Source organism: Muntiacus reevesi, chromosome 15, assembly GCF_963930625.1.
Source record: "Muntiacus reevesi chromosome 15, mMunRee1.1, whole genome shotgun sequence".
Lineage (NCBI taxonomy): Eukaryota > Metazoa > Chordata > Mammalia > Artiodactyla > Cervidae > Muntiacus > Muntiacus reevesi.
Window position 1 is genome coordinate 44,184,079 of NC_089263.1, and position 1,153,433 is coordinate 45,337,511.

General features: G+C 38.3%; 5 protein-coding genes, 1 non-coding gene and 3 pseudogenes across 15 annotated transcripts; 5 read left to right on the forward strand and 4 right to left on the reverse strand.

Moving 5' to 3' along the window:
- The first annotated feature begins 31,841 nt into the window (after positions 1-31,841).
- PAX9 (paired box 9) lies at positions 31,842-45,015 on the forward strand. Its single transcript, XM_065906066.1, has 4 exons — positions 31,842-31,920; positions 32,177-32,803; positions 35,751-35,893; positions 44,761-45,015. Exons 1-4 carry the CDS (start codon positions 31,842-31,844, stop codon positions 45,013-45,015), a joined length of 1,104 nt encoding a protein of 367 aa, XP_065762138.1.
- Positions 45,016-47,989: 2,974 nt separating this feature from the next.
- Positions 47,990-546,692, reverse strand: SLC25A21 (solute carrier family 25 member 21). 3 transcript variants are annotated; one of them, XM_065906189.1, is made up of 10 exons: positions 546,540-546,692; positions 254,718-254,766; positions 192,363-192,446; positions 107,432-107,498; positions 99,493-99,552; positions 95,333-95,440; positions 77,223-77,387; positions 53,477-53,658; positions 52,520-52,572; positions 47,990-49,257 (listed from the first exon to the last, which is right to left on the reverse strand). In XM_065906189.1, the coding sequence occupies exons 1-10, from the start codon at positions 546,607-546,609 to the stop codon at positions 49,196-49,198; spliced, it is 900 nt and encodes a 299-aa protein (XP_065762261.1). In that variant the 5' UTR covers positions 546,610-546,692; the 3' UTR covers positions 47,990-49,195. The 3 variants fall into 3 exon arrangements, with proteins under 3 accessions (XP_065762261.1, XP_065762263.1, XP_065762262.1); XM_065906191.1 differs by lacking the exon at positions 546,540-546,692 and adding an exon at positions 546,263-546,281; XM_065906190.1 differs by lacking the exon at positions 546,540-546,692 and adding an exon at positions 539,923-539,962.
- A 149-nt stretch (positions 546,693-546,841) lies between these two features.
- On the reverse strand, positions 546,842-563,775 carry LOC136146973 (serine/threonine-protein phosphatase alpha-2 isoform-like; annotated as a pseudogene).
- Positions 563,776-564,509: 734 nt separating this feature from the next.
- MIPOL1 (mirror-image polydactyly 1) lies at positions 564,510-848,411 on the forward strand. Of its 8 annotated transcripts, none has more exons than XM_065906169.1 (12): positions 564,510-564,715; positions 619,581-619,659; positions 637,510-637,741; positions 639,448-639,583; positions 640,716-640,821; positions 654,696-654,825; positions 664,495-664,528; positions 664,788-664,958; positions 696,330-696,437; positions 749,031-749,125; positions 798,907-799,137; positions 846,932-848,411. In XM_065906169.1, exons 2-12 carry the CDS (start codon positions 619,641-619,643, stop codon positions 846,996-846,998), a joined length of 1,329 nt encoding a protein of 442 aa, XP_065762241.1. In that variant the 5' UTR covers positions 564,510-564,715; positions 619,581-619,640; the 3' UTR covers positions 846,999-848,411. The 8 variants fall into 8 exon arrangements, with proteins under 8 accessions (XP_065762241.1, XP_065762243.1, XP_065762240.1 ...); XM_065906166.1 differs by lacking the exon at positions 564,510-564,715 and adding an exon at positions 589,712-589,814; XM_065906167.1 differs by lacking the exon at positions 564,510-564,715 and adding an exon at positions 614,856-614,872.
- Positions 841,603-842,323, forward strand: LOC136147306 (transcription factor BTF3 pseudogene; annotated as a pseudogene).
- A 39,111-nt stretch (positions 848,412-887,522) lies between the features above and the next one.
- On the reverse strand, positions 887,523-892,621 carry FOXA1 (forkhead box A1). The gene is made up of 2 exons (XM_065906571.1): positions 892,504-892,621; positions 887,523-890,159 (listed from the first exon to the last, which is right to left on the reverse strand). The coding sequence occupies exons 1-2, from the start codon at positions 892,573-892,575 to the stop codon at positions 888,822-888,824; spliced, it is 1,410 nt and encodes a 469-aa protein (XP_065762643.1). The 5' UTR covers positions 892,576-892,621; the 3' UTR covers positions 887,523-888,821.
- Positions 892,622-920,707: 28,086 nt separating this feature from the next.
- On the reverse strand, positions 920,708-920,814 carry LOC136147726 (U6 spliceosomal RNA). The gene has a single exon (XR_010659373.1). It is a non-coding gene; the product is annotated as a U6 spliceosomal RNA (small nuclear RNA).
- Positions 920,815-925,301: 4,487 nt separating this feature from the next.
- On the forward strand, positions 925,302-1,108,875 carry TTC6 (tetratricopeptide repeat domain 6). The gene is made up of 31 exons (XM_065906884.1): positions 925,302-926,246; positions 976,055-976,147; positions 979,345-979,554; positions 985,591-985,724; positions 991,323-991,517; positions 1,008,774-1,008,915; positions 1,022,993-1,023,097; positions 1,029,358-1,029,450; positions 1,031,842-1,031,916; positions 1,035,033-1,035,406; positions 1,037,904-1,038,354; positions 1,038,651-1,038,780; positions 1,040,006-1,040,178; positions 1,044,071-1,044,207; positions 1,055,605-1,055,774; positions 1,058,637-1,058,757; positions 1,060,162-1,060,312; positions 1,063,023-1,063,105; positions 1,064,021-1,064,097; positions 1,065,124-1,065,284; positions 1,071,789-1,071,923; positions 1,074,609-1,074,758; positions 1,075,584-1,075,724; positions 1,077,211-1,077,324; positions 1,080,448-1,080,567; positions 1,087,123-1,087,196; positions 1,092,792-1,093,002; positions 1,096,244-1,096,396; positions 1,097,240-1,097,410; positions 1,108,005-1,108,230; positions 1,108,739-1,108,875. Exons 1-31 carry the CDS (start codon positions 925,302-925,304, stop codon positions 1,108,873-1,108,875), a joined length of 5,652 nt encoding a protein of 1,883 aa, XP_065762956.1.
- On the forward strand, positions 1,051,450-1,051,825 carry LOC136147185 (thymosin beta-10 pseudogene; annotated as a pseudogene).
- Positions 1,108,876-1,153,433: the final 44,558 nt, after the last annotated feature.

Below are 1,153,433 nucleotides of genomic sequence, written 5' to 3' on the forward strand. Positions count from 1 at the left end.
TAGATGCACAATAATTTACACCAAACAAACAGCAAAACACTCTAGTTCATTCAGTTCTAGATTTCCGTTAGAAATAAGGGGCATCTGAAAACTGACCAGTTCAGTGTCTGGTCAGTCAGCTGTTGGGCCTCATCTATTTAAGAGGCTAGAATTAGGTACATAAATGAGAAAACTCTGCTTCTGTATCAAGGGAGGTAATAGGGCAATAATAGGAAACTGGTTAGAATGATAACTAGGAGAAAGGCGTGATAAATGAACAAGTCCATAGCGTATCTTGGCCACCCAGAAAGGTATGAATAGTAATGTACTCAGGGAGCAACAAAAGATGACAGACTTGTGTGTGACCGTGAAATAAGGCAGTGGACGGACAGGGGAGGGGTGTAATCTGCTGTAGAAACAAACTGTATTTAATGTCAGAAAATCTGGGATCCAGTTATGCTTTTCCCGTTAGTAGTCATGTGGCTTAGGCTTAGTCACCTCATCTACAATCTTATGATAATTGCTCCTATTTTGGATGCTTGCTGAAGAGACCAAGGAGGCTAAGAGGCTTTGCAAGTTGTAAAGTATTCTGTGCATTTGCCCTATCAGAGTGGGTGACATTGTATAAACAGGCAGCTGACAAAAGTTTTTATTTTGTCAAAATCTGGAACCCAGTTTCACTTTTATTTATACCTAACATATACCTAAAAAGATGTTGTCCATCTCTCTATCTGTTAAATGGGGGTTGCAATATTTGTCTTACGTGGTTGTTGCATAAATAAATGAGAGCCATTAGAGATTTGTAGAGGATAAGGTGCTACTCAAACTCAAGGCTTCATTACACTTTGGTGAAACACAACACATGCTCATTCATTCATTCACTTATTTAACAGACATCATTCTTGAGCATTAAATGACACCAGGTTCTGCCCCACTCAACAAATATTATGGTGAATAAGACCTGACCTTATCCTCATAAGACTTTAGTCAAGTTTCTTAAGCAAATGACTTGCAAAGTAGAAGACCACATTTTTAAACCACAAATATTTATAATATCTCACCATACATATACTTTAACACAGAGTCAAGAATATTTAGTAGAAAAATAACTAGATAAGAAATCAGGAAAATAGATAAGAAATTAGGAGATGGGGATTTGGTTTCAGATCTTTAAAGGTACATCAGTCAAAGTCTTTGTACCCCTGTTTTTCCATCAATAGGAAATCAGGGTCTATGTGATTCAAAGGCATTCTCTTAAGTGGGTAGGTGCCTTTATTCCAAATTTAACAGATTAGACTACTGGACAATGGATCTGATTTCTTTAACAAGTCAATGGCTTGAAGAAAAAAGGAGAAAGAAGGAGGTATTAAAAGAAACCTGAGATATATAACAACCAAATAACATGTAGACTTTAAATAACCACCTGTAACAGAGTTTCTGAAATAACTGTGGAAATTTGAACACTGTCTGAGTTTTGGATGATACCACAGAAACACTGATTATTTTTTGTTAGGTATGATAGTAGCAGTATGAGTTTATAAGAAATGGCCCATGATTTTTAGCATCTGTAAGAATGAAATGGCTTAACACCTGGACTTATAGAAAATAAAATACTAAATAATCAAAAGGTTTATTATATAACAAGAGAAAAGAAACTAAAGTCTTCCACAAACATGTGCATATACAGACCGATCTTACAGCCAGCATTACTCTCATTTTTTTCTCTCACCTGATACACAAAATATATTACCAAACTCATTGAGGTGGAAATACTTTCCTAATTACTTGAGTTAAATTTGATGTGGGGAAAGAACATAGGAAAGAAAGTTTCCAAACTCACTTCTTTGTGATAAGATTTCATTAAAGTCATGGGTGCTAGACTTGAACTGGGTAATTGAGGAAACATGGATGCTTCTAGCACTATATCTGGCTTTGGTATGGTTGCAAAGTTGTGGGAGGGAGGATAAAAGTAGTCAAATTCTGCCACAAATGCCTTCTGACTCAGTAGATCAAAATTAGTGATGCATTTTTTGAGTTTGCATATTTAAACTAGACATATGTATGTCTTTGCTTATCTAGGACTGACTGGCTGCTGAAACAGGGTAATTTGCAATGTCTTACATGGTCACTACTCCAAGGGTAGTCCTTTCACCAGCAGTATTGGCATCACCTGGGAACTTGTTACAACTGCAGTAGGTATGACTCCACTCCAGACTTAATGATTTAGAATCTACATTTTATCTAAAAGAAAACAATTTAAAAATGGGCAGAAGACCTGAATAAACACTTCTCCAAAGAAGACATACAGATGGCCAACAAGCACATGAAAAGATGATCAACACTGCTAATCATCAGAGAAATACAAATCAAAAGGAGATATCACTTCATACCTGTCAGAATGGCTACCATCAAAAAGTGTACAAACAACAAATATTGACAAGGATGTAGAGAAAAGTGAACCCTCACACACTGCTGGTGGGGATGTAAATTGGTTAACTATGGAAAACCATATGGAGGTGACTCAAGAAACTAAACACAGTACTACCATATGACTCAACAATTCCTCAGCTGGGTATATATCTCAAGAGAGTGAAAATATTAATTCAAAAAGATACAAGTATCCCAATGTTCACAGCAGCGTTATTGACAGTAGCCAAGAGAAGGAAGCAACCTAAACGTCTACCAGCAAATGAATGGATAAAGAGGTGGTATATATACAATGGAATACTACTCAGACATTAAAAAAAGAATGAAATTTGCCATTTGCAACAACATGGATGGATTGAGACGGTATTATGCTTAGTGGAATCAGAGGAAGACAAATAGTGTATGCTATCACTTATATGTGGAATCTAAGAAAATAAAACAAATGAATGAAAACAACAAAACAAACTCCCAGGTAACAAACTAGTGGTTACCAGTGGGGAGAGGGGAAGGAGGAGGGGCAAGATAGGGCAGAAGATTAAAAGGTACAAACAAATATGTAGAAAATAAATAAGTTACAAGGAGATATTATACAGCATAGGGAATATAGCCAATATTTTATAATAACTTTAAATGGAGTATAATCTTTAAAATTTCTGAATCACTACATTGTACACCTGAAACCAATATCAGTAAATCAATTATACCTCAATTTTCAAAATGCAATGTACATTTTAACAAGATCTCTAGTTGTCTTATGGTCATTAAAGTTTGAGACGCTTTGCCTTAGAATCTAAGACTTGGATAATTATCAAAAAAGAATACAAAGAATACATGTTATTATTGTTATTTGTGTGAAGCAGCTTCCAGGAGAATCATATCAAAACAGCATTCAGGTTTTGAAATAATGACACAGTGGAAGAGTTTGCCTTTCATGTATAGTCTCCAAAAATTATCCACCTATATTTATGGACGTAGCTGCTGTCTGTAGTCTCCCTGCCTGATAAATACCAAACCACCTCAGCATTCATTACCTTCACCCCAAGTGTCTCTCTTTTTAATGTCTGAAATCATTGACTACTCTTAGATTTTAAGGCAGAAGCACCAACAGTCTTGGGAAGACACAAGACTTGTCTTGAAGGCTTATCTCTTTGTAAACTTAGAAGTTCCCCAGAAGTGTTCTTAAAATATCCTGATGTTGATTTACTCAACCTTTTCAGTGATCAAAATTGTGTTCCTTATGGATTTTTCCCTGCACTATCGCAGGCTAGAGCAGAGAAGGGCCTGCTGCGGTCACACACTGGGCAGCGCTCCCCCCACCACGACAATGTCACCACTTTCTCCTTCACCCACCACCTCTGGGCATTTTGTACATGGCTCCCCGGAGCAGCACAGCCTTTCCCTGACCTTTTGTCAGAGAGTGTGGCTGCGAGGATCCCCCAGACTTGATGCACAGAAGGGAGGGCCCTCTCTGCTCCACACCAGGTTATCATCCAATTTCATTTATCCTGCTAAGGTCCACTGTGAAAGTTCTACATGTTATTCTTTGTCTGGTGACATTTAGGAAATGAATCATATAGTTACCAGCTTGCTACTCCACTTAAGGCTGCTCAAAGGCCCTTTCTACTTCTGTCCCTCTGTATTAAATGTGGGTGAAGCATCCTGAAAGTAGAATTAATGCTGAGTTCAAAACTGAAAGACAACAGTGTAAACCCAGTCATCTGTGTTACAGGGAAAAGCACATCCCACTTTAAAACATCTCAAGTCTGTCCTTTTCTGTGGTCCTGGAGGTTCAAATGGTGAGTATAATAAGAACATCCTAGACACCATAACAGCCCCATAAATATCTCCTGAGCAGAGCACTGCATCTCTCCCTGGACTCCAAGAGACTTCTTTGAAGTCGCAGGGCATAAGTTGTGCATGTGGAAGAGGTATGCAACTTATTATCATTACTTGCCACTGCTTTAGAAGCTTTTAAGTAATGCTAGATTTATCACATTTTTCTTACAGCAAATTTTAGCTTCATCTAGTGTTTCTTCTGAAGCCTGAACCAATAAACTGGTTTGTCTTTGTAGTTGATCTGCCACAGTAGTTCCCGTATTTTTCTGCCAAGAAGCCCTTTTGGAATCCTATTAAATGGGTAACATGACATTTATAGTCTCAGAAATTAGAACACCTGGAAAGAGGCCCAGAACTTACCCGGTCTCTTGGGGGACCCTCTAGCACAAAGCAGGCTGGACCTTGCTGCTTTGCTGCTCTTTCCTCCTGAGGTCCACTCTCATCTGGAGCAGCCCCTTTAGGCTGCATTGCTGAGTATTGGGCAGGGTAAATATTTCATATTCTTGTTTGATTCTGCTGAGGGACTGATGTAAAGTTAACCTGCCTGTAATCAGCTAGAGAGGGCTTCTCTGATGGCTCAGCGGTAAAATATTTGCCTGCAAAGCAGGAGACCCACCAGACGCACAGGACACACGAGACGCAGGAGACGCAGGTTGCATCCGTGGGTTGGGGAGATCGGTGGGAGGAGGAAATAGCAATCCACTCCAGTATTCTTGCCTGGAAAATTCAATGGACAGAGGAGCCTGGTGGGCTACAGTCCTTACGGTTGCAGACTCGAACATGACTGAGCGACTGAGGACGCACGCAATCAGCTTGCACCACACTATAGCGGAGGAAAAGGACAGTTCCACACCAGCCGAAAACCAGCATTCCTGTGTAGGTTTATACCCTTGCTCTCTATCTGTATATGACAAAACGATCACACACACCTCACTTTCTTTATCATTACAAAAGGAAATCATGCTCACTGTAAAAAAAATAATAAAATAAACAAGCATTTATTTTTTAAATTTATTTAAATAAAAAAGCATTTATTTTTAAAATTTACTTAAATAAATAAGCATTTTTCTACTACTGAATACCCACTGTTAAGTTTCAACCACAAAACTACTATTCCAATACTTCTCTATATGTGTGTGCATGTGTGTACACACTCTTCCATATGTTTCAGTTAACACCTGTCTTGCATTTCTACACACATCGACGCTCTCTGTACCCAGAGGTCCCACTGAAATGATAAAAAGGTTCTTTTTAAAATTCAAAGCATTACCGCAATGAAAAGCAAGAAAATAAGACCAAGGGTCTTCAACAGTTTGAAGGGTTCTAATCAATAGAAAAGAAAAGGCAAATGGTAAGTGGAGGAGTTGCCCTGGAGGCAACAAAAGCCCAAACTCAGACACAAAGGAGGAGTCCCTTAGATGATTCTAATTTGAAATTGACAAGTTAGTCTGGGATGTTAAAGAACTGCATTTGGGACAGCTAGGTTGGTGGGGCTTGCTCTCTTTCCTTCTCTAAATAGAATGGCTAATAAGGCCGCTTCTGTGTTTCAGAGGAGGGAGTATGTCTGGAAGGGCTACTGGCGAACAAGATGGGGACTAACAAATGCAACGTCAAGTTGGAGATAGATCTGTACTTCCACAGCAGCTCAAAAAAAACGCAGAGCCACCCAGCAGTGGATAACTCTGAAGGCCTCCACCCTGCAGAAAAGCCCACCTGCCTGTGGCAATTGTCAAGGAACCACAGCCCAATTGCAGACTCACACTAGCATCAGGGAGCTCCAGACAGCAATGGTGGAGTGTCTCCAAAGTCCTCAGGGAAACTATTTGGAACTTAGCTTTCTACACTCAGCCAAATTTCAAGTGTGAGGGCTAGAGAAAGGAACTTGCTACTACGTAAGAATTCAGTAATGTTTAGTAATCACACAGCCAGGAAGAAAAAATTACCTCTGAGGTAACCCAGCAAAAGCTAAAAATAAGCCAAGAAAGAAAAAAACATGAGATATAAGAAGCTGCAGCTACCTGATATGACCCAAGGAGGTTTACAGAGATTAAAAAGAAAATTAAAGGTGAGCCCTTAGACAAGGGTGTGTATAAGGTTCTTGTTTGCGGGACAAAAATGTTCAAAATTGAGGATTACATTTGCATCTCTCAAGAGATTTGTGGTGGTGATGGTGGTTTAGTCGCTAAGTCGTTTCTGACTCTTTTGTGACCCCATGGACTGTAGCTGGCCAGGTTCCTCTGTCCATGGGATCTCCCAGGCAAGAATACTGGAGTGGATTGCCATTTCCTTTTCTGGAGGATCTTTTTGACTCAAGGATTGAAACTTCATCTCCTGCATTGGCAGGTGGATATTTTACTGCTCAGCCACCAGGGATGCCCAGAGAGATTTGTACTCAGGTATTAATTTTATAAATGTTTCACATTGGTTTTAATAGTATAATCAACCTTCTGAAAAAGAACATAAGACTAAGTTATGGTTTAAGAGCTTCATTTTGCTGACAAAGGTCCATACAGTCAAAGCTATGGTTTTTCCAGTAGTCGTGTATGGATGTGAGAGTTGGACCATAAAGTAGGCTGAATGCCAAAAAATTAATGCTTTCAAATTGCAAATTTTCAAATTGCTGGAGAAGACTCTTGAGAGTCATTTGGACTACAAGGAGATCAAACCAATCAATCCTAAAGGAAATCAACCCTGAATATTTATTGAAAGGATTGATGCTGAAGCTGAAGCTCCAATATTTTGGCCACCTAATGCAAACAGCCGACACATTGGAAAAGATCCTGATGTTGGGAAAGATTGAAGGCAGGAGAAGTGGGTGGCAGAGGATGAGATAGATAGTATCACCAACTCAATGGTCATGAATTTGAGTAAACTCCAGGAGACAGTGAAAGACAGGGAAGTCTGGTGTGCTGCAGTCCATCGGGTTAGAAAGAGTTGGCCACAGCTTAGTGACTGAACAACAACAACAACAAATTGCATAAATACTAATGCAATTTAAAAACAGGAGTTAAATAGGAGGAGAGCTGAGAAGACATTCAAGTTACAAATTCCTCACATTTTTAACCTTGGAGCCAGTGTATATGCCTGAATTTGATAAAAACAAGAAATAGAATAATTATATACTTTTTAAAGTGAAAACTGTTAGATGTAGAAACAGAAATTGTTTGTAGAATAGGAAGACACTGGGGATTAAGGAAAGGGAGATTTTGCTTTTTATTTTAAATATGCCTATGTGGTGTGATAAAAAACAAAACAAAACATGAGCATGCACCACCTTTACGATTATGTATCTTGAACATCTTTCCAGGTGTAACCCAAATGTTACCAGCCTGCTGATATAATTGAGATCACATTTATATTTACGTTTGAAATGTGTGTGTGTGTGCTCAGTCACTCAGCCGTATCCAATTCTTTGCAGCCCCATGGACTGTAGCCCACCAGGCTCCTTCTGTCCAACTGGAGCGAGTTGCCATTTTCTCCTGCAGGGGATCTTCCAGACCTAGGAATCGAAGCCAGGTTTCCTGTGTCTCCTGCGTAGGCAGGCGGGTTCTTTACCTCTGAACTATCTGGGAAGCCCAGGAAGGCAGAGATTGTTGGCTAAAAAGGCAAGTACAGTGTGATCTCATTTAGCAAACACATGCACATAGATATACAGAAATAGATCTGGAAGAATATATACTGAACATTGATATCAACCACAGAAAACTGATAGTGGTTGTCTCTGGTAGGAATGTTTTAATTTTTGTTAACTGAAGTATAGTATTTTTGTTAATCAAAGTATAATAACATATTATATATATAATACATTATTAAAACATATATAATACATCGTTAAAACATTATATATAATAAATACATCATTAAAACATTTTATATACAATGTTATAAAACATATAATATATATAGCATATATGTATAATAATATGTTCCAGGTTATTTTCATTATAGGCTATCACAAGATATTGAATATATAGCATTTTAATTTTTTAATCTATGTTTATTTTCATTTTCTAATTTGCCACCATATGTACTGCTTTTGTAATAATAAGACTTGATTTTAGAATTCCAGTTTCTGTTTCCTTAGCCTGGAGCTTGGATTCCCTTTCTCTTCTATCAATATCTAACTCATAAACAATGTAATGGCTCCTCCCCTCCATATTTTCCCTCCTCTCTATCAACAATTTTACTCTTGGAAATACAAAGGCTATATAGATAAGTAACATGGGTAATTAAGGCTGGTGAGTCACACCACTGGGATTCTTCCAAATTCACACTGGTCTAGGTAGACTCAGACGTCATGTGCACACCTTGTGTTTTTAATTTCTCACCTTCACCATGGGAAATGAATGAATGCCTGCAGGTCAAGACACAGCACATTCATTCCTCAGATTACAACAATGCACCTGAGTTAAGATGGACTATAACATCTCTGTGCTATTGCTGACAAATAGCTGATGGAAACCTTAACGCTTCCTCTGTCAGAGAAAACAGCACTAGTTCTGAATGGCACGTGAGACTTAGTGAGAGGCCTCGCTCATCTCACAGTGTGAGCTGCACATGTGCACCCACACTTGACTCTGACCCCGAAGCATTTCCAACACCAGAGATGTTAAGGGTGTGCTTTTTTTTGAAACAGCTCTGTCCCAGGTATTCACAAAAGACAGAAAGAACAATGGTGTGTTTATAACTCTCTGAAACCAATAAGAGTTCCACATGGGGAGAAAGAGGGGGACTATCACAAGATTAATCGGCAACCGTTTATATTGTTCACACAAATGTTTGGTCTTCTGGAAAAGTGAGTAAGTAAAGCCCCACAGCTGAAAGCAGCAGCACATCGTAAGTCCTGGGAGATGTGTGCTGGATGGTGGGAGGCTGGAAGGGACAGAAAGGATAAGAACGAATTTAAAGTTTTAAGAAAATTGAAGTCTAAGTGAAAATAGTCATTCTTTATGAGAAAAGCGATGATAAGAGAAAATAACTTAATAGGTTTTCCAAATCCTTGCATTTAGAGAAGAACTCATACTGTAGCCTTCCTGTACAAATGTAATGTACAGTTCCAAAGAATTAGGACCTACTTGAAATACAGCTAACCATTGGATTCTTTTATAGCATCCCTGTCTTATCATGATTCAGGTGCATCCTGATTCAGGCTATTACAACTAGATCCAAAAAAAGATTTTTGATGGAACACCTAAGCAATAGCCTGGATAGTAACCCTGATCTCCAACATCTCCATATTTTCCTCCATTCTCAACATTAGTAGTCAAATCTAGGGACCTTACAGGATAAAAATGTCTTTCAAAACGTCTCCTTTCCCCCCGTTTTTCTCCCAAGATCATCTCAAGGCATTGGAGCTTAGAGGGTCCTTGTGGGTCATTTATTTAAGCCTCAGATTTTACAGATGATCCAGAGAGAGAATGTGGTTTCCCAAAGTAATTGGTGACAAAATCCAGACCTGTATCCGGCTCTCTTAAATCCCAAGCCCAAACCTACTTATGATGAACCCCACACAGTTCATGATCACTTACAGATCGGGTATCTTACATTGTGCTTAATTTAGTTCTCTTCTCAGTAAAGCAATACCAAGCAAAACAAAAATGAATGAAAATCCCAAGAAGTGCACGCCCCTTCACACACACCCTTCCCTTAAGGACAGTCATAAGATTCTGCCACAATGACATGTAACCAACAAATACTTAAACGTGAGAATATCCTTAATGTATAGACTCCTTTGATTTTAGCCTGTCAGAACTAATCATGTCTTTCTATAGCTTCTCATAGAAATGTTTAGCATATTGTTTGTCTCTTCAAGGTAAACATGGCATTCTTTATTATCCTAAAGGTTTGCACTCATCATTCCATTATTTGTAATTAGCTGTTTGCGTGGCTATTCTTTCCATGTGCTGTAAGACCGTGACTAACAGGCATTTGTCAAGTCCATCTCTTTGCCCTCTTACACCTGCACAGAGGAGAAAAATGAACGAATTAGATCAATAAGTAAGCCAACACAGTCCACATGTTTGGATGGCTCTTTCTTCTTTTTCAAGAAGACAATCTATTGTAGTCATCAAGAAATTATGTTATACACAACTCTAATTTAAAACCTGACGTTTTTGCCACTTAAATACTTCTAAAATAGGTAAGATTTAGTAGAGATTTTACAACTACTGGCATTTAAAAGCTAGAGGGTGTAGTTAATTGTCAACTGCAAGTCTCTTCTATCTTGTGAACTGTAAAATGTTTTTTTAAACTACCTTAATTTAACTTTTACTCTGCCTAGCTTCTAGCACAGAGTAGGGGTTGAAAATGCCGAGGCGATAAATTAGCTTTTTTTTTTTCTTTCTACAGCCAATAAGTGATCAAGCCATGATTCAAATCAGGTAGTCAATCACCAGAAACCACACTTCTAAAATATTCTTTGACTTCATCTCTCTATCGGTTTCTCAGGTTCTGTGCTTATAGCACTGGGTCTGGAATTCTACTTAATAATATAGACCTGGCTCTCTGGGGGATGAAAAGCCCTGTTTGAACCAATTGCTGGTTTCTGTAGTGTAAATACCCCCACCATAGCAAATTTAAAGCTACTGACATGATGTCACTGAACAGAGAGTTGGAAAGAGGTAAATGGTAGCACACTATTATATTAACATAAATTATTATATGGTATTCTTGCCATATGTGCATAGAAGACACAAATAACCACCTAGTGATAATAGTAAAATACAAAAATATAATTAGTAATAAATATTAAACATTTATTACCTGTTTTTAAACAATTTTAAATTTATATAATTTGGTTGTAAATAATGGCTGAGTTTAGCAATTGCCTCGTTTAATTTCTAAAAATGTAATAACTCTCTCTCCTGAGCCCACCACACTCAATTGAGTCTATCCCTAAAGTGCCAATATGTATCTTATGTGAACGTAAGCTATTTGATCTTTATCACCTGTTTTCTCACCTGTAAAATGAGACTAAATAATGATAATGCCTACTGTGTAGGGGTTTTTTGAGGATTAAATACATAAAGTGCTCAGAATTGTACCTGGCATAAGGTAAGTACTGCATAAGTTTATCTATTATTGCTATTATTCCCGTTAATAATAAACCAAAGGCACAGTTTTTAGGATTCAGAAGAATAAGCGGTTTGGCTATCTGAAGACCACTGACACTCTGTGATGATCGCCGAGACAGAAAACAGATACAAAATGTGATCAGCCTGGATGTTATTTCATCACATCCAACACTCTCTGGACAGAATTACATATTATAGAATGCATCCTCTATTCTGAGTAATTGAAACCAGCTGAAAAAAATATGAACTCTACTATGCAAAAAGATCTTTTAACAACAATAAATTTTTAAATAAAAATAAAATAATGGTTAAAAACAAGTTGTACTTCTTTGGTTTCCATCTCTCCATGATGCCAGCATCAGTCAAGAATAACAAATAAGGTAACTTCACCTTGTGATAAAGACACTTTGAATTATTATTCCACTGTGTAACACCTATGTCACCTCAAATGAGTTACTTAGCTTTCCTGCATCTGAGTCACCTCATCTATAGCAAGAAGTTCATCAGAGTCTGTCCCTCATGGCTTTGTTATGAGGATTAAATAAGAAATGTTATGTGCTTAGCACAATGCCTGGCACAGAGGACAACCTAATTATATTAGCTTTTATTACTGTGTGTCTTCTCATTGCTGAGATAGTTACACAGCGTCTAAGCAATTATTTTGATAACTAATTCTGTGCATTGGGGAAGATGGGAGGTAGAGGACAATAACATACTTTATTCTCAGCAAAATGGGGCTACTGATGTCTTTTCTTCAACTGTAATGTTAATCCACAAGCATTTTAAGATGCTCAATAAAAAGAAAATGTTACTGCTTTAGGAGACAGACAGTGGGGGAGCTGATGTCTGACACACTTCTTGACTTTGGTAGGATGGAGAAATCAAGTTAAGTCTGTGATTAAGCATTCCTTGGCAACTGAGGAACATTCCTCATCACCCCTCCTCTGACTTCATGAGCATAAGAACTAGCAAGCCCCCAAGATCTACTGGCCAACTACAACATATTTGGTTAAGGGACATACTATCTGCTAAAACTCTGAATAAAGACCAGTATAGAGAAGGTAGCGACATAGGAGTATAAAATAGACAGGTTGGGGTTTAATGAGAGCTAGAAGCTCATTTCACCCAGCCTGAATTTCATACTGTGGGCTGGTCAGGGCACAAGGCCATAATATCTGGGGTAAAATAGGCCTGTGGTTTACAGACTGAATTCTCTAGAACCCTAGGGCCACTTAATTCTTCTATGGTTCCACAACCAGCATTTATTGCTATCTTTTTTATACCATATGCAAGCTGTCCCTTTGAAAATGGTTTAACACACTGAATTAACAGATAACAAAGCCAAACCTAAACAACTCTTTTCCTAAAGGATCTATATATGCTTGGGACCACTACTTACAGGTTGAAATCATAGCTAAAATCAAACGAAAGCTAACCAAGGCCTTCCTTATGATCCTCCCATTCTTAGGACCTACATAATGGTGTGTCCTCCAGTATCAAGGAGCTAGAATGCCTAATAAGGGCCAGTAAGGCCATTTACTTACTTTTTAGTTAACATCCTTTGTGAAGAAAAAATTTAATAACAATAAATTTCCTTTCCAAACAGGTGAGTGCTGGTTGAAATTAAAAATCTGAATCATGCATCTTTACTTACATTGTTGATCCTAACTAATAGTCAAATTAATTGACTTCATCTGTCACCCTATTGTACTCAATTCACATGCTAGCAAGGTAATGCTCAAAATCCTTCAAGCTAGGTTTCAGCAGTATGCGAACTAAGAATTTCCAGACATACAAGCTGGATTTAGAAAAGACAGAGGAACCAGAGATCAAATTGCCAGCATTCACTGGATCATAGAGAAAGCAAGATAATTTAAAAAAGAAAAAACATCTGCCTCACTGACTACACTAAAACCTTTGATGGTATGGATCACAACAAACTGTGGAAAATTCTTAAAGAGATGGGAATACCAGACCACCTTACCTGTCTCCTGAGAAATCTGTATTCAGGACAAGAAGCAACAGTTAGAACTGGAAATGAACAATGGACTGGTTCAAAATTGCGAAAGGAGTATCTCAAGGCTGTATATTGTCACCCTGCTTATTTAACTTATATGAAGAGTACATCATATGAAATGCTGAGCTGGGTGACTCACAAGTTGGAATCAAGATTGCTGGGAGAAATATCAACAATCTCAGATATGCAGATGATGCCACTTTAATGGCAGAAAGCAAAGAGGAACTAAAGAGCCTCTTGATGAGGGTGAAAGAGGAGAATGAAAAAGCTGGCTTAAAACACAACATTCAAAAAACTAAGATCAAGGGCCATGGCATCACTTCATGGCAAACTGATGGAAAAAAGTGGAAACAGAGACAGATTTTTCCTTGGGCTCCAAAAATCACTGTGGATGGTGACTGTAGCCATGAAATTAAAAGACACTTGATCCTTGGAAGAAAACTATGTCAAACCTAGATTGCATATTAAAAAGCAGAGACATCACTTTGCCAACAAAGGTCTGTGTAGTCAAAGCTATGGTTTTTCCAGTTGTCATGTATGCATGTGAGAGTTGGACCATAAAGAAGGCAGACTGTCAAAGAATGGATGCTTTCAAACTGTGGTGCTGAAGAACACTCTTAAAAGTTCTTTGGACAGCAAGGAGATCAAACTAGTCAAACCTAAAAAAATCAACCCTGAATATTCATTGGAAGGACTGATGCTGAAGCTCCGATACTTTGGCCATCTGAAGAGCCAACACATTGGAAAACATCCTAACGCTGGGAAAGATTGAGGGCAGGAGGAGAAGGAGGTGACAGAAGATAAGATGGTTGGATGGCACCATTGACTCGATGGACATGAGTTTGAGCAAACTCAGGGAGATAGTGAAGGACAAGGAAGTCTGGCGAGCTGCAGTCCATGGGGTCGCAGAGAGTCAGACATGACTTGGTAACTGAACAGCAATGACAATTGACTTCATTTGTCACACAACTTAACACTTTTGTCCTTGAATCTCAGCTCTGTCCTTCTGAGTCACATGGAATAATTCATTCATTTGTTCCTACAACAAAATTTCCTTGGCTGCCCTCGAAAGGAAGGGACTGGAGTTACTAGGAGAGTAAGAAAGTTGTGGTCCCTATTCATGGAGTGTCTACCAAAAAAGGACTGTCAGACTCATAGAGGATGGCTTGCTCCATCAACCTCTGGATTACCAACTGAGAAAACCTTGACTGCATTCCTTTGACATAGTTCAAAGGAATAAATTCAATATCTTTTCTGTATGACAGCCTTTCAGGTATTTGAGGACAACTATGCTGTCCTTATCCAACCTGTCCATCCTGAAGGAGGTAAGTCCTGGGTGTTCATTGGAAGGACTGATGCTGAAGCTGAAACTCCAGTACTTTGGCCACCTCATGCGAAGAGTTGACTCATTGGAAAAGACCCTGATGCTGGGAAAAATTGAAGGCGGGAGGAGAAGGGGACGACAGAGGATGAGATGGTTGGAGGGCATCACCAACTCAATGGACATGGGTTTGAGCACACTTTGGGAGTTGGTAATGGACAGGGAGGCCTGGCGTGCTGCAGTCCATGGGGTCACAAAGAGTCGGACACGACTGAGTGACTGAAATGAACCGAACTGAAAGAGAAATTACCTCTGCTGTGGAGTGGTCCTGTTCTAGTGACCAGGACTAACTAACAGAGAAGCCCACGTTTTTAAACTAAGTCAAGGATGAAGCTAGAAAAAGGAACTCGAGCAGTGTGCCCCTGCAAGGCGTCTGTGTGTGTGTGTTACTGACGTCAGAAACCTAACTCTGAAAACTCTTCTTTCTCTATTTCTCAATATTTTGTTCCCATCTTTTGATTTAATCTCTTTTTAAAAAAATATTACTTTCAAAAATTTCTGTCCAAGTTGGTAGAAGTGGAAAGGAAACGCTTTCTCTTTTCCGCGGTGGTGCAGAGAGGCTGGGTAGTCTCGGGGAGGGTGCGGAAGTGACCGCAGACCGGCTGGCTTTGCTCGAGTCCCGTGAGCGGAGCTGGATCCCTTCCAGACGGCTGGACCCCACTGCAACCCGGTGTGTGGGGCACAAACACCCCCACCTTGAGTCACCTCTTCCTACGACTTCTGGCTGGAGTCTTGAGGACACGGCTCTGGTGTTAGTCATTCAGTTATGTCCAACTCTTTGTGACCCCATGGACTCTGGTCCACCAGGCTTTTCTGCCCATGGGATTCTCCAGGCAAGAATACTGGCGTGGGTTGCCATTTTCGTCTCCCTGGTGGACGTGAGGAGGGTCCTATATCCCCTGGAAGCTGATAGAAGGTCGTCGCGTCCCCGGGAGGCTGCAGCCTTCTATGCCTGCCCCAGGCAGGGGCCACAGGAACCGGGCGCCTGCGTGAGCGTGTGCAGAGCATCCCGGGGAGCTAGGACCTGCCCTCCGCCACTCGCGGAGGTCACAGACCAAGGGCTTAGTAATTGTTACCGCAGGCGTTTCTGGAGGCATTTCGGCGCGTTATTAGGGGAAATCGCTCCAACTGGGGGCGGAGGACACTCGCTCTCCCTCCAGAAGCCGCACTTCCTGGGAGGCTTCCTCGGGAGGTGGCGCCACAGCCCGGCGCTGCGCCGCGGCTGCCGCCTTTCCCCAGCGGAACCCGGGCAGCGCAAACACCAGGTGGAGCGCGTCGGTGGCCCCGGCCCGAGCCGCGGCCGGACCCCAGCAGCGCGGCTTCTCTGGCGCTCTGAGCTTTGGCGCGTTGCGATCGGAACCCCCCCTGAGGCTCGCCAGCGCACAGAGGCAGTGCAGGGGCCCAGGACGCGCCCTGATGACCCAGGAGCTCTTCGTTAGGCCACGGCTGCTCTTTATGCCTTGGTGGGAGCGCCCACGGAGGACCTCGGTTGGTGACTGAGACCCAATCCCCCACAACATCCATCTGCCGTGGGGTGCCCCAAATCCGCTCGCGAACACCATTAAAAAAAAAAAAAAAGCCTTTAGCGATTCAGAGCAGGCAGTTCTTAAGTCCTAAAAATCTACGGAGTTTCCCGCTTGCGGCGCAGCTAGACGTCGGTCCGGCAGCAGCGGCCGTGAGCGAAATGCCGAGCAGCTTTGGGGCACATTTCCCCAGGAGGAAAGACGTGTGTGGCCATCATCTCTCCGCGGCCAAGCTATGAGTTCCAGCAGGGGCTCGGGCCCTCTTAGCTCCGCAGATCCGGTTCAGGACCCGGTTCCGGGATCCGAGGTTCTGGCATTCTCGGCTCTCGGGAAGAGGACTCGCGGCCCGCGCGGTCGCTTCGGGCTGGAGGTCCCCCGCCGCGGCGCCTGCGGGACGCCGAGCCTGAGAAGGAGCCGATTCAGAGCGCTGGAGAGTTTCCAGAGATCCGGGAGAGGGCGATATTCGCCGATCCCTTCCCCCTAGAGCAACCGTGCAGACTGGGGGTGGCTGGGGTGGAGGACCTGCACGTGTCGGTAACGAAACTTTGGAGCCGAGGGCCTTCCCACCGAGGGCCTGCTAAACACGGGACCCAGAATGGGACCAGAGCGTGCGGCCAATTTTCCAGGTTTCCTCTTGCCTCTCCTCCGGTCACCGTTCTGATCAAACTCCAGCCACTCTCTCCCCGGGTCACGACCCTCACCCTCGTATGAAGGAGAATGTGTCCGAAGAGCTCTACGTATGAGTCCGAAGAGCGCACTACAGCAGACGCTTCGTTTTCAACTTTTCGTTACAGCTGTCTTCATCCAAATCCCAGGCCATTTTTCTCGGCTTCGTTTCCACGAATAGTTGATAGCAGACAAGGAAGCGCTAGTAGTGGCGGACTTGAACCTGAACCTGAGAGCTGACGCTGTGAATTTGGTATCTTTAATTCTTGGTTCGACCTTCGGGAGCGTTTCTAGGAATGTGTTTGGGGACAGTCCCGCAAGCAAGAGTCCTGCTTCAACCCTCTTTCCCTCCTTTGGGGCAGTTCAGAATAGGACGACATGTGAGGTCTCCTAAGCCATTAAGATCCTCTGGTCGGTCAGAGGAGTCTCAAGTAACTAGTTACTTTGTCTTTGAGAACCACTATCCATTTCTAAGCACCTACTTAATGTCTGTCTGTTCTCTGGGGTATGCAGATATCCATGGCGTAGCATTCAAAGACAGCCCTCCACCGACCTAAAACACACACACACATACATCCCACTGCCATTTATCTTACCTTCATTTAAAATCTAATTTTAGACGTTGTCTATTCTGTACATCATTTTCATCATGAATAAATAATTTTCATGTAGTCCTTGAACTGCCAGCTGATGGGGGAGAACAGATTTGAGGACTTTTCAACCTTCAATAAAAAGAGGAGGACTTTACGACTGGGGTGAAAAGGGGCTGCTGAGCTAAGCCAATGGGGCAGCCAGCCTTTACTGTGTGCAAAAGCATTCAGACACATGGCGACCCTTTCGCAATAAAACTTTATTGATGATCGTTTGAAAGTTATGGCAACTCCAAGGTTATAAAACCTGCCATAAAATACCAAACAGTCATTAGTTTACCTGACCTCATTTCAATATAAACTTCCACAAAACATTTTATTTTGTTCCTTCCTATAAGTGGGGAAAAGAAATTGAGGAGGCAAGACACAGTGGCCCGTTATTGAGGACCCAAGATCTGAAGTTTGACACTCTGATCTTCATCCCCACAAACAAAGCAGTGAAATTCACACTTTGTTATTTTCTATGACTATTACTGTAGAAAAGATGATAATAATAGCAATGTTTTTGTTCAATCACCTGTTTTTAATACATATCCAGGTTCTAGTTAGGATGAGAGTTGTTCCTCTTTGAAAGAGCTTGCAAGATACCTTTAACAGTTCTTAAAGTGCATTTGCTCCCTAACCTAGGTGTGAGAAGCCTAAGGGTAGCCACTATGGAAAACAACATGGAGGTTCCTCAAACGAATAAAAAATAGAACTATCATACCACCCAGCTATTCTGTGTCAAGCTATTTCTCCCTCAAAAACACTAACCCAAAACACTATGCAAAAAGATATATGTGCCACTATGTTCATTGCAGCATTATTCACAATACCCAAGATATGGAAGCAACCTAAATGTCCACAGATAGATATATATACATCTCATATCTTGTTTATATAAAAATTCCATTATATATAGTAGAATATTAATCATCCACAAAAAGAAGGAAATCTTGCCATTTGCAAAGATGGACAGACCTAGAAACAGACTCTTTGCTGGAGAGAAAAAACTGCTGGCTGTCAGAGGGTAGATGAGTAGGGGAATGGGCAAAATGGATGAAGGAAGGAAATTATGACAAAATTTCAGTCATAAAATAAATAAGTTGCAGGGATATAATGTACATCATGGGGAACAGAGTCAGTAACATGGTAATAACTTTTTATGGTGACAGACAGTAACTATACTTATCATTGTGATGAACTGGTAATGTATAAAATATTGAATCACTGTGTTGTATACCTGAAACTAATACAACATTGTAAGTTAACTAAATTTCAATATAAAAAAAAGTTTTTGCCTTCCCCCCAATAGTGCCAAATCCACATTGAGGGCACAGATTAGGCTGTTTTTGGTGTTTTACAAATAACATTCTAGCGACACAAGGAGGAGTAGCTGAAAAAGAAGAAGGGAGAGGAGGAGGGGGTGGGCTCTGGGTGGGAGGAGAAGCAGCAAATAGCCACACAGTATTTGGCAGGTGACCTGAAGAATGAATTGTGTAAAATAATCAATTTGTGTTTAGAGTTACTGAAAGGTCAGATGAATAATGAATTCCCCACCACAAAATCATGAACTTCAAAGAATGCATCTACTTTAACTGAGATCAGCAATTCGAATTATACTGCAGAAAAGAAAAAGTAGTGCTCCAGGAAAGCTCCAGGAGGTAAGGAGCTCAAGTTTGGTCATCATTGTTTCCAATACAAATGTGTACGTGTACCAGACTTACACTGCTGATCAGAGGAAGAATCAGCCACAAAACAGTGATAACTTTGAATAGTTTCTCATTTGTCCAGATTCCAATTTGGATGGACTAAGGCTGATATTCTCCTAACCCTGTATTACTAAGGTCAGCCTACCTGCCCTAAAAAGGGCAAAGAGATTTGTGAGCATGCCCAGACGGCAAAGGTTGACCTTGTGTGAGCTGTGTGCTAATTCTCCCCAAACAAGGAACAGTCTGGGTGTACTTTTCACGGATTGTTTAAAATACAAGCACCAAGATAGACCCAGGCATATATGCATTTATGATGGTTTAGGAATCTAATATGAAGAACGCTAACTGCTTTATGACCTCACTGGAACTCATCTTGGTAATTTTATGCTTAGTTTCCTGGTGTGCCTTAAAATATTTCAGGGATTTCATGGAATTTTAACTAGAAAAGAACATTTTAAAAATAAAAATCTTATGTAAAATGCTGCTTTCTTCTACAGAGTGTATAGGGGTGTGTGTGTGTGTGTGTGTGTGTGTGTAAGAGAGAAAAGTCATATATCAGAGAAAGGGAAAGAGGTGGAGCTGGAGAGAGAAGTATAGGATACAGTACTAATTAAAGGGCACATTTTCCTGGTATCCACAGCTTTCCCTGTTGGTGGGTACAAGTTCCAGTAATTTGGGTTACCATTTCATACTCTCAGGCAGAGTGATGCCAGGCATCAAAAGAAAGATTCTATTTTCCCAGTTTAGCAATGACTTCCAGGAGGAATAGAAGAAAATGACCTTGTGGACCTACAAAGCAGTCCATAGGCTGAACATGATGTTTTTATTGGACTTGAGAAGCAAATAAGAGATCTAAATTCAGATCTTTGAGCTTAGGATATTTTCAAAAGACTCCTGCAGTTATAAGAGATAACTTACTCAGAGATAAGTTGACAGACTGTTCTTATAATTGAGTTCATTAAATTTATTTGTTGAGATAGACACACATGCAGTACTGTATTATCAATATGTGTTGTAACAGCAATAGTAATGAATTTAGTTTGTAATGTTTGTATTAATATCTCTCTGCTATTAATCCTATTACTCATTTGCTTTTCCTGGATGTCTTAAAAGAGTGATATTAATATAAAGGAGAAAAGTATCTATTTTAATCTTTTATAAAAAATATTTCTCTCTTATTCTATTTTCCTTCTCAAAACAACTATTCTTCACCCAAAAAGGTCATTTTGACTCTCTTGAGTATTGTCACCTATCTTCACATTCATATGAATGATCTCCATTCAGCTCTGTTTAAGCATATTTACCAAAGAAGCACTCATTTGGACTCACTTTTCTGAACTCTCCCTTATACCATATTCTGGAAAAGGCATGGAAATTACCCAAGGATTTTTAAAATAGTTTTCATGTCAAAAAATTGTAAAAGGACAACACGTCATGCACACAGTTCTTTTTCTTATATCCTCCTCTGTTTAGAGACACAGAGGTCAATAGAAAACGTTCCCAAGATGCTATGTGCTCCTTCAAATTCCACCCAGCCTTGTTTTCCTAGGTGATCTGGTTCATTAAGGCTTAACTACATAATGAGAAGTATGTCTTCAACAGCGTGGCAAGGTGGGGGCTTATAAATATGTTTGTTTGAAGTTTTGGGGACAGCTGGGTGGTAGGATTGTGAAATCCCCAATTATGCCCTGAGTCCTGTACAGATGACATGTACAGGCTGCATAGCTCTGCCCTCATCATTTCTATTGACACAAGAAATTTTCCCTTATGAGGAAAAAGCACAGCTTTTATGTAGCATCATCCAAATAGCATTCATTCCTCTTATATAATTTAATATATCTTACCCCAAGGGCATATTTTCTACAATGAGACTAATTTGCTCTAATAGGAATAATAATGCCTCCATGTACCTAATACCTTTATCCCCCTCTCAAAACCCTCATGTGACTTAGCAGTTCCATGATGAAACACACAGATCATGTGCACGTGTGGCCAGAAGCTGTGGTTCATCTTACATACAACTCTACGGAGTTAACTCTCTAGTTTCTGTTCACTTTTCTCCCTCCCTCTCTCTCTCTCTTTTTTGGTCCTTTTTGACGTAGGGAACCCTTGAGAAACAGAAGATCTTTTTTTCGTTTCACAGTTAAAATATAAAAGGTCTAATTCCAAAGTATATTTTTTGTTTACCTTCATTGAAAGAGGACAAGTTAGAGAAGACTCTGGAAGTCATAATTCATACATAACTTAGCAATGTCTGAAATTCCAGCACAGAATTTAAATGACACATCTTTCTACTGTATATTCTCTTGGGGAGAAGAGTGGATGGACACACACTTTCAGTTTGAAAATAAAAATTGAAGAAATGATACATACTCACACAGGTTACCATTTGAGGACTTCATTTTATATCAGAGTTGAAGAAAATGTATAGAGCTGGTTTTGAATGATAAAACTCTCTGGATTGAGTATCTGGGAGATCTGAGAGGTATGTTAAGTACTTGAAGCTATTCTCTCTGTTGTTTTGAGTTGGCTTTTTGTTCCCTACAAGTTGATTTGCTTTCTTTAATCTTTAAATCCATTTATTAATACATGCAGTGCAGCACTTACAACTACCAAGTGAGCACTGAAACCTACTGGCATGAAACATTCAGATTGCAAATGGAAAATCTACCCAGTTAAGTACCGCAGTCTCCTTTAAACACAGCAGTGGCAGTGCTTGGTTGACCTTTCAGGGAAGCCTTGTAAAAGTACCCTGTATTATAAAGCCTGCACTGCAGGGTGATTTAATCCAGCTAAAAGAATTTTAACTTTTTTATTTCCTGACTTTCAGGGGTTTAAATTTTTAGCCTTAAACTGTCATTTTTGAAGGCTTTTTAACCTTGAGTAATGGAATCACTATTTCTCCCCCCACTGAAAGGGGTATCTCCATGCAGTTAGGCAGAATGTACTCCCAAAAGGAACTATGCAGGAATTGCTCAACCAATAAAAACTCCCAAGGGAATTTATGCTGTCAGCTCATCAGAACATCCAATTCACACCTCTAGTCCTGCAGGAAGAGGTTGGGGGCTTTTTAAAGGTCCCTTATTGACATGACCTTAGTTTTCTATCCTTTTAAGAAGTGGCTTCCAGCCCAGCCACTGTCCTGGGCTCACTTCTTGATCCTACAGAAAAGGGAACCCGCCTCTTCTCCCAACCTTCTACACTCTAGAGTCCATCAAGAATGGCAGCTGCACTCCTGTAGCCTTCACCTCACAGCATTTCTGCTGCTAACCCCTGGCTGGTGCAGTCCTCTCCCCTGCCCCCCAGACTCCTAGAGGCTGGATGTGATTCAGCAACAGAACCAAAATTGTAATGCCTTTATAGGTCAGACAGAAATAACAAAAAATCGTAGGGATTGGGATAAAATACAGTGGGCTGGCATTATCTAAAAACTTTTTTATTTGCCTAAATTCTCTCTTCATTTCTTTCTCTTTTGTTTCTCCTATACTCATCCTTAACTGATTATAATAATTTTTGTTAAAGTCTCTACCCAAAAAGTGATTTTTATTAAATGCACTACCAAAATAGATCTGCATGATAGGTGCTTAAACATCTTTGCATCCATTTAAAAATGTGTGAGTAGCTTTGAAATGTGCAAGTTCCTTAATAACATTTTAAAAAATCTTCATTGCTTTTCACATTTGCACATAGGATACATGTGTACAACACCACTTACTTGGGTTTTCTTGAAAAAACTTTGGACTCATTTATATGAATTTTAAAACCTACCATTTGAATGAAAAAGTCAATCATATAAAGGCAGTAGTTCCCTACCCCCTTCTCTTTTCAGAAAAAAAAAATTTTTTTTTGAAGTTTGTTTACAAAGATGCACGATATTTTATCTCTTGGCTTCGAAAAGAGGAGCTTTTGAGAGGTTACCTTTATTTCTTTTTTAGCTTTCTCTTCCTTAGCCTCTAGTTACTCACCAAAAACCACGTTGTTAGATCGCTCCTCAATTTCCCAAGAACCACTCTGCAGTCCTGTCTGCAGAGAGGTGGTTGTCCTCTCTGTTCCCACAGCCTCGGCACAAAACTGGTCTCAAATGCTACTGCCCTTGGGGAGGAGGTGAGAGGCCGGGTCTTTTCGCTGATCTTGGTGAGGGTAGTTCTTAGACTGACCAGATCCTCAACTGGCAAAGGGAGGAAACGAGAGAGCGCCCTGGACGCTGCAAGTGAGCCTCTTGGAGCCTACCCAAGCCTATCCAGTGGGGAGGACCCAGCACAGCCAGGAAGGTTTGTGGTGTAGGACCTTCCTCTCCCACGCTGGAGATTTTCTGAAATACCGGGTCTTGCCGCAGGAATAGGCTCCTGGCCTGTAGAACTCTGGTGATCCTAGCAAAGACAGATCCTAGTGTGGATTGCAGTTTCTTTCCAAAACCTGAAAGCCCCAGTTTGGGATTTCGCAGACCAGGTCTGTGGCTGGGAGGCGTCCTCCTTGTCCCCCCCTCACCCTCCTCCGCCCCGCGCGTCTAATCCCCACTCAAGGGACAAAGGCCAGGCCGAGGCAATTATGTGAGGGCCACAGCTAGAAAGCGTTTCCCCAAGCTAGTGAAAAATGACCCCTGCCCATAACGTGGGGGCTTTCTCCTCTGGTTACCACCTTTCCTAATGTGCGCTGAAATCCTTTTATCATTATTAATTCTATGAAATCATTTATTTCTCCACTGTATCTAAGATGACGAAAAGAGTTGAGCCGGACTCCAAGATGTACTCCAGAGCAAGGAAAACCTAATTATAACCCGAACTCCCGCGAGCGAGGGAGGCGAGCTGCCACGTCTATTTCCCACGCACTTGGGCCCAACTAGTTAATTATGAGTTCTAATTTTACTGCCTCTCAGCTCCTCCCGGTTTTCCCCACTATAGTGGTCTTAAAAAGAAACACCCACAGGGACACGACAGAATGAATTCCAAGAAAGACGAGCGTGGATTTCTCTGCCTGTAGATAGATTTGAGAGCGCACGCGGAACCAGACGGGCGCATCCTGGCAGCCGGGGAACGAATCCCAGGGAAGAGCAGTTCTTCCCATTCTTCTGGACTTCGCCGTGCCCGTCTCCCTGCGGTTCCGCCCGGGCGGTCCCCGGGGACGCCGCGGATTCCCGCTGTCGCTGCAGCTTCCGCCTCCAAACCCTGCTGCCTGGGCCGGAGGCAGGGGTGGAGAGCAGAGTACGCATCCAGCCTGATCCCGCTCTCCCGCTCTCGCCCGGTCGGTCCCGACCTCCTCGGCCGGCGCCGGGTCCGTGCCCACCGGGAGGAGTCATCGACGCCGGGGCTCTTTCCCGCAGGCTCTCTGCGCGTGCGGCCTGGGGCGGGTTTGTCTTCGTGAGGTCGTGGAGGGGGCAGACACCTACAGTAAACGGGCTTCTCTTGGGGCTTCGACGTGAACTGTCCCCGCAGAAGAGGGAAATTGGGAGAGCGACGACATTGAGACACAGTGGGGTTTATACACCGTGGGATCTCATTTGAGAGTCTTCTGTGCGCTTATATAACCCTAGTCTCTGATTTCCCTGAAAAAAAAAAAAAAAGAAAAGAAAAAAAGACAGACGGCAATACTGCCTTTGTAAGTTTATCGTGAATGCTTGGACGTTGGGAGCCCTGAGCAAATGGTAAGACGGGTTGGGCAAGGGTGGTCCCAACACTCCCCTTCGAGGCGCGGACTCGTTTGCAGTTTCAGCCTCTCCCGCCCCAGTGCACGCACAGCTCACAGCCCAGGGCCCCAGTACCTCCTGGGGACGGCAAGAGGATCCAGTCCGAACCGTGCAAGATGGGCTCTCCGGTGAATCATGACAAGAGTGATGATCAGGATTGCCTTGGACCATGATGGGTAAAGGTACGGAGGTTTGGAATTTAGTGGAGAGTTGAGGGTGGAGGAGGAATTGGAAGGGAGAACTAGAATTTTCGGGCTATGACAGTTTTATGGATTTTCAACCTTGCCCCATCGTGGTAAAAACTGTGCGAGCGCAATCAAATGCACCTGTAGGTGGCGCTATGATGAGGCGACTGCCCGCAGAAAGGTAGCCAGGGACTCAAAGCAAGCAGGACATTTTTCGTGAATTCGACCCTGACTTTCTGCTCTTAAACCCGGATTCCTGTTTTCGGAGAGAGAATGCGAGGACAGTGTAGCATGAGTCTCCGTTCTCGAGGTCAGCGCGGGGCTGATCAGTGGTGGAATTAGGCTGGAGAAGGCGACAGGTTGGAAATCCCGCATCTCGACCGCACGGCGCCAGGCGGTCCCATCACCCTGTCCGTTGCCTGGGTGTGAGGACTCACGGAGCTGCGCGGGACCCGAGGCGATTCGTGAGGACACTGTGCCAACTGCAACCTTCCCCCCCCCCCCCACGAGAGGACCAAGTCCTGGTTTTCTGCATCCCTGAAAACGAGAGGAACGCAGATGCTTAGCACCAAGGCTGGCCCGCACATTGCTTGCAGTCCTTTGAAACCAACAGGCAACCCCAACCACGCTGCGTTCAACAAAACCTGGACCCTGGTGGGGGACCCGAAGGGTTTGTATGTGCTTGAGATCTGAAACCTAGGCTTACAGGCACGGCCTGGTTCTCGTTTATCTTTTCTAGGAACCTTTAGGCCAATCGGGTCTTCAGTAGGAGGCAGTCCCACTGCCTTCTTAAAGACCGCCAGAGCCTGTTCTTCCCACAGGCAGCGGCAATTCTTTCAGGCCAGCGCTGCTCAGGGTGTAGTCACCGCGGACAGTGTCCTCGTCACAGCTCTGTGGCTTCTACAGATGCTTCGAATCAGGCAGGTCGAAGCGTCCCTTGGGCAGAACGCTCAGCCCGGCGTCTCTGCTGGACTCCACCCTGCTCGTGCCCCCAGCCGGGACCCGATCCTTGATCGCACTTGCCACTCTGCAGGCAAGAGTTTTGCCCCTTGCCCCCAAAATGTGTTCTTTCATTTGTGGATTTAATAAACAAATATAACCATATCACACGGGGGCAACGCACCGTCCTTCTGAAAACAATTCCGCTGTTGAAAACTGAAAAATGGGTGTAATTTGCGTTCAGAAAGTGATGTTAGGGTCACAGCAATTTCCCGGGCCGTTATTTATTTTTACTTTAAAGTCTTTAGGGAAGGTTTGCTTATATACTCAGGAACCTTCCAATGCGAGGGCACCAGCAATCCCGCTTGCCTTCAAAGCGGGGGGAAGGGGGTGGGGAACAATTACTGAGTGACGCTAATGTGGGGAAACTGAAAAGAAATGTCGATTGTTTTTATTGTAACAGAAGGAGTGTGCAAACAGAAAAACCAACCCCGGGTGATCGGAAACAGGCAGGCGGAGAATTAAAAGCGGGTTTCAGGCGGCGACAAGCCCCTCCCCTGCCCTCGGAAGGAGAAAGCGGGTGAGAGCGCTCGCAGCCCCAGGGCGGATCCCACGGCCAGCGGCGGGATTTCCGCGCTCCCGCAGGACCCCGCGGGCTGCTGCCCTCTGGGGAAAGGGTCTCAACCGTGAGCACCAGCAGCCGGAAGGCAGCGAGAACGCGGGGAGGCCTTAGAGACTTTCGGAGAATTTTCCAGGTTCCTCTTGGGGGCCCCAGCGGCCTCTACTTGGGCTGGTGCGTCCGGATGCGTCCGCAGCCCGGCGAAGTACAGGCTGGCAGGTCAGTGCCTGGACACCCCCTCCCCTCTTCAGCACCACCACCACCACCCTGGCCTGGCTGAGGCTGAGCGCCCGGGCGGGCGACCTCTCCCACACCCCCTGGCTCTCCCCTCTAGCCGTCGCTTCCAACCCCGCCCGCGGCCCCAGGCGCAGATGGGGTCCAGCCCGCGGCCCAGGGTGGACCCTCCCTCTCCTTAGGCACCGGGTGCGCTTCCGGCTGCCACGTGCGGCAGCAGACGCTGGGAGGTCCAGTGGGCGGAGGGGCGGCCGCTGACCCTATCAGGCCGGAACGTCGCATCGGGCCGATCCGGGTTGGAACCCGCGGCCCGGGCGTTGGCAGCGCAGTTTGGCGAGGACCGGATAAGTTCGGCCTCTTTTTCTCTCTACGAGGTGTGCAGCCCTTCACCTACTCTGGAAGAGGCGCTCCCGTGGGGGGACCGGATCGGAGGTCTTGCCTCTACCGTATTCTCCCTCAGACGACTGGAAGAAGTAACTGTGTTTTGAAAACCCATCCCCGAGCTCAGACTCTGGCTGCTGTTGATCCCCGAAACTCCCCCTGGCAGGGCGAGAGGCGGCCGTCGTCGCCTGAGCCTTTCTTTTCGGTCCTGTCTTTAACCGACAGAGGGGCTAGTTGAAGGAATCTGCTCCTTAACATTCTCCTCGGCAACTCTATATCCCTAAAAGCGCCTGGGAATAGCAAGACCCCTCTCCCGCGCATACACACGCCCCTCTCAACCCACCCTCGCGCTCCGGTCCCATCTGCGGTCGTCGCTAACCTGCAGGACCGGGAAGAGGAGCGAGGCGGGGCCGCCAGGGACGTCGGTCCGGGTTGGAGAGCCGGGAGGTCCCCACTCCCCGCGCAGCCTATGGCGCCTGGGTCCGGGCGCGGTCTGCCAGGGCCACGCGGGGGCGGCCTCGGAAGCAGCCAGAGTCCGGTTCCTTCCCCGCATCTCTTCCCAGACCCCGCTGGTGCCAGGAGCGGCACGCCGAAGGTGATCGCCCGAAGCACTGGGACCGCTGACAGATTTATGAATATTTTACGGCATCTGGCCGGGGCCCGCAAGGGCAGGGAAGGAGTCCAGCCAAAGGGGCGCGCTAAGTTCCCCAGCCGCGCGCCGGGACCAGGCCGTCTCTGATATCCCCGGGCTCCGACTCCCCTCGGGCCCGTGCCCAGGTCTGTCCCTGCCAGTGTCGAGCGTACGGAGTCTCTCCACCCCTTGAAGCTCCCTCCTTCACACGCTCCTGTCCAGCCAGCTTCCAGTATCCCACTGAGTAAATATTTACCCGGAGGACGGGTCGCTCCTCCGAGGAGATCTAGACAGTGACCTGGGAAGGGCTTTTGGCTTCTTCCCGGCCTGTGTCAGCTGCAGGCCTTACTTGTGTTTTGGTCTTAAATTTCTTTAGCCGAAATCCTTCCGATCTCTGTGTGATATCCCGGGTTCAGAGGGGGCAGTAACCAGGGGGCGCTGACCTCAACTGACCCTTGCTTTTTCTCTGCATCCCTACGCCCACCGTCAGTCGAGGCTTACTGGCCCTTACAGTTTCTCTCTCTCTTTCTCCCCCCGCCCCACACCACCAAGCCCCCTTTCCCGCTTTAGGTCGCTGTCTCTCGCCGGGTCTCAGGCCACCTGGCCACAGCGCTCAGTGTGCGGCCTGGCAGGGGGTGAGTGGGGGGGAGAAGGGAGAGTCTGCATCAGCCCCTTCATCTAGGGTGGGCGCCTCTGTCTCCTGAAGCTTCGACTCCTCTTGCCCCCGGAGCCCCGGCCTCAGGTTGCCGCTGATAATTAGTGCTCCAGAACAAGATCCTTCTCTCGCTCTCGGGAATGCACTGAGCTGAGAGGGCTGAAGATCCGCACTCGCCAGCGTTAAAGGGCCTGTTGGGTTGAAAGAGACGCGAGCAGGGGGCCGACACCGCGCGCGACCCCAGGTGGCAATGGAGAGGCAGCAGCAAACCTGTTCGTGTGGAGGCAGTCACTCAGTCCTGTCCGACTCTTTGCGACTCCATGGACTGTAGCCCGCCAGGCTGCTCTGTCCGGAGACTTCTCCAGCAAGAATACTGGAGTGGGTTGCCACCTTCTTCTCCAGGGGATCTTCCTGACCCAGAGATCGAACCCAGGTCTCTCGCATTGTGGGCAGATTCTTCATCGTCTGAGCCACCAGGGAAGCCCAAACCGGTTGGAGAGTCCGGGGAAATGTGAGGAAGCTGAGGGATTTGGGGGCGAAGGAGAGGGTGTAGTGTGTGAGGTCCTCCTAGCCAGAGCGCCAAACAATATGAATCTCTGATCACTCCAGGCTGGTGCCTCAGAATGCTAAAGCCCTCACAGAGCATAAAGAAGCACACCGCAGCACTAGATCTTGGCCAATTAGAAGGCAATCGGCCTTTTAACAACATCACAGCCCAGCAAAGTCCGAGAAGCCCTCACTGGACAGAGCATAGAGTCCGCGCAGGGGTCGCTTACTCAGTATGTGTTAGTGAGAGGGAAAGAGGGGTCAGAGGAACTCTTGATCAAGATGCCCAGCACATTCATTCCTTTGCACAAGCCTAAGGCAAAATCGTACGCTCCTCTCAGATGTCGCAGACTCAAACTGCCCCAACAGCGATCTGCTGCTTTTCAAAGTTGGGATACACAAAGGCCCTCCGAGTTGTAGAACACCTGCATTACATGTAGATGCCACGTAACAGGTATTGGGGGATTAGACCCTGGTGAAATCGCTGTCAAGTCAAACTTGGAGATTTTAAACAACTGAAACAGAAACAACCACCGCAAAGGCAGACAAATTCAAGTATGTCTAGTTGTGGGACTTTCCACAAGAAGCCGGCTGTAAAGAATTAAGGATGTTTGACTTCACTGTTCCTTTATCTTTCACATCCTTCATACCTGTACATTTCAACTTAGAGTGCACCCCTGCCATGGAAGTGTGAGGATCTGGAGATTACTGCTGATTTCAAAAAGCACAGCTGATCATGAGTTTTTCCTGGGCTCTTGTCACTTACCGGCCTAGACTGGGGCACAGTCAGCTTCCCTATGTGTAAACCGGAGCTCATCCCTCAGGACTGAAACTTTTGCGCACCAGGAGGTAACCTTATGACTGTCAAGAGGCAGTGTAAATAGCCTCGACCCTGAAGCAGTGCAAACTCCCAGGTTCATTAAAAATGTTTCCCACCTTGCTTTTAATTTTGATTCGCATTCTCCATAACCCATACTCAAAATGTGAATAACTTTGACCGCTAAAAAGACACTTTACATTAGAGTTAGCGTGACTGAAAAGGAAAATTAGGAAGGTAGGCTTAACTGCAGGGCCTCTGGCAGCTAGTGAGAAGATGTGGGACTCACACACATGTGCAGATTCGGTGTTCACATTCTTAGGAACGAGTCTTTCATGTTTAAACATAAGCCCTTTGCAGTGGTTCACTGGTGGGGGAAACCCGGCGAACGTCGTTGGCACCAAGGGCCAGCGAACCAGCAACATGACTGAGCTCTCCAGTGTACTGGGTTCCGCAGAGAGTGCCCCATGCCTGTCAATGGTTGAAGTTGGCTATGCGCTCGCTGTAGTCGCGTGTAATTACGTTCGTGCTTGGAGCCTAGGCTAATGTTTGACCCCGCGTTCCTGGATGAACTCTCTAGAGACTGTTGTGGGGAGTTAGTCACGAGGCGAGGAGAGCGGTGTCCACTTGGAGGTAACAGTGGCCTCCATCTCTGGCTCCTGCTCGTGTTTAGTCGCCCAGTTTCGTATCCGACTCTTTGCGACCCTTTGGTTGGTCTCCCCTATTCTCCTCGTCTCTCCGATGGGCCTTCCTTCTCACACCTGCGCTCTGGTCTCTCGGCGTAGGATGTAGTGCAGTAAGATCCGCTGGTAACAGCCATCCTCTCTTGACAACCTCTTGAAGCTTGCATGACAGGCTATTCTAAGAACCCCCGCCATGACCACCATCAAAGACAGCGGCGCTCACCTCCCACCTGGAGTTTTAACTTAAATTCTGAGATGTCTGCCTTCCCCCCAAAGAAGTCTTCTCGGCCCCTTCTCCCTTCGGGTCTCTCGAATTCAGACCAAAAGCTTTAGTTTGCTTATTCAGCATTTTTAAGAGCCTGATTTTGCTGTTTGCGCTGCCCCTGGGAAGGTGTCAAACACCTCTTGTCATTGTATTTAGTCACCCAGGTGCAGAGCGAGATTGAAAGAGACAGCGGAAGAACTTTCCCGGACTGTGCTGTCGCTCAACGGGCCAAACCAATCATCACGCAGCTTGCCTCCGGGCCCTCCTCTTTGGGGGCGTGCCCCTAGTGAGTGATAGACGGAGCCGCCCGGCCCCGCTCAGGCCAGCCCACGTTGCTGCTTAGATTGAAATGCAGAACTCAAGCCTCTTTCAACGGGGCACAGACTTCCTTTTACTCCTTCCTTTTGCACTCTCGCCGCCTCCTCCCGGGGAGAAGCGGAGGCACCGGCGGCCCGGGGCAGCAGCACGACGGGCCACTAAGGCCACGCGAAGAGTTTCTTTCTGGGAGTGCGGAACTGGGGCCCGGTTGGTGTACTGCTCGGAGCAATGGGTGAGTGGCGGCGGGGTACGCTGTCAGAGCCGGGAAGGGAGGGAGGGAGCGAGCGGGCGAGGGAGGGAGGGCGCGCTAGGGCGCGCACCACTGAGCGCTCACACTCTCCTTATTGACTTTGCTCGAGTTCCTACAAGTTGTAGGAACACGCTAAGGGTCAGCGGCTCGCAGCAGTTCAGTCTGAACGCTGGCTACTGGATTGCTGCTGTTGATGCCATTTTCTGATTTCAAGACTAGGGAGCAGTGGCATCAGGAAGCCCCGCGCCCCGGTGGCGGACCAAATTTTGTTTCGCGTACACAGGGTAAAAAAGCCAACCAGAAAAAAAAAACCTAGACTTTGTCTAATTGCGCAGGTCCCTAGGCGGGGCGCTGGGGATCGAGGGGGAGCGGCCCAAGGACATTAGCGCCGAATGGGCGAGAAGGAACCGCTTTGCAGGCGTCAAGACCGACTTCCCCGCCTGCTTCGGAGGCTTCTGAACACTCGGAGAGGCCCTGCGTGTCACCACTTTATTTGCTTGTATCGGCCGCAGGCACTGCCGGAATGAGGGAGGAGGGTCTGACTCAACCGCGGTGATTTGAGGCCGTTCCTCAAGGCTCGGGGACCGTATGGTTTGGTGAAAGCCCGAGTCCTTAGTCCCAGGCGGGTGCCTCCGCCTTGCCCCCTGACGCGCGCGGAGGCCGAGTGGCAAGCGGTTGTCCCAAACTGTGGGTGCGCGTCCCCGCGCGCCGTGTGTTCGTTTTGCAGAGCCAGCCTTTGGGGAGGTAAACCAGTTGGGAGGAGTATTCGTGAACGGGAGGCCGCTGCCCAACGCCATCCGGCTTCGCATAGTGGAGCTGGCCCAACTGGGCATCCGACCGTGTGACATCAGCCGCCAGCTAAGGGTCTCGCACGGCTGCGTCAGCAAGATCCTGGCGCGCTACAATGAGACAGGCTCGATCTTGCCAGGAGCCATTGGGGGCAGCAAGCCTCGGGTCACCACCCCCACCGTAGTGAAGCACATCCGGACCTACAAGCAGAGAGACCCCGGCATCTTCGCCTGGGAGATCCGGGACCGCCTGCTGGCGGACGGCGTGTGTGACAAGTACAACGTGCCCTCGGTGAGCTCCATCAGCCGCATCCTGCGCAACAAGATCGGCAACTTGGCCCAACAGGGCCATTACGACTCCTACAAGCAGCACCAACCGGCGCCGCAGCCGGCGCTGCCCTATAACCACATCTACTCCTATCCCAGCCCCATCACGGCGGCCGCCGCTAAGGTGCCCACGCCTCCTGGGGTGCCCGCCATCCCCGGCTCAGTGGCCATGCCGCGCACCTGGCCCTCCTCGCACTCCGTCACCGACATCCTGGGCATTCGCTCCATCACCGACCAAGGTAAGGGCGCGGGGGGCCGGATATGGGATTGTGCAGAGCTTCCTTCCACACCCTCTCTGGGGTTACCGCATCTGCGCCTCCAGGGGCCCGCGTCTGTCCCACCACCTGAGACTTTTTCCTTTGGAAACTTAAGGAGTCCTCCCAGGGGGTGTCCTGATCTCATTAACGTGAAATTCATGCCCTTCGTTTCCTTGCCACACACAGTCTACTGCCTCATCTCAAACTACCAGACCCATAACATCCCCCATCCCCAACACATGGTTCGCATTTTCCACCCTCCCCCGCCTCTCGCGCCGCGGCAGCCTCGGACCAGCTCGCTCACTTGGAGAGCGCGGCCGGGGCCGGACTTGGGGCGCAGCCCGAGAGGCCTGAGCGGGCCCGTGGAGCTGCCGGCTGCAGAGACGACTTCGGGCGGCTTGTCTGGGGCGTCGGGGACTCTGTAGAAATTGCAGTATTCTTCTTGCATTCTGGCAATCAGACCAAATTTGCTCAGGCAGGAAGTTCAAATGTCACCTAATTGGTTTCATTCTTATGCTTCACTTCATTTTCCTCGGAAACGGAGGTCCCGAAGTTACTACTAGTAACTTGCATGTTAGAGCACTGCTCATTCTGGGACTAATTTTCTGCTTTATTTCTCTCTTTCTCCCGCTCTCCTCCTCCCCGCCACCGGACACTTTTTACCTTAACAGATTTTAGCACATGTATATCCTAGGAAGTGACGCCAACCACCGCTATAATGAAGGGAAATGCACGGCGATTCCACGCTGTCCTCTCTCCTGTTCTTTCCCGTTTTCCCCAGCCCTGCCGCTTGCCTTTAGAGTCCCCCAGTCCCAGGGAATCCTAGTGGACATCCCGCCCCTGCACGCTTTCAGTGGTGCCACCCCACCGTTCCTTTCCTTTCTCACCCTTGACGTTGCGTGTTGTGAGTGTCTTATTCTGCTGCTAAGGACGGTTCCCCGCGCCCTTATGCTCAGTCGGGCTTCCGCAGGAGACCCGAGTTTGTTTTCTTTTACTGCGTTGTTAAAACAGAATATCACAAAACGTAAAACCGCGTTAACTTCTTTCTCAGTAGGGAGAAAACAAAGTCAAAAATGCCCTAGACGCAGAATTTAAATAATACAGATATAAAGAGCCTACCTTCTTAATTTCTCAGCCAAAACTTTAAAAAGAGCTGGGGGGGGGGGATTAAATAGGAAAAGGGGAAATAGTTCATTTAATTATTTCCTGCCTTTCTCGGTTGCCACCACATTGGCACAATTATCTTTTTAAATAATTAAAGCATAGCCCTGATTTCTCATCTTCTTGTTTTCTGACTGTGACTTTATAGGATCCTTCTAAGGGCCCAGTTTTGTCTTATTTGGAGCTGGCTGGAGCTTTAGTTGGAGAGAGTTTGCCCTTGATTTATAGGATAAACTGACCTCACTGACATTTAAAGGAAGCCCCTGTTCATGGGAAAGTGTGAGATCAGCAGAAATGGGGGCGCGCAGGGGGATCTCAATTTCTTAAGATAACTTCAGGCTTGTGCCCACCGATTGCCTTTTGTCTGGGAAGGCAAGGAAAGACTGGCAGTTCTGGGCCAAAATACTATTTCCTGGTGCAAATTGGAACACAATCTTAATTCTTTGGAGAGGGGGAGGTATAGTAAAAAAAGACTGACAGAGTTGAAAAGAAAACCTTTCTTCCCTAGGGAACCTACAATCAGACCAAATGTCAGTAGGAAAAGTATTAGATTATGGAGAGAAGCAACTCTTCATTCTACATATTGTTGATTCTGGGTGCCAGCTTTAACCAACCTGTTTTCTGACAAATCTGTGAATATAAAATGATTATTTCTACAAATGATCTTTCCTCAAAATGACTGCCCTGCTTTTGAAGCACAGTATCAGATGGAAGTGTTTAAGATCGTTGTAGTAGCTTTGTCAGACTTCAGTCCTCCACCCATGGGTCCCAACACAAACTGCTCCTCCTTTTCAAATATCTTCTCTTTAATTGTACTTGTTCACTTAAAGATGCGGATGATTCAACATGCACACCTCTTGGTATTGTGGTAATCGGTTTACATCATATAATTTTCTTTGCGTCTCTATAAAGAGCATAAAGGATAGTTGACAGCTTTACCTCTTGTCCAAAACACTTAATTCCACTTTAATTTTCCTAACCTTTTGTTTCATTGAAAAAGTAAACCTATGACCTTGCCTCTGACACTGGTGGCACTTACAGAGGTAATTGTACTACTTGTTTTTTGAGTCATATGCACATAATCTCAGTATTTAATGTATAGAGATAGAGCACGAAGGGCAGTCACACACAAGGGAGGCACACACCTATGCACTTATGCTTTGCATGTATATTGTGGGCATCCTTTAGTCATTTGTTTGCAAAAGACTTTACGGGTCTTTTGTTCCATCTGTTGACTTAAGTACTAGATCCCCACAGCACAGTGAGCACTTTCTGGATGTTTCTGAGCGCCAGAACAGGCATAGTTAGGCCAGCGCGACCCTCTCTCCCGTTTCAGCCCGCACCAGTCTCAGATTTTTGTCAACCCCCAGTCGACCCTGGGTTAGGATGGGGAGAACGGCGCATCCAGTTTCACGCGTTCTTTCCCCGATTTGAGAAAATTCGAGGGAAAACTTTGATTCCTTCCACTCGTTTCCCCGGGGGAGCGAGGACGGGAGGAGGTAATCAAAGGCCGGTTGAAAAAAGAAAAAAAAAAAGTCTTCCCGCGGGCGTGGGGCAGAGAGCCGGGAGAGGCCTACTCCGAGGCGTCACCTGGGCCGGGCCCCGGGCTGCCGGCCGGAGAGGCGGGCCCCGCGCCCCTGGGAGGCGGAGGGCAGGGGGCCGCCGGAGGTCGCGGCCCTGGCGCTCGCGGGTCGCAGGTTCCGGGCGGGTCTCAGGAGGGGGCGCGCAGTCGGCCGTCCAGCCTGACGCCCTCTCTTCCTCCCCCCAGGAGTGAGCGACAGCTCCCCCTACCACAGCCCCAAGGTGGAGGAGTGGAGCAGCCTGGGCCGCAGCAACTTCCCCGCCGCCGCCCCGCACGCGGTCAACGGGCTGGAGAAGGGGGCCTTGGAGCAGGAAGCCAAGTACGCGCAGGTGAGGAGGCGGGGGCCCCGCTGGGTGGGCCGCGGGGCTCGGGCGATGGAGGTCCGGGCCCTTCTTGGAGCCTCGACCGAGGAGAAGCCCCAGCCGCCTCCCCGTGGCGGCCACGAGCCCCAGGCCAGGGCGGCGGGGGTGGGACGACGCCCGACGCGCGAGGGCGGGGTGAGGCCTCGACCCCTCAGCCGGGGGCCGGGGCGGCGGCCCTGGAAGCGCCTCGGGGCCTGTTGGCCAAACGAGTTGCGCCCGAAGCCCTCTCCGCGGCCCGAGTCGGGGCTGCACTCACCGGGGAAGGCGTCTTCGAGGGGCCAGGCGGGCGGCCGTGGGTTCCCAGCTGCGCGCGCGGCGAGCGGCCTGCACGCCCGAGGGCGCGGCGCCGCGGCTCCTCCCGCGCGGACGGCCCGCGGCTGCCCGGGCACAGGCGCGCGTGGCGGGCCCCGCGACAGCGAGTAGAGGGCAGCCGGAGCAACTTCAGACAGTTCCCGCGCCCCGATTAAAGGTCACGTCGTCATCTCCCCAGGGAGGTTAGTGAGAAAACCTCAAATTATACGGACTGGCTGTCGACCGTTTAATTTTTCTTTCCCTCTGTCCCTCCCTCGACTCTCCAAAAGAAAACTTAAAACACCCCGTGTTGTTGTTTTTTTTCTTTTCCTTGAGAAAAGCTAAACAACCATAACAACAAAAGCCCCAGAGTTTTGAATCTAAATTCATCACCACGGTGGAGTCAGGAGTTCAAAGCTCTCAAAAAACCAAACAACAACAAAGCCGGACCTTCTTTGAACAGACCTGTGTAGGTTTGCAAATTTATTCATGCCAAACTCCTATTCCACAGCCTCAAAATACCCAGTTTTCTTTTATTATTTTGAAATTTTAAAACTTTCAATGTTTTCATATCTGTAAAAATCAGTTTTTTCCGCTCAATGGAACTTGGAACTTTTATTCACTTGGGGAAAAAAAAAATCCTAGTCTTTATTTTCTCTAACAAACACCATTTCCACTTTGTCTTCCCTCCTTTATTTTGTTACAACAGAATCCCGTATATATTAGTAGCTCTCCCATGACAAATATCACAGAAAATAGCAGCAAGGAAGGAGGGTCCCTTTCCTGAATCTCTATTTGTTAAGCATGCGAACGAGAAATCATAAGAAAGTTTGTCACTACCTTCTTCCGCAGAAGAGCAGGTAGGACAGAAGAGGCGTTATGATCAATAGCACCATTGCCACTTAAGCAAGTTATTTAACCTTTTAGAGTCGCTCTTTTTTCATCTATAAAACAGAGAAATAATAGGCCCAACCTCAAGCAGTGTGAAATTTCAATGTGATAATACAACATGGGGCACATAGTAAGTATTCATTATATATTGCCCATGGATAGAAATGGCGCTTAGAGATTGACTTAAAAACAAGTAGTTTTTTATTTTGTCAGAATATATTTTGATCAGGGAGTTCATAGAAAGTGTCAAGGTATTTTGTTACAAACAATAGAGTGTCTATAAAGCACCTAGCATATAGAGTAGTAAGCATTTAATAGGTGCTCAGTAATGTTTATTAGGTCATCATTTCCTGAAATAAGATTGTGAAGTATAGAGCTGAAAAAAAAGTCTCCCACATAGAGTTGATGAACCTAGTTTATAAATAAAGCAGTGTCATAATACAAGAATCTTCAGAATTACTTTTATTTTTACTCCCTTGAATTATAGATCTAGTGTTTAATCTTGTTTAGAAATGGTTAATACACACACTTCAAAATGAAACCAATCAATTTAAAATAAAAATAGAACAGTGTGAAGTAATCTACTTTGTATTTTCTGAACATTAAAAATCCATTACATTTTATGCAGTGACTATCAAATCATTAAATTATCAATTTATAAGAATGAATAAACAAGTGGCCAATAAGTATTGTTCTAAATGCTTGAGAAAAAATTAAAAATTTTTGAAGGAAAAGACATTTGTATCAAACTTTCATTTGGAAAGTTCTTAATGGCAATCCACTAACCTTCTGCATTGCCATGTTGTAAGATAATATAAATGATGTAAAATTTCAAAACTTGAAAAATTTCCATGCATAATTAAATCAGCAGCTACTCTATTATAGCTGTCAAAATAGTGCTTAATGCTGAAGGTGTGCTAAGTAGACACATATACTTAGAATGTGTCATTTTGTGAGCAGTTTTGGAGTTTAGACATTAATTTCCTTGAGGGTAAAGTTATACATTAAAATTTGCTCATCAACAGACTTGCAAATATAAGGTGTGTTGTGTGTGTGTATTACATATATGTTTATGCATTTCTCCTACAAATATTTGAAGGGTAATTTTATTTTTTAAGGTTATTTTTCAAAATGTTATCAGCATATGTATGTTTCTACAATCCTAGTGTAAACTTGGGTAACACTTTTCTCTGTGTTATGAACAAAAGTTGAAAGTCTTTGACAAAAAAAAAAAAACTTACCAAGATTTTTGCCCATAATACTTTTATGGTATTTATGGTTGTTATTAAATAGCGCACTATTATATGATCTCAGTTTCATTTTAGTTAATAAAGGAGGAAATTGAGAGTTCAGGATCATAGGACTTAGAGCATAATCCTTTGTCAGAATATACCTGTAAAATTACCAACAATTGATCATAGGGTCTATTGATTACTGTAATCTAGAGTTTCTGTTTTCAGCTTAAACTGCAAAGAAAGTTGCCCGATTGCTAGTAATTAGAACCTTATGCACACATCTATCTTGTTTTTAAAACATTAGAATATTCAAACTTGGACACATTACTATTATACTGCAATTGATATTTTATAGTGCCATTCAGAAATCCTTATTGTCTATCTTTGAGAATAGAAGAAAAAGGATATTTATTTTTACTTTTTTCACCTACATTTAATGTTGGACTCGAACTCTTTAATCTCATCTAACTCTCAATGACGATACTGTTTCTCTGGGTCCTAATGGCTGGCTCTTTTCTGTTGAAAATATAAAACTCTCTGAATGCAACTGCATGGCAAAAAAACCCAACAAACAAAACATATAGAGAAACATGCGGTTGGAATATATCTACCCTTTTATATGGTACTTAGTGAATTACTACCTCATTCTTTTTTTTAAAGAGTTCATAAACAGTTGTATAGGTGTTGAAATTTTCTTTGTATTATTAGGCATACTTTCTCAAGGAAAAGAAAAAAGAATATCTGGTACTCTGATTCAAGTAATCTGAATGGTAGATTTATAAGCTTTGAGTATCTTTATTTTGGGGTAGTGAAAACAACTTAGACAGCAAGTTTAATATAAAATTAGCTATAAATTGATCAGGAATGGAGAATAATGTATAAATACTTGAACTTAAGAAAAAGTTCAGAGGTAAATGAGATGTGAAAAGAGTTTAATTTGGAGACATAAATTAATCTGAAATTCTTATGAAACATTCATTTGTACATTATATTTAAAATATAGTATTTCCTGAGTATAATTTTCTAGTGCATTATTTAACAGACTGACTCTCCTTGCAGACATAGTGTTCTTGTGAAAATATAAATAAAGTTGCCCTAGATTTTCCTTCATGTTAAATAAAGTTATTTTGTGCTAAATAATTCATAATTTTATACAGAATCAATTTCAGGTAAATGTTAATAGTCTTTGAAATTCATATTACCTATTATGAAAAATATTCTTTGACCTGGCTAGCTTTTAACTATGTTTTAAAATTAGTAATTATGTATTGGTAAAACATATCATATGAAATACCAAAAAAAGCTATTTAAATTTTTTTCAAGGCTACATCAATTTTATTAACATTTTGGAAACATAAAATTTAGAAAAACATTTAAAATAGCAGCTTTCCATTACCTAGAGACAATTAGATCTGCAGTGTGATAACGAAATATAATTAAGATCCTTTTGGATGAATGTTGAAATCATATTTACAACTGTCATTTCATTTTGTCAGATTTATTTTACTAGGTTATTGCATAATGAATTAAGAAGGGTAGAACAGCAGCCAGAAAAATGACTTCACAAAAAAAAAAGAGAGAGAGAGAATCTTGTTTATTTTCAGATCTGAAGCTTTTTCTTGCTTATGATACCTAGGTGGAAATTCTAGGTGAAGCACAGCTGTTTGTGGCTGAACATACTTTATTATAAAGCCAGGGTAAACTCATTTTATCATAAGGGAAGGACCAGGTTGGGCTGAGGAGTGGATGAAAGATTGTGGATTGAAGACTTGGCACTACTATTTGCATTTTTGCAAGAAAGAAAATGTTGAGTAGACAACTCCCAGAATTTGAGGAATTGTCTATAACCTCTAGATGCCAGACAGTTGTCATACCAGTTTTTTTTCATGGTCTTGAGTGTTTGGAAACTAATGCATTTCCTTTTTCTCTGGGGGCAGTGGTGGGGGGAGGAGAATAAATGCAATGACCATAAATTAAATAATGAAATAGCTAGGTTACAACTTTTATTTACCTTTTCAACAGCTTTACTCATTTTGCTTACTTAAAATGTAATGCTTATTCTGTGATAAAAGGTGCCCAGTTTTTTTGTTTGTTTTGTTTTTTCTTGTTTTTAAAAAGCAAGAACATCACACGTTTTGCTTTCAAAAGGCTGCACTAACTTAAGTATACAAGTGATTATGAAACACCTATAATGTGTCCCATTTTGTGAGGACGAGATGATTAAAGGCAAGACCCTGTCCTCAGACTGTTTATAGTCTAACTCTCTGCCAATACAGCTTCTCAACATAGTCATTTGAAAATATTTTTAAAAACTGGCAAATCTGTGTAACATTTTAGAACAAATGCAATGAAAAGTCATACTTTCATTCATTCTTGTGATAACCGTAACTAGACTACATTGCATCTTAACATATTTTTTCCCTGAACTCTTTTGTTTAATGTCAGTGGGATAAAAGGTGTCTTTTTCTGGAAACATTCAACAAAACAGAAACTTACTTTTTCCAGGGTATGCAGTTTGGTCTATTTTACTTTGTATTAGTAAATCTCATTCTCAAAATTAGATTGAAGATAGTTTGTCTTAGGGAGGACCCTTGTACAGTTCTTTAGAGGAAAGGATTCTCTTGGCTTCCATGGAAGATCCACATGATCCACATGAAAAAGGGGTTGATAGATTGAGGTCTTATTTATGGAATCTTTAGGTAAAGTCATTTTCAGAAATGAGATTTCCATTACATGCCCATTGCTGGGGTTTCATTTGGAAAATTTGTTTACTCTTCCCTGGGGATTCCATATGTTGGTCGATTTATAAATCATATTTACAATCCAATTAAATAGAGTAATTTAGCATGTTTGCTCCCACGATATTTATGGTGTACATTTGGTAGTCTCTACTCAGCCTAACTAGCTTTTCAGATTAATTACATGCCCTTCACTGAAAACATTAAACAGATTTGGGAAGTTTAAGTCATGTGCTCTTTTACTGGAAAGAATAAACAAACATCAATGCTACCTGTAGTTGTTTTCCTTTATGGTGGAAAATTTTACTCTTTCAATGATTGCTTCATAAATAACAATTACTTTACCTGGTAGAGATTTATATCTTTTACTAATGTCATGTTTCAAAATTAATAGTGAGAAAATTGATGTGTTTATTGGGTCACTAGAATGAATGGTGACGGTGGCAGGTACATTTTATTTAAAGCATATTTGTTCTCTCATCTTGATTATGCCATTTAAAAGAAAATTTTAAATATGAACTTTAAAAGTAAAAAGGGAAATTAAGACAAAATTTTTCCACCCCAAATCTAGGTCATAATTTAACCTGAGTGAAAGCTAAGAGCTATTTCTATGCTGTTTAAAGATTTTTTTTTTTTTAAAGCAAATTCTTGAGCCTTCCCTTGCCTCCTAACGATGAAGAGGTCAAAGCTCTCCAAGGTCCCCTTCCCAACCTTCCTTTCTGCAGTATAGTGGGGCCTGCATCACTAAAATGACTCTAAAAATATTGCAGATTTTAGAGGACTTTGAAATATTTAACATAAAAAATAAATTTGGTGCCTTAATAGAAAATGGACAAATCTGGAAAGAATTATTAGTGTGTGTTTTTTTTTTTTTTTTTACAGTTGATGAACAAATGTAGTTATGGAATAAATAAGGCACCTGATGGCAACCTGGGCTTAAATTCAATGTTTTGACTTCCCACAAATCCTAGGAGCATTATCTAAAATGAGAATCCACTCCATCCTGACTTCTCAGGAGAACATCTCTGGGCAAAAAGAAGTGGACCCACATCAAGGATTGTAGACATTACATTTGAGGAGCTGAAGAGCCCCCAATAAAGGGGTAACATCAGAGCAATGGTTCTAGCAGCAAGGGTGTAAGGGAAGGAAAGGGGAAAAGGGAATATGATAAAGTATTTCAGAGAACTGTAAAGTTGAATGATAGAAAAAATATATATAAAGAAAAAAGAATGAGTAGGAAAAATTTAGCTGTGATGAAAAACAGAATTCACCAATACATTTTTTTTTCTGCTGTGTTGCTAAATATGTTGTTTCTGTAGAATACTACATAGTCTATCCCATGTATTGGTCAAATGTTGAGCAAAAGTTTTCATTAGCTTTAAAGTAATTTTAGTCTTAACACTTTAGTCTTAACATTCTTATTTTATGATACTTGGTGTATAAAATATTAATTAATGCTAGAATAGAAGAGACCAGATACAGATGCAGACACCTTTCCATAATTGAACTGGAGCAATTCCTTTCCAAACTAATTTCTTTTAGGTTATTGGGAAGATTCTAGATAATAATGATCAGAAATATAATCTCTGTGCAATGCTAAAGTTCTTCTGCAGGTTGCCAGTTCTTGATCTTCATACTCATTTGCTGAGAGAGCCTTAAAGTGTTTCTCCTCTGAGCCATTTTCTAATGAGCTATTCTCAGAAAGCAGGGAAAAGAGGGTTTTTTTTTAGAAGTTAAGAAACAGAATTAGGGCCTAAGACTGAGTGTCAGGTTCTAGAAGAGGAAAGAAACTTTTACCAGAAAAGATGCTCTAGTTTGGAATGAAATGGTATCTTTTAATTGTCCGGGAGAAACAGTATGATTTGCTGCAGAGAATCCTGTATCAGAAGGGGTGATAACTTCTTTTAACACATGGTCATGGACTTGCTGATTGATTGGCCTAGGGTAAATGGCTGAACTCCTTAATCTATATTCTCTTGTATAAAAAGAGGATAAGATTTCATTTATATTCAACAGTGATGTACAATGGCTTCTTTCTTAAAAATCAGAACATCATCATTTGTAACATATTTTAATTGCAATTAAACATAGAGTTTTACTCATTGTAAATTATTTTGTAATTATTATAAACTCAGTAGGTTAAAATGAGATACAGTTTATCAGTTTAATTATTTGATAAAATATGTTGGGTATTTCTTAGTGCCTGAGACATAGGAAAGATTCAGGAAACCTCAGTTTTTCTTCTTCCCCATTTTTTAAAGAACAAGCACTCTGACCAAAAAAAAAAAAGAACACGAGGTGTGTGTTCTTATAGAACTAGCTACATAAAGTTAACCCCTGTACTCTTATTCTTAGTTTGACAGAAATTCACAAGCAGTGTTAAATCACATCCATGTATATATTTTACTCCATGCACTACTCTACATTGAGAAAATAATTTTTGAGACCCCCACTGTTGCATTCTCATAGACATGGAAGTGAAAATAATAACCAAATAAATTACATTGGAAAACAATTTCTATGTTGCTGTTGAATAGGAAATAGTATCCAACATATGTCTGCTTTTCTTACCTCTAAGGATTAATTGGTTTTATAAATTATATTTCTATTATTTACATTATATTTTCATTAGGAAATATGATAATATGTTTATTTATTCAGATCACCACCAGGAAATGGCATTTTCCTTATTTCTAAACAATGTAGAAATTGAAGGGGGAAAATTAAGTTACTTGAAGAAGGGTGCTGAGTATTCATGCCAGAATCAGGATTAGAAATCAGGGTGTTTTTGGTGTTGTTAATAGTAACGATACCAACAATAATTTATTGCATGCCAAGGTTTCTAGGCAGACTTGCCTGCCAAGAGTTGCTGCGTTTTGTTTGCAAACTAAGATTTTACATTTAAATTCATTTCAAGAGATTTATCCACATGGCTTCTAAAACTTCAGATCACAGAGCCGAAAAACTTTTGCAAGCAAATTTTCCAATTTCAAAACCATGCATATGTAATCCTTTCATATTCTGACAGTTTCCTTTTTAATAAAGTAACTCTGGAAGAAATACCCCCCTCATCTTCATTAAAAAACCCTTATAGACAAACTGCCTAATCTTTGCATGTCCTTTGTCCAACAGGCATTTTCAACATGATGTTTTAAAATATGGCCGTGTTTTATTTAACAAAGGTCATGCTCATTTCGAGTTTCTAAAATGACAGCACACACTCTGCCCTTCTTTACTGGAAATGAAAGTACACCGACCAGGCCCTTCACAAAGATCTCAGCAAAAGCGCCAAACAGAACTGGAGTGTGGGGGGAAGCTGACAGAGGCGGACAGAGAGCTGCACAGATTCTAAGAGTACTTCATCACAATTCATTCTTTCCTCACCTTGTGTTTCCTTCCTGTAATTCCAAGTAGCAAAAGCAAATACTGTGGATTTTCTGGTTTTAGCCTCCTCAAAATCTTTGTGGAAAAAAATACATTTAAGTAGCAAGACTGAATGCATTTAGAATATAAACAGAGTCAAATCTAAGAAAAAAAAAAAAAGGAAATTAGAAGGTAGAGTCAGAATATTGTCAGTTACTGCTCAGAACTTACATTCTGCGTTTTTCTAAGAACTGGTGAAATATCAACCACTCTAATGTGATTATTTTCACCTCTTCTCTTTCCCGACTCCTTTTAGGCACCAAACGGTCTCCCAGCTGTAAGCGGTTTTGTGTCAGCATCCAGCATGGCTCCTTACCCTACCCCGGCCCAAGTGTCGCCCTACATGACCTACAGCGCTGCTCCTTCTGGTTATGTTGCTGGACACGGGTGGCAGCATGCCAGTGGCACCCCACTTTCCCCCCACAACTGTGACATTCCCGCGTCGCTGGCGTTCAAGGGAATGCAGGCAGCCCGAGAAGGTAGCCACTCTGTCACAGCTTCCGCGCTCTGATGGGAGATTCTGTCTGCAGCAGCCTCACCGTCTGCAGCAGCTTCACCCGAGGAGTCTCCCTCTCGGCACACCCTCCCCCTCTTCCCGGTCTCGGATCCCACCCCTCTGCCCTCCAACCCTTTTGCCGGAAAGCTGGCTTTATGGACTCACCTCCTTTGTGCTGATGACACTTAAATATTTCTCGCCATAACTTCTCTCTGACAGAAAACCTGACATGACTTTAGGATTTAAAAAACAAAAGCGATGTTAAGGATTGAATGAGACATTTGTGTTGCCCACACACTGTTTTTAACGTAGTGAAGAAACCTGCACCCCTCAAAGGGCTTAAGGAACTTTTTAAACTAGTCTTTGGTAAAACCACATGTGTATATTTATTCTAAATCAACCTGAACTTCTGAGATGTGCAATTGTTGAGATTCTGCAAAATCAATAAAAGAAAATACATATAGAAAAAGTTATGCTACACCCTCTAATCAAATAAGGTAATAAAATAAGCCTTAATTCATCATTAGGAAACCAATCAATAATTGACTTGAGTGATCCTTTATTTTTAACAGATGACCTGTTTTGTTGGAAAATATATGTATAACTTAAGCAATATCTGAATTTAGCTCCTCCTGGTGTTTTGACTTGGTTCCAAATACAATAATGTTTATATTTTCTATTAGTTTGTAAATACAGACTCTGGATGGTGCATTTGTGTTTTCATTCCATGGGATAACCCCCTCCCCACTCCTCCTCCCCACCTCTCTTTTTTTTTCTCTTTCTTTTTGCAAAGGTGACTTTCCGGCAATGTCTTTGTCTCTGTTTGGTGGTGGGCTGCTCAGGCTCCTGGGCCTGGACTTGCCCCAGATTTTGTGTGTGCAGTGAAGGCTTCGACATCTCATGAAGGACATTTTCTTTCTACAACAGAGGACTCAAAAACACAGATAAAACAAGCCAGTCTCCCATTTTGTATCCCAATCAACACACATGCCAAGCATATAAAGACAAGAGGGTGGAAATATCTGAACGAGGCTCTAAAGGAAGTCACTTAGAAACTTAAGTTTAATGTGAAATGTTTTGCAAAGACACTTAAAATGAACTTTATGTTAAAAAAACCACTGTGAAACTAAATTGTACTGTTATTGTTGGCTTACCTGTGTGTTCAGCAATCTCAGCCCAAAATTACATTGTAATTTAAAGAAAATGGAAAATTCCGCTCTAATGAATGTAAAAATGGCTTGCTGTGAAGTTTACATTGTTGTACAGAAGCATGTGTGTCTCGTGTAGGTAAACTGGTGATGGTATTAGAAATACAAATGCTATTTAATTTTTAAAAATTCCTTTTATTCATTTCTGGAGCTACAGGACATGGTTTAACTGATGGGTCTTTTGAAACCAATTTTCTTTTCACTTTAATCTTAATAATAGAACTGAGGGGTTATATGTGTGTGTGTGTGTGAGAGAGAGAGCATGTGATTATGTTTCATATTTTAAAACAACTGATTTTCTTGGGAAAAAGTCTACAGTTTTAATCTCTTCTGTTTAGAAAGTTCTTCCTGCTTGGCAGTATAGGCTTTAAAATACATTTTTAAAACATTGGTACAATTCATCTATTGGAAAATTAATATATTGTGGGGCTTTTTTTTGGTGTTGATTCTGTGCAATAACTAACAGGGCCCATCACTAGATATGGATGTTAGGTGGTTTTGATTTCTTCCTGTCTGGGCTGTGCACAGCCCACGGGGCAATCCACTTCTGTCACATCGGTTTCATGGCCTCATTTAAAACTCGGATGGCTAGATTAGCCAGGTTTTCAAATCACTATGATATAAACAGTAAGCAGATTTCTGACACACAAGTTATGTTCGAGGAATTGCTTTTTTCAAGCAGCAGATATCTCGTAGAGAGCTTTGAACTGCATTTATTTCTAAAGCAACTGAAATTCAGTGCTACAAACAGAGGATTATAACTTCAGGAGAAGAATAAGCAGAAGGAGCAGATGAACTCTCAGGGCCATAGTCATCCTTTGATCTTGTAAAACTCCTATTGACATCTGGAGTTCCCAGTCTGGTGAGAAAATAGAACTATAAACCAAATGGAACAAAATACCAGTCCGATATTTGGTGGAAACTTTAAAACCATACGGTACAAGGACTCTCCTGCCATGCAGAAAAACTGACACAAAGTGCAGAATGATTTCTGATCAGATGTTTTTAGAAGGCTATTAGGAGTCTTTAAACAATATCAATAATTTGTATGGAAATACAACTAAATGTTATTTTCCTTATCTAAATTAAGAAGTCTCTTGTTAATATGCTATTTATAATTTTTTTCTGATTCTTGTATCTTTAAAAATCTAATATTAATACTATAAAAGTTTTCCTTTTCTTTTCTCCCCCGGAGGCCTTTTCTTAGCAATGGTGAATTCACATGGAGTAAATTTTAAAAGACAAGAGAAAGCCCAAATACAATTTGCTATTCAAAGCACACTATGGATTTAAAACTACTTTTAAAAATAAGAGAAGGAAAGTGGGAGGGGAGATGAGGTGGTTTGATTTTTTAAAACATTATTATTATTGGTTAACATTGACTTTTTCCCTCTGTTTCTTAGGGGGTAAAAGTGTTGTTTTTAACCTGGTCAAATGCACTCTTCAGAGATCCTTTTCCATCTCATCCACATGGAGAGGTTAAAGGTTCAATTTCATGGCCTCTGGAGGCAGTGCTCTCTCAAAGGGTGCAGAGTGTTACCTACAAGGATAGAATGCAGTTGGACAGCAGGCATATTCTTTCTTCTCTTGTTTTGTCCTACTTTTAATGACCCTCTTACTAAATATTGGGCTGAAATATAAATTAAAGAACACGCTGGAAAGGATGTACAAGTGAAGGCTGTGTATGTATATACAGTATGTCAAAAGCCTTTATTTTTATACTTCAAATGCTCTAAATTAATAAAAAGTAATAACTACCATGTTATCTTTCATTTTTTATTTTCAAAATGTTTTAGTGATACAGCTTCATGGTAGACAGATCTTCTGGTTATAGTTAGGAACAGGTGTCATCCTAGAACAGATATCTTTGTTGACTCGAGCTACTGAAGGAGCATCACTTCAGGATACAGATATAAAATTAAGCTTCGTTACATCAACGTCAAGGAAATGTTTTTTTTGAGTGCATGTTAGTACAGGCATCTTTGGAAATGCTAAGAATGTACTTCTCTTTTGAAACATTTTCTCCTTCATAATACATATTTTAACATTGAAGTTGGTAGACTTCACATCTGAAACCATCACTTAAAACTAGTAAGCTAGAAATGTAGTTTTATTCTAAACATCCTTTTAAAAAAATGGCATAGATAAGAATTCTGAGAAAAGGTATCTGATGCAAACACAGACAGCACACACAGGCCTAAGGAGCAGTTCAAATTTTGATTTAACATAAAAATATTTCAGCATTAAAACTTGTTTTCAAAGGGAACTATGTGAAGAAAAGTAGTTTTAATATAATTTCATGTTTTATCTTTGTCACAAAAGACTTCAAATATAATTTAAAAATATGACCTGCTTTAACCAGCAGTGCAAAATATAAAGTAGGTTTAGGAAAATACAGATGAGATGTATATTATTACCAAAGGAAACCAACAATTCACATTTTAACATGAAATTTTAAAAAGGCCATTTTAGTACCCTTCAGAAACATTTTCCTTGTATATGATTAAATAATATTTATGGAAGAATTTAGTTCCTTATAAAACTTTAAATTTTGGCATTTTTTTTCACTTATAAACACTTCTTTACCTTTCTGGAAAAAATAATCATCAATACAATGAATTTTTATTGCAAAGCCACATAAGAGGAACATAGGTCATAAAATTTGTATTGTTTTTTATGGAATATATCTAATTTCCATGCTACTTTTCTATATTCAGTTTATATATTTCATTGCTTCACAGTATTAATTTTCTCCTAATAGTTTTAAGGATATGATTAAAATGACAGTTTCAAATTGTCTAGAGATAATTTTTGAAGTATCAAAATAGGTTTTGTTCTTGAACACTGTTTTACCCTTTACAACTGTATCTAAGTGTATAATTATAATTTATCATTGTATAGGCTTAACTGATAGATAGTCTTGCCTCCTGATGGTGCTGTCTAATGAAAATCCATTTTCACAAGGGGGGAAAATACACCGTAGGCAATCACCAGTTCTCCTGAAGCCATGAATAGGTGTATTCATAAACCAGCAGCATCACTGCACCACCTAGAAAAGAAAAGAGCAATTTTTAATCCTGTGAGATTGTGTTGTCTTTCCCACTGGGTTTCTGAATCCCCTGGAGTCTTAAGCAGCCTATCAGGCAGAAGCCATTCAGAATCATCAGTTCTCAACCTCCAATGCATAGACAGAAAACTACTGTGGAAAATTCTCGGAGCAAAATCAAGACCATCTTGAGCCTCCAAATACATTTTTTCCCCATGAGTTTCTGTAACCTTCATCATTTCTCATCAGATTCTTTTTCAGGCACTTTTAATTTTTAAAAGTAAATAAATACACATTTAGTCATGTAAGGGCATGTGACTTTCCCGTGAACAGAAACCTTCGGATTTGTCACATGCAGGCAAAGGATTTATCTTTTCCAGTTTATAATGAGCATTGTTGTAGCTGCATTCAACAGGGACATAGCATTCTAAGATGGTGCTTGATAGATGGGCCTGGTTTTCTCTTACAGCTTTCAACTGGATTGTAATGTGAAAAATAGCTTCTGAGTCCTTCTAAAATCTGTATTTCAAAACTTAACCAGCTTTCAGCCTCCTTTTGTTGCCTTCATTCCTTTCATCTGCCTCACATAGATATGGATTGCACTTGCAAATCTGGTAGTTGTATTAGGTGTCATAAGACCATCATTTATCTGGGAAGAGAAGAGTTATATAATTGGCTGCAAAAAGGCTTGCTATATAATATGTCAACAGGAATACGATATAGGAAGACAAACACTGAGGCTGCTGAATACCTAGACATCAGAAGCACGTGTATGTGAATGATTTTGTGTTCTCTCTGATGCGGTAAACAGCACACATCCTGTGCCCTTTAAAATGTTCTCTGTCCTTTCGTGTCTATGTGAACAGTGTTACAAAATCAAAATGTGGACAAATACCCAGAGCACATCTTAGAGAAGACTTGGCTATGTGAACAGAAGACTGACTTTTGACAGAAAGAAATAGAACTTGATTTTCATCTTATTTTGTACACACTGCCATATGCTTCTTTTTTTAAAAAAATCTACAGGCTGCACATGTTTGTGTAACCTTATGCCAAAGATAATTATGTGCCTGTAATTTTCATTTTTAACCCATGGAGATACTCTATTAGCCCCATCTTGGCTGCTGTAGCTCTCCTGGAGTTCTGGCAAACAAAAAGGGATGCACTACCGAGGGTTGTCATACGTATGTAATTGCTGTATTTCCTCTTATTAACCGTTTGCAGTGTAAGACAAGAACACACAGAACTGAGTACGTTTTCAGCCTAGTGATATTTGGAGTCTGAACCACAGACTTTAAAATTCTCCTTTCCTGGGAGATCCTGATCATTAGCCACAGAGAGCTGTTAAGACTTACAAAACTAAGGTGTTTTACCCTTCACAATTGTATATAAGTCGGGATGTTTCTCCAGAATGAAGGATGAGAATTCCAGGTTCAACCAGCTTTTCTTTTTTACCCTCTCTCTCAAAAACAAAACAAAACTCATATTTAAGTCTTACCTTCCTCTCTACAACTTTCTTTCCTTTGAGGCTGGTAGGACTTGCATGTTTGGGATGACAGTGCAGACCAGTTATTCACAATTTTGTTTAGCCTGGACAGTATGTTCACAACAACCCTTTTCATTGGATTTAACACCACAGCAACTCAGGACACCTCATGCAAAAACATTTAAAAAGCCAACCAAACATTTGTAAGCCTCTAACAAAACTTGGGGTCAGATTATTTAAGAGTTTTGGATTGAGGTTCCAGTCAATTACCATTTTAGCTAAACTCTCCCTGATCACTCTCCCTTTTCAGGCCCATGGCTTCCTGAGAATGCTGGAGGAGGGTCAGTCCTATGATTTTCTCTAATACTAGGTCTACTAGCAGGTTTTTACTGTGTGGTGAAGGAAAAATACCACATTCTTGCAGAGAGAGTTCCACAAAATCACCAATATTCTTTATGACTGAGTTCATTTTTACACATGGACCAGTAAGAGGTCTGAATCTCAAATGTGAAGCAAAAATCCATGCTTAAATGCCTAGGAAGTCTGGGATAGATGGACTGGGAATTGTAAAAGTGTTTTCTAAATATATGAAAGTATGAAGTGTTCAACAGCTTCAATTTACAGACTGCTGTTCTATATCTCAGGTTGGCAGAAAGGCTGAGATTTAAACGTAAATATGCACGTGTGTGAGTGTGGCAGGGAAGGGGCACATGGGGTGTTCAAAGGGAGGATGGAAGGGGAAAGGGAGAGGGGGGAGGAGCAGGGGAAGGTTTGGGGGAAGATTACCAGGATGTCTAAGTAGGTGAGTGTGGCCTGGTAAAAAAAATCTGTGTGGTCTAGTGCATACTTCTGCACTTATTCACAAGGTTGCTTATAATCCAAGACTATTTGCCCAGGTGGTAGAGTCTGCAGCAGTTGCTTTCTTATCTATTTACATAGAGGCAGCTGACTCTCCCTGTGGGAATGGCAGCCGGCTTTTTGTGGGCTGGCATCCTGAGGTAAGGCCCCGAGCCAATCCCCTCCGCCATCACGCTGACAGGAGCCAGGAAGGCGAGAGCCAGGCTGCAGCTTCCCTGCTCCCCTCCCCAGAGGCGACTGTGCAGAGATATGGCCGGCTCTTCATGGAGGAGAACTCCTGCTTTTCTCTCTGTCAAGCAAAGTTGAGGCAGGAGCAAGAACGAACTAGAACCAGAGAGAGGTTTATTGGGCTGGTCCCTTACTCAATGAAAATCCTCCCCTTTAGCCAGAAGCCACTCAAACTCCAACTGACTGTGGATCCTTTCCTATTGACTTAAGCTGGGCTTTGGCTTCTATCAGCCTCTAGCAAGGCCATAAATAATACTTTATAAACAAAAGTACAACACATCTAATGGACTCCCTTAGTGTCTTACTGCTACACAACTTTTTATTCTTAAGGTTTCCATGTTTCACAGTGTGACCAACTTTTATTGTGTTACTGCTGCTACTGCTAGGTCACTTCAGTCGTGTCTGACTCTGTGCGACCCCATCCCTGGGATTCTCCAGGCAAGAACACTGGAGTGGGTTGCCATTTCCTTCTCCAATGCATAAAAGTGAAAAGTGAAAGTGAAGTCACTCAGTCGTGTCTGACTCTTCACGACCCCATGGACTGCAGCCCACCAGGCTCCTCCGTCCATGGGATTTTCCAGGCAGGAGTACTGGAGTGGGGTGCCATTGCCTTCTCCGATAGACACAAATAAGAACAAGAAATATACTAGAACAATAAAAAAGGAAGGATATAAGTAATGAAAACATAATTACCTGGTCCGAGTCTCATAATCTTGGGAAGCAGGCCTTTATACAAAGCTAAAATGCTAGAACCGGAAGAGAAAGAGCACAAACATTCTTATTCTGAACATGCAATGGATTTGCACCTCAGCTTTATAGAGATGTTGACCCAGTATTTACCCAAACAAGTCATTTGAAAAAAAATTTTCAAATCCCCAAACAGATAGTATCTGGCCAAGTATTCCCTGCAGCAAATTGGATGAGAGGAAAGAGTTAATTCTTTATTACTCAAGCTATGCTGATCTTGTCTCATCAGAAATAGGACTTTCATCAGCGAGATAGTTTTTGTGTTCAAGACAGGCCTTACTTTTAAGACAGCTGTGTATATGGACAAAATGACTCTTGTAATTGAGTTTAAAAGACTTAGTCTTCACAAAAAGAAATATGATGCAGTTTAGATCAAAATTGTAAAACATTACTTGCCTATTGAGAATGAGACCTGGTAAGGAGGGGCAGAAAGACAAAAACAAGACTTAAAAAACTAAAAAACACCAGCAGAAAAAGGCACATACTTTAAAAGGAAACTACTTTCACAGAACTATCATGTTTAACTCTCCCAGGAGAATATAATTAGGTGACATTTTGATTAGGTTTATAGTCAGAGGACACTCGCTCTCCTGCCCATGTGGGAACAAGGCATATTATATGCAATAGCGTATTATGCAAACTGTCAAGCGGAAAGTTCACCTTGGCATTCTCGGACAAACATACTGCATACTGAATGATCGTGGCTCATGTTTCTTGGTGTAAGAAGGTTTTTGGCAACATCTCATTCCTGTGTTATCTCACAAAGTTCCTGATCTATTCCCTAAAGCTTCTCAGACACAGACCCAATGGAGGAGGGCTTAATGGCCCTCATCAAAATAGAAGTATAATACGGCTTTAGCAATGCTTTAGTCTTGCTCATTTATTAAAGTAAGAGTGTGTTACCCTTCTTCCTGATAGACCGTGGCCATTGTTTTAAAACAGGTTCTGTACTTGATCTCTCCAGGAACTGGCTGAGGCCCTTGAATCCGACTTTTGGCAACATCAAAAGGGATGTTAATGACTGAGGCTATTGTGCCTGAGAGAAGACCAATCCCAAATTTTCTCAAAAACTCCAAGGTTGGATCCTAAAAGAAAAGAAGAATAAAATAACAGAAAGGGAAGCGGAAGCCCCTAAATCGGTTAAACACGATAAAGCAATATGTATTTAAGCAGAGCATTGCGCTGCCTGGCACCCTCCTGTTATTCCAGCGGAACACATTAGGATTTCCTAGGCTGGAACTTGTTTTCTTGACAATCCCATTGGCTATGTTTTTACACATGGTCTAAATTGCTGAAGTACACATTTCCTCACACAGGATTTATAAACACAGTTCATAAAGAAAGACTGGTATGGCATATGGGGATGATTTGTATAATTGGGCTTCACAATGTACTTAGTATTACTGTATCAAAACAGGAGAAATCCAAGCACACTATTAGCTAATTGGCCAGAATATTTTACAAATGACAGCAACTTCCACCATGAAGCCTACTAAAATGCTCATTTGTGTGTGGACCCCCAAATGTTAAATTAAATCAAGGCTACTCTCGGTCTGCTGCTATTCCCCTCCAGGTTTTTTGCATTTATTTTCACGTGTAGCTGATCCACTGTACTGAGAAGTGCTAGCTTCCTGTTATTAACAAACCAACTTGGGGAGGCTGCAAAATAGCCTGTGACATTCTGTGCACTAGAAACAGTAGTAAGTCACTGGACTAATTGGCTGAAGAATTTATAGCCCATTGTTCCTCAATCGTATTCTTCCTTCATGGCAAAGGAAGAAAAGAAGAGAGAGAGAGAGAGAGGGAGAAATATTTCTTCTTTCCATTTGAATTTAGGTCCTTCACTTTGGTCTGATTTGATTTTCCACCCCTGCCTGCTCTGCTTTCTGACATCAAAGTATTTAATTAGGTCTGATGTTGAAGTTGCTTTCCTTCAGCCTATTTTTGTGCCCAGCGAGCTCACATTATACTGTGTTATAATGAATTTGCCGGGAAGTTCTCATTTTGCTCTCAACCTCAGTCCTTACCCAAAAGAAAGTTCATCTCACACACCGTAAGTTGCTGACAGGGACCTCCCCCATCCTCCCCCTGCCCTCTCTTTTGGTTAGTACTTCAGAAAGGTCTTCAGAGAGGAACAACACCGGGTTGTGCCGTGATGCTATTTTATCTAGCAGGAGAACTTAAGGGGGAACCATTCTCTGCTTAATTAAAAAAAAAATCAGGTCTTAGAATTGCATGCTTCTAACTTTGATGGAAGAAGAAAAATTCTGGAAACTCTGAGATTTTCAATGAAACCAAGAGCCAGATACCATCACAGAAACTCCTACGTGTTTAAATATAAAAAGCGAGGGGTTCGATAATAATTCTTGGATCTGGGCCATACAGGTGCCGAGTAGGTTTAAAGGGATTTAAAAACCAACAGGGTGTTTCAACAGGGAAAACAATGCTGTGATTGCAGTATGAGTGAGGTGTGTTTAAATAATTCCCCCTCCCCCATCTTCTTCTCTTTTACAAGGAGAGAAAAATGCCTTTATGTTACCCTCCTCCATGCTGGCACAGGAGCAAACCTGGAGCTCAGGAGGGTGGTGGATTCAGGGCCAGTTCTGGGTGTCTGACCATGCGCTGGCCACTGCATCCCATGGAGCCCAGCAGACAGAAGGGACATGTTTAACACCTACCCTACTCTTGTGCTGTATGGTTTCTCTGAAAAATAAAAACAACACTAATAAAAGTGCTATGAATATTGTGTGAGCCTGGCAGAAAATGGATAGTATTTTTATGTAGCCTGTTTTCTAAAGTCTCAAAACACCTGCAATGAGACCCTCATGGTGCTCCTGTGACATGGCCAAGGACAAGGGTGAAAGTGATGACTTGGATGCACACAGACCTTTGGGGACATTCAGGGGACCCTGTCAAGCACACAGCTCTCCCCCACTCCTGATGTGTTTGCTGAGGATTGGAGTTGAGGAGGGAGGCGTGGCTAAGACACTCAACGAGGGTCATTATGTTTGAGACAGTGTTGGGGACCAAATACTAAGGTCTTCAAGCCATCATAGTGTTCACTAGCACAAGCTTACATTGAACCCATGGTTTCTACACATTTCTCAGCTCAGCAGTAAGGTCCCACACTAGTTCCCAAATTCATCTGTGCATCAGAGCCACCTGGGAGCTTTACAAAATATGGATGCACAGCCCTACCTCATACCCACCTTAGATTCCCAGATCAGAATCACCTGGGAAAGTGCCTGAACATTGACTTAAAAGAACTTTAGGACTTCTCACCTGGCCAGACAAAGGGCCCATATCTGAGAACCATTGCTTTTGATTGATATTCCACACAGGCAAAGCAGATGGCCAATTGCTACCCCTCTGGACATTCTAGGGGGGAGAAAAGTCTTTGGGGATAGCCAAGAGGTGCCCCTCACCAAAGGCCTCTGGGCCCCTCTCAGCCTCTTCCTCTGAGCCTATGGTCTGCAAGAGGGAGCAACCCGGCTGGAAATTAGGTGCGCCAAGGAGAGCCTGGCCAGCTCCCCTCTGCTTTATTTGCTGCATGTCGCAGCCATCCTTGGATGAATGCAGTCCCTCAAATGTCCCTTCCCTTCATCCCCTCTGGCTGCTCTCACTTCTCTGGCTTTGGCTCATGCCTGTGACTTTCTAGGTCTTGCTTTCTTCTTGCCTCTGTCACCTGTTTTTCGCAGTGGCACCAGGGTTCTCTTTTTATAAAAACAGATCTGCCTCCCTACTCAAAGGCCCTCAACCCTTCCCCACTCCACGGAGAGTAAGGTCAAACAAAACTCCTTGTTGGCCTTTGCTTTCTTTCCCACGATATGCTTTCGAGCCTCAAATTCTACACCTCTATGCCCAACCCATACTATAGTCAGGCTGGTTAAATCTTAATTATAATCATGCAAATTTTCTACCAAATACTTTTCTAACTCCACATCTTTTTTCAAACAACTCACACAGCCTAGAATACCATTCACTATCATCTTCATGGACAGCAGCCCCACTCTTTACAGTACAGCTTAAATCCCAGCTTGCCCAAGAGACGTCTATGGATCACTTGAAACTGACTTCTCCCTCTCCTGCGCTCCTGAAGCACTGTCGCGATCATTGTTCTTGCTACACTTCTCTTTGTGTCTGGTTTGTTTTTGCTTGTATCCATGTTCCCTGTTGGACTGTGAGCTGATACAGCATGTATGCTGAGGAGCATATATTACTCCTCTTTGTGTCATCACTGCACAGGGTGCACAGTAAGTGCTAAACAAATGTCTGCTGATTAGCTTATCACTGCACTTATTATTATTATTATTTTGTACAAACAGTGAGGATCAGGATTTACTCTTAATCACTATTTCTCAAAGCTGGAATTTCTCTTCTACCCTGGAAATGAGCTCCTACTAGGACTTCACATTTCTGCCTTTCTGCCAGGAAGCATTAACATGGGGACATGACAAGGCATTGGACATTTGCAAAGTGGAATATTTCCAGGCAAATGAATTGAGACTCTCAGGTCACAGAGCCAGGCCTGGGCTTGCCAGACCCCATGACTCAGTGACTCACGGAGAGAACCATGATATGGCAACCTGTGACCAGATTTTAGCAAAAGAATGCAATGAGCATAGAGTAAAGTCTTGAAATATTACTTTTTGGGCTCTTCTTTCTTATACTTCCTGATCTTTCCCCTAGTGGGGAGAGGCATCCACTTGCCTCAAGAATGAGGATTGTTGTAGCAAGACTAGAAAGAGAGGGCAAAAGGTAATATTTAGTGGTTTTGGTTTTCAGATTAGCCTCTTCAGTGTACTATATCAATTAATCACTCTTTGAGGTAAGGACTATTATTTTTACTTTTATTTTACAAATGTGTGAACTGAAAGGTATAGAAGAAGTATAAGAAGAACTTGAGTGCAAATCCAAGCATAAGAAGAAATTTTTGTTACATCCAAGTGAACCCAAGACTTTGCCTTAAGGGGACAGTTTTTCTACTGATACTCTTATGGGTTGGTAGGTGGGCTGTGGGGGGAGGTACCTGAGAACCACCTGAAATTACAAGCAATGCTCTGTGTATGTGTATTTGGGTTTTTCTGGAGAAAGTTTCAATAGACTTTATCAGGCTCATAAAAGTTAAAAACAACTTCGTCAAATCATTTTTCCTACCAATAAATTTATAAAGTAAGAAGAGGACAATGCAGTGTTGAAAACAGGAAGCCCTCATTTTCATGGGAGTTATCAGGCAATTCACTGTAGTGAAAATATTTCTGCAAATATTCCCACTCTGGAGTTGGATTACTTATACCTCAACTGTATCGGTGAACTCAATGGTTCTCACAGCGTAGTCCTTGAACCATTACCATCAGTATCATGTGGGAACTTACTAGAAATGAAAACTTGGGCTTTACCAGGACTATAGGACCTAAAACTCTAGGGATGAAGCACAACAATCTATTTAAACAAGTTTTCCAAATTATTCTTATGGATGCGTAAGTCTGAGAACCACTGCTTAACAGAAGCTTATGGTTCTTTTTTTCTGGATCCTTGGCTAGATAAAGTTAAAGAAAACGAAAGTCGCTCAGTTGTGTATGACTCTGTGACCCCACGGACTATACAGTCCATGGTATTCTCCAGGCCAGAATATTGGAGTGGGTAGCCATTTCCTTCTCCAGGGGATCTTCCCAACCCAGGGATGGAACCTAGGTCTCCCTCATTGCAGGTGAATTCTTTACCAGCTGAGCCACCAGGGAAGCCCAAGAATACTGGAGTGTGTAGCCTATCCCTTCTCCAGGGGATCTTCCTGACCCAGGAATCGAACTGGGGTCTCCTGCATTGAGGGCAGATTCTTTACCAGCTGAGCAACCAGGGAAGCCTGGCTAGGCAAGTGATGCTCTAAAGGAACCTAGACGTACTGCGGAGCATTTTAAAGCCTTCTTTGGTGGAAACAGGTATTTGTTTCTTTAAGGCTCCATAACTGAATGCAACACTGTTAACTCTGTTCACCTTTTCCTACCCCAGCTCCATCCAAAGCAAGAATGCATATCTGTGAGGTTGTTCAGTGTGAGAGAAACCTATGACATAGTTTGAATGGGTCATTCTGTACTGGCAATCAGTAAATCATTCTTGTCAATAACCACAACAGGAAATAACAATAAAATAGTAAAAATAAACAGAAGTAATAAAATAATATACCTTATGATATTTGTGCTATTTTTCATAACTTTCACTAACAGAATTAATAGTACTGTTAATAATAGTTACTTATTTCTAGACAAGTTTATATGCAGAAAACATGTATAAAGCATATATAAGAACCCTATGAATTAGGTACATAACCCCTTTTTATAAATAAAGACATGAAACTTAAAGAATCAAGCCAATTGATCAAGACCGCATTGCTTATAAGAGGTTGAGCTTGGATTTGCACTCAAGTTCTTCAGACTTCCAACCATTACATTTTATTACAATTCATTCACTATGTTATATTGCCTCACATTCACCATTCATTTGTTGTATACTTATCCAACCTACACTTATTGTACGTTACAAGTTGCTGTGCATTAGCTGAATGCCTAGCCTTCTGGCTTGATTATCATATTACTTGGGATGTCATTTTGCCCTTTTAGTTTATTTTATTAAAAATTGAAAAAGCTGATGATGATAATGATAACACACAATCTGCTAGGCACTGTGTTAAGCACTTTCTGTATATTTAAAGCCTCACAACATTGCTGAGTAGATGAGGCATCTGAAGCTTACAGAAACTATCTTACTAATGAGTATAATTTTGAATTAACCAAAAAAGAGCCATGATTCTATTATTTGGAAGTGAAGAAGTCAAAATACTGGCTCTGAGATTGCCAGATATCAACCAGCAGAATTAGAGACATACACTTGCCTCTCAGGACTATACTCCACTTCAATAGTCAAGGAGATCACCTCTCAGTCCAAGAAAGATTTAAGTGGTGGAAAATAAAATCACAAGACTGGAAGTGAATTCAGAATGTCCCCTAACCTAAAGAGTGACATCAGCAAGGTGGCAGAGCAGGAAGACTTGAATTCTCCTTTTCTCACACAAACCCAACAATTCATGGACAGATTCTCTGCGTGAGAAATCTAGAAATCAGTTGAACATTCCTGTACCCTGGGTCCACATGAGCAGACTTACAGAATTCAGTAGGGAGATTCAGCACACCCTCCCACCAGAGTCCCTGCCCCTAGTGTATTGCCATATAATCAGGAAGACTCCCTAACTTCCTGCTTCTCCTAGGGGAGGGAAGGGATTAATTTGCATGTCCACCTTCTCTGGGGCTGAATGAGAAGAACTGGTATAGAGAAGAAGAACTGGAATAAAGAACTGGTATATTCCTTGCCTATCTTGGAGTTCTAATGGCTCCAGTAGAGTCTAGCCACCTTGGGGAGAGCTGAGATGAAGGGTTGGACTGTTAGAGGCCATATCTCTCCTTTTGCTCAGTACGGAGTAAGAAGACAAAAATGACAGCTGCCTGCTTCTTCCTGAGAAGGGAAAGAGTACAGGTACCCAGAATCTCTAGCCAGTCTGAATTGTGGGGGTCTTCTCCTGCATGGAGAAGGAAATGGAGAAGGAAATGGCAACTCACTGCAGTATTCTTGCCTGGAGAATCCCATGGACGGAAGAGCCTGGTGGGCTATAGTCCATGGGGTCGCAAAGAGTCGGCCACGACTGAGCGACTTAACTAACTTTCTAACTTTCTCCTGCATGAGGGCTTCCCTTGTAGCTCAGCTGGTAAAGAATCTGTCCACAATGCCAGAAACATGGGTTCGATTTCTGGATTGGAAAGATCCCCTGGAGAAGGGAAAGGCTACCCACTCCAGTACCCTGGCCTGGAGAATTCCATGGACTGTATAGTCCATGGGGCCGCAAAGAGTCGGACACAGCTGAATGACTTTCACTTCTCCTGCATGAGGCTAGTCTATGAAGACTGCCTTGTGTAATGCACAGACACCAACAAAGAGAGTTAAGGAAAATGAACAATCAGGCAAAGATGTTCCAAATTAAGAAACATGACACAGCTCCAGAAGCTGACTATAAGGAAAGAGAATGACATGATTTACCTGACTCAGAATTCAAAAAACTGTCATAAAGATGCTCACTGAGGTCAAAGGAACACGTGTGGATAAAGTGAGAATTTCAATGAGGAGACAGGAAATATAAAAAATTACCAGACAGAAATCATGGAGTTGAAAAACACGATAATTAAATAAAAAATTCACTAGAAGAACTCGGTAGTAGACTAGATCAAACAGAAGAAGGAATCAGCAAACACAAAGACAGACTATTGGATATAATTCAGTCAGAGGAGCAAAATGAAAAAGGAAGGAAAAAGAGTAAAGCTAGTCTAAGAGATTGTGGGAGACTATTATACAAAGCCCAAAATAAAAAATTTAGAAAATACCTCAAGCCAAATGAAAAAGAAAATACAACATACCCAAACTTATAAGATTCAGCAAAGGAGTACTAAGAGGGAGGTTCACAGTGATAAACACCTGTATTTTTTTAAAAAGGAAGATCTCAAACAATCTAATTTTATAGCTCAAGGAACTAAAGGGAACACTAAGTCCAAAGTTAGCAGGAGGAAGGAAATATAAAGATTAGAACAGAAATAAAATAAACATTCGAAAAACAATAGAAAAAAATAAATGAAATTGAGTTGGGGGTTTTAAAAGATAAAACCGACAAACCCTTAGCAAAACTGATTAAGAAAAAAAGGGAGAAGACTCAAAATCCAAAATGAAAGAAGAGAAATTATAACTGACATTATAACGGATGCCACAGAACTAGAAAGTATCATAAGAAGCTATTGTGAACAATTATATATGAACACACTGGATAATCTAGAAGAAATGGATGAATTCCTAGAAATAAACTACCTATCAAGACTAAATCACAAAGAAGTAAAAAGTCTGAATAGACTGTAACTAGTATGGAAATTACATTAACAATCAAAAGTCTCCCAACAAAGAAAAGTCCAGGACTAGATAGTTTCACTGGTGAATTCTACCAAACATTAATTCTTCTATTACTGCCAATGCTTCTTAAATTCTTACAAAAAATTGAAGAGGAAGGAACACATCCACCTCATTTTATGAGGCCAGCATTATCTTGATATCAAAGCCAAAGACACCACAAGACAAGAAAACTATAGGACAAGATCCCCAATGAATATGATGTAAAATTTCTCAAAAAACACTAGCAAATCAAATCCAACAGTGTGTTAAAAGGATCATAAATTATGACAAAGTGGGATTTATCCCTGGGATAAAAGGATGGTTCAACATATGACAATTGATTAATATGATAAAGCACATTAAGAGAATAAAGGATTAAAAAAACCACACGATTCTCTCAATACATGTAGAAAATGCACTTGATAAAATTAAGCAAGTTTTCGTGATAAACTCTCAAGAAAATAGAAACAGAAAGAAAGTACCTCAATGTAATAAAGTCCCAACATAAGTAAAGCCCACAGCTAACATCATACTCACTGGTAAAAAACTGAAAGCCTTTTCTCTAAGATCTAAGTAACAAGACAAAGATGCCTGCTCTTATCATAGTAACATAGTAATGGAAGTCCTAGTCAGAGCAATTATGCAAGAAAACAAAAATAAGAGGCATCAAAGTCTGAAGAAATAAAATTGTTTCTGTTATATATGACATGGTCTTATATGTAGAAAGGCTTCCCTCGTGGCTCAGACAGTATAGAATCTGCCTACTATGTGGGAGACCCAGGTTCTATCCCTGGGTTGGGAAGATCCCCTTGAGAAAGGAATGGCTACCTACTCCAATATTCTTGCCTGGAGAATTTCATGTTCAGAGGAGCCTGGCAGGCTACAGTCCATGGGGTGTCAAAGAATTGGACACAACTGAGTGACTAACATTTTCATTATGTGTAAGAAAACCTAAAGACTCCATAACAAACATTTAGAACTAATAAATTAGTAAAGCTGCAGTATACAAATAATCATATAAAAATCATTCATGTTTCTACACACTAACAGTGAACTATCTGAAAAGGAAATTAGAAAAGTAATCCCATTTAACAATAGCACCAACAATAATAAAATACTTAGCAACAAACTTACCTAAGAAGATGAAAGATCTGTATACTGAAAACTACAAAACATTGGTGAAGAATTTTAAAAGACAAACACAAAGACAGTTCATGCTCATGTATTGGAAGACTTAGCGTTGTTAAAATTTCCATACAACCCTAAATGATTTTCAGATTCAATGCAATTCCTGTTCAGTTCAGTTCAGTTCAGTTCAGTTGCTCAGTCGTGTCTGACTCTTTGGGACCCCATGGATTGCAGCATGCCAGGTCTCCCTATCCATCTCCAACTCCCGGAGTTTGCTCAAACTCACGTCCATTGAGTTGGTGATGCCATCCAACCATCTCATCCTCTGTCGTCCCCTTCTCCTCCTGCCTTCAATCTTTCCCAGCACCAGGGTCTTTTCAAATGAGTCAGTTCTTCACATCAGGTGGCCAAAATATTGGAGTGTCAGCTTCAGCATCAGTCCTTCCAATGAATATTCAGGACTGATTTCCTTTAGGATGGACTGATTGGATCTCCTTGCTGTCCAAGGGACTCTCAAGAGTATTCTCCAACACCACCGTTCAAAAACATCAATTCTTCAGCACTCAGCTTTCTTTATAGTCCAACTCTCACATCCATACATGACTACTGGATAAACCATAGCTTTGACTAGATGGACCTTTGTTGGAGAAGTATTGTCTCTGCATTTTAATATGCTGTCTAGGTTGGTCATAACTTTTCTTCCAAGGAGCAAACGTCTTATAATATCATGGCTGCAGTCACCATCTGCAGTGATTTTGGGGTGCCAAAAAAATGAAGTCTGTCACTGTTTCCACTGTTTCCCCATCTATTTGCCATGAAGGGATGGGATGAGATGCCATGATCTTAGTTTTCTGAATGTTGAGTATTAAACCAACTTTTTCACTCTCTTCTTTCATTTTCATCAAGAGGCTCTTTAGTTCTTCACCTTTTGCCATAACTGTGGTGTCATCTGCATATCTGAGGTCATTGATATTTCTCCTTGTAAATATTTCAATAGCATTTTTCATAGAAATAAAAAAAATACAACTCATATGGAATCACAAAAGACCAAAAGTAGCCAAATCAACCTTGAGAAAGATGAATAAAAGAGGCTCCTGTGTCCATGGAATTCTCTAGGCAAGAATACTGGAGTGGGTAGCCATTCCTTTCTCCAAGGGATCTTACCAACCCAGGGATTGAACCTGGGTCTCCTGGACCGCAGGCAGATTCTTTACTGTCTGAGCCACCAGGGAAGCCTGAGCATGTATGCTAAATGCTTATAAATGGTCAGCTAATCTTCAACCAAGGGGCCATTGGTCTTGGCAATGATTTCATCAATATGACACCAAAAGCACATAGACATGTGGGACTATGTCAAAAAAACTTCTGAATAGCTAAGGAAACAAAAGAGTAAAATAAAAACTTATGGAGTGGGAGAAAATATTTGCAAACCATACATATGATGAGAGGTTACTATTAAAATATACAAGGATCTCCTATAATTCAATACCAAGAAAACTAATAACCTGATTTAAAGATGGGCAAAGGACTTAAATAGACATTTTCCAAAGAAGACTTACAAATGACCAGCAGGCATATGAAGAAATGCTCAATGTCATTAATAATCTGGGAAATGTAGATAATCTGGGAAGCGTAAATCAAAAGCACAGTGAAATCTCATTTCACTTGTGTGAGGATGGCTACTATAAAAAAATACAAAAGATATGTGTTGGTGAGGACAACAACCTCACCAATCTCTCCAATGTGGAAACATTGGAACACTTGTACACTGTTGATAGAAATGCAAAATGATATAAGCTTTATAGAAATCAGTATAGAAGTTTCTCAAAAATTAGAAATAGAAGTATTATATAATCCAGCAACCCCACTTCTTAGTATTTCTCCAAACAAAATGAAATCAAAATCTCAGAGTAATATTAACACTCCTATATTCATCATTGGAGCTTCCTGGGTGGCTCAGTGGTAAAGAATTCACCTGCAATACAGGAGATGTGGGCTTGATCCTGAATCAGGAAGATCCCCTGGAGAAGGAAATGGCAACCCACTCCAATATTTTTGCCTGGGAAATCCCATGGACAGAGAAGCCTGGCGGGCTACAGTCCATGGGGTCGCAAAAGAATCAGACATGTCTTGTGACTAAACAACAACAACAAATTCATCATAGCAGTATTCACAACAGCCAAGATATGTATGCAACCAAAATGTACACTGACAGGTGAATGGATTAAAAATGTGGTATATATATATATATATATATATATATACAATGGAATACTATTCATCTTTACAAAGAAGGAAATTCTGCAATATATAACAACATGGATGAGCCTTGAGGGTACCATGTAAAGTGAAATAAGCCAGTCACAGACAAATACTGCATGATTCCACTTATATGAGATACCTAAAATTGTCAAATTCATAGAATCGAAGAGGGGAACAATGGTTGCCAGGGGTTGGGGGAGGGGGAAATGAGTTACAAACCAACAGGCATAAAATTTCAGCTAAGCAAGATGAAAAAGCTCTAGAGATCTGCTGTATAACACTACCTACAGACAACTATAATAAATTAAGCATTTAAAATTTGTTATGTGTAGATTTCAGGTGTTTTTACCACAATAAATTTTTAAAAATTTATGGTAAAACAGGTCACCTAGCCTAAGTAAAATATTTTTGATGGATCATATCTTAATTGTGTAAATGGATACTAATGTTGATAAAAAATCTATTCTGTTATTCAACATTTTCAACTAACTTCCATAATTTGTTCCAACTGTCATCAATCAGTAAACTTCCTTTGTTCCTAACCCACATTCCTCATGCATATGCCTATTATTTTACTCCAGTTTTTTGCTCCCTTGCAAGGGCAATCAGCTGTCACCATTCTCAATGTAATTCATCATGACTTAAAAACCATTACTGCAATAGCCTTTTATTCCACATGGTTAAAAATTATACTTCCTCTGAAGTATTTGAGTAGTAGTATTATTTCCCTATCTACAGATGAGTTTTATTCTTTTCCTCTAAATATTTTCTAATTTTCTCATAAAATATGGGGCTTTAAATTGGAGCTTAGTAGCCTGACATGTTAATGGCTATTATATGCATTGACCTCATTTTGTGACAGCAACGCCAAGTCCAACATTCAAAATTTTCAAACATTATTTAACTCCCCTGCAAACCTTTTAAGCATGATGTTAACATTTCATTTCACAAATAAGAAAACTGAGACACAGAGTCAGGTATAATTTGTTAGAGAGACATGGCTAACTAGTAAGTATCAGAATTGGGAATTATACTCAGGTCTCTTATTAGAACTCTCTGGCTGTTTTCATCACATTGCAATCTTGGAGTAAGTGCAGAGTTAAAGAAATGTGTTTACCAGCCTCTGTTTGGGAAGATCAATGAATTTTCCTGACAGGACATACTGTTTATAGACTCCACAGCTTGACAAAAGACACTAATTTAGTGGTTTAGTTGTTGCTCATATCCGATTCTTTACAACCCCTGGAATGCAGCACACCAGGCTCCTCTGTCCTCCACTGTCTCCCAGAGTTTGCTCAAATTCAGGTCCATTGAGTCAGTGATGCTATCTAACCTTCTCATCCTCTGCCATCCCCTTCTCTTTTTGCCTTCAGTCTTTCCCAGCATCAGGGTCTTTGCCAATGAGTTGGCTCTTTGCATGAGGTGGCCAAAGTATTGGAGCTTCAGCTTCAGCATCAGTCCTTCCAATGAACACCCAGGACTGATCTGCTTTAGAATGGACTGGTTGGATCTCCTTGCAGTCCAAGGGACTCTTTAAGAGTCTTCTTCAACACCACAGTTCAAAAGCATTAACTCTTTGGCACTCAGCCTTCTTTATGGTCCAACTCTCACATCCATATATGACTACTGGAAAAAACCATAGCTTTGACCATACAGACCATTGTTGGCAAAGTGATGTCTCTGCTTTTTAATACACTGTCTAGGTTTGTGATAACTTTCCTTTCAAGGAGCAGTGTCTTTTAGTTTCAAGGCTGCAGTCACTGTCTGCAGTGATCTTAGAGCCCAAGAAAATAAAATTTGTCACTGCTTCCACTTTTTCCCCTTCTATTTGCCATGAAGTGATGGCACCAGATGCCAAGATCTTAGTTTTTTGAATGCTGAGTTTGAAGCCAGCTTTTCCACTCTCTTTCACTCTCATCAAGAGGCACTAATAAGTGATCCCTAAACATTGGTGGCAGTAATGTTCCACAAACAAGTGGGAACATAAGACTCAAAATAGTTAACAATCAACACACTACCTATTTGTAACTAATTTAACCATCTAATCCAAACATATAGTAGTAAAGACTGCACCAATAATTTAAGGCAATGGCACTTAAGGAGTTAATATGCAGAGAGGCAAAAAATATCTTAATCAACAGAAGCATGTGCCTCCTTTTTTACCTTCCTTGGCAGGGACTCTGATGCCTTGGTTAGTGACTGGCCAACTGGCTGCTCACTTGATAAACAGAGAACCTTCGCCCATCTCACAGGCCTTTGTGATTAGGGTCTGGCATCTTCAAGAAGACATTCCACACAGAGGTATGCCAGATGGAGGGGGTTAAGGAAGATGGGAAAAGCAGGATTTGTTAGCTAGTGAGAACTAGGGGTGGTGAGGGAGACTGGCCAGGAAGACTGCTGCTTCCTACAAGGCAAGGCTGAGCAAATTGCAGTGATGGGCTTCTCATTTAAGGGAGCTCAGCATGAATATATACATTCAAGTCCACTCTTAGAATCCTCCTACCTCATGTCAACCCAAATCAACCCAAATTTGCTGCAATTCACTCACCCTTTAATACCTCCTGGTACTATACCAAACCTGAGGTCCTCTCTGATTTTAGCTTTGAGTCATTTTTACAGAGTTCCTAAAGACCCAGCTTAAAGTCACTATACCCTGCTTCCTCAGACAACCTTAGAATGAGCACACTGACAAGATTGTTCTCTGCTCAGGCTTGGCCTTGGATGATCCTAGAGTGGATTTCATGTTACTTGTCAAAAATTGCTAAACTGGGTTTGCCGTTTGAAGAACTAAAAATTACTGTTTAGAAGTGACTAAAAGAGACTGCTATAAAATGCTTTGGATAAGAAAATTAAAGACAATATGCTAGTCCTACGAGGAGTCACATGATTTTCAGGGTATTGCAAAGTATTTCTTTGAAGAACTCTTTTACTCACCTCCCTCCTCCCCCAGTGGGTAAGGAAACTTAATGATGTGAATGTTATAATCATAACAAGAGCAATTCAAAAAGAATCGAACATTTTGATAAATCAATTCATTAGTAATTAGATTACATATAAACATGTGGTCAAAACCAATTTTAATAGAATCCATCTATTTGTATAATTTTACAGATGGTCAGTCTGGACTGTCAGTGCACATTAATTTTCTGCTTAATTCCATCCCTTTCATAGCACATCATCATCAATAGTTGAAGGGCGATCGTGAAGGGCGATCGTGATGGAGTCCTTCATTTGTCAAGGCCACAAGTAAGAGGTAATACAAACATAAAGCTCATGATGTATCCTTATACAAAGAAACAGCAGAAAACCCAGTCTGGTAATAAATTTCACTCCAAAGCCCAGAGCCTCTTAAAGGAAGGGGCTGTGCCATGTCACATTCACCTTTATAGGTACACTGGACCTGACACATCATAGGTGTTTAATAAATGCTGTATCTCTCCTCTGTAAAGACATAATACACAAAGAACCAGGGTCTCAGAAGCAAATTGCAGAGGAGGTACCTACACACGCCGGTTAAGCACCTGCACAACCACAAGGCAAATAATAGCAGCCTAGCACTGCCTTTCCCACAGCTGGCTGCAGTCGTCATGAAAATGATGTGGTGTGTTGAAATCATAGTTGCCTCCTGGTAACTGAGCAAGAAGGCAGATTGAGTGAGAGTGAACTGCCTTTTTTTTTTTTTTTTTTTTTTTAAGAAGAAATTTGCATGTTAGACATTGTCAGTTTCAGTGGATCCAAGTCAACTAGTTAAAGTCAGCTCTTAATATGCACCTTTCATTTTCTCTAATCTTGGCTCTCTTTTGTTGTTTTGTTCATAAACTTTTGTTGTTTTGTTCATAAACTTTGACAAAAACATTTTTTCCCTCGATGTTATGGTATCATGCTGTTTTGTCCCCCAGTGAAAATAACTCTATTGGAGCTTAATTAAAAGTTACAGTTGTTTCCATTCACAGCTATCAGAAGAATCTATGACAGGGTTTGTTTTTTCTTCATGTGAGATAATTTGGGGAAATGCTAGCTCCTCACTCCACAGAAGGTCACTAAAATGAGATGGTTTAATAGATAAGCATTCTTTAAGGAATGTGGAATATTCCCAAGATCCTATCCTTGTAGGGCTCTGGGCTTTGGAATGAAATCAAAGCATTGTTAACTCAGCATCTGAATGTAGCCATTCAGAAAATAGCCATGAAAATTCCTTTCCCCTCCTAACATAACTGTTTTTTAAAGGGTTGTGATATGTAAAATAATTGTAAAGTTCTTACACACGTAGCCAAAATTATAAAATACATACAATGTCAAAATGGGTTTGGGTTTAAGAATAACAGTTATCACTTCATTATTTCATATATATATATGTGTATATATATACACATATATACATACCTCTAATATCTATTATTTATAAGTATCTCTCTATAAATAAATAAATGTAGAGAGATAATACCTTCTGAGAGTCAATTATATCACTGAGTATTATCATACAAAATGCAGGAAAGTATTAATGTTTCCTTGGGAACCCACTAGGATTTTTCTGTTTTTGTGTACTCTATTCCTTGCCTTAATAAAAGCACTGACCCAAAGGAAAACTAATAAACCAGGATCCCAAAACAAAATTCCAAATGCTGAGAAGTCAGGACAAGGACACCCTTGAGATGCTTTGAGGTGGAGTTAGGAACATGATCAAGAAGATGTCTTTGAACCAAGTTAATTTCAAGAGATTCTACTTCTGGACTTCTATACATGAGACTTCCCCATACCCATTTAGATGCACTAACGTGACGTGGCCCTCAGTTAAATCACTGAAGGGGACTCAGCTGCCTTACCACCATGACTCAAACATTCTGGCCAGCTATCCTCTGTAGCTTCCACTGCCTCCCCTCCCCCGGTTCAACACACACCAGCCACCCTCCTCCTCTCCATGCCTCTTTCTGCTTCTGGGCACTCACACATTCTGTTCTCTCTGGTGTCTGCTCATCCTCCTCATCTTGGCCTGACTAAGCCTCATCCTTGAGCTCCAGCCTGAACATCTCTTTGGAAGGAAAGGCTTTCCTATATTCTCACCCTACCCTGCCATGGGTTTAGTTAGGATCTTTGGTTACAAATTCCCACAGCTTCACAGTTGTCTGTCATGGCACTTATCACAATTGCCACAATTCAGTTCCCTGTGTAGTGACTTGTTTATTGTCTGTCTCCTCGACTAGAATGTAAACCCCATTAAGGCAGGAGCAGAGCTGACAGTGAGATGGTGCCCGGCCTCCAATGATAGATGTGCCATGAACACTTCTGTAATGAATGAATAGAAGCACCCACTGAGAATCTAAAGCCACTTGCACCTCATTTCCATCCACTTGGGTGGTACCTGACGGGAAACTTTTTGGCCTGAGGTTTATTTAAGAAAGTGCCTGAACCCCTGCCCTGCTCCCCTCCCCCAGGCCCTCCTCCCCCTACAACACACACACCACCCACCCCCAGGGAGACTGTGAAAACTGCCAATGAAAGATACCACTTTTTACCACAGAATCTTGTCACATGTCCTGGAATTTTCTAGATAATATATACTTGTAGTTTTACCCCAGTGGTGGTTACCAGAAAGGAGAGTTGTTCTTAATGAAACTTTAATGCTCTTGGCCTTCCCATTACCGGATGATTGGTAAGACTGATGATCAAGTAAGAGAGGATCAGAAAAATAAATGCTCATAAATTAAATCCTACTATGATCTAATCCTACTGAGATTCTTCTTTTCAAAATATAAACAGCTCTGTCTAAGTTCTCCACTGGAACCCAAAGGTGCATTTGTCATTCTGCTCCGTGCACACCTTAGGGAAGGACAGAGCTCTAAATCATGAAACCAACACATTCCCACATTTCTTCTGATAAATTGAAGTATGTCTAGCACCACCCCCAGACTTTCTACAGAATTTACAAAACAAAGAAAATGTTAAAAATCAAAAGAGAAACGTTTGTGTTGCTTAAAAGGCAATCTTTTATGAATATTACCTTAAGAGAAAATAAAATGTTTGACTTAATGCTGTCCATAGTAAAACGACCACAGGGACAGGTCTAAATGGTTTATTAAGTAAGAAAGATTGAACTTATGAAGAATTGTTCTCTCCTAGAATATTTCTAACCCACACCTGTAATTTATATCATGGCAGAATTCAACACAAAAGGTCTATTGTTTTTAGCAAGACAACCTGCAAACACGCTTAATTAGGATGCAAGCTAAAAGCACAGATAATACTGTTGACAGCCATGAGCTTTAGACAGCAGTTTCTACTGTTATCATTATTTTACTTATGGAAACATAGGAAAAGCAGTAAACAAGGAACTAAAAGATAAAAGTTATCAGAGCAATGTAACATTTAAATCTTAGGATTCCCATTTGTGTGCCACCATCACAAATAAAATGCTCTGAACACCCTATCTAGGAATGAAAATGAAATAAATTGGTTTTGCAATGAAAGCTTACCTTCATCAATATTTTAAAAAGATGTCAGTGTTTAAGGTAATCAATATCTATTTCTAGAAGGCTTTACTTTGAGAAGTGATGGCCTTTTTCAGAGAAGGGATAATTCTTTATACTGACATTGCATTCCATTTACTGAAAGATGAAAATGAATGTCGCCATTAAATGAATTCCATGGTCACTTACTATTCAAAGCAAACTTTTTTATTGTAGCCATCTATTCACTATCTTATAGGAACATCTAGGTTCTAAAAATAAGTCTGCTAGAATATAACATGGCACTATTTTCAAACTGGTAATGCCTAGCTCTTCCAGGGTCATGTCTTGTAATTCTTTGTTTCTATGGATCAGAGACCAAGGAGGTGAAAAAGGAGGACCAGTTTCCAGGTCTGAATGGGGCAAAAGTGGAATCTGGTTACACTGACTGGATAGTCTACCAAGTTCACTTACTTAAATTTTAGTAACCATTTTAAAGCGACAGTTTATGTGCGACACAAGTCAGGGTAAGATGCAGACAGCACTACAAGGAGTAGCAGAACGAGTCTCCCTCTGGTTCTTTCCTTCCCCCTGCTGTCTGCTGCTGCTGCTAAGTCGCTTCAGTCGTGTCCGACTCTGTGCGACCCCATAGACGGCAGCCCACCAGGCTCCGCCGTCCCTGGGATTCTCCAGGCAAGGACACTGGAGTGGGTTGCCATTGCCTTCTCCACCCCCTGCTGTATACCTTCAAATAAATTATGTCAGTAGCTTTCACCTCTGGGCCTTTACTTTCTGTTTCTATTTCCTCACCTGGAAATGGCAGTTATTGTGACAAGGATCAGGCAAAATCATGGAGTTTACAAAAATGATTTTAGTAGTACAGAATGGTATAGGAGGTCGGGATATCTCAGTGAAACAAGAAAAAGGAATCTACCAGAGATCATCAATCTGAGGAACTAAAGTTAAAACTTCAGGGTGGATATCTGACCTGAGTTATCTGAACTCACTGTTTCAAGTTCTTATTTTAACTCTGTAGACACAGGGTTGAATAAAATGTGAGAAAGTTAACTAAGTACTCTATAAGATTCTATTAAAATTTTCACTGATTTATTTACTATTATAAAATTTATACAGCCTTCTTGTAGAAGCTTTCAACAGCTCAGAATGCTATAAAGAAAAAGTACTTTTCCTACACTGCTCCTTGCTTTTTCTTGCTCTTCCCTTCCCCCAACTTAACACACACACACACACACACACACGGCTCTTGACTTCCACTCCTCAGATATGATCATATGGACAGTTTCATATAAAATTAAATACTTGGAAAATGGAAAATATTGGTAGACAGTTTATAAAGTTTAGAAAATATTAAAGAAAAATCTAGAATTATCTCATGCCAGTCAGAGTTGGTGAAATCTTAAATTCCCTTGGGACAACATAACGAACAATTTCTGAGTGAGGGAACTGAAACAACAATCCTGTAAACAAACTGTCCGGAGTGTATGGCTAGAGCTGGCCTAGAGTGAAGATAGAAAAAAGCCTTCAAGGAACACCACCTCCTCCTCGTGGTTAACAACTTGATGACGTTCTTCAACATGTTTTAATGATTATCATACCTTCCCCTGCACAAAGCATTGATTTATTATGGTTTAAATTTAAAGAATACTGGTTTCCCAGTTCTGAATCAGGCTTAGATTACAGAACACATAAAATCAATGACTTTGTTCTAGGCAAAAAAACCCTGGAAAACAAAACCCACAACGAACCCCACAGTGTTCATTTAAGTGCAAAAGGAACAGTTCTGGGGAAAAGCTCTTCACACATTCTACATGCTGACTGTTTCCACTACCCTCCTCACCACCTCTACTCCTCCCCCATCCCTGTCATCAGCAACCCCCACACCTAACACTTCTACGGCAACTTAAAGTTCACAAACTTCACTTGCCATTTATTTTAATCCTCAAATAAATTTGTCAGGTAGAAAGAACATTCTTAGCTTTCCAATTTACAGATTTAAAATACTCAGATGCTCAAAGTGTTAAAGTGATTGGCCCATGATTGTTCCCCAGAAAATGAATGTTTAAGTGTCTGTGTCTCTATTTCTGCTTTGCAAATAAGATCATCTATACCACTTTTCTAGATTCCACATATATGCAGTAATATATGATATATATGGATACCAAGGGGAAGGAAGGTGGGAGGAATTGGGAGATTGGGACTGACACATACACATCATTGATATAAAATAACTAACTAATGAGAACTTGTAGGGCACCGGGAACTCTCCTCCGTGCTCTGTGGTGACCTAAATGGTAAAGAAATCCAAAAAAGAGGAGATACATGTATCCATATAGCTGATTCACTTTGCTTTACAGTAGAAACTATCACAACACTGTAAAGCAACTACACTCCAATAAAAATTAATTTTAAAACAAAGTATGCTCGCCTCGGGTATACTGATGACGTCTGGCTGTCTATCTCCATCTCAGGGCTCTCCTCTTAAGATTCCACATGCAATCACTGCCTCAATGTCTGTACTTTGAGTTCAAATGTGGTTAAATCAGTTTTCCAGGCTCAGAAAATAATATTTTCCCCCAAATCTGTTCTTTTTCAATGGTTTTCTTTCCCAATCAATGGCACCATTATCCTTCCAGTTGTTCAAACCCCAAACCTAGGAATCATCCCTACCCATCACTCTTTTATCAACATGCACACAGACTCCATCACCACATCCTGCAGATTCTGCCTTCTAAACATTCCTCAAATCGATTCACTTCTTCTTGTCTTCACCATGAACACTAGTTCATGACCCCTGCATTGCACCTAACAATCATTTCAACGTTATACTCTGTCTTTTGCTCACTACCACACTATACCCATTTTCCACCCTGCAGCCAGAATTATCATGTAATTCCTCTGTTTAAAATCTCTTGTTGGCTTCCCAGTGCTCTTCAGATAAACAGAAGAATCCTTAGTGTGGCCTATAAGGGCCAATATAATCAGAACCCTGTAAACTGGCATGATAAATGAGCTCTTTCCATAATTTCAGAATACTATGATGTTTTTTAACTAATAAATAAATATTTAAGCTTCTGCTTTTTTCACAAAGTGTAAAATTTAGTAACTTAAGTGTATTGATTATTGTTAAATGAAGTTTGTATTTGTGGACTTTTTTTTTAAAGCATTAGTAACATACAATCAGGCTTCCCAGATGACTCGGTGGTAAAGAATGTGCCCATCAATACAGGAGACTTGGGTTTGATCCTTGGGTAGGAAGATATCCTAGAGAAGGAAGTGGCAACCCACTCCAGTATTCTTGCCGGGGAAATCCCATGGACAGAGCAGCCCAGCAGGCTACAGTCCGTGGGATCTCAAAGAGTCATACACGACTAAGTGACTAAACAACACAACACATAATCATGTATAAATCTTATTGATCTTTCTGAAATTCTTCCTTAGATATAATCAAATTCATATTATTGTGATAATATATGCATTAAAATAATGTACAAATAAATGTAATGAAATATATATTATTCATATAATATTTGTAAATTATATCATTCATTTCATTGTGTGTAATTTCTATTTGCTTCAAGTCTTTGGATAGCTAGAGAAAGAGGTATGGACATTTCTCCCACATTGTATGAATCACCCAACTCAGAGTTTAAAAAAAACATCAGCTTCATGGGTGTGTGACTTGTGCAGTTGCCCAGAGCCTGCACTTAGAGGAGCCCCATGCTTGGTTTATTGCTCCATAATTTTTTGTGTGCATGCTCAGTTGTGTTTGACTCTGAAATCCCATGGAGTGTAGCCCACCAGGCTCCTCTGTCCATGAAATTTTTCAGGTAAGAATACTGGAGTGGGCTGCTATTTTCCTCTTCCAGGGGATCTTCTCAACCCAGGGATCAAACCAGAGTCTCTTGCATCTCCTGCATTGGCAGGCAGATTCTTTACCACTAGCGCCACCTGGGACACTACGGTGTTGAAATTGTTTTGTTTTGTTTTTTCCTATTTTTTTTGTCGTTACCATGGCAGTATGCAGGATCTTAATTCCCTGACCAGGGATAGAACCCATGCCCCTTGCAGTGAAAGCATAGTATTTTAACCACTGGACTGCCAGGGAAGTCCCTTGAAATTCTTAATTTTTTAAAATTAATTAATTTATTTTAATTGGAGGCTAATTAGTTTACAATATTGTAGTGGTTTTGCCATACATTGACATGAATCAGCCATGGGTGTACATGTGTCCCCATCCTGAACACCCCTCCCACCTCCCTCCCCATCCCATCCCTCAGGGTCATCCCAGTGCACCGGCCCTGTGCATCCTGTCTCATGCATCGAACCTGGACTGGCGATTTGTTTCATATATGATAATATACATGTTTCAATGCTATTCTCTCAAATCATCCCACTCTTGCCTTCTCCAACAGAGTCCAAAAGGAAATTCTTAATTTTTGAACATTTTCATTTTGCCCTGGGTTCCACAGTTTATTTAGCTTGTTCCTGCTAAAAGCATTTTTTTAATGTATTGAGAGTTGAACTCTCTCATGTCATCCAGGACCAAAGTATTTATTGCACTCTATTTCTGTATTTCATGAGCTCAACAGGAGAAGAACACCGAGGACCACCAGTGTCAGAACTGTCACTCAATGGGGAAATCTATATATTCTGTGGTTATTCATTGATTTCAGACCAATAAAACATGAGCTTATGCTAAATAAGTGAGATTTCTAAATACAGTAAAACCTGGTTAACAATTTTGGCTAATGAGTGAGACAACGTCAATGGAAGGTTAATGGGGAACATGCCTTGAATTCAGCTGTTACTTGGAAGATCCCCTGGAGAAGGGAAAGGCTACCCACTCCAGTATTCTGGCTTGGAGAATTCCATGGACTGTATAGTCCATGGGGTCACAATGAGTCGGACACGACTGAGCGACTTTCACTTTCACTTTTTGAGATAAGTACTGACCTAGATTAAAAGGGATAACTGGAAAAAAAACAAGTACAACCAACATTACTTTACCAAATCAGGTGACAGCCATATTAGGAATATTTGTACTAGGCAAAATGAAGAACTGAACCCCTGTGGGAAAATGCTTGCATGTGAAAAATGTCTCCCTAGTTGGTGCTTCCAGAATTACACTTTTGATTGCAGGCAAGCAATATGATGGTGGGAGAAAAGTTTGTGATGTTCCAGTAAAAGATGCTCATTTTAAGTCACATGATGTGCTACTTTTATCTTATCAAAGTGGAAAGGCTGCTGACATATGTGAGTTACTGTTAAAAATTATTATTGTTATTTCATGTCAAAAGTGAATGATCCTAGAAGAGTTAATTTAGTACTTACCCTAATTAACTTAGGTAAATTTAAAAATTACTATCTATGTAAGATTTAAATTTTAGGCTGATAACTTTCTTTCAAAATGTATTTAGACTATGAAAATTTCAACTTTGAGAAAGTTATACTTCTGAGATAAAAATTAAGTAATAACAGTTTCTAGAAATTCCTATTAGTGATAAATGTTAAACATTCAGGTATAATGGCGTATTCTTCAAGAAGAAGAATTTTGGTGTCAGACTTGGGTTCAGGAATCTGCTTTGCTCTTTATTATGTGACTCTGGGCAATTTACTTGATCTTTTTAATTACGTTTTAGTTTCTGAATTCAAAATAAAGATAACAATACTCAATGAACAAGGCTGATATGAGGATCAAACTAGGTAACAGATGTAAGAGTTCAACACAGTGACTTGGAAGGATAAACACTCTATCTATGTAGCTACCATCATTGATAGGATTTTTCCTCCAGGATTTTAACCTATGAAATGGTTACCTGATTGACAGGAATAATGTTTTTGACATTGAAGTAGAAGCCAAAATAAACCATATTGAAAACTCCATGACGTCCCAAAGTTGCTGTAAATCCTTTGTTGAGGCCTCGGAGTCCCAAACCTTCCTTCTTAATGATGTGTCTTGCATAACTCACGGTGGATGGTTGCTGCAGGAGAGAGGAGCAAAGCCAGAAAGGTCATCTTTGGGACCGTGAAACAGGGCAAATTACCATTTCAGCTTCCCTTCAAGCCCAGAATTTTTAGGGACCTCCTCCTCCAAACATGAATTATCATGCCTAGATTCATGCTTTTTAAAATTAGGAAACCCCTAATGTAAATAAAATTGCATGCATGACAACAGGACTTAAAAGGAAGATTGCTGGCAAAGAAAAAATACCTTTGGTGGAATTAGTGAAACTAATGTCAGATAATGACTAGCATCATTTTCAACATGTCAATAGTTGCATCCAATTCTGGATCATCCACACTAATGGAGGGGATTAACCATGTAGATAAACTAGAAATCCATAACCGTGCATAATCCAAAAGGAATGTGTATTTGGCTCCTGAATCCAGTATATTTACCTTCCTAATTATGTTTTTCTAAAGCAAATGTTACAATTAGCCTTGATTCTATTGCCTCAATAGTTTAAACTGGCGTTAGGTTAGAATTCAGTCATGGATAAATAGCAGTTGATTGTAGACTTCCTCAAGAAAGTGGGCAATCAGTGTGTGTAACACTTGCTGTGATATATGATAAATCAATGGTGTTGAGAGGACTGGGTTACTTTTAATTTACTTCTTTCTAGCCTTTGATTGATTACCCAAGGTTGAAATACCTTGACTGCTAGAATCCAGTCTATGCTTCTTTTGGAAATTGCTAAAGAAATCACTGCAGTTTGCCCTGAGGTTTATAATTCATTACAATACAATTACAACACTTCACATAAGCTTTAAAATAAGTTTGAGTGACTGTTTCCTTTTTTGGAGGTACAGAACAAAGGATATCTCTCCCTCTTAAATTTTGAATACTGAATAGCAAATAAGGGGAAATGCTCAGCATTTAATTTTTTTTCCCTACAAGGCAAGCATTGACATGACATTTGTTTGAAATTTCACTGGAGCAGGTTGCTGGAGTGGTCATGGCAGTCTGATGCACTTACTGACTAAAAGTGTTTTCTTACATGTGCAATTAAGGCTGTGTCAGCCAAACAGAACAGGACAAATTCAATCAAGGCTTTTCATCCAACTTATATTTGTAGCTTAGGTAATTAACCTGATACATTTAAATGAGTTTGTTTATAGAGTAAAATCCTATAGCTTTTACTGGTAAATGTTTTAAAAACTCTAGCTACAATTCTACACTCAACTTCTTTTCATTTAAGAGGATTAATGACAATATATTAATCCTAAGAAAGCCCTTTTTTTGTGACATGAAGGAGAAAAAAAAAACCATAGGAACATATCTTAAAACAATAAAAGACATTTCATAGAGGAAAACCAAAAATCTCAGAAGGTAAAAATTCATTCTCTCTGCTACAAAATGAGATTTTGTTGTTGTTGTTGTTTGTGTTCTGGCACAGTAACTATCAGCTTAAATTATTCATTTTGGTTTTCAAAGGAGACTTGAAGACAAGTTGAGCCACAGTTCATTTCTGTTGGAAAGACTCCGAAGGTGCTGAGCAGGCTTCTGGGCACTGTGTTTGTGCTCTGAGAAATGCAGCCTAGAGGGCTGAGGAAAGGAAAGAGGCAGTTCTCCTGGGGGTGGGAGAAACAGGGCAGAAGTGAGGCTGCCTGGGTCCAGACTGGCCAACACCAGTTCTTCCTGCTTCTGGCCTAAGCTTTCTCTCCATCCTCACCCACTCTCAGTATCTGAGAGCAGGAGAGATGGAGAGCGTAGAGATCATCTAGATTCTTCAGCAACAGAGGAACCAATGGCTTTAATTGAAAGCACAGATTAACATGTTTTTTAAGATCATGACATCCAGGCCCATCACTTCATGGCAAATAGATGGGGAAAAAGTGTAAGCAGTGACAAATTTTATTTTCTTGGGCTCTAGAATAACTGCAGATGGTTACAAAGCCACGAAATTAAAAGATGCTTGCTTGGAAGGAAAGTAATGACAAACCTAGATAGCATATTAAAAAACGGAGACATCACTTTGCTAACAAAGGTCCATATAGTCAACGCTATGATTTTTTCCAGTAGTCATGTATGGATATGAGAATTGGACCATAAAGAAGGCTGAGGGCCAAAGAATTGATGCCTTCAAACTGTGGTGCTGGAGAAGACTCTTGAGAGTCCCTTGGACTGCAAGGAGATCAAACCAGTAAATCCTAAAGGAAATCAACCTTGAATATTCATTGGAAGGACTGACGCTGAAGCTGAAGCTCTAATAACTTTGGCTACCTGATGCAAAGAGCCGACTCATTGGAAAAGACCCTGATGATGGGAAAGATTGAAGGCAAAAGGAGAAGAGTGTGGCAGAGGATGAGATGGTTAGATAGCATTACCACCTCAACAGACACCAATCTGGGCAAACTTTGGGAGACAGTGAAGGAAAGGAAGCCTGGTGTGCTGCAGTCCATGGAGTCAAAAAGAGTCAGATGCAACTTAGTGACTGAAAAACAACAAAGATGTTTTTAATCATTTTAAACTCTAGTGTGCTAAACCATAAAAATTAAAAGAGAGGACTTTTATTAGGTCTTTTTTAATTAACTTTTATTGGAGTAGAGTTGATTTACAATATTGTGCTAGTTTCTGTTACACAGCAAAGTGAATCAACAATAAATATATCCACTCCTTTTTAGATTCTTTTCCCATTAGGTCATTACAGAGTACTGAGTGGAGCTCCCAGTGCTATACAGTAGGTTCTTATTATCTATTTTATAAACAGTAATGTCTATATGTCAATCCAAATAACATTTACTGACCTCTAACTGCCTGATTCCCACCAACTTGGGTGTTAGGTGGACATGGGAAAATGTAACATATGGATTTTGACTGAAGTGCTTTGCTGAATTTGAACTCAGTTGTGAATAATTAAGCAAATCAGTGGGTGGTACTGTAGTTAGAAATAGGGGTCAGGGCCAGACATTCCCAGCTTTGAGCCCCAGCAATACCATTTGCCAGGTTAAGTAGGTATTTTATTCTCTGGTTTATTCTCACTTTAGTCACCTGTAAAATAAGGATAATAATAGAATCATCCTCATAGGATTGTTGGGATGATAAATAAGTCAACGAACTTTGCCCTGTATAAGCATTTACTATACATTAGCTGTTAATAATAATGGCAGTTATGATGATAATAATAAAACTAGTTATCATAGTAAAATAACAGGTAATTCCTTTTCGTGGCTGAAGACAATGACAATCAAAAGGTGGAGGCTGATGTGAGGGAGGGGAAGTTATCTTCTTCCTGCTCATTCCTTCCGGCTGTTGTTTCCTTTGGCAGAGCCCTGAACCTTTGTGAGAAAGTCCTATAGAAACGTATCCAGAGTGCAAGATCATAGGACTGCTTCCTCTGAGACTGAACCATACCTACTCCTGGGCTAGAGATCTCTTTTGAGGGATAGTTCCTCAACCCAGGAAGCAGAAGATCCTGTAAACTGGTCTCTTCCCTGCCACTTGGTAAACATCCTCAGTAAGAACTGTCCCCTGGACAGGTCTATGGACAGTAGAAGCAAGGCCATCACACGGGCGCAGACTCTGAGAATGGAGAAGCGCACTGACTGGTCCTCCACCTCCCATAATGTGCTTACACCCTAGAGTGCACATACATGCAGGTTACCACATACCCGCAACACAAGAACTGCTCATTAGTGGCAGCCATTATCATAGATGCTTGATACTTTACATATATCGTCTTACTTAATCCTTTCAACAAGTGTATGGGGTGGGTATTATCATTACCTCCACTTAACAGATGAGGAAATTAAGCTACTTGCTCAAGATCACAGAATAAGTGGAGGTTCCAGAGCTCAAACTGAAGCCCTGTAGACTCAAAGTTCATATTTTAATACTCTGCATGGTTTTGTCATCTGAACATATCCGGTTGCCCCTCTTAACAACCTGTAAGATGGGCAGCAGGTATATTCTCTATTTTACAAGTGAGAAACCAAGGATTGAGTAATATTTTAAGGGGAAAGGACTGAAAAATGGCTTACGCAGAATTCTACATCTCAACCAATGGTGCTGTCATCCTCGTTGACTCATTCTTTTTATACCTATGCTGTAAGGTTTTCAGAGTCTGCTAATCCAACTGATGCAGGTAAGGGATAAAATACAAACATATATTTCTGGCAATTTGGGACCTTGAGATAAAGAAAAATTTAAACTCTAATTCTCATTAGAATTAGAAGTGCCCTTTTTGCTTCATTCAGAGACATTGTATCACACATGTAAGCAAATATTTAATTAGAAAGGCAAAACCTGACTTCCACTAGGATGCTTAAATAGGAAAATACAGAATCATTTTGACTAGATCTCTGTAAACACAAGGAATTTTACTAAACTTATTTGATTACTGGGCTTCCATTTCAAAACAAAATGGTGACTGATTAGCATCATCAGCCAAATGATTCCAATACTATCCAACCCAGCAGGTCACCCACCAATTCGGTTTCCTCCCAATATTTAGATTCACTACAATTTTCATATTTAGTTACCAGCTGTGGGCCAAATTGCATTCTAAGTTTCCTAGATATACTTTCATTGACTGCACCAGACTGCGAGTGTGGAAGAATAAGTGAGTCAGAATGTAGCTAATATTACCATATCACACTGCTCTCCACATTGGTTTAGAAAAATCTTCAGTTCATTGGTTACCTGTCAGAAGTATTTCCATTTGAAGGAACTCAGAGACTAACTCTGATGTCAGCTATTGCCAGTTGCTAATTCTGGGAACTCCCTGTTATTCCACGCATTCATTTATTTAACAAAGCACCTATAGAGCCCTACAAGGTACCGTGCACTGTGTTAACTATCCAGCATGGCACTCTGCTCATATTCTAGAAACAAAAACATTTTTATATTGCTTTTTATTTGGAGAGATATACTGAAAAACATTATCTCTATCCATGAGAATATTCTATAATGATTATGAACTAGAAATAGAATTTCTGTAATTGGTGCAATACTATGAAAAACAGTTTGGAGTTTCCTCAAAAAACTATAAGCAACAAGGATGTATTGTACAGCACAGGGAATTACAGTCATTATCTTGTAATAACTTTTCATGAAATATAAATTGCAAAAATACTAAATCACTATGCTGCCCACCTGAAGCACAAATAATATTTGAAATCAATATGCTTCAATAAAAAATTCTTTTAAAAATTAAAAGTCCTTGAAAGCGTTAGTTGCTCAGTCACATCCAACTCTTCGAAACGCCATGGATGGTAGCCTACCAGGCTCCTTTGTCCTTGGGAATTCTCCAGGCAAGGAAAGTATGGAGTGGGTAGCCATGCCCTTCTCCAAGGGATCTTCCCAACCCAGGGATCGAACCTGGGTCTCCTGCATTGAGGGCAGATTCTTTACCATCTGAGCCACGAGGGAAGCCCAAAAGTTCTTAAAAGGCTAAAGTAAAAGAGAAAATCTGGTGCTTAAACAATGCTCCCTGGCACCACTCTAGGGACTGATTCCTTCCTGAGAGCCCAGAATCACCAACATATCACTGAGATGACTTATGGCAGCCCAGGCTATTTTTCTTGGAGTTTTTCCATCAAGTACTGACCATAGCTGGCTCTGATTACCTTGTGAGATCACGGACAGAGGTTTTAGGCATTGTTCCTTGGGTAAATAACTATCAGAGCATGGCCAGTAGGCACAGGCATGGGGTGTGTGTCAGAGAGAGATATCCTCTCTCTCTAAAGTGAGAGAAGAGCGCTAGCCACACTGTGTCCAAAGACAGCATGCTCCACGTGCATCTCTTTACCTGCTTCCCACGGCAAGGGGAACTCGGGTGCATTTTAGAGCCAATGGGATAAGGATATTGCACTGGATTTCATCACATGACTAGAAAGCAAACCGGATGATAGCTTTATACAAAGAAGTGAGTGTACATATCTGGCCTTAAGAAAAATACTGCTTTGTTAAAAAAGAGGAGATCCAGTTGCTACACTTAGGTAGGAAAAATACCTTCGTTCCATTAGGAGATAGAAGATCACTGAAGCCTTTTGTTCCTCGAAGTCTTGAAGCATTTTCATAAATTAAAGAAAAAAAAAAAAAAAAACCCTTCCTTTTATTTGAAAACAAAATGTAAAAGAAGAGGAATTGGGCTCAAAAATCCCACAGTTACACATCTCTTTTTGCTTAGGTATTACACTAATTCGTCACTGCAGTTTATTTTACTAGGGCATGATTATGGACAAAAAGACATCCAAAATATAATTATATTCTTTCTAGAATTTACATTTGATGAGCAGGCCTATTTTTCAACAATCTGTGAGTGGAAAATAATTTGCTTTAAGCAAACTCTTCCAGATGCTGAGCTACGTCAACACCAAGTTGCTGCCCAATAACTGTCTGGAGGAACACGGGGCCTCCAGGTGACGAGATGCTGGCCCTGTGCTTTGCCCCAGCATTTCTGGAGGGCAGGAGGGAAGGAGACTGGGCTGTGGACACAGGTGTGACTGGCAACATGGAAGGCCCCGTTTGCTTTTCATGGTTCCCCAAACATTTGTGATTTCTCCTTAAGCTTCTTCATTACTCACATTTCTTTATCCCAATGAAAACAGTGTGGTTTCTTGAAGGAGACCTCTATGTTAATGCTCAGTTCATGGGAGCTAATAACTGATTAGGTTTTATTTCCATTCCCTATAGAGATAAAGTCACCAGCCTTACAGGGTAACGGGAGGATTTGATATCAGGTGTGTATGAGCACTGGAAAAGGTGGAAGGACCCACAGACGTTACCAGAGTGATTGGATTGGAGGGTGGTAGTGACAGAAGTCATCAATTATTTTTTCTCAACATAGCTCTGTATTACATAATTTGTGAGAAAAAGTTACTTTGGTAATTTATAAAAAATGTATAAATTTTAAAACTTAAATAAGGGAAAAAAACATGTGAGGCATCTTGCACAGTATCTGGCATCTAATGCATGTTCTGTAAATGGTAGCTATTATCATTACTTTAAAGTCTCAGTTCTGAAAGCAAAAACCTAGGGTTTCTGGCAGAGTCAAATGTAAGACTGAGATCTATTTTCTGTAAATGATAATAGAGAGGCAACTTGGCTGCTGCCTTAGGTATTGTTGAAAGATAACTATATGAAAGGATTCATATATATAATTCACTTTTCTGCCCACAAGAATCATAGACTGGAAAGAAATAATTTAGGTACTGAACAGCTTCCAGGCAGGATTTCACAGAGTAATGCAGGAAAAATTTGAACTTAACTCAATACATCATCATGAATGTTGACATGCCCTTGAAGCTGGCTTCTCACACTATCTGAAAACAGAGCCATACGTTCACTCTCTATTTAACTCAACTCCTCTCTTTCCTGAAAGTGAGGATCACAAAGTATCATCCTATTCACTTTGCATTGTGTCTACATAATACAACTAAGCTTAAGCATGTGTTCATTGCCTATGGGGAAAATAATCACTAAGCTTTGTGACACTGTACCTGACCTAACTGGTCTCTAATAGATAACTAGGCTTCCCTGGTGGCTCAGTGGTAAAGAATCTGCCTGCCAATGCAAGAAACATGGGTTCAGTCCCTGGGCTGGGAAGATCCCCTGGAGAAGGAAATGGCAGCTCACTCTAGTACTGTTGCCTGTGAAATTCCAAGAACAGAGGAGTCTGGTTGGCTATACAGTCCATGGGGTTTTAACAAGTCAGATATGCTTAGAGACTAAACAACAACAACAGATTATTAAGTTCACAGGATACAGTGTATAGAGCTATATTTAATGGTGTTATCCCAAACCAGAATCAAACCCTGAACTAATTTTTTTTTTAAATCCCTATCTTTAGAATCTATCATTGATGACACGTTTGCTATCAGTTCATTGATCCTTAACTTTTATCATAGAGCTTAGGTGGAAGACTATTCTCTTCTTGAGCTGAACATCTTCAAAGACTAAATAGAGGTGAAGCAGGCTTTTGCAATTTCCTAAAGGTTGAGTTTCATACTTGGGGTGAGAATGATTATGTTCATATGTAACATAGATAAAAATGACAGAGTAGAAGAAAAACCTGTGCCCCATCCACACATCAGAGGCAAATCCTATAGACCTCAAGGGAAGGAAAACATAATCCGTTAGCCAAATAATAACTTTGAAGTAGATTTCAAAGTGGAGAGAAAAACTGGGAAACAATTCATACAAGATTTTGCTCCTGGGGAGAAATTCACATTTTCCAGGCTAGCAGAGAGCATGCCAGTCAAACACCACTTGGCTTAACAGAAGTGATAGGGGACTTCTTTTTATATGTGTACAGAAAACAAACAAAAAAAAATGATACACTGGTTAGGAGGGAGCAGGGTCTTATAAGGACAATAAGCTATAAAGTCACACTTTTGGCAAGACTGGGTATACAAACCCTCTCCAATAGAGAAATACTCTGGCAAGTATAATCCTCAGCCAAAAAGACTACAAACCAGAACAACACTTTGCTTGGGTTTAGTTTGAAGGACGGGGGGAAATTTGGGTCTATCCCGATTTTATCTGAACATGTTTTTACACCCACTGAACCAAACCAGAGCATGACAAAGCTGTGATTACTTTGCTCCCCACAGAAGGTCAAGCATATTTAAATTAGAGACCGGTTTTCTTTATTCACTGTGAATTTTAAGATGCTGGCCAAGATTCTGGTATTGGAATTGAAAGAAGTGTGGCAGGGATTATAGTCTTTGACTGATATGGTGGTAATTTTAAAAGTGGAGGCAAGACAAGCACACCTATTGAAATACTTTATACAGAAGCTGGAAGGATATGAGGGAAATATCAGGAACCAAATTAACCACAATTTCCTTGAAATTTCTAGAATAGTTTAGGGCTAACCGGGAGGGAAGGCATATTTTATGGATAACATACCTCCGGCTGGCTAGAAAATCAGCCCTAGACCACAGAAAGGAGAATACAGGGAGCTGAAGCCAGCAGGGTGCCTACAATTGCTCTGAGAACCCAGCACATGCAGTCTCTGCTCTCAGCCAAGACTGTCCTTGGACCCCAGCAAGAGGGGCCCTTTTCCTGCACCCCATGCTTTAGGGGGCCCATTCTAGCCCTTTGCCAGCCATGTCCTCTCCACAAGGCCAAGTAGACATTTACCCACATGCCACAAGCTCCTTTTAGACCATGCTTTGCGCACCTGGGACCACGGCAGTCCTTTTGCTCCATCTTTATCACTTTACCACTGCCCGCAAGACTCTCACTGTAATAATTAAGAGTAATATTGACTACTGTTACCCTAGGCTGTCTTCCACTGCAGACGATTTCTGGGAAAATTTTTATGTTTAAAGGACTGTGTGGACTCGCGTTTCCTAGGCTGACAAATTAGGAGAATTCAGGATTCCTGTGTTGGAATCCATGGTGGTTAAAATATAAGGCAGGGAGGTAGAAAGGCTGAGCCGCAGACCTGAGGCCTGAGAAACTCACACTATTGGTGAAACAGCAGTTACCTTCCTGTGAAACAAGCCTCCAAGGAAACTGCTCTGCTTTTCGTAAAGGTGTTGTCAAGCCCTCTGGCAGTTCCACGTGCAGCTCATCCATTTAGTGTTTCCCCACAGCTGGTCAATCAGTCAGTTCAGTCACTCAGTTGTGTCCGACTCTTTGCAACCCCATGGACTGCAGCACACCAGGCTTCCCTGTCCATCACTGACTCCTGGAGCTTGCTCAAATTCACATCCATCAAGTCAGTGATGCCATCCAACCATCTCATCCTCTGTCGTCCCCTTCTCCTCCTGCCTTCAATCTTTCCCAGCATCAGAGTCTTTCCAATGAGTTAGCTCTTCGTATCAGATGGCGAAAGTATTGGAGTTTCAGCCTCAGCATCAGTCCTTCCAATGAATATTTAGGACTGATCTCCTTTAGGATGGACTGGTTGGATCTACTTGCAGTCCAAGGGACTCTCAAGAGTCTTCTCCAACACCACAGTTCAAGAGCATCAATTTTTCGGCACTCAGCTTTCTTTATAGTTCAACTCTCATATCCATACATGACTACTGGAAAAACCATAGTTTTGACTAGACAGACCTTTGTTGGCAAAGTAATGTCTCTGCTTTTTAAGACACTGTCTAGGTTGGTCATAGCTTTTCTTCCAAGAAGCAAGTGTCTTTTAATTTCATGGCTTCAGTCACCATCTGCAGTGATTTTCAAGCCCCCAAAATTAGTCTCTCACTGTTTCCATTGCTTTCCCATCTATTTGCAGGAAGTGATGGGACTGGATGCCATGATCTTAGTTTTTTGAATGTTGAGTTTCAAGCCAACTTTTTCACTCTTCTCTTTCACTTTCATCAAGAGGCTCTTTAGTTCTTCTAAGCTTTCTGCCATAAGGGTGGTGTCATCTGCATATCTGAGGTTATTGATATTTCTCCTGGCAATCTTGATTCCAGCTTGTGAGTCATCCAGCCCCACATTTCTCATGATGTACTCTGCATATAAGTTAAATAAGCAGGTTGACAATATACAGCCTTGATGTACTGTTTTATGTCTGGTTCTAACTGTTGCTTCTTGACCTGCATACAGATTTCTCAGGAGGCAGGTAAGGTGGTCTGGTTTTTCCATCTCTTTAAGAATTTTCCACAGTTTGTTGTGATCCACACAGTCAAAGGCTCTGGAGTAGTCAATAAAGCAGAAGTAGATGTTTTTCTGGAACTCTCTTGCTTTCTCTATGATCCAATGGATGTTGGTAATTTGATCTCTGGTTCCTCTGTCTTTTTTAAATCCAGTTTGAACATATGGAAGTTCTCAGTTCATGTACTGCTGAAGCCTGGCTTGGAGAATTTTGAGCATTACTTTACTAGCATGTGAGATGAGTGCAACTGTATGGTAGTTTGAGCATTCTTTGGCATTGCCTTTCTTTGGGATTGGAATGAAAACTGACCTTTTCCAGTCCTGTGGCTACTGCTGAGTTTTCCAAATTTGCTGGCATATTGAGTGCAGCACTATCACAGCATCATCTTTTAGGATTTGAAATAACTCAACTGGAATTCCATCACCTCCACTAGCTTTGTTCATAGTGATGCTGCCTAAGGCCCACTTGACTTCACATTCCAGGATATTTGGCTCTAGGTGAGTGATCACACCATCGTGATTATTTGGGTCATGAAGTTCTTTTTTATATAGTTCTTTAGTATATTCTTGCCACCTCTTCTTAATATCTTTTGCTTCTGTTAGGCCCAAATCATTTCTGTCCTTCGTTGTGCCTCTCTTTGCATGAAATATTCCCTTGGTATCTCTAATTTTCTTGAAGAGATCTCTAGTCTTTCCCATCCTATTGTTTTCCTCTATTTCTTTGCACTGATCACTGAGGAAGGGTTTCTTCTCTCTCCTTGCTATTCTTTGGAACTCTGCATTCAAATGGGTATATCTTTTCTTTTCTCCTTTGCTTTTAACTTCTCTTCTTTCCTCAGCTATTTGTAAGGCCTCCTCAGACAACTGTTTTGCCTTTTTGCATTTCTTTTTCTTGGGGATGGTCTTGATCCCTGTCTCCTGTACAATGTCACGAACCTCCATCCATAGTTCATCAGGCACTCTGTCTATCAGATCTAATCCCTTGAATCTATTTGTCACTTCCACTGTATAATTGTAAGGGGTTTGATTTAGGTCACACTTGAATGGTCTAGTGGTTTTCTCTACTTTCTTCAGTTTAAGTCTGAATTTTGCAATAAGGAGTTCATGATCTGAGCCACAGTCAGCTCCAGGTCTTGTTTTCGCTGACTGTATAGAGTATCTCCATTTTCAGCTGCAAATAATATAATCAATCTGATTTTGGTATTGACCATCTGGTGATGTCCATATGTAGAGTTATCTCTTGTGTTTTTGGAAGAGTGTGTTTGCTATGACCAGTGCATTCCCTTGGCCAAACTCTGTTAGCCTTTGCCCTACTTCATTTTGTACACCAAGGCCAAACTTGCCTGTTACTACAGGTATCTCTTGACTTCCTACTTTTGCATTCCAGTCCCCTATGATGAAAAGGATATCTTTTTTGGGTGTTAGTTCTAGAAGGTCTTTAGGTCTTCATAGAACTGTTCAGCTTCAGCTTCTTTGGATTAGTGGTTGGGGCATAGACTTGGATTACTGTGATATTGAATGGTTTGCCTTGGAAACAAACAGAGATCATTATGTCATTTTTGAGATTGCACCCAGGTACCGCATTTTGGACTCTTTTGTTTACTATGAGGGCTACTCCATTTCTTCTAAGGGATTCTTGCCCACAGTAGAAGATACAATGGTCATCTGAATTAAGTTCGTTCATTCCAGTCCATTTTAGTTCACTGATTCCTAAAATGTTAATGTTCACCCTTGCCATCTCCTGTTTGACCACTCCCAATCTACCTCGATTCATGGAACTAACATTCCAGGTTCCTATGCAATATTGTTCTTTACAGCATCAGACTTCCATCACCAGTCACATCCACAACTGGGTGTTGTTTTTGCTTTGGCTCTGTCTCTTCATTCTTTCTGGAGTTATTTCTTCACTTTTCTCCAGTGGCATATTGGGCACATACCAACCTGGTAGTTCATCTTTCAGTGTCATATCTTTTTGTCTTTTCATACTGTTCATGGGGTTCTCAAGGCAAGAATAAGTGAAGTGGTTTGCCATTCCCTTCTCTGGTGAACCTGGTGGTTCAGATGCTAAAGTGTCTGCCTACAATGTGGGAGGCTCAGGTTCGACCCCTGGTTTGGGAAGATCCTCTGGAGAAGCAAATGGCAACCCACTCCAGTAGTCTTACCTGGAAAATCCCATGGGTGGAGGAGCGTGGTAGGCTACAGTCCATGGGGTCACAAAGAGTCAGACACGACTGAGCAATTTCACTTTCTTTCTTTTTCCAGTGAATCATGTTTTGTCAGAACTCTCCACCATGACCCATCTATCTTGGGTGGCCCTACATGGCATGGCTCATAGTTTCACTGAGTTAGACAAGGCTGTGGTCCAAGTGATCAGTTTGATTAGTTTTCTGTGATTGTGGTTTTCATTCTGTCTGCCCTCTGATGGATAAGGATAAGAAGCTTATGGAAGCTTCCTGATGGGAGAGACTGTGGGGGAAACTGGGTTTTGTTCTGATGGGCAGGGCCATGCTCAGTAAATCTTTGATCCAATTTTCTATTGATGGGTGCAGCTGTGTTCCCTCCCTGTTGTTTGACCTGAGACCAAACTGTGGTAGGGGTAATGAAGACTGTGGGGACCTCCTTCAAAAGGTCTTATGTACACACTGTTGTATTCAGTGCCCCTGACCTGACCCTGCAGCAGGCCACTGTCGACCCTGTCTCTGCTGGAGACTCCTGAAACCTCACAGGCAAGCCTGGGTCAGTCTCTTACGGGGTCATTGCTCCTTTCTCCTGGGTCCTGGTATGCAAAAGGTTTTGTTTCTGCCCTCCAAGAGTCTGTTTCCCCAGTCCTGTGGAAGTACTGTAATCAAATCCCACTGGCCTCCAATGTCAAATTCCCTGGGGATTCTCGGTCCCTTTGCCAGATCCCCAGGTTGGGAAATCTGTTGTGGGTTCTAGAACTTTCTTAACAGTGCCAGAATTTATTTGGTAAAATTGTTCTGCAGTTTGTGGGTTGTCTGCTTGGCGGCTCTATGGTGGGGTTAATGGCGACCTCCTCCAAGAGGCCACATGCTGTGTCACCCAGATCTGCTGCGCCCAGAGCCCCTGCCCATGTGGCAAGTCACTGCTGACCCGTGCCTCCATGGGAGAAACTCAAACACTCAAAGGCAGGTCTAGCTCAGTCTCTGTGGGGTCTGGGTCCTAGCACGCACCAGGTTTTGTTTGAGCCCTCCGGGCTTCTCTGGTGAGCATGGGGTTTGATTCTAAATGTGATTTCGCCCCCCACCCCAATGTCTTGCTCGGGCTTCTCCTTTGCCCTTGACATGGGGTATCTTTTTTTTTTTTAAACCACAGCTGGTAATTGACTGAAAAGGCTGAAAATGAGCTTCGTTCACAACCTCCAGGTGAGGTGACCATGAAGCTTGATGAAGAATACATGCTTACTTTGTATGACTCTTCTGAAGGAAGAACATATTGATTGAGGTAGAATTCTTTCCAAAGTGGCTTCAAATGTTTTCAGTTTCCTCTCAAACTTTTGCTGCTACATGCAAGTTATTTACAGTAAACAGATAACCAACTACTACTGTTTATGATAACAGACCTCATTTGAGTTTAAAGACCTCAGTAGATACTGAAGCTGGGCTGCCTGCCCTTAAGAATTCAGGCTAAATGGATTGTATTGGCAGTTGGGAATGACCTAAGGGAACCATTGCCCAGTAAGCTGTTTTCTCACCCACAGCTGGAGTGGGCTGTGACTATTAACTGGAACATACCTCAAGATAGATCTATTTCTTAAACCTTAAGTGTTTATAGGATCAATTTACATCTAGAAATTGTTATTGGTTGAGTGCCTATAATGTACTAGACTCTGTTAAGCCCTTTGTGTATATTATCACATTTGCTATTGTTCAGTCACTAAGTTGTGTCTGACTCTTTGTGACCCCATGGACTGCAGCACACCAGGCTACCCTGTCCTTCACTATCTTCAGAAGCTTGCTCAAACTCATGCCCATTGAGTCAGTGATACCATCCAACCATCTCATTCTCTGTCGTCCTCTTCTCCTCTTGTTCTCAATCTGCACTTGCCCAAAATGGTAGTTGGTTTTAAATGACTAGATCTGAAATTTGCTGTTCTTAAGTAATGCTCAAAATTCTCCAAGCCAGGCTTCAGCAACACATGAACCATGAACTCCCAGATGTTCAAGCTGGTTTTAGAAAAGGCAGAGGAACCAGAGATCAAATTGCCAACATCTGCTGGATCATCAAAAAAGCAAGAGTTCCAGAAAAACATCTATTTCTGCTTTATTGACTATGCCAAAGCCTTTGACTGTGTGGATCACAATAAACTGTGGAAAATTCTGAAGGAGATGGGAATACCAGACCACCCGACCTGCCTTTTGAGAAACCTGTATGCAGATCAGGAAGCAACAGTTAGAACTGGACATGGAACAACAGACTGGTTCCAAATAGGAAAAGGAGTACATCAAGGCTGTATATTGTCACCCTGCTTATTTAACTTCTATGCAGAATACATCATGAGAAACACTGGGCTGGAGGAAGCGCAAGCTAGAATCAGGATTGCCGGGAGAAATATCAATAACCTCAGATATGCAGATGACACCACCCTTGTAGCAGAAAGTGAAGAAGAATTAAAGAGCCTCTTGATGAAAATGAAAGAGGAGAGTGTTGGCTTAAAGCTCAACATTCAGAAAACTAAGATCATGGCATCTGGTCCCATCACTTCATAACAAATAGATGGGGAAACAGTGGAAACAGTGGCTGACTTTATTTTGGGGGGCTCCAAAATCACTGCAGATGGTGACTGCAGCCATTGAAATAAAAGACGTTTACTCCTTGGAAGGAAGTTATGACCAACCTAGATAGCATATTAAAAAGCAGAGACATTACTTTGCCAACAAAGGTCTGTCTAGTCAAGGCTATGGTTTTTCCAGTGGTCATGTATGGATGTGAGAGTTGGATTATAAAGAAAGCTGAGTGCCAAAGAATTGATGCTTTTGAACTGTGGTGTTGGAGAAGACTCTTGAGAGTTTCTTGGACAGCAAGGAGATCCAACCAGTCCATCCTAAAGTAGATCAGTCCTGGGTGTTCATTGCAAGGATTGATGCTGAAGCTGAAACTCTAGTGCTTTGGCCATCTGATGCGAAGAGCTGACTCATTTGAAAAGACTCTGATGCTGGGAAAGATTGAAGGCAGGAGGAGAAGGGGACGACACAGGATGAGATGGTTGGATGGGTCACCAACTCCATGGACATGGGTTTGGGTAGACTCCGGGAGTTGGTGATGGACAGGTGCTGCGGTTTATAGGGTCATAAAGAGTCAGACACGACTGAGCAACTGAACTGAACTGAACTGATCATGTCACTTTTTTCTCTCAGAATTTTTTGGTAATAGGCATAACCCCATTACTTTATGTTGGGTGACTATGCACTACTTTTCAATTTGATCACTATTGCCTAGAAAGTGCCTCCTCTGATCAGCTACTGAATCCTAATAACTGCTGGAAATAAATGCTGACACCTGTGACCTACGTGATTCCTCTGTTACTAAGTTCTGACTAGTTGATGTCATATGACAAACATTTTATAAGGAACCTAATAGATTGTATTTTGTCTAAGTAAATGAATTCTGAATGCAGTTTAGTGAAATCTGCAAAAGAAATAACACCAAACAAGTTATCCTCTCTCCCCAACTTAAACAGTTGCATATACACCAAAAATTTACACAGACCACACTCGGTCAATGAACTAGGAGCACGTGCACATGCAGCGTTTTTGTGTTGGGCTGCAAGGGCATTTAATGCAAGGCCTTGGCACATGCAAAACATAACCAGCGCTTACATGGCCTCAGTGCAGAACCTCCTTGAAGGCAGAGGAGAGAAAAAGAACAATAGGCTTGAGTAGGGGTGCTATGATAATTTGTTATTTTCACTCCTGTGAATGCTTCTTGGTGCTCTGTCCCATTTTGTGTTTCTCTACTTACACGCTGTCTTGATGAAGGACTGCATTTGGAAGGCCTGTGTATTCTTTTGCTCACTCCTTCCTGCCCCAAGACATGCTTCCCAATGGGTAAAATGGGACGCTGATGAGGAGCTCCAAATCTTCTCCTAGCTGGTAATTCTCCCAGTCTAACAAATAAAATTTTCCTTGAGCACATTCTATGGGGGCTGTCTTAAATGCTCCATATTGATAGGACATTGAAAAAGTGTTTCTTTTTATTTCCTTCTGGTCCCTGCCATCTTTTCCCATCATTCAAGGAAGAACAGGAAAAAAAGCAAAACAGAATCAGAGTAGGGCAACACAGGAATTTTCAGCCTTTTCTAAAGTGCTGTGTATCTCTGCAATTAGGACAACCTTTTGAAACTTAAAAAAAAATCTCCCTTAATTAGGACTGACCTCATCTGAGGAGCTGTAGCAGCCCAGCTCTGTCCTCCGCAGGCCTTGGCAGCTAAGGTGAGTAGGGCTCTCTCTCTTTCCCATAGCCCCAGAGAGCTCTCAGGCAGTATCAGCAGACAGGAAGTGGGGTGGGAGTGAGGGGGTCTCCACCCATTAGCAGCTGCTTAAGTGGTAGGCAGGGGAGCTTTTCTACCAGAAATTCAGGTCAGCAGATACTCCAGACCAATTTATCCCACATGCTACCCAGTTGTGGAAATGAATTCAAACGCTAAGAAAGGACCTGAACTGTGAATCTCCTTATTTTTTTCCTACCTTTGGCTTGGCACCCGAAAGAATAAAAGAAGAACAATTGGACTTGGTGGTTTAAAGGGAATTATTAGGCAACTGGAAGGAAGTGAAGGCAGCACAGACCAAGGGAAGCTGTCTTCATGGAACATCATGTACCAGTGATTAAATGTCAAGACCCATCATTGTCCAAGTGGTGATGTCTACACAGGTTTGGTAACCCGCTCATTCAGATTTAACCAAAAGACAAGCTTGACAGATTATCAGAATCTTTGAGGGAGGGCAGTGGGTGGAGTGGGGAATGGAGTGAAGTAATTTTGAAAAAATGATTTCATAATTTTTTTAAAAAAAGCTCAACAATATTATCACCTCAGTGTTTTTTTGCTACAGTCTATTCTAGTAAAATGTGAAATAGAGGTTTTGCCAAAAGTAGAGAAAATATTTCCAAATAAGTCATTATATATTACATTACAACTCTAAAATAAAAATGTCTAAACATGTTTGTCCATCAGACTTTAGTGCTTTTTTGTTAGCACTTTCCTGTGGAAGAAATTGGACTTTTTCTTATGTTACTTCCTTAACAATAAGTTACTATGGCTTTAGCAAGTGGCTAGGAGCAGGGTTCATAATTTTATACTGTATACTGAAAAATAATTTTTTACATTCCCTCAACAATAGGAAAACATTAAATGATTACCTCTGTAAATCTGTTCCGATTGGCTTGCAAACCAACTTTTACTACCTCAAAAGGGTTGACCACGATGGCTTCTGTTAGTCCAGATCCCAATCCAGCAATGGCAAATGTCTAGAAATATTAAGTCAATCAATACTTTAAAACAAGTTATCATGTATATGAGGTTAAACATCTTACTCATTACACTATGCAGCTGAATGGTATAATGAGAATGGAGAAACTCAAATAAATGCACCATATACCATTACTAAACAGCTTTAGATCTTGATTCGATGCTGACAATTCATGAAGCAGAAATTACAGAAGCCACAAACCACATCCTAACAATTCAAAATAAAACGTCAAAACCCCATCAACAATGACTTTGTCCTTTAATGAAAAGCAAGGTTGTTTTATGTATTTAAGGTGGATACTAAAACATCTGCACATGTAACAACTAAGAGTTTGACTTAGTAAAAGGAGAGCTTCATTTTTAAACAGCTGCTTAAATATATTTAGTGAGCATATAAAAAATTCAAGGAGCAGAACCAGAAATAAAACGTTCATAAAAAGCTAAATTTCAGGTAACCAGAGTATAGTTGAAAATATTTAAATATATAGCTACATTCTTAGAGTCATTATTCTAGGAAGTTAAGAAACAAAAATAATTTTAAAATTCATTTTTTTTTAAATTGAGCCCTATTCTTCTAGACCTTTATCTGGTTTTTTTTTTTTTTTTTTTTTTTTTTTTTTTTTTTATTGAGCCCTATTCTTCTAGACCTAGAAGCTGAGGGATAAAGGCTGAGGTCAGAAATTGCTAGATTGTCTTGAAGGGCTCAAATAAAATCTAGAACATTCAGCAAGAGGCAGCTGTGTCTCACATTATTTTCTACCTATTAAGAATTTCTGCACTAGGAAAGAACAACTTTCTAGAATTTTCTTCTGAATAGAATGCTGAAGGGTTTTTTCAGAAACTTAAATAACTACAACTATTAAAACACACACACTTGGCAGGAAAACAAAACAAAACAGTCTCAAACCTTCAAAACAGATGCTGGAAAAAATAATTCTTTAGTGCTGAAGCTCTAGCTCCAGGAGAAGAGTTATACTATATACAACTAGGAGAAGAAAAAAGCCAATGAAGAGTAAAGAACAGAAGCTCTTATTAGGAGTCTGTAATAGGAGACTAAAAGAGAAAAGAGAAAAAACAATGTTCTATATCCTTAGAAGGGGAGGCAAGATGGAACCAGGGCAGAATCCAGAGCCAGGAGGTCTGGGTTTAGGTTCTGATTCTGCCATCTTATTGGCTGTGTGACCAGCGCTGCCATGTAGAGTAGTTTATGCACAAACGTGCATGTGGAGGCTGAAATCAGCCTGCACCCTGTTTGCCAAGTGGGAGTTCTGGAAAAGCACCAGTCAGGAGAAAGGAGCACCTTTTCATAATCCACACAAAGACACCATGTGTGTCAGCTGCAACTCTGTATATAAATAACTGAATCTTTTAAAGGCAATGTGGTACATATATACAATGGAATATGACTCAGCCATTAAAAAGAATGAAATAATGCCATTTGCAGGAACATGGATGGACCTGGAAATTACTACTAAGTGAAATGTGTCAAACAAAGACAAATCTCATAGGATATCACTTATATTTGAAATCTAAAAAAAAAAAAAATGATACAAATGAACTTATTTACAAAACAGAAACAGATTCATATACTTAGAGAACAAACATTATTATCAGAGGGGAAGGGAGGAGGGGAGGGGTTTGGGATTGATGTGTATACATTACTAATTGACGTGTACATATTACTATATTTAAAATAAAATGCCTTTCCATGAAAAAAAAACAATGAATTTTTTATATCACAGTTTTCTCATCTGTAAAATGGAGACTATAATATCTAACCTTTGTATTTAATAAGATTATTATGAGGGTCAAAGTCATGTGTGGAAGCCTCCTGTAAATTGCTGTTACTGCTACTAAAGACCTCTGTTACTGTTGTACAAAGAGGAAGAACAAAATTTCACACAGATTTCAGGAGAGAATAACTAACAATGTTTTCCTGTAATGCCCCTTTATCACAATTTTAAACATATCTGTATAGGGTAACAGACCAAATATTTTATTCATTTATCTCAGACTCCCATCATGGAAGCCAAAAGCAGAAGAAAAAGAAAAATACTAGTCCCAAACTCTTCTGACTGAAAAAAGCTAAAATCCAGATGTTCAGGTTTTTATTACTATATGCACCCTTCCAAGTAATTCACTTTTTTGTTCTTCTATAAAACTCAGCTACATTTGCTGTCAGAACTAGTGTTCAGCAGTCCCTTGTCAAAAGAATTGATCAGCTATCAGCATATCATGTTACTCAGGTTGTTCCAGAGATCAGCGGTGACCGTCAAGTTCCCAGCCTCCCAGGCTCTTCAAGTGAGAGCACCAAGGGACATTTAACGGCTGTTTAAGTGTCTAACTGCATCAAAGAGAAACTGAAATAAATGAGTTCAAGAAAAGAGAAAAACTGTATACAGTTTGCATGAATTCAGTGAGAGGATCTGGAGTGGCCAAATGCTTTTCTTTTTGAATTAGCAAGAAAGAAGCATGGTCTCTCACATGGTACAGATGCTCTACCCAGGAGCACCCAGCTGACCCGCTGGAAACCATCCTCTTTTTAACAAGATGTTTCCAAAGCGAAGGGAGACATTCAGGGAAGACACTGAGGAATTAACAAGAAATCTCAGCTAATTTTAGAACTCATGCTACCACTTCTCCTTCCAGGAGAAGCCTCCTCACAGCCCCCTTGTTTAAGCAGGACCAGAGGTTTCCTTGTCGTAACACAAAGCAACACTATTGGGTTTCTTAACTGGAGCCTTCCTAGAAAGGGAGCATGCATGATTTTTTTTTTTAATAGCAGTTAATTCTTAATCAGTCTTTGGTGTTGTTTAGTTGCTCAGTCGTGTCTGACTCTTTTGCGACCCCACAGACTGTAGCCTGCCAGGCTCCTCTGTCCATGGGATTTCCCAGGCAAGAATACTGGAGTGGGTTGCCATTTCCTTCTCCAGGGGATCTTCCAGACCCAAGGGTAGAACCTGCATCTCCTGCATTGCAAGTGGATTCTTTACCACTGGGCCACCAGGGAAGCCCACTGAATTACCGATTCCTGGTGGCTCAGCGGTAAAGAATCCCCCTGCAATGCAGAAGCTGTGGGAGGCACAGTTTTGAATTCCTGGATCCAGAAGATCCCCCGGAGGAGAACGTGGCAACCCACTCCAGTATTCTTGCCTGGAGAATCCCATGGACAGAGAAGCCTGGTGGGCTAGGATCCACAGGGTCGCCAACAGTTGGACAGTAAAGCAACTGAGCATGCAAAGTAAATAAAGAGCGGAAGCTCAGAACGCCGCCACTTTGGCTGAGTTCTGAGGTGATTCCATCAGGTAAACTGGAGGTTGGAAGGCACATTGTCACTTGGAGGGCCAAGGTAGAGTTAGTTTTGTTTAATCGTGTTTTGCAGATTTTGAGGAGAAATTATTGCACTGGCTCTTTCTGGGGCTCTTGCTGCACTCATACTAATAGAACATACTTGGCCAATATAATATAACTTGTTTTGTGAAAAGTAACAAAATCACTAAGAAAGAAAGGAGTGGTATCTACAAATGTTCAAATCACCAAATGACTTTTATCGTAATAGTTGATCTGACATGGTAAGATCACTATTCTCCCCAACTATAAAAGGCCTCTCAGTGGGCATCTGACCACAGAGTGACCTGAAGTCCTCTACTTACTACAGCTTGAGCAAGAGCTGGAAAAGTAACCCGTTAGGAAATAATTTTAGGTACATAGACTTTCACATAAATAGATATGTGTAGTATGTAGGTAAACACATGCATTTTGGGGGTTTAAAGGAGTCTTTGACAAATGCACCCTTTATTTTATATTCTTGACCATATCTCATATGGGCCTTTCCACACATATCATTATTATCATAAATTCATCACTGGGAGCTATAAAATAGCCAAATTGTGAGTTATTAGGAAGATGGCTTTCAACAAGTAGCTGAACATTGAATAACTCAAATTCATATTTTAGTAGCTGAGCTTGGGGAATCAAAAGGGTTTTTGTTTCCAGATTTTGCTTTATGAAATAACACACACACTTAAGTATAATAAATACTCTCACTTACCAATGCTGGTGACAGTGACACATATCCAAGCAATTTCTTGTACTGCTCAAAGGTGAAAAACTGTGAAACAAAACCAAACTCAGAGATTTATAACAATTTCCTGCAACAAACCTTTAAATTGACTCAAATTTCTTTAGTAAATCATTATATTCACTAATAACTTAAAAAATGATAAACCATTGAGCACAGTTTTTAATCCAGTCTTGGGTAGTTGCTATTGAATCTTACTTGAACATTCACACTTTTAAATGCAGCTATAATAACCTACAGAAGAGAAGATGGAATCCTTTATAGCAGTAAATGAACCATACAGCCGCCATTTACCATGACCATTTTCAGTTTCCCTAGACATCAATAGACTTCTTTTTTATGGCAGTGATTCAAAATTATAGGCATAGAGACCTGAAGTCTTCGGTCTCCTATGTTTTCTCTATGACCTGCTTTCCCAGTGAATGCCCAATTTTCTAACCCCCTTGTAAAAGACACCCACTTCTCGGCTGTAACTCGCATTTATATTGCTGTGTATCTCTATTGTCCTATGGGATTTCTAAACACTCAATAATGATGAAGATGCCATGATAAACTAGGAAAGGACCCAGCAAGGACACATCTAATCTGTCCCCTGCCTGAAAGTAAAACTGTCCTGAATCTGAATGAATAAACAGCTGTTTAATTTTCCCTTTAAAATCTGATGATGATGATGATGATGAAGATTTTGTTGGTTCTTTCAATAGTTGATGTTTAATATACTTTTCTCTGTGAAGGGATTTCTAGGGAGGCAAATCTAATAGGTCACTTCGTATAATATGCCCCAAATAAATTTTTCTCCTCTCTTTCTATCCTATGCATTTTGGACAACAATCTGGTTGAACATGATGTTTTGCCCCTGGATTCTCTGTTAGGTACCCTGCCAAAATCACCGATAAAACACACTCTTAGGTCCTGCTAGGGTCTGATTCTCAAGACTACAGAAATGGCATGGGCATTTTATGGTCTTAAATGTCTTCTACTCTATTACTTTATAACCCAGTACAATGGAGCAAGAAGAATATGTAGACTTGAAAGCCAGATAATATTCTGTTGTTAAAAAGAGGTAGTTACATGTAGACGTGGTTCTCTTGAATTTTTGGGCAGTTCAAAGGTCTTTATGTCACCAGATAGATTGATTCTTTTAAAGACTCAGGAGTGATTTTTGTGCTATGGTCTTTTAGATCACCTATGGATGTAGACTTCCACAGAACAGGAATTCATTCTTTCACTGATTTGACAAATATTTCTTGGTTCACACACTGGGGATGCAGCATAAACAAAGAGAAACCCTTGCTTTCTTGGTTTAACATTCTAGTGGATGGTAATAACCCTGAAACTATCCTGATGTTCAACTAATAACACCAAGAGCCACCACAGTTTTGATGAGAGATGTACTAGAAATGATTAAAAGGAAAAGGGTTATGGTCTTGGGTTTAAAAACTAAATTATGTTTTTCTTTCTTCTCATGGTCATCATCATAACAATTCTTTGATAATCACTTTGTGTGGATTTTGACATAAGCAGTCCTAGGTTTGAATCCTGACTTAGCTCTGGAAGCATAGCTTGACCTTTCTGACCTTGAGGACATAAGACTTCACTTCTAGAGTAGTCCTTAAATAAGAGAACTTGAGGAAGATTTCTTGACAGTCCCGGCACGCAGGAGACTTTCAGAAAATCATAGTTTCCATTTCCTTTCTTCACTTTGGGACTAAAGGAACCATAGATCCCTTATTGACATGGATCATTCACAAGAGCCTGCTGTGGTCCAGGAAACATGCTAAGGCCTTTGCACATGCTACTGCATTAAATTTATGAGACAGGTTATAGCACAATCATGATTCCCACTTGTAGATATCTGTCCTGCAGCTAGGGAGTCGAAGGATGGAGGTTTCTCGCTACGTCCAACTCCAAAGCCTGGGTTTGCTCTCAGCCACTATACTGCACTGCTCACTGGTGAGCCATGCTTTTTAGTGGTTTGGGAAGAGATTCTCTGTGCTACAGTTTTCTTCCTGCTGAAATCTCCTTGCCTTCCCTGACCCCAGAAGCTGAGGTCCTTAAGCAGAAGATTTCAAACTTTTCTGACCACAATCTAGGTAAAAATTATTTACCCAACTCAGATACATACATGCATGCAGCACACACTCACATTTATCACTGAAACAAAACACTGCTGTAAAACAGTGTTTACCACTTCACCTACGTGAAGAGGGGTAATGCATTCTGTTTCTACTCTATTTCATCAGAAATTTTTTTCTGGTGACCCACTACATTGATTTCAGAGCTCACGGGTCATGGTCCATATTTTGGAAACATGCTCTAAGGGGTCCATGTGAGTTCAGGGAAGTTCTGGGAGAGGATGGACCTTGCAGAATGCCTCACTACCTTGTTCCCTTCCAGTGTGAGTATGCATTTTTTCTTTCTGACTTTCTGTCATGAAAAGAAATTATAGACCAAACAGATCTTGAAGAAGTGTGGGAGCATAGACTTGACCTGTGATGTGTTGGGCTGTGCTTAGTCGCTCAGTCATGTCCTACTCTTTGTGACCCCACGGACTGTAGCCCATCAGGCTCCTCTGGGGGAGGAGATTCTCCAGGCATTGGAGAATTCTTGGGGATTCTCCAGGTAAGAATGCTGGAGTGGGCTGCCATGCCCTCCTCCAGGGAATCTTCCCAACCCAGGGATAAAACCCAGATCTCCTACACTGCAGGCTGATTCTTTATTGACTGAGCCACCAGTGAAGCCCAAGAATACTGGAGAGGGTAGCTTATCCCTTCTCCAGGGGATCTTCCCAACTCAGGAATCAAACCAGGGTCTCCTGCATTGCAGGTGGAATCTTTACCAGCTGAGCTACCAGGGAATCCCGGACTTGACCTGTAACTCTAAGCAGTTCTCACAGGGAATTCCAAGTCTACACTTTGGCGCAATTCTAGGCTTTTCATTTTCCTATCTCTAAAACTGCTTAAAAAAAAAAAGAAAAGCTACCACTAGCTGGTTGGTACTCATCAGCAGTCTAGCTGGAAGATTCTGGTTATGACTGGGATGAAGTGATTCAGATTCCTGGCAATAAAGAAACCTCATAGATCAGTGATAAGTTGCTAATAGATTAAATCCAAAACTAATGAACAATATATATTACATATTCTAATAAACAAATAGTGCTTTGAACTAAAAAAAAAAGACGTTTTAATTTCTACCTTTGCAACCAAAGTCTAAATTACTGGATATAAAATAAAATAATATCTTGAGAAAGGAAAAGTCAAAATCTTTTCAAATGGATTTCCAACAAAATTAAAATAATATAATGTCATTACAATGTGAAACCCATTATTAGCTAAAAATATTTGTTCATTCAACAGATATTTATTGGATGTCTCCCATGTGTAAAGTTTAGAAGATATTATACTAGACTACATCCTTAAGAACTAGTAGGTTAATTGTTATTGTAATTCCTTTCTATGCAGCACTAATACTTAACTGCCTTCATGATATTTAGTGCAGAGAAGTGATAAAGTTACCCTATCACATAAAATATGAGATTACACTCTAAGGATGAAATTAGGAGAGTCAACATGTTGAAGCTCCAGTACTTCAGCCACCTGATGTCAAGAGCTACCCAATAGAAAAGACCCTGATGCTTGGAGAGATTGAGGGCAGGAGGAGAAGGGGGTGACAGAGGATGAGATGCTTGGATGGCATCACTGGAAATAGTGAAGGACAGAGGAGTCTGGAGTGCTGCAGTCCGGCATTGCAAAGAGTTGGACATGATTTAGCAACTGAACAATAACAACAACATGTAGTAATGTTACCTATTCAAAGTCATGCAAATGTGTACTAAAGAGTTTTGAAAACATTTATAGCCAGTCAAGGTTTGGGGAATCTTGAATATAAAATCTGGAATCCAAACTACTATGGTATACATAATCTATCTATTGGAACCTTGAAATTGGTAGTCTGGTTGGGAGAGGGGTTGGACCTGGAGGACAGGCTGTGTGGTCCCTGGAGAAGTGTCAAGCTGTGGTTGGACAGGGGAGGTGGGCATGGTTTGCCTGGGTGACCCAGTCCTCTGGAGGGTGCTTTCATTGCTCACTAAACAATCTGATGACTAAGCTGACCTCCCAGATCATCTGTTCTGAGAGGCAGTTACATTACAGGGAAACAGTCTGATCCATTTGGGTCATACTTTTAACAAGTAGGCCCTGAGAAGTGCCCAGACTAGGACTGACTATTCCCCATCACAGAAGCAAGCCCTTCTGGGTACCGCTCTCAATGTCCTATACGTTTTGAAGCCTCCCAGTTTGGTTGGTGGTAACAGGCACTATTCCCAGTCCTGTGTGACTGCCCAGCACTGTTCCCACGAACGCTTCTGACCGCTCTTTCCAGGCCTCGCTAGTTTCCTCACGCGTGTGCTGGTCAGCTGGATACCGGAGGTGTCCCTCTGCAGATCTTAGGTGTCTCTCTCTGTGCAGATCTCTCTCTGGTGCTCTGTCCTGCGAACTCTAGATGCCTTTCCCTCCCAGCCTCTCAGCTCCTTCTCAACCCAGGGAGTCCACTGGTTGAGGGAGTCAACTGGATTTCTCCTGTGTATTCCTGAGCTAAGAACTCAAGGCAGTGAGTTGGGGCAATGTTTAGGGCACATCTCATCTGTTTTGCATCTCAGGTATGACTCTCCCTCTTTGTTTAATGTCCAGTGTCTTAAAAATATTCTGGTTTCATATATTTTGTTCATTTTCTGTTTTTGCTGTTTCAGGCAGCAGAGTAAATCTGGTCCCTGTGACTTCATCTTGGCTGGAAATGGAAGTCTCAGCCTTTCGGAAACTCTGAATAGTAGATGTGGGAATTTGGGGGAACAGGACAGGAATTCTCCTGTTATAAAGTAATAAATTTTCTTTCTGTTTCTTGTTACATGAAAGTGAAAGTGTTATTCGTTCAGTTGTGTCTGACTCTTTGCGACCACATGGACTGTAGCCCTCCAGGTTCCTCTGTCCATGGGACTCTACAGGAAGAATACTGGAGTGGGTAGCCATTTCCTTCTCCAGGGGATCTTCCCAACCCAGGATTGAACCCAGATCTTCTGCATTGCAGTCAGATTCTTTACCACTGAGCCTCCAGGGAAGCTCCTGTTACATATGTTTCATTTATTCATCTAATATCCATTGAACATCTACTTGTAAGCACTGTGATAAGTGTAAAGGATACAGAGGTGAATAAATAGACTTCACAATATATAATATTTTGTGAGTTTGGTTGGCATTAAGCAATCCTTGAGAATCTGACCAAGAACTGATGGTGTTTCCAGACCTGTGATGCTCAAAACTAGATCCTGGAATCCAGCATGCAGCACCTGCCATGTCTGAGCAACCAACTGGTCTCTTTCAGAGGTCTTCATTTCCTTTTGCTAATTCCAATACTCATTCTGTCTGTATTTGTGAAGGGGAGTTTTATTTATTTAGCATCAATGAATATTATTATTTTAACACTGAAATGAATTTCAAAGAATAAAGTACAGACAAAAATGATCTGTTTCTAGACATTGTCTCTGTTTCTATCTATATACATACACATACATATATATACATAATTTCAGAGACCATATATACATATGTATACGTGTGTGTATATATCTATGGCCTGAATATTTTTTCAAAGTAAACTGTGATGGCATACAATAAAGCAGTTTATGATGTATGAAATCGTTGCAATCAGATGATCATTTTCCTCACAAATCCTAAGATAAATATCTATAAAAGGAATGTTTTCATAAATTGTGTTGAAAAACTGGTGCTATCCATCTGGCAAAGATACACTTAACTCGAAGTCATACTTAAAAAGCCAACATACTTACCATATGTCTCAATAATTTTAAGGTAAAATCTACTTGAAACAAGATGTCTGGGACACATACACCATATCCAGTTGCCCAAAAGTTCATCTGTTAACCATTGTTCTGGCAGGGAGCATTGTTTTTTTAAAGTAGAGACAAGCTCAGTTTTGTAAAGCTCAACTTTTTTTCTTCCATAAAAGACTGTTCAACATTGATAAACGTTAATCCTCTAAAAGCTTAAATTGTCTCCAACGTATAGTATTAAGGAAAAATATTCCAGGAAAAACTGTAATTACAGTTTACTTTATTTATACATGTAAAACTCTGAACAAATGAATATATTATTCCATGGAGACAAAGTGACTTTCCTTGAACAGGAACTATGCTCTGTTTGTTTACTTGGGCAATCTTTTATCAAGTGAAGCCATTTCATAATTCAATTCAGCCCTCTTGTGTACTTTGGTGAACTTTTTCCAGATTCTCTATTGCGATTCAGATCCTCATAAAGAAATTTGTATTGAAGTAATAATGTAAAATCACAAAAAATATGGCAACGAAGAGGTGAATTTATAGAGGAAGTATGTTTTAAAGCTTTGCTTTCTGCACTCTAGACCGGAATTAAATCCTATTATATCTCTATTTTCACATGAGTAAAACTTTGGTGTCTGTGTTATATGTTGTTTTATTTTTTTAATCATAATTTTTAACTCAGTCATCTTCTTGACTGAGTATAAGCATATAAGCTGCATTTTATTACCTTTCAGGAATGTTGGGAATACAAACTGAGTAGTGTGTGTGAAAAAAGCTTTATGTCATCAGTTGGAAAGGAAGTCTTTAAGTTTATGTTATCTTTATTATGGAAAGATAAAGCTGTATTTGGTGATGGCAGTGGTTTTGGGAAGGGGATAGGGCCATCAGAGTCACTGTGATCAGGACTTCTGTCTGAAAGAACCTAGAAAAAAGCATGATCAAATTTCTTTCTTTTTCCCTTGGAGGTCCTGCTAGATCAGGAGGCTTCCCCAATGGCTCAGCTCATAAAGAATCTGCCTGCATAATGGGAGACCTGGGTTCGATCCCTGGGTTGGGAAGATCCCCTGGAGAAGGGAACAGCTACCCACTCCAGTATTCTGACCTGGAGAATTAGTCCTATATAGTCCATGGGGTCACAAAGAGTCAGACACGACTGAGTGACTTTCACTTTCACTTTCCCCTGGAGGTCCTGCTAGATCTCCATGTTCATATCCAGATACTGAACCAGCAGGGAGTGCATAAACCTCCATAGGTGGGACTTCCCTGGAGGTCCAGTGGTTGATACTTCACGTTTCAATGCAAGGGTTGCGAGTTTGATTCCTGGTCAGGGAATTAAGATCCCACATGCCTTGTGGCCAAAACACCAAAACAGGAAACAGAAGCAATATTGTAACAAATCCAGTACTTTAAAAATGGTCCACATTAAAAAAAAAATCTTAAAAAAACTCCATAGTTCTGTGGTTAAAGAATGGAAATCAATGTAGTGGAAGCATTGATAGTACTTTTGTGAAAACGAGTATAGAATATTTTAACAGAGGAGACCAGGGTGGAGAAATGAAGTTAGCACACCAAATAAATGTGTTATATAAGAACCACACACAAAGAAATATAATGTATTATTTCACTCTGTTCATAAAACGAGAATGATTTAGGGAAGGTTTTTCTACCTCTCCTCTCCTCTCTCTCTCTCTTTTTTTTTTTTTTTTTTTTACTAATTACTGCTCCAAAGGCAAGTTTACAAATTGCCTTGAGAAAAAGTCCAAGCTCTTTTGTGGCTGCTGTGGTTTGATTACATGAATTTCATTCACCATGGTAATTTTTGTGTAATTTTGTCATTAGAAGGGAATACTCTTTACCTGGAGAAAGAAATCCACAAACCAATATAGCAATATTTGAGAGAATGACCAAGTCTAATAATGATAAAAAATATAATTTCTATATAAAAATTTTAGTATTTCACATTAAATTCCCATTAATGTCCCATAGCTTATTGTGGGATGTGCTAATGCTGAAGCACTAAGTCCATTTTCACTTGATGGGAAGGCATATGTTGTTTACCTTTACTGCTCTTTTTGGTGTTTCAGCCAAGATGGGTGGTATAATCCCCTTGTAAAAACCGAACAACCTATTGGAGAAATGAAAAGATTTATGTAAGTAAGGAGGGCTTCCCAGCTGGCATGGTCATGGTCTCCTGCCAATGTAGGAGACGCAAGAGACGCAGGTTCAATCCCTGGCTCAGGAGGATCCCCTGGAAGAGGAAATGGCAACTCCCTCCAGTGTTCTTGCCTGGAAAATTCCATGGACAGAGGAGCCTGGCAGGCTACAGTCCATGGGGTTGCAAACAGCTGGACATGACTGAATGACTAAGCAAGCACGCACATATAAGTAAGGGAATTAGGATGGATAAAGCAGCTTATCTTAAAATATTCCCAACTATTCAATACAGCTCATTAGTCATGAAATCTTCCTTTGTTTTAATGCTAACGTGGAGAGACTATGAATTCTACATTTATACGTTCTATGACATTCAGAAGAGGAATAAATGATGCTGAGACTGGAACCCCTTAGGTAAGCTGCTAAAGATAATCATGAGTTGTACCTTAAAGATAAACTCAACCCTCCTTAATCTAAGGAATCTTCAATTTATTTTCTAAGTTGTGTGGTTGGTAGCCTTGAGCTCTCTACCATCTTATATCTCTCTCCTGTGGACACCAAATGAAGTGAAGGCTACACCTGAGCCCACTAGACTAAGACTTCAGAGGCTAACCAGGTGATGAAACCCTCAATTTTAGCTTCACTAACATAGGAGAAACTAACAAACTATATGGCTGTGGAACTAGGGCTCCTAGCCCTGTCCCAAATCAGTCATAATTTTTTTAGCTTCCTTGAGGGAGATGAAAGAAGGTCAGGGAGGGCTAATGACAGAGACATGTCCCTGACAGTAGAAGTATCAAGCTTTCCTGGAGGTGGTGCATGCTCGCTCAGTTGTGTCTGACTCTGTGACCCTATGGACTGGAGCTCACCAAACTCTGCTGCTGATGTGCAGTCTCACAGGGCATGGGGCAGCTGTTGTTTTCAATACTGACATGTGGTCACATATTCAGACATTTTTAGGAAAAAAAAGAGTGAGTGTCATAAGCCTACAAATTTTATAAAAAGTCACCATTTATTTCTCATTAAAATTTAAGATTCAAAATCTTAAATCTGTCTGCCCTGGAATTTACACACTCATATACACACATATATGCTATGACGGTGTAAAATCGAAAGTCGCTCAGTCGTGTCTAACTCTGTGACACCATGGACTATATAGTCCACAGAATTCTCCAGGCCAGAACACTGGAGTGGGTAGCCTTTTCTCGAGGGGATCTTCCAAACCCAGGGATCGAACCCAGGTCTCCCACACTGCACGTGGATTCTTTACCAGCTGAGCCACAAGGGAAGCCCAAGAATACTGGAATGAGTAGCCTATCCCTTCTTCAGCGGATCTTCCCAACCCAGGAATTGAATCGGGGTCTCCTGCATTGCAGGCGGATTCTTCATAAGCTGAATTATCAGGGAAGCCCCATGAGGGTATAGTGTAAATATATATATAGTATGAAAATATTTCAATAGGAAAGAATATTCTGCATCATTTTCTGAGATAATCAACTCCCCTGGTCAACCAGTAAGTGGCTACGGATAAAGGTAGGACTCAACCAGTCCCTATTTTAGGATAACCACTTAATATCCTAGAGAAGGCTAGAGCTTCTCTGATTAACCCATCAAACTTTACTCCAGCACCCTTAAGTTGGGTTCTGCTTCTAGCTATGCTCTGGATCAAAAAAGTTAAGAGTTTATTCAGACTAACCCACAGTGGCACTCAATCCAACATGGCAACCTCTTGCTCTTCCTCAACACACTGGCTGACACAGTACCTTTCAATGAAGGGAGCAAAAGCCTCATTTTACAGCTTCTAATTGTTAGTCCCTTGAGGGCTGGTGTTCCCTACAGTGCTTACCCCAGAGTCTTGTGCGTGTGTGTGCATCTGCATGTGTGTATGTAAACAGGACACAAATATTTGCTAAGCTTACAGATTTTATGAAGAGAAAGAAAGGAATCAAATGATCCCTTAATGTGGGCTTACTATGCCTGCTGTTTTTGACTTAATGAATAGCACTAGCATTTGTGTTCATATAAAGGAAGTAAAGCAGACGTGCTTTGAAGAACTATAAGAATTAATGAATTCCCCCACTTCCTTTCCATTTCAACTACTGAGGCCTGAAATTTACTTGTAAAATTTACATACTCTTTCTAATTTGAATTTCATTATAAATTATTATATAATTTTCAGCATGAGAATGATTCTGCCTAGGTTTGATCTTCCTAAAAGATAAATGTGATTTTCTTGAATAGCAGTTCTATATTTATAATAAAAAAGATTATTAGTTCTGTTCTTTTTGTTCTGTTTTTTTCACCCCTGGATGATTATGCCTGGTTATGGGGGAGGGCAGGAATGAAGAAGAACATTTAAGGAAGGAAAGCTTCTGGAACAGTGTCCCTGTTAATAGATCTACTTGAAATCCCATGCAACAGAGAACAGATATAGGACGAACAGTAGCTCAGCTGGAGAAGAAAGATCTTAGGGACAAACATCTGATGAATCTTCTGAAAAGTGAGCATGTAGGAAACAGATTAGACTTTTCTATTTGTTTCCAGGTGGTAGAACTAGGGCCAACAGGTGGAAGCAACAGAGAAAGACACATTTTTGGTTCAGTAGGAGCTTGATACAAGGAAGTACTTCTAACAGGCAGACCTATCTAAACATTGAATGGACTGTCCTGAAAAGTGGTGTGTTCCCTTTGGAATGTGGTCAAGCAGTGTGGATGACCACTCATCATGGATGCCAGAGATGGATGTACACAACAATGGAAGGATTTGATGGCCCTCAAGGTTGGTTTACTCCAATCCTCAGATTTTGTTATTCTAAGAGAAAGAACAAAAAGACATGGAACAGCACATTTCTGAAGACAGACACTCCCCATTACTTTAAACTTTTGCCTAAAGTGGAGCACTACTTCGCTGAAGGAGGACAGAAGTCTTACAGCAATGCAGAAGGTCTTCATTTTAAAAAATGATGAAAGAAAATATTAAAAAGAGGTGTAAGGCAGGAGTGAAGAGAGGCAGTAGGGGCAACCATAAGAATTTAATCTGAAAAGAGCTGGGAGGTCCAGAACCCTCGGCTTCACGTTGGTGATGCTTCCATGATGTGCGCGCTCTCTGTTCTGCTCTTTCATGTGCAGTGCTCCCTCATCAGCTCCAGCCAGCTCTTCATCCTGAACTCTCTAACGGTGAATGAACAGCTTTAACAGGAAATTCTCAAGGACCATAGGCAGCATTTGCTGACAAATGAGAAGTGAGAATCATTTACTTCCTTGCATTATTTTTACAGTATATCCATGCAACAGTGGGTATCTATGGAATAGCCAGGCTGGCAACTCTTCTGTTGAGAACTGTCCCACCCAATTTTTTAAACTACTAGAACCCATATATTAGTACAATATGATACTACTTGTAGGCAGTGGTTGATTGGGCAACTTGCTGAATGGATCCAAATGGTACTCCATTTCTTTGTTCCTGTTAATCTGATCCAAGTAGAGTTTTTCTCCAGGATTTTGGAATTGGAACTGAAGAGGTCAGCCTTGCTCTGTGTGGCTAAAGCTCTAAGATAATAAGGCTAGAATATTAACAGTAGTCATGTTTTCTATCATTCAGGGAAAGTCAATGTGCAGTGATAAGAAAGAAGGAAGCCATCATTCAGGAAAACAAAGAAGCAAGATGCAGAAGTTCTGGTACTATAAGTGTGATTCTGTGGCCAGGATTTCTTTAAGCCTCGTTACATCTTGACCCTTCTTGAATACTGACATTTCCCTTTGCTTTTGATTCTTTGAGATACCCAGTAATATCTATAATAATTTCCTTTATTTACTTACAAACCAAAGTCCTGGATCCAGAAATTGGCCTCTACAGTCAAAGTGACTGTTGCTGTTCCTCCATACTGTGGCCTCTCCTATGAAGAGCCTTTGGTCAGGTAAGCGTGGCACTTGGGCCAATTCAAATAATAACACCCAAAATGTGAGCAATAACGGGAATCAAAACTACAATGAGCTACCACCTCACACCAGTCAGAATGGCCATCATTAACAAGTCTACAAATAACAAATGTTGGAGAGGATGTGGAGAAAAGGGAATCCTCCTACACTCTTGGTGGGGATGAAAATTCGTGCAGCCATTATGGAAAACAGTATGAAGGCTCCTCAAAAAAATAAAGATAGAGTTGCCATATGATCCAGCAGTATATCCAGACATACCTATAATTTGAAAAGATACATGCACCCCCATGTTCATAGCAGTACTATTTATATTAGCCAAGGCATGGGAACAACCAAAAAGTCCATCAACAGATGAACGGATAAAGAAGATGTGGTATACATATACAATGGAATATTATTTACTCATAAAAGAGGATGAAATAATGCCATTTGCAGCTATATGGATGGACCTAGACATTATCATACTAAGTGAAGTAAATCAGAAAGAGAAAGACAAATACCATATGATACTATCTATATGTGGAATTGAAAATATGACACAAATGAACACATCTACAAAAGGAAACAGACTCATAGACAAAGAAAACAGACCTGTGGCTGCCAAAGAGGAAAGGGGGTAAGGGACGGAAGTGCTGGAAGCTTGGGATTAGCAGGTGCAAACTGGTATGTGAAGGATGGATAAAGAACATCTCTCCGTATAGCACAGGGATCTGTATTCAATACCCTGTGATAAGCCAGAATAGAAAAGAATAAGAAAACAAATACATGTAACTGAGTCACTATGCTGTACAGTAGAAATGTAAAACAACTATACTTCAACAATTTTTTTTTTTTTTTAAGTCTGAGCAAGAGAATGTGGGCAAGGCCTTAAGCCGATGACTTATTTTTTTGACTTGATTGATAATTACTGGAAGCTTTCCAAGTGTAAAAGTATGACATACAGATTCTAAAAAACAAAAAGGACTAGTAATATCTTATGAAGAAGATACTCGTTTCTGGCTAAAAAAAGCTGATGCTTATATTCACATGCACTGTTCATTCTGCCAATTTTTTTTTTCTGTGCTCATGTAGTCTTGGCTTGAAATACAGGGTATGTAGCTTATCAGGACAATAGGCAAGGAAGTTAAGAGATTTGCAACACTCATATCAACATGCTTCAACCTGCTTACTTCTCAAGAACCAGATTGACACATTTCGTCTACTCCCTGAATGAATGGAAAGTGAGATTCTAATGTCTGCTGAGAGGACAGCAAAGCCACTACTGTGGTTTTAAGTTTTGACCCGTATCAAGCCAACTGGGGAACTCTGTGGAAGAGACACAAGAACCAGTTCAAGACCTCCTATAAAACTGCACTATGAACTGTTTGGAAGACCTCATATTTTGTTTCTCAAAGTTATTACTTCTAAAAATTATCAGCTCGATGTTAACTACCTTGCATAGGAATATGCTAACTTGGATGTGTATCAACTTTTATTAATACTGTTATAAGTAAAAATAGTCAAATTTGGTGAATGCCTAATGTGGACTTGCTACTCTGTTAAGAATAAGTATATGAAGGCATATGGACAATTATAATCTCATTCAACTCTCACAACAATCCTTCCTTTGAGGAAGGAGTGATTATTTTCTTCATATTGTAGATGAAGCCTGTCCTCACAGTCTCTTGTCCTTGTCCACAGTCTTCAGTGCTTGTCTACTGAGGTGTAGAGGTATCGCAGTTTTTCTTAAAATAAAACTATTTTTACAAGCACATTTGAAAAGTCAAGTTATTTCTATTGCAAAAATGTCTTGTCATGTCTTATTTTAGGAGAAGCAGTTAAAAATCAGATTTCTATTCCACTTCCATTCTCTTTTAAAGTAATATGCAACATTTCCTGCATAACTGATAGATCGGGTTGAGATGAACAAGATCATTTTCTGGAAAAACTTTTGAGATGTTTATAAAATATTTCCTAGGTGAATCAGATGAGAAAAAAACTTAGGCTCTAGGATAAATTTTTTCCCCGTAAGAATCAGTTTTGCTCTTAAGACAAATATCAGGATAATTCTGTGTGGGAAAATACAATGCATAGTTTACTAATATGATAAAACAATGAAATATTCATACTAGATATTAAAATAAAAATAGTTGTCCAAAAAGTCAGTGGGGAGCACTTTTAGCTGTTGATTTAACAGATACCCTCCTCAACCGTCTTTGTTCCTAGAGGTGCAGGTATTCACCATTCCCTGCACTTTGGGAAGAGAGCACTTTGCCAGTCCAGGGGGCAAAGCAGAGTTCTTCAAGCCAATCATTGTGGTCCCATTCCCTTCCTAGCAAGGAGGTTAAACATGGACATACAACTCAAACCTAGCCCCTTGGACCAGCAAAGAGGGAGGGATGCATGCTGGAAGTCTTGAATTTCTAGCCTAAGGAAAAGAGTACATGGGAAAAAATGACCCTCTTTTTCACTAGATGTTGTCTGTGCTGTATGATATCCCTGTGTACTGCGGTCAAGTGAAATATCACTGCCTGCAAGCTGAGGATGTCCAGCAAAAAGAAAAGACCTTGACCTTGATGACATCATCAGACTGCTCAATGAACCAATCCTGGCACCCTACCTCCAGATGTCTGGTTACATGAAATTAAAAATAAACCTTTACTATTTGAGTGCTTTCAGTTATATCTTCTGTTAACCTACAGCTAAAAGCATTCTGATACAAATAGCTTTAACATTTGTAATTTTGAAAAAGTCCCAAATTCTTAAATCATAATATAATGAAGATAGCTGTTAAACGTTAAGCAAAGCACTTAGAAGGAGACTGTGAGAACCATTTTTAAAACGTTTTTAGGTTATTTCTTTCAGGAACCGTATCATATACTAAAACTCTATCCCATTATAATGATTACATATGAGAAACCCCCACACCAAAGACAGAACGTGGAAAAGTTCACAGGCAAAAATGAGGATGGGGTTCCAGTTTTTCAAAACCATTAGATCATGATGGTTCACATCCTGATTGAGAGTTGTTATTCAGGAATATAAGTAGACAAAGAGTATTACAACATTGGATCACATTTGTTTTTAATTGTATGATCAAAACAGGCCTTGTATTACTTATGTACATCTATAAAGTGAAGATCAAAACTGCACTGCACGTGTTCTTCTCAAAGACACAGCTCACACATAGCTTATTTGAAATACAGATTTATGCCAAGCCCCACAAAATAATTTTATCCCTCATTTCCCCCACTACTTTTTTAAACTGTGAAGTTATTTAACATATTGGGTGGCTCCAAGGTCGTAGACAAGCCAATAAAAAGATGTTGATTGTACAAATCAAGGAAATGCAGAATTTTCTTTGAGTTCCAGTTGGTGGTTCATTTACAAATCCTGGAGGAAGCCTTCCTGCTGTCTCTCATTAGTAGGGACCAATCTTAGGTTACCTTCTTTGGGGCCCAAACTTTAGAATCCTTGCCCCCCAAGGAGACCAGATAGATCCTTAATGAAACATGTTGTACCTGACAACATCTTTAGCCCATTTGGATGGCTGAAGAAACTTACCTGCTTTAAGTCAGCTACTGAAATCTGAAGACTTTGTGGTTAATAGTGGGTAGACAGGACAGGGCTTAACATTCTCAAAATTCAACACAGGTAAAGAAGCCAGAAAGGAATGGAAAAATGACATGTCCCTTCTGCCCCTCTTTTTTTTCCCTCTGAGTCACCTCCTTGTTGGTTTTGCTGTTATTTTTCTAATTTAGTATGTAGAAATGTTTGTTTGGAAGTAATTTGTACTGTAGAGCTGGACTACTCCTACAGGCAGGCTGGGAAATTTTTGAAGTTGCTAGCCTGGTAAACAGGATTTTGGCCTTAGAAGCCACAGCATGGAATCTTTTCTTCTTTGCAGCTCCCAAGGAGAAAGGGAAACAGTATAACTGCTTCACCAGTGACCTTTAGAGGGAGTCATACCACGTTGTCCATTAGAAAAGTTATCAACTCAACTGGTAGATTACTCAACCAGTTGATTATAAAACTCAACTGGTAGATTACTGAGAAATGAGTATAAGGAAATGGTGAATAAATTATCTTCCCTCCTAAGAGAGGAAAAAGATCACTGTATAAATCTGCTGCCTGGGGAAACCAGGCTTTCCCTGGTTGTTGGAGATGAAGGGTTTTGGGGGGTCCAAACTGCTGAGATTCATAATCTGGGCCCAGCAGCCAGGATAGCAGTGCACCTCATCCAAGCCTGAAAAGGCCAATTAAAGAAATGACTTCAAAGTTGAAAAGCCATTTTCAAAGCCACCTGCAGCATACTCACATGCAGCAAGAGACGGATGTTTTCACCTGGATCCCACTTCTTTGCCAAAAACCTGGCATTCAGTAAAAGTCCAGAGCAGCAATAATACTCATCGGTGAAGCATGAAATAGGAGAGACAGGGAAAGTGACACCAGATCCCCAGTTGGGGAAATTGGAAAGCATTAACGTGTCTGTGTACCTAACAGAGCACAATTACTACATTTTACTTCGTTTCAACAGTCAGGACCTAACTGAACATCACCATTCAGTTCTGTTCTGGGCAACGATCCAAGCTCATCTTTGGTACAGTTGATTTTGAAGCCTTACAGTCAATCATATTTGTTCTTCTTTCAGGCTTCAGGCATCCTCCTGATTTCCATTTCTTGTTTGGAAGTCTTGAGTCATCTGTTCTGGCAACATGACCAACCCAAATCAGTCATTTTCTCCAAATTATATTGAAATAGGGATCTTGCTAGTTTGTTTTCTTCCTCCCCCCTTCTTTCACATAATTTCCCCTTTAAGGATCTTCTAATACAAAGCTGATTGAAGGCATACAATATCCTCTTTCTTCTGCTGTTGTCAAATCCAAGTTTCTTACCCACATGCTATAGCTCTGTAATTAAAACAATGAGGGTGGCACTCAGCCCTGGGTTATGAGGGCATGGCTTCCATCGCTCGATGGGTCCCGTCTCCCAGGGCAGAATTTTGGCCTTGGCACTACACCTTTAGGGCAGAATTCTGACATCATTTACGCTCTGCAAGTCTCAGCGGTTCACAGAATCCAAATGAAAGACTGCAGTTCCATGGCTCTGTTATTTGAATTATGTAGAATCTGCAATCTGAAGTTCTCGAAATTGCATGCATCTTGGGGCCATTTTCAATTAGGCAAAGGAGAGAGGGAAAACTAGATAGCCTTCAAAGGAGAAGGAAAACAGCTTACAAAGAATAAGTGACACAGATTCTTCTTTCAGAAGCAGCAACCGAACTTTGAAGAAGGGCAGGAAGCATAAAGAAAGTTTCAGCTAAGATTCTAACATAAAACTCAAGAAAGTTTCCCTTGGTTCAACTCATATCAGGTCTCTGGGCACAAACAATATAGTTATTATTTTTCATTACAGAGAATTAAGTGAACTGAGTTTCTGCATATGGTCCTTGGATCTATTTGTTACCCCAAACCATACCACTTTCATTACATGCTATACGGAGGAATTCTTTAAAAGTTTTCCTCAACACACGTTTTTAACTGAACTTTCAGTATGATTTTACCACCACAATTAAACTTTGCTAATGGGTCTGAAATAAACTACAACCTTGATTTTCTAAGATATGAAAAATTAGTTTAGCTGTCAGTATCATTTAGGACGTAGGTCCATGGCTCCATTCCCTGGAAAGTTGGCAGGATGCTCAATGCACCAAGCATGTTGCACAGGGAAGGCATTAGTGTGATATAAGAACCAGAACCCTGATAGAAAACACTAAGGAAAGAAAGAGCAAAAAAGATATTTGAGAAGCAACTAATATGTAAATAATATGGGTAGAATGTGGTATTAGTTGCTGCATTAATCTATAAGTGAAGAGACTTATTTAGAACTGAATATGCAAAAAGTATAGTAATTTTCAGTGACAGCAGATTACCTTGCTTATAAAGATGAACGCATTTCCATTAGAAAATAAGAATCATGTAAGAGCAGTCTTTCACTCATGTGGATGCTAACTCTGAGAGAAAAAACTCAAAAAAAAAAAAAAAGAAAAGAAAAGAAAACCAAAACAACTCTATTTCTTGGACGGGGACTGAAAACTAGGAAAAAGGACCTGACTGTGGAGTCAAAAATCCTTTGCCAGCCAGTTCCCTGTTCTCTGCTGAAGAAATTCCTTCTCCATTCTACTCACCCCAACTTCTCACCAATCCCCCTTTTCTTATTTCCTCTGTTCTAACTTCTGTTGTTCCCACTCAAGGAGTCATCATTCATTTATTCACTCACTTATTCTTTCTGTATACTTTGTTCCAAGCACTAAGCTAAGCACCTTTTTCTGGGGTCAAATGTTAATAACAGAGTAGTTCCACTGTCCCCAAATCAAGTAAGACCTTAACTTTATCCAGGAAGCCTTCTCTGAGATGGTAGACAAAAATCTTGATATTGTACCTGCTGGCAATATTTGACCAAGATGTTGTCTTCATACATGCTTGGCACATAGCAACATGCAGATAACATTATATTGAATACACTGACATTAATAAGAAATGTATTTACTTATGCGTATATGTCTATACATATCATGCATGTGTGCTCAATTGCTAAGGTGTGTCCAACTCTTCTTCAACCCCATCTGCATATCTCAGAGGTAGCCCACCAGGTGCCTCTGTCCATGGGATTTCCCAGGCAAGAATACTAGAGAGGGTTGCCATTTCTTTCTCCAGGGGATCTTCCTGACCCAGAGATAGAAACTGCATCTCCTGCATTGGCAGGAAGATTCTTTACCACTGAGCCACCTGGTAAAACCATGTATATACATTTACATAGAGTATATATATATATATAGTCCATATTCATAGACATGACTCGGTATCCATATAAATAGTCTGAATGACTCGCATATTTTTAACAAGAGTATGTATTATTCACATGATTACCATATTTAATCCAAGTAATAAGTTGTTTGACAATGGTCACTCCTGTTCTTTATCACCAACCTCTAGCATTTAGCATTCATTTGAGTCTACCTGTTTTTCTGAGTCTACCTGTCAGGAAAGGCAATGTGATGTAGTGGGCAGGAATGAGGGCCTGCCCTCATTCCCAAATGGAGACACACTCCTTGGGTTGGAATTCTAGGTCAATCATGTGTTAGCTGTTTATGTAGCATGAAAAACTGTTGGCACAAAAGGTGAGTAAATTAATTCCAAAAGATAACTGCCAGAATAGAGATTTTTTAAATGCCAGCTCCCTCTACAATTGCTCATGGAACTAAGTCAGTACATTGTTGTAAGTTGCCTGATTTTATAGTTTGGTCTAGCTGAAAGGTTGCATATGACCACAGCTGGGGCAAAAAGCCTCAGAATTCAGAGATGTCCTTTCCAAACGGACCCTTACTTAAGTGTGTGACCTAGGGCCTCAGGAATTCACATCCTATTGTGGAATTCTGCCACAACCAATGCATACATGTTTGAGACCAAAGATGCTGGGCACTGAGAAGGCTGCTCCTACAGTAAAAGTCATATTTGGAAATGCATTAACTGTTTTTGAAAGCCGCTCAGTCGTATCCAACTCTTTGTGACCCCATGGACTATACAGTCCATGGAATTCTCCAGGCCAGAATACTGGAGTGGGTAGCCTTTCTCTTCTCCAGGGGATCTTCCCAACCCAGGGATAGAGCCCAGGACTCTAGCATTGCAGGCGGATTCTTTACCAGCTGAGCCACAACGGAAGCATTAACTGTTTTTAGTCACCAGTTATTACAGTAGGCTCCAGATTAATTTTTTGAGGTGCCCCCTAGTGGTACCAGAGTTAAATGCAACTCAACAGCTGCCCAACCCTCGATGTTGCTGTTCAGTCCCTACATGGTGTCCCACTCTTTTGTGGCCCGATGGACTACAGCACGCCAGGCTCCTCTGCCCTCCACTATCTCCCAGACTTTGCTCAGATTCATGTCCACTGAGTCGGTGGTGCTCTCTAAGCATCTCATCCTCTGCCGCCCTCTTCCTCCTGCCTTCAATCTTTCCCAGCATCAGGGTCTTTTCCAATGAGTTGGCTCTTCCCATCAGGTGGTCAAAGTATTGGAGCTTCAGCTTCAGCATCAGTCCTCCCAGTGAATATTAAGGACTGATTTCCTTGAGGATTGACTGGTTTGATCTCCTTGTAGTCCAAGGGAGTCTTCTCCAGCACCACAATTTGAAAGCATCAGTTCTTCGGTGCTCAGCCTTCTTTATGGTCCAACTCTCACATCTGTAAATGACTACTAGAAAAAAAACATAGCTTTGACTCTATGGACCTTTTTCAGCAAATTGATGTTTCTGTTATTTATTTATTTATTTTTTAGTTTTAAAAGACTTTATGCTTTATTGGGTATAGCTGATTTTTTTTCATTTATTTTTATTAGTTGGAGAATAATTACTTTACAATATTGTAGTGGTTTTTGCCATACATTGACATGAATCAGCCATGGATTTACATGTGTTCTCCATCCCGATCCCTGTTTCTGTTTTTTAGTACACTGTCTACGTTTGTCATAGTTTTCCTTCCAAGGAGCAACTGTCTTTTAATTTTATGGCTGCAGTCACTGACTGCAGTGATTTTGAAGCCCAAGAAAATAAAATCTGTCACTGTTTCCACTTTTTACCCTTCTATCTGTCATGAAGTGATGGGACCAAATGCCCATTTGGTTTTTGATCTTAGTTTTTTTTTTAATATTGAGTTTTAAGCTGACTTTTTCACTCCCCTCCTTCACTCTCATCAAGAGGTCTTTAGTTCCTCTTCACTTTCTGCCATTAGAGTGGTATCATCTGCATATCTCAGGTTGTTGATTTTTCTCCAGGCAATCTTAATTCCAGCTTGTGATTCACCCAGCCCAACATTTCTCGTAGAAGTTAAATAAGCAGGGTGACAATATACAGCCTTGTTGTACTCCTTTCCCAATTTGGAAACAGTCAGTTGTTCTATGTCCCAACCCTACCAAAGAACAAAGCCTTGGACCAGAGCATTTTGTAGGTTACAAATTATAGTCTGATCTAGCAGACTTTCAGTTCATCAAATGAGGCTCCAAAGGAACAGTATTTTAACAGCTTGGACTGCTCATGGAATTTAGATTACTGACAGAAACTTTAGACACAAAATCAGCAATGACTGTGCTTGATGCTTTACAAAATCATCCCATTCAACTTTACACGAAAGAGATTCTGCTCTTTTCCATTTTATAGAGAAGGACACAGAGACTTAATGAAGTTAAGCAACTTTCCTACTAGTCAAACAGCTTGTAGTACTCTTGCCTGGAAAATCCCATAGACAGAGGAGCCTTATGGGCTATAGTCCACGGGGTCACAGAGTCGGACACAAAACCACCAAGTGGGAGAGTTGTTATAAGAATGAGAGTCTACTGGAATCTAAACAGTCCACCTTTGGATGTTGTGCTCGCTTCCCTGTGTCCTCAGGCAGCGAGGACTCCCGGCGTCCGCAGTCAAAGTCAGGTCAGGGAGAAACGTCATTCCATCCCCTGGCCCTCGTGCTCCTCTGCGCCTATGTCTCCAGTGCTCGGGCCGCAGGTGCTGCCTGGTTTCTGAGAAGGGCTAAAGTGCAGGGTTTTGAACAAAGGAACAGATGAGCCAGAGTTTACAGCCCCTTTTGTCGTCCACAATCCTCTGCACCAGTTTTTTTTTAAAAGGGCCTGAGTTCTCACTTGCCTGATTTAAACACAAGATGAATGGGCAGTAACCAAACTTTCTGGATTTACTTTATGGATGTCCACAGTCTTCCAGGTCACTTTGAAAAATTGTTTCCTTCCTATCACATTATTATCAGTGAATAGTGAAGGGTTAACTATTTTCCTAACTCTTTCAGTCAATGTTCTAGAAAACTACAAGTTGGATAAAGTACATAGAATTTAAGACATTTGAGAAACAGTGCAGAAGCCAACCCTGGGGCTTAGTTTCTGGACCTCATCTATCTCTCCCTGGTGATTTCATCCAGCCATATGACTTTAATTACCATCCTTACGCTGTTAACTGCCATCCATCTCCAGTTCATCCAGTCACCTAGTCAACACCTCCACTTGAATATCTAGGAGGCATCTCATAATTAGCATGTTCAAAAGAAACTCCTGATTCTTCCTCCACAGACTTGCTCCACCCACAATATTTTCCAAATCACTTCACGGTAAGTCCATCTTTTCAGTCACGCGGGCCAGAAACTCCGAAAGCACATTTGAGTTCTGTCTTTCTCTTACTCATCTCTATTATTACACTGGCCCAAGCCAGAATCATATTGCATTTGAACCTTTGTGCTAGTCTCCTAACTAGTTTCTCTACACTCTATATCCTCAAAGCAATGACAGAATAGTCCCATTAGGGTAAAAGACAGGTCATGTCACTCCTTCGCTCCCATCCTGCAAGTGTCCGCCCATCTCCCTCAGAGCAAAATGAAAATCCCTTCAGAGGCCCCAGACAGTCTGCTCCTACACACTGAGTCACACGTTTCACCTCATCTGCTATGCCTTCCTTGGTTCACGCCCCTTCAGCCCCACTGACCTTAATCCTCAGAGCAGGCACGATCCTACTCCAGGGTTTTTGCATATGCAGCATCTCGTCTGAGATCCTCTCCCCCACTTATCCCCATGTCTCACTCCTCACTTCCTTAAACTACACAAATGTTACAGTCTCAGTGAGGCTTGACCTCACCTCTCTTCTCTTTATTGATAAAATTGCAACACCCTCACAGGAACACTACCTATTCTTTTGGCCTGCTTTATTTTTCTTTATTGAATTTACCCCTTTCAAACATGTTTATAGCTTATCTACTTGTTTTATATACTGCCTGTCTCTCCTACCAAGATACCAGCTTCATGAGGATAGGGCAGGTATTTTGTCTATTTGCTGATGTATCCCCCAGTTTAATATGGGAACTGACATATAACAGGTGCTCAGTAAATAATTGTTGAATGAAAGAATAAATGCATTATATTCCTCCTGACCAGTGCGGTGGTGTTGTGAATTGAAAGCTGGACCTGGCATTTTGAACTATTTCAAGATGAATCTTTTTTTTTCATTAATTTTTATTGGAGTATAGGTACTTTACAATGTTGTCAGTTTCTTCTGTACAGAAAAATGATGCATTCGTACATATACATATATCCCCTCACTTTTGGATTTCCTTCCCAGTCAGGTTACCACAGTGCATTCAGTAGAGTTTCCCGAGCTATACAGTATATTATCTTTATACACAATATCAGTAGTGTATATATGTTAATCCCAATCTCCCACTTCCTCCCAACTCTCTTCTCCCTTGGTATCCATACATTTTTAATCTACACCCGTGTCTCTATTTCTGCTTTGCAGACAAGGTCACCTATACCATCTTTCCAGATTCCACATATATGTGTTAATATGTGATATTTGTTTTTCTCTTTCTGACTTATTTCACTCTTACTTCATTCTCTAGGTCCATCCATATTTCTACAAGTGACCCAGTTTCATTCCTTTTTATGGCTGAGTAATATTTCATTGTATATATGTACCCTAGTTTCTTTATCCTTACCTCTGTTGATGAACATTTAGGTTGCTTCCATGTCCTGGCTATTGTAAATAGTGCGGCAATGAACATTGGGGTGCACGTATCTTTTCCAAGATCAATCTCTTTCACTCTCCGACCAAATGTCAATGCTTCCCTGTTTCTTTGGAGTCACTTAGACTTCACCAAAGAGCTTCCCTGGTGGCTCAGATGGTAAAGAATTTGCCTGCAGTGTGGGAGACCTGGGTTCAGTCCCTGGGTTGGGAAGACCCCCTGGAGGAGGGAATTATGCACTCCAGTATTCTTGCCTGGAGAGTCCCCATGGACAGAGGAGCCTGGTGGGCTGCAGTCCGTGGGATCACAAAGAGTTGGACATGACTGAGTGACTAAGCACAGCATAGACTTCACCAAAATGGCTATCAAAGAGGAATGCTTTGGGCATTTGAACTAGTGAACACAAATAGAAGTCAAGAAATAGTAACTGAGGAAGCCTAGGTTTCATGTGAGTTATTATCCCTTATCAGCTTGTAAGCCATGATAGCAAATGGTAATTTTACCCACCAAACCCACCAAACCTGTCATCACTCTCTGTGCTGGCAGGACCTAATTCTAGGGTTCACACCTCTGAGGCCATGTGCTCATGGAAAAGGAACTCTCTCCCACCTTGCCATGATGGAGTAAATCATCTGGTCTTATTCTCCTGGCTTGTAATAGTATGAGACATGAGCATGGAACTTAATTTTAGCCAATAAAACTTTAGGGGGCTTTTGAGAGAGGATTTTTTTCCCTTCCTAAAAAAAAAAAAAAAAAAAAAAAAGGATTCTTGTGCCTCACCTCTTAAAATTTGGATTTAGTAGGTCTGAGTGGAGGTTCAGGTATTTGAATTTTTAATACGATCCCCAATTCTGATGCAGAAGGTCCAGAAACTACATATTGAAAAATAGAAAGAAAAAAAAAAAAGTTCCCTATAAGATTAATGACCTGGGGCTGTTCTTACCCAGTTATCTGTTAGGAAGCCAGCCAAATACTCATTTCCATTATCAGGTAATTCCCCCAGGAAGGTCATGAAATCATCCTCACTTTCCTCTACTTTCGGGTCTAGAATGTACTCATTTTGTGAGCCAAAGACTGTTAATTGCAGGTGTGCTCCATCTCTGGCCTCCAACACCAGGAAGCTACAGATATTTTTACCATCAGTGACAGCTAAATAGGGGACCAACTTGCGTTCTCTCCAAGATATGCTTAGTTTAGAGGAACTTTGTTCTTACCTCGGTTTCCTCTTTGGTTTATTTAGGAACAATACTGAGACATTCAAAAAGCAGATTATTATCTTACCCACATCTTTTCAGAAGAGATTAATGTTTCATTCCACCTCCCACAAGACCTGCAGAAATCTTGGTTGGCAAAAGCATGTTTCACTGATTAAATATGAGAACAAAATTCAAATGAGGGTACTTTACTTTCATTCCCAAACAGTAATGCCCTCTGTAGAACAGGTACAACAGGAAGTAGCCCCTGGTGTAAAGCAAGCAGGACCACACCTATGGCTGTTTCAGCTGAAGAATGTAGGAAAATGCTTTCCTTATGCTTTAGGGAATGAACCAACAAAGAATGCAGGCTTCTCTGGGTTTTGCAGGGAACTGATTTTCAGAGAAGCGACATTGCATAGAGAGTGAGGCTACAGATTTAGCTTCTAAGTTGATTACTTACTTGAAGAAAAAACTTGTGAATTACTCAGCTGGTAAAGAACCCGCCTGCAAAGCAGGAGACCTTAGTTCGATTCCTGGGTCAGGAAGATCCACTGGAGAAGGAATAGGCTACCCACTTCAGTATTCTTGGGCTTCCCTTGAGGCTCAGCTGGTAAAGAATCCACCTGCAATGTGGGACACCTGGGTTCCATCCCTGGGTTGGGAAGATATCCTGGAGAAGGGAGAGGCTATGCACTCCAGTATTCTGGCCTGGAGAATTCCGTGGACTGTATAGTTCATGGGGTCGAAAAGAGTCACACACGACTGAGTGACTTTCACTTCACTTGATGTTTGTATTTTCCATCAAAGCCTTGATGTTTATAATTCACACCAAAGCCACTAAGTGTCTGGAGCTCTTTTGTCCCAAAGAGTTACATATCTTTTCAGTTCAGTTCAGTTCAGTTGCTCAGTCGTGTCCAACTCCCTGCGACCCCATGGACTGCAGCATGCCAGGCCTCCCTGTCCATCACCAACTCACAGAGTTTACTCAAACTCATGTCCATTGAGTCAATGATGCCATCCAACCATCTCATCCTCTGTCGTCCCCTCCTCCTTCTGCCTTCAATCTTTCCCAGCAGCAAGGTCTTTTCTAATGAGTCAGTTCTTCGCATCAGGTGGCCAAAGTATTGGAGTTTGACCTTTAGCATCAGTCCTTCCAATGAATATCAGGACTGATTTCCTTTAGGATGGACTGATTGGATCTCCTTGCTGTCCAAGGGACTCTCAAGAGTCTTCTCCAACACCACAGTTAAAAAGCATCAATTCTTCAGCGCTCAGCTTTCTTTATAGTCCAACTCTCATATCTATACATGACTACTGGAAAAACCATAGCTTTGATTAGATGGAATTTTGTTGGCAAAGTCATGTCTCTGCTTTTTAACGTGCTGTCTAGGTTGATCATAACTTTTCTTCCAAGGAGCAAGCAAGTTAAAAGGAGCAGCAAATTAAAACCAAGTCTTTTAATTTCATGACTGCAATCACCATCTGCAGTGATTTTGGAGCCCAAGAAAAGAAAGTCTTTCACTGTTTCCACTGTTTACCCATTTTTTGAAACAAAGTGGTGGGGCCAGATGCCATGATCTTAGTTTTCTGAATGCTGAGCTTTAAGCCAAACTTTTCACTCTCTCTTTCACTTTCAACAAGAGGCTCTTTAGTTCTTCGGTTTCTGCCATAAGGGTGGAGTCATATGCATATCTGAGGCTATTGATATTTCTCCTGGCAATCTTGATTCCAGCTTGTGCTTCATCCAGCCCAGCATTTCTCATGATGTACTCTGCATATAAGTTAAATAAATAGGATGACAATATACAGCCTTGATGTACTCCTTTCCCTATTTGGAACCAGTCTGTTGTTCCATGTCCAGTTCTAACTGTTGTTTCCTGACCTGCATACAGATGTCTCAAGAGGCAGGTCAGGTGGTCTGGTATGCCCATCTCTTGAAGAATTTTCCAGAGTTTGTCGTGGTCCAAACAGTCAAAGGCTTTGGCATAGTCAAAAAAACAGAAATAGATGTTTTTCTGGAACTCTCTTGCTTTTTCGATGATCCAACGGATGTTGGCAATTTGATATCGGGTTCTTCTGTCTTTTCTAAAACCAGCTTGAACATCTGGAAGTTCACAGTTCATGTATTGCTAAAGCCTGGCTTGGAGAATTTTGAGCATTACTTTACTAGCATGTGAGATAAATGCAATTGTATGGTAGTTTGAGCATTCTTTGGCATTGTCTTTCTTTGGGAATGGAATGAACACTGACCTTTTTCAGTCCTGTGACCACTGCTGAGTTTTCCAAATTTGCTGGCATATTGAGTGCAGCACTTTCACAGCATCATCTTTTAGGATTTGAAATAGCTCAACTGGAATTCCATCACCTCGACTAGCTATGTTTGTAGTGATGCTTCCTAAGGCCCACTTGACTTCACATTCCAGGATGTCTGGTTCTAGGTTGGTGATCACACCATTGTGATTATCTGGGTCGTGAAGATCTTTTTTACATAGTTCTTCTGTGTATTCTTGTCACCTCTTCTTAATATCTTCTGCTTCTGTTAGGTCCATACCATTTCTGTCCTTTATTGTGCCTCTCTTTGCATGAAATATTCCCTTCGTATCTTTAATTTTCCTGAAGGGATCTCTAGACTTTCCCATTCTATTTTTTTCCTCTATTTCTTTTTGATCACTGAGGACTTTTATTTACCATTTAGTTATCATTTTCAAGACCATTCACTTATTTATCAGCAAGTATTTCTTGAACACCTACTATATGCCTAGTACTAATTACCAAGAGTACATGGAATTTGGTCATTGAAATAGGAAACATGCTATAATTTTATCAAGTATCAAATGCATGAGACAGAGAGATCCATTTTCCAAGGAACACTGAATAATGGAAAGGTGACATTGACTATTATCTCAGGCAAAAAATTGAGTTCTTGAATATTAATCTGAGTTCTATATATAGGGGTTGTATTTTTCTCTCATGTAAATCCATCTTTTCATTCATTCAACAAATAATTGAGTGTCTGTTATGTTCCAGTCACGGTTCTCTGGGTTAGAGATAAGGCAGTGAACAGGTCAGATACAATTCTCAGACTCACAGAGCCTATGTCCTATTGAGGGTGCAAGACAATGAATAGGCAACAGACAAATGAACAAAATGACATCAAATCAACATCACTAATCATTAGAGAAATGCAAATCAAAACTACAGTGAGATACCACTTCACACCCACTAGGATGGCTGTTACGAAAAAAGCCTGAAAATAGCGAGTCTTAGGGAGGATGCAGAGTAACTGGAACTTTGTACATTATTAATGGGAGTGTAAAATGGTGCAGCCACGGCAGGGAACAGCATTAGCTTTTTCTTCATAAAAGTTAAATACAGATTTGTCATATGATCAAGCAATTCCACTTCTGGATATATACCCAAGGAATTGCTAGCAGAGACTCAAACAGCCATTTGTATACCAATGTCCACAGCAGCTTTTTTATTTACAAGGGCCCAAATATTCATCAACAGATGAATGGACAAACAAAACATACTATATACATACAATGGAATATAATTCAATGCTATAAAGGGAGCAAATTCTGATACATGAGACAACATGGATGAATTGAGGATATTATTATGCTAACTGTAGCCAGATACAAAAAGCATAAGTACTGTTACGATTCCACTTATATGAGATACCTAGAGTGGTCAGATTCATAGAGACAAAAAATAGACAGGTAGTTCCCAGGGACTAGGGAATGCGGGGAATGGGGAGTTAGTATTTAATGGGCAGAGTGTTACATCTGCAATATAAAAAGGGTTATAGAGATAGATGGTGGTAATGGCTGCGCAGCAATATGACTATACCTAATGTTGCTGAAATATACACTTAAGCATGATTAAAATAGCAGACTTTATATTATGGATATTTTACCACAGTAAAAACATGATGCCAGAGAGTAGAAAGTTATAAAGAAGGTAAAACAGGAGGGTAACTGGTTGCTCTATGGAATGGAAGGAGGCTACTGATTCTGGATTATTTACCACTGAACCACCAGGGAAGCCCAAGGTTTTGCTTTACTCTTCATGTAATCATGGAAGAAGCCCTGATTTCCAACATAGTCTCTTGGGATGTTCTAAAAACTAATTTTAAAAATAGTTCCTGCTCTTTAGAGTCATTTATATCCCTATAAGGAACTTCATGCATAGGAATTATACACTGTGATTGCACTGAAGATTTAAAACCAAATAACTAGGGAAGACCCTCCAGAAGCAAAGCTAATGTTGAGTATGGAATTACAGAACCATAGCATCTGGACTAGAAAGGACCCTTCAGAGTCATTAGCATTCTCTTCTGAAGTTGGAGTTCTCGCTATAATGTCCCTGCTAAGTCATCATCCAACTTTGGATTAGGCACCTCTAAATGACATTACTTTGCCAACAAAGGTCCGTCTAGTCAAAACTATGGTTTTTCCAGTAGTCATGTATGGATATGAGAGTTGCACTATAAAGAAAGCTGAGGGTCAAAGAATTGATGCTTTTGAACTGTGGTGGTGAAGAGGACTCTAGAGAGTCCCTTGGACCGCAAGGAGATCCAACCAGTCCATCCTAAAGGAGATCAGTCCTAAATATTCATTGGAAGGACTGATGCTGAGGCTGAAACTCTAATACTTTGGCCACCTGATGTGAAGAACTGACTCATTAGAAAGGACGTTGATGCTGGGAAAGATTGAAGGCAGGAGGAGGGGACAACAGAGGATGAGACAGAGGATGAGGACTGACTTAATGGATATGAGTTTGAGTAAACTCTGTGAGTTGGTGATGGACAGGGAGGCCTGGTGTGCTGCAGTCCATGGGATCACAAAGAGTCAGATATGATTGAGCGACTGAACTGAACTGAAATGCCAGGATCGTACATCCTTCCAGAGTGTCCATCTGATCCTGGGATGACTTTGCTGTTGGAGAGCCCCGTTCCATTTTTTAGGTGACCTTCATCTGATTCTATTCAGCAGGTGAGAAGGTTAATTTTATGTATAACTTGATTGGGCCAGGAAGAGATTGAGTAAAGCAGATTGCCATCCATAATGTGGGTAGGCATCACTCAATCAGTTGAAGGCATGAAGAGAACAAAAGACTGAGCCTCCCCCACAAAAAAGAAAATTCTTCTGCTCGATGACCTCTGAATTGAGACATCAGCTCTTCCTGTTTCCAGTCTTTGGACTCAAAGTGGGACGTTGGCTCTGCAATTTTGATACTTGCACATCATAATCTTGTGAGCCCATTCCTTACAATCTATCTGTCTGTCCATCTATCCATTCATCCTATTGATTTTGTTTCTCTGGAGAATCCTAACACACCAGGTTATATAAAATAAGCTTAATGCCAGTCCTCTTGAGGAACTGCCAAATATCTGAACGTGGTACTGAGCACCCTGATGCCTTTCTTCAATAACTAAAATATCTCCTGACTCCTTATCAGTCCACCTTGGGTTCCTTGAACCAAAATCCACATTTACTGTGGGCTGATCTGGGCACAAGAGAGGAAGATCATCATCTCCTTGTTCCATGTGTTATATTCCTATGGCAAAAGTCCAACTGAAGTTTGTTTCATCCATACCATTCTGTTGCTTATACGTGTAACACAAATGCACATATATGTACATACCATCTACTGCTGTAAACTTATCACTCTTCTACTTCCTTGAGGTCATGATAGAAGGAAAGGAGGATTAATAAAGACATAAATAAGTTCCAAGCACATTAAAGTGGAGTGAAATAAGATTTAACGAGTTGTCTGACATAGATAAACTTTTTTTTTTTTTTTTTTTTAGCATCTTAAGATTTTTATTCAGGTAAAAACTAAATCAACAAATAGAAAAAAAATACCACGCTTGATATTTGGTACAGCAGGAAGTAACCCGTTTCATTATTTTTTAGCATGAGACCTCTGTTTTTTGTTTGTTCTCCTCTAAACCCGTTTCTCCCTCAGCTTCACAGTCTCAGCAGCTCCAAGATTTTCATTTTTCTGGTTTCTCAGACCAAAATTTCTGAAGTCTGTCCTGATTAGCAAATTCTTTGAACTCTGCCATCAAAATACAATAATCAAAATCCAGTTGCATCTTATCAGGTCCTCATTCTGGTCCAAGCCACCATCACTCTTCTCCAGAGTTTCTGTAAAGGTCTCTTACCTGGGCTCCAGGCTGCTCCTCTGGCTACCACCTGTGCCTCCTCCCATCTTCATCAAGCACAGCAGCAAATTAGGACTCATTGTTTCCATGCTCTAAATTCTCCATAACATCTCCTGGCATTTAGAAACAAGCTGAAGCCCTTCCAAGGACCTGTACAGGGTGGACCCCACCCAGGTTTTCCTGTCTTTCATCTCACCCTTTGCTCTTGCCCTCTGGCTTCGGCGGCCTCTGTCTTGTGTTTCCTCTAATGGGCCAGGCTTGCCTTTGCTTCCCCATGTATCAACCTACCTTCTCCCCTCTACCCCCTCACTCAGAGAACTGTGCTTCTGGGTCACCTTTTCAGAAGTCCCAGTCTGACACTCTTTTTTTTTTAAAATTAATTAATTAATTAATTTATTTTACTTTACAACATTGTATTGGTTTTGCCATACATTGACTTGAATCTGCCATGGGTGTACATGTGTTCCCCATATTGAACCCCTCCTCCCACCTCCCTCCTCATCCTATCCCCCTGGGTCATCCCAGTGCACCAGCCCTGAGCACCCTGTATCATGCATCGAACCTGGGCAGGAGATTCGTTTCACATATAATAATTTACATGTTTCAATGCCATTCTCCCATATCATCCTGCCCTCGCCCTCTCCCACAGAATCCAAAAGACTGTTCTGTACATCTGTGTCTTTTTTGCTGTCTCACATACAGGGTTATCGTTACCATCTTTCTAAATTCCATATATATGTATTAGTATACTGTACTGGTGTTTTTCTTTCTGGCTTACTTCACTCTGTATAATAGGCTCCAGTTTCATCCACCTCATTAGAACTGATTCAAATATATTCTTTTTAATGGCTGAATAATATTCCATTGTGTATATGTACCACAGCTTCCTTATCCATTTGTCTGCTGATGGGCATCTAGGTTGCTTCCATGTCCTGGCTATTATAAACAGTGCTGTGATGAACATTGGGGTGCACGTTTCTCTTTCAGATCTGGTTTCCTCAGTGTGTATGCCCAGAAGTGGGATTGCTGGGTCATATGGCAGTTCTATTTCCAGTTTTTTAAGGAATCTCCACACTGTTCTCCATAGTGGCTGTACTAGTTTGCATTCCCACCAACAGTGTAAGGAGGGTTCCCTTTTCTCCAACCCTCTCCAGCATTTATTGCTTGTAGACTTTTGGATAGCAGCCATTCTGACTGGCATGAAATGGTACCTCATTGTGGTTTTGATTTGCATTTCTCTGATAATGAGTGAAGTTGAGCATCTTTTCATGTGTTTGTTAGCCATCTGTATGTCCTCTTTGGAGAAATGTCTGTTTAGTTCTTTGGCCCACTTTTTGGTTGGGTCGTTTATTTTTCTGGAATTGAGCTGCAGGAGTTGCTTGTATACTTTTGAGATTAATTCTTTGTCCGTTGCTTCGTTTGCTGTTTTCTCCCATTCTGAAGGCTGTCTTTTCACCTTGCTTATAGTTTCCTTTGTTGTGCAGAAGTTTTTAATTTTAATTAGGTCCAATTTGCTTCCTTTTGCTTTTATTTTCAATATTCTGGGAGGTGGGTCATAGAGGATCCTGCTGTGATTTATGTTGGAGAGTGTTTTACCTATGTTTTCCTCTAGGAGTTTAATAGTTTCTGTTCTTACATTTAGATCTTTAATCCATTTTGCGTTTATTTTTGTGTATAGTGTTAGAAAGTGTTCTAGTTTCATTCTTTTACAAGTGGTTGACCAGTTTTCCCAGCACCACTTGTTAAAGAGATTGTCTTTTCTCCATTGTATATTCTTGCCTCCTTTGTCAAAGATAAGGTGTCCATAGGTGTGTGGATTTATCTCTGGGCTTTCTATTTTGTTCCATTGATCTATATTTCTGTCTTTGTGCCAGTACTATACTGTCTTGATGACTGTGGCTTTGTAGTAGAGACTGAAGTCAGGCAGGTTGATTCTTCCAGTTCCATTCTTCTTTCTCAAGATTGCTTTGGCTATTCGAGGTTTTTTGTATTTCCATACAAATCTTATTTTATCTTTATTTACAGATGTAAGGGGAACAATAGACACTTGGAGCCCAAGTAACTTATCCACATCTTCATAGTTAAGAAGTAATTAAAATGGGGTTGAAGCCCAGGACGCTCTGATCCTGAAACCAATGGGCTGTCCACTGCCTCACACCATATAGCAGGCACATTGCGGGCACTTAAAATAATTTCCAGAATAATATAAGATGATGGCATGAAGCTATGAGAGAAAGTACCCCAAAGAGGAAAAAATGAAGAAAACTATAATGCAAGGAAAAATTAAGTAGCAAAGGTATTATTAATTTATCTATTAGTTCTTATATACTTTCCTATCCAATTCAAGAATTTTCCTAGAAAAATTCTCACCATCAATAGCAGAATGTGTGGCAAAGGAGGCATAACTATAGGTTTACTAGGTGAGCTAAGGGGTGAGGAAAATTGAATTTTAAAAAATACACACTCAATATGGTGATTGTTAACTTTAAAATTGATATTTATAATGAAAACTATCAGTGCTGGGGAAACAACAGTGCTAGAAAAACAAGTTTTAAATATAAAACTATGAACACCTATATACAATTCTGAAAAAATGGAAATAAAAGAGAAAGTCATTCAGTCTTGATCCTTGAAAATCAGTCCAAAACATACCCATGTACAGTAAATAATAATGAATGGGGACAAATCTGCTATCTGAATATATTTTAGAAAAATCTGATACTGAACAGTTTTCATCCAGCCATAGGCATCAAAGTTTCTTGTTCACTGAAGGAGGCAACAGCATGCTATCTGAGTAGAATTGTTACCATCCATCATGAAAAACCAAAACTGTATTCAGAAAGTGGGCATTCTGCACACAGAACAATACCAGGAATCACAGTGTGCACACACATAGGCACACTCACAGGCATCGGGGTCTTTCTCTCCATTTCTGTCGGTGCCGTATGGTGATGATCACTGATCTCCATGCATCCCACTCCCATGTAGCTTGCTTGGCAACACACCTGTTCTATATAGCTACCAGCTGATGTTCTTGGTGACGGCCTCAGAGCTGTCCCTCTCCTTTTGGAGACCAACTGGATTCTGCATAGAGGCCTGGCATCTTTATCAGGACAGCAGATGAGAGCATGGAACTCGGGGCTGAAAGTGGATTTCCTGCACAGCTGAGCCAAGGGCTTCCAACTGTCCAGCCAGATGTTTCTCTATATGGTCCTGGCAGCCATGCCTTGGGATAAGGCCAGAATCTGGCCTGATTTCTACACTGAAAAGCTTGATGGAATGCTGGGGTGGTGCCATCCCATAATAAAAGAAGTGGTCTTCCAGATTGGCATACCATTTCCATTTGCCTTGGGAGCCCCTCCAAAAGGAAGAGGGGTTTGAAGAAAAGTAGGTGTGTCCACCCAATTCATGCCAGGGCCTGGGCAGAGGAGGGGAGGGTGGGGATGGGGGATGGGGGAAAGTGGATGAAGAAAAGCTCTGAGTGACTGGAGGTCGGTGCCAGATGGAGCTGCAAGACAGCGCTTTGCCGCCTCCCTCCGCACATGTGTGGTCACCAGGGGATTGCCTGGCTATGAACACTGCTTCACATCTGTCAGCTAAATCAAAGATGCATAATTGAAGATGCAAAGCGAGAAACATTACGTGGTTCACAAGGCTCCCCAGAGAATTTCGGATCTATAATCCAGTGAGGAGATTTTAATGAGACATGAGCCTAGTGCTCTCATCTGTGAGAGAGGATCTCACTCCAGCTGTGCTCACGGATGTGGAAAACTTCTTTTGCAAAATACAGGCAGTCTTTCTTGATTGGTCACCTGCCTGCCCATTTCTCCTAGAAGCCTTTGGCCTTTCTGCCAAAGAAATGCTTTTGAAGCCTGGGCAATTTCTGAACATGAGGAAGGCTCATGAGTTGCTATGATTGAAGCTTTAGGACAAACATGTTAGGGAAAGGTGTGCTAGATAAGAACATGGACCTGGTATAATTTCTTAGACCCAAATTTAAGCATTTCCAAATGTTTAATCATAAAAGTAATTCAAGGTTTGACTTTTTACTCAAACAATACATAAATATGGCAAGTGTGAAGTAAACGTGTAAATAGGATTTCTTGCTCACATTCCTAGAACAGTGCTTCCCAGATGTTCTGAGGTAAAGGAATAAATTTTCCTTATCTCCAGTCCTCATGGGCCAGTACTTTTGAAAACACAATAAAAATGAATTACTAGAACAACTACCAAAAACCACCCAAAGGCATATAAAGTACAAACCCATCCAAAAAAAAAAAAAAAAAAAGAACATTTAAGTTCAACAGATCACAGGCTTGTATGTAGTGAAAATATCAATTTGCTGTAACATTTTTAAGGCCTCTCAATTTCTATACTCATTGTGGACCACACTTTGACAACTCATTTTCCACTGGAGATTCTTAAAAATTTCTACATATATCAAATATATGTACATTCAGGTATATGTTTTTAAACATAAGAGGAATCACAGTATACATATTGATATATAACTTGCCTTTTGTACTTAATATATTCTTACATCTTTCATATTAGTTCTTAAAAAAATCTACCTCATTCTTTTTTGTGGCTGCCAGGCATTCAATATTATGAATACACTACAATTATTTTTAGCTAGTCTCAATATTTATGGACATGAAGATGGTGTCTAGATTTTGCTTATAGTCAAAATTTGATGGCATGACCTCCAGAAATGGCATGGTATTAATTCCATATGCCTTTTGATGCCAGTGTCACCACTAGCACTTGTTAGAATTTAGACTTTGTGAGAAAAAGCAAAATTTCTTGCAGTCCAAAGGTTCTTTTCCCTCAAACCAGCTCGTTGGGCTCCTTGAGTCACATTGGTGGTGAAATGACTCAAATAGGCACTTGTCACCACAGGGTATTAAAAAGCAGAGAAATTACTTGGTCTAAAAAGGTCTATATTTTCTATATGGTTTTTCCAGTAGTCATGTACAGATGTGAGAGCTGGACAATAAGAAAGGCTGAGCACCAAAGAACCAATGCCTTTGAACTGTGGTGCTGCAGCAGACTCTTGAGAGCTCCTTGGACAGCCAGGAGATCAAACCAGTCAATCCTAAAGAAAATCAACCCTGATTATTCATTGGAAGGACTGATGCTGAAGCTGAAGCTCCAATACTTTGGCCATCTGATGCAAAGAGCCGACTCATTGGAAAAGACTGATGCTGGAAATGACTTAAGGCAGGAGGAGAAGGGGACAACGGAGGATGAGATGGTTGGATGGCATCACTGACTCAATGGACATGAGTTTGAGTAAACTCTGGGGGGTGGTACAAGACAGGGAAACCTGGCATGCTGCAGTCCATGGGGTCGCAAAGAGTCAAACACGACTGAGCGACTGAACAACAATGGCATAAGGCACCTTCTTCAGAGGTTGCAAGACTAAAGGTGGTGCGAATGAATACTTTAATGGAAAGGCTTTGCCTTTCCCATTAAGTGGCAGAAAAGTCACTATCCAACGAGAATGCAGGCTGCCTCGGGGGTCCTGCACACCACTGCCCCTCAGCCGATGCTCAGTTCTTAACTTGGTGGTTCAGAGTTCAGTAGAGAGCCTGCATGAAGGGGAGGTCTGCCTGGTGACTGACCTCAGCTTAGGGCCCAGTTCCTCTCTGGCAGTCTTTCCCCTGAATTTGGAGCTCCACATGATTACCTGCCTGAGTTTCTGCACTGCTGCTCAGGCTTCAGGTGGCCCATTGTGGGTGCAGTCAGCTTTGAGTGTGTAAACCACACTCCCAGGCAGGCAGGTCTAGTCAAGATGAACCCAAGCATTTGGCTCCAGTATTCTCGCCCCAGGCGCAGGGCACGACCCAGTGAGGGGTGGGGTGTTTTTGATGTTTATATTTCAGATATCTCCAACACAGCCAATTATGTCAGGTCCCCGGGCACGTATGGAGCTACTGGAAAGGGTTTTGTGTTGAAGGCAAAACTGCTCAAGTAGAAGGACAAGTTTTCCTTTCTTCTAGGTTATCTAGGTCAAAAGGAAAAGGAGGTTCTAGACTTGTACCATGAAGTTCATCTACTTGGGTCTGGTTAATCCAGATGGGGGAAATCCAGCAACAACTTCCCTCTGTGTTTTCCGTCAAGAAAAGAAATAATTTTGGATACCCCGAAGGCTCCCAAGACCTGACATTCTCGTGCATGAGAACTAAATGCATACTGCAAGGCAGTGAGGGGGCCTAATTCTTTGGTCTTGCTAAAACCGCCAGTGGTCCTGAGGAGAGCAGCCCTGAGTAGAAGCATACAGACTAACAACCAAGTGAATGGATGAGCTTCACCAAAGGCTGATCCACTTCCCTTCTGGAGCAAGCATTCTACATGTCAAAGGAGGCAGAAGAGAGTTTTGGGTAACAACCAAGAGACAAGGGGATGTTCTCATTGTGAACCCCTGTTCAGTCTGGGCTCTGAGGTGACACCCTGAGTCCCAGGCATCATCTGCACCGGTAGAGGACTCAGGGCTTGGCATTTCCTCTGTGACCTGCCAGCCCCTAACGTGCAGCTCCTGTAGGATTTTTCTTTGAAAACCCTGCAAAGATCCCTTTGAGCAGAAACCTGCCCCAGCAGGCCTGCCTTACACATCCCTTCAGAAATGTTTTCTTTTTCCTCTGAACATGCGCTTTGGCGAGAACAGCCTTCCCACTCTCAGCCTCTTTTGTGTGAAAGTAAGGTTGCCATCTAAATCCACAGAAAGTATTTTAAAATGTGTATCTAGTTTCCTTCTCAGAAAGGCAGGAGACCCTTTCCTTGTAAACATCATCTCCATTTTAAAGTTCTTAGAGGGACATTTTGTTGTGCTGACATGGAAATGCTTATTCCTGTCTTCAATCTCCCTGGTTCCCTAAAACTCTCCACTGATAGGCTCTAAATGTTTCACATTGCTGACATAACCCCTTGGCTCCAAGTGAGCCCTCATAGCCCTCATGATCTCTCTCTGCTGTTTGGTTTAAGATGACCTCATGTATGTCTTACGGGGAGAAAATCACATCCCAGAGTGGGAAAGGCCAGGATCAAAGAGCAACTCGGTTAATACAGGTAGAAAAAGATCACTCATTTCCCCCTCATAGCATATAACTCTCATTTCCAGATGACAGTGACTGGCGGCTCAGCAGCAAAGAATCTGCCTGCAATGCAGGAGACCCAGGCTCGATTCCTGGACAGGGAAGATCCCCTGGAGGAGGGCATGGCAACCCACTCCAGTATTCCTGCCTAGAGAATCCCACAGACAGAGGAGCCTGGCGGGCTGCAGCCCAGAGGGGTTGCACAGAGTTGGATATGACGGAAGTGACTAAGCAGCAGCAGCAAAGCAGTCACAAAAGTAAATTGCTGAGCGCCTGGGAAATTTCTTCCTTACATCATTTCAGTAAATAATTCAGTGGACATCTTTCCAGGCATGTGTTCAACCTGGGTGAGTGAGGAGAGAACCTGGCTGTTCACTGGCCGCTTACTGAGGACTCGTGCACCAGTGATGTACCCGAGACGTGGATGCTACATCCAGGGCAGCAAAGTCTGCCTCCCCTGTGACGGACCCTTCTCAATGCTTATTCCACATAATCACAAGCCATGGCAAAGTCAGCCCAATTCACATTTTACTAGGTACGACTAACTACTTTGTTGTTGTTGTTTAGTTGCTAAGTCACGTCTAACTCTTTGGTGACCCCGGGGACTGTAGCCCACCAGGCTCCTCTGGCCATGGGATTTCCCAGGCAAGAATACTGGAGTGGGTTGCCATTCCCTTCTCTAGGAGATCTTCCTGACCCAGGAACTGAACCCGGGTCTCCCTCATTGACAGGTGGATTCTTTCCTGCTGAGCCAGCGGGAAGTCCAACTAAATAATTACTGTGACATTGTTACCATGTTGGTTTATGAAGCTAGGGTCAAAGAAAAGGTCATGTAGATGGTAATATCTGAAGGAGAAACTCTACATTTCTTTTTTTTCTTGCACTGTCTTATGAAGGTGAGGAGAAGCTTGGCCCCAATGAAATCATCTCAAATTTTCTGGGAGTGAAAAATTAAAATTAAACACAAAACTAAGCCCATTCCCTGCCTGTCACTGGGGAGGAGCTATCAACTCCACACCAGCACACCAGGGTTCATCTAAGCACCTACAGCTTTTCTGTCCTACAGGGAACAGCTTAGCTAGAGATGTCTCAGAGCAAACAGCTACCCCAAATTTTTTAACCATCTGGGAAATTTATTGAATTCATAGATTAATTTCGGTAGATTTGACATCTTCCCAGCATTGAACATTTAGCTAAGTCATCTTTAATTTCTCTTAATATCTTGCAGTTTTCCTTGCAGAAACCTTGCACATCTTTTAGTTAGATTTCTTCCTAGATATTTAATATTTTTTTGAAGTCACTATAAATGCCATATTTTTAGAGCTTAATTTTCTGATTATTGCTGCTATATAGGGATGCAACCGAATTTGTTACATATTGATTCTCTATCCAGCACTGTTTTATTTCATGTTAAATTAACCTTCCACTAGGTTCATGATGTTTTATCTCATTTATAAGCCACCCATTCTGCTGGTAAATATTTCATTTAAACTTTTTGTGTCTAATTATACCAGTTATTCAGAAAAGTGTTTTAAATTGCTTCTAAATCCCTGGTGGTCCAGTGGTTAGGAATCCACCTTCCAATGTATGGAACACGAGTTCAATCCCTGGGGGGGGGAGCAACTAAGATCCCTCATTCCTCAGGGCAACTAAGCCCATGCACCATGACTAAAGAAGCCCATGGGCCACAACCAGAGCATGCTGGAACAAAGACCCAGCACAGCCGAAGGAAAAAAAATGTTAAAATATCTATGATCGTGGATTTATCTATTTCTCCTTTAGGTCTGTCAATGTATGCTTTATGTATTTTGAAGTTACATCACCAACCCATTTAAATCTCATTAATTTTTCAAAATGTTTTCACCTCCCGTCTAACTCCCTCTCTTATTTCCATATCTACTAATGACATGGAATACCAGGGTGTGTGTTTAGAAGAAAACACTTCCGGAGAATACTCAGCTCCTTCCCAAAGAGAGAGGGAAAGAGGAATGGAGGAAGGATGATCACAGAGATAAGAAAGGAAGGGGGAGAAAAAAAAAGAAGGAAAGAAGAGATAGAAAAGAAAGGAAAAAAAAGGGGGTATCAAATGGTTTCTGCCTCATTATTTTTCATTGCTGCCAAAGTTGCTGGCACATTCTTAGAGACTGCAGAGTCTGTTCCTTGAAAACCAACTGGATGTCTAGACCAGGCTTAAAGGCATCTCTTTAATTACAGCCACAGAGATGTTCCTCTTCCCTTTCATCTCAGGCTTTTCTGGGGCTCTGCTCTGGCCCTCACCATCATCTTCTGAAAGGTTAGATGTGCTATGGCACTATTCATTTTGTGCATCCAAACAGAAGCCTTGAAGCATTTTTCTCTTGCTTAGGTTGGCACGGCCAGCCCACAGGGTGTGACTTTGCTACTCTCTCTCATCCTTTTTTTGTTCTCCTCTTGAGCACATGTCACATTAGTGTCCTGCCTTGTGCCAGACGTGTCTTCAGGACAGCATTCACTTTAGACAGCTTCCTTGAAGGTGCAGTAACTCTGTGCCTCTCTCTCAAGAGAGGCAAACCAGGAAAATATTTGCTGCTCTCTTTTTAGAGTTGGCTCATTTTAAAGCCAACCCGATCAAGTCACACAGCCTGCTAATGAGCATTTTAAAATGATCTGCAACAACTACTGAAAATCAGTTAACCTGCACAAATGTTCACGGAGATCGTAAGCTGTATTTTGTAAATAAAGGAACAAACCAATAATCTTAACTGACTTCTCAGAGGTCACACAGCCGGTTGGAAAGAAGCCAGTTTAAGAGCTTAGTTTGTGAATCACTTTTCTGATCTATCAACATTAGGGTATGTTCGCATAGAAGCGACTTAACAATTAAAATTGGATTGATCTATAGAAATAGAAATGATACATGAAATATGAACTATGACAGCATTTAGTTTGATCAGATTATCAAGTCAGCTAACAAAGATATACAGATTGATGCATAACAGATCAGGATTCAAGGATATAGTGAATTCTGGTTATTAGGTGCTAACTATTCATCTTGTATGGATAACTTTTAGGATTTTTGTTGTTGTTGTTTTCTTTTTGTCCTTCCTACTGCCAGATGTCTGTTCATACTATCACTTAAAAATGGCACATGGGGACTTCTCTGGTGGTCCAGTGGTTAAGAATCCACATTGCGATTCAAGGGACACAGGTTCAATCCCTGGTCAGGGAACTAGGATCCCACATGCTGTGGGGCAACTAAGCTCAAGTGCTACAACTACTAAGCCCACACGCCACAAGGGCTTCTAGACAGAAGCCCTCATGATGAAACAAAGAGGCTGCATGTCATCATGATCGATCCCACATGCAGCAACTAAGACCCAAAACAGCCCCAAACAAAATAAATAAATAATAAATAAATATTTTTTAAAAGATGAAAAAAAATGACATGTAGATAAGAGAGGAGAAAATGTATAGCTTAAATCTGCTCATTTTTATTGTCGAAATGTAGGTATCATAAGGGATTATAGGTAGATTTCAATAACATGAAAGCTATATTTGCATGTGCAAGAAGGTATCATGAGTGATAAACTTAGCAAAGGCAACAGCTAATTAGACTTCTTACAGAACCAACGAGCTCTCTCTGCCAGTGGCAGTACAGAATAGATTCAGAAAACCTTTATCTCAACAGTAAAACTGATACTATTAATACAAATTCATATTGAAGCGCTTATTACATATCAGGCACTGAGTTAGTAAATTTATATATAATATGTCATCTATTTTTCATGTTAAGAGACTTGATTTTCTTAATTCCATTTTTACCAGCTGAGGAAATGGAGCCCAGTTAGCAGTACCAGTGGAGGAGAGAGAGGGGTCCTGGGTCAGAGTGCTGCCTTTCACTGAAGACTGCTCGCCTGGCCTGGGCCTCAATGGAAACTGGGTCTTTGTCCTGGGAAGGGCGGCTCTGAGGCTTGTTCTAAGTCACACACACAGCAAAAATGTGAAACTACATGTGTAATACCACAATCAAGGGGGTATTTAGGAAGCTCAGACTTCCCTGAATATTGCAAACTCATCTCAGCTTGAAAAGTCTAAACTCTAATCAATTCTAGTCTAACATGTGGTTATCAAGCATTTAAAGTCTATAACTGGGTCCTAGTTCAAATCCTAGCTCTGATACTTGGCAGCTGTGTAACATTGACATGGATCTTTCTAAGCTTTAGCTTCTTCATCTGTAAAATGAGATGTTATGCTGGCCTCGCTGAGCTGGTATGGGGGTTTGAGATAATGTTTATAAAGAGCTTATACCTTTGCCTGGTTCATGGTAAGCCCTTAATAAATGTTAGTATTACTACATCTCTGTAGCATAAAGGAGAGTTTAAGAATATGTCACTGAATTAATCCAACATACTTAGACAATGTAGCCAAAATAAACCCATTACCTAAATTACATAGACCCTCATAGTTACGTGAATGCAAACACACAAGTTTATAACTTACTATAAGGTGAACATCATGTGATAATTATCTTTGTCTAAGTTTTAAAAGCCTGCATTAAACCATGCAAAGCAAGGAGATTAGATCTTGGAATTTTAAAAAGTAACACTGTAATTTTATAAAATAAGGGAGACATGCTAATTAAATTATATTCAATGTAGGCTTCCAAACATCGAGTAAAAAATGGGCATACTGATTCTAGGATGAGATTGAATTAGTACTGCAGAGGCCCAGACCTGGGTTTTTCTCTGCAAGTATTTAGGACAGAGAGAACATTAATTTGCTTTTTTGTTCATTTACTCAGTCATTCTTTTGTTCATGTGACAAATATTTATTGAGTGTTGCTAAGCTATGCTCGGGTGGTGCTGGAGATACTGAGGTGAATCACAGGAGCTTTTCCCCTGCCCTTGTAGGGTTTATAGTCCATTGGGAGGAGAGCATATTCTGTTATTAACAAATAACTGATTTATTAGAAAGGTGATGAATGCTTTCAATGAGAACTATATGTCTCTTAGTCATTCCCCACTGGAGGTGAGACCAGGAAGAACTTTGAGCTGTTTGTGCTGGATAAGAAATGCTTGCTAGACCGCCTCAGGTACTTGGGTAGGAGTGGCAAGCTTGAAATAGTCTATGTTCAGTGCTGGGGTGTGGTCAAAGTGATTCAAAGTGGTGCTCACGTAGGAGCCAGACACAGTGGGGCATATTGAGACCAGAAAAAGAAGCCCCATCAAATTCACTACCATAGACACGGTGGAGCCTCTAAGGACTAAAGGCACACCAAGGGAGCAGCCTCCTAGGAACCTTCACTTGACCCAATAACAGTGCCCCAGCCTGGGTCAGTGCTGTCTCTCATTGCGATTGCTTCCCAGGCCCAGCCCCTGGTAGGAACTGGGGGTGAGTCCTGGGGACTCCTATTAAAAACAGAAATGATGGGAAAAAAAGTTAGTCCAAGAAGAGTGGTTTTCATATACAATGTCCATGAGCTGCACTGCTTGGAGAACAAGGTAACAATATTAATAACAAAAGTGATTCCAGATGCGCACTCCAACACACACACACACACACACACACACGCTCCTCTGGCACAGGACCCAGCATGGCTATGATATATCTGGAGCCCTAATAGTTGAGGTAGTGGCCCAAAATAAAGCACTCCACCAGCAGGAGAGACCGAGACCAGAGCTTTCTCAGTAATGGGCGACAACGCTGCCGAAGTGTTTCGATGGCAGGCCCCCTCGCAGGGTCCGTGACAAGCCATCGCACATGGTTTTGCATGTTGCAGGGAACCTGAAGATGAAAGGAAGAATGTGGTGGGCCACAAAGTAACTGGCCGTCTTGCTCTTAAGCACATCTGAGACCCTTTGTACAGACTCTGGGAACTCGTTGAATAGGAGGGTCTGCGTCCCTTCTCTTTCAGTCTGGGTGGGCTCTGTGACTATTCTGACCAATATAACATGGTAGAAGTGATGCTGGATCAGTTTGGGAGCACAGGCTTTATTCAACTAGAAGCTTCCCCTTCCTGTATTTTGAAACGGTTGCTTTTGGTACCTTGCGCTGTCATGTCAGAAGTCTGATGACCTTGAGGAAACCATGCTCTCAGGAGAGGCCCTGGAGGATGAGACCCCATGTGGAGAGAGTTAAATGCTGAGGTACCAGACCTGCCAGTGAATACACCATCTTGGAAAGAATCATCTAGCTCCCACCCTCATCTGACCAGGTGGACCCTTGCCAAATTCATGGCTCGCAAAAGGTCAAAGATAATATCATGGTTGTTTTAAGCCCCAATGTTTTGGAATAATTTGTTCCACAGCAGAAGATAACTAGAACCTAAGGGCTGAAGGAAAAGTACAAGTACCGGAGACTTCGCTGTTAGATGCAAGAGAGTAGAAGCCAACTTTGTTCGTCATCCTTTACTGTTTGGGTCCAGTCTGCTGTGGCCTGTCAAAGCTCAGACTGTACTAGAAAAGAGAAAAAAACTAAAACAGGAAGTTACCGACTGCAATGTCTGAGTTTTCTTCCTGCGTTTCAACTTTTCTGGCTCCTCTTTTGTATCCTTTTCCTCTGCTACTCCACAAACATATGTGCTCAAAAGGGTCTGTCCTTGGACTTCTCCCTTCTCTCACTTGGATATTATTGACTCTCTCTCTCTCTTTTAAACGTTTATTTTTTATATCTGTATTTGTGGCTGTGCTGGGTCTCTGTTGCTTTGCGGAGTTTTCTCTAGTTGCCGCTAGCAGGGCCTGCTCTCTCGTGGTGGTGCATGGGTTTCTCATTGCAGTGGCTTCTCTAGTTGTAAAGCACAGGCCCTCGGGTTCACATGGGCTCAGCAGTTGCAGGTCTCGGGCTCTAGAGCCTAAGCACAGTAGTTGTGCTACACGGGTTTAGTTGCCCCTTGGCATGTGGGATCTTCCCAGATCTGGGATTGCACCCACGTCTTCTGCATTGGCAGAATGATTCTTTACCACTGAGCCACCAGGGAAGCCCTATTTACTCTCTTCAACTTTAACTGCTCCTCTGTACGGATGACAATACACAATACTCAATACACAACATTCAATACAGAATACTCATTATACAATGTTCAATACAGAAGACTCAAAATACCACACTTGATATATAAAACTCAACATACAACATTCAATACAGGATACTCTAGCCCCAAAGTCTCTCCTGGCCTACAGGTTAGGGCAATTACTCAATTGTCTGCTTGATACCTCCTGGAACCCAAAACTCAGCACATCCAAAATCAAACTCTCATCCCACACAAAGCCAGTTTCTCCATCCATCTTTTCAACTTCTGTTGATGATCAGCAGCCTCAGAGCCTCTTGAAAATTGCCAAGTCATTCCCTTCTGAAATATCTTTTTTTAGGTGCCCCTCCCATTTCCCTGGGTCTAGCCTCCACTCCTGCCAGAATTTGTCATCGGTTTCCCCACCTTGTTCCATCTCTCCCAACTATGATCTAAACCCTTGTTTTTCTTACTGTGAGTTGTAACCCATCGCTGAGTTATGAAAATCAATTACAACTAGTACTATTTTTTAAAAAAAGAAACAAAGAATATAATGCAACAGAATAGAAAGCATCAGTGTTTTGCATATGGTAAAGATAATTGTCTTACACAATTTTGCTTCAATTTAAAACATGTTTTAAATGTATATGCACTAGGTTGCAATACTAAATGTATTTCTTATTACGGGTTGTGATCAAAGAAAAGTGAAATATATTGGTCTGAACTGTACATTCCTTTCAGACTAATGTTCCTAAAGTATAGATCTGGTCCTGTTGCTCTCCTCCTCAAGAGCCTTTGATGGCTAAGTATTGCTGACCACAGGAAGGGCCCACTCTCACTGGGTTCCACAACCTTCCTGATTTGGTCTAAGCCCTTTTCTAGTTTATCTCCTACTTGTCTTCACAAGCTCTGACCCAGAGTGGGCTGTTATGTGTTCCTTGAATCTACTCCAGGCTTTCTATCCTCTGAATCCTTGCTCCCTCTGCCTGCCCCAGACTCTCTGAGATACCCACATGTTGACTTGATTTCAGTGAGTCCACATTTCAGTGTCTGTGGTAAGGGATCAGGCCTTGGGAGTCACACCAACCAGAGATTGACTCCAGGTTCTGTCACTTACTCTGTGGGCAAGTTATATAATCTTCAAACTGAATCTCCTCATCTCTAACTGGGACCTTGGGGGAAGCCCCAGTGCAGTGGCTCAGGGGTAAAGATTCCACCTGTAGGAGATGTGGGTTAGATCCTGGGTCAGGAAGATCCTCTGGAGAAGGAAATGGCAACCAACTCCAATATTCTTGTCTAGACAATCCCACGGACAGGGGAGCCTAGTAGGCTATAGTCCATAGGGTCGCAAAAGAGTCGGACACGACTCAGTGACTAAACAACAACAAAAGGGACCTTGTAGGATTGGCATGAGGATGATATGAAATAAAGCACATAATGCATTCAGCATAGTGTGCGGCAGCCAGTAGGTATCTATGAATGGGAGTCTATGCCTTCAACATGCCAATACTGGGTGATGATATTTATATTTCTAATGGTATGTATGTATGTGTGTTTGTGTGTGTGCATGAGTGCTGTGCCCAGGTGTGTCTGACTCTTTGCGACCCCATGGCCTCTAGCCTGCTCCTCTGTCCATGGGATTTCCCAGGCTGGAATATTGGGGTGGGTTACCATTTCCTACTCCAGGGGATCTTCCTGAACCAGGGATCAAACCTGCATCTCTTGTGTCTCCTGCACAGGCAGGCAGATTCTTTATCACTATGCCACTTGGGAAGCCCTTCTAATAATATAGCTACCATTTATATTGTTATAAGTATAAACAAATATAACAAAACATCAGGCATATTGGAGAATCTCAAATATTGGAGAATCTTAAATATTTTTTTTGATCTCCAAGCTTTCTTTCTAATTTTATTGTTTTAAATTTTGTGATTCTTGTGCTTGTTAATCTTTCAGTGGACTTAATATTCCTAGATTAGGAATTAAAAAAATAATCTATCTGCTGTATCTTATAATGCTTTGGTAAAATGGCTTTTATACAGGTAGTATTAAAAAAATGGAATGGACTTGGAAGCAGAAATATTACCATGCTATATTCTGGCCAGAAAAAAGTTCTACATCTGCATGTGGGACCTGCATAAACCAACTGAGAGTGATTATTCTGATTTTCTTCTGAACTCACAGGATGGTTGCATGTATATAAAACTTAAAGTCTATGTCCAGGAGTAAGCAATAGGTTGTGGTATTACAATTTGCCTTCGAAACTATGACGATCGAAATCTATAAATTCTGTGTGGAACTTTGGGAAAGTCAGTATAAAAGTAAAAAGTGTGAGAATCTGAAGCTAGTTTTGTTTTGTTTTTAGGAGAAAAAGGAGCCATCAAATGTTGAAAAGTTGGAGTGAGTCAAATACACCCGAGATCAAATGTGTGAATCCCAGGGCTGCACTTACTCACTTCTTGCAGGGAATGCTCTTTTCCTCCTAATCCATTATGCTAATACATATGCCACATTTTATGAGGCCAAGGTGAAAACTAATCAGGCTCTATTGTAACTAAGCCTGTTTAGCTGACACATGACACCCACAAGGATTTCTAGCCCAGCAAATCAAGCCCGCTGGTATCTGCTGGGAGGTGATGAATAATGAGGTAATCACAAAGGATTGTCTCGCCAGGGCACTTTGTGAGGAGGTGGCAAAACAGGCTTTGGATCTGAAGTTTTAACCCTTTTTACTGGACATCTGGTGCTCCAGATACCGCTGAAATGAAGTGGCTGTAACCCTGACAGACATCTGGACCCACTACCTGGCACTGTTTCCCTGAGATCTGCCGTGGGGAAAACATGTAGCTGCCTGCAGGGCTGCACTCTAAGAATTTTCAGGATTCCAACAGACTGTTCACGTTTCTGTGGCCCTGGAATCACCCACCAGCAACAGCCTTTGTGGAATGGCTTCAGTGCATTTGGGATGGGCTTCGTAGTTTAAGCATCAGAGAAGGAAGGGCCCAATGAGCTGTTGACCTAGAGAAGGTGGTGAAAAGGAGCCAGGCTCAGGGTGAGAATGAGCAAGAGAGATGCACCTAACGTCAGTGTTAGGTGAACCAGGAGAGAAGTAATCATGTCTCTTCCGGTTCGTGCCGGCGGCGGCTTTAAAACACCAAGAGAAAACCCGAATCAGTAAACTGACAATGACGAGGGCTTAACTACCAATTAAGTAATTTTAAGGAATTAATGATTAAAATGATCTTCATGTCTACCCCCTCTTTCTTACAGTAGCACTGCTTGACTCTTATCCTGACTTCACAGTCACTGCTTCGGGCTTTCCCAAGCATTCTAATTGTGGCTGCCGCATCTCTGTTAGTTGCTCAGTCGTGTCTGACTCTTTGCGACCCCATGGACTGTAGACCGCCAGGTTCCTCTGTCTGTGGGATTCTCTAGGCAAGAATACTGGAGTGGGTAGCCAGTCCCTTCTCCAGGGAATCTCCCTGACTCAGAGATCGAACCCAGGTCTCCCTCACTGCAGGCAGATTCTCTACCCTCTAAACCACCAGGGAAGCCCAGCACCTAATCCCTCTGCCTGCGGCAAGGAGACGCAAACTGCTCTCAGTGGACCGAAAGCAGCTTTCAGACAGACCTGGGTTCAAATCTTTCCAGACTCTGTGATAACGGGAAGGTCACTTAACTGCTCTAAACCTTAGCTTCCATGTTTGCAAAATGAGATAAATAGAAACCATATTTTAGGGCTGTTTAGAAGACAATACAGATCATGAAAGCACAGCCTAGCGCCAAGGCTGGGGACGTACCCAGCAAACGGTAGCTAGTATTATAACCGGGCTTCCCAGGTAGCTCAGTGGTAAAGACTCTGCCTGCTGATGGAGGAGATGCAAGTTCGATACCTGGGTCAGGAAGATCTCCTGGAGAAGGAAATGGCAACCCACTCCTATATTCTTGCCTGGAGAAGTCAATGGACAGAGGAGTCTGGTGGGCTACAGTCCATGGGGTTGCAAAGAGTTGGACAGGACCTTAAAACAACAAGGTATTATGATCGCTCCAGGTGATAAAAACCTACATGCTAGATTTTCTTTATATTTCTTCACAAAGCAATGCGGTATCACTTGATGTGATGTCCCCTGGCATTGTTGCAGCTGAGGATAAGGGGAACATGTTGATAGGGTGTTACTAAATGTCCGGATAAAACAGATTTACTTGGAAGTGTAACAGTGGGGTTCTTTAGATAATGTGACTCAAGATTCCTTTGCCTTCATTTTCTTTCATGGTTCTAGTTAACATTTCTATCACACTTCCAACAATTACAAATTTTCCTTCTCCCTGACAATTGTTAGGCAGGCATATTTCTCCCTCTTTCTTCAGTATCCTCACAAAGGGAAGAGATTGTTTTTGAAGGAGTTTTCTCTTTCCTTTTTTTAAAAGTCGCTTTACTGAGGTATGATCAACATACAGAAAGCTGTATATGTTTGATGAGTCTGGAGACAAGTATACAGCCATGAAACCATCTCTACAATCTATGTCATAAACATATCCATTACCACCAAAAAGTTTTCTTCTTGCCTTCTTTATTTATTTGTTATTATTAATCTTTAAAGGAGTTTTTCATTGCCCTTCAAGTATTACTGTTGTTGAAACTGTATACGTTTTGAAGGTCATTCATAATTTGGAAATTTTTCATCTATCAACATTGGATAAGTATTTTAAAATAAAATACCAGTGATAACAAAACAGACCTAAATTTCTAAAATTCCCAAGGAGAACTGCTTATTTCCATATTATCCAAATGCTTATTAACAAGGATGGCAATTTATCTTTGGATGACCCATGTTTACATATTTCTTCTCCCAAGGGTGTATGAAGATTTTTAAACTTTCCTTAGTCACTTAAAATTCTTTTCAAAATATGTAGATCCTTTTTTCCCCCCACAAAAACAGAATTCATGACAAAGAAACTGAACACATCTCTGAGTAGAAAACCTCAAGTGGCACAGAAATACGTCAACTGCTGTGTCGTTGTCATGTTTACATTTCTTTAATGGCGACTTCTCTCTCTTAGACTTTTTCTGGGGCCACCTTTGTCTTCTATCTTATTTACTGTCACATCCTCAAAGGGCCTGGCATGGTGCCTTGTTTAAAGAACGAAAAATCTACATTTCCTGTCAGGTCAGAGACTATCTGTGAACATACCAGCTACATGTGTTCAGAGAGTTGTCTAGAATTCATCCTCCTCCAAGTCAAGGGCCTCTGGTCTAGACAGAGCTTGTCTCTATGCCTGGGACCTGAAGGATTGCCCTGCTTGGTTTATATCTATTTCAGAAAGCATTACGCCATGTATACACAGCATTTGCTGTTGATTATTTATGATTTGTGGTGATTTCTAGAAAACTTCAGGCATCAGGCTCTTGGTGAGGCATATAATCCCCTATTATAACAGTTTCTATGAGGAAATCAGATTTGACTTATGTCTTTTCTACTTACCTTGCCTTTACTGGGAGGATAGGTAGATTTGGAAGCTGCATGTGTTTCATTTTGCCATATGTAATTATATTATATATATAATCAGTCTTAAGAATTGGTTGGCTATATTCTATTTCTCCTGAAACTATCTCGACTTTCTGCATATCTGTTTTATTTAGATATTATTTATCTTGCATTCTGCTGTCCACCTTATGCTCAAATTTAAACTTAAAGGCCCTTCTTGGGGATCATGTCTAAGGTGCCGGATTCTGACTTCACAGAGCAGTAACTGATACGTCAACATTCCACTGTGATAAACAACAGGTGAAGATGTAGGTCTTCAAGAATAATCTCTTGTTAGCTCAAGTTTTGCTCTCTGACAGCCCATCTGGTTTTCGGTCTGCTGCTATATTTAAATCTTTAATAAACTTAAAAAAATTATTACTACCTAAAATTTTGCTTAATTTGTAAATCTCACCATTTCTTGAGTACTGTATGAGTTCTACAAAAACAGATACACTACAACCAAAACAACTAAAAAAGAAAAGATACAAAAATAAATCACTGATTCAATCTTATTTTTTGCAATTGTCATTTTTGGATGATAGTCAAGAATGAATTTTTTTTTTTTTTTGATGCAGCTTATGAATTCAAAGTACAACTCCTTCCATTGTTATCAGAACAAAGATCACTCACTCTGAATGGCTCAAGATATGTAAACACAGCTGGTCTAATAGCTTGAGTAGCAATGAAACACTACACAGAAGAGCTGGATTCAGGTGTGACCTAAAGACTCAGATGCTCTTGTGCAGAAAGCCCAGAGGCTGTGCATTCTATTCCTGATCTATACAATCTATTCCTGATTGAGAAGAAAAACTTATGCTCTCTAGAGAAGTTTCCTTCTTGATAAACGTTAGAACTATATTTAGCCTTTTGGATTTCCCAGATAAGTAAGATTTCAAAAAAATGTTGGGGGACTCAGATAAAACTGCCAACTTTCAATCATGCTTAGCAAGAAACCTAAAAAAATCAACCTTCTCTATCATTTTATGATAAAAGAACATTATAACATAAAAATATTAATAAAGCATACCCTTTTAAAATTGAATGCATTTAAGCTTTACCAAAATCTCTGTCTTCTTATTTTGCAGGGTACTAGAGAACAGTTTATTACACACAGTGTCGTGTTTGGGCCCAGGGGCCTCATCATCCTCCGGTAAGGGCTATTGACTGATGCGCTGATGTCTGAAGCCACAAGCAGCATCAGGTGGGGACCACTTTCCTCAGAGCCAGGCGAAGAGTGAGCTTGTAAAACCCTAACATTTCACAGAACGTGCCACTTCAAGGCCACACTTTGGCCACAAAGCAAGGCTCACATGATGCCTGGTCTCCTTCAGGAGCAAGTCATGCCACTGAGGGCCTCTGTGAGCTGTGAAAAGTGAGAGAACTCTTGTAGCCTGGCACTCGACACTCATATTTTAACTGTACCAGAAGCAAAGCAAGGGAATTGTTTTTAGTATTTTAAAATCTCATCCAGACCTTCCAAACTTCATGTTTTGAAATCCTTGATATTTGCAAGGGGTAAATCCTAAAACACACCAAAAAACAAACAAACAAAAAAAAACAAAAAACCTCCAAATCTGTGAATATGAGGATTTTTGCACAGGTTCCTCATGTTTTAAAGAATTAATTTGGTTTTTTGTTTGCTTGTTTGTTTTTTGAGACATATTTATTCCCAAAGTATATCATCTTCTGAAACCAGGCAACTTTTGAAAGATTTACTCACTTTATCTTTCATATGATGACTATTTCTCCTTTTCACTAAAACCAAGTTTTTAATCACCTCAAGAGTTACTGCCTCGGTCAGGAATAGAGAAGAAAGAAGTCTGATTGGAGAGGGTTTCAGAGTGGCCAACTAGGCTAGCTTACTAGCTCCTCAATCACCCCCAACACTGGCTTCAAAGTACATGTGATTCGAATTTGAACCTCAGAAAAACTGCCAATTAACACATCACAAACCTTCATGGTCGATTGCAAATATTCAAAACCCAGAGTGTTAAATCTGTGAATTCCAAGGGTCTCCTGCATAGTTCTCTGGCAGTTCAGTGTTACATAATTTGGGGTGAGAAACCCAGGCTCCTGCTGGAACGGTAATGATCACTAACGACATCTTCTTTTGTTGCAATTCAAAGCACAATAGAACACAAGTGAAATATATATATATGTATATATATATATATTTTGGAAATATATTTTTAAAAACGAACATGCCAATTGCCAACATGATCTTTGCTTGTTTTCACTATGCACTGGCATGGTGGTAAATGGGTATTATAAATTAAGAAACTGGGAGATGGCTGAACACTATTCAGGAGAAAAAACTGGTTAAAGGTCTCTTTAGTGCTGAGGTACTGGGTTAAAGAAAAAATATCTCACATTTACCAGCATTCTTGAGGATTTCATGTTCTTTCAAAATAAACTTAAAATACTTTGCCTGGTTGCATGCATGATGACAGATTTTGAGAAGAAAAATAGTTACCTACCAGCCACTGGGTGGCTAAACAACAGTGTGGAATGTTTACGTCTTTCCAGCTGTGAGTGATGAGTTAGTCCTCCCAGACACTGCTACGCTACAAAGCTCAGCCTTGAAGGCACCCATGTCACAAAGGCCATATCACTTCACTTTCCTCTGGAAAGACCCCTGATGGGCATATAAGTGCTAAGTCAGAAATAGAATATGTGATGGAAAAAGACGCCCTGCATGGCTCATCCTCAGATTGCATGGGTCTCAGAGGGAATACGTTCCAAAGTTTAAAAGTCCAAGCGATGTACATCTATTGAGTATTTATTTGAAATCTATAGTTGTTTGGAATAAGTTATGAGAGAAGAAAAATAAACAGTCCCTGTCCTAAAGGAGCTCAAAATCTCATTGTGTTGATAAGAAGCAACATGCTAACGGCAAATATAATAGTGCCATTTATTGAATGCTTACCAGATGGCTGCTGCTGTGCAATTTCATTTAATCATCACGATAATCCTACGTGGAGGATTCTAAGGCTGTCAACAGTTCTAAGGTTGTCTTGTCTAAGGTTATGGTCAAGAAAGCTGAGGTTTAGAGAAGTTAAGTAATTTGCCCAGTCAGGTGTCTCTGACTTGAAAGCTCATGTTTTTAACATTTCATGATACATACACACATACATATGTACATACATACACAGATGACACTGGGAAAAATAGAATTGTGACAAGGTGAAGAGTCACTGTTACTTGTTGATGCTTTATGTAATGAATGAACATGAACTTTACTAAATGTCCGTCTGATGGGTACTGGTAGACGTCTTAGTTTAATATGCCTACCTCTACTGAACAGGTGAGGGGAACATCCAGATACCAGCTCAAATTTCTCCTTTCCTTTATGACAGATCTTCTGAGTCTGCCTTTGTTCTCTTCTAATAATGCATGTCACCTTTTTGCAATTTATGTTTCTGTACTAGACTATAAGCTCTTGAGTAAAAAGGATATAGTTACTCTCTTAATACTTCTCAAGTGTTTTATATATAGTAGCAACTCAACATCTGTAAATTCTAAAAGTTTCATCCATTACTCAGCAAGTATAGGAAGTAGTCGCCTCATGGATGCTCTTGATTTCTTTGCTTATATTGTTAGTTTCTAGAAATTCCTTTGGTTTACATGTTATCAGATATTATTCCATGTGACATTGGAAAAAGATTCAGAAAGCAACAGAAAAGTTTTTTTCAATATTTTTCTTGAGATTACTTCAGGTAAACCAGTAAAAGGAAAAGAACTGACAGCTTGCTAGATAGATTTTGATAATGATATATTCTGGACTCCAAATTCTAAGATGAACAGAAGATTCTATATACATCTTATTAAAAAGGGTTGGGTTTTTTAAAAGACTGTTTTTTAAAGTCTTTACTGAATTTATCACAATATTGCCTCTTTTTTTCTTTTTCAAGGGTTTTTTTTTTTTTTTTTAATGGTCATGAGGCATATGGGATCTTAGTTCCTCGACCAGGGATCACACCTGCACCCCCTGCACAGGAAGGTGAAGTATTAACCACTGGACTGCCAGGGAAGTCCCAAAAGACTAAGTTTAAAGGAAAAATTTATTAAAGGGACAGTAAGAACTCACATTATCTGTTTGTCTTTGAGGACACTAACTCTGGAAACCTTTCTTTCCCTAATATAAAATTTCTCAATTATCCTCTTATTTAATTAAAAAAAACTGTTGCAAATTAAAGGGAAAGGCTAATGTTTCAATTTCAGAAATCACCACTTTTAAATTATTTTCATGAAAATTTAAAATAATTTAAAATTGATCCCAATGGTTCTCATGTGCAATAATTTTAATCACCTTTGCTAGATTTTATAAACATAACAGAAGTTCACATACTTTATTCCTATCACTCATAAGATTTTACTCCCCTCAGCCAAGAGTTGTCTATGAAAAAGTCTACAATTGTTCATTTCCAAATAACTGTTTGAATAGAAATTCATTCCCATATGACTTGTAAGAAGAAGTATGTCAGCTTTAGTGAAAGATGAACAATTGCCACTCAGGAAATCAACAGTAGAAAAGGGGAAGAGTAGACCCATGTAAAAGTTTGGTTCCTAGAATACTTCGATAGATTTACCCCCAGAAACTCAACATAGAATGGTTGAAAAGAACCAGGGATGTGAAGTTTGTATAGAGCTCTGCAAAAGATCTATTCCCAGCTAACTTGTATAATTTTATAAATTGTCAAATATTTAAGGACTTTGAAAGTCACACAGTCAACTCTGGATGTGGAAAAAGAAACATTGCTTTCCAGAGCTGGGTTTCTAGGAGGGCAATATATTTAGCTAAGCCAGGGGTTCTGCACTGCAAAGTCGCCAGCATAGACATTGTAGGCAAGGTTTGGAAGACTGGATGTGTATAAAACCCACTGAAAGAGAAAGAGCCTTCTCTACTCCATAATAAAACAACCAATAAATATCTGTTTCATGGCTGTCCCCAAGCAGAGAAGTACTCATCCTGCTTTCTCCCACTGTTTAGGGCTGGGAGTAACCTTTGCACCAGTGGCCCACATTTAGTGAGGACTGAAATTCTTTCACATCGCACTCATTAATACTAGCAATCACACTAAATAGTTCTCTATCCGCCCCCAAATGCCCTGGTCTAATATTTCTTTGACTTCCTCATTTCTAATTTTTTTTTTTTTTTTTTTTTACCACCACCTCATTTTAGCAAGCTGTTCCCAAGGTCTGGGATTTATATCACCTGGAATTGAGACATCTGGAGACACTAAGAGCCACCAGCCCATTTTTCCATCCTTGTCCCACCCCTCTCTCCATCTTGGTTTAGTAATACCTGCCTTTCAACCTCATCTGGATCTGCTCCTTTCGTCTCTCCCACTCATCTCAGTCTAATGAAACTTCTAGCAGGCTCTCCTCTTTCCTTATTCTTAGTATGTTCTTTTACTTTTTGCAATCACACTCAATCCATCATTTCTAAGAACTTCCACCAACTGCTTTCTTTGCTGCTATCCTCAGGTTCCAGCATCACTGGAGAATATCACATGGTCTGAAAATTGGTGCCACCTCAGATGTATGCCCCATGTCAACTGGGAACTTAATGACTCCTAATACTGCTATGAGTTCCTGGTCTTTTTTCTGTTCTCACAGGTGCTATTTCTAACCTTCACACCACTTTTCTCAAGTTCCCTCTTCACTATCAGCAGATAATCTTGCCTTCCATTTCACAGAGTCAATAATGGTTATCAGGGAGGATATCTGTCAACATCCAGTTCCCTACCTTTAACTCTATTTACCTTCACACATCCTGTCTCAGAAAACTGGAGACAGCTCATCCTGTTAGATTGTATTCTGCTACCAGCATCATCAACTCCTGCCTCCCTAGAGGTTTAGATCTGGAAATTACCTCTTTCTCACATAAAACCTAGAATAAATCCCTCTCATCTTAAAAAAAAAAAAAATGACCTCTCTTGTGGGTTGAATAGTGGCCCAAAGATGTAGGTCCAAGTCTTAACTCCCAGCACCTATGACTGTGACCTGATTTGGAAATAGGGTCTTTGAAGATATAATTAACTTAAGTATCTCACAATGACATCCTCCTGGATTTGAGTGGGTCCCAAATCCAATGATGGATGTTCTTAGAAAAGACAGAAAAGGAGAAGACACACAGAGGAGAAAGTCCTATGAAGACGGAGGCAGAGCATGGGGTTCTGCTGCCCCAAGCCAAGGAATGCCATGGACTGCTGGCAGCCACCAAGAGCCAGGAGCCAGGAGCTAGGTACAGAGTGGACTCTCTCTCAGAGCCTCCAGAAGGAACCGACTCTGAAGACACCTTGATCATGGCCTTCTAGCTCCCAGGCTGAGAGAGAACACGTTCCTGTTGTTTAAAGCCATGCAGTCTGTGGTCATTGTTACAGCAGCCCTAGGGAACAAATACATCCTTCCACAAGTCCTGCTACTTATCAACGATTTCATGATTTTCCTTTCCTACTAAGACTCTTTGCGTTTATACTCTATATCTTACCCTGCCTGTAAAACTGGAAGTGTGCTCCCCAAAGACATTATTTCCCACCACCCACATCCAATGGGAACTCCCAGTCCTCCCCTCACTGGGCTGTCTGCTGCATCCCTTGCTGTTTGTGGTCCCCTCCTTCACTCTTCACAGCTCTCTTCTCCCCAGGTTTCCGAGATACCTCCTGCCACTGCAGCACTTCCTACTTTTTGGTTGCTCCTTCTGGGTCCCTTCAGTGGACTCACTTCCCTCCTTTTTGTCTAAAATTTCAGCATACCTGAGCTTCTTCCTTGACCCTCTTCTCACTCTCCAAGGCATTCTGGCTCCATCTCCTATACACACGTCACGTCTAGACTTTCTAATGCAGTCAGAAAAGGATGATGTGTAGAAAGACCAATTTGTACAAACGTCTCTGAGCTTCAGTTTTTTCCTTTATATTATGATGAGGCCACCAACTTATAGCGTTGCCTCCAAGGCATGAAAAGTATGTAGTACCAGTGATGACTCAACATAGATTAGCTTCTTCCCCTGTCCATCTCCTTAGCTCAAGTTCATTTCCTCATTCATTCACTCTAGAAATACTTATTGAGTACTACCACGAACAGGTCTGCTCTAGCAACACTAGACAGACAAGGTAACTTATATTCTAGTGGAAGCAAAAGAAAATGAACAAATAGATACAAGGGAACATTTCAAATAGTAATGACTTCTATAAAAGATAAGAAAAATAGACTGATATATATTAGTGAATGATCAGGAACAGGGGGGTATTTCAACCAGTGTGCTCAGGGAGTATCTCTCTGAAAAGGCTATAAATGAGCTGAATGCTGAGTGACGAGAAGACAGCCTTGCAAAGAGCTGGCAGAAGGGACATTCTGGGTAGAAGGAACTTTGAGAACAAAGGATAAAGGTAGGAGTGAGCTTGGTAGGGTGAGAACAGGAAGGAGGCCACAGGTCTGCAGTGCAGTGAGCAGAGAAAGGTCACAATCTCTCATCTGCATGATTGCAATTGCTTCCGAAAGGACCTGTCCCTGTGGGTCTCTTCCCACTTTGAATCCTCCTTATTGTTGCCATTGTGATCTTATTAAAATAGTAATAATAGAAAACAGTGTGGAGCATATCAAATGTATCAGACATTGAGTGCTTTGCACACACTGAACAATTTAATCACATCCCAGCTACTCTCTGAGGTAAGTATCATCATCTATTTTCTCCATTTAACAGGTGCGAAAATGAGACACAGAGAGATTAAGTAACTTTCATGAATCCCAGAGAATGTCAGTGACAGAGCTGGGATCTGAATCCAAGAAGTGGGATTTGAACATATATCTGAATGTGTCACACTCCTGACCTAAATCCCTCAGAGGCTGCCCAGGACTTTCAGGATTAGAGTTGAGCTATTTCGTCATCTGCCCCGGGCTCCCTCCCCAGCTTGGGTTTCCCCTGAATACACCCAGATCACTTACTGGCCTGGAACATGCCATGTGTTCTCATATATCACCCCTTTGCATGTGGTCTGCCCTCTGCCTGGAACACTCTTTCTCCTCCTCTCTCCTGGCCGTTTCGAGGATTTGGTCAAGACTCAGCTCAGCTGTCATCTCTTCACTGACAGTTCACCCATCTTTCCTGTGACACAGTCATCATAACATACATCATTAAGTAATGTATTGTACCTACCTCCGGATTACACTGGGAATGGCTTAGAGGTGAACACTATCAGATTCACATTTTTAGCCCAGCACTTAACATAGTATCACACACATAGATGACTCTCATTAAAACACTGTTGAATAGATGAATAGGGACAGTGAGGGATGTACCACTATTTTGAGTGCTTACTTTGTGCCAGGAACTGAGTTAAGCTTTTTACATATTGTTTTGGACTAAATGGTTGTGTTCCCCCAGAAGCCCTATCCCCCAATATGATGATACTTGAAGACAGGGTCTTCAGTGACGTAATTAAGGTTAAATGATACCATAACGGTGGGACCCTAATCTGATGGAATTATGTCCTTTTAAGAGGACAGAAGACCAAGGAGTTCTCTGTGCTGCACAGAGAAAAGGCCATGTGAGAACAGAGTGAGAAGGCTGCCATCTGCAAACCAGGGAGAAAGCTCTCACCAGAAATCAGTTGTACTGGTACCTTGATCTTGGACTTCCAGACTCCAGAAATGCAAGAAAATTAATTTCAGTTGTTTAAGCCACCCAATCTGTGTATTTTGTCACATCATCCCAAGTGGACAAATACACACTGTTCGATTTGATGTCACAGTCACCTGATAAGGTCGGTACCCCCTTATTTAGAAAGAGACAAATGGAGGCTTAGAGTGAATGACATGCTTTTGATCACACATAGTGGTGCAGCCAATGATTTGGATTACTGAGCCCAACACTCAGGAACAAGAAAAGCAAAAGGGTCTGTTCATCAAGATCTTAAATTTCTTTGTGGTATAACTAAAACACCCAAGCAAGATGATGTGGGCAATGCCCAAATCTCTCCCTTAGTTTCCTGTTTTGTGCTTCTGGTAACCCAGACGACATGTCCACTTTGATGTCTCCTTTCCCTCCAGCTCAATCCAACATTTGCTCTTTCCTAAAAGCTTTCTTTACTCTTAGATGACACCGTGTTTCTCTTCATCACCCCAATAGAAGCCCTTGGGATCACAAAGCTGATTCATTTCTGTATTTTGTCACTTCATCCCTATTAACTGCTACCTCCCTACCCAAGTCCCATAATTTCTTGTTTCCTGATGTTCCTTCATAAGGCCCCTCCCCGATTTCCCCAGCACCCGTACCCACCACAGCCCACCTGATTTCTCTCCTAAGTTTCTGCAAAAGCCTTTGAACTGTGGCTCTGCCTTTAGCTCCAACCACCCAATCAAGCACTAAATTACAACTCTATTCAACTCTTCCATGTGGGGATAAGTGTGGCTCTTACTAAGACATCAACAGCACTGAGGCAGCGGCTGCACATTACCATTTCCTTCATACCTTTTAACAACAGCAGTGCTTCTAACCTCATTTACTTCCCCCTCCTATCAAGGATTGGGTTTCCCTGGTGGCTCAGTGGTAAAGAATCCACCTGCCAATGCAGGAAACACAGGTTGGATCCCGTGGGTTGGGAAGATCTCCTGCAGAAGGAAACAGCAACCCACTCCAGTGTTCTTGCCTGGGAAATCCCATGGACAGAGAAGCCTGGTGCGCTACAGTCCACGGGTCACAAGAGTCAGACACGACTTGGCAACTAAACAACAATCAAGAATCTTCCTTGAGAAATGAAGACTATGGATTCTTCCCCCAAAAAACACATGTACATACAAAAACTGGCTGATAGCTTCACACCTGCTGAGGTCTATGAACCCTAAGTTAAGATTCCTGCTTTCTGAACATTGATAACCAGGCTGGTTGGTTAGTACCTGTGCACTCTACTTTCTGCTCTCATCCCCTACGAGTGAAACTGAAAAGCTACATTGTATACAAAGGTTAGGGAGGGAAGAAGTCATTTGGTAAGGCTCAACTAAGGTGGGGAATGATCTAGATTTTCAGGTACGGTTAGAATTGAGAAAGCAGGGGGGAAATGGTATTCAAGGCAGGGAGAAAGGCATGAATAGGGTATGATGTGGAGACAGCAAGGCAACCCACTTGAGGAGATCTAAGAGCATGCTTGAGCAGAGCAAGGGATGGAAGAGGGTAAGGTAGCATCAAACCTGACCTGGCATGGAGAAGGCAGTGAGGAGCCTGTGGGAGTTTCTGAGCAGAGAAGACATGATGAGAGTGATGTTCAGACAAGTGGACACAGAAAAGAAGAGCGAGGGGTATTGGAAATAGAAAGGCTGGCCAAAGCAACTGCAATGATAACAGTGGGAATTGGAGAGGTAGAGAAGAATCGTTCCAGAAACAGAACCAGGATTTGGTGAGGGATGGTTTCAAGGATCTAGAGCTGAAAAGAGCCTGGAAGTTGGCAGGACCAGTGGAGCAGAGGGAGAAGCCACAGGATAGTGTGGGTGCACCAAATTAAACCAGCATACTTGCTCCCTTTACCAACTTACAGTCTAAACCAGACACCAATGTAGGGATCCGACATGCTTCCCAGAAAACTTGCAGTCAGTTCTACCAAGTTTTATTGAGTGAAATAAATACACGGGTAATGTTTCCAGGATGTACATCAAAATGCCCATGTTGAAAACATCTCAGAGAATCTCTCTTTTTAGCACATGGTGCCCTGCACGGAATGTGCTTTTAATGCAATAGCATCTCATCATTAGTCATGTTTTCATTTTGGTGCCTACAGAGTTCTCAACAATAGCAGCATTAATAATGCCCACTGGCATTTCTATTGGCTGTGCAAAACTCCAAGGGTTTCTGATCTTGGCATCATCTAAAGATGCTCTCACAGGAGACAAGTCACTTGTCACAAGCCTTTGCAAAGGCACAAAAGTGTGTTTAAGCAATAGCAGCAGCAGCATTGCTCATCCAGTTTCCCCACACACATCAAAATTGCCCTCCAGGGCCAACTTATGCATGTGTGTGCCTGGGTGCACCTGATAAGAGTTACAAGTAGAAATTAAGTGATTAGGTAACTTTATTGACTCTTGGATGATGCAAACTATTTCAGTGTCTAAAACCTTCTCCATTGTACTCAATCGTTTTAAGTGAAATTGAGCATGAACTTAAAATTGGGGGCAGGGGTGGGTGCGGAGATCAATTCACGATCACCGTGTTACTTAAAATCATGAGTTCTAATTGTTCAGAGAAGACCAGATTCAGTAAAGACACATTCAAACTACAGTTGGAAGGGGGGAGTGTGCAGCTTTACCATTAGAATGGAGGCCCAAGGGAGCCCAGAACTAATCCCAGACTGAAGAAGGAGTTGACACAATCAAGAACCAGCTCCTGGGTTCTGTTCTTCACCTCCCAGAGTCTTCACCAACCAGTGAGGCACACTGCCCAAACTTGTATCATGCTTCTGAGATGAGTAAATTTAAAAAAATATCAGAGAGTTAGCTCAAAATATGAAAGAATATTTAAGGGATTAGACATTCTTTTCACCTTTTTCGGTTGAAAGTCTCCCTGCACCACCAAAGATTACTCAGATTGGCAGACACTTTGTTGATGAAAATTATTATTAGTCCTTAGCGGAGGAGCCTAGGCACCATAGACGTGCTCTTAATGACAGATTTGAGGAATATTTAAATCAAGCTGTGGGGCATTCTTCAGCACAGAATCCAGAAGATACATTTGAGCTCCATGACTATTCAACTATTTGCATAAGAGACTGTGTTACTGATAGTTTAGCTTTCAGTGCCGGTGTCACTGGAACTGAAATTAGGCTTATTATGCAAGAAAGTCAGTGGTTCCCAATAGAAACATTTACATTCCCGATAGAAACAACAGAAATATGCTACATTTATGCAGTCGGGATGACCCATGTGCTACCAGAACATTGGCCCTGGTTGTTCCTCTTCTCTGGGCTGGAGATCTTGCGAGTTAGCTCATCGGTGGCAATAGTTTTATGTGAGAGATGCCTGGGACCTCCCCTAAGCAGAAATCTGTCTTTTCTAGAACTACCCTCACCCATCCCAGTCAGAACAAGCTAGACTGGGTTTGTAACCTCAGGTTTCCCCAGATGGGAGCACATCCCTTTCTTTCAGAAACAGAACTGTAAGCTAAGGCCAATTAGTTACCATCTGGAGGTGAGAACAACAGTAGTAGAATAAGGGGCTGAATCAGCTCAGTGCTTCTTTCCTGAGCAGGAGCGGGGGGAGATGTGGATGCAAACGTGACTCGAGGGCTTACAGGCACCACTTGCTATCTTACCCCAAGAGCCAGCTATCATGATTCCCACTTTACAGAAAAGGAAACAGAGTTCCAGTACATAAAACATGCTTACTATACTATCTATATTTGGCAGTTTGCGTCTTAAAAAAAAAATGTTTTATATGGGAAGCAGAGGGTGTGACACTGGAACTGAAAGCTAAAATGAACTCTTGGAAGCTTTGGGAATGATATCTCTCCTCACTGTTCCTGACCTGAGGGGCTCTCAGAAAAGTTGGCAGCCAAGGAAAGATATCCAATACAGTGTCTCAACGAGTTTCTCAACTCTCACGGGGTGCAAAGTTAACTCAAGGTCATGTGACTCAGTCCTCCTACAGGAACAGACCAGGGAAACACACTTTCTGGCCGTTCCTTTCTGGCTGGAAGCTGGGTGCTCATGAACGGGGAGCAGAGCCAATCACAATGTTCTTTCCTGTGGAACTGATTCCATTTGAAGCTTAGATTTGATAACCAAGTCAAATCAACTTGCAAACAAGCAAACAATAGTATGTGTGTTGGATTCACTGACATGTATTTAGTAGTCTGACACGTCCTTCTGCCTCTCATCTAGAGAGTAACCTTGCTGTGCCTGACTTCCTCCACGTGGGAAGTAGAGATGTACACATTTTCCCTCATCTGCCCCCGGGGGATGGTGAGAGGATTACCGAGACAATAAACATAAAGCTATTTGAGCTTCTTATCAAAAGGTGCTTCTGGAATACAAATTATTATTAGCATTACCATTGTTCTGTGGTTTAAAACAGTAATGTGAAAAGCAAGATCTGTAGATCAGTCAGCATCCAGCATAATTTAAGTTCAATCTGGAGCTGGCTGTCTTGGCAAGCTCAGGTCCCATACTAAAGCATTCTTTTGATGCAAGCACATGTAAGGGGCCAGATGTAGTCACCTTGCAAGAAGAATAATGAAGAAGCAAGAACAGGCATGCACAGGTAACACCTGTGCAAAATGGATGTCTGAGCTCTCATTTCTTTAACGCATGTTTATATTACAAAAGTCCCACCACGGTGAAGTTGGGGGACTCTTACAAGTCTTTATTAAGTGCTTAATGTGCAGATTATGTGACCTGGGACCAGCTGGAAACAGATACTGAAATTTTGCTTTGAGAAGTGAAGCACTTTGATAGAAATTAAAGATGTGGAATCACAGGACATTCATCTTGGGGACAAATGTGAGATTTCTGGTCATTGAAGACCCTGCCCATGGGTTTGATGCTCAAGAGGCATTCTGGTGTACAGGCAAGAGGGTGGGCTCTGGGATCAGACATGCCTGGGTTTATTTATTAGCTATGGGACCTCAGGTGCCTTGGTTTCCACTTATAAAATGGAGACAATAAACTCTACCTCAGAGATCACCTATTGTACTGTGTACAAAGAACCCAGCGCTGGAGCAGGCACTTGTTAAAGATTACTCCCGTTTCCTGCTGTTTGGCACATTTCAAGCATCTATATTGTTTTTTAAATATAATCGATATACTGGCATATAAAAAATACCTAATTTTGAATACCTGAATCTAAATGCTGAGCAATTCAGAGGTGCTTTTCTTCTCTAAAGATAACTCAGTAAAGGAGATGTTCTGCAATACTCCTGCAATTAGGACAAATCAGAACAGCCCCATTTGAAAAGTAATCAGGAGAATCGGCACTAAATGAATTCCAGGAGATTCCTAATTTGTGTCTAAATTCCCAGAGATATCATTCTGCTGGCAGAGCTTAAATTCTTCGACAGTTTGATCCCTCCAACTATGTCTGTGCAAAGTTCTTCCTTTGAGTCCTGAGATCACTCCAATTCTTTTCTCTTGGAGCACAGAGGTCTGATCTACACCTGCCCCCCTGCCCTGCATCCTATTAAATGGCCCTTGAAAAAAATGTCATGAAGATGGGGGTGGGGAAACTTTGAAGGAGCCTGGCATATCGCCCATAGCCCAGGCACCAGCCTTTGTACGGGAAACGGTCTGGGCCATGTTGTGGGCACTGGTAGCGGCTCACAGGCTCTCATAGCAATTAGAGCTGACAGAGGTGAGGCCCCTCACCTCTCTGATCATTATGAGCCTGCGGTAATAAATACACACAGCCCCTGCCCGCTATAAGTTTTCTTGCTCAAGGGTTGCAGAGTCAACACTGAAAGCCTTGATAATGAAAGAGTGTCAGGGCAGGGACTGGGTGGTATTCTTTCACATTTACTCAGCAGCCTGGATGAGACAGAGTCACACGTAACTCCAGGGACCTGCTCTCAGTGATGCGAAGGAGTTTTGCATAAGTTGGCAAAAGCAGTAAAGAGGAGAGTGGCCAACAAAAGAGAGTCAAGGGACTAGCCCTCCCAATACACTTTCCTCAGAATAGCCTGAAAGTGAAAGTCACTCAGTCATGTCCAACTCTTTGTGACCCCACGGACTACATGGTCCATGGAATTCTCCAGGCCAGAGTATTGGAGTGGGTGGCCTTTCCCTTCTCCAAGGGATCTTCCCAAGCCAAGGATCAAGCCCAGGTCTCCCACATCACAGGCAGATTCTTTACCAGCTGAGCCACAAGGGAAACCCAAGAATATTGGAGTGGGAAGCCTAACCCTTCTCCAGAGGATCTTCCCGAACCAGGAATCGAACCAGGGTCTCCTGCATTGCAGGTGGATTCTCTACCAACTGAGCTATCAGGGGAGCCCCAGAATAGCCTGAGATGCCATGAAAAGCATGGTGGGAAGAGCGAGCAGTCATGGATTCTAATCCTGCCGAATCCTCATTTATTACAGTGTTACCTCAGGACTGTCACCATTGATTTTCCTTTTCTTTGCAAAGGGGCCAATGGCATTTTCCAAAAAATTTACAAAAACAATAGCTAGAAATTTGAAGGGTTTAAATATACTTCGTATGCCAATTCTGGAATTTAATTTCTGGATATTTTCAAAAAGGATAAACTTTCTTGAAGAACCTCAATAATTAATAGTGAAATTGACACTAATATAGAAAAGATGAAAAGAGTGAAAACACAGCCCATTTCTACTATGTTTAGCCCATACTAAACCGAAATCACATCATTCCAAATAACTCTATACATATATTTACAAGACAGATGCAAATGTTGGGTACAAAATAATGTTGAAAACAATATTACTTTCTATACACATTTTCTTCCTGAAATATATCAAGATGTTTTAAAAAATTACTACTAAAAAAAAAAATTATTACTGCTTCCTGTGATGCAGAAACATGTCTGACTAATATAGGAATAACTAAGATGGAGAATTGCCTTGGCCTCATGCTATTTTAACACCTAAATTCCCTGTTTGGGTTTTTTCATGCAGGAACAAATGGTTTCTTTGAATAGTCCTTTGCAAGCATGCCTGTTTTAATCAGATTGCTTGCCCAACGCATAAACTTAGCTGTATCAAATCAAGGTGAAACGTGGTGTAGACACTCTGAGAGTAATTTGATGTGGACCCTAAGCAAACTACAAACACTTACTTAAAGTACATTGCTCTCTGTACTTTGAAAGGAAAAGACTAGCAGCTCTGGGGGCTCAGCTTTTATTTCTCAAGAAACGGAAGAAATAGAGCACCCATTTTTATAAGTTTGGACGTATTTACAGCATTGCTTTATTTTCTTAGCGCATAACAGCATCCATTCATCACTTGAGGGTAACAAAGCAGAAACCTGATATATGACAAATATTACGAGCTTAATGGCTGATGTCCATTACTGATGGGTCCCGCTCAGTCTTTGCGGGAGATTGGCACTGAAGGATTACTGAGCAAACAGAGCACCTGAAAAAACTTGCACGCCACAGTCTGTCGTCAGGGCCCCGATCGAGGGCACTACCTGAGAACGGCGGCTCTTATCTGAAGCTGCAAACTGCTGCCATTGCCAGCAATTCTCAACAAAGAGCAGCGGTCATGGAAGGCTGAGCCACCGAGGCAGGCGCCCAGGGACACTGCCTCCCAGAGCCCAGCCCCTTTATGGATCACTTGAGCCCAAGCATGATACTGCGCTTTACTCGTGGATGACCACGGCGACTGAGAACAGGGCTCCCACATCTGTACGTGTTAAAAAACAAAAAGGCTCCAAACATTCTCTTGTAACAATATAAAATATTTAGCATTTTAACTGCATCTTTTAATTTCACAACCAACTAAGGAATGAGTCTGTGTTTATGTTTGAATTCTGATGGAAATCTTTGGATTCTATCAACATTTAAAGTATGTGCTTTGCTGTCATCTATCTTTCTTCTCCTTTTCCTAAGAGGACCTCATATTCCTGAGAACTAAACTTGTCTTACTGGTTTGGCCCTCAAGAAAAGTAAGTCACTGCTCTCTCTTTAGTTATTTTACTTACCTAGAAAAGATCAATTTTCCAACCACAAGGGTTTATGGCTTAATGAACTTGTCAAATTTATAAATTCCAGGTGAAAACAGGATTTTTGAAGATTTGGTTTTACTCATTTTACTGTTTCAGCAACCAAACAAAATATCTAAAGTATCTACAGATTTCCAAGAAAAAGATATTTACCTAATGTTTCTTTGTTGCTTCTGTAGGTGTATTTCATTTCAATTATGTATTAACATTTGATTTCTTTGTTCATTTTCAATAAATTTCTTTATAATTGGTTGATAAATATAATACGTGCAAATATTAACTTTACGACAGGAATAAAAAGTACTAACTTTGTGACAGAAATTTTAAAAACATTATCGGAAGTTGAATTATTGGGAGTTAATACTGACATTGTATTACTATGATAATCTCATAAATAATTAAATTCAGTGAAATGAACAGAAGTCATTTGAATTTCTGCTACTGGGAATCTGTTTTCCTTAAAGTATTTTATAGTTTTTTTGAGGTGGCGGGGGCAAGAAGGTGGAAGCAAGTATCTTCAGAGAAGAAAGGACAAGTATTAGAGTGAAAAAAGAACATGAAATTTTGTTTTGAGAAAACCATTGAGAGCTTCATATACCTATGTATTTAAAGTGGTCACTATGCTTTCATTTTACTGACACGTTTCCTTCCTGAAAAAATTTAATTCTATCAATCCTCATTAAAGAAGCTGGGCAGCACTCAATACACCCTATGTCTGTCATTTGGCACAAACGCACATGAGGCAGAGTCGGATAAAAATGCAATGTTAGAAAATATATAGAAAACTAAAAGGTAAGCAGGAAAAAAAAATGTTCATCTTGTTCATATAAGAATTCATCTTCTTACTATAGTTAGGTTTATATACATATTTTTTCTCGTAGAGAAAAGCACTCTATCTAAATTAATAATTGATAAAAACAGAAAAGTATACACTAAGTACTGTTTAGGAGTATTCACGGTGAATTCTGCAGCTTCATGGGGTAGTAGTTAACATCTGTTGGCCCCAGGATCTAGAGGTGTTTTTGTTAAGGTTAAATTTTCTTTCTAAAGTATGGTGGCATCTTAGGATACAAATATATTTACAGTGATGATTCAAAGGTAATAGGTAGAATAACAATTATTAACTATCTCAAAGGAAATGTCCAAACCAAAATAAATAACCATCATCAATGTTTCTGATCTATACAAAAATTCCAATTATTTCCAAGCCTAATTTTTGAGGGCTGGTGCCATGTTCTGTTTAAGTCTATAAACTGTCTATATCTCTCCTTCTGCCTTTGAAGTTGTGCTACATCTGCTCTTGCCAGGTAAAATGCTGAACTTATTCTGCTTTAGCTAGTTAAAAAAAAGAGAACCATAGATTTTGTGTTGTGAATTCACAAAATCCTTTCCCTGAAGAACTTATACTATATATTCAAAATGGTCCCTGTTTGGTTTATATTTAAACAGAGAGTTTATTAAATTATGGATTATTGAGAAGTGTCCTCCAAAAAAGCCTGCAACACTTTTGAGGGTGTAAAAATAAGTCCTCTGTTAGAAAAGCCACAAAATATTGGATTTGGGAAATCTGGTTTAAGATGAAAGGTTAGTCAGCACACACAATCACACGATGATGACTGCCCCACTTTGAGAAATTAACTTTTCAAAGCAGGAATTTGGGAAAGTTGGACTATTATAAAATTACATATATAATGGCATCATAGTACTGGAAACCAGGGGAAGTATAACCAAAATCTATATCACGTCTTCCAAAGATAGTATTTCAGCCATAAAAGGAACATGCTATATATCAATTTTCATTTAATAACAGAGTTCAAAGTTAAATGCAGCAAGAAATACCACCAAAAGGTTTGTCCTTACTTTTTAAATTTTTCAAAATATATAGCAAGCAATCAAATGAACACAAGCAAATGACTACAGACATTAAAACTACTGTTTATATTAGAATGGCTAATATAATTAAACCATAGAAAATTTCTAAAAGGATCCTCTCAGAATTATTGATATCTAAAAATTTTTAAAGAGAAAATTATGCTATAAGTTGCTAATTAATAATTAAGCCCATTTTTTTCAAACTGAAGTATTTCTATGAGGCAACATTTTATAATGCACATATTAGTTTGCATCTAACTTAAAACTATACCAGTAAATCACCTTTCACAGGGAAACATTTTGCCCTTTACAATAATATTCTTATTCATTACTTATTACTTCCTCTATCTAAACAAAAACACTTTGCCTGCCTTTCAAAGTCTAGAAATTTCTTTGATAAATCTCAGTGAAAACTTCTAGGTTTTAGCAACTAATATCTATGAAGAAAAACCTGACTTAATTATAGTTAGCTCCACCAGCAGTCATTTTAAACAGAAACTGGTTTAGTTGTGTTGACAATCACATTTTAAACTGATTCTTTCCAGATGAAAAGATACTTTTTCAAACAATGTAATAAAAATGTAAACTCAGCTGTTTCACAGACATAAAAGTGATTTATATCACATGTACTGTGCTCATGGAGTTTTTCTCCTTACACAATGGAAGTTTTATTTTAAGGAAAAGTTAATAATTAACAGCTAGGAAAATCCCACAATGCAAAGAAGTCAGCTATAGGGGATTAACCACCCCCCTTTGCTTTCCCACAAAAATCAGCCAATAAGCCTGGTGAGAAAACAATGTGATATTTGAAAATTAAAGAGAGTCAACACAGGATGGTCCTTACCTATGGTGGGGGTGGGTGCAACAGTGAATGGAGAGAGGCACCAGGAGGATTCTGGGAGTGGAAAATAGGCTGTGTTTTGATCCGGATGCATGAGTATCTAGTTTGTGAGAATTCAGTGAAGCTAGACCTGTGCTTTCTGTATTATGCTATACTTCAATGAAAAGTTTTAAAAAGAGATTGCATACTTTCTGTTTTAATGACAGTATGAAAAAAATTTTAGTGTAATTAGATAAGTACTCGCCTTTTTATAAATACTCTGAGGTACAGTTGGACTATCAACTATTCTCCCATGAAACTATTACAAGACCTAAAAATTATGTCAGTGGCTCATGTGATGAGTCCCATGCTAGTCCTAAAGAAGCAGAGAATATTTTACATTTTAGGAGAGAAAATACATGTGAGAGGAAAAGAGCACATTATATCGGAGGTCTCATACAGGAAATCTCCACAAAAACATGATTTTGGAAGATACTTTAATCGCTTCTCGACCTTTTGGCTAAGATCAAGTGTGGAAGACACTTTAACAGAGGCTTGTAAAATTCACATTTCTAGCAGAGTTTTTCTATGACTGTGAATCTGTATTCTATACATCCAGTTTCCAATTATTCCTGTTAATGGGAGGCAGGCCACATGGGTATTTGAAAACCCACAGTCAAGAGTTGGAATATATCCTCTCCCATGAAAATAGGGACCCAAGTATACATAAATAGAAAAATTGTTCTATGTTTGAATTGCTAATAAACTGTGAAATGTCCAAAATTTAGGCCACTGCAGGGCAAGTAAAGAACACCATCCAGCTAATGATCCCCTGAAAACTCAAGCACTGGACACATTAACCTTTATGGAACAAAAGCTTAATTTTCATGTTTGCTCTATGGTGAATTTTGGTATTTAAAACTCTAAGGTTTAGTCCACCAGCACAAAAATATTTATTACTTCTATTTTTTCAACATCTCTTCTCTCATTAAAAAGCTAAAAACAATGTACAGGATTGAGTTTTGGTATCGTGAATGCTGAAATGGTGCCGAGCTGTCCAACACCACTAAGACTTCCCTCAAGGAAAAATATCTTTGCCCTATCACAGAACCTCCCCACCTTAGACTCCACATCTTAAAGGCAGTCCTCTCTGGTTCTCTCTTTCTAAAACTCCTCTTTCATGTTCTGATTTGCGAAACCTTGTCTTCCTGGAGTGTGCCCTTACCCTCTGAAATGAGGTCTTATACTGGCTTGATTTTTGCGGTTCTTTTTTTCCAAATCTGAGTAAAATAAAAATATCATCCTTAAACATACATACACATGCACAAGATCTGGATGGAAATAGACAACATACAGGCAAAGATACTGTGATCTGATTATCCCCCTGGAAATCTCCTATTAGTTATTTACTGAGAGAAAGTAGAGGCAAGGTGTGGGGGGAGGCAGCAAGGATAGAGGAGGTAGGTAGGCAAATTGCTTTTGGTTCTGGCAAAGTTACAGGAAAATCTGAACAAATAGAATCAATGGGAGAACCTCAGGTACTTAATTCTAAGCAACAAGGACGCTAATATGAATACATTATTCTGTATTAGCTCCCAGTCAGCCTGAAGAAGAAGCCTTCCCACATTGCTCTACTGGCTGCTGTCTCCCCCCACCTCAAAGACACACAAAAAATCCCCCAGCATGAATACCTTGATGGTCTCATCCACCTCATGCTAAGAACTAAGGAGAAGGATAAGCATATATATATGACGAACTCAAAGTTAAGGGACCAACTGTTTTCAGAGTTACTTGTGTACCCCAGGGTCAGATTCAACCCTCAGAAAGCCACGTGCAGTTTCCATAGAAATAACTATAAACATCAAGCAGGAAAAAGAGAGCTGCAGTCAGTCTCTTTCTCTGTATTGACATATGGCCTTTATTCTTTCCTGGCTTTATCTTTTGAGTGGCAAGTTTTGGCTTGGTTTTATTTATACAATGGAACTTCATCAACTCACACACACCTTCAAGAGAACCAGAGTAAAATACTCATTGTGAAGTTCAGCAAAGAACTAGAAAAAAACTTGGCAAGAAGAAACAAATCAAAGAAGTTCATGAAACACATTTATTTTATTGGGCTATGAAAAAAATACAGACTTGGAAAGTGAATATGATGTAACTTCAAAGGCAAATAAATAGTTAATAGAGATGAAGGTGTCAATCAGCAAGCATCAAGGCAAACATGTGAAAATAAAGGTCTATGGCCAAGTCTGGTGGAGATAAAATACCATGCATACAATCAGGGCAGGTGTGCGGAGTGTGAACAGGGGTGTAGGATGGAATAAGAAGTATTTTCTAGTTAGTGATGTTTACTTTTTAATTTCTCCCCAAGAATGGTTTTTATTTCCTCAAAAGAAGAAAGGAGAAGAAAACGAAACTTCTCCTTTAATAAAATTTAATAAATCACAATGCGTCTAGCAGACACGCAATACCAGTTTCTAACACGCTTGTTTCAGACTGAAACAGGGTTAGAAAATATGATTATGTAATGGATCAAAAATTTAATTGTAGACCTGCTTATTGGTGATGCATAAAAACATACTAGTAAAATAAGACTCTTGATCAAGTAGTAAAAACTAAAGCTATGTTTATGTCAGTGGATCAGTGCATAGAATTGACCAAAAAGTCAACAGTATAAAAATCTCATAAATTACCAATAATCTAAGTTTTACTTTGAGCATGAATTTATGCATTCGCTATATTTGTTTTTACCATACACCATGCTTACATTATTGGAGGCCACTGGACCATTCTGGTGAAAAGTTTATTTATTACAAAGGGAAAAGAGGAAATTCCCAGGTCACCCGACATGACTCCAGCTTATTATAATACCTTAAAGATACAATAACATAAATTAATCTATTTAAACTGTTCTTTTTGTTATGGGGGCTTTCGGGGAAACTGCTTTTTAAAAAACAAAATTGGAACATGATTTTAAAATGCTGCTGAGTGGTATACAGCTTGGAAAATGGATTTTAACTTTGTTATTAGGTCCTAAGGATCATAAATAAAGTGGTCAGTTTGGTCAATTTGTTACAAGCAAACCAATCCATTCTGAGCACAATTTTGCTCCTGGCAGAGTTTTATTGTGTTCCATGGCTCCTTAGGTCCAGTTCTGAAGTCTAGCTTCATGTGGTGAGAGCGCAGCATACCTCACACCACAATTCTGTTTGCCCAGCAGATTCTAACGAAGGTCCAGACATCTTCAAGAAAGTGTAAAATAAAATGAAAATTGTCCAGACTTAGCAGGCTGCTAGAGGTTTTTGGTTTGGGTTTTAAAGGAAGAATGGATTTACAAGTCGTTACTGGTAACCTCTAGATTTCTAATCGCAGAAGCCCAAGACTGCATGTGGGTATGTGAAGCGTCTGTGTAGTGTGACTCACACACCATGATGAAGCCCGTCAGCCGTTCCTGGGACGATACAGTGGTAGCCGACAGTTTGCCAAACCAAGATTCCTGTCACCAACCCCAAAGAGGAACCAAACTCACAGAGTAAGTTAAAAAACCATGGCGGGGCCTTGAGCTGAGCCTGAAAAGTAATAGGCAGCTAATGCAGACCAGCCCAGAGGGTGATGGGAAAAGAAACAGAATTCAATACATGCAATATGGCATGTGCATAACCTCCTCAGGACAAGCATATGCTAAATGCGACGGACTTGCTCCAGGGCATTGGAGTCGTGGGAAATGTGATAGATGTGTCTGATCAAGGGAGGAGATGCCCTCCCTCATTTATTAAGAAAGCGAAATACTGCACAGTGTAAATCAAAAGAAGGGCCCACAAGCATCTCAGTTTTGTGTTGGTGCTCTGGGAATGAAATGAAAATTCCATAGACATGATAACTAGCAACTTACTAGCAACTTCTGCAAGGCAAGACATTATGACGCTTTAAAATGGAAGCAATCATCATCACCATGGACATGATACAGAAAGGAATTAAGAATAAATTAAACCTATTGAGGAATAAATTACATGTTCCACTTAGTAAATTTTAAAAAATGTATGTTATTTTCTTTCTTTTTTAGAAAAGGGCCAAACCTATCTTTAAATAGAGTTAAAAATTATAATATGGTTCAGTGTGCTCAACAAACATTTGGCTGAATTCCGTCTCCGGTTCAGGCACCATGTCGGGTTCCAGGGACACCAAAATGGTGTAATCAGATCCTGACCCTTGAACAGCATAGTACTTACTGCCTGGCGCTGATGTGCTCATTAGCTTAGATGCATACTTGGTGTAAGATTCCTTGAAAAAACTACCTCTCAGCTGCTGGAAGCTTCTGACATTCTCATAATCTCTTTGGTCTACTCGTGTATATGATATATAGCACACTTGCCCAAAGACCTACCCATATCCATGGAGACAGTTAGTTCCGTTGATAAAGTTGAAAACTGAGCTATTTGTATGGTCACATACTAGCCTTGTCAGGAGATAAGCAGATTTTTCAAAGGGAAAAAGCTGGCGCAATTTAATTGCCTTGGGGCTCTGGACTCAGTAAACCTGGTTTCCATTTCTAGCTCTGCAGCCACTCTTTAGCAAGCAACCTTTAACAAGCTGCCTAATTTTTCTCTCCCTTTTATTTTCCTCAATGCAAAATAGGACCAAGAGAGGGTGAGGGTGGGGGGAGCATAGTGAAAAGAGGAATAGTAAGAGCTGATGTGAACACACTACTACGGTGAGTTAAATAGGAATAAAATTCTTCTTTATCTTTTGGTGGAAATATGTTAGGAAAAGAGATATTAGTGGTAATTATAATTAACATCAAGCTAAAAAAAAAAACCCTGAAGTCAAGCATTGTTAATCTAATAATAGTCTGATGAACTACTTTCAATTAAATAGATTGTTTTCAAAAGGGTAATATTTCCACTTACAGAAAGAACAATTTACTTTTAAAACATTTCAAATGTCTCATTTAAAATAAAGATAACAATCTAATAATGTTGATACTCGGCTAAAGGCAAAACTGAAAACAACTCCTTAACAGTTTAAAACCAGCTCTGAAACAGTTTAAAGTTATTTCTATTCCCTTTGTCCAACAACAATGATTCAAAATAACAAAAACCACGGAAAAAAAAGTTAGAGTTCTTACTATATGTAACCTATAGGAAATAGTAGAAAAAGTTTATATTATGAGCAATGTGGTTTAGATCTTGCTTTACTGTTAGCTTGCAAGTTTGCATGGCTCATGTAAATTCTACGGTACGGAACCTGTGAACGGTAGCATCCTCCCTTTCAAGGTTTTATTCACTTCGAAACCCCTGTTGTAAAATATCCTTTGAGTGAGGTAGCCAAGTGGAGGAGATTGAGTAGTGGGGAAAATTAAGGGAAGAGCGTCAAAGAAATCAACACAAAAAGTTTTTATGTAGTTGATCCCAAACCTTATTTGAAAAGTCTGAATAGGATGAAAAGGTTTTCTCTTCTCGGTAGTTTCACTTAATCCTCCATCCAAACATTTGCCCCAATAAACATTAGATTATTTTTATGTTAGCTGTAAAGCTGTCAGTCCTCAATAAACAGATACACTCCTGGTGGTTTTACCTTTGCTGTCAAAGAATTGTCAATATGCATACGGGCTCTTAAATTAAAACAAACACAGAGGAAGAGAAATGTAAAATAGAATCAGGCAGCAGAGTTTAACGGGAGGCTGTTGAAATCCTAAATAGTTGGTGGTGATTAGAAGTTCAATATACTGTGATATAAAGTAGTCATTGCGTTGTTAGCACCTTGCTGTCTCCTTAATGGAATGCTGTGACCTCTCCCATTCAGGTAAGCCAGGTCTTACTTTAGTGTGTCTCAATTAAATTTTATGTCTGATGTGTCCATTTGTTGCAGGAAAAGAAACAAATCCAATGAAAGGGACACTTTGAAGGTTTTTATTTCCTATGGGGACAGTTTACTTTTGTCTGGAAAGTCCCTTCACAGCTTTCGTGGGCCTTTTCCCTGTGATTGAGAATGGTTTTTTTAAGCGTGTTATGAGATACGGAGGTATTGAAAATGCAAACCGACTTTCCAACTGGTCAAATCTCTATCATTTATTTATGCTTTCGGAAGAATTTTTTCACAAAGGCTAATAGAGTCATGTGACTGAGACAAGAATTTTTGTTCATTACAGTCACTGCATTGCAGAATTAAGCTTTCAGAAGGCCAAAGTTGTGTCTCTTTTTATGTACTCTGTGTGCTGCGTAACAGAGGGCTGTGTATACATAGGCAGCCACTAAATACTATTTGCTTGGTGGGTTACAAGTGTTACTCTAAGGCTGGCAAAGAAACAACATCAGTCTCCGGTGGCAAAGTGTTAAAGAATCCGCCTGCAGTGCAGGAGATGCAAGAGATGTGGGTGCGATTCCTGGTTCAAAAGGATTCCCTGGTTTGAAAGGATTCCCTGGAGTAGGAAATGGCAACCCACTCCAATATTTTTGCCTGGGAAATTCCATGGACTGAGAAGCCTGGCGGGGCTACAGTCCAGGGGGTCATAAAGAGTTGGACATGACTGAGTACACACACACACATAGAAAAATGTAGAGATATCTGTTCTTAGCTGGCATAATGTTCACCACCTATATAAAGAAGCTTTGCAAACTTTAGGGAACTGGGGCCTCACACCAGAGAGAAATTAATATATACTTGTTAATATGATTATATATAATATCACAAAGAGTGGGTCTTTTAATTCTATTTAATTCTGTCTGAAATGAGTAGTTCTTTTTTCTAGAAAATGAGTGGGGAACAAAAGAGAAAGGAAAAGCAAGGGAGAGAGATAAAGCTCTTTTATATTGGACAGTCCGAAATAAGGGATCAAAATAGGATGTGCGGCACTCAGAGGTGTAACCCGGTTGAACAAAGAGTTTGAGGGAAAGAGAGCTGAAGGCAAATATATTGGGAATCCTAAGGTCCTGATGAATACTCCCTTTGTTCTATGTGCTAAACATATGATCTTCCCTGCCAAGGCTGAAAGAAAATGGATTTCCCCAAGGAATGTCCCATCACTGGGGAAGCGATCTGCCATCAAAAGCCAACATGCTCTTAGGTGCAGCAAGAAGATTAAACATTTCAGACAGATGATGGGGTAGAGGAAGGAGTAAAGACAGGGATGCAGGAAAGGGAAAAGGTCAGCATCCTGCAAGTGAGACCCACAAACATGAAAGGAGGAAATTGAGAGTGTCAACTTTAAACCCGCAGTTTGTGTCTTGTGGCCCTGAGCAACGCGGAGCTTCAGGAGAAAGAGGGACATTCTGTTCATTAGGGTGGTGTTTCTTATATGTCAAACATGCATAACGGAGCTCATGCCAAAATACATTAAGTAGTGCCCTGTCGTCCAGGAGGAACATCTGAAAAAAACGTAAAGGTCACATTACAAAAAGAGTTTAGTGCCCTAGCAGATGTCACCATGCAATTTGGTTTCTCAATTTTCCATTTATTTCTAAAATTTGCAACTAGCCCAGTCAGCCAAAGCAAAACAATCTATGTTCCTTTTTTTAAAAAAATTCTTTTAAAATGATGTAGATAGAGGTAAACATCTGGATCCAGGTCACCTGGGTTCAGATTTCTTTAACCTGTGAAACCTTAGACAAGTTACACAGAGTTTTTGGCCTTGGTTGTTTACCTATAAAATGGGAAGAGTGATAGTTCCTCTCTATAGGTTGCTGTGAGAGTGAACCTATTTACTGCATGTAAAGCACTTAGCAAAGTGCCCGGCTTCTGGTAAATTTAACTTTCTTCCTTTTTGGTTATTTAAAACGAGTTTTCAAAAAATTTTGTGATCTCCCTCATCAAAAGTACATGTATTATTATTTCTGTACTTATTCAATCAAGTAGTTGTAAATATTGAGTACGTACCACTGCACACTGGTAGGATAAAACATACCCTTTAATATTTAAGAACTAATAGAACAGTTAACAAGTTACATGCTGACAATGTAACATGCAGATTGAAAATCCCCCTACTGAATTCTTATTTTCTGTTATAGTATTTTTCAAGATTTCCACGTGAGTCTTTTATTACAAAAAATAAGATTTCAAATCTCTGGTGAAATTCTCCATCTTGTCTTTTACTTTCTTGAACATATTTACTGCATCTTTTTAAACAGTCTTTTTAATATTTGAATAAATATTTGTACACTTTTATTTATAGCAGCATTGTTCACAATAGTCAGAATGTGAAAACAACCCAGTGTCCACTGACATATAAATAAACAAAATATGACCTGTACATGAGTGTGTGCGTGCGTGCTAACTCTCAGTCGTGTCCAACTCTTTGTGACCCTATGGACTGTAGCCTGCCAGGCTCCTCTGTCCATGGGATTCTCCAGGCAAGAATACTGGAGTGGGTTGCTATGCCCTCCTCCAAGGGGTCTTCCTGACCCAGGGATCGAACCCACGTCTCCTGTGGTTCCTGCATTGCAGGCAGATTCTTCACCACTGAGTCACCAGGGAAGCCCAATCTGTACATACAATGGGATATTGTTCAGCCTTAGAAAGGAAGGAAATTCTGACACGTGCATGATCCACTCTTAAAGACTCCATGCTAAGTGAAATAAGCCAATCACAAAAAAGACAAATACTGTATGATCTACTTATATGAAGTACCTAGAGTAGCCAAATTCACAGACATAGAAAGTAGAATGTGTTTGCCAGGGGCTGCGAGGAAGGAAAAATGAAGAACTATTGTTTAATGGTTACAGAGTTCAGTTTGGGAAGATGAAAAAATTTTAGAGATGGATAGTGGTAATGGTTTCACACAATGTAAATGTAAATACTTTATGCCACTGAACTGTACACTTAAACATGGTTAAAATGGCAAAGTTTATCTTATGTATGTTTTACTACAGTAAAAATTCAATTTACTTTAAAAGTCCCTGTCTGATAATTCCAAAATTTGAGTCTTGCTGTCTCTGTTTCTCTTGATATCTGGTCATTTAGTCTTTCCCCCCAAGACCCTGCAACTTTTTATTGAATACAGGACATTGTGCATTAAAAAAATCAAAGAGCCTTTGGATGGTGGTATCTCCCCGTAAAGAGGAATAAATCTCTTAGCATATAGATGGAGTCTAGCAGGTCACCTTCATCTTTCTGAGAGCTGGTTATAGGCTTTGTTAGGAACAATGTTTGTGTTTTACTCCTAAGGTATATCCCTATCTTGAGAGTGGACATTTTGGGTTTCAACTGAAAACTCAGTGTTTATAAGAACTCTCCCACCTGGCTGGTCTCACCAGAATCATGGGGCTGCTGAAATCTCTGCTCATTTCTTGTCTGTTTTTGCTGGGTTTCTTGGAGCTTTTTCCTGCTCACAGGAAGCTTAGGAGTTGGCAAATCCCTCAAGGTGAAATTGCTTATAGATCTTTGGGTTCACTTCTCTGTAGTTCCCTCTTCTTTGTGATTTTTGCTTCTCAGGTCTCAGCCATTTACCAGCCCTGAATACCAACCTCCAATGCCTCTCCCCGCCTAAGACTTGGTCTCATCTGCCTCCCCTAACCCTTCCCCTCATGACTCAGCAACACCTTTATGGGAAAAGTCAGAGTGAGTGTAGAGTTCAATGACATGGGCTTCCTTCTCTCAGGCCTTATAGCTCCTTACAAGTTCTGCCTGGTTTGGAGATGCTCTATTGTCTTAAAAAAGTAGTCTGCGTATTTTGTCCAAAGTCTACAGTTGTTTTCAGCAGGAGAGCTGTTCCAATACAAGTTACTGTGGTTGTTGAAATCGAAAGTCTGTTAATTTTGCCTTTAAAAATTTTAACTCTTGATTTGCCTCTGATTCTGTTCTAAACATTCTTTTGCTTTCATTTTAATTCCTCTTTTTATGGACCTGAGTATTTGGTTTTTATTTTTAATTTTCAAAATTTTATTGGAGTATAGTTGATTTCAAATGTTGTGTGTTCTGCTGTATAGCAAAGTGAATCAGTTACACATACACATTTATCTACTCTTTCTTAGATCTTTTCCTACATAGGCCATTACAGAGTATTGAGCGTTCTCTGTGCTATACAGTAGGTCCTTATTAGCTATCTACTTTATATTATATATAGTAGTGTGTATATGTCAATCCCAATCTTCCAATTTATCCCTCCCCCACCCCCCTTGTTTTTATTCATACTGTTTTAGGTCCCCATGCTTATTAAACCTCAGCCAGACAGTGTCATAAGTGCAGTAGTGAAGACAGACACCTTCTAAGCAATAGGAGTAAATTGTTTGTCCTTCACTGGGAACATCAGCCCTTCAAATTTCCCTAACTAACCCCCCCAGTACCACCCAGCAGTGAGTCCCTTGAATCTAAAAACCCTCTGCTTTCAGCCACCACATCACTCCAAGGAGTTTAATAGTTATTTAAACCATTTTCTAACTGTACCTAAAATAATAGCACATCTTACATGGCAAATAGATGGGGGGAAAGTGAAAACAGTGACAGACTATTTTCTGGGGCTCCAAAAATCACTGTAGTCAGTGACTTGAGCCATGAAATCAAAAGATGCTTGCTAAACCTAGACAGCATATTAAAAAGCAGAGACATCACTTTGCCAACAAAGGTCCATCATAGTCAAAGCTATGGTTTTTCAAGCAGTCATGTACAAATGTGACAGTGGTACCACAAAGAAGGCTGAACACAGAATTGAAGCTTTTGAACTGTGGTGCTGGAGAAGACTGTTGACAGTCCCTTGGACTGCAAGGAGATCAAACCAGTCCATCCTAAAGGAAATCAACCTTGAATATTCCATTGGAAGGACTGATGCTGAAGCTTCAATACTTTGGCCACCTGATGCAAAGAACCAACTCACTGGAAAAGACCTTGATGCAGGGAAAGATTGAGGGCAAGAGGAGAAGGGGGCAAGAGGATGAGATGGTTGGCATCACTGACTCGATGGACATGAGTTTGAACAAACTCCAGAAGTTGGTGATGGACAGGGAGGCCTGGTGTGCTGCAGTCCATGGGGTCACAAAGAGTCAGACATGACTGAGTGACTGATCAACAACAATCCTGGGGCTTCTGAGAGAGCAACTTGTAAACATGGATGCAGACAGAAGCCAGATCACAAGGATTAAGGAGCAAACAAGTGGTTGAAACGTTTTGTAATCTAATGTATATTTTATTTTATATGTGAACTCAGATTTTACATAATTTATATGTCTTATTGCTTAGTGGATCACACTGCATTACTTGTCTAATTTTGGTTCTTTTATAAATAGTGCCAACTTCTGGGAATTTAATTTGAATTTTGAAATGCATATTGAGCTGTTCACTGAAAACTTAAAGGATGCAAAATGGTAATGACACCCGAGCACATTATTGTCTCTTATTGTGGTTCTTGATTCTTCTAATTTAGGAAAAACTTTACATAAGGAAAGCAAAGAACTCATTCACGTAACATAAACTTACAAACTCTTATCAGTTTCCAAAACTCATCTCACACTTTGCCTCATTTTTTGTTACCACTGAGACTGTGTCCACATTAGAATTCCTGCTAACTAGGGCTTTGTTTTCCCATGAGTTCTCCATGGCCACAGGAGAATTATGGACATAGTGTTTATCAGCAGGAGAACTAGGCTGCTGCATATGGCTGTCATCTGCTCTAGGTTTTGGTGACCGCATATTTCAACATATCTTGCAGTCATATGATGATTTCCACCCCATCTGACAGTTCATCCAAGGAACTTTGGTTAAATGTCTTATCTCATGTTTCATGAGGTTTTCCTGGTTATTATTCAATATTCAAGTTGAGTTAGGCAAAGTCACCAACAGGTCAAATAACAGTTAGTTTATGCAGTGAGGCTTAACCCTAAACTAATACTGTAACTTCCTTTTGGAGAGGGCTCTGTTCTGAGCTGACAGCTTTTATCGTGGTTTCATGGGATGATGGTACCACCCTTCAGAACATATATTTTTCTAATTTCATTTGCCTAAGATGTCCTCAAAAGGTCAAACCTTTGTATTCTTTGAGTACTGATCTTAGGATCTAATCTATTATTCTAGGAATCTCAATAAATTCCTTTCTGCCAAAACTTTCTGGTTTGTAGAATGTAACCAACCATACCATCTCTCCCAGATGCTCTTCAGACAAGTGAGGTATGTGGCAATGCTTTGAACTCATAATGGAAACAGTGTAAATTTGAGATGTTGCTTCTATTATTACTAATACTACTATTAAGTTATTGACAGAAGTGGGAGCATGATACAGGACGTACAAGACCATAGATGAATGCCTGCCCCAACAAACACCAGCAATGAGATGCTGGGCAAGGTTTTTAACATCTCTTATCAGTTTCCTGACCAGAAAAATGAAACATCATACTCCCCACCTTTCTAGCTGCTGGGTTCTTGTGGAGCATCAAGATAAGTAAGATGTACGGACACATTTCACAAAAGGGTAAAAATGGCAACAGTGATTTTGAATATAATCACTGTTATGACAACAGAGCCTGAACCTTTTCCTTTCTTTCAGTTTTAAACCCCCTGAAAGAGCTGGAGGAGACGTAAAGCTAGAGTCATGAGACTAAACAAAGAATTCACAGGCTGAGAACACTGCAATTGGGTACTAAACAGATTCCTAAGCAGCAACTGAGTAAAAGCCTGTCATAATTCACACTGATGGATTCTCCAGTGGAATCTGACCCATGGGATTTACAGAGAAAATGTAACAATCTAAACTATAAGCAATTAAATTTAGTTTAAACACATATATGTGTGCATATGTCTGTAGGTATTTTGCCAATGCTTTTAACAGAGTTCTTATATTCTAATATTAAGAATATTCTAATATTCTTAACAGAGCTCTAGAATATTAAAAATCCATGTCACCTTTTTCTAAGAAAAATAAAATAAGCTTAAATATTAATATTCTAGTAATAGAAGACTTCCTGCCAAAAAGATAGCATATTGAAAGATGTAATTCTAAAAAGTCAGAGACAATAGCTGAAATCAATGATGAAGATAAAATATTAACTCCTTTAACCTTGTCTATGTCAAATAATACCTAAGTTGTGTTGTGTGTTCTACAATAAGAGAATCAGACAAGGGTAGAAGAGTTTTTGGAGATTTTCTTTTTCATTCTCCTCTGAAAATGTTCAGTTTAACAACCTAGAAAAAGGATTCTGGTTTTTGTAAAGATATTTTTCCTCCCAAGGTGACTGCATCTAGCCCATCAGAAATCCAGAACAAGTCGAAATAAAGGCCTGGAAATATTTTCAAATGGACATCTCCCACTGACGATGAAATCCCCTCACTCCCCATTAACACTCTATAAAAACATGAAGAATATCTTCTAGGGCTCTGAACTTAGACACCGACCTTCCCAAAAGACAACTACTTCCACCCAAACAACTGGTCCTCCTTTCCTTCTTGTCAGCACTGCTTGCTGAGAATGGCCGTGTTTGGTCTCTTAATCAGACCTTGATGACGGGCTGACATCACTGCAAACGTTTTCACTTACTCTTTGGCAACACTTAAATCCTTGCCAAAGGCCAGTCAGTAAGTCAGAAAGCGTTGTTAGCGCGAGGCTGGTGGAGAGGGGTGTGTGACTGTCAGCTAGCAATCTATGGTGATGACAGGAGGGAAATTTAGGAGCTGAAACCATTTTAAAGGTCACTCAGTGTACAGAACAAAAGATCTCTAATTTAGAAAAGGAAACAGAATTCTGGGACATAGAAGCATCAGGATGCTGCTGTCTGAGTTCTCTGAAAATTCACTATCCGCGCCTTGCTTGCAAAGACCACTTTACAACCTGAAACAGCTTAAACCAACAGCTATTTTCTTCAGCAGCAGTGCAAAATAATCTGGCAAATAGGAAAGCTAAATAATGTACCAGTGGTTCAACTGCCTGTTTTTTAAATTTATTTTTCTGAGGTAACATTGATGTATAACACTGTATATGTGTCATATGTACATTATTTTTCTACTTCTGTATACACCACAGCATGCTTACCACCAAAAATTTAGTTACTATCCATCAACATGGAGTCAATTCCCTTTACCCATTTTGCCTTCCCCACTGCCCCTTCCCTTCTGGTAACCACTGTTCTGTTCTCTGTGTCTGCATGTTTGTTTTTGTTTGGTTTGATTTGTTCCTTTATTTACTTTGCTTGTTTTTTATATTCTACATATAAGTGAAATCATACAGTATTTGTTTTTCTCTGTATGACTTATTTCACTTAGCACAGTACCCTCAAGGTCCGTCCATGTTGTTGCAAATGGCAATAATTCATCTTTTTAAATGACTGAGTAGTATCCCAATGAATATATATATGTGTGTGTGTGTGTGTATATATATATATATATCACATCTTTATGTTTTAAAAAGATTCTTCTTCAGTATTCTTTCTCTTTACCATTCATTTTAAAAATAATTTTATTTATTTATTTATTATTTATTTATTCTTGGCTGTGCTGGGTCTTCATTGCTGCATGGGTTTTTCTCTTGTTGCAGCAAGCGGGGGCTACTCTCTAGTTGCATTGCTTGCAGGCTTTTCGTTGCAGTGGCTTCTCTCGCTGTGGAGCACGGGCATGTGCAGGCGTCAGTAGCTATGGCTCCTGGGCTCCCTAGCACAGGCTCGATAGCTGTGGCACAGGGGCTTAGTTGCTCTGCAGCATGTAGGCTCTTCCCAGATCAGGGATCAAACCCATGTCTCCTGCACTGGCAGGTAGACTCTTTACCACCGAGCCACCAGGGAAGTTCCTCACTTTTTAAAAAATTTTCAAACTTGAATTGCTAAATAGAGTTTAACATTCTTAGCAGAAGCTTTCAGTGAAAAGCTATTACATATATTGTTGTTGTTCAGTTGCTCAGTTGTGTCCAACTCTTTGCGGTCTCATGGACTGCAGCATGCCAGGCTTCCCTGTCCTTCACCAACTCCCAGAGTTTGCTCAAACTCATGTCCATTGAGTCAGTGATGCCATCCAACCATCTCATCCTCTGTCATCCCCTTCTCCTCTTGCCGTCAGTCTTTCCCAGCATCAGGGTCTTTTCTAATGAGTAGGCTCTTTGCAACAGGTAGCAAAAGTATTGGAGCTTCAGCTTCAGCATCAGTCGTTCCAGTGAATATTCAGGACTGATTTCCTTTAGGATTGACTGGTTGGATCTCCACCACAAAGTCATCAGTTCTTCGGTGCTCAGCCTTTTTTATTGTCCAGCTCTCATATCTGTACGTGACTACTAGAAAAACCATAGCTTTGACTATAAGGACCTTTGTAGGCAAAGTAATGTCTCTGCTTTTTAATACGCTGTCTAGATTCGTCATTACATATATACTTTATGACTAAAATTTTGGGAGTATAATATACTAAATCTTTGATAAATTATATTTAAAAGGAACATGAATCATTAGAGGCTAGTAATAGTAGGCCCATGCTTGAATTGAGATCATCTCTTTTCTCTAAAACAGGAGAAGGCCTGGGAGAACACAGTGGCTTCAGTCTACTGAACACCACATTCTGGACCTGGGTTGATCACTTATAAGACTTGTCAGAGAGATCTGCTATAGTTTTACTCTCCAAACCCTCACTGGCTGTGTTTTTTTCTTGTTTTCCTTTTTTTCTGAGCTAAAGAGGACACTTGCTCTGCCATCATTAAGAAGCCCAGGCAGGCCAGGGCTGAACTCTGCCAAGTGGAGGCAAGAACAACAGGGACCATCTGCTTTCCCTCTCATCACCACTTAAAATCAAGGAAGAAGGGACGTAATATACAGCACAGTGACTATAGTCAACAATATTGTATTGCACACTTGGAAGCTGCTAGGAGAGTAGATCTTTAATGTTCTTACCACACATAAAAATGGTAATTATGTGAGGTGATGGATGCTTTAACTAGTCTTGTGGTGATTACTTTGCATCATGTATCAAACCATCACGCTGTACACTTTAAACTTATGAAAGTTTATATACCAATTATATATCTCAATAAAGCTAGCAACAAAAGAAAACAAAACAAGGGAGGTCCAGCAGGTACCAGAAGGGGCTGCTTTGGTAAAGTAAAAAGGCTAGAAGAGAAGGTACTCAAAGGCACCAGGAAACTCATCATGGAAGGCACACCGCACTTCTAGTTCCCACTCAAGAGTGAATTCACTTGGGTAAATCAGTCTTGCAAACCCAGTCAACACCCAGTGACCTACACATAACTGATTTATACTATGGATTCTCTGCATAGGACCCTGGGGTATGGTCTGTAATTATTTATCTGAGTGAAAATTCTGCATTTGTAAAGTGGCAGTGAGTCCACAGTGATACGCGACCTCCACCGGATCTGTCGTCAGCTAAGAGGGACCAGCCTGAAGATCCAGAGACCCGAGGCCAAGAATCACCTGCTCCACTCCAGCTTAGCCACCCTGGGAAGGTGAGTGGGTTTCTGCTGGGTGAGAAGTGGGGTTGAGAGGAGAGAGAAAAAGCAGCAGCAACTGCTGGGCCTTGTGACATTGGAACTTGGCTGAGGTGGTGAGGACGCTGATTGCTCGGATAACTACAGTTTCTGGTAGTGGGAAGAGTTATCTCCTCCACCGTCTCCTGAGATCTAACGCTTCCCATCACTTCTATGTGCGAGTGAAAGACAGTTTCCAGACACCATTTTACTTAGAGGGTTTCAACAGGAGCAGGTCTTTCTATTTATAGTGTTACTTTAAAAATCACCTGGCCCTGTTAGACTAGGTGAACCACTATAAAAAAGGCAGACCCACCTAGACAACAAATTAAGCTAAAGACCCTGGAGTGAGTCTGCCTGTTAAAAGAAAATGTCCAAGTCTTACTCGGTTATTGTGTGTAGTGTAGACATCCTGCTTCCTTTGTCTGTGTCACAAGCCACTCATTCCCCTTCTTAATGAAAACAAGAGGGAGTGATTATACCTCCTGGGGCTGTGCCATTTATGCCGTCTGAAAGGCACTTAAACGAGTGGCACATTGTCTCACACATCTGGAGTTTACCAAATTAGCCAATTACGCTGGAGCTCATAAAACGAGGCCTTAAATGTCATTTAACTAGAAAATATTATAATCACCAAGTGGTCTGATTGTAAGATGATACTTGGGGCAACATCAGTGGTTACCAGAAAACAAATCGTGAAACAAAACACAGTTCAAATGCCCCCCAAATGCAACCACATATTTTCTACAGCAATACTTTCTGAGGAATACCATATTTCTGAAGGCACCAGCAATCAACATGTTTCTCATTTGAAACTAAGTATAATCTGACCTCCTTGTTTCCTAGTGATTTGCCTTGGGCAAACCAATGCCCAAGAATTTTTCTCATAAGAAAACTAAGGAATAAGCAGAAGGAGAGGAGACTGATGGAAACCCATGAATTCATCAGAGATATGGCGCTCTCTGCAAGAGGTGGCACAATGATTAGATTAAGAGTCTGGAGTTGTCAGAGGTTTGCGGTGCTGTCTCAAAATCTGCAGGATTTGGTTGACTGAACATTTACTGGTCTCTCATACTTCACTTGAAGGAAGAGATAAAAAACTGCTTTAAATTGCTATGTGATTTGAGGGTAGGAATAGCAAAGGTTTTAGAAAAGCTATTTAAAAATTAGAGGTTTGCACACTACTTCCACATTGTCTTCTTTTCATTTAATAAACAACGAACTTTGAGGTTTAGTGAAAGGCGATACGGTGTAATGGAAAAACCACGGTATGTCACTAGTACCTGTTTGACTTTGGGCAAGTTAACTTCTCTGATCATCAGTTATCTCACACAAAATACAGAAATACATAATGATGCTGAGTTGTGTTGAGACTAGTGCTGTGTTGAAATAAAGATATAAAAAAAGTCCTTAGCACAGTGTCTGGTACACTGAAGAAAATAAGCATTATTTTCACATCTTTCTTTACCTGCGTCACCAGGATATCTTAAGTTCCGTTTAACTCCCTTTTCTCTTCATGTCAGAAAGAATGGCCACTAGGCGCTTTTGTTAGGGGAACCGCTGACTGAAACTGACTGCCCTGACCAGTTACCACAGTAATATTTGCACGAGTTATCTTACAGGAGAAGGTTCTGGTAAGGAATGTGGAACTGACAAGCTACCGCCAACTGGAAGAATTTGGGAAAGGTTAAAAGGAGATAGTAGACTCCAGTCCACATGTCCTACCAACCTCCCAGAATCCTTCTTGCTGGAATCCATCTTGGCTGAGTGAATACATGCCACCAGGAATGACCCTGAGTCAGAGTAACTGGCTAGAGAGAAACCAAAAACTAACCTGGTTACCACAAAACCTGGACTGTGAGCCACATGAAAGAGCAGTTTTCTTGGGTTCCCTGACCCTGCTGCGCTCCACCCCAGTGCCCCTTCCCGGTAAAGACTCTTGCTTTGTCAGCAGTGCATCTCTTTGGACAATTCATTTCAGGGTGTTAGACAAGAGCCCACTCTCAGGCCTTGGAAGTAGTCCCACTTTCCTGCAATACTTTCAGAGTAAGGAGGTAGGCAGTCCTATTTGCATTTATTTTTTTTTAAGCAAAATTTATAATCCTTTCACCCATCTGGAAACATCTCAATCACTCTCTTTAAAGGAATGGTAAGTACAGCAAAAACTAGAGGAACACTCATGAGATACTTTGAAACAAAAGGAAATGAGGTATGATGTCTGAACGCATGGTAAATAGAGATACCAGCTACTCTTTTCCAGGGGAGTTTACAAAATGAAGATTATTGGTTTTGAAGGCACCTAATCAACTAGGCTAAATCTTTGTGCCTTCTGGGTTCATGATTACAGTAGATGGACGTGTTAGTCTATTTTGCCAAATCAGAGAAAGATGAAAAATCACGGTGAAGATGGAGGTGTTCTCAATAGTGACAAATTCCTTCCCTGTGAGTTTTCTACAATGATGGCCTTTTTGGTAAAATCTAAGTAAAAACCTAGATAGCATATTAAAAAGCAGAGATATTACTTTGCCGACAAATGTCCGTCTAGTCAAAGCTATGGTTTTCCCAGTGGTCGAGTATGGATGTGAGAGTTGGACCATAAAGAAGGCTGAGCGTTGAAGAATTGATGCTTTTGACTGTGGTGTTGGAGAAGACTCTTGAGAGTCCCTTGGATTGCAAAGAGATCAAACCAGTCAATCCTATAGTAAATCTATCATGAATATTCTTTGGAAGGACTAATGCTGAAGCTGAAGCTCCAATACTTTGGCCATCTGATGGAAAGAACTGACTCGTTGGAAAAGACCCTGATGCTGGGAAAGGCTGAAGGCAAGGAGAAGGAAACGACAGAACATGAGATGATTGGGTGGCATCATCGACTCAATGGACAAGAATTTGAGCAGACTCCAGGAGTTGGTGAAGGATAGGAAGGCTGGTGTGCTGCAGTCCATGGGGTTGCAAAGAGTCAGACTTGACTGAGTGATTGAACTGAAGTGAATACGATGATTCCACATAACAGAAATTCTTACTTAGAATTTGGAAGGCTTTTCAAAAGAAAACAAATTAACTTCACCTCTGTAAAACTGGGTTGAAAAACTATGCCTTTAATAATAGCACAGTGTATTTATACTTTAAAAAAAACCTTAGAAGCAGTAAAGGGATCCAGATTCATGTGATTTAAATTTAGCTATTGTCTCTTAGAAATGTGAATTCTGGTCTAAGAGGTGGGGAACTGCATCTCTAAGAATGGTGAGAAGCACCAATTCACTTTCTTAGAGTGGAGAAATGGGAGACTGTGCAGATTCTAAGTGCATTAAAGACTTTAATGTTTTTAAACAACACAAAAGGATTAGCTTTCAAAACTTCTAACTTGCAGGGGCTGGGATGAGGGGTTAGATAAGAGGAATGAAGAGAGATGAATTCTCCTAATTATGTAAATAGTCAAATTGACTAGCACTAGCCTCTCTGTAGGCCACAGACCAAACTGGCCTCTATGCACCTGAGTGAAAAAAACATCTTTGAAAGCAGAGTGTACTCTAAGAGCTAACTAAGAAAATAAAAAGGAATTGTTTTACTAGGAAAAAAATTCAACACAGCATGTGTTAAAAGGTTTTCTTTTTTTCTTTCTTTTTTTTTTAAACTTAAAAAGCTATAAAATGCTCTTGCTCTGTATCAAAAAGCAGCTTTTTCTTTTGTATTTTTACAAATATTTCCATCTTTAAGACAAGAGCTTTCTGACTTTTGTTAACAACGTATCCAGATCTAAAGGATTACAGAAAGAATGTCAATTTGCTTTAGAAGCAATTAAACGTACAGTTGAGGGAAAAGGCCAATTTTACTATGCAAGGACCACACATACTGTATGTTTGTTATATTACTTGATATCAAAGCAGAAACATCGAATTCTTCCTAAAACACACTTGAAATGAAGAGTCTGGCTAAGGAACTCCCACATCCAATTCAGAGATATCTGTTACTATTTACAAAACTGGGTAATGCTGACACTATTGTTTTACAGGAAAGAGATACTTTTACTGACTACATAATACACTATGGTTTCTTTAACTTTATATACATTTATTGGGTAAAATGAACATGATTTTGATCCTAATCGCCATAAATGCAGGTATATTATCAATGACAGGTACCACATCACCAGAGGAACAGCAAGAATTTGCTGATTCTCTGTCATTAGATGACCTCAAAATATTTAACCAGCCTTCATAGCTTCAGAGGAGGTGGTCAGTAGCAAGAATTATCATCTTTCTTCTTCATTTTGCATCATCATGATGTTGGTGTGATGACTTTCATTCATTTGTTCAACATACCTTTACCAAATATCTCTACTTAGTGCCAAACACAGGCATAGGGAATACGAGGGAAGTGAGACATGGCCATTAGCGAAATGTATTATTAGGGTGGGAGAGGAGACATAGAAAGCAAGCTCAGTAAATTAGGGTGGTGCCTGCTACATAACGGACTTGTGCATGGGGAATGAGACTGGAGAAGAAGGGAGGCTGTCCTAGGAAGGACTCTGTACACCTAATATGGACTTTAGACTTTACCCTACAGGCCATGTTTTTACATATTCCTGAAATACTCTAAAAATAAAATAATGAAAATAGTATGGTACTTGCATAGAGCTAGAGAAGTTAATGAAACAGAACAGAAAATGGAGAAACCAAATAGAAAATTTAGCTGATAAATATGTGCAAGTTTAATAAAACAAACAAACTAGCATTTCTAATTAGTGAATAAGGAATAGAATTCTTAACCAGTGGCATTTGGACAGTTGACTAACCATTTGAAAATAAAATTTGATTCCTATATGCCACACTGCACATCAAAAACAAATCTCAGCTAGATTAAAGATTCGAATGTTAATGTTTATCTCTTGGGGTTTGAGGATGTTCTTTTTTAATGTGCCATCAGATATCACAGAGGAAAATAGATATAATCACAAAATCACAATCTTCAAAGATCACAAATTTCCGAAAGGTTTATGATATTATAGTTGTAAGACAAAGAGCAAGTTAGGAGAAATATTTGTAATTTACATAATAGTTAAATAAATTAATAAAAATTAATAAAAGTATCTAACCTATGAGAAACGGGCAAAGGACACAAATATGCAATTCATGGAAAAAAATGACAATGATATAAAAGTATGCTCGACCTCAGTTACCATCAATGCAATTTTGTTATGACAGTTTTCTTTTGTATCTGTTAGATTATAAACAGGAGATGCACATGAGTAAAAGATATATCAAATAATGATTGATATTGTCCAGTGTTTGAGACACTGTGGAGAAATGAAAACTCTCAAATACTAAGTCAGTACATACTTTTTGGAAGATAATTTGCAACATATGTGATATAAGGTGTGCATATCATTTGATCCTATAAGTCCTAAAGCTGACAACTTTTAAAAACAGAAATTTTAAAATGTGAAAAAGTAGTATAAGAATATATACTGTACTGTTGTTTAATAGTAAAAATCTGGAAACAACCTAGTGGGCCACCAAAGGGGATTAATTTAGCAAACTGCAGTATGTAGATAAAGAAATTACTATGCTGTTGTTCAGAAGGACATATTGGCATGGAGCAACATCAATGACATACGTTTAACTGAAATGAACAATCCGCAAAACAATGTCCCCAGTAAATTCTGCTAAGAAAGATAGTGAACTACAGAGGTTAGGAACATGGGCTTTGGGGAAAAGTTGACTTGATTTGAGTCCAAGATTCATAATTTATCAGATATGTGAAAATTAGCCTTTCTGAATCTTGGTTGCTTCATCCGACTAACTTGAATGGATGCTCACAGAACCTACCTCAAAGAGCTATATGGAAAATTCCTAGTGCATAGTAAAGGCTAAATATATACTAATTGCTATTATTACTGTTATCACTTTGGTATAATTATTATTGTCAACCAATTCTCTTATGAAAACAACTGCAAAATGCAAATCTAAAATCCTTTGTAAAATTATTTATGCTTAATAGAATCTTTAACTGAATCTATATACATCAAAGAACATTTTAGTTTATGTAACTAAAATATTCTATTTATCTGATCATCTAATAGACAGGATGATGAACTTGACACATTAGTTTTTTGACAACAGTATGTTTTGATAGAATATTCATAAATCAGAATGCAAATAAGGAACACATATTTAAGAAACAAACAACTATCACATTTAGACATTTCCAGTTATAAGAACTTTAAAAAGCTTTAACAGCACAAATTAAAAATTGTCCTATAGTCATCAAATTATTTTTAATAAAGGATATTATTAATATCCTTTTCGAGGTAGTTATCATGTATGTGTGAGTGCTGAGTCACTTCAATCATGTCCAACTCTCTGTGACCCCATGAACTGTATGTAGCCCCCTCAGGCTCCGCGGTCCCTGGGATTCTCCAGGCAAGAATACTGGAGTGGGTTGCCATGCCCTCCTCCAGGGAGTTTCTATCATATACATATTTAATATTCAACTGTATTATCAAGAAAAACATGCACAAAAATAGAAAAACACTCTTTTCAATATTTTTCCCTAATAAGACTAGGAAAATAAATCATTCAAAATGAGAAAATGTGTTATGTAGTAACATATTAAAATGTCTACATCAACACAGAGATTGTGTGAAGAACCATACATACCCTTCTGTGTGCAAAATCATTCGAAAGCTGTCTCCTAAGCTTTTATAACTGTTTGGATCAGTTGCACATCTCTGAATCTGGAACCTAGAAACAAAATCAAACAAACAAAAAAATCCAAGTTAAAGATTTCACCAAATGGCTTTTCTTAGTTTTCAAAGTCTTAGGAGACTCAGCCTTTTCAGATTAACCTAAAATATTCTGGCTTTTGCTATAGATTTTACTGATTCATTTGCCTTATATAATCTTCACCTTATTTTTGTAGCCTTTAAAATTATGATATTTCTCTGTGCTTTAATAGAACTGCAAAAAGTGTGTTTTTCCATCTGTTTCTTAGGCAGATGCACCCTGAGGCATTTATGCTTTTTTCCTTTGTGAAAACCACATGTATATGTCATAGATTGTTTTAATGTATAATTCAGAAATCTGAAGATGCATATGAAACAAATAAGTAGCTCTATTTCTTATCTTAATTAATGCTCTTTGATGGTAATTTAATACAAAGGTTAAAAATACACAGCAGCTAATATGGCCTAACTTTGAGCCTGATTATTAATTTGGAATTCATTCTGGCAGACAGGAGCCCTTGTTTGGAGGAAGAGTTCAGGGCATACCGTGATGCCATTTACTACCACGACTTCATGATGGAGCAGAGTTGGTCGTTCGGAGTAATTCAGATTACTTGGATTTTCACAGAAGCACAGTGCTCCACATGTAGTTTGTGTGCAATAAACAAAATTCTTTTGTTTTCTTCTTCTTTTTGGGTATGAGCGTGCATCTCAGAATTCTAACCTTCAAAATGTGAAAGTTTCCAGTATGAAGGTATTAATTTATTATTTGTATCTTACTGGGGGGGTTGTTTTTAAATGAGATTTATGACAAGTGCTTTCATTTCGCTACATCCTGGCTCTTCATTTTTGATTTTCTTTAGTCTGCCTGTCCCTTGTGTTTAACTTCCTTGTCCCAACTCTAAGGTAAGGCCCTTCCCCCTTCTGTACATCCCTCCACAGTTTTAGCAAGTCTTTAAAAATAGAAACTCTCATATATACCTCTAATAGTGTCTACTCTGAGATGTTTTTCTCAGATTGTTGGATTTATGACATGATCACAACTTCTACCTCTGAGAGTGATTTATTTTATAGTTCTAGGCCCCAGGGACTTAAACTGAAAACTAACACATACATCACAGAAAAGAGAGACTATTTTGCTTTGTTTGAAGTGGTTGGAAAGAATAGTATATGATAAGACTGGCAAGTGAGGCTGGATTACATTTGACTTTGGAAAGTGGAGAGTTGCTGAATGTGATTGTGCAGGAGAGCTGCCATCCTAAGATGAGGGAATTGATTCTTCCAGTAGATTACTTGAAACATACAAATTCCTAATAAAATTATTGTCTGATTGGGTGGATTAGAATGGGAGTATGGAGGGCAGAACAATGATGAAGGCAATTATGACAGTCTGGGTGAAGATAATGATGCCAGAATATGAATGGAGGTTAAAAGAAGTGCCATAAAAGAGGTGAGCTTGTTGGGTGATCCTTTTTCTCTTTAAATCAAACTGGCTTTTTATATGATACATTTAACACGATCCTCTCTTGATCCTCATCAACCCAGAAAGCAATAACAGTAAGTCCTAGATTTAGTATTGCCCAAGTCTGCATGCATGTGTGATTGATCACTCAGCTGTGTCCAGCTCTTTCTGACCCCATAGATTTGTACGTGCTCAGTCACTCAGTTGTGTCTGACTATTTCTGGCCCCACTGTAGCCTGCCAGGCTCCTCTGTCCACGGAATTTCCCAGGCAACAATACTGAGCAGGTTTCCAATTTCCTTCTCCAGGGGATCTTCCCAACCCAGGGATTGAACCCATGCCTCCTGCATTGGCAGGTAAATTCTTTATCACTGAGCCACCTGGGAAGCCCCGAAGTTCATTAACCTCTGTCAAATTCCTTTCTAGATGCTTTTCTCCCAAATTACCAAGTTTTTTTTTTTTTTAATATTTGCCATATGAAATAAGATGCTATGGATTTTACAAAAACCCAGGGAATTATCCTCACTCTTGAGAAGCACAATAAATAAATGAGAAAAAAAAACAACTGATAAGGAAAACTATCCAAACTGTCAAATAGCATCAGCATAAGTTGCCCATGTGTTTATCAGAGGGAGCAATTACTGCTTTCTGCAGAGAGTCAGGAAGGATCTGAGTAAGCAGAAGGGATTGAAGCTGCTCCTATAGGATTCAGAGAGGCAAAAAGAGTCAGTGGGGAAATGAGAGAGGAAAAGATGTCCTCTTAAGAGATGTGAAGGAAAAGATCTCCTATTACGACAACGTCCTCCATTTCCTGTAGGATGGATGTTTCAGCACCCTGCTTGTGGCATTCAGCTGCCCAGGGTGGGTGGAGACCCGAGCAGGTTAGAGGATGGTGTTTATGAGATCAAGTCAGCAACCAATATAGAGCATCTGGCTTTTTCCTGCTCCTCAGCATTTCAGCTAACTCTGTGGCCATCTCACAGTCATGTGATCAGTCCTAGAAGGAACTGTGAGTCAGCAGAAGGACCAAAGTAAGTGAATCCTAATGACAAGAAAATCGTCCTTGCCTCCTCTCTTACTGATGGGGTTAGAGATACCAACTTTGTCTATGATGTCTGCGTGTTCCAGTAATCCCAAGGTGGGTCCTTTCTTAGTTTATGCAAAAATAAAACACAGGGTACAATTATTTCTTAAATAACTAGTTATCTAACTTGGCTATTGAAAGTTTAGTATTTCACTCACTGGTTGCGATTTCTTTCTTTTTTCAGTATCCAAACAGATATTTCCAATACACCATTTCCAGTTAATGAATTCCTGAATACTTACTACTAGGTACTCCACTATTTGGGGCATTCTGAAGGAAATTAGACATAATCCTGCCCTTTAGAAGCTTATAGTTAAGTGAGGGAGATATACAAATAGATGATTACTATGTGCAAGGAATCATGTTTAGGAATATATTTTGGAGTATCACATGTCAGCCAATGAGTTTTACTAGTGCTGAATAAACACTAGTATTACCCTTAGGAGAGATGATCTCCCATCTGTGGCAAACTTAAAATATTATTGTACTACACAGAAATATTGGAGGGAAGAAGGAAAATGAGAAATATATATTCCGGCTAAATAAATGTGATTAAACTTTGTGTGTATGTGTGTCTTAGTCACTCAGTCGTGTCTGACTCTTTGCAACCCCACAGACTGTAGCTTGGATTCTCCCCAGGCAAGAATACTGGAGTGGACTGCCATTCCCTTCTCCAGAGGATCTTCCTGACCTAGGGATCGAACCCTGGTCTCCTGCATTGCAGGCAGATTCTTTACTGATTGAGCTACAGGGAAGTCCTGTGATTAAACTTTACCCTCCCACTTCAAAACTGGCAGCAAGGACAGTTGGTGGAATCTTTGAGGAGTGTTCCATTTAGAAGCTATCGGCCTGATGAGTGATGCTGTGATCATTATAAACAGGAGTGGCAACATCAAAACAGTATCGCATGAGGAGGAGAGTCCACAGGCTATGTTGTAGAGTGGTGCAAAAGGATGGGCAGACATGGTAAACACTAACTCCTCCATCAAACCTCCCACCATCCCTTACTCTCCTGAAGCAGCTGGAGGTCCCATTAAGCAGGCTAGGGCAAGTACAGTGGTCCCTTCTATGCACATCTCACATATCGGCATGTCTACTCTCTGCAGAGAAGGTCCATACTGCATTTAGTTCCACTACACATGACTTATTCTGATCACAGAGTTATCAGTTCTTCTAAGGAATCTGTTTCAAGTCGATATAATTACAGTGCATTTTGGCCAATCATGTAAAATAGCAATTTCCTTCTTCCTCTCCATTACATTTCAGCAACTTAAAAGGTTTCTCTCTTGGATTGAGGCTTTACATCAGCATTTTCCAAGCTGCGTTCTGTGCTAACAAATTCTCTCTATGCTCGGGGAGACAATTTTCCAGTTACGTAATACAACTCTTTGTAAAATTACAAAGGCAAAGCCACACTACTCCTGATTGTGTTTAGAAGAAAAGATTGGACTTTCCCACTGTCCTAATAAAAGCAGCTTAGACACATCTGGAATCGCCATCTGAGTAACGTCTTTTTATTAGAATGAAAACTTGCTGCCAAATGGGCAAATTGGACAATGGAGTAATACTTAAGAAATATTCAGAGCCTAATATCAGGTCAGAATGAAACACAGGGAAAGGAGTGTGGCTCAGACCTTATGCCCCATTGCCCAGGAGTCAGCGGTCTCACACGCTGTGGGGCCAGGGAGCCTGGTATTTCACTCTCTTAGAGTTGGGAGGAAACAGCCCTACCAACTCCCGCACCATAGATGTTAGTATGAAGCAAGTTACTGTTGTAGTTTCCACAGGGCAAGGAAGAGCTGCTCCATGTTCATAAGCAAATGTATAAGCATATTTTTAAAAGACAACGAATGTTCTTACTCACTAAAGTATTTTTCTTTAAACTGGTCAAAAACGATTACTGCAGTATTTCCCCTAACTTACTGGTGGACTTAGTCAGTGATACCAAAGTCTGTTGCTGATTCTTAGCACGGTTAGAAATGCTGCTTTAGGCATTCAGCTTGTCTGAGCACTTTCTAAGATACCACAAGAGAGATAGTCTTGCCTTAAAAGCTGTAGAATGAATTCTTTGAAAATTCCTAAATCTCAAACTTACACAATGCCTTTATTCCCAAAGTAAATTTTATATATATCAACTTCATCTACTGTTGGTTGACAGTGTCTATACTGGGAAGTGGAGGCTTCAGGGCACACACACACATGCACATATATATAATGTATATGTGATCTACATACTTATATGAATGGTGGCAATTGAGTTGCAAAAAGTCAGATTAGGATAGGTGATAAGACTTGTTCTGAAGCTTTGCATAGCACATAATTTACAATTAGTTAGATTGTATGATTATTTGTGGTGCTTTAGGGCTGGGAAACGAAGAGTATTTGGAAGTCGGGCAAAAGCCATCCTAACTCATCTCTTTTGCACTGCCACCAATCCTAAGCAAAGCAGTGAGACAGGTGGGTTTTATTTTTAGCATGATCTCCAGATCCTTTTCTAGTCCAGGAATAACCTACTGCTCTCTCCTACCTTGCTCTCAGAAGAGCATTCACACCAATTATTCATCCCTATTGTGTCTTTTTGGGTTTCCCAGGTGACTCAGTGGGTAAAGACTCCACCTGCAATGCAGGAGATGCAAGAGATGCAGGTTCAATCCCTGGGTCAGGAAGATCCCATGGAGGAGGATATGGCAACCCACTCCAATATTCTTGCCAAGAATACCCCAAGGACAGAGGAGCTTAGTGGGCTACAGTCCATGGGGTCTTAAAAGAGTCAGACACAATCAAAGCGACTGAGCATGCACACATTGTGGTTTTTAATTTGATATGCTCTCTTTCAGAACTTGTCCCCTGTTATAGGGATTTCAGCTCTCAAGGAAGAGGCAGGAAGGTTTGGTTTTGTTTAGGGTGGGGATGCATGGGTACCTTTACCCCCAGAGACAGCCCCTAGTGGTTCTTTTCTCCCTGAGTGGACTTTTATGATATCATCATGCACTGCTCCATAAAAACTACACCTTTGTGTTAAAGGAGGTGAGGTACTTGGGAAACAGACACTGACTAGGAAACACTAGTTTCGCTTCCAGTGCTGCCGCCAATAAATAGTGTAAACTGGTGAGAACTGTAATTGAATCCCTCCTTGCCTTTCTCCTCAGTGGTAAAATGGCACCACAGACACTAGAGGACACTTGACTTTGAAGGGACAGTGACATACTGACTTAACATTGGACTTTGTTAGCCATAAGAGATAAGAAACATTTCATTTTGCTTTGTAAAACCCCAAATTCCATATTTTATAAGGGTGAGAGACTGCTAATAAAAATTGTACACTGACAATAAGGGGTGATGAGCCTAAGGAAACTCCCTGCAGAGATCTTTGTAAATGTGCTGTGAACAAAGATTACTAGTAATTACCAGAATGTTACACGTGCTCCTTAATAACACTTAAGAAACCCACTAATGAATCAGAGATTAACAGACTAAAGGTTTGCAATTACAGAACACATTAAAAGAATAACTGTAGGGAGATTAAATAAAGGTTCTAATTCACTGTAATTAGCCTATCTTACTGAAATAAGACGTTGTTCCTACAGAGTATGTTTGCTTGCTCACTGGTTGGTTGAGCATGGCCAAATTACTGAACAGGCAAAGACACGTCCAAGAGTTTGAAATTCAAGTGTGCATGCTTACCTTACAAACTTTGGAGAAATGCCCTATAAAGCGCATCTGTAGAGAAATCCCCACCAAGTATGTTGTTTCCTGTACTCTGAAAAATTACCTTACACTGAAGCTACCCCAAGAGTAGAAATACCCCTTCCCATGAAAGGCTAACCACTGAACTGAAGGGGGAAGGGGCCATTGCATTGGTCATCCCTGCAAAGGGACCACATCGGGTGGTGGAGAGTTAAGGCTGCTGATTTAGGAGATGAGTCTGTCAGTTTTCTTTACCAAGTGCTGAGGAGAAAGGTTTTCTTCTAACATTTCTCTATTGTCCATAGCCTTCTTGTTCTAATTTTAAGTCCCTGGTGATGATGAATGGTAATTTTAAAAAAATCTTAGCCATGGGTATTTTGTTTTACTTCAGATTAAATATAACAAAAATCCACGTACTGTTGCCTTAGCCATGATGAACATGAGAGCCCTTTAATCATGTTGGAAGGGTGTGGTTTACAGTTCTAGACCCAGATTTTGGTCTCAACTTTTCCCAAGACCTCGATCAGCACAAGAGGCAAGGTTAAGAGTTTGGGAGACCCAACAATGAACAAACCACAGGTCCTGCTTTCAGGAATGGAATAAATGTGGGCTGGGGGGCAGGTACAGGGAGATGTAGCAGTTAGTTATAAAATAAGAATAAGGCAGGACACAATATTTAATAGAGATTCTAGGAATTTAGTTCATCTGCAGTTTAAGCATTGCCTTTGTTTGCTGGGTTCACAATCTAGTCACAGTCTAGGCCTGGCATCAATTAACACCCTAAAATAATGCTAACAAATCCACAGGGTCATGCGTTTGGCTCTGCCTTAGCAGTGATTACTGACTGAAGTTCAAAAGCTGTACTCACATATTTGGCTGCTCATCAAATTATCCTGACAGTTCAAGGGGGGAAAAGATAACTGATGGTTGCTCAGTTATCTAAGAGAAAGTCTCTTTATATGAGAAGTAGGTGCCTTTACCTGGTAAAAATTAAGATGTCCTTTGTCTGTTTAAAGTCTGAATGTCTTTACTAGGAGTACGTGGGTTGGGCTATGCTTTGGCTTACTGTTTATGATATTGTAAAGAAGACCAATAAATTTATGTGTTATTATAAAACAGTTTATAATTTTGAAGAAACACGTAACCTGGAGTGCTCAGTCAACCTAGATAATTACTACAGATAAGGTAATAACACCTTGGCAAGGCCACAAAAGTGAGGGAAATCTTCTGTGCCATGTAATTTTGAACACGTTTTTGAACAGAGCCTCAAAAATATTATCTCTCTGAAATATCAGATCAACCCAGATAATCTGATTATACTTTCGGTGATTTCCTGTGACCCAAGACACCTCTAATTGCAGTCTCCTTTCACAAGCCAGGGAGATTTAAAACCTGATATCTTGTGACTGTACACTGTATAATTCACACTTCGACAGTACACTTAAATATCCAGTAAATGGCTCATCGTTTTGTTAACCACAAATTTTGTTACAATAAACATTTACCTATGTGTCCTGATTAATGTGATGAAATAGATCTAGTTTCATACATCTTACACAATTATAAGGTATTCTTAGTATTTAGGACCTGGGTAAAATTTGACATTGTAAAATGAATCGTGATAAGAGAGTTTATTCTACTGTCTGGCACAAGTTCTTCCAGTTGTTTATATTACTTAAGGGATAATAACTAAGTACGCTGACAATATAATTCTACAATTTATTTTAATGAAAATATGCTAGTTAACAAGTCAGAGACAAATGATCATTAGAGATTACAACCTAAATCTAATAATGTTAAACCACAAGCAGTAAAACAGGCTAATTGACAGAGCTATATGATTTAAATGCTCCAAGCATAAACTGGTCTCAATTAAACAAAAGCTTGACTAGCGTGTCTTTCAGTCATTTCACTTTGTAAACTACCAGTCACATTATAAAACTATGCTTAATATCAGATTATAGTGCTACCACTCTTTGAAAAGACATATATGTGTAGGTATCATATCTATATTGAATTAAAATTCACTCTTAATGCCAACAAATGACCTCACACCTGGACACACCTATCTATATTTCCCAAGTATATTAACCCAGGCTGGTCATTTACAGTGACTGACTAGCATGAAACCAAATTGTACTTGGGAAATAAGTGGGATGGATTACAGATTGGAAATAAAACCCATTACCAAGGTGATGAACATAGAGAGGGCAACATCAAATTCAGCAATCAAATATTAAAATAACCACAGTCATGATAAGTATCACAGTTTCTCCATAGTCCCAAAATAATTGCAGTTTTTCAAAATTTGAAACCCCCCCCCCAAAAAAAGTTAGCTATGTTCTTTCTCTCTCCAGGCCTCCCCTTTCCACCCCTCCCAACTTGGGTTCACAACTTTCCGTGATGTTCACCAATAGCACCTACCACCTCATGACAGCAGACAACACATCATTCTTAGCTCAGCATTCTTGAACCTTGGCTCATTGCTCTGGATGGTACTGAAATTCTTGGGTTTCTAGCCTTCATAAAAGATTTCCAGAACAGGGAATTAAAAAACAGTTAAATCTACCAGAATCTTTTTGCTGGCCCTGGGAACAAAGCCACTTGGCAGAAATTAATTATGCATTAAGGACCATAAGCCTGGGTCCCAGTGAGGGGGAATGTCAGAGAAGATGTCCCTAGAGACCTAATATATACAAGCCATGTTATTTTAACTTATCAAACGTGCCTATTTTATAGTTTACTTAGTATTGATAAGAAAGGCTGCTTTTCAATAATGTCAAAGAAAGAAAGATGAAAAGTGTGGGTGGTTTCTTTGTATTCATAAGCATAAATGCTTATGCTAGAAAGAAATTTGAAGAATGGAGATAACAAACTTGGCCATTAATGAAGAAAACATGCATATGCTTATCAAAGTTGAGGAAAATTTCAAGGGAAGTTTATATTTTTATACCAAGATTGACCTCATATGTTACCAAGATATGGGTGAGTTATTGGTTCCAAATGAGGACAGTTTTCAAAAGCATTTCATAGGTGGACAGGACCTGAAAATGACCCCAAAATAGTAATAATCCTTCTTACTTGTAAACCACTATTAACTATGATTGCATTTTTGCATTTTTCCTCTTATCTCAGAGTGGCCCTTAGTTTCATAGTTCCTTCTATTTATAGGGTTAAAATCACTTAAAAAAAAAAAAGAAAAGTATCAGCCTAGAGCTGCAAAGGCATAAGACTGAAGGGAGTAGGCTTCCCTGGAGTCTCTCAGTTGTACTAGAAATTCGTCTCTCTAACTCAGTGAAAGATCAGTAAAAATCACTATTCTGAACCCAAGCGTTTTCATTTGTTAAAAAGGGAATAATGATACGTGCACATCACCAAATGAAAGGCAACTATGTCCACTTAATTTGATCTCTCCTTGTCAGGGGTACACACTATGGATGGAGAGAAATCTCTGTCTGGGGAAAGTGGGCAGGACATCTTTGGTAGGAGAATTTCAATTCTATTTGAAGAGCAAAGACATCAAGTGATTCCTTTCAGGCCTCTCATTGTAGACAGCTGGACTGATACATTCTGAATCAAAAAAAAAAAAAAAAAAAACCTTTCTATGTTTATCTAGCATCTATTCTGTGGGATTTACTTCCAAGTGTTTTAAGTGCCCAATGTGTGCCTGGAAAACATTGTCAAGACCACTGTCTACTAACTCTGTAAATTCTTTTGCTCACTTTCTCCTTCTCTCAACTAATAACTTTTAAGGATGAATACTCCATTATGTTAATGAGCCCAAGGTCGAGAGTGCCCTTGTGAAAGGATGTGGTTTCATTATTATCATCAAATAACATGTTAAAAATAATTAATAATCACTTAGAATGCTAGCAACAGAAAAGATGTGAATTATTCCTACCCAGGAGAAGGCCTAACTTGTTCAAAGAACTTGTACAGAAATCTGTGTTTCACTAATTAACCAAATGTTTAATAAAATACAACTAATGCTTTTGGTTGAATTATAGATGGGCACTTCGGCAGGTAACAAAGCACTTCAAGACAGTGCAAGTCATTTAATTTTATAAAATGCTAATCGAATTTCAACTAAGCAGCTTCTAAATAAAGCTAACTTCACCTTTTAAAGCAATGAGTTTTTTAAATAATAACTCTCTGTTCTACAATTTAAGATCCAGATAACCAGATATTTTGGTTAATCTAGACTCCCTAAAATCTTAAAGACTAAACATAAGACATTCACATAAAATGATACTCACGTGAGAAACCTATAGTAAATATGTGAGTTTAAAATTCCTACTTCAGAATTTTGCTAGGGTGCGTTTTGGATGTCTCTAGTGAAACTCCACTTACTCTCTTTCATTTAATCATCATGAATTTAACCATCATGAATTCTAAAGTGTGAAAAATAGACAAACATTTGGAGCTTTAGTCCCTCCCATCACAACTGATATCTTAAAACTGAATATAAAGGAACAAAAGTGTTCTTTTATACAGTGAAATTTACAGAGAATTTAAGCCAACTAGCACTTATGGAATGCCTATTCTGTATGGGGCACTTGGGTGTGAGACACTGACCTTCTTACAGATGCTTGCATTCTAACAGGAGACAAACATGAAACATTAAAACATTAATAACAGGCAAGGATTCCCAGATTTGTTGTGTTCTTGCTTGCTCCCTTGAACAGTACACCAGGAACCCCTCCCCACACACATTTTTGTAGTGCCTGGGGTTGGAAGGGACCTTCTAAATAGGAACCACCCTCCCAGATCACCCTGTTGCACAGTGATCTGATCAAGCTTTGCAAAGTGTTGACTAGTCCTTGCACTAAAGACCCCATAATGCTTTTCTAGTTCTTGGTTTTCCTGACATGGTTTTGTTCACTCCCTTCTTGCTAGGCAATGAGCCTATCTTTTCTTGCCCATTGGTGTGTCTGCCCCTAAACACTCTCCTTGCTTCCCTCTCCTTCTCCCACTTTTCTCTCCTGCATTCCTCCCATGACCTTTAATTCATCACTTACACCCAGCAGTGAACCAAGGACCAGATAAACCAGCTGGGTCATGCCTCTCAGTGGGGGCTGGAGGGGCCATACCATGAGTCAGGCCCACGGACATCAGTACCTTCCCTGTAAAACATACAAGCTGGCTGTCCAGTGACCATTCCTATATCTGCGTCTCAGTTCTGTGTCAGAACTGAGGTCCTGAGATAAGTGGCCTCTGGCTGAGTTTGTACTCTCCTTGAGAATGAGCTGTGCTGAGAGGGGGAAGGGACAGCCAGCCTCTGATTTCCTCTGGTGTCTCTCCCCTGGTGCTGGGTCCCGCTGAGGGAGAGCCCCCCAGGCAGGTATAGTCTCTCCTCCTGGTGGAAGGATGGCCCCGCTGCCATGTGCCTATTTCTTTGGGATTCCTCCACTCTGAGGACTTCATAAAGAGTTCTGTGGCTCCTAGAAGCCAAATAAGGATTAATTTATAACACAATGAGGACATATAGCCCAGCTGACCTCAGCCACAATGATTCCTTCTGCATTCTGCTTCTCTATTTGTTTGGTGGATTTCATTCATTCGTTTCTTGAAATAAAATGCCCCCTCTAGCTTTTTTGTATGTTTGCTTTCCATTTCTGCATTATGGACTAGTAGTGTCTGTTATTTAGAATCTCATAGATGCATGTTTAGCCTGAAAATGTCTTTTTAAAAATATATTTATTTTCAGAAATCTGGCCAAATCCCTGTGGCTTTCTCTTGGCTCCAGTGGTACTGCACTAGGGGAGGTACTTGAAAGAGGAGAGGAAGGAAGAAAGGAGGAAGGGGACAGAAAGAGAGAAAGAAAGAAATAGAGGGAGGGAGGAAGGAGAAAAGAAAGAAAGGGAAAGAAACACTGTAAAATACTGTACTTTCCAGTACAAATACTTCTAATGCTTCTGGAACTGCTAAGCCCACTCTTACTCATTTGTGTTAGGTCAGATTCTGGCAAAAATAACAGGACAGCTGCAAGTCCATACTTTGAAATGTGTATTAAAAGAAATCTTGATATAATTTATAGAAGACATGGAAGGTAGTCTCTATTTTTTTCATTCCCTTGAATGCAGACAACTTTTTTGAATAAAAGAAGTAGAGAAATGAGCATTTTCAATGGTGAAGTCAGTATATTCACAACTTTAAATATATGATGCCAAAAGAACTTTCTGCAAAGAAGATTGGTTCATATATATATATATATATATGTATGAAAGTGAAGTGAAACTGTTAATTTCTCAGTTGTGTCCAACTCTTTGCAATCTCATGGACTGTAGCCAGCCAGGCTCCTCTGTCCATGGAATTTTCCAGGCAAGAATACTGGGGTAGGTAGTCATTCCCTTCTCCAGGGGGTCTTCCTCACCCAGGTCTCCTGAATCTCAGGTGGTTTCTTTACTTTCTGAGCCATCAGGGAAGCCCCTATGTATGATATAGTATGTTATGATATGTATGTATATATAGTAATATTACTTGGGTCAGGTTGAGTTTAAGCTAACTACATGAGAATTAAAAAGCTATACAATTTATGAAAGTTTACATGTTTACAGGTAAACAAGCATATAATCGAGATATCACACTTTTAGATACAAAGAAGAAAAACAAAATTTTCTTTAAAATATCAAATATAAACATTCTAGAAATTTGAAGACCATAAACAGATGCCTTTTTTATATTGCAGTACCTATGCTAAACGAATGTGGCTTCACCAAGGGCTTTGGTTGCCAGGACTGCCATGTGACACGTGTCACATCAGGGGGAAGTGGTTACTACAGAGACCATGTATGTCAAGGAGGTGCCATGAAATCTCTTGGTCTCCTGGGAATTGGGACTGGAAATGTGGGAATCCGTCAGGAGCTGTTGCGGAAGTGATTCATTGTGTAAAGTTGATGCTGGGAGATATCTACCCAACCAGAGAGTAAGTACATCTCCAGCCCTCTGTACATCCTGGTGTAGGCCATTTGACTTGTTCTCTTCAGTGAAAAAGTAATGTATGGTGCTTCCAGATTGAGGTTTTAAAGAAGTGAGTGGGGCTTCTCCAGTCTCTATCTTATTGCTCCTGTTGAGTGGTACTTGCAAAATACCTTTACATCAAGACTACCTGCATCTTACATCAAATCTGTATCACCTGCAAGAAGGAAGCAGAGAGCTCCCAAGCTTTGATGAGTGCAGAGACACCAGATGGAAGGAGCCTGGATCATTAAATCACACACTGAGGAAATCTCCTAAATTGGACTACTGTCTGAGTATACTTGGTGGAAGGCAAACCACTGAAGTTTGGTTTATTGGTTACTGCAGCTAGATTTGCCTTAACTGATCCAAAGATTAACACTGCACTCTCTCTGTCTCTCTCCATGTCCTCTCTGCAGACCAGCTCCTTCTGGTTACTCATACCTCCTTCTTCTCCATAGCGCTGACCTTGACGAAGCAACCCCCCTTGGTATAATAGGACACAAACCCAGGGCCCACCGCTTACTGTCTTCTGCCACTGCTTGTGCCAAATCCCTCCAGTCTGTTCCTTCAGACCCAGTCTCTACTCTTCACCCAGTTTGCTGCCCTGAGAGGTGATCTGAACTGATTACATCAAAAGACTGCTATGTTCTCTGCCTTCCAGTTGGATTTGGTCAATGAGAAGCCCTGGCAGGTGACAACAAGAAGGGAGGAAAATGAGTTGGGGACATTTATTTGTCTGGTTCCTTCCTGTGAGACTTCTTCAGGCTTGTCTCTGTCAACACAAGTTCACTGCTCCTCTCAAGGAGCTCTTTCTTTGTGACTTTCATCTTTCAAGTTTTGGTAACCTTTCCCTTCACACACACCTTTGAATTTAGGCATAGGGATCAGCTTTACTTCCTCCTGCTGGTAGCCCCAGAATCCTGAATTCTTCCTTGTAATTTCCTTATACTCTGCCCATACTCTTTATAATGAATCCATTTATAAACCCTCTTCAAATTGTCCCAATTTGAGAGTTCTGCTTCCTGTTGTTTTCCCACTGCAAAATCATATCACAGTTAATATTTTCTAGGGAGTCAGCAATCTATCCCTGCCTCACTTGGCTGCATCCAAGGGATGGAGTTATTGTACAAACATGGCCATCAAGCCCACCCCATCAGCAGAGCCTTTGAGTGATGGCAAATTGCAGAGGAGGAGCATGCAGGCAACCCCAGAACATGTCTACCAAATAGTACACCTTCATTTCTTCTGGTAAAAGTTTCCCTTCCTCTTTTCACTCCTCTTCAGCTATATGATTGCCATCATCTGTTCTTGCACCTTTTCCCCTTACTGGACTGCTTCACCACTGACAGAACACATCACTTTTCACGGGATCGTGCACTGTCAACAGTGTATATTCCCAGTACCTCACTTAGAATTCAATTCTTTACATTTAAAAATAGAAATGTTCATAAAAACAAAAAGGGAGAAAAAAGTAGAAATCACCACAGAACTACTGCTATGTTACTTCTTATGGCAAAACAAACAAAAAACAAACAAACAAACAAACTTTGTAACCAACCTGGATATGCTATGAATATGTCATACAGAATTTGCATCCAAAGATCTAATCACAATTTTCCCTTTCAGATTTTTCTGGTATTATGAACATTTTTTTACTGCCATTGTGCTAAGTCACTTCAGTTGTGTCCAACTGTTTGCAATCCTATGGACTGTAGTCTTGCAGGCTCCTCTGTCCATGAGATTCTCCAGGCAAGAATACTGAAGTGGGTTGCCATCTCCTCCTCTAGCAGATCTTCCTGACCCAGGGATGAAACCAGCATCTCTTACATCTCCTGCATCGGCAGATAGGTTCTTTACCACTAGTGCCACCTGGGAAGCCCCTCTACTGCCATTGGGTCCCAGCAAAAGATGCTACATAAGCATCAAATCGAATGGGAAAGTATTATTATTAAGCCAAACATCTCATCACTTCCATTCAGTGCGAAAAGTGCCTCATAGATGCGCGTGGGGGGGCAGGTAGTCTCAGTAATATATGTAACCTGAGGGATTATGAAGATTGTGTGAATATTCAGGTACAAACTCCAAACATTCCCTTTGAAGGGCTTATTTTTCTCTAAATATTTGATCCTGGTCCTTAGTAGCTCAGCCATGTCTGACTCTTTGTGACCTCTTGGACTGTAGCCAGCTGGTTCCTCTCTCCATGGGATTTTTCACACAGGAATACTGGAGTGGGTTGCCATGTCCTTCTCCAGGGGATCTTCCCAACCCAAGGATTAGACCTGTGTCTCCTGTGTCTCCTGCATTGCATGTGGATTTTTTACACTCTGAGCCATCTAGGAAGCCCCATTTTATTCTAGGTTGCTAGTTAAAACTTCGGTGATAACAGTTGTATCCTTTTTCTTATTTCAGGAAATGGGAACCTAGAAAGCACTTGCACTTCACCTCTGGGAAAACACAAAATGGGAGAAAATACATATTTTCATTCTACTTAGTTTTAAAGTTGCATGTCTTATATAGGATGAAAAAAGGTCAATATTGTAAGATAGGTGTTTTTCCAAATTAATATATTCTTTTTTTTTTCAAATTAATATATTCTTAAGGAATGTTGCCACTGCCCTTTGCCATACAGGAGAAAAGCCACACCAACCTCTTCTCAGCATCCTACATCATCAATTTCATTACTTGAACTGTAAGTGAAAGCTTAGGTTTACTAGAATTTCATGATGGGGTTGAAAGTGGGAGATGGTTATGTGGTTTTAAAAGTCACAGGCTGAAACACTCTCCGACATAAATCACAGCAGGATCCTCCATGACCCACATCCCAGAATATTCGAAACAAAAGCAAAAATAAACAAATGGGACCTAATGAAACTTAAAAGCTTTTGCACAACAAAGGAAACTATAAGCAAGGTGAAAAGAGAGCCTTCAGATTGGGAGAAAATAATAGCAAACGAAGCAACAGACAAAGGATTAATCTCAAAAATATATAAGCAACTCCTGCAGCTCAACTCCAGAAAAATAAATGACCCAATCAAAAAATGGGCCAAAGAACTAAACAGACATTTCTCCAAAGAAGACATACAGATGGCTAACAAACACATGAAAGGATGCTCAACATCACTCATTATCAGAGAAATGCAAATCAAAACCACAATGAGGTACCATTACACGCCAGTCAGGATGGCTGCAATCCAAAAGTCTACAAGCAATAAATGCTGGAGAGGGTGTGGAGAAAAGGGAACCCTCTTACACTGTTGGTGGGAATGCAAACTAGTACAGCCGCTATGGAAAACAGTGTGGAAATTTCTTAAAAAACTGGAAATAGAACTGCCATATGACCCAACAATCCCACTTCTGGGCATACACACTGTGAGGAAACCAGATCTGAAAGAGACACGTGCACCCCAATGTTCATCGCAGCACTGTTTATAATAGCCAGGACATGGAAGCAACCTAGATGCCCATCAGCAGACGAATGGATAAGGAAGCTGTGGTACATATACACCATGGAATATTACTCAGCCATTAAAAAGAATACATTTGAATCAGTTCTAATGAGATGGATGAAACTGGAGCCCATTATACAGAGTGAAGTAAGCCAGAAAGATAAAGACCAATACAGTATACTAACATATATATGGAATTTAGAAAGACGGTAATGATAACCCTATATGCAAAACAGAAAAAGAGACACAGATGTACAGAACAGACTTTTGGACTCTGTGGGAGAAGTGGAGGGTGGGATGTTTCAAGAGAACAGCATCGAAACATGTATATTATCTAGGGTGAAACAGATCACCAGCCCAGGTTGGATGCATGAGACAAGTGCTCGAACCTGGTGCACTGGGAAGACCCAGAGGGATCGGGTAGAGACGGAGGTGGGAGGGGGGATCGGGATGGGGAATACATGTAAATCCATGGCTAATTCATGTCAATGTATGACAAAAACCACTACAATATTGTAAAGTAATTAGCCTCCAACTAATAAAAATAAATGAAAAATAAATAAATAAAATAAAAGTCACAGGCTGATAACATGGCCACAATTTCTATCCCTCCATCCTTGTAAGCCTTCCAACACACAGAAGCAGGGGTTAGCTAAAATCATGGGAAATAAATGTGTGCTTAGAAATCAGTGCAGCACAAAAGAATTTTATTTACACTGATTTCCAGTGGACATATAGAAAGCAATTTATCTTTGTCTTATTGTGTTTCTTCTAAACAGTAACTACATACAAAAAGATCATTAAAATAGCACTAGAACTCTGAGTAAAATCCACAAGCTTGTGGATTTTAAAACTACCTTGTTCAATATAGCCACTAATCACATGTGGCTATTGAGCAGTTGAAATGTGGGTAGTGCAACTGGGCAAATGGGTTTATTTTAATTAATTTAGATTTAAATTTAAGAGCTCAAAAAGTATTAAATATTTTCCCATTAAACATAACTGCATCATTTTGCTAGGACTACATTTTAACCACTGGATCCCAAAAGATACACAGTAGTAAAAATCTAGTTTTTACTTTTAAAAAATGTGGCTAATAGCAAATTTTAAATTATATGTATGGCCATATTATAGTTCTATCAGAAAGCTCTGGCTAAAAAGTGAACACTTAAGGCTAAAATGCTAGTTTATCTTTTGCATGAAGCTGAACCCTGGGGAAGAAAATGTCAACCTGCTCCAGTATTCTTGTCTGGAAAATTCCATGCACAGAGGAGCCTGACAGGTTACAGTCCATGGGGTCACAGTGTCAGACACGACTGAGTGCACACACATGCATGCACGTATCTTAATATACGTAGCATTATCATTTCATCGGGAGACCATCTCTAACACATAGAGTAGGTATGATGTTGGGAAGAAATCCTGAATTTCAAATTCAACTCTCCTCGTATAAGTTTAGTGTTACTTGTTGTGTATAGTCCCCCCACTTACTTCAGTTGTTTACCTAGGTTTAAAGTAAAATGAGTTTCCACCACAAGTTAATTTTATTATGCCAATTTTGAACTGATTAAAGATGAAAATGTCTCCTTGATATTTCTCCAATAATCTTTCATGAGATGCATCAACCCTTAGAATGAAGCCACAGTGCCCATAAACCTGGCAAAAATGTTTTCTGAGAAATCCAAATTGGAATCTACTGAATTAAATTCCAAATCAAATTAGAAACATTGAAAAGACTCAAATACACAATGTTCTTTTCCTTCAAGTTATATGAGTCCCAGCTGAAGATACCAGTACAGTCTTTTCCAAGTATAAAACTTGAGAAAGATCAATACATAGATATGCTCAAGTCATTTCCCTGCTGTGTCTTTGCTAGGTAATCAAAATCTTCTAAACTTAAGGAATTGTCAGCATAGACTTAAAAGAAAACCAAATCCCTCACTGAAAAACAGAAAGAGCCAGTTTCTCAGGACGGTGCTGGAGAGAAATTGGAGCTATTTTTGGAGAGATGGTGTCTTGAAAATCACCAGAGTATAATGAAAATTAAAAGTGCTTTTTTCTTCCAAATCAGCCGACTGACTCTATAAAACAATACACTTATCTTCATTACAAGTCATAACAATGACTTGAGAATTTCCAATTTAAATGTAATGCCTCTTTGTTTTTCCTTAGGCAGGACAAGAGACGAAAACTGGAAAGTTTGGGTCATATGGATCATGGCAGTACTGCTATGTCTGGAATTTTCTTATAAATATCCTATTGCTTTGAGGCTCACAGGCCTGGCTAAAACAGCAGGGACAATCTCATTTGCACTTTTATAGTTGTAGAGGGATTTTCAAGAGTTAAAACAATTTTCCATAATATTCTGTATTAACTTAACGGACCTGAAGTGTGATTATTACACTTTTTCATGCTTTTCTGCAGGCTGACAGTTTGAAAGTAATTTTAGAAAAACAAACAAAATTATAAACAAATGCCAATAAGAAGGCATTCTTGGGTACTCAAAAGAATCTATCTGCAACAAATTTTTACTGCCTATTTTAGGCTTTATGACTTTTTACGTTTTTTTTTTTTTTAATACTATAAATGACTGTTTCTACCCTTATGAAAATCATCACTTCAAAGGAACACCTTGTGGCACTCTACAATGAGGAAACAAATTTCAGAAAGCCAAGTGGATGCCACTCTTTATTTGTGTGAGTAAACAATAAAGAACATTTTATCAGAATCTATAAACCCTAATAAAGTAAATATTCATTTACTAGAGTTTGAATAACTTTACTTTGCTTAAAATTAGAAAAAAATACTAATTTCACTAAAATGTAAAACTTCCTTATGTCTATCAAAGTTAAATTTTCAATTCATCTACAAAGTGCATAGCAAACTATACCAGCCATAAGAACACTAAAAATAGTTGCAAAGGAAGTTTGAAAATCAGTATGTGAGAATTCAAAATAGATATGCAGCACTATTAAAATAAATTTTATACAGAGAGACTATAAATAAATGCTTAAAGGAGATAGGATATACAAATTGAGTTGATGGACTGGAGAAAATATGGGGTTAAATGGAGAAAACTTATTTGAAGCAGTTAACTTGTAATGTAGGGAAGGACAGTTCTGGGCAATGAGCAAAGTGATTTCATGGGTAAATGGGAAGTTAAACCAGCACAGAAAAAAGCCTGTCAGAGTTTTTAAAGGAGGTATGTATATACCGGCAAGGACCGATAACTTTCTCCTAAGAACGAAGTTAATGATTTTGAAAGCTTAGGAGGAATGTTCGAGAAATTTATTTGGAGTCAGAAAGAAGTAAGTGTCTGAACAATAAGCTGAAGTGAAAGTAAATTATCAAATAGTTGATTTGCGTCTACTTAGGAAAGGGCATTGGCGTCCACTGAAGTTGGCTCTGTGAAGGGAAAACTGTGCCAGATCAATTTCATTTCCTCCCGCAGTAGAGTGACAGGCAACGTCAACCAACAGGAAGCAATAGCAAAAAAGGATGTTAAAATAGGCCAGGCATGAGAGAACCAAAATCTGGAAAACAAATTTGGTAAGGGATCTGGCAAAGTAAGGACTTATCAGGGGGCTCAATGGTAAAGAATCTGCCTGCCAATGCAGGAGGCACAGGAGACATGGGTTTGATCCTTGGGTCTGGAAGATCCCCTGGAGGAGGGCATGGCAACACACTCCAGTGTTCTTGTCTGGAAAATCCCATGGACAGAGAAGCCTGGTGGGCTATATGGTCCATAAGGGACTCAGAGTCGGACATGACTAAGCACACACACACACATATATTGGCAAAGTAAGGATACACACAAGGATAACAGTAATTCTTTTAAAAGTCCACCTCCCCTATGTAAAATCATTTAAAATTGTGGCAGTTGATAATGAAGCAAGGGTGGGCTTCTAACAATTGTGCTCAAATTGGCAACATCTGTTGGATCATCAAAAAAGCAAGAGAGTTCCATAAAAATATCTACTTCTGCTTTATTGACTATGCCAAAGCCTTTTGACTGTGTGGATCACAACAAACTGTGGAAAATTCTGAAAGAGATGGGAATACCAGACCACCTCACCCGCCTCCTGAGAAATCTGTATGCAGGTCAAGAAGCAACAGTTAGAACCAGACAAGGAACAACAGACTGGTTCCAAATTGGGAAAGGAGTATGTCAGGCTGTATATATTACCCTGCTTATTTAACTTATATGCAGAATATATCATGCAAAATGCCAGGATGGATGAAGCACAAGCTGGAATCAAGATTGCCGGGAAAAATATCAATAACCTCAGATATGCAGACAAAACCACCCTTATGGCAGAAAGTGAAGAACTAAAGAGCCTCTTGTTGAAAGTGAAAGAGGAAAGTGAAAAAGTTGGCTTAAATCTCAAAATTTAGAAAACTAAGATCATGTCATCCGGTCCCATCACTTCATGGCAAATAGATGGGGAAACAGTGGAAACAGTGACAGACTTTAGTTTTGGGGGCTCCAAAATCACTGCAGATGATGACTGCAGCCATGAAATTAAAATACACTTGCTTTTTGGAGGAAAAGTTATGACAAACCTAGCTGCTGCTACTGCTGCTGCTGCTAAGTTGCATCAGTTGTGTCTGACTTTACACGACCCCATAGATGGCAGCCCACCAGGCTCCTCCATCCCTGGGATTCTCCAGGCAAAAGTACTGGAGTGGGTTGCCATTGCCTTCTCCTGACAAACCTAGACAGCATATAAAAAAGCAGAGACATTACTTTGCCAACAAAGGTCCGTCTAGTCAAAGCTATGTTTTTTCCAGTGGTCATGTATGGATGTGAGAGTTGGACTATAAAGAAAGCTGAGCGCGAAAGAATTGATGCTTTTGAACTGTGGTGTTGGAGAAGACTCTTGAGGGTCCCTTGGACTACAATGACCAACCAGTCCATCCTAAAGGAAATCAGTCCTGAATATTCATTGGAAGGACTGATGCTGAAGCTGAAACTCCAATACTTTGGCCACCTAATGTGAAGAACTGACTCATCTGAAAAGAACCTGATCCTGGGAAAGATTGATGGCAGAAGGAGAAGGGGACGACAGAGGATGAGATGGTTGGATGGCATCACCAACTCAATGTACATGAGTTTGAGCAAGTTCCGGAAGTTGGTGAAGGACAGGGAAGCCTGGCGTGCTGCGGTCCATGGAGTCACAAAGAGTCGGACATAACTGAGCAATTGAACTGAACTGAGTAATTGTGCATTTCCTGAATTAAAACAACATGTAGTTCCTAACTTCAGGAGACCCTCAATTTCTTTGAAATACCTAAGAATAGAGAATTCTGTGAATTCTCATGTGCACCTATCCCCCAGTCTTGAGCCTTTTGGGCATTTATTTCACAACCACCTTATAAAGTGTTATGAGTGAAAGTATTAATTAATTTTGTAGTTATGCAGTATATGGAACTGTAAGCAACTTAAAAATATGGTAAGAATAAGTCATCATGTTGCATTAAAAGAAATCACAAATTAGCAGAAAGAGGCATTAATATTCTAGGCTGCAACTAGGTAAACTTCAAGGATTTCTAATATTTGGGGAGGGGGTTGAATTTCAATCAGGCAAGGTTTCATTGATTTTCCAAATCTTTTATCATTTCTTAGAATCAGCTTCTGTGATACAGTGGAAATAGAAAAGGTTATAGAGTTTTACAGACCTGTATTCAAATTTTGACTATGTCACCCACTATACAAACCTAGGCAGGAAATGTAAACTTCTCTGTTTATCTGGAAAAGTGATACCTACCCTTTGCCATTTGCAGTGAGGATTAAATAAGACAATGTGTGTAAAATGCTCAGTATGTATATTTCTACATAGTAAATATTGGCTCCCTTCCACCATGTCTCAATCCTAATCTCTCTTCTCCCTCTCTCCCTAACTGACCATACACCTTGGAAAGAAAGATACACAAAAAGGCTAAGAATAAAGCCCTGTCTTGTGAAACAGGAAAAGGGACACAGCCTTACTTCCTTTCACTCTTAAACCCTTGTTAAAGGTTTCCTGACTCCACAAGGAACCTTTCACACTTATTTGGCATTCTCCCAGTGTTTCCCAGTTTTCCCATGTCAAATGTCAATAAGCTGAAGGAAAGAGCCTCCTTGTCAAGTGATACATTAAAAAAAAAAATTCTTTATTCCTGCATATGTTAGGTAAAACATAGAGCAAACATGAGTAAGATCACCAACAAATGGTAACTCTATCAGGGCTAAAAAATACAGTCATCCAACTATGCCAGGTTTACAACTGCAACTTTGAACTGGGAAACCAGTCTCTTTGTTGAAGATTTGTCCAGTTTTCCCAAGTAAACAAAAATCAACTTCCTAGTGCGCTCTATAACATCTTGATAACAATTTAGCACCTATGCAATAAAGAAAGAATCAGGGATTATAAAATCACTTAGAATGTATTATTTTTAGACTGAGCAGACATAAGTCTTTGAGGATTAATTTCATGCTGAGGGTTAAATTTCACTTTCACGATAGGCTAACCATTGCCCGGGGCTGCACAGATAATGAACCTGCCAAGGGATTAGCAAGGAAACACTTGTGTTATTCTAAAGCGGGTACACTTCCCTTTCTGACCAAGTTCATCCTACATGACATTAACAAATTACTCCCTCTCTCTGCCCACATTTCAATATAATGTGAGCCAGCAAGTGACCCTGAACCAATAGGACACGAGATAAGATCTTCTCAGTGTATGAATGGCTATTAAACTCGTCTGAGAGAGCCTGACCTCCTGCAGGGAAACATAAGGCATTTTTATCTCCATAGGGCCCCTGCCTCCCTGCAGAAACCTTTCTTTGGTCATAAAGCCTCTAAATAGACACAACGCCAAGAGGTAGGAACATCTTAACACAAATATTTAGCCCACAAAAAAGGCACTCTCGGAAAAACACAAATGACACAATTCAATCTTAACAAACTCATAAGGACCTAGTATCTTCTAAATACAAATTTAATAGCTTATCATTCGTTAAAATATGTGTTCAGAGAGATTTCTGACTTTCCAGATAAAAGTATCCTTTTCTCAACACAGCCTTTTAAAAATAACAGGTATATGTATTCATAGGCATCAAATCTGTTGGCTTTTCTCAGTCTTCATTCTCAGAGGATCATCTTCTCCTGCTAGGGGTTAGAGTGGCCCCCTTCTTTTGGAGTGGTCCCTCCCTCCTCTGAATGGCACTTACCATTGCCTCCTTTCATTCGTGGTTTCTAAGCACTTGTCTTGTTTCTACTACTTGACTATAAGCTCCCTCAGAGTAGGGAGTTCATCCAATTTACTTCTGCATCTCCTCCCTCCAGAGTCTGACCAAATACCTTGACAGAGTGAACACACCTACTACTGGCAAAATCGAATCTAACCAGAATCAGCCATTTGACCACATCCTGATTCCACTGTACAACGTTTGGAGAAAGGAGAATTTAATGGATCCACAGAACATGTGGTTCCTGTTATCGATGAAGTCAAAATTTAGGAGTGTTTAGTATAAGTTAAGAGTGCTTATGTTAAGAAGCTGTTCTGTTGTTGAATGGACCAACTGCTGCCACAGTTAGACCTGCTACTTCTGCAACTTGCTAATAAGCGGCAGGAGGGGATGTGGAATGCCTAGGACACCCACTGGTATTTGCTACAATGCTACTTGGTTCAAACTATGACCCTTATGGGAAAGCACAATATTGTTTACTTATGAGGGTATCAGCAAGTCTCTGTTCAAAATACGGTCTTGTGAGCAGTAGATCACATTTCTATACATTCATTGGAAAAGACCCTAATGCTGGGAAAGATTGAGGGCAGGAGGAGAAGAGGGTGACAGGATGAGATGGTTGGATGGCATCACCAACTCAATGCATGAATTTGAGCAAACTCTGGAAGAGAGTGAAGGATAGAGAAGCCTGGAGTGCTGTAGTCTATGGGACCGCAAAAAGTCGGACACAACTTAGTGACTCAACAACAGCAACATGCATTCATGTTCTTATTTGCCGGCTTGAAGGGTTTACAATTGGGCCCATAAAGCTCTCGTTGCATTTCATGTATATTCTCAGACTAATACAGTTCAGTTCAGTTCAGTCACTCAGTCGTGTCTGACTCTTTGCGACCCCATGAATTGTAGCACGCCAGGCTTCCCTGTCCATCACCAACTTCCAGAGTTTACCCAAACTCATGTCCATCGAGTCAGTGAAGCCATTCAGTCATCTCATCCTCTGTCGTCCCCTTCTCCTCCTGCCCCCAATCCCTCCCAGCATCAGGGTCTTTTCCAATGAGTCAACTCTTCACATGAGGTGGCCAAAGTATTGGAGTTTCAGCTTCAGCATCAGTCCTTCCAATGAACACCCAGGACTGATCTCCTTTAGGATGGACTGGTTGGATCTCCTTGCAGTCCAAGGGACTCTCAAGAGTCTTCTCCAACACCACAGTTCAAAAGCATCAATTCTTCGCTCAGCTTTCTTCACAGTCCAACTCTCACATCCATACATGACCACTGGAAAACCATAGCCTTGACTAGACGGACCTTTGTTACAAAGTAATGTCTCTGCTTTTTAATATGCTGTCTAGGTTGGTCATAACTTTCCCTCCAAGGAGTAAGCATCTTTTAATTTCATGGCTGCAATCATCATCTGCAGTGATTTGGGAGCCCAAAAAATAAAGTCTGACATTGCTTTCACTGTTTCTCCATCTATTTCCCATGAAGTGATGGGACCGGATGCCATGATCTTAGTTTTCTGAATGTTGAGCTTTAAGCCAACTTTTTCACTCTCCTCTTTCACTTTCATCAGAAGGCTTTTTAGTTCATCTTCACTTTCTGCCATAAGGGTGGTGTCATCTGCATATCTGAGTTTATTGATATTTCTCCCAGCAATCTTGATTCCAGCTTGTGCTTCATCCAGCCCAGCATTTCTCATGATGTACTCTGAATATAAGTTAAATAAGCAGGGTGCCAATATACAGCCTTGACGTACTCCTTTTTCTTTTTGGAACCAGTCTGTTGTTCCATGTCCAGTTCTAACTGTTGCTTCCTGACCTGCATACAGATTTCTCAAGAGGCAGGTCAGGTGGTCTGGTACTCCCATATCTTTCAGAATTTTCCACAGTTTATTGTGATCCACACAGTCAAAGACTTTGGCATAGTCAATAAAGCAGAAATAGATGTTTTTTTGGAACTCTCTTGCTTTTTCGATGATCCAGCAGATGTTGGCAATTTGATCTCTCGTTCCTCTGCCTTTTCTAAAACCATAAATTCTAAAACTAATACAGTAGGTAGTTCATAAACACAGGTTGTGTTTAATGCCAACATGAAAGCATTATGTAATGGAGAGGGAGGGATCTGAACTTTGACCCTTGAACTCTGCTGGAGTGAAACACTCTAAAAGCCGTGTTGAGAAGGCAGCTTCTGTAGACTGGTGGAGGTGGGCATCAGAGTAACTGCATAAGAAATGGGCAGGTGGCATAGAAAAATAGATGTAGACAATATTCTTTGTCAAAAAGTTTTATAATTAAGAAAAAGAGAGGGCAACAAGAGGAACAAATAGGAAGATTTTTTTTTAACGATGGGAGAGATGAGTATATTTGTAGAGGGGGAAAACTAAAGAAGCCAAAGAAAGGAGGGATAGAGTTAATCCTAGAGGAGGAGTAGAATCAGGAGGAACTAATCTTAGAAAAAAGACCAGACACATACATCCTCTTAGAAACAGTAATAAAGAGAAACAACTCAGGTGTGAGCCCGATGAGAGGAATTTTGAAGGAAATCATATCAGAGGTTCCCACTTTCTTCAAGAGAATGCAAGGTCACCTGCAGGGAGTGATGGGAAATAACTGCAGGCCTGTGCAGTGGGAGGGAGCCCGGAGAGGCTGCTGTGGGAGTGAGATGCAGACTCAGAAAGAAAGTAGTCAGAGGCACTGCCGAGCTGCAGTAGAACCAGAGGATATGGAGCTAGAGTCACATGTGCACGAAAAGGCCAACTGTGGGCATCAATATGGAGAGCCAAGAGACATCAGAAGAGAGTGGAAGATGAGGAGGAGGAGGAGTTGAAGGGCAAGAGTCATGAACAGGAGGAAAAGGAGTGCCGCACATACAGAGGAGGGAGCGGCGGAAGAACAAGAGAGGAGATTTCAGATTTAACCTTAGGGAGCTGTTTCCTGTCACCACCTTGCAGGGAGATGAAGGTCAGGGTTGGTGCAGGAACTGTGAGCACTGATGCTCAATGTTTAGTGGTGCTGAGGATGATACTATCAGAGGGGAATTCTCTGGAGTCCTGGAGGGTTGTGCAGCCATGTCTGGCCAGTTGGTAAATGACCGAGGAATGAAAGAGATGTTGAGTGAAGGTCAAGGACGATGGCAGGTGAGGAACATGCCAGGCCCTTGTGTGCGAACAGGAGGAACAACCTTCTCCAGAGAGGTAGAAAGAGGAAGTGAGGGGGTGTCTGATGAGCAGGTGGGCGGGGCTGTGAGCAGTGGCTAGAGGCGGAGCACGTTCAGGGTGACCCAGGGTTGGCCTAGCCCGGGATCAAAGAGCATGAGGTCACGCTGGTTTTATAGTTCCTTGGTATCCCCAGCTCCAGAGCTATCTGTCTCCACACCACACTCCTGTGACTCCTCCATGGAGCTAAAGCTTGACCTGAGCACACCAGGAGACGTCAGTTTGCTGATGCCTTGTCTTGATTTTCCTGGTGAGTGAGCTCTTTGGGCCTGTGACCCAGTGCCCGTTACTATCTCCTCCACCCCACGCCTGGGCAAAGGGGCCTGCACATGGGCTCCAGGTTTGCACTAGCAACAAGCACTGGGAACCAGGTCATCATCAGGTCTACGAAGGGATTAGCGATCCAGGTGTGCCGCACCTTTCCCCATGTAAGGTTGACGTGGGCAAGTGCTTTAATGATCATGGTCCTTAAACTAAGTTGGTACCACAGACACCAAGGTTACTCATGGAGGGAATTATGTCAGACTCAAGAGGCAGGACTGTGAAGGAATGGGGATGGCCAGAGGTGGCAGAGTGCTCACAGCTGCCAGGGCTCTCCCTCAGCTTTCTCCTCTGGGTGAGGATTTGGACCTGCTAATGTGGAGTTCAAATGGAAAACAGACAGGCCCAGAGGACTGTAAAGATGTCCTACTGGCTCCAGGAAGAATGAAATAGTGCCAATTACAAAAGAACTATAGTTCAGCATATCGGTACCTTCTCCAACACCAGTCCTAGCAGCTGCACAGCCCCACTGGGGTCTGGGCAGCTACACCAGTACACACTGCACCTGCTCTGGCTGTCCACCTCACTTCTACCAGATCGTGTAGCTTTTGCTCAATAAATCAGAACTATAATACAGACTCACAGAGCATGACTTGAGGTAATGCAGATGGGGTGTAAAGAACAGGACATGACATCATAAGTTTGACATCCCAGAAAGATGGCCTGGTCTCCAGAAAATCAATTTTCAAGATGGGAAAAAGCAAATTTATGGGGGGGCTGGAAGATGGGAAAGATCCTTGTCAGAAGCAATTTACATGCCTTTGACTGATATTCCAGGCTACAGTAATAGGTAGATATTATTTGATACATTAGCTAGCCTGTCTATTCGTGGTAGCATGAAACAATGATGCTCATCTCTAAAGTTGAGTGGGAAGCCTTTTTCATTTGTTAGTAGGCAGTACTTGCCAGAAGAAACACACCTTTCCCTTTTAATAAGCATTTTAATTGGCTAAGTACATTATATCCAGCACATCTAGTAGTTTCAGTGGAAACTTCAAGTTGTTACAAGGCTAGTACCTTTGTCAGCATCTCACTTGCATGGAGTGTGCATTCTATAATCTGCCAAAAAGCATGCAGCTGAATGAAGTTCTTTAATCTACATAATTGCTACATAAAATATATTTACTATATTTTTATTTGATGTCTCCTTTAAAAGAGTCACTGGAGTTTTTCCAAAATCACTTACCTAATTTTCCATTTTCTGAAGGTTATTAAACCTTAATTAAAGTGCATTTACAGTCAACCATGAGAGGCTCTCATTTAAATTATATTGACAAATTTTATTATAAATCCCCATGGTCTTAATACATGAACGCATCTCTCAAACCAAATTCTAGAAACATCATTTGCATTTGTATGTATTGTACTGTGCTATGCTCAGTCATGTCCAACTCTTTTCAACCCCATGAACTGTAGCCCAACAGGCTCCTCTGTCCATGGGGATTCTCCGGGCAAGAATACTGAAGTGGGTTGCCATTTCCTCCTCTAGGGGGTCTTCCCAACCCAGGGATCGAACCCTGGTCTCCCCCATTGCAAGCAGATTCTTTACCATCTGAGCCACCAGGGAAGCCCAAGAATACTCGCGTGGGTAGGCTATCCCTTCTCTAGGGAGATCTTCCCAACCCAGGAATCCAACAGGGGTCTCCTGCATTGCAGGTGGATTCTTTACCAGCTGAGCTGACCAGAGAATCCCGTACTGTACTAGGGGAATTTAATAAACATTCATTGGGTATTTACTATGAGGTGAGTATTCTTTCCCAGGAACACAAAACTGGGAATGAAAACAATCAGTTTTGTTTAAATAATAACTGGCAGGTAAATCATCTCCATCGCTTAAATGGAACTCATCAAAGGGAACTAAATTAACTTCCCTAGAGGTCAATTTAGTAAAAGGCCACACTCTTAACTCCAAATGACACCCTTTTGCTCTGAAACATTAACATGACATATCTGAAACAAATTTCCCTGTCTGCCCAAATCCAGTCAAATGGTGACAATTATAACTAGGACAGAAAGTTCCTAAGCAAAAGAAAAGATCCTCTAGAGATTTAGAGGATCTTGTTCACTTCTAGGAGATGGTGAAAAGCTGGTGAGAAATGGACTGTAACCTGATGGCTCAGGCCCTAACCATCCAGCAGTGGCATCACAGCGGTGACCTTCCAGGAGGTTAACTGGGGTTCACCGAGCTAAGTCCAGAAGAACATTCTTTGATAGCCTTCACTGCCACATGTCAAAGGAAAACTAAATTCACCAAGTCAAAACAGGAATTTTTAAAGAAAAATTATTATCCAAGAAATCACTATGGAAAACTCAGGAGAGTCCATCCTCTGTGATTAGAGATAAGAAACTTTTCTAATGGATAATGAAAGGAGAAGTTTATTTCAACCACAAATATATTTGTTTGCCTTTATCTTTTGAATTTCTCAAGAAAAAGAACTGTTATCCTATCCCTAGTTGGAATGATCTTTTATCTACCAAATATTTCAGTGTTCTCACCAACATTAAAAAATAAGCTCTCCAAATGAGTAACTTGAGCAAATTCCTGACTAGCCTCACTAACAAGAAGAGAAGAATCCATTTGTTTTGGACAGACTTTACTCAGATAAACTTTCTTGAAATGTATCATCTTTCAGATGGCATGATAGCATCGGTTTCCTTAGCTTAGGCTTTGAATGACCAAATGTTGCTCTCCAAAAGTTCTTCCACAGGATATTATAAAATAGAACTGTGGAACCCACAAGGTTTACAGAATCTTTCTAAATTTTAATAAGCTGTGACTTTCAGAAACCATAGATGAGTAATTTTTCAATAGATCTGAAGATCTGATGAGCCAGAGAGAAGAGAAAAGGAACTGAGAAGCCAAGCAGCTTTGAAAAGAATGAAAAGAATGAGTGGCAGCTTTGACCTTAGTGTTTTGGGGTTTGAACGCTAGTTCAACCACTTAGCTGTGTAACTGAGGACAGCACTTACTGTTCTGAGTTTAAATATAAGAGTGTTGGAGGTTGAAATGAAATTGTCTGGCAATGTGTTGGTGTTGATTTATATTTTAGTTTATTGTTTTTATTGTGGCACAAATTAAATGTTAATTATTTTCCTTTTAGGAACTTTAGGTAAATGATATTACCTTTTTATGAAGAATTAACATAGCAAGCCTTGTGTTTTTCGAAGTATATTCAAAGTATCAATATGATCTTTGTCTACTCTCTCTCTCTGAAGACTTTACTCCTAGAAAGAATACAAACTACTAGGTATGTGCTAACTAGAAATACACATAGCTAAACACAGGAGCATAGTTCAGGCCTCAGTTAACACAACAGAAATACATTTGGGGCTTTCAATTGTTTAAGAATTACTTAATGTCTCTTGCTATATCTCTTCCACCCACTCTTACAGTTAGCTTCTCAAATGTACAATATCATCCAGAATTTGTAATTATCCGCTCAGAGTCATCTTGTATTTTTTTCCTTTCTTCTATTTCTTGATCATCATTCTACCTCAATTTTTCTTTCAAATATCTTTCAGGTTTATTTTTTCCCCTCAATTTCCGTTGATTTCTTTAACACGTGGTCTATAGTAAATCAAGACTGTACTTATTTACTAACTCAAGCTTCTTCACCTACTTTTATTTGCAACTAACAACTTCCTGAAAATGGCACTTCAATAATATCCTGCTCAAGGACCTATTAATACAATGGCTCCCTGGTGCCTAGTCCATCAGGACCAAACATGTGCCTTGGGTTAAATCTCCTCCATAATCCATACCCCTTCCACCTGACTCTTTAGTTTCTGCTTTTCTCCAGACCATGTCCTCTGTCCAGCAACCAGACCAAGGCACTGAACTGCAGCCAGTCTGCTCATTCTTCCTCTGCGCGTTACTTGTGCTCTTGCTTTCCTTAGGAAAATTCTCTTACCAAGTCTCTTATCTAAATCAAATCCAGAAAGCTTGCCTGAAAACTTTGGCTCTCTTTCCTTTGAGTTCCATTTAGATTAGCACCAAATTTTCTTCTAATTTCCCCCCACCTTTTGCCTCCTCTTCTAAGTTTCCAAGGGATTAAGAGGTACGGGAGATGTGTCCTATTTTTTATGCATCCCCCCTCAGCCCAAAGTTTATACTCAAACGTCTGACTCAGTGAATGATGTTCAGATGCTGGAAATCAGGTTGCTAGCCGCCTAGCCAGTGTTCCTTCTCCTCGTCTTCCTGATACATTTTCCAATTTAAGGGCAACAACGTGACCAGGGGAAAAACTACATTTCTCAACCATCTGTGCTTCTTGGCAAGATGCTGGCAGTATTTATTAGCTAAGACTCCCCAGAAACTACTTTGAATGGGGCTGACTCAGCTGGAAAGCATGTTCTTTTTGCCTGGAAGCTGGATATATAGATAGAGTTCTGGCAGCTACTTTGCACTATGAGGTGACTTTGCAAAAATGGTGGAAGGAGGAAAGGAGAGAGAAGTCATAGAGAAAAGGAGCTTGGGCCCCATATGATATTGTAAGGCTACACTCTTGATTGATTCGGCAAAGAGGGCTTCCTATTACTTACAGCTATTAGCACCTAACTAATTTGGTGTCAATGAAGGAGAAAGAGGCTTGAGTACAAGGTAGTATAAAGTGAGGAGAAAATCACAATCCTTGCTCTAAGTAGGAAAACAAAATTGAAAGGGTATAAAAACTGGGTAGAAACACATGGCGTATCAAAGGGTATGGCTCTCCATCCTGATGCCATAGAAGTAGAAACCTGGACTGAGGGAGGCAGGAAGACTGGGACTACAGATCTGATGCACCATGATCCATTATCCTGAGAGGGTTGACCCCTGGGTATTAAGAGGAAACAAATCACTTGGGGACATGTTTGGTACTGTAAGTGTTGGAGCCTGGCTAATTTTATAAAGAACCTTGGTTTAAAAATGCATCTGTCAAGTAAGACATTCACAATAGCTGTCTGAGAATTCTAATCAGGCAGGATATTGTATGACAGAAATTCCATGGCTGACCTAAAGGCCAGGCTATCATGACTTTACTGTTAACATCGTTAGAAATAGCGGCATTTTGCTAATCAGTGTGCTAATCACCTTGCTTATATAATTTTTATTTAATTATTAAAACAATGCTATGAGGTAAATATTATATGCCTCATTTATAAAACTCATCCAAAGTTATCTGTTTTCAACACTTTGCTACACATGTTTCTTCTCCCTCTCTCTCACTCCATATGTGTGTGTATCAATAGATATAGTTTTATAACATGAATATTTTACTGAATCACTTGATATTCAATAGAAGACATCATGATACTTCACCCCTAAATACCTCATAATGTATCTCCTAAGAACCAGGACATCTCCAACATAACCAAATGCTATCATTTCATTCACAAAATTCAGCATTGATACAATAATATTGGTTAGTGCATTCAACTATTCCCCAGTGGCGCAGCAGTAAAGAATCGGCCTGCTATGCAGGAGCTGCGGTTCTGTCCCTGGGTCAGGAAAATCCCCTGGAGAAGGAAATGGCAACCCACTCTAGTATTCTTGTCTGGGAAATTTCATGGACAGAGGAGCCCAGCAGGCTACGGTCCAGGGGGTCGCAAAGAGTCAGATATGACTTAGTGACTAAATAACAACAACAACAATAATAATATTATCCAATCTTCAATCAATATTCAAATTTCCCAACTGTCTCAATAACATCATGTGTAGTTTGTTTGGTTGTTGCAGCCAGTATCACATATTATATTCAACTGTCATGTTTCTTTAGTATCCCTTAATCTAAAAGAGTTCCCTCATCTTTTATTTGGTCTTTTAAGATATTGACCTTTCAGACTATAGACCAGCTACTGTAGAATGTCTCACAATTTGGATTTGACTGACTGGTTCCTTATAGCTCTTTAGGTTAAACATAATCATTTCTTTTAATAAAAATACAAACACAGGTGATGTTCTGTCCTTTTCATATGTCACAGCAGGAAGCACACAATGCCAATTTGTCCCATTATAAGCAGGCAAAGCTACAGCTTTTAATACTGTGCAATACTAAAGAAGTCAGTTATTTCAAAGGCATCGTACTTATTTGAATGCTAATCTGGCAATAACCAGGTTACTAATGATTTACTTAGCTTTTATTTTCTTGTCACATCTTAAGAATATGTCCTTCCAAATTTACAACTCCCCTTTATTAGAGACATGAATGCTTTCTTATTTCTGACAAGTCTTCTGTCACGGAGAACTGCTCCTGCTCTAGACAACATGTGAACACAGTATCACTCAGGTTCCCTTCCATGTGCCCTTGCTAGAAGGTGGCAACAGGTGGACACCAGCAATGCCAGCTGCAAACAAGGGGAGAACCCGGCAAACCACATAAAACTTTTGCCCAGAGAAGGTGTGAAGAAGAGATGAAGCCAAATCTGAACTATGATCCCCCCGAGTACTCATTTTCATTTTCTTACACCTAATGAGGCAGGAGTTGAAACGTTGGCTGATCAGAGTCAGATGGAAGCCTTAGAGGAGTGGGACCCCCCACTGCCCTCCTGTCCCGACACCCTTTGTTACCTCCAAGTGAGCTGAGACCAGGCTGTGAACCATGTAAATAGAAGGCTTCCAGGTTAATGAAAAGCTTCAGCACCATTCAAAAACCTGGACAGAGGGTCATGCCGTCTCCTAATCCAAAGCAACTTCATGCCGCTCGGTAATAAAGTTTAATGAACGCTGGTCATTTTGAATCATGAGCCTGAATGACTGGCCAAGGGCTAATAGTTTCCTTATAGAATCTCTTCTATAGCTGGGACACAAGTACTCAAAAGCTGTATGGGAAGCCAGAGTCCTGCATGAAAGGTAATATTACATATGCCCCAATCCAACGGGAAGTTTCTGAAAAGGGCAGTAAACATTTCTCATAAGCTGATGTTTTTATTAGGTGATGGCATGCTTTGTACTGCATTTCATTAATTATCTGCAAGAGAAACTTTCTTTCAACGCCATGTCAAATTTGACCTACTGCAATCATGTAACATTGTATAAAGCCAGCCTGCTAAACAGCTTCTGCATCTTTCTAGGAGCACAAGACAGGAAGGTAAACTAACAATTTCACTAAAACTGATCCTAGAAAAACTCACATCTCCCAGAGAAGCAAATAAGGATTTGTTTCACATTATTTTAAAAAAAAAATCTGTCTTAATTGGTTAGAAGAGTAATGCAGAAATGGATGGCTTTCTGAGGGGGAAAAAAAAAGTGTGCATCATTTTCAGAGTACAAGAAAAAGCCATACATACAGAAAAATGTGAAGACCAAATGCTACTTTGATGGGGGTAGATGCAAACCTTACATCCTTCAGATTCATTTTTAAATATAGTAGAAATTATATTCCAGTTACCTAGTACATAGATATTCCATAAATCAAATCACATTCTAAGAATGTTCTTGCTTGTACATGGCAGAAGTCTAAAATGTGCCAAGCCATGTATGAGGCACTGGGATTTTCAGGAATGCAGAGAACGTTTCCACATTTAAAAGAGCCTTAAATTGAACTATTTATTTCAAATAAAACTTTTGTAGAAGTGTATGATTCAACTGATGGCCAAATTATCCTATTTGCCTCAAATGCCTCTTTCAAGAAATAGGTCTTGCTATTGGTTTCCACCTATTCTTGCAAAACAATTAGCCAGAATTTTTAGACCTCCTCTTGACAGGCAAGTCTGGGAATTCAATGTAAATACTGGATTTGAAGATTTATGGGGCGGGATATTGTGATTGCACACCGGCGCTTCTCCAGTTTTCCAGAGATCATAATTCCTGCCTCTGTTTATTATTCAGTTTATGGTTGGAGCATAACAGATGATTCATTTTTAATGTGATAAATGTTTGGGGGTTTGTTTGAGGGAAATAAAAGTTTATAGTTCAGCACTGGACATGGATAGTAAACTGGAGTGTAAGGCAATATATTTCTAAAACATGGTGATTAGGATATTTATTTGCTTCTTTATACCCAGAGCTCTAGTGAAGAGTGACTGATAGTGTTTACCTTTAAACCCCTAAACCACATCACTCTGCTTGCAACTAGTGAACTTTCTAAAAGGAATTTTAATTTTCTTAAAAAATTCAAACTACTAGTTGTGAAAGGAATTTATAATTCCTTACATGAAGGCAGCACTAACTAAATCTACACAAAGCATCAAAGAACAAGATATGAACAAAATAAAGTATCCTGACCAGTAAGAACTCACAGTCTATGAAAAAGTGCTTAGAAACAATACTTTACATTATTTGGGTTATACCTCTTTTAAGTCAGGGTTTTGTCTAATTCATATTATACAACTACTCATTCATTCATTTGACAAAAATTTATTGAGCACATACTAGACATTAGAAACAGTCCTAGAACTAGTGACATAGGATTGAATAAGACAAAGTCTATGGCCCCAATGAGTTTATATTTCAGGGAAGGAGATGAACAATAATCAAATAGGCAAATTCATAAACAGGTCCTAGTCTCTTCCATAATTCCCAAACCCCAGTGCCCCAAACATTCAAAAACCATAGTTTTACCACTTATGGAAAACAAACTTAGTGGCAAAACCTCATCTAAAAAGAGGTGAGGCTACCTGTAGTTTTTCTTCCATTCAGTGTGAATGGCTATATGTTGAGTTACATAATTATTGTATTTGATTATGGGGTGCTGCCTGCACCCTACCCAGGTGTTTGTGGTACACATGATAAGTAAATGTACCCTACGACTTTTATAAAATACAAAAATGCCTGAATTCCAAAACTTATATGTACCTAAGAGTTCTCTAAAGACAGTTTTACTGAGGAATAATTGATATACAAAGAACTGCACATGTTTAATGTATACAACGTGATGAATTTGGACATCTGCAAACCCATGTCATCAGCACAATCAAGGTACTAGATATATCCAACACCTATAGAATTTCCTTGTGTCCCTTTGCTTTTGTGATAAGAACACAACATGAAATCTATCCTCTTAAATTTTGAAATGTACAATGACTATATTATTAACTGCAGGCACCATGTTGTACAGATCTCTAGAATTTATTCACCTAGAAAACTGAAGCTTCATACCTATTGGAAAACTCCCCACTGTCTCCATCTTCTAGCCCCTGGCAACTACTCTTGTAGTCTTTGATCTTGAGCTTGACTATTTTATATACCTCATATAGATGGAATCATGCCTGATTTGTTCTGTGACTGGCTTATTTCCCTTAGCATAATATCCTTCAGATCCATCCATGTTTTTGCAAATAGCAGGATTTCCTTCTTTTTTAATGCTTATAATAGTCTGCTGTATGTATCTACCATATTTTCTTTATCCATTTATCTGTTGGTAGACAGTTAGGTTGTTTATCCTAGCTATTGTGAATACTGCTGCAAAGAACACAGGAGGACCAATACCTCTTCAAGATCTTGATGTCAATTCTTTTTGGATATTTACTCAGAAATGGAATTGGTGGATCATATGGTAGTTCTATAACATTTTTAATTTTTTGATGAGCCTCTATACTGTTTTCCATTGTGGCTCTACCAACTTACATTTCCACAAACAGTGTACAAAAGTTTGATTAAGGAATTTAGATCTGTATATCATAACATCCAGAAGTGAATGAATAGATGCATGGACGAATGGGTGAATAAATAGATGTTTAGAATTTTTTTTTTCAGGTGAATCTGATCACACCATTAAAATACTTAGGCATCAGTAGATTTATACCTTTTGCAATGTCTACAACCTAAACCCAAGTTATTTGATATTTAATGGTTCATTTATTATACCTCTTTGGTTTGCTGAGGAGACTAAAATGAATGAGGCACAGTCTTTGTCTTTGTGACGTATAATCCAGTAAAGGAAATGGATATAAAAACAGAAGAATGTCACGCACTGTGATAAATGCCACAATCAACCTTCTTCTGCCTGGGAGGATGGGCAGAGGGGGTGACATTTGAGGAGTGTTGAAAGATGAGTAGCTGTTTTCTAAGCAGAAGTAAGAGAGGACCCTCCAGGAGGTGGATTTCTATGTTCAAAGGCTCACAGAATTTGAGAAAGACGGGGCTTGTTTGAGGAAAAGGTCAGAAGGTCACTGTGGTGGTAGCGCAGGGGGTAGCAGGTAGGCAGCTCCGAGGTGAAGAGACTGGAGCCACAGGACAGCCTGTCTGGGGCTTTGCAAAAGAGCATAGTTTTTTTTTGCAGGACATTTTCAGATCTGGAAGTAGGTGAAACTCTCAGCTTTTTTGCTTTGTTTCATTTACCGTTTCACAGAGATCACGCTGGGAGTAGTATGAAGTTAGGTTTGAATATGGACCAGGAGTGGAAGGCAGGCCCTGGGGAGGAGGTGATAAAGGTTGAAACAAGGCAAAGGCAATGAGGGCGGGAGGGGAGATTTAAGAGACATTTCCAAGGCAGATACAAAAGGGTGTGGTGACCAATGGGTGTGTGCAGTGAGGAAGAAGGAGGAGTCAGGGTGTCTAACCTGGAATACTAATGAGAAAAACACCATAACTGAAGATACTCATAAGGGCTTGCTAAATATTATCCATCAACACCCAGATGTTCTCCTGTTTTATCAGTTTACCTCAAAAGGTCAATTAAATTCTGTTTTACACCACTGTGGATGCTACTCATTAAGACACGATAAGATGAAAAAAATTTTTTTGTACTTAGGGATTTTCTAGTGGGACAAGCAGGAGGAGGAGACATTCAGTATATTCTCCATACTGTCAAGGACCAGATTCGTTTCCAGTGTCATAAATCATCATAATTAACAACCTTTCAACCAAATGGATCCCAAAGCACTTTCCAAATTATGCAACTCTGGAGGTGAATTGCCTCAGCTGTCCAACAGCTGTCAGCAGCACTCTGCCACGGGGACAGAACAAGAGGGAGGAGGCAGGGTCTCCGCGGAATCCCCGCAGCATTTAGGATTGTGGAATGCAATTCCCCAAAACAGAACTTGGCCCAAACAGGGTCTCATCTACTCTTCGTAGAAATGCAGCAGAAATGCATTCTTATCCCCAAATGGTCAACAAATTTCTCTTTCTTACAAAAGATACCTGTGAATGGAATCAATACTAGTCCTTTGCCTAAGAAAATCTTTTTCTTAGAATAGAAATAGAAGCTAAGAACAGCTTCTATTTGAGATTACGTTTTCTAATTTTGGTAGTGGCTTCCTTAATAGTTGATCAGGGCACAGTGGTTTCAGACAGAACCTCATTTCTTTTTTCACATATTAAGAGATCAATAAATAATTGTGGAGTTGAATTAAATCAAGCTGTTTGGAATCTCATGTGCTCAAATTCACTCTGTTTTTTCTTTTTTTCGTCTAAGTTTGAGTTTTTGAGAGAGTCATTTTTGTAACTGATCTAACTAAACTAACTTTTTCTCTCTCTCCCTGTTAGCTCAGGCCCAGTTGATCATAGTAAACCCATAGTAAACCCTTCAAAATATTCTCGTGATTCTGTGCTTTTCCAACTAATGAAGGCAGGGAATTTGCGAAGTCATAAAATCAACTCTTGGAGGTTCTAATTTATTCTAAGGTTTGAGATAATACCAAAATTGATATATTGTGAAGTGCAATGTAACATTAAAATAAGTTTTAAAGATAAAATACAGGAGTTTGAGTTTGTTGTGTACTACTCAGGTACATCCCTGGAGAGTTCTCCTCTCATTCCTCCCGTCCCCATATGTCCATTAGTATTTGTTTCCCTTTCATTTGATATGGAGAGGACTTTGGGGAATAATTTTATGAGATGCTCCCATAAGTACTTTTAAAGTATGACTCTCCTGAATAGCAGGGGAATTAATTACACATTTTTGAAATGACACCCCAATGCTGAGATTCAGCAAATCTCATGTTAAGGAAATAACAGCAATGAAAAGGGCTTATCTGTTTCATAATAAGAACTAACACGATCAGTCTGAGAATAATTCAAAACAATGTGACTCCAGTGACAAAAATTATTTTACCAATACCATTCTAAAGGGAAAAGCAAGAACATGGCATTTTTCATATCAATTCAACGAAGTGAAAGTTTCTGGATTGACCATCTAGTACAAATAACTGAGTAATGCAAGGTGCAAAAAGATATAAATGACATTTCTAAAGCTTTGGACTATGCTAATACTTGGGACAGTCTGTCTATATATCTCAGATGAATCTTGAAAAATCAGTTACCCAGAGCTTATTTCCTGCTATGCCAAAACTGTAATGGATGCATTAGGATCTGTTATCATGCTCTATTAACTTGGCAGAATCAAGAGCTTAGACTTTTGTAAACAATTGCACTTCTTTTACTTTGAATTATTTGTTAAATCACCAGTTAATTAATTAATTAATCTATCCATTAGTTCAAACCTCTATTGTTCTCCAACCATGTGCCAATTTCTGGGCACATTTATTTCTGTAATTGACATACAGTTTCCACAGCCACAGGACTTTCGGTCTCACATGAATACAGGTAAGTGAACAGATAATTGGCAATACTTTGCATATGAAGTGTGGTGATGAGGGTGGGGAGCAGCAGGTGGGTACCTGACCCTAACATCTCAGTGGGAGAAGGCCTTCCAATGGAAGTGATGTGTAAACAAGGACCTAAAGGATGGAGCATTATCCATGGGAAAGGGAAGGAAAGAGGAGGAGAGAGAAGAGTTTTCGAGACAGAGGAACCAGCATGCGCAAAGTCAGAGCGAAACAAGAGAAGTGTTTGGAGCAGAGTTCAGGATGGGAGAATGGCAGGAGAGGAGGAGGAAAGTCACAGGGCTGAGATTTGACAGCCCTGTAAATACGGCTGAAGAAAGTGGGCTTCATCCTGAGGGTAAGGGGGATCTGAGCCACGAGGATCAGAGAGGAGTCTGAACTTTATTTAAATAGCGTTATCCTGATGTCCTGCTTACAAAGCAAACAAGATATTCATGTAGGCTTCCTATCACACCAATACATGTTTGTAGAGAAGTAACGATTGCTACCTGCAACAGACTCTTTGCCAGAAACTGAATGGCATTTTACATATTTCAGAGCATTGAACACTATTTCATTAGGTAGGTAGGTATCACGACCTCTATTTTGCAGATTAGAAAACTGCGGATCAGTTAAGTAATTGGTGAAGTCATGCTCTAAGTTTCAGTCAGGATTTGAACCCAGGCCTGTCTTGCTCTATAACTGAAATTCCTTCCATACCTCAGCTTGCCAGCTACAGAAAGCAGTAGAAGATGCAAAGAAAGGTCCCACCTACAGTCTCTGTTAAGAAAAAGGCTTATGATTACAGAAAGCTATTTAATCAGAAGTCACATTTGACACTTTTTATTTTCAACCTCTCAAAAATGATATTCACCATAGTGTCTTGTAACCAGCCTTGAAAAACTGGCTGATAGTTCATTGCTTTGTTATTACGTATTACTTTCTCCATATTACCTGAACTTTCCAGGCATCTAATGGAGCTGCAGCACAGGGCACAAAAGCCTACTAAAGACTCCGAATGGATCTTAACACCATTCACTGAAAAAGCAGAGTGGGGATTTAGCATCTATATTTAGGAAGCAATATTTTGGTCTTGATTATGCTCCATGGGACTCCTTCATTCACTGCTAGAAATTCAGATTTAATGCATAATACAGAGTACACAGGGGGACCTAGGCAGGTGACAAAGATTCCTGTTTTCTACCTATTCTTTCCTTCTACTAGAAATGTTAGTGGTAAAAATGGTGATTAAAGGTTATGACAAGCAACAGTCCTCTTTAAATAAGATATACAATTTAAGTTTTAAAGTAGAGTGTATACTCTGTACGGGGGTTTGCTTGGTATCTCAAAAGGAAAATATTCTAATTCTGGACAAGCTCACGGGGGCTGGGTTACCAGCAGTTTATTAAACTTACCTTTGACTAGGCACGAAGTATGCAAGATAACCTGGGAACCATATGTGTCACATGATTTGTTAGGGCCCAATCACACCTAATTTCAGTGGCCGAAGAAAAAGAGGCAAACAATTAAGGGAGAGTTCGGTCAGCTTCTGTTCAACCAAGGACGGAAACCTGCACAGCTGGAGACAATCCTCAGCAAATTGATCAGAATTCCTTTACCTTAACTAGGGCCTGGCTAACAAGTCAATACCCATGAGTTTCTACAATCAAGCAGCAACAATTTAAGAACCCAGAACGGCAAGTCACCTTGGAGTAGGGAATAGCTCTCAGCCATGTTACTTTAAGGAGTGGAGACACCTGTTAGCTTGGGATAAAGTGGACTATTTTTCATGAATAACATAACTTTCTGGGTAACAACATGCTCACTCTGGGTGTCAGGAGAATTAATCAGTTGATCATTATCAGTTATAAAATAAACGGATAAATGACAAAAATGGGAACTAGGAAAACCTATGGAAATTATTACTCTCAATGGCATAATATCTGGGTATTCAGAAAGCTGTGTCTCCTATAAAAATAAAAAGAAAGACTTACATTTTAATGTATGTTCTCCACATGGGCAGCTAGGAGTCTTCTCTGAGTTGTTAATCCCCAGAACCCCACAAAGCGCTGTTTTATATATACTAATGTTTGCTTTTCTCTTGTTTGCCAATATGATGACCACATCTAAAAACAGTCTTTTCCTGGGACAGATCAGCTACTTTAAGGAGGTTTCCCTAATTCCTAAATAATGAACATGGTACTCTGGAAGGATACCAAGGACATTAAACATTTGGAAGAGTTAGAGAAAACACTGTTACATATTTTTTTAATAATAAAATAGATTTACCTCCCCTCAGCCGTATGATTATTTTTGCAGTTGCAGACTTTAACTCAAAGCCAAAAGTACTGGAAACACACTTGTTGCTATCCAAATGAGTGTATTGTGGATCCAATCCTTTACTGCACGGAGCAGGAAGAACCTACCAAGCAAAACTGCCTACATCCAGAGCAACAACAAAAACAAAGATAAGGTCCAATCCGTTTCCGCTAGCCAGCAAGAACGAACCTGGTTAGTTTGCTTTAGTGCTGAAACACTCTTCTTGGATTCTAGTCTTTTCTTAAATATACAATTGCCATTTGGGAAAAAAAGAAAACGAACAATTAGACACACCTGCTTACATCTGTCCTACGCTCTGTTCACTCTTCATGATGTATCTTAAAGTGACAGCATATTAAAATGTCAATGTAATTCTTGCGCATGATGTGGCTAAAATAGCTGAAAGTACAATTAGATTTCCTAGCATTATGTAATTAAACTTGAATCTTTTGGAGTGCCAAAAATTCATATATTATGTGAAATATGTAATTTTTATAAGATTATAAAAAATTGGAAAAACTGAAGTTGACATAAATTTATGAATTCCTATTGGCTTTTTTGTTTGTGCATTTAGAGCATGGTCCTAGAATTCTTTGGGAGTCTACCATCATGCATTAGGCATAATACAGGAAATTTTGGATAAGAAAATTGTCACTCGAATATTTCCAAGACAAACACACAGCTAGCCATATTCAGCTCTAAATATATATATTTAAAAACCATACAGGAAACACTCCTAAAATCTTACACAGAAACCAAATATACCGAATTTGACTATAATGAATATCATAAACATGAAATGGGATCAAATTGCTTCCAAGTACCGAAAAAGGAAAATTGTAAATCTGTTAGAACATACATTCTTGCTAGTAAATTGTGACATTCTTATTGTGAAAACCAGGAATGCAGCAAAATACTTATACTGTACAATTATTTCAGTAGCCAAAATAAAATAGACTATTACAAAGGAATTTGGAACAAAACAATTGTTCAGGGGAAAGCAATTTAATGAAATTGTTCTTTTGAAAACTAATGATAAGATATGAATCACATATTCCAGATAAATGTTTTGGTAGAGCTCTGCTTCTACTAAAATCTCCCAAGGACAAGCATAAAATTGCAAAATCTGAGATCCAAGTGAGTGAATATTGTACTCAAGTAAAGCATTTCATGGGCTTCACTGGTGGCACAGACGGTAAAGAATCTGCCTGCAATGCAGGAGACTAGGGTTCAATCCCTGGGTCAGGAAGATCCCCTAGAGAAGGGAATGGCTACCCACTCCACTCTTCTTGCCTGGAGAATCCCCACGGACGGAGGCGCCTGGTGAGTTTACAGTTTATGGGGTCGTAAGGAGTCAGATATGAATGAGCAACTAACACTTTCAAAGCATTTCACAGCAGATTGTCTGAACACTTCTCAGCATAATACTCCATATTTCAACTTATTACTCTCTTATAAACAAACACTTAGCCCTCTCTGAAGTGCGGTGTGGCTAGGGCACACTGTTTTTTTATATCTAAACTTGCATTTCTAACTTTTAGAAATCATTTCCTAATATGCCAAGTAGTGCCAGGACCATCTTAATTTCTCACCTCTCAAGACTACTACCAAGTCATGAACAGCTAGTTACTATGCAGGGCCTGCCTGCCTTCCTCTACCCATGTGGATAAGCAAACTAGCACTTACTCCAATAAATAACTGGTTATACAGGGGGACGTGCTGTGACAGCTGCAGTTGCTCTGGCTTGGCTACTCTGCATTTTGCTGGACCAGTGACAAATGCCACAGCTTTTTAATGGTCTGATCCCTGAGACTTTCATCAGCCAACACCCTATTTTTCAGAGGTCTTAGGTGTCCTCTGAGACCCTCCAACAAACACTGCTGCATTATGCAATCCAGTGCTTTTGTTCCACTTGGATTAGAGAGCACAGTTAATATATTGTCTTATTTTTTCCCTTCTTTTATACAAGAGTAGGTAGGGTGAAAATCTTTTAAACTATAGAAATCAGAAGTATATGTTTCAGTGTTCATTTCAACTCAGGTTTGACAATGGGTAGATTGGTGTGGACTGTGTACATTGAAAGCAGTATTTAAAGTTGGGATATACTATTCCTTTACTTATTCACTCCTTCAGTTAGTACATAAAGCTATATGGCACCAGCACAGTGATAGATGCTAGCAATATAAATATCAATGTGGCATGATCTCATATTTTAATAGAGGACTACAAAAATCTAGTAACACTATGATGTGAAATTTGTGTATTACATATACTGTAAACACATATGCACATGGCACACATGCCCTCATGCATGCAACATACACATGTACAGAATTTTACTCAGTGTCAGAGAAAGGAACTGTTCATACCATTTGGAGATACAGAAGAGGATTCATGTAAGTAGCTATATCTGAGCTGAATTTTGAAATACGACAGAATTTACCCAAGGAGAAGTTGGGTGAGAGTAAATTAAAAGATGTTTACTCCTTGGAAGGAAAGTTATGGCCAACCTAGACAGCATATTAAAAAGCAGAGACATTACTTTGCCAACAAAGGTTCGTTTAGTCAAGGCTATGGTTTTTCCAGTGGTCATGTATGGATGAGAGAGCACCAAAGAATTGACGCTTTTGAACTGTGGTATTGGAGAAGACTCTTGAGAGTCCCTTGGATTGCAAGGAGATCCAACCAGTCCATCCTAAAGGAGATCAGTCCTGGGGGTTCATTGGAAGGATGATGTTGAAGCTGAAACTCCAATACTTTGGCCACCTGATGCGAAGAGCTGACCCATTGGAAAAGATCCTGATGCTGGGAGGGATTGGGGGCAGGAGGAGAAGGGGACGACAGAGGCTGAGATGGTTGGATGGCATCACTGACTCAATGGACATGGGTTTGGGTGGACTCCAGGAGTTGGTGATGGACAGGGAGGCCTGACGTGCTGCAGTTCATGGGGTCACAAAGAGTCGAACACGACTGAGCGACTGAACTGAACTAAACTGAATCACTGCAAATATAAATAGTGAATATAGTACTTCACAAAGAAAATTAAAGATGAAAGAAAGAAGGCTTAAAGTGATTGTCATCCTCATCTGTAGCTACTTCACCATTGGTGGTAAAGTACCAATTCAGAAAGGTCCAGTGTATAGAGTCAGACTGCCTGGGTTTGAATCCTCACTCTCTCTTTTACTCATTTCTTGACCTAAGTTCCAGATTCCTATTGGTAAAAATGGGTATAATAATTCACAGGCTTGTTGGAAGGATTAAAATAGACAACATGGTAAAGATCAGTACACAGCACATGGTAAATGTTCAATAAATACTTGCTAGTTACTTTTATTACTATTATGACTATAATGTGTAGTTACAGGCCATGTTTAGAGAATAATAAATGACAGTTTGGCACAGATAGAACATATATATGCATCAGAGTCAGTGAAAACAGTGGATTCTGAAAAAGGTAAGTTGGGGTTCTCCACAAAAATCCTCATATGTCATGCTAAGGAATCTGGATTTGATCTAATCAACAAAGGGGGACCATGACTGGTCATAGAGTTCAGTAAAGTACCTGCTAAGAAACCTACAGTGTATAGACACTTGCAGTGCAAGAAGGTAATTGGTACCTTTTGTACTTCTCTAGGGCATGAGGCTGGGGAGGCTCATCCTTGGAAACTATCAAGGTAAAGTGATGATAGTAATTGCATCACATTATCTGTGCAGAGTTTTTAAAGATAATATACTTTGGCCTGCTTTTTATTATCACCATGCTCTGGCCATTAGGAACAATGTCACTGGTAAAATATGTTCTTCCTTGCTGGGTGGGCCATCTTCTCAGAATGCCACTGGTTGGTAGTTTATTTTGTGAAATCTAAGGAGGATTATCAAGCACTCAGAAGTGTCTATTAGTATTTCCTGACACATGAGTTTGGGTTCATTCAAGAGCAGGAAGTAGAACTGAGGAACCAACAGCCAAACTGAAAGCTTTCGTGGGGCCAAGTAATTGAGAAAAATTAGGGGCATCTCCCAAGGGAAAAAGGTCAAAGCGGGAGGCATCACCAAGCAGACCCTTGAAAAAAGAAGTCAAATGACACTGGATGGGGGCAATGACGAGGAAGATACAGACACAGAGAAGACTTCAAATAGTGTAGCTTACTCACCTGTAGCTACATCATCACCGATAGATCAGGTGCCAATCCAGAAAGGTTCAGGCTTGTGGTTTTCAAGAACGTCAACATCGGCAAATTGTCAAGAGTGCAAATTTCTGGACCCACCCAGAATGGGTGGATTAGTAACTCTGGGGTTAAGCCAAGACATCTGTCAGCCCTCCAGGTCTCCCCCCATTTGTGGAACAACTCCCTAAACACAGTACTATATCTTCTGGGTCATGAAATCATACTCTGATGCCTCCACTGGTATTTGTGACATTTACCACATATCGATATTTATGCCTGTTTATGCTTATTATGCATGAGACCAACAGATTTGTTCCTTTGTTTAACCCAGTGGTTTTTGAAGGAGGTGGAAGGTGATTTTTGGTTCCCTAAGGGGACCTTTGACAATGTCTGAAGACATTTTCGGTTGTCACACTGGGAGGAAGGTGCTTCCGGCATCTAGTGAATTGAAGCCATGGATGCTGATAAAACATTTTACAATGCCCAGGGCAGACCCCACACAACAAAGAAACAACCAGCCCACAGTGTCAGTAGAGCTGAGGTTGAGAAACCCTGGTTAACATCACAAAAAAAGAGGTTTCTTGAGGATCCCTGTTAAATTGGGGGTGGGGGGGTGAGGGGTGAGGGGTGGGAGGGGCGGGGGGTGGTGGGGAAGGAAAAGCAGAGTGGGGAAGTCAGTATCTAATCTGGTGTCTTCGAACACAAATCCCCACTCACGTGTGAGGAATGTTTACTGATTGATGACTGACTGTTTATTGTTGGTCTGTAAAGGAAGTAGGAGCTTTATGACCCTGACCAGCAACTGCTGGCTCTGTTTGCTCTCCCTCTCTTGAGCTTGTCCTTCTGTATATTGTTTCTACCCCAACTTCATTCTTTGATTTGAAAGCAGTCGGGCCAGTCCTGATCTGGATCTCAACATACCCCTTGGGTCCTGGCTGCTTGGACACGGCTTCTGAAAAGAGAGGGGGGCTATTGGCGACTGCCAGTTCCGGGAGTGGGCGCTGGGGGGACAATCTCGCTGAATTGCTGATGCCAAGATTCCTTCCTTTCTTAATTTGGGGAAAGCCAGTAAAAAGGGGGCCACTAGCACCACTGTGGAAAGATAGGAAGCTGGCGAGAGCTGTGCCAGACCCAGGAGGTGATCCATATGGGAAAGCAGCTCTGGGATCCCCACACCTTGGCACATGGAGACACAGCAGAGGTGGGCACACAAGCCACTTATTGAGTGAATTTGGCTAGAACTTGAATGAGGCAGGAATGGGGCTTAATTGTGGGACAGAGGGGCAAGAAGGAGACAGATCTATGGAGACTGAAAGCTGAACGTTGGAAACATGTCCCACACAAACAAAAATGTGGAATCAGAACAAGTGAGAGTCACAAATATTTGGCTTGCTTTCTTTTCATGTAATGTGGGGGAGGCTTGTCTGCTGTGCTGTCCAAGAGAGCTTGCTGCTGGTGCAAAAGGCCATTACATTCCTGTGAACAACTCTTGGCATCTTTTTTCACAATGATTTTTACAGCCCTCATATTTCCACAGGGTCTTTTCACATTTACCACTGTTTGATGTATCTATCATGCACTCCAGTAGCCAAGTGGAACACAGTTCTTTTTTAATTTTAAAGGACATTTTTTGCCTTTAGAGTCTAAAATGTGCTTTATCTTACACCTGGGTCTGGAGATGCCTGGGTTTGGGTCTCCAGTTTTCTAATTGTCAACTGCCATGGAGATGGGCAACAGACCAACACTGGAAGGCTCACTTCCTAAAAGACACCAAGTAAGGAAGCAAGAGGCTGGAGGATGGAAACACCTTTCAGGCAGTACCCTGGGAGTCTCTATTTAAACAGGTGACCTTGCGGGGAGAGGCTCCAGATCCCATTACCAACTGGCTGGTTGAGAGGCAGATTTGTTTTTATGGGCTCTCAAGGCACATGTGGGGGGCCAGGAGTAAATATGGAGAAAACTTGTTGAGGTCTCGCTCCTCTTACACACAATGTAAAGAAAAGAACATGATGCAAAGGCTTTTGTGAGAACAGCAACCTACGAATAAACAGCCAGCAAACCAAGTGGTCAGCATTTAATTAAAGTTTTAAATTGACTTTATGTAGTGCTATGCCATGCTTAGTAGTTCAGTCATGTGAGACACTTCGAGACCCCGTGGACTGTAGCCCGCCAGGCTCCTCTGTCCATGGGGATTCTCCAGGCAAGAATACTGGAGTGGGTAGCCATGCCCTCCTCCAGGGGGATCGTCCCAACCCAGGGATCGAACCCATGTCTCCTGCATTGTAGGCGGATTCTTTACCATCTGAGCCACCAGAGAAACCCATGAACATTGGAGTGGGTAGTCTATCCCTTCTCCAGGGTGCCTTCTTACCTAGGAATCGAACCAGGGTCTCCTGCATTGAAGTCGGATTCTTTACCACCTGAGCTACCAGGGAAGCCCTGACTTTATGTAGGGGAATTTGCAAAAGAAAAAAAAGTGTATGAGATATTTCAGCCTTCCTGCGTCCTTCAGGGAATGGTGAAAACAGGAAAACAGCTGCCTGTATATGAAGGAGTTTAAGGGTCAAATATTGCTCTGCCCAGTGGCGCTGACATCACTTAACTCTCCCCAGGAGAAGGGCACTGGCATCGCTCGCCAAGTTGGCCAACCACAGGCCTGAAGATGGGCTGCCCCAGCTCCCACTTTGTTTCTCCCTGAGTACCTACGGGGTCAACAACTGCAAATGAATATTGCAATTCGATTCTAAAACTTTGTTTTTATTGGCTTTTGGGGGCAAGAATTTTTTTTTTCACAATTTATGAAAACACAATGTAGCCAGTAAGTTATAATGTGAATGTGAGCTTCAAACTTTGCATAGTCATTAGGCTAATCATTAGTCATTTGCGGCTGACAAAGAGGGTTATAGTTTGACACCTGGCAAAAATCAAGCAGATTTCGGAGAATTTGGAGCTGGGAAATGAGATGGAAAAAACACCTTCTTTTTCCCTAGGAGGTCCCATGAAGTAACGTTTGCAAATCTCTTTTCTCTCCATAGAAGTGAACTGCCCATGATTCAGGGCTCTGATGTCTCTCCATCTCTGACTGTTGGACCCCCACCCGGCCAAGAGCCTTGTAAGCACTGGCCAAAGAATCCGCCTCCGAGGGTTCCCAGAAGTGAACCTCTGGGAGTTACGAGAAAGAGATAAATAACTTCTCAACCTGATGCTTAAGCAACAAGAGACCACCAGAAAGTTTCAGTGTCAATTCTGAAAATATTTTTTGAAACATCATAGAGTCATGGGAGAAAGGAGTTTTAGAATGACAGAATCCTTAGTTCCTAACATTGCCATAAAATTCCAGGTTTTCTTCTGTCCACTATCTAGCACCATTTTCTTTTGTGTAATGTGATCAAAATAGCGAACCCTGAGTTTGTCTTTTCTGACCTCCGACCTCTCACAGGTGTTCTGGCTCATTTCCTGAGAGTTATGTTTGATTTGGGAATGCTTCCTTCTTTTCTCCTGTTCCCTTGTTACAGTTTGAAACCTGGAACACACGCATACAAGACCCCGACTATCTCCCTGTGCTACCCAAAAACACTCTTAAATGTTCTCTCAGAACTTGGCAAGCATCTGGACAGGGACAGTTTTCTCACACTCTGGGAAATCAAAATGTAAAACAACAGTTCTTTTCCAATTTTTCAACCTGAGGATAAATTTCGAGGTCATTTCTTTTTCTTTTTTCTTTTCCTATTTAACCTAAAGGTTTCTCTGTTTTTTTAGTAAAAAGAAGTCAAATAAATAATCTACTCAAATTTTCAGTATGTATTAATAACAAGGAAGCAGAAGCGCTAATGTGAGATCCTTAGGACCAAGCATAGCAAAAGGCCAAAACTTATTCCAAGATTATTACTTCAGAAGCAATGATTAACATTTTCTTAATACATCTTTCTCTTCCTCTCCCTCTTCCTCCACCCTCCCCTTCCCCTTCCCTGCCTCTCTCAGATTCCAGGAGAAGAGACTAGAAAATATTACTTTTGGAAGTCATGCCTAATTTTTGTTTTGAAATGAAGCTAGAGCCCTGCTTGACACTACTGCTCTATTAATCCTAGTTGCTTTAAAAAAGAAAAAGCTTAAGGTACCTAGCAAATCCTGATAGAAAAGAGATTTCTATATTTTTTTAATTCAAGAAGAGGTCTGCCAATTTACTGAGCAATGCAATAATCTCTCCCTACTCCATCTGGCATTATTCATTAGAAATAAGCAAAACAAACAAAAAAAACTAGCCTCTTGAGCTGTGCAAATAAAAATATGATATTGTCTGCACTAAAAACGTTTCATTAGGAGTGTCCGGGCTGGCCTCTAGAAGCCCACCCATCACTAGCATCATTCTCACCAATCCTGTCATCACCCATGAGAGTCCTTTTTCTACTCTAGTGGGTGGGGTCATCCCTGCATTGGAAAGGAAGAAAGACCCTTGGACCTTGGCAGAGAAGAATGGACAGGACTGAGGGAGACACAGCTATCTTGGGTCTAGATGAAACCTTCTCAGTGTCAAGAGTAGTAAAGGAGCAGCTGGTGTAGAGGTCCTGGAAAATTCACTGACACAGAGTGAATTTACGAAAATCATTTTTAACTCTCTGTGGTATAAAGCTATAAACCACAAGTTGAGCACTGAAGAAAATACAGCATATGCTGTATAAAATGCCCAGGTTACGTGGCCAAAAGAAACATGTGAATTCCATAAAGTATGTGAATTGCCCTTGTGTGAAGCTTGGCTCATGATTGGAGCAAAAGACAGGTTTAGTGTTTTTGTTTGTTTTATTTTTCCAAATATATAATTTAAAAACATACATGCATCAATTTTTAAACTACCTTCATTCAATAAGTACTTATCAGGCACCTACTTTGTGCCAACACTCTTCTAGACACTGCATGCATACATCAGTAAGCAAAAGAAGGTCTCAGCCTACATTCCGAGGGAGCTGGACAGTTAACAAGTACACACAGAAATCAACATGATGAGATCAGAAGACTAGAGCAAAGATAAATGGGGTAATGAGAGCGAGAGAAACCCAGAGGTCACTTCAGATGAGGTGGCCAGGGAGGACTCTCAGTGGAGATGACAAGTGAGCCAAGGTCTGAAGGCTGAGATGGAGCCAGTCGTTTCAGGAGAAGGGATAGCAGGCACATGGGTTCTGAGACAGGAGAAAGCTTGGCATGTTCAAGGAATAGAGAAATCCCACAGCTGGACATGTCCTAAGATCATGCTACTTTTAGCCCTGAAGACGTGACTTTGAAAACATAGAATATCAGACTAGAAGAAGACTCCGAGATCATTTAGGGGAATAGCCTTAATTTCCAGGTAAGAAATCAAGTCCCAGGGCATTCCATTGACTCCAGCTACTCGAGCCAATAGCGTTGAACTAGAATGCTGGGCTCCTGCATTTATCTTCCTGCTTGATTAGATGTCTCTCTGAGCTAATGTTAATCACATTCTTGCTTGACACTTAAAGCCTGTCTACAGAGGATCATTTCTGCTAATCTATCCTTTTAGGATGAAAATGGGTCAGAATTCTAACCAGTTCCCACTTTAGGACATCTCAAAAGAAAATTTTTTTTAGGTATATTGGTTACTTTTCAGAATTTAAAAGGACACAAATATAGAAATTTAAATTCTAAAGACTCTTTTCCCTTAAGACTTCAGCAGTACTCAATTAGATCTGATAGACATTTGCCATAGTGTATCTTTTTTTTAAAAAAAGAGAAATGCATTTCCCAGATAGAGTTTGATTACCAAAAACTGAGGATATTCAGCTTAATTTTGGATTGTTTTTCCTATAAAAGTATGTAACTTATTCAGTACTCAAAACTGGAGAAAATATTATTCAATAACCCCCAAATGGGAAAATTTTATTCTGTAGGAACTTGGCCCAGACTATGTAGAGTTGTATCCAGAGAATATACAGCTCTATTTATCATCTTGCAAACTTCTTCATTATGTCAAAACTAAATCTCAGCTGTGCCCTGACTGCAAAGGAAAAGCAATACAGGCTATTTTAGCCATCTCAATAAGAATATTTTGAGAATTAATCGATTTTCCAGGAATGTTTAAACAATTTTATCAATTTTTGGTTAAGGTTCACAGTTCTGATATAACATTATCAGCCTTGAATTTAAGTTTGTCTCAAGAAATTTTTGATTTTTTTTTTTAATTCTTGGAAAGGAAAACCAATCTTCCAGCATGTCCACAACAACCACAGTTTTCAACTGCGCTACAACCCCAACATTTCTGATGCCATTCTTCATTCCCATTATATGCTCAACTCAAGAGGAGCTTTCCCACAGGCAGGTCCCCAGGTTCCAAGGGTCAGCTCACAGTTGTGCTTTCTCTTCTCAAGCAGCTTCTTTCTCAATGCTTTCAGGGTTCTTTTGTGATATAGGAAGAGCCCGAGTAAGTAACTCAAGTATTTTCTGCATGACACACGACTTTTAAGGGATATTGCAGCCCTCTATGACAGACTATAGATGCAGGTGAGGCGCAAACACCCATAATAAGACAATTTTATTTTCACTGGTGATGTTGCTTAGGGTTTAACTAGAAATCATTTAAAATAAGTGCTATAGTCAAATAAACAGCAAACATTCTGAATTTTTACTGTACTTCTTGAATTTAGAGTTAGAGCTTTTCTCAAATAGCCTTTGGATAGCTGCTGAAAATAGACGTGGCTATTAGTTCCAAATTCTCTCTTTCCCCCAAAACCTATGCTTAAAATAGATGATAGAGAAAAGTTTATGAATGCAATTTAAAAAAATACTTAAAATATCCCATTTGTTTTTTAAATCAAAATAATCCCAAATCAGTTTATTTTAATCCTATACTTTATGCTCATATTATATTCTAATAATCTAAGATGGGAATCTAAGCCATGGTTAAAGCAATATCTCATTATAGGGGAACCTGTCATAGGTATTGGCTAAATAAGTAGATTTATGAAGTTGATGAAAATTTTAAAGTGATTGCGATAAAACCCTGGATGGGGACTAAGGAGTGGGATGGGGGAGGTGAACAGAGGAAGCAGTCCTCATGCTGACACTCACTTTAGAAGCAATTCACTTTCCCATGACAAAGATAAGAAAGTCATTTAAGAACAATTTACCTTTCAGGTGAAAATAAAAAGGATGTCTGGAAAAGCCCATTGACAGGCATGAAGAATACATAGATGCTTTGCCTCATCCTCTTTGGGCTCCTCATAGAAGGAGAAGCCTTTGCAAATAAGCAGAAAGAAGACAGAAGTGTCAAAATAGAACACACCTTACATGTTAGCTAAGGGAGAATCTTCTAACTAAGCCCATGTCATCAGTTAAAGAATAATAGCTACTGTACTTTAAACAAATACCATATCTGTATTTTAAAATTTTTAGGCAAAAACATAAATTAAGGAGAAATGACATTTTACAAAGTTTCCAAAAAAAATGTGAGTCATAAAAACAGCATGCTTCTCTGGGGAGTGATTTTAAAAAGACTTCCATTTACAAAATAGATAAAAGAAAAGAAATTAGAAACAATATTTCAAGATTATGAAATGAATTACAGTGGATTTAGCCTGTTATTTTATGTAGGAGGAACTGCCTGGATTTAAATATATATATATATTTATTATTAAAATATATTTATGTTTATTATATATATATTTATTTGGTTTCACCAGATCTTTATGTGGCATGCAGGGTCTAGATCCCTGACCAGGGATCAAACCCTGGCCCCTTGCATTGGGAGTGTGGACTCATCCCCTAGGGAATTCCCATGGATTATTTTTTTTTAAAGAAAGGATTTGTTTCCCTTATCAATAAATCTGAAAAATAATTTTAGCCTATCGTAGCAAGATTATTCTTCATAAGATCTTTGAGACAAATTTTTTTCTTCAATGCTTCAGAGCAACAGGTCCTTAGACAGCCTCTCTTTCTGTCTACTCTTCATTATTATTGGGCTGCTGGAGAAATGATGAAAACTGTCCAGTAGCAACAAAGGCCCACATGCATGTAGCATTCACTATGGATTAGGCAACTCTTGCAACCAACCCAGCCAATGGCTTGGATTTATGTTCAGTGGAAAGGATTGCTGAACGTGAGGGAGGGGCCAAACTGTTTACTGTGGGCCCTCCTGAGTTTTCCACAGTGTAGATAAATGTGCTTATGGGGCTCCTTGTTTCCCAAAGAGAGGCAGAACATTGTCAAAGTAAAAAATCCCAGGAGTAATATTAATGAAATTTCTTCATGGGGTTACAGCCTCTCATCCCCCAACCTTCTATCTTTCTCAAGAAATCCACACCTATCTAGAACATCAGGTAGCATTCCTACCAGTGCACAAAATAGGACTATTTTCTCTTGTTTTAGGGTCAGGCTTAGGTTATATTAGTCTTTTTAATTAAATCACTATACAAATGTGGGACCTTTTTAAGTTTGTCTGAACTCACTGGCAATGACAAATTTAATTTGTAATAAAGCAATTAGGTGGGGGCAAATGGCATTTTAAAGCATTTATTCACTTAACACATATTCACCGCAGCCCTATGATATGCCAAGGAGAGCATAATTAATTGTCACCTCTACCCATTCCAAATATATTATCCATCCTGTGCACAGTTTTTATTTGATTATGTCAATAAATAAAATCTCAAAGGATGACTGCATGGAAAAAATGACTTACTGCATCAATGTGAATCTGTGGCGTGCCCACCACCCAGGACTTTCTGGCTTTGGCTCAGTAAGTACAGAAAGACATTTCAATTAAATAAAACAAATCCCAGAGAAATCCTGATATGCTCATGCAACTTCAAAAGCAAAGTTGAAGTTACACTCACAACGCCTTTTGGGAATTCTATAACCATTTTGTGCTATTATAAGTTGCCATTGATTGATTTAGCTAAAGGACAAAGACGAAACAAAAATACAGTTTATAAAAATGTGGTTCTACTCCTTGCTTGCTTTACTTCAGACACATTCTCTCCATGGTTAGAAACAAGCCATGACAGTGGTCTAGCCCCAGATTTCTACGCATGGTGAGAAATCAGGCAGAACCATGGTCTAACCCTGAATGTGATCTTAATGTTTTATACCACGGACAAATCATTAACATATGGAAATAACCCTCTCAGTTGCTCTATAATTGTTTTTAGACCTATAGACTCTACTGCCTCGACTTTGTACTCCATCTTGAATTTTTTGCACTGTTCTCTCCCAATTATAAAAGGATTTTCTTTTCTTTTCTTCCTTTCTTTTTTTTTTTTTAAGGATCTATTGGGGAGGAAAAAAAGTTCGTTCCTTGTTTCCACCCTGCTGTTCTGTTGGCCTCAGTGGCTGCTCAATGTCCCCTGTCCAACCTCTAAATTAAGTAATCATTTTCAAGTTCACTGCTCTGCTCCCCTCCCCCTGTAAAGGAAGGCTGTGGATGGTCTCCAGCCCAGTCCCTCGCTCTCTGCTGGGCTCCCCACAAAGCAGCCTCTCACCAGAGCCCGTCCTCAGATTTCTCTTTTTAATAAAGTTTATGGTGGGCTTACACCTCTAAATCATTTTTACTCATCAGGGCCGCTCACCTTCCCTCTGTAACAACCGACACTCACTCCCCTCCCATCACCTGGCACTGATTTTTTGCCCCTGTAACCTCTCTCAGTAGGACAGAGTGTGTTTTCTCTGGCTGGAGATAATATATTCCCATATCACTCTCACAAACCACAGAATGAGCTCCGCAAGGAAACTGCCCTTCCACTTCCCGTCATTGCTAACAAAGCAGTTTACAGAAATAAAACCAATGAGAACCACAGGTTAATGGAGATAGTTAACATACACACACAAAAAGAATTCTTTACATGAAGACTTTTTTTTACAGAATTGCCTGTAGGGTATTCAGCCATGGTTCCCAAAGGCTGACCCAGTGACCAGTCAGGCTTAAGATTCACCCAGGAGGGTGTTAAACATAAATATCCATAGGCCCCACCCCCAAAGTTTCGGATTCAGTGGGTCTGAGGTTTGGGAGCCTCAGAGAGAGACAGAATCTAAATCAATCTCAGCAGCTTGAGTAAAAGCCCCATAAGCACATATATAACAACACATGAATGCCAAATTTTCAAGCCATGTGAGGCCTTAGAATTCACACAGTGATTAATACGTTTGAGGAGAAGTATGATAAGACTTCTCAGTGCAAGTTAAGTCCTGACGTGAGGAAGATGAAAGCCAAGGTGTGTATCGGCCTGTCCACTCACCAGCAGCCTGTGCAATAAACTATGAGGATGCCACCTCACCCCTACTTCTCCCCGCCTTCCCCAGCACACCCCAAAAGATGTGCTGCACATCTCTTTGACAGGACATGTTTGCAAAGATCAGTCTTTATAGGATGGCCAATTCAGTTCATTTGCAACTGATTTATGTCCCATTCAAAAATGAAACAAAACAAAAATGATGAAAAATGACTCTGAGCAAAATAGAATGAACACCTCAGTAATTCTGTCTTCCTGAAGCACAATGAGCCATTTCCCTTCCTGGGAATAAACGTGTGAAGGGGATGTAAGCTAAAACCCCCGTGGAGTGTAACTTCGATAAATCTGTGGGGTTTTGAATATCACTCTTTCCACACCAGGACAGACCATCAAATGTGTATGTAGTAAAATTCCCTCCCACCTAGGATCTTGCTTATTTGCAACTGTCAACCTATTTTAAGCAAGTGTATTTTTCTTACTAAGGAACCACCGGACCACCTCTCTTTCCCCATAAAGAAGTCCTTTCCCCATTGCACTCTAGACTTGTGTTGTCTAATACTGTAACCACCAACCATACATGGCTACTGAGGATTTGAAATGTGACTGTCAATAAGTAGATGTATTCTAAGTGTAAAACAGGCACCAGATTTCAAGGGCTGAGTATAAAAAAAAAGAATACAAAACATTTCAATAATTTTTCCAGAGACTAATATATTGCTATGACAATGTTTTAGATATATGAGGTCAAATAAAATATAGGCAGATGAGATACATTGTTAAAATTAATTTTATAAAATATTTCTTTTTACTTTTAAAAATATAGCTTTTAGAATGCATTTTATTTCAAGTAGCCACTGCTGTCCTAGGTGAAGTCCAAGACATTACTTTTCATCTCAAAGCTTGTCACCCGTCCTCCACTGGTACCTTCAGAGCCATGTGCGGATTCACTCCACCCACCTCTCATCTTGACATACCTCCTGGAAACCCTCTCATCTCACTGTTACCCGGTCCCATCTCCAAAACTCCACCACAAGCTTGAAATGTTTTGCCCACCATCCTTATCAAGTAATCTCTCCCTTTTTATTTCAACAGATTCTTATTTCCCACATCTCTTTCATGAAATCATCAGTTTTTCAATGAAGAAAACACAGTTGCATATTATTCACTTCTAGACATTCCAGTTTGGTCACAGAACTCATAGGCCTCTTATTTCTGATTGTTTCCCAACACTCATTTATTCATTTGTTCAACAGCATTCACTGGGCCCCTCCTAGAGGTCAGGCACTGTGCGTGCCGTGGGGGTTAACTAAAGATGTCAGTGCACAGACCCAAGGTGATATGTAGAGTAACGTCAACAGGAAGTCATAGATAAAACTGATGCTCTCCTGTCCTCAGACCCAGGGGGACTCTCTACTTGCAAACACCCTTCTGAGGAAGGATTTAAATGCAGTGCTCATGTAACATAAGTCTTCCAACTTGGAAACCTGAAACCTCCTGACTCCATATTAAACATTTCCCCTCTCTCACACTTTGTATTCTCCCTAGTGTTTCCCTGACTACCTTATAAACTCCATTTGTCTTTGTAGTTCCCGTTTCCTTTGCTGACACAGTATTAAACACCATGCTTTCATATAAATAAATATACATATATGCATGCGTGTGTGCTAAGTCGCTTCAGTCATGTTTGACTCTTTGCGACCCTATGGACCGTAGCCTGCCAGGCTCCTCTGTCCATGGGATTCTCCAGGCAAGAATACTGGAGTGGGTTGCCATGCCCTCCTCCAGGGTAACTTTCCCACCCAGGGATTGAAATCACATCTCTTATGTCTCCTGTACCACTAGAGCCACCTGGGAAGCCCCATATACACAAATATATATGTTATATATGACTATGTATATGTATAGTCATTTATTTCGTACAATAAGGTAGGTACTATTACTCTTTCTATTTGAAGATATGAAAAACTGAGGCACATGGAAGTAACTGATGTTACATGGATAATAAAGAAGCAGAATTTAAACCCAGGCAGCCTAACTCTAGAGCCAGATTTCTTAAATACTAGGTAATCCTGTCTCAGAGGGAATACAAACACACACCAAGGAGCATGTAAGCTTGAAGCTGGTGAGGCCATCTGGTGCCAAGTGAGAAAAACCACACCAAAAATGAAGCCCATGTAGGGAAAGGAAAGCTCAAGGAAAAGAGGGAGAGACAGAGACTGAGAGACAATATGAGAAATGTATGAGATATTACTGATTATTTTATTTTTACTTATTTTATTTTATTGATATAAATCTTGAGGATAATAAGCCAGAAACTAAACTACCTTTAGTCCTCCTAGTTATACAAGTAAATAGTCATTTGTAGCTATGGGTTCTTAACTGGAAGTCCAACAACAATTGTACACAAAGTTCTTTGTATAAAAACAGAACTATGAAACAATGTACATGCATATCTCTGGGTAGAATCTCAAAGGAGACCTTGATTCTATCTAACTGCTATGCTTACAACATCTTAGCCAAATCTCCTCTGCCAGATCAGGTGGGGACACTTACAATAAGGTTGTTTTCATGTGATAGCCTATGCTCACATTAGGTCTATCCCTAGAGCTACACTACACTTAGGAGGAGGAAAATAAGTTATTTCTCATATAAAGCTGAGTGCTACGGTGCCTAAAATCTTTCCATAAAGGATTTATTAGTTATAATTTCTAATCATCTTTCAAAGTGCAAAGTGTGTTTCTGTTAAACATAACAGAATTGAAAATACATGCTTGCAACCTAAGGGTCCATCAATGGATGACTAGACAGTGGATGGAGAAAATGTGATACATCATACACACACACACACACACACACACACACACACACACACACACACACAAAATAGAATACTACACAGCCATAAAAAAGGAAACTGCCACTTGCAACAACACGGATGGAATTTGAGAACATTAGGCTAGTTGAAACAAATCAGGCAGGGATAGACAAATGCAAATGATCTCACTTATATGTGGAACCTGAAAAAGAAAAAATCAAACTTATAGATGCTGAGTATAAGATTGGTAGTTGCCAGAGCCTGGGGGTGGGGGTTGAGGAAAATGGATGAGTATAGTCAAAAGGTATAAACTTCTAGTTATAAGATAAGTCCTGCGGATATAATATATGGTTAGTAACACTATATTGTACATTTGAAAGATGCTAAGAGTAGATCTTAAAAGTTCTCATCACAATAAATAGAAAATTGTGACTATGTGTGGTAATGAATGTTAACTAGATTTATTGTGATTATTTTGCAAAATATACAAACTTTGAATCATTATGTACACCTGAAACTAATATGTCAATTACATCTCAATTTAAAAAATGAAAATGCGTGTTTATGTCAGTTCTTTCTCCAAATCCCGCTAAAATGACAGTGTGTCAGTTCTGAATATTTGTCTTCAGACCATTTCTCACTCTTCCCTTGTCCTCTGCTCTGTTATTCAGAGGGACCACCTTCTGCTGGGCTGAACCTCTCAGGCTTCCGTAGGTTCAGCATCTAGGAGCACTGATAGGAGACAGTAGAGAGAAGAGAAGCCAGAGGGTCTTCCCTCTCCCTGTCTGCCTCAGACAGGGAATCTGGCAGTGGTTGGGGCTCCTCTGAGACCAGCTACCACTAGACAGATGTCCTCTGGTTCTCCAGCTATCGCCAAGTAGTCCTGACCCTTGGGCTTAGGTCACACTACCACCTCTCCCGTCCCTCCAGCCAGGGGTAACAGAATCAGTAATTTACAGAGTGAAAAAAAAAAATAATGAAAAAAGATTCCTGTGAAGAAAGAACTTGGAAATATGTTTTTAGAATCTGCTATCTTTCATTTGACAAAGAAAAGGATTAGGTACAAACAGAACCCAAAAAGAAAGAACTAGACATATTGATTCTGCCACATCTCAGATGGTAAAGCATCTGCCTACAATGCGGGAGACTCAGGTTTGATCCCTGGGTCAGGAAGATCCCCTGGAGAAGGAAATGGCTACCCACTCCAGTACTCTTGCCTGAAAAATCCCATGGACAGAGGAGCCTGTTAGGCTGCAGTCCATGGGCTCGCAAAGAGTTGGACACAACTGAGCGACTTCACTCACAACACATGAGATGTTGGGGAAAATGAGGCCTTTCCACGCTCAGATTAATTCACTGTACCATTCTTCAAGCAATAATATCCTATGAGAGGCAAAAACAGCCCACAAAAAAAACTGAAGCCACGAGGTTTGGCCTGGTGTACCCCATGCCCACTTTGACAATGCTTGCAACAACTTAGAACCCAATGCCCTTGACTATCATCAAGGAAAGTAACCTGGTAAAATCACTAATGCTCTGTGGTTTCATGTTTTATCCTTTAGACTTTACAGTCTGTCTTATTCAGAAGCACAGTCACCTCCTGTACAACATAACAGTGACGATTTCAGCAATGATTTAGTCGGTCCTGTGCCTCCCTGTCACCTGCGTGTTAGTGCCTCGCTGACACAAGCTCGTGCTGCGGCGGGGGGGAGGAATTAGGTTTAGATGAGGTCATGGGGGACCCCATGATGATGAAATTTTCTTATAAGAAAAAAGACATGAGAGTTTCCTTTCTCCATCACCAAGAAAGGATACAGCAAGAAGGTGACTGTCTACAAATCAGGAAGAGGGTTCTCACCAAGAATCAAATTGACTGGCACCTTGATCTTGAGCATTCCAACCTCCAGAACAGCCTCCAGTCTATGTAATTTTGTTATAGGTGCAAAAGCTGACTGTGAAAGAGCCCACATTCTTTTCTTCTCTATCTCTATCAGAAATGCAATATTATTTGCATGTCACAGACAGCTTCCCTTACTTTCAGCCACCAGCCTAGATTCTGTTGCCTCTTCAGGTAAATTAAGCAACACGTCCATTCAGTGACCAGCCTGACTCATCAAGCATTCCCTAACTGTGGTCATGAGGGTTTGCTTGACCATCATTGTTGGATGGCACTTCTGCTATTAAGCTCCTCCCTAGGCATATTGTTGGGTTTGACACATTGCAAATAAATGGAAACTTTCACTACAGTTTCAGAGCTTTTAATTTGAAAAAATAGAGTTCAGTAATTTAGTCACAGATTTAACTTTAAAAAAAAATGCTCCAAATCATATTAAAACCCACAAGATTTTGCTTTCTCTTGGTAAACAGACTTAATACATTGCCTTGATTTGTATCTCCCTTTAAGAGCAAATGCATTTTCCAGGAAATACGGCACTCTGCACTGGCAAACAGATGTAGGAATAAATTCTTTAAGTACCATTTAAGAAGTTTACTTGAAATTTTGGAGTTTCACACCAAAATGCTAACTATTAAATAGCAATCTGCTTTCTATGCTGAGTGGAAGTCAGACCTGTATATGTCTGTATCCTGACAGGAGTTAAGTTTTTACATCATTTTGATAAATTTCCTTTGCTCACCAGTTAAGTCACAAATCATACCTTATGGTTGTCATGTGAAGGCAGTAAAATATTAGATACCTTCAGATGACCTCTATTGAGAAATGCTTTTCACTGCTCACATTTTATCTGTCAAATAGTATTTTCTTTAAGAAGTAAATACAAATGCCATTATTGGGAGAAGCTACCGGCCTAGGACAAGTTCTAGCATTTAGTGTTCTGACAGATCTTAATTTGAATATCAGCCAAAGTCAATAAAACTTGTTCATGCAGAATCTTACCGGGTTTTCACCACATCGAGAGGGTGCATCAGGCAAATTTCTACAAGACCTGAAAGATGATAAAGAAAAGTCCAATAAACACTTGTGCAAAGACTGGTTCCTATTTTCTTGACCCTATTGGTTTCTCAAGTATGAAGATTCAAATAAAACACTTGGAACTTTGGACATGACAGGTAACGGAGGCTAATAGCAAAAGGCTAAAGTACAACAAAATTTCATTTCAATGAGAGTAAGATATGTGACTACTGTTTTTAAAAAATGGAATATAATTGCTGTACAATGTTGTCTTAATTTCTACTGTACAACAGTGTAAGTCAGTTAAATGTATACATATATCCCTTCCTCTTGAGCCTTCCTCCAGGTCATCACAGAGCATTGAGCTACATTTTTATAAGTCTCTGGCACAAGCAGGGATTTTAAATAGAGGAGTGATGCTAACTTCTATGAATATGTACTCCCATCAATCTGATCATCTGTCCAGGAACGCTTCCACTGCTCCCAATCACATTTATTAACATGCCAACACATGAGTGGTGAAGCTCCAATCCTCTCCCCTTTGGTAAATACACCATCTCTCTCATCACAGCATGGAAGTTCTGGTGTCCCAAGCACCACTAAGTCTGAAAAGCCAATGCCCAACTAGAAGAAGAGCACAAATACCATCATGCAAGGATTAACTGTGAAGGGTGAAAGAACAGTTTCTTCAGTGTTCAATTCCCTGAGCTTTTCCTTCTCTCTGGAATGTGGTCCTCCAGTCAGGATACACACATATACACTTCTGAGAATCCTACTTACCCCAGATCTCAATTTGGGCAATTATTTTCCCAGAAATCCTGAGGCAGAGACTGTTAGTTGTCCACTAGCATTCATCCTCTTTCTCTTCCTGGTTGCCCAGAATAAATACATCATTTCCCAGCCTCACTTGCTGCTAGATCACCACGTGACCAAGTTCTGGCCCATGGGAATGTAAGTGAAAGTGGTTTAAGCAATTTCTAGGAAGTCTTTTAAAGTTACAGAGACTGCTCCTCCCCTCTCTTTTCCTACTTCCTTCTGGTGGAATGTGGACCTAGGGCAGGAGAAGTCACCTTGCACAATGAGGTAATTTGGGGTCTGGAGGTCATACATAGCACAGCAACAAGACAGAGGTAGATCTGACATTATGGAGTTCTGGTCTACCTTGAGACATTCATGTTAAAAATTTTCTATTTCTTTTAAACTATTGCTATTTGGGTTTCGTGCCACTTGTCCTTGAACCTAATTCTAACAGATACAGGTGCCCTTTGATGCGCTCCCGCAGTACCCTGGACTTGTGTTATTACATGGCACTGAAACAGTTTGCTTGTCCAAAAGCTCCATAAGGACAGAGATTCCACCTGCCTTATTCACCTTTACAATCCCACCACTTTGCACAGTAGCTGGCACTCAGTAAGCTCAAGAACAGTTTGTTGAATAAATAAATTAAGACTAATTAGGGTTCCTGCACATGCCATCATGCCAGTTATTTCTCCAGATGAATTCTTGAATTGATAGCTGCTTATTCTAGATTTATTTCATTAGTCTGAACATCATAAAAATAAGTAAGGATAGAGAAATATGGTAAATATTGGTAAATATGACATGAAATAAAGCACAGGAAGTACTTGAATGAAGAATCGCAGTACTGTCGATCATATATACATATGTTCAGCTGCAATGTGAATGAGAGAAAGTCACCAATGATTTAGCACCTAGTAGACTGACAAATGGTTTTTAGAGAGGAGTGCATGCAGGGTACTGTGCTAGGTGCTGGGACATAGCCTAATGTATAGTTAAGGGTGCCTGAAAGAATGAAGACTTTCAAAGGTGGGTACAGAAGTGACACTGAGAACAGTCTTACATGTAAAGGGAAAACAGTAAGCAGAGAACAGCAATATGCATAAAACTAAGTTTTAGGCCCAGTGGTGTAGCATTGCTATTTATAGTGTCAAATGTTGCTATTTATGTTCTGCACCAACTCTAGTCTTGCATAACGGTTTACTTTTATTGTCAAACTGTCAGTTGTCTTCAAGGAACTTTGTCTCGTTCTCATAAAATGAATGACAGAAAATACAAATGTTTACAATTTTTAAAATGTATTTATTTGACTGTGCCCGGCCTTAGGTGCAGCATGTGGGATCTAGTTCCATGACCAGGGATTGAACCCAGGCCCTCTGCATTGGGAGTGTGGAGTCTGAGCCACCAGACCCCCAGGGCAGCCCCAAACATTTACAATTTTTAAGTAAAATTTTAATTCAATTGTGGCCTCGATGTGCTTTATAACTGAGATTATTCATAGGATACAAGGCTGATGTCATGAGGTAAAGACCATTTAAAAATGTTAAAGATGTACATGTGTGTGAGTATATATATAGGCTTCTCTTGTGGCTCAGCTGGTAAAGAGTCTGCCTGCAATGAGGGAGACCTGGGTTCAATCTCTGGGTTGGGAAGATCCCCTGGAGAAGGTAAAGGCTACCCACTCCAGTATTCTGACCTGGAGAAGTCCATGGACTGTATAGACCATGGGGTCATAAAGAGTCAGACACAATTAAGCAACTTTCACTTCACTCACTTCACATATATATTTGTGTGTGTGTGTGTGTATTTCACCTGCAAGCATTTTTTTACAATTCTCACCTACTTGGCCAATAACCACTGGTGGATGACTCAATAGTAGTATTCTTAGAGCTGGGAACAGAAAAATCACATTAAAGGCATCACTTCACAGAAAAGATTTTTTTTTTTTTTTTTTTGAGATTATAATGCTTACAACAGAAAGTAGAAGATCCACTTTTTATTTTTTTATTTTTTAAATTTTTTCCATTTATTTTTATTAGTTGGAGGCTAATTACTTTACAATATTGTAGTGGTTTTTGCCATACATTGACATGAATCAGCCATGGATTTACATGTATTCCCCATCCCGATCTCCCCTCCTACGTCCCTCTCCACCCGATCCCTCTGGGTCTTTCCAGTGCACCAGGCCCAAGCACTTGTCTCATGCATCCAACCTGGGCTGGTGATCTGTTTCACTATAGATAATATACATGCTTTAATGCTGTTCTCTCAAAACATCCCACCCTCGCCTTCTCCCACAGAGTCCAAAAGTCTGTTCTGTACACATGTGACTCTTTTTCTGTTTTGCATATAGGGTTATTGTTACCATCTTTCTAAATTCCATATATATGTGCTAGTATACTGTATTGGTCTTTATCTTTCTGGCTTACTTCACTGTTTAATGCGCTCCAGTTTCATCCATCTCATTAGAACTAATTCAAATGAATTCTTTTTAACGGCTGAGTAATATTCCATGGTGTATATGTACCACAGCTTCGTTATCCATTCGTCTGCTGATGGGCATCTAGATTGTTTCCATGTCCTGGCTATTATAAACAGTGCTGCGATGAACATCGAGGTGCACGTGTCTCTTTCAGATCTGGTTTCCTCAGTGTGTATGCCCAGAAGTGGTATTGCTGGGTCATATGGCAGTTTTATTTCGTTTTTTAAGAAATCTTCACACTGTTCTCCATAGCGGCTGTACTAGTTTGCATTCCCACCAACAGTGTAAGAGGGTTCCCTTTTCTCCACACCCTCTCCAGCATTTATTGCTTGTAGACTTTTGGATAGCAGCCATCCTGACTGGCGTGTAATGGTACCTCATTGTGGTTTTGATTTGCATTTCTCTCATAACGACTGATGTTGAGCATCTTTTCATGTGCTTGTTAACCACCTGTATGTCTTCTTTGGAGAAATGTCTGTTTAGATCTTTGGCCCATTTTTTGATTGGGTCATTTATTTTTCTGGAATTGAGCTGCAGGAGTTGCTTGTATATTTTTGAGATTAATCCTTTGTCTGTTGCTTCGGAAGACCCACTTTTAAAAACCATTCCTTTATAACCTAAGCCACAGAAAAGAGACAATGGAGAGTGCAAGACCACACTGATGGACTGATCGTGGGACACAGCACCCCTGCTAACTCCTCGCAGAAACCCCAAGTATGGAAAACTAGAATGCTGTGGTCCTGTTGTCATTCCTGTGTCTTCCTTCCTCGTCCACCTCTGCCTTCAACCAAGAACAGTGCTGCAGTGGGCTTCGGTAGCCTTTTTAGCAATAGGATGGGGGAACTCAGGATACAAACTAGGTGCCCAAAGGTGGACTTGAATGTAGGTTATTAAAAGATAATGTCAAGTGATCCTTCAGTTCAGGTCTTAATTTCGATTTTAACTACACACAACATTACTATATATTAATCTGTTCTAAGATACATTATTTGAGAACAGAGTCTTCTAAATTTAACTCCATCTTTTTATTGTTGAGTCAAATCACATTTCCTTTCTCTACAATCCCATGACATATACCAATTCTACTACATTTTACATCATTAATATTATATTATATTACAACTCTACTACATATATCAAGAATAGCATTTATTGCATCATGCTATGGCCATTAACATGTCTAGTCAAAGCAATAGCTTTTCCAGTAGTCATGTATGGATGTGAGAGTTGGACTATAAAGAAAGCTGAAGAATTGATGCTTTTGAACTGTGGTGTTGGAGAAGACTCTTAAGAGTCCCTTAGACTGCAAGGAGATCCAACCAGTCCATCCTAAAGGAGATCAGTCCTGGGTGTTCATTGGAAGGATTGATGTTGAAGTTGAAACTCCAATACTTTGGCCACCTGATGCGAAGAGCTGATTCATTTGAAAAGACCCTGATGCTGGCAAAGATTGAGGGCAGGAGGAGAAGGGGAAGACAGAGGATGAGATGGTTGGATGGCATCGCTGACTCAATGGACATGAGTATGGGTAAATTCCGTGAGTTGGTGATGAACAGGGAGGCCTGGCGTGCTGTGGTTCATGGGGTCACAAAGAGTCAGACATGACTGAGTAACTGAACTGAACTGAACTGAACTGATGGCCATTAACATACAGAAATACATAACTGACTCTCCACACTGCTCCTTACATCCCCATACTGGCCATTGCAATATTCATCTCCAGACCCTACAGTCTATATGAATAGTATCTCCGGCACTTATGAAAATGTACAGTCAAATACAAACCATGAGTTCTTTGAGAAGAGGGCGTATTTAACTTTACAGGCCCATGGAGTAAATCATGCCAAATACATGAAATTCACTCAGGAAGTTCTCTATCTACACTCACTCCCTTGGTGATCTCATTCTAATTCATGGTTTTAATTATCATCTATATTCTAATGACTTGCCCAATACATGTCCAATACAGACTTCTCTTTCCAAGGCTAGACTTAAGTATCTGATTGTCTATTTGATGTCTGTACTTGGATATCTAACAACTTTCTCAAAATTCACATGTGTAAAACTGAACTCCTTCCCCAACACCCCTATTCAATAAAACAAAATAAAATAAACAAAACAAAAACCAACCTGTTCAACCTTAGAATCACTGTGGACTCCTCTTTCTCTCAAAATTCTCTTCCAATTCATTGGCTCTACTTCAAAACGCAAACAGACTTCTACCATCTCTCACTGCCTCTATTGCCTGTACTCTCGACCCTTTTCTAGTTAAGTTATGGTCATCATTTCTCAGCTGATTAACTGCAGCACCTCATTAACAGGTTTCCCTTCATCCACCTTTGACCCCTTCCATCTGTTCTCACCCAATGGCCCGAGTGATCCTTTTTAAAATGCAAGTCATTTCATGTCATCCCTCTGGTCAGCAATGACTCCCATCTCACTCACGGAAGGGCCATATATAATCCAGGCCTGCACTACTTCCCTCAGCAGCTCTCTCACTATCCTCTCCCTCACTGATTCTACTCTGGCCACAATGGTCTCTGCTGTTTCCCAAACATGCCAAGACTGTCTCAGCTTTCAGCCTTTGTGCTAGCCATTCCCTCTGCCTGGAATGCTCCTCCCTCAGATGCTACGTGACCAACTTCCTTCACATGGTCACTCAGTAATCTGACCACTCTAATACAGAGGTCTGCTCCTCCCAACGCCGGCATCAAAAAACAAAAAAACAAATAAACAAACAAAAAACACTTCTCGCACTGCTCTTTTTTTAACCAAAGTACTTATCAATTTCTAACATAATACTTTATTTACTTCTTTTTTATATTTATTGCTTCCTGTCTTTTCCAGTAGAATAAAGATTCATCAGGGCAGAGATCTTTGCATTGTCCACCAATATGCACTAAGTACCTAGAATATGCTTGAAACCTAGTAGTTGCTTGATAAATATTTGTTGACAAAAGAAATGGATTATATAGAATAATAAATTGCCACAATGATGGGACTCCTTTACAATGATATGTAGAAGATGAAATTTTCAGAGTTTAGCGTACATAAAGGGAACTTCACCCAGTTATTCAAGGAATCCATGATAATGTATAATATAGGAAGTTAGTCTTCCTATACTACCGAAACACTACTGAGTTTGTATGTATCCTCTAAGTAGGACGGATTATTCCAAAGATAATTTTGTTAAATAACTTTTTACGAATCAGAAAACATCTCAACACCCTCATGAAGATGAAAAGGAATAGTGATGCAGAGAGAGAACTGAAGCAGTCAAGCATCCCAAGATGTCAGTTACAAGTAAGACCTACGTTTTCCTTCCACCAAAGCCAAAAATTTTGCATTGTACTATAGCCCTTTCCTTGGCATTTTAAAATAAAACCTAAGTCTTCTATTTTGTCCTCTGAAATTCATAGTACCCTAACCATTACCCTGATTTTGGGTGACATTTTAACTCTTTAAAAATAAAAGAATTCTTAAAAAATTTTTAAAGAAAACCACGAGGGATAAACGGTCTCAAACTGTGCAAATCTGAAATTCAAAAATAGAACAGCTACAGACAGAACTAATATTTTTTCATCTATTCTACTAGTCAAGCAAATCATTACAACATCCTATTTGATAGCCTGCCCAGAAAATGTGGTAGCCCTACTGTATTATAAGCAATGTGAGACTCATAAAGGGAAATCAAATAAATACTTTCCCCTAATAACAGCTAAAGCGTACTACCTTTGTGGCACAGTAAATTAATATTATGCACACTGAATTGGCTAAATAGGCAATGTAATTTTGCAGGTTTGAAAGATGTTGTTAAAAGTCAAGCTTTGGGGCAAGCCACAGACTTCCTTGAAAATTCTGAGTAAATATTATCATGGAAGTTTACTATTAGTTTGTATTTTTCTAAAGAAACTAACTCCAAGCAATGGTCATTAGCACAAACCTAAAGGGAGTGCAGTAACTTCCTTGGCACAAACCTCTTGCTCTCATAAATTTTATTATTTCATTGACTTCAGAATATAGGAAAATATATTTCAGAGTTATAAACATATGCATACATTATGCATGAAATCATGGTAGATAGAGAATGTACAAGGAAGGAAGAAAAGCTGAGGCAGAGCTTAAAAACAAGTAGGTTTTCAAAAATCACACTTTGAATGAAAAGACAGAAAAGTTGAGAATTATTAAACTAATGAAAATCTCACTTGTAAGCAAAGTTTTTACTGAACTCAATTTCAGCTCAATGTAATATATTTTAAAATTATTGTTTGCTATTTTAATTCAATGGAAGCTATCAGTTTATTTTCCTTTACTTGCTATTAAACTTTATATTAGACCCCAAGTAAGCTCCAAGTGCACTTAGGTAAGTGGTTCAATTTTCAGATATGTTGTTGGTCTTTTATGGAAAGTTAACTGCTATATACAGGCCTTAATACAATAAGTAATGCAATGAGAAACACCAGGGGAAAAGTAAACTGTGGATTAGGTTGGCAGATGGTAAAATACCCCAGTTCAGTCCAGTTAAGTCACTCAGTCTTCTCCAACTCTGTGACCCCATGGACTGCAGCATGCCAGACTTCCCTGTCCATCACCAACTTCCAGAGCTTACTCAAACTCATGGCCATCGAGTCAGTGATGCCGTCCAACCATCTCATCCTCTGTGGTCTCCTCCTCCCACCTTCAATTCTTCCCAGCATCAGGATCTTCTCTAGTGAGTCAGTTTCTTGCATCAGGTGGCCAAAGTAATAGAGTTTCAGCTTCAGCATCAGTCCTTCCAATGAATATTCAGGACTGATTTCTTTTAGGATGAACTGGTTGAATCTCCTTGCAGTCCAAGGGACTCTCAAGAGTCTTCTCCAACACCACAGTTCAAAAGCATCAATTCTTCAGTGCTCAGCTTTCTTTATAGTCCAACTCTTACATCCATACCTGACTACTGGAAAAAACATAACTTTGACTAGATGGACCTTTGTCAGCAAAGTAATGTCTCTGCTTTTTAATATGCTGTCTAGGTTGGTCATAGCTTTTCTTCCAAGGAGTAAGTGTCTTTTAATTTCATGGCTGCAATCACCATCTGCAGTGATTTTGGAGCCCCCAAAAATAAAGTCTGCCACTGTTTCCACTGATTCCCATCTATTTGCCATGAAGTGACTGGACCAGATGCCATGATCTTAGTTTTCTGAATGTTGAGTTTTAAGCCAACTTTTTCACTCTCCTCTTTCACTTTCATCAAGAGGCTCTTTAGCTCTTCTTCACTTTCTGCCATAAGGGTGGTGTCATCTGCATAACTGGGGTTATTAATATTTCTCCTGGCAATCTTGATTCCAGCTTGTGCTTCCTCCAGCCTGGCATTTTGCATGATGTACTCTGTATATAAGTTAAATAAGCAGGGTTACAATATGCAGCCTCGACGTACTCCTTTCCTGATTTGGAACAAGTCTGTCTTCCCAAGTCCAGTTCTAACTGTGGCTTCTTGACCTACATACAGATTTCTCAGGAGGCAGGTCAGGTGGTCTGGTACTCCCATCTCTTGAAGAATTTTCCACAGTTTGTTGTGATCCACACAGTCAAAGGCTTTGGTGCAGTCAATAAAGCAGAAGGAGATGTTTTTCTGGAACTCTCTTGCTGTTTCAATGATCCAACTTATGTTGGCAATTTGATCTCTGATTCCTCTGCCTTTTCTAAATTCAGCTTGAACATCTGGAAGTTCACAGTTCATGTATTGCTAAAGCCTGGCTTGAAGAATTTTGAGCATTACTTTGTTAGCATGTGAGATGAGTGCAATTGTGTTGTAGTTGGAACATTATTTGGGATTGGAAGGAAGACGGACCTTTTCCAGTCCTGTGGCCACTGCTGAGTTTTCCAAATTTGCCCGCATATTGGGTGCAGCACTGTCACAGCATCATCTTTCAGGATTTGAAATAGCTCAACTGGAATTCCATCACCTCCACTAGCTTTGTTTGTAGTGATGCTTCCTGAGGCCTGCTTGACTTCACATTCCAGGATGTCTGGCTCTAGGTGAGTGATCACACCATTGTGGTTTCTGGGTCATGAAGATCTTTTTTGTATAGCTCTTCTGTGTATTCCTGTCAACTCTTCTTAATATCTTCGGCTTCTGTTAGGTCCATACCATTCCAGTCCTTTATTGTGCCCATCTTTCCATGAAATGTTCTCTTGGTATCTCTAATTTTCTTCAAAAGATCTCTCATCTTTCCCATTTTAATGTTTTCCTCTATTTCTTTGCACAGATCACTGAAGAAGGCTTTCTTTTCTCTCCTTGCTATGCTTTGGAACTTTGCATTCAAATGGATATATCTTTCCATTTCTCCTTTGCCTTTAGCTTCTCTTCTTTTCACAGCTATTCGTAAGACCTCCTCAGACAACCACTTTGCCTTTTTGCATTTCTTTTTCTTGGGGATGATCTTGATCACTGCCTCCTGTACAATGTCACGAACCTCTGTCCATAGTTCTTCAGGCACTCTGTCTATCAGATCTAATCCCTTAAATCTATTTGTCACTTCCACTGTATAATTGTAAGGGATCTGATTTAGGTCATACCTGAATGGTCTAATGGTTTCCCCTACTTTCTTCAATTTAAGTCTGAATTTTGCAATAAGGAGTTCATGATCTGAGCCACAGTCACCTCCCAGTCTTGTTTTTGCTGACTGTATAGAGTTTTTCCATCTTTGCCTACAAGGAATATAATCAATATGACTTCAGTATTGACCATCTGGTGATGTCCATGTGCAGAGTCTTCTCTTGTGTTGTTGGAAGAGGGTGTTTGCCATGACCAGTGCATTCTCTTGGACAAACTCTGTTAGCCTTTGCTCTGCTTCATTTTGTACTCCAAGACCAAATTTGTCTATTACTCCAGATATCTCTTGACTTCCTATTTTTGCATTCCAGTCCCCTATGATGAAAACGATATCTTTTTTGGGTGTTAGTTCTAGAAGTTCTTGTAGGTCTTCATAAAACTGTTCAGCTCAGCTTCTTCAGCATTACTGAAGGGGCATAGACTTGGATTACTGTGATATTGAATGGTTTGCCTTGGAAATGAACAGAGATCATTCTGTTGTTTTTGAGATTGCATCCAAGTACTGCATTTTGGACTCTTATGTTGACTATGATGGCTACTCCATTTCTTCCAAGAGATTCTTGCCCACACAGTAGATATCATGGTCATCTGACTAAATTCATCCATTCCAGTCCCTTTTAGTTCACTGATTCCTAAAATGTTGACATTCACTCTTGCCATCTCCTGTTTGACCACTTCCATTTTGCCTTGATTCATGGACCTAAAATTCCAGGTTCCTATGCAATATTGCTCTTTAGAGCATTGGACTTCACTTCTATCACCAGCCACATCCACAACTGGGTATTGTTTTTGCCTTGGCTCTGTCTCTTCATTCTATTTGGAGTTATTTCTCAGAAATACCTCAAGAAGTGTATTAAATGCCTCTAAGGGCTTCTCAGGTGGTGCCAGTTGTAAAGAACCCATCTGCCAATGCAGCAGATATAAGAGATGCAGGTTCAGTCCCTGGGTTGGGACGATCCCTGGGAGGAGGGCATGGCAGCCCACTCTGGTATTTTTGCCTGGATAATCCCATGGACAAAGGAACCTGGCAGGCTACAGTCGATAGGGTTGCAAATAGTCAGACACAACTGAAGTGACTGAGCATACACATACACACAAAATGTCTTTAAAGAGAAGGAAATGTGAAGAGAAACAGACGTTATCACTTGTTTCACAGACTGCATAAGTATATAATATATATACATTTAGGGAAAAGTTGCATTGTATTTTGTTTATCCAGAGTGAAAAAATGTTCATGGTGACTAGCATTTGAACACTGGAAGTCTATCAACATGCAGAAGGGTAGTTGTAGAAATTAGGACTCCACGCTATCTCTGCTGAGTACCAGGACGTCTCTTTCCACTCAGAAGAGACTTGCCCAATTCTGGGGATTTCTCTATCAGTCACAAAGATGACACAATGCTTTAACTCAGAATTTCTTTTTTCTTTAAATTTAAATATATTTGACATATGACACTATGTAAACTTAAGGTGTACAGCATGTTGATTTAATACATTTACATACTATAATTAATATGGTTGCCATTGTAGCAACAATTAGCACTTACATCACATAATTATCCTTTCTTTATAGTGGTTGAAATAATTAAATTCCAGCCTCTTCAAAAGTTTGATAACTTCTACACAGTTGGTCTTCCTTCCTTCTATTATTGAACTGTCTGGAAAGAAAGATCTTTCTATTTGTCACAAGACTCAGCAACAGAGCTTGGGCCCTCCCTGCCCACTCCTCCAGTTCTGTACTAAAGCTGGCCCTTACTGGCCAGATGCTACACCTCTCTTCCCAACCACACATTCAGTGGCATCATGGTGGTAGCATGAAACTGGCCACGGTAGGAATATTTACACTAAGAAAAATGCCAAAAGGTACAAATCAGAGTTTTTGTTTGTTTTCTAGAGAGCCAGTTATTAAACACTTACCAGAACAACACTGCCCAAATCCAACTACAAAGTCTGTTACCTATATTGCCTAGTCGGTCAGTCGTGTCTGACTTCTTGCGATCCCAGGGACTGCAGCCCACGAGGCTCCTCAGTCCATGGGATTCTCCAGGCAAGAACACTGGAGTGGGCTGCCGTTTCCTTCTCCAGTGTTACCTATATTAGGTTCAAATAATTTTAAAAGTATAGTATATGGAGAGTTTTTAATTACCAGTACTTCTTTAACTCAGGGGCTTCCCTGGTGGCTCAGTGGTAAAGAATCTGCCCGCCAATGCAGGAGATTTGGAGTCAATCCCTGGGTTGGGAAGATCCCCCCGGAGGAACAGATGGCAACCCACTCCAATATTCTTGCCTGGGAAACCCCATGGACAAAGAAGCCTGGCAGGTTACAGTCCATGTGGTTGCAAAGAATCGGACATGACTTAGCAACTAAACAACAGCAACAACTTCTTTAACTCTGCTTGTTCACAAATTTCCAAGGGTGCCATAAGTCAACCTTTAGCCTATATTCTCTGTTCATGATAATTTAACAATAAAATTATAATCCTATGCCAGAATTTTTAAAGAAATCCTTAGGAATTCATACCCAAGAAAACCAACCAACCCACCAAACTACCGACCACACATGTGATTCACAATGCTGTTTTCCCGATGCTTAGACCACATAGAGGTTTGGTAATGAGAGCAACAGTCTTCCAGGAAAACAGCTCCCTTCCCCTGCCCTCCTCCAAGGGTATGAGCACCTTAAAAGAGGGGGGGGGATGTTGCTTTAAAGACAGCTTCGCCTCAGTCACTGGATAGAAGTCCGGAAACAGGAAGAATTAGTACTATTTCTTGCAATCTCATTGCTCATCTTGATAGAGTAAAAGACTTAGAACTGTTAAAATATGTGCCACTATTACCTTAATTAATACATTGCCAAGTGTTTTGCACTTAATCACACTGCTTTAATACTTGCCTTTATGTAATAGCTCTTAATTTTTTATTTGCCAAATGACCTAGAACCATAGCTATAGAAATTATTAATTTTGAACTGCTATTCCATACCAGCCTTGGTACCATGTTTTTATGAAATCCAGCTTATTGGGATTTATTCTAGATAAATCCCGCTATGTGCTGTGCTTAGTCACTCAGTCATGTCCAACTGTTTGCGAACCCATGGACTGCAGCCCGCCACTCTCCTCTGTTCATGGGGCTTCTCCAGGCAAGAATACTGGAATGGGTTGCCATGCCCTTCTCCAGGGAATCTTCCCAACCCAGGGATCAAACCCAGGTCTCCCACATTGCAGGCAGATTTTTCACCATCTGAGCCACCAGGGAAGCCCATGTGCCTTATCAAGGTCTGGCTTACGGGGAACAAAGAAGAAAGCTGATTCATTTTCAGTTATGTAGCCAGCCATACAGTTCAATCACACAGAATTTTCACTAAGTTTGGGTTAAGTTAATCTTTACTCCCACATGAAAAACTTACAAAAATGAAACTGCCCTTCAAGCAAAGTAAGTATCAACTGAAAAACAATATTTAGATACCAAAGTGTGAGACATTACACAAACAAGACGGCAGATAGATTTTATAACACAAATATTTAATTGTAATAGCACTGAATATATTACTACTCACAGAAATATAATCTAAATAATAATCAATGTTTGATATCAGTTAATATGCTTAACTTACTAACTCACTGGAAACAATATCTGCCTTCATGGCTTCCATCCAAACAAGCACCGTGGTATGTGTCTCTGCTACTGTATAACATTAAACGTGCTTAAAGCCAGTGTTCTGGGAGCCAGACAAGTAGATGATCACGAGGATTTTCATTCATCAAATTTTTCTGAGTGCATACTGTGTTAGTTGTCCTAGCATAGTTCTAGGTATTGGTTCTCTTCTGCTTGCTTCTGTTTTCCATTTTCTCAGGAAGCAAGGCCATCAACTGAGAGTGAGGATAAGGAAGGGGATGTTGGAGAAAGCAGGGAGAAGGTATGAAATAGCTGTCGGTAGGAGTGAGGGGAGAGATGGATGGGGAAACATACAGTAGTATGATTACGAGGCAGCACTGAGGGTACACTTGAGGTCAGAGGTCATGACTTTAGTGTTATTTTCTGTAGCCACAATTTGGCTTTGTGTGTGCAGGCAGAATAGGCAAACCAGAATGAGGCTTTGCCAAGTGAATATGAGGAAGTGTCAGAGGGCAACGAAAAGAATGTGTGCCAGGAAATGATTATAATGGTCGACTCTGGAACTTAAGCTGAGAAGAGGGAAGTGAGGCCGAATGGGGATGAGGATATGGTGGAAACAGCATAGGCTTGCTAGTCCTGTTGGAGTCAGGATATTAGAGGAAAGCGTTAGAAGGATAAGAGGTGGAGTTAACACTGAGATAACTAGTGAATTCCTGTTTTTATGAATACATAGTAACTAAATAGCTTGTTTTTCTTCGTCAGTGTCTCCATCTAGCACAAGGTATGGTATGCCATCTATATACTGAATAAAAATGTTGAATGAACAAACTGTTGGTCATATTATTGAGTAATACCAAGTATGTAAAGAACAAACACACTGATGGAGGTTCACTATTCCCTGAACTAGATTCAGCAGATATTCTCTTTGTTTTGTTTTAATCTTCAAGGTTTCCTTGGGTTTATGGTTTGGTAAATATTTAACTAAGATCAGATAATGTACCAAAATGTGTACACCTTAAGCAGTTAATATACTTAACGGCCAAATTGCATCATATAGAAATGTAGAAAATTGGAAACATCAACTAAAATAATTATACAAATAAACATAGGCCTCTAAAGATGGGTCACAAACCCAATAAAACTACTTTAAGAAAATTTGAATCTACAGCATTAGTCCTCAAGTAAAAAAGGAGAAAAAGTTTAAAAAGAAAGTAAAAGGACACATGCATATTCTTATTCTTAAGCAAAGTTCAGTTCAGTTCAGTCGCTAAGTCATGTCCGACTCTTTGTGACCCTATGAACTACAGCATGCCAGGCTTCCCTGTCCATTACCAACTCCTGGAGCTTACTCAAACTCATGTCCATCGAGTCAGTGATGCCATCCAACCATCTCATCCTCTGTTGTCCCCCTCTCCTCCTGCCTTCAATCTTTCCCAGCATTAGGGTCTTTTCTAGTGAGTCAGTTCCTTGCATCAGGTGGTCAAAGTATTGGAGTTTCAGCTTCAGCATCAGTCATTTCAGTGAATATTCACGACTGATTTCCTTTAGGATGGACTGGTTGGATCTCCTTGCAGTCCAAGGGACTCTCAAGAGGCTTCTTCAACACCACAGTTCAAAAGCAAAGTTAGATAGCAATTAAAATGAAAGATTTTAAAGATGAATCATCTTTTCTAGGGAAGGCAGGTCTAACTTTTTGCCAAGCAATTTAAAATGCATCCTCACTAAAAGAATCTCTTGATGGATGAAAATTAAAACCTTGAAAATCTGCCCTGGAATTCTCAGGGTGTCTAAAAAGTCTGGAAACAGACAAATAAAATTTTTTCATGTGCTACTTTGGTGCTGCAAGGATCAATGTCTTCATTTTTTTTCCCTTATGCACCAAAGTAATGCATGTGATAAATGGACATGTGAAACAGTGGCACAGTCTAAAAGGATAAAACATCTCTGGAAACAATACCCGAGCTCCATAAAAATCCAATTTCTCTTTCTTCCATGATCCAGGATATCTCAGAAATATGGTAGTAGCATCTTTGTGTGTGACCATGTGACTAAGTTCTCCATCCATGGCATGTAAGAAGCAGAGTGCATAAGACCATGAGTATGCCTCTCTCCTACCTAATTTCCTCTTCCCACTAATTGGAACTTCAGGGTGATAGTAACTGAAGTTATACCTTACAGATGACCAGACAGTGCCCTAGGGGATGGCAGAGCAACCACTGGAAGGGACCCATGTCCCAGAGTGACTATGAGGAGCAAAGACTCCCTGATGAACTGAACTATTACCATCAGAACTGTCACATGAAAGAAAAACATTTCATTCTTTAAGCTGCTGAATGGTTGGGTCTCTCTGATACAGCAGTTAATCTTTACCCTGACACGTGGTTGTGGTGGTTTAAGTCGCTCAGTCACGTCTGAATCGTGACTCCATGAACTGCAGCCCAGCAGGCTCCTCTATCCATGGGATTTCCCAGGCAAGAATACTGGAGTGGGTTGCTATTTCCTGCTCCAGAAGACCTTTGCGACCCAAGGATCAAATCTGAGTCTCTGGCATCTCTTGCACTGCAGGTGGATTCTTTATCACTCAGCCATTGAGGAAGCCCTGACACATACAAATGCCAAATCAAATAGCATCAACACATAGTTGCTAGCTATATTATGAATTCATAAATGGCATCTTTTCTGAACTAAATTCAGCTTACAACCAACAAGGAGAGAGGATTCCCCTGTTTCCAAGGAAGAAGAAAAAAGACATTATGAAGTGTGTCAAGACCAACATTGTGAAATTACAGTGTGTGTATGTGTGTGTCTCTGTGTGTGTGCACATGCCTATGCTAAGTTCTTTCTGACTGTTTGCAATCCCATGGACTGTAGCCCATCGGGTTCCTCTGTCCATGGAATTTTCCAGGCAAGAATATTGGAATGGGTTGCCACTTCCTACACCAGGGCATCTTCCCAAAGCAGGAACTGAACCCTCATCTCCTTCATTGTCAGGGAGATTCTTACCACTGCATCATCTGGGAAGCCGAGTGAAATTACAGGTTTACTCAAGCTGCACCTAAGGCTTTCTCTTGCCTTGGAATGGGTTTTGGAGCACTTGTCATTGAAAATGAATTTAAGAACATGAGATTAAAAGTTAATATGGAAGATACAGCTCCAATTAGACCACAGTACAATTATTAAAATGAGAACAGAATCTAAAATGCCATTGTTCAATAAATGAAGCAATACTGTTTTCTCCATTGTGGTTTAATTTATTCAGTATTTGTTTCACGCAGTTTGAAAGATACTCCTACAAGGAGTCATTTGTGCTTTAAAGTGGTGTTTTCCAGGATGAACAAACACAGAGTTCACATTTTCTGTTTTACCTTACCAGTGAAAAGGCAGGAGAGTTGGTGTGAGAGAAACAATGCCTTTTATTCATGCAGGTAGTCAATTCCAACCAAAATCATTTGTCAGGGCTCTTTTGGTTGTTTAAGTCAAAATTCAACATAAATCAGCTTAAACACAAAAAGGGAATTCATTGGCTCATAACTGAAATGACGGAAATGGCAGGGATGCTTGGCTCTAAGACTCTCTCTCCCCTACCCTCATCTGCTTGCCTCTGCTTGTCTTTATTCACTCCTGCTACAGAGATTTCCTAACACAGAGAGGTATACTGCTTCTGAGAGCCCCTGATTCCCATCCTGTCACCTTTCAGATGCAGAAAGCAAGCAGGACACTTCCCTGCTGGCTCCAACAGAAAGGTCCTGGGAGGGCTCTGATAGACCTCACTTCGGTCACATGTGAGTCCCTGGGCCAATTGCTGTGGGAAGGAGGTTTGGACATCTGATTGGTGGGGATCTGGTCACACGTGAACCCCTGGATGGAGGGCTATAGAAAAGAGAATTTCAGAGTTTTAAAATCTCTTGGTAACATCTTCTTCTTTGTGTTTTGGAAAATAAGAGTGGGTTTGGAATGTTTAAACAACACTCTTGCGGCTTCCTTATCTAAATAATTAAGTTTTAATCCTAATTAACTGACTTATTTTCCACACTGCTGACCATCCAATAACAACAGTACTGGGACTAATTAATTGCACTTCATTTCAAAAAACACTTTTCTATTAGGAGCCCAGGTTTATGGTTTGGTTATTCTATATTCCTGTGAGATTCGCAAACTTGGAAAGAAAATGGAGTGGCTCAAGTTTTAAATAAACATATACTACATAAGATGTTAACTTGTGGATAGGGCCCAGCTCACCTAAACCTGTCATTTAGAAAGTATTTATTGTATAGGAAAGTTGTGAAGAAATAGGGAAGACATAAGCCCGGCTTGAAAGGTTTACATAATAACTCTGGAAGTCATCGCAATAGGGCATCATGGTTATTAAAACCGCACACTGCTTCCTAGAGGGGCACACAGAGGTAACTTTGGCTGCATGCTACAATCCACAATTCAGTCTGGCATAGCATCTTGCACAAAAGTGTATTCCAAACCACTTTACAGAAGTGAAATTTCCATTCTCAAGCCAATATACGCTATACATTACAGAGCAGCTGTGTGCAAACATTGCCTCATGGAAAAAAAGAAAACACCTAAGGCATTAGATCATGAGATGGAAATCCAGAGAAAAACTCAGGCGGCACTGACCACTACGGCAGGAAACAGGGGGAAGAGGAAAGAATGACAAGAAAGGAAACAGGCTAATTCGCAGGTTTTAGAAATGGATCCGTGATAAGCTATAGACACATCACATGCCTTTTCTCCCAGAAAAATTTGAGATTGAGATAATCTTTTATATGATCCAAAGGAAGTTAGATCAACATAAAAGCAGCAGAAGTTAAATAAACGTAAAAAGTAAGAAGTGAGGGCTAACAAACATTTACAGTAGTGTAATTACACAGGATTAGTAATCTTAACTAATATGGGACAAAGGCAATACAATGATGTATTTGAGCCAACGAATTATAGTAAGCTATTATCTAGAAAGGTTAGGGGATGAGATGTACTTTAAAAACTAATTTCATAAACATATACATTGCACATAGTTGTGTATTTAAAAATAAGTAGAATTTTATAAAATATTACTAATAATACTAAGATAATCCACATATGTTTAGAATCTCACTAGGTTTTAAGAAACCATAAAATATCAATTTTTATTTTATTTTTGAGTACTAGAGTACCAGATAATGGGTAATTGTAATATTTAACAGTTGGCAATAGAGAGTTAGCTGAACTTAAACTGGATTCCCAATATAAAATTTTACTTTTAAGTCTAAATTTTTTAAGTGAAAATTACTCCCAAGTATATAAAGGTACAAAATATTTGACTATGTTTCCCATCATTTAAATAACAATAAAATATGTTTTTTAAATTCAAATTCTCCATTTTGGATGTTTATTTGAAGCTTAAGTTGCTATTTTAAGTATCATCCACATAGCAAATTAACCTATATACTCTGTGTGTAACAAATATCATTCTAGTTACATAAACTCCAAGATTATCCACTTAACAGGGGTTTATATAACTCAGTAAAAGTTATGCACTTCTTTTAAGGCAATGTACTCTTGAGTACTGACGTTTTCCACATAAAAATATGATTAACTCTGTATCTTGTATAAGTTATTCATGTTTGGCATCTCCTCACTTTAATTTGGCAAGTATCCCATTTTACATGACTCATATAACACTATATATGAAAATGGAATAAATTAAATCTAATATGCATTATTTCCTCAAATGTTTAGAAATACTGAATACTCAGTTCAGTTGTAAATGAATTTGGTATCACTGACCTTTAAGGGACACTGAAAATAATGCAGTTTATCACTGAATTTGGCAGCTGAACAGGGTTTAGCAATAACTGATTATATATATGTCAGGGGAATGACAAGAGGATGAGATGGTTGGATGGCATCACTGACTCAATGGACAAGAGTTTGAGCAAGCTCTGGGAGAAGGCGAAGAACAGGGAAGCCTGGCGTGCTGCCGTCCATGGGGTCACAAATAGTCGGACACGACTGAGTGACCGAACAGCAACGTGTGTGTGTATACATACATACATATATATATATATATATATATATATGAAAATTCCCACCAGACTGGGTATAATTAAAGTTTTTCCTTTATCTTCTTAAATGCACAGTATTTTTCTTTAAGCCCATGCTATCTGGGAAAAAAAAATCATTGTATCTTAAAAGGAAAAACAACCTTTCAGGAATTTTTGTACTGTCATATATCTCAAGAAGGGTTCCCTGATGACTCAGTAAAGAATCTACCTGCAATGCAGGAGACGAAGGTTTGATTCCTGGGTTGGGAAGACCCCTTGGATGAGGAAATGGGAACCCACTCCAGTATTCTTGCCTAGAGAATTCCAAGGACAGAGGAGCCTGGTGGGCTATAGTCCATGGGGTTGCAAAGAGTCGGACATGACTGAACAACTAATACACACACATATCTAAAGAAGGATGACAGAATAAAGCATCCTCCCCTGCACCTTCCACTCCCTCATATGCTCACTCTACAATGAATAGCAGTATAACAGAGTGGCTAATGGTGTCAGAGCCAGAGTCAGGATGATCATCTTGGTTTAGCAGTTCCTTTAATCTGTGTGATGGAGGTAAAAACTGTACTGACTTCAGCACTCAGCACAGTGCCTGGCATATCACAAGCATGGGGTGAGTAGTGGCCACTCTTACTGTTGCTGTTACCATTTGTAACTCTGAGATGTCTCCGAGAACACTGAGAGGTTTTTCAGAGACTATGGTGAGGAGGGTTCTAACTGCTGATGTCTTCCTCCCCAGTCCCAGCCTCATCTCAGAGTCCAAACATTCCAGCGGTGGTGGCTTGCAAATGATTCTTCAGCCTGGGCAGGCTCTACTCTGGTGGCTGCTCTCTCAATTATTTGCTTCTCTAAGGAGGGAAGCATCAGGTAATAGGAAAAGATACACACACACACACACACACACACACACACACACACACACACACACACGGCTCTGAAGACCTTGGTTTGAGTTGTGTATCAAGTTTCACAGAACACTTATTCCAGGGGTTCTGTGGTTGGACTTTGGAATGAGGAAGGTGTCCTTGACCTCCCGGAAATTATGTGCTAAGTTTTTATTTTAATGTTCAACTTTATAGCAAGAGAAGTCTGTGACTTTCAACAATTTCTCCAAAGATTCTTCATCCTTAAAATGATTAAGAACCTCTCATTGAGTTTCAATATCCTCCTCTGTAAAACAGAAATAAAAATAATAGTCCTAATAGCCCAGCAGGGTTGACCTGAGGACTCCTCTAAATGAGTATGAAAGCACACTGTAAGATATCACCTACAAGCATTTGTTCTTCCTAACTTTGCTGTCACTATTTTTTAAATCAGTTTGTGCTACCATTTCTGATGACACGGTGCCATCCACTCAAAGTCTTCCATGTAGTTTTTGAAAGCCATGTCATAGCTTGCCCAAGCAGTAAGCGCTGAAAAGAAGATTGAGGCACTACCTCCAGAAAATAGTCTACAGATGTGCCTTGTTCAGTTCACATAGTGTTCTTTTTTAAAAATGATTTGGGTTGTCAACATTTACCTATCAGAAGTTTTCACATATAAGAAAATCAGACTTCCAGGTGATTTGAGAAACTGAAATATCTGGCAGCCCTGAATCTTCTTTCTGCAAGGCTGCAAGTGGCTGGAATTGAGTACAGGGACATGTACCACCACTCCATACCACTCCCAGAGTTGAATCTGGCTCTTTTGTTCCTCTCTTTGGACTGACTGGCCACATCATAAGTGTCCCTAGGCTTTAGATGTTAACTCTAAATCTTCACCAAGCATAATCATTCTGCTTTGAAAATATACAAGGTGCCTCCTGCTCCCTTTTTTGTTCTTATAAAGTCCTTTCAAACTTCAAGTATAGAACAGTCAGGATAGACATTCAGGTAGTTGAGGACAAAATGTCTATAATTTCTAAACATACGGCTTTTTTTATTAGTTAATTCTTGTCCTTTGAAAGAATGGGCTCTAATAGGAATATTGAAGGGCAAGACCCATGACGTGATTAAAAGATCCAAAAAAAGAGGCAAGTGATGCAACTGAGGAAAAGCCATTTTAGCCAAGGGGAATTTTGGACCGTGACTCATAATTTGGCCATACACAAGTCAATAGGTACAGAGAAATAGATTGTTGACATATCATTTGGGAAAACTCAAAGTGAATCAGCAACTCAGAAAGCCTCCTTAGTTTTATTCTGAGTGAAAATGTTACTTTTTAAAATAAGAGAATTGTGAAATACAGGATAGTGTTTTTCTCAAACTTCATAGGTTACAAGACATTGCATAAGGCTGACTTTTCTCTGAAACTTAAGAGGAGGAAGAGCACCTATAAAAATTGAACATGCATGGTAAAAATTGAAGGGTTGGGAAGTCCCTGATCTTCTTTTCTCAAATCAAATGTTCTCTCATGTTATTAAGGACCCCCAAATAATGATGCTATGGGTTATAATAAAGAAGAAAAAATGACAACAGGAAATTCACTTAGATATGGTTAGAATGGACTCCTTTCCAGAACAGTTCTTAAGCTCTAGTTCAAGATTATTGACTCTAAGGAACATTCTATTTTTTAAAAAATTGCTGATATTGGCATTTTCATTCAAATGAAGATTACATCAATCAGCTTGACTTGTGAAAGATTTCAAGATTTATGCAGTCATTACCAAAGTAAAATTTATGTTGGCTCATGTTCTACTTAATACATAGTAGATGCTTCAGCAAAATGATGTTATGGTATAACAGAGGCTGTCCATCCCATCTGTATAGACCATAGGAAGTTTTTCTAAACCTAATTGCAGGGGCCATTTGGGTTAGAGCAAGGGTGCACTGTAAATCTTCCATTCTTAGAGGGCCAACATTCTCAATGCATACTGAACCAATATTCCTGCTATGAAACTGTGTAAGCTAGATTCTGAGCCACTGTAGTAAAATGCCCCTCAATAAATCTGTTTTCACAAGAAGTTTGCCCACTCATGCATCCCAAAACTGTTGTAATCTTCATTGTTGAAGCTGATCTAACAGCAGGAACATTATTCTATTTCTTGACATGTTTAAAGTTCTCTAATGAATAAAGCTAACAGCTTATGGCTGCTTCCACTGTCACTTGATTACCCCGGAGGGATTTTCTTTTTCTTTTTTTTTGTCTTTAAAATGCCCTCCTAGTTTGTTTTTAACTACCTTGTGTGCAGAGGTCTGAAGGGGGAAGCAGATCAAAGATCAGCGTGCAACATAAAAAGCAGCTGCAGTTAATTAAAGGCAAATGAAGGACATCTGACCAGATTCTTTATGAGCCGCCTTGTCACACATTCAACAGTCCATAATCTCTGTGACCTTGTCCCTTGGTCCTGAACTGTCGCCAAACCTGAGAAATGGATACGTCTCAAATTATATACAAATGAACAAATGAGAGGAATGTTCAGGGTGTGGCTTAAGAAAGAGGAAGTAATATGGAAGAAGAATGCAAATGGAAGTGAAGTTAACTGAAAATACGCAGAAGTCACCTGAGTTTCCATTGGGAAAGCAGAGAATCTTTCCCCCATTAAAAATAAAATGGTTTGTTATAACATATGAAAAGATGCTCAACATCACTCATTATCAGAGAAATGCAAATCAAAACCACAATGAGGTACCATTACATGCCAGTCAGGATGGCTGCTATCCAAAAGTCTACAAGCAATAAATGCTGGAGAGGATGTGGAGAAAAGGGAACTCTCTTACACTGTTGGTGGGAATGCAAACTAGTACAGCCACTATGGAGAACAGTGTGGAGATTTCTTAAAAAACTGGAAATAGAACTGCCAATGATCCAGCAGTACCACTTCTGGGCATACACACTGAGGAATCCAGATCTGAAAGAGACACGTGCACCCCAATGTTCATCGCAGCACTGTTTATAATAGCCAGGACATGGAAGCAGCCTAGATGCCCATCAGCAGACGAATGGATAAGGAAGCTGTGGTACATATACACCATGGAATATTACTCAGTCATTAAAAAGAATTCATTTGAATTAGTTCTAATGAGATGGATGAAACTGGAGCCCATTATACAGAGTGAAGTAAGCCAGAAAGATAAAGAACATTACAGCATACTAACACATATATATGGAATTTAGAAAGACGGTAATGATAACCCTATATGCAAAACAGAAAAAGAAGCACAGATGTACAGAACAGACTTTTGGACTCTGTGGGAGAAGGCGAGGGTGGGATGTTTCGAGAGAACAGCATGTATATTATCTATAGTGAAACAGATCACCAGCCCAGGTGGGATGCATGAGACAAGTGCTCGGGCCTGGTGGGCTGGGAAGACTCAGAGGAATCGGGTGGAGAGGGAGGTGGGAATGGGGATCGGGATGGGGAATACATGTAACTCCATGGCTAATTCATGTCAATGTATGACAAAACCCACTGCCATGTTGTGAAGTAATTAGCCTCCAACTAATAAAAATAAATGAAAAAAATAAAAATAAAAATAAAATGGTTTGTTATAAAGAGGTAGTGGTAGATAAATCAGATTATAAAAGATAACATTTGACATGTGATAGCTATTCTGCTATGATTTGAAAGAAAATGAACTAATAACACTCTGATACTTATTTAAATTTAAATAAGTTTAAATAAGGATTTAAATTTTTAAAAAAATTACAATTGTTCTGAGTTTTTTAAATGTTATTAAATCTAAATCAGTCAAGTAGAACAATAACTTTCTATAATTTTGAAAGCAATGTATATTCACTCTAAATACTCAGAAAATCCCAGAGACATGGAAGAAAGAAAATGAAATTCTCTCCGAACACAGTCTCCGGGAGAATTTCATTATGATTTATATTTAAATCAAGAGAAAAAAATTGAATACTACTAATAAAAAACTGCAGTAAAGTTGCACAGTACCTGTGTTTGTAGATGGCCAAGACAGCTATAAAGCATGGATGACAGAGTGAAACTTTGGGTTCTGGCAAGTCATTAACCTCTACCAACACTAGAAAAATGGCTGTGAGGGTCTGAATTGATCCCTTAAAAGTCCATCTCCAGCATGGATAAAAGAAAAGCCACTGTATCCCCTATAATCCCCAAAATGATTGGATAGCTTTTAGGTCTGCCTGTTAGCATACATGCAATAGGCCCAGAATAGCAAGTTTCATACCCTGACTCCCACTTTCTCTTGACTGAAGATTAACGATCATAGAGAAAATGTCTAATTCATAGTACTACATAAAGAAATGTGTTGTTGTTGTTTAGTCATTAAGTTGTGTCTGACTCTTTGCAACCCCATGGACTGTAGACTGCCAGGCTTCTCTGTCCATGGAATTTCCCAGGCAAGAATACTGGAGTGAGTTGCCATTTTCCTCTCCAGGGGATCTTCCCAACCTAGGGATTGAACCTGAGTCTCCTGAATTGATAGGCAAATTTTACCTCTGAGCCACCAGGAAAGCCCATGTAAAAAAGAGATCATATCTCCGGGAATGCATTCAAAATTGCAAAGTATTATTTATTAACTATTATTAATAGTAATTGAAGTGTGGCGGAAGACACTAAAAATGAATAAGAACTTACCTTCCAGGAATTTTTATCATGTATCTAGAGGTACAATATATAAACAAATAAAATATTAGTTAAGGTTTGCACATAGGTTCAACTTACAGTGTGTCAGATAATCATCAAATGAAGTGTAAAAATCTGAGAAGGGATAATCAAGTATGGGTTTTGGGTTTGCTTATTTTTTTCTAAACAAACATCAGTACTAACACAAATGAATTATTCTTTCTGAAGCCATCACCTTCACCATCTACAAGTATACTAAAAAAGTATTGCTACTGAAACATTTCTGAACTTTATGAGATTCCCTTGAGCTTATGGTATATAATCTTTAAAAACCTAAAATGATAATTTTGAAGATAAATCCAATTACTGGAAAGAACCAAGAATTATTCAGAACCAAGAGTGGTGAATGCAGAGGTGATCAATTATCATACCAGTAGATCATACCACCTTAGATAGCAAAAACAGGTGGCCACAGAATAATGAAATTAATCACTGTATATAAGATAGTATTTCTGAAGAGTATTCCTAGAGTATCTGTCCCAAAAAGTATTTTGATTAAAGCAAGCCTTTAAAATAAGCTACTAGTTACAAGGGCAGGATTAAATGAAATGAATGTGAATAGTGATATCTTCATTAAAAAAACAAAAAACCTGGTTACTTTATAGTGACACTGCAGTTGCACAGGACTTTAGAAGAGAGAGATATGGAAAAGCTTTACAGTCTGATTTGGGTTTGATGTTACTGAAGGATAGACAAGATATTATTGGGAGAGTGGATGAAGTGTGAATCTCAGGGAGGTGGAATGGTGTATAAAAATTGATGGTGGATACAGAGGATTCTTGTGGCAGTGAAACTATTCCTTATAATACAACAATGATGGATACACATCCTTATACATTTGTCAAAAACCACAGATGTACATCACCTAATATAAATATGGGCTCTGGATGATAATGGTGTGTCAATGTAGGATCACCAAATCATAACAAATACACCACTCTGGTGAGGGGTGTTGATAAGTGGAAACTGTTGCCTGCGTGTATGGGCAGAAGGCATATAGGAATCCTATATATTTTCTCCTCATTTATACTCTAAAACCTAAAATCTATTTTAAAAAGGATGGTGGGAAAGCACAAGGCATTAATGGGGAATGTGAGGAAAGATCAATTAGAAAGCATTCCAGGGAAAGGATAAAAGACTATAAATGAGAGAAAAAGGCAGGGTTCAGGAAACAAAAGGATTTCAGTATGCATATTCCTGTCCAACAGAACTTTCTGCAATGATGGAAATATTTTATAATCTGGGATGTCGAGTATGGTAGCCACTAGCTTCATGTAGCTACCAAGCAAATGAAATGTGGCTAGTAAGACTGAAGAAATGACATTCTGTTTTTACTTACTTTTAATTAATTTAAATCTAAATAGCCACACATTGGTCATACTGAATAGTGTGAGACAGAGCATGAGTGATGGTCCTGTGAAACTCGGATGGACAATTATATGGAGGATAAAGAGGAGAGTTATATAGGAGATATTCAGGAATTATATAGGAAATTACTAGATACCAGAGGATCTTCCAGCTATGTTAGAGTATTAAATTTATCCTAAGGAACATGAGAAGCCAGAGAAAAGATTTAAGAGGGGTGGCAACTCACATGATCAAATTATTTGCTTTCTGACCTCAAACTACAGGCAAAAGAACAGATTAGGGTTGGGATGACGGTTTACCTAGGAGGCAAGGTACCAGCGAAAAGGCTATTGGATAATCCAAGCAAGAGATGTCATGACACAAAATGGTAGAAATAGAGGGACTTGAGGGACATTTGAGAGGTGGAGGAAAGGATGGATTAGTGGTAGAGGAATGGATATATGAGGCTTAAGAAAGGAAGATGGAGGGACTTGCCTGGTAGTCCAGTGGTTAAGAATCTGCCTGCCAATGCAGGGGACACAGATTCCATCCTTAGTGCAGGAACTAAGATTCCACCTGCCTGTGGGGCAACTAAGCCTGTGCCCCACAAATACCAAAGCCCATGCACCCTACAGCCTATGCTCTGCAACAAGAGGAGTCACCGCAATGAGGAGCCCCCACTCACTGCAACTAGAGAAAGCCAGCACACAGCAATGAAGAAGACCTTGCCACACAAAGAGCCAGCACAGCCATAAATAAACAAACAAGTAAAATACCAACGACTATTATTATTTTTTAAAAAAAGAATGGTAGATGGTGGTGCCATGATTTGGAGATGAATACAGGTAGAGACACATTGAGTGAGGGGTCTGCTAGGCATCCAAATGGGATGATACACATTTGGGAGGCATGTAAAGGCGGACGGAAGCCATGGGGTGGGGGGGTGGGGGCGGGAAATCCGACCATCCAGAGTGAGTCTGAAAGTGAGAAGAGGAGGCTGGGACAAAACCCCAACAATACCAATACCCTGACATTTTTCTTCTCCTTTAAGTCAGTTGCCTGTTTATTCCTATATACTGTAGTGAGCCACATTACTCTGCACTTGTGAGTCTTTTAAATAAAAGCCCTAACTCACTCTCAGCACTCCATGACTCTCTCTCAACAGGTTGAGATTCTTTCTCCCCAAAATCCCCCTTTAAGGACGCACTGACATATGAAAAGTATTATCCTAAATCCATTTTTTTTTCATGCAGAACACAACTTCATATTGAAAAAAAGTAAATCCCAAAAAAAGAGAAAAAAGTGAATGCTAATGTGAAAATAAAATAATTACTAGTAAAAGAAAAAAAATACTAGTAAAAAAAGACTATAATTTTCATAGGTAAGACATGTTTTAAAAGAAGCTAATAATACATTCATCAAGAAGAAAATCTACAAAAAAACTAGTGAACTATCAATAAAATCTTGAATTTAGTTAATAGTGATGCGCTAGTGTTGATTTCTTAGTTGTACTCTGGTAAGTTAATAACTTTAGGGATATATGGATCTGTAGTATCTCTGACATTTTCTGTAAACCTAAAGTTATTCTAAAATTAAAATTTTATTTAAACAATAAGATAAAATCCACAAGTGTTTATCTCTCCTGTAAATTTATTATCAAGCAAATGTCCAGTGCCTTCCTATATCTGGCGAGCCATCAAATAAAGCACAAACAACTACTTGTGGGAATATACTGATTTTTAAAAGTGGAAGCACGTCGAGCGGCAACCCGGGTGTATGCAGTGATGCCCGGCGCGCGCAAATGGAGGGCTGGGGCCCCGCCACAGCAGCTTCGTTCCTGGTGTATTCACAGTGGGCAGGGCTCTGCCTATAGGAGCTCTGGGAGCCCACAGGCATTGACATGGTTGCCCACATGCTGAGATGGGGCTGGCATCTGAGCCGATGAGCCATCTCCCAGCAGCCGTGCTACTCCCAGGCTGACGTGCCTCCCAGGGCTCTGAGCTGATCACTGGTGCTCCTGTGGATGGGGCAGGTCCAGGTTAGCGGCTGTGGGCTTTGTTACTCTTGGAGGCAGAACTGGGGTCTGGGCTGTAGTTTCAACAGCGGGTCCAGGCGCTCAGCTATGGTTATCCTAGTGCCTGACTTCAGCAGATCTGTGCCAACGACTCCACGCTGGTGGCATTGCAAGCACAGCACCTGCGGGACATCCAGGCTGATCGCCTGCATCCCCACAATTGAAGAGGGGCCAGGAGCAGTGCCAACAACAGTGTGTTTCTGAGCCCCCACAAGAGGTGGCAGGCAACCCCACAGAGCTCCTGTGGAGGGATCCTCAGTAGCTCCTCTCCCAGCGGGAGAGTTCCAATCCTGCCTACCTCACATCACAACTTATAAACAGATCTGGGGGCTTCTACTCCAACAACTAGAGAGCAGACCCTGCCCCCAACAGGACTGGGGCAACCACAGAGGGAAGAGGAGGCCCCTCTGGACATTTAGTGTAGGCTCTGGTCACCACCACACCAGTCACAGTCCCCATCGATGGGACAATGGCTAGCACACACCGAGGAAAGACATGGCAGACATCCATACTAAAAACTGCCCTCACACCAAAAGTATTAGATTCAGGCAGGCTATGCACAGATGCTCCCACATAAAAACAGCCCTCCAGGACCAGAGTAGGTAACTGTTTCTCCTAAATGTATACTTAGTATATAAGTCTTGTGATTTTTTTTTTAATTTTTTTTTAAGTCTTGTGATTATTATGAGTCATTCTTATTTCAAGAACCCAACTGACATTATAAATAAATCATGACAGAGTACATGTTGGGCTATTTCATCTAGCAACCTCTTATTAAGCATTTAATAAGTATAGTGGTTTTGAGCATTATGTTGTACAGTTTGGACTTCACAACTATGAGAAAAGAAGGCATCGGAGTGTTGGAGATGAGGCATCGTGTGGCAGTGATAGGATCTCATTCATGTTCTCAGAGAGACAGCATTGGAAGCAGAATTAGGGCAGAGAGACTGGCCTTGTGAGCCTCTTGACTACAGGTTTTTACATTAACTGGGATTAAAAAAAAGTTTGATGCCTGAAACTGAGAAAGGGGTATGGTAGGGGGGATGGGGAGAAAGAAATTAATCAGAAAGATAACTTAGAAGTTGATTTGGAAATTGAGAAATAATTCTGAGGCTATTATATGGGAGGATTGTGTAGATGTTTTTGATCCCAGGAAGTATCTCTAAAGATATTAATTATTTCTCAGTCTCTATTTGTGGTACTCCCCTAGAGGTACCATGGATGTGCTAAGTGCTCATTAGTGACTTATTTTGGAATTATAGTTATTTCTTCACTAAACAGCCTGTTAAGAAGTTAATGATCTGTAAAACTCTTAACTGAACCAGGAAGAGTTCTTTAAATTAATTCTTTAAACCAAAGATCCTTTCATTGTATTTTCTATATTCTGATTTGCTTCTCTAAATGAATTGTACCTATCTCTCAGGGTGTATTTTCTATTCCCTGAACTGTGAAGAAATCTCATTAGTCTTTAATATGATCCAGTGGAACTGAACTCAACCTGTTAGTTTTCTAAGTATCAACATATCAGATATTTTTAAAGCTCTAGTGGAACTAAATCAGCAGCTGTCAGGAAGATTTCTAAGATGATATTTCTTCTATACTCCTATTATTGCTACTACTACTAGTAATGCTATTATTACTCCTTTATAACTACTACTATCATCACCATCACTACTAAAAGTGGCTTACTTTGAGTGCTTTTGTGTACCAGAAATTACTGTATGAATTTTACATGTATTAATTCATTAACTCACTGCTGACTTACAAATACAACAGTACTCTGAAGGCAGTAGGGCTATTTTCCCTATTTTATTAATGAGAAAATTGAGGCACGGGGAGGACAAGTAACTTGCCCAAAGTCACACAGCTATTAAGGGGCAACCCAGCTGGAGACTGTTACTTTGATGGTCACCAATAACCACACCTCGAGGGATTCCTGCCCTGGTGGAATGCCCTCTAGCACTGATGCCAACCTTGGTCATGTGACTTGCTTTGAACAATGAGGCATTACATGTGTTATGCAACTGGGGTCTGATAAGTGGCCTGCACATTGGTGTGGTGTTTGCTCAGCTGGTATACTTCTTTTTGGGACTCAGCTGCCTTGTGCTGAAAAGCCCAGCCACTGGGAAGACGATAGAGGCTCTCCAGTCCCAGCCAACAGCCTGAACCAACAGCCGGCAGTGTGAGGAAGTCATCTCAGCCACTGCAGCCCCAACCACCATCTGACTGTAACTGCACGAAATACTCCAATCAAGACCAGCAGCACCGCCCGTGTGAGTTCACACAACCCACTGAATTGTGAGAGATGATAACAATGGTTGTTTTAAGCTACTAAATCTTAGGGTGACTTTTTATACAGTAATAGAAAGAGCAAAACCCAATCAAGTTTAGCTCCACATCTGTGCTCTTAACCACTTTGCTATCCTGAGCTGAAGTTCCTAAATAATCATTTAAAATATATAAATATAAAGACATAAATGTATATAATATATATTATATATGTAAATAACTTGAGTATTTACTGTATGCTTATCATAACTAATTTAAAATCCATGTTTATAAAATTTGTCTTCTCTGTGTTCTAATATATTACTTATTATAAATTTCTATCTTAAATCCCAAATGTATCCTGGGAATTAAACCTAACAACCTACCTGTCCATTGCCAAGAACGTTCAGTTTTACCACAAGAACTAATTTGCCGAAAGGATTAGATCTATCTCACTAACTCTTCTAAGAATTTATAACCGTAATATTCATTCATATATTCAATCATTCAACAAAAAGCTAACATTTATTGCACAAATACTATGTGCTGGTAACCATGCTAAGCAGTCTACATAGATTTGCTCCTCACAACTGAGGTTGTCCAAGAACTGGGAGGGTACCAGGAACCATGTCTGAGGTCACAGCCGGTAGGTGGCAGAGCCTGGGTCAAGGCTCAAGTCCATCTAACTTTAGAGTCCAAGCTCTTCTCTTACATTTTGCTGTACTTTACGCTGCCATACAGGCACTGTAATTCTCACAACTAAGAATCTGACTGAAAGCATCACTGAATATCCAGTCTTATTAAAAATATCTAATCCCCTGTGCTCCTAATGCAGGGGGCCCAGGTTCGATCCCTGGTTGGGGAAGATCTTGCATGCCAAACAGTGCAGCCAAAAAAAGAGAAAAGCATTCAAAAGTTCCTATTCTTAGCTTCCCTTTAAATTATATAGTCTACAATTTAAGACAAGTCAACAGATTATCTTCAAATTAACATTTGTTGTTACTATTGTTGTTTAATTGCTAAGTCGTATCCAACTCTTTGCAACCTCATGGACTGTAGCCCACTAGGCTCTTCTGTCCATGGGATTTCCCAGGCAAGCATACTAGAATGGGTTGCCATTTCCTTCTCCATGGAATCTTCCCCATCCAGGGATCAAACCCACATATGCTGCATTGGAAGGCAGATTCTTTATCGCTGAGTGTTTGATGCAGAAAACTCATTTGTGGGTAACAGTTTACTCACATGTTAATTTGCAAATATTTTAAGACTCTGCCTAGCTAACATCAATGCTTAAATTATTAGCTCAATCCTCCCCTACTTAGGCAACTAACCAATTTGGACTACCCCAGTCAAGGTAGATGCAATCTTATTTGTCATGTTAAGTATCATAGTAAATTCTAATGCTCTACTCACCAATCTACTTCCTAATTCTCTCCCACTCACACGGACTGTGAGGACTTTGAGAACAAGAAATATATATCTTTTAATCTATGCTGTCATAGTATCTTTGGTGAAAAATAAATCCCAGGGTAGAAAGAGGGCTTCCTCCATTTCCCATTCCTCTCCTCAGCAGCCACCCACTGGGGCTGCCCTTCTACTGGCCACAGTTGAGGAAATCTGTTCATTCAATTGAGAAATAACAGTAATAACATATCTTCAAGTAATAATGAAACAAAGTTTTAATTATTTTAAATCACTTTTTTCCTTTCCATTTCAAAAGACATTTTTAACTTACATGGTTTAAGATTCAGAAAACAATATATTGTTTTTTTAAAAAAGGAAAATTCCTAACACAAAGGCTACTGTGTGAGCCTCTGTATTTAGATAATTAAAATCCAAAACATATCTTGAGAAGGAAAACACCTTAAAGCAAAGGTAGAAGTAGTAATGTTTGAACCGAATTTTAAAGGATCGTTCAGTTCAGTTCAGTTCAGTGCTCAGTCATGTCTGACTCTTTGTGACCTGTGGACTGCAGCACGCCAGGCCTCCCTGTCTATCACCAACTCTTGGAGCTTACCCAAACTCATGGCCATTGAGTCGGTGATGCCTTCCTACCATCTCATCCTCTGTCTTCCCCTTCTCCTCCTGCCTTCAATCTTTCCCAGAATCGGGGTCTTTTCAAATGAGTCAGCTCTTCACATCAGGTGACCACAATATTGGAATTTCAGCTTCAACATCAGTCCTCCCAGTGAACACTCAGGACTGATCTTCTTTAGAATGGACTGATTGAATCTCCTTGCAGTCCGAGGGACTCTCAAGAGCCTTCACCAACACCAGACTTCAAAAGCATCAGTTCTTCAGTGCTCAGCTTTCTTTATGGTCCAACTCTTACATCCATATATGACTACTGGAAAAACCAAAGCCTTGACTAGATGCACCTTTGTTGGCAAAGTAATGTCTCTGCTTTTAAATATGCTATCTAGGTTGGTCATAATTTTCCTTCCAAGGAGTAAGCGTCTTTTAATTTCATGGCTGCAGTCACCATCTGCAGTGATTTTGGGGCCCCAAAAGATAAAGTTTGCCACTCTTACCACTGTTTCCCCATCTATTTGCCATGAAGTGATGGGACTGGATGCCATGATCTTAGTTTCCTGAATGTTGGGCTTAAGCCAACTTTTTCACTCTCCTCTTTCACTTTCATCAAGAGGCTCTTTAGTTCTTCACTTTCTGCCATAAGGGTAGTGTCATCTACATATCTGAGGTTATTGATATTTCTCCCAGCAGTCTTGATTCCAGCTTGTGCTTCATCCAGCCCAGCGTTTCTCATGATGTACTCTGCATATAAGTTAAATAAGCAGGGTGACAATATACAGCCTTGATGTACTCCTTTTCCTATTTGGAACCACTCTGTTGTTCCATGTCCAGTTCTAACTGTTGCTTCCTGACCTGCACACAGATTTCTCAAGAGGCAGGTCAGGTGGTCTGGTATTCCCATCTCTTTCAGAATTTTCCACAGTTTATTGTGATCCACACAGTCAAAGGCTTTGGCATAGTCAATAAAGCAGAAAAAGATGTTTTTATGGAATTTTTGCTTTTTTGATGATCCAGCGAATGATGGCAATTTGATCTCCGGTTCCTCTGCCTTTTCTAAATCCAGCTTGAACATCTGGAACTTTACGGTTCATGTATTTGTGAAGCCTGACTTGGAGAATTTTGAGCATTACTTTGCTAGCATGTGAGATGAGTGCAATTGTGTGGGAATTTGAGCATTCTTTGGCATTGCCTTTCTTTGGGATTGGAATGAAAACTGAACTTTTCCAGTCCTGTGGTCACTGTTGAGTTTCCCAAAATTGCCTGCATATTTGCCCACAGTTTCACAGCATCATCTTTCAGGATTTGCAATAGCTCAACTGGAATTCCATCACCTCCACTAGCTTTGTTTGTAGTGATGCTTCCTAAGGCCCAATTACTTCACATTCCAGGATGTCTGGCTCTAGGTGAGTGATCACACCATCATGATTATCTGGGTCATGAAGATCTTTTTTGTATAGTTCTTCTGTGTATTCTTGCCACCTCTTCTTAATATCTTCTGCTTCTGCTAGGTCCATACCATTTCTGTCCTTTATTGAGCCTCTCTTTGCATGAAATGTTCCCTTGATAGCTCTAATTTTCTTGAAGAGATCTCCAGTCTTTCCCATCCTATTGTTTTCCTCTATTTCTTTGCAATGATCATTGAGGAAGGCTTTGTTATCTCTCCTTGCTATTCTTTGGAACTCTGCATTCAAATGGGTATATCTTTCCTTTTCTCCTTTGCTTTTTGCCTTTCTTTTTTCACAGCTATTTGTAAGGTCTCCTCAGACAGCCATTTTGCTTATTTGCATTTCTTTTTCTTGGGTATGGTCTTGATCCCTGTCTCCTGTACAATGTCATGAACCTCTGTCCATAGTTCATCAGGCACTCTGTCTATCAGATCTAGTTCCTTAAATCTATTTCTCACTTCCACTATATAATCATAAGGGATTTGATTTAGGTCATACCTGACCTAAATTCTTCAATTTAAGTCTGAATTTGGCAATAAGGAGTTCATGATCTGAGCCACAGTTAGCTCCCAGTCTTGTTTTTGCTGACTGGATAGAGCTTCTCCATCTTTGGCTGCAAAGAATATAATCAATATGACTTCATTATCGACCATCTGGTGATGTCCATGTGTGGAGTCTTCTCTTTTGTTGTTGGAAGAGGGTGTCTGCCATGACCAGTGCATTCTCTTGGCTAAACTCTGTTAGCCTTTGCTCTGCTTCATTTTGTACTCCAAGACCAAATTTGCCTATTATTCCAGATATCTCTTGACTCCCTACTTTTGCATTCCAGTCCCCTATAATGAAAAGGGCATCTTTTTTGGGTGTTAGTTCTAGAAGGTCTTTTAGGTCTTCATAGAACCGTTCAACTTCAGCTTCTTCAGCATTACTGGTTGGGGCATAGACTTGGATTACTATGATATTGAATTGTTTGCCTTGGAAATGAACAGAGATCATTCTGTTGTTTTTGAGGTTGAATCCAAGTACTGAATTTTGGACTCTTATGTTGACTATGATGGCTACTCCATTTCTTCTAAGGGATTCTTGCCCACAGTAGTAGATATAATGGTCATCTGAGTTAAGTTCACCCATTCCAGTTCATTTTAGTTCACTGATTCCTAAAATGTTGATGTTCCCTGTTGCTATCTCCTGTTTGACCACTTCCAATTTGCTTTGATTCAAGGACCTAACACTTCCAGTTTCCTATGCAATATTGCTCTTTACAGCATCAGACCTTGTTTTATCACCAGTCACATCCACAACTGGGTATTGTTTTTGCTTTAGCTCCATCTCTTCATTCTTCCTGGAGTTATTGCTCTACTGATCTCCAGTAGCATATTGGGCACCTACCCACCTGGGGAGTTCATCTTTCAGTGTCCTATCTTTTTGCCTTTTCATACTGTTCAAAGGACAAGAACGTTTAAAGGACAAGATTGAGTTAATTGTATGAGTCAATGTTTACATTCCCTTCCACCATTAATAGTAGAAGAACCAGGGTTTGAAAGTATAAGAGAAGAGATTTCTTTTGTTGTTGTTCAGTCGCTAAGTTGTGTCTGACTCTTTGCAATCCCATGGACTGCAGCACGCCAGGCTTCCCTGTCCTTCACTATTTCCTGGAGTTTGCTCAAATTCATGTCTTTTGAGACAGTGATGCCATCCAACCATCTCATCCTCTGTTGCCCCCTTTCTCCTTTCTCTAGTCTATGGTAAATCATATGTTGTCCAAAGAACATTTTATAGATCATTTAATTGTCATGAGAGTAAATTAATCCAGCAAATGTTAAACATTAATTATCTTAAATACCAAATTAAATATTTAAACATGAATGAAAAGTGGTACATGAGTATGTCTTTGATAGACATGGGAATTCAGAATCAGATAAATCAGAATATTCTGAATTATCACAGCAAAGCAAAGTTTGAGGAGTCTTCTAAGAAGGATCAAAAGACTCCAAGAAATATTAGGTTTACAACATGTGATTGTTGCTAAGTCATGTAATAACAAGTCATAATAATATGGTACAGTCAATTCTATAAGGATTCCCTTTAACAAGCAACTTCTCCAAGGCAGATCTTCGACCTATAAGCTAAATACATTAACATCAGTTGGTGGAAGATGAATAGGAACAAACAAACATAAACTTTCTAAAACTCAGGAAGGCTTTAAGGAAATCTTCCAGCTTAGAATAAATATATTTAATTTGCTTCCAGATTCCCTTATACTTGACTGGTTTTAATCACCATAAGGATAATTAATAAATGATTTGTCAGTGCTCTAGGAGACAGTATAGTCTCCATCTGGTATATGCAAGGCTTGTGAAAACATTTTCCAGTACTACCCAGTGACAGAAAACATTGGAAAGGTAAGCTCTTACAGCTGAAATGCAGCAGTTGATTACCAATGGAAGCTACAGGAAAGGATGATTAATATAAACAGACTTTTGCCTGTGCTTCACAGCAACATTACATAAAGCAGTGCTATTTCAGGAGACTTTTATATTTTAATTTTGAAGAGTCCATAGGGTAATGGATTTTTTTTTCTTCATCTTGTTTGATCTTTGATATTTAAGACCAACTTCTGTGCTTTGTTTATTTTTTCTTTGCATTGGAAAAAGAACATAAAGTGAGTGACAACACATAATCAGGGCTAATTGGTATTTTTCAGAGAGAAAAAAAAAGAAAACACCTTTTATGATGAGCCAAATGCAAACATTTTACAAATAGGGTATCTTGCACCAAATAATCATGTCAGTAAAAAAAGTGGTTATGTTGCATGCATGAAAGTATTTGTTAGTTTCAGATTTAATCATAGCAAGTGGTTTTAATTTATATTTCCCTAAAATTTGGCTATTACACAAAGCAAGAACTTTAAAGGACTAAATGATTGTCTTTTCCCTGAAGGAAAGAAACTGAAAGTTGATTTCAGACTGCAAGGAGTAATAGAGACAAAGCATTTTAAATAAAAATAAATAAAGGGGGTAGGTAAACCATCCGGTGGCCAGCTTGTTTAATATAAGATGATTTAGTTTCCTTTAAAAAAAATTTGCTATTTTTTTCACTCAAAAAATGATCAGGATGATGCAAGCTACCTATTCCTCCTTAAAATACTATCAGATATGTTGGGGTCTTCTTGTTGCACTTTTGCTAAGATCTGTGTTGTCGAAACAGGTGATGACAGCAGTACTATTTTGTGTTATTTTAGCCGTCACTAGCCTTCCTAGTATTTTTCACCACTCCCACTTGCTGGCAGTATATCATGGCACAGTTTCAACAGAATTCTACTATGAGCTGTGAGCTAACTGGGAAATGTCAACATGTAAAGCCATGTCTAGAATTAACCTGTCTTTAGCTGGGGCAAACTCCCACACTCTTTCTTCTCTCTCAAAACTTAATTACGGCAGAAGTGCAGCAGAAAGGAGTGGAGAGGGTTGGATGAGGAGAGGCTAGACACTTCTATAACCAAAAGGTAAGATAATCATGCAAAATCCACCATGAACATTTAACTATGGAACTAGAAAACAATACTGTTTGTCTCATCAGGGAACAAACTCTTCTAATTAAGAACCACATGGCCTTCTGAGTAAGAGTCTTGATCCCTCCAAAGTGAAAGGATCATGCCCTTCAGCTTATTGTGATGCATGCCACATCCTTTCCTCTGTGGAACATCTGACTCTAATTGAACAGCTATTGAGGTTCCTGCTGTGACATCCTAGAGGCATCATCACACTTTCAAGCATCAGCCTTGGCTGTGATCTGCCCCTTGTCCCCTTTAATGACAAGAGGTCAACATTCTATCCCCTAGCCAAGTTACATACTATATGATGGCTCCTCTTAGTACTGCCCCATGCCTGTTGACCTTGAAAAATGACCAGCAGCCACAGGACAAATCTGCCAAGCTCCTGAAGGTCATGACCCCTATGTAACCTAATCAGCATCTCTAAATACTCTGTCAAGTTGAGAGTCATATACTAGGGGGACTTTGCTGCCCACATATCTGAAACCTTTCTCAGATAAGCGGATCCATAAAGATTTCTGTGGAAAGATCATAGAAACAAAAAAGAAATGCTCAAAACTTTTAAACATTTGAGAAAACAAAGAAGTAAAAGGTCATTTTCAGACTTTTAAAAAATCTATTAAAGCATTTCCTGGATTGTAAACAACAGAAAATTTCACCAAGAAAAGAACAGAGATCTAAAGATCTCGACTGTCTTCAATACAAGTGGTCTCTGACAATGCTAACAGCATCCCAGGAATCATAAAATGACATGAAAAAGATATCAGATGTTGTATCTTGTGGAGCTCACTTCTCATTTTGGCTATTTATCTTGTGTCCTCTCAAAAACTAATTTAACACCTCACTGTCAAGGAGAATAAATATAAATACTTCTCATTCTCTCTTGTGCTTATATAGTTCAGAGCTACTCATGCTGTTTAAACACAAAACAAAACAATGTATTTCCAACCTAGTTTTGATTGAGGTTTCATTTAAATTCACTTTTTAACTATGGATAATGTAAATATGGGCTTCCCAGGTGGCATTAGTGGTAAAGAACCAACCTGCCAATGCAGGAGACAGATGTTAACAGATGCAGTTTTGATCCTTGGATCAGGAATATCTCCTGGAGGAGGGCATGGCAACCCACTCCAGTATTCTTGCCTGGAGAATCCCTTGGACAGAGGAGCCTGGTGGGCTACAGTCCATAGAGCCACACAGAGTGTAGTGATTTAGCAGCATGCACACAATGTGAATATGCTGATGAGTTGACCAAATTATTGAAAAAGATGCTATTCACTTGCAAGCCATATGATGTACATTGTTGATTTTGTTTAACCAGTATAGATTTAAAGTTAAATTAGGTTTGATAAAATGGACACAGACTCTGATAGAATTATAGGAATTATTAAAATAGGTAGCTTATAATGACTGCCTTCTAACTGTTGACTTCCAGATCTATATTATAATATTTATTGACAGACTGGATCTCTCTAAGGCCCAGACTCAGCTTTTAAATTGCCTCCTGAGCCAGCTCCACCTAGATATCTCTGGAGCCCCCAAATCTCTATCTGACCAGAACACATTCTTCAGCTCTCTTCCCAGTCCACCATCAATCTGCTCTTCCTTTGACTTTCCCATATATTCTACATGCAGTAATTCAAATCAGAAACTGGTCTTCATCCTAGATACCTTTACCTCTCATTTCCAAGCAGGCTTTAAGTCCTGGGATTTCTTTGACTTCTCTCAAATCTTTTCCCTTCTCTGCATTTCTACTGTCTTTACCAAATGCCAGGCCTTCATTATTTCTTTCTTTTTTTTTTTTTTTTTTAGTTGGAGGTTCATTATTTCTTGACTGGACTTTAACAACATCCTCTACTATGGCTCTTTCTGCTTCAAGTTTCTCTTTACTCCTCATGCATTTCTAATGTTTCTATTCCATGACCTCAGTGGTTACCCACCACCCACAGGACGAAGACTCATCCAAACGCTATTTCTTTGTCTTGGACTTGGCCTATAACCTTCAACCCTCTCTCCTCAGTGCGTTTCCTGGTTTTGGTCCTAGAAAAGTAACTGCTGGTCCTGTTTGACTCTGGTCCTCTGAACATCAAAGGTTTGAATGCCCTGAGTTACTTATCTGCCTTCTGAATGCCACTGGGGCAACTCCAAAGAGAGTGAATCCCATTCCCACAGTTCCGTGTTTATGCCTTGCTTCTTATAATTTTGTACATATCTATTCCTTTCCCCACCAAACTGTGAGCTCCTCAGAAAATGGAATCCATGTACTGCCCATATTTCTGTCTTAGCACCTATCACAATATATGGTGCATAGGAGGAAACTTAATAATACTGAGTAGATAAATAAATGAACCAATCAAGCACTGAAAGATGCTTCAATTCTTGGATTCAAAGCTATATAAATAAGGCAGAAAATATAGAGGTAAACTGATGGTATTTCATAGTTCCCAATCAAACATTAGTGAAATATTTTTTGTAAGGAAGAAAATTAAGTTTCCTTAATTAAGAAACATAATGCTAATTACATAAAAATCCAGGAGGTGCCTTGCATTTGTATTGTAACATTAGTAGAAAAGAGTAAAAACATTTACAGATAAAGATTAAGTTTTAGGAAATCTGAATTTCATTTTCAGTCAACTACAACCTAAGGGCAAATTAAAGCTTCTCAACTGAAAAACTAAAAATTGGCATCATAATCCTATTACTTCTTTTTTTTTTTTCCTACCATTTCATGATTAGGTGTTATCATCAAAGTCTGTGGCTTAGCATCACTTTCTGTGTATGAATACCTAAAGCGATCAAGACGTTAGGCCTCAGGAGAGGGACAAAGACTTCTTAAGTGACTATGATGCAGAAGTACACTCCCTAAAAAGGAATATAAAATGGAAAGCCCCATAAGTTCCTTAGCTCAGGCCAGCTTTCATGTTGCATAAGATTTACTACAAAGATTGAGCTGAAAAAGTTGCAGAAAATCTTAACATCAGTATAGCAGATGTTAGACAATACTTTGAGCTCCAGATGTCCACAAACAGCCTTGTTACACTGAGTCAGACCCATGGGTCACCCATCCTAGAATCATATGTCTTTACAGAGATCAAGGGATGATTGTGGATGCCATGATTTTCCTCCAAAATGCCAAACTCAACAAGATAAGCAAGTATTTCTCAAATATCCCCAGTTTCCTAAATAACTTATTGAAAAGCTGACATCCTGAAGCTGATTTAAATCCTTCCTGAAAAACAAAATTTACCACAGACTCCTGATCTGGACCTGGGGAATTGGCTGGACTTGAATCAGAATTGCTTTCAGAACTGCAGGATGAGAAAGTCCAACACAGAGGACTTTAAAGGGATTTCATCAAGGGCATGGAAATACTGTCCACAATTCTGTGTAAATCTAGAGCCATTTTTAGAAATTATCTTCAATTTAATACAAATAAATTTCATACTTTCTCGTTGTAAATGATCAGAAACCAATACAACATCGAATGTAGAAAAAATGCAGAAGCTATAACTTTGTCACATATCTTTATTACCTTTAAAAATAACCAATGAAAAACAGTAACACACACACACACACAAATCAAATGGGGGTAAAAAAGAGAGAAGTTGTAAAAGGAAAAGCGCACCAGATCCTTTTAAGTGTAAAACACATAAATTTTTCTTTTTCTCTTTTTTTTTTAACAGCCCTCTTCTGTGGGAGGGGGAGTGGGGGGAGGTTTAATGTGATCAGTCAGAACTTCTAGATAGTAACTAAAACAGAGAAACGGACAGTAAAAAGAGTTAGCATCCAACCATGGAAACCAAAACAGAGTTCATGTTCTTCCCATCGCTCCTAGAAATAATCACCCTCAAAAGATAAGATAAATTTATTCTTATAACGTTGAATGCTATAGTTCTCTCTAAATCTTTTGAAACCAAAATTCTTTACCAAATCCACTTTGGCATCAGATAAAATACTTTAAACTGCTTCACAATGAGATTTAAACCTAATTCCAAGCTAGGAATTAGGAAACTGCTTATTAGGTTATATCTCCATTAGGTTTGTTTATCCATGTTTGAATATGATTTGTTTATGGAGTCATCTTTTTAGGTTAAAAACTCCTAATCCATCTTTAGAAGCACTGAATTATTTCTGAGTACAATTTAATCTTTGTATGAATACTTGTTGAGAGGTATAGCAGATTGACATTGGGACAACACATTACCCCAAAGTTAGAACTTCATAATGGCACTTTCTATGTCCAAAGCAATTTCTCTACCTCCTGAAATGAAGATGTTTCTCCTTGACATTCCTTTCACAGAATGGGAGAAATACATGTATGTGTACATATATACACATACATACATACATCAATACATACATATATATTAATACATATACACACATGTGTGTGTATATATATATATATATAAGCCCAAAGACTTGAAATATCACAGGGCCAAATTTTTTGTAATAATTCAGGGAACAGATAGTAGGAATTTTGGTTGAATCAGAGATATACACTCTCCTGATTTGCAATCAAGATGTTTCCTTAATAAAGACCACAGACCACATTATTATATCACATGTTTAAACACAAAGACAAATAATGGTGATGAATGAAAAAGTAACGATCTTGCCAAATGAATTTCATTCTCTGTAAATGAAATTACACCACCATGAAAAGTTCTTATTCTGTATAGATGTCCTGAAGATATTTTGTTTTGTCAGTTCTCTAACCCCTTCTTTTCTGATTACTAATTTTAACTCTGGAAATCAGTCAAATAACTAGAAACAAATACACAAAATGCAGTTGAAGAAGCAAGTTTAGAAGTTTTCGTGTATTTGGCAAGTAAACCAGATAACCTTTCTTCTAAATACTATGTTAATCTTAATTAGCTTTTTTTCTAGTTACATTTATGGCAGGAAAAAAGTGTTCTTTAAACAATATATCTATCCTCTTACAGAGATACATGTGTGAAAAATCTATTGGTTCAGGTAAAATAATTCTTGGCATCAATTACAGCTTTATTTTCACAGAAAATTTAGAATTATAAAACAGGCTCCCTGTAAAATTTTATGTTCACACACAGGTTATAGGAATGTGATATAATGTTTTAATATTTTAATTTAAGTCAGTTTAACTATGTTTATATTTACATAATTTTAAAATTATGGCAGGTTAAATATTCTTTATAATCAGGAAAGCTACCCTAATAGAATCTCTAAACAAACTAATGTAAATATTATTTGAGAGGCTCCCACATGATGAGAAGGTATCATATATCTTAAAAAGATTTGGGCCATTCTTAAGGAGTGACTTCATCATACCTCCTTTAAGTGTCCCTGGAAGAAGTGCCCCAAGAGAGAGAAAAGATCAACGTTTTATGTAGTAATGCTATACCAAATGAAAAATTTAGTATTTTACCTCCATTTTTCAATCTGGGTTTCAATTATAGTAGTTAAAAGTTACAAAAGTGGAAAAAGAGAAGCACTAGCAATTCCAAAGCTCTAATGCAAAATATTATGGCACTTAACCCAAAAGGAATTCTAAAATTAACCAAAGTTATTTGCTCATTTTTGTTCAATATATATGGTTACATACTACCTATGTATTAGGAAAACAAATTATATTGATAATTACTGACTCATGATTTACGGTCAGTCATATGGGAAAGTAGATCTGTTTGCTTTCAACTGTTCCACAAAACAGCCTATAGACTTTTAGGTCTGATGCATTCTTAAAAATTGAGTTCATCTTTAAGGTTGTTCAGATAGTAACATACAAGCTAGAAACTGTAGCCTAGTGAATTTTGCCCTAGACTAACAGAATTGCCCTTGTTCTATGTGAAATTCACCTCGCCATATTCTGGACCATACTCAAAGGAGACAATAGTGGTACTAATGATTTTTCCATTAAGGAGGGTGATATTTCATTTGTTCATTCAATGAACATACACTGAGCACTTTCTACATGCAACGCACATACTGGGTTCTAAAGTTACAAAAGTAAATAGAATCCTTTACACTCAATGAAATGACAATATAGTAGAAAAAATTACAGTATGTTTATGGAAATTAACATGCTAATTCTTGTCCCGAAGATGCAAAATCTACATGAAAATGCAAAAGCTCAGAATAGCTAAGTCTGCTGTGATAAGACACAAAGTTAGAAGACTTATACTACCATATATCAAGATATATGATAAAGCTATAGTAAGATAATGTGACACTGGCAAAAGAGTAAACAAATAGACCAGTGGAATAGAATTTTAAAATCTACAAGTACATCTATGCATATAGGATCACAGGATTTATAATTAATGTACCAGTGAAGAACTGTAAGGAAAAGAAGGTCTTTTCCATAAATGGTCTTGGGACAATTGGATATCCATACAGGGGAAAAAAAAAAAGTAATCTTGATTCTTAAAACACATTAAATACAAAAATCAACTCCAAATGGATTGGATATCTAAGCATCAAAAGTAAAACAATAAAACTTTAAAGGAAAACCATAGGAGATAATTTTCAGAAATTTGGGATGGACATGAGATGAAACAAGTTACAGAAAATGTTATATAAAAAAGAATAAGTTAGGTTACATTAATTGTTACATAATTTTTACCAAAAGATTAATCATAAGAGTGAAAAAGAAAGTCACAAGGTGGGGGAAGATATTTGCAGAATGTATATCAACAAAAAGCCAGGGGACAAGAAGACTTACAAGACTTACAAGTTATTTCATATAAACAAATACATGAAAAAGTTCTCTACTGTAATTATTCATCATGAAAATGCACATTAGACCCACAATACACCCATCAGAATGGCTAAATGAATAAACACACACACAAACATTACCACGTGTCATTGAGGATGTGAGACAACTGAAGTTCCCATATATAACTGGACTATTAACTGGTAAAACTAGTTTGGAAAACTGACAAGATCTGCTATGGCCAAATATGGACATGCTTTAAGACACAACAGTTCCATTCTAGGAATATTCCCAACAGGAAGATACATATTCACCAAATGCTGAGTATAAGAATGTTCATAAATGTAGCATCTTTAAATTAGACCATTAGGAGTAAAACAAATTATTTAATACTATAATACTACACTGCAATTAAAATGAATGAATGATAGCTATGTAAAACAAAATGGATAAATCGTCTAAATAGATTGAATTAAAGAATACAGACCCATACATACTGTATGAGTCCACTTCAGTAAAGTTCAAAAGAAGGCAAAACTAACCTAGGGTAGTATTAATAGCTTCTGGAATAGGGGACACCCTGTCTTGGGAGAAAGGAATATCTTGGAGGAAAAGGGGGTACTTGTTGGGTGCTGATTATGTTCTGTGATATATAGGTGTGTTCACTTTGTGAAAGTTTTATTAGGCTAAATATTTATGATCTGTGCACTTCTTGTATGTACTATACTTTAAAAGTCACTTTAAAAAATTACAGTATGAAAACTTTCAATTCTGGCTGTGATTTTGGTCTCCCACTATAAACAAATGAACTTGCCCTCCTACCAAAAACAACAAGAAAACTGGACAAAATACAGGGCAGCTGTTTTCAGAAAATAGATCAGTAGCAGTGCAGGGCTGTTTTCCCTAAAAGAAGGGAAACAAATTATCTCTATGATTGCCTCTGCATTCCTCTTGGAAATAATTTCTAGACAGCAGTGTAGGAAGGGGCAATCCAACCAAAGTACAGTAGTTTCTTAAATTGAGGAGACAGAGATTAGAACTCAGGAAGACCAAGGCAGCTCTAATGTGGAAGACAAAGCCACAGAGGAATCAGCTACGCAGCGAAAGAGCTCCGAAAATCTTCATGAGGGTCCATCCTGTTGCTATTTTTCTTTGCCAAATGTAGGATGAATATGGGCTTCTCTGGTAGCTCAGCTGGTAAAGAATCCGCCTGCAATGTGGGAGACCTGGGTTCAATCTCTGGGTTTGGAAGATCCCCATGGAGGAGGGCAGGGGTTCTATCCCTGGGTTGGGAAGATCCCCTGGAGGAGGGCATGGCAACCCACTCCAGTATTCTTGCCTGGAGAATCCCCGTGGACAGAGGAGCCTGGCGGGCTCCAGGCCATGGGGTCACAAAAAATCGGACATGACTGAGAGAGTTAACACTCAGCATAGCATGCATATATGCATAATAAAATTCTACGAGACCAAGCAAATTCCAATGAGGGAACTGGAGCTAAAATATTCTTAGAGCTCACATAGGGCTGGAAGATATTCACATGTATTAAACAGCCAGAATAGAGAGATATCATTGAAAGCAGGGAACATTGAGTACAGACTCCAGAAGGGTCACAAGTTTGTAGCAGGGCTAAAATAGTGGTAAGATAAAAGATACTCTAGATCCATTCTAAGTAATTTAAAAGCAAGCTTTGAGAGAATCAAGATGATCCACAAGTAACTTAACTACTTGAAAAACAAACTAAAAACACTTTAATGGAGAACAGTGAAATCCACTCAACAATGTAACATTTACAATGTTCACTATCCCATCAAAAATAACAAAGAGGCTGGAAAACATGACCCATATCCAGGAGAAAAATTAGTCCACAGAAACAGACCTAGGAATGACAGACATGATGAAATAAGCAAAAATTTAAAGCAGTTATAATAAATACATCAAGCGTTTAAAGGAAAACTATAAACTGTGTATTTAAGAAGCATAAAAAAATCTCAAGTAGGCTAAAGAAAAAATCATTCAAAGCTAAATTATATTCAAATTCCTGTAAAGCAATGAAAAAGAGAAAATCTTTATCTCAGCTGCCAAAAAAGACATTATATAAAGAAGAACAAAGATAAAAAATGATAGAAAAAAGTGACAACCTAGGTTTCCACATCCAGAGAAAAATATCTTTAAAAAGCAAAAGTAAAGTAAATATTTTTTCCAAACAAAATTTTAGAGCATTCATTGCCTGCACCTCTTTGTACTATAAGAAATACTAATGAAGTCCTATAGGCAGAAAGAAAATGATACCAGATGGAAATTTGGAACTCCACAAGGAAATGAGGAACATCAGAAATGATAAATGTGTGAGTAAATGCAAAATAATTTTTCTTATTTTCAAACTTTTAAAAAATAAATTTAAAAAACTTTCTTATTTCTTTAAACAACAGTAGACTGTTTAAATGTATTGTGGGGTTTACGCATGCATGCTAAGTCACTTCAGTCATGTCTGACTCTTTCCAACCCTATAGGTTGTAGCCTGCCAGGCTCCTGTGTCCATGGCAAGAAGACTGGAGTGGGCTGCCATGCCTGCCTCCAGAGGATCTTCCCGACCCAGAGACTGAACCCTCATCTCTGGCAGCTCCTGCATATCAGGTGTATTCTTTACCTCTGAGTCACGGGGGAGGCCCTGTGGGGTTTATAACAGATGCAGAATTAAGGGGCATGACAACAACAGTGCGAAGAACAGGCCACAAGAAGTGGAAACATTCTGTGGCGAGGTTCTTATGGAGTGTGGTGCAATATTAGTTGAAGGTGGACTAAATTAAGATAAAAAATACATGTTGTAAACCCTTAAGCAAGCACTTAAAAACTAAATTCGTAAACGTAGGATGCCTCTTTACTTATCTGTGTCATGTTAATTTCTTTCATCAATGTATTAGTTTTCAGTGTGCAAGGCTTTCACCTTTTTTGTTAAGTTTATTCATATGTAAAAAAGTTTATTCATATGTATTTTATTCTTTTAATGCTATTGTAAACGGGATTTTTTTCCTCAATGTCCTTTTCAAATTGTTCATTGTTAGTGTATAGAAATGCAACTGATTTTTATATGTTGATTTTGTATCCTGAAACTTGGCTAAATTTGTTTCTTAGTTCTAACAGCTTTGGGTAGAGTCTTTAGAGTTTGCTTATAAAAGATCATGTCAACTGAAAACAGATAATTTACTTCTATCTTTCAGATCTGGATGCCTTTTATTTCTTTTCCTTACTCTACCTAGTATTATATGTAATAGAACTGGCAACAGTGAGTATCCTTGTTTTGTTTCTGATTTAGAGAAAAATCCTTCAGCTTTGCACAAGCTGTAGGCTTGTCATGTACTACCTTTATTATGTTGAAGGACATTCCTTCAATAACTAATTTGTTCATCATTTTTATCAAGAAGGGTATAAAATTTTGTCAAATGCATTTTCTGGATCTATTGAGGTGACTATATGATTTTTATCCTTCATTCTGTTAATGTGATGTATTATATTTATTGATTTGTGTATGTTACGCCATTCTAACATCCCAGGGATAAACTCTTCTTGATCATGTTGTTTGATGCTTTTATTGTACTGTTGAATTTGGTTTGCTAGTATTTTGGTGAGGATTGTTGTATCTATATTCATCTGGAATATTGCTTGTAATCTTTTTTGTAACTGTCCTTATTTGACTTTGGATTGATTACAGAAATTAAGGAAGACACAAATAAATGGGATGACATCGCAAGTTCATGAATTGGGAGACTTAATATTGTTAAAATGTCTATATCACTTGAAGCGATCAAAGAAAAAATTTGAAGCAATCTACAATTTCAATGCTATTCCCAAACTCCCAATAATATTTTTTATAGAAATAGAAAAAAATTCTGAAATTTATGTGGAACAACAAAAGATCCAGTGGTCTTTAGAAAGTGACCAAAACTGGAAGCACCATATATTCTGATTTCAAACTATTACAAAGTTATAGTAAGGAAAATTATGGTGTTGGCATAAAGACAGACATATAGACTAATGGAATAGAATAGAGAGTCAAGAAAGAAACCCATTCATATAACTTCAACAAAGGTGCCAAGAATATATGATTAGGAAAAGATAAGTTTCTTTAACAAGTGGTATTGGAAAAACTGGATATCCAAATGCAAAAGGATGAAAGGGAACACTTATCTTACACCATACACAAAAAATCAACTCAAAATAGATTACAGACTTAAATAAAAGACTTAAAATTATAAAACTCCTAGAAGAAAACATAGTGGAAAAGCTTTAAGACATTGATCTTGGCAATGACTTCACAAATATGACACCAAAAGTTCAGCAACAGAAGGCAAAAATAGTCAAGTGGGACTAAAACAAACTGAAAAGTTTTTGCACAGTCAAGGACCAGCAATAGACTGCAAGAGAAGCTACAAAATGAGAGGAAACATTTGTAAACCATGTATCTGATAAGAGGTTAATTTCCAAAATACATAAGGAACTCATACAATTCAAGAACCAAAAAAAAAAAAAATTAACCCCCAATTTAAAAATGAGCAAAGGACTTTGAATAGGTATTTCTCCAAAGAAGATATGCAAATGGCCAGTAGGTATATGAAAAAGTGCTCAAAGTCACTAATCATGATGGGAATGCAAACCAAAACCATAGGGAGATATCACTTCCTACCTGTTAGAATGGCTATTATTAAAAAAAAAAAAAAGGTAAGTGTTGGCAAGACTGTAAAGGAACGAGATCCCTTACATACTGTTGGTGGGACTATAAAATGGTGTAGCAGCTATGGCAAACAGTATGGAGGTTCATCGGAAAATTAAAAACAGAACTACCACATGATCCAGCAATCCCACTTCTGAGTATATATCCACAAGAATGGGAATCAGGATCGCGAAGAGATTATCTGCACTCACATACTCATTCTACCATTATTCTCAATAGCCAAGAATATGCAAACAACCCAACAGTCCATCAAGAGACAAATGAATAAACCATGCAGTACATATGTACAACAGAATATTATTCTGCCTTTAGAAAGAAGAAAATCTACCATTTGTGAGAACAGGCATGGAACTGAAAGACATTATGATCAGTGAAACAAGTCAATCACCTAAAGACAAATAGTGCATGATCCACTTATATGAAGCATGTAAAATAGTCAAGGTATCTAAAATATTTTTAAAAGTTATAGAAACAGAAGATAGGTTGGTGGTTGTCAGGGAATGGGGGGTGAGGGAAGCAGGGTGTTGCTGTTCAGTGGGAATAAAGTTTCAGTTTTGCTAGATGAAAAAGTTCTAGATATGTGCTAACTCTAATTCTAGTGCCTATAGTTAACAGTGTGGTATTGTGCACTCAGAAATTTGTTAATAGTGTAGATCTCATGTTAAGTGTTCTTACTACACACACACAAGGAAACTTTTGGAGGTTATGGATATATTTAATACCATGGTGATCATAGCATGGGTGTATGTATATGTCCAAACCCATCAAATTGTATACATTAAATATGTGTTTTATATCAATTAAAACCAAATAAAGCTATAAAAATAAGAATGAAAAGCTACTGAGGTGATAAAGATGATACAGTACAATAGTAAAAAATAATCCTAATGAAACAAGAATAGAGAGATATAGGAACAAATTAAACTGAAACAAAGAGAAAACAAGTAGAACAGTAATCTTCAATCCAACTACATCAATAATTACATCAAATGCAAAAGGTTTAAACTATTACATGGCAGATTTTATCCACTTAGAGTAAATTAAAATGTAAGCCCCAATTATATGCTGCCTGGTAGATTAACTTTAAACATAATAACACTGATAGGCTAAAGAAACCAAAAAAGATATATTATGCAAATACTAATTATTACAAAAAATCAGAAATGACTATGTTAATAATATTAGACAATATAGACTTAAGAATATTATCGGAATAAAGAAAAACATTCTATAATGATAGAAGAGTCATCAAAAAACCCCACAGTAATCCTAAATGTGCATTCACCTAATAACAGAGCTTCAAAATACATGAAGCAATGACAGACAAAACTGAAAAAAGAAACAGACAAATTAAAAAATGTACTTGTTAGTTGAAGACAGGAAATCAGTAAGTATATTGACGAGGTGAATATCATCAACCAACTTGACTGTACTAACATTTATAAACCCCTCCATTTCAACAACCGCAGGATATACAATCTTTTAAGTGTATGAGAAACATTACTAAATGGTCTATTTTCTGGGCCATAGAAACTAGTTTCAATAATTTTGATGAAATTGAAAAAAAAAAGAGTACGTTCTCTGACCAGGACTGAATTAAAATAAAAATGAGTGATTGATAAATATCCAGAAAATTCCTAAGTATTTAGAATTAAAGAACACAATTCAAAATATATCACAAAGAAGAAGCCATAACAGAAATCAGAAATAAGAAATATTTTTAACTGAATGATAACAAAAACACAATGTATCAAAACTTGACCTTGGGTAGGCAACAATTTCTTAGCTAGGAGACACACACACAAGGTAACAAATTTAAACAAAGACATTTGAGGGAGAACAGAAGAAAACCCTTGGAAGAGGGAGAAGAAAGATTAAGTCAGTGTGGTAAGTGGGACAGTAGGAGGGGACTTCTCAGAACTACCTAGGGATACAGATGGAGTAACATCTATCTTAAGGTGCCAAAAATAAAACCAAGAAGTCAGGTAAAAGAGAAAGCAGAGAGGGCAACATAGTAATGAAATACATTAAGATTAGTACATGAAAGAGTACGGGCACCTGGCTGAGAACCAAGAGTGTGGACTTGGAAGAGATCATGGCTTAGAACAGTGGCCCCTACAGTAGCTCAGATACTTTACTACACTGGTTATGTTAAATATTATGTTAAATATGTTAAATATTATGTTAAATATGTTAAATATTTTGAACTACAGCCATAATGTTTGTGTAGTGCCCCCATCTACAAAAAGAAAAAAAAAAGTGAACTGTAAAGACTGTCTGCTGCTTCCAACTAAATCTAAAGAGGATACTTGTAGAGTAATTCCATATAACTGAAAAGTTATAATAACCAATCCCTTGTAGAAAGTCTCAGTTCTCCAGTTTGACACATTAGAGAAGTCCCTAGGTTGTATTGATGTCACTAACAACTTTTTTTAAAAAGCATGTAAAATTATTGAATTAATAAGAATTAATTATTGTTTAATTATTGAGTTGAATTATTATTAAATTATTATTATTGAATTAATTATTGTTTAATATTTTACACATTTGAATAAATTAGAAGATTTTCAATAGCTCTTTAGCCATATCAATCCAGAAACAGCCTGAACCTATTTTTTTTTTATCACATATTCTCTCTTCCAAGGGTCATCTTTATGTCTGGAGGTCTAAAGATGGGTAGGTGAAAACAGAGGGCTTTCTTTCTATTTTATTTTCCTGGACAACATGAAGGAAATTGGCAATTCTGCAGCAAGGCTAGGAATTTCCCATTGGAGTCTGCGGCAGCAGCATTCACTTGAAATGTTTGGCTGTGTCTCTGTTTTTATATAGATTCCGACGCTACCTCTAGCTAGATGATCAGGAAACAGGCAACTCTAGTAGCACGGAGAACCAGCCCAGGGTACAGTTTGTGTGGAGAAATACTTTACCTTTTAAAACAAATTCTCTATATCCACAGTCGCTGTTCAGTCGCCAAGTTGTATCTGACTCTGGGACCCCAGGGACCGTAACCTGCCAGGCTCCTCTGCCCATGGGGGTTTTCCAGGCAAGGATACTGGAGTGGGTTGCCATTTCCTTCTCCAATATCCACTGTATCCTTGTCTAATCATGGAAATAGCAACCAAAACTGACTTGAATCCAGCTTTGTGCCTGTCTCCAAAAATATTAATAATGAACTCTGTGGGGTCTGAAATCACAGATTCAACAGCTAGTAGCCTCAGGAGTGGTGTATGAGCAAATATTTGGTGAGGGAAATCTTCCTATTTTTTTTTTTTTTTTTTATTGTGTGGAAACCAGTCTTCATTAGTAACTCTTGGGACCTAGCACACAACTTGAGGCAATGGAAGCTAAGGTCCTAAAACACTGACTTCTTAATGACACCTCAGAGACCCAGAGGCATTAATGCTAACTTCCTAAAGCATCTAATCTTTCCCAGGGAGCAGTTTCCCTCCTGATATAGTTTGCCTCATTATGACAACATCGAGTTGATACCCTTATCTTTAACACAACTCAGAGTAATTCCTAAGTCCTGGAAACAGTCACAGCATAAGAATTTATAATAGTCACATGTGAAAAATAAACAGGTACTCCAAAGAGGACTAATTTACTTACGGAATAATGCCAGAAACATTAAACGTGATGGTTTTGCTTTTAAATAAAATGCAGTTAATTTGATTACTATTTATTTTATTTTTTGCCAGATTTCAATCAACTTTTATGGCAGGATTAAGCTTGTAAGTAGAGTGTTGTGTTTTTTAAAAAATAATGGAAGCACTTTTCCAAACCTCACCATGGTTAACTAATGGGAGGATAATGTTGTACATTATGGATCCGTGTTTATCCTCCAACGTATTTATCCACAATGCATGCGTGTTTAGGGTCTGGGTTAGAATGAGTAGGTATGTGTATTGCAGACTCTCATTAATTCATAACAGCTTAAATTGTGATTTTTATTTGGCATCCTACTGTGGAACCCAGTCGAGAATGCCGAACTACTCAGCTAAACATTTTCAAATCCGTGACTCTCCATCTGGTTATTCAATCAGAACAAAATCCCTGCAAAGAAAATCCTCTTCTTAAAATGTACCCCATTTTCCTGGCTAAGAATCATTTTGGAGAAATGTGAACAGTTTGCCCAGTTGTTCAAGGAGTTTATTTGCAGGAAAAACTAACACTATAAATATCAACAGCACTTAAATGGAAGTGAAGAAAGAATTCCCTCATCCTGCATAATGGCAGGTTTGTTAGAAGTAATTATACAGAGAAAATGGAAATGGAATTTATTATTTTGGAGCATTTTTTTTCAAAACGTGAAGTCACCATAAAACAATCTCATATGATTCCATTGACATATCAGGAGTAGCTATATTAGTATCATTATGTTTTATAAAAACTTCAAAGTAATGGTAATTTAGTACCTAACACCATATAAGGCCTTCATAAAAAATAAAAACTGCTCTAAACAAGCAAGAATATTCTTGTAAGAGTAAGCAATTCTACCAAGCAAGATTCCTGGACACAGTGGCCTATAATAAATATTTGTCAAATGAATACCGAAATATTCCACTCACAGTTCATGGGACTTTTGTTCCTATTAAAATGGTAGAGGATTAGACTCCCACCTAAAGTAGCTAAAACAGAGCCTTTTATAGATATATTCTGTTTTCAATGTGTTTTTCATTGCTTTAGTTCATTGGCTATCCCTATCTTGGAGAAAAATGGGAAAAGTAAACATTGTAATTATTTTTTTTTCTTCTTAAAAGGTAAGTCTGTTTCTAATTAGAGAATATTAGATAAAAGAAGATTTGGGGGGTGTGGCTATGGAAAAGTGATAGGAATTGTATAGGTTAGAATTAGCAGGCTTGGCTATCATGTTGAACAGAATAAACATCATGTAAACACTGGATGCTGGAAAACATTTTGTGTTTCTAAATAAAAAATGGTTCTGTAATTCCTTTACCATTAGAACAGAGGAAAAAAAATATTTAAGGGGAAATGGTGAAAGTCACCTTGATTCACTTAAGAACTATGACAAGAGGTTATAATATAGCTTTTCTCCAAGATGGCTAACCATGTATGTATAACCCTTACTTCTTTGAAAGTTGGAGTCAATTCTTCTATGCTCTTGAATCTCAGCTGGTCTATGACTACCATGATCAATAGAATATAACAATATATAACTTCTCAGATTAGGTTCTACGAAGACTTGCAGCTCTCACTTGGCTTCATGGAACAATCACTTCTGGGGGAAGCAACCACTCTGTAAGAAGTTCAGAGTACCATGCTGTGTAGAAATCCAACACAGCCACGCACAGAGGCCTCTTGAGAGAGAAATGTCCAACCAGTCCTTACAGCCTGGAATCAGATATGCAAGTTAAGAAGCCTTCAGATGACTCTAGCCCTACCTGCATCTAGCTGCACCCCAAGTGAGAAACACCTTGCTGAGTTTATGAAACCACTGCCAACAGAAGAAATATTAATAAATTGTTGTCTTAAGTCATTAAGTTCTGGCAAGCTAAAAAACACAGCATAAAACCACCAATAGTCAGGTTTTCAGCAAAACATTTAACATTATTCTATTGCTGAACATTTAAAGAAACAGTGAGATTTTAGAATAAAGTGGGAACCAAACTAATGTTCACCTTTCCATAAGTTGCTAAAATCAGAAAACCGAGCCATGTTAAACTCTCCCCATTCTTTCAGGCCCCTCATCCAATCACCGAGTTCTCCAGTTTACCTTCCTAATATGACGTGATTTTATGTACTCCTCCTCATCCACATTGTCATTGCCATATATGACATTTGGACTTCTCTTCTAAATGACACAATATCACTTCCCTCAGACCCTCTAAATCCACTTCATAGCTAGCTATCTTTCACATTATTATCCTAATAATCTTTTTACAGCAAAGTCCTCTCATCTTTCTATCTAAAATCCTTCAATGGCTCTCAGTAACAGTTACATGAATTTTAAATTCCTCAATCTAACACATGAGGGTCTTTATGTTCAGGCATCCTCCTGCCTCTCAAGTCTCATCCCCTACCATCTCCTCATATGTCCCTCCTATCATATTAAATCTCTTGTAGCCATCAGAGAGAGTTAGGTATCTCTGCACTGATTTACCCTAATGCTCTGCATTCTGCTTATAACATGCATCCGTCTGCTGTCTAACTCCTACTTGTTCTTTGAAATTCAGCTCAAAAATCATCTCTTTTTAGGAAGGTTTCCCTGAGCTGGCCTATCTCATTTTTCTCATCATTTTGAATTTTTGTGGTTGTTTGTTATTAAACTTTTTATTTGGTATTGGAATATAGCTGATGAATAATTTGTGATAGTTTCAGGTGAACAACAAAGGGACTCAGCCATTTTGGCTATCTAATTTTGACATCTCTCCTTCAGACTCCCATGGACTCATTTGTTTTTCCACTTGTGAGTTCAGTGCACCTTGAGTTAATTTCCTGAGTCCCTTATTTAAAGCAAGGGAGACTGTGATGACACCTGACACATATCAGGACTCAATAACACATTACTAGAGGGAAATAAATGGGTTATTGAAAGCCATGATATTTTCATTTATGCAGTGAAAATCATAAATATCACTTCCAACTGTGAGTATAAAGTTGTTTCTCTGAGGAAGGGCACGCAATTCAAACTAGAGGTAAAGGAGAAACTTGTCACAGGTCACCATGACAAGTATGAGGATAATCCAGCAGATAGAGTGGAGAGAAAAGTATCTTAGCAGATGGATAAGCCTTCACAAAAATGTAGAAGTAGAGAGTTCAGGAAGCATACATAAATCAATGTGGTGAATGCTTCACACTCTGAATAGCAGAATGTGAGGCCGGTATGATGGTCAGAAGCCAGAAGACGGGAGGCTCTGAGAAGGACATTATACTGAATTGTGCAGGCAATGGGGAGTCATCACAAGATACAAACCAGAAAAGAAACACTTTGGGTTCTATGTTAGAAACTTAGTTGTGGGAAATTGTTTAAAGGAGGGATACAGAAAAGAGAGAGGTGTGGTTAAGAGTCTAATGCAAAAATTCAGATAAATTTAAAAGACATGGAATTAGGATTCACAAGGTTTGTTAACTGTATAAATGAGTGGCAACTAGAATGCTTCTCAGAATTTTGCTCTGTGTCATTCTGTGGTGGTGGCAAATTAAACCGATTTTCAATGATTTTTGAGAATTTTACCATGCATTTTGAGCTAATTAGAGATGTTTTGTAATATGAGACATGATATTTTGAAAGAGATATTTCTGACACTAGTCTAGATTTGCTATGAAATAACCAAGAAATAGAATTCCTTTGGATTATGCCATAGAGTCTCCATGTAATCCCAAAGAGTCATTAAACTTTCTGCACTCCAATCTGGCAAATTTTTCCATATAAGTAAGAAAAAATAATGCCTCCCAGATAACTCAATGAAACAATTTATAAGTAAATTTGTCTGTTTGGTAATTTCTGTTTCTAAAAGGAAAATGAAATACAACCTCAATTTCCTCCTCTATTAAAGAATTTTTTTGAAGAGAAGGCTTAAATGATTTCAAATGGCCCTTTCAGCTCTAAGATCAATAACTCCATAAGTCAAAACACTTGGTTGGAGCTACATTCTACCCAGATCAGCAGCTGATCCTCAACAAGAACCAAGGGATTTATGGTGGAGGTAGGTTGTCCTATTTAGGCACTTCCTGCTGAGTAAAGTAGGACTTCCTTTTATTTGTCTTAATAGTCTGGTTCTTTATCGCGCTACTTTTTTAATGAGGTGTTTTCGTTTAACAACTATCTGTTGACTGCCTACTATGTGCCAGGCACCACATTAGGTGCTAGAGAAACAAAACTAAATGGCACATGTTCCCTTTTGTTACATTTGTTAACTGTAAAGCATGTTCAAGCCAAAATCCATCAACTTCTAAAGTAATATTTATCATGTACACGATCCTGCTCTAGGAACCATGCCAGGCTACCCCATTAAACTTGATGGGCCTGAGAACAGTAAAACTATACACTGTATAATGTATTTATAGTATATTGTAAGGCAACAAGGTCCCCTGAGAAGGGAGGGCAGGGAAACTGAAAAATCATCATAAGTGCACTTAGAACTCAGAACATACACAAAATCCCTGACTACTTCATGACTCTATTTCTTTACCTATAAAATGGAGATAATAAGGCCTACTTCTAATATTCTTCACAGGATAAGGATTAAATAAGTAAAAGCACATTAAATACTTCAAGCCTTAAGAAAGCGTACTAAATAAATATTAGGTATTGTTATTTGGTAGCATTACATAAAATTACATTAAAGTTAAAAGCCTACTGTAGTTATTCTAATGGAAGTTTAAATCCCAAAATGAAAGCAAGGTGAATTGAATAACTAAAATCAGGACACACCCCTAATCAGATACAGTTAAAAACTAAAATTAAAACTGAATGACTAATAAAAGATGGTTTCTTGCACAGGACAGAGCTTACAAGATGTTTACTTTGTGTCTATAAAGCTGGGGAGGAAAGCATGAGCCCTGCCGGGGTTGACCACTCTTGGATTTTAAAAATGAATCTTCAACTGGTGGCAGCTTTCAGAGAAACTCCTCATTGTTGGGGATCGTGCATCCACTGAAGATCATGCTACCAGCTCTCCAATGACAAAACAGGGACACCTGCACACCAGGGTATTTGATGAGTGTCAGCTTCAACAGCAGAACCAGTTGTTAATCTTGAAAGGTTGACTGTAATGGAAATCAGTTGTCTCTGCTCAAAAGCTTTAGTTAGGTTTTGTTCTAAAGTTCTATTATAAAATATCTAGGCCCTAGGAGGTGTGTTAGTTGCTCAGCTGTGTCCGACTCTTTTGGGACCCAATGGACTGTAGGCTTTTCCGTTCATGGAATTCTCCAGCAGAAATACTGGAGTGGGTTGCCGTTCCCATCTCCAGGGGATCTTCCCATCCCAGGGATCAAACCTGGGTGTCCTGCATTGCAGGCAGATTCTTTACCATCTAAGTCACCAGGCCCTAGAAGAAGACAATTTCTCATGAACATTTTTTGGTTAATATACCCAAAGCTAAGAACTTCCCACATGGCACTAGTGGTAAAGAACCCACTTGCCAATGCAGGAGATGTAAGAGAGGCAGGTTCGCTCCCTGGGTTTTAAAGATCCCCTGGAGAAGGGAATGGCAACCCACTCCAGTATTCTAGCCTTCAAAATCCCATGGAGAGAGGAGCCTGGCAGGCTACGTCCATAGGGTTGCATAGAGTCGGACATGACTGAAGCAACTTAGCACGTACCCAAAGCTAAGGTAGGCACTAATACCAAACAGAAAAGCTAAACTAATAAAACCTTCATCCACCTCCACATTAGAACTATCTTCAAGCTCAATAAGAGGAATCAGAATGCAGTTCAGTGCCCTTCTCAAGTCCCAAGATGGAAAGCTTCATGAATAGGGAAATAACGAACTTAGCAATACCGTAGTATTTCTTTCTCTTTCTGCTTCTGTGCTGTAGATAAGAGGATAAAAGAGAGCAAAGTGGAGTTTCCTTTAACTTTACTCACAACAATTGTTCTTTTAGTTTCCTAAAAAGGAGATGAATAGAAGAGATGGGTGAGGAGACGTTTGGACCCGAAGATTTTAGCATCATTAGGTTCTCAATGCTAAGAATGGCTGAACGTTTAAAGCAAATCTTCAGAAATGACTTTTGACTACAAGCTAGCTTTCCAGGAAAATAAATAAAGGGAAAATATTAGTTGGGAAAATACCAAAGTTTAACTAGATTTTTTAAAGCGCCAAAAGAGTATTTTTAAAATTCATATTTGTTTAAACCCAAATTGTTTTAAAAAGAGGCTCATTTGGATAAAAAGTGGAAATTACACTGCTATTAATCTTTAAGGAAATAAGTAGAGAACCACTGACTAAATCTCAGGCAAAACTATACCTTTTCTATTAAATATAATCCAGGGAACCTCACATACTTTATTTCAAAGGTGAATAAATCTCTTAAGAAAGGTGACTCTCTAATAATTAAAGGATCTAAGCAAAAGCAAGTCCACAAATTCTAGTGAGTTACGTAACTTTCTGAGTAACACATTCTAGAGTCTTAAAATTCTTAGACTCAAATTCTCCCTTACAACAAATCTGTATCTGTTTTATCTTGGGAGATAAAAAATATTAAAAGTATAAAATCCCTTGGGAATTAACTCTTCGTCTATATTAAAGCTATAAATCACCAGCTACCAACCACTGACCAAAATTAATGACACTAGACCCTATGCCATTTCCACTTAACTTCTAATTCTCTAAGACTTACAAGGTGAAAAGAAGATAGCACAATTTGGCTTTTAGTTTACAAAATACAACTGTTAAAACTCTCACTCTTGCTCTTTAATTAGATTCTACACAAACACACACACACACAGTAGAGGAGCTAAGATTTTGAAACTTTTTGTATACTTAATGTCTTTTATCCTCAAAACTTTAAGATTTATTTAACATTTATTATGTGGCTCAGTGGTAAAGAATCTGCCTGCAATCCAGGAGACACAGGCTCTATCCCTGGGTCAGGAAGATTCCCTGGAGAGGGAAATGGCAACCCATTCCAGTATTCTTGTCTGGGAAATCCCATGCACAGAGGAACCTGGTGGGCTACAGTCCATTTGATCACAAAAGAGTTGGACACAGCTTAGTGACTAAACAACAACAAAAGCACCTCCTACATTTTCTTGGCACTATTTCCATCTACTAAGATGGAAAAAGCCTTGCTTTTTCGCTTTTATGAGCTTCATTCCACAAGATACCTCAAACAACATACCACACCAGGCACTACCCCTGACAAATGAATGAAACCCGGGTGGGGAGATTCTTTACCATCTGAGCAACAGGGAGGCCTGAATAAATAAATATCAGCAGCTAAAATCTCATGGTTCTCCCCTCTTTTCCTCCTGAGGGCTATCACCAAGACTCTAATCTATCAGCATATTTTAAATAGGGAAGATAATTCAAGAAATCCCAGAAGGCTCTCAATTCAGTCTAAAATCCATATTCTGCCACTGACACCTCCAAACAACTTTTCAGGATCCTAAAGTCTTGAAGTAGTGTAGACTTTCTAGCTGCCTACATAGTATTTCAAATGCTGTTCTTGCTAAGCACCTTAATGTTTCACAGATATCTCCTAACAGGATAATTTTGAATCATAATTAAATTTCAGTTCCACACATCTTTCCATTTCGACTCATCCAGACACGGAGCAAACTGTTGCCAAATGGTGGGGGGTGGGACCTAAGGGAGAGTCTGACTTGAGAGGGCCCTCTGTTCCCCAACCCTGCCTCTAATATGGTAACTGTTTTCAAAGGATCCTCTCACCTGGACTATGTGAAAGATGATGCTTCTGTGCACACACTGATTTTCTTTCTTGGTTAGTCCTGAGAACTAAATTATTCTGTAGACACAAACAGGCTCATATGGGAGGCATCTAATATCTACATTCATCACAACGTCTTAGTGAAATAAATCCACATTACTTCATTATTGTCCTTCTTTAACGTTTGATTGGTTAGAGGATTTAACTCCAAATTTCCTCACTGTGGGCTTCGCTCATAACTCAGTTGGTAAAGAATCTATCTGCCTGCAATGCAGGAGACCCTGGTTCGATTGCTGGGCTGGGGAATCTGCCGGAGAAGGATAGGCTACCCACGCCAGTATTCTTGGGCTTCCCTTGTGGCTCAGCTGGTAAAGAATCTGCCTACACAGCAGGAGATCTGGGTTCGATCCCTGGGTTGGGAAGATCTCCTGGAGAAAAGAAAGGCTACCCACTCCAGTATTCTGGTCTGGAGAATTCCATGGACTGTATAGTCCATGGTGTTGCAAAGAGTCGGATACAACGAAGCAACCTTCACTTTCTTTCTTCACTGCCGCCCCCTGCAATATATCAGACTACAGTATATTTGAAACAGAATAAAGCACTGTTTGCAAACCTAGCAAAGAAACCTGGAAGTAACAGGAGGACACCCTTCAAGTACTATCAGAATAAATGTGGTTTATATCTAATTCTGAGATTCTGCTCCCAACCACTTCCCTCCAAAAAAAGTAAGGTCGTAGATTTTTCATCTTTCTCATTTTTAAATTTCAGACTGTCTGGAAAATAATATTTTTACACTTTCCTTTTAAAAGGCAAATACATTTAGATCCTTTGTTTTTAAAAGGACAACCTTAGAGAGTCCTAAGAGCTAAAAGAGTAGAATTCTGCCTGGATATTTCTTGGATTTATCCAGGATTTATCCAAGAATTTCTTGGATATCAAGAAAGAAACAATTCGTCTCTAAATGGTGGAATAGTAACTCTAGGGTAAATTATTCCACATTTCCTTCAGCTACTGGTACTGGGTTTTTATCTATGGGTACCATCAGTTTCACAAACCTCAGGCCAACAATCACAGAAGTTGAGAGAAGCCCATCAGGGGAAATCAATCCTAGTCAGGCTTAAAGAAATCTTTAGCATCTACATTTCTTCCAAGCTGAATCACAAACAGTCCACACCCATCATGATCCCTCTTCAAATAATTTCTTCATTTACCTGTGTGGCATTTCCTGAAAGTAAGGAATGGGCTTGACTGGATGAGCTATTATCTCATTAGGATTTGTGAAGGACCAAGCAGACTGGAATGCTTTTCATGATCCCCCCCTCCCATGTCCCGTCTCCATTTCCCATACCCTGGCCACCGTTTTGTACTGTTTGCCTTTTCTCAGTTTCTGTGTTGCTCAAGGCAGATAGATAAGCCCTTTAAATGATTACTACCACCCTGCATTAGCTTCCAAAGCCTCTGACAATTTTTCCATGTTTGGGAACTGCTTTGTGATAGAGGTGTTGACAATGTAAGGTGATAGCTCAATCACAGATCAGAACTTCTCAGAATAAGTGGAAATCACCCAAAGACTCCCTGGGAATCTTTTCCTAAGGATTTTTAGCCATAGGTCTGTCCAAAGCACATGTGGAAGGCAAGATCTGTTTTTCTTGTTCTTTAATCAGCAGAAATACCAGGAATAGTAATAAAGGTATACATACGAGTCTTTTGGGGGGTAGGTGTCAATATGATAGTTTTCACATAACTTTTATTTTTTCCACTTTCTCCTTTTAGATTATCCAGAAGAAAATCATACAATTTCTCAGTCTGGTATCCTAGAAGAATTACAAACTTCAATTTTCATGTAGAAACAAAATAAATGCTTAAAGGAGGGGGAGATCAAAGCATAATGCTTCCCCTCCGACCTGCTGCATGTATTTTCATGCTGCCTGAAGTTCATTCATATCAGTGTAACTGGAGGTACAAGGACACAGTCAGAACTCTTTCTCTGGTACAACAAGGACAGATAGGTATTACATTTCAGCTTGAGAGACAAAAAAAAAAAAAAAAAAAGGGCAGGGAGAATTTGCTAAATATTTGCTTCCTTCTCAGAGCACTGCTTTCTTTCGCTAGTTGATTGAATGCCTGTTGCTGAACAAAATCCTGCAGTTGCACTGTAAAAAACCACTGTGTCCGAGTAAATGGATGGATGCTGGAGCCACACTATCCCACCTTGCCTCACATCATCCCACAGTGCGTGGGGCTCCTAGAAAGAGCAGAGCCACCAAAGAACCCTCCACCCCCGAGAAGTGGTATTCCCACTTGAGCTAATTTGGAGTGGACAGGTGTGGAGAGTAGGAAAAAATAAAGGAAACCATGTCAACTTAATTTTGAATCATGAAGAAAACAAACAAAAAACAAATGACAGAGTAATGGGGCAGAGAGAGGACAGACTATCATAGATAAAGCACTCTACTAAATGGAAAAAGAGCTAGTCATGCAAAGAGCCAGAGGAGCAATCTGGGCAGAGAGCAAAGCAAACGTAATGGCCATGAGGTCAGAAAGAACAGAAAACTCAAGGCACAGAAGAAAAAGACTTTTTCTTGTTATTGTTTTAATGTTTAATTTTTAATGCATGGTCAAGAAATAAAACTATATGCTAACCAAGCATGGGTTAACTAACATGTTTACGTTTAAAATCAACCTAGTATTTCAGACATTTTCTGGAGAGAACACTTTATTATTATTATTACTTTAATTTATTTTTTTCCCAGGGACAAATTATGTCTGGCTTGTTGTTTCCTTTGAGAGCCCAGGAAACTGCTCTGATGAGGCCTAAGCAGTCTATACTTCTACTCCTGGTTCATTTTCTCAAACACCCCTGAAAACATGTTGTTAAGCTGTATATATAGGTCTGACTGTTAAATTGTGTTTTTGTTTTTGTTTTTTTAACTTTATCTTTCATACAGAAGCCTTCTCCTGGCAACACCTAGAAGCTGATTTAAAGACGGATGGCAACAAATCAGATCTTCATTCACAGGGTGGATGGTGCCCTGGGTTCTGACCAAGACTCCACAGGAGTCTATTGATGTAGGACTCTAATTAGCCAGGCTTACTTGATACCAGATGACACATCTCTTCACAAGGGCAAGACCACCTTGTTTGTGTGTTGGGGCAAAGTACTTTATTGGAGACTGTCAGACTCTGGATAGCGTTAGAGGAGCAGAGGGTTGGATCCCCGGCACCTCTGTGTCATCCCCTTTTACTCTGCATCCTACTCAACATTTGTCTGAAGTTGGGATCACACTGGCTTTCTTCTGCTTGACTGATTTTTATTTTTCAATACATAATAATAAATGATTGCCAACAATCAATGGGATCATTGCACAGCCAATCCAATTTAATCACAAAGATCACATCTGGTTATTTTACTCATTTTAATGATCAAACAAGATCAACCATGAAGAAATTTTGGCTCTTTTAGCAATCAGTTAATCTCATAAACTTCTAAACAAGAACCTGATGAAAAACAGTCAAGGTGGGTTGTGTATATATATAATATATATATATATGTATATATATACATATATAGATGGCTTATATGATGAGTAAAACAAATTTATTTAAAAATAAATTTATTTCTTTCACTGCATCATGGAAATAGATCAACTTATATTATATTCAGATTTAATGTTCTTGTGCTTAGATAATAATAGATTCATTCACTACTTTCAGCTTTCTAAAGTTTTATGTAAACCAAATTTTTGCAAATCTAATCATGTTTTAAATATATTAACAGAATTTACTACTTAAACTAAGAATCTGTGTATAATCAATGAAATTCCCTCAAACACATCTCTTGTGTAGAGGTGGAATTTCATATAACAGAGTTTGCTTAATAGTGAGTTTGGTTGCAAAATTCTGTTTCCCAGATAACTTGTAACAATTTTTAGTATATCTAAATTTGTCAGATTCATTTATGGAAAAACATAAGAAAATCATGTTTCTGTGTTTCAAAGAAGTGAAGGAGGGCGGCTTATTTTTTCCTAAACCAGTAAGTTGGATCCAGAGGGGGAAAATGTAAATATGAATTCTCTATCAAGCACATTTCCTTCTGTGAGGGGTTTCATGGCAAGATGATTGAAAAGAATATATTCACATACATTGCTTGTTAGAATAGCATTTGTTAAGTGGTTCTGTCACGTAAACATGACTTATGCCCCTCTTTCTCATCTCCATAATCTTCTTGTTGTCCACCTAAATCTTCCTGACATACCATCACCAGGTTACCTGAGCTTTGTTAGATATTTCAGAACCAATCCAGTCTCTCTCCTTTCTCTTACTTTCACAAAAATCTGCCTCCCATTGTTGTATGTGAAGAAGAAGCTATTTTAAGAAAATGTATTTTATAGCAAATAGATTAATAGGTTCCTCAAGGGGGAAATAGTCAGTGTTTACATACACACATAAATAAGTTGTATACGTACAGCTTTGCTTATGGATTTAGCAAAACGGAAAAAACAGATTTAGAAGACACAAGGAAATTTAAAGGATCAGCCACTGTTAGCAACACTTACCTGGAATTGTAAGTGAATGAACGGAAAACATGGACACTTTTAGTGACTAAGAATGTAAACTGTAAGAAATTAGGAAATCTTGTTTCTGATTATTGTGTTTTCATTTTTATGCTTAGTATCATTTTCTACTTCAGAGTTTCCTAAAGAAATCTGGATCATTTATAGTAGCTCTCCACAGGGCACAGAAGCAGACTTTAAAAACCACCTTAGTTCTGTAGATACCTACCTTCCCACACGGTTTTATAAAAAGAGAATCTAACAGGAAATTTTTAAATGTATACTCAAAAATATTTATTGTAAAAGTTTCATAATTATACTTAAATTCAACCAACTTTAAAAAAACTAACCCTGGCAGTCTCTTTGAATGAATATATTAAAACATATTTTCCCATATAACTAATGAAAAAGAACAGAAAAAAATGCATTCAAAACCACTGACGTTTTTTTCATTTGGTCTCTTCCAAATTTAAAACGATGAAACTGCCATGATTTCAAGTTTTTAGTAAAATTTTCTCTCAGATTAAAAGAAGAAATACATGAATCTGAATGTAGTTTTTTTTTTTTTTAAACGGTTGAGTTATAAACCAAAACTCCTAAAAATAGGAGTTTATGGTGGAAATGACAGCATTTTAACTATAAAGGCACGAGTGGTGTCCTTTTACAGACGCCTAAATCAAACACAGAAAAAAGTGCTGGGTTGCCAGGACATTCAGTGCACTTTCCTTTAATTGCCATATATAGTTAATAGCCTGACCTTTTTTTTTTTTTTTTTAAGAAAATAAATTGCAAAGATGGAAGCAACTCAATTACATAATATCTTCCCATGCAACATATCAAGAACAATGAATTTAATCATTCTGTGGTCTGGGTTGAATTCAACACTGAAATCTTTTATTGAACAGGAACAAAGAACTTCAAACTTACAGATGACCATGTTTGAAGTTGACTAGGACGCTGACCATACTATGATTGTCTGATACTAAAAAAGGACACAATAACAGTATTCCACCCAGGATTTGGGCTGATCTGAGAAACTCAAGAAAAGTACTGTGAAAGAATTAGAGATGTAGAATAACTGGAGAGGACATTTGATCTTGCTTCTGAGACTGAACTTAGGAACCTCTGTTTCAGATTAAACAGTATTTCATTGCTTTTCTTTTCCTTTTTTTTCCTGTCACAAAAGTACTTCTACAGATTAAAAGAAACAATCAGAATGGAGAAACAGAATTATGCAGGATGTATTACACCTACATAGGTCTGGAAGCTTCCTGATATTTGAATAATTCAAGCTTTACTCAAAATATTGATACTAAGCAGTATCAAACCAAACTCTGGGATCACGCAGTGGTCTTTTCTACAATGTGTGTGATCAGTAACAGCAGTGATCCTATCCTATAATACACCATAAAACAGGGGGTAAAAATAATCTCACATTTTAAAACTGCAACTGCCCCATTAACCTAAATACACAGTGTAGGCAGTCAACATTTTAAGGTTTTCATTATTTTCAAACATTATGTTGCAAAAAATTGCACAGAGAATGTTTTGACTATATATTTGACATTTAGAATAAATAAGAATGATGGCAACAATAGTATTGACTATAGCTTTAACTTACATTATCAAGGTAACTACATCAAATAAATTTGAAATTAATGTAATTTTGATATAAGTCTTGAATCATATTGTTTCCAACATTTAAATAAATATTTTCACCACATTAATTTGCATTTTATAGATAACCAGTGAGGAATTATACTCAATATTTTATAATAACCTATAACAGAAAAGAACCTGAAAAAAAAGTGTATGTACATATATATATATACACACACACATATATATAATACTGAATCATTTTGTTATACACCTGAAACTAATACAACACTATAAATCAACTATATTTCAATAAAAAATAAAATTTTTAAAAATGTGCACTTTTGATATTTTCTAGATAGAAGATCTGTGGTATATATTTAGTTATGGCATGGAATTTTTTATTGTGCTTCCTTCCATAGCTTAGGATATGCAAAATTAAATATAACTATGCTTTTGTTCATAGAATAATTTTTACATTCTATTATTACAGTTGCTAGTTATTGAAAAATTCAAGGTTTTCATTTTTAAAAATTAATTAAAAAATAATGAAATCTATGATGGTAGGTTAACAATAATGTGCTTAAATACATAATTTTAAAGCTTGTTACATACATAGACTTCTTAAAAAGAATGAGTGTAAATATGGTATTATCTTCATTCTGAATGTGTAAGAATTACTTCAAATAAATTTTATACATGTAATTGGGTGAAAGAAAACAAATGACACATTAAATTACATACACAACATTGAGAGAAAAATAACTGTAGCAAATTAAAAACAACTACTTGAATAACAAAACCAGTGAGCATCTAAAATTTTATTTTTATTACTTTAGATATATACCACCCAACTTTAAAATTATTTATATTATATGATTGTTTAGTTTTTAATTATATTTACTATTATTTATTTTCCCACAATTAATACTGAGCTTGTAAGCAAGAGCTCAGGCTAAAAATAGAAGATCTTGCTGCTGGTATCAACTTAAATTCATCGTACCTTGAATAATTTTTGAAAGTGAAATTCTTAGGGTTTAGAAAACCAATCTAATGAGACTCTTTTTGACTCAATTTAGTCAAAATTACCTAAACCAAACCAACCAAACAAGAATACACCATACATGCAAAACCCACGTTATTCAGGAGTCTGGAGCATTAGCTGAAATCACCAGAAATGAACACAAGCAGGCTGCGGGGCTGTGCTGGCACCTAGTGGAGAAGGCAGCAGAGGAGCCCTTTACCCGGCTGAGAAAAGAACACGTTTTAGTTATTTCAATCTACGCCTTCTTTCACACACCTCTGAAAAGACAACAAGTGACAAGCATCTGGGGTAATTCAACTTAAGCATACAGCCGAAAGTTACAATTTTCATTTTCTGCAAGGACTAAAAAAATTTTGGACAGGTGGGATGACTAGCTGTGGTGAAAAATATAACATAGGAAAAACAAGGATTGTGCAATTTTCTTCTCCCTTGATAAATTCTGCCAAACCTGGTCACACTAGTCTATTCTCTGTCAAGCAAAGAATTTTTATGAACTCAAGTGACAGGCTGTTTGTGAAGTTCAGTCTGTATTTGGGACATAAGTCACCAAACACTACTTAACATTAAATGTGGAATTTTCAAATGTCAGTATTACATGCAGAGTTATAATTATTTTTCCTTCTCAGCACGTTTAGGGGAAGGACATATTTAAAGTTGAGCCCTACCTTCTCTTATGTTTTGGAACTAGGGTACGGTATGTTTCTGGTAGAGAACTTCTGCCTTAGAAGGCAATGTGCTCCCCAATCCAATGCAAGCAAGTAAAGGCAGAATTCCTAAAACTTAGGGGGGAGTGTCATACATCAATTAAGTTCCCCAAGTGAATCAACGATCTCTTCCAGTTGGGAGATTCTATGATTTCCAAAAGGAAAAGTTTTCTTATATTTTTCTACACTAGGAAATTTATTTTAGTTCACTGTCTCTATCAGTATTCCAAGGACTGCACTGATCTCCTTATTTTTTGTTATTCTTGGAATGGTTGGTAATTATTTTATGATGAAGACAAAGAAGGATCAAATCATACTAAAGTCAAATCAAGACTGATCTTACGGTAGGTGAGGAGTCAACTTTTTCATAATTGCATAACTTAGGTTACTAAAGCGCAAGTACTCCATGATTTACTCCAGGTTCGCTTTGCTTTATCAAGCAGCTACACTGTTTTGTGAAAGTCGCTCAGTCATGTCCGACTCTTTGCAACCCCATGGATTATACAGTCCATGGAATTCTCCAGGCCAGAAAATTGGAGGAGTGGGTAGCCTTTCCCTTCTTCAGGGGATCTTCCCAACCCAGGGATCAAACCCAGGTCTCTCACATTGCAGGTGGATTCTTTACCAGATGAGTCACAAGGGAAGCCCTTGTTTTATACTGTTTGAGGAAGCTAGTTTAATTTTTAAGTAATACATGATGAGAGAGATTTACATACACAGTCTTTCTTCTTAATAACCTTTTCCCCTCATTTTTAATCATGGAGAGCAACCCGTTTCATCCTGTTGTATTAACCTGATGACATCTTGCACCTAGTCAGGTGCTAAGGCTTATCCTATATTACTGTATTGATGCTCAACTTTAAAAACTGATACTTTGGCTAACATAACTGGTTTGTCTTATATCATGTCTTAGACATCTAGAAGTTTATTTCAGAGCACATGGATGAACTATTCTGTGTATCACACTATTGGAGGGTTGGTACTGCCCTGGCATTCTCTGCCCTGCTGCAACACTAGAGAGAACAGGATCAGTGACCCCTTGTGACTCTGGTTCTCCTGAAATTGTAGGGAACTGCCGGACAATCCACATTCAGGGCAGCATTACTCTCCTGGCCCCATGCAACAGATATACTACCTACCCTCAGCGCTCTGCCACATCAGGTCAGGGTGGTTTCTCAAAACATAGAACAGGACTCATGTCCTGGACCACACGACTTGGCCTTCCAGTGAGCAAGTGTCCTTTGGCTGACTAGGAAACCTCTTTGCAACAAATGTGATTAATTGATTGAGAAAATAGTCACTGACTTTTTATACAAAGTTTGATATGATCACCACTAAATATATGAGAAAAATAAGAAATTCATTGGAAATTTTTTGCAGGTAGACACAAGTGTATTGGTGGAGCCACAGTAGAGTCCTCCTTCTCTCTGGGATAGCCAAGGGCACAGCGCCAACAGGGGAATGGACAGACAGACCCCAAACGGACACATGGATGGTCAAGTTCACTGGCGAGGGAAAGTTTCCTGTGAAGGACACCCCAATTCCCTTTGAAATTCTAAATTCAACCTCTTCCCTAACCCTGCTCCAGTCACATCAGAGAATCATGGTCTTGTGGCCATCTCTGTACTTTTTCAGGTGACTTTGCCTAAGAGTGACCAGAGGTCCCCAGAGATCAGTTACCAGGATCATGTCCTGAAGCCTGTCTACATTTGGGATCCTGGCCCAGCTGTGTGACAAGGACAAGGCTGAAAGATCAAAAGCCTGCCATGGATGTGAGGGAAGGATATGGGGACAAGTAGTAGGAAGAAAGCAATAGCCACAGTGGGTGCAGATAGATAGGCTGTCATAGAAATTGAGAGGGAGGGACCTGCTCCAGTTAAGGAGGGGATTTGGGGAAGATGGTATCAAGGAAGACTTCCTGAAGGAGGTGGCTGAGATGTGAGAAATGGTTAGGACTTGGGAAACCATCATGGTGGAGAAGAGCACACTTTGTATGAAGCTACATGGCAGACGGTGACAGGATTTTTTTTCTCTCTTAGACAGACAGCCTGAGGAGAAAGCCATCTGTTCCAACATCAGAAGGGTGGGGCTCCCAGCAGCCCGCCTGGACACAGGGATGGACAAGTGACTATGACCGCCCTAGTTAACCCACAGGAAAACCACTGCATATTGGTAACGTATTTCTAAGCCACTGAGTTGACCGGTGGCCTCAACAGCAATGATAAATTCCATCTTTCTCTCTTTCTCTCAGCCTATTCCATCTCCTATCATTTTCAAGTATAATGAACATTACTTCAGAAGCCAAAACAGAGAACCAAAACTGAGTGCCCTAAAATGAGGTCCATTGCCTGCAGCTGATTATCCCATCATTGTTCATTCTGTTGTGTGAATCAATTCTAATTTTCAAACTGAAATACATCATGCTTTGTCATCATTTTGTCCTTTCCATAAAAGCCCTGGAATAATTGTTAAGAACATGCCAAATCATGTTTGTCTCTCCAGATTCCTTTCTCCAGGAGTACCCTTCCCAGCCAACCTTCTTAGGACAACCAAAATCAAACCAAATAATAAAACTTCTCCCCTCTAACCCAGATTGCTATTTTTAGTTTTTAAGGACTACATGTGAGTGTAAGAGGAGGTGGTTATTCATTCTGCCTCTAAAATGTTCCCATAATCATCTCAAAACTACTGGGTAATGAGGACAGTTACCTTTATTTAAAAAAGAAAGTGAAACTTTGAAGTTAAGAATATTACTACAAAAAGAAGTAGAAATGTGAATTGGTACCATGTACTCAAGTGATAATATCTCATTTTTAGCCTGTTCAAAACAAACTTCAACCATATGACCCAGTGCATCTGCTTCTGGGCACAGGACCCAAAGAACTGAAAGCATGGAGTAGAAGAGATACTTCTATACCGATGTTCACAGCTGCACTATTCACAACAGCCAAGAGGAAGAAACAACCCAACTGCTCATCAACAGATGAATGGATGAACAAAAGGTGGTATATACATACAATAGAATCCAATCCAGCCTTAAAATGGGGAAGGAAATGGCAGCCCTCTCCAGTATTCTGGAGAGAATCCTGTGGACAAAGGAGCCTGGTGGGCTGCTGTCCATAGGGTCGCCCAGAGTCAGACACAACTGAAGCAACTTAGCATGCATGCATGCGTTGGAGAAGGCAATGGCAACCCACTCCAGTGTTCTTGCCTGGAGAACCCCAGGGACAGAGGAGCCTAGTGGGCTGCCGACTATGGGGTCACACAGAGTTGGACACGACCGAAGTGATTTAGCAGCAGCAGCAGCAGGCTTAAAAAGGAAGGAAATTCTGACACATGCTACAACATGGATAAACTTTGAGGACACTACACTAAATGAAACAAGCCAGGCAAAAAAGGACAAACGATGAATGATTCCACTTATATGAGGTACGTAGAATGGTTGCCCAGGGCTGGGAGGAGGGGAATGAATGAGGAATAACTATTTAATGCACACAGAGTCTCAATTTTATAAGACAAGAAAAATTTTAGAGATGAATGGTAGTGATGATTGCAAAACAGTGTGAATATATTAATACTTAATGCTACTGAACTGTACATGTAAACATGGCTGAGATGGCAAATTTTATGTTATGTATTTTATCATAGTGAAGAACATACCTAAATTTTAAAATCTGGCTGGCAAAATAATTTCACCATTCAAACTCAAGGAGTTTGAACATATGTATGTAAGCAACCTAGCCATACACTCTCTACTCCTGTGATATATGCATGCTGAGAGTGATGATCCTCAAGCTTCTGTGAGTACAAGATAAAGGCATCAGACAAATGATCAAACATCTCAAGAATGTTGTGAATAAACAGATAATACTAGATTTAGAACAAGAAATGAAGAGAATGATGTTATTATTATAAGTAATATATTTATTATTATAAATAAATATAATTATTATTATAAATAATTATAAACAACTCAATGAAACACATTTGCAAATGCCAATTTACTCCTGTGTTTCACATTGTACTAATATAGTAAAAGTTTATAATTAAAATACAATGTTAAAATCTTTGGCAACTCTAAAACGGTAGTGCATTCAAGAATTAAGTCCTCTCCCTTCTAAATTCTGTATTTACTAAAGCTATTAAATAAGTGTTAGTCACTTAGTCGTGTCTGACTCTTTGCGACCCCATGGACTGTAACCCACCAGGATCCTCTGTCCATGGAATTCTCCAGGCAAGAATACTGGATGTGGTAGCCATTCCCTTCTCCAGGGGATCTTCCAGACCCAGGGATTGAACCCGGGTCTCCTGCATTGCAGGCAGATTTTTTTCCTGTCCAAACCACCAGGGAAGCCCTTTACTAGCCATTAGCCCTTATCAAAGCAAAAGAAAGAAGCGTGTGTGGTTACTTTAAATGTAATTCATTGAATTTAACTATGCATACCACAAATAAACTCATATTTTGTCAGTTATTAATGCCAATAAATATATAGGCTCATAGGTAAATAACAGCAATGGTAATTCTAACAAAAGCTGAGTGTCTGCATTTTTAAATCTTTCAATAACATTAACATGTGCCTCCTTAAACTTCTATGTTATACATGCATCTGCCTGTCTGATACAATCAGCATTAAGAAAAAGACCTGCTAAATACCGAGTAGGTAAAATTTTTCTTCCATAAATCATGACTTCAAATGTGTTGTCACAATTCTCAAAAGTCCAATTAATTAAAATCCAAGTAACAGTTGGTTTTGCTCAACAACTGCCCGGGACAGCAGTCCTCTGAAAGATGGCCACCCCTATAATCTTACTAATACCTCTAGGCTGTCAGCGTGTCATGGCCCGAGCATGAAATCTAACTTGACAGATAATGGAAATGAGCTATTAACACAAACCAACCTATGCTCAGACCATGTTTTAGTATTTTATATGTGTTTATTTGGCATAACATTACAACTTTTCTCCAGACTGTCTTGGAGCAAACCCATTCTGGAAACTATTTCTCTTTTGTAAAAAATTTTTTAATACTGAGAAGTTTCTTAATTCTATATCCTCCAACCCTCCTCACTCTACCCTACATGTTCAGCAAAAGTTTCTAAAAGTTATTTAGCTCTCTAATCTTTAGGCTGTTTCAACTCTGGCCTTTTGAAACAGCCCATAAGTGATAATGAAATGCATAAAGGAATGAGAGAGAGAATCCAATTACATCTACCTGCATAGCTCAGCTGCACACCAAGTAACAATAAACAAGCATTCTTAAGTCACAGCATTTCACTGGAAATGGGGCAGAACTTGTGTATTTTAACAACTTTTTACAACTAGCAACCACTATAGCATTTATTTTACTTTCTCAAAGAAAACCAGAGAAGGTTCATAATTTAAACTAAAGGGTCTTTCAGCCTTGAAGACAAAAAGCACTTCTGCTTAGCACCTGAGTAATAATGTGAGATGTGTACAGGTGAATTAAGAAGACTAGACTCAAAGATAGTTTGTCTTTGGCCAGTCTGAAGCACATGACTCCTTTCCAGCCCTGCAATCATTTATTATCCAGCAAAGAAAAGCTGGGTTTTTGCTCCATAAACACAGTGGTGGTCCTCAGCTTATGATGATTTACCATGTCTGCTCTGAAATGCATGACACAGACTGTTCCAGAAAGGTCTCTCTCATATACAGACACACACATCTGACGGTATTTCAGGTCTGATTTACTTTTGTGCCACTAAAGCCAGAGTTTTGGTCACCTGCACACATTTTCCCTCTCAAATGTGACACTCAAAACAAATTTTAGGGTGTACTTTATTTTAAGCGATATATCTGTGAACATACACAGCAAAAGGATCTCAGGTTTTATGGGTTAGTAACCTGAGATTCATTTTTCCTTTTAAGAAGGGACTATTTTTAAGACTTAGAAGTACTGCACCCAAAACACATTTTAGGCATTACTCTATTTTAAATGATGTGTATGTGGAAATAAATAGCAAATGCTTCTCAGGGAACGTTGGATTAGTAACTAGATATTTATTTTTCCTCTAGGAAGGGACCATCATTACTCTAAAGTATGAATATTTTATAAGAGCACAGAAAAATATATAGTATTAATAAGAAGGAGCTTTAACTCTGATGGAAGTTTGGACACATTGCTTTAGAAATGCCAGTTCCTAAGTGTGCAATTATGACTTTAAATCTACATCATACATACATTCAACTATATACACAGTTATAAGTACTGCCTTATATATGACATATGTAGGTGTGTAGAATATCTAAGTCATAGGCTCCAGTTTGTTAAAATCGCCACCCTAATTAGTTGGTATAATAATACAAGTCAGAAAACACTAACTTTTTAAAATTAGCTATATACATATAGATTTATATACTTTCCAAAGATATTTACAGAAGCACGAGTTCTGACAATAAATTAGAATATAAATGGATTCAGTTAGGCTTGTCATCCTCAGCAGGGGTAAGTTACAAACCCAACACAGAGTCTGGCACAAATGACAAGTCTGCACTCAAAGAAAACTATTCCATAGTGAAAAACAGAAAAGAGGCAGGAGAAAAACCTAGTAAGCAATAATTTAATGAAAACCTCCTTGAAGATAATGACGGTAACTAGACACCTAGAAGTATATAATAAAACAACAAATACTGAGAAGCAGAGAAAGTTACTCTCTGGTACCGAAAATGATAAAAAGTTTGTCTTCCTAATGCTCTGAGCCTACAGCTGTGTAGCCAAATATGAGAGCCACTAGGCCTAAGTGGCAACTGAGCATGTGAAATACGGCTAGTTTGAGCTGAGATGTGCTGTGAGTGTAGAGTACACATAGGTTTCAAAGATTCAGTACTAAAAACATAATGTAAAATCTCATTAATGTTTTTAATGGATTCCATGTTGATAGGTTAATGTTTTGAATTAACTACATTAAATAATATAATCAATTCCATCAGTTTCTTTCAACTTTTTAAAAATGTGGCTATTCAGGACTTCCCTGCTGGTCCAGCGGTTATGGATTCACTTTCCAATGCAGGGGACAGAGGTTTGATCTCTAGTTGGAGAGCTAAGATACCACACGTCGCAGGGCAAAACAGACCCAGTGTGGCCAAAATAAAACTAAATAAGTAAAATTATTTTAGAATGTGGCTACTCAAAAATTTAAACTTACATATGTGTTTGCAATAATTATCTAAAGAATAAAGTTACAAAATGTGAATATTGGCTGAGAAATTACAAATCACCTAGTTCAAAGCCCCATATTTTACAAACAAGAAAACCAAGGCTTAGATAAAGTGATGGGTTCTGGTTAAGTCCAAATTGAGCTGTAGATTCTTTCACAGGCCAGTATTCTCTTCATGAGAGTATCATGAAGGAGAGACAATAATGTGACTTGTCTCTCAATCAAAAGTATTTTCACACAGGTTCAAAACCCTTTTCTCATTTTTTTTTCCTTTCCTCATTTTTTGAGCTGTGATATAAGAACTTTAAATTATACTTACCCCAAGACATGACTTTAACGTACCATTGACATTATTAGTATGCATTTCACTGAAGATTTTTAATTCATGTCACAAACTAACAAATTAATTAGAAGTTTGTAAGCCAAACCATTTAAAAATACGCTTTAAACTTGTCTTTAAAGCACAATAAAAGTTACGTCAGGGGATTCGCAGATGACTCAGTGGTAAAGAATCTACCTGCCAATGAAGGAGACACAGGAAACACAAGAGACACAGGTTCGATCCCTGGGTTGGGAAGATCCCCTGGAGGGGGGCATGGCAACCCACTCCAGTATTCTTGTCTGGAGAATTCCGTGGACAGAGGAGCCTGGCAGGGTACAGTCCATGGGGTTGCAATGAGTCAGACACGACTGAAGTGACTGAATATGCACAACACGTACCCTTGCCCCCTCTACCATCCCTCCAGGCCACACACCCATACAAAGGGCCTTCTCTTTTCCACAGTCACTCCCATATTTAGGAGATAATTTTTATCTTAAGAAAAAAATTTTTATTTTTATTGTTATTACCATGATACCAAGTTTAAGTTTATATATTAATGTCTATCTCTAGATTCCAATGCCCTGAGAGTCTGAAGTTGAGTTGAAATGGTAAATGGAAAACAGGATGGACCAAAAATTTCCATTTGCTCCTCCCCTTCCAACTCTGAGCCTACAGATATTACCCTTCAGCAGGGTTTGAGGCATTTTCAAAATGGGCAATAAATAGTACTAGTTTAAAAAAAAAAAATTGGAGGGAAGTTTCTGTATCCAATATGTGGAAGGAAAGTCTGGGCTAAATACAGTTAACAATTTTCTTTTCTGACATATCAGAGATTTTACTACACTAAAGTATAATCCAACTCTCCAAGAGAGGGATATAGTACATAGAGTTCTCCAAATGTATTTAAACCATGTAAATCCTATTCTCAGAGAGCATCTTGAGAGACTAGCATCCCATAGAATGCATTTGAGGAAACCCTGGACTATGGAACTTGCTGCAAGATACTTTACAAAATCACGTATCACCCTTAACCTTTGTATTATTGCTGAAATAACTACCATTTATCAATTCAATTATCAAATAGACTTTTATTACCTTGTTATGGATTGAATTACATCCCCCTCCAAATTCATATATTGAAGCCTGATCCCCAATGCGATCATATTTGGAGACAAGGACATTAAGAAGTTGTTGCTGTTGTTCAGTCACTTAGTCATGTCTGACTCTTTTATGATGCTGTGGACTGTAGTCCACCAGGCTCCTCTGACCATGGGATTTCCCAGGCAAGAATACAGGAGTGGGTTACCATTTCCTTCTCCAGAGGATCTTCCTGACCCAGGGACTGAACCCGCATCTCCTGCATTGCAGGAAGATTCTTTAAGGTTAAATGAATTCATAAAGAGGGCTCCTTATCTGATGGGAGTAATGTCCTTATGAAAAGGAGAAGAGATACCAGAGCCCCCTTTCTCTTTCCAAAGGCCACGTGAGGACACAGCCAGGGCACAGCTGTCTACAAGCTGGGAAGTGATGTCCCAGCAGAAACCCACTCTGCTGCAGCTTGTTGATGAACTTCTGGTCTCTAGAACTGTAGGAAATAAATTTTTCTTGTTCAAATCACCCAGTCTGTGGTATTTTATTACTGCCACCTTAGCAGACTAATCATAGCTCCTACCATGTTTTAGAAAGTGCACATGGTGAATAAATAGGCATAGTCCCTGGCCACTGGAAGTCTGCATTCTAGTTCAAGGGCAGTGTGGGAAACACTGAGGATCTTTCTGGTGTTAGACTAGTCAATTACTTGACTTGGCATCAACAACAACTTGCCCCACAGCCCAACCTCCAACTCACATTCTCATTTCAAGGGATAATCAAATGATTTGTTTTATAAATTCTTACTTGAAGAAATGGGCTAACGGGACCTCTTATTCCCTCTCATTTTCTGGAAAAACCTGGAATCCCAGGAATCAAAGTTTAAGTCCCTGCACCCTTGTTTTAGAATATGGAAGGATATTTCAATCAGGCAGCCAGGAATATATATTCCATGCTCCCCACCCCACCCCTCAACAGCTCTCCAAGAGACCAAACACTAGGCTTCATATCCTAACACCGATATTTCCTCCACCATGGTTGCTGAAATCACATTGTTGATACTCTCTGCCTTGACTCTACAAAATAAAAAAGAGGCAATCTGAAGCCGACCACATCTATCCACACCCTACAGAGGCAGCCTTCTCTATCTGTCTCAGGGACAAAGTTTTGGTAACCAAGTCACACACTATGAACTATGTCCTTCTTTAAAATTACACAAAAAGAGAAATAATTTGACTTCTCGCTTGTCATCACAAAGCAAACAAACAAAGCAAAGAAACCCCTAGTAGTTACCAAGACAAATAGTCTATTTTTAAGGAATCAATAATGGTGTTCCAAAACATGGTGTAAACAACATGGTAACTTAAAATAGTGATAACATTCAAAAATATATAACTTAGGAAATTTGGGGACTACTGATTAGTTACACTATTTCTACCACATTTTCCACTGCACTGCTCTGAATCCTTGCAACTCTCTGCATCTCAAATGCCAAGCTCCTTACTAACCAATGCACTACTGCTAAGTCACTTCAGTCGTGTCTGACCCTATGCGACCCCATAGACGGCAGCCCACCAGGCTCCCCCATCCCTGGGATTCTCAAGGCAAGAACACTGGAGTGGGTTGCCATTTCCTTCTCCAGTGCGTGAAAGTGAAAACTGAAAGCGAAGTCACTCAGTCATGTCCGACTCATAGCGACCCGATGGACTGCAGTCTACCAGGCTCCTCCGTTCATGGGATTTTCCAGGCAAGAGTACTGGAGTGGGGTGCCATTGCCTTCTCCAACCAATGCACAGACCTTGTCAATTCCTCTAGTTATGAGACTGGAGCAAATAAAAGAAATAGGACTTTCCTTTATCTACAGACCTATCCATTAGACAGAGTTAATTATTTTGTCTAAATATTTGTGCAGGAAATAATTTTTTGCAGAGAATTGTTTTTCAAAAATATAGACAAACAATTAAAACATATTGTTGTTCAGTTGCTAAGTCATGTCTGACTGTTTGCGACCCATGGACTGCAGCAGTAAATGCATTAGGTTGATCCAAAAGTAATTCCGGTATCAAACTGTGAATTTTAAGTTATTATAAATAGACGAAAACCATCTTTATTAATCAAAATAGGAACCATTAAAATCAACACATTTTTGCCAACAAGAAATAAGTTGGTTTATTCCTGTAGCATGAAAATCCATGCTTTAGGATTCAATGAACTCTTAGAAAGTTCATCCTCTGGTTGTGGAAGCATTTTCCACATCCTACTGTTTGTGGAAAGATTTTCCCTGCAAAAAGTTGTCGAGATGCTTGAAGAAGTGGTAGACAGTTGGCGAAAGATCAGGTGAATATGGCAGAGGAGGTAAAACATTATAGCCCAATTGGTTCAACTTTTGCAGTATTGGTTGTGCAACATGCAGTCTGACGTTGTCATGGGGAAGAATTGGGCCCTTTCTGTTGACCAATGCCAGCTGCAGGCATTGCAGTTTTTGGTGCATCCCATCAATTTGCTGAGTATACTTCTCAGAGGTAATGGTTTTGTCAGGATTCAGAAACCTGTAGTGGATCAGACACCACCAAACAGTGATCATGACCTTTTTTGGTGCAAGTTTGGTTTTGGGAAGTGCTTTGGAGCTTCCTCTTGGTCCAACCACTGAGTTGGTCATCACTGGTTGTCATATAAAATCTACTTTCTGTTTCATGATACAATCCGATCAAGAAATGGTTTGTTGTTGCTGTGCAGAATAAGAGACGATGACACTTCAAAGTGATGAGTCTTTTGATTTGCAGTCAACTCTTGAGGCACCCACTTACTGAGCTTTTTCACCTTTCCAGTTTGCTTCAAATGCTGAACAACCATAGAATGGTTGATGGTGAGTTCTTCGGCAACTTCTCACGTAGTCATAAGAGGATCAGCTACGATGATGGCTCTCAAGTTGGTCATTACCAGCTTCTGATGGCCAGCCACTCTGCTCCCCATCTTGCAGGCTCTCTTCTCCTTTGCAAAACTTCTTGAACTGCTGCTGCACTGTATGTTTGTTAGCAGTTCCTGGGCCAAATGTGTTGCTGATGTTGTGAGCTGTCTCCGATGCTTTACGACCCACTTTGAACTCGGATAAGAAAATTGCTCAAATTTGCTTTTTGTCTAACATCATTTCCATAGTCCAAAATAAATATGGTAAACAGCAAGTAATGTCATTAGCAAAAAAACATAAAACAAGAAATGTCCATTAAAATATGATGTGTAACATAACCACATTTATTAAGAATGTATTCCAATATTAAACAGCAAATTTCAAGATGCAAAAACTGCAATTACACTTCCACCAACCTAATAGTAATATTCAAACAAGTCAATTGGTATTAAAGTGATCTAGCTTAGATCTGACTGTCCTTCTTGAAAGAGTCACTTATCCTCTCTGAGCCTGCTTCCTCAAACTCAAAAAGAAAGGAAAAGTTTATTTGACCTCTAAAATATTCCTAAATGCCATTACTGAATAAAAGAAAGATGATTTCTTGAAAAAAATTAACTGTAAGAGCTATCTTTAGAACTCCATTCCTTTTATATTTAGCAGTGCTAAATTTTAGCCAAGTCATGATCCTCTAAGAAAATAGGCTAGCTCTACTTAACTTTTAGCCATTGCAAAACTATCCAGTTGAGCTGGTTTTTATTTAAATAGAAAGAAAAAGTAAAACAATGCTAACGGTATGCTTCTACTTTCTGTCTAGGCATAGAGACAAGACCAATCTCTTGGAAGGAATGAGTACGAGATTTGTGAAAGCTGATTATGTGTGTGCTTGTATAAAAATGGCTAATATATTTTTGTATATTATTGTACATACTCACATTGTTTTAAAATACTCTGCCTTGTGATTGCAGAAGAATTGGCAATTTGGTATCAATGCAGACCAAGTAAAATTATTCTATTCAGGACACATTAACCGCTCTTAACCTCTGTTCTGTCCAGTGTTCTGTACTGGACATGCCCAGGACTCAGAGAAGTAGGGCTATGGGGCCTGGCCCTTCCGTTTGGGCATTTACTGTCTGCACAAACGAAGGCTGTGGATGTAAGACTCGTAACCATTTGGTTGTGTCGCCAGAGTTCTGCCACAGGTGCAGATCACAGTGAGGAAAACTCTTAGCTTTTCAGATAAGTGGTAGGTGTTAGGAAATCTCATCCAATTCAGTGGTTCTTTATCAGTGAAGCAGATAAATCTGGAGTGTTTATAATTATAGTGGAAGCACAAACATATCCAGTTATTATAAGACTATATCTCATTGAAACAGACATTGGTCCATGCTACAGAATTTTCTGTCTCTGACATGGAACCAGGGTCAATTTTGTGGTAAAGTATGGTTGACAACCATGAGTTCACAAAAACGACAAGGAAAGGAACACTTGACAGAGCTTATTCAATGATGACTCTGTCTGTTTTGAATTGCCCATGAGGACACTTTACACTCTTTGAAACTAATTATCTTTTCAGATTCTCTTGCCATTTGAAAAATAATAGTTCTGGATTTACTAGCTTCTAACTATTTTCAGGATTTGGACAACAGGTAAACCTAAGCAAAAGCTAACCTCAAATATTGTTCACGTGGTTCTTAAATGATCAGACTTCACAAACCAGTAAATTAAAAAAAAAAAAAATTTTAACTGAGTTGCCAAATTTTCACTTTGCCAAGCAAGAAAAATTTTTAATTACCATCATCAACTCTTACCATTATTTCACAAAAAAGAAAGGACATTTTAATAGCACAGAAGTAGAAAGGACAGAATCTTAAAAATGACAGTTCCTTAAACTGATTAAAATTAATTATGATGATGCATTCTTTACTTTTCTTATTTCACACATACCAACAAAGACTCCATTATGGATCGGCATGCTTTTAGGAAAAAATTATTTGGGAATCACTGATTTATACTGTAAAGCTTTTCCTTATTTCTACTCTATCAGGGTATTTTCTTTCTCCATTTCCCTTAAGAATGTGCTCATATTAGTTCTATTATATTAAAGAAGTAATCATACTATAGTATATGGTAATAGTTGTTACATTGTAATATATAGTTGTTCTTTCTGTGTGTCCCACTAGACAAGGTTAAGAATCATTTTATTCATCTTCTGACTTCAATGCCTAAGATAACACATTCTGAATGTCTTTATAAATGAACAAATGAGTTAGTGAATGAAAAAGAGAATAAACCAGTAGAGGAATAAACAAATGAATGGATGAAAGTCAGGCACACCAAAGACACTTTCTTAATTCCATGGGTTAGCCTGTTTTTCCCTTCTATGGAAATAGATGGCTGAGAAATCCTGGCATATCCTACATCACTAAGAGAGAAATCTTGATCTGCCATTGTGGATGTATAGCATAGTTCCACTCAAACACACAGTATCAATTCAGAGCTTTGATTACAATCTTAGGGTTTTTCCAGAGATTTCACCAGTTAAGACTTTGTATTCTGGAACCCCACAGAATGATTCACTGGTTACATACACCCTAAGCAGAGGAATCCTGCAAAAACTTTGTTTTGCTCATGTTTCAGATAGTCTTGCTTCAGGTACAATAAATACAGGGTAAACTTGAACCAAAAAAAAAAAAAATCACAGTAGAATGAACAATTATCTTCTTTTCAGTTCCTGGCAGTACAGCTACTGAAGCAGAAAACAGTACATCAATTTTTTTTGGGGGGGAGGGTGTCTATTATTTTATGTTCTTAAAGATTCCTATATTTATATGTATCCATGACTATTACTATCTTTGTGGATAAATTTCTTGAAAGGTGGAATTATTTTCTGAACTTTATTACTATATATCACATACCACTGTGTTCCCTAAATAAATAGTGAAATTTTTATGTGGTGGTTTAGTCACTAAGTCGTGTCTGACTCTTGCAACCCCAAAGACGGTAGCCTGCCAGGCTCCTCTGTTCATGGGATTCACCAGGCAAGAATACTGGAGCGCATTGCCATTTCTTTCTCCAGGGGATCTTCTTAACCCAGGGATCGAACCCAGGTCTCCTGCATTGCAGGCAGATTCTTTACCGACTGAGCTAAGGGAAGACTCAGTAACAATAAGTGACATCAGGATTAGAGGCAAATCATAAACCAAAGAAGTCTAGATCTCATAAAGTCTCACCAATTTCCAGATATTTAGAGTTCAAACAGACAATTCTTGGGAAGTCTGTGCTTCTTCTGTGTTTTACACAATAAAGCCTGTGTTTTACACAATAAAGTGTAAAAACAAAACAAAAATCAGTAATGCCTTAACACCATAATAAAAATAAATCCTAAAAAGACAAATCCCCAAAGCACAATACAAACAAATCCCATTTTTACCCAGTATACAGGGCTGGGGTCTTGGGAGGAAAAAAGACTACACCTTCTAGAGTTTGGGCTTAGTCTACAAGTTGTCATGTTTCAGGTATGAAGAATGGGATATTTCAAGAAGACTTCTCCCAAATGGCTGGGTATTTACAGAACATTTAGATCTGGTTACTCATCTATCATCAAGCTGTGGCCACCCAGTCCTCTCTGAACCCTTCAGCAGTGTTGTGGAATTTGATTTTTATCATTTTGCTATTCTATCTCCACCTCTACTTATTTACTTTTGAAGTATCAATTGCCTGCATTATGGTCCATGTCTAAACAGTGTTTTTGGTTATCAGGGGTTGAATGTCAGAAAATATTTGGTTAATGATAATATGACATACTACATATAAGCTATTGCTAATCAGCAATGTGCTTGAACTTAAATACAGTGGGATACTTTTGGGCTACTTTCTGTAAATGGAAGGCTGGGCTAAATAACAAAGATTACATTAATATTTCTATTTTGTAACTCATAAGGTTTGTAACATGAAAACAGCATAAACGGCGTGCAAAATCAAGTTGGAAATCTTAAATGTATATATAAAGTTAAGGATACAGAATACCAAGGAAAAATCAAAATGGAACAAAATAGGATATAAAAGTTTGTAGGTGGTTAGCTCCAAACTAAAAAATATAAATCCATGCCTGCTAAAATTAATATTCAATAGATGTCAAAATGAACAGAGGTGAAAACTTTTGAATAATCATCTTTATTTGTTTGGCAAGCAAACGGCTAGAAGTGTCGTTTACTGCCACAGAAGAGGACACTTCACTATTGGCACCAACTTTTTTGGCATAAAATTTTTCTCAGCATAAGACCACATATTTCAAATATTGTGATTTGTATTATCTGGTAAAAAGGGTAAACATGTCATTTTTGGAATTATTACCACAATAAGAAAGAAACATTCAAAAATATTTATTTACTGTTTATGTACTTTAGCCACTCTCCTGGTTAAGAAATAAAACCTACTAGATATTTAACTGTATCCTACAAACAAGGCACTGTGAAGAGAGAAAATAAATTATGACTTGCCTGACTTTCCAAGTGTCTACTGAACATCTTCACATGAGATAATCTGTTTGTCAAATAACATTTCAATTTCATTCAGCATCCACATTTTGTTAGAAATTGGGGATTCAAAGATACATATACTATGATTCGTTAGATCCAGATTATCATACTGGTGTCCAGAAATGAACTTGGCATTTTACCCCTTCTAAACCTGCCCCCATTTTTTACTGACTTTCCTAGTCCTCAACTGAAATCTGAAAGTTGATCTTGATGCATCAGTCCCCTAAACATGTCTCTGACCCTCTGATGTGACCTCTGCCTCATATTTCCACTCCACTGCCCCCCTCTTTCTCTCCATGTTCTTTCACATGAATTCTTTCCCACTCATCAAACTAGCCTCCTCACCTTTGTTCTCTTTATCCTCCACCCCATTCTGGAGGCTCAGCAATAAAGAATCTGCCTGCCAATACAGGAGATGCAGGAGACGCAGGTTTGATCCCTGGGTCAGGAAGATCCTCTGGGGAAAGAAATGGCTACCCAATCCAGTATTCTTGCCTGGGAAATCCCATGGACAAAGGAGCCTGGTGGGCTACAGTCCATGGGGTTGCAAAGTGTAGGTCAAGACTTAGTGACTAAAAAACAGCCACCACTATTCTGGAGAGTGCTTTTCTAAGCACAGAGCTAATCAAGTTTGTTCCTGCTAAAGACTTTGAATTCCTCCCCACTGACTAAGGAAGAAGGCCTGAAACCTTTAGTTGGCCTCTCAAGGTCCTTGGTGATCTGGTCCCATCTTCTGTTTCCATCATTCTTTGGTTTCTTCACTTCTCCCTCCCTTCCTTTCCTCTGTACCTTTCTTCATTTTCCTTGTGCCTGTTGTGGCTTTCCAGTTCTCTGGAGGGGCAAATTCTAGGCAACCTTTAAAACCCACCTCAAATACTGCCATTTCTAGGAAGTTTTTCCAGAGCCCTCCAGAAAGAAATAATGGTCATTCCTGCATCTTCACCTCCCAGTGCTATCAGCAACAATCTAAGGATGTGTATCACATTCTACCTTATATGTGGAGCATTTTCACACCTGTTTTATTTACTCTACTGCTTTTTAAACCACTGGAAGTTCCTTATCTGATGCATTTTTGCCTCCTCCTAAAAACCTGGCACAGGAAAGGCTTCAGAAATATTTACCGAATAAAGTGAATAAGTGAAAGAATGAACAAATGAGCAAACAAACTAAAAGTGACTAAAGATGGTCATGGTAAAATTAACTTGAAAGGTGCAACCATCAGGAAAAAAGAATGTACAGCATTGCTCAAGAGGTTATAATAACTAGTATAATGGCTGACATCATGAAAGAAATAATTTATGCTAAGTACTTGGAAAATTTTCCCAAAGGGATTACTTTTGTATAGTGATAATTTCCTACTTAGTGGTGAAAGGAAATTATCACTTAGATTGATACTAAAAGTTTTTCCTATTTTTTATTTTAATTCTGTTTCCATCCATATGGGAAAGGGCACCATGGGGACAAGTCTATGCTGTCATTCAAATGGCCTGGTTGACTTGTGGGTCTCGTGATTTTATCTACAGGCACTCTCGGTAGCAACTCACTATTAATCATGGGAATTTTAACTGTGGACACGTTAGAGATGACAAACAGATTAAAGATATATGATAAATGTGTTAAAAATCTTCTCTGCCTAATTTTTCATATTTACTCATCAAAAATTTCACCTTTGGTAATGAATACTTAGGCTTAAGATATTTTTTAAAAGAGAGTAATCCATCTTGTGGAATGGTATCTGTGAAACAACTTAAGAACTATTGCCTGTGAGGGGGTGGGACATAGAAAACAGTTTTCACCAAAAAAAAGGTGGGGGGGGGGGGACGGTTCAAATCCCAGCCTGGTCCTACCCTTTGGCGCTGGTCAATAAACTTGGTACCAGATATAAACAAAACATTCCATTCAACACCATGTCAACCTTCAGCAAAAAGATCATCCATCACTGTACATTAATGTTCTGAGCACCTGTAAAATCCAATGTGCATTCTTTCAGGCCATTTTTTTTTCAACTGTGTGTCTGTCAGAGATACCCCCCACCATATACATATTATTTATGTTGGGAGTAGCTTTCTAAATGTCACCCAAATGAATTAGTATCACGCTGAGCCTCGGAGTTAAGAGAGTCGCCATGTGCATTTATGTGTTTTCTCTCCCCGAATACTGACACATTTATATCCCTGCCCCGTCTGCTCTGACTTTGGCAGGGATGCATAGTACAAGTAGTTTATTTTACTATGACATGGTGACAAAATAGAACTTTATTTATGTGAAGCTGGTTAAAAATGCCCTGGCCAAAAAAATATGACACCAGTTAAGGAAATCTAATAAAACCTCTTGTAGAAATGGTGTAAAGGATAGAGTTTTATTTGGAACTTAATGAGGTTAGCAATGCATACTGTACCTTACTGTGTCTACCAAATAACATTAGGCTAATGTTGCCAATTTTTTTTAAGCAGTCCAATCTCTGTTAATTTTGTCTGCCACTTTTAGTTCCCTAGCAGCCCTCATTCATTCATTCTTTCAACAAAGAAAATATTTATCACATACTTATTTTATGTAGCTGGAGAGGAATTATGTTAGTTTTTAAATATATGGAAACTCAAACCATTTTTATCAATATTTACATGTTCTCTAAGGGTCTCAGCTAAAGTAAGTCACTAATCACAGGGATATCCACTGAAGCTGAAAGCAAAAAGCCCTGAAATTCATAAAATTTTGTGCTAAATGCCCATCATCTAAAAATTATTTTTCCATTGGCCAAAAATAGACACTTCACTTATAGATCATGTCACATGGTTTGGTCATGGACATAAGCAACACGTACAAATAACACAAAAAAATTATTAGGTACCCCTAAGTTCATGACTCTGTCTGCACACAAATAGAAATGAAATAAAAGTTTTTCATCCAAATTTCTGTTGTTTTTGAAAGGCACTACACTGAAAGGCTGGATGCACTGTCAAATGATGCTATCAACTGCTTAAAGCATTTCTGGCTTTTGTCTTGGATTTGGCCATCAGACACCCTTTTCAGCCACTAGAGAAAGTCCATCTTATTATTTTACAAACAGGGCCACTCTTCTATGGTCATCTTCCCCCTCCCTCTTTTCTCCTCTTATTTCTTGCTTCCTCCTCATTCCCAGGCCTGTTGCTGATGCTGGCAGAGATCCAGAAAGTCAAAGAAGGGCAGCAACCTGCAGAGGCCCTTGGGAATAAGAGGGTCCTTCTTCAGTGTTCACTGGGAAGCCTACGGGAAGTGTTCGAAACTGATGCAGGGGTGAACCAGGCTGACTGTGGCTGGATCCTGAGTTCCCATCCCAGTTCAGTCACTGATATGCTACTTTAATAAGGGAACACCTCAATGGGTTTTAATTTCCCCATAAGATAAGGTGGTTGGGTATGGCAATGGGGGTACCACAGGTAATCTTTACAGATCCTTCCTGCTCCACAATTCTGTGCCCCACTCCCAGACAACCACCAACAGTCAGAAAGCATCCTGCATCAGCCCCAACAAAAATGACATAAAACTTCCAAATCTCAAAAACCAATCACATTGCCTGAACAAAATTTAACTTTGATTGGGATTTCAAGCGCAGCTGCCAGTATAAATACCCACTGAAACAGCATATTTCTGTTGAGAAACATGTGCCTACTAAATGGTTTCTCTTTCAACATTAATGCATTAAGTTCACTCTAACACTTAGCATTAGAGACTTCTGACCAGGTCAGGAAAAATGGATTTAACATACAGAACTTGTTCTTTAAGGATATTCATTTTTATTCAACGTTGTTTATGTCTCATTGCTTGTGTGTGTGTATATATATATATATATATATTTTATTTTTTTCCCCCTGGGTAACTCTAGATAAGAGTCTACTCTTTCCATTGGAAGTGATAAAATACAGTATTGACTAACCTGAACATACATAATAGCATAGGTCATGACTGGGTTACATGCTATCAGAAAATAAATGAAGAAGGTCTTCAGAAATTATTCTTTAAGGCTCATTTCAGCCAGCCATTAGGCTACTGTCATACATATATATAACTCCTGAGAATAATGCAACTAGGCCATTTCCAGGTGCATGTGCTCAGAACAGCCAAACTGCCAAAACTCCTCCACTGTCCCACTCTGCCTAACTGCCTGTGTGCCATAGGCACAAGTGAGTAACCATGCCCACCTTCCTCAGCTCTCCTGCCTAAGACAGAAAACATTCAGAAGCACAGACAACTACAGCTACGGCAACATTCAGTTTTACGTTCTGTCTTATGTAATCAGCACACACATTTATCTCACATAATGAAATTTAAAGTAAGTCTGAACAAAGTTTCATAATTCGGAAACCATTCAAGAAATTTTCCTCTTAGGAATCTCCAAGATTAAACTCCTTTGAAGTCTTCCTACAGGTATGTTTCATTATGATCCTTTATGCAATGAACACCCAGCACTAGTTCAGAGACAATCTTCCTGACATTGGAGATATTAAGAGTCATTAAGTGTGCCCTGTGGAAACTAGCCTTGTTACTAGGTGTTGAGGCCTTACCCAGATATGGGAGACTGACAATCTCCGCCCACATAACACTGTCAGACTCACACACGCATGTGCATAGGCACGTACGCATGCACGCGTGTACAAAGGAGCCAGAGGGAGGACACAGAGTGAAGCCACTTGGTTTTCAAGAGTCTACACAGGGCTGCCACACAAACGAATCCGAATGGAGTGGGAAGAGCCAAACCCACCCAAAGGATGCCACCAAAGACAAGACCACACTCCAAAACTGTCTTCTGCAACCAGCTTCTTGGTAGATTTGACAACACACTGCTTCAGGCTTCTTTGTTTAACCTTTCTTGCTAGACAGTGCATATTGACCCCACAAATTCTTAGGTTACCAATAAATAAATGAATCTGCCATACACAAATATGGAGTGGGGTAAACACTGTCATGTACTTCTTGTGGTTGCTTTGACTATAAGTTGAAAATGTCCTACGAGGGTGTTCAGAGTGTGTGGCATGAGTTTAAGGCTTAGTTTTGCTACTAGTCAGTATTGCTGCTGCAACAGATGTGCCCCACTCTTCCGGGGCACGCAGCATGAGGGCAGCGGGCTTGTAGGAGCAAGCAGTGTAGGAGCTGGCACTCCTCCCTTCCTCTCCTCCATCAAGAATCCTATGATGAAGTGAGGGCAAGTGGAGTCGGCTGATTTAATTGCCAGATCCCAAGCCCTTTGTATCTGATCCTACTCACTGAAACCAGGACATTCTTCTCTTTACTGTCTCTAAAAACAAACCCCAAGAAATGTCTTTAAGTGTTCTAATTCCCTGTAATTCCCCACTGACCGCAAGTGGAGGAGGTGATGTTTCACCTGCTTTTACAACCTGAGAAAAAGGCATCTGAACACGAGCACGGCCAGTTTTGCCTATGTTTCTAGGAGCCTTTAGAAAGGAAAGCTCTCCACAAAGCCAAAGAGATGGGGAAGAAAGGGCACAGGCCACCAGCTGACCTGAAACACGTATAGAAAACAATGAAAGGAAAGAAGCAACTAAGACCCAGCACAGCTAAATAGATTTTTTTTTTTTTTTAAAAAGGCAAAGGAAAAATAAAATAAAGTTATGTGGAATTTCTAGGATAACAATGGTGAATAAACCAGGATTGAGAAAATCTGTTTTCATAAAACAGAACTAGATTTTCATGTTCCAGGGCTTCATGTAATAAAGAGTTGAGAGAGAAGAGGATAGATAGAGATAATATTAGATAAACTACTATGTTTTTTAAAGCATAAAATATCAATATTTCTTTTATTGAGAATGAAAAAAAAAGTGAAAGTTAGTTGCACAGTCATGTCTGACTCTGCAATCCCATGGACTGTAGCCTGCCCGGCTCCATGGAATTCTCCAGGCAAGAGTGAGAATGCCTTTCTCATATAAATTTCCTATCTTACAATGCAGATTCTGTGATGTCATGCTCTCGCCGTCTCTTTCCTTTTGTCCTTTTCCCTCCTTGCCCCAACCTGCCACCTCAGTCCTTTCCTTCCCTCGCTCTCTGACCCACTCTCCCTGAATATGGCCTCACCATTATTTGGTTTCTTTGCTGGCCTGTACCTTTCCAACAAATCTCTTTTGAGTGAGAAATGTAGAGCGATGGGCTGCAGTTCCGTGCACAGCCCTGCTCAGCAGCACCAAACACAGTTACAGCCAAAACAAGCAAGAAAGTTCGTGGGAACACCTATCTAAACAGCAGCGGTGATTCCACTCTCCAAGCTACCCCAAGCATGGAGCCATTCTCATTATGTGTAACTCTTGCTTTTTGCCAATAATCAGAAAAATGAAGGTTCACACAATATAGAACACAATGGCCTAGTTGCTCAAATGGAATTCTGACAGCAACAGTGCTGCTATCCTCACTGTACTAATCACAATCTGTTAAGGTGAGGAAATTTTAGACAATGGTTCTCAAACTTTCAGGTGCAGAACTATCTGAGTGAGCTTGAAAAAAATCCACCCCCAGAAAGTCTGATGCTGAAGGTCTGGGATAAGACCTGGAAATTACAGCTTTAGCATGCCTTTCCTAGTTGTTCTGATAAAGAACACCCAATGGCCACACTTTGAAAAACATTGCTCTAAGGCTTTGCTGAGAAAGTGGCCACTGTTATAAGAGGCCTGGAAATTTTCTAAGAGGGTTACTTTGGCTCCAGGCCTGGTGCTGACCCCTTACTGTCCTTAGCCTCAGTCTTGACCCACAAGCTCGGGGCCATTCCTCTTCCTGCCATCCCTGCCCCAGTGCTGATGAGGAGCAGAGAGGCAGGGGGGCTCCCCAGTGGACTCCCAAGCTACGGCTGTGCGGGGAAAGAGCAAAGGAAATGCAGGCCCTTCCAAGGGATGTAAAAGTGTTCTACAAACGCCTTAGCACACAAATGCTGCGTAAGAAGTGGAGAGGTGCATCCTCTCCCTGGAGCTGGGCAGGTAAGAGGTATTCTCTGAATCCCTACTCTAAATGCTGACACAACTGTGAGAGCTCCCTCCAGGACAGACAGGTTTCCTCCTTGCTGTATGTCTTAAAATATAATTTCCCATACAAACAATGAAAGAAGAAGAATTAGAGCCCCCGGCCAGCCTATGAATGATGCCACATCTTGGAAGTATTTCAACTCCAGTTCCACAGTCCAGATGTGAGATCTCCTCATCTTTGTCTGGACAACTGGAGCACTTTCAAGGTGGTTCACTGCCTCCCTGTCTCTACCACTCGTCCTTTCTCTATTTTTCTATCAAAGTTATTTGTCTCACATAAAAATTGTTATTAGTGTTAATATTTTGCTTCTGGCTATTAGGCTCCATGCTATTCTTTGGTGTATATAATTTTCCAATAAACTATGGAAAATTCTGAAAGAGATGGGAATACCAGACCACCTGACCTGCCACTTGAGAAACCTGTATGCTGGTCAGAAAGCAACAGTCAGAACTGGACATGGAACAACAGACTGGTTCCAAATAGGAAAAAGAGTACATCAAGGCTGTATATTGTCACCCTGCTTACTTAATTTATATGCAGAGTACATCATGAGAAACTCTGGGCTGGAGGAAGCACAAGCTGGAATCCAAATTGCTGGGAGAAATATCAATAACCTCAGATATGCAGATAACACCACCCTTATGGCAGAAAGTGAAGAAGAACTAAAGAGCCTCTTGATGAAAGTGAAAGAGGAGAGTGAAAAGGTTGACTTAAAACTCAACATTGAGAAAACTAAGATCATGGCATCCGGTCCCATCACTTCATGGCAAATAGATGGGCAACAGTGGAAACAGTGGCTGACTTTATTTTTTGGGACTCCCAAATCACTGCAGATGGTGATTGCAGCCATGAAATTAAAAGACGCTTACTCCTTGGAAGGAAAGTTATGACCACCTAGATAGCATATTAAAAAGCAGAGACATTACTTTGTCAACAAAGGTCTGTCCAGTCAAAGATATGGTTTTTCCAGTAGTCATATATGGATGTGAGAGTTGGACTATAAAGAAAGCTGAGCACAAAAGAATTGATGCCTTTGAACTGTGTTATTGGAGAAGACTCTTGAGAGTCCCTTGGACTGCAAGGAGATCCAACCAATCCATCCTAAATGAGATCAGTCCCGGGTGTTCATTGGAAGGACTGATGCTGAAGCTGAAACTCCAGTACTTTGGCCATCTAATGTGAAGAGCTGACTCATTTGAAAAGACCCTGATATTGGGAATGATTGAAGGGAGGAGAAGAAGGGGATGACAGAGGATGAGATGGTTAGATGGTATCACTGACTCAATGGACATGAGTTTGGGTAAACTCCAGGAGTTGGTGATGGACAGGGAGGCCTGGCATGCTGTGGTTCATGGGGTCGCAGAGAGTCAGACACAACTGAGCGACTGAACCGAACTGAACTGAACTGAATTACTTTACAAAATTGTGATGGTTTTGCCACGCATCAACATGAATTGACCATAGGTACACATGTGCCTCTAAGGATGAGTCTCATTTAGGGGTCAGACATAAACACAATGAAACTCATTTCTAAAAATTTATAATTTTACTGCTTCCCTTGATTCTAGGATTTGGGGTAGAGGTAGTAGATATGAAGTTTTGACTGAGCCAGAAATTTTCTTTCTGTAGTGGGGCACAACTATTAATATGAATAGCAGTAATTTTAGTTTTTGGCAGAAAAGTTATTGTGAGACCTGAGTTGGCAGCCTTCAAGTTTTTATTTTATTATTCCATATTTCTTTTGAGTCATTTAAGAGGTTGAAAGAAAGTCAAAATGTTCCAGAAATATTTTCCATTTTCTTTTGGTTAGAAAATGGGCCCCCTCTCTACCAAAGGTTAGTGCATATCCCCCCATAGTATATTAAACTGGTTAAAGAAACAATAAGTGAAAAAGCCATTAAGCTTATTCTATTTTTAAAATTTCCCCCTTTTCCTGTTTTATTCCCCTAAGTCACGCAAAAATACTGCTTAGATCATGTGAACAGAGGTTATAAAATGGCCCTCCCCAGATTATGGTGATTCTGAACAGCATGATAGCAAAGAAGGTATTTATGGCTGACAGAGTAATGGGAAAACTTATATTTGAAAATAATAGATTATTCATGCAGGGACCATAATAACTCTGCCTTCGGCACAAAGATACAAGACCACGTATGAATCTGTGATCAAAATAAAGAGTTGAATCAATGTGCATGACCAATCAGGCCATTCTCCCTGGTATTCTGCACCCTCTTGGTTAGAGGGCATGTTTTGACTCTTCACCAGTGGAAAACTGAGCTGCTACAAACTTTAACCCTGCCTGCAAAATGAACTGCCAAAGGTACATGCACAGAAGTGCATCTATGCCCATTTCAAGCCAGGCCAATCTGGCTCCAAATTTGCAAGCCTACTCTAAGAGTGCCAGGAGCACCTGGTGACCTCTCATTATATGGCACAACCCTAAAGAATCATAGATAGAACATCACCATTTTTTCGTTTGTGAAGAAAGCTCCTAGCTAAAGTGGAGGGACAAAATACTCGGTGAAAAATGGCTTTTCCTGTCTGTCAGGATCGCTTGCATTCACAATTCCACAATACTCTTCCACATCTCTCCCTTGAAACCACTTTTAGAAACTGCACCTTTGCCATATTTGTAAACATGATTTAGTGCTTTTGTTTTCTAAGACTTCTTATGTAAACATATAATTTCCTAGTCTAAATAAATCCATTGAAAGCAAAATGAATAAATTTATTTTTAAATTAATATAGCTTTTCCACCTTCTCATAAATACTAATTATGATAGACTCAAACAAAATACCAATAAAATGTTTCTAAGAATATGCATCTTAATTTATGAATCAATAGCTTGTTTATAATCAGCATATTGAGTATAAACCAGTGCAGATGAAGTGCTTGGCAACCTTTCGGTGCAGCAAGTTAACCATTTTTTCTCTACATTTCTATTACTTTGTTTGCTCAGCAAACCCTTTCTGTATCAACTCTACAAAGTGGATCACTTGTGCATGTTCACAAATGCTTATTAATTTAATGGAGTCCACATGACCATTCTCTGGGTGAGAGCCATCACAGAATGCCTCCTTCAAGTGTTAATCTCGAGGGTGGAACAGTCAAGCCCTGGAATCAGGAGCGGCTTTGTAGCTACATTAGAGACTTCTTTTGCAGACTTTGAACAAGTTACTTATATCCATGGGAAGCAGTTTCCTCAGTTATAAAACAGGAAGAATAATCCTGGGAATAACACACTAATGTGAGTAAAGCTCTTAAAGATCCTCTCTTGAGAGGTGCAGTAAAAGGACAAAGTAACATTATTGGTACCTTGTCAACACTCAAACAATACACTCAGGTATTAGGTAAAAGTGAATATAAATATAAGTAGAATCAGCGCCTGCAGTATAATCACATAATCCCACCCAGTATACTTACCCAGAACTATAATTTAGCAGTGCATTTCAAGAAGATAAACTATTTATATGGACATATCTATTCCAATATCAGAATTACAGACTTGCTTGTGATGGGCAGAGTAACAATTTGCTTATTTCTGTCTCATCAATTTAGTTCTCATTTGTATGATTAGGTGAGTTTTTTCTATCCATGTAGATAGTTCTATAGATTGAGAAAAGGGTTTTCTAAGTTACCTAAAGGAATGGCTCTGGTTGGATCTGACTTTGTCTTCCAATTACCTACTCCATGTTCAGTCAGTTTTAAATGCTCATGGTTACTTTCAAAGGATAGGAATCAACTGGCTAGTAGATGTGCTCATTTGATTTTTTATTTTTGCAGATATTTGTTAGCCTTACTTTTCTTTTGGAATCTGACTTTTTGTGACCCCATGGACTATAGGCCTTCAAGTCTCCTCTGTTCATGGAATTCTCCAGGTAAGAATACTAGAGTGGGTAGCCACTCCCTTCTCCAGAGGATCTTCCCAACCCAGGGGTCGAACCTGGGTCTCTCACATTGCAGGCAGATTCTTTACCATCTGAGCCACCAGGGAAGGTCCTTTGGAGTCCTCAGAATTTATTAATTTGAAGGTGAAAATGCTCCCTTTTGATCCTGACCTATGGAATAGAGCTATGCTTTAATCACAGGACATCATTATTTCATATCATAATCACCATGACTTTCCATGTAAACATAATAAATTCATAATTTCACAGTTATCCATATTTTCCACTCCACTAAATTTAAAAGCTTAGGCTTCATTCTTTTTAAAATAATCTCTCCTCAACCAGATTGCTGAATCTTGGTTATGATTTTTGATATGTTTAAGACTCAAACGTTTGTTATTTTTAAAGACTGTCAATAGAACATTAAATTTCTTAATTTTTAACAAAGAACGAAGACCCCCATGAGATACAGAAATTTACAGAGAATTTTATAATCTCTAACATTCCAATGTTTGAATAATCTCACTTGGTTTTGGTATATAAATACACATGAACTATATATAGACATACTTTCCAAGTAAGAACTATAGCATTCCTATTTATTCCTATCAAAAATAAAAGCAAAATATTCTGGAGCAAGTCCAATATTTTTTGGAGACACTAAACCAGAAATATTTTCCTTCTGAATTTATTTCCCACTCTAACAGATTCTCATGAATTATGAAAAATAAATTTCATATTCTTATGAAAATACTATACTAACATTTTATTAAAATATATTTTCATTTAATTCAATTTTTAGTTAATATAATATTTAAACATAAAAATAAATCAGAGTATCTAAGACAACCCTAATCAACTGAGAACAATCTGTAAATATGCTTTTGGTTTGGGATAGGAACCATGTAGAACAAGAAAGTGGATGGCATGGAGGTGTCACAGTCATGAGAAAGAGCTGAATCTCCATTTTCAAAGTGACCTCTCTCTTTCCTCTGCTCTCTGCCTCATCTGCTATCTCCACAGAAACATTTCAAGAAAGAGTCCAAAAAAGGGAAGAGGGGAGTTTCCCATCAGCACAGCGATCTATGACTTTACAGACATTCCAGCAACTTCCCACTATTTCCACCACAGAGAATGAACCTCTAAGCAACATGAAGGCATGTTAGAGGAAATTCCTGAGTTGATCAAAGGAATTGCTCAAGAGTCTCTTTCTAGTCAACTCAGATACCTCAAAGAAGAGCCCTTGTGTATCCTGGAGCAGATTCAGCACAGCCTGACCTAATGTCTTCACTGATCAGTGGATCAGTGTTACGATCTTATCAATTCCTTGCTTTTCTTACAGGATATGTGACTATGTCTCTCTTTGTTGACACATTATACTCACACTTCCCTGCTTACTAACATTGTTCTCCTCCATCATTCAAATTCACTGACTTTTGTCATCTGCCCTGAGAAAGAATTCTTGAATTCTGCAGTTTAAACAAAAGTCCGCGAATCATGGCAGCAGAACTCTTTCTTCTAATGAGATTTTAAAATTCTAAAAAGAAGGTTTCAACACACAGCCCTTCTGGTTGAAGGTCTATTGGTGGGGGGAGGCAGGGGGACCAGGCCTTTATCCCTTGAGTTCCTCCCTTCTTGACCTCTCCTTCAGAAGCCTCTGCAGGGACTTCTCAGGGAATGAAAAGCCTCTAAATTAGACAGCAAGAGGAAACCTCCAAGTGAATTTTTATTTCCCTAAACACTTAATGCCATTGCTCTGTTGAAACACAACTGTCAACAAAATACACCTGCTGCCACACTGAAAATCTTGTAAGGAATCTTGATTTTTTTTTCCTTTTGAATATTGGGTTAATTTTAGAATGAAATCACAAGATTTATGGGTTGTAAATCTGAACAAATCACCACTAACCTAGGGTCAGTTACATTTTTATCTTTCTTGAGTCCACAGATCTGACCATGTAGAAGGAGAGAGAATTCAACTTTCTTCATATCTGTGATTCTCTCACATTTCCACAAGTGAACTTTTTCTTCCCTGGTCTTTATCTGCTATTTCTTATTTAGATGATAAGCCTCAGAAGGGTAGGCATTTTGTCTATATCAGACAAAAAAGCAAAGGACTCTCCTAAATAATAACCAGAACTTGATGACCATTGTTTGACAGGGTCAATAACAGAGAACTTTATGTGAAACATATATATTCATTTGATCTGAAAATACTGGACTCTTCAATCACAAAAAAGAGGGGTTGCTACACTTGTTACTAAGTAAGCAATTCAGCTTTGCTCTTAAAAGGTACCTCATACCATGAATGTTGTGTATCTGTTTATGCCTATAAAAAGGATATAATGACAAGTTTCTGCTTTCCTAATGATACAGAAATTAAACATCACTATATCCAGCAGTAACAAAAATGCATTGAGTAGTGGGCAATGGAAGTACAACGATGGAGACTGACAGCTAACATTCCTATCCTTGAGAAGCCTGAAGCTGGAATAAGGAGAACAGGCATTCATTGTGCAATCGTGTGCATGTGTGTGTGTGTGTGTGTGTGTGTGTGAGAGAGAGAGAGAGAGAGAGAGAGAGAGAAATAGACAGATAGACAGGGTACTTAATAATGTAGAATGTGAGAAAGACATCCATTGAATGGTCACTGAAACTGTGCTGCCAAAGAAGGGACATTGTCCTATGCACATCGCAAGCAGGAAGCTCTGACTTAACCAAGAAGTACAGGGGTTCCGGAAGTAATGAGGATGTTTCCTCTCATAATCTGAGAATAGAATGATGAGCAGCAGTTAAGAAAGAAGTAAAGCAAGGAGGGAAAAGCCTGCACAGTCAAGGGAACAGCATACACCAAAGTTCTGTGGTAGGAATGAGCAAGGCAAGTCTCAGGGCCTGAGAGAAAGTCAGGGAGGAATAATGTCTTAACATGAGGTAAAGTGAAAATGCTTCTGAAGGCAAAAAAGGTCAAGCAAACTCTGAAGTCACTTCTGTTATTTGACCATTGGCAACCTGATTCTTTTCCCTCACAGAGCCTCTCCCCTGCACCGACAGCACAGCTAAGCCCCTCGCCTGAGAGTGGGAGGTCCTGCTGATGGACAAGCAGCCACTGGTGAGTCATAGTCAGTCATTCCTGACAAACCCAGGTTATTATTAAATGTAGTGGAGCAGTGAATTCAATGGTTAGAAATGGAACGGAGAGAGCCTGAGAAACGTGGCGAGGCAGCCTAGAGGAAAGCCACCTCCATGGAACAGGAAGTCTTTTCTCTTTTCAGAGCATCATCCATCATGCTGGGGGAAACGGCAGGAACGTAACCTACTACTTCTTAATAGGCTTCTGCACAGAGAGTGGCTTTGAAGCAGCAGCTGCCCACAGTAAATTTCACTGACCCTTAGAGCCTTTCTCCAAGTTTTCCAACTGTTTTGTCTCCTGAGCTGCAGCTTGGTGTTGGGTCCAAGTTACAGCACCTGACAAAACTAAGGAGCCTCCGCCGAATGAGAAGGGAGAGCGTTCAGTGATGTTGTCTTTTCGTGCTACCCCAACAGTGAGACATGATGCCATTCCATCTGGCCATAAAGTGTATTCTTTCCCAGGGAGAAGACGCCCAGTGAGGGCTTTTATTTTAGGATCTGGTATTTTACTGTACATATATCAAAGAAAATACAGTGAAGTACAGCCTGATCCCAAGATAAAGCAGCCAAGGGGTCAAGTCTTCTCAATAAAGCAGAAATAATAAGTCTAATAAGAACACATGTTTTTAGAATTCATTTGGTCTTGATTTTTCTAAATTATGAAGTGGCAGAGACACAAAAATCAAAGGATGGCATCAGAAAAAAATATGAAAAATAAGAAAACATATCAGGGAAAAATTTAGCTGTTTCCTCTTCTGAAGAGGGCTTCCCTGGTGGCTCAATGGTAAAGAATCTGCCTGCAATGTGGGAGACCTGGGTTCAATCCCTGGGTAGGGAAGATCCCCTGGAGAAGGGAATGGCAATCCACTTCAGTATTCTTGCCTGGAGAATCCCTATGGGCAGAGGAGCCTAGCGGGCTACAGTCCCTGGGGTCGCAAAGAGTCAGACATGACTGAGTGACTAACACTTTCATTTTTCTTCTGAACAATCTCAGAACAATTACAATTAAATTTTGGGAAGCATGACTCATGTACAAAGCAGAAACAAATTAATGAAATAAAAAATATGTGGCTTCTGAGGCCCAAGATTGACGTTCCAGGGTCCTGCTCTAGGGTTTGTGGACTGCGCTGCTTTTCCAGGCGTGGGAATAGGTTTGTTTAGATCCTGCTATCCTGTCTCAGTCTGGTTTCCTCTGTGGGCTATGGAAGACCGTTGTGCAAAGAAAGGCTGAATCACACTGAAACTACTTTACACTTGACGGCCTGAAATCACACTCTTGTTTTTATTACCACCAACCAAGCTGAGGAGTAGAGTCCAAAGAAGCCCTAGACACTCACTTCTGTACTTCTGACCGCCTATCCCAGGCAGGCGATAGAGGCACATGCAAGCAGGACTGTTTTGGTGGTACAGGTTTTGAGCCATGCTCTCACAGGGAAAATGCTTCTTGGTGCTTTAGCTCCCGACAGGGGAAAAGTAGAAAGAGGAGTGAGGCTTCAGATCCTGTTGTCTCTGCCAACGTTGAGCAAAGATCCAAATAAACTTCTATAAAGTTGTCACAATAGAACATTTAGTGAATTATGACACCTCTAGATTCTTCTCATTCTCCTTAGTCACAAAAATGTCAGAAGGGAAAAAAAAGTATGACAGTAATTTTTTATTATTATGAAGAACAATTCTTAAAGTATAGCTTGCTATCACTTGGGATTATGACCATCATCATAATCATGATTATCACAGCGACTGTTCAGTGAGCAAAGATTATAGGCCAGGCACTGTTCATACCATCTCTCCTTGAGGTCAGGAACCCTATGTTATTTGAGGTGGTATCCCAGAGCAGATGCTCAAGAAACACTTGCTGATGGAATAGTCAATGAATGGATGAGCCTAAGAGCATAATTCACCAACACACATGAAAGTTACTGAGTCAGAGTCATGACATGGCATGTATATACCTTTAGGCCAACATGAAAGAAAAGAAAATACTCAATTAATTTTATATTTTAATTACTAGTATAATATAACCAACTAATCATGAATATGAACCTGTAACTAGAGAATTAAGCCAATAATTACCAGTAATGACTAACAACTAGCATTACTAATTAGCACTTTATTTTCATAGGCTGAGTCAAAAGTAAAGTAACAAACCAATTTAGAGTGAAGAAAGAACCAGATATATACAGACCCATGGTATTAATATTAAGTTCTATAGATTCAAGACTTGTCCCAATCCACACCTACATAGGTTGAGCCATGTGAAATTGCTGTTTTTGTCTAAATGCTCGAACGTCTCTAGTTTCATACAGTTCAAACTAATATTTTCATGTAGCTATCCTTGTGCTGAACTAAAAATAAAGGTAACTAATAACTACAGATTAATCATATTGCTAATCTTTTACTCTTTGAAGAGCTCTTAAAAGAAGTAATGTGAGAACATCCCGTTTCTTTTATATTTATACATTCTATATTTATACATTCATCTGTATATTCAACATTTACACATTGAATATATTCAATCAGTCTCTGCCTGCAGGGATTCAAAGGCTTCTTAGCAGAGGAGATAAATTTATAAGCAAATAAAGCTCTTCAAGATTTTTAAAGTTCAGATAAATAGGTAAGCTCGCCAGGCAAGGCAAACTGAAGTGAACTTTCGGAGTTCCTTCTTCATTTCTTCATTAATCCAAATGTGATAATAACTGGTTCTTTATTCTTTCCCACTTTCTTCTGTAAAGTACAAGTCCTAGTTGGGAAGGGGAAGTCTTGAATCTTGGAGTATCGCAACAGTAAAGACACACTAGTTGTGAAGATTATGTTAAAAAAAAAAAAGAAACAAGTAAGTGAAGATATTGGAGATTATATTTAATTATACACACACACACACACACACACACATATATTTTCAACATATATTTGTCAAGTACCAAGCATGTATTATGCTGGGACCCATGAGGAATACAAAACTAATTAAGGCAATGGTTGTCACCTTTGTGGGTATTAAATTCTAGTCAAAAAGAAAGAAATACAATAGGCTATAACAGAAAATAGAGGTTGACAGATGAGGAATGAGGAATAAGTATAGTGAGACTGGCCAGTAGGCTTGGGAAGCAATATAGCAGAACCACAAGGATGGCTTCCTGGAGCAAGTCTTGAAGAAATGACCAGTGTCCTTGTAGTAGTGATAGGGAAGGGAGGTAGTAGGTAGCAGAGAGGCATTGAAAGGTCTGGGGAAGAAATAAACTACTAGAACCACATATTAAGAAGTCTGGTAGCTGTGTGTATGATGGATTGGAAGTGGCAAGAAGCAGGAAAGCTGAGGGTGGGACATGTGGTTGGGGTGGTGGCAATGGCAGGGGCATGAGTTATAAGTTGGGAACAATGCAGGAGGAGAAAAGTAGTGAAGGGTTGAGGGAACTCAGTGATATAAGCACAGAACTGAGCACATCAATGAGAGAAACACACTGGAAGCTGACTTATAGGATGTGGTACCCAGTTGAATGTGAAACAAGAAAAGGAAGCATAAAATAAAGAAAACACCAAATCTGTGGGTTACGCTAACTGAGCGGCTCCATTACCAAACACAGGAACATCATGAACTTACAGCACTGGAGGGACACCAATATAACTGATGTTAGGTAGCCAAGGAGGAAGACAGATTCGAGTTCAGGGGAGAGGCCAGGGTCAGTTTTGAAGTCAACCTCCTTGACTTGGAAAACTGACAATTTATAGATTCAGGAAATGTTACATGACTAACAAGAGGAAAAGTTTTTTTACCATGAAAATTAAACTAAAAGTACAATAAATTGTAACAGGTAGTTAAATTGATCCAATTGAACTGTAAAATAAGTTGTAAGGCTGGAAGGAAACAAAGTAAATGAAGAAATGAACTGAAAGCTCTCAGGGGAAAGGGGAAAGAAAACAGCACAAGGGAATTCCTTTAAAGGACGAAGATCAGGCCTAACTCGGGCAAGAGAAGAAAGTCTGGCAAATCGAATTTTCAAATCAGAATTAGCCAGGACAAAGTCGAATGTGGTACTAAATTAAGAAAGCAGTTAGCTGAGGATAGGTAAACCTCTTTGGGGGACAGCCTTATTCCTAAGGCTACACATGAGGGGGAAAAAAGAGCAACATTTGAATAAGAAGATTTGACAAATCTCAAAAGAGTTGAGTGGAAGTGAAATAAAAGGACACTGGGATGGGCTCATCAGAAATATTTGTTTGAAAGATAGAAGGAGATTTGTTTTTCCAGTGTTACGTAAACTAATCACTGGTATTTAAACTTTACTGACTCTTGGTAATCCCAACTTCTAGAATGACTTAGACGTTAACAGACGTGCTTTTGGACTGTTTCCACACAAAGTTGGTGACTGCCTTTTCTTGTTAGGAACATGACTCATACTTTCTCTTAAATATCCCCTCTACTCCTCCCTTTTTATTTGCTAATATAATTCTGAAAGAGTAGCATGTACCAAGACCTTCATTTCTGACAACTCTTCTACTTTTGAGAACTTGTCTTAAAAAAAACAGTAGGCGCATGTATTATTTCTTTTTTCTAATCACTTCAGGTGCCTGCCAAGTATTCTACAAGATTTTACTTTCTGAGCCTCCAAATACTTTGCTGTGAAAAAGTACATATCCTTAAAGCCTGGGCCATTCTGAAGTCTGATCTGCAAGAATACAATAGATATTGCTGCTTCTGCTTAGTTGTCTCAATCATGTCTGACTCTGTGCAACCCTGCAGACTGCAGCCCACCAGTCTCCTCTGTCCATGGAATTCTCCAGGCAGGAATACTGGAGTGGGTTGCCATGCCCTCCTCAGGGGATCTTCCCCACTCAGGGTTCAAACCTGGGTCTCCTGAATTGCAGGCAGATTCTTTACTGCAGAGCCACCATGGAAGCCCATAACAGACATTAGTAGCTGCATAGCTGCATAAAACTTAAATTGAATGGAGGTACTACAACCTGGCCATCTGATACACAAGAAGCAATGAAGCATCCATGCACGCCTGCCATTTTGAATCATCACAGGCTGTGCAGATCAGAGAGGGTGAAACTCTGAGGAGAGAGTAGCAAACTGGAAATAGACGGAAAGGCATGGGATCTGTCTTCAGCATGTTTCAGTATATTTCACTCTCTCTGTGAAGGTTTAATCATGTGACTGTAGTTTTTTTTCTTTTGTGAACAATCAAAGGCAAAGATCAAAATAAATCTTTAAATGTGATAATTATTATACCATGTTAAAATTATAATATAAACCTGGGGATGCTTAGCCCAAAAAGCTATAATATTTATATCAAGTAAGACCAAAAACAGTTCAATAACTGTATCTGAGTATAGTTCTCTGGAGATATAAAACAAAAATAACGCAGAGCTGGAATACATATCAAGTAATATAATAAAAGGCAAACAAATTGGCCCTTACATTGAGAAAAAAGAGATAATAAATTATTAGTGCCCAACATTTCAGCAAGGAAACGATCAAGCTGAGTCTTCTAACACCTTGACCTACTAATGATGCAATGATGAGGAAGAAGATGATGATGAGTGCCACTTTGACAGCACTCTCTAGGCATACATTATCTCATTTAATCCTCATAATTCTATAAGGAAAATACTTTAATTATCCCCATTTTACAGATGAGGAAATTGAAGCTTTCTGGAACTCTGGGAAGGATATAAAAGATTAGGAAGAAGAAGTAAAGACATACATAAAGAACTTGACTGATGACATCAAAGAAGAAACACCCCTACCAAAGAAAGATGCTTGAGAATGAGGAAGCAGATGACTTAAGGTTACATTACAATGAAATATATATTGAAAATCCAATTTAATAAGGAAAAAGTGTAAGATTTTTTTTCTTCCAACCCACAGCAAACATCCTCAATGGTGAAAAATCGAAAGCATTTCCCCTAAAATCAGGAACAAGACAAGGGTGCCCACTCTCACCACTATTCAACATAGTTTTGGAAGTTTTGGCCACAACAATCAGAGCAGAAAAAGAAATAAAAGGAATGCAGATAGGAAAAGAAGAAGTGAAACACTCACTGTTTGCAGATGACATGATCCTCTACATAGAAAACCCTAAAGACTCTACCAGAAAATTACTAGAGCTAATCAATGAATATAGTAAAGTTGCAGGATATAAAATTAACACACAGAAATCCCTTGCATTCCTATACACTAACAATGAGAAAAGAGAAAGAGAAACTAAGGAAACAATATCATTCACCATTGCAACAAAAAGAATAAAATACTTAGGAGTATATCTACCTAAAGAAACAAAAGACCTATACATAGAAAACTATAAAACACTGATGAAAGAAATCAAAGAGGACACAAACAGACGGAGAAATATACCGTGCTCATGGGTTGGAAGAATCAATATTGTGAAAATGAGTATACTACCCAAAGCAATCTATAGATTCAATGCAATCCCTATCAAGCTACCAACAGTATTCTTCACAGAACTAGAACAAATAATTTCACAATTTGCCTGGAAATGCAAAAAACTTCGAATAGCCAAAGCAATCTTGAGAAAGAAGAATGGAATTGGAGGAATCAATCTGCCTGATTTCAGGCTCTATTACAAAGCCACAGTCATCAAGACAGCATGGTACTGGCACAAAGACAGAAATATAGATCAATGGAACAGAATAGAAAGTCCAGAGATAAATCCATGTACCTACAGACATCTTATCTTCGACAAAGGAGGCAAGAACATACAATGGAGAAAAGACAACCTCTTTAACAAGTGGTGCTGGGAAAACTGGTCAACCACTTGTAAAAGAATGAAACTAGAACACTTTCTAACACCATACACAAAAATAAATTCAAAATGTATTAAAGAGCTAAATGTAAAACCAGAAACTGTAAAACTCCTAGAGGAGAACATAAGCAAAACACTCTCTGACATAAATCACAGAAAGATCCTCTATGACCCACCTCCCAGAATATTGGAAATAAAAGCAAAAATAAACAAATGGGACCTAATGAAACTTAGAAGCTTTTGCACAACAAAGGAAACTATAAGCAAGGTGAAAAGGCAGCCTTCAGAATGGGAGAAAATAATAGCAAATGAAGAAACATACAAAGGATTAATCTCAAAAACATACAAGCAACTCCTGCAGCTCGATTCCAGAAAAACAAATGATCCAATAAAAAAATAGGCCAAAAATCTAAACAGACATTGCTCTGAAGAAGACATACAGATGGCTAACAAACACATGAAAAGATGCTCAACATCACTTATTATCAGAGAAATGCAAATCAAAACCACAATGAGGTACCATTATACGCCAGTCAGGATGGCTGCTATCCAAAAGTCTACAAGCAATAAATGCTGGAGAGGGTATGGAGAAAAGGGAACCCTCTTACACTGTTGGTGGAAATGCAAACTAGTACAGCCACTATGGAGAACAGTGTGGAGATTCCTTAAAAAACTGGAAATAGAACTGCCATATGAGCCAGCAATCCCGCTGCTGGGCATACACACCGAGGAAACCAGATCTGAAAGAGACACATGCACCCCAATGTTCATCACAGCACTGTTTATGATAGCCAGGACATGGAAGCAACCTAGATGCCCATCAGCAGATGAATGGATAAGGAAGCTGTGGTACATATACACTATGGACTATTACTCAGCCATTAAAAAGAATTCATTTGAATCAATTCTAATGAGATGGATGAAACTGGAGCCCATTATACAGAGTGAAGTAAGTCAGAAAGATAAAGACCAATACAGTATACTAACACATATATATGGAATTTAGAAAGATGGTAACGATAATCCTATATGCAAAACAGAAAAAGAGACACAGATGTACAGAACAGACTTTTAGACTCTGTGGGAGAAGGCAAGGGTGGGATGATCTGAGAGAACAGCATCGAAACATGTATATTATCAAGTGGAAACAGATCACCAGTCCAGGTTGGATGCGTGAGACAAGTGCTCGGACCTGGTGCACTGGGATGACCCAGAGGGATGGGATAGGGGGAGGGAGGTGGGGGGGGGTTCAGGAGGGGGAACACATGTAAATCCATGGCTGATTCATGTCAATGTATGGCAAAAACCACTACAATATTGTAAAGTAATTAGCCTCCAACTAATAAAAATAATTGGGGGAAAAAAAGATTTCTTTTTCTTCCAACACATTAGCATTCAAAGAAGAAATTTCTTTTGTGTCTTTGCACTGTAAAGATAACAGTTGTTCAATGGGTACAAACTTAAAGGAACAAAAACATTAAAGTTTTACAAGTCCAACTGTTAAAACTGTAATTTTAAGATGGTCTATTTGGCTTAACAAACACCTAGAAAAAGTTTAGGTGTTTTAGGTTCAGCTATTTCCCAGATACTTTGGCCAATACTTTGGCCACCTGATGCGAAGAACTGACTCACTAGAAAAGACCCTGATGCTGGGAAAGACTGAAGGCAAGAGGAGAAGGGGACAACAAAGGATGAGATGGTTGGATGGCATCAGAGACTTGATGGACACGAGTCTGAGCAAACTCCGGGAGTTGGTGATAGACAGGGAAACCTGGCGTGCTGCAGTCCATGGGGTCACAAAGAGTCAGACACGACCGAGGGACTGAACTGATTTCCCAGATAACCTTGTTTGGTCCATGGCACATACACATCCAGTGTCCAAATCCTGAGGGGACCCAGACTGACAGTTCTGTCTCCTCACTGGCAACAGAAGTAGAACCCCAACAAGTGACAAACGGGAAGAAACCTAGGAACTGTGACTGATACCAGTGAGGTGATCGGGCAACAATCACAGGAAGAAGAATCAAAGTTTAAGACACCCTGCTGAAGTAGAGTCCCAGGAAGAAATAAACTAACTATAAGTGTTGCAGAGAAGACAGCTGTAGGCAGTGCTACTGTTGGGGCAGTCCCTTACCAGGCAGGCAGTGTAAACCAGCACCTTAACCTTGGGGATTTTTGTTCCAGATCAAAAGGACAGCAGCAATGCCATCTGCTGTTTGCTTAGAAAAATGGTAAGAGCAGATGTTTTCATGTGCTGACCTGCCATCCTTTGACTAAGAGGCCACTTGAAAAATAATCATGAAATAGCACAGGAGAACATCTGTGCAGTTACAGCAGACCACCAATCGTGCAGCACAGGAGAGAAGGAATATGCATGAAGCCCATGAAATGATAGTAGGCAGGTCCCCAACAAGTGGTGGGGGCCCCCTTGTGTAAACGTCATATGAGAATATCTAAAAGTGAGATCAGTATTGGGCAAGGAGTGGCTGCAATGTACCCCAGGGCCCCGAGGAACTTCAGTGGCAAACCCTAACCTATTTAGAGTATCTTCACAAGGCTCAGAGCTACACAGCTACCCCTCAGACGTCTCTCTGCTGTTGCCTACAATATCATTTGATTTTGTTTAGCCCACATTTTAGGCATCACTGAAATTAAATGACTAGCGGCTCCTTAGGAACAAGCCATGGCCTGTAGATGAAAAAAGAAAAAAAAAATCAAATGCAAAATGCCGTGAAAAATGGGGTCAGGATATGGTGAAAGGATTTGCATCTTACCTCTCCTGCTAGCCCAAGCTCCAGAGGGACCTCACCCTCAGGGTGAGGCTGATTCAAACCAGGACTCTTGGAAATTGCTGAGTCACTCGCCAGGCACCAGATGGGACAGAGGAGGCTCAGCTTCAGGAGGAAGCAAGTTTCATTGAGGATTTGCACCTCAGGTGTGCTCCCCTTCCTTTGTGGCCACACCTGCTACCTAGCTGAGTTCATCCTCTTGCTTTGAGAGCCTTTCGTGAAAAGCACTAGTCATCTCTTCCTGCCTCCCGGCTGGATGCAAGGCCCTTTGCCCCATTTCCCCAGCAGCTAATCATCATGCAGCTGCTCAAATTGTTTACCAGATCACATGTACTCGGGACTCAATGTTATTCACAATTTTTCAAAATCATAAATTTTCCCTTTGTGCACATGGAGGACAAAATGTTTACATGACCTGTATTTCATCTCAAACATGTAACACTTTTCTATTTAGGACTCTGCTTTCAAGGCACTAATTTTTTTCTACTTTCATTTAAGTATTTGTTCCATCCTCTTTCCTTAGTTTATTTTTCTGACCTAGTGATTGATTGCCTAATCTCTCCTAAACAGTTTAGGTTTGGGTTTTGTCATTTGGGGAGGAGAAGATTTGGCTCATTTTTAAATGAACACTTTCTCTTCTTTTTCTTGATATAAATAAGGCATTTTGACTGATCAGAGAAGGAGGGTTCAGTCTTCTTTTCTTTCATCTGCAGACCTACTGGCACATGGTAAATGCTAAGTGTTTCAATAAATTTAAAAAAAAAAAAAAGATTTTCAGGAGAGGGCTTACTGAAAATGTCTGCTATATAATAAAACCACTGGAAATAATATATTCTCCCTAAAAATAAAACATAAATACCATAAAGTCTAGACCCCGGTGGGGACCTTAAAGTCTAGAATAGCTATCACTGCCTTCTCCCAAATTCTTGAGAAAAGATAATGTTTATTGATACCTCTCCTCTCTTACAGCAAGACAGCTTTTGGAGGAAAATGTTAAAACAAAATGATTTTCTATATGTTCTAATGCAAGTGGGATCTTTTAATAAAGTTTGTTTTCTTAGATACCATCAATTATACAGACTACTAATGACAGTATTACTTATACCACACATCATTCCCAAAGAGGGAAAGAAGACATTACTTAAAAGATAAAGATATTATTTAATTTTCAAAACTTAAAATAGGGTTTATCTCCTTTAAAGATGTGGTTTTCTTAAGGCAAATGCATATCATGAACATTCCCTTTGCACAGGGCACTTTAAGAATTCTCTTGGAAATGTCCTCAAAACTTTTTCTTTCCTTCTCCTTTTTTAATTTTCCTATTCACCTCAGTGGTCATAAAGTTTTTCTTTTGGGAATTAATTTGAATTTTGTAAATATTCAAATTTGGAGGCAACGATGGGCAATAACATGGTCAAGCTGGGTACCATTTGGTTAAAATCAAGGTATGATTGTAAAGTATTATATGAGTGATTAGTCGTCTTCTTCTGTAACTCAACCCGACTCCAAGAGTATAACAAAACTTTTTGAGCAGTGGCAGTACCGCAGCAACAATTCTAATATGACAATTTAGACGGATAATACTTAATCTGTATGTAAATAATCAGTGTACATACATGTACTTGAAAAAATACCTGTATATGTAAACTGAAAAAAAAAATGCACAACCTAAAAGTTGAGAATTACGTTTTATTTGGCAGACAAAACTAAGAACTTAAATCTGGAAGACAGCTTCTCAGATAGCTCTGAGGAACTGCTCTGAAGAGATAAGGGAGGAGCCTAGGATGCAGAAGAGTTTTGCAATAAAAAACCAGGTAATCAGAATATCAAAAGATTACTATTAATTAAAGAAAACGAGACATCTCAAATTCATGAATTTAGTGCTTTTGTAAGTTTGGGAGGATGAAAGAGTCTGGGCAGATTGAAATCATTCCTTTGACATGCACTTTAACTATCTACCGCACTGTATCTTATCCTGAATCCCCTAAGGGTGCACAGCTGGGGGTGGCTGCAATTGTTGATGGCTTGAAGGCTACAACATCCTGTGTTTACTGATCCATGTGTGTTAGTTGTTCAATTGTTTCTGATTCTTTACTGGTAAAGCTGGCAGCATTTTTCATCCATATACATACATACATAAATAAACTCTATTTCATGATGATGCTCATGCCCCAAAATAGAGTATAGAATCTAATGTAATATAAAATTACAAAATATAATACCCCCCTCTTACAGTACACTCTCAGTTCAATTCAGTTCAGTCATCAGTTGTGTCCAACTCTTTGCGACCCCATGAACTGCAGCATGCCAGGCCTCCTTGTCCATCACCAGGGATGGTGACTGAAGCCATGAAATTAAAAGATGCTTACTCCTTGGAAGGAAAACTATGACCAACCTAGACAGCATATTAAAAAGCAGAAACATCACTTTGTCAACAAAGGTCCGTCTAGTCAAGGCTATGGTTTTTCCAGTGGTCATGTATGGATGTGAGAATTGGACTATAAAGAAAGCTGAGTGCTGAAGAATTGATGTTTTTGAACTGTGGTGTTAGAGAAGACTCTTTTTTTTTTTTTTCATTTATTTTTATTAGTTGGAGGCTAATTACTTTACAATATTGTAGTGGGTTTTGTCATACATTGACATGAATCAGCCATGGAGAAGACTCTTGAGAGTCCCTTGGACTGCAAGGAGATCCAACCAGTCCATCCTAAAGGAGATCAGTCCTGGGTGTTCATTGGAAGGACTGATGTTGAAGCTAAAACTCCAGGACTTTGGCCACCTAATGTGAAGAGCTGACTCATTTGAAAAGGCCCTGATGCTGGGAAAGATTGAGGGCAGGAGGAAAATGGGACGACAGAAGATGAGATGGTTGGATGGCATCACTGACTCAATGGACATGGGTTTGAGTAAACTCTGGGAGTTGGTGATGGACATGGAGGCCTGGTGTCCTGCGGTTCATGGGGTTGCAAACAGTTGGACACAACTGAACGACTGAACTGAACTGAACAGTTACCATCTGAGTGATTTTGGAGCCCCCCAAAATAAAGTCTGTCACTGTTTCCACTGTTTCCCCATCTATTTGCCATGAAGTGATGGGACCAGATGCCATGATCTTAGTTTTCTGAATGTTGAGTTTTAAGCCAAATTTTTTACTCTCCTCTTTCACTTTCGTCAAGAGGCTCTTTAGTTCTTTGCTTTCTGCCATAAGGGTGGTGTCACCTGCATATCTGAGATTATTGATATTTCTCCTGGCAATCTTGATCTCAGTTTGTGCTTTATCCAGACTAGCATTTCACATGATGTACTCTGCATATAAGTTAAATAAGCAGGGTGACAGTATACAGCCTGACGCATTCCTTTACCAATTTGAAACCAGTCTGTTGTTCCATGGCCAGTTCTAATTGTTGCTTCTTGACCTACATAAGATTTATCAGTAGGCAAGTCAGGTGGTCTGGTATCCCCATCTCTTGAAGAATTTTCCACAGTTTGTTGTGATCCATACAGTCAAAGTCTTTGGTATATTCAATAAAGCAGAAGTAGATAATTTTATGGAACTCTTCTGCTTTTTCAGTGGTCCAGTGAATGTTGGCAATTTGGTGTCTGCTTCCTCTGCCTTTTCTAAATCCAGCTTGAATATGTGGAAGTTCATGGTTCACGTACTATTGAAGCCTGGCTTGGAGAATTTTGAGCATTACTTTGTAAGCATATGAGATGAGTGCAATTGTGTGGTAGTTTGAGCATTCTTCAGCATGGCCTTTCTTTGGGATTGGAATGAAAACTGACCTTTTCCAGTCCTGTGACCACTGCTGAGTCTTCCCAATTTGCTGACATATTGAGTGCAGCACTTCCACAGAATCATCTTTGAGGATTTGAAATAGCTCAACCTCCACTAGCTTTTTGTAGTGATGCTTCCTAAGGTCCACTTGACTTCCCATTCCAGGATGTCTGGCTCTAGGTGAGTGATCACACCATCATGATTATCTGGGTCATGAAGATCTTTTTTGCATAGTTCTTCTATGCATTCTTGCCACCTCTTCTTAACATCTTCTGCTTCTGTTAGGTCCCTACCATTTCTGTCCTTTATTGTGCCCATCTTTGCATGAAAATTTCCCTTGGAATCTCTAATTTTCTTGAACAGATCTCTAGTCTTTCCCATTCTATTGTTTTCCTCTATTTCTTTGCAGTATGCTCTAGAATATTACAATTATTTGGCTTGAAAGATTGAGTTTTGTGTATTGTACAACATTTCCTTAGTTATTCTCCACTAGATTAGAAGTGAATGCCCTTTCCCCAGAGAGTTAGATGATGTGAGCACCTAAGACATTCATCAACATTGCTAGGATCCTCGCTTTGTTAGCCAACTTGCTGGTCACTGCTGTTAAGCAGCTATTCTTAGTCTTTAAAAGACAGTTTCCCATAGGACAGCACTATGCCGTTACCAGGTTACACATCATGATTCTGGTACCCTTAAAACCCGAGAATTTGCCAAGTACCTGGTCCTCTGAGATATTCAAACTAAGTAGAATATGGAGCCTTTTACCCTAGAGCTTATACTACTATTTTGGAAAACAATCAACCAAAAATTTCAGTAAAAGTTAATATAGGAGATTGTGAGATAATCTGAACAACCTGCTGAGGTAGTACTTTTTAAAACTTACTTATGCAAACCTATAATCCAGCAAGCTCTAAGGCCACAGACATGAGTCTGAGTAAACTTCAGGAGTTGGTGATGGACAGGGAGGCCTGGCATCCTGCATTCCATGGGGTCACAAAGAGTCCGACACAACTGAGCGACTGAACTGACTGATGTGAAGGCTACAGAGATTCAATAAAGAAAACAAAAATTCATAACCTGTGGCCTGGAAACTATTTCTCCAGTAAACAATGAGATTTCCTTTTCAAAAACAGCCTCTATCCTGGTCAGCAGAGACAGTGTATGCTCTGATTATATTCCTTCCAAACCTACTCTATGGGCTTCCCAGGTGGCTCAATGGTCAAGAATCCACCTGCCAATGTAGGGGCTGCAGGAGACGCAGACTGGATCCCTGGGCCAGGAAGAAACCCTGGAGAAAGAAACGGCAATCCACTCCAGTATTTTTGCTGGGATAATCCCATGGACAAAAGGAGCCTGTATGGAGACCTAGACCAGTGCTTTAACCCCACAGTAGTTATCTATGGGGCAATTGGAAGGTCGCTGACATTTTTTTCTGGCTTGAAGGATGAGACCATCACAGAAGAAGGGGTTATTCTTTACCTTCTATTTACCTACTAAAGTGTATGCTGGGTATATAGAGTGAAAAACAACTACTTATAGAGAAAAAAATACTGAGCTAAGTATTTACTTCACTTAATACCCAACAAGCTTGTTTATAATTGAATTTACTCTGCATTTTTCATGAACTGAATGATTGTTTTGCTGTCAGGTAAAGAACACCCTGGGGCTTCCCTGGTAGTGGCTCAGAGGTAAAGAATCCACCTGCTAAGGAAGGAGATGCAAGTTCCATCCCTGGGTCAGGAAGATACCCTGGAGAAGGAAATGGCAACCGCCTCCAGTATTCTTGTCTGGGAAATCCCATGAACAGAGGAGCCTGGCAGGCTACAGTCCATGGGGTCACAAAAGTCAGATACAATTTAGCGACTAAATAACAAAATCAACAAAACAACACTCTGAGTTTTCTACTGACCATTTCTATGATTTTGTGCTTTTTTGAGTACAGTCAAATATTTTGAAAAGTGCTTGTAAAAATGCATGGAGAACGTCTTACTGTCAATATTATATAATCTTAGTGCTTATAGAAAATGGTAAAAGTTCAACCCAATTGAACCTAGAACTGATTTTGGAATCTTTTAAACTCATTTTTAAAGACTGTATGTCATATAGGAAGATCTCTTAAAATATACCATCACAGGGATTTCCTCCGCAGTCCAGTGGTTAAGAGCCCCACTTTGACTGCAGGAGGCACATGTTCCATCCCTGATCAAGGAACTAAGATCCCACATGCTCTGCAATAGGGCCAAAAGGAAAAAAAAAAAAAAGAAAATATACATCACACATCACACAAAGATATAGTTACACATCACAGAAAGTGTGACTCATTTAAGAATTTAAATTATTCCTTGTGTATTATTCATAATACCATTCTTAGTGTGAATAATCCTGAGTGAATAAACTTCCAGAGTCCCAAAATACAAAAATGTTACTCAAATATCACAACACAGTAACTCTATTTTCATCTTGCTGGGCTTGCACACATGAAACAAAAAGCAAAATTTTAAAAAGAAGCATGGCGGGGAGTGGGGGAGATAACACACAAACAAACAAGCACAGGAATACATGAATAATGGCATTTGATTCTAGCACATTTTAAAGTAGATTGATTTTTTTTAATTGACTAATATAGATATAGTTTACTAAATAACATTCCGCTTATTTAAGGAAGAACTTCCCAGGTGGTGCAGTGGTAAAGAATCCGCCTGCCAATGCAGGAGACACAAGTGACGCAGGTTCAATCCCTAGGTCAAGAAGATCCCCTGGAGAATGAAATGGCAACCCACTCACGTATTCTTGCCTGGAAAATTCCATGGATAGAGAGAGGAGCCTGGCAGGCTACAGTCCATGGGTCCCAAAGAGTCAGACAAAACGAAGCACACACACACATATATTTAAGGAAACATATTTTGCTTACTTTTCCAAGCCTACACTAAAGACATTAATTTCTTTTGAATTTTCTTCAAAATAGGCCAAAGGAAAGGCTAATAACCACCATAAAGTATGGCTGAATATGCTCCAAAATAAATATCTGATATTAAATATCCTTAGACTTGAATATCTATAAAGTTTTAAGAAGAAAGATATTTTGCTCTTCAGTTGACATTTAAAAGTCTTGAATATAAGACTCTGAAACATGGTATAAAAGTCTTCTAGATGGCTTATACTTATTGAGTGATTTTCAGTGAATAGTCTGTATTGCTGGGTTCACTGTTATAACTGCATCTTTCCCTTATTTTTAATCTAAAAACTAGACATTCAAGGAAAAAAACATAGTTTGGTTGGTATGGCTCTGATTTATTTATTTCACAAATATTTTGGGGTGCTTACCTATATTACAGGTATTGGCATAGGTGCTAATATAAAGCAGTAAACAAAACAGACAAAAAACCCTATGCTCATAGGTTTATATTACCTCTGCCTTTCTAATCCCACATGCTTAAGGGTAATACATTCCAAGTAATCTCAGAATAGTGGCAAAATTAATTGGATTCTGTAAAATTATCTCTTTTTTTATTTGCCTCATCAAGGCTATTTAAGGGACCGTGGTGTAAACAAGGAACTGCAGTGACTGGTATTATGTGAAATTGCTTACAATATTGTTTGAAAGATAGAAACTAAACAGTATGTCAACTAAAAAGTATGACATAATGTGCCCCCCAAAGGAAGGTGTTGTCACATTTTAAAATTTCCTCTTATCTCTGGGTCTTACCCAGGCATTTTAACTGGGTAAGAATTAAAATGCTACCCAGGCATTTTAACTCCTACACAAACAAGTGATGAATATGGAGTTAAAACATTGATGAGGATGACTATCCTTATATATTCAAAGAAACTATGCTTGCCTATGCCCAATTGCAACTTGTCCTGTGGAAATGATCCCATTTACCTATAGTTCAAGCTCAGAGGTGAGAGAAAGAGTAAAGCCTAACATTGCTTTTGATAAATGGGAAGACTAACTCTGTTAGTTTTCTAGAGTTACCATAACAAAATGCCCAAGAACAGGTTGCTTAAGCAACACAAATGTATCAATATTATCCCCCAGTTCTAGAGGCTTGAAGTCCAAAGTCAAGGTACTGGCGATGTCTCTGTCTCCTGAAGTTTCTCTCCTTGTTTGATAGATGGCTACTTTCTGCTGTCTTATTCTCACATGGTTGTCCCTATGTATATATAATATGCACCCCTGGTGTCTTTTTCTATCTTTTAGTGCCCTCTTCATATAAGGACACCAGACAGTTTGGATTAGGGTCCATTCTAAAGAGGTAATTTTAACTTAATTTCCTCTTTAAAGGCCTTATCTCCAAACACAACAACAGTGTAAAAATGTTATTCTACTATTTCTTGGCTTCCATTGGTGCTGTTGAGAAATCTACTGTTATCTAACTTTCATTTCTTTTTAGATTATTTGTCTTTTCTCTATGGCTGTTTGTAAGTTCTTCTCTTTGTCTTTGGTGTTTAGTAGTTTTATTATGATCTGTCCACACATAGACTTAAAATTTTTTTCTGCTTGGTATACAGTAGTGCCAACCTTTATTTGTAATGTATTTCATGTTTTAAATATTGTTGTTGTTCAGTCACTAAGCTGTGTCCTAGCTTGCAAACTCATGGACTGTAGCACTCCAGGCTCCTCTGTTCTCCACTCCCTCCCAGAGTTTGCTCAAATTCAAACTGGGTCAGTGATGCTATCTAAATATTATTTTAAATATTACTTTTTTAAAAAAAAGTATTGCTGCTCCTCTGTCCTCCTTATTCTATCATCTGGAGATTCTATTAAATGTATAGTGGACCTTGGCATTGCATTCTCCAAACCTCTTAACTTCTCAATTTTACTCTCAATCCTCTTTGAGTTACATTCTGAGTTACATTCTTTAGCTCTTTCTTCCAGCTAACTAATATCCTTTTAAACTTTCATCTTCTGTTTGGCCTTTACATTGAACACTTTTTTTTTTCTTTCATTTTTACAAGTTAAATTTAGTTCTCCTGTAAAACTTCTTCTGCCTAATGATTCTTTGAAAGACTTTTTTTCCTTATGTACTTCTTAAATTTCACTTTTTAGTTCTTTAAATATTTTATAACAGTATTTTATATTTTTATCTTTACAATTCAAATGCCTAAATACTTTGTAGGTTTGTCTCTTTTTTTGTTGTTACTACTGCATCTCAGTCCTCATTTGATGATTTAACTTGTGATTTTTTTTTTAATGTTTTATTCTGAAATAAGTTCAAACTTAGGAAGGGACAGCAAGAATAATACAAAGAATTTCCTTACACACTTCACCCAGAGATCCCAGTAGTTTCTCCAAGTGCCCCAGTTACGCACTCTACAGCAAAGAAGACAATCAATGATTACAATGCACTTAATTCCTATCTGTCTCCAATCTCCTTCAATCTCAAACAGTTCATCAGTCCTTCCTTGACCATTATGATATATCATTTTTTAAGGCTAAAGGTGAGTTTGTAGACTGTATTTCAATTGTGATTTTTATGATGCTCACTCATGATAAGACTCAGATTCTAAATATATCATTACTTCAAGGAAACAGATCAAGAGGCACATGATGCCAAGTTTTAACAAATATTGATATCTCTTGACTGAATTAATTATTACTATAATGGTTGCTATAATTTTCTAATTGCATTACTTCTTCTACACTTAATAGCATTCTACTATAAAAAAGAACTTTCTCTTGTCTCTACATATTTATTCATTCATTTACTCATATCAGTGAGGACTTGGGCTTCCTATTCTATTCAATGTGATAAAATTCATTAGTATCATTATTTTAATACTCAAATTGTCCCAGATTTGGCCAGTGAGAGCCCCTTCAAACTGTTTTATATGTCCTTTTCACATGTCCCCATCATTCTTTGAGTGTGTCCTTATTTTCTGATGTAAGACATTCTAATCTTATCTTATACTATCCCTGCCCCATGCCCTGAAAACGCACCATTTCTCCAGAGAGCCCTAGTTCCTTTTAGTGGAGAGCGGTGCTTAGAAACCAAGATTTACCTGTTAGGTGTGCTCTTTACTTGGTGGCTCAGACGGTAAAGAATCTGCCTGCAATGTGGGAGGCCTGGGTTCGATCCCTGGGTTGGGAAGATCCCCTGGAGGAGGGCATGGCAACCCACTCCAGTATTCTTACCTGGAGCATCCCCATGGACAGAGGAGCCTGGCGGGCTACAGTCCACGGGGTCGCAAAGAGTCGGACACGACAGCAACTAAGCACACAGCACAGTGCTCTTTACTACTGAGATCTCTCAGGCACTCTCAAGTGGACAGAGCAACCACATATATGCATGTGTATATATACACACTTATCTATGTACATATTTTTAGATTTATATTTATTCCTATATCTATATAAATATAGATACAGAAAGTCATGAGTTCACATCAGTATTTGCAGTTCCAACTCAATGCTACAAGGTTTACCCTGTATTCTCCCTTTTTATATTAATAACAACCATCTCCAAAAGTAAGACATTTTATTCCCATTATCCTCAATCCATCCACTTACGTGCTCATTCCCTGCTGTATGTAGCCAATGTCCTGAACCTCCTGGGCCTCCACCCCCATTTATCTGCTTGGTTGATCCTTATAATCTCGCATCTAATTGGACTTAATCTGTGGGAATTCTAAAGGCAACAGTGAGGTTGATTTCCTATACAGAAGATTTGCACTTACTTCTCCCAGGAGCCTAGGGCACAATCAGTGTGAGATCATGTAAACTCCCCTACTGAGAATTCTGGCTAATTCAGAAACTTTAGGTTAGCAATCTCATACTGCAGCAAGCCTCAGTCTAAGTCTCCTTATCCCACCATTTACTGCTCTCCTTTCCAATTTCAGTTCTCTGAGTATTTGGCGGAAGACTTTTTTGGAGGGTACGGTACTATTTGCTGGTTTGATTTTATTTTTTGTTTTGTTTTTGTGTTATTTGTCTTTTTGTTTGTTCAGGTGATCTTTGTTTCTTATCTTTTGTTTTCACCCTTAAAGACTTCCATTGGCTTCTTGCAGTCTCAGGAATGCTTTCAAAGTTAGCCTTCTATTTTATCCAGATTCAGGTGTACTAAGTAGTGGAGCCTTTCAGAGTTTCCATTTAGTCATAATTTGTCTTTATGTGTCCATATGATTATCTGAATTGATCGTCTCCTGTGCCTCAAAACTATTAATGCCCTTGAAACACCTTGGGAATTTCTGAAATAACCTAATTATTATTTCAGTGCAGAAAAAAAGTGAGACAAGAGAAATTATTGGGTAGCACTTCTATTTTTGTTCATATTGGAAAACAGAGATTCTTTACAGCAAGGTTGTGATAAGAATGTCTTTTTTAAAATCTTAAAGATAAAAAGGTTATTAACATTACTTTGATCTATCCCCCTAATTTGACACAAAGGGAAAATGTAGCCCAAATAGAGAGGAAGAATTCCTACCAAAGTATATTGTCACCCTGCTTATTTAACTTATATGCAAAGTACATCATGCAAAATGCCAGTCTGGATGAAGCACAAGCTAGAATCAAGATTGCCGGGAGAAATATCAATAACCTCAGACACGCAGACGACACCATCCTTATGGCAGAAGAGCCTCTTGATGAAAGTGAAAGAGGAAAGTGAAAAAGTTGGCTTAACACTAAACATTCAAAAAACTAAGATCATGGCATCTGGTCCCATTACTTCATGGCAAATAGATGGAGAAACCATGCAAACAGTGAGAAACTTTATTTTGGGGGCCTCCAAAACCGTGGCAGATGGTGATTGCAGCCATGAAAATAAAAGTCGCTTGCTCCTTGGAAGAAAAGCTATAACCAACCTTGACAGCATATTAAAAAGCAGAGACATTACTTTGCTGACAAAGGTCCATCTAGTCAAGGCTATGGCTTTTCCAGTAGTCATGTATGGATGTGAGAGTTGGACTATAAAGAAAGCTGGGCACCAGAGAATTGATGCTTTTGAACTGCGGTATTAGAGGAGAGTCTTGAGAGTCCGTTGGACTTCAAGGAGACCAAACCAGTCTATCCTAAAGGAAATAAGTCCTGATATTCATTGGAAGGACTGATGCTGAAGCTGAAACTCCAATAATTGGCCACCTGATGCAAAGAACTGACTCACTGGAAAAGACCCTGATGCTGGGAAAGACTGAAGACAGGAGAAGGGGATGGCAGAGAATGAGATGGTTGGATGGCATCAGAGACTTGATGGACATGAGTTTGAGTAAGTCCTAGGAGCTGGTGATGAACAGGGAAGCCTGGCATGCTGCAGTTCATGGAGCTGCAAAGAGTCAGACACGGCTGAGCGACTGAACTGAACTGAACTGAAATGGCATTTTGGTGAGTTTGCTTGGACTTATTTGGAACTCAGGACTCTGGTCTACTATCCTTAATCTATTTCTGTCCAATCCTTTTTTAATGAAACTCTATGATTATTTTTGAAAGTATATTTTAATGTGCTTCCCACTTACTAAAATAATACATGATCATTTTAGAAAAAAATTAAATGCATAAAAAGTATTTCAAACCTTATTTATAATCCTACTACCTGGAGATAAATACTGTTAACATTTAGGGGTTTTTAATGCTTACATCCTTTATTTTCATAGCTGAGATCATACCATATAGTTTTGCATCTTTTTTTCACATATCATTAAAATTTCCTCACCTCATTAAAATCTCTTCATAAGCATTATTTTTGATGCTACATAATATTTCATCATATGGATGTACTTAAGTATAGTGAACTATTCACCTTTACTAAATATTTAGATTGTCCCCCTTTTTCCTATTATATATAATGTTCTAAAGAACATTATTTTTACTCAATATTAGTTCACACCAATAATTATTCCCTAAAAACAGATTCCTAGAAGCAGATGTTCTAGGTCAAAGGATGTGAATGTAACTAAGATTCCTGATATACACTACCAAATTACTTTCTAAAAAGACAGTAACAATTTGTGCTACAAATTGTGGGTTTAAGAAAGCTGGTCTTATCATGTCCTTTCCATGGTTCTTCCATATGGGTTTGACCATTCTCAAGCATTCTTCTTCATTACTCTACTAAAGTTCCAAGTTAAAGGGTTCTTGAATTATGGAGTGGAGCCTGGGGATACCATGGATAGCCCTCCAACTAGATATACCTTGCAAGAATGACCCTGGAGTGCCTGAAAATCCCTGCTTATGCCGAATGGCCTTCTTCCCTTCTTAGCAGCAGCAAGGTCTTATGGGGAAACCACAGGTTCTGGAGTTAGACATACCTGTCCCATTCCTACTACCTGTGTAATCTTGAGTAAGTGAGATAAAACCTGACTTATTTTCCTTATCTGTAGAATGGACTGTTGATGCCTTTCTGATTACAAGGATTAAAGGTAAAGTTGCCTGATACTTCTTTATCCCCTAATTATGCCTCCCCATCAAGTTTGAATATCTACCCTTAAGACAATTTCATGAACTAGATAAAATAGGACAAGCTTCTTAAACAGGTCACAGTCTTCACACATCAGTTAGTATACACAGCATTCTACCACATATATGACAGGTGAGTTTATATATGGGATGCTTACATTTTGTAATGTAACGGCATGAAAGCATGGAACTTTGAAAGGACTGGCCTAGGAGAGAAGGCAGCCAGGATACAGAAGCCAAAATAGAAAGGTTTCATAAGATACTTGATCATGTTTTAAATGATCAGATCAGGTTGCTCTACCCAGGAATACAGAAGTACCTGGCGAGCAGTTAACTATTTATTGCAATCTCACCCACGGTTGTACATCTAGTATTTTTAAGCTTTAAGAGCTTCACCCAGACCTACTAAAGTGGAACTTTGTGGGATGGAGCCCAGGTATCTGTATTTTTCTAAAGCTCCTAAGCTGATTCTGATTCACTGCCAAGCTTGAGGTTTAATGGATAACGTGGTTCATAGATTCTGGAATGAAAGAACTGGAAATAGTCATCTAAACCTTTAATTAAACACCCTTGATTTATAGATTAGGAACTAAGGCCTACAGAGGTTCAATTACTTGCTAAATATCACTTAGTTTGGTAATAACAGGACGAAAATGTAGAATTCTAGCACACTGCCAGAATGTCTTAAAGAAGCTTATTAGATAGAAGACAAACATCTCATAAAATGCAAAAATCAATTTTTGAAAGCAATTACTGCCATTTGGCAAGGGGTTGTTACTGTTCTCATTTTTAAATTATCATATTTCATACTGTACATATGTGCAGGATGAAGAAATTGGATCTCAGTTCTCACCTGGATGGAGGGCCAAAAAACACTTGCCTTGCTATTTGCTCTCCCCCAGGAAGTGAGCAATGGTTGCTGCAATGCAGAATCTTTGTTAGTTCTCCTCAGTGCACTAAGTTCTCTTAACTGTTGGTTTTTAAAGCTGAAAATGTAATGGTTGAGGTGTAACTGTTGTCAGAAAGGTTCTCCATGAGCTGCCATTTCCAAAACTCATTTTAATTTCTAAAATGTAATTGCTATTGTTGCCATGAACATTGTGAAGACTCTCTCCCTTAACATATACTGTTTCTTCTTTAGATATTGGGGAAAGGGTGAATGTTTACTGTTGCTTGGGTCAGCAATAGTGGAGGTACGATGATCTTAAAGAACTTGGGTGGTAAAAGACCTTAAACAAACCAGTTTTTTTTACAGTTTAATTTTGACTATGGACGGCCTACTAATGAACTTTTAATCACATCATTAATGAAGTCTTAACTATGGCTTTGTTTTAACTTTTAACAGTTTCCAGAAAAAAACATCTAACCATACAAAAATGCCTTGCTAATTTTTATTCCTCTGGGGCCACGTGGGGAAGAGCTGGGTCCTAAAATACTGCTTAAAGGCCTTGAGTTCACAGCTGACATGTTCTTAACATTTAGAGTGATTCTAGAGACCCTTGGTATCTAGTGCTACAGTTCCTTCTTGCAGTGTTTTTCTTGGATTGGATTTACAGCCAACTGGTTGTAATTGACCCTCTACTGGGACAAGTTAGGATATGAGCATATGACTCTCCTTTAAAAAAAAAAAAAGAGCAAGAGAGAGTGACCAAGAAAAAAAATCACCGTTGATATTTATCTTAAACTTCCTTCATTTCCAGCTTCTCTGGCAGCAAGTCAAACTGCTGTCATAAAATAGAACTCTCAGTGAAAGAGTTTCTTAGAGGAAGGGCATAGTACTGCGTGCAGAACCACACAGGAGAAAGTATAATAGAAAAGACAAGCAGTTTCTGTCTGGTCGGGCACATAGCACCTGAGTTTTGTCACAGAAGTGGGATTTGTTACCTGAGATTCCAGGCTGGCACTTCCCCATAGGAAAACTGTTCATAAATAGTCAAAGGACAATGGGGACACTGAAAATCACTATCAATTCTTTAAAAAAAGCAAAGGCCTGTCCAATTACACAAGCCCTCCCAGCCCCAACTGCATCATCTTCAGCACTCCATGGAACTGTCCCCAGTTATCTCCATGGAACAGATTGGTGGATCCTTTTCTATTTACTCATTTAGGAGGCCACCTTCATAAAGAAAGAAAAACTAATTAAGGCTTTACACACTAAATGAGAGCCTGAAATTCTTTTCTGTTTAACCTATCATGGTTGGTTTTGAGGAAAGAGAAAAAGGAAACAGAAATAATTCTGTATTTGGCACACAACATGCTTACAGATTCATCCCCCAAGAAGTCTTCCCTATCATGGCCACTATACAAACTGCAAAGTACTGATTTGTAAGAATCTAAAGTTAGCCATGTTCCAAGCTTTTTAACTTTATGGTCAGTAGGATGGGAGTTCCCATCCCCATGTGCTGGAAAACAAATCAGTGCAAATCACTCTATCCAAAAGCATACAGTTTTCCCTTGAAATGGAATCTTTTAAAAAGCTAACTCAATCTGAAGCCTGTTTTATGTAAAAGTCCTAATAATGTAAACAGTCAAATGAGCATTTTTAGTCATTAGCACTGAAACCCACCTGGGTATGAACAAGGAGGGTTACTTTCTCTACGGAGAGGTTGATCACAATTGGAGTTGGGCCATCTATCAGATGGCTGAACAACATGGACCAGAAATGGGGAGACTATTAATGGGGACTGCTTGATGCAAGGCTTCAGCTCATCTCAGTTTTGGCTCCTCACCTTCACTCTCAGCTTTATAGTTTGTGAGACTGAAGCAGGCAAGAGGTGCCTGACACAAGGCATTATGACCTTGGCTGCTGGTTTGGAGAAGGGTACATGGAAGCAATGCCTTGCCACCACTGACTTCAGAAAGCATTTCTTAAGCACTCTGCTCTATTATGACAATCTTCACCCTCTAGTAATAAAAAGAACCAAGAAATTTTGAGTGCTTCATTGTGCTAAGGCCTTACCAGCATTACTTCGTTAATTCTTCATCACAGCACTCTGGATGGGAAGTAATACTATTATTCCCTTATAGTAATACTATCACAGAGGGAGAAACTAAGGTTTGAAAAAGTTAAGTAGCGTGCCCCAAGATCACACAGCCAGAAGGGCCCAAATTTAAAACTGGGCCTACCTTATTTAAAAGTCCAAGCTCTTAACCACCACACAATACAAGGAAGTTAACGGTCTCTCCAAGCTGCTGTCTCCTACCCTGGGCTCTTCCCTCACACAGCAGAAACACTGAGGCAGAAGGATGCCCACTCAGGAGAGACAGAAAGAATCGACTGCCTTGGGGCGTGTTCCAGTAACCTCAGTGCCCAGGACTCAGCGTACTTTAAGTGGGGCCTAGGTTTGACTTGACAAGATCCTTATAAGATCTGGGCAACATATCCCATTTCTACAGAAGTGGTATGGTAGTTGGGTGTTCTGTCAGTAGTTTCTCCATTTCTCATGTAGCAAGAGATCAAGTGACTCTTTTTCATATAAAGCAATATGAAAACAACATTGGCGATTTATTAACATATATATGTGTGAGGCCTTAGACTGGGGGAATGAAATGGCATCAATAATTATATGATCCTCGCAAAGCTAACCACCTGTGGGTGGAACCATCTACCTCCCCATGGATAAAACCCCTATGTTGATAGGCCAGAGAAGTCATATCCTTGATTCCCAGGGTATTAAGAATAGCTCTGTTCCTTGGTCACTTACTCCAAGAAAGGAGCCTTTTTTTACATCTGGTTCAAGCCCTGAGTCAGCAACTGGCTACATAAGCTCAAGGTATGCTAAGGAGAAACCATTAACCATGCAAACTAGCCCCAAATGGCTTTTCTGATTACTTGCTAGCATGCAGGTGGCTTGGAGAAGAGGACTGCAATTCTAGAATGTTAGTTTTTGTAGTATGAGAAAATCATAACTTTTTTTTTTCCAGGAACTTGTTTTGCCACAGATTTAAGGCAGTAATTTGTTACAGGCAAGACATTTCTAGGGGCTGCGTTATCGAAGCTAGAATCATCAAGAAATTCTATCAGAAGACACAATGTTTAAGTATAGGTCTAATTACCGCAATCATTTATTTTTTGTTTCCTTTGCAGAGATCCACTTAATCCCATCTCTTAGTGTGGGCACAAGCTGACAGTTGCATGACAAGGAATGTTTCCCTTTGTAAAAAACCCACTTCCTTTCTATGTAGTTTTAGCCTAATTGAAATGTTTCCTATTAAGCTCAATCAAGGCAGCAATTATCTAATTACTCACTTATGCTTTTCCAGCCAAAAATTTGCCTATGCTGGTATATCAGAATGAGGGAGAACATACTTATTATTGCTCTTACATTTTCCTGTTTGGCTTCAGACAACAATCAGAAACATTTACTTCAGCTCACCAGAATATATCTAATTAATACTGCTATTTTCTATAAAATTGTGTCACTGCAAGCTACAGCCCAGTGCCAAATGTGGCCCTGGCTACGAAATATGCTTTAAAAGGCTTGTGGTTATGCTACATGAATGGTGTCATTGGAGAAGGGTAATAAGGAAAGAGGGTAGTGAAAACAAATCACAAACATATATTCAATCAAAGCCATGAGTTTTATGGCTTTACAAAATAAAAAGTGAATCACAGATTTAATTGAGAAAATAATTTTTATAGCATCACTTTAAAGAAAGATGTATCCTGCATGTCTGGATTTTCTCCTGATACAAATCCCTTAGGTCTCAAGATGATCACAACCAGTCAACAACACAGGTGGTCCACACTTTTTGGGTATAAATTAGAGACATATATCATTAAAACCAGAATTAATTTTAGAGTTAGTGACCCTATGAGGTCACTCCTGATTAACTCCATTTTGATTGAGGTTGTACCAAAACACAACGGACAAATTGGGTATGAAAGATTGATATTTTCATTTCCAGACAATAAATTTTATCATTTTCATCAAAAATACTAACAAATGTGGGACTAATACAACTCTCTATATGAAAAAAACATTCCCTGGAAAACTTGTGTCCCTCTGGGTGAATTTGTCAGGAAGGACAGGAACACTTCATCAATCCCCCAAATGTGACCACTTGAGAGTCTTACACCTAAGTTTACCGTAAGCCCAGAAAATGACTACGCTCCATGAGAATTCCAACAACAAAATAAGTCTACAAGGAAAACACTTCATTTACTGGAAGGAGGTGAGTTTTTGCATTGAACTGGTAAACAGAAGAGCTTCTTTTCACTTACACATAATGATGAATGAGACATACACAATATTAGTAACCTCAGAGATAACAAGTTCTGTTCAAAGAGGACATTTCAGTTTCTAATAACTGATTTCTCTTAGTTATGCCCTGAGTGATGACTGACTAATAAATTAAACCTGAGTGGTCAGACATTTCCGGGTGGGGGAGATGTTGTTCTCCAAACCAAGTTAGGTCACCTGCTTCTCAGGTTGGAAAGAAGTTCAGAAAAAGAAAAATGCATTATATCTTAAAGGTGGTCCCAAAGATTCCACGTCTTATTCTGTTTATTTCCTTCAGGAGAGGAAGGAAGCACAAAAGGCACAGAGAAAGGAAGGAATCAACTTCTTTGCAGGAATGGGGGAAATAACCAGACACTTCCCTTTCACTGGTCCTTACTAAAGAACTTGGAAATTTGTGAAGTATTCAATAAAATGGTTGGAGAATGAATTTCGTTTCTTCATGTGCATGTTCATTGAAGAGGACAAGATGAGTATCCACATTCTGTCTGCAGTTGACTCATCCCCACTGTTCCCTGACCAAGCAGCTTTACGGACTGGAAACAAGGTGTAAGTCCACCTTACAAGAGGCAGAACGTGAGCCTGGGGCATGAGGTGAATCGTCTGAGAGCAGACACATAGAGACCAGCACTCTCCTACCTGTCTAGATCTGCTTGCAGCTGACCCTGAGCAGCACCAGGGCTGTGAAGGCAAGAACTCTAAACCTACCAGGACCTCTTACATACACGGGCCCATGGATCTCCTGCTTAGTGTTCAGCAATAAATAAAAGGAAACAAGCCATTAAACCAAGTGGTCCTTGTGTTGAGCATTATGGAGCTCTTGAAACTTTCAAATTGAGTCACTATTGCCTTTATTTTCCCTCTTACTTTGTACCAGTTCTCATATTTCTATCCTCCCTCCACTGCAATAATTCAATAGAACTAATTAGGTCTTTAAAAATAGTTACATAAGCAAATGACTGAAGTTCTCCTTCCGTTTTCCCTAATGCTGGGCAAATGGCTTCTCAAGTTTGTCTGAAATGATACTCTCGAAGGTCTGTCCTGGGTCTTCTGTTGGGATCTCTTCTTTTGATGTCTCATTATACTTCCCAAAGTGTGCTGAAGTGTGCTATTTAATTCAGCTTAAAGTAATAGTGGCTGGCAAGTCTTAAGATCACAGAAGTTTAACACTAACTTTTACTAAAGAGAAAATATCTCACAGTTTCTTAATTATAATTATGGATTATATACATGCTTATTCTAAATTTTCCATTTGTGAATTATTTTCCTATTTTGTGCAATTTTAATATCTGATTGGTCTGTCAGTTATTTTGTTCCTAAGGCCTTAATTTTCTATAACGGTAAAGACTTTGGAAGAGAGAATATGGAGAAAAGCATTATTTACCTTCCAGTTTTCTAAAAGTGCAAATTAATCATTGGCGCCTTCTGGAACCCGCCTTCCTCAGCATGGCTGCTGGCCCTGTCATGAGCCAGGAGCAGCTGTCGGGTGGTGGGGAGCATGGTCTCCACAACACCACACGGGAGTGCAGAGCAGCAGCAGAGGTCGTTCAGGCTTCAGGGAGTTGGAGGTCTGTGAGATGCACCACAGGGCTGGCAGCCATGCTGAGGAAGGCGGGTTCTGGAAGACACTGGGCTCCTCTGACTGCCTGTGGCGAGGCTCCATTTTGTGACAGTTTTCCTGCAAGCTGAGACGCTTCCAATCACCTTCTCTTCCTTCCACCTGCCCTCAAAGGCCAGCTCTGCAGGGAGGTCTGACAGAGTTGCTCTGCCTCTCCCGTCTTCCTTCCCATTTACTTTCACAGCAGTTTCCTCCAGGACCCACCACATCATTTTGAGTACAAAATCAAAATGTGGGGCGCTCTGTTGAAAAAGCATGAATTTTAAAAGACCGGGAAAGCAGAGCATTGAACTAATTGTTCTAAAACGGACGGTCTTGTGCAGCTGCATAGGTAGCTCCCCCCTCAGGCTGGCCCTGGTATCTTCTGGTGAAATCCTTGCATAGATAATATAATCCCAGTCTGGTGTCTGTTCAGAGAATGCTTACTAGGAGGACATTCTAGCACAATTCCCCTGTAGTTGCTTTGGGCATCAAATCTGGCTGTGATCAAGTAAGTGGAAGTCACAGAGTTTCACCCTGCCTTTCCAAGCCTCTGGTACAATTTTTAAATTAATTTTATTGGTTCAAGCTAGTTATTTTTGTTCAGTGTTGAGGTTTCCCTTTTCTCCAATAAATAACATATAATGTGTAAGAAGTAGTGTAGGTTTTTGAGCCAAGCTCATTGGGGAAAAAATATGTAGCGAGAATTACAGTTGTGATTGCAACATTTCACTTGAAATAAACACCAAGGCAAAATTCAGGCAGTAAAACTCAGAAACACATTCCTGCAGTTCATATTTAAAGAAAAGGAGCTGGAAACAACTAAAGGGCTACTTAGATGAGGAATAAAACTTTCTCCTTCTGCTCCCATTTGCTATTTCACGAGCAATTTTCTTTTCTGAGAAGGTGGTTTCCAAACATTCAGCAATTTTAAATATCAAGGCAAGCTCTGTGGCCTTTAGCAACTTCTCTAGGCCTCAGTGTAGCAAGCACATTGGACTCAGAGATTCTTTTTGGCAATAAAATTCTTCAAATTAAAAAAAAAAATCTGCTTTAGTTTAGTCTGTGAGTTTTTGTTGCATTATATTCTTCTTCAGTATATATTCTACCTGGAAGTGTATGTCTTTTCAGAGTGTTTCAAAGAAACTGATTTGTTTAATACTCCTGACATTAAGATTTGTTATGGAAGGCATTATAAGTGAGATAAAGAAACTAAAATGAAAAAATGCAGTTGATGAAATGTTCAAATCATGAGCCCAAATGCTCAGTGTTGGTTAGAGACAGACTCTGGAGTGGAACCTGAGTCTTTTGACTATTCGTCATATTTTCTTGTCTGTGTGATGCTGCCTTTTCATAATTTGTCATAATAAAGAGCCAAGCTGTGCAGTTTTACATTTTTGCAATACCAAGTTAATATATGAACATTTTCATTGGGAGTCGGGTGGAGAGGGAGGTGGGAGGGGGGTATCGGGATGGGGAATACGTATAACTCTATGGCTGATTCGTGTTCATGTATGACAAAACCCACTGAAATGTTGTGAAGTAATTGGCCTCCAACTAATAAAATAAAATTTAAAAAATATATATATATATTCCCTTAAATAGTGCACAGCTCTGACCAAGACACTGGATTCCCAAGGCAGGCTAATAATTTGGCCCCTTCAAGCTGATACTATTTATTCACCTAACACTGTTGTAAACTAAATGTGGGGGATGCAAGAAGAGGAAGACGGGGAGGCAGTGGGGCAGAGTGGGGAGGAAGGCCACCGGATCCCCATTTGTACACCAAAGGCCTGCAGAGAGCAGGACCCACTGTCCTTGGAAGCTGTATGGCCACTGTAGCTGCTATTGTTGTGTACCTTTCGTGGTCACCCCCTAAGCAACTCATTCACAGAAATGACCACACCACTACACAGAGTCATGTGTTGGTGCCCTGAATAGCTATCTGACTGCTCCTGTCCTCAGTCCAGCTTTTGATATTTTAAATGAGTTTTCCTTCAGGTCCACTTCACTTTTATAATTTGAGACGAGAGGGAATGAAATGGTTCCTACATCATATGCCCCTTGTGAAATCTGAAAACCTGTTTCAGATGTTTCTCTTTATTCAGGTTATCTGTTATCTCAGAGATTTAGATATGCAGAGAATTTATACATCTCGTTGAGTAAGAAAGAAAAAAAAAAACCTCAAGTCAAAGGCAAACTAGAGCCATACACAGCATTAAAAGACTTGCATTTATTGAGCTGAAACCTACAGAAACAATGTGTCTTAAATGTCAGGTTTTGAGACTATTTGCCTGGAGTGGGAATACGAACAGGAACACAGGATACTTACTTTTATGTAGGTTCCATGCCAGCTACTACAAACCATGCCAAACCTCTTTCCTCCTCATCAGGAACTGAGATGCTTTATTAGCTTACGATCCTGTCCCAAATACACTGATATACTTGCCAAGTATATCAGAAAATTGCATAGAGACTCTAAACACTTGGAAAAATCTCTAAAAAAGTAATAAATGATATAGAGTCAACATGTTCAGATCTTGTTCAACATATAAGTTCAACATGTTGTTCAACCACTGCATTTTGAGCATTACTGTAGGTAGGCCACCTACAAAGTCGACTAAAACTGGCAAAGCCTGGTTTCCAACCTACGCCTCCAAAAGTTCTTCACCATTCGGTGGCACTACCTTGCCAACCACTCTCTGTTCCTGTTTTTGCTACATCTGTTTTCACTCTCCCTGCCCTCACAGTTGATCACATCTCTTGTGCCATCTCTTGGTTAATGTCTTCATTAATATCAGAAATCTCTGTACCAGTATTCTTGTTCAGCTAACCTACATCTCCTGGTCTACTATAATTTCATCGTCTTAGTTACCTGCTTCACTTGATCATAATATTGAAGCCATGCTACCCAGCCTCAATTAGGTCCTCACAGATACTCAGCATCAGATATTAATGACAGACTGTATATGATAACAGTGATACCATGGTTAAAAGACAGGCCTCTGAAGCCAGATGCCCAGGTTTCAAAGCCTGGATTCTTTATATTCTGGCTTGGGCAAGTTAACTTTTTTGTGACTCCATTTCCTCATCTGCCAAATGTGGATAATACATTGTTGTGAGCAATGAATAGAAGCTGATTAATCACATTGGCTATGTACATCCTACTCCTCCTTTACACTGTTAGGATGTTTGCTCTCTTCTCTCCTTAAGTTCTCACACACTGCTGCCTGTGTGAGGAAATGGCATTGTGGAGAACTTACAAACAGTGAAACCAAAACAATCATGTGAAGGAATAAAAGAGAAAACAGTGGGATTAAAGAGAGAGAACAAGGTAAGAAATTAGCCAAGAAGTCAGCATTTTCTTAAGACTCAGGTGAAATGACTAAGCCTTGGGCTCTGTCTCCTCAAAGTGTCTTCAGACAGAAATGTGGTGACAAACACAGAGTACATGAAAAGCGGATAAAGAGGTTCAAAAGGAAGAGCTGTTCATTCAAATGAAAGAAGAAAAAAGGAAGCTTTGGAGTTGTTCCTACTTCTACTGATGAGAGATTGACTTCACTAAAAAAAAAGTTCAGGATGAGAGAGAAAGAACACCCCAAATCCTGGTGGGGAAGCAGGCAGTGCCCTGAACCACAGGACAATTTGTTCTCAGAACTAGAACCAAAGCAAAGCCAGTGAAGGATTATGCTGTGGGAATCCTGACGATAAACACACTCAAGATGAAGGAAAGAGGGCACCCCTCCCCCAGCTTCGTGGGTACCATAATTGAAAACAGGATGATGTAATCCTTAAAAATGGAACAATCTAGGATTCAGCTCAATAAATGCGACCCCTACCATGGGCCAGGTACTGACGATGTGGTCTGTGCCCTTGCAGAGCTACAAACCAGAGGAGAGGCAGATTTTTCTCAATGAATGACCAAAGGAGTTAAAAGGGGACAAATGAGAGAAGGCCAAACTGAGGATGACTTCCTATAGAAGGAGATGGTTTTCACTTGGCTTGGATCAAAGTACATACAAATTAGACTGTTGGTAAGAGAAACTTCAAAATAAAATTACTACATAAGTTAAAAATAAGTATTACTTCAGACTATGCATGAGATGGAAATTAAATGCTTGAAGAGATGCAAAAATAAGATTTAAAACTACATTATTTAAACTCATACAAAGTGCTTTCATTTAAACTTGTGCAAAGTGCTTTCATTCATGTTTTATACACTTAGAGGTACTGAGTAAAACCTGAAGCAAGCCTAGGAGGGCCTGTTATTATCACCATTTTACAAATAGGAAACCTAGGGAACAGAGAGGTTAACTGCCTTGTCTAAGGTTACACAAACAAAGCCAGCCTCAACACTGGAACACATTTCTCTGAATTTCTTGCCTATGATGCCGTCAACCCACTCAGCATTTCCCCAAGGTTCGAGGCCTGACACACAAGTTCTACAGAAGGTTCGCACGTTTCTGTCTCATAGTAAAGGAAGTGTTGGATATGCTGAGTGGACAGAGTTAAACAATTTCATACTGTGAGACTTCTCAGAGCCTTAAAAATGATCATGTACAATATGAATTTCCAAGTGGTTGTCACACGGAATGTGGCTTTCTTTAAACTTGTTTTATCATGGAACACATTTCTTGTGGTCTATCTCTTGGACTTAGAGTAATATGGAGCACACTGGAAAATGTTGCATCAGAGTGGACTGACTGTGAGCAAGAAGCTAGACAGGTTTTTAGTGTGAGCAGAGAAATATAAATTTGATGTAGAATAACTATGACAAGATGATTCTGGAATAAATTACTTACTTGGAACAACTTACAATTAAGCAGAAAGGAGCTGGTGCCCCTAAACTAGACCACCATACACCCATAAATATCTATGCAATGCTCAGTTTAGATAAGTGTGCATGTGTGTATTTCATTATGGAGAATTCAGATATAAATTAACACTAGAGATAGTAATTGGTATGAATTGTGTGACCAAAAAAAGCCTATTTATTGCATCTGAACAAGAATGAGGAGAAAAATGCAACTTGGAAGAAAGTATCATCAGACACAATGGAAAAGTTTGTGTCTTTTCCACTTAAATTCAAATCAACACCTTTAGAAGCAGACAGAGCTGACCAGGGCAGTGAATCGGTAATGGCAAATTCAACGGTGAATGAATCAATGAATAAAAGATTATACTGAAATCAGACCCTTTGATCCCTCCCAGCACCCAGAAGAAATCTTCCTCATCTTTTCCATCTTAGTTAATGACATCTGCAGTCACCCTTGTTCCTTGGACCCCAAAATCCTGGGGTTTACCTTCACTTCACTTTCTCTCTCACCCTCTTCCAATCAAATAGTAAACCAAGTCAAGTCTAAATTTATCTGTATCACAATTTTAATCTCTTCTTCCCATCTCCTCTACTACTACCCTAGTCTAAGCCATCATCAACTTTTGTCTGGCCTATCTTGATAGCCTCCTAATTATTATCCTTGTTTCCTCTGACATCTTGCTACTATCTTGTCTCACATAGCAGCCAGGATTATCCTTTACAATTATAAATCAGCTTCCTTTGCTCCTATGCCCCAAACCATACAAGTCTTTAAAGCCTCCTACCCCTTGCATCCCACTTATTGCTCATTGCTGTTCCAGGCTCACTGGACCCCTTGCTGTTCCTGGTTACATCCAGCACATTCCACACTACAAGGCCTACACTTACTGCTTCTTCACCTAGGTTTCTTCCCCCGGACATCCACACTCCATTTCCGCTTCCTCTAGGTCTCTCCTAGAGGCCACCTCACCACCATGATTCCTTCTGTGCTTTTATCCTTTTTTATTTCATTGCTCTCACCAGGCTCTGATTTTGTATGGCTATTCGTTCTCTGTCTCTATACCCTACTTGAATATAAGCTCCATAAAACCTGTTTGGTTAAATTCTGTAGCTTCGGCACACAGAAGAGTGCTTGGAACAGTATAGCCCTGATAAAAATATGCTAAATGAATTAATTGTTGGTGTTTGTCAAGTGCTTATTATACCGCCAAGACCTTTACAAGCACTGTTTCATGATCCTTAAGAGTCAGTTATTAATATTATTAACCCACTTTACAGATGAAGCAATTGATGCCCAAAGAAGTTAAGTAACTTGCTCCAAGAAAGAAGTCAAGATTTATACCCAAGCAGACCAGCTCTGGCTCTGAACCTCTGTGCTCTACACTTTCTTACATTGCTATGGTGAACATGTATCAGTCATTCCAATATTCTTATGAAAATTCCCAGAAATGTCTTTTCTCTCTTCCTCTTTTTCCTCTTTTTTTCTTTTGTTCTTTCATTCATTCATTCATCTGCCCACATGTTAAACACTGTGACTGACTGGCTCTGGGGATACAAATTTAAATAAGACACATTCCCCATTCATAACAAGCTGTCCTATCTAGAAAGAAGGAAGACATATAAATAAATAATTCCAAGATATGTATTTATTTTCTCCTAGAAAATAGGAACCATTTTACTCAACATATGTTCCACTTTGCATTAAGCTACAAGAAATTTAAGTCAGTCATTGCCTCGATGGTATATTCTGCTTATTTCAATTGCCATAAAACATGTAAATTCCATATTTTGCATTTTTTTCCTTGCAAGTTGTTTCTGGTTCTTCGGAAAGTAGATGCAGTTTAAATAGTAAATGTCATAAAATGCTAAGTATTTCACTGCTCCTGAAACAATTACTTATTGATGTTTATCATTAAGATATGCACTAGGCACCCTGAGGGATTAAAAATAACTATAATGTAGCACCTGTTCCTTAGTGAGTTCATGGTCAAGTAGAGAGACACAGGGGAAAAAAAATAACTGCAGTATAAGACCCCAGCAGAAAGCATCACAAGGGAAGTGCAAGGTCTCATGCATTTTCTGCAGAGAACTGGGTTCTCTGGATGGGCTATTGGGAATTTAAATGCAGACAGCCCAGTTCCAGGGCCTGTATTCTTAACCATGGCTCTCAACTATGCCCACTGAGGTTGGTACAGATTTAGCACTGGTAAATATCATATGGTAGAAATTTTTCATCTGATATTTTAAAATGTTTTTCCAGTTTTATTGAGAAATAACTGGCATATATCACTGTATAAATTTAAGGCATACAGCATGACACTATGGTTTACATGCTGTAAAATGATTACCACAATAGGTTCATCTAACATTCATCTTTTTTTCAGCATTCAATAGGTTATTATTTTTTATTGGAATATAATTGCTTTACAGTGTTTCATCTCAGATGTTTTAATGTATATTATCCAAATGCTTTGTCTTCTAAAGAATTATTAATGACTCTGCTGAGCTTATAAGCTTTCTCTGCATATAGGTCTGGTCTTCAGGATTATATCTGGTCAGACTTTTAAGATCTTGTTTTAAAGATGTTACATGTAAAGAAAGAGTGTATATTCTTCCCTACTTCCTACTATAGAATTTTGGGAAAGCTACTTCTCTGTACCTTTTCTCTAAAATGAACTTAATAGGAGTATCTACAAAATAGTGATGATGCTGAGGGTACAAACATGGTAAAAAGTAAGAAGAAAACTGAAGGCAGTTAGATAAAAAGCAATATTCAGGTAAAACTATTACAAACTATATATAACAATACTAGTAAATATAGTGCATATAGTGAATATAGTTGGAGAAGGCAATGCAACCCACTCTAGTACTCTCGCCTGGAAAATCCAATGGACAGAGGAGCCTGGTAGGCTGCCGTCCATGGGGTCGCTAAGAGTCGGACATGACTGAGAGACTTCACTTTCACTTTTCCTTTCATGCATTGGAGAAGGAAAAGGCAACCCACTCCAGTGTTCTTGCCAGGAGAATTCCAGAGATGGCAGAGCCTGGTGAGCTGCCGTCTATGGGATTGCACAGAGTTGGACACGACTGAAGTGACTTAGCAGCAGCAGCAGCAGTGAATATAGTATATGTCTATGTACAAACATGTCTGCATTAGAGTTAAAGGCTAGTGCATAAACTTTTGGTACAGTCCTTCCATTTAAGTCTATAATTCAGAAACCATGGTGCAGCAAGAGAGTTGCAGTGATTATTTGCATTTTTAAATGGTAATACATATGATGAAAAATTGGTAGTACCTACTAAAACTACCACACAATTTCATGCTAGTAAAGTAATGCTCAAAATTCTCCAAGCCAGGCTTTAGCAGTACATGAACTGTGAACTTCCAGATGTTAAAGCTGGTTTTAGAAAAGGCAGAGGAACCAGAGATCAAATTGCCAACATCCACTGGATCATCAAAAAAGCAAGAGAGTTCCAGAAAAATACATACTTCTGCTTTATTGACTACACCAAAGCCTTTGACTGTGTGGATCACAACAAACTGTGGAAAATTCTGAAAGAGATGGGAATACCAGACCACCTGACCCGCCTCTTGAGAAACCTATATGCAGGTCAGGAAGCAACAGTTAGAACTGGACATGGACCAACAGACTGGTTCCAAATAGGAAAAGGAGTACGTCAAGGCTGTATATTGTCACCCTGCTTATTTAACTTATGTGCAGAGTACATCATGAGAAACACTGGACTGGATGAAACAAAAGCTGGAATCAAGATTGCCGAGAGAAATATCAATAACCTCAGATATGCAGATGACACCACCCTTATGGCAGAAAGTGAAGAGGAACTAAAAAGCCTCTTGATGAAAGTGAAAGAGGAGAGTAAAAAAGTTGGCTTAAAGCTCAACATTCAGAAAACTAAGATCATGGCATCTGGTCCCATCACTTCATGGGAAATAGATGGGGAAACAGTGGAAGCAGTGGCAGACTTTATTTTTCTGGGCTCCAAAATCACTGCAGATGGTGATTGCAGCCATGAAATTAAAAGACGCTTACTCCTTGGAAGGAAAGTTATGACCACCTAGATAGCATATTAAAAAGCAGAGACATTACTCTGCCAACAAAGGTCCATCTAGTCAAGGCTATGGTTTTTCCAGTGGTCATGTATGGATGTGAGAGTTGGACTGTGAAGAAAGTTGAGCACCGAAAAATTGATGCTTTTGAACTGTGGTGTTGGAGAAGACTCTTGAGAGTCTCTTGGACTGCAAGGAGATCCACCCAGTCCATCCTAAAGGAGATCAGTCCTGGGTGTTCATTGGAAGGACTGATGTTGAATTGAAACTCCAGTACTTTGGCCACCTCATGCGAAGAGTTGACTCATTGGTAAAGACCCTGATGCTGGGAGGGGTTGGAGGCGGGAGGAGAAGGGGACGACAGAGGATGAGACGGCTGGATGGCATCATCGACTCGATGGACATGAGTTTGAGTAAACTCCGGGAGTTGGTGATAGACAGGGAGGCCTGGCGTGCTGCGATTCATGGGGTCGCAAAGAGTCGGACACGACTGAGCGACTGAACAGAACTGACTGACTGACTAAAGCTGAACATTTCTATGATTCTTAGTTAATTCCCCCTCATCATTATATACCCTCCAGAAATGTTCACATGTTCACCAAAAGACATTTATGAGAATATTCATAACAGCACTATTTATAATCAGTAGAAACTGGACACTACCCATATACTCATCAACGTAAACTGTAGTCTATTCATTCAACACTAGACATCAGTTATAATGAACAGATCACAACTGAATGTAACAACATGAATGACTTTAACAGATACAGTAATGAACAAACAAGCCAGATGGAAAAGTAAGCATGGTCTTTGCATCAAAATCAAGTTCAAAAGCAGCAATACCAGGATGTTAGAAGTTAGGACAATGGTTTCTTCAGGATATGTTGATACTAATTGGAAGGAGTTACAAGGAGAGCTTTTAATGGTCTAGTAACATCTGTTTCTTGCTCCTAGTCAGCTGGTCATAGGCAATTGGTAAATATTCAACAAACTGTACAGTTAAGAAATGTACTTTTCTTAATGTATGTTATTTTTCAAGAAAACACCCCACAAAATATTATCTTCCCCTCACTGTCCCAACACCCAGGCCACACATTCCATAGCTTTGCGTGTCACTCTACGCAAGGCCAGGCATTCTGAGAACCCACCCAACGTGTTAATAATCTTTCCCTCTGTAAGCATAATGCAAGTAGAGAGTACTGCTGCAAACCACTCTTAGAATCAATGTTTTCTTTGACTATGATTAGCTCATTGGTGCCACATGTTCCATGGGGCATTAAGACATTTTTTAAATGGCAAAATAATGAAAGAGTCATTTGGTGGTAAAGCAAGTAAATAGCTTGTCTTTATTTTCCAAAAACAACCTGCAGCCACCCACCAAATTCTATTTTGAAATGTCATCAATGCTTGGAAGAAAAAACTATCAACTGACAACTATTATTTATACAAGACCCTATAAAGGGTATTAAAGATGTCAAGAGTGTTTTATCTACTAACCTGAAACCTGACCGCAGAGCCAACACATGCATTTCATGTTAGTGCTGCATTTAAGGGCACCTGGGCCAAAGTTACGTGTTAAGTCAGTGAAAATGTATAATTCATGGGGTAACTGAAAAAGCCACTAGACAGGAAGATGGATGGATTGAACATTTTCTGTGCCACCAAATGGCTAATGATCAGGTAAACACCTCTGAGAAAAACAAGATCCAGAATTGTTCCACCCGTTCTCTGACCACCTCTTGCCTCTGGCATGAGCAGCCATTAGCCTGCTGAGGGTTCCTCCAGAAGAGAGACCAGCTGCTAAGCCCCTGGGAGGCCACATGCTCCCTCCCTCCCTTCAGAGCCCAGTAAATAGCTCATTAGTCAGAGGCACCTGCTGTGGAAACCTGGCATGGGCAGAGCCAGGGCTCAAACCAAATATGCTGATTCTGCGGCTGAGTCTCATAACTATTACATTATAGTGCTTCCTAATTTTAAAACATCTTTCTATGCCCTCATTCTACAAAGAGGAATAAGGACAGAGGCCAGACCAAGGAATTAATTATGATCCATACCCATCCCTTCCAATTCCTGCTCTAGATTCAACCAGCCGTATTATCAAAGGCAGCACTCCATGCAACACATGTATGTGGAACTTCCAAATACCCTAAGGATACTGCCCTCCAGAATATTACCTCCCCAATTACTTCATGTAAGTAGCCATCGTTCATACATCTGCACCTCATGCACATGCATGCACGCATGCACATACACACACACACAAATGCACACACACCACAATAAAAAGAATTCTGGAGACAGCAAAGGTCAGAGAAGCAAGTCTTCAGGTTCAATCCCCTTTTGACTGACTTCCACAAGAAGCTCAGACAGCTCTACAAAATTAACCTCTTGTTTTTGGTTCTTAGTTCCCATCTATAGCCAACATGGTATCTTGTTTAGTTTCTCTTATTTATACCCTAAAAATTATGTCAATTTCCATCCATGATATTTTATTAAATAGCCATGATTGGGCAGTAGAATGATACACAAAAGTTTTTTAAAAAAAGGTTTGTTACAAACTATGAAACATAATGCAGCATCTGTTAAGAATTGAAGTCACTTACCTAGTTATACATTTTAGTTTTTAAATGCTGGACTTATGGATTAGATTTGTTTTATGTATGTTTTGAAATTTACTTTCCCCTATAAATCAATATACTGTATACCTTTCATGCATATATATATGATGTGATTCAAAGTTAAGATTTTTCAAAGCTAGACATACCAATGCATGTGAAATTAATGCACATTACACACAAAATGAAAAGAACTATAGCATAAAACACAGAGTATGTTCCTTGCCTAAATAAAATATACAGTCATTGTATCCCTAGAATATTTTGTCTTTTTTCTTCTTAAAAAAATAAAGCCCATTATCCATTTATTGAGTAAATAACAATGTAATTTTCTTAAAAAAAAAAAAAAAAACTGATAGGTAATGGAAAATGTACTGTGTTCTGGGTTTTAGCCCACCAATTACTCCAAAGATATTAAGTTAAAAAAAAATACCAGTACATGAAAAACAATGTAAACTGTTCAGATAAACATGTTTACATTTAAATAACTGAAAAATATACAGAGTATCACATTTGCAAAGTGTAGCTTTCCCCACTGTTGTCTCACTAATGATAGAGAACAGTCATTGGCCTCCTTTTATAAGCTTTTTATAAGTATTTTTTTTATAAGTATTTATAAGTATTTTATAAGTATTTATATAAGTATTTTATAAGTATTTATAAGTATTTTCAAATGTTCATGAAAATTTTCCTATATTAGTTTTAGTATTTTGTTTTGAAATACGGGATGACCAAAAAGTTCATTTGGGGATGCCACCAGAAAACTCAAACTTTTTGGCCAACCCAATATAACATCTCGATTTTCTCCCCTTACCTCAAATCATACCCCATTCTTAAAATATTATATGTATGTAATATAATTAAATATATAAAATAATATAAAATAAAATATATAATATAATTAAAATATTATGTGTAACAGCATGCATATTCATGTATTTATTAAACAACTTGCTAAAAGAAGATCCCTGTGAAAAGATTTACCAACACAGTACAAAATCAAGAAGGAAACCTCTAGCAAAATCTTTCAACAATTTGTTTTACTGAGTGGCAAAAGCAGAGAGCCTGCAAAATTACACACCATCCAAGATTATCAACAATTAGTTTCCTAAAGTCCTGTGCCAGAATCTCAGCCAAACCTTAGCCAACATTATTTCCTTAATTTCCTTAATTCCTATTTTCCCCATATTTTAACGTTTCTAAAATTGGGATTATCTTACAAATAACATATATTTTATGTTAGTTCTCCTTTTAAAAAGGAAATAACTACACTAACTTGATGTCAGATGCAACAAGAGATAGAGGTGTAGAATCAGAGAAATACAATAAATATAGTATTACTCACCAAGGGTAACTCTAAGGTAAGTATTTTTTAATTTGCCATTTCTTCCAGTAATACGTGCTAAATTTACAACTCACCTTACCCAAAGTGGAGCTCTCACAATCTCCCAAAATAAAGAAATAAATAATAATCCTGCAACCAATCAATTTTTTTAAACATTTTTTTCCTATAGCAGCAACTAATGCCAAGTCATTTTATCACTTACCAAAGTGAAGACACCAGAGAGTGATTTACAGATTAGAAAGACAGATGATACAGACCAAAACTTACTGAAAAATAATGAGGTTAGTTGCTAAATCACCAGTATGAATTATCTGTTGTAGTAGGACTCTCTTATGAGATGACACGTTGTTATTTATTCCAAGAACTGGCCATTATACTAGCTTGGACAGATTACATGCAGCACTTCCAAGAACTACTCATGCAAAAACCTTGGCTAAAAATTACCTCTAATAGTCTGGAACTTATTTTTTTGGCATTAAAAAGCCAGAATTTTCAGACCACTCACCATAACTTGCCTAAGAAATCTATTTCTCTTGGTTAAAAAAAAAAGTGCTCATTCATCTACCTTGACTTTACTGGCACACTTTAAGGGAAGAGTTAATTTATTTAATATTCATTCATCTTTTCAACCAAAGTATGACAATCACATTAAAAAAAAAAATACCAATCCATTTAAAACCTCTACCATCTCAAAGTTTCTGCATTTACTTCTAATTATTTTAAAGAATGTGTCTATACGACTGCTACTCAAACTCCCAACATCACTTCTCACTCACTACACTCAAGTAAACCATCAGGCTGAAAGGACTGTACAGATTTTCAGACTGCTCAAAGCTGATTGCTGGAAGAGACAATCAAACCAGTTGCCAGGCTAGTCAATGCTTCAAAAATCATTGCATGTATTCTTTGCTCCAAAACAAGAGTTTATTCTGCTGAATTACTGAACAGAATTTTAGGCACTTGCATTAACTATCTTTATCCACATTTGTAGGAAAGTGCTACAGGTTAAATATATAATCTTGATGCTTCTCTGTCCCTATAGAACCCAACAAAGGAGGCTGGGATCGGGATAGGGGTAGGGGTAGAGGTGATGGAGTTTCAGTTATTGTAATAGATGTGGTACCCAAAGCTCATATAGTCTTCTGCAGCAACTGGGACCATGTCAATATAAAGGCACCACCTCTGCAATTGTTTTTATTTTTTGTTTTTTTTCCATTTTATATAACCCAAATTTTATTCTAAAGAGAGATCTGTACAGAAAGGTAACATTTGAAAAGGAAACATCTGATACAGTTTTACCCAAATTGGTGTTTCTAGTTTGCATAAATTAAAAATAGAAAAGTTGAAAGCAAAGTGATGGAAATCAAGCTTGACATTTTTACATGTAAATCTGATTTTTCTGTTCTACCTTTGAGTTTTAAACTATATCTTATCATTACTCACCATATCTACCCAGTCCACCTGCTAAAGCAACATTCCATGATTTTTAACTACCTGGTGTAATGCAGAGAGAGCCTTAAAAGAGGTACAGCCCATCCCCAATTAGGAGATGATACTAGAGAACGAAGAGAGGTTTTGATTAAGTGCTAATGTTCTGTTCCTTCTTCAGAGTTTTTTCCTCAAAGATTTATATCTCAGTTATTTTATGGGCAAGTTAAAGGACTGTTTACAAAAACAATTTTATATCAAGAGGCAGCACATATATTTTCCTATTTCTAGTACAACATCTGTGTAACCAAAGGAATCCAGCAAACAACAAGTGAAAATGGAAGACAATCTTAGTCCAGGAGAACAATTCTTTATAGACAGAAGTACGTGGAGATAAAACCTGCCCGAGGAACCCAGGGCCCGGGTGTAGGCAAGTGCATAGCACAGCAGGGCAAATACAAGTCTTTTCTTAGTCTCTCCAACACCTGTTCTCATTTCTCTCTTTCCTTTTTCTTAATCTCACTCCATCAGAGCCCATATGTATTCATTTACCTCAATGATAGGCTTGGTGCTTTTCCTTGGAAGTAAAAAATAAAGGATTTAGTTTAGAAGTCTTAGTTCAGAAAAATCTGGACAAAAGAAGGAAAAACAAAAAGGTTTCCACTTGTCCCTTAATGTTATTTTAGCATCGTTGGTGACATCTCTGAATTAGTGTTGGTGTCTAAACATAATGAAAACCCTGACTCATTTGTGGCCCTCTAAGCAAATTTCCCCCCCGTAAAAGCAACAACCTAGCCAGAGAATGCTCAGTGAAAGTTACAGACACACTGATGTCTTGACATGGTCCTCTCAGTGGCCCTAATAGGCCAGGTGTTAATGCTTAGAACACAGGATTGGACAGGCAAAATCAACCATAAATCCATGGCGCAGATAGCGGGAGAGGCAGGGCTCGGGAAATACATCATACCTTTGTATGTCTTAACAACTTAAGACATCTTGACATAATGTGAAAAATATCTCCTGTGCTCAGATAATCGTCTAGGTGAGTAAGAATTAAAATTTGAATAGAATGGTGGGTAGAAAACTCCAACTGAGTCAGAACATCTGGTTCAAATTTTAGTCTGCCACTTATTACCTGTGACTTTGGCTGTACTGCTTCTCTTAGCCTTAATTTCCTTATCTGAAAATTGGGAAAATACAATGACATACAGAATAGGATTGCTGTGAGGATTGAGTAAGATGAAGCATTGAGAAACAATAGCATAGTACTTGAAATGCAGTAGATACTCAATTGTTTTTACAAAAACTAACCACACTAATTCAAAGATATCACCAATGATGCTAAAATAACATTTAGGGACAAATGAAAGCCTCTTTATATTTTTTCCCTTTTCTAGGTTTTTCTGAATGAAGATTTCACTTACAAAAGTTGTTTTTACAAAAACAACTTTCCTCTACTGTTGCTATGTGCTATCAACTCATAATTTAAAATCTTTTTCTGGGGGATGGGGAGAAACTTAGTTTTTCTGATATGGTCACTGCCTGGCATCTGTATTGCTTGAAATATTGCTATTGTTGTGTAGTTGCTAAGTCATGTCCGACTCTTTTACAACCCCATAGACTATAGCCCACCAGGTCCTAGCCCACTAGGTCTCCCTTATCTCCTTTTGTCACATGTGAAATGATCTGAGGTTCATTCATTTAGTAAGGACCTACTTTCTTTGTCAACAGGCTTGCTGTCTAACATGATAAATGCAAATTATGACAATTCAGGGTATAACACAGCAAGGCAGACAGTGGAGCGCTGGCAGCATGAAGTCCATGAGCCGGGGGGAGCCTGGGAGACTTAAGCAGGAAGCAGGACTTGGACTCAGGCTTAAGGATCAGGAAAGGGATCTGCCAGGCATCCAAGACAAGGGGAAGTCTTTAAGACAGAACCTAGAGAAATAGCTAAACTCGATTTTTTAAATGTTTAAAATGCTCTTTTTAAAGGTGTCTAAATTCTAAATTGAAAGTGGAAAAAAAAAGTATTAAAAAGCAAAGACATCACTTTGCCAACAAAGGTCTGTATAGTCAAAGCTATGGTTTTTCCAGTAGTCCTGTATGGATGTGAGAGTTGGATCATAAAGAAGGTTGAGCACTGAAGAATTGATGCTTTCGAATTACGGTGCCAGAGAAGACTCTTGAGAGTCATTTGGACAGCAAGGAGATCACACCAGTCAATCCTGAAAGAACTCAGTCCTGAATATTCATCGGAAGGACTGATGCTGAAGCTCCAATTCTTTGGAAACTTGATGCAAAGAGCCAATTCATTGGAAAAGCCCCTGGTGCTGGGAAACACTGAAGGGACAAAAGAGGATGAGATGGTTAGATAGCATCACTGACTCAATGGACATGAATCTGAGCAAATTCTGGGAGATGGTGAAGGACAGGGGAGCCTAGTGTCCTGCACTCCATGGGATCGCAAATAGTCGGACACAACTTAGCAACTGAACAACAACAAATTCTCAATTATTATGTGTTCACATTAAACCACTCACAAATGTACACATTTTTCCCCAGAAACTCTAATTGAGATAATTTTAAAAGTAATGGAGATATTTATGCTTTTCAGATTCATGAGAACCTCTAAAGGAACAAGCAGTAATGACAATAAATTCATCAAACCATATCAAGCATTTTACTTTTGAATACTTCTTATTAACTGGGAGACATCACAGCAGACCCTTGATAACTGATGCATGCAAATACCTATAGAGGTCTTTGGTCTTCTCTCACAGTATCATCCAGAATTACATCATCATTAAAATCACCACGATCACAGCAGATAATATTTGCATGGTTTTTATGTGCTAAATACTGTCTCAAGTACTTGATAGATAAGAACCCATTTATTCCCCCAAATGGTGAATATTTATCATGCCAAAAGTCAATGGCCTTTTCAACTTTGCTCAAAATGCTTATTTGATGAGCAATTCTTATATTCTTATATTCATAAGTCATTTCTCTTTCTCTGTGGAGCATATAATAAGCTCACTTCATACACCTAAATCATGGTGAAATAAATAAACATCACTTTTCAGAGGCTTTTACATTCTCACTTTTATCATACTCACCACTTGGCTCTTAGTTTTTTTTTCCTCTGGACTACTTTTCACAAATACAGCAAATCTTTACTCTTCGGAAGAATTACCATATAGCGATGATCAAACTGGAACAACTAAATTGCCCTGAGAAGTTCTTGCACTGTAATTGGCTGGGCTTACTCTCTAACCACAGTGATTTGCTCCTACTCAATTTAAGAAATGCAAAACCATGCTTCAGCAAAGTGACAAATTAGTACCCATCACGACTTTGGGACTATGCATGAAGACTGAAGTCAAAGATATTAAATCCAAAGGTCTATTATTGCATGTGACCGCTGAAGTCAGGAGATAGCATGATGTACAGACTACATAATGAGAACACAGCTGTACTATTTAGAAATAAAGTTTAAAAGCTGCTGCTATCAAATGTCTTTTTTATGTTATCTTGCTGTATACTTTTTACATGTAATTCACATATTTCATCACACTTGCAATTAACCTACTATAAGAAAACTTCAGTACTATAACTTCTTCCTCTTCCACCCTTAAAATAAGATGATTAGGAAATTAGAAGCTAAATTATACGGCTGAGTAAGATCATGCCCACAAGTAATATAAGCTGTACATGCAGAAAGTAGTAAATAACTTGAAATTATCACTGAAAAGTTAACCTCAGTTTCAAGGCATTAACAGACATTTCATATTATCTTTAGTATTGGTAAATGTTAGTCAACTTCTGACTTTTATTCAGTTCATGATTCCATCATTTGGTACACAAAACATTTTTATAACAGAGTCTGCACATGTGTGGTAGCCAGATTTCCCAATTTTAACAATAGTTATTTGGGACTTCCCTGATGGTAGAGTGGATAAGAATCCACCTGCCAGTGCAGGGCACACAGGCTTGATCCCTGGTCCCGGAAGATTCCACAGGCTGCGGAACAACTAAGCCCGTGCCACAACTCCTGGGCCTGCGTGCTGCAGCTATTGAAGCCCATGCACCCTCGAGTCTGTGTTCCACAAGCTAAGCAGAGAAGAGACACCAGTAAATGAGAAGCCTGAACACCGCAACAAAGAGCAGCCCCTGCTCATCGCCACTAGAGAAAGCCTATGCATGGCAGCAAAGACCCAACACAGCCAAAAGAGTAAAATAAACTCAAAAATACTAAAAATAGTTATTTGGCTTAAAGGACTCAACTTTCCTAATAGACCCACCACTTAGGACATTCAGTGTAAAACAACTGCTCTTAAAGTTAGAGGTCACCACAAAGAATTCACAGTGCTGGGCTATATTTAACTTGTCATTCCTACTGTTGAAATGACAAAACTGATTTGATCATAAATAGTCTCCGATGAAGGCCAGTGTACTCTGGAGACTTGCCAACTTGGTCCAACCGCCATGAACTTGGAACTCTGAGAGCATAGTATCAGACTCCTTGTGGGGATAGTTGGAGAATATAGTGCTCAGAGTCTAGTTAAACAAAAGTTAAATTGCTTTGTAATTAAAAATATATACTCCAAGAACCCTAATAATCAGAGTAGTATTTGAAAATAAAAGCTTTAACAAATATGACTTTTAAAGACTTCTTGCCATTCAGAGCCACTATTCCACGGGTATGAAATGAAACAGCAAGCTTTATCCTACTGAAATCTGAGAGGCAAGGAGCTCATTTTAAATATTCGTATGTCTGTGTTGGCTTTACAGATAAAGATCAATTCAATGACATTTTAGAAAAGTAGTTGTGTCTAATCCCCAGTGTCCTAGTCAACATTTCCTTTATTAATAGAACAGGGTACACATGGCTGTGGGTGACCTCTTACTGGGTTTGCTCCGATTATGGTAGTAGCCTGCAAAGAACAGATGCTCTATGAAGTACACTGGGCTACTCCAAGGGAAAAAAATACTTCATGGGGCTCCTCGTTATCATTGTCTAATTTTACCATCAGAGCTTCTTGAGCATTTGCAGATTTGTTTTCAAGTCTCTTAATATATAGGTAATAATATTATATATATATGTATATAACATAGGTAACTAAAACAGACATTAAAACATTGATTTCCAGGGACTTCCTTGATGGTTTAGTGACTAAGACTCCACGCTCCCAATGCAGGGGACCGAGGTTCGTTTCCTGGTCAGGAAACTAGATACCACATGCAACTAAGACCTGCTGCAGCCAGATAAATAAATATTAAAAATCAATAACAACACTGATTTCTAAAATGCCTTCCAAACCCTACCTTTAATATTTTATTAATATATTTTCATACACAAAAGCATAACGTGATTGTCATAAAATATTTAACCCTCCTCCAACCAGTCACTCTTCAAAATTCTCATAAGTCACCTTATGAGACTATAACAAAAAAGCAAATAGTAATTAGGCCTCTACTTCTTTACTTTATGCTTTCCTGTTACCTTTCTTTCTTCTTTTCTTCCTTCATTTTTTAACTTCTCATTTTATTTCTCTTAAATATCTGAATTTTATTTTGCTTTTTCATTTCTAGAATGATTTCATATCTTTTTTAAAGAAAACAAAAAAATGGAATGGCTAAAAAAACATGAAAAAATGCTCAACATCATGGATAACAAGAAAGTAAAGTAAAATAACACTGAGATTACATTTTCCCCTTTCAGACTGTAAAGCATAACATAAATTGATGAGTCCAATGTTAGAGAAATTGGCAATCTAATACCTGGTTAAATGGTAGAGTTCTTTTCAAGGGCAGCAATTTCTATCTGAACTCAAAATGTGTATATGTTTTAATCGATAAATTCTACTTCTTTAAATCCTATAGAAATACTTGAAAAATTATGTAATAATATATATAATAATGAACACATATGTAAATTTTGATTATAGTACAGCTATACTATCATGCAACTTTAAAAAAAAATGAAGTAATTCTATATTATAGATATGGAAGAATTCTCATAATTTGGTTTCAATGAAAAAAATAGAATTATATGCATAGTATGATATTTCTTTAATTTATAAATACTTACATGTATATTACTTTCAAACCCATATATTTAGCTGTCTACTTAAAAAAATCTTATTTAGGCACAGATGTCTAAAATTTAATATCTCCAAAATTCAACTACTGATCTTGCCCCCAACACTGTCCCCTATTTACTTGACACCTCTATCTACTTATTCATTCAAAAAACCAGGGACACTTTCCTCTTTCATATTCCCCACACCCAGTCTAGTCCTAAACACTTAGAATCTGTCTACTCCCTACCATCTCCCATTGCCATTACTCTATGCCTCCATCATTTTCCTCTGATTTTTACAACAGCCTCCTGTCATATTTGTTATCTTCTGCTTTTGCAATTTTATAATTTACTTTTTACATACCTTTAAAAATTCTGAAGCGTGTCACTCCAGGCCTAAGACCCTCCATGGTGTCACTCTGTGCTTGGAGAAAATCTACTTTCTTCCCCTTGGCCTGTGCTACCTGCATGACCTCAACACTGACTACTTCTCTAGTCACGGGCATTATTACTGCAAAAGCAATAATAATATTGCCAAGTAATTCTTCACTTGGGTTTCAAAAGAACTTTTAAGAGGCATATAGTTGATCCCTGAATAGTCAAAAAATCCACGTATCTTTACACTCAGCCCTCCTTATTTGTGGTTGCATCTCTGAATTCAACTGATGGCAGATGATGTAGTACTGTAGTATTAATACATAATAACTGAAAATAATCCAAATGTAAGGGGACCCACATAGCAGAAACACAAGTTGATCGAGGGTCACCTGTAACTATTAGTAACTGTTCTGAGGATAGTAGGATCTCAAGATCAACTGTTTGAAAGTTATCCCTAGCCCAAACGTGTACAATAGCCTCCTTGCTGGTTCCCCTGAGATGCTTGCTCACCTACAATCTATTATACAACAGCATCAAGAAAGGTAAAATATCCACAACATTCCTTTACTTAAAAGCCTCCAGTGGTGTCTCGTATATAGGGTCATCGTTAACAACTTTCTAAATTCCACATATATGCATTAATATACAATATTGGTGTTTTTCTTTCTGACTTACTTCACCCTCTATAATAGGCTCCAGTTTCATCCACCCCATTAGAACTGATTCAAATGTATTCTTTTCAACAGCTGAGTAATATGTGAGACAGCAAAAGAGACAAAGATATAAAGAACAGACTTTTGGACTCTGTGGGAGAAGGCAAGGATGGGATGATTTGAGAGAAAAGCATTGAAACATGTATATTACCATGTGTGAAACAGATCGCCAGTCCAAGGTTGATGCATGTAACAGGGCACTCAAAGCCAGTGCACTGGAACAACCCTGAGGGATGGGATGAGGAGGGAGGTGGGAGGGGAATTCAGGATGGGGGACACATGTACACCCATGGCTGATTCATGTCAATGTATGGCAAAAACTACTATAATATTGTAAAGTAATTAGCCTCCAATTAAAATTAATTAATTAATTAAAAATTTTTAAAAAGCAACTCAAGCAGCCCTGTGGAGATGCCCACATGAAAAGAAAGTGAGGTCTCCCTTAGCAAGAACTTGAGAATTACACCAGGAAAACACCCTGAAAGTGTATCCTCCCACCCCAGTCAAACCTTCAAATGACCGTATTCTTATGAGATATCTCAAGTCAGAACCAGACATTCCTAAATTCTAGACTCAAAGAAACTATGAAAGGTATTAAGTGATCATTCACTTTGGGGTAATTTGTTATTGGCAATGGACAATAAAATGTGTGTCTATTGACTAAAAACAAAAAGTCTCCAGTGGTGTAGACCGACCTGGTCTGGCCTCCATTTAACTCTCCAACCTTATCTCATGCCATCATCCCCTTGATCACTATACTTGAGGCAAGCGGCCTCTTCTCTGGTTGCTCAGATACACCAATCTCTTCACCTTGGAGTTTTGTATGTGACTCTCTGCCTAAAACATTATATTTTCAGTCTCAGTTTAAATGTCACTTTGTAAGACTCTTTCTTGACCATTAAGTAGCCTAATCCTACTTTTCTTTCTCATAGCACCATACTAATTGCCTTTAAGTCACTTGACACAGTTGAAATTGTTTACTTGTCTGTCATCTGTCTTCCCAATACTCTGAACATTCTGTGCAACACAGCCCATGATGAGGCATTGGTAGGGGGAGCTGTGAATCACGGAAGACTTCTTAGAATATGACATTAAGTCCTGAACTTAAGGGCATGTGGTAAGAAAGGAAATGAAGAAAGTCATTCTAGGTCAAGAGGATAATTGATGAAGCTGGGCAAAAGTACTTAAACTCCAGAAGACTATATTTGGGACCTAAAGAGAAAAGTGAGGAGTGGGGCATTGAGGCTGAAGAGATAGGTAGGTATCATATGTACCATAGATACCATATGGTAAAGAACTAAGGAGTCCTTTTTTGTCCTATAAATGCTGGGGAGCCACAGGAAGCTTAAAAGAAGAGTAAAATATCAGATTTATGATTTAGATGGAAAACAGACTACAGAGTGTCTTCTAAAAAACAAATCTGTAGCCCCAGTTCTTCTTATTAACAAAATTAAGATATGTAAAATGTCTAAAATATGAAAGGTGAAATAAGTATAGTTTTTAATTAGAGTTGAGTAAGAAAAATGCATGTATATATTTGGTATAAATTCAAATATATTGTTGAAAGTTAACTCTTTTTAAAGTAATGCAGTTTTGGGAATGTCAGCTAATTTTCCAGAGAAGCCAGTGGCAAAACTGTGCTGGATAAAAGTCAGTCAATGTAGCTAATTTATAAGAACAGGAGCAGAGTAATTTGCCCTAATTTAAAAAGAAAAAAAAAATTTTAAGGATTATAATCCATGTATCACTTTGGTAAACCTTATATGGTAAGGTTGCTGGACTTATAGAAAAACAAATGACATCAAATATTTGTACATAAGCAAAAGTAATTAAGTTAAAAATAAATTAATTGGAAAATACGTGAAACTCAGTGTTTTCCATCTAGAGATTCATACAGTAATCTAGGGGGGAAAACTTAGCAAATATGAAAAAAGTCAAAACACAGAGTTTAGATATGACCTGATTTGACCCCAAATTCCACTGGACATTCTGCTACAAAGTAATTAGGAATACACAATGTACTTGTTCGATTTGTTTGTACTATGTAAAATTGATTTTTTTCTTTAATACTAAAATTTGGTCCATCTGTTGGGAAAACAGAAAATGTTCTAAATATATACAATGAGTGGAAATGCTTCATTCCACTGGCTGTATCCTGTGGTATATGCATTTTCATCAGTATGTTTGTCTTGCAGACAAAATGAATATCAGATGGTGGGTTTGAAAAAGGGCAGACCTAACATGAGGTGATTAGTTTCAAAAACAGATTTTTATTCTTGATAAATTATTACCAAATACAATCATCTGTTGATTGAGGATATAAAACAGATTGGTCATACTACAACCCACAGGTTAAATGAAAAACGGAAATAATAAGTTTATTTAACATGGTCTTGCATTAGGTTCCCAGCAGTGCAAATCTAAGGCAAATAATTAGATTTCCAATTTAAAGATATACATTTGTTAAGCCAGACATTTCCTGAGGTCATCTATTTCTCTGTTGGCTAGTCTCACTGCATTGGCAATGTGTTTAGGACATTTCCACTTAGAACTTTATATCACTACACCTTGTACATTACCCTGATCAAAACTGTATTATAGTTTGATTCAGGGACAACGCAGAGAGGGCGAAGGGCTGATTATAAAATCTTCTGGCTATAAATCAGATTCAAATATACAGTCACGCAGATTTAAAGAAAATGAATCCCCAAAAATAAATCCCAGGAGGAAAAAAGAGACAACTGGTAAACCAAACAAATCAAAACATCTAGGACAAGAAATACAGCACACTCAATTTCTTAAATATCCACTCTTCCTTTTCTTGGGACAACCACTTACTTTTAAGGTAAAAAAATAAAAAGTTAAAGACAACTGCTTTAATCAATAGTACATCCTATTTTTACTGAGCATACTCCTCCTCCCACCCCTTCGTCCTCCTCTATTTCTTGATTTACAGCTCTGCTATGTAATGTCTCTCCTGGGAGCAAAGAATCCCATTACAGATGATTCCTCTGTGCAGACTTCAGCTCTGTAAATCAACAGCTGAGCTCTCTAACAGATTTTAAATCCCTGCTTCAGTTAGGCTGGGACAACTTGCAAATTGGTAGGGCCGGAAGTAAGGGGAGGAAGGAGAGTTTGGTACCAGAATAAGTCCCAGAAAAAGCACTTATAACACAACTTGTACTTTGTTAACTTTCTCCAGTAACTATTGTGCCTTGATACAGAACACAGGAGGTCCAGAAATACTAGGGGTTGAAAAAGAACATACAAAGGAGAGTTTCTCCCCAGAACATTCTCAGGGGAGTCTAACAAGCCCAAGAGAATGTATCAGAAGCATAAAGTAAGCTGGACTAATGCCTCCTTAGAGATAAAGATTTCTGAATGGAACAGAGCACCTTAAAAAGATAGAGTGAAGTTGTATGACAAAGATGGTAGTGGGGAATATTTTTAAAATAAATCTCTGAGAATTAGATGGCTCATAGGGAATTTATTTTCCTATAGGGCTTTTGATGCCTTTATTACTCAGAAAGTGAAAAATTCTCTAGAAATCCACTGATGTGGTGGAAGACATTTGAGAGACTGCCATTATTTTTTGTATAGTGTAAGTCTCACTTAAAATAATGGTTATTAACGGTAACAAGGATGTAAAGCATAGGTAATTATGTAAAAACATATTTTATAATAAGAGTATCTTACACATATTATACCAACATTGGGGCTTCCCAGGTGGCACAGGGGTAAAGAAGCCACCTGCCAATGCAGGAGACTCCAGAGATGTGGGTTCGATATCTATGTCAGGAAGAGCACCTGGCAGAGGAAATGGCAACCCACTCCAGAATTCTTGCCTAGAGAATCCCATGGAGAGGAGTCTGGTGGGCTAGAGTCCAAGGGGGTGCAAAGAGTCAGACATGACTGAGCATGTAGCACATACCAACACCGATCATATTAGGAAATAGACTCTTGGATATTTTCATTAAAAATCCAACATGCTGTGGTTTTAAATGCTTCTATTAAAGAAAAAAAAAAACTATGTTCAAGATGAACCAAGTGTTTATTGAAATAGAACAACAACAAGAATAGGGACAGGGAAGCCAGTTCAATATTCCAAACCAAACTGTTTCTGAAGATCAGTGCCATATAAGACTCCATTACTTGAGTTTAACAAACTATTCTTTTATTGTTATCAATAACATAAGATAGATCTCTCTTTCTCTGCCCCACTTCTCTCTCTCTCTCTCTGACTCTCATAATCTCAGCAAATCTTTCCCTAGCTGGCCCTAACCAACACATCTCTTCTTTTCTTCTCAAATTATTTTCACTTTTTAAAGCAAAAACATTTATTTATTTGGCTGCCTTGGGTCTTAGTTGCCACAGGCAGGATCTTAGTTGCAGTGCACAGACTCTCCAGCTGTGGCTTGTGGCATGTGAACTCAGTTGCTGTTCAGTATGTGGGATCTTAGTTCCCTGAACAGGGATCAAATCCACATCCCCTGCATTGCAAGGTGGATTCTTAACCTCTGGGCAACCAGCAAAGTCCCTCTTTTCACTTTTTACCTTTTCCATTTGGCCATTTCTGTGACCAGCATTCCAACCCCTCTATCATTTATTCTATCTACATGCCATTGTTACTTAATCTTGTCCATCCTTCCTTTTGTATTTCTCTTATTTTGTTTTTTACTGTTTTTCTACCACCATTATCCTAGTACTAGGTCTCATCAACTCTACCCTGGATTACTACTATTTCATTCTGTCCAAACTCTTCTGCTTGACATTTTACCAACTCTTCAGCTTCTGCACACATCTCCAATTAATCTTCCTAAAACATTACTCCAATTATGATTTAATAAAACCTGGAATCTGAAATACTCCTTTACTTAGTTCTGTGGTGGCAGACAACAACTTTGACTATGCCCAATTTTTTATGCTGAAATCTAATGTCATATGTAAAGGGATAAGAAAATAAATGGATTGGGACAAATCTCTTCTAGACAAACTACTTCAAGCACATGCTTCTGTTAGTTGACATTTCCCCACTTCGTATAAAAAAAAATAGCATATAATTATTAAACTGGAAGAGGTTTAATGGAACCCTGATTATCAATTTAACTTCCTAAAGGATCCTTTCTGTTTTCCAGTATCACTTCTCCAGGTCACCATCCCAACTCTCAAATACTGCCTCTGATTGCTATGATTACCAACAGACTGAGATTACCTCCAGCACTGTTTTGCTCCTCTGGTGAAAACCCAAATGATAGTCTGTAACAATCTTTGATTCTGCTGGTTTTCTGGAAGGCATCTCACTGTCAATATTTACTCCAAAAGTGTTCCAAAAGTCAACATTTCCCTTAACATGGATTAGTATGTAGAGACTTGTCTGTGCTGCCAGGAAACTTCAGACTTTATTTTTAAATGGAAGAAAAAGCCTAGGCACAATTGTTCATCCTTGTGCTGCTTTAAAAATGATGTGTTTGTTTTAAATTGGTGCTCCATCACTAAAGTTCAAGAGGAATCTTTAAAAAAAAAAAATCAGTGTTTAAAACAACCCAATTTCTCTGCATCTTTGGTGAAGAGTTCATAGTTACTTCCCTTGTTAGGAGAACTAACTTATCCTAGCAACAGCAAAGAAAGTAAAAACCAATGGATTCCCTGTTCTCCATCTATTGATTGATCAATAAATTAACTTCTAAAACTATCTTTGCCTTTGTGTGCAAGAACTTTAATTCTCTACTTATTTGGCATTTACAATCTCAAATGTAAATAATGAGAACGTTCTTCCACCCTGTGCTCCTTCTTACACTTACTTCAAACAGTACTTCCTTGACTTCTGATTAACATTTCTCTTATGTGTACTTTCACAGAACAGGCTCCCTGACCCTCATCACTAACACAGCACTTAACACATTGTATTACAGTGGTGATACTACAATCTGCTTCCTCCTACCAGCATAGTCTGTGAACTCCTGAGAGACAAGACCACATTTTAGTCACCTCTGAATTTCAAAACACAGCATAGTAATTAACATGTACTAGGTGCTCCATAAATTTATTTGCTGAATTGAACTGGACTGACAAATTGTAATTCAGGCCATGTTAATTACTGGTTAAGGCCAGGCTCCCACAAACAGAGGATAGCAGTGAAATGAAGTAATTATCCAGATCACTGAGGACAAAAAAAAATGTGCTAATTTGGGCAAAGTGAGTAAGCAAGAGTTTGCCTAACTGAACTAATCCATCATTTCATTCCAATGCTTAGCTTTGCTAATGGAAATCTGACCTCTGTGGGGGCAGTCCTGTTCTCTCCTGTGCTTTTGTGTTATAATTCAGTCACCTGTTTTATATCGATGCTGAACATACCCTACACTTCTTGGGCACACAACAAAAATCACATCCTAATCCCTGTCAGTGTCTCATGGGAGCATCATTGGTTCCAAAGAGGATCAGTTGAGGGCAGAGTATAGCTAGTTTTGAGAAACCCACAACTGAACCCACACTTTAAAGACCATACCCCACTGATATATAGTGAGTCACTGGTATCTGTATATTAAAGTTAGCAAGTTGCATAACGGATTCAAGTTTTAGCACAAGGATTCTCCAAACAAATTCTGCATAATCCTCTAGACAAAAAGTTAGGTGGGTCTCTCAACACATTTAACTTTGGGATGAAGATAAACATCACTGGATTTGAAGGATTATTAGAGGAAGAAAATAATGTGGCTTTTTAAACAGACCAAAAGCTTTGTTATTTATACTGTATGTATTTGTTGGCATCTTTCCTTTCCCAGATAATTTGTATTTGATCTAAGCAGGAAAAGCAAAGTTACTCAAACAATTAAGCAACAGATTAAAATTTAAGTACTTTTAATCTTGTCATTCTGTGCCTGTAATTAATTTCCTTATGTACATGTGTCTAGCTTCAGAAATGGTGGAAAAGTTTTTATGTGTTTCATGAGGAAGCATAATTTTTAAAAAATACTTTGCACTTGTAAATTTAAATGTTTCAATTTGCAAGCAGTTGTTTACTTTGCAAATAGCTGGGAAAAAAACACCACTGAAAATATAACTATATTTGACATTAGCACTGTCAAACTTACAGGACTGTTTTTTTATATACGCTTAAGATTTAAAAGAAGGATGAGTACTCTTTTAACTTAGTGGCAGACAAAATAGTTAATGAAAATTACGGTAAGACAGAGCTTCCCACGTGGTGCTAGTGGTAAAGAACTTCCCGCCAATGCAAGAGACACAAGAGTCACGGGTTTGATCCTTCGGTTGGTAAGATCCCTTCAGGAGGGCATGGCAACCCACTCCAGTATTCTTGCCTGGAGAATCTGATGGACAGAAGATCCTAGTGGGCTACAGTCCATAGGGTCACAAAGAGTCAGACACAACTGGAGCAACTTGGCATCTATGCACACACAATAAGACAATACTTTAGGCAGTATAGAGAAGTAGAAAGAACTGAGGTCAGAAAAACTCTAGTTTGAATCTCAATTTTCCTGTCCTAACTTCATGACAGAGGACAAGTCACTAAAACTTTCTGAACCTGACTTTGCTCATTTCTAAAACAAAAATAATAGTTCCACTATTATCTAATTCTTGAGGCTGCTTGAAGAACATAAGGTAACATAAATAGAAGTAATTTTAAAACTATGGAAAGCTATACAATATAAAGACATTACTTTTATTATTTTGGCAAACGGCTATTGATGGTGATGATGGTAGTAACGGCCTGACATTTGCCATCAGATGTATCAGTAATGCTCTGCTGTTAATTAATGCAATTATCATAACGGCAAATTAATTTTGTTCAGATTCAACCAGCTGCAAGGCCAAAATATTTGTTTCAACACCAAGTGAAAACAATTTATAAGAGTCTAAACTAAGAATAATAAACAAAGGCTATAGTTCATATTTCTTCCAATTGAAGAGTCCATTTCTCACCTGGCTTCCTCTTCACTCTTATAGAATACACTTGTTAGTAAATGTCAATCATATTTTATTAAATTGACTGTGAAAAGAGTAAACTTCTGAAAGAGATTTGCAGTCTTCTGCTTCCTTGATTTGCTTGTTGCAGATGCAGTTTTAGCAACTCCTGTTCAAGTTTCTTTAAAAATAAAAAAGAAACAAAAGAAAAAGGAAAAAGAAAGAAAAACAGGGGTGGGGGCAAAAAGGAGTGAGATAAAGGGACTGGTGCATAAATTCAAACTGGAGTGGACAAAACTAGGTGGTAGATATCAGAACTTACAGTGAAGGAAAGAAGCCCTAGATGGAACATGCAGTCACTTACACTTCACATGGGAGTCAGGAACTGTCTCAGACAGAATCTTCTATGTCTTAGATAACAGGAAAGTGCCACAAGACACCAGCCATCTTCCTCAAGACTAGACTTCTTGACTCTCTGCTGGTCCCCTGGTGGTCCATGGTTAAGAATTCACCTGCCAATGCAGGCGACATGGGTTTGATCCCTGGTGCGGGAAGATCCCATGTGCTGCAGGGCAACTAAGCCCATGTGCCACAACTACTGAGTATACTCGCTGCAACTACCGAAACCCCACGCAACCAGAGAACCCACCACAATGAGAAAACTGTGCATCGCAACTAGAGAGGAGCCCCCGCTCACCACAATGAGAGAAAGCCTGTGAACAGCAACAAAGACCCAGAGCAGCCATAATAAATAAGTAAAGACTTGGAAAAGGACTAGACTTCTTAAATAAAGAAGCAATCTTCAAATAACTTTTCTTCTTTGTGAAGTACTAACATCTGCGATACAATCTATGGCTCTTTGTAATGACTCTGTTGCACCAGAGGAAATAATCTTTGTTTTTCTACACATCAGCAATTCTCAACTAGTGTCAATAAGACTCTTCTCCAACACTAACTATTATGAGTTGGCTAGAAAAAGGTAGAGGCATCACTGTAGTTCTCTGGGTTTTGTCAAAATGATTACCCTTTAATAAAGGTTCTTGTGAAGAGCCTTGACCAAGCTAGTAATCTTCCAAGTGTCTTTCTTAGCTAGCAACAGGAAGACCTCCAAATTATTTTGTTATTAAAAAAATAAGCACCAAAAAGAGCTTCTTGTCTCCACCAACTTTAAATTCCACATATTATGCATTTGAATAAATAATTAGATAATATCTAAAGGGCATATGCTCCAATGGAAACTAGCATCCAGAGCAAAACTGTTTTATGGGATATAGTGGTGTCACGTGAAAAATAAAAAGTGTTTCACACTCAAATAAGTTTGGTAAACACTGAATTAAACTAGGTTTAAAAAATTTTTTTCTCTGCTGGATTTCTCAGAACTACAATATACTATCATGTATTGTGATATTCTAAGGAAGTGTTTGAGCTTCCCCGGCAGATGAAATGGTAAAGACTGGCTGCAGGTAAAACCCTGGCGGGAGACCCAGGGTTCGATCCCTCGGTCGGGAAGATCCCCTTGAGAAGGGAATGGCTACCACTCCAGTATTCTTGCCTGGAGAATTCCATGGACAGAGGAGCCTTGAAGGCTACAGTCCATGGGGTCCCAAAGAGTCGGACACGACTGAGCTACTAACACATACGCATGGAAGTGTCTGCAAAATTTATTTGACCATGAAAGTCTTTTTCAGGGAACTTTAAGACTCTAGAGCTCTTTCAAATCCTAAAGGAATGATGCTGTGAAAGTGCTGTACTCAATATGCCAGCAAATTGGGAAAACTCAGCAGTGGCCACAGGACTGGAAAAAGTCAGTTTTCATTCCAAACACAAAGAAAGGCAATGCCAAAGAATGTTCAAACTACTGCACAATTGCACTCATCTCACATACTAGCAAAGTAATGTTCAAAAGTCTCCATTCCAGGCTTCAACAGTATGTGAACTGTGAAATTCCAGATGTTCAAGCTGGATTTAGAAAAGGCAGAGGAACCAGAGATCAAATTGCCAACACCCACTGGATCATCAGAAAAGCAAGAGTGTTCCAGAAAAATACCTACTTCTGCTTTATTTACTACACCAATGCCTTTGACTGTGTGGATCACAACAAACTGCGGAAAATTCTGAAAGAGATGGGAATACCAGATCACCTGACCTGTATCCTGAGAAATCTGTATGCAGGTCAAGAAGCAACAATTAGAACTGGGCATGGAACAACAGACTGGTTCCAAATAGTGAAAGGAGTATGTCAAGGCTGTATTTTGTCAACCTGCTTGTTTAACTTATAAGCAGAGTACATCAGGAGAAATGTAGGACTGGATGAAGCAGAAGTTGGAATCAAGATTGCCGGGAAAAATATCAATAACCTCAGATATGCAGATGACACCACCCTTATGGCAGAAAGTGAAGAAGAACTAAAGAGCCTCTTGATGAAAGTGAAAGAGGAAAGTGAGAAAGTTGGCTTAAAACTCAACATTCAGAAAACTAAGATCATGGCATCTGGTCCCATCACTTCATGGCAATAGATGGGGAAACAGTGGAAACAGTGACAGACTTTATTTTTCAGGACTCCAAAATCACTGAAGATGGTGACTACAGACATGAAATTAAAAGACACTTGCTCCTTGGAAGAAAAGCTATGACCAACCTAGACAGCATATTAAAAAGCAGAGACATTACTTTGTCAACAAAGGTCCTTCCAGTAATCATGTATGGATGTGAGAATTGAACTATAAAGAAAGCTGAGCGCCCAAGAATTGATGCTTTTGAACTGTGGTGTTGGAGAAGACTCTTGAGAGTCCCTTGGACTGCAAGGAGATCCACCCAGTCCATCCTAAAGGAAGTCAATCCTGAATATTCATTGGAAGGACTGATGCTGAAGCTGAAATTCCAATACTTTGGCCACCTGATGTGAAGAGCTGAGTCTTTTGAAAAGACCCTGATGCTGGGAATGATTGAAGGCAGGAGGAGAAGGGAATGACAGAGGATGAGATGGTTGGATAGCATCATCAACTTGATGGACATGAGTATGCGCAAGCTCTAGGAGTTGCTGATGAACAGGGAAGCCGGACATATCGCAGTCCATGGGGTCGAAAAGAGGCAGACACAATTGAGCGATTGAACTGAACTGAACTGAACTGAAGACCTTGGAATAAAAGTGGTTAAGAAATGCAGGTCTGTAATATGGCATAAATGTGTCAAAGAATTCATCATGACCATCAAAAAGTTGTCTCTGTGTAGTTCATTCTATTTACGCCAATCTGTGTAATCCATTGTCTTTACAGGTTCTGTTTATTTAAGGAGTAGATATAGACTGCTTTGAGGGAAGAAAAAAAACAGATTTAATCAGCACCAACAGTTCCAATCTTTTTTCTTTCCCAAGTGACAGTAATCTCAAGAAATGGCTTAAGCTACTTTTTCCATGATGTCACGAGGTCCCAAAACAGTAATCCCCCAAAATAGGAACCTTCAAGTTGCAAACTTCCAAAAATGCAAACGTGTGTTCATATGTCCAATCATGTAAGTTAGTTTATGTGTCTGGTGTACACTGTCATGTCATCCTCTACAAATGGTTGTGCTTTTGTGTATTTTACTGTACAGTTCTGTATAGAGTACAGTAGTACAGTATCTTTATTTCAAGTCCAGGATGTCTGGAAGCAAGGGTAAAAGCAGCAGTGATGTAACTGGTACTGTACTTACTGTACCTTTTAAGGTACTATACTATGAGGTTTAAAATGTTTTATCTCTTGCATTTGTTTTTGTGTATTATTTATGTGAAAAATATTATAAACCTATTACAGTATAGTACTAATAGCTGATTGTGTTAGTTGGGTACCTAGGCTAACTTTGTTAGACTTAAGAACAAACTGGACTTATGAACAGGCTCTTGGAATGAATCTCTTTGGGTGTAAGGGACTTACTGTATTTTTCACATTTTCACTGGGGATTGTGGGAACAGAATAGCTATGGAATTACAAATGGCATGATATAAACCACAAAATATTGCATCCACATTTTTAGAAATTATAGGAAAACTGGTTTCACCATTTAAAACAGGACATACTACAGCAAATAATAGATCAATTTTAGGGATAATGACTTAATATCTAATACATCTGAATCTAGCTATAAGTAACTCATTTGAATTCAAATGTCTTACCTCTGTGTCTCTGGAACATTCTTTTCTCTAGTTTCTAAGACAGTTACTATAGGAACTCAAATCAGTTCATTGATTTGAACTCATATCAATTCATTCCTAAAACCTTCTTTTATAGTCAGCCTAATGGTGATGAGTTTTGTTCTGTTTGTTTACAGGGCAGTAAGGAGGACCTAGATTTTATCTGTTTGCATGAAGCTCCTCTTTTCCCAGCTGAAGTGCAGCCTCCCCACAACACTACAGTAGCTCCGGAGCGTGTTCAGCGGCTGTGGCAGCTCAACCATGCAATTTTACAGCAGGCAGCAAACAAGGCAGAGAATTCAGGGTTAAAAACTCAAGTGAAGTTTTGTCTTCTACAGTAATGAAAGCTGACTAAAAGAGTAAATCAAATGGATCTCCTAACAAAATGAAAACAGCTGTTTGGCCTGGCTTGGTCTCTGATTTAGGTTAAGTAATTATTGCTCTAGTGTGGTTCAAGGTTGTTCTGTATTAGTGAAATAGGATATCACATGAAAATCATCCAACTTTTTAATTTACTGTAGCATCAGAAATTCCACTGTATAAAAAATTCCAGAAACGTAATCTTCTAAAAACTTTACCTATAAACCTTTTCAAATACCAATTGATTAAATCTTCCAAGGCATAATTACACAATACATAATTACATTATAGTAATAACTTTCAGTATCTACGCTGAGAAAATATTTAAAACTTAAAACACTAAGTTTTTCAAGTATTACTGAAGTGATATATTATAAGCCCATTCTCAAAAAACTGTAAAGATCATTTCTGAATAGAGATTTTACAAAGAGTAACTAATGAACAACTACTTCTTGAGTCCCCAAACAAGTCTATTTTAATAGTGTAAATTTAAAAAATTTTTTAATTCAACCTTTGTATACCAATAGTGGTTGAGAAGAAAAACAATTAATAAAGAACCACAACAAAGAAAGATTCTTGAGGAAGAGGCTTTTGTGTTTAGTACTACTCAGAGTAAGATAAATTATTCAAGTCACTTCAAATACCATTTCCTGTTTGTGGACTTTTGCTTTTCATTCATCTATCATCATCATCATCAATGCTACTCCTCTCTTACTTAAACACTTTATTTCTACTTCAGCTTGTCTATGATAACAAAGGACAAATCAATGGTTGGTTGCTGGTAGTTTTTTTTTTTAATGATGCTCCAGTAATTATTTTTAAATGATTAAAAGAAGCTTTAAATAGTATCTAATGCAGATGTTAAGTTTTTGAAGAAAACAAGGATTTAAGTCTTGGCCACTATTAACTTTTAAGTCAATCTCCATTATGTCACTAAATGGATACTTAAATGTATGAAGAAAAAAAAAAACCCATAACATTAAAATATTTTCTGATACTAACAACTATTTAAATTATAGGATAACATTTCTTCCATAAGGTGACATCTTTCAGTTCAGTTCAGTCGCTCAATCGTGTCCAACTCTTTGCGACCCCATGAATTGCAGCACGCCGGGCCTCCCTGTCCATCACCAACTCCTGGAGTTTACTCAAACTCAAGTCCATCGAGTAGGTGATGCCATCCAGCCATCTCATCCTCTGTCGTTTTCAGTTCAGTTCAGTTCAGTCGCTTAGTCCTGTCCTACTCTTTGCGACCCCATGAATTGCAGCACGCCGGGCCTCCCTGTCCATCACCAACTCCCGGAGTTTACTCAAACTCATGTCCATCGAGTAGGTGATGCCATCCAGCCATCTCATCCTCCCCTTCTCCTCCTGCCACCAATCCCTCCCAGCATCAGGGTCTTTTCCAATAAGTCAACTCTTCTCATGAGGTGGCCAAAGTACTGGAGTTTCAGCTTCAGCATCAGTCCTTCCAATGAACACCCAGGACTGATCTCCTTTAGGATGGACTGGTTGGATCTCCTTGCAGTCCAAGGGACTCTCAAGAGTCTTCTCCAACACCACAGTTCAAAAGCATCAATTTTTCGGCGCTCAGCTTTCTTCACAATCCAACTATCACATCCATACATGACCACTGGAAAAACCATAGCCTTGACCAGATGGACCTTTGTTGGCAAAGTAATGTCAATGACAAACCACTTCAGTATTCTTGCCTTGAGAACCCCATGAACAGTGACATCTTTAGAGCACTGTAATTCATTTAGATACATTCAATTTGATTCCCAACAAAAAACACAGAAAGAGGGAGAGAGAAAAGACTGAATCAGAAAATTAATATTGTGAAGAAAATTAATTAGGTGGTATAAAGCCCAGGGAAATATCTCAGATGCTCTTGTTGCAATTAGTATTGCTGGACACAAAACATGACATATTTACCTTTCCAGTGGGAAAGTTTTGTAGTTTTCCTAAGTCTAAAGAGTATTTCTTGCTGGTTCTTGCCAATTATTCCAACTAGTGCTTGCCAGCACATCAGAATAACAGAAACAACAGGGTTACATACGTTACTTCTCTAAAACGTTTCCACATTATGATCCTTCTTCGGGGTCAATATACCTTAAATAAAAGAATATATCATGTTTGGGGTTTCCATTCAGAAAATGTGCTGTGGAACTAGAGCAACAGGGTACAGTTTACTGAAGGATTAGAGAGGAACTCAGGGAAAAGCAGTATTTAAAAGGAAGGCTTAATTTTTCCTTTTCAGACAGTTAACGTAAATTCCACTGAGATCTTCAGAAATGATAAGGCACAAGAAGCCAGTATACATTCTTAGCTGTCTGCAATCCGAGGAGGGTAATATGGATGCATGGTCCCACCATTTTTGGCATAGGTGGTGTTTCCTTTTCAAGAAGCACAAAGCCTGATGTTGTTACTGTGTAAATCTGAAGTGATATGCAAATGTCATTAACTCAAATTTATAAAGAAAATGGAGCTACTTAAACAGTACCTCTTTAAATGCTAAGTATAAGGTCAAACTCTATTTAGTTCTCAGACATGTTTCCATAAGCAGTGTCAGAGCAGTGCCTCCAGACAGAATCTTTATGCTGGAAAGAGAATCTTTCTCCGTGAAAATTTTACTCTCAAATATGTATATGGAGTCCTGGTCTTCCTATTAGCTCTCAGTTACTCCTGATATTTTCTACTTCCTTTGCTTCTTTGATGATTCACACTTACTCTGAAGGTGAGCAGGACACCACTCTTCAAGGGAAATGGATTTTCCAAAGACTGACATTGTCTAAGCCTCTCCCTTTGCCTTCTTCCTCCTTTTCCTCGGGACTCCAGAAAAAGCCTGTTTACCACAATCCACAGCCTTCCGAGGCAGCAAGACTTTCTGCCCATTTGCACTTGAATAGTGAACATTACTTTTTACAATCACAGGGCTTACACTCTTACAGCCAACCATTTCAAAGCAGCTTTCCCACACATTTTTCCTTTTCCTCTTAAATTCTCTAATGAAAAATTCCTCTTTTAAAAAATTCGTTGGTTCAAAGTAACTACGTAAGCCCTTACGTAGTTAGGCTTCGAATTATTTCATTATAGATTATTTTCATTTGAAGTTTTAATAATTTAGAAATAAAATGAATATAGAATATAAAATACTGTTTATCACATCAACTTCAATAAAACTTTCATAGATCTTACAAAAAATGCTTTGGCAACTGTTCTACACTAATTTACAGATTACCTTGAATCATAGGTATTTTTTCACTTAATTTTGGCTATGATATGAGACGATATCTCAACTTACATAACCTGTGAATAGCGGCAACCACATCAAAAGGTAGGGCCTTTAATGGAGTAAATTCAGGCATGAATTTAATCTATTGAAACACTCTGTAGCAAAATATTCACTCCTACTCTCATATCATAGGATTCTTAAATTAGAAAACCCCTTAGCAACTATTCTTTCCAAAGCCAACTTTTTACATGAAAATGAAAGTGTTAGTCAGATCCGACTCTTTGTGACCCCTTGGGCTGTAACTAGGCTCCTCTATCCACTGATTCTCCAGGCAAGAATATTGGACAGGGTAGCCATTCCCTTCTCCAGGGGAATCTTCCTGACCCAGAGATGGAACCTGGGTCTCCTGCATTGCAGACGGATTCTTTACTGTCTTAACCACCAAGGAAGCCATCATTTTACATACGAAGGGATTAAGGCCCCTGAAAGATGAAGCAAATCACCCAAGGTCACAAGATTGATGGGTGGATGAACCCAGACTAGCTCTTTCTTCCTCTCTGGGCACAAGTGATGAAACAAACACATATTTTTTAAAAAGATTTTACCTCATATTATATTCAAAAAATATATAGATATTCTTCTTAAAGAATCCCCAATTCCTAAAATTAATATTTTAGTCCTCTTTCATACTTCCAAAGCAGGGCCAAATTAAAGTCATGAGGGTTTGATCATTCCCATTCAACATTCCTATTCCTGTAATCACAGACCTTCCCCCACAGCTTTTCCTACACAGCTATCTGAGTTTTATATTTGAAGCAATTAAGGTACAATAGAAAATATTACATTTAAATAACAAATATTTGTATATGTCAAGATTTTTAAACAATGCCCTCTGAGTTTCTGAAGTAAGTGCCAAGTCTATAAGTAAAACCTAATCTATTCATTGTTTCAAAATATTCCAGGAGGAATAAAAGGTGGAAAAATAGATGAAAATAGATTGGAAAAACTAAAACTGTAATTATAATCTAATTATAATTATAACATAAATTATCATTGGTAACAGATGGCTCAGTGGTAAAGAATCTGCCTGCCAATGCAGGGGACATGGGTTTGATCCCTGGGTCAGCAAGATCTCCTGGAGAAGAAAATGGCAACCCATTCCAGTATTGTTGCCTGGGAAATCCCATGGACAGAGAAGCCTGGCAGGTTACAGTTCATGGGGTCACAAAAGAGTCAAACATGACTTAGTGATCAAACAAAAAAAATTTTAAAGTGGAATATATATGGTTGATTATATTAACCCTAACAGAAGTAGAAGATATTAAGAAAAGGTGGCAAGAATACACAGAAGGACTATACAAAAAATATCTTTATGACCCAGATAATCACGATGGTGTGATCACTCAACTAGAGCCAGACATCCTGGAATGCGAAGTCAAGTGGGCCTTAGGAAGAATCACTATGAACAAAGCTAGTGTAGGTGATGGAATTCCAGTTGAGCTATTTCAAATCCTAAAAGGTGGTGCTGTGAAAGTGCTGAACTCAATATGCCAGCAAATTGGGAAAACTCAGCAGTGGCCGCAGGACTGGAAAAGGTCAGTTTTCATTCCAAACACAAAGAAAGGCAATGCCAAAGAGTGTTCAAACTACCACACAATTGCACTCATCTCACACACTACTAAAGTAATGCTCAAAATTCTCCATGCCAGGCTTCAATGGTACATGAAACATGAAATTTCAGATGTTCAACCTGGATTCAGAAAAGGCAGAGGAACCAGAGATCAAATTGCCAACATCTGTTGAATCATTGAAAAAGCAAGAGTGTTCCAGAAAAATACCTACTTCTGCTTTATTGACTACGCCAATGCCTTTGACTGTGTGGATCACAACAAACTGTGGAAAATTCTGAAAGAGATGGGAATACCAGACCACCTGACCTGCCTCCTGAGAAATCTGTATGCAGGTCAAGAAGCAATAGTTACAACTGGACATGGAACAACAGACTGGTTCCAAATAGTGAAAGGAGTATGTCAAGGCTGTATTTTGTCAACCTGCTTATTTAACTTATATGCAGAGTACATCATGTGAAATGCTAGGCTGGATGAAGCAGAAGCTGGAATCAAGATTGCCGGGAGAAATGTCAATAACCTCAGATATGCAGATGACACCACACTTACAGCAGAAAGCGAAGAGCTAAAGAGCCTCTTGATAAAAATGAAAGGGGAGAGTGAGAAAATTGGCTTAAAACTCAACATTCAGAAAACTAAGATCATGGCATCTGGTCCCATCACTTCATGGCAAATAGATGGGGAAACAATGGAAACAGTGACAGACTTTACTTTGGGGGGGGCCTCCAAAATCACTGCTCCCCTCATAACTCAGTTAGTAAATCATCTGCCTGCAATGCAGGAGACCTGGGTTCAATTCCTGGGTCAGGAAGATCCCCTGGAGAAGGAAATGGCAACCCACACCAGTATTCTTGCCTGGAGAATTCCATGGACAGAGGAATTGACAGGCTACAGTCCACGGGATCGCAAGAGCTGAACACGACTTAGTGACTAAACTACCACCACCACCAAAATCACTGCAGATGTTGACTGCAGCCATGAAAATAAAAGATACTTGCTCCTTGGAAGAAAAATTATGACCAACCTAAACAGCATATTAAAAAGCAAAGACATTACTTTGCCAACAAAGGTCTGTCTAGTCAAAGCTTTGGTTTTTCCAGTAGTCATGTATGGATGTGAGAGTTGGACTATAAAGAAAGCTGAGTGCTGAAGAAGTGATGCTTTTAAATTGTGGTGTTGGATAAGACTCTTGAGAGTCCCTTGGACAGCAAGGAGATCCAACCAGTCCATCCTAAAGGAAATCAATCCTGAATATTCATTGGAAGGGCTGATGCTGAAGCTGAAACTCCAATACTTTGGCCACCTGATGGGAAAAACTGACTCATTTGAAAGGACCCTGATGTGAGAAAGATTGAAGGCAGAAGAAAAGGGGACAACAGAGGATGCGATGGTTGGATGGCATCAACAACTCAGTGGACATGAGTTTGAATAGCCTCTGGGAGTTGGTGATGGACAGGGAAGTCCGGTGTGCTGCAGTCCATGGGGTCGCAAAGAGTCATACACGACTGAGCGACTGAACTGAACTGAACTATTCTATTCAGTGAATGTTTACAGTTTTTGATAATATAAAGTTTATTTAAAAAATTAATCCACATACTTCCCTTTGGGAGAACTTAACAAAATATCAAGTCACAATGTATACCAGTGGACTGTCGGACTGTATACCAGTGAACCAGCGGACTGTTGTAATCAACAATAATAAAGGTAAAGGAGAATGCAACCAATGTCTTCATCTTTTCTTTTAATTGTGTTTAAAACACACACACACACATATAACTTGAAGTTAAATAGCTTACCCATTTAAGTGACCTTTAATAGTGTTAGGTATATTGACATTGTTGTACAATGGATCTCCGAAAATTTTCCATCTCACAAAACTGGAATTCTATACCCACTGAACAACAGCTCACCATTTCCCCTTCCCTCAGCCCTCTGAAACCACTACTTTCTGTTTCTGTGAATTTGACTGCCTTAGAAATCTCAAGCAATGGAATCATACAGAATTTGTCTCTTTGTGACAGGCTTATTTCAGTTATCATAATGTCCTCAAGTTTCATCCATGTCATCCATGTGACAAGATTTTCTTCCCCTTTAAAACTGAATAATATTCCATTGTAGATATGTGCTACATTTTATTTTTTGTCCATTCACATGTCAATGGACATTTGGGTTACTTCCACCTCAAAGTCTTTATGTTAATATATTTTCTGAGGAAACTGAAATAAAATTGCTGTTAGAAAAACTCAAGTAAGCAATAAGAAGAAAGAATGCATAAACACGGCACATCTAATGGACATTATTGAGTGGGTCTAAAAGAAACTAAATTTATTATTTACTGACTTCTGTTTTCTACCCCCCCTCTTTATTTTGGTACCCTTTCTTGATGGAACTATTCGGAGGATGTTGATGGGTAGAAATACGTTTTTAGTCCCTTAGTAAGGGATAAAGCTGTAAGAGATGTAGCTAAACTGAGAAAAAAAGTATCACAAATGGATGGATGAAGACTGGGAGAGTGCCAAATATTTCAGATTAAAACTTTTCTGATTAATAAAAATTACATGTAAATCGTATTACAGGTGCTCCAGGGTTTATTTTGATGATGAATGTGCTAAACCATTTGATGTCTAAAAGATTCCATTTAACCACTTTGAAAACTTTTCTGAATGACAACATGATGTCAGGGGGGGGCTAATTATTTTATTATTTATTAGAAATAATGAACCTACCATAGAGGACATAGTTCTTCAGATGATTATATGCCGTCTGATTCTATGTGGATAAAGTCCATCCAAAGTCACTTGGGTTTCTTGGGCACTGAAAAGTCACTGCCATCTTATCTGGAGCCATTTTTCTATTTTATATTTTGCCTCTAGTTCACTTTCTCAGCTCCTACTCCAAGGGGTCATGGATCCCTTGGGTTCATTAAATTTCTGGCTTGGATTATGTGGAATGATTAATGGTAGTGGGCCTGATACATGTTGAGGTCAGCATGCTGAGCATCCTGTATGTCAGCGACAAATACAGCAGTGTGCATCCACTAAGTCACTTTGCCCCTTTGCAACTGTAATTTATTCATCCCAGAGTACACTCGACCATCTGCTATTTATTTTGTTTTCTTTAAGCATTATTTCCTTCGATTGGCTAAGCCAGGGCACAGGTGAAAAGTGGTAAGAAGCAAAGGGAAGTTGCTGTTGTTGGACACAGGAGGGGTGAGTTGAGCTCCCCTGGAGGAAGAGCATTCAGTTCCACAGAAAAGGCCTAACTGTATTGTTGAATACTTAAATCCCTGTCTAATAGGAGCATTTGGGCCAGGCCCAATCATAACTAGCTAAAGCTAGACCCCTGGGGCGAGAAGTGTAAAGCTGGGGAATTTTAAGCATCCTTAATAGTAGCCTTGTAATAAACTGATGCTCTGAATCTATGCTAGAGTATATACAAGACTGGACTATAAATCTTACATTTGGCTAAGTGACTCATAAAGAAACACCCACCTGATTTCAGACATGCATTTTTGGCAGTGAGGGTGCTATTTAAATTAGCTACAGTTCTATTTTTAGCTGCTTTCTTTCTCTGCCTAAAATACAATGATTCTATCTGTACAGTTTTACATCTGTGCCCTCCTCCACTACTTATTAGGCTGTCTCCTGGATTGGGAGATTGCTTCTTTTTTTTAATGCCCAAAACATGGGAATAAAATTTATTTTTTATTTTATCTATAAGCGTCTGACCCAGGAAGCTGTTTTTTTATGAGAGTAACAATAATAAACATTTATCAAAATGCATTTCAGCTTATTTCCACTCAAACAATCTCTGCTACTTACAGAGTGATAAAAATATAAAAACACTTTTTCTTCAGGAAGAGTTGAAGTGTCTCTTGTCTGGGGAGGTCCAGTGTTGACTTGAGGAACTTTGGTCAAGCTGGTATTTGACCTTTGGCAGGAGGCTGCCCTGGGTCTTATATTCTCAACAAACTGGACCCAAGACAATAGTGTGCTTTATAGCCCAGAGCCTGATCAGTGTGTTTCTCCAAGGAAGACCTCAAGCTGAAAAGCCAACATGCCTGACAAGCACCGTCAAGGTACCAAGGGCATAAGCACTAGACATTGGAAAACAAATGGAAAAGCACACACAGCTACATCTGGAATCCTAATGGGCCGCCAATGGTTCCCAGCTAAAGGAAGAATTACCCGTGTTATTTTATCATCCCTTGCGCTAACTTCGCTGTTTATGTACAGCAATAAATGATTTTTTAAAAACATATTTGGGTCATTATGTCATATACCACCAGCAAGTAAGGTTGTTTTATTGTGCTTGGAGTCAAAATACACTGCTGTACCCAGATGTACGGGAAGTTTAAAATCTCCTGTCCTTCTGTATTCATTCCTCCTGGACAAATGAGTTAAGTTTTTAAAAGGGAAATTGAGAATTTTTATGGCTTCTATTCCCACCTCGCCAGTAAAATTTGCACCAGTATTTTCCTACCCAGCAAAGGTGCTTGGCCAATGATAACACTAAATAGTAATGCAGAAAGCCAAACAGCTTCCAACCAACAGGAAATGCCAGAGATTTTTTTTTTTCTGGAACACTTTGAGCAAGTAGAAATTTTATGCCAAGGCTGCGCTACAATCCAAAAGCAACTGCACATGAGGAACACAGAGTGAAATCCAAAGGTTTAAGCAGACTCTTCCCATGTACTATGTGGATTTCTAGCTGCCTTTCTCATTGCTGCCAGCAGTTTTAAAATACACCTGCTCTGTTCTCATACTTACCCTACACTTACCAACAAAATGAAATCTCTTCTTAGTTAAAAAAAAAAAAAATCCAATGTGCCTATGTCTCTATAATGTAACCTTCTGCATGCTCTTTAATCAATGAATCTGATTGGTTTCTTTTTCTATCCCTTCCCCATACTTGCCAAAAAATATTTTATTGGAATATAATTGCTTTACAATATTGTGTTAATTTCTGCTATACAACACAGTGAATTGGCTATACATATATACCCTTCCTCTCCAGCCTCCTTCCCACGCCCTCCCCCATTTAAAGCTCAAGTCACCTAAACCTGCCTCCATTCTATTAAGGGAAATTTTTTCACATGAATAAAGTTAAAGACATTCTACATCAAGGGAGGGAAAAGCAGAGGAAGGCTAAGAAAAGCAGATGTTCAGACCTGACTGACCCACCTATCCAGAGAATCAGACCTTGTGTGAATGTTTGGTTTCTGAAGCAGAGGATGGTGGCCTTCCTGTTTACTTAGCTAGCCCTGTCTCTGGTTTACAGGTGGCCTGGAAAGAAGATTTAGGAAATGTTTTCTCTTTCCATAAATGAACATCAAATTATTTTACAATGTGCCCTGGTACATGCATCATGACAGGTTCGAAGGCAGACACAATCTCAAAAGGGGAGAAAGAAGTGAAGAAGTGGGGCAAGTTGAATGTTGTGGGATGAGGAGGGACGGTGAGAAACTTGACTGAGCTCTGGGTGAAACAAAATTATTTAAAGTTTTTCAAATGTTTTGCCAACAGATAAGTCATTTTGCCCTTTAACCTGGCACACCTTCCCTTCCCAGTCTCCTTCTTTGGCAGGATTTCTAAGTCCTGGTTCCTCCTGCAAAGTAACAGACAGATTTTCTGAAAGATCCTCTTTAGTACGCAGCACTGAGTTCCCTGAAAGTCTCACCATGATCTTACTTTTGCTAAATAATAGTCATTATTTTATTTTATTTTTTTAAAAAAGCAGTTAACTTGATTTTGAGTTAGTACTACTGAATCTTCTCAAAAGGGAAGACTAGAATCGCCAGCATTGCTTCCATATGGAAGAAGTCATTACCTGACAATTTATCAACTAAGGCTAGACTTCCATCTCTTTTTCCCTCCCTTTTCATGATACTCCATCTTTTCTTTTCTTTTATCTTATTACTTAACAATTTTTTTCACCAAACTTCATAGGTGATTTTTGGTGACTTCTTCCCTTCTTTCTTGCTTATTCTTGACCTTGTCCCTCTGACACATTTCTAGCCTGCATTTTAGCAGTATCTGATTCTTGTCATTTTTCATGTTTCCTGAGAGTTTTAGAATCTTGCTCCTAACTCTACATTCCCTCAGCCCAGCAGTCTTCACAGATCATCTCTGTCAATTCACGTCCCGCCTTCTTCAGAATGCTGCCAGGAATCATCTCTTAAACTAAACCCCCAGGGCTCTGCTCAACTAAATCCCTTCAACAATCCTGTTTGCACAATGTCAGGAGAAGCTGTCTAGAAAGAAGTTCCTATATTCTGCAGATGTTTATATTTTTTATATGACTCTTCTTTCATTTGCATATAACTTCTGGTCCTTACTGAAACTCAAGGCTCCTTGTAAGCACGGAATGATCTTATAACCAAGTACTTTTTGTGTGTTTCTAGAATTCTCAGTTCAGAGCTCACTGTATTATAATGGAGGAAAATCAAGAACTGTGGTTACCTGACTGAAGTCTGAAATTACTTTTCTGGCTATCATGCTATTTGACCTGTGATAGCAAAGCATCTCTTAAATTTAATACTCACTCACGGTCCTTTGTTATCAGGCAGGCTTATTGGTAACATCCACTGGACTCAAGATTTCTGAGGTGACATGGGGTATACTCACCTTCTATTTGTTGGCACAAAAATGAAGAATAAATAGAGCTGGCAAAATAATAACATTTGAAAAATATTTCTTTTGCTTCCAACCTTCCTTTCAACATTTGTGAGAGTCCTCTCTCCTTTCTCAATTTCAGATATTAAGTGCCTCCTTAAATTCTAACTTCTCCAATTAAAAGCAGCAAGATGTAGTATTTTTAAACTTTACCTAAAATTAATTATCACAATCTTAATATATTCACTCTTTTAAGAATTTTCCATTTTAAGCCTCATTTCCTGTTACAAAAGTATCTCCTGAGAGAGGAGTTTAGAGAATATTTAGGAAGCGAGAGGGCTTCCCTTGTGGCTCAGCTGGTAAAGAATCCACCTGCAATGCAGGAGACCTGGGTTCCATCCCTGGGTTGGGAAGATCCCCTAGAGAAGGGAAAGGCTACCCACTCCAGTACTCCAGCCTGGAGAATTCCATGGATTGTATAGTCCATGGGATCTCAGAGTCAGACACGACTGTGTGACTTTCACTCACTCACTCACTCAGAAAGTGAGAAGAATGTTATACGGGGAGGAGGATGTAGAACAAAGTCTTCTCCTTGACCCTAAAATCAGTGCTGCATTTAATTCCGGTCTTTGTAAGAGACTAGCATAGTCTCTGCCTTTCCTTAAGACAAAGATTCCTGTGCCAGAAGACTCATAAATGCCAGGGGGCTTGAGTCCTCAACCTGCCTGGGTCTTCCAGTATCACTGCCATTCACACAACTCCTCTCCCCCACCATGACAGGGACATGGGATATGCTTTTCCCCAACCCCCTCTTTGCTTCTTCTAGAATATTATCTATAATCCCAAGATTCGAAGTTCTAGTTACTTCCAATAACTTCCCCAAAAAACTGAGTCTGACACTGCCTTAGAAGCAGAGGACAGTTGCTAAGTAGTCATAAGATGAAGCAGAATGACAGTAAGGTGCAGCATGGGAACCATCAGCCCAGAGCACCACGGTTATTAGCAGACACGATCCTGCCTCTCTGTCAAGTCCCTGACTGCATATCCCAATAAAGTTTAAAGGTATTTACTGACTCTGTCTTATTGGTAGTGTTTTTAACTAAGGTACAATTGACATGCAATCAACTGCATATATTTCAAAAGTACAACTTGATAAATTTTGACATTTGTATATACCTGTGGAACCATTACCACAATTCAAGATATTAATGAATATATTCATCACCCTCAGGAGTGTCCTCATACTTCTTCGTTATCCCTCCCTTCCATTCCCAAGGAATTCCCTTGGTAAACCCAAAAGATTCTCTGGGAGCTCAGCTGGTAAAAGAATCTGCCTGCAATGCAGGAGACCCTGGTTTGATTCCTGGGCCAGGAAGATCCACTGGAGAAGGGATAGGCTACCCACTCCAGTATTCTTGGGCTTCCCCAGTGGCTCAGCTGATAAAGAATTCACCTGCAATGTGGGAGATGTGGGTTTGATTCCTGGATTGGAAAGATCCCCTGGAGAAAGGAACAGCTAACCACTCCAGTATTCTGGCCTGCAGAATTCCATGGACTGCATAGTCCATGGAGTCACAAAGAGGCAGACACGACTGAGTGACCTTTACTTGCACTTTCCTCACATTCCTGTCTCTTCAGCCACTATAGATTAATTTGTATTTTTTAGATTTTACATAAATGGAACCACATAGTATGTACTCATTTTCCTCTGGCTTCCTTCACTTGGCATGATTATATGGAGATTCATCCATGTTGTTATATGTATCATTAGTATATTTATTTGCATTGCTGAGTAGTCTTTCATTGCAAGGATACAACTATCTGAAAGGTGTTAAGTGGGCCTCTTCTTTGTGGTAGACACTGGAAGATAGACACTCAAGTCTAGGTATCCATTCTTAAGGATCTAATATGGTGTCTAGTATCTGTGTGTCAGTCGTGTCCAACTCTTTGAGACCCCGTGGGTTGTAGGCCACCAGGCTCCTCTGCCCATGGGATCTCCCAAGTAAGAATACTGGATTGGGTTGCCATTTCCTACTTCAGGGGATTTTTCTGACCCAAGGATTGAACCCCCACCTTTACATTACCCGCATCAGCAGACAGGTTCTTTACCACCTCATCATCTGGGAAGCCCATGGTGTCTAAGATGGAGACTGAGAAAAGAGTTGATGGTTATAGTAATGTGTGATCTTTGGTGTATGGGAGATAAGCATAGGGCTTCTGAGGCCTCAGCAAAGACCATGAAAATTAGACTTCAGGAAGAGTGGTTCAGCAAAGACTGTTGGAGGAATTAGTACTTGAGGTGGATTTTGGTGGATAAGCAGAAATTCGTTACAGAGTGAGGCCAAAGAGGTACAAGTAGTTCTATATGCCTGGCATGGTGGGGGCAGAGGAAGCTACTTAGAAGGACTTTTATATGCTGGGTAAGAAGCTTAAATTATATTGAGATGTATTAAAGTCATTTAAATAGCAAATGAATTCATAAGTAAATTTATTTTTTACTGTGTAGAATGAGCTAGAAGAAAACAAGACCAAAGATAGGAAGACTAATTAAGAGGGTATCAAAGTAGCCACCAGAGCAGAGGGGATGGAGGTGTAGGCTAAGATGGTGGATGCAGAGACTGGGGGGAAGTGGACAGACCACAAAGAAAGTAAAAAAGACAAAGGAAATAGAATTCTAAGTACTTGTTTTATTTTTATTTTATTTTTGTAATTTTTTTATACCAAAAACATTTTGTGTTGGGGTATAGCCAATTAACAATGTTGTGATAGTATTCTAAGTATCTGTTGATTCATTAACTGCATAGGGAAAAGTTAAGTAGATTCCCATATTTAAGGCTTAAGCAACTACATAAATAGACAATGGATTAAGAAGTGACAGTAGGATTTGGGAGGATGATAAAGTTCAAAAGAAGTACAGAACTTAGATGGATATAAACATGGGTTTAGACTGTGCAGGAGTTTAGAGATGGAGATACACTGCCTCATATTTACAGACTTGAAGGACGAAAAAGATAAAGAATGAAAAAGAGAAACAGGCTTAAAATGAAGATCTTAGAAACACTGCCTTTGTGGGGGAAAACTAGCTCACGTATCTCATACATTTATTTCTGCTCCTTAATTAGTTTAGAAATTCCTGAAGGAACAAGTTTTGCCTTAAACTTTTTAGTAACTTAGCCCCTGTGACAAAGAAGGAGTTCAGAACTCATTATTTGCATACTTACAAACTGGAAACATAGTCAGTCTGACTCTATAACCAGCTGTCTCTGAGAAATCAATCCATCTGGCATACTAAATGCTAAAATAATTATTTAATGATGCTTGGGCATGAGCTATCACCACCACCTAGATGTGGTCTATTTCTGTTGAGCAGAAACAAAAATTGCTAGTTACAGAATTTTCTGATATTTAACCACATATGTAAAAGGAAAAAACTGCTGCCAGTTTCAAATCTAGTAATGTGACTTAGGCCAAACCATGATGGCTAGGTCCAGCAGTGGGTTTACATATACAGCTAAATAAAAAATCAGACAACACATTGAACATTCCTTTTGCCATTTTTTGCACATCATGCAGAATTTAGCAGGTGACAACCTGGGATACATTTTTGCATAAATGATTAAGAATCCCAATTTTCTCAACAGCACCCCCACCAAAAGTGGAAAACTCTTCCTAACACAAATTAAATCTAAAGACTGCAAATATTATTGTATCTTTAAACTGGATTAACTCAAGGTAAATGAGTGTAAGGTGGTCAGGAAAACCTCAGTGAATCAATCCTCATTTTTCCTACCACATCAAGTGGAGAAGCTATGATTTAGGCAATTTCTGCTAGGGAAAGTGCTTCCCCTGTAGCTTTTTTCCTCCATGATTTCTCCCCCATAATACATTAAGGGGTAACCTTTACTTGCCATAGAAAAACAGACTTGTGAATTTGATACTCTGAGTTTGTTGATATGTTTTTAAAGCTGGCGAACAAATAGAGTGCAGAATGTGAATTTTTTTTTGCTTCAGCTGCCACATGGCTAGCTGGAAGCTGTGTTCAGGACATAGCAAAGTGTCTATTCTGATTTCCAAGAATAGCAAAAATATTAAGTTATGTTTAGGGAGAAAAATTCTTATTCTTGATATCATCAAACTTGTTTCTGAAATACCCTCCAATTTCTTCTAGGTGGAGAACCTCACAAGTGAAATAAAAACAACAAACTTAATTTGATCATCTCCAAAAGATGTCTAACAATTCTCATAGGAATTTCTCAGACCCTCATTTTTCCAAAGTTTCTTTTTTGTAAGTAGAAAACAACAATGTAGTTTGAGTTGTAAGTACATTTCCTAACTCTTTAAAGAAATATTCCTTGGATACAACTTGATTTCAGAAAACTTATATGCAAAATCTTTCTAAAGAAGATAAATTACAAAGATATTAATTGTATTAAAAAACTTTTTCACATTATAAGATCCATTAATATACTAATCTCCTTGGAGAACTTAAAAATTAATTGATGAAAGTTTTGTTCACTCAGTCTTTGGGAAAACACATTTATTGCATAATCCATGGCATGTGTGAATTTTTTTATAACAGTGGGTCTATGATACTTAGTCTATCATTCTCTTCTATTTCTCTTTACATATTCAATTTCCTTCTAATGTGCCAGAACAAGAGAATTTCAGAAAAACATCTACATCTGCTTTATTGACTACACTAAAGCCTTTGACTGTGTGGATCACAACAAACTGTGGAAAATTCTGGAAGAGATGGGAATACCAGATCACCTGACCTGTATCCTGAGAAATCTGTATGCACGTATGTATGTATGAGAAAACTGTATGCAACAGCCAGAACAGGACATGGAACAACAGTCTTATTCCAAATTGGGAAAGGAGTATGTCAAGGCTGTATATTGTCACCTTGCTTATTTAACTTATATGCAGAGTACATCATGAGAAACGCTGGGCTGGATGAAGCACAAGATAGAATCAAGATTGCCAGGAAAAATATCTATAACCTCAGATATGCAGATGACACCACCCTTATGGCAGAAATTGAAGAGGAGCTAAGGAACCTCTTGATGAAAGTGAAAGAGGAGAGTGAAAAAACTGGCTTAAAACTCAACATTCAAAAAACGAAGATCATGGCATCCAGTCCCATCACTTCATGGAAAAATGATGGGGAGACAATGGAAACAGTGACAGACTTTATTTTGGGGGGCTCCAAAATCACTGCAGATGGTGACTGCAGTCATGAAATTAAAAGACACTTGCTCCTTGTAAGAAAAGCTATGACCAACCTAGACAATGTTAGAGTTGTCTCAACAATGTGAGAGTTGGACCATAAAGAAAGCTGAGTACCGAAGAATTGATACTTTTGAACTGTGATGTTGGAGAAGACTTGAGAGTCCCTTGAACTGCAAGGAGATCAAACTAATCAATCCTAAAGGAAATCAGCTCTGAATATTCATTGGAAGGACTGATGCTGAAGCTGAAGCTCCCATACTTCAGCCACCTGATACGAAGAACTGACTCATTGGGAAAGACTCTGATGCTGGGAAAGAGTGAAGGCCGGAGGAGAAGGGGATGACAGAGGATAAGACAGCTGGATGGCATCACCGACTTGATGGACATGAGTTTGAGCAAACTCTGGGAGTTGGTGATGGACAGGGAAGCCTGGCATGTTACAGTCCATCGGATCACAAAGAGTCAGACATGACTGAGTGACAAACTGAACTGAACACTCACGTAATTCAACAGAAATTTCACTGCAAGTATACTTTGATAGATTACATAAAAGAGATTCTGAAAAATTAAGCAAGTTTTAGAAATACTACCAGCTTTGAATGTACCACTGGAATGTTGGCTTTATTATTTATAGGAACACAGGCTTTGTCTAATGCAATGAATCCTTCTCTTGAGTTTTAGAAACTTGAATTTCTATATACAGTCTTGGGTTTTCTTAAGGTAAGGTCCAGGGCTTCCCTGGTGGCTCAGTGGTGAAGAATCCACCTGCCAATGTGGAAGATATTGGTTTGATCCCTAGTCTGGGATAAGCCCACACACTGTGGAGAGCATCTAAGCCTGTGTGCACAATTGCTGAAGCCCACGCACCGCAGAGCCTGTGCACTATAGAGCCCATGCTCCAAAACAAAAGAAGACACTGCAGTGAGAAGCCCGAGCACCACAACAGGAACATGGCCCCACTCTCCAGAACTAGAGGAAAAAACCTGAGCAGTGTCGAAGACCCAACACAGCCAAAAATAAATAAATAAAAATTATTTTAAAATAAGGTAAGGTACAGTCACAAAGCACTATAATCCAAGGAAGACTTCAAGCTTGTGAGAAAAGGAAAAGTAGTAAATCTTGAAATTATATACTGAATAGAGTTCTCCTAACTTTGTCTTGACTTAAATCAATAACTGACCTGCAATTTTTGATTGATCTTGTTTTTAAATTTGTAGCACAATCCTAAATCTGAAAATTAAGGTATTTACTTGCCATTTGTTTCCTACTGGGCAAATGGGGAAACTGGGTTGGATCCATGTTCCCCAAATATGATTCCAACAGAGAAGTCTTTTCTTTCTTTAAAATAAATGTTACAGAGATGACCAATATATAAAAACATTTACAAAATTCAGTTGGGGAAATGAAAAAGGGAGATATTCTTGTTCCCTATCCCCTTTGCTCCATAGCACGTTGCTTCCGAAGTGCCAAGAGTTAGATGGAATACATCTTTAAAACCACTTGCCTGTGAGAGCTGCAAAGACTCCTTTCAAATCTGAAGCTACACAATTCTAAAATTTACAAACATTTCTATGTGTGCAGTTATCTAAAGAAGAAGGACTAAATAATCAAATCTCTATGCTGGGACTTTCTAGGGAATATGAAAGTGTTTGGTATAATATAGGTGTGATGCAAACTACTACAGTTATGAAGGAAAGCTCTCTGGAAATCATCGTCATAGAATTAATGGATTCTATAATGTTTCTGTAATTATTATTTTTTTTATCTAATACTTTCCATCATTTAAAGGAGTCCATGAGGGTATGTATAGTTGAATGAGAAAGGCAAACTGCTGGAGGAAAAAAAGTCACTAATATTTCAAAATTGGAAAGTGAAAAGAGTGAGTTTCAATGAGAACCACAAAATAATGACAGGAACTCAGTTTGAAGAAACCCCAAGACATCCAGAAACTCAGAGTAATGAGTTTAATTCCCCAAAGTCGAAAGCAGTTTCCACCCCAGGGTAACAAAAACAAGACCTCATGTTTGTTTGTTTTGGAGTCTCCATTTGGACCTGGAAGGTCAGGCTCTGAACAGCAGAGCCATTGTTCAATATCATTCATCCTGATCGTGGTCCAGCACCTGACCAGGAATTAGGAAACCTGGGTTCTCTATCTGATTCTGTGATTGACTCGCCCCTGGGGTTTTTGAAGAGTGATAGTTTCTTCCCTCTAGAGTATCTGTGAAATGATCTTTTCCCTCTGGATGACGGAGGAATTACAGAGATTATGCTGTCTCCTAGTAATACTTGGAAATATGCTTAACAAGGTTAGGCTGACACTTTATTACCAATGTTTTTCACGTCAGTACCTAAAACAACATCAGTGAGGGATTATTCTGTGCCAGGACCTTTTCTAAATTCCTTACATAAATTAACTCAATTCTCACAACAACACTATTACTTAGGTGTACTATAATCCTTGGCTTCCTGGTGGCTCAGTGGTAAAGAATCTGCCTGCCAATGCAGGGGACACAGGTTCAATCCCTGGGTCAGGAAGATCCCCTGGAGAAGGAATGGCAACCCACTGCAGTATTCTTGCCTGGGAAATCCCAAAAACAGAGGAGCCTGGATGGCTACAATCCACGGGTCACAAGAGTAGGACACGACTTAGTGACTAAAGGAACAACAACAACAAAAAAAAACAAACTATAATCCTCGTTTTGCAAATGAGGCAGCAAATTATAAAGAAGTTGAGTAACTTGCCTAAAGTCACACAGTTAGTAAGTGGTGCTCCCAGAGCTCTAAAGCAGGCATTGCTCTTCACACTGCACTACCTCTTCCCCAAAGAAACTGTCTGGTTTCCCCAGATTTGCTGCAATGAACAAGAAGGCTAGAGCATATCTCATCTTTTAATTGCCTGTCAAATCAGATTAGCTAGGTTTTCTCTCACACAGTCAGGGACTATGACATACATTGGCCTTACATTTTTTCCTACTACAGATGCATGTAGTTCAGGGAGGGTTAAATAACTTCACAATGGCATTGTAAATGAATTGGATTATCTTTCAATATGTTTGTATTTAGAACGAAAAAAAGGTTTGGAAAATTTTGTTAAAGTCATTTTAATAATAATGGCAAACCCTGAACTTTCTGTTAGAGATACTTTGCAATTAATATCAAACTACCAACAAGATATAGTGAAACTTGCAGATCAAGTTTCCATGAAGCAGAAGTTAAGTTGATTTTGTACAGTCTGTATGCCTTCATGATACAGTTCTGCCTTTACTGCTCTCCCCTCTCCCACCAATTAAATGTTCTATCATCAGATTGTACAGGATAGGGAATTCTTAGGTCCCAGCAGAAATGAGAAAACAACTGATAGTGTATTGTCTGTTGATCACAGCTAACTGCAACACTGAACTATTCCTGCCTCACACAACGCCGCTGGTTCCTACTCACCCAAGATTCCCTAGGTCTGTCTTCAATAGGAACCAAACAGGACAATGGTATCCGGAACATTTGGCCTTATTGCAGTTTGTTTTAAGACATTACAGTTCAAAAGCCTCTAAGCAACTACTGTGCTGCACTAATCACAAAGAGATCTCTCCTACAGGAACTATGAAATAAATTAACTAGAGTCTTCCTTCCAAGAGTTCAATAATTCTAAAAGTCACAGTGAGTCAAAGGACTTGGAAAGGCATTGAGGCTAAGGAAATGCATACTGGTGGGGTTGTATTAACCCTAAACCAATCTGGAAATCAATTCATGTGAGATTAAGAAGAGCACACTGCAGGCTAGAGGAAATGAAGTCTGGGTGTCAAGTTCAGACCTTTCAAACATGTAAATAAGACACTTGGTCCAGGCAATTGAGACATATTTTGAAGTGTACATTTTGTTCACTAACACAAGGATAACCAATATGAATCAACTGCCATGAAACCAGAGCAAAGTCAGAAGTATGGGAGCAAAAAGAAAAACATGACCTTAAGTGGCAATGTAGCAAAGAGCAGACCATGGTCCATTGCTGGAACTTTGCTAAGAGGCAAAAGTAGGAGGCTCTGGGTCTCACCAAACCCAGATGGCAATGTAAAAATAAATGAATGAATGCTGAGTAATTATTTATCAAACAGCACAATCATTCCAGAAACAAAGAAAATATGTAACATAACAAGAAGTATTAAATCAGTCCCAGCAGAGTTTTGAAATGGGGCAGTAAAGAAGTTCACATTGATTAAAAACCAAAATGTAATCTTGTGCTTTTGATTTGCTTTGCTCTTACAAAATAAAAGTGTTTTATTGATATCCATATGTGGAGACAGAAAGCAAAACCTTTCTTGAATTTCATGCAAAGTAAATGTGGTTTTCAATGTTTCACCCATTCCATGTCAGGCTTCCAATTAACTTTATCAGGCTTATCAGGAAAAACAATAAGAATATATTAATAGCACAGACTTGTGGGTGCTGGATTTCATGCCACTCCTAAAAGAAATATAAATATATACGGGCTTGTCCTTTTTACAGTGGAAAAAAAAACACAAACTTTAACTTACCACAATCACCCAAAGAATGAATACCTTTTTAGAAAGAAGATTATTCCTTAAAAACTTCTTTTCAGATCCACTCACAAAGTTCTTTCATTGTTTACAATGTTTGTGAACCTATTTAGGTTGTTTTGAAAAACAACCACTACTTCCATTCCTCTCTCAACATAATATCTGAAAGGAAGACAAGGAAAACCTTCAGGAAAAAAATTCTGTCTTCTAAAGCCTTTGACTATGTGGATCACGAGAAACTGGAAAATTCTTAAAGAGATGAGAATACCGGCCATTTTACTTGCCTCTTGAGAAACCTGTACGCAGGTCAAGAAGCATCAGTTAGAATTGGACATGGAATAATGGACTGGTTCAAAATCGGAAAAGGAGTACGTCAAGGCTATATATTGTCACCTTGCTTATTTAACTTAAATGCAGAATACTTCATGCAAAATGAAAGGCTGGAAGAAGCACAAGCTGGACTCAAGATTGCTGGGAGAAATACAAATAACCTCAGATATACAGATGACAGCACCCTTATGGCAGAAAGTCAAGAGGAACTAAAGAAGCTCTTGATGAAGGTAAAAGGGGAGAATGAAAAAGCTAGCTTAAAACTCAACATTCAAAATCTAAGATCATGGTATCTGGTCCCATTACTTCATGGCAAATAGATGGGTAAAAAATGAAAACCATGACAGACTTAATTTTCATGGGTTCCACAATCACTGCAGACAGTAATTGCAGCCACAAAATTAAATGACACTTGCTCCTTGGAAGAAAAGCTATGACAAACCTAGACACCGTATTAAAAAGCAGACATATCATTTTGTTGACAAACGTGCATATAGTCAAAGCTATGGTTTTTCCAGTAGTCATGTTAAGATGTGAGATTTGGACCACAAAAAAGGCTGAGCGCCAAAGAATTGAAGCTTTCAAACTGTGGTGCTGAAGAAGACTCTTGAGAATTCCTTGGACAGCAAAGAGATCAAGCCAGTCAATCCTAAAGGAAATCAACCCTAAATATTCATTGGAAGGACTGTTGCTTAAGCTGAAGCTGCAATGCTTCAGCCACCTGATTCGAAGAGCTGGCTCATTGCAAAAGACCCTGATGCTGGGAAAGACTGGGGGCAGGAAGAGAAGGAGGTGACAGAGGATGAGATAATTAGATGGCATCAGTAACTAAACAGAAATGAGTTTGAGCAAACTCCGGCAGATAGTGAAGGACAGAAAAGGCTGGCAGGCTGCAGTCCATGGGGTCACAGAGCTGGACAGGACTGAGTGACTGGACAACAAAGAACTCATGAGAACAGGAACACCTTTTGATTTTGCAGGATTAAGGCAGGCCATACAAATTCTCCCAGAGGCTGCGTCAATTTTAACATGCTAAACCACCACTTTCTAATAACATACAGGTGGGAAAACAACTGTCAGCATAACCCAAGTCATGTGTCTCAACCAACTACTACCTAAGGAAAGTTACATGACTTGGGGAGGGGAAGAGGCAGAACTAAATTTCTAAGCTTTCCTGGTCTTGCAGTAAAAAGTGTACCTCTGCACTTAAAAGAGAAGGTGCCAACACCTGAATAGATCTACACTATTCAATAGACTCAAAATACTGTAACCATGGAGATGTCACTGGCTACTTGCCTCTGACTTCTGACAGGTGAGACTCACTATTACAAATCTCCATAGAAAGGTCCAAAACTTTGCTATGGTATTTAATTGAGATCTTCCCAACCCAGAGATTGAACCCAGGTCTCCCACATTGCAGGTAGATTCTTTACTGACTGAGCTACCAGGGAAGCCCAAGAAATATGCAGTTTTATTAGAATTAATTCATTTACGGTAGAAGTAGATGACAAATCTGGCCCAACTTCTACACCTTCCAAGCCAAAGTCATCTCCTCCTTGCTAAAGTCGGTAATACAGAGCTGAAGCAGCAATCAAGTAGTTTTAAGATCCAAGGTAACTTCCTATGTAAATATTAACCCAAAGCCTCTACCAGTAGAAAGTTTGAATGGTTCACTCTCTGGGCATAAGGCAAATCAGAATTTTAGATTCCTAACCAAAAAATCTGATTAGCTACCTATATGCCTGGTTTTCAAGTATTTTGACCTTATTTCAGACAACACACAGATATCTACTCTTCAGGCTTCTTCATCTAAAAATAGCAGTTCCACTTACCAATTTAGACTATTCCATCTTTTTCACTGCATTTAGTACTATCTTAGTTACTTTGTTCATCTAATTGTTTACCTCTTTACTATCAGGGACCACCAGTAGCACATCTGGGATAAGTGAAGTCATTTCCACCCAAGAACCTAAAAGGGCAAGGAGGGCCAGATCCTGAAAGGACAGCTTCAGGGCAAGGGCTATCCAGAGCTGACAGTAGCTGTGGTCTTTTTCCTGAGGTCAGAGCCCAGCCACTGTGAGTAGGTAGCGAGGGACATGGTCGATAAACACTCTAACTTCATCCTTGCTTTCGCCTCCCTGGTCTCCCATTGGGACCTCCCATTAGATTAGACTCTGTGCTCTCACTGCCAGGAACCGGTTCTACTCCTTGGTTGGGGAATTGAGGTTCAACAAGGCATATGCTATAGTCAAATAATAATAATAATAATAATAATCACCTGAAGAGTGCTTTAAAACTAAAGATTCTGGGATCTACCCACTTGACTCCCCTGAACTCTAACTCTTCAGAAGAGGAGAGGGATTAGACACACAGATTTTAGAACTAATGTTTTAAAATGTCCCTTTCAAATATTAAATACTTGATTCTTTTAAAGTGTTTTTATTTTTCCATGCTTGTTTTTGTGCTGTTTTAAATTAAAGTATTCATCAAAGATAATTGGTTATTCAGATTTATGAAATCAATCAGTAAAATCATTAATAAACATAAGAATTTAATAAAAGACTTTTGGGGGTTCAAATCCAAGATGGTGACATGGGAGACTCCTGAATTCACCTCCTCCCGTGGCATTAAATATAAAATGATTTTCAGAACTAAGACCAAAGAAAGATGAAAAGGGAAGGTTAAAAATCATAGGTAATGGCTACACGATCTGACAATGTATATACAGTATTTTTTACAAATTAAGGAAAGCAAGTGTAAAAATCATTTTCTTAACTGTTTTCATAATCCTTTTGGTGGGACCATCCAATTTGTGGTCTTACAATATTATTTCCTACCATAACATACCAAAACGTCTTAGATAAATGGCTGACTCTAGGTTTAGGGAAGAAATCTAAAGCCTGAAACATTTTGTCATAACAGATAACATGGAAGCCATCACATGGTATTAGGATCAGGTCAAAAGAATCCAGAAGTCAACTTGAGGAGGCTCATATTAGTCAAAAATAAGACAATTTGAACATCAATTAAAAATAATAGCTTTGATGGATTGAAGCACATCGAATATATTTATACCTGAATTGATAATGATCCATTTTTTTTAAAGTTCATCTTAGAATAATAAGTATGGTAGATTAATATTACTAAAAAATCTCTGTTACTCTTCCCAATGAGAAGAGTAACAAAGAACTTATGAGTTACTCTTCCCTTGATATGGGTTGGTGTTAGCAATTGGCCTATGCAATAAAATGCAATGGAAGTTACATTCTGAGATTTCAAAGCCTAGATCAACATAAGATTTGCAACTTCCATCTTGTCCTAACATTCTCTAGGAACCCTGAGTTGTCATTAGTTAGACAATTCTAGTTGACAGTCCCAGCTAAGGCTAGCCTCCCAGCCATCCCAACCATCATCAGACGTGAACTCACATACACAGCACCTTAGATCTCTCAAACCATCTCATCTACAGCTAAATATCACCAAGTGACCTTAGTTGATGCCACATGAAAAAAAAGAATCACATGGCCAAGAACTGCCAAAATTCCTGACCTACGAAATCCTGTAATATAATAGTTTTTATTTTAAGCCACTAAATTTTGGAGTAGCTTATTATGCATTAATAAATGGAACATATTTTTATATCTGCAGTAACAAAAATCTAAAACGTGTTTAAAAAAATTGGTTTGGGGACCACAGAAGCTGGAAGAGCTTCAAAGAGACTAGCAATGACAGCTAAAAAGTTCAGAGAGACTTTGGTGAGGATTTAAAGGAGAGTGAGGAAAAATGCTAGGGAGTTTGGAAAAGGAGAGCACCCTCATACAGTGGAAGTTTGACAATATTACAGCCTTTAGAAATGTGGAATACAAAAGAGACTAAAAGAAGAATTGTTCGGTTTTTAAGAAATGTTTTGAGGGGAAAAAGAAGATCTAGAACTCTCAATGGTTATATAAAACTGTTTCTCATTTCTGTTTTCTCCAAGCAAAATATTCTTGTTAGAAATGACTTCAAGGCAAAAATCAAATCCAGAATCCAATAAGTAAAACTTGGTCTCAGATTAAAGCTGTCAAGTATGACTCCAAAACTCTCTCCAAAACATTTAAGGGTATGCTTTAGTAGAGTGTCTAAGAATCATATAGGTACGCTTCTTAGACCCTGTCTGCTAGACAATCTGGTGTCCAGGAATCTGAAAGGTGTGCCTCACAACCCTGTCTAACTAGATGATAGGCTTCTATTTTAAAGTCATTGTCCCACAGCACCCAGACATTCAGCTCAACACTGAGAAGAGCAAGTTTCTGGAATAAAATGTAGATGTTTCTTTTGACTAATTAAGTGAATTGTAACTTGATACACAGGAAGCCCACAAATGGCTTTAAGAAAGTGTGTCAGCTTCAACCAAAAGGCACAAAGACAATTCAAGAGAAAAAAAAAAGGAATTTGATTCCCTAACTTCTACTAGCAGGAATCAAGACTAGGAAAGGTTGTTCTTTTGCAAAGAGAAAGGAAAAGAAAAAATGACTCAGTGTGAAAACAAAATCCCAGAGGTCCATGCCAAGAGCTACAAAGAATCATTTCCAGGGGAAAGGACTGAGTCCTGATCAATGAACTGGTGACATCTGCCCAGCTGGAATTCAGAATTGCCATAGACCTTCTTGGCTATGCACCTCCTGTTTTATCCCTCTGTGAATGGAAATGTATACTGTAGACATCTTGTGCCTTTGCCAATACCGTATGTTAGGTATATGGGAAAGGGGGTGAGGGTTTGGGAAGATTTGATAAATTTGTCTCTAATTCACAGACGTTCAGATCAAAGGGAATGACATTATACCTGAGAAAATCACACACAAATAATTTCATTAGCATCTGGATTTGATTTAGATAATGTCTTAGTTCAGACTGTTACAACAAATTACCATAGACCGGGTAGCTTAAACAACAAACATTTGTTTCCCACAGTTCTGGAGGTTAGAAAGTCTAAGGTCAACATGCCTGCAGATTTGGTTCTGATAAGAACTCACTTTCTGGTTTGTAGATGGCCATCTTCTAGCTGTTTCATCACACAGAAGAGCAGAGAGGGAAAAAGCAAGCTTTCTAGTGTCTCTTCTTATAAGGGCACAAATACCATTCATGAGGGCTCTACCTTCATGACCCAATTAACCCCCAAAGGCCCCACAACCTGATATCATCACACTGGGAGTCAGGATTTCAACATAAGACTTCTGGAATGGACATATTCAGTCTATAACAGATAATGAGTGTTAGGCTTCAAAGAGGAGGCCACAGTGAGAAGAGAATTTGGAGGAACTGGGAAGAAGATAACTCTCTTTCGCACTTGGTAGGAATGTAGCAGTGTAGCCTGAAGCAAACTCTGTGTATGTGCATGTGCTCAGTGACCCAGTCGTGTCCAACTCTTTGTGACCCCATGGACTGTAGCCCACCAGGTTCCTCTGTCCATGGGATTTTCCAGACCATAATACTAGAGTGGGTTGCCATTTCCTAGTCCAGGGGATCTTCCCAACCCAGGGACTGAACCACTCATCTCTTGCATCTCCTGCATTGGCAGGCGGATTCTTTACCACTGCACCACGTGGGAAACCCCAGTCCCACCTGAGAAGTAGCTTCAAATTCTTCAATGCCTCTCCCATTGAAAGGTGGTATCTCATGTCTTCCCCCTTGAATCTGAACTCTTTAGTGGATTGCTTGGTCAAAGAATGCAGTAAAAGTTACACCTTAGAATTTCTATGACTTAGAAGCCTCCTGGCCCTTTTGAAACATTTGTTGGTAGACCTAACCTGTCATACATAGAAATCCAATTACTCAGAGATCCTTCTGCTAGAGGAGCAAGGAGTAAGCTCTCCAGATGACTGTCCTAGCTAAGCCTAGCCTTTCAACCATCTCCATCAATGCACCAAACACATGAATGACTGTCCAGAGCTATAGACTGGACACAAAGACTCCTATCTCACTCTGGTCTTTAAAAGATTAGGTAACAGCCTAAGTGAAGACACTATGAAACTTCAGCAAGTACTATATAAATTCTATAAAATAGAATACCCAATCTGTACATCCATAAAGTGACACATGTACACCTCTCTAATTTATGCATTCTCCAAATCTCTGAAATGACTCACACTCTTTCTTACCACGTCCACACACAATGGACCTGCACAGCTTTCTTCCTTCCATCCTGGCCACCCTGCTGTGCACTGACCTCCAACTACAGACTCGGAGTCTGTAGCCAAGTCAACATTGAAAGATAATTTATTTTTACATATGAAGGGGCAAGCATTCATCCATATCCATCACACCTTTGCAAACTATCCGGCTTTTCTTTCTCCCATACAAACTTCCGAAAATCTTTATCTAGACATGGTATTGATTTTTAACCCTCAATCCATAAAGACCAGAAACACTTCAGATTTCTCATTCCCCTCCCTGGAAGCATTTAAATACATTTCCACACACTGAGAGCTGGATTTTTTAACCATATCTCAAGAGAAAGTAAAAGACCATTTAAGATATATTTCACAAATGTACTTTTTATTTGAGCTTTAATCTAGATCCTCCTCTAAACTGTTACCACTATATCTAAAGTAATGCAGGACTGTTTTCTTCCCTTTGGATTTAGAACTTTCAAATATGTATACAAGCCTACAATAACCTCCCTTTAGTCACAGACTCCCTAACTATATTTAGCTTTTGCAGTCTTGACATTCCTCACCCCAGCTCTTTTTTTCGAAGCAATTTTGTTTTGCTTTCATCTGTGATACAGTGACAGTTGGAACCTAAAGCTGTATTCCAGGTGGGTCTTGAGTTACTTGCCCTTTACAAAGTATTTTTTTTTCTGGCCAATCAATTTTATGATAAATTCAAGTTACGAAACTTTTAGCAAGTTCAGCTAGAAAAAGGACAAATTGTTATAAATGGAGGATAGTCATATAAACTGTGCAATTTCCTTTGATTTTTCTAGCTCCCTTTTCATATCCTCAGCCAAAAAGTTACTGGATTTGAAAATCTTGTGAAATTCTCCCAGCTAAATCAATAGACATTAGCAACAATAAGATAAAATATAATAATTCTTTAACAATAAAAAGCTTATAGTACTGACTGAATCCAGTGAATACCCATGCACAATTGGAAGTAAACCCAATCTTATTCTCCTTTTTTCTTTATAATGATGAACTACATTGTTGTCTCTTTTTATGTTAACTTGAGTTTTCATACAAGTACAAGCTTTCCTTTGGTAAACATTTTATCCCAAGAGTTTTAATTCTATCTTGTCAGTGGATGCTTCCTTCAGAATTTTGAGTGCATTTTCCATTTTAACAACATATTCGTATTAAGATCTAGAACACTGATATCTTAACAAATTAACATCAAAAACCCAGATACTACGGATTGCACAGATGAACCTTCAGCCTAAATCTCATAGTGCCTGAAATGGTTCGCTTTTTTATATTTTCCATATGAACAGTTTTCTACCCACACAGCAATGATCATACCCATGCAATTTTGAATTTGGAATATGTTCATGGGATCCTATAGCCAGAACTTTCCCACATTCAAATAATAGCAGAACTATAGTATATTCATCCAAAACTTTCAAAATTCTATTAAATAATTTGAAAAATGATTAAAGCATAAAAATGGCAAATTATTCTCCATGTGTACTCTTTGTGTGTGCTAAGTCGCTTCAGTCATATCTGACTCTTTGCAACCCCATGGACAGTAGCCCACCAGGCTCCTTTGTCCATGGGATTCTTCAGGCAAGAATACTGGAATGGGTTGCCATGCCCTTCTCCAGGGAATCTTCCCAACCCAGGGACTGAATCATCTAAGCCACTCAATTCGATTAAATTTGTTGAAATCAAGTCAGCAAATATTTACCAAATGCCAGAAATTTGGGGCCTCCCAGCTGGCACTAGTGGTAAAGAACCCACTTGCCAGTGCAGGCAACATAAGAGCCATGAGTTTGATCCCTGGGTTGGGAAGATTCCCTGGAGGGGGGTATGGCGACCCACTCCAGGATTCTTGCCTGGAGAATCCCATGGACAGAGGAGTCTGGCGGGCTACAGTCTATGGGGTCACAAAGAGTCGGACGAGACTGAAGCAACAAGGCACGGCACAGTAAGAAATTTAATAATAAAAAAAACAATCTTTACTACATAACAAAGCCCTTATATCTCTACTACCAATAATGTGACCCTTCCTTTTCTGGTAGACTTTAAATTGGTAAAGATGCAACTCATTTGACCAACTTGTATATGCAACTGTTAAAGCAGACCTTCAGTGGCTATCTTTGTTTTATATCACTTCTGTGAAATAATCAAGGCATCTCAATATTTATTTCGGGTCCAGGGCTGCCAGGTATGTAATCAATCATTTTATAAAGATCACTTTTCCTCTGTGAGTTTTGATATTCTTGGCTGTAAGGTGAAGGGATTAGACCAGATGATGTCTGAGACCTTGTCCAGTTTTAGGGTACTTGGATATTGGTCTGTCTGGTTAGAAGGAGCATGACTTGGACTAGACAGATGCTGCTCTGTTATGCATTGTAACAATAGCTGAAATACTGACTGAATTTTGGGGACACTAGAGTTTGAAGACCATAGCAAGATCTGTTGAGGGCCTGTCACATTTGTGGCCAAGTTTTGCTAAAACTGACAGATCCTTTTCCATGCAGGAGTGTACAGACTAGCACCAGCTGTCAGTCTGCCCCTAAGAGCCTTGCTTGGCCTTGCACTCTTTGATCACATGAACGTACATGGTGTCTCAATTAATGGTGACTCCTTCCCTCTCCCTCAAATACTTCTCTCAAGAAAGGTTAAATATCTCCATGAAACCTTCCATGATCTCTGCAGATAGGGGTGCCTGCCTCCCAGGTCACTATTCTAACCTGAATGCATCTGTGGTATTACATTTATATAACAGTAAATAATGAATTACCATTATTTAAGTATATTCTCATATATTAAGCCATCAGCTTCTTCAGGGCAAGGATCATGTCTTATTTATCTTTGTATCTGACACAAGAGCCTACCACATAAGAGATATTCAAATAACAGTGACAGCCTACATTTACAGAGTACTTATTAAGTGGCAAACACTGTATAAACATCAGCTTTTAACCATTACAACAACCTATGAAGTATATACTGTTATCATCATCACTAAGTCAGAAGGTTAACAACTTGTCCACAGCTACACACAGCTAGACAGTGACAAAGTACGAATATGAATCCAGAGTGTCTGGCTCCAAAGTCAGTGCTACTAATTATTATGCAGTGATTATTACATGATAGTATCTTTCAGTATGTTATTGTGATATATATTATTTATCAAATTATTCTTCCCCTTCTTCTGAGGCAAGGCTTATTGTTTCTTAGTTGGATCTCTATATGATATATGGAAGTTTATATAGAATTATATGAAGTAGAATATTTTAAGTTTTTGACCATGCCACACAGCTTGTGGGATCTTAGCTCCCTGACCAGGAATTAAACCTGGGTCACTGGCAGTGAAAGCACAGAGTCCAAAGCACTGGATCAACAGGGAATTCCCAGAATCACACTTTTTAAAACAGCTATAACTCCATTCGGAATAGGTTTACTGAAACAAACAAAAAAGCTTGAGAAATAGATTTTTGGTTTTTGGCATTGGGAGAAACTGGAGGAAGAAATGGCAACCTACTTCCGTATTCTTGCCTGGAGAATTCCACGGACAGAGGAGCCTGTCGGGCTACAGGGGCTGCAGAGAGAGTCAGACTGAGTGACTGATCACACAGTGGGAGAAAATAACCACAAAGGCAAACCTGCAGGCATTAACTTCTATGATGGAAGTCTTCATAGAGTTGATAAACATAAACAGGGTCCTGTGTGGATGGAATCTGGCATCGTTATACACTGCCACCCCAAGGTAACTAGTCTGGGATTTCCAAGTGAGGGCAAGGGCAGAGAGCCAGCCAAAACTAGAGTAGCATCGAGTGACACCGTCTGGATCCAAACTTGGGCCTGACACCTAGGAAGTTCCACTCCAGCGAGGCCTAAGGAGTGGTCACAAGTCAATGCTTTTAAGGGATCAGGAAGCTAACAAGCTGAAGGATATCTTGCTAGAAAAACATTTACAAACACTGGGATAAAAGAAAATATACCATTTCTCTCTTTACTATATTAAAAAATAATAATAACCACAAGAAAAGCAAGAATGGTAGAAACTGCAGAGAACTAAAGAGGGAAACATACACCGTTCCAGGCATCAGCTGCCAAACCTTTCCATTTTTCATGGGACACCAGATTTTAAGGTGAAAGTTTTCAGTTCTGAAAATATTATTAGCAACCAATCCAATTAAAACACACACATGATGCAAATAAACTCTAGATGTGGCGAACAAAACTGTTGGTCAGATTTGGCCCATGGCACACAGTGGCAACCTTGGAATTACAGGCTCTGAGTTGCCCGGCATTTAGAAAAGAAGAAACAACTACATGGGTAAATATGGCTACTTGTAGTCGGAAATAAAACAGAGAATAGAATTCAACAAGTTAGACCAGGTGAGTAGAAGCAGAGAGATCTGGATGTAAAGCGGGAGAGAGCCCAGAAGTTAGGAAGATCAGTGGGTTAAGACAATGGTACCAGAAATCCAAACCACAGAGAACAACATGCTCTAGTGGGCACGTTTTGCCCACTAGAGCCTTCTCTTCTCCCTGTAAGCTGAGGCTGGGAGAGGGTGGTGGCCATCTCTGGACCCAGGGTACGCACAAGGAAGTCAATGTGGGTGGCTGCAAGAGAAAGTCCTCTTCCTAACAGGTGTGCTCTGATCCTGCTGGAACGGAGACAGTCCAGCTGGGATTCCAGGGAGATTCTTAGGTTAGGGCCCCTGAACTTTCTATTCTAAATAGGAAGCACACCTCAGAGACAAGAAGGTTAAGCCCTCCTATATTTCAGAGCCTGCCTTGTCTGCCAGGGTTCCTCACGTGTTCTACAGATTAAGCACATTTTGCTATGACATCAATGAACAGCACTGGTCCCAAGCAACAACATTCAGGTCGATTCCTCAAATGTCAGTTTGCACAATCTCCCGTCTTTCTTGTAGACCACCCAGTCTTCCTATAATGATTCTACATTGTCTCATTTATTTTCTTCATGGCAGCAGAGATCCCAATTTCCTTAGTTAAATTTCATTCCCTCCCTTATGCAACTGCTGATTTATTTGTAATTCCCTGACTCTCTATTAGTCAGTTCAGGATGATTTTTTTCTCTCTAATCAGCTGAGAAATATAGCAGAATCGATAGGCTTTTACTTTTACTTTCCTACTCAGAGAAAAGTGAGAAGCAAAAAAAAAGAGGGGGTGGGGGGAATGTAGGGGAGAAAAATTAAGTACAAAGCAATTAGAAGGGAAAAGAAACAAAGAAAGGAGATGCTACATGTAGGTAGTTCATAGTTCATAGTGTCCGTTTTGCTGAATGTTTTGAAAGAAATGGACAAGAAAACAGTCTTAATGAATTTACCCTATCATTTGGTGCAGCTCATGTTATTGCATTATTGTAATGAAAAACACATCAGAATATGTCTAGACATATGACATACTCCTGGTAGAGAGTTCCCTGAACTTCAAAAAAATTGTGGTTCAATTTCCTTCTGGGAAACGCTCCAATGGCAACATTTCAGGTTCTTGAAAGGCTCTTCAGAATGACCGCCTAAGGGGAGGCCACCTCCACAAGAAGACTTAAAGCACCAGGGCACTGTAAGGGCTGGCAGAGCTTTCCATGGGAAAATGGTCCGAACAGCATGGCCCCCCTGGATAAACTCCACGTACAATAATTCACTGATAGCTTTTGCTATGTACAGAGTAGCTGTGACAGTCTAAATAAAACACTAAAAAGAACCTGTAAACAGAACAGAAGTAATGAAATACTTTGTTTTGGTGATTCTTTAATTTTAACTACATATGGATTAAACAAATCCAATTGGTGTAACTTTCACCAATGTGTTGATTTAAATCAAATTCTATAGACACTGGAAGTCAGGAAAGGAAAACACCACCACATCTCCATGGTATACTACCTATTAGAGGGTAAAAGAGGCTACGCCTGTGCTCTCTCAGAAAAGTCAGGAGAAGAGTAAGTCCTAAACTGGAGTAATCAATGCTTAGACTGCAATTCTGGCTATGTCACTCCCAGACTTAAATCTCTAAATGCCTGAAGCTGGGAAAACCACATAATCTCCTCTTATACATCCGTAAAACAAAGAGTATAAAACAAAACAAAAAGGACCCTCTATTCAATCCAACTCCTAGAATTTTCTAGGATGCTATCACATACAGGACAGGATGATTTGAGAGGTATGGGGATACTGTCTGTCTATACTCTACAAGTCAAAAAGCATTTCTTGAGTGTATAAGTAGTACTACAATTAGCAATGAGCAATGAGCAATGAATGGCCCATTAGGTGAATACAATAGTCTCTAAGGAGTCAACAATCAAGACTGGGAAAGAGGATTAACCCTAGTTAAATAATTAAGAAGCATGACAAAACTGAATATAATTAAATGCAGAATGTTGAGAGTTTAGATAAGTTTATAGGAGTTTGGTCGATGGGCTAGATAATACAGAGGATATCTTATGAGAGGTGGAATTTTAGTTGGACCTTGAACCATGAGCAGATACAAAAAAACGTATTCTAGAAAGGGAAAATAATATAGCAAAGGCAAAAATTGGGGAATTTGTTGTGGAGGGAGGGCCAGGAGCAGCAATTACCATGGATTTAGGGATACTTCAGCTTGACTGGTACTTATTGGAAAGGTGCCAGGTAAATCAGGCTAGAAGGAGCCAAACTTTGAAGTTTTAAAAGCAGGCCTGGTAGAAGTAATCTCTCTCCAGAGAATTTAGCCCTCAGTGCAATAGCTAACCCAAAAGAAGTTTGCCTTACGCTAAGGATCAGCTCACGTGTTGCTCAATACACACAACAGTCAAGTTCAAGGCCAGAATGCAAGCCAAAGGCCTTTGCTGAAACCACCTCCACTTGTGCCACTGAGAGTCATCATCTAACTTTCAAGTTCAGGAAATGTTTGAACTGTGATTTCTACTGATCCTCTTTCCTAGTCTGTATCTCTGAACAACTGTGAATTATAAACCCCTAAACATTTCAAATTCACTTCTGTTTGGTTAGATAAACCAGAAGGTATCCCTTCAAGACTCCCTGTAATTCTACCACCAATGCTACTACCATCACAAACACCCCATCCTATGAATTAACCTGTTTAGGTCACCTGTCCTGTATTCTGCCCTAGTCGTTCTGTCCCATAGTCTATCTCAATTTCAAGGTGACAAAAAAGTCCTGTCAACAAATAATTATTCGATACCTACTATGTATCTGAGAACATCAGATACCTACTAATCACTGGGAACACAAAAATCTGCCAGCCACAATACTAGGTCCTGGGGGTACAAAAATGAACAAGATATGATACCTGTTCTCAAAGAACTCATAGTTTCTTTGGGAAAGACAGACAAGAAGGCAAACTGGATCAGAGAATAATCTATTGTACCTCGGGAGAGGGATTTGTTCAGAGGTATCTTAATGGAGGAGGCAACACTTCAACTGATATATGAAAACTAAGGAGGTATTTGAGGGACAGAACAGATGAAGAAGAACACTCAATATAGAGAATATAGTATGAGGGAACACCACAACTTGGGTTATTCAAACCTGTCTTCCCACTGAAAACAATGTTAGTCAATGCAGAAGAACATCTTAAACCCATTAAAAAGCTAACAAGTATAGAATAACCAGGCTAAAACTTAAGGAAAACAGAAACTCAGAGAGGTGAGCAGAGCTCTGGAATTCATTTTGCTCCAGGACATTTGACAGCTAGGTAACTTTGAGTTTTTATTTGTAGACCTCTTGGGATGAGACGAAATCGAAGCTCAGGTCCTTTAAGGTAGGGAGCCAAATCAAAGAGATCCCTACATTCAGCACTTTCCCCAAGGGACTATATTCTCAAGGAAAGGGTGAACTAGAAGTAAACTCACCCTATCCCATACCCAGCCATCCCATACCCATACCCCAGGGGACTGTAAAGAAACGTGTCTTTACTGAGCAGATTAGAAGGGAAGTCCTTAAGAAGCTGCAACCATAAAATGACCCTTGAGTAAATGTGAAGATCTGACTCACATCACTTTAAAAAAGTACTATGAGTACCATGAGAAAGAGTAAAATGCAGAAACAGATCTTCAACAGACTTCAGATAGTGAATCATTGTACATACATTATAAAACAGTTAACCTTACTGTATTAAAAGAAATTAGAGAAAAGTAGAATAAAATTTAAAAGGAAAAAGAAAATATCAATATGTGCCCTAAGCAAAACTGAAAAGAACAGATTTTATACAGTTGAAAAATAAAACTAATTTAAAGTGTTTTTGCAACAGTTGTAGTAAAGATTAGATCAGGCAAGAATCATCAGTGAATGCCAAATCTAGGGGGAGATTTTTATAAGGCAAAGACTATTTAGTTTTGCTGTTCTTGTTGTTTGTTTTTACATGCACGGCTAACTTATTTACTTGATTTTATTACCTTCTACAGACAAAGGGTTCATTTTTAAATTGATGTAAGAACTCTTAACATGAGACTTACCCTCTTTATTTTTAAGTCTACAAGAGAATATTGTTAACTATAGGCACAATGTTGTAAAGTAGATCTCTTGAACAGTCACCCTGCATGACTTAAATCTTATACTCACTGAACAGAAACTCTTCCCCATTTTCCATTCCCAGGGTGAGAATATTTGTATCATCTTAAAGTGTTACCCTGTAAACTGTTTATTAGTTGCAAGAGAGGGGGAAAAATAATTATACAGTGGAGAAATCAGATAAATTGACTGATCAAAATTACTATCACTACCTACAGATATAATACCCTGAGAAAGAAACGGCATCATTGATGTAGTCTTCTTGCCAAGAATGCATAACCTAACTCTAACCATGAAGGAACACTAGACAAACCCCCAAGTTAGAAATATTCTTTTCTTAAAAGGTGGGTATAGGGGCTATAGTCTTTTAAAATGCAACTATCATAAAAGACAAAGAAAGACTAAGGAAATGTTCCAGATGAAAGAAGGTTTAACAGACATGACAAATCAATACAATACCTGACTCCAGACTGGACACTGAAATGGAGGAGAAAAAATGCTATCAAAGACATACTTGAGTTAACTGAAAAATGGAATATAGCAGTAGGTTAGATAAAAAGCACTGTGTTTGTCAGTCACTTAGTCATGTCCAACTCTTCGCCTGTGGACTGTGGCCTGCCAGGCTACTCTGTCCATGGAATTCACCAGGCAAGAATATGGAGTGGGTTGCCATTCCCTTCACCAGGGGATCTTCTTGACCCAGGGATCAAACCCAGGTCTCCTGCATTCGGGGCAGATTCTTCACCATCTGAGTCACCAGGGAATCACTGTACCAAAACTCTAATTGTTGAAGTTAAATTTACCATGTCAAAATGTACTGGTTGATAACTTTACTGTAGTTACATGAAAATATCCTTATTCTTCAGAAACAAATAGTGAAGTAATCAGGGGTAAAGGACCATGATGTATACAAGTGCTACAAGTGCTTCTATTCTTGCAGCATCTTAAGAAAGAAAAGCTCTAGCAGGAGATTGATACAGATGTCCCATATGAAAGGAAAGCATGTAACAAAATGTACTACCCAGATGATTGTGCACTTTTATTTATTTACTTGGACTCCATCTTGTTAAAACTGAAGAGGCTTACAAAAATGAATACAATATGTAAAAACCCAACAAAAGAAAGTAAAGATGAAGCAGTATCTAGCAACCTAGAATTTGTCATTCTGAGTGAAATAAGTCAGAAAAGCAGAAACATTGTATGACACCCCTTATATGTGAAATCTAAAAAGACATAATACAAATGAACTTATTTACAAAACAGAGAGACTTGTAGACTTAGAGAACAAACTTATGGTTTTTGGTGGGGGGAAGGAATTAAAAAAAGCTTCAGAAAAAGTACTTACATATATATATACATATATGCACATATGTATATCTATATAAAAATGATTACTTATCATGTATATATACCTTTAATTTATGTAATATATACAATTATACATAGAAAGACAGAGCAACAGAGCACAAATGATTAAGCAAATGGAGTACAACCATAATAGGCATATCTGGGCAAAGAGTTTACAGATGTTCTTTGTACTGTTATTATTTTTTCTTCAAGTTATCCATATGTTTTAGATGTTTAAAGTTAGTTCCAATAAAAAGGTAAAAAATGAATCTCAATGAATAGATTCAACTGCAATCTAGATAAGAGGAAACAGTACACTAGAAAGCAGGGAAGGAGAAATTATTCAGAATCACATCATAGTGGGGAAAAAACAGAAATATAAAAGAGGGGTTAGGATACACGGGCTAAGGAAAGAGGGAAAATATATGTTTGGTTTAACTGGAGTTTAATTGAAAGAGAAGATAAAAATACTGAGGCAGGAACAGGGACAAAATTGAAGAAGTAATGACTAATATTTGTAAAGTGATAAAAGCCACTAACCCTAATTCATGAATCATAATGAACCTTGAGCAGGTAAATAAAATGCACCTAAAGGAACATCAGAGTAGAACTCCATTACACTAAAAAAGTGAAAGCAGCCAGAGGAAACAATAACAGATTACTTCCAAAAGAGCAGCAGTTTGGCAGCTGACCTCACAAAAACAAAACTGAAGTCCAAAAGTCAATGGAATTACAATACAATTGTGCTGAGAGAAAACTACCAACCTAGAGTTCTACACACAGCAAAATTATCTTTATTATAAAGATGTTTTCAGGCACATGAAGAAATTTTCCTTCTAGTACACCACAGATAAGGGAATTTTAAAAGAATATACTTCAGGGGAGAGAGGAGGGAGGCTCAAGAGAGTGGGATATGCATAATTATGGCTGATTATATGTATAATTATGTTGTTGTATGGCAGAAACTAACATAACATTGTAAAGCAATTTTCTTCCGATTAAAAAACAACTTAAAAAAGAATATATTTCAATGAGTGTGATCATGGAGGGGAATGTCTGAGATGCAAAAAGGAATAAAAAGTAAAAAGAATGCTAAATACATGAGAGGATAGCATGAACAAAAGCACAGAGGCCGAGAACAGTCTGGTACGTCCTGAAAAATTGCCAGAAGCCTTGGAGTAGGTGGGTAGAGCAGACAGTTAATCTCTCACATTTACCAAATACAAATCCTACAGTAAAAAATAATATTAACCATGTGCATGGCAAAGAAAATGACAACCCGCTCCAGTATTCTTGCTGGGAGAAGCCCATGGATGGAGGAGACTAGCAAGCTGCAGTCCATGAGGTCGCAAAAGAGTCGGACATGACTTCCCGACTAAACAACAACAACCATGCACTATGAATAGCCTAAATTTTAAAAGTCAGTATATTATGGTTGGGGAACTAGGATCTTGTATGCCACACAGCACAGCCAAAAAATAGATTAATAATAGTAAATAAAAATTAAAAAGCAACACATAATTTAAATATATATATATATATATACTATGTATAATATAAATTATACATAAAAATTTTTAAAGGATAGAATTAAAAACAAAATATAAATAAAATTTCTGATGATTTCTTCCTATAGTCTAAGGCATTTTTATTCTAAAATCAGGGTTGGCAAACTAGCCTGCAGGCCAAATTCTAGGATATCACCTTTTTTTGTAAATAAAGTTGTATCGGAACATGGTAAGACTCCTTTGTTTGCATATAATCTATGAGTGCTTTCATGCTGCAGCAACTGTTGTATAGACCATGAAATCAAAAATATTTGCTGTCTGGTGCCTTACAGAAGAAGTTTCCAAACCCTGGGCTTGAATATGGACAGGCAGAAGGGAGGCATAGACTCGTAAGTCACTACAATATGGACAGAAACACACAGGCAATACCAAGTATTCAAAGGAATTTAAGCAAGAGAAAGGTCACTCTAGCAGCCACATTTAGCAGATGTAAAAAGAACAGAGATCAGAAAAGGGAGACATTAGGAGATTTTTTTCTATGATGTTGATTAAAGTGCTTTCTCTGAGACTAGTTTCCCTGTCAATAAAATGAGAGTGACAATTTACACAGAGTTATTTTGTGGGCCAAATAAAATAATGTGTAATAAAGTGTGTCTTAAATGTAAAAGCACTATAACAAATTAAGGTATGATGTTTTTACTTGCAGTAGATTTTCATTAAATGAAAGCTTCACAAAGAGTTACATATGTTTTGTTCTCTCAGTTTGGGCTGCATTCTTTGATACTAATACAATATGTACTAGTATGATACTAATACAATATGTATCACATAGCTATATTGAAATCGTTTAGTACCATCTAATTTTAGATGTGATTTAATTGTATTAATTGACTTAAACTCACTAGTTACTTGCTTGGAAAAATACTTCCAGATGCTAATATCCAGTGTAATTTATTTGCCTGTTCAGTTATAAATGATGCTCCTCAGTTGAAAAATATATTGTATAGGCATTGGCTTCTTATTAACACCAAGCATGCATATTTCATGTAAAAGACATATGAAGGCCATAAAGAAATAATACAGCAGAAAAAGATCTGTAAACATAATCTTACATTTTCTTATAATTTTTGAGACTATCAAAACATTAGGAGCTAAATCAAGCATTTCAAGTCTTTAAAAAAAAAACAACTTTAAGTGCTTCTCTTATTAATACTTAACTATGATCATAGTAGTTGATCATTTTTCAGACTCAAGGATATGATTTTCAATAGCATCTATCTGCATCTACCATCTCATAACACAAAGTGCTGAGAACATTATCTGTGGCAATAACAGATTATGCTCTCCTAATTTTTAAATGCCTCTATCCTTCATGCATGTACAAATACGTCCTTATGAACACATGTGGAGATGTCTTTTTAAAACATGCCAGCAAACTGGTGAAAGAAAAAATACATTATTATCATCAGTGAAGATAGAAGGTGAGAAACAGTACCACATGCATCCTAATAGAACTGCAGGCTGTTTTAATTTAAATTAGTTTCAGCCTTCTTTGTTGAAAACAGAAGTAAATCATGTAAGGAACTAATTCATACTGGGAGAGACAACAAAGAATGCCAATAAAATTTATTTGCAAAAAAAAAAAAAATACTACAAAAATATTTCTACCACATTTCCCGTTTTGTTTTAAATAAAAGAATAGAGGCCCCCTTCCAGGAACATTTTAAAAGGATATAGCTTAAAGGAAACTTTCATTTCTTTTTTTATATGTATTTGGCTGGGTCTCATTTATTATGCATTAATTGCAGGCAAAATCTTAGTTCTCTGCAAAACGAGACTTGACACAAGCAACATGGTGGTCTATGAAACAGAAGGTTACATGATCCCTAATTCTGCCTGTGATCAACATATGCACATTATTGTTCGCTCCTCTGATAACAAAGATCAGATGCTCCCAGCATACAAAGTACACTCTTTCACAGAGGTTTTCCACCACCAAATGCTCTAGAATTCACATGCAGCTCTTTTACTTACATGAACCTGGATAATTTAATGAGCCCAATTTCCCCCACATTTTTGCAGTTGTCTTACCTGCCTAAACCAACTGCTATATATACATTCCCCATGGTCCATTTCATCACAATATTCCTTCTCTGATGGGCACACCAAGGGACATAGAATAGAAGAGTATGTCTGATCCCCTTTAAGAGTTGTGGACATACCCCCAAAGTGTCATTGTTTCCCCAATCTGTTATTCATGAGCTTATCTAACTTTTAATAAATCTATTTATATTTTCAATCTGCACCACATCCTGTGATAATGCATTCCACAAGTCTCTATTCATTGTAGACCTCTTTTAAGTTCCTGAGAATGCTCTGAGTCCTAGTATACCAGAATTCAATAAATAAGAAACCAGAGCTTTCATAATTTTATAGATTTTAATCACATCCTCTATCTCAACCTTCTTTTGTAAATAGAGTCCTCCTCTTTTTATGTTACATGTGGAAAAATATTTAGTGAATGAATTCACCAATTTAAGCTAATTAATCAATATAGAGGCCTATTCTTCTGCCCATGTTAGTTAACTTTCTCTGGACCCGCTCACTTTAATCACATCTTCGTTGAGGGTTGCTCACCAGAACTGCACACCATGTTCCTGGTACAGTGCATAATGAGACACAAAGAGAGATTGTTTATTCTAAAACAATTTATAAGCAAGCCTGGAAATGATTAAGACACTTGTGGAATCACCACATACCACCATGCTGGAATCAAGAAGGGCTTTGGGTGAAACGGTGCTTGTCAGTGAAGATAGGGTACAGAGGGGAGAAGCAAGCTACCCTTGTCAGGCTCACCTCCTCTTAATCCTGGGTTGCCCTCCTCACTGGACAAGCCATCACATCAGTTTCTCCAGGATAAGGCCTCTTCACACAAGGCTCTGAAATATCCAGAGTTTCCTTGAAAGTACAATTTTCAAATGATTTTATAAGACAAGATGAAGTACCATGACCATACATGCAGAAAGGTACTAGGATATTTGTCCGTTTGTGCTCATATTAAGCCACATTCCAAAGTGATTACCCATTTATGAAACGTCCAACAGAACTTCAAGGGCATAAATCCCCCGGAAAGCTAATTCAGAAGGTTTCTTGGCAAGTAGGGAATAAAAGCAAAGATGTTTACATGATATTGGCGAAAATGGAAAAGCATGTTACATTGATCCTACTGCAGAATACATCACTGTCATGACAGTGACAGACAACTTGTGCCCATCAGATACTATTTTTCAGAGACCTGGACAATGCCAGATAAACGGTTATAAGCTAGTGATTTCCAATTTCCTTTTCAATATAAGCCCCAGGTAGAGAATTTCTTTCCAATTACTTTATAGGAAAGAAGAAACATGCCTGGCTCATAAGTAGCCATCTTTCTAACCCCCACCCTTATAAATGGCATAGGCTCTGAGACAGAATGCAGTCTCAGAATGTCTCAATTCAGTATTTCTGGTAATCATTACAAAATTATTACTAGGTTACTGTTTTGAGGGGTTACATTTTAGTGCCTGAGATACATTCCAGTTATTGAAGATAGAAAAATACCCAAATTATATTTACAAACATCCTCCCAAGGTTCAGTTTTTCAAGGACTCTAAGAGGCCGTCAATCATCAAATGCACCATTGTTTTTATGTAGCAAAAGGAAAATGCAGCTACTTATTTGTAAGGCTTGTTGCTGCTGTTGGTTAGTTGCTAAGTTGAGTCTGATTCCTTTGAGACTGCACGGACTGTAGCCCACCAGGCTCCTCTGTCCATGGGATTTTCCAGGCAAGAATACTGGAGTGGGCTGCCATTTCCTTCTCCAGAGATCTCCTCGACCTAGGGATCAAACCTGCCTTTCTTAGGTCTCCTACATTGGCAGGCAGATTCTTTATAGCTGAGGCACCAGGGAAGCCCTTTGTAAGGCTACAGAAATTATACAACATACCCTAGTTTCAGAGCTATTACAGTGTGGGGGAAATGTATCTTGAAATCCATTTAATACAGTGTTTTCATTTTCATATTTTTCTCAAACCAGTCCCAAATTTTGAGAGCACTCTTCTTCTAGGCCCCGTGCTCTGATTTCCAAAGCTGTCTTAAAGGCCACTTCAAATTAGTGAATTTTGGGAAACTGCATCACTGTCAGTAGGCTCCCACACTCAGTCATAAGTAAAGGACAAGCAAGGGTTTTATTTGAGGTAAGGATTCTGGTTGACTGCAAACCAAAGAGCAAGAGTCATACGGAGAACAGTTTCTGGAAATATTGTTTAAAATGAGAAGTCAGGAAACGGTCTTCTTAAAAGAACCACTGCTTATGAAGTAGACCTTCCGGTCACACATGCATATATAGAAAACACAGTCACCATAAAGATATATAACCTTTAAACACCAACAATAATAATAAAAACCATACACACTTAGGTGACAACTTAGACCTGGGACAAGGCATCATTCTTGAGCTTGGTTCCCAGGTTCATTCAGTACAGCCCATCCCTGTTTCCCAGGCTCTCTTCCTGGCATTGTTCCTGAAGCCAACAGGCTTTCTTAGTGTCCAGGTTAAATGCTCTGCTACTGTGCACCTGGCATTGGTTCAGAATAAAGTGTGAACCTATCTTAGTTGAGCAAAACCCAGGGTGGCATCCTGGGAACACATGACTTGTTGGTTGACCATGGAACTCAATCATTTCTCTAGACTTCAGGGGTTTCCTGGTGGCTCAGTGGTAAAGAATCCACCTGCCAATGCAGCAGATGTGGGTTCAATCCCTAGGTAGGGAAGATCCCCTGGAGAAGGGAATGGCAATTCCAGTATTCTTACCCGAAAATCCCATGGACAGAGGAGCCTGGTAGGCTATAGTTCATGTGGTCACAAGACTGGACACAACTCAGCAACTAAACAACAATATAGTCTTGAAGCATATCGATAGTGTTCAAATCACCTCATGGCTTTCTTCTACATTAAAAAAAAAAAAAAAAAAACAAACCTCTTTGTGCAGCTGAGATATAAAATTCCTAGAAAGTTCTAGAAAGAGGCTCAGAAATCTGGCTCTTCAATCCTCTCTAGAACCAGTCTCCTTATCTCCCCAGTTGACCTCTGCCTAAATCAATCAGGTAGTATCTTCCTTTGGAAAATGGAAAGAAGAGCAAGCAATTACTCCAAAGACAACTTAATACTTTACTCATTTAATAAATCTTTAATTTTTTCTGGAGCATTGCCAACAACAAAACATCTCACATGCTGCAAAAAAGAAAAAAAAAAAACAAAAACCTGTGTTTTCTACAACAAAGAACATTGTTTCTCCTGATTTGGTATTCTTTTCTAAGGTTGAAACCAATGTTTTCTATATTTCATAACACATAACTTATATCCAGTATTGAATGAAATTGGACAGCGCTCCATTGTTTAATTAGAAATAAAGATCCTTAATTATGCTAATATTCTTCATTTGCCCCTTTGCTTCCTCTCTTCTCCACCTTTTTTCCAAGAGGCTAATTTCCAAGAACTATATCAACTATACTCCCTGTTTGCCTTCGGACAGTTAGATTTGACCAAAGGGAGATACTGATAAGAATTCAAAGGCAGGAGGGGACAGAGAGTTGAATACTTCTTTCCCAGCTTCCTCCTGTCCAAGCCTAGCTTAAAACTGTTTCTGCTGGTTGAGGCCAGAAAGCCTATAAGGCAGCCTTTTCCTGCTTCAGCTATGGCCAGGGTTGGGAGTGGTTTCCCATGGCTGTCAAACCCTGGTGCTTCACTCTCCCTTCCTTAAATATGCCCAGTCTTTTCATTAGTTCTTCAATTCATGTCTCTTCAATTATGCCTTTTCCATGAGCCATTTCCTCCTGGGACTTAATAGACTCAGCAGAGTTTACAATAATCCATGCTACATAACATTTAGTGTGCCTCTGTCCTTCAGTCTAAATATAAGGATATCTCTTCCTCAGACACTTGCTAATAATCTCAATTTTTAAAAATTAAAAGAAGTTTAACTATTCTTTTACTGTCAAATCTTGCCTGAAACATCTGGCAGTCAAGAGGATGGTCTATATTAACCACTCTCTCTTCAAGAGCCCAAGTGTTACCCTTGTTTTAGGCCAGATCAAAAGGCAGCTACATACCTCAACCATGTCTGTCTGTACACACCCTACAGCCCTGTTCTGGTCTCAAAGGATTTCGTCTCTCCCATTTCTTTGGTCTGCATTAGCTACTCTTCCTGTGGGCTCTCACAGCATCCTGAACTTATCTATCTGATTCTCTGTATTGCAACTGTTGTTGTTGTTTTTTTTTCTAAATTTTATTTCTCTATCTGCCCCATTTGATTATAAGCTCTGTGAAAGCACAAACTGTCTTAACTCACTTTAATATTTACAGCTTCTAAAATTATGCCACTAGGCACTTGCTAATACTTGTTTAAAAAAAAAAAGAAAGAACTGAACATTATGCTTTTGAATTTAATGGGTGATGACATAATAACACAAAACAATCATAGGTGGAACACAAATGCATTATAAATAAACTGCTAACAAGTACTGTGGTCACTCTCTCATTGCTTCATTCACTGTTTCACTCATTCGCTGTTTTATTAAATGTGTTTAGGGTCTGCTATTAGACAGCATAGGGACTTCCCTGGTGGCTCAGTGGTATAGAATCCACCTCCCAAAGCATGAGACTTGGGTTCAGTCCCTGGGTAAGGAAGATTCCCTGGAGAAGGAAATGGCAACCCACTCCAGGGGTTGCCTGGAAAGCCCATGAGCAAGAGGAGCCTGGCAGTGCTGAAGTTCATGAGGTCACAAAAGAGCTAGACGCGACTTGCCACTCAACAACTGGACAGCATGGTGCTGGGTCCTAGAAACACACATTTGTGTGAACCATCGTCCCTACCTGAAAGCGACATTGTTAATTACAAGGACCCTGTGAGGGTCATATTTTGACCATAGATGGATTCCTATGCAAATTCATCTTGAAAGAACTGGTTTCCTATTGCAACCCAGTAAGGAATTGGGAAGATCACTTTGAAACGGTGGGCAATGTTTTTTGCTTTGTTTTCTTTTTATCAAGCAGCACAGCTTTCTACCACCCCAACTTCTTGACTTAACATTCCCCTCTTCTCTATTTCCCCTTTCTTTCTCTTATTTACACTTTATGAGTGGTTCTTGCTTGTATTTTCCTTTGCCCTGGTTTTTTTTTTTTTTTTTGCCCTGGTTTTTATTGTAAGCTGTTTCAAATGCTTCTTGAAAAAAGTTGAAGCATGAATAACAAAACAAAACAAACTGCTTTATTTTTTCCCACTTAAATTTTATCTACCTTTGAAGTTCTTTATTGATTGATCCAGCTAATTTTTCACTTAAATTAGTTTTAAAAGGCCAAAATTGCATTAGTAAAATATCAACAATAGAAAATTCCATGAATGATTAAGAAGTAGCTGATACACACCAAACTGTTAACATGTCAAGTGATAGGGAGGAGCGGAGGCCCACACTGGAGATTTTAGCTATTTATATTATATCATTTTCAAAATTTTACAGGCATTTTACTTGTATATGCAGAAAAACACATTTAAAAGAAACAAAACAAAGAGAAGACAGCCTAAATTATTTTTGCTTTTCCATGTCCATATGGTGGTCAAATGAACATACAGATTTAAGATATATAGGGTGGTAATTTGATTATTGAGTCATATGTGACCCAGCTGAATGGATGTAATAACAGACAGATGATGGTTTATGTTGTTGATAGAAACTGATTTCCCTCGTTCCATATTTTAGCAGCCAGTCATTTCCAGAGTTGGCTTAGACCCTGAAAATAACCTCAGCAGGGATGCTGTTTTGAGCCCAGGACATTCTCTAACAGCTGGAAGACATTCAGCGACTCCAAATGATGAGGGCCGGTGGGAGCATGTGAGGATGGGCACCTGTCCTGGAGCTTCCCTGAGCTGGCAAACACCTTGCTCTGGCAATGAACTCCCCCTCGGGCTCTTTTAGGTATTAAGTTTCAGAACCAAATCTAAGGATGACAGTTCATTTGAAATAACCTTCATACCTAGAGACCACACTGTAAGACTTTTTAAAGTTTAATAAGCGTCTGCATTTAGAGAAGAATAGAAGGGAGGAGGAGAGCGACATAAATAGCCTTATTTTCAAATTCCGAGGCCACCTTCTTCAGAATAATTCCAAAGATTCACAAAGCAGGTTCTCTCTACTACAGAGTAAAACAAAGTCTCCATAAAATATAAAATTAAATGCAACGTGTATGAATAATGAAATATTGGGAATCCATGTTTGTACTCTCATAGCAAAATATCTGAACTGTTTAACATTAAACTCCAAAGATCTAACCATCTATATATCTGAGTGACTCAGATGTTGTAAGTCATTTCAGCATTGCAGTATTGTATTTGCCAGGAGATACAGTCAGTTCTTTCACCAACTGAGATATCATTTAGTCTACAACTTAAACAAGCATTGATAAAGTTTTTTACAAAAGATGCTATCAGGAAAACAAACAGAGGACTTTGTATTACTTCAAAGCTTACTTATAATGTGTTTAGAAAAATTTCAATGGAAACAGGAAAATAATGTCTTGGTTTTCTAAACTTTACAACATCTGCTTTTACTTACTTTTCAGCATTGTAAAGGTCTGTGGATTTCAAGTGAATTACTTTCCTTTCCCTCTGTCTCTTCCTCTACTCGGCTATCTCCACACTACGTTACATCCAGGCACAGTGTATGAACCCATGGAAATTGCTGTGGCATGAATAACAAAGGAATTTTAAAATATGCAATACACTACATGGTAGTATGCCTCAGAAAAAAGACCTGGTGTGCAGGAACAGATCCCTCTATAAAAACATTCAAAACTCTGTATTATTCTTTCTCATATCATCCAACACTGGTTATTTACATGTCATTCATAATCTTTGCTGGATAATATTAAAAATGTTTCCTAAAGGAAAAGAAAGGACTTTTACATATACATGTATACTTGAGTATGCTTGTGTGTTTTCCCCAAGTCTAAATGAAAGTATTAATATAATATTCAGTAAATCCACAGGTTTTGGGGGAAAAAAAAAAGCTACTAAAATCTGCCAGGAAAACAACCTCAATGTTAATCTAATCCATTGGGTTTTTGCTTTCCTTCTTCCCAAATTAAAAGAACTTAAAGCCAAAGACATTTTAGAAATGTTTTCTAATTTATTTTTTAAAGAAAGGTATTTCTCTATATTGAGTGAGAATTGCCCATAAAAAACACTATCATCCAACTATTTTGGAGGGCATGTATGTGTCTCACTCCTTGACCTTAGCCTGTCTAACTACACATTCATTTATTTCATTTAAAAGTAGTTACCTTAGAGAAATATAATGATTTCTTCTGCTATATTCCTGATTTCTTAAAATTTGAGATTTCAGTAAATTTTGCATCAATAGAAGGCAGTAGGTAAAATAAGAAAGTTGATATACTGCTCATTCATACAAACACAATTTTATTTAAGACTTTCTTGGAAACCTTGTTGAGATGCCTTAAACACTTGTTGGTGGCTTTTTGTGAAGCTGATTTAAAGGCTATGGGTTATTTGTGGTTAATATACAAAAGGAAAAAAGAAAAACAAGGAGAAATGGCCTTTATGGAGCACACTCCTGAGGTTTCACTGCTGGGTTAACTGACATTCTTTCCTTCACTTCCCCAGTTAGGCTGACCTCAACATTCTTGGTGTCCAAGACTTCCAAAAGAATGTAAACCACATTATCTTCCCCAGAGGGGAAAACAGAAACAAAGTTGGATGATATGTCAGGATAAGGAGTAGGTCCACCATGTGTTTAAGAAGGAGGAAGAGTTCTACTACAATCTTACCAAAAATCAAAGTTTTGCGGACATGGGTTTGTCCACATAAAAAAGAAGAGTGGCTCTGCCAATTACTCAAAGGTCCTTTACAAGCAGTTAAAGAGCAAGTTGGGAGCCATTATTCTTGGTTTTTGCCACACACCTGTGAGATCAAGATGGGAGAGAGAATACAAAGAGATCCATATCTCTAAAGGATTTTAAAAATGGCAAGATACTGTAAGTCAGTGGTGAAAAGAGGGAAAGGAAGCAAGGTTCTTCTTTGGCCATCACTGAATGTTGGCAACACTGCATTTTATGGTTGCTTTCATTATGCGCTAAATTCAAAAGTTTTAGCCATGGATAATTTGATGCTTTGATTTTACTTTATTCTCATTTTTTTCATTGCATGTTTTAAAATGGTTTGTGTTCAAGAATCAATTTAACCACAACAGAAGAGACTCTGATTGGAATTTGTATGACTTCACTCGAGGTGCAAGTAAAACGGGAAATCAGTTCTCAAAAAGAAAACTCTCAGGCTTGCAAACTTTCCTTTTTTCTTTAAAAACATTTTTAAGATGGTTTATCTTTAAACCATCACATTTTGAAAAAGATTCTTTCAATGTCAGTGTTTCTCTGAGGCTCCATCATAGGTCCTCCACTGTTCCCATTCCAGGCACTCTGCGTAACTAACAGCATTAACTTAGAGTCTCAGTTGGCATCCATGTACTGGTCACTCCAATATTTCATCTCAGTTCACATCTGCTGCTCTTTGGACTCGCTTACCTAACTGCCTGATGAACAACAGCCTACTTGGTATCTCATTAGCCCTCCAGTGCATCACATTCAGAAATGAAGTCACTGCTCTTCTTTACTCTCTATCTAAGCTTTCCCTCTGTGGCTTTAGAGTCTACCCAGGGAGTCCATATAATTAATCCAAGGATCTCTCCAACTCTTCTATCTCATCCAACTAAAGACAAAGTCCTGTCAAAATGCCTCCCCAACAGCACGTTAATATCCTTTATGTCCATCTCTACCACCACCCTAAGTCATTGCTATCTCTGACAAATTTTGCTTAAACAGTACCCTAACCAGTCTCCTTACCACTTACTCCCACCCCATTCATTTTCCCTCCACACAGCCCTCAGAGTAATCCTTCTTGAAGTGATCCCCATAAAACACAAATATGATCATACATACCAGATTAAAATCCACAAATAATTCTCATCATTCCTAAAGTCAAGTCTAAACACCTTAATTTAAAAGACACTTACTGTCTAATCTATTTCTACTTCTCCATTGAAGATTTTCACTTCTCCTTCCAGGCACACTGAGCATCTTTTCGTCCCTAGAACCTGCCATGCTTTCAGTTGGAACATGTAGTTTGCACTGCCCATTTTTAATCCAAATGTCAGTTTCCTAGGGACATATTCTTAACCTAAAATAGATCAAGGACCCAGCTATGTTTATAAAACACCCTAACTTTTAGTGCAACACTCATCATATATTAATTAATAGTGAGCAATGTCTCCTCCATGTTACTATATGCTCCCTAAGGGCAGAGACCACATTTGTCTTAATTACTACTCAGCACCTGGTACTTGGAAGCTATTTAATAAATACTCATTGAATGTATGTACATGTGTATTTCTTTCTTCATTGGTACATCAGGCCACATGATCTGCTATAAACTTACCAGTGACTGGCTCGTTCACCACAAAGGAAGTATGAACCATTCTGTATCCAGGATGCTCCATAATCAGTACATCACATAGAATTTATAGGTATCACTTGCCCCAAATTCTGCCTAGTTAATAGGACAGTAACAGTGTCATATAAGCTTAGCCAGACCCAAATACTTGCTTACCTTTGACTAATTCAAAAGTCAAGAGTGAAATAAATAAATAAGGTTGTTAAATGGTTATTTACTTCCTTTATTTATTCTCCTTGATCCTGTCACCTAGTTTAGAGAAAAGTAGGGAGTCATTCATAGAGAAGGAAATGGCAACCCAAGATGTTATTAAGCTGGAGGAATATTTTACCCATCCCCTGAGTACAACTGATAGTTACTACCAATGTCCACTTAGTTCCAAGTACCACTTAGACCCTGAGCATGTTGCCAGTGAGGCACTCTTGTGAACTTCTTCAACCTTGAGAATATGAGAAAAATCATGAGTTTATACAGGTATTACAGTGATACCTCAATCAGAAGAAGGTTTTTTAAGGCCTATTTTAACTCTCTCTAACCCTCGGGTATGTTTCCCCTTGATATCAGATAAAATATCAGGTATGATCTCTTGAGATAGTTTAACTGACAGAAGATGTGGTGTTAGTGATATATTGTGGAAAATGACAGAATTGTGCCAAAGGTGGGACAGAAGACATGATCGAACAAGAGGTATGCCACCTGCAGTGTCTCACCTCACGATAAGTGCTCAGTTCACCACTTATGTTCTGCTCCTTGCTGCTGTCTTCTCCAATCAAACAGGAATTTCTTACTGTCTCATTTACTCTTAAGATTTACTGATAGGATGCTATATTATTATGCCAAAATCATTATTGGCTTGACAGTTTTACTGCTCTATAACTGCCTAGGGTGATGAAATACAATCATAATTAGAAATTAAAATATCTTCAGTGGTCTCAATAATTCTGCAAGTCAGCAAGACATACTTCAAACCCCAGCACTGGATAGTGCATAAAGTAAGATGCCATAAGGAAGAGAAAACCATGGAATAGAATGAATTAGATCAACTCTGGATAAACACAAAGGCTTAGCAAGAATGCTGTGCTGTGCTTTTCTTAGCTGCTCAGTCGTGCCTGACTCTTTGCAACCCCATGGACCCCAGCCTGTCAGGCTTCTCTGTCCAAGGGGATTCTCCAGGCAAGAATACTGGAGTGGTTAGCCTATTCCTTCTCTCCAGGGGAACTTCCCGACCCAGGAATCAAACTGGGGTCTCCTGCATTGCAGGTGGATTTTTAACTATCTTATCCACCAGGGAAGCCCCTCAATCCACGCTTCCAATTCCATCACTGGGTATTGAATAAAGTAAGATGCTGCATAGAAGAGAAAACTAATGAAACGGAAGGAATTAGACCAACTCTGGATAAACCATAAAGGTTTAGCAAGAATAATCCTATTCAATTACTGTACTAGAATCTCTGAGGTACTTCAGTTGCTGTTAGAAACAAGCCAGGAAACTATGACAATGCAGCAACTTTGCTGGAAAACCATACGGTGACTTTCCATAGAAGAGCCCTTTCCAGAGGCAGTCGTAACAAAAGAGAATGGTGTTTACAGGGACACCTGGAGAAGAAATTTGGCCCCACCTATTTCTCCTTTTGTCTCTTTAAAGTGTCAGATCTCAGAAATGAACAAGGAGTGATGATACCTATCTCACACAATGGCTCTAAGCAATGAATTAGTACATGTAAATCTCCTAGCACATGGTGATATATCTGGCTCATAACAAGTATTCAAAAAATTTAGCTCCCTTCCTTCTTCCTTTCCCCACCCACACTCAAGTACCTACTTTGTGCTGTGGGAATCACACAGTCACTGAGAAAAACAGAAACCATTCTAACCTGATATTAGCAGGTCCTATTCTCTAGGTATCTTTTCACAATAATTTGATCTATCATTTGTCCTCTAGAAATAGGATCATCGAGGTGCATTTTTTACTTCTGTGTTTAACTCAGCTATAATTTAGCACAACAATCTAAATAAAACTAATTTTAAAGTATATAATTTTACAACTAACTCTAATTTGGAGATAATATAATAAGTTTAAAATTCATAATATATCAAAACACCAAGAAACTCCCAATGTATCTCATCAATTTCAAGTTTAAATCTATCCTAACTAGCTTAATACATCAAACTGTTTGCAGCTACGAGGCAGAATTTTCTTGTTTTCTTATTTTCTTATGCTTATGTTTCTTATTCTTACACTTAGCAGCAGGTAAGGTAGACTCTAAGAACAAGAGAGGTGTGATAGAATGGAAATAATTATTTCAGTCCACATAGTACTATTAAATGGATTCACAGTTTGTTAATTCGGCCAAGCACTATGAAGAGCCTGCTATATGCCACTGTTCTACGGTATGCAGTTGCAGGTATATATTTCTAGTGCTGATTCATAATGTGGCACTAATTCACCTTCCTAGTTTTATCTCATGAGTATTATCTTCTTTATAACTACAGTAATAACATATGCTAAATGTTTGTGATAATGTTAGACACAGTACAAGTGCTTTATCCCATTTACTCTTCACAACACTCATATGAAACAAGGATTATTTTAATCCTTATTTTGCCAGATGAAGAAAAGAGCTATGGAAATAATGTTTAACTTACCAAGCCCACCCAGTTAGTAACCAAAAAATCTGAAATTCAAACCAAGTATGTCTGATTCTAGAATCCACTCCCTAAAGTCTAAACCAATGCTACTCAAAGTATGGTCCTCCATGGACTGGCAGTATCAGCAGCACCTGGGAGCTTCTTAGAAATACAGGAACTACTCAATCATAACTTTGTGGAGCGGGGCATAAGCCCTCGATGCTAAAGTTTGATAAACATTACTCTAAACCACTACATAATACATATCAGTCTCCCTAATTCACAGTACACTAATGGTATCTGGTCATATTACTACTCACTTGTATTTAAGAATTTTTAAACCTCATCATAGGTGTCCTTCTGGGTAGTTGAAAAACAACTCTGTGCCATATCCTTTAAGCAAAGTGGTGATTCATCCTAATTCTCCTAGGAAAATCCCATTAATTAACAGTGGTCATGATATAATTAACAGTAACCGCTTTCACTCTCAGAAGTGCTATGGTCAGACCACAAGTCACATGGCAGTCCTAGCTATAAAACACTACCTACCCTGGTTGCCAGTTTCTCTAACCTCACCCCCAGCTTCTATTCTTTAGCTACAATAATGGCCTTCTTTCAGTTCCTTAGAGATGTCAAACTCATGCAAAGCTTTAACATTTCTGTTTCCCCTTCTTGGAAGACTCTTCCTCTAAATTTCAGAATAATTCGTTCCTCCTCAGTAGCATCCCGAGGGTGGGCTGGTGAAGTAGTCTGCACAGCATACAGGCAATTTTGAGAATTTTAAAACAATAGTAAAGCCAACTAAAAAAGTCAGCCTACTTTTCATTTATCACCATGTACCAGCAATTGTAAACAATGTTAGTGAGAAAACACTGCTCCCCCGAAAAAATACTTTGTGATTTGTCTTTTAATAATCATTGTATTCTACAGCAAAGTTAATAAGGAGAACCCTCAGGTATATAGGTAGCCCCCAACAGACACAAACACAGATATTTGTCTTGCATCATTTCAACAGTAAATTCCTAATAGTTTCAGGACATTCATAGTTTATTTGGGGTAGTTTGTGTCTCCAACCCCTGTGTTACTACATATTTCTTAATTTAAACAGTAGACTTGAAGTAAATTGTGGTAGTGATTATAAAGATGAAGAAATAGAACTTGACTCATTTGAATTGTCATCTTATTTGGTTTCCTGGAATTTTTATTTGTATTTAAGATTTTAAGCATAGGGAAATTCAGTGGGCCAGAGTAGCCAAAGCAGTCTTCAAAAAGAATAAAGATGAAGGATTCACACTCCTCAGCTTAAATACTCACTGCAAAGATATGGTAATCAAGATAGTCTGGTACTGGCATAAGGACAGTCACATATGTCAGAGTCCAGAAATAAATGCTCTCCTCTAAATCAATTAGCTTTCAACAAAAGTGCCAAAACAATTCAGTAGGGGAAAAAGCCTTTTCGATACATGGAGTTAGGACAACTAGATATCCATATGCAAAAGAATAAAGCTGGGCCCTCATCTCATATTAACTCAAAATGTACCAAAGACCTAAGTTCAAGAGCTGAAACAGTAAGACTTGTAGGAAAAATATAAGTGTAAGTCTTTGTAAACCTGCATCATGCCTTTTTTTTTTTTTTGTCACTCAGTCATGTCTGACTCCTTGCAACCCCATGGACCATACAGTCCATGGAATTCTCCAGGCCTGAATCCTGGAGGGGGTAGCCTTTCGCTTCTCCAGGGGATCTTCCCAACCCAGGGATCAAACCCAGGTCTCCCACATTGCAGGCAGATTCTTTACCAACTGAGCCACAAGGGAAGCCCAAGACTACTGGAGTGGGTAGCCTATCCCTTCTCCAGCAGATCTTCCCGACCCAGGAATCAGACCGGGGTCTCCTGCATTGCAGGTGGATTCTTTACCAACTGAGCTATGAGGTAAGTCCATATCAGGCCATAGTTATTTAGATAATGCCAACAGCACGAACAACAAAAGAAAACTAGAAATTGGACTTTATAAAAAATAAAAACTTTTGTGCTTCAAAGGAAACCATCAAGAACCTGAAAAGACAACCCATAGCATGTGAAAAAATATTTGCAAATCATAAATCTGATAAAGGACATAGCTAGAATATATAAAGAATTCTTACAACTCAATAATAAAAAGACATAACAGTTCTAGAAGGGACGGGCGTTTGGCAGAGACTGGATGCATGTATATGCACGGCTGAGTCCTTTCAGCGTTCACCTGAAACTACCAGAACACTGTTATTCAGCTATACTCCAATGCAATATAAAAAGTTTAAAGTTTGTGGAAAAAAGACAAAGCAATTAAAATGGGCAACAACTGTGAAAACAGTATGGAGGCTTTTCAAACAACTAAAAACAGAACTACCATATGGAGGTTTCTCAAACAACTGGAAACTAAAAACAGACCTAGCAATTCCACTCCTGGGTATATATCCAAACAAAACACCAAGTCAAAAAGATACATGTGCCCCAATGTTCACAGCAGTATTATTTACAATTTTCAAGATATGGAAGCAATCTAAGTGTCCATCAGTAGATGAATGGATAAAGAAGATGTGGTATACATATATAATAAAATACTATTCGGCCATTAAAAAAAAAAGAACAAAATTTTGCCATTTGTAGCAACATGGATGGACTTGGAGGGCATTATGCCAAGTGAAATACATCAGAGAGAGAAAGACAAATATGATATTATATTACCTATCTGTGGAATCTAAAAAATACAACAAACTACTGAATATAATAAAAAAAAAGAAGCAGATGGCCAGCAAACACACAAAATGATGCTCAACATCACTAATTATTAGAGCAAAGAAAATCAAAACTACAATGAGGTATCACCTCACACTGGTCAGAATGGCCAACATTAAAAAATCTACAAACAATAAATGCTGGAGAGAGTGTGGGGGAAAAGGAACCCTCCTATGCTGTTGGTGGGAATGTAAACTGGTGCAGCCACTATGGAGGACAATGTGGAGGTCCTGAAAAAAAACTAAACATAGAGCTGCCATATGACCCAGCAATCCTACTCCTGGCATTTACTGACAGAAAACCACAATTCAAAAAGATACATGCACCCCAGTGTTCATTGTTGCACTATTTACAATAGCCAGGACATGGAAGCAACTAAATGTCCATCAACAGAGGAATGAATAAGGAAGATGTGGTACATATATACACTGGAATATTACTCAGCCATAAAAAGAAACAAAATTGGGTCATTTGTAGTGACAAGGATGAACCTAAAGTCTGTCACACAGAGTGAATGCAAGTCAGAAAGGAAAAACAAATATTGTATATTAACACATATATATGGAATCTATAAAAATGGTACTGACAAACCTATTTGAAGGGCAGGAATAGACACACAGATGTAGAGAAAGGACTTGTGGACATAGAGGGGGTAGGAGAGAGTGGGACGAATTGAGAGAGTAGAACTGACATATATACACTACCATGTGTAAAATAGATTATCGCTAGTGGGAAGCTGCTATATAGCCTGGGGAGCTCAGCTGAGCACTCTGTGGTAACTGAGATGCATTGGATGGTGGGTGGGATGGGAGATGAGTGAGACCGAGGCTCAAAAGGGAGGGGACATATGTATATGTCTGTGTATACATCTGTACATGTCATAGCTGATTCATGTTCTTATACAGCAGAAACGAACACAACATTGTATAGCAATTGTACTCCAAATAAAAATTAAATTTAAAAAATGTAACGGACAAAGAAAACATACAAATAGCCAATAAAAAAATGAAAAGATGTTCAGCATCATTAGCCATTAGGGAAACACAAATCAAAATCACAAAATAACTACCACCTCACACTCACAAAGATGGACAGAATCAAATTTTAGATAATAACGTGTTGGCAAGGAGTGCTGGAGAAGTTAGATCCCTCATTCGTTACTAGTGGGTATGCAAACTGATGCAGCCACTTTGGAAAACAGTATGATAGTTCCTCAAAAGACATAACATAAGAGTTGCCACGCTGTTGTTGTTGTCGAGTCACTAAGTCAAGTCTGACTCTTTTAAGATCCCATGGACTGTAGCCCACCAGGCTCCTCTGTCCATGGGATTTTCCAGGCAAGAATACTGGAGTGTCCTTGTCCATGGAGTGCCATGTCCTTCTCCAGGGGAACTTCCTGACCCAGGGATTAAATCTGTGTCTCCTGCATTGCAGGTGGATTCTTCACCAGTAAGCCACCAGATACTATTGCACTCCTAGGAATATGTGTGTCTGAAAGTCATTCAGTCATGTCCGACTCTTTGTGATTCCCTGGACTGTAGCCTGCCAGGCTCCTCTGTCCAGGGAATTCTCCAGGCAAGAATACTGGAGTGGGTGGCCTTTCCCTTCTCCAGGGGATCTTCCCAACCCAGGGATCAAATCCAGGTCTCCGGCATTGCAGGTGAATTCTTTATCATCTGAGCCACCAGGGAAGCCCAAGAATGCTAGAATGGGTAGCCTATCCCTTCTCCAGCGGATCTTCCCAACCCAGGAATTGAACCAGGGTTGCCTGCACTGCAGGCAGACTTTTTACCAGTTGAGTTATCAGGGAACACCTAGGAATATACTCCACAAAATATAAACATATGTTCAAATAAAATTTTGCACGTGAATATTCATGTCAACATTATTCATAATATAAAAACAGTAGAAACAAACCAAATGTCCATCAACTGATAAATAGATAAATGAAATGTGGTATATTCATACAATGGTATATTATTCAGCAATAAAAAAATGAAGTATTAATAAATGTTACAACATAGATGAACACTGAAAACAAGATGCAAAATAAAAGAAGTTGGCCACAAAAGATTTATGATTTCATTTATATGAAAAGTCCAAAACAAGCAAATCTATAGACCCAAAAAGTGGATTAGTGGCTTCCTAGCACTGTGCAGAAGTGGTGATACAGGGAAACAAGAGATGATTTTAAAGAGAATGGAATTTTTCTTTTGGGGTGATGAAAATGTCCTAACATTGACTGTGAAGATAACTGTACAACTCTATGTGTATACTAAAAACCACTGAATTAACATTTTAAATAGGTGAATTTTATGGCATGTCTATCTCACTAAAGCTGTTCCAAAAAAAGGATTTATAATGTGAAATAGTGCAAACTGCATATGATATAGTTGTTATTTTTATCTTTTTATAGAAAAAAATACAATGATGTAATTTAAAAGTACTAATCCATTATTCCCTCCCTCTTTTGTACAGTATGATTATTTTATTTTTTAAATTTGTTACTGACATGATACTACTATAAAGCTTGATAACATTTTGTCATTGTCGCTGTCTTTTCTAGTCATTATTATCATTCTTTTCATTACATTAATATTACTAAAAATAATTTTATCTAAAGAGGATAGAAATGTTAAAAATTACTTATCCTAGGTGACAAATGCCACTAATATATTATTTATTTAGATTACTTAAGAGTTTAGCTCAAATTGTATCTCCTAACCATACCGTTAAGCCTATAATCCTTTTGTTAGGAGAAGGGAAGCCTTCTCCTAATCACTTTGTTTAAAAGAGTCCACTCCATGTCCCCAAAGACATCACTTTTTCTCCTCTTACTCAACTTTACATTTTTTATAACTTAAAATTATCTGACATTATATTATTTGTTTATTCTTGTCTCCTTCTCTAGAATGTTAGTTCCCCTGTTTTGCTCACTCTTGCATACTCAAACCACAGAACACATTCAATCAGTTTTGGTGAATAAAAAAACACAAAATTTTATCTACTGCTTAAATTTTTTCACATACATTTTATCCTTGTACACACTTTCTGTTTTTTACCTTGAGATGAAAGCACTGGTTCTCACCAGTGTCCTCATCAGAGTATTTCCTGTATGGACATTGTATTCTGCTAGATAATTCAGAGACGTCTGGCAATCAAAATATCTTTGTCTAGGAATTTGAAATCCCCCCAAAATTACACAAAGCATTTTATACCTCTGAATTATCTTCAACAAGGTTTATGAGCTGCAGTTCACCCAACTTTGCGACATTCTTTCTTAAAGTTATCAAAAAAGTATAATTTTTTAAGTTTAATCAGCTAAGATTATCCCAGAATTCATTACTCCTCTTTAGTGATAAAAACCAGTCTCCCTTATTGAACCTAAATATTGCTGGACTTTGTTAAACAGACTTCAAAACACTCACTTCTGAAAACTTGACAAATTTTTATAGCAACTACTTCTTAGAGCCTAGATTTTTTTTTTTTTTACTATTGTTTCTATCTCCTTTTCAAAATAATAGTTGTGTTTTTAAAACAAAGCAGAACCCTGTTACAATATGGCTTAATATTACAACTGCTTGTGTAGGCCATAAGTCAAATCCTGTCCCTCCCAAAATGCAACCACACATGGTAAAAACCTAACCACACTGTTAAGCCTGTAACCCTTTTGTTAGTCATGTTCTGGGATATGAAAGCTAAGAAAAAAGGATATTACTATGTATATAGGTATATTAACATGATATTCCTTCTGGAAAAGTTTCTCCAAACATAGTGAAATAATCTTTGGAACACCATTCCTGAAGTCTTGTGAATAATAAATTTGGTGGATTTAGATATTTGTGTATAGATCTTCAACAACCTAAACTAACAGCTGCACTGCAGAATGGTTAAGAGCCTTGAATCTGGAGTCAGAATGCCTATGTTCAAATCCCTAATCTACCATTTCCTAGCTGTGTGACATTGCCCAAGTTACTTATCCTCTCTATACCTCAGTTTTATAAGCTTTAAAGTGAAGATAATAACAGCACCCACCTCAAGGGGCTATGATGATTAAATGTTAATCATGTATAGTACTTAGAATTGTGCTTATGACACAGGACACCACCATTTTTAGGTTGAAAGGGAAAAAAGCATTTAAAGTCTTAGTTACCACTAAAGTATCAATTTAAAGTTTAAAATATAATTTCACACATTTTAATATAAAATTAGCAGGAACTTTATTTTAGCTTCAGGTTTTCCATGTAAAATTATATTTTATCTGTTCAACTAAAGTAATGACTTTCTGAAGTGAACACTTATGCAGAAGCCTAAGAGATGCAAGATTATTTTCTTATACTGTTGCAGCCTAGTAGGAAAAGGACCCATGGCCCTCCTGCTAAGTTTAGACTAGACGGTTTTCTTAAACAGTCACATATTTCTTCATTAAACTGTTTTTAATGGCCTTTTTGATGACTGCCAGTTTCCTCCACAATAAAGGGAGTTTTGACCTGTGAATTCATTTTTTTAATCTAGTAATAACTTTGAATACATTAACTGAACATTGTGGACCAAGTAAGGAGTCAATTACTTGTATTTTCCATCCTCTGAATAAAATACAAATGAACCAACTTCATCACTAAACTTAAAAGGTTGTCTTCATTGGCAAAGAAGTCTAACTATTTTCTGCTAACTCAAGTTCTTTTAAGAGAATAAAGAAAGTTGAATTATCTGTGACCTAAAAACAACCAAGTTTCATTTTCCCTTGCCTTCTGTGAACACCAGTCAAGTGACCTAGTACTGTTTCACAGTAGCGCTCCCCATAAAATTACTCTAAGAACTCATTACGTAGAGAGCTGCCTATAAATTACGATCCAGCACAGTTTTCATTTTCATAAAGAGATGCTGTTTATTTTTCCTTCCTCATTCATTCTTTATTTTCCTTTTTCACTCATCTAGCTATTGGGACGGCGTGATGAATGCATACTCCGCAAGTCCCTATCTTTGGTAGAGAGACCCCAAAGATAATCTCCTTGTCAACTAGTTATAACAAGTCAGAAGAGAGACAACCATGAATGAGTCTGAAATCTTAGCGCAAACACTCTCCAACCATGCTTGCTTTTTGTAAAAGGACATCCTTTCTCCTCAAGTGTTTAGTTTTTATAGATGCCAACTGAAAAGATTTCAAGCTACACACACACCAAACACCACATCACCATTTTGTGCCCATTCAGATAGGGTCTGTGTAGGACAGTAAGCATACAGGAAATACAGTTCATCTCACCAACACACATTGGAAAAGATCCTCATTTTCAGCATTTTCATGTGTACTTTCTTTGGAGTTTCAAAAGAGAAAGTGAAATATCAGTTTTAAGTTTAAACATGTCATCACAATTTGGGGGATTTTTCACATTATAAAAGTAAAAAACACAACTGGGATATACTAATCACTCACAATAAAATGTTTAAATGCATCTATGATGCATTTTTTCTCTTGAAAATATATCTTTAAAATTCTGATGACCTTTTGTTTTCCTAATTACTTCCTAATTACTTGCTTACACTGTTGCTAAAATATCACAATACATACAAGCTACAATTTTTAATACCCTGGTTTGAAAATATCTCTACAGCTGTTGCTTTTGTAGGAATCCCTTTTTTTAAAGTTGAGGAATAATGCCATAAATGAAATATAGATACTTAACAAACCATTTTTATGTTTAAAAGCAATTCATTAACTGGGCAGCTAACTAAAGAGAATACAAAAACCTCACTTTTAATACTCACAGGTTCTTATTGTGAATATTTGTTCTGTTGAATACTTTTCTGTCAGGCAAAGTCTCCAAGTTGGGAATGGATCCCTGCCAAGTCTCTGAAAATCGATTGCTCAAAAATCTTAATTATAAGAAAGTAAACAAAGAGCGGGTTGAAGCAGTGCAGAGTTCTAATGAGTTAATGTAACAAAACTCGGCAGAGTCAACTGTCTTCAAAGCGGCACGCTCGGCTCTGACAGTCATCCATCAAACTGAAGGTCTCCTTAATAAATGCCAATTATAGGGCACATATGCACAAACGTGGCTAGCCTAAGCTTGAGGATCATTTCCTTCCGAAAAAACTAGTGACCAGGAAAACACCAGGCAGTATGAGCAACCAGCCCACCGAAAGTAAGGTTTGCTCCTGATAGGAATAATAACCAGCATTATTTCTCTCTTTTTTTTCAACTTTGGAAAAGTTCAGAACCACACAGAATTTTGTTTGGGGTTATACAAATTCCTTCACAATTTGTATAGAAGTCTAACATAACTTTTTAAAAGCCATGACATGCCCATAATGTATACAGAGTCTCCGACTTCCGCCGTAAGCGAGGCTTTTTCCTAACTTAATCATACTCAAATTTCACCCCTTTTAAAGATCCTGATTCAAAAATGTTCACTCATTCTCCACAGTCCACAAATTTATACCATCTCTTCCTGTGGTATTTTATGTGCATAAATTAAAAAAGAATGGCCTCCAATGAGGATTAAAAGGTTGAAAAAAATCATAGACTTTCCAAATTTAGTTTCATTTTTTATTTTAACTCTCAAAATGTGTGTTAACAAAATATATATATTTTCCTATACTCTTACAAAATAATCCATTTATGTTAACCTTATTACCTAGAGGAAATGCTGAACTTAGATAGGAAGTTACATTGTAGGCTTAGGCTTAGCATCATATCACTCTGTAAGCCAGCATACATGAGAAATACATGTTTGAGGACTCCTGAGAAATAATGAAAATATTCCCCCACTAGTATATTAACTCTTACTGTGGAACTCAAACCATTATATGAATCCTAAGTTTCAAAAATATTTCTCTCCTGCCTTTTTCATTATCTACCTGGCCAGGCATGGAGTCCATCCTCAAACAGGTTTCTGAGAGGCATATGATGACATCAGGGGAAGGGAGGGAACTTTCTTAGCAAGATGGCCACAGATCTTTTGTTCAGAAGCCATGAGCCCCAATTTTATACCACAGCACAATTTATTTAATGGAGATAAATGGATTTTTCAAAAAGAAAGTCTGTATCCTCCTATGATGACAGAGATAATTAATGGAATAAATGAAAACGTTCATGTTTGATATTTTTATGCAAATGAATTAGAATAGTCTGCATTAGCCCCAAGTTGATGTCTTATCTAATTGCCGTTTAAAGTGATATCTTCCATTACACAAGCAGACCCGTGCTAAATTCATTTATTTCCATCTTGCCTGAAATTATGATGAATGGTCTGAGCTCCATTCAATTATTTAAAATGTGCAAAGAAACAGAAACAATGAAACTGGCAAAGCCCTCTACATTCTTAGGAACAATTTAGGCTAATTAGCATCAACTTCTCCCCCATTCATCATACCCCTTTAGAAATATAAACAAACTGTCAGCTCTAACCTAACAAACAGATCACTGAGCTACTTAACACAAATTATTCTTACATGAAAAGCTCCTTCTCAGGCAATATTCTCCTTTAGGGCATCTGGGAAGCTGAGCTATTAAAATTGAAGACATATGTTCCAGTCAAACTTAACTCCCGGATTGTAATGATCGCTGTTGTGACAGTTTTCAGTCAGCATACTTGCTGCTGGCAACACAGCCCAAGCTTGAGCGAAACAAAAGTCAAATGGAATGATGCACACAGAGTCCTAGATGCAGAGGACACCTCCTCATCCTACCCATCACAACTGACTTAGTGGGCCTCAACTCATGATCTCCAGTGGCAGCTCAAAGTTTCTCAAAGTTTGGTCTGGGAGCATTAGGGAAAGGAAGGCAACAAAGGTGGTCTTCGACAAGAGAGTGGATTTCATCATGTGTTACTGTTCGTTACATCCAGTGAATGAGACTGAAGCTATGGTCAGTGGAAGCCTGTAAATCATGAGCTTTCATTTCAGAGAAAGTAGAGAAGACACAGAAAGAAGAGTCCAGGTGGAGAGAAATGTAAATTGCAGATAGATTGCGTATGTCTCCTCAAGTGGACTACTTAGAAACTCTGAACTCTCCTTTTAACTAACAGGGATTAAAAATAAAGTGTTTACACACTAGAATTCTGTGACTGACTCCTTGCCTGGATATTGGACTAAGATATTTTTTTCATTTGTTAAGTGAAATCACATATATACAGTCAATTCTCATTACTTGCAGCAGTTACATTCTACAAAGTCATTGTGAGCACTGAATTAGTGAGTACTGAACCCATTACTCCTAGGGGAAGTAACAAGGCTAAGTTCCTGAGAGCCTCTGGATCACAACTTTTTCATCAACCAATCAGTACATTACTTTATGTGTGCCTCAGTTTAAACACACTTTACTTAATTTACAGTTGATTTATTAATACTGACCTCACAACAGCATTATAACTCATGCCTGAACACAGCTTACCTAACTGATGTGTTTTCTCATAAGGCACATCACAGCCTTCTTGCATTTAGAAACAATGGACAGCACTTCAGCACCATGCTTGGAGGCCATTTTAAATAGTGAAATCACCAACAAAAGGCACAAAAAATGTGAAGAACGTGGCGCTAAATAGACTGTGAAAGAGACATGTGTTTACAGCATGAGAGCTGAAACAGGAAGGCAGAGCATCTTCTCACTTGACCTCAGGTGGGAACGTGGGCTTCAGATGGCTCAAATTGCTCACCATCCTGCACATGTCTGCAAATGACCGTGAAAGCACCAGCACTGATTTTGAGGTTCCAAACAAATTTTAGCAAGTAGACAAATTCACAAATACTAAGTCTGCAAATAATGAGGATCAAATGTGTATACATTCATACACTCTTTTTTTCCTTCAGATTTTTCACGGAACGCCTCTGAGTTTTGTTTCTCTTAGTAAGCAAGAGTCATAACCTGAAGTCAAGCAAAGGCCTTCATGAGCTAACTGATAAAGCAAGTGGCCACATTCCTAATTAACATGATAAGCAACAAAGGCTTTCAAATATGTTTCTGTTCTTTAGCATCCTAGGAACATGAATATTGACGGCACCTATACTTCTACACTAAAGAAGTACAGAACTCGACATGGAACAATGGACTGGTTCCAAATTGGGGAAGGAGCACAAGGCTGTATATTGTCACCCTGTTTATTTAATTTACATGCAGAGTACATCATGTGAAATGCCGGGCTGGATGAAGCACAAGATGAAATTAAGATTGTCAGGATAAATATCAATAACCTCAGATATGCAGATGACACCACCCTAATGGCAGAAAGCAAACAGGAATTAAAGAGCCTCTTGATGAAAGTGAAAGAGGAGAGTGAAAAAGCTGGCTTAAAACTCAACATTCAAAAAGTGAAGATCATGGCATCCGGTCCCATCACTTCATGGCAAATAGATGGGGAAACAATGACAGACTTTCTTTTCTTGGACTCCAAAATCACTGCAGATGATGACTGCAGTTCTGAAATTAAAAGATGCCTGCTCCCTGGAAGAAAAGCTATGACCAACCTAGACAGCATATTAAAAAGCAGAGATATTACTTTGCCAACAAAGGTTCATCTGGTCAAGGCTATGGTTTTTCCAGTAGCCATGTAGAGATGTGAGAGTTGGACCATAAAGAAAGCTGAGTGCCGAAGAATTGATGCTTTTGAACTGTGGTGTTGGGGAAGACACTTGAGAGTCCCTTGGACTGCAAGGAGATCCAACCAGCCCATCCTAAAGGAAATCAGTCCTGAATATTCATTGAAAGGACTGATGTTGAAGCTGAAACTCCAATCCTTTGGCCACCTGATGCAAAGAACTAACTCATTGGAAAAGACCCTGATTTTGGGAAAGATTGAAGGCGGAAGGAGAAGAGGAGGACAAAGGATGAGATGGTTGGATGGCATCACTGACTCAATGGACATGAGTTTGAGCAAGCTCCAATAGATGGTAATAGACAGGGAAGCCTGGCGTGCTGCAGTCCATGGGGTCGCAAAGTCAGACATGACTGAGAAACTGAACTGAATACTTCTACAGTAACAGTGTTACCCCACACCCAGCCTGCCCTACACGGTACAGTGTACTATATCTCCTCCTTACTGCAGCACTTGAATTATTGTTATACGCTGCAGCGGATAGCTGTTGTTACCAGCATCCCTCTCTCTCTTCCCCCTACCTACCTAGGTTTCAGATTACTCACTCCCTGTATTTGCTGGGAAAGATTGAGGGCAGGAGGAGAAGGGGACAACAGAGGATGAGACGGTTGGATGGCATCACCGACTCAATGGACATGGGTTTGGGTGGACTCCGGGAGTTGGTGATGGACAGGGAAGCCTGGCGTGCTGCGGTTCATGGGGTCACAAAGAGTTGGACACGACTGAGTGACTGAACTGAACTGAACTGATATTTAAGTGGAGTTGTCTCTAGGACTAGAATACTGGCCTTTAAGCCAGTTAATGCATCCATCCCCTTGGCCACAGTAATTTCTTTGGGAATAAGTACATGACTCAGTCTGAGCTAATGACACACAAGGAGATATTTGCTGAGTTCATCTGGGAAAAACAGTTTCTGTTATGGCCATGATGGGAACCAGCCTCAGGATGAAGCAGGCACTACAAAAAGCAGAGCAGAGAAATGCAAAGAATCTGGGTCCTTGGTGACAGTATTGTGCTCCTGGAAAAAAGTCTCACATTTATCCCACTCTATTTTTTAACATTCAATTCAATAACTAATAAATACTAAAAATACCCTTCATTGTTTAAGACAACTTGGGTGAGATTCTCTTTTCCTTGTACCCAAGAGAATCCTGATATTTTTACATGCTATTTTTTTATTTCTCCTGCTTCTAATACACACATATACACACACGCACAGAAACATTAGTTACCTGAATTATTTTTTGCTCATGTTTTTATATACTCTTTACTTCCTGGCATCATGACTGATAATAGCAGCCACTGATAAACATTGGGTTGGCCAAAAAATTCATTTTGATTTTTCCATAAGGTGTTATGGAACACATAAGGTACTTTTTATGCCAATCCAATATATAGAATTCAATTATTAGAATGGAGACTTCCTCCCATGGATATAATCATAACAGTTCAGTTCAGTTCAGTCGCTCAGTCATGTCCGACTCTTTGCGACCCCATAGACTGCAGCACACCAGGCCTCCCTGTCCATCACCAACTCCTAAAGTTTATGCAAACTCATGACCATTCAGTCAGTGATGCCATCCAACCATCTCATCCTCCTCCCATCCACTTCTCCCACCCACGTTAACTGCACAATGGTTAACCAAAATGGCTGCTGTTACATTGCTGCACACCCATGAGAACAAAACTCTTGCTATGATCACCTTAAACATAAAGTTATTCATTTTACATTATACATATCTGTACCATAGAATGCTAAAATTTTAAAACAACCAACAAGGATCATCTTTTAACTTTATCAAGGAAAATTACAAAGAAAACACAATCATATTTCCTGTCCACTCCTCCCAATAGGACAACTTTGGAATACATTTTCTTCAGTATCCCTAACTCCAGTTTCTGAGGATTGGGATAAAGTGAATAGGACTGAATGTTACCCAAGCTTCATTCATAAATGCTAAGCAAAATGCCAACTTTTAAAAAAATTTCTATCCACTTTTTTTTTTTTTTCTCGATGGGTGGTTTTAACAGCCATGGTTATTTGTGGATGCAAAACTGCGTATAATAAATTGCAACTGCAATTGACTAACCTCAGAAGGATTGACAAGTGACTAATTACTCCCACAGGTGGCCAACTGCTTTGGCAATTAGCCCACTGTGGGCAAAATTCATGGCATGGAAAAAAGAGGCTTCCTTTTCAAAATATCCACACCTCTTTTCTGGAGGAGGAAAGGAGGGAAGAGGACTTATGCACAGGGGAGGGGAATGGTATGGGGAAGCAGGGATAAGGGATAAATGGAAAAATTAATGGTTTCTTCAACAATGACCAAAAAAAAATTTTAATCTGAATTTCTCTCCCAAGATGGTGGAATTCTACCCAACCACCTTCTTCCAAAATAACTTGAATAATAATTTTAGAGAGAAATCAAGCCATCTAGCTAGATATTTAAAATAATTATAAGGTCATCTGCCATGAACAAATATTTCCTCTTGAGTTTATTATATGTCTCAGAAATGTTTGAGTGATACTGTAGCAGTTTTGGAGACTCTGTTATAGGCCATTCTTCCCAGAGTATAGCAAATATATAGCAACAGCATAAAAGATTTGTGTCTAAATGTACATTTTTTTAATTAATCTATGTTTATACTATGTCATTAGCTTTCTACTAAAACGTCTCAAGATCCTAGATAACATTCCCATACCACAACAACATAGTCAAGAGAGGAATTTAGCTTTTTAAAAATTTATTTATTTATTTTTACTTTTGGCTGTGCTGGGTCTTCGTTGGTGCACAGGCTTTTCTCTAGTTATAGTGTGGAGCCTTCTCATTGCAGTAGTTTCTCCTGTTGCAGAGCATGGGTTCTTGAATACATGGGCTTCAGTAGTTGCAGCACATGGATTCAGTACTTGTGGATCACAGGCTCTATAGCACAGGGTCAATAGTTGTGGTGCATGGGCTTAATTGCTTCATGGCATGTGGAATCCTCTAGGATTGGAGATTGATTTCATGTCTCTTGCATTGGCAGGCAGATTTTTTATCACTGAGCCAACAGAGACATCCTGGAATTTAGATTTTAAAGATTTCTCTCCTAACAGGCTTCAATCAAGAATTAGATGTTTAAAATATTCATACTACCCAAAGCAATCTACATATTTGATGCAATTCCTAACAAAAATCTAAAAGCATTCTTTTAAAAACTAGAAAAATCGATCCTAAAATTCACATGGTATCAGAGAGGACCCTGACTAGACAAAGCATTCTTGAGCAAGAACAAAGCTAGAGATGTCATTCTTCTGCCTGATTTCAAAGTATACTACAAAGTCATAGTAATCAAAACAGTATGGTATGAGCCTAAACATAGATTATGTACATCAATGGAACAGAATAGAGAGCCTAAAAATAAATCTACACATCTACAGTCACCTGATCTTTGACAAAGGTGCCAAGAACACACAAAAAGGAAAGGACAGTCTCTTCAATAAATGGGGTTGAGAAAACTGGATATTCATATGCAGAAGAATGAAATTGGACTCATTTCACACCATGCACAAAAATCAATTCAAAATGGATTAAAGACTTAAATGTAAGCAGTGAAACTGTAAAACCACTAGAAAATAGATAAAAAGTTTCTTGACATTGGTCTGTGAAATGATTTTTTGAATATGAACCCCTGAGCACAGGCAACAAAAGCAAAAATAAAAAATGGAACTGAACCTAACTAAAAAGCTTTGTACAGCAAAGGAAACAAAAAAGTGAAAAGACAATCTACAGAATGATATAAAATATCCGCAAACCATCTGATAGGAGATCAATATCCAAAATATTGAGTTGGCCAAAAAGTTCATTTGCAGTTGTTCCTATAACATCTTATGGAAAAACCCAAACGAACTTTTTGACCAACCCAATACATAAGGAGCTCAAAGGACTCAGTAACAAGAAAACAAACAATCCAATTAAAATATGGGCAAGTGATCTGAATAGGTTTTTCTCAAAAGATGCTCAACATTAGTATGCATTCAGTTCAGTTCAGTCGCTCAGTCGTGTCCGACTCTTTGAAACCCCATGAATCGCAGCACGCCAAGTCTCCCTGTCCATCACCAACTCCTGGAGTTTACTCAAACTCATGTCCATCAAGTCAGTGACACCATCCAGCCATCTCATCCTCTGTCATCCCCTTCTCCTCCTGCCCCCAATCCCTCCCAGCATCAGGGTCTTTTCCAATGAGTCAACTCTTTGCATGAGGTGGTCAAAGTACTGGAGTTTCAGCTTCAGCATCAGTCCTTCCAATGAACACCCAGGACTGATCTCCTTTAGGATGGACTGGTTGGATCTCCTTACAGTCCAAGGGACTCTCAAGAGTCTTCAATACCACAGTTCAAAAGCATCAATTTTTCGGTGCTCTGCTTTCTTCATAGTCCAATTCTCACATCCATACATGACCACTGGAAAAACCATAGCCTTGACTAGACAAACCTTTGTTGGCAAAGTAATGTCTCTGCTTTTTAATATGCTATCTAGGTTGGTCATAACTTTCCTTACAAGGAGTAAGCTTTTAATTTCATGGCTGCAATCACCATCTGCAGTGATTTTTGAGCCCAAAAAAATAAATACTCATTAGAGAAGTGCAAATCAAAACCACAATGAGATATCACCTTACACTTACCAGAATGGCTATTATTAAAAAAATTAAAAGATAACAAGTGTTGGTAAGGTTGCAGAGAAACTAGAACCCCGTACACTGTTGGTGGGAATGCAAAATGATGCTGTTATGAAAACAGTAAGGTAGTTCCTTAAAAACTTCAAAATAGAGCTACCATGTGACTCAGCAATCCCAATATTGGGTATATATTCAAAGGAAATGAAATCAGTATCTTGAAGCGGTATCTGAACACCAATGTTCACTGCAGTATTATTCAAATAGCTAAGAAAGGGAAACAACCTAAGCATCCATCAATAGATGAATCAATAAAGAAAATGTGACACATTATGTATTATTCTATTGTGAAATGGAATGGAATAATATTCAGCCTTTAAAAAGAGTGGAATAATATTCAATGGAATAATATCTAGCCTTTAAAAAGAGAAAATCTTGTCACTTGTGACAACATGGATGAACATGAAGGACATTATACTAAGTGAAATAAGCCAGAAACAGAAAGACAAATACTGCATGTTCTCACTTATAAGTGGAATCTAAAAAAGTATAGCACTTAGAAGCAGAGTAGAGAGGTGGTTTCCAGAGACAACAGGGTGGGGGAAATGGGAAAATGTTCAAAGGGTACAAAGCTTCAGATACGCAACATGAACAAGTTTTGGAGTTTTAATGTACAACATGATGAACACAGTTAACAATATTGTATTGAATACTTGATATTTGCTGAGAGAGTAGATCTCAGTTATTCTCACACACAAAAAAAGTTAACTGTGTGAGATGGCGGATGTGTTCACTAGCATGATTGTGGTAACCATTCAACATATATCAGAACATTACATCATACATCTTAAATACGTACAATTTCTGTTTGTCAATTATATCTCAGTAAAGGTAGGAGAAAATGATTAGGTATTTTTTCCCTAAAGATATAAGTAATCACCTTGTGATCAGTCTCTCCATTCACCAGAGGTGGGTCTTATGAAGGACAATACTAGTAGCACTAGTAGCAACAAGCAAACAAACAGATACTTTACACGCCAGACTTGGAAAAAGCTGGAGCTACCTCATTGCCATCCTGCTGAGATGATCCCTACGTGCCACATACTCAGGTGCATCAGACTCTGCGACCCCATGGACTATAGCCCACCAGGTTCCTCTGTCCATGAAATTTTCTAGGCAAAAATACTGGAGTGGGTTGCCATTTCCTGCTCCAGGGGATCTACCCAGTGCAGAGATCGAACTTGCATCTCTTGCATCTCCTGCATTAGCAGGCAGATTCTTTACCACTGACCATCAGGGAAGCCCTAGAATGATTCCTACTAGTATGGAAAAGATGAAAACCTTTGACTGTGTCCAGTTGGTGAGGACTGGGAGAAATAAGCACTATACTGAAGACAAAATACACCGCACTGAAAACAAAAACTAGATGGAAATTGTAACATCTATCGGAATATAAAAAACAAATTTGTTTGGCTCATAAATTCTCTTTTAAGGAATTATTCCACAGATAAACAAGTTTATACACAGATATACATGCTTGCTGAAACATTCACACATAACTATAAACACACACAAACATTCATATATATGCACAGATGTACATACATACACACACATGCAACTAGATAAATATACTACATTGCAGGGTGCTGCTATAGCAGCATGGTGTGCGCATGCGTGCTAAGCCTTGTTCGACTTTGCGACCCTATGAGCTGTAGCCCACTAGACTTCTCTGTCCATGGTATTCTGTAGGCAAGAATACAGAAGTGGGTTGCCATGCCCTCCTCCAAGGGATCTCCCAACCCAGAGATCAAACTTGAATCTCTGCATCGGTGGCCTTTGGGAGGAGGTCATGAGGACAGAGCTCTCATTAATGGGATCAGATCTCTTACAAAAGAAATCCAGAGGACTCCCTCACCACTTTCTGCTTTGTGATGACAGAGTGAGAAGACAGAAAATCATCTATGAACCAGGAAGCAGGCCCTCACCGGACAATGAATCAGCAGACATCTTGATTTTGGATTTTTCAGCTCCAGAACTGTGAGAAATAAATTTCTGTTATTTGTAAGTCACCCAGTCTATGGTATTCTGTTACAACCCAACAGACTAAGACAGAGAGTAAAGGGCCAGGGTGTTAACTACTTACTCTCAGTTGGATCAGACAAAAACAGTATCAGTTGATGGATGGATGGACAGATAGATAGATAAATAGGTAGACAGATAGACAGAGAGGTGGACATAGAGAATAAATGGTAAAGCAACTTAGCCGAAATGTTAATCGCGCTGAATCTGGATAAAATTTTTATCATTCTTGCACCTTTTTTGCAAGTTTGAGTTTTTTTTCAAATAAAAACATTTTTAAAAGACACACTTACAGTTTCTGAAAGCAAATACTAAAAAATGTTTATAGCATTTACCTCTAGGAAACGTAACTAGAGGGCTTTGGGGCGACAGACAGCACAGGATCACTGAAAAGGAGGAGGATTCTGTTTTCATTCAGTATGCTTCTCTACTGTCATAATTTAACATGAACATATGATGCCTTTGTCATAAGAACATCTGATTAATCTAAAGCAGCGGTATGGAGTTGTAGAAAGTGTGTAGTCCTGGAGCCAGACAGATGTTAGTTGAAATCCCCTCAGTACCCACTTTACCTTGGGTGTGGCCTTGATGAAGTCAAGTAATTTTCTTGAGTGTGAAATTCCTTAACTGACCTGGTTTCCTGTCACAGCTCTGTCACAAACCAACTGGGGAATATTAAGTCATCTCACCTACTTGAGTCTCAAATCTCTTGTCTATAAAAGAACAGAACACAGCCATATTTCTTTTCAAGTTCATTTTTGCTGCAGAGAGGTTTGTATTTTCAGGACACTACCCTACCATTAACCCCTGCTTTTCGAACTTCCTCAATATTCGTCTTCGCTGTTATCAAAGACCTATGTCAGTACCTGTTTTCGCTAACTGAAAGGAACCCAAAGATTTTTGCTTTTATTCAAAAAGGTGAAAAGCGAAAATAGCATTCATCCTTGGTTTTGCAGGAAGTGTAACAGTACCCCTGAGTGAGAAGAATGTCACCGCCAAGCTCCTTCCCAGGGAACTAGACTCAGCCTTGAACTGTTGTGTCTGTGAGTATCTGATCCTTATCTCAATTATTTCTGTGCAACCATTAGCAAGGTGTGTCCTAAGGTAATTGCTTCTTTCGCTTTACAACACTTAGGAAAGGTTTCATAGGCACTCTTTGCTTTTGGATATCTGGGGAATCCTCTATCTTCTTTAACAGGAAGACTTTTTAATTTTACCATTCACATGAAGAAAAGATGATCTACCATCTTCTGGGCCGATGCTATTACCTAAACTCCTCCTGCTACTGCTGCTAAGTCGCTTCAGTCATGTGCAACCGACTCTGTGCAACCCCATAGACAGCAGCCCCCCGGGCTCCTCTGTCCACGGGATTCTCTAGTCAAGAACTCTGGAGTGGGTTGCCATTTGCTTCTCCCAAACTCCTAGTGGGACTTAAAATGTTTTTCATACTCTGGAGTTGAGGCCACACTGACATGTAATCTTTGCACTTCACCAAAGTTGAGGCTGAGGGTACAATGTCCATCCCTGATTCTTCTCCTCCTGACCTTCCCCAGGGTGCACTTCTGTCTTTGCTTTGTGAATCCACCTAAAACCCTGCTGAGGCAAACATCAGAGACTGCTTAACTCAGAAGGGCCCTGTTCTCATTTCTCTTTCCCGTTAACATTGAAACCAGTGCATTGCTCAAAGGAAATTTAATCCATATGCTTCTCAGTAATTCACACTTAACACATCACAGTATTCTGTTGTAACAGTCATTTGTTGTCCCAAGAATTCTCTCGAGTCTTTTTAAGGCCCTTTATTCTTAGCAGTCTCAGTTTAGCAGTCATAAATGGAATTTGAACTCCAGAAGGACAGTACTTTATCCTTATTATTCCTCACTTGTTTTGGTAGACCTTGCAGGCTTTTTTTCCTCCCCTTAGGTAAGAAAGTTTAGTTTTAAGATGCTTTTTACATTCTTTTAGTTATATAATCAGGGTATTAATAATTACTATTTGCTGGGTATCAATAATGACATGCTCTATACTAGGAACGTCTCTGTATCTTCTTTAACCTTCACATTGAAGTAAGCGTATTTTTTTCCTACTTTTCCAGATTCAGAATTCAAAGCTCTGAGAGATTAAGTAATCTGCATAAACCATACAGTTGATAAGAATCTAAGTGTGACCAACTCCAAATATTGCACTGTATATCTTCTTTTTTATCATTACAATTATTTATTTATATTCTTGATCAAAATAGTGTAAGTATTGCATATACTGTAATTTTGATGAAAAAGTGGAAGTAGTGGCAGATTTTATTTTCTTGGGCTCCAAAATCACTGCAGACAGTGACTACAGCCACGACATTATTATAAGAGATGCTTTCCATCTATTTGGAAGGAAAGCTATGACCAACCTAGACAGTGTATTAAAAAGCAGAGGCATCACTTGCCAACAAAGGTCCATATAGTCAAATCTATGGTTTTTCCAGTAGTTATGTACAGATGTAAGAACTGGACCATAAAAAGGCTGAGTGCCAAAGAATTGATGCTTTTGAACTGTGGTGTTGGAGAAGACGCTTGAGAGTCCACTGAACTGCAAGGAGATCAAACCAGTCAATACTAAAGGAAACCAGCTCTGAATATTCATTGGAAGGACTGATACTGAAGCTGAAGCTCTAATACTTTGGCCACCTGATGCAAACAGCTAACTCATTTGAAAAGACCATGATGCTAGGAAAGATTGAAGGCAAAAGGAGAAGAGAACGGCAGAGGATAAGTTAGTTAGATAACATCACCAACTCGATGGATATGAATTTGAGCAAACTCTAGGAGATAGCGGAGGACGTGGGAGCCTGGTGTGCTATAGTCCATCGGGTCACAAACAGAAACGATTTAGCAACTGAACAACAACATAGTACTTACTAAGTACTAGACGCTATTCCAAGAATTTTACTCATTCAATCCATATAACATTCCTAAAATGTTATTATTATTATTATCATCCCCATTTCACTGAGGAAGAAATAGAAGCAGAGGAAGGCTAAGATGCTCGAGGTACACCCAGAGCCCACAGTTATTAAATGAAGTTCAAACTCTGCCATTCTCTCTCATAATGTAACTATTATATTTATCTGCACATACTTAGTGAGAACAGAGGGGAAGTCTGAGAAACATTGAGAAATGGACATATGTGAGAATCAGTTTTGAATCCTAGTAAAAATGACGATAGGTCTCAGTTTCCCTCGGGACAATCTAAGCTCATAACTATTGTCTCAGTAATTATTAATAGAAATTCTTTCACTATCAACAGTATCCAAGTCTAGGCAATAACCTATAGGTCAAACTTTTAGAAAAGCCCTACTTTGCTACCATGAGCAAGGCTCTTAAGCTTTGTTATCCATGATTCCATCTGTAAAATGGGAATGCTCTCTTTTTGCCTCCCAAGATGATATTATTAAGGCATTATAAAGAAGAGTATAAATGTAAGATATTTTGCAGTGTTATAGACATCAGAGAGCTGCCAAGGGAGCTTTTATAACTGTGGAGCTCCCATCATGAACAGAGCATGAAGGTAGATGCTTTAGATTTCTTAGTTGACTCATTATCCTTGAGTACATAATGCCTTTTTTATTCTTATAAAACAAACATTTGTGATAGAAACCTTGGTGTCAGGATAGAGTACAAACAAACCATTGTCACTCTTAACCATCATTACTGAACTAGAAACTGTGACAAGAAACTTGAAAAGGAAACTGTGCTAATTTCATTATATAATATTCATTTTATGACTGACTCATTATTCCTATATAAGCAAGAAAAATGAGCAGAAGAAAAGAATAAACTGTTTTGTTATTTAAAATTCAGTTTAAAAAGCTAGTACTGCTAAGTAATTCATCAGAAAGAAAAGCTTATGGGTTTTGTTTTTTTTTAAAGAAAAAGTATACTGAGAACTTGCAGCTATAGAAATGAGTTGAAATTCAGGAAAATAACACACATAGTAGGAATTAAAGGTATGAGTTCTATCGTGTGTGTGAAGGGGGAGAGAGACAGCATATTCCTTTGTGTTCTGGCTTTTTGGTATAGAAATTCACAAAAACAAGAGAAAGATCATCTAAAATGGATAAAGGTATTAAATCCTTTTTATCTTTTTGTATTTCTCCCCAGTTTTCAAGTTTTTGTTCCCGGATTTCTATCCATTCATTTTGCCACATGCTACTTTCTGACTTATTGGTCATTTTATCAGTCTATCACTTTCCTTTGCTCCTCTTTATTATCTCACTAAATGTACTCATTTCTTTGTAAATAAGGGAAGAATAAGTATATTCCTTGTATTTTTTTCTTACATTTTGTCCCACTTTGTAAAAGCAGAGTTTGGGTTACAGTTTCCTTACCTATAAATTGAAATGTTTCATTTAGTTGATCCCCATGAAATTTACAGCTTTGCAGTTCACAATATATTGCATGAGTGGGGGGAGTTTAATAAATGCTTCAAACTGAGACAAGGATAGAAATTGCAATGGTGTGAATTATTCTATCTTCCTTTGGGAAGAAAAATTGCCATAACAACTAACTCTGCTTCAATTAAGCAATAAATCTCTGGTTAAACAGAAAAAAGAGAGGACTAAGGAAAAGAAGGAAAGGAGAAAGAAAGAGAGAACAGAAAAGAAGGAGGGGAGGGAAAAAACCTCTAGGTACATAAACATGGTTCAGATTTGTGGCATTCCCTTAATTTTTTGCCCCAGTGAAAAATTAGTCATTAGAATGTGAAATATGAAGCCAAGATACATAAATGCAACTTTGGCTTTTTGAAAAATTGTTTTATCTTTACCTGTCATAAAGAGTGGTTGTGAAAGTGAACAATGTCACGTAATTAGGAAACTCATATGCTAGCCTTAGCTCTATTTCTAACCAGCTTTCCAAGTCACTTGGTTTTTTTCAGCCTGGATTTTGTCATGGTTCCTGAGGCATCTCTCAGAGTGGGAAATAACGATAAGGATTATACCTTTGGTGCATCACAATTTTTTTCACATAGCAAAACTGCCATAGAATTGACTCTTTTTTTATAATCTGAGGTCTTTATAAAAGAAAATAAAAACAGAAATTTGATAAATAATATTTTTCTAGTTCGATTTCTCACAGATATGTGAAAATTAACACTGCATGTCTAAAACCAAAACAGCTTAAATGTATATAATGAAAGTAAACTATTACAATTTTATTAAATATCTTATGAGGTTTCTTTATAACATCATATTACAAAAACCAGCACTTCTGACTTTAAGTTGACCTGTGCTTTCCATGAAGAACATTTTCACACTTGTGAAAAAAAAAATGTAAAATTGCTGTAAAACAATAGTATGTGAACACTATTTCAGGCTTTCTAATCATGCTCCAGGGAATCCAAGAGCTCATTTCCTCTGAAGTTCTATTACTTATGTTTTATGTTAAGAGGTTATATTGGTTTGCAAAGGCATTAGTTAGCCAGAAAACTAGTCCCTAGAGAACTTGCTTTATTATTAAATACAAAATAAGATAGTAAATAGTAGGATGAAGGTAACTTTCACATTTATTTAATGCCAAAATTACCTAATAAGCTCATAGAGAACAGGTGAGTATCATTCAATTCTGAAGTATTAAGCTCATCCATTCAAAATATGGCACTTGCAGGGCCTTCAAGGGGCTTCCCAGGTGGATCAGTGGTAAAGAATCCACCTGTAATGCAGGAGACACGAGTTGGATCCCCGGGTCAGGAAGATTCCGTGGAGAAGGTAATGGCAACGCACTCCAGTATTTTTGCCTGGAAAATCCCACGGACAAAGGACCCTGCTAGGTCACAGTCCACTGGGTCACAGAAGAGTCAGACATGACTTAGCAACTAAACAATAGGGTCTTCAAAGCATGAAGGAGACTTCATCTTTTATTTCTCAGAACCCAAATCACAGGATGTAGAGATCATTTTCTATGATAAAGACACAAGGAAGGTACCTGCTGCTTGGGTTGAAGAGTTCAGAAGAGAAAGTGATGGGGTGACTCATTTCTTTGGAGGTCAGTCCCTTTGCTGGGCCTGGGTCATCTCCACCCACACAACCTCTACAGAACCATGATTCAGTGATATAAGGGACCTCACCTACTGCACTCAATAACTGCCAGGCAATGCCACAACTAAAAGACTCTTCATGCAGAAATGAAGATGGGAGATTCTGCTTGCCACAGCTAAGACCTGGTACAGCCAAATGAAATAAAGGAATATTTTTTTAAATTGTCAGTTAAAGCCATGACAATGAAAATACTTCATTCTCAAACAACCATTCATCAATAATAATAATAATTGATAATATAATTCAATGGAGGAATAACCTGTTTGAACCAATATTTATCATACATGTTATCTGGTTTTTATGAGACAATAACTATTGGAAGAACTTGGTTTCCTATTATATGCCAAACTTCATCATATAATTTTCCAAAAAAGATAACTACTCACTTTTTTGAACAAAGTCGCTAAATCACTAATAGAAGGATACTTTGGAGCCAGTACATGCACAGTGGGAAGATAACCAGCCCAGGAGTAAGGAGACTTGAATTCTAGACGAGGCTCTGCTTTAGAAATCTCTGAAAAATTAATTCTTTCTAGGCCTCTATGTTTTCAGCTATAAATTAAGGAAGTTGGGTTCAATGGAAGGACTCTAAGCTTTTGTTAGAATAAGACCCCTTTTTTCTTTCTTTTTTTTTTTTTCCATTGCTAAAGGTAGAAGCATTTATTTAAGGTGGAAAGATCAATAAATGACTAACCACATTTCAAATAAGGAAATGTAGATGGGTGTGGAACAAGCACAGCTAGAGAGAGAGAATGTGAAGAAAATGAAAACAATTGGAGTAGATTCTGGCTTCTAGTCCTACTACTCTTAAACTAACCTCTTGCATTTTAATAATGAATTCATTCTTGCCAATTCAAATGATCTTTTCTTAGTCTTTCTCACATCTCTAGATTTATGGTTTATATCTCCAGACTCTATGTGGCTTCATTCTACCTTGGAGAATTTCCAGTGATGCCCTGACATCATTTTCAAACACTTCTGTTGTTGTTCAGTCACTTAGTCGTATTCAACTCTTTGTGATCTCATGGACTGCAGCACACCAGGCTTTCCTCTCCATCACTGTCTCCCAGAGTTTGCTCAAACTCATGTTCTTTGAGTTGATGATGCCATCCAACCATCTCACCTCTGTCCTCCCCTTCTCCTCCTGCCTTCGATCTTTCCCAGCATCAGAGTCTTTTCCAAGGAGTCAGTTCTTTGCATTAGATGGCCAAAGTATTGGAGTTTCAGCTTCAGCACCAGTCTTTCCAATGAATATTCAGTGTTGATTTCCTTTAGGATTGACTAGTTTGATCTCCTTGCAGTCCAAGGGACTCTCAAGAATAAGACCACTTTTTTTCAAGAAAATTTATTAATGAACCCAATCTGCTAAAATGATGAGTGAATTTGCTCTGCTTTGAAAAGAGGGCAGGAAACCCAAGTTTTACCAACCACCTTCCTGTCAAAGAAAAGCCAAATTATGTTTAAGGTATAGGTTGCCTCCTGTATATTTTCTCCTTTACAAAATAATTCTATGTCAAATATCCCTTAGAGAAACAGCTAATTATAATCTTATTCAAAGATGAAATCCAAACTAAAACAAAGTTAAGTCTGACTATTATGTGGCAGTTTAAGACAATACTAAGTTGAATTTGCAGACAGCAAATTCCTACCACATTGCACTCAGGAAAGAGTTTTCAAATGGAAAACTAGTGCATATGTTGGATAAGCTGGAAGTCTGAAGACAAATCCTGAGGTGGAAAAATAAACCCATTCATTTGTTCACTTAACAAAGTTTGTTGAGCACTAACAATGAGCTGGGCAATATTCCATATGGTAGAGATACAGCTGTGAACAAAACAGGCAAAAATTCCAGCTTTCCTAAGGCTCACATTCTCATTTCTTCATTTTCTTTTCTTTTTCTCTTTCTCTCTCTCTTTCCTTCCTTCCTTCTTTCTTATTTCCATCCTTCTCCCTCTTTTTCTCCTCTCTCTCCTGCCCTTTTTCTCTTTCTCTTTCAATTCTTTCCTTTTCTACCAACTTCCTACAGAGCACAGGCTACTCGTGAACACTAGCTATTTACATTGAATATTAGCATTGTCATTACTGTAGATTAAAATAAGGGAAAGGAAGCAATAAGCAAAGAAAAAGAATAAAGAGGGAGAGAGAAAAGTAAAGAGGAGAAGAAATAAAGAAAATCAGAAATCTGAATTAGAGAAGATCAAAACTGTCAGAGATCGTTCTAACAGAGACCAATCCAATACTCATTCTATATACTCTTCTTCCCTTTTGATAATAGAAAACCCCACCATTACCACTTACTTTTAGCTGGACACATAATTGCCTATTTCCAACTACACTTCCTGGAGAAGGCAATGGCAACACACTCCAGTACTCTTGCTTGGCAAATCCCATGGACGGAGAAAACGACAATCCACTCCAGTATTCTTGCCTGGAGAATCCCAGGGACAGGAGCCTGGTGGGCTGCCGTCTAAGGGGTCGCACAGAGTCGGACACGACTGACGTGACTTAGCAGCAGCAGCAGCAACTACACTTCCCAGAGCCCTTTGCAGCTAGGAGTGGCCATATGACTAAGTTCCAGTCAATGGGATGTGAAAGAAAGTAATGTCAGTAATTTCCTTAATCTTTATTAAGGAAGTTGCTGCTTCTCCTTACTTATGACTACCCCATCACCAGTTCAGGCTGGGATGAAGACAGTGATGTTAATCATGCTTTTACCATGCAGATAGGGATCATATTCTAAGGAAACCAGGGAAAAATGAAGTAACCTATATTCCTTGACCTACAGAACAGAAACTCCTGTATGCCTTCCTTTTTGAGTCTCTGTATTTTAAAATCTCTTTGTTACAGCATCTTAGATTATACTCTAATTAACATAAGTTAGTTCTACTTTATTATAATTAAAAAACAGAAACAAAAATACAGGGATAGATGCAAAGAGAGAACACCCAACAAGTGGCTCTGCATTGATGTTATGAAGGCTAAAGTCACCAAGGAGTCTTAGTTTCTAGAGTGTCAAGTCACTGTAAGAAAGCTTCATAAAGTGACTCTGAGGGTTTCCATAGACACTTCAGCTACGTCAAATTTCAACAAACCAAAAGATATTTCAGCAGGAGGCTGAAATCATTCACCATGCTCCTATGTTGGCTATGGCCGTCTACTAGTTTCCTATTACATGGGGCTTAAAAACACACCTTTTTTTCCCCTATCACACAAACATCTCTACCTTTTTGAGGGATGGATTTGGGGTGGAACTGACTAAATATTTCTAGTCTCTTTTTACTCTTTAATTCCATTCCTTGTGACAATAAAACAGAGAGTGATAGAGAGTGTATACAAGCTAGGCAAATACAGACACAGCACCCAGAATATATGTAGGCACAAACCAATTATATGTTATTTTATCATTGTCATTGCCTTCTTTCCTCAGAGCCTTTTCTCTAGTTACTTGCAGAATACCATATATAATTATTGAAACTTTTGCTTTGAAATAATAATGCTAAACTTTCCTCTTCCATTAAATATATTTTATACCTGCTTGAATATCTGCTACCAAGATACATGAGAACTATTTTTGAATCCAACATGAAAAGGTATTTATATATATTTTAATAATCCAGGGACTTAAGCATTAAAAGTGGTAGAGAAAAATAGGTTGAACATGGTGATGTAATAAAAATATTTAGCATGTCTTGACATTACATTTTTCCTCAGACTCTTTACTGTTTGTATTTCCTCCTACATATGATAATAAAACATAGTTACAATTCGTGTGTGATGACAAATGGTCTCCGGGTTGAGTTTCCATTCTTCCAAATATATTGGCATTTATAAGTGGGAAAAGATAGATGTAATCAACCACCCTCAGACAAAAGCAGGATGACTATTCTGGCAAAATGTTCAAACCACATTAAGCCCTAATTTGAAATGATGTTTGAAAGAAAGCAATGCAACTAGGACCAATTTATTTGTACAGCAACTAAAAACTGAACTCACCAGACATATTTAAGAGATGGAAACAATTAAATACATTTGTTTTCTAAATAGACCAAGTATATTAGAAGGTAAAAAAAAAAAGCCGATTTTACTAGACACTATTATTTGTTGCTGCGTAATACTTAAATCATTTTCTTTAATGGTCCTCTGAGGCTGTTCTAATAAAACATGCTATTTTTAAGAGTGAGTAAACAATCTGTTTAATTTTACATTATCAATATATCACAGAATTTCATTCTAATTAGCAGCATATGAAAGGAAGTAGCTGTGAAGAAGTGTGGGACAACTTAATGTCATTTTATTGTGAGGAGTATTGCTGATTTTCACTTTTATTTTCAGAAAAACTGAATTTTGATGCTTTCTCCTTTGTATACAAATCAAGTTTCTACGGTATTCTGGTAAAATTATGTCAAGTGAGTTCTTTTGGGTACATATCTAGACACAATACGCACTTCATCTGAAGATAACAATTGTTCTGGCTCCAAAGAGATTGAAATAATGATGTTTCTATCCAGAATAATATTCTGCTCCAAATGCGGGATGGCCAGATACCAGCATATCATCAAGTCTTTGGCTAATATATGGACCCTGACCACTCAATCAAGGAGAGTTTCTTTAAGACCAAGTGTCCTAGACTCTCTGGCGTCTTCTCCCTTGGGCTACATCCTGACAAGCCTGGCTAAGAGAGGTGGCTCTTTATACACCATAATGAAGTACATGTCCGTGAGGGCAGCACTGCCAAGGCCCCACTGAAGTCTGCCAGGAATTGTACAGAGTACTGAAAACAGGACAGGGCCATTTTTAGTTCTCCTCTCTGCATCACTAGTTTATAGAAGAGTCTGATGAACATTTGAATAAATAAAGATCAAGAGGATTTTTTTCAAATAAGGATCACACATCACAAGCAAAGGATATAAGGCCTGCCCTAGCGTGGAAGATACCGGAAGGACTGGTGGGAAAGGTAGAACATGCATCAATTTCTTAATTGCATTACTACATAACTTCAAAGTACTGAAAGGCTCTCCTCAGGGCTTCTTCATTTTATGTAGAAACTCTAACAATTCAGTGCATAGCATTTTCCTAACACTACGTGTTCCTCTTAGAGATCCATCTAGGGTTAAGAGAGTGTATTTGACTTTGATGTTGTACCTTTTTGGGCTTCCCTGGTAGCTCAGCTGGTAAAGAACCCACCTGCCATGCAGGAGACTCTAGTTTGATTCCTGGATCAGGAAGATCTGCTGGAGAAGGGATAGGCTACCCACTCCAGTATTCTTGGGTCCCTGGTGGCTCAGTTGGTAAAGAATTCTCCTGCAATGTGGGAGAGCTGGGCTCAACCCCTGGGTTGGGAAGATCCCCTGGAGAAGGGAAAGGCTACCCACTTCAGTATTCTGGCCTGGAGAATTTCATGGATGTAAAAGACGTTTAGGGCTTCCCTGATAGCTCAGTAAAGAATCTGCCTGCAATGCAGGAGATGCAGGTTCGATTCCTGGGCTGGGAAGATTCCCTGAAGAAGGAAATGGCAACCCACACCAGTATTCTTGCCTGGGAAATCCCATGGACAGAGGAGCCTGGTGGGCTACAGTCCATTGGGTCTCAAAAGAGTTGGACCCAACTTAGCAACTAAACAACAACAACAATAACAACATTGCACCTATTCAGTTTGCTAGGAAAAGTTAAGGAGATTCTGCTGATAACAGCAGTTAGTCTCAAAGATATTTAAAAGATTTAAAAGATTACAATACTGGTGAGACAACTAAAGCATGACTGAAAAATCAATTCCAGTGAATTGCTTCACGGCATACCGGTATAACATATCTAGCAAGTATAAGGCACATTTCAATTGACCTAAAAACCAATGAACGCCTCAGATACTGTAACTGTAGCTATTCAGCACCTCAACTAAAATATTTAAAGATTTCAAGTGTTTCTTCTACCTAATAAATACATGAAGAATTAAAATACAAAGGAATTCCTTCATGGTCCAGTAGTGGGTTCAATAGTGAGGACTCCTCACTCTCATTACAGAGGGTATGGGTTCAATCCCTGGTGGGAAAACTAAGATTCTGTAAACCATGCAGTACAGACAAAAAAAAAATTAAAACATAAAAATACATATAGTAGAAATACATTTTAATGAAATTCATATCATAGATTTATTTATCTAAAATAGAACTTGTCTAGAAAGATGATCCTACTCTAACACAAAAGGTAAGAAAGTTCAAAAAGATTTTTTTTTAAAGGATGAGCTGCTTTAAAAAAAAAAAAAAGGTGAAATTTTTGAGCAAGAATAGTCATAAAATTTAAAGCAGCCAAAAAACATTAAGTGACCACATGTTATGCTTAAGACACTGTGTTTCAAGTACCATGGCACACAATATACAATCTCTCACTTCTACCCACCTCACAGGATGGGCTTGGTACTGAGTGTATAGACCTAAGCCCATCCAAAATAGCCAATCTTTAAGTAGGCTACTCTTAATTGGAGTTCTGAGGGTAGTATTAATATAAACTCCCTTAGCAGGCTTATGCATTCACTGTGTTGTACATCTTACAAAACACAAGACACACTGGTACTAAAGATATATGTTACATCCTCTAACTTCAGTATTACATTTTAAGTTCTTAGACATGTTATTGGAAGCCTTTACTCAGCAGACCTTTCCAAACTAACCAGAACATATCCTTTTAATAAAAAATAATAGCTATGTTCTCATTTTCAAAGTTTGCGATTAAAACCTACAGTGAAAGAATCCAGCTGAGAAGAAATTTCCTTTTGGTTAAAAAAAATAATAATGTCATTAAATTTATCGGAACAATATGAAATGAAGATGTTGTTGTTGGGTCCTTCACTTATAATGGAAACCAAATAGGCTTGTTGGCTTAGTTATATCCATAAATTATTCGTCACATAACATTTCAACAGTAATTTTAAGCATATAAAAATTAAGGCACAAAAGAAAACCCCACTATCAATGATAATCAAACAACAATTACACATATTTTTGCATATGGTTTAATTGCCCAGATTTCAAAGAACACCACATAATCTCACGTGTTAAAATATTGCTTTTACATGTTGTAAGCATGGCAGGACAGCTTTTCAAAATATAACTTGTAGTACTGGGTGCCATTCCAACTGCTGTTTCAGATCCTTTGACATGGCAGCTTAGTTTGCTAATCTTGGCTTATACTTTTAAAAACAACTTATTCCAGTTTTATGTGGTAGCATTCTATCTTTCTTATAGTTTATAACCTGAAAACGCACTGTTAAATTGCTTTTGATATTGACAAAGGGCACTGTTATTCATTTTATTTTTCAACATAGAGCTAAAAGGTATATGAATCATCCTTTTGAAACCTGGAATGCAGGCAAAACAGTGGATGTGAATGGAGACTAAGCAAATAATTCCTCTCATCATCTAAACTTTTCTTTAGGGCATCAGCCCTGAAAAAAAGTCATTTTCTTAGCAGTAGCCTACTGCCCTAAAGAAAGAAATGGTGAAAAATTTGTTCACAGAGAGCAGTTTATTTACCATAAGATGTGGCTCAGCAAAGGTTTTGTGTTCTGGAAATGTAAAGTTAATTCTTCCTGTCAAAGCCTTAGGAAAACAGGCACATTGTAAACATATTTGCACTTAAGAGCTGGCTCTCATTTTATTTCGGAAGAGGGTTGTTTCTATGTGTCCCATAAATCGGTGTTCTTAGATGTGCAGAAATGAGAATAAGTAATTTAATAGTATCTTTGTATGGCAGACCTAATATAACATATATTAGAGCACTCTTTCATTCTCCATATAGAATTACAAAGGGGAGTGTGGGTAGAAAATGAAATCCCAAGAGATGAAACTGAATTTAGCTAAAGTGATACTTCTTAGGAAGAATTTTAAACTCCTTCAAATAGTGTTAAAAGAGAGCTAAGGCTCAATACTGCCATCTCCTTCTTAAAGGTTGAAATACAAGGAGCAATCTCAAGATAAAAATACAGGATAAAAATAACAAAGCAAAAGGAAATAGCGATGACCACATAAAACTCACCAAATGCGTAATTTTTATGCTTGGCATCTTGGAGGGAAGATTCAGTCACTAAAGATAGTATATATATTTTACTAAATTAACAAACATTTTTAACTACAAAATGACTAATGTTTTGTGGATTCCCCTCTCCCCAAAAGGCCATATATACAATTAATTTATCCATCCTATTACTGACGAGAGTCCAACTTATTTTTATTTTGAGGATAAGGACTGAGACATCTACTAAGGAGTCAATAAAGCCAGCCTTGAATGTAGGCAGAGTAATTTCCTACTTCCCTAGTAGCTTCCTAGTGGCTCAGAGAGTAAAGCATCTGCCTGCAATGCAGAAGACCTGGGTTCAATCCCTGGGTCAGGAAGATCCCCTGGAGAAGGAAATGGCAACCCACTCCAGTATTCTTGCCTGGAGAATCCCAAGGACAGAGGAGTCTGGCGGGCTACAGTCCACGTAGCCCACCATGGGGTCGCAAAGAGTCGGACATGACTGAGCGACTAACACACACACAATTTCCTACTTATTCTTTGACTCTAATAGTCTCCTTACCTAGAAATTGATACCTGAAAATCCACCATTAGGATGCTCTTTTAACTTAAAGATTTGAGCTCTACTAAAATGCAAAGAGCTCACTGGGAGGTACATTTGTAAGGTATTATCAAGTTCGTAGAACTTATTGTGCACTGTTCTCACACAGGCTAACAGTTCAGTTCCTAGACAGTGCCAGTTGACACCTCTTGTCCTACAGTAATGATTTAAAACTCTGCTTTATCAGTCTTGATAAAGTATATGGTTATCCTAGTCTTAGGTCCTTCTTGAGGGTAGAGTTTAGCAGAAGAGAGGAGGCCAATGTGGCAAGTGGGGGGCCATTATCAAAGCAAGTGGATGAAGAGTAAGTAGAATGGGAAGGTTGAGTGCTTCTCAGGGAGTTATTTAGGTATTACATTTATGGGATTTAAGAGGTAAAATCCATGTAGTATGAAATGCAGCACAATCTTAATTAACAATGGTAAAAAATTAAATTCTTTAACATAAAATAAATAACATATTAACATAAACATATTAACATAAAATAAATGTTAAAGAACCATACTGGTTTTTTTTTTTTATATAGCCTTATTTCATTTTTTTTTTTTAATTTTATTTTATTAGTTGGAGGCCAATTACTTCACAACATTTCAGTGGGTTTTGTCATACATTGACACGAATCAGCCATAGAGTTACACGTATTCCCCATCCCGATCCCCCCTCCCACCTCCCTCTCCACCCGACTACCATACTGGTTTTATCACTAACTTCTTGAGCAATTTATCTTTTTCAAAAGAACAAAAATGCTAATTTAGAATCTCTCCCTTCCAAAATGAATAGATTACTGAATATATTCAGAACCAGCCTGAGAGATTCAGAGGCTTGGTGAAGGCACTGCTCCACCATATGTACTCTCACCCTGTTTAGAAAAACATCTTTTCTCCCCCTGGAATATTGAGATCTGCAAGAGATGTCTAGAAAGAACAAGGTAAGTTACCATCTTGTTAGCTGCTGGACAGGCTACTCACTGACAGAACAGCTCTGTTGCCATGGCTGACACACCATGGCCCACATCCTCAAAGGTGGGGTTCAAGCTCAAGAAGGGCCATTGACCCAAGGGGGGAAAAGGGAACGAGCTTACTCTTACAGAAGTAGTCATAACACACTAATACTCTAAGTAATAGAAGGAGCATTACTATTACTGAAGAATGCATTGCTTCTAATACATAACTAATAGAAGGAGATTGAGTGTTGAGACTTTAGAAGTAGAAAGTACAAAATAAGGGGAATTCCCCGGTGGTCCAGTCATTAAGAGGACCTTGCACTTTCACTGCTGAGGGTGCGGGTTCAATCCCTGGTTGAGGAACTAAGAGCCATCAAGACTCTTGGTGCAGCCAAAAGTACAAATACAAAATTAGAAAGTAGAAAAAAAGATAGAAACATCTCCATGACTCTATCCAATGAAGAACATACTTCTATAAGCTATAAGAATTATATTAAAATTTAACCACAAAAATATAGTAATAGATGTTTTTATACCTTGTAAATTTAATTACTCAAAACTTCAAGAAAGTTTTTCTATAAACAAACTGGCTATGAATCAGAATAAAGAGACATTTTCCCTTCTTCTAATAACTTAGAATTTTTACATAAAAGTTAGTGGAGCAAATTATTACCTCATCTACCACCTCCAAGTTCAATCAATCTGTGTTTTAAACATCTGGGCTTTAGACCTTTAGATAAGAACATGGACTTCACAAGTGGCTCAGTGGTAAAGAATCTGCCTACCAATGCAGGAGATATGGGTTGAATCCCTGGGTCAGGAAGATCCCCTGGACAAGGAAATGGCAACCCTTCAGTATTCTTGCCTGGGAAATCCCAAGGAGAAAGGAGCCTGGCGGGCTACAGTCCATAGAGTCACAAAAGAATCAGACATGACTTAGCGATTAAACAACAACATATATTTTACATGCATTTAATGTCTTTGGAAAGAAAATGTCTTGAAAAGTTATTATAAAACGTGTTACATGCATGCTCAATCACTTCAGTCATGTCTGATTCTTTGCAATCCTATGGACTGTGCCCACCAAGCTTCGCTGTCCATGGAATTCTCCAGGCAAGAATACTGGAGTGGGTTGCCAGGCCCTCCTCCAGGGGATCTTCCCGACCTGGAGATTGAACCAGTGTCTCCTGCGACTCCTGCATTGCAGGAGGATTCTTTACCCATGAGCCACCTAGGAAGCCTTTGTGTAACAGAAAGTATATGTCTGTGTATATATAAATACATATATAATAAATATAACTAATTTATGTATATATATTTATACAATTATATACATATATATGTTTATATATATACATGTATAATGTTTATATATGTGTATATATATATATAATTTTATTTATTTATTTATTTTTGGATGTGTTGGGTCTTCATTGGTGTGTGGGCTTTTCTCTAGTTTCAGTGAGCTGGGGCTACTCTTCATTCCAGTACACAGGGTTCTCATTGCCGTGGCTTCTCCCTGCAGAACGCAGGCTCCAGGGCGCGCAGGCTTCAGTAGTCGTGTCATGTGGGCTTGTCAGTTGCAGTTCTCGAGCTCCAGAGGACAGGTTTATTAGTCGTGGCACACAGGCTTAGCTGCTTCTTATCATGTGAGACCTTCCCGGACCAGGGGTCAAACCCGTGTCTCCTGCATTAGCAGGCGGATTCTTTACCGCTGAGACACCAGGGAAGCCTAATGACAAATGTTTTCAAATGACCAAAAAGGACTTCACCAATACTGCCTTTAGTTCTCTGAGAAAGCAATGCCAATTTTAAGTCCTCTCTCTTTTCATCCAGAGTTAGAAGCAAAGGATACCAAGCATAACTGCCCTCTCTGTACGATAGGTGAGGCCACTGATGCAGTGCAAGGAGCACCATCACTGACCACTTTCCCTTGACCTCTTGAATAAAAAGATGCTGCACACTAGAGTAGGTCTGCCAAGCCTTAAGTTTCGTTACCAGGTATGTTGGCTCAATTTGGCTCAAATTGTCAAGGAAAAACGTTCAGAGCTGTGATGTTTTTTCTAAGGTCTTCTTGGTGTTACTACATGGCAGCATTTCCAGCAGGCCCAGCAACACTACACAGAAGCTTTCCATATACAAATTAGTAGAAAAAAATATGTTCCACACCTCCAAGAGAGAAAATGCCCTAATTAGTATAAGCTCTAACAGCCTCATCTTTTTATTAGTTCCTCTCATAAAGGAAAAATTGAGAGAGCTGTTGTGGTGTTACAGAACTGAAGTGAAGTGAAGTGAAGTCGCTCAGTCGTGTCCAACTCTTTGTGACTCCGTGGACTGTAGCCCACCAGGCTCCTCCATCAATGGGATTTTCCAGGCAAGAGTACTGGAGGGGGTTGCCATTTCCTTCTCCAGGGGATCTTCCCGACCCAGGGAGCAAACCCAGGTCTCCCGCATTGTAGGCAGACGCTTTACCATCTGAGCCACTGTCCCTCGTTAAATGAGGACAGGACAGTCTGACGCTTATAAAAGGGCCAAATAAACATTTCTCTGCAAAAAGTATCCTGGCCAAGGTCTTTTAACCTTAGTGATTTCAGTAAACACCCAAAGGGCATAGCAGGTGGCCACATACCCTTTAAAACTGATTTTCAAACTTTTTCAGAACCCCAGACCCCTTGTGCTGGGCAAAAAGTTTAATAACCTCACTTGCTCTCAGATACAGCTCAACAAAATAATTGAAGATTAGCTTTGATGTTGGGAAAGATTGCAGGCAGGAGGAGAAGGGGACAATAGAGGAGGAGATGTTGGATGGCATCACCGACTCGATGGACATGGGTTTGGGTGGACTCCGGGAGTTGGTGATGAACAGGGAGGCCTGATGTGCTGCGGTTCATGGGGTCACAAAGAGTTGGACACGACTGAGCGAGTGAACTGAACTGAACTGAGCTTTGATGTTCATGATATCCTTATTGGAGAGATTGATCATGTCTTCAGTTATTTGGTCCTTTCTTTTGGCTGATTACATAATGGGGCATGATTTTTTACTTTGTGGTAAGTTGTGTGAATGTGGCTCAACTAATTCAGTGTTCTAATCTTACTCATCTTTCTTATGATCTTTCTGGATCATAGAGTACGTCAAAGCACCTTGCTTATTTAACTTACATGCAGAGTGCATCATGAGAAATGCAGGGCTGGAAGAAGCACAAGCTAGAATCAAGACTGCTGGGAGAAATATCAATAATCTCAGATATGCCGATGACATTACCCTTACGGCAGAAAGTGAAGAGGAACTAAAAAGCCTCTTGATGAAAGTGAAGGAGGAGAGTGAAAAAGTTGGCTTAAAGTTTAACATTCAGAAAACTAAGATCATGGCATCTGGTCCCATCACTTCATGGGAAATAGATGGGGAAACAGTGGAGACAGTGTCAGACTTTACTTTTTGGGGCTCCAAAATCACTGCAGATGGTGATTGCAGCCACGAAATTAAAAGATGCTTACTCCTTGGAAGGAGTTATGACCAACCTAGACAACATATTTAAAAGCAGAGACATTACTTTGCCAACAAAGGTCCATCTAGTCAAGGCTATGGTTTTAACAGTAGTCTTGTATGGATGTGAGAGTTGGACGGTGAAGAAAACTGAGCACCAAAGAATTGATGCTTTTGAACTGTGGTGTTGGAGAAGACTCTTGAGAGTCCCTTGGACGGCAAGGAGATCCAACCAGTCCATCCTAAAGGAGATCAGTCCTGGGGGTTCATTGGAAGGACTGATGTTGAAGCTGAAACTCTAATACTTTGGCCACTTCATGCAAAGAGTTGACTCATTGGAAAAGACCCTGATGCTGGGAAGGATTGGGGGCAGGAAGAGAAGGGGACAACAGAGGATGAGATGGCTAGATGGCATCACCGACTCAATGGACATGGGTTTGGGTAGACTCCGGGAGTTGGTGATGGACAGGGAGGCCTGGCACGCTGCGATTCATGGGGTTGCAAAGAGTCGGACACGACTGAGCGACTGAACTGAACTGAATCTTACTGACATTTTCCCCCTAATCCAGGAGGATCCCACATGCCATGGAGCAACTAAGCCTCAGAGCCACAACTATTGAGCCCGTGCTCCACAAGAGAGACCCACTGCAATGAGAAGCCCATGCACCACAACAAGAGAGTAGCCCCCACTTGCCACAATTGGAAAAAAGCCCACCCAGCAACAAGACCCAGAACTGCCAAATATAAATAAATTTTAAAACACAAAAATGTGAGAGAGGCACGTAATAATTAAGCAATACATGGATACCAGCATGCAATCTGTTTTAACTAAAAAAGTACTGACTTCATTAAACACCATGAGAAGAGAATCCATGCTGGAGAAGCTGACACCCTTCCCTATGCCCCATCTCCTCTCATGCTCCAATTTTTATCTCTTTCAAAAATTAGCTCAAAAGTCATGACCTCATCATGTCCCCAAAAGCCCAGAAACAAAGGTAAACTCTTCTGATCTCCACTGAAAATAGTCTTTCTATTACCCTTATCATGTTGTATATCTTACATTTTTCTTTCCTTTTCTCTCCCATTTTATTGAGATACAGTTGACAGGTAACATTGCATTAGTTTAAGGTATACAACATAATGACTTGATATAAGTATATATCATGAAATGATTACCAAAGTAAGTTTAGTTAATAGCCATCATCTCATAGCAGGCATTTTTTTTCCTTACTATGAGAACTGTTTTCTTTCTTGAGGAACTTAACCATCGTGGCTATCTCCAGGACAACTAGGATGATGTCTTACACTAATAGGTCTTCAAACTCCTTCCTAACATTTCTGAGAATGTCTCTTGTGATAAGAAATAATTCTTTTATTTCTTGTTGAATTCCTTTAATTGTTTATAAGCACTTCTTTATGTTAAATCACTTTGCAACTCTTACCTATAAATCCAAGTTATACATTCTACAGTTATACAAAAGCCTAATAATAAATCACAAAGAGTCAGACACGACTGAGCGACTGAACTGAACTGAACTGAATCTAACTATAATGGTATAATCCTTCAGTATTATTTCTAGACTAAATGCACTGTCCCAAAAGAAATGGCTTCTAGATCCTTCATCATCTTTGTCATTTATTTGAATGTGTCTTCCATTTCACTGATACCTTTAAAAATCTTTCCATAAAGATTTTTCTTTATTTCCATAAGAAATAGGAAAAGAAGATATATAAGAGAAAATAAAAGGACAAGTATATTAAATAACAAAATACTATAGAAGTACAGTGGAAGAAACAATCACCTGAGAAGTCACCAATAAAAATAATCAGTAAAACAATTTAGTAAGACTAGACCAAAGTCAGAGAATCCTATAGCACTCCCTCAAACACCTATCTGTGAGTCACTCTTTTCCAAGGTGTATAGCAAATAGTAAACAAATAACAACTTATGTTAACTGAGCATATAGCATGTACCAGGCATCGTCCATGCACTTTTTATGTTTTAGGTCATTTAATCCTCACAAAAATCCTTTAAAATAGATAAATAGACCCAGGCTTGGTGAGCCAGCTTTGAACCATCCTTCCAATTTCTCTCTTTCAATCATCAACAACTAAATGAAAACAAGCACATATAACAAATAAGAATGTTCAGGTGTATTGAAAGTAAAGAATGTGATTTTCCTTGTTATGAAGCAATTTTTAAAATCTAAAAAAAAAGAAAAAACTCTGCATATCAACATGCAACTTAACTCTGTTGCTCCATGAGACATTCCCTCTCACTTGGCTCTGAAATTTTCCTGTTTAATACAATGATGTGCTTTGTAAACAGTAAAAAAGCTAGAATGAACATATAGCCAACAATGGGAGTTTGATTAAATAAACTGTGAAATGCCCACATTAAAAAGTAGTATTTACATTCAGAAAACGACAGAAATGTCCTTAAAATTAAAATACAAAACTTTATAAAATGTATCATGAGAATATTATATATATCATTATAAACACACAAACTAAAGAAAAGACCATTAAGAAATAAATCAAGATAACTATGATTATCACTGGGTTGGAAAGTTACTAGTGATTTTCATTTTCTTCATTATATTTTTCAATATTTTTTAAATTCTCCAAATTAAGTTCAATTGGTTTTAAAAGAGAGAAAAATAATGATATTCTCTTAAAGATACTTCCTTCTAATTTTATTTCTCTACTGGGGCACTGACTTAGGACTTTGAATAATAACAGAATTTTCCATTTATAACATTTGCCCAAGGACATCTGTCAACAATCCTGTAAATAGAGTATTCAGCTTAAAGACTGCAGATCTGAGAAGAATACCTAGGGTTATATAACAGGGCATATATGACACTATATGTAGGCTATCCCAGTACATTATTGTTACCTGCAGCAAAGATAAAAATCAATTCCTGAACATATGACTATGTTATACTGATTCTTTTCTTAAGCTGAAGAGTTTTATTTCCAAGGCTGAAATTATCAGTAAGAACCCTCTTGGTTATAGATAGATGTCACTTATATGCATATATGGGCTTCCCTGGTGGCTCAGCTGGTAAAGAATCCACCTGCAATGTGGGAGACCTGGGTTTGATCCCTGGGTTGGAAAGATTCCCTGGAAAAGGGAATGGCTACTCACTCTAGTATTCTGGCCTGGAGAATTCCACGGACTGCATAGTCCATGGAGTCTCAAAGAGTCAGATGCAACCGAGGTTGCACTTTCACTTTCGTAATGCAAATATAGGGTAGACTCTGAATGGGACCTGGATGGATGGCCACCCAACAGAAAGAGCTGTGCACTAAGTCAGGACATCAAGACTCCTGTCCTGGTTATGCTACTAAAAAGCTATGTGACCTTAGACAAATCACAACTTCTTAAACTGTCAGTTTCCACATGTGTCAAATTGGGGAATTACACAATTTACTTGTTCAAGGAAGGACTCTGCTGAAAAGAGGGCTGCAAATACACAAACACTAGACAGTCACAAACAGAACAGCATGACACGTAGGTCAATACAGACAGGTATGAAAAGATTCTCTAGGGGTCCAGAATCTATAATTTCTGGTCTGCCACTAGCTAGCTGTACGATTTTCTGAAATTCACATGATCTCTTTGAAAGTGAAAGTGTTAGTCACATCTGATTCCTTGCGACCCCATGGACTGTACCCCACCAGGCTCCTCAGTCTATAGAATTCTCCAGGCAAGAATACTGGAGTGGGTAGCCATTCCCTTCTCAGGGGATCTTCCTGACCCAAGGATCAAACTTGAGTCTCCTGCATTGCAAGCAGATTCTTTATCATCTGAACCACCAGGGAATCTCTTTAAGCCACTACAAAACACAGGTGAGGGAACCAGATGATCTTTAAGTTCCATTTGACCTCTAAAATCTATCATTTGGAATTCAAATATGCATCTAGAGAAGACAAACAGGTTTAAAAAAAAAAAAGGACCGAAATTCTCTAACTTCCTTGTTTCTAAACCCGGTTAGATTTTCTTTAATTCTGTTATTTGGTGGAGGGATCAGTGGGAGTAACATACATTCTAACTGATGGTAAGATAGCAATTATTTTAAAAAATAAAACATAATAATTATGATTAGGTTAAGAGGCAGAAAATAAGTTCTATATTCACATATAACAATATGTGACTATATTAATATATACTAATAATTTGCTTCAGGAGGCAGAACCAACTTACATTTTTTGGCAACTAGAAAGTACTTCATATTTACTATATGTCACAATTACTATTATTCTACTTGAGTGAAGACAAACTAGAAACAGGCAGCCTTAAGTGGAGGATTCTAGTGTTTAGAAATCCCTTTCCTTTCTGTTTCAAAAGACTCCAAGTCTTTGGACCCATTAAACATCCATTATGTGTTTATGGTCTATCACAGTGAGAAGGAGTCAACTGGGACATACAGTACTTCTGTTACTTTGAAGGCTTTCCAAATCCTGTGGCAAGATCTCATTGTTATTGAGTGAGGGTCAAAAGGAACTCAGGGTACCTACCAATTCAAAAGAAATACTCTTTGCTCATATAAATTAGGAACAATTATATTTTTCAGCCTAGAGTCTGACAAAGGACTTTTTTAAAAAAATGGATAATATATAAAGATGTGGTCCTATAGTCTTTCACCACATCTCTTATTAACCTACATACCACTTAGGTTAAATATACTACCTATATTTTTATTTTAATCATAAATCAGGGCATTTTTCCACCATGGCCTGGCCGATGGCTTTCTTCCCTATACATGTGCTATGTATATACTACAATCAGGAGTTGAACAACTTTGTAGTAATAAGTACTGAAGTGAGCATTACTTGTTCTGACTGCCACAGAAGTGGCAGTTTACTAACACTGGCTCAACAAGACATCATCACAAAACCATCAGCCACAGTTTGGCAGCATGAGTACTTTACTAGAACCACTGAAACAGAATTATCAGTATCAATGCCCTTATCATTATACACCTAAATTAGAGGAGGAAAAGGAAACTCACTTGTAGAATTTATTTAATACTATTGAGTAGGCCAGGAAGTTCATTGGGTTTTTCTATATAATGGAAAAACTAGAAAACTCTTTCTGGCCAACCCAAATATGTATTAGTATTCATCCTTCATTTCATATTTGTAGTGCCAGATTACATTTCACATACAAGTTATTAAGACTATAAAAAAGAATGTCCACCAAGGAAGATTGTGCATGTGTATAATTTTATGTTTTTGGCAAAATTACATGACACATGCTATGAAACGTAAAAAATAAGAGGCTATTTGTCACCATGTTGATTTCCATAATCTCAACATGATAGTTCAATTACAGCAAAAAGTTTACATGAACATGTCAGTCTGATCCAATTTAACAAGCATTTACAAAGCCATTTACATGGCTTTAACAACCATTTTCATGGCTGCTAGATTCAGGGCACAAAGCAACATCCAAGATGTGTTCATCACTTCCCTACCTTCAAGGAGTTTATAAGGACATTTTAGTCTCCCTTATAAAGAAAGTCCTAGAAAATTAATGTTTCTTTTATTGTTTAACAGAGTTCCCAGGAAGAGGTTTTTCTGGAAGTTAATGAATCATAGTTTTGCTACAGGCTGGTTCTTCAGAAGATGCAACTGATGACTTGAAAGAAAATAGCAAGATCTACTGGAAATTCCTGAAACACAAGTTTCTACAACACTAATATTAAAGGGATATTGTTTGCCCACCCTTGTTCTGAAAAGACCAAATTCGATTAAGGTAAAACTAAAAAGAAAAACAAGAGAATAATAAGGGCAGCACTTCTATAAAAAGACAACCCTAGGTTAGGCAGGATTAATAATAAATACCATTTAATAAGTGCCAATTAAGTCCCAAGCACATTGCAAACATTATCCTACTAACCTTGCAAAGTGGGCATTTTTACCCTTGTTTTGCAGGATGGAGAAACTAAGGCTCAAAGGCCTTAGGAATTCTGTGTGAGGTCACACAATGAAGAGTGGCATAACCAGGATGCTAAGCCAGGAATGTCTCACTTCAAACACCAGGAATTTCATCAGCTGCCTCCACAGAGAGATACCTCTATAAATACCTATGGATATCTACCATTTGGCCAAAACAAATTTCTCTGACTTGAACTTGACCTAAGTGCTGCACAGTGCATTTCTAGCACCCTCTCAGTTTTCCCCTCCTCTGTAGCCAGATCTTGGCTTTGACTTCTAGTGCTTTTCTACCTTTTTTCTCTCAATGAAGAAAGCCTGAAACAGGGTGTGGCAATTACTAACTGTTGGCACAGAGTCGGAGTGGGTCTTGAATTATTCTTTTTAACTTGTACAAACCTAAAATATAGTATCTTCATTGAGCAAATGCAAAGTAAAGCTTCGAAACCAAAAAGTCCAGTTCTCTAGTTGCTACATTCAATTGTTCTTCTCAAATAATACACACACACACGGAAAACTAAAGACCTAATGAGGAAGCTGGAAGTAGCCTAAAACCAACATAATTTCTTACTTCAAACGATGGTGGAATTACTTTGGTAAAGTTGGGATAGACTGACACTAGGTAAAGCCCATATCAAATTGTCAAAGAAGAGGTTATTAAAAATTTTAAGAACTAAGAAAAGCCAAATATTTTGCTATTAATCAAAATGCTATGATAATGTGACTCAAAGGGACCTAAAAATTCAAAACACAAACTTTCCAAGAAAAAAGTTATGTTACAATCTATATTTAATAGTTAGGTGTTAGCTTTCTTGTCTGTTGTGCGCTAAACACAGCCATTCCTATAAAAACAGAAATGCCCACTCACCATCTCCTTATTCTCATGTCAACAGATATTCACTTTAAGAAATGCCCACACTACAATGATTTTTAAATATTATGCTGTTTAAGCCAAGGGAAGCCTAGCATTATCACCAACTATCAGAAGCTAGGAGAGAGAGGCTAGATTCTCCCTCAGACCCCCGCAAAGAACTAACCCTGGTGACACCTTGATTTTGAACTTCTAGCCTCCAGAACTAAGAGACAATACATATCTATTATTTTATGCCCAACAACATTATATTGTTCAGGAAGAATTTTATCTCTTAAAGTGAACCATAAATTAGACTGAATTATTAATATTTTGATGTGCTAACACAAAAGAATCTTCCCACTCCAAAGTAAATACACAGATCAATATGGTCCATTCTTCTACATTTTAAATGTTATTTTTTGGTTTCAGTTCAGTCAGTTCAGTTCAGTAGCTCAGTCGTGTCCAACTCTTTGCAACCCCATGAATTGCAGCACATCAGGCCTCCCTGTCCATCACCAACTCCCGGAGTTTACTCAAACTCATGCCCATCGAGTCAGTGATGCCATCCAGCCATCTCATCCTCTGTCGTCCCCTTCTCCTCCTACCCCCAATCCCTCCCAGCATCAGGGTCTTTTCCATTGAGTCAACTCTTCACATGAGGTGGCCAAAGTATTGGAGTTTCAGCCTCAGCATCAGTCCTTCCAATGAATACCCAGGACTGATCTGCTTTAGGATGGACTGGTTGGATCTCCTTGCAGTCCAAGGGACTCTCAAGAGTCTTCTCCAACACCACAGTTCAAAAGCATCAATTTTTTGGCGCTTAGCTTTCTTCACAGTCCAACTCTCGCATCCATACATGACCACTGGAAAAACCATAGCCTTGACTAGAAGCACCTTTGTTGGCAAAGTAATGTCTCTGCTTTTTAATATGCTATCTAGGTTGGTCATAACTTTCCTTCCAAGGAGTAAGCGACTTTTAATTTCATGGCTGCAATCACCATCTGCAGTGATTTTGGAGCCCAAAAAAATAAAGTCTGACACTGTCTCCACTGTTTCCCCATCTATTTCCCACGAAGTGATGGGACCAGATGCCATGATCTTAGTTTTCTGAACGTAAAGCTTTAAGTCAACTTTTTCACTCTTCTCTTTCACTTTCATCAAGAGGCTTTTTTCATTCCTCTTCACTTACTGCCATAAGGGTGGTGTTATCTGCATATCTGAGGTTATTGATACTTCTCCCGGCAATCGATTCCAACTTGTGCTTCTTCCAGCCCAGCGTTTCTCATGATGTACTCTGCATATAAGTTAAATAAGCAGGGTGACAATAGACAGCCTTGACGTACTCCTTTTCCTATTTGGAACCAGTCTGCTGGTCCATGTCCAGTTCTAACTGTTGCTTCCTGACCTGCATATAGGTTTCTCAACAAACCCATAACCTAAATGGTGCTGTCCAATACAGTAGCTACAAACCACATATAAAGAAAATACTGGATTCAGTAAAATAAAATAGACTTTCATATAGCTAAAAAAAAAAAAAAAACCACATATAACCATTTAAATATAAACTAATTATAGTTAAATAAAATTAAAAATTAATTTCTTCAATCCCACTGGCCACATTTCAAATGTTCAACAGTCACCTGTGGCTAGTAGCTACTGTAACGGATGGCACATTATAGAACATTTTCATCAACGCAGAAAGATCCACCAGGAGGTGCTGGTAGAGAAGAGTGCAACAGAGAATAGAGAACCACTGTGACAGCCACTGTTTCTGTTTCAAGAAATTTCTGGCTTCTCATCCAACACTGACTTCATAACACTCACACAAACAACTGCTACACTCCACAATCCCATAAACATCACTTTCCTGGATTTACATCCTAGAGAAACCAACAACTGGCACTTTATTATACACAGTGGCAGGTCAACATCTAGTTTGGAGATGCTATTGTCCTGACCTTTCTGTTGGCAAGAGTTATTTGTGCAGTTCCACTTGTCTGGATTAGAATACAGCTGGGTGAGAAAATGGAAAACATGACGCTCCCCTTTCAGCAATAACCCAGATGCACCCAGTGTTCTTTTCAGGACTGTTCCTAAGTGACTATGAAGTACATTTATGCAAGCAACAATCCTGCACTTTTCAAAAACCACAGTAAGCTCTCAAGATAACAAAGGATTGATCTTGGATACAGGAAAGCTGTGCATTTCCCCAGGTTCCATATTCTATCAATGAGATAGAAACACTGTGTTAAATATATTATACATAATAAGAGTGCTCAAAACAGTCCACCCAGAAAGTAGATAATCAATATTCCATAATGTGCCTACATGTAGCTCTTGAAATAAGTATAGTCTTTTAAAATTACATTATACAGTTTCAAAGTTCTCATAAACATAATTAAGGAATCTATATTTATCTCTTCCCTAAATTAAAGTCTCCAAATACACTTCAGAATTATTCCAATAATTTTGTTCTAGACCAGTTGCTTTTGACAGTATCAAAAACTTTTAAAAGTCTTTTTTTTTTAAAAAAAAAAAAAAAAAAAACAAGGACTAAGCATCCATAGTATCCTACTAGAATGACAAAGAATAAAAATAAAGCTGACTGCTACTATTAAGGCAGTCTATACCCATTTCATGGGCTTCTGATGTGGTGCAGTGGTATAGAATCCACCTCCCACGCTGGAGATGCAGGTTCAATCTCAGGTTAGGGAAGATCCCCTGAAGAAGGAAATAGCAACCCACTCCAATATTCTTGCCCGGGAAATCCCATGGACAGAGAAGCCTGGCAGCTACAGTCCAACGGGTCATAAAAGAGTTGGACATAACTTAGCAACTCAACAACAAGAAGATCCATTTTTATTACAGGTCGTCCCCAATCAGAGTCCAAAGAGATTCATGATATAAATCCTGAGACAGCAGCAAGACATGTTTGCTCTGCATTAACATGTAAACTGGATCTATCCTCCAATTATTTTTAACTTTTCTACTTATAACAAGCATATGCACTACAATATGTTATGTTGCTTAATGCATAAATTGAAGAAAAATAATAAAGTATATCACTAAAACTAGAAATATGATGGGAACTCTGACCTAAGCAAAAATTAAAGGGAAAAAAAAAAATGTTAACTCACAGCAGTTCATGTGCACGGCACGGCTCTTCTGAAAAACAAGGGTCCTGAGAGAAACTTACAGCCAAAGAAGATTTGGTGGTTTCTCATTAAGCCCCTGGCAGTGAGTATTTCAGAAAATTAAGTACTTTATGGAGCACATACTCTTGAGACATTCTCTTGCTTGATTAGATGAGGCAACAATACAATGTGGATGTGAATTCTAAACAGATGGGGAAAATAATCATAGAAAAAAAGCTGCTGGCTTTGGTCAGATTGTAAAAGGGTTCTCCTAATGGGCAAGCAAAACACACCTCATTGAAAAAGAAGTTTGAGGGGATCTGGCCACTATAAAGGAAAAGCCAAAGTTAAATGCCCTACTGTTGTAGGGGAGGAAGAAGGTAATAATTGGAGGGAAGAGTAAGGGGGGCTTCTAGGTTGCTGGTGATATTCTATTTATTAACAAGGGTGTTGGCTACACAAGTTTGTTTACTTTGAATGATTTGTCAAGCTCTATACTTAAAATTTGTATATATTTATGGGTGTCTGTTACACAAAAATATTTTTAAATGTAAAGAAGTTTAAACATCTCCCACTCCTCAACAGAGAGCCAAACAAACTAACCTCAGAATCTTCGTGGGTTTCTATGAAAGAAGCAACAAAAGGAATTTGTTTAATGTAACACTAGGGCATGTCATTGAGTTAGACACATGTTGTGGTGACATTTCATCTTATGAGGTCCCTTTGTGAACCTTTTGGTGTGGCATCAGTCCAAGTTCATTGGTGCACACTCAACAAGACGTTTTATGTTTGACTGGTACTTACCGATGCGGTTATCAGCCAGCAGACATATGCAGAAGACCTCAGAGATGCATAGCACTGCCTGTGCTGGTAAGAGAGATATTATGCCCACAGTGAAATAAAAATGACTGACCTTTTTTCCCCCATAATTAATACATCAGCAAGTTGCTGATTCACATGGATTTTAAGTGCTAATGGGAGAATGTTAATCATTTAGACTACTTGAATCAAAGATCTCTAAGAATAGTTAACTAGTTTAGGGCAATGATCTTAAGCTTGGCTGCTCAATGAAGTCACCTGGGAAAATTTTTAAAAACACTGACGCTTCGGTTCCACCGCCAGAGATTCTGATTTAATTAGTCTTGGGTGTGATCCAGCCACAGGTTTGGTTTGAACTCTCCAGACAATTCTAATGTGAAGCCAAGGATGAAAACTACAGCTCAGGTTGGGATGTAGGTTGATAGCCTACTGCAAAGCCATTTCATGTAAGAGTAACATCATGTAGAGAAACATGAGAATGAGTAGAAAGGTCTTGTGACTCAGAAGAGCCAGCGTACTTGACCAGAGACAAAGGTTCATATTGAAAGATCAGATTAAATCAGTGGTTCACAAAGTCCCAGGCAATTTCTGCCCTAGGGTAACAAAAAAACAAGAACTCCTTTTCGTTTCTTTTGGAGTCGCCATTTAGGCTTAGGAAGACCAGCATCATTCATCTTGGTTGTAGCTATCTGCATCTATGATCTGTGATTTCTGAGAGGGAAAATCACAATATTAGTCCAGAATAGTGTTTGTATTTTCTTCCTCACCTTAAATGATGGAGATATTGAGGATACTATGTTGCTAGTGAAGTGTTTTAGTACATGCTAAGGGTATTTAGGACAATACCATTCTACCAATGTTTTTAGTTTCGACACATAGAAATAATTGACTCAGGCACATTAATTGCATTAACTCATGTAATCTTCATAGCAACCCTATGAGACTGATAGCTATCCTAATCCCAAAATGCAAAAACTGAATCCTGGTGAAGTAGAACTTGGCAAGGTCACCCGTCAATAATTAGAGAAGCTGGGATTCAAAGCCAGACACTGATTGTCTTTCATTTCACTATACCCACAGGTGAGCTGGGAGAGTATGGGTTGTAGGAGCTACAAACTTAAATGTGAAAATTTTAAACACCAGGACACAGAATTTTAACTTACTGGTGACATACGTACATGGAGTGAAATGTAAAAACAAAAATGTTCAGGCAACTATTTTTGAATGGATTGGAAGTGCATTTGACACTATTGACTTCCTTGAAAAGTTCTTAGCTTTCAGGGCACTCTTCTGGTTCTCTTTCCATCTCTCTGATGATTCATTTCTTTAGACTCGTTTAATACAGCTGCTGCCCCTTCCTCTTCCTCTCTTTGTTCACTTACTCTAATTTCTGAAAGTACTTCTCTTCTTTTCTGGCTTCTCTAATAGTTGTGGCCGCAAAGGTATGGAATTTTTAAGTATCTCAAATAGAGATGTACTTTTTAATCCCCTCAAGTGATCCTGATACACATACCCTACCCCAGCATACAACACAGCTTCCCTGAGAACTCAGTTGGTAAAGAATCGACCTGCAATGCAGGAGACCCCAGTTCGATTTCTGGGTCAGGAAGATCCCCTGGAGAAGGGATAGGCTACCCACTCCAGTATTCTTGGGCTTCTCTTGTGGCTCAGCTGGTAAAGAATCTGTCCTGCAATGCAGGAGACCTGGGTTTAAACCCTGGGTTGGAAAGATCCCCTGGAGAAGGGGAAGGCTACCCACTCCAGTATTCTGGCCTGGAGAATTCCATGGACTGTACAGTCTGTGGTGTCGCAAAGAGTTGGACATGACTGAGTGACTTTCACTTTCACTTTTCTTCACCCCAACATACAAGCAATGTAAGAATAACTAACAAATATGCTGATAACTCTCAAAACTTCATAGACAACCCATCTATTTTCCAACAACTGAATGAATAATTCAAACCTCACATACATAAAACATAGCTCACTATTGCTGAGTTCTTCTTCTGATATTCCCTATCATCCTTAATGGCATCAGACATCAGCTTTACCCAGTCTATAACCATAAGGCCATTTCTCATTCGTCTTCCCATTTCAATCCCCTCCTAAATCCAACTGATTCTTCAAGCTTCCATGCCACTGCAATTACTACTTCCTCTGCCTAGAACATCCTTGCTCTTGCAGAAAACTCCTACTCACCTTTCAATACACAACACAATTATTTACTTCCCCAGTAAAATTGTTCCTGGCTCCTTCTTTGAGGTCTCACAGAACTGGCGTACTCCTCCAGGCCCAGGACTCACTTGTTTTCTCATTTCCAAGCATAGCACCTGGCACCAGGCAGGCACTCAGTACACTCAAGGTTTATTAAACGATGACCTGAGAAACTTGACCCAGGAAGCTAAGTAATTATTGAGGTCATCTAGCCAAGAAACTATAAGAAACCAAAACAATAGTGGTCAACATAGAGAGGAGGTAAGCCAGAGAGATTAGCAACAGTTTTGATGAGGGGGGCACACAGCAGCAATAATAGAAAAACTAAAGGATGAAATACACTTTGTTCCCTGTGATGGGTTTCACACCAAATCCAATTTTAATTTATGTGAAAAATATGTGAAAAAATGTTCAAGTTTTTGAGCTTCCTTGGTGGCTCAGTAGTAAAGAATCCACCTGCCAATGCAGGAGACACAGGTTCGTTCTCGAATCCGGGTAGGTCCCACAAGATGGCAGAGCAACTAAGCCCGTGTGCTGGCAACTATTGAGCCTGTGCTCTAGAACCCGGGAATCACAACTACTGAAGCCCATGCACCCTGAGCCTGTGCCCTGAAGCTAGAGGCCCCACGGCAATGAGAAGCCTGTGCACCACAACTAGAGAGTAGCCCTTGCTGTTGCAACTAGAGAAAAGCCCACGTAGCAACGAAGACCCAGGCCAACTAAAATAAATAACTAAATACAATTTTTTTTAATGTTCAAGTTTTAAATTTTTCAAATTTCAATCCTAGAGTTAAGAGAATCCTTAGGTAAAATAAGTTTCCTGAGGTCCTCAATGGTAGAATGTTACTAAAAACCAAGCATCCTGACGTTCAAAATTTCTTCCACGTGTAGTACACTGACTCTTTAGATTGGCTTAATGTTCTGAGCTTGAAAACTGAATAGTCCAGAAAAAAATATCTAAGCACAAGGAGTTATCAGACAGTTCCCTTAAAAGGGAGATTCATAATCAAATTTAATAATTCCTATCCTTTTGTCCCTTGGCAAATTTACTCAACATCATTTTTTTGGATCTCCTCCCTCCCAATTGAAAGCCATCTCCAAGCTTGTATCTTATAGCGCCCTCTTCACTGATTCAACAAATATATATACTTAACTCTTTCTGCACATAATTTAATAATTTAGTTTAACAGGCAAAATAGTAATGTTTTGTGCTTCTGGGTGAGAGCTCTGGAACCAAACCACCAGAGTTTGTTTAACAACATGAGCAAGAATTACTTAACTTTCTCTCTTCCTCAGTTTCCTTATTTGAAAATGAAGTTGTTGAAGTTTGTTGATAGGTGCCACAAAACCTGATTCCGCTCTCATCTCAGAATAGTACCTGACACATAGTAGTGTAGAGTGTGTTCAGCCATGTCCGACTTTTTGCAGCCCCATGGACTGTAGCCCGCCACCTCCTCTATCCATACGATTTCCCAGGCAAGAATACTGGAGTGGGTTGCCATTTCCTACTCCAGGGGAATCTTCCTGACCTAGGGATCGAACCCACATCTCTTTTGTTCTCCTTCACTGGTAGGCTGACTCTTTACCACAAGCACCTCCTGGTGCTAGGCACTATGATAATAACTATTGTTATATCATTTATATAGTTGTGATTCTCCTTGAATATTTGTATTTATATTATCTACCATAGCTTAAAATGTCCTCGGTCGGTCGAAGTAGAAGGATACACACACAACCAAAGATTTTGAATGATACCTAGCACGGAATCAAATTCTATAATTAATATAGAAGCAGACCATCAGTAACCAAGGGGGGCACTCCAATCTCCTGACTATATTCTAGTTGTCATCTTTTATGGGCTATGTTTTCCACTGTCTTTGAGATGACCCAACCTCAAGGATTAATTGTAATGGTCTTATCAAATTACGAGTTTATCTCACCTTGAAATCTCATCAAAAATCAACAAACATGGATTTGAATAGCTTTTCATGCCTATTGCATACTATGCAGGAAGAATAAAGTGAAGATTTATTTATCCTGAATTCAACTGTAAGAATCCAGGAAATACATTTTTACCTTTCCTAATAAATTAGCTTAAAATACATATATATTCTTCCTCAATGTTAATACCAGCACTATTTACAATAACCAAGACATGGAAGCAACTCAAGTGCCCATCATCAAACAAAAGGATAAAGACACAGTTTATATATACAAGGGAATATTACTCAGCCATAAAAAGGAAGAAAAGTCTTTCATTTGCAACAACATGGATGGACCTACAGATTATCATACTAAGTGAAGTAAGTCAGAGAAAGACAAACATCATATGATATCACTTATATGTGGAGTCTAAAAAAATGATACAAATGAACTTATTTACAAAGCAGAAATATACTCATAGACGTAAAAAACAAACTTATGATTACCAAGATGGGGATAAATTGGGAATTTGGGATTAACAGATACATACCCCTATATATAAAAAATAGAAACAAGGGCCCACTGTATAGCACAAGAGACTATATTCAGTATCTTGCAATAACCTATAAAGGAAAAAAAATTTTTTAAGGAATATATATATATATAGCTGGATTATTTTGCTGCACATCTGAAATATTGTAAATCAATTCTATTTCAATTAAAAATAATTTTAATTAATTAATTAAATTTTAAAATAAAATGATATGGACATTCTTAAATACTGAGATATTGCTACAGGTAAATTCATTTAAAAATATTTCAATGATTCAGAAATCACACTCCTACATATTTAACCAAATGAGTTGAAAACATATATTCACACAAAAATCTGCACACAAAAATTTACAATAGCTTTATTCATAATCGTCAAACTTGAAAGCAACGAAGATGTCCTTCAATAAGAAACTGATAAACTGTGGTGCACTCCATACAATGAAGGGTATCCAGCCATGAAAAGACACGGGGAAACTTAATGGTATATAGTTTATTGAAAGAAGCTAGTCTGCAAAGGCTCTATACTGTATGATTCCACCTACATGACATTCTTGAAAAAGAAAAACTATAGAGAAAATAAAAAGGTCATGGTAGGTGGGAGGGGGTTCAGGATGGGGAACACATGTAAATCCAAGGCTGATTCATGTCAGTGTATAGCAAAAACCACTACAATGTTGTAAAGTAATTAGCCTCCAACTAACAAAAAATAAAGGAAAAAAAAAAGTCATGGTTGTCTGGGGTTGTAGAAGGAGGGATAAATAGGTGGAACACAAAGGATTTTTAGGACAGTGAAATTATCTGTACAGTTCAGTGATGGTAGATATATATGACATTACTGACAAAATCAATATGGCATGAATTTTTAAGCACCAGTGTTAAAAGGTTACATTTATGTTTAAGTATTACTGTTTACTTACCTGTATCATTTACATTTCTTTCCAAAATTTAATTTTTCCCATAGGCAACAATCCCAATTTTAGTTCCCTGTTACAAGAATAGACACCAGCTGATTTTCTTTAAAATGTCAACTGCGTGGATATATATAAGCTGAAATATAAGTAAATAAGAAAATTTCCTTTAGTGGCTCTCAAATGCATTTTCATTTGAGATGTCAGCTGCCTGGTTTTTATACATCACTACATTACAGAATCTCAAGTAAAGCCAAAAGAAATGGTATGATATAGTATAAGCTATCACTACCATGTAGTCTGCCTTATCTAGGAAGTGGCAATTACAAGCACTATTCTCAAAGGCAAAAACAAAGGCTACATCATTAAAGGGTCCACAGGCATTGACCCTTCTTTAAACTTACAGTCTACTATAGTTTTAACATGTCTATATGTCAATGAACTCATTTTACAGATATTCATTAACTACTGACACTCAACAAAATCTGTAGAAAACAATTCAAGGATCATATAGATGGATCCTCCATTATTTTTTCATTGACATTATTCATCAATGCCAATAAAATAGTCTTTTATTTTTAAGTGCTTTTACTTATGATGCTCGCATTCCTAGATTCTTCTTGTCTTCATTTTGTCCCAAAACATTTTTCTTAAAATAGATTTCACATATTCCACTTGCTTTTCTCTCAAGTGACTATAAACCACTTAGGGAAATAAGAGCCACTCTGTTATACTGACAACAAAAGCAGACATAAGATCCCACCCCCAAAATGGCATTTATTGCCATGTGATTTTTAAAAAGCAATAGAAGAAACATGGTCTCAATTTCAGAAAACTGAGACAAGCAGAAAAACAATAGAAAAGATAAAGAAAAAGAAACAAATAACAGTTCTAGAATTTTTAACTCGTGAACTACCTCAAGTAAACTATGTACTTTGGTATTTAAAAGAGTCATATTCAAAATTCACATGATAAGGCCTTTAAATCTAACTTATTTGTAAAATAATTTCTAAAAGAAGTAATCCTTAATAACTGTTTAAAATTTGAGGGAAATGTAAAGGTTTTCATTGAAGACCATGTTTTTTAATTTATAATGTCCACAGCAATGTGATTTCCAGGATAACATTCTAGCTGATGATAAAAATGAGAATATGCTTATTGCTACATAGCTCTGCCTTAAACATATTTGTCACATACATTAATTTATTATCTCAGACAATATAGCTTATCTTTTATCTATTTTACTCTACTCAATTGCCTACACATTTCTAGTAGCTCCCTCTGCTAATTTCTCTTCATTTAAAATGTTAAACATTGTTTATGAGCTCCTTAAAAATCTTCCCCCCCAAATAGCTACATATTATACTTACATTGATTTTCGTAAGTATTTGATATAATTTTGATTTTGGAAAAGGAAAAACTATTTTAAATGTTTATATAATACTCTACAAAACAGTCTTCAACAAATTTTTTTTGGTAAACTATGGTTGCAGTCTTTTACCAGCGTTGTTTGGTTCAGTATAAATGATATGGTAAATTTGCATTCAAATTCATGGAACTTTTCAAATCTGTTTCCCATTTAGCTGACCAGCCAAAAACAATATTTTCATTTGTAAACAGCTGTTTCATAATCAGCTCTTTTGTACTATGTGGAATTCCATAAAAGATAGAAAATTTTATTTAAAATACAGGAACTGCATTAATCCACTGCAAATCATTGATTAGTTTTTGTATACTACCACACAGTTTAACTTATAAGGAAAGATTTTAAGGAAAATTTAATCTTGTGTCCAAATATAACATTACTTTAAACATGAGGTCATCTAAACATCTGTCTCCAATATATCACTGGGGATTTAAATCAAAAGTCTGCTAAACATGTACAATCATTTTGAAAATAAATAACAGGACAAATTTTGTCTTGATTATGATTATCATGCATTTTAAAAGGAAACATTTATTCTAATAAGAAAAGTCTGAACTAATTTAAACTTTATTGACATTAAGTTAAAATAGTTTCATACAAAAGAGATATATTTCATTTATTTGCTGTTTAACAATACTTATATTTTAACTTTTCAACATTATACACTGTTCCTTTGTCTCTCTGTATATTTTTAACTGCAAAATATTCAAGGAAAATTTTCAAGACATAAAATGTTTCCACTCAGTAACTGAAAAACTAATAATTTTCTTTCTGAACTTTTCTTCCTTTAGGGCAACTATGAATCCTCAGAAAGGACTAAAATAGTTCTATCCATTTAACTGACTCATGCTTTATACATTAAAATAAAATGAATATGGCCAATTACAAAAGACAAGGCAAAAAGTTCTCTTCAAAACTTTACAACTAGCAGGGAAAAAAAAAGGATTATTTTAAAGAGTTTAATTAAAACAAAGTATATACCTTATTGTAGAATTTGTGTCTAGTAAGCATGATTATGTATTTTAATTCAGCAACAGGATTACTTTAAAAACCAGCTATTCAATAAATACTTCAGATGAATTAGCATTAAAAATAAACCAAATGCTTAATCTTCAAAACAGTTTCTGCCAAAACCAAAATGAATGTTAGCACTTGAAAAGCCGGAGAAAGGCAAATTGAAGCATCACTGAATAATATATTCTTAGAAAAGCACTATAGCGTTTCCTTAATGTAGCAGAAATCACTAGAAAAAATTCAGCCACAAGGGATGTAAAGGATATTATCATGTCCAGGCTGATCATGCATCTAATAGGCTGTGACAAAATATAACTGTAGAAGGTGGTAGGTATGGATTTTGGAACTCCCACAATTCTTTTCTTCTTCCTGCCTATGTCTCAGAAAAGCTGACAGCTTTCGCCATGGTAATTTCAGGTCGTGTATTCTACTTTGGTGGACATGGGCTAAGAACTTTAAAATGCATTTGTGACACTGTGTGTGGAATTCCTTAAAAGCAAAAAGTGTGTCTTACTCATCTTGGATGCCCTTTGCCTACAGCTGCATCCGACTCATACTTACAGCTTGACAATGCTTTGTAAATGCATGAATTAGCTAATGAAAGGAACACCTGACTAAAAACCAAGAATTTTGCCCTGGGTCAGCTGGAACAGCCTACTATTAATAATAAACTGCCTTAGCTTTCCCACCTATTAAACAAGGCTAATTTTTGACCTGAACCCTCACTGAGGTATTATGAAAACTGAATGAGAACATATATACAAAAGTATACCCAGAACTAACAGTAGTAAACAAGTATAATTATTATGATGATTCTCAACAATCTATGTGGGTTAAAACTGTATACACAGAGAAACAGATATGGAGTGTGAGATAGAGTATTTATTAAAAACAAAGATTTTTTGAAGATTAAAATTAAAATAATTTGTTTACCAAAATAATTTGATATGTCAAAATATAAACAAATTCACTTTAGAAATGCAGTTTAAAAATTGAGAGCTAAGAAATCCCTCGGGAAAATCTGTCTTGTATCATTTTGTTTAACTTTATAGGATGTTGAAAACTTTATAATTAATGTCTTCTGGATTACCCATAAAATCAGGCTTTCTTATATAGTTAATACAAATGAGTTTATCCTACATATTAGCCTTCTCATTCAAAAGGTTTAATCCTATAATAGATGCCTACAGATGTTGATTCAGCATAAGCAATATAAAGTTATAATTCTTCTGTTGCCAGTGGTTTTCTTCAAAATTTAACCAAACACATATATGACCTAACTGGGAAGTATTTGAATTTATATTCATCTTTGTATTAAAATAGTACAGACTTATCTTTACAATCATTGCTGTTAATTCCATTTTTTTAAAAAACCACTAAAATAGAAAAATAATTTTGCCTCACTATAGTTTCTATTTGTATAACTTTCTAACATTTGAACTTTAGGTTCCTACATATAAGTTTCCTTTTCTTTCTTAGTAATTTGTTCTAGAATGATGTTGCTAGTAAGTGGCTCCTTGAAAAATCACTTTATTTGGCTTTTCCACATTCAGTTACTCAATTCATGCAAAGTACTACGTGTCATTTTTTTTCTAAATCATACTGAATTTTATTTTTCAAAACATCCATATTAACAAGATTTTCAAACATTCATCTAAGTTCTTTAATATGACACAGTCCCGACTTTCAGGGACCATATTTCTCAATTTTGACTGCACACTGAAATCAGCTGAAAGCAATTTTTTAAATGCTAATAAGTCCTAGTCTCAACCCCCAAAGATGCTGACTTAGTCTATCTGGGTGTGTGGCTCTGGTATCAGGGGGCTTTTAAGGTTCCCCAGGTGATTCTAATGTGTAATCAAGGCTGAGAATCATTGCTTTGGAAGTTTGCAGTCTTGTAGGGGAGAATTACTAATAACAGCAACAAACACATTTATGGGGTGCTTCCTCGTGACAAGCAACAGGCTAAGCTCTTATATGCAATATCTCATTTAACTCACAACAAACTAATGAGAAAAGACTCTGTTACTAATTCCTACTTTATGAATAAGGACATGTAGATTAAAAAGATTAAGAAGCTCTCCCAAGGTTCCACCACTGTTCACTGACTGAGAGAGAACTCAAAGACAGCTCTCCCCAACTCCAAATTCAGAGAGGGAAGTACTATCATGGTAGAAACTTAAGTCATAAACCTGATCTTTTAAAGGAGCAAGTCAGAGTACTAGTGAAAAGAAGTGACAGAAGAATTACTTTTGAAGATCTAAAAACAGTAAAATTACCAAGATATTGAAAATGTCCATTTTTCTCCTTAGCCTGATTGTCAGAATAAACTGCAAATGTTCTCAAAATTGTTGTATTGAAGGGAAAAATGAAAAAAAAAAAAACACACCACTCCCAGGCAGTGTCTTGATCTAGCTGCATACCTCTAGTTGTCATGGACACGAGAAGGAACAATGAAATCATTATTTGACTATTATTTTTCAGTTGCTAGTCAGCATATGATTTCGTCTGTAAACTGCATCTCTGTACTCCCTACGGATCAGGGGAGCTGTCCCTCCTGGTAGTGACAGAATAACCACAAACAAAACAATCCTTCTCAGGGGAAAGCCATCTTTATCTGTCAGTATTAGTCAGTTGAGAAACAGAGCTGCAGGCAGCTGAAAAAACAGTGTGACTGTTTTAAGTGTACAGGTGGCCTTATAATGGAAAGTTTTACATGCTGAAATTCCTTTTTCAAGTTAAAAAAGTGTGGATATAAAGGGACAAAATTTGGCAGTGTTTTAATGCAAAGCTTCTAACCAGCTTGCAAAAGCAGAATATCAAATTTTAGTGAAGCTTGGTAAACCAAGCCCCAGCCTTCTGGTAAATGGATTCAGTTCACGGTTAGTGTTTATGGTGTTAGCAGCTCACTCGTGTCTGACTCTGCAACTCCATGGCCTGTGGCCCACCAGGCTCTGCCATCCATGGAACTCATCAGGCCAAATACTGGAGTGGGTTGCCGTTCCCTTCTCCAGGGGATCTTCCTAACCCAGGAATTGAACCTGGGTTTCCTATATAGCAGGCAGATTCTTTACCATCTGAGCCACCAGGGAAGCCCTTGGTTAATAACTGTTACCACCCTTTCTACGCCACACACTCCTCATGGTTAAAGTCAGATCAGACACATGTACCTGTTATCACAGGGCCTGGTATATATAAGACACTTAAGAGATGTTTTCTGAATGAATTCATGGACATTGGGGAGAACTAATTCAAAAAATACTATTAAATAGCAGACTATATACACAGTGAATAATAATATATCAGTGTGTAAATAAATGGACAGCTGTTTAAAGTCCAGTTAGAAAGTATTCTGATGTGTATGTTTATTTGCCTCTGTGTGTATGTGTGTTTATGTGTTGTTTTTTGGGACAGACAAAGTTGAAAAGAGAAGGCATATGAGTAAATAATTCCATAACCATTAGTATTAAGGATCAGAAACTGGGGATTCTATGAAAGGCACCATCTATACTTTCTCTATCATGTGTAGAAGCAGATGGGGTGGGTTTATTTTACAGGTGGCTCAAAACACTTTGCCTGCTTGGCTTATCATAAGTTAAATGTTTTCTGGGGCAAAGGTACAGTATGGAGACTATCCCATGGTACAAAGCACAGTTAATTAAACTTAGCTACTAGAATAAAATTTCTTAGAATAAAATCAGGGTTTTAAAAAGTCAGATAAGGCCACCATTGATGAGTCAGAAAATACAGGGGAATTTGACGGGAAGCCCTGGACAGGCCCTGAGTGAGTACACTGAACCTTGGAGTTAAGGGACTGGAAAAAAAACACAGAAACTAATGAGAAAAAAACCATTAATTACAAACTTGGACAATAATGTTTCCTGGGAAAATGACTAACAGAACCTAATTAACCTATAAATCAGAAGTTGGAAGTTGTCGATCTGGTGGTCTCTTTATCACTGGTGGGATATGGAAATAACTACATTAAAGACAAGGTCTTTATTACTTGTCTTGATTAGTAATGCTTGACAAAATTTATTCCAAGCGTTACTATACAACTCAGATGCCAAAGTTTTTATGAATGATAAATATAATAGAATAACTACAAAAATATAAATGCCCTTCTCTTACAAAAAAGTAAGTCTTGGGATAAGGGAATAACCCAAGCTATTTGATAAGGAGACCACTGGATTATGAATTGAGAATAATCACTCCTCTACGCCCATGGGGTCGCAAAGAGTCGGACATGACTGAGCAACTGAACTGAACTGAACTGAAGGCCCCACTATGGAACACTAGAAAAAAGACTTCCAGAAGCAACCTAATGACTCCATCTGGGGAATAAAAAGACCACTTCATCTGATGAAAAATAGGATTATGTTAATGATATCCAGGTTTGAGAACAAAACTCTATCCCCCCAAATCAGTAGAGTTAAGCAAAATATGATTAGGTTTCTAAAAGGTAAACAGAAAAACAGAGTTTACATTATAAATTGTAGAACAGAATTATAGTTAGCATATATTCATATAATGTGTCACTCACCTATGAAGATTTTCTAAAATGTTTAGAATACACCTAAATACTTCCATGTATTCCCTCTCCATTAATAATAACTGCACTTACAGAGTGCTTACGTGGTGCTAGGTACATGTAGAAGCACTTGACAAGGGTCAGCCCATCTGACCCTTCCAACAGCCTTATGAAGTATTGCAATGGCTCTGTACTGTATGGATGAAGCACAGACATGTTAAACTGCCTGCCCCCAGTAACACATCTAGTGAGTATGCGGAGGACGACACCACCTTCCAGTACTACCCTTACTCTCTTCATGAGGTAAAGTTCACTACACCTTAAAACAGATGCCTCTTGATGGGGTGTCCTACTTTCTTCTTTTTGTTGACCTCCGTTTGTACCTCCCATGGTGTACTGAAAAGTTTGCCATCTATGTAATCAATTTTGGAAAATGATGTAATTTCAAAACAAAGCCCCAACAACAAAAGTATGGCAGATTAATGTTTCCATGTATTTTTTTTCCAAATACATATTTCATAAACACACACACACAAACGTGCTAAATAACTCTTTGGGACACCAGAGTATAAACTTAATAGACCAGAAGAGAAAATTAAGATTAGTTTGCTCTGACCGCACTGAAGAAATCCCCTGTCACGTGACCCCATGCATCTCTCTGTGTCGACAAATCATGTGGGAGTAACCCACCGGTTCCTGAGGCTGTTACTGGTGTGGGACAAGTAGGAAGACGACTGACTGGAAAAACACAACCAACACAGCGGCCCTTGAGCTTAGAAAATAAACTTACCTCCAAAAAGTAAATAACTCAACAGTCAGACAGTCGACACTTGTTACAGTCATTCCTGGGAAACCAGGTATTGGGAAGAAGTCAGTTTGCGTCTATGCAGTCAAGATCCAGGAAGACATACCCCAGAATCAATGGGACTTCCAGTATCGAGGATTAAAGTCCCTCCCAGATTGACTCCCACTTACAGCAATCAGGGCAGGAACACTAAGCCTCCTTGGATTTCCTTTTTCTTCCTTTGCAGCTGTTAGGAATAAAACGGAACAGTGCACCTTAGGTAGTGCATGGATCCTGGGGTAATGTCTCACTTTGGTGGCAGGAGAGCAGCAACGATTTTTCTCTCCATCAGTGACGTGTATTGGGCCTGGCAGGAACTCAACCAACTCCATCAGGTCGTTAAGTCGTAATATAAACTCTAGCATCTTGATGACACGCTTAGAATTTTTCAAATTAACATCCAAAATTGAAAACCAAAATAAATGTGACGTTCATTCATTCAGTCATCTACTCATTCAACAAATGTTCACTGAGCATCTATCCTGTACCAGATTTTATTTTAGGCCCTGGGGATACAGCAGGATACCAAGCAGTCAAGATTCTTATCTTCAGGGAGCTTATTGTTTCCTGAGAGAAATAAGAGTATGTTTTAATATGTCATTGTTCTACATGGTTTATCCAACGATTAATATTATAAATTCTTACATTTAAATAAAAAATAAATATGTCAATGTTACTGCTGCTGCTGCTAAGTCACTTCAGTCGTGTCCAACTCTGTGCGACCCCATAGACGGCAGCCCACCAGGCTCCGCCGTCCCTGGGATTCTCCAGGCAAGGACACTGGAGTGGGTTGCCATTGCCTTCTCCAATGCATGAAAGTGAAAAGTGAAAGTGAAGTCGCTCAGTTGTCTCCGACTCTTCGCGACCCCATGGACTGCAGCCCCCCAGGCTCCTCTGCCCGTGGGATTTTCCAGGCAAGAGAACTGGAGTGGGGTGCCAACGCCTTTTCCAGTCAATGTTACTTACAGATCAATAAAAATATAAAGGATATTTTCTTTTAATTTAATATATGGCTGTCTTCCCAGCTATGTAATGTTAATAAAACATATATTAAAAGTGTGATTTCCTCATGTTCATTCAAATCAAGCATACATAAATTCATATAAACTGCACTGCTGCTACTGCTAAGTCACTTCAGTCGTGTCCGACTCTGTGCGACCCCACAGACGGCAGCCCACCAGGCTCCCCTGTCCCTGGGATTCTCCAGGCAAGAACACTGGAGTGGGTTGCCATTTCCATCTCCAATAGACTGCACAAATCATAACAAAAAATGCGGGCATTTTCCAACGCAGAAAAAGCTAATTTCCTAATAACCTATCCATACTAATGACCACAACAACACTTATTTTACTCCAATCTTGAAGTTTCCTGTGCAACAGTTCTTCGGTTTGCGCTTTCTCTTTGGTCCTCCCCTGCTATCCAACTACTCAAAATCCATTTATCCATCCATTTATTTATTGCACAAATATGTCCAGAAACAAATGAAGTGAGAACCTCTAGGATCCACTTGCCCTTGTCCTTTAGGATCAGAGTTTCTCAGAAGATGAAAAAGATCTAAGGTCTTCTATTTTTTTTTTTTTTTAGATTCTCAGTTTACTTTATTAAAAAGTAAAGAAATGGCAACTAACAGAGTTATTAAGATGTAGCTGATCTTAAATGCTTAAATTTCACAGAGTAAAGCTTTTAAAAAACACAATCGCAATGACAGAAGCAATGACTTCATGTCTAGCTTTATTTGAAAGAAATGCCAAAGGTTTTTGGCATTACAAGGTCCTCTGTGAACTTGAAACTGCCTTCCAAGGGCCCTCCTTATCCTGCTGGCACATTTCTGTCTCATTGTTAAGAAGAGGCCACCAGGCTGTCTCCACCTATGACTGTCTTATTTTCATTCCCCAGTGCGTATGGCCCTTGGACCTCAGAAGGGCACAGGATCCTGTATTTGGGCTCAAAAGTCCTAAATATCCTAGGGTTCAGGGCTCCTGATAGTGATATCTCACTCCTATTACAGGTTTAAAAGAAGGATTTTTGTGGCCCACCTACAAATTTCATAGCATTGTTCTAGAACGAAATGCACCTTATTGCGAAAAATTAACTTAGAACTACAAATTTTTGAAATATGACCTACACATTTAGAGTATTACATGACATTCTATATTTTCTCAAACATGGTAACTGCATTTCTTCTCTTCTTGCCTATTTATCTTATATGTTCTTCCCATACATGGTAACTGTCTTTTTTTTTAACTTGCCCATGAAAAAACTTGCCATTCAAATTTGCCATCCATTTATAACTTATGTAAATAATGGAAAATAACAGACCTCCTTTTTGAGTTTACAAGGTAAAATATTTCTGTATATAGCTACACACAAGCGGCAAATATACAACTTATACAGATTAAATGTCAAATATGCCATTATAGAAAGCAAATCATACTGTTCACATAGGACTATTATCATTTAGACACTTTTGAGAAAAAACGTAAGTTTATTTTCAGTGCTGTCCTGACAAACTATCACTCCTATAAAGATCATTCCCTCCACCACTGGGAAAACGAAAGATACCACGAAAAAATTCAAATCACTTGGCTTCTAAACTAAAAGGTCTTTTTTTTGTAGGGGGGGTGCTGTGCTGGACACGGTCTGTGCAGATCTTAGTTCCCTGACCAGGGGTCAAACCCATGCCCCCTGCAGTGGAAGGGCAGTGTCTTAACCACTGGACCACCAAGGAAGTCCCTAAAAGGTCTTTTCTTTACCTCCTCCACACTGAGGGCTGCTTAGGCTACAAGGGGCACAAAAGCAAAATAAATCTCAGCAGAAATGTACTGTTTTGTGGCAAATGCAATTTAAAGAAAAACAGATTTACTGAGTGGTTACTATATTCTAACCACTGTGCAGGGTCTAGAGATATAAAATCAGTAAGACTTGCATGTATGTGTCCCTGTGACACATATACAGAGACCCATATACAGACCCCAGGGTCTCTGTGTGACCCTTTGGACTATAGCCCATCAGGCTCGTCTGTCCACGAGATTTTTCAGGCAAGAATCCGGGAGTATGTTGCCATTTCCACCTCCAGGGGATCTTCCCCACCGAGGGATCGAACTTGCATCTCTAGTGTCTCCTGCATTGCGGACAGATTCTTTATATGCAAGTAAGACTTGGTCTCTACTTAAAAGGTGCTCTGTAAGACTTAAAAAAACAAGACACAGATCCAGTGTAATCTTTTAAATGAATCACACAAAACAACTAAAGTAATTGTGAAAAGCATCTATGTAGGGTGAAACATAATATTATATAATATATAAACATACCAATGAAAACATTAAAAATACAGATACTACTGGATAGTGACATTTAAAAACCCAATGTTGAATGGAAAGATGATACATTTTTAGACTACAGAATATATAAATCCAGCAAGGGTCACTAGACATCATTACCACTGCCCGCCTCCCCACCGTCCCCCCACCGCCCATTTTATACTTAGGTGCCAGTAGCTCTACTTTTCATTCCTTTCTTTCCCTTCTTTGCTTCTCTATTGGCCTTCTAATCTCCAGTATATGTGTGCTTGAAAGACTAGAAGGTACAGGCCAATGCAGATCTTCATGAAAACATGAAGGAAACAAAAGTTTTATTTCCTGATGCAGCATCAGGCAAACATGAGACTATGTTTCACTGTAAAAGGAAGCTGCTGATATGCCCCTACGATTTTTATATCATGTTCCTACTTTCAACTTAAAAGAATATAAAATAAATGTAATGAAAACTTGCTCAATCAAAAAAAAAAAGCTAGTCTTTAGTACTTCTTATATCAATTTACTTTAAATATTCACCTTCTTCATTATTTTCCTAAAATTTCATAGCTGTATACATTTCTCATTAAAAAATAATTTGAGTCATCATTTTAGAAACAACTTATGAGGACATGGGAAAGTGATACTGCCATCTTGTGGATAAAGATTCATTTACAGCAACAAAGACTTAACTGGTATTTCCCACTAACTCCACAACACATTATGTATTAATCTAAAGAAAAATAATTTCCTGTTTGGAAGTTATCTTTAAGAAAAATATACTTTTCATACATCTCTCTCACTTTCTTATGTTAAATTCCACTAGGTTAAAACAAGAAATGGCATTTTGAGTGGCAGCCTCAGATAAATAAAAAGAACTGTGCATTTGGCCCTCTGGATCCTACTCACAGTAGCTGATCATTTACTTTCAGTGTAACACACACTCTAACCCTAGGAATTTAGAGAAACAAAAATATGGAATCTAGGAGCACTGTTTTCACAAAGTAATCTCCAAGACCTACAAGCAACTAATGTGATATTTATGCTAAGCTTATAAATGAGTTTTATTTGACCTAGGACCCTAAATTCAAAAGCACTACAGATAAAATAAACAATACAGCAATAGAAATACTTTCTTCCATCCGTCTTATATATGGTAGTGGTGATTTAGTCACTAAATTGTACCCAACTCTTGCGATCTCATGGACTGTAGCCCACCAGCCTCCTCTGTCTGTGGGGTTTCCCAGGCAAGAACACAGGAATTTACTTATGTACAGCAACCTATTTTTCCATATATAGCTAAGAATTATACTTAAATGGAAAAATTAATTCTAAAAGTACAGTCCTCTATATTTTTCTAGTGTGTATTCTTCTGTAATCTATGCAAGACACCTGTTGCAAGTGTTTTACAATGGTGGAATCTAACTGAAAGTCAGAACACTTCTACATCTAAGTCTTGTCATCAGAAAGTTTTCCGTTTTTTTTTTTTTTCCTTTCCTTTTTGAGCAAATCACCAAAATTATAGGAAGACAGCACCATCTATAGGTCTGCCCAGGTACAGAATAAAGTTATTAGATGTTACTACCCACTGTGATGGGCTTCCCTGGTGGCTCAGATGGTAAAGTGTCTGCCTGGAATGCGGGACACCCAGGTTCGACCCCTGGGTTGGGAAGATCCCCTGGAGAAGGAAATGGCAACCCACTCCAGTACTCGGAAAATTCCATGGACTGAGGAGCCTGGTAGGCTACAGTCCATGGGGTCACTAAGAGTCGGACTCGACTGAGAGACTTCACTTTCACTTTCACCCACTGTGATCCAGTAGCCAACCAAAGGTACCACCCCAGAAGGAAGTTCCAAAATAACCCTGTTTATTCTTGACACTCTCCAAAGCATTTTACTCTATCTCTACAACCATCTTCCAGGATAATAAGTGTAATATTCACAAAAACAGTCACAACAACAAAAACTAAAACCAAAGTTTCCCATAATTACATTATTTTGATTTTGATAGATTTGATTCATAAATAGGTAAGTTTTCAAGAAATATTAGGGCACTGGCATTTGCCTCTCCCTCTCTCTCTCTCTCACACACACACAAACACACAGACACACACACACTCACACACGCACAAAATGTAAAACTTTGTGGTAACAATTCTATTTTAGGTGTCATTGAATTCTATTGAAATACATATTTCATTATTCTTTCTCCCAAGTTACATCTTCTCCTTACAATAGTCCATTCTAGTTTCTTCAGACATTCAACTAAATTTACCATTGTGTCTAACCTAAAGCTACCAGACTCATACAAATGAAAAGGTCACGACAAATCAATGTTTTATGCAACTTAAATATCCTCCTTCACAGATAAGCTTGTCCAGTCGGCCCTGGGGTTGCTCTCACTCCAGTGAGTCATTCTAGAGCCTAAGGTGATTTATAACGGTTGAATAAATGATAACCTGAGCACCGAGGCTCAGCTCATTCCTAATCATTACTGGCAGAAATGATGTAGCCCCAAAGATGCTGAGCCCCCTGTGGGTAATATGGAGAGTTTTATACAACTGGTGGGGCTGGCACTTAAAGATCTAGCAAAAACAAGAAATGGCCGGTTGCACCAAAGGTAGACTCAATACTCAACCTACAGTATTTAATCCAACCGGATTAAAAGAGGGCTGAAGAAGGCAGTACTCTGTATGGGGCCGATAACCTGATATCTCATTCTGTATATTACAAGGCAGGGTGGGGTAGTAGGTAGGAGTATAAGCTCTGAAAGCAAAGAGAACAGAGTTGGAGCCTGGGCTCTGTCACTGGTCTTAAGCAAGTTACTTAATTTCTCTAAGCTTTATTTTCCTCATCTTCAAGAAGCTACAGATTAATATTGATGATTTAAGCAAAGTAAGGATTTTAAGTAAAGCATTGATATATTGAATAGTATACACATAGTAGGCATTCAGGAGCATTGAAGATGTATCTTAGCATTTCCTGTTTGTCTTATTATAATTATTGATTAGATAATTATGTAGGATCCACCCAACCCAAACAAATACTCAGAGAAGCTCATTTGCAACTTCTTAACAAACAGAATGAATGAGAAAAACTGGACTCAAAATAAGGATGAACACGGCTATATAACAAAGGGAAAATGGTATTTGAGGCTCTAATGTCAGTTTCAAATTTTAGCTCCAAAATGTTTTTTAAATCATTAGAATCCACATGACTCTTGATTTCCACATTATTTTTACTGGATAATTTAGAAATTTAAGTCTTCAAGGCACAGAGAAGTTAGAAATACAGATCAGAGAGTTACCTGCACCTGGATAGTACAGAAGCCAGAGAGCAAGGACACCTCAGAGTGGGAATGGGTAGAGAACTCGGAACCCTGCAGAACATCAATTCTCTGAGGAAACAAAGAAGAGAGAAGAACCAGCAATTCTTTGTTGCTGGTGCACAAGTCATCACGGTACACAAGTGATCATGTATGGAGAAAGGGCTGAAAATCAATAGCAGGGACAACTTTAAAGAGAAAAGTTGGTTACAGGTGTGAAATCCCACCAAGATTAGGTAAAATTAGGAATGAAAGTCAGTAGTTAACAGTTCCAGCAAAAAGGTAAATGCAGATATGCCAGTTATACTGGGTAGTCAAAACTAAGTGAGGAACTTTTCACAAAAGCTGACAATGAAAAGAAGAAAAATACAGGAATATGCAATATGAAGAGAAAAATACAATCAATTGTTTGTTGTGACTTGAACTGCGTCGCCCCCCCCCCAAAAAAGATATGTTCAAATCCTAACCCCTAGTACCTGAGAATGTGACCTTATTTGGAAATAGCATCTTTGCAAACATAATCAAGTTAAAATGAGGTCATGATGGAATGTAGTGGGCCACAATCCAATGAGTGGTGTTCTTATAACAAGAGGGAAATTTGGATACAGACACTGAGGCAAACAGGGAGAAAGCGATGTGACAACAAAGAGCCCAAGGATTGTGGGCAACTGCCAGAAGCTGGGTGAAAGGCAGACAGCAGACTCTCAGATTCCCTGCCCACACTTTGATTTCAGACTTCTAACCTCCAGAACCACGAGACCATGAATTGCTGGTGTTTTGTGCCACCCAGTGTGTGGTACATTGCTCAGACCGCTAGCAAACTAATAAACAAAAACTATTGATAACAATCAAAAGATACAGACCTACTAGAGTATCTGCCGTTGCTGTTGTTTAGTCTCTAAGTTGTGTCCAACTCTTTGCAACCCTATGGACTGTAGCCCATCAGGCTCCTCTATCCAAGGAATTTCCCAGGCAAGAATATTTATAAGCTGTATAAATCATGATCACATAACTAACACAAACATAATAGTTTAAAAGCAAAAGAAAACTGGTAAAAAAAAAAAAAAAAAAAGAGTTAAAATCTAGAACAATTACAAAGAATCCCGTAGAAGTCCCTTAACTTGGTTTCACGCATTGCCATTTCCAGATACCGCACACTTCAATCATAAAGGTGTTTGAAAACGATTGGTGCATCTCTTTTCAGTTTGGGGTCCTGAAACGAAAGACACATAAATTTTAAAAGTGATCACGGGGACTTCCCTGGTGGTGCAGAGGATAAGAATCTGGGCACACGGGTTCCATGCCTGGTCTGGGAAGATTCCACAAGCTGTGGAGCAACTAAGCCCCTACGCCACAACTACTGAGCCTGTGCTCAGGAGCCCTCGAGCCGTAACTATTGAGCCCTCGAGCCACAACTAGAAGCCCTCCCACCTAGAGCCTGCGTTCAACAAGAGAAGCCATCACAGTAAGAAGCCCTAGAGAGTGCCCTAGAGAGCAGCCAAACACAGAGAGTTGCAAACTAGAGAATGGCCCCCATTTGCCATAACTAGATAAAGCCCATCCAAAGCAATGAAGACCCAACACAGACAAAAACAAAATAAATAAATAAAAATTAAAAGTGATCATTGGCCTCTCAGTCAAAAAAAAAAAAAGGTGGCAGAGAGTGCAGACCTGAATGTTTTCACATCATTTATCAAACGACTACTATCAAATAAAATATTGTTGAAAGAAAATATTGTTGCCATATCAGTTGTCTGATTATTAGAATCCCAGAACACTTATCTTTCTTCAGAGTAGGACCCTAAGAATAATATTCTATGGCTTGGGCTTCTGATATCTATTCATTAATACAGTTAACAAACATTGCTGAGCACCTACTGTACTATACCTAAAACCCAGCTTCTCAATGGTCTGAGACGCTGTAGTCAAGACAGTGGTGGGACTCAGGGCCAGGGGTAGGGAGGTGAGGAAGCCCTGGTTTAACAAGGTGTATCTAAAATGTATAAAGTTGTTTTATGTTCTTACATCACTTGTGCCCACATACGATACTTATAGTTTTAAAACATGTTTCAGTGAAGGACAGTAAAATAAACCCTCTGAAATGTCCCATGTAATTCATATTTTATTGGCTCTTAAATTCATATTTTTGAGAACTAGATTTTCTTAGAGACAGACTATAATTCAATTAAAGCATATCCTTTAAAGGTATTTCATAATTAATTTGAGCAATAGAGTTGCTTCCTCCTATGTGGTTGAAATAAGGGGAATTTTCCCTCCCTAATTACCCAGATAATGGGTTCCAGCCTCCCTTTGATGTGTCATAAAGGCTCACCTGTTTCAATACAACCTGCTATTTATTATCAAGCCAATGCAGTTTGCCAAATCCTGAATTTCCAAAGGTGCCATTTATCCAAATCACATGTGTATCCCCTTTGCACCCATGCTGAAAAAGAATTCTCCTTGATCAAAATTTTAACCTTGATTACCCCCCCAGTGCATCAACCCTTTTATTACCAAGTCCAAATTAAAATCCAGAGAACTACTAGTATAACACTGCCTATTAAGGCATTTCTTTTAACTGTATTTTAACTGATTGGGGTTAGGGTAAGAAAAGGTAGAAATCTTGTGAAAATGGAGATATGTAAGGTATATAAGAGAGGAGTTTTGAAAATAAGATTCGAAATTATTCTACCTTTTTAGTGACCTTTTTGGGTTGAAAGCCTTGAACTCTCCCCCATCAATATAAAGTACATTTTACATATACTCTCAATAGCTTATCTCCCAGGAGCCGATTTATGAATCCCAGGTTTCTCTCCTCCAGAAAAAGACTCTCATTTCATTTCCTCATTTGATCCCTTGAAGATGATTAATGAGATGAACTATACAAGGTAGTTGAACTGTGTTTAGTGCAAAACTGGAAAACTTATTTCTGAGATACTTTGACTAAAGAATTTGACTCAAACATCTCCAGCACAATGAACAAAATAAAAACAGTGATTGAAGCTGTGGTAGGATGTTTGCTTACAAGATACAGAGGACTAGGATGGTGCTGCAGAGGAAAAAACAACAGCCTGGAAATTTGGGGAAATAAATCAGGGTTCTGCCGTCACGGTGATCGTGTAAAAGACAGATGGAGGAGACACACCTTAAGAAGAATTCGGAGTGAGACCTGCAGACGTCAAGGAATATGAGTGTCAGATTTGGGGAGGCAGGAGGAGAAGGGTCCTAGTGATGTCACCATGAAGAAAATTCAGTGTGGACAGGATCTAGGTGTGCCCTTGGTGGGGAGCCTGACAGGTCTGCGCAAGAGCAGGGTTTCTCAGGGAGCCAGGGGATTTTGTTAGAGACCCGGGAGAATTGTAAAGCTGAATGCCAGAGCCCTGTGAGAACTTGGGTAGAATACCCATTTGAGGGGGCCTAAAAAGCACCCACATGACGTAGGAAATAAAAACTGAAGAAGTCTTTCGGGCCTAGAAAAGAGAACAGCAGTCTCAAAGGCCCCTTGCTGAATCATCTAACTTCGGAGAAAACAAAGTACAACTTTAGTTCCATCCTGATGCTCCAGGCCGGTTGTATCTATCTGGGACTTATCACCCCCTGTCCGGAAACCTACCACCCCCTACACCCGCCCAGAAGACATATCACCCCCTGCCCAACTACAAGTGTCATCTCAACAAAAGAATACTCAAAATATCCCACCTCATTGATGTTTTCCCTTATCACTTCCACAAACCTCCCTATAAGTATGAAGCCTCCCTGATCCCTCTCGGCGCTCAGCCTGGTCATTAGGCCGACTGTCGCCCCTCCTTGCCTGAATAAAGGTAACCTACTTCTGTTGAGGTAGTCTTTCCTTTTCTGCCTCGCCCGAACTATGCCTTACAAAAACCCCATAAGCTTTGCAAACACATGGAAGCACCCACATGGGTCACTAGGGAGAATGGGAAGGTCTGAGATGGAACCATGCTCCTGGCTTCAAAGAAGAGATAAAAGGGAAACTTTCCAGAACCACACTGGGAGTAAACCCAAAGAATGATGTGGGTCCCAGGTGACTGGGCTCATCTCTGCTCTAGGATACACAGACCACAGGCTAGATTTCAGATCCCACTTGCTCAAATGGACAGAGCCCTTTTTCAGTCCACAATCTGCCCTACTGCACATAGAGGCCCTAAATGTAATGAGAATTTTCTTTTCACTAAATGATAATCTTGTGCCTGTACTCATGTAATTATTTGGAGAAAGCAAGATATTATGATGCAGCAGAAAGATTATAAGGATTGTATTTGTAGATAAAAGTTGTTTCAAGGGATGTAAACTAATAAAAGATAGATAATAAAGGATAGTAGACTTGATCTCTCCAACTTCTAAAAATATCTGCCAGTGAGAATAGTATTTTCCTAGTTCTTCTCTTACCTATTCCTTTAAAAATGATTGCATGCTTGTGCAACCACAGGCAAGTGAATTATGCCCTCTGGGTATGTTTCTTCATTCTGAAGGTGTGGTGAGGATTTAAAATGTTGATACATGTAAAGCTTTGCACTGGTCGTGGCCCTTGTATTTATTCCAGAAATGTTAGCTATTTTTATTACTTGTATCATTCAATGCTAATGAGAATGTTAAAACTGGATGTGGCTTCAAGGCCATCTGGGAGCATTTATGCAGAAAATGGTTTTCAAGTCAGGCCTTGAAAAGTGGCAGAGTTTCAATAGGTAGAGAAAATTAGGGAAAGACATTCCAGGCATTGGGAATAAAGGTGCAAAGGTATAGGCAGCATTCAAGTATGGTGAGCAGATCTACCGAGCAGAAACCAAATGGAACGTACAGGAAAGAAGACTGAGAGCTAAACTGGCAGCACACAAGTAAGTAAGGAGTACAGAACTTGTTCTCTCTATGGTCAGCATGAAAGCCAAGAAAGATTTAACTTGCAACCTACTTCAATCTGGCTACAACTCTATGGAATCTCTTTTCTCAACTCTTCTAAACCAGTGCTTCTAAAACCTGAAAGAATAAACTAGTGACTTGAGGACTTTCCTAAAACTCAGGTTCTGGTATGTCTGCAATAAGCTTATCCTGAGGTCCTACATTTTTAACATGCTTCCAAGGACTACCAGGCTCCTTCTTCCTGCTCATCCATGGATCAGACTTTGAATACTAATCCAGTGGCCTCTTCTCCAATCTCATCCTTAACCCCTCTGAAGTGTAAGCCTTGCTGATCTTCCTGAAGCTATCATCACTGGCTTATATTCACTCACCTGAATTTTAGGCTATTACTTGAAGCTGAGAAGGCAAACTAGGAGTCTGCTTTGTGCATACTGTCTTAAGCACAGCTTTCACCATGTAAAACAAAGTCGCCATTGGTAACAATATAATAGCTATAGCTACAAACTCAAGACAAGTCTTTAAATATGTATTATCCAAGCAACTACCAGTACATCATTTGGTCTTTTAAATGCAAATATTACAAACATCTTTTAACAAAAGACACACATATATCATTACAAAAGACACCAATTGCCCATCTCATGTGTTTCAACTTCTTTGGAAAATAATTTACCCTGAGATCCTCACCCCTCCCAGTGGGGATTGGCTATAACTGATTGGTACAGAGGTGGGCCTCTGACCAATACTGGATTATTTTGAGTCTCACCCCAGCATCATACACTGGAATTGAAAAAAAACAAGTCAGTCTCCTGTTTCCCTGGTGGCTCAGTAGTAAAGAAACCGCCTGCAATGCAGAAGACCCAAGAGACACAGATTCGATCCCTGGGTAGGGAAGATCCTCTGGAGGAGGGCATGGCAACCCACTCCTGTATCCTTGCTTGGAGAATCCTATGGACAGAGGAGCCTGGCGGGCTACAGTCCATGGGGTCGCAAAGAGCTGGACACAACTGAAGCGACTGAGCATGCACAAATGCAGGTATGAATCACTAGTCCCAGGTTAGGATGTTAACCAATGAACTATATTTTCCTCCTGGGTCAGCTGAGTTTTATTTAATAAGGGTTGTGGACTCCAAATCAAGCAAATCAAGGACAGTTGACGGTCTTGGACATTGTGGAATTTGACCAAAATGGTGCAATGGTAAATTGGTGCAAATTCATTATCACTACCGGGAACAACTAAAAAGCAGAAAGTGGGGGCACTGACAACATAATGAATAGACACAGCACAATTACATGTAAGAAATGAATCCCTTGATTGCCATATTAATGAAATGTCATAGTTAGAAAAGTGTAGATTGTAAGCAATAAATCAGCTTGTGGTCCTCCTAGATGCAAGGAACTTGTGACAGGATGATAAATAGTCATAATTTGTAACAGTCCTTTATACAATGTTCAAATTTGTTTGAAAATCAAATTTGCTAGTCAAAGGTAGACATTAGACATTGAGTCATCTTAATATGATTTACCAGCATTACCACAATTTTTTAAGGGGTATTTACATTTTAAAAAATGTTTTGGGACTGCCCTGGTGGTCCAGTGGCTAAGACTTGGTGCTCCCAACGCAGGGGGTGCAAGTCCCATGCCTGGTCAGGGAATTAGGTTTCACTTGCTGCAACTAATGAACTCCCTTGCTACAAGAAAGATTAAAGATTTGAATGCAGCAGCTAAGACCCAGAGCAGCTAAATAAATAAATAAGTACATTTAAAAAAATGTTTTTATGGTAATGAGTCAATTACAGCAATTATTTTATATATTTGTAATAAAATATATCACAATTGGTAAGATTAAATTTTCAATCAATTCATAATTTATATTTTAAAATATCTTTAAAATACATTCACATAATGCAACTCTTGTGTTAGTAACTTTCTCTTAGTCACACTTAGTAATTATTTCCATGATTAGTTATAACAGATTTATTCCTAAAGATTCTTCCCTACAGCATAACTCTCCATAAATTACTGTGAGCCTATTATATCAAAGGTGTTTATATGCGTCAACATTTTCATTTAATTTTAATATGCTTATTAAGGCAGGAATAGCTGCAAGCAAGAAACAGGATGCAATAAGAAAACCTGTGGAGTCCCGAGGCACATACTTTTACGAGGGAGGTAGAAATATGTAGCATCTGAGTTAGCTGGGGAAAAAAGAGGCTATAATGAATAGCACAACTAAGTCTAACGCAAACTGGATCATTTCAAATAGAATAGCCAGCCAGGCTATAAGACCTCCTCAAAGTGGCAGGCCTCGGGACAGCTGCCTACCTTGCTTTCCAGGCTAGGAACACAGAAGGCGGGGAACTCGAGAGCGGCCGCCACAGGCGCCGCGGCGACTTGACCTGGGACACCCGGGGCCCGCCGCCTGATCCCGGCTTTCTTTACTCTCGCGCTCCGCGGGCTCGGGCTAGTCAGGCTCTGAACCCCGAGCGCGGAAGGCAGAGGAAGAAGGCAAGACCTATGGTGGGGAGACTTTTCGGAGAAAGGTTTTCGGAACACGCGAAAGGAAAGGCTACTAGCCCCCGGCGGGGCGGGGCGGCCTTACCAGCAGAGCCACCGGCCAGGATCTGCCGAGAAGCCTCGTTCACGAAGCCGACAGAGGGCTTGGCGGACATCTTCGCAAGACAGTGGACCACGGCGTGGGCTGAGATGCCGGGGCGAGCTCGCCTGCCTCGATGCCGGCCTGCGGAGCCTCCCCGGAGCAAGAGAGCTGGGGCTGTGTTGCTTCTCGGGCCGAGTGGCTCCCTGGGGGGCGGCAATCCGACGACTGCTCGGAGGCGGCGGGCGGTTTGGACCACAGATTAGCAGCGTGATCTCCGGCGGTTGAGACCTGCCTGTGGCTCTCCTTCAGGGGCTCCCCTCTCCCCACTCCTGGAGGACCCCGCTCCGAGGAGGACCCAGGGACCCCGGGGTTGGGTTGGTCGACCGCAGCGGGTCGGTTTGGTCTCCTAGATTGGCCCTCACGGGTTTCCCTATCGGGAGCCTTCTGCAGAGTTTGTCAAGCTGCACGCTCTGCCTCTGATAACGCAAGTAAAAAAAAGTGACCCTGGCCTAGAACTCCATCGGCAGGGCCCCGGCGACCCTTGCCCTCTGGAAAGCCAGAGCGCAGTGCAGTTCTAAAGAAGGAACAGGTGACTACATTCCTTGGAGTTAGTTGTCCTGAAACTGTAGGACTGAAATTGACAAAAACCAAGTCAAAATAAATCCAATTTATGCTTATCTTACAATTGAGTTAATGTAGTACTTTTCTAAGAAGTGACTTTGGCTTAAGTGAATTTATCTCATACCTCATTAACTTGAGTTTTATTTGCTGAAAGACCAAAGGAAAAAAAAAAAGGCCTTAATACAAGTAAGTCGCTTCTATACCTAATATCCATGAGCATCTGTGTAATTTGTGTGTAACAAAAGCAGATTCATGTTCCAGTCCTGACCTACTGAATCACAATCTGTGGTATAGGGCTCAGAAAACTGTGTTTGAGTAAGTTCTCCAATGATTATTATGTATGTTAAAGTTGGTGAACCACTGACCTAAATAATCAAGGAACATTAAGGAACTCCCAGTATATTCTCTCTATGAAGCGACTGATTATTCATACTTAGCCTTTTAGGAGAGTTAGCAAAACAAAAATACTATGACTTATATACTAGTTTTAAACCACAAGTTGCTGCTATGTAAGAGAGACAAGATTCTCAAATTTTAGGAAAATACTTGCCACACCCCTAACAGGCAGGAAGTGATAAGCCTAAAAAGGAGGAGAAGCTTTGAAACCCTTATTGTCATATTATTTCTTAAACACGGTATTCAGTATTAACTATATTCAGTTTGAACCATATAAAATTGCTATTTTTGAAGGCCATTGAATATCAGTATATGTAACAAGGTTCAACTTAATATATATGATTTCCAATTAAATGTACAAAATACAGTAATTGGTTTTATATTTTGTCTTTATTTCTTAGGTTGAGCTATTAAAAGCTGATAATAATGACAGTGAGCAATTGGAGAGACTTATTACTTCTGTGGTCAGATATGCAAAAACAAATTTTCTCATATTTGATTAAAATTACCTAGTTTGAAATGCTTACCAAGAAATCGTTTTCAGAAATATTTGCTATTTAGATATAGTAAAAGCTTTTAAGCAATGTTTCAATTTATTGCTAATTAAATATGAGGCCCTAAGTATAACATAGAATCACTTACTCATTCAGTAAATACTGAGAACCTATTATATACTAAGCACTAAAATCAGAATTTCAGAGCTCAGAGAAAATATTTCCCTCATTTTCCATTGAGGAAACTAAGTTTCCCAAGATCACACCATAAGTTATTGGTATAGCTGGATTCAATTCCAGGATTCCTTCTTCTAAGAGCCATGGAATTATAGATTTAAATGTTAATCACAGACCAAATTACCTTTGGTCATACTGAAACCTAAAATAATTAAATGCTACCAAAATTAATTGTGTATATAAGTAGATAATTTTTTTCAATTAAAGAATTTTTTTGGATTATTACATACAATTAAATCCCAAGGCACACAGGGAAGCAAATTCTACATTAATTCATTGAGAGTTTTCTACATGTCAGCATTATGCTCTGGCAATATTACAGTTAAAATCCCCTCGAGTATATAATCTAATGAAAGAGATCACACCATGTTGCAATGTAAGTAAATTTTTCCCTTCCCTAGATTATTTCAGGAAATACAGCAGTACTCCCAGGTCAAGATTTAAAGACAGCCTTTTGACATCATTCATGTTTCCATTAATATCTTTTTTTTTCATAAATATCTTAATCTATGAATATTTTAACCTGAGGAGGTAGATGCAAGTTTGAGGTCTCACTCAGACCTCAACCTTTCAGGATCCCAAGGATTCAGTCAGAAGACTCCCAGACTCTCTCTTTCCAAATACCCTTTTAGAAAATTGCTATCTTTTTTTAACCTCTCTGCATTAGAACAAATTTCTTTGAGTAAAAAAAGCAAGACCTGATATCACAGGTGGTCTAATCCTATACCTCTAGATAAGCTGAGAAGATAGGACCTGGGTATAAGAGCATTCTGGAGCTTAGGAGTCAGCCAGTGGTAATCCACAGTCAACAAGTACCCACTATGCTCAGAGCTCTGATTATAGGGCATAGCTCTTAGCTGCAGCCAAATTTGCCCATGGCCAATATTGGAACCCTGGGAGGTTAGCACTGGGAAAAGCAAAATTTAATTGACTACTATTTCAGATTTCTTGGACACAATCCATCACATTACTCTTTCTATAATTATTTTACATAAAGGTGTAATGTCCTGATATTAGAGCAAAACTGCTAAAGTATCAAGTTTATATTTTTTAATTATTGATTTATTTACTTGATCTTGGTTGAGAACTACATAGCTAAATTATGGATTTATCAGTTTGCCAAGTGACTAGAAATTAAGCTTTTAGGAACCTTAAAATACTTACTGAAGGGACTTCCCTGATGGTCCAGTTATTAAGACTTTCAGTGAAGGGGGTAAGGTTTCCATCCCTGATTGGCGAGCCAGGATGCCATACGCCTTGGGGCCAAAACATAAAACAAACAATATTGTATCAAATTCAATAAAGATTAAAAAATAGATACTGAACTTAAGTATCTGACAATTTCTTCAATGTCTTTTTGGAATAAAGCTTTTGTATTGCACCATAGGATCAGCTACTGTTCAAGGCCAAAATAATAGTGACTTAAATGAGATAGAAATTTTATTTCACCCTCAGGTAATGACACAATTGTAAGCCAAAATAAAGCTCAGGCCTGCAGAGAGGAAGAAAAGTAAAAAGGGTAAAGAAAACCCTCGAAATTACATAAATCTCATTGGTTAGAACTTGGCCACAAGGGCTATGCCTAAGTATGAGGGAGGTTGGGAAAGGTAGTATTTTGCTGGGTGACAATGTGTCTAGAAAAATATATACCGTTATGGGGAAAAGGGAAGAAACATATTAAGAAACAACTGGCAGTGTCAACCACAGTTTGGGGAAAAGTTTAGGAACCAAGAGCTATGCTTTAAAATTATAGTATTTCTCAGTTTGAAAGATTCTGTTTTCCTCAAGTCTAAAGTTTATCTTCATCAGTTTCTGACTAGAAAATGCAATATAATCCCATGGTATTCAATGTACTGTGACTGGAGCCACATTTACAAATACCATTCCCTAAAGATACATAGACACTGTAGGCTAGAGACTCTTCTTTAGATGTCAAAACACACTCTATATACACATAGACATACAAATGCAGAATTTGGCATACATAGAGCCCATCCATGGAGTAGGGTGGGAAGTTGGGAAGAATGCTCTGTGGACACCAGATTAAGAAATCTTGACCAGTAGAAGAGATTTCAACTCTCGAATGATTCAAAAGACCTATATTATTCTCAAGTATTCTTTTGCAGAAATATTAAAGAAATGTTGTGTGCAAATGAAAGGTACTTTAAAATCTGCAGGTCTGAGTATCACTGCTCTAAGTCCTCAGTGATTTATAGTTTACACTATAAATATAGTTTACACTTTATACCAAAGCAACATGTTATTTAGGACAGATCCTAGGTTCTGATGCATTGGATTATTCTATCACCTAACAGAGCAGTTCTAAGTTTCAAGGAACTTCAACTTCAATTATTTGTATGAACAAAATAATTACTTGGCAATCTTTTTTCAATATATTATTGTGATATGATAAGAACAACACTTAGAGGCCATTTATTTACAGAGTTCTATTACTTAAGAGGTAACTGTGAATGTAGAGTTATGACCTATGAGCCATCAACATGCAGAAATCCTTTTACTTGCTCCTGGAAGCTTCCCAGGCCTTCACTTAGAACAAATTTTACACCCAATTCTAGAAAGGTTGATAGGATGGACATCTAATATTTTGGTTCACAGCAAATTAGAAAAAAAAAATAATAAGAGAATAGACCAGAGGGAAAGCAGGGAGATTCTAGAAGAGTGAAGGGCAATCTGCAACCTTCAGGCCACAGTCAACCTGCCTAGCAAATTGTAACAATTACGATAATTACAATATTCATGTAAAACTTACTTATGCAAGGTGCTTGGCTAAGATTTTTACAAACCACTGTCTCATTCACAATATCCCTGTGCTTGGGCTTCTCATTGCAGTGACTTATCTTGTGGTGGAACACAGGCTCTAGGCCCGTGGGCTTGGTTGTTCTGCAGCATGTGGGGTCTTGTGGGACTAAGGATGAAATCCGAGTCCCCTGCATTGGCAGGCAGGTTCTTAAGCATTTGATCATGAAGGAAGTCCTGAAAATAGTCTCATCTTACAAATGAAGTGGATTGCCAAGTGTCAGATGTGACTGAGCACAGCACACACACAGGGCTGTTTATAATGAATATAAATTCAAAAATAATTCCTAGAAAAGCTGTTACTTACTCTCAGATACATTTTGGGCTTCCCTGGTAACTCAGATGGTAAAGAATCTGCCTGCAATGCAAGAGAACTGGGTTCGATCCCTGGGTCTGGAAGATACTCTGGAGAAGGAAATGGCAACCCATTTCAGTATTCTTGCCTGGGAAATCCCATGGATAGAAGAGCCTTGCAGGCTACACAGTCCATGGGGTTGCAAAGGGTCAGACACAACTGAGCGACTAACACTTTCACTTTCACAAATGAGAAATTCTGGCACAGAAGTTAAGTAACGTTTGCCTGAATTCATTCTGAATACTTTATATATTACTGGAACCTAAGTATACACATATATGCCTCTATATTCCTCTCCAAACTTGTTATTTTCCATTTGAAAAAAAATTATAGCCATCCTAGTCCCAGAGGATGTGAACTGGTATCACATAGTGGCTTTGATTTGCTTTTCCTCAATGACAGATGAAGTTGGCCATCTTTTCATGTGATTATTAACAAAGTCTGTTAAAGCCCATTGCTCATTTTTTAATTGGACTGTTTGTATTTTTGTTATTAAATTGTAAGAGTTCTTTACACATTTTGAATATTAAGCTCTATTATATATATGATTTGCAAATGTTTCTTCCATTTTTTACTTTCTTGATAATATCCTTTGATGCACAAGTTTTTAATCTTGATGAAGTCCAAGAGTTGAAAGACTATTCTTTCCCCTTTAAATGGTCTGGAACGCTTATTGAAAATCAATTGGCCATAGATACTTGGGTTTCTTTCTGGATTCTCTACTCTTTCCACTGGTCAGTATGTCTCTCCTTATGCCCCAACCTCACTATTTAATTAATCTAGCTTTGAAGGCTTTGACATCGGAACACATTTCTCCAACTTTCTCTTTTCCAAAATTGCCTTGACTATTTGAGGCCCCTTGCAATTCCATATGAACTTGAGGATCAGCTTACTGATTTATGCAAGAAAGGCCATTGGAATTTTGATAGGGGATTGCTTTGAATCTGCAGATGACTTTGGACAGAAGTGCCATTTTACCAATATTAAATCTTATGATCTATGAATATGGGATGCCTTTCCATTTAACTATGTCTTTAGTTTCTTTCATCATTGCGTTGTAGTCTTTAGTATGCGCACCTTTCACTTCCTTGATTTAATTTATTACTGGGTCTTTTATTATTTTGGATGCTGTAGTAAGTGGATTTTTAAAAATTTCCTATTTGGATAATTCTGCTGGTATATGGAAACACCACTGATTTTTGTATTTTGATCCTATAACCTGCAACTCTGCTGAATTCATATATTAATTTTTCGGTGGATTTTTTGTGATTTTTTTTTTCCTACATAGAATCATGTCACTTGCAAATAGAAATAGTTTTATTTTTCTCCCAATTTGGAGAACTTTTGTTTCTTTCTTATATAATTGCTCTCTCTAGGAATTCCAGTACAATGCTGAATAGCAGTGATGAAATTAGGTGTCCTTCTCTTGTTCCTGACATGAATATGTTACGTGTGAAATCTTCATATGTGCTTTTTATCATGTTAAGGAAGTGTTCCTTCTATTCCTATTTTGCTGAGTGCTTTAACATGAAATGATGTGGAATTTTGTCTGGTGCTTTTTCTACATCTATTTAGATAATCATGTAGGTATTTTTCCTTTGTCATATTAATATGAATGTACTATATGGATTGATTCTATCATGTCTTAACACCTTTTTATTCCTGGGATAAATTCTGTTTGTTCATGGTGCTTTCTCCTTTTAATATGCTTTTGAATTTAGTTTGCTAGTATATTTGCATCATAAAGGATATCGGTCTGTACTTTTCTTGTGATATCTTTTTCTGGCTTTAGTATCAAGGAAATTTTGGTCTCATAGAATGTATTAGGAAGTATTTTCTCCTCCCTATTTTTGGAAAAAGTTTGAGTTGAATCATTGTTAATTCTTTAAATATTTGGTAGAATTCACCTGTGAAGTCATCTGGTCTTGAACTTGTTTTATTGGATTGATTTTAATTACTGATTCAATTTGTTTACTTGTTATAGGTCTGTTGAGATTTTCTATTCTAGAGTAAGTTTTGGTAATGTGTATATTTTGATGAATGCGTTCACTTCATCTAAATTATTTAATTTGTTGGCATATAATTGTACATAATATTCTCTTAAAATCCTTTCAGTTTCTGTAAGGCCAGTAGTAATGTCCCCACTTTCATTTCTGATTTTATTAACATCTGTTTTTTCTTAGTCAATGTAACTAAACTTTTGATGTTTTCACTTTCATTTCTGATTTTAATAACATATTCTATCTTTTTCTTAGTCAATGTAGTGCAAGTTTTGAAAATTTTAAAACATTTTTGAAGAACAAAACTTTTGGTTTAGCTGATTCTATTATTTTCCCTATTCCGTATTTCATTCACCTCCGCTATAATATTTCTTTCCTTCTGCTAATTTTGTTTTCTCTCCTTTTTCTAATTTCCTAAGGTGTAAAGTTAAGCTATTGATTTGAGATGTGTTCTTTTTTAATATGGTCATCTACAGCTGTGAATGTCCTGAGCACTGCTTTTGGTTGCATCCCATAACCTTAGCATGTTGTGTTTTCATTTTTATGTTTCTCAAGTTATTGTCATGGGCTGAATTGCCTCCTCCGGAAAAGATGAATTGAAGCCCTAACTCCAAGTACCTCAGCATATGACCTCATTTGGAAATGGGGTATTTATAGAATAATCAAATTAAAATAAGCTGATTAGGATGACCCTAGTACAATGTGTATTCTTATAAAAAGGGGAAATTTAGACACAGGAAGATATGCATAGAAGGAAGACTGTGTGAAGAGACACAGACAATGCCACTTAATTATAGTTGTCTATAGTATGCTCTGAGTCCAGGAAGTGTGACACTTCTACCTTGTCCTTCTTTCCCAAGATTGCTTCAAAGGTTTTTGTGGTTTCATATGAATTTTAGATTTTTCCTATTTCTGTTAAAAATGCCATAGGGATTTTGATAGGGATTGAACTGAATCTGTATATCACTTTGGGTAGTATGGACATTTAAACAATACTGTCTTCCAGTTCACAAGCATGAATGTCTTTCCATTTATTTGCATCTTCTTAATTTCTTTAGAAATGTCTTACAGTTTTCAGTATACAAGTTTTTCACCTCTTCAGCTAAGTTTATTGCTAATTATTTTATCCTTTTTCATGCTATACTAAGAGCAATCATTTTCTTAATTTCCTTTTCACATTGGTCATTGTTAGTGTATAGAAATGTAACTGATTTCTGTGCATTGATTTTTATATCCTGAAACTTTGCTGAAATTGTTTATTACCTGTAGTAATTTCATTGTGGAACCTTTAGCATTTTCATCTAAAATAATATCATCTACATAAAGAGTTAATTTTACCTCTTTATTTCTAATTTGAATGCCTATATTTTTTCTGCCTAATTGAAGTGACTAGGAACTTCATGTTATGCTAAATAGTAATGGTGACAGTGGGCATCTTTGATGTGTTCCTGATCTTAAGGGAAAAGCTTTTAGGTATTCACCATTGACTATAATGTTTGCTATAGGTTTTTATACATGGTTTTTATTATGTTGATATATGTGCATGCAAGTTCTGTCACATATGACTCTCTGCGACCCCAAGTCTCTCTACAGACTTCTCTGTTCATGGCATTTTCAAGGCAAGAATAGTGGAGTGGTTGCCATTTCCTTCTCCAGAGGATCTCCTGACCCAGGGATGGAACCTTTGTCTCCTGAGCCTCCTGCACTGGCAGACTGATTCTTTACCCCTGAGTCACCTGGGAAATCCATTATGTTGAAATAACTTTCTTCTATTCTTAGTTTGTTGTCTTTTTTAAATAATGAAATCAAGTGTCAAGTTTTGTCAAATGCTTTCTCTTATTTCAGTTGAGATACTCATGTGATTTTTGTTTTTTGTTAATGTTGATTGATTTCGATATGTTAAATACAGCCTTTGTTCCAGATAAAAATCCCACGTGGTCATGGTAAATAATCATTTTAATGTGCTGTCAGATTCAATTTGGGAGTATTCTGCTGAGGATTTTTTCATCATTGTTTATCAGGGATGTTAGTCTGTTGTTTCCTCTTTTTATCTAGTTTTAGTATTAAAGTACTGCTGACCTCAGAGGATGAGTTTCCAAGTGTTCCTTCCTCTATTATTCTTTGGAATTTTGAGGAGGATTGGTGCTAATTCTTAAATGTTTAGTAGAATTCTCCAGTGAAGCCATCTGGTCCAGCACTTTTCTTTGTCGAGAGGTTTGATTACTGCTTCAACCTCCTTACTAGTTATAGATCTGTTCAGACTTTTTTATTTCTTCATAATTCAATCTTGGTAGATTGTGTTTTTCTAGGAATTTATCAGCTTCTTTTAGGTTATCCATTTTGTTGGCATATAACTATTCATATTTGTCTCTTATGGTCATTTTTTAAAAAATAATGGCTTTAACCGTCATTTTAAGTATACCACAGGGGAAAGTGTGCTTTAATTAAATATACATACCAGTGATGCCGGCAAGGTTGAAAGTTACTCCTAATGTTAATAGCTATAAAAAGTAGTTTTACATGATAAGACAATGAGAAGGGAAAAAAAACCAATCCCTTTGAAACAAAAAAGTTCACAGTGGTTTGTATCCAACAGTATGCATTTTAGGACAACATGTACAGACTGAGCACCCTAGAGCTCTTTATATCCTAAAGAAAAGGAGCATTTACATTATCCAGGGGCTTTACTGAATTAAAAATCAGTTGTACACTCACCCCTTAGACAGGGTACACTGTTTTAAGTGTACAGCTTTTACATCATCATTAAAGTTGTTTACAAAAGGAACAGAGAACAAAACAAAACATTTTTCCTTGGGAGTGGAGAGTTTTTCATAGGCTGTTATAACCAGCAAATACCATTCCTTAAGTAAAAAATGGAAAAGGGAGGAGGCCCAAAACACTGTTTGAGCAAGCTGATCAATACACATTACAGTTTTTAAAAATGAAGGTTATATACTATATGTTACAAGTCCCAACTAAGCAGTGTCAAAATGACATCTATTTCTTTGTTTGCTTTGTGATGATACCCCTTGGGGGTGTTATGGGTCTCATGGCATTTGGCTTCTTTTTCTCTGCTGCTGCTGCTAAGTCGCTTCAGTCGTGTTCAACTCTGTGTGACACCATAGAAGGCTGCAGCCCACAAGACTCCCCCGTCCCTGGGATTCTCCAGGCAATAACACTGGAGTGGGTTGCAATTTCCTTCTCCAGTGCATGAAAGTGAAAAGTGAAAGTGAAGTCGCTCAGTCCTGTCCCGACTCTTCGTGACCCCATGGACCTGCAGCCTACCAGGCTCCTCCGTCCATGGGATTGTCCAGGCAAGAGTACTAGAGTGGGTTGCCATCTCTGCAGGCTTTAAAATCTGAAAAGAACACATCAGATGTGTTTTGTTCACACGCATCATGGTACCTGCATTGTCAAACTCTCTACAGTAATTGGGCATGGAAAACAGAGTGACCAACTGCCTCTTCGCAAAAAATTCAAATCCTTCTTCAACCACTTGATGGACTTTACATATAAGATCCAAATTATGCTTATGGAGAAATTTTACAACCACTTCTGCATCAAGTGTGGACACTCCTCTGTCATTTTCACCCCAGCTTAAGACATCTTTATCGGGGTCAGACCACAAAAGATCACAAAGAAGACCTTGATCTGGTATACCAGTTGGTCGCATAATTCACCAAATCTGTTCCATGGATTGAAGATCTGGTGATAAACCTCCATGACAGTAGAATATTTTCTCATCTGCGATGGCTGCTATCAATAAACAGTTAAAGTAGGCTATGAAAGCTTTCCATGGTTTAATATCTTCTTTTACATTCATCATAAAATCCATAAATTCTATTGATGCTGGCACATTCGTGGTTTCCTCTGAGAAGAAAAAATTTTTCAGGATATTTGATTTTGTAAGCCAACAAGAGGCTGATAGTCTCCAATGACTGCTTTCCCCTATGCACATGGTCCCCAATAAACAGGTACTTGCTTTCTGGCAGGATTGCATCACTCTACTCAAAAAGTCGAAGCAAATTGTAGTATTGCCCATGGATGGATATCACCACATGTCTTGAGTGGTGCTTCAAGTTCTAGCAGGATAGACTGATTGAGAAAGGTCTCTTGGGACTTTAAGCACGGTCCTCTGATTTCATTCTCCTATAGCTAGACATTCTTACTAGGCTTGGACTCTCTCTTACAGCAGCAGTTAGATGCCACCACCAATATTGAGTTTATTTATATCTGCCTTCGCCTTCCCACTGCTAACCTTCTCGCAGAGGCTCCACCGCAGCCTTGGGCCAGGATTCACACCTCCTTTCCCACACCACAAGCATAGAGATGGTAGTGGCAGCGGTGGCAGAAGCTGGGGCAGGTCCTCCCTCAACCACCCCTCTGCCTTTTCTCCCCACTGGAACCATGAGCTCTTGTGATCATGTTTAATTCTGTCACATCAGTGGCAATGTCTTCTATTTCATTTCCAATTTATGAGTCCTTTTTTTATGTTTTTTTCTTTGAGTTTAGGCAAAGGCTTATCAATTTTGTTGATCTTTTAAAAAAAAAATCAACTTTGGATTCATTAATTTTTTTAAAAGCTGTCTTTCTAGTCTATTTCATTTATCTTTGTTCTAATCTTTATTATTTCTTCTCTTCTTTGAACTTTGGACTTAGTTTGGCTTCATTTTCCTAGTTCCTTGAGGACTAAAGTTAGGTTGTCAACTTGAGATTATTTTTTGATGCAACCATTTACTACTATAAACTTCCCAATTAGTACTCCATTTGCAGCATCCCATAGTTTTGGTATTGTGCTCATGCTCAGTCCTTTCAGTCATGTCTGACTCCTTGTGACCTTCTGGACTTTAGCCTGCCAGGCTCCTCTGTCCATGGGATTTTTTTTAACTTAATACTGGTTATTAATTTGCAGATTTTCCTATTTTCTTTGTTGTTGATTTCTAGTTTCATTTATAATTGGAGAAGGTACTTTATTTCAAATTTCTTAAATTTACTAAGACTTGTTTTCTGGCCTAACATATCTTGGAAAAGGAACATTTCCGACTCTTTGTGACCCCAAGGACTGTGGCCTGCCAGGTTCCCTTGTCCATGAAATTTTCCAGGCAAGAAGATGGAGTAGGTTGCCATTTCCTTCTCTAGGGGATCTTACTGGACCAGGGATCAAATCCTCATCTGCATTAGCAGGCAAGTTCTTTACCATTGAGCCACCAGGGAAGCCCCATTGTTGGATATAATGTTGTTCATATGTGTACTAGGTTGGTCTATAGTGTTGTCCAAGTTGTCTGTTTCCTTATTTGATCTGCTGTTTTGCTGTCCTACCTGTAGTTGAAAGTTGGGCATTAAAGTCTCCTATTATTATATTGCAATCTATTTCTCCCTTCAGTTCTGTCAATGTTTGCTGCATATATTTAGGCATTCTAAGGTTCAGTTCAGTTGCTCAGTCGTGTCCGACTCTTTGCAACCCCATGAATCGCAGCACGGCAGGCCTCCCTGTCCATCACCAACTCCCGGAGTTTACTCAAACTCATGCCCATCGAGTCAGTGATGCCATCCAGCCATCTCATTCTATGTAGTCCCCTTCTCCTCCTGCCCCTAATCCCCCCCAGCATCAGGGTCTTTTCCAATGAGTCAACTCTTCGCATGAGGTGGCCAAAGTACTGGAGTTTCAGCTTCACCATCAGTCCTTCCAATGAACACCTAGGACTGATCTCCTTTAGGATGGACTGGTTAGATCTTGCAGTCCAAGGGACTCTCAAGAGTCTTCTCCAACACCCACAGTTCAAAACCATCAATTTTTCGGCGCTCAGCTTTCTTCACGGTCCAACTCTCACATCCATACATGACCACTGGAAAAACCATAGCCTTGACTAGACAGACCTTTGTTGGCAATGTCTCTGCTTTTCAATATGCTATCTAGGTTGGTCATAACTTTAATGTTAGGTAATGCCAAAGAATGTTAAAGCTACTGCACAATTGCACTCATCTCACACATTAGCAAAGTAATGCTCAAAATTCTTCAAGGCAGGCTTCAACAGTACGGAAACTATGAACTTCCAGGTGTTCAAGCCAGATTTAGAAATGGCAGAGGAACCAGAGATCAAATTGTCAATATCTGCAGGAACTCTCTTGCTTTTTAATGATCAAATTTTTATTTACAAATTGTTACATCTTGTTGGTGAATTGACACTTTATTATTACATAATGTCCATCTTTGTCACTTGTGATAGTTTCTGTCTTAAAGCTACTTTATCGGACAGAAGTTGGCATTCCTGCTCTCTGCAAGTTCTGATTGTATGTAGTACCTTTTCTCTTCCTTTTACTTTTAATATTTCCTTAGATCTAAAGGGTGTCTCTTGTAGGCAACATATAGTTGATCTTGTTTCCTCACCCATCTAGCCAATCTACATATTTGAATATACATTCACATTTAAAGCAATTGTTAAAAAAATAATTACTGACAGGATAAGATTTACTATTGCCACTTTCTAAGCTGCTTTTCGTATGCTGTGTAATTTTTCTTCCTATTCTTTTCTTTATTGTTGTCATTTTAAAATTTTAAATCAATGGATTTTTTATAGTGAACTATTTTGATTCCTTTCTCCTTTCCCATTATGCATAGGCATATATAGAATATATTTTCCTTTGGTTACCTCTGTCCTACCCTTTATGTTGATGACACACACAAAAAAGATGACTTTTTATGTTGCAAATCCATTAACAGATTTGTAGTCTTCATGCTTTTGTGTTTTAAATTTTATACATTTAAAAGTGATTCATGCATATAGATTACGATACTATAGAAGTCTATATTTGTCTATAAATTTACCTTTACCAGGGAGCTTTATATTTTCTTATGGCTTTGTATAGCTGTTTACCATTCTTTCATTTTAACTTAAAGAGTTCCCTTCAGCATTTTCTGTAGAGCAGGAGTAATGGTGATGAACACCTATAGATTTACTTTATCTGGAAAAATCTTTTTTTCTTCTTTGTTATTTAAACAGATTTTTGCAGAATATAGTATTCTTGATTGGCCATTTTTTTCTTTTAGCACTTTGAATACATCATACCACTCCCTTCTGACCTGAAAAGTTTCAGCTGAGAAATGTGCTTATAATCTCATAAAAAGCTCCTTTGTACATGAGAAATTGTTTTTTCTCATTTTCAAGATTCACTTTTTGTCTCAGATTTTTGATAGTTTGTGTATCTCAGTACAGGTCTCTACATTTATCTCATCAGAATTTTTGAGCCTCCTGAATTTTATGTCAGTTTCTCTCCTCAGATTTGGTGAGTTTACAGTCATTATTTCTTCACTGCCCTCTTTTTCTTTTCCTTTTCCTTCTAGGACTCTCATTATGCTTATGTTGTTTCACATGATGGTGTTCCATAAGTCCCTTAGCCTCTCTTAATTTTTCTTCATTCTTTTTTCTTCTTGCTCCTCTGCCCGAGTGATTTTGAAAGTCCTGTATTCAGTTTCATTGATTCTTTCTTCTTTCTGGTCAAGAATTCAATTTCAGAATTTCTGTTTAGGTCTTCTTCATAGTTTACCTTTGTTAATGTTGTTGTTAACATAATGTTTTCCTGACTACACTAGTTATCTATCTATCTGTGCTGTCTTAATTCACTGAGCATCCCTATGATGGTTATTTTGAATTTTTTGGTAATTCATATATCTCCATTTCTTTAGGATAGGTATCAAATTTAATTTGTTCCTTTCAATGGGTAATGTTTCCCAATTCTTTGTATGTCCTGTCATCTTCTGTTGGGACTTTAGCATTTGAAAAATCAGCCACCTCTCCCAGTTTTTGTGGTCTGGCTTCATACAGAGAGAAACTGCTATAATCATTCCAGCTAGAGATCCTAGAGACATCTTAAGCCTTACACGCACTTTGGGCTTGTGTGTGTAATCTAATAATTGAAGAGGTTTGCCAGTTTCTACTGAGACTCCCTTTCTGGATCTTTCTGCCTTACTGTGGCCTCTGTATGCAGTAGTAAGCTAAGATACTTGTCTCCCATCTAACTTCTGCCATAGTATAGTGGAATCTGGGGCACATTGATTGCTTTTGTTCTTAGCAGCCCCAAACTGGCTGCCCGTTCCTGTCAGTTTTTAGATTCAAGAAAGATAGAAACCAGTCCCCTAGGCACCTTCTTGAAAATTCAGATCATTGGAAATATGTTCTCCTTTTTCTTCTCAGTGAGAAGATGGGAGTTGACTCCCTATCATGTTATATTGGGGGTGAATCACTTGCAAGTGAGTGCCACAAGCTTTCTTACTGGGTACTGATGCAGTTGGTTTCACATTAACCTTGGGTGCAGGACCCACTTAACTGGTTTCTGGATTTTTTACAAAGGCAATTGGCCCATGTATTATTGTTAAATTTGTGTCTCCATGGGAGAAGGAGGGTCTGGGGTTGCCTATTCCACCATCTTCTTAATTTCACTCCTGATTTGAATCTTTTCCAATGAATTTGTATTTATGATATAAATTATGGCCTGTCTTGGAATATTTTATGCATACCTGAAAAGAAAGTGTATCCTGTTGTTCATAGCTTTTCTATAAAAGTCAGTTAAGTAAGTTGGTTAATACCATTGTGATTGATTGTGCTGTTCAAGCCTTATATACCCTTCCTGATTTTCTTTCTGCTTGCTATCATTTTTTGAGATGAGTGTGAAATCTCTGATTATAATTTTATATTAATTATGGATTTCTCTCTGCAGTGCTAACACATTTTGTTTTATATATTCTGAAGTTCTTTTATTAGGTACATAAGGAAAGGGAATGTTGTTTAGTCGCTAAGTTGTGTCTGAATCTTTACAACCCCACGGACTATAACCTATTAAGTCCATGGGACTTTCCAGGCAAGAATACTGGAATGGGTTGCCATTTCCTTCTCCAGGGGATCTTCCCCACCCAAGGATTGAACCTGAGTCTCCCGTATTGGCAGGCAGGTTCTTTACCCCTGAGCCACCAACAAAACCCTAAGAAAGGGAATGGTAGAAGACAAAGACACTGAGATCAGGGGAGGATTAAGCTCAAAATTGCAAATTAAAACAAGATACCCTTTACAATAAAAACCTATCTATCTATCTATCTAACCTTGTAGTTTCTATATCTCCAGAGAACACTAATAAAAAAGGTATTTTAAGCTACATGTGTGCATAGATTTTATTATTTCCAGAACTGATCGGTGTGGCTAGCACATTGTGGGAAACATATTTGTGAACTTAAAAGTATTCATGATCTGACATTCTTTTGCTCTCTGTAATGAAAATGAGGTTCATTTTCTTTACTTCTCTCATACTTATGCAACTTATAAGAGGGATAAGGACATATTGGCTTTGATAATTGACTTGAGAAAAAAAAGCTCTAATTGGGGCCTTTCATTTCTTATAGACTCGCAACTGTTAGCAGGATTAAGAATGAAGAAATGTACATGTGAGTGATGATGGTGGTGGAAGGGGTTGGGAAAAAATTAGTTATTGTGGCATGTAAAGTTCAAGAAAAGAACATTAAAGAGTTACTTCTGGTAAGTGGGAAGGACTAAGGAGAAAAGGCATAATGTTTGAACTCACTGAATAAAAACAACAGAAGGAAAAACAGGTTACTAAAAGGAAAGAAAACATGGATTTTCTTCTTACCCCAGAGGTTTTTCACACCAAGCTAATGAACTTTAAAAAACCAGGGTTAATGTACCCTTAGCCAAAGAAAAATAATATAATCACATTGTTTTAATTTAACTTATAAATTCATTATTTGGTTTGACTTTTCTCAGTGTTGTGATCACTAGTCTCTCTTATTTCTTGCTATTCCATAGCCAGGAAAAGCAACTCTCCCTCCTTTTTTTAAAAATAACATAAATTTGAGTAGCCCTTAAAGCTTTTCACAAGTCTAACCTTTTTTTTACTGATTAGAGTGCTCTTCCCATCTACTCTGACCCGTTCTCCTTTTTGCCTCCCATATTTTTACGGTACTTTTTGTCCATAAATATCTGGTTCAGACCTTGACTGAAGTAAAGAAAAATGGATTTCAAAGCTGAATCTATAAAAAAGGAAAATTTCTTCAGAGCCCCGTGCATTCATTACAATATAACCAAGAGCTTGTATTACAACTGTGTTCCAACTAATTTACATTGGTTTATTCACCCGCCCCACTCTTTTTTACTAAAGTGTAAGTTCCTTTCATTAACTTTAACGACTAACATAGCAGACCGTCAAGACTTTATATAATACATATTCTTCGGGGATATTTAAGAAATCATCACTATTGCTTATTATCCAAACCCAGAAGAGTACCTGGCACATGGTATGTCCTCAATAACCATGTGGCGTCTGAAGGAGTTAACGTGACATTTATAAAAGCAACAATTTTCTGTGGTACAAAAAAATCACATTTGAATTACTATCAGCTATAATCCTTTCTTATTTCAACACGGAGGTCCACGAATTGAGGACTTAATTTTTTAATTCTGTAAAGTTCAACCTTTTGTCTTAAAGAATCCGTATCTTGAACGTTAAGCATCCATATTTTTTTCTTAAGTACCTGTCAAAAGGTAACCACCTCCTAGTTTTAGTCAGAAGCGTTCTTTGTCTAAGAGGTGGGTACTGCTTTTTGCTAGTCCAACTGGAATCCGACTGCGGCCTTTTTCATTCAACCATTCCTTCCCAACACGTCCCTCTTCTCTCCCTGGGGTACCATCCCTTCTCCCTCTCACCTCAAGATAAAAACAGAACCGGAAACCCCATTTCCGCCAGTTTCTGTGGAAACTCCACAACACTCAAGTTGAGGCCACAAGACACGTTGTTACGGACGTGGTTTCCCTTCCCTAACCAGATTAACTTTTGTCCCGGGAATATTTGGTCTCACAGAATGCGCCGTTCATCTCAGGCCTGACAACCTTAACTACTAAAACTGTCTTCTCCAAACTCCAGTGTGGACTTGCTCCGTTGCCTAGGGTCCCCGCCCCGCCCCACGGCCCCAGTGGCGCGAAATGCGCATGCCCGGTGCGCGCCGCCTGCCCCCGCCCGGCGTCTGCTCCGCCTCTGCTCCTCGTGGAACCTCGCGCGCCGCGCGCGTCTGGCCCCCTCCTCCGTCGCGCCCCGCGGGGGCATTCACGGGCGCGCGCACCTCCTCGCGCAGAGGAACCCGGGGCAGGGACGCTCCGGGCGAGCTGCGATTGGCTGACGTGGAGGCTGCGCGTCTGGCCTGAGAAACTGGGCGAGAGCGCAGAGTCGGCTCCCGGAGCTGTGCGGGACGCAACTCCGGTAAACGGGTAGGGTGGGAGGTTTGGGCGATCCGAGAAAGGGAGGGGTGGGTTGAGACCAGCCCTGGAATTTCCGGCCGCAGCCTCCTTGGAGAAGGGGAAGGGGCCGCGCAGGAACTGCACCGGGTGAATGCTGGCCCCGTGCGGCCGGGAATGATGGGGCTCCCTCGAAGGTCAGCGTTGTGTGGTCCTCCGGTTTACTTTCTCGGCAGGATTTCGGCTTCTTCCCCTGTTTCTTATTACAAGAGTGCTGCAGCTAAGTTTTTATTCGAGTTTTTTTTTTGTTGTTGTTGTTGTTGCTTTGCTTTTCCCTTAAGAGGCAGTGAGTTGGAGGTCCTGGCTCAACCTAGGATTGACTCCGTGCCCTTGAGAGTTACTACTCACTGGTTTGTATTTCAGTTCTCACACTTTAAGTTTCGGCAAAGAATACGGTGATTCCTTAGGTAGGCGGAGCCGTGCTGTAGAAAGATACTGTTAGAATTTTTTGAGTTCATAGTGTCTCTGGGCCCACATTTCTCGTTCTGGCTGGAAGATGACACCACCCGATAGTATTTGTGAAGTATTTACTTTAAGCACCGTGGGTGGAAGGAACTGAATGAACACAAGATAACAGCATTATTAGGATGTCGTGGGAAGAAAAAACTTTTCCACCAGAAGAGGCTTTTTGAAAAGCTCCTCTGAACATTTTATGCAGATTAAATCACAGTGGTAGTAGATAAAGGTGAGCCAAAACAAAGGGCCAAACAAAAGTACTTTTTTTTTTTTTTTAAGTACGTTTTAAGGAGCTTCCCCCCCCCCCCCCCCTCTTCTTTCCCAGATAACTTTCACAATGACAAGTTACTGGCTTTTCAAAGTTTCTCTTTGGGATCTATTGTGGAACTAACCTGAAATGACGGTTACATAAACATGTGGGTATCCTGTGCAGTAGTATACCAAGAGAATTAATTAAAACCACTTTCTATGTAAGGTAGCAGGAATTAAGATATCTCATTGGTGGTAACGATGACAAATCAGAAAAGTGAACAGAAGATGTACACAATTTTCCTTCAAAGGCGTAGAGTTTGTAAATATGAAATGTTTTTAGTGCGTTAATTATTAAAGGTTAATAGACACACAGAAAAGTGCATGAATCATAAGTGTACAGTTCACTGAATTTTCACAAAGTGTGTATATCCAAGAAAGAACATTACTCACATTCTAGAAGCCCCACTTTTCAGTTTCTGACATCATCAGTAAATTTACTGATTATTGACTTTATATAAATGGAATCATACAGTGTATAGTCTTTTGTGTCTCACTTTTGCTTAATATTTGTGGGATTTATACAAGTTATGTAGCAGTTGTTTGTTCTTAATGCTGTGCAGTATTTTATCCAGCCTTTGGCTATTACTAATAGGTCTGGTATGAACATTTTTTTTAAGTATTTTGGTGAATGTATGTATACATTTTTGTTGGATATATACCCACTGGTGAAATGACTATGTTATAGGATATGCATATATGTATTTCTGATATTGTTGTTGTTGTTTAGTAGCTAAGTAGTGTCCCACTCTTTTGCCACTCCATGGACTATAGCCTGCCAGGTTTCTCTGTCCTTGGGATTTCCCAGGCAAGAATACTAGAGTGGGTTGCCATTCCATTCTCCATGGGATCCTCCCAACGCAAGGACTGAACCTACATCTCTTGTGTTGGCAGGGAGATTGTTTACCACTAAGCCACCAGGGAAGCCCATTTCTGGTATGTTGTTGTTCAGCTGCTCAGTTGTATCCAACTCTTTGTGACTCCATGACCTGCACCATGCCATGCTTCCCTGTCCATGCTTCCATCACCAACTCCCAGAGCTTGCTCTAACTCATGTCCATTGAGTCAGTGATGCCTTCCAACCATCTTGTTCTCTGTCGTCCCCTTCTCCTCCTGCCTTCAATCTTTCCTATCATCAGGGTCTTTTCTAATGAGTCAGTTCTTCGCATCAGGTGGCCAAAGTGTTGGAGGTTCAGCTTCAGCATCAGTCCTTCCAGTGACTATTCAGGACTCATTTCCTTTAGGATTGACTGGTTGGATCTCCTTGCAGTCCAAGGGATTCTCAAGAGTCTTCTCCAACACCACAGTTCAAAAGCATCAATTTTTCGGTGCTCAGTTGGATCAATTATTCTTCAACTCCCACATCCACACGTGACAACTGGAAAAGCCATAGCTTTGACTAGACGGACCTTTGTTGGCAAGGTGATGTCTCTACTTTTTAATATGCTGTCTAGGTTGGTCATAACTTTTCTTCCAAGGAGCAAGCATCTTTTAATTTCATGGCTCCAGTCACTGTCTGCAGTGGCTTTGGAGCCCAAGAAAATAAAATCTGTTACTGTTTCTACTTTTCCCAATCTATTTGTCCTGAAGTGATGGGAAAGGGATACCATGATCTTAGAGTTTTGAATGTTGAGTTTTAAGCCAGCTTTTTCACTCTCCTCTTTCACCTTCATCAGGAGGCTCTTTAGTTCTTCTTTGCTTTCTGCCATTTCTGGTATACATTACTAAAAAATTGTTCAAATCAGTTTCCACATGCTTGAAACATTTACCATCATCCTTTTCATTTTACCCATTCTGTTGGGTAGTGATATCACATTGTGGTTTTTCCCTAATTTCTCTACTGATGAATGATATTTACAGCCCTCTGTATGTCTGTTGGCCATTTGGGTATCTCCAGTGTCAGGGGTTATCAAATTTTTTGTAAAGGGCTAGATAGTTAATATAGGCATCTTGCTTTGTAGAGTTTTAGTTAAAGCAATACTGTGTGAAGCTAGGACTGCTCGTATTTTAGGCATTGCGGGCCATATAGTGTCTATTTCATATAGTTTGTATTTTCTTCTTTCCTTTTTTTTTTTTTTTTTTTGCTTGCCTGTTTGCTTGCTTCCCTGTCTACCTTCCCATCCCTTCTCCGCTCCTTTTCTTCCTTCATCCCTCCCTCTCATTCTTCTCTTTAATGTTCTTTTCTCCTTCCTTCCTTCATTTTGTACTTCGCTAAACATTACTGTGTTGAAAATGACTATTCATAAATGACCATTTGATCTTCTGTTCATTGTGGGTGGTGACATCATTCCATTCACTTCAGTCACTCAGTCGTGTCTGACTCTTTGTGACCCCATGGACTACAGCATGCCAGGCCTTCCTGTCCATCACCAGCTCCTAGAGCTTGCTCAAGCCCATGTCTGTTGAGTTGGTGATGCCGTCCCAACCATCTTATCTTATGTCGTCCCCTTCTCTTCCCGCCTTCAATCTTTCCCAGCATCAGGGTCTTTTCCAATGAGTCATTTCTTCACATCAGGTGACCACAGTATTGGAGTTTCACCTTCAGCATCAGTCCTTCAAATGAATATTCAGGACTGATATCCTTTAGGATTGACTGGTTGCATCTCCTTGCAGTCCAAGGAATCCTCAAGAGTCTTCTCTAGCACCACAGTTCAAAAGCATCAATTCTTGGGAGCTCAGCTTTCTTTGTAGTTCAACTATCACATCCATACATGACTACTGGAAAAACCACAGCCTTGACTAGATGTACCTTTGTCGGCAAAGTAATGTCTCTGCTTTTTAATATTTGCTGTCTAGGTTGGTTACAGCTTTTCTTCCACGGAGTAAGTGTCTTTTAACTTCATGGCTGAAAGTCACCATCTGCAGCGACTTTGGAGCCCAGAAAAATAAAGTCAGCCACTGTTTCCACTGTTGCCCCATCTATTTGCCATGAAGTGATGGGACCGGATGCCATGATCTTAGTTTTCTGAATGTTGAACTTTAAGCCAACTTTTTCACTCTCCTCTTTCACTTTCATCAAGAGGCTCTTTAAAGTTCTTTGCTTTCTGCCATAAGGGTGGTGTCATCAGCATATCTGAGGTTAGTGATATTTCTCCCGGCAATCTTGATTCCAGTTTGTGCTTCATCCAGCCTGACATTTCACACGATGTACTCTGCCTATAAGTTAAGTAAGCAGGGTGACAATATGCAGCCTTGACGTACTCCTTTTCCTATTTAGAACCACTCTGTTGTTCCATATCCAGTTCTAACTGTTGCTTCCTGACCTGCATACAGATTTCTCAAGAGGCAGTTCAAGTGGTCTGGTATTCCCATCTCTTTCAGAATTTTCCACAGTTTATTGTGATCCACACAGTCAAAGGCTTTGGCATAGTCAATAAAGCAGAAAAAGATGTTTTTCTGGAATTTTTGCTTTTTTGATGATCCAGCGAATGTTGGCAATTTGACCTCTGGTTCCTCTGCCTTTTCTAAATCCAGCTTGAACATCTGAAAGTTCACGGTTCATGTACTGTTGGAGCCTGGCTTGGAGAATTTTGAGCATTCCTTTGCTAGCGTGTGAGATGAGTGCCATTGTGCGGTAGTTTGAGCATTCTTTGGCATTGCCTTTCTTTGGGATTTGAATGAAAACTGAACTTTTCCGGTCCTGTGGCCACTGCTGAGTTAGTATTAGCATATATTCAAGTAAATACCTAAATTGACTTCTATAAACCACCTAAGAAAAGAGTTGTTAGCTAAATATGTTAACATACTTTCAAAAGTTTTTTTTTTTATACTTTTAGTTCTAAGTGAAAGGCAAGGGGCCAAAAATAAGAGATGAACTGGACAGTCCAGTGAAGCTTTTAAGGAAGACAGGACCTCAAACTTAGGGAGGGGTGCCACAGTTGAGTTTCATGGCTCAAGCAATTAGTAATTGAAAGTGAAAGTCGCTTAGTCGTGTCCGACTCTTTGCAACCCTATGGACTGTACATGGAATTCTCCAGGCTAGAATGTTGGAGTAGGTAGCCTTTCCCTTCTCCAGGGGATCTTCCCAACCCAGGAATCGAGCCCACGTCTCCTGCGTTGCAGGCAGATTCTTTACCAGCAGAGCCACAAGGGGAGTCCTTGTGGAAATAATTGTTAATTACCTCATGAGTGTACTCAATCGTGTAGATATAAATGTCAACCAAGCCATCCCAAGCTGGAACAGCTCAAAAGACAATATCCATCTCAAAATATGACAAAAAGTTTATGCTTTTTGATACTTTTTTTACTCAGTGTTGACAACTGCCTGGATATCCGTGTTTTTTGTAGCCTTTTATGTAAATCAACAAAGGTTGTATTTCCTTTCTTTTCTTCTTCTTACATCTCTTTTATTACTCAGGTTAAAAGGGAATGAGAGATATTTAACACCAAAACATTACAGTCACCCATTGCTATTGTTCAGTTGCTCAGTCGTGTCCAACTCTTTGTGACCACATGAACTGCACAATGCCAGGGTTCCCTGTCCTTCATTATCTCCCAGAATTTCCTCAAACTCATGTCGCGGCTTTGAATCAATGATGCCATCTAACCATCTCATCCTCTGCTACCCCGTTTTCCTCCTGCCCTCAATCTTTCCCATCATCAAGCTCTTTTCCAGTGAGTTGACTCTTTGCATCAGGTGGCCAAAGTATCAGAGCTTCAGCTTCAGCATCAGTAAGTATACTTTTACAAATAGCCCCATTGAATGATGTCTAACTCAGTGAAACTATGAGCCATGCTGTGTAGGGCCACCCAGGATGGATAGGTCATGGTGGAGAGTTCTAACAAAATGTGGTCCACTGGAGAAGGATATGGCAAACCACTTCAGTATTCTTGCCTTGAGAATGCCATAAACAGTATGAAAAGGCATAAAGATAGGACACTGAAAGATGAACTCCCCAGGTTGGTAAGTACCCAATATGCTACTGGAGATCAGTGGAAAAATAACTCCAGAAACAATGAAGAGATGGAGCCAAAGCAAAAACAACACCCAGTTATGGATGTGATTGGTAATAGAAGCAAAGTCCAATGCTGTAAAGAGCAATATTTCATAGGAACCTGGAACGTTAGGTCCATGAATCAAGGCAAATTGGAGGTGGTCAAACAGGAGATAGCAAGAATGAACATCGACATTTTAGGAATCAGCAAACTAAAATGGACTAGAACGGATGAATTTAACTCAGATGACCATTATATCTACTACTGTGGGCAAGAACCCCTTGGAAGAAATGGAGTAGCCATCACAGGCAACAAAAGAATCCAAAATGCAGTACTTGGATGCAATCTCATAAACAACAGAATGATCTCTGTTCACTTCCAAGGCACACAATTCAATATCACAGTAATCCAAGTCTATGCCCTAACCAGTAATGCTAAAGAAGCTGAAGTTGAATGGTTCTATGAAGACCTACAAGACCTTCTAAAACTAATACACAAAAAATGATGTCCTTTTCATTATAGGGGACTGGAATGCAAAAGTAGGAAGTCAAGAAACACCTGGAGTAACAGGAAAAATTGGCCTTGGAGTACAGAGTGAAGCAGGGCAAAGGCTAATAGAGTTTTGCCAAGAGAACGCACTGGTGATAGCAAACACCCTCTTCCAGCAACACATGAGAAGACTCTACACATGGATATCACCAGATGGTCAGGGCTGAAATTAGACTGATTATATTCTTTGCAGCCAAAGATGGAGAAGCTCTATACAGTCAGCAAAAACAAGACCAGGAGCTGACTGTGGCTTAGATCATGAACTCCTTATTCCCTAATTCAGACTTAAATTGAAGAAAGTAGGGAAAACCACTAGACGATTCAGGTACAACCTAAATCAAATCCCTTACAAGTATACAGTGGAAGTGACAAATAGATTCAAGGGATTAGATCTGATAGACAGAGTGCCTGAAGAACTATGGATGGAGGTTTAGGACATTGTACAGGATACAGGGAACAAGACCATCCCCAAGAAAAAGAAATGCAAAATGGCTGTCTGAGAAGGCCTTACAAATAGCTGTGAAAGGAAGAGAAGCTAAAGGCAAAGGAAAAAAGGAAATATATAAACATCTGAATACAGAGTTCCAAAGAATAGCAAGGAGAGATAAGAAAGCCTTCCTCAGTGATCAGTGCAAAGAAATAGAGGAAAACAATAGAATGGGAAACACTAGAGATCTCTTCAAGAACTTTAGAGGCAACAAGGGAACATTTCATGCAAAGATGGGCACAATAAAGGACAGAAATGGTATGGATCTAACAGAAGCAAAAGATACTAAGATGAAGTGGCAAGAATACACGGAAGAACCATACAAAAGAGATCTTTACATCCCAGATAACCACAATGGTGTGATCTTTCACCTATAGTCAGACATCCTAGAATGTGAAGTGAAGTGGGCCTTAGAAAGCATCACTATAAACAAAGTTAGAGGAGGTGATGGAATTACAGTGGGGCTATTTCAAATCCTAAAAGACAATACCGTGAAAGTGCTGCACTCTCTATGCCAGCACATTTGGAAAACTCAGTGATGGCCACAGGACTGGAAAAGGTCAGTTTTCATTCCAATCCCAAAGAAAGGCAATGCCAAAGAATGCTCAAACTACCGCACAATGGCACTCATCTCACATGCTAGCAAAGGAATGCTCAAAATTCTCCAAGCCAGGCTCCAATAGTACGTGAACCGTGAACTTTCAGACGTTCAAGCTGGATTTAGAACAGGCGGAGGAACCAGATATCAAATTGCCAACGTCCATTGGATCATTGAAAAAGCAAGAGAGTTCCAGAAAAACATCTATTTCTGCTTTATTGACTATGCCAAAGCTTTTGACTGTGTGGATCACTATAAACTGTGGAAAATTCTGAAAGAGATGGGACTACCGGACCACCTTATCTGCCTCCTGAGAAATCTGTATGCAGGCCAGGAAGCAACAGTTAGAACTGGATATGGAACAACAAAGTGGTTCCGAATTGGGAAAAGAGTACATCAAGGCTGCATATTGTCACCCTGCTTATTTAACTTATAGGCAGAGTACATCATGTGAAATGTCGGGCTGGATGAAGCACAAACTGGAATCAAGATTGCCGGGAGAAATATCACTAACCTCAGATATGCTGATGACACCACCCTTATGGCAGAAAGCAAAGAACTTTAAAGAGCCTCTTGATGAAAGTGAAAGAGGAGAGTGAAAAAGTTGGCTTAAAGCTCAACATTCAGAAAACTAAGATCATGGCATCCGGTCCCATCACTTCATGGCAAATAGATGGGGCAACAGTGGAAACAGTGGCTGACTTTATTTTTCTGGGCTCCAAAGTCGCTGCAGATGGTGACTTTCAGCCATGAAGTTAAAAGACACTTACTCCGTGGAAGAAAAGCTGTAACCAACCTAGACAGCAAATATTAAAAAGCAGAGACATTACTTTGCCGACAAAGGTACATCTAGTCAAGGCTGTGGTTTTTCCTGTAGTCATGTATGGATGTGATAGTTGGGCTATGAAGGAAGCTGAGTTCCAAGAATTGATCCTTTTGAACTGTGGTGTTGGAGAAGACTCTTGAGGATTCCTTGGACTGCAAGGAGATGCAACCAGTCCATCCTAAAGAAAATCAGTCCAAATATTCATTTGAAGGACTGATGCTGAAGGTGAAACTCCAATACTGTGGTCACCTGATGTGAAGAACTGACTCATTGGAAAAGACCCTGATGCTGGGAAAGATTGAAGGTGGGAGGAAAAGGGAACGACAGGATGAGATGGTTGGATGGCATCACCGACTCAATAGACATGAATTTGAGTAAACTCCAGGGGTTGGTGAGAGACAGGGAAGCCTGGAGTGCTGCAGTCCATGGGTTGCATAGAGTTGGACTTGACTGAGCGACTGAACTGAACTGAACTCCTTAAGAACTGAATCCTCCCAACAGCCACTGAGGGAAGTTGGAAGATTGTGTTCCGGTTAAATTTTGAGATGACTTTCGCCCTGGGTTAACACTGTGGCCTCAACCTTGTGAGATACTCTGAACCGTCCAGGACCGAACTGATCAGTACCCAGTTCCTCAGAAACTTTGAGATGATAAATGTGCATTGTTTTAAGCTGCTCAGTTTTGGGGTGACTTGTTAGGTGTCAGTTGTTCAGTCACGAGGTCATGTGTGACTCTTTGTGACTCCGTGGACTGTAGCACTCCAGGCTCCTCTATCCTCTACTGTCTCGCAGTGTTTGCTCAGATTCATGTCCATTGAGTCGATGATGCTGTCTAACCATCTGTTCCTCTGACATCCTCTTGTTTTGCCTTCAGTCTTTCTTGGCATCAGGTTTTCCCCCCAGCAGTCTTATTCCACAATGTGTTTCATCCAGCCCAGCCTGTTCCACAATGTACTCTTCAGTAAGTTACATAAGCAGGGTGACAGTATACAGCCTTGTCATACTCTTTGAGCCAATCAGTTGTTCCATGGCTGGTCCTCTTGCTTCTTGACCTACATACGGGTTTCTCAGGAGACAAGTAAGGTGGTCTGGTACTCCCATCTCTTTAAAAAATTTTCACAGGGCATTGTGATCCACATAGTCAGAGATTTTAGCACAGTCAATGACGTAGATGTAGATGTTTTTCTGGAACTCCCTTGCTTTCTCCATGATCCAATGAATGTTGGCAATTTGATCTCTGGTTCTTCTGTCTTTTCTAAATCCAGCTTGTACATCTGGAAATTCTCTGTTCACGTATTACCAAAGCCTAACTTGACAGATTTTGAGCATAACCTTGCTAGCATGTGAAATAAGCACAATTGTACAGTAGTTTGAGTACTCTTTGTCATTACCCTTTTTTGAGATTGGAATGAAAACTGACGTTTTCCAGTCCTGTGGCCACTGCTGAGTTTTCCAGATGTGCTGACAGTTGAGTGCAGCATTTAAAAAGCATTATCTTTTAGGATTTTAAATAGCTCAGCTGAAATTCCATCACTTCCAGTAGCTAACTAATAAAGTGCTCTTGCTAATTTAAAAAAAAAAAAATTTTTTTAATGAAAAGTAGTTCTTGAAATTTTTTATAAACATAGCTTCAAAATGTTTTTATCATCTCAAACAAATTTGAGGACATTATTTTTACTTTTTTGCAAAGTAAAATATTAACCAAGAATACAGCAGGGATGATTTTATTGGAAGCCCTAATCCTGAATCTTTTTTTTTTTTTTAATTTTTCTGTTGAAGCTTATGAACTTCCCATCTTCATAGTTTTATCTTGAGGTTTCTGCTGCTCAAGATAAAACAAGTTTTGAAAAACTGGAAAAACAAAAAGTATGTAAATAAATAATATAGGTCAGTTAACTTAAAAATATTTATTGTGAAATTTAATACATGTTAAAAAAGAGTTGTAAAGATATATGGACAGTTCAATGAGTAAATAAAAAGTTAATATCTATGTAACTACCATCAGATATTTGAATTGAAGAATCATTGAAATGTGCTTTTTCAAATTTTATATGACTGTGTGAGTGATGTCTTAATAACTTCTGCAGTTAAGAGGTACAGTACTTTGTGTCTGTTACATGAAATTTGTTAATGCTGTTGTTAAAATCTTCTCTTTCCTTATTGATTTGTGTGTGGGGGGGTGTGTGTGTGTGCACTCACATGTGCTTGCCTGTTACTGATAGTTTACTGTGTGTTAAATCTCCCTGTGTAATTTTGGATTTTGTTTCCTCCTAGTAGTTTTCTGCCAATTTTTGATTTATTTATTTTTAAGTCATATTATTAGAAGCATTTCCAGCTTTCTAATTCTTCCATCTTCCTATGAATTGAACTTTTGTTCCATGAAGAAGTGTCCCTTTTTATCCCTAGTAATACACTTTGTTTTATGTCTAATCTGACTTTTTGAAAACTTTTTGAAATAATTTTAGACTTCCTGAAAAGTTGCAGAAATAGCACAGAGAGTTCCTGTAAACTTTTCAACCTACTTCTAATGTTAACACAATGCATAATCAGTATAATTATCAAAGCCAAGAAATTAATATTGTTACAATGCTCATCACTAAATTACATACTTTATCATTAGTTTTCCTATAACAGTAGTATTCTTTTTTTGTTCCAGGACTCAATCCAGATCCCACACTGTTTTTAGTTGTCATGTTTCCTGTGTCTTATCCAATCTGTGACCTCTTTCTGATTTTGGTTTAACTATATCAGCCTTTTTTTGGCTAATGTGTACTTAGAATTGGATTTTAAAAATCCAGTGGGACATCTTTGTCTTAAAATCGGAGCATTTGGTGGTTGGATCATTTAGTCCATTCATATTTTGTGTTTTTGTGTTTTTTTTTCCCCTGTTATTCTGGAAATTATACATACCTTATAATTATTTTAGTGGCTCTTGTAAAAACTGTAGAATCCTAGAATGCATCCTTTCAGACTTTAATGCATTTCCTTATGTCTATATATGTATCCAACCACATAGTTTTGCTTTGTTTGCTTTTTTTCCCTTAATGTAACAATGGTCCTACTGTATTATTTTATGACTACTACTTTTCATTTATTAAAGAAATAAATGCATAATGGTTATAAACTCTTTCAAGCAACATAAATCTATAAAAGTTGACAGCAAAACATTACCCCAGATTCTATCCCAACAAAAGTAACCTTCATTAAAAACCAGGTGTACAACATTTATGTGTCTGTTCCTAGGAGTGCTCAATTAAAAAAAATAAATAAGTCTAGCCATAGGCACGTGTTTGTGAAATTTCATAGCACCAGGAATTTAAAAAAAAAAATTCTGATGATTTCCAGAGAGAAAACCTAATAAGAAAAAAGAATTGAATATATCAGCGTCCATCTTCTTGATCAGCAGAATGGCTAGTTAACTAACAATATGTAAAGTATGGAAGTTAGAATAAAGATTTTTTTCAGATCTGAAAAGTCCTCAGAAATCCTGCTGTTGAAAAATAAAGAAGTGAAAAAAAGACCTGGGGTGTAGGAAGTAGTAGAATTCAACCCAAGAGAACAGTGAAATGATGTCCCAGAAAGAGGGCTATATAGCAGGCCTAGAGAGCAGATGGTCCAATTTGAGAGAATCCTCAGATAGGAAGTTTCCAGGAGAGAAAGGGGATTTAAGAGATCCTATATCCTCTGGGGCTGGAGTTTTCTCTGTTGGAAGCTTTTTTAATCTATGAATTCAATTTCTTTAGTAGATACAGGCCTATTTTGATTAGTTATTCTTACTGAGTTAGCTTTGGTAGATTTTATCTACCAGGCAATTTGTCGAATTTATAGGTGTTAAATTGTAATATTCCCTTTTAGTCTTTTTAATGTATATGGAATTGTTTTAATAGCCTTCTGATGTTGGCAATGTATGTTGTCTTTATTTTTATCTTGATCAGTCTGACCAAAAGGGTTATCAATTTCATTGTTCTCAGAACCAGCCTCTGGTGTCATTGATTTTTCTGTGTTGATTTTACATTTTCAGTTTTGTTAATTTTTCTCTTTACCATTTTCGCCCTTCCTTTAATTTCATTCTTTAATTTTCCTTTCATCCTTTAATTTTCTCTTAATTCTGCATCTTTTTTAAGGTTGCAAGCTCCAGTATTAATGAGAGGCTGTCATACACATACATATATCCACTCCTTTTTTTTTTTTTAGATTCTTTTCCCATGTAGGCCATTAGAGAGTACTGACTCAAGTTCCTTGTGCTAATAGTTTGTATATGTCAGTTTAGCCCAGTCTCCTTACCCCTTGGTAACTATGTTTGTTTTCTACACCTGTAATTCTTTTTCTGTTTTGTAAATAAATTCATTTGTACCCTTGTTTTCTTGGAGTCCACATATAAGCAATATTATATGATGTTTGTCTTTCTGTGTCTCACTTCACTCAGTATGATGATCTCTAGGTCTGTCTATTTTGCTGCAAATGGCATTATTTTGTTCTTTTTTTAATAGCTGAGTAATATTCCATTGGGACTTTCCTGGTGGCTCAGTGATAAAGAATTTGCCTGCCAGTGCTGGAGATGTGGGTTTGATCTCTGGCTCGGGAAAATTCCCCTGGAGAAGCAAATGGCAACCCACTCCAGTATCCTTCCTGGGAAATCCTGTGGACAGAGGAGATTGCAGGTTGCAGTCCATGGGGTCACAAAAGAGTCAGACACAAATTAGCAACTTAACAACAACAAACAACATTATTCCATTGTATATATGTACCACAGCTTCTTTATCCTTTCCTCTGTTGATGGACACTTAGGTTGCTTCCATGTCCTGGCTATTGTAAGTAGTGCTGCAGTGAATATTGGAGTACATGTATCTTTTCAAATTATGGTTTTCTTCAGCTGTATGCCTAGGAATAGGATTGCTGGGTCATATGGTAGTTCTGTTTTTAGTTTTTTTTAGTCCCTAAAAGAGCTTTTTTTTTTTTTAAAGAATTATAGGGATAAAGTTCTTTTATCCCTAAAGAACATCTATATTGTTCTCCATAGTGGCTGCACCAATTTACATTTCCACCAACATTTGCAAGTGAAGCAACCAACAAGGATTTAATCTCCAAAATATACAGACAATTTGTGCAGCTCAGTATCCAAAAAAATAACCCAATCAAAAATTGGGCAGAAGATCAAAATAGACTTTTCTCCAAAGAAGACATACAGATGGCCAAAAGACACATGAAAAGATGGTCAACATCACTAAGTATTCGAGAAATGCACATCAAGACTACAATGAAGTATTACATCACATCAGTAAGAATGCTGCAGCTGCTGCTAAGTCGCTTCAGTTGTGTCTGACTCTGTGCGACCCCATAGATGGCAGCCCACCAGGCTCCCCCATCCCTGGAATTCTCCAGGCAAGAACACTGGAGTGGGTTGCCATTTCCTTCTCCAATGTGTGAAAGTGAAAAGTGAAAGTGAAGTCGCTCAGTCATGTCCAACTCTTCCAGACCCCATGGACTGCAGCCTACCAGGCCTCTCTGTCCATGGATTTTTCAAGCAAGAGTACTGGAGTGGGGTGCCATTGCCTTCTCCAACCAGTCAGAATGGCCAACATCAAAAGATGTATAAATGCTGGAGAGGGTGCGGTGAGAAGAGAATCCACCTCCCTTTTTTAACATATATGTTTAATACTATAAATTCCCTCTAAACACTGATCTTGGGCTTCCTTTGTGGCTCAGCGGTAAAGAATCTGCCTGCCAATGCAGGAGACACAGGTTCGATCCCTGAGTCAGGAAGATCCCCTGGAGAAGAAAATGGCAACCCACTCTGGTATCCTTGCCTGGGAAATCCCATGGACAGAGGACCCTGGTGGGCTACAGTTCATGGGGTCGCAAAAGAGTTGGAAATGACTGAGCAAATAAACAGCCCTGCTGATGTAGCCACATGCCACCAATTTTGGTATTTTGTGTTTCCATTTTTATATAGTTTGAAATATTTAAAAATTTCCCTTTACTCTTCCTCTTTGAATCATATACTATTTAGAAGTGTTTAGGCATTTTTGAGATACCTTTCTGTTAATGATTTCTGGTTTATTTTGTTGTGATAAGATAGCATTGTATGATTTCAGTTCTCATCAATGTGTTGAGGTCTTTTTTTGTTGTTGTTATGGACCAGAATAGGGTCTTTTATGGTAAATGTGCCATGTGCACTTGGAAAGATTGTGTGTTTTCCTCTTCTGGATAGAGTTGTCTATGAATGTCAAATAGGTTAAGTTGGTTGATAACACTGAGTCCTCTGTATCTTTGCTGATTTTCTGAGTATTTATTGTCATTATCACTCAGTTTTCAGCTATAATCATGGATTTGTCTGTTATTCTTTTCATCAGTTCTCACCTCTTCTATTTTGACATTTTGTCAAAGCCTGAATATATAGTTTATGAAAGGGTGATTTGCAGGATATTTCATTTTGCGTTGGCAAGGTTCAGAACACACTACCCCCCAAATATGATACCTTGGCATATTGAATATTTTAAAGCTGAAGGATTTTGAGAAATGGCAGGAGCAGGAAGGACTCTCAGACCTTCCCTTTCTTCACTAAAGCAGATCATAAGACCCTCATGTGAGAGGGTCCCTTCTGTCTAAATCTGGAGGAAAGGAACGTCCTTATCTTCAGAGATGGAGGATACCAAGAAGAATCTGAACGAACAGGCCTTGCTCAGTTTTTCCCAGTTTACCACCCATTGGCTCATACTCTTTTGTCCTGTGACATTTTTTCCAAGACTCTCAGCTGTTCATCATACCTAGTATAACAATGCTTAGACCTGTTTCTTCACATCTTCATTTCTTTGTAAGGCTCCCCTGTCATGTAAAACTTAAATTAATTACATTTGTCTGCTTTTCTTTTGTTAATCTGTCTCCATCAGCTTAATATTCAGACCCCTGCCAGGTATCCTAAGAGGATCAAGGAAGTTTTTCACCCCAACAGTGCATTTTGTTATTTATGTATTTATTTTAAATAATGTTTTGATTTTAGCAAGTAATGTCTTACTAAGTATGACCTAAGCTCATGTATTGATAATTTATGTTAAGGTATAACGATATAAGTGTTCATCACACAATTAGAAAAAATTTTTGCATTATTATTCTAATTCTCTGATGGAATTTGAATGGTAATTTCTTACAAATATTATTTGTGTTTGGGTGTTGAGATGCTGTTTTGCATTATCTCAATAATAAACATACAACCAGAAATTTTAAAAAGACAATTCATTTTTTTAATGATATATTTTCTGAAGTATGGCAGACTTTAAGCAGCAGGTCTTGAAACTAATTAGTAATTTAATACTTTATTATCTTTGAAATTTAATGTAAATTGAAGCTATTTCCTTAATTTATGTCAAACAGCTTGTTACCAGCATGGGAGCTGCAGATATTGTGTGATGTAGCTTAAGATAACCCAAAGTAGAACATTTTATTCAGTGGCATGAGCTGGCTCAGTGGGCAAGATTATTCTAATTCATTTGGGTAGGTGAACTGAACTTAGAAAGTTCATATACAAAAACTCATTGTCTAAGTTTCTTTGTGATTCTTTACTGGTTCAGAAACTCCACTTAGGATTTCAGTGGCTTAATTTCTATTGCCTTTATTTCTGGCAGAAGATTAATTTTCATTTTAGTTAAAAATCTTCATCCACATCTTTAAAATGCCTATATTTTTGTTTGTTAGCCATCTTAGAATTAAAATCTCTTTTAAAATATTTTGTTACATGATTATTGGCTGGTTGGTTTTGGTAGCTTTGGAAGGTTTTGACCTGCACGTTAAATATATCTTTAAATTAGAGAAATTAATTATTTTCTCCACTGAAGTTTTTCTTCTAAAACATGCTTTAAAATATTAGGGATTACTTTATGAGAAACAAAAGATTGTATTATTTGCCTGTTAGTGGATAGAATTTTAGACTGCTCTTTAACATCGCCACATTTCATTTTAATGAGACTTTTAAGTTGCCAAAACGTTGTTTCTTCTAGTAATATCCCTAACAGGAGATTATGATACTGCCATCCAATGGAATTAAACAGCCGTTGAAGTAGTTTGAAGAAAAATACTTATGATATAATTTGTGAAAAACAAGTATTTGTAGACTTTGGCTGCACATATATGAATATGTAAATCAAAAGTGACAAAACACAGTTTTAATTTTATATTTTGTTGTTAAATGTAAGGGATTCTCTCTTTTTTCCTTCTTCCTATTTTTGTGTATTATGGAATTTTTATAGAATGTGGGCATTTGGGCAGTGCTAGAATTTCTATCTCTTATTTTTTTTTTTCTATCAGTGATTTTTACCAAATCAAGAATCCAGCATCTTTTACCATTACTGTTGGATTCACCCTGACTTCTAAAGATTATTGTGGATTGTAGCCAGTGTATTTGTTTTAAGAATATAATAATTTTTAATCCTTTTGAAATCTTGCAAATGAGCTGTCAAATTTTTTTAAAGTAAGTGATTATTTGGAAAACTGTTTCCTGTTTTTGAGAAGTAATCTTCTAAGATCATCTGTGTATATCACCTTCCCTTCTCTAGCTTTTGTCTATACTTTTTTTTAAAGCTAATTTTTGTGTGTTGTCCATGTTGCTTTATTTTTTAATGTTTTTGGCCCTGCCACATGACTTGTGGGATTTTAGTTCCCCTACTGGGAATTGAACCCAGGCCCTGGACAATGAGAGTGCAGAGTCCTAACCACTGTGCCGCCAGGGAATTTCCTGGACTTTTGTTTTTATTTTGTCCATGTTGTATCTTCCCTACTGAACTTAGACTGTTTTCAGTTTCTCCATGTGCAAGAAACTGCCAGATGTTTTGAGAGTTGGCAAGGCTTTGACTGCTCCAGGCCCCTCACTTGAGACCTTGTGGAGGCCCTTTGCTTGCTGAGAATGTAACTGCTGTGCCGATGCCACTTTGCTCTCTGTCATTCCCTTCTCTTCCTGCACAGATGTTGAGTATTATGCAGGTCTTATAGTCATTGGTGTTGTATTTTTGTGTTTACCTAGTTTTGAGGTTGGTATTTTGTCTCTCTCTCTTTTTTTTTCTGGGTTTGTTTTTGCTCTCCTGGTCTCTCTGTTTCTGTGGAAATATTTGAAGAGATTCAAAAATTATGTAGCTTCTATCATGGTCTTCCCAGAATGTTCTTGGTTTTTTCACAAAGTTAAATTTATTCAGTTTAAAAGGTTGTCTGTTTTGAAGATATATTCCATTAAGATGTTCTTCTTTTTTTTTTTTTTCATTTATTTTTATTAGTTGAAGGCTAATTACTTTACAATATTGTAGTGGTTTTTGTCATACATTGACATGAATCAGCATTGGATTTACAAGTATTCCCCATCCTGATCCCCCCGCCCCCCCCCCCACCTCCCAGATGTTCTTCATTTTATAAAATACAAGTCTAGAAGCAATTTTTGTTTTGGAAACTTGACTGGCCTGTGAAATCGAATGTTTTAGTGACCACTTAATTTCTCAATTCCCTGAAACAGAAAAAATAAGTAACTTCTCAAAGGCTATAGCATTAATGAGTGACAACATCAGTGTCTAAACATTCATTTTATGATCCCATAATAATCAGCCCTAAATTAGTTGCAAGAAGTGACTGCATGAAAGTGAACACTGTTTAGAAGGTGTTTTATCCTTTAGCTGATATGTGGTTGTACTGAGTTAGGATTCTCTCCTGAATGGTATGAGAAACAGCCTGTCTAGGGAGAGTGGAGATACGCTTTTTGGGAGACTCCTGATAATCAAGAACTCAGTTTCCAGTTGACTCATGACTGTGATCCCTCTTTTATTTTAAATTTGTCCTGTAAGAGAAGCTGAAAATGTCTCTAAACACATAGGTGGTATGAGAGCTAGAAGACTAACAAGACATGTGTATTTAGTTTCTACTGCTGCTGCAACAGCTGTAACAAATCAGCGCAAATCTAGTGGCTTAAAACAACACACATTTATTATCTTACAGTTCTGGAAGTTAGAAATCTGACAGGATCCCCACTGCCCTAAAAAGATGTTACTAGGACTGCATTCCTTTGTAGACTCTCCAAGGGAGGTTCTCTTTTCCTCTGTTCCTGCTTTAGAGGGAGTCCTGCTTTTTAACAACTAAAATGGTGCATTTCCCCAACGAGATGATCAGAGTTAACATTTTATAGTCTATTCATGTATTTGGTCTTTTGAACTTATTTAGTGTAATTTATTTCATTTAACCAATAAACAGTCACTGTATTATCTCTCCTCATATCTGGGGGTTGAAAATGGTGATGGAGCTGAACAGGTATATCCATGATCTAAAAATATGAAATGTGTGTGAGAGGGAGAGAGAGAGGGTTTATTGTATGTGTGTGTGTATTTTCAGAAGAGGGTACTGGATGAGCTTGCAGTGAAAGAGTTTTAGGTATATTCACTGCTGACATTTGTTGGTACTGCACCAAGAAACTCCTCGGTGAGAATTGAAGGAGGGAGGGTGGCAGTCTCTTAAGTTGTTTATTAGGATAAGAGAGCTCTGTTGCACTTTGTTGTTGTTTAGTTTTGTCTGACTCTTTGAGACTCCATGAACTTCAGCGCGCCAGGCTCACTTGTCCTTCACTGTCTCCCAGAGTTTGCTCAAATTCATATCCATTGAGTCAGTGATGCTATCTAGTCATTTCACCCTCTGCCTCCCCCTTCTCCATTTGCTTTCAGTCTTTCCCAGCATCAGGGTCTTTTCCAGTGAGTCGGCTCTTCGCATCAGGTGGCCAAAGTATTGGAGCGTCAGCTTTAGCATCTGTCCTTCCAGTGAATAATCAGGGTTGATTTCCTTTAGGATGGACTGGCTTGATATCCTTGCAGTCGAAGGGACTAACAACCCTCAAATTGTGACTTAATACAACACAAGTTTATTTCTTGCCCATACAGAGTTTGGCTTAGAGATCGAGGTTCCTTCTGTATTATGATGCCACCATCTCAATGTGGTTTTTAAGGTTTTTGCAGGAGGGGAAGAGAAGGCTAGAGTATCTCTTCTGCCTACACTGCTTTGGCTACAACTCAGTTAAATGACCCAAATGTAAAGAAGTTTAGGAAATGCAGTTACCTTGTACATTCGGGAACAGGGAGTGCTGTGGTTTATAATCCACCCAGTCTGGCGTTTAGGTGGGGAGAAGGTAGAAAAGTAAATAATGTTTAGATCTTGTTATGAACTGAATGTATATGTGTCCCCCAAATGCATGTGTTGAAACTTTACTCTGAAACGTGATGGTGTGCCAGGTGAGTACTTTGGGAGGTAATTAGGATTTAGTAACGTCTCAGGGGCAGTGTCCTCGTGAATGGGATTAGTTCCCTTATAAGAATCACTTGACAATTGCTTCCCTACTCTGCTCTCTACCTTGTGAGTACAGTGAGAAGTTGGTAATCTGCAGCCCAAAAGAGGACTTTCACCAGAACTCAACCACTCTGGCTGACACCCTTATCTCAGACTTCTTGCCTCTGGAACTGTGGGAAGTAAATTTCTGTTGTTTGTGAGCCATCCAGTCTGTAGTATTTTTGTTGGAGCAGCCCAAATGGACTAAGATAAATCTCTTTTCGTGACCCAGTGGAATTTCTGTGCTGCCTTATTACTCCATGGCACTTGCAACTTGGGTTATTGCTGTTGATTTCTGTGTTGGTGAAACAGACAAGAATTGTTCTAACGCAGCATGGGGTGGTTGTCGTTCTTTAGTTGCCAAGTAATGTCCGACTCTTTTGCAGCCCCGTGGACTGTAACCCGCCAGACTCCTCTGTCCTTGGATTTCCCAGGCAAGAATTCTGGAGTGGGTTGCCATTTTCTTCTCCAGGGGATCTTCCTTACCCAGGGATCGAATCTGCTTCTCCTGCATTGCAAGCAGATTGTTTACTGCTCAGCCACCGGGAAAGTCCATGGGGGAGGTTAGAGCTATGTAAATTTTTCTCTCATCTATTCTTTCTGCATGATCAGTGTCCTTTTGTTCACCCAAGGCTATAGTCCTTTCCTAGCCCTCTGTCAAAGAAGCTGACATGTATTTCTTGAAGGTTTTGGTTGGTTCCTCAGGTACCTGATTCCCTCTTTTCTAGTTTGTCTAGGCTGATTTGGGGAAGAGAGCCAGCAATCTTTATAGTTTGCTGTCTTGACCCTTTCTAGTTTTTGAATAACTGGAAGCCTTCCTAATTCTGAATAAAACATCCTTGGGAAAAAACTCCAACGTCGTCTTAACTGATAAGGAAACAGTTTCATTTTTTTGTTCCTAATAAATAGAATTAACAATTTATTCCTTGGACCTAAGTAAAAGGATAATTTTAATAAGCTAGTAACTTTTCCTACGGAAAAGTTTATCAGATGATAATGACCTGACCAAGGATAGCAGGAAAGTTTGTATTAGGTTATTTGTGGAATATGATTCTTGTTTTAGCAAGTGGATTCTTTCTTTCAGCTGTTGATACTATCCTTACCCACCCCCTCAGGTCAGGTTGGAGGTCTGAAATAGTCATTGTAAAGCCAGTTTATCAAAGCAATTACATTGCTTCAAATTTTTAGCCTCTCATGGCATCCAAAAGGAAGAAAAAATTAAAGCAATTTGATTTGGTAAAATATCACCCTGACCAATAAAGAAAAGTTATACAGTTGATAGTGTTGTTAAATGAATTAACATCACAGAGTAATAGACTAAACAGTTTTAATTAAACAAACAGTTCTAATTAAATCAACAACATAAAGAGAAATACAGTTAAATTCTGTATTGAGTTTGTGTGGAGGTGTGGAAATGAGTATTATATCTGTTAGTACTGCATTTGTATACCTCTTCATGCCTGGTACCTGATTTTAGTTGGCTTTTATATTAAGTTAAATTTAAATACATTGCATCATGATTCAAATATAACTGAGTTTGATTTGAGTTTAGTTACATTAATGATTAGAATGTTTTTATAGTTTGAAAATGTGTGTATTTAAAGTAGTTTAATAACTTTAATAAGAAATTTTCATAGTTCTTTAAAATTGCTATAACGCTTAAATTTTGCATCAAACTTTTAAAACGTTTCAAATTTTTTAAAATTATGTTATTTAATAGTGTGAAGTGAAAGTTGCTCAGTTGTGTCTGACTCTTTGCGACCCCATGGTCTATATAGTCCATGGAATTCTCCAGTCCACATTATTGGAGTGGGTAGCCTTTCCCTTCTCCAGAGGATCTTCCCAACCCAGGGATCGAACCCAGGTCTCCCGCCTTGCAGGTGGATTTTTTACTAGCTGAGTCACAAGGGAAACCCATTTAATAGTGGAGAAAGGTCAAAAAAGTATTTAGAAACCTTACTGGTGTTTTGCCCATATCTCTCTAGCTGTTATTTGACCATAGGAACTTGGAAGAGCATTTTACATTAGTATTTGCTTGCAGAATATTACTCCGTAATTGTATGTTTCGGTTATGACTCTTGTGTGTTTTTTTCTCTTTAAAGGAACAGGGATTTCTAAGTTTTTCCTTTGCAAAATCAGTTGTCACTTTTCTTTCTTCCTATAGAAAACTTCATTAGAAGATGTTGAGAAAATCTCAAATATTCATAAATATCACTGATCAAATGCAAAAATGTTGGTTAGAATATTGATTAGGAAAAAGTTTATAATTACTTGTTATGAGTGGAGAAGTGAAGAAGTGAAGTCGCTCAGTCGTGTCCAACTCTTTGCGACCCCATGGACTGCAGCCTACCAGGCTCCTCCGTCCATGGGATTCTCCAGGCAAGAGTACTGGAGTGGGGTGCCATTTCCTTCTCCAGGGGATCTTCCCGACCCAGGGATCGAACCCAGGTCTCCTGCATTGCAGGCAGACGCTTTACTGCTTTACATAGGCTTTACTGGCTTTACATAGGCCACCAGGGAAGCCTATGAGTAAAAAGTTGGCCTTTTTAAAAGCCAGTTTTGGTAGACTTATTGTGAAATCAGGACTGACACGTGGGCTCTGGAAGCATTTGTCTACTTTCCCACTAGATGGTGCTGTTTGCTTGTTATTTCTCTACAGCGAACAAGGCCAGTTATCCGACCAGGTAAATACTAGGGTTAAACTTTAGTAGCCTGTGTATTAATAGAAATAAATAGTTGGTCCATTTGTTGTATAACTAAGGACAAAATATGTTTATTTGTTGTATATAAAATGTTATTTACCAGTCATCTGAGGGGAATGTGTAATTTTGATTTTTTTTGATAGTATTGCTATTTTTTTGTTAGTCTGTCCTTACGTTTTGTCAGCATCTTAATGGTCAAAAATATTTTAAAAGTTCAGTATACAGTTGAAATGATCTTAAATGATTTCCCCTTGATGATTTTCCAGAATAAAGTTCTGCGTTTCCTTTGGTATAAACATACTAACTGATTGATGCCTGTGGTATGCTTAATGCATGGGCTAGTATTGATCTCTTGTTGATGTTTTTGCTCCTGCTAGTTTAGTTGATTTATTTACATACCAAGAATGATTGTATTTGTCCCCAAGCCTGTTTATACTAGTTGTATCTCTGTCATATTATTTAAATGAAATCTAGGTAACCTAATGGAAATATCTTAAAGTGTTCTTCCTGAGAAAACCACGTTAATGTTTAGCACCACTCAAGTTAGGTGAGTTGCTAAAAAAATATTACTATCAAAATAGGTGTGAGGAAGCTATGGGAAAAACTTAGATTATGTACTTATTTATGAGACAGAAGAATGCTTAGAATTCTGTAAATTCTGTACTAAAGGTGCTTTTATTTAACAGAGTGATTACAAATGTAGAAGTTTCACATTTTGATGCTTACAAATGAGAGATAACTCTCCACAGAGTTTTTACTTGAAGATGTTGAATGTCCTGGATGAAAATTATTTAAAGCCTTTACCTACGTGCTTAGTAATTTTAAAGTTTGTTTATCTCTTAATATTACTCTCTTGCTATAGTTTATATGGTTGATTTAGCTGATTATTATTTAGGTACATCTACATAGGAAGTATTAAAAAACAAAATGTGTTTGGATAGGAGAAAATTAATACTTATCAAAGGCTTCAGAAAGATAGTTTAGCAAATAACATAGCCTTTGCAGTCTTGCTGTTGAGTGAATGTATAGATCCTTTTCTTTTTTTCTTTTTTTTTTTTTCCAGTCCTTTTCTTTTTATAATTGTAGATTTTATGATTTTTTTTGCTGAATTGTTTTTCAGCCAAAAGTTTGAATTTTGGTCCCTAAGTTCTCTGGCCTCTTCATATTTAACTAAGAAGGGGTTGTTTTCCTCCAGGTATACAAGAGAGGCAGTTTTGATTCAGTGGTGAGTCAGTTTGCCTATAATATGGTTTTTCTTCCCCACTATAATCCTCTGAGAGCAATTTCATTACTGAGAAATGGTGGATTCTTTTTTCTTCTTGTTTTGGAAAGAACACTGTTCTAGGAGTCAGAAGATCTAGGTTTTAGTCCTAGAATTTAGGGCCTAGAACAATAAATATTTGCTCAATACAGAAAATAAATGAGTAGCGTGTTCCATATAAGTTGTGAGATTATAACCTGGTCAATTAACCTCTCTTAGAACCTTATCTATAAAATGTGATTTTATTAACTCAACATGGCATTTCTTCAGTGTCATGAGTCAGGCAAAAATGAGAAATATAAGCCTCCTTTCAATCAAATTGCTTAATTGGGAGGATCACATAAGTAAATAATATGTACTTTAACAAGTTGACAGGTGCTCTGATGAAGTTATGTATGGATATAACTGGGAAGAGACAAGGAGATCGCCCTTTTAAACCCGTAGGTACTGTTTGAACATTTACTTTGTGAGTGTAGGGAAAACTGATTTTTTTTTTCTTGAAGCTATTATATGGAAACAGTGAAAGCATTAATTTTCACTCATTGAAGAAAACATTTCTGAAAAAGATTTTGTAAAATATTTTTCAGTTTACTGTAGTTCTTTTCACTTCGGAACCAACAGTTTGCTTCTTGGGAAGTATATTTATGAGTTTAAAAATTGGGTAACATAAGTCACCAGAAAAGTGCTGTTTGAATTTTTAACTCAGTTTAACTACATGTGTAGGAGGTATTGTCAAGGAATGTTATAAAGCTTCCAGTTAAGAATGACATACAGAAACCCTAGTTTACTGACATTATACTTCTAATTCATTCCAATGAGGTTTTAGTGGCCCTCATAGTCATTCACTCTGCTCTTATATCCTAACTGGCTTTTAGTTTGAACAGATTGACACTTTATAATTTTAAGTTTTCCAATCCATGACCATAGATCTGTATCTCTCAATAAAGTTATATTATTTTCTCCCTGGGGGTTTTGCATTGTTGTAATGGCAAGAACCTCAGGTATAGATGTTGAAAGAAGCATGAATAGCCAGGATTCTTGATTTGTTCCAGTAGCACAGGAACAATTTTTAATGTTTCACCATTCTTAGAGGATTTTTTTCTTGATTGTTGTTTTAAGACATCTGATATCAGGTTATTATATTTTTAGAATGCAAAGAGTTATTTTAAGAAATGCTTGTTGAATATTACCAGATGCTTCATCTCTATCTATAGATGTTTATCTGTCCTTTGATGTTAGTAATGAATGCATTAATTTCTTTTTAAATATTGAGTAAATCTATATTGAGATAAACAATATAGTCACAGTACATTATTGCTTTTCCTATATTGTTGGTTTCTACTTGTTAATATTTTGTTTATCATTTTTACATCTGTGTTCATTAATGAGGTTTCCCTTTTTCTTAGGGCTTCCCTGGTAGCTCAGTTGGTAAAGAATCTGCCTGCAGTGCAGGAGACCCAGGTTCTATCCCTGAGTCGGGAAGATCCCCTGGAGAAGGAAATGGCAACCCACTCCGGTATTCTGCTTTCAAAATCCTATGGACAGAGAAGCCTGGCGGGCTACAGTCCATGGGGTCGCAGGAGTCTTCTTATACTTTCCTATGTGAGTTTGTTATCAAGATTCTGCTGCCCTTGTAAGATTTTGCTATCTTTTTACTCACTGAAAATTTTAAAGTAAGATTGGAATAATTCCAAAGAAGATTGGAATAATAATTTCTGAAATAAGTTACTTCCCAGGCATGTTTTTCACTCCTGATTAATTTCTTTGAATTGATAGGATTAGTCATGTTTTTTATTCTACTAAATCAATTTTGGAGTTTATGTTTTTCTGGGAATTTGCTGCATCTCAATTTTCAAATGTATTGCCATAGAAATGTCAATAATATTCTATTCTTTTTTTTGAAGTATATTTGATTTATAGTGTTGTATTATACAAATAATATACAATTTATATTATTATTCCTGAATTGTCTATTTGTATATTTTGTCTTTTCTTCTTGATCAGTTTGACCAGATTTGTCAGTTTTTAATTCTCTTCAAAGAGCCAACTTTTGACTTTGTTAATTCTCTCAGTCATATGTTTTATTTCCTATTTAATTTCTTCTCTTAATTTTTTTCCTTGTAGTATCTTTGAGCTTATTTTGCTTTAGTTCTAATCGTTTTTTCTAGAGTCTTAGCTCAAACACTTTAGCGTTCAGTCTCCTTTCCTAATATATGGGTTTTATGATATGAAGTTGCCTCCAAGTGGTACTTAAGTTGTATCTCACAGTTTCATTTTGTGAAATTTGTTACTGTAGAGTTCAAAATATTTTCTAAATGTAATCATGATATTTTCACTGACTTCTTACTTTCTAAACATAGGAACTGTATTAATTTCTGAATATATAAGAATTTAAAATTTTAAACATATGAGAATTTTCTTTTTGTTATCTGTTTCTAACCTTTTGAGTTTTCTAATTCTATTGAGTTTTAATTCTTTGAAATTTGATTCTACTTGCTCCCAGAATCTGGTTAATATTGTATATACTTAGCAAGAGTGTATATTCTGGATGTTGGGTAGAGCATTAATTTATTAATTTATTCAGATTTGTTAGGCCAGATTTGTTAATGACATTGTGTAAATCTGTATTCTTACTGAGTTTGTGGTGTTCCATCATTGTGGATTTATCCATTTTCTCTTCAAAGTTCTGTTGGTTTCTACATACATATGTGTATATGATGTTGTTAGGTTTGTACGCTCTTAGAATTTTTGAATTTTCTTTGCAAATTGAAACTTATTATGAAGGGACATTCTTTCTGCGTAAAATCTATTTTGCCTCATATTATAGTAATTTAAGATCGTTTGCTTAATATTTAGATGGTATATCTTTTTTGCATCATTTTGTTGTTATTCTGATCCTTTTCATTTTGGGTGAGTCAGCATATAGACAGATTACAAAAAATCAAGTCTGGCAATTTCTTTTTAACTTTACATTTAAAAGTGTTATATAAAAGACCTCTTTCTCATTTGGTGTATGTTCCTATGAATTGCTTTTATTGTGGTTAAGTGTAGGGAATTCCCTGGCAGTTCAGTGGTTAAGACTCAGTGCTTTCACTGCCAAGGTCCCAGGTTTAATCCCTACTCAGGTAACTAAGATCCCACAAGACTGGGGACCGAAAAAATGTTGGGGCCAAAAAAAATGTGTGCTAAACATAAAAGTGTGTTTAACGTAAAATGTTAACCCTTTTTATGTGGCCAGTTATAGTAGTATGAACTGCTTTCACAGTATGCACCATTACCAGTCAAGGCAAGAATACTGAAGTGGTTTGCCAGTCCCTTCTCCAGTGGACCATGACCCTGATGCCGGGCAAGATTGAGGGCAGGAGGAGAAGAGGTCAACAGAGGATGAGATGGTTAGATGGCATCATCGATTCAATGGATATGAGTGAGTTTGAGCAAACTCTAGAAGATAGGGAAGGACAGGGAAGCCTGGTGTGTTGCAGTCCACGGGGTTGCAAAGAGTCAGACACGACTTAGTGACTAAACAACAGCAGCAACCATTACCACTGTCTGTCTCTGTGGCTTTTCCCTTGTTCCAAACACAACCTTTATACTCATTAAACAGTAACTCTTAGTCTTCCCTCTCCCAGCCACTGGTTATTACTGTTCTTTCTCTATGAATCTGAATATTCTAGGTATCTTATATAAGTAGAACCATGTGGTATTTGTCCTTTTGTATTTGGCTTGTTTTATTTAGTATAATATTTTCAAGATTCAAGCATGTTGTGGCATGTATCAGTATTTCATTCCTTTTTAAGACAATAATATTCTCTTATATCAATGTTATAGTCCAGGAGTTTTTATCACATTGTATATTACATTTAAATCTATGATCTGTTTAGAGTTAACTTTTGTGAAAGATATGCAGTCTAGATTGATTTTTTGCATGTGGATGTCCAGTTGGTCAGGTTGAAAAGATTATTCTTTCTCCATTGAATTGCCTTTACTCATTTGTCAAAGATCAGTTGACTCTGTGTAGGTCCACGTCTGTTTCTATTGACCTGTTTGTCTATTCTTTCACTAATACCACACTGTCTTGATTGCAATAGCTTTATATTGAGTCTTGAAATTGTATAGTGTTAATCCTCTGACTTTGTTCATCTTCAATATTGGGTTCGCTCTTCTGTATCATTTGTCTCTTTCAATTTTAGAATTAGTTTGTTAGTATCAGCAACAAAACTTGCTTGGGTTTTGATTGAAATCACATTGAATTTATAGATCAGGTTTGAAGGAGCCGATATCTTGAAAATATTGAGTCTTCTTTCCCGTATGCATGTAATATCTCTCCATTTATTTAACTTTTTGATTTTTTTTTAAGCATGCTTTTGTAGTTTTCCTCTTGTATATCTTGTCTATGTTTTATTTGATGTATGCCTAATTTCAAATATAATTGTTCATTGCTGGTGTATTTTTGTTTTATGTTTCTTCTAAGCATTTTATAGATTTACTGCCTTTTTGAGAGGGTGGGTTGTGTCATGTGGCATGTAGGATCTTAGTTCCCCAACCAGGAGTACCCGCGCCCCTGCATTGGAAGCATGGAGTCTTAAGCGTTGAACCACCAGGGAAGTCCCTACTGCGTTCATTTATGTGTATGACCCAATCTTTGCATATGATGTAAGGTTTATTTTTTATGATTAAAAAAATTTTTTTAAATATCTGGGCATTCCAACAGTGTTTGTTGAAAAATTAGCTTTTCTTGAATTGCTTGTGTACCTTTGGTAGGTAGAGATCAAATGGTCATGTTTGTTTGGGTTTATCTCTGGGCTCCCTAGTTATTTCTTTTGATTTGGAGATTAATACCATGCTATCATGGTTACTTTAGCTTCATGGTAAATCTTAATGTTGGGTAGTGTGCATTTTCCAGTTTTGTTCTTTCTTTTCAAAATTGTTTTAGCAATTCGCGTTCCTTTGAGTTTTCATTAAATTTTTAAAATCATGTTGTATCTATAAAATATCTTGCTGTGATTTTGATTGGTATTGCATTAAATTGGTTACTTTATTGGTTACTTTAGGGGAGAATTGACATCTTTACTATGTTGAATCATCTTTCATGAGTTGAATATGCCTTTCCATTTATGTAGACCTTGCTTTCTTTCATCAGTGTTTGTTTTCAGCACATAGATCCTGTATTAACCTAATTTTTTCCTAGCTATTATATATGGTATTCTTTCTTTAATTTCCTGTTTTTGTTATAAAGCGTATCACGTATCCAGAAGAGCATAGAGAATAATAGATGGTATATTGAGCTACCCAAATTTGTCACCTTTTAAAAGTGTTTTGCATTTACCTTATTGCCGATCTCATGTCTCTCTTTTATGTTAATCTCTGTTAAAAGTAGCTGGGTATTTTATCAGACTGAGTTCTGTGTTTTCATTTATTCAAACACAGATACAAATATCAGTATATGTGTATAGTTTTTAGTTTAAAAAATAAATGCAGTCATGTTATTTTTCTGATATTTCATTTTTCATTATATCATAGATATCTTTTTGTGTCACTACATATTGATCTATATCATTTAATGAATGGCTTTTAAAATCTATTTTACGTTAGTATGTTGCCTTTTATATAGCAGGCACTCAGAAAATAGTGGCCATGATTTGCTCTTATTATTATGATGATATGCTCTGGATGTACCAAACTTTATTTAGCCATTTACAGAGTGGCTTTCAGATACCTTCTAGCATTCTGGTCTAATCTTTGCCTTTTCTTTTAAGATATTTCTTATGGGATAACTTTTTTCTCTCATGAGTCTCTTGGTTTTTAGATAAATTAGTAGCAAATGAAGGACCTTTTGAAATAATAATAATAATTTGGTAAATATCATTTAATTAATATCTCTGTCTTTGGAGTCAACAGATTTATTTTCTCTGGGATCTTTAAACTTTTCTAGAAGGATTACAGTGTGGACAACCTTCCTTATTTCTATATTTATTGTGAGCCATATTTTTCTTAGTATCTGAGTCAGGTCTTTAAACAGGAGTTGGTAAATTATGGCTGATGGGACGAAACTGACCTGCTGTTTGTTTTTGTAAATAAAATTTTACTGAAACATAACATGTACATTTATGTGTTGTTTGTGACTATTTTATTGCTACAGTGGCAGAGTTGAATAGTTGCAACAGAGGCCAGTGGCCTATAATAAGGCCTAAAATGTTCATTCTCTCATTCATTACAGAAAACGTTTGTTGACTGCTACTTTAGATGAGTATTAGATATTGGCCGGTAGTTGATATAGTACTCACATACTGAAACTAGTCAGAAATTCTAATGTACCTTTGACTTTGTTTCTTTGACTTTGGAGGAAGTTGCTTTCTCTTCCTAAACCCTAAGTTTCTTTTTCTGTAAGAGGGAACATCACTGAATGATTTTTGAGGCCCTATCTAACTCTTAGGTTCTGAGAAACTGTGTAACACAAAGATTTTGAAAGGAATTTGGAATAAGTACAGATATATATAGATATATATTTGGAATAAATACAGATATAAATGCAGGTTGCTTCTATATCAAAGAAGCAACAGAACTGGACGTGGAACAATGGACTGGTTCAAAATTGGGAAAGGAGTATGTCAAGGCTGTATATTGTCACCCTGCTTATTTTACTTATATGCAGAGTGCTGCTGCTACTGCTAAGTCACTTCAGTCGTGTCCGACTCTGTACGACCCCATCCCTGGGATTCTCCAGGCAAAAACACTGGAGTGGGTTGCCATTTCCTTCTCCAATGCATAAAAGTGAAAAGTGAAATTGAAGTCACTCAGTCATGTCTAACTCGTCGCGACCCCATGGACTGCACCCCATCAGACTCTTCCGTCCATGGGATTTTCCAGGCAAGAGTACTGGAGTGGGGTGCCGAGTACATCATGCTAAATGCCAGGCTGGATGAAGCACAGGCTGGAATCAAGATTGCCGGGAGAAATATCAGCAACCGCAGATAGGCAGATAACACCACCCTTATGGCAGAATGTGAAGAGGAACTGAAGAGCCTCTTGATGAAAGTGAAAGAAGAGAGTGAAAAAGCTGGTTTAAAACTCAACATTCAAGAAACTAAGATCATGATATCCGTCCTGTCCCATCACTTCTTGGCAAATGGATGGGGAAACAATGGAAACAGTGACAGACTTTCTTTTCTTGGGCTCCAAAATCGCTGCAAATGGTGACTGCAGCCATGAAATTAAAAGATGCTTACTTCTTGGAAGAAAAGCTATGACCAACTTAGACAGCATATTAAAAAGCAGAGACATTACTTTGCCAGCGAAGGTCTGTCTAGTCAAAGCTATGGTTTTTGCAGTAGTCATGTATGGATGTGAGAGTTGGACCATAAAGAAAGTTGAGCACTGAAGAATTGATGCTTTTGAACTGTGGTGTTGGAGAAGACTCTTGAGAGTCCCTAAAGGCATCCTAAAGGCAGTCAGTCCTGAATATTCACTGGAAGGACTGATACTGAAGCTGAAGCTCCATTACTTTGGCCACCTGATGTGAAGAGCCAACTCATTGAAAAAGACCCTGATCCTGGGAAGAATTGAAGACAGGAGGAGAAGGGGGTGACAGAGGATGACATGGTTGGATGGCATCACTGACTCAATGGACGTGAGTTTGAGCAAGCTCCAGGGGATGCTGATGGACAGGGAAGGTTGGTGTGCTTCGGTCCATAGGGTACCAAAGAGTTGGACATGACTGAGTGACTGAGCAATACCAGATATATACAGACATAATCAGTCTATCTCTATATAATATAGATATAAAATAGGTATAAAATAAGTGGACTTCCCAGGTGGCTAAGTGGTAAAGAATCCACTTGCCAAGCATTAGATGTGGGTTCTATCCTTGGGTCAGGAAGATCCCCTGGAGAAAGAAATGGGAAACCCACTCCAGTATTCTTGCCTGGGAAATCCCATGGACAGAAGAGTCTGGTGGGCTATAGTCCATGGGGTCATAAAGAGTCAGACACGACTTAGTGACTAAACAACAACAGCAATAAAATGAATATATATATGGACCAGAAAGTGAAGGTGATAAAGAGGTTTTTTCCCCTATAGTTTAATAAATACAGGAATCTTTATTGTGCCAATGTAATCCCATCGTGAAAATGTATTAAATAGGGATTTTTTTTGATACTGTGAAGACCTGTGTTCCATTGCGTTAAATAGAAGAGTAATGAAGTGTTATGAGCTTATTCCCAAACCCTAACCAGTTGCTTTCTAAGTATCACTGAAACACTCTTCCACATCTATATAATCATATATAGTTGTTATCATAGTATGACATTTAAAATACTGATGTGAAGTGAAATAAAAGTCGCTCAGTCATGTCTGACTTCTTGCGACCACGTGGACTGTTACCCACCAAACTCCTCTGTCCATAGAATTCTCCGGTCAAGAACACCGAAGTGGGTAGCCATTCTGTTCTCCAGGGAAATCTTCTTGACTCAGGGATTGAACTTGGGATCGAACTCCTACAGTGCAAGCAGATTCTTTACCATCTGAGTCACCAGGGAAGCCCCAAATACTGATGCCTAGTTATATAATTCTTAATGAACTCATTAGTGTATATGTATTAGTTTGGTATGTAATATATATTTATGTACATATACATACACATATACAATATGTAATATTCTACCTTGTACAGTGTACCAAGTGTACTGCTTTGTAATACACTATGAATACAGGTAATACTTAGAAACTTTTGAACTGTGGTGTTGGAGAAGACTCTTGAGAGTCCCTTGCACTGCAAGGAGATCCAGCCAGTCAATCCTAAAGGAAATCAACCCTGAATATTCATTGGAAGGACTGATGCTGAAGCTGAAACTTCAGCACCACCATGCGTTGGCCACCTGATGCGAAGAACTGACTCTTTGGAAAAGACCCTGATGCTGGGAAAGATTGAAGGTGGGAGGAGAAGGGGACAACAAAGGATTAGTTGGTTGGATGGCATCTCTGACTCAGTGGGCATGAGTATGAGTAAACTCCAGGAGTTGGTGAGGGAACAGGGAAGCCTGGTGTGCTGCAGACCGTGGGGTCGCAAAGAGTCGGACACGACTGAGTGACTGAACTGAACTGAACTGAATACTTAGAAAATAAATAGAACAGTTAAAAGAAAAAGTCACTTACTGACTAGAGATTTCTTTCAGCTAATAAATTCTACCCACCATAGTTTTTAAGGAGTTCTGGTTAAAATCATAACTGCCTCAGGCATTTCTTAGGAGGGAGGATTCCTGTGGAAGGGACTCAGCCATACATATAAAAATATCCACACTCCCTTCCCGTCCAGACTGCCGCATAGCATTGAGCAGAGTTCCATATGTTATACAGTAGGTCCTTGTTGGTTATCCATTTTAAATACAGCAGTGTGTACATGTCCATCCCAAACTTCCTAACTATCCCTTCCTCTCATCTGTCTGCCCGGCGACCATTAGTTCACTCTTTAATATAAAAGGGGAAGCATACTAATATCCTGATATCACCAGGAGGAGCCATCCAGTGGGAAATGAAATTTGCTCTGCAAGATAGATTAATTGCAGCTATACCCCTTCACAGGTTTTTAAACATATACTCTTGTCTTTTTGATTGTTCTTTTCCCTCTTCCACCAACAGGTACCTGTACCTTTTTATATGTGTTGGTGGAAACATGCGTGTGTGCGTGCGTGCGTGTACCCTTGCTTCAGTCATGTCCAACTCTTTGCAACCCTGTGGATTGTAGCCCGTCAGGCTCCCCTGTCCATGGGGTTGTCCAGGCAAGAATACTAGAGTGGGTTGTCATGCCCTTCTCCACGGGGTCTTCCCAACCCACGGGTCAAACCCGCATCTCTTACATCTTCTGCACTGGCAGACAGGTTCTTCACCACTAGAGCCACCTGGGAAACCCATGTGTAATTTTTCTAAAGCCAAATTCTCTTATTTTTTGAGTCCATTTTCTATAAATAATGTATCAAATGAGTGCCTTAAATCTTGTCTCCCCATTTTTTTTTATCCTGGAAATTCAAATGTCTGATTTTATTTAATTCTGTTAATGAACCTATAATCTCGTTATGTCATACTACTATGGAAGGAAGATGAAAATCTCATGACCAATTTAGAACTGCCAGATTCCATGATGATTAAAATATTCAATAGTCCTTCCTAGGTAAGTGTATAAACCTTCTCTAGTGTAACTGAGATGTATGCTGTTTTACTGCCTTAGTGAACTGTCTGATTCACTCATGTATAGCTTCGTCTTTCTAATCTGACTGCTAGTCTTGACCAGTCTTCTGAAATAAAGCACCCTCTAGTGTCCCTTTTTGAGGTAACAAGTGTTATTTTATCTGATGAAGTGCTTCTTGGAGCCCCTTTTGGGCTTGGTTCAGTAATCCAAGTTTGTCCCTAAGGCTCCCCAATTGCCTCTTGGTTGTCGGGGCCAGAGTTGATAAAGCCACCATTAAACCTGTTGACATTGAGTACCTGTGGCCTGAATGTGACTTAAATATAATGTGCACACCCAAATATATTTTTTGTGTCCCAAGAAATAGTCAATAAAGCATATTTATTTCACTTTCAGGTTAAGTTTAGTCTTTGTCAGCCACAAGGTTTAATGCAGTAGCCCTTTTCTGAATTCCAGAAGTGAATCTATGAGTGATAAGTAGCCATCATGTTGTTTCAGACCCACTCTTTTAGAGACCACTTCCCTGGTGGCTCAGAGGGTAAAGTGTCTGCCTGCAATGCAGGAGACCTGGGTTCGATCCCTGGGTCAGGAAGATCCCCTGGAGAAGGAAATGGCAACCCACTCCAGTACTCTTGCCTAGAAAATCCCATGGACAGAGAAGCCTGGTAGACTACAGTCCATGGGATCCCAGAGAGTTGGACATGACTGAGTGACTTCACTTTGACTTAATCCTATGAATGCTATTTCATTTTATAACCAAAGGAGCAGCAGTACTTTGCCCTCATACCCCAGTCATTTTCTCAGAGTGATTTTGATGGGAGCAATACAGTTCGCCAGTCATCTGCTACCTCTTATGATTCATCCCACTTGATTGAAAGGTAGAATTTCTGTTAAGCACTGTAAAGGAACCAGTGTGATAAAAGTACTACCAACAAGAATGTGACTTCAATTATGATTCTAATGTCCTCCCACTTAGGTGAGTCGTTAAGGGGAGTATCTTTGGTATCCTTTCTCTAAGTCACTTGAGGTAGTTGTCATCAGTCAGTGTTAGTTGAGTTTTCATACTCTAGAGATGATAGGTTAACTGCTTTTTCCCAGCCGCAGCCATTCTTATTACTTTGCTCTGAAAAATTCTTGTGGAAAAAGAATAATAGCATTTTTCCTTGTGTCATGCCCCGTTTCTCTGTTTCTAACTATTGACCGATAATTATTTTGGCTTCCATTTATCATTCATTTTAACCTCACTTTTCCCCCTCTAGTGCAGGGCTCTGATTTGGCCTCATGCCTGTCCACGTGGCAGGCAATCACAGCAGCCTTGCCACAACCTCTGCTTTTATTTCTTTCTGGGAAAATTTTGTACAGTTTGACAAATAAAGAAGTAAAGGACGGTCTTCTTCTTAGTAATGAAACAGCACTTAGAGTTAATCTTAATTTAACTACATGGGGTGAAGTCCCTTAGGGGACTTTACTGGTGGTACAGTGGACAAGAATCCGCCTGCCAAGGCAGGGAACGTGGGTCTGATCCCTGGTCTGGGAAGACTCCACATGCCGTGGGCAACTAAAGCCCCTGTGCCACAACTCCCAGGCTGAGTCCTGCAACTACTGAAGAAGCTGTGCCTAGAATCTGCGCTCCGCAACAAGAGAAGCTACTGCAACGAGCAGCCTGTCATCACAAGGAAGAGTAGCCCCAGCTCACCACAACTAGAGAAAGTCTGTGCACAACAACAAAGACTCAGCCCAACCAAAAATTAATAAATAAATTATATATATTTCCTTAGGAATGTTCTTAGTCCCTCAGCCCTGTCTGACTCTTTGCGATCTTATGGACTGTAGCCTACCAGACTCCTCTTTCCATGGGGATTCTCCAGGCTAAAATACTGGAGTGGGTTGCCATTTCCTCCTCCATTCCTTAGGAATATGTCTGATCAGATTTTATATATGGACAGTGTGTCCTATTTAGCAATATCTCTGTTGACACTGCTCTTCTGGTCTTGGCACAGCTGGGTCTTGCAGGATGAACAAAAAATTTATGAGGTGAGAAAGAAAATTGTGAATTACATCACCACCATCCCCCTTAACTGCCACTCCAGTTGCTAGTGAGAAGTGGAATATTTCCTTGCCATGTTGGTAAACAGAGACGTCACAGTCATCATGGATTGCAGCCTTCAGTGTGAGCCAGTGAGCCCTCGCGGAACTCAGGAATCTAGCAGCCATCAGACTACAGCCATTCCCTGTAGTGAGCCCTGAGGAAAGGAGACTCAGGATGTGAAAATAGGACACTGGCTCCAGATAGGTGAGGTGCATTTGAAAGGAATGATTTCAGTGAGCCCGGACTCTTGCATTTCCAATCTTAAAGGAAATCAACTCTGAATATTCATTGGAAGGACTGATGCTCAAGCTGAAGCTCCAAAATTTTGACCACCTGATGCAAAGAACCAAGGCTTTGGAAAAGACCCTGATGCTGGGAATGGTTGAGGGCAGGAGGGGAAGGGGGCAACAGAGGAAGAGATGGTTGGATGGTATCACTGACTGAATGGACATGAGTTTGAGCAAACTCCAGGATACAGTGAAGGACAGGGAAACCTGACGTGCTGCAGTCCATGGGGTCACAAAGAGTCGGACATGACTGAGCAACGGAACAACAACTCAGCTTTTAGGTTGTGAACATTTTTTAAGTTGATACTAGAAACATTTCTGGTGGGAACTCCTGTTACTTCCTCTCATATTTAACCTTTTAACTCAGTGGCCAACTTGAGTTAGCCAGCCCTCAATGCCTTATCTCCCACAATTTAAATAACGTTTTAATTGCTCATTCCAGTTTTTAATGAGATCATACTTTGAGAGTGGTAAGAAATGTGTTCTGTCCATGTAATGTTTTATTTCTTTGCCTATTTTTGTACGTAATCAGTGGAAACATATTCAGGCAGTTCAAATTAATGAGTGATTCTCTGTTCCAAACTTTTAATTAAATCTTTGACTGTTAAATACTTTTGTTAAAGTGTGCTGCAGTTCATGGGGTCGCGAAGAGTCGGACACAACTTGGTAACTGAACAGCAATAACAAAGTAAATTCTAGAAAAAAGTAAGTGTCAATTCCAGCCACGACTTTGTAGGTTTGTAGGTCTCTGCAGTACTGGTAGAGCTCTAGTGTGGTCTACTTACAACTGCATTCTTAAAGCGGAAATTCCCCAACCATTTTTTTTTAATGCCGTTATAGTGACATTTTTGTTACAGGGAGGGGTCCCCTTCCAGGGCCCCCGAGTAGGCTCTTGTCTAACACTCAGAAATGCGTTGTCTAATGAGACACACAAAGGGCGTGCTGGCGGAGAGGAGAAGGGTGAAGAGACCCAGGAAGACAACCCTGCCACGTGGCTCATTAACCTTTTTTAAGTAGACCTTTCAGTGTCATTACGTACATTCACAGTATTGTGTAATCATCACCATTACCCATTTCTAGAACTTTCATCATCCCAAGTAGAAACAAACTCTGTACGCATTAAATAGTAACTTCGAATCTCTCCTCCTCCAACTCCTGGTAACCTCTATTCTGCTTTGTCTCTCTCTGAATTTGCCTACTTTTGGTACCTTATGTAAGTGGAATCGTACAGTTTTTATCCTCTTGTGTTTGGCTTATTTTACTTAGCGTGCCTTCCAGGTTCATCCACATTGTAGCATGTGTTAGCACTGTCTTCTTTTTAAGATTGAACGTTATTCTGTTGTATGTGTATGCCACATTTTGTTTATTCATTCATCTCTCAGTGGGCACGTGGGTTATTTCCACCTTTTAGCTTTGTAAATTATGCTGCTGTGAATGTTGGCTTACAAGTATTTGTTTGAGTCTCTGATGTCAATTCTTTGGGATATATACCTAGTAGTGGGGTTGCTGAGCCTTGGGTAATTCTGTTTAACTCTGAGAAGCTGCCAAACTGTTTTCTACAGCAGTTGCATCATTTTACGTTTCTACCTACAATGTGCAAGGGTTCCAATTCCTCCAATTCCTTGCTCTTGTTATTTTCAGTTTTTTGATACCAGCCATTCTGTTATATGCAAAGTAGTTTTGATTTGGATTTTCCTAATGGTTAGTGATGCCGAGCATCTTTTCATGTATTTTTTTGTCTATTTGTGTATCTTCTTTGATGAAATGTCTATTCAAATTCTTTGTCCTTTTTTTTTAATATATATATACTTTTGAAGGCTGTAGTAGTTTGAGACTTTTCCAAATTGTTTTTGCAGAATGTTCCTCTTTGTGTGTGGTCCCTGAAGTCTCTGTTCCTTAAATTAATGCTCAGCTAATATATTTACAGAGACTTCCTTGAATGCCAGCTCTTCCAGTCTTTGCAGATGACCTCTGTGCTTTGGTACTCCTTCAACCCTTAGCTAGGCTTCTTTGAGTATAGAGTTCAGCCTGAGGTAAAAGCTTAGGGTCTTCCTTTCTGAGCATACAGGTAACTTTCTGTGGAGGTGTGGTTTAGTTGCTACGTTGTGTGGACTCTTGCGACCTCATGGGCTATAGCCTGCCAGGTTTCTCTGTCCATGGGATTTCCCAGGCAAGAGTACTGGAGTGGGTTGCCATTTCTCCAGGGGATCTTCCTGACCCAGGGATCAAACCCATGCCTCCTGCAGAGCAGGCAGATTCTTTACCTGAGCCACCAGGGAAGCCTAGGTCACTCTAAATTCCCCCATATTTTTGACTGCTTTTACTTGTGTTAATTTCCCAGAATCTCCATGGCTTTTCTTCCAGGCCATAGATGGTCTAGTGTATGTCTCCATCTCTCTTGCCCTGGATGTCTGTGGGTCTGTAGTTTTCTTGTAGCTTTTCCAAGTACTGAAGTTCCAAACTACGTGATAAAAAGGCAAGTGCCTTATGTCAGTCCTTCAGATACCCTCCAGAGAGGTTAGAATAGAATTGTGTAACAATTTCCATATCCGGTCTTCCCTGTTCCCTGGAAACTGGGAACCAGGCTGCCGTTGCTGCTTCAGGAGCGGACGTTGGCACAGGGGTGGGCACAGTGAGGGGAAATTCCGCAGAACTCCTCTGTCATTTTACAGATGACTTCTTGATTTGCTGTTTGCTTGGCTAGTGTTAACTTTGGACTGTTTTCCAGAGCTTCAACAAAGTTGGCTTAGACTGTTCCTGTTTCTTTTTCTTTTTGAAATTGTTCTGCAGTAGTGAGAGCTTGGCACTTTCTAGCCTGCCATTTTGCTGACATTCCTCCTATTGAGTGTTTCTTTTTGTTTAGTTTTGGCCTTTGTGGTGAGTCATGCGGATCCTAGTTCTCTGACCTGGGATCAAGCCTGCACCACTCTTGTTGGGAGCATGGAGTCTTCACCACTGGACTGTCAGGGACGTCTGAGGGTTAGGTGAATCAGCACAAATGTGGGGGTCATCTCACTATTTGGGGAAACCCTAACAAAAAGTCGCTGCATTATTTTGGGCCTAGTTTGGGGGTTAGAGGGTACTGCAGGGAGGACAGAGAAAAGAACTAAGAGTGAAAAAGTAAACTGTTTATTAACAAAGAGTTTAGAAAAGTGTCCTCCGCCCACAACCTTCAAGGAGGTCTGCTTCTGAGGGAGGCTCTAGATAAAGAGACCTCTTAATGACTTGGAATGCGGATACACATGAGCATGGCCAGACAGGGGGACCTGAGTCCTGGACTGCAGCTCACTTTAGAAACTGCGGTACGTCGGTTGTGCAAAGTCTGGTGTGGGGAGAGCAGCGTTGTCCTGTGACATCAGCCAGATAAAGCCAGATAATTGCTTACAGTTGACGGCATAATATGACTGTAATTGTTTATGTGAAAAATCACACACAGGAGCTGGGTTCCTCAAGTGTACATTGTTTGAGCCCATTCATACAGACTCTAGAAGTAGCGTTGAATTTGTATAGTAAAGGAATTTATATTAGTATTTGCCTAGGATTGAGCAAGATTGGGTTAGATTGCAAAGTTGCAAAGGAGCAACTTTTTAATGTTTTTTTTTTTAAGATTTTTTTTTTTTGGATGTGGACTGTTTTTTTAAAGTCTTAATTGAATTTGTTAAAATGTTTCTTCTGTTTTATGTATTGTTTTCTTGGCTGCAAGACATGTGGGATCTTAGCTCCCCAACCAGGGATTGAACCCACAGCCCTTGCATTGGAAGGTGAAGTCATAACCACTGGACCACCAGGGAAGTCCCTTAATGCATTTTTTAAAATTATACCATTGTAGACAATTGTCAAAACTTAACTTACCAAGTGTACAGTCGAAATGGATGCTTCAAACTTGATTTTTAAAGTGAAGAAAATAAAAGTTTTAGTTGAATTCTAAGTGTAGTGGTAAAAATACTAATGTGCTTACTGCAACTCAAAATTTCCAACCATATATTGTGGATAGGACTGTATAAAATGTGAACCCATGTGGGTTGGTAAAGTTAGGTGAATTTTGTGTTTGGCTTTATCCAAGCACCTGAAAAGAAAGTGATTGTAGAATCATGATTACTATTTAAATTACTATTAAATAGAATAGCTGGGTTATAAAGAAGTTCTGTTTGTAACTTTTTAAGGAACCTCCATACTATTTTCCATAGTGGCAGTACCAATTTACAGTCCTGCCAACAGTTTATATTGTTGTTGTTCCGTCACTAAATCACGTCCAAATCTTTGGCGACCCCATGGACTGCAGCATGCCAGGCTCCCCTGTCCTTCACTGTCTCCCAGAGTTTGCTCAAATTTATGTCCATTGAGTCAGTGATTCTATCCAACCATCTCATCCTCTGCCTCTTTCTCCTTTTGCCTGATGCCCATCTTCAGGGTCTTTCACAATGAATTGACTCTTTGCCTCAGGTGGCTAAAGTGTTGAAACCTCAGCTTCAGCATCAGTCCTTCCAGTGAATATTCAGGGTTGATTTCCTTTAGGATTGACTAGTTGGATCTCTTTGCTGTTCAAGAGACTCTCAAGAGTCTTCTCCAGCGCCACAATTCAAAGGCATCAGTTCTTTGGCGCTCAGCCTTCTTTATGATCCAGCTTTCACATCGGTACATGACTACTGGAAAGACCTTAGCTTTGACTATACAGACCTTACTATACAGACCTTTGTTGGCAAAGTGATGTCTCTGCTTTTTAATACACTGTCTAGATTTGTCATTGTTCCTTCCAAGGAGCAAGTGTCTTTTAATTTCATGGCTGCAGTCACTGTCCGCAGTGATTATGGAGCCCAAGAAAATAAAATCTGCAGTGCTTCCACTTTTTCCCTTTTTCTTCATATCTTCTCCAACATGTTGTTATTTCTTGTCTTTTCAATAATAAACATTCCAACAGGTGTGAGATAATATCTCATTTTGGTTTTGATTTGCATTTCCCCTATTAATAGTGATCTCAAACATTTCTTTCTGTTTATTTTACCATCTCTGTGTCTTCTTTGGAAAAATATCTCCTCAGATCCTCTGTCCACTTTTTAAATCAGGTTATTTGTATTTTGTTGTTGTTGTCTTTATATATTTTGGATATTAACCCTTTATTAGATATATAGTTTGCAATTAGATTCCTTTCATTCAATAGGTTGCCTTTTTTGATTATGGTTTACTTTGCTGTATAGATGCTTTTTAGTTTGATGTAGTCCTGTTTATTTATTTTTGCTTTTGTTTCCCTTACCTTTGGTCTTTCATCCACAAAACATTGCCTAAGGCCAATGTCAGTAAGTTTACTTCCTTTGTTTTCTATTAGGAATTTTATGATTTCAGGTCTTACATTCAATTCTAATTCCTTTGGAGTTACTGTTTGTAATGTAGTGGTCTAGTGTCATTCTTTTGCATGTGGCTGTCCAGTTTTCCCATGCTCCTGATTTAGAAGACTGTTCTTTCTCCGTTGTATGTTCTTTATTCCTTTGTTTTAGATTAACTTTCCTTATATGTATGGCTTAGTTTTGGTCTCATTCATCTGTATATCTGGCTCTGTGCCCAAACCATACTGTTTTGATTACTTTGTAGTATACAAATGATCCTTGAACAACATGGATTTGATCTAAGTGTGTCCGTTATAGCAGAGTTTTTTTCAGTAAAAATACACTACAGTACTACAGGATCCACAGTTGGTTGACTCCAAAGATTCAAACCCTTGGATATGGAGGACTGACTATAAACTTGTATGTGTTTTCAACTACGTGAGAGGTCAATACTCCTAAACCCTGAGTTGTTTAAAAAGTTAACTGTAGTTTGAAGTCAGAGGGTGTGATACCTCCAGCCTTGGTTTTCTTTCTCAAGATTGCTTTTGTGACTCAGGATCTTTTGTGCTTCCATACAAATTTTAGAATTATATGTCCTAGTTCTGTTAAATATGCCATTGGGATTTTGATAGGGATTGCACTGACTCTGTACTTTGCTTTGGGAATTATGGACATTTGAACAGTTTTAGTTCTTCCAGTCCACCAGTACAGAATATCTTTCCATTTTTTTGGTGTCTTCTTCAATTTATTTTATCAGTGTCTTATAGTTTTTAGTGTACAGGTTTTCACCTCATTGGTTAAATTTATTTCTAGATGTTTTAAACTTTTTGATGCAGTTGTAAATGAGATTTTTTTTTAATTTGCCTTCTTGTGTATAGAAATGCCACAGATTCTGTATATTGATTTCGTATCTTATACTTTATTCACTTATTCTAACCATTTTTTTGGTGGAGTCTTTATAAATTTCTATATATAGTATCATGTCATTGACAAGTAGTGACCATTTTACACTTCTTTCTTTCTGATTTGGATGCCTTTTATTTCTTTTTCTTGTGTAATTGCTGTGGATAGTATGTCCAGTACTCTGTTGAATGAAAGTGGTGAAAGTGTGCATATTTGTCTTGTTCTGGTCTTAGAGGAGAAGTTTTTATTTTTTAACTACTGAATATGATGTCAACTGTTGGTTTGTCATTTATGACCTTCATTTTGTTAAGGTTTGTTCCCTCTGTACTTAGTTTGTTGAGAATTTTTATCATAAATGAATGTTGGGTTTTGTCAGATGCATTTTCTACATCTATTGAGATAATCATGATTTTAATTTTTCATTTTTTAAAATGTGATATATCATGTAGATTGATTTGCAGATGTTGAATCATCATTGATTCCCTGAAATAAGTACCACTTGATTTTAGTGTTAGATCATTTTAATATAGTATTGGATTCAGTTGGATTCAGTATTTTGTTGAGGATTTTTACACTTATGATCATCAAGGATGTTAGCCTCTTCTATTTTCTTTTTGTGGTGTCTGGTTTGGTATGCTGGTTTTATAAAATGTCTTTCTTTGGAAGATTTCCCTCTTCAAATGGAAGAGCTTGAAAAGGATAAGTATTAAATCCTCTTTGAATGTTTTATAGAATTTTCTTGTGAAATGTCTGGTTCTGGGCTTTTGCTTTTTGGGGAGGTTGTTGATCATGGTTTCCATCTACTTGCTAGTAATTGATCTATTCAGATTTTCTGTTTCTTCATGATTCAGTCCTGGAAGATTATATGCTTCTAGGAATTTACTCATTTCTTCTAAGTTGTCCAATTTTCTGGTATATAATTGTTCATAGTAGTCTCTTACAGTTCTTTGTATTTTTGTGTTCTTTCATGGTGGGGCTATGACTGTTGCAGTGGAGTGTTGGTGGGTGGAGCTGGCCCTCCGACTGGCTTCAGGGCCTGATGGTGGCTGCAGCAGCGAGCTGGCAGGTGCAGTAGTTACACTTCTGGCTATGAAACCCAGTGGAGACGGAGGTAGGCAAGGCTCCCAATAGGGTGTACCCTCTGGAGCTAACAGACCAGAGGGAGAATTTCACAATGGCATCTGCAAGGTAGCCTGAGATTGCAAAAGTTGTTCTCACCAGTTTCTCAGGCCCCAGGGAGCGTCCCAACTGTTCCTGTCTTTCCAGCAGACTCTTCAAGATTAGTGGGTCGATTCCCTTCACACTTCACTCCATGCGCTTTTCAACCTTGTGTTTTTGTGTGGAATGAGACTGTGCTCAAGCCCTTTAAGAGCAGGTTTTCCATTTTCTGCAGTTCTGTAGTTTTCCTGGGCATATTCCTCATTGGTTTTCAAAGCCAGGTGTTGGGGGCTTGTCTCTCTTGTGCAGGATCTAGGAGTTTGGGTGCCTGATGTGGAGCTTGAATCCTCTGCTCCCAGGGGAAATACATATACCTTTATAATCTCTCTTGTCTGTGGATTGCTGAAGTTGGGGTGTTTTGTTTTTCCCTTGCAGAGACCATCCCTACATCTCCTACCTGCCTTGTTGTTGTCCTTTTCTACCTTTTGTTGTGGAGACTCTGTTCATCTAGTTTTTAGGTCCCTATTAGGGAGAGTTACTCTGCATATATTTGTTGAGGCCATGAAAGAAAATGAACAGATCTCCTGAAATATTTCTGTATAGCATGCTTATATTTCAGCTTCTTGATTCTCATCCCAGTTTTGTCATAATTCATGGACTTATAAAGATGGGGACGATAACAGTTACATTACGGGATGGGGGAAAAAAACAACTCTGGGTATTTCAAGCAGAAAGCTCCTTTATATAGGGAATTAACAGCTTACAAACTTATTCCAAGTGCTGGAACAGTACAGTAGTCAGGGACTACCTGTAGACCATGGTTCAGGGTTGTGATATTGTTGCAATCTAGAGGTCAGAAAGCTGTTTTTATGGCTGGAACCTGCTCGTTGTCATATCTAGGAGGCTCATGCACCTCATTAAACTTCAGGGTCTCTGTCACTAGAAACACTTATGTCTGTCTGACCTTACATGCTGAAAGCAGATGGATAACCTTTGCTTTCCTTTATTCTTCCGTATCTTACTAGAGAACATCTCATTGGTAGAACTTTTTTTTTTTTTTTTTACATTCAAACCATGAGCTTCAAAGAGACTGGGAAGTATAAGTTCTAGATGTTAACCTGTTTCAAACAGAAAGGAAGAGTGAAGGTAGGGAGGTCCTGGTAACTAAGACAAGGATATAGGTCTCTTTTATACCTCTGTCCCAACACACACGCTCCCTTTCTGTTACAGTATAACTACTGTAACTTTGTTCAGGGAAAATATATAGTCTTTATATTCTTATGGTCATGCGGATGCTATTCACGATTAATACATGCAGTATATTTTTATTGTTTTCCCTTCCCCCTCACCTGCATACTTTATTGCTATTGTGCTTTATTTGCTTGATTTTCTGTATATTTATTATTGATTCAACTCCAGACTCTCTTTTCACTTATTTCAATCTCTTCTCAAACTACTCTTTCTTGAGCAAATTACTCCTGAAGTTTTCTTAATGCTGTCAACTTTGCATGGCTGATATCTATGTCTGGTGTATAGCTATTATCCTGTGATTTTTCTCGCATGACCATGGTTATTCTTTTCACCTCTTTCATACTTCACTCCCATGTGTTGATGGAGCACATTCTCAGCTAGCTTTCTAAGAAAGAATGTTAGATACAGGGTGAGGTGGTTTTATTTTTTGAGTTCTATTTATTTCTGTGTATATAAAGAAAAACTTTGTAGAACATTGCTAATACATATTTTTCCTGTGTTTCAAGAGCAATAGCATCATTTTAGCCCATGAGAACCAAGATTGCAGATCGTACTATATGCCCTTAGCCTTTAAGTGTGGCTTGGCATTCTGCCATTTATTTTGATTTTTGGCGAGCAGTTTTGACCAAGTTGGTGACATGAGATGTATAAGTGATAATGCTGGATTATAAAAAAATGAAGAAATAATATCACATTGGATATTAACAAGCAGTTATATTGGTGACTCCTTGTGCCTTGATGGAAAGGGTAAGGAAACAGGATAAAGGTCAACAGATTTAGTATTTTTAAACATCTCTTGGTATTGTGAAAGGTAGTGTATGCATCACTGTGATTTGTAGGTAACAAAATAATGTAGTTGTGCAGAAATTTCAGGAAATTTGAAGAAAATGAAGGATCACTGCCAGAATGTGATGCTGGGACTGCATCTCCGTGGGAATTATGGGATGTTGATACTATATAACTGATTCAGTTACTCTTTTCCAGGGACACATTTTCTGTCCTATTTGGAGTATATATAATTAATTTACTTTTCATTTTTTTTTATGCTTTTCCCCTACTCAGTCCCTTACTGGGTATTTGTTAGAACATCTTATTAATATTTTATCTTCCATGTCGCTTGACTTCTTTTTTCATATTTTCAAAGTTTTATTCTATGCAGCATTCTGAGAAATATCTTCCTTTCTGCCTGCAAATCTTTAATTCTGTGCTCTACTGTTTTATAGTTTTTACTTCATCTATGGAGTTTCAGCTTGAATTAACATTTCTTATTTCTGAACAGTTTCTACTTGATTCATTTCTATATCTATCTATGCTTCTTTAGAAACTGATTGCTTTTACTTAATGTGTTGTATTGATTTCTCTATGTGGCAATTTGAAAATTATACCTGTTGTGAAGATTGATTTCAGGTTGCCTAGTTTTCTCTAGTTCAAGTATGAATCTCTACCTCTCTGTTTCATATGCCTGTACTGCTTTTCCTTATGTTAAATTCTTTCATATATGTTATAGTTTTTTTTTTTTTTGTGGTTGTGAGCTTATTTTCAAAAGAAATTATCTTGTAAAGAAATGTAGTTCATGACCTAATTTTTTTTTTTTCTTTAAAATTTCTGGCTGGACAGTATAGTCTCAGATTGCTAATCAGTTTACATTAATTGATTGGCTTAAGTACAAGTTTGTATTCCTTGCCCCACCATGGCAAAGACTTTGGGTTTTGATCTTAGGTAGTTCACTTTTCCACCTAATTTGATGGGTACCTTGTGTCTGTTTCAGATGTTGAGCAGGTGGTTGGAAAAAGAGGAAAGGGTGTGTCACTCACCTAGAGCAGACATCTTGGAGTGCAGTCAAGTGGGCCTTAGGAAGCTTTGCTATGAACAAAGATAGTGGAGGTGATGGATTTCCAGTTGAACTATTTAAAATCTTTAAAAGATGATGCTGTTAAAGTGCTGCACTCATTATACCATCAAATTTGGAAAACTCAGCAGTGTCCACAGGATTGGAAAAGGTCAGTTTTCATTCGAATCCCAAAGAAAGGCAATGCCAAAGAATGTTCATAGTTGTTAATTAAGAGAGAATTACTGTGCATATACAAAGAACTATCACTGTTCTACAAATGAGAAATATCTCCAGCAGTGAAAATACATATCTTTTAAGGTAAAATTAGGAAATATTTCAGATTCATGTAGCCATGACTCTAACAAATGATAAACCTGGTTATTTACATCACACATCTGTAGCAGTAACTAACTAGGATATTGCTTCAGGGTGCAGCAGATGGCCTCTGAGTGGCTTGGTGAGGAGAATGTTTGCTAAAGGTGACAGAGTGTACCTATCCAGCATATGCACTAGGTCGTTGGTAACGTAAGGTCTTAGCTTCAGGAAGTTATTAAGTATAAGGTTGGTCAGGGAGTAATTCCAAAACATTTTAATAAAGTACATATTTCTCAGCAGATGATATCTTCTGTTCAGTTCCTGTGTGGTAAGATGAAACGTTTAGGCTTTTCTCTAAATGACGTGCAATATAGATTCCTTGTGAGGTGTGTATGTATGATATATTTGTGAACCATGTGCAATATTTGTTACATAATATGTTTATGGATACATGTATCAGGCATGAAACTGATAAAAGTTTGATAATGTTCTATTATAAAATGAAGTACTCATTGCTAGTTCTGTGAAAGTAAATGATAGTGTATATACCTTTTATAATATATATTTTAAACTATTATGGAAAATTGCAAACATACAAGAGTAGAGAAATGGAATAATGAGCCCCTATGTACTCATAACCCAGCTTCAACATGATTATGATTATAGTATAAATCAACACATCCTAGAGATGCAGTTTCTTAAAAGAAAGAAAATTCTTTTAAAATAAAAAAGCATTTTCTTGTGGAAAGTGCCTTAAAATTAATAGCACATATTTAATTTAGTACTGTGAAACACTGTACAATTGTTTTACTAAATATTAATTTTGTAAGTATTAATAATATTTTAAACTCAGTCATTTTGCTCTCTTGATATGTTTTTAAAAATATCTTTTCTGAAACAGATTTTTAGTGAACATATACTTCTAAATCCTAACAAACTATGCTATGGTGAACAAAAGAGCTAGTACCATCCTTACATTTACTTTGTAGTTGACATCTTATCATTTTAGATGCAGGAAGAATAAAATCATTGAAGGAAATTTCTCTATATAGTTGGCTTCTTATATTTTTCTGTTTCATATTGTATTTTATTCTACATCAGTTATGGATTATCTACTTTAGGATCATAGTCTTATTACATATTTTTTACTAACAGATACATTTATTGAGAATGACTCTTAAGGAAGTTAAATGAGCTTTGGTAGGTCCTCAGGTTAATGAAACTGATGACTGTGACTTTCTTGATATTGGAGAGGGAATTAGAACTGTAAGCATAACATTTGCTTTACTTTCTTCAAAGTTTTTGTTTCTAATAATTATATTTTACAACCTACTTGCCTTTAACATTACTGTTTAAAACGTGAAATACATAGTTTGCATGTTGCATACTGTCCACTGGAATGATTAAGTGCTATAATTTTAGCAAATTGCATAGATAAACCTTATACTAATTATATGCATGAATTGTTAATTTAGTATTTAAAATATAAATTAACACAACATTGTAAATCAACTATATGTCAACAAAAAAAGGAAAAAAATTAATACTCTAAGTGTTCAAAAGCATAACTGCTATCATTAGAGTGTATTGATGTTATTTGTTAATGTCCCTATTACTACTTATTATTTAACTGTATAAACTGTAGAGAATTATTAAGCAATTTTTTGGGTAAAATCTGTTAGTAAGCATTATGATATGTGATGAATTAAGAACTTATCGTTTTTACTTTATTTTAGAAGGACATTTTCTGACAGCTGTTCTTTTATTTGATTTCAAGTGGGTGCTCATACCAGTTGTCATTACAGATCGATGTAACTTGCTCTAATACTTTTTTACCTTTGATTTGCCAAGAACTTCAGTTGGTTGTATGGAAATGTAAGCCTTTGTGTGAAGGAGTGTGTCATTGCATCAGAACTTGGCAATCACATGAATCTTAAGAAAACATGCTGTTTGTTCCCTAGAGAAGCTGTTCTATAAGATGACTTTGTTTTTATATTCTGTGCTAGATTAAGTGATTTAGTTTGGTTTGGCCTAGGGCAAAACGTTTCAGGTTATTTTAGAAAATCTTGTATCTGATTAAACTTCTGAAATAATAACCAGTTTTAAAGTTTTTCTTTTTAAAATTTTATCAGTAGGCTATGCAATACAGGATTCATTCTCAAAGTGTCATTTGTAACTGACAGTGAAAGCTGTTGCAGTGTTCCATCTGGTATATGCAGTGTTCCAGGTGTATTTATTTGGCTATGTCGGGTCTTAGTTGTGTGAAAACCATATATTTGAAACATTAAATATTTATTTCCTTTTAATTTGACACCCTCCATGATATTAAATGATGTAAGTAATAAGTCTTTTTTTGATAGTAATTTCTATTATAAACTCTTAAATATTATAATACTGAACACTACGACTGTTATAAATAGTCCCTAATTGAACATAGAAATGTGATTGTTTTTAAAAAAAGAAATGCTTAATTTTCAGGAAATTCATCCATTTAAAATTTTTCTATACTAAAATATTTCTACCATGTATTAGTTAAATTAGAACTTTTCACTCTACGTAAACCAAGCAAGCAAACAGCCATGACAAAGTATAATTATTAAAGTTAATTAGTCTAATTATTTGTTCAGAGTTTCAAGGGAGTCATAAAGCTTTCTTTCAGTTCATTTTGAATCTCTCTGATGTAATGTGTCTTCTTTCAGAGTTTCTTGTAAAATGCCAAGGTTATTAATAAATATTTCACTATTAAGTTAAAAAATAATGCATGCACGTAGTAAAAAATATCAGATTATACAGGTATATATAGATATAAAATGAAATAGAAGTACTTCGCTCCCTCATTTTCTCAGTCTCTCTACCTCAACTCTTAGGCCCTTTCTTCAGAGTAACCACTGATAGTAGATTGCTATGTGTATCCTATTCAAGCATGTATGCATATATGAGTGTAATTTTGCAGTTTTTTCTGTCTTTAATTTATCCATGTTCTGTACCTGTATTGTTTTAGCTAAACATTTATTTTGGGTAGGAAATTTATTTACCTTATCTATTTATTTTATATTTAATCCCTAGAATGGTTGATTGACAAATAACATATAGGTGCTTAACAGATGTTTGTTGAGAGAATCTTCACATCTTCTGTCCACCTGTCTGATCATCAGGTACACACCGAATACTTACTTATTGTTTGCCAAACACCCTTCTAAGGCTACAGATGAAAGACAAAAACAAGGGCCGTGCCTGAATGTAATTTCCATATACATCCTTGGTGGATGTATATCGTAAACAATGAAGTAAAACCCAAACAGATGGCTTCATGAATGTAGTAGCACAGGTAATGTGATGAGGGAGGAGTTTCTACTTTAGGTAGGATGGCCAGGCAAAACCTTTTGAAGAGATGGATTTTGAGCAAGGCCTAAATGATGGGGAAAAATGGTTTAGCAATCTAGAGAAGTATAAAAGTTCTGAGGCAAGAATAAGCTTAGTGAGTTCAAGGAACAGAAGAAGTTCAGAATGACTAGAGCATAAGTATTGTCTCATACCAAATAAATGTTGCTTCAATGTGTATCTTTGTACATAAAAATATGTTCTACATATTTTTAAAAGACTAGTAGTAGACCTGAGGGATCAAAAAGTATATGCATTTAAAATCTTGATAGCTGTGGCATCTACTTTTATCCTTTCTCCCTTTCCCTAAATCTTTTCTTGATTACCCAGGCTGTGGGAAACTTGGATTATCTGGAGCTGGTAGGGAGTGGGCTGTGATGTGAGATAGTGAAAGGAATTCTTTTTTGTGAGAGAACGTGAATATTTGAGAGACTTTTGTCTAGTAAGATGGAAATCCATCAGTAGAACATATGCATATATTGTATATGTTGAGTTACCTGATATAATATTTGGCTCTCAGAAATACACTGCTCTTCTTTAGCTAGTTAATGAAACCATCCCAGTGCAGAAATTATCAACATTTCTCAATCCAGAAAATCCAAAATTTGGCATTGTTATAGTTGCATATAATTTGTTATAGTTAGAAATGATTCTTAACTTTATACTCTGGATTCAAATTATACAAATTTGTGATTAAACTAAGGAGACATTATGAAAAAGGAAAGCCACTAATCAAAGTCAGCTGAACACCTTTGCCATGTGTGGTTTTTGTGGAGGAAAGTATACAGGTGTCTCCTATTTAAAATACGTTTTAAAAAATCCTGGGTGGTGTTACTTTGAGGTGTGAAGTCCCATCTTTAAATGCCTTTCTATCCAAAAAGCATTGTTTCATTTTGAAGGATAAATGTCAGAATTACTCATTCTTTTTTAGGCAGATTAGAAATTTTAGACTGGTCAAAGAACAAATTTTATTTCATCAAGTGTTTTACTGCTGAGTAAACAAGGAGAGTCAAGTCCCATTTCAGAGCATGGAGATGTTTGTCTAATTTTTTTCAGTCTCCATTTTTTGATAGCATGAAAGTAGGAAATATAGGCAGATACATTCAAATTCCAGTGTAGTTAGAGGTGGTATGTGGTTTTCTTGACTAAAAGTTGTTTTTTCTTTTTTCACTTATTCTGAGACTTAAAAACAACTTGAAGGAATGAGGTTAGGACTCTGATGGAGAAGATTTCGTTTTAACACATGCCGATATGATATGTTCTGTTATAGTAAATATTTTATTTTTCTTTTTTATGTGGGTAATTTTTTCCCACATTACTTAAAGATGAACTTCAGTTAGGTTTTATTTTGTTGCTCGAACCTGGTAACATTAGTAATGTTAAAGCATTTAACATATTTTGTCTGTGATATAATGATTTAGCACTTGATTAAGAAGCCTAGTTTATGTATCTACTGTGAAATCATCCCACTAATTTTAACATGAAGATATAATTTCTGATTTAAACAAGTTCTTGATATCAATCTTTAAGGTGAGTGTGAGGAAAGGAATCAGAATCTTATTAGTCTTAATCCTTTGTCCTAAAATGAATAGATGTGTAAAATATGTTGCATGTTTACAAAAATCTTCTATTCTATTACAATATGTAGATCTATAAGTTGTAATTATTTGAATCACTAGAACATCTAATTTTTGCTTGACAATATGCAAATGTGCCATTAAATCTGTTTTTTAAGATTTTTCCAGTTTAATGTCTGAATCCAAATTCATAAAGAGTTGGAAAAATGAGATGTCTGAGCTATAGGATTCACAGGGATTTCATATGAAGCCTATTTAATCAGGATAACACTGTTATTAATATTCATAATGTCAGCTGGAACACAAATGACAGACTATGGGGCCTAAAAATTTTACTTGGTGAATTTATTAAAAGTAGCTTAAAAAATTAATGAAATTGAAGTAAAGTTGGTGAATATGAAAATCTTGTGTTAGCAGAAAAAAAATCTCTATTAGAACTTTCTTTAAGACCATTTTGCATTGATGTCTTTTGACAGATTTCATTGGTACTTAAAGAAGAAAGATGCATGAATGGTCATTTAAGAGGATTTAAACACATTGGCACATTAATTTTTACATGAATAATAAGTACTTTCCAAAAGCAATTAACTTACAGTGTACAAGATATGAATTGAAAAATAAGACTGTGACATCAAGGGCAAAGCAAATGTGCTGTACATTTTAAACTTAGTGGCAGGACTTTTTAATATTTTGGTTTATTTTTATAGCTTGCATAGGCTGTGACTTAGATTATAGTTACTTTATTGCATATGAAAGCATATTAGAAAGGAATAATGTTACCTCCCTGACTAAAAAAAATGGTACTGTTAAGCACTATCCCCTGCAAGAATCTATTGCATTTATTGGAGAATGAAACACTTGTTATACCATTGTTTATATTTGAGAATATATTCAATTTTGCAGAAAGTTAAAGGGATGATTCTGAATAGGCTTAGTGATACAAATACATATGTGTTAACACAGTCTTACTGATTATATCATGACTTAAATGTGTAATAAATACATTTCTAAAAGTTTAGTGTAAGAAGTTTACTTGATATGAATCAGGTAGTATTCAAGTAAATTTGTCCTGAATGTTAGCCTAAAAAAGTAAAAAGTTGGGAATGGCTTATGTAAAACTGGGGTGTTTTATTTTGTGTACTGCTTGCTATTCTTTTTTTTTTTTTTTTTTTTTTCAGTGGGTTTTGTCATACATTGATATTCTTTACGTTTTAAAATGTGCTTGTAATGATATTATACCAGTGCGGTAGGTCTTTTTTGTTGTTGTTGTTTTTATTGGAGTTCATTAAAAACAATTAGTTTTAGACCATTTTGTATAGTCCCAGTAATACTGAGTGTTTAGTTTTATATCCATCAGAGATTATTTTTCTTATCCATTTTAGTACTTATAAAAACATAGCTTAAATCTCTAGCAGTCTAGTTAGGGTTTACCAATGAGAGAATATAGGTGTTGGTCTAACAGTCCAAGAGGGAACTAGAAGTTTCACTTGCAGTAAGTGTCCTATATGAATGATGTAGTTTCATTAGATTATAGGAATTGCCTGGTATGTTTTGGGACTCATATTCAGAACGTGAATGGAAAAATCACTAATTACTAGGGTGTGAAGAAATTATCACAATAAGCCATAAATGAAAATTTTTTGCTTATGGAATGAAATAAAGTTTACATATACATTTATATATATGTATATATATATATATATTTTTTTTTTCTTTTTAGTGTCCTTTAAAAACATATTTTGGGTTGGGGGAAATGTTTTGTTTTTGGCTCTGAAGTATTCACTTATATGACCAGGAGAGGGCAGCATTTTACTATATCAGTCTCATAAAAGAATTAGCCCTACTTAGACTGTCAATGTTTCTTGTAATTACTCCCAGTATATTTGTTGCTTGCTTATGAATTAACTTGCATTTATGGAACTAAATCATTCCAATCATTTAATTACACCTGAGGAGCTGAACTATAATTGCTTGCTTCCAACTAGGATCTGATATGGCTTGAGCAGTATTAATTTGGTGTTTACTTTTCTGAGTGCTAAAAGCATTAAAATGATTGTGCAATGGGATTACATTTTACTAATTGCTGGCATTCATTAGCTGGGTAAATGATGAGGAAGAGTGACTGTATATCACAAAGGGATAAAATTATGGTTTTAAATAGTATATTACTAAGCACATTAAGGCCTGTAAGGCATGTTTTAAAATACTCCAGAGGTTATTAAAGACTGTATTTTCTACATGTCTTGCTATATGAATCTCTTATTAAAAGACTGCAATTATTATTAACCTTTTTGGGCAATATGGAGGGAAATGGCTTCATTGACTGGAACATATTTCTTTGATATTAATAACTTCCTATATTTTCAGTTAATCCAAAAGTAAATGAGGAACTTAGAAAAAGATTGCCAACTCCAGATCAACATATTTAGAGAAAATTGGAATAGGAGAAGCTTGCTACAGCTTTATTTGAGGACTTTTTAAAGAACGCAGAGTTCTAGCTGTGAGGTGACTCTAATTTTATTATTCTCTTTAAAAGCATGCAAAAAAGTGAACTTGCATAGCTTTGATCATATTTATTATGAAAACAAATGGAAGAGAAAAATATCAATAATTCCACAAGCTGAAGATAACCTTTTAAAAAATTAGAGTAGCATTTTAAAATTACACACTATGAAATATTTATGTGAAAATATACATTCAAATAAATAAGTTTGAAATTTTTGCTATAAACTTATGACAAATAGCGTAAAATTTTAATTTTTCTTAAATTGTTGAAGTTGTGGTCATAGTTGGAGAAGGCTTAAGTTAAATAAACTGAATAGTTCCCTAATCAAAGGAGCAATGTCTAGACACTTACCCTTGAACTGTATTTACTAAAATGTAAGTGTGAATGAAAGAGCTTTTTTTCCTGAGAAAAAAGATTTAATTTCACGTGTTGAAATATACAGTTAATTGTCCTATTATAAGTGTTTTAGAAAACCATTTATCCTGTAAATTCTCTGTTAAACAAAGGTAAGATTTAGGTGTGTTCTGATATATTGTTTTAAGTTTATTTATCTAGAGTTGGCTTTATTTTAGCCTCAAATCTTGGCGCAAAAACCAGAGACGTTGCCAGAGCAAACAAAAACAGAAGCGCAAATGGGGGACTGGCCACAAGGTAAGGACTTCTAAGGCATTAATACCTTACCCCAGGTGATGTGCTACTTTAAGGCACTGAATGAAGTGTGTTCGTTCTAACCAGTGTATTAGACAGAAGCAGATAAGCACAAGCATACATGCATGCACGCACACACGCGAGGCAGGAGGTATACACCAAAAGACCCACATTCTGCAGAAGAGACGCAAGGAGAAAGAGAAAAGGGCACAGAGCAAGAGATACTGAAAGAGAAAGAGGAAAGCAGACACACACGCACAAAGTGATAGAGGAGATGGGGAGAACGACTAGCAGAGAAGTGCACACAGAGAGGTCAACGCGGAGAAAGAAACCCAAACAGAGAAAGGAGACAGACACAGGAAGGAGATGGTAAACTCAATAAAAAGACGCAGATACACATACAGAGGTGCACACGGAGAGAGATCAGGCGTAGATACACACAAGAAGACTCACATCCCGAGACTCATAGGAGAGAAGTAGCAGAGTAAGAAACACAATGAGGAGGCAGACATACTGTGACCGAGAGCGAGGGGCCGGGGGGGACGGGAAGGAGACCCCCCGAGAGAGGGGGCACTGTGTGCACGCAGACACTCTGGGAAGGAGACAGAGATGAGAGCCAGCGGAAGGAGGGGGAAGACGCACACACTGCAGAGACGGACGGACGTGGAGAGGAGACACACACGCAGAAACAGACACGTCCAGGCACAGACACTTGCACACCAGACACTCAGAGACAGCCCCAGAGAGACAGCCAGAGGGGGCTCTCCCTAAGAGGCAGAGCCACGGACGCTGGCAGAGATGTACAGACGAAAGCGGGAGAAACACTGCGAAAAAGAGACAGAGACATGAACACAGTCAGAGACAAGGAGAGAAACAGAGAGAGGCACAGATACGCACAGGCAGAGGGAGAGAGCGGTCAGAGAGAAACACAGTTTGAAAGACAGACAGAGAGGTGTCCTGCCACAGGGAGAAATAGTGGAAGGATGGATGGATGGGTGGGTGGATGGATGGGATGGATAGGTACAAACGCAGGGAGATAAGTAGAGGACACCCATCTGTGTGGAGAGCAAGGTAGAACAAGCGCCACACAGACAGGTTTTAAAAATGTTTGGTTTTTATTTGAGGTCTTTTACACTAAATCTGGATACAGTTGCAAATCTGAAATCCTTGAATAACAAGTCATTCTGAATATAGTATGACGTATAGTTGAAAACTTGAAATTTTATGTTCGTGATTTTTATGTCCTCTAAATTTTTACAAGTAGAATTATTATCGAAACATTGCACACATCTCTCTTTCCCCTCTCCTTCAACAGGGCTTTCTTCACCATTTATCAGCCACACTGTTAGCTCTTTCAGAAGGTTAAAGGCCATTTGAGGGAACTCTTCTGTCATCCTTGAACTAAATCAGTTAATAGCTACACGTTCTTTTGAGATATAGAAAGATGCTGCACTGAGTATATCTTTTTTGATTTCTCCGTTTGTTTTTGATTTCTATACTGTTATCAGTTTTCTTGTCATTTATGCGTACCATAAGTAACCTTTCTCTTATTTGTGATTCCAGGCTACTGTCCTGAATTTAGAATCCAGGTAACAGATTGCATTGTGTATAAAGGAATAGCAAGTAATATCTGAGTAATGTATATAGTTAAAGGTTTTAATGAAAAGTTAATAGCTTTAGTGGAAGGATTTTGTGGCACTTGATTTTAGTCTACTCTCTTTATATTCAAATTGTGATAATGATGTATTGGTGTGAAGCAGGAAACTATTTGTTGTAGCTGTTTTTATTCATTTATGCAGATAAGCAGGCAAACACTCTTGAAAAACTCAAAGCAGTTCTTACTCAATGTATGTGCAAAATAAGAAAAGAGGAAGTAAATAACAATGCCCTTCTTGCTTTTGTTCCCTGTTCAGAGGTCACATTGCTATGAATGCCATGTGGTTCACATTATAGACCAAAGGATCTTTAAGGAGCCAAAGGAGTTATTTTTAATATTTCTAAAGATTAGGGACTGTAGAGGAAATACTTCTCACAAATGTGGAACAACCAGGAGCAATGTTAAGGAAGGGAACTGCTGAAGCTCTGGGACACTTGTGGAGAGGAAGGTTTTAGGGCTGAAGACAGATGCATAAATAGTTTGCAGGAGGCACAGACTGCAGGAGACGTGACTGAAACATCATTAAGAAAATTTGCATTTTTACAGACATTTTTTGGACATTGAAAATAGGACTAAGACATTCCTTAAGGACCTATTAATGAAACATTATTAACAAATAAAGTTAAACAGGTAAATGGAGTGTCTTTTGAGTTTTGTGATAACCCATACATTTAAACACATGGTTACTTCTTTGTTATCAAGGTTCATGGGATTTTTCATAAAGCACAGATTGCTTCAAAGCTCTGTCTAACACAAATGTTCATGGGCTATTCTTACAGTTATTTTATTTAAAGTTATCTTAATTTTTAAGGAAACGGAGCTAATTAAAAACTTTTATTACACTTTGTATCATCCTACAAGTTTCATTATAAGGAATGCTGAAGTGGTTTTCTTTTCCTAGCTTTATTTTAGAAACATTGCTGAAATATTTGACATTAAAGATTTGATGAGGTAAACAATGTTAACAGGTGCAATGATTTACATTTTTCTTGGTTTTTATCATTATTCTCAGTTTAGAAAATGTAAAGCTGAGGTTGATAGGTAGGGTAAGTGAAGACATCTATAAACTGTACAGGTTTCTTTGGGTGGTCTGCAAAAAAACAACCCAGCCCTGAATGAATAAAATTTTAGGTTGCGGAAGCAATAGGTGACAACATTTGTGTGTTGTCTAGTGAACATTGGTAACATCTTCTGGCTTACTTAAGAGGTAATGATGTTTTGTCCTTTCATGTAAGCTTTCTCTTTTTCAATATTCCTTTTTCCTCCCTGCTTTTGAAGAAAAAAATGAAATGGCGCAGTCAAAGAGCATATGTAAAGTTAACCCTCAGAAAGAACCAGTCACTATATGATTGATTGTTTAGCCTGTCTTAAGCATTTATTTATTATTTACTTAACAATGTAAGAAAAAAGTCTTGAGGATCAGAAATCTCTTATGAGTAATTATTGGGAATAGTATGATAAATTACTGGATAGTTCTTAAATTTTGGTGATTTTTATTAAATTAGCAGAAACACAGTTGTTTTATAGTGCACAACAGTCTGTTGGAAATAATTTTAAGTGTGGTTTATGAGTAAACATGGTGCATATATACCTACAATAATGGTAAAAATGAGGTCTGGATACCAGTTAAATTTAGAATATTGTTAAACTTGTTTAAATTTAGAACCTTTAGGGGTCAGTGTTCCCTAAGAAAGGTTAAAGAAGGTTATTGTGCCTATCCAAATTAAACACCGTCTGCTATGTTTTAAATATTTCTTACCAATTGAGGGTAAGAAATGGTAGGAATCATACAGCTTGAAGAATCTTTAGACAAAAACCTTTCAATTTCATGAGTTTCTTGAATATTTTTAGTTTTAATATTTTAGAGTTATATTTAATATTTGTTTTATACACAGAGTAGTTATTTTCACTTATCTCAATTTAAATGTGAAGCACATTTTAAAAACTATTTTAAGCATAGTTTAAAAAAGTGAGCATAATTCTAAATCATTGTCTCAATTGAAACTTGAGTTGAAAGCCTTCTGGAACTGCTTGTATCAACAGATTTCTTACATGTTGCAGTTTATTGGAGGTTAGCAAATATTTTTAAAAATCTTATCTTGCTGCTCTAAGTAAAAAGCAACTGTCTTCCTTATATGTAAAGAGGACATAATTTTGTTACCATGATTTTTGTGGATTTTTTTAATCAAATAAAGACTAAAACCTAGCAAAAAGTAACTTGTAAGTAGTTTGTTAGTTTCTTCTTGAGTCGGAATGCTGTTTAATTTTGCTTTGGCGTTTGGAGCCTCTGTGCCACCTTCAACCTCTTTTATTATTGGTTCTTTTATCTTTCTCTCTTTTTGCGAAGTATGTGTTCTTTTTACTTTTTGCCCATATAGTATTCTGTAACCGAATTACATCTAAAACTATTGTATGATTTGCAAGCATTTTATAAGAGTAGACATCTATAGAAAAACAACCTGGATGCTTTTCAATGTCTTTGATCGTTATTAAAAAATAGTAGAATTTCATATCATCTTCATAAACTGTTTTAAAGTAGAGAGGAAGGAAACAGCAACTTATGTAAAGTGGACATCCATTTCTACCAGCAAGATAGCTGGTAAGAAAAAGTGGATTCCCTAGACATTATGATTAGACACTCCTTGAAATTCAAGGTTTTGGAACTGTCTACATAATTATTTATTCTGTATTGAATTACAGGATATGAATTGTACTTAATAATTGGCATTCTAGTTAGTAATGATTTATTTTCCTTGAATGAGTAGCACAATTTGTTTTTATTAATTTTGTTTTTGTTTAAATTTAAAGGAAAATTACACTGGGGAACCAATGCATTTAATAATTTCAATAATATGTTATAGTAGAAAGAATGTAGGTTTTGGAACTAGATAGACCTATATTTTAATTTTTCAATCCTCTACTGACTACCTACCTGGACTTAAGTGGAAGTTTCATAATTATTTTCAAACCAGACTTTTCTTGTTTATGGAACAGGGAGATACTTCCTTTTGGAGAGTTGGGAAGATGAGAGATTGTGTATGTAAAAGCCCTACTACAATACCTGAAATAGGAAACAAGTTTAATATGAATTTCATATACCCGAAAAATTATTTTCAGTAATGTGGTGGTAGTAATGGTCTTTACAGATGCTTAAAAAAATAGATTGTTGACATATTTTATAGGGCCTAGATAAGTGGTGGTGGTTGCATCATTGTTCTTCCACCCAGCTGTGAAAGATAGTCTATAAAAAAGTTTCAAAAGTATTAAGAACACAAATAATAGTACTTGAAATGGTTATTATTAGTTTTATAGGAAGTTATTCTCTTTAGATATAATTTCACAATATCAAAAACTTGATATTTTTCAAAGTAGTATAGTTTATATTTAGTATATTTATATTTTGTAGAATAGAATATAAAATCAATAATAATCATTTAGAATAAAATCTAATTGTGTCTGTATTGAAATCCCAGTTGCAGTAATAATCTTCACACTAGTGACATCATACAATTTGCCTTTTCCTTTTGACAAGTGTGAATATAAGAATGCATTTCTAATTTTTGTTTTGCCATAGAAGGGTTAAAAAAACAGCTTGTCAAGGTCTGCCTAAATTTACTATTTATCTCCATAGGTTCTAACTTAATAGAGTTCTGGTGGTTTCTTACACATGACCATTGAGAATATTTGAGAGTGGTTTTAGGACTGCTGGCAGCAAGCCAACAAGGATTGATTCATTTCCAGAGGAAATGCTAAGATACCCTTAAAAGCATGATTGAAGTTATACCCTTTTAGAAAAAAAAAATAATTTCTTTTTTTTTTAAATAAGTTTATAAAAATAAATGAGATTCTGAGTGTCTTTATTTTTTAGGGTTGATTTGAATGATTCTGTCACGATTCCTGGCCTCATTAGAAAAATGTAATGGAAAACCAAAAAATTTTTCTAAGGGCAACTTAGTCTAGTTGGTTATAAAGTTTGTTATAAACCGTGTTTGGGGATTTATCACTTCTGCTGTTAGTAATTCACATTTATTAATTTCTGTCATGTATATTTTTTACTTTTGTGGGCAGTTTTTTAAAAAGACTTTATTTTGTAGAACAGCTTTAAGTTCTCAGCAAAACTGAGCAGAAAGTACAGAGTTCCCATTGCAGCCCTCCTCCCTAACCCCACACACGAACGAGTATAGTGGTACATTTGCTACAGTTGATGAACCTGCCCATAAATTCTTAATGAGGGAAAATTTTGGGAGATAGTAGGACTTTTTCTTTTCTTTCTTTTTTTTAAAAACTAAATTTAGAATCTTTTATATCAGTTCAGCCTGTGCTCTTCACATGGAATTCTTATTACCCTTTCAGTCCTTCATTTTGTGAAAATGATAATTACTAAGAAGACTAAGCATGAAAAATGGTAAATTTCTTTTTTAATAGGACTACTCCATTTCTATGCTATTAGTATGATCCTCTCTTTTTACACCTTGGGACTATTTCTTTGATTTAAGGAAATGCAATTCTACTTTTAATGAGATATTTTAAATATATTTGTGACCATGAAAATACATCTTTTTGAAATGGAAAAAAACTACTTGAATTTTTCAAAAGTTTTTGGTTTTGTTTTAAGTTCTCTGTTAAGATTCTGAGCTCTTTGATAAAATTCCTCTTTCATTTTTGGTTAGAGCCCTTTCATGCCAGAGCACTTCCTGGAACACATATTTATGACCCAAATCTCAATAAAATGTTATTGAATCTTAAATTTTTTAGAAATTGGAATTTCAGTGGATCATACTTAAGATCATTATTATGGTCTCCATAGTGGCTGCATTTGTCACCTTAGCATGATTACTATAAAGTCCTGAGTGTGCATTGGCATTTTGTTGATTTTGTTGATCTGAATCAATATACAGTGGTGTATAGACTGAATTTATGACCATTTACACAGTTGGTTCAGGTTGACTGACTGTTTGTAGAGTAGAACTGATGTGACTACATTTACTCACTGTTTTTGGTTGTAAATATATCTGGAAGTTGAATATAAAATTTGGGGTTTAGTATGTATATATATTTGTACTTTAATCAAAACTACCTGTCATGTAAGACATCATTATCTTCTGGGAGGAAGTTTCAGATACAAATTTTCTTCATGTTTTGCCTTTTGTGATTTTGATTTTTCTTGGGGAATAAAAAACAAATTTAGAAAATCAAGCACTAAAATTTTGAAATTGGTTGCATAGATTATTTCATAGTCTGAATGATTGAATTAAAATTCTAATCTGTAGCTTTGTGGTAAAATTGATAATTTTTGCCAAATGGTATAATTGTGCTGACAAGATATAAGGTAAAAGTAATTATTTCAGAAAATTATACTTTGACTTCTTTTTTTATTTTATTTTGTCTTCTTCACATATTGAAACTTTTCTGTGCTTTAAAACCAGGATGCTAGTGAATGAAAAGCTAAAAGTAATCCATTCACATTGATAAAATTATACTTATATAGATACTGAATATGTTACTTTTTGCAAATTAAATATGTTTTAAGTTAAAAATCAAATACTTTTTTAATTGTTTCACTGGCTGTACTTAAAATAATGTGATGTACTCTAAAACATGGTAACATTCTTTGATTTTGAGTTTAGAAATATAATCAAAATTAAGCAAAAAATACTCTTATTTCCTTCCTTAATTAATATCCTGTTTAAGTTTTATCCTCTCTGTTTCAGATTAATTTTCAGATTAATGTTGATCCCTAACAGATTAGGATAGGTAAGGTTTATTTAGCCTTAGTTTCCTTGAATCCACAGCATGTATCAGAGGAAATTTGATAGGAAGAGCAGGAGAAATACATAGTTCTGAAAGAATCAGGATTGTGTATAAATTCTAGCATTTTGAGTATGGAATACAGAATATTTTGTATCCTCTCCATGGATTAAATTAAGTGTAAAGAATTTATAAATTTCAAGGAATTCCTATTTTAAGTAGATTAAATGATTTTTGAATCTTCATCAGGAAACCAAATGTTGCAGAATTTGGAGTCACTGAAGCCTTTTATTCAATTGCTTTTAAGAGTTTAAAGTTAACAAGAGTAATGATTTCAATTCAGCAAATCTGATTTTTTTCCTTTCAGAAACCTCCATTGTCTATATTTTATAATCAGTTGATATATTTCAGCATCAGGACAATGCTGCATTAGTCCAGGTAAGAAGAGCGAAGACAAAACAAAAATTTTCATTAAAGAAGAAGTCCTTGATCTCCTGAGAATGCAGTGCAGACTAGCATCAGAGACTTCCTCTGCATTTTTAATAGACCATTGGTCTCTAATAGGTTCTATATTGGTCCTTCCTTACCTTTTTCTTTTTTAAAAGTCTCTGCCTCTTGCCACAATCATTTGAAGTGAATAGATTATATACATAGATAATTTTTACTTTTCTCAGGCTTTTTTTGTCTCAGGTATTTAATGCTTTTTTAAAAGTTAAAAAATGCTAACAAGATGGTGATGATGATGTACAATTAGTATAGTAGTCACAGTTGATTAATAAAATGAGAGCCCCTACCTTTTCCTTTTGTTCCCTCCCCCACCAAACAAATGGTGAATTTGAATAAAACATACATAATTTGCATAGAAAGTTATGTAATGATGCCATATAGAGTGTAATGATTTCCTAAAACCTTGTATTTAAAGTAACCTGAATTACAATGAGAGATAAACAGAATATTTACCCATCCCTTATGAGCTACTGCTGATATGTAAATTTATTCTTCTACTTTGCACAAATATACTTTTGAGCTACTGCTTAAACACTTTGAGGTCCTTAGTCAAACAGTTTTAATGATGCCTCCGATATTATGAAAGTGTGACATTTGATGAATGTCTCATATAGTTTTGATATCTAGGCACATGTCAACAAAAAAAATGAACATTGGTTTGTCATGCAACACCTAGATAATTTATAATTTTACTGTTTATATCCATCTTGACATTTTTTATCTGCCAAAGGCAGGTTTCATTTGGAATCTTAATCTGAGATTTATTTGGTGGATCTGGAAATCATAGCTAGGGTTCCCACAGGAAATGGTCCATCTACCAACAGATTAAATGGCAGTCCTGCAGTTGTTAGGGGAGCTCTGCATTTAACACACATGCATACTCATTCAGTCAGCACTGGGGAGAAAAATTAAAGTAGTAACCCAGGTTTAGGAACAATGTAGCTAAAAAGTCCCATATTTGCTGAATGACAAAGGGTTATATAGCAGCATTTCATTTTATTATTCGTGCTTGAATTTCTTGTTTGCTCTGTTGAGTCTGCTGACGAATACTAATAAATGCCTGCAACAATCCAGACGAGAGATGCCTGGCAACAAAGCTATGCGGTGGACCTCCCTGATCTTCTCCAGTTCACAACCTGACCTTTTGAAAAATTGGCTGGGCTAAGCTGCAGAATTTGGGTGTAATGGTTATTGTTAACTCCAGCTTTAGGATTTATTAATTTGTGTGATCAAGACTTACCTATACTTCAAAGTTTCAAAAGACCAAATACAATCATCCATCCATTAGAACTAACATTGTGTTTCAGTGATTTCCACTTAGTATCTGACTGGTGATTCTCCTGTTTTATTTTCCAAATCTAAAGATGATCTTAAATAAAATGAAAGGCACATGTAAAGAAATCATTTTTCCTCCTCTTTACAATTGCTATTAAAAAGGTTACCTTCCATAAATGCTTTATGGAATTGTTGAATTCATAGACAATTAGTATGTGTTCATACTTAGCAAAGAAAAAATATATAATTAAGAAACCCATTTTACTTGCAGTGGTAGAAATGTAAGACTTACCTAGTTGATTCATATATTTAATTACTTTATATAAATTATTCCTAGGAAAAATTGAAAAGGTTGAACAGATTAGAAATATAGTAAGTAGCCAAATAGTTCATATCACTGGGGAAGAAAGAGAATATAGAGTACTATTCTGCTAGTTAATCTAATTTTAGGATAGTTTTCACAATCATTTTAGCTTAAATAATATTTGCAATGGTTTAAGTAGGATGATATAATTTTTACAAAGCTTTAATTTGTGTGATAGTTTCATAAGTTAGGTAGTGTAAGCTTTAGGTAATTATACTGTACTGTGTTCATGGTCTTCATATGGTGAAAAATGTTAAAATTTAAAAGCTGAAATACTATAATAGAACAGTTTTTACAGAAATGCGTTGAATGAATATCGATGTGTTCATGACTGTTTCAGGACTGAAACAAAAACTTAAAAATTTGTTTAGTACCACCACTTCAGTAGCTTTTTTAAATAATAAAAAGCAAAATTCCAGCAAGGTGGTTTGTATGTCTAGTCATTGGATAATTTGAAATGTGGTATACCAAGCCATTGAATTGTCTTAATCAAAGATGAAATAACCTCACTAGTCCTTTTTGACATGTTTATTTAGAGATACAACCATGTAATGGAATGAAAGGACATAGTTTATTTTGAATTTATGTCCAGATAAACAAATTATGTGCCATTCCTAGGTTTCATGATTTTTCAGGTTAATAAACTTTTATGAGGCCTTATTTTAAAATCTTAGAGCTATGTCCAGCCTCTCCCCCATCACATGTTTTTGACCTCCCCTCAGTATATATAATACACCTTATTAGAATTACTGTGCTTTTCAACATAATAGCCAATGGCTATTGAATGCTTGAAATATGAGCAAGTAGAATACAGAACAATGAAAATTAAAGTTATAGTATTTTCTTCTTCTTCTTCATAAGGCTGTTTAAGCCAAAAAATAAATTGAAAACACCCTGAGAGAGTATACAATATGCAGGTAACAAGTTTGCAGTTGTTAAGCCAAAGATCCAGAAGTTACCTAATTTCTTGTGACTCCTAAATTAGAATCTCTGAAGAATAAGTACCTGTGATCTATTACCTGTGGCTCTGATCATATCTAATTTCATGTGCCAGTATAGTAATGTTCAAATTATGTTACAGAAACATGTTGTTTAAATTCCTTATTTTCCTGTTGTGGGAGTGAATTTACAGAAATATCCTCTTAATTTTCTTGCTATGAGATGGAATTTTCTTTCAGGATATTTTTCCTAAAGTCAGGATTTCTGAATTTTGAAGTTCTGTTATTTTTGTAATTTTTCAACTTTATAATCTTATACAAACTTTATTAAACCATTATGTATTAACTACAAGTTGTAATTAAGCTTGTTAAGTATTTTCTCTTTTTTGTATGTATCTCATTGAACAAAGTAGCATTTTATTTATTTTCCACGTTCATGTCTTTTGATCTTAATAGAAATTTTTTTCTCAATTGTATTTTTATGTATTCTTACTACAGTTTAATAAGAAAATATTTTGCTTTTAGCCAACTAGATACTTGCAAATAATAATAGCTAAATTTTATTGAGTGTGTTTTCTATGCTGATACTTCTCCAAGAGATTATATAATTTAAGTAATTTAATTCTCATAATAACCTTTTGAGGTAGGTGCTTTTTTGTGTGTGCTTTTTACTGATAGGGAAATTGATGAGAGGTTTATTAGTTTGGTAAAGATCATACAGCTATGTTGTAGAGCTGGAATTCAAACCCTGCGGTCTGTTTTCAGAGCCCATGCACTTTGGTTTTGCTTGGAAACTCTAAATACACCAATATTCTACTTGGAAGGTTTGAACTTTGCTCTTGTACTCACTCATGTTAAGTGGAGCTACTATAATATGGCAGAAGTTTATGATGTCTTTCTTTTATGTTTGGGGAGAGAAAAGCTCATATATGCATCTATGTGGAACACTAATCACCCCCCACACATAAGAGGGAACAAATAAGTCCGAAGTATTTAGTAAAGGGAGTAAAGAGTATTTGTACGCATATACAGATAGATGATCTACATGTAAGTTAGTTAAGGAATTGGTAGAAGTTATTAGGGGCTATGTTGAAACTAATGTTTGTTTAGAAAAATTCTTAACCATTGGAAAAAAGACATACTCTGTTTAAAATGTGGGACTATAGTAATTCCATCATGAAATCAAATTTACACTTATTCAACAGTAAAAAAAAATTATCATTTTGATGTTTTTACATAATATAGTGACAGTATACAAAAGAAAGAAGCAATAAACATGATATTTTCATTCTTTTTATATTTCTAAAATCTAATGCTACAGTCAAAGTAACAACCTTTTCAAAAAAAGAAAGACGGAGTATAAAGAAGTGATGACCAGTTATGTTAGCAAGTGTCAGACAACACAATTACAAATTGCTTCTTTTATGGCTCATTTTAGATAGTCAGTGCCCTTGAGTAGCGCCTGCATGTGAAGGAGCAAGAAATATATTTATTTGAATGCACTTGCCTGTTACACTTCCATCCTTTTTTCTGCCACTGAGCTCTCAGTTACCTGTGATGTTGCTATTCTGAGTAACCCCTGTAAGATCCCTAGAGACAACTCTAGCTCAGCCACTCTGAAGAAACAGCTCTGTAAACAGTATTGACCCCCCAGGGGACCATCAAATCCATTTACACAGATACCAGTTGTCACAAACTATTTACAAAGCCAGACAGGACCAGAATTTCCCAGCCTCTAAGAATCCCTATTTGATTCTAACTGCCTCCTCACTTCTGTATAGTAGTTGTGAAGTAACAGTTATTTTTGGCCCTGAGTTATGATTTCTTGGATGGCATCAATGCAACTGAGTACATTATACATTAATGTATATTTGTCTGGAGAACTGGTGTCAAAGGGGATCCCAAAGCGTTCTTTTCTAGGTTAGGAGATAGTATGATGCTGTTAATTTTCTAGACTAAGGAGTTGAGAAGGTGATAGCAACACTAACATTGAAATGGTTGACAATACCAATACCTCCAGTGGTAAGGGGAGAATTTGTTAGATCATGAAAATGATCCACTGAAACAATATGAAAGTCACTAGAAAGATACAGGGTCTTCACACTATGTAATACCACCAGCCAAGGCACATGCATTAAGAGTTTTAAGAAGTTGTTACTAAATTCACCCAGTTTGCCCAGATGAATAAATTGGCTCTAACAATAGCAGTAGGTGGCATTTGAAGCGTATTGAGTAATAATATTCTATAACATTATTTTCAATAGTGGCAGGTTTACATGGCAGTGATTACATTAGATAGCATGTAAAAATATTGTATTGTAAAAATTGGATTTTTTTTAAGTAGTTAAAATTCAAATGTCCAATTAATACAACATGCCCACAGAAGAGCAAATAAATAAAGGGATTTATTAGTCATCACAAAAAGCTTTGTGTTGTTTGAGGAAAGTGAGATTTCATAGACATGAGTTATGAAGAAAAGATTGGTAACATTCTTAAGTTCATACGAAGAAATGAATTTAATAGTTTTAATTCTGTTAGTTCTAATGATGGAACAGTTGACAATGATGTTGATTCAACACTGAAGCAAATTATTAAAGAAAGTTATAGAATTTCCATTTCAGACCATGAGAGAGATAGAGAGGCATCAACAGAATAGAGTGTTTTCATCTGCCTACAGGCAAATTTGAATCGGAAGTGAATTGTTCTTTTAAACGTTTATCTCATCTTTCTACTTGAGTAGTGTATGAAACAGACCCATAACTTCACTGTTGCTACACTTTATTGATATATTGCTAATTCAATTTTTTTTTCAAGTGATGGGGTAAGATAGCATCTCAACTAAACTTTTTGGTAGCATCATCTTGTTAGTACTTGGTAACAAGTTTTTCTCTTGGGCCTGCAGAGTTTAGGAAAAGTAACTGAAGACTGAATTAGAGTAACTAAATGCAATTTTCTCTTGGTTGGTGAAGATATTAACTCAGAAATTGAATTTAAGTTGAGCTTTGAATAAGGTAAAGAAAATTTGGTAAAATGAAGTATGGTACAGCACCATCTTAATATTTGACCTGAAAAGTCAAAGTGAATCATGCCTGCAACTTTCTTGGAAATGTTTCAGAAAAAAAAAAAAAAAGTGTAGATAGACTGACACAGAATAAATAATAAAGCAAGTGTGGTAAAATGTTAATATTTGAGGAATCTGCATGAGGGTTATGTAGGAACCCTTTGTACTATATTTGCAACATTTTTATAAGACTGGAATTATTTCAAAGTAGAAAGGTAGAAAGAGATGACTGTTATCTACCATCAGTCAGCTTTCTCATTAGGCTCTGTCTTCGTTAGCATGTTTATGCAGCCAGTGAAGTCTCTTGCATTTGTCTTTCGTCTCTGGTCTCCATCGCTTGCCATTTTTCTGAATGACTTCAAGGTAGCATTCCGTACCGATACCTTCATTTCTTCCTCTCCAAGTACTTCATCATCAGTCTATTTAATCAACACATTTCCAGATCTACCACATCTTGTCTTTACAATGTTACTCATTTTACAAGTTTTTACTCCTCAACTATAGCATCTTGACCCTTCAAAACACCAAATGACTTTGTTTTCCTAAAGCTATTCCTTCTCTTTTGTACTCATTCTTCCTGTTCTCTTATTCTTTCAGTCTGTCAGCTTTTTCTTTACTGAACTCAAACCCTGTGACAGTTCATTACTTTGCATATTTCTATTTGTCGTGTTTTGGAATAAATGCCTTTGTGAGATCATCCAGTCTTCCAGTTGAGCATCAGGATGTCTAGTATGTTTTGTTTGTGGTCTTTGTAGCCCTAGCATGCTCCTTAGTACATTGTCTTCAAATTATTAAATCAGTTTGTCTTCTTCACTGTACTGTAGAGTCTTTGAGGGGAGAATCTGTTTCTTACCCATCTTTGTTTTCCCAGTACTTATCACAGGATATATCACACTGTGGCATTTCCATGGATAATTATTAACTGAAAGTGAAAAGTGAAAGTGAAGTTGCTCAGTCGTGTCTGACTTTTTGCGACCCCATGGACTGTAGTCTACCAGGCTCCTCCGTCCATGGGATTTTCCAGGCAAGAATACTGGAGTGGGTTGCCATTTCCTTCTCCAGGAGATCTTCCCAACCCAGGGACTGAACCCAGGTCTCCCACATTGTAGGCAGATGCTTTACCATCTGAGCCACCAGGGAAGTCATTAAATTAATGAATAAATAAATAAATTGTGGGGTCAAACTTTCTATACAAATGATCAAATTCTGATATTAGGAAATGCAATATGGCAAAGTAGAGGACTGTTGAGAGCATTCAGAGATTTAAGGAAGATTTGCTAAAATAGTTAGTCCAAAAAAAAAAGTAAAAGACAGACAGGAAGGAAAATTTTATAAGTCAGCTTGTTTACTTTAAAGTAAAATTAAATTCTCAGTAGAAGAATATGGATAGTTTCAGATCAGTCTCCAAATATCTAATGAACAGTTTCAGTTAGGAATCTAAAACCTTTTACTACAGAACAAGATTAGAAACATCCAGAAATAGAGCCAAATCACATAGTATGAATTCTTCAAAAGTATTAAACATTTAGAATTAAGATCCAGAAGTGCATTAGAACTTTATGAGTTTATTTTGATAATACTTCAAGAGTTAATGATTACTCGGATCCAGGAGGGATCAGTAAAGAACCCTCTTATTGGCAAGGTTCCATGTCTGCTCTCAGTTTGAAGAAGATAACACATTCATAGGTGAAAAGACCATGATTTACCAAGAGTTCTGGGATCACAAAATTTGACGTTAGGTAGGCTGAAGTGGGGGCTTCCCAGGTGGCACAGTGGTAAAGAATCCACCCGCCAGTGCAGGAGACGTGGGTTCAATCCCTGGAGTAGGAAGTGGCAACCTGCTCCAGTATTCTTGCCTGGAAGATTCTAAGGACAGAGAATGCTGGTGGGCTATAGTCAGTGGGGTTGCAAAGAGTGAGTGCTTGTGAGTGCCTCTGTACTCAGTGCATGACTGAGCACACGAGAGAGAAGCTGAAGTAAGAAAGAGAGCTGTGGGTAATGAAAAGCAATAGATACCAGGGATGAGGCAAAGTCAGCACTCAGAGTTAGAAATAAAAAAGCTCAATGAAGAGAGATGTTGCATTACATCCAGAAATACAGAGGTGAAAGCATGGGACAAGCTGCAGATAACGGTATGTTTGTTCTCAAAAACAGGTCAGAGAGTCAAGACTTAAGACTCTGAAGCAGTTAATAAGGTGTTGCCATGGGGCATGCGGGAACCTTGCGTGCTGCAACCCATGGGGTCGCCAAGAGGTGGACGCGACTGAGCGACTGAACAGCAGCAGTAACAAGGGGAACTGGGGGCTTTTCCCAGCTGGTTGTGTTCCTTGGCTTATCCTTTTACCTGTTGAAGGATCTTTCTACTTCATAAACGGAAGAATAGCATAGGGCCTAATATTAATAGTTATTTTCTGATGTGCTCCTGGAGACAATTTTTGTTGTTTTGATATTGTTTTCTATAGCTGTGATTTTCTTTAAATTACTTTAAAAGTCATAGGCTAGTGCTAAAATGCATGGTTGGTTAATGATATTATCTTGGTGTCCATTTATAAAATTTTATAATACCTCATTCAGATTTGGGGGTACTAATACCAGCCTATTCTAGAAATGTAGCATGATGAACATCTACAGCAAGTCAGGTGTTTTAAAATGTCAAGAACCAACAAATAACCTTCAGATACATAAAATTGTTGAAGTTTAAAACAGAATATAATGAAATTCCATAGATATGTAATTATGCTAGCATATTTTCCCAGTTGATGCCCTCAGTGAATTTAAGAGTAATTTAAGACCAAAAATGAATGTTTTCTGGTTTATCATTCAGCCACCAGTAAGATAATGTCCAGGACTTCGAGTGTATGACTGGCTACATCTAATTTCAGCATATATATGTGTGTGTGTGTGTGTGTGTGTGTGTGTGTATGTGTGTGTGTGTATGTGTATATATATATATAAAAGCAAAGAATTTCTTCTGAAAGAATGAGTGCTTTGTGAGGGGTACCTTATTTATGTTTTCCTATTTTGTTTTTATTGTAAAACTACCCTTCTGCCTCAAAAGGATTTTAAGTGTGACAAGTTAAAGAAGGCATCATAAACAAGCAGGTGCAATTCACCTGCTTTTTAAAACTGAATAATTGTTTCTATTGGAAATAATAAAGTACTAGTTTCAATCATTTCAGTTGTGGTCATTGATCTGATTTATTGGTTAAGAGAGTTTGTTTTGCTTGCTTGCGTGTGTGTAGTTTTCTCCCTGGAATTTCACTATAGATCAGATGTACACTGTTCCTTTGAATAGCTATTTAATAGTTACAGCTTGAGGTAACTAATTTTTATGAGATAGCCAAGCTTTTCAAAATATTCTCTAATGTATTATACATATCTGATAAAAGATAAGTTAAAAATAATTCTCCTTGTATTATTTCCCTTTTAATATGATGATGCTGATTACAAAAATAATAGCTAACATTTATTGATGTGCCAGACTGTAGGCCAAATACTTTGTCTTCATTAATTCAGTTAATCCTTGCAGCAACTCAAGTAAGCAGTATTATGTTTCCACTTCACAAAGTCTGAGGCATGGATGGGTAGAGTAACTTGCCCAAAGTTATGTGGTCGATAAAGACAGGAATCTAACTCAGTCTGATATCAGAATCCCATGTACATTATCACTTCACTGTAATCAGTTAACTTACCATATCCTGTTTTTCAAATTCTAGAAAAAAAAGTAATGTAGAAAATAATAACCTAAATCAGTGGTTCCCAGCCTTGATTTTATACTAGAATCCTGTGATCACACCCAGGGATCTTGATTTAATTAGTATAAGGTGAACCTGAGTTTTAGGATTTTTAGAAACTCCTCAGTTGATGTAGACTTCCCTGCTGGCTAAGCGGGTGAAGAATTTACCTTCAATGCAGGAGACACAGGTTTGATCCCTGGGTCAGGAAGATCCACTGGAGAAGGGAATGGCAACCCACTCCAGTATTTCTTGCCTGGGAAATCCCATGGACAGAGGCTACAGTCCATAGGGTTGCAAAGAGTTGGACACGACTGAGTGGCTAACCACACACACAGCTGATGTGCATTTAAGGTTGTAAACCACCATCCTACTCTGCTGTCTGACTGGAAATGGAAGCATTAATAGCAAAATCACCCCATACGTGTTTGTCTGATTACAATAGGAGTAAGGTTAGTAAGTGCATGTTTAAAGCTACGAAACCATTTTTCACAGAAAAATACTCTTTTGATCGATTTAATATGTAATGATGTTTTAAATATCATGTTTTTATTTTGTTTTAAATGCAGACATAACCCATAGTTACCTTGAACAAGAGACTACAGGCAGAAATAAAAATACCCAGCCAGATGAGCAACTGCCTATGAATTCTAAGGGAAGCATGCATCAGAAATCCAATGAATTAGTTAATGAAGCTACATATGAGAGCACAGAACTGCCAGAGCAGAGATCAAGGAATTTTCAAGTCATCAGCCCTCATCCAGGTGATGAGACAGCTTACTGCACTGCAGGAAAATCCAAGTGAGTGCTAGCAGCCTTAGATTTAGAAAGTAAGAATTGGGAGAACTTTTCCTTCCTCTCTTTTTCCCTCTGTCCCTCCCTTTCTTTTTGATGTGGCCTAAATTTGATGTATGGTTAATTTATTAGAATTTGGGGAGTTTTCTGCTATTTTCATTACATTAATATCATGTGTCTAAATCACTGAGTAAAAAAGCACAGGATAAGCCTGAATGAAGGTCATGATGATTTTTTTGTTGTTGTTTTTGTTTGTTTGGTCCTGAGGTTTTATATTTTGTTGAGTATTGTTTTAAGTGACTTTTCATTAAGAACCTGGAAATAACTATTACACTGATGAAAACGGTACATTTTTCATCAGAACCATTACCTGGCAGCTCCACGAAAAGACAAGCCCAAAAATATGTTTTGCTTTTGGTCAGCACTGTTCTTCATTTAAATGAGTGAGTTTGACTTCTTATAGAAGTGTCATCTACTCTCCCATTTACATTCCTTGATATTTTACATTTTGTAGTTTCTACCCAGTCCCTTTACCTACCTATTTTATGAAGAGATTTGAATTTGTGACACCTGTGACTTTTGCCTACAAGAGTAAAATACTTTGATAATTAGTCATGTACTATGAAAATATTGCTACGTTTAAAGATTCTCAATGACTAACTTATAATTATATTGAAATATAAATATTGTGTTTTCAGTCCAGACAAAATAATAATTATGGAATACTTTTTAACAGAGTCTTATGTGGGAATACCTGTTTGTATTTACTTAAAAATTATGCAATAGATATGTTAATGAATATTGATATATAATGAAGTAGATATGTTAATATGATCCACCCTCTTGGCAGTCAGTTATATTCTTATGAAAGTGCAGATTGGAGTATATTGTTTTGGGGAGTAGGGATGAATGAAGAGGTGATAAATTTTATAACCACATGGGAAAGGTAAATAGTAGAGATTGGGCTAAACTCATCTACTTTTCCCTTCCCGTCCTTTATAGTACTTGCTAACAAGTTAACTATTATTCTCAAATAGCATACACATTGTCAAAAATTTATTTTGCTTACCCCTAAGTGTTACAAGAATAGGTTTTCATTTTTAACATGCTGTGATTTTAATAATGAAAATATGATATTCTGTCATTATTAATGAAAAATTATTTGTTATTCCCAGTTTCAGAAAGGTAAGACTGTACCTAGAGTCCTAACCAAAAGTACGAATTGAATTAATATTCATAACCCTTTAAAAAACTGAATTCTGTAATTGTACTGAACCATGCATCTCTATGGTGGTGGTGGTTTAATCGCTAAGTTTTGTCCAAGTCTTGCGACTCCACAGGCTAGTCCTCCAGGCTCCTCTTGTCCGTGGGATTTTCCAGGCAAGAATACTGCAGTGGGTTGGCATTTCCTTCTCCCCGGGATCTTCCTGACCCAGGGATCAAACCTGGGTCTCCTGCATGAATCTTTATAGTTATTACCAAATGTTTTTCACAGATTTAACTCTTCCTTGTGAAATTGGTATATTAGTACCTCTGTGAATTTGTGATGTTTATTCTTTTTCATCCATAGTATTTTCTTAAGAGAAATTTTAAATTAAGTAATTTTACATATTTATTGTTAAACTTGTTTCCCCTGTTTGAAGTATAAAATGTATAGATCCTGTATAGTAGAAATTGTGTGTATATTATTTTAATAGTTTTCTTCATTACAGCTTTATGGACCACAGAAATAATGATTTGCATTGCGAATGTACGATTCCTTGTCAGGTTACTTCAGACTTAAGTAAAGAGGAGACAATAGCATTGCTTCTAAAAGAATTGAACAGTCTCAAAGCAAGCAATAAAAAGGTACAGTATAGAAAGTCTGATAATTGTAGAGTATACTTTTAGTTATTGACCTTCTAAGTTTGCTTTGTCACTCATCATAATTCAGTTTTATTGTGTACTTTAATCCTGTAACAGTAACCTTATGCCGTTGCATACCATGCCATTCAGGGTATGATTGAATTGAGACATGGGCTATGAAAAGCAATTTCTTTTGTTTCCTACCTTGGTGGCTTGCAGTATCACTCACTTTTTCATAATCTGTAGTACTTTGCATAGGTGCCTATAAAATTCAAGTTTTACTTCATTGGTTTCATGTTACTTTCTTAACTTTTTTTCTTTGTAGTATCTGTGCCCTGTATTTCACCTCAGTACTATATGTAAACTTTAAAGTAGCAAGGCTTGGAAATATTGTCATTTACCTTGTGTTATCTTATATTGCTGTATTTTGTCCAATCGAATTTGTCATGTCACTTCTGACTCTTTTTTCTACATTCCTTTGAGCTTTAAGTAATGTTATTAAATAATGTTCATTTTCTATGCTTCCTACTTTTCTGATTCTAATATTCTATTTGTTTGACCTAATCAAACTGAAACATGATGTTAGGAGTGTTGATCATGTCTGATGGAAAACAGCACAAACAACAAAAGCCGAGGGAGAAATTAAAAATAAAACATTTGGAAGGACTCCATGTGAAAGCATGAGATATTTTCTGTACTTTCATCTAGCAGTTATTTATTGCATACCGATCATGAGTCAGGTGCCAGTGCCAATTTAAATGGAAGTTGATGGCATAGCATTCTCAAAGGGAGATTTGTATCAAATATTAAGATTATTATCTTAATTAATTTTGTTTCAAAATATTAGAATTACTAAGAGAAGCTGTAATTTGTGCTACTCTTTATTTTATTACAATGGTCCCTTCCAAGCCTTTTGCTTTAAGACAAAAGAATTTATCAGATTACTTTTTGTTGCAGTATATTTAATAATAATAATGTTCCCTTAAAGATTGTTTTTTCCCAAGAGTTACGTATTCATAAAGTTAATATGGTATTCTGTAAGAGTTTAGAGAAAGTAAAAATTAACTCTGGGATTAATTATATTTGTGCAAAAGATATATTTGTAAGAATTCATGTTTTTTTCAATGTTTTTTAGCTTCAAGAAAAACTGAGTAAAGAAGATAAAGAACACAGAAAACTGAAGCTTAAACTGGAACTCCAAGAAAAAGCAACAGAAGCTCAAATTGCTGAAAAGACAGCAGGTATTGCATATGAGTATGAACATATGGCATTAAAAATCATATACAAGGTTGTTATCTGATGTGGCTTGGTGAATACTAGCATGCTAGCTTATTTGCCAAAGGAGGGAAAGCTCTGGTTTTTTTTTTGGCTGCTTAGAAAATAGGTGGCTTTAACATCCTGGTACTGGTATTAGTGAGAGCTTTACCTGTATTCATACTGATTTGGGCATTAAATGCATTGTTAACACCATGTCAATCCAATCACAAAAAGGTTGTTTGTTTTGTTGGAAGGGCCTGAACAAACAAGGGGAAATAATGATTACCAGTGCCTCTACCTTTCATCCCAGCAGTTCACATACCACTTATTGTTTTAGCTTGTTGAGAGGAAATACTTCTTTGTAAAAAGATAGTCATATATTCATTGCCAGTGGAAACCTACATTTGATTCAAAAATCTGTTGTGTGAAGTTAATTTTCATATGATGACATGGATGATGATGAAGATAATGTTTTCCCTGAAAAGATTAAAGTAAAAGATTGCCTGAGTTTAAGATTATAAATGACTGCCTAAAATATGTTTTGGAGTCTATGTTCATTCACAAGTCTTTGTAAAGAGAAAAATTTTTTAATGTATCTGTGATGTGTTACAGATATGGTCAATTATCTCTGATGGACTCTTTCTCTTGCTTTCTCTCCTTCCCTAAATCACTTTATAAATCACTTAACCTGGTTGCCTTATATAAAAGAATTCTGGTATTTTAGGTCAGAGATACAATTAACAGGTATAATATGTCTTCAAGACATTACTGTTCTAAGTAGAACATCACTAAGAAAATATAACAAAGATGATTAGAAATAAATATTCCAGCCAAATACCAGATGTTTGTTTTTTGATTAATGTTAAACTTATGAATTTTTTGTTTCTTTTTTAGTGGGAAAATATGAAAGTAATGTATTTTAAGGAAATTTAACAGTATGTTAAAATGGATAGTTCAAATATAAATTTAGAACACTTAAGTTTCTTGGTTTTTTATAATCAAATATGTGTACTAATTGCTGGAATGGTATTATAAGAAGTACATCTGTTTTTAGTGTTTGTGTTATAAATTAACTTTGTATATTTCTTTCAGATATAATTTATTAAGGTTTAGACCATTGTGATTTATTGAAAATCATGAATTAATATGTCTGCATAGCTCATTTGTCTCTTGGAGGGGAAAACTGATTAAGCATTAATATTTACTCTTTAAACTTTTGTATGGTATAGCTAATCGTATACTTTAAATATTTATTTATTGGTATATACTTATGGGTTCCCTATGACTAAACAGTATGAATCATGCCTTCATAAGATGGAGAGAATTTGATTGCTTTATGATTCTTGTTAATCAAATTTTCTCATTAATGACAAAATACTTTAATGTTGAATGTTTGAAAGATGTTTAGTGTATTTCTATAACGTCCTAAGTTGATGAAAATAAAAGTGCTACATAGTTTCTCTGGAGCTAAGTAATACTGTTTTAAATCAAAATAGTCCATATTAACAAAAATACATGCTAAAACATCTGGACATTGAAAATTGCAAATAGGATACAAAAATGTACATCTCTACATTTTTCAAATAAAATGGTAATTAAAATATGTGATATTCTAAGGAAATAGCCATTTTCTTTGAGTATATGATTTGTAAGTATTTATATAAATAAGAATATTTGTATCAGTATTAGTTATGATAGCAATAAATTTATGGTATGAGACATTTATGGTATGAGACATGCAGTAATTTAAAACCATTTATGAGGAATATATAATGATATGAGAAAAACTTTATGACTCAAAGTTATGTGAAAATTAGGGGGAAGCTGTATACTTGATATAATTTTGTTAAAAACTATATTTACATATATGTAATATAAAATTAGAGTCAAGTTTTGGTTTTGTGAATGGATGTGTAAATGCTTCGGTTACCAGTTTTCTGCCTTTTCAGGTTTTTTGCAGTGAGTGTGGGTTAGATTTAGTATAGAAAAAATAAATGTTACTTTTAAAAGATGTAATTTTTTGTTGTTGTTGTTACTTGCTCTCTAATCTTAAAATCATTTCTAGGTTAGGTTTGACACATAAAGATGATATAAACCAAAATTATATGAAATCTATGTGATGGCTTTGATCAAATGTTGTCATTTTACCTGTGCAAAATTTTTCTTGTCTTTATGATTTTTCTCTTATTTATTTTTATGTCTCTGTTATGTAACATATATGTGTTAGTCCATCTTATCTCCCCCCCCCAATTGATTGTATAATTCCTGAGAATAAGAATCTTGTGTAATCAAAACCATATAAAAATAAAACGTTCCCAGTACTCTGAGAGAGATTGAAGTGGTGGGAAGACTATATAAGCTTTGGAATCAGATGGACTAAGGTTCAAATCAGAGCTTTGACCCTTAATACCAACCATGTGCCTTTGGGCAAGTTACTTATTAGCCTCTCCCATGTCAGATGTAAATATTAACTAATTTACCAGATTATTTTAAGGATTAGAAATAATGTATAGAAGCACCTAGGGTATAACTGGTACTCAGTAAATTGTAGCTAATATTAATACTTGCTTACTTTTATCTTTATGAAATTCTTAAACCTTTGATAAGTCAGAAGTCATGATGATATTTTTTTCTGTTTAGCTTTCAGTTAGAATTAATAGTTTACTGTTAATAGATTTTAAGAGGGAAATAAAGAGAAAAGTGAAAGAAGAAGATTTGGAAACCAGGATTGGATGATGAGAAAAATTCCCAGAAAATGTATTGTCACTAATACATTTTACTTAAATGTGGATCTGAAATGAAATAGTATGCACAAGATTTGGGTTTTAATCTGATATATACTTATGGTAAACCTTCATGTAGACTGTTACTGTTTCCTTTGCTTCTCTGTTAGTTTTTAATGTGAATAATGTACTATCATTGTAAAGTGATTTCATGACTTTGAAATGCAATTGTATCATGTATCTTGATAAAATCTCAAATGGTTGACTTTTTACCTTCCCCTTTTTTGACATCAGCAGCAGCAGCATCACCACCATTGATACTTTTAGTAGGCATTTAATTGGAACTATGCTGACCTCTTTAAAAGTTAAACAAGAAATATTTATTGAAGGATCTGTGTATACTAAACACTGTGCTAGGCACTAAATACGCATCAGCAAATAAGACAGATTGGGTATTTCAGACATGTCTTTCTGTTTGCAGTCACTTCTTATTCATAATACGTCATTGTAGAAGGTGGTGGTAAATGCTTACTTAGACTTTGGATTCAGACCTTTGTTCTAATCTTTTTACTACTTATGTGTAAGTGACAGCCTCACTAAGATTTGGCTAAAACCTACTTGATAGGTTGCTGTGACATTTAAGTGAAATAATGTTTATGAAGTAGTTAACCCATTAGAAAGCACTCAATAAGTGGTAATTATGATGATAAGGAGATGATGTTAGCATCTTGTTTCCTTAAGACTTTTTGATCTAATAGGGGGCATGTCATAGTGTAGCTAATACAAATAACTATTTCATGGTTACTTGCATATAGCTTTGTTTTTTACATTCCTTGTTAAAAATATATATTTTATTTACTTCATCTTATCCACATAGATTTTAGTTTTCCCTGACTTTCCAGAATTAACTTTGTTTGGAAAGTTTGAAAATATGAAAAATTTTAAAATCTCTACCAAAAAGAGAATAAAGGAAAATATATGCTATGTAGGTCTTAATATGTTTTAATTCATTAAATTATACATGTGGATAATATGTAAATTATTGGCATGTATGACCTTCAGATACTAGGAGATATTTCAGAGAAGCACAGCTGAAACATTGTCCTTTAAGTAAGTATCTTTTCTCATCTAAATAAAAGTGATTAAATCACAAACACTTCAAAATTTCATTTATTTAAATTGAATTTGACAGAGATAATATTGTATTACCTTATTTGCATCCACTTAATTTCTCTTAGGTGAGTGATGTTATGACTTTTAAAAATAATTTGTTAATAATTAAGTCTTTCGTTTTTCTGAAACAATCTCAGTGGATATTTTCTAGTGTTTAAGGTCTTAATTTTTATTAATCTGTTGCATTTATAGTATACAGAGGATGTGTGAATTTTTGCACAAAGAATATTTATTTAAATAGTTTTTTCAAGTTATTTTTGTGATGTTTAGAATATTTATATTTCTTTAAAAGCTTTATTTTTCTGTTTCTTAAACCCTGTCTTTAGAGTCTCTCCTCTATATGTTATTTTTCTTGCTTGCATGTCATCCATTAAAGATTAGCTGTGGAAGCTTGGAGCATGGAGAGATTATGAATGACAGAACAACTGCTGTAGAATAATAATCAGTTTTTGGTATTTAATGCTGTTTGACTTTTGCAGACACATTTCTTATTAACCTTTGGTACAAAGAGAAATCCAGGTTCCTGATATCTCATGGAGAAGATGAATTTGAGATCCTCTTCCAATTAAACTGAAATAAGGCCAATATTGGGTTTTAGCCAAAAGAACTCCTTAGTTCCTTATATAAATCTATCTGTTTCTTAGTTACATTTTGCATATAATTCGGCGGTTACGTAATTTGCTTAGTTAGCATACCATACTGATTCTGCAAGCATTTAATCCACCTTTTCTCGGTAAACAAATTCTTTTCTGTGCATCCAAATTTAGACAGCTAGTAAAAACAATTAAGTCTTTCTTATTACAGGGAATTTTCATTTATTTTTGGTAGAGACAAAATAAGTTTATTGTCCAAAGCATCAGAACATAGAATCCCTGAAATATGTAACTTATGTTTTTCTATTCAGATTAATATGTAAATGTTAAACGTGTAGATATATCATCTGCTGTTGTAGCAAATATATTAAGATACCCAACTAGTTAGCATGTAAAAATAAAAATTGTTGTAAGAAAATATGTACATTGTTCTCTTGTAAAAACGCTATTACTATATACCGTATCTCCGATGATGCTGATAATATAATGATTAAGAACAAGAGTCGTTTAGTTTGGTATATCAGAAGAGCAGAAAATAACATACTTTTAAGAAATAATGCACATTAGAATTCCACTTCTCTGTATATATGATGAGCATTGAACTTCCCAGGTGGCACTAGAGGTATTGGTAGGTGATGAAAAAGGTGCAGGTTCAATCCCTGGGTCAGGAAGATCCCTGGAGGAAGGCATGAAAACCCACTCCAGTATTTTTGCCTGGAGAACCTCAGGAACAGAGGAGCCTGGCAGTCTACACGCCATAGGTTCACAAAGAGTTGGACACGACTAAAGCAACTTAGCATGCACGTGTGCATAATGTGCGTTAATAAAATATGCTAGTCTTCAATCTAAAACTTAAATGCTGTAACAATATTAATATAATGACACACTACATATATCTCTGTTGCATATTTATTAATTTGGAAGAAAAAAGGATTTCAAGAATATGGCTAGTTATTTCAGATTAAAACAAAAAGGTTCATATCTGTGAAATGCAGCGGGTAGAAATATTGATAGAATGCAAATTACATTACTATCTTTGGCTGTAGAATCCTTTGAGTATTAAAATTGTAATGAGTGCTAGGTCAAATAATGCTTGCAGGTAGAGTATGGCCAATTTATAACCTCCCTCCCTAGAAAAGTTTGTATTTTTCTGGAAACAACAAATTGAACATGAAAAAACAAAAACCATTATACATAACACTAACTAACAATTGGAAATATTTTACTAAGTATGGCATGCTATGGGCTTTAGCATGAAACAAACGTTTGAGAGCTTATCATGCAATTTGGGTATTTAAAACAAAAATAACAAAAGACTTCTCAAAAAATGATTCCTGACTTTTTCCATATGTTTAATTAATTCTAAAGTGGAAAATGTTTAGGTAACAATTATATTTCACAGAATTTTCCCATTGGTATCTATTAAAATTTAAAGTGTATATTCTGTGTAGAAAATAGGTTAAATACCCCTTAAAATTATGTTTCAAAAGTGCATAAAATAATTGATTTTAATACTTCAGGGATAAGCTTATCTCTTTCACATTAAAAATTGTAGCTAGTATCAGATATATTAAAGGTTTGAATGTAAAGATCACATTTTTAGGAAGTGTTTTATAAAAGTGAGAGTGAAGTCACTCAGTTGTGTCCAACTCTTTGTGACCCCGTGGACTGTAGCCCACCAGGCTCCTCCGTCCATGGGATTCTCCAGGCAAGAATACTGGAGTGGGTTGCCATTTCCTTCTCCAAGTGTTTTATATAGTCTTTGTATTATTTGTACTAAATACATGTATGTAATGATGGCAGGTTTTGCCAGAAAGTTGCTGTTTTATAGTTTTGCTCCTTAAACTTAGTATTTTGTATAATTTTCTAATTATTCTTTGGCAGTTTCTATACTCTTGGGAAGTATAAATTTATAGCAAGTTTACAGAGGAAAATTTTAAAACATAGTAAAAAACTTAAAAAGCTGATTTTTAATGTAATAATCATACTTCTAGGAATTTTCCTAAGTCATTATCTATGTACATACATAAAGATTTGTGTAGAAAGATGTTCATTACAGTGTTGTTCATATAGTGAATAATTGAAAATGGTGTAAAATCTTATTTTAGGAGAATCCTGGTCCAGTCAAATATGTCATGTCCCTATGATAAAAGTCTGTTCTATTCTATTTTATACCTTTGAAGAATATGAAAACATGTTCTATTTATCTTAAATATACCCAGAAAGTTATAAACTATGCAAAATATTTCTTTCTCCACATTTTTACAGTGAGTGTGTATTATTTTTCAATCAAAAAAAGGTTATTTACAGAATAATCATGTAAAATGTTGAGCATTTATTCCAGTTTTAGACAAGTAATATTCTGGTTTATTAAAGAGGTTCTGAAGAAATAAGTTGAATTCAGCAATGTAATGCCAAGAGCAGAACCATCAAACTACTTGAAGTATGTTGGCTAGTCCCCTACTGGTGTGTGGTATTTAGCACCTGTTTAATTTGCAATAAACAACTTATGCCAAGAAAGAGAAATTATAAATTTTAAGGAAGACATAGTGTAATATTTGTGGTTCTGGAATGTATACATATTGTGATATCATAAATATTATCTGCAAGGAATTCATTTAACCTCATATAAAGCAATAGTAAAAAACATTCATACAATATGAAATTTGGTAATCTTTAACCAAGCTATTACCTATATTTATTGCTTAGAATTTTGGAACTTGAATTAATGATTATTTATATCTTTCAAATTCAAATCCTAATGATTTCTTCTTCCCTCTCTGCAGTTCAGCCTTTTCTATTTAAATAACTACCTTGAGGATGTTAATGGATTCTTTTTCTTGGGAAATGTCTGTCTTCCAAATTATGTTATTTAGAGAATTATGATTTGATGTTTAAACTAGAATGTTTTCCAATAAACCGTCTTACTTCTACTGTATTTTAAAAGTAGTTTGAGGAGTGTAGAATGTGGGCTTGTCAATAGACTTGGGTTCTACTAAGAAAATATGTACTCTGTCTTGACTCAATAAACTCATACTTAGTATGGTTCAGCTTCTTCATATTTACTTTTGCCCATATTAGAAAACAATTAGCTTACTAAACAAATTTGAGTATTTGGGGGTGGGGACTGGGGTGATCCTCTCTGAATCTTTCTCATTTGACTAAGAATTATAGGATATTTGATAACCATGTTTAAAAATGGAGATATCCAAATATTATTGTAAACACCCAATGATTTGTTTTACCTACAATACAAGTATTTTACTTGGTTGGCTTACATAGTAGCTAATAATATTTGTTAATGTAATTTAACTGCTGTGAACCTTTACTGAACAAATATTGAAATTTATTCAAGTCAAAGAAAGAGAATCTCTAATGACTTTTGTTAAAGCTTCTATTTAATAGTTAAGGAGAAAAGTTTGTATGACATACGAGATGCAATTAACAGTAGATTTTACATTTAATAAAAAGAAAGAAGCATACGTATTTGCTTTATTCATTCCATCATAATTTGCATTAGAGCTGTGGGTGTTTAATGAGCAAATTCCAACTAAAATGCTATATTGATTTTCTAGTGAACTTTGTAATAGTCATCTACCTTGGAAAAGCTCTGTGTTTACAATTAAGTTTTCTTTACTAAAAATGTTTGAGGGTTGCATATTGATTCTTTAAAAGTACTGAATTCTAGAAAAAGAATCAGGTTTTTCATAATCAACAAATTTCACATATAACCTAGTATAGTTGTTGAAATTATCATTTTGTAATACTTTACTTTTGGAAAACTTTTCATAACATGTATAAAATGCATAATCAGATTTTGTGTGTGTGTGTGTGTTTTATGGTATTTTAAATTTTAACCTTAGAATATTCCTTTAAATGCACACATTATTCATTTATTTAGAATTGATACAGCATTATAGAGGGAAAAAATGTTTTCTGTTTATCACATAGGACCAAATAAACTCTTGATGTAAAGCGTTTATCCTTAAGCATAGAAATAGTGAAAGTCACTCGTAGTGACTGATAGTGAAAGTCAGTCGTGTCTGACTCTTTGCAACCCCATGGACTATACAGTCCATGGAATTCTCCAGGCCAGAATATTGGAGTGGGCAGCCTTTGCCTTCTCCAGGGGATCTTCCCAACCCAGGGATCGAACCCAGGTCTCCTGCATTGCAGGCAGATTCTCTACCAGCTGAGCTACAAGGGAAGCCCAATAATGTATTAGGTAAATATGCTATTTACCCCCATTAAATTTTAATAAAGTAGAATTAAGCCACTGAAATAATGTTCTAATGTCACGGTAAGTTGGGAATTGCTGAGGCAAGCCGTAAATATCAGGGAGCAAACTAAAGACAGGAGGGCATGAAAGAATTCTGATGGTCATGAGGCAGCCAAGTATGTTAAGTAAGTCTATGGAGATGCTGAATATAAAAGTTACTATTGGGGAACTCTGGGGTTTTCATATTGTCATTTAGTCACTAAGTCATGTCTGACTCTTATGACCCCTTGAACTGTAATCCATCAGGCTCCTCTGTCCATGGGATTTCCCAGGCAAGCCTACTGGAGTGGGTTGCCATTTCCTTCTCCAAACTAGACATTAAAAGCCCTTAATAGTCACAGCCTTACCTTTTCAATCAAGTGTTATTGCATATAAAGTAGAACACAGCTTACATTAAATGTCACTTTATAAAGATCTCATCACACTATACAGAAGTGATAGAAGCCTGTTGGCATTAAAAATTTAGTGAATAGTGCTTTGGGACTTTCCAGGTGGAGCTAAGTGGTAAAGAACCCACCTGCCACTGCAGGAGACATAAGAGGTTCAATCCTTGGATCAGGAAGATCCCCTGGAGGAGGGCATGGCAGCCTGCTCCAATATTCTTGGCTGGAGAATCCCATGGACTGTGGAGCCTGGTGGGCTACAGTCCATAGGGTGGCGAAGAGTTGGACCAGACTAAAGTGACTTGGCACTCACACAAATTCTGTTTTGACCTTTTGATATGCCAGAATATTACAGGGCAATAACACATTCATGTTAATTGGTACCTAGGTCACTCTTTGGCATCATTTTGTTCATCTTATCTAACCCACAAATTAGAAGTATTTTATAATGTAAAAATTAAAAAATATCTTAGAATGTCATATTTTGTACAAATGTGTCTTTATAGTATACTATATAATATAGAATATGTTCTGAATAAAATCTTACTCAGTTCCCATTTGTACTTTTTCCATATCAATGAAAAAGCCTAAAAAGTAAGAAATTTTGAAGTAACTATAGATAGCAATGGTCCAAATTGATCAAAATCACATTTTTAATGTGTCTAGAAATGAAGCTAAATTGTGAGACTGTGGGTTGAAGGTGATGACGGCATGGTAATGGTGGCATGGAATGGTAATGGTGGCATGGAAATAATGTTTGTTGAGAATCTACTTTATATGACCAAGAGCTTTTATATATCATCTCATTTAATTTTCCCTAATAACCATAAATGATGGTGTTCTACTTTATACACCTGAACTGTGACTAAAATAATTTAAGAAATATTAAAAAACAAGTTACCTTGGATCTGAATCAAAGCCCATATTCTTCATAATATATCATATTGTTTTCTCTAAGCTGTTTATATCCTTTCTAGGATTGTATACAACTAATAGGGGAAAATAAAACTCACTATTGTGTACTACATTATAGGCAAAAGGTTTTTTCAAAACAGTGTGATGAATTGATGCATACAAGCAGAATATTATGGCCACAAATAAGCACTTAACAGTAATGATGTAGACTTTAAAAATATATGAAAATTGTACTGGAAAGTAGTAGATCTTCCAAAAGCTAGGTTTATAGCAAGGATTTCTTAATTTTATCTAAACTGTTGTTTAAAAGCATTCGATTTTATGCATGTGGATATCCAATTGTTCTAGCACAATTTGTTATGTAGTTTGCTTATCCATTCATCTGTTACTAGAAATCTGGGGTGTTTCTGAGTTTTTACTATTGTAAATAAAGATGCCATGAATATTTGTGTTTAAGTCTTAGAATGGACATAATCTTTAATTTTTCTTGGATAAATACTTTTGAGTGGAGTAACTGAATCTTATGGTGGGTGTATGTTTACTTTTTTAAGAAACTACAAAATGTGATTATACTATCTTACATTCTACAGGAAGTGTATAAGTGGTCCAGGTGCTTTTTTGTTTTTTACATCCTTGCCAACATCTTATATCAATCTTTCCTATAAGTCATCGTAATAAGTTTGTAAGTTGACCCTTGAACAAAACCGATTTAAACTCCACAGGCCACCTATACATGTAACTTTTTCCCAATAAATACGCACTGCAGTACTGTACTGCATGATCTGTGGTTCTGCGTGGATACAGAGGACCAACTGTAAAGTTATACACAGATTTTTGTCTTAAGTAGTTAGAGGGAGGGTACCTCTAACTCCCATATTGTTCAAGGGTCAACTGTTTATGATGGTTATCTCATAGTTTTAATTTGCATTTCTCTGATGACTGAACATGATGAACACCTTTTCTTGTGCTTATTACCATCAGTATATCTGATAAAAAGTCTTCAAGTTTTTTCCCAATTTTCATTGTTTCTTTTCCTTGTTATTGAACTTTGACAGTTTTTAAAATTACATTCTGGGTGCAAGTCTTTTATCAAATACATACTTTAAGGTTATTTTCTTCCAGTCTGTGACTTCTCTCTCTTTTTTTTCTTATCAGCATCTTTGAAGAGTGGAAATTCTTAATTGAATTAAATTGCATCATTTCTTTTTAGATTTCACATATAAAGGATAAGGTATAGGTTTAATGTGCTAGTTATATTTTTATAACATACATTAAAATGACACATAACTATTAAAAATGTATTTCACATCCTATATTTTGTCAACTACTGACCTAGAAGGAATATAATGGTAGAGGATGCAGGAAGGTATGCTAGAACTAGACTCCAGTTTTCCTTAAATGTTGGACTAAGACTTCCCTTCCCCCTTGGAACCGATGTGGCAGCAGGAAGGAGAAGAGTAACCTGTTTTCCCCAGAGTTTTATAAAGATTATCTTTTGATAGAAGGAGATGTGCCTTAGTGAAGTCACCTATCCTATTTCTCTCCTCGAAAATTTGATACGTGTGTAACTTTTTGTTATGAATTGAATCACTTTTCTTTCCCTTTTCTGTTGCCCTTGCCTTAATTCACAATTTCATTATTTTTCACCTGGACTCTTATAAAATCTAATGTTGGATTAAGGGGCATGTACAATCCAACAGCTTTTCTCTAATCGCTGTTTGAGATGCTCTGAATGCTAATCTCTGGGTGTTTTCCTCTAAAACACAGATCTGATCAATTTGTGCCTATTTTTCTAGAAGTCGTTTCTCTAGGGTGGCATATTTATTTATTTATGGATAGCTTTAAGTTTCAGGGAAAGGGTTATTCTTGCGGGTTATCGATGTGAATTTTTGCATAGATCACTCCCGTGTCTCCCTACTGGAATCTGCTTCCATGTTCGCCCCACCAATGAACAATTTCTCCCCCAGAAGCCAGAATTCCTTTTTAAACATGTTTGTGAGTCTGTCATTTCCTTGCTCATAAGCCTCCATTGCTACCATCATATTTGCTCTTTACTCTCTAGTCATGTCCGACGCTTTGTAACAGATCTGAATTCCGTGCTGTGACTTATAGTGTGATCCTCAAGAACTCTCACCCTCTCACTGTGCTCCGGTCAGATTGATGTTGTTTCACCAATACTCTAGGGGCTAGTTGCAGTTTTTCTTCAACTTCATCTACTTTCAAATATAAATATGTTTTCTCTTCCTTTATTTGAATGTACTGAAATGTCATTTATTTAAAAAGATCTTTCCTGACCACTCTTTCTGAAATAGTCTGCTGTAATCCACATGTTCCAAATCACTCTCTTTTCTATGAGTTTTCCTTTAAAGCAATATGTGTCCATACCTACCTATCTAATTTTTGGTCTGTTTTTCTCACTACTGTCTGTTTTCTTGTAATGGAATGTGTACTGCAGGGTGATAAGGACTTCTAGGACCACTATATTCATATGACTTAAAACTGGATTGATGACTGCCACAGGAACTATATAAATATTTGATGAATTAATTAATTTATTGAATATTTATCTTGCCTCAGGCTCAGCTTCTTAGAAATGGTTGTGCCTTTTGTTTTACCATTGCATGTTCCATTTTACACTCTATTATGGAAAAGATATAGTTGATTTTTTTCTCAGGGTTTCTCTTTTACTGCTTATAATTTAAGTAATATAAAAGTAACTATCTTGATTAAAAGTATATTAATCTATGACAAATCTTGGTACAAAACTCAGTATTCTGTGACCTAAAGCAATGTTTCAAATGTCTTTCCCAACTTTATTTTGTGGTTTGACACTATAAATGAATGTGCTTCAGTGATATAAGTATTTGAGCCCCTTTCCAAAATTGCAGTGATATTTTAAGTTATGTAAGATTTCAAGTAGAAATTCAGCTTGAGAAATGACAATTTCAGATAACATATAAGCTCCTTTGATAGTGCTGCAGAAATTTAAATGAAGTCATTTGTATTGTAATCAATGTAAATGGTGCCTCTGGACATGTGCCATGCTAACCTAGCCCAACTCTGCCCCCATGTACTCGCCTCTTTCCTCTTCTTTCATCGTCTTACTGAGGTAACTACTGTCCTGAACTTCGTGTTTATCATTTTCATGTTCATTTTAATATTTTTACTAATTGTGTCAATCCACAATGGTTAGATTTGCTTTATTTTGCAACTTCCTGTATTTTACATATTTTCATTTTTGAGATTTGTCCATTTGTCTGTAGTTAATTCATTTTAAATGCTGCATTGTATTCCACTTTTAATGTATAGGATTTATTCCTGCTCCAGTTATTCTACATTAGGTTATTTGTAAGTTTTTGTTACTATATAATGTTGAAATAAACATTTTTATACATGCCTCCTAAACATTCTTATACTTCTTTCCTTGTGCTCATATGCAAGAATTTCTCATGTGCTTCATACCAAAGAGGAGATGAGCCAGGTTATAAATGAGGCACAGCCTCAGCATTGCCAAATTGCTCTTCAGATGGTTGTAGAAATATATATGCCTATCTGCAATATATTTGAGTGTTTCTGTTATTTTATAAGCTCAATATTTTTTATTATTTAATGTTTTAATTTTTTATTTTATGGATATGAAATGGTATCTCACTTTTGCAGTAGCTTTAAAATGTTTTCTCAAGTGATTAGTTGACACTAATTCAGTTGAATAAAAGAATTTTTTTATTTTTCCTAAAAGTATGCATTTTCTTCTGTATTCTCAAATTAATTTTGAATTATGTATTTTGGTAGCTCTAGTTGAAGAGGTGTATCTTGCACAGAAAGAACGTGATGAAGCTATTATGTCTCGACTGCAGTTAGCCAATGAGGAGAGAGATGAAGCAATTGCACGAGCCAAGGATATGGAAATGTCTCTAAAATTGTACGTATGCTTGTAAAACCACACATGACATCAGGAGCATATGTAAAGGGCATGAATTATGTGATGGTTACATGTTCAAAAATGTTATATTACAGTGGTAAATTCGATATCCCCAGTCTTTTTTTAGAACTTTTGTCTTACTAGTAGTTTTCAGTCATTAAAGGAAAGGCAGAGAGGGAGGAAGGAAGGGAAACACTCAGTAAAGTGACTTTATTTCTTCACAGTGCTGTTGTTGACGTCCTTACTCTGCTTTCTTCTGTGACTCCTCTTTTCTTCTTCTCCTCCTTATTATCTCCTTCTTGGTTTATTTCAGCTCTCTGGGTTCTTTTACTGCTTTCTGCTTGCTGTGCCCATTTATAGTCTCCAGTACTTTTTACTTCTTTTAGTTGTGAGTCTTAAACTTAATGACACCTGAAATAGGGTTGAGCCTGAGAATCAACATTTTTAACAGGCAATCCAGGTGATTCTGATATGAGTAAATACTGTACCACACTTAGAGAAACTTGGGTCAGGAAGATCCCCTGGAGAAGGGATTGGCTACCCATTCCAGTATTCTTGCCTGGAGAATCCCATGGACAGAGGAGCCTGTCAGGTCATAGTCCATAGGGTCACAGACACAACCTAGCAACTAACACTTTAACTTTTTTAGAGAAATAGTGCACTGGAAAGAAGTACTTCAGTTTTAATGTGCACTCCAGTCATGGGGGAATATTGTTAAAATGCAGATTCTTTATAGATTGGAGCAGGGCCTGAGATTCTGCCTTTTGCCAAGCTCCCAGATCATGCAAATGATGCTAATCTAAGAAGTCCCCTTTGGGTAGAAAGGCCCTAGAGCATCTAGAAATGTGTTACTTACAAGATAGATAGACTATAATAATCTAGTATTTTGTTGATCCCTCCATATATTTGTTGAATGTTTCTTTTGCCCAGCGTTGTTCTAGACTCTCTGAGGGATCACAGTCAAATACTAATTAAAATGTGGTGGGAAGTTCCCTAGCAGTCTGGTGGTTAGGACTCTATGCTTCCACTGCAGGAGACACATGTTTGATCCCTGGTTGGGGATCTAAGATCCCACAAGCCACATGGTGTGGGCAAAAAAGCCAAAGAGGTACCCAAAAAAGTGGTGGTTTATTTGACAGCAGGCATTAAATAATTAATATTGCAGTGCTCAGGTTGTGACTAGATAGCATGATTTGGTTTTTGTTTATACTAAAGGCTTTTTTTGAAGACTCATTCAAAAAGTAGATTTATTATAAACATTCAATTCACTGACAAATAAAAATAAAGGAAAAAATATTAGCTAAATTCTACACTGCCTACTCCAAAAAAACTATCTTTATCAATAGGGAAACATTATTCCAAACATTTTTCTTTGCTTATATATAAACTACCATCTGGAAGGATAGATGGTTGATGATTGAATAGATGCTTGCAACGTGCTAAGTTGCTTAAGTTGCATCAGTTGTATCCAACTCTTTGCAGCCCTATGGACTGTAGCCCATCTGGCTTGCTGTCCATGTAGTTCTCCAGGCAAGAATACTGGAGTGGGTTACCATTTCCTTCTTCAGAGGATCTTCCTGACCCAGGGATTGAACCTGCATCTCCTGTGTCTCCTGTATCACTGGCAGATTCTTTACCACTAAGCCATTAGGGAAGCCCAATAGAATTAATTTGATAAAAATTAGTTCATTTTCTACATTCTGTTTTATATGAGAGGCATTATATTATTGAGGTGAAGAGCATAGATTCCACACCCAGTAACCTGTCTTGGAATTTTGACTCTTTTGCTTCCTAGCTGTACAACCATGGACAAATTATTCAGTTTCTGGAATTACAAAATGTGGAAGTAGTGGCTGTTTTTATATTGGTTGTTGTGAGGACTAAATGATTTAATAAGTATTACTTGAATTTAAGAGTAATAATCAGTTGTGAAACTGAAGACAATTGTGAACCTGAGGCACTGTTTTCTCCCAGACATCGAATCCAGGTCTCCTGCATTGCAGGCAGATTCTTAACCATCTGAGACACCACAGAAGCCTCATTTTCTCTCAGTAAGATATATTAATTCCCTAAAGATCCTTTTAAATTTAAGAAAAGAGACTGAAAAACATTAAGGTGTTAGAATCTCATCAATATTTTTTATGTAGTGTTTTATTTAAACAATTTTATTTGACTCAGCTATGAAATAAATAATAAATTTAAACTCCTTTTTTTCTTTTTCTTTATGAATTCTACTTTCCGAAATTTTATAAAGCTACATTGGATACAATAGCCAAAGTGCTTCTCTGGGTTTAGCCTTAATTTTATAGTTTAAAGAATTAAGAATCATTGCTGGAACTTTTATCATACAGGCATTTTTACACCTGAGTTCTTTATTGTGGGAAATTCCTGGGTAGCCAAATTTCATTTTCAAATAGTCTTTTAAGGAAAGGTTTATAAATACTTTATCCTAAACTTTAATATGCTCCAGATTGACTGTTTATTATCCTTATATTCAAAGTGGTTATGAATAAAATTCTTGGCTCAAGTACTTTTCATCCTAAACATTGTAAAAACTGTTACTGACTTTTCTGACGTCAAATTTGTCTGAAAAGAAGTCTAGCGTCAATCATATTCCTTTTTTCCTCACTTAAAGGTGGTTTATTTTTTCCTGCCTGGTTACCAGAAGGATTTTCCTTTATTCTTGAAGTAGAACAACTTAATCAGGATGTTTGTGTTGATTATTAGGTACTAATATTTTTAGAATCACAGCATGCCTTTCTAAAGACTATTTGATTCTTCCTTTATTTCAGGGAAATTTTAGATTTTTTTATTTTTTTGGCTTTCTATTTTAAAGACTTTGGTTATTATTATAGGCACTTTGGTCCTCATCTATTATCAATTCAATAATTATTTTAATTCCTATTTTTTTTCTGTGCATTCATTGTGACAGTCTCAAGCCTTTCCTATATGTTACTACTTCCCAGTTTTACAATCCCATCGCCTGTTTTTTCTACTTCATTTATTAAATATTTGTCTGTTTATTTATTCTCAGTGTTTCCTCAAGCTTTCCTTTCTTTCTTTTTAAAATTATACAAGTTTCAGGTCTATCCTTTAGTTTTCAGTTTTCTTCTTCATCTGCTCTTTTGTTTTGGCATCTTCTCTTTGAAATTTGTTTTATTGAATTCATGTTCTTATGCTTTTCTAGAATGCCAGCCATTAATAGGTCAAACTCCTTTTTTCGCTTGGTCAGTGTTATCTTCTATATTGTGATCTGTATCTCATCTGCATACTTTGTCATGTGTTTGTGGTGAATTCATAGTTGACTTGCCATTTCTCTTTTATCTTGCTCATACTTAAATCATTAAGAACTTTTATCTGTTCTGATGTGGTGCAAAGGAATTTTCCTTGATAAACATTTCATATTATTTGACACCTGTTTGCCTTCCCCTCTGACTCTTGGCTAGGTATTGCTTCTGGGCCACCTTTCTACATTGCCCTCGGTCAGTGTGGTAGTAGCAGAGATTGGGAAGACCTCCTTGGGGTTGGATGCCCATTTTGTTTGCGATTCTGTCCTCTGCTTGTGGAGTTTTGTTTGGTGTCTTGCACTGCACTGAGGGGCCACTCTGTCTCTTCTTGTGAATATCCTGATTCCATGGAGTAGTACTTTTGGGCTTTTATTTGTTACACCAGTGTAGTAAAAAAAAAAAAGGCAAACAAAATGGCCGGCCCTGATGATTTTTGCTTCATCTGTAAAGATTCTTAGTAATACAGAAAGATTTTCTTAACTTTTCTTTGGGCTGTCTACTCAACTCATTGGTCTCTAAGGTTATTTCTGTGTGGTATTAGTGAAAAATTCCTAGGATTTGGTGAGGTCACTGTCTTTTCTGAATACCTATTTTCATGTGTAAAGAGAAGTTAGTTGAACCTGTTCAAAATCGTTTTTCCACCCTCCACCTTGTCCTTACTTTAAAAAATTACTGCATGGTGTCCTGCTTCCTCTACAGTTTGATTAATTTTTATCTTCTGTTCAAGTGGTATATGATGGCGTAGATGGATTTGTGTTCAGATTTCACTCCACTGTCTTTACTTTGACTTTTTTTAGAATAAACTTTTCATTTTAAAATACTTACAGATTTACAGAAAAGTTATGAGGATAATACAAAGTTTATATAATGCTCACCCAGTTTCTTTTATTGCTACCATTTTGTATTACTATGATATACATGTCACAGGAGAGAAATCAACATTGTTATACAACTGTTTACTATAGGTCATACTTTATTCAGATTTCACTACTTTTCTCTTATGTCCTTTTTATTTTCCATGATCCTATCCAGGATTCCATAGGCATTTAGTTACTGTGTCTCCCTTGCCTGCTCTGGTCTGTGACATTTTCTCAGACTTTCCTTGTTTTTGATGATGTGACAGTTTTTTGGAGTACTGGTCAGGCGTTTTATAGAATGTTCCTCAATGTCAGTTTTTCTGAAGTTTTTCTCATGATTAGACTGACGTATTGGTCTTATGGGACAAATAGTACAGAAGTGAAATGCCATTTTTATCACATCATTTCAAGATTATATTTTATTCTGTCAACATGACTTTCAGCCGGGGATGTTAATTTTGGTCTCCCAATCAAGGTAGTGCTTGCCATGTTTCTTCATTGTAAGAAGAATGAATCCCTCTTTTACACTCTGCTCTTTGAAGCAGATCGCTAAAATGCAGCCTATGCTCAATGGTGGGCTGGAGAGTGTGGGCTAGGAGATTAAGTTTTTTTGGTTGTACTGGGTCTTCCCTGCGGCACGCAGGCTTCTCTAGGTGTGGTGCATGGGCTTAGTTGCCCTGCAGCATGTGGGGTCTTAGTTCCCTGACCAGGGATCCAGCCTTGCATTGGAAGGCAGATTCTTAACTGCTGAACCACCAGGGAAGTCCTGGTTCATTGAGTTCCCTGACCAGGGATCCAGCCCTGCATTGGAAGGCAGATTCTTAACTGCTGAACCACCAGGGAAGTCCTGGTTCATTGAGTTCTACCTTTCTTAGTGGAGAATATCTATATAAATTATTTGTGATTCTTCATTACAGGAGATTTTTATCCCTCATGGGGAAGGGAGAAAAGGAAAACAGTCCTGTCCTAAGCCTTCTCTTTTAGTTAATTAGTCCATTCAATAAATACTTAATTAAATATGTGCTAAGTGTCAGTGTCAACACTGCTAGTTGCTGGGAACATGGCATTATGGTCTCAGTTAAGATCAGCATCAAGTAAATAATTACATAAATATTTAAAATAATTTCAAGTGATAATGAAGAATTTGTAGTTCCTAGGAAAAGTTTATAGACAGCTCCTACTTTATTACAGTCTAGGGTTTCAGGTAAGGGGATCAGGACACATGCATAAGAAGCGAGAACAGCAGCATCAAATAGCATGTCAGTACAGTTTTATATGGAGCTGTAGAGGTTCCTTTCTAGTTAGCTGAGGTCTATGAACTCTGACCGTCAATAGTGCATTTTAGACTAAATCTTTGTTAAGATAGAACCAATTTATAACTGAGCTTTGCTTGACTGAAAGGCATATTTAGAAGCATTGTGTATAAGAAGAAAATATATGAATTATTTTGCATCTCTCTCTTTTTTAAAAAGGGTTTTGCATCTTTATTTCTCTAAACAACGACCTTTTTCCTTGGTTTGAGAGATTGTGCTCTACTTTACGGAGCAAAGTATCCCATATCAATTTATCCCATATCAATGGGATATAATAGTTATTCTCAATTTGAACTTTCTCTTTCCTTTGGTCTCGTAATAGCATATGTATTCAGTTGCTCAGTTGTGTCTGACTCTTTGTGACCCTATGGACTGTAGCATGCCAGGCTTCCTCTGTCCATGGAATTTCCTAGGCAAGAATACTGGAGTGGGTTGCCATTTCCTTCTCCAACATTTCTTTTTTAATTCCTCATTTCTTGCTTCCTGTTATCTGGAAATTCCTTCCTTCTCTTTTTTCTTATCGTTTTTTTTCACTTCTGATCTACTTTGCTTCTTTCTGTATAATGTTTGTCTTGTTTTATTATTCTGTCACTTCTCTGCTTTCCCTTACTCCCTGAATTTTTAATGCCTTTTTGTCTCTTTTGCTTCTATCCAAAACTAGGAAAAAATAAAAAGGATTCAAGGTAAAATGACTTTTGTAGCATGCCAATATAGGCATATGTGCATATGAACTTTCCAGCTTTTGAGATCATGATATCTTTTTTTCAGTTTGTTTTTATTGGTGTATTTTTTTATACCGTATTAAAGGTGGCACTGTGTAAAAAATGAGACCTAGAGAAAAAAACAAACACTTCAGAATTTTCTGATAAGCTGATCATTAATTATTTTTATCATTTGGGGTCAAAGTTTTGCTTCTTCCCATTGAACAAGGCAAATGACTCTAGGTTCAGAAGGAAAAGATGTTATATTGACTGATTTAGGAATAAATCAAGAAATGTGACATTTCGTGCATGAGTCTTTTCACTTAGAGTGCAAGGTTGTCAGTCAGAATTTGCATGGTATAGGAAATCAATTGAAACTTGAGCCCATAGACATTTACTTCAGCAATATTCTTACTGATTATCATGACTGTCTAATTAGACTGTTATAGGAATAATTTAGAGTTTATGAAAGGTTGAGGTTCTTTTGTTTAATTGTAAACTTTCTATTGATATATAATGTATAATTTGTCAGCTATATTTCATATGACAACTATTATTTTCTCTTTGTTAAGCAAATAAAACTTATACGCTGCTAGTAAACCTTAAGCCTAAAAAGTCATTTTATATAGAAAGTGGAATGTCTTATATAACTGTTTTAAATTGCTTCAGTTTTTTAAAGGTAAGTTGTTTGTCTAATTTTTGTTTTCATTAGTGATACAGTATAGTATGTACTTACTGTAGAACTATATTTAATCTTCTGGAAGCCACTTTTGTTGATTTTTAATCTTTAAGTAGATATTGAATGATCCACCTCAGAAAAATGTGTCAAATATACTGTTTTGTCCTTTTCATAACAACCATTCTAACAGGTATTAGGTGATGCCTCATGTTGTTTTGTACGAGAGCTTTTAAGTTTTTCTTTTCATGTTTTATTTTTCTCTTAGTGACCGTTTATCTATATACTTATATCAATTTTAAAAGGTCATAATAAAGCAAAATTGAGATTCACATGCTAAGTGGCTGACTTGGCTCACTCACTCATGCCCTGTATTTCAGACCTGACATACTCACTCACTAAAACATGATTCAGATTCATTTATCAGAAAGTGATAAATCACTGTATATCATGTACTTTGAAAGACAACCACACAAATTATTTATAATCAGAATGCTGCATTCATATACTGAGGATCTAGTATATAACATCTGCTAAGAAAATTCGATTTTATTATTTTTTCTTAAATTTTAGTTGTTAGCAGGGAATTTAATATTAGATTAGATACAGTTATCTTAACCATTTCCTGTTGAAAATTGTTAATTTCAATCAGTTAAACTCTTAATTTGATTTTCCTTAAGGTAATAACTCTTCATTTTCCAGTGCCTGAAAAAAATGTACAGATACTGTACAGGAATTTCATGCACTTTTTATTGTGTTGATTATTTGGAACATATGAATTAGTTAACCTGTCTCTACTGCCGTTTTCTTTTCATCCATATGTAATTCTTTGAAACAAAAAAAAAGGGAGATGTGTAATACTGAGAAATAAGTTTTTTTGTTTCCAGTAATCTGTAAATCTAAACGCTTAATTTCCATGTGTCTTTTCCCATTTTAAATGATCAAGTTTAATAAATTGTTAAATTTATAAAAATTTAATCATCTTTGGAAACTGTCGTTAATCAGCTCTTACTTTGATTCCATCTGTAGAGAACAACATTAAGGTAAATATTTCTCACCACCTATGGCTTTCTTAAAAATCATATTTAGCCAACCAGTAACTGATGGTTAAAGCTGCTCATGTTTTTCAAATAGTTTTATATGATCTTAAACAAGTGTAAGAATTTTATCTTATACTTTTCCACTATATTTTTTAATTGAGTAAAAGAAGTGATTATCTTCATAGTTCTTATAAACTAAGCTTCTATGAAGCAGAATATTTGAAAACTTTGGATTGATTTGGGGAGAAAAAGATAAAAGATTAGAGTACATATTTACCCTTATTGGAATGTGAATCTAAGGGGACATTAGGAGTTTGAGATATAATACATTAAATATATATAATTCAAAATTGCTTCACCTACTTGTTAACTTACACTATTTAAATATGGATAGAAAGTTTTTTTACATATGTTCATATTTTTTCCTGTGAAAATGCAGTGTTCTAAAATCTTTACTTCCTCTCTATTAATGTAATAGTTTGAACTGTGGAGTTTGGAACAATTTTTTAATAAATTTATTAAGTATCTTTTATTTTTTCCTAGTATCCTTTTTTTGTGTGTGTGTGGTAAATGTTAAATCATAGGAGCAAAGAAATAGAGGGGAAATGATCAAAACAAAAATTTGGATATATAAAATTTTTAGTCCAATTTTTATTTTGCCCCCCCCCCCCTTTTTTTTTTTTTGGTTGCACCGCACATCATGTCTGATCTTAGTTCCCCAGGGATTGAACCCATGTCCCTTTCAGTGGAAGCACAGAGCCGTAACCACTAGATCACCAGGGAATTCCCTAGTACAGTTTTTAAATAATTGAAATCATTTCTAAAATCTAAGTCATTTCACTGGTATCCATGATAGAATTTCATTTAATCTACCAAATTTAATTATCGCCTAAGTTATATTACAGACATTTTCTAAATATGTGATTTAGAACTTCTCTCTTTACTGCATTTCTTCAATTTACCAACATCAGCAAACATTTCATTGAGCACTAAGATTCTTTTTTTTTTAATTTATTTTTAATTGGAGGATAATTGCTTTTACAATACTGTGTTACTTTCTGCCATACATCAACATGGTATACATATGTCCCCTCCCTCTTGCGCTTCCCTCTCTACCTCCCATCCCATCCTCCCCCCAGCACTATGACTCTTGTAAGACAAAAATGCATTTATGATGGAAACCAGTTTACCTTTTTTGCCCTTAATTTGAATAATCTATGTTATGCAGAAGAGAAAATAATATTAGACATCTAAAAATGTGGCCCAGTTTTGGTCAGTGTTTCTACACAGTATATTTGTTTTACCAAATAGGTAGCAACAGGAGATTGTCAGGTCAAATTTAGTGGTAATTCTTTGTTGTTGCTTTTTGAGGGAACATTGTTAAACTCCGTAGTAAAAATACTTGCCTTGTTTTATTTGTGATGATGTCCAAAAAGGAGAGGAAATACAGTTTCTGCTAAGAATTGAAAGTCCAGAAATAAATATAATGATGAGAATGAGTGCTTCTATCACTGGGGAACTTTCTTCATCTAAGCACATATGAACAATTGATCCTTGTAGTCATATATAGCAGTAAACATTAATAACTTAACAGTCTGAAGTCAGTGCAGAAGATATGGAGCATTATTGAAAGATGGAGTCGAGCAGGTGGCACTTTAATATGTTCAGTGTCATGGTTGACTCTAAAGACTAGTCGAATGAAATTACTTGAGGTTCTAAAGATTTAAAAAGCGAACTCATTTTGCTGCACTAAGGAAATGCTACTGATCAGGCTTTCTGTGTCCCTTTTTTCTAGGCTAGAAAATATTAACCCTGAAGAAAATGACATGGTAAGCCATTCTCCGAGGAGATTTCTTGATGTCAGTCTTATATCTTAGAGGCTTAAGTTCAATTGAGTGGGTTTCAAGAACTAAGATGTGGGAAAAAGAAGAATTGACACACTAATAATGTACATCTTTGCTGCAATATGAAAATTCAATAACTTCACTCAGTCAATTTACAATTCACATGTGCCTATTAATTAAAACCCTATATTAAATAAAATATATTAAAACTTCATGTCTGACTAACATATAATGGTGTTGGTAGACATTACAGGAATTACTGAACAGAATAAACAACGCAGACACAGGGGTAGCTATTCAGAAGAATGGAGCTATAATTGTGGATAGAATCTACAAGACCAAGGAATGTAAAAAGAGAATAACTGCAGAAGAAATGAACGCAGTGATTGAAGAACGAGATGCTGCTTTGTCTCAGGTAACTGCATGTATCTGTAAAAAGCTATGTCTACCATTTTCCCCTCTTTCTTTACATTAAAAAATGACTTCCCCCCACTTATATTTAATTCAAATTAGTTTTTAGCTTATAATTAATACCACAATGATTAGCTATATTAAGGTAATCACATATTTTGTTATATCATTCTTCAAATATATGCATCCTCATTTCTTAATAAAACTGTTAGCTTTTTATAAAAATTTAGTTCAATTCTTTAAAGTAATCGCTTTTATATGAGACTTCTTACTTGAGTCACAGTTTTGGGAGGGCTGAGATTATGTCTTTATTACTGTTTTATTCCCAGTGCCTAATTCAGTACCTTTTAGTAAACATGGATAAATGAATCAAATTATTAGGGTATTCCTTTCTGAACATTACTTACACCTTCCTGCTCCAACTGAAACCTGATCACCACCCTGAGGATGCAGCTTCCACTGCAGTTCTCTCAAGTGTGAATGTATTCCCTCCCCCAGCAGTTGGGCCACTGGCCTTGCAGGCTTGTTCGACTAGTGCTTTTAGATCATTGTTCCTTTTTTCTCTCTAAACACCTCCAGCTTTGAGACCCATGCATCAGATTGTACCACCCATTACACACTCCTGTTGCAGTCATGTATACACTCCCATATAGCTCCCTTCATCTCTTAAAGATTTTAGGATCTATTTTACTGTCTCTTTCTTTAACTTACTTCTGTCACAATTCTTGGTGATTTAAATATCTATGTGGATAATTCTCTCAATAGCTATCTCATCTCTCTGAATCTCTCTGCTCCAATCTTCCAGATGCTCTTTACCTGTTCTGCTATCCACCCTATGATCATACCTTATTCTTGGTCATTATCAGTCTCAATTTCAAGCGTCCACTTACTATCTTTCCAGCTCACTCTAAAACTCTAGCAAATTTTCAACTTTACTGGCACCTGATTATACTGATCTTATCACCTCTTTGCCTTTCCTTTAACCCCTTCATGTCCTCTCTCTATCTAGCTTAGATTCCTTGGGTCACCTATCTCCTACTTGTATGTAAGGTAACCTCAGTTGTCCTGACCTTCTTCCTTTGTCCTGCTCACCTAACAAAACCCAAGTTTTATAAATTTAACTTTCTGCCTGTTCTATACCTTCAAAGTTTTATATGGGAAGTGTCTATCACACACATTTGATGACTGAACTGTTCATGACAGTTGTCTTCAAGTAGACCCATGGTGTTGCCTGATAACCTTCTTGCCTTTTGCTAGTCCACTCACTCTCCCCCTCTGGAGACTCCTTTATCTTCTTCCTTTCTCTTCAACTATCCAACCTCTTCTCGCCAATAGAAAGAGAAATTTCTGCTTGTCCCCACCAAATCGTTGACCAACCTACCTGTGTGTGGCACCCATATACGTTGCCTTTTCTACTTTATATCTTTCTTACATATTTCTGTTTGCAGACAACTTCTCTTTCTCACACTAGTGGACTTCTTTTCTTGCTTGCTTAAGGTTATCCCTTAACCAGTTGTCCCTTTTCTACTTCATAAAATATTTCCTATTAGTTCATTTCTATCAGTATCTGACATTCTTTAGTATATCCTTGAAGGCTGGGTGAGTTTTGGTACACCTTGGTCTACCTGCGGTTTACCCCTGTGCTTTTGGTGAGGTCTCCTGAACTGAGAGCTGAGTATTCACTAGGGACCTACTCCTGGAGAATCCTCTAGTCTGGTGTTTGTCTACTCAGCATTTTAAGACTGTTGGAAATGCCAGTGTTCTTTTCACAGGGCTTAGGGCTTAGCTTTTTAACTTCGAGCCCTGTACAGGTTTGGGATTTAGCAAATGATATGAGATGGAAACAACTCTCAAATCTCTAATTTTGTCACTTCAGCCCTGCATAAATGCCATAGGCTTAGATGACTTCTCTGTTCTCCACCCAGAGTCTTCTCTGTAGTCACAGCCTGATTGCTCAGCCTCTTACCCATTCCTTGACCCTTTAAAACTTAGGAGGAAAAAACAACTTCTGATCTTAAAATCACCTGTCTCCAGCTAAAGCCTCTTCAGAATTCTAGCTGGTCAAGTCATTGTTGCAGCAGCAGTCTTCTGCTGTCTTAAACATGATTTTTAAATTTTAATCTAGCCTTCTTTTTTCTTGGCTAGAGCACTGTTCTGTCACAAATAATTCTGTCCTATCTCAATGTGGAAATCTGACATTTATCATTTATCTTCAGATTAAAATTGGGAAAAGTTCAATTTAAACTTTTTAAATGAGCAAGTTGTTTTTTGTTTTTTTTTAAGCATTTTGTACCCTACCAAGTGTATTTAATCTTGGATCAGTCAGTGTATTGTTTAAAAAAAGTGAAGTGTTAGTTGTTCATTTGTGTCTGACTCTTTGTCACCCTATGGATTGTAGCCCTCCAGGCTCCTCTGTCCATGAAATTCTGCAGGCAAGAATACCGGAGTGGGTAGCCATTCCTTTCTCCAGGGGATCTTCCTGGCACAGGGATCAAACCCAGGTCTTCTACATTGCAGGCAGATATTTTACTGTCTGAACCACTAGGGAAGCCCTATATTGTTAAAGAGAGAGTCAAAATTATTTTTATGAGCTTACAACAATTACAGGTATAAACTCCAGTTTAGGATGTTTTAGAAATCATTTATTTTGTTAACTAAAACATCCGTGTATATAGAGAACTGACCACTTTCTTCCTTCATCCCTACTATATTCCGAGTCTTTATTACTAGGTCTTTGCTTTTGTGTTTTGGATATATTTTATATATCAACCCCCATAACCCTTTTGGCAAAAGTCCATACCCCAACCTTCATTCCCACACCTTACTTACTCAGTGCTCAGAGGCGAGGCCCTTCACCTACTGCACTGGGTACCAGCCGAGTTCCAATCAATGAAAATATAATATTATTCTGTGGACTACAACTATCAGTAAGGCCTGAAACCTTCTCCTGCCAGGCTCTAACCATCTATGCATATCCTGGGAAATCAAAACTAGCCTAGAACCAGTCTGATTCAGCCAGAACCCCAAGGGGTAGTGTGATAATTATGTGAAAACTTGACTGGACCATAGGTTGTCCAGCTTTTTGGTTAGACGTTATTTCAGATTGTGTCTGTGAGGGTGTTTCTGGATGACATTAGCTTCTGAGTCTTACATCGTTGACTTCCCTGGTTTTCAGGCCTTCGGACTAAAGCTGAGACTATACCCTTTTCTTATGGTTAGAATGAGATTTTGAGTCTTTGGAAAGAATACCACAGAAATGCCACCTTAACTAGCACTATTTTCTCTTTCCCCAGGTCAAGCATCTCAGCATCCTTTCCCTGAGTTTCCTTTTCCTTTGCTGTCTTCTAGTTGTTAATTTTCCTTCTTGGCCTATCAAGGCTGAATGAGTGACCATAAATTTCTATTACCTGAACACCATGCAGAGAATCTTAACTCATGACTATTTTCTGGAAAAGAGTCATTCCAAATCCCTAAATTCAATGGTAACCCTTTTTTCGTCTGTGCACTTTTCTTTATTGTGTTTGTTGTTGAAAATATTTTTAAAACATTTGTGTGCCTCTTTTAACCAAAATATAATTAACACATCTTTTTTTGATAGTTACTTACATCTGTCAAATGCTGTAATGAAATGAAAACTATAGATCCTGAGATCTTTCAGGTCCACAGTAGACAAATATAAAAAACAGGGAGGACCACAGAGTAAATACCAGGATAATTAAAGAAATTCAGCTAACCATTTCACTAGTCAGGTTCCTGCTTCTCTATAGCTTGCAAGCTGTTGATATAGCATGCAGTAAGCTCTAGCAAAATGAAAAATAAACCAGTTAAGAGGAAGATGTGAATCCAGTATAGGATTACAATGAATAAAATTCTAAGAAGACAGCTGAACAGTGTACCACAAGTACAGGTGATCTGTTGCTTTGTAACTCTTTGTACCTTTAAGTGTATTTCCCCCTCTCACTGACACATGCTTCTATTCACTTGTTACTCTCTCATCTACCTACTGCTTTATAGCTAATTTAAATATTATCCCTTCCATAAAGGTCTCCTGCATGTCACAGTGTTGGTAAGTACCTGCTTTGTGCTCACATTTTGCTTTGCATCCTACTATACTACCTGTCACACTGCAGTACCGTTAACTGACTTTATGCCTATCTTCCCACCTAACTTGCAGGTAGGAGCTGTTCTTTATCTGTGTCTATTAGTCCTTAGGACAGTGCAGGCACAGAATAGATGAATTAATGAACTGATGAGCTCAACTATTTTATATTTTAGATCTATTTCAAGATCAGTTCAGTTCAATTGCTCAGTCATGTCCGACTCTTTGTGACCCCATGGACTGCAGCACACCAGGCCTCCCTGTGCATCGCCAACTCCCGGAGCTTACTCAAACTCATGTCCATTGAGTCGGTGATGCCATCCAACCATTTCATCCTCTGTCATCCCCTTCTTCTCCAGCCTTCAATCTTTCCCAGCATCAGGGTCTTTTCAGATGAGTCAGTTCTTTGCATCAGGTGGCCAAAGTATTGGAGTTTCAGCTTCAGCATCAGTCCTTCCAATGACTATTCAGGACTGATTTCCTTTAGGATGGATTGGTGGGATCTCCTTGCAGTCCAAGGGACTCTGAAGAGTCTTCTCTCCAGCACCACAGTTCAAAAGCATTCATTCTTCTGTGCTCAGCTTTCTTTGTAGTCCAACTCTCACATCTATACATGACTACTGGAAAAATCATAGCCTTGACTAGACAGACCTTTGTTGGCAAAGTAATGTCTCTGTTTTTAAATATGCCGTCTAGGTTGGTCATAACTTTCCTTCTAAGGAGTGAGTGTCTTTTAATTTCATGGCTGCAGTTACTATCTGCAGTGATTTTGGAGCCCAAGAAAATAAAGTCAGCCATTGTTTCCACTGTTTCCCCATGTATTTCAAGATAAACTGAACTGAAAGGAGTTATTGAAATATTATTTATTCATCCACATTTTACTCAGAACCTGTTATATCTCTGTGTTGGGGGACTCAGTGAAAGTGAAAGTCGCTCAGTCATGTCCATCTTTTTGTGTCCCCATGGATTACAGTCCCTGGAATTCTCCAGGCCAGAATACTGGAGTGGGTAGCCTTTCCCTCCTCCAGGAGATCATCCCAATCCAGGGATAGAAGGTTCTCACTTTTATGGAACCTATGTTTTAGTATGGTAATAGAGATAGTGAACAAACAAATGAATGAAGTATTTTCGGCTAGTGATGTTATTGAAATAAAAAGGTAATGAAGAGTGACCACAATTGGTCATAGGATTGTCACTTTAAATTGGGTGGTCAAGGCAGTCCTTTTGTTGAATTGTTGAATTCTGGTGAATAGTTGAACTGAGACTTGAAAAAGAAGAAGGGTCCAGACATGCTAATCTATAAAGAGCATTCCATCAGGAAAGAGCACATCAGCAATGTGCTGTGAGAGGGAACGACCTTTGTGTGTTTAAGGCACTGATGGAAATGCTTCAAGCTTAAATATGGTTGAAGAGCAGTGAACAAGGAAGATAGCAGCAACTGATGAGCAGAAGAGACAGGCAGCAGACAAATTTGTAAGGTTTTATGTGCCATGGTAAGCACTAAAATTAGTGTCTTATTGAAGGAGAAACCTGTTGCAATAGTTCAAGCCAAAAATGAAACTGATGCTAGCTCATAGAAGCAAGTATAGATTTGGAGAAGTAGACAGGTTTGGAAAATATTTTTAAAGAGTATAGCGAGTAGATCTTTAAGACAGATTGGTTTGGGGCATAAGGGAGCTGAAAGAATTAGGCTGAGTCTGTTTTGGACTTGAATGCTGTGTAGATTGTTTGCTTCAATTTTTGTGATGAGCAAGTTAAGGTGGGGGGTTGGGTGGGGTGGTGATCAGTGTATTTCCAGAGGGAATTTATACTTTTGATGGATATGGTATATTTGAGATGATTCTTAAAAATCCAAATGGAAGTATTGAGTATTCACTTAGCTATTGCAGTCATCAGTGTACAGATAATTAAAGCTGTGACTCTAGATGAAACCAGAGAAAGGTAATTGAGAAAGAGTGGGCCTCGGATCAAACCCTGTGGTCTGTCAACAATTTAGCAGTTGGCCAAAGTGGAAGGGCCCCACGAGGAGACTAGAAATGATGGGAAATGAAGAAGGAAACTGAAGAAAAGAAGTGTTCGCAAAAGATGAGAATGATCAGTTCCCTTGAATGATGTCGAGGGGTCATGCACATTGAAGGTGGCATCGTTACTTTTAAATTTGAGCACATGGGAGATGTTGACAAGAGTTTTGTCCAGGACAGAGGCCACATTGAAATGGTTTGGGGAGAGAATGAAAGGTGAGGAACTAAACAGAGTGAATGTATACAACTTTTATCTCCCTATAATGGCAATATATGGATAATGGGCTTATGTTTAGGGTAAGGGTGAATGTTTAGTGAGCTTTTCTTTCTTTTTTAATGGGAGATTCTAAGGCATGTTGTTGGTCTGTTGATGGAAATGAACCAGAAAAGAAGGAAAGGTGAATTTAAGGGAGAGACTGGAGTATTATTTTCACAAAGTCTTGGATAGGATCTAGAACTTAAGTAGAAGAGTTGTCTTTTGCTAGGAACAGTAAAACTACTTTCATTGTAGCAGATGACTGTCAAGAACTTGGATAGATACATGAGCTGGCAAGTTGATGAATTTAGGAGATTAGATGACCATCCTTTTCTTTATGACAATGTTAGGTTTTTTGAGTTTCTCAGTGTTATAGGTCAGTGGATGGTGGTGGAGATTTATAAAGAGGTGATAATTTTAAATATAGTCAGCCTTCCCTATCTATAGGTTTGGCGGATACAGTGGATTCAACCAACCACTGATGGAAGTTTCTATCTATGGTTTGTTGAATCCACAGATGTGGAAACCCCGAATAAGGAGGGCCAACTGTATATTTATTGAAAAAAATCTACATGGGCCTGTGTAGTTCAAACTGCTGTCTTTCAAGGGTAAACTGTATTTATTGTACTACAGCATTTTATATAAGAGACTTGAGCTTCAGTGGGTCTTTATATATGCAGGAACTCCTAGAACTAATCCCCGGTAGATACCCTCAGGATGACTGGAGTTGTCTGTTTGTGTGTAAACAAACTTTAACAAATCTACTTGAAGAGCAAACCCAGATTCCTGACCAGTGATGTAACCATCAAAGGTAATATTCCACATTAGCAGAGGAAGGCATAACCAAGTTTCCAGATCTCTCCATTGTGAAGTGTTGTTTCCACTTTGTATCCCTTGTAATTCATGTAATAACTAGCACCTAATAAATGCAGAATAATGATCTGTTAAATTATTAGAAGTTTGACAAGAAACTCATACTTGAAAAGAAAATAGATCATAACACTTAGAGTTTCATTTTTCAAGAAAAGTCAGAAATGTGTTTAACATTCTTTATTATTGTGACTATAAATTTTTATTAATTTTTTCCCCTGTCAGTTTGTTAATTTGCTTTCCTGTCTATCATACAATTATTTGCCTGTGCATTTTTTTCCAGTCCATCTTGCTGAAATGTATTGTTGATATTTGATCTAATTAATAACTTTCTTTCTTCTTATTACAACATTTTTACAACTTTATGAAACTATAAACTTTGGACAAGTACAGATAAGCAAGAAGGGAAACAGTGATACACAGATCTTTTGTCTTTTTTCCAATGCATATCATATAACCTACTTGATAACCTGATTTTTTCACTTTGATTTTATATTTTGTCAGATATTCTTATATTTTTATAAATGTTTATATTGATTTATTGAACTCATATGCTATTTGGGAAGGTAGTTATGTTTTTTCTCTTCTTTTGATAGCAGGAGCATTTTTGTAGTAAATTTTTATGTACATCCATGTTTATTTCCTTAGGGAAAATTCTTAGAAGTAGAAATACTAAATCAAAGAATATAAACACTTTAAATAAGTATAGATTTTTGTACTGCCTTCATAGAAAAATTGTACACAGAAATGTTGAGATTTTATCCAAGGGAAATTTGGATGAATAAAATTCTCAGGAATTTAGATTTTATTTTCTAGGCAGTTGGATCTCCTGAATTTTTTTTAGTTTTCTGATAATATAGAAAGTACGTTCTTGAACAAGATTTCTGGACAGCACTGCATAAAGTGAATTGTATAGTATGAGTCCAAGGCTGAGGAAATAGTTGGGATCCTATTGTAATAATTCAGGCAAGAGATAATGAGGGTCTAAACAAGAAAAATGATAGAGGAATAGATATTAAAGCTAAATTTGCATTAAAAAAACAGTTTATTACATGTATGACTTATAGGAAGGAGCACAAGTCTTAAGTGAAAATTTGGTGAATATTGACCCCATTTTATAGTACAGAAGCAGCACTCCAGAGGGCTCCCCCATGCCTCTTCCTAGTCAGAAGTCCTTTCCAAAAGTGGTCACTACTGTCACTTCTAACACTTTCTGACTTCTACCACCTAGGTCATTTGGCGTGTTTCTAAGCTTGATATAAAAGGAATCATGCTGCGTACTCTTCTGTGTCTGACTTCCTTTATCCAGTGTTATTTATGCCAGTATGTTGGTGTGTGTTGTTACAGTTATCAGTGGTTTATCTTTTTCATCATAGTGTTACGCTCTATTGTATGAAAATAACAGGTGTTAGAAATGTATGTTCTCTTTTTGATTTATTTTGAATGAAGTCCTGTGGTTGTTCTTTACATGTCTTTTGGTGGGCATAAGCATTCACTACTTTTGGAACATATTCAGGAGAATAGCTGTCACAGATTTAGCTTTCATAGGTAATGCTAGACATTTTCCTGAAGTTGTTTTACCAGTTTATACCAGCAATGTAAGAGCTTCTCCAGCTGCAGGGTTAACACTTGCTATCACTATTTATTTTAATTTCCATCATTTTGATCGAGATGTAGTTGCATTTCATTAGGCTTTAATTTGTGTTTCCTTAATCACTAATGACGTTGATCTTCTCTTAATGTATTTATTGGCCATTTTGATATCCTCTTTTGTGAAGCGTCTGTTAGGATTTTGCCCAGTATTAAACTTGTTTGTTTTTTCTTATTGATTTATGTAATTTGGATACAAATGCTTGCACAGTTTGGTGCTTTCATTTTTGTTCTCTTAATGCTGTCTTTTGTCATCAAAAATTCTTAATTTTAATGAAGTAGATTTTCTCATTTTTTTTTCCTAGTAGTTAATGTATTTTGTGTCTTGTTTAAGAACCCCTTGCTTTCTCAGAGTGGTGAACACATTCTGCTGTGCTTTCTTTTAGAAGCTTGATTATTTTAGCTTTCACATTTGGTCTTCATTGCTTTCCAGTTAATTTTTATATATTCAGGTTACATCATTTTCTTCATATGGATATCCACTTGTCTGGACCCAGTGTCGTGTATTTAAAAGATCAACTCCTTTCCTCTTTCCTCCAGTGAATTCTAATATATCGGGTGGGTGTATGTATGTGAACTTGTTTCTGGATTCTTGGTTCTTTGTTCAGATTGTCATTTTTCATGAAAAAAAATTGACTAGTATTCTGATGAGAATTGCATGCACTATAAAGATCAATTAGAGAAAGATTGGCCTCTTAGCAATGTTGAATCTTCCAAACCATTGATCTTTTCATAAAAACTATTAATTTTTCTTTGTATACCACTTTGGTTGCATCCCACAAGTTTTTGATATGTTTGTATTTCATTATTATATACCTTAAAATATTTGTTATTTTCTACATGTGATTTTTTTCTTGAATCCATGAATCATTTAGAAGTGTGTTGCTTAACACTTAAACATTAGATTTGATATTATCTTTGTCATTGAATTAGAATTTAATTCCATGGTGACAAGAAAACAAACTAGGTGATTTCAGTCCTTAGAAATTTGTTGATACTTTGCTCTGACCCCAAAACAGGTTGTATTTGTTACATGAGCTGTGTACTCTAAAATATTGTGTATTCTGCATGTAGTGCTTTTCTCTATATGTCATTTAGGTCAAGTAGATTAATCATGTTTTTCAGTTCTGTATTCATAGATTTATTCTTGCTTGTTGTATATATTTCCAAGGGAGGTGTTTAAAGTATCAAATGATCATGATGAATTTTTCTTCTTTCAATTCTGTTAACTTTTGTCTTACTTATTTTGAAACCATGTAGTTAGGTTCTCAAGTCTTTGGGATTACTGTTTCAACCGTTTTGCCCTAACATCTTATGACATATTTTCAACATATGGCACGCATCACCTGGAATCTTTAATCCAAAAATCATTAGTATTTAGCTAAACTTGATTTGTTATATTATCTCTGCATTATCCATCCTTTCTTCTATCCATCAGTTCACCTCACTCACTTAGTGAATTTCAGGTGAAGGCAGGCATCAGTACTTTGTCCTTTGAATTCTTCAGCACAGCCTATCATTAGTTTTCACTCCAGAAATTTCCCCCATTCTGTTTTCAGTTAACCCATGCCCTTGCTATTCCCCAGTAGCAATCACCAATCTGATATTTTTACATCATTAATTAGTTTTACTTTCTCTAGAAAGATATATGCTTGAGATCACAATATACCTTAGATGATCACATTTATTCGAGTCTCATATGCTTGTGTAGGTAAGAAATGCATATTTTTCTAAGCTTGCCTCTTGCTGTTAAGGGCTGATTTTTTTTTTCCTTAAGATTTTCTTCATCTTTTTTGAAGTAGATCTAGAATTTCTATTGTTCTTTTCCTGTACTAATTCCTGTGGGTCATTCTGTTAAAACTGCATTTCAGCATATCATTCCTAAAGGTCCACATGTAATTTTGCCATCTTAAAGTATCAAAAACTGAAATTATTTCCCTAAAAATTAGTCTTCACCAGCGTCGCAACTAATACTTTTTAAAATGTAATAGACCATGTTAAGTATGCAATACCATTTTCTCTGATACATTGTTCTTCAGTGTAATAGTAAACATATCCTTATTTTCCAGAAAAAGCAGTGTTAAGCAAGATTGAAGGGAGTATGAGTTTAAGCCATGAACATATTTGATAATTAGCAGAAGTCTCTAAGTTTTGAGGAATCTGTATTATAAAGTTTTGGCATGAAAGCATCTTTATTCTAAAGACTTTGTGACATTTTTTGTGTAAGTTATAAATTTATGATTTTTTAAAAATCCCATATTTTGTAGTAATCTTGGAAAACTACTTAATAGTTTTGGCACAAAAATTCAAATTGCTGTGCTTTTGTTTCTTCATTACATCTCTGATTTCATAAGGAAAATTTTCAGTTAGCATTTTGGTTGATTATATTTCTGCTAAATTTTATTTTCAAAAACACAGGAACATTCAACCAAATATGTAGTAAAATTATTTGACTTGTTCACACAAGTAGTGCAGGAGTAACATAAAGATATCTGAATGTATCATTCACTATAAAATATATGTCTTTAGTCCAAAGTATTAGGATACTTTTTAAAATAAAACTTTCATTCTCAACATCAAGACCTTCACTCTCAAAAATGACTCTGTGGCTGTGCCTGTACATTTGCCTACAGGTTTGTTTGATTAATTGCTACTTGACTCATCTATCATAATACTAAGCTCTGGGATCACAAAAGATCAGATTCTCAAACCACCTCCTAGAATTAATTTAAATATCTAATGTTGATACTTGCAATGATTCAGGGGATAATGGTTTTTACTGTTGCTAGTAGCCTGTTTCAGTATTATAAACCCTTGAAAAAAATTCTGAAGTTATTTATTAACTCCTTATTAACATTATTTAACCTGTTGTGGTAAAAAATTATCACAGTCTTTATTGGTAGGTTAGAATATATAATGAAATATACTTCTAAGTTATAATTTATCTGGAAAGTTTCAATAAATATGTAAGTCATAAATGCATTACTAGATCTTCATGAGTGTTATTTTGGTTTAGTGATCCTTGAAAATGGAATGTTTTTCACTATGAATATATTTACATTTTATTTTCAATTTTTATTTCAAATACAGTTTACACATAAATGAAATACATAGGTATTAAATCAGCAATTTGACAAGTTCTGACAAATATTTCACCCACATGACCACATCCCTCTGAAGATAGAGAACATTTCCATATCCCAAGAAAGTTCCCTCATTTATTTCCCTTCCCTACCAATCACATCTGCCCCACCCAAATGACTTTTCTGTGGGTTTTTTTGGGTCAAAATTAATTAATTATTTTTTAAAAAGATGACTGAGGGCCAGGGACCATTCTTTCTGAATAATGCCAGCTGATGCGTCTAAGCAAAGATAGAATTGGAAAATGTAATAATTGATTCAGGTGCAGACCATCCATGAACCCCAAAGCCATTGAGGGAAACCACTTTGGGGAACACAAGATCCCAAAATATCACCCTACAGACTTTTCTGTTTTTAACCACAGGTTTGTTTTGCATATTCTAGAACTTTGTGCAAGTAGATTAAACAATTGCACAATTGGGAGCACAATATTTACATTCATCCGTATTGCTCTTTCTACCAAGTACTTCTTTCCTTTTTCAATAAAAAGGATACTTATCAAGTATTCCATTGTGTGTAATCTTGCATTTCTTCTTCATTTTCCTGTTGACAGAACAGGAAACTTGGATTTGTCCCGTTTTTGTTCATTATCAATAAGGATACTATGAGAATTCTTGTACAAGCCTTTTTGTGGACAGAAGTTTTCATTCTCTTGGTTACAAATCTAAAAATGAAATTGTGGGATCACAAATTGCTCACTGAAGTTGCTCTCTCAGTTTACAATCTAAGCAGCAATTTATGGACATTCTGATTGCTCCATATACTCACTAACAATTGTCAGTATTTTTAATTATAACTGTTTTATTAGTTGTGTAGTAATATGTATATCATTGTGGTTCTAATTCATATCTCTTAGTGACTAATAGCAGGTTTTCGTGTGCTTATTGATCATTTATATACTTACCTTTTTGGGACTTCCCTGGTGGTCTAGTGGTTAAAGACTCCTTGCTTCCAATGCAGAGGACAAGGGTTCAGTCCTGGGTTGGGGAACTAAGATCCCACATGCTGCATCATGTGGCCAAAAAAAAAAACAAACTTGCCTTTTTGAACATCTGTTCAAGTCTTTTACCTATCTTTTAATAGAGCGATTTTATTTTTATTGATTTATATATTCTATATAAAGTCAGTTATTTGATATATGTAATAAAAATATTTATTCCTAGTCTTCTCATTTCCTTATTTCTGTATTTTGATGGACCAAGTTTTAAACTTTGATGAAATCTGAGATATCATATTTTTTATTGGAATAGAATTGCTTTACAATGTTGTCGGTCTCTGCTTACAACTTGGTGAATCAGCGATATGTATGCATATATCACCTCCCTCTCGATGCTCCCTCTCAACCCATCCCCCTTCCACCCCCTCTAGGTCATCACAGAGCCCCTAGCTGAGTTCCCTGTGCTATACAGGGGCTTGCCACTAGCTATTCTACACAGGGTAGTGTATATGTGTCAGTGCTACCTCTTCAGTTCGTCCCACCCTCTCCTTCCCCACTGTGTCCCCAAATCCATTCCCTACATCTTGCCTCTCCTTCCTACCCTGCAAATAGGTTCATCTGTACAATTTTTCTAGATTCCATATATGTTGTTGTTCTGTTGCTTAGTCATGTGTCTTTGCGACCCCATGCGGGACAAAGATCCCATTGGGGATCTTCCCAACCAGGAATTGAGCCCGTGTCTCTTGCATCTCCTGCACTGGCTGGTGAATTCTTTGCCTTGTACCTGTTTATGAACATACTATTCTGATTTAATGATGTTTTCCTATGCTTATGCCAGTGGCACACTACATTGATTACTGTAAATCAGTGATGTCAGGCATTGCTTGTCCTCCAACTTTGTTCTTTTTTAAGATTGTTTTTATTGTTATAGATTCTTTGTATTTTCTATAAATATTAAAATCAGATTTTCAGCTTCTATAAAAAGCCTGGTGGGATTATGATTAGATTGTGTTGAGTTAGTAGATCATTGAAATGGAGGAAGATTGACTTCTTAACAATTTTTAGTGTTTTTTTTTTATCCATGGTATTTCTCACAGCCTTCTTGATATTAATAGTATATTACATGGTTTAAAATTGAAGAATCTTAAAACAGTAAAATTTCACTTGCTATCACCCTTCTTAATATATTGACATATTTTTATTTATTTTGAGTGAAATAAATTATTTTTTAAAGAAATTATGAGAATTAAAAATATACTCTTATGTTTATCCATTATTGATTTTCAGCATTCCCTATTTGTTCATGTTGGAATGATTTTTCTTATTTGTCATTTTTCTTTATCCGAATAACATCTTTTAGCCCTTCTTTCTTTCCGTCTGTTCTTCCTTCCACACGTCCTTTCTTCTTTTCTTCCTTCATTTTCTTCCTTCCCTCCCTGCCCTTTCTCCCTCTCTCAGTTCTTTCATTTGTTCCTTCATTTTTCCTTTCTCTCTCTCCTGTAGTATACATCTGCTCTTCTTTAGTTCCATTCTTACTTATCTCCGTATATTTTTATTTCACCCTCATTTTTAAGGGTATTGGTGGATGTGATAAATAAGATGTCTATGAGAGATGTTATGAGTGGTCTCCTGTATTCTAGATACATTCCTCTTTACCCTCAGTGTATAATAGCAGCTCTGCTTCCCCTAGATAGTCAGAATTAGTTTCCCTAGCCTGTACGTTTACCTCCTTACTTACATATTGATTGAGAGGCATGAGGAGCTCTACATGGCCAGGTAACAGTTTCAACTTCCAGCGTAATGGGATTTTTGTTATGTCATTAAGTGGAATTTTTCTCTTCCTTTGGAACTACCACCTGTGGATTAGCAGAATCTCAGTTTGCAGAGAAGGGAAGCAAAAATTTTGCTGTTGAATCACTCTGGGTAATAATAAAGCCATTCCTATATCAACCCCTTGATTCCTCGACCCATGAATATTGACTGTGAATGAAAAAGTACCATATGTTGGACTATGATTTAGAACATAGACATTGTCACAGAGAACCTTGTCCTAGCTCCAGAAGATATTTCCATGTACCTGGCACTATATTTAAGTCTTCAAAATTCTGTTTTCACTGTTTTATTGAGTCAGCTGCATCAGGATGATGCAGAACTGGTAAGATCAGTGTTCAGGAGCATGAGCCCATTACCACACTTCATGTGCTATGAAGAGAGTTCCTCCATAAGAACAGTGCTGTGTGGAATCTCATGTGAGGCCTTCTGTAAGTTCATGGGTTGCTGGTTTGCAGAAGCGTTGCATTCAGAGAAGGCAAATCCACATCCAGACAAAGTGTGTATTCTGGTAAGAACAGTAAAGAGCAGTTTTAGTAAGAAGGTAGGAAAATGAAAGGTTGTAATCTAAGAGTAGAATTTCAGAGTTGAGGATTAAGGAGAACTAAAAACAAGATACTGGGCTGAGGATATTGTTTGAAGGTAAATTTTATTGGAATAAATGAGTCAAGAAATTGTAAAGCTAGAGTGTCGTGTGGGTGATTCTTTCTTCTGTCTAGAATAGTGGCAAGCAAAACTTTTTTTTTTAATATGGGGAAATAACTTTGTCAGATCACAGTGTTATAGATATGAAGCAAGTCATTCAAATCATTGCTTCTCAAACTGTCTGTGGTGAAAACTAGTTTTTAAAAAAATATTTTTCCAATGTGTTGTGGACCACCACTTTTTTAACATACAATAAAAATGACTTATCAAAAGATGGAATGATAAAATATATAGATGTGCAAAATTGAAGCAAACATTCTTTTAATGAGTTCAAAGCCATAAAATTTGCTCTGTGAAATTCCTGTAAAATGTTTGATTGCTGCTTCTGAATTTTAGTACCAGCTTCAAGGCAGTATCAGTTTCGGACTACTACTAACCCATGGACCACACACTTTGTATGGCTAACAGAAACTTCAAAAGTGAAAGGGTTGTTTAATGAAGGATTAGTGGACTGGAAATGACAGTTGGGAACCAGGAAAATTATATGTTCTTTTTTCCTGTTTCTGACATTACAGTATTTGAACATAGAGTAGGCTCTACTAGAGAGGGTGCAGATGAAGATATCACTGGAAGTGACTAGATGTTTTTTTTTTTTTTTATCACGCTGAGGAAATAAAGGGATTAAGCTTAAGAATGTATGGAAGTATTTTGGCAATGAAAAAGTACTTCCAAAGTCCCCAGCACCAAAAGTGCAGGAAGGGTAGGTAAGAGAAAGAATTAAGGCAGGAGAGAATGCAGGTTTCAGTTGACTTGAGGGAGCTAAATACAGTGTTGACTTACTTTTCTACTGAGATTGCTCTTGATTCCAGTCACGTGGTTTGGATGATGTTCATGGGTTGCATATATAGATTATTTTTAATTAGTTAATTAATTTTTGGCTGCACTGGGTTTTCCTTGCTTTGCATGGGCTTTCTCTGGTTGTGGTGAGCAGGGACTACTCTTCAGTGTGGTGCGTGGGCTTCTCATTGCAGTGTCTTCTCTTGTGAAGAGTGGGCTCTAGGGTGTACAGGCTTCAGGAGTCAGCTCATGGGCCCTAGAGTGCAGACTCAGAGGTTGTGGTCTAGGGACTTAGTTGCCCCACGGCATGTGAGATCTTCCCGGGCCAGGGGTCGAACCCATGTTTACTGCATTGGCAGGTGCATCTTATCCACTGTGCCACCAGGAAAGTTCTGAATATGTATAAAATGAAAACAGTTTCCAAAATGTACAAATATTTTTTTAAAAATAGGTGAAATAGAGAATTCCCTGGTCCAGTGTTTGAGACGTTGTTCTTCTACGCATGGGGCATGCGTTTGATCCCTGGCTAGGGAGCTAAGATCTGGCAAGCCGTGTAGTGCAGCCAAATAAATAAATAAAAATAGGTGAAATGATTGACTCCATTGAAAAACTAGGAAGTGCCTAAATTTACGAAGTGTTTGCTAAATAGCAGTCACTAAATCAGATCACAAGTAATTTACTGCTTTTCTTTGGAGAATGCTAGTTATAGTTAATGGTCAAAAATAGAGTCTTATCTCTCCAAGAGAGTGACTCTTTAAATTTTCAACTTGTTGATACTTTGATTTATCACACATTTTTTTAGTTTTTCTCTTGTAATCTTACACGTTGAAGTGGCTTCTGTTAGGATATCACAATGTTTGGGCAACACACATTATACAACAAGAAAATTACGAACGAGTACTTAAGTAACTGACAGCTGTGTTGAGATTACAACATTTATAATAGCAAACAAACAAAGTTTGCAAACCAAGAGGAGGAGGCATCTGTGATTCCAGGAATAAGATAACTGAAAAAGAGCTTAATAAACTATTAAATATGGCTGTCATCCAGTCAGTACTAATACTATTTCCTGAACTCTGCTTTGGTCTTACGATAGTATGAGAAGCATCTCTATTCTTTTGTGCAATAACTGTCAACTTAACATTTAGGTTATACTGTTGTTTGTTTATGGATTTTGAGAAAATCCACTGAAGTTTACTTAAGCACCAATTCATTACAATGGTATTATTTACTGAATTTTGTTTTCCTGACCATTAGCTAAGTACAAGGTTCAGCATTACAAGGTTATGACTGTACCGAAAGGATCAGAGTACCACAGCCTAGTAGTCGAATTAACCAGAGAAGTCAAGTCATCATCTTAGAAATAAATGGTTTTGCAGCACTGAAGAGAATATAGAAATTGAATAAGCTAGATCAGACCTGTTTTATGTAGTAATTTTATAGTTTATTTTAATTATTTCAGTTGTAAAATATTGTTATACTTTTAATTAGTTCTGATTGTTCATATTAAGCTATTGAAATGCAATACTTTCCTGATATAATTCATAGCGAAACAAAAACTCAAAGCAATTCTATAGTTTTTATTAATGAAATTGAAGAGGAAGTGTTATTAAGTTTGAATTGTCCTTTTTAATTTAACTTCTAGAATTATAATTTCAAATCTGTTTAATATTTTAGGTGATCTTCCTAAAATCTGGAAATTGCAAACTAAGTTTTCTTAAATTTTATATAAACATATTTATAATTCAATGTCAATGTAGTAAGTATCGTTATAAGCATTGACATAATAAACGATTCATACATTAGATGTGAAATATAATAGCCTCAGTGTTAAACTGTCATTTTCTTCTTGTTAGACCTGAAGGCTGGACCGACAGATTGAGATCCTTAGAAGCTGTGGCATTGTGGAAGTGGTGCCTCTTCCCAGGATACAACAGATACTACTGAAATCAAGGGGTTCTGTGGCTTTTGTTTTTCTCTCTTCTTTTTTTGGGCAACCTGTTCAGATTACTTCCTTTGATTTATCATCCTGCCCTTCTCATCTTTTACTCCTGTGTATGTCATATCTATACACAGCCAGTTAGAATACACTGAGAATTGGGATGTAGGGAAGAGAGATCAAAGAGGGTTGGGTTGAGTGGACAAATGATGTTAGTTTTGGCTTACTTTTCTATTCAGGGAAGTATTGCTTGCATTTTAATCTTTTTTAGTTTCTTATGTTATTAACAACTCGATGTTAGTAATCATTTCTAGATGTGTTCTATTAGAATCCAGAAAAGGTGAAATAATGGAAATATTTCTACATTGTTCAGTTTGGTAGCTATGAACTACATTTGGTTCCTGAGCACTTTAAATGTGGCAAGTGCAGCAGAATAATTTATTTTAAATTTTATTTAATTTTAATTAATGTACAGTTAAATCTGAATAGCCACATGTACCTTCTGTGTATATATCAGTCAGAACAGCTCTAGGTTAAGATTCAGGACCTCAGATTAAGTTCAGAACTGGAATAGACCTGTTCAAGTAAATTATAAAAATAAGTTTGATAGGTGCAAAGGAATTAAGCAATAACTTCACTCTTTCCTGGAGGAAGAATCCACACTTTTCACAGAAAGACAGCATAATATAGATACCTTACAGTGAACCACCCACATTGACCAGCATATAATTAAAAATACTAGAAGTAGATAAATGTGAGCCACAGTCCAGAGAACATGTAGTTAGCAGAAGCAAATCTTGACACATTTAATACATTACAAATTCAGAACAGTGCTTTGAAGAAGTTATTCTGAGTTTCTTCCAAGACTTAAAGTAAAAGTGTTCCCAGTGTGTGAACTGCTGGGCAATATCAGCAAGGAAACGAAACTCTAGAAAGAACTTAATTGTAAAACTAAAATTATAACATCTCATATGAAAACTTCAGTGGACATACTTAATAGTAGTTTAGAGACTGGACAGTAAAAGATGGGTGAGTTTGAAGACAGATCAGTAGAATTTATCTAACCTGAAGAAAAGAGAAAAAAATGAAAATAAGAAAATATAACCTCAGTGACCTGTGGAACAGTATCGAGCATTCTAACAATGTTTAATTTCCAGATATTTAGGGATATTCTAGATATCTTATTCTTGTTAATTTCTCATTTAATTCCCTTGTGAGAAGAAATATACTGTATGATTTCAGTCTTTTCAGATTTATTGTGATATATTTTAAGGTCAAGCATATAGTTTTCTCTTTCCATTGAGAAGAATGTGTATTAGGTCAAAGTGAATGAAAAGTAAAAGTCAAGCCTTCTACAATGTTAATGATTTTGTATAGATTGTCTTGCAGTTAGAACCAATTCTGATTGCTGAATAGTGTAAAAGAATGAAATTTGAGCACTCATGCTATCTGATTTCAAGACTTGCTCTAAAACTACAATAATCAAGGCCATGCTTTGCACATGCACAAATCAGTAGAAGAGTGCAGCAAGCCCAGAAACAGATGGCTATTGTGTGAAGTGTTAGCTGCTCAGTCATGTCCGACTCTTTGCAACCCTGTGCACTGTCTAACCCACCAGGCTCCTCTGTCCATGGAATTTTCCAGGCAAGAATACTGGAGTTGGTAGCCATTTCCTTTTCCAGGGGATCTTCCCAGGCCAGAGATAGAACCTGGGTCTTCCTGCATTGCAGGTAGATTCTTTACCAGGGAAGCCCCAGATCTTGTGTATAGTTCCTTAACTTTTTTTTTACATTTTTAATAGATTTATTGAGATTTCATGCCATAGTAGTAGTAGTATCAGTCACTCAGTCGTGTCTGACTCTGCAACCCCATGGACTGTAGCCTGCCAGGCTCCTGTGTCCATGAAATTTTCTAGGCAGGAATACTGAAGTGGGTTGCCGTTCCCTTCTCCAGAGGATCTTCCCAACCCAACAACTGAACCTGGGTCTCCTGCACTGGGGGCAGATTCTTTACCATCTTAGCAACCAGGGAAGCCATAAATATATTTAAAGTTATAATTCAGCATTTTTATTGTTTTCATAGAGTTGTACATTCTCAAAATTTTGGAACATTTTCATCAGCCCAGAAGAAACTTTATACCCATTATTAGTCATTCCCATTCAGTCCTGCAGAGCACCCCTCCACTAGCCCTAGGCAACCTCTTATGTACTGTCTGTCTCCATAGATTTACCTGTTCCGGACATTTTATGTAGTGGAATCACACAAAATGTGATCTTTAGTGACTAGTTTCTTTGACTTTATATAATGCATTTACAGTTCACCCATGTGGTAGCATGTATCAGTCCTTTTATAGCTAAATCAATCCTTTCTAAATTGCCAAATAATAATATGGATATACCACATTTTGTTTGTCAGTTGATAATTTATTTCTACTTTTTGGTTATTGCAAATAATTCTTCTTTGACTGTTCATTTACAACTTTTTATGTGAATGTATTTTTTTCACTTTCTTGAGTATATACCTGGAAGTGGAATTTCTGTGTCATATGGCAGCTGTAACTGAAAATTGGGCCGTCTCTTCCCAACTGACGTCATTGTAATGAGTCATGGAGACAGTCCAGGAAGGTCAACTAAGTATGCCATGAATTTTTCTACCAGTTGAGAGTGTCAAATTGGTTGGGGGTTCATTGGGTTGCTGTAGATCCTTAATTGTTTTCTAGAATTTCCACAAAGCTTTAGTCCATATGTTGTTTACTTTTTGTTTCCATTGAGGAGCTTATTTGTCCACCATCTTGCAGGTGTCATTCTGCTCATTGTCATTTTGATTTACATTTCCCTAATGGCTACTGATATTGACTATCTTTTCATGTGCTTATTGACCATTGATACATGTTTTGTATGATATGGTATATGATATATATGATATATGTTCTGTAAGAACTGCTGCATTTGTATATATATTCTTGATGCACCATGGAGAGAGTTGTACTCCACGTCCACCTACTCCTCCATCATTTTGTCAACCTCCTCATGATACTACAAATCAGAACAATGGTAGCCTATGGCTATGAATGGGCTTCCCTTGTGGCTCAGATGGTAAAGAATCCACCTGCGATGCAGGAGACCTGGGTTCAGTCCTGGGTTGGGAAGATCCCCTGGAGAAGGGAACGACAGATTGGGAGCACCAAGACCTTTCTGGTGTGATGTAAATATTGTACAACATCATCCAAAGATTTTGCATATTCCTGTATTTTAAAATTATTTTAAGTATATATTTTTTCAGTTTTTATATTATGTTGCATTCATGCTTATATGTATACAATAGCCTAAATATTGATTACTGGTGCATACTTTTAATTTTAGATAAAAATTAATATAGAAAAATAAGATTTCTTAAAAAAAATTCACATTATTTATTTTTAAGCATGTATTATATAGTTTCAATGAAGCAGGTGCTGAATTTGTCCCTAGGATTGTAGGTGGATGTGAGGGAGAATGACAAGCAGATGGTTGTAGATGAGAATATAAAGAAAGGCAGTGAATTCAGAGAAGGAAGGAGGGAATGGTATTCCTCAGGAAGGCTTCTCCGTGTTAAGACGGGGTCTGGTGGTGTGTGGATAAATCATATATATACAAAAACTTGTGTAAAGGCATGAAAGTTGAAAGTAATATTCATATATTACTGTGGGGACTGTGGATAATTTGTCATGTCTGAACTAGAGCAGGTGTACAATTGAGAAGGAATGAGATATGAGAATTTTAATTTTTAAGGCAGTGGGAAAACCAATATACAATATCAAGATAGGGCAAGTAGGAGTTAGTGTGATTAGAGTTGTATTTTAGAAAGACCTTTCTGGAGTATTTGTTAGCTCTGAGGTGCAGCTTGAAAACGCGTGCATGCACACATATCCGTTCTTTTTTTTTTTTTGGAGTATAGTTGATTAACGATGTTGTGTTTCAAGTGTACAGCAAAATGATTCAGTTAGGTGTATATAAACACATGTGTCTGTTCTTTTCAAGTTCTTCTCCTATTTAGGTTATTACAGAATATTGAAGCAGAGTCCCCTGTGCCATAGAGTAGGTTCTTTTGGGTTATCTATTTTAAATATACCAGTGTGTACATGTTAATCCCGAACTCCTAATCTATCCTTCCCTGCAGCCTTCCCCATTGGTAACTATAAGTTTGTTCTATAAGTCTGTGAGTCTTTTTCTGTTTTGTAAATAAATTCATATGTATCTTACTTTTTTACATGCCACACATAAGTAGTGTCATTTGATATTTGTCTTTGACTTACTTCATTAGGATAATAGTCTCCAGGTTTATCCATGTTGCTACAAATGGCATTATTTCTTTCTTTTTAATGGCTGAGTAATATTCTATTGTATTTATGTACCACATCTTCTTTATCCCTTCATCTGTTGATGGTCATATAGGTTGCCTCCATGTAGGTTGCATGTATGCTTTCAAACCATGGTTTTCTCCAGTTATATTCCCAGGAGTGGGATTTTTGGATCATATGGTAGCTCTATTTTTAGTTTCTTAAGGACCATCCATACTGTTACTCATAGTGGCTCTACCAATTTCTATTCCCACCAATAGTGTAGAAGGGTTCCCTTTTTTCCACACCCTCACTGCTATTTATTGTTTGCAGATGTTTCTATAGTGGCCGTTCTGACTGGTGTGAGGTGAGATCTCACTGTAGTTTTGATTTGCATTTCTTGAATAATTAGCAATGTTGAGCATCTTTTGATGTGCCTCTTAGCCATCTATATGACTTCTTTGGAGGAATGTCTATTTTTATCTTCTGCCCATTTTTTTATTGGGTTGTGTGTTTTTATGGTATTGAGCCACATGTGCTATTTGTAAATTTTAGTGACTAACTCATTGCTGACCTCGTCGTTTGCAAATATTTTCTCCCATTCTTTGGATTGTCCTTTCGTTTTATTTATGGTTTCCTTTGCTTTCCAAAAGCTTTTGAGTTTAATTAAGTCCCATTTGTTTATTTTATTTTTATTACTCTAGGAGATGGATTGAAAAAGATACTGCTGCAGTTTATGTCAGAGAACATTCTCCCTGTTTTCCTCTAAGAGTGTTATAGTATGCAGTCACATTGTCATTAATCCATTTTGAGTTTATTTTTGTGTATGGTGTTGAAGAGTGTTGTAACTTCATTTTTTTCGTGTGGCTGTCCAGTTTTCCCAGCACCATTTATTGAAGAGGCTCTTCTATTGTGTGGTCTTGCCTCCTTTGTCATGGATTAATTGACTGTAGGTTTGTGGGTTTATTTCTGGGCTCTGTATCCTGTTCCACTGATTTATATTTCTGCTCTGAGACTTCAGACTATACTGCAAACATATAGTCATCAAAGCAGTGTGGTACTAGCACATTCCTTTTTTAAACTCTCCTGATGATATTGATTTGCAGTCTGCTTTGAGAACTACCAGATTAGAGGATAATTTGAAAGGATTTGAGACTGAAGACATGACACTTGCTCTCACAGTTAATGAAAAAGTCAGAGGCTGAATGGAAGGCATGACATCAAGGATAAAAAATAAAGCATGTTGAAGGAATAGGACTTCCTCCAACTTTAGGATAAAATAGGAGGAAGTTTAAGATGACTTTCAGGTTTAGTAAGGATTGTTGGTTAAATGCCATTTATAAGCAGGGAATACAGTAAAATAGGAAATACATATTTACTATCACCTATTTTTTAGGTACCCTGCTTTGTAGCAATAAATAGACACTTTGGGCTCTAACTTCTTGGAGCTTGCAGTTTGTACAAAGTAGAAATAGATACTTTTATGTGAAGGTCTGATGTTTTCAGATCTTTTTGTATATTCATACATAAATATATTTGTTATATAACATGAGTATAAAAATATGTGTATGTACATGTGTATATATATATGTATCCATATATATGTGTGTGTAGCTTTTATAAGGCCTTCATTTAAAACACTTCCAGTGTTAGTAAAAGAATAGCAATTTTTCTGTTTTATATTCCTAAAGAGAACATTATGATTTTAGATATAATGTTAGTCTTAGAATATGCTGTTAAAAGGTGAGAAATAATTGCCTAGGTTTTTATCAATTTCACTTAGGTACAATGAACTGAGTTAAATGTAGTAATCTTGAATGGTAGCTAGTTCACCTTCTGTTCTGATCTATGTTACATATTTCCTTATATCAGATTTATGTACTACTTTAAAACTTATCTGTATCTCTAATTGCTCAAAGTTCAAATTCTAAAACATCATCATCATTAACGTTTTCTGTGATTCTAGCTATTACATTGCTTTTACTATTTTCCTATGTATGTGCATGTAAATTTTGTTGATAAACAGTTATTCTGCCTGCAATTGAGTCCTCCTCATTAGTTGTATGAGTTTAAAGGAGATATTCTTTACAGAAACAGTTTCCTTCTCTGCCAAATGGTAAAATATATAATCTATAGGGTCCACATGAAGATTGACTGATTTAATACATGTAAAGTTGTTAGAGCCTGGCACATACTGATTTCTCACTGAGGGTTAGTTGACTATCATTAATAACATGTGTTAACTTTTATCTGGAAATAGAGATGCAAATCATGATTTTTCAAATGAATACATTTTATGAATACAGCTAACAAAATAATCTTAAACAGTATTACAAAAATGATATTTTGATAGCATAGCTTACTAAATACCTATATACATGTTGACATCTTTTTAAGTAATTATTATGTTTACTAATAATCTTTTTACATTGTGATTTTAATCTTCTTTGAACAATTTAGTTGTTTAAAATGAATATAAATTACTGTATTTGCTATTAAATCCTTATTTACTTTCACATGATGTTTTTGAAATGTTATATGTAAATATAATTAAGATATATATGTATAAATATGTACAAACATGTCAGTGTCTGGCATGTTGCCTGGTAATTGCTGGTATATTGCTTGATGAGTGTTTACTGAGTAATTTATGATTTGTCTGTATGTGTATGTGCATGTGCACGCACACAGGTGTGTATCAGCTGTAACATAAATGTTTTCAGAGACTCACATAATTATTGTTTTTCTTTTTTAATCTTTGGTTTTTTTTAAAACTCTGAGTATTGTATAAATTATTCGTTTAACCAAACTGCTGATATATTGCCAGGGCTTTGAAAAAGAAACAAGGTACCTTTTTGAATTGGATAACTCTATTCCAAGTTATTTTAATGTGAGAAAAGCATTCTAGTTATTATTTTTTAATCTAAAATGAAGTGTTGTTTTAAAATTCTCCTAAATGAAAAGGAATAAAAAAGTTATTTATATAATCCTAAGTGCTTCCAAACATCTACAGCTCAAAGTTCATAATTCACATTGACACCAAAGTGTAGTTTCTGTTTTGACTGGAAGAGTCTGGTATTATTTTTTTGTCTGCAAGGGAAAGAGTTGTATAACATCCAAGTGGGAAAATGTTTGATTGTAATGCAATCAACATGATTTGTGAGTGAGAGCAGATTGTACAGGAAGAGAAACAGCAGCTGTTAGAAACCTAGACAGTATTAGAGAATTCTTTAAAAAAAACAAAACTCTTTCAGGAAATAAACATAAGGTGAGACAGAATCATAGCAATATATTTTCTGTTTGATACAGTTCTTCACAATTCAGGGTAATGAGTAAAAGGAAATTACTGGTGAATATAATATCTTATAGTAAATATGGGTCAAATCCTTTAATAAAAATTTTTCATTAATTTTTTATATATTTTATGTGTTTAGTTCACTCACGTTGTAGAATTAGTTTTGTTTGCGGGGGCAAATTTAATTCTTTTCTTTTTATTAGTGATACTATAGCACATAGAATCATGAGCCTCTGAGATCGTTTCACCATATTACAATAGCTGTCCATCTTTTTTTGTCTATATCCCCCACTCATTTACTCCTCCTTGTTTTATCTTGCAGGGAATCCCAGACATAATGTCCTTTTCATCTATAACTTTTATTGTGTATCTCTTAAAGATGTGGCACGTATACACCCAAGCACGTGAGTGCGTGCTCAGTCACTCAGGCGTGTCCAACTCTGCGAGCCAGTGGACTGTAGCGAGCCAGACTCCACTGTCCATGGAATTTCCATGGCAAGAATAGTGGAGTGGGTTGCCATTTCTTCCTCCAGGGGATCTTCCTGACCTAGCGATTGAACCTGCATCTCGTGCCTTGGCAGGCGGTTTCTTTATCAGTGCCCCACCTGGGAAGCCCTAAAGATGTGGATTTTTGTGCAAAACATAGTTACAGCACAATTATCATACCAAAAATATTAACAGTTCTTTACTATTGTGAAGCATTCAATTAGTTTTCAAATTCCAACAGTCTCATAAATATCCTTTTCCTCTTTGTTTTAAATCTGTATCTAAAATAAGAATCACATCTTGCAAATGATTGAATTGACTCTTAAGAGTTTAAAAAAAATTTTTGGAGTACAGTTGTTTTACAGTATTGTGTTAGTTTCTGCTATGCAGCGAAGTAAGTCAGCTGTATGTATACTTATATCCCCTCTTTTTTGGATTTCCTTCCCAGTTAGGTCAGCACAGAGCATTAAGTAGAGTTCCCTGTGCTCTACGACCGGTTCTCATTAGTTGTCTGTTTTATATATAGTAGTGTATGTATGTCAGCCCCAATCTCCCAGTTCAGCGGCCCCCGCTTGCCGCCAGGTGTCCATGTTTGTTCTCTACTTCTGTGTCTATTTCTGTTTTACAGATCAATTCATCTGTACCACTTTTCTAGATTCCACATGTATGTGTTAATATGTAATAGTTGTTTTTCTCTTTCTGACTGACTTCCCTCTGTATGATAATCTCTAGGTCCATCCATGTCTCTGCAAATGGCACAATATCATTCCTTTTTATGGCTGAGTAATATTCCTTTGTATATACATACCACTTTCTTTTCCATTCCTCTGTTGATGGACATTTAGGTTATTTCCATGTCCTAGCTATTATAAATAGTGCTGCAGTGAAACTGTGACAATATACAAATAGCATTTCATTAAGTTCCTTTTAAGTATTAAAAAATTTTAAGTATAAAAAATGTTTAAAAATCCTCCTAGGTCTTAATTTGTGCATTAGAACTTTCAAGAACATTAATGTTTGGCACAATATGAACAGAGAAGATACTGTGTTATTTATTATTGATTGTGTCAGTTCAAAATGAAACCGTCTAAAACCATAGAAGAAATTACATGTTACTTAGTTTAGGGACATTCTTCTTCCCTAGCACTTGTTTTGTTTATTTTCATTCATTAAATTAGGGGAGATTATTAAACACCTGAAAGTGTAGCACTTTGGGACACTTGCCACATTGAGTGGTCCCTGGGCCTTATCTTCTGTCCCTCTTATACTGCGTGGCAGTGAATACTGAGCTCAAGTACAAAATGCAAATAAATGTCCTCAGCACAAAAATTGCTTTAGTAAGCTATATTTACCTCTTTAGTTATAGTTTTTCGTATAAACTTTGGCCTACAAGTACGCTTCTCCTCCCCTTCCCAATCTGTACAGAAGGTGAGAAAATCTATGAAGAATAAAAATTTAGAGGAAACCAAAAAAGAAAGAAAGGAAACCTAAATAGTTACAAACATACCCGTTAACTAGGGATCTAAGATCAGGTATAGAACTCCAAGGCTAAAAACTTGAATTGTATTGCCCTTACAAGGGTTGATGATTGGACTACTTGTGATAGGAATAGACCCTTGAATGTATTTCCAGAATCATAGAAAGACCCCCTTTTTAGTATAAGAGAATCTAGGGAAAACAAACCACTCACTGGTTTAGGAAAGGACAAGGAGGTTTATCTTTAGTCATGACTGAGCAAAAGGCTCAAGCATCCTGACAAATCGAAGGATTGGACACTCAGTTTAATAACCATCATGAAAAGAATTCACACACTAAGACATTAACGTAAAAGTATGCCCTAGTTGAGTAAAAACTTTGGGTCACCTTGCAAGAAACAAATGCAAAACCGGTCTGGACAATTCTTCCACACACAGGTGGGCAAAACTTCTACAGAAAAGAATTCTCCATGTAAGGAAACAATCCACTATGAAACACAGTTAAAAGAGACCATTTAGAATTTGAGATAATAGGAAAAAATGAAAGAGTTTGAAACTTGCATGTTTAAACAGAGGCATCATTGTGTAATACATATAAAAGAAGAGTGCTATGAAAAGTAGATGGACAGAATTGAAAAAGAATACAAGGAAATATTTAGAACTGAAAACTAGTCTTCGAAATTAAAATATAAATCAACAGACAAAGGTATAGACAGAATTGAAGATAGAGTCAGGAGTGTCAATTCGCTAATGAATGATAGATGCTCAGAATTCACACACATACAGAGAGAAATGGATATTAAAAGATATGAAAGGAAAATGAATAAATCCAACATACGACCTATAAGAGTTTCAAAATGGGAACTGGGTAACATTTCAAGATAAAACAGCTATGAGTTTTTCAGGTTTGAGAAGCATAGAGAATATCTAAAAGATTAAAATAAATCCATCTCTTCAAATATAAAATTGAAGAACTCTAAAGTTAAACTACAGATTTTAAAGCAACCATTGAGTAAAGACAAACCTATAAAAGAATGATTATTAGACTAATATTGACCTCACATTAGCAACAATAGATGCCAGACTGAGGCAGAACAGTATCTTCAGAGTACTGAAGATAGAACTTTTGTCATAACAGCTCTATCCAGTGAAGACTGTCATGAAAACAAAATAATCACATTTTCAGGCAGAATGTCTCACTAAGAGATTTTTAAAAGCTATGCCTCTGGAAAGAGGGACTTGAACCCAGATGGAAAGCTCAGAGGGTTTGATAGGGGATTTACACCAATTCTTGTATGAGTAGATAATTTTATATAAGCTATTTCCAAAAATTAAATAAGTAAACTTTATGAGGGTAGTCCAACCTTGATGACAAAACTGGAAAGGATAGCCCAGAGAAGGAAGGATACAGGTCAGTTTCATTTAGGAATATGTACCCCACAATCTGATATATTGATATAAAATACTTGGAAACCAAATTAACATATGTATTTTCATACACATAGACATATTCAAATGGATGTAAATGATATGTAACAAAATTCATCTAAGTGGTTATATGATAGAAGCATTCCTTTTAAGGTCACGAGCAAGAGTGGAAGAATAACCGCCACTTTTTTTTTTTTTTGGCTACATCTAAAATACATCCACAGTCCCACTGCTGCACACTACCTCTGCTGCTCCCTACCACCCTAGTCTGAGACACATCATCTCTCTCCTTCACTGCTCAGTAACCTCTCAGCTAGACTTCCTGCTTCTGTCCTTGCCTTCCTTAGAATCTATTCTTTACATTGCAGGAGGAGTGAGCCTATATTAATATGAGGCAAATCGTGGTACTTCTTTGTTCTAAACCCTCCAGCAACTTTCCCACCCACTCAGAGTAAAAACCATGGTCTGTAACATCTCAAGGCTCTTCTGATCTCATCTCCCAGTATTCTGTCCCTTGCTTACTTCATTCCTGCTGTATTCTTCCCCTTGTTTAATCTCAAATATGCTAGACAAGCTTCTACTTCAGAGCCTTTGCACTCAATTGTTTCTTTTGCTTGAACCACTGCTTCCAAAGATCTGAACACTTACTTCTTTGTCTTGTTAGTGTCTTTATTCAAGTATCTTTTTCTCAATTTAAAATTTCTCCTATTTAAAGTCATAAAATACTTCCTTCCCTACTCTTTTGGTATTCCCTTTATTTTTTATTTATTTTTCTCCATAACATTTTCACCTTCTACCATACTATGTATTTCATTTATTTTATTGTCTCTTTTCCCATCTGGAATATGAGTTCCATGTGGATAGGGATTTTTATCTATTTTGTTAAATGCTGTATCCCCCACCTTTTATAATTAAACCTAGCACAGGATAAGTGCTTAATAAATATCAGTAAATAATGTAAGTGAATATCAAGAGTTTGGTAAGACTTTTTCTTTTAAAAGAATTTGTTACTCAAAGTTGGGAAATACTGTTACAGATTGCTGAATAATATTGAGATGAGAGGCAGAAAATATTAGAGTAGTAAGAAATGCTCGTTTGGATTATGACTGCATCTTGATTTTGTATCATAATAATGATTTTTAATTCATCATGACACCTAACACTTGCTGGGTAATGCAGAAGTAACTTTGTCTAACTCTTGAATTAATAGGTGCACTTACTTATTGGTTATTAAATATCCTCCTTTAAAAATAGATAAACTAAGGAGTGATTTTTTTAAAATATTTTACTGAACAATAGATTTAGTAATTTATTTCTTTACAAATCACCCTTGTATCATCATATGGTTTTAATATGCCGCATGTCAGTTTATATCCTGTACAATCATTGTGAAAATGTTTTATGTATTCATATTAAGATCATTTTCAAATGACATAACACTTTAATGATTTTTTTGAGTGTAGATGCTTCTGTTAGTTCATTTATGCTTTTGTTTATCATTTCCTTTTTACTTATATTTTTATGTATTGCCAGTAGGTCAACGTCATTTCACATCTCTTTTATCACTTGTTTTACTTACAAGTAAGGTTTAGTCAAAATAGGATTAAAAACAGTTGTTTCCTTAGTTGTTTCCAAGTCATGTAGCGTTCTGTGGCTGTTGTTTTTTCTCAACTCAACTGTTTTTTTAGATATTTCTAAAAATATGAAAATTTCATATATATATTTTTATGATAATTTTTACTTTAAAAATTAATAAAAGTTCCTCAGAATATTATCTCGTAGTTTATTTAGAACCTACTATCATTTTTAGAAGTATACTTTTATTCAGCCAGCAGATACACAGTAAAAATCATTTGGTTAATGAAGAAAATAATATTAAATGTACTTTAATCTTAATTTTATAAGAAATAGGTATTTTTCTAATTTATATGGTAGCATTTAGATTAATAAAAGTCGAAACTGAAAATTGCAATTGAATGTGCAGTATTATTTTGTTCCTTTTCAACAGTGCTTTTAACTTACTATTCTTATTGCAAAAGATACTTTGTCTTTTAGAGAGTAAGATGGTATTATTTACATCAATTCATGTGGGTTTGTGAAAAAAATGCCGTGACTCCTTTACTTAATGGGATTCTTCCCCTGTGGCAGTGCAAACGGCTCGAGCAGGAGCTTCATCATCTGAAGGAGCGGAAGCAGACTTCAGCAAACAACATGAGACATCTGACTGCTGAAAACAATCAGGAACGTGCGTTGAAGGTAAATCTCCATTCCTTCTTGCAGGCAAATTAAGGTTGTAAGCCCTTGGTGCCAGCTTTCTGCGCTGCATATATCAGTTGTGTACATTTCAGCAGAAGTGAGCTGTGGTGTTTGCCAACAACCCCTTCTTTAAACACAGATACAGCACCCTTCTGTCACGGTATTATTTTATTTCGTGTATGTGTACATGAAAACAACATATTTTCTAAATTTCAAGTGGTGGTATATTAATAACTTTAGGTTCATGCTCATGGTGTTTGTGATTTCAAAGTACATTGTTACCTTTAGTAGTTAAGAAAAAGTGGCCACTCTGAAAGAAAAAAAAAATAGTGGGCTTTTTGTTTGCATCAATAATTATTACAGTAATTTTCTAAATGACTTATAATATTAGTGACCCACAGAACTGACACTCCTTGAAAGGTACATGAAGATGTTTGGGAATTGAAAGAATGCTTAAAATGTTCCCTACAGCAAAAAATGAAAAAAAATATATTCTATTGGAACTTGAAACAAGTAGAGTACATATCATGACAAAAGTTCTGTTTCATTTTAATATAGATCCTATAGTTATGAAAAAGGACATTATTTCAATTTAATTATCTTTTTTTCTTAAGATACTTTTCATTCTCTTTTTTGCCTTTGCCCTACTTCCTAGCATAATAATGCCTGCGACATAATAGAGGCCCCTGCCCTCAAGGTGCTTACTTTCTCATTAATGGGTTAAAAATAAAAACACAGCTTAGCCACAGGAAGCAAAAGGTTCATCTTGGTTGCTAATGGCACAGTTAAAGAAAGATGTGCTGTCAAGAAGATTGTATTGTACTTTGTTGTCTTAAATTCATTTCTTGCTGCAGATTACAAAAGAACATCATGTCATTAGAAGGGTAAGTCAGTAAACCAGAATCATCTACCAACATTAAGGAAAATGGTGACATTTGATGTGGAAATATTTTTAATCTGTTTATGAAGTATGAGGTTTGGTTGAAGACGGATTTTTCTACAAAGTATATTTAGCTTCATTCTCAGCAGTGTGTGTGTGTGATAGCTTTGCTATTACTATTTAATGCACTTTTCTTTTTTCTCTCGAATTGATAGATAGACTATAACAATAAATGGGAAAGAAAAGACTTGTAGATTGCTACGATTATTTTTCAGTTACCCCAAGGAATTTGCTATTGTATGAGTAAAATTAAGTATATAATTACTTAGATGTATATTTGCAAATCAAAGGTAACATTCTTTTAGAGACAACCTCCATCATGAGTGTTAGTTTATCAGCCTTAGGGGACATGTATTATGTGCTCTGTTTGATATGGTTATCAGTATTTAAAATAGGACCTAAAATAAGAATTCTAGTTTGTTAAGTTAATAATAATTGCATAATCTTTATTCTGGCATTTTTGTTTGTGTATTTATGTTAAATTGAATTAAATGATAGCTACTATGGGTAGAGAGAAAAAGATGCATAGTTCCAAGAGATTATTAAAATTAGAAGGCAAATTGTAGACCAAAAGAAACCTGTAAATTCAACACAAAATAAAAATAAACCCCCATAAAATCATTCTTTAGTTATCTTGTGCCATAATTCCTCATAGAAAACCTTTAAGTTTATTATAAAAATTAGGTCATTTATAATACATCTGCTTTATTCTGAATCATTTTTTTAATTGTTCTTACCTCTCAGGGTCTTTATTCTTTATTTAATTCTTTTGTTATTATGCTTCGTATCTTTAAATTGCCATATTAAGATATGGATAATAATAAGTTTATTATCAAGCTGTTTGGTGAACTAACTTTCTCCTTTCTAAGCAATATGCTTATCTCTTAAAATACATTTGCAAGTGTCATTTTTAAAAAATGTTAACTGGCAATATTTGGCTAGTATCTAATGAAGTTGAGGAAGAATATTTAAACAGAATCTCTGTCTCTAGTAGATTTCAGTCTGCCAATAATATTTCTAGTATTTTAACATAAGTGGTACTATTATTAATGTCACTGATAAAGTAATATAAATTTGAATAGGATGATAGCTGAAGTTTTTATGCTCTATTACATTGTATTATGCTGTAATTCTTAAAGGAAACAGTCCTAGAGATATGTTGGAAAAAATCAAAGTTAATGGTTCTACATTACATAGAACTTTCCAAAGTGACGACTGTGGGAAATAACATGATTATTATACATGGATATATTATATGTGGATACTTTTTAGTAATCTAGTGCCATTTGAATGATATCTTTGTTTATCCTAATAACCAGGAAATACTTTGTAAATTATTTTTTGTGATAAAGCATAAAATAAGACTTTTGTTGATCCTTAAATGCATCATTTTTGAAGTAGCATGGAATGGTGGTGGTTTAGTCACTAAGTCATGTCCAACTCTTGCCACCCCAAGGACTATAGCCTGCCAGACTCCTCTGTCCATGGGATTTTCTAGTCAAGAATACTGGAGTGGGCTGCCATTTCCTTCTCCAGGGAATCTGCCTGACCCAGGGATCAAACCCTGGTCTCCTGCATTGCAGGCAGATTGTTTACCGACTAAGCTACAAGGGAAGTCCAAGCATGGAATACATACTAGCTAAATTTGGTAGCATGACACCGTTTCCCTACTTTTACAATATTTAAAATTTTCCCTAATAATAAGTAGAACACAGTGATACATATAGGATGAAAGGCTAAATTTATACTGATACTAATCTATACCCTGAAAGTTACATAAATTAAAAAGATAGCTTATTCTTCATTTAAAATAAATTTTATCCACTATTAAGAAATTTATTTCTCGATGAACACAGTTTTGAACATCTAATGATTTTAAAGTAAATTTAGATTAGCCATATATATTCAGGCATTAGATTTAATAAGAAATGTCATATAAACTGCCTTTCTTTCCTGTTTGATTTCATTTACTTCCCTTATCACGTATCTTTAACCTCCTACAATTGGACTTCACCACTATAATTCCATTGAAAGGCACTCTTTCTTAAATTATAAGTAACCTCTGATGGTTAAACCCATGAAACTTATCATTTCATATCCTGCTTAGTATCCCAGTAAACCTAACTGGAACGCATTTTCATCTTACTGGCCCCTGCCCTCATGAATTACTTTACTATAGTTCTCTGCTTCCATATCCTCATCATTTTTCTTTTCTTTCATTGTTATTCTTTAGCTTGTGCCTCTTTTCTACCAGTTCCTAAAGTATAAATATTCCCCTAAGTTATGTGATTGAGTTCAGTTCAGTTCAGTTGCTCAGTCATGTCCGACTCTTTGTGACCCTATGAACAGTATGAAAAGGCAAAATGATAGGATACTGAAAGAGGAACTCCCCAGGTCAGTAGGTGCCCAATATGCTACTGCAGATCAGTGGAGAAATAACTCCAGAAAGTTACATGATTAGTCCCCTACTTTTTGTTTCTTGAAAAAAACAAACAAACAAAAAAAAAAACCAGACTTTTTATTTTATTTTAGAGAAGTTTTAGCTGCACAGCAAAATCAAACAAACTAGAACTCCTTCACACTCAGTGTTCCGTACATTTCAGATGCCCTCAGCATCCAGTACAGGAAAGGTACATTTGTGTACCCACACAGTGTACCCACTGATGTACCTACATCAGTGTAACCCACAGTCTGTAGCTTACATTAGGGTCCACTTAGTGTTGTACATTCTGTTGATTTTGAGAAATGTAAATGGCAAATATTTACTAATATCATTATAGTATTTCAGAAGAGTTTCACTCTAAAAATCCTCTGTGTTCCACCTATTTATCCCTTCTTCACCTCAGCACCTACCAGCCATTAATCATTTTACTGTGTCCATAATTTTGTCTTTTCTAGAATATCATGTAGTAGTTCTGTGCACATTGGCTTCTTTCAGTTAATAATAATCATTAAAGTTTATCTATATCTTTTGATGCCTTTATACTTCATTCCTTTTTAGTATCGAATAAATTTCCATTATTTGAATATACCACAATTTATTTATTCACCCACCTATTGAAGCACCTTATGGTTGTTTCCAAATTTTGGCATTTATTTATGAATAAATCTGCTGTAAGCATCCACATGCACATTTTTCTGTGGATGTAAGTTTTCAGCTCATTTCGGTGAATACAAAGAACCGTGATTGCTGAATCGTATGGTAAAAGTATATTTAGTTTTTGAGGAGATACCAAACTGTTTTCCAAAATGGCTGTAGCATTTTGGATTTGCTAGTTATGAATGACAGTTTTTGTTACTCCATATTCTTGCCAGCATTTGGTGTTTTGTTTATTATAGGCTTGTCTTTTCTAATTTCATCTGTTCCTGCAACATCATGTCATTTATGTCCTCACGACTGCTTTGTCTGCCCTTCCACTTGGATATCTTAGTGTCTCCTTTACTTCAGTAAACTTGAAATGAAATCCTGAATTTGACTTCCTAAGTCCTCTCTTCAACCTGGGAGGAAGTTAGGACCTGAGCCAAACACTACTGACTGTATAACTTAGCATTTATTCTGTTATATTCTCCTTTGTTTGCCTTTACAGCTTTATAGAAGCTGGAAAAGTTAAACACTTTGTAAGCTTTTCTTTTTGCCAGTGAGACATAAGAGGAATTCTACAGCGGGGATGAGAGAAGAAGGAATAATCTCAATTTTATAGCCATGAAGTTGGGGCTTCCTAGGTGGTGCAGTGGTAAAGAATCCACCTGCCAACGCAGGAGACACAGAGATGTGGGTTCAATCCCTGGGTCAGGAAGAGCCTGAAGTAGGGAATGGCAACCTGCTCCAATATTCTTGCCTGAAAAATTCCATGGACAGAGGAGCCTGGCGGGCTACTGTCCATGGAGTCGCAAGGAGTCGGACATGTGCAACTGAGCACTCTCACACACAAACACGCAAATGCCAAGAGAAGAGTATGTTAATCACTTAGTCATGTGTGACCTTTTGCACCCCCATGGATGATAGCCCACCAGGCTCATCTGTCTGTGGAATTCTCCAGACAAGAATACTGGATTATTCTTGGAAATACTTCTCTAGGGGAATTTTCCAACCCAGGGAGTGAAACCAGGTCTCCTGCCTTGCAGGCAGATTCTTTACTATCTGCATGACCAGGGAAGCTCTCCTTTAACATCATTGAGCCTTTTAACAAGTGAGCTTCTTGGAGAACTTTTAAGTCCCTATGTGGTCATCTATACCCTGATTTATTTTTCTGGTGACATAATGCTGTATATTTTACATCATTCTTAACAATTTTCTGTTTACCTCCAAATTGATCAGTTTGTTGTTGTTTAGTTGTTCAGTCATGTGTAACTTTGCAACCCATGGACTGCAGCACACCAGGCTTCCCTGTCTTTCATCATCTCTGTGAGTTTGCTCAAACTCATGTCCGTTGAGTTGATGATGCTAGGCAACCATCTCATCCTCTATCACCCTCTTCTCCTCCTTTTGCTCTCAATCTTTCCCAGCATCAGGGTCTTTTCCGATGAGTTGGCTCTTCACTTCAGGTGGTCAAACTGTTGGAGCTTCAGTGTCAGCATCAGTCCTTGCGATGAATATTCACGGTTGATTTCCTTTAAGATTGACTGGTTTGATCTCCTTGCTGTCCGTGGGACTTTCAAGAGTCTTCTCCAGTACGACAATTCAAAAACATCAATTCTGTGTTGCTCAGACTTCTTTATGATCCAACTCTCACATCCATATATGACTACTGGAAAAACCACAGGTTTGACTATATGAACTTTTTTCAGCAAAGTGATGTCTCTGCATTTCCATATGCTATCTAGGTTTATCATAGTGTTTCTTCCAAGGAGCAAGCGTCTTTTAACTTCCTGGGTACAGTCACCCTCCGCAGTGATTTTGGAGCCCAAGAAAATAAAGTCTGTCACTCTTTCCAATTTTTCCTGTCTATTTGCTGTAAAGTGATAGGACCTGATGCCAATATCTTAGTTTTTTTAATATTGAGTTTTAAGCTTTCTCTTTCACCTTCATCAAGAGGTTCTTTAGTTCCTCTTAACTTTATTGATGAGTTAACATCTATTACTTAATGGCATTCCCATACTCCTAGACTTGTAGTCTAATATGTAATTGACATACTTTTCATATCTTTTCAAGCTCTCACCTACTACACAGTGCTAGAGCATCCAGTTCTGTCAATTCTGCAATGGTGATTTCTTTTCTATTTTACTCTCCTTTGTATTATCATGCCTCGACTCTATGTCAAGTTCATGATCTAGAAGGTAACAGTACCTTCCAATCTAACTTTTTTCCCCTGTTTCTCACCTTTGTAATCTGTCACATTTCCATTAGCTGTCATTTCTAAAAGACAAGTGACACTTTTCTACCCCAAAACCTTTAGTAAGTCTAACATTTTCAGTAATGAAAGAAGACAAATATTCTGAATAACTTTCTTGATAAAAACAATAAAAAGGATGCCTTTAAGGCTGCCTTAAAGGATACTTTAAGAGTATTTTACAAAATTACTGAGAAGACAAGGAATCTGAGAAGGCTTAAAGCAACATGGAAATAGAAAAACAAATGAACAAACATGGGAAATAATTGATTGCCTGAAGTCATCTTGCACCCTCAGTGCATTTGTCAAATGGTGGTGAATTTGAACTTTGAATTTTAAGGACTACAAGGACAAGACAAACAGAAGACAGAGCCCAGGGCCTATTTAAACCAGAATGTAATGAAGATCTTTTCCAGAGCTGGTATCTTAGATGATCACACCATCACTGTTTAGGTGAACAAGAGTCAAGCCCTTCTTGCAAAATATGAAAGTAAGAAAACTTGATTTTCTTACTTTGGAGAAGCTTACTGTGGAGAAGCTCACAGAAAGTCTCAACAATTCATCATCTGCAGCTAGCTTCACGGCTGGTTTAGAACCACACCTGTTGCCTGAATTCTTGCTGACTTCCTGACAGTAATAATGGTATGATATCTTACATATACTGAAAGCAAAAGGGGGACTAATTCCTTAAATATACAGAGAGAAAGCAGCTATTAAAAACAAGGGTGAAATAATGATTGGATAAATAAAAGAACTTCAGTTGCTTTTCATTGTCTGTTTTGGTTTCTGCCATACAACAACATGAATCAGCCATTGATATACATATATCCCCTCTCTCTATAACTTCCCTCCACCTCCCACCCCTGTAGGTTGTTACAGAGCCCTAGTTTGAATTCCCTGAGTCATATAGCAAATTCCCATTGGCTATCTGTTTTACATATGGTCATATATATGTTTCCATGCTACTCTCTCCATTTATCCCACTGTCTCCCTCCTCCCTACTCTGCAAGATTTTGTGGTCTTAAATTATTTCAAAATAATACATTGTTAAAAATTTTTACATGTTCATTGTAGCCAGTGAAAAAAATGCTAAGATGTGTAAATGAAATGTTAATATTTTCTCTCCTCTCTCACAGTTTCTAGACCTGCCAAATTAATCTTGACTAGGAATTGCAATAGATACCCTGCTTGACTTTTACCTAATTTTAATGAGAATGGATTCTACATTACACCAACTAGTTGTGATACTTACCATGGGATTTTATATTTCCTTTCATAATTTAGAGTCTCACTTGAATAGTTCCAATATATGGATAATCCCTGAGTCTGGTTTTGTGGTTGCTTTGTCTTTTGACATGTTTGTTGTTTTGCTTTTGCTTTTCGTATATCTCATAATTTTTTCTTTTTTAAATGCTAGACATTGTGGGTAGAACGGTGCTTCTTCTATCAGGCCAGTAGTGTGAGTATTGAGATCTACTCAGGAGTTGATATGGACTTGGGTTTTGTTGTTATGGGCACTGTTAGTGCATCCTAAGTTTCAAGTTGTTCTCAGAATGGATTGCTGTTGGCCTTTTTCTAAGGATAGAAATGCAGGGCTGGAGGACTTTTTCAGTGTTCATCTTCCACCCTTCATTTTCAGTTGATCCTGTGTACTTATATCTCGAGGGTGTCTCACTGTACACTCCTGCGCTCATCCAGCATTTGAATGCTGATTTTTACCATCTGGGGTTGAAGAACTGAAGAGTTTTTCTGCTTCTATCTTACACAGTCCCTTTGTGATTGGACTTTGGGGTCAGGCTTTCTCAGGATTCCTCTCCATGACAGCCAAACTCTGACTTGTATCTGTGGCAGAAGACTTGTATCTGTGTAGAAGAGAGACATTCATGGCCCTCTCTCAATGTAGAATCTACCTATCTAATGATACTGGTATAAGGATCCTGGACCTGGATCTATTTCTTGCTGCTCACCCAGGGATAGCAAGAGGTCTTTCTTCTACCACTCCCAAGCAGAGTGTGTTTTTTTCTTTTTCCCCCCTGTGTCCTGAAGTTTACTGTCTTTCTTTTAGCTGTATACGGCTTTTGATCTGTTTACAGAAAGGGCTGGTGTTGGGATAGAGGGGTGGGGTGGTTTGTTGCTTTCCATAGCAGCAGTTCCCTTCCCCCCTTCCCCTGCATGCCTATATCACTGAGGGAAGTTCTTTCTGGTTTTCTACCCTGTCTTTATTATTTCTCATGAGCACTTGATGGAGATCTATGGGGAAGTATCTCCCCATAGGTGCAAGTCCCCTTTTGTGAGGATTTTTGAAGATTCTGTGTGATAGCCAACCCTTCTTCCCGTGCTCCACTCTCAGTCCGCTAGACTGTGTTTCCCATTTGCTTTGCATGCCTCTCCCTCCTTGAAGTTAAAACTGGTTTTCTGCTGAGCTTACTTGTCTGATGAGCTCAAGAAAAGATATGGCTTTGTGCCTTATCCAGCTTTTCTTACTGTCAAAGTGGAGTGACAGCTTGTTCCAGCTTTCTGCGACCTAGGCATAAGCATTACATCTACTGTTGGACTTTGATATTGTTTTGTCATATTTAAGTAGCTTCTTTCTAGAATTTTTTTAAAGTTCTTGTTAGTAGATGTATTTTATTGAGTTCTTGGATGTTGAACAACTCCTTGAATAAACTGTTGGATTTGTTTTGTCATTGTTTTCCTGGGAATTTTAAAAATTAAAATCGTTTGCCCTCATACAGTACTTAACTGAGTGTCAGGTACTCTTACTCCATATAGTAGTAAGGAATTTACTTATAGTGGTAAAGTATTTGGACCTTTGAGATAGCGGGTACAGCTGTTTCTAATTTTATAGGGTAATAAACTAAGCAACATGTGTTGTTAATTAACGTGACCCATGTTAGGAGTAGTAGTTAGTAGTGGACCTTAGGTCTGAACCAAGGCTATTGATCTCCAAAGTTCACGTTCTCGAATATAAATGTTGCCTGTTTTGTTTGTTTGTTAGTGAGTGTGAATTTTTTTTCGTATATTCAAGGGATTATATGGGAGAATATAAATAATTAGGTGTATTTGTTCATGTTTTTCGTCATTTTTTTCTGTTGGTTTTTCTTTGCTTTCTTTGGTCCTTTGTCCATCAGTCGTGTGGTTTTGTTTTGTGCTGTTTTGTTTTGTTTTGCATCTTATAGCTTTATTGATAAGTATTTCATATACAATAAAATTCACTTGTTTACACTTTACAATTCAGTGCTTTTTGGTGTATTTGCATATTTGTGCAGCCATAACATAACCGCAATCGTAATTTTAGAACATTTTCAGCATTCACCTAAAACATTCTGTACATTATTAACTACCATTCCTCATTCCTGCTAACATCCTCTCCTCAGTCCCAAGCAACCACTAAGCTACTTTCTATCTCTATAGATTTGCCATTCTGGAGATTTTTTATAAATGAAATTATAGGATGTGTGACCCTTTGTGACAGGCTTCTTTCACTTCACGTAATATCTTCAAGGTTTATTCATATTATAGCGTGTATCATCCTTCCTTTTTCTTTGATGCATAATCATTGTACAGATATACTGTAATCTGATTATTAGATTATTAGCTGATGGACATTTAGGTTAAACATTTAGACCTTTGACCAATTTTTAATGAATTTTTAGTTATTGTATAAGGTAGGAGTCCAAATACTTTCTTTACATGTGTGTATCCAGTTTTCTCTGTGATACTTGAATGACTGTTTTCCTCCCTACAGAATTATCTTGACACCTTCTCAAAAGCCAGTGATCTTAAATATGAGAGTTTAGCTCGGGACTCTTAGTTCTGCTCTATTGATCTAACATATCTATCTCTGTGGTGGCACCACTCTGTTGACCACCAGCTTTGTGGTAGGCATGTCATCTAGACCTGAGTTCTCCAGTTTGTTCTGGCTTGTTTGGCTGCACCTGTTTTGATGTTAATGTTACTAGCTTAGTGAATAACCAAAATTTCTGCCTTCTGCTGTCATCTTGGCAAGTTTAAAATTGCATGAGAATGATCTTGCCTTAAGTATTAAATAGAATCAATTTTTAAAATCATGTACCCTTGGTAACTTTTTATTACAGTGAATTTGTAAATTGCTTTTTCAATAGTTCCACTATATTTATCTAATTTTTATTTTTCTTAAGTCAGTTTTGTTGGTCTGTATTTTTTTCTAGGAAATAAATACCCTTTTCACTTTAACTTCCCAGATTTGACATTATAGAATTGTACGTAATTTTCTCAGTTTTTTAATTTCTTCTGTTTATCTGTATTGACTCTTTAATATGTATTGTGGCATATATCTGCTTTCTCTCTCCCTTTCTCTTTTTTCTTATAAAGTCTCTCCTGGACTTTATGCATTTTATTTTCTTTTAATAAATTCTTGGTTTTACCTATCCTTTCAACTTGCTAAAGTTTCCATTTCTGTTTACCTTTTCACTCTTTATTCCATTTTATTCTAATTTTTATAAGTTAATTAGCTTATCTCAGTCTTTTTTTAAAAATAAAATTGTAAGGCTATACACTTTACTCTTGACTATAAGTCCAGCTATGTCTGTAGTTTTGGGAGGAATCATATGTTCATTTTTTTCATGAGTTGGTTCTGTTTTGATTTTTTTTGTTTGATACAGGATAATTTAGAGAATATAATTTAAACACTTATATTTTTAAATGTATTAATGTTTTATTTCTTACCATGTAAATAATCCACTTTGAAAGATATTATCAACTAAATAAATAAATTACAGTCTCTGTTCAGTGTATGAGGTCAATACATATTCAGTTGAACTCAATTTATGCTTCCACTATAACTGCATTCTTATAATTTTCTTATATTGCCAAAAATTTCTTTATACATTTGTGTGCTCTATTCTTTGTTATATAGGTATTTATTTATTTATTTACTTATTTTTCATTTATTTTTATTAGTTGGAGGCTAATTACTTTACAGTATTGTAGTGGTTTTTGCCATACATTGACATGAATCAGCCATGGATTTACATGTATTCCCCATCCTGATCCCCCCTCCCACTTCCCTCTCTACCGGATCCCTCTGGGTCTTCCCAGTGCACCAGGCCCGAGCACTCTTCTCATGCATCCAACCTGGGCTGGTGATCTGTTTCACCCTAGATAATATACATGTTTCGATGCTGTTCTCTCGAAACATCCCACCCTCACCTTCTCCCACAGAGTGCAAAAGTCTGTTCTGTACATCTGTGTTTCTTTTTCTGTTTTGCATATCGGGTTATCATTACCATCTTTCTAAATTCCATATATATGTGTTAGTATACTGTAATGGTCTTTATCTTTCTGGCTTACTTCACTCTGTATAGTGGGCTTCAGTTTCATCCATCTCATTAGAACTGATTCAAATGAATTCTTTTTAATGGCTGAGTAATATTCCATGGTGTATATGTACCACAGCTTCCTTATCCATTCATCTGCTGATGGGCATCTAGGTTGCTTCCATGTCCTGGCTATTATAAACAGTGCTGCGATGAACATTGGGGTGCACGTGTCTCTTTCAGATCTGGTTTCCTCGGTATGTATGCCCAGAAGTGGGATTGCTGGGTCATATGGCAGTTCTATTTCGTTTTTTAAGAAATCTCCACACTGTTCTCCATAGCGGCTGTACTAGTTTGCATTCCCACCAACAGTGTAAGAGGGTTCCCTTTTCTCCACACCTTCTCCAGCATTTATTGCTTGTGGACTTTTGGATAGCAGTCATCCTGACTGGCTATATAGGTATTTATAACTCTCCTAGGCTATCTCCAGATTTTGTACAGGTTGCAGTTCGAATCTCTGAAGTATATGAGAGTATTCAGAGGTCAGATTTAGAAGAAAAGATACATGAAACAAGAGTGTATTCCAGAATCTCACTACTGATGCACAGAAATAAATGGTTCACAAAAGAGACTGGGAAGCGAGTCAGAAAGATTACCAAGAGGTTGTGTTATCATAGATTCGAAATAGAATAAAGTTCTGTGAATGGAGTAGTTCTAGGGTCAAATTCTACTAAGTCAAATACAATCACAAGTGTCCATTTGATCTGACAACTGGGAAGGCAGTGGTACCTTTGTTGTTGCAGTTGCAGTTCAATGTTTCTGATGGTAGCCTTCAATCTAGTAAACTGCAGAGGTAGTACATTTAAAAGTGGGGAAAAGGTAGAATATTTTTTGAGGAGCTTTTCTGTGAAGTATAAGTGTAAGTGTTTTATGAATATAACCTGGAGGAAGATTTAAAGAATGGAGAGAAGAACAGTTAACATATCCTCAATCATTCTCCTTTTATAAGAAATCTGATGTGAGCCTGTCTAGCCCAAAGCTAGCTAGTAATGACCTGTATCTGTTGTTGTTCAGTTGCTAAGTTGTGTCCATCTCTACAACCCCAGGCTCCTCTATCCTCAGCTATCTCCCAGAGTCTGCTCAGATTTCTGCTGATTGAGTCAGTGATGCTATCTGACCATCTCATCCAGTTCAAAAAGGTTGGTAGGTTCAGTTTAGTTCAGTCACTCAGTTCTGTCTGACTCTTCGCGACCCCATGGACTGCAGCCCACCAGGCTTCCTTGTCTTTCACCAACTCCTGGAGCTTACTCACACTCATGTCCATCGAGTTGGTGATGCCATCCATACATGTCATCCTCTGTCGTCCCCTTCTCCTGCCTTCAAGGTTTCCCAGCAACAGAGTCTTTTCAAATGAGTCAGTTGTTCACATCAGGTGGCCAAAGTATTGGAGTTTCAGCTTCAGCATCAGTCCTTTCAGTGAATATTCAGGACTGATTTCCTTTGGGATGGACTGGTTGGATCTCCTTCCTGTCTAAGGGACTCTCAAGAGTCTTCTCAAACACCACAGTTTAAAAGCATCAATTCTTCAGCCCTCACCTTTCTTTCTAGTCCAACTCTCACATCCATACATGACTACTGGGAAAACCATAGCTTCAACTAGGTGGACCTTTGTTGGCAAAGTCATGTCTCTACTTTTTAGTATGCTTTCTAGGTTGGTCATAACTTTTCTTCCAAGGAGCAAGTGTCTTTAATTTCATGGCTGCAGTCACCATCTGCAGTCATTTTGGAGCCCCCCAAAATAAATTCTGTCACTGTTTCCATTGTTTCCCCATCTATTTGCCATGAAGTGATTGACCAGATGATGCCATGATCTTAGTTTTCTGAATGTTGAGTTTTAAGCCAACTTTTTTTACTATCCTCTTTCACTTTCAAGAGGCTCTTTAATTTTTCTTCACTTTCTGCCATAAGTGTGGTTTCATCTGCATATCTAAGGTTATTGATATTTCTCCCGGCAATCTTTATTCCAGCTTGTGCTTCATCCAGCCCAGTATTTCTCATGATATACTCTGCATATAAGGTAAATAAGCAGGGTGACAATAGACAGCTTTGACGTACTCCTTTCCTGATTTGGAACCAGTCTGTTGTTCCACGTCTAGTTCTAACTGTTGCTTCCTGACCTGCATACAAATTTCTCAGGATACAGGTCAGATGGTCTGGTATTCCTATCTCTTGAAGAATTTTCCACAGTTTGTTGTGATCCACACAGTGAAAGGTTTTGACGTAGTCAATAAAGCAGAAGTAGATGTTTTTCTGGAACTCTTGCTTTTTCAATGATCCAGCGGATGTTGGCGATTTGATCTCTGGTTCCTCTGCCTTTTCTAAATCCAGCTTGAGCATCTGGAAGTTCACGGTTCACGTACTGTTGAAGCCTGGCTTGGAACTTTGCTAGCAGGTAGATGATAATTTAATCGTTTGAAATCAGGAAACTGAGAGAGAGCACGACAGTGAGCTTTGAAATCTGAGCCACAAGATCCCAAGGTAGACTTAGGGCAAGGCAGACTGGTGTGGGCTTCCCTGGCGGCTCGGCCGTAAAGAATCTGCCTTCAGTGCAGGAGACCTGGGTTCAATTCCAGGGTAGGGAACATCCTCTGGAGGTGGGCATGGCTACCTACTCTAGTATTCTTGCCTAGAGAATCCCATGGACAGAGGAGCCTGGCAGGCTGAGGTTCATAGGGCTGCACAGAGTCAGATGCTACTGAAGTGACTAAGCAGCAGCAGACTTCTGTAGGCCATGGGTACTCTGAAGTTACGAAATAGCCGGTTGGAGAAGTTGGAGCCAATATATCAGTATTAAAAAGTATGCAATTCTGAAGAAGAGAGGTGAAGAGAAATGTTATCCTGGTTCCTGATAGTATTCTGTTACCATCTAGGCTTTCTTTTCCACACAAGAAATGTTTTCTTTCTTTATAATGGGCAAGACTCTCAGCTAGACCGGGTTTAAAGTCTGCACGCCAAATGGAGAATTGCTATAACACATTCATTATAGGCTCTCTGAAAGGAATGATTGCGTTAAAGGGTGACCCTGTGGATTACTGCTCCAGGTATAGCCAAATCATCAAAGCCTGTGTAAGTTCATCAAGTACACCAAGACACAGTAACACTGATGAGATTCAAATGAAACAACTGTGAACTGTTCCCTCTTCCATAAAAGGAATACTGAATTACTGTGGGAGACTTCTGTGGAGATTGTCAGAGGCAAACCCCAAATGTAATACTTGTAAATATTTACATTTAATTGCTCCTAATATTGGTTACTAATATATTTGTGATTTTGATGTCATAGTACTATTTTAGCAATTTGAAGATATTATTTTGACAAAAAATTATAGAAATATAGAATTACCTTGCTTGCTTCCCTGTTGTTTTATACATTTTGTAATATGATAAAAAAAATTAATCAAAATGATCATTTGAATGAAGACATCACTGAACTTTAGGCACACAGGCAGACTCATCATTATGGGAGCTGGCTTTAGATAGATCTTGGAGTCTTTCTCCAGCCTTTGAACCTAGTATTTCCCTGACTGAAATGCTCTGCATCACCTATTGCCCTACTTCCTTTGCCCAGATAATACCTACTCATACCAACTTCAGTTTGTCCACAGTCCTCTTGTCTCTTCCCAAACTGGAGAAAGGTTTGGGTAATAGATTCAGTTCAGTTCATTTCAGTCACTCAGTCATGTCTGACTCTTTGCGATCCCATGGACTGCACTACGCCAGGCTTCCCTGTCCTTCACCAACTCCTGGAGCTTACTCAAACTCATATCCATCAAGTTGGTGATGCCATCCAACCATCTCATCCTCTGTCGTCCCCTTCTCCTCCCACCTTCAATCTTTCCCAGCATCAGGGTCTTTTCCATCGAGTCAGTTCTTCTCATCAGGTGGCCAAAGTATTTGAGTTTCAGGTTCAGCATCAGTCCTTCCAATGAATATTCAGGACTGATTTCCTTTAGGATGAACTGGTTGGATATCCTTGCTGTCTACGCGACTCTCAAGAGTCTTCTCTATCACCACAGTTCAAAAGCATCAATTCTTTAGCACTCAGCTTTCTTTATAGTCCAATTCTCACATCTATACTTGACTACTGGAAAAACCATAGCTTTGACTAGATGGACCTTTGTCAGCAAAGTAATGTCTCTGCTTTTTAGTATGCTGTCTATGTTGGTCATAACTTTTCTTCCAAGGAGCAAGTGTCTTTAATTTCATGGCTGCAGTCACCATCTGCAGTGATTTTTGCACCCAAGAAAATAAAGTCTCTCACTGTTTCCATTGTTTCCCCAGCTATTTGCCATCAAGTGATGGGACCGGATGGGTAGTAGAATGAAATTGTTTTAATAGCAAAATGAGTCCTGACCTGAAAAGAAACGTAATATGTGAGAAACTCTTCAGTGCTCCCTGGACTTCCTTCCAGGTCTTTCCTAAGTCTGCCCACATAAGCAGTCCTCCTTCCCGCTTTTCCCCAGCTCTCACCTCATCATCTCCTCTCTTTTTCTCCTGACTTATTGGCCTTTGGTATTACAGTGACCAAGAAGGTGTAAAAGAGCAGATGTCCACAGGACATTCTTGGAAACAGTACCCTGGGTACCTTGAAAGGCAATGAAGGTCCAGTAGATTGGCTGTTAGGTATGGAATATAGGTTCATAACAGAGGCATGTGTCAGAATCATAAGAAGAATGTTTGCTGTTTAAATCTGGGCCTGACATAAAGCATGCTGAATTAGAATATCTTACATGGTGTTTTCAAACTTCCTGTCATAGGCTAGGTGTTTGGACATAAAATAGGGACAAAATATTTCCCCAGCCTTCTCTTATGCTGTGGATTTCTTTATTTCTGAAGGTAATATTTGTTTTCTGTCAGTTGTGTTTTTTAATGTTGTTGTTCATCGTTGGTCAGTCGCTAAGTCGTGTCTGGCTCTTTGCAACCCCGTGAACTGCAGCATGCCAGGCTTCCCATTCCTTCATCTCCCTGAATTTGCTCAAACTCATGTCCATTGAGTCAGTGATGCCATCCAAGCATCTCATACTCTGTTGCCCCCCTTCTCCTCTTGTTTAATGTTAGTTCTGTTTAGTTTTCTAATTGATTTCAGGATTTGGCTGGTATCAGTATTATTGTGGCATTATCAGTTTTAAATCTTTTATAAATTTGTTTTTTGGTATTTTAGGGATAAGCTAGATGAGGCTACAGAGAGCCTGCTGATGAAATAAAATTTTTCTGTTTCATTTTTTGCATATCCTGCAGTCAAATTCTACACGAGATTGTACCTAATAGTGATTTGAAATGAATGACATGTCAGATTCTCTTGTGAATTGCAGTGTAGTAATATGGTGAAAAGTGTAGTGAAAAATCCAGATGGTTTTTTAAATACTGTGAAATTTAATTTGATGAATTTTTAGTATTACATGTTCTTTCTAAACTAGAATATATTTATATATTAAAACATTAGATTATCAAATACAATTAATGTACTCTGGCTACTGAGGAAGTTGTTTTTTATTTCAGACGTGATGCTAGAAAGCAGTTAAGTCCTTCATGAGAGATTACATACAATTCTCAATAAAAGTATTTTTAACAGTGTAGTTTTCTGTACCAAGCAAATCGTTATTGTAGTAGCATTTTTGGCTTGAGTAGTTTTTAGACACATAGTTTTTAGTGTAATGCATCTAGAGAATGTTGGCATATTTAGCTTGTTACTAATATTTTAAAAACTAACGTTTTATATAAATTGACATAGCTACAGTATGTCTTCTATATCAAAATGACTTTATTGTGTTGTTCAGTGTTGGTTAGTTTTTCTGTTATGTTGATGCATTAAAACAGATATTAAATTTTATCATTAATTCAGTGCCTGGTCTCTCATCAAATCCCCTTAATTACAAATTGACTCCAAGGATTAGACAGCATGGATTTTAATTTTAACTGAAACAAAAAAAAGGCATCTTGAAGAATCACTCTTGCCTAGTGACTCGTAGACACATTTAAAAGATCCATAATGTATGCTTAGTGTTTAAAGTTGAATACAATACAAAATATACCACCAACATTTTTTCTCTTATATTCATATTAAATATGTATTTTAATATATATTTCATAGTCTTGAAAAAATTCTGAGTATTTTTAGATAAATAGCAGCTTCAGAAGTTTTGATAACTTGTAACCCTTTCTTTAGAAAATATTAACTTTGAATCTTACACAACCATAACTATATCTGAATGATGTATATTTTCTTTTATTTCTGTTTCCTTAATAATATCACAAAATCATGCAGTGTGATTTTATATATTCCATAGAAGTCTTTCCAATGTAATCCAGTGTCCTATTTACAGTATTATTTGTGGCTTATAACTATTTTGTTAAATCTTTGCTTCTTTTGATACTTGCTATATTAAGTCCAGAATCATTTTTGTGCATTTTACTCTGAAGATAAATGAACTTTTCTGCCCTTCTTTCTAAAAGTGCTAGTTTTTAAATTTGAATTTTAATACATAGTTATTCATTTAAAGATAGAACAGCAATTCATTTTTATTAGAATAAGAGGATAATGAAATGAAGTCATGATTACAGTGATCAAAAAGTACACTTGTCCCCTGTATTTTTTGTTTCATTATGTGGTGATCAGCTTTTAACTCTGTGTTCCCTCTTAAAAAATTTGCTTATTATTCTTAAAAGATTCTGGAACCTATCTTGTGATAGTTGTCACTTATGTTGAATTTATCTAGATCTATAAGTTTTCAAGTAGTCAATTTACTTTATAAAGACCAAGACATAATTATTAATAAACCCAAAGTATTCTAAGGTATATCATTTTTTAATATATTCTGTTGTGTCAATTACCTTTACCTTTTGAAAGGTTGCAAAATATAAATAATTGTATTTTTCCAGTTAGTGGATATTGTTTATCTTATATTTTTGTAAATTGACTTTTAAATAGTAGTCCATTGTGGGCTTTTGTGCTGTTGCTATTAAATTGGATTTTTATATGCTGGAAGGTAGCGTCCAGATGAGCTCAGCTCATCATGGAAAAAATAAATTGCCTAGAAACAGATTGTTTACGTAATATTAGATGGTAATATAAACCAACAAAAGCGAGGAAATTAACTTCTAAGGCTGACACAGTGCCCTTCCCTTGCTCCTTTATGCCTGTAGGTATCATGAATGTGTTGTAATACCAAAGTACCGTGGACTCAGTTCAGATCTGTCAAACACAATTCTAAATTTCTTTACTTTGTTGGTTTATGTCACAACTTAATATTATTATTTTGTCCCTTAATACTATATAATGTCCTTCACATGTGAGATGAAGCAATGCATGGGTGAATCTGAACAAAATGGAAAAGTTTATTTGCTTTTCTCTCATTTACAGTTGATTGCCTCTGATTAACCATTATCATGCTGCTCTAATATAGTTCTTAAACTTGTGAAAAAAGGTAATACAAAAAATTATAAAATATCAGGAAATTTTTTAAAAATGTAGTTATTGATTTTAAAAATGTTATTTGTTCTTAATTTTTTTCCCATTGATTACTTTTTGTTTTATCATTTTCTTGTCATCTTGAGAGGCAGCTATCTCTCTGTTGGGGCAATGAGAAACTGCTAGTGTTTTATTATAATACTCAAGTATCCAAGTATGATTTCACAGAAAGTTCTAATGTGAGTTGCAGAAAAGTATTATATGCACAGTATCTACTTCTGAGAGTGGAACTAAGCCTCTCAAAATAACCTCCAGGATTTATTTGGAAACTGATAGAAACTTGGCCACTCTTTTAAGAGCACCTATTTCTTGATGGTTATGGTAAAATGAAAAAATGCATTCACTTAATTTTTATATTCAGTAGTTAGGCAGTCGCTCATCAATTTTTAATGTGTTATCTCTGCTTTGTGGTCTCTTTCATACAATTATGGGAGGACTTTTAATACTAAACATTTCAGTGTTAGAAAATTTATTTCTTTTATGAATATGAGTTCCAGATCTGCAGCAGTTTGGAAACGATTTTCCTTTCTGTTTTTCTCTGTAAACAGTATCTACCCTTTTTAGGTATCCATTAAGACAATTTTCTAAAAGAGAATTACAGATTTTCAAGTTTTGAACATTTCTTAGAATAATCTTTCCTTGTACCAAAGATACTTGACTACTCTTTTTTTAAAAGATTCTTATTTATTTCTGATTTGTCTGTTAAACCTTGTAGAAGGTCACATACTTTCTGTAAAATTATACAACAGAACAAACTACCTAATGTGGTCAAACAAAAGATTTTGCTCTCAGAAACCAAAGTACTGTGAAATATGATGGTAGCGAAGCGGTTTAAAGTGAGGAAGGGTAATAATTCTTTATGAAATTTTATTTTTATTTTATGCAAGTAATGTTTAATTGGCTACATTTAAAAGTAGTGAAAAAATGATCTATTTGCTAGAGATTTGCAAAACAATACTTTAAGCTCTTACTTATTTTGAGGTGTTGAAAGGTGAAACATTTGACATTTTCTTTTCGGGCATTGCTTTAAAAAACAGAGGGCGGGAAAGAGGCGTTGCCACATCAGAGTTAAGGGTGTTTGTGGTTGTCCGTGACAGCAGCTCTAGTTTTAAAACACCTGTGTTTACTTTAGAGCTTTTCAGAGTCTGCCTGAAAGTGGCCTAAGAATGGCACAGGCCTTCATGATGGCTGGGGTTTTTTATAAGGCAGGGACAGAACTAAACTTTATACTTCGATGTTCTGTTGCCGACATTTGCTTGTCTTATTTTATATATTTTCTCTCTTCATATACTTACAGGTGTGCATCAGATAATGTGTGATTTATAATCTATATAATATAATATAGATTATAATACAGCAAAGCCATTTGTTTTTATAGAGATGTTTTGCTTTTTGTTCACTGATTGATAAAGGTTGGCGAAAAAGTCTACAGTTGTATTTTTATTCACAATTTAAAGAAGTTTATGAAAATACTTTTTTGGAGAGGAATGAATGTGGCCTAATGTGTGTTACATTATTTTGTTATTATCTTTAGTGGTTTGAACATGGGTTGATGTTTCAATTTGCCCATCATTTCCTAGCTGGTCATTGTTTCCGGTTTAGGAACATGTGCTTTTTAAATGATTTTGTACATTTCTTATAATTCTATAGTATTTCAAATGACATCTACATATTATATAATCTTTATTATTCTCCAATTGAGATATTCTTAACTATAAGAATTTAATTTAACAGAGTTTAGTTTTTACTGAATTATTTGTTTCAGTATTTTTTTGTTTTCAAACTTAATTATCAGGTATCATATATTCTGTGATGCATTCCTATAATATTCAACTTCAACTTTTAATTGTAGTATCAAGACATTTCCATGATATTACAGTTAATATCAAGCCTTATTAGTATATAAAAGAAATAATTTTGTCTTTTGGTAAGAGATAGTTATTCTTTGTTTCTCCGTATAACTGGTTTTTAACATTGTATGTACTTAAACCCTTTTGAGAAGCCTTGAATCTTTTCCCTTAAAAAATACACATGCACAGAAATTTGCGTTTAGGTTTATTTCTCACCCAACCCCATCCATGTGTCCCTGAGTAAGAACCCTATTCTAGGTTTTATTTTCTCTAGATAGTTGTATAGACAGTTGTTAACCTAGAATATCAGAGAATCTGAGTCAAATAAAGTTTTAAGTACTTAGTACAATTCACTATGTTAGAAATTGAAAAACATAAAGCAGACATTGATTTTACCAGTTTTAAATATAAGTAGTATTTTAATGATATACTCCAAATCCTATGATGGCTGCACATTATGTTAATGTCCTAACCCCAGTACCTCAGGAAAGTGATAAAATAAAAATGATAATTGCCTCATTTTTCTAGATATAAGCACTTGACAATATACCTATTACTTTATTGAAAGATAAGTCAACTAATATCATCACATAAAAGCTGCAAAAAAAAAGAAGATATTGTACTTCAAAAGTGTAGGCATCCCTCTAGGTGGCTATTGTTTAGCTATAGACAGCATACTAAAGGAATTACATGTAATAGTGTGTATCACCTGAAAGATAATGAAAACTTGAGGAAAATAACTAATAATTGAGTTGTTAAATAAAAGAATTCAGAAAAAGATAATTTAAAATGTTTGAAACAGAGGAAAAGCAACCAAGTTATTTTAAGTGGTGTTAAGTTATGTGTTCCGTCACTAACATGCTCTGACTCTCTGTGACCCAGCACAGGCAGGGTTGACGGCAGCATGGCAGGCTCCTCTGTCCTCCACTCTCTCCCAGAGTTTGCTCTCACTCTTGTTCATTGAGTTGGTGAGTTATATGACAAATACCTAAAATATTTTAATAATGATTAGTTATAATACTGTATTGTGTATGGTTTTACCTAGATCAGGAAAACTGTTTTGGCCAGATAAAACTGCTGAGAGAAAGGATAATTTTATTTAAAATCTTTTGTTTTTATTCTTTTCTATGACTACTGAAAAGTAAGTAAAAGGGGAAAAAGATTCTCTTAGTGCTGTAAGCACATTTGTTTCCAGAAATTCTCAAATTGCTTAACTTGACTCCTGAAACTTGATCCAGGATTTCCATCGGGCGTGTCAGGTTTGTCTTGGTGGCGGTTCTTGTTAGATAGTAGTTACCTATCTCTGACGTAAGTTTCAGAGTAATTCATGTGTAGCCACTCTGTGTTATATAAGATTTACAATTTTTTAATAAAAACTTTATGTGTGTATCTGTCTCAGCACACTTCCAACATCCCTAGTTGTTAAGACCACAATTCTCTCTCTCCCTCATTCTCTCTCTCTCTCTCTCTCTCTCTCTCTCTCTCTCTATATATATATATATATATATATATGCCTGTATATATATATATATATACAGCATTTTTCCTGAATTTTAAGCTATCAGTCCTGTGTTTGGAATGTAATTTGTTATAAAGTATTGGGTGTTTTAAACTTCATATTTCTCTAAAACTAATATTTTCCAATATAATTTTAAAGGGGAAATGGGAAAACTTTAAGATCCAATAGATTTCTAAAAATTAAATGAGACTTAATATAGAAATTAAGATAATTGAAATGAGAGTAAGCCAGAGGTATGGCTTCAGTTCAGATCAGTGCAGTTCACTCGCTCAGTCGTGTCCAAGAGATATGGCTTAGAACTATGCAAATGTATGATAATGTAACTTGGAGAATTACATATTACCTCATGTTCAATTTTGAAGTAAACGTGAACAGAAAAAATACTGAATCAATGATCAGGAAACTCAAGTGACAGCTATGAAACTATGTAACACCTGAAAAAACTTTGTTGGACTCACTTCTTAGGATTAAAAATAAAACTTGAAGACTTCCCTGGTGATCCAGTGATTAAGACTCTCACTTCCAATGCAGGAGACACAAGTTTGATTCCGGGGTAGGGAAGTTCTGCAAGCTGTGTGGTATGGCAAAAAAATAAGTAAAGCAGTAAAAGTAAAACTTGATTTAATCAGCATTATTGGAGAGTCATGTTTTTATTTAAAAGCTGAGTCACTGAGCATCTTAAGTTCTTTTGTTCCACCAAGTTTGACTGTTTCAAAAATGTATTAATATATTTGTTTACTGTAGTAAGGGGCTTCCCTGGTAGCTTAGCTGGTAAAGGATCTGCCTGCAATGCAAGAGACCTGGGTTGGATCCCTGGGTTGGAAAGATCCCCTGGAGGAGGGCATGGCAACCCAATCCAGGATTCTTGCCTGGAGAATCCCCATGGACAGAGGAGCCTGGTGGGCTACAGTCCATGGTGTCACAAAGAGTTGGACACGACTGAGCGATTAAGAACAGCACAGCACATGTGTGTTTACATTCATATATTTATGCATATACACACATACATATTGAGGCTGATCACATGATTTACGTAGGCTATATCTGTGTTTTTTTAATTGGATCCTTGACGACTTGGAGATCTAGGTCATTCTTTATTTTTTTTCCATCTATTTTTATGGTATATTTTCTATGTTGTGTCTTTTGACACTTGACTTTTTATTCTTGAGAGTTATTTATTCCCCAAAATTCTGTGTATTATAAAATAAAAGACTTTAACTTCTGCTTCTGAGTGTGATCGGGTGGTTTACAGCATCCCAGCACTCCTTTCAAGAACAACTGAAAAAAAAATTTTATTTCAAGGGATAAGAGAACTGCCAGGAGCAATGAGAACTAAAGTAGTCAAGATAGCGGTAGCAAAAAATCTAAAAGAAAACTGATTTCTTCCGTCACTTACACTCTGTAGGCATTTGTTGATTATTTGCAGGTAGAAATATGAAAATTCCAGCTTTGTACTCATGGAGTGTGATTGCTAGGACACAGAAAAACAAGCAGATTTCTGGTGGTTATGTTGAGGGGAGGAGGGACTCAAGCATACATTTAGCAGTGCCATTAGGACATCTGAGGCTGTATAGATTAAGAGATTAAAAACATAAACAAAAAGTCTCTGAGAATCAAAATGGGCTTCACAGTTGTTTTATAAGAACCAGAGGCTACAAACTGGCATTTACATAGAACAGTTCTTGTTTGAATTAATGTGATTACCTCCTACTCCATCTGCCTGGCATAAATAGAGCTGAATTTCCAGAAAAATGTCTGGAATCTCTACCATTATTTTATACATGATGGCAGACACTTCTGTGATAATTACTAGGCACACAAAAAGATGAGCCTACATGACCAAAATCAAAAGAAATGCATATTATATAAACCAACTCAAAGTTGATCCAGATATTGGCATTAGATGTACAAGGGCTTTATAATAATAGCAATGCAATCCCTATAAAATTACCAGTGACATCTTTCACAGAATTAGAGCAAAACATTTTACAATTTGTATGGAAACACAGGGCCCCAAATAGCTAAAGCAATCTTGAAAAAGAAAAATGGAGCAGGAAGACTCTGGCTCCCTGATTTCAGACTATACTACAAATCTACAGTAATCAAAACAGTATGGTGCCAGTACAAAAAAAAAAATGAATATGGTCAGTGGAACAGGATAGAAAACTCCGGAGATAAACCTACACACCTGTGGTCAGCTATTCTATGACAAAGGAGTCATAATATACAGAGGAGAAAAGACAATCCCTTCAATAAGTGGTGCTAGAAAAACTGAACAGCACCATGTAAAAGAATGAAATTAGAACACTCGCTAACACTGTACAGAAAAAATAAATTCCAAATGGATTAAAGACCTAGATTTAAGGCCAGATACTCTTAAAGGAAAACAGACAAAACTCTCTTTGATATAAATCAAAGCAAGATCTTTTTCAACCTATCTCCTAGAGTAATGAAAATAGAAACAAAAATAAACAAATGGGACCTAATTTAACTTAAAAGCTTTTGCACAGCAAAGGAAACCATAAACAAAAAGGCACACCTCAGAATGGGAGAAAATATTTGCAAACAAAGTAACTGACAAAGGATTAATCTCTAAGATATATATACACAGCCCATGCAGCTCAATATCAAAAAAAAAAAGCAACCCAATCAAAAAATGGGCAGAAGATCTAAATAGAGTTACAGATGTAGAAAGCAAACTTAAGATTACCAGGGGTTAAGGGGGAAGGGGAGAGATAAGTTGGAAAAATTATAATAGCCATGATTAAAGTATTCAAAAAGAGAAAATGAAGGAGAATGCAGATAAACAGATTATTCTGCATTATATTAGAAATAAATGATACCTAACACTGGTAAAACGTGGTCTACTGGAGAAGGGAATGGCAAACCACTTCAGTATTCTTGCCTTGAGAACCCCATGAACAGTATGAAAACGCAAAAAGATAGGACACTGAAAGATGAACTCCACAGGTCAGTGAAGTGGAAGTGAAGTTGCTCAGTCGTGTCCACCTCTTTGCAACCCCACAGACTGACTATAGCCTACCAGGCTCCTCCGTCCATGGGATTTTCCAGGCAAGAATACTGGAGTGGGTTGCCATTTCCTTCTCCAGGAGATCTTCCGGACCCAGGGACTGAACCCTGGTCTCCCGCATTGTAGGCAGACGCTTTACTCTCTGAGCCACCAGGGAAGTCCCAAGGTCAGTAGGTGCCTAGTATGCTGCTGGAGATCAGTGGAGAAATAACTCCAGACAGAATGAAGAGACAGAGCCAAAGCAAAAACAACACCCAGTTGTAGATGTGACTGGTGATTGAAGTAAAGTCTGATGCTGTAAAGAGCAGTACTGCATAGGAACCTGAAATGTTAGGTCCATGAATCAAGGTAAATTGGAAGTAGTCAAACAGGAGATGGCAAGAATGAACATTGAACATTTTAGGAATCATCAAATTAAAATGGACTGGGATGGGTGAATTCAACTCAGATGACCACTACATCTACTACTGTGTTCAAGAATCCCTTAGAAGAAATGGAATGGCTATCATAGTCAAAAAAAGAGTCTGAAATGCAGTACTAGGATGCAGTCTCAAAAACGACAGAATGATCTCTGTTTGCTTCCAAGGCAAACCGTTCAGTATCAAAGTAGTCACTTTTTTGGGTTTTAGTTCTAGAAGGTCTTGTAGGTCTTCATAGAACCATTCGACTTCAGCTTCTTCAGCATTACTGGTTGGGGCACAGGAATGAAGAAGCTGAAGTTGAACAGTTCTATGAAGACCTACAAGACCTTCTAGAACTAACACCCAAAAAAGATGTCCTTTCCATTACAGGGAACTGGAATACAAAAGTAGGAAGTCAAGAGATACCTGAAATAACAGGCAAATTTGGCCTTGGAGTACAGAATGAAGCAGGGCAAGGACTAATAGGAGTTTTGCCAAGAGAATGCACTGGTCATAGCAAACACCCTCTTCCAACAACACAAGAGAAGATTGTACATGTGGATGTTACCAGATAGTCAATACCGAAGTCAAATTGATTATATTCTTTGCAGCCTAAGATGGAGACACTCTATACAGTCAGCAAAAACAAGACCAGAAGCTGACTGTGGCTCAGATCATGAACTCCTTATTGCCAAATTCTGACTTAAATTGAAGTAGAGAAAACCATACTAAACATAAACTAAACATACACTAAACCATACAGGTCTGACCTAAATCAAATCCCTTACAATTATACAGTGGAAGTGACAAATCGATTCAAGGGATTAGATCTGATAGAGTGCCTGAAGAACTATGGACAGAGGCTCATGACTGTACAGGAGGCAGTGATCAAGATCATCCCCAAGAAAAAGAAATGCAAAAAGGCAAAATGGTTGTCTGAGGAAGCCTTACAATAGCTGTGGAAAAGAAGAGAAGCAAAAGGAAAAGGAGAAAAGGAAAGATACACCCATTTGAGCACAGAGTTCCAAGGAATAGGAAGGAGAGAAAAGAAAACCTTCCTCAGTGATCAGTGCAAAGAAATAGAGGAAAGAAATAAAATGAGAAAGACTAGAGATCTCTTCAAGAAAATTAGAGACACCAAGGGAACATTTCATGCAAAAATGGGCACAATGAAGGACAGAAATGGTATGGACCTAATTGAAGCAGAAGATATTAAGAAGAGATGGCAAGAATACACAGAGGAACTGTACAAAAAAAATCTCCACAACTCAGATAATCACAGTGGTGTGATCACTCGCCTACAGCCAGACATCCTGGAATGTGAAGTAAAGTGGGCCTTAGGAAGCATCACTACAAACAAAGCTAGTTGAAATGATGGAATTCCAGTTGAGCTATTTCAAATCCGAAAAGATGATGCTGTGAAAGTGTTGCACTCAGTATGCCCACAAATCTGGAAAACTCAGCAGTGGCCACAGGACTGGAAAAGGTCAGTTTTCACTCCAGTCCCAAAGAAAGGCAATGCCAAAGAATGCTCAAACTGCCTCACAATTGAACTCATCTCACACGCTAGCAAAGTGATGCTCAAAATTATCGAAGCCAGGCTTCAACAGTATGTGAACCGTGAATTTTCAGATGTTCAAGCTGGATTTAGAAAAGGCAGAAGAACCAGAGATCAAATTGCCAATATCCATTGTATCATTGATAAGCAAGAGAGTTCCAGAAAAACATCTGCATCTTCTTTATGAACTATGCCAAAACCTTTGACTGTGTGGATCACAACAGACTGTGGAAAATTCTGAAAGAGATGGGACTACCAGACCACCTGACCTGCCTCCTGAGAAATCTGTATGTAGGTCAGGAAGCAACAGTTAGAACTGGACTTGGAACAACAGACTGGTTCCGAATTGGGAAAGGAGTGCATCAAGTCTGTATACTGTCACCCTGCTTATTTAACTTATATGCAGAGTACATCATGAGAAACTCTGGGCTGGATGAAGCACAAGCTGGAATCAAGATTGCTGGGAGAAATATCAATAACCTCAGATATGCAGATGACTCCCCCCTTATGGCAGAAAGTGAAGAACTAAAGAGCGTCTTGATGAAAGTGAAAGAGGAGAGTGAAAAAGTTGGCTTGAAACTCAACATTCAGAAAACTAAGATCATGGCATCTGGTCCCATCACTTCATGGCAAATAGATGGGTAAACAGTGGAAACAGTGAGAGACTTTATTTTTTCTGTGCTCCATAATCACGACAGATGGTGACTGCAGCCGTGAAATTTAAAGACACTTACTCCTTGAAAGAAAAGTTATGACCAATCTAGACAGCATATTAAAAAGCAGAGACATGACTTTGCCAATGAAGGTCCATCTAGTCAAAGCTATGGTTTTCCCAGTAGTCATGTATGGATGTGAGAGTTGGACTATAAAGAAAGCTGAGTGCCAAAGAATTGATGCTTTTGAACTGTGGTGTTGGAGAAGACTCTTGAGAATCCCTTGGACTACAAGGAGATCCAACTTGTCCATCCTAAAGGACATCAGTCCTCATATTCATTGGAAGGACTGATGCTGAACCTGAAACTCCAATACTTTGGCCACCTGATGTGAAGAACTGACTCATTTGAAAAGAGCCTGATGCTGGGAAGGATTGAAGGCAGGAGGAGGAGGGAACGACAGAGGACAAGATGGTTGGATGCCATCACCGACTCAATGGACATGAGTTTGAGTAAACTCTAGGAGTTGGTGGTGATGGACAGAGAAGCCTGGCGTGCTGCAGTCCACGGGGTAGCAAAGAGTCCGACACGACTGAGTACTGAACTGAACCGAATACTGATAAATATAAAGAAGGTATAGAAATTCTAAATCTATATGCTTGTAGTACTAGTTTAAGAATATATATGGTGAAATTTTATGAAACAGAAAGAACTAGGTAAGCTTAAAATCACGCGGTAGATTTTAGCACATCTTTCTCATTAATTGATAGAACAAACGAGTCATAAAGGATATAGAAGATTTGAACAATATAGTTAACAATATAATATACACACAATGGGAGGTCAGAAGGGGATGATAAAGAACACTGCAACTCGGTCCATAGAAGGGAAAGTGATATACTTAAAATGTTTATTAGAATAGTGAAAAGGCCAGAAGCAAATACTCTTAAGATTCTACCTTAGGAAGAAAAAGTAATTACCCAGTTGAGTCAACTGCTGTGGCTTTATCTTCAGCTTTAGTTTTGTCCTCAGTACCTCCTAGCAGTTCTTTCAGCATGATGTCTTACAGCAACCATTTTTAAGTTCTACTGTTCTTTTGGAGATCTTACTCTGATGCTCTTCCCCTGTCTCTCTGAGAAGATAAGCTTGCAGAGGTAAGCTTCATGGAGAAAATGGATCTAGTAAGTATGATCTGTCAACTTCATCCTTACTTGCTTTCCCAGTGTCTCAGAGGAAGTGACCTCCTTCCTTCTGTATTCAGACCTATTCCGTCTGCCATGCTCACACTCCTTTATTTCCTATATTCTCTTGTCATAACAGCTGTTTCTAAACGATAGTCTTGGATCAGCTGTGTACCAAAGTTACCTGTAGAGTTTTTTTAAAAGTACAGATTCTAAATCCCTTCGTCAGAGGGTCTGATTCAGTGGGTCTGTGCTAGGACCTGAAAATTTATGTTCTTAAAAACTTCTGCAGGTGATTCTCATATGTAATCAGTTGTGGAAACCATTGATAGATGGAATTTTGATCTATTAGGGATTTTTTTAGTGTTTCTGTGGGGCAGATACTTTTAATTTTTTTGAAATTCAATTAGTGAATTTTTTTAGTTAATTATTTCATCAATAGATTGTATTTTTGGCATCATCCTAAGAACTCTGTAACCGTAGGTCATGAAGATATTCTGCATTCTTCTAAAAGTTACGAAGTTTTACATTTAGACATTCATTTTTATTTATTTGTGTGGAAGTCTTTTTTTTCTTTTTTTTTTTTTGCATATGGATGTTCAGTTGTTCCAAGACCACTTGTTAAAGGACTCTACCATCTCTGTTGAACTGCTTTGCAGCTTTATCAAGAAAAAGTTAACCACGTTAGTGTGGCTCCACTTATGGACTAAACCAGTCTCTTCTGTTGATCTGTCTATCCCTTCACCAATACCAGGCTATCTTGATTTCTGTGGCTTTATAGTAAGTCTTAAAGTTAAATAGTTTGACTAACCCACCTTTATTGATTTTCAAAATTATTTTATTCTGCTTTCATTCCCTTGTATAAATGTTTAAATCAGCTTATCTACTTCTACAAGAGATCCTGCTGAGATTTTGATAGGAATCGACCTATAGATCAATTCAAGGATAATTGACTTCTTTGCTATGTTGAGTCTTACAATCTATGAATAGGTTATGTGTCTCCATATTATTTATGTTTCTTTGATTTCTTTAATAACAGTTGGAGTTTTAAGCATGCAGATCCTGTACAAGTCTTATTAGATTTACACTTAAGTATTAATGATCAATATTGTAAGTAATACTGTTTTAAATTTTGTTTTTCCTGTTGTATGTTACCAGTGTACAGAAATACAGTTTACTTCTGTTTGTTTGTCTTGTTTCCTGCAGCCTTCATCAATTCACTTATTAGTCCCAGTGTTGTTATTGTGGTTTTAATGTTCCTTGGGATTTTCAACATAGACAATCATTTGTCTGTAAATAGGGACATCACTAGGTCTTCCTTTCACCCATGTATGCCTTTTCTTTCCTCTTCCTTCTTTATTGCACTGACTGGAACTCTGAGCACTGTGCTGAAGAAGAGTAGTGAGGAAGGACATCATTGCCTTATTCCCAATCTTGGGGAAAAGCATTCAATCTTTCATCTTTAACTATGTTGTTAGCTGTGATTTTTTTGTAGATACTCTTTACCACAACAAAGACTTTCTATGGGGTTTTTATAATGAATGGATGTTGAATTTTCTCAAAGGCTTTTTCAGCATCAGTGAGACGCAGAGGTAGTTAGAACTTACAGATTCAAAATTGGATCCAAATAATTTTCAGTTACTACAGAAATTGAGAAAGTCCTATTAACTTATCTGTCTAATGTAGGTAGAATTGAGTCTTCCTAATAAGATCTTTAAGTTCTAATCCCCGGTACCTATAAATGTGACCTTATTTGGAAATCTTCACAAATGTAATCAAGTTAAAATAAGGTTATACTGCATAAAGATGGACCCTAATCTAATGACTGGTGTCCTTACAAGAGGAAAATTTGGACACAAACCCAGGAGACATGTCAAAGAAGACCATGTGATGACAGAGGCACAGATTGGAGTGATGTGTACGCAAGCTAAGGGATGCTAAGGATTGCTAGCAACCACCAGACACCTGGAGAGAGGCATGAAACAGTCTCTGGAAGGAAACAACCCTATCCACACCTTAACTTTGAACTTCTGACCTCAGAACTGTGAGGGAATAAATTCCTGTGGTTTAACTCACCCAGTCTCTGGTAATTCATTCTAGTAGTCCTAGGAAACTACTATCAAAAAATTCATTCAGGTTATTCCATAGCATCTTACAGAAAAACCCAAATGAATTTTTTGGCCAACTCAATAATATGCAACCACTTGCTGGTGAAACTCATAATATACAACCACTTTCTGGTGACTTTTTTTGAGTTCCAAAATGGTTTTATTCCAAAAAATGAGTCTTTGTTTGTTTGGGGGTTGTATACGTATTTTTCACAACCTACACATAACATCAGACTACTCAGGTAGTCTTCTCTTCTTCTTAGGTTTCTTAATAGTTCTCTCAGTGATCTTCAAAACAGTTTTAGAGAAAAGCATATAAAATGCTCATTATGTTTCCAAATCATAGAAGGATATTCTTTTTGTTCTGCACTTTGAAAATATGATTTTATTGTAGGCCAGCCTTTTAATATCTTTTCTATGACCAGCAACAATGATAGCCATCATAGGCTCATATCTGAGGAGGCTGTGTACCTCCATTTTTTAAAGTTAAAAAATCTCATTAAATAATTTTGCATGTTTTGAGAGGATCAAAAGTGGAACAAAAACTTTCATTATTAAAGCCTCAGTATCACAGGTAAGCAGATCATACCCCTTTCTTAGAAGTATTGCATACAAGCTGTGCAAGACATTTCATTTTCTTTGGTAAGAAATGTATAGAAAAGAAACTGCCTACATTTTATTTGCACTGTCGGCCTAATATCCAGATAAGTGAGAAAACTCTAGTGTATATTTGGACAGAATATCAACATTCTTTTGTTTTATGTTTTTTACAGTTTTAAACCCTCATAGAAATCAAGAAAACAATTTGAAACCTCATTTTTCAAATGAAAATACCTAATAGGTAGAGGATAATTGTTTTTGTTGCTCTGATTTGGCACATTGCTTGGTATGTTTTAGAAAATGTGATTACTCTTTAAGTGCTGACAGAGTCAGCTCTATACTATAAGGGGCCAGCACAACTCTTACCAAAATTCCTTTTTGTTTATCCATAGTTGTAACCTCTGAGCCAATATAGGTAATTTTACTCAATTTCTTAGAACAGTCAAGGAAACAAGACTAATTTGTGTCTGTTCTGTGTAGTTTACCCAGGCTAATGCAGCCTGGTGTAATTTATTATCATTGGTGTGATGTGGAGAATCAAAAACACCCCTTTTGGTTGGTTTAGAAACACATGCCTATTTCACCCCAGACTTGGGAGATTCACTTTCCATATGTACTTTCACATCTCCCTCTCCAGCATGCCCAGCCACGCATTCTTCTCTGTGTATTTTGCTGTATATTGTTTTGATTATTTATCTGCATAATCCACCTGTATATGTGTCCTATCATTTAGCCTTCGTTTTTTGTGATATCTGGGTCATGCCAACATTGGTAGTGTCATCATTCCCATTTTCATTACCTGAAACTCTTAGAAACCATGTTGATAATATTCACAATTTTAAACATTAAACTAGCGCTGTCATGATACAAAGCACAACAGTTAGTGTACAGAGAAAGTCAGAGGTGAACTGTTAACTCTTAACATTGACAGTGTATATTTGTTAAACTTAACTTGCATCAGTCGGAGTGATGCAGTGATGAATGATCCATGATTGTGAACCACTTGTAAGTTAGTGACCAGAGGAAAAAAGAGCAATTGCAGCAGGCAGATAATTTTGCTGTATCCATCAGATACTAAAACCAGTATTGCTTTTAGCCCTATTTTTTTTTTTTTTTTTGGACTACCATATGAGTTTGTACTCCCCCTGCCAAATTTCTATACCCATTGCCAAAGACCAGAACATTTTACATTACATGGAGGGGTTTCCCAAAATGGTTGGTCACTCTGTGGACAACTCTGATATCAGAGAATGAGCTCTTAAAAGTGACACAAAGGAAGTTATACTTGGTCTGATAAAAATTTGGCAAACTCTGAAGTCCATTTTCTGGAGGAGTGATAAAATGTATGACTTGATAATATCAGAGTTGGAGAAAAGTAATCTCACAGGTTTTAATTGAGTTAACTAGGGCAGGTATAAGAAGGTAGGAAAGACTGACTTGGAGGCTATTGGAGTATTTCATGAATGAAGTTGTTGTTCAGTTGCCATGTCATGTCTGACTCTTTGTGACCCCATGGACTGCGGCATGCCAGGCTTCTCTGTCCCTCAGCATCTCCCGAAGTTTGCCCAAGGTCATGTCCACTGAACTGGTGATGCCATCCAACCATCTCATCCTCTATCTTCCCCTTCTCCTTCCTTCAGTCTCCCAGTATCAGGGTCTTTTCCAGTGAGTTGGCTGATCACATCAATGAATGAAGTGCATAAATTCAAATTACTGGAACTGGAGGTCATTGATAAGGATAGGACAAAGTTTAGTGAACACTGCAGGATCAATACTGACTCCCTATGGAGTAAATATTATGATTTAAAAGGAGTATTTGCCATCTGTAGAAAAGGAAAACATATAACTTTTAAAAGTTTGAGTGAATGAATGATAGGAAAAGAAGTGGTGGAATAAAAGTTGTTTCTGCCCTGAGTAACAGAGCCCCAGTATGTCCTTACCTTGGAAAGAAGCTGTCTTTGTCCAATTTATGATCATGCACTATGAGAAACTTGCCAGTCTACCTAATGATGAAACTACTTACTACTCAATCTTGCTCATCACTACTCTTTCAAATACATTAGTTTTCAAATGTACTAAAGGGAACCCATATGAACTAATATGAATAGGCTTGAGAGTCCACGTATCATTTAGAGAATTTGATTGCTTCGTGGAGAAAGGTCATATTCTGTTTACCCTGTTGGCTCCAACTGAAGCTGTTTTGGTACAAGAAGAAAATTTTAAAATTAAGATAAGACTTCTTATGGCTAGTCAGACATATTTTGAGGAAGTGATCAAAATACACCTGCATTGTAAAAAGATATCAGAGGAGATTTGAACAGAATGATCAAGGACAAAAATCTAGTGATCTGGAAGAACGAAAGGAGAAAATGAAGAATTGGAGTGAAATGCTAGACAAAACCTAGTGTGTGAAAACAGAAGTAACTTTTAGAAATGAAAGGAGTAGATATAAGGGAAACCATATTCGGAAGAGTAATAGGCGAAAACTCACTTGAAACAAGGGTCGACAGAGGATGAGATGGTTGGATGGCATCACCGCCTCAATGGACATGAGTTTGAGTAAACTCTGGCAGTTGGTGATGGACAGGGAGGCCTGGCGTGCTGGAGTCCATGGGGTCGCAGAGTCGGACACGACTGAGCGACTGAATTGAACTGAACCCTTGAACCAAGGAAAAACTCAAGTTATCAAAATGAAAGTACATCACAAGGATGGGGTAGAATAAATGTTTTATTATTTATATAAATTTATATATATATGTTGAAAGTATAGATATATCTGGCTAAAATATCTGTACTCAGTTGGGGAAGAGAAAATGTTAACACCTTTCCAGTATAGAAGTGATGGTTTGCAAAGGAAAGAGCATCATGATGTCACTTGTGTACTTTTTCAGTTTTCCAGCTTAGTGCAGAGGGAAAGAGTCCTGACACTCATGGGAATTTGGTTTCCTAGAAGTGGACCATCTTTCTTTCTTTTTTTTTTGGTAATGTGTTTATCTCTCATGTTTGTAATTATATAAATACTGAAGTTACTGTGATTGCATGGAATGTGGTAAGCTTCCAGTCTTTCATATTGGAAAGCCAGGGTGCCCAAGTAGAAACCTAAATATTTCTGTAGGAAGTTTGCCTTTATTCATTATTTTTTTATTACAGCCTTTTTTGGTGAAGTGATTTATTTACATTTTTTTTTTTTAAGTTTCTGTCCTATTAACTGTCTTGATGCCTAACTGAGGGCATTCAGAACTGATAATCAGTAGGCTTTTCTGTTTAATGCTGGAGGAACAAGCTGCTTATGATGACCCAACAGAGACATGAGGAAGGTTTGTGAAAGGGGTGTATTCATCCCGCTCTAATCCTTGTTTTCAGAAAGACAGTGTCTTTAAGTGTTCTCTAATTAGTGAATAGATATGGTTGTAAATTCTTGTAGACACCTCTTTTGTAGGACAGAGATGGATGCCTGACTTGTTTAAATCTTTGCTTTACATTTCCTTTAAGTGAAATTTTGATATTGAACATTTGACAATGGAGAATAGGAAAAGTAACTTTATATATATAATTATTCCTCTTTTATTAGTATGTTCCATTGTGATATTTCTTTTTTAACATCATCACAATTAGAAACTTGAATATCATATAAGATGATCACAGCAAAATAAAAGTAGGGGTTTTTGTTTTGTCTTCCTGCTTGGTTGTTTGCTTTGCTGATCTCTTTGTGTACATAAAATAATGTTTACTGCTATGAAGTAAATTCTTTTTGAGTTTGGTAAAATTGCTTCTATTAGTCACCTAGGAAATGTAAGCGAGGGAACAAGACACTGATATTTAGGCATACCAAGAGGAAATATATTTCTTCAGTGAACTGAATATAAAACATGATCAGTGAAAACACCTGGAAATCAAAAAGAACAGATTTTAGTTATGCTTCTCCTTTTCAAAGAACTTAAGTACTTAGCTATTATTGTTAGTACTCAAGAAGTAAGTTGGCAGTGTCATTTGAAATATGATAAATAAAAGCCTGTCGAATGTCTGCTTCTACTTTTAGCACTTGTCTGATTCCTTCTCCAGGAATTGCATCATGGAAACTACCATAGAATTAATGGGAGTCAAATATACAGGCTTACTTGTTGTAATGTATTCTCTATCACTGTGTAATGATAAAGCCATAGTTATTGAAACTACCAAAGTTATTGAAACAGGGGGATAGGAGCTTTTTGCCTTTATCACCTGTATTATTAATTGGAGATAATTACTGCAGAGCAGCTGGCTGTTGGTTTTAGGGAGCATCAATTGTTCTTCTCACCCAGCTGTTGGCTAATAAGGATAGTCAACACATCTGTTTCAACAGCTGGTAATTAACAAAAGCCTAATTGCTGCGACTCTTTTAACATCCAATCTGTGAAAAAGAAGGGATGTAGAAGAATATTATTTACTTTGTGCTTTGCGCTCTCTGAGACCAGTTTCTCTTTTTTCTCTCTCCCTCCACTTTTTTTCCCTTACTTTGAACACCACTGCCTTTGTATGAAGCATTGAATGGCAGGAGAACACAATATGGTAATCCAGAGCTTAACTTTTTCAGATCTTTGTTGGTGTTTCTTATTGCAACATTTCTTTGCTAACTTGCAAGATAAAATGGATCAAAAGCATTTTGAGTAGTTCCATACAACAGTTAAAATCCGCAGCATCGTGTCCTAGGCTGTGTTGCTGTTGTCTGCAGCATCCAAAAGGAAACACAGAATTCTCTTTTCTTATGCTTTTCACATGCTTAAACACAACTACCAAATAATTCCACATTCATTTACAGAATTTTTGTTTAAATTCATGTTTATATTGATTAACACAAGTGAAGTCCAGTTTAGTGATTTCTCTTCCTTTGTTTTGTCATTTCTTAAAAACTTTAGTTGCTGTGTTTAATGCCTGTATGTTAACTTATTTAAGAAAACTTTTAATTTACATATGAAATCTTACTTCATCTTTTTTTTTTAACATGTTTGGTCTTTTAAAACCTTTGCCTTTAATTCAGATAACTTCAGTTATTTCTTGTTGATTTTTAAGATGAACTGGAAATTTACTGGCTTAGTGATAGAGATCTGAGTAAAATGGTTTCACAAATGAAAGACTTACAAATTAGCGTTTCTTTTATTTGAAAAATTTTAGTACTCTAATTGTGAACTATTTCAGTAAAAATATATTTCATATAACCTCGGTTATAAAGCTTTATATTTGTATTATCATTGTAACTTTTTCTAATTATAGATTAATGTTTACATATTCTTAAATTTGCTTTTCTCATATCTTAAAATTTTCCATGTAAAATGTAGCTTGCTTACTTGTTTTCCTTTGTAAGAATATATTTTTCAGTTATGGCTGATTTTGTCAATAGGCTTTTCCATAGTCTTATGTTTCCTTTATAGTCTATATATGTGTAAACTTTGTGATGAATAAAGTTTTAATTTTTAATAATTAGAGATTACATAATCATGCTGATTTTCCTCTTAACTTAAGGTTAATCTGATAGACAGTGATTATGATACTTATTTGAGTATCAGAAAATTCTTAGCTAAAATGTTACTCAAGTTCACTTGGTTAAACTCACTTCACTAACTTTTCAGTTGGCAGTATTTCTATGCAGGCAGTGCTTTAATTGTCGTTAGGTATGTTGGAAGGTATAGAAGAAATTCTATCCAAGTGCTTGCCATGGACTGAATTGCAGATTGCATAATTTCAAAATTTTTTGCTGGCAAGACAAGTTTAAGTTTAGTTCAACAGGTGTTCAGATGGTGAAGTGTATTATAGACATAGTGAAAAAACATACATGATCCTGAACAAATAAACAAAATACTGCTGACTAAAATTCTAACTAAATAGAAGAACAGCAGCATGTAGAAAAGTGTTTACGACTCATCTATAAAAGGAGGAGAATGCTGTCATTTTGAGAAATGTTTGCTTCTTGAGTTTAAATAAGAATTTAATTTTCTCTGTGTGCTCATGTTCTTAGGTAGTACCAGAGAGAGCAAGCTTAGTGAAAGGAATGTACCATGCCATGAAAAAGGAGAATGGACATTTTGGAGGGAACTCACATTCCAGCTGATGCTTTAAGTGTTTTCTTGCATATAGGTTTTTTTCCAGAGAAAATAACCTCAAGAACAAGTGGTGTGATAGACAGGAAATCAATAATTTAATGGATATTCTCTGAAGACTGACTACTGCTTGATTAACCTGTTTTCTAGACATTAAAAAAAAACAAATCTCATTTAATGATGAATAAATTTCTTAGTGAAGGCAGTGAAGTGGTCAGTGGTTTTGTATGTATCAGTATAAATGACTTTCAGAGGTATGGTCAGGAAGTCCTGGGAGCCAGACATCTAATGGGATCTAACTAGCAACAAATTTAAGGTCAAGGTAGTATCTTCTGAGATAAGAGTCCATTCAGTGGAAAAGATAGAGCCTCCACAGTCTGAATTAATGGACAAATGCTTCAAAATAAATATGTTGAATTACTTGTAGCTTTAAAATTGAATAATTCATACACTAAAATTAAAAATACAAAAAAAAAAACTTTAAAATAAATGACAGTGAACAGAAAAAGAGAGAAATTGAAGTAAACTGTGTTGTCTTTATTGTCATCCCAATAGGATATAATGGCTTCTTTAAAGTTGGAGAAGTTGGCAAAGTAGCTAATACATAAACTCAGAATTGTTATTGAATAAAGTGAAAGTGAAGTCGCTCAGTCGTGTCCGACTCTTTGCCACCCCATGGACTGTAGCCTACCAGGCTCCTCCATCCATGGGATTTTCCAGGCAATAGTACTGGAGTGGGTTGCCATTTCCTTCTCCAGGGGATCTTCCTGACCCACGGATCGAACCCAGGTCTCCCGGATTGTAGACAGAAGCTTTACCATCTGAGCCCCCCGGGAAGTCCCAGTTTATTGAATAAGTAGTTAAGAATTCTGTACTCAAATTCTGGTTCTGACACTAACTTTTATTTATAACCTTAAAAACACAGAGTTTTAGTAAATAATTTCCTAACAACCAGTTCTTCCACCCCAAGGAATTTTTTTTCCCGAAAGGATTCACATCGTTAAGTGTAGTTAGGGGTAATGTTTCAATTTCTGCTTTTCAACATTTTATCAATTAAATAATTATTTATATATACTTTTCCCTTTAAAATAAGTGAGACTATGATAACTTCTATTTGTTTAATTAGAATATGTGGCAGTTATTGGAGATCAGACATGACAAGCTTATGACACAGTTTATCAATCAACTGAACCATGCTAGCTGCTGTAGTGATTCTGACCATTAATCTGTTCTAAGTAGCTTTCATTCTTATAGTGTGTTTATTGTAGAACAAAGAAGCTGTTGTTTTTAAACAGAAAGCAAAAAAAGATACTAATGATGTTACACTAGTTAATGCACAGCTTAAAAGTGATAATGGAAATACTGTTAGGATGACATGTTCAAAATTTTACTTTATGTTTCAGGTATTTGGATTTTAGACTAGACCTCCACACAGCAGGGTATGCACAGAGAAGGGCTTGCACGTGGTGACCTGAAACCTTCTCTTGTATCTTTTCTAATCAAAAACAATTCAAAAAATTATTAAATTATTAAAATAATTAAGTCTAGTTAATGTACCAAGTCTGAGAATTCCAAACATTAAATTATAAAAATAGTTTGGTCTATTTTTGATGGCATAATACATGTTAAATTTTAGTATAGGCGTTTTTCTTCTTGAAGTGTAACAAAAACATACTGTGGGGACCCTTCTGCTGCCAGCCTGCTAGGTCCTAGACAAAATCTAATTCATGCATTGCTAGACTCATAGAAAATAGAGGAAATTTTCCAAAGATTTTATTTTACCAAAAAACTGAGGGTTGAGCCAGAAATATTCCCCTCTCCAAAAGTAGACAAATCAATGGTCGCCTGAAGAATCAGGGGCAGACATCTATAGAAGTACTTTGATCTTCACCTGGGATCCCCATCTGAGCCAGAAACGATATTAATCCAGGCTTCTTGAAATTTATCTAAGAATTGTCTCCTCTGACTCCCTAATGAAACAGACACAAGTTCTCCTCAAAGATATCACCAATTTAGTCCAACATAATTCCCGTAAATTAATCTGGAAAATAGGAATTCACATCTAACTTGATTTAGTCATTTTCAGCCTTGTATTAAAGAAACTTCCAAGAGCTGGAATAGAATGCATAATTAAGTAGAAGGAATGTGATTCTGTAAGGAACTTCCCAAGGAGGAAGGAATGAAACACAAAAAAAGTGACAAATATCAATATACATTTACTCAAGAAAATAATGTTAATAATGTTTTGGGGTAATTAAACCTAACTAAGGTGAATTATAATGAATTTTAAAAACAGTAATAAATAAATTGGAATGAAAGTAAAAAGGGCTAAAGGGCTATAGGTCCTCTAATTGTCAAGGAGGAATAATGTTATATTTATGCTAAATCAAGTTGAATCTTGTAATTTTGGGGATAATCATTAAAAGAATGTGAAGGAATTATTGCATTAAATGAAGAGGGGGAAACGGGACAATAGAAGAACCCAAAATATAACAAGAAAAGATTATTTTAAAAGAAAAATGTAGCAGAGCTAACAGGCCAAATAGAAAGTACAAGATAAGAATATATGAAAGTGTTAATTGCTCAGTTTTGTCGGACTCTTTGCAATCCCATTAACTATAGCCCGCCAAGCTCCTCTGTCCATGGGATTCTCCAGACAAGAATACTGAAATGGGATGCCATTCCCTTTTCCAGGAGATCTTCCTGACCCAGGAATCAAACCTTGGTTTCCCTTTTTGCAGACAGATTCTTTATGATCTGAGCCACCAGGAAATAAGAATATATACCTAAGCCCAAATCTAGTGGTAATTACATTAACTGTAAAGAGATCAAATGTCCTAGTTAAAAGACAAAGATTTTTAGTCTGAAAAAAATCCAGGCAAGTGCTTCTCAGATAGTGAGTTTTTTACAAGTAAGAGATTTGTGGCAACCCTTTGTCAAGCAAGTCTTCAGTACAGTTTTTCCAACAACATTTGTTCACTGTGTGTGTCTCTGTGTCACATTTTAATAATTCTCACTATTTCAAACTTTTTCATTTTATTTATTATGATTATCTGTGATCAGGGATCTCTGATAGTACTATTACAAAAGGATTATGACTCACTAAAGGTTCATATGATAATTAGCATTTTTTAACAGTAAAGTTTTTAATTAAGATAAGCACATTGATTTTATAGACATAATACTATTGCACACTTAATAGACTACACTATAGTATAAACATAACATGTACGTTCTGGGAAGCTAAAAAACTCATGACACTCATTTCATTGTAGTCTTCACTTTATTCCAGTGGTCTGGAACTGAACTTGCAATATCTCTGAGTTCTGCCTTTATGCTGTTAACAGTAGTCACATCTAAACCTAGGCATGTAAAAAAGATTGACATTAACAGGATGTAAAAAAGATATGCCATGCAAACACTAATAAAAAGAATGCTATTTAAAAAAAAAAAGAATACTATTAAAACTCTCTTGACATCAGGGAAAATAGAATTTAAAGCTGCAGGGTTTTTCATTTGTTTTGCTTTGTATACAATAGGTGACATCATAGCTCACTGACAAGGTGGTTTCCTGTCACAACGCACTGTTCCTATGCCAGCACATGGTTACCACACAACCATTAACTCCTTTTTTCCTTCCTATCCTTATATGTTCTGGCAAATCTGTCCTAGAAGAGTGTGAATTTCAAGTGTTTTGTTTCATTGCACCCCGAAACATGTTTGTCCAGACAGAGCAACATTTTCTTTCTTCATTTCCCCAGGTATCTGACAGCATTAGCCAAGAGCTTATAAAGACCAAGAAATATTTTAGGTTCTATGTATCTGACTCTCCAGATACATAGTTGGCTAACAATGGCCTTTGGACAGGCTCCTTATTTTTATAAATAAAGTTTTTTTTTTTAATACAGCCATGCTTGTTCATTTATATATTGTCTATGGCTGCTTTCACTCTCCAACAATAATTGAGTAATTGCAACACAATCTTAACAACTCACATTTTTAAAATATTTAAGAACTCTAGTTCTTAACAGCCATTCTTTAGATGGCCACATGGCTTGAACTTGGACTTTAAGCCCAATTCCTTCTCACCTTATTGACCTGTTACTTTATACAATGCTATTCCTTACTGACATAGTTCTTTCCACAGTAACTTCACTTCAAAAGTTCAGCAGTTTCTGTAGTGCAGTTTATATACTTATTCACGTTGATATGGCTATATCGTATGGGAATTTATCATTGTATCATAATCCTGTGAGATGTGATATTATGCTTCTTTTACCAAAAAGAAAATAGAGGTTCACAGGCTCTAACTTACTCATTCATAGAACTAATTGCTGGAAGTGAAATCCAGGCTTATTCTTCCTCAATGTGCTGTGCTGTCTTCGTGGTGTACTTCTCTCTACCTTTCCTTTCTCTGCTTCGTGGTTTCTTCTCACTGCTCATAGATCACACTCTGCCTGTGTATATTTTTATTTCTGCTTCCATTTCAAACCATAGATCACTAGACAGTGCATTGCGACTGCTTTTGAGTCGAGATGCTGATCATGCTTGGTCTAAGAAATTTGACATGAGGACAAAAGATAACTTCTGAGGAATAACCTTTCAAAGAGCAATGCACTCCAGTAATATACTGCTGTAATCCCAGTCTTCTTATCAAGGGGAGATGTAATTAAAATCAGTCATTTGTATCTTTGTAATCTAGTAGCTTCTAATTTTTTAGATATCCTTTTGCAGTGTTACTTTACAAGCTTCTTAATAAGCTTCTGAGATTAAAGTGTCAAATACTAGAATGGTTATACTCATATTGTTTGAGCAATTGTGCAGTCAGACACATTGTTTGAAAATCTCTAATTAGGTACCTTACAGATGTGTTTAATAACATAGCACAGTCCATATATTTGTGCTTACTCTGCAAAATACTTATATTAAAACAGTTAACATATATATTAATTGCTTGTTAAAAATAAGCAATATTTTCTGGATAGTTTTATGATAGTTAAAACTTCTAATCAGCTGTGAAACCTTAAACAGTTCCCAAATGTTTCTCTAAACATATTGTATAATGTTAGCAACAATTTCCTCACCTATAAAAGTAGAAGACTCTATTACCTCTGAAATCCTTTTCAGGATTTGGTTCTATGATTTGATTTGTACTGTATAGTTCTTTCTTTAGTAGATATCATGCATAAGATCAGATGCCTCTGTTCTCCATTTATGGAGATTTCCATTTTATGATCTTGGAGTTACCAAAGAAAGGTTTAACTGTATCAGACTATTACTATTAAAAACACATTCAAATTACTCAGCCGTTAAAAAGAATTCATTTGAATCAGTTCTAATGAGATGGATGAAACTGGAGCCCATTATACAGAGTGAAGTAAGTCAGAAAGATAAAGAACATTACAGTATACTAACACATATATACGGAATTTAGATAGATGGTGGCGATAACCCTATATGCAAAACAGAAAAAGAGACACAGAAATACAGAACAGACTTTTGAACTCTGGGGGAGAACGTGAGGGTGGGATGTTTTGAAAGAACAGCATGTATATTATCTATGGTGAAACGGGCCACCAGCCCAGGTGGGATACATGAGTCAGGTGCTCGGGCCTGGTGCACTGGGAGGACCCTGAGGAGTCGGGTGGAGAGGGAGGTGGGAGGGGGGATCGGGATGGGGAATACATGTAACTATATGGCTGATTCATGTCAATGTATGACAAAACCCACTGAAATGTTGTGAAGTGATTGGCCTCCAACTAATAAAATAATATTAAAAAAAAAAAAAAAAAAAAAAAAAAAAAAAAAAAAAAAAAAAACACATTCAAAACCAAACATAGCAAGATTTTGAAGTAAGATAAAAGTGGTTTCTCCACAATATCCATACGAATAGTGTTCACTGATGTGAATAGTGTAGTCTTTTCTTTGTGATTCTGCATTACTAGGTAAAACTCTAAGGAATAATGTAGTTAATTTCTGAAGAGTAGCATTAATAGTACAGTTGGTTGTCCTGTTTAGATGGTATTGCTCAAGATAGATACAGTTTAAGAATAATGAGATAATTATAAGGTTAACCTAACTAATTAACCAGCATGTTTTCAGTCACTTAAGGTAAATAAGTTCTGGAGAAGTGCTAATGTACAGAATAGTAACAATACTGTATTATATATTTGAAAGTTGCTAGGAGAGTAAATCTTAAAACTTCTCATCACAGGAAGAAAAAATGTGATCATGTGAGGTGACGGATATTAACTTACTGTGGTATTTATTGTGCAGTATGTATATATATTTCTTTGAGCCCCTTTCCCTCATAGTTCAATTGGTAAAAAATCTGCCTGCAGTGCAGGAGACCTGGGTTTGATTCCTGGGTTGAAAAGATCCCCTGGAGAAGGAAATGGCAACCCACTCCAGTATTCTTGCCTGGAGAATCCCATGGGCAGAGTAGCCTGGCGGGCTACAGTCCCTGGAGTCGCAAGAGTTGGACACAACTTAGCGACTAAACCACCACCATATATATGTAATCATTATGTTGTACACCTAAAATTAATATAATGTTACATGTCAGTTATAGCTTTAAAACCTGGAAACAAAGAGAAAAGATACCCCACACACAGCCCAGAATGCTTGTATGTTGAGGTTTAAGGGAGAAATATGTATTTTGTTCCAAATAAGCTTGAATATGTGCTTCAGTTCTATCAGTCACTAGCTCTGTTATATTTACAAGTTGATTAATGTTCATGGACCTCAGTTTAATCATCTGTAAAATAGGGATACTGGGAATTACCTCACTAATTTGTGAATATAGTTGTTGTTGTTCAGTCGCTAAGTCATGTCTGACTCTTTGCGACCCCATGAACTGCAGCACACCAGGTTTCCCTATCCTTCAGTCACTCCTGGAGCTTGCTCAAACTCATGTCCATTGAGTCAGTGATGCCATCCAAACATCTCATCTTCTTTTACCCCCTTCTCCTCTTGCCCTCAATCGTTCCCACCATCAGGGTCTTTTTCAATGAGTCGGCTCTTCACATCAGGTGGCCAAAGTATTGCAGCTTCAGCTTCAGCATCAGTCCTTACGATGAATATTCGGAGTTGATGTCCTTTAGAATTGACTGGTTTGATCTCCTTGCAGTCCAGGGACTCTCAAGAGAATCTTCTCGAGAACCACAATTCAAAAGCCTCAGTTTGGCACTCAGTCTTCTTTATTGTCCACCTCTCACATCTGTACCTGACTACTGGACAAACCATAGCTTTGACTATGCCAACGTTTGTCAGCAAAGTGATGTCTGTGCTTTTTAATACGCTGTCTAGGTTTGTAATAGTTTTTCTTCCACAGAGCAAGCATCTTTTAATTTCATGGCCACAATCACTGTCCACAGTGATTTTGGAGCCCAAGAAAATGAAATCTGTCACCGTTTCCACTTTTTCCCCATCTATTTGCCATGAAGTAATGGGACCAGATATCATGGTCTTAGTTTTTTGAATGTTTAATTTTAAGACAGCTTTTTCACTCTCCTCTTTCACTTTCATCAAGAGGCTCTTTAGTTCCTCTTTGCTTTCTTCCTAGAGTGGTATCATATGCCTATCTGAGGTTGTTGATATTTCTCCTGGTAATCTTGATTCCAGCTTGTGCTTCATCCGGCCCGGCATTTCAAATACTCAGTTCAATGTCCAACCCATAGAAAGCATTCAACAAATGGCATTGCTATTGTGGTTAACCAAAGATGGTTTTTGTTTTGTTTTTTATTGAAATCTAGTTGATTTACAATGTTCTGGTAAATTCTGCTGTGTAGCAAAATGATTTACACATACATATATATGACGTAACTTAGCACGCATGCATGCCTTGGAGAAGGAAATGGCAACCCACTCCAGTATTCTTGCCCGGGACGGAGGAGCCTGGTGGGCTGCCATCTGTGGGGTCGCACAGAGTTGGACATGACTGAAGCAACTTAGCAGCATACACACACACACACACACACTCACAAACACATTCTTTTTTATATTCAGTACATTGAATATAATTCTCTGTGCTCTACAGTAGGACCTTGTTGTTTATGCGCTGTATATTCAGTAGTTTGCATCTGCTAACCCCAAACTCCCACTCAGTCCATCCCCTACACACCTCCCACTTGGCAACCACAAGCCTGTTTTCTATGTCTGTGAGTCTGTTTCTGTTACATAGATAAGTTTGTGTATGTCATATTACAGATTCCACATATAAGTGCTATGGTTTTATGGTATTTGTCTTTCTCTTTCTGATTTACTTTACTTAATGTGATCATCTCTAGTTCCATCCATGTTGCTACAAATGGCATTCTTTTGTTCTGTTTTATGACTGAGTAGTATTGCATTGTATTATACATATGTGTCACATTTTTGCTTTTTATTCATCTGTTGATGGACATTTAGGTTTCTATGTTTTGCCTATTGTGAATAGTACTGCTTTGAATGTGTGCCTTTTTGAATTATAGTTTTATCTGGGTATATGCCCAGGAGTGGGATTGCTGGATCATATGGCAACTCTATTTTTAGTTTTTAGAGGAATCTCCATATTGTTGTCCATAATGGTTGGACCAGTTCACATTCCCATCAACAGTGTAGGAGGATTTCCTTTTCTCTACACCCTCTCCAGTATTTGTTATATGTAGACTTCTTAATGGTGGTCCATCTTACCTATGTGAGGTGATAGCTCATTGTGGTTTTGATTTGCATTTCTCTGATAATTAGCGATGTTGATCATCTTTTCATATGCGTATTTGTCATCTGTATGTCTTCTTTGGAGAAATGCCTATTTATTTCTGCCCATTTTTTGATTGACTTGTTTGGGGTTTTTTTGTTGTTGAGTTATATGAGTTATTTGTGTATTTTGAAAATGAATCCTTTGTCAGTTACATTGTTTGCAAATATTTTCTCCCATTCTATCAGTTGTATTTTCACTTTGCTTAGGGTTTCCTTTGCTGAAGCACAGATGTTTTTAAGTTTTATCAATTTAGGCAGCATGTTTGGCAGTTTCTTTATAATGTATATAACTTAATAGAGTACATAACTTTTAAAGTATATAAACACACACACTTATCATGGGACCCAGCAATTCCACTCCATGGTGTTTACCTAAGTAAGAGAAATGAAAGCATATTTCCACAAAATTATCTATAAACAAATGTTTATAGCAGCTTTATTGAAACTACCAAAAACTGGAAACAATCCAACTGTCCATCAACTGGTGAATGAATATACAGATTATAGTACATCCATGCAGTGGGGTACTGCTCAGTGATACAAAGGAATGAACTACTAATCCATATAATAATATGAATGAATCTTTAAAAGCATTAAGTAAAAGAAGCCAAATTCAAAAGGCTGTCGACTATATAATATTTATATGATGTTCTAGAAATGGGAAGACTATAGCAGTAAAAATAAAAATCACATCACTGGTTTCCAGGAACTACATGTAAAGAAAGGACATTGATTGCAGTGTTGCACAAGGGAACATTTTGGGATAATGAAAATATTCTGTGTCTTGATTATCATTGCTATTACATAACTGTATAAACTTGTGAAAATTTATACAACTGTACACCAAAAAATGGGTGAATTTTTACTTTGCCTCAATTATAACTCAATAAGCCTACCTAAAATATTCATGTATGTATATATTTATATATGTTATGAATGTTTTACTTCAATAAAATTTTTACCTGAAAATGTAAGTTTAAAAAATGTTATACTTGTGTACAATGTTTGTCTAAATCTATGACCATATAATTGTCCCTTGTCATCCAACGGATAACAAGGATTGTTATCAATCCAATTGTATACCAATACCAATACCAAGGTTGTATACCAATCCAGAGGATTGGCTCTAGGACCCCCACAGATATCAAAATCTGCAGTGTTCAAGTTCCTTAATTGGCCTTCCAGTATCTGTATATATGGAACCTGTGGATAGGGAGGGCTAGCAATACTTAGAAATTTTGACTCACTATATGCTGTGCTCAAAAATATATTTTAAAGTATATGTTCACAATGTGTGAAGGTAATTATTAGCAATTGTCTGTGAATGTATAGAGTATCATTTATATAAAGCTTGTCATTGTGGTGTTCAGTCGCTAAGTTGTATCTGACTCTTTGTGACCCCATGGACTGTATCAGGCCAGGCTTCACTGTCTTCCACTATCTCCCAGAGTTATGTAAAGTTTAGAAATATATAAACAATCAAATATGTTATCTGTAAGTACATAACTATATTGTAAAACTATAAAATAGTCTTGAAAATGATGAACCCAATTTCATGGAAATGTTTCCCCTTGGGGTTGGAGGGAAGGAAGGAAATGTGATTAATGAGTGCAACACTTGGGTTGGGATAAAAGATTCCTTTTTTAATAGAAAGCAAAATATTAAAACTTCTTTTAAATCTAAAAGTTTTCAATAGTGTGAAAAGAATACTATCAATATTGTAAATAGTTTTATTTGGTTGTAAATATATATATATATATATATGCTTGTATATATATTTCTAGAAGGATATACAACAAACAGGTAACTTGAACTCTCAGAACGTTTGTAGTTTGAAGATTGGGTTGGGAGATTGACAAGTAATTACCAGAAATACGGGAAATATGATGGCAGAGAAACAGTAAAAATACCTTGTTTGCTAATTTTTATTGTTTTTGAGATTAAATATATTTTTGACTTGCAATGTGATGGAAAGAATCAGCATGACTGAGCGACTAACACTTTCACTTTTCTTTCAATAATGAAACTAGGAAATGCAATAGGTATAAACAGCACATGCAAATTAATTAAATTTTCTTGCATTGTTTGCATTCTTTGTGACCCCATGGACTGTAGCCCACCAGGCTGCTCTGTCCATGGAATTCTCCAGACAAGAATACTGGAGTGGGTAGCCATTCCCTTCTCCAGGGGATCTTTCCAACCCAGGGATCAAACCCAGGTCTCCTGCATTGCAGGCGGATTCTTTACTTTCTGAGCCACCAGGGACATTACATTGCATATATCATAAATCCAACTCAAAGTAGCCTATGCAAAAAAAAAAAAAACCAAACTCGTGTGTCCAAGAAATGAATCTGGAACTGTCTGGTGTACAGGGATCCAGGATACAAATGATGTCATCAAGGTTCAATTTTCTTCTGGGGCTATCAGGATGGACTACTCTGTTTGAACAATCTAGACCATATAGGGACGCCCCCAGTGGTCCAGTGGCTGGGACTCCACATGCCCAATGCAGGGGACCTGGGTTCAATCTCTGGTCAGGAACTGGATCCCACATCCTGCAACTAGGAGTTTGCATGCCACAGCTAAAACATCCTGTGTTCCAAAGCTTAAAAAAAAAAAAAAGATCCTGCATGTCGCAATGGAGGTCAAAGATCCCATGTGCTGCAACTAAGACTGGTACAACTAAATAAATAAATATTTTTTTTTTAAATTCTAGATGATATATACTTGAGTACCTGAGGTAGTGGGGAAGGAAGTTTATCCTAGCCACCAAACAGGATCACTGTGCCATAGAGTAACAGTATTTACCCACCCCTAAAAAAAGTTGACCAGATAAATGTGTATCTGATAAAGTAGCGGAAGGAGCTTGTAAGGCCAGAAGGTTTATAATAGCTTTGAACATAGTCTCCAGTGCCTAGATATAAGATTAGGCATTGGAAGTAATAAATCAAATGGGTCACTATGAAGCAACACCAAATCTTCATGGTGAACTGAGTATAGGAAGAGGAATGAAATGTTCATTTTTACCCAAAGCAAGGGAATTTTAGTACAGTTCTCACATGCCATTTTCATTGCAGAAATTTTTTAGGCATAATCTTTGTTATGGCTTTTTCCTGCTACAACATTGCTGGTTTTGTTTTTGGCTTTGTGTTTGGGTTTGTTTGTTTTTTTGGTTTTCTGCAGAAGTACCAGGTACAAAAACTTAAAAATAATCATCTCAGTTTCTTAACATTGTCCCATTGTTATTTATCAAATTCTCAATTACCTGTCAAATAGTTGATAGTTCTTAAAGTCCATGCAACAGGATGTCTGATGTTTTGTAAGTTGAATGTGAAATATTTTGGGGGCAATTCTTTTTGGTTTCTTATTAATCACAGTGGGTATTCGGTCATGCAAGTTACCCTTTCAGTTACATTTTATAGTATACTCAAAATTGGCAAAGCTGTTAATTATTGGGATCAAGAACCAGCTTTAAATGCTTTTTTAAAAATAATTTTTGAAAAAAAAATAATAATAATTTTTGAGACTATTTCATCCATAATTCTAGAATGTGACATGTTAAAGCAAGCACTTGAACATCTTAAATTTAATTAAAAGTAACACTTTGTTAGGATTTGCTAGTGCAGATAGCTAATTAATTTGGTGCTTAATTTTTTATAAAAAAATTTAAACTGCTATTTTTTTATAATTCCGCATTATTAAAATAGAAAAGTGACACTGTTTAATGTTTATTTATTACACTCATTAATTTTCCTATGATCAGATTTCACAATTTATCTTATGACTTCATTCTTATGCGAGAAAATAATTTCAGTGAAATCATGAGTTCACCAAAATTAATGAATTTCATTCAACCTCCAACTTTTGATTACTTTTTAGTTATTACCTTTAGTGCAGTTTGTGATGTGTATGATAAAAGTTTGCTTCATGTTATCTATCAAACACATTTAAAGCAAAAGACAGCCTTTTCATGCAAATTAAACTTTAAATAAGCAAAATTAAAGTCTGACTTACCAAAGTACCATACTTTTTTTTTTTTTTTCATTTATTTTTATTAGTTGGAGGCTAATTACTTTACAATATTGTAGTGGTTTTTGCCATACATTGACATGAATCAGCCATGGATTTACATGTATTCCCCATCCTAAACCCCTGTCCCTCCTCTCTCCCCCTCCCATCTCTCTGGGTCATCCCAGTGCACCAGCCCTGAGCACTTGTCTCATGCATCCAGCCTGGGCTGGTGATCTGTTTCACACTTGACAATATACATGTTTCAATGCTATTCTCTCAGATCATCCCACTCTCGCCTTCTCCCACAGAGTCCCAAAGTCTGTTCTATACATCTGTGTCTCTTTTTCTGTCTTGCATATAGGGTTATTGTTACCATCTTTCTAAATTCCGTATATATGTGTTAGTATACTGTATTGGTATTTATCTTTCTGGCTTACTTCACTCTGTATAATGGGCTCCAGTTTCATCCATCTCATTAGAACTGGTTCAAATGTATTCTTTTTCATGGCTGAGTAATATTCCATGGTGTATATGTACCACAGCTTCCTTATCCATTCATCTGCTGATGGGCATCTAGGTTGCTTCCATGTCCTGGCTATTATAAACAGTGCTGCAATGAACATGTGTCTCTTTCAGTTCTAGTTTCCTCGGTGTGTATGCCCAGGAGCGGGATTTCTGGGTCATATGGCAGTTCTGTTTCCAGTTTTTTAAGGAGTCTCCACAGTGTTCTCCATAGCGGCTGTACTAGTTTGCATTCCCACCAACAGTGTAAGAGGGTTCCCTTTTCTCCACACCCTCTCCAGCACTTATTGCTTGTAGACTTTGGATAGCAGCCATTCTGACTGGTGTGTAATGGTACCTCATTGTGGTTTTGATTTGCATTTCTCTGATGATGAGTGATGTTGAGCATCTTTTCATGTGTTTGTTAGCCATCTGTATGTCTTCTTTGGAGAAATGTCTGTTTAGATCTTTGGCCCATTTTTTGATTGGGTTATTTATTTTTCTGCAGTACCATACTTTAAAAGGTGGGTTGATAACTTTCTTTGACTCTGCTGGAAATTTTGGGAATGATGTTTGGAAGGTACAGTTTTTTTAAAATTACTATTGAACTCTTGAAAAACTGAGTAAGACTCTTTAAAATTTGAACACTATAAGCCAAGATGAACAATAACAAACCTTGAGTAAAATATCTCCAACATTCAAAATTACTGCCATTCTCCCTTTAGAGATTTTTTTTTCCTGCAGAAAAGGAATTGAAGAGGTTAAATCATATCTGTAAAAATCAGGTTGTAGTCTTGTGCAATTTTTTTCATGTTAAATATCAAAGATGGCTTAACATATTTAGAATTTTCTGAGTTTCTATTAATAAAGTTAAAAGAAAATCTAGCGATCAGGCAGTGGAGCCACATAAAATTTATATGTGAAACACCCATTGTGCTTATCTCTACTCTAGATAATGCTCTGAACCCATGTTCCACATTCTGAATTCTGTGTATAAAGTTAAACATTGCAGAAAGGCATATATCTGATGATACAGATGAATAAGATTGAAGTTTAGAAATGAGCAAAGTTGGTAAATTAAATATGTTCATGTCTTTAATATTTCTGTTATTAATATAATTGAATTATTTTGTGGGAAATTATGAACCACTACTAAAAATACTGATGGGTTTTTTAAACTCCCAGAAATTAAAGACTTCTATTCATGCTATAGTAGTATATTTAAAGGTACCAAACTGCTATTTAATTTCTTGAAATGTTAATTACTTGCAGGCAAAGTTGTTAGCTATGCAGCAAGCCAGAGAAACTGCAGTTCAACAGTACAAGAAACTGGAAGAAGAAATCCAGACACTTCGAGTTTACTACAGGTAAAATTCTTTTTATCCTGGGCATAAATAAATGTTAGTTTGGAAAATGTTTCTACCAATTTTATAGTGGTGAATGAGGAAATACCTCAATGAAATTAAACATTATACACTTAAGACATTTTTGTAATTTTAAAATGATTCAGGCATAAAATATTTATTATTCTATTTGTTTCTTTCTGGTATTTGGTAAAGTTTAAGTTGAGACTCCCATTTTAAAATGGGAATTATGAAGTTTACATAACTCCTAACCAGTTGTCTAAATGGAGGCTGCTTAGCTCTTAAACTATTTGCTCATCTAAATGGCACCTCTGAAATGAAGGAATATATTTTTAAAATAGTACATGAATAGTAGTAATAACCACCTTTCAACTATCACAGTGTGAGAAGTTTCTAAAGGAATTCCACTAAAGGATTTTTAAGACTGATTTAATTTATGCTCCAAGATTAGTTGTGAAATTAATTCAGTAGGTCACGCTGGCATTTTTTAATGAATGGAGATAGAATAGAAAATGTCAAGAGTGCAGTAAGGGTAAATATTGTTTTGTGACATTTTTGTTTCAGTTTTGTGTTGTGTGTGAGAGAGAAGATTGTGCCTTGGGCTACATGTAAAATATATATTTTCACGGTGGATCATAGTTTTTTTTTTAAAAAAGGTTTGAAAATGATGTACAAGGCACTGCATATTTTTAAATGCTTAAAAAAATTAAAAAACATCAAGTCTGAAATGGCAGAATTCACTAACTAGAACTGTAGGTTATTGAAAGTTTTTTTTAAATTTTGATCCCCTTCTCAAAATAGTGTTCAGTGCATAAAATTCAATTAAATCAAAATCGGTTTTACTGAAATAAAATCATGAAGGTGTGGCATCATGATATATTAATGCACTAATACATTAAATAACTATCAAACAGCAAGTCTATTAAAAACTGTAATTTCAAAATAGTGATAACTATAAATAATATTTTTGAAATGTGACCTGAAAATACCAGTGGTTTCTGTGGGCACAAAGTCTCAAGAACCACTAATAATACTACTGAAGATTGTTGCCTGTGTTCATAATTGTAGGAAATACTGTATTTACATGAGAGTGAAAAATAAAGATGAAGATTTTTTCCCATCCTCGTGTTAAGAATCCATGTTTTCAAACAGTGTTATTTGATATAAATCCTAATTGGTTATTGTTATGGGTTGAATTGTGTCCCTCACAAAAATATATTGAAGTCTTAACCCCTCGTGCCTCAGAGTGTGCTCTTATTGGGGTCTAAATAAGGCCTTTAACAGAGCTAATCAAGTTAAAATGAGATCATTAGCATGGGCTCTAACCCATTATGACTGAAGTTTTTATAAAAAGTAGAAAGTTAGCCACAGAGACTCAGACATAGAGGGAAGACTATGTGAAGACCTGGGGCAAAGACAGCCTTGTGCCTGGGGAGATGTAAAATATCTACAAGCACGTGAATACCAAGGATTGGCGCAAACACCAAAAGCTAAAAGAGGCAACAGGAGGATTCTCCCTAACAGCCTTCATGGAAGACACAGTCCAGCTGAAACCGTGATTTTGGACTTGTAGCCTCCAGAACTGTGAGATAATAAATTTCTGTTGTTCTAAGCCCCCTAGTTTGGGTACTTTGCTACAGCAGCTCAGAAAACTAACACAGTTACCGAATTCCAAGTATGTTTGGTTGATGACTGACCATGGGGAATCATTTGCTTGCAATTAGAATCAGTAGGTATGTGGGCAAGCAGAACCCTGGTAGTAGTTGAGGATGTCCAATCCTTTTTTTTTTAGGAGCATGAATATAGCAGACTTTCCTCCCAAATGGAGCTAGTGGTAAAGAACCTGCCTGCCAATGCAAGAGACATAAGAGATGCCGGTTCGATCCTTGGTGGGGAAGATTCCCCTGGAGGAGGAAATGGCAAACCACTCCTGTACTCTTGCCTGTAGAGTCCCCATGGACAGAAGGGCCTGGCAGGCTACAGTCCATAGGGTCGCAAAGAGTCGGGCACAACTGAAGCGACAGCACAGACATACATTTTACACTAGTGGACTCTCAGCTGTAATCATGCAATAGAATCATTTGAGGAGCCTCTAAAAATCCTGATCCCTATCCGATCCCAGACTGATTACTTCAGAGTCTCTTGGAGTAAGACTCTGCTTTGGCATGTTTAAAGCTCCTTAGAAATTCCCTTGTGCAGCCAAGTTTGAAGGCTGCCAGTTTAGATGCACACTTGAGTTAGCTGCATTAAGTTAGGGTTACTTCTTGGGAGAATAACAGAAGTCTTTATTAAGACTTATGAATACTGTGTGGTTTATGCTTAGACCTTGGCTGTTGTGGTATGGTATGTAGTGATTCATCCCATTGATAGGGAGTTTTTATGGCACCTTCTCCTGCCATGAGATAGGTCAGCAGGTGTTCTGTCGTTAAAGTGACAGTGTCCAAGAATGCTGAGGGTGATGTGCTAATCTTGTATAAGTTGACCTTACTTACTGAAAAACAAACCTTGATACTCCTTCTCTTTGCTGAATTGCAGAGGATTATTGAAAGATTTTTGAAAATTATGTGGATTAAACATTTATCTTTCAAAGACTTTTTAAAATCTACGTGAATCTAGCAGAGCTAAATAACCTCCTTTAAATAGTTAACAATTATTGGCTCAAAGATAAGCTTCACAAAGACCCCTCTCACTGCTACTTATTGCTGATAATGTAGTAAAGCTACAGAGATTTGCAGTTAGACAGCCCTGCCTTGTGTAACCTTATATAAATGAACCTCTTCAAGACCATTTTCACTTTATAAAATGAGAATTGTAGTACCTACCACATAGAGGTTTTGTGTTGTTCTGTTTTTTATGGCCAGGCCACACAGCTTGGAGGATCTTACTTCCCTGACCAGGGATCAAGCCCATGCCCTCATCAGTGAAAGCACAGAGTTCTAACCACTGGACCACCAGGGAATTTTCTAGAATGTTTTAAGTACTTGCAACCTTTCACATAGTGTTTGGCTGATTATTAGTGCTCAACCAATGTTAAATTTCTTTTTAAAACAAGAAGTCAGTGAGGTAAGAATAGAATTAAAAACAATATCACTGAAGCCAAGGAAGGAAATTTTAATTTAAAAAAATTTTTTAAGTCAAGTGTTTCTAAATAGTTAATATATGAGCAAAAAGTATCCCCTTTGTTTGAAACGAGGTAGCCATTATTGACATCTATAAGAGCAGTTTTAATAGAGTATTAGGTATAGAAGCCAATTTTTTTGTAAGTTCAAGAATGATTTGAGAGAATAGTAGCTTGAACTATCAGTTTGAGTGATCCTTGAAGAAACCTGAATAAGAAAGGTGTTATAGCTGAGAAGAAAGGAAAGTGGGTTAAGGATTTTGTCTTTTGTTGTTGAAAAATGGCAGACATTTGAGCATGTTTATGACTCATTGGAAAGAGCCAAGAGAGAATTGTCCTAGAATAGAACCCACCCAAATTTAGAAAGAGATGGAATTAAGAATCTGTAGAAGGGTTTGCCTTGAACAGGAAGATGGTCACCTTGTGCTTATAGACAGGAGTAAAGGAGATAAGAATAGCTATGAATATAAATAAATTTAAGCTCACAGTTAAGTTTCCTTTTTAAGGTATAGAAAACATTCTGTGAGGATATTCAGAATTTATTTTAAATAGAATAGGAATAAGATTCCTGGGATGTAGAACTCTAGGACGAGAGAGGCAATTTCCAAAAACAATAAAGTTTAAATTTCCTGGAATCCCAGATTCTAATTTAAGTGAAAGTAAACAGTATATCTTACACACCTGAATAGATGGTGGTTACAGATCCATACATGAAACATAACTAACTCATAGAGATAGTACTCTTCTTTTTTTCTTCAAAGTTTCCTCTGCTATAGAAGGCAGGGGAAGAGTTCCATATTGATTGTGAAGAAAGCCAAGACTAACTCTGTAATTTTCATGTGTGTTTGAATGTGTGTATGTATATCATAATAGGTAATGTATTTTTAAAATAAAGTTTAAGAAAAAACACACTTTTAGTTATTCAAATCAGTTTTACACATAAATATATATATATACACATGCATGTGTATGGTCATGTCAAAGAAAGTTGCTTATCAATAACTAAGAAAAAATACACTAAGAAAAATATAGGAATAGGACAAGAAGCTAGAGCCAGGAGTAAGTCAGCTTGCATATTTACCTTTAAACAGTAAAAGAATAAGCCTCAAGAATAATTCTGTCTTAAACTTTCCAACAGCTAAAGCAAAAGAGGATAGGTGATCAGTCATTAGTGTTAGGGGCATATTAAAATATGCTAATGACTTTTATTCTTCTTGATATCGACCTTATTCTTTCTAATTTTTTTCTAAAAAGTCATTTTTTTTAGCTGGGTTACACCAAGAGCTACTGTTTATTATAAATGTTTCATTCCCTGAATGGGAATAGGAATATGGAAGAATGTATTATGAGATTTTCGTATTCCGTTTGTTTCCTTTGAGTCCTAGAAGACTTTGAATAATGAGAAAAGGAAATGTTGGTCTTTGTGTCCTCTGGCCCAGTTAGTGACGGGGCAGGTGAGATGAATGGGTAGCGATAGTAAACTTACCAGTATAAGTGATGGCTCCTTCACATTAAAGCAGAGAGGATAGCAGGAGACGAATCAGTGTGAAGGTTTAAAAGAAATGGTATTATTACAAAAGTGCTATTAGTAAAGTATTAGTAACTTCCTTTCTGCCAAATACTGAATTCATCTACAACAGCTTCATTAATGTAAATCTAAACTGTTTCATCAGGGAAGAATCTTAAACTTGTAGGAGTTAGATTTGTATTTAGTAATGATTTTTTTCCTGTTCTTTAAACCTGTAGTGCTGCATTCCTAAGCTCAGGAGGCATAATAATAACAAACTCTTTTCTAATCGAGAGAAAGCCTAAGTTTCAATGTTTGCTGAATTTATAGTACTTCTGTATTTACTTCTGCTTAAAAAAAGTGTAAATTCAAGTTTGTAGATAGGAATTAGATCCTGTTGTTCAGTGCCAGTAGACTAGGATTTAATATAATCATAATAGCAGCAGATTATATTTTAAATTTTTGTTGTTTTGTTCAATTCCAAGTGAGAAGTTGTGATGCCTTTCAGAATATGGCAGATTTCACATTCTGGAACATCACAAATATTGAATAGTCTGCTTCATATTTTAAGGTGGTATGTTTCCTCTAATTGTAATAGTATTTTTTTTTTTTAATTAAATAGAATGCTTGAATGTTTGGCATAGTGTATATTGGGTTAAAAATAAGTCCTACTTACTGGGTTCATGATATACTACATTTCTAAGTCATAAAAGCCATAAAGACAGAAGCCATATCAAATGTACTCAAAAAGAGGGTGGGATGCTTTTTTTTTTCCTACATTCTTTTTATAAATTTTATTTAGTATGTGTCCCTTTTACTTCTTATGTGTTTTTTTTTTTGTCTTTATATATCCTATCCTTCATAATCAGAAATATGACTGACTGTCACTAGGCGCTGGTTGGGTTTGGGTGGGTGTGGGGGTGTGTGTGTGTGTATGTGTGTGTGTGTGTGTGTGTGTGTAATGGTGATGGTGATGCAGTAGTCAGAACTATGCATCAATAAGAGTCAACGGCATGCAAACCCTAGCCAAGAAGCAACATTTTTCTCAATGCAAATCCCTCATCAAGAGGGGTTGAACACTGTGTGTGTGTGTGTGTGTGTGTGTGTGTGTGTGTGTAATGGTGATGGTGATGCAGTAGTCAGAACTATGCATCAATAAGAGTCAACGGCATGCAAACCCTAGCCAAGAAGCAACATTTTTCTCAATGCAAATCCCTCATCAAGAGGGGTTGAACACTCAATCCTGACCTCTTAGTTCTGTGTTATAATTGGACTACCCAGTGACACAAACATTTTGTTATATCTGTATTTTTATCGGAATTAATTATCGTAGAACTATATTATGGAACAATACTGCCAAAACAGTAATAAAAAATCGAAAGGGCTTCTTTGCCATTAACCAAATTTTTTCTGACATAGACAAACTCCAGGCTTTCTAGGCTTCAAGTTCTTTAACTTGGACTTGGGGATTTCTCTAGTTCTAATATTCTGTGACATTTCTAACCATTTTGTATGAAGTAGGTTAGATTTTTTGTTTAGTGATGTTTGGGATTAAGAACTAGTTTCTTGTACCAGTGAGTTGCACCTGTTTCTGAATTATCTAAGCCACTTACTATGACAATTAAGGAGATGATTTTTTTTATTAATGTTTTTGAAAACTATAAAGTACTGTGCCAAGGAAATGTATTAATAGTATCAATGATCAAAATACTTTAAATGTTTTTGCTTTATTGACATATAAGACAACAATTAACTATAGAGGCTACCAAAATATTTTGTCTTCTATGACTTTGAATTTAGAAGGAATTTTTTTTTTGCATTACCGACTTTCACTGTTTTATGTGCCTTATTTTAACATAAAAGTTCAACGTGTATAACTCTCAACTGCTCCTTTTTATTCTGTTAAATTGTTCAGCTTCCTCTTTTAAGAGCATTTAACAAAATATTTTGCCATTTAATTATCATGGTTAGCAAAAGGTCCAGACTTAGAATGGCCTGCTAATTATAGATCCTGTAGTTTGCCATCTATTAACATCATTTTCATCAGCTTGAGAAAAAATTAATTTTGTGTTTTGGTAAATAAAAAAGTAAACTGTTTCCCTTGATCTTGGCACTATTATTAGGGTTCTACAGATGCTTGCCTTCTGCATAGGTAATCTTTGATTTATCCCTTTTTAAAATTTAATTAGTAATCAAATTTTGCTAGATTTTTTCTTGCAATGTCTCCTTCCTTTGCAAAATTCCTACGTTAGACCAGTCATATAATTTCATTCCCAGGCTTTTCTAGCTACATCATCTAGTTGTCTCCATTCCTTACTTCTCTTAAGATTTCTGAAACATTATTTTCAACATTTCAATCAGATATCAGCAGTATTTAGCAATATCACATTGTGTGTGTGTGTGTGTGTGTGTGTGTGTGTGTATGCGCACTCAGTCATGTCCAACTCTGCAACCCCATGGACTGTAGCCCACCAGGCTCTTCTGTCCATGGGATTCTCCAGGCAAGAATACTGGAGTGGGTTCCCATGCCCTCCTCCAGGATATCTTCCCAACCCAGTGATCAAACCCTTGTCTCTTATGCCTCCTGCATTAGCAGGCAGATTCTTTACCACTGCCCCACCTGGGAAATACCACATTACCTGTACAATAAATTCCAGACCCTTTAACCTAATACTTATGAACCTTTGATATTGCTGCCACCTCTATCTCTGGTTTAGTGTTCCACCAGTCATCTTTTTATCTTCTGGTTTCATTCATATTTGTGTACTGGTGCTAGTACACTACCTCACACATAATAAGCACCCAACAAATATTTGTTATACTAAATTGACTATTATTTGTATTCTCAAAATGAATTATTCACTGTTTCCTGGCCATACCCCAAATTTCCCATTTCACTGCTTTCTTTTTATGTCATCTTACTCCTCCTGGAATTCTCCCAATCTCTGTCTATCAGATTCTTACTGAGCCTTCAGAACACAATTTAAGAACTATTCTGGTAATCTTTTTCTGATCTTCTCAACCGGAAGTGATCTCATTCTACCTAACATTAACTACCATAATTATATATAGGGCTCCCTCATCATACATACCTCATGCTCACCTGTATAACACCTTTTTGAATATTTCTCTTAATTTCCCTTCTAAGGCTTGCATTTTTTATATATTACAAGCCTTCAGTAAATATTTGCCAAGCAAATGAATAGACAGTCAAATTTAACACTAGACTGAAAGTCTCTTCAGATTAAAACTTTCTTCTGTAGAGTGATAGTGTGTGCAGTGCACATAATAAGAACTCAGTGATGAGTTAATTGATTGGAAATAACATGGACCTAGTTCTGCTTTTCAGTCAGTCATTTGTTGGGCTGTGGGGCGAAACAAGGTCTTTATATGATAAAGTATCTTATCTGCAAAGTTTCTTTTCTTTTAGGCCAACAGAGTTCAAATTTGAAAACCATTATCAGTAACATTTGTTTGGATTTTACCTTTCTTAAAATTCAGAACTAAAAAAAAAAAGGCTTAGGCAGACTGTAAATAGACTTCTAAAGCCATTCTGGAGAGCATTATCCATTACCTAGAAATTTGGCACATGTGTATATTCCTTGAATAAATTCTCACAGGTCCAGTTAAAAAAATGTGTAGGAAACAGTAGCATTATTCCATATTCATTTGCAACATTGTTTCCCATAGTGAAAAAAAAGCTGGAAGATCTGCCCATGTGGGATCCTTAGCATGGCAAGTGTATTAGGGTTCTCCAGAGATACAGAACCGATAGACTGTTTATGTACAGGGAGGGAGATTGATTTTAAAGAACTGTGTGCTGTACTCAGTCACTTCAGTCATGTCCAACTCTTTACAACCCCATGGACTGTAGCCCGCCAGGCTCCTCTGTCCATGGGATTCTCCAGACAAGAACACTGGAGTGGGTTGCCATGCCCTCCTCTGGGGGATTTTCCCAACCCAAGGATTAAACCCTCATCTCTTATGTCTCCTGCATTGGCAGGCGAATTCTTTACCACTAATGCCAACTGGTAGCTCATGCAATTGTGGGTACTGGTAAGTCTAAAATCTGCAGGGCAAGTCAGCTGGCTAGAGAACCAGGAATGAGTTGTTGTGGTTGTGAGTCCCAAGATGCAGCATTCCTTCTTCCTTGGGAGATCTCAGTCTTTCTCTTAAAGCCTTCAACTGATTGGCTGAGGCCCAATGAGTCACCCGTATTATGGTGACTAATCTGCTTTCTCCAAAGCCTACTGATCTAAATATTAATCATATATAAAATACACCTTTACAGCAGTATCTAGACTGGTGGATGAACAAACAGCTGAGCACCATAGTCTAGCTGCATTAACACATAAAATTAATACCTCTGCTTTTCAACAATTAGCTGAGGCTAAGTGGAGGCTACCTTCTCTAAAAGGGGCCGGCATTTACCATTTTACCACATTTTCCATCCTGCTTTTGTTGTTTTCGGTTGCTCAGTCATGTCCGACTCTTTGTGGCCCCACGGACTGCAGCACGCCAGGCTTCCTTGTCCTTCACTGTCTCCTGGAGTTTGCCCAAACTAGTGTCCATTGAGTCGGTGATGCCATCCAACCATCTCATCCTCTGTTGCCCCCTTCTCTTCCTGCCCTCAATCTTTCCCAGCATCAGGTTTTCTTTTTTTTTTTTTTAATGAGTTGTCCCTTCCCATCAGGTGACCAAAGTCTTGAGCTTCAGCTTCGACATTGTCTTTCCAATGAATACTCAGGGTTGATTTCCTTTAGGATTGACTGATTTGATCTCTTTACTGCCCAAGGGACACTCAAGAGTCAATAGTATCTTGCTTACTTCATGCATTTAACAACAGCTGCCTAAATCATGTAGTGACTCCAGATATTCTTTCTTATTTAATTATAAAAGGAGTGTTTGTACACATACGAACTGGCCCCTGCTACCTTTCTAACTTCATTTCTTAACAGGTGTCTACTCTTTGGCCCAGCCACACCAGGTTTCTTATTATCTCCAACATTCTAAGAATGTTCCCATCACAAAATCTCAACTTTTTTTCTCTGCCTAATCTACAAGCCCACCACCACCACTAAGTGTCACGAGTCAACTTCTCACTTTGCTCAACTTTCTGCTTAAATGTTCCTGGCCACATTATCTAAAATAAAATAGTCTGCCTCCTCGCTGTATCACACTATTTGTTACTGTCTTATATTTTTCTTAATAATGGACAAGCCTGCATGATACTATAATGTATTTGTGCATTGTCCTCTAGAAATTAAGTTCTGCAAGGACAAGGATTTTGTTTATTTACCACCACATCTTATACCTGAATCAGTGCTTGGAGCGTCTGTAAGGGTCAATAAAAATTTTTCTGATACCCCAGAAACTTAACAGCATGTTTTCTGGAAGGTGGGACTATGTTTAACAGGTTTATTATATGTATGTGATGAATGAGAGGAGAGAAAATTTTAACTTGCATTCATAACCTAATTGTTTGAATTTATGTATATGTGTTACTTTTATATAAAAATGAGTTTGCAAGTTTTGATAAAGTTTTGCAACATTATTCATAGTAACCTGCACAAATTAAATTTGATGCCTAGAAGTAAATAAGCTTCTATGAAAAATAGGTCTATAATATATATATGTGTGTGTGTATAATTTATTTATTATATCAATGAAGTTCATCTCTTTAATATAGTTTATTAGTGTTGTGCTTTAAAAAACAATGAGACATATAAGGGAATGACACCCCAAAGTGGATTCACTTACTTTATTAAATAGATACATATATACATGATAACCTCACTTATGTTTTAAGTTTGCAAAATATTTTAAACTATTTTTAAAGTACTTTACACTGCAGAAATTCAATCACTTTTATTAAAAAAATGTTAAGAAAATTATTAGCAATTTTAAAAGAAGTATTAACCTGTTATAACATTCTTCTGCCATTTGTTAGAGGTGGGGGCCCAGGACAGTTAGTGAGGGAAAGGATACCTTTTCAAAGAGTTCAGTCCTGTTAACATTGGGTTCTGGCCAGAAATGACAATGAAAGGAGAGAATCCCTTCATATTTCCAGAGACTTTGCTCAGTGCAATTAGATTAATTTAGCATAGTTGTATTATAAACATTTTCTCTCACTACATGTGACATATACATTATTGAATGTATTAAAGTTTTACTGACTCTAGTTTGAAATATTGAAAATAAATGGAAATAATAGCTAATAATAAAGACCTGTGTTCAGAAACAGTTTGATTCATTAATTGAAAAAAAGAAAACCAAATATCAAGGTTAACTTACATGATAACTAGTTACAATAAACTGAGATCTTTGCGCTACTCTTGATTTTTATAAACTTTCTAATGCCACTACTGTCATAAAAAGCTTAGTAAATATTGACTGAGGATGATAATGATGATATGGCAATACTTTTAAGACTGGGTGGCACTGGCAGTACAGTCAGATATCCGGGACTTAACATTGTCATTTTGCCATGGGGCCCTTCCACCTGGGCCTCTCCCCAAAGGACAAATGTTTACTTGCAGTTAAGCATTTAAATGTGTGTAAATATTCCAGTCTTAAATACATATGAAGTAGTTAGAGTCTTCACTCTTTATAGCATGAAGTAGTTGTTCTCTGAAGTTTCAGGTGATGTTCCAAAAGTTTGCAAAGGTCAAAAAAGGCCTAATTGAATGTTTTCTCTGTAATTCCAAACCAAAATGTGTTTTATGAACTCAGGTCAATATTAAAATATTTTGATCCCCTTACTATTTTAGACATCAGATGTTTATGAAATTTCCAAATTTATTAGGATCTAATTTACTATTTGCTTTAATTGTTAAGTTTTAAATGTTGTTACACTCTGTATCTTGTTCCCTTTGGGCTTTTAATAGTTTTGTGATTGTCAGTATTCTATCATAGTTCCAATTTTTTCCCCAAATAACTGGTTCAGATTAGATCAGAAATAAACAATATTCTGTTATTTCATGAAACAAGGAAGAAATCAAAATCCTAGGTAATAATATTTTTAAATTTAGTTTCATTAGACATCACTGATCTGGTAAGTATTTAAATTTGTTTTAATCCATAGAAGGTTTAGCTGTCCTGTCAGGCTTGGTTAGGGCTTCCCTGGTGGCTCAGTGGTAAAGAATCTGCCTGCTGATGCAGGAGACAGGGTTCCTCCCTGGGTCGGGAAGATCCCCTGGAGAAGGAAATGGTAAAACCCACTCCAGGATTCTTGCCTGGGAAATCCCATGGAGAGAGGAGCCTGGCGTGCTAGTCCATGGGGTCACAAAAGAGTCGGACACGACTTAGCAACTAAACAGCTACAAACAGGCTTGGTTAACTAATCTGAACTGTAAAACATAAAATTTTTCTAAAATATCAATTATATGGAAAAATGTGAGAATTGAGATTTTGATCTGGAAAGTTACACTGTTGGCTCATAATTGAGGAGTATACATTTCTGATTGGTTTCATTTGTTTTTGTTTTGTTTTGTTGTATATGATTTGAAATTGAAATAATCACTCAGACACTTATTCTACTCTGTTACTTGAAAACTAAGTTAAAGAACATTACAGCATACTAACACATATATACGGAATTTAGAAAGATGGTAACGATAACCCTATATGCAAAACAGAAAAAGAAACACAGAAGTACAGAACAGACTTTTGAACTCCGTGGGAGAAGGTGAGGGTGGGATGTTTCAAAAGAACAGCATGTATATTATCTATGGTGAATCAGATCACTAGCCCAGGTGGGATGCATGAGACGAGTGCTCGGGCCTGGTGCACTGGGAGGACCCAGAGGAGTCGGGCGGAGAGGGAGGTGGGAGGGGGGATCGGGATGGGGAATATGTGTAACTCAATGGCTGATTCGTGTCAATGTATGACAAAACCCACTGAAATGTTGTGAAGTAATTGGCCTCCAACTAATAAAATAAAATTAAAAAAAAAAAAAAAAAGAAAACTAAGTGAAACCAGGGAGTCAAGTATTAACTTTTGACTTTAATAGATATATGTTTTTTGGTTTTTATTAATAATTAGTGACATGATTAAAAGGTGATATAGACTTCAATTATAATTTATATGAAGAAAACCATTTATTTCTAAATCTGAGTTAGTTGGACCTTTATTTATTTTTTTATAAAGTTTGTGTTTTGCAATTATTCTTTTAGTACAACAATAGTGTTTTAATTCCTAGCTAACAGTATAATAAGACAGATGGTGTAGATTCTGACTTCCTAGCTAAGGTGACCTTTGATAGGTAATAACCTCTGTAAGCCTCAATTTCCTGACCTGTTAAATTGAAATTATAGTAATAACTGTTTATATTGCTTTCAAGAAAAATCAGAATAAAATAATAGTTGTCAAATGTTTTGCATCGTACCTGAGTACAGATTTTAAGTAATAAGTGTGAACCACTTTGTCAACAAAGGTCTGTCTAGTCAAGGCTATGGTTTTTCCAGTGGTCATGTATGGATGTGAGAGTTTAACTATAAAGAAAACTGAGCGCCAAAGAATTGATACTTTTGAACTGTGTTGTTGGAGAAGACTCGAGGGTCCATTGGACTGCAAGGAGATCCAACCAGTCCATCCTAAAGGAGATCAGTCCTGGGTGCTCATTGGAAGGACTGATGTTGAAGCTGAAACTCATTTGAAGAGCTGATGCGAAGAGCTGACTCATTTGAAAAGACCCTGATACTGGGAAAGATTGAGGGCAGGAGGAGAAGGGGACGACAGAGGATGAGATGGTTGGATGGCATCAACGACTCAATGGACATGGGTTTGGGTAAACTCCGGGAGTTGGTGATAGATAGGGAGGCCTGGCGTGCTGCAGATCATGGGGTCACAAAGAGTCAGACACAACTGAGTGACTGAACTGATTATTGTTACGATACCTATGCTGAGTTTATAGTGATCCAACATTCACTTTTCTTTGAGAATCTATTAATGCATATTAAATATTTTTAGTATTTTGGCTCAAAATGCAGTATTGTGACTGCAATATGGAATCATTTGTTTTTTCTTTGGGAACAAAGTTTTCACTGGAATTAAAAGGTTAATTTTTTTTTTTCTCATTACAGGACATTTAAAAAATATTTAGTCAAAGTGGTATGTTTCAGTTTAGATTTGGCCCTTTTTGATTAACAGTTCATTTTCAGGTGTTTTTCTTCACACAGGAGAATTTTAAATTTCAGAAATCTATTGAGAATTTAATAATTTTTTCATTTTTTCTACTCTATTAAAAACATATTTTTCATGGAGTACACATTCAAAATATACCATGTTTTCTGTTTTAGAATGTACTCCAGAAAATAATCAGGATGTACTTTTAAAGCTATGTTCCTAATTCTATCTTGTACTTTGGAGTTCAATACAAACATTATCTTTTTGAATCCCTTGAATCCCTTCAACATCCTTGTGAGGTATTATTGCTTTTTACAGATGAGGAAACTAAAATACAGAGCTATAAACTAACATGCCCTAGGTCACATCAGGGCCAATAACAGAAGTATAAATATTACATAACCCATCTTATACTTGGGCCTTCTGCACTATCTGCCAGACAGCTTCCCTCTCCCTTGCCTCTCAGAAATAATGCTAAGGTAGAACTGGTACTTCAGCATTATTTTTCTGATTTGGATATGCTTGGTATGTTTATCACATAAACATGCCTCCAAGCGCACATTAAAGACATGTTAAAATGGTAAAAGAACCTGACCTGCTGTGGAGTTCAACAGTCTTTGTCTGTGTTCAGCCAAACTCTGCAAATTACAACCGCGGTCAGTGTCTGGATTTATAAATAGACTACCTCTGAATTTTTTTTTGAGAACCTTTAAGCTCTAGCATTATATCATATGTCAGACAACAAAGGTAACACTGTGCCTGAAAGTAATTTTATCCAAACATTTATTTTCATTTATATGTTGTGGTATTGTTATTCTATCAGTGCCCGAGCACAATCACTAACATTAACCAAATAGTCGTTTTCAGTTTCAGGAACCTACTATATGCAGAGGTAGTCTCCTATAGTAAGTAGAGTAACAAAGGGTAAGATACAATTATTACCCCAAAATAAATATAATTAGATAGAAAAAAGAAAATAAACATATAAGAATATAAACTTTTAAATAAAGTGATTGGACATTGCCATAGAAAGTGAAGTGAGAAATCTTTGCAGACTAAAATAAAGTTTTATGAAATGACTGGAAATTGAGATATGAACAAATAAGATTCTGAAAGAAAGAGAGGAGAAAGAAAAGGGGCATTCTAGCCTAGAAGAACAGTATAAGCAAAACTGAAGAAGGTGTAATGAGCATTCAGTTCAGTTCTATCACTCAGTCATGTCTGACTGTTTGCGACCCCATGGACTGCAGCACACCAGGCTTCCCTGTCCATCACCAACTCCTGGAGTTTACTCAGACTCATGTCCATAAAGTCAGTGATGCCATCCAATCATCTCATCCTCTGTTGTCCCCTTCTCCTCCTGCCTTCAGTCTTTCCCAGCATCAGGGTCTTTTCCAATAAGTCAGTTCTTCACATCAGGTAGCCAAAGTATTGGAACTTCAGCATCAATCCTTCTAATGAATATTCAGGACTAATTTCCTTTAGGATTGACTGATTTGATCTCCTTGCAGTCCAAGGGACTCTCAAGAATCTTCTCCAACACCACAGTTCAAAAGTATCCGTTCTTCGCACTCAGCTTTCTTTGTAGCCCAACTCGCACATCCATACATGAGTACTGGAAAAACCATAGCCTTGACTAGACGGACCTTTTTCAGTAAAATAATGTCTCTGCTTTTTAATATGCTGTGTAGGTTTGTCATAGCTTTTCTTCCAAGGAGCAAGTGTCTTTTAATTTCATGGCTGCAATCACCATCTGCAGCTATTTTGGAGCCCAAGAAAGTAAAGTCTCTCACTGTTTCCATTGTTTTCCCATTTATTTGCCATGAAGTGATGGGACCAGATACCATGATCTTAGTGTTTTGAATGTTGAGTTTTCAGCCAGCTTTTTCACTCTCCTCTTTTACTTTCATTAAGAGGCTCTTTAGTTCCTCTTCACTTTCTGCCATTAGGGTGGTGTCATCTGCATATCTGAGGTTATTGATACTTCTCCCTCAATTTCAGCTTGTGCTTCTTCCAGCCCGGCATTTTGCATGATGTACTCTGCTTATAAGAAAATATTCAGGGTGACAATATACAGCCTTGACATACTCCTTTCCCAATTTTTGAACCAATCTTTTATTCCATGTCTGGTTCTAACTGTTGCTTCTTATCCTGTGTACAGGTTTCTCAGGAGGCAAGTAAGGTGTTTCCATCTCTTTCAGAATTTTCCACAGTTCATTGTGATCCACATAGTCAAAAGCTTTAGCATGGTCAATAAAGCAGAAGTAAGTAGATGGTTTTTTGGAATGCCCTTGCTTTTTTATGATCCAGTGGATGTTGGCAATTTGATCTCTGGTTCATCTGCCTTTTCTAAATCTTGCTTCTACATCTGGCAATTCTGGGTTCATATGCTGTTGAAGCCTAGCTTGAAGGATTTGGGGCATTAACCTTTCTAGCACATGAAATGAGTGCAATTGTACAGTAGTTTTATCATTCTTTGGCATTGCTTTTCTTTGAAATTGGAATGAAAACTGACCTTTTCCAGTCCTGTGGCCACTGCTGAGTTTTCCAAACTTGCTGACATATTCCATGCAGCACATTAACAGCATCATCTTTTAGGATTTGAAATAGCTCAGCTGGAATTCCATCACTTCTGCTAGCTTTGTTCATAGTAATGCTTCCTAAGGCCCACTTGACTTTGCACTCCAGCCTGTCTGACTTTAGGTGAGTGACCACACCATCGTGGTGGTTATCCAGGTCATTAAGACATTTTTTGTATAGTTCTTCTGTGTATTCTTGCCATCTCTTCTTAATCTCGTCTGCTCTGTTAGGTCCTTGCCATTTCTGTCCTTTATTGTGCTCATATGTGCATGAAATGTTCTCTTGGTATCGCCAATTTTCTTGAAGTTACCGTTTTTTATACTTCCAATATATGTATATATATATATAATGTCTATTTTTTTAGAACATGAATCATTCCTTCAGTTTTCACATGCTCCTTTTTATTGGTTATAAATATTTATAGTAGAAAATCCAAAAATATAAAAATAGAAGTGAGCTTCAGTTCCACTACTCTTTTCATATTTTGGAATGTATAATTCTAAACATTTCTCCTGTCACTAGCTATATAGTACTTTTTTTCAAAATGTTTTAGTTAATATTTCTTATAGTATATATTATAATTCTTACATTATCTGTTACGTCTGTCATACTTATTGAACTATATAATAACACTAATTCTTAGCTTCTTTCATATTCCTCACAGTTGATAAAAAGTAAAAAGTAAATATACTATGCCTATTTAAAATTTGATCCACTAAGAACTGAAACTAGAGTTCAGAGTAACATAAAAGAGATATCTTAGCTCCCATTCACAAGACTGTCATTCAAGTTTCCTTATAATATGGAATCATGGAGCGGTTTCATATAATCATCTCTGAGATGCGCCATAAAGATAAATACAATGAATTCATTTCAGGCATGGGAATATACAGATAGAAAGTAGATCCTCCAAGTTTATAGAGTCACAGAGCTATTACTCATAATAAACTAACTCAAATATAACAAAGTTTTAATTATCATTAAAGTTAACATTTATAGCCACCAGCATGGCTATAATTTTTTTAATGGAAAATAACAAATATTAGCAAGGATACAGAAAAAAAAAAACCTTTTATGCTTTGTTAGTAGGAGTGTAAAATGATGCAACAACTGGAAAATAGTTGGGTGGCTACTTAATAAGTTGATTACAGAATTAGCATATTGCCCAGTATTCCTGAGTATATACCCAAAATAATTGAAAACAGATAGTTAAACAAAAGCTAGTACATGAATATTCATAAGAGAATTGTTCACAATAGCCAAAAAGTAGAAACATCTGAAATGTCCATCACTTAATAGACAGACAGTATGTGGCATATCCATACAATATTCTTTGGCCATAAAAAGGAATGGGATTCAGGTACATGCTACAATATGAATGAACATGCTATGTGAAGAAAGCCACATACAAAGGTACACATTGCATCATTTTTTGGACAAGAATTATCCAAATTTATGGAACCAGAAAGCAAATTAGTGGGACTGGAAATAGTGAGGAATGGAAAGTAACTGCTTAATGAGTACAGGATTTCCTAGGGGATGATAAAGGTGTTCTGGGAACTAAATAGTGAGATGGTTATACAACATTGTAACTATACTAAATATCACTAATAGTGTATCTCATGTTATGTTTGTTCTAAGAAAAACCCAAACACTTGCAGACTGAAACCAGCAACCTATAAAAAGAATTCTTTATCATGACCAAGCAAAGGTGGGCTTCCCAGGTGGTGCTAGTGGTAGAGAACTCACCTGCCAGTGCAGGAGACATAAGAAACACAGGTTCCCTCCCTGGGTCAGGAGGATACCTGGTGCAGGGCACTCTAGTATTCTTATCGGGAGAATCCCATGGACAGAGGAGCCTGGTGGGCCATAGGGTCATAAAGAGTCAGACACGACTAAAGCAACTTAACACACACACACACACAAGCAAAGTTGGTTTAACACCTGAAAATCGATAAATGGAATACACTTTATTATTTTGCTAGGACTGCCATAACAAAATACCTTAGGTTAGGTAGCTTAAACAATGAAAATTTATTTTCTGTCAGTTTTGGAGACCAGAAGTTTAGGATAAAGGTGTCAAAGGTCTGATTTCTTCTGAGGTCTAACTCCTTGAGTTGCAGATGTCCACCTTGCTGAGTTCTCACATAGCTTTCCTCTCTGTGCACACATCCTTGATGTCTCTTGCCTGGAAAACCCCATGGACGGAGGAGCCCGGTAGGCTGCAGTCCATGGGGTCACGAAGAGGCTGACACAACTGAGCAACTTCACTTTGACTTTTCACTTTCATGCATTGGAGAAGGAAATGGCAACCCACTCCAGTGTTCTTGCCTGGAGAATCCCAGGGGTGGCGGAGCCTGGTGGGCTGCCGTCTATGGGGTCGCACAGAGTCGGACACGACTGAAGCAACTTAGCAGCAGCAGCCCTGATGTCTTTCTCTGTATGTCCTGATCTCTTTTTATAAGGTCGTATTATGACCAGTAAAGTCATATTAGAGGTTACCATAACATCCTCATCTTAATTATCTCATTAAAAATTCTGTCTCCCGTACAGTCACGTTCTGAGGCATTGGAAGTTTGGTGGGAGTTAGGGCTTCAACGTGTGAATTTGGAGGGTATTGATTTCAGTCATCACACTCCAAAATTGGTCCTTCTCCCATTCAAAACTCATTCATCCTCATCCCAACAGCCTCGAAGTCTTAACTCATTACATCATCATTCTAAGTTCCAAATCTCTTATAAATCAGTGGTGAACAAAAACTTGAGGTATGATTCAGGCCAAGGCAAAATTCCTCTCCAGCTATGAAACTGAAACCCCACAGGTTATCTGCTTCCAAAATATAGTGGTGGGACAAGCATAGGGTAGACATTTCCCTTTCAGAAAGAAGAAAGGGGATCACAGGTCCCAGTTAAGCCCAAAACAGGCTTTAAGGCTCCAGAATAATCTTCTTTGACTCAGTGCTCTATCTTTCAGGCCTTGTGCGGTAACAGCCCAACCTCCAGGCCTTCTAGAATGGCTAAGTCACCACTTCATCCTGGGTGGGAACCTGGTCCCCCTAAGCTAAAGAGGAGACAGTGGTGCGCCCTGGACCTGTGATGCAGGTGGCAGCCGTCCTGACCCCTGCACCACCTGCAGGCTCACTCTTCCCTTTCCTGAAGGATGGCACGTGTGCAGCAAGATGGATATATCTATTATCCCATCCTGCAGAGTTCCAGAAGTCTGACCTCCTCACTTCATCTTGTTCTGTCTCTGTTCCCTTTAGTCCAGACTGACAGTGTTTCTCCTGATGTAACCCCATGTTTATTCCTAGCTTCTGCAGAGGTGGCTGATTAAACCATGAGTCACACCTGTAATCACTTTATGGTGTTTCTGTCCCATCTCATTGTTCTCGCCAGAAGACACTTCCTCAGTTTTAGCAGTATGGATAGGCTGTGAATTTTCTCAATCTTCAAGTTCTGGTGCCTTTTACTTAACAATTTCTTCAACTGATTCCTCCTTTACTCCAAGTAGTGAGGAGAAACCAGGCCACACCTTCAGTATTAGAAATCTCTTCAATTAAATATCCAAGTTCACCACTTAAAATTTTTACTTTCCACATTATTAGAACACGGGTCAGCCAAGTTGGTTGCCAGTTTAAAACAAGGATCAACTGTCTTCCACTTTCTAAAGACACATTCTTCGAATCCATCTGAGACCTCACCAAAATCATCTTTTAACATCCATGTTTTTTTCCAGCTATCTCTTCAGAGCAATGTAGGTTTTTCTAATATGCATCTCAAAACTCTTTTAGCCTCCACCTTTTTTCCAGTTCCCAAGCCACATCTACATTTTTAGGTACCAAAATATAGTTATAGATTCTGGTACCAAAATCTATATTAGTTATAAAGAAACAGAACCAATACGATATGTACATATATAGAAAGATTTAATTTAAGGGAACAGCTCATTGGATTATGTGATTAAGGAGACAGACAAATCCAAAATCTTCCAGTGACCCAGTAGTTTGGAGATCTAGGGAAGAGCTGATATTGCAATTCAAGTACAAAGGTCATTAGGCTAAAGAATGAGGGAAAGGTCAAGGTTGCAGTTTAGTTCCAAAAGCAATCTACTGCTAGAATTCCTTCTTGCTTTGTTCTAGTAAGACCTTCACCTGATTGGGTGAGTCCCATCCACATTATTGAAGGTGGTCTGCTTTTACTCAAAGCTAACCAATTTAAATGTTAGTCTCATTCAGAAACCACTGTTACATAAAGTCTAGGTGGTCTGATCAACTATTTGAGCACTGTTTACATGTAAAGTTAACCATCATATCCACATACATATGCATTAATATAAAAGTAAATGTAAGCAAAATAATGTAAAATGAATAAAAAACAAACCCATGTGATTACCTCAGTAGATGCAGAAAAAGCATTTGACAATATCCAACAACCTTTCATGATTTAAAAAAAAGACTCCAACAGAATAGGCATAGAAAGGAATATTCTCAATCTGAGAAGGGGCATCTATGAAAAAACCCACAGATAACATCATACTTAGTAATGAAAGACCAGCTGCTTTCTCCCTCAGATCATAAACGAGACAAAGATGTCCACTGTCACCACTTCTGCTTAAAATTGTATTGTGTGTTGTAGCAAGGGCATTTAGACAAGAAAATATAATAAAAAGGCTTCCAGATTGGAAAAGAAGTGGTAATAGTATCTCTGTTTACACATTACATGATCATAATTTTGGAAATTATATGAAATTCATTAAAAAGAGGTTAGAACTAAGTTTAGTAAGGGTACAGAACACAAACTCAATATGCAAAAATTAATTGTATTTCTAAACATTTGCAATGAGCAATCCGAGAATGAAATCAAGTAAATAACATTTATAATAACATCAAAAAGAGTAATATACTTAGGAATGTATTTCATATACCTTGAAAACTATAAAACATTCTTAAAAGAAATTAAAGAAGATAAATGGAAAACATCCATTTGCCTGGACAAGAATTTGGTAACTTGTTACCATGCAGTTGGTAACAACTCCCCGGATGGATACAGACTCAACATAATTCCTGTCAGAATTTTGACTTCTGTATAGAAATTACATGTCAAATAGCAAGGGACAAGAATAGTAAAAACAGTCTTGAAAAATAACAAAATAGGCAAACTCACACTTCCTGATTTTAAAACTTACTACAAAGCTACATTAGTTAAAACATTGTGGTACTAGCATTAGAATAGATATCTAGATATTCAACAGAATTGAGAGTCTAGAAGTAAACTCATACTTAACATAGTAAGAAATGAAAACTGAATGGCCCTATGTCTATTAAAGACATTGAATTCGCAGTTTAAAACATTCATAGTTTACACAGTGCTAGACCCAAGTGTTTTAGTGGTGAATTTTGTCAGCCATTTAAGGAAAACAGTAAGCAATCTTAACGTAAACTCTCAGAAAGTGGAAGAGATGGGAATACATTCTAATTTAGTTGATGATGCCAGTTTTACATTATTGTAAAAACCAGGTGAAGGCATTACAAAAAACCAAACCACAGGCCAAATCTTTAACAAAAATCAGGAACTCAAACCCAACAGTATATAAAAATGACCACGTTGTGACCCGGTGGCAATGCAAGTTTGGTTAACATTTAAAAATCAATGTAATTCACCACGTTAACAACGTAAAGAAGACGTTTATTCCAGCATCTTATGTAGTGCCTGTCTGATGTACTCAGTCGCTCAGTCGTATCCAGCTCTTTGCGACCCCATGGACTGTAGCCCGCCAGGCTCCTCTGTCCAGGGGTTCTCCAGGCACGAATACTGGAGTGGGTTGCCGTGCCCTCCTCCGGGGGATATTCCCAGCCCAGGGATCAAACCCAGGTCTTCCGCATTGCAGGCAGATTCTTTACCATCTGAGCCACCAGGGAAGCCCAAGAATACTGAAGTGGGTAGCCTATCCCTTCTCCAGGGGCTCTTCCCAACCCAGGAATCGAACCAGGGTCTCCTGCAATGCAGGCGGATTCTTTTACCAACTGAGCTACCAGTGAAGCCCATGTGTCTGGTAGTAGGTGCTAAATAATTATCTGTGTAATGAATAAATTATTAGAATAGTTGTCTTGGTTTCTGACTCTTAAGTGAAAGATGATTACCACACTTTTGGAAGGCTATACAAACTTTGTTTTAGTTTCAATAAGATATAACCCAGATTCTAGTTCCCTTGTTTCACTGAGTCAGTCTGGGTAACTTTCCTTCATAACTTCCAGTTACACTCACCTGACTCTGAAATGTTTAATAGTTTTATAGATATTTGTGTCATTGCATTTGTATTTATTAGAAGTGGCAAGCATAAGAACATGTTAAACTTAGAGTAATAAGAAACAGAACAATAATATGTGCCTATGGATAATTCAGTACTGTTTCTTGATGCTACTGATTTGAATTTTACTCCCACTGGCAGCTAGAGTCAACATGACATACTCATTTATGCTAACATTTAATTCCAGTGAGCTGTCTTTAAAAAAAATAATATAGATCCAGTGTGACTTTATTTTTTGCTCAAAGAAATTAAAGGATTTGGTACCCATATTTTCAATATATGGGTAATCAGTGACTAATGTTGGTAGATGAACTAGAGAAGTAAGATAACTTGACCATTGACATGAAAGAGAAAGATCGCAGGTAAAGTTCAGTACTCCTGATGGCTGATTTTATAAAATGATTCATAAAGGAGTAGGCTGTATTATAGAATACCTCATCACTTGGTTGCAAACTGGGAATGCTCTTAAATTAAAAGCAAAACCAAAAAATAGTCTGAGCCACAGAAAAATAAATACTTCTCTTCAAAGCTATGTTTCAGGATACTACTTCGATTACTCACCAGAGAAAAAACCCATTAGGTTCTAATGAAAGTGAAAATTGCTCAGTCATGTCCAGCTCTTTGTGACCTCATGGACTATACAGTACATGGAATTCTCTAGGCCAGAATACTGAGTGCATAGCCTTTCCCTCTTCCAGGGGATCGTCCCAACTCAGGATTCAAACCCAGGTCTCCCACACTGCAGACAGATTCTTTACCAGCTGAGCCACAAGGGAAGCCCTGATAGTCCCTCATAACTTCAAGACTGCCACATCTTCCTTTTAAAGGGAACAGTCTCTGTTCTATAGCAATAGCAGCAATAAGCAGTGTGGGCTGATGCATGACAGAGGTGTCATCGCAGAAGGCAGCTTATATTCTGAAACAGGAAGTTGAACCAAGGTGTCCTATAATGCTGCTTTTCTAAAACTGGTCTAAGATGTAGTATTATAGTAGTTTGTTTATAAACTGCCCATAGTATCACTGGCAGAAAGTTACTTTTGTTTTATGTTGTTGATGTTGATGGCATTGTGAATAGGTTCTGATACATCACAAAATTCTTTCTGACTAAACTGTATTGATCATTTTCTCCTGAAAGATTGTTTGATTTGCCAATAAATACTTGTTAATAACAGCCAGCAAAATCATTAGCAGTTTCCAGAGTCTTATTAATTCAGTTTACCCCTTACATATTGAATAGTCTTAAAATCTTTCCAAGGAAGTTAATATTGTTTGCTATGCTGTGGCCTTTTAAAATCAGTGGGATGGGGTTAATCAGTAGTGCAAGGGGCAGAAACCTTCTTAAAGGGATCTTAGAGAACTGATAGTCTTCCTTTACACTGTTTATTATACTAAAAGAACCAAAGGATCTCAGATGTCAAAATTGATATCCTGCTGACTCTTTCATGTTATGTCAAGATCACTTGTAGTTTTTGCATTTGTCAATATTTATTAATATATGCTATGTTCAAATTTCATGACAGACGTGTTCCTTTAGGTATTCCTCAAAGTGTTTATTCTTACATATTTATTTTCTAACAGAGACATTCTCAAAGACCACCTTTAAAAGAAATCTGGTTTATGCCAGCAAAGAAGGGAATAGCAGCAAGAGCACATTCTTTTTGTCACCTGAGGAGTATTTTTCTTATTTCATACATCAATACTTGATCAGATAGGTTGCTGAAATTTTTGCCATGTCAAAGTCATCTCTAATAATTAAGAGCTCTACTTCATTTTCTTTTAATCTCCCTGTTAATGGGCTCTACTATTAATGTTATCAGTTTTAAAAATGAAAGGAATCTTTGGCAGAGGTAATCTACAATTGTTAAAATATTAAAGCAAACATACACTCAGATTATGTTTTGAATAATTGTGTTTATCAGTATGCATGCTCAGCCACTTCAGTCATATCTGATTCTTTGCTACCATATGGACCTTAGCCTGCCAGGCTCCTCTGTCCATGGGCTTCTCCAGGCAGTAATACTGGAGTGGGTTACCATTCCCTCCTCCAGGGGATCTTCCCCACGCAGGGATCGAGCCTGTGTCTCTTATGTCTCCTGCATTGGCAGGCAGGTTCTTTACCACTAGCGCCACTTGGGAAGCCCGTTTATCAGTATAAAAACTGACAAAATGTAGACTTCTAGAAGGCATTGAAATGCAAATATATAGATCTGCAAAGAACTCTTACTGTCACAGTTGTCCTAAAAATTGTTCAACAAATTGAATGAAGGTGAAGAATCTGAATTTGACTTTTTCCTCTTTTCTCCACCTGTCTTTCAGTGGAATTAGTAATGAAATTCCTTATTGCTTTATACACAGCTTGATGTTAAGATTTAAAATTTTTCCTGTTTGAAAAACAGAAAAGCAATGTTATTGACTGAATTGGCCATGTAGTGTTCAAGAATTATAGTCCCTTTTCTTTGGGTTGAATTTTTCAGTCCCTGTGCCAAAGGAGAATGTTCTTTGGATCAAGACAAAAGGATTAAAAAAAAAAAAAAACTCCCATCAAGTACTTAAAATCATACCATATTTTGTGTCTTTTTCTTACTTAAGCCATGACTTTCTTGTACAGTTGTTTCATCTTGTCTGAAATTTCTAATTACCTTTCTTTTTCTTGGATCTTGTACTTTATTATTTCAGCTTTGTCCATCTTGACACTCTCATTTTCTGTTTTCTGTAGTTTCCTTTTTCACCAGAGCCCCCCATCCTCCTGCTATAATTAGACCTTTTGGTTGCTCTCTAGGCTTCCTCACAGCTGTCTTCCTAAGATTTCTCTTCATCTCTGAGTTGGTTTCACTGTTTCTAGGATTCCATGTCTTCTTTCTTGCTTTATTGCCTGTTCAAGTAACTTCCAAGCAAAGGGTAGATGATAGAGAGGTTCTTTGAATGTAGAACTTAAATTTGAAATGTATATGCCTTTGAAACTTTTAAGATATTTCTCTTCTCTTTTTCTGTTTCTAGTAACTGATTCCAGGATGATTCAAATCAGTCTTCCTTTGCAGACTTATTTCTCATGAAAAATATTAATTTTTTTTCCCCTTAGTGTTCTGAAATCTCATAAGGAGGTTCTGAGAGTGGATCTTCTTTCTTTTATTGTGTTCTGTACTTATAGATGCTTTTAATTTGAAGATTCTTATCTTTCATCTCTGAGAAATGCTCCTTAAGAGTATCTGAGAGTTTCCTCTCTTTTTTGTTTCTTTCTTTATGGTGTCTCTTTCTATTTTCCTAATTCCCAGATGTTGTACTTTCTGGACTGATTCATGTTTTTCTTTATATATTTTTTCTGATACATAGTTGTAGAAATTTCCCCAACTGCAGGTTATCTTTTTTGTCAGTGAATTTAAAACATTTATTTGTATAAATAATGCTGTCTACTTCCTCATTGTTGCTTTAAGTAACTTTCCATTTCCAAGAATAAAAATAAGTTGTTTGTAGTACAAAATTTCCACCACAGCTATTGTCTACAAGGAGTTTTTCTGGGAAATAGTCTCCCATTTACCAAACTACATAAAAGTTCACACATTCTTTTTTTTTTCTTTTTTTGTCGTAAAACATTTATAACAAAATTTACCATTTTAGCCATTTTTTAACTGGGCAATTCATTGGCATTATACAGTCACATTATACTCTTACATCTTTTTCCATAGCATCCCAATCTTATATTGTAAGATAACATATTGTCTTGTCTTCTCATGTCTCTCTGTGTATACTTTTTTCTTTCTTTTTGTTTTAGCATTAAAATGTTTTTTTTAAATAGGGATCAAATATTCTGTTTATTTACCTTGTTTTATTCTTTTTCATACTGTGGCTCTCGTCATATGTCTTTTCATAGTTAAAAAACAAAAGACTTAGTATCAGATGTGGACTTCATTAACTATTGTATAAGAAAAAATTTTTACATAGTTGTAATTCCTAAATTAAAGATAGATTAAATATAATGAGGCTTCTTTTGTTTAGAAAAGATTGTGTGTCCTTTCCGTATCTTCATCACGGACATCACCTGCCTTTTTGTACAAATCTGTCATTCTTGTACAGTGAACTTTATTGTGTAGACTCTGACTTTTTAATATGGAAATGGAGTTAATTGTTTCTCTGTGTTCTGCAAGCTAAGTCCCTTCAGTCGTTTCCAACTCTGTGCAACCCTAGGGACCATAGCCCATGAGGCTCCTCTGTCCATGAGATTCTCCAGGCAAGAATACTGGAATGGGTTGTCATGCCCTCCTCCAGGGGATCTCCCTGAATTATCTCCCTGATAGTCATAAATGTTTTTAATGAAAGATGTATACATATACACATACACATATGTGTGTGTGTTAGAAAAAGCATTAACATTCAATAGATTTTAAGCACAAAGCATGACTTAGTTAAAGCAAAGGATTGTTTTTAGGGGGAAAACTAAGAAAGAAATATTCTGCTGAGTTGTATTTGTCAAAGCATATCAAACAAATCATTATGAATCTTAAAGTTCTTTTGTCTCTTCTCTTTGCCTAGCACTTGACCACTAAGGGCTTGAGATGAAAAGAAAGAGATATGGCTACTCAATAGTCTGTCAGTGCAGTTGGAATAACAAACTATGAAATCTGGAATTCAGCCAAGTGTTAGTTATTAATATCTTTAGATGATTTTTAAATGTAGATTTGCATTAATATAATTTAATATAGTAGAAAAGCATTAATTAGAGAAATAGTCTCATGAATATGAACAGCAAATGAAAACTTGATTAAAGGTGGCCATATCAAACATTCTTCTCTTGAATTATCTTGCCAGCTTCTGAGTAATGCTTTGATTTGATTTGAACCTTTTGTATGTAACAATTTTTAGAGCAAGTTACTACAGTTCTTTCTGAATAATATAGGTCACGAGAAGTTCATTTGTAGGTGGGGCAGCTGTGCTACTTTGGGGGACTGTCTTAATAGATCCATTTCATTAATTGTCATGAATTTTTTATTAACAAAACCAGTACATCAGGTTTAGCCAGCTGAAAACTGTTCTCGTAGTTGTTATCTTTATTGTCAGAAAGAATATTGTGAAAATAGGGAATTACTGCACATGCTTTAACTCTTGATTAAACAGAGGAATGGCACTATCCATGAACAATAACTTAGGGGCATATTATGAAGTTGACATACAGTGTTTTCAGTTGTGCAACTCCCATTAACTTTAAAGCCCTGTGCTTTAATTTCAATGTCTTCCAGTTAGGAGTAATGCTATAGCTGTCTGCTAGGTTCTCTGAGTTAATGTGATTAATGTCAAGTAGCAGGATGTTCATTCTTTATTCCTTAAGCTTTATTCCTTAGGTATTTTTGGTGAAATGGCCTTCTAATGAATTCCATTTCAGAAACCACGCAGTAGTATTAAGAAGTTGAAGCAATGGGATGGAAAATGAATGTTGTTAGCATGTACATTTTTGCTTACCAACAGAAGAAATTTCCTTCAATCCTCATCTGATAACCTTTAAGTCAGACACAAAGTATTAAAACTGATTTTATTTTTATTTTAAAAAAATTTCAAAAGGCTTCTTAGATACATGATAGGCAATTATAATGTTATTATCCATAGTCTTTGTATCTTCCAAGGTCATAAGCACTTTTTATTTTCCACCTCTTGTGAGGTAATTGATATCATAAATTATTATCTCCTTAAAAATGGTTTCAAAAGGGAAACAAGGAGAGGCTTTGTGGTTTTCTTTGGATCCCAGAACTAATCTTTTATGTAATACCTAATAGGACTTAGAATGTATACTTGTACTCATTTTACTTGATTAAAGTTGATCTCATAAAATAGTAAGCCTTAAAGAGTCCTGAGAAAATCACATTTTAGAAAACAAAAATGACATAATTTTTGGAGGAACATATATTGTGATTGGAACCCTGACTCGGCCATTTATTAGCCTGGGTAGATTACTCAACCTCTTTACCCTCCATTTTCTCATTTTAAGTGGAAATAATAGCTACCTTTCAGCTTTATTGTGCAAATTAGATATAATGTATGTAAAATGCCCAAATAAGTGTTGAAAGCACTCAAAACAATAGGCATCATGTTCATTTTTATCTTAAGATTTGTAATCAGTCCTAGAAAAGTTAAAATAGGATTTACCAAGGTATCATGGCCTGTTAGTGGCAAGGATAGAGTTTAGAACCAAGATGTTCTTACCAAATTCAGTGTTCTTTGCATATGCAATGTTATCTCTTAATTATTGAAATTGTCTAGTCTTTTTAGTCAGGATTATTCACTGGTGGATACTCATGTTATGCAATGAGTCTTCCCCAGTGGCTCAATGATCAAGAAGCCACCTGCAATGCAGGAGACGTGTGGGAGACACAGGTTCAATTCCTGGGTTGGGAAGATCCCCTGGAGAGAGAAATGGCAACCTACTCCAGTATTCTTGCCTGGGAAATCCCGTGGGCAGAGGAGCCTGGTGGGCTACAGTCACGGGGTCGCAAGGAGTTGGTCATGACTGAGCAACACAATAATAACAACAGCAGCATGTTACTCAGTAGTGTCATCACTTTCTTTCCTTTCCCCACAATTCAAGATTTGAATATCTGTCATTAAGGCCAGAAACCCAGATTTTCTTTCATGTATGTGTGATTTAAAGAATCCTATTATTTTTAAACAAATACTTTCAAATTCTGTTAGAAACAAGAGAGTTTTTTCAATATCCAGTTTTTAGAATCTGGAAAATGAGTCTAGGTATCTATGACTGAGAATAAATAACATAAGACATTTCTGCTCTAGGTCACACAATTTCTACTGTAGGTCATACAATTGCCAATATGCCTGCTGATACCTGCTGACACATGGCACCTTGTATTCTGTCTGCTGGCTTTTCATGGACTTCATGCTCTCGAACCAGAATAATGTTCATAGCTCTAGATCTCTTACTCCTCCTGGATTATAGGTTTCAGGGTGCTCCCCAGGTATGACCTTCTCCTGGGCCGGTTTTCTTTGCCATCTGTGATGTGGACCTTCCACTCCTCACTTCCCATGCTGTCTAACTGGTCTACCACAGAGGTGTAGTGATGGTGTTGGCTAATACTTACATAGAGCTTTACTTTTGGCAGAGTTTCTTTCACAGTCATAATCTAAGTTGATCCTCATAACAACTGTGTGAAGTACGTAAATTGTCTGTCTTACAATTGAGGAATCTGAAATTCAGTTAAGTAATTTGCCCAAAGTCATGTAAATCATGAATAGAAGGGCCCAGGGCCTTTGACCACAAACCCCATGCTCTTTTCACCTCTCAATCACTGCTTATGATCCTTTGCTGGCAAATGGTGCCCCAGGTGCCCCAACATAACCAAAAGTGCCCCAAGATAATAACAGAATGAAAATGTACAGTTAAAGTATTATGCTGTGATATGAAAGCTACTGGAAGAAGCATCTTATATACAAATCTATATGAGAAATAAAGTATTGGCAGTGTTAACTCGGGAATAAGTCTTACCTTTCTTTTATTTCTCTCAAAACTGAGCACATGGGAGGTAGCCGTTAAATTTTTTTGATTATTATTTCATTTAGAATATCATTAAAAAAGACTCTCACTTCTTGGGGAAAAAGTCTTTCTATGATTTTTATTACAACTATCTCTCGGCAATTTTTTCATTGTTTGTGATAGCAATTATTCTATAAATCATTTTCCTGGACTGCCTCCACTTACTCCTCTGATTTTAACAACTGCCTATATGCTGATGACTCCTAAATGCAGATACACAGCCCAGACTTCTCAGCTCCAGTCATTGTATGAAAACCATCTGCTGGACATTTCCAGATGATATTTCATGGGCACCCCAATGCAGAATGGGTATCCCAACTTCTGAAACTGAAAACAACAACTTTCTTTAAAATAAAAACTGCTCTTCCTTCTAAGTGCCTCAGTCAACATAGTCATCTCTTTCCCTTCAAATACGTCTGGAATCTGTTTCCTCTCTTTTATCTTGATCAGCAGTACCCTGTTCAGTCTGTCATATCATCTCACTTGAACTACTGGGAAAGTGTTGGAGGGGAGGGAGGAGGAGGGAGGGGAGGGGAGGGAGGACTGAGTCGTGTCCAGCTCTTTGCAACCCCACAGACTGTAGTCCGTCAGGTTCCTCTGTCCGTGGGCTTCTCCAGGCAAGAATTCTGGAGTGGGTTGCCATGCCCTCCTCCAGGGGATCTTCCGGACCCAGGGATTGAACCCGGGTCTCCCACATTGCAGGTAAATTCTTTACTGTCTAAGCCACCAGGGAAGCCCCTGAACTACTGGGATAGCCTCCTAAATAATTTCTCTGTAGCCAGTTTTGTTATCTTCAGATTCCTTCCCCACTCCTGACTGCCATTTCCCTTTTTAAAGCCTTGCAGTGGTAGTCCTCCATCCCCGCAGGATAACATCATAGTTCTTAAGGCTTCCATCGTGACCTTCCCCATGACTGCCTCTTCTACTCAGTCTTTGCCCTTTCCTTGCCGTTTAGCTGAGGCTGCATACACACCAACTGCTTACAGTTGTCCGTATGCTGTTCTTTATTTTCCCCCAAAAACTTTTGCTTATGCTTTTTTTTTTTTAATTTATTTTAAGGAATTGTTCTCTTCTTTAAAACCTATTACCATCCTCACCTCCCATTCACCAGCCAAATTAGGTGTGCATCCACTCTGTTTGCATTGTAATTATCTATCTTATCAACTGCACTCTGCAGTTTATAACACTTGGGCTAAAAGTGTATTTGGTATATCGTAGACACTCAGATCTGGGCTTCCCTGATAGCCCAGTTGGTAAAGAATCTGCCTGCAATGTGGGAGACCTGGGTTCGATCCCTGGGTTGGGAACATCCCCTGGAGAAGGGAAAGGCTACCCACTCCAGGGTTCTGGCCTAGAGAGTTCCATGGGCTATATATAGTCCATGGGGTAGCAAAGAGTCGGACACAACTAGGCGACTTTCACTTTTTACTTTCAGACACTCAGGTAGTTTTGAAATGGGTGTGCTTTTAGAAATGTTATGTTCTTGAAAACTACATGTTTTTAAGTCAATTTACTTCATTTTGTTGTGAGTGATCTCTTTAGTAGGTCAAATTTGGTAAATTCATGTTCACCAAGTTAGATTTAATCCATACACATGTCATTTTTTCATTAAAATAATAATTTATTATATTCTCTTTTGTAACATGTTTCAATAAGTTATAAAAAAGTAACATATGCTGATAATATTGCAGAAGCCCTGTCTCATGTAGATGAAAATATAGGTTTCTTCCCTATTATGGTAATATTGGTAGCTTTTCATTTATGAATTTATCATACCCATAGCAGGAACAAACTAAATAAAATAAATTAGCTGAAGACCAGCTTTCAGTCCATTACCCATCCAAATCAGTGTTTTTTATATTTTTTTCTAGTTGAATCTGCCTTTCAGTTAGCAGATATTTTCTTGAGTAGTGAACAAGATCAGATACTTATTCCCCAAGTGAAGAACAAATTATAGTTAGGCCGATGTTTATATTTGTATTACAGATAAGTTCTATACATACCTACAATGGAAACTTATTAAATGAAAAACAAGCATGTTGCAGCTATGAATTTTTCAGATAAAGGAAATACAATCTTGCTTATTGAAAGGAGCCTAACATTCTTTGTTATAATATACTCAGCAGCAGTACATCTTATTCTAATCCACTATTTCAATCCAAAGCTAGCTAAATATTGGACCGTAAGGACAATAAAAATTTCCCTGCTATATCATTTAACTGTCAGTTTGTTGGATTGGTTGGTTTGTTTGTTTTGATGATTTACTTGCTTCAAAGAGATCTAGAAGTTATATTTGTCACTCTCCAAAGTAAACCTCTTATAGGCAGTGATTACCAGAATATAGATGGATGTTGAAGTACTACAAAATCTAGTACTTATGATTTCAAACCTTTTCTTATTTTCTGAAAATATTTCAGTTTATCCTAATGTCTTATAAGAATATAAAATCTTTTTTAAAATAAGCATGAGTATATGAAAACTCACTTTATAGGCTACATTCAAGGAATTGTTTTTACAGTCGAATCATTCTTCAAAATTGTGACTAATGGGACTTCCATGGTGGTCCAGTGACTAAGATTCTGCATTCCCAATGCAGGGGGCCTGGGTTCGATCCCTGGTCACCTAACTAGATCCCGTATCTGCAACCTGACACAGACAAATAAATAAATTAAAATATTTAAAAAATAAAATTGTAACTAATGTTCTTTTGTGTATTTGCATAATACTTACATATACCTTTACCATAAAAAAACATACTACGATAAGGTGTACTTTGTTGACTGAAAATTTATTCTGGAGATACATATAATACAAAAAGAGGACTCATCATGAAAATATAAAATTTGAAATAAAGCGTTAGTTTTAAAAACTGAAGAATTGTGTATCTGGGGAGTCTTAACATAGAGGATAGAGTGGAAAATAGATGAGAGATAAGAGCCTCTCAGACTAGGGCTGTTAGGTTAGTTCTCCAGAAAAGGACCTCAGCTGCCAGGTGTGTCTTGCTAAAGAAAGCTGAGTAAACTTCATTCTCAAACTTTCCAAAAGAGTAGGAATCTTGGTCTGTTTTATTCATTGCTCTCTCCATAGTGCCTAGAACTGTGTCTAGCACAAAGTAGATATTGTATAAGTATTTGTTGAATGAATGAGTGATGACAGTGAAAATGAGCCTGTCCTCAACCAGACCAGATTTTCCACACGTTGGCCTTTCAGCAGTCAGAGCATCAGTTATTCTCTCTCTTAGATTCAGAAAACACTTGTCAGTAAGAGAACACTAAATAGTCTCTCCCTCACCTACTTTACAAAGATCTGATGGTTTCCTTTTAGCACTAGCCATCTATGCAAGCCTATAATGAGTTAAATGTTTTCCACACAGTTTTTCTCATACCACCATGATACACACATAGTGTGTGCTGATACACACAACGTTCATTAGCTACAACATCCTCTATAGAACTTTGTTTGACTGAACAAATCCTATTCCTTTTTCAAGACTCAAATTAGGCATAATGTCTTCTAAGAAGCTGTACTCCCTTCCCTTTAGTCTGTCTGAGCTGGCTGCCCCTACTAGGTACTGCCACAGCTTCTTTTACTTGTCTTTTTTAATTTCCCAACCAGACAGCTTCTGAAGAAACATATTAGAATTGAATCATTTAATGGCATCACATCATATGTTTTGGTTTCAGAAGTAAGTTGGTAAAGTGTAATTGATGCTATTTATCATACGTTATAATATGCAATTGTGTATCAGAGCTAGCAAAAAAAAAATTATATTCTAAATTTCTAGGTAAGGTACTCATCTATTTAGGGCAGTTACCCAATTTACTTTTTTGCATTTATGTGAGTCATTGGTCACCTGTGCAACAAGAGTTAATGACCTCCATATTTTAAATTTATTCCAGTGAGTTTTTTGTGACCATTTAAAATTGAGGCCCATGATGTGTACCTGCTGGCCTGCCCCTAATTCTGGTCTGATCTGGGTCCCTGGCCAAATTCTGAGAAGTAGGGCAATACCATTATATCACATAATGTATATCAAAATGAATATAGACCCAAAAAAATGAATATAGACATATTTTCAAGAGACATAAACAGAAATGCTAATTTTAAAGCATACATATTCTATGCCATCTTTCCAAACTTTAATATATAGAGGTTAGCAATGTAAAAATGAACTCCTTTTAAAGTTGGAGTATAGTGACTTATAGTTGGAATATAGGTCCGTCTAGTCAAGACTGTGGTTTTTCCAGTGGTCATGTATGGATGTGACAGTTGGACTATAAGGAAAGCTGAGCGCAGAAGAATTGATGCTTTTGAACTGTGGTGTTGGAGAAGACTCTTGAGAGTCCCTTGGACTGCAAGGAGACTCAACCAGTCCATCCTGAAGGAGATCAGTCCTGGGTGTTCATTGGAAGGACTGATGCTGAAGCTGAAACTCCAATACTTTGGCTACCTGATGCGAAGAGCCGACTCACTGGAAAAGACCCTGATGCTGGGAAAGATTGAGGGCAGGAGGAGAAGGGGACAACAGAGAATGAGATGGTTGGATGGCATCACTGACTCAATGGACGTGGATTTGGGTGGACTCGGGGAGTTGGTAAGGGACAGGGAGGCCTAGCGTGCTGCGGTTCATGGGGTCGCAAAGAGTCGGACACAACTAGGAACTCAACTGAATGGTGCCTTACTCTCTCAAAGCACCATATTATTAAAGAACTCTTAGAAAAGGTTTTAGAAAAGATTCAGAAACCTTTCTTTCATAGTAATTGGTTCATCTAATAATATCTTAAAAAATTAACTTCATATGTCACTGATAGTAGTTGGCTATTTCTGTTCTATGCACTAGCCATGTCAGGCCAAAAAAAAATGTATCGACATTCCTTTCAGACCACCACAAAGTAAAATAAACAGATCATCCAAGTATTGTGAAATCTGGCACATTTGTAAAATTTTTTCATTCTGAAAGCTTAACTTTAACCTTTTTTTGCTTTCACACTTTTTTATTTATTTAACCCTTTTGATGTAGGATTTCTCTTAAAAGGCCATTAATTTAATACAATGCTTTGAGTCACAGGTTCTTATTTGATACTTATGAGAATACTTATGAGGATAATTTGTGGCTTTCTGTAGCTAGACTATTAAAATTCATACTTTGTGAAGCAGTATTTAGTAGTAAATTTTTTTTTGAAACAGTATTTAGTAGTAAATTTAGTGTTAAATATTTAGACTGGTAAAATGAGCCTCATTTCTAGAAAGATTCTAAACAGTTATCAATATTCCAATAAAACTTAAACCTTAAGTTAAACCTTAACTTAAACCTTAAGAAGAGATTTCTTCCAAATTTAAAAAAGTTGTCAGGTTTGTTTGTTTGTGCCCAACCACAAGTTAGAGTAAGTGAAACAGGAGAGCGTAAGAATTCAGAAATTAACAAGGTAAAGGTGTAAAACTCAACCTTTATTGTGTTGAATAGAAAGCAAAAATCCAAATGCTTTCTGATTTTTACAGGGCATATAGCAACTCTGTAGCAACAGAAACTTTATATTTCCTGATGATGGCAGCCTACAGTGAGTTTTGAAAAAGTCTGGTGTGGTGTTTAGTAAAATGACAGGGGCTAGGTTGTTTTATGCTTTTAGTTGGCATATTTTGCCAAGGAGAGAAGTTTGTTGGTGGTTTGTTTTCCCCTTAAGTTTAAGTGACAGAGTATTGATTAAAATGAGCATTTTTTCATATTCTCACTTGGTCTTTTTCTGAGCAGGATACCCAGTAAAATGAAATCCCAGATGCTTTTACACCTACATACTATATTGCTGAGCAAATCATTTATGGAAGAGAAGGCAAGATAAAGTTGCTTTTAAGAGTCCTTTAGCATATCAGTTTGATAACTAGCAAAACACCTCTACTGCCATTAAATATTTACCAAGACTCAGCTTTGGGCAGGGGGGCAGTTTGGTGCAACAAATTTAACTCTGTGCAATGCCATTGATTAGCTATCAGAAGGACATAGTTAATAAATAACTTTAGGTATTACAGGGCACTCTACATTCTTGTCAAATATTTTCTCTGAAGATGACCTAAAAAAAGTCAGTTACAACCAGCATTCACCCCAGCGATGATTGCACAACTCTGAAAGAAATAAAGGCCAGGCAGATCAGTTGAGCAGTAAGTACTTAGGCAATCTTTCCTAGTGACTGTTGTCATTGCCGCTGGACTTTAGAACGAAACATGTTTACATTTAATTAGAAAGGACACACAGTTTACAGCACAGTAGCTATCAATATCGGATCAGAATTGATTTCCGCTTTCTCCCCAGTGATTGCTTCCTTCAAGCTAATTAAAAAAGGCATATAACCAAAATGACTCACATAAATTTTAAAGCAAAGTAAACAATATTTCCTGGAGACCAAAACAAAAGTAAATGACATTCAACCTGATTATTAGCTACATTTTTTTTTTAAGAATCCTGATGCCTATAAATGTGATATAAGGCATGTTTAGTGTTTATCAGACTGCTGAGAAATCACATACTCCCTTCTGAAGAAACCTGAATGAGTCCTTTACTGAGTTCTTTAGCTCTCAAAGAACAATAACCTTACTTTTATCTTTATAATCCCTAAAACATGTAGATAAAGCAGTCTGACAGAAGCTTGGACTGATTTTATTCATGTTTTTAGTTTTCTCATATTATACAAAGAAACTGCTAAAAATGTAACAATAATTACCAAATTGATTTCCTTTTAAATAAGTTATATAGAGCACATGTGTAATTTGCTGAAATTAAGGGAATCATTCTGGTATATGTGAATGTGTGTAGTATGTATGCACCTAGTTGTATCTGACTCTTTGTAACCATGCCCACCAGGCTCCTCTGTCCTTGGAAGTTTCCAGGCAAAAATACTGGAGTGGGTTGCCATTTCCTACTCCAGGGAATCTTCCCAACCCAGGGATAGAACCCACATCTTTTGTGTCTCCTGCATTGCCAAGCATATTCTTTACCACTGCACCCCCTGGGAAGCCCTGTATGTGAATAACATTTCTCTACAATTACCATAGCCAAAATCATCAGCAAAATTATGAAAAAAGATATTTTCTAATAACTCTATTCATTATAAAGGGAACTGTTTTAAATTTCACAAGCTAGCATTTGTTGATTATGCTATATTATGGTAAAATTGATTTCAGAATTAAAGATATAAAAGAAAGTAAGGGAGACATAATGATTACCCACCAGAAGAACTGTTACAGCCCTCCTTCTTCCTTTTCTGTGCATCTGCCTTATAATCCCTCATCTAGAATGCAAGGCCATCAAGAGGTAAGGAAATGCAGAATGATTCAGATTAGAAGCAGGTCTTAAGCAACATTCATTAGTCAATTTGCAAATATTAAGCAGTTCTTCCAGGCACTAAAGATAAAGGTAGTGAGCAAAATCTCTGTATGATCAGACATTTTTTATCTGCTTCAGTTACTATTATATCCCCAAGCATTTAATGAATATACTTGGTACTCTATATGTTTAGTTGCTCAATAAATATTTATTAAATGAACGACTCCTTTCAGACATTATTTCATTACGAGCAAATATTCACTCATCCACCAGAGGGGAGTCCAGTAGCACGTGTGTCTAGTATTCCAGGAAAACTGCTGAAATCCACATTGGTACCATAGTAGATGAGAGTCAAGCTGAAATCCCCCTCCAGAGGAGAATAATTCATTGCAGCTATTTTTGCTTGCTTTTCTTTCTTTCATTTTCTTTTTAAATCTTGGGCTTTTTCTTATTGTTAGTGTTCACAAAGCAATCAATCTGGAAGCCACATAGACCAGTACATATCCATAACTTAGATTCTGCAGAGCACACACCAATCACAGAGATTCGAGTCAGCCATTAAAACATTAAAAAAAGAAAAAAAATTAAGAACCACATGAAGCAGGCCATCAGTTCCATAAATATTTATCAAATCCTTTTCTGGGCACTAGAGATCAAATGGAGGGGGAAAAAATTGCTTCACAACTATCCAGTTGAAAGGTCAGAGTACTATAGGAAAATGTGAGAGGATCAGCTAATCTGGACAACAGGTCAGATTTCTTAGAGAAACTCATATCCATGCTGAGATCTAAAGGATGAGTAGGGGCTAGATAAGTAACAGAGAATAAGGTCAGTGTTCTGGGAGATATGAAAGTTGTTCATTCTGGCCTGGAGTATAGAGATTAAATAGGTGAATAATGAGAAATGAACTAGAAAGAGAGGCATGAGGAGCTTTGTAAATGATGCTTAAGGAATTTGGACTTTACCCTCGGAGCAGTGAGGAGTCATTGAAGAGTTTTAATCCAGGTAGTCATACATTCACATTTGTGCTTTAGAAAACTCACTCAAGGCAAAGAGCAAGTGAAGACTACTGCAGTAATCCACTTAAGAAAATAATGGCAGACACTGTAAATTATGATAATGGTAATGGGGCTAGAAAGAATTACTGGAAAGATACAAGGGAGATTTAAGTTTAAATCAAAAGGATTGATTAGAGTGTGTGTGGAAATAGATGTCAAGGATGATGCATAGGTTTTGAGCATGAACTCTGAGTAGAAGTAGTACCCAGTGAGATGATAGGGAAAGAAAGGGTTGATTTGTAGAGGAATATAAAATGAGATCATGAGTTTAGTTTTTAGATACACTGAGTTGTAGATATTTGTAGGATGGCCAAGTAAAAATGTCTACCAGGTGGTTGTGTAGATCTGCTGCTCAGGATAGAAATCCAAGTTGGAGAGAAATACTTCCGAGTTAGGAGTCATTAGCGAAATAAATGATTGAGTGAAACCATGGGACTGAGCTAAAATCAAGGGAGAGTGACTAAAAGTGAGAAGACACCAACAGTTAAAAGTTGGGTAAAGAAAAAAAAGCTCCCAGAGGAGATTAAGAAGTGTCAAGAAATATTTTTGATGAAGCAGAAAAGCTGAAGTGTATTTTTATAGAAAGCAAGGAAAGAAAGCATTTTCAGAAAGAATTGGCTTCTAACAGATAATAAAACATAGAGATTGAAAAATGAGCAACAATATCGTTGGAGCAGTTGTGGATAGAGCAGATAGCAGAGCCTTGAATAGAATTTGAGTTGAAGATAGAAAGCACAGACAGTTTGATTCTAAATGAGATGATCCCAAAATAAGTCCAAGAAAAATCTCATCTTTTAGGCCAGACCGGCATACCTTTGAACTTAGTCAGAATCTCTGGTAGATAACAGAACAAAACAAAAAACTTCATAAATGGAATATCTGGCCCAAGGAAATAAATAAAATGTGAGTTCTAGAACTTTATTTCCCAGATTTGAAAAGCAAGTGAAGTCACTCAGTCGTGTCCGACTGTTTGCAACCACATGGACTGTAGCCTACCAGGCTCCTCCATCCATGGGATTTTTCCAGGCAAGAATACCGGAGTAGATTGCCATTTCCTTCTCCAGAGGATCTTCCCAACCCAGAAATTTAACCCGGGTCTCCCACATTGCTGGCAGACGCTTTACCATCTGAGCCACCAGGGAAGCCTCAATATAGTTCCATGCCCTTGAAATTCCACTCAGAGAAGAAGCAAGGTGCATCTTAGCAGTTAAAGGTTGTTTGTCATACAAGGTAATGAAGAGACGCAAAACACACCCTATCCAGACTAGAGCAATTGTTTTAAAAGGTAAATCTTGTTCCCCTCTCTTTAAAATCCTTCAGGAATTTCTCATTTGCCTTAGGAAAAGAAGCAAAATCCTCCTCATGTTCTGAAAAGGCCCTCTGTGATCTAATCCCAACCACTTGTTCAGTGATACAAACACTAGTTGTAGCTGGGATTCGTTGAGCTCATCAGCCATCCTTATTATATATATAAAGTACAGATAAATAGATAAATATATAATGTATCCTTATGTAATAAGAGAAGGAAATGGCAACCCACTCCAGTATTCTTGCCTGGAGAATTTCAGAGGAACCTGGTGGGCTACAGTCCATGGGATTGCAAAGAATCGGACACGACTGAGCAACTAACACTTACTTACCTACTGTGTAATAAGATCATCATGTTATTATGAAGCCTTGGTACATGCTCTTTCCTGTGCCTGAAATGTTTCCATCATGTCTCTTCTAGTTAGTGCTACTCTTACCTTTAAATTTCAACTCAAACGTCACATCCCTCTCTTGATAGCACTTGCAATCATTTGAAATGTGTGTTTAGTCACTACTCTAGCTCTGGCAAAGTGCCCCAGCACACACTAGTCATTCATTTACGTGAGGAGGGGAAGCAGGGGCCTGACGTGTCATCATGCAGCCGCCCAATTCCAAGTAAAGCACAGCACATGCTTCCAGTCTGTGTGTACTGACTGAACCCTACTCAGCAACTCAATTAAACAAACAACTGTACAGCAACAGCTGTGTATCACGCAGTGTGCCTTTGTAATGGTCTCATAAAATGAATTTATTTAAACTTCATAGCTGAGATCAGCATCAGTGCTTATCCTAGGCTTTCTATAATGTGAAATAAAACTATATATCTAATAGGACTTAATTTACTTTTCCTAAGGGAGTCACTTATGATCATTAATAAAATTGAAAAATATTTACCCTATGTAAGAACAGTTGGTCTGCTGTTTTTACATTTTTAGTAGAATGATTTATTCATGCAGATGGTATGGAACATAGCCTTTCAATAGTTGAACATACTTCTCAGCCATTTGCTAAGAAATAGGCTAGTAAGAGCGTGGTCAGGCTCCTCAAAAACCTTTTGTCTAGAACTGACCCTTATGTGGGTGATACTCTTCCTCTGTGACTGTTCATAGATGGAGTGCCCCATCTCAGTAGAAGCAGATGACAAATTATGATAGTTGACATTTAACTAGGTCTTGGCACTGTGAGATCACTTATGTCTAGAGCTGACTTGACACCAATCTTCTACATTGTGCAGGGATTTCTTCTACACCATTTCTAACAGCTTAGTTATCTAGTGTCTACATAAATATGATATCTGATCACAGGTAGGGCTTATCTTACCTGATAAGGTGCTTCGATTTACAACATAGACATGGCTGAATTCAGGTGTGATTAGGTCTGATTTGGATATTATGCCATGGCTGGCCATGCTTGCCTTTTTTTTATTCCTTTCTCATGTCACTTGGATTCCTACTAAAATATGGTTCATATGATAATCTCTAGTCCATCCATGTTGCTGCAAAGATTTTCTGTCTATGGATTATCTTTTCATTCTCTTAACAGTGTGTCTTGCAGCATACAAGTTTTTAGTTTTAATAAGGTTTTATATCTATTTTTTCATGGATTATGTCTTTGATGTGCTATCTAAAAGCTCATTGTTAAACCCAAGATCTCATATGTTTTCTCTTATGTTATCTTTTAGATGTATATTGTTTTGCATTTTACTCTTCAGGCCTATAAAACATTTTTAGTTACTTTTTGTGAAAGGTGTCAATTCTCTATCTAGATTCTTTTCTTGTGTGAATGTTCATTTGTTCCAGCACTTTGAGAAAAGGCTATTTCTTGTCCATGGAAGTGCCTTTCCTCTTTTGTCAAGATCAGTTGGCCATATTTGCATGAATCTATTTCAAGGCTTTCTATTCTCTTCCACTGATTTGTTTGTCTCTTCTTTTGCCAGTGTAATGCTGTCTTGATTGCTATAGCTTTAAGTCCTGAAGTTGGGTGATGTCATTCTTCTGACTATTCTCCTTCAATATTGAGTTGGCTGTCCTAAATCTTTTGCCTTGCCATAGAAACTTTAGAATCAGTTTGTCAATATATAAAACAATGTTCTGGTCCTTTGATTGGAATTTCATTGAATCTATAGAACAAGTTAGGAAGAATTGACATTTAACTGTATTGAGTCTTTTTAATCACGTACGTGGAATATCTCTCCATTTATTTAGGTCTTTGATTTCTTCTTTTCCAGTTTTCTTCTTATAGATCCTGTACATATTTTGTTGGATTTATATCTAAATATTTCATTTGAGGGAGTGGTAATATAAGTGGTATTATGTTTTCATTTTAAATTGGAACTGTTCACTGCTGCAAGATAGGCAAGCAATCGACTTTATATTAACCTTCTATCTTGCAGGCTTGTTATAGTCAATTATTAGTTCCAGGAGTTTTGTTGTTTTGTTTCTGTTGAGTCTTTGAGATTTTATACATAGACAATCATGTCATCTGTGAACAAAGAGAGTTTTAGTTCTTCCTTCTTAACCTGTATACATTTTATTTTCTTGTCTTATTGCATTAGCTACAACTTCCAGTACTGTGTTGAACAGAAGAGGTAAGAGGAAATATGCTTGCTTTTGCTGTGATCTTTGGGAGAAAGTATCTAATTTCTTACCATTAAGTATGATGTTAGCTTTAGAGTTTTTTTGGCAGATGTTCTGTATCAAGTTGAGAAATTTCTTCTCCCTCTAGTTAGCTGAGACTGTTTATTATGAATGGATCTTAGATTTTGCCATTGCTTCTTCTGCAATGATTGATATAATCAAATGATTTTTTTTCCATAGATTGTTTTATGATGGATGACAATAATCGACTTTTTAATGTTTTATACCTAGAATAAATCTTATGTGTTGGAGTGCATAATTCTTTGTATACTATGTTGGGGTCGACTTGCTAATATTTTGCTGAGAATTTTTACATCTATATACATGGGAGATAATATTCTGTAGGAATTTTTTTCTCATAATGTCTTTATTTTATTTTGGTTTTGGGATAATGCCAGGACTCATAGATTGAGTTAGAAAATATTTCTTCTGTTTCTACTTTCTGGAAGAAATTATGAAGAGCTAATTGACATCAAAAGAAAAAGAATTGGTATCATTTCTTCCTTAAATGTTTAATTAATTCATCTGGGCCTTGTGCTTTCTTCTTGGGGATATCATTGGCTGATGATTCATTTAATAGATAAAGACTTATTTAAACTGTCTATTTCTCCTTCTGTGAGTTTTGTTAGTTTGTATCTTACAAGGAATTTGGTCCATTTTATCTAAGTTATTAAATTTGTGGACATAGAGTTGTTCATAATGGTACTTTTAATGTCCCTGGGATCAGTGAGGACCTCTCTTTCATTTTGCTATTAATAATTTTTATCTTCTTTTTCTTGGTTAGCCTGGCTAGAGTTTTATTGATTTTATTAATTGTGATAGGCCAAAAATGCCTCTTCTCAAAGATATCCACATTAAATCACTGGAACCTTTAAGTGTTATCTAATGGGGCAAGGAGATATAAGAAAGTTCCAACCACTTGGGAACTAAACAACACGTTTCTAAATAATCAGTAAGTCAAAGGAGAATTGTCAAGGGAAATTAGAATATGTATATGTATGTATATATATATATGTATATATATGAATACACACATGTGGAAGTGAATGAAAATAAAACTGCAACATAGCAAAATTTCTGAGATACAGCTAAGGCAATGCTGAGAGGGAAATTTTTAGCACTAAATTCATACCTTAGGGAAATTTGAAATGTATCAAATTAACAATCTAAGGTCCTACCTTAAGAATATGGAAAAAGAACATTAAAATAAATACAAACCAAGCAGAAGGAGGAAAATATTAAAAATGAAAGAAGCACATAAGAGCAGAGAGAAGACACATGACGAATATCAGGAATGATAGGATATCACTATGGACTTTCCAGAGATTAAACAAGAAGAGATTACTGTGAACAGCTCTACATGCATAAAAATGGAAACTTAGAAGTGACAGACCATTTCCTCAGAAAAAACTATTATTCCATTATTGATACATGCAACAACCTGAATGAATTCCTGGGGAACTATGCTGCGTGAAAAGAGAAAATCCCCAAACCTTTCTATTTGTATAACACTCTTGAAATGACATTATACAAATGGGAAACAGATTAGTAGTTATTAGATTTAAGGAGAGGGTGGAGTGGTAAGGAAGTAGGGGAAAAGGAGGAATCTTTGTGGTGAAATAACTCTTTTGTATCTTGTCTATATCCATGTAAATATCTTGGTGGTGCTATTATGCTATGATTTTACAAAATGTTACTGTTGTGGGGAAGGTGGTTAAGGATATCAGGCATCTTCTGTATTATTTCTTGCAACTCCATATGAATTTGCAACTATCTCAAAATAAAAAGGTAAGTTTTTAAATATTCCTCAAAAATGGAATGGAATGGAGTCAGGATGAGGGAACGCAGTGGAGAATGAGGCTTCACACAAACATAAGGACAAAAGGAAGGAAAGTAAAACTGATATGACTCTTCTAGAACGCTAGCGTCCACTTGTTCAAATGGAGCATTTAAGCAACAATGTTCAATAGATAATTTTTGTCAGCCTCTTACAGAAAAGCCACTGTGCTTGGCCATAGAAGGAAATAAAGAAGAGTAAAAGTATTAAGTAGGAAAGATAAGACAAGCATAAAGTAGGTATGAAGGATAGCAGAAAGTGATGAAGTTGTGTCTCCTTGGCAGTATACGGGAGAGTGACTTCATGATGGTTGTTACAATTCATCTGAGTCTTAAAGCGTAGTGATCAGGCATTCGTAGTGGAGGCAACAGTGTGAGCAGTAATCCATTGTGAAAAGTGTGAGGGTGTTTTTAAAGAATAGTTTATGTTACCATTTGACTAGAATAAAACTTTTTGATAGCATAGGTAGGATGAAGCCTGAAAAGGAAAACAGAACAGAGTTCTGGAGCACCTTGAATTGTCAGACTAAACCTTGGGACATCAGCCTAGAATTCTACATCCAGGGAACTTACCCTCCAAAAGTGAAGGAGAAATACAGACTTTCTTAGACAGACAAAAACTGAGGGAGCTTGTCACCAGAACACCTGCCTTGCAGGAAATGTTAAAAAAAGTTCTTCAGAGAAAAGATACTCACAGTAAGTCAGCAACTCAGATTAAATTAACTGATGCAGTAAACCGGGAAGTAAAAAACAGGCTCCGTCTTCTCAGAAAATGTAGTTAGGACAGCATAGCTCATACTTCTGCTTTCTGTACTGGCTTTGTCTTTATTTATTTTTATTCAGTAAAACAAGCCAAACCTGCCTGTTTTGGTTGTTTTTTTTTTTTTCAAATGATTTAATAATGTTATCAGTGAGTGATAAGGTTAGGAAAACTAGGTTACTTCTCCCAATTCATGAAAAATCTGTAGCAACAGGCAGGTTTTTTTAATCAGAGTATTTATAAAATATCTAAGCATTATATGATATCTAATACAAAATAATTAGATATAAATTATTTCTTTAAAAATTATAATATAAAAAAATTATATAGTGTATAAATAGCTGGTTTGTGCCAGGTGTTGTGCTAGATATTTTCATATAGATAGATCACCTCATTTTTTCTCATATAAACTTAATGAGGTTTTTCACATTATTTTAGAGTTGAGGATAATAGTCAAAGGGGTAATGTATTTTTCAGACAAAGTGAACAGCAAGACTGAAATTTGAATCTCCTTCTTCAAAATCCAAATCCAATCTCTTTTTATTTACCAGATTTGACATTCTTGACATGTTAGCTTGGATAATTCTTTGTCGTGGGGATCTGTCCTCTGCAATGTAGGATGTTTAGCAACATCTCTGGCCTCTACTCACTAAATGCTGGTAAAAAATATTTTTAAAGGCTCAGTTTCTATAGAAGCATTCACTAAGAATTACATAATTTCAAAACTGAAAGAGTTAATTTAATTTTTGTGTTACTTCATAATCTTCATAATAAATAGGATTGGTTACCATCCTGGGTTAATGCCCTGTAAGCCACACTCTTTCTGGGGGTGATTAACAACTTTTCTGTTGTTTTTTTTTTATCATTTATTCATACTGTAACTAAGTATTTTCCTATACAATGTCATTTAAGTGCCATTAAATTGTAATGCTGCTTCATGGGAAAAGATGCATCTGAAAAGCAATGCATCTCCATCAACTTGGAACAGAGGTTAAATGTGATATGACTCTGAAGAAAACTAAACAGTGTGACCCTCTTGTCAATTTAGGGAAGAACTTTCTGAAGAAAAGTGTTAGTGCAGGCTTCCTTCATGACTCAGATGGTAAAGAATCTGCCTGCAATGCAGGAGACCCGGGTTCCATCCCTGGGTCTGAAAGATCACCTGGAGAAGGGAATGGCTATCCAATCCAGTATTCTTGCCTGGAGAATTCCATAGACAGAGGAGCCTGGCAGGATGCAGTCCATGGGGCCGTGAAAAATCAACACTAAAACAAAAATGTACTTCAGTGGTTATAGATTTATACACACTAGGAATGTATCCTCTCTACTTCACCTTTATTCCTATAAGAAAACTTTCCTAAATTATAAACATTCTGCTTTATTGAAGTTTGTGAATATATTCTTCCCATAAAATAAAATTTCCCTATGTAAGTTAATATGCTAGAATTAGAAAGTAAATCACATGATGATACTGAAAAAAACTGCAAAGTATTGTAAGTTCTAAGAAGGAAAAGAGGTTCTATGAGGGAACATATAAATTTAAATGAAGAGACATAAAAGTTTTATCTGAGAAAGAAATACTTATGCTGAGACCTAGGAGTCTAGTCACATAGAAGCGTGGAAAGAAAGGCATTTCAAACAAATGCTTCAAGCAGGAAAAGCTTGCTGTACCTGAGAAATGGAATGTCTGCTCAAAGGTGGTACGTAGAGAGACGAGATGATAGAAGGCTTTGTAGCCCATGGCAAGTAGGGGAGGATTCCAGCCCAAGTAAAAGGCTGTGATGGGTGTTCAGACCCTGGCTCTGCTAGGGGTGAGATTAATTAAATTACTTATGTCTTTGCTTCAGTTTTTTATTAGTAAAAAAGTAATATTAATAGGACTTCCGAAGTTGTTGTGAGGTTTAGTTAAAGTATGTAGTTCGTTATTATCGTCTGAATTCATTGAGGTACTCTTAGAGGATTTTGAGTGACATTATCTAATTCATCTTTTTATGAGATCACTCCAGCTACTGCTTTAGTCCGAGAAAGACTTGATGGGGTTTAAAGGTTTCCAAAACATGCTGAATGATGAGTAGCTTTTTGAGCTTGAGAATAAAGGGTCCCAGTCACAGGTCCATCTGAGAAAAAAATTAAAATCAGGTAGTATAAACTTACTCCCCAAAAGGAAAATATTAAATGATAGAAGACTAATAAGTGATGAATGATTAGGGAATTAAATTGGGATAACATTGATTTTAATAATGGTATAATTTTTAAAACTGAGTCATTGATTCTTAATAGTTAATTGGTTAGAATATACCAGATAGTGTTTTAAGTATCATAAGCATATGCAGAATTCCCAAAATAAGCTGACCAACTTCAAGTTCTTAATGAGGAGCATATATGTGAGATTAAAATACAAAGGAACTGGATAGGCTAAGATTTTTTTAAATAGGACACAAGAAAACGCTGCCATTAATGGAATAGTAATAAACTGGATTTCATTAGCATTAAGAACTTGGATTCATCAAAAGACAACATTAAGAAAATAAAATATCACTGTATCCCTATTAAAATGGCCACAGTTTAAAAGACTGGCAATCCCAGTCTAAGTTTGCACATAGAGTAACTAGAACTCTCTTGTGATGGGAGTGTACACTGGTGTGACCACTTTGGGAAACTTTGCAGTATCTGCTAAATCTGGACATACATATACCCTAAGGAAAAATTCTGTTCCAGGTATGAGTGCTTATGTCACTTATATCTCAGTAAACCTGGAAACAAAAACCAAAACAAAAAAGAAACAAGTATGTAGATCCATCAAAAGACACATACAAGAATTTATTCATGGTAGCAACAGTGGAATGGTGAAATAAGTTGCTGTACAATTATGCAACAGAATACTTAATAGAATAAAAAAAAGGAAACTGCATGCAACAATAGGACGAATCTCGTAAACTTTATGTTAGGTAAAATAAGACAAAAAAGTTCAAAAACAGGCAATATTAATCTTGATAGAGGTTGAATTAGTGATTACCTTTGGGAAGGGGATCAACTGGAAGGACTGGACTCTTCTGTGTTTGTTCTGTGTTTTGTTCTTTACATTTTGTCAAAGCTGGATATTTTAGATTCATGCACATTACATAATTTAAAATGTAATTGACATTTAAAAGTCAAGAGCATAGATTTTTAGAGGTTTTGCTTTGTTTTGTTTTTAATTTCTTTCTTGGGTCTTTCAAGTAAACAAAAAGAGTGGATTGAAAGAAATTGGGAGTTAGAAGAATGTAGAAAGTATGAGAGGACAGAGAAAGAATAGGAAAATGAGCAAGAGACAGAAGTCTTTAAGCATATGAATTGGTAGAAAGAAGAATGAAATAAGGGTTAGAAACTTTATGTTTTTAGGTGCAAAACCACAAAGGAAGATACTTTCTTTGCACTCCGCCAATCTGGCACCCTGCACCATTTTTATTTTGTACATAGTAATCAATCACTTGACCACACTGTAGCAGCATTCTCTCTTCCAGATTAACTTGAATTCTGGAATGATTTCTTTTGGAGTGCCAACTGTCCCTGCCTCGGGTCCATCTTATTTCCTTATGACACCTTCTCCAAAGTGAGCACTTGGGAGGAGGTGTATAGGTTGCTAAATCAAAAAGAAGAAATTTATAATTACTTCAGTTTGAAAAGTTTTAGATAAAGTACGAGGCTAGATATTCGGCCAGAGTTAAAGTTCCCTGACAAGCTTTCTGCAGCTTTAAGAATTAGATTACTTTCTTTCAACACTATCAATCTGTCTTATATAGTTGGGTTGTTTTACTTCGAGTCTCCCATCGACATTTCTTTTGTATGCATATACTGAAATGATTTTATTTAATAAAAAAAGAACATCTCCTGTGTGGATTTTAAATTTCCCCTTATTAAATATTTATATTTTCAAAATGTCTTTATTTAATTGAGTGAGGTGCTTGGTGCCATTTCAAAATAACCTCAGGTGGTAGGTGTAATGACATATCAAAGATTTGACCTTTAGCATTTTAGGATTCTATTTGTCTGCATTTTCTTCTGCATTCATTTGGTCTTAATTTATATGCTGTTTCTCTGTATGACTTAATGAGTGGGTGTATTTGGAGTAAGATTCATTAACAAAAAGAAAATATATCTGAATACATATTATTTCTGTGCAGTCTGACTAGTAATTTTAACCTCATTCATATCTCAACTGTGACAAGCAGAAAATGCTGTGTATAAGGCTGATCAGTATTTGTAAAAACCTCATTCATTCTCATTAAGTGTTCAGCTGAATTAGACCCTGGATCTGCTAAACTGATGCCCATTCTCTTCTCACTTCTTTGCAGTCAGCTTATTACATTCTTTTATTTACCTAGAGATACTTTATTTTCCAATTCTTTGCTATTCCTTTTAAAGAAAATTGAATGTAATATTTACACTGATATAATTAAATTAACATCTTACAGCATCTTTTTGTATGCTTTGGTAGCAAAGATAATCATTTGTCTGGGTAGCTTTCAGCTTAGAAGCAGAGAAATGGATAATTATCAAGTATAATATTGTGATATAAAAATTACTTTCATTTATCCATTTAAGTATACCTTTATTGATTTTTAGAAATGGATCTTTCTAACTGGAGATTTTTGTTTAATAGATGATTGGCCAGTAAGTCTACATATTTATGTTTAAATTTTTTTATTTTTTTATTTTCTCAGTTTACACAAATCTTTATCCCAAGAAGAAAATCTGAAGGATCAGTTTAATCTTACACTTAGTACCTTTGAAGAAGCTTTAAAAAATAGAGAGAACATTGTTTCCATCACTCAACAACAAAATGAGGAACTGGCTACCCAACTGCAGCAAGCTCTGACAGATCGAGCAAACATGGAATTAGAGCTTCAGCATGCTGTAGAGGCCTCCCGAACGGCCAATGATAAAGTTCAGAAGTAAGTAAAATGATCTTGTATTATTTCAAAAGTATGAAACAAAACATGGCAAAAGCACTTTGTTTTGGCAGCTAAGTAATATGTTATTCAAGCTATTAATAGCTTAAGACAAAAGTGGATTGAGCCAAATGAACTTTTTTAGACTACCTGTCATATTTAAATTTGGGGTCAAAAAGTTATTTACTGTTTAGGGCAAACAACTTTTATTTTTGTTTGTTTTTAACTTTTTTTAACTTTTGTAATTGATCTTCATGAGTTCATGGAGGCCATATGATAAAAATCATTTCATAGGTAATACATGAAGTTATTAGCAAAGGGAAGAGACAGGCAAGTTACCAACTTCAACTTTATTCATTTAGCATCAAAATAATCCTGCCTGAGCTGAAATCTTCTATAATCTTGCAGTTTGAGACCTCTAGGTACATAGAATCCAGTACAGTGAAATTCATTTTCTTGTGTGGTTCCTCTGAAGAATTCAATACAACTTTTCACAGTGCATGATATTTATTTTAAATAATCTTTGCATTTTTATTCAAATTTAAATAAAGCTGTATAAGACACTAAATTTTAAGACAAAGGGTTCTAAAACATCCTTTTCCTTAGCAATTTTTTTTTCATTTTTACAGTATGAAATGTAAGTGCTAACTTCAAGATTTCTTACTTCTCACTACTTCTTATTTGAAAATAGGTCTCAAACATTTCCCTCACACCCTTGAAATTATATCTTATATTTTGATTCATAGCCCAAGGTCAGGTACATATGTAGTCAAGACTATTTTAAAACATATTAGGAATTTTGCATATTAATCTTTAAATCGATGTCTTCTACCTTGAAACTTATGATTTGTGATATTATATTTTTATAGATTTAAAGATTAAGTTTATATTTGACCAGCAACTGTCTATAATTATTCACGTTCTATATTCACGTGTCTATAAATATTAACGTTCTAAGAACACCAAGATAGATATTTAGGTCGATCTCATTTCATTGTCAATTACAAATCAGTAACTTTTGACAGTCAAGGTCTGTTTTGGCTCAACTTGCTTAAAAGCTACAAGTACTTTAAAATTTCAAAGTTTTCTTTACATGTACTCCTTTAATTTTTTACATAACTAAAATTCCCTAAAATTGTGTTTCGCAAAGAGCATTAGATTTCTTAAATATTTGAAAATGTTGTCAACTTTCATTTTAAAATCTCATCAGCTCTCTTATTATTTTGTAAAAGAAATAACTTTGTACCCCAAGAAGTAGAAATAACATTTTCTCTTATAATGCTTAACCTTTTGAAAAACTAGTGATATTGCCCTTATTTTTCACATTTAACAACAGACAGATCAAGACTTGGAAATGGCACCAACCATGGACAGGGTTTAATTGCAATAATTATGTCAGCTACCAGAGTTAAATGTTAAATTTTAATTTAAATGTTAAATCTTTTATTCTGATTTCTAGCAATCAGACCTAGAGGAAGTATTAAAAGGCTTTCCTTTCCATATTTTATACACTATCTTTCATCTCTAGTTGCCGTCAAGTGTGCAGTGTATCTTCATCACAGTTACGGTGGGCATCAGCCTATTTTATTGGATGTAAGATGATAACCTTCCAGGAAGCCACCTTGTAAGATTTTATTAAATGGTATTAGTATCCTCTATATAATCTGAAATTATTATTACTAGCAATTATTTTTGAAGGTCCTTTGTAAATATATCAGTATTCCAGGCAGTAATTAAAATTTAAACAAAAAGGTTTCACATTTTCCCTTTTCACTTCACAACTAAATTTCTTAAATAGCTGATCTGTATTCACTCTAAGTTTTCAATTCCCATTTGCTCGTCTACTACTTAATACAGTATGGTTAGCTCTTATACTAAAATTGCTCTTCTTAAGATCACCAGTAATTTCCTAAATATTAAATTCAGCAGCCCAATCCTAACTATACTTTATTATAAAACTAGTATATGATCATGGTAAAATAAGTAAAAATGCTCATATGTCTTCAACATGTTAATTTAAAGTCTCAGGCTCTGGATTCAGAATGTATAGGTATGTGAACTAGGACTTTTTATTTTAAAACCTGCTGATGTGGACAATAAAATGTGGACAGTAATACTACCTCATAATGTTGTAAGAATTAGATGAGATAATGCATGTGATGCTTTTAGAACAATGTGTATTGCATACTCCTTCCTACTGTCATTTCACTCGCACTGCACTGTCTCACTCTTCAGAAGGGCACTACCTTTTCAAGGCTAAACGCCTTCACATATGTTGGCCTATCTCCTTGGAGCCTTTGGCCCTTTTCCTTCATGAGAATTGTATTCATCCTATGAGACTCACTGCAGCGTAGAAGATAGTCAAGATTTGTAGTCAAATTGAACAGACTGGTGTTTGAGTCCCTGCTTTCCTACCTATTTCCTATCAGATTTGGGGCAGATTACTTAACGCCTGAAGCAAAATTTTTTCAGTGAAAAAATTTGGACTGTTACACTGACTTTACAGGTAGAGTTTATGTGAATAATAAACTGGATAGTATGTAAAGATGCCTAGTTCATAATCAGTTACTGTAGCATTCTGCAAATTATATCATTAGTATCACCACATTTATCAAACCCACAGGAGTAGTTCAACTGCCTTTTCTCTACCAAGTCTTCTCCAACATCCTAGAAAGTTAAATCACTGTCTTCTGTGTCATAGATTTTTTTGGTGGAAAAATCACTCCTCTGAAAATAAAGCCCTCCTGCCCTGTATTTCCTATCTCCATCATAGTCCTCAAAAGTTTCCGCCCTTTCCTTCTTCCCTCACTCTTTCTTTTCATTCATGTTCACTTTGCCATCAGTCTCTGTTGTCTACTGCCTGAGTATCTCCTGATTCCCACCGCTCTTCCCTTGTTAATATCATTAATTCAGGCCCTCATCATTCCTCATGGCTGTTGAAATAATCATTCCTCAAGACTATTGAAATAATCTTAGAACTAGTTTACCTGCTTCTAGCTCTCTCAAAACTTGTCTTCCTTACTGCCACCAGAGTTAATTTTTCTAAAACACAAATCAGGTCATTTTATTTCCCTATTTGAAATTTTTCAGGGACTCTTCAACCCCTGCAAGTTAAAGTTTAAACAACTTAGAATGATATAGGAGGCCTGTCAGTGGGCTTCTCCCATTGTTTCAGTGTCATCTCCCCCCATGACGCCCTACCACAGTATCTCTGCTCATGCCGTTTCACCTTCTTGGAAAATATTCCTCCCTTTTAGTGCCTTGCCAGATTTTTGTTATTCCTTAAATTCTGGTCTAAATGTTAACCCCTATGATGCTTCTTTATATTTCCATTCTTTAATGCTTTTGTAATCCTCAAGTCCATACCCTTATTAGAAGTCTTAATCATCTAGGTGTTAAAATTGCATTGTATATCTGTATGCTCTCTACTCTGATCCCTGCAAAATTAGTCATCATTGAGCTTTTCCAAGCCATAGATGTTCTGTTCATCTTTGTCTCCAAATACGTGGCCCAGATGCCTGCTGTTAAGTGGGTACTCTATAAATGCTTATGAACATATGGACTAGAATAATTTAATAGTTTGATATAATGACAGAAAAGGGTTTCCCTGGTGGCTCAGTAGTAAAGAATCCACCTGCCAATGCAGGAGACATGGAGACAGGGATTTGATCCCTGGATCAGGAAGATCTACTGGAGGAGGAAATGGGAACCACTCCAGTATTCTTATCTGGAGAATCCCATGGACAGAAGCACCTGGCAGGCTACAGTCATGGGTCACAAAAGAGTCGGACACGACTGAGCACACACACTTGGTAGTTATCAGCTTGTTCTAACCACAAACTTCCATCAAGTTTAATTACATTTAAAAGACCTGAAGTCTTCATGAAGTTTAACCACAAACTTCCATCAAGTTTAATTACATTTAAAAGACCTGAAATAGGACAGAGAGACCATAAACTATTTCTAACCACAAAATAGGACAGAGAGACCATAAACTATTTCTAATAATTGTATTTTAAATTTATATTTTATTTCTTTGAGTAAATATTTTTCTTAAATTTTTTAACCTAGAGGAGTGTATTTGGAAAGGAAAGTTGTACAGAATTACTATCCATAAAGTAGCCAATATTTATAGGCAGATAGTCACTTATAGGGTAAAATGCCAGACTTCACAGACCAAAACTAACTTCTTGGCCCAGGTATCTGGGTGATACCTAAAATTTCACCAATGGAAATCCATTCCTTTGCCCTCAATATTACTCTCCTTAGGTAGGTCTCTTTTTAAAATGTATGTGTTTGTGGAAGAAGAGCACATAGTGATTTACCTTTTAGGTGTTTTTTTTTGTTTTTGTTTTGCCGATCCTGGATGCAGAGATTTACGTGGAGGCTAAAAAACAGGTTAAGAACATGAGAACTTTGTTATAAAAAACTTCTCATAATAGTTTTGCCTAAAAAAAAAAAAAATAGTTTTGCCTAGACTATCCATAGTCCTCATTTATTAAAAAGAAAACTGATGCACTAGTCCACTAAATGATGTTTTTATCACATGAGATTATAAAATCTGATTCTTTGTGCTGTATTTTTCCATCTGTCTTTTGATCTATAGATAATGCTTCTCCTGGCCTACAGTAAAAGTTCCCAAAGGTATTTTTAAATATATTTTACTGTAATTAACATATTTAAGCTACACAGTTACCTAAAAGTATTTGCAGCCAGACTGATGTGGTTAGAAGACCTCTCAAAGATCTAGGTTTTAAAATAAAATAACTTTCATATCATACCATCTTTACTGTGAGCCAGATTTACACTGATGTTATTTATTTCCTCATAAACTATAACTATATAATGAATAGGTTACACTAAAATTGTAAACTTTTAATATATCTTCAAGAAGAAAAATGTATCAACTATTTAGAACTTTCTGTCTGTACTTTAAAAAAAAACCAGTTACTTAACATTTGCAGGCATTCTAACTTTTAATTGCATAATTAAAATTTCAAAGATCAGCATAAAACATTTCCTTCTGAAATATAGGGCATCCTGTGGCTTTTGAGTGCTATTTAAAAAAAAAAAAAGAAAAGAACTTGTAAAGCTAATAAAAGTCTTTCCTGCCGTTGGCCAAATACTGATTTCTATGAAGAAGTTGAGGTTACAAAGAAGTTGTGAATTCTCAGCCTGGTTTCCCTGCTGATGAGTGAGAGCAGCCTGTAGTTCACTTCGAGGTATCAGGGGAGTCGCCATAGTGTCCCACAACGGTTCTTAGCAGAGAGCAAACATACTTTCCACAAACTTAGCTGCTTAATCTGTTTGCAGGTTGAATTATAAAACAGGCTAGATGACTCTGGGTGCTGGGAAGGGGAACAGAGCATTTCCAGTTTCTTGACTTTTTTTTTTTTTTTTAAAGCCTGCTATTATTTAAAAAAAAAAAAAAAAACCTACAGTTTTCATCAAAAGACTTCACTAAACTTTGTAGTTTTGTTGCTAGTTCCAGAATCTGATATTAACTATAATGATAAATGATTCCGCTCAAATAGTCTTACGTAGTTTATTTTTTTATATAGTTGCATTAATTTTGTGTTTTCATTAAAATTATCCTATTTCTTGCCAACTTTACCTTGCTATTTTCCCTGTAAATTCTTGGTTGGACTACAAGTTACAAAGCAATACTAGATGTATTGTGAATGCTTTGTAAATATGATACTTGTTAATTGAATCAAGGAGTACATTTCATAAATTCTCAACTCAGCATAAGGTTTAAGTCAATATTTAATAAAATGTTGAAAGTTTACTTGGATTAATTAGTATAATTAGTAAATGAGGATTTAGAACTTTTTTGAAAGTTTCTTCACAATCTTTTTTGTATTTGAGATTTTAAAAACTCTGTGAAGTATGACATATACCTCAGCAAATAATAAGTCACATAGTTAACTTATTTGTGATAGTTTATGTACAACTGAACACCCCCGTCAGCTTTGGACAGCACCTTCTAAATCTAGAAGTAATTAGATATAGCTTTTTTATGTCATTTATATATGGAAAACGGACTCAGATGCCTCCTAAACAATCATCACAAAATATACACCATCTAACATGCTTAATTTTTATTCTTGAATGCATGATATGCTTTTTAAGAATTTAATGTTCTGGGTTTTTTAATCATAACACATGTTTTTAAATTAAATACCTATTTAACTTATGAAATACATCTTGTACTCTGTCAAACAAGTAAGTATTTTATAAAAACTTTAATTCCATTATATATTTGTATAGTGGATCACCTCTCTTACACACGAGTACATAAAGTAGCTTTCCTTAGAGCTATTTTTGTTATATACAGAAATACCTACCATGTTTGATAGGTGATATAATTATATTCATTTCTTTATAAAAACTAGAAAATTGAGGCTTATACCTTGATCTTCAAGGAACGTCTCACTTTGACATGAAAAAGAAACATAGTTTTAATTGTCTAGCTCATTTCTTTCTACCAGGGAAGGATTAATCTGTGATTATTAAAATTGAGAGATTCCAATGAAGTGGAAAGTAAAAGATCCAGGCTGAAGAAGAAGAGGGATTCTCTAAACCTAAGTATCTGCCCTGTCCCTCTTAAGTTCCCTTTTGTAGTTAATTTTATGGAATGAATCATAAACAGCCAGAAAGTAGGGCCTAAAAAGTTAAAATCACAACATGACTTCTTACATTTGATTGGCTTCTTCATTTCAGAGTCTGTCTTCACTAGGTGATCTAGAGTTGGACTAGTATTCATCTCAGCCTACTAAGATAGATAAAGCATGTTTCAGATGGTCATGAGAGGAATGAGAGAAAAAGAATAGAAATGTTGAATAAGAGACATATAGTTTCTGTTTAAGACTAAATAAAATGCAGGAATTTTTATTGTTTTTTACTAATCCCAGTGTTATAGTAATTGAAATCAGAAGTCGTGTCTGACTCTTTACGACCCCATGCACTGCAGTACACCAGGCTCCTCTGTCTTCCACTATCTCCCAGAGTTTGCTCAAATTCATGTCCATTGAGTCGGTGATGCATCTAACTGTCTCATCCTCTGCTGTCCGCTTCTTTTGCCTTCAGGGTCTTTTCTTCAGATCTTGTCTTCAGCATCAGGGTCTTTTCCAATCAGTCGGCTCTGCATCAGATGGCCAAAGTATTGGAACTTCAGCTCCAGCATCAGTCCTTCCAGTGAATATTCACGGTTGATTTCCTTTAGGATTGACTGTTTAAATCTCCTTGCTGTCCAGGGGCCTCCCAAAAGCCTTCTCCAGCTCCACATTCGAAAGCATCAATTCTTTGGTGCTCAGCCATCTTTATGGTCCAACTCTCGTGTCTGTACATGACTACTGGAAAAAGCATAGCTTTGACTATATGGACCTTTATTAGGGAAATTATAGGATGCACTCAATGATGATCAAGTACACTTTAACTGAAAGTTGACAAGCTGAAAAAACTACGAGAGTTCTTACCCTGCAGAGATGTCCTATTGTGATTTTCATGCACATACATGAAATGTAAATGCCTTAGAGTGGTCTTACGCTCTAATCAGTACCATTTCCCTAGGTTCTATTCTTAGCTCCAGTTAAAAGCCTTCTTAATTGTTTAACCCTTGACCCCAGGGTACTTCATAAAGATAGGAGAACTCATCTATCTTACCTGAAAATAGTTTTAGAATTGATAAAAATAAGATGTAAAAGTGATTTGAACTTCCTAGGAAAGGTACTTAATATCACCAACCACTGAATATTTTAGCATACTTCTTTTGTGGTCAAGGAAAAAAAGGAAACTATTTTAGAAATTAGATTTTTAAAAGTTTTCATTGTTCCTGCCTGGATGTCGCTCGCCGTCATTATACTTGATAACTCATTCAGAAATTCCTCTTTTGCTTTCTCTATTCTTAAAAGCACAGATGAATGGATATAATGTATCTATCTGTTGATACAGAGAATGTTTACATGCTTACATAATCAAGGTCTGATTTTTTTTTTTAATAAATTGTCAGTGTATTCATCTAAAGTCTGATGTATACTTCTTTACTAGGTATAGGTTTTATTCCCAGAATATAATTGAAAAATTCTAAATTGAGCCCAAGATCAACTAGAAATACAAATTTTACTTGGATTGTAAGATTCCGTGTTTGATTCTTTCTTCCCATTGTTCCATGTTTGTCTGTATATCCCACTAAAGGATTTTTCACAAGTGCACATTTGGCCCTCTATAAATGAATGAATATTGTTTCTTTCAGGGTAACTCTGTCTGATAGTGAAATCACAAACACTGTCCTCACATAAACTTCATTCTTGATCATTTACGTTTACAGAGAAAAGAATGCATTCTGTAGCAATATGGTAGTATATAGTAGCAACTGAAATCCTTCTTTCTTATATTGTTTTATTAATATATTCCTGAGCAACTCAACAAATATCATTTTTTTCTTCAGCTCTTAACCTAAGTATAATGAAAAGAATAATTTTGCTACTATAGATTACTTCATTAGGTGTTCCTATGGAAAGACTAACTGGAAGTGAAAATTTTATATAGTAAATAGTATTTTGGAACCTATTACTGAACTTAACTTTTAATTTTTTAAATTATTTTGACATGTATAGCATTCAAACTAATAGTTCTTGGAACAGCAGCATCATTTGACTTTTTCCTTCACATACAATAGTATCCAAAAGCATAACAAAAGTGTGTCTTCTTTCTCTTTGTGTTATACCATTTGACAAGCTACATAATGGTAAAAATAACATAAACATGCTCAAAATCTTGAAATGTCACCTTCTTTAGTTTAAACTAATCTGCCTTCTGAGCTATGTGTATTTCACATCAGTGTTCCAAGAAGTTCCCTACTACTGATTGGGGGGCCTAATCTTTCCCAGAATGATGGGAGTAGCACAGTTCAAGAACAAGAATGAACCTCTGTATAATCACACCACAATGTGAGGTGACCCTAAGACTGAGAACTGACCAGATACACATATGGGTTTTAAGAAGACTTTCTGATGCTCTTTTTGACACAGCTGTGAGAAGAATGTGGCTAAGGCCCAGTAGTCATTCTTGAGTAGAGCTGGCAAAGGAAACCATGAGGAGAAGAGACTTTAACACATGGGTGTAAGAGAGTACGGCTTCATTGATGTGATCTGAGGGGAATGCCTAATGACTGGAAGAATCAAACTTGGCAATGAAAACACAAAGCTCTTTTCATCAATTCAAACACAGACTCTAAAGCTGCAGATGGTCACCTCCAGCCTTGTCTATTCAGTGTGAGGTTTTATAAAATGGCACTTTGGTGAATACTAATAGATCAAAACAAAGATTTAATAACGTAAAGATGTGGTGTTCATTTTTAAATGAATATACAGGTCAGCGTCTCAGAAAAGGATAAAAAGAATACCTTTTATATGTGGGTCTAAAGTCTTTTTGTTATTTTTCAACTTCAAAAATAAATGACATTTATCTTCAAAACTAAATGACAAATGTACAGATTGTGTTTTATGGAAAACAGTTTACATTATGAAAGAGACCAAAATCAGAGTTTGTATTTACACATTGATTTCACTACTTTCATTTGAGGACTCTCAATTTACAACATTTGTTAATGTCATCCTGTACTATTTTCTTGAAATTCACTTGATAGGGCAAATCTGTGTTGCCATTCTCAAGGATTAATCAGTCTAATTAATTTAGCCCAAAATATTTTACAATTGGAATAGAACTTTTTTATTGCCTTTTTAGAAAATGTGAAGAGACATTGTTTAGTACAAAGGAGTCTTTGAACTTTAATGCATTCTTTAAAGGTACTTTGCATTTGATTTTGTAAGACTTTAGAAATTCATAATTGTATATATAGTCAAGAGGTAGTTCACTATACTCACCTGTTACTAATGCTTACATAACTGAATCTTACTTTAAATTAAAATATGGTGTATTTTTCCAGAACAAATTTTATTATTAGACTTGTCTAGCACTTTACAGTTTATGAAAGTCTTGAGCTGAACCCAAACAAGTAAGCTTTATTTTCTAGAATACACTTAAAAGATGAACATGACTAATTAATAGCCTTCATATTTCTATTATATGTTAGGTAAATATAATGAATAAGTCTGAGTTCCTAATACTTTTATCTAATAAGTGACACTAACTGTAATAAAATACTAGAATTGAAAGTTAAGAGGAAGGCAACCAAGTATCTAGTAGAAATACCAGTAAACTAAAGGCCCTTGACTGTCATTAACTGGGTGTGTACAAGTTAATTAGATTGTGTTTCTTCTCAGTTTCCTCATCTGGAAGATGGAGCTGATAGACTTGCTCTAACTACTTCCAAACATGACTGTGAGAATCAGATAATATGCATGTGCATAAAAGTACTTTGAAAAACATACACTTTATAAATGCAAGCCATAGACTGAAGAATATCTTCTACTTATAATGTACATTTTAGATTAAAAATTATAATTACTTCTTTGGAACCAGAAATGAGTGAGTTAGAAAAATAATATTTTAGCCTCAGAGACAATATAGATGTCAGGTAACTGGAAAAAGTGATTCTCCACATAGATCTTGGAAACCAAAAGCAAAGAGGATTCTGTGCTTTCTCATACATTACTGGTGAGATTGCAAAATAGTGAGGGGGTGGGGGGGAAGCCTATAATGGAGAATTTGATGGTATGATGGTATGATGGTACCTAACAAAATCATGGGATTCCCAGGTGGCGCTAGTGGTAAAGAAATATCCTACCAATGCAGGAGAAATATGAGGTGCCAGTTTTATTCCAAGGTCAGAAAGATCCCCTGAATGAGGGCATGGCAACCCGCTCCAATATTCTTGCCTGGAGAATCCCATGGACAGGGAAGCCTCGCAGGCTGCAGTCCATAAAGTCAAAAAGAGTTGGACACTACTGAAACAACTTAGCACACACACACAACAAAATTTTATTTACCCTTTGACTAAGGAAAATCACTTTTAGAAATTCCTCCTAAGGAATTCCTCCTAAAAATTGTAGTATTATTATCATCATTACTGTTATTTAGTGAATGCACTGCGTTCATGTGGGATCCTAGTTCGCTGATCAGGGATCAAACCTCTGTCCCCTGCAGTGGAAGCACAGAGTCTTAACCACTGGACCATCAGAGAACCCCCTACAGTATTATATTTAATAGCAAACAGAAACAACCCAAATAGGAGAGTAAATGAATAAACCATGCATATATTTGCATAATGTAATGCATGTGCTTACTCAGTCATGTCGGACTCTTTGCAACCCCATGACTGACCTGCCAGGCTGCTCTGTCCATGGAATTTTACATGCTAGCACGCTGGAGTGGGTTGCCATTTCCTACTCCAGGGGATCTTCCCGATCCAAGAATCAAACCTGGCATCTCCTGAGTCTCCTGCATTGCAGACAGAGTCTTTACCACTGCACCACCTGGGGTAGTGCTTAGTGTGATACAGTGCAACTTTAAAAAATAAAATAGTAAGTGAAAGTGAAAGTTTAGCCGCTCAGTCGTGTCTGACTCTTTGCGACCCCATGGACTGTAGCCTACCAGGCTGCTCCATCCACGGGAATTTCCAGGCAAGAATACTGGAGTGGGTTGCCATTTCCTTCTCCAGAGGATCTTCCTGACCCAGGGATCGAACCCAGATTTCCCACATCGTAGGCAGACACTTTACTGTCTGAGCCACCAGGGAAAATAGTAAGGAAGATGTCTATAAACGAATATTGATTGATATATTGCTAATTGGAAAAAAAATCAAGTATTTATATGATAAGTGAGAAATAAGGATAAAAAGAACAGGAAGGATGTTTATCCTTTGGAGGTAGATAGGAAACAGACACAGGCATAGGATGGTAATGCAACTTTTTGAACTATGTCTTTTTGAATAGTTTGACTTTTGAACCATGTATATGTTTTAAATATTTAGAAATTAAAATCAAATGAAAAAATTATAAAGCACCCATGAAAAGGAATACAAATAGAAATAAATGTACCTGACTATATCAGATTGGTTAGATTCTTATAGAGAGAAAATAAATCAAGTGTCTTTTGACTATTAGACTGACTATGCATCATTAAAGGCATATGTTTTAAGGACAAGAAGAAATGCAAAGTAATCTTAAACTTTGCTCAGTATATTCATACTTAGTTGTACTACTGGTTATTAAAATCTTAAAACTATTTTCTCTATATTGTTAGACTAAGGAGCTATGTAAATATTATTAGGAGCCAAAATTTACACTGTAAAATAAATGGCATTAAGAAAAAGAAACTGTAATACTCAATTTGAGTTGAAACTATCAGTATGAATTTATGATTTTAAAAAAATGTTTATTTTTCCTTAGCTTTATTTATTGAAAAGGCCTTAGAAGCAAGGGACACACGTAAACACCCAAATTTTGGTTTCTGACTACATTTCTTATTAAAGGGTATCAAAGCTTCTGGGTCTGGATCATGGAAAGTACAGTGAATCTAGATTATCACTTTGTACCAAAAAACAAGAACTTCCTGGTTCTTGCTCAGAGACTAATAGAGTCATGTAGAAAGGGCATGAGAACAGCTTGACAAAGTTCCCATAGACCAAAATTGAAATAATGTATGCATCAAAAGAATGTATTTGATTATAGAATCTGATTATAGAATCCTTAATTGTTACACTTAGGATCTATAAAGATACTTTTTTAAAAAAAAGATGGAAGTTAGAAAGGAAGAATGCCTTTTATAGAGAAGAATGTGCTGTGCTATTGTGCTCAGTCGTGTCCAACTCTGTGACTGCATGAACTGCAGCCCACCAGGCTCCGTGTCCATGGAATTTTCCAGGCAAGAATACTGGAGTGGTTTGCCATTTCTTACCCCAGGGGATCTTCCCAACCCAAGGATCGAACCTGCGTCTCTGTGTCTCCTGTGTCGGCAGGTGGATTCTTCTACCACTGGGAAGCGCCATGGAAGGAGAATGGCAGTTAACAAACATAGAGTATTAGAATCAGAAAACTACCATCTTGTAACCCCTACTGTAATTAATTCAAGCAAAGACCATTCCATCAGCCCTGTAATGAGTTAAAAGAAGCTACTTTGGCACTATAGTCTGTCAGTCTAGTTTGGGGAAACTTACTTAGCATATACCAAAGAGTTTAGAGCTTAAAAATCAGAGAGGGCTTAGACATGGGGATTTAAGATGTCAAGTGCCTTCAAACAATGTTTAGGGATTTATTATTAAAATTTACTTTAGAAATTTTTCTTACTCAAATATTCTGTGCTTATGTAAATCATAGAAGATAGACCTAAACCATTCAACCTTTTATCAAAATTCATCTTTTAAAGAAACTCACTATAAAGAAGTTTTGCCTTAGAGATTTTATCAATCTTAGACTAGGTACTGATCCTTTATTTAAATTTGGGGTTTTTTTTTTTTTATCATGGAGTTTTTGTGTTAATTTTGATTTTTTGAAATATTGCATTAAAATATTATTTATCCTGATAATGAGTGTTTTTACACCTCTTTAAATTGTTCATCTGAATTGAGTGCCCCATTCACCTCTCCCTAGATTTAGCCCTGAATACTTTATAGATGAAAAAGACACTCTCAGATTGCGCTTCTCGTTTACCCTCATTCAAAAATAAGGATAGCTTACTTAGTTTTCTTAGTGTGTATGATTTCTATTGAATGGTGTTTCACGTTCAGAAATAATAGTCATACAGTGGACCTGAAAAACTATGGTTCTTCCCACTCTATGGAAATTGACCAGGTTTTTAATTATGTACTGTTCAGAAAGCCTACCACTCTCTGAATTTCTGTTTTTACTTTACGGGCATTACCTGCACCACTTTTTTCAACTGTTGCTTTGTCTTTATTTCAGTCATCTGGGTAAATGGGTTATTATATCTATCAACAGTAAGGCTGTGATTGTATTCTAGACCCTAAGTGTTGATTTCAATTTGAGAATATTTGGTTTTTATGAATCAAAGATAAGCCGGATAGAGAAAATGACTGTGCTGATTCTGTTTAATAAGTTGAATATTACTTTTACTTTGTAGGCCTCTGGCTTAGTCTGAAGTTTGAAGGTACATTGATATATTATCTCTACTAGTCTCCCAAAGGATGTTGCCAGTCTTTCGAATTAAACTTGAATAAGGTTGATTTGTATTCCCTCTTAATCAAAATTTGAAATGTTGACATTAGAAAATTTCATTCAGTGCTAATTATATATGACTTTTATGAAAGTTAGGAAGGGAAGAGCCCTACATTTTAAAGTTTAGTATCAACCTAAAGCCCTGTGAAAACAATAGTGAGTAGCTTAATAAGCCATCTTAATAAGATACCTTAATAAAACTAACCAGTTATTCTAGCTTGCTGCATTTCACTTGGCAGTATAAAAATCAGTGACTTACTTCCTCCATCATTAATTGAAACTTTTCTGGATTTAAAATGATCAAAAACCTCAGCAATGTTATAGCAATGTTTCCTAACCTTTCTTGACGCTTAATTCCCTTTAGTAGTAATACATACTCTCTAGGCAGAGTTTTAAGTATCCTTCTTGCATTGGTATAAGACAAAGAAGTTAATTTACATTGATTGTTTTTTAAGTTTTATGTTAAGTACAGTCTTTAGTATTCATATGTAACATCACATGGTATTTGATATACATATAAGGAAGTATTAATAGATTAAAATTTCATAATGTTATGGCATTAAATAACTGCTTGTGAGATAATATTTGAAATTCTTAGCATTTTACTTTTAAAATGAAATAACACTGGTTTTTCAACCTTTGTTTGCTAGAATATTTCCACAGGTAGCACATTATGATTGTTTTGGGTCTGTACTCCAATATAGGTAAAGCTCAGTTAAATATTATTATATATTATGGACTTGCCCGATGGCTCAGTGGTAAAGAATCCGTCTGCAATGCAGGAGACCTGGGTTCCATCCCTGAATTGGGAAGATCCCCAAGATCCCCTGAAGAACGGAATCGCTACCTATTCCAGTATTCTGGCCTGGAGAATTCCATGGACTGTAATCCATGGGGTTGCAGAAAGTGGGACTCAACTGAGCAACTTTCACTTTCTTTTTTTCATTATATTATATAATACTCCTTTCATCATGAGCAAAGTGTACAACTCCAAGACCTGATTTGTTAGTTAACTTGCTAAATATTATCTTTACTAGTCCAGTTTATGCACTTATCTTTTATGCCAACACTAATTTTGCTCTAAAATATTCTGCAATTTGCTGTTACATGATACTAGCCCCATAGCTAGCTTTTTCAGTCTACTGAGTATGTTTGGTATATTCTATAATAAATCAATAAAATCTTGTAATGTACATGCTCCTATCTCTATGAAACAATTGTAAGCAAACTGTAAGTGAATGCATGAATCAAAAAGGTATGTTTTGATGAGACTGACTCTGAGAACATTTGATTTTAAAAGTATACTTCATTTATTATATGGTATAAATTGGTTGTAGCACTAATTATAAGTGTTTGAATAATAAATAGTAGTTATAGTAAATAGTAAATAGTTAATAGTATTAATAGTAAAATAGTTAATAGTAAACAAAACAGTTAATAGTAAAACAAAATGTTTATATCATGGGAATACATTTTAAGTAATTATTCTGAAAAGCTACATGTTAATGATCTTTAAGCAAATTAATGAATCATATTTCTTGTTTAGGGAATGAAACTGGCACCTGTTAATAAAATTTTTATCTTTAGTAATTGAATTTTATATTGGTTTCATACATTTTCTATTATCATATTATAATAGATAGGAAAAATACATTGAAAGTGTGTTAGTCACTCAGTCGTGTTTGACTCTTTGCAACCCTACAGACTATAGCCCACTAGGCTCCTTTGTCTATGGGATTTCCCAGGTAAGAATACTGGAATGGGTTGCCATTCCCTTCTCCAGAGGATCTTCCCAACCCAGGGATCAAACTCAGGTCTCCTGCATTGCTGGTGAATTCTTGACCATCTGAGCCACAGGGAAGCCCCCAAAATGCATTTTTTAAAATGCATTAAAAACTTTAAATATATTTAACTACAGTTTAACACAGTAAACTCTACATCGATTAAATAACTGTGTTATAAAGCTGGGAATAAAATGAAGGCATCAAAAAAGTTCCTTTATAATCATGTTGTCTTGCTCATTTTAAAATAATTCCTGGGACTTCCCTTGTGGCCCAGTGGCTAAGACTCCATGCTCCAAAAGCAGGGGACGTCAGTTCAAACCCTGGTCAGGGAACTAGATCCTGCATGCTGCAACTAAGAGCCAGTGTAGCCAAGTTAAAAAATAATAGTAATAATAGTTCCTGCTTAATGTAATGCTTCAATACTTGTTAAAATTTTGTTGTCTAAATAGCTAATCTGTTCAGTTGTCCAATTCTTTAAAACAACTGTACTTTCATAAAACATAGACTTGACACTCTTTTCCTGACAGATTTTGTCACTTTCAGAAATAGTCCTTTTTACTATTAGACAGTGATTATTTGTATTCATAATTAGTTGATATAGATGTCCTAATCAGTTGCTGTAAAGTGAAAAAGTAAGTATAAATCATCACAGTTGAATTGATTGAGGAAGTGAATAGTCATGTCAATATAAATATTAGAATTTTTTCACTTCTCAAAAATTTATGTATTTTATTATGAATAAAAAGGTAAAAGAGAAAGTTCCTTAATGGATGAAAGGCCATAATTTAAATATTTCACCAATAATAATAAGCAAGATCTTGAACAATTTTATCCATGTTTTTATTCTACAAATATTTTAAAAACACATAGTGTCAGGCATGGGTGAACAAAGACTAACTGTACATTGAGTTCATGAAGCAAACCTTCTTTCAGAAGAGATAAGTAGTAAATATGTTGCAGGAAGGGGGACCCCTGCCAGGGCCGAAACTGGGCTCTTGTCTAACACTCGGAAATGAATTGTCCGAGGAGACACATGTGCTCACAAAGCAAGAGATTTTATTGGGAAGGGCAGGAGGGTAAGGGAACCCAGGAGAGCTGCTCTGCCATGTGGCTTGCAGTCTTGGGTTTTATGGTGATGGGATTAGTTTCCAGGTGGTCTTTGGCCAACCATTCTAATTCAGAGTGATTCACGCATCACTCAGCCAAGATGGATGCTAGCGAGAGGGATTCTGGGAGGTGGACGGGACCTTTCCCAAGCTCTTCCGGTTGGTGGTGGCTTATTATTTCCGTATTCCTTATCAGGCTCTCCTGTCATAAAACAACTCATGCAATGGTGCCTGGCCAGGGTGGGCGGTTTCAATCACTACCCCTAACAACTATGCATACAAATAAATGTATTACTATAATTTGTACTTAATATGATGAGGGGAAATTCTCTACAAACTATAAGAGAATAAAACAGATCTAATTCAGATTTGTGTTAAAGGGAGGATGGTTTTACTAAGCTGGGGCCGGAAGTATAAATAGGAATTAGCCAGGGGGAAACCCTTCTGTGTGTAAGCCAAAGCAAAGAAATTGGTGCGTGGGAGAAACTGAAGAAAGATTTTTTGGCCAGAGTGCAGCTTGGAACAAAAAAGAAGGATGAACTAGTCTTGTAGAGTCAGATATTGAAGAACCTTGTAACCCCCGTCAAGGTTTTTGTCTGTTAGTTTCCATTTTTTAACTTAAACAGAATTCATTGATCGGTTTTAATAAGAGTACATGTTCTTATTTGCATATTTAAAAGATTAACCCTGAATGCTCTGTGGAGGATGAATTTGAATAAGAAAAGAAGTAGAGAGACAGACTAGGAAGAAATAACAGTCATGAGACACTGTGATGACTTGGACAGGGGAGTCTCATTGGAGATGGAGAGGGTGGGAACTTGAGATGTACATGAAATCCGAGCAATAAACTTCCTGGATAATGATGTGGAGTGTTTTGGAGAATTCCCAAACATTTGTCTTGAGCAACCTAATAGACAGAAATACCTTTTGTTGAGATTGAGAAAACCAGGGGAAGAACAGAGATGAAAGAGAAGGACGTTTCTAAGAGTTTGAGTAGTATGCAGGACATCCTAATAGCTGTCCTTCTTGGTATCTTAATTTCTCAAGAAAGGGGCTTTCATTTATTAACAGATAATCCTTCAGAATTGTTCGTCCATTTAAAAAGGGCTTCCCAGGTGGTCCAGTTGGTAAAGAATTTGCCTGTCAATGCAGGAGACACAAGAGATGCAGGTTCAAGCCCTGGGTTGGGAAGATCCCCTAGCATAGGAAATGGTAACCTGCCCCAGTATTCTTGCCTGGAAAATTCCATGGACAGAGGAGCCTGGTGGGCTACAGTCCATGGGTTGCAAAGAATTGGACACAACTGAACATGCATGCACACTCCATTTAAGAAGATATTTGACATTTATGTCCCTTAATGTCCCTTAAATATTAAGTGATCACTTATATTTAGAGTTTAAAATTCTAATGAAGATAACCTGCAGTTTTCTTGCATGATAATATTACCATTTAGGCTACGTGAAGAGACCAGATAACATTCTGTGATACAATTGATAGCTACAATAACAGATATAATCTAAGAACATTATTTAGTTAGTATATTTTTCCTTCCCATAGAATATATCATTTTCATCCAAAAGTTTTCATTGAACCATCTTGCCAAGAATCACTTTAGGTCTTAAAATTATGTTATTTATACATACGTGTCACTATTTTGTTCCAGAACTCTTCCTTGCTATATATATTTATTTCCTGCTAATAATGTGCTTGTATCATATTAAAAGATATAATGAATACACATTAACCAAGGAATTTCTTGGTTGTCCAGTGGCTAGGAGTACACACTTCCGCTGCACAGGTTCCATCCCTGGATGAGGAACTAAGATCCTGCAAGCCATGTGGTGGGGCCAAAAAATAAAAATAAATAAATAAAAGATCTTACACACTCTGTGTCTTTTAAAAAAGATATAGATTAACCAGCTAGGTACATAATTTGAAACCATAATTTTGTTATATTTTGTAAGACAAAAATATTTTGCTTTTGAGGTTTTATGTTAGCCTAGTTATCTTCTCTCTAACAAATTACTTCAAAACTTAATAGCTTAAAAATATTATTATTTCCCTGGACTTCCCTGTGGCTCAGATGGTAAAGAATCCAACTGAACTGTGGGAGGCCAGTTTGATCCTTGGATTGGGAAGATCCCGTGGAGAAGGAAATGGCAACCCATTCCAATATTCTTGCCTGGAAAATTCCATGGACAGAAGAGCCTAGCAGGCTACATACAGTCCACGGGGTCGCAAAGAGTCGGACATGACTGAGCAACTAACATTTCCTTTTCACTTTCATTATTATTTTCATTTCTTTGGATAAAGGATATCAGTAAAGCTTAGCTGAGTCCTGTGGTTCCAGGTGTGTTGCAAGCTGCAGTAATCTCATGGCCTGACTGGGAAGGATCTACTTTCTAGGTGACCCACATGGTTGTTGTCAGGATTCAGATCTCACAAGCTGTTAAACTAAAGCTACTCAGTTCTTGTCACACTCAAGGCCTCAGGCCTTCTTTAGTTCCTTGCTATGTTGGTCTCTCCATGTAGCATCTCAGAACTTGGCAGGTGGCTTCACTGGAATGGCCAAGGAAGACAGAGTAAATTAGCAGAATGGAAGCCACAGCCTTTTCTAGCAGTCTTAGAAGTGACATTCCATCACTTTTGCCATGTTCTGTTCATTAGAACCAAATTCTTAGGTCTAGTCCCCACCAATGGGGAGGGGACTACACAATAGTGTAAATACCAGAAGGCAAGCCTCATTGGAAGCCATGTCAGAAGCCACCTTCCTCAACGTTTTCAGAAGGTTAAATTATTTTTATTGGGTCTTAGGGAGCTAAGAATTGGTGGTGTCTATGACATTCAATTGTTCATATTGCTTCACAAGCAGTGGTAAAATGCCCAACCACACTCTGACCTTAGGAAATCATCTCAATCCTCTGAAAATCTACAGAATCCTATTTAAAGAAACCAAAGGTCATGGCAAGATCAAAACTTCTAAAGAAACCAAAGCCTGAGCCAAAATTAAGTACCAGGAATCATGCACATTCAGAAACATAAAAGTTCACGAACAAGGCAATTAGCTCGACCTGTCTGTGGTGCTCCCAGTTCCTACTTATTTTAGAAATAGGAATTTTAAACTTCAGAGTGCCACTAGCTAGTATAAGAAACAAGGAAGGAGGAGTTAGATTTTTATCTCTTTCAAATATAAATGAATACAGAGAATCTAAGTCAAGATTTAAGCCAATCCTAAGTAGCCAATTTTTATCCTACCGATAAAAATGAAAAAAATAATGGGAATAGGGGAATGCTCAGCTGTGGTGAATTTAGAAAACCAGTTAGTGTTATTTGACTATATACTGAAGTGTAGCAGTATTATTAGGACTTCAGATCTGTTCATTGTTGATATTGATGCTATTAATAATTGTACTCAGTTTAAAAAAAAAGTCAATAGTAATGGAGATTCAGCAAAAATTCAAGTTACCAAATATAAGTATTTAAAATATTTAACTTAAAAAGACAAATAATTGTCATCATTAACATGAAAGATTACCAAAAAGTAAATTGAAATAATAATAAACATGATTGTCCTACAATTGAAATGTCAGTGAATGGATAGCTGTTAAAATATGTTGGTAAAATAACATGAAAAAGAGCTATTAAATAATGATGAGATAAAAGTTGGGCTTCCCAGGTGGCGCAGTGGCAAAGGATCTGCCTGCCAATGCAGGAGACTCAGGTTCGTTCTCTGGGTCAGGAAGATTCCCCTAGAGGAGGAAATGGCAACCCGCTCCAGTATTCTTGCCTGGGGAAGTCCTTGGACAGAGGAACCTGGGTGGGTACAGTTCACGGGGTCATAAAGAGTTGGACACGACTAAGCAACTGAACACACACACAAGATAGAAGTTGAATGAGAGGAGTTCCTGCCCATTTCTAGGTACCTTGAACTATGGGGGCTTCCCTGATGGCTCAGTTGGTAAAGAATCCTCGTGCAATGCCGGAGACCCCGGTTCAATTTCTGGTGGGGAAGATCCACTGGAGAAGGGATAGGCTACGTACTCCAGTATTCTTGGGCTTCCCGTGTGGCTCAGCTGGTAAAGAATCCACCTGCAATGTAGGAGACCTGGGTTCAATCCCTGGGTTGGAAAGATCCCCTGGGGAAGGGAAAGGCTATCCACTCTGGTATTCTGGCCTGGAGAATTCCATGGGGTCCCAAAGAGTCGGACATGACTGAGAGACTTCCACTGAACCATGAGGAGGTCCTTAGAAAATTCTTTGAAACTTATCTGCTCTTCAAGTCAATTATTATTTTAATCAAGTATGGATGATTCACCAAACATTGAGGTAGACTCTGAGCATCACTGGTAGATAAAATTAAAGGCCGCAGTACTAGCCATCACTGAACTTACAATCTGGCAAAGGATATTGACAGGTAAACAGCTCTAAAGAGGAAGTTTGAGGTACTCAGGGAACACTTAAGGAGGATACTCTATCAGACTTGGATCAATTAGGGGAGGTTTCATAGTTTTGAAAGCATATATGTTTCATTAATTTTGTGGGTTATGTTGCTAGTGGTCTTGGTTACCTTTTACAGCGTGCCACAAAAAAAAGGTCTAAGATTTAGGCCTTCCCGAATTTTTATTTTTAAATATTGAATATCCTAGAGCATATGTACTATATTCACCTACTAAAGAAATAACAAAACAGAATCTAATCAGATCCACACCCTTCATTTAACCCCGTTTGGTGGCTATTAGTATTTCAGAATTTAGAATTTTTCAAATTTCATAAAGGTAACATGATGTATATTCTCTTTATTAGTTAACATCTTCAATTGTTGTAGAGAAACATACTGTAATCAAGCATGAATATTTCTGCAGTGGAATATATGAAATATCACCCTTGTTCAGGTTTTGCTGTTGCAAGAGTTAAAACAAACATAAAAATACTTTTGGTTTTTCAGAGCTTTCTCAGTTTTCAAATTGCACGTTAAAGAATTATAAATAAAGCCTCCTTTTGTATAAGAAAAAAATTGGAATTGATAAATTAACAAAAGGTTACCCACTGAAGACTTTACATTATGTTTGTGATCATAATATCAGTTATTGAAATTTAAAGGAAAGATTGCACTCCTTCCTCTATGATGGTGTATTGACTATCCCTCGGTGATTGGAAGGATCAGTGGGAAAAAGTGACTATTCCTACTGACTTCTTTAATAGTAGTATTTCTAAGAGATTATGGCATCACAGACAAAGTTGTTTAAATTTTAGGGATATGAGAATCACAAAAAAGTGATAAATATTTTTAAATAGAAGTTTTAATAACTTTATAAATGTTAGTTTCTCCAAGCTAATATTTATATCAGGCCTCTGGTCAGGGTAGTTGTATATATGCTGCTTTATAATATCAGATGATGTGGTAACCTAGTGAACTAGGCTGAATTTATTAAGAAGGATTTATAACAAGTGGTAGCTTTTTTTATTTCAACATTTCCCCAAAACTTTATTCCATTGTTGTTCTTTTTTTTTCTGAAATCTTACAAGTCAGTGAAGTTTTTTGTTTACTGAGATGCATAACCAGCTATTAGTTGGGTTAAGTAAAAAGAAAAAGTCAAATGCCACACCTAAGGGATTTTTTTTGAAACAGGCTTCTGTGGTTTTGTCTGGAAAAGATGTCCTTTTATTACAGGCTCCAGCTAGCTTTTGAGGGTTGAGCTACTAAAAGAGAAGCTAGAAACAATTCAAATTATTTTAGAGCATCACGTTCTCACTGGAGCCCATATTTAAGTTGTTTTGATCGCCACTGCAATTCTGTGAACATGATCCCTGTTCTAAGCAAAGCATTATGCCTACCCATGAGGAAGGATGTATACTGATGTGTCCAAGAAAAAGGCAAATGTGTGTATCTTACTAAAAAGAAATTAACTTTGAATTTTCAGCCTCCAAAGTATTATCATCTTCCTTACAGAATTTCCAAAAATAAAAATATTAATTGCTAATTCCCAGCCAATACAAAGCATTGTGAAATAATACTTTGAGGCTATAAAAAAAAATTTATACTGTATACATGTCTTTTGTAGACTAGAGTGCGATTTCTGTGAGAAAAGAATTTGAATTTGCTTACTTGAGTTTTGAAAATTTGCTGTTACAAACTATGCTACAAGTGAACAGCCTTCCTTAAGCATATTTCTGTATAGTCCTTTAGCTAGATTTATAGGATAAATTTCTAGAAATCAAAAATTTAAGGTTAAAAAAATGTGTCTTTTTAACTCAGTCAGTCAGTTCAGTCACTCAGTCGTGTCCACCTCTTTGCGACCCCATGAACTGTAGCAGGCCAGGCTTCCCTGTTCATCACCAGCTCCCAGAGCTTGCTCAAACTCATGTCCATAGAGTTGGTGAAGCAACCCTACCATCTCATCCTCTGTTGTACCCTCCTCCCCTTTTAATAATAAATACTGCCAAAATGTTCTGTTAAAAAGTTATGGCAGCAACTCATAATCTGTGAGAATGCCTATTCCCTAAGCTTCACCACTATTTAGTATTATCAAAGTTTTTAGCTTCCACTCTGAAAGATGAAAAATATCTCATTTTAATATGTCTTCTATTAATTATGAATAAAGTTAAACAATTTTTAATATTTATTGGTTTATTTTTCTTTTTATGTTAACTGTTGTTCATGACCTTTTCCCATTTTTGTATTGAAATGTTAATCACTTTTTATTGATTTGTAAGAACTCTTTGGGTAGTAAATAAGCTTTTTATCATATGTACAGTAAACATTTTTCTGTTTAAAACTTTGTTTTTATTTTTTTTTAACACAGACTTCTTTTTTCTTTTATGGTTCAGGTTTATTATATTGTTCATTGGAGGATTTTAAATTATTATTTGTGACTATCTGTCTAGAAAAAGCATTAGAATTACTTATAAACTTGATCTTTGTGTACTTTTTTTTTCTTTTAAAGAAAGGGTTGTTTTTATTAATTAGCAGTCCAGTAGGTAATAGTTTTTTTTTTTTTTAACCTTAATACTAATGCAGGTTGGTTTATCTTAGCAAATAAGCTGTTTAAGTCATAGTTCTTCAGCTATAAATCTCCTCTTCCAAAGCAAATATCCTACAAGGATAGAACAAACAGGATCAAAACACAGTGAGAGGTTTGAGCTCTTAGTTGCTGGACTGACCTCACTTGGGTGTGGGAGATTAAAGGAAAGTACCTGAGGAAGCCTTGACTGTGTAAAAAAGTCTCCTTCAATTCAAATAATATATTTAAATATTGTAAAAACTTAATTGGCAAAATTGTATGAACTTGATTTATGACATTAAAAAACAGTGAAATAATGGTTATTCCATCTTTGTGTACCTTATGTCCCCTTCATTTATTTTTCTGGGAAGTGTCTAGCTAGTAAGAAGTAAAACTTTTAAACCTGCAAAATACACATACTGAATAAAACTACTTTATAACCACTGGTAACTTTTAAGCCTCAGAAGCTGTCTGTCAGCCTTATTGGATCCTCAAACCTCTGGACAGCTCATCAAAAAATAAGACTGGAAATAGAGACAGGTTGCATTTTTTTTCTTTTTAATGACCCCTTGTTCACTTTAATAGTTAAGTGCATGTGTCATCTTTCTCAAGAGAAATATTACATAATATTGTTTTAGGCCAAATATTTTTAAATGCTTGATAACCATGATATGTATATATATATATACATATCATGGTTATATATATATATATATATATATGGAAATTACTAAACTAATATACACGAATTTTTAGATAATTTTTAAAATAGTACTAAACAACTTGACGTTTTTAAAAAATGTTCTATATAGTACATACAGATTTGTAACCTGATTCACTTGATATATCATGATTAACATTCTGTATCATTATACATAATGTTTTACTAAGTAATTCAAATGACTTTAAATCTATTGTTACTAGTTGTTTTAAAGTATTGCTGCAGTGAACGTACTTGCCTCTAAGTGTTTGCACATATCTGTAGTTATTATAGGAGACACAAATTCCTAGAAGTGGAATTGTTGAATTTAAAAGTATTTAGAATTGTTAGAAAAAGTTTCTGTTAATTAAGAATATAGTTAGGTCATTTGTAGGGATGCCATTGAGGAATAGCAGCAGATTTTAAATTTCTTCAGTTGTATCAAAAAGAGGAATATGATACTGGGGGTTTTTTTATAGTATACAGGTAATACTTTATCTTGCCCTCTAATTATAAAACACATTTTAATACTTTCTATTATAATGATAACCTAAATTGTTTAAAAGCTATATATAAGAGTATACAGGGCTTTCCACATGACACTGTGGTAAAGAACCCGCATGCAAATACAGGAGACAGAAGAAATGCAGGTTCAATCCCTGGATTGGGAAGATTCACTGGAGTCGAAAATGGCACCCTGCTCTTGTATTATGGCCTGGAAAATTCCATGGACAGAGGACCCTGGCAGACTGCAGACCTGGCAGGTTGCAGAGTCGGACAAAACTGAGTAACCAAGCACAGTCACAAGTATACATGGTGGTGGTGGTGGGTTAGTCACTAAGTCATGTCCAACTCCTGCGACCCCAGAGACTGCAGCCCGCCAGGCTCCTCTGTCCATGGGATTCTCCAGGCAAGAATACTGGAGTGAGTTGCCATTTCCTTCTCCAGGGGATCTACCCAACCTAAGAATCGAACCCAGGTCTCCTGCACTGCAGGCAGATTCTTTACTGACTGAGCTATGAGGGAAGCCCAGCATTTGTAGTGATAGCTAGATTTTCAGATAAAGAACTGAGAATCTTTTTATTCAAAATATCTATACTTTGTTAATATGGTTTTTTTTTAGCCTTCAGAGACACTGGCATATAACAGAGCAGAAAGATGTGAAGTTAGAAAAGGCAGAGTATGCTTCCCATCAAAGAGCCATCTTACAGTAGTTCAGATTGAGAAAGTTTAGAGAGGAGTTAGCTTGCTTTGAGGATAGTAAGTTATCCTCTCTTCTCAGTAAGCATGCCAAAATAGTGCACTTTTGACAGGTACATATGAGGGATCTTTGAGTGTATGTACATATCAGTGGAGGCTTCCCTGGTGACTCAGTGGTAAAGAATCTGCCTGCTAATGCAGGAGACATGGGTTCAATCCCTGAGTTGGGAACGTCCCCCTGGAGAAGGAAATGGCAGCCCACTCTAGTGTTCTTGCCTGGGAAATCCCATGGACAGAGGAGCCTGGAAGCCTAGCATCCATGGGGTCACAAAGAGTCAGACAGACAGGACTTAGCGCCTGAGCATGCACTCATGCACATAGCATTAGAAGCACACTGCCTATGGGGACTTTTAGGAGAAGATAACAATTATGAGTAAGATTAATTCTTTCAACTTGTTTCTTTATATCTGGTAATACTTTTTCTTCTAGCCCTTTCCTTGTAGGCTTTAATGCAATAGTTTCTTGTGTTTCTTGTTAGTCAGATTACCATATGAAATTTAAATAAGTTTATCTTTCCTTGGAAAGTAAAGATATGGGATTTTAGTGAGAAATACAGACCAGTAAAATTGGAGAAGGAAATGGCAACCCACTCCAGTATTGCCTGGAAAATGCCATGGACAGCGGAGCCTGGTAGGTTACAGTCCATGGGTCGCAAAGAATCGGACATGACTGAGCGACTTCTCTTTCACAATAGGGAGGAATCAATGAGTTTGAATTTTATTTTCATCTCTGTTACTGTCATTATATGGGCTTCCCAGGTGGCACAGTGGTAAAGAATCAGCCTCCCAGGGGAGAAGATGCAAAAGACATGGTTCAGTCCCTGGACGGGGAAGATCCCCTGGAGTAGGAGATGGCAACCGGCTCCAGTATTCTTGCCTGGAAAATTCCGTGAACACAGCTGAGCAACTGAGCAGACGTTATTATAAGATACAGAGAAAGACACCTCATAAAAAAATTGTTTTCTGTATTTAGCACTCAGATTTGGTGGAATAAATGAAAAGTATGCTATACAGCTCTTGCCCACAAGACATTTAGAGCATTGGTATTAAGTTGTTTCCAAAAGCTGCTGCAGTGAATATATTGTTGTTGTTGTTCAGTTGCTAAGTTGTGTCTGACTCTTTTGGGACCCCACGGACTATAGCCCACTAGGCTCCTCTGTCCTTGGGGCTTCCCAGGCAAGAGTACTACGGTGGGTTGCCATTTCCTTCTCCAGTGGATCTTCCTGACCCAGGGATCAAACCAGCATCTCCTGCTTGGCACCTGGATTCTTTGCAACTGAGCCATGATGGAAGACCTTATAGCTAAATGCCTTAGAGAGGGCACAGATTCCTAGAAGTGAAATTGTGAGGGTATCTGCCATCTTGCATCTGTATATAAAGCTAATAACATATTTATATATGTATTTCCCTTTTTTCTTGTTTCATTGAATGGTATTGAATAGCTTGTTAATTGTTCAGTGCAGATAATACAGAGAAAAGGAAGACCTGTAGAATGAGTGGGAGACACATAAGCAGAGAGGATAGAAGGGTAAAAGAGGAGAGAAAGCATCAGTGAAGCAGAGGTACAAGTGTGAGTGAAGTGCTGGAGAGGAGCCAGTCCAAAGGTCAGCCCGGCAGGAGCGGAGGTTCCTGTGGGATGACGTCACATGGGCGAGGCAGGGCTGAACTACTGAGAGCCTTCAAAAGTATGCGAAGGCATTTAGATTTCAGGTGATAGGGAATAAGAAGCCATTGTAGAGTTTTGAAAGTAGCAAAGGTTACGTGATGGAAATAGCATTTTAGAACATCAGTCCCGCTTAGTATTGTGGAAGATTAATTGCAGCAGGTTGGTTTTAGAGATAAGAGTACCAGCTAAGAAGCACTACAATTTGATAGTATAGAGAACTGATACGCCGATGTGGGCTGGTAGCAGTGAGAGCAGGAGGAAGGAATTCATAGCAGGAACACCATAGAGAAACAATGTAATTTGGTGACTGAAGTGATGTTAAGGGTAAAGAAGTAGTCGATATTTTAAGATTTTCTGCCTAAGAGATAGGGGCAACACAGTGCCATTAATAGAATGTCTTTAGTTCAGCACTGAAAATAAATTTCATTTTCTTTTTGTGTAACCCTAACTTATAAAGATAGGAGAAAAACTAGTGCTTGAGAACAGTGCTCTCAGATGGCAGATAAAAAACTCATCAAAACTGGCTTCCAGAAACTGAAGAGCAAAAGAAGGAAAAAACTTCTTAGGAATCTTCTCTGGGAAGAGCAGAAATACCCATGAGAATGTCTTTAGAATGATAGCACTTTAAATTATATAACTTTCCCATGTAATTAAACTCTTTCTGTGGCGTTTAGTGCTAAGTCAGAATGTCCAAAGTCATTCTGGATGGTAAAGATTATTCTTAAGAGCTGAATCTGAAGCCATTCAAAGATAGGCCAGATGTCAAGGCCGTGGTCTGAGGTGTCATTCTTCAAAAGGCAATATGTAACTCCTCTACTGGGCAAACAGCAGATCAGCTCCTGAGCTGATAGTATTGGAAAGAACTGTCTGAACCGAGCTGGTAGGTGAATATTTAAAAGTCCAGATATAAAAAAAATAAAATAAAAAAGTCCAGATATATGGGGCAGAAAGCAGATGTAGAAGAAATTTTTATAATTATTTTGTTTTAAAAGGTACATGATGATGGCAGGCTAATAGCAAAGATTTACAGCAATTATTCATTAATACCAGCTGGATTATTTACTCAAAGAAGTAATTCCACCAAATTTAAGTGACAAAACACGTACGAGAAGAGACAAACATTACTGTATTACCCAAACCTGGTTTAAGGAAAAATAACAAATGATACTTTTCATGTATGTTACCTTATAGACTATTAGAAAAACCTTTAGGATTTTATCAGAAGGCAGGTTTAAGGCTCAGCTCTTCACAACCAGATGGGAATTGCTTTACCAATTAAGATAAGAGAATAGTTTTTATCAACCTTAAAAATTTCCCTCTGCATGCATGTATGCATCAGTCCTTCTGACTCTGCGATCCTATGGAATGTAGCTTGCCAAGCTCCTCTGTCTGTTGGATTCTCCAGGCAAGAATACTAGAGTGGGTTGCCATGCCTTCCTCCAGGGGATCTTCCCGATCCAGGGATCAAACCCACGTCTCTTATGTCTCCTGCATTGGTAGGCGGGTTCTTTACCACTAGCATCACCTGGGAAGCCCACATTTCCCTCTAATACTCTGTAAATCATAGTTGTTATAAATATATGAGGCCTTATTTGTTGTTACTTGTGACAAATTCAAGGTAGTTTCTAGAATATAAAAATCTGTATATATTGTTAACACTGCAAATACTGTAAGTCTAAAGAAAATTATGTAAAAAAAAAAAAATCCACCTCAGTGAATGAATTACTCACTGTAAGCAAATTTGAACATAAGAATGATTCACATTTCAGATCTTTCTAACTCAGTCGCTGTTACAATTTTAATAAGTGTTCTGTCAGCTCACTTCCTCCACCAGGGTATCTTCCCAACCCAAGGACCAAACCCACTTCTCTTACGGTCTCCTGCACTGGCAGGCAGATTCTTTAACCACTAGCACCACCTGGAATCCACCTGCCAATGCAGGAGATACAAGAGACGTAGGTTAGATCTGTGGGTGGGGAAGATCCCCTGGAATGGGAAATGGCAACCCATTCCAGTATTCTTGCCTGGAGAATGATATGGGCAGAGGAGTTTTATGGGCTACAGTCCATGGGATGGCAAAGAGTCAGAAATGACTGAGCGACTGAGCACACACAGACACAGCTCGGAAGAGTGGATGTGTGTCTGTGTCACTGACTTATTGATGTTGTTCAGTCGATAAGTGGTGTCCAACTCTTTGAGATCCCTTAGACTATAAAGCACACCAGGCTCGTCTGTTCTCCACTACCTTCCAGAGTTTACTCAAATTAATGTCCATTGAGTCGATGATGCTATCTACCATCTCATTCTCTGCCGCCCTCTTCTTCTTCCTTCAGTCTTTTCCAGCATCAGTGTTTTCCAGTGAGTCAGCTCTTCCTATCAGGTGACCGAAGTATTGAAGCAACAGGCCTTCCAGTGAATATTCAAGGTTGTTTTCGTTTAGGATTGACTGGTTTCATCTCCTTGCTGTCCAAGGGACTCTCAAGAGTCTTCTCCAACACCACAGTTCAAAAGCATCAATTCTTTAGCCCTCAGCTTTCTTTATGGGTCAACTCTCACATCCATGTATGACTACTGGAAAAACCATAGTTTTGACTATACAGACCTTTGTCAGCAAAGTGGTGTCTCTGCTTTTTAGTATGCTGTTTAGGTTTGCCATAGCTTTCGTTCCAAGGAGCAAGTGTCTTTTAATTTCATGGCCACAGTCTGCAGCCCAAGAAAATACTTCTACTTTTTCCCCTTCTGTTTGCCTTAATGTGATAGGACCAGATGACATGATCTTCGTTTTTTTAATGTTTAATTTCAAGCCAGCTTTTTCACTCTCCTCTTTCATCCTCATCAAGAGGCTCTTTAGTTCCTCTTCACTTTATACCATTAGAGTGGTATCATCTGTATATCTGAGGTGGTTGTTATTTCTTCTAGCAATCTTGATTCTAGCTTGTGATTCATCCAGTCTGGCATTTCACATCATGTACTCTGGATATAAGTCACTAACTTACCACCAGTGACTAATCTAGATACTGAGACTAAAGTTCATTCATCTTTAGTACTAACACTTTAACACATAAAAGAAAGATACATGCAATTTAATTTTGTCTTCTCTGGTGCTTGAAAGTATTAGCTGTGAAGTGAATGGATATTAAAGAATAGTAATTATATTTACAAGTGGCATATAAAAATAAAAAATCAGGAAGAAATGAAACTTATAAATGCTCTTTGTGAAGGCATTCAGAATTCCTTACCATAAATTACCCAAAATATATGTATATGGTTGGGATAGACACTCTTTTGAGATAGATGAAAATATAAACCTCTTTCATTCTTTTATATATGTATTAGTATAAATCTTTATAAACATTTTCCTTTAATATGTTCTCATGGCAACTCTAAGTAAATAGTGTATGTTTTATGACCAGTATACATCATAAACTTTTCAGAGAAATCTTCCTTTTCATAGATTATATTACTTAGCTAAATTTTGATATTTTAGAAAGATTAATTTTTCTCATTCATATTAAAATTAGACTGTACATAAAATATCTAAGTATTGTAACATACAATTTTAAACTGATAGAAGCAGTGACTGTCTAGCTATCTAATGATATCATGTATGAGATTAACTTCAAACTTTTATTTACTGTATCCTTATCTTGAAACCAAGGATCAGTTTCTTCATAGGGGAAGAAAAAACTTTTAGGAGAATATGATTGAAGTTTTTAAAACAGTATTGAAGAAGAAAATGACTTATCATCCTTAATTTTTAACAAAAGACACCCTAAAAATAGTGAAAGTCAGTCAGTCAGTCCAGTCGCTCAGTCGTGTCCAACTCTTTGCAACCCTGTGAATCGCAGCATGCCAGGCCTCCCTGTCCATCACCAACTCCCAGAGTTCACTCAAACTCATGCCCATCGAGTCGGTGATACCATCCAGCTGTCTCATCCTCTGTCATCCCTTTCTCCTCCTGCCCCCAATCCCTCCCAGCATCAGGGTCTTTTCCAATGAGTCAACTCTTCGCATGAGGTGGCCAAAGTATTGGAGTTTCAGCTTCAGCATCAGTCCTTCCAATGAACACCCAGGACTGATCTCCTTTAGGATGGACTGGTTGGATCTCCTTGTAGTCCAAGGGACTGTCAAGAGTCTTCTCCACCACCACAGTGCAAAAGTATCAATTTTTCGGTGCTCAGCTTTCTTCACAGTCCAACTCTCACATCCATACATGACCACTGGAAAACCATAGCCTTGACAAGATAGACCTTTGTTGGCAAAGTAATGTCTCTGCTTTTTAATATGCTATCTAGGTTGGTCATAACTTTCCTTCCAAGAAGTAAGCGTCTTTTAATTTCATGGCTGTAGTCACCATCCGCAGTGATTTTGGAGCCCAAAAAAATGAAGTCTGACATTGTTTCCACTGTTTCCCTATCTATTTCCCATGAGGTGATGGGACCAGATGCCATGATCTTAGTTTTCTGAATGTTAAGCTTTAAGCCAACTTTTTCACTCTCCTCTTTCACTTTCATCAAGAGGCTTTTTAGTTCCTCTTCACTCTCTGCCATAAGGGTGGTGTCATCTGCATATCTGAGGTTATTGATATTTCTCCCAGCAATCTTGATTCCAGCTTGTGCTTCTTCCAGCCCAGCGTTTCTCATGATGTACTCTGCATATAAGTTATATAAGTAGGGTGACAATATACAGCCTTGACGTACTCCTTTTCCTATTTGGAACCAGTCTGTTGTTCCATGTCCAGTTCTAGCTGTTGCTTCCTGACCTGCATACAGGTTTCTCAAGAGGCAGGTCAGGTGGTCTGGTATTCCCATCTCTTTCAGAATTTTCCACAGTTTATTGTGATCCACACAGTCGAAGGCTTTCGCGTAGTCAATAAATCAGAAATAGATGTTTTTCAGGAACTCCCTTGCTTTTTTGATGATCCAGCAGATGTTGGCAATTTGATCTCTGGTTCCTCTGCCTTTTCTAAAACCAGCTTGAACATCTGGAAGTTCACAGTTCACGTATTGCTGAAGCCTGGCTTGGAGAATTTTGAGCATTACTTTACTAGCATGTGAGATGAGTGCAATTGTGTGGTAGTTTGAGCATTCTTTGGGATTGCCTTTCTTTGGGATTGGAATGAAAACTGACCTTTTCCAGTCCTGTGGCCACTGCTGAGTTTTCCAAATTTGCTGGCATGTTGAGTGCAGCACTTTAACAGCATCATCTTTCAGGATTTGAAATAGCTCAGCTGGAATAGTGAAACTATGATATTTTAAGTAGGAGAGTGATGTAATCAGTAGTCTTTCATCTAAAAGAGATAAAGGTCTTCTGTGTGCCTTCCCCTTCATGGATCACGGCCTTGTCATGGTGAAGGTGCTTATGCAACAATGAAGCCTCAAGCCAGGCTGTGCAGGGACACCCAACAGGGATGGATCTTAGTCAAGAGCTCTGACTAAACGTGGTCTGCTGGAGAAGAAAATAGCAACCCACGCCAATATTCTTGCCTGGAAAACCCCATGAACAGTATAGAAGGGCAAAAAGATATTACACCAGAAGATGAGCCCCCCAGAATCAAGGTGTCCACTATGCTACTGGGGAAGACTGGAGGGCAGTTACTAGTAACTCCAGAAAGAATGTAGCATCTGGGCCAAAGCAGAAATGACGCTCAGTTGTGGATGTGTCTGATGGTGAAAGTAAAGTCCTATGCCGTAAAAAACAATAATGCATAGGAACCTGGAATGTTCGGTCCATGAATTAAGGTAAATTGGACATAGTCAAGCAGGAGATGGCAATATTTTCATTTTAGGGATCAGTGAACTAAAGTGGATAGAAATGGGTGAATTTAATTCAGATGACCACAATATCTATTATTTTGGGCAAGAATCTCTTAGAAGAAATGGAGTCACCCTCATAGTTAACAAAAAAGTCCAAAGTACAGTATCTGCATGCAGTCTCAAAAACAACAGCATGATCTTGGTTTCGTTTCCAAGACAAACCATTCAGCATCATAGTAATCCAAGTCTGTGCCCCAACCACTGATGCCCAAGAAGCTTAAGTTCACCAATTCTACGAAGACCTACCACACCTTCTAGAGCTAACACCAAAAAAAGATGTCCTTTGCATCATAGGGGATTGGAATGCAAAAGTAGGAGTCAAGAGATACCTGGAATAACCGGCAATTTGGCCTTGGAGTACAAAATAAAGCAGGGCAAAGGCTAACAGAGTTTTGTTAACAGAAAACGCTGGACATAGCAAACACCCTCTTCCAACAACACAAGAGTTGACTGTACACCAGATGGACATCACCAGATGGTTAGCACCGAAATCAGATTGATATGTACTTTGCAGCTGAAATGGAGAAACTCTATATAGTCAGCAAAAACAATACCAGGAGTTGACTGTGGCTGAGATCATAAGCTCCTTAATGCAAAATTCAGGCTGAAATTGAAGAAAGTAGGGAAAACCACTATTCAGGTATGACCTAAATCACACCCCTTATTACTACTATACAGTGGAAGTGACAAGTGGCTTCAAGAGATTAGATCTGGTGGACAAAGTGCCTGAAGAACTATGGACGATGGTTTGTAATATTGTACAGGAGGCAGTGACCAAAATCATCCCAAAGAAAAAGAAATGCACAAAGGCAATGTGGTTGTGTGAGGAGGCTTTACACATAGCTGAGGAAAGAAGAAAAGCAAAAAGCAAGGGAGAAAAGGAAAGACATACCAAACCGAAGGCAGAGTTCCAGAGAATAGCACAGAGAGATAAGAAGGCTATCTTAAATGAATAAGGCAAAGAAATAGAGGAAAACTGTAGAATGGAAAAGACTAGAGATCTCTTCGGGAAAATCGGAGATATCAACGGAGCATTTCATGCAAAGATGGGCATGATAAAGGACAGAAATGATAAGGACCTAACAGAAAAAGAAGAGACTAGGAAGAGGTGGCAAGAATTCACAGAAGAGCTACACAAAAAAGGCCTTAATGACCCAGATAATCACAATAGTGTGATCACTCACCTATAGCTGGATGTCCTGGAGTGTGAAGTCAAGTGGGGCTTAGAAAGCATTACTATGAACAAAGCTAATAGAGGTGACCAAAATCCAACTGAACTATTTCAAATCCTAAAAGATGATGCTGTTAAAGTGCTGCACTCAATATGTCAGAAAATTTGGAAAACTCAGCAATAGCCACAGGACTGGAAAAGGTCAGTTTTCATTCCAGTCCCAAAGAAAGGCAGTGCCAAAGAATGTCCAAACTACCGTACAGTTGCACTCATTTCACATGCTAGCAAGATTATGCTCAAAATTCTTCAAGCTGGTCTTCAGCAGTATGTAAACCAAAAACTTCTAGATATACAAGCTGAGTTTCAAAAAGGCAGAGGGAGCAGAGGTCCAAATTGCCGACATTCGCTGGATCTTGGAGAAAGCAAAGAAGTTCCAGAAAAAACCTCTGCTTCATGCAAAATGCTGGGCTGGTTGAAGCTCAAGCTGGAGTCAAGACTGCTGGGAGACATATCAGTAACCTCATCTATGCAGATGACACCACCCTAATGGCAGAAAGTGAAGAGGAACTAAAGTACCTCTTGATGAAGGTGAAAGAAGACAGTGAAAAAAACTGGCTTAAAATTCAGCATGCAAAAAACTAAGATCATGGCATCTGGTTCCATCACTAGGACTATCCTAGAAGCTGCAGAGCAGTGACAAAACACAAGAAGCAGGAGAGGAACTTGCCAAAATTTGTGTTCTTTTTAAAAAGACCACTAACATATCCCTTTTTCAATTCTTCTAAATCAAGAGTTTTTAATGGAATAGTTAAAAATGGTTTACCTTATTTTCAGTTTGTTTTCCATACATTGTCATGCACCTGCTTGTTTTTGACTCTGATGCTTCTCCCATAGAAGATGCATGAGATGTATAGAAGGTGCATCTATAGCAATTTTATTCCTTTGTATACTTCATATTTTTCTCCTTATAAGTTATGAAGTCAAAAAGAAGAGCTAGAGATGCTGGTTTTGGGAATTAATAATATATTCTTATCACATTGACAAAATTCCTCCTGATAGAAAAAGCATAATCTTAGTTCTCACTAAGAGTGAAATTTCATTTACCATCTTGCCCACCAAGCCCCCAAACTCCCTACATTCTTTTCAAATAACTATTTTATCATTCAGTATGCTTCTGCAGGGACCCTTAACATATGCATGTGTGTATAATATTTATTCACAAACAAATAAATAATGTCCTGTTGATTTTTGAGAGCCTATTCTGCTAGTTACAAGAATACATTTATGAACAAAACACATAATGTCCCAGCCCTCATGGAGCTTCATGAGGTTGTAAACTGGTGTTGAGTTTTCTTGGGAATCTTACATAGGGTTTAAATATCCTCTGATAGACAGTTAAAGAGCCCAATAAAATTGTCACTTGATCTTACTTCATTCTATTATCTCAATCACTTTATTATGTTAAGTTAGAGGCTTAAGCAAAATAACTCCATTATCTTCCGTAAGTACTTTCCTAATAGTATCATCCATGCAGTAGCACTGCCTTGGACAATTGGAATCCAGCAGACTATCTAGACATCTAACTTATTAACAAAGACTTAATTAAGCCCTGGATAAAATTATACCAAAATTATCCACTTAAACTCCAAAACTTGAAGTAGAATTACCTTAGAGATCCTGTAAAGAAGGAAATATAGCTTTAATTCTTCTCCCTGTTTTAATTTTTAAGTGGGATGAAACAAAAATAATGCCAAGCTTTATGTATTTTGATTGTGGTATTTCCAACTTTTATGTTTATTAGTCATCTAAATTGATGCTAATTGACATAATGATTGTTTAGTGAAACTAATTTTTCAAGGTTACATAGAAAATAGCAAATGTTAGTCTGTGTTTAAAATATAGGTAACTTTTCATTGCCTTGTGTACCCTGATAGCTCAGTTGTAAAGAATCTGCCTGCAATGCAGGAGACCCCAGTTCGATTCCTGGGTCGGGAAGATCTGCTGGAGAAGGGATAGGCTACCCACTTCAGTATTCTTGGGCTTCCCTGGTGACTCAGCTGGTAAAGAATCTGCCTGCAATGCGAGAGACCTGGGTTAAATCCCTGGGTTGGGAAAATCCCCTTGAGAAGGGAAAGGCTACCCACTCCAGTATTCTGGCCTGGAGAATTCCATGGACTCTACAGTCTATGGGTTCACAAAGAGTCAGACACAACTGAGCAACTTTCACTTTCACTTCACTTTTCACTTCACCTTAGATATTAGTGACATTGAATAAGGAATGTCATATATCTAATGTAAGCACTGTTGAATATACATGTACTAAGTTTTTTCTATGCTCTGTTTAATCTCAAAGATAAATCCAAGCTTATTATTTAATTTCAAGGTGAAAAACAATTTCTTACTGTTAATATACATCTAAAAGTGGAGCTAAACAAAGTACAAAAAATTAAATGACCCAAAATTGTGGTGTCTAAGAACAGCTTATTCCTACTTTCTCATTATTTTCTTGTTAATACACCTCTTGTTCACAATACTTATAATCTTAGAACTAGTTGCAAAAGGTATAGCCCAAACTCACTATATCATAACTTAGCTGAAAAATTCCTTTTATGGCACATCTTTACAGAGGATTTTGTATTAAAAAAAAAAAAAAACTTGATATAACACACATCTACAGTAGACACATTAAAAACTCTTTTGAACATAGCTGTTTAGAAGGTGCCAGTCACAAAATAAATACTCAAGAAGTATTTCTGAATGAATGAATGATAGTATTTGATATAATGACATATCTGAAGAGCTAAATTAATCTATTCATATTATTTCCTTATATGCTTTATTCTAAAAACAAAATATTTTTACACAGCAGAAAGACTTGGAGGAAAGAATTGAATTAGATTTGATTAAATTGAAAGTTATGGTAGAAATCAACAAATTAATAAATGGTTAGTAACATCTTTTAAAACTAAATATTGATTACATGTACCAAACTTTTTTATTTTGCTTTTCTTTTTTAAATAAATGTAGATCCCGCAAAAAAATACCCAGTTGACAACAGATAGAAACAACTTTATCTGAGGAGATGATAGTCATACCCTGGGTGTTGTTTAAGACATACTGCAAGTTCGAAAACGTATCTTTTGTAACACCTATCAATTGATACCTGAAATTCCTCCATCAGAGATTCAGATTGAGGTTAAAGCTTTGTTTTATTGTAAAATGTAGTTACACTTGGTAGCCTTTGTTTTTTTAATCACATAACATTTAGGATCAACACAGCCACAATTTTTTTTGCAGCTACTCCTGTCGAAGGTACAAACCTATTCCCCTACCCTTTGAATCTAGGGTGGCCTGTGATTCCCTCTGACCCAATAAAATAAACCAAATGATGTTGTACAACTTCTGAACAAGGCCTCAATCGCCTGTATTCCCAGCTCTTGCTAACTCATGCTCACCATGTAAATAAACCTGAGTTGGTCTACTTGGACATGAGATCCATAAGAGGCAAGTCCTAGCCAGAAATCAATACCAACTGTCAGGCAAGTGAACACCCAGCTGCACCTAGCCCACGTTAGCATGATTAAGTAAAGTAGCTGTTGTTTTAAGCCACCAAGTTTTGGGTAGTTTAGTAGAAGTAGTAGTGTTAGTCACTTAGTCGTGTCTGACTCTTTGCGACCCCAGGGACTGTAGCCCGCCAGGCTCCTCTGATCACGGCATTCTCCAGGCAAGAATACTGGAGTGGGTTGCCATTCCTTTCTCCAGGGGATCTTCCCAACCCAGGGATTGAACCCAGGTCTCCTGCCTTGCAGGCAGATTCTTTATCATCTTAGCTACAGGAAAGCCCTGGGTGGTTTATTACACAGCAATAAACAACTGATTAAAAAATATTAGTTGTCCATGTCCAAATAGAATAGACTTGGCTTGGCTTGGATTGGTAGGCAAAGCAGGTCAGCTTAGAGTCATTTGCACTAAAACTCTGTGTAAGCCAGTAGTGAAACATGGCAGCATTCAAATGGAAGTAAAATTCCAGATCAAGAGAAGTATCAATCCCACTTTCCTTTCTAATTGATTAACCTGAATTATTAGATCAGACTCAATATTTTTGAAAACCTAGATATGCTGAAGAACCTGCAGAAAGAATAATCAATATGGTGATAGTCTATTAACTTTAATATCCAAAACCATTGACAGCTGGAAATATTAACCTTGAAAAAAATAGCCTAGTAAGGACATGGCAGTTCTTTTAACATTTGAGACCACCTCATATAGGAAATCAACCCACTCCAGTGTTCTTCCCTGGAGAATCCCAGGGATGGGGTCGCACAGAGTCGGACACGACTGAAGTGACTTAGCAGCAGCTTATATAGGAAATCAAATAGTGTAATGACGTGAAGGATAGATCTAGGCAGATGAGTGGAAGATCCAAGGAGACTGATTTCCTAGTAAGATAAGAAATAATTTTAACCACGTTACTATTATTCAGCTTCCCATTCTCACCACTTTCTGCTAGTTGTTTCCACCTTGTTCACCATGACTTTTCACCCCCCTCTCCCATCTACTTCTGCATTCACCTTTTCACTTACAATTTCTTTTTCCATTCTGTTTCATATGTGAATAGTCTTTCTTTTCTCTTCTCCATTTTATTCTTTTATTGATCTTTATTTCTTACACATACTTTTATGCACATATGTGTGTTCATATTTATATGTTGTGCCTTTACAGATTTATAAGTGTGTATATATATGTGTATTTTTTATGCATTTGTGTTTTTTTTTAGTCTGTATCTTTCAGTTACATAGTGTGCCTGAGACTGAGAAAGAACTTTTTGTTTCATTCTTTACAATTTATGCGTAGGAGGGTGGGTTGCGCTTGTTCAGTTACCCAGTGGCATCCAACTCTTTGCAACCCCGTGGACTGTAGCCCACCAGGCTCCTCTGTCCACGGGATCTCCCAGGCTAGAATACTGGAGTGGATTGCCATTTCCTCTTCCAAGGATCTTCCTGACCCAGAGATCAAACCCACATGTCTTTTGCCTCCTGTCATTGGCAGGAGGATTCTTTATCACTACACCACCTGGGAAGCCCTACTACACTGCATCTTTCCACAACTTCTGCTCTGAATGTTTCACACATACATTCTACCTGAAACTTGAAATTACCTTACAAGGAAATTCTTTCCTTGTAGCCCCCTAGACACCAGTCTTTTCCCCATACCCTGTAGACTAGAAAGAAGAGTTCTCTGGTTCCCTGTTGCTACTTTCATACCTTCTGCATCCACATGAAAACCCTCCCTTCTTTGAGATTTATACCTTAATTTTGAGCTTAATTTATACCTTAATTAATGAGCTTAATTATCACTATGTCTCTCTCCTCTCCAGTGATATCTACTGATCTCCTTAAATGTGAGATCAGTGAGGTTCCTTTAATGTGCATTTCACGTACCTGGTTCAGTGTCTTCCTCTCTACCCCAATCTCTGCCTTCATGCTAAGAAACTTCAATATCAGTGGCCCATCAATCCCACTAGCATTCCTTTTACATGTCCAATATCACCTCCCTTTCTTGTCCCATTAAACCTTTACTGTTCCCCGCCCCCCCCAACCCCGTCCCAGCCTTTTTCTTTACCCTATGCTCTCAGTAGAGAGCTCTGCCTTTCTCAATCGGCAAAATTGAATCTAGCAATGATGAATTCTGTCAGTTAAATGCCTCCACCTCTACGGAGTTATCCACAGCTCTATTCCCCACACCTCTTTCCCTCAAATCTCCAAGGAAGAGTTTCCCAGTCATATTTTTAGTGATAATGCTGCAAGTTGTGCTTGTGATTCCATTCTCTGAGACCCTCCTTAAAAGATACTGTCTTCCTCCATTTTACTTTAGCTTCTTCCCGTAGTCTTCTCTTCTATAGTCCATAAACATATTCACATGCCATCCATTTCTTTAAGGACTTCCTCAGCCATACATTTTCCTGCAACTACTATCCCCTTTAGTTTCCACCCAAGATCTTATATTTTCTAACTAAGCCTATACTTCATCTTCACTTTTTCACATTCCATTCAGGCTTTATCCTACTTCTATCATGCTTTATTAAAGCTGCACAGAAAAGGGTATCATTTCCTAATGTTCATTTGTCACTTTCATCTTATTTAAGTATTTAACCCTGTCCACCACTCTCTTCTTGAAATTCTCTTCTCTGCATTCTGTGACAGCACCTACTCTTGATTTATCTTTTGCTTCCCTGTTTTCTCAAATTCTTTTGTCAGTCCTTTTCCTTTAAGTATTGGTTTTCATTTTGGTTCTTTCTTCTTCCCACCCCCCTCCTCCTTTCTTATGTCTCTCTTAGCATTTCCATCCTGTGGCTTCAGTTACCACCTAGGGCAAGACCTGGTCATGACCAGCCACTGCAGTCTCATTTCCCAACATCCTCCGTGATCCTGAGAAACCTGTGAAACCATCCTCCTGGTAGGACTTGACACGCATCATGCTTTTCATACCTCAGTGCCTGTACACATATTCTTTCCTTTGTCTGATATGCCCATCCTACCCCCTCTCCATTCCCACCCTTCTTGAGGCGACTGTCTCCTTCTTATCCTTCAAAATTTAACTGAGGCATCATCAGAAAGCCTTTAGAGGCACTTCTTTTTCCTTGCCCAAGCTAGGTTCTGTGTTATACCCATGCTTACCCTTTTATTACAGCATTTACCAATAACTGATTGAAGTTACCGTATAAAAATGTTTCTCCACCTTACTGCTCCTATGATCAAGAACCATGTCCTAGTCTTTGAATAATCAATGCCTCGAATAGTATCTAGTTCATAGGAATTACTAAATAATTACTAAATAAATGTTTGTCGATTGAACTTAAATCCATATAAGCTTTTTAGGTATGCAGTTTTATGACCATAAGTACATCCACATTGTTGTGCTCCTGAGAAGTTATCTGGACTCCCTGCCTGTAGGCCAATTTACCTCCTTCTCATCTCTATATTCTTGCCAGGGGGAATCTTCCTAAAATGTAAATGATGTTACTAGATGAGGTAAACCCTTTTATTGCTTCCCATTGTCTACATTTGTGGTTTTATCACAATCTTTTCATAGATCCAAGCTGCAGTGAGAAAAAAAAAATCTATGAACCAAGGTTTTCTAAATTTTTTCAACTTAAAAGTTAGCTGAGTTAATGAATGGCAACATTAATCAGAATAAGAAATACTGAAATATGCATGGGAGGTAAAATAAGTTTTAGATATATTCACTGTCATATGCCTGTGAAATAAGCAAGAGGAACCATCTTGAAGGCAGTTGCATATATGAGGGTGAAACTCAGAGGAGAGTTTTGGGATGATGATCTGTACCATAAACATTTAAGTGAAATCAAGGGAACAAATAACATCTTTTGAGGAAAACATAAAAAGTGTTTAAAGGTGATAAAACAACATTTAAGAACTAGCATAGGAAGAACAGCCATAATAGTAAAAGAAAAAACTACATTTAAATCTCTTTCTTGTCCCACTGCCATGGTTTAAAGAGGGCAAGACCTTTGATACTAATGGACAACCCAAAGCATTTTTAGTGGTTTTGCTGTCTTCTCTACTGGAAGGGTGATTTTTATCCATCTCTCTTGAATTTCCCTGGTTCTTTCTCCTTGGGAAAAAAAATAATAATAATTAAGAAGTCAGATATGTTGGATGAGACAATTTTTTTGCCTAAATAGTAGCAATGGAATTCTTTTCTAAAAAGAAAATTCTCCTGCTAATAAGAATTCTACTCTCACCTTGACAGATAAAACAAAAATTTCTCTCAAAAATGAAATCTAGCTCTAGCTGCCATCTTGCGTCCCCGCGTGTGTGCGCCTAACCTCAGCTGGTCTGCCCGAGACCACCTGAGCGCCAACCCTGGTCCCCCGCGCGGCCCCATTTCCGCTCCAACAAGATGAAAGAAACTATCATGAACCAGGAGAAACTCGCCAAACGGCAGGCACAAGTGCGCATTCGTGGGAAAGGAACTGCTTGCAGAAAGAAGGTGGTGGTTCATAGAACAGCCACAGCAGGTGACAAAAAACTTCAGTTCTCTTTAAAGAAGTTAGGGGTAAACAATATCTCTGGTATTGGAGAGGTGAATATGTTCACAAATCAAGGAACAGTGATCCACTTTAACAACCCTAAAGTTCAGGCATCTCTGGCAGCAAACACTTTCACCATCACAGGCCATGCTGAGACAAAGCAACTGACAGAAATGCTCCCCAGCATCTTAAACCAGCGTGGTGCCGACAGTCTGACCAGTTTAAGGAGACTGGCTGAAGCTCTGCCCAAACAATCCGTGGATGGAAAAGCACCGCTTGCCACTGGAGAGGAGGAGGATGATGAAGTTCCAGATCTTGTGGAGAATTTTGATGAGGCTTCCATGAATGAAGCAAACTGAATTGAGTTAACTTCTGAAGAAGATAAATCTTGAAGAAGTTACTGGGAGCTGCTATTTTATATTATGACTGCTTTTTAAAATTTTGTTTATGGATCTGATAAAATCTAGAAATCTCTTAATATTTTTAAGCCTAAGCCCCTGGACACTGCAGCTCTTTTCAGTTTTTGCTTATATACAATTCGTTCTTTGCAGCTAATGAAGCTGAAGAAGCCTAAGAATAAAGTTTGAGACAAAGATAAATAAAATTCTTTGCCTAGTAAAAAAAAAAAATGAAATCTAAAAAGCAAAAAAAAAAATCTACAAAACATTTTTTAATGGGATCTATAGTTTGTTTATCTATAGTGAGATTTTTGCTTCACTACAATTTAACTGAAGATGAGGAATTTGTTCTGTTTTCAGTCCTTTCTCTCACTTTGCAAAAAAATTATCTAGTCAGTAAGAGTAGTCCAAGGCCATAAAAAATCAAAACTAAACCTTAAAAGTTACAGTATTTTTGGAAGCAGTGGAGCACATCATCAGAGAGATCAGGGATGTGGTAATTACACTTGCAGCGTATGCCAGCTTCAGACCTCAATAGCAGTGCAACTCTGGTCAGATTACCTTCTGTATGCTTTGGTTTGTCATCTAATGATAATATCTACTCTATGGAGTTGTATTGAAAATTAAATATGTGCATAAAGTACTTCTTAGAATGCTGACACATAGTCAGTATTCCTTAAGTATTATTTGCCTTTTAAAATGTATCAAAATATTCATTGAGTGAAAAATGAAAGTAAACCAACTCAGAAAATTGGTAAATAACTTATGATTCATCTACTTGATGGAAAGCTATGTATTTCATTATAGTATGTACATATTATATACACATAAAGAAAATATAAAAGAGGTATTATTTGAAAAGACTAGAATTTCTCTCTAAAATATAGCTGTAAATGTATTTTTCAAGTTCACAGAACATTTGTGTTATAGGAAATAAACTGTTATTTCCTAATTACATAGTGTTATCAGTTTACTTTCCTATAATGTGTTACTAAACTAGCAGATGAAATATACCAGTAAATGCTTACCAATTTGACTTAAGTAATAACTTGAGGAAACAGTTTAATGTACTTATTAAGACAAATAATACATTAACCTATAATCCAAAATCTGTAGCTTTCTATTAGCCCAAACTCTAGTGGAAGTAACTTTGAAATAGGAACAAGGAAATCAGACCCACATTTGTTACTGTCTTATCTTAGGACCTTGTACAAGGGTTTCTTTTTCTGTCTGGGCTTCTGTTTCTTCATTTAGAAGAGAGAAATTCCATATATATGTGTTAGTATGCTGTAATGATCTTTATCTTTCTGGCTTACTTCACTCTGTATAATGGGCTCCAGTGTCATCCATCTCATTAGAACTGATTCAAATGCATTCTTTTTAATGGCTGAGTAATATTTCATGGTGTATATGTACCACAGCTTCCTTATCCATTCGTCTGCTGATGGGCATCTAGGTTGCTTCCATGTCCTGGCTATTATAAACAGTGCTGTGATGAACATTGGGGTGCACGTGTCTCTTTCAGATCTGGTTTCCTCAGTGTGTATGCCCAGAAGTGGGATTGCTGGGTCATATGGCAGTTCTATTTCCAGTTTTTTAAGGAATCTCCACACTGTTCTCCATAGTGGCTGTACTAGTTTGGTAATGATAACCCTATATGCAAAACAGAAAAAGAGACACAGATGTACAGAACAGACTTTTGGACTCTGTGGGAGAAGGCGAGGGTGGGATGTTTCGAGAGAACAGCATCGAAACATGTATATTATCTAGGGTGAAACAGATCACCAGCCCAGGTTGGATGCATGAGACAAGTCCTCGGGCCTGGTGCACTGGGAAGACCCAGAGGGATCGGATGGAGAGGGAGGTGGGAGGGGGGATCAGGATGGGGAATACATGTAACTCCATGGCTGATTCATGTCAATGTGTGACAAAACCCACTACAATATTGTAAAGTAATTAGTCTCCAACTAATAAAAATAAATGAAAAAAATAAATAAACGTATCATACAATACAAAAAAAAAAAAGAAATCCTAATCCTAGAATTCTAATCTTTTTTCCTATTTCATGAATTTTGTGAGAAGCTATCATTGAGCAACATGTAAAGCAATTGGAGCCTATTTTATTAAACTACATAATTTTTTAAGGATATTATTGATTAGGACAGTAAAGAATAACCTACAGGCAGATCCTGCAAGGTGGTTCAGCAGACAGACACACCTACCTTCCTGTCAGCACAGTCCATGTTTGGCAGGTATAGTCCATTTCTTACAGGAAGGAATAGATGCTTCATTGTGTTTCAAAAGTCAGCAAGCTTTTACAAAACGCTGTCATTGACATTTTTCTCGTTTCTGAGATCAAATTTTCTTAAATCATTCAACCTGGATAAACTGAGAATGTGGTTGATCTAGTAGTTGTTGAAATATAGTGAAGACATTGCAAAACATGATATTTAAGTATTTCCTCCTAACCTCTTACTGTCACAAGATATAAGAGTTCTAAGTGGAAAGATATCCTAATGTATGAAGAAACTAAAGTAAGATGAGTCCATCTGTAAAGAAAAAACCAAAAGAAGCACAACGCAGACTCATCTCAGTAATTTAGCATTCCATTGATTCAGAATTCATAGTGATAATAACTATGCAGATTAGAGCTTACTTTTACATTATGAGGAAGTTTTTTTAATAGCATAGCAAATGATATTGTGGGAGAGAGAGATAGTTAACTAACCTGAAAGTACTATTTTCTATGTTTCGGGACTTCCTTGGTGGTCCACTGGTTGAGACTCTGCCTTCTGATGCAGGGGATGTGGGTTCAATCCCTAGTCAGGGAACTAAGATCCCACATGCCACAGAGAAACTAACCCTGCATGCCACAGCTAAAGAGCTTGCACGCTGCCACTACTGAGACCATACTCTCCAGAGCCCGTGCATCACAGCAGGAACAGCCCCTGCAGGGCAACTGGAGAAACCAGCACGCAGCAACAAAGACCCAGTGCAGCCCAAAATAGGTGTATTGTCTTAACTTTTCAGTCTCTGCTGAGAAATTCTGTTAATGGCATATCAAGGTTTCTACTGGCTTCTACAACTTTTCTAGCTGTTAACTGTTAATTCAGGTTATTAGCATATTTTACAATGTAGTTAAAATTTCACAGTGACATTTTTCTTCCCCCTCCTCCACAGTTCACCTTAGTGAAACTTTGTCTTAAAGAATCTATGTGATCCTAGGAATCATACTATTCGGAGAGTATAACAGAGCACTGGTTCTTATCACTAGGGAAAGTCCAACTAATACAGAGTCATCTGTAAGTACAGTGAATTGTCTAGTAAATCTTCTAGTTCAAGTATTTGCATCACTAGCTTAAAACTGTTTTAATGGCTGTATAATACTTGTGTCAAATTTACATTAGAGAAAATTGTGGTATTAAATTTAAGCAAGATTTTCCTTTTTCACTGAGATCATAACTACATTTCTCAAAGCAAAGATTTGTTTATGCCCCGAATTGTTTCATGTCCCCATTTTCTGTTAACAGAACTCTTGATATATGCAGTCATATGTTGCATGCAGCTGATGAGTCCATCTAAACCAGTGGGTATGACTCTGAGAATACCCTCATTCCTTTAGTGTCTGGCTCAACGCTGTGTTTATTTGCAAAGGACCCTCATGCCTGGATCCATATAAATGAGGCAAGCTGGAGCGGACTAGACTGTGTCGCTCACCAGCCTTTGAGGAGGGAGAATTGTGTATATGAAAGCTGCTGGGTATGAGCTTCCGTTATAGAGAAGATTTCTGTGTGTATGACATCAAGCAAGACTTTTGGTTGAGGTTTTATGCTTCCCGTAAAGAAAACAGTAAGAAAAAGGCAATTGATGATCTAATTCCATCATCTTTTGAGACACAAAACTCTTGCTGATGCAATGAATCTGATCTCTCTCCCATAGAGTAGTCTAAGAACCCTACAGAATGACTTCTGAACTTTTGAGTCCATTTTCAGTTTAGTTGGAGAATTTTTAATCAACTGAAAAATCACTTATATTTGACTCAGAAGTATATAGAGTCAGTGCTAGCCTATTTATATTACTCAGGAATAGAAACTTTTAAAATGTAGTAGAGAAAATCTGGTTTTATTAGCATCAAACCATTTTTATATACTTAAATTGTTTTGATGCGACTGAGACATCGTTTTTCCAACCTAGCCACCTAATACCTGGCTTTAAAGAGAAGAAATGTAATGCATAACAATTATACAGTATACCAACATATCACTTATTAAGCTCAGTAACAGGTATAAGAGTGATAGTATTTCTGTATTGAAAAATGCACTTCTTGGGTGAAAAATCTATTTGAAACTGCTCAACACTTAATATGCCATCTTGTCATGGCATAATAGTGATTCATTCATAACTTTGATGCAAGTAGGTAGATGTATTAAAACTAGTAGCTTATGTTTTGCATGTAGCCTCTAAAACTGACGCAGTCTGAAGATGGGGTTTAAGTGTGTGTTTTTGCTGTTTTCTTAACCTCAAATCCTTGGCACTCTGCGCCCGTGTCTCTCACTTACAGTCATGCTTCGTTTCTTCACATGACGACCAGAAGTGCTCGGTCACAGGTAAATACTGTCCTTTTTCAGTCAAAACATTCCTGACAATAATTGCACTTTTTATGTTCTTTATTTTTTTCCCCTCCCACCCACTGCCCTCAACTTAGGTTGGAAAGGCTGGTGGACGTCCTGAGGAAGAAGGTTGGAACAGGGACCATGAGGACAGTGATCTGAACCGAAAAAAAAAAGACGACAGTCTGGGGAAGCAATCACATCTGGTGACCAGCCTGCTTCATTCAACACTGTGTAAACACTAAAGCCTTAACTTAGCAAACAGTTGGTAGAAGTGGGACACTCCAGCCACATTCCAAGCTGAGATGAAATCAAATCACAAATGTTTAACCACTTTGCTGCTGACTTGAGTTATTTAGCCAAATGTATTAACTACAGACTTTTACCAGTGAATAGCTGTAAAGTTGCAGCTTATTTGTAATTATTTTATATCTCACTGTATTTAATATAAATATTTTTGCTGGAAGACCATTATAGAAACATAGTAAAGTTGGTCAGGATCCTATCTTCACATATGGCCCTTTCTGAGTCAAATGCAGCAAAGTAAATATTGTCTAAACCTTAATCCACTGTGTTAGGTCAAAACTTCAAATACATGCATTTTTCAATATAGAGTTTATTTCCTAACCAATGAGAGAAGCACATACATAAGAAGCATGTATAGTCTTTCTTCGACATATGCATGTAATCTTTTTTAGTATTAAAGAATATTAAGTATAGATACCAAGAATCAAATGTATAATTTGCTTTAATAAGAGCTTGGCGTATTAAAATTATGTTAATCAAAGCATTTTTTTCCACTACAAATAATGCACACTGTTTTCAATAAAAAGAAAGTATTGTTAATGTGTACTTATAAATTCATGGTGCTGGTATTTTTTAATGTTGGGTCTGAATAATGATCTAAACTCTATTTAAGCCATAGTAATTGCCCAGTCGTCTACTCAGGTGGGATACTTTTGGATTGAAAATTAGCATGTGTCACCATGACATGAAAAGGCAAGCACCCATGAAACATATGAAGTATTCTTCTTTTTTATGCCTTTATTTAGACTGTCATTTGAATTTTTGTTACAGAAGAGGGGAATCTAATTATAATATACAATAAAATTATAATGTAAAAATATAAAGACTTGTGGGAAAAAGTAAACCTCTGATTTGGTTCAGGAAACCTACTTTTTAAAATTTTATGGATAAAACTAAAATTCATGTATTTGGCTACAGGAAAAAATCTTTTTTTAAGATTGAATAGATGAGAAGCAAATAGAAAATAAATATGACCAGAATAGGATGAAATAAATAAGTAGAGATGGAATTAGTGAAAATTAAGTAGGCAAGTGAAAAATTTTCTAAGTCCATATAATCTTTTAATTTATCTTTAAGACTGAGCTAAATTACCTACCATTGCCTATTTTCAGGAGAAGTACAGAATCATTTACTGCATACACCATTGGAAATTATGCTTTTGAATTTTTTTTACTCTGCAGAAAAATGTAAGGTGCTTTATCATAGGGTGACAAAAGAATTGTGATGCAAACAAGCTATATCTGTTTCTTATTAAACCCGTTGAATTAACTGACAGAATCATCCCATTGATTCAAATTTAGAATTTACTCACGTTGCCTGATTTTAATTTTGCTTAAACTATGTGAAAAATAAGGAAGAATAGGGGTTCAAAATTAACTGGATTTATTCTACAGTCCTAAAGAGAATTATAGCCTCTCTAAAGCAGCGACTATCTAACTATAGAGATTTAGAATAGTTCCATCATGCATATAGCTTTCTCTACTAGCTCTAATTGAAACATGTAATAGCTCCCTATGTGAAGGAACAGCCCCATTCAAGTCATGCAGGTAAGTAAAGAGAAACAGTTCTCATCACAAAATAGTCCATTCCTGAATCCTCTTCAAATAAATCGCAAGTAACTTGAATTTTCAATTTATTCCTGAATAACAGACGGAACTTTATTGAGTTATTTTGCTTGAGGCTTTATAAAACACAAAGTGTAGAATAAAGACATTTTACAATTTCCAAACATCTCTTTCTATAACTCACCAATCAGATTAGCACAACTAATTCCTATAATCAGTATACAGAACCTTTAAAGAATTTGATACCTTGACATTAAATTTACAGAATAGTTCTAGCATCTACTATTGCTTGGTGTAGGTAATCTCCCCCAGATTACCACATCCCCTTGAAAATGAGTTGTCTACAAAATTACAGATGTGTCAAGTAGTACATGTTTTTTTGGACAGGGCAAGGGGGTATAAAGGAATAATCTTGCCTGCTGAAGATCAGTTCTCTATATATTCAACTATAATGCAACTTCTGAAGTGTTCCACACTTCAGAAAAGAGGTTGCTTTGAGTTTACTTTAAACATCAAGTCTAATTCCTACAGTGAAATCATAATTTACTTTTCCTTGTTAAAAATAAGTAGTTCAGAGGAAAAGCAGAAAAGATCATACAAACATGTAACACTTGATTTACAAAGCCCTTTCTCATCTGCATTTTTATGTGATTCTATCGGCAGTAATTGTAATACCAATATATATGTCAACCATGTGATAATGATAATGATGCTAGTAGTTTTAGTATTACCATTAGTAGTAGTATTAGTAATACATTTTATGAATGAGGAAACACACTCAGTGGAGCTAGGAATTTGGCAAGAACTGGCTGGGACTTACAGCTGAGATCTTATGACTCAACTCCATGCAACCATAGGTTTCCAAAACTTTCATTTACAAAAATTAAAAATCAAAAACTCTAACTGTTGCAATTTCTTTTATTATTGTGCCATTTCTTTTATCATATATGTATGAATTTTCTGCACATATCTTTGAATTAAGTACGGTAATGTGAGCTGCATATGTGAACAGCATCACATTATTACTACCTCTCTATAGTGTTACAGTAGCAACCTTAGCCTTACTTTCACTAATTAGAAATATTGTGACAATTCATTGTTGATTAAAAAATAACCAGAGTTCCTCTGTACTCTTTTTAATTTGGCTTGATGTTAGAACCTGACAATATATTTCTTTCAAATGATAGTCTGAACTTAAAGGCTCCCTGTACCTCCTGAAGCATCTGTTAAAGACACAACCAGTTATAGGCAAGTTATAAGCAAAGTATAAAGCAAAGTTATTAGTTAATAATATGGGAGAAACTTTCATTCTACTTCTATATTATGTTTAACCCTTGTGTTAAAATTATTTAAAATATCTTTCTTTTTCACTGAGAAACTTGATCCTTTGTAGATGTCCTTATTCAAATAAACTGATAAATCTTCTCATCAGATCATTTACCAATAGAATTAGTTTATTGGGCAAAAATGTTAAAATATTAAAATTTTATAGTTTTAATATTGATTAACATTACATAAAAAGCCACTTTTATAGATAGTATATTTTTAAAGATAATTAGTGAAGTTTCTATCTTTAAATGCTCTTGACAAGTGAGGCATTATAATGATAAAGTAGCCATGTCCTATACATTTGTCTTCTCACATATGGTTTGTATGGAACCCAAATTTTTCACAAGACAATTATTGTGTTGATAACTACTATCTACAGCTATGCTATCTATCTAGTAATATTGAGAGAGATATCAGTTCAGTTCAGTTTAGTTCAGTCACTCAGTCGTGTCCGACTCTTTGCAACCCCATGAATCGCAGCACGCCAGGCCTCCCTGTCCATCACCAACTCCCAGAGTTTACTCAAACTCATGCCCATCGAGTCGGTGATGCCATCCAGCCATCTCATCCTCTGTCATCCCCTTCTCCTCCTGCCCCCAATCCCTCCCAGCATCAGGGAGAGATATATAGAGATATATAGATATATAAATACACAGACACATACACACATAAATATATTTGACTTTCTAAAAAATTGATTTATAAGTCAATTGTTAGGCTCCAGTGACTTCAGCATTTTGTTCATTTTATTACAAATGCACGTGGTTTCTGAGGCTTTTAAACAAATACATGAAATGGTTGAAAGATTTATATTGCTTGAGCTTAGCTAAATATGTCATCTCTAGAAAAGATGTGGTTTATTTTGGCACTGTTTTTAAAACTCAAATATTTTAAACATTTGTTAAGTTGGAGCTTGCACATTTGAACTAGTAGCATACGTTCCAGAATAGCATCTCAGGTTACCAGATTTTTTGTAATCCTTTTACTAGAATAACCTTCTTTGAAAAGGTTTTCTTTTCTTTTTCATTATGTACTTTAAGTTAAATTGATAAAGGTTGAAGTTATTTTTAATGTAGGATTTCATAAATAGAATTGGACAGTGATAAATGTGTATTTTTTAAGATTCATTAAATTATTGTGTACTATTGATACCTCTTTGCAGAAATCTTAATATACTTATTTTTAATGTTACTGTTTTCTCAACATCGTTTTGGAGAATGCTGGTACTTTGGATGTCACCAGTTTCTTGATGGTCAGATTATTAAGAAAGTTGTATTTTAATGCACAAACTCCAAAATCTGAAATATATATTTACTTTTCAGTCATATAAGCTCTCTACTGCAAATGTTATACATTTCAATACAGTTATTATACATTTAATCAAGCTTTTATAAGTATTCAGTCCTGAAGGCACTGTACTGAATATGCCTATAAAATACACTACAGTAAGGAAACAGATTAAGTTCACTGTCAAACTGTGTCTGACTATCTTACAAGTTTAATGAAGATAAAAATCATTATGGACAAATTTATTAGGTACTTTACTACTGTCACTAGTAAAATATTAAAGAGAAATTGTATTTTGGTTAGAAAGAACCTAAAACAGGCAATCAAATTCTCTTAATAAAAAAAAATGATTCGAATCTGTTACAAAGCACCTCTACTAATTTTGGAATTTGTATGTGGAATTTTGCTGTAACCAAGAGCTGAAATCTAAGAACATTTCTTCTGTTGTGTTTGGTTATTCAATCAAGATAAGGTAAATATAAACAGACTATGTAACACACTGTCACCTGTAGTGAACTTAGAATTTAAAGCTTAGGGTACATGGCTACAAGAGGACTAGGGTGGAGTGGGCAGTAGGAATTGTTGGGGTAAAGTTTCTATAAACTGATAATATCTAAACTTTCATGTTGCTGTTTAAAAACATTGTCTCACCATGTACGACCTTTGTGATATTGTTGTCATGCATTTTACTTTTACATAGGTATACAACAATAATTTAAATATTGTTTTTGCTTTGAATAATTAACTGCTTTTAAAGTGATTTAAAAAGTAAGAACAACATTATTTTATATTTACCCATGTATTTACATTTCTAGTAATCTTCTTTATGTAGATCCAAGTTTCCAGCTGCTGCCATTTTATTCCTTCCTGAAGTATGTATCTTTTATACAATGCTGGGCTGTAAGTAATTAATGCTTTCAGCTTTTGTATGTTTGAAAATGTCTCTCTCTTTTTTTGCCTTCATTTTGTGGGGGGAAAAAAATTTTTTTTCTGGCTATAGAATTCTGGGTTAACCTTTTGAAAAATATTTTCAAGATGTTATTCTACTGTCTCTGGTTTGCTTTTGTTCCTACTGTCATTTTAATTTTTGTTTTCTGTACATATGTCCTCTGGCTGCTTTAAGGATTTTACCTTCATTACTCATTTTAGCCAATTTGATTGTGATGTGTTACAAATTTCTGCATGTTCTTGTGCTTATTTGTTGAACTTCTTGGACTATAAGTTTATATCTTCATCAATTTTTTAAATGTTTGGCTTTTTTTCCCCAATATCATTTGTCCTCAAACTCTTTCCTCCCCCTCTAGAACTGCTCCTTAATATACATTAGGCCACTTGAGCTTGTCCTGCAGCTCATTCATTCTTAGTTCATTTTGCCAGTGGTGGAGGGGTGTTTCTTTTTCCTCTGGGCATTTTATTTGAATACTTTCTATTATTTTGTCTTTAAAGTTACTGACCTTTTCTTATGCAGTATCTAATGTGCTCTTCTTAATTCCATCTAGAGCCTTTTACTTCACAAATATACTTCTCATCTCTAAAATTTTAAATTGGGTCTTTTTAATGTCTTTCATATCTCCTTAATTTTTTCATGCTTCACACTATCTTCTGGAATACTGTGCTTGTCTGTTAATTCTATTATCTATTCTATTTCCAAGTCTGTTTCTATTGATTTCCTTATCATAAGTTGTTTTTTTTTTAATTGAAGTGTAGTTGATACTTTATAGTTGAAGCCTGATACAAGCCAGGCTTCAACAGTATGTGAACCATGAACTTCAGATGTTCAAGCTGGATTTAGAAAAGGCGAGGAACCAGAGATCAAATTGCCAACATCAGTTGGATCATCAAAAGAGACTTCCAGAAAAACATCTACTTCTGTTTTATTGACTACACCAAAGCCTTTGACTGTGTGGATCACAACAAACTGTGGAAAATTCTGAAAGAGATGGGAATACCAGACCAGCTTACCTACCTCCTGAGAAGTCTGAATGCAGGTCAAGAAGCAACAGTTACAACTGGACATGGAACAACGGATTGGTTCCAAATCAGGAAAGAAGTACATCAAGGCTGTATATTGTCACCCTGCTTACTTAACTTATATGCAGAGTACATTATGCAAAATGCCCAGCTGGATGAAGCACAAGCTGGAATCCAGATTGGCAGAAGAAATATCAATAACCTCAGATATGCAAATGACACCACCCTCATGGCAGAAAGTGAAGAAGAATTAAAGAGCCTCTTGAGGAAAGTGAAAGAAGAAAGTGAAAAAGTTGACTTAAAACTCAACATTCAGAAAAATAAAATCATGGCATCTGGTCCCATCACTTCATGGCAAATAGACAGGGAAACAATGGAAACAGTGAAAGACTTTATTTTCTTGGGCTCCAAAAATCACTGCAGATGGTGACTGCAGCCATGCAATTAAAGGATGCTTGCTCCTTGGAAGAAAATATATGACAAATCTAAACAGTGTTTTAAAAAGTAGAGACATTACTTTGCCAACAAAGCTCGGTCTAGTCAAAGCTTTGGTTTTTCTAATAGTCATGTATGGATGTGAGAGTTGAACCATAAATAAGGCTGATACCCAAAGAATTGATGTTTTTGAACTGTGGTGTTGGAGAAGACTCTTGAGAGTCCCTTGAACTGCAAGGAGATCCAGCCAGTCAATCCTAAAGGAAATCAGTCCTGAATATTCATTTGAAGGACTGATGCTGAAGCTGAAACTCCAATACTTTGGCCACCTGATGCAAAGAACTGGCTCATTGGAAAAGACCCTGATGCTGGGAAAGATTGAAGGCAGGAGGAGAAGGGGATGACAGAGGATGAGATGGTTGAATGGCATCACCAACGCGATGGACATGGAGTTTGAGAAAACTCTGGAAGTTGGTGATGGACAGGGTTACCTGGCGTACTACAGTCCATGGGGTCACAAAGAGTTGGACACAACTGAGCAACTGAACTGAACTGATAGTTGATTTACAGTATTATCTTAGTTTCAGGTATACATCATAGTGGTTCAATATTTTATAGATTATATTCCGTTTAAAATTATCACAAAATAATAGCTATTTTCCTGTGTTGTACAATCATGAGTTGTATTTTTCTGCTCTGTATGCTTGATACCTTGTTTTGGATGCAAATCCTTATGAGTTTTATCTTGTTGGGCATTAGATATTTTTGTTTTTCATTAAAAATTTTGAAGTGTGTTCAGGGATGCAGTTACATTATTTGGGAACAGTTTTGATCCTTGCTAGTAAGTTTTAAGCTTCAGTAGGTAGGACCAGAGAAGCTTAAGTCTAGGGCTCATTCTCCCCCTCAGCTTAGGCAATCCCCTTCTGAATACCTGATACCCTGTGCAGTATGAGTTTGCTCTGCTCTGACTAGTCACACCACTGTGTAAGTTTTGGTCGCTGTTCTGCCTGCACCTCTCTAAAGTTCTAACCTTAGCCTTGGTAGTTTACTTACACAGGTATGCTGGTCCATACTCAAAGGAAGACTCAAGGAATGCTTTGTAGCTCTTCAGAGCCCACTTGTTCTCACTCTCTTTCTGTACAGCAATTTTAGTTCCAGAATCTACCCTCTCTAGTACTCTGACTGCAAATTCTAACCACCTTGACCTCCCCCAATTCTCAACTCTATATTCTCAACTCAGGGGAGCTCCCAGGCTCTGTTTGGGTCCTCCTCCTGCACTCTGCTCTGTAAACTTGCTATGCAATATGCCGGAATCATCTTAGGACTCCATCTCATCCCCTTCTCTCTGGAATCACTGTCCTGTTTGCCTCTTGTCCCAAGTACAGAGACATTGATTCATGGATTTCCACCTGTTTTTGTTGTTGTTTTGCTTTTGGTGGGTCTTTTCCTTTTGTTTTGAGGTTTTGGTTTGTTTGGGAGATTTTTCTTTTGCTTTTTGTTTGGTTGGTTGGTTAGTTGGTCATTTGCTTTTTTTTTTTTTAAGGTGGAGACGGTAAACGTGGTCCCTGTTATTCCATCATGACCAGAAGTATTCAGTTCAGTTCAGTCGCTCAATCGTGTCCGACTCTTTGCGACCCCATGAATCACAGCACGCCAGGCCTCCCTGTCCATCACCAACTCCTGAAGTCCACTCAAACTCATGTCCATCGAGTCAGTGATACCATCCAGCCTTCTCATCCTCTGTTGTCCCCTTCTCCTCCTGCCCCCAATCCCTCCCAGCATCAGGGTCTTTTCCAATGAGTCAACTCTTCGCATGAGGTGGCCAAAGTATTGGAGTTTCAGCTTCAGCATCAGTCCTTCCAATGAACACTCAGGACTGATCTCCTTTAGGATGGACTGGTTGGATCTCCTTGCAGTCCAAGGGACTGTCAAGGGTCTTCTCCAACACCACAGTTCAAAAGCATCAATTTTTCAAGTCCTCCTATAACTTTTCTAAAATGTCATCCTCTTAATGTCTAGCTTCCCTCACCCCTGTTGAGAAATCAACCATCCAGTCTTAATGTTCTTCTGAAAGTAAAATGTCTATTTTCTCTGATTGTTTTTTAGACCTTTTTCATTGTTGGGTTTTGCGGGGAGGGTGTTTTATTTTGTTTGGCAGTTTTTTTTAATTGATATTCTTTGCTTGAGTTTGTAGACCTATTAAATCTCTGACTTCATATCTTTTGTCAATTTTAGGAAATCTTTACTTAGTATCCTTTTCTCCTTCCTTTTGTGACTCTAACTATATATATTTTTTCACTGTTCCCATGTATCTCTTCTGTGTTTTCCTTTTTTTTTCTTTATGTGCATTAGTTTTAAATTTTCAAAATTACCTTTTATTTCACTAATCCTGTTTCCTGCTGTTAAAGCCATCTATTCAATTCTTAATTTCAGATTTTGTGGTTTTTAATGTCTTCCTCTTGATGTTTTTGGTGCATTTCAATTCTCTGGTGAAATACTCATCTTTCTAAATATATTGTCTCCCCTTTGCTTATAACTATAAGAAACTATAGTAACTTAATTTCTATAAATTAGTAATTAAAAGTCCATACCTACTAACTCCAATATCTGAATCACCCCTGGGTCTTTAATATCTGTTTTGTTTCTAGGTGTCTAGATGCATGGTCCTCTCTTGGCATGCCTATTAATTGTTGATTTAATGTAAGACATCCTGAGCCTCCCAGGTAATCCTGCTTTCCACTAGAGAGAGCTTCACCTTTCCTCTGTTGGAAAGACTGAGTGGATGTCCGCCTTAATCCAGTCAGGTATGCTGAGTTGAAGCTGAGTTGCAGTTTGAATAAGGCTCAGTTTTCTCTGGTTTTCCTCTTTTCCTACAGGGTCACTCACTAGGCTTTCAGTGGTGAAAGTAATATCTTCACTTGAGTCCTTTAGATATTTTTATATGAGCTTTTTTAATCTTCCACTTAGAAGAGCCCAGAATTTGCCACATACTTTCAAGGGGAAACTGGGCATAAAGCTCCAATACTTTGGCCACCTGATGCAGAGAGCAAACTTATTAGAAAAGACCCTGGTGCTGGGAAAGATTGAGGGCAGGAGGAGAACGGGGCAACAGAAAATGAGATGGTTGGATGTCATCACCGACTCACGGGACATGAGTTTGAGCAAACTCCAGCAGATAGGGAAGGACAGGGAAGCCTGGCGTGCTGTTGTCCATGGGGTTGCAGAGAGTCAGGCATGACTTAGCAACTAAACAACAAGCAGGCATGTGTTTCAGGCCCCTTTGGATTTCTAGGTCTCTCACTCCAACCCTGAAAGATTGCCAAAAGATCTGCTGGTTTCTTGTCTCTAACAGCAGACTTCTGCCAGGACAGACCCAGAGCCAGCAAATGCTTCCAGGCCAAGAGTGGCTGCAGACCATTCGTTGATCTCTCAGTTCTCACCTCCAGAGTCTTCCTTCCTCTAGCTGTCTTTGTTTCAGCCCTTCTCTGATACTTTTAAACAAATATGTTTTGTATTTCATCCAGCTTTACTAGTTGTTCTTGCAAAGCATTGATCTGCCACAAATGACTCTCTTCTGTCTGGAGGCAGAATTCCAGTGTGTTTTTAATTTTTGTTATTATATTTTTTCATTTCAAGGTTGTATTTTGTTCATCCCCAAATCTCTTTGATCATTCTTGTGGTCTCTTGTGTCTGTCTCATATTTTCAACCCCTTTTTAATTTTTTGTACCTTTTAAACATGCTTATTCTATACTTAGGGCTTCCCTGGTGGGTCAGTGGTAAAAAATCCACCTGCCAATGGAGGAGACACAGGTTCAATCCCTGGGTTGGGAGGATCCCCTGAAGAAAGAAATGGCAACCCACTCCAGTATTCTTGCCTGGAGAATTACATGGACAAAGGGACCTGGACAGCTGCAGTTCATGTGATAATAAAAGGCTCAGACACAACTTAGCAACTAAACAAGATCAACAATTCTATACTTCTGACTATTTTACAATCTCAAATATCTATTGCTCCAATTTTAATATTATTTCTGCTAGCTACATTTAACTTGCCTCTTTTCTTTTGATGTTTACTGATTCGTGAATATGAGCTTATATGTCTTAGAATTAGTTCCTATGGGAGTTTTCAGGCCTTAATTGAAGGTAGATTTCTTCATAGAGGCTTTGCATTTGCTTCTGCCTGGGAATAAGTACAGGCCTTAGCATACTTTAAGACTTTAATTTGAATTTTATTGGGCTGCTTAAATAATAATTTGGGATGGAAATTCATATGAAGCCTAGCTTGTGTTTATAAAATTCATAAGGGATTTTTTTTTTTTCTATCTTCCATTCATAGTCTGAGTTTAAGATTTCTCTTTGTGTGTGGGCCCTGGACTTTGTCCCCTGCTCCATTAGGAGGCCATGGAAAACCAGAGCTCAACCTCACCTCTATCATAAGTCAAATGCTCTCAAGGTAAAAACCCTGCCCTTCATGCTTCACATACCATTAAGGGTTCCCAGTTGTACTTAGATTTTGCTCTCTGTATTCCTTGCCTACTTGCCAATGTAATGATGCATTTAAGAAGATGTTCCTCAGTTTCTGTACAACATTTTTAGTTGTTCACTATGGGAGGTTCCAGGTCCCTCGTAGTAGGAAACAGTAACCAGGGCTGAATGTTATTAAGTTTACACACACACACACACACACACACACACACACGCACAGAGGTATAATTATACTGCTAATAAAATGTTCTGAATTTAGTATCACTTGTATACATGATTAAAATGAGTAGGTAATAAATTTACCTTCCAAGATCCATAATTGCAGCTCTTTGTCCCCACCAGTAACTACAAGCAGTTTTTCATTAAAGAAAAGAAAATGATTGAATAATCCAAATTAGCCTGGGCAAGAAAACTAACAGCTGCCTAAAATGAAATGTTTGAGTTATGAGCCATGTGCCACTTTGGTTTATCTGCAGCCAAAAGGTTCAGAATCCTTATTCAATTAACCATGTTGCTTGGGAGGGCTTGGTTGCCCTGAATAAGAGCTGCCTGGTGATGAGTAAGAGGTATCCGTGACACACAAGTTCAGACCTTGCAACTCTGTTTTTGTTGTTTGAACTTTCTTCTCTGTTGTAGCTAGGGATCCGGCATGGAATTTAAACACTTGTGTGGTAACTCCATTCCTTCAGCCATTGTGTTGTTAAGCTCTAGCTAACGAACTTTTAACACTGGTTTCATGTAAGGTAAGACTTAGAAAACAGCAGCAGTCAACAATTCTGGCATTATAAATAAAACCATAGGCTATGTCTTTAGGAAAGTAAGATGCTGCTGCCTGTCTATTCCAACTGAACCCCACCCAGCCTTTATGATATATATGAAGAAATAAAATTAAACCAAGGTAGCACCTAAGAAAGCTTAAATTAAGAAGAGGCTTTTATTTAAAAGAAAAAAAAAATGGAAGTTTCAAAATGTATGCCTATTTTAAAACTTAGGAATTTTGCATAAAATTGAGAAACCAAAATTACATAATATTTGCAAAGGTAAGAGCTGCCAAACGCAGCAAATAGACTTTGTCTCATGTGGACTTTTCTTCCTTGCCAACAGTTTTTGTTGCTTAGGGAGATCCTCCTGATAATGTCACAAAGAATGTCTCTCAAACTATATAGATTATGTACACACTGGCTTCTTACGGACAGGTTTGATTTTAAATCTCTAAGCTTCATTTTGCTTCTAAACATACTCTTTTGAAACAAAAGCCAGGTGACTTAATTTTATTTTCCAACTTAAAAACAAGTTTTGAAGATAATTCTGGAGGAGAAAATTCAAATATAGTTTGAACAGCAATATAATAATTTTACATAAAATGTCTCAGTGTTATTGCTTTGAAGAACTACTCTACTTGAATGTGCATGCACACTAATTAGTCTTCCTACCTTACAAAATTAGATTTGCTTTTTGCATCTTATCTTCTTAAGTTGTGGTCACACTACAAAGAGTAATTACATGCTTTTATTTAGATGACAGGCAAACGTGAATATGTAATCTTGTTTGTGAAATAGAAGTGAAGACAATCTTTTGAAATCAGAAGTTTCCTTTCAGTGAAGACCTCAAGCATATCATATAATTACTTTATTTCTTCTTTTATAAAAATTGTAACAACTTTTTCAAGAATTATAGCTATCCTGTGTACTGTAAGTCTAAATATTACAGATATTATTGTCTTTAAGTTGCAATAAGACAAACAGTGGTTTTATCATTTCTAGAATCAAAGAATGAAATGTGCATGTGTGTGCTTTTTATTTTTTTAGGAAGGTTTTAGGAAGGTTTTCTGGGCCCATTTTTGGATTTTCTAAAAGAACTAAATGCCCAAATCATACTTCAAAGTTTTGATATGTTATTTTGTTTTTCTTTGGATAGCAAGAAAATTAATGAAAGTGACTCATTCATACTAACGCCTTAGACCCTATGCTCCTCTCCATTCTAGTTCCTACTCTGTACTTTTATTATTTAATTCATTGGCCATTTTTAGTCCTCTGCTCAGTCAAAATCACCTTCACAAGTTTAATCTAATTTATCTTTCAAGAACACTTTTATACCACCTCCTAACATGAAGCTTTCCCTAATTCCTCACTCTACCCCACCACCAAGTAGAAGTCAGTCTCTTTTCTGTATGATTTATAGGTCTTCCTTCATCTCTGTTAGGGCAGTTAATAGGGTTCCTCTTGTTTCATTACCCCTGGACTGTCTCCCATTAGCATATAGCTTCTGGAGGTCAAAAATTCAGTCTTATTCATATTTCTTTGCATGGGTAAATACTTAATTGTTTTTGTTAATAAGTCTAAATTTTCAAACTATTTTTGTTTTATAAACATCTGTGTAATCTATCTTTCTAAAAAATACATGCAATGAAAGATTAAGGTTTGAGTACCTTTTTTAAAAATAGTGCTGATAAAATATACTGTATGTCAAATTATCTAGCACCGAGCCCATTACCAGGTGAGACATTGGGTTTACCTGAAGATTTTAACTTTTAATCATAATCAATTTAAAGTGCAGAGTTTTGGGGGTGGAGGGGTTATTTGTTTGTTTTATTTGGTTAAATTTGCTTTCTAATCAGAACTTCTTGCATTATTCTTCAATTTTGGTCCCATAGAGTCCAAAATTTGAAATTTCACTCCATGATAAAGTAAAGATGGGGTTTTGTTGTCTTGGAATGTTTGCACACAATTTCCAGGCCACAAGAGAGGTCATTTAAATCTTTCTTGAACAACAGTAATAACTAAGTTGCTTTCTGGGACCAAGTATATTAGAGTGCAAAAATAAGGAGAAGGCAAGCAATGTATAAAACAAGGCATTCTTGGATGCTTTCTGATATTGCTTCAATCTACTTTAAATCATGATTTCAAATTCAGTTATTCCTTGTTTCCTAAAAGTAACTGAAGTCTCCTGAATTCCAATTATTTTGTGACATTTTCCCGAGATTTTATTTTCTGGCTGTTTATTATTCTTTCAATACCTAAGCCCTATTCTAAGATATAGTTTTGAGAGCAAAACTAAATTGTGTGTGAACATTACCCACCAAGCTAGAGCTTCAAAATTTATATTTAGTTACTAATTTTATCTTTACTTTAGTCTCCACCAATTTTCATCATGAACCTTGTTGAGTGAAGATCCTAAAGCTTAAAGAATACCTACCTTTCTTCAATAAATAAGTCAATTATATCAAAGGCCTTTTGAAATGCTTAAGCATAGAATATTCACTGCATACTACTTGTATGACCATAACATTAACACACTGAAAATCTTTGAGTTCCCTAAAGAAGACTTTCGTAAATCTTTGCTAGCTATGTCTAATCAAATTACATTTTTCAAGACAGTATGCCCTTCTCTGAAATTGTTTCTTGTATATACCTCTCACTCAGAGTTAACTGTCTTGGTTATAATTGGCTGTCAGCAGAGAGGCTCACTTTTGATAACATTATTTTGTTCATAATTTTCTAGGAAATACAGCTTCTTTCCTCACCAGGAATAGTAAACCCAAACTGCCAACATTGTCTACCATGTTGAAAAAGTAAAAATTTATAGTGCTCAAATGCTGGTACATAGTCAAATGAATCATCTTTGTTTTAAAGTAGCAAAAAGGGTAAGATACTACTTATAAAGACAATTTTCATGAAACTCATCAGACAAGAAGTGAAAATGCTACAGAATCTTGGCTTTTGTCTTGAACATCTGAAGTCCTCTTAGCTAGTAATTTTTTACTTAGATTTATATCTTTAATCCTAGGATCTCCCATCTCTTTGAAACCAGTTAATTAAAACAGATAATCACCTTATAGAACTTTCACATTAGAAATGAGAAAAAAGGAATTGAATAACTTTCATAATGTGACACAAGCAGGCATTTTCAGAGCTAGATATACAACTGTGTGTCCATTCCTAAACTTCTGCTTCCCTGTTTCTGTTAAGAGCTGAAGCTTGTGCCATCATGGTTAATGTTTTGACAGATTTTATCATAAACCTTGCTGTTGTACGTTTGCCTTGAGCCAAAATTAACATGTTGTAAGCTCAGAAACAGTTTTTGCTGTTAGTGACCAGAAAAGGAAATCAATTATGCTCTTTTGAAGGATAGGAGTAGAGAGTTTAACTCTTTAAAAGTTACTTGAAACTTGAGAGATATTCTCATTTCTTAGTCTACAACCTCTCAGTTGTCATAAGACATGCATAAACACTTTTGTGATTCTCACAAAGGAGAATGTACCAAAGAGTATATTACACAGCTTTAATATGCTCACTAAATTTCATCACCAAAATACTACCCCTAATTTTTTTTAATGAAAAGGTCCTTTGCTTTATTGTATGGAGTCAAAATTTTAAACCCTCAACATGTGATTGATTCAAAAATTATGAAGTAGCTACTTTGTTTCCAAATAATTTGTCAGGATGCAGTTCAGTTATAACCTATTTTATGGTGTCTATCATCTATTGTATAACTACTTGGAGTATTTTATTAAACATACTCCCAATCATTGCTATTCCTAACAGCCTGCAGATCTAGAATTTTTTCCCTCTAAAACATCTCCAATGACCATGACCATTAATATTTACTCATAAACTCATTTGTACACAGGCTAAATCATAGCATATCAGTGAAGGAAAAAAAGAGTTGTAACCCAGTCTTTACCCTAGAATAAATCAAACCAACAAATATTTATTGAATGTCTACTATGTGCAAATAGCCCTGACTGGTCAACTTTTAAAAGCCATCCAACCTCTCACATTGACAAATCAAAGCATTATTATTTTTAAGTATTGCAGAAGCTGATTCCATGTCCTTTAGGTGACAAAACCTGTGAGGACCCTGCAGTTACTTAGGATGAAGACAGACAAGGAAGAGGAATCTAACTGACGGACTGAAAAGAGAAGAAAGGATAACCTAAAATATCACCAACAGATTACATCATGTATGTATGTGTGATCATATGTGTGTTTATGAGTTTATGTTTATGTGTATGAGCATGTATTATGTATATGTGTCTATACACATATACTCACAAAGAGAAGAATGAGTGACTTCCAGAAAAATAGATTTTGTTAAGGTGACATAAAAATTTATATTTGAGTCCAGAGCTTTGCTTTAAAAATAGGCTTAATAATAGTTTGGCCAGTGTTAAGTTCTATGGTAGGATAAAACCAAATAAATCATAACAGAAAGATTACTCAACTTGGCCCCCCAGGTTCTAACACCTACCTTTCCTTAAAGTCTATCAGGAGATGACTTCATCAGTCAACAGATTTGTAATAGAAGAAGTGACTTCTACAATGTTACTATAAAAAATTACTGTAGAGGCCTAAATATAAAGTTAATTTTACCATAAATAAGAGAAGCTACTTAAAAGTTCACTTTAAAGATTCTAATTGTTATCAGAAACTAAATAAATCTACCAGTTAGAGACAAATCTTGTATACTTTATACTATGTCATATGTTACAGTCTTTTATGCTATATATTGTATTATATTTTATGCTACAATGATCTATGCATTTCATTTTACTAATCTGTAAAAAATAAAACAATCCACTATCTACCCCCACCAAATAACTAAATGTGAAGTATAAAAGGGAGACTATTAGTAAAAGTTTCCAGTTTTATCAAATAGAATTAATCCTGGCTACTTTTCATATAAGGTACATATTTATATATATATATATATGTTGGTGGCTGATGATATTGTCATTGACATTCTCATGGGAGATGTCTAGTGTCAATTTAAAAATATTTGTTTAGGAGAACTAGTTTTCTGTTAATTTTGCTTCCTATTTGTAGACTAAGTTTAGTTTCTCATGAAAATCAAAGCAGATTCTTTTAAGCAGCAGCTTCTATTTTTCCTAAAATGTCTGAAATTAATATCTCAATTTTTCTATGGGAAAAAAAACTGGTATTCCTCTATTATTAAAAGTTTATGCCTCTGTTATGAAATTGTTGATCATTCAGATCACTTTGAGGCAAAAGTTTCTTTTCATATCTTTTTAATAATTTGATACATTTTCTCTGGTTGTAATTTATTTTCAAAGTATATCCTAATTGCTCTGTAGTAAATTTTGGATTTCTTCTCAGTTTGTGTATAACCTTTCTCTTCTTGATAAAACCATGCTTTTGGCCTTTGTATATACAACAGGCACTTGCAATGTGTGACTACACTGGTTTGGTTTCTTTAATTTATTTTCTTGGTATATGATAAGAAAATGTATCTGGATATATTATAAACAAAATTTTCCTTGGACGACACAGACACAATGCTGAAGCTCCTGGGGAAATATTCTCTTTAGAGTTGTTTCTGGTTTTCATTTCATCTTTCCCCTCCTTTGACCAGAATTCCCAAAACTGAGACCCCTCTCACCTAGGACCTAGCCTGGATACACCTGCCCCCTTGTGGTATTCCTCTCTGAATAGTTAATTTATTTCTGAAATTTGGATTTGGTATTACTTAGCCTGAGAAGATAAACCTCTTTACTCTAGTCCAGCAGTCTAAGACCAGAAAACTTCTGTTAGTCACTGGCTAACATACTAAGATTAAAGGAGTTTATTTTTTTAATTTAATTTGGAGCATAAGAAGGAAATTGAGCACTATAAAGAAACTATGATAAGAGATGATGATAAGAACTTTGTCTGGAATCTATATTAGTGACCTGCAGATTGATAAACTAAAGAGATGTTTCCAAGATTCTCATAAAGCAACTTAAAATTTTTTCTATGTGAATGTCTCCTTTTTTGATTAATGTTAGAGGAAAATGTTACTCTATTTTATTTAAATTTTATATAGATTTCCTAAACCTCTCATCAAGGATGAATTCATAAATATTCAAAATAAATGTTGTATACAGTATGATCAAACATTTTGGTATATTTGACACATCTCTCTCCGAAAAATGGAATTTTTTTATATGCCATAGAACTAATTTTTACATCCTCAATTGAAGTCAATATTGAAATCACATGGGAAAGGGATGATATATCAATGAGGGAATTATCTAGACACAAATTCAGAGATATTTTTCAAGAATAAGGATGTAAGAATTAGGCATCTAGTCAGTAAAGAATAATGTGCAGATGAAAGAAAGTGGGAGATGAAAGAAAAGCACTATTTACAAAAATAGTTTGTCTTTCTTAGAAGGTAGAAATAGATTAATAAATTATTGTCAATAGACCCCAATTAATGTTTGAAAAATCTTTTTCTAGCTGCTAAGTATAAATATTTCTAGCAGAAAGAGTTGTTCCTTTCTTTGCTGTTCCACCTCTTCCCCAGCTCTTCACCAAAGGCTGGTTTGATTGAATGATAGTGGTCCTCTGTGGCATTTTAAACATTATGTCACCTAACTGGAAATCTAGAAGAAGAAAAGGTATGCAGGCTTTAATAAAGTTGTAGTCCAACTTCCAATTATCTAGGATCCACCGCTCCTTTGCAGCTTCTCTTACTTTATGACAGCTGACCTACTAACAGGTTCCCAGAAATCCAGGTTCAAATTTTGGCAGGCTTACCTCACCTCTTTGTCCTTCCAAAGTACATAAACGCTAAACTGTGTTCACAGTGAGGAAGGAAGAGTCATTCCAATGAGACTTTTAAAATCAAGACCCTTTCTGCTCCCTACCAAGTTACTGCCATTCTCTCCAAAGAACTAGAGTTTTCTCAGTGTGCCCTTGGCATAATTTCTTCAGCCTGGATTAAGCACAGGTGACTGAGAGTCTACCTTATCTCCACAGGGCATTAGTCACTCTATAAAAGTTAAATTTATTATGAAATGCTTTGTTTGTGTTAACATATATCTTCTCTGGGAAGTTGGAAACAAAGGCATGTCCTTTAAGACTCCGTATGGGGAAAACACATCCTCCTGTGGAATTTAACCTTAATTTGAACCAAGATCTGTGAAAGAAAAGCACTTTAGCGTATTGTTCCCTTGCTCCACCCCTCTATTCCCTTATCTAAATGGGGTTACTGTTGCTCTGCGTTTTTTAACTCTTAACATTCCAAACCTTGCTTTCCTGAACTTAAAATAATCTTAGGAGCATACCAAAATAATTGTGGCAAACAATTATGCCTTTTTAAGTATGAATGGTTTTATGTAATATATATTAATTCTGATATCTTTAAAGTTAAATTTATAGCCAGTTATGCTTACATGTCTTATTGTTCATTATGTTGTTTTAACAAATGGTACATTGTAAAGGATATCTTATTTCCTGAAAATCTTCTCTGAGATTCACTTGTTAGGAAACATTGTCATGTGTGCATTGTTCATACTTTATTTGAAGCAAAGAATAATTAGAAGAAAAGTTTACATTAGGAATGATGAGAAGATGTATTTGAAAGACTAATTTCGACCTCTCTTTTCCTTCAGTCTGTTTGCATAGTCTTGTATTGCTTTCAATGTATCTAAATCCATAGATGCACCAATGCTTTTTAAAAGTAAAAGCAAAGCTTCCATGGCTGCTATCCACCCTCATAACAGATGAGCTTATAAGCAGCAAAGGGAGTATCTTTTAAATATTAAGTTTACATTTTAAAAAATTCTGCTTATATGAATACGTAAATTTTCTTTGATAGTATCTACCAACAAACTTGTAATTATTCAAATGACTTCTCTTCTTTTTTTTTATCCTTTGGCCATGCCACACTGCATATGGGATCATAATTCCCCGACCAGAAATCAAACCTGTGCTCCCTGCATTAGCAGTACGGAGCCTTAACCACTGGACCACCAGGGAAGTCCCTTTCATTATCTTTTATTAAGTGAAGAAAAAAATAACAAACTAAATTTGAATATAAACTTAGATATTCATTTAAAATATACACATATAAGATTTTTAAATTAACGTGCTCAATTCTTCTACTCAAAATAACTTATCTTCAGCATTATTAAATTGCAAATTTCTTGTCAAAATAAAAAATTAATAGCAAAACATTTGTAGATTCCTGCCATCACATATTCCTTATCATATAGTATGTTTCATGTAAACAATAACATTGAAATTAGTTTGATAAATATGTTTTTTAAAAAATGGGATATATGAATAATACATTTAGGGTGTTAGGACATTTATCACAAGTAATATCAAATCAAGGCATCATTGTTCTCTACCTCAGCCCTGCCTACATTTACTGGTTCCAACCAACCCTCATATGACATTTATTGAAGCTTAATTTTTCCACTTGTTAGCACTTGATTATATACTATGACTGCTATTTAAATTCATAATTTTTATTGTTTTTTCATGGAAATTATAAACTCAGAATAATAATGAGTGGACAACTGGAATACTTTAATTTACCTCTTAGACTCAAATCCTTGTTTCTCTTGGACTTTACGCTATATTACATACTATTTTGATACAAATTTTCTTAAAAGATAACAGCACTACACCTCTTCATGGCGTATATTGATGCCTGTATAGCATATTATTTATTCATGGTCGTACCATAAGATGCAGGCTTCCTTGGTGGTAAAGAATCTGCCTGCTAAGCAGGAGACATGGGTTCAGTCCCTGGGTCGGGAAGATCCCCTGGAGAAGGAAATGCCAACCCAATAGTCCATGGGGTCTTACATAGTCAGACATGACTTAGTGACAAAAACAAAAAACTACTACCATGAGATAGCCAAAAGAAGATCTTCTACGGGAGAAAAATGGTCAAAATGATAGACGAACAAGACAATGGGAGTAGAGATAATAGTTAAGACTGAAAAGGCAGATGTTAACCAGAAACAAACAAACAAAAAACAATGAGAAGTGTGGACTTTGTAAATGATGAAGAGAAACACTGGCAAAAATAAAGGAGCAAAAGGGAGAGAAAGAACCATAGATAATTCCAAACTGCCACAGGTGTCAATTATCTTCTTATCTCCAGCACCAATTACAGCATACTGACCATAGGAGACACCTTTAAGTATTTAGCGAAAATTAAAATGTCCTTACCCAATGAAATCATGATAGAGTCACAAGAATTATGGATAATGTACTGTGGCAGTGGGTAAGGGATAGATGACAAGAGACTCAACTGTAACATGTAAAACATCTAAGCCCTGTTAATAAATTAGTTATGTAATATCATACAAATAATTTACAGTACAAGTGAAGATAAAAGTAGTATTCTCAGGGGATATTTTTGCTGATTATATTTGGAAGGCTTCAGCATTTCTCTAAAAGTATATCTTCATGAAAGAATTGAAATGGATAATAGAGGGGGTATTATTATTTATTTTTGTCATTAATTCAAACAACACCATCCTAGGTACTGAGGATACAGACTAAGATATAGTTTCTATCATGGAAATCACAGTCCAGAGAGAATGACAAAACTGTAAATAATTGCAACATAGTGTCACATGTACCGTAACAGAGGTGGACTCAGAATGCTTTGGCAGAACAGGGGAAAGGGTACCTTGCCGTATCTATGAGATTAGGGAAGGCTTCCCAGAGGAGATGGTTTGGAGCTAAGTGCCATTGGAATTGGCAATTAAAGAGTCCATGATGACTTTAATGAGAGCAGTTTCTACTGTAATGAGAGAAAAATCCAAATTGCAGTGAATTAAAATGCGAATGAAAAATGTAGAAATGAACAGTGAATATAGACTACTTTTGCCAGGATTACCTCCTAACTCTTCTTACTCACTACCTCTGAGAAGATTCAATAAGGAATTTCACATTGCATAGCACAATTAAGTGCTAATGATATAATGGATTTTTTCTGTGTTAGTAAATAAATTCCATTCCACATGTACAAGCTCAAGCATCAATCCTTCTGGCAAGAGTCTTAGCACTGAAGGAGGGTCATATCTATACCTTTGTATTATGAATGCCTTTGATCCCTAATTCTATTCCTGTTTTCTATTCAGACACTTCACAGTCTTATTTGCAAAGTGTACCTGGATGAAACTTTGTCTTTCTTTCCTCTCTTTCATCTTTCATATAATTTCTCTTTATACCTCTAACCACATATCCTCAAGCGGTTCAAATATTTTACTATCCACACAGTATCTTTCTAACTCCAGATATTACCTGCTGAATAAACTCCAAATTCTTTAGAACATTCAAGGCCCTCCAGACTTTTTTGCCAGCCTACTTTCTCAACTTTTTATTCCCGTAGCTTCCTCTCTCAGGCTTCAACTTCACCTTGCCCTCTATGCACTCTGAACTTTCTGTCTTCCATTTCCTGACACTATTACGGCCACCTAGAACTACCCTCTCCTGAAATCTTCTATCTAAATACTGTCTGACACTTATGGTCTGGATTGTCATATTCCCCGTAAAAACCTTTCTTAATTTTCCCAAATATAGATTTTCTTCTCAACGTTTGTATTTATATATGCGTCTCTATGCCTTTCATTCATTCATTCAGCAAATCTTTATTCAGCATCCACCTACTATGTGCTAGGAACTGAAGTTGTCATTTTCTACTGTTTTTTCCCCATGGTGGAGAAACTGTTTTATCTCATCACTCCTATCAGACTATACATTCTTTGAGACCAAAAACCATCTGAAATAGCTCTGTAACTGTTACAGTGTCTTACATGTAGCAATTATTCAACTAAAATTAATTATTAATCTCAAACAGAGACTCACCCCCTGAAATTCAATTAGACAAAGGCAGCACCCAAATATTTTATCCTCCCTGCCATGAAATTCCATCCTACCATTATTTCCAAGAACACAGTTTGTCACTTCCTCAGTCTAACCACCTTAAATAGCATTTTTTAAAATGGTATTTGATTTCCTTGTATATATTCTCTTAAACTCTTCCCTGTCTTCAGCTCCATCCATTCCACTGAAAGAGTCCACAAGTAATAGTATTAATTAAATCCTTCCACTTTACCTACATCACTACCTCACTTAACTGGTGACCATACTACAACTTACTTAAAAGGATCATTCAGTGTTAGTCATTTCCTCCTTTCAGTCCATCCTACATGACTTATATAAACTCAGATTATATGCCTTTTCATATCTTTCCTGTTTCTGTAGACATTATAAAACTGCTTAATACTAACACACTTCCATTTCTTCCTTAATCTTTCATCTTGCTATTTGCCAACCATCTTTAGCTTAAAATGTCCTTCACCTCTGGAATGTTCTACCTCTTCACTTCCACCAACACAGTTTACTATCACTCCAGCTATCTGCAATCAAGCTTAAAATTCATTTTCAAGGGAATTTTTGGATTAACCTAGATTCATGTATTACTGTACTTATTTTCTATATATTGTTCAACTACTGTATTGCTTTAAGTCAGTTATGTATTTATCTAACTTTACTCTCCATGAGTGTCCTCTGTTAAGGACATTATCTAATTCAAAGTGTAAATTAAACTCCAATACGAATCCTGTACACTGATCTGAATTTTAAGTGTGAAGGTTTGCTCTTCATGATGATGTTAATCTGTGGCTCTCTGCCCTTTAAGTAAAACAAACATACTAGATTAAATAATATCAAGATATTCAAATCTTCTAGAATTACCATATATAACAACATGATCTTTTTTGTCTAAACAACCAAAATTTACAGAACAATAATGCTACCATAATGTGACCTCAAATATACGTCAATCCACAAATTACGAGCAAGAGGATGCATATGAGCCTTGAACACAAGATAATTAAGAGGGTCTCATAAGACTCACCAAGGCTTGATCGTTAGGGACCAGGGCTTAGAATGTAATTAGGAAACGTGTCTCACTTCTGGCTGTAACAGAGTTGATAGAATGAGATTAATTCACTCACAGAGAATAACTATAAGACTTGGACAAAATGCAAAGTAAAACAAAACAGAATCTGAAGGCACTGAAGAACAACCAGTGCAGCCAGGACCTGAGGGGCCAGGATCCTGGAGAGAAGGAAAATACACGAGGTGAGTCCTGCCTTCGCAGCTGCGTTTTCCCCCCAGGGTGTTTGCCTAGTCAAGGTTTGGGACATAGAAGTATAACAAAAGCAGCTTCTCGAGTTTGTGGCAGTTTGAGCTGGAGAAACATAAATGGAGTTTAGAACTAATTAAACAGCTATGCTCCGAGGAGCCAAGATTAGGAGAAGAGAACTACAGACTGGAAACCAATGTGCTGTGTACAATTTTTCCCTAAAGGCATTTTCTGATTTCTGAGAGGCTTAAATTCAGGACAAAACACAGAGAAACCAAGTTTAAAAAAAAAACAAAAAAACACTTGCTAAGAAGATTAAAAAAATAACTAAGAAGAGAATTAGTCCTGTGATGCTAAGGAGACAAAAGTTGGGATGAAGTCTCACCAAAGAGGAGGAAAGACTCAGCTTTTAACTTAGACTGTGGGAAAGTTCTGCCATAGAAGTAAGGGTAAAGGGTAAATAGACCAGCTTCAACTGTATCAGGTTGATCTTCTCAAACTCACTCACACCTAAGATGGTCCCACCAACACTGAAGTGGAATTTGGGAACTTCCCTGTGCTGTAGACCCCGTGCTGAATAGGAGGCATAGGCTGTCTGCCACTGGAGGAGGTGCGTACAGCCTGCCTGAGACAGACGGGAGCTGGAGAGCTGAGCAACCTTCCCTCTGCCCCAGCGAAACTTGCATCTAGTAACAGGTAATAGCCATGTGAAAGTCGCTCAGTTGTGTCCAACTCCTTGCAATCCCATGGACTATGGAATTCTCCAGGCCAGAATACTGGAGTGAGTAGCCTTTCCCTTCTCCAGGGGATCTTCCCAACCCAGGGATCAAACCCAGGTCTCCTGCATTGCAGGCGGATTCTCTACCAGCTTGAGCCACAAGGGAAGCCCTGTACTGGTTCATATAATAGCCATGTACTGGTGGGAGGAACAAAAACGTGGAAACAGACAGTCTCAGTGTTGCAGGCCTAGAGAACCTGCTGTAATCTGAGGGTGGAGCAGGGAAACAGAAACAACCCTCCAGTTCTCCAGGCCTTACACTAAACACAGAATAGTGGAAATCCAGCTCACCATTGGGGGAATTTGAAATCTGTGGTATGTTAAAGGTAACTATAGCAACCACAAAACTGAACTCATTTCAAATGTTAACTAAGTTCACTCCCATCTCCTTTAGTGAATGAAGTATTCTCATCTTGGGCATTTACCTCAGTTTCTATGTTCTTTCATACACAATGTGTAGCGTGTGCATGCTCAGTCATGTCCGACTCTTTGAGACCCCATGGATTATAGCCCGCCGGGCTCCTCTGTCTGTGGGATTTTCCAGGCAAGAATACTGGAACAGGTTGCCACTTCCTCCTCCAGAGGATCTTCCCGACTCAGGGATAGAACCTGCGTCTTCTACGTCTTTCTCATTGGCAGGTGGATTCTTTACCACTGAGTCACCTGGGAAGACTTTACACACAATATCTGGCACTTACTCTTTCAAAAATACAAGACTCAGTAAAAAGAAAGAAGAGCCATGTGAAAATATAAAATAGGTGATAGAACCAGACCTAGCGATGACCCAGATGTTGAGATGATCAGAAACTTTAAAAAAGGGGGAAAAAATAAAAGCACATATTAATTTCAAAATGGTAACAATAAGAGAGAACTTCTCCAAGAAATAGAATCCAAAATAAAATGAAGTAGTATCTTTAAAGAGCTGAAAGTAAAACAAACAAACAAACAAAACACCTACAATTAATTGCTCCTCAAGAAATCAGAGAATGTTACAAGCAGAACACTAATAAAAAAGTCTTCAAGGGAGGTGATTAGGCAAATAGAAAGTGATCACAGATGGAATCACAGTAACACTGGGAAGAATGCAAGCACCTGGAAGGGTAAATTTGTGTGATAAGATAAAGGAATGCTAGCTATTTAAGAAATAAGAGCATGCATGTAATATAAAGTGTATTTTGTTTAAAAGAAACAAGTCTACTGTAATTGACAGTCTAATGACCACAGCTAAATAAATAAAGCACAAATTTGAGGGACCTGTTTACCTAAGTGTTCATCTAGTCCACCTCTGAATGTTCAATGTTGAGAAGCTCACTATTTCCTGAGGTAGCCTATTCTATCTGTCACTATGCTACAAATGTTTTTTTTTAACAAATGTTTTTATATTGAGCTATAATCTGTAATTCTCTCAAATCTCCACCGTCTGGCTCTAATTTTGCCTTCTAAAATCATATGCAATACGTATTCTAATTTCTTTCACACATGCTTGAAATAACTAAATTATCCTCCAATGTAATGGAAAAGTTTTACTCTGTGGTCAAACAGCCCCAATCCAACCATCCTTCCCAAGGCATGGTCCAGTTCCCGTCTAATCCAGAATTTTTTAACTGCACCTCACTTTTAAAATATTTCTCAAAGAATAGATCTGGAATAGATCTAGAATAATTCTGTGGTGACCAGAGCATTCTTGCCCTCCCTATTCCATGTGGAACCAATGACATTTATCTTTCATAAGGGGGTGGGGGGAATCATGCTACTTATTCATATATATTCCTGATTTAACCTCTGAAAACTCTGGCCTCAAGAGGTAGGACTTCCTTGTGTTCACTGAAAGGTATTGCTCAGGAATATTAGGCTAGAAATGGTATACAGGCAAAGAGATTCGGAGGCTATTTCAACAGGTAGGTAGTGGACAGTAGTATGAAATAAAATTGTGACTTCTAGAATGTTAAGAAATAAACAATTGGAGGATGGGGGGTATTAAAAGAGCATATTAATTAAGTACAGATGTATAGGCCATAAGAGGGATAAGTCGAAGACTATGAATTTTCAAGCCTGTGACAAGGAGAATGAGAGAAATATGGATAACAAGAGGCATGCCTTGGTACTGAGACAATTGTGTTGCTGTCATTTAAATGTGTTAAGTACTCATGGAAATACCTCGAAACTGGTGTTGCTATAAGATGGGCGATGTTGCTGGGGACAGATAAGGAGTTTTAGCTTGGTACAGGGATATGACCTGTAGTTGAACAAGTTGTGTTTCTTGCTTGTTGCCCGGGAGAGAGACCACACATCCTAAGGGCTGTGTGATATTTCAGTAAGAGGGTTCTTAGAAAGGACTTAGAGTATTGGGGCTTCTGCTAGGTGGTTTAAGGAGGGCTCAAGAAAGTGGGACGTCAGGCTGTGAAGATAATTCTATGGTTTCTTAAGAAATCTTGGGACTTCCCCAGTGGTCCAATGGTTAAGACTTCACCTTCCAATGCAGGGTATACAAGTTTGATCCCCAGTCAGGGAGTTAAGGTCCCGCTTGCCTTGGAGTAATCAATCAAAACATAAAACAGAAGCAGTATTGTAACAAATTCAATAAAGACTTAAAAAAAGAAAAAAAATCTTACCTAGAAGGAAAGACTAAAAGTCAAGCTGTACTTTATAAAGAGGCAGCAGTTACCAATCCTAGCTCACGTGGAAGGAACATTTGCCATTTTTGTGATTTGCAGTGACTTTGTTTATATCTGTGCTTAGAAAAAGTTATAAAGTAGTCATCTTTTTGCTTCACTTTTTCTATAGTTATAAGGTGGCCTTGTCTCCTGTTGATGTTCAGTAAAGTGGTTGATGTTTGACAGGAGAACACCTAGGTCTATCTGTGCCAGACCAACTCCTAAGAACATCCTAGGCTAGTTGGAAGTGTCAAGTCATTTTCCAAACATGAGGGGCTGTTTTGCTGTCTCAGGCTAACATACTTAGCCTCAGGGAACTATAGTGAAGGTTTGAGTAGACAGGAAAGACAGTTATAGAAACAGAAGGGCAGCTGAGAAGAAATAGACATTAAGGATAGGCTGGTGCCAGGGGATCTCTGTAAGGAGAGCGTTCAACGCTGCTACGAATATTCAGAACTCTTGAAGCTTTTGAGACTTAGCAAAAGAAATAGAGTAAAAACATCACTGAGCAAGCCACCACTGATGATCTTCAAGAAAGAAGTTTAAGGGACAACAGATCACATCGCAAGGCTATGGACAAGTAGAGACTGTGGGTGATGGCCACTCACTTGAAAAGTTTGGCAGTGAGAAAGAAAGCAAGGGAATGTTAACTAGAGGATTTTGAAAAACCAATTTGAGTCCCCCTCTCCCCCGCAAAAATAGAAATACATGTTCAAGGCTGAGGAGAAGACTTGTTGGACATAGAAACCGAAAAAATTCCAGTGACAGTAAAAAACAGAAAAGACAGTCTAGGACTAAGAACTTGAATATGTTTGTTCTGGAGGGGAGGCAGGACTCTTTTCTCCTCCGGGACCCAGCCGTGAATGTGCTGGTATAGAAACAGAAAGACTGGGCTAGAATATAGGGCAGATGAAGGAACGGATGACAGGCAAAATTATCTTTGTTTTTTTTTTTTGTTTGTTTTGTTATCTTTGTTTTTTTTATCTTTGGTTTTTTTTCCCCCCTTTTCAGTGAAATTAGAAATAAGATCATATGCCAGGGTTTCAGAAAAAAGGAGATGAAAAATTTGGAGGTTTGAGTCATCTGCTAAGAAGTTGTTTAGTGATTCAACAAAAGATGCTGTTGCCTATTGTCATCTATTTTACTACAGAAAATGCAACTGTTGCTGTGTATTGTGAAGTGATAGAGGATTTAGAAGTGAAAGCCCTTTTACTCCCTAAAAAAAAAAAAAAAAAAAAAATGGGTTAGCATCTTTTTATACGAGATGTACAAGGTACAACAAACCTTTCATAGGAGACCCATACTAGATTAAATATTATTTGACACAAATAATTTGTAACTATTAATTTTGGTTTTTGGACTGTAGCTCCCAAGGAGGGATAATCTTGCTGTTTTCAAAAGTAAATAGAACATCAACCAGAGACAACCATCATCCAGAAGGATGAATTCCATAGTATCTAGAGCAAAGAAAATCAACATTTGCACTTATAATCATAAAAATGGTCCCCCCCACTCCCTCTTGAATTCTCTGATTATGTGTGTCTAAATAGCTAGATGTTTTGCTCACTCCAGTATTAGGTGTGACTGAGATGACTTACTCAGGGGCAGTGGCAGCAGCATCAGTTTCTATGCTTGAAGGAGCCCATGCTCTTGTGAGCATCAAAAGGAGATGAAGCCTGATTAACCATTTTGAAATCTATCGGATGAGGAGAAGTCCTTACAAAACAACTTTTATACGCTTTAATTAAAAACGTGTTCCGGCAGCTCAGAGCTGAATGGGCTTCAGGGGGAGCAGGGCTGAGCCCGTTGCTATGACAACACAAAATCTTTTCACGCCTGGCCCTTCCTCAGCACACACTCTCTGGCTCTCTCCAGCCATTAATTTGCCTCCATATCATCTCTTATTCCTTCGGTCTCTTGGTCTGTGAGTCTATAGAAGGCCCAATACTTCGCTTTTTCAGCTATAGAACCTCTTCCTTCCTCCCTTTCCCTTATCTTTTCTTCCCTCACACATTCCTGACACTCTATTTTCTTGTTTCTCTTGAGAACATGTTTACCTCCTGAACTGCAAACATTAATAAAAAAAAAAATTTTTGTTTCTTTGATCCCAGCATGGTAGTCATGTTTATTACCCCTCTTGAGGAATCCATTCTGGGGGGTTTTGAGTATAGTCAAGGATTTCACTAGGTTCTACTTTTTTTTTTTCAGGTTGAACACTGGCTACTATATCATGCTTTCTGTTGCTTAAGATAAGGCTAAAAGAGAAAGGTCTACGTTACTCTGTTAATTTCTGCTTATTATTAAAATCTAAGGTTGTTTCACAAATCACATCATCTGATAACAACTCTAAGTGAATGTGAGATTTTAAATATATCCTGAAAAAAAGGCAGCCCTCACTTCATTTAAGAAGGCTATTTAAATATTTTTAAGATGATACCAAATACAGAGACTTAAATAAAACCCAACCCTGTAACTTGTTATACCATATGAAACAAAAATTGGGTAGAACTTGTCCATCTCAGAACCCACCCAACAGACAACTTGGAAGAAGCTGGTATCATTGGAATTTTGCATTCAATACATTTGTGTGATAATAATGTTATTACACAACTTCTTACTGTTACTCTTTGAGTCATCACAGGCCTTACAACCTTTCACTTTCATTACAATTCCAATTTTCCCTTTCACCTATTCTATTTTATAAGATGAAGGAGGTAAGTGGAATGTAGTAGAAATCATTTTTCATTTCTCATTTTTTTCCTCCCTACTTAACCCTCTATCTGTTCTTCCTATGATTATACTTCCAAAGTGAATTATCGGTCAAATTCAATAAGCATCTCCTTTCTAATTGCCTGACTCAGTAGAGATGTTGTAACTTGAGAGACAGGAATAGTCTGGAGTGTTAATTCTTGGCAAAGCATGGCACAGTGGTCACTGTAGAGAAAGTGGCGAATCCTTCAGAGCCTTGGGAACCTAGAATCTGGATTCTCTGAAAGTGAAATCTAAAAGTTTAACTTCTCTTTAGAAGTTTAATAATGAACTTCTTCAGTGTCTTTATTAAAGAAAACTCTGACATAATATAGTCCTGGTAGGTCTCATGTAAATCTGTGTACCACAGATTAGTCTGAGGAACAGTATTTCTTTTAAATGAACCAACCTCCAGATTGGTTTATTGATTTTGTTCTTATAAATTAAGAACTCAACACATTTTGAGAAACTGAAGTTCTTTTACATCTTACAATTTGTTGTTTAGTTGCTAAGTCGTGTCCAACTCTTTGCAGCCCCATGGACTGTAGCCCACCAGGCTCCTCTGTCCATGGGATTTCCCAGGCAAGAATACTGGAGTGGTTGCTGTTTCCTTCTCCAGGGATATTCCTGACCCAGGAACTGAATCCATGTCTCCTGCATTGGCAGATTCTTTACCACTGAGCCACCAGGAAGCCTACTTCTTACAATAGTCATACATAAAGGTGAAGAAGCTGCATGATGTAGCTGCATGATTTGGGTGGCATTCACAAATGGATCAAGTTTCCTGTTTATAATGCCGGTATAATTAAAAGGAATTGTTGAGGTTTAACTTTAATTTTCCCCTTTCAGTATTAAGAATAGAAAGTCAAATGCTTATACTTGTTAAAGGTGCTTTCCCACCTGGGACACTTTATTTGGACCAATCTTAGGTGAGAATTAGAGAAAGTAAATGTGTATAGATTGGTTACATAAATAGAGACATAAACATCCAAGTATCTGAAACAGGTTTAGGGCTGAATGAAAACGGATCTTCCAGGAAGCTCATTTAAAATGTAAGTCGAAAATATCAGAGAAAATATTCTGTTGGCAAGATGTCTTGCATTGAAATACAGTGCTTCTCCAATACACTGATAAACTCAAGAAGTGGGAGTTCTTCGGTTCTTGACATTTAAATCTATTTTGGACTTGATTTGGGAAAACTCTGAGGGAATAAACTCCCAGGTGAATCTCTAGACTAAAATATGCTCTGGGGTTGCACTTTAGGTAACATTGAATTCTCACTTCTACTGAAATGCTTTACATTTCCTTCCCTCCTAATTTTGCTTCATGATCAAAGATATCTACATGAAAATCATGATATCTTTTATTTAGTAATTCATCCATCCTATGGCACCCTGCTCACCTGAAGTCACATAATTGTTTATATGTCAGAATTAAAGCTTTTTGGTGGTTATTTTGAACATATTGTTACTCACAGAATAGTTCTTACATTGAGTCCAGAATGTGGTTACTCCGAAATCCTCAAAACGTTGTAAAAATTAATTCCTAGGTAGCTATACCTACATATAACTTATTCTGGTCATGCATGCTATGTTAAACTCTTACCCAAATTGTTAGTCTGTAAAATCTAAGTCACTGCCATCTTTACCCAGTATAAATGCCTTTCTCTCCCCAGTATTTCTAAACATGTGATGATGAACAAAGGAAGCACAGCAGTCCACCAGGTGTGGGATAATATGTCATATTGAGGACGAAGATTAAATCTCTTCTTGATGTTACAGAAGAGATTTTATAAAAGGTGACTTAAATAACACCACACTGTAAATGTTAGGTCGCCAAGATTCAGATCCATTCTTTAATAAGTTAATAAAATGTGGGGTAGGGTGCAGGGGAGAAGTCATTCATTCCTTGACAATTTGTAATACAGATTTGGAATTTGATAGAAGAAAGAAAGTAAAGTCGCTCAGTTGTGTCCAACTCTTTTCAACCCCATGGACTGTAGCCCACCAGGCTCCTCCGTCCATGGAGAATACTGGAGTGGGTTGCCATTTCCTTCTCCAGGGAATCTTCCCGACCCAGGGAACGAACCCAGGTCTCCGGCATTGCAGGCAGGCGCTTTAACCTCTGAGCCACCGTTTGATAACTCATCTAAAAATTAGTGTTACCCATAGACCTCTTTATTAGAGATTCAGAATATCTTCAAGTCAATGTTTTACATCCTTTTTGATGTAAATGGAAACCATAAGTCTTCATAAAACTAAGTACGTGTTTTAACGTAAGTTGTATTCAGGATGTTACTGTGTAAGACAAAAAGAGGAGAGAAAAGAACAAAAGAAAAGAAAATGAAGGAAGAACTGAAGTCTTCTCCTTAACATTACCTATTACAATAGATTTTTCTCCTCCACCTCCCCCAGATTCCTAGGCCTAAAAACTGGGGGAAGTGGTCCAAGTTTCTTGGGATAAATATGTAAAGTTTTCACTACTTAATGCTGAAGGTGAGTAGAGTAGAAAAAGGGAAGGGAATAAATAACAGAATTCCTGTATCTCTGTTGATGTATGGCAGAAACCAATGTAATATTGTAAAGCAATCATCTTTCAATTAAAAATAATTTTTTTAAAAAGCTAAAAAAAATCCTATATCTCTTGATGAGAATAATACCTAGCTGAAAATCTTACATCTGAAATGCTTTTCTTGGTTTGCCCCCAAATCAACAGATCACTAATTTACTGCTTCCATGCTTAGGGGACAGTCATGAGGACAGAAGGATCTTCCATATGCTATTCTAAATCAGCATATCTAACTGTGTGTGTGTCTCCACACACACACCCTATATCTGGCATATCTAACTATCTACCTATCGATATCTATTATTCTAGCTGCTTAGTCCTATCCAACTCTTTGCAACCCCAGGGACAGTACCTGCCTGGCTCCTCTGTCCATGAAATTCTCCAGGCAAGAATACTGGAGTGGGTAGCCATTCTCTTTTCCAGGGGGTCTTCCAGACCCAGGGATTGAACCTGGTTCTCCTGCATTGTAGATGGATTCTGTACTGGTCTGAGCCACCAGAGAAAGCCTATAGTATATGTGTGCTGGCTCTAATTCCCTGAAGAGAAAGGTGAAGAGTCAAAGCTTCAAGATTAGGATAGCCATGACTAATTGGCAATGGATGACTAATCCTAACCCATGGTTACTTCCATAGAGCATTTTATGTATTCTTGCAAAAACAAAATTTTCCATTTTCTTTATTATTATTCGTTATCTGATTGAAATAAAACTGCAACACATACTGTCCACAATAATGAGTGACGGGGGAAATAGGGTTGAGTAGAAAGTACACCTAGCAATGAAATGACTCAAATTTTAGACACTGTAGAGAAGTCTTCTTTGATCTTGATTCTTAGGGAATTGCATGCACGCACACACACACACACACACACACACCTGAAATCAAGGTACCTAACAGTACCCGTTTTAGCCCCTGTTTTTCACTTGCGTCCACTCAGGACAGCAGGGGCCGGAGGAGACTGAAAGGGCAAAGACGGCAGTGGACGCCGGGAGGAGGCGCTCGCGTGGAATCGGGGTCCCCGGCAGTGTCCACCCGGCCGGAAGCGAAGGTACAGCAGCTCACGCCCGGGGCTGGCACCTGGCGCCCGGGTAGCGACGTGGTGTCCGGCCGTCGGGGCTCCGGCTCCTGGCTCCGTTCTGCGATCCACGCAGGTGGCGGCTGTGAAAGCCTGAGCGGAGCGGGTTGCAGGACGGGGGCTATTTAAAGCCGGGTTTATCAGTGCTGCGTTGCGAGTATAGCTGGCTTGCGGCCCAGGACGCCGGGGGTCGGGCTGCGCCGCCAGGATGCTGAGAGCCCTTCGCGCTCAGCCATGGGCGCAGTGCGTCCTTTCTGGCGGGCGCGCGGGGGCCCCCGCTACTTCACAGCAGGAGGCCGGGAGGGAAGAGAGTAAACACCCAGCCCTCGGGGAATGGCTGCAAAGGGAGACACGAAAAAGAAATCAGGCCCGAGAGCCGCCCCGCCCCCTCCCCCGCTGCCTCCGCCGGCGGCGCCACCGGGTCCTGCAGCCTCCGGGAGGGCCCGCGCCCCCGCGCGCCGGGGGCGTCGCATCCCGGCCCGGCCCGCTGCAACTGCGCCTCAGAGCGGGTCCCAGGAGCGCGCCTCGCTGGCCCGCCCCGCCCGGCCGGGCCCCTCGGGCGGGATAGAGCCCCGCTTTGCTCTTTTCGTTGGCCAAGCACAATTGTGTTATTGGAGATAATGAATTCAATCCCCATCAAAGGGCATTAGGCTCGCCCGGGCCCTGGAGTTGCTGATGCCTTTTTTTTTTTTTTTTTAAACCTGGAATGAAAGGCAGAGGAGGGGGAAAAAAAAAATTCTCTAGGGGAGCCTTTCCCCTGATCGCCGCTTTTGAAGTGAAGGGGCCCGGGCATTGTTGTTCACCTCGCGGCCCATACGGCTGAAGAAAGCCTGGGCTTTTGATGGGCTGAGAACCGCCTCTGCAATGAGCACCACGTCGGGCCGCGCGGCCTGCGGACAGCATATGTCTCCGGGGTGCGCCGGCACCGTCTGGCGGGCGGGGCCCCAGGCCTGGCGGGAGGGGGCTCGGCCGTGCCAGCTGAGAGGCTGGAAGCGGGGAACAGACCCGCACCCACCGGGAGCGTCCTCTGGGGCCTGGGGTCGCAGCTCCTCGCGCCCACTTCGTGGCGTAGCGCAGGGGATGCCTTCGTGGTTAATCAGTTAAGACCTCCGACTGGGAGGCCAGACAGCCCTTTGGAGGTGAGGCTGGGGAAGGCAGCGGGTGAAGGAGGTTGGAAGTCTTTAGGTTTAGTCACTGGGACCCAGCATCTAGCTGTCTCAGCTTGAGCTGGATGAGTCTGCGGCGGTGTAACAACACCGCAGGCAGGGGCAGCCGTGCCCCACGCAGTTAGGATTTTTCACCTCTGACACCACGCAGGGCGAGCCAGCTCCGGGCGGGGGGCGGCGGGGGGCGCGGAACGCGGGGCGGGGGACCCGGAGGCGCATGGCCCGCTCGGCCAGCGGGGCAGGTTCTCTAGGTGCGTGGCGTCCGGGCCTCTCAGTTCTGAACCCGGGGCTGCACATTAGCATCAGACCGCTCTTTCTAAATCACTTGGTGCAGGCATGTAAGTTTGCTTATAGCGCCCTCAACGTGAACTTTCCCCACCTGGAATCGCCCCCCTCCCTCTCCCGCCGCCGGCTCGCCTCTGAACACTTTGGCCCAAGGGTCAGCAGCTAGATCCGTTCCCTTTCCTTCTCTGCCTTCCCTGCCTCCAACCCCCCCGCTACCCCTCCTCAAAGGATCTGGGCTATCCGCCCCATTAATACATTAGCCAGGCATAACACAAAGGAAGCGCGTGTCAGCAGAAGGCAGTGGTTTCAGGCAGAGGCGAGGAAACCTGGCCGGTGCCGTATGCTACAACACGGCTCATTGCAGTTGGAGCTTGTGAATCGGCCTCCACCTAGGAAGAAGCGGCGGAGAACGCGGCAGGAGGTGGCCCTCCGAGTTGAGGAGCTTTGGGGTTAGGCGTTTGTAGCTGGGCTATGGAACCGAAGCAGTAGGCTCCCAGATGGGACCCCGGGCAAGGGAACGTTCCAGAAACACCCCAGTCACCTAAATCGCGCAAAGAAAATCAGCTTTCCAGGAGTGCAGCACTAGGCGGGAGTCTCCTTGCTCCCTCGTGCATAATGTGTCCTTAAAATTAAATTTATAAACGAAACACTCCCCCACCCCTAAGAAGCCTCTTAACATTCTTCTCATTAAATTGTTTGTGTTTTAAAATAACAACTCCTTGGTGTGTGTGAGAGAGAGAGACGGGGAGAGAGAGAGAAAGCGGACCTGGGACATGATCAGACAAGCAAAGGACTAACTGAAATTTCATGGGAGAGAGGGGAAAGATACTCAGAAGGTTTCCAGTTGAAAACATTTCCCCCCTAATTCCAGGCAATGCTTTGGGGGAGAGGTATTTTCCAGGTTGTTTTTCTTAGTTTCAGTAATTTTTTTTTTTAAAGGAGGAAAAAAAAAAGTCCCTGGCGTGTAATGTTGAAGAGGAGTTGAGGAAAGAAATAGAAAGTTAACCTAAGGCAACCTCACTCACTCAGAATGGCACTGACCAGACCCGGTCTGAACTTGCTCTGGATGTGCCTTGACTGGCATCCCACTTGAATTCTGAGGTCTTCAAGCATTTATTCCATTCAAGCCCTTTCCTTCCCGGATTTTGAGAAAGAATATTCCGTTTTTATACTCTAAGTTGACTAGGACATAGAGAACCCCCAAACATCAGACAGTGATTTCTAGAAGGAGGGATGCTCCTCACTTCCCAGGGCTGCAGAGGGGAGCTCATGCTCTTAGACTGTGCACTCAGAGCTAATATAACTGGAGAAATGAGGAAGTTAGAAAAAGAAAGGTAACAAGGGAGAATTTCCCCTTTGTCAGATTAAAAGACATATTCATAAGAAGGAAAATGCATGCACTTTACAAGTTAAAGTTGAACACAATGGGTATGTTCCAGCCCCCAATTGCTTACTAGTATGATGGCTAGAGAAGAAAAAAAAAAAAAAAAAAAAGATGAAGGCTGCAGTCCCAGCTGTCCAAAGTTCAATGAACTGAGCTAGACCAGAAGCTAAAAAGAGAAACACCAGTGGAAACATTATGGCCTCAAACTTTACTATTTGGAAGGGGGAAAAAATGAGAATATTTAAAGTAATCTGCTTTTAAATGTTAATTGGATACACTAGGATCTTTAGTAGAAAATAAAACTTGAATGACTTTTTTTTTTTAAAAACCTTTTCTGTCTCCAAATAGATTCTATTTTTAAGTAGTAAGGTTGTAAAACCTTCCAAGTTATTTCATTTTATTACATTCTTACTCTCATGAGTTTTTACACATGCCAATGATTCTTTCAGTTCAGGAAAATCTTATTTCTAAATTTCAGCATAATTTAATTTCCTATTTAGTCCAAGGTAGCTTACAAATAATCACCTTTTTGCACATAATTATCTTGAAGTAATTAGACATTACCTTAACTCCATTTAGTTGCAAAACACATTTTACTACAATTCAAATAAGCAATTTAAATTTGATTTTTGAAAGTAGAACATTTGAACAAATTATTAATCTATTACATAATTTAAACAATTATATCTTTTTAAAGCATTTTTCCTCTTGACATATTGAAGTATCACATTAAAATACATTATAGCTAAATGTTCTGCAATATTACTGCTAAATCAACAGAAGACCAATTGATCTTGAGGAAAGGTTAATTAATTTGGGCTACAGGTCTCCTACACTGGCCTGCATTGAGAGGAATTTGTATCGATCACAGAAGTTTTCTGCAAAGAAATGTAATAAGCATTTTCGTGGAATTGAGATCAATTATTTAAAGTGCCAAAACAACGAAGTTTTCCATTTCTATCACTCCAGGAAATCTTTACTGCCATGGCTTATTCAAATCTGTTAGACTCCTGAGTAAAATAATGTTTTTTATACTTTCAGTGATATCAATCGGGTATCTAGCTTTCAGAGAATGAAAACAGAAGTTGAGAACTTTAATAGGATTTTCTTTGTTTAATCCCTCCTGCCATAATGATTCTCACCAGTTTCTTCTACTATGAGGGGATCGCGAAGGGACAATGGAAATTAAATTTTATCTTCGGTTTAAACACTGGTAGCTATCCTGTGGAAAACGCTGAGTTGCTTTCTACTTGGAAATACACATTTAAGTTCTGGAGTTTCTGAACACAACCGGTGAGCTTTTCTTCATCCCTAAATTTATCAATTTAAAAAAATGTTTCAGGCCTGGGACAAGGTGAAGGTAACATCTGAAGTTTCCCTCCCCAACACTATACATACTCACTCTCAAAACCTTTTTCTTGTTTTCTAAAAATGTTTGCTCTGCGGCTAGTCAATGGATCGGAGGGCCTCCGGAGCTTTGCACTTGGGTCTAAAGGAAGGTTTTTCCCTTCTCGCTCCCTCCCTCTCCCTCGGGAGACCCCTCCCCCACCTCCGGCGAAATTCCTAAATAAAGCGAGTCCGGTGGACCGCGGCTGAGCGGTCAGCATCCCCTTTCCGGCCGTCTGCTGCAGGAGCGTCCGAGGTGCAGAAATCTGGAGGCTCCAGGGCTAAAAGGGAGGTGGGAGGGGGTCGCGGGAAGGCGGCGCGCTCCGGGAGGGTCCCAGCACTCCCTCGGAACCACAGATGTTTTCCTCCTGGCTCTGGGGCTCCGCGTCCCAGCCCCGGGCGTTCCGGCATTTGTGTGTCCCGGTTTCCGAGGAAGGGATTACGCAGCGGGAGCAGCCGCGGCAACGCGGGCGTTGGGGCCGCAGGAGCGGTAACGAGGCGCCTGGCCGCCTTTGTTGACTTTTAGGTCTCGGGCTCAACAGAAGATTTATTCGCTCGGAGGGGAAAATGCCCAAACAATGAAGAACTAACTGCACTTGTCACCTCGAGATGCTTGCGGTCCTTCTCTCTGTCCTCCTTCCCCGGCAACCGGCCGCGCCGGCGCCCAGCCCGTGAGCGTCCTAACACACCGGGCGCAGATGGCATCGTCCAAAGGTGGCCGAGGGCGCGGTTAGAAAATAGTCTGAGAAGCCCACGAGGCGAGCCCCGCTCCCCGAGACCCACCGGGCTAGGTCCCCAGGCGGGTCTCCAGAGTGGCCTCGGCCGTAAACCCGCCGCGCGCTGTCCCCCGCGAACCCTGAAAAAGTCTCCGCCAAGTAAGACACCAAGAACTGGGGCCGACTTAAGCCTGGTGGGTGAATGCAAGACGCTTTATTGCTAATATGTTAGAAAAAGGGAAGGGAACAAAGTAAGACGATTTAGGTTCAGTGGGTCTGGGTAAGATTCCGAGGATCAAGCTCAAGCTTTTATATTACTTTTTGAACTCAAATATGCCAACGTTGCCCATTGTATAAATATGAATAACAATTGAGATTGAAAACTTTCCCCTCTTTTTGAGACTTTAACGTTCTTCCGAAAGGCCTCTGAATTAAATTTTAAAATTACTCAAATCAATAGTTTCCATCTCCTCCTTTCACTAGCTGAAGTGAGAGCGAGGGGTTGGATTTCTGGACTTTTCTCAAGTGCTACATGGCACCCCTTCTCCCATCTGGGGAGGCAATTACTCGATAATTAAGGGACTCACAGAGCTCTTTTTATCTTGTCTGCGGTAAGGAGGAGGCGATCAAAGTAAAGGCTGGCCAAGTTCAAGCCCTGGTGGGATGGAGTTCATACACAAGGGCTCAGGCAGGCCAGCCTCTGCTTGGGCTACTGTTGTTATTGTTGATGTCAATCCGAACGAGGCTTACAAAGAAATAGGTGGACTGGAAAGTGAGCCTACTATCAAAGGAGATTACTGATTTTGTGATCTCAACCAACGGTAGAGGTGTGAAGTTGCATTTAAAAGCTCCTTAGAAGGCAAACAAATCATCAGTTTTTAAGTTCTCAGGAAAAAAAAATTTGAAACAATGTTTTTTAAAAATACCTTCACAAAGTACAAAATACCCGCAACCCTGAAACGTCCTGGTGGCATTAAGCTTCCCCTGCAGGAGTGAATTAACCCGGGCCTCCCTGGGCCTCCTCTAAAGCTACCATGATGGGTAAATTTTGCCTTTTCTTTAGTAAAAAGACGGTTCTGGATCCTCTCTTGTAGACAACTTAATTTTATCAGCTACATCTGATATTTTATTCTCATTCAAACACTTTTCAGATAAAGGAAAATGATACACTGGAGAAGGGGAGGAAGGTAGTTAAATTAATAATATTTAAGTTCATTGTAGGAAGGCTCAAAGGAAGCACAGAAGACTTAAGCCCTTGTCAAAAATTGAAGTAAACATTACAAGGAATAAAGAATCTTTCAAAAACTCAATACTTAGGATATTAAATCAATTTATCTACCTTTTTATTTATCTACTTTTATTGAATCTCCTTAATTACTTTTCCCTAGCTACACGTTCATATAATAAAAAATAAAAAAACAAAAATTTTAAGATTCTTTTCCTTTTTGTCATTTCTATTCAGTGCCGGGCTTTGAAAAATATCATATTCAGAATATCCAGCTTGGATTTAATTAAGGAAAATAGCAGAAATTTTCTTTTTGTTAACATTTGATTTATTTAAAGTCCTTAGCTGCAAATGATCAAGAACATATTCCACAGCTTAAAATTTCTCACTTTCATTATTTAAATCAAAATATTTTAATTACAATCACACTGATAAAAATTAACATTTTAATTTGTAATTTTAACCATCATTTAAAGCAATTTCAGCTGTAAAGAAAAAAGAATAAACCATGCAATAAATTAACATCGAGAAAGCGAAGAGGAATAATAATGGAACCCGTCTGGCTATACTAACACCATGTCCAACTGTGAAAAGTGCATTAACACTGAAACAAGCACACGATGGCAATAATTAAAATGGCCACAATCAATTGGATTTTGGAATCTTGGACCAAATTTTGAAATACAGCTTCCTATAACTTATCTCTCCTCCAACATTGTAATAGTATTCCCTTTTTTTTTCTGGAAAAAAAATATCCTTTAAATGGTATAAATACAAAGAAGCTAATTTTACACGTGTTATATGACCTCAGAATGACATGACCATGGCCCTCCGCAAAACAAGGAGTACAGTTATTGACAAGGGCAATTCTCAAGGAATTGATTCCCAGGGCTATGTGTGGGTGGAGAGGAGGGGAAGAGGGTGTCTTTGTAACTTCTTGGTCCTGGCAACTCAAGAGCAGGTCTATCACCTACCTATTACCTTTATATGTTATATAAATATATGGATGATGTCTACATATCTGAGCATGTGCATAAATAAGTTCATATATATGATAGATATGTATTTCATTTAGAGACATCTGCTATCTGAACGTATCTGAAATGCAAGCTGAAAAGCGTGGCTCTAATCTGTTTATGTTTTGCTGTGTAACACCAGCACTGTCCTTCAGTACTTTTAACAGCCCTACTGTCTACTTGTTTCTTCACTCTTTCAGTTCTTATGGTTAAGAGTATTGCCATGGACCTGTAAACTGTGTGTGTCTGTGTGTGTCTGTGTGTGTGGGGGAAAGGAGGGGGGAAAAGCACAAACAAATATTTTACAAGCTTGACCATCTTTCTTTTTTTTTAAATAAATCCTGCACAGACTAGAACATGTCTGCAGGGGGGAAGAGGGAAGAAAAGGAGAAAGACAAGGAAGTAGGAGGATTTATATATATATACACTTGTGGATCATTAAACTTTGCAGGACAACTTTTGTTGGTTTGAGGTTGGTTTTCTTTGTAATAATATACACAAGGCGTTTCGAACAGGAGTAACAAAGTAACAGTCTTTTGCACTAGGGGAAAGATTGTGCACAAAAAAAGAAAAAAGGAAATAAAAATAGTTGGGATTTCATTATGCTGCTGTCGGCTTGGTATGTGTGATTTTGTTTGCTGTTGATTTCTCTCTCTCTCTCCTGCTACCAGCATGACCATGCCAGACAGACCCCGGTCCCAGGGAGCTAAGAAGTGTTTAGAACGGGTCTGGAATACACACCTTGGTAGTAGGCGGGCTCCAGGGCTGAGGGCTCAATGGGGCTCCTCGTGGCCACCGAGGCGCCGCCGAGGGGCAAGCTGGCGGGCAACGCGCTGCCGTAGGGCGAGTACTGTAATGCCTGCTCGTACGCCTTGAAGTCCAACTTGTGCTGCTGCTCCGAGGAGGACATGAGGTTGTTGATGGAGAAGGGATGATTGAAGGAGTAGTGAGGGTCCCCTTTCATGTGCAGCTGGGACTCGTGGGGTGCCAGGGCATGCGCCGGGTGGGAGGGGGGCACAGATACCAGCGCCCCAGGCCCAGAGCTGATCGGAGGAGCAGCCGAGGTGGCTGGAGTCTTCAACTCCGAGGCGCCCCCTGTCGCCGCCGCCCCGCCGTGGTCCAGAGTCTGGGGGCTGGCGGCGGGCCCGGGGGCCGGCGCGCCCTCTAGCTGGCCGGCCTTCCCGTGCACGCCGCGATGAAGGGGCGAGTCGGCGCTGGGGTTGGCAGCGCTCGAGGGGTCCTTGCGGCTCTCCGGGCCACCCTTGGGGCCGCCGCCGCCGCCGCTCCCGCCCCCGGGGCCCGGCTGCTTCTCGCACTTGAAGCGCTTCTGGCGGCGCAAGTAACAGCCATTCTCGAACATGTTGCCGGAGTCCGGGTGCAGCGTCCAATAGGAACCCTTGCCTGGCTTGTCCGGGGAGCGGGCCACTTTGACAAAGCAGTCGTTGAAGGAGAGCGAGTGGCGGATGGAGTTCTGCCAGCGCTGCTGGTTCTGCCGGTAATAGGGGAAGAGGTCCATGATCCACTGATAGATCTCGCTCAGCGTGAGCATCTTGCTCGGCGCCTGCTGGATGGCCATGGTGATGAGAGAGATGTACGAGTAGGGCGGCTTGGCGTGAGGGTAGCTGCGCTTGAAAGTCTTGGCGTCGCCGCCGCCGCCGCCAGCGCGGCTGCGGCCCAGGTTGGACGGCGCGTACGCCATGGGGCTCATGCACGGGTTCATGGCGGCCGCGTAGGGCCCCAGGCCGTTCATGGAGGCCGCCGGCTGCGCGCCCATGGCCCCCATGCCGCCGGGGCTCAGCGTCGTCCCCATGGCCGTCACGCCCGCCGTCATGCTATTCATGGCGCCCGCAGAGCCGCCGGGCATGCCAGCCACCGCCCCGGGGCTCAGCCCCGCGCCCAGACCCGGGTTTGCGTAGGACATGTTGAACGAAGCCGGGGTCATGTTGCCGCTCGTGCTCATGCTGTTCATGGTCATGTAGGTGTTCATGGAATTCATGGTGCCCAGACCTGAGTTCATGTTGCTCACCGGGACGGAGGAGTAGGCCTGGAGCGGAGACAGCGTGAAGAGGCCCCGAAGGGCTGAGTTAGCAGTGGGCGCGCTGGCGGCTACCGGCCCCCCGCCCCCGGCAAATCCGAAAACGAGAAGAAACCATTTCTGCAAAGCCTAAGATCCCCCAACCAGGGGCAAACCGGCGGGCGCCCTCCCCAGAGCCAGCAAAGAGATGTCGTGCACGGCAGGGGGGAAAAGCCTAGCTCGGCAGGCATGAAAGACAAGAACTCTCAGAAAATATGTCCCCAGGAAGATGGTAATCGCCTTACACGCCAGGCTTAGGGGCCGGCTTCTGGGGCCCCTCCATCGCCTCTATCCACGCCAGGCGGTATCCCACTCTCCACCCCAGATCGGGCCTCGGCAAAGCCGTCCTTTTACTTGAAAGGAGTTAAAACTCCGAAAATAGAATATCTCTGATCCTCTGCTTATTCACTCCACCTTAAGCGTGCGGTGGGTATGACAGTGCTTCCTCCCACGCCCCAGCCCCCACCCTTAGGCGGGCCACATCCCCAGATTTGCACCCATCTCGCCTAAGCCTGCCAGGCCTGGGCTGACCACGTAGCGGCCCGCGCTGTTCCGGGTGACTGTTAGTTAACCTCTCCCTGATAGAGCAAATCATCCATGGCCATATGACCAAACATTTCCAAACAATTGGCTTTACTGTCTTAGCAGCTTTCACCAAATGGTGACTTTTTGTAGTGTTTTCCATCTACTTGGAGCAATTGTAATATTAAAAGGGAAAAAACTCAGAAGTTGAGTAACTTTTGGAAAAAACAGATATATAATAGGAGAAAGGGGAGGGGAGGGTACATAACACTATCAATGCACAACCTACATTTAACTTTAACATGACTTTACAGCCATTCATAAATTTGCACTAATTTCATTACCTATTTCCAGGCCCCTAATGTTTGAAAATTTTGGTGACAAACTTTATAGAAGTAATCATATTTTTTACATATTCTGATATTTTGCCACTGATCATCTCAAAAGCTGGCTTTTGAAACTATATGAATAGTATCAAATACTTTAAAATTCAAAAATCAAAGTCCACTTGCTGTCTTTTAATGCTATTCTACTTCCCAATTCTAACCTGTAAAGAAGCTCTTTTCATAGAGAATTTAACTGACTAGTGAGTGGCGATGACTGTACCTGAATTAAATCTGAGGAAGTGTTCTGAGCTCCTTAAAACATCAGTAGGGGAAAACTCTTATCAAAGGCAATATGAGAATGCACTAGATATGTTAAGAATATAAAACTACTTATCTGTTAATTTAATAAAAATAATAATATCCTTAAATTTATTTTCATCCGAAAACATGACTTTATTTGAAAACATAAATGGTGAACAAACATTTAACTAGGTACACATTCTGCTATAGTATGCAAATAAACTCGGGATATGTTTGTGAATATATACATATATAAATATAAATAAATTAATTACCATGAAAATATTTCCTGATTTTATGTTTTTCTGTCCATGTCTTAAAGTATATTTTACTTTTCTTTTCCTCTTCCCAAGATTATCCAAGACAGTTTCAATAAACATTTTCAATAATGGTAAATTTTTGGAGGGTAATCGCCAGTTATTTCCAGAGAAATACTTTTAGGAGTAGGAGGTGGTCCCTTCTGTACCTGGTTTTTCTCGCAATCCCTTTGTGCACGCTGTATTGATAAAATAAACCACACGAACGTGCCGCCAAGGGGACAATGAAGAGAAACAGGTTTTCCGCACGCCCGGAGTGCTGGAGGAAAAGTCAGCTCGCACTAGCGCCACCCAGCGGTTACAAAGAGGAAGAAGCACACTTCTTCCCCAAACAGGGCTTTTGAAGAACTTTTACAAAATTACGGAATCATTTCATTATCAAGAGGCGCATTATTAGCGGCTGCGCGCTTTCATCAGAAGACATCTGAGAATTCAACTGCGGAAGGAAGAAGCTGCCCCGCAGGCGAACTCTAGCCTTTTCACACTTGCCTCAAACTCATGCCTCCGCCAGCCAGCCAACCTGCGCTCGGCACCCGGGTCTGGGCTCTAGCGCCCGTTCTCCGCAAGCAAGAGGCGAGTGCGTCCAAGAGAGCGGGTGCTTTCACAACAAGAGTTTCCTAAAACCGTCTCGCCCGCTCTGAGCGCCGATCGCCGGAATCCCGTCCCTGGGCCGGGCTGAGGATCCGGGTCTCAGGCCCGTTTAGCCAAGGCCCGGCCGGGGCTAACCCGGGTGGGTAGGCACCGGTGGCACGGAGGAGGCGCCCCCAGTCCGCCCGCCGCCCGCCTGGCCAGGTTTCCCCCGTCCCAGCACGGGCTCCAGGAACGTCCCTCCTGCCGCCCGCCTCTCACCTCCTGTGTGTCCGCGTAGTAGGTGTTCCAGTCGCTGCTCTCGTGCCCTTCCATCTTCACAGTCCCTAACATCCTGGAGCAACCCTGCTCGCTGCAACCATCCAGCCCTGTGCGAAGCGACTGGCAGCCGCGCGGCCCGGGGCGGGGGGCGGGGAGCCAAGCCGCTGCAGTCACCCGAGCGCCCGCGCCGGCCCAGCGCCACCCTAGCGAGGAGGAAGCCAGGAGCTGCGGGGCGCGGCGTGCTCGGCGGCGTAGGCGGCGGCGGCGGTAGGGCGGGCGGGGGCAGGCGGCGGCCGCGGAGCGCGGCGCCGGGGAGCGCCTCCGCGGGAAGTGAGCTGGCGGCCTCTGCGAGATGAGTGCAGTTGAGCTGATGTGGATCTTACGTCGCTCGAGTGCCCACCTCCTCGTCCTCTCCCCATTTGTCCGCCGCACAAAGACGCTCGCACCTACAAAGCCCGAGGTGCACCTGCGAGGCGGCCGCCCGCCAGTCCGGCTGCCGCGCCTCCCGCCCCGCCGCGCCGCCGCCGCCGCGCGCGCCCCTTGGGCCCCCTCCCGCCGAGCCCCCTCCCCCAAAGCCGACCCTCACTTTGTTTGCCAAGCGGCGTAATTGGTTTAAGCCGGGAGGCTGGGGGAAGAGGGAAACCGGGGTGGTGGTGGTGGAGGGGCGGGGGTGTAACCCCTCTTTGGAAGAGGAAAAAAGAAAAATAGGCGGGGCCGGGAGGGTTGGCGAGGGTTTTGGATGGGAACCGCGCAGCCGATGAAGGGCTGGGGGCGGTGGCGTTGGAGCCCGGGCTCCTGGGGGTAGAGTCGGCTACACGGCCCCAGGGTTCCCCTGGGGGATCTTCGGCCCTCGGTGCTGCGACCCCGTCCCGCGCCCCTCCTGCCTCCTACTCTTCTGCCCGCTTCCAGCTCCCGCCCTTCTGATTCCTGACCCAAAAGTTCAACCCCGGGAGACTGGAAAATTCAGACTTCCTCCTCCCACCCCCAGCCCCCGCCCCGGACTTCGGGATTGAAAAAGGAAAAAGCCCCACTTTTGCCCCGTCACTAGAAACTCGGCCATCTGAGTCAGCCGAGCCAGGTGACGTTAGGCCGATCCCGGCTCCTGGCTAGCAGAGTGGAGACGCTGCCACGAAACCCGTACCTGCGGCTAAGAGCAGGTGAGTCACAACACCGTTTTATATCTTTATGACATAACTATTTTTTTTCCACCTCGATCCGCTCTACTCCCCCTGTCATCTGTAGCGATCATAAAGAGGAAGAAACTGAGAACAGATGTCTATGTGATAGGGCAGGCGGACCCGAGTCGGGCCGTCCTCCCTCTGCCCAGCTCCTCCTCCCGCCCCCCTTCCGCAGCCTCGGGGACTGAGCTGGAGGCGACCGTCTGGTTTCTGATAGGGAAAGGTCAGGGGGAGGGGACATCTCCCTAAATACGCGCCGGGAGAGGCTGGGCTCGGGCGCGGGCGGGAATGTATCTACTCGGCTCGAGAGGTGCCAGGCCGAAGCCAGCGGTGGTGACGGAGGTGCTTGGTCCCATCTCTGATCTGGAGTGGCCGGGCTGGGACTGGACATCTGTGGGAAGTGCTTCTTCAAGCGAAGCCTCTTGGCTTCTATGAGACTCTGGGTAGTGGCTTGCCCACAAGCCCTGGGGAGGACCAACTAAAGTGACTGGGTGGTAGGCAGTGAGTTGGTGAGAGGTTGCGCTCTGGTGCATGTGTGTTTCTGAGTGTGTGTGTGTGTGTGTGTGTGAGAGAGAGAGAGAGAGACCATGTATGTGCTGTACTTTCGGAGAACCACTAGGTTTAAATAGCAATAAAAAATCTTTCTGAAAGGACTAAAATATTCTTGTTTGGCAAAGTTTTAAACTGTTATTAATCTCATTTTAAGAAATGTGTTTTAACTTGTCTTCCAAACAGATACCTTTCCCCCCCGTGCTTTGTTCTTATAACCCTTTCTTCCTTGAAATCTGGCAAGAGAATCACATTAAATCCTTGAACCAAACAAATCTCTTAAATCAGCAGGAGAGCATGAGAGGGTGAAGATGTGTAGTTAAGGAAATAAAAAAGATAAAAGCATTGGATTACAATCCCTTTAAGAAAAAAAAGGGGGGTGGTGGTGGTGGTGAGTAACGTCACGTTGTAAGGAAAGGCTTGAGAGTGAAATTAAATCACCTGCAACTCAGCAGCCAGTCGCCCTCCTTAACTGCAGCTTGTCGCTGGGACTGCAAGCCAGTCCCATCAGTTTGTGTAAATGTATCTGCAAACGTGTGGATCTGCACATATTTCTCCGGGCGACAGTCAGAAACTAATTCTTTTGTGCAAAGTTCCCATCAGCAGCAGGACCTTAGTCCCATTTGTAAAGTACACGGATGCATAGGCTCCTCAGCCTGACTGTGGAGGTGGGGGTACTTTCAGTGCTAATGAGCTTCCTTGTTCCTTCCCGCGGTGATTCTCCAATGCCCTCTTGGCTCTTCCACCACATCCAGCATGACTAGGGTATTTTCTATGGGTAGTAACAACTTAGCAATAACTTTTATGGTGCACAAAAAGCCGGAGCTTTAAGGGGGAAACAAACCAAACCAAAGGCTGTAACCGTAAAGGGAGTCAATAAAAAAAAAAAAATTCTTCCTTTCAGCCCACATCTCAAACCCACTAGACCTCATCTTACAAAAAATTCAGCTTGGGGGGGGGGGAACGCCCATTTTTCAAAGCGGATGGCCAAAGTGAAGTTTCTTCAGGGCTTCTCCAAAGCTCAAGATCGGTGGTGAAGAGTGGACTCTGCCAGTTTTAGAACCTTGATCCAGCTTGGGGACCCGGTCTGCAGCCCGAGGCATTTCCGCGATCACAGCGCCTCCTGTCGTGGGAAGGGAACGCGGAATCCTGCCGCAGGCGCCCCAGCCAGCACTAGCAGGCGAGACTGGAACCTCGCACGCCTCCCTCAGCCGGAGATTTTTGGTTCCTAGAGACGACTGCCCGAGGCCAAGAAGAAGGAAAGGCGGCAGCTCGATGAGCTTCTAGCCTCTCTCCATCCCAGTCGCGGTGTTCCAAGACACCTAACAAATTTAGAAGGTGAAGTTCTAGAGAACCCTGCTGCCAGTCGGTCATTTCCCTGAGGTTTAAAAGCGAATCATCAGTGCCCTATTGGGTCTTTGGTTTGGAAAATTAACGACCAACAAAACTGCTGTTTCTAGGTTGCTGACCGGCAACTAGGTAACGAGCCCGGCTGCTGCAGCCTTCCCATTTCCAACCTTTTCTCCCCAATAGGCCCTGCCTTTACGCGGTGCAGAAAGATTGCTGCGCTTTCCGGGCAACTGGACCTGCCTTCTGTGTCGGGGAGGTGGGGTCGCGGGGGGGACTCGAGGTAAGGGAGCCCCGAGGGCAGCCGCGTGGCGGCTCCTGGGGCGTCCCGGGTTCAAGTGGCCTGTGCCAGGGCGAACAGAGCGCGCCTGGAGTGGCCCGGGGAGCGGGGTGGGCAGGCTCCTTGGATGGAGGGAGTCAGGGCAGTCGCGATGGCAGTGCGCGGGTACCTCCAGGTGAACAAGGACGGAGGAAGGGGCCCCGCCCTTCCCGGAAGCTGCGCCCTCCACCCCCTTGGGGTCCGCTCGCCGCGCAGTCGGGCCCTGGGGGCCGGCAGCGCCTGGCCCACCCACCGAACTTAGCCACCTTCGCTCCGCTCTCCCAGCATTACCTGGTTAGGAGCTCCTTCCGCAGATCTCCACTCGGTCAGGGAGAAGTCGAGGGTGACGACTGGAAGCAAAGGCCGGGGGCTTGCGCCTCGGGCCCAGCTGGCTGCCTTTGGCGGCACCAGGTCCTACCAGTTCAGCGGGACCGTTTAGACGCGTGGCAGACAGCAGGGCCCGGGGCGGCGGGGTCTAAAAATGTGTCCCCTTTCCCCGCCAGCCCTCCCCTTCCCGACGAGCCTCGGCCAGATCTCGCCCGCGGCCGCGGGCCCAGGGTGCACGCTCTCTGCGGGGTGATCCGAGCCCCTCCTCAGGCTCCCACCCGCCACCCAGATAAGAAGCTTCGATCCTCCACCTCCCGGGAGGATCAGACGCCGAGAAACTAAGACCTGTCGCTTTGCATGCGGTTCATAGTCGCCTGGGACCGGGCCCCGGGTCGGTTTAGGACCGAGGAAGGCTTGGGACGCTGGAAGCAGCTGTCTGCTCCTGCGTGTGCCTGGCCCTCGAGGACAGAGGTGTGTGCGGGAGCTGGGGAAAGGCCGGCGCCGCGAGAGGGCGGACCCCAGCGCCGGCCTCGGCCTCCCGCTCGCCGCCAAGACGCGGCCTTCGAGTCCCGCTGCCGCCCAGGCCAGGGTGAGGGCGCAGAGGGTCAGGAGAGCAGCGCCGAGCTCCTTGTTCCTCCGCTGCCTCTCTCTTCTCCCTTCCTTTCCTTTCTTCCTCTGCCCCTGCTCAGTCGTGTCCGACTCTTTGCCACCCCATGGACTGTAGCCCGCCAGGCTCTTCTGTCCATGGGATTCTCCAGGCAAGAATACTGGAGCGGGGTGCCATTCCCTTCCCCGGGGGATCTTCCCAACCCAGGGATCCAACCCAGGTCCCCCGAATTGCAGGCGGATTCTTTACCGACTGAGACACCAGGGAAGCCCTTGCTTCTATCATTACATCAATTTAAGAAATTAATTCACTAGGCGTTTGACCCTCAGTAGGTAGGGGCCACGGGACCACCTTAACCCGCCTTGTCGTTTGCCTGCGGGGAAATCTACGTTTGCTGGCCGGTATTTGTGTACGCGGATGCACAGACATGCACATCCACGGCTTTCACTTTACTGAAAAAAAAATTTTTAATGTAACATTTTAATCCCGGTTCCTCATCCCTTGGGTGTGTCCCTTCCCCTACAGCTCCTTGAGCCGCTGCCGGGTTTCTTAGCGACCCGGGTCGCGGGCCGGGCTCGCCCACAGCCGGATGTCGGAGCCGGAGCTGCTCCCCACCCGGCCTCTGCCCGCGGGCGACAAAACCGTCTCTCTGGCCGTGAGCGAGCAGCGCCTTGCCAAAATCAACTCTCATTTTCATGTATTAAAATGAGAAAGGTTGGGAAGGGCGACCTGCCCTCCTGGGCCATCACTAGCCTTGGGAGGTAGGAGTCAGAGGCCCGTCGGTCCTCGCAGGAAAGGCACGAAGGCCTCTCTCCTTGGAGGGTCGCGCAGAAAACGCGACACCCCTCCACCAACCCCCCGCCGGTCCAGGCCAGGTCCCCGAGGCCGTCGCGTGTCTCCAGGCAGCTGTTTCTCCGAGTCACCCGACAGCTTTATTCACGCCAGCTGGAGAAAGTGCCCCAATCCCTGAAGTCTTTCCTCACCCCTGCACACTCCTGAAGTGGCTATCTTTGCGTAGTGCTGCCCGTACTTCCCCCCCATGGTTACTTGAAAATCGCCAGGGAGGGGGTCTTGAGGGGAGTAACTGGAAATGCACGCTTCAGAGTTGAAAAATTATAGGGAGATGTGACAAAGGTTTAAGTCTGGGAGCAGAAAAGGACTAGAGTGGCTGAGGCCCTACTGTGTGCCACCGAAGGAGCGGACTGGGGTGCGTTTGAAGGGGAGAAAGCGTTGCGATCCCCATCTTTTCCTCCTATGCTGCTCCAGGGGTACCACTGGGGGATTGGAGGTGTAGGCGTTGATATGTCAGAAACTCCATTGCTCCAAGTGGCAGAAACTCAGGCTAGTGGGAAGCAGTGATGGGAACAAAGGGGTGGGGTTGCTCGCTTAGACCTCAGTCCTTCCCTAATTGTTAAGGAGTGTTTAACTTCTCAGTCCCTGAACTGCCTGCCCCCTTCCCCACCCACCAGTCTCCCCCAAAGGCCACCACAGGTACACCCAGGACTTTCCCACGGCCCTTCAGCCTGACCTGGTGGCTTAACTTGGGCTATTCAAATGTGATTACCCTCAAATTTACATAGTTCTATTTAACAGATGCTTTTGTAACAATTATATAAATCATATCCTACACATGGGGGTGAAAGGGTAAAAATGTGTTATAGCCAGGCTTTTCCCATTGTACTGGCTTCCTGATCTCTCTCCTAATTTTAAAATTGTGCTTTTGGATTGGCATGGCATGGCTAGAGGGAGGTTATGTTCATTATTTAAAATTCGATTGGAGGACACTGTTGAGTGGTTGCTTTTGAGATTTCCAGCAAGCTATTCCAGAGCTAAGGAAAGCTTTGTTTTAAAATAGTGCATCTGATTGAAGTTGTTTGATTTTTCTTGTCCTAAGGGTCACAGAGTAAAACCAGTACTTAGCTCACATGCAGTGAGTTTTCTTGTAAAGAGAAACACTAAGAAGAGGGCTCCTTGGCAGCCTTCCCTTTTGCTAGGATACTAGCAACATTTGCAGGATCTTTCACCACTTTCTGAATACTGCCATCCTGGTTGTCTACCCTAAATGGATCAAAGTAAGGAAATGCAGCTGCTAAAACTGGGCATTATCTGTGGTGGCAGGTCCAATGCAGCCTCCCTGGGTCTTGAGGAATTTGTAGACTTCCCCAACTAACTGCCTTCTTTAGGTCCATTTCTGTTGCTGTTGTTTAGTCGTTAAGTCATGTCAACTCTTTTGCCATCCCATGGACTGTAGCCCAGGAGGCTTCTCTGTCCATGGGATTTTGATGGCAAGAATACTGGAGTGGGTTTCCATTTCCTTCTCCGGGGGGTCTTAGGTTCACCCTTTGCTCTAAGTCCCTGCCAGGTTTTTATCCCTCCTCAACAGCAGATTCCATTTGTATCTTTTCAATTTTTTTCTCTCCCCCACTGGACTAGAAGCTCTCTGAGGGTGCAGACTACAGTGGTCTCCACTGCCGGAGCAGAGCCTGGGGCTTAGTAGACTTCAATAAAGATTTGTTGACTTGATCACTGAACTAATTGCCCCAATCCAGAGACTGGCCAGGTTGGTGTCAGACTGGAAAAGATGCTGCTCCAAGTGAGAGGATCTCAGGGACTTGTCTCAGTTCAGTGGGCTTGAGAAATGAATGGACTGTACAATGAACAAATTGATGAACAGATATGTCTAGCATAATGGCTAGGGCCTCAGAATCCTGGGATCCTTGGATTTTCAGGCCCGCTGGACTTGGTTCTTCCCGTGTATGTGATGTTTCATTTTAATCTAAATCATCGTGGTGACATGATCAAATGGGACATGCCCCCACCTCACCTGTACCTGGCCTTTGGCAGAATCAGCAGCCGCCGTAGCTCATCTAGGGCCCTCAACGTGTGACCCGAGGCAAATGTTTTTACTTGCCCCCGCTGTGACAAGGCGGCCAACTGCACCTTTCAACAAAGATATCGATTAAAAGTTGAAGAACCCCATCTACTTTCCATTAAGCAAAATGTTTCACTCCAATCTGTACAGGAAACTTCCGTGTTTAAATAGTATGTTTAAATTGGCCAAGGGATGAAGCCGATCCCACGCAGTGAGAAGGAAAAGCACTGTTAGTCCCGGATTGTGCCCAGCGCTAGGCGCGCGGCGTTTCCGCCCCGGGGTCCCGGGGGGCGCCTGCAGGGGCGGGGCGCGACCAGGACGGGTGGCGCCGCTAGAGTTCCCGAAATGACCCTCCCGGATGCCAGACGCTCAGCGCAGCACGGAGGTGGCAGCGCGCTCGAAGTTTTCAGGCTTTTACCTTCAGTTATCTTCCTGTCTTTAGGATCTAAAGCATTTTATTCCATGCACTTTCCCAGTGTGATGTAATCATTTTCTTAAAGGACCACCAAACCTCTCCGAACCTGCCATGTTGTTGTTACAAGATTTTAACTGGAGACCCCGCGGGTCAACTTCTCCTCCTGAAGTTTTATTTAACATGAAAGCCTGCGTGGGAGTCCTTGAGAGAGGAAGCATGTCCTCCTCCCTCTCCTCTGGGCTGCTGTCACTCGGGAAGCCACCAGGCAGCATCTGGTGTCCGTGATGTCCCAATCCCCTACATCCCACCGGCACCGGCGCTGAGAGCTGCTCTAAGGCTCCGGAGCTCCCCCAACCACCCCCCCCCCACGCCCCACCCTGGGAGCTGGGCGGCAAACTCGCTGCTTTCACCTCTCTTTCTTCCCGGGACAGCTCACTACCTGGACCCCGGTCCTGCGGCTCCGGAGAGGGACTTGGCACTGGATGGAACCCGACCCACCTTGGAGGCTTAGGCTTCTAACAGATCTGGTGTCGGTTTGTTTTCTTTCAAATGCTTTCCATGATACAGTCCACGGGGTGCATCCCACTCTCCTCACCCCGCTGGCCTCCTTCTAGGAAAATACCTTCCACTGTGAATCTGTTAGTCTTCTCTGACCTCCTTGTGACCCTCTCCTCACAACCCACCCCGAAAGAGAGGCGGTTTCAATAAATAAAGCACAGCGCTTGCCTTGAAGGTCAGTTTACACTGGGGCAGAAACTTCTAAAACTCCTGCCGGTGCTGGAATGGGAATAAACCCACCCCAAGAGATGGGAGAGGGAGGAAGTGTGGACTAGGAGAAGACACCAGGAGATGTAGACAGGAATTCCAACAGGGTGGAGGGGCGTTGTCAGGAGTCTGGCACCCTCCAACCCACCTTCAAGTTGCTGGGGAGCCTGGATGGATACTTTGGGCCTCAGTTTCCCCTGAGTCTGGAGTGGCTAGCGCAGGTCTGATGACCCCACCCAGGGGAACCAGGATCTGTGTGAATTTAGGAAGGAAACTGTTTAGGTGATGGAAGGTGAGGAGGTGTGACTCAGCTCCTAGAGTAGGGAAGCCTCTCTCTGCAAGATGAGAAGACTCTGGGGTAACAGGTAGCACAAAGATTTTCCTCCGGTTTGCTCTAATTTTGTGATCTATGTTTCTTAGTAAATTTTGGGCAAAAGCCTTTCTTTTTCTCTTTTTTCCATTTTCCAGCATCTCCAAAGACAACAAGCAGCGGGAGGAAAAGTAGAGCTTGTGTTTCAGTTTCCAAGACCCGGCAAAGCCTTCTCAGCACAGAAGCAGTGCTCTGCACATGCCCCTGCGCACAGCCGGCACCTCTGAGGCTGGGGGTCTCTGGGTCTTAGTGAATCTCTCATTACACAAGCTCCAACCTGGCTTGTTCTCGCAGTTGACAAGGACTATAGGGTTTATGTTTAACATCATGGATTTGGAATCAGATTCCAATCTGTACTCTGTAGGAGACTTGCTTTCTCTGAGCCTCCATTTTTGCAACTATAAAATGGGCACATTAGTACCTACCTCACGCTAGGTGAGTGCAGAGTGTAAGTACAATAAAAGGTAACAACAGTCAAGAGCCTTTGCAGAAATCTGGGAACCTGGGCGATGCTGGATGCTGTGGACCGACTATCTGGGCACCTCGGCCCTCCCTTTTTACCAGTCTTTTGGAGGCGGTCACCAGCCAGGCTTCCAGAAATGACGGTGTCTCCCGGATACAAATGGCAGGGAGAAGGGAGTCCCCACTTGACGACGCTGAGCCCCCCGCCGCGCCTAAGCGTCCAGCGAGACACAGCCTATAATCCCCTCCCAGTCTTCCCCACCCGCGGGGCAACTCTCTGTGGAGCAAAGAAACGTGCTTCCTGAAAAGGTCCGGTGGCTGCATCAGCTACACCTTTAGGACCTTTAAGGAAGAGGAGGCTCGAGGGGCGAAGAGGTGAGAGATCCCCGCGCCTCCCCCCCTCCAGGACTCGGCAAACCCCAGTGAAAGTCGCTCAGCAGTGTCCGACCCTTTGCGACCCGCCAGGCTCCTCTAACCTTGGGATTCTCCCAGGCAAGAGTACTGAAGTGGGTAGCCTTTCCTTTCTCCAGGGGATCTTCCCGACCCAAGGATCAAACCGTAGTCTCCCGCATTGCAGGCAGGTTCTTTACCATCTGAGCCACCAGGAAAGTCCGTCCAGCTCCAGGAGCTCCTCTTCGCTTACCCCCTTCTATTCCTCCACTTCACTCCCCACCGCCTCCGACCCGGCACAGGCACTCTAGGGGACATGCACCATCGCAGCACTGACTGTGGTGACCTCAGGCAAGACTGCGGGGCCTGGATCCAGGAAGCATTCACTGGGAGAGGCGAAGGAAATGAGTTGGGGCTTCTGGGAGGCTATTCCCCACCCTCAGCACTAGAACTTGCAGAGCTGGGAGGTGAGAAAGCAGGACCCTTGATTCACCCAAACATTTCTTTCTTTCTCCCTGGGTTCCCCTCTTCTATTTCCCTTGCCCTGTCATGGATAGAGTCAGAAGAAGCCACTTAGGACTCATTTGGAGAAGTATCACTGAAGACATTTTCTAAAATCCTCAAAACCTGAGACACTACGAGTGTAAGGAAACTTTAGGTCCTGTCTTTTAGAATTATTTGAGAAAGATTCCCTTTAAAAAATAGTTTCTATCTGAGAGTCCAGGTCCATCAGAAATGAAGCAAGCATGCTGGACTTAAGTTTGACCCTTCAAATAGTGAAGACCCTATATGATACTTTGCATATACTTTGCATGTGTAAGAAAGCTTAGTGGGGGACAGGGGCTTAATCAAGACAAATAATTATAGTATACGTAAAGACAAGCCACAAGAGGATTTTGCCCCATACATGTAGATCCAACTGATAAGGTAAAAATTCACAAGTTGATTATCACCTCCCACTGAGGAGGCTTGGAAGAGCTAGAGTTTGGGGGTGAATTCCTGGATCTCTTGCATAACGACCCACATATTTCAGACAGGGTTTGGATGGGCTAAACCGGCTCCAGTAAGGTTTTGAATTCTGCTTCACTTAGTAACCAGAACCAGGGGAATAAAATAAAATTTTATTTTGCTGGAGGACAAACATCACACCTTCAAAGCTTATTAATTTTCCTTGGGTTGGGATTGGGGAGTTGCCTTTGGGGGAGGAGGGCTGGTACGCAGAAGTCTCAGGCAGCAATGAATCTCTAGCTAAATGCAGCTTCTGTTTTTACAGCTTACTTAGGGAGAGTTGTTAGTTTTTCTAAGCATAAACCGAGCATTGGTTCTCTAAGCTCAGTGTTTAGGCTACAAAGCACATCCAACAGTCTTATATGCCTTTAGAAAAAAAAAATGGCTCTGACCCCAAACGTAGCAAAATCTCTAGTGCATTACCATTCTTGGAGAACACCTAAGCAAAGCCCTTTGGAAGTGTAAAGTGTAACTGGAATGTCAAATACCAGCCATCACCTCCAAGGAAAATAAATCCTTCATTCTCAGCCAGGTACACCTGCTTTGGACAAGGCTTATTAGTGTTATTTGTGTCTTTTCAAGTGGATAGTTTTACTCACAGACTTTTCTTTCTACTCAATGCTTGCCATTTTTATCTTACCTTAAAAACCCTGAGATCAGGCCTGGCGCCAGACTTCTGAGACATCCCATGGAAGGATGGTTGCTGGCTTCCCAGGGGTCCATTCCTGAACGCAATAAGCTCAGATGTTAGCGTCAAATCAGAGTTTGGGGTCTGGAGAGAAGCTTGGCATATGTTAATTAGGTCAGCAAGGTGGGAGGGGGGAAATGGTGAGCAGGCTGGGGGTGAGCAATGCCGAGGAGGACCCTAAGGTAGGAAAGTGTCTCACTTCGTTAGTTTGTGTGGATTAAAGCAGTACAGGCAACTGTGGGTAGTAGACTTTGCTTGTTCTCCTCTGTTATTTTTCTGAGCTCCCTCCTCTGGTCCTCTGCCCTAGCGATCAATCTCTGTGAGTTGCATTGATCCTTTTCCTTCCCTTGGGGCTTCCAATTGGATTTGGCCAATGTGGGGATAATGATGCCGCATGGAGAGCAGAATAGAGCAATAGGAGTACTTTAGTCCTGCTTTCTCCCTGCATCAGTGTGGCTTTGTCCTTACCTGCCTCTGTGGCTACTGTTCCTATCAGGCAACCCCTCTCTCCAGTCTCAGCTCTCACCAGGCTCTGCTCACACCTCTTTTTTTTTTTTAAATCCCTTTCCCCTTCAGATCAAGGGTGATAATACCTCTGTGCTGTTGCTACACCTTGAATGTTAGTTCCCTTTAATCCTGCCTGCATCCTGTAAATAGCTTTCTTCATTCTGTGTTACCCCTCCAACCCACCACCTTTTGAGCATGCCATCTGTCTCAGGTGGGAATCTAACTGATAAGGAGAGGAATGGAAGTGAAATACAGTGTCTTTAACTTGTTCCAGTGTGATCCTCATACTGTACTCATCGAAAGGCTGTACCCTTTCCTTGTCATCATGGGTGGAGTGCAGTTGTGATGCTCTCGGGGTTTCGGTGGTGGTTGCTCCCTGCAAGCAAGGCTGCAGGGTAGTGAACTCTTGAGTATATTTGTTTTATATTCCATGCTAATTTGTAACTTGCATTTGCTATCATTGTGAAAGTAATTGATGTTAAAACCAAGTACCGATATTATTCAAGTTTTTTTCTTTTTTTCAGTGAACCGATATTTGCTATACACCTAAGAGTGAGACTTTTGCTTCTAGTGGATTGTGTGAATATAACCAGACACGAAACTAGGCCTGGGCTTCCCAGGTGGGTCGAGTAGTAAGGAATCCTCCTGCCAGTGTAGGAGGTGCAAGAGACATGGGTTGGGAAGATCTTCCCTGGGTTGGGAAGATCCCTTGGAGTAGGAAATGGCAACCCATTCCATTATTAATGTCTGGAAAATTTCATGGGCAGAGGAGCCTGACATGGGAGCTACAGACCATGGGACCACAGAGAGTTGGACACAGCTGAGCGACTGAGCTGTGTCCAAAGTAGGTCCAGTGATCAAGGGGCTCTTGTGAAATACACTCTCCACGGCCGGAGCATCTCTTGCTTTCTGATCTTTGGAATGTTAAGTCTAGAGTTCAGTTCTCCCTACACCTGTGCCCTGGAAATAACTTGGTCTCGACTAATGCTAAATCAGTGACATTATTTAGGTGTGTCTCTCAATGAGCACTCTCCATGTCCCAGGCTCTGTGTTGAGACACTAAGGAGACTCGGTTGAAGACAAGAGTTTTGCCTTCTAATGATTAAAACAATTCTTCAGTATCACTATTGTTAAATTTTGCATATTTCTATTATAAGGAAAAGTTAACAAAAATGAACTTTCTAGATCAAAAGATATGTAAGTGCTTAAGACTTATGAGACATTTTGCTACAAAACATCTAGCAAAACAGCAAGAGATAACCACACCTGTATGCAAATACCCCGTCACTTTGTAGTCTGGCAAAAATTACATAAAATTGTTTAAATTTTACATGTCAAAGATTACTACTGAAGATGAATATTTTAATATTTCTATTAGCCAGAAGTATTTCTTCTTTTGGGAGCTCCCTTCACACTTTCTTTAGCCAATTTCAAGTTTTGATGGCTTATCTATTTTTCATTTAAAGACTATTAATCCCACGTCTGCTGTAAATATTGTGAATTTTCCACTAAGTTTTCATTTACACTATAATTTTGTTTATTTTTAAATGCATGGATTTTGAAAAACACATCCATAAGTATTTTCATTTGTAATTTCTGCCTGTTATAGTTCAATGCTTGCAAGTCTTTTCTATACCTGCTACTCTTGTGTATAACAAAATCTTTCATCCAGTTGGAATTTATCATACGAAGTGAAGGTATAATTTAGTCATTAAATATTTTATATATTTAATATATAATTTAATATATAATTTAGTCAAATATATAATATTATATATTATATATTTGATATATATTTTGATATATATATCAAAATAATAATATATAATTTAATATATAATTTAGTCAAATAAATATTTTCCAAATAGTTAGACCTTTGGGCAGGCTCTAATGGTGTGGGACCTTGAATTCTCTTCAGAAAACTTTGGAATTTGTTCTGTAAGAGAATGTGGGAGGTACAGAAACTGAATGTTACATTGGATCCTCAGTGAACCGATAGGGGGCTCCAAAACTAGATGACAAGAGGATGGGTAGAGGGCAGTTTGAGAATGATAAAAACTAGACGAAATCAGTGTTTCAATGATGGGTAAGAAATTTTATGTCACTATTTTAAGTTCTCTCTTTAAGATGGCACTAAAATCATTAGCATTTTCATATGATGGCATTTCAGTATCAACAAAGAATTTGAAATAGTTTTAGATTAGTGCATGAGTGCTTAGTCACTCAGTCATGTCCAACAACCCCGTGGACTATAGCCTTCCAGACTCCTCTGTCCATGGGATTCCCCAGGCTAAAAGCAAGAATACTCGAGTGGATAGCCATTTCTTTGTTCCAGAAATCTTCCTGATCCAGGTACTGAACCCAGGTCTCCTGCATTACAAGCAAGTTCTTTACCTTCTGAGCCATAACTACCATCCCTCCTCCTCCTTCCTTTCTCTCTTGCCTCTCATTTCCTCCTTTGTCACTTTGTTCCTTCCCTCCTTTTTTTCCTCTTCTTTTTTGGTGAAAGCAGACCTAGAATAGAATTTCTAGTACAGGATTGATTACTAGCTCAAGTAAATCCTTAATCTCTTTGAACATTAGTACCTTATCTATAAAATGAAGCTAATAGCATCTGACTCATGGATCTCATTATCTGAATCAGTGCAGTTCAGTCAGTTCAGTCGCTCAGTCGTGTCTGACTCTTTGCGACCCCATGAACCGCAGCATGCCAGGCCCCCCTGTCCATCACCAACTCCCGGAGTTTACCCAAACTCAAGTTCATCGAGTCAGTGATGCCATCCAGTCATTTCATCCTCTGTCATCCCCTTCTCCTCCTGCCCCTAATCCCTCCCAGCATCAGGGTCTTTTCCAATGAGTCAGTTCTTCAAATCAGGTGGCCAAAGTATTGGAGCTTCAGCATCAGTCCTTCCAATGAACACCCAGGACTGATCTCCTCTAGGATGGACTGGTTGGATCTCCTTGCAGTCCAAGGGACTCTAAAGAGTCTTCTCCAACACCACAGTTCAAAAGCATCAATTCTTCAGTGCTCAGCTTTCTTTACTATCCAACACTCACATCCATACATGACCACTGGAAAAACCATAGCCTTGACTAGACAGTCCTTTGTTGGCAAAGTCATGTCTCTGCTTTTCAATATGCTATTTAGGTTGGTCATAGTTTTCTTCCAAGGAGTAAGCATCTTTGAATTTCATGGCTGCCATTACCATCTACAGTGATTTTGGAGCCCCCAAAAATAAAGTCTGACACTGTTTCCACTGTTTCCCCATCTATTTCCCGTGAAGTGATGGGACCAGATGCCATGATCTTAATTTTCTGAATGTTGAGCTTTAAGCCAACTTTTTCACTCTGCTCTTTCACTTTCATCAAGAGGCTTTTTAGTTCCTCTTCACTTTCTGCCATAAGGGTGGTGTCATCTGCATATCTGAGGTTATTGATATTTCTCCCGGCAATCTTGATTCCAGCTTGTGCTTCCTCCAGCCCAGCGTTTCTCATAATGTACTCTGCATGTAAGTTAAATAAGCAGGGTGACAATATATAGCCTTGATGTACTTCTTTTCCTATTTGGAACCAGTCTGTTGTTCCATGTCCAGTTCTAGCTGTTGCTTCCAGACCTGCATACAGGTTTCTCAAGAGGCAGGTCAGGTGGTCTGGTATTCCCATCTCTTTCAGAATTTTCCACAGTTTATTGTGATCCACACAGTCAAAGGCTTTGGCATAGTCAATAAAGCAGAAATATATGTTTTTCTGGAACTCTCTTGCTTTTTCGATGACCCAGCGGATGTTGGCAATTTGATTTCTGGTTCCTCTGCCTTTTCTAAAAGCAGCTTGAACATCTGGAAGTTCACAGTTCACGTATTGCTGAAGCCTGGCTTGGAAATTTTTGAGCATTACTTTACTAGCATGGGAGATGAGTGCAATTGTGTGGTAGTTTGAGCATGCTTTGGCATTGCCTTTCTTTGGGATTGGAATGAAAACTGACCTTTTCCAGTCCTGTCGCCACTGCTGAGTTTTCCAAATTTGCTGACATGTTGAGTGCAGCACTTTCACAGCATCATCTTTCAGGATTTGAAATAGCTCAACTGGAATTCCATCACCTCCACTAGCTTTGTTCATAATGATGCTTCCTAAGGCCCACTTGACTTCACATTCCAGGATGTCTGGCTCTAGCTGAATGATCACACCATCGTGATTATCTGGGTCCTGAAGATCTTTTTTGTACAGTTCTTCTGTGTATTCTTGCTACCTCTTCTTAATATCTTCTGCTTTTGTTAGGTCATAGCTTTTCTGTACTTTATCGAGCCGATCTTTGCATGAAATGTTCCCTTGGTATCTCTAATTTTCTTGAAGAGATCTCTAGTCTTTCCCATTCTATTGTTTTCTTCTATTTCTTTGCATTGATCACTGAGGAAGGCTTTCTTATCTTTCCTTGCTATTCTTTGGAACTCTGCATTCAAATGGGAATATCTTTCCTTTTTTCCTTTGCTTTTCACTTCTCTTCTTCTCACAGCTATTTGTAAGGCCTCCTCAGACAGCCATTTTGCTTTTTTGCATTTCTTTTCCATGGGGATGGTCTTCAGCCCTGTCTCCTGTACAATGTCACAAACCTCCGTCCATAGTTCATCAGGCACTCTGTCTATCAGATCTAGTCCCTTAAATCTATTTCTCACTTCTACTATATAAGGGATTTGATTTAGGTCATACCTGAATGGTCTACTTACATACTATTTTTGATTATTAAAAGTATTAATGAACAGTATTTATTTACCATTTAAATTGTTTCCTGATCATATAATAGGCATATTTCAAGGTTACATTAATTTTTGAATTTTTCCAGCTTAGAAACATGGCCTGAATGTTTTTGTGTGCAGCCTCAAGGATGGTACCAAGAGCAATTAGTTATCTTCTAAGCTCTTGGTTATTTGCTTATTGTTTTAATTGGCACAGAAAAGTAATTTTCTTACTGTCTGAAAGGGTTACTCCCATGCTTAGTATGAAGCTGCCCTCATGAAGCACCCACAGGACAGTGAGATGTGAGGAGGGTGGCAGGGCCTTCTCTGTAGAATGCTTCTCATTTTGTGGGCATTCAGCAACCATTTTTGAGCTCATTATGTTAGGGGGTAAAGCAACAAACATTCAGGGTAAGAATATTATCTCCATTTTACAGATGAGGTTGCAGAAACCCTGAGAGGGAAGCAACTTGACCAAGGGGCAAAGCTAGGCATCCCTACCTGGCTTTGTACACCTCCAGAGCAGGAGCATCCCTCAGGGAGGCCTCGTTGAGATGCCTGAGTGTATCCACCTCCACAGCCGGGCTGCTCTGAGACCCAGTACCAGGGAATTGTATAGCACCAGCATCCTTTTCTCTTGAACTGCTGGAAAGCATGCTTCTTGCTTCCAGCATCTGGAGCCTCATGGAGGACTTCCAGAAGGTTTTATCTGCCACTTTCTCAATCTCACTTATCAGTTGCTTGTGTATTTGGAGAAAGACAGGTTGGTAGAGAGTTATTGCTGCTGTTCAGTTGCTAAGTCGAGTCCGATTCCTTTCAACCCCATGGACGGCAGCACACCAGGTTTCCCTGTCCTTCACTATCTCCTGGAGTTTGCTCAAACTCATGTCCATCAAGTCGGTGATGCCATCCAATCATCTCATCCCCTGTTGCCCCCTTCTCCTCCTGCCCTCAGTCTCACCCAGCAACAGGGTCTTTTCCAATGAGTCGGCTCTTAGCATCAGGTGGCCAAAGTATTGGAGTTTCAGCTTCATCATCAGTCCTTTCAATGAATATTCAGAGTTGATTTCCTTGAGGATTGACTGATCTCACTGTAGTCCAAGGGACTGTCAAGAGTCTTCTCCAGCACCACAGTTTGAAAGCATCAATTCTTCGGTGCTCAGCCTTCTTTATGGCCCAACTCTCACATCCGTACATGACTACTCAAGAAACCATAGCTTGGACTATATGGACCTTTGTCAGCAAAGTGATGTCTCTACTTTTTAAAATGCTATTTAGGTTTGTCATGGTAGAGAGTAGAGGAATATAAAATAAACATTTTTAAGGGCTGCTAAGTGCCAGACTGAGCAAAGCACTGTCATCTCCATGGTTTCATTTAGTGGTTTTTCTTTTTGCTTTTTTAAACAATGATGGCATATAACAGGAAAATGAGCAAAACAGAGAATGGCTCTTCTAAAGAAAAAAACTCAAATAACCATCACCAACATTGAAAACTAGAACAGTGTTAGCACCTCATGATTCTTCACTGTCCATCCACACACCATCACCTTCTCTCCTGGGATGATTACTATCTTGACTCTTAGGGTAGTTACTTTATTGTGTTCATTTGTAGTATATCTGCTGAGCCTGCATGCATAAGCACTATGGTTTTTTCTGGCTTGGGTTTTAAACTTTATATGAATGGAATGGTATGGTATGTATTCTTTTGGGTATAGCTTTATAGTTCAAAATAACATTAGTTTGTGATTTATGTATATGTTCCCCACAGGTCTTTCTTTATTTCTTTCAAGTATAGCATTGCATTTATGAATAAAGGTGAAGTCACTCAGTCGTATCCGACTCTGCAACCCCATGCACTGTAGCTCACCAGGCTTGTCTGTCCATGGGATTCACTAGGCAAGAACACTGGAGTGGGTAGTCATGCCTTTCTCCAGGGGATCTTCCCAACCCAGGGATCGAATCTTTGTCTCCTGGTCTCCTGCATTGACAGGGGGATTCTTTACCATTGAGCCACCAGGGAAGCCCCTATGTAGTCTAGACATACAGCTTAAAAACCCCAAAAAAGAAAAGAAAGCTTCAAGTTTTGTAGTCCAGTATTATTCATTAAAATGTAGAAATAACCAGAGTGCCAAGAAAGCAGGTTGAGCAAATTGAGCAAAACTGGCGATCTAGGAGACTGAGCGACTGAACTGAACTGAACTGAACTGAACTGAACTGAGGAGACTGTAGTTCAGGAAGTTCTTTGGAACCTCCGGGGAGGTGCGGTCTCAAGCGCTTGTGCTCACCCTTCAAAGCGGTCCTAAACCTGGATCTCCGAGGCAGAATCCGCGAGTGGGCGCCCGCAGTGCGGATGAATCCAATTCTTCAGGGCCAGGACCAGCGGGCGGGGGCGGGGCAGGGACGGGTACCCGAGGGCGTAGCGCGTGGCTTGTTGCTAGGCGACGGCGCGCGTTCTGACGGCCCGCGGTGCGAGTCCGCCGGCCGCTGAGCCCCGGAAAGGCCGGTTGGAGACTGGGCCGCGAGGCCGGCCGGCTTCTCCGTCACCCGGGAGGCGGGTGAGAGGAGGACGCGGACTGGGGCGCGGGGAGCTTGGTCTGGGAGGCTGTGAGAAGGCAAGGCTGCGTTATTTCGGGGGAGCAGTTGTCACCTCTGTTCCGCCCCTCTAATCTCCAGGAAAATCAGGGCGGAAAAGCGTTGAGGTCGGAGAAGGGATTGGGGCTGGGGGCACTAGTCGAGGAGGACCGGGGGAGGAGTGAAAATCTAGTGGGAGGGAATAATAGGTCGATTATGATGACCAACTGTGGGGGAAATAGGAAGAGCTAGGAAGGCAAAAAGCGGGGGTGGGGGGATGTGGCGAGGGAAGAATCCGAGGGGTTACGGGGAGGCTGAAAGGTCACAATAGAGGAATTTAATTTCCAATTCCTTGACCTTTTCTGCTATCCCTTGACAGGGACTGGTTGTTTGGGACGACCGTTACACACATCGTTTGGAGACCTTCCCCACTTAGGTCAGTGTGTCTAATTTCGGAATAGGGAGCTGTTACTGAGTTTGACCCTAAAATTCTTTGCTAGGCAGTGGGACACTCTAGGATTACTTTGAGAATTATTCGGTCCCGAAGGCCACAGATCCACAACCAATCTACTGTGGACTACCACTGCAAGGATCCGAAGAAATTTAATAATTCTTTTTATTTTAAGCATTCATATGTAAATTTAACATGTTTTTTCCCTATTTACAGCTTCATAGAGGTATAATTATATTCAGTAAGGTGTACAGAATGTATGGTTTTTATAATGTTCAGGTGTCCAGTTTGATGAGTTTTGATAGCTGCAAACACTTTTCAAGCAATTACTACGATCAAGATAACAGAACCTTTTTCATATCTCTGCTGCCTTTGCTATCTAGCCCTGCACTCACCCTCTCCTACCACCTTCAACTACTGATCTGCTGTGTAATATCTTAGAAGCAGTTGCATTTTCTGCTAGTTTGTATAAATGAAAGCATCCATCGTATCTGGGTTCCTTTACTCAGCATAATGATTTGCCATGGCCTTTATCGTGCTTGAGCTTCCCAGTTGGCACTGGTGGTAAAAAACCCACCTGCCAATGCAGGAGATGTTAAGAGTCGAGGGTTTGATCTCTGGGTAGGAAAGATCCCCTGGAGGCTGGAACAGCAACCCACTCCAGTATTCTTGCCTGGAGAATTCCATGGACAGAGTCTGGCAGGCTACAGCCCATAGGGTTGTACAGAGTCGGACATAACGGAAGGGACTTAGCATGCGGGCATTGTCTTCATTACTGTAGTAAATAGTAAGTTTTGAAACTGAGTAGTGTAAGTCTACCTTTTTCTTTTAAAAAATCAATTTAGCTATTTTAAAATATTTGAATTTGTGAATACAATTTAGAATAAGTTTGTAATTTCTAGAAAAAAAAAGTCTGCTGTAATTTTGATTGGGAAGGCATGAAATCTATAGATCTATTTGGGGAGAATTGCCATTTTATCAATATTGTCTTGCAGTTTATGAACATGGTCCCTAAATTTATTAATTAATTTATTAATTATTATTAATTAATAAATTTATTAATTAATTTCCCTTGGCAGTGTTTTGTAATTTTCAGTGTAGAGATTTTGGACATATTTTTGTTGGATTAACTCCTAAGTACTTTATGTGTTTTTTTCCCAATTGTTTGATGTTAGGATATAAAAATGCTATTGAGTTTGTATATTAACCTTGTATTGTCCAACTTAGATAATTCATTCATTAGTACTAGTAATTGTTTTGTGGATTCCTTGAGATTTTTGACATTGAAATCACATCATCTGCAAATAGGGACAGTTTTACTTTTTCCTTTTCAGTTTTTTAAAAAAAATATTTATTGATTGATTTTGGCTGTGTTGAGTCTTAATTGTGGCGTGCAGAATCTTTCCTGCCTCGTTTGGGATCTTTGCGTGGATTCTCTAGTTGTGGCACGCATGCTCCAGAGATGTGGGCTCAGTAGTTGTAGCACACCAGCTTAGTTGCTCCGCTGGCACTGAGGGATCTTAGTTCCCCAACCAGGGATCATACCTGCATCCCCTGCATTGCAAGAGAGATTCTTAACCACTGGACCACCAGGGAGGTCCCTCCTTTTCAGTTTTTATTGCTTTTCCCTGCCATGTTGCAATCACAAGTACCTCCAATACAACATTGACTAGATACAGTAAGAGTTGAGGCATTTTTGTCTAGCTTTCAGTTTTAGGGGGAAAGCAAAAATAAAATATTAGCTGCAAGTTTTTTAAACTTTCTCTTAATCAGATTGAGAATATTCACTATGCTTCATAGCTTTCCTAGAGTTATTATTTTTATCACAAAAAGTGTTGAATTTTGTCATGTGATTTTCCATTATCTATTTAAATGATCATATGTTTTTTTCTCTTTTACTTTGTTAATGTTGTGAATTATATTGATTTTTAATGTTAAATCAATTTTTCAACTGTGGGGTAAACTATGTGATTAGGATATATTATTCTTTTCAAAATATTTCAAATATATTTCAGATATTTCAAATATATATTTCAAATATATTTCAAAATATTTTATCTTTTTTTTTTTTAAGAACCAGCTCTTGGTTTTCTTAATTTTCTCAATTATTTTTCTGGCTTCTATTGTTTACTTTGTGTATACTTTACTCCTCTTTTTCTAGATTCTTAAAGTAGAAACTTAGGTTATTGATTTTAAACCTATTTTTCTTTTTGATTTAAGCATTTAAATTGTACTTTTCCTTCTAAACAGTGCTTTAGCTGTGTCCCACACATTGATATACTGTATTTTCACTATTACTTAGTCTAAAATATTTCCTAAGATTCAATAATTTTTTGTATTGTTTTATTATCTATTAACTTTTTATTACACATTTTTGTATTACTTTAAAAAAGTGTGTCTTGCGGGAATTCTCTGGTGGTCCAGTGGTTAGAACTCGACCTTTTCACTGGGGTGGCCTAGGTTCAGTTCCTGGTCAGGGAACTAAGATCCTGCAAGTCATACAGTGTGGCCAAAAAAAAAGTTTCTCTAGAAGTTACAATACTTTGGCCACCTGATGCTTGGAAAGATGGAGGGCCAGAGGAGAAGGGGGCAACAGAGGATGAGATGGTTGGATGGTATCACCGACTCAGTGGACATGAGTTTGAGCAAACTCCGGGAGATAGTGAGGGATAGGGAAGCCTAGCATGCAGCAGTTCATGGGGTTGCAAAGAGGTGGACATGTTTAGTGACTCAACAAGAACAAGGAATTACAATATATACCCTTAATATTTCATGGTCTAGAGTTAATATTGAACTAGTTCACATAAAGTGCAGAAATATTAACAGCCATAGTTCCCTGCTCAGTAGTGTCTCATTCTTGGTGACCCCATGGACTGAAGCACACCAGGCTCCTCTGTCCATGGAATTCTCCAGGCAAGAATGCTAGGTGGGTAGCCATTCCCTTCTCCAAGGGATCTTGCCAATCCAGGAATTGAAACTGGGTCTCTTGCATTGCAGGCAGATTCTTTATGGTCTGAGCCATGAGGGAAGCTCCACAGTTTCCTTACCCACCCCCATTCCAGTCTCTTTAGTGTTGTCATATGCATTACATCTATGTATACAGATACTCCACAAGAAAATGTTGTAATATGTATGCAAAGATGGCTTGTTAAATGTACACAGATATTTGCCATTTCTGATCTTCATGCATTCATTCCTGTAGAATTTGATTTTCCACTGATACAATTTTCCTTCAGTGTAAAACTTTCCTTAGCATTTGTTGCAGTTTTAGTCTGCTGGTGAGTTATCATCTGTTTTCCTGTATCTTAGTTGTGTCTTCATTTTTTAAAATAATATACTTGCTAGATATCTAATTCTGGGTTGGCACTTTTTTTGTCTTTTAGCATGCTATGAATCTTCTTTCACTTTCCTGTGGTCTCAGGGGTGTTTGGTGGGAAGTTCATGATCGTTTGAATTATTTCCCTTTAATTAATGTGTTGTTTTTCTGTTTCCTTCAGTATTTTATGTTTGTGTTTGGTTTCCAGCAGCTTACATGTAATTTTCTTTATCTAGCTTGGAATAATGAAAGCCTCTTTGTTATAAACTTTTTGAATCTATAAGTTTATGTATTTCTCCAAATTTGGGATGTTCACAGACATCATTTCTTCAAATATTTTTTCCACCCCATTCTCCTCCCTCCTTTTGGGCTACCAATAATCCATATGTTAGAGTTTTTGATATTTTCTCACAAGACTCTGAGGACTTCTTTTTCTCAAAACTTTTTTCTCTCTCTTTTAAATATTGGATAATTTCTGTTAATTTATCTTCTAGTTTACTGACTCTTTCTCTAACATTCCCACTCCACCAGTCAAATTTTTATTGACAATGTTATATTTTTTCAGATATAAAATTTCTATTTCTTTATTTCTCTGCTAAGATTTTGTCTTTTTATCCCTCTTTAGCTAGATTGAGTATAGTTCATTACTTCATTGAGTATAGTTATAATAGTTGCTATGAAGTCCTTGTTTAATAATTTCAACCTCTGGGTCATCTCTGGACTGGCATCAGTTAATTATCTTTGCCATTGACATTGGGTCACATTTTCCTGGATCTTTTTATGCCAAGTATTTTCTTGTTATATCCTGAATACTGTGAATGTTTCTGTAAACTCTGGGTTCTCTTGTAGTTCTCTGAAGAAGGTTTACTTTTTTCATTTCATTTTTCATTTTCATTTATTTTTTTCACTTCATTTAATTTTCATTTAGAAAACATTTTAGATTAAATAATAGTGAAAATACAATATATCAAAATGTGTGGGATACAGCTAAAACACTGATTAGAGGGGAAAGTACAGCTTAGATGCTTAAATCAAAAAATGGAAATTCACCAGGTTAGACTCACTGTAAGCTCTCTCTCATTCTCTGTGATTGGAGGTACAGTCACTCAGTTCAGTCAGTTCATTTGCTCAGTCATGTCCGACTCTTTGTGACCCCATGAATTGCAGCATGCCAGTTCCTGGACTGCAAGGAGATCCAACCAATCCATTCTAAAGGAGATCAGTCCTGGGTGTTCATTGGAAGGACTGATGCTGAAGCTGAAACTCCAGTACTTTGACCACCTCATGCGAAGAGTTGACTCGTTGGAAAAGACCCTGATGCTGGGAGGGATTGGGGGCAGGAGGAGGAGGGGACGACAGAGGATGAGATGGCGGGATGGCATCACTGACTTGATGGGCATGAGTTTGAGTAAGCTCCGGGAGTTTGTGATGAACAGGGAGGTCTGGCGTGCTGCGATTCATGGGGTCGCAGAGAGTCGGACACGACTGAGCAACTGAACTAACTGACTGACTGAGGCCTCCCTGTCCATCACCACCTCCTGGAGTTTACTCAAACTCATGCCCATCGAGTCGGTGATGCCATCCAGCCATCTCATCCTCTGTCGTCCCCTTCTCCTCCTGCCTTCAATCTTTCCCAGCATCAGGGTCTTTTCCAATGAGTCAGCTCTTCAAATCAGGTGGCCAAAGTATTGGAGTTTCAGCTTCAGCATCAGTCCTTCCAGTGAACACCCAGGACTGATCTCTAAGATGGACTGGTTGGATCTCCTTGCAGTTCAAGGGACTCTCAAGAGTCTTCTTCAACACCACAGTTCAAAAGGATCAATTTTTCAGTGCTCACCTTCCTTCACAGTCCAACTCTCACATCCATACATGTCCACTGGAATAACCATAGCTTTGACTAGACGGACCTTTGTTGGCAAAGTAATGTCTCTGCTTTTCAATATGCATTCTAGGTTGGTCATAACTTTCCTTCCAAGGAGTAAGCGTCTTTTAATTTCATGGCTGCAGTCACCATCTACAGTGCTTTTGGAGCCCCCCAAAATGAAGTCTGACACTGTTTCCACTGTTTCTCCATCTATTTCCCACGAAGTGATGGGACCAGGTGCCATGATCTTAATTTTCTGAACGTTGAGCTTTAAGCCAACTTTTTTACTCTTCTCTTTCACTTTCATCAAAAGGCTTTTTATTTTTAGTTCCTCTTCACTTTCTGCCATAAGGGTGGTATCATCGGCATATCTGAGGTTACTGATATTTCTCCTGGCAATCTTGATTCCAGCTTGTGCTTCCTCCAGTTCAGAGTTTCTCATGATGTACTCTGCATATAAGTTAAATAAGCAGGGTGACAATATACAGCCTTGATGTACTCCTTTTCCTATTTGGAACCAGCCTGTTGTTCCATGTCCAGTTCTAACTGTTGTTTCCTGACCTGCATATAGGTTTCTCAAGATTGGAGGTCAAGTTCAGCTAAATCTCAGTTCAGCTCTTTAAGCCTTTGCTTCTATTTCCTATATGATTTTTAATCAGCACAATATGTTCTAGTAACTGTTATTGAGCTTTGAGTTTATCCCACATGTGCATGGTTCAGAAGTCAGTCTAGACTTGTATGGTGTTTAGACACAGAATTGGGGGATTAACTTCTCTGACTCTCTTTCCTCTGAAATTTCTCTCTCACTCCACAGTGGTGGTTGTTGTCTGGACTCTTTTCTCTAATTCTTCTGGCCAGAAGTCCAGCAAGTGAAGATAAAACATGGAGAGGAAAAACAGGCAGAAAGAGCTTTTTGCTCTTCTATTGCCTATTATGTATTTATGTATATATATATTTTGTGTGTATGTATGAGTATTCACAAGGGGTATGGACATACTCTAGGTACTGGTTATAAAGAGTTAAATAAGTTAAGCTTTTATAGTCACTGAAATTTCTGTGAGCTAAGAATACTGGAGTGGGTAGCCCTTCCCTTCTCCAGGGGATCTTCCCCACTCAGGAATCAAACCTGAGTCTCCTGCATTGCAGGCAGATTCTTTACCAGCTGAGCTACCAGAGAAGCCTCTGAATAGTTTAGAAAAATATCTTTTTGGAGCTTGAAGACAGCGTTTCTCTATTTTCTCTATCATTTTTAACCAACATGATATGTGTCAGTTATTATTATTGATATTACTAAGATTAAAGGCAGGAAAGCATGTATTATAGAAAGTGTGGGATAATAGAAAAAATTGCCATTATCCCATTTCTTAGCAAAATCGTTAAAATATTTGTACATTTCCTTTTGGACTTCTTAAGAAATTATTATCAGTGGGCAGACAGATCTCATTCCTACTAGTGATATTTCAAAAGCCAATATGATTTTCAGAATACTTTTATGTTCCTTGCAATACTGAAGATTTTACTAGATGAAATAGGCTGTCTTTGGACATTTCTTTTGGAACTTTGGTGCTGTGTATTGTGAGTTGATGTTGGTGTGAAATTTAGGAACTGAATTGAGATATTTGGCTATGAACTCAACTTAAATCTTATCCTTAATGGGTCACTGTTCCCACCGAGGTGCTGATATATAGGTGACTATTTGTAGGAGGTGGTCAAGGAAAAGTAATTCCAATAACCAGCTGGAGCTTTGATTCAGTTCCCCAGGTAATACTCTGCTGGACTAAGACTCCTTGCCCTGTGTGAAGTGTTCATGTGGCTTGGAAGCAAATCATCTGGTAGTCTGCTTTATTTATTTCTGCTTTAGAGTCTAGAGCAGAGTTCTGGATCTTCTGTTCTAACAGGAGGAACAACCAAACCTGCAAGAACCAGAGAGCAACCTGTCTCAGAGTCTAGAGAATTCAGGCAGGCAGCCCTCCCTGGGTCTTTAGCTCTTTCGGGCTGGGCGCTCACTTTTTGTGTCTGACCGACTTTGTGGGAAAGGAGAGAAGACTGGCCCTTGGCCTCTGACTACTCACTGCTCAGGCACTGAACATCCTGGTAGAGGAGTAAGGAAAAGGCAGAGTTTCAATGCTTGGGAAGGAAGAGGAGGGCGAAATTACTGCTCATTCTGTCCCATTCAAAGTGTAGGGTAAAGAGTCAACCTGGATTGTGAGCAGCAGGTGTGACACTGTATGTTAATTTTAATACTTCCTTCTTTTGGGACAGCGACATTATTTTTCCTTGATTATCTCCAAATCAGAACTAGGCTCTCTCTCTCTTTTTTTTTTTAATAAATTGCTATCAAAAAAAGAGAACTTGTTTTTTTCCCATGAGATTGGATGTTTAAAGATCATTTTACATATTTTGTAGTGTTAAGGGGTGGATGGGGGCTATGAAAGCACTGGCTTTGATGACCTGGCTCATTTGCATCAGGATACCACCTTCCTTGAAAACACAATAGAAGTTCCATTTCCCACTGTTTCATTTTTACAAATAAAGAACAACTTTCCTAGGCGGAACTCTAGGGAAGGTACTGAGAAATGTTAAACAATGACCACTTGTTAAACTTCAATAGCAAACCTAGGGCCTGAGAGAAGTTGGAAAGAAATACAAAGCAGGAACTAAGAAACAAAAGGGAAGTGCAGTTGAGCGAGTCAAATCAGATTCCCATCAGGTACTAATGTCTTTCTAGTCTGTGCTCTGTTCCAGTTACTACCTTTCAGTCTTTTGTAGGAAGTAATGCAGATGGTGTAAGGATGAGCATATTACCACCTGTGCAAACAGTAAACAGCCACAATACTATGAGGGTGGTTATACAGAAGTTTCTAAATGAGGAAACTTCCTTAAGGGCTTTAGAAGTCATTTCTTTTTTTTTTTTTTTATTCATAAAGTGTTTATGATATAAGCTGTATACCAGGTAGAATCCAATAATGCACACAAACAATTAAAATATAATTTAATAGACACTGCCTAGAACTCCTTAAAGGGGCTGTGGAAGCCTAGAAAGCAAAGCAGACTTTGCTGAAAGAGGTTGGGGAAAAGAAATGACACGTATTTTCCTACCATAGGAAGAACACAACAGGGCTCCTCAGATGTTGAAGGTGGAATATACACAGGCCGAGAGGCAGGAAGCTTGGAGTGTGCTTGGGGAATGGCAGGTAGTTTAGCATGGTGAAGTGTAGTGTGAGCAAAGCTTGGAAAGTGGATCAGGTGGGGAGGCAGGACATAAGAATAGAACATCTGGTTATTGCGGTTGGGGAGGGTCTACTTTGCCTTGCTTGGGAATTTGTTGTTTTTTTTTTTTTTCATGTCTCTCTTTTTTTAAATTAATTAATTAATTTATTTTTTCATTTATTTTTATTAGTTGGAGGCTAATTACTTTACAATATTGTAGTGGTTTTTGCCATACATTGACATGAATCAGCCATGGGTAAAAATATGGAACACTTCATGAATTTGCATGTCATCCTTGCGCAGGGGCCATGCTAATCTTCTCTGTATCGTTCCAATTTTAGCATATGTGCTGCCGAAGCGAGCACTAGAAGTCATTTCTAATGTTCATATTCTATGGCTTGGAAAAGAGGCAACAGATTATTATTTTCATTTTTTAATAAGAAATCTTGTTACTGATAGGATTAAATTGTCCAAGGTGTAGTCAGTGGTTGAACTGGGTGGAGACAGAAAGCCTACTGATTCCGAAATGAGAGCTCTGTCATCTAGCGGGGTCTTGGATTTGAGAACGAGCAGTGACAATTTTAGTGATTAAAAGCAATATGGCTATATTTAGAGGCTAAATAGGATGTTTTCTTCATATAACCCATTCAGTTCAGTTCAGTTGCTCAGTTTCGTCCGACTCTTTGCAACCCCATGGACTGCAGCATGCCAGGGAACCCTGTCCATCACCAACTCCCGGAGCTTGCTCAAACTCATGTCCATTACGTTGGTGGTGATGCCATCCAACCCATCCAACCATCTCATCCTCTGTCGTCCCCTTCTCCCACCTTCAGTCTTTCCTAGCATCAGGGTCCTTACAAATGAGTCAGTTCTTCTGCATCAGGTGGCCAAAGTATTGGAGCTTCAGCTTCAGCATCAGTCCCTCCAATGAATATTCAGGATTGATTTCCTTTAGGATTGACTGGCTGGATCTCCTTGCAGTCCAAGGGACTCTCAAGAGTCTTCTTCAACACCACAGTTCAAAAGCATCAATTCTTTGGTGCTCAGCCTTCTTTATAGTCCAATTCTCACATCCATACATGACTATTGGAAAAACCATAGCTTTGACTAGATGGACCTTTGTTGGTAAAGTAACATCTCTGCTTTTTAATATGCTGTCTAGGTTGGTCAGAGCTTTTCTTCCAAGGAGAAGTGTCTTTTAATTTCATGGCTGCAGTCACCATCTGCAGTGATTTTTGAGCCCCCTAAAATAAAGTCTCTCACCATTTCCATTGTTTCCCCATCTATTTGCCATGAAGTGATGGGACCAGATGCCATGATCTTAGTTTTCTGAATGTTGACTTTTAAGCCAAGTTTTTCACTCTCCTCGTTCACTTTCATCAAGAGGCTCTTTAGTTCTTCTTCCCTTTCTGCCATAAGGGTGCTGTCATCTGCATATCTGAGGTTACTAATATTCATTCTCTAGCCAATCTTGATTCTAGTTTGTGCTTCATCCAGCCCAGCATTTCACATGTGTACTCTGCATACCAGTTAAATAAGCAGGGTGACAATATACCACCTTGGCATACTCTCATATAGCCCAGACTGCATGATAAATGAAGAAATCCAATTGTAAAAATAACCCTTTTATGAGCTGATATAAAAGAAACAACCAAGAAATGTGGGTACTTGGTAAGCAAAGAAATGCACAGTAACATAAGAAAAATGTTTCTTTCCATATTTGTCTTAAGTCCATTGTGAAAAATGAAAGGTGAAAGTGTTAGTCACGTCAGACTCTTGGGGACCACATGGACTGTACCCAGCCAGGCTCCTCTGTCCATGGAATTCTCCAGGCAAGACTGCTGGAATGGGTAACCATTTCCTTCTTCAGGGGGTCCTCCTAGTCTGAGGATTGAACCCAGGTCTCCTACATTGCAGGTGGATTCCTCACAGTCTGAGCCATCAGGGAAGCCCATTATATTTTGGCATAAAATGAGATAAACCCCCTCATCCCCCCCACCATAGCTAACCAATTGTCTTAGCACAATCTATTAAATGATTCTTTTATCATCAATATAATGCTGCCATTATATTACCCATATTATTCTTAATTATTTTGCTTACTCAGTCTACATATTGATTCCATCAGCAGTGTTTCCATTTTAATTCTTACATCCATATGAGTTTTTAATTAGGACAACACTCCCTCATTTCTCTTTCCAAAATTGTGGCCAACCTACCCTGTTTATTACTTCAAATAAATCCAGAATTAGTTTTCAAATTTCAAAATATCATGTTTCAATTTTGATTATGATGGGATTAAACCAGTACAGTATTTTGGGAAGATCTGATAAAACGAAAATATTTGGTCTTCTTACCAAGGAATATTAACTGCCTACTTAGTGGAGTCTTTCCTTTATGTCCTTCAGTTAAAATTAAAACATTTCATTCATGCAGTTTCAGCACATTCCTTGTTTATTCCTAGACATTTACTCCTTCAAATAAATTATACATGGAATTTTGCCATCCTGATTTTGGTATAAAGGAAGATTTTTTTTTAATATAAATTTTAAAAATTTAAATACCTTGCAGACCTCAATTATAATTCTAAATAATTCTTTAGTGCTTAGATTTTCTATGTAAATAATCACATTTGCAAGTAATGATGGTATTCCTGAGGTATTTTTGCTTTATTATTTTATTTTCAAAGAGTCTTGGCCTTGGGTTTTCTAAGAAATCAATTAGTTTCTTTAAGTTATTATTTTCTGCTTTTATTTCATTGTTTTACTCTTATTTCTTGACAATCTCTTCTCCTTGGCTTCTGTGGAAACTTCTCATTTTCCCAGCTCTGTGATTGCTCTCACTTTTCCCACCTCTCAACTGTGGGAGTACCAAAGAATGTCATCAGCCCTTCTCTATTTGTATTTCTTGTTATCCTGGCTTTCGATAATGATCTCAGAGCTCTCAAGATCTGAAAATTCACCTGTCATCATAGATGGCTGGCTCTGCTGAATAGCATACTTTTTTTTAATTGTGATAATATACCTGACATAAAATTTACCATCTTAAACCATTTAAGTGTAAAGTTCAGTGAACAGCAATGGCTTTATTACACACTTGGTTATGACCCAGACTTTATCAAAGCGATTCAAAGTTGCTATTTTATTTATTCCCAGTCATTGGCCAGATCCTACCAGTTTTACCTTATAGAGTGTTTTCACTCTGCTGTTACCAAACCTAGGCCTCAGGCCTTATCTCCACTTACTTGCCCTCTCTACCTTTCGTCTTTCTCCCATCCCAAGCCCTAGATCCTATCAAGCCACTTTTCTGTTAAATGTTTTTGAATAGTTTCCAGTAGACCACAGAAAAAGTACAAACATCTGACTTTCAAGGCCTCCTGATCTCACTGCAGCCTAGCTTGTGATGACTCATTTCTTTCCCTTCCTACACCTGCTCTGTTTCCTGTCAAAGGTAGAGGCAAGTGGGCTGGGTAAGAAATGGAGACACCCCGGACCAGCTGGAGGAGGGAAAGGGAAATTGTTGTCCTGCCACAAGAGTAGGGGTTGGCCCTTGCATTACCAGAGCCTTCATTCCCGCCCCCCCACCCCCAGAGAAACTGCAAATCTGAATTTTTATATGAAAATCTCTCAACTTAAAATTGTTGGCTATGAATTAATATTTCTGAAAAGCTCAGAGAAGTTGAAAAGCATGCTTGCAAGTAGGATCCAGGCTACTGCTGACCTCTGATCTCTCTTCTTGGCAGGATTACTTTAGGTTTACTATGCCTATGTGGAGTGTGGTCCCTCTTGTCTGGAAATGGGACAATATAGTACAGTCTAGAGAAATACTAAAATACACTCAATAGAAGTTTCAGAAAATCTTCACTGTAAAAATTTACTGATTTAAAAGTTTTTCATTGTTACTGTGAAAAGGCCAGTACAGTTCAGTTCAGTTGCTTAGTCGTGTCTGACTCTTTGGGACCCCATGAATCGCAGCACGCCAGGCCTCCCTGTCCATCACCAACTCCTGGAGTTTATTCAAACTCATGTCCATCGAATCGGTGACGCCATTCAGTCATCTCACCCTCTGTCGTCCCCTTCTCCTCCTGCCCCCAATCCCTCCCAGCATCAGGGTCTTTTCCAATGAGTCAGCTCTTCGCATGAGGTGGCCAAAGCATTGGAGTTTCAGCTTCAGCATCAGTCCTTCCAATGAACACCCAGGACTGATCTCCTTTAGGATGGACTGCTTGGATCTCCTTGCAGTCCAAGGGACTCTCAAGAGTCTCCTCCAACACCACAGTTCAAAAGCATCAATTCTTCGGCACTCAGCTTTCTTCACAGTCCAGCTCTCACATCCATACATGACCACTGGAAAAACCATCGCCTTGACTAGATGGACCTTTGTTGGCAAAATAATGTCTCTGCTTTCTAATATGCTGTCTAGGTTGGACATAACTTTCCTTCCAAGGAGTAAGCGTCTTTTAATTTCATGGCTGCAATCACCATCTGCCGTGATTTTGGAGCCCTCCAAAAATAAAGTCTGACACTGTTTCCACTGTTTCCCCATCTATTTCCCATGAAGTGATGGGACCAGATGCCATGATCTTAGTTTTCTGAATGTTAAGCTTTAAGCCAACTTTTTCACTCTCCTCTTTCACTTTCATCCAATAGTTGGATTTAAAATGATATAAAATGATATAAATGAATGCTGCCCACTGGTGCCTCAGTTAAGCACAGTGAGCGTTCTACCATGAGAAGCTTTCTTGAACTGGAATTTTATTTATCAATAGAAGTTTTCATGTATGTGTGTATGTATATATATATATATATATATATATAAATTTATTGTTATTTCACAGGACAAATCAGTCAAGATGTCCACGATTTCAAAGCACTTTGGACTGAAATACAAAGAAGAATCGTACATCTTTAAAGAGCTGGAGAAGGTTCGCAAGGAGACCAAAAAGGAATTTCTCCGAATCAAGGAGAAGTTGGCCGCCAAGCCAGCTGTGGGTGAAGTCCCAGTCTTTGGCCTCCGGGTCCCCAACCCGGCCCGGCATGGGGCGAAGGGGAGCGCTTCCCGCGTCGGATCCCAAAAACCATCGGGCTCCCCTCGGGTTAAAGGTCGTGCGCCCCCAACTGCGACCCTCCCGCAGCCGGCGCCCCAAGGCGCCCCCCGGCCCCCAGGCCGGAGGGAGGTGGTCGCTCCCGGGAAGGGCCGGCCCTTCCGCCCCCAGGACTTCTACTTGCGGAGCTCCGCGTTCCTCCGGCACCGGCCCCAGAAGCCGCCGGTCATCGCGCCGAGGGCCGGCACGTCCAGACCCGTGGTCCTGATGCCGCCGCGCGTGCCCACGGGGAAGGCCCGGGCGCGCCGGGGCTCCAGGAGCCCCCCGCCGGCGGACTCCAAGCCGGTGCTCGATCCGGCCCGGGGGCGCGTGGCGAGCCTGGAGCCGGCTCAGCTCGCCGAGGTCGGCCAGGCCAGAGAGAGGCTGCCCGACTCCCTTTTCAGCGACGAGGGAGACACAGAGGCGGCCGACCGGCGGAGGAGAGTGAGGATTAACGCCCGCTTCCTGCCGGAGGACTCGGATGGCGAGTCGCGGGAAGCCCCCGGGTCCGCTTCCAAAACCGACCGCGAGAGCATCCCGCCGAGCGACTCCCGGGAGGCCGCCCTGCAGGCCCCGCAGCCAGTGCGTGCGATCCCCAAGTCCATCGAGGAGATCATCGCCTCCTTGCAGTCCGAGGCCCAGCTGGCCTCCGACCAGACCATCAAAGAGCTCATCCAGAGCGTCCTTGGACAGAACTACAACATTAAAATGGAAGTAGGTGATCCAGAACGGGGGTCATATTTCTTCTGGATAAATTTCATTTCAGGATTCAGACATAAAATCGTGCATATCGTGCGTTCTAAGCTAGACAAGCTCGAAAAGCTAGACAAAGCGCTAGGGTGTTAATCAGGGTCTTTGAATTTTCCATCGAGGGAGTATATCCTTTTAAAAAAGTGAAAATAATGGAGAGGATATTTCAAAAACTAGTACAAAGAACATTAGTTCTTTGACCCGAGTAATACATCGCTGGTAACCTTTCCTTTCAAAGTCTTTGTGATTATTTAGTATTGATTTGATTGATATTGTGTATGAAAGACTCAGTCTTTGGTACAGTTTATTAACAGTGAATCTGTACCTTAAGAAGATCAATATTTTACTAATAAGTTGTATTTATAAGTGTTTTGGTCTATTTTCAGTGAAAATCATTCTCTTAAAATATGTTTAAAAAATTTACTTTCTAGGTCTTCTCAGTTATATGGACTATAAGTGATTATTGGTCCCAAGGATAAGCCCATCAGGTGGATACCCGTAAGAGCCCTGTTTTACATAAGAGGCTTCCTAGCTTTAGTGAGTTCAAAAGGATTGCCTCGCAGTTCAGCAGCTAAGGTGGAACACAGCTCGGTGTCCACTCCAGCCAGTCATACCCCAGAGAAGAGACTAGAATCATGCCAGGACCTCCTCTTTGTTGATTGTGATGTGTCCCCAGCAGGGAGCAAATTTAGATAGGGTCCTAGTTCGTTATACAGTCTTAGTTCTAGACACGGACATTCAAAGTAGAAATAATAATAGGGAAGTCTGAGCCCCATACACAGAGAGAGAGAGAGGGAGAGAGGGAAGGAGGAAAGGAAAGAAGTGTTTTTTTTGAGAATGACACTTAGGAGGGAAGAAGATTCTATTACTCTTCTTGGCTGCAGCGCCAAACCTCTTGTTAGTACACAGAATACGGCTGCCACGTTATGTCTTTAAAATAGTTTCAGCCCAGAATATACTCTTGGCTGTGATTTAAGGAATGTGATTCTAAAGCCCATTAGGGAAACAAAAACGTGTAAGGACAAGAGTCCCCTGTGTCGTCTTTGACCTAATGTTTGCAGGCAGAGTGGGACAAGTGTTTTCAATTAAGATCCACACCTCCCTACGGTTACTGAACAAGACCAGCCTGACTGTTCAGGCCGCTTCAAAATGAGCACTTCTGGTTTTCTGTGGATCTAATAGAAGAAGGAATCAGGGATACACACATTGGAGAGCTCAAATGGAGAGAACAAAGGCCTTATTGCCCACCCCTGTGAGAAGGAACTCTGTAACATGGTCAAGGCGTGTGACATGAAGAGGGGTCTATACTGGGAGCCGGCTCAGAGGTCCTATACAGTTGGGGAAAGTTACACTTGAGCAAGGGCCCATAAAGAAAATGCATTTTGAAGGGTTCAAATATAATAGAATATAAGAAGGGAGAGTATCAATGATGAATCGGCCCTGAGACAGTGAATTCTGTTCTTTCTGGTATTCCATTTCTCTTGTGTATCCTTTTCTGGTGCTTCAGTTATCAGAATTGGTTTATGTAGGAGAGTGGTTTGGAGGATGAGGGTCAGAAGCCAGCATCACTAGCTAGCCTCACATTGTAAGACTTTGTTGTTCAGTCACTAAGTCATGTCTGACTCTTTGTGATCCCATGGATTGCAGCACTCCAGGCTTCCCTGTCTTCACCATCACCCAGAGCTTGCTCAAACTCATACCCGTTGATTTGGTGATGCCATCCAATCATCTAATTCTCTGTGCCCCCTTCTCCTCCTGCTCTCATTCTTTCCCAGCATCAGGGTCTTTTCCAATGAGTTGGCTCTTTGCATCAGGTGGCCAAAGTACTGGAGGTTCAGGTTCAGCATCAGTCCTTCCAATGAATCTTCAGAGTTGATTTCCTTTAGGATTGACTGGTTTGATCTCTTTGCAGTTCAAGGGACTTTCAAGACTTGGCCAGTTTCAAATGCCCTAGTCCCATCCCTGCCTTCCATTGTATTGATTTTTTGTATAGCTATGTTCTTGCTTTTGCCTCTGTGCCCCATCTCCCCTTCCCCCCAACAATTCCAGAAGATGGAGCTTTGCATTATTTTGGTCTCAGAAGTTTTATTAGAGGGAGAAGAGAACAGTGGGGTATTTGTTGAAATGGATGTGACTGGGTAGGTGAGGGATAGCAATGAAAATGCAAGTAAAAGTGGTGTCTAAATTATGATTCTAAAAATCCTTAAGATTATAATAAGGCCACTTGTTTTAAACGTTTGGAGTTTATATAAACAATATTCTGTCCATAATAAGCAAGGGATATGGTTCTTCACTTTAGACATCTTAATTTGAAGCCAATCCCTTGAGGGGAAGTCAAAGGATAAGACAGTCTTGGCAAGGTGTTCCGTCTCTGTTTAGAGCTCAGGCAGGGCCCTTCCAGACCATTCAGAGTTCCACAGACAATTACATAGGCCAGAAGGTGCTCAGAATACCTGAAGATTAAACTCAGCTGTCAAATGTAGGTCAAACATCTAAATCAAGGTTTCTTAACCTTGGCACTTAACTTTTTGGTTTGAATAATTCTTCATTGTGGGTGGCTGTCCTATAATTGTAGGATGTTTAGAATTATCCTTGACCTCTACCCAGTAGATGCCAGTAGTATGATCCTCTCATCCTCCTCCCTACCACCAAGTCATAACAATTGAAATATCTCCGCTGCTGCTAAGTCACTTCAGTCGTGTCCGACTCTGTGCGACCCCATAGACATCAGCCCACCAGGCTGTCTGGTCCCTGGGATTCTCCAGGCAAGAACACTGGAGTGGGTTGCCATTTCCTTCTCCAATGCGCGAAAGTGAAAAGTGAAAGTGAAGTCGCTCGGTCGCGTCAGACTCTTAGCGACCCCATGGACTGCAGCCTACCAGGCTCCTCCATCCATGGGATTTTCCAGGCAGGAGTACTGGAGTGGGGTGCCATTGCCTTCTACTTGAAATATCTCTAGATGTTGCCAAATGAGACCGGGGGAGAAGGGCATAACCACCCCTCCTGCCCCTCTCATCCTCCCAACCAGCTGAGAACCGCCGGCTTAAACATAAGCATATAGCATGGCAGGAGGGATAGAAATGTTATAAGGTTCTTTGTTTGTTTTACTGAGGAATTCAATATTATCACTCACAAAATACATTCTAATTATATGGGACTGAATAAAGTTTAGAGACTTCCTTCCAGATGTCAATTGAAGATGAAGGAATCAACCCATCCTTGCTTCTGTCATGTGTGGTTTTTTTTGGCCATATAACTCAAAAGAAGAAATGACTTGAAATGACCCAGGTAAGAGGGAATTCATCTCCCCAGGTCTTTATAAACAAATAACTCACAAGCAAATGTTTTATCATAAAACTTATGCCTGCTGTTAACTTTAGGGAAGATGAAATAGACATACTTCTCCCTCTTCTTCCTGCTAAGTAAACCTAGATACAAACCCAAGATGTTATGTATAAATCAAACAGGGAAAGACTCCAAAAGGTAGAAAGAAGCAGGCTGGCTGGGGACTTTGGGATCCAAGGGATCACATAGTGATAAGTTCTTAGGTTTTCTTTTTGTCTCAGATCTACTGCACCAGAGCTGAAGAGACTGGCACCTAAGAATGTGCCAATGGGTACAGACAGAAAAAGCCCCAGCAAAAGCCTGCTCTCTTTAGCTAAGGATCAAGAGAGGGGCAGCCTAGCAAGACAAAACTTTAGACAATACCTGTGCTACTCTAGTCAAGCACCAAAGAAAAACCCATGACCCTGCCCTCTCCTCTGCCAGCCAGGGCTGAGGGGGGAGCTAAACTTCCACTCTTGGATGACTGCAGCAGGTTACCCCAATGTCTTCCCTAATGACATAGTGTCAGTGGAGAGCCAAGACTTCCAACACTATCTGACAGTAAAGAGGCTACCCTGCCTTCCTCCCTGCTGTGTCACTGGACACCACCCGGGCTTGTCCCAGCTTCCAGGACTTTGATGACAGGAAGCTCAGATCTTCTGTTGTCGTCCCACAAGTGCCCGAGGCTCTATTATTCCCCCAGTTTACTGTCTCTGTTACTCAGATTGATAAAATCGTATTGTTTCATCTTCATGATCACTGATTCTTTCCACTGTCTCCCATACATTCAGTATTTGAGGCATTTGTACAGTTTTATTTCAATTACTGTAATTTTCAGTTCTAACATTTTTCACCGACTCCTCTTTGTATGTTCTGTTTCTTTACTAAGACTCTATTTCTCCAAGTATGCTCATTATTATTTCTTACTGGAGTTTTATTTTTAGACTTGAAAGATAAAAAAGACAATACCAACATTGAGATGATCAAGATGTTAGAATTCTCTGATAAAGATTTTAAAGTGGTCCTATACATCACTCTAATTGGAAAACAACAATACCAATAGATGGAAATAAGTTATGATATATAATGTAGTATCTGGAGCAATGACCAAAAAGCTATACAAAGAGATTCACTCAAAAACCACTATATATAAGTTAACATAGAATTAAGAAATTTTAAGTAACCCATAGGAAGGCAGGTAAAAAGTAAACAGGAGCAAAAAACAGAGAGCAAAAAGAAAAGATAAACTAACAACTTCAAACTCAAATGTATCAATAACTACACTAAATGTAAGTGGTCTAAATGTAGTGATTAAAAGCAGAGATTGGCAAGTGGATTCCGTATAAAACCCAGTATTTTTTTTTTCCTCACAAGAAATGTGCTTCTGTTATGATGATATAGGCAGATTTAAAGTAAAGCATGAAAAAATTATCAGGCACAAATTATTCAAAAGAAAGAAGAGTGGCTATATTAATTTCAGATAAAGTATACTTCAGTACAAAGAAAATTATGAGAGTCACAGTTGGCATTTTAACATGATAAAAGGGTTAATCCATCAAGTCAAAGAAATCCTAAATGTGTGTTAAACAAACGACAGAGCTGAAAAAAATATGTGAAGTAAAAACCAAAAGGAGAAACTGATGAATCTACAATCATAGTTGAAGATGTCAGTGCCTTTCTTTCAACAATTGATAGAAAACCCTAGACAGAAATTCCCCAAGAATATGGATGAACTCAACACTACCATCAAACATTAGAAACTAATCTACATTTATAAAACACTGCACTCAGTGGTAGCAGAATACACGTTCTTGTCACTGCCCATGGGACATATACTAAGACCATCTCTGGTCCATAAAAGTGACCTTTAATGAATTTAAAAGAATTGACATCATATGGAGTGTGTTCTCTGATTATAATGGAATCAAATTAGAAATTAATAACTGATTGATTATAAAGTCTCCAAACACTTGGAAACTTAAACAATGTCTAAGTAATCCATGGATCAGGGGGGAAATCTCAAGAGAAATTTTAAAAACTGAACTGAATTAAAAGTACAAAATTTAGGGGACATAGGTAAAAGCAGTAGTGCCTTTATCCTAGAGAATGAAAACTTACATTCAAATAGGAAACTGAGATGAATGTTCTTAGAAGCTTTTATTACTTAATAACCCCAAACTAGAAATAACTCAGATGTCTAAGGACGTATTATTCAGCAAAAAAAGAAATAAAGTACTGGTATGTACAACAACTTGGATGAATCTCCAGAAAATTATGCCAAGGCAAATCCAGTCTCTAAATGTTGCATACTGTATAATTACATTTTATACAACATTCTTAAAATGACTAAATTATAGGAATGGAGAAGAGATTTGTAGCTGTCAGGGGTTGAGGATAGGTTTGAAGTAGGGGAGGGTGAGAGGGAAGTATGTGTAGCTTTAGAAAGGCAACTTGAGAAATCTTTCCAGTGATGGAGAGGTTTTATATCTTGACTATATCAGTGTCAATATCCTGCCTGTGATTTTGTAATAGTTTTTCATGATATTCTCATTGGGAAACCCTGATAAAGGGTAAGTGAATATGTGTGTGTATGATGTGTGTGTGTGTTAATCGCTCAGTCATGTCTGACTCTGCGACCCCATGCGCTGTAGCCTGCCAGACTCCTCTGTCCTTGAAATTCTCTAGGCAAGAATACTGGAGCAGGTTGCCATTTCCTATTCCAGGGGGAATCTTCCTGACCCAGGAATCGAACCCAGGTCTCCTGCATTGTAGGCAGATTCTCTACCATCTGAGCCACCAGGGAAGCCCCCAAAGTGAATATGAACCTATAATTATTTCAAAACAGAAACTTTAATGAAAATTTTATCTGATTGTTTATAAAAGTGTATGTTTCTTTTCACAACTTGTAAGAAGGAATATAAGGAAACGATAATTTCTCTTTTAAGCCTCCCTTAACCCACCAACAGTAACCAATACTTGTTTATCCTTCTGCTGTTGTTCAGTCCCTCAGTTGTGTTTGACTCTTTGTGACCCCACGGACTGCAGCATGCCAGGCTTCCCTGTCCTTCACCATCTTCAGGAGCTTGCTCAAACTCATGTCCATTGAGTCAGTGATGCCAGCCAATCATCTCATCCTCTGTCATCCCCTCCTCCTTCTGCCTTCAATCTTTCCCAGCATCAGGGTCTTTTCTAATGAGTTGGCTCTTCGAATCAGGTGGCTGAAGTGTTGGAGCTTCAGTTTCAGCCTCAGTCCTTCTAATGAATATTCAGGATTGATCTCCTTTAGGATGGACTTGTTGGATCTCCTTGCAGTCCAGGGGTCTCTCAAAAGTCTTCTCTAATACCACAGTTCAAAAACATCAATTCTTTGGCTCTCAGCCTTATTTATGGTCTCACATCCATACATGACAACTGGAAAAACCATAGCTTTGACTAGATGGACCTTTGTTGGCAAAGTCATGTCTCTGTTTTTTGTTATGCTGTTTAGGTTTGTCATGGCTTTTCTTCCAAGGAGCAAGTGTTTTTAAATTTCATGGCTACAGCCATCTGCAGTGATTTTGGAACCCAAGAAAATAAAGTCTGTCATTTTTTCCATTGTTTCCCCATCTTTTTGCCATGAAGTGATGGGACCGGATGCCATTATCTTCGTTTTTTGAATGTTGAGTTTTAGGTCAGCTTTTTCACTCTCCTCTTTCACCTTCATCAAGAGGCTCTTAAATCTTCTTCACTTTCTGCCATAAGGGTGGTGGTGTCTGCATATCTGAGGTTATTGGTATTTCTCTTGTCAATCTTGATTCCAGCTTGTGCTTCATCCAGCCCAGCATTCCACATGATGTACTTTGCATAAAAATTAAATAAGCAGGGTAACAATATACAGCCTTAGCGTACTCCTTTCCCAATTTTGAATCAGTCCATTGTTCCATGTCCAGTTCTGACTGTTGCTTCTTGACCTGCATACAGATTTCACAGGAGGCAGGAATGGTGGTCTGATATTCTCATCTCTTTATGAATTTTCCACAGTGTGTTGTGATCCATACAGTTAAAGGCTTTAGCGTTGTCAATGAAGCAGAAGTAGGTTTATCCTTCTACATTTATCTTAATTCTTTAGTATAAATATTTATACTAAATAAATTCTTTAATATAAATGTGTACACATACATACATATGTAGGGTTTTTTTTTAAGTAAAAATAAAAGCCTATGGTACACATTATTCTGCAGCTTACTTTTTGACACATACCAATGGACATGTATACTTTTTAGGTTTTTTTTTTTTAATCGCTTATTATTATTTCATAGTATTTAAACATTTCTTGGCTCTTTGCTCTTCAGATTTTATCTTTCCCTATCCTAGTAACGAAGTTTTGGTCACTGGAGTTATAAATCAAAGAACCTACCAGGATCTGGGCAAAGAAAAGCCATCTACTGTTTGACTGTCACTGGTACAATTGGGAGGGACTAGTTTGGGCAAATCTTTTCTCTTCAGAGTGACAGACGCATTTATTATACTTTTCTCTTTATATTCTCTTTGTGCATTACTTCATTGTTCTCACAGGCGTAACAGCTTAAACTAGTACAAATGATGTAATGATTAAGAAGTTTCTTGATTTACAGTTTTTTTTTTTTCTGTGAAGTTTTAAAATCTCTCAGATATCATTTGGATGCCTTCAATAAATGCAAAATGTTCATGTGTTTAATTTCATTTCATTTTAAAAGATGGAAAAGAATATTTTTATTTGTTCTTGAGAAAAAATTCTTATTCCTTTAGCTGGTTTGGTTGTAATAATGATTTTAAACCAAGCTAAAAGCTGTTCCTTTAAAATAAACTTCTTCTTTGTTGGATACAAATGTGTTTTATTTTCCATGAGCATTTTTTTTTAAGACTAAAATACAGAGTTACTTGGAAAATGAAATGTTAATTTATTGTGGAATTCAGATATACTTTTCTTCTGATTCTTAGTACAGATACTGCCCAGCAGTGATTTTTTTCTCTTTTGCCTGTTTGTGTAATAGTCTCATAATTTAGACTATAAAGGACAAATACATTTGAATATATTGAGAGTAACTCATTTTCACATATGCCACAGTTTTGAGTACATGTGCGATAAAGTGAAGAATTTTTAAATGTTAGTGAAATAATTGCTTTTTTCCTGGCTACTTCAAGTACAATTGTTTGGATATTTAGGACAAAGACTTTCCCCCTCTATGGATTGTTATTTCAATACATAACTCAGTTTTAACTTTGATTTCCTAAAATAGACCTTTTTAATGTTTTTACATTTTAAGGACTAGTCTAAGCCCTAGAATCTCTTTAAGTGGGTGGTGAGGTGGGCGCAGCTGATAAATAGCATATTTAAAATCCAACACTACCTTAACATTGTGAAGTTCAAATACATTTTAAGGGTAATTTTGGTGATATCTTCAAGTCATGATTTTTATGGTCTGTGTAGAATGAGAGGAAAGAGTTCATGCAGTTTAAAGAAGTTTAAAAAAACTAAAGTTGCTATCAAGGCTTAGAATAATATGGCTACCTTGAGAGCAACTGAACCAACTGAATGTCCCAGTTAGGTTACGTATTGACTTATTGTACACAGTAAGTGGTTTATTTTTTATTGCTGAAAACTACAGTTTTGGGTTGTGAGTTAAGTCAGTCATTCTGTAGCTGTAAACAGCTTGAAGGTAGGCAGTTGTATTATTTAGAGTGCCTGTTTTAACACATAATAGGTAAACATATGGCTTTTAAGGATGGGTAGATAACCAGTTTTGGTAGTAAAATCAAAATCTTGAGAACCACAAGCATGCATCTTTCATCCCAGATGGAAGTAATTTAGCGGACGAGGCAGCACACTATCCAGTTGTGCTGACTATGTGTGTCATTTTGGGGAGAATATTATTTTACAAGTACCTGGTTTCTTTAGTCCACTGTAAAGTACACTGCATTTTTAGTCTTACTGTAATAGAGAAGGATGGCTTGACAGAATCATATTTATTATCTTTAAGAGTTTTTATGAGCAAGTAAGAATAAAGGTTAAAATCTATTGCATTGAAACAAAAAATAGTCTGTTGCATTGAAACTAAAAATAACACATTCTCATTTAATAAATTTTATATATTTGTCTTAAAAAATTTTTTTTTAATATTTATTTATTTGGCTATGCTGGGTCTTAGTTGTGGCATGTGGGATTCTTAGTTGTGGAATTCAGTCTCTTTAGTTGTGGCATGTGGGATCTAGTTCCCTGACTAGGCATCAAACCTGGGTCCCCTGCATTGGGAACACAGAGTCAGTCACTGGACCACCAGATAAGTCCCTGTCTTCCTGTATGGAACTTTCAGAGTTCTATGATAAATTTTTTCATAATGTTTCCTTGCCCTCATTTTTCATTACAATAGTGTCTGGAGCTGAAAGGTAACCTAATTAACTTTGTACTATAGATAACAAAACTGAGACCCAGTGAGAGAGAGTGGCTTTTATAAGGTCATACAGCCAATTAGCATTGTTGGGATCAGAACCAATTTAGGTCTTTTGACAGCTGAACCAGAATAAAACTATTCTTACTACATGATGTTGATGGCACTTCCTTTTCCTCTTTTGCCCCATCTTCTCCCCACCCCCACCAACTGTCTTGAGACCTAGACCCCAAGACAAGTGTCCAAAATTACTTCTCAACTCAATTTTTCCCCTCTCAGATCTCTACATTAGTGAGAGGCCCATCACACTCTCCTGTCCTGGGATGGCCACCTGTAGCCTCTTGCTGGTGACTTCTAAGCCCAGCACACTTAGACCTGGGAAGGTCAGCAAGAAGCAAGGATTGGCTGCTCATAGAGTGGTGTGGTGGAGGTAGAGATGGTGTGTGTGGGCTGGGACTTGGGCTAAGATTGTGTCATAAAGTGAAAGAATACAAGTGGGATGAATTACAAGTAGTAATTAGCAGTGGTACATTAGTAGTACATTAGCAGTGGGTTATATGATCACTAACCAGTTACATGCAATCAAGGAACACTGATCCCGCCAACTTAGGTTGCTGTTCATATGAATAAAACATGAAATCACCATTATCTGCCGTCTTTCATGGCAGAATACAGTCTGACTCATCTACTTCATCTTCTTAGCTTTATTTTTATATAAAAATCTTTTAACTATTCTCAAAGTGAGGAAATGCCTGAATGTATTTTTTTCTTCCTAGCCTAGTGGTATAGGTTATGGGTCTCCATCCTTTTGGGGAAGAAGAGCTACTTAAAAAGCAATTAATTAATTTATGTCTGCACTTGGGTCTTTGTTGCCGTGCACAGGCTTTCTCTAGTTGCAGAGAGCAGGGGCTACTCTTCATTGTGGGACTTGGGCTTCTCCCTGCAGTGACTTCTTTTGTTGTGGAGCGTGGGCTCTAGAGCTTGGGCTTCAGCAGTGGTGGCACAGGGGCTGGGCGTAGTTGCGTCGGAGCATGTGGGATCTTCCTCGACCCGGGACCCAACCCATGTCCCTTGCATTGGCAGGCAGACTCTCAACCATTGGACCACCAGGGAAGCCCAAGGAGAGCAACGTTTGACATATTTTAAATCTTACTATCTGTGATGGATTGGGGTCTTGTTGAGACTCCTCGACTTGAGAGAATGGAGGGTGTCAGTGGCCTTACCAAGAATTCCCAAAAGCCAGGAGGGAGAGTCACCACTTTGGATGTTATCTAAATGAGACTGCAGGATTGCCATGATTGCATGGTTCACTGTTAATTGGCATTCTGTTCATCAGATTGGGCCAGTCTTGATAATGAATAAAATCCCCGCCGCCCTCTACCCTTTCCTACCTTTTAAATTGGTAGTCTATCTTCTTTTTAGATTTCACAGATAATACAGTAAATAAAATTCCTGTCCTTTGCATGACTTACTACAAATTTATTAGGCACACAGGAGAAGATTATAATAAAGCCAGACCTCATCATTTCAGCCAGATTTCCCCTCAAGAACATCTCTAGTATCAAGCTCTTCATCTCTTAATCATTGGAAATAGGGTTTTGAAGAAATGAAAGACTGAGACAGCTGAGACACTTTTCATTGTTCTGATATCATTATGCTGTTGAGACCTGCCTAGATGTAGCCTTTGACAATCAATTATTACTCTGGAAAGTGATTATTAAACCGTTCACTGAATTATAGCTTTTTATGCATGACTCTGTTCTCTTGCTCTTTAGGGTTAAGTGAAAAAGCTTATTAAATATCCACTTACAATGGAATCTTTGAAAATACTAAATGGAATGCATAATTCATATAGGTTGTCACTAGTACAATGCCAAATTAGTTTAGCTAAATATCAAGTAACAGGAAATAGGAGTAAGTGGCAGTCCTAATAGAACTAGCTAGGGCAGCTTATGGGTGCAGACAATCAGAAAACCCCAAATAATAGTAACTTAGATGAGATGGAAGTTTATTTTTGTCTTGTAAAAGTCAAATCAAAGGTAATGTTGGACTGATAGGGTGTTTTGCAGAGTCAGGAATCCTGCCATCTTACTGTTTCACTGACTAACCCTCATTGCCACGGTCATCTCAAGGTCAACAGTGGCTGCTGTGACCACCATGTCTGTATTCCAGCCAACAGTAAGGCTTTAAGCAAGAAAAATGTGCGCCTAAAATTGCCCACCAGTTTTACTTATGTTTCACTAGCCAAAACTTAACTCCATGACTACATTTACTTACAAATGACAACGAAAATGAAGTCAATATTCTGAGCAGGCTGTGTGGCAAGGTTCACATTCTGTTATCTGAAGGAGGATAGAGATGTTGGGTTGGTTTCTGTTATTGTTCCTATGGGTCATGCACTGTCTATGGAGACTTTTGAGGCTGAAAGAGTTTTTCCCTCTGCCAGCAAAGGTTTATTGAGTACCTGCAACATGTGGTGGCTCAGTAAGTAAGGAATCCATCTGCCGATGCAGAAGATGCAGATTCGATCCCTAGATCGGAAAGATCTGCTAGAGCAGGGAATGGCAACCCACTCCAGTATTCTTGCCTGGAGGATCCCATGGACAGAGAAGCCTGGCATGCTACAGTCCATGGGGTCGTGAAGAGTTGGACACAACTGAGCGACTTCACTTTCACTTTTAACTTTCATGCATTGGAGAAGGAAATGGCAGCCCACTCCAGTGTTCTTGCCTGGAGAATCCCAGGGACAGCGGAGCCTGGTGGGCTGCAGCCTAAGGGGTCGCACAGAGTCGGACACGACTGAAGCGACTTAGCAGCAGCAGCAGCAGCAGCAGACCTAGCACATCAGGCCCTAAGCATTGGAAGATTTTATATGTTTAGCTTTAAGGAATTAGGTAAACTAACAGAACTAGCAGTCAGTGGAAACCGGTGGAGAAAGGCCCGGAATTTCAGTTTGACGACCTAGATCCTTGACTTGTAATTTATTTGTTACTTAAAATTCTTGGTGCCTCACTTTTCTCATCTATGCAGTAGAGTTAATAATGCTTACTTTACAATACTGTGAAAGTAAAATGATCTTAAATAAAACAGCACATGTTAAATATACTGCAGTTTTTAAAGGCTTTTAGTGTGTATTTCCATATTATCTCCTGGTAAAATTGAGCCATCTACATTCCCACAAATAGAGAGTATCAGTCTGTTTCTCTCCATCCTCACTAGCATTGTGTGTTACTGTGCTTTGAATCTTTGCTATTTTGAAAGGTCAGTGGCTTTCCAATACTTCTCAGTTCTGGGAATCTTTCTTCAAATGAAATAGTCAATGAATGTTCAGGATCTCAAACATTTAATAGCATGGCAGCTGTGTGTCAGTTGGGAATGAAGGAAAGGGAACCTACCTGCACAGGATTCAGGCTCCTACCAGCACATTCTTTGGCCTTCTAGATATCCACCTCTCCATTCAGTTTTATCGGGTACCTATGATATTATATCAGGCACCACACCAGAAACTGGGAAACAGCAGTGAACTACTGAAGTCCCTGCTTTCGTGGGCCACTCTGTGTTCTAGAGACACGAGACAGAGAGTAAACAAACCAGTAATGTCTCATGGGGCAATAAGTGATGTGAAGAATACTTCAGGATAAGAGAGCGCATGATGGGATGGAGAGATGCTTAAACTGGATGGTCAGAGAAGGACCGTTAGAGAACATGGAATTTGAGCAGAGTTCTGAAGGAAGTAATGAGCAGGCCATACACTTCATGTGTGGTCAGATCATTCCAGGCAAAGGGAGGAATCATTGTGAACCTCCAAGGCAGGAATGTTCCTGTGGTGTTTGAGGAACAAGGTGGGAGGCTTTGAGTGGGGGGTATGATAGGAGAATATGATCAGACTTAGCATTCTCTTCTTTTTTGTTCGTTTGTTTTTCTTGACTGTGCCACAAGCATGCAGGACCTTAGTTCCTAGACCAAGGATCGAACCCCATGTCTCCTACAGTGAAAGCACAGAGCCTTAACCACTGAACCTTCAGGGAAGCTCCAGCACTCCCTTCTTATTACATGTACTTTGCATGTAATTTACCCCTTTTACTGTCCTGAAATAAAATCAATAGCTAATTATCATCTACCTACCTAAGTGATCTCGAAAATCAATATAATGCCCTATTTGTAATGTAAAGAAAAAATGAGTGATGAATAATTAAATTATAAATAATGACACTGGAAGACATAATAAAAGTTGTTTGCTGCTTGTATCTACTGATAACAAATGTGCTCTGGGTAGGAATATATGGGCCATAATATATAACGATGCCCAGAAAATGAACACAGGTGGCACTGAAATACGTGTTAAATAATAGCAGACTAGAATTATGTGTGAATGATAAGAGAAGATGGGAAGCAACTTTAAGTGAAGTTAGGATGTATGCTGTGACCAGTGAAAGACTCTTGAAATGGAGAAAATGAGCTTGGCCTCTTTGTAAGTATACTGTCAAAATAAATCTCTCTTGAGATATAGGACAAAGTGACAGATGTCACACTGCCCCCACCCCATATTTCTCAACATGAACTTTTAGCAGATCTCAGGACACATTCAGAGTCTGAAACCTAAATATAACTTGCAAGCCATGTCTTTTGATAAATGATGAGACTACAGGATGAACTGGAAAAAAAAAAAAGAGTAATACAGGAAGACATGGAGAAATAGACCATTGTGAACTGTTTGACAGTAAAATAAAAACCAAACTAGGCCATTCAAAAAAAAAAACTTTGACATGTGATTTTTATGACAAATTTATTACCCTTTGCTTAAAGTATTTAAAATTATATAAATTCTTAGTGATATACAGTTAATTCCTTTAGTAAATATTTATTATTCTTGTGTTTTACAAGTCTTTGCTAAATTAATTATGTTTGGTTCTAAGTTTATAAAATGAACTTCATAATCCTCTTGTACATTTTTGGATGCAACTGCTAACAATGCAAAATGAAACAGGTGTGCTGTTCTGTTAACACAAAATAAACTGCCTGCAGAGTTGTCTTTGGTTGACCTGATATTCTGAAGTGGTAAGAAATTCTTGTTGAAGTTACCAGGAAAATAAGGTATAATCTTTCTTTGATTTACAAAATAGTTGCATTCCTCAAAAATATAGTGTGGGTTAAATAAGGGGAATATTTTGTATTTTTACATATAAAATGGAGAAACCTTTATGCAGAAACCTGTATGCAGGTCAAGAAGCAACAGTTAGAACCAGACATGGAAAAACAGACTGGTTCAAAATTGGGAAAGGAGTACATAAAGTGTATATTGTCATCCTGCTTATTTAACTTCTGTCCAGAGTATATCATGTGAAATGCCACATTGGATGAAGCTCAAGCTAGAATCAAGACTGCCAGGAGAAATATCAATGACCTCAGATATGCAGATGACACCACTCTAATGGCAGAAAGTGAAGAGGAACTAAAGAGCCTCTTGATGAATGTGAAAGAGGAGAGTGAAAAATTTGGCTTAAAACTCAACATTCAAAAAGCAAAGATCACAACATCTGGTCCCATCACTTCATGGCAAATAGATGGGTAAACAATGGAAATGGTGAGAGACTTTATTTTTTTGGGTTCCAAAATCACTGCAGATGGTAACTGTAGCCACAAAATTAAAAGATGCTTGCTCCTTGGAAGAAATACTATGACAAACCTAGATAGCATATTAAAAAGCAGAGATATGACTTTGTTGACAAAGGTCTGTCTAGTCAAAGCTATGGTTTTTCCAGTAGTCATGTATGGATGTAAGAGTTGGACCACAAATAAGACTAAGTGCTAAAGATTTAATGCTTTCAAACTCTGGTGTTGGAGAATACTCTTGAGAGTTCCTTGAGAGGACAGCAAGGTGATCAAATAATCAAACCAGTTGTTCATGAAGGAAATCAACCCTGAATATTCATTGGAAGAATTGAAGCTGAAGCTCCACTTTGGCCACCTGATGTGAAGAGCTGACTCATTGGAGAAGACCCGACTCATTGGAGAATACCCTGATGCTGGGAAAGATTGAGGGCAGGAGGAAAGGGGAGATGACAGAGGATGAGATGGTTGAATGGCATCACCGACTCTATGGACATGACTTTGAATAAACTCTGGGAGATAGTGAAGAACAAGGAATCCTGGCGTGCTGCAGTTCCTGGGCTCGCAAAGAATCAGACATAACGGAGCTACTGAGCAACAATACAGAATGCAGGACATTTTTGTTTTGTAGGACTGTCTTATGAACTGTAGGCTGTCTGGTCCATCCCCTAGTCCGTCCTTGCCCAGTAAATGCCTGTAGCTCTTTCCCATTGTAAAAACCAAAGGTGCTGCCTCCACCCTCAGGCAGTTTGTAAATGTTCCCTAGGGAGCAGTATCATCCCTAAGGAGAATCACTGACGTGCAGATAACTGTAGGCTTTTAAGAACTTTGAATTTCACTTGGCGTGACATAGGAAGATGTTGGGGGGTTTTGAGCAGAGGCATAGGGTAGCAAAGAGTTGGACACAACTGAAGCGACTTAGCACGTCATGTCATGGCATGACATGATCTGACCTTATTCTAAAATGACCAACTGACTACTGTGTGGACAGTAGTTTACAGGGGAAGCAGTGGTGGAGAAAAGATGACCAGTTAGGTGCCTCTTGCAGTAATTCACGTGAGAGATGATGGTGACTTCTTCCAACTGTGATGGTAGTGGTGGGAAGGAGGTGAGAAGTGGTCTGACTTAGCATGAATTCTGAAGGTCCCTTATGGGTTGAAAGCGTGGAGAGAGAAGAGTAGAAGATGACTTGTGATCTCTTGATGGGTGAAGTTAACTGGAAAAATAGTTTTCATTTTCTGAGATGGTGAAGACCAAAGGTGAGTTAGCTTGTGGGGTTGATATAAGTTAGAGGCACTTAATATTAATTCCAAATGGAGATGTTGAGTAGGCAATTACTTACAGTTTTAGAGGTCAGGAGGCAGGTTAAGGCTAGAAAGATTGGGACTCATCAGGGTCCAAATTCAAAAATTTGAATTTATTAAACTGGAAGAGATGACGAAAGGGAAGAGTGTAGTTGGAAAGGAGAAGAAATCTAAGGACTAAGAGCCTCGGGGCCACCATTGTGTACAGGCTGACAGAAGAGGTAGAATGAAAGAAAGAGAAGAGCCAGGTGTGGGAGAAAGTACCCAGAGGAGGTGTATGGCATCGGGCCCCTACCTTTTCAGCACCAGAAACCTGTTTTCTGGAAGACAGTTTTTCCATAGACTGAGGGGCAGGAAGATGGTTTGGGGATGATTCAAGCACATTATATTTACTGTGTACTTTATTTCTATTTTATGGCAATATGAAGATATTCTGCCTTGACTTCAGGGTCAGGGTTCATGCCTCTGTGAGAATCTAAGGCACTGCTGATCTGCCAGGGGGCGGAGCTCAGGTGGGGATTCGAGCAATGGGGAGCGGCTGCAAGGCTCTGCTCCATCCCCCTGGCTCACCTCCTGCTCTGTGGTCCGCTTCCTGTCAGGGACCCGTGGTAAATGGGGTCTTGGAAGCCAAGTGAAGGAAATACGTCCAGAAGGATGTGATAACTGTGTCAAATCCTATTGAGTCGAATTAGATGTGCACTGTAAGGATTAATAATAGCATTTTATCTATATCATAGAGCTATACACAGACACATAACTATACCTACCTTATAGATCTTACTGTTCTTGTGAATGAGATTTTTTCCATTCACATTTTTAAATTGTTTATTATCATGTTGGTTTAACATGTTGATCATATATCCCAAATATATCTGAGCTCTCTTATTTGTTCCAACAGTTTGCTTATTTATTCTTGTTGAATAAAATTTGTGTTGAATAAAAGTGGTGATAATGAGCATCCCTATTTTATTTCTGACTTTAAAACAAAGACTTGGTTCTTAGTTTCACCACCAACTATAATGTTTACCATAGCCTTTTGGTAGGTACTCTTTATGTTCTCTTATCAGCTTGTCAAAACTTTTTGTCATTAATGATTGCTGAGTTTTGTTGAGTTCTTTTTTTGCTTCTTGAATGTTGTGATATGTTGTTCTACCTGAACTATCCTTGCATCCTGGGAAAGAGTCTTGTTTATGTCATAGTATGTTTTTATACAATGAGAATCTCTATGGGGTTTTTGCATTTATAGTTACACCTGAGATTGGTATATACTTTTTTTTTTTAAGATTTATTTATTTATTTATTTTAATTAGTTGGAGGCTAATTACTTCACAACATTTCAGTGGGTTTTGTCATACATTGACATGAATCAGCCATAGAGTTACACGTATTCCTTTTTCATTTTTGGTGTTAATGTTGTTCTACATGCATAAGCTGGATGCTTTCTATCTTTTTCTGTTCTATAAAAACATTTTGTATAAGAGGGGTTGTTTGTTCCTTGAAAGTTTGGTAATTTTCACTTGTAATTTTGTGGCTTTTGTCTTGGGTAAACAGATTTTTTAAAAATTATCTCAGTTTCTTTAATGATTATTAACTTATTCAGACTTTTAATTCCCTCCCTCCCTAGTGGGTCAATTTTGTGACATATATTTCTAGATAATAATTTTTAACATCAAGTTTTGCCGTATTTATTAGTGTGAAGTTGTTTATATATTATTTTTCTTATTCTGTGATTTATAGTCTTTTGATTTTATAGCTATGGAGTCTGTCTCAGCATACAGTGGGTATGAATCTCAGTCTCCAAACATGGATGTGCAAGAAATATGTTTATTTCTTTAGAACTCAATTTAGTCCCTATCTGGGGTTCCCATTCCATCAGGACCACAGAAATTTGGTCTTAGGCAATTTGGGGTTTCCCTATCCCCTTGCCTGGGATGTTTACAGAGTCTCTTAAGATTGCATCCCATTCTTTGCCTGGGACATCTTTCCATCTGGTGGTCCACTTAGGGGTTCACTTAGGTCACATTAGGAAAGAAGGCATGCAGTCTCTTGCCTATTGGAGGGTACTGCAACTCGGCCGCGTAGGAATGGGCCTTTGGCTTGGAATACTTCTCTGCCAGAGTCCTCATCACTTGTGTTGGACTTGTATCCTTGTATGGGAATATCTATTCCTGTTTCCTATTCAAAATGTATGTCTTTGTTCTGCCTGTGTGTGTGTGTCATATGGTACCTGGTGAGCCCCATTACTTTATCCGTCCATTGCAGGGAGGGGCTGAGGCCTTTCATTCTACAACACAAGAGTTCGGGACTTTGTGAAGGCCTCTGGTCCTGCATTGGCTGTCAGGAGGGCGTTGCTGGCCTTGGTGGACCTTCGGCCACTAGTGAAGCTGATCTTCCTCTGCCTCTTTATATGACATTGTTCCCTCCACTGCTTGACTGTGCTGTGCTTTCCTTGGTGACACCAGTACCACGACGCAGTGGGCAGGAGTGTTTGGACTTCTGCTCCTGGTGATTGGCCACAGATGCCACTTGCTTGACAGATGGCCTCTCCATCATAAGTCTACACAGGTCCCTCTGAGTTGCCCGTTGTTCCCGTCTTCAAGACTCCTGCCATTTCCCCAGATTTCCCATCTGTGTTTGCCACTCATGGGCATACAGAAATCATTTTGCTATTCTCAGGCCACGCTGGGACCTGGTAAACTCTGCAAGATTATACAGTGTTCCATCTGCCTTGATGCTCCCACATGGCTGTTTCCTCTCAGAGATCTTGCTGCTTTTTGGATTCCCCATTTGGGAAATGATCTCAGATCTTTTCTGCCCCCGTTCGCTGTTCCTACAAACACATCTCCCTCTTGTTTCCTTTGGGCTTAGCCCTGGGGAGCTGGGTATGAGTCCCTGTCCCGGGTATCCAGTAGCATTCTGTGTTTTCATCTCCCCACAGATGTTTTCTGGTCCAGGAATTTAATTCTTTTCTAGCTATAGAGGTAGGACATGTTACTCAGATAAACTCATCTTGTTTGCTCCCAAATCAATTGTTACTGTGCTATGTTCTTCTTTTCCATAAGACTCCCCGGTTTTTAAAACCTGAAAACCAGAACAGACCCTTGTTTTATCACTTTATTCTGCAGTAGCATCTTTTGCCTGAGGCCATGGGTCCAGAATGGCCAAGTTGAATAAAGGGAGAATACTGTGAATGTGGGCTGGAGGGAAATGTCAGTGGATTCTTCAAAACTGTCGCTTCAGACCCTCATTTGACAGATGAAGGGACAGAGTCTCAGAGAAGTAATGGACTTGCCAAGGTCACATACAACAGAGACCAAACTCCAGATCTCTACTACTTTTGTGTTCTTTGATGTTATATATTGTTTTAATAGTTATTTGAAACACTTATGGAGTTTAGATTCTACAACCCAATACTTATTTCACCTCAGTTTCAAATACTTTGTAACTGTCATCATGAGGATCCCTTAGCAAATGAACCATTGTAGATGCTCAATTTTCTTAATAATTATGGGTTCAGGCCAAATATGCCTTTTTTGGGGGCAGGGAAGTGCTGCAGGGCATGTGGGATCTTAGTTCCCTGAACAGGGACTGAACCCATGTCCCCTGCATTGGAAGCTTGGAGTCCCAACCACTGGACCTCCAGGCAGGTCCCAAATATGCCCTTTTAAAATGTTTTTTCTTTCAGTAGAAACATGTTCTAAAATCTATTATACTTCTTCCCCTTTGTAAAAATGGGCAGGACTTGTTCCCCCTTGCATTCTCATTACCTACTTAGGTACCCCCTAGCAGAGGTGCTAAGTTGATTCTTTTCTTGAGGACCAAGGACACCATTTTGGAAGTTGGTTCCCAATACTATGCTATAATAAAGTAATGCCCATGGTCTTATTAGGTGAATGAAGTGTTTGTCCCCCATACCCTGTATCCAACCGTGCTTTGATTCCACACACCCTGGATCCAACTGTGCTTTGAGTTCTCTTGTCTTCTTTTTGTAATTTTTGTTTCCTCCTTCCCATTATGCTGGCAAGTGTCTCTGTTTTGCAGTCAATATTTCAGTATGTTGTAAGTATCTCCCACAGATCTCTTCCTAATATCTTTTGTCTGTTCTGCCCTAGGCTTTGAAACTAGGTAAATAAGCTTGGTGATATTGTTTGTAAAGTGAGAGTAAATAGCCTCTGAGGGAGAGCCTCCCACGCCTTCCTACGGGAAAGTTTGCGAGCTTCTTTTGCACAAGCCTTTGCTGACCCCTCTTTGCCTGCTTAAAGGCCTTTTTTTCTTACATCCTGCTTCCTGTCTCGGCTAGATCCGTGAAGTTGCTGGATGTCTGCACAGTGAACAGGTGAGGATCAACTGCGTTTTTCCCCCCTTCATTTTCTTATTTCGTTGACTCAGAGATACTGTAAGAATGCTTTGCATATGATTATGCCACATCCTGAGAAGAGAGCCATTAACTAGGTAGTTGCAAATAAAAATTAAAAAAATCACCACCCCAGAACCACAGAACACCTTTGGGCCATTTGCTGCAAACGGTACCGCTGACCTTGGGGGCTTTCTGAGCCACAGCTGTCAGTTTAAACAAAACTCCAAACCCAATTAAACTTTTGTTGGATAGGGTGCTAGTTTGAGAACTGGTTGGACGGCTTTTAAAACTTAATGATGAAGCTCTTCACCAGAAGATAAACAGAAGTATAAATACTTGGTACACATATTTTTTTAAAGCTAACCTTAAGCTGGTCTTAGTTTTATCATTTTGTTGGAAAATGGAGAGCAATTTCCTGCAGCAGATTAGTTATAATGTTTGCAAGTTTTCGTCACATAGTTGTTACATTGTAAACGAGGTGAAACTTTTTTTTTTCCTCAAGAGGGAAAATTGTTTATTTACTAGTATTATGATTGAAATACTCGAGTGATATATATTAGTGAATTCTCTTTAGTAAGAGTGGACACTATGAGCAGACACTATGTCTGTGAAGCTGTGTTTTTTTTTTCCAGACCTTTCTCCATGCCTCCCTATCCCATTCCTCTTTTCTTTTTCTTTCTCACATTCTTTCTTTCTCTCTCTCTCCCTCTTTCAGTAGGACTAGTTCTTAGTTCCCCATCACCATGGGTTTGAATATTTAAGTAAAACATAATCAGCCTTTTCATCATTGACTTGGCCCATAGAAGAAATTGAAATTTTTTTCATCCATGATTAGTTTTGGGATCGTTTAAGAAAACACTGAATGGTTAGCTTGAGTCAAATATAGAGTGCAGGGTGGTAGTCTGTCTAGGATGGGTACAGAGAATGGAGGAAGATAGCCTGAGAGGTCGCAGTGGTCAGCCCACAGCCATGGGAGAGTTTAGGTTTGATTCTGGTGGTTTGGGGATGCATTGTAAGAAGGGGAGTGTCACAATACTGTGAGTGTTTAGAAAGCCTATCCTGGCAGCAATGCCAGCATGGCCTGGTGGTAAGCCCAAGTTGGGAGGTTAAAGCTTTAATCCAGAAAGAAATGAAGAATGTCTGAATTAAGGCAGGGCGGTGTTGCTGCAGCTCAGGGCACAAATGAAACAGCAGGGCATATTCAGGTGGTGAATTCAGAATTTGGTGGTGTTGAGAGTAAGCCATTTAGATGAAACCTATGAAATGTTCTTTTTATAGGTAAAAAATTATGAGATCAGTACTTTTTCACGATTCAATTTAATCTTTGCTGCAGGTTAGAGAATAAATTGCAGTAAGATTGACTGTGATGGAAAGAAAAGAACCTGGACTATGGCTGGTAGAGGTTATATAAGGGTTTTCTTCGAAAGGATGTTTATATGCTGAGGGGAAAGACGACCTGGGGGGAGAGTGAAGCTATAAGAAAAAATGGGTTTAATGTTGTTATTGTTTCTTGTATTGCTTTATTTATTGAGTTTGTTTTTAATTGGAAGATAACTGCTTTACATTGTTGTGTTGATTTTTTCCCTGCATCGACATGGATCAACCACAGGTATACAGATGTGCCCTCTCTCTTGGACCTCCCTCCCACCTCCCACCCCTTGACACCCCTCTAGGTTGTCACAGAGCATATCTAGTTTACATATGATAATGTATATGTTTCATTACAAATCGAGAGTTGCTTTATTTATTTTAAAAACATATTTACTTATTTGGCTGCATCGGGTCTTAGTTGCAGTATGCAGAATCTTTAGTTGTGGCACGTGGGATCTAGTTCCCTGACCAGTAATTGAACCTGGGCCCGCTGCCTTGGGAACTTGGAGTCTTAGCCCCTGGATCATGAGGAGAAGTCCCCAAATGTTTTATTTTTTGACCACACTTTGCAACATATAGGATCTTAGTTCCCCAACCAGGGACTGAATCTTTGTCCTCTGCAGTGGAAGCACAGAGTTTACCACTTGACCACCAGGGAAGTCCAGTATTATCATTGTTTTATTTTAAATTTTTGTCAAAATAATAGGGGAATATAGTTTAAAAAGTTATATAGTACTACTTGATTCTTTTTTAGTTACAACAGTTCCATACCTCCCATTTCTACTCCCCATAGAAGATTACTTTTCAACCTTTTAGCTACTCATCTTGTATCTTTTTTTTTCCCATTTATTTTTATTACTTGGAGGCTAGTTACTTTACAATATTGTAGTGGTTTTTGCCATACATTGACATGAATCAGCCATGGATTTACATGTGTTCCCCATCCTGAACCCCCCTCCCACCTCCCTCCCTATCCCATCCCTCTGGGTCATCCCAGTGCACCAGCCCCGAGCACTTGTCTCATGCATCCAACCTCGACTGGCGATCTGTTTCACCCTTGGTAACATACATGTTTTGATGCTGTTCTCTCAGATCATCCCACCCTCGCCTTCTCCCATAGAGTCCAAAAGTCTCTTCTATACATCCGTGTCTCTTTTTCTGTCTTGCATATAGGGTTATCGTTACCATCTTTCTAAATTCCATATGTATGCGTTAGTATACTGTATTGGTGTTTATCTTTCTGGCTTACTTCACTCTGTATAATGGGCTCCAGTTTCATCCATCTCATTAGAACTGATTCAAATGTGTTCTTTTTAATGGCTGAGTAATATTCCATTGTGTATATGTACCACAGCTTCCTTATCCATTTGTCTGCTGATGGGCATCTAGGTTGCTTCCATGTCCTGGCTATTATAAACAGTGCTGCGATGAACATTGGGGTGCACGTGTCTCTTTCAGATCTGGTTTCCTCAGTGTGTATGCCCAGGAGTGGGATTACTGGATCATATGGCAGTTCTATTTCCAGTTTTTTAAGGAATCTCCACACTCTTCTCCATAGTGGCTGTACTAGTTTGCATTCCCACCAACAGTGTAGGAGGGTTCCCTTTTCTCCACACCCTCTCCAGCACTTATTGTCTGTAGACTTTTGGATAGCAGCCATTCTGACTGGCTTGTAATGGTACCTCATTGTGGTTTTGATTTGCATTTCTCTGATAATGAGTGATGTGGAGCATCTTTTCATGTGTTTGTTAGCCATCTGTATGTCTTCTTTGGAGAAATGTCTGTTTAGATCTTTGGCCCATTTTTTGATTGGGTCATTTACTTTTCTGGAATTGAGCTGCAGGAGCTGCTTGTATATTTTTGAGATTAATCCTTTGTCTGTTGCTTTGTTTGCTATTATTTTCTCCCATTCTGAAGGCTGTCTTTTCACCTTGCTTATAGTTTCCTTTGTTGTACAAAAGCTTTTAAGTTTAATTAGGTCCCATCTGTGTATTTTTGCTTTTATTTCCAATATTCTGGGAGGTGGGTCATAGAGGATCCTGCTGTGATTTATGTCGGAGAGTGTTTTGCCTATGTTCTCCTCTAGGAGTTTTTTAGTTTCTGGTCTTACATTTAGATCTTTAATCCATTTTGAGTTTATTTTTGTGTATGGTGTTAGAAGGTGTTCTAGTTTCATTCTTTTACAAGTGGTTGACCAGTTTTCCCAGCACCACTTGTTAAAGAGGTTGTCTTTTTTCCACTGTATATCCTTGCCTCCTTTGTCAAAGATAAGGTGTCCATAGATTTGTGGATTTATCTCTGGGCTTTCTATTCTGTTCCATTGATCTATATTTCTGTCTTTGTGCCAGTATCATACTGTCTTGATGACTGTGGCTTTGTAGTAGAGTCTAAAGTCAGGCAGGTTGATTCCTCCAGTTCCATTCTTTCTCAAGATTGCTTGGCTATTCGAGGTTTTTTGTATTTCCATACAAATTGTGAAATTATTTGTTCTAGTTCTGTGAAGAATACCGTTGGTAGCTTGATAGGGATTGCATTGAATCTATAGATTGCTTTGGGGTAGTATACTCATTTTCACAATATTGATTCTTCCAAGTCATGAACACGGTATATTTCTCCATCTATTTGTATCCTCTTTGATTTCTTTTATCAGTGTCTTATAGTTTTCTATGTATAGGTCTTTTGTTTCTTTAGGTAGATATACTCCTAAGTATTTTATTCTTTTTGTTGCAATGGTGAATGGTGTTGTTTCCTTAATTTCTCTTGTTTTCTCCTTAATTTCTCCTTAATTTCTTGTTTTCTCATTGTTAGTGTATAGGAATGCAAGGGATTTCTGTGTGTTAATTTTATATCCTGCAACTTTACTATATTCATTGATTAGCTCTAGTAATTTTCTGGCAGAGTCTTTAGGGTTTCCTATGTAGAGGATCATGTCATCTGCAAACAGTGAGAGTTTTACTTCTTCTTTTCCTATCTGGATTCCTTTTACGTCTTTTTCTGCTCTGATTGCTGTGGCCAAGACTTCCAAAACTATGTTGAATAGTAGTGGTGAGAGTGGGCATCCTTGTCTTGTTCCTGACTTTAGGGGAAATGCTTTCAATTTTTCACCATTGAAGATAATGTTTGCTGTGGGTTTGTCATATATAGCTTTTATTATGTTGAGGTATGTTCCTTTACATGTATCTATATTTCTAAATAATATTTTAATGCTGCTTTTTCTGATTTTTTTATATTAGACAGCAGCTGTTGATTTTCTTTATGAAATATAACAATTTAGTGCTTTTTCTACCATTTTACCATCACTCCTTGGCACATACGTTTTCCTATCTTCTCAACATAATCATAATTTTTGGTGTTTGCAATGTATTATTTAGGAAGATATCATAGCTAACATTTCTTTATTGAGTAACTCCCTTTTCCTAGAATTGATGATTGCAGAGTTTTTCTTGCTTCCCCTAGTTATTTGGTGTTTTGTGTAAACTTCACTAATTTCTTGCTGTGCTCTTTGATACATTGTATAATCTTTCATGTTCTTTCTTTGAGACTTTTTGGAGTTGATTTCCTGGTTAGATCTGGATTAATTGCTTTCTGGGCTACTATTATTCCTACCTGTGGCCATGGCATTTGCCTTCATCATCTGCGATTGAGCCTCATATCTTCCGGTTTCTTGAGTTCCTAACTACCAAGAAAGGATACATGGGAGGTACTTTTTTTTTTTTAAATCTCACTTGTGAAAGTTTCTGTATTTTACCTTCGCTTAACAGTTTGGTCACAGAATACTAGGTCAAAAGTTATTTTACTCAGAATTTTGGAAGTGCCATTCCATTTTCTAACATCTATGGTTGTTGGTCAGAGCTTCAATGATGTTCTCCTTTCTGTTCCCTTCTAGTGACCTTTTCTCTTCTCTCTGAAAGCCTTCTACTCCAGCTTTCCTGCAGTTTCACAATGGCATGATGTGGTTCCTTTACCACTGGTTTATGGTGGGCCCTCGCAGCCCTTTCATTCTAATAATCCAAATCCCTCAGTTCTGGGAAATTTCCTTTTGTTACTTACAAGTCTTCACCTCTGTTTTCTCAGTCCTCTCTGGAACTCCCTCTTATTTGGATGTTGGTTCTCTGGAGTGATTCTCTTATTTTTATTTATTTCTCTACTATTTGCTTCCTTGTTGTCGCCTCTTTGTTCAGGAGAATTTTCTTAGTTTTTGTTTCTTCTTTTTGTATTGATATATTCATTCTGCTGGCTTATTTTATTCTTAACCCTTTCTGTTCTCTGCTCTGGTGTGGAAGAGATAGTTATTTGGCTGTATGAAGGGGAGTTCTAGGGAGGCTGTCTTCCCTTGTATCCTCACTTTTGGAGATTACTGCCTGTAACCCCTGGGGCTTCCCCGGTGGCTCAATGTTTGAAGAACCAGCCTGTACTGCAGGAGCTGCAGGAGTGGTGGGTTCGATCCCTGGGTCAGGAAGATCCCCTGGAGGAGGGCATGGCAACCCACTGCAATTCTTGCCTGGACAATCCCATGGACAGAGGAGCCTGGCAGACTGTAGTTCATAGGGTTACAAAGAGCCTGACAGGACTGAAATGAGTTAGCACACACTCTCGCCTCCAATTCCTAAATCTTTCTGAGGTTATAGTTTGACTTGTTTTGCTTCTAGGCTTTCATTTTTGTAAAGCGAGTTTACATTTCACAGAGGATTTTTTATAAAATAAAGAAATATTTACAAAATATTCTCATGTCAGCTTATCAATGTTTAGTATTGTTTTTAATTTGTGCCTTTATTTATTTATTTGCAACTTACTATATGTGTTACAGTAGTAAGACACCAGAATAAATAATAGTCTAACAAAACACATTTTGAGGTTCTCATTGACTGTTAAGTCATGTCCAAAGTAAACTTCCTTTAATATATTTGCTCCCAATTAGAGGAGTGTTTATTTAAATAGTGTCTTCTTATATTTGAAACTTGTCTAACATAATTGTCTTTTTTACTCTTTTTTAAAAAATTAAAGTATCATTAATTTATAATGTTATGTTAGTTTCATATACAGCAAAGTGAGTGTTGTACATATACATGTATATATATATATTTATATTCTTTTTCATTATAGTTTATTACAAGCCTGGCAGGCTATAGTACATAGAGTCACAAAGAATCGAACATGACTGAAGTGACTTATCACACTTTATTACATGATATTGGACATAATTCCCTGTGCTATACAATAGGACCTTGTTGTTTATCTGCTTTATACACAGTAGTTTGTATCTGCTAATACCAAACTCCTAGTTTATCTCTCTCACCCTTTCCCCTTTGGTAATCCTAAGTTTGTCTTCTACATCTGTGGGTCAATGTCTATCTTGTATTTAAGTTCATTTCTATCATTTTTTAGATTCCACATATAAGCAATACAATCTTTCTTTGTCTGGCTTATTTAGTATGATAATCTATAGATCCATGCAAGTTGCTACAAATGACATTATTTCATTATTGCTCATGACTGAGTAATATTCCATTTCACACACACACACATACATCAAATCTTCATTGTCCATTTATCTGTCAGTGGACATTTAGCTTGCTTCCGTATCTTGGCTACTGTAAATAGTGCTGCTATGAACACTGGGGTCATGTATCTTTTGAATTGGGCCTTTTTCTGGATATATGCCCAGGAGTGGGATTACTGGGTCATATGGTAACTCTAATTTTAGTTTTTAAAGGGACTTCTGTACTCTTCTCTATAGTAGCTGTACCAATTGCATTCTTACCAACAGTGTAGGATGATTTCCCTTTCTCCACACCTTCACTAGCATTTATTATTTGTAGACTTTTTGATAATGGCCATTCTGACTGGTACGAGGTGATACCTTATTGTGGTTTTCATTTGTGTTTCTGTAATAACTAGCACATGAGCATCTTTTCTTATGCCTGTTGGCCATCTGTATATCTTCTTTAGAGAAATGTCTATGTAGATATACTGTCTATTTTTTGTTTGTTTGTTTGTTTGTTTTGTTGTTGAGTTGTATGAGCTATTTGTATGTTTTAGAAATTAAGCTGCTGTTGGTAGCATTGTTTGCAAATATCTTCTCCCATTCTGTAGGTTGTCCTTTCATTTTGTTTGTGGGTTTGATTTGGTCCCTTTTGTTTATTTTTGCTTTTATTTCTAGTGCCTTCAGAGACTGGATGACCTAGGAGAACATTGCTACCATTTATGTCAGAAAATGTTTTGAGTATATTTTATTCTAGGAATTTGATGGTGTTTGGTCTTATATTAAAGTCTTTAAGCCATTTTGAGTTTATTTTTGTGTGTGGTGTGAGGGTATATTCTAATTTCATTGATTTATGTGTGGCTGTTCAGGTTTCCCAACACCACTTGCTGAAGAGCTTATCTTTTCTCCATTGTATATTCTTGTCTCCTTTATCAAAATTTAACTGACTGTAGGTCTGTGGGTTTATTTCCGAGCTTTCTGTTCTGTTCTGTTGGTCCCCATGACTGTTTTTGTGCCAGTGCCATGCTGTTTTGATTGCTGTAGTGTTGTAATGATGTCTGAAGTCTGGGAGGGTTCTTTTCCAGCTTTGTTCTTTTTCCTCAGGATCAATTCTGGATCTTTTATTATTCCATATAAATTTTAGGATTACTTATTCTAGTTCTGTGAAAAAATATCATGGGTAATTTGATAGAGATTGCATTAAATCTGTAGATTGCTTTGGATAGTATGGCCATTTTAACTGTTAATTCTTCTAGTCCAAGACCACAGGATATCCTTCTATTTCTTTGACTCATCTTCAGTTTCCTTTATCAGTGTTCACCTCCTTAGTCAAGTTTATTCTGAAGTACTTTTTTTGGGATGCTATTTTAAAAGTATTTTTTAAAAAAAAACTTTCTTTCTAATATTTCATTTTGTCAGTGTAAAGAAATGCAAAAGATATCTGTCAGTTTCCTGCTACCTCACTGAATTCATTTATCAGTTCTGCTAGTTTTTGTGTGGAGTCTTTAGGATTCTTTCTCTCTATAGTATCATATCACTGGCATATAATGACAGTTTCACTTTGTCCCTTCCAATTTGGATACCTTTTATTTCTTTCTTGTCTGATAGCTGTGGCTAGGAATTCTGGGACTGTGTTGAATAGTAGAGGTGAGAACTAATATCCTTGTCTTTTTCCAGATTTTAGCATGAAGACTTTCAACTTTTCACTGTTGAGTATTATATTGGCTGTGGGTTTGTCATAAATGACTTTTATTAGGTTGAGCTATCTTCCCTCTATACCTACTTTGATAAGATTTCTTTTTTTCATGAATGGATGTTGAATTTCATCAGATTCTTTCTCTGCGTCTATTGAGATACTCATGTAGTTTTTGTCTTTTCTTTTGTTGATGTGGTGTATCACATTGATTAATTTGCATATGTTGAGCCATGCTTGTGAGCTTGGAATGAATCCAACTTGATTGTGGTGTATGATCTTTTTTTAATGTGTTGTTGGATTCTATTGCTAGTATTTTGTTGAGGACTTTTGCAGTATATTCATCAAAAATATCAGCCTATAATTTTCTTTTTTAATGGTGTCTTTGTCTGGTTTTGATATTAGGGTGATGGTGGCTTCCTAGAATAACTTTGGGAGTATCCCCTCCTCTTCAGTCTTTTGGAAGAGTTTGAGAATTGGTATATGTTCTTCCTTTATGTTTGATAGAATTCCCCAGTGAAGTCATCCAGTCCTGGATTGTTGTTTTTAGAGGATTATTTTTTAAATTAGATTTTTTATTTCAGTTCTAATAATTGTTGTATTCAAATTATATATTTCTTCTTGATTCAGTTTTGGTGGACTGTTTATTTTTAGAAATTTGTCCACTTCTTCTAGGTTGTTCAGTTTGTTGACACTTAATTGTTCATAGTATTCTCTTAATTTTTTTTTCCCCTGTGGTATTGAATGTTATTTCTCTCAAATTTCTTATTTTGCTTATTTGGGTCCTCTCTCTTTTTTTCTTGGTGAGCCTGACCAGAGGTTTGTTGGTTTTGTTTACCATTTAAAAAAAAAAAAGAGTTTTGGTTTTATTGATTTTTCTATCTCTATTTTATTCATTTCCTCTCTGATCCTTATTATTTCCTTCCTTCTGCTCACTTGAGATTTTTGTTGTTGTCTTTTTTCTAGCTCTTTTAGATGGTAGAAGTTAGGTTGTTATTTGAAATTTTTCTGGTTTAAGGAAGTCTTTATTGCTATGAACTTCCCTCTGGGGACTGCTTTTGCTACCTCCTATAGATTTTTATATGATTTTATTTTAGAAATTTTTTTTTTTTAATTGAAAAGATAGTAAAAGCGTAACTTTAAGAATATATTTGGAAGTTGGAACTGACAGAATCATTAGAGAATAAAGCAGTTCAGGGGTAGGTAATTTTTCTCTTGGTTTGTCTAGTCTCATAAATTTAAGCAAAAATATATAGTGGGTACGTGGACAAAATTTAAATTAGTTTAAATAATAGCACTCTCAAAAGTATGAGTAAGTCAGGTATTTGAGTTATTAAAAATCTTTGTTTTCTAATTTATAGAGAATGAGACTAGATTTTATAGTTGATTATAATCTACTAATGCTAATCTGGAGATTATGCTTTTCCATTTATCAGCTTCTTCCTTACATAATTTCTAAATTTATATTAAGTGTGTGATTTCATTATGCTGTGGATGGGTTTGGAAATTGTGAGTAAGTTGTTTTGGCTGCTCTTTGGATGTGTCACTTACACCCTTCACCACCCCCTACCCCCACCCCTGGCCTCACTCCCCAGTTGTTTAAATCACTTGCATGTCCGGTGTAGTGGGCTTGGAGATTTTGACATAAAGACTGGAAAATTAATAATCATGGCCAATGCCACCCTTGAATTTTGATACTGTAAAGATGAATGTTAGTTGCTCAGTCATGTCTGACTCTTTGTGACCCCATGGGCTGTAGCCTGCCAGGCTTCTGTGTTCGTGGGGTTCCCAGGCGAGAATACTGGAGTGGATTGCCATTTCCTTCTCTGGAGGATCCTGACCCAGGGATTGAACCCAGGTCTCCTGCATTTCAGGCAGATTCTTTACCATCTGAGCCACCTGGGAAGTCCTTAAATATGAATATTTATAATGAAACAAATTGACAAAATTTTTTATCTAAATAGAGAAACTGAGTGGTACCCAGAAAAGCAAAGACTAAAGAAGAAAAAAATACTCTTATGTATAAAATGGATAGTTTCTCATAGTTTCTCAAATAATTCCTCTAGTTTCTGTTTGACTTTCTGCATTTTAAGCTATTTTCAGCAGTTTAAAAATAAAATCTTGTGTTTTAATTTCTATTAATATTCTACTACTTTGCTATCTTGTGATTAATTTGAATTATGATATCTTGAATTTTTAGCATATGAACCCCCAACCAGGATTACTGTTTTCTTCCAGAACTACCCTTGTGTCAATTTGAAGTAACTGTCCTTTTCTTTGAACTTTTGGCTTTGTCTATAATATAGGCATATCATATCCCTGTTCTAGATTATTATTTTTCTAACAGCTCCTCCCAGTCTTATTCAGCATGACTCAGCATCATGCAGGGGCCCAAAATACTTTGAATAGATATCAACAAAAGATAATAAAATGACTGTAGATTCCCAGAAAATGTAAAAATAAACATTAATCTGATACTACGACTACCCAGTACCTGTCATCACTCAATATTTTATTTGTGGGTATTCATAAGGGACTTTCCGGCAAAGTCTTTATTTTTTTTTAATTAAAAATTTTATGTATTTATTTTTGGTCGCTCTGGGTCTTTATTGCCGCATGAAGGCTTTCTCTAGTTGTGGCGAGCAGGGGCTACTCTTCGTTATGGTGCGAAGGCTTCTCATTGCGGTGGCTCCTTTCATGGTGGAGCACAGGCTTGGAGTGCACAGGCTTCAGTAGTTGTGGCACGTGGGCTCAGTAGTTGTGACTCAAGGGCTTTAGAGCACAGGCTCCATGACATGTTATTCCAGTCTAGAGATGGAACCCTTGTCCCCTTCATCAGCAAGTGGATTCTTAACTGGATCACCAGGGAAATCCCTTCCACAAAGTCTTAACCGTGGCTCTTAATTTCAGTTTGTTGTTGTTTTCTTTTAATATGTAAAGTTGGAAGGTTAATAGTCATTATCACATGGATTTGTTGAATAATGTTTGTCAAGTGTTCACTGATGCTTGGACCACCATAAGTGCTAAGTCATTCTTAGCTTTCGCGGTATATTCTTTTGCCTATCTCTTTTTAAATATCTAGCTTTAGGATGTGGGTTAGATATTTTGAGAACAATCAAATGTCATTTAAAGCAATGTCTTTCAAATACAATGGGTGAACACTTTTGGAGTAAAGCCTTTTTGGGTCAAAAATCCAGGAATAGCAATGAAAAAGAAAGACAATTTTTCTTTTGTAGAAGGCAGTGTCTCTGAATGCAGTTCCATTAGATATTCCAAAAATTACAGAATTAAGTAGGGAACTTCCAAAATGGACTCCTTTAAAGTAGTTGGCAGCATCGAGACTGCAAAGAATGAGGTGTTGCCCAGCATTAATTCAAACATGAAATGTCTTTGAATGAGTACTATATACACATCATTCCCTTATCTTGTGGAAGGGACAGGCTTCAAATTCCCACACAATTTTGCAAGCCACATGGCGCTATGATCCCTTGTGATGTGGGTAGATGAAGTCAAGGATGCTAATGTGTGAACATGGATGAGTTTGATTTAAGAGGATTACCCTGTCTAGTGGGAGAATGAAATAGCTTTGGTAGGAGGTGGTTAAGTTGGTTGTAGGTTTTAACAGCTAAGAGGCCAATGTGGAAATTCCAGAAATATTTAGGCAGCAGCTTAAGGATTTGGTATTGAACTGGATTTCGGAGATGAGGGAGAGGGGAAATGTCAAAAGATGGTTCCTCCTTTCTGGCATTTATACATTGCCACTCTGGAAAACAACTAGCTGCTTCTCTTTCTTTTTTAAAAAATATTTGTTTATTTGATTTTGTTGGGTCTTAGTGGCAGCAGGAAGAATCTTGAATCTTTGTTGCTGCATGCATGATCTTTAGTTGTGGCATAAGAACTCTTAGTTGTGGCATGTGGGGTCTAGTTTCCTGACCAGGGATTGAATCCAGGCCGCATGCTTTGGGAGCATGGAGTCTTAGCCACTGGACCACCAGGGAAGTCCCACACAACCAAGTTCTTGAAATCTATAAAGAACTAGAGATGGATGATTCTAAAACCACATTCTGATCAGATAGAATGGCATAAATACAAAATAGAAGTTCAAGTAATGTGTTGTGGAAGCAATGAATTCTGAGTGAGCATTCAAGGAGGAGAGACACTTCCGTAAAAAATCATTTTCAAAAGGTTTAGAAGGTTTGGAAACTTTCCAACTGAAAAAAGAAGAAAAACAAAAAACAAAACAAAACAAAACCCTCCTCCTCTCCCAAACCCCTTGAATGCCTTGTTTATCTGCCTATGGCACCTGGAGAGAATCCCTGCAACAGCGTATTCAGAAAGAAAATTCCTGACAGAGGGACAAATGTGAGTAAGGGTACTGAGCCAAGAAAGGACCCAATGTATTTGGGAAACTACACCAGTATGAATGATTTGAAACAATCTATAAAGAAAAATAACACGTTTACAGTCATACCTCAGTGATATTGTGGGTTCATTCCAGACCATTGTAATAAAGTGAGTCACGCGAATTTTTGAGTTTCCTATTGTGTATAAAAGTTATATTTACACTATAATGTAATCCGTTAAGTGTGCAGTGGTATTATGTCTGAAAAATGTACATACCTTAATTAAAAAATACTTTAATGCTAAAAATCATCTGAGGCTTCAGGGAGTTATAGTCTTTTTGCAATAGTAACATCAAAGATCCCATTTCACAGATCACCATAACAAATATAATAATGAAAAAAAGATGGAGCTATTGCAAGAATTACCAAAATATGACACAGAGAACCCAAGTAAGCCAGTGCTGTTGGAAAAATGACACCAGCAGACTTGCTGGATGCGGGGTTGCCACAAACCTTCAGTTTGTAGAAAACACATTACATACAGAGTACAATAAAGCAAAGTGCAGTAAAACAAGGCACGCCTGTATTGGTGTGCTTCATGAATTGAAAATTATTTCATAGATTGCTTATCAATGTGTAGATTTTTCCACAGGTTCAATTTTATAAAATAATATTTTGGCTAATAAAGTTTAAAGCAGAAGGTCAAAGTAGAGTGGTTGCTTAAATTCTTAAACTCCCAGTAAAGGTAATTTTGAGAGGAGATACCAATTTATCTTGTTTTACAGACAATATGGTATGTAGTGAGGTGATAACATCAGCTCAAGCCATGTAACTCTACATAAGGAGATAAGTTTGATTTCTTTTGTTGATATTTGCCAACTCTTAAAAGTATTTGTTTTGTCAGAAATTCCAGAGTGGAAAATTCATTCCTCTAGTCCTCTTTAGAAATACATTTTTCCTCACAAAGTGGTTGTTTCTTGTTACTTATCAGTCATTTACATCAGGGGTCACCAAACTTCTCTGTAAAGTAAATAGTAGATAGTAAATAGTTTAAGTTTTGTGGGCCAAGAGGCGAAATCAAGAATAATGTGTAGGTACTTATATAATAAGGGAATACAAATTTCCAAAAATATCGATGAAATTAAAATTTTCTTTTTAATGGACATTGAAATTTGAATTTCACATGATTTTTTACATGTCACAAAATGTCATTTTTCTTTTGCTTTTTAAAAGTCATTAAAAAATGTAAAAACCATTCTTAACTCATGGACCAAACAAAAACAGGTGACTGGCCAGATTTGGTAGGTCATCTTTTGCCAAATCTTGATTTATATTGTATTATGAAAGACTGTCGTTTTATGTGATCAAGTTTTCCTCTTTTAAACAAAAGAGAGATGGAGGGGAACTTGGCCATTGTTACTTAAAAGTGTGAGTTGGTGAGGCTTGCAGTTGGGGGCATTCTTGGTTTGATTAGTCTTGGCTTTCTATTTTTAGAAAAGCCCTGGATAAATAAGATGTCTGAAAAAGTCTTCCTTTTGCCTTCACTTTAGAAATGTATATGAAGGTAAATGATTATTGAAACTCATGACATTTTTGAGAATACATCTATGCTTCCACTCTAAAATTTGGATCTTGGTCTTACAAAGCTATAATCATTGAGTGACATAGAGTTTATTTTTCTTTGAAATATAAATTATATGATGATTAATTACCAAGACTTAGAAGTTAGTTAATCAAGGGTTACTCTTAATCATCAGTTCTCTCATTCACGTTATCAAGTTGAAACCTTTTTACTTTGTTAGTTATGCCAGTTGCTGCATCAGACATGATGTACATGATATTAACATAGATACAATTTTGAGAAAACAGTGTCATTTGTTCTACCTTTGAGTGAAAAGTTACAGAATTTCCATGACAGAGGATCTTGGTGAGCTAGAGTCCATGGAGTCAAAAAGAATCAGACACTACTGAATGACTAATCACACAGCACACACTGCAAGCCAGCTACACAGTCTCCAAGTAAGCCCAGGGGAGCTAGGCTGAGCCCAAGATGACATGGCTGGTCAATGTTTTGGGGTGGTACATCTGCTTAAAACTGAAATCACACTCCTTAGGTGAGGTGTTCATACTCTGAGGCTGCATCGGGAACTGAGGCAGCAGTTGAGTCAAGCTTGTCATCTTAAGCACGTGCAAGAGCCTTGATTTAAAATAGATGATTCTTTTTCTCCTTCTACTTCCAACATAATATAGTTAAATCTCTTGGGGCCAAATGAACATGTCATTACAAAGCGGTTTACAAATGAAACGAGTTCTAAATTCAAATCTGTTTTTCGATGAGCCCATCTATATTATATTTCTGCTTAGCCAAGAGCAGTGATTTCTAGCATACCAGAGAGTCCTGGGATCATGTGGAGGTGGGCGGGAGGAATGAGTGGAGGGGCCATTGGCCCCCCAGCACTCTCCATCAGTCCTTACCCAAGTGCAACACTCCCTTTCTTTTTTTAACTTTATTTTTGGCTGCACTGGGTGTTTGTTGCTTTGCACAGGCTTTCTCTAGTTGCAGCGAGCAGGGGCTGCTCGCCTGTTGCTGAGCATGGACTCCAGGGCTTCAGTAGTTGTGTCTCACCAGCTCTAGAGCACAGGCTCAATAGTTGCGGCACACGGGCTTCGTCGCCCCATGGCATGTGGAATCTCCCAGGACCAGGAATCGAACCTGTGTCCCCTGCACTGGCAGGTGGCTTCTTAACCACTGGGCCACCAGGGAAGTCCCAACATTCCCTTTTTAAAGAATACTTTTATTAGTGTTTGCCTTGCTGGGTCTTCATTGCGGCACACAGGCCTTCTCTAGTTGTGACAAGTGAGGGCTACTCTCCGATTGTGGTAGGTAGGCTTCTCATTGCGATGGCGTCTCTTGTCGCTGAGCACGGGCTCTAGGTGCTCGGGCTTCAGTAGCTGCGGCACAAGGGCTCCGTGGATGTGGTTCCCAGGCTTTAGAGCGCAGCTCAGTAGTTGCGGCGCACAGACTTGGTTGCTCCATGGCATGTGGGATCTTCCCAGACCAGGGATCACGTTCATGGCTCCTGTATTGCTAGGCGGATTCTCTACCACTGAGCCACCAGGGAAGCCCCTGGCATTCCCTTCTGATCTACCTTTTTGCTGGACCTTCAAGCATGAATTTGTTTGACAAAAAAAGATCCTGCCTTTTTTTTTTTTTTTTTTAATTTTGGGCAGTGCCGGGTCTTCGTTAATGGGTGCCGGCTTCTCATTGCAGTGGCCTCTCTTGCTGTGGAGCACGGGCTCCAGGGCATGCGGGCTTTAGTAGTTGCAGCACGTGAGGCTCCCGGGCTCTGGAGCATAGGCTTGGTGGTTGTGGCACATGGGCTTAGTTGTTCCATGTGGCATGTGGGATCTTCCCGGATCAGGGATTGAACCCGTCTCTCCTGCGGTGGCAGAAGGATTCTTTACCACTGAGCTACCAGGGAAGCCCAAGATCCTGGTTTGTAAAAAGTTGAAAGTTGATTTAGTTTATTTCCGCATGTCTAAATTCTCCAGGGCCTATCACCACTGGGCCTAGCAGTTTTCCTGCTTCTCCCAGGCAGTTGCTCTCTTGTCACATGGCCTGTGGGATGCCTTATCTGGGCAGAGGCTCCCTTAGGAGAGAAGGGAGAGGAAACAAAGAAAGATACCCCCAAACTCATTTGATCTCGATCTGCTAAAACCCGCCTCTGCCTCCAGCCTTGTCATTTTCTGCTCATGTCCTCTGAGGGAGTAGGTGGAGGGTGGCACTTAACCAGCTTCCTTCCTGGTGGCAGCCACGGCAGCTCAGGGCTCTCAGAGCTCTCAAGTTATACTCTGCTGGCCCCAGGACTGCGTTTATGACTTTTGTGGGCCCAAGGCACGTTTGCCTTTGGAGTCCCTTGTACTGTAAAAAAATATTAGAAGATTACATTATTTGACTCTGTTGATATAAAAAAGAAATAGAATTCAGGCTGGATACATTATTACATGTTCATCCTTGTATTTGTCATTTTCATCTGATTGTAAAAGAAATTAGAATGAAAACATTTTTGTAGGTCTTTAAAATATCACAGGCCCCGGGCACTGTATCTGCTGAGTCCACTGGACATGTTAGCCCTAGTTAGAGCAGGGGGATTAGGTTGGGGAGAAGGACTCTTTTCCATCCCTTAGAAAGATGTGTTAAGTTAATTAATTCTTTTACTCTTAACTTATAACACCCATCCTCCCCAATCATATACCTACTATGAATCAGACATGAGTTCTGTTGGATCGAACCAGGAGACAGATTTGAGAGATAGACTCCTCTCAGAAGACAAAGGCTTTCTTGTGGGATTCTGCTGATCATGCCTAGCTTTTTCATTCTCTGGGTTTTAAATTTTTTCCCCACAAGTGACTCCATGCTGGTGAGATTTTGGGAAGTCTGTTCATAAGACTTTGCCTGGCATGTCCAAACATATCTGAATTCCATTTAGACTCAAGGTAGCCTCCCTGTATTTCACAAATTTGAGGGTTATTTTTTATTAATATTTTCCTTTGATCTGTGAGGATATCCTTAAAGAATGGAGAATGAGAATTTTTTTTTCACATTTTGCTGTTGGTCTTCATTGTGGCACACAGGCCCTCTCTAGCTGGGGCACTCAGGGGCTTCTCTAGCTGCAGCACGTGGGTTTCTCTTGTTGCAGAGCATGGACTCTATAGAGTGTGTGGGCTCAGTAGTTGTAACATGTGACCTCTCTAGTTGGGTTTAGTTACCCTGCAGCGCATGGGATCTTAGTTTCCCAACTAGGGATTGAATCTGCATCCCCTGCATTGGAAGACAGATTCTTAACCACTGAACCACCAGGAGAGACCCAAGAATGAGAATTTAAAGAGAATATTCTTTTAAATCTTCTTATTTCCACTGACTGTGTCTTAAGTTAGGCCCTCATCAGCTTTCACATGAATCCTTTCAACGTCTTCAGGACCAACTGCCAGTTCCTACCCTCCCTGAAGTTTGTTTACCAGACACTTGCTATTATGTTATTTCTCACAAAAATTTGGCTGGATTCCTACTGATCACAGGATAGAGTCCAACTCCAAAACGTAGATAACCCAGAGGGTGCTTTGTGATCTAACCTTACTAGCCTCATACTTTTCTCTTGCAATCTAATGTCAGTCACTAGATACACCAGTCAGCTAATGCTGTGTAACAGCAGCTCTCCGAATCTAGTGGCTTATGACAGTATTATCATAGCTCTCACATCTCTTGGCTGGAGTTATTTGATCTAAGCTGAACTTGCATATGGGTCTGTGAGTCCAATTGTTCATGTATCAGTGGGTTGACTGGAGGCTTTAACTGGAGCAGTCTGCCCCTGCGTTTCCCTTTTGGGACCAACACATAGAGCAGGCACATCCATGCATGTTTTCACCCTGAACCCATTGGTTTGACCAGGCATGCCTTTCTCACAGTGGAAGCAGAAGCTCAAGAGAGTAAAATGCAGGACCTCTTGAGCTCTGGGCTTGGAATTGGCCCATCATTACTTGCGCCAAGTAGTGGCACAAGTGGTAAAGGTTCATTCTGAGCCATTGTGTCATGAGGAAGCCAGGCAAGTCTATTCTTGCTAAAACACTATTATTATACTTTTTGCTTCTTGATTCTGTGGCTCCTTTGGTCCTTCTCCCACTGATTCTGTGAGTCTTGCCGGTCTTCCAGTGCCTCTTATATGGCAAGAGCCTGTTTTTGATGCTTCTGACTGAGAATGTTGATTGAATCACTTGATGACTTGAGTAAGCTCCTTGCTTTCCTCAACAGATGAACTTCCTTGCTCCTAAAATTCGCAGTGGGAGGAGGAAAAGTAAGAATGTAGATAATGTGGTACAAGTTCTAACAACTTCATATAAACCCGATGAATAGAATGATTTCGCTTTTGAATTGAAATCTGGCTGTCAGGAAAGCCATTTTAGAGAATCAGGTGAGCACACAGTCAAAAGACTTATTTCCATCCCTTGAAAATGGACATGGGGGTAGGAAGTGAAGGAGCCAGTGTGCACATATCCTCCATCCTCACCCTGCTTATCTTTAGTAAGTGGCATGTGTGTGCCTGCCTGTTGGGGAAGAGAAAGGACCTAAAAATCTGCCCGAAGAGTAGTTTTCCACTCTAAATGCCCTTTGTATTCCCCAGACACATTTAGATCCTACCTTTCTCTCATGCCTATTTTAAGGAAACACTGCCTTCTATTCTAAAAATATTGAATCTGTCCCCTCCTTGCCCTAACTCCATGGTACAAATTTACTTTCTACTTCTCTTATGGCATATATTATTATTTACGTACATACCAATACATTTGTCTGTTTAGGCTGTGAATACCTAAGTGATTGGAATCAAGTCTTACTTGTCTTTCTGTTTTTAGTAGGATGGATCAAATGAATGCTAAATGACCTGGAGGCAAGATTTTTATTTACATTTTGTCTTTTTATCCCTTACATCACTCCACATAGTTCCTCAGACTTAAGAGTTAACTATAAATACATATTTGTCAAGTGTTGTAAATAAAAATATGCTTACTGCTTGGAGACCTGAATTTTATCATTGAAGAATATATGTTATTAAATCCTATGTGATATTAGAAGGCTTTAAGAATATGCTTACAGACACTGCTGAATCATTTCCACTCCTAGATCCATGTGAGAAAAGTTTGGAGGAGTTTGAATTTGGTATGGGGAATATATAACAGAAGTTGGATTATTGATTCTCCTTTATGGATGATATTAGTCATTCTTCATCTGAACTAAGGAAGACATATACATTGCCTAAAATTAAAACAGTTTGGGTATTACTTATAGATTTATGTTTCTCAGGGGACTTACAGAATTTCCTTCCTCGGCTTTGCCTAGTAATAGGACAAAGAACCGTTTTCTTGGTGTATCCTGCTTCAAGTAAACTCTTTTTTTGTAGTTTTCAAATACTATAGCAACGGTGCTTAGCATGTGTCTTTTAAAGTTGCTGACACAGGTAATGAAATGTCAGATGATAATATTTCGTGATGTACAGGATAATCATATGGGACAAAGAAAGGCATATTAAGTATCACCCAGTATATATTGCTAATGCACATACTTTTTGTAAAGACCTAGCACAAAATACTTAACTTTTTATTGGACTTCCTTAAGCAATATATATCTTTTAAAAGAGCTAAGAAAAATTATGTAATTATAGGTAATAGGAAAGAAAACATATTATTACCTAAATAAAGAATGGTAATTGCTTTGAGCTCTTGAAGTCATGGGTTCTCTAGAAACTGCCATGAAATATCTGAAGAGTTAGAATTTAACCTTTAGTGCCTTTTAAAGTTATTTCTTTGTAACAAATCACCTCAAAATTTAGCAGTTTAAAGCAATGAATATGCATTGTTTCACATAGTTTCTGTGGGTCAGAAGCAGCTTAGCTAGATGACTCTGGCTGGAGGTCCTGGGATTGTGGTTAAGATCTTACACTGTGTGTGTGTGTGTGTGTGTGTGTGTGTGTGTGTGTGTGTGTGTGTGCGCGCGCGCGCATGCGTGCACTGTTACTTCAGTCGTGTCAGTCTTTGCGACCCTATGGACTGTAACCCGCCAGGCTCTTCTGTCCATGGGATTCTCCAGGCGAGAATACTGGAGTGGGTTGCCATACCCTCCTCCAGGGGATCTTCGCGACCCAGGGATTGAACCTGCGTCTCTTATGTCTCCTGCGTTGGCAGGCATGTTCTTTACCACTCGTGCCACTTGGGAAGCCCCAAGACCTTGTTGGGGGCTGCTATTTGAAGACTTGATTGTTGGGGACTAAAGGATCTGGTTCCAGGATGCCTCAGTCACAAGACTGGCAGTTTGGTGCGGGCTGTTGCCAGGAGACCTCAGTTCCTTAGCTTGTGGACCTCACCGTAGGACTGCTTGAGTGTCCTCGTGACATGGCATCTGGCTTCCCCTAGAGCAAGTATTCTAAGAGAGAACAAGGTTGGACTTGTAGTATCTTTTATGACATAGCCACATACTGTCATTTCCACTGCAGCTTATTAATGATACAAATCTGCCATATTCACTGAGGAGGAAGACTACTCAAGGGCATGATTACCAGCAGATGGAAACCATTAGGGACCATCTTGGACATGGGATATCAGAGTCTGTTTGTAACAAGATTTGCATTTGGTACTCTGGGTGTTTTTGATATTTATATTTATATGGCAGCCTTTCAGGTTCTTTTCTTTTTTTTTTAATCATATTTTTTAGAAGTGACAGTTTACTGAATACAGGGGTCAGCCATCCAGAACAATCCCATAAACTGTTTAGTTTTTTTAAAAAAAAGTCAGATGTGGTTAAGAATGAGTGCAAAGCAGCTCTGGCACATTCTTGTGCCTGTGAGCAGGATTCTGCAGGCCAATGCCAGCAGGGTTTTGCCTGCGGGAAGCAAGAGAAAGTCAATGCAAATCAAGGCAGTTTCTCAAGAAAATAACCTGTGTGGACAAGTATTTGCTTAGGGCCGTAAAAATGTCTTTTCTTTGCTTCTTTCTGAAACTTGAACTTCATAGTAAGTTATTTAAAGGCAGTGCACCTGGAATAAGTGCCGATGAAACCATGAATGGGTACGTGGGAGAAACGCACTTTCGGCCTCTATCTTGGCAGCCGGCGTCATTTGGGGAGAGCTGGATTGCGTGAGGAAGGCTAGGGGGACGTTGCTCTTCCCATCACTTTTTAAAGATGACTGGAAAACTGCTGGGCCTGCCTAACTTAAGGCCAGCAGAACACTGCTGCTTCTGCTGCTGGTTCATCTGCTGGAAGCAGCTTAGGGAAAAAGCCCACAGTCTCTGTCTGTTTTGGAGAAGGCAATGGCAACCCACTCCAGTGTTCTTGCCTGGAGAATCCCAGGGACAGCGGAGCCTGGCGGGCTGCCGTCTATGGGGTCGCACAGAGCCGGTCACGACTGAAGCAACTGAGCAGCAGCAGTAGCAGCTGTTTGTTTTGAATGCCACCCAGCACACTTTGGGGTGCAAAGCTCTGGTTTCAGTGGCTGACAATGTGGGTTTCCTTCAGACTTGATTCATCTTTCAGGTTCCCTCCAGCGCTGGCGTTTTGGGTTCTAAGTTTGACACCACAGGTAGAAACTGCTCTGAGAGACACATTGAAAAATGTATCTAGGATTGTGAAACTGGACTGCTCACAGCTTTGTAAGTTCTCAAGCTTTAAAGCATTTGTTCAACACTGTGCCAGACCTTGTGTAAAATGAACAATGCTAGTTGTTATACTTTCTGACTCAGTCGGACAGACAAAATAGAATTAACACTGCTCTTAGGTAAAAGGGACTTCCCTGATGGCTCAGTTGGTAAAGAATCCACCTGCAATGCTGGAAACCCAAGTTCGATCCCTGGGTGGGGAAGATCCCCGGACAAGGAAATGGCAACCCACTCCAGTATTCTTGCCTGAAAAATCCCAGAGGAGCCTGGCGGGGTACAGTCCCTGGGGTCACCAAGAGTTGGATGCAATTGAGCAACAAATAAACACTTAGGCAAAACACTAATCATATCTCTTTAAAAAATTATCTGGTTTTCTTTATAGTCCTACATTCAAAATTTCTGATTGAAGGCAATTTGTATATCTCAGTTTTTTAGTTTTCCTCACATTTGTTAAGGCACTGTTTTGGTAGTTTATATTTTTGTTGTTTTTTGTGTGTTTTTTTTCCTTTTCTTATTTTCTAAACTTGTTTTTGTGAATTGATTTTATGTCTAAATAATTTTATTTCTAGTACTTTTGCAATAGATTCTTTCAGGGTTTCTAGTCATATAGTCATGTCCTCTTCAATGCTCAGTCATTCAGTTAAATTATTTCTTATAATTTTATGTTTATTTCATATCTGGAATTTATTTTATTTCAATGTTAACAGTAATAGGTATTATTACATATATGATTTTTTTTTGTTTTCATGTATTATTTCATTTATTCCTAAGGATAAACATAAGAGATATGCACTATTATTATCTCCATTTTACAAAACCAAGGCCTGGAGAGATTAAGTAACTCATTCAAGTCTGCCCTAAGGTGTTTGAGTTAAGACTTGAAGCAACTTTTGACTTCAGAGCATGTGTGCTCAACCAGCTCATCACAGTGCCTTCCAAGGGATTGTCACTTGAGACTACCATGATAGTAACTCTTATCTGTTACCTCCACATCAGTTTATGTTACTGAAATTTAGATCTAACACTAACAGAATTGATATTAATAAATCATTATTTTTATATTACATGTCTTTAAAAATGTCAAATGTGATTTTTATTTCTGTGAATTTACTGCAATACAGACAATGTCTTATTGTCGTTGGACAATGTCTTAGAACTCTCAGGTATAAATTTTATTGCTATATTAGGAAGTGTCAGAGAAGCAGAGAATATTTTCAAGTGCTCTTCAAACCCAATCCCCCTTTTTTTTTAATGTTGAGGTGAAATTCACATAAAATAAACCATCTTGAAGTGTACAGTTCAGTGGCATCTAGTACATTTACGATGTTGAGTAACCATCACCCACATCTGGTTCCAAAAGGATTTCATTCTCCCCGAAGGCTATGAACCACACACATTAAGCTCACTCCCCATCAATGGCCCTCCCTCCAGCACCTGGCAGCCACAAGTTGGTTTTCTGTCTCAATGGATTTACCTCTTCTGGGCGTTTCATATAAATGGAATCATGAAACATATGACCTTTTGTGTCTGGTGTCTTTCAATTAGCATAATAATTTTGAGGTTCATTTTATGTTGTGACATATGTTAGTATGTTGCTTCTTTTTTTGGCTGAATAGTATTCCATTCTGTTTATAGACATTCAGCTTATTTCTACTTTTTGGTGATTGTGAATAGTGTTACTTTGAATATTGATGTACAGATATCCTTTGCCAAGATGCCTTGTTTCTTGATTTGCAAATATTTTAATTGGGATTTTTGCATTTATGTTTACAAGTGATGCAAGCTATAGGTTTCTTTAATATGTTTTTATCCATCTTTGACATTTTTATGCTACCTACATTAAATATGTTGAGAGATTTCTTTTTTTATCATGAAATATTTTAATTGTAGAATAAATACTCAACATTTAGATTTTTCAAAGTTTATTTATTTTTACCACATTTACTTCAGATTGTTTAAATAAATAGAAAATTGCAAGTAAAGTAGCACCCTGTTTTGCATCTCTTTTCAGTAATTCTCTTCCACTTCAGATGTGAATTTGGTATCCTGAATTTGATGTTTGTTGTTGTCATGTTTTTATATTTTAATGATGTCTTTATAACCTTAAAAGGTTGTGAAGAATTTTTTGTAGTTGTTCATATTTCAAATTAACTGTTTAGTTATTAAATTTAAAAAAATGTAGTCTTTGGAGCCACATAGTCTTTGTTTGAAATTTCTAACTGGAATAGTGTGTATTTTTAATTTCTGTTTTTCATTCTTTTAGTTTTTGTTTTATGCCCTTTGTCATCAGTGCATACTATTATGTTTTCTGAGGGATTTGATTCTCTTTATTGTGATGCAGTGGTCCTATTTTTCTTTCTAATACTTTTCATTTTGAAGTCTGCCTTGTCTGATGTTAATGTAATCGGTTCTGTTTTATCTTAGTATTTTCATGTTTTATTTTCCTTCATCCTTTTGCCTTTAACCTATCTGTGTCTTTATACATAAAGTAGGTTTCCCATAACAATCATATATTAGGATCTTGTTTTTTCTGCAATGTGACAGTCTTTGTCTTTTAATTGGAATATTTAGCACCATTTACATGCAATTATTGAAGTGAAAGTGAAAGTGTTAGTTGCTAAGTCGTGCCCAACTCTTTGCGACCCCATGAACTGTAGCCCACCAGGCTACTGTGTCCATGGATTCTCTAGGCAAGAATACTGGAGTGGGTTGCCATTTCCTTCTCCAGCGAACCTTCCTGATCCAGGGATCGAACCTATGTCTCCTGCACTGCAGGCAGATTCTTTAGCATTGAGACACCAAACAGTCATTATTGATATTTATATCTTATATACATTATATACATATAAATTATATGCTTTTAAAAACTTTATATATATAAATTATAAAGATATTTATATCTTGGTATTTGGTTTCTATTTTTTGCATTTGTTGTTTGTCCCCCTTTTCTGCATTACCTGCCTTCTTTTTTTTTTTATAGGCCTTTCATGCTATTTCATACCGTTGGCTTACTTACCTTTCTGTTTTATTGTTTTAGTGGATGCTATGCGATTTACTGGAGCAGGAAATGGCAACCCACTCCAGTGTTCTTGCCTGGAAAGTCCTGTGGATGGAGGAACCTGGTGGGCTGCTGTCCATGGGGTTACACAGAGTCAGACACGACTGAAGCGACTTAGCATGCATGCATGCTTTGGAGAAGGAAATGGCAACCCACTCCTGTATTCTTGCCTGGAGAATCCCAGGGATGGAGGAGCCTGGTTGGCTGCCATCTATTGGGTTGCATAGAGTCAGACACCACTGAGACGACTTAGCAGCAGCAGCAGCAGCAGCAGCATGGGATTTACAATAAGTATATCTAACTTATTCCATTAAATAGTGTATGGTATAAGAAACATAGAGATGTATACTTCCTTTTCCCTTCTCCTATTATTGTTATCTCATTAGTGCATACTTCACTTCTATATATGTTATAAATCTCAAAATGTATCATTTTTAAATAGTCTATTATATTTTAAAAACTTCAAAATGGGAAAGTATATTTTTTATTTACCTACTTTTAAAATCATTTTATCATTTATTTTCACTGTATGCATTCAAGTTTTGCTCCTTCTGCTTGAAGAATTTCCTTTAACATTTCTTGTAATGCAGCTTTGATGGCAATCAAACTTTTCACCTTTCGATTGCTACAAAAGTATTTCACCTTCAGTTTTAAAAGATATGTTTGCTGGATATGGAATTCTGTGTGGACAGTTGTTTTCTTTCAGTACCAGTACTCTAATTATGTAGCTTCATTGTCTTCTGTCTTGTATTGTCCTGACAAGAAGCCTGCAGTGTTACTTTGTGGTAATTCTGTCTGTCTGCCTGTACGCTTGGTTGTATTTGATTCTTTGCAACCCCATGGACTGTAGCCCACCAGGCTCCTTTTTTCATGGAATTTCCAGGCAAGAACACTGGAGGGGGTTGCCATACCCTCCTCCAGGGAATCTACCTGATTCAGGGATCGAATCCGTGTCTCTCGCATCTCCTGCATTGGCAGGTGGATTCTTTACCACTGAGCCTGCTAGGAATTAGTTGCCATAATTCTTTGTGTCTTTGTAATTAATGTATCTCTGGATGCTTCTAGGTTTTTTCCTTTATTACTTTTTTTTTTTCATTTTGATGATAATGTGTTTGTTGTACATTTTTGCTTACAGTTGATGGAACTTTTTGTACTGGGGGCTTATGGTGATCATCAAATTTAGAAAAAATCTGGCTATTTTTTGTACAAATATTTTCTGCTCTCTTCACACTCTGCTTTCTGTGACTCTAATTAAATATATGTTAGTGTGAGTGTTTTGTTAATTTTCTTTTGGTTTTTATTCCTCTCTGTGATTTATTTTGTGTGACTTCTTTTGCTGTGTCTTCAGGTTAACTGATCTTTTCTTCTGCAACATTTTCTCTGATTTTCATGCCACTTAGTGAAAATTTTGTCTCAGGTAGTGGACATTTTATCTAGTCATTCCATTTGATTCTGTCTTTAGTATTTACATCTTTGAAAATTTATAGTATCTATATTAGAAGTTTCAAGATTCTTACCTCTTAATTTCAATGTCTCTGCCATTTCTGGGTCTTTTTCTGTTGATTTTCCTTCTGGTTATGTGTTGCACACTCATGCTTCTTCATATAAGTAGTAACTTTTGATTAGGTATTGAACATTGTGAATTTTCCATTGTCAAGTACTGGATTTTGTTGTTTTTCCTTTAAAAAGATCTGGAGTTTGTTCTGTTAGACACTTTAGCTACTTGAAGATCAGCTTGATCTTTTAAAGTATTTATTTTAAGATTTTTTTAATGTCCAAAAAGTTTTTACTCTAGGGCTAATATATGATCCATCTGAGGTTTGTAATGAATGTACCATACATTCAGAATATCTAATGGGAGATCTAATGATTCCTAGTATTGTGTGGAGGCAACCCACTCCAGTATTCTTGCCTGAAGAATCCCATGGACAAAGGAGCCTGGTAGGCTACAGTTCATGGGATCGCAAGAGTCGGACACAGCTTAGCGCTATCTTTCCCTGGTGACTCAGACAGTGAAGAGTCTGCCTGCAGTGTGGGAGACCTGGGTTTGATCTCTGAGTTGGGGCGATCCCCTGGAGAAGGAAATGGCAATCCACTCCAGTATTCTTGCCTGTAAAATCCCATGGGCAGAGGAGCCTGGCAGGCTCGTCCATGGGGTTGCAAAGAGTTGGACACGACTGAGCGAGCACTGTATGAAGTCTGGGAATTATGACTTAATCTTTTTGGTGATTGCTTTTCTTCCCCCTGGCAATTTTTCTTTGTTTGGCCTCATGGGTTTCACCATTTTACTGAGCAGATTGATATTCAGCCAGAGACTCAAGGATTCTATTGCAGATTTCTGGAGCTGTTTATCTGTGCAGCTCCCTCCTCCCCATACTGTGTCCTACAAATTCTACCCTCTTTGTCTTCCTTTTCTAACTTCTGTCTCTGCAACTCAGTGAGGTTCCTGGGATCTGTGTGATTTCTCTCTCCTTGTGCTGTGGTCTGAAAATTGTGTGAGGCAGAAATGTGGGGTGATTTAGCTCATAATGTTTTTTCGTTTCCATTGTCTTAGCCTTTATAGTCTTGCATTGCCTGTTGTCCAACCCTAAAAGAGTTGTCCTTCTATTTTGTCCAGTTTTATAGTTATTTATGACAAGAGGGCAGAAGTATAAGCCAGTAACCTCAGTTGCATCTTTCTAACAAAGCAAAGGGAAGGTAGAAAAGCAGCATTTTAAAGTACAAAGACTGTTTATATTTTGCTACTGACATTACTAAAAGTCCAGAGGAGAAAGGGGCCTTAAAAAGTCACAAATGTCCATTTTAAGGATGATAAAACTGAGGGAAAGGGAAATAAGATAACTTGCCTGCTGTTGTCTGGTGTGTGCAGACAACACCAGACAGTGTTTGTGCAGTTTGTGCAGAAGCTGGGTCTCTTGGTTTTTGTTCATTGTTAGACATTGTGTTGTGCTGTCTTCTTACCACTTCAGCTGAGTTGAGGGTATATCATAGTTGTTAGAATTAGTGATGAAAATGACACTAGCAGTTCTACCCATTGACATTTAAAGTATATTTATATTCCTTCTTGTTCTTGGTTAGGTTAAATTTTACTTTTGATTTTAAATTTCTTGTGCAGCCATTTAAGAGCAGTGATTTATAGTATCTGATTTAATATTACCTGATTGTTTTATTAAGCCTGATGATATATCTATAGGGGTCAGTAATTTAAAAAGTCTCAAATTGAAATGATAGATAAAATATTTTTACTGTGTCTTTGGTTCTGTCTTCTCACTTGCTGCATTATACTGGCTAGAATTTTATTGCATTGAATAATATGCCTCAGTGATCTTTAAAACTGACATTATTAACTTCTGTTACCATATATAAAATAGATGGCCAAGGGGAATTTGCTGTATGTCTCAGGAAACTCAAACAAGGGCTCTGTATCAACGTGGAGGGGTAGGTGAGATGGGGAGGGAGGTGGGAGGGAGGTTCAGAAGGGAGGGGCTATAGGTATACCTATGGTTGATTCATGTTGAGGTTTGATAGAAAACAACAAAATTCTGTAAAGCAATTATCCTTCAATTAAAAAATAAATAAAATTTAAAAATCGACATTAATTGTTTTCTTTTCCTCCTTCAAGGATATTTCTTTGATGGGAAAAATGTACTGGCAGAAAGCACCTCAAATGCAGGCAGAGCAAGGCTCACAGATAAGTATGAAGGAAACTCAAATGGTAACGTGTCTAATAAAAATCCTCCTCATCTATTTTAAAGTAATAGCCTGCTTCTGTTGCTTTAATGTTTTATCTAGAGAGTTAAAAAAATTTTCCTCTGATTTATTTTCGAGGCATGTTTAACTATAAACACATCTAACCTAATACCATATGGAGAGTCTTGGCTATTTTGACTCACCATTTTTGCCCATCATAGATGTTCTCTGCTAAGGCTCAAAACTCTTCAGAAAGAAAAGATTTTTAACAGCTCTTCTGCTCTGAACACATTTATACCTAGAAAGTAGCTGGAGAAATTAAAAGTTTTTAGTTTTTAAGAAAGCATCCCCTTATTCTTTATTTAGGTGGAAGAATTGTGAAAAACATTGACAAGGGGAGCATTTTCTAGAGAAATATGGACACTTGGTGACAGAAGTTTGTTTCAGAAATAGAACTTTCTTTTCATCCATCATTGACAAAATACTTATGGGAGTCAAAGGAATCTGGAACGTATTCCCTGTGAATGGGAAATGTTTCCCTGTGTATAGAAACCCATATTTACATGAAATAAACAATGGCATGATGCTCAGTCTTTTACAAAGGATTCATAAAATGATGTCATTAGATAACAAGCTCCTTTAGTTCCTGAAAATATGAGTCTGCATACATAAAAATTCAGATCACAATTATTTTTAGGATAATATATCATGTTTAAAAAATATACTGACTCTTTTCACAAAAATCATGGATCTTATAACTTTAGAGTTACTGCAAGAGGTTGACTACTAGAGTTTGAGATGTTTCTGGGTTGAGATCATTCATTTTTCCCCTTTGTAGTCTCATCACGTGTCTTGATACCCAGTATGTGTGGCACTAGTATGTGGAGAAATCAATTCTGAAGCCTTACCACATATGCTATGGGCTTAAAACTGACATTTAGGGTAGCTGCCTTTAGGTGACACCATTTACAGGTAGATATCAGACCTGTAAGCTTGTTAACAGGTATAGTAAACTGGAACTGCAAGATCACTTAGGTTCAGAAAATTAGAAATTTTCACTCATAGAATAAACTTGACATAATACCATTCACTGAATATTCATATAAAGTAAGAGAAAAGATTATTCCATTTTGAAGGAAGCTGTGAAAAAGGCTAGTTTCAGATACCTAGCTTATACATCATCTTGATTGTTAAAATAAAGGTTTAAACAAAAATATCAACTGTTTTGTAATTCTGTAGGAACCATACTGTCAGCTTTGACATTTATAAGCAATCTCTGGACCTCTCCTGGCCACTGGGTTTTTCAGAGGAAACTTACCACTTGTTTAGATCTTTGAAGTTTATCTTTTCTGTAGCTTTTATTAAGTTTATCACTTCTTTATCTTTTAAGTTGATACCTAGCCATGGTAAAAAAAAAAATTTCCTCTATGGTACCTTTAATTCCTAACACATTTTTGGGGTTCCTACTCTGTTCCAGAGAACAGAACTCTATCTATTCATTCTACCTATCCCTTAGACTTACTCTCAATCTGGCCTTGGGCAGGTTACTTAACTTCGTTATCACTGTTTCTTCATCCATGAAATGGGGCTGCGGACAGTTCCTACTTCATGGAGTTGGGGTGAAGATTAAAATTTTAGGAGCTAATGCTGCTATGCGCTGACAGTTATGATGGTTACTTAGATGGATATACTATAGGATGATACGTGCTACAATAGAGCAGGTCACAGGGTAGTGATAAGATCAGTAATGGCTTTGTGGGTAGGTGAGGCAGAGTCCTGAGCCGGTCATTTGCAGTTGGGGGATGATCAATGCCCTCTCAAGCTTTTCTTCTCCATTTTCTATTTCGGAGGGTGGCACCTTCATATGTTTAATCTCCCCAGCCAGATCCTGGGAATGTATGCTGAGGAAGCCAGGAGCAGAAAGAGTAAAAAGAAAGGGAGTGATGAACAGTTCCAAAAGTTATGGAACATAAAATGAGTGAGTTTGTCAGAGATAGACGGTATAAGCCCATAAGACATATTTCCTTTGTGTATCTATCCTGCCATTTTATGGAAGGACTTTTTTAACCCTTTTCACCAGTGAGGAAGATGATGTTAAAAAGGGTTAAATAATTTGACCGAGATTACACATCTGTTAATAGATCCAGGATTTGAATTAAGTCCTATATAGATACAAAGCTCTTACTCTTTCTCCAGTACCACTGAATAGCTTTGTAAAAACATGAGCTCCAGATTAAAGTTACGTTCCACAAAAGTACATTTCTTTGTTTAGCTGTCCTTTCTTGCATAATAAGAGGATGAAATGGTTGGATGACATCACTGACTCAATGGGCATGAGTTTGAGCAGACTCCAGGAGTTGGTGGTGGACAGGGACGCCTGGTGTGCTGCAGTCCATGGGGCCACAAAGAGTCAGACACGACTGAGCGACTGAGATGAATTGAACTTACTTATCATCAATTGAGTATGCCAGAAAGAAAAGAGATACAGTTGCATTTTCAAGTCGTTATATAAAATTCAGATTCTGTGTAAATCAGACTGGTTTTATCATCTGTTAATTTGAGGCAGTGCTCATAATCCCCAATAATCTTGGTTTAAAATTGGATAATACCCAAAATATGTCTATAGAGGTACTTTATTTGAGGCTCAGTGAGATAGATATTAAGTAAATGAGATGTTTTTAAGAAACACAAAACAGGTGTAGGAATGATATTTTGTTAAGAATTTTTCATTAGGGCTTGGCATGGAACTGGGATGTCTGGGTGGTCTTCTTGGGGCTCTGGGTCAGCCCTTCTCTGAGAGACTGAAGTCATGCTTCTACAAGAGCATTTGGCTAGCAAGAATCTCATTGTTTAGGATGAAAGAACCTCAGATTGGGGAGAGGTTGGATATTTCAGTGGCCTTGATTCTGTGTGAGTATGGGGAAGAATCAGGGTAAAATTAGAGTCTTGTTATTTTCTTAGAGTTGTTGTATCATACATGTGGGGTAGCAATATGTTTTGAGACAAGGGCCAAGGAAAATAATTTGCCAAGCTTCACGTTTTTCTTAAGTCCAGTGTGAGTTTCTCTTTCTCAGTCTTTTGGAGAAAGTTTATTATTTCTGCTTAATTTCAATCATGCATTTTTCATAATCAGTTTGTTGTCAGGGAGAAAACACTGCATAACTTAAAACTTTGGAAGGACCAATAAAAAGGGCATGTTTGTGCATTTATGTTTCCCAACAGAATGTGCTTGAGAAGCTTCCTGAAACTTTATCAAGTACTTTGCAGATTGAACAAGAGGATGTATTGGAATGGGGAACCTCAGATGCAGAAAGCTCATTATTTAAATCTCAGGAGGCTTCGGAAGTTCAGTCAGCAAGTGAATCAAGTAAACCTTTGGAAGGCTCACAGCCCATAGGTGATTCAAAAATGACCAAGCGGATACCTTTAAAGGTAAAGGACTACTTAGGGTGGAAACGGTTGTGAGAGTTGAGAACGTGTAAGTGTGAAGATACGGCTCAGCTTGGGCCAAGGTTTGTGAGAGGGTTCATCCTGAAAAACGGCCTTTCATGTGAAGTTGCTCATCTGGGAAAAAAGGACTTCTGTTTTTTGCAAACTTTTAGTCTCAAACCTAATTGCAGCTCTGGGGAGAGAAGAAAGATTTTTAAGGAACAAAGGAACCTTTGGACTTTCATAAATTGACCAAATGTCGTCTTGTTACCATCTTGACAGAGTCAAGAACTATAGCCGGGGGATCAGGACTGGGTGAATTTTGTAATCTTTGCTCCATTTGGGTTTCTCCTACTCCCTGTGTCTTTTCCCACTGTGAGAATTTTATTTTATTTTATTTATAATTTTATTCTATTTTATTTATGCATGATTTTCATTGTTTTACCACATTTGTATATTGCCTTATTATTTGCTTGGTGTATTTCCTTGAGTCATTTTTTGATTTAAATAAATGACTTATTTAGGAATTTGAGTTTATTTAAGAATAGATAATTAGTAATAAGCCTTGGACTTCCCAGGTGGTGCTTATGGGGAAGAACCTGCCTGCCAGTGCAGGAGACATGAATGATGTGGGTTCTATCCCTGGGTCAGGAAGACCCCCTGGAGAAGGAGGTGGCAACCCTCTCCAGGATTCTTGCATGGAGAATCCCATAGACAGAGGAGCCTGGAAGGCTATAGTCCACAGGGTTTCAAAGAGTCGGACATGCCTGAAGTAACTTAGCACATTTAAGAATAGATATATTATCATTAGGATTTTTTAAAAAAGCCATTTCTTCATGAATTGCAGCGTATTATCTTGATCTTATCTCCTGCAGTCTTCTCTGATTCAGATGGATACCCATTCTTGGATAAACACTCCTTCTAGTCAGTTCCTCTGCTTCTGGGTTCCTCTCTCTCCACCAACGACCATGATCCTGCTACTGTGCATCACCCGAGTCAACTGGCCATTGCCATTTCTTTAACTTTTGCCCCAAACACCCAACTCTGAAACCTTAGATTTTTCTGTTACCTTACTGTCTTCTGGCCTTTCATAAAATAATCAGTCTCCAAGGCCTAGATTCCTCCTAAACATAATTGCCTATAACCGTTTTCTCCTCTTTTCCAGTTGACCTTCTCTCTGAATTAGTACCATTGCCTTTTGGCTTTTATTCATTTCTCAAGTTCTGTTTTCTTAGGGTCATCTGGTATGATATTAGCATATGGATGTTCCCACAATAATAGATAATAAGGAAAATCCACAAGTAATAGGTGACCAGAGAAAATCTGCCACTGCTGTCAGGGGGAAGGGACTTACTGCTGTGATTGGTGACTGACTTTATCATACATTATGCTGTCTTCCTAAGCTCAAACTGGATGTATGAAGTGAAGCCTGCCAAGGCTGAGTGAGCCCTCTCAATGATAACTACCCTGTGTTAGGCTGATACCTTCTAGGTGTGGAGAACTTAAAAGGTATCTTTGAAAATGATGATGTCTTGCCGAAAAACCGTTCGACTGGTGGTCACAGGTGATTTTTTTACCCATTCTCCCACCTGAAAATTGGGACTTTGGAAATAAAATGTGGCATGAGGGGCAAATGGTTAATTAATAAGTGTGTCAAAGGATGAAATGGATTTTTTGGACAATGATTTTACCACCATGATCAGTGGGGAATTTAAATCTTACACTGAGAAAAGTCCCATAATGTTCATTCTTTTGATTTCCTGTGGCTGCTATTAAATGTCTTGAAAAAGTGTGCAAAATTATTTATTTTTGGTAAAAACACTCATTTCCTAAGGTAACTAGAGCTTATTGTTTTCCATGTTCTGGCCACTTTGCTAAGTGTTTTACACGTTATCTTTTTTCTCCTAACAACAACTCTATTACACAACTCTCATTTTAGAGTTGAAAAAACTGAGTCATGGAGAAGAGAAATAGCTTTCCCAGGTACAACCATATGGCTAAGCTGTAGAGGTAAGACTTGAGTTGAGGTGGTCTAATTCTGGAACCTTCGCTCTTTGCCTCTTTGCAGTGCTGCCCATTCATAACAACAGTTTCCAGGTACCTGGTGAAGTACAAGAACGCAGACTCAAAGTGCTGAACACGACTATGGCCAGAGTGCTCCTCACTTACCTGGGAGGAATGGTTTGCCGAGAGAGACTCAGAGAACAGGTTCAGAGGGTTCCAACCTGAAACCAGAAGTGTTTCAAAAGGAGGAGAAGAGAATGTCTGATAAGACTTTGATGGTTTATTGTGGTGGGACATATCAGAAAGTAGCCAGAGAAAAGCAAGCTGGAAGTTTTCTGACTCATCCCACCGAATCTTCACCTTGTATTCCTTTTATTTGTGATAACATCTCAAGATCAGTTAGTCTCCATGAACTTTACCGTTTGGACATCTGAGGCTGTAAAGTCAGTCTCCAGCATCTCTGGCACAGGAATGAGGAACAGTGTATTCCAGCCAGCCAGGCCGGACTGTGGACACAAGGAAACCTCTTCTGCATTGCTCAGAGAAGTAGCCTGGAGCTGTGGTAAAGAAACAATGCAGGATTTGCACTGCTCAACTACACGCCAGATGGTCTCATTCAGCCAAAAAAAAAAAAAGGAGAGAATTTAATCAGTTCTTACTTTACTGACCATTTCTACCCTTAGAAGCTTGTTAGTATAGTAAAGATTGAGGACTCTGATCTGAGCCATGACCAACAAAAAGAAATTAGATAATAGTGACTCTGAAGAAATGACAGACAGAAGAACCTGTGAGAGGATCGTTGAACATTTTAGGAAGGAAAAGATCAAAAGTAAAAAAAAAAATGTATATATGTATATATATAGCGCTAGCATGTATCTCAAAATTCTAAATAGAAGGAAGTTTCAGAGATGTGGCGTACCCCAAATTCTCCCCAATTTTTACAAAACAATTTTGAGTGATCTATTGCATTCAGAGTTTTAAAAATACACAGAAAATGAAAGAAGAAATACATATACATAGATAAACATAAAAGTGGCATGTGGCTATAACAATTATATCAGGAGGGCTAAGATCCAAAATGGGTTGAGACCTGTGAACAATGCAAAGAATAAGAAAGTATTTTTTTTTTTTTTTGGTGTTAGTTTTGAAGCAAAGAGAGAAAAAAGGAAGGATAACCTTGTCATTATGGATGAATAGAGTGATGACAACAGATGACAGAGCAGTCTTAATTTATTTTTGGGAAAAGGTTGAGGTTTTAAATAAACAGAGCTATGTCAAAGAGAAAGGGAAGCTGATAAAATTGTACTTTGCTTCTCTTAAATCTGACAAGGAGAATGATCCTTAGTTTAGAAAGAAGAAAGAAAGAATTGATAAAAGAAACCTGAAGCCCAAGATTGATAGAAAGATTTTAAGAGTTAACTTGGATATCTGATCCTGTTGGCTGAGAGAGATGGGTTTAAGCCTGCTGTGCCTCTGTCAGCAGCAGCTTTGAGGAGCTGCTGTCGTGGGAGAGGTGCTAGGAACCTGGAAACAGGCAACTGCAAATCCTGAGGTTTTTTTTTTTTTTTTTAAGGATAAGAATTATGATTTCTGCAGTGTATGCACTGGTCTTGGATAAAGATCTGAAATGATTAAATGAATCATTAAAAGAATTGTGTTTGAACCCTTATGAAAAGGAGCCAGCATGGGTTCCCTAAAGGCAAGCCATGGAAGAACAACCTTATTATTATTACTATTATTTTTTGAGAATTACTAGACTGAACACAAGAAAAGTGTCATACCTGGGGGTCAACACGAGAGTATCATGGGGAAAAGCCCAGCACATCTGAAAGCTCAATAAACGTTAGTTATTGTTACTATCCTTTGGATTTCAAGAATCCATTTAGCCTCCCGATGACAGTTTTGTAGACAAGACTAGAACCTGGTGAGCTGCCAGGTGGACTTCTTAGTAGCTATGCGAAGGATGCACAATTAGTCGTGGAAGTCCCTAGAGGACTGTCATGGGGTTGTGTCTAATTCAGCATATTTTTAAAATAATTTGGATTAGAATATGGAAGATTTGCTGATTAGATTTGCAGATAATGTCCAAAATGTGACTGGTAATATTTACTTGCTCAGATGCAATTTAATTGGGATAAATGTATGTATGATTCTTTCCTTGACTCCACAAACTAAGTGTGTAGCTATGGGATGGCATGACTTAGAGCGAATGTGGAAAAGGTTTCAGGGTTTTAAGTTAGGATTCAGTTTTGTGGTAGGAAGATATGTGCAATCATAATTTGCATTGATCGACAATTACCCTGAAAGAAGATCGTCTTTCTCCTGGTGGATCTGATCGCGTGCACGTGCTGTGCTAAGTCACTTCAGTCGTGTCTCACTTTCTGCGACGCTATGGACTGTAGCCCTCCAGGCTCCTCTGCCCATGGGATTCTCCGGGGATTCTCTGGAGTGGCTTGCCATGCCCTCCTCCGGGGAACCTTTCCAACCGGAAATTGAACCCACGTACCTTACGTCTCCTGCATTGGCAGGTGGGTTCTTTACCACTAGCGCCACCTGGAAAGCCCTCAGATCTGATCACATCACACCTCTAATACTGTGTTCGAACCTGGGAGTCCAAGCCCAGGAGAGATACTGACAAATTGGAGATCATTTGGAAGAAAGTACTCAGGATGACAAAGAAGAGTATTTCAAAAAAAATGTCATGTGAGGTAGAGTCGGAGGGACTGGGGATGCTTATGGCGGCGGGGTGGTGGTGGTGTTGAGGGGGCGGGAGGCGGGAAAGCAGGCCCAGGGGAGTCCACTGTGTTCAAATATTCGTCTGTCACGTGGAAGAGAGCTAGATTGTGCCTGTATGATCCCGAGGACTGAATTGAGACTGGTAGATGAAAGTTGTAGGCTCAATAATAATAATAAACAAAAATTCTAAAGCAAAACAAAACAAAAATTCTAACACCTGGAAGAATTTCAAAGATGACTCCTAGTCCTCTGTTGCCGATCATGTTCGAACCAGGATGGATGGCCTTTGGTGGAGACGCTGTAGATTAAATTCAGACATGAACTTGATGTGAGATAGAATACCCCATCCTCTGAGTTTTCCCTGTTCATCATCATTTCCCTCCCCATTTTCAAGTCAGGATGGATGGCCTTTGGTGGAGACACTATAGAGGAAATTCAAACATGAACTTGGTGGTGAGATGGAATACCCTGTACTCTGAATTTCCCTTATTCATTATCATTTTCTTACCCGAGACATTGCAATAGCTCTCTCCTTATGACTGCAGCGAGCCCAAACCCTCTACCTAATTTATAAGGACCTCCCGTTACCTGGCCTCCTCCTACTTTTTCAGTCATTCTCTGCTTTCCTCAAGGAAAACCTCCCTGCTTTCTTCCTGAAATCTAGTCTCCAAAAAGTACAGAGCAACCCACAGAGAAAAATATCTTTAAATGAACTACTGCCATGAATTCTGCAAATTTCCTAAGGAATCCAGGGAAACAACATTCCTAATATCTATAATGATTAGAAGGCAATTATTTAAGAGACAGAAATGCATTTGACTTTTCCCAAGCAGTAGAAACAGAAAACAGTATAACTGTAAGAAGTATACATTGGTAAACATTGCTCAAAATAGTTCTATGAAGCATTAAAGTTCATTTTTGCTTGTGCTTGCAAGCACCAGCCATAACCAACTTTGGGGTTGAAGGTAAGTTTTATTAAAAATACTAACCAAGAAGAGTAGATTTATGAAGGGGAAAATCTTATATTTTTTCTTTAATAGTTTTAAGGCAACAAATAGACTATTATGAATAGTTATGGTACTAATATTTTTATTGCTGTGAAGGTATAAAATTAAGTTTTGTGTTATAAAATTTAGGGAAAAATTTAGAGGAAAATATCAACACCTCCTTTAGGATTTGTATTCTAAAATATACATAGAAATTAGAAGTTGAAAAATAACAAGGAACATCAAATATGAGAGAAAGATCTAACTTGTGGTTACAGCTTTCCTTAACAGCTCACTTTATGTTTTTTCCAAGGTGAAATCATCAGAATTGTTGCAAATCAAAGGAAAAGAAGTTAAGCGAAGGCGAAAAAGTAAATTTGGAGTTATATCACAGAGACCAAAAAAGATTTCAAAACCCATGTGTGATCAAAAACTACCTAAAAAAAAGTAACTTCCTTACTATACGAATTTTATTGTCTGAAGAGAAATTATTCAGTACTGATACCTGAAACTGTGTTTGTAAAGGAAGATTAAATGTTTTAGAAATTCACGTGTGAGATCCGACTTAAATCTTCTCACGGGAAGAGTTGGTGGCAGCTAGTATAGTAGGATATATATATCGTAGTCCACACTTCTTTCTACTTTTTTTTTTTTTTTGATCAGTGTACTTAGTAATGACAACAGCTAGAATAAAAATAATTCTTTGAGAGACAAAAAAGAATTTAATATTAATGTGAGATTTGATATTTTTTGGTCACCGAAGTGCCTAATTTGGATTAACTGCTCATTATGTTGGTTAATTTTGTTATGATAAAATAAAAGACAACTCCCCACAAAATGTCCATAGGCCAGTCAATTGGGAAATTTAGATGGCCTTACTTTCTCTACTATAACTTTATATTGCATTCCTACCCCTCACGTACTTTCAGTAGGGTTTCTTACTACACAGGGGTACAACTACAATTTTGAATAATAGTGTGTAAATGCAATTTAGGTTTATGGTTTATCTTTTGCCAGTCATCTTGATGAAACTTATTTTCTCCTTATTTTTCCACTAGGTTTTTATGGGTTGGTTTGGTCTAGGTTCTTCTTCATTTAACTCTTTATGGGGGGCTTAAAGAAGCTTTAATTATTAGCTTTTGTTGTTGCTTAGGGCACTGAAAGGTGTGCAGGACATGGAAGACAACCTTTTTATGGCCAGCCTAAACTTCGTAAATGGCTAATACTCACAATTTAGTAGTTGAGAGTAAACTCACAGGAAAAGAATTCCAAAGTTTATGAAAGAGTCAAATTGGCATTTAAGTGACCCTGTACATGCCATTGCTTATCTGCATTGCTTTAAGCTCATTTAGTTAGCAAGATTATGTATTAAAACAAATAGTGACAGCAGACAACAAGTATTTTACCTTCAATAAATAGTTACTGTCAGATTATCAATGAAGCAGAAACTTCTTGATTTTTTTTCCCTAAAAAACCTTGCATTTAGTGCATTAGGCAAAGTAGTGCGGCCACACACAGAGGCAGAGTCTTTTCTTTTTTATGTCTTAGTGTTTCAAAGAATGACAAATAGTCCTGTTAAAGGAGAGTGTGCTGTAAAAACACACAGCCTTTCTTGAGCATGCCAAAAATATTTGTAGATCTTTTATATATATATATATATATATATATGTATATATATATATATATATAGTACTGTATTAATTCATTAAAACTGGAATTAGCAATCTCCATTATAAAGAACTAAGAATGTGATGCAGAGGAATAAAAATATGGTATTTAAAAAGTTTACATGAATAGAAGAGAATTTTGGAAAATCTTTTATTCGCTGCTCCTTTTTCAGTTTTTTACCTTAATCAGTTTTTTACCTAAATTTTCTCACCAATGACTAGCTTCCCAGTTGATTTGTTTTCTTAGAAATTCAGTCATCTCTTGAAAACATAGTGTTTTTTAAGCTCAATAACCAAGGGAGATTCATTTGCAGATCTATATTATTAAAAGCATGAAGAGAACATAGGAATTCAGATCAGTTCTGATGCTTTTTTAAGTAAAAAAAAAAAAAAAAAGAATTTGTAATGTAATCTCAAGAACATTCCACTAGCCAAGACCTGCCCCAGAGAGAATGAAGATGTAGGTGAGCGTGACATCAGAGCCCACCTTTCTCTCTCTCTTTTTCCCAGTCCTTTCTTAGGAACCCTGAGTTTCTTAGGGATCCTTGACTTCCTGGAGACCCATTTTCACTCCCTGAGTTATATTTCTTTGTCCCAGACATTTCCAAATGCTTTAGATTTACCTCTCTTTTCCTCTGCCACTTAAACATGTACACATTTCATATCCTGTTTTTGTTGGACCCTGTACTGTTTCGGAAATAACATAAACCACTCTCTATTAGTGATTCAGTAATGTACATATGATGCCTAGCAATGGGTTAGGTGTTGTGCAGTGCAAATTAGTAACAGCAGTAAACATAAGCAAGTGTTTCTTGAGAGTTCCAGAGACCAAGAAGTGTTACTGTTATCAATTTTTTATAAGGTAGGGGTTAAGAGTTTTTGCTTTAATTTTGCAGAAGACCTTCAGAGAGGCCTGTATTAGCGTTTCCAAGTGTTAGAACTAGGCTTCTGATGCAGGCCCAGCTGACTATTTATACTATGCTACTATCCAGACTCATGGAATGGTCAGTGGATAGATCTGTATTAACCCATTACATTAAGGGTCAGATTGGGTGGGACAGGAATAGTGCAATGTATCAAAAGAGATATTTGTAAGAAAAAAAAAGAAAGTAAAGTTTGCAGAGAAGTTTGTCCTTGAAGTATTATTTGAAGAATATTTGAAAAAGTGAAAGTGTTGGTTACTCAGTCATGTCCAATTCTTTGCAACCTCTTGGACTGTAGCCCACCAGCCTCCTCTGTCCATGGGATTCTCGAGGCAAGAATACTGGAGTGGGTAACAATTCCCTTCTCCAGGGGATCTTCCTGATCCAGGAATTGAACCTAGGTCTCCCATGTTGGAGGCAGATTCTTTACTGTCTGAGACACCAGGAAAGCAGATAAAAAGTTAGGCAATATATCCATAACTGAAAGAACTGAGAGGTCTTTCTGGCCCTATGAATTGTCCTGGAGACAGCATCTGCCATATGAGATGGCACATATGCTTTTTTTTTTTTCAGATTGATTATATTCTTTTTTTTTTCCCATTTATTTTTATTAGTTGGAGGCTAATTACTTTACAATATTGTAGTGGTTTTTGCCGTACATTGACATGAATCAGCCATGGATTTACATGTGTTCCCCATCCCCATCCCCCCTCCCGCCTCCCTCTCCATCCCATCCCTCTAGAGTCTTCCCAGTGCACCAGCCCTGAGCACTTGTCTCATGCATCCAACCTGGGCTGGTGATCTGTTTCACACTTGATAGTATAGTTGTTTCAGTGCTGTTCTCTCTGAACATCCTACCCTCACCTTCTCACATAGAGTCTAAAAGTCTGTTCTGTACATCTTTGTCTTTTTCTGTTTTGCATGTAGGGTTATCGTTACCATCTTTTAAAATTCCATATATATGTGTTAGTGTACTGTATTGATTTTTATCTTTCTGGCTTACTTCGCTCTGTATAATGGGCTCCAGTTTCATCCATCTCATTAGAACTGATTCAAATGAATTCTTTTTAACAGCTGAGTAATATTCCATTGTGTATATGTACCATAGCTTCCTTATCCATTCGTCTGCTGATGGGCATCTAGGTTGCTTCCATGTCCTGGCTATTATAAACAGTGCTATGATGAACATTGGGGTGCATGTGTCTCTTTCAGATCTGGTTTCCTTGGTGTGTATGCCCAGGAGTGGGATTGCTGGGTCATATGGCAGTTCTATTTCCAGTTTTTTAAGGAATCTCCACACTGTTCTCCATAGTGGCTGTACTAGTTTGCATTCCCACCAAAAGTGTAAGAAGGTTCCCTTTTCTCCACACCCTCTCCAGCACTTATTGTCTGTAGACTTTTGGATAGCAGCCATTCTGACTGGTGTGTAATGGTACCTCATTGTGGTTTTGATTTGCATTTCTCTGATAATGAGTGATGTTGAGCATCTTTTCATGTGTTTGTTAGGAGATGGCACATATGCTTTAAATGCATTCATTCCTTTCTTTCTTAAGGCAACTTTACTCAGGATGCACTAATGTTGTAATTCTCAGCTTACTGAATATTATTCTCAACTTACTGAGGTATAATGAAATTAATTGATTTGCTTATTGCCAAGTGATAACTTGAAACTGATTTGAACAGAGGCATTCTTAACCACTGTGCTGAAAGTAGGGCCAGATGTTAGGAGCCTTGAAACTTAGAGAGAGGAAATTGGAGGCATGCAGCAAGCAACAAAAGAACCATGGTATTGGGGAGAGGAGTACTTAAAGATCAGTGTGCTAGAATTTTGCAGAATGTTTGGAAGGGGGTGGAATAGCAAATGGCAACCCACTCCAATATTCTTGCCTGGAAAATTCCATGGACAGAGGAACTTGGCGGGCTATAATCTGTGGGGTCCCAAAGAGTCAGATATGACTGGGCGACTGAGCATGCATGCAAGCATGCATAGAAGGGGGAGGAGGCAGAGTGTGCAGCGCTGAATCCAGTGGCAGACTTTGCTCTGCAGGGGAGGTGATGAGGGCTTGAGCTGGAGTGTGGTGGAAGTAAGGGGGCGAAGGACCACGCTTGAAGAGCTCTGTCCAAGGGAGAAGCTCAGTTTTCCATTGGCTGAGCAGGTGAAGGGCAGAGGAGACAAAGATGGCTCCAGTGCTTTGTATGTTGAAGATGAGGAATTTAGGTGAGATAGTGATAGCAGAGATGGGACTTGGGAACTCTCAGCACAGAGGGAAGAGTTGAAACACTGAAGGTGATTTTTCCAGTGCAAAAAGAGTATGGCTTCAACTTTGGAAGCCATACCCAGTTCAGAAGATGGTGAAAGAAAAGCCAGTGACTAAGTCAAGTTATAATGAATTTGAAAGGTAGATGGAGAGCTGGGATGGTGCAGGCTTAACAAAGCTCATGGAGGAAGAAGGGTCATCAGTATTGCCAGCTGTGGCTTGGAGGTTCATAATCTAAAGACCTAAAGTTCATTCGATTTGATGAAAAGGCCATTGTTTGGGTAATGTAAGAGTATAACGTTAGTAGGAGGTGGGGATGGAGTAGTCCTGGCTATTGGTCACTTTCTCCTCAGAGGTCATTGATAGTCATTAATAGGAAAGAAATTTGACTTATAGTTAGCAACACTGTGTTTAGATCCAGTGGCCACTGACTAATTTTGCGACCTATCCAAAACAAGCCTGCTGCAAAATAAGGCTAATAATAATAATAATACCTCCCACATAGTTTCATTATAGAAGTTAGAGATGATGTGTATAGATTGCCTAGTACAATGTCTGGTACGTAATAGGTGGTCAAAGAGGATTTGTTGATTGAATGGCATGGCAAGTGAGAATGGGTATTAAGAAATTAGATCTTCATGGCCTCTTTTCTGTTTTGGAAAGGCAGGAGAGAAGCAAGTTCTATTAACTGCATAGTGGGAAAGAAGATGCTTTGTTAACTTAGAAAGACCTAGATTTCCACTGATGCTAGTTAATGGATAATGTACTGTGTTGTTGAACTTCTTCTTCAGCGATGTAAGCATTTGAGCAGAGTAGCAATGAAGTAATGTATGGTGGCTAAAGGTTATGGTGTCACTAAGTGAGTTGCAGAATTCAGGAGAGAAGAGATTTGGGTGGAAGTGGGATAATAATAATGAGTTTGCTTTCAGACCTGTTGATTCTGAGATATCTGTAGAAAATACAGGTTGAGATCTTTGGCAGGCAGTTGGATATATGTGACTGAAGATCTGGTCAATGGCCTGAGGTTGTAATAGTAAATTTTTAATAAACCACTGTAATAGTTTTAAATGTGATCTCCCACGTGTTGACATCTTTTGTAGAGCCTGAACTAAACTGACAGTGTAAGTATATTTTGTATCTAAAAAAGCAGAAAATGATAAAAAAAAAAAAAGGCCCACTTTCTGATCTCTGTGGCAGAATTCCAGAGGACTACTCCACTTGGACCCTTCACAACTTGTGCATCGCCATCCCAGCCAAAGAGCTGCCCGCGGACTTGCGTGTGGCCTCTCGAGTGTATCATACAGCCGACAAGAAAGGCCACAATACCGTGCTTGGAGTACTTGGAACCTCTCTGTTAGATGATCGCTATACAGATGAAGAGCAAAGAGATAGGTGAGAATTCCACTGTCAATTTTGTCTTAAACTAGATTTAAAAGAATTTAGCCAAAGAATTTCTGCCTTTGAGGCTTAGATTCTGAAGACCTGCTTCTGTTCTTGGGCGTTAGAAAGGAGCTGTTCAGTTTTGATCCTTTCTGTTCCTTCCCCGTACGTACACAGTCTAGGTCAGTGTCTTCGTCTCCTGCTATCATTGACGTGAACCAGAAGGTAAATTTTGTTTAATGGTTTATAGTTCCCAAAGAGTGTCACGTGCATGGTCTCATTTGTTCTTTGTAACAACCCGGTGGAGTCCAGATGTAGGAATTGAAGTTCGTAAGAACCAAGCAACTTTGCCTGGCTTATACAACTAAGAACATCACAGATTTGAGAGTTGAAGGCAGTGTTTAGATTTCCTTATCATTGGGCATGCTTGGGTTCAGGGATCATGTACAAAAGTCATATCTTCTGGAACTTTTCCCATTTCTCCTTGTGTCTCACTTTCCTTTGGAACATGAGTATTCTTTTATGGTGAGTATATAGCTTATAGCATCCTCAAATGGGAAAAGAAAAGGGAAGGGGGCTAACATTTACTTAACATGAGCTATTTCCTTGTACTATGCTATGTGCTTTGCATTTTTCCTGTTTAAATCTTCAATCATAAGAAGAAGTCATAATTTCCATTTTATTCATGAAGAAACTTAGGCTTTATAATATCAGGTAACTTACCTCTAGATGTACTTCCCTGGTGGCTCAGATGGTAAAGCTTCTGTCTACAATGTGGGAGACCTGGGTTCGATCCCTGGGTCGGGAAGATTCCCTGGAGAAGGAAATGGCAACCCACTCCAGTACTCTTGCCTAGAAAATCCCATGGGCAGAGGAGCCTGGTGTCCATGGGGTCGCAAAGAGTCGGACACGACTGAATGACTTCACTTTCACTTTCACTTACCTCTTAATAGTGATTAGAATCCAGATTTGTTTAACCTATTTTTTCTCAAAAATGGTTTTTCTTTGTCACCCCCTTAAGAAGGCTTTTAAAACTTCTCCTCACCCTAATTTCCCCTCCTCATTAAATTATAATGCTCTAGATATATTGTATATCTGTTTATGGTATTGTGTGTATATCTGTACTTTATACATAGAAGGAGTAAACTTTTATCATCCCCTGCCCTCCTCAGCCACTAATTTCACTCCTTGAGGATGGTATCACCTGCATACAGAGAATGCATACTCTAAAGTCTCTTGTCTTTCAAAAGAGCTGGTAGGAATCCTGAAAAATCATCTGTAATGCATTTTTTTTTGCATTATTTTTTTTAATTGAAGGATAATTGCTTTACAGTTTTGTGATGGTCTCTGCTGTACATCAACATGAATCAGTCATAATTACAAGTATATCTCCTCTCTTTTGAGCTTCCTTCTGCTACCCATTCCACCCCTCTATATTCAATTTCCTCAAACTTTACTTTTAGTCAAGATTGTAACACTTTACTGCCTTCTTTTAAGATTTAAAGTCATCTGATTTCCCTGCATTTAGTAATCACAGTGCCATTCAATATGAATACCCCAAGGAAGGTCATTCTCATGCTTGTTTTCTGTCTAGGCAAAAAGATTTTTTAAAAAAGGATTTATGTATTATTCATAATTTTATGAATAAAATTTTATGTGAAGATTTTGGAAATTTCAAAATTGCTCCTGTTTCTCTGATAGATAATAGCAGTTCCATATAACTTCTTTGAAATGTCTTTTAAAAGCCTAAACTGAGAGTGGACATAAAGACATAAACATAGTCTAGTGGATATGAGACAACTATATTGAATCATTTCCATTGGCACTCTGCAAGCCAAGCATCCTTTTTTGAGGACTCACAGCTTATATTATTTATGCAAAGTGTTAAAAATACTGATTTCTTTCCAATTCTAAATTTTTTTTTCCTCAAGTAGATCTCACTTTCTTTTTCCCAGAGAGTCAATAAATGTTCTATTTGATGATGATAATTCTTGGCAATTTGTTCCTAAGTACCAAATAAGAAGTTAATTTAAGTACTGAATATTTAATTCTCTGGCATCCATTTCTTGAGGATTATCTTGCTAAACATAGCTTAACCTTTTCAAAATATATCTGCCTGCTGAGCCTACAAGTTCAGAGAAATGTATATTTTTTTCTGCACTAATAAGTTGTCTCAAGAAAGGTAATTGTGAACACAAAATGAATACCTTTTCACTTGGTGACTTTTTGGTTTTTCTGTGCAGGGAACAGTTAACCACAAAGCATAACACTTGTGGTTATACAGTTTAATGCTTTTTTAATTTTTCACATTGTAATTGTCATTTGTGGGAAACACCAAGGATACTTTAATGGGATAGTGTGGTTACATAAGTTTAGTTAAAATAGCAATCTACTGTTCAAACTTATGTTTATTTTGTTAAATAACAATTTTGATGAGAACTATAAAAATATTCCATATTGATCATATTTTTGCATTTAAATTTTCTGTATTATAAAGAGAAGTTAATAGACATCTAAGAATTAGGATTCTTAGCATGGAATTTTAGTGAATAGCATGGAATTTAGGTGAAAAGCCTTGTGAACATTTCTGTGTATACATGTATTTAAACCATAGATGGCATTCTGTAGACTGGTATTTTTCACTCAAGGTTATGTGTGAACGTTTAAATTATTCCATAATATTTGGTAACTTAACCAATCTGTAGCTTAAGAAAATTCCTTGGTATGGAATTACTTATTAAATTTTTTGGCTTAAAAATTTTGATGCGTATTGCTGAAATTCTCTCTGGAAAAGTTATATCATCTTATATCCCTACCAGCAATTTATGACATTGTTCATTTCCTTTCAACCTGACCAAACTATTAATTGTCAATTTTCATGATTTTTTTTTTCCTAATCTGATGTAGAAAGAATATCTCTTTATTTCTTTTATTCATTTCTAATAAGATTGAGTATATTTTTAGATGTCTCTTGGTTATTTGTTTTTATCCTTTTGAGAATTGCCAATTTGTCTTCTGTTATCATTCATCTTTTTCTTATTGATTCATAAGTGATCTTTCTATATTAAAGATTTTAACTGTCATATTAATGAAGATCTTAAAAAATTTTGTTGTTTGCTTTCAGTTTTGTTTATGCTGCTTTATGCCATACAGAAGTTTTACATTAATACAGAAGCAGTGAAAACTGGCAATAGTTTCCTTTATGTGTTTCTAGTCTTTCTGTCATTCTTAGAAAGGGCTTTGCTACACTTAAATTTAAATATATTTTTCATATTTTCATCAAGTAATTTTATTGCTTTCTTTAAAAAACATTTAATCTTTGATCCATCTTTAATTACTTTTATAAGATTAAGCATTATTGTTTCCTTCCCAAATGACTAATTAATTGCACAATAAATTTATTTATTCAGTAAATCCTCTTTTTCTCACTAATTAGAAATGCCAACTTTTCATACCTTACATTGCAATGTGTCATCAAATTTGTTTATAGACCTACATTCTATTTTAGTGAGTTTTCTGTGTAAAATTGCATGTATATTTTGTTGACCCACCATCAAGAAAGAGAGAATGGGTGGCAAAAATGCTGTCAATAAACATTGACTGACCCTCTCAAGTCAGGTATTCCTCATAGCCAGCTTCTGGTGGTTAGCCCTCAACTGAACTTCAAATTACAAGGGAAATTTCTAGTCATATTTTAGAAAAACATGTGTAGATGGTTAGTTCTATACATTAAAATAGCAGTCATGACTCCCGCAACAAAAATTGGAAAAGCAGAGGTTAAATGTCAGAAATCAGAGTTTAATTTCATTTGTTATTTTGCTATAAAATAATAAAAATACAAATATGCAAGAAAATACAAAAAAAGGACAACAATTACTCAAGATTTTGCCATCCAGAGATAATACTTCTCTTAAGTATATGATTCTGGACTTTGTTGTTTGCAAATAAATCATATGGAGCAAAACTTAGGTAATGCTGTGTAAATAATGTTTTGTAACCTGATTTTTAAAGCTTATTATGCCATAATTATCCTTCTATGTCATGAAATACAGGTCTGAATAGTCATTTAAATTGATCAGTTTTAAAAAACTTTTGTGTGCTTACTGTGTGGCAGGCTTTGAGTTAGGCACTAAATAAGCATCTGTGAGGAGCTTCCCTGGTAGCTCAGATGGGAAAGAACCTGCCCGCAGTGCAGGAGACCCAGGTTCGATCCCTGGGTTGGGAAGACCCCCTGGAGAAGGGAATGGCTACCGACTCCAGTATTCTTGCCTGGAGAATTCCATGGACAGAGGAGCCTGGAAGGCTACAACCTATGGGGTTGCAAACAGCTGGACACAACTGAGTGACTGACACAGTTAAGAATCTGTGAACACAAGAAACAATCTCTGCCCACAGGGAATTTGGAGATTAGCAGAGAAGAAAGGTGGTAAATTAATTATTGTGAGTTTGACAGTTAATATGCAGATGGGCAGTGTATAGAAGCAGGTTTTCAATTATCTGGGGAAGATTGAGGAAATGATACTTAAATTGAAATCTAGGAATGAACAGAAGATAGCTCGGAAGAGGGAAAAGAATTTTTTTAGTTTCTTGCTACTCCAAAGTATAGTTCACAGATTAGCAGCATCACCATCACCTGGAAGCTTGTTAAAAATACAGATGATGTGTATGCAAGCTGAGGTTTGAGAGTCTGTGCTGTGGACAGTTGGAACCCATTTGAGAGTTAGAACGATGTCCATCAGTAGAGGATAGCAGGAGCAGTGATGCCATTGATTCTGGAGAGGACACAGGGGTCAAGATTATGTAGGACTTACAGATGCTGTCTGTGTGCCTGTGAGAGCATGTGTGTGGGGACTTGGGGGAGAGATTCTTATTCACAGTGTATTGAGAAGCCACTGATAGGATTATTTGAGGGGAAATGACATCAGATTTGCTTTAAGATAGCACAGTCCTCATCATGACTTCTCAGTAGCACCTAGCATGGTTGAGCACGTCCTCTTCCTTACAACACCTTTTCGCTTGGCCTCCAGGACTGCAGTCTCTCTTGGTTCCTGCCTCCTTTGCTATGTCTTCTTGGTCTCCCTTGCTGGTATCTCCTCCTCTCTTGACTTCAAAGCATTGGAGTACCCAAAGCTTATCCTTGGATCTATTTTCTCCTGCCTGTACTCTCAAGGTGATCTTATTCAGGACCATGGCTTTACATATGATCTATATGCTGATAACTATTATTAACTAAGATAAATGATTAAAGACTGTAATTGTCCTTATAATAACCAAAAGCTAGAAACAACTTAAGTGTCCATCAATGGAAGACTTTTTATAGTGCATTCAATGATGGGCTGTATTAGATGTGTGGCAAAGAATAAGTTAGCGCTCTGCGTACTGAAAAGAGTTAGAACCAAGTATATAAACAGTCATGTGATTATACACAAACAGATTTTTAGCATGGAGGAAAATTCAGGAAACTGTTAACTGTGATCCTTCTATTTTCCTTTTATATTTTACACTAAATTGATAAAAAGTGAAATTATACTTTGTCTTATTTTTGCTTTATTTATATGATATATGAAAGTGAAAGTTGCTCAGTCGTGTCCAACTTTTTGGGACCCCATGGACTCTACAGTCCATGGAATTCTCCAGGCCAGAATACTGGAGTGGGTAGCCTTTCCCTTCTCCAGGGGATCTTCCCAACCCAGGGATCGAACCCAGGTCTCCTGCATTGTAGGCGGATCTTTTACCAGATGAGCTATAAGGGAATATATTTGTCCTTTACTTTTTAATTTTTTCTAAGTTATTTCCCTTATAGATTGCATAGTATTGAATATTTGTTAAGCCAATCATAAATTAATTTTCTTATAGTAGGCTGAATCATCCCATATTCATTTATTGTCATATCAGATACACTTGGTAGTATTCTTGAAAGGTATTGGAGGTGGGAGAGGACAGGATTGGAAAATTTTGCCTCTATGGTTTTCATTTGTGATTGTTGAAACTATTGTACTAGAAGCCAACCTTTTCCTATTGAGTTTTCTATGTGGAAAGATTACTCTTGACTTTTTTTCTGTGCATGCACATATATTACTTATACATACATTTTACAGAAAAGACATTAAAGATGTTATCTTGACATTTATAATCCTTAGAGGATTTTTATTTTAAAACTGAAGGACAGACATATTAGTAATTATTTTGACTTACCTTTACTACTTACAGCTTATAAATCAACTATATAAAATGTACTTCCATTAGGAAGATTTTATCTAGCCCCCCCATCTTGAGTAGGGTAGCAATATCTGAAATGGAAAACAGAATTTTATCTAGTAGAAAGTCTATTGAGGTGCATTTATTGCATAATTTATTATTAACAACCACTCTATGCAGTAGATGAAATCATTCTGTTTCCCAGACGGAGAAAAGGAGGTTCAGAGATTGACCAGTTCATATTTATAGAGCTGGTGAAAGGTGGGACTCAGACCCAAGTCTCTCTGATCCTAAATGTGGTTTCCATTATATCACACTGTTTTTTTAAAATTAATTTTCTTTGGAGTATTGTTGACTTACAATGTTGTGTTAGTTTCTTCTTCGTCCCCCTGGTCCAGGATCGAACCTGTGCCCCCTGCATTGGGAGTACAGTCTTAACCACTGGACCACCAGGGAATTATTGATGTATACATTCATATACACACACACATATATATGTATATATAAGTTTACTGTTTTGTGAACTTATAAAAATCCCTCTTATTTTTTTTTTATGTTTCAACTCCAAATACTGATTCTCATCTAGTTTTCAGAACCAATCCTGATATAAACTAGGAAGGATCATATTTTACTCACCCTTGATGCTTTGTATTTGGTCTGTTATAACCCAGTTTCGAAAGTAGGGTTTATGCTTATTAGGGTGGGGATTTTATCTTGTATCATTTGTTCCTTCTTAGGAACTGAAGTTCTGTTTCTGAGTCCTGGGCCAAAGCTGGCGCCTTGCGCACTGAGGGGACTTTTCTGGCATTAATTGCTTAGTTACGGAAAGCTCTCACCGAATACTGTCTGTATTTGTGCTCCGTGTCACTGGCTGCTCCCGTCCCCACACTAGAATGTGCCATTATCCCATGTTAGACCTTTCCAGTGTCACTTGCAGTGCTGTGGTCTGTAGCTCTGCATCTGGGATAGTATGTTTGTCTTCTGCTCCACATTTCCTTCCGGTGTGGGTATCTGGGACTGACTTTCCCCACCATCCCCGTGTCCTGCATTGTCTGCCATTCATTCCTCAGTGGTCAGGTCAATCCTGACCTGGCCTGCCCCCACCACTTACTTGGCCTTGTTCCTTGCCGCATAATCCAGACGATGACCCAAGGTGTTATACCGAAGAATATAAGACCTAAGCCCCATTTGAGGTCTCGCTGGTGATATGTGTGACAGAAGCACATATATAAGAGCTGTAAGAGAATTTGGCCTTCCCCTTGCTTCACCATCTTATGTTATAGATGAGGAAACAAAGGCAAAATTTTGCACCCCAAATCACAGTAGATGGCAGTTAGGACTAGCATCATCAGTAACCTCACTTAGGTTTTTGTTAATTCATTTTCAACAAGTAACCCCCATACCTAAGTTAGACTTAAGCATACTTTAAAAAATAAATTGGGATGACAAATTTATGTTAGTATACATTATCAATATTTGATAAGATTAGTATATTTTTGGTTTCATATTGAAACGCCAAAAAATTTATTTGGAAATTTGCCTGATTTCATATCTGCCAACATTTAGTAGCTCAGCTGGTAAAGAATCGGCCTGCAATGCAAGAGACCTCGGTTCAATTTGTGAGTTGGGAAGATGCGCTGGAGAAGGGATAGCCTACCTACTCCAGTGTTCTTGGGTTTCCTTGGTGGCTCAGCTGGTAAAGAATCTGCCCGCAATGCGGGAGACCTGGGTTCAATCCCTGGGCTGGGAAGATCCCCTGGAGAAGGAAATGGCTACCCACTCCAGTGTTCTGGCCTGGAGAATTCCATGAACTGTGTAGTCCATGGGGTCACACTCCATGGGGTCGCAGAGTCGGACACAGTTGAGCGACTTTCACACAAAAATGTCTGAAAGCAAAGCAATGTCATTCCACCAGATGTCACTGTTTGCATGTAGCAATGAAGTTACAATGATTAAAATAAAATTCCCCCCTCCCTAATTATATTTGTATAAAAGATTCTGCATAGTTATACTCTTATTCTTCTTTGGCTTATTCTTTTTTAGATTTATTATTTTATTGAAGACTCTATTTCCTGAATTTTCTAAAGTATCGAAAAGTATTCATTATCTCTGCTATAGATTTTAAAGACTACTAAGCAAAATTATTTGTAGATTAGTATCTTCAAGAAGGTGAGCTCTTAAAGTCTTTTCTAGACTTAGAAGTTTGCTTTTCAAACAACATTCTTTTAAGTTACTGTTTTCTAAGTTGTGGATTGTGACCCAGTAAGTGGGTTGTGCAATCAACTTAATGGCTTGCTATGAGCCCCTTAAAGAAATGGGTGTTTGGGATAGAATATTGCATGTAAGTATTACTTTGACAAAACTTTTTACATGAATGCTCAAACTATCTCTGAACACATCACTGAGCTGCATAAAAGTGGCTGTGAGCTTTATCTTGTGAATGCTCCTCAGGCTTAGTACCCCAAGGAGCACAATGAATTTCCTGAGGAAGGGACAAGGGAGGATGTGATGTGTAACTTCTCCGTTGTTAAGAGTCGCACCAGGAAGGGCAGAGGGTCGCTAGAGGGAGAACCCTCCATGCATCACCGGACGGAGCCCGCAGTCACTTTTATGTAAGTCACAAAAGATGTGGGTGAAGATTTTTAAGAGTGCTCACAGCCTAGAGCAAATGTTCTCCAAACTTCTTTTAACTTGTAATAAGAAAACCATTTTATATCTCTGGCCCCATGGGAGATCAGTGTTGACCGGGAACGAGGTTTAAGTCGCTCTGACAGAGATGGGCTTGTTTGCTTCATTCAATCCTCTCGGTCATAATAACAAAAATGATTGTAATATCAACTACTTAATGTATTTTTCTGAACTTTGTACAAACTTGTCACATATGTTATTTTTAAGCATTAGATGCTGAAAGATCCCATCACTGTTGCCATTCACAGATGAGGAAACGGAGCCTTAAGAAGGAAAAATGACTTACCCAACACAGCACATCAAGTGGCCAAACTAAAGCTAAAATCCTGGTTTTTAAACTTCATTCCAAAGGCTAGCTCTTCTCACTGTAACAGTGCTTTCTAGGCTTCTCCTGAGGATAAGGATCACCTGGAGTGTTTAAGTGATCTTGGACTCTATCCCAAACCAACTAAACTAGAATCTCCAGAGGAGGTATCTGGGGAACTATAGATCTGACTAGCATCCCAGAATATTCTTGTGATCAGACTGTTGGGAAAGACTGCAGTGCATCAGTGCTCCTCAGACTTCACCGTGCATCAGAACTAACTGTAGGGCTGGTTAAAACACAGAAGGTGGCGCTTCTCCCCAGACCTTTTGATGGGACTCAAGAATTTTAATTTCTAACAAGTTCCTATGTGGTGCTAATGATGCTGGTTAGCAAATACACCTTGAGAATCAGTAGAGTACATCATGCCAACCCGTGATTCTCAGTTTCTCAGGACAGGATCTGGACTGGCTTTGGCTGTGGGATTTTTCAAGCACAGTGTTAAACAGTATGTATTCAGTATCTACTATATTCATGGGAGCTAGGAAATGAATAAGAATCAGTCTTCCCCTACCCCAACGAGCCTGTAATCTGCTGTGAAAAACACACAGAACAAAATGCAGCATATTCTATAATGAAATTGCAGATCAAATGCACCGGGAAACTAGAGAGGCAAAGATGAATTTTTGCTGGGCAGAGGGACATTTGTAAAGGCCCCATGGAATAGTTGAGACCTCAGTCTTATTTTCAGTGTTTTCATAGCCGCCTTGTATTGTAGTTATTGTTCAGTTTTCCTGTCTCTCCTGCAACACCTAGAGTAATCTAGAGCATCTTTTTTCACAGTGAAAGATTGGGCTGGGTATTGGGGAGGGAAGTAGAATTGGTAAAGTAGGTGATGCCCAGGTGTGGAGGACCCTAAGAGCCAGGCCCAGGAGCTTGTGTGTGTGTGTAGCCATTAAAGTATTTGGAAGAGGGTAACTGACAATAACTTTGGTACCAGTCTGTAGCATGGATTAGAGGAGGGAAAGTTTGGAGGTGAGGGACAGCAAAGATGTTATCACAGGACTCAGTTGAGAGAAGAATGCAACAGGATGGAGAAACACTGGAGGGAGAAGAGTCAGGACTAGTGATTACTGCTGGGATGAGGGAGAGGTTGGAGGTGAAGAGATTTTCAGTCTGAACCACTGAGATAGTGGTGATCCTCAAAGGGGGATCTCTCAAAAAGATTGGTTCTTTTCTCTGGAAATTAAGAAGGAAGCAGGGAAAATTCAGACAAAAAATTCAAAGCAAATGATTCATTTTTGTCAGACAGGAATAATTTCTAACCTTGGGTAGACTTTCCACTAAGATCCTGAGTTCATAATTACCAGAGCTAGCTATGCACTCTAAAATGCCCAATGACCTCTTTCACTTTCCTTCCAACTAATCAGAATTTCGTTCTTTCTTCTTCTTTTTTTTTTTTGATGCACATTTGGGATATGAAAAGACAGTAATATGTAAATGATCCTGACCACTTTGTTTTTGGCTTCAGTTCAGTTCAGTTTAATCGCTCACTTGTGTCCGACTCTTTGTAACCTCATGGACTGCAGCACGCCAGGCCTCCCTGTCCATCGCAACTCCCGGAGTTTACTCAAACTCATGTCCATTGAGTCAGTGATGCCGTCCAACCATCTCATCCTCTGTCATCCGCTTCTCCTCCTGCCTTCAATCTTTCCCAGCATTCAGGGTCTTTTCAAATGAGTCAGTTTTTCACATCAGGTGGCCAAAATATTGGAGTTTCAGCTTTAGCATTTGTCCTTCCAATGAATACTCAGGACTGATTTCCTTTAGGATGGACTGGTTGGACCTCCTTGCAGTCCAAGGGACTCTTAGGAGTCTTTTCCAACACCACAGTTCAAAAGCATCAATTTTTTGGTGCTCAGCTTTCTTTATAGTCCAACTCTCACATCTGTACATGACTACTGGAAAAACCATAGCTTTGACTAGTTGGACCTTTGTCGGCAAACTAATATCTCTGCTTTTTAATATGCTGTCTTGGTTGTTCATAACTTTTCTTCCAAGGAGCAAGCATCTTTTAATTTCATGGCTGCAGTCACCATCTATAGTGATTTTGGAGCCCCCCAAAAGAAGTCTGTCACTGTTTGCACTGTTTTCCCATATATTTCCCATGAAGTGATGGAACCAGATGCCATGATCTTAGTTTTCTGAATGTTGAGCTTTAAGCCAACTTTTTCACTCTCCTCTTTCACTTTCATCAAGAGGCTCTTTAGTTCTTTGCTTTCTGCCATAAGGGTGGTGTCATCTGCATATCTGAGGTTATTAATATTTCTCCCGGCAGTCTTGATTCCAGCTTGTGCTTCATCCAGCCCAACATTTCTCATGATGTACTCTGCATATAAGTTAAATAAGCAGGGTGACAATATACAGCCTTGACATACTTGTTTCCCGATTTGGAACCAGTCTGTTTTTCCATATCCAGTTCTAACTGCATACAGATTTCTTAAGAGGCAGGTCAGGTGGTCTGGTATACCCAACTCTTTAAGAATTTTCCAGAGTTGTTTTGGTCCACACGTCAAAAGCTTTGGCTTAGGGCCAGATAAAAATATAGCAGTGCCTCACATCAAGAAACAAGAAAAAAGCCAAATAAATAACCTAACTCTACACCTAAAACAATTAGAGAAGGAAGAAATGAAGAACCCCAGGGTTAGCAGAAGGAAAGAAATCTTAAAAATTAGGGCAGAAATAAATGCAAAAGAAACTAAAGAGACCATAGCAAAAATCAACAAAGCTAAAAGCTGGTTTTTTGAAAAAATAAACAAAATTGACAAACCATTAGCAAGACTCATTAAGAAACAAAGAGAGAAGAACCAAATTAACAAAATAAGAAATGAAAAGGGTGAGATCACAACAGACAACACTGAAATACAAAGGATCATAAGAGACTACTACCAGCAGCTCTATGCCAATAAAATGGACAACTTGGATGAAATGGACAAATTCTTAGAAAAGTATAACTTTCCAAAACTGAACCAGGAAGAAATAGAAGATCTTAACAGAGCCATCACAAGCAAGGAAATCGAAACTGTAATCAGAAATCTTCCAGCAAACAAAAGCCCAGGACCAGATGGCTTCACAGCTGAATTCTACCAAAAATTTAGAGAAGAGCTAACACCTATCTTACTCAAACTCTTCCAGAAAATTGCAGAAGAAGGTAAACTTCCAAACTCATTCTATGAGGCCACCATCACCCTAATTCCAAAACCAGACAAAGATGCCACAAAAAAAGAAAACTACAGGCCAATATCACTGATGAACATAGATGCAAAAATCCTTAACAAAATTCTAGCAAACAGAATCCAACAACATATTAAAAAAATCATACACCATGACCAAGTGGGCTTTATCCCAGGAATGCAAGGATTCTTTAATATCCGCAAATCGATCAACGTAATACACCACATTAACAAATTGAAAGATAAAAAACATATGATTATCTCAATAGATGCAGAGAAAGCCTTTGACAAAATTCAACACTCATTTATGATTAAAACTCTCCAGAAAGCAGGAATAGAAGGAACATACCTCAACATAATAAAAGCTATATATGACAAACCCACAGCAAGCATCACCCTCAATGGTGAAAAATTGAAAGCATTTCCTCTGAAATCAGGAACAAGACAAGGATGCCCACTCTCACCACTACTATTCAACATAGTGTTGGAAGTTTTGGCCACAGCAATCAGAGCAGAAAAAGACATAAAAGGAATCCAGATAGGAAAAGAAGAAGTGAAACTCTCGCTGTTTGCAGATGACATGATCCTCTACATAGAAAACCCTAAAGACTCTACCAGAAAATTACTAGAGCTAATTAATGAATATAGTAAAGTTGCAGGATATAAAATTAACACACAGAAATCCCTTGCATTCCTATACACTAACAATGAAAAAACAGAAAGAGAAATTAAGGAAACAATACCATTCACCATTGCAACAAAAAGAATAAAATACTTAGGAGTATATCTACCTAAAGAAACAAAAGACCTATACATAGAAAACTATAAAACACTGATGAAAGAAATCAAAGAGGACACAAACAGTTGGAGAAACATACCGTGTTCATGGATTGGAAGAATCAATATTGTCAAAATGGCTATTCTACCCAAAGCAATCTATAGATTCAATGCAATCCCTATCAAGCTACCAACGGTATTTTTCACAGAATTAGAACAAATAATTTCACAATTTGTATGGAAATACAAAAAACCTCGAATAGCCAAAGTAATCTTGAGAAAGAAGAATGGAACTGGAGGAATCAACCTGCCTGACTTCAGACTCTACTACAAAGCCACAGTCATCAAGACAGTATGGTACTGGCACAAAGACAGAAATATAGATCAATGGAACAGAATAGAAAGCCCAGAGATAAATCCACGAACCTATGGACAGCTTATCTTTGACAAAGGAGGCAAGGATATACAATGGAAAAAAGACAATCTCTTTAACAAGTGGTGCTGGGAAAACTGGTTAACCACTTGTAAAAGAATGAAACTAGAACACTTCCTAACACCATACACAAAAATAAACTCAAAATGGATTAAAGATCTAAATGTAAGACCAGAAACTATAAAACTCCTAGAGGAGAACATAGGCAAAACACTCTCCGACATAAATCACAGCAAGATCTTCTATGACCCACCTCCCAGAATATTGGAAATAAAAGCAAAAATAAACAAATGGGACTTAATGAAAATTAAAAGCTTTTGCACAACAAAGGAAACTATAAGTAAGGTGAAAAGACAGCCCTCAGATTGGGAGAAAATAATAACAAATGAGGAAACAGACAAAGGATTAATCTCAAAAATATACAAGCAACTCCTGAAGCTCAATTCCAGAAAAATAAACGACCCAATCAAAAAATGGGCCAAAGAACTAAACAGACATTTCTCCAAAGAAGACATACAGATGGCTAACAAACACATGAAAAGATGCTCAACATCACTCATCATCAGAGAAATGCAAATCAAAACCACAATGAGGTACCATTACACGCCAGTCAGGATGGCTGCTATCCAAAAGTCTACAAGCAATAAATGCTGGAGAGGGTGTGGAGAAAAGGGAACCCTCTTACACTGTTGGTGGGAATGCAAACTAGTACAGCCACTATGGAAAACAGTGTGGAGATTTCTTAAAAAACTGGAAATAGAACTGCCATATGACCCAGCAATACCACTTCTGGGCATACACACTGAGGAATCCAGATCTGAAAGAGACACGTGCACCCCAATGTTCATCGCAGCACTGTTTATAATAGCCAGGACATGGAAGCAACCTAGATGCCCATCAGCAGATGAATGGATAAGGAAGCTGTGGTACATATACACCATGGAATATTACTCAGCCGTTAAAAAGAATTCATTTGAATCAGTTCTAATGAGATGGATGAAACTGGAGCCCATTATACAGAGTGAAGTAAGTCAGAAAGATAAAGAACATTACAGTATACTAACACATATATACGGAATTTAGATAGATGGTGGCGATAACCCTATATGCAAAACAGAAAAAGAGACACAGAAATACAGAACAGACTTTTGAACTCTGGGGGAGAACGTGAGGGTGGGATGTTTTGAAAGAACAGCATGTATATTATCTATGGTGAAACGGACCACCAGCCCAGGTGGGATACATGAGTCAGGTGCTCGGGCCTGGTGCACTGGGAGGACCCTGAGGAGTCGGGTGGGGAGGGAGGTGGGAGGGGGGATCGGGATGGGGAATACATGTAACTATATGGCTGATTCATGTCAATGTATGACAAAACCCACTGAAATGTTGTAAAGTGATTGGCCTCCAACTAATAAAATAATATTAAAAAAAAAAAAAAAAAAAAAAAAAATATAGCAGTGCCTCAAGGTAGCTTCTTAAGTCACCCCTCTCCTCCCTGATCTTCATGCATGTACTGTCTTGGCTCATTATTCTAGACAAGGCAATATCCCACTGTTTTGTTTTTGCTGGATATATCAGTGAGGATCCAGTTGCAGAAAACAGGAACATTTTTAGCTATTTTAAGCATAAAGGAATCTGGTAATGGGAATATGATGCTTGAAAAATCAATGGAAAGATTGGAAGAATGGGCTGTTGGCAGGCTGGACTTTCCAGAGATGACTCATGTAGCACGTTTAACTGGCTTCCGTGCCTGCTGCTCATTCTGGTAAGAGTCAGGAAGGTGGGAAAGTTGGAGGCCAACCTTGGCAACATACCACTTTAGCTGAGACTCAGAGATCACGTGGCTTCTCCTGCCACAGCTTTTGACTCTGGAGATACGCCATGTCTGTTTGAAACATTCACTGGCAAAAAAGCCTACGCATAAAAGATGTAACTGGACGGCTGCTACAGAAGAACTCAGTGTTGCCACAACTGCTTGCCAGTGGGAACATGAGAGCCTTCTAGATTGTGTGTGGGTGCGTCTGGTTAGTAGATCCTAAGACACATCTCAGACACTGACTGCAGGAGAGTCATCACCTCTCCATCCTCAGCAGTTTGGGAAAGCATATTGGATTGGATGTTGAATGACAGAGTGCCATAAGCCACTGTCCTGGGAGTTGAGCTTTACCTTCTCTTTGAATTCAGATATTTAACTGGGTGAGATAGGAAACTTTTTTCCCCATGAACCTATTTTGGCAAAGCTCTGTCTCCTCCAGCCTAGCTTTGGGTGGGCCTGATTTTTAAGAGCTGGTTTAATATGATAGAATCCGAGGGTTTCAGCATATTGTTAAGTGTAGTCAGTGTGGTATGTGTATGCTTTGTTTTCACATTTGGTGGCTCTGAAGTGATTGTCTGTTCGTGTAATGGTATACCAAAACATTCAAGGGAACATCGGCTCTACTTTCAAGTGAAATTGAAATATGACTATAGTCAGTGTAGTTCCACTTTATACTCATTTTATATATTTTGCACAGTGTTGCAATACAAAAATTAATGTTATTTCAAGCCATCTGTAAGTCGGTCATTAATGACACATTTTACCTTCAGATTTTGATTTTCCTCATCTCTTGGTTTAGTTCAGGCTTTTGTTGATAAGTTTTAAAGCTCCTATGTATATTCTTCTTACGTATATATAGTTAGTTGTTGTTGAGTTGCTAAGTTGTGTCTGACTCTTTTGCGACCCCATGGACTGTAGTCTACCAGGCTCCTCTGGCCATAGGATTCTTTGGGCAAGATTACTGGAGTGGGTTGCCATTTACTTCTCCAGGCGATCTTCCCAACTCAAGAATCGAGCCCACATTTCCTGCATTGGCAGGCAGATTCTTTACCTTTTGAGTTACAGGGAAGACATTCTGAGCCGCTAAGGAAGCCGTATATATAGTTGGTAGCCCAGAAGTAAAGACCTAATGCCATAAACAGTTTTCTGTTCATCCTGGCAAGATATGAATCAAGAAAGAAAAACCTTAATGTGAACAGGCAGTTCTGCTTAGGCTGATGCTTTGCCTTGGGCTAAGAAATGAAACCATTTCCCATGAGCTTGGAGTGGGGAGCAGGTTAGGAATCAGAAGGTAGAGAACTTTTAACCTCTCTTGTAATGAGACTTTCATAGAGTGAATTTATTATTACTATATTATAAAACAAAACCACCAAAAGGTTACTACTAAAATACATTCAGAAGCAAACATAAATTATTTTTGAGTCATTACCCATTTTGAATTATCTGACTTCTGTATAATATCTATTTAGCATAGATGCATGCATGCATGTGCACTCAGTTGTGTCCAACTGATTGTGACCTCATGGACTGTAGCCCTCCAGGCTCCTCTGTACATGGAATTCTCCAGGCAAAAATACTGGAGTGAGTAGCCATTCCCTTCTCCAGGGGATCTTCCTGACCCAGGAATCGAATCTGCATCTCTTGCATCTCTTGTGTCTTCTGCATTGGCAGGTGGATTCTTTACCAGCTGAGCCACCAGGGAAGTCTCATTTAGTGTAGATATCAAATGTCACTGTGTTTATTTCATAGAGATATAAAATGAGAGTAAATACCTGTTGCTTTATCAATGACTTAACAAAAATTTTTTTTCACACTGTAGAATACTGCACGGAGCTCCTGTTAAGGATGTCAGTCAAGAATATGTTGCTGTTGTTCCAACAAGACCAGGGATACTACCTGAACTGATACCAGGAACTGGCCAGAGTGCTCACAAACCACAGTTACAACTCTTTGGAGAGGAAGTAAGAACTTCCTTTAATATTAGTTTTCTCTCTCTCATAGACTCTCACATTTTTTGGTTTCAGGACCCTTTTTTACATTCTTAAAAATTATCGAGGACTTCAATAATTATTTATGTGGCTTGTATCTATTGACATTTGCAATGTTGGAAGTTAAAACTGGGAAAATGCTAAAATGTTTATTTTCTAAATGAAAAATAATAGTACTAAAATCATATATGTTAACATGCTATATTTTTTATGAAAAATGGTTATATTTTTTAAAACAAAGAAGTAGTGTAAAACTGGAGTTGTATTTTTTGCAAATCTCTAATGCTTGGCTTAATAGATGACAGCTGGATTCTTATGCTTGCTTCTGCATTCAGTTTTGCGATAAGTTGTTTTGACTGAACTATATGAGGAAAATTCTGACTTCATGCAGATATGTTGTTGAAAAAGGAGAGATTATTTTAATAGCCTTTAAACATAGTTATGGATATTCTTGTTTGATAATATGCTTCCTAGGTGGCACAGTTGGTAAAGAACCTGCCTGCCAATGCAGGAGACATAAGAGACGTGGGTTTGAGCTCTAGGTTGGGAAGATCCGCTGGTGGATGAAATGGCAGCCCACTCCAGTATTCTTGCCTGGAGAATCTGGTGGACAGAGGAGCCTGGTAGACTACAGTCCGTGGGGTTGCAAAGAGTTGTACATGACTGAGCAACTTAACACACATACAAGAGGTAGTTTCTTGAAACTTAGTTGTGAGACTTCCACTTCTGTGAATGATGCAGTGGAAGTTCTTTTTCCTATTCTTCCTGCGAAGTACAAGTAAAAACCTGGGTGTTACAAACAGGACAGATCTGAAAGGTGGAGAGACTGAGACTCTAATTAGGAACTTTGGGATCCAAGAAATGACACGGTGGCAAGTTAGTTCCTTGAGTTTCCTTTTTTGCCTCGTGTATCCTTTGATAAATCCTTTTTATAATTTCAAGTTAAAAAAACCTGGTAACCTGGAAAGAAAATTAGGTAAAGACACAAACAGTCCAAACAAAACCTACTCTTTCTAGCCGAAGAACCGGGAAAGGGGCAGCCTAGCACAACACAATTTTTAAACAATAACTACCCCAGCCAAACATCACAGAAAAAGTGGTGGCCCTGGTCCTTCCCTCACTTCTAGCAGCAAAGGTCTTGTAGGAAAACTAGACTTTTACTCTTGCCAAAGTATGTAGTATGTATGCTCAGTTGTGTCTGACTCTTTGGGACCCCAGGGACTGTAGCCTGCCCGTCTCCTCTGTCCTTGGGAGGCTCCAGGCAAGAATACTGGAGTGGGTTGCCATTCCCTTCTCCAGGGGATCCTCCAAACCCAGAGATTGAGCCAGCATCTCTTGCATCTCCTGCATTGGCAGACAGATTTTTTACCACTGTGCCACAGAGTACGAGAAGGCACTGTCATGCCTCTGACCGCGTGGTGTTGAGGAAGGCCATGTGGGGCTGGGACTTTCGTTTTGGTAGAGTGGTCATGAGGTTTCCCTTCTATGGTGTCAGTTGAGACCACATGGGGACCCTGGACTTGCATCCCCACCTAGTAGTGATGAGCCACTTCTCTCTCTCCCCACTGCGGTGGTATCAGAGGAGGCCCAGCAGAGTGTCAGCTGGAAGAGAAGGTTGAAATAAGATCCAGAATCTCATAGCAAAGTATCCAAATTTCAACTGAAAATTACTAATCCACCCTAAGAACTAGGAAAGTCTCAAACTGAATATAAGAAGGTAATCAATAGATGCTATCATTTAGATGACAGAATTGTTAGAATTGTCTGACAATGATTTTAAAGCCATCATCCTAAAAATGCATCAGTGATAATTATGAACACACTTGAAAAGATTTTTTAAAAATAGGAAGATTTAGAAAGGAAATAGAAGATCTTAGTAAAAAACATAGGAGATACTTAGTAAAGAAACTGAAGACATTCTAAGAATTGAAAAAATATAATAACCAAAGTAAAATGCTTGGCAGATGGGCTCAAAAGTAGAATGGAGGAGATAGGAAGTGAAGTTGAAGATAAAACAGTAGAATTTATCTAGTCTGAGCAACCAAGAGAAATAGATTAAAGAAAAAAAAAAGTAACAGATCCTCAGGAGTCTGTTAATTGTGGGACTAAAGTAAAAGATCTAACATTTGTGTTATCACAGTCCTGGAAGGAGAAGAAAAAGAAGAGGGGTGACTGAAAATGTTTAGGAAGAAATAATGACTGGAAACTTCCCCATTTTAGTGAGACAAACCTGCATATTCAGGAATCTGAGCAAACTCCAAGCAGGAGAAGTCCAAAGAAATATGAACCAAGTCACTTTAATAGTCAAACTTCTGAAACCTAATGACAAAAAAAAGAATCTTGAAAGCAGCAAGAGAGAAACCATATGTTACCTACAAGAGAAAAACAGTTTGAGTGATAATGGATTTCTCATCAGAAACCATGGAGGTCAGAAGTAAGTGGCAGAACATTTTTCAAATGCTGAAAGGAAAGAACGGTATGCCCTGCGTCCTATAATATCCAGAGAAGATATCCTTCAGGAATGAAGGGGAATCCAGACATTTCCAGATGAAAGGAAAGTAAGGGAATTAGTCACCCAACAGACTTACCCTGAAAGAAAGTCTGGAGGATGTTCTTAAATGAGGAAAGATGAAATCTTGGAATATCTAGAAGGAACAAAAACAAATAAAGCAAAAATGTGAGTAAATGCAATAAAGGATTTTCCTCCTCCTTTTTAGTTTTCTAAATTATGTCTGTCAGTTGAAGCAAAAATTACCATACCATTAAATGTATACAGAGGAAATGTTTAAGACAACTCTATTATAAATGGAGAAGGAGACATAAAAGAAGGTAGGTTTACACACCCTTGAACTGGTAAAGTGCAGACATCAGTAGACTTTGATAAGTTATGTTTATATAACATAACACCTAGAGCAAAACTAAAAATATATACAGAGACATATTCATAAACACCACAGATAAATAAAAGTGGAATCCTAAAATATGTCCATGTAAAAGGAAAGCAGGGAAAAGAAAACAGAGAAACAAGAGAAACCAGAGAGAACAAGCAGAAAACGAAAAATGAAATGACAGATGAAATTCCTAACTTAAATTATTATTGGTCTACGTACACCAATTAAGTGACAGGGAATTCAGAGTGGATTAAAAGAAATGACCCAACTATTTACTATCTGCAAGTAACTGACTTCATATGTAATGATTTAGAGAGGCTGCAAGTAAAAGAATAAAACAGATAAGCCATACAAACATTAATCAAAGAGGAGTGACTATTTTTTTTTTTTGACTATGTTAATATCAGATAAAGTAGACCTCCCAGCAAAGACAGCTAGAGACAGAGAAGGGGATTACATTATGACAAAAATGTCAACCTGCCAGGTAGACATAGTACTCTTAAAAAGCATGTGCTGTGATTTATGTCAGAGAGTGTTTTGCCTATGTTCTCCTCTAGGAGTTTTATAGTTTCTGGTCTTACATTTAGATCTTTAATCCATTTTGAGTTTGTTTTTGTGTATGGTGTTAGAAAGTGTTCTAGTTTCATTCTTTTACAAGTGGTTGACCAGTTTTTCCAGCACCACTTGTTGAAGAGGTTGTCTTTTTTCCATTGTATATCCTTGCCTCCTTTGTCAAAGATAAGGTGTCCATAGGTTCGTGGATTTATCTCTGGGCTTTCTATTCTGTTCCATTGATCTATATTTCTGTCTTTGTGCCAGTACCATACTGTCTTGATGACTGTGGCTTTGTAGTAGAGTCTGAAGTCAGGCAGGTTGATTCCTCCAGTTCCATTCTTCTTTCTCAAGATTACTTTGGCTATTCGAGGTTTTTTGTATTTCCATACAAATTGTGAAATTATTTGTTCTAGTTCTGTGAAAAATACCGTTGGTAGCTTGATAGGGATTGCATTGAATCTATAGATAGCTTTGGGTAGAATAGCCATTTTGACAATATTGATTCTTCCAGTCCATGAACACGGTATGTTTCTCCATCTGCTTGTGTCCTCTTTGATTTCTTTCATCAATGTTTTATAATTTTCTATGTATAGGTCTTTTGTTTCTTTAGGTAGATATACTCCTAAGTATTTTATTCTTTTTCTTGCAATGGTGAATGGTATTGTTTCCTTAATTTCTCTTTCTGTTTTTTCATTGTTAGTATATAGGAATGCAAGGGATTTCTGTGTGTTAATTTTATATCCTACAACTTTAGAATATTCATTGATTAGCTCTAGTAATTTTTCTGCAAGAGTCTTTAGGGTTTTCTATGTAGAGGATCATGTCATCTGCAAACAGTGAGAGTTTCACTTCTTCTTTTCCTATCTGGATTCCTTTTACTTCTTTTTTTGCTCTGATTGCTGTGGCCAAAACTTCCAACACTATGTTGAATAGTAGTGGTGAGAGTGGGCACCCTTGTCTTGTTCCTGATTTCAGGGGAAATGCTTTCAATTTTTCACCATTGAGGGTGATGCTTGCTGTGGGTTTGTCATATATAGCTTTTATTATGTTGAAGTATGTTCCTTCTATTCCTGCTTTCTGGAGAGTTTTAATCATAAATGAGTGTTTAATTTTGTCAAAGGCTTTCTCTGCATCTATTGAGATAATCATATGGTTTTTATCTTTCAATTTGTTAATGTGGTGTATTACATTGATTGATTTGCGGATATTAAAGAATCCTTGCATTCCTGGGATAAAGCCCACTTGGTCATGGTGTATGATTTTTTTAAAATGTTGTTGGATTCTGTTTGCTAGAATTTTGTTAAGGATTTTTGCGTTTCTGTTCATCAGTGATATTGGCCTGTAGTTTTCTTTTTTTGTGGCATCTTTGTCTGGTTTTGGAATTAGGGTGATGGTGGCCTCATAGAATGAGTTTGGAAGTTTACCTTTATCTGCAATTTTCTGGAAGAGTTTGAGTAAGATCGGTGTTAGCTCTTCTCTAAATTTTTGGTAGAATTCAGCTGTGAAGCCATCTGGTCCTGGGCTTTTGTTTGCTGGAAGATTTTTGATTACAGTTTCGATTTCCTTGCTTGTGATGGGTCTGTTAAGATCTTCTATTTCTTCCTGGTTTAGTTTTGGAAAGTTATACTTTTCTAAGAATTTGTCCATTTCATCCAAGTTGTCCATTTTATTGGCATAGAGCTGCTGGTAGTAGTCTCTTATGATCCTTTGTATTTCAGTGTTGTCTGTTGTGATCTCTCCATTTTCATTTCTTATTTTGTTAATTTGGTTCTTCTCTCTTTGTTTCTTAATGAGTCTTGCTGATGGTTTGTCAATTTTGTTTATTTTTTCAAAAAACCAGCTTTTAGCTTTGTTGATTTTTGCTATGGTCTCTTTAGTTTCTTTTGCATTTATTTCTGCCCTAATTTTTAAGATTTCTTTCCTTCTGCTAACCCTGGGGTTCTTCATTTCTTCCTTCTCTAATTGCTTTAGGTGTAGAGTTAGGTTATTTATTTGGTTTTTTTCTTGTTTCTTGAGGTAAGCCTGTAATGCTATGAACCTTCCCCTTAGCACTGCTTTTACAGTGTCCCATAGGTTTTGGGTTGTTGTGTTTTCATTTTCATTCATTTCTATACATATTTTGATTTCTTTTTTGATTTCTTCTATGATTTGTTGGTTATTCAGAAGCGTGTTATTTAGCCTCCATATGTTGGAATTTTTAACAATTTTTTTCCTGTAATTGAGATCTAATCTTACTGCACTGTGGTCAGAAAAGATGACTGGAATGATTTCAATTTTTTTGAATTTTCCAAGACCAGATTTATGGCCCAGGATGTGATCTATTCTGGAGAAGGTTCTGTGTGCACTTGAGAAAAAGGTGAAGTTGATTGTTTTGGGGTGAAATGTCCTATAGATATCAATTAGGTCTAGCTGGTCCATTGTGTCATTTAAGGTTTGTGTTACCTTGTTAATTTTCTGTTTAGTTGATATATCCATGGTTGTGAGTGGGGTATTAAAGTCTCCGACTATTATTGTGTTACTATTAATTTCCTCTTTCATATTCATTAGCGTTTGCTGTACATATTGCGGTGCTCCTATGTTGGGTGCATATATATTTATAATTGTTATATCTTCTTCTTGGATTGATTCTTTCAAGATCCTCTATGATCCACCTCCCAGAATATTGGAAATAAAAGCAAAACTAAACAAATGGGACCTAATGAAACTTAAAAGCTTTTGCACTACAAAGGAAACTATAAGTAAGGTGAAAAGACAGCCCTCAGATTGGGAGAAAATAATAGCAAATGAAGAAACAGACAAAGGATTAATCTCAAAAATATACAAGCAACTCCTGAAGCTCAATTCCAGAAAAATAAATGACCCAATCAAAAAATGGGCCAAAGAACTAAACAGACATTTCTCCAAAGAAGACATACAGATGTCTAACAAACACATGAAAAGATGCTCAACATCATTCATTATTAGAGAAATGCAAATCAAAACCACAATGAGGTACCATTACACGCCAGTCAGGATGGCTGCTATCCAAAAGTCTACAAGCAATAAATGCTGGAGAGGGTGTGGAGAAAAGGGAACCTTCTTACACTGTTGGTGGGAATGCAAACTAGTATAGCCACTATGGAAAACAGTGTGGAGATTTCTTAAAAAACTGGAAATAGAACTGCCATATGACCCAGCAATACCACTACTGGGCATACACACCGAGGAAACCAGATCTGAAAGAGACACGTGCACCCCAATGTTCATCGCAGCACTGTTTATAATAGCCAGGACATGGAAGCAACCTCGATGCCCATCAGCAGATGAATGGATAAGGAAGCTGTGGTACATATACACCATGAAATATTACTCAGCCGTTAAAAAGAATTCATTTGAACCTGTTCTAATGAGATGGATGAAACTGGAGCCCATTATACAGAGTGAAGTAAGCCAGAAAGATAAAGAACATTACAGCATACTAACCCATATATATGGAATTTAGAAAGATGGTAACGATAACCCTATATGCAAAAAAAAAAAAAGAGACGCAGAAGTACAGAACAGACTTTTGAACTCTGTGGGAGAAGGTGAGGGTGGGATGTTTTGAAAGAACAGCATGTATATTATCTATGGTGAAACAGATCACCAGCCCAGGTGGGATGCATGAGACAAGTGCTCGGGCCTGGTGCACTGGGAGGACCCAGAGGAGTCGGGTGGAGAGGGAGGTGGGAGGGGGGATCGGGATGGGGAATACGTGTAACTCTATGGCTGATTCATATCAATGTATGACAAAACCCACTGAAATGTTGTGAAGTAATTAGCCTCCAACTAATAAAAAAACAACAACAAACAAACAAACAAACAAAAGGTCATTTCTTCAGTCAGGAAAAAAAAAAAAAGCAGAATTGTAAAATATGTGAAGTAAAAGCTGGTGAACTGAAAGGAGAAATAGGCAATTCCTCAATTACAATTGGAAACTTCAATGCCCCTCTCTAAATAGTTGGTGGAACACTAGAAAATCAGCAGGGATACAGAAAAGTCAATGACTCTTATCAACTAACAGGATCTAATTGAAATGTACAGAACACTACACCAAATCAGAGCAGAATACTTATTCTTTTTGAGTTCCTGCAGAAGATATACCAAGATAAATCCATAATGAAATCAAACTAGATATCAATAACATAGATAACAGAAAAATCTCCAAACTGTTGGAGTCTAAACAATAGAGGTATAATCAATTCATGGGTTAAAGAGGACATCTCAAGGGACTTTAAAAAGTACTTTGAAAACCAATTAAACTGAATTAAAATGAAAATACAACATACCATAATTTATGGAACAGAGATATTTGAAAATTATAACACTAAATGCTTATGATTAAAAAAGAGACGTCTCCAATCCATAATTTAAGTTCCCACTGCAAGAACCTAGAAAAAGAAGAGCGAAATAAACCCAAAGCAAGCAGTGGGAAAGAATAAGGAAGAGCAGAAATCACTGAAGATGAAAACAATAGAGAAAAATCACTGAGACAAAATAGTTTTACAAAAAATTGATCTCTACAAAACTGACATGAAACAGAAAAGACACAAATTACTAAAATTAAAAATGAAATAGATATCACTATGGACCCTACAGACGTCAAAAGACTAGTAAGGCGACACTATAAGCAATTCTAGTTGTTAATATAAGCAATTTATATAAGCAGTTCCAGTATTCTTGCCTCAAGAACTCTACCAACAGTATAAACAACCCTACACACATAAATTTGACAACTTAGACAAAATAGACCAGTTCCTCAAAAAAACACAAACTACCACAACTCACTCAATATGAAATATTAATAGATAATTTGAATAGCTCTATCATGTTAAGGCAAGTAAAGGTCTACAAAACTCCCTTCTCAGACCTCTGAAATAGTTTGACAGTGAAAAAATCAAAATAAACATGCAACTATCAATACTATTAAGCATGTTGCAGAATGAATACATAAACTATAAGGATAAATCTTCAGAGAATTATGCTGGAAAAAACCAATTCCAAAACATTACACACGGGATGATATTCTTATATTACATTCATGAAATTACAAAATTACAGAAATGCAGAAGAGATTAGGGTTTTCCAGGGTTTCAGGTTTGGGGGGTGGGAATGAGTAGAGTGTGTCTATAAAAGACAACATGGGATCACTTATGGTGATGAAAATGTTCTATATCTTAACTATATCAATGTCAATATTTTGTTTGTGATTCTGTACCACAGTTTTGCAAGTTTACCTTTGAGGTAAACTGGGTAAAAGATAGTCTCTGTATTATTTCTTAAAACTGCATGTGAATTTGTAATTAGCTTAAAAAATTAATAAAAATTATGGTTGTTGGATCAGTGCTAAAAATTTAACTTAGTTAAAAGGAATATGTATTAAATGATCATTTGTACAGCTAAAAATGTTTGTTGCATTTGAAATCTGAAACCATTGGGTCTTTAGTATGAATGTGGTTATTGCATTGGGTTGTAATATACATAGTAACCTTAGAGGCTGTGTAGGTGCTGTTAAACTAATTAACCTAGCTTGCTTTATAGTTGTGTGTGTGTATGTATGTTAGTCACTCAGTTGTGTCTGACTCTTTGTGACCCCATGGTTGTAGTCCACCGGGCTCGTCTGTCCATGGAATTCTCCAGGCTATCATATTGGAATGGGTTGCCATTCCTGTCTCCAGGGGATCTTCCCAACCCAGGGACTGAACCTGGGTCTTCTAAACTGTAGGCAGATTATTTACCGTCTGAGCTACCAGGGAAGCCCTGGTCTATAATTACTAAATTATAGCTAGTAATTCAGTTTGCTGTGCAGTCAGGTTCTAACAGCCACCAATCTGGCTGCTTCTGTTGTCCTGATTTCCTCTTAGAAAGTTCTGAGGATTGTTGGGGAAACCAGTATTCCATGATGAGTGTTTCTTTGCTAGTTTAATTTGACAAATCTCTCCTGAATGCATGGATGCTTTTCCTTGAGAGCAAAATAGTGCTGTTTAGTGATAGATTTTTCTTTCTTCTCATTTAGAGGCTTGTATGTTACTTTCTTTTAGGGGAATAATTTTATTCTAGATGCTCTAGCTGCTGAAAGTCTATCTACTACAAGGAAAGGTTTACCACATTGTATGTGATATATCATTTGAATATCTGAAATCTTAACTTCTAGGTGATCTTTGGAAGAAGAATTTTCAACTGATTTTGGAAGAGTTTTTTCATCTTTTATCAAGGAATTCCTGGCTCTAGGTCTATACAGCATAAAGGGATGCAGTGTGTCCACCAGAGGATGAGTGAGATGGAAACAATTTTGAATTTCTATGGTAGACAAATGAACCTAGCATCTGAAACAATCTACCTTTCTCTAAATAAATACTCTGTTGGTAGAGAAGAAGTGTGATCTAGTTGAGAAATAAAAGTGGTGAAGACTCAGCATCAGCTTATAATTGTGAATCTTTATTTACTGTGTTTGGGTCTTTGGCTATTACTCTCAAAGTCTGTGTAACAGCCATGCTCAGGAGATGGCGACTGGTAAGGTTTCACGCTGCTGCTCCTTATCGCTTCAGACGTGTCTGACTGCAGCCTAGCAAGCTCCTCTGTCCACGGGGTTCTCTAGGCAAGAGTACTAGAGTGGGTTGCCATTCCCTTCTCCAGAGGATTTTCCTAACCCAGGGATTGAACTGTGGTCTCCTGCATTGCAGGCAGGGTCTTCACTGCTGAGCCACCAGGGAATTCTGTTAAGATTTCATGGGTGTGTGCATGCTTAGTCGCTCAGTTGTGTCCAATTCTTTGTGACTCCACGGACTGACTGCAGCCTGCCAGTCTCCTCTGTCCATGGGATTCTCCAGGCAAGAGTACTGGAGTGGGTAACCATTCCCTTCTCCAGAGGATTTTCCTGACCCAGGGATTGAACTGTGGTCTCCTGTATTGCAGGCAAATTCTTTACCACCTGAGCTACCAGGGAAGCCACAATTCTTGTTGGGGAAAATGTTTGGTCCAATTAAGTATTACTCAGAGTTAGTGAAAGTTAAGGAAAACATAATTACCAGGAATACCATGGACTCAAGCAGCTATACTTTTAAAAACTCACAATTCTTCAAATTGTCATGAATGCCTGATTAATTTTTTCATTTCCAACTATTTAAAATTTTTTTTCTTTTATTGTTTGTTTTATTATTATTATTTTATTGTAGTAGACTCTATTTTTTAGAATAGTTTTAGACTTCCAGAAAAATTACAAAGACAATATGGAGATTTCCCATAGTCTATTTCCCCTATTATTATATTAATACAATAATGATGGGTAAATAGTGGCCCCCAAAAGATATGTGCTCAGTCGCTCAGCTGTGTCTGACTCTCTGCAACACCATAGACTGTAGCCTACCAGGCTTCTCTGTCCATGGAATTCTCCAGGCAAGAATCCTGGAGTGGGTTGCCATTTCCCTCTCCACACGAAGAAGATATATCCAGATCCTAACCCACAATACCTGTGAATGTGACCTTTTTTGGAAATAGAGTCTTTGCAGATGTAATTAAGAATCTTGGAATGAAATCATCTTGGATTTAGGGTAAGCTCTACATATCTAAATTCAATATGACTGTCCTTTTAAGAGGAGAAAACCCTGTGAACACATAGACACACAGGGAAGAATGCCATGAGCTGATAGAAGCAAACTGGAGCAATGCCACTGCAAGCCAAGGAATGCCAGGGGTGGCTGGCAACCACTAGAAGCTAGGAAGCGGCAAGACAGAATTCTCTATGGCATTTAGAGGGAGCATGGCCCTCTCAACATTTTGATTTTGGACTTTGTTTCCAGAACTCAGAGAATTAATTTCTGTTGTTTTAAGCCGTCCAATGGTAATTTGCTACAGTAGCCCTAGAAAACTACCAGTACATCTGACAGCAGTATGATACATTTGTTAAAACCAATGAACCAATATTTATACTTTATGATTAATTAAGATCCGTGCTTCATTTGGATTTCCTTAGTTTAAGGTAATGTCCTTTTTCTATTCCAGGATAGAAGTGAATACCACGTTACATGTAGTTGCTATGTCTCCTTAGGCTTCTCTCAGCTGTGATAGTTTGGGGGAGTACTGTCAGGTATTTTGTAGACTATTCCCCAAATATCTTTTATTTTATTTGGCCGCCTCTGGCCTTAGTGATAGCGTACGGACTTAGTTGCTCTGTGGCATGTGGGATCCTAGTTCCTCAGCCAGCATCCCCTGTATTGCAAGGTGATTCTTAACCACTGGACCACTAGCAAAGTCTCACATGATGTTATTTTGATTTGATTGTGTGTTATGTGATTTTGGGAGGAAGACCACTGAGGTAAGGTGCCATTTTCATCATATCATATCCAGAGTACATATTACCAGTGTGACTTACCGTTGTTGATGCTGACCTTAATTGTCCGGCCGAGGCAGTGTCTGCCAGATTTCTTCACTGTGACGTTTTTCTTTTTTGCTCCCTTTCCACACTGTAGTCTGGAAAGAAGTTGCTATATATATAGCCCACACTTAAGAAATGAAGAGCTATGCTCCGTCTCCTTGAGGGCAGATTATCTATAAAAACTAATTTGGTTTCACCCGGACAGGATTCCTCTTCTTCCCATTTATTTATTCAATCACTTGCTTCTATCAGTAAGACTCATAGGTATTTGTACTTGGAGTTGTGCTCAGTCGCTTCTGTCGTGTCTGACCCTTTGTGACCCTATGGATCTTAGCCCATCAGGCTCCTCTGTTCATGGGGTTCAGCAGGCAAGAATGCTGGAGTGGGTTACCATGCCATTCTGCAGGAGATCTCCACTCAAGGACTGAACCGGTGTCTCCTAAGTCTCCTCCTTTGCAGGCAAATTCTTTACTGCTGAGCCACCTGGGAAGCCCGAGTTTAATACTATTTATTATTATTTTGCTAAGACTCTTTGAGCTTTGGTCACTGAGAGCTCTTTCAGTTGTCTCCTATGTCCCTTTGACAGACCCTATCACTGTGGAATTTTTTTTAACATTTAATTACTGGCAGTACAGATGTTCCAGGCTCATCTTGCTTATTTCCTGTGCCAGTCCACAGAATCAGCCATTTCCACAGGAAGCCTCAGTTCCCTTAATTGGAGAATGTAATTAGAAACGAAAATCTGGCCTTTGGATGTGCTTATTACCACCAGGTCTTTGTTGCTTCTAGGCCTTCTCAGCTCACACAAATACATGTCTGTATTCTAACTCCTTCCCATAAATACACATATTTTAATGTGCATAATAAATATAATAAATGCACATAATGATATTTCTATATGTAACCATCTTTGTCTAACTTAAGCTATTCATGAGTTTATACTGATGTCTCCACCTCTAATTCACGCCCACATAGGTCATTCTAACCTCCTCCCCTGCTGATCTTTAAACTCCCAATAGTTAGTGACAAACCTGGTTGCCCCCACACTCCATCCATTTACCTGATTATTCAATTCCAGTATAGAAATATCAGAATTATTTACCCATATTCTTATGGAAAATAACCTTATCAACTAAAGTGTAGCACTATGTACAGTTTATTTTGCCCTTAGTGTTATATACTTTACTCATTTCCAAAGTTACTAAGGTCAGCAATTTTTTTCTTTCCCCTTTCATTGAGATTGTTTCATATATTTATAATAGAATTAGCTTGTTTTGTTATATTCCACATTTCATTGTGGGATTCCTCTTGACCTCCCAAATAATTTTTTAAAAATTTCAACTTTTATTTGGAGAAAGTTAAACAAATATAGAAACCAAACTAATGAGCACATGACTACATGTGTGTTTGTAATTAACATTTTGTCATGCTTGTTTCAGTTTTTTTAAAAGACATTTAAAGAACAGATTAAGTCCTCTTGTACTTCTTAATTCCATTTCTCTTCCTTTTTACCCAAGGACAGTTACTGTTACAATTGTGTTTTGTTCCCCACTCCATGATTTTTTACTTTATTAGGTGTACTTGTGACCCTAAACAATAAATCCCGTAGTTCTGTGTGTTCTAGGAACATTTATATAAATGATGTGACTTTGTAGGTATCTTTCTAAATCATGCTTATTTTACTGTTAAATAGTATGCTACTAAGATCCATCTATGGTTGATAATGTTTGTGCTGGAATGTCTTTACAGTGTTTAGTTAAATGACTATACTACATTTTATTCATCTGTTTATTAATTGACATTTAGATTGGGCTATGTTTTTGCTATTTCATGTGCTGTATTAACATCCTTGGATATATCTCCTCATGCATATGTGAAAGAATTTCCTTAGACTGTAGAGCTAGAAGTGAAATTGTTGGATTGTGTGGCATGTACATTTTCTATTCTACATTTGCTATTATTTTAGAAATGACCAGTTTGCCTCTACTGTGATTTTACTAGTTTCCCACATCCTCGGCATCACTTGAAACTGCTGACTTTTTATTTTTGCTAATCTTATAGGTATGATCAATTGTCTTTCCCAGATTTTCAGAGACTGTGGAACCAATCACTTCATTTTCTTAGGAACTAGAACTAATTTTGATAGGAGCTTGAGTGTTTATCCTTGGGGCTATTTATTAGCTTCTAACAGCTTTTTATGTTATTTTCAAAGGTGTCTGCTTATCCAGGAGTTACAAAGTTGTTTTGGAATCTAACTTCACCCAAATTCTCTGTTCCAGTATCTGTCATGAAGGAAACTGTATATCCAAAATATGAGGTAAAATGCAGAATGACTTTTCTCTATTGTTGTTTACTAATTAAACTGTATAATTAATTATGATATTAAATTTTACTGGAAGTTATTATGTAAATTGTCAGTAAAGACTGCAATAACTGAATGATTGGATGGCACTATAGAAAGTAAGCATATAGTAAATAATTATTATATATATATTGTATGTGTGTACATATATACACATATACTTATTAGCTTATAACTATGTGTACACTTATACATGTACACTTATAGGTATATTTCTAAGAAAATGGTTGGACTTATCCATGTTACTTTAGCTAGTCAAGAAGAGTATTCTCTTTTCTTTCTGAAAGAATTATTTGACTGAGCAGGTATAAAGCATCTTGGGCTGTTTAGAAGATCTTTATGATATGCTCATTTGCTTTTAAAAGTGAAGTTTTAGTTATTGTTTAAAAAAGTTTAAAACTACCTAATACAATTATTAGTCTATTTTCTTCTTCCCTAAAGGTGTTTAACATTTTATGTTACACTGCTTATTTTAAAGGACTTCCCTCGTGGCTCAGATGGTAAAGAATCTGCCTGCAATGCAGGATACCCAGGTTCAGTCCCTGGGTTGGGAAGATCCCCTGAAGAAGCAAATGGCAACCCACTCCAGTATTCTTGCCTTGAGAATTCCATGGACAGAGGAGCCTGGTGGGCTACAGTCCATGGAGTCTCAAAGTATAAAAGTCAAGAGAGGAAAACCAGAAGAGTCTATTATTTTTCTCCCTCAAGACAATTACTGTCCACTGTTTAGTCCACTTTCTTTCATTGTTAAAAGTTTTCTTCTTCCTCCTCTTCTTTTTTTTCTCCTTTCCCCCTTTTCTTCTTCCTACTTATATTTTCCTCTTAAAATAATTCTGTGATGAACATCATTGTACATAAAGTTTTAATGGTATTTAGAATCATTTTATTTGCATAGGATCCTAGATAGATTACTGATAACACATATATGAGAAAAGAATAAGACAAAAAAATTAATCATAGGGAAAGAACAACCAGGGTAATAGCATAAGTCAGACATAAAATTAAAGAAATTCTGTCCATTTATGCCTTTGCTTGAAATGGGGTCATCAACATCAGTGCTGATATTGAAACATCTTTATATTCCTTGCATTACTTAATTATGATGTATTATTCTTAAATATTATATTGAATTCTGTTAGGCAATATTTTAATTGTTTTTTAAAAACATATGCTAATGAGTGAAATATATATGTAGGATATTTTTTGTTATCATGGACTCTTATGGTTATTCTTGCTTTATAAAGTTAATTGGTTAGCATTTCATTTTTTTAATACTCTGGAATTAAAAGAACATAGGAATAATCTTGAAAGTGTGGAAGAATTCACTGTCTAGGAACATTTGAGCTATTTGGGAAGGTAATTTTTGACAATTAAAGCCTTTTATTTTCTAATTCTTGGGTTACTCTTGCTTAATATTTGTTCTCAAGTCAATTGGTAACATATATTCTTACAAAAAGCCATCTATTCAGTTGAACTTTATAAGTTTATATGTAGAGTTTATATATAGTCTCTCTTTAGTTTTAATCTCCATTTCTAAATTTCCATTATTTTCTTTACCATTTCTAATGATACTTGGGGAATTTTTTTTCCCCGAGAATAAATTTTCTAGAAGTGAATTTAGTATTTTTTTTTTTTCAGGGATCTTTCCCCATTTATTTTCAAGTACAGATGCTTTATTTTCTACTCATCAAATTACTCTACTTACACTAGTGTAAAACCATCCATTTGATTTTTTTTAGCAAGGTTTTTGATGTATGATTATGGGCTTCTCTGGTGACTCAATGGTAAAGAAAGAATCTGCCTGACAGTGCAGGAGACATGTGTTCAATCCCTGGCTAGGGAAGAGTCCCTGGAGAAAGAAATGGCAACCCACTCCATTATCCTCGCCTGGAAAATCCCATGAACTGAGGAGCCCGGTGGGCTATAGTCCATGGGGTCAGACATGACTTAGTGATTAAACAACAGTATGTGAATCACTGTGCTATATACATCTGAAACTAACACAACATTGTAAATCTACCCTTCAATTTAAGAATAAAAATCTCTCTTCCCCTTCCACAGCTGCTGGATCATGATCTGAAGGCAAACGCTGCCTACTGCTCCTTCTCTCTTTATCCTCCATTAATAGCATCTGCTTCTAACTGAACTGACAGAATAGAGGGATCTGTGATATTAGTATAGTGTTATCTAAACTCTGTGTTTATAAGCATGGACACACATTTTTCTGTCTTTATGTGTATAAAAGTGTGGATATAAGGAATTGAGAATAGGCAAAATTATCTGAACAGAAATAAAAATTGCAGCAATTTTAAGAAGTTTGGTTAGAACTGTTGAAAATGGAGTAACACATTACAAAACTAGTTCAAAAATAAATTGCTCTTGGTGATTGTTCAAACCAGTGACCAGAAGAACGAAGGTCCAACAGGACTTTCTGTTACAGAAAGAGGGCCCAGGACACTTTCCATTCACTAGAACTGGAATCAGACCTTTGTTCAAAGACTGTTGTTTCCCTTGAATGGGAAATTCATTTAGATACAAAGATCTGTGTGCCTCATTTTTAAAAAGCAAATTTTACCTATTTACATATATTATGATTATTGGTGTTTTTTGTTTTATCCTGCCATTTGATTTTTGTTTTTTATAGATGCTGCCTTTTTTTTTAATTTGGACAAACTAAGAAATTTACTCAATTGTTCTAAAAAACAGATACTTCCATTATAAAATGAAGAATTTACAAAGTCTTAATAGTTAGCAGTAGCCCAGAGATCAAAATGAAACTTAATTGTACAATGATAGATTTAGTACTAATTACATAGCACATTTGCCAAAATGTTGCAGTCCCCTTCTTTGTCTGCAAATTCATAAGCTAGATATTGCCTTTTGTTTGTTTTATATTCTTTTTATTTCTTTTCTTAAATTTGTCTTTTTTTGTTATTCCTTTTAAAAAAATTTCAGTAGTCTGAGTATAATATATTCTGATTTTATTTTTAACTATTTGGATAAATTGTATTTTATCATCCTTGTTTTGGAAGTTATGTATATTGTTTCTTATTCCTATGGTGATCTCCCTAGAACATACATGTTTAACTTATCAATATCTAATATTAATCAGTAATACCTTTATACTCTTCCAGGAAACTGCAATTATTTGAAAACTTGTTATTCCATTTACTCTTTCTTAATTTAATGTGCTCTTACTTTGATACATTTTTAGATCCTTATCTTTTAAAATTCAGAAGACGTTCTTATCAATTTTATGCAATAATCCTTAGATTTTACCCATGAATTTATCTCTCTCTTTTTTCCTTTCTACTTCTCAAGCATCTCAGACCTTTCTGTCTGGAATCATTTTGCCTTCTGCTAGAGTATATCTTTTAGAATTTGCTTTAAGGGAAATAGGAGGTCTACAGTTGGTAAAAATTCTGTTTTTTCTTTGTTTTAAATGCCTTTATATTACTTCATGCTTGAGGGATATTTTACTTTGTGATAATATTATTGCAGATACTTATTTTTAGCAACAAATGATGTCTCATAGTTTTCTGGTGTCCACTATTGAAGTTGAGAATTGATTCTTAAATATGAACCTTCTGAAGGTTCTTTGATAACAAATCAAAGAACCCTTTGATAGTAAATTCTCTGCCTCCCCCCTTTTACTTTTAAGCTGTTCTTTTTTCTTCCATGCAATTTCAGTATGGTATGTCTAGTTGTAGATTTCTTCTTATTTATTATAGTTTGGAATGATTGGGATCTTTGAATCTGTGGTTTGATATCTTTCATCAGCTATGGAAATTTTTTAGTTACTGTTTCTTCACATTTTGCCTCTGTCTATTCTGTCCTTTGTTTTCTGGGCCTTTAATAACATGTTTGATACTGGATCCTGTACAATTTCTTCTGATCTGTCTTATAGTTCAGGTTCATAAATTCTTCAGTTGTGTCTAATAATACTGTTTAACTTGTTTTCTGCATGTTTCAATTTGGTTTTATATTCTTTTTAGAATTTATCTGTTTTCTCTATTACATTCTGGTATTTTGTATCTTTGTGTACTTGTCTTTAAATGTTTATCATTGTATTTAGAACATTATTTTTAGTAAATATTTGAGACCTAGAATGGCTGTTCTTCCTCTAGAGAAAACTTTTTGTCAGAACCTGAGATCTGTATCATTCAACCTAAAATTGAGGTTGAGGCTTGAGTTTCTTTGAACACCTGTATACAGAGCCTATGCTACAGGTCTACACAAATGTTGATTTACATCCATTCATTCCTAATCTTAGGGTATAACCCTGTAATATCCTTGTAGCCTTGGATACCTGTATATTATATATATATATATAAAATCAGTTTCCATACTTCAGAGAGACTCTGGGCTTGCCTGTCTGTCATCCTTGCCCCTTAAAGTTGCAAATATGAAGCTCAGACTTGCATCTTTGAATACTGGGTTTACCTTTTCAGGTTTTTTGATTTTCCTATATTTTTTTGCCCAGTATCTCTTCATCATATTATTAGCTCTGATGCTTTGAAGATTATCTTTGTCATAATACATGCTTTCTAGTTCTCAGAAGAATTGCTTATTGCTGTTCATTGTTCAGTCACTAAATTGTGTTCAAGTCTTTGCGACTCAATGGACTGTAGTGTGTCAGGCTTCCCTGTCCTTCACTGTCTCCCAGAGTTTGCTGAAAGTCATGTCCATTGAGTCAGTGATGCCATCCAACCATCTCATCCTCTGCGTCCCCTTCTCCTCCTGCCCTCAATCTTTCCCAGCATCAGGGTCTTTTCCAATGAGTCAGCTTTTCACATCAGACAGCCAAAGTATTGGAGCTTCAGCATCAGTCCTTCCAATGAATATTCAGGGATGATTTCCTTTAGAATTGACTGGTTTGATCTCCTAGAATTACCTAGCCTGCCATAACTAAAAGTGGAAGTCATAATTGACTTTTAAGGTAGCAAAACTGTTTGCATTTCCATCTGCATCCGAGCTTTTATTGCACCATACTAATTTTAGCAATATTCCTATAATAGAGCAGAATTTTTACATCATATGTATGTAAACACTACTGTAATTGCCCTCTCAAAGCATGCTAGTATGAGCAATATACTGACAGGTTCCAACATATGAACCACATTGTCTTTTTACAAAGCAGCCATTGATTGTTAGTTCTGCTGTTTTGATATAAAATAAATTGTTAGGGTTTTTGTCTTTGTTATTGTTAAAAGTGTTCTTTTAAAATGTAATAGCTGCTGTTCCACCATATTTGAATATTTTGTGTAAGCATATGGCAAAATAATTCCAAAATACTTGTGCGTCAGATAATTTATCTTTGAAGAATAATGATGAAAGTGACCAGGTATCTTTCTGCAATGTCCAGTAATTCTCTTACATTGCATTGTGCTATAACTGTTTTCTAAAAATAGGGCAGAGAGGATGACCAAAAACTCAATACTGATGATAACTAAAATAGTCATTGCCTTCTCCATATCTGTTTCATTCTCAGTAATAATTACATCATACTTTTAAAAGTTCATTTTCTACTGAATAAATATTTAAAATTTTTAAAATGCTAGTTGAGATATAAAAATTTCATCAAACAAAGCAGCAGCATGATTTACTTCACCATGAGTCCTATGGAACTTAGATCTTCGAGTTGTTTCTATTTATCCAAATCACTGGTTACAAGATAGAGAAGTAGCACATTTAATAATAATCATAACTATTGCAGCAGTTTACATTGCAGCTGTAAATATATATATATATCATCTAACTGACTGATACAATTCAAACTATAAAGCATTTAAGGAAATTTTCATTCCAGTTAATATTCAGAATGTTTGCTTGTATTTGTCAGTGAAGAGTCACATATTGATAATAACTCTAAATGGCATGTTTTGTTCATAATTCTGAGGTTGATATGCTGAAGAGATTAAACAACACTCTATGAGGTCACAGGATCATTGATTGTCCTGAGTCCAAGAATGTCAGAAATAATGTAGAAGTATCAGTTTGGCTAAGGTCCAACACCAAAGCCATATTGTGGGTTTTAGCCAAATACTAAGGCTGCAGCTGGACTTTGATCTATGGTGTTTTTTTTTTTCTAGAATTATACTTTCCTGTGCATTGCTATTTTGGTAATAACATTTTAGTATGTAGCAACAGTAATCATAGGCTCGGAATTAAAAGTATTCTACTATATAGTTTAAAACTGTTATCTTTTATCACAGAGTGCACAAACAAGTAGAATTTTAATTGAGAAATTTGCATCTGAAAGCAAGGAAAGTATCATTACTTTAAATCAGCATAAGAAAAGTTCCAGGGTAAGTATAATTTTTAGTCTGAATTATGGGTTGGGGTCCTTGTTTTCCTGCAGTTTAGATATTATTTCTAGTGATTTCAGAAGTAATTTCTTGACGCTTTCTCATTCTGGGAAATGCCTCAGTGCATTCACCAGAATGTTTGTGAAGGACATATTTCCTCTTTTTCCAATATGCTGTCTTTATGACACTCAGAATATGTTATTTACTAATCAGTAGTAGGATATCTGCTGTGAGTTTTACTGAAATTCCTAAAATGTCTGGTTTTTCCATCATTCGTCACTGCTTGCCCAGGTCTTAAGTGACCAAAGGAACATGTTTATGAATCTTTTTACCAAATGAGGGGAGGAGATTGTTTATGGCTATGAAACACTGAATTCTCTAAGTGGTGACTGGACTTGTGCCCATGATTTTATAGTCACTAAAGTGTATCTAAGTAAAATAAATAATAAGCATAGTTGGAGAGAAAAGAGATAGTGATTGAGGGAAGAAGACAGGTATGAAATTTATATCACTGGCTTAGTAAATATCCTGAACCTTATGAGGGACTAAGAGGAAATGGTTTTATTTTTCTTTCCTTTAGGCCTCCAGCCCTCTACTCCCCTTGATGATATCTTAGGATGCTGAGTGCCACAGAGTAGAGAGTCTTAATAACCTGGGATAAATCTGATCCCTATTCTAGCCAATTACACTAGGTTTAATATGGTTGTATGCCTCTTTCTGTATTCCCCATACAGTCAGGTGATATATTTTTGGGGGGTAATGTTTCTATTTAATGTAGGTCACTTTTGCTATTTTAATATAGATAACTATTTCTTATTAAATATTTGTATGTTTGAGCATTTTATTTCTCATCAGTCTGAATGATATGGATGTCATATTGTTCTTGTTTTTTATCAACAGCACCTAGAACAGTGACCATCACATAAAAATTAATTGAACCAATAAATAACACTTTCTAGTTTGGAATGCATGGACTATTGTAGTAGCATTACTGGTACCTAAGCTGTCAGGTATTCCTGTTTTTAATAGCTGTTTCTAATCTAACCTCCCTGTTGCCTCTTGCAATATTTTTAAAACACAGGTATAATTACACCACTCAATCTCAACAAACCAAATAGCATCACCTATCAAAGTCAGAGTGCTTATCTAAGCCTCGTAATGTGGCCTCGGCTATGTTTTCTGTCTTAGCACCCCTTGTGCCTCTGCTTCCATGTAACGTCCATGTACTCTGTTCTCTGCTTGCACCAGAGTCCTTGGGGACTAACATCCCAGCGCTTAGACACTTCTCTGTGCTTTTTAGGCTATTCCGTTGGCCTGGCATGTTCTCAACCCATTCTGAGTCACACAGTGAAAATGTCACTACCTTTCACAGTCTGGCCCTAACGGTACCTCTTCTAGCTGGTTAGTCCAGGTTCCTTCTCATTCTGAACTGACCTCCGCCTCTCCTGTGCTCTCTTTACACCTGATTCATGCTATCCTTACAGTCATTGTTACAGCTGTTGTGAGTTATAGTTACCTCTCTATGTCTTTTTCCACCATCATACCTGAAACATGTCAGCTTTTTGTACTTTCCACCCTATCTGATGTGGTAGTACTTCCCAACTCTTTGAGTGTAATAGTTCTCATGGTAAGTAGTATTTGTGTGAATGCAGCCATGAAATTAAAAGATGCTTGCTCCTTGGAAGAAAAGTTATGACTAATCTAGACAGCGTATTAAAAAGCAGAGAGATTACTTTGCCAACAAAGATCCATCTAGTCAGAGCTATGGTTTTTCCAGTAGTCATGTATGCATGTTAGATTTGGACTATAAAGAAAGCTGAGTGCCAAAGAACTGATGCTTTTGATCTGTGGTATTGGAGAAGACTCTTGAGAGTCCCTTAGACAGAAAGGAGATCCAGCCAGTCCCTCTGAAAGGAAATCAGTCCTGAATATTCATTGGAAGGACTGATGTTAAAGCTGAAACTCCAATATTTTGGCCACTTGATGTGAAGAACTGACTCGTTTGAAAAGACCCTGTTGCTGGGAAAGATCGAAGGTGGGAGGAGAAGGGGACGACAGAGGATGAGATGGTTGGATTCAATGGACATGAGTTTGGATAAACTCTGGGAGTTGGTGATGGACAGGGAAGCCTGGCGTGCTGTAGTCCATGGGGCTGCAAAGAGTCGGACATGACTGAGCGACTAAATTACTACTAAATTGATGGATTTTAAGTTCTCACCCTATGTTTGAACATAGTGATTTCAAAATCAGTAAGAACCTGTATTTTAATTAGTATTTCTGCATTTCATGAATTTACCCAGTTATCACTAGTCAATTGTCATCTGATATTTTAGTTTACCAAATAGCATGTAGAGTCAATCAATGTATATTTGTCATTTGACTATTTTACAGCTTTTTTTCCTGAGAAAAGCTGCATCATTTGAAAATGTCCAAAAACATTTCAGCACACAGTCTACTCAATTAAAGGTACGATAATTTTTCAGTTTTTGTTATTGAAAGGAAATGTTCACATTTCTAGTAATAATCACCACCTATGCTTTTTGTTTGCTTTCCTAAAATAGTGTGATCACTTGATTCATACAGAGTTGATTGAAATTTTGGCTTTCGCTGAGAGTTTGGTAGCCTCTGTAAGATTGTTGTGGTTAGTGCCAATTTACGGTTTTCCACATCTCTTGGAAGGGTCTCATAGTCACACTTTGACTTTACTTGAAAGTGAAAAAGTCTTTGCGGCCCCATTGGAGTTCTCCAGGCCAAAATACTGGAGTGGGTAGCCTTTCCCTTCTCCAGGAGATCTTCCCAACCCAGGGATCGAACCCAGGTCTCCCACATTGCAGGTGGATTCTTTACCAGCTGAGCCACAAGGGAAACCCTGACTTTACTTGGTATATTTTAAGTCAAGTCACTTGCGTTGAGCTCACAGTTTGTTTTATGCTGTCATTTATTTACAAACATATCTAGGATGCTGAGTTCGAGAGTTTAATCCTTTTTTCAGAGATTGCGCCTCTTAATATGCTCCTCTTCATGTCTGTCTCATTCTTAAGCAGTTGGTGTCTTACTGTAAAGAAAGATGCAACAAATCCAGACCCAAAGAGCAAAGTCATCATAGTTAGTTTTCCGCTGAAAATGGAATATTCTTCCATGGGCCCTCCTCATAGTGGCTCCAGGTTGTGAACTTCCAGATGCTCTGTCCCAACGTAGCACTGTTGGAAGCTCTGCAAAAGGTGGAGACTGAAGGCGGAAGAAATGGTGGGAGTACATGAAGCTCTCCCTTCTCGTGACCTGGTTCCTTGGTGTGCCAGGCTCACTGTTTTAAAGCATCGATCATAAGTGAGGGACACCTACTTACTGATTTTATAGCAACTGCTGGAGAGGCAGAAACCTGTTGGGACTTCAGATGTGCTGGTGGGCACCATTTTTAAATCTCATTCTAGTTTGCTGATGAGGGAGCTGGTGGGTGCCATTTTTGGTGTTCTCCCTATAACCTGTTAGAGCCAACGGGCATGGTCCAGCACACACCTCCTACAGCAGGTATGTTGGAACTGGGTTGGGTGAGTGTACCAAACTCTGCAAACCCTGTGACACAGCTGTGTCGTGCAGGGCAAGCGCCCCGAGTCCCACCCGCCTGTGCCCCAGCAGCTGGGCCCCAGCTGGGCTGGGCGAGCAAGTGCACCAAGCCTTGCTCTCTCTCTGCAGCGGCTGCAGCCTTGCAGTAACTGGCAGGTGATCACAGCACCCACCGGAGCACCCTTGGAGAACCTGGCTCAGGTGCCAGGGACATTGTGCTTCTGGGTCCCATGGATCATTTCCTACTCAAGACTCCTTCAGGCCTGGGAGAGGTGCTGGTTTGCCTCATTCATATAGAACACAGAGAGTCAGGCCAAGTGCAGAGACAGGAATGTGTTCCTAAAGAGTTCAACGTCATGGTCAAAAGTTGCTCACCAAATTTGGGAGATGAATGGATGAACACAGTGGGAACAGCAAGGAGACAGAAAAGATAAGAAAATACTGAACACAAGTTATAACTGAACTGAAAAATATACTTAAAGAGTTAAAACAGCAAACTGGATGAAGGAGAAGCATGAAGGACAAGCAAGAGGGAAAAGCAACAGAGATCACTGTTAGGCAGAAAAACGAAAAAAGAATTTTAAAAAGTGAGGATACCTTAAAGGACCTCTGGCACAACATCAGGCAGAATAGTATTCACATTATAGAGGTCCCAGAAGGAGAAGAGGGAAAGGGCCAGAAAAATTATTTGAAGAATAATTTTATGTTTTACTTTTTTCAGGCATGTTCTACTTTTTCTTGGTACATACATATGTGTTTATTTTTTGATATATATATGTATACGTATATATATTCTGTAGTCGGTATTTCTCTGTTCTCTATTCTAAGTCCATATTGAGTTAAATACAGTTTCTAGACATGGGGAAAGTATATATAGTAAGTCACAGAGAAGGTCAATATCTCTATTATGTTTTAGTACATCTTAAAATATACAACTAGCTTGTATGGAATTGTTATTTGGGTTTGGAATTTGGGTCTATATTCACTGTTAAGAAAAATATTTCTGTAATGAATTATTTACTAGCAAAATTAAATGCAATTTTTTATTGACAGTAGCTCAATAGGCAAGAAATGCTATATCAAAGGATTGGAGCTAATCTCTCTTTTATTTGTAATGAATGTTGTTAGAGTTTCAAATACTAATGCATAATTATTATAAATTATTCACTAATGTATCATAATATTAATATTATTATTGAAAATTAAGTTGATTCTCTGATGAATAGATAAAATGAATATTAGGTTGAAATTCTGTTATGTAAGCCTATAAATATTAAATTGAAAATAATTGAATACTAAGTATAGGAATTCAGTGTTATTAAGGTGCTTTTGAAAATAAACTTACAAATTGATTTAATGAAGTGAGGCATTTTAATAATTTTTGCTCTGCCTGCAATGCAGGAGACCCCGGTTTGATTCCTGGGTTGGGAGGATCTGCTGGAGAAGGGATAGGCTATCCGTTTCAGTATTCTTGGGCTTCTCTGGTGGCTCAGCAGGTAAAGAATACACCTTCAATGCGGGAGACCTGGGTTCAATCCCTGGGTTGGAAAGACCCCCTGGGGAAGGGAACGGCCACCCACTTCAGTATTCTGGCCTGGAGAATTCCATGGACTATATAGTCCATGGGGTAGCAAAGAGTTGGATATGACTTAGCAACTTTCACTTCACTCACCATTTTTTTTTCATTAAACTACAAGTAGAGCACATACTTTATTTGGATATGTAAAGAGCATTCTCTTTCAATTAAGAATATATAAAATCACAATTCATATATACTTTATGGTGTTATTTTTATATAGCTAATGAAATGTCATGTGACCAAATTATTGTACTTTGCTTTAACTAACCCACTGTTAACTTATAAGCTCACTTGCAATACATCAAGAATAGATGGTTTGAAATTTTTCAATAGTGAGTGACCAAATTCCATTAATAGTAATTATAACTGAATTAATTTGAAATGTATAGCAACTAAATTGATTTTATATTTTTCAATTTTTTGTTTCCTTATGAATAAGAGAGTAAAATCTGCAGTTGAGTTGATTAAGGAGGAGACCACAGTTCTATCAGGGATTCAGGATGACATGCAAAGCAATATAAAAGAGGTGATGCTTCAAAAAGCAAAGGAGTTGGAGCGTTGGATGACTGAGCAAAACGAAACTAAGGAATCTGTCTCTGAGAAAGAAAATATAGATTCTATCTTAGACTACATGCGTGGCAGATATGGTTCAAGAGACCTGTCTTTCACCCTCATTGAAGCATCTCGACAAGCTGGCATTACTTACATTGTTTATCCCAAGAAAAAGAAGATGAGACGGAGGAGAGGACTGAAGCTCAGTAAACTTACACTTGTGTATGATGAGTTATCCAAGCCTCCAAAAATTCTTAAAAGGTCTCGTTGAATCAGCATTTGTTATAGTTTAAGAAATATATTATGGTTTGGGCCTTAGTTTTTTAATTCACTCATTGAAGGATCCTTTTGTATGTATATTTCCTGGGTCCGTCTCTGGTTGTTGTTCAGTTGCTCAGTCATGTCTGACTCTTTGTGACCCCATGGGCTGCAGCACACCAGGCTTCCCTGTCCTTCACCATCTCCCGGAGCTTGCTCAAACTCATGTCCCTTGAGTTGGTGATGCCATCCAACCATCTTGTCCTCTGTTGTCCCCTTATCCTCTTGCCTTCAATCTTTCCCAGCCACAGGGTCTTTTCTAATGAGTCAGCACTTCACATCAGGTGGCCAAAGTAATGGAACTTCAGCTTTAGCATCTGTCCTTCCAATGAATATTCAGTACTGATTTCCTTCTGGATGGACTGGTTGAATCTCCTTGCAGTCCAAGGGACTCTTAAGAATCTTCTCCCATGCCACAGTTGAAAAACATCAATTCTTCAGTGCTCAGCCTTCTTTATGGTCCAACTCTCACACCCATACATGACTACTGGAAAAACCATAGCTTTGACTATAAACCATAGCTTTTCCTGGGCCCATCTCTGGTGCCAATTAATTTATCAGTCAGGGTCCCAGGAGTAAACAGATAGCACTCTCAATTTAGAATAATTCTAGAGAGGGATACCAAGTGGCAATTTACAAAGATGTGGGCATAGGAAAATCACAAATGATAGAGTGCTATCCTGGGGCTGGAAATAATAGAGCCAGTCTCTATCCCTCAGTATGAGAGGACAAAAAGAGAGGATGATTACTAGAACCTGGAAGAAAGGAATTTTATGGAAAGGATTTCCTTGAAAGAAGTAGTGAACTTTGGTCAAAGATCATGGCTAGTTTGAGGCAACCTTTCAGGAGGGGCCCGGAGGAATACTTTGACCTCGCTTGAACTCCCTTTTCAGGACTCCTAATTGAACATACTTGATTAGAAGAAAGAAAGTATTCCTATGTATATAGTCTGTACAGACTAGTACTCTAGGGCAAAGGACAAGGTAGAGAATAGAGATAAATGTGGAGGTGGAAAGGAGATCTGTTTGGCACAGATGGTCTTTCCAGGGTGACCTTTGACCAGAAATAGGAATTGAGAAGGAGTCAGCCACTCAGAAGGACTGGAAAATGCAATGCCTTTGAGGCTTGCCCTAAGCCTGGAACAGTGGGAGGCGAGAGAGTAGTGTTATTAGAGATATTTGCTGGGGTCTCATCGTGTTGTCTTGTAGGCTACGATGAAAAGTTTGATTTGTGTTCTAGGTACTAGGGAATGCTCTTGGAGGGACTGACATGATCTGATTTACATTTGTTTAAAAAAAAATTACAAAACTTGCTGGCTGCTGTGTGGAGAATGGATAAAACCAAGAGTACAAGCAGGGATTTAAGATGTCATTATACTCTAGACCGAAGAAGGCAATGGCACCCCACTCCAGTACTCTTGCCTGGAAAAGTCCATGGATGGAGGAGCCTGGTAGGCTGCAGTCCATGGGGTCGCGAAGAGTCGGACACGACTGAGCGACTTCACTTTCACTTTTCACTTTCATGCACTGGAGAAGGAAATGGCAACCCACTCCAGTGTTCTTGCCTGGAGAATCCCAGGGACGGGAGCCTGGTGGGCTGCCGTCTATGGGGTCACACAGAGTTGGACACGACTGACGTGACTTAGCAGCATACTCTAGACTGAAGAGATGATGGAGGCTTGCCCTGGAGTGTGAAGAGGAGTGGAGTGTCACCGAATAAGGAAGCAGAAGGATACTGACTTTTCTCACTTTTATTCTCCTTCTTTTAGCACAGGACTTTCTCATAGTACACACTTGGTAAATATTTATGAAATGATGGGGTTTAATTTTTTTTTCCTTCCAATAGAGCATGTTTGTTCTCTCACGTGGCTATAACAGCACCAGCATACAATGAATGCTACTGAATGAAAACTCTGTGGGAAATGGAGAGTTTGCGGAGATGATCCTAGAAACATAGCATTTGAAAATGTATTAAATGTCATCTAACTTGATAGCCTAGGAAGTTTGGGATGAAGTCTGGGATGTCTTTTTGTTAGTCTGCTGTGGAGTAAAATCTTTGCTTCTTCCTGCTTCCTCAAGTTCATGTCCTTGCCAACCATTTGGATACATTTCCTTTTGCACATCAAGTTTTAACTCCTCAGTTCTCCTGAGATTGTATTTCCTCTGGTTGGGGGTGGGGATGTAAATTAAGCCTGGAAGGAGCACTGACCCCTTATTCAGTTCTTTACAGAGGCTGTAACTTTAATAACAGTCTTCTGCTTTCATAACCTCAATGTAGATTCTTCACATGATCTAAATGAATGAACAGAAGGACTTGATTTGCATAAAAGTACCATGTAATTTTATTTTGATAACAGAGAAATAGTCATTGTGACTGAGTTGATTTATTGGTTATAAAAATTATATTTCTGTAATTTAAGAATCACCCTTTTGCATACTAGATCAGTGTCCCACGGAATCCTTCCTGGACAGAAGAAATATTTGCTCAGAGTTCCACTATATGAACGTGTACTTCGGTGTCCCAGTGTACCTTTGGGTTTAAATTCTGACAAATGTGCCCAAATTAAGAGAATTCTGGAACATAGTGATCCTCAAACATGGTCTCCTGAGATGGTCTCTCAGCCTAAGCAAAAGAAGACAACCCCGAGAGTTAAAATATCTGTTGACAAAGACTCATCTGAAGGAGTGAAACAATCACCAAAGCTAGAATTGAGTGATTCTTTGACCTGTGGTCTTCCTCCAGCAGTCATTAAACATTATGAATCTGAAGTGGAGATCTTGACTGAAGAAATAAATAGTAAGAAGAAATATCCTGCATTTTTATATTGTAGGCGTGGAGCTCTTTATAGGAAACTGGGAAAGTTACAGAGTGCCATGAATGATCTACAGGAAGTAAGTTTTATGTAATCAAAATAATAATACTAACCATTTATCCTTGCTTATAATTATATATTGACCTTTTACTAGAATTTTGAATAATGAATATTTGTATTACGTATATAGGAGTAGAAAATTCTGGCATTTTCAAATAATTAGCCTTAAAAACACTAGATTTTTGTCAGATTCAGAGGCATCATATTATACTATACACATATAAAGCTGTTGAAGTCAGCAATGTGTGAAAGTTTATTTGCTAGTCTGTCTTCCCTTAGATCAATTTAAATGGAATTTATACATCTATTTTCTAGGCTATATTCTTGGAGCCATTGTTCCTCAATGCCTATTGGCACCGACATTTCATTTATCTTTTCCAAGACAAAATTAATGAAGCTTTGGATGACTTGAATTTTATAAATAAATACAATAAAAATAATGCAGGTGGGTTGTCTGTGCAGTCATATCTTAAACTAAGCTTTGGTCATTTAGTGGTAAAAAGATACATAATTCAAGACATATAAGTCTCCACAAATGGTTGTAACTTTCCTAAGTTAAATTTATTCTTGATTCCCTAGTAGCTCAGGTGGTAGAGCGTCTGCCTACAATGCTGGAGACCCGGGTTTGATCCCTGGGTCAGGAAGATCCCCTGGAGAAGGAAATGGCAACCCACTCCAGTACGCTTGCCTAGAAAATCCCATGGACCGAGGAGCCTGGTAGGCTGAAGTCCGTGGGGTTGCAGAGTCGGACATGACTGAGTGACTTCACTTCACTTCACTTCATTGTAAATATAGGACTCTTTTGTGATCCTGTTGTTTTAAAAAATATTTATCATAGTTTGAAATGTTAATGTCCTTGGTATACATTACAATAAATTGGTTTCTTACTGCTTATTTTGTAAGATAAGCTTACAATTTTTATAGAAGTAATTCACAAATTTAGTCTGAATTAGAGTTGTAGTAATTTTGCATGTGTGAGTGCTCAATTGCTCAGTTGTGTCCAATTCTTTGTGACCCCATAGACTACAGCCCACCAAGCTCCTCTGTCCATAGGATTCTCCAGGCAAGAATACTGGAGTGGGTTGTCATTTCTTCCTCTAGGGGATCTTCCTGAACCAGGGAATGAACTGGTGTCTCCTGAATCTCCAGTATTGGCAGGCAGATTCTTTACCATTCTTAAGACTTCTCAGTTGGATGAAATATATAGCTTTGTGTTTATGTACTGTTCTCTAATCAACTTGAATGACTAGGCATGGAACTTTAGAGAAATGAGAAAATGTCATATTCATCTTTGTATCTCCAACACTCACAACATACCCCTAAAATATAACATGAGCTTAATAAATGTTTTTTTTTTTTTAATTTATGCTGATCTTTGCTAAAAGTCCATAACTTTTTACTGTGAACATTAAAAGATTATGAAACAATTTTAGATATATAAAAAGGAAAAAGGTAATTTTTGTTGTTGAAATGGAAACACTTTTAACATAATTATTTATCCAGTCTGTGAGAATGAATTTTGCATTGTTGAACAAAAGAACAAATATTAAATGACAAAGAGAGTAAATAGAGATACATTTTTGTAAGACTACATTTTTCAGAGGGTGAACGATTAACTTCTTAAAATTTAGGGCTGTACCACTAAGTTTTTCCGTATTAATTTTCTTTAGACGCATATTTTTCAAGAGCAGAAATTTTCAGAGAAAAAAATGAAATTACTTTGGCAATTCTAAATTATACTCAGGCAATCAAGTGCAGACCCATGGATTCTGATATGTACTTCAGGAGGGGTGAGATGTATGAAATAGAAAACAAAATGCTGGCCATTGATGACTTTTCTAAAGTAAGCTGTATTACATATAATGCTGTCATTTATATATTTGTATATTTTAGAACATGATATACTAATTATATAAATACAAATTATCTAATTATATATTTATACATTTTAGAGCATGATATCCTAATTTATAACAAATTGTTGAAATTCTCTCATGCATTATATAGTCCAAATTAATTTATTTTAGATTAGATCATAGAATATTCATTAGTGGAATTGATATTAACAGTACATCAATGATATTTTTGAATGAATGGATTTCCATCAGAGTTGGGTATGAGAGCATTCAGGCAACTTTGATGGAGCCTTGACTTTCCAGCTGTCTTCTTTTGGACTATGAAGCACTGAATAAACCTTTGAAGAGTGCTTCTTTCTTTCAAACAGTGGAGAAAATAATTTTCCACTTTTTGACACTGAGATCTGGCGATTTTCTTCTGCAGCAAACCTATCTGCTTTCAAAGACTGCTTACTGGCTCATTCATTCATTCATTCATTCACTCACAAATATTTATTGCCTAAGACACTGGGTAATAAAATGGATAAATCCTGGTGAATAAAACAGAAATGTTTCATGCTTACATGGAGCCTATAGTATAAAGAACAAATATTAAAGAAATAAATATATATACTAATATATAATTACTAATTGTGATGAATGCTGTGATGGAAATAAAGATGATCAGTTCTGTTCAGTTGCTCACTCGTGTTTGATTCTTTGCGACCCCATGGACTGCAGCACGCCAGGCTTCCCTGTCTATCACCAGCCTCCCAGAGTTTATTCAAGCTCATGTCCATTGAGTCAGTGATGCCATCCAAGCATCTCATCCTCTGTCATACCCTTCTCCTTCCGCCCTCAATCTTTCCTAGCATCAGGGTCTTTTCTAATGAGTCAGTTCTTTGCAACAAGTGGCCAAAGTATTGGAGTTTCAGTTTCAGCATCAGTCCTTCCAATGAATATCAGGACTGATTTCCTTTAGGATAGGCTGGTTCGATCTCCTTGCAGTCCAAGGGACTCTCAAGAGTCTTCTCCAATACCACAGTTCAAAAACATCAATTCTTTGGTGCTCAGCTTTCTTTATAGTCCAACTCTCGCATCCATACATGACTACTGGGAAAAACCGTAGCTTTGACTAGACGGACCTTTGTTGGCAAAGTAGTGTCTGCTTTTTAACATGCTGTCTAGGTTGATCATAGCTTTTTTTTCCAAGGAGCAAGCATTTCATTTTATGGCTGCAGTCACCATCTGCAGTGATTTTGGAGCCCAAAAATTAAAGTTTGTCACTGTTTCCATTGCTTCCCCGTCTGTTTGCCATGAAGTGATGGGACCAGATGCTATGATCTGAGTTTTCTGGATGTTGAGTTTTAAGCCAACTTTTTCATTCTCCTCTTTCACTGTCATCAATAATCTGTTTCTTTAGTTCTTCTTCACTTTCTGCCATAAGAGTGGTTTTGTCTGCATATCTGAGGTTATTGATATTTCTCCCGGCAATCTTGATTCCAGCTTGTGTTTCATCCATCCCAGCGTTTCTCATGATGTACTCTGCATATAAGTTAAATAAGCAGGGTGACAACATACAGCCTTGATTTACTCGCTTCCTGATTTGGAACCAGTCTGTTGTTCCATGTCCAGTTTTAACTGTTGCTTCTTGACCTGCATACAGATTTCTCAGGAGTCAGGTTAAGTGGTCTGATATTCCCATCTCTTTCAGAATTTTCCAGAGTTTATTGTGATCCACATAGTCAAAGGCTTTGGCATAGTCAATAAAGCAGAAATAGATGTTTTTCTGGAACTCTCTTGCTTTTTCAGTGATCCAGCAGATGTTGGCAGTTTGATCTCTGGTTCCTCTTGCCTTTTCTAAATCCAGCTTGAACATCTGGAAGTTCACAGTTCACATACTGTTGAAGCCTGGCTTGGAGAATTTTGAGCATTAATTTGCAAGCGTGTGAAATAAGTGCAATTGTGTGGTAGTTTGAGCATTCTTTGGCATTGCCTTTCTTTGGGATTGGAATGAAAACTGACCTTTTCCAGTCCTGTGGCCACTGCTGAGTTTTCCAAATTCTCTGACATATTGAGTGCAGCACTTTCACAGCATCATCTTTTCGGATTTGAAATAGCTCAACTGGAATTCCATCTCCTCCACTAGCTTTGTTCATTGTGATGCTTCCTAAGGCCCACTTGACTTCACATTCCAGGACGTCTGGCTCTAGGTGAGTGATCACACCATTATGCTTATCTGGGTCGTGAAGATCTTTTTTGCACAGTTGTTCTGTGTATTCTTGCCACCTCTTCTTAACATCTTCTGCTTTTTTTAGGTCCAAACCATTTCTGTCCTTTATCAAGCCCATCTTTGCATGAAATGTCCCCTATTTATCTCTGATTTTCTTGGAGAAACCTCTAGTCCGTCCCATTCTTTTGTTTTTGTCTATTTCTTTGCACTGATCACTGAGGAAGGCTTTCTTATCTCTCCTTGTTATTCTTTGGAACTCTGCATTCGATTGGGTATATCTTCCCTCTTTTCCTTTGCCTTTAGCTTAATAAATGGATATTTATTGATAATGGGGGCAATTTATATTTGATTGGGAGATATCAGAGAATCTCTTGAGGGAGTGAATTTTTACTAGCCTGTGTATGGAGTCTGTGCTGCTGCTGCTGCTGCTAAGTCGCTTCAGTCGTGTCCAACTCTGTGTGACCCCTTAGACAGGAGCCCACCAGGCTCCCCCGTCCCTGGGATTCTCCAGGCACGAATACTGGAGTGGGCTGCCATTTCCTTCTCCAGCGCATGAAAGTGAAAAGTGAAAATGAAGTCGCTCAGTCATGTCCGACTCTTCGCGACCCCATGGACTGCAGCCCACGAGGCTCCTCTGCCCATGGGATTTTCCAGGCAAGAGTACTGGAGTGGGTTGCCATTGCCTTCTCCGATGGAGTCTATAGTCAGGCAGATATTCCACTGATTGCAGCAGAATTGTAACCTTGAACTCCTGAGTTTTAATTCTAAAGTCTAGTTCTTAGTACAACTGAGAAGTTATTTAAACAGTTTAACTTTTCATGTTCCCAACTGCTCTGTTTCTTAATTTATAATAGCCACATACTTGACATTCTTTTGCTTCAAGAGAATATTGTTATAACTTGGTAACTTCTTGTCTATAAGTGAACACAAATCTCTTTTGAAGATATTAAAGTTGTTAAAAATATCTTTTCTGATCATTTCCTTTATCTAGCACTGATACTAATAGTTTAAAAATTGACTCTTGCAGCAACTTGAGGTCAAACGTCAAAATCTTTAGTGTGTTTTTTCCTATTTTAAAAGTACCTCATAATTGCTGTGCTTCAATTTCCCGTCTACTATCAATAGGCAAGGAACTTTACAACTGAGTTTACAATAATTTAGTCTGTTTATTGCCTTCTTTGTCAATGTGAAATGAATGAGCCATGCCAATACCAGTTTATTTCTTTTCTCCATTTTAGGGGCTAAATAAATCCATATTTCATTTCATTGAGTCGGCCTTAATGTGGTCTAGTATGTGTCACCTTTAATTGGAATAAAATGCTATGATAGATCCAATATAATCCAATCCTACTCTAGTTGAATAATTACTTATGAGGTTTTATTAATAAAAACTTTGGCGGGGAGAAACCTTGGCTTCTTATATGTGCTGGATTTTGTTTTTGTTTTTAATAAAACTTCCCCTTTCTAGAATTTGATGACAAACAGATTTCCTTTTTTACATGCAAATCTGAAACTTTTGGCATCTTAGTTTGCTTTTATGTAATCTGAAGTTAAAAACACGGTTGTAGTTATTTAATTTCCTGTGGGATTATATACTTTTCTTGCTTATTTTTTTTTCATAATGTGATATGTTTCTGTGATTTCCCTCCAACCCCTGCCCCATGTAGTGTATCTTTTATGATCCCAAAAGAACAGATGCATTATTTAAACGTGGGCTGTTCTACTATGAAAATGAAAACTGGATTGCAGCTGAACAAGATTTTACAGCCTTGTTAAATATAGATCCCCAAAATTCTCAAGCAAGGTAAGAATTATTTTAGATATGGTTTTTGAAAAAAAATTTGAAATATGCTCTCAAGAAAGAAAATTGCTTGAAATACATCAGACAGCCCTTAAAATAGTGAATCAATTTTTTAGAACTACTAGTGTATGAAGATCTTTACCTATACCCTAAGAGTAGTGAGTATTTCAACCTAAAAGGCATAAAAGTGATAATTTAGAATTGTTTCATTTGCATTTTCTAAAGACTAGTTACATTATCGATTTTTTAAAATAGTGACCTGTATTTTGTTTCTTTGGATTTCTTTTCATATCTGTATTTAGTCAGTACAGAGAGCTGTTGACATAGATTTCCATTCTTTCTTATTGTAACTTGGATTTTAAACTTTGTTCGTCCAACCTTATTGTGTATAATTCGTTTCCATTTTGTTGCTTTTCTTTTCATCAAAATTTAGTTTTGAAGAGGCTTAAAACATATATATAGTCATACTTATTTGTCTTCTGTTAGCATTGTTATAGTAAAATAAAGTACGCATTCAAAAATATGCAAAGTATGACATCACAATGTCAATAATTATGTAACTACCACCAGCTCAAGAAACATTTCTAGCAAACCTCCTTTTGCCTTTGCCTCTCTGAGAAGGTAACCACTGTCCTGACTTAGATTTCTTTATAGTTTCAACACACAAGTATGTGTCCCTAAACATTCTTAGTTTAGTTTTGCTGTTTTCTTGAACTTTATATAAATAAAATTGTCAGGTAGTACTCTTTCATCTCTAGCTTTATTTCATTGAATATTATGTATTATTGCATGTGGCTCCAGTTTGTTCATTTTAATTTTTGTATAACATTCAGTGACATGAATATGTTACAGTTTATTTATCCATTCTACTGATGAATTCAAATATGGCTTCATTCACCATTACTGTACATGACACACATATGTGTATATCTGTTGGATATACAGGTAGGAGTGGATACTTGCATTCCTATACCTAATTCATAGGGTATGCAGTTGTTCAGCTGTAGTGCCAAACTAATTTTGCAAACTGGTTGTACTACCAGTAGTTATGCAGGCTCCACACCAGCACTGGGTACTATTATAGCTTTCAAATTTTAGCCATCCTAGTGGGTATGGAGTATTATCTTATTTAGTTTGAATATTCATTTTCTTCATTACAAACATGATTATTCAGTTTCAGATGTTTACTAACCATTTGGATTTTCTTTGTCTTGTTATCCATAACTTTTGTGTTGTTGGTCTTTTTTCTTTATTAATTTGTATGAACTAAAACATATTCTTGGTATGAGCCCTTTGGTTATATTTATAGCAATTATTTTTTTCTAGCTCTGGATTGTCATTGCACTCCTTAAATATTGTCTTTTGGTAAACAGTTTTTAGGTGTAATACAATATAATCTGGTTGAATAACATTTTTTTCTTTAAAATTAGCGCTTTACCTGTCTTTATTATAAGTAAGTTTTTCCTACTTTTATGTCATGTAGATATTCTCCTGTCTGATCTTCTAGAAAGTTTATTATTTTGCCTTTAAAGTTAGATTTACAGTATACCTAGAATCAATTTTTGTATATGCTGTGAAGCAGAGAACAAATTTCATTTTTTTCTGTATGCATATTCAAATTTCCCAGCAACATTGAATAAAATGCCTGTCACTTTCCCATTGCTCTGTAGTGTAAGCTTTGTAGGAAATGAAGATCCAGGTATGGGTGGATCTCTTTCTTAGTCTTTTCTCTATTTTCAGGTTTTCTTTTTTTTTTTTTTTTTTGATATGGACCATTTTTAAAGGTTTATTGAATTTGTTACAATATTGCTTCTGTTTTTTTATATTTTGAGTTTTTGGCCACAAGACATGAGGGATGTTAGCCCCCTGACCAGGAATTGAACCCCCACCCCCTACATTGGAAGGTGAAGTCTTAACCACTGGATTGCTAGGGAAGTCCCTATTTTGGGGGGTTTTAAAAAATCTATCTTTGCACCAGTACTATACTGTCTTAAATACTATAGTTTCATAATAAGTCGTGAAATCCAGTAGAACAGTTCTTTTGATCTTTCAAAATTGTCAGAGCTTCCCTTGGCTATTTTGCATTTCCAAACACATTGAATGGGGTTAAACTATATGAAGGGCTTCCCTGATAGCTCAGCTGGTAAAGAATCTGCCTGCAGTGTAGGAGACCCTGGTTCAACTCCTAGGTTGGGAAGTTCCCCTGGAGAAGGGATAGACTATTCTTGGACTTCCCTGGTGGCTCAGATGTTACAGAATTTGACTGTAATGCAGGAGACCTGAGTTTGACTCCTGGGTTGGGAAGATCTCCTAGAGGAGGGCATGGCAACCCACTTCAGTATTCTTGCCTGGAGAATCCCCATGCAGAGGAGCCTGGTGTGGGCCATAATCATGAGGTTGCAAAGAATCGGACATGACTGAATGACTAAGCAGGCATGCAAATTATATGAAAATTGACTTCTTTATTGATCAGAATAGTAAAATTTCACAATTTTGTATGGTTTAAGTTAGTAGAATCAGCATGTTAACTTCCATGGTAATTCATTTGTATCTTGATTGGGGTTGCAATGAATTTATAGAGCAGTAGGGGAAAATTTTACGTCCTAACAATATTGAATCTTCTCGTGTATGCCTAAGATACATTTTCTTTCTGTCTTCATTTCCTTTTACTCAATTATGTTTTATAATTTCTGTAAAGAAGCCTTATGTATATCTTTTTCTTTATTCCTATATATTCAATATTGCTTAGTTTTATTTTAGGTACTACTTTAGTATAATTTTATTTTAAACTTTTTGTTGCTGGTATATAGAAATGCAGTTGATAAATGTATACTGACCTTGCAATATAGCAATCTAGCTAAACTTTTAAAAAATATATTTAAAAAAACTTACTTCTATTTAACTGGAGTATAAGTACTCTGCAGTGTTGTGATGGTTTCTGCCATACGTCAATGTGAATCAGCCATAGGTATACATATATCCTCTACCTCTTGAACCTCCCTTCCACCTCCCATCCCATCCCACGCTTCTAGGTTGTCACACTGGATTTGAGCTCCCTGCCTCATACAGTACAGCAAATTCCCATCGACTCTATTTCTTTGCATCTTTCCAAACATAGAAAAGTGTTAAATTCCTTCACTTGAGATATCTGGTTTTCCTTTAATTTACAACAATTTGACATTCAGGCTACCTGCTCTTTGTTGCAAAACTTCTATATAACCTGTCCCGAACCCCTTGCCTCCTCAGAGCACTTCTCTCAAGGTTACTTGAGCTTGAATAAACCTTAAAGTCCTAAAAAATCCCACTAAATAAAACATAACTGCCAACTTATAGGTTGTGAATATTTTTTAAGTCAACAATCAGTTCAGTTCAGTTCAGTCGCTCAGTCGTGTCCAACTCTTTGCGACCCTGTGAATCACAGCCAGACCTCCCTGTCCATAACCAACTCCCGGAGTCTACCCAAACCCACATCCGTTGAGTCGATGATGGCATCCAGCCATCTCATTCTCTGTCATCTCCTTCTCCTCCTGCCCCCAATCCTTCCCAGCATCAGGGTCTTTTCCAATGAGTCAACTCTTCAAATGAGGTGGCCAAAGTATTGGAGTTTCAGCTTCAACATCAGTCCTTCCAGTGAACACCCCGGACTGATCTCCTTTAGGATGGACTGGTTGGATCTCCTTGCAGTCCAAGGGACTCTCAAGAGTCTTCTCCAACACCATAGTTCAAAAGCATCAATTCTTCGGCACTCAACTTTCTTTTTAATCCAACTCTTACATCCATATATGACTACTGGAAAAACCATAGCCTTGATTAGACAAACTTTGTTGGCAAAGTAATGTCTCTGCTTTTCAACATGCTATCTCAGTTGGTTGGTCATAACTTTCCTTCCAATGAGTAAGCATCTTTTAATTTCATGACTGCAATCACCATCTGCAGTGATTTTGGAGCCCCCAAAAATAAAGTCTGACACTGTTTCCACTGTTTCCCCATAGATTTCCCATGAAGTGATGGGACCAGATGCCATGATCTTAGTTTTCTGAATGTTGAGCTTTAAGCCAACTTTCTCACTCTCCTCTTTCACTTTCATCAAGAGGCTCTTTAGTTCCTCTTCACTTTCTGCCAGAAGGGTGGTGTCGTCTGCATATCAGAGGTTATTATATTTCTCCCGGCAATCTTGATTCCAGCTTGTGCTTCTTCCAGCCCAGCATTTCTCATGATGTACTCTGCATATCCGTTAAATAAGCAGGGTGACAATATACAGCCTTGACGTACTCCTTTTCCTATTTGGAACTAGTCTGTTGTTCCATGTCCAGTTCTAACTGTTGCTTCCTGACCCACATATAGGTTTCTCAAGAGACAGGTCAGATGGTCTGGTATTCCCATCTCTTTCAGAATTTTCCAGAGTTTATTGTGATCCACACAGTCAAAGGCTTTGGCATAGTCAATAAAGCAGAAATAGATGTTTCTCTGGAACTCTCTTGCTTTTTTTGATGATCTAGCGGATGTTGGCAATTTGATCTCTGGTTCCTCTGCTTTTTCTAAAACCAGCTTGAACATCTGGAAGTTCATGGTTCACGTATTGTTGAAGCCTGACTTGGAGAATTTTGAGTATTACTTTACTAGCGTGTGAGATGAGTACAATTGTGCAGTAATTTGAGCATTCTTTGGCATTGCCTTTCTTTGGGATTGGAATGAAAACTGAATTTTCCAGTCCTGTGGCCACTGCTGAGTTTTCCAAATTTGCTGGCATATTGAGTGCAGCACTTTCACAGCATCATCTTTCAGGATTTGAAATAGCTCAGCTGGAATTCCATCACCTCCACTAGCTTTGTTCGTAGTGATGGTTTCTAAGGCTCACTTGACTTCACATTCCAGGATGTCTGGCTCTAGGTGAGTGATCACACCATTATGCTTATCTGGGTCGTGAAGATCTTTTTTGAACAGTTGTTCTGTGTATTCTTGCCACCTCTTCTGAATATCTTCTGCTTTTTTTAGGTCCATGCCATTTCTGTCCTTTATCAATCCCATCTTTGCATGAAATTTTCCCTTGGTATCTCTAATTTTCTTGAAGAGATCTCTAGTCTTCCCCATTCTGTTGTTTTCGTCTATTTCTTTGCATTGATCACTGAGAAAGGCTTTCTTATCTCTCCTTGCTATTCTTTGGAACTCTGCATTCAGGTGGGAATATCTTTCCTTTTCTCCTTTGCTTTTCGCTTCTCTTTTTTTCACAGCTATTTGCAAGGCCTCCTCAGACAGCCATTTTGTTTTTTTGCATTTCTTTTCTATGGGGATGGTCTTAATCCCTGTCTCCTATACAATGTAATGAACCACCGTCCATAGTTCTTCAGGCCTCTGTCTATCAGATCTAGTCCCTTAAATCTATTTGTCACTTCCACTGTATAATCATAAGGGATTTGATTTAGGTCATACCTGAATGATCTAGTGGTTTTCCTACTTTCTTCAATTTAAGTCTGAATTTGGCAATAAGGAGTTCATGATCTGAGCCACAGTCAGCTCCTGGTCTTGTTTTTGCTTACTGTATAGAGCTTCTCCATCTTTGACTGCAAAGAATATAATCAATATGATTTTGGTGTTGACCATCTGGTGATGTCCATGTGTAGAGCTTTTCTTGTGTTGTTGGAAGAGGGTGTTTGCTATGACCAGTGCGTTCTTTTGGCAAAACTCTGTTAGCCTTTGCCCTGCTTCATTCTGTACTCCAAGGCCAAATTTGCCTGTTACTCCAGGTATTTCTTGACTTCCTACTTTTGGATTCCAGTCCCCTATAATGTAAAGGACATCTTTCTTGGGTGTTAGTTCTAAAAGGTTTTGTAGGGCTTCATAGAACTGTTCAACTTCAGCTTCTTCAGTGTTACTGGTCGGGGCATAGACTTGGAATACTGTGATGTTGAATGGTTTGCCTTGGATGAACAGAGATCATTCTGTCATTTTGAGATTGCATCCCAGTACTGCATTTCAGATTCTTTTGTTGACTATGGTGGCTACTCCATTTCTTCTAAGGGAATCTTGCCCACAGTAGTAGATATAATGGTCATCCGAGTTAAATTCACCCTTTCCAGTCCATCTTAGTTAGAAGATTCCTAGAATGTCGACGTTTACTCTTGCCATCTCTTTTGACCACTTCCAATTTGCCTTGATTCATGGACCTAATATTCCAGGTTCCTATGCAATATTGCTCTTTACAGCATTGGACCTTGCTTCTACCACCAGTCACATCCACAGCTGGGTGTTGTTTTTGCTTTGGCTCCATCCCTTCATTCTTTCTGGAGTTATTTCTCCACTGATCTCCTTTAGCATATTGGGTACCTACCGACCTGGGGAGTTCCTCTTTCAGTGTCCTGTCTTTTTGCCCTTTCATACTGTTCATGGGGTTCTCAAGGCAAGAATACTGAAGTGGTTTGCCATTCCCTTCTCCAGTGGACCACATTCTGTCAGACCTCTCCACCATGACCTGTCGTCTTGGGTGGCCCCGCATGGCATGGCTTAGTTTCATTGAGTTAGACAAGCTGTGTCCATGTGATCAGATTGGCTAGTTGTCTGTGATTGTGGTTTCAGTCTGTCTGCCCTCTGATGCCCTGTCTCAGTGCCTACTGTCTTACTTGGGTTTCTCTTACCTTGGACATGGGGTATCTCTTCACGACTGCTCCAGCAAAGTGCAGCCACTGCACGCTAGTAAAGTAATGCTCAAAATTCTCCAAGCCAGGTGCTAGCAATATGTGAACTGTGAACTTCCAGATGTTCAAGCTGGTTTTAGAAAAGGCAGAGGAACCAGAGATCAAATTGCCAACATCTGCTGGATCATTGAAAAAGCAAGAGAGTTCCAGAAAAACATCTATTTCTGCTTTATTGACTATGCCAAAGCCTTTGACTGTGTGGATCACAATAAACTCTGGAAAATTCTGAAAGAGATGGGAATACCAGACCACCCGACCCACCTCTTGAGAAACCTATATGCAGGTCAGGAAGCAATAGTTAGAACTGGACACGAAACAGCAGACTGGTTCCAGATAGGAAAAGGAGTACGTCAAGGCTGTATATTGTCACCCTGCTTATTTAACGGATATGCAGAGTACATCATGAGAAACGCTGGGCTGGAAGAAGCACAAGCTGGAATCAAGATTGCCGGGAGAAATATCAATAACCTCAGATATGCAGATGACACCACCCTTATGGCAGAAAGTGAAGAGGAACTAAAGAGCCTCTTGATGAAAGTGGAAGAGTGGTCTTTTGCTGCAGCAACGCGAGTGGGAGCCCCGGGACCGCGGACTGTAAGCGGAACTTCTCGGATTGTTTTAAGAAAATGGCAGACAAGCCCGACATGGGGGAAATCAACAGCTTCGATAAGGCCAAGCTGAAGAAGACTGAGACGCAGGAGAAGAACACCCTGCCGGCCAAAGAGACCATTGAGCAGGAGAAGCAAGCAAAGTGAAATTTCCCGCGAACCTGGAGGATTCTCCACCGCATCATCTTGGAGACCCTAGCCGTGATGTGGAGGAAGAGCCACCTGCAAGATGTACACGAGCGACAAGCTGCACTGTGAACCCGGGCACACCGTGCCGTCGCCACCGGCCCGCGGGTCTCTGAAGGGGACCTTCCAATCGGACTGCCAAATTTCTCCGGTTTGCCCTGGAACATTATAGAAAATTATTTGTATGATTAATGAAAATAAAACACACCTCGTGGCAAAAAAAAAAAAAGAAAAAAAAAGAAAGAAAGAAAGTGGAAGAGGAGAGTGAGAAAGTTGGCTTAAAGCTCAACATGCAGGAAACTAAGGTGATGGCATCCGGTCCCATCACTTCATGGGAAATCTATGGGGAAACAGTGGAAACAGTGTCAGACTTTATTTTTTTGGAGGCTCCAGAATCACTGCATATGGTAATTGCAGTCATGAAATTAAAAGACGCTTACTCCTTGGAAGGAAAGTTATGACTAAGCTAGACAGTGTCTTAAAAAGCAGAGACATTACTTTGCCAACAAAGTCTGTCTAATCAAGGCTGTGGTTTTTCCAGTGGTCATGTATGGATGTGAGAATTGGACTATAAGAAAGCTGAGCACAGAAGAATTGATGCTTTTGAACTGTGGCATTGGAGAAGACTCTTGAGAGTTCCTTGGACTGCAAGAAGATCCAACCAATCCATCCTAAAGGAGATCAGTCCTGGATGTTCATTGGAAGGACTGATGTTGAAGCTGAAACTCCAATATTTTGGCCACCTGATGTGAAGAGTTGACTCATTTGAAAAGACCCTGATGTTGGGAAAGATTGAAGGCAGGAGGAGAAGGGGACGGCAGAGGATGGGATGGATGGTTAGATGGCATCACTGACTCAATGGATATGAATCTGGGTAAACTCCAGGAGTTGGTGATGGACAGGGAGGCCTCGCGTGCTGAGGTTCATGGTCGAAAAGAGTTGGACACGACTGAGCAACTGAACTGACTGACTGACTAAGATAGTTGAATATTGGTCTATCTGATGTCTGGACTCCCTCAGGCATGTTTTCTATTAGTTTCTTTTTATACTGTGAATAGGTCATTTTTGTTTGCTTTACTTGTAATTTTTTGTTGAAAAGTAGTCCCTTTGAATATTATAATATAGCACTTTAGGATATCATTTTCATCCACTCATCTTCCAGGGTTTATTGTTGCTGCTTCTTGTCATTCATGTGATTTGTTTAGTGACTTCACTGAACAGATTTTTTAAAGTCTGTATTCTTTGTTATGTGTGGCTACTGAAGTCTCTATTCGGTTAGCTTGATTGTCAGCTGTGATTTGACTGAGATTTTCTTAATCTCCTGGAGCAAACCAACCAAACAAACAAAAGAAGTCTCTGAGTCTTTAAAGACTGGCTCTGTTGAGGCACTCTTTTAGTACTTGTCCAGGCAACTTCAGTGACTCAGCTTTTGTGTCCTACTTGCACAGAGCCTGGATTAATCAGAGATGAGAGGGTCTTCGCAGGTCTTTTCTGTGCATGCTTCCAGCCTTGGGTTTGCATGTGGTTTTTAGATTTTCTCACTATGTAGAAACTTTCTAAAGCGCTCACCCCCCTGGTATCTCCTTTTCCAGCTTCTTTCATCCCAGAGTTTTTGGTTAGTTTGCTGTTTGTCCCGATTGTTATCCCTTGCCTCAAGTGGCAACTGCTGATACATTTGCCTTTAAGTGCTTTTGATAAATACCATCCAGGAAGTCACATCAGCCCCCAGAAAGCTCTAAGGCAGTCAAAACAGAGGGAATACATTTGAGCCAGTCGTTCAGTGATCCATTCAGCAGACAGGTCAAAACACATAACTACAGTTCTTTGAGAATAAGATTTGTGTTGTTCCCTCTGGTACTAGTAACCTACACCAGGAAGGCAGGTGGTTGTTCTGAAGGCCACCATGGGTCTGGGAAATTGGGGAGGGGAATACAGGGTGAGTTAGAACACACCATAGAGTTCCCTTACCAAAATTCAGCAGTTTGGCCTCCTTTATTAAGCATCTCCCTGGTTGTTCTGTTTTTAATTAGATTTCAGAGTTCCAAAAAAAATGGATTCTGATGGTTTTTGCCATTTTATTCATTTCTTTTGTGGAGAAGTGGAGTTTTGGAGTTCCTGTTCTACCTGTTTTGGTCTACTCCAGTCTCCCAACTCTTTTTATCATTGCATCAACTTTAACCTTATTATAACATTAGGAATAAAATAGTCTTTATTCCTTTAAATTAATGAAAGTGCTTTTGGCTTTTGCCAACAAACATTACAGTTTTAATTTTTGAGCCATTTATTCTTTATTTCCAGGGAATATCTTTTTTTCCTGTTTAAATTTTTTCCTATGATCTACTTATAAGAGTTTCACGGTAATAGGCCTTCTAATTTTGAAATCTCTTGGCCGTCATATATTTTCATATTGAATGTTATTGAACTATACCGAATTTGTCTTCTAAATTTTCAAAAATTTTCATCTATATTCATAGTAAAATTGTTCACTGATTTCATATAGTCAGATTTTGACTTCAGGAATTGGCTACTTTCTCAAAATGAATGAAGTCTTTTATCTTTTTCTTTTCTTAGAAATATGTCCTTTAGGATTTGATAATTTTTGTTCTTTGAAAGTTTGAAATAATTTACTTCTAAAACTATCCCAGCTTGCAGCCATTTGAAGGGAGGGCAAAGTTTTTTGAAGCTCTTTAAAAATTCTTCCCTAGTTATTGTTCTTTTCTGGTTGTCTACTTCTTGACTTGAAGGGGATTGCTTACAGGAAGGACTTTCCTGGTGGCTCACTGGTAAAAAATCTGCCTGCAGTGCAAGAGATGGAGGAGATGCAGGTTCCATCCCTGGGTTGGGAAGATCCCCTTGATCTTTATTATTTGATGATTAAATCTTACCACTATAGAGACAGGAATGGGATAAAATAGTAGCCTAGGTGTGATCTGATGAGAATCTTCAGTATTGAGGCAGTGGAAATGAAAGAAGGAACAGATGCGAATGTCAGTGTTTTTGAAAAATTGACATGACTTAATTCTTCAAACACATTGTAGATGACATCCTACAAAAAATATTACTAAAGATTTATTCTGTAAGATTTTAAGTTCAGAATCATATGTAGGCTTAAAAGTTAATTAATATTCTTTAGCAAATAGAAATTATTAAAAATAAATGTAAGATTTTATGTTCATTAGAAGATACATAAGAAATTTCTTGTGTGTGGGGTAAAAAATATTTTGCTCCAGAATAAAATATCCTGAGTCTTGGTGCTTTTGAAAGACCTCTGTTAGTGGCTGCACTCTTTATTTCAAATTACCATTGTTTTCATATTATAACCTTCCTGAGCATCTCTTTTCCTCCCCCTGGGTTTAATTTCTTCAGAGCAGGCAGCCTAGTAGCTTATTCTTCCTGTTTTTCCTTAATTGTCATTTTTATTTTAGTTGTAAAAACTGATTTGCTTTACATTATTAATTGAAGATGGGATTATCAGAGTTGATCTAGGTCAATGAAAATTTAGGAACTGAAGTCAGAAATTAATGGAGATAGAATTCAACTCATGAAACTGATGCAATATCTTTTATGCATGTAGACAGAGAAATCTCCCATTTATTTGGGTGTATTTTATTGACACACATCTCTGATAAATATAAGAGATATAATAAATTCATAAGGATACAATTAATATATAACATTAATAAGCATAAAATATTTTATTGTATATTTATAATGAAAGCATTTTATTATATATATTTATTTATAAAAAGTTCATATCTCTTTTGCTGTTAACATTATGACTGAACTTTCCTGGGAAGCAAAGAGAAATAACCACCAGTTGTTATTCAAATATAAAATTAGTTGTATAGGTTTGCCAAAAAGAGAAAATTTATATTTTTCTGTACATGTTAAAATGAACTTTTCTCTTTTTCTAGGATGTACCGAGGGAGAACATATTTTCAACGACACTTTTATAAGCAAGCAGTTCAAGATCTTTCTATTGCAGTTCACTTAGAGCCTAATAACTGGTTAGCATTGTATTATAGAGCCTGCTTATTTAGGAAGAGTAACCCTCTTAGAGCACTGCAGGATTATAGTGTTTCAGGTACTTCATCTTCAATGGCACATATATGGGGATTTAATCTGAGGTTCAGCAGCTCACTTTCATGGAGTGGGATACTAATGTGGGATAACTAATGTAATATGTGTATTATTGTATGGTTATATATATATACACACTAATGTATATTTATATAGACATATATTTTATACTTGTAAGCTATAATAGTTTAGCTAACAGTGTTTCTAATATTCCCTTTTAGTGTGTGTGATTGTGTGTGTGTTTACGTGTGTGTAACAGTCACAAAGAGAGACTATCATATCAAAGAAATCTCTTTCTATATATGAACTTCTGAGGCTATTTCTGGAAATCTAGGCCCATTTCCTAGTCATCTTGCTAAAATGATAGTGAATTTTCCTGGTGGGATGAGTCCCACTCCATAGGCCCAGCCGACGGATTAGTCAAATTCTGAGTTTTGTAACCCTTAAACTAAAAATGGGACTCCTCGGTAAGAGGATGCCAACAGGTAAAAGTGGCCATTTCTACCTATGTGCCAGTACATTCTTGGTCTCCAAGTATGTCCAGCACAATTCTGGATAGAGAATCAGTGCTCAGTAAACAGTGTACAGCTGAATAAATTAGCCCATCCTTACTGGCAAATTCCAGCCAGGGTTCAACAGTCCAGACATCGCTGTGTTCACCTGGGTGCAAAGTGTTAGAATCCCGACATCCTTGATGAGGCAGAATCTATAGCTTAAGGAAACCCCTAGACCCTTAGGAAGAGAATAGAACGCTGTTCAGGGAAGTCAATAACAGGTGATCATTTATTGATATCTCTAAGTCTATCTGACTTCTGAAGTCACCCTTCCCACGAATATGCAAATAAAATAACTCAGAGCCCATCCTATGTGCCGAGAGGAGTCTAGTGTCCTCCTTTCTATTGCCAACAATTCCTGGAACTGAGGATTCTTGTTCACTTCTCTTGTAATCTTTGTATCTAATTACTCCTTTCTGATTGATTCTCCATTTTGGTTCACCAGTTCACTTCTCATGGTTACCATCTGTTACTGAATGTTTTAGGGGTCGTTGGACAAAGTTAGCACAGATAATTTAAAACTGAAGGTTAAGCACCCTTATTTCTGAAGGTTCATCTTTTATTAGTCTCTGTCAGCCCTGTACATCTGCCATCTGGCCAAACCCCTTTCTTCCTGTTCTTCCTAAAAGCCGCTCTCTCATATTTCCCTCTTCTCCATGTCTTGGGTTCCTTATCCCCTCTTTTCTATGCTATCACAATAATACAAATCCTTGTCAGTTGATTATTCAGAGCTGACCAACTTTATTTTGGCCTCAAGTCCTTTCCTATAGGTTAGCCTAAGGAGTTTTATCTTTCATTAAATGGACCCTCAAGATATTTCTCTAAGCTAATAATAATATCTAACATTCAATAGACATTTCACAACTTTCCAGGCAGCACTGTTATAAATGCTATAAAGGGAGTGTCTCATTTACTCTTCAGAATAATACTATGAGGTAGGTACTATTATCATCTCCATTTTACTGATGAGAAAACCGATGCACAGAGGGGTTAAGTAATTCTAATACATTTTTCCCCCCAAAGAGAATGTTTCTGTTTTCTAGAGCAACCACGCAAACTGCAGCTAACTTTCTCCTTGTTAGACAGTCATACTGTAAACTGAGCAGTCAAACGACCTTCAAGTGATTACTTAATCTGTGTGATCATTGCTTATACTCAGTATACTTCCCAGAATATAGTGCTGTGAATATTTGTGTCCCAGCCTGTGAACATTATGTATCTTTTTTTTTTTTTTTGAAAACTTTCCCTTTTTAGCTAGAATGTGCTCAAGAAACTTGGAAGATGTAGATTATATGTTGTGTAAATCTCATCTAATTCACTGCATGTTTTTGAAAGTTGAGGGGGAAACGTGAGATGACCTCTAGACTGACTGGTTGCTGTTCAGTCGCTGTCGTGTCTGATTCCTTGTGATTCCATGGACTGCAGCACACCAGGCTTCCCTGTCCTTCAATGTCTTCTGGAGTTTGCTCAGACTGCTGCCCATTGAGTTGGTGATGCCATCCAACCATCTCATTCTCTGTGACCCTCTTCTCTTCTGCCTTCAGTCTTTCCCAGCCTCAGGATCTTTTCCAGTGAGTTGTCTCTTTGCGTCAAGTGGCCAAAGTATTGGAGCTTCAGCTTCAGCATCGGTCCTTCCAATGAGTATTCAGGGTTGATTTCCTTTAGGATTGACTGACTAGACTGGTCACTGATGAGGACCACACACCCGGAGCCCTGCGAGGAGGTTACTTGTGCCCTGTGCTTCTGTTATTTGGGACATGCATAGTCAACTTGCCTGCCTTAACTCCAAGGTCCCTATGCACTGGAGTGGTCTCTTTGAGCTGCCTTCCTGGTTTATGTGTATAAGCCTGGCTCCTGCTGTCTGTCCCAGTCTGGGCTTGTACCTGTTGTTTGGCCAGTAATGATGCCTTCCTGTGTACCTGATAATAACAGGCCATCAAGGGTAACAGCACCTTTCTGACTGCAATTCACTGAAGTGAATCAGAGGTCAGATTCTAGGCCCATCTTTGACAGTGGTTGGCATGGGCAATGTGGACCTTAATCTTTTCATTTGTAGATTACCTGGATTACCACCAGGATGTCTTCCAGCTCTAATGAATTTGTGAACCAGGATAATCACATTGTTATTTATAAACAAATGTACTTTTATATGTGAGTACTATTTTTTACTCACCAAGGAATTACACCCATAGATATGTTTTATTTTATATAATATTAAAAAATAAGAATAATCTGTAGGAAGGAGTATAGGATAAAATATAACTCAGATATGTTTGCTCACAACCTGAATAAGATATATACCTTTATTTAAGCTCTCATAAATGATGGCTACGAGAATCTTAGTTGTTTCCTACATCGGGGCATACTCTATGCAGATCTAAAACTTTGGTGGCTAGCAATTTGTGACTTTGAAGCCGTTATTTGTCTAGAAAGGTATGTTTTCTTTTTCGTTTTTACTGATTTCACTTTTGTATAAAATTAAGAAAATACCGAAAATGCAAGAAAAAGCTTTCTCCCCTCTTCACTAGTAACTTTGTAAAAATGAGACAAACATAAAGTCATCCTAGAATTATAATACTACTTCCAAAAATAAGATTACTTCCAAAATAAGGACTGTTCTCAACATCTGTTTGCCTCAGCTGCTTCTGCAAATTTTAGGGATTGAATGGTTTTCAGGGCAGTTTATATTCATGGATAACAAAATCAACCAGTAATTAAGAGCAGTTTGGGGATGACCAGGTTAGAACTTTTTGAAGTTAAGTTCATGGAAAATTGTCATTAAGTTCTAAAATAATGGCAAAATATTCTGTTTGATATATCATTACAATGTTCAATATATGACTCAATGGAAGGAAATCCTCTGTTTAGAACTTCTGACTGCATTTTGTTCAGTAATGCAGAAGAAAAAATCAAATACCATTAGAATATAGGTTCAGGAAGAAACAGACCGAAGGTTATATACACTAGTCAGAAAACCAGACTGTAAAAACAGAATTTAATTAAATAATTCCCCTTCTTTCCAAAGAAGCATTCATTAAAATGGAAGTTGTCAGAAAGGTAACAAATTATGCCATTTTTGTGCCATCTGACAGACTGCTTACTTAGCTTCTTTGGGGTAAACATGGAACTTGACTTAGGAACATCATGGAGCATGGCTTCATAGTGGCCACAGTGGTTTTCTTTGGGATATTTTTGAGTTAGGAAGTGGAAGAAGTGAGTTTCACTTGCAGAAACCCAGAAGAAAGTGGGCAGTAGGCAAAGGGTCAGGACTTCTACAAAGTTGGGCTAAAGATGTGTAGTTTCTTCATTTTGAAATAGAGGCATGGAACACAATTTCTAAAGTTCTACATTTTAAATTGTTTGCTTCGAATAGAGAAAAACAGTATTTATTTGATATAGAAAAGCAGCTGGGTTAATAACTCTGTGGAGAGGATTTTTAACCCTAAGCCTTGCTGTTTCTTACAGTTCCACACCCTTTCTCAGGGCAAATATAACATAGACTGAGGCAAAAGCTTTTGAGGAAAACTAAGCTTGTTATTCAAGATAAGTCAAGATTAAGTAAAGAAGAGTGAAGTACTGCTAAGAGTCAAGAAGGCTTTAGGAAATCTATTCCTAGGACAAACCCTATGGATGTTTATTCCTTACTAAGGATTTTATGAAGGTGTTTGTAATTTTTAATAGAAAGTAGTTAACTGATTTACTTTGCTTTAGTAAAACCCTGAGAATGAACCCTTGAATAAATTGCTGTATGTATTTTATTAGGTTCATTTATAATTGGAGAACATTTGGAATAGTTAAAATGTCTACGAATATTTTGCTTTGTCTTTTTTTTTGAAGAACCATTACTTTGGCTTATATAAATATTGGCCTCATATATCTGCTACATCTGGATAACTACATTGAAGCCACTTCATATTTTTCTGAAGCTATTAGACATGACCCTCTGTATATTCAAAGCTATATTTGTCGAGCAGAAGCCTATAGTAAGGTATCTAAAGTTTGAGATGCTTGATTTTTTTTTAAAAGTTTTAATGTTCTGAATAGTTGTTCAATAGTATAATTTAAAATATATCTGTGTATTCTTTTTCAGCTAATTACAGAGCCTAGTGCATTTATAAGCAATGCATATTAGGTATTAAATAGATTCAGTTAATTAGAATTGCCCACTTATAAAGCCTCTCCTGATTCAGTGTGAATTTCTGTCTTTCATTTTCTTCTCTTTTTTTTAAAATAATGCCTTTTTTTCTTATTACAAAAGCAATATATATATATATATATATATGTAATATATGTATACAAATAATAAATTAAAAACCATCCACAATCTTATTCTCTAGAATGGGATCTATGCACTGTATGGGATCCAAATCATTCACATTTTCCTTTAAATTTGGTTTAAATTTTACAAGTTATTTAAATTAAAAAACTATGCTTAGTGTAAAATTCAAACAATGCAGTGAATAATAAAAGTTCTTCCTGACTCCAACCAAATTTTACTTTCCAGAGATATACAGTGTTATCTGGTTGTGTCTACTTTTCAAAGCAGATATTCCTTTCTACTGCTCCGCCACTAACCACCCTGTCCAAGATACTGTCATTTCTCACTGGTTATTGCAGTAGCCTCCTGGTCTTGCTGCTTCTGTTCTTTATTCCTTTTTGATGGATTTTCAAAACAACAGCATAATGATCCTGTTAAAACACAAATCAGATTATTTTCCTTTTTTGCCTGGAACCCTTCCATAGCTTCCCTTGTGTGATCAGCATAAAAGTCAAATATCCTGCAGAAGCCAAAGGTCTGCAAGAGTTCATGTGAACTGGCTTCTTGTTACCTTTTGGCCCTCATCTCCTCCAAGTCCTCTCCTCACATAGGTTTCAGTCAAGATAGGCTGTTATGATGTGGAAAAACAACAACAACAGACCAAACTCCAAAGTCACCATCTTAAAATAACCAAAGTTTATTTCTTGCCCACACTACATGTCCATTGGGAGTTTGCTAGAGGCTCTGTTCTCATTGTCAACATCTCAGAACCCAGTGTGACTAGAGTCCCACTCGAGTCCTTACCTTCCCGATGGTGGAGGGGGATGACCCTCGGCCAGTTTGCCATTGTCCCCAGGGAGAGTTTGCTCTTGATCCCTTTGGGAAGGGATGGGGATGGAGTGTGACCCTTTCGTGTCACTCACTGTAGATGGAGCTGAGGCCTTATGCAGAAGTTTCCTCCAAGCATACTTAGAAACCAAAGCACTAGCATAATACCAAGGTGTAAGGACATATATTCAAAGACTCATTGTGAGGGGGCAAATATCTCTTCACAGTAATGGTTGAGTAAATTACATTGTATTTACACTCTAGGGCATTATGTAGTCAATAAAAAGAATAATTAGAACTATACCAGCTGATTTGGAGGGATTTCTGAGATACTCTAGAGCAAGATTTAGAAGAGTATAAAGTGTGTACAGTAAGATCCCATGTAGATGAAACAGTGACAAACCAAATCCTGTGTATGTATATAGAAGAATACCTTTGCCTACAGTGTGGATTCAGCCTCGAGGGTAAATCTGATTTCATGCTTCCTGGAGAAGGTCAATCCCAGGAAAGTTTGTAAAGACCAGAGAATGAGCCTCCATCACTTCCATTCAAGGTTTTCTCAGTGCATAGATATGTCCCTTGTTGGAACCAGGTGGAGCAATGCAAACATATGACGAGGTGGTTTATTAATTACACCAACCTGGTCAGTCAGTTTGAGAAGCAGCAGGCCGGAAGTTGCACAGTTAAACACATCTCAAACTCCTTTCTTTTGAATTCCCTTTTGACATGACCCACTCTGTATGTCTACTTCCATGTACAAATATGTTTTGATCAACATGTCAGCATAGTAAGAGGAGTCATTTGTTATCCCAGGTTCATTTTGCTGGAATCTGTTTAGTTCCTCCTTTTGTAACATACCTAATGCTGGGAAAGATTGAAGGCAGGAGGAGAAGGGGACAACAGAGGATGAGATGGTTGGATGGCATCACCGATTCAATGGACATGAGTTTGGGTAGACTTTGGGAGTTGGTGATGGACAGGGAGGCCTGGCGTGCTGTGGTTCATGGGGTCACAAAGAGTCGGACACGACTGAGCAACTGAACTGAACTGAATGTTGTAAAAATTTGTACAAATCCAGATTATGCTATGTAACCTGTATTAAGAAAAGAATCAAATGTTTACTTTTCACTGTATATTGATTTTAAAACAAATCTTTTTTTTAGCATTGTTGTAGTTTGTTTTACTCATTCATTTTACCCTTTAAGCGCAAGCTTGTTTTTCCTCTCTTATTTTTAACTGGAATTGACTTTTTATTTTACCTTCCTTTGTGATCTAGTTTATTAACATGAGTAATGTTTGGTGTAAAAGATGCTATGGTTGAGGGAGAAAAACTAGAGAAAAAGCTAAACAAAAGAAACTAGAATACATGATATAATCATATTTATCTAAAACTATTTATTTGTGGGTCTGTGTAATCATTCTTCAAACTTAAAAGATAATTTAAAAAAACAGAAGACTTAGCATCTTTTTGTTTGTTTTTTTACTTCACTGTATCCCACGTTCATTGAGGAATTCCTGCACAATTTCTGTATTGAAGAATGGGAGAAAATAAATATCAGAAAGGAAGCAATTAGTATTATTATGAGCTAAATTTCTGTTTATCACTCAACAGTTGCACAAACTGAAAAAGGCGGTAAGAGAGTTATCTTATGCTATCCACCTTCAGCCAGATGGAATCCAATTATATATAATAAGGTATGAGCATAGAAATAGAATTCTTCTTGGGATATCTTAGAATCTGAGCTAGCTGTTGGAATTCTTAGTTCTTTCTTGATCCTCCTGACCTCTTTGTTTTACATTTAATCTCCCAGGAATGGCCATCTCTCAACCAGCAAGTCAAATATAGTTACTGTTTTCATTGAATTTTAAGATAATTTATGCAATAAGCAGATCTTTCCCTTTGTTCTATCCTTGTTTCAAAACACAACTATCTCGTGTTTAAGTTCTTTGAGGCCTCTCTAGGTTACTGGTTAGATAGTTACCCCAGATCTCATGAAAGTGAGGCAATATATTTTGATTGTGTCTACAGAGGTACCAAGCATAAACCTCAGATAATTTGGTGAAAAAAAAGCCCACAATACTTTGAACTGTATTTCTGATCCAGTAGAGTTTGCTGTGAAAGGACCCATTGCAAATTATGAGTTATCACTACCAAAAATATAATTACTAACATGGGAAATGGATTTACAGATGTGGGAAAATGGACTGGAACAGTGCTTTCTGATAAGAGCTTGCTTTATGTTTTATCTCTTGAATCACATTTTAACAATTTATGTAAATACTTCTCCCTTTTTATGTCCCCTTGACCTGTGTTTAGCATTAAAATTTCTCAGCAGCAGAGTGTAACATTTTAAATACTGATAATTAAAAAAAGACGTGAGTATTTTCCTTTCAGCTTCACATTTGCTAAATTGTTTTGTTCTCACATCTCCATGCTAATTGGCTTACTTAGACTTACACAAATATTCATATGTTTCACATTGTTTTTGTTGTATATATGTAAGTATGAATAAACATAATTTAAGATCTTAAGTAATATAAAAATATTTATCTTAGAAAAATACAGATTATTTTTAGCTGCTTCGATTTAAAGGGTGTTATTTCTTTCAGAGGACAGTATCTTCTTAGGATGAGATGCTATGATCTTGCAAAGTTCACTATTTATCAAGTAGCAGAAATGAACAAAGGTAAATATAATCAATGCAAAATTATAACATTGCTTTAATTTTAAAATACTTCTTTAATCTTTTTATACTATTTGCTATGCTTCTGAATTATGGTGTTGGAGAAGACTCTTGAGAGTCCCTTGGACTGCAAGGAGATCCAATCAGTCCATCCTAAAGGAGATCAATCCTGGGTGTTCATTGGAAGGACTGATGCTGAAGTTGAAACTCCAATACTGTGGCCACCTCGTGAGAAGAGTTGATTCATTGGAAAAGACCCTGATGCTGGGAGGGATTGGGGGCAGCAGGAAAGGGGACGACAGAGGATGAGATGGTTGGATGGCATCACCGACTCAATGGACATGGGTTTGTGTAGACTCCAGGAGTTGGTGATGGACAGGGAGGCCTGGCGTGCTGCGATTCATGGGGTCGCAAAGAGTCGGACATGACTGAGTGACTGAACTGAACTGAACTGATAGCTATGTATAGCTAGCACAAAGAGTTCACTTGAAAGTCAGAGTTGGAATTTGAAACTTTAAAACATCAACTTTGCATGTATATAATCAATTTGTAAAATGCCTCATAACCTGGTGAATTTTGTGAGAGATTATTATGTGTGTGTGTGTATGTGTGTGCTCAGTCATGTTTGATTCTTTGCAACCCCATGAACCATAGCCCATCAGGCTCCTCTGTTCATGTAATTTTTCAGGCAAGAATACTGGAATGGGTGCCATTTCCTACTCCAGGGGATCTTTCTGTCCCAGGGATCGAATTCACATCTCTGGTATCTCCTGCATTGGCAGGTGGGTTCTTTATCACCTGGAAAGCCCCGAGATTATTACAGGTTATATCAAACTTACACTATTATTTTTTTGTTTGTAATTAGAATGTCTTATTGTCTGTTGATAATAAATAGATTTTAGTATCATATTGATTTCTTAAATTCATATTGTAAACACAGAATATTGAATTGCTTGACTGCCTAAAAACAGTTAGATCGAAGTCCTAGATGCTTGGCAAAGTTACTGATAAACTTTCTTTTCCTTCCAGGTCTCATTGAGTTGAGTCCTATACAGCAAGCACTCATTTATTCATTTTGTGAGAACCATGACAAGGCCATCCAGGTCTTAGATGGGATCATGTTAAATAAGCCTGATGTCCCCATGTATATTCTGTTAGCAAAAGCTCAAATGAAGGCCAAGAGAAACAAGGTGAAAAACGTTTCAGTCATGTTTACTAAACCTATTTATGAAATTGTTATATTGTGCTTAGAATTACAGCTTATATATACATTTTTTAACAAAATAAATCATGCCATTCATTTCTTGATTCTTCTTTTAATTAACATTTAGGTTATTCCCTTTTATTTTTTTTTTCCTCTTAAGAGTAAGATTGCTATAAGCACGCTTTTTGATGTCTTCTGTTAACATTGCTGGAACATAGAGGATGTAAATGTTTGACTTTCAAGAAAATGGCACATGGTTCCATAGGCTTCTACCAATTTATTCTTGCACCTGTGGTGTATGAGTATTATTGCTTATCTCCATCCTATGATAACTGGTATTGTCAACTTTATTTTTGTCAATTTGGTGCATAAAACTGTCTCATTGTGGTCCTAATTCACATTTTTCAGTTTGAGTGAAAGATCAAGGCATCATTTTATAGGTTAACAGCCACTCATATTTCCTGTTCTATCCATTTCCTGTACACATTTTTGTTTGTCTTGTTCATATTGATTTTTGGCATTGAAAAAATAAGTTCTGTGTATTAATCCTTGGTTGGTGGCATGTGTGTCATATATTCTCTTAAAATTTGTGCCTGCTTTTAAAATTTTCTTTATGATGTCTTTTAATGAGCAGAGGGTCTTAATTGTAATGTACTTGACTATATCTACTTTTTGTTTCATTGTCGCAACCTTAAAAAAATTCTCATTTGGACTTTCCTGGTGGTCCAGTGGCTAAGACTCTGCGCTCCCAATGCAGGGGGCCTAGGTTCAATTCCTGGTCAGCTAACTAGATCCCACATCCCACAACCTGACACAGTCAAATAAATAAATAAAAAATATTAAAAAAAATTATTGTTTAAAAATTCCCTTTCTACACCAGGGTTGTAAGGTGTTTCCCCATGTTTTCTTCTAAGAGTTTAAAAGTTTTGCTTTTCAAATTTAAGATCTCAGTTCAGTTCGGTTCAGTCACTCAGTCGTGTCCGACTCTTTGCAACCCCATGAACTGCAATATGCCAGGCTTCCCTGTCCCTCACCAACTCCTGGAGGTTGCTCAAACTCATGTCCAACAAATTCATGATGCCATCCAATCATCTCATCCTCTGTCGTCCCCTTCTCCTCCTGCCTTCAATCTTTCGCAGCATCAGAGTCTTTTCTAATGAGTCAGCTCTTCGCATCAGGTGGCCAAAATATTGCAGTTTCAGCTTCAGCATCAGTCCTTCCAATGAACACCCAGGACTGATTTCCTTTAGGATGGACTGGTTGGATCTTCTTGAAGTCCAAGGGACTCTCAAGAGTCTTCTCCAACACCACAGTTCAAAAGCATCAATTCTTCGACATTCAGCTTTCCCAACTCTCACATCCATACATGACTACTGGAAAAGCCATAGCTATGACTTAAAAGACCTTTGTTGGCAAAGTAATGTCTCTGCTTTTCAATATATTATCTGGGATGGTCATAGCTTTTCTTCTAAGGAGCAAGCGTCTTTTAATTTCATGGCTGCAATCACCATCTGCAGTGATTTTGGAGCCCCCCAAAATAAAGTCTCTCACTGTTTCCATTGTTTCCCCATCTAGTTGTCATGAAGTGATGGGACCAGATGTCATGATCTTATTTTTCTGAACATTGAGCTTTAAGTCAACGTTTTCAGTCTCCTCTTTCATCAAGTGGCTCTTTAGTTCTTCACTTTCTGCCTTAAGGGTGGTGTCATCTGCATATCTGAGGTTATTGTTATTTCTCATGGCAATCTTGATTCCAGCTTGTGCTTCATCCAGACTGGACATTTTTCATGATGTACTCTGCATATAAGTTAAATAAGCAGGGTGACAATATACACCCTTTACTCCTTTTCCTATCTGGAACCAGTCTGTAGTTCCATGTCCAGTTCTAACTGTTGCTTTCTGACCTGCATACAGGTTTCTCAAGAGGTGGTCTAGTCTCGGGTCAGGTGGTCTGGTATTCCCATCTCTTTCAGAATTTTCCTCAGTTTATTGTGATCCACACAGTCAAAGGCTTTGGCATAGTCAATAAAGCAGAAATAGATGTTTCTCTGGAACTCTCTTGCTTTTTCGATGATCCAGTGGATGTTGGCAATTTGATCTCTGGTTCCTCTGCCTTTTCTAAATCCAGCTTGAAGAACATCTGGAAGTTCACATTTCATGTACTGTTAAAGCCTGGCTTGGAGAATTTTGAGCATTCCTTTGCTAGCATAAGAGATGAGTGCAATTGTGCGGTAGTTTGAGCATTCTTTGGCATTGTTGTTCTTTGGGATTGGAATGAAAACTGAATTTTCCAGTCCTGTGGCCACTGCTGAGTTTTCCAAATTTGCTGGTATATTGAGTGCAGCACTTTCACAGCATCATCTTTTCGGATTTGAAATAGCTCAACTGGAATTCCATCACCTCCACTAGCTTTGTTCATAATGATGCTTCCTAAGGCCCACTTGACTTCACATTCCAGGATATCTAGCTCTAGTTGAGTGATCACACCATTGTGGTTATCTGGATCTTTTGTGAAGATCTTTTTTGTATAGTTCTGTTTATTCTTGCTACTTCTTCTTAATATCTTCTGCTTTTATTAGGTCCATACCATTTCTGTCCTTTATGGTGCCCATCTTTGCATGAAAAGTTCCCTTGGTATCTAATTTTCTTGAAGAGATCCCTAGTTTCACATTCTATTGTTTTCCTCTATTTCTTTGCATTGATCACTGAGGAAGGCTTTCTTATCTCTCCTTGCTATTCTTTGGAACTCTGCATTCAGATGCTTATATCTTTCCTTTTCTCCTTTGCGTTTCACTTCTCTTCTTTTCTCAGATATTTTAAGGCCTCCTCAGACAACCATTTTGCCTTTTTGCATTTCTTTTTCTTTGGGTTGGTCTTTATCACTACCTCCTGTACAAAGTCATGAAATTCCATCCATAGTTCTTCAGGCACTCTATCAGATCTAATCCCTTGAATCTATTTGTCACTTCCACTGTATAATCATGAAGGATTTGATTTAGTGCTTTAGGAATGGGCTAGTGCTTTTCCCCACTTTCTTCAATTTAAATCTGTATTTGACAATAAGGAGTTCATGATCTGAGCCACAGTCAGCTCCCGGTCTTGTTTTTGCTGACTGTATAGAGCTTCTCCATCTTTGGCTGCAAAGAATATAATCAGTCTGATGTCAGTGTTGGCCATCTGGTGATGTTCATGTGTAGAGTCATCTCTTGTGTTGTTGAAAGAGGGTGTTTGCTATATCCAGTGCGTTCTCTTAGCACAACTCTGATAGTCTTGGCCCTGCTTCATTTGTATTCTGAGGCCAAATTTCCTGTTACTCTAGGTGTCTCTTGACTTCCTACTTTTGCATTCCATTCCCCTATGATGAAAAGGACATCTTTTTTGGGTGTTAGTTCTGAAAGGTCTTGTAGGTCTGCATAGAACCATTTAATTTCAGCTTTTTCAGCATTACTGGTTGGGGCATAGACTTGGATCACTGTGATATTGAATGGTTTGCCTTGGAAACTAACAGAGTTCATTCTGTCATTTTTGAGCTTGCACCCAAGTACTGCATTTCGAACTCTTTTGTTAACTATGATGGCTATTCCATTTCTTCTAAAGGAATCTTGGCCATAGTAGTAGATGTATTGGTCTTCTGAGTTAAATTAGCCCATTCCAGTCCATTTTAGTTCACTGATTCCTAAATTGTTGATGTTCACTCTTGCTATTTCCTGTTTGGCCACTTCCCGTTTAGCGTGATTCATGGACCTAACATTCCAGGTCCCTATGCAATATTGTTCTTGACAGCATTGGACGTTTTTTTTTTTTTACTTCTATGACCAGAGGACATTGTTTTTGCTTTGGCTCCATCTCTTCATTCGTTCTGGAGTTATTTCTCCACTCTTTTCCAGTAGCATATTTGGCACCTACCAACCTGGGGAGTTCATCTTTCAATGTCCTATCTTTTTGCCTTTTCATACTGTTCATGGGGTTCTGAAGGCAAGAATACTAAAGTGGTTTGCCATTCCCTTTTCCAGTTTAAGATCTCACTCTACCTTAAATAGATATTTTTGAATGTGAGATATTGGTAAAATTTCAATTTTCCCCATATGGATACTCAGATGTTCCAGTATCATTTACTGAAGTGTTCTCCACAATCAAAGATTTGAGTAGTACGTCTGTCCTGTTGTAACTTTTCATGTATGTGTGGGACTGATTTTGGGTTCTCTATTCTGTTCCTTTGGTCAATATTTCTACCCCTGACTTAATAATACAATGTCTTAATTACTGTTGCGTTATTGTAATTCTTGACATCTGGTAGAGCAAGTCATCACAGCATATTTTCTCAGGAAATCCCTGGTTATTTTTCATCCTTTTCTCTTCCATACACATTTTAAATTCAGCTTGTCAAGAGTAATTAAAAACCCTAGTGGGAGCCTGCGGTATAGCACAGGGAGCTCAGCTCAGTGCTCTAAGATGATCCAGATGGGTGGGTTGGGGTAGGAGGCAGGGAGGTCCAAGAAGGAAGGGCTACATGCATGCATTGAGCTGATTCACTTCTTTGTACAGCAGAAACTAACACTATTGTAAGTATCTATGCTCAGTCATTCAGTTGTGTCTGACTCTTTGTGATCACATGAACTGTAGCCCTCCAGACTCCTGTCTGTGGGATTTTCCAGGCAAGAATACTGTAGTGGGTTGCCACTATGCCTCAGTGAAAAGAACAGCAACAAGAAATCCTGCTGGAATTTCGACTGAATTGCATTGACTCTCTAGATTATTTTAGGGATCATTGACACCTTTATGATATTGAATTCCTTCTTGGGAATAACCCTAAATTTCCTTTAACCTCCCTGCCTCCCTGACATTGCTCTGCTAGAGATCTGAGGTAACTTTTGTTTGCCCTTTATACCAAATCAGTAGTCCTGTTTTCTTGATTCTACTTTCTAAATATATCTCTCAAATCCACTTCCTTTCTCTGTTACTCTGGTCATTAGTCCTAATTCAGAAGATATTTTTAGTTTGCTTGACTTAATATGATAGTATTATAAGTCTTCAAAGTTTTTATCCCCATGGCCACCAGAGTATTGTGTTTAGAATTTAAATATGCCTTCCCTGCAAACCTCACAAGGACAACCACTACTTTCTATAGTAGTGAAGGAAAGAGAGGTGGGATATCAGCTGAAGGAGAAAGCAAGAGGAAGTGAAGATGTGTTACTTTTAAAGTAAATGTGATGGAAGACTGTAGGGAGTCAAGGAGGCAGTGAAGGGGCAGAGATTCAGAAGTGGAAGGAACTAGCAGATTCTGTGGGGATGGAGTTGGGGTCAAAGGCACAGCTTAAAGAGTTAGCTCTGAGAAGAAGAAAGGAAACCATCCAAAGACAGGAGAGAAACAGATGGAAATGAAGAAGATAGAGGGACTTTGAAAATTAAAAAGGAGGAAAACTGAGAATTTGATTGGTGTATTTTCTGTAGCAAGGTCTTGCCTTTAATGTTGAAAGTGAAAGTCTGTCAGTCGTGTCCGACTCTGTACGAGCCCATGAACTATACAGTCCATGGAATTCTCCAGGTCAGAATACTGGAGTGGATAGCTGTTACCTTCTCCAGGGGATCTTCCCAACCCAGGGATTGAACCCAGGTCTTCCCTCATTGCAGGCAGATTCTTTACCAGCTGAGCCACTGAATGTTGAGATGGACTGTAAATATGTGGGGGAAACCAAGGGTGGGCACAAGGACACCGCATGTCCGAGTTAAACCTCATTGTTTCTTTAGCAATTTCATGTTAATTTCATGTAATTAAGTAGGCTAAAGAGTCATAAGCATCTGCATTTCTACATAGATTAATATACAGAGACACTAATTATGAAAATCTGTGTTTATCTGGGAAATTTAATTTTTTTCATTAATGAATTTCAACTCTTTTGGCTGAATAGTTTAAATGGGTAATTTTTGATGTTAGTTTATTCTCTCGTGTCAATGGAACCCTGTTGAGAGCACAGCAGAACAAAATAAAGGGTGATTCAAACTGCCTCAGAGATTGTCAGTAGAGAACTTTTACTACATAACAGCCGGCCAGCATTCCCTTCAGGAGACTTACTAGGCCACTGGTCATAAACTGGTCTATAAATTGAAGTCTGATTTAAGACTATGAGAAAATACCCTTTAGAATTTAGAAATTAGTCTTGTATGGCTCTATTTCATAGATTAAACTCCCATAAATTTTCACAAAAAAGAAAAGAATTTAGAAATTACAGTTCCAAAAGTCCATTTGTGTAAGCCTACTTATATGCCTCCTTATAGGCCAGGCACATGGGTCGGTCAGACTCCCCACCCAGGTCCTCTCTCACCATGCCCTGACAAGATCCATGTCTTTACCAGATCTGTGTGTCCTCATGTGAAATGAGAGTAAGGCTGTGCACTCAGGATTCCCTTTACTATGTAGCCTGTCATGTTAAATAAACATTATAGAGAAACATTACCTTCCCTCACTCTCTCTTTTTTAAAATCTTTATAGGAAGCCATGAGAATGTTTAAAAAGGCGTTGGATCTCATTTCTTATTCTGATAAAGGACTGGATCCCTTAGCAGCTTCTGCAGACTGTCTGTATCACTTGGGTCTTTGTTACATGGAGGAAGGCAGCTTACAACTGGTATTTTGTGTATTTAGGCACATAAGTTTTTCATGGTTTTAGAAATTATTTCCTTACATTCAGTTCCATTTCCAAAGGCCATCTAAGCAGTGAGGGACTAGACCAAAGCTTCTCGTAAAGCTTGACTTACTATAGTCAGTCTGCACACTTAAAACCTACTATGTTGTTTTATTTATTCAACATGTTTTATTAATGCTTGTTTGTCGACAATATTCTAAAGACTAATTGTGTTTCCCACAATAAATCTAATTGTAAGAAATTATTATAGCAAAATAATTTCATCACTTAGTATAAATTTACTTACCACGTTGTCAGTACTTTGAGTGCATCAATGTCATGCAGGATAAATGGAAAACAACTAGGACACTGATTTCCCTTATTGACAACTGAACAATTAAAATCAGAGTAAATTGGCTGTTAAGATGACCAGATTCATTGAAAACCAGTTGATTCAATTATTAAGTATTTATCTATTAGGTTGGTGCAAAAGTAATCGCAGTTTTGGACCTTGAACTTTAAATCATTATTAGCTAGGCTCAAACAAATCCTTATTTTTTTTAATTTAATTTTATTTTTAATTGGATGATAATTACTCTACAATATTGAGACAATTTCTGCCATACATCAAACATGAATCGGCCATAGGTATAATTAATTTTAATTAATTAAAATAGGAACCATTACAATCAACATTTTTGCCAACAAGAAATAAGTCTATTTATTCCTGTAGTGTAAAAAATCTGTGCTTCAGGATTAGATGAACTGTTGGAAAGCATTTCCTGCATCCTGCTGGTTGTGGAAGCGTTTTCCCTGCAAAAAGTTGTCAAGATGCTTGAAGAAGTGATAGTCGGTTGGCAAGAGATCAAGTGAATATGGTGGATGAGGCAAAACTTCGTAGCCCAGCTCATTCAACTTTTGAAGCATTGGTTCTGCGACATGCAATCGGGCATTGTTATGGAGAAAAATTGGGCCCTTTCTGTTGACCGATGCCATCTTGTAGGCGTTGCAGTTTTCCGTGCATCTCATTGATTTGCTGAGCATACTTCTCAGCTGTAATGGTTTCACTGGGATTCGAGAAGCTGTAGTGGATCAGACCAGCAGCAGAACACCAAACAGTGAGCATGACGTTTTATTGGTGCAAGTTTGGCTTTGGGAGGTGCTTTGGACTTTCTTCTTTGTCCAGCCACTGAGCAGGTCATGGCCAATTGTATAAAATCCACTTTTTGTCACACCCTGATTGAGAAATGGTTCGTTGTTGTGTAGAATCAAGGGAAGACGACACTTCAGACTTTTTCACCTTTCCAATTTGCTTCAAATGAAGAATGACTATAGAATGGTTGGCATTGAGTTCTTTGACAACTTCTCATATAGTTGTAAAAGGATCAGCTTTGATGATGGTTCTCAGTTTTCGTTGTCAACTTCCAAAGGCCAGCCACTGTGCTCATCTTCAAGGCTCTCGTCTCCTTTGCAAAACTTTTTGAACCACCAGTGTGCTGTACATTCATTAGCAGTTCTTGGGCCAAAAGTGTTGTTGATGTTGTGAGTTGTCTCCGCTACTTAATGACCTATTTTGAACTCCAATAAGAAAATCGCTCAAATTTGCTTTTTTGTCTAACATCATTTCCATAATCTAAAATAAATATAAAATAAACAGCAATAAGTCATTAGCAAAAAACATAAAGTGAGAAACGTGTATTAAAATAACATATAATGTAACCACATTTATTTAAGAATGTATTCTAATATCAAATGGCAAATTTCAACAGTGCAAAAACCAAAATTATGCTTGCACCAACCTAATAATATTTGGCTATTTTATACAATTCTCCATTTTGAAATTTTCACTGATATGATAAATATGTAAATAACATATCATTGGCTCTTTTTGAATATTTCACAACTACACAGACACACACACAGACAGACACACCCACACACCATTCCAGTCCTTATATTCATAGGGGTGGATGGTGTCTGAGACCTATATCTTCATAACTTTAAAAGAGAATTGCGCTTGATTAGTTTTCCATTAAGAAATTACAATACATAGGAGATTAATTACAAATATTTTTCATGTTCTTAGTCCTTTGGACAAGCAGGGGAAACCTAGTTTTGCTTTAAATGTTAGAAAAAATTTTGGAGTTCTTTTGTTTTGAAATTTTGTAACTATGTATCTGCTGGTCTTCATGGGAAATAATAAATAGGAATTGTGATTTCTTTGAAGAAACACAATAAGACACATAGTGATTAAAGTCCTCTTAGGGTCTTCCCTGGTAGCCCAGTGGCTAAGACTCAGTGTTCCCAACGCAGGGGACCTAGGTTTGATCCCTAGTCAGGGATCTAGATGCCACATGCTGCAACTAAAGATCCTGCATACCACAGCTAAGACCCGGTGCAGCCAAATATATACATAAATGAATTTATTTTTTTAAATTACACCTCCAAATGTATTGTAACAACCTGAATTATGTAGACATTAGTCTGTGAATAAGGGAACCTGTAAATTATAATAAACCTGGGTCATTCATATATTTTGGCTCCACAAGGTTCACTGGGAAAAACATATTTAAAATGACCAAAAAATAAAAACTTTTCAATAATAGTTATATACTGTAATGTATTAACTTTTTAACTAATATATTCTACCCACTAAATGATTTGCTTTTTACCAATATGCTCTTCTAGGCTTTTGATTCCTTTACAAAAGCTGTGAAAGCAAATCCCGATTTTCCAGAAGTCTTTTATCACCGTGGGCTTTGTAAAGTCAAACTCCACAAGAGTGGCTCGATCCTGGATTTCAATCGTGCAATTACCCTTGATCCAAAACATTACCAGGTATTTAAATGGGTGATTGCTCTGGTTTGGAGAGTGTGTTAAATTTGCTAATACTATTAAATCTTTAAGTGTTATTGTTATTAGTTAGCAACAGTTACTTTTATCTACTTTTCAGTTATTTTAATAATCTATATATTATCTGTATTTTCCGTTGAACTGAAAATATGATTTCTGACAGGGATATTATATAGGTAAAAGTGCTTTGTGAATTTTAACATATATAAATTTGTTAATATTTTAATGTACCTATTAATCATTATGATTTTATACACTATAAAATAAATTTATTTACTTCTTATTTTGCTGTTACATTGTATCCTGCCTTTTAAGAGACTATAGAGACAATATAAAATCCAATAGATGAAACTCCATTGGATCTTGATTTTAAAAGCATATGAAATTTGAATATGGATGAAATATCAGATAATTTAGGGAAATACTATTAATTTTTTTAGATAAACAGTGGTAACGCGGTTGTGTAGGAGAATGTCTTCTTCGAAGAAGATGTATACTGAAAGACGGGGTGAATTTTTAAAATGTCTACAATTTATTTTCAAATTGTTCAGAAAAAATTAGATAACAACAGAATTACAAAATGTTAATAATTATTGAATCCAGGTGGTAGGTGTATGGCTGTTCACTGTACTATTCTTTCAATATTCTGTGAGTTTGAAATTTTCTTAATAAAAGAGAGTGACAAAAAGTCTGATTTATATCATCTCTGGATGGCATAAATTTGTTCCAACTACCGTATATATTTTGGCAGAACTGATGCTTTTACTGAAATAATCTGTTTCTGCTTTCTTCCTATCTTTCTCTGAAAAGGCATATTTAAGTCGAGTAGCCTACTATGGTTTGAAAGGCAGATACTCCAAAGCAATCTTGAGTTGTAATGAGGCCATCAAAATTTACCCTCAGAGTGTGCGTGCCTATGTCTACAGAGGAGTTCTGAAATACTACAGCAGAGTAAGGAATTTCCTACCTCAACCTCTGGTATTTTAGAGTGTGTGGCTGCTCACATGCCAAGGAGGGACTCACTTCCGCTTTCTCTCTGTGAAAGGAGAATTGCCATGGAATGAAGGCAGAACTACATAGAAGGTGTTACACTTTGACAGTACATCAAAAGGGATTTCAATTAATGATTTTTCATAAAATAGTGATATTTATTTTTGACATTTATATTTTAAATGGCATTAATCATATATATTTTATTAAGGAAATAGTATTCATTATAGAGAATTTGGAAAATATAATGAGGAATAAAGAAGATTAAAATCACCTGATTCCCTACCATCAGATGGTAATTCCTAAGAGCACTTTGGTGTATTTCATTTAGTCTTTTTTCCCTAATAAAATATATACTTCCAAAAACTGGGACTGTGCTAGTTAAATAATCTGTGTTGTACACTGCTTCTTATATTTAATCTTTGAAGATGATACCGGTTTTAATGACTGCATATTATTCCATCATAGTATATTTTAACCACTTTATTGTTGGGCATTTGGATTGTTTGACTTTTTTTTTTTTTTTTACTATTTTAAATAATGCACATAGAACAAAATCAAAGGTTATGGTTCCTAAATGGATATTACTGAATTAAAAGGTGTGAGCAACACTACTGATGTCTAATGCTTCTTGGCATATTTTTTTTCTCCCTATTTTTCTTTTCTGACATTTCTTTGTAGATATTTCATATGAAATATTTTGCAAATAATACCTTAAAACAAAGGTAAGACCTTGCATTACCTTTTAATTCTGTGAAAATTACTGTCTATAAAAATGGATGATCAGGGAAGCATCCAAGAGAAGCAAAAGAGAACGTGGATAGAAAACATGACAATTATGTGATATGACAGTATTAGTGACAGAAGCAAGCCAGCTCTGGTGAATGTTTGTTGGGTGAATTAGCTTGCTTCTCTTTTATCCATAAGAAATTTTTTTTTTCCTTGCTATATAGTAATAGGGGTCTTCCCAGGTGACGTTAGTGGTTAAGAGTCTGCCTGTCAATGCAGGAGATGCAGATTTGATCCCTTGGTAGGGAAGATCCCTTCGAGTAGGAAATGGCAATCCACTCCAGTATTCTTGCCTAAAAAATTTCACGGACAGAGGAGTCTGGCAGGCTATAGTCCATAGAGTTGCAAAGACGGACACAACAGAGCAAATGAGCACACACACACATATAAGCAACAATGGAAAAAAGATAATCATTAATAGCTGTTTGTATGTTGAATTTTATTTGCAAGTGAGAAAAACTATAATAACAGTTCCTACCAAGGGACCTTCTTAATTAATTCTGTAAAAGATTAGTTTGATTGTCTTAATTTCACGGATGATACACAGAATGATTAAATGAATAGTCCCCAAACTCCGATAGAATCAAGAATTTATTTTACAACTAAATTTAAGTCTATTATGATTAACCCTTCTCACTTAATTATGTTTTCTTTGTAGACTTATAAACTAGCGATTACAGATTTAACTACAGCTATCAACATGGATAAAAACAGTTATATAGCATTTTATAACAGAGCATTATGTTACACCAAGATAAATGAACTTCAAATGGTAAGATTTGTAAATATGTTTAAAGCATATTTTCTTATTATTTCTGTTACAGTTTTGGAAAAATAATTCCTGTGGAAATACACACAAAACTTGAGAAGCCAAAGAACCATTTTAAAGAATATTTAATTTTTTGTTAGTGCTTACCAAATTTTCAATACAGTCTCTGTGACGTCAAATGAAAATTAATTTTATAATGCTTCTAAAAGCATTTAAGGGCTGTGTAAATTAACACGTGTTACATGTTTCTCATTTGAGAAAAATGTTTCCTCTGATAAATTGTGTGTAGAATTTTTAAGCAGTGATCACTAGCAATATTATTTGCTTCATAACCTCAACATTAACTAGAATAGCCTGTGGAGGTATTTTGTTACAGTGCTCAGACCACGGATGCAGCAGGCAGTTTTGAGTGACGGTTTCCAGCTCAGAGACCGTTTTGAAGCCTAACTGATGGTTGAAGCAAACCTTTTTTCTCTATTTATCCTGCTCCTGATTCTACCTTTGCAAGCTCTTTTTTATATTTTTGAACCTTACTTCATTCTCCAGTCTCTCCTTATCAATTTTGTCCTTTTCCAATCAAGATTCCTCACTGGGAAGCAGATCAGTAGTTTCTTAGTGTTCTGCCCAATTTCTTGCTTCCTTTTCTGCTACCCACCTATCTCCTCTTCCCTGTTTCTATCCACTTCATTGTTGATGATGCCTTCTTTTAAAAGACTGCATCATGTTCCCGCTGTTGTGTGTGGACACACTCCCTCAATTTCCTCAAAACCTGGAAAGTTAAATCTGTTTAAAACATTTAGAAATTTAGTGATTTATTTCCTATGGATGGAAGAAGTTGATAAATATTGTTTCTGCCTAAATGGATATCAGATTGCCGATAACTGGACTTTCAGGTTTCCTCCAGAAATGTTGACAAAGGAATAACTTATTTTAACACAGGCTGTTTTTACCATTCTAGGAGCCAATTAAAGGATCATTTATTAGAGTAACTTGCACAGCAGGTATCTTTGACAGCTTCCTCCCCACCCCGACCCCTGTCTTTTCTGGGTAACCCTGAACTTGCAAACAATGGTCGGGGTCTGGGCAGGGAAGTACTATTTTTGTTATGTCTGATTGGTATCAGAGTTGGTGCTCTATGAATAAGGAAAACGAAAATCTATGTAAATGGGAACCTAACTAGAATAAGAATATATTGGCTATTTTAGAGCGGCCTGGTACCCAATGCTTTTCATCCAATGGGCTCGTTTTACAGATGAGGAAATGGAAACAGGGAGAGATTAGAAACACATCCAAGTCACACAGGGAATAGGGACCTGTATTGGCGTCCACGGGTTTGTTTGCTTCTGGCTAACAGTCGTTAGGTGGCTTTGTGAAACCATCTGACCTCCAGCATGTGGACCGGATGTCACTTTATAATGTCACCTCCTCCCTTTTGTCTCCCTCCACCTGTTTCTCAGCATTCCTGCCATAATAGGACCAAGCAAACCCAAGTAATTTTGCACAAAAAATGCACTCCCAAGATACAGTTTCATAAAAACTAAGAAAAGGTGAATTCTGGTTCCTACCCCCTTATGTTAGTAAAAGTAGTAACCGTTACCATCCATTTTGGGCTTATTGTGTGATAGGCACTGGGCTAAATGCTTTACCAACATTCAATCAAGATATTTTAAGGACTTCCCTGGAGGTCCAGTCATTAAGACTTCACCTTCCAATGTAGGGGGTGGAGGTTTGATCTCTGGTTGGGGAGCTAAGATCCCACATGCCTTGGGGCCAGAAAACTGAAACATAAAACAGAAGCAATATTGTAATAAATTCTATAAATGGTCCATATCAAAAATCTGAAAAAACAATATTTTAAAGTGGACTTCTATAACAATATAATGTTATTAATATTCCATTTTTGTGGATAAGAAAACTGAGGCTTAATGTTAAGTAACTTTCCCAAGACTGAAAGTTTAGTGACAATAGCAGAGACAAAGCACAAAGCCTGCTCATTGTGACCTTCATGAAATCTCATTTCCAAGCTTTTGTTTCTTCTTTTGTTACATATTCAATTGCTTAGTAGATTTCTAAGGCATCATGATATATACACAGGTTTTAATTATGTGATTCTGTGAAAGGAAAATTGCAAACATTCTAGTTTTGTTTTACAAGTGTTACGAATTATTTTTACAGCCTGTCAGTGTTCATTTATAGTTATTCCACAATATGCATATAGGATGTTTAATTGTACAATTCTTTTAGATGTCAAGTTCCCCATCACAAAACACTAGAGGAGAACCACTAACTAAGTAAATAGTAAAATACTATTTATTCACATTTTCATTTAGCACATGCTACAGGCATATATGATTTGGCCCTTTTCTGATGAAACCACATGGCTCTTTTGGGCAAAATGTTCAAAAGGAAAATGAGTTAAGCGATTCAGCTCCAACCGATATTTGGGATACTCCTAGTACCTGGTACAGAGTAAAAACCTATTTATTGCATGAAAAAAAAAGATAAGAAATGGAAAATGGTCCTCTGAGTTGATTCTCAGCTTAGACTGTCTTTAAAAGGGAGAATACTGAAGTAATTTTCCAACAAGTGCTCATTTGTTAGTTTTATTAAGATCTGTTTTCATTGCTTTATGATTTATTCACTCAACAAAAATTTATCAAATGCCTAGTAAGTGCAGGCATGGTGCTAGTTACTGGCTTTACAATGTGTGAGCAAAATGAATAATCTCGGCCTCAGTAAAACTTAGGTTTCAGTGACAAAAACAATAAAACACTATAAAGCAGTTAAACTTCAAAAGGTTAACAAGTGCTCTGCTTTAATGTCAGTAGTCATTTTGTGAAACTGTTGAGCTGGGGAAGGGTGTTCTGTGCCCCCTTCAATCCATGCACAATAAAAATGCTTAGGATAGCAGGTGAAGTATAAGCACAGTGCACCCCATTTGTTAGAAAGTAGCAGCATCCATAGTTTTTAATTAAGTGGACCTATTAAATCTAAAAATGATTATTTTCGGCCTTAAATTTTAAGTCACATTGAAGAACTAATTATGAGGTTCTAGTTTGTCCGTGGTTAATGTAGTAATGCTATAAAGAGTTGACTCTAGCTTGTAAGTGATTATTTCATTTTTAGGCATTAACAGATTATGGAATTGTGCTTCTTCTTAATGCTGGAGAAACTGTGACGTTGAACACCTTCATTAATCGTGGACTCATCTATGCAGAATTAGAACAGTTCAGTTTCGCCTTAGAGGTAAACTTTTCTGTTTACCTGTAAAAATGAACCCACTTGATTTTGCATGTTCCTTCTGAAAACCTGTGAAAAAGTTTTTCTTGATAATTAATGGCACTATTAGTGAACAATAATTCAACTTTAGTGAGAATTGTGAAGTACTTTGAATGATAGAATCTTTGCAAAAATATGTTTTTTTCTTTTTAAATACAAATGAATGGATAATATGTAAAAAAATTCTAAATTGATAAAATATCAAGACTGTCATCTCTCCTAAGGGAGTGTCTTAGCTGTAGACAAAAATTAAAGTGATTTAAGTGTCATTTACTTTGCTGCTCAGTGCTCTTCCTTGTTCATAGTTTTCCTCATTCCACATTGAAAATATGTCAGAATAAATCTGTTTGCTTCTCATGGGTAGAAAATAGCAGCTCAGAATAGGTTACTGTGAACAGGCTTTTAAGTTAGTGGGAACAGGCACTCAGAATTGCAATAGAAGACAGCATCTGCAATATATGGATAAGAAACAGGTGGATTTCTTTATAGAATAATGAAACAAAGTTCACTGTTCTCATTTTTATCTGTGTTGTCTATATAGAGTTAAATTAGGAATTAAGAGATACAGACAAAAATCAAATAGTAATTTGAAGTTTGCCGTTAAATAATGGTAACTTTTCTTCTGTGTTTCTCAGGAACCACAACAGACCATTATGTAGGAGAGTGTTTCCTATTTTTTCACCTCCAAATATAACTTGCATTATTTTTCAACTTCTGGAGCCATCTTTTGAGATTCTGTCCCACAGAATTACTTATTATTAAAGAAGTGACTGAGATACTGTATTTTAGGCAGTTTACATAATCGTGCTGGTGCTCAGTTACAAGTTATGTCTGACTCTTTGTGACCGCATGCACTGCAGCCTACCAGGCTTTTCTGTCCGTGAGATTTCTCAAGCAAGAATGCTGGAGGGGGTTGCCATTTCCTTCCTGGGGAATCTTACAGACCCAGAAACCGAACTTGGCAGGCAGCAGGTGGATTCCTGCTTGGCAGGCAGATTCTTTACCACTGGGCCACCAGGGAAGCCAATTTACACTATGGTGAAATGTAATTTCAAGAGTTGAACTCCCTTAGGTTTTGGCTTTGAGATGTGCCCTTTGGAATTCCCTCAGGTAGGGAAAGCTAAAGAATGTCTTTGGAATAGGCAAAAAAGCTATGAGACTCTGGGCAATGGTGTTGGGTGGAGAAAGTGAGGAAAATGAGGTTTGGAAGCAAAAGACATCAGCTGGTGGAGAATTAAATGCAAGGCCCATATTACTACCCACCCAAGTATTCCTTTAGTGCTTCACAGAACAGTAACTCGAGTTATTGCACAGTTATGCCTGCTGTGTTCTCAACAATACTGCATGATTTACAACTGTGACTTGTGGATGAGGAAGCTGATATTCTAAAGAGGTTATTGAAAAAGCGAGAGAGTTCCAGAAAAACATCTGTTTCCGCTTTATTGACTATGTCAAAACCTTTGACTGTGTGGATCACAATAAACTGTGGAAAATTCTGAAAGAGATGGGAATACCAGACCACCTGACCTATCTCTTGAGAAACCTGTATGCAGGTCAGGAAGCAACACTTAGAACTGGACATGGAAGAACAGACTGGTTCCAAATAGGAAAAGGAGTAAGTCAAGGCTGTATATTGTCACCCTGCTTATTTAACTTATATGCAGAGTACATCATGAGAAATGCTGGGCTGGAGGAAGCACAAGCTGGAATCAAGATTGCTGGGAGAAATATCAATAACCTTAGATATGCAGATGACACCACCCTTATGGCAGAAAGTGAAGAAGAACTAAAGAGCCTCTTGATGAAAGTAAAAGAGGAGAGTGAAAAAGTTGACTTAAAACTCAACATTCAGAAAACTAAGATCATGGCATCCGGTCCCATCACTTCATGGCAAGTAGATGGGGAGACAGTGGAAACAGTGGCTGACTTTATTTTTCTGGGCTCCAAAATCACTGCAGATGGTGACTGCAGCCATGAAATTAAAAGATGTTTACTCCTTGGAAGGAAAGTTATGACCACCCTAGACAGCATATTAAAAAGCAGAGACATTACTTTGTCAACAAAGGTCCATCTAGTCAAGGCTATGGTTTTTCTAGTAGTCATGTATAGATGTGAGAGTTGGACTATAAAGAAAGCTGAGTGCCGAAGAAATTGATGCTTTTGAACTGTGGTGTTGGAGAAGACTCTTGAAAGTCCCTTGGACTGCAAGGAGATACAACCAGTCCATCCTAAAGGAAATCAGTCCTTGGTGTTCATTGGAAGGACTGATGTTGAAGCTGAAACTCCAATACTTTGGCCACCTGATGCGAAGAGCTGACTCATTTGTGAAAAGACCTTGATGCTGGGAAAGATTGAGGGCAGGAGGAGAAGGGGCCGACAGAGGATGAGATGGTTGGATGGCATCACCGACTCAATGGACATGGGTTTGGGTGGACTCCGGGAGTTGGTGATGGCCAGGGCGGCCTGGTGTGCGGTGGTTCATGAGGTCACAAAGAGTTAGACATGACTGAGTGATTGAACTGAACTAAACTGAGTTAACCAGGAAGTACTGGGGCAAGATTTGAACTTAGGTCTCTCCTGATTCCAAATACTGTATTCCTTCAGACATTAAAGATATGGAGACAAATAAGACAGATTTCCAGTCCTTGAGGAGCTCACGGTCTGGTGGGAATCATTCTTGACCTCTCTCTCGGTTTTTTTTTTGTTTGTTTTTTGACGCCTCTCTTCTCACACCCCGTGTCTAAATCATGAGCCAGTGTGGTCAGCTCTACCATCAAAATGTATCTTGAATTCAGTCATTTCTCATTTTTTCACCCTGCTCTCCTCCTCCTCCCAGCCTCTACCTTCTCCTGCCTGGGTTCCTGCAGTAGCTTTCCATCTGGACTCGCTGCTTCTGCTGTTGTCCCTCTAAGTGCTATTCACACTTAGCAGCCAGAGATGCCTTTGAAAAACATAAAGCAGCTCAAGCTACTCCTCGGCTCAGAACCCTCCAGTGGCTTCCCATCACACTCAGGCCAAAATCTGAACTCTTGACTGTAGCCAACCAAGACCCCAGTGACCTGACTGCCGCTCACTGATCTGACTTCATTGTCAATATTCTTCTTTTCTCCACTCAGGTTACTCCTCTGTGGCCTTTGGCTACGCCTCGGAAATCCCAGGCTCCCTTCCTGCCTCAGGGTCCTCGCACAGCTATTCCCTATGTGGAAAACACTCCTCCTGTTGATCTGCATATGTTTCACGACCTCCTTTTATTCCATGTTTCTTCTCAAATGTGACCTCTGCAGTCAAAAAGAGTAGATTAATTAAAATGGAGTATGAAAAAATTAAAATAATCCCAGATAAGTCTGGAAAGAGAAGACAAAGGAACAGAAACAGAGGAGACCAGCAGAAAACAGACAATAAATGGTAGACCTAAATCCAACCTTATCAGCAGTTACATTAAATGGAAATTCTCCAAATACCCCAATTGAAATAGTGAGGATGTTACATTAGAACAATATTCTGGCTGCAAGAAACAGACTTTAATATAAGATATAGTAGGGTAAAAGTAAAAAGACTGGGGGTAAAAACATGCCCTGCAAACACTACAGGCTTGCCTTGGTGATATTGTAGGTTTGGTTCCAGACCATAGCAATAAAGCGAACATAGCAATAAAGTGAGTCACATTAATTGTTTTGTTTCATGCATAAAAGTGCATATAAAAGTTATGTTTGTACAATGCTATAGTCTATTGAGTGTGCAATAGCATTATGTCTTAAAAATGGACCTATCTTAGTTAAAAAGTACTTTATTGATAAAAAATGTTAACCATCATCTGAGCCTTCAGTTAGTTGTAATCTTTTTGCAGTAGTAACATCAAGGATCATTGAGGATCACAAACTACCATAACAACTACAATAATAATGAAAATGTTTGAAATATTATGAGAATTACCAGAATATGATAATAGGACACAAACTGAGCAAATGCTGTTGAAAAAATGGTGCCAATAGACTTGCTTGAGGCAAGATTGCACAATTTGTACAAAGTGCAGTATCTGCGAAGCTCAATAAAACAAGATGTGCCTGCAATAAAAGGCAAAAAAAGTTTTTCCCCTGTGTAAATTTTAAAAATTAATTAGAAAAATTAAATAGAGATGATTGCTGAGGCAGACCAATGAAGAAATACATGACTGAATAATAAGAGGGCTAAATGCAGAACCTAGAGAGAGCCGAGTCTGAAAACCTACTCAGGGAAACATTCTTAGTGGGAATGATGGATTAACAGAGAGATCAAGTAGGATGAGAGCTGAAAATGTATTAGTTAATTGAAAGTTGTTTTTATAAAATGAAATTAGTTATTAAATTGAACATTTAAAAAAAAAAAAAAGAAAGTTGTGTGCCCTTCATAAGAACACAGGAAATAAGAGTGTGGCATTTGAACCGGAATTGTTAGGCCGAATTAATGGAAAAGTTTGTAAGGAAATCTCAGTTACAGTTGTAAGTTTGACTTCATTTCAGCAAAAAAGGAAAAGAAAATCCTCTTAGGGGGAAATACCAGGTAGCATATTTCATTAGATTATATTTGTCTGGACAATAAATTTCTTATTTTCTTCCAAATAATTCCATGTAGCATCAAAATATGCTTCAGAAGTCTAAGTGGGGAGTTCATATTCTCAGATGGGTCTGGACTGATACCCTTCTCCTATAGTAGCACCCCAGAGGGTTCAGTTTGACATTACTGCTCCCTCTTCCACCCCTGCTATTAGCAGAGAACTTATTCTACCCCCATTAAACAGCCAGCTTTGTGGAAGGAGAAGGGAGAGGGGAAGACGATAGAGGAACAGAGGGAGGAGGGAGACTATCCTCATGATTGAGTTCTCTCTAGTGGAGTGGAAACCAGAAGTGTGACGCTTAGCTTTTAAGACTGTAGAGCGCTCTTACCCAGCCTTCTGGAAGTGAGAAGGGAGTCTGGAAACTAAAGTTCCTTTTAGCCACTCCACAGGAGGTTAGGATCCTCCCCACTGTCTAGTTTGGTCAAGTGAGTTCATAACCAAAACAGCCCAAAAGATTCTTGCTGAAGCAGTCCTCTGGCAAAAAGCAGAGTCATTTTTATTTTTTATTCCTTTGTTTATTCCATTTTTATTCCTTTACAGGTGTTGGACTCTTATCTTTTGAGTTCCCAAATTATGGGATATAATTCCATAATCCCACATTATGGCAAACATTGAAATCAATCTGTATCTCACATTATTTACGTATATATGTACACAATACCTGTGGACATACCTAGGACTTCCCTGGTGGCTCAGACGGTAAAGCATCTGCCTACAATGCAGGAGACCTGGGTTTGATCCCTGAGTCGGGAAGATCCCCTGGAGAAGGACATGGCAACCCACTCCAGTACTCTTGCCTGAGGAATCCCATTGATGGAGGATCCTGGTAGGCTACAGTCCATGGGGTTGCAAAGAGTCAGACACAACTGAACAACTTCACTTTCACTTTCACACATACCTATACATAGAAGTCTCATTGCTGTTGACATGGTCTTTTGATATGTAGACATTTATTTAAACATTTTATTTGTTTCAGTTTAGTGGTATTCTTATTTTGCTTCAGGTTTCAGTTGTTTTCGTAGGGCTTTGAAAAGCTAAAGAACTTCAGACAGCTTGTCTTTGGTGTCCAATAGAGAACAGTGTTCAGGTCACAGCATCAGGATCTCGGGCAGAGTTAGTGCTTTTAATTCTTTTAGCCTCTTCCCCAGTACCCTTTGGGCTTCCCTGGTGGCTCAGACGGTAAAGAATCTGCTTGCAATGCAGGAGACAAGGGTTTGATTCTTGGGTTGGGAAGATCCCCTGGAGGAGGGCATGGCAACCCACATCAGTGTTCTTGCCTGGAGAATCCCATGGTTAGAAGAGCCTGGCAGGCTACAGTCCATGGGGTGACAAAGAGTTGGACACGACTGAGTGACTCAGCCCAACCAGTACCATTCAGGTCTGTTCCAGCTGACTGCCCTGACTTTACCTGTTGCAGTTAGCATTTCCACTGCTCCTTCTCTGGAGGCTTCTAGGATCCCTGGACAAAATAACACATTTTCCCCGAAGTGTGGGCTGCCCAGGTAGGAGCTACCTTAGCTAATCCACGCAAGAGTTGCGGTTATAGGGCCTGGCCCGAGGGCTTATCTGTCCTGTAATCCTAAGAGTCTCTGCCAGCAAATTTCTATTTCTGTCTGGATAGAGAAGTCTCTGGTGGTGTTCACTGGGGGAAAAAAAGCAATAAAAAAGAAAGTAAGTGATACCTCATTACAATACCAGGCAAAACCGCAAGAAGAGTAGAGACAGGAGTGAGTTTTTGGTTGTGGTATTCTGTATTGGGTTATAGTATTCTCATGTGATCCTAAAAGGAAAACATAAAGTTTACAGAAGATGTATATTTTAAGGCTTGTGTAAAATTTATTTGTGGTAGAATCAAAGTTAGGAGGAAGTTTATGAAAACCCGAAAGGTAATGTGGTAAAACTAACCAAAATTTGTAAAACTCTTTCAGGATTTTAAACAAGCGGCACTGATAAGCAAGACTAACGTGAACCTATGTCAAGCTACTGCCATATGCTATCACAGGTATGGAGTGTGGTTTATGAAGCGAGAGCAAGTGGGACCAGCAGATTTATAACAGGAGAGACAGAGGAGAATATTGTGGAAGCGACAGAGTACAAAAACGGGGAGAGACACACAGAATCACTGTATGGAAGTGGGAACCACCCCTAAGTTTCTCAAACTATTTTAGCCAAACCAGCAACTCAATGCCTGCTGATAGCATTGGGGGTATCCATATGATTCAGATCTACTTATTGGAAAGGACCTTGGTAATACACAGAATGAAATCATGAATAGCTTGTAATATCTAAGAATAGAATAATTAAATTTGTTCATTAAATGGAGCTAACTTTTAAAAAGTCTCTTTCCTAGAAGAGAGGTTGATTTAGTAAAATATTTTCAAGAAAATTTTACCTTTAAAAAGCATTTCTAAAACTAAAACTAATTAAAATATACCAGTAAATATCTATAAAATACAATGAAATCTACAAAAAATACATTACTTAAAATTACTTAAAATACAGTACTTGTTTCTGGTATTATTGTAAAAAATAGGTAAATTATAGAAGAGGAGAAAAGAATAGTAACATAAGGCTAAAATATAGAAGATTAGTTTAAAATTTACTCTGAAATAATATTAGATCAATTTTGTTAGCTATAATTTATAGCTTACATTTCTACCCATACATTTGATATCAAAAAATTAATTTCTGGACATTTTACTTTTAAAAGCATAGAAATTCAGCACGTAAATTTCACATTTTAATGTGAAACAGAATGTATTTAGTTAAGTAATAAATTACAGCATTTTTCATGAGTGAAATAATAGCAGTTACTTGGGTGAGAAAATTAGGATAGCAAGTAGACTCTGTAAATATACAATTTAGGCAATAGAACATAGTTTGAATTACTTAGAAAACTGACATTCTTTTTTCCCCTCTTTTAGGACATAACTAGTACAGGTATGGTTTCTCTCTGAGAGTTATATTTTTTCAATTTTATGAATATGGTAGTATAATTACTGGAACTTGTAAAGGTATATTTGGTTAAAAGGCCCAAACTGGTCTCAGACCTTTAAATTTATTATTTTTTTTCTTTCGTTTTTTTTTTTTTTTTTTAGACCTTTAAATTTATACAGGCAAAAAACATAGTCAGATCATTGTCTATTTTAATACAGCATCTTTGTACAATTCATCTCTTTAAGTAATTGCCATTCTTAAAAAGAAATGAAATAATAATGACTGATGTGTTTGTTTTGGTGGGCGAGTGGAGACCAGAAATGTCTGAGGTCACTGAATTCTCTTAAAACCAAAACCAGACACCAAAATTTTCTCAGCCTCATTCCTGTGTTTTGCAACTCTTAGAGTCAGTAACTTTTTCTATGTGTCAGGTCCTGATCTCCTTTATGAAGTGTAATCACTGGGTATATATGGCGGGGTCTCCTTAAACTGAAACTGCTTTGCAATTCCAAATAACCAACTTTCATCATCCCACCAGAATCTCTATTGTCTTTTAATAAAAATAGAATTAAATCAACAGTAAAATTCTAATAACTCAGCGTCCCCATTCCATGTATTTTAATAGTTCTACTGAATTTAACAATAAGGAATGTTAAGTGATTGGTTATATTTATTTCAAGAAAAATATTTTTGCTTTTCAAGTTGAGCTATAACATACTTTTTACTTCAGCAGCATGGTTTGTAAATAATGAGATTCACTATTGATGTTTCATAGTAGAGAAAGTAAAAATTCTCCCATTTGGAAAATTTTTAAAAAGGAATAAATCTGTAAATTTTAGGGCTTTGATCTTTGAACTCGTGGGATTGCAGACTTTTGAAGTGTGCCTTTGTATATCTCTGGTTCTCTCTCTTGTGGTTGCTAGGAGACAACATTCCTTAGGCTGAATATCCTACTTGTTGCCCAATTGGGTCACTAAGAGTATTATGGTAGAGTTAATTTTTAGATCTCTTTGAGAAAGCCACCTTACGATTAAAAAAAAAAGTCACAGAGGGGGAGCCTGATGGCTCAGAGTTACATATTCTATCCACTTTTTACTTCAGCACATTTATTTCACTCTTCTTATATTTGCATAAAATATTTCTGAATCTTCAACTCTGCAGGCCACATTCTTTAGTTTGGGGAGGTATTTATGATTTATTTGTACAACCCAGTAGGGCACATCTGGTCATGTATATGATTCATTTGGGAAACGCGGTGGGCCTTGGTGTCTGTGGCCTAACCTGCAAGCTCAGCACCTGGTCCTTAGTTAATAGACACCATAATGAGAGTCACACAGCTTCCTTCGGTGATCACGTTATTTTAGATTTATAGAGACACTTTTTATTTTAGAAAAGCTAACATACTTTTGTGTTTGTGTAATTGATGTTTTAACAGTTTATGTGCCAGTTGAACGTGTACCCTGATATAACAGACACTTTGCCACATTTTTCCATTTTTAAACTGCCACGTGATTATTTAACAGGAGCCCTAAGCTACAGGACATTGTGTGACATACCCATCTTCAGAAAAATGAAGTTGCTGTGTCTATATTTTTTCCTACTGGTGTAGGGGGCTGGAGTGGTGTCTCTGGCTTTGGCTCCATCACCTCCTCTGGACTTGATTTTTAGATATTATCAGCTTTGAAGAGGTTGCTAGCTGCCTTTCAGGCTCCCTCCCCAGGTTTAAGGTTTAATGGTTGTTTGCTTAGTCTGAATAGACTAGATGTTTGATAAACATTAGTGCTGATAGCTAGATGTGAGTCGAAAAATAACTTCAATTCATTGCCTCATTTTTTCTTTTAAAGTTGGTTTGACGATTCAAAGGGTGAAATTATGTTTTGTAAACTACATATTGGCATATGTATTCACAAAGGATTTTAAATTTCCCTCTGGGTAAGAGGGAAGCAATGTGTATGATACAATTTGGAGGTAAGCATACTAGAAACATTTCAGTGCTTTGTGGGAAGAATATGAGAGAACTGGGTTGCCCTGGAAATTTCCATTTATATGGTCACCGTAGGTATGCATCATAAATAAGTGGCTCACTACCTAGAGATAGAAATGAAAGTGAAGAGTTCAAGTGTTAGTTGCTCAAACGTGTCTGAGCGACCCCATGTACTGTGGCCGACCAGGCTCCTCTGTCCATGGGGACCAGGCAAGAATACTGGAGTTGGTTGCCTTGCCCTCCTTCAGGGCATCTTCCCCACCCAGGAATTGAACACGGGTTTAAAACCTATCAGCTAAATGCATTTTATACAGAAATGCAAATTACTACTGTGTAATTACTCTTGATAAAAAGTGCATTATCTAGGCTAGGGTTATTTCTGTAATACAGTGAGAACGTGGCTACAAGCATTGTAACCTTGTATTCAGCGAACTTTTTCTTCTCAAATAGGGCCAGTTATCAGGAAAGAGGAGGACAGTTTCACTCTAAACTGCTTGAGGGAGGGGAGCCCGTGTTTTCTCTGTGCGAATCCACAGAGTAAACTCAGAAGACACCAGCTGTCTCATATACATGAGTGCTAACCGTCTCCTGTTTGTAATGTCAAGCTCTCCTGGTGCTTTCCTGTTGATTCTTTTGTCACCTTCTGGCACAACACTTGGCGCACACTTTTGGACAGTGTTTGCCAAAACGTGGGGGAAATATCATCAGCACCTCTATTACTTTTTAATGGCATGCACAAGCATTCAAAAAAATTGAATCACGTTATGGGAAACTGGATTGCTTTTCAGTTTAAAGTGACTTCTTTCTCAGACCCTCTGAACACATGAAGGAGAAAGTCTCAGCTAAGAGTTAGTCTTTAGCATCTTCTCCACACTTCGTGATAGATGGTACAGCTCTCAGGTTTAGTTTTCTGCAAACTGTGCTATCCAACTCCAATATTTATTTATCTTTATGGTTGCCTTCTGTTTATGACATGAGATTTTGATTTTGTGCTTGTGGTATTGAAATTAAGTTTTTTTAAAAAATAGTTTTACTTAAATAAAAAAAGTGACTTAAAGAGAAATACTCAATAAATGATAGGTATAGTTGGGACACAGGGCAACTGTCATGAAGGAAGGGCTGAGGTTTGGGAAACTGTATTTTAAGAGATAATGCTGAGTGATATCTAAGAGATGATAGTGTCTAAAATAGTTACCCTGGGTTCCATGATTATTTTCATAAAGGAAAAGTTAGAAAAGCAAGTGATGCGTCTTGTTAAAGTTTGAAACCTTTTTGAGAAGTAATGAAAAGAATGGAGAGAGGATAGTAATCTTTATTGGGTGAGGGTCTCTGTGCTAAGGGTTTTTTCACATGCTGTCGTTTGATCCTTCTAGCAGTTTTGAAAAATTAGTATTAATTTGTATGTTCAGGCTTAGTCTTGAACGCCAAGCCTTTCTTCTGACTGCACTGTTGAGAGGTCGGTCGGCACACCAGCTCTTGTGCACTGGCTACAAGTATGTTAAAGGTGAAGAATGTGGGTAGGGATGACTTGTGGGAAAGCATGGATTTTGGAGTCTGACTCACCTGGGTTTGAACCCCACATATTTGCTCTGTGCAATCTTAGCATGCTCTCTACTGTGTTATTTAATATGTGCAAACTTTTCTGAGTCATGATATTCTTTTAGTCTATAAAATATAAAAAAATTATAGCAAGCTTACAGAAGTGTTGGAAGAATTAAGTGAAATAGTATATGTAAAGCACTCAGCGTAGTACCTGGTAAGAAAGTAGTTACTCAGTGTTAGCTCCTTCATTCTGTTAAAAAATTCTAAACTTTCCATATTAATTGAAATTAAAAATACTTATTAGATTTGCATGTGAAATGGCAAAGTGACTTTATATACCCATGGATAAATGTTCGATTACTTCAACAACCCTCATGTAACCACAGGAGACTAATCAAGGAAGATAGAGAGACAGAGTTATCATTTAGTCACATATATTTACAAGTTAATAATAAAATGCATTTCACTTCTTTTTCTCCTCTCCTTTTTTGGTGTCCAAAATGAAATGGGCTGCCTTTATAGAAGTTCTGAAGTAAGAATTCTCGTGTGATGAAAAATTGAGCTCCTTTCATGATAAAGGACATATTAAATATTTAACAATGAATTTATTTTAATCTGATTTAAATGGTGTATTTTATTAATAATAGTATGTTTTTCTATACTGTCCACAGATAACTCTTATAAATGTGTTCAAGAATGCCATTCAGATTTTTATAATTCTGAAAAAAGAACTCTAGAATATCATCTCAATATATTCTGCTATAAAGAAGGCTGTTACTTCCCCTCTTTCCTTCTACCACTATCTTCAAAGAACCCCATCAGACTGCCTTAGGTCGTATGGCAATAGTTCTTGGTGGTGGTGGTGGTTTAATCACTAAGTCATCTCTGACTCTTGAGATCCCATGGACTCTTGAGACCCCCTGCCAGGCTTCTCTGTCCATGGGATTCTCCAGGCAAGACTACTGGAGTGAGTTGCCATTCCCTTCTCCATGGCAATAGTTCTTATGATAGTTCATAGTTAGTAAAAATTAAAGCTTTTTTTAAGGGTTAATGCTTTCCTTTATGTAAAGGTTATATACAGAAAAGCACTTAGATAATTCACCAGAAAGCATTAATATTTTCATTTCTTTTCAGGAATAAAGAGTTTGAAGAAGCTGTCAACTTCTTCACCTGGGCTGTTAAGATTGATCCACGTTTTCTGGATGCTTACATTGGACGGGGAAATTCTTACATGGAATATGGGCATGATGAGGCCACCAAGCAAGCACAGAAGGACTTTCTGAAAGCACTGCATTTTAATCCAGTCTATACAAAAGCCAGAATTTGTTTAGGCTATAATTTGCAGGTAATATCATATGACAACATTTTGGACCATGAAAGTACCTTTTAGACAAGAAAGAGGTTACATTTGACCTTTCAGTGGTGATGGATATACACAATGCTTCTTTCACTGTGAACATTTTACCTTTATCTTCTTATTAGTATTCACAATGTCAGTGGAAAGCTGGGATTTGATGAGTTACAGGGAGCCTGCCTGGGGAGCATACCCAGGAACCTAATGTGATAGTGAGATGAGGATCTTGTGAACTTGAGTTTCCTTATTGCCTGCACCCCTTTCTACCTTACCCCGTTATACATACCACTCTTATAGACAACTTTTAAGACTTTCCCGGTGAGTTTCACATATAAAAATCAGGTTAAAATTTATTTCACTAGTTATACCTGGGCTCCATAGGTTTTATCCTATTAAATTGTGAAAAGCTAAAGGGAATAGACAATGTAATGACATGACCTATGCGATGGACCAGACAACCACTATATAGGGACTTCTGAATTCAGGTCATCTTCCAAATGGCAGTGAATTAGAACACACTGGAAGCCAAGAGAATAGGCATGTGTCCTTCCAGCTAGTTGGAAGAGTGTTGTTCTTTGTGTTATCAACCATGTCTCTGTGTGATTTCTGGGACACTGACCTGACCCATATGCTCACTGAGTTATGTGCACTACAAAATATGGAGTGATTTTCTTGGAAGAAAGTGCTAGATGTGTTATATTTTCCATGAAAAGGAAAGGAGTAATCTTTTTGTATCTTTTATTATTTAAAAAAATTAAACAATGGGCAAAAGTATGTTTAAATTATGGTAATTTGCAGAAATTCCTATTAACAATGTCTTTTAAAGTTGAGGTTTTTTTTTTTTTTTTTCCCATTTAAAAAATAAATGAATTTGGTTGATCTAAGACTAGGAGGTGTCTGTGGGTTGGTTATAGTGAGGTATGCCCAAAAACTGATTAATAAGGGAAATAAGATTGCCTTCTGAGAGTTAAGCATGAAATTAGCCATTATTTGACCACAATAGAAATTTGCAAAGTCAATTTAGAGACAGGGTGATTCCCAGAACAGCTAGAACTGACTGCAAATCAAAAGAAATATGTTAATGTCATCGTTCATTGCATTTTCTGGGCACCTAGTATAGGACAGGGACTGATCTAGGCCTAGGGCTACAGCGGTGACCAAAAGACACTGGGTTCTTCTTGTAGAGTTTACTACCTATTGAAGGAATAAGCGTCAAGCTGGCACATGAATAATTACTTAATTATAATCAGGATAAGTTAAAAAAAAAAAAAAGGATAGGTTTTAGGACAGTTTATATTAAGGAAACCTAGCATTGTTTGAGGGGGTGAGGGAAGACTTTTTGAGAAATTAACATTTAAATTGAGATATGAAAAACTAGTAATTAGGTGTAGAAGTTGGGGCTTAGAACACGGTGTTCCATAGAAAGGGACCAGCTCATTTGGTAAGAAAGAGACAGAGGGCTTAAGGAGATGGAATGTTATGGACAAGGGGAGAGTGACGTGGGATAAGACTATAGTACTGAGTAATGACTGGAGGTGAAGGTCATTTTAACTGGTCTAGGTCAGTTAAAAATGTGAATGTCACTCACCAGAGCACTGACATCAGATTTGTATTTTATGACAATCTCAGGGTGTATGTCAACCTGAAGGAGAATTGAAAAACTCGTCAGTATGAGGAAGAATTGAATCAGGAAAGGAAGGACTGAAAAATGAGAGCTAGAAAAACCCATCAAATCCTGTTTAGGGCCAAGAGTGACCATTTTTTAGATAAGTATGAAACAGTTTCCCCTTCTGTGTGCCTAGCGCTAGAGATGGGAAGTGAGCAAAACAGATGTTGTCAGGATCAAACAAGTTCAGTTCTTTGTTTATCAAATGAACACATGATGGTGATGTTGATTCTCACATAATTTACTGTGAGGGAGAAATTTACTGGTTAAAGACAGTGTCTAATTAACTCTAAGTTCTATTTTGTATTAGTTTTATTCAAGAGTCAATTGGTTTATGTGAGAGTCAGCTTCTGAGACTGGCAAGTTGGGTTTTTGAGCCCACAGGAATAAAGGACAGGCCCTGGACTGTGCTGAATTTATCAACTCACTGCCTTTCTGTGATGATTTATTTGGTTGCCAACTGGTCTTCTCTAGGAAATACTCTGACATCTTTCTGCTAACAGTGTTCCCTTCCTAACCTTCTCTCTTTTTTTCCAGTTGGTGCTAAGGTTGGTGTAAATACCTGCTTGGTTGATTTGTATGCATTTTTCATGGAATATGTATAGTGATCCTAAAACGCCAGACACTGGTGCAATTTAACAGTTAGGTTTTATACCATTATGGACTTCCCTTGTGACTCAGCTGGTAAAGAATCCACTTGCAATGCTGGAGACTTGGGTTCGATCCCTGGGTTGGGAAGATCCCCTGGAGAAGGGAAAGGCTACCCACTCCAGTATTCTGGCCTGGAGAATTCCATGGGCTGTATAGTTTATACACTTTCACTTTATACCATTAGTTTATTTGCTTAATTATTGAGCACATATTTATTTTGTTATGTGTAATACATATAACTAGAGTTTCAATGCCAAGCAAATAAACGATTCCTGCCTGTGTGTGCAGTGAAAGTGAAAGTTGCTCAGTCGTGTCCACCTCTTTGCTACGCCATGGATTATACAGTCCATGGAATTCTCTAGGCCAGAATACTGGAGTGGGTAGCCATTCCCTTCTCCAGGGGATCTTCCCAAACCAGGGATCAAACCCAACTCTCCCGCTTTGCAGGCGGATTCTTTACCAGCTGAGCCACAAGGGAAGCCCAAGAATACTGGCGTGGGTAGCCTATCCCTTCTCCAGCAGATCTTCCCGACCCGGGAATCAAACTGGGGTCCCCTGCATTGCAGGTGGATTCTTTACCAACTGAGCTTGCAGAGCTCAGTGTAAATTTTGTAGTGATTGTCAGAAGCGTTGATGTTTCCCATGGTGGTCAAGATTTTATGTTATTGAAGACTGGTATAAGAGATGCCTCTGACAATCAGATATATTTCAGCTAATTAAAATTTCAGCATAAATCTCAGGGGAATTAGTCATTTGAATGTACTCACGGTGCAGCCTACTTCCTTGTTTAAAATAGCTTAGATTTAGCACAGCATAAATATACCCCTACGAAAAGACTTTATTTAAGTTAGAATCATAAACATTTGTCATGATATGGGCAATTTCTTACTTGGTATAAATGGAAAATTATTTTAGGCCCAAGGAAAATTCCAGAAAGCTTGGAACCACTTTACCATTGCTATGGAAGTTGATCCAAAGAGCTACCTAGCCTATGAAGGAAGAGCTGTGGTCTGTCTTCAGATGGGTGATAATTTTGCTGCATTTCAGGATATAAATGCTGCCATAAAGGTAAAAATCCACTTAGATTATGTTATCATTAGTGTAAACTAATGTCATCAGTGAATAAGATGAAGTAAGAAGTCCTCTGTTGCCTGTTAAAAGTGACTTGTAGAAAGAATAATATTAGTATTTTTTCCCCCAGGAGTTTCCCAGAATAAAGAGTTATTATAGCTTGCCAATTTTATAACCTAAATGTATTTAAAATTTTTAAAATACATTTCTAATAAATGTTGGTTCCTCTTAGTACATGCAAATTTATAGCTTCATGATACATCAATATTATTTTATAATTAAAAAAATAAAATAATGTTCTGGCTTTGAAGGAACTAAAGAAAGAATAATGTAAACCCCCAGCTTTTTCTGTAGTGAAATGGCAAATAAATTCAGTGACAGAAAATCTGCCTTTTGTCTTCTCGATTTTGGATTCTTTTTTATTTTTTTGTGTGTATTTGGGTAGATATTGTAATCTTTGAGATCAGAAAAGGAAAGAACTGAAAGGTAATTGCTATACTGCATAGAACAAATAAACATGTTAACTTTTTAATTTCTGGCTCCAGCTTAACAGAGTTAAACAGACAAACTTTTCCTCATGCATCTATTCTTAAGCCCCATTCTTTGCAAAGGAACTGAGTAAAGCACTAAGATTATTTGTTTTATTGCAACCAAATCAACAAAATGTTGGCATTGAACCAACTTCATGCCGAGTCATTTCTCAAAATGTTTGCTCTAGTGGGGTTTCACCTGTACAATCACTAGCTTTCCACAAAGAGATTTCATGTCCATTTTTGCAGACGTGAAATTGGAGATAAATACTATTCCCAGACGCTAACTACTCTTACTGTTATATTGCAGATCAATGCTACAGCAGAGTTCTTAACAAATCGTGGTGTGATTCATGAGTTTATGGGTCAAAAACAGAACGCAATGAGAGACTATCAAGAAGCAATTTCTTTAAACCCCACCTACTCGCTGGCTTACTTCAATGCAGGAAATATCTACTTTCATCACAGGCAATTTTCCCAGGTAATGTGAGTTTTCCTTCTCATTTTCTTTTTGACACTAAGTGCTTTCTTCATTACATATAGTTTTAAAATGCAATCCTTATGTCTCAGGCATTCATTAGCTCTTTAGGAGATCTTCTCTTGCCTAAGAATGCTTAGAATTATGTATTAAGTGTTTACACCTCTGTGGATTTATTCTTCTCATTATTATTAGCCACTCAACACTTGTCCAGTAAACACTGTTGTGGACGTCTCCAGGTGCCTGCAGTCTCCTTGCTGTCCATTGTTGCCAGCTTCCTGCCTCCATTTAGCAAAATCTCAGACTTTCTTCCAGACTATCTTTCATGATGTGATTGTCTAGCTCATCGTAATTTCTACCTTAAGTTTCAGTCACATGATCACTTGACTGGGGGTGAGGAGATATGTATGTTACTTCTGGTTTTATGGCAGCAATCTTTTTTTCAGCATCAGTTCATAATGTCTGAAATGAAAGTGTTGGGTTAATAGATGATATTTTTATATTTTGAATTTATTATATTTGAATTGTAATGCATTACATGAGTCAAACTGTTTTTTGTGTTTTTTAAATCTTTATTTACTCTTTTGTTCCTTATCTTCAATTTTATTATATTCTTTGTCTAATTTTTTGAGTCAGAGCTTAATCTATTTATTCACTCTTTCATTGATATTGTGGTAAGTTGTTAAGGGTTATGCCTTTCCCCCAAGTAATGTTTTCAGCAGTATCCCCTGAATTTTGGTCTTTAATGCTTTTATTTTTGTTTTCCCAAAATGTTGCACTTGAAATTTTAGCCAAATTTCCCCTTTGATTAAAGGATAAATTGATGGAACACTTAAAATGTTCAGGAGGGAGGATTTTTATCTTTTCAAATATTGGAATTTATTTTGGGTTTTAATGTGGTCTATTACATGATAACTTTTTTTTCTTTAATATTCCAGGGGCCTTCCCAAAGAGAGTTTCTATCACTAGCATATAGTGTTGAAATATATAAGATCTACCTTATTAATTATATTTTTTAGTTAATCTTTATTCATACTATTTTGTTCATTTGGTTTATCTTATACAGAGAAAGATTTATTCAAGTATCCTATAATTAGTGTAACCCTATGTAGGTTTCTTTATATCTCTTTCGTTCTTGTTTAGTAGCTGAGTTGTGTCCAACTCTTTGTGACCCCATGCACTATGGCCCTCCAGGCTCCTTTGTCCATGGGATTTCTCAGGCAAGAATACTGGAGTGGGTTGCTGTTTCCTTCTCCAGTTATATCTGTTTAATCCCTACCTTATGAAATGCAGTATTTCATGTATAGATATTCATACATATTATATATGCATTGTGAATTGTAGTTTTCAGCATTACAAATGCTCTTCTTTTTCTCTTTGGAATAAATTCTCTATTATCTGTTATGAAGATCCTGACCTCTGATTTCATTTGATTTGCTTCTGCTTAGTATTCCTTTGTCCTTCCTTTTATTTTCAATGTTTAAAATTCTTTGTTTTAGTTTTGTCTCTTTCCTACAGTGTAGAGTTGGATTTTATTTTAGATGACAAAATTTGAAAATATTTATCTTTTAATAAGTGGGCTATATCCCTTTTACATTTTGGCATAGTTCAGTATATTTGGTCTTAGTTCTGTTATTTTATGTCCTATTTTCTGTTTACATGTATTTAAATTTTTATTCTGTGGTTTGTTTTATTTAAAAATTTAGAATTTTCCCTAATATTTAGGAAGGTTTACAGTTTTGCTTCGTTGTTCAGTCACTGAGTCATGTCCAACTCTTTGCAACCCCAGGAACTGCAGCACACCAGGCTCCTCTGTCCTTCACCATCTCCTGGAGTTTGCTCAAATTCATGTTCATTGAGTTGGTGATGCTATTTAAACATCTCAGCTTCGGTCACCCCTTCTCCTTTTGTCTTCAACCTTTCCCAGTGTCAGAGTCTTTTCCAATGAATAGTCTCTTCACATCAGGTGACCAAAGTATGGGAGCTTCAGCTTCAGCATCAGTCCTTCCAGTGCATAGTCAGTGTTGATTTCCTTGAGGATTGACTGGTTTGATCTCCTTGCAGTTTTGCTTTAGTGATCACCTTTATAAAAATACCTTTGTACCCCCACTTCCGTATTTCTTTACTGTGCTCTGCTGTGTGCTGCCCGAGTACTGTCTGAGTCTTTGTGGCCCCGTGGACTGTAGCCGGCCAGTCTCCTCTGTCCATGGGATTCTCCAGGCAAGAATACTGGAGTGGGTTGCCATGCCCTCCTCCAGGGGATCTTCCCAACCCAGGGATCAAACCCAGGTTTCCCACATTGCAGGCAGATTTTGTACTGTCTGAGCCACCACGGAAGTTCTTTGCTATGAAGAACAATAAAAGGACCCTTTAATATCTTTCCCTCTTACTTCTCCCTCTCACACATTAGTCACTTTTAGCTAATAGTTTTCTCTTTTAAAAATGTTTATATTTACATCCTTAAATATGCTTGAGCTTGTTCTGTCAACTTGTCACGTTATCTTGCTTTCCATTCTCTCTGTATTTTCCCATTTTGTTTTCCTTCGTTATTCCTATGCTGCCAGAAGATTTAATATTTGCATGCTATTTTGTTATCCTTATTTTTTGTTTTAGTCTAAGTTCTTCAGTTAAATATATTTAATTCTCCTCACCAGGCTTTTTGCCAGGCTTTCCCTTCTAACCAATCATTTTTTGGTGCTCTGAAATTAGTCTTCTAGTGGAGTCCTGGGGACTTCCCTGAGTCAGGAATGGTAAACAATCCACCTACCAATGCAGGAGGCTGGGTTCAATCCCTGTGTCAGAAAGATTCCCTGGAGGAGGAAATGGCAACTCAACCCCTGTATTCTTGCCTGGAAAATAGCATGGACAGAGGAGCCTGGTGGGCTACAGTCCATGGGGTCACAAACAGTTGGACATGACTTAGTGATTGAACCACAACCACAACAAATAGAGTCTTGAGAAAGGGTTCACATTCCTTGAATTGTTTCATGTTCACAGCTGTTAGCCTGCAGCCTTTATGTCTTAAGACAGCGTGTCTGGATTTAGTATCCTTGACTCACTTTTTCTTCGTTTGAATGTCTTGTGTCTTTCACTATTTTTTAGTGTTATATATGTTGGTACCCAAAGTCTGATGCAAACCTGATTTTTGTTGTTGATGACTTCTTTTTGTCAGAATCACCAAAGTTTTTTGTTTTTGTTTTTATAAATGAAAAGTTTTACTCAAGTATTTGTTAAAATTGACCTTTTGGGGTCAAAGCTATAAGTACAGAGTATGCATTTTCAGTACTCAGATTCCAGAAAATTTGCTGAATTCAGTGTAAGAATTTTTCTGTTTCACTCTTTTGGTTTTCTTCAATGGCAATGAATACCAATTATTATAAGTGGGATGTATTTTGACTTCTATATGCTAGTTATTTTTTTTCAAGCATTTTTTATCTCTTAATTTCTGTTTCTTTTTTTTTTTTGCATCTCTTTCCTAAATCTTGGGCTTTCCTGATGGCTCAGACAGTAAAGAATCTGCCTGCAGCCTGGGAGACTTAGGTTCTATACGTGGGTTGGGAAGATTCCCTGGAGGAGGGCATGGCAACCCACTCTAGTATTCCTGCCTGGAGAATTCCATGGACAGAGGAGCCTGGTGAGTTACAGTCCTTGGAGTCGCAAAGAGTCAGACACGACTGATCGACTGACACTTTTTAAATCTTTACTGTGTTTTCTATTTGTTATTTCCTTGTGGACCTTATAATTCAGGTTTCTTTAAAATTCTTTTCCATGCCATTTCCATGACACATCTTCCTGGCCACCTCTTTTTTAAGATAGATTATGTATTTATTTAATTTTTAAAAAATTAAATGCAATTTCTTACCAATTTTTTCTAGCTCATTTTATAATGTTGTAATTTTTATCTACAGTGTAGCAATACTTTTTTCTGGTCACTTTTATTTTATTTCTAAAACTCTATTAATTTTTTATCTTTGATTTTTACAATGAAGGCAGGCAAATTACTTTTCTCTTACTTATATTTGAATGAGATAATTTTTTTCCCCTGGACTAAAAGCAGAGATTCCTGTGGAAAACAGGGTGATGGTCCATGGTAACTTTCTGAGTTGAGCTACCTCTGATGCTATTGCAAAGGACTTCACAGTCTGTTCTGTTTAGTGTAGCCTGGTTTAGGAAGACTTTTACCACAAGCTCTATGTTCCTCAGAACTTCTCACAGTCCTTTTTTCTAAGAGAACATACTCATCTTAAAAAGTTGTTTTTATTGCTTGCATTTTCTGAGGTCTATAACCTCTGTATTCTCCTCTACCACTCGATATTGTCACCATACCCCTTAAAAGTGATCTTTGGGACACCTTTATCTACTGTGACACCTTTATCTACAGTCCTTTGCATTTTGCTGGAAAAGTTGAGCAAGTACTTCCTGATTCCACTTAGCTCTTCATTCTTTCAAACTCCTTATGTTTATAATGTACCTGCCATCTGCTAGGAGTTAATGAAGACCCTCAGGGTACAGAGCTAAACGAGACAAGGAAGACTTCTTTTATGATGTAGTTTACATTTTATTGGAGGAAGAAATCAAAAATATTATAATATTAGTAGTGATAAACATCTAATACCACCTCATATAAGCAGTACTTTATCAGTATTAGCATCTGTGTAGGACTATAGGAGGTTACCTGGGTGGATAATGTAGGTGGAGAGGAGGGGTTTAAGGAGCAGCCCTGGGGCAGCGTCAGTGTTTAGAAGTGAGGCAGAGAGGAGATGCCAGAGTGTAGACTGAGAAGGGGGTATCCAGCCAGGGTGGTGGGACGAAAAGCAGGAGAGTACATATCACCTCAGGAATAAAGTGCTTTAAGAAATGCGTCCTGTGTCAAATGCTGCGGAGAAGTCCAGGAAAGAGAGGTTGGAGAGAATCCTTGATGACTTTGGTAGGAACATCATTGGAGTAGCAGTGGCACCAGAGCTTTAAGTGGAAAGGATTTTGGAGAAAACGTGAGGTGAAGAATTAGTTCAACTAGTTCAAGAAATTCTCCCGTGAAGAGAAGTAGTGAAATGGGGGTGATGGCTGGAGTGGAGTAAGGTGGTGTTATTTTTAATTTTTTAATTGATTCATGCTCCGATGTTAATGAAAGGATCTGGTGGAAAAGGAGAAATTGTTGGTTCAGGAGAGAGTGATAGGGATAATTAGAATCAAAATCTTTGAGGATTTGATGGGACTAAAGTTTGGAAGTTCCAGGGGTGACCTTTGAAGATAGCAGGTCACACTATCCATTATGTCATGAAGGAACACGGAGAGTACAGAAGAGAGTACCGCTGCTGTAGATGGATAGACTTTTAAGTTGCTTTTTATTTATTTTTTATTGCACTGGACTTTTGTTGCTTTGTGCAGACTTTCTCTGGTTGAGGTGTTCAGTTCAGTCACTCAGTCGTGTCCGACTCTTTGCAACCCCATGTACTGCCCCATGCCAAGCCTCCCTGTCCATCACCAACTCCTGGAGCTTACTCAAACTCATGTCTACTGAATCAGTGATGCCATCCAACCATCTCATCCTCTGTCATCCCCTTCTCCTCCTGCCTTCAATCTTTCCCGGCGTCAGGGTCTTTTCAAATGAGTCAATTCTTCACAGCAGGTGGCCAAAGTATTGGAGTTTCAACTTCAGCATCAGTCCTTCCAATAAATATTCAGGACCGATTTCCTTTAGGATGGACTGGTTGATGTCCTTGTAGTCCAAGGGACTCTCAAGAGTCTTCTCCAACACCACAGTTCAAAGGCATCAATTCTTACGCGCTCAGTTAGCTGCAGTGAGTGGGGGCAGATCTTCATGTGGTTTGCAGTCTTCTCACTGCCATGGCTTCTCTTGTGGAGCATGAGCTCTAGGTGTGGGGGATTCAGTAGTTGTGGCATGTGGGCTCCACAGTTGTGGCTCGCTGGCCCTGGAGCGCAGGCTCAGTGGTTGTGGCACACAGGCTTAGGTTCTCCTCGGCATGTGGAATCTTCCCAGACCAGTGATGGAACCCCTGTCTGCCGTCTTGGACAGTGGACTCTTATCCACTGCACCACCAGGGGAGTCTGATAGGTAGATTTTGATAGTAGGCATTTCTATTTATTGATTATAGTTTTTCCATGAGATATGAGTATCATTTACCAGTTAAGAGTGAGGATGGATAGGTTAAAAGGAGGACGTGTAGCTAGGAGTTTTGAAGAGGAAAGAGAACATGTGAAAAGTGGTAGTGTGAACATTCCAGGCTTGAAGTATAGTAGGACTACCAGACAACTTTAAGCTCTCCTTTCAAGTTTGTGGTTAAATTTAAAGTGAGATCTTGACTCTGTACTGCTTTGTATATGATTCTATACAAATTCAGTATGGCTTTGTGTCACTCCACAACCATTTCTCTGAGTTAGTCTCTCATCTCCTCATTCCAGTTAAGCTCTTTAATGCCAGGAATCACACTCCTGTCTCCCATCCAAGTACTAACCAGGCCCGACCCTGCTTAGCTTCCGAGATCAGACGAGATCGGGCGCGTTCAAGGTGGTATGGCCGTAGACCACACTCCTGTCTCTTTTCCTGTATTTCCTTACTCAGAAAGCCCATCCATACCCATGGCTTATGCTGCATGTCAACCTCTACCTTTCTTCTGAGCTCCTAACCCATACTTATCAGTTGCTAAAACTGGATGCTTTATAAGTGCATTAGAGTCAAAACCGAATTAATCTCTGTATCTTCTACACCCCATCCAGCTCTTCTTCCTAAAAACCCTGTCTCAATTCAAGATGTCATTCCTTAGAGTTACCTGAGTAAACATATTGCATCAATCATAATTTTTCTTCCTCAGCTTCATCTAATCAGTCATCTAATTCTGTCAGTTTTGCTTCTTAGTTTGTTTTTTTTTTTTTCACACATGCCATTTCCATTCTATTTCTACTGCAATTGTGTTAGTTTCATTCTTTCCCAAGTTAGATCAGTTAACTTGCTGACCCCTATGATGAGGCTGGTTGACCTCAGAGGTGAAGTTAGATGCTGGAACAGAGAATTATCAAAGATATTATTGTGTAGGGCATGAATGAGATTGTCATGGCTCAGACCTCAGATAGCTGGGAGTCTAACGTCTTCTGAGGCTGATGATCAGGGTAAGTTACCTTAAACTTTGTCAAGCTCAGACTACTCTCCAGCTGGGTTTTGGCAATGTTTCTGTGTGCTAGAGAGTTAGTTAATGAGATTAAGACATACACAATGCCCAGGGCACTTTTCTGTTTCCATAACTGGTTATGGTCCATGTGAGAAGGAAGCACTCACATTTTAAGCTTATTTGTCCTTAATAACTCTGTGGATATCATGTATAAGACTGTTTGGTTAGATCTAAAGTGTAGTTTGAACTTTTGATCATTTTTTTAAAGTATGGCTCTTTTTCCTCCAAACTGGGGGCACATCAGCTGGGCAAATATTTGATCTAAAATATATTCTGTTCTCTGTCTTGATATACTGGATACCTGGACTTTATAGTGTGTACTCCCTTGAGAAACAGGCAGACTTTGAGAGTGGTTTATTCAGCTATTTTTGTATGCTCTGTTTTTTTGTGGAGAAAATTCTTCTATTTGCTGTACACCTTCCTCCCCATTTTATTTCTGACTATGGATAGAAGATTTAGGGCCAGGAGAAAGGGTCTTTCAATAAACCAAATAATCTCTAGAGGGTTAAGACATGTATGTGTTCTGGCTTCTTTTGTGATTACTTAGTAGCTTAATGGTTTTAAACCACATTTGGATGCATCATGAACTACATACAGGTGACTTTTCAATAATAACTGAGTCAGCCTTCTAATTAATTACAGGTATGAGGGAACTTACAGGTATGGTTCTGAACTAATTTTAGTTTTGGAGATACAGTCTATTGAAATTCGAGAAACACAATTTGAAACAGAAAGCATCTAGAAGCTAGTAAACAAGCCCTGGCTTCCCAGGTGGCACTAGTGGTAAAGAACCCTCCTGCCAGTGCAGGAGACAGAAGAGATGTAGGTTCAATCCCTGGATCAGGAAGATCTCTGGAGAAGGAAATGGCAGTCCACTCTAGTATTCTTGCCTGGAGAATCCCATGAACAGGAGCCTGGCAAGTTACAGTCCATGGAGTCGCAAAGAGTTGGACTTAACTGAAGTGACTTCAATCAATCCTAAAGGAAATCAGTCCTGAATTTTCACTGGAAGGACTGATGCTGACACTCCAATACTTTGGCCACTTGATTTGAAGAACTGACTCATTGGAAAAGACCCTGATGCTGGGAAAGATTGAAGGCAGGAGGAGAAGGGGACGACAGAGGATGAGATGGTTGGATGACATCACCAACTCGATGGACATGAGTTTGAGCAAGCTCTGGGAGTTGATGGACAGGGAAGCCTGGCATGCTGCAGTCTGTGGGGCCGCAAAGAGTCGGACATTACTGATTGACTTATCATGCACATACACGTGCATGAGGAAATTAGACAAGTGGTTAAATCAAGGCCATCCACTGTGGTAGGCATCTTTGTCCTCTAACTACTCCATGGGTGATAATACTCCTATTCTAGTAACCTCATTAAATATATAGGCTTTCACTTCCTAAGTAGTATATATTTAAAGCTGTAATAGAAAGTTATATTGTTCACAGTTAGCCATACTGTAGTGTTTTACTAAGTTCATTTATTTTAGCTGAGGTAGGTATTAGCTTCTACCTGACTGAAGTCATCCTTTTGTGATTTTGAATTGTGTAGTTTTTATTGATGACTTATTGGTTAGTTAAAATGAAACTTAAATTACTTTTTGAAGGAAGTCTTGGCCCTGCTTTGAGTCATTTCCTTGCCTCATTTGTAATGACTGTGAGTCCAGCCTCCTGTTCAGGAGTGAATTCTTTAAGCTTTTCACAGAGGAATGTCAATTCTGCTGCCTTTTTCAGGGATCCTTAAATTGCACTTAGCCACAGCCAGAACAGCTCCCATTCTGGGATGAGATGGATTACACAGTCTTGATCTAATTGCTTCTCAATAGTCACAAACAGTAAAATTCATGGTCTATTGCCTGAGGGCTATGATCTCTCCATTTGCAGATACTGGCAAAAAAAAAAAAAAAAAGATTTATCAGTATAATTGAGTCTTTACTATATTCTACATATTATTCTCAGTACTTTACCTGTTAGCTCACTTAGCTGTCATAGCAGCACTGAAAGTAGAGTTCGATTTTTTGCTTCCATTTTACAGATGTGAAAAATCAAGTCAAAGAGTTGAGGGCATAGAGCTAATATGTGGTAGAGCCTGGACGTCTGGCCCTGAGGTCTGGGCTCCTAGCCACTGTGCTCTCAATGTTTCACTTCACCCACAATAACTGAGAAAAAAATCCCTGGGAAATATAAAGAAAAATAGTTCAATGAAGAAGACTGATAGAAAATGATCAGAGAGGTAGGAGAAAAAACTAGGGAGACTCCCTGTTTCAAAGACAGAGAGTTTTAAGGGCGAAGGACAGACCAAGGGCATCTGTGCCACAGAAATGCTGCGGAAGGAAAGGTCTAGAAAATGTCTGCTGGACTTCACAACACCCTCAGCCTTACCAAAAACTGACCTCATGGAAAGAGGGAGACAGACAGAAGCCAGAATGTGGTGTGCTGGGGGAAAATTGAGTGCTAAAGGAATTGGATTCAGCAAGCTGTTTTGTTAAAAATGACTTTTCCTAATTTAGAGAGGTTTCAAATTTTTTTTGAAACTGTGGTACGCTGAGGGAAAATTGAGTGGTAAAGGAATTGGACTCAGCAAGCTGTATTGTTAAAAATGACTTTTCCTTATTTAGGGAGGTTTCAAACTCCTTTGAATTCAAATTCAAAGGAGTCAAATTTTTATCCATTCCCTAACTAGAGAAGAGATTCCTACCTTGAGTAGTAGCATGTCTAATCAGCATCTCAAGGTATTTGTGGTGAAGGAGCAGTTTTTAAGATTTTACTAACTTACTTAAGACCTCAACACGGGTCTATGGACCATACTTTGCAGGGTCCTTTCCAGCTTGAGAATTTGTTGTAAAGCATCTGGAGTCTTGGATCTTCTTGAAAAGCTGATTTTTATCTTCTCTCTTCTTTCCTTATAGCTTTCCATAGTATAACTGTGTTTTTAAACCTTTTTAGTGTGGTTTAGAACTTTATTTTCAAAGTTCATTTCTCTCTTTAGCCCTTACTCTGCTTTTATATGAAAAGTGTTTGTTTTCTAACTTATGTTTTATTTTCCTGTTGTGACCTTTTTTCCTAACTTATAGTGTTATACAGGATATGGGATTTTTGTGTGTGTGTGTGTGTGTGTGTGGTGGGGGCATAGACAGCAGGGGGAGGTGGTAGGAGAACATTTCACTTCAGCAGAGCGGAGTATTTTATCTCTGACACTATAACTGCTGACACAGGATGATAACACAAAACAGACCAACTATTGGTTGGTTTTATTATCGTCTTTTACATTCTCTGCAAATACTGTACCTTTTTATCATCTGTATCTGATACAGATGACCTGAGTTTTATAGTAAAAGTGTTTCAAATTGCTGTATGGCTGCCAGTTAAAATATATTCAGATTGTCATTGTCTTCACATTTCTGTAGGCTAGTGACTACTTCTCAAAGGCTTTAAAGTTTGATCCAGAAAATGAATGTGCTACCATGAATCGAGCTATTGCAAATACAGTATTAAAGAGATATGAAGAAGCAAAAGAAGATTTTGCGTATGTGGTTGAAAGCTGTCCATTGTGGGCTGCAGTATATTTTAACAGAGCATACTTCTACTGTTGTTTAAAGCAATATGAACTGGCTGAAGAAGACCTAAGTAAAGGTATATTTTTTTGGTAATTTTTTGAGTAAGATTACAATGTCTGAATTGTTTTTAGATGACAAAAGAAGAAAGACATCAGGTCTATTTGCTTAGATAAGTTTACATTAGAATTAATGGTTTTATATATCTTATCTTTAATGTAATCAATATAGATTTGCTTATGTAATAACTTACAGCATTAGTATGCTAAAATGTAGAAAATTATTAGGGAAACCATACACAAATATTGCTTGACTTTCAAAAAAGACCTTGTACTGTGTTTCCCGAGTTAATTTTCGTAGAAAGATTCAAATGTAACTAAATAATGTACATATGAGGAAAAATGTTTTCAAATAGGTAATACTAAAGTATTATTTTATTTTTATATTATATACTATTATTTACTAATAATAACTTATATCACTAATAAAGTATTATTATAATTTATTATAAAATTTGTATTTAAAAAATGAGAGTCTTTTTGAGTGCTCACATAAAGCATACCTTGAAAAATTTTTTTCTTTTACAGCATTGTCTTTGAAACCTAATGATGCACTAATATATAATCTTAGAGCAGAAGTTCGTGGTAAGATAGGTCTGATTGAAGAAGCTATGGCTGACTATAACAAAGCACTTGATCTTCAAGAACATGCCTCGGTGGTATGAGTACATAGACCATGGATTCTGTAGCAATTTACAGTTGTTCTTCCAGAAATTGAAACCTGTTTGTTGCTTTTAAAAAAGTTTTCACTATCTTCATTGTTGTATTCTTTGTGTGAGTATTTTATATAATCCTTTAATGCATTTTAACATCTTCTTTATATATTAATTATAAAACTTTTAGGTAATTTTCTGCAGATTTGTAACAAATCTAAGATGAATTTTTTTCACAAGATTAGAATTTAAATGAGAATGTTTCTCAAGCGTCCTAGAAACATAATATTTTCTTTAAAGTAAAATAATTCCTTTAAAAGTAATACTGCATGATTTTAGAAAAAGGATCATTGACCTTTTCATCAGTACCTTGATGTATTCAACAATATCCAGATTAAAAAAAATAGAGAGCTGATGACTATAAAGAAATTAAAGTCAAGCAAATTTCCTTTGAACAATATCTACACAGGTCTGAATTCTTCCTAATACTTATATTGTTCCAACACATAAGCATATTTCTCTTTTTCATGTAGCCTCCCTCCCAGGACGACGCCTAAGAAGATTTTGAGCGTCTGCCTCTTTAATGCAAATTTTATAAACATATATAAAAATCTGTATATACTTAATAATTAGTGCATCATACAATTTGACAAGCAAGAATACATTAAAACAGCTGCTGCTGCTAAGTCACTTCAGTCATGTCTGACTCTGTGCAACCCCATAGAACCCCACCAGGCTCCCCTGACCCTGGGATTATCTAGACAAGAGTACTGGAGTGGGTTGCCATTGCCTTCTCCTTAAAACAGCTAAAATTTCTTAATAGAATATTTCTTCAGTGAAGCAGAGAACCCTTTTCCTTTATCTCACTGGTAGTAACAAGGTTTCCTGACTTACACACTCCTTTGGATTTGCTCCACTCATTTTGTTTCCTTCTGTGTCTCATTCTTCCAGTACATCTCCAGCTCCTCAGAGACTTGTTTTCACTGTGATGAAACTTTATGGCAAAAAAAAAATACCCCCATCTACTCAGTTGCCTTTGGTTTCCATTTGAGGTACCAGAATTTGACAGTAGAAAGTTGACTTTAATCTGAAGCCACTGTGAGGCTGCTTCACACCCTTTCAGGATAGTTTCCTTGGCGTGGTACGTGGGTTCATGTGAGGACTGGGCCACGCCTAGTATTTCAGTGGATGACTCAGCCAATTTTTTTTTTTTTTTTAATATTATTTTATTAGTTGGAGGCCAATCTCTTCACAACATTTCAGTGGGTTTTGTCATACATTGACATGAATCAGCCATATAGTTACACGTATTCCCCATCCCGATCCCCCCTCCCACCTCCCTCTCCACCCGACTCCTCAGGGTCCTCCCAGTGCACCAGGCCCGAGCACTTGACTCATGCATCCCACCTGGGCTGGTGGTCTGTTTCACCATCACCATTCAGCCATTTTTAATAAGCCTCTTCACATCCTCTTGTGCTCACTTGTCTCCAGAACCTTTAGTCCCAGTCCGGCCGCTGATGAGATCAGAACAACCTCGTGCACCCACTGACAGACCCTCATCTCGTGCCCCAGCCACACATCTCTCACCTACGGCCTTGGGGCATCTCTGTTAAAAGCTGAGGAGTGGCCTGCTAGCAGTGGCAATGCTGGGCCACATGCCCAGCGGATGTGCAGGGGACCCAAGTCCTTGTCAAATGAACTTTCCATGATGAGAGAGAAAAAACTAGTAAATCAGCTCCTTTCCATCTCTTGGTGAAGTGTTCTGAGATACTCCGTCTATACAGCCTCCTGTATCACTCACCTGGGAAACTAAGCTGGTACCCAGCTTCCAGACGTATCCTGCACTGGTGCTTTTGACTTCCCTGGCTTGCAAGCTTCTGTTTCTCCCCCTGCTTTTCTGGGTTTGCACTTCTTGATAAAGTCATTGCCCAGAAACATTTGCCTCTGGCTCTGCTTTCTGAGACAACCCAGGCTGAGACAATTAGTAATTTTTTTTTCCTCATTACACACAAATCCTTATAACATGAGGCAGGAATGATAAAAACCACGGGCCATGATAGCATAATGGAGCAAATCATATCTAATGTGCCCAAATGCTGCAGGTCCTGGGTCCATATCCCCTGCAGACCCAGAGTTTCTGTCTGTACCGACCTCCAACCTCTTGCACAAACCTATAGTTTTCCACCTGAGGCCTTTCTCTCAGTCCACACCTCAGTTAAGCCACTGGGCCAGGCTAGGTAAAGTGTTCTATGCCTCACGGTCATTGTTTTGCTTTTTTACCTATGCCTTGTAAGGTAGCAGGTTTCACTGCATGAGGAAACTGAGGCTCGGAAGGATGAAATTATGTGACCAGCTAGTACATGGTGGAGCTGAAAGTCAGCCTCTGTTCTAGTTTAAAAGTCTCTACTCCTCCTGCTCCTTTTCACCTAGAGAGAAATAAAACAAGATAAACTCACCCAGAAAATAACCTTTATCATTGTGACATTAAAGCTCTCTGTCTGCCTAATGATTATTAGTACCCAAAAAGGATTTCCAATCTTTCAGTTCAGTTCAGTCACTCAGTCATGTCCAACTCTTTGGAACCCCATGAACCACAACACGCCAGGCCTCCCTGTCCATCACCAACTCCCGGAGTTTACTCAAACTCATGTTCATCAAGTTGGTGATGCCATCCAGCCATCTTATCCTCTGTCGTCCACTTCTCCTCCTGCCCCCTATCCCTCCCAGCATCAGGGTCTTTTCCAATGAGTCAGCTCTTCACATGAGGTGGTCAAAGTATTGGAGTTTCAGCTTCAGCATCAGTCCTTCCAACGAACACCCAGGACTGATCTCCTTTAGGATGGACTGGTTGGATCTCCTTGCAGTCCAAGGGACTCTCGAGAGTCTTCTCCAACACCACAGTTCAAAAGCATCCATTTTTCGGTGCTCAGCTTTCTTTATAGTCCAACTCTTACATGCATCCATGACCACTAGAAAAACCATAGCCTTGACTAGACAGACCTTTGTTGGCAAAGTAATGTCTCTGCTTTTTAATATGCTATCTACAGAGGATGAGATGGCTGGATGGCATCACCGACTCAATGGGCATGAGTTTGAGTAAACTCCGGGAGTTTGTGATGGACAGGGAGGCCTGGAGTGCTGTGATTCATGGGGTCGCAAAGAGTCGGACACGACTGAGCGACTGAACTGAACTGAACTGATGTTGGTCATAACTTTCCTTCCAAGGAGTAAGTGTCTTTTAATTTCATGGCTGCAATCACCTTCTGCAGTGATTTTGGAGCCCCAAAAAATAAAGTCTGACACTGTTTCTCCATCTATTTCCCATGAAAGTGATGGGACCAGATGCCATGATCTTAGTGTTCTATCCAGTCTTTAAGAACACTTATTTTTTATTATAAGAACATTTCTTTTGGACTGGCATATATTATGTATTTATTTTTGTCTTTGATAGTAGTAAGTATGATGAGAGTAGTAAGATTATCTAGAACTTTTAATTTGAAATACAGTCAGTGGGCAGCATGTCACATTTTGCCTCTGATGGTACAGGCCAAATAAGAATGACAGTAGAAAGGTCAGCATGTAGGCAACAAGAAAGGGGGGGAAAAAGGAAACCTTTGCCTGCTAAAAACCTACTAAGTACCAGAAACTCATCTATGGCTTAAGGACATTTTCATTTCACCATTATAAATGAGGCAAGTCTTATTATTCCCATTTTACAGGAGAAAAATATGAGGTAGAGAAATTAATTGGCTTAGAACACCCTTGGTGTAATGTTGTTTCCAAATTTAGTTTTGTTTTTATTTATGTAATATATTCCTTTAAGTTGACTTGCTAGAATCAATTTATTTAGCAATAAGGAATTTAAAAAAAAAAAAAGCATATTTATTAATATTTGTTCCTTGTTCTACCCACAGAAATCTTTTTGCACCTGTGTTCCTTGTATCACATTATAAGAAACATTGTCCTCTATTTCTAGATGGGTGTAGCTGGAAGAGACACCACAGTGAGGGAGGGATAAACATCTAATGCCTCTGCATGAACAAGAGCAGAAGTTGATTTGTGCTTGGACAGACAGATTGAAGCTAGAAGTAATAACCTTGAGCTTTGAGAGCCTATCTACCTTCTTAGCGGGAAGATCTCACTCTCCGAGGTTCCCCAGTGGCTTAAAAATGTTTTGATAGTTAATGTTTAAGAATCACTGATTCTCAAAAATAGCAGGCACTTTGACCATCTACTGTGAGATTCCAGTGTTCGACATCTCTTCTCTTCATCCATCTTTGCCTGGGGAATTTATTCTCAAGAAGAGATTTCCTCTCCCCAGGAGTGTGGTTTAGATCTTTTTTCTCTGCACTTCCACGGCACTGCTACCTACTCTTTTAGAGCACCCTTCATATCTGTAGATCCGTGTTTAATGATTGTCTTCCCCACTAGACTAGAAACTGCTAGGGCAAGGATTAGGCCTATCTCATTCACCATGGTGTTGCCAATGGTTTTCACAGCTCCTGCCACGTAGCTGGTGCTTCACAAGTATTTGATGAATTTCCCTAAATAAAATGCAAATCTGGATGCTCACGTTGAAAGCCATTATGACCCAACACCATACTATTCATTTCTATGATAAAGTGGACATCTGTGAGATTCTAGGCATAGCCTCTTAAAGCTCAAAGTAGTGACTGCATTCATCTTCAGTGCAACATATTTAACATCTGTGAGTAGAAGAACTGTAAGATGAATACCTTAGAAAATGAATTAGGGAAAACCAAGATGTAGTGAATGACCTCAGTCTGCTGTAAAAATAACAAGTGGGTAGCTTAAAAACAATACTGTCAAGGTGATGAGGGTAAAATGTCTGAAATTATGATGTATTAACATCTTAAGCTAATCACTGTAATTTTTATAATTGGATGATGCTATGATATAATCAAGCTGTAACCCAATCAAGTAAAGTGAATAAGAGCTATAACAAATTTTAAATTTCCTTTTTATAAAAAGAAATCTTTGAATCGGGTAGAGAGGGAGGTGGAAGCGGGGATCGGGATGGGGAATACGTGTAACTCTATGGCTGATTCATATCAATGTATGACAAAACCCACTGAAAAATAAAAGAAAAATTAAAAAAAAAAAAGCTTGCAGTAATCAAAGGGAGTATGGTGGATATTGAACCTAAAATTGGGGCAGGGAATGGTCAGAGGGCAAACATTTATATGCTTGTTCCTGGCTCTATCTGCTGAACTAGTGCTCCAAAGAGTTGATAAGAATAATCTTTTGACTTCTTGTTAGTTAATCCCCATAAAGTAAATGGATTGTACCATTGTCATAGTTTTAACCCACTAAACTGTTAAGGTAATTCAACTACTTATTTTCTTTCTGATTCTATGCTAGTCTAGAAACTTGAGTGATAATTTTATTTTCATTATGTAGAAAAATATTTATAGTATAATTCCACTGTATTGTAATATATAAAGAATATACCTCTTAAGTATATTTTAAAAGCCTTAAATTATTTGAATACACCAGGCTTTAACAGTGAGTACCTGTGGAGAATGGGATTGCTGGTGTAGGGTTTTTGGTCAAGGGTGTGTGGGAGGTTTAAAAGAAGCTCAGTTTGAATATTTAGTGGATGCGTCTGTGTTTTCTGATTTGTTTAAATCATTGAGTGTGTCTTGGCTTTAGAATAGGAACAATATAAAATAATGTCCCCCACCCACTAAATTAAGTGGCTTATTTGCAGCAACATTTATGACTGTAAAAGATGCACGTTGCCTCTTCCCCTGGGTGTCTATAGTGAACTTCAAGCTAGAGCTGGCCTGCAGGCTCCCTTTGGAGTTCAGCTGGTTGAGGCAGGTCCTGCTCAGGGAGCAGCTTAGGTCCCTGTTTTGTCATCACCATCTCTTTGGAAGAACTTAATCTTGAAAAAATCTTTTTCTGCTATACAGATAGCATGATCATAGTCACTTATATTTCCAAGGAAACTATAAAATTTGCTGTTCAAACCTGTGAGTCAATTGAGGTCTCTTATCTTCCCAGCAACTACAATTTTAATTTACTTGCAAAAGTGGAAGATATTAGTTGTCAGGTATTCATGTAGTGATTTTGCTTTTACTTTAGAGCTCTTCTCTGAAAGTAGAAAGATCTCCAAAGTCTCTGATGAGAAGAAAAAAAAAAACAAAAAACACTTAACTTTTCTTTAATATATCTATCAAACTTCATGACACAAATTATAATAGAGAAAGGAATCTTAAGAGGCCAGTGGTTTATGCTGATGATACTTGTAATTTTATAGCCATCACTTAAAAGAAAGAAATCTCTAAGTGGAAAAAGAATCATTTACATTCCAAATATAAAAATGTTCTTTATCTTACTTCAATTGGTTAATAGGTTAGACAATTCCATTTATTGTTACAATATATATATTTTATTATTTGATACTTTAAAGTATGATTTTTTTCTTGTGTGGTTCAGAGACCTAAGGGATAGATCCATACTTATGTTTTAGGAAACATATCTTTTTTTTTTTCTATAACCTTCCCATAGATGACCCATATAAGTCTATAGATCAACTTGACTTACACTTAAAAAAAGAAAAGATAACTGGGAGTTTAACTTAATATTTTATATGACTGTTACACAGTAGAAAGTGTTTCATTAAGACAGTTATAAATAACAATATTCTGAAGTTATTAGACTGGGAGACTGCCATTTGAGTATATTTGCTTTATAAGTTAGGAACAAATCTGTCTTTTTAATCTGCAGACCATGATAAGAATTTTAGTGTCTTAAGTTAAGGTGATTTATTATATTACACAAAAAACTAGAGATGAGGTCTTCTTCCTTAAAAATGATAGAACAATGATTTTATTAAAGTCTTAGAGCCCTATTCAGGAAATTTCCAAATTCTATAGTACAACTCTGTGCCTTTGAAATGTGGGAGACATCTCAACACACTTTTTCAGGGTATAATTTACCCTGAATAATGTATGAGTTGTGTAATAGCTCTGCCATGTACTCTCATCTCCGCTGAATGCTGGCTTCTCTAGTATTGCATCTCCTGCTTTCAATTCCCATGCCATGTATTTACTATATTGGATCCCTGATGGTGAGTAGACAAGGTGAGGCGGGTGGAAATGTTGGAGAACTGAAAGTCCTTGGCAACCCAGCAAATAGTTTCTATACACTAAACATATTTAGTGTGGTTTGGTTTTGGAAGTGTGACTTTTGTATAGAGCTTTCCTCTAGGGTTTCTGAACCTGGGATGTTTTTACCATTAGGAAATAAGTGGGTAGCGAATGCATATTAATTTTACTGGAGGAGTGTCAGAGGGAGAGAGGAGGAAGAAAGTTAAGCCATTTAACTGGGAAGTAATTTATTTTTATTATTATTATTTTTTAAAAATGTTTATTGATTTATTTATTACTTGGCTGCATTGGGTCTTAGTTGCGGCATGTTGTGGTGCTTGGACTTCTCTAGTTGTGGCTGGCAGACTCAGTAGTTGTGGCATGTGGGCTTAGTTGCCCTGTGGCAGGTGCAATCTTAGTTCCCTGACCTGGGGTCAAACCTGCATCCCCTGGACTAGAAGGCAGATCAGGGAAGTCCCCTGGAAAGCAATTTAGACATGAAAAGATACAGCAAAATCATGGAATAGAACTTGAAAAATTCACACGAATCTTTACAGTAAAACATAAGAGTTTGGAGATATCTCTCCCTTTGGGGTGGCTGCTCTGGGATGTGCCATAGACCCACAGGGGTTAGCACCTAGCCTCCTCTGTTGCTGGGCACTGGGAGATGCAGCAGCCTCCAGTAGTGCAGGGATGCAGCATTTGAGGCTCCCTTCACAGTGCGTGTCCGTGAGCCCATTTTACAGATGGGGAAACTTGGGTCCAGAAAGGTTAGATGGCCCACAGAGGCTCCACACTTAAGGGAGGAGCCATAAGACAAACCCTGGCAACCAGAGGAATTTGAGAAACACTGTTTCTGGAATACCTTAAAATGAAAATAGCTATAAAGTCAGATATAAAAGGCTGAAGTTCCTCTTGTTTGAGTTTTTTTTTTTTTTTAATTTTGATGTAATGCATGTTTGACTAACCTGATGAGTAATTCATTTCTCAAAGTCCTTTCAACGTTATGTGTACTTTTATTTGATGTTTTAAGTGCCATCTTCATATCTACTTGGATCCATTCTGTGCTGTATAAACTATGTGGAATAATAAAAACACATAAGTGCTTACTCAAGTGTCAAGACTGCTTCTAAACGGTCTACATGTATTAGCTCTTTAATTATGACAACCACCCCATAAAATTATTATGATTAACACACCCATTTTATAGATGGGAAAACGGAAGCAGAGGGAGATGAGGTCATTTGGTTAAAGTCACATCAATTAAGCGGTTGAACAATCTGACTCCAGGGCATCTGCTTTTCCGTCTTTAAACCTTGTTAGGGAGGACAGATACTGAGGGCCTGCCCTCTTCAGAGGAGGTGCCTGTCAGCAGCCTGCAGGTTTTGGGGAGATCTATGCCCCAGAAACACAGTCTCTTGGCACCCAGAAATAATATGGTTTCTTGAGGAACTCCATGTTTTATCTTCTGTGTGGAATACCCTACCCAAAGTAAGCATCTCAATTTTGTTTTTCAGAGTCCAGAGTGCTAACCTCAATTTTGTTTTAAAATAAGGAAGACTAAAGGATAAAATTCAACCTTAAAACCTAGTCATTTTCCTCACTATGCTCTAGGGCTGTAGCTTCTTTGGAGCCATAACTTTTATTTTCTGGAGATTAAGTCTCTCTCAGATTTATCCCTGGAAGTTTACAGGAAAACGGAAGGACCCTCTGAGAGGAAATGGCTCTTGTGACCTAATTCTCTAAACAGGACAAGGCTTTCAAGAGTAATTTCTGCCATTCAGCTCTCCTGTGATCCACAAGCAATAAATGACAGTCTTTTTAAAATGGCAATGGCTTATCGAATTCTTGGGTGTCAGGCAAAGAACTTGAGCGATTTCTCTACACTTGTAATGTCAAGAGGAGTCATACTCGGAGACCTCTGTTATAAAAGAGGAATTGTTTATGGCTATTGAAAAATCCCGGTGGAACTGTCCATCACACTTTATGAAATGTGCGAGTTACGTAGCTATCAGCTTTCTGGATCTCATTTTCTTTCCAGAGCATTCAGAATCAAACGCTTTCCTGACTGGCTGCTTTCATACTGATAGACACAGAGCTGTTTCCTTTTTCTCCCTTTCCTGTTTTTGTTGACTCTCTCCACATACTTTTTTCTTTCCTGATCTCCTGTTCTGAGATCATACTCTAACTCACAGCTTCTCAAAATGGGGTGTATAGTCCACCTGGGTCAGAATAGGCTTGAATGCTTATTAAAAACGCATATTTCAGGCCATTCCTCAATTGTACTAAAGCACATTCTCTAGGAAGCACCTAAGGACTCTGCATTTCAATAAGCGCCTGAGAGATTCCTATCTACACTGAAACAAAGACGATCTAGTCCAGTGAGTTTCCAGCTTAATTATGGAAGGCTTATTCCAAGATTTCTAGGGCCTGGTCTGGAGTTTCCGGTTCAGGAGGTCCGGGTGGGCACTGAGCACTTGCATTTCTGTGGCGTTTCTGGGGGTGCTAGTGCTGCTGGCTTGGAAACCCACTTTGTGAACTCCAGAGGTTGAGAAGCTGTAGTCCAATCTCTGAATCTTTTGATAAAACTTGCTCTCACCTGTCAACTATGAAGCATTTTGGTTGTAGAAATTAAAATGTTAACCAAACCCCCGAAACGTCTGTCTCTGCCTCTGTGGGGACCATTCCTCGCTTTCCACAGCTGCCTGCTCCGCCCAGCTGATCCTTCAGAGGGTGACTCCCACCTGCTTAGGAAGGCCTGAGTCACACAACTGTTGAGTCATCTCTCCAGCCCCTCTCCAGGACCTGCTTTTCACTTGTTCAAGGACACCGCCTCCTTTCTCCATGGGTATACAGTTTGTGCTGGAGGGAAGATGTTTCATCTTTCCTACTGTACAGTTAACTCCTTAAATACAAAGTCTGTGCCCTTCCCTATTTTATTTTGCTTCACGGGGGGTGCTTTCTTGACGCGCAACAGACGTTTGATTAAAGAATGAATGTTTCAGGGAAGACCCAGAGGAATCGGGTGGAGAGGGAGGTGGGAGGGGGGATTGGGATGGGGAATACGTGTAACTCTATGGCTGATTCATATCAATGTATGACAAAACCCACTGAAAAAATAAAATAAAATAAATTAAAAAAAAAAAAGAATGAATGTTTCAGTGGGAGAACAATACATTTAATTCCTTTAAGTTAGAGCCAGAATGGTTTATGTTTTATATTTTCCACTTGAAGGATCTGTCTTCACAATGATGACAGTTATTCTTTAATTTAACTCAGAAGGTAGGTTGTGTTTGGGATAAGCATCTTTATAGTAAGATATTAAAATTCAAGGAACACTCTAGTAAGGTGCTGAGGCTTTTTTTACTGGTTTCCTAGAAATAATCCTCTACTCGCTACAGAAACTGCGGTTCCTGGACCAACAGCATCGGTCTCATCGGGGAATGTATTAGAAACCCAGGATCTTGGGGTTCACCCCAGAATCAGAATCTATAGGTGTTTTGTCTGTGCATTCAAATTTGAGAAGCACCGCATTACTCAGAAGAATTTCCTTCTGACTGAAAAAGGAATACTTAAAAATAGTGACAAGTCAGTGCTGGAATTTTTGTTATTGGTGATTGTAAGTTTGTTTAAAAAGTTTTTTTTTTTTTTTTTAACTAGATGCCCTTGTGGTAACTGGGAACTCTGCTGTGGGTTTGTAACCATCATCAAAGGTTCTTATTAAATGGACTTCATGTTGTGCTAGATACTATTAAACAAAAGTAATGAATCTGAGATTTACCACAAAATGACACATCATTGATGTGGGTAAGTGCCTATTGAGACACAATTAAACACATGACCCATATAGATGCAACATCAATTCAACATGAGTGAATTTGTTTTTGAAGTTTTTGTTATTATTCACCCCCTATTAGCCAATGTCTTTGATTTGAGAGTTTTCAGAGCAAGCTTTTTTTTTTTTTTTTAGCTATTTGGATATAGAGATTTGGTATTAAACAGTCAGCTGCCATAATAATAAAGGCATCTTCTCTTTGACTTTCATTTATAGTATAACTTGTATAAATGAGTCAGGCATCAAAGGCATAAAAATAGTCTTAAATAAATTGTCAAAAGTAAGGGAAAGTGTTTAGGTCCTTTGTATTAAAATGTTCACTCATAATTTAGGGTTCAAAGTTTGTCATTATTATCCAAATACAAAAACATTCATTTAGCTTATTTGAGATTACTAGACTTACAATATTGATTTTCCTACTCCCTCGTGAATAGATTGTGCAATATTTAATGTGCAAGGCTTCTGTGGGATATGAACTTCCTTGGTTAACAAGATCTCTTTCCTTTTATGACAGTTGTGATTCTCAAAAGATGCTCGTTAGTAAGGTCAGAGCTGCTCTGAAAACATGCTCAGTGATGGATGAGCAGATCAGCAAGGCTATTGAAGGAGTTTCTGAGCTTTATATGTCTTGTTCATTACTGTGCTCTTTTTCATTTCTCTGGGAGGTTTTGTGTGACATAATTTAACAAAGAACAGTGTCATCAAAAAGCTATTTAGGATATGGGTTACAATGCTGGTTGTAAACATTCTGCCCTCCCAGGCCTGAGAATATTAGAACAAGGGAATATAGCAGTTAATTATAAAAATATCTTTTTCCATTTTACATATTATAGTATTTGGATGAATTATATCTTTACCATTGAAGACTTTACTTTTAAAGTCTAATTATGGATGGGGGACTGGGATGGGGAATACGTGTAACTCTATGGCTGATTCATATCAATGTATGACAAAACCCACTGAAAAATAAAAAATAAAAAATAAAAAATAAAAAAATAAAGTCTACTTACTAGTTATATCATCACTGTTAAACTTCTACCACATAAATAATTAATATATTATTCATAAAAATTTTGTTTCACTGATGTTGTTTTTATTGGAGACTGTGCGGTTGAAAACACCCAATGGGTGATACTATTTCAAAATACAGTATGACCATGGTCATTATGAGCAGAACGTGATAATACCCATCTCTTCTTGATGGGAGAATTAAAACATCTCCAAATCCCATATACGCTTTTCTCAGTTACATGAAAATTAGCATTGTAAACAGTCAAGTCTCTTGTAAGCTATATTTCCCCATGGGGAACCCTGCTTTCTCTCTCTGCTTCCTCTCCTCAACATAAAAAAAAATAAGTCCTGAATTCAGTAGTAGACAGCATAGCATAGAAAAGGCATTTGATACATCGTTATAGAAATAAGTAACTTAATATTGGGGGGGAAATTTGACCTCTCAAAAGAAAAAAATGGAATTTAAAACATGAACATAGATGTCAATAAATTCACAGCAAAAAGTCAGAACTTACTGCCAGGATATAGAAGGTAGTCATGTATGTTTCATATTAGTAATAGTGATGAGCATTTCACACTAATATTAATGTGGTTTAATATTCATAATAATAAACTTCTGCATAAATACATATAAGTTCCTTGATCTCACCCTGTGTCAATTTTCTAAATCAAAGCAAATTTGAAGTAAGATACGTTTGTTCCCAGAGATGAAATAATTTAAAAGACTAGGGCACTTTTTTTTTTCTGAAGTGCATATCTGGACTAAGGTTTAGAATTGCATGTCTGGAGATACTATTCATAATCTGCTTTTCTCTCCTTTTCTTTTCTTTTTGCACGTATTTATTTTGGCCAGCTGGCGAGACAGATCTTTTTCAGGGGCTCAGCCTTCCAGTCTGAGTGTGATTCTCCAAAACCAATCTTTGGATCAAATTCCCGTCTTACTCGCTCTGGTGTCTGAACAGTGTTGATGTCACGGGGGCATGGCGATCTAGTTGTCTGTCCCAAATGCCTGGTGATGTGCCAAGTAAAGAGCTTAGCTAAGAGGCCACAGGCTACCCTGCCTCATGAGGGGAAAGAGGTTGCAGTACAGTCCTTGGGCAACCTGTCTCACTTTTGTGACTCCTATGTCAGCTGATTACTGTGAAAGTGGACACAGGGGTGCCCAGAAAAAAAAAAATGGTTCCCCTTCCTAGCATGGTTGTCACCTTGTCTGGTTTTGTCCATCCATCTATGGGCTCACAAAAGGTTAGTTCAGGGAGGCAGGGCTGGAAAGTTATTCCTGCTCTGGCTTTGTTATTTCCCCATGGCATTGGTTCTGGGGGAAATGTAAAATTTGGTTCCATTAAAGGTGGAATTTGTTCTAATGAGGTTTCAAGATTTGGGGCTAACTTTGGGCCCTGTTCATCCTAGTCAGTCTTAGAGATGACCCTCCTTCTCAGAGATTGTGAAATTCCAGACCTAGGCATCCCCTGAGAAAGCCAGGTGGGATCCACTGCCTGGGAAGCAATGCCCCCTTGGAGTTGGAGAGGCTGAATGTGGGGCTTCTCACTTCTGTGTCAACTGTAGCTTTGGAACATGAGTCATAGGAGGTTTACCAGGTTCTGTAGATAACATCATGGACCTGAATTCAAGCAAACTCTGGGAGATAGTGGAGGACAGAGGAGCCTGGTGGGCCACAGTCCATGGGGTTGCAGAGTTGCACACAACTTAGTGATTGAACAACACAAATACCTCACTCTCTTGTAAACTTGAATGTGGGGATCTCAGGTAATGTGGTCATAAAATATTCTACTATCAAATCCCTTGAGCACCTTGCTCTCCTTCCTTCCAATGTGGTCCTTTACAGACTAAATGACCACTTTCATCTTTCCCTACTTGAGATAGATGAGGCATCATGGTTAGTAGAAAGGCAATGGATCTGGTTGTCAGAACTAGGTTTTCTAGTCTCGTCTCTACCAGTTGTGTCAGCTCAGCTGGTCTGAGCTTGTTTTTAGGATTGGGTCTTCAAGTCCTGTCTAGCCTTTGAAGGTCTATGGATTTGATGAGAATAGAATTACCTGCTCAGCCTACCCAACTGGGTTGTAGTGGGAATTAAAGGAGATCATATTTATGAAACCACTTTGTAAATCCTCTACAAAAGATTAAGGAATGTGATACTATTAATTCCTTCTGAAGAATCAAAATAGCTTGCAATTTATTTCTAATCTTCAAGACTGTGTATATATCTTTTGTATTTAGTCTTTAATGATGTGCACCATAATGCAAGACAAATGAACAGACTAATCTCTTTCCCCCTAGATGTTACTCCAAGTCATTCTAAAGTAAGAGGTTGGAGGGAGGAACTTTTTTTGAAAACAGAGGTCAAATTAATCCCAGGTACACAGGGTTCTGGATTTTTTTTCCTACTCCTTTCAAAGTTCTGAGAAGCAGGTGAGTTTACTGTTTCACTCCAGAGATTGCTTAAACAGAGCTGGGGACTCAACATAGTATCTTCCCTAAGTGGGGAGAAAAGTGCTGTAGTTCAGGACAACCCATAACTGGGGGACAGGGGGTGGCAATGGCAGGAAGTACACATCAGAGACCCCAGAAAAATAATGATATGGTTTGTACCTGGCTGTCACTGTTGAGACACAGCAGCATTAAACTAGGCCATCTCTCCAGTTGTGATAGTAAAAGAATATTTCCCATTGTTCCAACTCACAGGGTGGTGTAGAAGCTAAAATACCCCCAAGTATTTTATATATCTCTAGCTTATCTATCTATCTGTCCTTATAATTGGATGTAGCTTTAGAGTACTGTAGAAAAAATGAGAGTCCTCTTTAAGGGCACTGAACTGAATTCTTCATGCACAGTGGTTCTCTTTCCAGTTAGCTGTATGCTCTTTGAGGACAGAACTATGTCTTAGGCTCTTTTCATATTATCTCCCCTACTTTAACAGCCTCAGACCCAACCCTTGATCTATAGCAGGTACTCGATAACTTCTATAGATGAAGAGATGGATGCTCAGACAGAGAGGGAGGAGCCTTGGGATAGGAGGCCCCGTTCTTACTCCTACCTTCCTTTATGTCCTTTAGTTTTAAGCATATGGTTAAATTTAAAGCTTAACCTTGGTAAGGTTAAGCACTGTCCTTCCAACTACTAATGAAACTTGGTAAGGTGTGCAAAGTGCTTCAGGCAGGTGAGTCCCAAAGACATTGCCTACCTTCTGCCCACTCTTCCATGTGGTAAATTCTAGATCACTTCAAGGTACTAGCCTATTAGAAGGAGGAGTCATCAAAAGTGACTTTTAAAAAATCAGGCTTCTGGAGAGTGGTGCAGATCAAAGGAAGGGGACCAGCAGTGTTTATAATGGTATTGAAATTTAATTTCAATGCTGACCTTTTATTTGACATTTTAGATGATGCTATGGATATGCTCAGTTATTTGTTCTTAACATATTTTCCCTCTTTTGAGGGCACTAATCTACTTATATTCAAAGTCAGTAAAAGAATAAAGTAAACTTTGGGCTTAAAAATACCTCTTGGAGTTCATTCACAATAGCAACAAAATATGCAATGCATATGAATTATCTTAAGCAATATTCAAGACTATGAAAAGGCATAAAACTACAAAGAGGCAAAAGAAAATATGGGAAAGAAAAATCATGTTCCTAGATGAGAAGAGTTCTGTGTGTATGTGCACACGTGCTAATTTCACCAAATATATGAAGTTACAAATTCTATTAGGACTTAATACCACACATCTAAAGTTCATCTGGGGCTTCCCTGGTGGCGATGATGAAGTATCTGCCTGCAATGCAGGAGACCAGGCTTTGATCCCTGGGTCAGGAAGATCCCCTAGAGAAGGGAATGGCAACCCTGTCCAATATTCTGGCCTGGAGAATTCCATGGACAGAGGAGACTGGTGGGCTACAATCCATGGGGTCACAAAGAGTCAGACACAGAGGAAAACAACAGAATGGTAAAGACTAAAGATCTCTTCAAGAAAATTGGAGATATCTAGGGAACATTTCATACACAATAAAGGATATAAATGGGCACAATAAAGGATATAAATGGCAAGGACCTAACAGAAGCAGAAGAGATTAAGAAGAGGGCAAGAATACCCAGAAGAACTATACAAAAAAGGTCTTAATGACCTGGATAACCATGATGGTGTGGTCATTCACCTAGAGCCAGTCATTGTGGAGTGTGAAGTCAGCTGGGCCTGAGGAAGCATTACTACGAACAAACTAGTGGAGGTGATGGAATTCCAACAGAGCTATTTCAAATCCTAAAAGATAATTCTATTAAAATGCGGCACTCAATATACCAGCAAGCTTTATGCCAACAAATTTAGAGAAAACAACAGTGGCCACAGAACTGGAAAAGGTCAGTTTTCATTCCAATTCTAAAGAAAGGCAATACCAAAGAATGTTCAAACTACTGTACAATTGCCCTCATTTCATATGCTAGCAAGGTAATGCTCAAAATCCTTCAAGCTAGACTTCAATGGTATGTGAACCAGATGTACAAGCTGGATTTAGTAAAGGCAGAGGAACCAGAGATCAAATTGCTAACATCTCTTGGATCATAGAGAAACCAAGGAAATTCCAGAAAATCATCTACTTCTGCTTCATTGACTACGCTAAAGCCTTTGACTGTGTGAATTACAATAAGCTGTGGAAAATTCTTAAAGAGATGGGAATAACAGATCACCTTACCTGTCTCTTGAGAACCTGTATGCAGGTCAAGAAGTATCAGTTAGAACTAAACATGTAACAATAGACTGGTTCCAAATTGGGAAAGGAATATGTCAATGCTGTATGTTGTCACTCTGCTTATTTAACTTATATGTAAAGTACATCATGTGAAATGCCCAGTCTGAATGAACCACAAGCTGGAATCAAGATTGCCAGGAGAAATATCAACAACCCCAGATATGTAGATGATACTACCCTAATGTAAGAAAGTGAAGAAGAACTAAAGAGCTTCTTGAAGAGGGTGAAAGAGGAGAATGAAAAAGCTGGCTTAAAACTCAACATTCAAAAAAGCTAAGATCATGGCATCTGGTCCCATCACTTCATGGCAAATAGATGGGGAAACAGTGGAAACAGTCAAAGACTTTATTTTCTTGGGCTCCAAAATCACTGTGGACGGTGACTGCAGCCATGAAATTAAAAGATGCTTGCTTCTTGGAAGAAAAGCTATGAAAAATCTGGACAGCATATTAAAAAGCAGAGACATTGCTTTGTCAACAGAGGTTGTTATAGTCAAAGCTATGGTTTTTCCAGTATGGATATGAGAGTTGGACCATAAAGAAGGCTGTTTGCCAAAGAATTGTTGCTTTTAAACTGTGCTGTTGGACAAGACTCTTGAGAGTGCCTTGGACAGCAAGGAGATCAAACTAGTTAATCCTGAAGGACATCAACCCTGAATATTCATTGGAAGGATTCACGCTGAAGCTGAAGCTCCAATACTTTGGCCCCCTGATGTGAAGAGCTGACTCACTGGAAAAAAAAACCCTGATGCTAGGAAAGACTGAAGGCAGGAGGAGAAGGGGAGACAGGATGAGATGGTTGGATGGCATCGCCAACTCAATGGACATGAGTTTAAGCAAACTCCAGAAGATAGTGAAGGACAGGGAAGCCTGGCATGCTGCAGTCCTCGGAACTGCAGAGTCATACATGACTTAGTGGCTGAACAACAACAAAGTTCATCTGGAAGAATAAATTGATCACGTTGGTGGAAGCTTGAAAACTTGAAAAGACTAAAATCTATGAGGCTGTGGAGCAATGGAAACTCTTATACACTACTAGTAGCAAAGTAAATCTGTTACCACTCTGGAGAGCAGCATGAGGACACTCAATATAAAGTTGAAGAGTATAAATCCCCAAGAAATCCTCAAGAAATATCTACACATATATGTGTAACAGGACAAGAATGTTCATAGCAAAAGAAACCACATAAAACTTCACTCAAAAAATAATGGATAAATAATTTAAATGATACATCCCATTCATACCATGGAGTATTTGGAAACAATGAAATTGAAAGACTACAGCTACACATATCAGTTGCACAAACTTCACCAACATATTGTTGAATGCTATCAATGTTAAACAAGTTTATACATGGGTATACATAGTAAGGGTACATGCCTTATATAGATTTAAATGTTCTATATGCCTTCTAAAGTGAAGTGAAGTGAAAGTTGTTAGTCATGTCTGACTCTTTGCGACCCCATAGACTATACAGCCCATGGAATTCTGTAGGCCAGAATACTGGAGTAGTTAGCCTTTCCCTCCTCCAGGGGATCTTCCCAACCCAGGGATCTAACCCAGGTTTCCCACATTGCAGGTAGATTCTTACCAGCTGAGCCACAAGGGAAGCCCAAGAATACTGGAGTGGATAGCCTATCCCTTCTCTAGAGGATCTTCCCGACAGAGGAATCGAACCAGGGTCTCTTTACCAACTGAGCTACGAGGGAAGCCCATATGCCTTCTAAAATGGTTTAAAATTTCCTAATGCCTTGAAAAATGTTGAAGGATAAACAGCAGAACTAGCACAAATTTTGTTGGAACAAAACAAACTGATCATGAGGCCCTCACCACACCATATCTGACATTACAAGGTGTCACAATGCTAAGCTAAAATAGGAAAAATAGAAAAGGAAAACTAGAAAGTCCTCAGACTGGTTTATCTATTAAAAAAATGAGTGCATAATTAAATAGGGGAAACAGTGAAAAGAGAATGAACTTTTTACCAAACAGTGTGGGACATCGAGACCGCTTGCAAAACACACAAGGACAAATGACTTCACATGCCAAAATAAATTCCAAATAGATTTAAAAAAATTGAAAAGTCAAACATAAATTCATAAGAATAAGAATTTGATTATTTATGTAATTTTGAGTGTGCTAGATTTTCTAAATCTGACAAGTCCAGAAATCATGAAAGAGAAAGATGGATAGAAAATTTAAATAACTGTATATAAAAAACATAAACTGTATATAAACTGTATATAAAAAATACTATAAAAATGATAAAATAGAACATATTAAAATATATTTGTAAAATACATAAATATTTGTTAAACATAAAATGAGCCCCATTCCCCATAAAAAAACCCCAAACATATGAATTTTAAAATGGGCAAAGAATATAACTCAAAATGAAGAAAATGCATGAATAATATGCATTATAAATAAATACTCAAATAATAAAATTAATATTACTATTTAGTATTCAAGAAAATGGCCACTTTCATTCATTGCGTGAGGGCAGTTAAATTGGTCTAAATTTTCTGGATTATTTATTATTATTATATCAAAGCCCTTTAAAATATGCCTATCCTTTGACCTAGAAATTAGACTTTTATAAATGTGTCAGAAATGATTAGAAATGTAAGCAGATATTTAGACAGCATACCCATAAACATTCTACTTTTAAAATGAAAAAAATGGGAAACATTTTAAATCTATAAAAGCATATAGGTTAAATGAATTATCGTCTATACAATCAAATGTTATTTCTCTGTTAAAAACTATATCATAGATTAATTTCATAACTATCTATAAGAATATATAAAACATCATATTAATAATAGCCATCATCTTTGAATAGTGGGTTTAAGGGATTAAATGGTTTTCTTTACATTTCTTAAATTTTTTTCTACATTTTTATAGAAAAAAGATGTACTTTCTTCATTTCTGAAAAGAGAGAACAAATTACATAGAGTTTTTAAGTCTCTTCAAAATTTTGAAACTATAAAGCAATTCTGAAATTAAAAGCAAATATTCATAAACTGCAGCAGGAGTCATAGAAGCATTTTCTATAAATAAAGGTTATTATTTTTTATTGCAACTAACAGGTCCTGGGTAGGTTTCATGGAGCTATTACCATCATTCCCATTTCATATTTTAAAATGTGTAAAATAAAGCATGTTGAGCTTATCACATATTTAATGCCTCATAATAGACTCTCAATATCTATGGGCTATTACTATTATTTTTACATAGTAAGGAAAATACTCCTGTAGAAAAAGATGTTTTCACCAATTTTCAGGAAGGAGGGTGTGCATTAACAACTTTATAAATTACTTGAGGAAATTAGGAATACTTGCCGGGGAACGTGGACTATGAAAGAAGCTCCCCTCTCCCAGAGGCGAGGAGAGACTGGGGCAGCCAGAAGGCCTTCCTGGAGGACAGGCCTCTTGTTGGTAAGGCTGGCTGAGAACCATTTTCTACATAATTATTCACTGTGCCTGCCCTACCCCTCCTTCCAGCCTATGGACGTTCCTAATTATGATTGACATAAGCTATTATTCAAGAGCTTTTAGTCCCTGAACCTACAGAAAGTTGGTAGCCTGAAACGGTGTTCTGGGCAGTACAAAAAAAATTTAGGACTGAAAGCTGATGAACCATCTTCTTGCTTGTATATACTATTGAATATGATTGTAACAGGAATTACTGTAAAGTTTCATAATAAACCTGGCCCTGTATTCAAATTTTCTTGGCTACTAAAATAAATATTAATTTTCCTGAAGTAATCATCAAACCTCTCTTGCTAAGGAATCTTTGGTGACTTCTCATCACTTTGTACAGAAAATCTGACTCCTTGACTTGGGGCACTCAGTCCTCCATTTCCTGACAATCCCACTTTTCTGATCACAATTTCCTCTATTTCCTTTCCCGTACACTACTGCCCAGACAATGGAACTATCTGCTTTTATTTTTAAGCATGTGCACCCTTTCCCTTCTTAATACCATCACTCAGATGATTTGTTTTTGAGAATACGGTCTGCGTTGCCTTTGCACACCCTAATTTCACCTCAACCCTTAGCTCCTATACAAAATCTTTCCAAATTCTTCCAGCACAGAAATCATCTCTCTCTACCACTTGGCCAGTGCAGACTTTATCTGTGACTATATAATGACGCATTTCTAATCTGTATTATGGAGATTTGTGTGCTTATAGCAGTGATTAGTGAAAGCTTTTAGATGGCAAAACTAAAGTCTAATTATTTTTGTTTTACAAAGCACTTAACCCAGTGCCTTGAAATATAAACATTTGTTGAGTGAATGAATGAGTGAATGAATGAAATGCCTAAACATGGCCCAGAAGGCACTATACGTAGCAGAGGTAGCAACTGATGATTAACAGGATAGCACATACTGGTGTCCACCGCTGTTGTGGGCTTCTACTTAGGTTCCCTTACGGTTTCACAGCAGGGCTTCCCAGTTGGTGCTAGTGGTAAAGAACCCACCTGCCAATGCAGGAGATGTTAGAGACAGGGGTCCAATCCCTGGGTTGGGAAGATCCCCTGGAGGAAGGCATGGCAATCCACTCTAGTATTCTTGCCTGGAGAATCCTATGGACAGAGGAGCATGGTGGGCTACAGTCCATAGGATTACAAAGAGTCAGACAAATGAAGCGACTCAGCGCACACACAGAGTCCCACAGTCAGTTCTGGGGGTCCTTGGGTATTGTGTCAGGGGGATTCATGAACAAACTTTGGTGACTGTTATTTCAGTGGCTGCCATCTATTCCTCTAAAGCCCTGCCTTTGGTAACTTCTCTGCCAGAAGCTTCTGTTGCTGACTGAAGCTCTTTGGGGGAACCTCACCAATGCAGGCCCTGCAACGAGTCTCCATAATGTATCTCATCGTGGGCTTGACCGCAGCCAGGGCTGGCCTGCTCCTCTTCTCTGCCCCAGCAACATGGTATCCCACCTGATGGCCTGATTTCATTTATCCTTTATTATTATTATTTATCCTCTTTTTATTATGAGATTTTTTGTGCTCACAGTAAGGAGTCTGAAAAATAGAAAATCCATCAGTCATCTATTTCACTAATCCCTGCAGCATTTTAGAAGCAAGTGGAGAATTCTACAATGTGCAGTTTCATTGAAAAACGTCTGAGGAAGGTTTACTATAAACCATGCAAAGTGTGGCCATCCTCTCCATGACGAAAACACCGACAGGGCCATCACGGGCCTCCACTGTGGTTTAACCTATTGTTTCGTGTCTCTCCTGCACTGTCGATGGCCACCTTCGGCGCATTTGCAAACCATGCCTTCAGAGCAGTCCCACACTTCACTGAGCTGAATATAGGCCTTGTCTTCTTCAACACCGCAGTGGAGAAGTAACGAACTATCATGGTGGTTGGGGCGTGATGGTAATGGGGAGACAGAGTCTGCCATCTGCAGGTCAGTCACCACCCAAAGGCTTCCTTCTCTACGACAAAGACCGTGGATCTTTTACCATTTGCACTTCATTTCCTTTGAGCTGCTGCCCTCTCTCCTACGCTGGCAAGTGTATGTGGTTGGCAGGGAGGTTGGCAAGCATTTCACAAGACAGTAAAGGTTAAGGTACGGTGGAGGTTGTTTAGTGCAGAATTGTAAATATTTGGTAAGGGTTTGTGGAGCTGCTTCTTTTGATACCTCTAATCCACCGAGACAGAAATAACTTCAAAGCCATGCCTGGTCTGACTTGGTCCTCAACCAAAGGAAAAGATCAGCTACTGCTTAAGTATGTTTTCACTCACAGCCAGGCAGCCTGCCTTAGCAGGCGTTCTGGAAGATGAATCATCAGTTAATTGTCTCTGGGCACTTGTACCTCAACAGGGCAGGAGTGGAGCTGCATGAATAAATGTGAAGGAGCCTTTAGTTTACACCGTTCCATGCCGTCAACAGCTGAACAAGAAGTGAGGTTTGCAGTCTGTTCAGAAGGGCGGGCTGAGCCAGCTCCCCTGCCCAGAGCGCGGCAGGCTTCACTCGGTGTGGCTGAAGCGACTGGAGAGCAGGGAGGTCACTCTACCTTTTGGGCTTCTCCAGAGATTTCAGAACCTCGGGATGTCCAAATATTCCTGTGAGATATGGGTGTCTGAGGACGAGAGGAGAGGAGAGGGAATGGGAAGCTATCCTACAATTACAAGTGGGTTTTGGGAGTTGTGCTATGTATTTTTTTTCACATTTTAAATTTCTGTAAGCAACTACTGTGGAATCAAGCTCCTTTATTTTCTCCCATCTCCAAATTTTACCCTCATTTTCATCTTATAGAGTCTTATTTGTTCCCCAAAGCAGCATCACCAACAGACAGGAGTGACAAGAACACATTTTGCCATCTCTAGGGAGAAAATGGAATACATGACCGTGTCTGACTAGTGAACACTCAAAAGTGATCAGAGATATTTTTACCTCTTCTACTCTTCCCAACATCACCTAACAATTTAACTCTAATCTGCTAATCTCTGTAGCCAATACTAGGGTGTGTGCATGCTAAGTCGCTCAAGTCATGTCCAACTCTTTGAGACCCCATGGATTCTAGCCCACCAGGCTCCTCTGTCCATGGGATTCTCCAGACAAGAATACTGGAGTGGGTTCCCATTTCCTCCTCCAGGGAATCTTCCCCACCCAGGGATCGAGCCTGCATCTTATTATGTCTCCTGCATCGGCAGGCTGTTTCTTTACCCCTAGCACAACCTGGGAAGCCCGTCGGGAAGAAATACCCGACACTAGGTACTTCTTACCATGTATTCTTGATGACAAGCAAGTATAAATTCTAATCTATCATGTTTTATGTCTTAATTGTTAACATCAGATATCTTGGCAGCTAAAAAGGCTTTAGAAACTTTGGAAGCTCTTGGGTTGAGGTGAGCTTTCTTCCCCAGGCAGTCCTTCCTGGATTTGAAGTTGAAGTTTGAGGCCTGACTGCAGCCTCCCAGCCACTTTCCGAGAAGAATCATTACTTGGGGGACTCTCACAGTTACTCAGTAGAAAGAGCACTGAGCCTGCACCGGAGCTCACAGGAGAGAGTGGGAAGCGTGAAATTATGGATGTTGGTGCAAGAAATGCTTCATCAAGGAGGATGGGACCAGGTTTATATCTCTGAGTTTAAGAAGAAAAAGATTTGATGTAAGTTTGTGTGATTTAACAAAAGAGGCAAATGGATCAAAGACTGGTATAATCAATGCATGCTAGGAGTTTGAGTTCAGAGAATAAAATCATCAGTCAGATTGCTCCAAAAGGACTTCATGAATTAAAAAGGAGACTTGAGCTGATTTTCGAAGGATGTATCTGGGGAATACAGTCTGGGAAATAAATATATGTCTGCGGGGGTGGCACAGAGTAGCCAGCTGTTCACCAACCCCGTGTCCTCTTCTTTCCGGACATGCTACTGGATTATATCAGATGCTGTTATGTGACTCAGTTCTGCTCTGTGCTCCTCCATGCCTGACCTGTAATAACCTCCACTCATGAATCTCCCTGTTCTCTCTTCCCCTGGAGTCACCCTGGAAACCACGTGTAAAGGGTTGTAGGGCCACAAGATGGAAAGATCCCAAATCCCGGAATTATCACCTGGAGGAGAATCACCTGCCAGGTAGGAATACATGTTTTGGATTTTAACTGAGCAAGGAATAAAGTTCTCTTGTATTAAACCACTGACATTTTGTTTTATCTATGACAGCGAACAGTGTTATCTAGAAGTGAAAGACACATTTGTAGGGCAAGAAACAGATGCAAAAGTCCAGCAAGAAGGTCTGGAAATGGCAGAAATGGCAAAGGGTGAAAAAGTGAGTGGCGGCCAAGTTTATGGAGGACTTTATTTCCAAGAGGAAGTGCTTACATTTTCATAACATTATTCTTCAAGTTTGTATTTTCACATTTAAAAAAAACACTTTACCTTATTTAATTTTTTCTTACAATAGCCCTAAAAGTGAATGTCTTAGTCACTCAGTTGTGTCTAGGTGTAGCCCACGAGGCTCCTCTGTCCATGGACTTCTCCAGGCAAGAATAACTAGAGTGGGTAGCCAACCCCTTCTCCAGGAGATCTTCCCAACCAAGGGATCGAGCCTGGGTCTCGTGAATTGTAGGCAGATTCTTTACCGTCTGAGCCACCAGGGAAGCTCAGAGTAGCCCTCTGAAGCCTATATTAATATCACATTTTATAGATGATGAAATTTAGGCTTAAAGCAATTAAAGTTACAAAAGTTATTCAAGCATAGAACTAAGATCGGAAGCGTGGTGATTGATTCCAAGGCTGCACTCATTTTGTAATAGGCCTGATTCATATGGCCAATCAAACTTCAGAAACTGCCGAAAGCAGTTGATGTGCTCAAGACAGCATCTAAGGATTTTTGTTTCCAAAGCAGCTGTTAGGATGAATTAACAGAGGAGTGATTCCAATTAGTGAACTTCTGAGTTCAGCCAGGGGCAAAGAAATATGAAGCTGGAATGAAGATGATGGCAGATGAGAAGGAAGGGAAGGTCAGGGTGAAGATTTAGAGGGAAAAATTCATTTCAGGACCTGGTGCCTGGGTGTGAGAGACAGGCAGGATTCAACACCCTCTTCTTGATATTCAAGTATATCTTGGCATGTGTGTCAAATGGAGGGAAGGCCCTGGAGGAGTGAATTTGCATAGGGACGTTAATGTTTCTTGGGAGGAGGACACCTGTGCTCCTTTGGGAGATGGAGGAGGGGCATTTATTCCATTCCCAGGCTGTGGTCTATATCCCAGGTGGAGGCAGAGGCAGAAAGTAGAAGCAGTGACGATGAAAGATTGAAAGATTTTGTGAAATGAGGGGCACAAATCAGGCAGTTTCTTTTTTTTTTTTCCTCCCAATAAGGCATTTTATTCAAAATAGGCTAAGGATTAACAAAGATTAACACTGGTACTGCTTTGCTAAAATTCTTGAGTTCTTGATTTGAGTCCTCTTCTTTTTTTTCTTCATGAGTCTGGCTAAAGGGTTATCAATATTGTTTATCTTTTCAAAGAACCGGTTTTTAGTTCTGTTGATTTTTGCTATAAATGCATATTTTTGGTCTCTATTTCATTTATTACTGCTCTTATCTTTATGATTTCTTTCCTTCTTACTTTAGCTCTTGTTTGCTCTTCTTTCTCCAGTTGCTTGAGGTGTAAGGTCAGGCTGCTTCAAGGCCCAAGAAACAAAGCGGGACAGGGAGCTGGCATGAGTGGACCTCTGGCATTTTGTTGTAGAACCAGTATGGTTCAGATCTGAGAGGGCTGGGTGGGAGGGTGGGGGGCCGGCGGTGGAATGTGCATCTTTTAGCAGCTGGTGTGTTTTGCAGATTTGGGAGCCTGGGGATAGTCCTGGGACAAGAACACCATCCTCTCAGAAAGTGCCAGTAGTGGGGCAGGATCTGTGCTCATGTGGAGAGAACAGGTGCAGACTTCCCATCTCCAAGAGAGAGGAGCCCAGGGCATCTCAGGAGCGCCTGGTTGGGGTGAGGGGTTCGTCCCTGCAGGTGGGGACAATGGGCAAGCGAACTCTGAGTGATTGCTATTGATGTGGTTCTTACCAAAGGTAGGCGAGCCCTGGGGACATGTTGGGTCTCACTGGGACCCACACTGAGAATAGTAATGTTTAATTTAACGAGGAGACACCTTACGTGCAGGAGATAGGATCATTTAAAGATTGAGACCAGAACAACAAAAATGAGCTTATTCATACAAATGTAACTTAATCCTTACCTTTTTTAAGCTTCTTATTGTGCCTTGTTACTTGATGGGACTTGGTCTGGCAGCGTCCTGGGTGTTTAAGAGGTTATATTTTCAGAAAATAAGGACTTTTTTTTTTTCCTACTTGAATGTTTCAAAATGCTTTCACGGTATGCGAAGAAAGCCACTTGATTAAAGCGTTTGCAGTTTACATTAAATCCTTTTCTTCTTTGCAAAGAATTCAAGGTCCTGGCACAAACTAAAAGGGTTAAACTACACCTGGCCCTTTCATTGTGTTGTTTCACAAGCAGCGAATATTCTGAGTAAAGTCCAAAATGTGAGTCTTCATGCGAGTATTTGGTAATTTCTGCCCTCCACACTTTTCTGCACCGTGTCCCACCCCATGCATCTCACGATGCAAACATGTTACTCATTTATTAAGCACTGCGTGGTGATGAAGCAAATTAGTGCTTTTGTCCCACCTCCATTAGTAGAAGAGGGAGAAAACCTGTATAGACTAAACTTTGGCTCATTCATCTGTTCTTCGTTACCTCCCCCGTTCCTGCAAAACCCAGGGACCAGAAGCTGCCTGTAAAGCTCCTGCGCTCTTCTGCTTCTGGGCGGGGGTGTTTGAGATGCAAATAGAAGGGGCTGGTTCTTTAAACACACAAAAGCCATATATACATCGAGTGAAGATGAGCCCATCCTAAGCCACACGCTATTATTTTTCTTGCTTTGAGTGTCATTACCGCAGGCTTCTGCCTCGCTCCCATTTGTCATCCTCAAATAAACAGCTCCCACGGGAGACGGAAGCGGTGCGGCACCCTCCCCCCACCCCACCCCCCCCCACGCCCTAGCAGTTCGGCTTATTTTGACAGATTGCTCCATTAAAGCAAGTCTGTTTACTTAAAATCAGACAGCCAGGCTTCCTTCCATAAACGCCAGCGAGAGAGGGACAGAGCTGTCCCTTGTTCTCAGCCCGGCTACTCTGCGCATTGTTTCAGGCTTTCTGCATTTTGGACCGGAGGCTGGAGGGTGGGTGACCAACGCGGCCGCCTTTCGCAGGAGTCCTTCCTGGCCGCTGCCCTGCGGGGGGGGTTGCCTCATCCCGGCTCCACAGCAGGGGCCAATGTTATTTTTTTGGCAGGGATGCAAAGCAAACGGAGATGCGGAAGGAAAAGTTTGGCAGAGCATGTTACACAGGTCCAGTTCAACAACCGCCTAATCAGAATTTATGTTTTGCTCATTCTTTTTATCTTTCACAATATGCTTTAAGGCAGCATTAGCCCAAGTCATTCACTCATTCATCAAGTCATTCACTCATTCATCAAGTCATTCTGGAGTGCCTACCCAGTGTGCGAGGCACCAACCTCGACAGTGAGGAAATGGCACGGGAAGAAGCCAGATAAAAATCTTCACTCTTTAAAAATACATTTTAAAAAATTTATTTTTATTTTTGTCTGTGCTTGGTCTTCCTTGCTACCTGAGGGCTTTCTCTGGTTGCAGGGAGCCACGCTCTCTGTTGTGGCGAGGGGCTTCTCACTGCGGATGCTTTTGTTGACAGCAAGCAGGCTCTGGGCCAGGCAGGCTTCAGAAGCTGTGGTTCACCAGCTTAGTTCTCTGAAGCCTGTGGAATCTTTCCCAATCAGGGATCAAACCTGTGTCCCCTGCATGGTCAGGCAGATTCTTAACCACTGGACCACCAGGGAAATCCAAAAATCATGGCTGCTTTGGAAGCAATATTCTGTTGGAAGAGGCAGAAAAAAAAAAAAAGCATATCTGGCACAATGTGGTTAAACATAAAATTGCAGGTTTCTACATATTTCATAAATTGAGTTTGAAATAACTAACAATAGCATATGATTTTAAGTTTATAATTTTTTTTTGCATGTCAGGTTAAATCATAGGCAATTTCATAAGTTTAAACTTCCATGTCATCTCATCTGATTTTGATAACTCTGTGGTATTAATCTTATTTACAAATGATGAAAGCGTGGATTATGTAAGCCAGAGATCATAGACTCACCTCAAACTCGGGTCTCAGGCAGAACAGCAAGGAGAGCAAAACCAAAACCATGGATCCAGTGAGTCGCCATTATTTAAAATAACACTGGAAAAACAAAAACTCAAGGTTAGTGGTTGTTCTGGCAGCTCTCGTGTGGAGAGGGATTCAAGGGGTTTCATAAATGTCGCTATTGTCACTTTCCCCCAATTCTTTCAAACTTTGCCTCTTAAAGGGACACATGCTCAAGGAAACCCTGGGACCGGAATGTGGCACAGCAGTGTGGAGCCCGCATACACGTCCTGGCTGACAGCGAGATGTGGTCAAAAGACCACAATGTTTAAAATCCCCATACCAGACTCTGAGTTAAATCTGTGACTAAAGCCGGAGACTACGGTTAATGAGAGAGAACTTGGGGTGATCTGGGTGCTGCCAACTCTAGAAATGAGAAACCAAAAGTTCCCTTCTTATTCCAGGCAAAGTTCTGCACTGCGGAGAAACTGCTGGGAGTAGAATCCAAACTATGAATAGAAATAATGATGAAAAAGGAATGAGAAGTTCTGATGAAAACGGGAGAGGGGAAACAGAAAGTATGTCTCAGAAAGCTCAAGGTTGTATATTGATATTTATCTCTTCAAAAATAACGCCAGAGGGAATCCTAGCGCTATGAAATTAGAAAAGCTATCCATTCAACCCTCCTTACTAAAAGTAGAGTAAAACCTCTGAAAAGTGAGCAGCTGAAAAAGATTGAGAGTGAATCAATATAGAGTAATTAAAAGCAGGGAAATAACTAGAATAATGTCCCTACTCAATGAAAGATAATATAAAAAAATATTCCTACAAAGCAGATGACAATTGTAAACTAATATTTCAAAAAAAAGCTAAAAAAAAAAGAAAGCAAAAAGAAATGGGTAGAAATTATGAGAGAACAACAGGAATCAGAATTAGGGAAACTCAGGAGACATTGGAGAAAGTGACATTTAAATGTGAAACAACAGGATTCACAAAAGAAGTAAAGATAAAAGAAAAAATTTCAGAGCTAGAGAAAGTAGGAGGAAAACAAAAGAAAATAACCACCATGGATATTGCTTAGAGAAACAGAAGAGGGGAAAGGGAAAAATTTTTTAAATCAAGCAGAAATGAAGAAATGGAATTTGAGACTGATAGGACTAGCAAAGAAGATCCAATATACAGGTGGTAGGTATCCTTAAAGAAGAAAACCAAAGAAGTAGAGTAAAATGCTAAAGTTTATAATTCAAGAAAGCTTTCCTGAAACCAAAGATGATTTTAAGCCTCAGATTAAAAGCAAATATTAGGGAAACTGCCCTCTAAAAGGTCAACCTTGATACATAGTCTAGTAGGCATATGAGACTTGAAGGAAAGGAAAAAAATCTTCAAGGTATCCAAGGCTAAAAGACAATTCATGTGTTAGGGAAAGGAAATAAATTTTCATCAGGTGGTTTGAGAGCAATGTGTTGTGCCAGAAAAACAATGAACTAACAATTAGGATACTGAAGGAAGGAAAATATAAGCTAAGGAGTTTATATCCAGCCAAACAAAATACAGAGTTCAGACCTGCTGTCACGACCAGGTCAAAAATGAGGAAGCAATGGTTCTGTGAGTTCTTCTTGAGGAATCTACTAGAGAATGTGTTTTAGACAACCACAGTGACTAAAGAGGCATTGACACAAGGGTATTGGTTGTTACTGGATGGATGATATGGTCCACTAAAATGAGGAAATACAAGAAGAAGAATGGATGGGATCCAGGAAGCAGGATCTAATACCAAAATGTGGAACAGAACAATCTGACAAATTCTCCTTCATGGAAAACTGTCTTCAGAATTCAGAAGGGACATTTTATAGAGGTTCTGGGGTTTGCTTAGTCAGATGGTCAAAGTAAAGTAAGCAAAGTAAAAAAAGGACAGTTATTAATTCTGGAATAAATAGAAGGTTGTTCAGTTCAGTTACTCAGTTGTGTCCGACTCTGCGACCCCATGGACTGCTGCACACCAGGCTTCCCTGTCCCTCGTCAAATCCTGGAGTTTACTCAAACGCTCAGAGGGCTCAAACACACCTGTGTGCACCAGGACCCAGAGACCCCACAGAGACTAAGACTTGTGCTTGCGTGTCTCCTGTGGAGATACGGGTCAGCTGTGGACTGTCGCAGGGGCACTCCTGTGGAGATACGGGTCAGCTGTGGACTGTCGCAGGGGCAAGCGCTCTGGGTGCAGCAGACGTGGGTATGACATAAGCCCTCTTGGAGGAGGTCGCCATTCACCCCACCATAGAGCCGCCAGAACTTACACAGGACTGGGGAAACAGACTCTAGGAGGGCACAAACAGAACCTGGTGTGCACCAGGACCCAGAAGAAAGGAGCAGGGACCCCACAAGAGACTGACCCAGATTTGCCCATAAGAGCCCAGGAGTCCCCAGCAGAGGCTTGGGTCATTGGTGGCCTGCTGCAGGGCTGGGGGCCCTGAGTGTAGCAGTGTGTGCATGGGAGCTTTCGAAGGAGGTCGCCATTATCTTCATTATCTCCACCACAGTTTGGCCCCAGGCAAATAACAGGGAGGGAACACAGCTCCACCCATCAACAGAAAATTGGATTAAAGATTTACTGAACAGGCCCGCCCATCAGAACAAGACCCAATTTCCCAGTCAGTCTCTCCCATCAGGAAGCTTCCATAAGACTCTTATCCTTCTCCATCAAAGGGCAGACAGGCTGAAAACCACAGTCAGGGGAAACTAACCAATCTGATCATATGGACCACAGCCTTGTCTAACTCAATGAAACTATGAGACATGCTGTGTAGGGCCACCCAAGACGGACGGGTTGTGGTGGAGAGTTCTGACAAAATGTGGTCCAGTGGAGAAGCGAATGAATGGCAAACCACTTCAGTATTCTTGCCTTGAGAATGCGATGAACAGTATGAAAAGGCAAAAAGCCAGGACACAGAAAGATGAACTCCTCGGGTCAGTAGGTGCCCAATAGGCTCCTGGAGATCTGTGGAGAAATAACTCCAGAAAGAATGAAGAAGTTTGTACAAGAAACGAAGTGTAATCACAGTATATTACCTGACATAGTATGTTACCTAAATAATATTTATAGTCATAATAAAAACAGTGATTATGTTACCAACACTTTCGAGTCTGGCTCTAACAAGGGTCCTCCTGCAAGGCGTCATTAGAGCCAATGGAATGAGACCAGGTTTGATTCAGAAGCAAAGGAAAGCTTTATTTTTTCCTAAGAGGACGGAGGTGGCTCAGCAGGTAGAGAATCGGCCTGCCAGTGCAGAAGAGATAAGGGTTCCATCCCTGGGTTGGAAAAGATCCCCTGGAGAAGGAAATGGCAACTGGCTCCAGTAGTCTTGCCTGGAAAATTCCACGGACAGAGGAAGCCTGGTGGGCTACCGTCTTGGGGGTTGCAAAGAGTCGGAGACACCGCGCACGCACAGAACAGGAAGAGAATGGAGAGGCCTGTGTTTGGGCTCTGGAGGGCACGCTCTCCATAGGCCCGAGGTGGGGCTGCTCAGCTGGCTTCTCCGCAGGCGCCGGGAATGGGGCGGAGCCCTCCTGGGTCTCGGGCAGGCGTCCTGCTCGGGCTTTACGTCACAGCGCAGGCGCAGCATCTCTGCAGACGACCTGCCGCCGCCATCTTGAGCTGAGTGCTGTGTCAGCTGCCGCCTGCGGACTTGGGAACTCTGGTTTGAAGGGCTGGATGCGAGGCCTCTGTGTGGCCCTCTATGAACAAGTGAAACGCATCGCAAAGGAAAAGAAAAAGGTTAGCCTGTGTTTTATTACCCGGATTCTACTTTTAATTTCCCAGGAATTGCTAATGGTCTTTCTTTGCTGATGACAAATGTAGATATGATTCAAAACATAAGACAGATTATTTTTGGAGAATAACGAAGGGAAGAGATGGTGTGATTGAATTAGTATCTAATCTGCCAGAGTGAAAAGCCAATAGTAGTAGTAGTGCTCAGTCATGTCCGACTCTTTGTGACCCCACGGACTGTAGCCCGCCAGGCTCCTCTGTCCATGGGATGTTCCAGGCAAGATTACTGGAGTGGATTGCCAGTTCCTTCTCCAGGGGATCTTCCTGACCCAGGGGTCGAACCAGAGTCACCTGCGTTGGCAGGTGGATTCTTTACTGGGAAGCCCAGCTGGATCAAGTAATAGGATTATATCATATATTATTTGGAAATATGGAGGCAAATTGGAGAAGAAACGGAAAGAATGCCAAGACATTGCTTCTGAGGAAAAGGATGAGGAGGATAAGAGGAAGAGACACTTGTTTCGGTTATAAGCCTTTTAGTCCTATTTACGTTTTAACTATTTGCATGCAGTTTTTAACAGAGTAAAGAACAAAACAAAAACCCCCCACAGCCACCAAGGAACCCCAACTTTCAGAGCAAACTGAAGCCTTGTTGGGCTTCCCCCAGCAGAGGGACCAGCCACCTCACCATGGGCTCTGTCCTCCCTCTGACTCCCCACTCCTTGCCTATAGAATAGGGATCCTTCCAGTTTTCTCAAACCCAGAACCAGGAGCACTGATCATAGGATGTGAAGGTTGCAAATGCCCATTAGAAATCACTCTTTGCATTTTTTTCCTGATTTACCGCGGAGGGAATCAAGGGAACAAGGCTGTTGGTGAGAGAGTGGCTGGCCCGGAGGCACTGCTCCCTTTTCCTGTCTGAACTGGAGCTTGGGTCTCCCGACCAGGTGCCGCTGCCACAGTGTTCCCTCCTTCCAGTTAATTCTGGCCTGTGTGAACATCCTCTCCTTGCTGCTGATTTTATCAGCGTCTTGCTTTTCCAGTTGCTCTCTTACCTCTGTTCTGTTTTGAGCTCAATTAGGTTTACTTTCAGGGGTGTTTGGGCTGTTATGGGGGTGGGAGAAGTCCTGCGGAATTTACCCTGCCCTCTGCTGCCCTCTGCTGGTTACAGATGGTGTTTACTCTTCGCCCTTTAGATCTAAGTTCCACCAGCCCTGTAATGAAATAGTTATTTTTAGCACTTTGGGCTCTAGCTCAGTGAAGAAAATCTTTTCTTTCAGGGAAATAATGTGCCCTCTGACCTGTGCCAATCTGTGTTGCCCAGTCCAGTTGTTCTAAGCTTCCTTACTTCTTTAACTGTGATCTTTGAACTAATAGTGTACACATTACCTAGGAGATTGTTAGAAATGCAGAATCTTGGACCTCACGGAACATTTACTGAAGAAGAATCTGCAGTTTAATCTGAAGTGATTCATGTGCATGTGAACTCTGGAGAAGCACTGCTCTAGATCAAACTCAACGAGACTTCAGGAAAGAGTTGAGATCAATCTTGTGTTGATGCAGTGCCTACTAAGTTGCTTCATGTTCATGAGTCATGTTCAACCTCAGGTTGCTTCATGAGTCATGTTTGACTCTTTGTGATCCCATGGACTCTAGCCCACCAAGCTCCTCTGTCCTTGGAATTCTCCAGGCAAGAATACTGGAGTGGGTTGCCACTTCCTTCTCCAGGGGATCTTCCCGATCTAGGAATCGAACGCACGTTTCCTGTGTCTCCTGTATTGGCAAGTGGATTCTTTACCATTCGAGCCACCGAGATAAGTCTTACTACTTGGCAACTATCTCTGATCCCTCTAATACCTGTTCCAGTCCTGTTACCTGGTAATAATCAAATCTTGCCCAGATACATTTTTCTGCTCTGTTTATGCCAGGACAACTGCCTACAGTAACAGAGAGGAGAAAGTAGCATAATTTGTGTTCTAAGCTTTAAAATTCACTAAATTAAAATTAGTCCATTAAATCAAATGGTAGAAAGGCATAGCACATGGATTGTGCTACAGTATTTTAATCCTTCTGCATATTTTCTCCTTTCCTCTCACTGTTATTAATAAAAATGTCATATTTTGGCTTTGAAGATAGACTAAAATTATTCAACAAGTTTTTAAAAGCTCTATCTTGTTTATAATTTATAAAATCTCTGTGTATAGCTGAATGGGTACTTAGGAAACATTAATCTGGGGGGTTTTCAGAATGCCAGAAACAGAACATGTTATTAACTGAAGTCTCTCCCATGTTCTGCACAACTTCCTTCGTTCACAGGTATTCAGTCAGCAGACATTTAGCTGACGTTTAGCAAGCACTCACTATGAGTCTGACACTGTGTTGGTGCTGAGACTTTATGGCAGGTATGGTTCTTGCTTTCATGGATCTTCCAGTCTAAGTCAAACCATTAAAGACATTGCTGCTGCTGCTGCTAAATCGCTTCAATCGTGTCTGACTCTGTGCGACCCCACAGACGGCAGCCCACCAGGCTCCCCCGTCCCTGGGATTCTCCAGGCAAGAACACTGGAGTGGGTTGCCATTTCCTTCTCCAATGCATGAAAGTGAAAAGTGAAAGTGAAGTCGCTCAGTCGTGTCCGACTCTTAGCCTACCAGGCTCCTCCGTCCATGGGATTTTCCAGGCAAGAGTACTGGAGTGGGGTGCCATTGCCTTCTCCGATTAAAGACTTTAGGATTTAATAAAATTGTATCAAGTGCTAAAAGAGAAAGTTAGGGTGATGGAAGATAGGTTGGTTGGTGTCCATGAAATGAATGACACTTAATGGATTTTGGAGTTGGTGAAGAGTAGAGGTAAGAGCATTTTAGGCAGACAAGTTCCTGAGAGGAGCAGGAGCAGGGTGGGAGCACTAGGAAGGTGACTGTGGCTCTAGCACAAGGATGGAGGGAAAGTCTCCCGAGAGGGGACCTGTGACGTATATGCAGGTCAAATCTGCAGGGTTTCATAGGACCTGGAACTTAGTTGGGGATTTATCATTAGAACGATGGGAGACACTGGGGAGTTAAACTCAGGGGAATCACATGATATGATCTTTTTGTTCTCCCCAGCGTGCTGTTGTCTATATAGACTGAAGCTGACCTTGGATCTCTGGGCCATGGCACCATTTTGGGGAGGACACGTCTTTGGGTAGAGTGTAGGCGCTGTGTCCTTGGGATGTCTCATCACACTCTTTCCTTCTCCATATCTGAGTGTGTGATGACTCTCTCGGGGAGTAAACTGCTCTGACCCAGGTTCTAGGATAGACATATCCCACTGCATCCGGTGAGATGGGCAGGAGACCCAGTCTCCTCCTTCCACACTCTTCCTATACCCTGTGTCTATCTGTTTCTGTCAACTCCCTGAAATAGGTCCTTGCTTTTTCTCTCCTAGCCAGCTCCCTGCTCCAAAGTGTCATAGCCTCTCTGAAGTTTTTTCCCCCATGATATATTCTGACTCTGTATGAAGTGACGCTTTTTCTTTGAAAATAAGCCTCCAATGTTTCAAGGTTAAGGATGTCTTTCTTTAGGCTTAAAGCAGGCACTGATGTCAGTTCATCCCTGGATAGAATCACTGGAAAGGGAAATTCAAAAGCAGAGTTCTACTTTGGCAAGAAGTGTCTCAGAAGACACATTTTGCTCAAAAAGATTTCCTTCCAGAGGAAGTACTTACACTGTTCTAGAAGGAGCAGGTGGATCGTTTAGAATCTCTGAAAACTTAGTAGGAGGCATTTATAATTTTATAGCTTTCAGCAGAGTAAGAAGAAAGATACTTTTGTACTGGAATATAATTGCTTTACAAAGTTGTATTAGTGATAATGTTAGTCTATTATTGAAAAATTATTGAATAAAATACACTAAGGTTTCTTAACAGAACTATCTATTTTACATAAATCGTATTTCATACAGTACTTTAAAAAATATTTATTTATTTATTTTTGGCTGTGCTGGGTCTTCCTTGCTGCATAGGTTTTTCTCTAGTTGTGGCGAGCAGAAGCTCATTGCAGTGGCTTCTCTTGTGGAACATGGGTCCTAGGGTATATGGACTCAGGAGTTGTGGCTCTAGAGCATGGGCTTAATAGTAGTGGCACATGGGCTTAGTTGTTCCACGGTACATGGAATCTTCCCAGACTAGAGATCAAACCTGTGTCTCCTGCATTGGCAGGTGGATTCTTTACCACCGAGTCACCAGGGAACATACAGTACTTAATGTCTGTCTTTGTCATAAGCTCCGTGGACAGTCAAGCCCATGGGCCATATTAACTGACCGCTTGAGTTCACAGCTGAGGGTAGCAGATGTAGTCTTCAGAAATGTCCCAGGAAGCCCAGGAAAACCAGTCTTAGTGCAAAAACCAAAGTGGGTATGTGATTTTGAAAAGAAGTTTCTCTAAACTCACACTGAGCACTGCCCTGGCCACACTAGCACTGATTGCATTGGGCTGAAGCCAAGAATCTGATTTTGCAGTCTTAGTGTGCTACCAGTATTTCAAAGGAAGCTGTATAATCCTCAGTCCTGGCCAGTTGTACACTGATTTGTATATTTCTATTTGTGCCAACATAAGCACATGCCATATAACACACTGAGGGATTCTGTAGCAAAATCATACAATAACGGGTTGTAATGCCAAGAATTCTGAACATCCACTGGGTGTCCAGGCTCTTCTAGAACTTTGTATGAGCCCTCTTTGCAGGTAGAGTTTGAGGGTGATTTACCCCTCAGCCAAAGTCTATTCAAGTCACATTCTAGGAAATAAAAAATGCCACTTCCCAGGGAGCTGTCATTTTTCTCCCTGTTTCCTCTTTCCCCATCAGTCTTCCTTGAACAAGACCAGCAAACACAGGAGTAGGAGTGTGGATCCAAACCACGTCCTGAGGATCAGCATTTACCAGATGAAGTTCAAGAAGGGAGACCAGTGTTTAGGTGCCATCAAAATCAGTAAGGGCCTGTCTGGTGGAACAGAAATGTCCTTGCAGCAGACATCTAAGGGCTCTCACACTTTCACTTCTCGGGAAAGATAATAAATACAGTAAAATGTGTGATTTTCTTTAGATGGTCTGGATGATTCTTTTCTGTGTGGTTTCTCTCTGTGCCTTTTGTGTGCATGTGTGTTGTTTTGGGTTTCTGTGTACAAGAGAAAAATGTGTTTTTATTATGACTGGTGGTAAAGGTCAGGCAGGCTGGAGGTCTTTGCCTTTCCTTCAGTAGTCTCTTCTTTACTGCAAAGTATTTGTGGTGGGGGCAGGAGTTCTGCAGAATGAACAAAACTGGGTGAGCTTAAAAAGAAAACCAGGGACAAAGAAAGTGGCTACATTGAGTGTGTTTAAAATGTCCTATTTTCTGAAGAGGTGCATATAACAAACTAACCTCTGAGAGTCACATTCACATGTTCATTCATTAAATGCCTAGAGCTGGAAAAAATGTGCAGAATTACTTGGCCTATTTCTCACTCTACCCTTGTTCTGGTTGGGCTTAGGAACTTAGACTGTTCCAGTGAAGGAGGAAAGAAAGGGAAGTGAGAGAGAGAATCATATTTAGAATGACGGCATTAAATTTGAAGAGACTAAGTAAACTTAAGTGCAAATAAAAGCTCAAGAATTAAAATGACAGCAGTTTTAGAAAAATAAAGAAATGTAAAGTTCTGTATATCTCAGTATGTAATCTAAGAAATTTATATCTGGTTAGTTATTAAACTTCCCTTGCGACTCAGTTGGTAAAGAATCCGCCTGCAATGCAGGGACCTGGGTTCTATCCCTGGGTTGGGGAGATCCCCTGGAGAAGGGAAAGGCTACCCACTCCAGTATTCTGGCCTGGAGAATTCCATGGGCTGTATAGCTGTAACGTCCATGGGGTCACAAAGAGTTGTACAAGTGAGCGACTTTCATTTTCAGTCATTAAACAGAGCACAGAGTCACATCTATGTCACAGAAGTCCTCAGGAACACTTCTGTGTGTGGAACTGAAAAACCGTCCTAGAGAGTTTCCCAAAACAAAATTGTCTCCCAAGGTAACAAGTATTTACCTTCAGGGGACTTACCTGTCGGGCCAGTGGTTAAGATGTTGGTTTTCAGTGCAAAGGCTGTGGGTTTGATCTCTGGTTGGGGAACTAAAATCCCACACGCTACGCATTGGGGCTTTACCTTCAAAAAAGTGAAGGCTAGCAGGTCCTCATCAGTTGCTCTCTTGCTAAAAAAAAAAAAAAAAAATTCATCGTCTGGCATCGGCCAGTTTTGTAATGCCTAAATCTGATATTTATTAAATGTGTACCTGGTATTGAATAGCTATAAATTTAAATGTGGTACATCTTGCCCAGGAAGAGTTTGCATTCTAGTCAAAGAAATAAAATACATACATAATAGGTAAATAATTAAGGGATAGGACAGGATATGATAAAGTCTCATTGTGGTACAAGTGAATAATAGTAACATTTATTAAGCACCTACTGTGTATGACAGAGGATGAGATGGTTGGATGGCGTCACCGAGTCAATGGACATGAGTTTGAGCAAACTCTGGGTGATAGTTAAGGACACGGAAGCCTGGTGTGCTGCAGTCCATGGGTTTGCAAAGAGTTGGACATGACTGAGTGACTGAACAACAAATGGACTAGATTCTATACTGGTTACTCTATATCTGTTAACTCATTTATCCTTGCAGCAGTTCTCTGGGTGGGTAGGAGCAGTTATTATCTTCATTTTCAGAAACGGCAATGGGAACACAGATTTCCACCATCACCAGACTCTAAGTGACTGAACTAAGGAAACTCACAGTCTGGGTCCTATGCTCCCCCTCTAACCTCTGAGATTTTCTGCCTCCCAAAGTGAGAAGGAAGGAGAACAAGGGCCAGCACCATCTGGGTAGATTTTTGGTAAAAGCATGGTTTGAACTGGGTCCAGAAATACTAGCAGGCTCATGTGAGTTGCCAGAAACAGGCTGGAAGGACCTTCCAGCTAGGGGAACAGCGTGAACATGGGCCGGTGCCAGGCAGACTACGTGGAGGGACAGTGAGAAGCCATGCTTACTTACAGCCAACATATTTCTTTGGAAAAAGAAGGGGCTCAGGGGGACAGTTCACTTCTAGCTCAGTCTCTTACTTGTTTGATCAACCTCTCTAAGGAGCAGTTTCTTCATCTGTCTAATGGAAGGAAATCAGTCCTCTCATCACTATTGCTAATAACTAACATCTCTACTATAATATCTGTTACTGATAACCCATCTCTACTCTAATATCTCTATTACTACAATATCTCTGTTAGTAGTAGAGATATTGTACACATAGTCTCTAGTACAGAAACTGTCACATTATAGGTACACAATAAAAGTAAGCTATTGTATTATTTTAAAAGCTGTGTTAGCAGAAATGGGAACAAGATACAGAGACGGGATTGGATGGTGGAAGGCTTTGCAAACAGACATGTCATAGTAGCAACTTGGGAAGTGAGATCACAAGTTTTCGTGTTTTTCAAACAGGGTTAGGGACTCACTAATGGGCAGTGACCAATTACAGTGGGCAGCAATGAGCTTGTTTTATTTTTGGATGAAATAGACCATGGATTGATATTTCAGAGAGCACCAAGGGTATTTAGGAATTGCTTTGTAATTCTCTTGATTCGGTTTATGTATATTTTTGTGTATTTATGTGTGCACGTGCTGGGTCACAATATCAAAATTATTTTGTACTGTGGGTCGAGCTTGAAAAAAAAGGTTTAAAAGCCACTGCTTTAGGTGGTGCCTTCCTCTGCTAATTCCAGATGTCCTGATAGATAATAGCTTGCCAACAAGACCCAGAGCAATTTCGAAATGCTTGACACTGTATTTAAGCACAGATTTTAGTCCTCGGCAGAATGAGGCTACGTGGAGAGTTTATCTTGGCTTTATCCCGTGTGACTGCAGAGGCACCAAATTGGCCAAACAATGTGAGGAGAGAGGAGTTCCTTGGTAAGAGTCACACTTTACTGCTTTTGACCTCAAGAAGTGATGTGGTGAAACTTGTTCTGAACCTGGCTAACAACTTTTATTAGTCTTTTGGAAAATTTGTGTCAGTCGCAAACCTCCTAAAGGAAAAAATAAAAAAGCGTGGGAAATGATCATTCTTACAGAAGTACTGTTTTCAATTTTGTTAAAAATATTTTTTTTCCAAAATGTCTTTTTCCCTCACCAGCAGTACCTTCTCACCTAACCACTTGATAGGTTGGGTCAGTGAGGAAATCCTACAGACCCAGCTCAGCGGACATGAGCAAACTCTGGGAGATAGTGAAGGATGGGGAAGCCTGGCGGTCTGTAGTCCATGGAGTTGCAAAGAGTCAGACACGGCTGAGCAACTATGACCAGAAGAGGCAAGGGCAGGTTCTTCCTGAATTTCTGTCAATGGCAGTCTTAAAGACAAAAACAGCAACGACAAAAAACCAGGTAAAGGGTGGAAAGCTGGAGGCAGGGGGGAATGTAAAAGATGGTTAATGATTACTAGTTAACGATGTCAGCCTAAAAGAATGCTGTCCTAAATAGCTTCACAATTGAGATTCCTCTCTGCTTCCTGTCTTTCTGTCCCCACAGCCCCCGTGTGCCCCGCCCTGACCTCTCTAAGGGCGGCAGGGACTTTGACCCAGCTTCTTACTGGTGCCTCCCTGAAGTTACGTGCTGTGCTGAAAGGAGAAATTATTCTTGTCTTCCAATTATTCTTGCGCTCCAGGAAGTCACTCTGGCATCTTCCCTCTAGTTTCATTTTCCTACCTTGCTGCTGTGCTTGTCCATCAAAGACCATTCCCTTTTCCTCCAGCGCAGTGACTTGAGACATTGCCCCCCACACCCTGTGTCTTTACTTTATAATATATATTCTTCCCTAGGGCTCTCTAGTAATTATTTTGACCTTAGAATTTTCTGGAGGAGAGTGAATATCTCTCAAGCTCCACTTCTACTTACTTAACTGATCCCATTCTTCTTTTGCTTAAGGCCAGGAAATTGCCTCTTCACAGTTTGTCTCTTGACAATCTTTTTTTTCCCACTAAAATTATGCAAAACAACTCTGCTTCTAGAACAACTTCCTACTTCCTGAATGTCTAACCTCTTTTCCCCTTCTGAGATATTTTCTAATACTTTTTGTTAAAACAGCAAAAAGAGTAGACTGTATTCCCAAGACTCCAGCTACACCCATTGATGTCACAAGAGAAAAGGACAGTTAAGGACATGAGATTCTAAATTCTATAATGACCTGGGCTCCAAGAAGTCTGAACATTTTCAGGTACCTATTGGGTTGGCCAACAAGTTCATTTGGGTTTTTCTGAAAAACTCAAATGAACTCGTTGACTGACCCAATACTTAGCTGTTTGATACTAGCCACTTTCTTTTGCATTTCTTAATCATGAAATCATTTTGTGTGAGTGGTGGTATGAGGTGAAACATTCCTTGGTGAAAGATATTTATCTTCTAACTTCTCTAAATATTGATTTGTTGCACATTCAAAATATTTTGACTCCCTGATTTGAAGATGATAAGAAAACAACATGTGGTTTTCTCCAATCTGTATATTTTCATAAAAGGAGTACAACCTATGAGAATAACATACTGTAAAGCTAGAAAATAACAGAATGAAACTATCTTTCTCTTCTACTATTGTGATTTTAAACCAGGAAAAATGAGAGGATTTAACATCCTTCTTTGGGATTTCTCACTCTTTTCTCACAGCCAGTGCTGGAGTCCTTCTCTCTGGGTTTATTATCATATCTGCCACCACTTATTGAATGTCCAAGGGGGCCCATGTCCTGCTAGGGACTCTATATATTCATCCCAACAAATTGAAAGATAGAGATTACTTGTCAACATTTTTCTAATGAGGAGAAGCTCAGAGAGGTTAAATGGCCTCTTCTGTGCCAAGAGCTAGCTTGTAAGCCAAGGAGTAGAATGTAGCTCAGCGCCTTAATCTTCAAAGCCAAGACCTTACCCATCATTTATGAATGCTTACTTTGCCACTTTTGCATTTTCAGTATCTAAAATCTGCACTGTCCAGGATTGTAACCACTAGCCACCTGTGGTGTCTGTTACATACTTCAAATGTGGCTAGTCCAAAATGAGATGGTGTATTTCACAAACCTAATATGTAAAATGGATGTATTGTCTCATTAATAATTTTTAAATTATAGATTACATATTGAAATGCTAGCAGTTTATGTACATTGGGCTAAATATAGCTTATTATTACTGTTTTAAGCATATTATTATGCTTAAATAAGTTCACTTATTTCTTTTAAACTTTATGAAAATTTAAAATTACATTCATAGCTTGCATTACATTTCTGTCGGACAAAGTTGATCTCAGTAGAAGCTGAGAGAATTGATAGTTTACTGTCCTCCATGTTTCCTCATCACAAAGCTGGCTTTGTTGATGACAGTTGTGTGCCAGGCTGGTGAACGTGGCAGGGGCTACTCCTCTGCACTTGCAGGGGAGTGAAGTTCGTTTTCTGCTCAGGGTGAGCCCTTTAATGGTCCCTGCCAAGGTTCATTCCTTCAACTCAAGGTCAGCGGGATGTGTTGGCTCACACACAGATGTCCCATTTTCTTGGCTGGCTGTGTGCCAGGCTGTCTGTCTGCTACTGTTTTACACTGCCTCTCTGTCACCAAAGTCAACATTACCTTGTTCCCTGCAGATCATTGGGAGACAGTCCATGGGGAGCTTTTGGCTTTAAAAGGCTAAAGGTCTGTGAATCTTTAGAAATGGTTCCAGAAGTCCCAGGTGAGCACTGTGGTTTGGGTAAAGATGGAAATATTTTCTATTACCCATCCAAATTGCACACAGACATCTGACCCACCCTACCATGCATCCTAATTATCCACTGGCTTGACTGAAACTTGACATTGTACATGTTGTCTTACATATTTTGAGTACAATTTTCAGACCCTCAAACAAACTCTGTGTTATGACTTTCTTTGAATGACAAGTAAAGAAGAAAATTTGAAAGTAATGTGTTATTTTACTGATCAAGTTGGTGGCTACCTGTGTCAAATCTTTTCTTTTTTCTTTTTTTTTAGAATTTAAACCAGATGAAACTGTCATCATATGTACTTAATCCATTTCGTTGGACATTTATTTATTCATTCATTAATAGAGCATTCATTGTGTGGTAGGTACCCAGATGATACTTGTTCCTTCCCCTCAAAGTACTCTTGAAGACACATCAGCAGAAGGACTCAATATTAGCCTGAATGTAGATTTGTATTGGGTGGGGTGGGGGTGGGTGGTACCAACAGAGTGCTTTTGGAGTTTAGTGGGGAAGGACTTTTGCTCCAGAATGACTAGGGGAAACCTTAAAAAAAGGAGATATAATTTGGGCTGAATTTTGAGAAATCAAGAGTTCAAGAAAAAAACAAAACAATCTTTCAGTAAAGGAGAGAGGTTGATGTCTGAGTAGGTGGGAGCAGGAGCTGAGGTCAGGAAGGTAGGTGGGGTCAATTTACATTCAGCTTTTCAGTGGTAGGCTGAGGAGTGTCTCCATCTCTTAATCTCCTCATGTTTCTCCATAAATGATGTTAGGGAAAACAAAGCAAACAAATGTTAAGAAACATATACCAATGAAATAACAAAATGTAAATAAAAGCTATCCCACTAGGGGAAATACTAATTAAAATAAGAAAATAAGAACAGATGACATAGCAGAGTAAAAACTGTTTATGAGCTTCCTTGTGGTCAAATGGAAAAGGAAGTTAAGGTTGATGTAATTATTACTGTCTGCAAGGAAAAAGCTCTTCCTGCCCCCAAATTTAAAAAGACATTTTTGACCTGGGCTGAATTTAGTGTCTAGAAAAGTCCTCAATTGCATAGATTTATTTTTAGTGTCCCTCATAAAATCAGAGGGAAACCACCCTGTCGATTGGTGCTTTTCAAGGTGCAGTGTGCTCAGTCACCTGAGGAGCTTCTCAAGATGTAGGTCCTGAATCAGTAAGTCTGGGGCTGGCCTGATATCCTGCATTTGTAATAAGCTTCTACTGCTGCTGCTGCCATCTGCAGAGTACAATGTGAGTAGGATCAGCTACTGTAAAAGTGTACGAAAGCAGAGTATTATAAAAAAAAATCATGCATATGATATTCATTTTATTATAAGGAAAGGTGCAGTTTCTGAGATGTATTTTGATGTAGATCCTGGGCCTTTACAATCCGATCTGAAGGAGGAATGCTTCTACATTTCTACATTTTGGATATCTCCGCTCCCTCCACCTTTTTTAACAGTTATCTCATACCAATTTTTAGCACCTAATTTTCTGATGTATCTGAAGCAATCAACCAAGTTTTCATAGGAACAACTAATCTCTTTTCACCTACCTTTTGATTACTTTATATAATACAAATCATGAATTATAACAACAAAATTAAAT

What these genes read in the sequence shown, in the direction of transcription:
- PAX9 (XM_065906066.1), top strand. Translation starts at nt 31,842, where the DNA reads ATGGGCGAGAAGGAACCGCTTTGCAGGCGTCAAGACCGACTTCCCCGC. An exon ending in GCTTCTGAACACTCGGAGAG is followed by an intron (nt 31,921 to 32,176) that starts GCCCTGCGTGTC and finishes TTCGTTTTGCAG; the next exon opens with AGCCAGCCTTTGGGGAGGTA. An exon ending in TCGCTCCATCACCGACCAAG is followed by an intron (nt 32,804 to 35,750) that starts GTAAGGGCGCGG and finishes TCCTCCCCCCAG; the next exon opens with GAGTGAGCGACAGCTCCCCC.
- SLC25A21 (XM_065906189.1), bottom strand. Translation starts at nt 546,609, where the DNA reads ATGTCCGCCAAGCCCTCTGTCGGCTTCGTGAACGAGGCTTCTCGGCAG. An exon ending in ATGATTTTGCACACAGAAGG is followed by an intron (nt 107,499 to 192,362) that starts GTATGTATGGTT and finishes TTTCTCCAATAG; the next exon opens with GTTGTTCGGTTTTTACAAGG. An exon ending in ACATTATTCCTGTCAATCAG is followed by an intron (nt 53,659 to 77,222) that starts GTAACCATTTCA and finishes CTTTTCTTTTAG; the next exon opens with GATCCAACCTTGGAGTTTTT.
- MIPOL1 (XM_065906166.1), top strand. Translation starts at nt 589,713, where the DNA reads ATGGCAACCCACTCCGGTATTCTGCTTTCAAAATCCTATGGACAGAGA. An exon ending in TGCACTGCAGGAAAATCCAA is followed by an intron (nt 637,742 to 639,447) that starts GTGAGTGCTAGC and finishes TCTTCATTACAG; the next exon opens with CTTTATGGACCACAGAAATA. An exon ending in AATTGCTGAAAAGACAGCAG is followed by an intron (nt 640,822 to 654,695) that starts GTATTGCATATG and finishes GTATTTTGGTAG; the next exon opens with CTCTAGTTGAAGAGGTGTAT.
- FOXA1 (XM_065906571.1), bottom strand. Translation starts at nt 892,575, where the DNA reads ATGTTAGGGACTGTGAAGATGGAAGGGCACGAGAGCAGCGACTGGAAC. An exon ending in ACTACGCGGACACACAGGAG is followed by an intron (nt 890,160 to 892,503) that starts GTGAGAGGCGGG and finishes TCTCCGCTCCAG; the next exon opens with GCCTACTCCTCCGTCCCGGT.
- TTC6 (XM_065906884.1), top strand. Translation starts at nt 925,302, where the DNA reads ATGTCCACGATTTCAAAGCACTTTGGACTGAAATACAAAGAAGAATCG. An exon ending in CCATGAATGATCTACAGGAA is followed by an intron (nt 1,038,355 to 1,038,650) that starts GTAAGTTTTATG and finishes TCTATTTTCTAG; the next exon opens with GCTATATTCTTGGAGCCATT. An exon ending in CCCCAAAATTCTCAAGCAAG is followed by an intron (nt 1,044,208 to 1,055,604) that starts GTAAGAATTATT and finishes CTCTTTTTCTAG; the next exon opens with GATGTACCGAGGGAGAACAT.